Here is a 1,153,433-nt window from a genome sequence, read left to right as displayed (position 1 = left end):
CATTATTATCCCAAATTTATAGATTAATGTATAGATTCCAAGAAATTTGCAAAATGAAGATAGTAACTAGCATGACTGAGAGGTGGGGAGAGATTCTAGAACTAGGGTATTTTCCCCCTTATATTCACCATTCTATGACATACATTAGAAGAATGTGCTTCATAGGAGACAATTCCAGGCCATATAATTATCCTCTGTGATAACAAGTCCTGGGGTTTAGAATTGTCTAGTTCTTTTCCATTTACCAGGTACTTTCATTGTGGTTATTTACTTTTTTCCTTAATAACCTCATAAGGTAATCTAGGTGAGAATTATTAACTTTATTTTATAGATAAGTTAAACAAGATTTGGACAAACTTAATGCTTTGCTGAGCCCACTCATGTTTCTTATTCCACTTTTGCCATCTTAGCAATTTCCCTGATCTTTCCCTCCTCTACTTTCTACCTTGGGAACTATTATCAGATCCGTTCTACTATTGCTTTTTCATTTATCGCACCAACTTAGGATTTTCCTCCATTGTATAGGCCAGAACCTTTCTATACCTTCCTATCAAATTATTATTTGTTTCTTTTTTTTTAATCTTCTCTAGAAATCAACCTATTAACCAGTCTTTCTTATAATTCTTTTTTATTATAGAGAATTCCAAAAGTTTGTTAATCCCTGTATTTTGTGGATCCTTGTACAGCACCTCATTTACTATCCTTCAGACTTATTATATACTTGATCTGCCTTCTTGTCTTGTAATATATGTCAGCTTCTAGCATGAAAGTGTTAATAATATGCTGCAGTCTACTTATGCCCACCATAAGTCTTCTCATTGCTGCTCAGGTTACCTGTGATTTTATTTTATTTTCTGAAATGAGATTGTGGTGTTCCTTGAGTTGTATCCATCTTAACTTGTTTATGAAAGGAGAAATTGAATGACTATAGACATAAAAAGTATGGAGCAAAGATGATCAGGGCAACTACTTAATGATTTGTGGGCTCTCAACTGAGGGGTATAAAAATTGTTGAGAAGAAAAGATAAGAACTTCTAATTTAAGGAAGATTTTTTGATTTGCAATTCTTATATTAGAAGACAGTCAATAGGCTTACCCTACATGTGGAACATTAAATAAAACCAAGTCTTGGTTGGATAAAGATCTAGATCTTACCAACCCTTTCATGATAGTTATTATGAGTTGCTTAGAGTATGTAGGTTCAAGGTAAATGTAAATTATGTGTTCAGTTCCATAAAATATATCTTTATTTTCCAGGAATAGTATAATAAGTAAAAAGGAACCACTGTGAATTTTTTACGCATTCTACATTTTTTTTCATGTGTATATGTTTAACTTTCTCAGAGGTGAGAAAGTTCTAATTGCATGTGATCTTTAAATATGCATTTTTTTTATTCATTTTGTTTTTATAGCATTGACAGCTAGACTCATATTTTCTTGATGTCCATATATTTTCCATGAGAACTCTGTAGTATTCCTGTACCTAAGAAATCTGCCTAATGCCATTTGTAATCAGCAATGTTAAGAAAATTTCATCATTGGGATTCCATATATGTATATATATATATAATATATATATAATACATATATTATTTATATATATATATATATACATATATATATACTTTTATGAGGAGAATCATTCCTAAACTGTGCTTCCTTTGAGCAATTTAAAGGTTCCTTTGTATTGGATAAAGAAGAAATACAAAAAGTATTTATTTTTCTCTTAGCTTCTCAGTTGCTGCCTGGCCATGAAGATTATGTTGGAAAAAAACCAGCTTGTTTTTTCCCATGTTTTCTTCAAGGGTATGGTCATATCTGCAGGGAGAATTTGCATACAAATTTTATAGAGAAGATAAAGCAGGCATGTATATTGGTAATTGCTGCTGTTTTTCAGGCATCTTGTGTTTTTTTCTGCATAAAATTCATAAGATTTATGAATTTTTTGAAATTTTTTGTAATCTTCCCTTTCTTGAATTATTTTAAAAATTAATTCATAAATATCTTTAAAATTTTTGTGTTACCTCATGCACAAGTTTTTTACATCCAATATTTAATCTAATTTGAATATCTTTGTAAGTTTTTGTTACATTAGAAGTCTTGCTAACTTAATCTTCTTCAATAAGATGTTCACTTCTTCACATAGAATACCAGTATACAAATATTGTGATTCTACTATTATCACTGATAATAAGTCATCCATGGAAATGAAAACATATCTGTTCCATTTCATGTCTATTGTCTCTCTTCCTCATATGAAAATACACTCAGGATGATCTATCATGGAAAGTTATCATACCAATCTTCCTGCAAGATTATGTTTCCTTTGTTTTTATTTTCTTGTGAGAGTTACAGCCTTCCATCCTTTTTCTCTTCCATAATGTTTTGTAAAGATCTTAGACTTTATATGTGCACTGCCTTTGACTTCCATTTCTTAACATTTGGCAAGGTGATCATGAATGATGCAGCTGCTGGTGTTTCTATCTTTTTTCTTGGTTTTGCATTTATTAAACTTCTAAGAGAGATTGTTAAATGATATCTTAATTTTTGTGCAATTCCCATTTTCAGAGTCAGTATCTGTTCAATCAAGTCTTGTTAAAAATTCAATAATAAATATGTTATTATCTTCTTACATTTACCATTGGCATTATTACTTTTGGCTTATTTAACCATTCAATGATCTGACTGTATGAAAGAGAGGAAAAAATCCCAAATTGATAACAAATAATTGTTGGCAATTAAGATATAATTGATTTCATTAAGTATAATGTTATTTGGCTTTCACCAGATCTAGTACTTTCTGACTCAATGTTTTTTGGTTTTGTTTTTGTTTTTGTTTTTTTTTGTATATGTATATGTAATTTCATTAAATATTTTTCAATTGTACATAAAAGAGTAATTATTTATTTAAAAATTTGAGTTCCAAGTTTCTTTTCTCCCTCCCAATTCTTCTCCTTCCTTGAGAAGGCAAGCAATTTTATACTGATTATCCATGTGAAGTGATTCAAAATACATTTCTATATTGCCCATATTACAAAAGAAACTATAGACAAAAAAATAAGTTAAAAAGTATGTTTCCATTTGCCCTCAGCATTCATCAATACTCTCTCTCATTGTGGTTAACCTTTTTCATTGTGGGCCCTTTGGAACTGTTTGACTCAGTTCTTGAAGAATATTTGTATGACCTAGTTGGAGGGCGTGAATTCTTGGACTGAAGAGTCAGGAACCTGGGTTTATATCATTTTGCAGAAATCTATTCCCTATTTGATCATGAATAGGTCATAACTTCTGACTGCATTAGTGTCTTCTGTAAAATGATGCTGATTACTTGTACTATCTACCCCCATGGTTATTATGAGGAAAGTACTTTGCAAAATTTGAAATGTTATGAAAATATGAATTTATTATGTTATCAATATGGAGCTGATGTGTCATTTCTAAAACTCATCATTTTAAATTTAATAATAATGATGATCATTAATAATAATAAAGCTCAATATATATGGTGCTATAAAGTTTACAAAGTTTTTTACATATATTCCTCTTATTAATACCTCATAGCAAGACAGGACACTGGGGGCCATTGTAATCACATTTTTATAGATTAGGAAAGTAAAAATGAGAAATTAAATAACTTTTCCAGGATCACTCAAGTAGTAAACATCTGAAATAGGATTTTAAATCTAATTCTTGTGTTCAAGTGCAGACTTCTATCTATTTCGACATGATGGAAATTTTTGGAAATTTTTATTCCCTCATTTTATTCCCTGCTTCTTCATCCCTTCTTGCTATATTCTGCTCTATAAAGATGAAGGGTGGTATTTATTTTTATTTTTATGGTAGGCTATTTTATCATGCTTATTGTGGATGCTTTAAAACATTTTTGCATGAAATAGTATTTTTGATGTCTTTGGAGGTTTTAGGGGATACAATGATATTAACATCACTAGATTCTTCATTTGTCTCCCAAGAAGCATCTATGAGCATTTTTCCCATTTATCTGCAACTTTATGATTACTGGTCTCATTTATAGCAAGACTATTAGTATGGTTCAGTTCCTTCCCAAGTGTATCTTTTTATTGTTTCTAATCAAAGACCATATTTAAAAAGTGCTAATTGCTGAATCAATGGTTGTAAATTATAAATTTTGTATGATTTTTAATAGTCTCTTTCACCTTTCCTACCCTTTGACTATCCCTACTATGAAAATGGAAGAAAGCTAGTTGAACAGGACTGAGAACTGTGATACATTTCCAACTATTTCATGGCCTTACACAAAAAATAAGATCAGCACAAGTTTATGGTGATAAATCTCTCTGTACTTAGTTTGGTTACCCCATTGAATTACAGACTCAATCTCTAAAGTAGTTTAAACTTGAAGCCTTTTTAGGTGGTGAAGGACCTATCATAACTTCCTCTCTCACAGCTAGACTTTTGACTAATTAGGTCCATTCCATCCTATGATATATAATCAGATGAAAACTTTGGTGAAGATCTATTACATTTAAGCTATCTAATCATTCCCCTCCTCTTAATGCCATTTCACACTGTTTGCTTTTTAAAAAAAAATGTCATAAATACTGTAATGTTTTCAAAATGATTCTGTTTGTCTGATTTCCCTAAAACCTTGAAAGACTTACATGAACTGATGCTAAGTGAAGTAAGTAGAACCAAGAGAACATTGTATACAGCAACTACAAGATATGTTCTGACAATTGATGGACCTGGCTCTTTTCAATAATGAAGTGATTAAGGCAATTCCAATAGGCATCTTGGAAAGAGCCTTCTGTATCCAGGGAGAAAATTATGGATACTTAATGTTGATCAAAGCACGATATTTTCACTTTTTGTTGTCATTTGTTTTTCTTTCTTGAGTTTTCTTTTTTGCCTTTTGATCTGATTTTTCTTGTGCAGTATTACAGATATGGAAATATGTTTATAAGAATTGTACATGTTTAACCTATATTGGATTGCTTGCTTTCTAGGTGGGAGGGGGAAAGGGAGGGAGAAAAAAAATTGGAACACAGGTTTTGTAAAGGTGAATGTTGAAAATTACCTCTGCATGTATTTGGAAGTACAAAAAGCTACTATGAAAAAAAATCCTGCTTTTCCATGCTTCCTTCTGAGTTTTCTTTTGTTTTTTTTTTGTTATGGACTTTTTTGTCTTCTCTCTCTCTCCCCAGCCTACATTACAGAATGCTACCATTTCACGCAGATGTGTGTGTGTGTGTGTGTGTGGTGGGGGGGATGTCATTTTGATCATTATAATACTCAAAATAACTTCGTCATTCACACTTGTTTTTTGAACATCATTACTTCTATGCACACCATTCTCATGATTCCGTTTATTTCATTGTTCATTATTTCATTTAACTCTTTCCATGTTTTTCTTAAATCAACCAGCTTATGATTTCTTAAACCTATAATCTGATATATATCTGTGTACTTGCTTGAGATGAAGTGAAGAGAGGGATTGTAGAAAATATTTTCTGTAAATATAATATTCATAAGAAAAGCTTTCTCTTAAATTCCAGTGTACTAAGCATTTTATTACACTTCTAATTGTACCAATTTCCTAGTTCCCATATAAAATTCTTAATTTTTCAATAAATCAATTTGCTCCCCGCAATGCTCTCATTTCCTCTTCCCCCAATTAAAAAAATAAACTTCAATTGTATCTATCAACCAATAAAGAAACAATGAACAAAACAATTTGCTACCTGCTATGTTTAAGGTGCTTTAATATTGTCCTCAGGAAGATACTCAGTGGATCTGGATTTGGCTTACACATATTCCTAGCTATGTTTTGACATATTTTCACTTAACCCATATCAGCCTCCATTTTTAAAAAATGGAACAGAAATGATGATACTAATTGCTGATATTTGTATATTGCTTTATTTTATATGTCATTTGATACTCTTAACCTTGTGACATAAGCAGCACAAACAAACCCCATTTTACATTTGAGGAAATAATCTCAGAAAGAATTTGACTTAATAGATGGCAGAGAGGAGGCTCACAGCTGCATAAGCTCCGCGCTTTCTCTCACTATCCACTTCATTACAAGCCTCTGAATTAATGCTTGACTGAAAAAAAAGCCCACATATAGTTACCAAGAGAAGCCATCCTTGAGATTCGCCAAGAAAGGTCTGTCTTTACTGGAGGGCTGGGATGGTTTTAGATCGGGCGCAGGCTGAGGGCAGCGGCAGTGAGAGCACGGGAGCAGACTGGAGAGGGGGTGGGGAGTGATCGCAGCCGTCTCTGCGGGGAGAGCTTCGCTACAGGTTTGGATACTTTGCTCCGGCAGCAAGTCAGCAGCCCAGCAGAGAAGCTAAAAACACCGGGGGTGAAGAACACAACCCCAAACAGCTGGAGTCTCCCGGGACCTGGCCGCTCCCCCCACCCCCACAGTGACTCAGCACGCTCTGGGATCTCAGAGCGCAGGCGCAGCACAGTCCTGCTAGTGCCTCACTGCTGCCCCCCGCAGTTTGGAGAGGAAGCTCAATAACACACCCAGCCCCTCCCCCAAAGAAAGACTCCAGTTTTTTCTGTTTTTCTTTGCTAGTTTGTCTCTGATTATTAGACAGAATGAGCAAGAAACTGAAGAGGACTTTAACCCTTGACAGTTTCTATACAGATAGAGAGCAGACTCTAAATCCTGAGGAGACTAAAAACAGACAGTCTCCAGGTGAATCCCCAAAGGAGGAGATCATCTGTTCCTCAGCACAGATGAACCTCATAGAAGTAATTAAAAAAGCTCTCAGAAGGGAGCTAGAAGAAAAATTGGAAAAGCAGAGTGAGGCTTGGCAAAAGGAGAGGGAGGCTTGGCAAAAGAGCCTGGAGAAGTCAGTTAAAGAGAGAGTGGATAAAGAAGTAAAATCCTTGAAAAATAGGATTGGTGAACTGGAAACAGAAAATAGCTCTCTAAAAAACAAAATTGGCAAAATGGAAAAAAATTCCACAGAACAAAAGAACTCAATGGGACAATTAGAAAAAGATCTTTAAAAAGTGAGTGAAGAAAATACTTCACTGAAAATCAGGGTCGAACAAATGGAATTGAATGACTCGAGAGACAAGAAGAATCAGTCAAGCAAATCCAAAAAAATCAAACAATGGAGAAAAATGTGAAATACCTTCTGGGGAAGACAACAGACCTGGAAAACAGATCCAGGAGAGACAATCTGAGAATCATTGGACTCCCAGAAAAGAATGATGAAAAAAAGAGCCTGGACACTATTTTCCAGGAAATTATCAAAGAGAACTGCCCCAAAGTCATAGGAACAGAGGAAAAAAATAAACATTGAAAGGATTCATCGATCACCCACTGAAAGGGATCCTAAAATCAAAACACCAAGGAATATAGTGGCCAAATGCCAGAACCCTCAGATGAAGGAAAAAATATTGCAGGCGGCTAGAAAAACCCAATTCAAGTATCAAGGAGCCACAATAAGGATCACCCAGGATCTGGCAGCATCCACATTAAAAGATCGAAGGGCCTGGAATATGATATTCCGAAAGGCTAAGGAACTTGGTATGCAACCAAAAATAACTTACCCAGCGAGAATGAGCATCTTTTTCCAGGGAAGAAGATGGACATTCAACAAAGTAAGCGAATTTCATCTATTTCTGATGAAAAAGCCAGAACTTAGCAAAAAGTTTGATCTACAAATATAGAACTCAAGAGAAATCTAAAAAGGTAAAGATTAATCTTGGGAACTATATTTTGACTATATAGATGTATAAAGAATACATGTATACCTTGTTCTAGAAATTGATGTGGAAAGGACATTGTACCAGAAAAAGGGTAAAGTGGGAGTACTACATCTCATGAAGAGGCATAGGAAACCTATTATATCTGAGAGAAAGAAGGGAGGGGGATGAATATAGTGGGTATCTTACTGCCTTCAGAATTGGCTTTAAGAGAAAAATCTTAAGACATATTCAATCTATGGTGAAACTTCTCCCACCTCATTGAAAAGTGAGAAGGGAAAAGTGAAAAGGGAAGGAATAAGCTAAGTGGAAGGGAATACGGAAACTGGGAGGGAAAGGGGTAAGATAGGGGGAGGAACTCTAAGGCGGGGGGGAGGGATACTAAAAAGGGAAGGCTGTGAGAAGCAAGTGGTGCTCACAAGCTTAATACTGGGAAGGAGGGGGAAGGGGAAAGAAGGGAGAAAAGCATAAACCGGGGTTAACAAGATGGCAAGTAATACAGAATTGGTCATTCTAACCATAAATGTGAACGGGGTAAACTCCCCCATAAAGAGGAAGCGGTTAGCAGAATGGATTAAAAGCCAGAATCCTACAATATGTTGTTTACAGGAAACACACCTGAAGCGGGGAGATACATGCAGGTTAAAGGTAAAAGGTTGGAGCAAAATCTACTATGCTTCAGGTGAAGTCAAAAAAGCAGGGGTGGCCATCCTGATCTCAGATCAAGCTAAAGCAAAAATTGATCTAATTAAAAGAGATAAGGAAGGGCACTATATCTTGCTAAAGGGTAGCATGGATAATGAAGCACTATCTATATTAAACATATATGCACCAAGTGGGGTAGCATCTAAATTCTTAAAAGAGAAACTAAGAGAGCTGCAAGAAGAAATAGACAGTAAAACTATAATAGTGGGAGATCTTAACCTTGCACTCTCAGAATTAGATAAATCAAACCACAAAATAAATACGAAAGAAGTCAAAGAGGTAAATAGAATACTAGAAAAGTTAGATATGATAGATCTCTGGAGAAAATGTAATGGAGACAGAAAGGAATACACTTTCTTTTCAGTAGTTCATGGAACCTATACAAAAATTGACCATATATTAGGACATAAAAACCTCAAACTCAAATGCAGTAAGGTAGAAATAGTAAATGCATCCTTTTCAGACCACGATGCAATGAAAATTACATTCAACAAAAAACCAGGGGGAAGTAGACCAAAAAATAATTGGAAACTAAATAATCTCATACTAAAGAATGATTGGGTGAAACAGCAAATCATAGACATAATTAATAACTTCACCCAAGAAAACGATAATAATGAGACATCATACCAAAATGTATGGGATGCAGCCAAAGCGGTAATAAGGGGAAATCTCATATCTCTAGAGGCCTATTTATATAAAATAGAGAAAGAGAAGGTCAATGAATTGGGTTTGCAACTAAAAATGCTAGAAAAGGAACAAATTAAAAACCCCCAGTCAAACACTAAACTTGAAATTCTAAAAATAAAAGGAGAGATCAATAAAATTGAAAGTAAAAAAACTATTGAATTGATTAATAAAACTAAGAGTTGGTTCTATGAAAAAACCAACAAAATAGACAAACCCTTAGTAAATCTGATTAAAAAAAGGAGAGAGGAAAATCAAATTGTTAGTCTTAAAAATGAAAAGGGAGAACTCACCAGTAACGAAGAGGGAATTAGAGCAATAATTAGGAGTTACTTTGCTCAACTTTATGCCAATAAATTCGACAACTTAAATGAAATAGAAAAATACCTCCAAAAATATAGCTTGCCCAAACTAACAGAGGAAGAAGTAAATATCCTAAACAATCCCATCTCAGAAAAAGAAATAGAACAAACTATCAATCAACTCCCTAAGAAAAAATCCCCAGGACCAGATGGATTTACATGTGAATTCTACCAAACATTTAAAGAACAATTAACTCCAATGCTAAATAAACTATTTGAAAAAATAGGGATTGAAGGAGTCCTACCAAACTCCTTTTATGACACAGACATGGTACTGATACCTAAACCAGGTAGGCTGAAAACAGAGAAAGAAAATTATAGACCAATCTCCCTAATGAATATTGATGCTAAAATCTTAAATAAAATATTAGCAAAAAGATTACAGAAAATCATCCCCAGGATAATACACTATGACCAAGTAGGATTTATACCAGGAATGCAGGGCTGGTTCAATATTAGGAAAACTATTAGCATAATTGACTATATCAATAACCAAACAAACAAAAACCATATGATCATCTCAATAGATGCAGAAAAAGCATTTGATAAAATCCAACATCTATTCCTAATAAAAACACTTGAGAGCATAGGAATAAATGGACTTTTCCTTAAAATAGTCAGGAGCATCTATTTAAAACCATCAGTAAGCATCATATGCAATGGGGAAAAACTGGAACCTTTCCCAGTAAGATCTGGAGTGAAGCAAGGTTGCCCTCTATCACCATTATTATTTAAAATCGTATTAGAAACACTAGCCTCGGCAATAAGAGTCGAGAAAGATATTAAAGGAATTAGAGTAGGTAATGAAGAAACCAAACTATCACTCTTTGCAGATGATATGATGGTATACCTAGAGAACCCCAGAGATTCTACTAAAAAGCTATTAGAAATAATTCATAATTTTAGCAAAGTAGCTGGCTACAAAATAAATCCCCATAAATCCTCAGCATTTTTATACATCTCCAACAAAACTCAACAGCAAGAGATACAAAGAGAAATTCCATTCAGAATAACTGTTGATACCATAAAATATTTGGGAATCTATCTACCAAAGGAAAGTCAGGAATTATATGAGCAAAATTATAAAAAAGTCTCCACACAAATAAAGTCAGACTTAAATAATTGGAAAAATATTAAGTGCTCTTGGATCGGCCGAGCGAACATAATAAAGGTGACAATACTCCCTAAACTAATCTATTTATTTAGTGCTATACCAATCAGACTTCCAAGAAAATATTTTAATGATCTAGAAAAAATAACAACAAAATTCATATGGAACAATAAAAAGTCGAGAATCTCAAGGGAATTAATGGAAAAAAAATCAAATGAAGGTGGCCTAGCTGTACCTGATCTAAAATTATATTATAAAGCAGCAGTCACCAAAACCATTTGGTATTGGCTAAGAAATAGATTAGTGGATCAGTGGAAAAGGTTAGGTTCACAAGACAGAATAGTCAACTATAGCAATCTAGTGTTTGACAAACCCAAAGCCCCTAACTTCTGGGAAAAGAATTCATTATTTGATAAAAACTGCTGGGACAATTGGAAATTAGTATGGCAGAAATTAGGCATGGACCCACACTTAACACCATATACCAAGATAAGATCAAAATGGGTCCATGACCTAGGCATAAAGAACGAGATTATAAATAAATTAGAGGAACATAGAATAGTTTATCTCTCAGACTTGTGGAGGAGAAAGAAATTTTTGACCAAAGATGAACTAGAGACCATTACTGATCACAAAATAGAAAATTTTGATTACATCAAATTAAAAAGCCTTTGTACAAACAAAACTAATGCAAACAAGATTAGAAGGGAAGCAACAAACTGGGAAAACATCTTCACAGTTAAAGGTTCTGATAAAGGCCTCATTTCTAAAATATATAGAGAACTGACTCAAATTTATAAGAAATCAAGCCATTCTCCAATTGATAAATGGTCAAAGGATATGAACAGACAATTTTCAGAGGATGAAATTGAAACTATTACCACTCATATGAAAGAGTGTTCCAAATCATTATTGATCAGAGAAATGCAAATTAAGACAACTCTGAGATACCACTACACACCTGTCAGATTGGCTAAGATGACAGGAAAAAATAATGATGAATGTTGGAGGGGATGCGGGAAAACTGGGACACTAATGCATTGTTGGTGGAGTTGTGAACGAATCCAACCATTCTGGAGAGCAATCTGGAATTATGCCCCCAAAATTATCAAATTGTGCTTACCCTTTGATCCAGCAGTGTTTCTATTGGGCTTATATCCCAAAGAAATACTAAAGAAGGGAAAGGGACCTGTATGTGCCAAAATGTTTGTAGCAGCCCTATTTGTAGTGGCTAGAAACTGGAAAATGAATGGATGCCCATCAATTGGAGAATGGCTGGGTAAATTGTGGTATATGAATGTTATGGAATATTATTGTTCTGTAAGAAATGACCAGCAGGATGAATACAGAGAGGACTGGTGAGACTTACATGAACTGATGCTAAGTGAAATGAGCAGAACCAGGAGATCATTATACACTTCGACAACGATTTTGTATGAGGACATATTTTGATGGAAGTGGATTTCTTTGACAAAGATACCTAACTGAGTTTCAATTGATAAATGACGGACAATAGCAGCTACACCCAAAGAACGAACACTGGGAAACGAATGTGAACTATCTGCATTTTTGTTTTTCTTCCCGGGTTATTTATACCTTCTGAATCCAATTCTCCCTATGCAACAAGAGAACTGTTCGGTTCTGCAAACATATATTGTATCTAGGATATACTGCAACATATCCAACATATAAAGGACTGCTTGCCATCTAGGGGAGGGGGTGGAGGGAGGGAGGGGAAAAAAAATCGGAAAAGAAACGAGTGCAAGGGATAATGTTGTCAATATAAAGTAATCATTAACTAAAAATAAAAAAAGCAATTATTAAAAACAAAAAAGCAAAACAACAAAAGGAAAAAAATATTTTACACAATGATCATATCTAACATTTTAAAAAATTTCTGCTCTTTTGATCTCCTACCTTTCTATATTGAGCAAAAATCATTTCATTAACTATTCTCTGACATCATTAGTGTTTTTAATTAAAATTCAATTTTCTCTTGAAAAAAAAGAATTTGACTTAATAAAAGATTATTGTGGGGAATGTGCTTTTTAAACCATAGCACATAGTATAGATATGGCATTATTTTGGAGAGTTCACTATGCTGTCAATGAATGCCAGATAGAATTCATTTAGTAGTGACATGAATCAGACCAGGTACAGGTGGTAATAGAGACTAAATGGACCTGATAGACTAGAACAGGCAATTAAGGAAAGATTAGTTCAATTCAATAAAGATTAGGTAATAAATAAGATCATAACACAAAGATATTAATATAATCTCATAAAGTATCACTGACACTTGTTGAGATGAATCCCATTGTCAGAGGATGGCTCTAAAACAATATACTTTATTCAAAAGAAAAGATAAGTAGAGGTCAGAGCGTAGCATTATATATTAAGATGCTGTATTTGTATGAAGAATCCAAGAGCCAGGCAGGGGAGGCATGATGATATCTGAGGGTATTGTGGATCATCTGAAAAAAAAAAAAAAGGAACTACAGTTAGGGAGATAATCCAAAAGCCTGGCAAAAGAGCAATGACATGTTAGTTGTGGGATTGTCCATTATCTAATCATCTACAGGAGCTCTCTACACAAAGCTAGGTGAATCAGAATTTCTTTTTTTTAAATAACATTTTATTTTTCCAAATATAAAAATTTTCAATATTCACTTTTGCAAAATCTTTTTCCAATTTTTTTTATCACAAATTTATTGGAATTGCTTTAAATCACCTCATTGTTGAAAAGAGCTGAGTCTTTAACAGTTGATCATCACATAATCATAACATAATCCAATGTTGCTGCCTACAGTGTTTTCTTGGTTTTGCTCATTTCACTCAACATCAGTTTATATAAGTCTTTCAGACTTTTTTGAAATCAGCCTGCCTCATCATTTCTTATAGAACAATAATATTCCATTACATACATAAGCCATAAGTTATTCAGCCATTCCCCAACTGATGGGCATCCACTCAATTTTCATTTCCTTACCACTACAAAAACTTTTGCTATAGACATTTTTGCCCACAAGCGTCCTTTTCTCTCTTTTATGATGGGTCAAAGCATATATACAGTTTGATAGCCTTTGGAATCAGCTCCAAATTGCTTTACAGAATGGTTGGATTATTTTAGAACTCTACCAATAATGCATTAGTGTTCCAATTTCCCACATCCTTTCAACATTCATCATTTGTCTTTTTCTATCATTTTAACTAATCTGAGAGGTGTGAAGTGATACCTCAGAATTATCTTAATTTGCATTTCTCTAAAAGTGATTTAGAACATTTTTAATGTTGCTTTAATTTTCTTTATCTGAAAACTGTTTGTTCATATTCCTTGACCAATTATCAACTGGGGAATAGCTTGTAAATTTGAGGCAGTTCTCTATATATTTTTAGAAATGAGACCTTTTATCAGAAATAGTCGGTAAAATTTGTTCCCAGCTTTTTGCTTCCCTTGTAATTTTGGTTGTATTGGTTTTGTTTGTGCAAAAGTGTTTTTTTTTGACAGTTCAAAACAATGTATAGTATTTATTATATAGACTTTTTTTTAACTTCTGCTTATTTTCCTTTTTTTTTCTTTTTTCAATTATAACTTTTCATTTTCAAAATACATGCAAAGATGTTTTTGACATTCATCCTGGAAAAATCTTGTGTTCCAAATTTTCTTCCCCACTACCCCTTCCTCCATCCCTAGACAGCAAGCAATCCAATATAAGCTAAATATGTAATTCCTCTAAATATATTTCCACATTTATCATGCTACATAAGTAAAATAAGATCAAAAAGGAAAAAAAAAACAAGAAAGAAAAAAAGCAAGCAAAAAACAATAAAAAAGGTGAAAATACTATGTTGTAATCCACATTCAGTCCCCATAGTCCCCCAGTGCAGTGGTTCTATCCATCATAAGTTTATTGGAATTGGCCTGAGCCACTTCATTGATGAAAAAAGATCAGTCCATCACAGTTGACCATCTTGTTGCTGTGTACATTATTCTCTTGGTTCTACTCACTGCCCTTAGCACTGATATTCATGGAAGTCTTTCTAGGCATCTCTGACATCATTCTGCTGATTGTTTCTTATAGAAAAATAATATTGCCTTACATTCATATACCATAACTTATTCAGCCATTCCCCAATTGATGGGCATCCACTCACTTTCCAGTTCCTTGCACATGTAAGTCCTTTCCCTTTTTTAGATCTCCTTGGAATACAAACCCAGTAGAGACACTGCTAGATCAAAGAGTATGCACAATAATTGTGTATATTGTCCTTTGGGGACAGTTCCAAATTGTTCTCTAAAATGGTTGGATCAATTCAAACTCCACCAACAATGTATTAGTGTCCCAGTTTTCCCACATCCCCTCTAACATTTGTAATTATCTTTCCTATCATCTTAGCCAATCTGAGAGGTGTGTAGTGGTAGTTCAGAGTTATTTTACTTTGTTTTTCTCTAATCAATGGTGATTTTGGAGCATTAAAAAAATATGATTAGAAATGGTTTTAATTTCTTCATCTGAAAATGCTTTGGTCATATCCTTTGATTATTTATTGGGCAATAGCTTATATTCTTATAAATTTGAGTCAGTTCTCTATGTTTTAGAAATGAAGAATTTATTAGAAATGCTGACTGTAAAATTTTCCCCAGTTTCCTGCTTCCCTTCTAATCTTGGATGCATAGGTTTTGTTTGTGTAAAATCTTTTTAATTTAATATAATTGAAATTCTCCATTTAGCATTTTATAATGTTGTCTAATTCCTCTTTGGTTATAAATTTCTCCCTTCTCCATATATCTAAGAGCGAGACAATTCCTTTGAACCAGAATTTCTTGATTTAGCTTAAAAATTATTTCATTCTTCAAAACTTAGAGTAATTCAGTAGTGGGAAATTCTGTTTCAGATTAATTCTCACTAATAAGGGACTAATTTATTGATAGAATCAAAATTCAGGGAAAAGTAGCTATTCTGTCTTAGAAATTGTAAAGGTGGAAAGTTAAACATGGCATAGACATATATTCTAGGTTTTTGGACAATAGATTTAAAAGGGTTCAAAGAAAAGATAACCAGGGACAGCTAAATGGTCCAATGGATAGAACACTAGCCTGGAACTTGGGAATACCAGTTTCCAAATGCTGCCTCAAATATGTGCTAGCTGTGTATCCTTGGATAAATCACTTAATCCCAACAGTCTTAAAAAAGAGTATAAGAAGATAAGGAAAAGACCAATAGAACCTTTTGTCTACAACTTCTATGAGAAGTCAATCCATTTTAGCTGTCAAATCCTCAAAATGATATTCTGAAGATACATAAAGTTATTCTGATAAGCAGGAAAAGGTGTCCAAAGGGACTGATATGAATGAACTAACAAGCTATTATTACTATTATTATTATTATTAGAAAAGCATGGAGAGAATATGGAAGTAGATACATTAAAAAAGATGAATACTAAAGTGTACTCTAGTATTATAAGAAAAGTTTTAGGAATGTTAAACCTCAAAAACAAGCTGATAATGACAAAGAAAACTAAATATAACAACACCCCCCCCCCCCCACACACACACACAAATTCTTTTGAAAACTCTGTATGGAGGGAAAGTAGATCAAGGAAGAGTTTAAATCACTGTTTAAGATGGAGGAAATGAGGAATAATCTACAAAAAAGAAAAAATATGGAAATGTTCTATTTTGCTTTTGACTTCTCAATGAGAAATTACCATTGTATTGGGGGGTTGGGGAAGATTCATAAGGAATTTATATAAAAGGGAGAATCCGATGTCTCTTAGTTATTCCAAGTCATTTGATTCAGACAAACCTATCCTTGGGTAATGAAAGAACTGACATGTATGATCATTGAGCAATTATCATAGATCTTTTAAAGGTCATGGAGAGGTACAATAAGATTAAACAAAATCAAATGTTCCAATTTTCAAAAAAGAGAAGAGGATATAGTTACACACTTTAAGGTAATGTGCTTGACTACAATACCTGGCACAATTCTAATACATATTATTATAGAGATGGTGAGTGAAGATTTAGAAAAGAAATTGATGATCACAAAGACCCAGTAGGGCACCATCAAAATAAGGTCATGGCAAACTAACCTCCTTTTCTCATTTTCAGTAAACATGTTTATTGGACTCTAAATCAGGGAAATTCTGTAGGTATAGTTTAACTTGATTTTTGTAAATTATTTTACAAAGTCTCTTACATTATTCAAGCAGAAAGGTAGGAGCTAGCCAATAGTAAAGTCACATATTTTCAAATCTCACTGAGTGACCAGACTCAAAGAGAGGTATTTTATAATTAAATATAATTTGGGCGGTCTCCTTTAGACGACTCCAGCTATTTGTTATTGGCCCCATGCCAATTAATATTTTTATAACTAATGAATAAAAATATAAATGGAATACTTCTCAAATTTTCAGAAGAGACAAAACTGGGAGGATGAGTATTACACTGAATGACAGTTAGAATTCAAAAATAGTCTGATAGACTAGTAAATTTGACTGATTGAAAAAGAAATATAACCTGCTGGACTGTAATTATCCTGTGGGTCAAACATTGTTGTCTCTGCTTTGACTATCTTGTGGGTAAGAAGAGGTTTAGGGAATCAGTAGAGAATGAATGTGCTCTTTCCTACACTTGGTTGTGGTTCTAAGAAGATGTAACAGTGCAGCACCCATTTTTTCGTAAAACCATCTTGGAAGGCTACTAATCCAGGGTAACCAACAGGCCGCAAACCTATCTGTGAGCTGGAGGAAGATTGTCCTAAGTACGTGAAAACTTTTCTAGCCAGAATTGGTGGATGAGAACAAATGAGAACATATACATACACACACACATACACACACACATATGTGGAAGGAAATCAAAAATGCCCTCTTCAACAATGAAGAATGAACCAAATTTTCCAATTGATGGGCATCCACTCAGTTTCCAGTTTCTGGCCACTACAAAGAGACCTGCCACAAACATTCTTGCAAATAGAGGTCTCTTTCCCTTCTTTAAAATCTCTTTGGGATATAAGCCCAGTAGTAACACTGCTGGATCAAAGGGTATGCACAGCTTGATAACTTTTTGAGCATAGTTCCAAATTGCTCTCCAGAATGGCTGTATGTATTCGGATGTATTCACAACTCCAGCAACAATGTATTAGTGTCCTAGTTTTCCCACATCCCCACCAACATTTCTCATTATCTTTCCCTGTCATACTAGCCAATCTGACAAGTGTGTAGTGGTATCCCAGAGTTGTCTTAATTTGTAATTCTCTGATTAATAATGACTTGAAGCATCTTTTCATATGGCTAGAAATAGTTTCAATTTTTTCATCTGAGAATTGTCTGTTCATATCCTTTCACCATTTATCAATCGGAGAATGGTTTGATTTCTTATAAATTAGAGTCAATTCTCTATATATTTTGGAAATGAATCCTTTCTCAGAATCTTGACTGTAAAAATATTTTCCCGGTTTATTGCTTCCCTTCTAATCTTGTCTGCATTAGTTTTGTTTGTACAAAACTTTTCAATTTGATATAATCAAAATTCTCTATTTTGCGATCAATAATGATCTCTAGTTCTTCTTTGGTCATAAATTCCTCCCTCTTCCACAGGTCTGAGAGGTAAACTATCCTATGGTTATAATCTCATTCTTTATGCCTAGGTCATGAACCTATTTTGACCTTATCTTGGTGTACAGTGTTAAGTGTGGGTCAATGCCAACTTTCTGCCTTACTAATTTCCAATTTTCCCAGTAATTTTTGTCAAACAGTAAGTTCTTATCTCAAAAATTGGGATCTTTGAGTTTGTCAAACATTAGATTATTAGAGTTATTGACTATTTTGTCCTTTGAACCTAACCTATTCCACTGATCAACTAGTCTATTTCTTAGCCAATACCAAATGGTTTTGGTAACTGCTGCTTCATAATATAATTTTAGATCTGGTGCAGCTAGGTTACCTTCATTTGATTTTTTTTCATTAATTCCCTTGAAATTCTTGACCTTTTGTTTTTCCATATGAACTTTGTTATTATTTTTCTAGGTTATTAAAATAGTTTTTTGGGAATCTGATTGGTATAGTGCTAAATAGATTAGTTTAGATAATATTGTCATTTTTATTATATTTGCTTGTCCTATCAAAGAGTATGTATTTAATATTTTTCCAATCTGTTAGATCTAAGTATATTTGTGTGGAAAGTGTTTTGTAGTTTTGCTCATATAGTTTCTGATTTTCCCTTGGCAGATAGATTCCTTAATATTTTATACTATCAGTAGTTACTTTAAATGGAATTTCTCTTTGTAACTCTAACTGTTGGATTTTGTTAGTGATATATAAGAATGCTGATGACTTGTGTGGATTTATTTTGTATCCTGCAACTTGGCTAAAGTTGTGGATTATTTCTAGTAGCTTTTTAGTAGAATCTCAGGGGTTCTTTAAGTATGCTATCATATCATTAGCAAAGAGTGATAATTTAGTTTCCTCATTCATACTCTAATTCCTTTAATCTCTTTCTCAACTCTTATTGCCAAAGCTAGCATTTCTAATACAATATTGAATAGTAATGGTGATGGTGGGCAACCTTGTTTCACTGCTCTTATTGGGAATGGTTGCAGTTTATCCCCATTACATATGATGCTTACTGATGGTTTTAAATAGATGCTACTGATTATTTTAAGGAAAATCCATTTATTCCTATACTCTCAAGTGTTTTTAATAGGAATGGATGTTGGATTTTATCAAATACTTTTTCTGTATCTATTGAGATGATTATATGTTTTTTGTTAATATGATTATTAATATGGTCAATTATACTAATAGTTTTCTTAATATTGCAGCAGCCCTGCATTCCTGGTATAAATCCAGGATAAATTATCCTGGGGATGATTTTCTGTAGTCTTTTTGCTAATATCTTATTTAAGATTTTAGCATCAATGTTCATTAGGGTGATTGGTCTATAATTTTCTTTCTCTGTTTTCAATCTACCTGATTTACGTATCAGTACCATGCCTGTGTCATAAAAGGAATTTGGTAGGACTCCTTCATTCCCTATTTTTTCAAATAGTTTATGTAGCATTGGGGCTAATTGTTCTTTAAATGTTTGGTAGAATTCACATGTAAATCCATCTGGTTCTGGGGATTTTTTCTTAGGGAGTTGATTAATAGTTTGTTCTATTTCTTTTTCTGAAATGGGACTGTTTAAGCAATTTATTTTCTTCTCTGTTAATTTGAGAATCTATATTTTTGGAGGTAGTCATCCATTTCACTTAGGTTATCAAATTTATTGGCATAAAGTTGGGCAAAGTAACTCCTTATTATTGCTCTAATTTCCTTGTCATTGGGGGCAAGTTCTCCCTTTTCATTTTTAAGACTAACAATTTGATTTTCCTCTTTCCTTTTTCTAATCAGATTTACCAAATGTTTATCTCTTTTATTGTTTTTTTTTCATAAAACCAACTCTTAGTTTTATTTATTAATTCAATAGGTTTTTTTACTTTCAATATTATTAATTTCTCCTTTTAATTTTAGAATTTCAAGTTTAGTATTTGGTTGGGGATCTTTAATTTGGTCTTTTTCTAGCTTTTGAAGTTGCAAACCCAATTCATAGATCTTCTCTTTCTTTATTTTATTCAAGTAAGCCTCTAGAGATATAAAATTTCCCCTTATTACCACTTTGGCTGAATCCCACAAATTTTGATATGATGTTTCATCATTGTCATTATCTTGAGTGAAATTATTAATTGTGTCTATAATTTGCTATTTCACCCAATCATTCTTTAAGATGAGATTATTTAGTTTCCAATTACTTTTTGGTCTATTTACCCCTAACTTTTTGTTGAATTTAGTTTTTTATTGCATCGTGATCTGAAAAGAAAGCATTTACTATTTCTGCCTTTCTGCATTTAATTTTGAGGACTTTATGTCCTAAGGTCAGTTTTTGTATAGGTTCCATGAACTGCTGAGAAGAAAGTATACTCCTTTCTTCTCCATTCAATTTTCTCCAAAGATCTATCATACTTAATTTTTCTGATATTCTATTTACTTCTTTAATTTCTTTCTTATTTGTTTTGTGGTTTGATTTGTCTAATTCTGAGAGTGAAAGGTTGAGATCTCACACTATTACAGTTTTGCTGTCTATTTCTTCTTGCAACTTTCTTAACTTCTCCTTTAGTAAATTAGATGTTATACCACTTGGTGCATATATGTTTAGTATTGGTATTGCTTTATTGTCTATGCTACCCTTTAGCAAGATATAGTTTCCTTCCTTATCTCTTTTAATTAGATCAATTTTTGTTTTTGCTTGATCTGAGATAAGGGTGGCTACCCCTGCTTTTTTGACTTCCCCTGAAGCCTTTATCTGCTTCAGATAAGGCCTTTTATCTTTACTCTGTATGTATCTCACTGCTTTAAATGTGTTTCCTAATAACAACATATTGTAAGGTTCTGACTTTTGATCCAGTCTGCTATCCTCCTCTGCTTTATGGGAGAGTTCATCCCATTCACATTTATGGTTAAAATTACTAATTCTGTACTTCCTGCCATTTTATTATCCCCAGATTATGCTATTCTTTTTCTTGCCCCCCCTTTACCCCTTTTCCCAGTTTCAAACTTATGGGCCCCACTTGTATCACTCAGCTCCCCCTCTTCATGATCCCTCTCTCCTCCCTTTGAATCCTTTCCCCTTTCTTGCACCCTTCCCTTATTATTCTTCCTTTTCCTCTCCCACTTTTTAATGAGGTGAGAGAAGATTCTCTGTAAAACAGATATGTCAATTATTTTCTCTTTGAGCTAACTCTGATGAGAGGAAGATTCACACAATTTTCCTCCCCCTCTCTAAATTCCCTCAGATATAATAGGTTTCCTTTGCCTCTTTGTGGGATGTAGTTTCCCTCTTTTTATCTGCCCTTTTTCCTTTTTCTGACACTATCCCCTTTCCATTTCTACTTCCCTTTTTAATGTTATATCAGTGAAATCAAATTATACATGTGGTCTTTATGTATCTCCACAACAGAAATACAGTTCTCAAGAGTTCCTTTTACCTTTTTCTACTTCTCTTGAGTCCTATGGTTGGAGATAAAATTTTTTGTTTAAATCTGTTTTTTTCCTTAGAAATAAATGGAATGCCTCTGTTCTCTTCCATGGAAAAAAATGCTCAGTTTAGCTGGGTAGTTTATTCTTGGCTGTAATCCAAGTCCTTTTGCCTTTTGGAATATCAGATTCCAGGCCCTTCAATCCTTTAATGTTGAGGCAGCCAGAGCTTGAGTGACCCTTATTGTGGCACCTCGGTATTTGAATTGTTTTTTCCCTGGCTGCTTGTAATATATTTTCTTTAGTCTGAAAATTCTGAAATTTGGCCACAATATTCCTTGAAGTTTTTATTTTATGGGTTTTTTTTTCAGAAGGTATTCAAGGAATTCTTTCAACACCTATTTTACCTTCTGGTTCTATTACTTCTCGGCAGTTCTCTTTGTTGATTTCCTGTAAAATAGTATCTAGGCTCTTTTTTTCATCAAAATTTTCAGGTAGTCCTGTAATGGGCTGAGGCTTGAGTTGATGCACTGAGGTCCCAAGCACATGAGGCTAAATAGTAATTGGACCATACCCTATTAATATATATGCTTGGAGAAAGAATGGCCCCCGCCCACTCTTTGTGCAACTCCTGATGTGTTGTATAGGAAATGACAATTTTGGTGGGTAGAGACAGGAGAGTGGAAAGGAAAGCAGAAAGAGAGATTGCTGGCTGGCATCTTGACACAGCTGCTCACATTGCTATTGCAACCCCCCTTTCACCTCCAGTCCCCCTTCACCTCTGTTGGCTGGCTTCCTTTTGCAGCTGCCCATATTGCTATTGCAATCCCCCTTCACCTCAAAAAGAATAAAGATTGAAGATTTTTCCCTTAACCTGAATTCCTGACTCCAGCTGATTTTAAATACATGGTCATCATGATCCATGGTCCAGTGATCCTCAGGTTATCTCTCTTAGATCTATTTTCCAGGTCTGTTGTTTTTCCAAGTAAATATTTGACATTTTTTTCCAATCTTTCACTTTTTTTTTTTTTGGTTTTGCTTGACTGATTCTTGATGTCTCAATGAATCAGTCATTTCTATTTGTTCAGTTTTGATTTTTAGTGAGTTATTTTCTTCAATAGCTTTTTTTACTTCTTTTTGTATATGTCCAATTGAGTTTTTAAATGAGTCGTTTTGCTCTATGGAGTTTTATTTCCATTTCACTAATTTTTTTTAGTGAGTTATTTTCTTTTTCCAATTCAAAAATTCTGTTTCCCTGTACTTCTTGGGAGTTTTTTACCTTTTCCAATTCACATTTCACGAACTTGTTGCTCTCTTGCATAGCTTCTCTTTCCTTTCCTCATTTTTCTTCTAGTTCTCTTTTAAAGTTTTTAATAGTCTCTTCTAGGAGAGCCTTTTGTGTTGGGGACCAACAGTTGTCTGGAGATTGTCTGCTATTAGTCTCCTCGGGGTTGAAAAGTTGCTCTCTTTCTGTATAGAAGCTATCAGTCATCGTTTTGATTTTTTTTACTCATTTTTTTAAAGTCTGTAGGGTTTGCCTTCAAGGCCAGGAGATTACCAGCTTCCTCTGCAGAGTAGGGATAGGTATATGGAATGGTAGCTGTCCTACCAACTGGCTACAAAGACCAGCGAGGTACTGGAGTGCTCTGGGAAAGAGTTCCCCACCTGAAAGTAACTCAGGCCTACAGGGCTGAGCTGGGAAAGTACCCTGCAAAGATCCCCACTGTGCTGGTTAATGATTACCCTGGGGCTTGATGCTGAGCAGTGAAAGTTTCACTACCCCAAGCCAAATCCCACCCTGGGGCTGTGGGTATTATCGGCTGAGCAGTGAATAGCCCTGCAGGGACCAGAAGTGTCTCTGCCCAGGGAAGCACAATCGGCTGTGGAAGTTCTATTGCCCCAGGCTGAGTCCCACACTGTGCAGATTAGAGGCTGCCCCGGGCTCTACTCTTCCTGCTGTGCAGATTTGTAACTGCTCCCGCAAAAGCCCTATACTGCAGGATGTGGCTGCAGGACTGTGTTATATGTCTACCTGAGTCACTTCTAGTTTTGAGTCTTATAGCCAGATCTTGTTAGGTTCTGGCATTTTTTAGAATACCCTCTGCTTTAGGCTTTAATTTCTCTGCCAGTTTACTGCTTTTCAATCAAGGCAGAGCAGTTAGCCTATAGCAGAGTCTTCTCTAACCACAGAGATCACCCCTGGCCCTGGTCTGCTCAGGATGCTAATCTCTCCCTGGCTGCACTGGTCTGTTCCTGGCCCCTCAGGAAAAACCCTTCTTGGCAATCTTCCAGATTATCTTCGGCTGGTAAATTGTGTGCTTCTATTCTTCATGAATTTTAGAAGTCAAGCGCTATTTTTGAGGCTGAATTTAATAGTTGGTTGTGAGGTCATGAGAGGAGCTTAGAAAGTCATATGTGCCTTCTCTGCCATCTTGGCTCTCCTGGACAAAACTTATTGTGGCTTTCTGAAAGAGTGAGCTCTGTAGGATACAAGCCCAACAAAATAGTCAAAGTGGAGTTCATACTCCAATCATCTATGACCAACTAACAGGTGTAGGTTCTAATGCAGACATCTCAGTACAGATTCATATAGAAGCATATGAGCAAATTGCTGCTGCTATCAAAGCATGGGCTTCTCTCCACAATAAAAATGACAAGGGTGAAGCCTTCAGAAAAATAACACAAGGACCAAATGAACTCTTTGCTGATTTTGTGGGATGTTTGCAGACAGCTATCATATGAACATTAGTGAAAATACAGTAACAGACATTTTGATATAGCAACTTGCTAATGAAAATGCTAATGAGGTTTGTAGTAGAATTATACTAGGACTGCACAAGGATGCTTCTTTAGGTGAGATCATAAGACACTGTGCTAAGTGAGAACAAATGCCTTTTATAGCCAGGCTATGAAGCAGACTTCCCAAGATCCCAACATGGAAAGACAGGCACAGGACTTCCATAGATACTCATCACTGCTTTCAATGTGGTAAAGTAAGGCATCTGAAAGCTCAATGTTGGCACAGAAACAGAATGAGAAAACAGGATGAGAGAATAAGAACCAATACCGATGTCCAAAATGCAACAGAGGCTTCCATTGGGCTGCAGCATGTAGACTGATTCAGGGATACAGGATGAGGGGTTCAGCTCCAGGGCCCCAGGAAAAAAAAATACTTGGGGCATGATGGCAGCCAATGGTGCACCCAGAGAGTGCCTAGAAGTCCAGTAACCAGACATGACCAATCAGCTAGGAAGCCATTTGATGGGGGAAAGGGATTTCAATTGGGGAGAATAGAGTTGTATGCAGCTGGGACAACTGAGATATCCCCTGGAGAAGTGAAATCTGTTCTTCTCTAGCCTATGCATGCCTTGCCTCCAGGCACAGTAGGTTTGACCATTTCATCTCCTGGGAGTACATACAAAACAGTGTCCATCCATACACTGATGTGGGAAACTGGGGAATGTGTAGATAATATCCCAGTCACTCATACAGGTAGACAATGTGTGACTTATCACCCAGGAGAAGTAGTAGCATCAGCTTTACTGATATAGACTCCTAATAAGCAATCTGGTGATTATTGCCCAGATTCTGCTCCAAGCAACAAAATCCAGGAATATACTTGACAACAGCTGTGATAGCTAACTAACCTATGCTCATTATCTGTATAAATGGCATACCATTAGAAGGATTGGTAGAGATCATAGTCATTATGCAGATCATACAGTCATTACAGGTGCCAACTGACCCAGTCACTGGCCAAAGGTTAAGGTAGACACCTATATGTCTGGCATAGGAGGATCAATAGTGGCTGAAGTTAGTGCTATCCCTTTGAGATGGACTTTTGAAGGCAAAACAGGAATTTTTACTCCTTTTATTGTTGAAAAATACCCATCAATCTGTGGGAAGTGACATTTTACAATTAGGGTTAAAAATGAGTGCTTCGGTTTTTTAGGCAGCACTGCTATTGAAGGCCTGCCAACACTTTCACCTGTTCCTATCCAATGGAAAACTGATACACCAGTGTGGATAGAACACTGGCCCTTAGGTAGCGATAAAATTCAGGCCTTAGTAGATATAGTACAGGAGCAACTTGACCAAGGACACTTATAACCTTCTCTAAGTCCTTGAAATTCCCCAGTATTTTTTGTAAGAAAGAAATCTGGAAAATGGAGGATGTTGACTGATTTAAGAAAGGTAAATGAACAGATGGAAACTATGGAACTCTTCAGCCTGGACTTCCATCTCATACTCAATTGTCTAGAGAATGGCCTCTTTGGATTATAGACATTAAGGATTGTTTCTATTCTATCCCTCTAGACAAGGAGGATACAAAAAGATTTACCTTTTCACTGCCCAGCATTAACTTAGCTGAGCCTTGTAAAAGATATGAATGCTCAGTTTTGCCACAGGGAATGAAAAACAGCTCCACTATGTGTCAAATGTATGTTGCTGCTGCTCTTACTCCAATGAGAAAAGTATTTCCAAAAGTAATGTTATTACATTACATGGATGATATATTGGGATGTGCACCTGAGGAACAAATGTTAGAAGCATGTCTACAAAAGACCATAGAAACAATAAGGAACTACAAATTGCACATAGCTCCAGAAAAATTCAAAGACATGCTCCTTTTCAATATTTAGGATATGAAGTATACCCTAAGGTGCTTACAGTACAAAACTGTCCTTAAGAACGGGAAGAAAATCACCTTAAATGATTTTCAGAAATTGATAGGAGATGTCCAATGGATGTGACCAGTGTTAGGCTTGACTATCAATTGCAACCTTTATATGATATTTTCAGGGGAGACAATGCTTTAAATTCACCACGTCAGCTTACAAAAGAAGCTCAAGAGGCTTTGAGAGAAGTTGAACTGGCTTTATCCAATGTGGTTGAAAAAATCACTCAAAAACCCTGGGAAATATCCGTTTTTGCTACACAAGAGGCACCCACAGCAGTCCTTCATCAAGGAGACAGTGTGATAGAGTGGGTGAACCTCTCAGCACAACCAGAACAAAGCCTTACTCCTTACCCAGTGCTTCTGGCTAAGCCATTAGGCAAGCAGTACAATTATCTGTAACAAGACCTGACAAGATATATACCTTTTATACTAATACACAAATTAAGGTGTGCTGTGAGACCATTTCAAAGTGGCAAATTTTATTAGCCATGGCTCCAAATTTTACACACGAGTCTCCATTAAAGATAACCAGACTATTACATAATTGGCGATGGATTCTTGAAGAAAAGTTTTCTAAAGTTCCTCTTAAAGGACTGACTATCTTTACAGATGCATCCAAACATAATATTTGTGCTGTATACTCTTGTGACTTAATTATAAAGAGAGTAGTCAAAACTCCTTTTCAGTCCACTTAGCAGAATGAATTGTATGCAATCATTCTAGCTCTTACTTATTATCCAGGAGATATAAATATAATATGTGATTTGGCCTATTCACTAGGTGTGGTACAAAGAATTGTCACAGCCCAAATAAAATTTGTAGCCTCTAATATAAATCAGCTCTTTAAGAAACTTCAAGAACCAGTGAGAAAGCATCCAGGTAAGATTCATATCTTGCATGTCCACTCTCATAGTGGACTTCCAGGTCCTATTTTTGATGGTAATTCAAAGGCAGATAACCTTCTGACTATGCTGGCTAATACTCCTTTATTTCAAGAAGCCCAGAAATCTCATTCTAAATATTATCAGGCTGCTCGAGATTTACATTTACAATTTGAAATAACAAGAGAGGTAGATAGGAGCATAGTAAAAGCCTGTACGGCTTGCCTTCCTTTCCACGCTCCTACACTGCCTCTAGGGAAGTTTGTGGTTTGAGACCCAGTGAAATCTGGCAAATAGATGTTTCTCATTATAAATCTTTTGGTCGCCTGTCTTTTATCCATGTTGTGGTAGACACCTTTTCGGGACTCACTTTTGCTATACCAGCAGCAAAAAAGATAGCCTGAGTGGTCACTGAATTCTTTATCCAAGCATTTGCAATTGTGGGTGTGCCACAAGCAATAAAAACAGATAATATACCTGCATATACTTCCAAACATTTTGCCCACTTTTGTGCACAGTATAAGATTTTACACACTACTGGCATACCCTTTAATCCTCAAGGACAGGCAATAGTAGAGAGGAGAAACAGAGATATTAAGAAGCTCCTCCAAAAACATAAGAAAGGGCGAGCCACAGGTAACCCTAGAGAACTTCTATATGTAGCTCTTTTTACTATTAATGTCTTGATTTTTGACAAAGATGTACTGGCTCCAGCAAACAGGTCTTATAACCCACCAGAAGGGCAGTGTTCAGTGCGAGCAGCTTCACTATCTTTAAATAATCACCAGGTGATGTGGAGAGATCCAGAAAGTGGTGAATGGAAGGGACCAGATAAGTTAACTGCTTGGGGGAGAGGGTTTGCTTGTATCTCTACAGTTGGGGAAGGAATCAAATGATTGTCAATGAGCCGTATTCACCTTGTCCATTGGAGAGAGACAGAACAGACCCTTGAAACAAAGGAGAAGACCCAACAAACATCGGGTAGTTCCATTGCTGACTATGCCCATCACTGAGAAGTTGAGGGTGGAGGTGATCACCTCCTTTTCGGTGTTTTCATCTTCTTTTCTGAGAAGTCAGGGAGGGTGTGATCACATCCTTTTTGGTGTTTTCACCTCCTTCCATGAAAAATCAGTGAGGGGGTGATCACCTCCTTGGAGGGGTTCTCACCTCCCTGAGAAGTCAGGAATGGCATGACTACCTGTGTTCTAAAACAAAAGAAAGCAGGAGATGTAAAGGGCTGAAACTCTTGAGTTCATGCACTGAGGTGTGGACAACCAAGCACTTAAGTTTAATTACCAATTGGACTATATTCTATTAGCATTTGCTCCACCATTCTGTGCTGGCTTTATCGGTTGGTGTATAGGGAGATTGAATGGAGGGGGAAAAAGGGTGGAGTAGGACAAGTGATTTGACTCCTAGGGGTAGAAAAAAGAGGAGATTCCTGTATCCACACATTCTCCCCTCCCTTAAATAAAGAATAAAAATCAAGGACTTTTGCTTATCCTGACTCTGGCTGATTTTAAAGTATTCAGGGTGCTAATACAGTCATCACAGGCTCACTTTGCCTTTTTACTCATTAAAAAAAAATGTTGGCATCTGCTTTTAGGGCACAGAAGTTCTAAATTTCCTCTACAGACACCCAGTAGCAGCCATGGCTACACTGGGGATCACGCTGAGTCACTCCCGGTGAGAAGTGGGTATGGCCAGGTCCCGTGAGACTACAGCGCTTTGGGGTTCATTTTTTACCTTTCGTGTTTGTGTTGAATGTTTTATAACTTTTCTGCTGATCTACTGGCTTCCAACTAGGGCAAAGTAGCCAGTACTGTGGTAGAGTCCTCCCCATAGATTCTCCACCCCACAGAGACCGCATATTGCCCCTGGTCTGGAGGGCTGGCCTCTAAGCTCTGCCTCCCTGCCTTTGCCTAGCTTCCTCCCATGTCTACACCCAATCAAAGCATACCTTTTCTGGCAATCTTCAAAATTATCTTCTGGTAATTTGCTACACTCCCAATATTTGTGGATTCTACTAGTCAAGCACTCTTTCAGAGGCTGAATTTTATAATTAGTGTGAGGGTAGTAGGAGAACTCAGAAAGAAGCATGTGTCCTCTCTGCCATTTTGACTCTGCCCCCCAGGAGAAAAAAAGCTGCAATAATTGACTTTTAAATCCCCATTCAGTTCTAGATTCTATGATCCACAGAGAGGTATTTTTGTAGACTAGGTAATCTGACACCAAAAACCAGTCTATGTCAAGAGGCTGTCAGCTTTATGGAGCTATACAACCACAGTGCAATAGGATTTGAAAAACCCTTTGAGGTCATCTACTTCAACTCCAGACTTTCCTTGACTGCTCTCCATGACTGGGATGCTCTCCTTTTTCATCTCTGCTTTTTCGCTTCCTTGACTTCTTTCAAATACCAAATAGCCTTTCCCCCAAACCTCTTAATTCTAGTGCCTGCCCTCTCTGATTATTTTCTTTTTTATTTTGTGTATAACTTGTTTGTGCATAGCCATTTGCACATTCTCTCCCCCATTAGATTGTATACTCTTTGAGGGTTAACAAACTCTTCTTGTGGTATAGAGAAGACCATTAATTTTGTAGTCTATACCAGAGGATCATAATTTCTGGTAAGCATATGGTGTAATGGAAATAAATTATAATTCAAGGCAATGATGGGATAAAGTGGTAGATTTTTACATTGATTTCTTTTGTACACTTTAAATACCATAACATTTCATTAGCAAAATGAACAAACATTTCCTCTTAGAATTTAGACTTAAACAAAATTTTGCCTGGTAAAAGGAATAGAGTCAGTTAATCAGATAAGAGTTACTTTGGAACCTAATGAATGCCAATTTTTTTTTTAAATTCAGATGTGATCTGTGATTCTAAGATGTATTAGACACAGTATAAATCAGTTTTCTCATGTCCGGACACAATAAACATCTAACTAGACAGAAACTCAGCATGCAATGTTTTTCCATGGAATCACTATCTGCTGGGACTCTAGCTCAGCTGCTGTGACCTGTCATTCTCTCATTTTACTGGGAATGTGGGAAGACAATCACAATGCCTATAAAAAGAAAAGTGCCTCAACTGAGCCAGCTATGGAATGATTGATATCCTTCACCTCCATAGTGGAAGAATACTTTGACCTAAAAGAACCTTGTGGGGTCATCTGAGTATTTGTTGATAGTAACAATAACCTCTTCCATTTGTACAATAGTTTTTACAGTTTGTAAAACTCTTTCATGTGTTCTGTTTCTTCTGATCTTTATAACTAACAACTACTTTGTGAGCTGGGCAGGAGGAGGAAGGAATTATTAGCTTCTTTTTACAGAAAAAGGAAAAAAAAACAGATTTCAAGAGAACATGCTATTTCTTGAAAAAAATCTTTTTTTTTTGCCTTTTCCTATTTTTGCACATTTGTACAGAATACCTATAATCTCTGCAAAAGATTCTCCATGCTTCTGTCTCATAAATTTCCTTAGGTTCAATTCAGATGCTAACTTTTCCCTGAAGATCATAAGAATTTTGAAGAAATAGAGCGATCATATAATCTGATCTACTCATTTTGTGAATGAAGAAAATCAAGTCCAGAGATGTCAAGCAATTGTTAAGTTAATAAATAAATAGTGTAGTTAGGATTTAAATTCTAAAATCTATTCCTCTACTATCTATTGAACTATATTGGTCTTCCCTTATCTTTGCAGGATGACTCACGACTCTGGAACTATAGGGCCTCAAGCTTTCTCTCCTTATGGAGCTCCACTCTGACTACAATAATTCTTCTGGGATGGAGGTAGGGATGGGGGTTGCTTCGCTTGAATCCTAGCATCTGCTTTTCCTTGCTTTTTGACTCTTGATTGCCAGTGTAATCCCTCTTCTTTAGTGCTTAGAGCTATTTGAACCCTCAGTATCTATCTAGTGAATATGCATCAGTTCCCTGCTTGATGCAGCATCTTCTATTAAGCAAGTAATTCCTTTTCGATATGTCATTGACTATGTAGGGATGGGGAAGAGAGAGAAAATGCCCTTCCTTTCATTCCAGGATAGGCACAAGATAACAGACTAGAGCATTAATGAATCGTCACTAGGATAATATGGAAGGAAAGAAATCAATAGGTCAGAGACAGCTCCATTTCTTAGGGAAGAGTAGGAGAAACAAGCACATATTAAACACCTATTTACTATGTGCCAAATATTAAACAAAACACTTTACAAACATTATCTCAATCAATCCTCGTAACAACCATACAGTGTTAGATACTATTAAGACCCCCCTTCCCCCCCACTGTAGACTTGTGAAAACTGAGGCAGTCAGGAGTTAAGTAACTTGCACAGATTCACACAGTTAATAATTTGCTGAAGCTAGATTTGAATTTAAGGCCTTTTTGACTCTAGTTCTAGTCCCTTATCTACTATGACAACTAGCTATCTTTACATATATGTTTAAATACTTGTACTATTTCTAAGTCATAAATTTCTTGAAATCTGTGAGGAAGTCCTTGTTCAAATATGAATCCTCACTGCTTTGCATAATGTAGAATATGCGATAAGAGTTTAATGCATGTTTGAGTTGAATTGAAAGAATAGAGGGGACTAGTATGAGTCAGTTGGAGCAAGAGAATTGAGGTCTTCTAATATCAATCTGAGACTGCTTCCAGTATATGACCCTTCCTTTGCAAAAAATTAACATATTAAAAGATACTTTGGCTGGTTTTAAAACACACACACACACACACACACACACACACACACAGATTAACTGAAGCCAGCTCAAACTGGCTTGAAAAAGCTACTGTCAAATTTTCAGTGTCAGCATTTTTACACCTTAGAAATTAACAATGCTATAAATCAAGGCTAAATGTATTATTTTCTTAATTGTCCAGACTTAAGAAAGTGCTGGAGAAAATGATTACATTGCAGATTCAGTTTAAAAGTGTATTGAGTATACTTTTTTGTTTCTCTAAAGTGCCAGTTGTTAAACATTTACTGGCATCCTCTGCTCACCAGAGACCATTCAAAAAGGCTAAAAACCTAAGTGTCTATGGGTGTTTATCTATAGGAGAAACACTGTTATAAATGACTAAAATTAGGACTAACATATAATAATAAAAATAAAAACAATATTTATATAGTACTATATGCCTGGCATTGTGCTTTAGATTCTCACAATACACACTATTCTAAATTCCTGTGGGGAAGTAGATGCTATTTAACTTCATTTAGTAGTAATGTCTTCTCTGACCATCTCACTTCCCTGCTTAGAAAGCTTCTTGGACTGCCTACAGTCTCTAGCATAAAAATAAAAGCTCCTCTCTGAATGACATTTTACAATCTAATTTATTTTTCCAGTTTGATCCTATAATGCCTTCACCTCCCTGATCTCTGTGTCTTCCCTATATTTCAGCCAAACCGGCCTACTTTCTGTACTCCTTCTAAGGCATTCTGTTTCCTACTTCCATACTTCATACAACCTTTTTTCATACCTGGAATGATTTCATGCCCCACTTCTATTTCTTGAAATGCCTGGTTCTTTTCAAGACTCAGTTCAATTGCTACCTCCTATACAAGGTAATTCTTTATTTCCACAATTAATATGAATTAATTATGCTCTGCTTTGTTTTGTTGCTTCCTCTTATTAGTGGACCTTCAACCTTCTAAGGGCATAATCATTACAAGTAAAGGACAAACATCTCACATTCAAAGGTCTTGAAAGTGCTTTAAATACATTTTGTAATTACTTAGTTTTACATTTTTTTCAAAATAGAATATAAGTTGTTTGAGGTGAGGCACTGCTTTGTTGTTGTTTTTCTTTTGTAACAATAGTACCTTGGCACATTGATTAGACAATAGAAAATGCTTAATAAAATACTTGAATTGAGTTCTATCTGTGAATCTTCAAATGCTTTAAAAGTTAGAGATGAATGTTGAAGGACTGAATGCATGGGACATTTTTACATTCAATTTCCTCATATTAACCCAAGAAGAAAGCTAGCAAAGGGACTAGGAGATGGAGATGACTTGCATTTAATAAAAACCAACATAAGGAATATAAGGAAAAAAAACAACATTATCCATATAGGCCATAAAACGGTTCTAATTATCTTTAAGCCAGAATCCTCCTTCATGCAAATCACTATACATATCTCAGAGCTATGTATTAGGTAGATGGAAAGTTCTAATATTTAAGATGTCATGAGGTAATGGAAAGATATTAAAGGCACCTAAACTGTTCTCCTGAAGAGAGAACATTAATATATCTTCTGCTTAATTCAATTCATAATCAATTCAATTAATGTGTATTATAGCACTGAAAAAGAGTTGGCACTGTAGTGTGCCTTTAGTGAGAGAGGTTTGAACAGTCCAAGGAAATTTACAAGATACTTTCTTCTGCTCGTCTTCTAAAGAGTCTCATCCTTCTCTTCCTCTTCCTGCTCCTTGTCTTTCTTCTTTTTAAAGTAGGACAATCATAGACAAGGAATGGAAGTTTGGAAAACTTCATTCCTAATGCTGTTAACGCATTTTGTGACAAATTCATTATTACCTAGTCCTCTCTACATGTATTTTTTTAAAAATCCAGTTCAGTCTAGAATGCTAAGTATTCAGTTCCGTTCTTTCTAAGAAATAGACCAATCTTGACTGGTATAGACAGAGGTGTTTTGAAACCATTTAAAATTTACTGTGAATTTATGACAAATGCTTTAAGTTTTCACTTGGGATACAATTGATGCAATTCCAAGAACCCAAATTCCTCATTTCTAGACTCAATAGGTCACACATCAATGATGTTTTCTGCTTAATTACAGCATCCTAGAGTTTGTAGTCATCCCTTCCACAATGAAATCTCCTTATGAGCCACCTGTTACTATAAGAGTGATTGTGCTTGGGATGGTCATGAGAACTGTGGCAATTTGAATCTTATTCTTAATATATTCTAGAATCAGAGACTTGAATGCTGAAATACATTCCACTAGGAGATAACATAATTCATGTTTCCAAAGCACTTAGGTGCTCAAAATCCATTTTATAAAATCTTTATATTTTCTTACTCATTTCATTTCCTGTTAATATTAGCATCCTGTAGTGAAGACAGGTGAGGCTCTTGTAAATGCCCTGGAATATCCAAAATACAAATCTGCTCAGAAAATGCTTCCATTCCAACTAAAAGTTACAAAACCAAATCTACTGTGTTCTTATTTACTTCTTCCTCAGAACTACACAATTCTATAGTTTTCCTAAGAGAAAAGAAGTAAAGAAACAATGGCTTCTTTGGAACAAATGAGTCTGTTCAAGGAAAAGAAGGAAGTCTGAGCATATCAAGTTACTGAATTGTTTGAGGTGGAAAAAGACATTTTGTGGCAACAAATGATGACCTTTGAATGTGAGATGTTTGTCCATTACTTGTAATGATTGTGCCCTTAGCAGGTTGAAGGTCCACTAATAAGAGCAAGCAGCCAAACAAAGCAGAGAATAAGTTATATTTTTAGTCCATTTACATCTTTAGCCTACTCTAAGAATTATAGCAGCTAGCCCAGATGGACATCCAAGTCTTGGGTCACAACTTGAAAGAATAAAGTTGAGAAAGTTTGAAGGAATCAGAATTGATATCAACAGAGTAAAAGGCAATAGGGTATTATCAACCCATCAGTTAATAAGCATTTATTAAATGCTTACCATGTGTCAGGCCCTGTGCTAAGGACTGAAAATGCAGGCAAAAGCAAGTTAGTCCTGATCTGAAAGAGCTCACATTCTAAAGGGGGAGACAACATGCAGAATAATTATGTACATATAGATTATATACATTTGCATATAAGTAATAAGGTCAGAGGGAAGACATTCAGGAGGCAGGGGAAAAGGGAAAGAGACAAAGTCTCTTGTTGAAGGAGGGGGTTTGTCCTGAGCCTCAATGGAAATCAGATAATCTTGGAGACAGAAGGAGAAACCCGTGGATCTAAAGGCAGAGTATGTGGGTTTAAGTTTTTATTATATTTATATCTTGTGTGACTTCACCTTACTGGGTCTGTTTCTCAACACTGAAATGAGGAGATTGTATGAGATTATTTCTAATATTCCTTATTGCTTGAAAATCTACAATCTTCCTAAGTAGCTATTTTCCTATCCTGAAACTTTTCCATTTTCCTAAGTTTGATGATTGGTATTATGATAAGAATTCTCAGAGGCTTCTAGAACTTTCTCCATGAGTCCACAAGTATAGGATTGATTCTATAGTACCCTTTAATATTCCCTTATTGTATCAGTGAGGGGCACTTATAAGTCATAAGCTTCAAGCCTCTTGAGGACAAGAACAATGTTTTCTTTCTCCTTCCCCCCATTTTGCCAGCCAGAATACCTAGTACAAAATCAATATACTTCTTGACTTGGTCTGACATACTTCCTTAACCTTCTGTTTTATAAGTGTTGGAATCACAGGATTTCCATTCCCAAATGCCAAGTTTTGAGTCCACTATTGAAGTTTCTTGAGTACTGATGTTGGTGTTAAAGACTTCTTATGCAAAAATGAAATATACATTTATGTTATTAAAATAAAACAATATTAAACAAATTAAATTAAAGAAAACCAATAATTAAACAAAAATTCCCCTTATTGAACTCTAAAGAAGTATGTTTTCATCTCTATTGGAAATCATATCTTCTAAATTCCCAAGAGTCTATGATTATAGGCATCAAGAAATTATAGAAGGAGTATTAGTCTGACCATATCACCCTTTCCTGTCACATATATTCAAAAACTCCAGTGGCCCCCTTATTACCTTCAGAATCAAATATAATGTCTTTCATTTAGCATTTAAAAAGCTTCACAACCTGGCCCCATCCTATTTTGCCAATCTTCTTTTATTTTACTATCTACAAGGCACTTTATAAAACAGTTATAGTAAGATATTGCTCATACTTGCATATGACCTTCAACCTTCCAGGTTCATGAATTTGCAATGACTGCTCCTAATGTCTGGAATGCTCTTCCTTCCATCCTTTGACTCTTAGGATTTATCCTAATCCTTTCATCCTTCAGGATTTATCTCTAATGCTACCTTCTGCTGGAGATCTTTCCCAGTCACCCTTCAGTGTCTTCTCAAAGGTTATCAAGGTTATTCCATCAATTATCAATATTCATATCTATATAATATCCATGCATAGGAAAACATGCATATATATATATATATATATATATATATATATACCCAAATATGCAAACACACAAACATACTGTTATCCATACATGCATATAACACAGTACATACATACTCACAAAATATAGACATACATGTTAACATGTATGCACACACAAATAACTATACTATATAAACATAGATGTATGTCTGTAAATGTATATTGATGTATACAGTGAATGATATCGTTCTTCACTGTTATAATGTAATCTCCTTGATACCACAGACCTTTTTTTGGCCTCTCTTTGTGCCTGGAACATGTTGAAATCTTAATAAATGCTTAATAAAATATTAATTGTTTGCATAGTATGCATGGATTAATGATGCCTGTAATTATATATTTATTTTGTCTTCCATGTCATACACTACTCATACTGAATTCATAGAACATTAAATTTATAAAATCTTCTTTTCATAAACTGTTTTTTACCTATATCTACTCTATTTTACACCTGTGCAATTGATATTTGGAATGCAATGTAGAACTTGACATTTTCCACTACCAAATGTTATTAGATTATTGAAGATCCATTCCTAAGAGGTGATAGAAGGACGTGGAGTCAAATAATCCTAGAAATTCAAGAAATTTATAATATGTGTATGTGTGTAAAGAGAAATTTAGTCTTATGACCTCAGGCTGCCACATTGGGGACTCAGCATAGATTGAAGAAAAGATGCCAAACAATGCATCAAGTTTGCCTCTTTTAGCTTTATGACTATGATTATTCCCTTAGATGATTTTTGGTGGAAAGATTTTTAATTTTTCTATTTCCATTTAAATCAGAGTTTTATAAAAATAAACTTAAACATATCGATCAAAGCCTATTATAAATACTTTAGTATCATCTCTTTCCTCCCTCTAGCAGTCTCACTCTTTCTTAATGGCCCCTGAATATATCTTTCAGATCTATACCTCTATTCTATCTCCCCCTTCTTAGAATGCTTTTCCCTTTCTGTTCCTCATCTACCTGAATCCTTCAAGCAGTAGCTCAAATCCCATTTCTTCCCTGTAGTCTTCTCTGATAGTCCAAACCTCTGTAATATTTTCCTCCCCTGAATTTATAATATTTACTCTTCACAATGCTCATTTGGCACAAGATATATAAAGGATACTGTAAATTGTAAAGGCACAAACCCTGGATTTGGAATCATAGAGATTTACTTCCCATATAATTACAAATTTAGTGCTAGAAGGGACCTTAGTGCTATTTTGTCCAATTCTCTTATTTTTTGGCTAAGGAAACCAAGGAACATGGAGGCTAAGTGCCTAGCCTAAGGTCATAAATGTTGTAAAATGAAAGAATCAGGCTTTGAACCTTTGACTTCAACTCCAGCTTTCATTTCATTGCTTTATCTTGCTTTCCCTCCTCCACTATTTCTGTTTCCTTTCTGATTTTTGACAAATTCTTTATCTTTCTGGGTCTCATTTCTCAATTGTAAAAATAAGGGAGGCCAAAAAATTATATGATTTTTGCCTTGTAATTTGTGGACTTTAAAAAGTAATTTCTATATTACTCTCATGCCTTAGGGATTCAGGTTATTGTTTTTTCCCCAGTTTTATCACCTAGCACAGTATCCTGCCACATAAGAAGAGATTCATAGATATGCTCTGACATAATTTGAATTTTCTAAAACATTGCCAAAACATTGTCCCCAAGGTGCTTATGTTCTATACCATGTTCATAGATATGTATAGTACAAGGCAATTTGAAGGACAGAAAAAGCCCCTAATTGCCAGGGTCAAGAAAGGTTTCACCTAGAAGATGGCTGAACAGTGAAGGAAAATTAGAGTTCTGAAGGGTGAAAATGATTAAAAGATACATTACAGGAGTGGATATTATATTTACATAAACTACAATACACATGATTGTATAAAGGCATTGAATATCACATTGAATTTAGGGATCAATTAACAATAGGACAGTATGACTAGAAGATAAGAGTATATAAAGGAAATTAGTGTAAAATAAAGCAGGAAAGGTAACTGAAGCCCAACTATGGGCAGCTTTGATTACTAGGCTGAACTTTTATATTATCCTAGAGACCACAGGGAGACACTGAAAGCCAGTTTCTAAAGACAATTACTTTAGTCCACTAATAAATGCAAAGTACTTGATTCTCAATTTTCATTGCCTTTTCATTATTCATTCAATCAGGGCTTCTTAAGCTTTTTCCACTTGTGACCCTATTTTACCTGAGAAATTTTTAAATAGCTTTGGTTATATAGGTATATAAAATAGATATACAAATAAAAGATTTACTGAAAATAAATCATAATTTTGTGATCATCATATTTAGTTAAGTGATCTCAAGTGGGGTTGAGATCCACAGTTTAAGAAACTTTGCCTTAAATCAATAACATAGAATGCAAAACTTCTTGGATAGGTGGGCTTGCATACTTCTGGGCTATTCAGACAATATAGGCCACAGGAGCAGCTAAGTGGTATAGTGGATAGAAGAGTAACCCTAGAGTCAGGAGGCTCCAAGTTCACAAGACATCTAATGGAGAAATGCATTAATTCATCCAGCAGATTGTTAGAAGGTTCTATCTCTGTCTCGTTCTCCCTTCCTCTCTTTCTTCCCCTAATTAGTGATATTGTATACATAACGGAACAGGTAAATCTTAATATGAAGACATTGCCTCTCCAACCAATTTTATCATCCTAACAATCTGCCTCAGATAATGGAGAATGCTTTAAACAAATGTTGATTAAAGAATCTTTTAATATGTTACTGTGTTCAAAGGTCATCTCATTGGGGTTTGAATTAAGATTGATGAGGGCAAGGTATTTGGCAGTGAACAGATGCTTTGAAGTATGGGACTGGATTGTGCTTGTAGTTGACAAGAAAAAGAGAATGCAATTTGAGGAGAAAAGAAAGAATTACAAAGATAGTTATGATAGGAAAAACTCCCCTGGAGATAGGCTTTCCACATTTGGGCTTCCACAACCAGATGGGCTATTTAAATAATTTCCATTAAAGTTGTTTTCACATCAGTCATTGATTTTACCTTAAAAAGATCAATCAAATTAATATCTAGAGTGAAAGGAATAAGTGCAAACTAATATTTTTTGATCTCTCAGATGGTTGAGCATAAGATGATTGAATTGAATAGATTTATGGTTTCTGGGTGTATCTGGAAATATGTGGCTATGAAAAGTAAGGAACAACCTAAAGGCTGCACTGGATCTCTGTGGCCCAAGGTTGATTCTTTTTTATGACAAGGATACTAAAAAGCTAACTGTAGATCAACATGGCCATTTCTCTTCATGACACTAGCTTCACAAAGTGAAGAAGACATTTTAAACATTTCTCATTTCCTTGTAGTTGTTTATAAAAAAATTTTCCCTTGGGAATTTGTCAAAATTCTTCTTGAACACTAGTTCTGGCTAATTTAGGCTACAACATATTATTTGTGATGACTTACAGCAATATAAACAGAGAAAAATGAAAGAGATTATTCAGGAAATGGGAGGTCAGAAAAACATGGTGGACCAGTAGACAATAAAATATAGATGACCAGTCAAAGTACTATACAGATACCCACCAAAGGTTCAAGAAAAATAGACTTGGAGGTAGCACAAGAGTCACACAGGATAAGAAAGTCTAAGTAGGTCACAATCTGATCTGTTAGAGGAACTCACTGTACAGATATAATCATTGAAGTGCCAAGGAACTGAAATATATATGAGTGGTAGTGAGTACCACAAAGCAATCTAGGATGGAACAAGACAGTATCTGAGACTGTTTTTTTCTTCCTATTAGTAGTCCTTTTCCATTATGAGCACTGTTTCTTCTTCTCACGCCAGGACTCATTAGCTCCAATTTTTCCTCTATCAGAGTCAGACTAATCTTTGTCATATTACATGCATATGTTCACATTCACATGATTACATGTACACAGATGCATCACAGCAATACAAAAAAGAAAAAAAAATCCAGAACATAGATATAAAGTATCAAGTAGCAAAAAAAAGCATCAGATTTAGAATTAGCAAACTAGGTATGAACCCCATTTTGATACATTATCTAACTCACTGTACATAAATCCTTAATAATTTAAAAATTCAGTTTCTTAATCTGAAAAATGAAAGGGTTACACTAAGTGACTTTTAAGATCTCTCCTAGCTCTCAATTTCTGATCTATGTCCTACTTCATAAATAACCATTTCTTGTTTTTATTTCTGTCTCTTTTAAACTTCAAGAAGATTACCTTGATTTTTTTTACTATTTTGAGATGTTGTGGGATTTGTGTTTGTCACCTACATCTATCTGATTTCTGAAACTTTAATCCTTACTCAACTTATCTTTTTCTTGGGCAGATGAGGCTTTTAGTTTATTCTCACATGAAAAATCTTATATCTACTCAATCACTGGATAAGACCAAAATGCCCTAGTTTGTAAATCAAGGTTCCCCCCTCCCCTTTTGTTTATGTTTGCTCTCTGGCACTCAAATATAAAAATAAGTAGAAATCTTTTCCCTTGATTCCCATCTTCAACATAGATTCTTTACTGAAATGTTCCTAGATTCAGATGTTCAGATCCCATCATATACACAGCTATTCCTTTCCCTAATCATAGTTTTGATATATTACAGGTAAGGGTAGGAAATTAAATGGGAATTTTTGGAAGTCCCAGCTGATACATGAAGGCAAGCAGATAACACAGAAAAAAGTTTAGACGCTCAGAAATGTAGAAAATATATGCATAGAATTATATAATTTCAAGATATTTTATCTATTAATACTGTAAATATCCCATAAAAGAAAAATAAAAAATCAGACTTCTTTGACCAAAAAGTTTTATGCAGATTTTCCAAAACAGAGGCACTGTCCTCCTAACTCCTGCAATATGGAAGGGATAACTATATTTACTGTATTTACAGCTTTACCTATACCATTCTTTAAACTGACTAAACATGTAGCCTGATTCTCAGCTGCTTTTCTGGTCTACTTTATGAATGCTCTACTCGATCTAAAATGATACATGCTTTGTTCTTGAAAGCAAATGTTTTTGGTGACCTGATGGCAGGTTGATGTCTTGAAGATGCTTTTTTAAATAAATAGGACAGGATTAATTTGAATAGCAGGCAAGGGTTGAGTCCTAAGTTTCAAAGACAGTTATTTTTTTAATGTAAAAAAACAAGTATTGTTTTTATATTTTGTTTTTTAAATTCCCAAATATCCTCTTACATTTCTTTCCTTCCCCTCTCCCAACTCCAGACAATCATCCCATAGAACAACAACAAAAAGAAAGAAAGAAAGAAAGAAAGAAAGAAAGAAAGAAAGAAAGAAAGAAAGAAAAAGAGGAAGGAAAAGGAAAATATAAGAAAAAAAATCAACATAATGAAAAAAAACCCCTAAAAATATATGCAAGGTTCCATGTCCTTGGATCTCTCATCTCTGCAAAGAAGCTCCAAGAGTGGTTTTTTCATAACTCTTTGTAGTCATGCTTTTTCTTTTTAATTTCACAATATCCACTTCTGATTTATTTATGTTTGTTGTTCTTTCTGTTTACTTTGTGGTAGTCTTTACATATATGTTTTTTTTTTACTCTGCTTAATTCATTTTGCAGCAGTTCATATGTCTTTCCATGCTTCTCTGTGTTTAAACTCATAATTTATTACAATATAGGACCACAACTTGTTTAGCCATCTTCCAATTGATGGATACCCATTTATTTCTCTTTTAAAAATAATTTCAACTGAATGAAAGTGTTTCTGTCTAGAAACAAGTTTTGAACTATTTGAATACATTTGAGGCGCAAGCTTTAGAATTGTTTCTCCATTTGCATTATCAGTGAGAAAACCAATCCTCTAAGGAAATTGATAAATGTCATCTGTTGCAGCATCACAAATATGTAAAAGCTATCAAAGTTACTAAGTTACAAGAGTTAAAGCTTTGGTGCACTGTGATTTTACAACTGAGTTACAGGAAATAAAATTATAATAATGTGGGGAGAAAAGCTATGGGAAACAAAGCTATGGAGAACAGTAAATAGATTCTATGAGAAGTGAGCAAATGGGATCTGAAGTGAACTATAATATTTGAGAGGAAAGACCATCAAGAATTAGAAAGTATTGAGAACTTCTTAGATAATTATATTATGGCACAGAAAGGGGGACTATAGATAATAGCATTAATATATGAGTAAACCTTGACTTCTTTTTTCTTTCTGGAGCTCTAAGATAATAACATAAATCATAGCAACTATACATTTTTCTAAACAAATGATAGGTTACTGAAAAAATGTATTTAATACCTCTGAAATGAAACCTGAATCTATTGATTTGATTCTTTTTTTTTACTGTTTTGTTCTTTGTGAGTCCAAGTACTTATAATAGGAGTTCATGTCTTCTCTTATGAGAAAAGCAGACAGTGGTTTTCCCAAATTCTACCTGGATAAGGAAAACAAGTCAGAGAAATGAGAACTCCTAATGATTACCTGCTTCCTTTGGGTCAAGAGGAAGTTTCTGACACAAGAGTTATCCATCCAACATCCATTCTATCTCTGGAAATGTGCTCAATCAATTTTGTCTCTCTCTCTCCCACTCTATAAAACCCTCCTACTCATCATAACCTTCTCTACTTATTATAACCCTTCCCTTTTTCTAGATCACTATAAGTTTTACATTCTCCATGAAGCCTTCCCAGACCACCACAAAGATCCATTCCTTCTCTAAAGAAACTTGTTGTTCTGCTCATCAGACATTAATCTCATATAGTCTAAAAGGCAATATGAGTCAGTAGAAGGAGATTGGCATCTACTAGTGGTAAGTACTTAATGAATATTTAATGAATGTTCAAGAAAAGAATCAATTTATCTTATTTGTGGGTGTACCTTGACTCTCCAAATAGACCGTAAGATCCTTGAGGTCAGGGACATTTCCTAAACTTTCTGGATTCTGAACAGTCCATAGTGAAATATCTTGCTCATAACAGACACTCATTAAGTGTTCACTGTATGTAATAATGTTTTGATTCAGTACTTAGATTGAAAAAATTCCTTTCCTGGCTTAGATGGATTAGGTTGCTACTACTGAAAGAAAACAGGAAAGGATCCCTTATTAAAAGGAGAATAGGGACTCATTGCTCCTAATGACATACTGGCTTTTCAGGAAAGAACTGCTATGGCTCATAACCCAACTAAGATACTGACTGTAAATGAAAACTGCAGCGGCTTCTGCTTGGAAGTGAGGCTGGGAAGTAGAAAAGTAAATGCACTTTGTCCAGAACTGCATCCTGCTAAAATGATTTCTGAAAACCTATGCCAAGTGATGCACTAAATGTATTGGCTCACCCACACCCCTACCCACCTATCCCTCACCCCCAATTCAACATTTATCCAAATAAGTATTTTTTCATAAAGTGATTGAGAAATGGCCATTTTGCAGCAGTTCATTCTGTACCAATGCCATTCTGTACCTATCTATATCTGTACATGTGTCCCTCTAGACATTTATAGGAGAATATGGTTCACATTGGAAATATCTTAGTATCAAATTTTCTCATTAGGTTATTTCATCAAGTACTTTTTCTTTGAATTAATTCAATTCTTTGACTAGAAAAGTAAACACATTGGTGGAGGTTCATGAGCTATGGTTTTGAATTGGACACACTGATTACTTTTCTCCTAGGATACCCAATGCACCACTTGGGGATATGCAGTCATATACTTGTAAATAACAAGGACAGAAAAAAGAAACCATTCTTAATGTCATTTGTGGTACATAAATCTCCTTACATAACAGACTCCCCTATGTTAAAAGTGGCAATGGTAGGTGGGAGGAAAAAGTCAAACAAGAAAAAATCCTCTTTGACCTTCAACTTCTTTTTTTCCATATGTCCCCTAGTCTTAGAAACTAATGGTGATTCAATAGTTATAACTAGAACAGGGGAACCAGTACTTTAAACCAACAAAATTTAGAGAGATGCTATAAATACTTTTACACTTTCAGCAGAACAGATGGAAATAAACTTTACATTTAGTTAGTAAGAGTAACTAGTTAAATAGGAATATGATTAATGTTGGCCCTCTCCCCCAAATTGAATCAGCCCAAATGACCATCAATTTCATTCTAGCACACGCTCTTCTCCACCATGATGGCTTCTCCAGTAACAGTCAAGGTACTGTGGTCTCTGCTTTCTTCACACTAACCCAACCCCTTGGGTGTGTGTGAGAATATGTTGTGTGTGTATGTGGGTTTCCTGCTTGTCCTGCATGTAAATTTTACTCATTATGACTCTTGCTGATTTTGCTCAGCTGGAAAACCTTTTTCCTTCCCTAGACCAATATACAGGTTTAATTCACCTTGCGATTATATCATTTTCTCCTTCCTTCCATCTTGTTTTATTTCCTAATTATAGGCCCTGTCCTTAACCTCTATATAGCTGCTAGATGATTTAAATTCTGTTATTTTCTCTTCCTTTCATCTCTTTTCTCTTCTCATGTCCTTTTCATGTTGGTCCTAGTTGTGATTGTGAAGAAAAAAAAATTCTAGCTACAGATTTAACTATTAGAAAAATAGAGAAACAAGTATAATAGTAAATTGGCCAAGTGGGAGTAAAAGGATATTTTGTTTCTCACTTTCCTTTCCAATTCAAGCTTGGACAATCAACGAATCAAATTGTAAAAGTGCATAGTAGGATATAATTTGGCCTATTATTGGTGGCATTTATTCTAGTGATTATGTTAGGTCAGGTTGAACATGGTTATGCTAGGATATCATAGAAATCAATCTCCTACAGTTTGAAGTGACTTTAGAATCATTTAATCTAGTCTACTCACAATAAAGATTTTCTACAGCATACTATTTGAGTGGTCATTTGCTCTTAAACTAAATAATTCTACTGACCAGCATTTCTCTGCTACTTTGGATGGCCCAGATGTATTTGACCAGTGCAAGATTGCTTTGGACAATTTGTCTTTGTTTAAATTGATTTATTTATTGTTTGTTTATTCATTTATTTTATTCATTTATTAACTTATTTTATACATAGTTGTGTATGTATGCATGGATATATGTATTTGAGGCCTGTTTTTCCTATCTCATCTGCATTGGAAGCACTCAGTATAATATCAATCCATAATTAATTTAAACACTTAATCTGTCAACTCAGAACTCCCAAACTCAAATGATTTTTTCAGTCTTAGCATGCCCAATGGAAAATATAGGCTATATCATTATGTTTGGCCTCATTGAGCCTTTATTTAATTTTAATTTTAGTTTTTTCAATGAACAAAAATCTATTTTTTCCTCCCATTCTCCCCACTGTAAAAAAAAAAAAAAGACAAAATCATTGTAATAAATATAAGCAAATCGACCATGAGCACTGTACCTTTGTTATTTCAATACACTTCTTGATTCTAAATGTTCTTTTTTGCCTTAGTATATTTTTCATTAAGTTTACTTTTGAATATGACATAGGAAATGGATAAGATTCTACTTTGTTCAGTTAGTTTGAATTCTTACTAGAATGGATCAAGGAGGCTGTATCTCAGAGTTAATTCCTTTTTGGATCTAGCTACTAAAGGCTCTACTGTCTCTGGGACCCTGGTTATCAATGAGGCTTTATATGGCTTTCTGAAATTTTCTGATGTCATCAGTCATCTGGATGGTGCATGAATATACTATCCCCTAAAATCAAGATCTATAATACATATAGAAGAACCATGTCTTAGCCACTGGGTGACTGATTTAAAAATGATGAGGTAGCTGGTAACTAGGTGAGATTGGCAGAGAAAACCTAAAGTACTGATAAGATTACTCCCTGAGGCAAGCAGGGAGAGGCACTAAGAGGGACCAACTGACCAACTCAACTTTACAGTCCTATTCCCTCTAAATGTCTTGGGTAACCCTGCTTTACTATATCCAATCAGATATCAAATTCCTGAGATTAAATTTCTCCTATAAAATCAGTCGATGACTTCTGCCGAATCCCTTTTAGGTTAGCCCACCATGGCATTTTGCCTTATGGTGTCCTTCCTCCCATCTCCTCCCCCATGCCTCATGGTGTCTTTCTATTTCTTATAGCTAACTATCTCTTTTAGGATGCTAAATCCCTTTTAGAATTAGACTGCCAAATAATGGAATATTACCTTTGTTTGGTTAATTTTGAGTTCCACTGGGGAATTTGTCTTTCCCATTGTAAATTGTTAAAACCTCTTTTCTTGCTAACTATATGCTCTCCCAAACATATTTCATATTTGCCATTCCTGGTGTCTATTTTACTTCTTCATTTTGTCTGCAATCTCTTTTCATAAATAAATTCATTTTTTGACAAGGAGAAAACTGTTGCGAATTCTTCACATGAGTATTATACTGACCTCATCATTTGGGGTGCCTACACCAATCTCATCATTTGCTGCCTGTTGTTGAATCTGAATCTCATTAGAAATGTCAGCCATAGCGGGCTACTGCGGCTGTGGATTCCTCTCCTTACACCTAAAAGCCAATGATACTCCACTTTCAAAAGCTATGCATCTAGCCTTTTATGCATATTCAGTTATGGCTGATAGTCAATTAAAAGGATTGCTTCACTACAAAGTAATTTAATAGTAAATAGAAGATACCTAAAGTGCACTAAAGAGGGGGAAGGAAGACATTCTTCATTCATGCCTTTCCAAAAGAGTTTCCTTGAGCTGTGACTATGTGTGATACCAGGCAGGGTACATTATATATGCTCTGGTGATGTGGCTAAGGTAGATACCAGATGATGACAGGCACCAAAAGTTGGGATTTGGCCATGTGAAGAATGCACAATGGCCATCCTCTTTTGCAATAGGTAAGTTTATTTAGGGGAAGATATTAGAGAAAATAAGAAGTACAATGGACACCAGGAATGGTCAATATGAAATAGGTTTGGGAGAGCATAGAAAGGGATTTTATGAAAAGAACATGTTCCCTAGTGGGACTTGCCATTTACCGGGGAAAAAGAAAACACCTCATGAGGTTGAGGCAAGCTCTTAGTTGTCAAGCTATATCCTGAAAATGACTTAGTATCCTAAAAGAGAAGTGGGGTCTGAGAGGAGAGATGCCACTGGCTTGGGAAGTTAGGGGATATCACTGGAATGAAAGAGGGGTAATGGGAAAGACTAATACCATGGAGCACTGACCCAAAGGAGGGCAGTAAGTATGGCACAGGCCAGAAGTAGTGTTTTATTGGGAAAATTTAACCTCAGGGACATGACTGGGATTTCTGATGGGATAAGGCAAGTTGAGGCTACATGGGTATGCCTCAGAGGTTTGACATAACTTGAATTTCTGATTGGATGACCTGCTAGAGAATGGGACCTTGGAGCTAAACTGATCTCTGTCAGTGCTTTTTCCTGTGTGTCCCAGGAATCAATTTTTATCAATTCTTTAGTTTCTCTCTGTCCTATACACCCACCATTCAAAATCTCATCACAAGGAGTGGATCCTCATTGGCCAGTCCCCCCTACTCTCCTTCAGGCCATTCTTAACCTTGCCTGAAACACTGAGAAGTTGTGACTTACTCGACTTCATTCACCCAGTCAGGATTCAACAGAGGGAGCACTTGAACCTGGCTCCAAAGTTTTACCCCTAATTGCTTCTCAAAATGATTGAGTTAAAAATTTAATGCTTTATTATACAGTGAACACAGTTTTTTAACAGTGTTTGACAAAAGGTTATATATACATTCATCTAATTCCCACATATTCTCTTCGTTGCCCCACCCTCATCCTATACAGGATTAACCCATCTTTATCCAGAGTAAACTCACTTAGCCAATTAAACTTCTGTTCAATGCAATTTTCATAAGCACTACATTGAAGGAAAATTAAGTCCTTGACTTAAGCCCACTGAAGGGAACTACAGCTTTCAAAGCCATTAAAATCATAGCATTCACCAGGAACTGTGATTGTTGCCAGTGCATTATCTTCCAGATCATCATTATTTATTAGAAACCCATTATGGAGTGATATCCGGAGCTAAGCCTAACAGGAAGGGAAACTGAGCCATAAAAGATTCAGTTACTCACCTGAGGAGCCACAGTAATTAAAGAAAACTAAGAATAGACCACAGGTCCAACTTTCTTCTAATCAATGCATATCTTAAAACAAGAAAACAATATCTTAAAGCAACCTTTCAAGTGGGAGCTAAAAACATCTCAGTCCCACAAAATCTTTTTGGACCTCATCCACTTTTATTAATGTAGCTATTCTATTTCCTAGTCAGTCTACCCCCACCTCTCAGCTGAAGGCAATACATAGTGATAGCTTGCACTTATATAGCTCTAAGGTTACAGGGCTACTTACAATTCGGACCTCAGCTAAGGGGAAATAAGGTAGTCAGTTCTTTTATTCTTATCTCCATTTTAAAATGAGGAAACTGAGGCTACTAGGGTAAAGTGACTTACTCAGAGTGATACAATTAAAGTCAGATTTGAACTCAGGAAGATCAGTCTTTCAGACTCCTAGCCCTGCTCTCTACTACCTACTCTATCACAGCTGTCCTGGATATTAAGAAATTGACCTCCTGCTGCAGGAATGCAAAATCTCTCTGCTGTAAGCAGGGCTTGCAAATGTGGAAGAAAAATGGTCTACTGAGAAACTCTTTGGGAACATACTAATATAATGAACTTTTATTAAATTCCTACTATGTGCCCAGCACTGTTGAAGAGTTTGTAGAAGAGTCAAAACAACTTTTAACATGGTTCCTACTATCTAGGTAGGGGATAAAACACACACAGTGTAAAAAAGGAAGAAGACAGGAAAACAATGTAAGAAATGAGGGCAGCAAGGTGGGCAGTGGCTAGAACACCAGCCATGGAATCAAAAAGATCTCGATTCAAATCCAGCCTTAAATGCTTACTAGTTACATGATGCTGGACAAGTCATTTAACCTAGATTGCCTGGGGGGAAAGAAAGAAAAAGTAGAAATGCTGCAAAGTAACAGTCTTCAGGAGTAAAGTTGAAGGTGATATCAAGCAGGCTTGTCAGCTTTCCAGGTGAAGGCGGGGCTAGAAAAGGGCTTTGAAGTATGGAGCAGAATTTGACTTGGTAAGGAAGAGGAAGTTTAGCATGAAATAACAGTTATTTTGCTGAGCTAGGATTCAGGAAGCCTAGTTCTGGTACCTCTTTTTTAGAATCAGGAAGGGATATGGGATAGAGACTAGACATGTTATTTCATTATTATAGAGAACTTGTGGTGAGGAACAAAAGCTTTTTTACATACAGGACAGCACCTGCTCTGGAGTTAGAGTGAGGGTTTTTGTAGGTGTAGGATTTGTCTAAGTCCCACTGCTAGATTATGCTCCACTTAAGACTTGAACGAAGATCTTACTGGCTCTGAGGCTGGCTCTCTAGTCACAATTGACTCATGGATTGGAAGGGACCTTAATTCAATTGCCTCATTTTAGGGAAGAAGTAGCTAAGATTCAGAAAAAGAAAGCAATTTATCCAAAGCCATAGCTAGTATGAGACAAAACTAAGATTTGAATCTATAGGATATATTTTCAAATCCAATACTTGTTTTCCTATACTACATTACCTTTTTGCAATGTGAACTTTAGCAAAGCATTTCATATCATTGAGTCTCAGCTTGCTCATCTGACAATGTTTTTAAACAAAATGTTTTATGTTTAAAATAAAATTTTATCTTATTTTCAAAGATCAATTTCTCTTTCTCCTATTTCTTTTCCCCTCATTGAGAAAGCAAGAAAAACAAAACTTCTGCTATAAGCATATATAATCAAGAAAAATAACATCTCTCATTGGTCATGACTAATAAGATGTCTCAATTTGTACTCTTACACCATCACCTCTCTCTCAGGAGATGGGTAGCACTTTTTAATCATAAGTTTCTAGAAATTATTGTTAGTCACTGTGTTCATTAGTGTTTGCTTGTTTTTATTTTGTTTTAATCAAAAACTATCAAAAATAGATCAAAATCTATCTTGTTACACTAATTCCCTTACTCTCATCCTCTCACTGAAAACACAAGAAAACTAAAACCCATTACACAAATGTGTAGTCAAAGCACATTTCCTCACTGGTCATGTCCTGAAAAAAAAAGTCTTAGGACTAATTCCTCCCCTACTTTACCTTTCCTTTAATTCTGCCTCCTCCCTTCCATCCTTTCCCTCTTATTTCAATTGAACAGAATGTTTTTTTGATTTCCTGTATACAGTGCTATATTTCCTTTTTTTTGACCAATTCAGAGGAGAGTGAGGTTCAAATGGCAGCAACTGTTCTATCACCTACAGCCATCTACTTCCCATACTTGACTATAGTAGTTTGTCTTTGTTTATTCTTTTTATTATTGTTCTTGTTTAATTTTTAAGCTTTCTCTTCACTCCTGTGTTTGTACTTGTAAAGTTCTACTGCAGCTCTGGTCTTCTCGTCAGGAATGTTTGAAAATCTTGTATAGCATTAAAGATCCACTCTTCTCTTCCTCCTTTTCACCTCTCCCTACAATAGCCTTATATTCAGTTTCATAGAATGTTACTCTTGGCATAAGATTATCCTTTGTCTTCTGGAATATCATATTCCAAGTTCTCCAATATTTTATATTGATGGCTAGTAAATTATATAATCCTGACTGTGACTTGTTAGAACTTGAATTTTTTTTTCTGACTGTGGTATTTTTTTCTTTGACTTGAAAGCTCTTTATTTTGGCTATGATGTTCTTGGTAATTTTTCATTTCTGGTTTTTTTCAGGAGTTAATTGATGAGTTGTTTCTATTTCTACTTTGCCCTCTAGTCTTAAGAAAACTGGGCAGTTTTTTTTCTTGTTTTTAAAAAATTTCTTGAAATATAATTTCTAGGTTCATTTTTGGTCATGGTATTTAGACAATTGAAAAATTATTATTTTTTTCCCTCTCCTTGATCTGTTTTCCAGATAGCTTGTTTTTCTTAGAAGATACCTTCACTTTCTTCTATTTTTTTCCAATCCATTTTGACTTTGTTTTAATTTTTCTGGTTACCTTATGGAATCACTGGCTTCTTTTGGTCCATTTAAATTTTCAAGGAGTTTGTTGCTTAGACAAAGTTTGGCTCTTTTGCTATTAATTTTTCTTTCCAACTTTTTCATCCATAGTTCTTGTTCCCCCCCTAATTTTCTTTAAGTACTCTCAATATTTTTTTTCTTAAAAAAAAAATTAACTCTTGCTCATCTCTCCCAAGCATTCTTGTCAAGCTTATGTCCAAACTTTTTTGTTTATTGGTTTTTTATTTTTCCTGAGGCAATGCCTATAGATATTTTGAAATAATTTTGAAATCTTTTTTTTTTATCTTGAACATCTTTCACAACATAAAATTCACGAGACTATTCTTCCCATTTTCCCAATCTACTTCCTGACCATTTTAGAAGTTAGAACAGGACTCTGGAGCACTTTTGGAGGAAAGATCTGTTGGTTCTGTTGCTGATTACCTGAGGTATTGAGTTATTTTGTCCCAAGATCTCTTAGGAACAGACTGAACACCTGCAAGATTTAGTGCTTCTGAAATTTTCAGAATGAGCATTAAATCTGATTGTTGTCCCCTTCCCATCTGCCTCCATCCTTCAGCCTCAACTCTTGCAAGTTTCTTGCCTGGATTTTGGTGTGAGCAAGAGTAGAGTGTTGCTTGAACTTCTTTCTGCCCCTATCAGCCAACTGAAAAGCTCTGTTAGCTCAAAATAAGGGAATTGTAGCCTCCTCTTTGGTTTTGGATTCCTATTCTAGTTATTCTTCTGAAGGCTAGAATAGACTTTGGAAGTGAGACCCTGCTTTGTATCTGAGATCTGAATCATATAGTTAGTGCTGCTGCTGCTGTTGCTGCTGCAACTGGTTTCTAAACTTCCCTCTTTTTTTTTTTTTTGTATGCCACCTGAGGTGTCCCACCTGAAAACTGCTATTGCCAGTGCAATGAACAAAACCCCTTTCTCATTATGTAATAATCTGTAATCCAATACTGTGCAGTGGGGAATAAAGTTACCAGGTGGCATCTGTTCACATCACTGTGCTCTGCTGTGGATCTTATAGTGCCCCAAATAATTCTGAGATTTCCTTTTACCTTGGTATACGGATTCTACCCATGCACTACAGTACTTCCCATGTTGCTGTGTTCCTGGTCTGATCCCTTTCCCAATGTCCTTAAATCGTCCTTGTTTTATCTCTTTATTGAGCTGGGCTGAACAAAAGACTCATTGTGACTTTTATTAAATTATGCCAGGATTCACTGGTGTATTTTCTTGATTTGTCATGTATTATCTAGATCCCCAGTCGTGTCCTAATTTCCAATGTGGTTGTACTCATTTTGGACCTTTTTGATTTCTCCACCATATGTCATGAAGAAGTGTATATTATTCTACTTTTCCAGGTTTCTGTTGTGATTAGATTGCATTAATTGCATTAGTTATATTAGATTGCAAGTTCCTTGAAGGAGGATACTATTTTCTTTCTTTCTTTTTCTTTTTTAAAATTTCTATCCCCATATTAGCTGTGTGACTCTGGGCAAGTGACTTAGCATAATGCACATAATAGGTGCCAAATAAATGTTTATTGATCTTTTGCGGAATGGAACTTACTGCATTGCTTTTTCTGGTGGTGGCCATTCTACTTTGCATTTCTCATTTATAAATAAACTGAATTAGATGATCCATAAGATCTTTTCCAATACTTGTATCAATAAGTCAATAAGGAGAGATGGATGGAAAGGAAGAGCACATCCCAAGCAGTGAGACAGATTTCATCCGTATTAAAGAAGCAGGTTAGAGATGGTGGAAAAATCCACCATTTGGATTTGAGAATAAGAGATCCTTACTTAATCCTGGACCAGTAATAAATATATGCAGATGCCAAATCAACATTGAGCTACATACTCATAGATCCCAGCTATGTGGAATGAATAGTAGATAAAACAATACAGCCAGAAAAGAGGATTTCTAAGGGAATAGTGGCATTGTGACACTGGTGAATGAACTCTCTTACCCTTTCTAGAGACACTTATGGAGTTTCCCGTATGATATCATGTAGGGAGATAAGAAAGTAACATGGGAAAAAACCCTAACCTGGAATTGAGGAGGTTACTGGTGCCTTCTCTTCCATGACCACCTTGGGTTCACTTTACATTTATTTTTCTTATGCTTATATGTATATTTGTTGCCTTTGTTTAGAATGTAAGGTACTTGAGAGCATTTTCTGCTGTCTTTGCATCTCTAGCATTTAGTATAATGTCAATTTGTCATATAATATGAACTTAATAAATAGCTGTTGATTGACTGACTGAATTCTAGTTGTAGTGAATGATCTTTGTGGTTCCAGCTCTGTCATTCTGAGTGTGAATCTTGCCTCAAAATTTTATTATTTTCTTTCAACAAATTACTCAACTTCTCTGAGTGTATCTCCTCATCTATAATAATAGCCCTTTTGTTTTAGAGTTGTGAGGAATAAAAGAGTTGAGATACTTTAAACCCAATATAAACCTTAACACATTAAATAAATGTGAAAAATCAGGGTGTAATGGATAGAGATCTGACTTTGGAGTCAAGAAGTCTTAGTTTCAAATTCCATCTTTGACACATTTTGGCTCTGTGACCCAGGCTGAGTCCTCTAATTTCAGTGCTTTCAAGAACATCTCTCAGACTTTTGGTTGCAGAACTGTGACAATCTGCATTGGCACAATAGAGAGGTGTTTTTTTTTTTGTTGTTGTTGTTGTTGTTGTTTGTTTGTTTGTTTGTTTTGTTTTGTTTTGTTTTCCCCAGGATCTCCCAATACTAGAGAATTACAGGCCTGGATCAATAATTCTATGACCTTCTAATCAGGACCTTAAAAAGGCCCCTCCTCCACGTCTATAATAATAGGGATAATGGCCTCCCACAGTCACAATTCTGAAGCCATAACAGTTGGATTGCCTCCACTTTTCAGCCTTTTACCGTGTATAGACAAGGAGTCTGGAATGATTTTGAGCTCGATATTTATGATGGACGGTGCCCCAGGTTGGCTCAGAGAGTCTCCCAAACAGCAATTCCCATGAAAATTGAACAAAAACGTAGTGGAAAGGAATGATGTCGCTTATTAAATCTGTTTCAGGCTTGCTGCTTATTTTTTCTTCCTTGGCCAGCTTGATTTCTTTTTAACCTTTGAGCCCCTACGCTCAGGGGGATGGTCATATTGTCTCGACTGGTTTCAAAAACCCTGGCCCTAGAAAGAAGTGTGTCTTGGGTACACTTATAACACAGCTATTTTTCTCTGGTAAGAGCCAGTTGGAAAAGCCATGAAAAGGACAAGATTTTCTGAGTCCAGTCAGGTACTAATAAAGTAGCTTTGACAAACAGCAGCATTTGGGAATAAGCAAATCAAAATTGGCGGGACTAAAGGGGAAATGCAATATAATATATTAACTTATTTTTATCCATCAATTCTTCTTTAAGGAGGAAAACATGCCACAAATATGCACATACACACATTGTTTTTTATTTCAATTTTAAGAAAGAGGGGCCTGATTTTCCACATCAAACATACAACTCATTATAACTCATGCAGATGGAAATATGATTCTTTCTTTCTTTATTGGCAGCTAGGTGGTATGTTGGATAAAGTGCTGTACCTGGAATCAAAAAAAAAAAAAAAAAGAAAGAAAGAAAGAAAAAACTAGTTCAAATCTTGCTTCAGACTCACAGCTGTATAACTAATTCACTCAACCTCTATGTAGATTTTCATCTATAAAAATGAGGAAGATAATGGCACCTACTTCCCAGAGCTCTTTGAATATAAAATGAGATAATATTTGTAAAATGCTTTTAAAATACTGTGCATGCTGTTGTTATTTCTTTTGTATGTTAAACACAAAGTAACAGAACTGAAAAGGATCTTATAAACTATCCAGTTTCTTCCTTTTTCAGATAAGGAAAACTCTGTATTAAAATGTAACATATAGCATCACCAGTACTTTTTTGTAATAAACATTTAGTAGATGACTGTTGAATTAAATTGAATGAAGCATTGTGGAAGTCACATACCATATTCTTAGGTGAATTCAATGCCCTTGTATTCTTTATCTTGAAGGATCTTTCCAACATTTCCCATTTATTGGGCAAGCCCATATTTAGGAGGTATGCTTGTTTATGATAGTCAACTTCTATTGAATCACCATCAAATAAATCTGTTCACCTGATATTTGTGATATTGTACTCTTTATATAAAATATTATTCCTTTCATAACCAACTCTCCATGATCCCATTTTAGAGTTTTCTTGGCAAAAATATTAGAATGGTTTGCCATTTCTTTCTTCAGATCATCTTATAAATGAGGGACTAAGACAACAGAATTAAGTGACTTGCTTAGGGTGACACAGTCAGAAAGAGTCTGAGGCCAGATTTAGAATCAGAAAGCTAGATGCTTCTGACTTAAAACCCTCTATTTATTCCAGGCCCTCTATTCCATCACTTAAATGTCTATCCATATAGAATAGAAAGAGTTAAAAACCATGGTCCCTTCTTTCAAAGACCTTATATCCCAATGAGAGGGGAAGACTTTTAAACACAAGAAAATATGTATAATTTATCCCAAAAGGGTCATAAACTGAGTATGGAGGGATGAAGAAGATAAATAGATTACTTCTAGACAGCATTATCAAAGTAAGTATCATGAAGAAGGTAACATTTGAGAATTTAATGGGTGGAGATTGTGGATGGGACTTGAGGCAAAAGACTTTACCTAGTGGTAAAGAAAAGAGATTAAGCAAAGTTTCATAGGTCATAAAGTCTATGTCATATATAATAAAGAGAAAGAAATCATATAATTAAAGTACAAATATATTTAGAGTGGATAGAATGGGCCTTGAATAACAAGTTAAGGAATTTGTATTTTATTTAGGAAGTAAATTAGGAAGTAAAACCATATAAAGGTTTTAAGCAGAAGAGGGACATAAACAGAGCTGTAAATGAGGCCAATTAACCTGGTAGCCTAGGCAGAATGAAATGACCAGAGAGCCAGTTAGGAAGCAAGGGCTATTGCTTAAGTAAATAACCTAAAGAGTCACTCTTTACTCTTATTTCCCCCGAAGCACTAACATGTTTTGAAGATATATTAGACAGCTTTTCTGCATTATGAGGAAGCTCATAAATATACTGCAGTAACATAGATGTGCCATAAACTATGAAATATGACTGGGTACCTCAAATGATGATTGTAAAATACACATATACATATTTGTAAATTAAATCCCACTTTAAATTGTTCAGTGAACTTATTAAAGAAAATTTCAGATAAATCCTTTTGAGGATTGAAGGATTATCTCATAAAGAAAATGATCAAGTCATCTTTTATGAAAATTTTAGGTCTCATTGATGAGATTTCCTTAAAGTAAATATCACTAGTAAAATAAGAAAGTAATGTAATATAAAGACATAATTCTTGATATTTTTGGCCTTAACAACCCTTTATACTCTTCAAAACAATAGAGGATACCTTCACAAAAAATAGTTTTGACTTTGTGGATCACACGAAAGGGTTTTGGAATCTCTGGGTTCTTTGGATCAAACTACTGATACAGAGGTTTCAGACTGGAGAAATGTGATTTTAAATACTTTCTCAGGTATTTAAAAGCTGTGTGACCTCAGGCAAGTCATTTTATTTTTTCTGAGTCTCAGTTTCCTTATCTATAAAATAAGAGTGCTAACACTTTACTATATAGCTTAAAAGCCTATTCTGAGAAATATGATTTATATAACCTAAAAGTTCTTTCTTCATGGTCATTGCCATTAGTAATTTCCCTAATGGACTGAGAGAATTATATCACATTGTGAAAACGTAAGCAGTTTATAGTTCATCGTTCCATCCAGAACCAGAAGATACTAAAATTCTTTAACATATAATCTATGGTCTCCAAATAACATTCATGAGTCATCAGTCATTCTTGTTTCTTCCTGGGTTCTCCATTAAGATACATTTTCTTTGTTTTTAGCTTTCTTGGTGACTTCCTACCAAAGTGACTCATGCTGAAATGTTCATAGAATGTGTGGTGTCCTCCAGGAGCACAAGCAATCTTTCAGGATGCAAAAAGTCCCAAGAACCCATTATCAAGTCTTTAATTAGTGAGCAATATAGATATGCATAATCATTTCCTAAAGGTCTTGGGGTAGGGAGGGAACTGACCATTAAAGAATGTACTCTTGCCCTTTGTCATCTTCAAGATCAGGAGAAAACAATAACCTGAGTTGCCTTTTGAATGAAAGGCATGATAAAATCTCAAAGTGTCATTGCACATAATTTAAAAAGCTATTTCCAGATTTTGACTTTTTTTTTAAATTCCTATTTATTCCTTCTGACATATCTATTGGTCAAATAGCATTGTAAATAAAACATTGGACTGAGAGTCAGGAGTTCTTTATTAAAATTTTTCCTTAGTTACTTACTAGTTGTATGACTCTGGTCAAGTCAAGGCACTTCTCAGAATCTCAGTTTCCCCTGTTTTAGGCCTTCCTCTCATAAACTCAAGAAATTAGTTTTCTCTAATGACTTTTTCTCTAATGACCAAGGCCTAAACTCATAAACTCAAGAAATTAGTTTTCTCTAATGACTTTTTCTCTAATGACCAAGGCCTAAAACAGGGAGCTTGATTTTTCTGGAACACACTGTCTTTCATCTCATTAGAAAACCAAGGGTAGAAGTGTCACCAAATGCTAATTTTAAGAAAATATGATCTTTTGATCCTTCATCCCAATTCTCATTTCAATTACAATCCCAAGTTCCAACCCTATTTTCCAGATATTTATTGGGTTGAATATTCCTTTTAAAGTCACTTCTAAGAGCTGATTCAGTGTGACAGTTCAAAGAGCATCCACTCTATTCCAATACCCCAGGGAGACAGAGATTTTGGGGAGACACCTCTTCTTGCCTCACAATGACAATGGAAAACTAAAGAACTGAATCCTTAACATCTCTGCTGCACAAATGTGTGTATGACTAAAAGTTAGATATCTGGTATGAATGTAACCTTTTGTTGATCTTAGTATTCATACCTAAGTAGTGAAGACAAGAACAGTCATTAATCTATAGCAGAGTTGCCTTCTCCCTTAAGTTCTTGATTTGGGTATAGGAAAAAATTCTATCTGTCTGGCTATCTTTCCTGGAATAACTTAAGAAAAGCTATGCAAAATCATTTGCATATCTCACTCACAATAGGAAGATGGAGGGAAAGGAAAAGAAAGAGTAAGGCAAATTTTCTAAATCCCAAAAAGTGTAAATGGGAAGTTCTGACTACACAGGAATCATGTCTGAACACACAGAAATGAAGGAGGAAAATGAGAAGCATTCACCTTATTTTGCCTTGGAATGGGATTATTCAAGCAGGAGAGTAGATAGGTAGTTTCTATAATACAAGAAGAATTCATCTGTAAGGTTGGAGTGTAGGATATATTGTGATATTGTAGAACTGCTATTCAGTTGAATTTATCCACAATTCAAGGATTGAATCATTTACTGTGCAAATAATGTTCATTCCTTGTTTGATACTTTGTGAATCTTGGTTTATATCAGGAGAGGAGGTACTATTATTGTGTATTTCCAAATCTCAAGAGTTAGCTGGCTGAGGAAAAAAAAATTTTTTCCCAGAATATTTTAGAAAGCTTCTACTTTGCAGATTACACAAAACGAGACTACTGGACTTATTTCCCCATTGATTTTCTAACTTCCTATTGTATACTGAGCCTAATATAGCAAGAGCTATCATGGGAATTGTAATATAAATCCTGCCAATATTTTGACCATTGTATTGATACACAAAAAATGAAGAAGTTTAGAATGATTTTCTTTTACTTTGTAGCATGTAATATTACTATAGACATGTTGGTGGGGCACTGATAAAGGTGATGATGAGTAGTAGAAGGGAAACCATTTGGAAAATAAGAGTGGAGGAAATGAGGTAATTTTTTTTTTTTACCTACCTATTTTTAGGATGGTGAGTGGGAAAAAAGTGATTTTTTTTCAAAACAAAGTATGAGTCTTTGCTAACAAACTAACTGCTTGTGGGAAGAAGTTTCTTTTTCCTCTTTCCTGACCTTGATGGAAGTGCTAAGAACTAGCTCTGTGACTGAGGAAAAATCATTTTGGCAATCTAAAATTAGGGGTGTTGAACTAGATGGTCTCTGGGTACTTCTGACTCCAATAAATTATAACTATGATTGACACTGATGCCATGTTTATTAGAAAATAAATTTCTAGAGACTGAATAAGAAATCATTAGCATCGCCAAGACTTTTGCCATTTGGGGCCATGTAAAAGAAATTACACAAATTAAAGGCATAAACTACCAAAGGCCAAGGGGCACTGTTTAACTTACTGTTTGTGTCCCTGCCTCTAGGAGTTTATGCCCATACCTGTATGTTGCCTAAAACACACACACACACACACACACACACACACACACACACACACACACAAAGACTTGTATATCTATAGTCCCAAAGATTACAAATCAAAAATCTCAGTGACACTGACTTTCCACTTCATCAGTTTAAAACCAATCAATTTATAATCTGCTTAGAGAAATCTCTTACTTGTGATGCAAATTCTGCCAAAGTCCAGGATCTATAGTTTATACAGAAATGATGCCAAACTAATTAAGATGAGAGTCCTAAGTTTTACCAGCAATCAGTTATAAGTCTTTGGATAATTCATTTCTCCACTCTAGGAATCTCAGCATACTCATCTGAAAATGAAGAGGTTGAACTGATTTATTTCTAAGTCCATTCCTAATTCTATTATTTCATGTTCAAGTGTTCTTTGGAGAGCTGAAATCTTAAGATTTAATATTCTATGTTGGCCCTTTACAGGTCTAACATTCTACAATTCTAGGAAATGCCCTAATTATTCATTTTATTAGCCAAGTCCTTAATTAAACATCCTTCATGACCTTAATAATACTAAGTTCTTTGACCAAATATAAAGAATTAATTTATAGAGAAAAGAAGATTGTGGGGTTTTTTTGGGGGGTGTACTAAAACCCTCACATTTTTGTTCATGGAATTGAGTTAAAGCAATATCATTAGTAAAAAAAGTTTGAGAAGGCCTCAGACCTCAATACACCACAGAAACTCTGTAAGAGGAAACAATATAAATTTTTTTGCACTGATTTAAAAAGTGTACATCAATATCTCATAAGACTTTGAGCTTTGTTCTTGCCTAATGTCTAGAATTTTGAGATGTGTGATGCCTGACTTTCTGTGACCCTTTTGCAAGGGTCTGAACTAAGTTTCCTGATTTAGGATTGAAAAACTTTAAATAGCACATGAAAGTTAAAAACAGCAAAGTTATGTCTTCAGGGGATTCTTTTTTATAAAATTACTACTTCTTCAGAAAGTCCTGTGGGCATGTGTGTGAGTATATGCACATGCACGTGCCTGTTTTTCCATTGTATCATCTGCACAGTCATTTTTGCTGGTTTCGTAATGGTGCCAACTTTAAACTTTTGCCTTTTAGAAGATGAAGTCTTCTCAAGAGAGAATAAATGTTCCTTATTTGGTCCTTCAAAAATAAAATAAGAGTTCAATATGATATGTGCTATAAAATTGGGCAAAACAGAAATTTTTATTTATTTATATTCTCCCTCCCATCCCCATCCCCGAATTTGTTGAAGTGGTGAGAGTACTGGATTAAAAAGAATAAGATTTGGGTTTTCATCAAAAATTAAAAAATAAAGTTCTTAGAAACAAAAGAAAAGTTTATGGTGTTGGTTGTTATATTTTGAATTTTTGGATCCCTGAATTCCTTATGTTTTTTTGTTTTGTTTTGTTTTTTGGGGTTATTTTTATATTTAAAAGGTAAAATGTTATTAATAGGAGACAAAAAGTGATCCCTGATCCATGAGACCTTGGCTCTTTGGGACTCAGTTTCTTCATCTACAAAAGCTAAAGCAAGAATATAAATAGGTAAAAACTTGTCTCTTCTTCCTATTTATGCTATTTGTTGGAAGGATTAAAAGAAATAATGGTTATGAAAGCATATTATAATTATATTTTGAGGAGTCATGACAATTTCATTTCGTCTTTTTTCCCTCTCTCCTTCCTTTTCTTCCTTCCTCCCTCCTTCTCTCCCTCCTTTCCTCCTTCTTTCCCTCCCTCTTTCTCTCCCTCTCTCCCTCCCTCCCTTCCTTCCTCCCTTTCTTCTTTCCTCTTTCCCTCCCTCCTTCCCTCCCTCCTTTCCTTCCTACTTTTCTTTCTCCTTCCCTCCTTTCCTTCCTTCCTTCCTTCCTTTCTTCCTCTTTTCCTTCCTTCCTCTCTCCCTCCTTCCTTCCCTCTCTCCCTTCTTTCCTCCTTCACTCCTCCCTCCCTCTTTCTCCCTCCCACCCTCCCATCCTCCCTCCCACTTATCTTCCTTCCTTCCTTCCTCCCTCCCTCCTTCCTTCCCTCCCTTTCTTCTTTCCTTCCTTCCTTCCTCCCTCCCTCCTTCCTTCCTCCTTCAATCCTTCTCCCTCCCCTTTTCTTCCTCCATCCTTCCTCCCACTCATCCTTCTTCCTTCGTTCCTCTCTCCTTCTCTCTCTCGTTTTCTTTTTCTTTCTTCTTCCTTCCTTCCTTCCTTCCTTCCTTCCTTCCTTCCTTCCTTCCTTCCTTCTTCCTTCCTTCCTTCTTTCTTTCTTTCTTTCTTTCTTTCTTCTTTCTTTCTTTCTTTCTTTCTTTTTCTTCTTTCTTTTTCTTCTTTCCTTCCTTCCTTCCTTCCTTTCCTTCTTTTCTTCTTTCCTTCCTTCTTTCTTTCCTTCTCCCCCTTCTATCTTTCATTAGCTTCTTATTTCATTAGTATCACAAATACCCTTTGAGGACTATCTCTCAACCAATGTATATCATATCTATTCTGCAACTTATATGTTAGGGCATGAAGAGATGTTCAGAATCACATAATTGGTATGAATCAGTGGTAAGACTTGAACTTAAGTCTTTCTGACTCTATTCTCTTTATTTCACATTATGTTGCCTCTTAAGTAAATATGCTTCACAAAATATCATTGCTGAAAAATTCCTCCTCCTGCCCTATGTACAGAAATCTGTATATTTTAATTATGTCATCAACAGGATAATTTTCCCCAAATTTGTTACAGAAACATTTTCAGTTGCTATCTTAATGGTATTCAACTCTTTTCAGTAAAGAACATCACAGTAATAACTTGAGCCAGATGAAGTTATTCATCCTCAGATGACCACGGTCAATGGCTTTTTTAACATATTAGAGTTTGCCAGAGATGTAGACTCTACTGACTTAGTCTGGAGAGGCCAGAGTCATCTCCATGATGTGACGTTACTGTAAGGATAATTTTCAGTGGAGAAATGTCATTTGTTTGTTATTATTATTTTTTTTTGCTTTTCTTAAACTGCCATTCGACATTCAACTAGAAGGAGCAGTCCTTTGATTAGAACAAAGATGATGTTGTCACCTGCCTAGAGGACCAGAAGGGGGGCAATACTTAGAATACTTAGCATCTCTGTGGCATAATGTTATTCATCTAAAGGTAACATTTTACAAGAGACTTTATTTATATAACTCTATATGACCACTATAAGTTATATGCTAAGGATCACAAACTTAACTTAAAAAGCCAAATACTAAGTTTTTTTGTGTTATTGAGGGCTGTTTTTTTTTAGACTTTTTTTTTTTTTGAGTGGGGAGGAGAAGCTGGCTTTTTTGGACTATCCTAAATAGCTGGATGGACCTTAGAGATATCTGATCCAACCCCTGATCTCATAAATGAGGAATCTGAGGCCTAGAGAGGGGAGATGAGTTGCTGAAGGTCACTTAGTAAGTAAGTGGTTGAGTTGAGAATGGAAGAATCAGGAAAGGGTTTCTGAATTTTAGAATGTAGCTCTTCTGTTTCTTAAATATAATGTTAACTCTCCTTAGACCACAAGGCTTATTTGTTGAATGAAGGAAGAATGTAAAACTAAAAAAAAGTAAAAGAATAAAACAAAATTTATGAAGTTTATTTAAAGGAATATCTTTCTCTTTTAAAATATCTTTTCTGATTCACATCCATTCTTTTGATATCTTATCCCACAGCACACAGTTTTTTTTGTTTTTTTTTTTTTTAATCATCATCACACCTAGGAATTTCCAGTACTATATTTTAAGTTCTTCCTTCTCTCTTTTCCTCTTTTCCCCCTTTGTTGTCATTTAACTCACTTACCCTGAGCCCTCTGTTTCCCAGGCTCTGCTGCATGGCAGGATTAAAGAATAAAATAATGTGAACTAATATACTAATTAGTCCTAGAATTTACCTCAGGACAAAGCACTGCCATCTTGAAAGCTACCCTGTTCAAGTGGAGAGACTGTTGGATTCTGAGTCAGAAGAACTGAATTTAGCTGGATTTTAAATTTATTGGCTGTATTATCACGGCCAAATCATCCTCTCTGAACCTCAGTTTCATCTTCTGTCATATGGAACAATAATTTCCAACTCTGTACTTCAAAGAGTTGTTGAGGATTAAATTCTTAAAAAAAAAAAACAATTTTATAGCACTTTAGGAATGTGAAACATGATAAATAAGAGATTAGAATATTTAGAAAGCATCTACTCTGCTACTTCATTCCGTTATACAGATGAGGAAACTGAAAGTCCATGGAGTTATATAAATTGGTCCAATTCACAGGGAGAAAAATAGCAGAGGTAGGCTTTTTGAACTCAGGTCACCTAGTTTTCAAATCCAGGGCCTTTTCCATTACATCATTTATCAATCAATTAAGGAGCATTTATTAAGCATCCTCCATGTTCCAAATACTATACTTGGCACAGCCTATGCAAATACAAAAATGAGACAGTCTCTACTCACAAGCTAATAGTTTATTAGGGCAATATGATATATTCAGAAATAAGTTTGTATAGGTTATTTATAAAAAAGAATAGAAAGTATTGGGAGGTACCAGAGAAGCCTTCTGGAAGAAAATGATGTTTGTTATGAACTTTAAATAGAGCTAAGAGTTCCATGACATAAAGGTGAGAAAAGATGGCATTCCAGGCAGAGGGGATGGTCTATTCAAAGACATGGAAGCAAGAAGATGTCATGGATGAACATAGCAACTAGACCATGCTGTCCCTCAGTGCTCTCTGAATTATTCTACATACATCTTGGTTCTGCCCTACTCCTGCTTGCAGCTAGAATGCTCTGAAGTTTCTGGCCAGGCTACAGAAAGATTGCTGCTCTCTGGAATTTGCCTGTGATGATTAGAAGGGCTAATGAAAGCCTAAAGCCATTCTAAGATTTCCATGCAGTGATGTAGCGGAAACAAGCTTGCAGGAGACTTTATTAGTACTGCTTACTTAGGCTTAATGAACTCTAATCATTCCAAAAAAGACTATGATTAGAGCATCATAGTCCTCAACCTGATTATCCTCACATTGGGCTACACAGGTAACACCCTTTCACATCATTAACTATCTACCTCTCTTTTTCAATCACTCTCTATCTCTCTCTGTCTTATTCTCCCTCTTTCTCTCTCCCCCTCTTCCTCTCCCTGTCCCTTTTCTTCTTCCTCAACCTGTCCCTGTCCCCCTCTCTGTTTCTATCTCTCTGTCTCTCAATCTCACTTAGTCTTTTTTCCTTTCTTCCTCCATTTTTCTCCCTCTTTCTCTTTCTCTGGTTTGTTTTGTTTTGTTTTCTGTCACTCTTTCCTGTATATAACTTTCTTTCTCAGTCTCTTTCTGTGTTTCTAGATTTTTCTGACTGTTTCTTTTTTCTTTCTCTCTCATTCACTGTTACCATCTCACTCTCTTTCCCTTCTTTCACAAAGATCAGAACAAAAACAAAAAGACTTTTGGGAAGAATAAAAAAGATGAAATTTTGCATGCACCAACTTTTACAGCTTAATCTGATACATAGAAAAGATTCAGAGATCCTTTATTAACCTCAGCTATCAAAAATGACTTACTCCTCTAGAGTTATGGAAACTTGAGTTTTTGCTGAATCTAAACAAGAGAAATACGAGTAAGGGATTAAATTCAATATTAATAACAGTAGATTTATTATCTCTGCCATTTCATTTTTATAGATACCTGTCAATAGAACAACTTAAAACTCATCTCCAATTTATCTTTCACATTTCTTTCCTAATTCTTTTCTCATACATTCCATAGAAGATACAATATTGTATGCACAAGAGGCCATGATCTGGTTTTTTGAATATTTCTTGGGTAGGATAGCATTCCAGCAGACTACTCTATCATTATTCATAACGCTTGTTATATCACCAACCCATGTCCTTTTTTGGTCATGCATGACTTTTAGTCTATTTTTATGATTCCATTTCTCATAGACAAATTATTATTGGTAAAAGTGAATTCTATTGGACTGATAATTCAATAAACATTCATTAAGCACTTACTATATGCCAGATAAAATGATAAGAGCATAAAATAATAATAATAAAAAGAAAACATTAATTCATGAATATTTTTTTTTCTAAAGGCTCAAATTACAATTTGATACCAAGCTAACTTTCTAGGTAGATTTCCCGTTATTCTTTCCTTTTTCCTAACTCTTCCCTCCTTAGTCCCTCCCCCTCATTATATGTACATTCCAGTCAAACTAGCTAGCTGGCTGCTTTCCCATACATGGAATTTTATTTCCCACTCTTGTATCTTTACACTCACTCCTCTGTCCCTTAAATGTCTAAACTTCCTTCATTTTTCAACTCAAAAGCCACCGCCTGCCTAAGGCCTTTTTCTTATGTCACCACTTATACTCTGTCTCCCAAAAATTACTTTGCATTTACTTTTTGTATAGTTCATATTGACCTGTCTTTGTATATATTTGTCCTGCCCCTGGTTCCTTTAAAGTTGGTTCTCAGCATTGTTATCTTCATATCCCCACTATTTAGCCCAGTTCCTTGTACATAGTGGACATTTAATACCATCCTTTGAATAGTGGATGAATGTTATGCCTCACCATACCTTACTTGATTGTATTTAAAATCTGCCATCGTAAGGAAAATTCTGCCTATGATATTCAACATTCTAATGCTCAGCCTCTTTGAATTTATCTAGGTTGGTCCTCACATAATAAAAGCAGAGTCTGCACCTGCCCATACATAAAGCTTTTGTTGTTTGATTGGACCAGAAAAAGCTACAGGAGCATATCCACTGAAAGTTCAGGGTCATTTCCTCCCTGAGGTCACCTTACAATGTGGCAGAAGAGGAAAGAATTATGAAGTATTTGATATTTTATATAAAGCTGGTGGCAGAAATAGAAAACCAAATGCTTAAGTACAGATGTAGACTTGATCCCTGTTGGATGGCAAAATGCTATTTCTCTCCAGTTCTAGTAGACATAGTGAATGCTTCCAAAGAGTTATGCCCCCTTATTCTAGTGTCTCTGACAGTACTGGGCAGTGAGTTTTAATCCCAAGAAAGTAAGTGAAATGAGTTTAAGATAGGTTGAGGTCTTTAACCACTATCGTCTTGTCAGTATCTTAATGTTTAATTTGGACATACTCCTTTCCTATAGCACCAGGAAAAAATGAGCAGTTTCTTTTTGATGTGGGGTGTCAGAGTCACAAACTGAGAGGCTGACATCTGTAATTTTCATGTGTCAGAATGATGGTAACTCGAGCTGACAAAGTGAATTGCAGCTCAAAGGCTTCTTATTCATTTCATGGCACATCCCTAGAGTCATAGTTTTTATTTTTTTTCTTTTTTCAATTAAGACCATTCTTATAACATTATGGTGTTATTTTTAAGGAATAGGCAAGAGCTAAAAGAAGGCAAGGCTGCCAATAGGGTTGTGTTCTGTGCTACAAGAAAAACTCTTATCTGGTCTTCAAGGTAGATTCTTTCAATACAAAGCACCATAACAATAATTGATCTAACCTTGTTTGTCCTTTTAGTAATTATTGGGGATTATGAAAAGATCCCTAACTTGGGAAACTAGAAGCTTGGATGCTAGTTTCAGAATCATCAGATCCATCTCCTCTGGCAAGATGTCAGCAAGATTTAAGGGTCTCAGATTCATTATTCAGGAATAAAATACATATACCAAGATATTCAGATAGAATAAGAGAAGATCTGTAAATTTACAGGGAAGAAATACCCTTTGAATGAATTCAGGTGTTGGGGAAGATCCTGGGGAAATGGTAGCATTGTAACTAGATCTTGAAGAGGAAAAGAATTAAGCCAGCAGAATTTGGTAGGAAAGGGCTGTTCAGGCAGTAAGACCAGTAAGACTTTTAGCCAAGAAATTGGGGGATCTATTTAGAGAATGGTAAGTTATCTGTTTTGGCTGGACCACAGGACAAATGCTAGTGAAGAAGTGTGCTGATTCCAGAAGATCCCTTGGGATTGTAGGGTATTTTGTTTTGATTTAAAAATTAAACCTCTGACATGAACCTATTTTTCAACATTAACTTCTTTCTCCTAAAGTCTATGAGAGATTCCTAGATAATTGAAGATTTGAATTAATACAGTTTTTAACTTTACATGTATATGCATATATATATATGTATATATATATATATATACATATATATATATATTTATACACACACACACACACACACACACACACACACACACACACGGCACTGTGTGTATACCTGCCATACATACAAGAAAGGTGGAGGTGATACCTGAATTATCCAGGTAATTTTTCCAGAGTCGTTTTGAATCCTTGGAGACATGGTAACATCCTCAGCCAATGAGAACACAGAGGTTGAAGGCATTCCTTCCTTCATGCTCACTTAGATGCTGCCATGTCGAATAGCTTAATGAATTCACATATATAATCAGTCCCAAGTGATAGAAATAAGCCTTTTGCTTAGAGAGGGAAAACACTTTTGTTTCTCCAAATACATAACAGTGCACAAATAGTCTCCCTTTCTTTTGAGTTGTGATATTTAACACAGAATTGGGAGATTTATGAAACATAAACTTCCACTATGTAAAAGCGCTCTGAACCTAAATCAGAGAATGGGAAAATAAAACAAAGAAAAAGTTGTAATCAGCTTTACTACTACTTTACTTTACTACTACTACTTTACTACTAGTACTTTACAAGTACTACTACTTGATTTCCATTTAATATTTATGTGAATAACTTTTATTTGCACCCAATGTAAACATTTATGTTTATGAAACATTAACCCTGAAAAGAAAACATCCAGAAATGTGAGGATGATGGCAGTAACTAGGTGAAGAAGAAAAGCAGAAGGGGTTCTAAGAAAGAGAGATGCTGTGAATAATGAGAGGCTAATATTTGAGTCCAAACTATGGTAATTAATGGTTCTATGTAACCCTGAGCAAATCATTACAGTTCTCTAATTTCTTACCTCTGTCTTGGTAAATTTCAAAGTAATTTAGAAATGGGGATCATGATTAAACAGCATCTGAGAAACAGAATTCACATCATTACTCCATGCAGAGAAGAGCATCCTCCTCATCTGACTTGTATCAGGAAGAGATCTCTTTGGCTTCCTCTTTTTGAAATAAAATCAATCCAATGATGAATGCTTATTGAATGAATGAATGAAAAACTGAAAAAAAATGGATGAATGAAAATTAAAGCATCACTTTAGAACCAATTCAATTCCTTTTTTTTTTTTTCTGTCCCTTACACAATCTCCAGCTTTCTATTGGTGGGCCCTACTTCCCAAAATGAAATCTGGAAACAGCAACATAGGAATTCTAACTCCCTTAGGTCCTACTAACGTACTTTCAAAAGAATGAACTTATTTTTTATAGTCACAGGATATGCTTCCTTTGGGGCCACAGAGGGTCAGTGTATTAGTACAGTGTCTTCTAAACTAATTTGGCCCTGTACCACTTTGTAGCTTGCAATATATTGATGAGAATATATTGAGAGAGCACACAAATGCTTGTCTGAGATTGTGGAATTTCCCCAGGATACAAAAGCAGTAATGGAATGTTGTTGCTCAGTTTTTTTTTACGTTACGTCTGACCCTTTGTGACTCCATTTGGGGTTTTCTTGGCAAAGACACCAGAATGGTTTGGCATTTCTTTCATCAGCTCATTTCACAGATGAGAAAACTGAGGTAAACAGGGTTAAATGATTTGCCCTAGTAAGTATTTGAAGCTAGACTTGAATTCAAGTCTTCCTGACTCCAGGATTGGTGCTCTATCCACCACTGTGTCAACTAGCTACAGGTATGGTAACATTGCTTCAAAATGCACAGATTTTGAAATATATTATTTTGAAATATAGTTTTAGAGATAGAAGGGATCATAAAGGTCATCTAGTTCAAATCTCCCATTTTCCAGATGAAGAAACTGAGCTAGAGAAAGATGAAGTAATTTTGCCAGGGTCATAAAGGTAGCAAGTGGCAAACTCAGTCCTGCTAAGTTCAAATCCAGTGTTCTTTTCTTACTCAAAAATATCACTTATAATAAAATCTTTGTGACACATGCAGAATCTAATTGGATCCTTGGGAATCAAAAAAATGCCACTGCCATCCCCATTTTCTCACGGTTCCCCTGTGCATACAATATAGGATCTCAGGTTATAGTGGAATGGGATTGTTGTCTCAGGGCACAAACAGACCCAATGAGAATGTCAGAGAAGAAATTCAGCAGTTCACAATCTTCTCATAGTAACCTCTAAGAATTAGTTAACTTCATCTCAAGGATGGAAAGGAATGAGATTATTGGAAAGTCCCTTCTATTGGAAAGACTGGAGTTCTCCAGTTTCATTCTGCCTTTTCAAGGGGTCAGCAAATGTATTATGAGCTTTATGAAGGCAGATGTATATTTATTGTTTTTTTTTCCCCTTTTCGGTCTCTACCACTATCTAGTACAGGGATCAGACTAAATTATTTCTTTACCTGAAAAATGAATGATTTGATTTAGATGAGCTCTAAGGAACCTTCCATCTCTAACACTATGACGCCATGGATCCAATTCTCCACATTTTGAAGCAATGATTGATTTGATCAGGAAAAGTGTATGTGTTGTCTCCCTTGTAACCAAAAACAGTGTTTAGAATGAGGGATCTAATTGTCCCACTATACTTTGTCCTGTTCAGACAGATCACATTTGAAATATAGTGTTGACTACTGCATATCAAGACAGGGTATTTTGAGAAGGCTATTGACAAATTGGAGCAAGCTCAGAAGACTTAACATACATTGGGTGAGTTAAAAAGAAAGTCCACTTTCATTTCAGAGGCTACAGCAAATTTGACTCAATCTCCTTAAATAATTATTTATTTTTTATGTTTGATTATTCCTCTATCTATTTAAAATACTTAGAGTATCTTAACTAGATAATCATTGGACAGCCCAGAGACTCCCTTAGGAGTCATACACCAAGGGAACAAGAGTCATGCTCACAGGAAGTGGGACAGAAAGATTTGTCTAGGAGATGAGCAAATATTTTATGGGAAAAGTAAGCACATGTGGGCTGCAATCTGTCTCTGGAAGGAGTAGCAGCATTGATGAGCTCCATCCAGGTATCCATGGAAGTATAGAAATACTTATAACAAACATAAGATTCTTTCCCACTAATTCAAAACACCATCTTTAATAAACCTATCATAAGTTACATAGTAAGATCAAATTATTTCCCTTCAATTCATAACAATGTTTTAGAGAATACGGCTTCCTGTATGTTCTCAAGAGATCTTGGCTATAGTCTGGGCTTGACTCTGCCATTGACTTACTACAACTGTGGACAAGTTGCTTTCCCTCCAAAGGGCCTCATTTTCCTTATCTGTGAAATGAGGAAGTTGGACATCTCTAAGGTCCTTTCCAGCACTGCAATCCAGACTTGCAAAAATAAATAAAATACCTGCTAATATGAGAGCAGAAACATAGCATTTCACTTTAATCTGCAATGCCACCTTGTGGTTATCAACAATGAAGACATCAGGAACAGAAGGGGTTGTAGGGTAGTGTGGTCTAGAAATACTGCAGCTAATGTTGAAAATTACCATGGCTCTCCTGACTTTTTTCTTCTCTTTCTCCCTGCTACTCCCTGAGGCCAGACAAATTGAAGATGATGCAGGATTTATTTTTCAGGTCCATGTTCTGATGCACCAGGAATAGTTGTCTTCCTACTAAAAACATGCAGAATCTTTTATTCATATAACACCTTTGGGGGCTGGATTGAAGATTATAAATGCCTTGCCTCCTTCACTCCACACTCACATGTCCTTTCTTAAGTCTGGGGAAGTGATGAAAGACTGAAAGAGTCATAGCAGGATTCTGGAGAAATAGATGGGAGGAAGGGAAACCAAGGTTCTCATTTGAATCTCTCTCATTCACTTTGTGGATGAAAAACTGTCTGTTTTCAGCATCAATGAGATCTAAGGCTTTTGGGAGGCTCATGTTGATTTAACTTTTCTTCACACCTAAAGCTTTTAAACATCCTGAACACATGCATGTGTGGAGAGACAGCAATGTGTGGAGGGGAACAGCTCTCTTGTATTGGCTTCTTCCAGTGCCATTACTGGTCTCAGCTGGGCATATGTCAAGCCAACATGTGTGAAGTGCTGTCATTGTTAAGATCATAGCACACCTTCACAAGGATCTAGAAGTGTGAGTTCAGACATTTATTTGCAAAGAGAGCCAAGATGAATATACTTGAGTCTAGTGTTTTAAAAAAGGTGGGATTTATATATGTCAGCTTTGGATAATAGAAAACAACTGTATTTAGAAGCAAAAGGCAGGTTATATTCTTCCATCCTGCATTGAATACTTGTATGCTGTTAGTTACTTCATCAGTAAAATATAAATAATTATACCTTGCCTTAATTGCAAGCTCAATATGAAATAACCATCTGATGTGACTGCCAAAAGGATTACTTTAGTTATATTAATAGAGGTCTAGTGTTTAGAATGAGAGATCTAATTGTCCCACTATACTTTGTCCTGGTCAGACAAACCACATCTGAAATACTGTGTTGATTCCTGGATATCACATTTTGAGAAGGGTATTGACAAATTGGAGCAAGCTCAGAAGACTTAAGAAGGAGAGGGAATTTGAAAGCATTTCATGAGAAATGAAGTAGCTGAAGATGTTTAGTGTAGAGACAAGAAAATGAACATGTGATTGTTGTCCTCAGTCATAAGAGGGCTGGCATAGGCAAGAAGTAGCAGCTTCTATATTAGCTCATAAATTGGACAAAGGGGAAATTCTAATAATTAGAATATACAAGAGGCTATCTCTTGAGGTCTTCCAGAAGAAGGTAGATGACATATCAGAGATGATGTGAGCCAAGGAGATGGATTACCCTTCAGAGTGATGTACCATTTCAAATCTTATTGAATAAAAGAAAATTTCTGTTTGCCCTTTACTTTTTTATGATATGTGATTTTTTAAAAAAGAAAGAAAAGACAAATATTAAGACCAGAAACTTAAGGGGAAAAAATATACATTGCCCTATAGAAAATTCAACTTTTTGTAAAGTTTTAGGGTTTTGAAGTACTCCATGTAAAATTTTATTTCATCTTCACAACAATTCACAGGTATTGTTACTATCTCCATTTTATAAGTGAAGACAATGAAGGTGACAGAGGATAAAATATTTGTCCAGTGAAGTCCTACAACAGGGTCTGGACTCAGGTCTTCCTAACTTTAATTTTAGCATGTTATTCCTTATGTTTGCATCAATGTTTTAAAGTGTGCAAACCACTTTCAAGAATATATTTTATTTGAAATTCATAACAGCCTTAGAAACTGGACAAGGTAGTTATTATAATCAATTTACAGATGAGAAAACTGGGTCTTTACAGATGATAAAATTAGGAAAATAAAACCTAATCAAAAGGAAAGTTAAGGATGGTCCCAGTTGGCCTATTCTTTATGATACTGTATTGAATGACTGATAATTAGAAGAGTGATATGAGATAGGAATGATGGAAGGTCAATATGGAGTTAAGATTGGAAGGAAAGGCACAATGATTAACAATCATGGTGGCAGTATTCTTTTTTGCCAAGATCAATGTTTGAATCTATTCATCTTACTCCAGAGTAATGGATTAGCTGCAGTCAGATACAGGGAGATTCTGTCCAGTGACAAGAGATATGAGTTCAACACCTCAAGTTGAGCTGAGATGTAAGTTCTACTCAGATCCTAGTTTGCTCCCTGATGCCTTTAATCGTATTTCAAAAGTTCCTCCACAATTCTTGTCACATTATCTGAAGAACAGTCTTATTGAAAATGTGAACAAGCTTGAGATGGAACTCCTTTTTTTCATTTTAATTTCAATCAGCCGACCAACCCAAAAACCCAGAACTCTCAAAATATGACTGTTATGGAATTCCTGAATTCAAGGTAGCTTAGGATACAAAGAAAATCAAAAACACAAAACAAAAAGAAAGTGACATACAATCAACTATATATCTCTATCTCTATTTATATATAAACATACACACATATATGTACATACATAATAATTTTTCATTGTATACAAAGGCACATATATACATATTTGTGTGTGTATATATATATACACATATGTATATATATATATATATATATATATATATCTATATATATACATATATATATCATATACAGAACAATCTCTGGGGGAAGGCATAGCAAGTGAGGAGGTAGCAAAATGGATATAAGCAAGGTATCATATAGAACATGGGTTTTGAACTGAATTTTGAACAAAGTTAAGGAAGTCAAGAAAAAGAGACAAGGAGGGAGAACATTGCAGGGATAGGGGTAAGGATTGAAAAGACCTTGATTTTGGTTGGATATCCTGACCTCCTAAAGGAAAAAAAAAAGAAAATAACTGGTAAATATCTACTGATACTTTAATTGAGTTTAACTTCCCTTTTCCTATAATCAAAACATAAAATATTTTAAAATAAAACAAGATGCAATTTAAAAACATATTTACAATGTAATTTTCCATTATGAGTCAGAATTCCTGGCAATAAAAATAAAGAAAATTATATATGGGGGTCTTTAATCTATTAGATTCTAACTTCAAATCCTAATGCTCTGGCTCACCCTGGAACAACAGAAATAAACTAGAATAAAATGGAAGTATAAGAGTATGTATGCCAAGCCATATGGATGGCATATTCTTATATATGACCAAAAAATGTCAAGTGGCAGTTCTTAGATTTTCTAATTAGTTAAAAAGCCCATGTCCCTACTTCCCTGGGAAGAATACTTCCCAGTCACCACTTTCTCTGGGCGCCTACAGCTTTGGGTCATGTTGGCTCTCATTCAGAGCTCCATATTTAATCTCTCAAGTTGTACCAATTTCATTTTGAAATGCAACCTGGCTTCATAAGCACTTTTATCCATCACATTTCTGAGGAAAATGGAAAGTAAGTTAAAGATGTTATAGAATATAAAAATAATTTGTACTCAAGTATCCAAATCATCTCCTTGAATTGAATTTGAGGAAGTTCATTATTTATATGGAGAGATCATAGTCCAAGACCATATTCCTACCTCAAGGATAGATAATCAGTTAAAGGAATTAGTCTCCCTTAAGTTTTTTTTCCTAGTTTAGCTAAATATTTAACCCATTTTATAGAAATCTAATTGTTTTCAAAATCTATCAACCATAATTAGGATGCTAAATAACTGTGGAGTATTAAGGACTCTGTTGTGGTGCACTATCAGATTATCTTCCGAAGGCTTTGCACCACACATGGTTTAGGGCAAAGTTTCTTAACCTGGGACTAAGAAATTTTTTTTTTTTTTAAACTGCATAGATAGATAATAACTGTCTTCCAATACAATTGGTCTACTTTATAAGCCTTTTATTTTTTGATTCAAACACATTATTCTGAGAAGGAATTCATAGACTTCATCATACTGCTAAAGGAATACATGACACAAAAATGGTTAAGAACTCCAGGTTTAGGGGATCAGAAACTATCCACGAAATTTCCTCTTCTATGTTTGTTCAGATAATATCTATTCAATTTCCAGATCAAGTCCTACCTTCTTTATCAATCTTCCCTTACAACTTGAACCCACACAGAAGGCACTTAGGGAAAAATTCCTTTTTGAATGGATATGTCTTGATTACTCATCTAAATAGTAAGGTCTATGAGGGTAGAAATGGCACTCTAGTTTTCTTTTTATCATTTTCATACTTTGAAAACTCTCTCAAAGAAGATATTTTATTTCTGACTTTCCAGATTTCCAAATTTCCAGAACATAATTGCTATATTGGAAATTTCCTTAGTGATCAGGGCCTCTTACTGGAATGTCCACATATCTTCTTGCTGTCTTCTCACATGGGAACATTTTTTTTTTTTTTTTTTTTTGCTGAGGCCATTGGGACTAAGTGACTTGTCCAGAGTCACACAGGCTAGGAAATGTTAAGTGTCTGAGATCAGATTTGAATGTCCTCCTGACATTCCTTTCCAGATGTCTACATGACTTTTTGGACTTTAATACTATCTCATTATGTGGGTACCCCCATTCTATCTCATTTTCCTATTTATTACTTTGCTCTTTAGCTCTCTGCTTTACATTACCTTTCCCTATTATGTTTTGTTTTTATTTGTATAGTAATAAATGCCTTTGCCTATTATCCTGTCTGTCTGTCCTTTTTCTTTTGTTTTTCTTTTTTTTTTCTCCAGAATTTGGCATAGCACATTATATATAATAAGCACTTAACAATTACTTTGAACGAAAGCTGAATTCTTGAATAAGATCAAAAATGTTTGTTGATTCATTAAAATATATAGATGCAATCATCTTCAGAATCTAGGAACTAAGATCAACATATTCTTCTTCAGGGGTTACTAACCCTTTTGGGTGTGTTTTCTGGACTCTTTTGACAGTCTGGTGAAACCTAAGGACTCCTCTGAATTATGTCGTGTTTTTAATATATAAAATAAATCATATGAAAATACAAAGGAAACTAATTATGTTGAAATAAACATGTGATTTTTCTCCCATTCTAGTTTATAGAGCCCTGAAAACTCAATTCACAGACATTTTGGGGAGGTATGTACTCCAGGTTAAAAATCTCTGCATTAGTCTCTGTAGTTAGTAGATCAAGATTTACGACTTGGGTAAGAAGCCTAATATTTCTCCAGCTATAAGAGAAGGTGGTTAATATTTTCTTAAATTAAATCTCATAATGCGACAAGATGTTCCTTGAGCTTTATCACTTCAAACCAAAGATGACAATTTTCAGGACACAGTTCAACAGTTTTATAGATACTATTCTTAAAAAAGAAAAAAAGAAAAAAAGAAAAAAAGAAAGAAAGAAAAGGAAAAATAAAAAAGAAGTGAAGAAAGGGGAAAAAGTGTTATGTTTTGTTCCTATATCACCTTCATTTCCAGATATATTTTTAATGTCTTCTACCTAGAGATCTATACACTGTAACAGAGAATAAAGGAGGGAAAAAGCAACTCAGCAAAACTCACTAACATATCAGCAAAGGCTGAGAGCTCTCCACAGATACAGTCATCTAATTCTTTTTTTTTTTTCTTTTTTAAATTTTTTATTTAATAATTACATTATATTGACACTCATTTCTGTTCCGATTTTTTTTCCCCTCCCTCCCTCCACCCCCTCCCCTAGATGGCAAGCAGTCCTTTATATGTTGGATATGTTGCAGTATATCTAGATACAATATATGTTTGCAGAACCGAACAGTTCTCTTGTTGCGTAGGGAGAATTGGATTCAGAAGGTATAAATAATCCGGGAAGAAAAACAAAAATGCAGATAGTTCACATTCGTTTCCCAGTGTTCTTTCTTTGGGTGTAGCTGCTTTTGTCCGTCATTTATCAATTGAAACTCAGGTCTCTTTGTCAAAGAAATCCACTTCCATCAAAATATGTCCTCATACAATATCGTTGTCGAAGTGTATAATGATCTCCTGGTTCTGCTCATTTCACTTAGCATCAGTTCATGTAGGTCTCTCCAAGCCTCTCTGCATTCATCCTGCTGGTCATTTCTTACAGAACAATAATATTCCATAACATTCATATACCACAATTTACCCAGCCATTCTCCAATTGATGGGCATCCATTCATTTTCCAGTTTCTAGCCACTACAAACAGGGCTGCTACAAACATTTTGGCACATACAGGTCCCTTTCCCTTCTTTAGTATTTCTTTGGGATATAAGCCCAATAGAAACACTGCTGGATCAAAGGATATGCACATTTTGATAATTTTTTGGGCATAATTCCAGATTGCTCTCCAGAATGGTTGGATTCGTTCACAACTCCACCAACAATGCATTAGTGTCCCAGTTTTCCCGCATCCCCTCCAACATTCATCATTATTTTTTCCTGTCATCTTAGCCAATCTGACAGTCATCTAATTCTTCAAAGAAATGAGGAAAGTTGCTTGCAATTTTTAGAAACAATCTCATCCTATTTTGATTTCATGTCCTTTTTTTACTCTACCATCCAGTCATCAACAAAATAATCCTGGATTTCTCTTTTTCCTATTCTATAGAATGAAATGTCTTCCTTTACTAGCATTTAGTTCCTTTCTTTGAGCAGTCCAGATTATAACACTGAAGCCATCTGGAATCCTTTCCTTAGTTAATTCAATTTCCTCACCTATCCCTTTTTATTTAGTTCCATGAGTCTTCCCTTCTTTTTCTTCTTTCTTTCTTTCTTTCTTTCTTTCTTTCTTTCTTTCTTTCTTTCTTTCTTTCTTTCTTTCTTTCTTTCTTTCTTTCTTCTTTCTTTCTTCCTTCCTTCCTTCCTTCCTTCCTTCCTTCCTTCCTTCCTTCCTTCCTTCCTTTCTTTCTTTCTTTCTTTCTTTCTTTCTTTCTTTCTTTCTTTTTCTTTCTTTCTTTCTTTCTTTCTTTCTTTCTTTCTTTCTTTCTTTCTTCTGATTATTGGAGTTAAGTGATTTGCCCAGGGTCACACAGCTAGGAAGTATTAAGTTACTGAAACTAGATTTGAACTCAGATCATCCTGACTTCAGAGCTGGTGCTCTATCCACTGCACCAGCTACCTGCCCCAGTCTTCCTTCTTCTTAAACATACTTGATTTTTCTCCAAAAGAGATCCCTTCTCCTTAATACATTAGAAAAGGTGATGAATTTGGAATTAAAAGTCTTGGGTTCAAATCCCAAATCTATCCCTTAATATGTGGCCATAACAATTTGAGCCTCAGTTTCCTCTCCAGTAAAATAAGGAGATTGAATTAGATCATCTCTTAGCTTCTGCCTAGCTCTGTTTTACTTCATTTATAACATATACTCCATAAGTTTGTATGATCTGATCTTAGTTTTATGTTGTGACTTTATTAATACTATAATAATTTTCATCTTATCATTAAAGGAAATTATATTAGAGATTTTCTCATTGACTTTTATAATCTTCATCCTCAAGACCATAAGGTTTTTTATAGATTTATTTCCCCATCATTGGAACAGACCCAAGACAACTTGTTGACAAGCACCACTTGGAATGGTTTCAATAACAGTTTGTTTCATTAACGCAACGTTCTTTCGAAACTGTCTCCATCACTAATTGTGTGACCTTAAACAGTTCATTTCATGCCTTTGAGCCTTAGTTTTCTTGTTTGTGAAATGGAAATAATTATACTTTTATACCTAAGTTACACAGAGTTGTAAGAATCAACAGGGTTGTAAGTTGAGTTCATGGATATAATAGTATTTTATAAACCTTAAGAGCTATCGAAATAGAAGATAAAATTAGAATCCTACCAAATTCTTACTTTAAACAGATCTAGAGAATGGTATAATGAGAACTTCTTAGGAATGGGGGATTTTCCCCCTTTTCTTTCTACTCCCAGAATTTAGCACAAAAACTAGGATATATTAAGTGCTTAATAAATGCTTGTCAGATAACTTACTGATGTTCCCCTTTTCCCCTTAATTCTTGCTCTTTCCCCACAGGTACATTCATAAATTAGCTTCCTCTGATAATCTTCAAGTCTTCCTTTTTCATTAGTATTTCCTACCATGATAAAAATTCTGACTCTAATTTTTATTTCTATGGAAAAATCCTAAGCAGTTTTTTTCCCCCTCTCATTCAATTGTTTTTTAGCATATCTTTTTAGCATATCAATTGTTTTAGCATATACAAGGCCATCTGAAAATTTTGCTTAGTAGCTTAATTCTATTCAAGTCTGCATGTTGGGTTGTCTTTGTTGCCTGCATCCTGAAGCTGGTTGCCCACCTGCATCATGCTGCTTAGAATCCTTGGTTACACAACCAAGGTTGTCACACCAACCTCAATCACACAAACTGAGATCCAGGTGCCCTCGACTTTCATACTTGTGCTCCCTCCCATGCTGATCTCTGATTTCAGAGATTTCCTTTTAATTTCTCTTCACATACACCATGGAAATGGAGCTTCTCTTCACATACACCATGGAAATGGAGCTTATTCAATACACACTGAAGATGTTGTAGGCTGGTGAACTTCATTTGGTTTGCATGCAGGGAGGAAGACAAGAGAGGAGATCATGGAATGTCAGAGTTGGAAGAGACTCTGAAACATAGAAGGTTAGAACAAAAAACATATGATATTTGCCCTGGTAGGAACCTTAGTACATAGAAAGCCATAACTGTGAAGGAAGTTGGCACACAAATGTTAGAATATAGGACATAGAATGTCAAAGCTGAAAAGGAATTTAGAACAGAGAATGTCAGAATCAGACAGAATTTTTAAGATGTAGAATGTTAGAATCAGACAGAATTTTAGGATGTAGAATGTCTGAATTAGGCAATAGAATATAAAAGCTAGGCGAGCTCTTTGGACACAGTGTTAAAATACAGAACATAGAATTGTCAAGTTGGAAGATATTTTAGAATATAAAATGTTAAAATAAACAATGTCAGATCCAAGAGGAGATTTAAAATCATCAAATGCCTAAACATTAAAAACTAAATGTAATAGGACTATATTTAGAACGCAGAATGAAGAAGGAATTGTAGGAGATATAATGTTAAATCACAGAATGTTAACTCTGGAAGTGACCTTGTCACTTAACTTTAGGCCAGCCCTCCCACTTTTATATACGAGGAATCTGAATTCTAGAGAAATAAGAGTACACAGGTACTTTTGCTGTAGAGTCAAAATGCCTGTCTCTGGAAAAGTCTAGTATTTTTTTTTCCTATTATTACATATTGGGCAGGGACAATTAGGTGGCATAGTGGAGAGAATGAAAGGTCTAGAGTCAGGATGACCTGAGTTCAGATCCAGTCTCAGACATTTACTAACAAGTGATATTGGCCACTCTTCACCTCAGTTTCCTCATCTGTAAAATGGGGAATAATAATAGCACTAATCTCTCAGAGTTGTCCTGAAGATCATAATATTCATAATAGTAGATAATATTTGTAAAACACTTAGCACAGGAATTGGCCCATAGTAAGCATTATATAATTGTTAGTTACTATTATATAACTTTCCTAAATGTTGGAGCAGTTTAGTTTGACAGGTAAAGTTAATAAAACAAACAAACAATAGAAAATGCTTTCTACTCTTATGAACTTTTTCCATCATAGAAGCATAACTCCGATATGACTTTTTATCATTTGTTTGCTCAAAGCATATGACTTCAGTATCATATAGAAAAAATATTGTCTTATTAGTAAATATCATTATGTTGGTATTTTTTTCTTTTAAAACAAAACAATACAAAACAAAAAAATAATCATGAGTCTCTTCAAAAATACAGTAGAAAGAATGAAGTCTTGAGGAATGATGACCCGAATAGCAAAATTTAAACATAGACACATATACACTGATATATAAATCACATGAAGAATAAATAGATTTGGCCAAGTTTAGAGCCTATTCAATTCTCAGCCTAGGTTTTTCAAACCAAACCATAAACTCTAACCTTCTAGTGTTTGAATGAATTTATTCTTGGCAAAACTCAGCTGTGTATGCATGGATGTGGTTTTTTTTTTTTTTTTTTTTTTTTTTTTTAAGAATTGGATATTGAATAGCCTATAGAAAATCACATTTCATGAATCAAATCTGGGGATTAAGTTTTCTTTAAATGACATGCAGGATTTAAAAAATAAAGGGGAAAAGTGTTTGGCAAAATACGTTTGGGATTTATTGAACCTGAAACAAAACAAGCTCCAAATTCCTCAAGATGTTGGAAAGCCCTCTCCCATCAAAATGATTTCATTCCTGGCTTAAGGGCATGGAAGTGCTAGAAGGCTCACAGATTACTTTCCTGTCTGGACAAGGACAGTAAGATTTGGAATCTCAGTTGAGGTGTGTGGGGGGGAACCTCTTAATGTGAGATTTGGAAGTGCGATGTTTAGGTGTCTATTGAACTAAAGGTGCTCATTAGGCTCGAAGGGAGGTATTTCAGACAAAACCCAAGATGAAGGGGAAATGGAAAATGTTATCCTTTTAATTTGGGGGGAAATGTTTCTCTATTTAAGGAAGGCATTGAAATTATCTTTGATAGTTTGTGATTCAATGTCTAAGTTCTTCTAACAATGAAGCAAGGTGGGCAATATGGTACAAAGGAAGATGAACTGCCTTTTGGGTCTGAAGCCCTGTGTTCAAATTTCATCTCCCATATTTAGTCCCTGTGTGCCTTTAGGGTACTCAATCTCCTGGGGATTTGACATTATCATCTGAAAATTGGAAGGGAGGAGGGAAGGAGCTGGACTATGTGTATTCTGTGATCTTTTTTCAGATCTATGATACTTTGTAGTGGAATGTAGTTGGTTCTGGAGTCAGATTTAAATTCTCCACTAAACTATGTGGGCTTTGGAAAGTGATTTCATGCTTAAGTCTCAGATTGTTGTTGTTGTTGTTGTTGTTGTTGTTTTCCATCTGTAAAATCAGTATAATAATTTCATTACTTAACTCATGAAATTATGGGACTTGAATAAAGGACAGTAATTAAACCATGAAATAGTATGTCAATGTCAGTTATTAGTTGGGCTATATCTAAAGCCAGATTCAGGTAACATTGCAGAATAAATCAATTTTCATTTCAGGGATGTGACTCAATTTTTGAATACCTTTCTATGCCTTATTCTCTCTTTATAAGATTTTACCTCTATATCCAGGCATTTCCTCTATTCATGTTCTTGCTCCTTCCTACAAACATGGTCTCAGAATGAATAACCTGATATCAATTACTTACATTAAAATTAGAATGTAAGTCACAATTGCCATCCCAGTATATTTAATATCTATTTTTAATCCGATCTTTAACTATGGAATAAAAGACTTTGTTGAGGGCTAGAGAAATTTCAGATATCATTGATTAAGTAGAGGAGGCATTTTGAAGGAACAAGTTTTTATTAAGTTCTACTCTGTGCCATACCTTTTTTTATCTCATGTGACCAACTCTGTGAGATAATTGTTATTATCACCCTCATTTGAATAAACTGAAGCAGATAGAGGTTAAATGACATGCTCAGGATCACTTAGCTATTAAGAGTCTAAGGCCAAATTTGAACTCAGGTCTTCCTGATCTCAAGAGGGATTTAATTGATTCCTCAGAGAACTTCCTGTGGTAGTAATTGTGCTCATGTGGAAATAGCATTGGACTTCAGTTGAGAAGAGACAAGGTTTCTATCTTGCCCTAGGAACTGTTAAACTTTTGCTTTTACTTAACTTTTCTTAAGTATCAGTTTCATCATCTATAAAATGGGGATAATGAAGCCTACAGGCTTTTGTGAAGCTCAAATGAGATAGCCTATCTAAAGAACCTTGTAAATTTTAAAGCACTATGTAAATGCCAGCTATTTCTATTCTACTTGAACATAAAGTTCAAACATTTCCATGTTTGTCTCTTCTCCCCTATGAGACTATGAGCTACTTTTGAAGGGCAAGAACTTTGCTCTTAGAATTTAGCCATTCTGAATCATGAGCAAAGAGACTTGATTTGGTTTAGGGCAGACCAAAAAGGTCGGCAGAAGACGTACCTTCCCAAATAATATCAGCAGATGGGGTTGAGACCAGTACTAAAACTGGTCCCCAAGAATAAGTGTACAGGTGAAGGGTGAAGGAGAGTAGAACAGGGATTGTGGACTATAGTAGAAAAAGCACTGGACAGATAGTCAGGAAACCAGGGTTTAAATTCTGGCTCTGACAAAAACTTTGCAGTCTTATCATTAACTCTCCTGAGCCTCAGTTTTTTTCATTATGTTAATCACACTGAGCTAGCAATGAGCAAAACAGATAGCTCTTTCCCTATTATCTGAAAGTCAAAAAGGTTTGGATCAGGAAGAAAGAGAACTGAGAAAATTTCTTTGGACTGGGCAAGTAAAACATTCTTGATAAAAAGAATTGTAAAATTGGTTAAAAAAAAAAAAAAAGCTTGTTAAGCTTTTCCCATTTCTAATACCTTTTTGATGATGCAATTCTTACATGCTCCTGTATTTATATATATTGGTATATAAAATAGGCATACAAATCAAGCATTTATTGCTAATAAATCATAATTTTACAACCCTGACATTCAGTTACATTACCTCATAATGGGTTGCAACCCACAGTTTAAGAAACTTTGCTCTTTAGTACATTGAATAGTTGGACTGAGATAAGGAAGGAAGAATGAGTGCTAAGAAAAATGGAGAAAGGTCATATACACCACCTGACTGGAAAGCACAAATTGTAGAGTGTTTGAACTGAAAGGAATAAAGATTTTAGTGAAAGGGGAAAAAAGAAATGGATAGTAGCTATAGGTAGTAGCAGCAGAGTACAAAAGAGAAGGTTGTTTTTTTTTTTTTTTTTTTTTTAATTTGTTTTGTTTTGTTTTTAAGATAATGGATGTCTATGTTTTGTTTTTTTTGTTTTTTCCAGGCAGAAGGAAAGATTAATTATAATAATAACTAGATTTTCTTTAATATTTTCTAGTTCATAAGATACTTTTTCTCATGAATAAGATGGTTAGTTCAATAATGATTATGCCCATTTTACAATGGTATTATATATCATATTATATATGATATTATATATCAAGTTAGAGATTGAAGAAATCTTAGCTGTCATCTTGGTCATCTAGTTCAACCCTTCTTATTTCATAGAAAACAAAACTGATGCAGAGAGATTTAAGTGTCTCACTTAATGTCAACCAAATAAGTATGATAGATTTTAATACCAGTTTTCTTTGGGTTTCAAGTCTAGGACTCTTTTTAGTTCAATAGAAAAGAGGAAGATGTTAAAGATGCTTAGAGTAGATTCTCAAAAATGTAAATGATGTTATGGTATAACAGGGGGAAGAATATGCAACTTTGAGGTGAAAGTTCAGGGTCAGAATCCTCCTTCAGCTATCTACTACATGGCCCTGGACAAACGACCTTCCTTCTCTAAGCCTCAGTTACCTCCTCTGTACCATCAGGTAATTGTACTACATTATTTCTAAGGTACCATTCAGCTCCAAATACTGAAATGCATTTGGCACTAAGTTGCTAGTATATACAACAAAAAGTTTCATCCATCAATAAGTACCCTTAAACAATGAGTTCTTAACTGCAGTTTCCTTTTGAAAGGAAAAATATGTGTTATTTTGGGGGTATGGTAAAGTAGGGAGAAGGGAAAGTCAAACAAAAGAATTCCTTAACAAATATCAAAGTGTTTTTGGAAGGACTCATTCTTAACTTTAAGATTTAATAAGAAATGTTAGGTGCTAGACTATAATATAGCATTTATATGGCCTGTTGTCTGTGTTCATTTTCTATCAGGATTCCTTGACAATGCCACCCCTTAGACAGGAATAGATCTGACAATGATCTCAGAAGAAAACAGAACTTTAGAATTAAAAGTGATCTGGACCAGAGGCCTAAAGACAATCACATAATTGTCCCAGAACTTTCTAGCAAGTAAGTAATAAAGCCAGGATCACTTCTTTTCCTTCCTTTCCTTTCAGGTAGAGCCACATAGGTAGGTGAATATTTTAACATGTGTCAACTTGAGCCAAGCTTTCTCTCCTATCTCTCTTGCATCTGTCAGTCACCTGGATTTGTATTAGTCACTGGATTTGAAAACTCAAAAGGATTTTTAACTTATACTTGAGTGTGTTTATGAATTTTAGGTGTCTATACACAGTTTTCATCAAACATTGCTTCATCACATCTTTATCACATATTGCTTCATCAAAATCTTGTGAGATACACAGGTCAAGGCAGGGCAGAGCAGAGATGAGATTTTTATTTGACAAATAAAAAAAACTAAGGTTCAAAGATGTCCTACATCCCATTTGCTACCTGTGTTTACTTAGGTAAGTTCTGTAATATTCCTGGGCATCAATTTTATCATCTGTAAAATGGGAGCATTGGGCAGCTAGAGCACTGAGATTGAACTCCTCATGAGTTCAAATCCACCCTCAGACACTTACAAGCTGTGTGAGCGTGGGCAGTCACTTAACCCCATTTGCCTCTGTTTACACATCTGTAAAATGAGTTAGAGAAGGAATTGGCAAACCACTTCGGTGTCTTTGCCAAAAAAAACCTCAAATGAGATTAGAAAAAAGTCAAGCACAGTTGAAAAACATTATTGAACAGCAAAATGAGAGTGTAGCATAAAATGATCTCTAAGACCCCTTTTAGATCCTACTTTGGAAGGAATCTAAGATATTATTTAGTCCAATACTCTTATTTGACAAATGAGAAAACTAAAGCCTAAAGAGAAGTGATTTGTCCAGGATCATGAAGCTAGTTAATAGCTTTACCTAATATAATGATAAATAAGAATTAGGCTCCATAACTTTTAGCTCCTTACCCTCATAACCACATTCAATCTTTAATCACAAAATAATATCATTTTTCTTCTGGTGATCTTAGATATTATTTATCTTTATTATCTTGTTTTAGAAAAAATAAGAAAAGGACAAACACATTCTTTGAGCATATTGTATAATTGACACATGAGGAATTTAACTGTTTTACCCAACAGTTTTTAAGGTAGAGATGATCTTTTCATCCATTAATTTAATACATAGGAGAGAAAGTAAAGATCTGAGATGCTACCACCATCTTTCATATTTATCCTTCAAATCCTTGTCCAACAAGTAATGTCAGTCATTTTATGCCTGATGGAGGTTTTTATTTTGGCTTAAGTCACTTTGTCATCTTGGTGATAATATTGGCAACAAATCACCTTTATATCAGACTTTAGGTTTATAAAATGCTTTCCTCATGATAGCTATGTATGAGGTGGCATAAGTATTAATCTTGTATACATGAAACAACTAAAATCTAGAACAAGTTGATAGAGCAGGAAAAACACTGAAGATAGAATCAGGAGATATAGTTTTAGGCTTCAATTTCTTCATCTACAAAATGGGAAAATTATACTAGTTCACATTGGAGGCATCATTTATAGGATCATAGAGTTAGAGATGAGACTTTGGAGTTCAGTGTTCTTCTTTCATTTGATAAATGAAGTACCCAGAATGGTAAGTTGACTTGCCTGAGGGCATACAGTAAGTGACAGAACTTAGATCTGAATCTGAGTCCTTTGGTACCAAATCAGGCATTCATTCCCCTCCCTCAGGTTCCTTTCATTATGATGATTACTCAAGTTTTAGTTAACTGGCCAAGGTGAGACTAGAACCCTGTTCTCAGACTCAAAGTTGGATTACTTGTGTGAGGGATGTAGAAGACCCTTACCCAAAATGACTACTCAGAGATCCCTCAGTAGAAGGCAGAAAAGTTGTTTATTGAAAAACCTCCAACGGATGAGCCGTCCCATCGCAAGATAAGCTAGCGGTAGGAGGGCTAAAGAAGTAGTGAAGATACATAGCTTTTATATAAGAAATTATATCACAAGTGAGAGAGCATTGAGAAGGGGAGGGGGAAGCATCTAATTGGTTGTTGCTATTTGGGGAGATTGGAATGGAAGGTTTCTGTTTCCCTGAAATCTCCTGATTTCTAGGAAACAGAAAGTCAGGCCTTCAGGCTTAATCAAGCAGACAGTGGTCCAGCTAATAGACTAAATATTGATAAATGTCAAATACCAATAAATGTCATCAGCTCAGGTTAAGTAAATATGTTTCTAGCTGGCCAAGGCTCAAGTAGATATGAACCTGCACATATTATACAGGTCATAGGGGAGACACAGAAATAATAAAATACAGAAAAAGAATTCATACATTCCTGTAAGTTCTTCACCTTATCCATTCCCCACACTTGCTACTCACTGCATCAGACTACCAAATAAATAAATATCTTCCAATCTCCTTTTCAAACTAGGCTAGATTGATTACTAATATGTGGGAACAAAATACATATGGTAGGGGATTTTGTGTATATGTGGAGGAAGGGAGGGAACATGGCTGTGAGTATAGGCTTCCATGGATAATCTTACTTTCCAAAAAAGTCAAGGACAGGGGACAATAAATATGTTGCCACTTTGGTGGAAGAAAGGTTTTGAATTATTCTTTTCATGTTTATACTAGGATTAGATTGCTTCATAGCACCTCCTTCCTTTCTCAAGTGTTCCTTATTTATTCAAAATTACATCTGCTCCTTTTAGGGATAGACACCTGAAAGGGAGCTAGGGATAGCTCACAGATTTGACCCTCCCTCCACCTCTCCCCAAATACACACATGGTTGTGGAAACAAGCCACAGAATTAGACAGCAATTCTTGTTTCTGGGAGAGAACTGAATTAAATGCCTTCATCTGCCAGAAATAACAAAAATGATTAACCTAACTTCACACAATGGTCAGAATTATAGAAAAATATGCAGGCATATTAACATATTTATTTGTAAACTCATCAACCTCCTTGGTGTTTATTTAAATGACACTTCACAGCTAACCAAGTTTAATGCTTTCCAGAGTGGCTTCAGAAGAATGACAGTTCTTAGATTTGAGGTTTCAGATTTAAATACAGAACTATAATGAATTTCACAGGCCCCATATCAGTCATATGCTCTTTCAATATTGCTCTTATCCTGATCCTTATGGGAGACATAGAATACTTAAGGTGGAAGACACTTTGGAGTACAAGAAGCCAATTTACTTGCCCCACATTTTTGCTGGTTAAATTCACTTCAACCTCTAACATAGAAATGAATGGATAAAAGAAGCTGTGATTTTAGTGGATGTCTTGTCTCCAGGAAAACCCATATTTTCAGAATTGAATTTAATTGGCCCTGTCAGAGTTAAAAGACATTCTTTAATTGGAGATGTATTTATCAATCACTGTTTAAAGGTTGGAGTGAAGAGAGATAGTGAACTTGGATGATGATGATGGTGATGATGATGATGATAAAGATAATAAAAATAGCAAGCATTTATATAATATTTTAAGGATTGTAACTCATTTATTCATTTATACATGTTATTTCATTTGATTCCCACAACTACCCTGTAGGGTAAGTGCTAATATTATCTTTTGTGTGTGTGTGTAAACTCCTGACCTTCTGCCATTATGACATCTAAAATAGATTTGAAATTTCAGTTCTTTCACTTTCTAGTTATGTGACTTGGACTAGATCATTTAATCAATTAACAAGCATTTGTAACTTGTTTGGTTGTTGCCCTTCTTATCAAAGAGGACCAAAATGATATCATTATATTAGGGTCGAGTTACAATGTGTTCAACTGTGGCTGATCAAACCAGTGCTCTACCACAGGTCAGACACACACAGTCTATATGAACAATTGGGATGGATTCTTTGGACAACTTAGGTTTCTTCTAGACTAATTCAATCCTGCTTTGCTCATTAAATATAGTGCTTTTTCTGATGAGGGCACACCATGCTGGGTGGTCCTATGCCAGTGTATCCATTTCATACAATTGATTCTAAAGTTCTTAAAAGATAACTTGTATCATTTTTTTCTGATCACCTTGTACATGCATACATACTTACACATATATACATAAACATGTATATATACACATTTGTACACAAATATGTATATGCATATGCACACACAGAATAGATACCCCATAATGTCAAGAGAAGGATACAAGTAGCTAGGGAAGGCAGGAAAGGCTTTATGGACAAGGTGGAACTTGCTAAGCTTTGGAGGAAGTTGGATCCCTTTATCCCTCCATTTGTAACATTCAGGGGTTGATTGAGGCTTCTTCTATCTCTAAAGATTTATTTCTACATTCACTGAACTTGTTCCATGTGCATTAAACTCCTGGGCATAAAAATAAATAAATAAATAAATAAATAACATATTCTTCTTGCCCTCAAATATTTTGCATTGCAATTGAAATGACATGAAATATTCAAGTTACGACAATTGACCCTATAAACAATATTATGTGGTAAGTGTCAAATGATTGAAAGACAGAAAGTGCTAAGGCAAATTTGAGGATAGACATCTCCATAGACTGATAGGCCCCTTCCATTGCATATTTAGCATCAAATTGCCCCTCTTCTCTCCCTCATTTTCTCATCTATTTCTATTTGTTTTTCTACTGTCCTTAAACATATCCATCACTCCTCCATTTTTTTTTTTTTGACACAGTTGAAGTGAAGTGACTTGCCCAGGATCACACAGCTAGTGTTAAGTGTCTGAGATCAAATTTGAACTCAGGTCCTCCTGACTTCAGGGCTAGTGCTCAATCCACTGCACCACCTAGCTGTCCCTCACTTTTCCCTTCTTAATACAAAACAAAACAAAACAAAACAAAACCAAAAACAAATCCTTTACTTGATCCACTCATGCTTTCTACTTATAAATATGTAACTCTTCTTCATTTTCTAGCTAAAATCTTGAGAAGGCTGCTTACAATCTATGCTTCCTCTTCCTTTCACTTCCTTCTTAACTCTTTGCAATCTTACTTCTATCCTCAACATTTAACTGAAATAATTCTTTCCAAAGTTACTAATCATCTCTTCATCTCCAAATGCGCACACACACACACACACACACACACACACACACACACAATCTGTACACACAGTACAAACAAGAGTCTATATATTTGAATCCATAAGAGAACAAAATAATTAATTTTGACTATTTTAACCAAGGGCATATGAAGGATGTTATCTGCATCCAGAGAATGTTGATAAATAAAAGTTTATAAAGAATGATTTTGCATGTTTATATATACATATGTGTCTAATGGTAGCCATCTATAGGGCAAGAAGAAAGAAAAAATAAATTTACATGATAACTTTATTATATATTTAAAAGGAAAAGCAAAGCAAGTTGTACATAAGAGATTTGCAATTTCTTGTGCAAGTATCTTTTTTTTTAATTATATGGATATATTTGTTTTATTTCATGAATTAAAAATGAAATAAATAAGAATTTTTAAAATATATTATATCCCTGAAACCAAAAAGTACACAGAGAAGATGAGGTCCTGGAAAGCAAGGATTTCTTGCTTTTATTTGTATCCCTGGTCCTTAGCACTGTGCCTGGGTATGTAACAGAAGCTCAGGAAATGCTTGTTAACTTACAGACTGAGCAGGGAATGCTTCATGAAGGAGATGAAACTTGAACTAACATTCAAGGATATCCAAGGATGATGACAATTCAGAATAGCAGGAGCAAGAAATCATAAAAAAGATAAGGAAATGAAAATGTACAAATTACATTACAGGGACAGTGAATAGATCAGTGCTGGTTTTCTAAAGCCCCTGTTTCTTTCTTTCTTTCTTTCTTTTTTTTAAATAGTATTTTTTTTTCTATTAAAAGTAAAGATAGCTGTCAACATTCATTTTTGTAAGATTTTGAATTTCACATTTTCATTTCTCCCTTCTTCCTTTACCCTTTCCAAAACAGCCAGCTATCTAAGTTATACATGTACCATTATTTTAAACATATTTCCATATTAGTTATGTTGTGAAAGAAAAATCAGAACAAAAAGGAACTATCGTAAGAAAGGAAAAGAAAGTAAATTTTTAGAAAAGTGAAAATGGCAAGAAAAGCCCTTGTTTCTTATTTTATGAGCCTTCTGTATTATCTCTATTTTTCACTTTTTCCTGGGATTAGAATAGGAAATTATCTATGTTCACAGGAAACCTTGAATTCCTGTATTTTGTCTTTACCCATGTTTGAAATAGGCATTAACTAAGAAGAATATTATATCCTTGAGGGAAGAGCTAGTTTGATTTATTTTGTCTTTGTATCCGCAGCACTTGTCTCGTTGATTTGCACGTATTTGTGACTTAATAAATATTTGTTGAATGAAAGCAAATCTAACATCATATTGCAAATTGAATGATAAAACAGTGTTAGTTGGTACCCAAGTTATTTCTCAGGACAAATAATTCTCAGGATAAATGATTGCTAGTTCTCCATTCCAGAAACGAATAAGGACCTTCTATCTTTTCAAGCAGATTGGGTTTTGCTTCCTTATCTGACCAAAATGCCCATGGCACTTGATAGACAGTTCAAACAAGAGTCTATATATTTGAATCCATAAGAGAACTTGGCAAAGCACTTTGGCAAAATCAGGATGCATATTGAAGGCCAAGAGATCCTTACAGAATCAGGGGAAATGGTAGAGGTGTTGTGGATGTCATGTTTCTTTTATTAAAATCATGTGGGACCTCTAATTTTACTACAATTTAGTTTGTCCCTAGATTGTTTGTATTCACCCTATAGTCACTTGGAGGAATTCTTTCAGAGAAAGGGCATAAGGAGAAAACAGACTGATGGACAGACCCTTCTGCCTAGCCCTATGGGAACACAGTGTTCTTCTTTAATAATGAGAGAAGAGAGAGCCATCTGTACCAGGTAGGAATTGAATAATATATTATGAAAATGATAGGCATGCTTTCCTGATACTCTCAATTGAAAAGAAAATGACACCTTCAGAGTCCAATGATACCAAAAAGGGAAGACTCGAGCTAGTTCAAAGAGAAGAGAAGGCTTTTCAGAAGACAAGTGCAAGTGAATAATGACACATAGTATTTAGGATTGTTTAATTTATCTTCGTATGTTAAATGTATATGTTAAATCTCTTTATATGTTGATTATCTTTCTATGTTAGATATAAACTTACAATAACATTTGAGTCCAATAGGATGCTTAAGCACATTTATATGTGCTTGTAATGTCCAAGATCATGTGAAAATGAAGGGAAAGAGGGAACTCCTCTGAAGCTAATGATGGGGAAAAAGAAGTAAACAAACAACTTTCTAGGAATTATAAGACTACAGCGAAGGGCCATCCTGCCTAATCATTTTTCACAAATGAGAAAATTAAGGCCCAGGAAGCCATTTTGATGAGTTATTCAAAAGCAATCTTCAAATGGAAAGATTTGAATCCAAGGCCTCTGATTCCCAAGGAATAAGGACAGTAAGGACCAACAGCAATTCTAAACCAATTCAATTTAACTTAAAACATTTATTTGGATATTTGGATGAGGAAAGAGACACACATACACACAGAGAAAAAGAGAGACAGGAGACAGACAGACAGAGGAGACAGAGATAGAGAGACAGAAGACAACAGACAGAGATAGAAAGACAGAGACAGAGAGAAAGTTGCAGAGACAGACAAAAGAGTCAGAGAGAAAGAGCTACAGACAAAAAGATAGAGACAGAGAGAGACAAAAAGAGATAAAAATAAAGACAAAGAAACAGTGATAAAGAGCTAGAGAAACAGACATAGACATACACACAGAGAAAGACTGAAACACATAGAGACAGATAGACAGACAGAAGCAAAGAGAGATAGAAACAGAGATGGATGGAGAGAGACAAAGAGAAAAAGAGGCAGATTGAAAAAGAAATAAAGACAATAATACACATATACATACATTCCACACAGGTTAAAAGGGAGGCAGGAGGGAGGGAAGTGATAAAGGCTGCTAACAATGATACATTTCTTCTTTTTTTTTTTTTTTTTCTATTTATTTATTTATTTTTAAAATAACTTTTTATTGACAGAACCCATGCCAGGGTAATTTTTTACAGCATTATCCCTTGCATTCACTTCTATTCCGATTTTTCCCTTCCCTTCCCTCACCCCCTCCCCCAGATGGCAAGCAGTCCTTTACATGTTGAATAGGTTACAGTATATCCTAGACACAATATATGTGTGCAGAGCCAAACAGTTTTCTTGTTGCACAGGGAGAATTGGATTCAGAAGGTATAAATAACCCAGGAAGCAAAACAAACATGCAAGCAGTTTATATTCATTTCCCAGTGTTATTTCTTGGGGTATAGCTGCTTCTGTCCATAGGATACATTTCTAAAAGCATGTTAGAAGAATGATCTTATTGAATTCACCCAATAATCTTGTAAAATTACCTCCATGTTGCAGATAAATACATTGAAGTTCAGAAATAATGTGTGAAACAATCAAGGTCATTAAAAAAATTCACATCTCTGGTTTCATTGGTATAAATATTCTTTGGTGAAGAATGTTTTCTATCCCTATAAATTGCCACCTTCTGTCCAATGTAGTCTTTTAAAGAGTCAATGAAAGGTTCTGGGAGGTTAAGTCATTTAACTTACCAATGATCGTACTAGCAATTCATGTCAGTCAGGATTTGAACACAGACTTTCCTGATTTAAAGACTAATGTTTTCTCTATCACAAAACACTGACTGGCATATGGCCAAAGTCATACAGCTAGTAAATAGTAGATTCAGCCATCAAGTCTGGATTCCTTAATTTCTAGGACAATATTTTTTCCTTTTACCAAGGAAAAAACAAAACTATAACAAAATCCATGTTAGATTTCTTTCTACTTTTAAAAGTCAGAGGAAATCACAGACACTGAAAAAGCACTAAAAAATTAGTCTTTTGCACAATTCCTTTCACCCAAATTCTGCCTCTCCTGCTTGCCTTCCCCACCCCCCATCCCCATTCTGATGCAGGCTAAAACTCCTTGATCCTAGAATAAAACAAATGGAAAAAAAGTCAAGGCAGACATTTGTGGGAAGATTGTCTGATGTGTGAGTCAGATGGCAACCCTGTGGGCTATCACCATATCTATGAGCAAACCAGCATTTCCCAACTGGCTCCACTGGTGCTCTGAACCATTTATTTTCAACCCCATTGGGGAACTAGGATCATTGTGTCCAAAGAGGATCAGTGGCATTTCAAAGAGTCCAATTGTTTATTTGTGTTTCTTTGAACATGAGGCTCTCTGGGATCACCTCAATATGAGACAGACAGCTAATCTCTGCGATGGCCCCAGAAGGCTAAGAGTTTTATTTAAGCATGTCATAAAATAATAATATATTTTTCCCCCTTAAAACCCCTCAAACCCCAACAAAACCACCCAAGAGAATTACAGCCCTCCACAAAACGGAAGAGAAAACATTGAGCAATTCAATTCAATTGCATTGTTGTTATTTTCTTATTTAAAAAAAAAAAAAAAGGAGTCTAGATGTGGGAAATCAAGATCCTTTTTGTTTATTTATTTGTTTTTGTCAATTTTTTTTATTTTAAAGAAAGATCCTGTTTTGACAAGAAGTCATAAGGAAACAAGTAAGAGTCTGCAAATGAAACACTATTTCTTTACCAGCATTGAAAATATAAACTCATTCAATATTCACTTGGAAGCAAATTTTGCACTATGACATCATCTATGTATAACCTGAAATTCTGGTATTTTATTCTTTGGTTTGGATCTGTGATCACATCAGTGTAGGAAACTCCCACTTTGGAAATATCCCCCATAGATGCTGATCATTAGCTCATTTGACACATATAATACAGTTACGTATCTGGTCAGAGTCAGAGTCTGAATCTTGACCATGCTACCTCCCTTCTGTTTCATAGCTGTAGTAAAATACAATGCAGGCAGCAAATAAAAAAAAAAGAAGGAAGAAAAAATGAAGGAAGGAAAGAAAGAAGGAAGGAAGGAAGGAAGAAAGGAAGGAAGGAAGGAAGGAAGGAAGGAAGGAAGGAAGGAAGGAAGGAAGGAAGGAAGGAAGGAAGGAAGGAAGGAAGGAAGGAAGGAAGGAAGGAAGGAAAGAAGGAAGGAAGGAAGGGAGGGAGAGAGGGAAGAAGGGATGAAAGAAGGAATGGAGGGAGGGAAGAAGTGAGGGAGGAAGGAAGGAAGGAAAGAAAGAAAGAAAGAAAGAAAGAAAGATATTTATTAAGCATTTATTATGTACCAAGCATTATGCTAAGTCCTGGGAATCCAAATAGAAAAGCATGACAGTCACACATCTCAAGAAAACTCACTTTAATAACAGGAAACACCTATATGTTTATAGTTGTATATTTAGATGTATGTGTGTGTCTATATGTAAATATACAGAGATACATGTATGTATATATGTACACATATGTATGTATACATACATATTTGTGCCTGTGTTTCTGTATGTATGTATGTACTGTTCTTCAGAAGGCTTTTGGACTCAGAATCCTAGAGTACTGAGGGAAAGTGGTAGTTTTACTGTCCTAATTCATGCCATCCTCTGTCTTTTCCTTAAGGTAAATTACCACTTTAGCTAGACTAGCTTGCCTGCCCAGTCAGTGGTAGTGTTTGTTGGTAGTTGTGTGGAGAATGACCCTGCTCCAATTGAATTGCTTCCTTAGCTGATGATTTCATGAGATGAGCTTTAACTTTATCTTTATTTTTAGCTTTATCAGACAGGAAGACCAAATGAATACTACTGAAAGGCTGACCCAGTTCTACAAAGTCATGTGGAAGACTATAGTTGTATTATTGAGGTAATTGATTTTTCTTCTCTTTTTAAACAAGAGATTTTCTGGATAGAGAAAATACAAAAAAAAAAGTGCAATATAACAACAAAGGAACAAATAAAACAATATAATAATAGCTAACATTTATATAGTACATTAAGCTTTGCAAAGTGTTTACATGTATTATCTCATTTGACTCTCACAATAAAAGGAGAAACTGAGGCTATGTTATGAAGTGTCTGAAGCAGGATACAAATCTAGGTTTTCACTACTCAGCAACATCTAGTCCCAACAAGCATCTAAAAGACAGAATTATTTCATTTCCTTCCTTCTTTCCTTCCTTCCTTCCTTCCTTCCTTCCTTTCTTTTTCTTTCTTTCTTTCTTTCTTTCTTTCTTTCTTTCTTTCTTTCTTTCTTTCTTTCTTTCTTTCTTTTTCTTTCTTTCTTTCTTTCTTCTTCCTTCCTTCCTTTTTTTCTTCTTCCTTTCTTCTTCCTTCCTTCTTCTTTTTTCTTCTTCCTTTCTTCTTCCTTTTTTCCTTCTTTTCTTCCTGTTGTTGTTCTTCTTGTATTGTTGTTTTCTTCTTCTTCTTCTTCTTCTTCTTCTTCTTCTTCTTCTTCTTCTTCTTCTTCTTCTTCTTCTTCTTCTTCCTCCTCCTCTTCCTCCTCCTCCTCCTCCTCCTCCTCCTCCTCCTCCTGCCAATCAATGATCTAATGTAGCCATATCTATTGACTCCAGGGATTGCCAATTGCATAGTCCTAGTGCAGGTCATTGACAATTTTTTTCTCTGATATTCTTCTACTAAACCTTGCTTTGCTTCAAAACTGTAAGTCTCTTGTCTATTTACATCCTCTACCACTTAGTTTAAACTTGAAGACTGGTTTGTCCAAAGTGCAAATCAAATATAGGCTTGTTTGCCTAAAGTTTTATTTTGAAGTGACAGTTAGGGTCTGACTTCTGATCTATCTGCACTTGAGTCTCTGTGGGTTTTTTCTTTCTTTTTTTCTTTCTTTTTTGTGCTTCATTGTGATAATGAATTACTTTGGGTGCCTTAGAAGCTCTCTTGTAATAGGATCTTCATATACACTGAATATATCAATTAGCATCATAGTTTCTTTCTGATATATTGAGTTTTGTTCTTTCTTGGTTATATTCTGGAATGTACAGTCCTATAGAGTACCTACAATACCTATAAATAATACATAGAAAGGTTAAGTGTTATAAGTGCCTAATGTTTACAAGTAATAGTTTTATCAACACTTGCTTTACCATATTAGGGAATTTCATATTTTAAATTTGTACTCTTGGAATATGGGCTTTATTCCTGACTTTGTCAATACCTACATGCATAGGGCAAGTCATTAATTTTTTTAGGGCTCAATTTCATCTTCTGTATGATTAATAAATGGATATAAAATATAATTTAAATGTCAAATGTTAGAGATAAAAATATAAAAGCAAATAATGCCTGCCCTCAAGGGGTTTATGTTCTTATCAAGTGAGGTAATCCTAATAAGGCAATGGCCAGAGAGAGAAGCTCTGGTCCAAAGAGTTAGAGGAATGATGAAGTGAGACCTGGTGATATTTCTAGCTCTAATGATCTAAATGCCACTGTCCATAGTAAATGAAAGAGGAAAAAAAATAGAATTATTTATTTTTCCTCCGGGGAGCAGAGTATATAAGATTTTGCTACCTTTACCTAGCAGATTAAAACCAAATATCAAAATCTCAGACAATGGAAAAGGACTTCTGGGAATTCATCATATCTCACAGACATCGTTTGAATTTCTACTTTTCCTCAACTCCCAAAAAGAGGGTCGCTGGCCAAAAATCTTTAATCACTTGCTGAATTAAACAAGAATTTATTGAACCCCCACCATGATAGGACCTCTATTGGGTACAAAGTGAGACTGTTTGTTCTCAATTGCTTATGTTGCAAAGACTTCCAAGGTTGACAGAATCCTAGAGCAGAAGGATCACTATTTTGGGTGACCAGCTTGCCTTCTAGCACTGACTCTGTCCTTCAGTATTATGTGACTTAACCTCTTGGATCTATGGCCTCATCCATAAAATGAAGGCATTAGATGAGATTATCTGATATTTAAGGTCCTTAAGGCTCTAAGATTCCTATTTTCTCTGACAGGAGATCAGCTGCTCTGTAATGAATTTCAGGATACCAGTTAGATCTACCTAACTATTAGAGATCAGATTGGAATAATTTTTCCTTTAAAAGTTGATTTCTTTCTTGACTGGTCTTCAGAGTGGTTTGAGGGTCCTTACCAACAAATTGATGTTTCTTGTTGGACTTTCACTCATTCCTTAGGTATTCCTTCCACCTTTTGTGTTTCTCAGTCAGGTATGTTTGCATTTATCTTCCTCATTTAGGAAATAAGTCCAGAATTGATGTTTATTTACTTTCACTCAAGGCTTCCCAGATCCTTTTGTGAAATAAGAATTTCATAAATTGTTATGTTTAACTCCTGACAATGTTTTCCTTTTTCTGCTCCTTTTCTAATGACCAGCAGTCACTCAGCAAACCTAATGCCATATTCTGAGTATTTAACTATTCTTAGGATCACAGCTTTACATCTGTAAGAGACATGAGAGGTCATCCAGTTTAACTTCTTTCATGTTGCAGAGGAAACATAGGCCCAGAAATTAACCAATGTCATTCAGGTAATAAGTAGCAGAGTTAAATTTTCTGATAACTAATTCTGTGAGGGTATTTTTTAAAAACATTTTATTGAAGCCCCTTTCCCCCCAACATGGCTATTACTTCTCAATGATCCCTTTTCCTTTGATATAAACCTCCCTTACAATAAACAAATAGAGTTAATTAAATAACATTGTGGTCATGGCTAACAACATTTTATGCTAGAGTTAATTACTTTCTTCCAGAGAAGAGGAAAGATGAACTTTACTATCATCATAACTGTCACTTTATTGATCCCAGTAAAGTGACATCAGGGTGCTTACAGAATTGGAGATAAAATCAGAAAGATTCGAATTCAAATTTGGTCTTAATATCTATGTGACCTTGTAAAGTTTTGTTCTTGTTGAATTGTTTCTGACTCTTTGTGATCTCATTTTGGATTTGCTTGTCAAAGAAACTATAAAGGATTGTCAATTCCTTCTCCAGCTCATTTTACAGATAAGGAAAATGTGGCAAACAGATTCAGGCAACTTGCCCAGAGCCTAGATTTTAACTTGTGTAGATGAATCTTTGTGATGTCAAGTTCAGTACTCTATCCACTGCACCACCTAGCTGCCTCATCTAAAAACAGGAATAATACCATGTTTCCCTGATAATAAGACACTGTCTTATTATTTTTTTGGACCAAAAAAAAAAAAAAAAAAAAAAAAAAAAAAAAAAAAAAAAAAAAAAAAAACCACCAGAGGGCTTATTTTCAGGGGAGGGCTTATTTTAATGAACATTGACAGCAATTTTAATAAACAGGTAAATGTGAACAAAAAAAAGTACCTTTATTCAATAATGATCATGTCATCTTCTTCAACAACATTGTCATAAGTGTCCATACCCTGAATTCTGTCCTGGATGTCTTGCGCCTCTATGTCCTTCAGAAGAAGTGGACCCAATCTGTCATGTCCGGCAATATAGCTCTCTTTAAATGAACATGTCTTGTCCAGGTAACCTGCTCATAGTGCCTTGGCGACACAGCTGTCAGTAATTTTATCCCATGACTTCTTCACCCAAGCCACGACTTCTTGCAGACAGGGCTTCACAAAGTTTCCACGCTGATTTCTTTCCATTCTATTTTCAATGTAGTCATTGACTTCCATGTGCAAATGGTCCTTGAAAGGCTTGTTTATTGCAATATCAAGGGTCTGGAGATAGGCAGTCATTCCTGCAGGAATCATTACTTGATCTGTTCTTCTCTCTGCAAGGAAGTTCTTCATTTCTTTAGCTCAGTGAGTGCTGGCTGAATCCCAGATTATCAGACCTCTTTAGTTACCTCGCATAACAAGTGGCAGCATTAAATCAACCCACTTTCTTATAACGGCTTGTGTACACCAGGCTTTTTCGGTTTCAAGAACGTAAATGCCTGATACACGTTCAATCTTATCTTTCTTGCCCTTACTGATGATTAGAGGTGTGGCTTTCTTTCCATCCAAACAAATTGCCAAAACACAGGTGACCCATGCAGACAGAATAATAAAATTATGACCATCAGTCCTTCTTTTCACTCCATCATGCCCCTCAATAATGTTTTAACCCCATCATGCTCCCTGAGTGCTCCTTCTATCCTCCATCATGCCCCCTGAGCTCTTCTTTTATCCTCCATCATGCCCCTTTTATCCTCCATCATGCTCCCTCACTCGCGCTTACATACTGGGTTTTTATGTTGTCCTGCCTCAGCTCTCCTCCGCGGCACTGCTCTCAATGGCACCAGCAAGCAAATCACTGGGGAAGAACAGGATGACTCGCTCACTGCTGCAGCTCTAATTGGATGCAGCTCGGAGTGCGGCCTGCTTTTCACCCGGGAGTGGGAGTGGGGGAGGGGGACGGTGCATACAGAGGTACCTTAATGTAGCATGTAGCCCAGGGGATCACCTTCACTACAGTAGCAATCTCAATAGGGCTTATTTTCGTGGGAGGGATTATTTTAGAGGAATCTTACACAATAAGGGGAGGGCTTATTTTCGGGATAGATCTTATTATTGGGGAAACACTGTAATAGTACCTGCCTCCCAGACTTATTGTGAGGATGAAATAAGATCATAATTTTAAAATGTTTATCATAATACCTGACAATGAACATTATGTAAAAGTAAATTATTATTTCCATTTTTTTACATTATTGTGGTGATTTCCTAAATTGTTCTCCTTATTCAGTTCACTTCACTTTGTTGCATCAATTCATACAAAACTTTCAAAGTTTCTCTAAATTTTTTTGTAGGCATAATTTCTTATATTGAAATAATATTTGGTTATATTCCTGCTTAATGTTTGTGATACCTATTTTCAGGTGTGCATCTGCTTCCTATCTAGTACTTTGTAATAACAAAAAAAAGTGCTACTATTAAAAGTTTTGCAACTATAGATACAATGTTCTTTCCATACTACCAAGCTGGCTCTCCAGGCTCTGGAATGGCTCATAGAAGAATAAGAATTCCTGCATCTAAGAGTTGGAAGGTATTCAGAGATCCTCAAATCTAAGCCATGCTTGGACTTTCTATAAGAAAGTCAAATAATTGTCATGTAGATTTTATTTAACAATTTCCAGCGAGGGGAAACAGTTCATTTTCCTGAATTTATACATTTCCTTCTGTACACATTTCCTAATATGGAAAGAATGTCATCCTCACAAGCACAATCACATTAAAAAGTTTAAGCATACATATTATACCCTCTCCTATCTATCTATCAGCTATCTATCTGTCTGTCTATCTCTCTGTCTCTCTATCTATGTATCTATCTTTCATATGAAGCATAACCTATCACCTATGCCCCAAATTCACTCCTTTTTTTTTTTTTTATCCTGGCTCTTACAATCTGTAAACTCAGAAATTACATATTCATGGGCTTAAAATCCACTAACTTCAGAAAGAAATAAAGAAGTAAAGAAAAAGAAACGTGAAACAAAGAGATTGAAAGAAAGAAAGAGAAGAAAGAAAGAAAGAAAGAAAGAAGAAAGGGAGAGATAGAGGGAAAGAGGAGGGGTGAAAGAAGGAAGAACAGAAGAAAAGGAGGGAAGGATGAGAAAGGAAGGAAAATAAAGAGAAAGAAAGAAAGAAAGAAAGAAAGAAAGAAAGAAAGAAAGAAAGAAAGAAAGAAAGAAAGAAAGAAAGAAAAGAAAGAAAGAAAGAAAGAAAGAAAGGAAGGAAGGAAGGAAGGAAGGAAGGAAGGAAGGAAGGAAGGAAGAAAGAAAGAGATGACTGCATATTTTAAAATCAGCCGGAGTCAGGAATTCAGGTTAAGGGAAAATCCTTGATCTTTATTCTTTGCAGAGATGAAGGGGAAATGGCAATACGAAGTGAGAGCACTTGCAACATGAACCCGGCCAGCAGTGCCTCTGCCTCTCTCACTCCATGCACCAAATCATCTCTACATCATTTCCTATACAACACATCAAAACTTGCACAGAGAGTGGGTGGGGCCATTTTTTCTCCAAGCATTTATTAATAGAGTATTGTCCAATTGCTATTTAGTGTCACGTCCTTGGGACCTTAGTGCATCAACTCGAGCTTCAGCCCATTACATCTCCCACTTTCTTTTGTTTTAGAACAAAGATGGTCATGCCATCCCTGACTTCTCAGGGAGGGAGATGAAAAGCAACAAGGGAAGTGGGGGTTCAGTTCTGGGCTGAAGGGTCTTATTAGAAACAGGTATGCACAAACCCATCAGCATGGGAGGTATTACACAAGCACATTGCAATAATGCAGATGCTATTAGTGATGACCCTCCTCACAGTCAGTATAGGCTTGATATAGTGTAACAAACATGAATTGTACACACAAGTAGCAGTATAACAAACAATATGAATCTTAATGTCTCTGTTTCTCCTCTCTACTATTGCCTGTCCTTGAGGATTAAAAGGTATGCCAGTGGTGTGTAAAATCTTATACTGTGCACAAAAGTGTGGAAAATGTTGAGAACTATATGCAGGACTGTTGTCTGTTTTTATTGCTCGTGGCACACCCATAATTGCAAATGCTTGTATGAGGAATTCAGTGACCACTCAGGCTATCTCTCTCTAGTTTTTTTTTTAATAACTTTTTATTGACAGAACCCATGCCAGGGTAATTTTTTTTTTACAGGATTATCCCTTGCACTCACTTCTGTTCCGATTATTCCCCTCCTTCCCCCCACCCCCTCCCCCAGATGTCAAGCAGTCCTTTACATGTTGAATAGGTTACAGTATATCCTAGATACAATATATGTGTGCAGAACCGAACAGTTTTCTTGTTGCACAGGGAGAATTGGATTCAGAAGATATAAACCCGGGAAGAAAAACAAAAATGCAAGCAGTTTATATTCATTTCCCAGTGTTGTTTCTTTGGGTGTAGCTACTTCTGACCATCCTTGATCAATTGAAACTGAATTAGCTCTTTTTATGGAAGAGATCCATTTCCATCAGAATACATCCTCAAACAGTATCGTTGTAGAGGTATATGATGATCTCCTGGTTCTGCTCATTTCACTTAGCATTAGTTCATGTAAGTCTCGCCAGTCCTCTCTGTATTCATCCTGCTGCTCATTTCTTATAGAACAATAATATTCAATAACATTCATATACCACAATTTACTCAACCATTCTCCAAGTGATGGGCATCCATTCATTTTCTAGCTTCTAGCCACTACAAACAGGGCTGCCACAAATATTTTGGCACCTACCAGTCCCTTTCCCTTCTTTAGTATCTCTTTGGAGTATAAGCTCAGTAGAAACACTGATGGATCAAAGGGTATGCACAGTTTGATAACTTTTTGAGCATAGTTCCAAATTGCTCTCCAGAATGGCTGGATGTGTTCACAATTCCACCAACAATGTATCAGTGTCCCTGTTTTCCCACATCCCCTCCAACATTCCACATTATCTTTCCCTGTCACTCTAGCCAATCTGACAGGTGTGTAGTGGTATCTCAGAGTTGTCTTAATTTGCATTTCTCTGATTAATAATGTTTCAGAGCATATTTTCATATGTCTATAAATAGTTTCAATTTCTTCATCTGAGAATTGTCTGTTCATGTCCTTTGACCATTTATCAATTGGAGAATGGCTTGATTTCTTATAAATTAGAGTCAATTCTCTATAGATTTTGGAAATGAGGCCTTTATCAGAACCTTTGATTGTAAAAATGTTTTCCCAGTTTATTGTTTCCCTTCTAATCTTGTCTGCATTTCTTTTGTTTGTATAAAAACTTTCAATTTGATATAATCAAAATTTTCTATTTTGTGGTCAATAGGGATCTCTAATTCTTCTTTGGTCATAAATTCCTCCCTCTTCCATAGGTCTGAGAGGTAAATTATCCTATGTTCTTCCAATTTATTTATAATCTCATTCTTTATGCCTAGATCATGAACCCATTTTGACCTTATCTTGGTGTACAGTGTTAAGTGTGGGTCAATGCCTAGTTTCTGCCATACTAATTTCCAATTTTTCCCAGCAATTTTTGTCAAATAATGCATTCTTATCCCAAAAACTGGTGTCTTTGGGTTTGTCAAACACTATATTATTAAAGTTATTGGCTGTTTTGTCCTTTGAACCTAACCTATTCCATTGATCAACTAGTCTATTTCTTAGCCAATACCAGATGGTTTTAGTAACTGCTGCTTTATAATATAATTTTTAGATCTGGTACAGCTAGGCCACCTTCATTTGATTTTTTTTTTCATTAATTCCCTTGAAATTCTTGACCTTTTGTTTTTCCATATGAACTTTGTTGTTATTTTTTCTAGGTCATCAAAGTAGTATTTTGGGAATCTGATTGGTATAGCACTAAATAAATAGATTAGTTTAGGTAGTATTGTCATCTTTATTATATTTGCTTGTTGGGCTATCTCTTTTGCTGCTGGTATTGCAAAAGTGAATCCTGAAAAGATGTCTTCCACAACGTGGATAAAAGACAGGCGACCAAAAGATCTATAATGGGTCACATCCATTTGCCAGATTTCCTTGAGTGTCAAACCACAAGGGTTCTTCCCTGGAGGCAGTGTAGGAGTATGGAAAGGAAGGTAAGCTGTACAGACTTTTACTATGTTCCTAGCTTCCTCTCTTGTTATTCCAAATTGTAAACATAAAGCTTGAGCAGCCTGATGATATTTAGAATGAGATTCTTGGGCTTCTTGGAAAAAAGGAGTATTGACCAACATAGTTAGAAAACTATCTGCCTTTGAATTACCATGAAAAAATAGGACCTGGAAGTCTACTATGAGAGTGGACATGCAAAATATAAATCTTACCTGGATGCTTCTTCACTTGCTCTTGAAGTTTCTTAAAGAGCTGATATATATTAGAGGCTACAAATTTTATTTGGGTTGTGGCAATTCTTTGTACCACACCTGCTGAATAGGCCAAATCAGATATTATATTTATATCTCCTGGATAATAAGTAAGAGCTAGAATGATTGCACACAATTCATTCTGCTGAGTGGACTGAAAAGGAGTTCTGACTACTCTCTTTATAGTTAAGTCACAAGAGTATACAGCACAAATATTATGTTTGGATGCATCTGTAAAGATAGTCAGTCCTTTAAGAAGAACTTTAGAAACCTTTTCTTCAAGAATCCATTGCCAATTATGTAATAGTCTGGTTATCTTTAATGGAGACCCGTGTGTAAAATTTGGAGCCGTGGCTAATAAAATTTGCCACTCTGGGATGGTCTCAACACACATTAATTTATGTATTCGTATAAAAGGTGTATATCTTGTCAGGTCTTGTCCCAGATAATTGTACTGCTCACTTAATGGCCTTTAATAAAATTCTAGCCACAAGCCCTGGGTAAGGAGTAAGGCTTTGTTCTGGTTGTGCTGGGAGGTTCACTCACTATCACATTGTCTCCTTGATAAAGGACTGCTGTGGGTGCCTCCTGTATAGCAAAAAACAGATATTTCCAAGGGTTTTTGAATGACTCTTTCAACCACATTGGTAAAGCCAGTTCAACTTCTCTCAAAGCCTCTTGAGCTTCTTTTGCAAGCTGACGTGGTGAATTTAAAGCACTGTCTTCCCTTAAAATATCATATAACGCAATATATAAAATATCATATAACGTTGCAATTGATAAGTAGTCAAGCCAAAGACTGGATGCATCCATTGGATATCTCCTATCAATTTCTGAAAATCATTTAAGGTGTTTAACTTCTCTGTTCTTAAGGACTGTTTTTGTACTGTAAGCACCTTAGGGTATACTTCATATCCTAAATATTGAAAAGGAGTATGTTTTTGAATTTTTTCTGGAGTTATGTGCAATTTGTAATTCCTTAGTGTTTCTATGGTCTTTTGTAGACATGCTTCTAACATTTGTTCCTCAGGTGCACATCCCAATATATCATCCATATAATGAAATAACATTACTTTTGGAAATACTTTTCTTACTAGAATAAGAGGAGCAGCAACATACATTTGATACATAGTCGGGCTGTTTTTCATTCCCTGTGGCAAAACTGTCCATTCATATCTTTTATAAGGCTCAGCTAAGTTAACGCTAGGCACTGAAAAGGCAAATCTTTTCATATCTTCTTTATCTAGAGGGATAGAATAGAAACAATCCTTAATGTCTATAATCCAAAGAGGCCATTCTCTAGGCAACTGATAGGAGATGGAAGTCCAGGCTAAAGAGTTTCCATAGTTTCCATCTGTTCATTTACCTTTCTTAATTCAGCCAACATCCTCCATTTTTCAAATTTCTGTTTTACAACAAATATTGGGGAATTCCAAGGACTTAGAGAAAGTTGTAAGTGTCCTTGGTCAAGTTGCTCCTGTACTATATCTACTAAGGCCTGAATTTTATTGCTATCTAAGGGCCAATGTTCTATCCACTCTGGTGTATGAGTTTTCCATTGGATAGGAACAGGTGAAAGTGTTGGCAGCCCTTCAATAGCAGCCCTGCCTAAAAAACTGAAGTACTCATTTTTAATCCTAATTGTTGTAAAATGTCTCTTCCCCATAGATTGATGGGGATTTTTTCAACTATAAAAGGAGTAAAAACTCCTGTTTTGCCTTCAAAACTCCATCTCATAGGGACAGCACTAACTTCAGCTGATATTGATCCTCCTATGCCAAACATGTAGGTGTCTGCTTCAATCTTTGGCCAGTGACTGGGCTAGTTGGCACCTCTAATGACTGTACGATCTGCACCTGTGTCTACCAATCCTTTCAATGGTAGGCCATTTATATAGATCGTGAGCATAGGTCGGTCAGCTGTCACAGATGCTGTCCAGTATATTCCTGGATTTTGTGGCTTGGAGGCAGAATCTGGGTGACTATCACCAGATTGCTTATTAGGCGTCAGTGACCTGATCCTACTACTTCTCCTGGGTGATAAGTCACACATTGTCTACTTGTATTAGTGACTGGGATATTATCTATACATTCCCCAGTTTCCCACATCAGTGTGTGGATGGACACTGTTTTGTACATACTCTCAGGAGGTGAAATGGTCAAGCCTACTGTGCCTGGAGGCAAGGGATCCATAGGCTGGAGAGGAACAGATTTCACTTCTCCATGGGGTATCTCAGTTGTCCCAGCTGCATACAACTCTATTCTCCCCAATAGTAATCCCTTTCTCCCATCAGGTTGCTTCCTGGCTGATTGATTGTGTAATCCCGTTCTCCCATCAAATGGCTTTCTGACTGGTCATGTCTGGATACTGGACTTCTAGGCACTCTCTAGGTTCACTATCAGCTACCATCATCCCCCAAGTATTTTTTTGCCTTGGGCCCTTGGGCTGGACCCCTCATCCCATTTCCCTGAAGCAGTCTACATTCTGAGGCCCAATGGAAGCCTCTGTTGCATTTTGGACATGGAGTATTAAGTCTTGTTCTCCTACCCTGTTTTCTCATTCTGTCTTTATACCAACATTGAGCTTTCAGATGCCCTACTTTTACCACATTGAAAGCATTGACAAGTATCCCAAGAAGTCCCTTGCCAAAAGGGACCCTGTCTTCCCATGTTCAGATCTTGGGAAGTCTGCATCATAGCCTGGCTATAAAAGGCATTTTTGCCCACTGACACAGTGTCTTATGAGCTCCCCTAAAAGCGCATCCTTGTACAGTCCTAATATAATTCTTCTGTAAACCTCATTAGCATTTTCCTTAGCAAATTGCCTCATCAAATGTCTGTTACTGCATTTTCACCCTTAGTTCTTGTGATAGCTGTCTGCAAATGTCCCACAAAGTCAGCAAAGGGTTCATTTGACCCTTGTGTCATTTATTGTAGAGAGAAGGCCACGCTTTAATAGCATCAGCAACAATTTGCTCATATGCTGCTATGGAATAATTAATCTGTACTGTGATGTCTTCATAAGAACCTACACCTGTTAGTTGGTCATAGGTGATTGGAGTATGAACTCCACTTTGATTATTTTGTTGGGCTTGTATCCTACAGAGGTCACTATATTCAGAAAGCCACAAATAGTTTTGTCCAGGTTCTAGGCATACCTTTGCTAAAAGATTTCTAGTCATTAGGGGTTAATATTTCAAAAGCCAAATTCTGTAATAATATCTTAACATAAGCTAATGTAGCCCCATAAAGGGTGCAAGCCTTTTTCAGGTCTTTGAGGATTTCTATATCAAAAGGAGCATATTTTCTACTTTCTTGACCTGAAGAGTTAAACTGTTGAATCATAGGAAAAATATATGGTCTTAACTATTTACATCTTTTCAGTCTTCCAAGGCTTTGAGTAGTGCCTTTTGCAATCTACTCATAGGAGTGGTTGGATGCTGAGGGGGGGAGGTGCTGGTGGTGTCATTGCCCCTCACCCCCCTCCCTCCATCCTAGAAGGTGGAGTTGATGGGGTTGGGTCAATTATCTGCTCCATAGGCAGGGTTGAAGCTTCCTGGTGTGATGGAAAGTCACCACACCCTTGAGCCTCACTTAAATCTCCATGCCCTGTGGGGATATGGTCATTAATCTGTTCATTGTCTTCCTCTTTTTCCTCACACTTCCTCATCTGGCTGTTCCTAGAAGTTTTCATTTTTCTATAACTAGCAGGATTCTTTAAGGCCAACTGTGTTATATTGTATACATAGAATGCTTCAATGGAAATTGAATGAGGACCTTTTTCATTGTAATATTCAGAGAGCTGTTATCCTATTAATCTTATCTGGAGAGATTTGCTCCTCCTCTAAGAACCAAGGGGAGGTGTGTTTTAATGTACCCAGAAATCTAGCTATCTGTTCCCAAGTTATAAGTAAGCCTTGTCCTTCTATCAATTTAAGCATGCTTTATATAGCGCCACTTCAGGGCAGGGGTGAGAGTGGGGGTGGAGATGGAGCAGAAACTTTTCCTAACATCTGTCCCATTTCAGCCAGAAAAGGTTACTAGTTTAGCCCTTAACAAAGTAAGTTCCCTGTTTGTCTATTAAAATACTCACCTAATTTCCTGGTCACTGGAGACTTCTTCAGTGAAAATAGGGTCCTTGGTTCCACAATGAGTGCCAAATGTGATGACTGCATATTTTAAAATCAGCCGGAGTCAGAAATTCAGGTTAAAGGAAAATCCTTGATCTTTATTCTTTGCGGAGGTGAAGGGGAAATGGCAATACGAAGTGAGAGCAGTCGCAACACGAACCTGGCCAGCAGTGCCTCTGTCTCTCTTGCTCCACGCACCAAATCATCTCTACATCATTTCCTATACAACACATCAAAACTTGCACAGAGAGTGGGTGGGGCCATTCTTTCTCCAAGCATATATTAGTAGAGTATTGTCCAATTTTTATTTAGCCTCACATGCTCGGGACCTCAGTGCATCAACTCTAGCTTCAGCCCATTACATGAAAGAAAGAAAGAAAAGAGAGAAAAAATAATTATCAAAAACATTTCCTCATATACATACAGAGCTGCTAATGACTCTTCCTCCCTCCACAAAAAATTCCTTGCACTTAGGTATTTGGTATAGTATATACACACATACACATATGTGTGCATCCACATATATGTATATATCTACACACACACACACACATATATATATATATATATATATATATATATATTAGCTCTTTGTGGTCAGGAGCAATTTAATTTTTTGTTTTTTTAGTCTGACACACTGCAATGGTGGCTGCTAAATGGCAAATATTTAAAATATATATTTAAATACTTTAAAAAACTTGTCTATAGTATGGAAGAAGAGCTTCTTTCTATAATCTTATGTCTAAAAGAGATGTAAAAAAGCCATCTAAACCAAAGTATCTTAAACTGTGGGCCATTATCCCCTATGGGATCATATAACTGAATGTGGGGTTTGTGATAAATTTGGAAACAGTAAAAAGTATTAAATATTCATACAAGTTTTAATTCTTTATGTAAGAACAACCAAGGGCATCCATCTCATTAATATGCAAATTTGCTTTCATCTTTAATAAATGATAAAATTATATATACACCAAATTATAACTTTAAAATAAATAAACAGTTGTATTTGTGTGCATGTGTGTGTGTATACATCCTGGACACACACACACACATATATCACATCGTACTGATGCTAATAGCTATCTGTCCCTTTATGATGTCTCAGTTTTCACATCAATAAAAGTAAAAATAGAATAAATAATCTCAAAGTCCTTTTCCAACCTGAAAATTATATATATGAAAAATTGCCATAGGTAATATTAATAATTCATACTAAGGAAAAGTCCAAAATATAAGAATGATTACTAGATAAACAAATTTGAAAAATCCAGGTTGCACATGGAGCCTGTGAGTGTTTTACTGAGTCCCTTGCCTCCTTACCATGCTGCTCCCTCTTCAGGTCAGACAAATATAAGTGTGCCTATAAATAGAAATGCTTGGATTATCTACTTTCTGACCTGTCCTTTGTATATTCTTGATGACAAATAGGTAACTATGGGGTACAGATGAGAGTGTGATAAGGAAAAAAGAAACTGGATTCAGAAATTATATATTCAGGCTTAAAATCAAGGAAAAACAAAACAAAACCAAACAAATAAAAACAATCTTTTCAAATGTACCTAAAATCTGTTGCCTCTTGGAAAATAGTGCCCCCTTTAAAACTCTAATAAATCTTTACCAAGTTTAAATAACCATGATTTAATTTATCCACTTTCTCCTAAACAATATACCATATTATTGTTGTTTTCTTAAAATAGCCCAGGACCTTGGAATCAATAATAATAACTGGCAATTTAAAGATCATTAAAATTTGCAAAAAGTTTTCCATACATTATTTCAATACTATGGAATAAGTACTACAAGGTATCATTACTCTTAAATCTCTAAATGAAAAAAGTGAAACTTCAAAAAACTGTATGGCCTGACAAGGTGACACATCTAATGAATGGCTGGAGTAGGATTTGAACTCAGGTTTTCTTGACTTTTGTTTTAGGTTTGGAGTCAGAAGATTGGGATTAAAATTCTTGCTTTACATTTCGTTACTTTCATGATCTTGGATAAATCAGTTGATCTCTATGAGCCTCAGATTCCTCCTCTCTGAAATTAAGATAAAGAACAGATGACTTCTAAGATTTCTTTCTGGTATATACCTCTTGGCTTGATTATGCAGTGAAAAACAAATAAACAGTTTCTTCCAAATAGTCCTTTTCCATCACTTTTCCTAGCACTGTAGTATAGTAGAAGGACAGCCCCTGATTTTTTCCAAACACCTTGCTCTTATTTACCTTTAATTAAAAGGGCTTTGGGCTTTTTTAAGTCCTATAAGCCCTGAGAATATCTAGCATTTTTTAAAAGCTCTCAAAAAAAAAAAAAGAAAGAAAGAAAAGAAAAGAAAAGAAAAAGAAAAAGAAAAGAAAACAGGATATTTTGAGGACAAGTTGTTTAAGAACAAGGTTGGATGTACTTGGAACTCTGAGTATCATTTTGTGGCAGAGAACCTCTACTGGAGAGGCCCCTGAAGGGAAGCAGATGGCTCTGACCCGCATGAAGCCTACAGCTAATGAAAGCCTATGAGAAATCAACACCCAGGCAAAAATATCTGCTCTGTTTGAGTTCAATAGCTTTTTTAGAAAGTCTTAGCTAGCATATATTAATGGAAAGTAGTTAATGTACCCCTAAAGTTTCCAATTGATATATATATATATATATATATATATATATATATATATATATATACACACATACATACATATATATAGATATATAGATATATATATAACTTTTTTTTTTTTCTGGGAAATTCCTGCAAGAGCACCAGAACTCTGTAATGCTCTCTTTTAAAGATGATCTCTCTTTTTGTTTGTTTGTTTGATGTTGAATTTCTATTCCTTTAACCTTGAAAGCAATCGTTTACATCAATCAGTCAGTAAATCAACAAGTATGATTTAATACTTATGCCATTCCAGGCATTCTCACTCTAGTGATACAAAGGCAGAAATAAAACCGTCTCTTCTCTCAATGAGTTTATAATCTATTGGGAAAGAAAAATACTCATAAGCATATACAAAATAAATATGAGCCTGTGCTTTGTTGTTGTTTATTTATTTTGTTTTGCTTTAAAAGAGAATATTAGCACTGGGGAAATTAGAAAAAGCTTCTATATGAGGTTTCATCTGAGTAGAGTTTGGAAGGAAATAAGAGACTGTAAAGAGCAGAGATCTGCATTCCCCACTTTAGGATTAAATTTCAGGCACAGCATGGGGGACAACCAGAGCAAATTCATAGAGGTGGAAGGTGGATTGTCATGGGTGAGAAGCAACACAGTGATTAGTTTGGTGGGATCAGAGATTACAAAATAGGTTGTAATGTGTATTAACGATTAAAAGATAGATTGAGGCCAAGTTTGTGAAGAGTTTTATAAACTAAACAAGATCTATTTGATTTTAAAAGCAAGAGTATCATGGGACTTTACTGAGGCACAGAGGCCAAGTGATCAGTCACTTGGGAGCTATGTCTGTACAAGGTGGATTAGAGAAAGGAGAAATAAAGTAGAAAGACCAATTATCATTCTGTTCTAGTACTTCAGAAGCATCATGACCTATTGAGGTGTGTTTATGAGCAGAAAAAAAGGAATAAGTATCAGATATATTGCGGGAATGCGGATGATAAGATTTAGCAACTGATTAAATTTAAAGAGATAGTTTAGATAGTTAGAGGGGTAAATCACAATTGAATTGAATTGAATTTTGAATTGATCTTTGGTGACTGGAAGTCATCTTGATAACCTTGACAGAATTAGCAAAAATCAGGTGAGAGGTAGATTTTGGAGAGGAAGGTAATAAGCTCAGTTTTGAATATGCTGAATTAAAATGTTTTTGGGATATACAGTTACACAACCTTCTAGGATACCTCAAAGTTCCTCTAAACAATGGAATCTACATTTTGGAGGATTTTATTTTTGTTTTGATCTACAAACCTGTCTGAGGAAACTAAAAATTATTTAAACCACTAATATATTCTGTATCTACTTATTTTATCCTGAAATATTGATTGGATGAAGGAATATAACAGATGAGTTTGATTTAAAAGAAGCTTTTTGCCTGTACCAAGAGGGTGATGCTATAAAGTATCAGAAGCACATAATGTAACAGCTCTCACAGGGATTCAGTTGCTTTCGGAAAGATGGTGGTAGTGGCAGATGGTTATAGGCCTGATATTTTATTATTTTATGTACCTCCTCATGTGAAAACTCTCTCAAATATAGTAGTTAGGCCACCTATTGACAATTTAAAGTCAGACACTAGTGTATGAGACTTATTTGTGGTACCTCACAAGCATGACTTTAATCTATGGGTTCCTGACTATAAGGTTGAAATTCTAAAATTTTTGATTTATTGTTTCACTTATAACTCTGATGATGATTCTAAAATCTAGCTTTAACCTCTTTGCTGACCTCTAGTTTTGCATCTCCAATTGCCAATTGTGCATTTTGAACTGGATGTCCTGTAGACAGTTTCAACTCAACATGGACAAAGCTGATAAAATTATCTTTCTCTAAAATTCTCTTCTCTTTCTAACTTTTTCATCTTCTAACTATCATTGTCAAGAGCACCACTATCCTCCGTCTCACCCAGAGACACAACCTGGGTATCACCCTCAACTCCTCATTTTCTCCTCTAACACTTTATTCCCCATACTTTATGTAATTTATTGCCAAATACCCTTGATTTACCTATGGGACATCTCTCTTTTGAAACTGCAAAGCTTCTTGATATGGGCCCTAACAATTTTAAACTTGCATTATTGCAACAGCCTACTGATTGGTCTGGCCTACTACAAGTCTCTCTACTATCCAGTCCATTCTCCGATCAGGTACCAAAGGGATTTTTCTAACATCGTACTAGAAAATTTTGGCTTTAGCAATAAGAAAAGAAAAAGGAATTAGAATAGGCAACGAGGAAATAAATTACAGGTCTTTACAGATGATATGGCATCTATCTGCCAAGATAAACCCAAGAACACAATTACATAATTACAAAATGCTTCTCACACAAATAAAGTCAGATCTAAACAATTGGAAAAGTACCAATTTCTCATGGGTAGGTTGAGCTAATATATTAAAAATGACAATTCAAAGGGATCTTTCTAAAGTTCATATCTGACCAGATTACCACAATGTTCAATAAACTCTAGTAGCTCCCAATCATTTCCAGGATCAAATATAAAATATTGCATTTGGTATTCAAAGTTCTTCATCACCTGCTTCTATTTCAATCTTTCTAGTTTTCTTACACCATTTGAGAGGATGGTCTTTCCAACCCCCTCCTCAGGTTATCTCCATCCCACCCCACATAGACATAGAGTTCTAGCCAATTAAATTAGCCTCCTTGCTGTTTGTCATATTAGACACTCCATCTGGCAACTCTGGGCATTTTCACTGGCTATACCCTGTATCTGAAATGTCCCATCCTATCTTTACCTCTTGACTTGCCTAGTTTCTCTCAAGTTTCAGCTAAAATCCCATCTTCTTACCAGAAGCCTTTTCTGGAATTCTCTTAATTCTAATGTCTCAACTGCTTATTATTTCCAAATTAGGCTGTATAGAGCTTGCTTGAACAGACAGTTCTGTATTACCATTTCAAAAATGTGAATTTGTCCCAACATGATTGATTTATTAGGGAACATTTTGAGCAAAATGCAAATGAGAAAAAGAGAACACAGACAACTGTACTGTTTCAAAATAATTCACAAACCACAACTCTTGTGGTACTCACTTTTACAAGTAAACTTTAGTTCTTTGTCAAGAGAAAGTGTTGTAATTATTGAGGGCTGGTTTTAGACTACTTTTCCCCCTCCCTCACTCTTATTCCCTTCTCTCATGCCTTGAGGCCTGAGTTACTTTGGACTACCCAGAATAGCTTGGAGCACAGCTTGAGCAGCTGCTTGCCCACCCAATCAATCAATAAATGCTAATTAAGTTCCAACTATGTGCTAGGCATCATGATAAAAATGAGGATACAAAAAGGGCAAATTATAGTCTCTGACGTCAAGGAGAATTTTGTCATATTATGCCTTTCTTAACCACTTAACATGTATGAAACACTGTTACTATCTTTTTTAGAAGTTTCTTCCCTTAAATCAATGTTAAAGATTTTGAGTGTTATGCCTCTAACACGATTTTCTCCAAACCTCAGTGCTTTTGTTGTGAGATTTTGCATGGTAAAATGATTTCTGAATTGCCTGTACATAGATGTCTGCAAATTGTGCCTCCTATTAAACAGTAAGCTCCCTGAAGGAAGTGTCTTTTGAATTTCTTAAAATCCCCAGCATTTGTGGTGATAAGGTTTGGGATAAGGAAAGAGAATGATAGAGCTGTTGTAAATAAATAATCTGACCCCCTTCGATCTAATGACCTAACCATTGAGGAACAAAATGAGTCATTTCCTCCATTTTCTGAGCTTTTCCATCAGACATGTTTCAATCAGTATATAGGGGCAAGCAAGTTTGAAACAGTTCAGTTGGCTCTATTTGTGGCCAGCTGCCAGTGTACATGCTATATGGATTCAGAGTCCCTAGCAGGTCCACAGAAAACTAGCTAGAAGAGACATTCAGTTCCTTTCATTTCCAGAACTTTCATCTCACTTCAATTCAATTCATTCAAATTCAGTTAACTTTTAATAAGTGCCTGTAATGTTTTAGGCCTTGTGTTTGGTTTCAGAAATTCAAGGTCAAATATTGAACAGTCTCTGCCTATAGAGTTTATATTCTACTGGGGGAAATTTCCCATAATCTAAAACAAGTCAGGAAAGACTTTAACAAAAATGGGGGGGAGGGAAGGGGGGATGAGTAAATGTTATATCTAACAATAGAAAGAAATCTGAACTGGAAGTAAATAGACTTAAGTTCAAATCTTGCTGTTAACATGATTGATGAATCAGTGTATATCTATGACATTTTGAAGGATTAGTCATTCGAAAAGCAGATTTAATGAAAATAAGGATCTGCTTCAATATAAATTGGTACCAAAGAGAAATTTTCCTAATGGAAACTTTATCTATAGAGCATTCTTTCTATATTCTAGACATCTAGACATTCTAGACAAGTCAAGACCCTGATTCAATTTAAATCTATCCTGTGAAACCCTTCTCTAATTAACCAATTTTTTTTTCCTGTCCAAAATTTGTTTATTATTTCTCCTATTAGAATATGAGATTCTTCCCTTAGAGATTATTTTATCTTTTGTATTTATATTCTAGCATAATATCTGGAATATAGTAAGTGCTTAATAGATGTTGGTTGATTGACTTACAATAACCATGTCTCTTCCAAGTCTCTGCTTCTCCAGATGAAATATGAGTATACTGAGTTTTTCAAAGGATGCTTATATGGCATGGTCTGAAGTTCTCTAACGATTTCAGCTTTTCTCTTCTGTATTTAAGTTTATCCATGTGATTCCTCAAAGGCAGTTTCAAGGTTTGACCAAGTACTTCAGATATAAACAAAACTGTGGATTTATACATATTCACATCTTATATGTAATATATAAATTCACATATATGTCTATAGATGAGCATACATGTACATATACAGATATAGTATATGCAAGTATAAAACAAATATTTAAAGAATAAATGCAAATAAATTCAAAGTAGTTAAATATAAAGTATTTTGGAAAGGAGGGTAATAGCATCTGGGGAAGGAAAAATAAGAAAAAGTTTCATGGAAAAGGCAGAGCTTGTGTTGCATCTTGAAAATAGAGATTTTAGTCCAAAGAGTCATCAAACTGTGCATATCTTTTGACTAAATAGTATTCCTACTGGACTTATATCCCAAAGAGATCTTAAAAGAGGGAAAGGGACCTATATGTGCAAAAATATTTGTGTCAGCCCTTTTTGTAGGGGCAAAAAACTGGAAACTGAATGGATGTCCATCAATTGGAGAATGACTGAATAAGTTATGGTATATGAATATTATGGAATATTATTGCTCTGTAAAAAACGACCAGCAGGATGATTTCAGAAAGGCCTGGAAAGACTTACATGAACTGATGCTAAGTGAAATGAGCAGAACCAGGAGATTGTTATACACATCATTATACAAGGTTATGAGATGATCAATTCTGATGGATGTGGCTCTCTTCAACAGTGAGATTCACACCAGTTCCAACTGTTCAGTGATGAAGAGAGCCATCTATACTCAGAGAGAGGACTATAGCAACTGAATTTAGTTCACAACATAGCATTTTTACTCTTTTTGTTGTCGTTCGCTTGCATTTTATTTTGCTTCTCTTTTTTCTGGTTTTCTTGTGTGGCAAGATAACTGTATAAATATGTAGGTATATATTTGATCTAACAAATATTTCTAGCATGTTTAACATGTATTGGACTATTTGCCATCTAGGGAAGGGAGTGGGGAAAGGGAGGGAAAATTAGAAGACAAGGTTTTGCAAGCGCTAATGTTGAATAAATGTCCATGCATATGTTTTGCAAAATAAAAAGCTTTAATAAAAGGGAAAAAAAAAAGAAAATAGAGATTTTTATGAAGCAGCAAAGAGGACATAAATTTTAGCCATAGAGGATGGGAGTAATGGAAAATAAATGGATGATGGAATACTATATATAAAGAACAAAAGGTAGTACCGTAGTGGGAATGATGTCCAAGTATCAAAAAGAAAAAAAAAAAAAGATCGGGGTTAGAGTCTAAAAGGTTTTCAAGACAAATAGAAGGGCTTAGATTTTGTGCTGGAGCTATTAGAAAGCTACTGGTAATTATTGAGTTATTGAGTAAGAGATATTGAGTTAGATGGTCAGATCTTTGTGTCAAGGAAATTACTTTGTAAAAATGTGGGTGGTGGATGGGGGAAGATTTGAGGGAAAGTGATGATAATCTAGGCAAGAGGTGATGAGGGGCTAAACTAAGGTCGAGGCTCTAAGTAGGAATAAGCAATAAAATGGAAGAAATATTGTAGAGATAGAAAAAGCAAAATCTAGCTACTGTTTTCCTATGTAGAATAGTCATCTTTTGTTCTTGAAGAGATTCAAAATGATATCACTATGTTAGAGTCAATTTACAGTGCATTCGACTATAGCTGATCAAACCAATGTGAATTTAGAAAGCTCTAAACTTTCACAAGTTGGACTCAAGTAGTCCAGGAACATTTGAGATGGATTCTCTAAATCTGAGGATCTTTCATTTCTTATGGACTACTTCAATTTTGCTTTGCTCATAGAGAGTAGCACCTTCTCTGATTAGGCACACCATGCTGGACAGTCCTGTGCTAGTGTTTTCCATATCATGCAATCAATTCCAGAGTTTTTAAAAGAGACCTTGATAGTGTCCTTGTATTACTTCTTCTGATGCCCATCATGTGGGCATCTTGTGTAAAATCTCCATAAAAGTCTTTGGGTAAAGTATATATTTAATTCCATAATATATCTCACTATATCTATCAACACACATATAAATAGATATAAATATACATGTATATGTATAAATATCTGTGTATACACACACACACACACACACACACACAGGGAAGAGAGACATACACACATACATTTAGTAAGTGTACATTTGGCATTTGAACAATGTGGTCAGTCCAGTGGAGTTGGGCTTTCTGAAGTAGAGTTGAAATACTTGACAGTTTAATTCAAGAAAGGAACTCAGTGTCTGGTAACTAATTCTGTCAGATGATCTTCAGAATCTTCCTAAGACAATTCAAATGGAAGTAATTCAATTTATTGGCATGTAGCTGGTATACTATCTAGTTTTCATAGGCATACAACAATGAGGTCAGCACAACAGCTCTATAGATCTTCAGTTTGGTAGTCAGTTTAATACTGCTCCTCTCCCACACTTTCCTTTGGAGCCTCCCAATCACTGAGTTAGCTCTGCCAATGCATGGGCTTAAAAGGTATTGAGAAAAAAATATAAAGACTCTCTCAAGGTCTCTCTTAAGAATTTCAGAATTCATCGTTATTGATCAATTGATCAATTATACTGATACAGGACCCCCCTCCCTAGCATGGTGTGCTCTCATCAGAGAAGGTGCTGTGCTCTATGAGCAAAGCACAATTAAAGTAGTCAGAGAAACATGAGATAAAATTAGAGAAGCAACCCCAAATATTCATAGGGACTATTTATATCTGATCTGTGATGGAGGATTCTGAGGTCACATTGGTCTGATCAACCACAGTCAGACATGCTGTAACTTGACTTTAACATCGTGATGTCATTTTGGTCTTCTTTGAGTACAAAGGACAACAAGCACTATTTGGCAGTAGAGTTAGGGAGAGGGAGGAGAGTCGAGTATTCTCTTCTAATATTTGACATTTTTTAGAGAAAGAATTAGACTTGTTTTGCTGGGTCCCCTAAGTTGGTAATTAAGAATGGGAGAAACAAATGAAGAACTTGGAGAAAAACAGGATTTTAGATTTATGTCAAGGAAAAAAAATTCTTTGTAATTAGAACTGCATAGAAATGGAATAAACTACAATAAGAGGTAGCAGATCACCCTCATAATGGCATTATTCCTAGTGGTCACCAACATCTATGGGGATTATGCCTCATTTCACAGAGAGATTAGACATTCATTGCCATTTAACTTGGCATTTTCCTTGCTTAAGAGAACCCATTCTTTCTGAATACCTACTTTCTCCCATGGAGAAAAAAGAAATTGACTGAAGAAAAATGGAGAAATATTTTTTTCAACTTATCTAGGGAGGTTGTTGAAACTGTATTAGTGGATTTGAGGTGACAGAAATAAGATAAGGGAAGTTAAAGAAAGAGCTATTCTGTTCCCTAAACCTTCTTGTAAAGGCATTGGAGTAATTTAAATAATTAAAAAAAATAGCTCATATACATAGAACAAGTCAGCACATTTTTTTTTTAACAAAACAATAAAAATATAAAATTCTTAAGCAAGGGAATAGAAATGTTTCAACTAAAGGGACTATCTAGGACCAATAAGGCAAAATAAACTGGTTTTAAACAAACAATTTGACACAGAACTGCACAGAGAATTATGAAACTCCGCAGAATTGCAGTTCCAATTTCCCTGGAATATCCTCCAGTCTAGCAAAACGTTTACCATTATTCATGTTAGAGTACAGGGCAGAAATGCAGACAATGGCAAAACAAATGCTCTCTCCTCTGGTTCCAGAATGTTGCTGTGTCCGGGAAATGTCTGTATTCACCTCCTTCTCTGGGCTGAAGCCTGCCTCTCTTCTTTCTGTTCACTATCCCCAAATATATGTCTTGCCATTAACAATAACTTTGGTTTTATGGGATGGATGATAGAAGTATTCAGGCAGTAACTCTGGTTACAATAAGCTTTTTTTTTTTTTTTTGGCTATTATTATGAATAACTTCTCCAAATCATGTGGACCTCATACTGAGTTTAGCAGGTTTCTTTCCCTGCTCTAAAAAGTGTTTCCCTTTTTTACTTAGATCATAAAGCAAAAGCTCACAGTTTAAGAAATCTTCTATTTCCCCCAAACAAGTCTCTAACTCTCATAATGTTCTAGAAAAAGAAAAACTTTGGCTATCTGGCACATAGTAGGTATTTAATGGTTTGTGTGTGTGTGTGTGTGTGTGTGTGTGTGTGTGTGTGAATTGATTAACTGATAACAGAATACTGGGCCATTCTCTCATATGTCTGCTTCCTTCTCTCTTCCAAATCCTAAATTATGAGTCATATTCTTGTTTTCTCCATCATCTAGTCACAAGATCACAGAAGTCCAATCACTATACTGAATTAAGCATTTTACCCTCTCTTCCTATTATGAAACTGGCAATTTTAAAGGTGAATCTATTTGTGAAGACTTTAAAGGAAGCAATGTATTATGGACATATTTCTAGGCTTGTTGAGTATAAGTTATGTCATTAAATAATGCTATGACTTTAAGTAATTTCTCCTCTCAGACTCAATTTTCTCATCTCTAAAAGGGTTAGAGTCAATAATTTCTAAAGCATTCTTTCATTAATCAACAATTTTGAGACCAGGAGCTGGTTTTCAGAATAAACTATGAATTTTTGGGGGAAACAAATGGAAATAAGAAGACCAATCAATAAGAAAGGTACTGTAAAGCAGAAAGATGTTAATGAGAATCTGGAATTGAATGGTTGTGGTAGGAGAAGAGAGGAGGAAATGAAATTGAAAGTAGTATTGGGAAAAGGATTCATTAGGTTCAAAAATGAATTGGTTATTGAGAGAGTGAGACAGACAAGTCAATAGACATTTTTTAAGCTCTTAATATGACACCATACTAAGTGCTAGAGATACAAAGAAAAGGAGGAAAACATCAACTCCCCAAACTTCTAAAAAGCTGGTTACATCTCTCAAGGATTGTACATTCCAATGAGATTCTAAAAGGAGTGGGGAAGGAGTTAACAAGTATATATCTGAGAAAATCAATAATAGCAATGATGTAACAAATTTGGATGATTAGATTAATGGGGAATGCCACAGACATAAATAGATAAGGAAGTCAAAAAAGAGAGGAATCAAGATATTAAGTTTAGCTTTGGATATATTCAATTGGAGGTTATAATAATATTTCCAAGTCATGAAAATCATTGAAAATTAATAGTTTGATGTTTGGGAGAAACTAGAGTTGTGGATCTACGAACATCTATGAAGAGTTAAGGGATAAAACCCTGGGAGAGAATAAGATGACAAAGAAAAAGACATTATAAAAGCTCGGAGTTAGAAAGGAATTCAGAAGCCTCTAGTCTCTCTCAAAACTGAATAAGAATCCCATATAGAACACATCTGATAAACATTTAAACAGTCTTTATTTGGAGGTCTTCAAAAAAGGGGGAACTCTATATTACTTGAGGTAATCCATTAAGCCAAAATTTGCCTTTTTTGCAAATTCTACCTATTTCTTGTAGTTCTTTCTACAATCAACTATTACTCATTGAATATGCTTTTATTTAATAAGCCTTCAAATCTGAATGTTTCTCCCTTTCTTATCTAATATCTTCACTTTTCCAGCTTAAGCATCCTTAATTCCTTCCATTGGTAAAATGACAAGATCTTGAAATGTTTCAAGATACTGGTAGAATGACTGTGGATGTTTTAGATAATAAAATTTTTTCTAAAATGTGGTGACTAATAGTATATAAAATACCCCAGATAGTATCTATTCAGGCCAACAGATTCTTCCTAGTTCAAGAATCTGTATATGTCCTAATAAGGACTATAATAGTATTACATTTTTCCCCTGCCACAACACACAATTAACTTATATTGATCCACTTTACTCCAAGATGCTTACAGCTTTTGAAGATGAATTATTGCCTAACCATGACTTCCTAATTTTTGTATCTGTAAGGCTAATTCATGTAACCCAAGTGTAGAGAAAAGAGAAGGAAACACAATCTTGATGAGCAGTGGCATTGCCAGTGTGGGAAGGGAAAGGAGACAAATAAGGAACACTGTAAAGTAGATAAAGAATCTATTATTTATGAAGTCAGGGGAGAAATGTGTATCCAAAAGAAAGCATAAAGGAGAGATAATAGCAGAAAAGACAGCAAGAAAGTCAAGGAGGATGAGGACTAGGAAACATCTATTTGGTTTGGAGAAGTGCATTTTTAGAAGAATAATTGAGGCAGAGTCTAGTTGTGAAGGTTTGAAGAGAGATGATGGTGAAATGATAGATAAGTAAAGATTGCAATACTTTTTTTTTAAAGTTTTGCAATGAAAGGAAGGAAAGAGATGGCCTTCCATCAAATTGGGCTTATGATGTCTCTCTCATAAACACTTTCTCATGCAAGTATTTTATAACTTCATCATCTTCATATAGATTTGGTCCTTTCTTTTAGAATTCATATCACTTTTAAGTATGTCTATTAGCATAAAAATAAACATTTTTTTAAAAAGCTAGTATTTAGGAACATTGATTGGAAGCAGCAATAATGTTTTATTTGTAATGAAATATTCTTCAGAATGTAATAGCGTGGATATGCCAAATTATGAAAAATCACTATAAATTGTTCACAATTCAACAAAGATTCACATATACAAAAATGTTCAATATCATTACCATCCCAATAATTGTCTTATCACTAATAATTCACATTTCTATCACTCTTTACAGTTTACAAAGCATTTTTCTTGCAACTTTGTGAAATTGGTAGTGTCTCAGATGCTCTCCTATCTAAAACAATTATGTATTTGAAAGAACTAGTTGGTACTGGTAGTATCCGGTTTTTATTAAATAGCTTTTGTATAATTTGCATGAAAATTAGTTTCGCTTTCATGTTGGTCAGAAAATCTGTTAGTGTGTGTGTGTGTGTGTGTGTGTGTGTGTGTGTGTGCACGCGCGCGCAAGTATTATTCTCAGGTAAATCAATAAAAATATTTGAAAATAATCACATGATATAGACAGTTTCAGAAAATTAATGTCATAAAAGCAATGGGGGAAGAGAATGCTATTATAGTAACCTCCCATTCATTTGAAATACATTCAGAAAACCTCATGTTCATGCAGCATCCAAACAATGAATAAACACAAATACCTTTTTTGGTAGTACCTTTATAATTAATATTGATCAAAAATGTTATGAGTCCCTAAAAAAATTCTAAACTGTTTGCTACATAAAAATGGAGGCATGACTTCAATCTTGTAAACTCCCCCACTAACCATGGTGATTAAAAGCCATACATATAAGTTCCTATATTGCCTGATAATTTTATTAAAAAGGATCTGTTTAGCATGTCAGGTTCTTTTTATTCAGTGGACACATATGGTCATGGCTCCATAGCTATTGGTCTTTCCACTGTATCATATTTATTCCTACTTGACTGGAATTCCCTTTCTTTTTTATGCTACTTTTTATATCAAAATCACATTTGGCAAAATCTATTGTGTCCATCATATATTTCTCCATTGCCTTTTGTGGTCACCCACAGTTTTGATCTTTTATTGACTGGAGTGTTCAATGTATTCCAAGCATAACCTGTTTCTGAAAAGATATCAACATTAAATCTTGTGGTATATAATTTACTGGAATATTATTGCTTCATTAGGAAACAATAAATAAGATCTCATAGATACATGGGAAGACTTGTTTAAATTGATACAAAATGAGGGGAGTAGAACCAAGAAAATGATGGATACAATTATTGCAACATCGTAGACAAAAACGAGACTAAAACATAATTGAACTCTGTTGTAATGATAAGCTATGATACTGGAAACTGGATCTATCTTTTCTAATGAAGAAGGGTCCTCTCTCTTCCTAACTGCCATTGCTTTGGATTTCCTTCTCTTCCCTGTTTTCATTCTTTTTGTGTGCTACAAGAAGAAACTAGAAAGAAAGACACACAGAGAGAGACAAAGACAGAGACAGAGAAAGAGACAGAGAGAGAAAGAGAGACCAAGAGGAAGGGAAAAGCAGGATAGGGGAAACCTTCAAATCTGATAGCACGGTTTTGATGCTACAGTGGACATTCTTGAAATCACCCCTTTATTTCACTACTAACTACACATTATGAATCCATCTGTTATATCTATTGTAAAAGACAATTCAGAATCACAGGCAGTCAAGCAGAAAACATAAGAAGTTCATTTGGTTGTTACTTATGAGATGCTCATATGTTACTCAGCATCATACTGCACAATATCAAAGCAGAAGTTTCTCAAGTAGGAGGGAAATGATTATAAATTCATGAAACAGTTTCTAAGGAAAATGCTATCTTTTGGCATATTCCATTGTGTTACTCATTGCTTTAAGCACTTCCCAGCATTGAAGCACAGAAGTAATTCTTAATCCCTTTTCAGTCAGAAATTCTCTTTATCTGCTCATTAACTTATTTATTATTATTTGTTTTTTTTTTCCTTCCTTCTTGCTCACTCTCTCTCCCTCTTTCTTCCTCCTTTCCAGTCTCCCTTCCTCTTTTCTTTCTTTTGTTCTTCTCTTCCTCCATTTCTCCCTCCCTTCTTTTTTCTTTTCTTCCTTTTTCCTTCCTTCATTCCTTTGTTTTTTCCTCCCTCCCTTTCTCCCTCCCTTCCTTCCTTCCTTTCTTCCTTCCTTCCTTCCTTCCTTTCTTCCTTCCTTCCTTCCTTCCTTCCTTCCTTCCTTCCTTCCTTCCTTCCTTCCTTCATTCCTTCCTTCCTTCCTTCTTTCCTTTCTTCCTTCCTTCCTTCTTCCCTCTCTCCTTTCCTCCCTCCCTCCCTCCAGTCTTTCCTATTTAAAAGAAACACAGTATAGTGAAGCTACAATGAAAGATTCAAATATAGTGCAGTCAAAATAACAATGGATTTGTAGTCCAAAGGCATGTGTTCCCATTCAAGTTATGCCAGTTATCACCTATGTGATTTTAAATAATCTCTTCAGAGATTCTTTTCTGAGTCAAAAATTTCAAAAACATATGTATGTATTGAGTGGAAATTATTCAATGATATTAGAAGGATTCTAGACCAAAGTATCATAGATATTTAAACAGGAGGGAACAAATACATATTATCTATTCTGATTCATGTTGCAGCTGAAGAAATTGAAGTCAAGATAGATTTAGACTTCTAGCCTTTTTATTATTCCCTATCTCTTTTTTGTTTTACCATTACACTTGCTATCCCCCATTACTTCTGTCCCATAAAATAGTTTCTTTCAATACTCAGATTTTGTATTATCTTCTACACAAACAATGCTTTTGCTGATTCTGTGTTATTGCCTACTCCCACTAGAAAAACAAACAAACAAAAAAAAAATGTTGCTTTAATTTTGTCCCCAAAACCTTTATAGGAGTTTTAAGCTATTAAAGGTACATCTTTATTCCATTCTTATACAAAAAAGTCTGATGACTTCTCATGGCACAAAGGTGACCTGGATTTCCAAAGGTGAGTGCCAATTCTGGTGAAGGACAAATTCTGTCAGATTCTACTGAATTAGAAGGAAATCCTGTAATCCTGGCAATAGACCTATATCTTCTGTCTGAAGACCAGTTTAACTCTTGTGGAAAGTATTTTTCAATAGAAATTTGTCAGATAGGTAAACAAATCTTTGATCTTGGTAGCCTAGGAAACTAATTAAAATGAAGATTAAAAGTCTTTCAGTTTTCTTAAATTATAGAAACAAACAACTTTGGATCGAAAATCAACATTGCATTATTCACACAATAATATGCAGTAATTTGAAACAATAACATTTTATTTATATAGAGTTTTACAATTGCAAGTCACATCAAATAAATTATCTCATTTTCAGTAGACTGAAATAAATATAGATTATGCTCACATAATGCTTTACTTTTAAAAATAATATCATTTTTACTTGAGTGAAGAATTACAGGTTGCTTCATTACAGAATTCATTTCAAAATTTCATTTTGAAACCAAGAATATTCTGAAAAATAGTGCCAGTTTGTATTTTCTTAATGTTGCAATTTATATTATTCAAAGAATCATAGATTTGTGGCCTTGAATAATCTGAGTCTATCTTGCTTAAGCACTTCATTTTCTAAATAATGAAACTGAGAGCCAAAGAAATTAAGAAAATTGCTGAAAGTCAAAGATAGTCACTAGTGGCATTTGAATCCATATCTTTTAACTCCAATTTCATTGCTTTTTCCATTATTCCACATAATCTCAATTCTCTTCTTCAATTGAACATGGAGACATAAACAATGTCAACTAATGAAAGTATATTTTGTTTTTGTTCATGACTCCATTTGGGGTTTTCTTGGCAAAGATACTGGAGTGGTTTGCCATTTCCTTCTCCAGCTCATTTTACAGATGAAGAAACAGAGGCAAACAGAATTAAGTGACTTGCTCAGGATCATTCAGCTAGTGTCTAAGGAAAGATTTGAACTCAGATTCTCCTGATTCAGGCCAGCATTCTATCCACTGGGCTGCCTAACTGATGTAAAATTAGACCATAGCAAAGTAGTACTTTTCTTAGTGATTACTCTGTAGAGTATACCAGAACATTTTTTAAATTTTTTTTTTTATTTTCCCCAGCTACATGTAAAAACCCCACTTTTTAAAAAATTATGCATGTACATTCATTTTTAAAAATATATTTCCTTATGAATTATGTTGAAGAGAAAAATCAGAACAAAGGTGGGGAAACAGAAGAGAAAAAAAAAAAAACAAAACAGAAGAAAAAGCAGAAAAAAGTGAACATGGTGTATGTTGATTTACATTCAGTTCCGATAATTCTCTGTCTGGATACAGATGGTGTTTACATCCAAAGTTTATTGGAATTGTCTTGGATCACTGAACTGCTGAGAAGAAGCAAGTATGTCACAATTGATCATTACACAATCTTGCTGTTACTGTATACAATGTGCTCCTGGTTCTGCTTATTTCACTTAGCATCAATTCATGAAAATCTTTCCAGGTCTTTTTAAAATCAGCCTACTCATCATGTTTCATAGACCTATGATATTCCATTACATTCATATACCAAAACTTATTCATAAAACTTCCCAACTGATAGACATTTACATATTTTCAAATTCTTTGTCATCACAAAAGAGCTGCTACAAATAGTTTTTTTTTTTTTTTTTTTTTTTTTTTTTTTTTTTTTTGCACATGTGGCTCCTTTTCCATTTTTTAAATGATGTCTTTGGTATACAGACCCAGTAATGACACTGCTTTGCCCAGTTTGATAGCCCTTTAAACTTAGTTCCAAATTACTCTCCAAAATGTTTGGACCATTTCACAATTCTACAAACAATTATACCAGAACCTTTAAAGAAGGTTTCTTTCTTGGAGTTTCTCAGAAATTGCAAGAAAACATAGAAATGATAATCTCCTTTTGAAGCTTAGAGAATTTAAAGCAAATTAAGAACCTTCCTCAATATCACATAAAAGTTACAACTAGCTCTTTCTTACTTTCAGATATTTTATGATATTTTCTAGAAATAGGATACTTATCCTCTTATATTTGGTAAAAATAAATCTTCTAGTATCAGTATTTATCAGTCAACCATTCAATGTGTATGAGGCGATATTTTAATTGATTTCTCTAAAATACCAAAACATTAAAGTTTCTCTAATTGTATAGTCTTCCATTTCATGACTGTATTGTTTTTCTTTGGTTTTTATCCATGGCCTTATTCTCCCTGAGAACTGAATTTTCACTCTTTCTCCTTCTCTTTCTTTCTCTTCTTTAATATTAACAGCTGTTTTTCATCACATCCCATATGGCTTCTGAATTCCCCATTGGACCTAAGGAGTCTCCAATTTACTTACTGTAGACTTTCTCAGGTCGTTAGTTCCTTTTCGTCAAGGATTTCCCACCTAATCTGGTTTCAGTCGCTCTGCTATTACCTCACTTGGAGTGGACAAACAGCTTTCATTAGAACAAACCAGATTGGATAGAATGAAAGAAGGAAAAGAATTCCAGATTTTTGGCATCTGCACACCTGCTCAAAGCATCTCACCAACTGAAGAGGTCTTTAGCCACAGATTTGAAAATTGTACAAGTCAAGTTCTCCCTTAATATCAACCAGGGTAGATATAGAAGTGATCAATATTGAATCCATCATGACATTTTTTTCAGACTCATAACAGCCATATGGTCCCCTGTTCCCTGACCATGAACCTCAGACATATGCTCAAATGGGTCCTCAATTCTCATTGAGTGTGATTTATCTTCTGATGGATTTGAAGCAAAAATGGGATGCCTGGTCAAAACCATATAAGGAAAAAATCTCATGTTGATCACCTAAGTAAAAAGGACTGTCAGATATCAATAACTTTGCAGATCTCTTTACAGGACTATAGCATTGTAACCTTAGACCCACATTCTATCCCTCAATCACTTAGGTAATCTCAGGAATTAGTAAGTCATTATTTTCATATGTTCAATATGAGAACTTTGATCCAACTTGGACCTTTCTTAATATAGTACTTTCTTAATATAATACTACTTAATATAGTAGTTTCCAGTCTAGGATTTGAATTTTGACTGCCACATTGTATATGTTATTCTTTTTCTTATCATCCTTATATGAACTTCCATTGCCCACTCTGTTTGTTTTTCCTTTTCAGTTTTGTAAATCAAACATTGACTTTATGTATCTCATTGACTATTCCTATAACTATCTGTGGTACTTATGTACTTGTCCTCCAGGAGCCCCTTTGGGTGATAGTGGCAGTATATTATGGTGTAAAAAACTTTGTGGTTGGAGTCAGAAAATTTAAGTGTGAGAATTGATTCTGAAACTTGCTGTCTATATGGACTTAACCCCCAGGCCTTAATTTACTCATCTGTAAAACAGAAATATTAATTATTGTATTACCTACTCTTTGGAGTTGTTGAAAAAGTACAGAGTATATTCTCCACCAGGAAGTTATTATCATTGAAACTACCTCTTTGAATGGAAGATATACTCACAATGGCAGATGTCACCACAAAGGTACTTGGCCCTCTATCAATTCTTGAGTGCCTATGAAGATGGCTCATCTGCATTATTATGAATTCTTAGGCATATGAACATCAAGATGAAGTACTAGATATTTTCTCTGATCCCCATGACTTCTCACACCTTTTCAAGGCAGAAATTATACACCAAAGATAATGCAACTTTAGCTATTACCATGATCTAAGCAGAACATATGGAACAAGAGAAGGTCAAAACAAAACATGAACTGGTACTCACTTATCCTGAGCACATTCAATTTCCTCCTAGCACTTCCACACTATCAGCAAAGAGGCTCATTAGCAGACCCAAATACCTGACAAAATACTACAAAATATACAAAATACAATCTAGCACTAGAGTCCCCTTTTCCTCTCTCTATTGCTATAGATAGCTTGGCTACAGATTGTGGAAGTTTGCTTGGGCAACAACATTCAGGATACCTGCAGTCCTTCAGGAGTAAAAACCTTCTGGTCCTACAAGTTCATAGAATAAGTACTGCAAAGTACTAAACAGCTAGAACTGTGGAAGTTAATCTCAAAACACTAATGTGGCAATCCTCTGAACTTCTAGTGTTTGGTTGAGAAAATAAGGAATAGAGGAATTGGAAAAGTACACAATGACAGGTCACTTGATGTGTGAGGCAAGGGGAGGGGAAGCATTGCAGGACTGGGGTCAGTTCTGACCTCCCCAAAGTTGCTTGATTGGTGAACTATAAGTCACCAAATGTAGAATGCCTGAGATGCTTTGACAACTAGTCTCCAGGAAATTACAATCAGAGGTAAGTGAATCAAAAAGCAAATAGTAAAATTACTAAAAATCTTATAAAGATGAAAATTCAAAGACCTTGAATATAGATAAATAAATAGGAAAAACAGTAACTACAGAAATATAATCTCAAGACAAGGTAAATAAGTTCAGGCTTCTATTAATAAATACTGGAAAACAAAGGAAAATGATGAAACTTTTAATAAGACAGAGGACCGTTTGTAATATGAAGAAAACATGGAACACAAAATGCTGCTGTGAGCATTTTAAAAGAGAAATGAGAATTATGAGAGTGGAATTTATGGCCTACACAGAAAAAAAAGATAGAATAGGAAAACTGAATCTATAATGACAACTCTCATCAAACAACCAAAAGAAAGAATAATATCTTGAGAATGAAAATATACAGGAGTAAAAGACAATCTAGAACATATTGATAATATTAAAAGAAAATAAAAGATGCATAAAGATAGCTTAAGAATCATGGGTCTCCTGGAAGAATATAACAAGCTAACTGCCTAGAACTTCTGAACATAGAAAATAAAATTCCAATTAAAAGCATTTATGGATCATGTTCAGGGAAAAAACAAACAAAATCAAGGCTGCAAACTCTAAGATATATAATGGTTAAATTGAACAATTCAATTTAGAAACAACAAATTCTATAAATGATGGGGAAAATAAATTCAATAACATAAGAACATCCTGTGCCCACTAAAAAAAAATAAAAGAAAATTGATTAACATGGTCCCAAAGATCAATTGAGCTGAAGATATACCCAGGATCATGTACTTTGCAAGTCTAAGTTTAACCATACAAAAGAAAAGATAGATATTCAGTGAGAAAGAGAAGTTTTAAACATTTTTAGAAAGTCAAAGCTAAGAGATTATTTGCTTTTTAAATTCCCCAAACAACAGAAATTCAGGAACAGTAAAAAATATACACGATAGCCAAAGACAGAAACATCAAAAGAGGTCAACAAAAAGACTAGAATGAAAGTTTTTTTTCTTTTAATGTTCACAAGGAGAGAGGGGTGAAACAGAAAGTATTCAGCAGATAACAGTGAAGAGGAATGCATGAGGCATTTTAGATAGAACCTAGAATTACCATATCTACAGATGAATCAACATTTTGTTTTGTTTTGTTTTGTTTAGGGGGGTGGTGGGACTGTGTTGCAATATGGAAGGATAAATGAAAGAAGAGTAAAGAAGCATGAAGCTAAAAAGCATCACATGCTGTGTTGGGATCAAATAACTCAAGGGCTTACAATGAGAAGTGTACTTGTGTGGTCTCAAAAAAGAGGAGAAACTACGGAGTAATTCCAAAAATAATGAAGCAGAGTCAAAAGAATAAAAAAAAAAAGTCCAACAATTTTTGATGTACTTGAGTCAATGCCATAACTGCCATGCTCTTTTAGTGGTGGGCACAATCAGCAATGGAATCACCTGATGTTTCTTGGGTCTTCTCCTTCATTTCAAGGATCTGTTCCATCTCTCTGAGAAGGACAAAGCGAATATGGCTCCTTGGCAACCATCTGATTCCTTCTCCATCTGGAGAAATACAAGCAAACCCTCTCCCCCAAGCAGTTAACCTATCTGGTCCCTTCTATTCACCACTTTCTGGGTCTCTCCACATCACCTGGTAATTATCTAAAGATAGTAGAGGGACTCGCACTGGACACTGTCTTTCCAGTGGGTTATAAAACCTTTCTGCTGGAACTAGTGCAACTTTGTCAAAAATCAAGAAGTTAATATTATAAAGAGCTAAATTTAGAAGTTCTCTAGGGTTACCTGTGGCTCCCCCTTTCTTTTGTTTTTGGAGGAGCATCTTAATGTCTCTGTTTCTCCTCTCTACTATTTCCTGTCCTTGAGGATTAAAGGTTATGCCAGTGGTATGTAAAATCTTATACTGTGCACAAAAGTGTGCAAAACGTTTAGGAGTATATGTAGGTCCATTATCTGTTTCTATTTCTTTTGGCACACCCATAATTGCAAATGCTTGTATGAGGAATTCAGTGAACACTTGGGCTGTCTCTTTTGCTGCTGGTATTGCAAAAGTGAATCCTGGAAAGGTGTCTACCACAACATGGATAAAAGACAAATGACCGAAAGATTTATAATGGGTCACATCTTTTGCCAAATTTCATTGGTTCTCAAACCACGAGGTGAAATGGTCAAGCCTACTGTGCCTGAAGGCAAGGGATCCATAGGCTAGAAAAGAACAGATTTCACCTCTCCATGAAGTATCTCAGTTGTCCCAGCTGCATACAACTCTATTCTCCCCAATTGTAATCCCTTTCTCCCATCAGGTTGCTTCCTGGCTGATTGATTGTGTAATCCCTTTCTACCATCAGATTGCTTTCTGGATGATTGGTCATGTCCAGGTATTGAACTTTTAAAGGCTCTCTGGGTGTAGCATTGGCTGCCATCATGCCCCAAGTATTTTTTGCTTTGGGCTCTGGGGCTGGGCCCCTCATACCATTTCCCTGAATCAGTCTACATTCTGATGCCCAATGGAAGCCTTGTTGCATTTTGGACATGGGGTTTGGGATCTTGTTCTCCAATCTTGTTTTCTCACTCTGTCTCTTTGCCAACATTGAGCTTTCAGGTGCCCTACTTTACCATATTAAAAACATTGATGAGTCTCTCTGGAAGTCCCTTGCCAAAAGGAACCCTGTCTTCCCATGTTCAGATCTTGGGAAGTCTGCATGATAGCCTGGCTATAAAAGGTATTTGTGCCTATGTGGCACAGCATCTTATGATCTCCTCTAAAGGAGCATCCTTGTATAGTCCTAGTATAATTCTTCTACAAACCTCGTTGGCATTTTCTTTAGAAAGTTGCCTTATAATTTCTGTAGCTGCATTTTCACCAATAGTCCGTATGACACCTCTCTGCAGATATCCCACAAAATCAGCAAAGGGTTCATTTGGTCCTTGTGCTATTTTTGTGAAGGCCTCTCCTTTGTCCTGTTTACCCGGGATGAAACCCCATGATTTGATAGCAGCAGCAGCAATTTGCTCACATTCTGCTATGGAATAATTAATCTGTAATGAAATTTCTGCATAAGAACCTACACCTGTTAGTTGGTCATACGTGATTGGAATATTAATTCTACTTTGACTATTTCGATGGACTTGTATCCTACAGAGGTCACTATATTCAGAAGGTCACAACAAGTTTTGTCCAGGTTCTAAGCATGTCTTTGCTATAGATTTCCAGTCACTAGGGGTTAAGACTTCATAAGCCAAATTCTGTAATAATATCTTAACATAAGATGATATAGCCCCATAAAGAGTGCAAGCCTTTTTCAGGTCTTTAATGATTTCTAGATCAAAAGGAGTGTATCTTCTACTTTCTTGACCTGAAGAGTTAAACTGTTGAATCACAGGTTACATTTCTATTCTTAAGTCAGCTGTATTTTGCCCTTCTTCTGTGGCTTTAAGTAGTGATTTTTGCAATCTAGTCATACGAGGGGGTGATTACAGGGTGGAAGAGGATGTGCTGATGATATCACTGCCCCTCCCCCTGTTCCTCCTCCCTCTATCCCAAAGGTAAAGTTAATGGGAGGGCAGGTCAAGGACCTGCTCTGGTGTAGGTGGGTTTGAATATGGGCTGTGAGAGTGAGAATCACCACGACCTTTAACCTCACTTAATTCTTCATGCCCTCTGGTGATATTGCCATTAATCTGTCTTTTGTCTTCCTCTTTTTCCTCACACTTCCTCATCTGGCTGTTCTTAAAACTTTTCTTTTTTCTATAACTTGTGGGAGTCTTTAAGGCTAATTGTATTAAGTTGTACATATAAAATGTTTCCTTGAAAATTGAATCAGGACCATTATCATTATAATATTCACATAGTTGATCTCCTACTAGTTTCCAATTATCCGCCTCTATTTCTTCTTCCTTGAAGAAACAAGGGGATGTACATTCCAATGTATCCATGAGTCCATCAATCTGCTTCCAAGTTACAATCAAACCCTGTCTTTATCAGTCTGAGTATGCTTTCTGTAGATCTCCTTCAGAGTTGGGTTAGGGATGGGGGTGGGGGGGAGGGAATCTTTTTCTAATATCTGCCCCATTTCAGCTAGAAAATGAGAGTTACTAGTTTGGCTCTTAACAAAGTAAGTTTCCTATTTGTCTATTAAAATACCCTATTTCCTAGTCACCTGGGACTTCTTCAGTGAAATTGGGGTCCTTGGTTCACACATTGGATGCCAAAATGTGAAGTCTGAGTTAGCTCCCTGGAGGCCTCAGGATCAGCCAGAGTCAGGATAAGCAAAGTCCTTGGTTTTTAGTGGGGGAGGTGAAGGAGATGGACAAAACTGCCACAAGCTCACCACTAGCTTTCCTTCTCCTGGTCCTGCTACAAAGTGAGTCTGGCTTGTCTCACACCACCCCCTAACCCTTCCTATAATTATCTGTATACACCAAAACATTGAGCCAGCATGGAATAATGAGAAGGGTAATTTTTCCAAACATATGCTAAGTGCTTGGTTGTCTGATTCAAGCACACCTTTTAAGAGTTTCAGCCCTTCACAATAATGATTATATAAAAGGAAATGATAATGATGAAACATTATAATAAAATATCTATGCTTCAACTAAAGAGGTCTTTAGGAGAAAACTCTTATCTTTATAAACATATATTACTGAGGATTACTGAATATGTGTTTAAAATATTACAAAGCCAACAATTGAATTTAAAATAAGGACAAAAGAGTCAGTTCTAAAATTTTAAATGGTCATAGATAAAGCAGAAACAAACAAAAAGGACTATAATTTTTTTTAAAAATGTGATTAATGTGAACAACAAAATAATAGCATGACTACATATAGAAACACAAAATATGGAAATAGAACTGTTTCACTCTGCCCTGCTTAGACCATGTCATAGATTACCTAGAAGACAACTAGGAAAGTAAAGACTCTTCAAACCATGCTATGTTTTGACTGGTAATATAAGTGGTAAATAATCTATAATAATGGGAATAATAATTGGCTTTAAGGATAGATATGAGAAGTTCTTTTGTGGTAACAAAAAATTGGAAATTGAGTGGATGTCCATCAATTGGGGTATGACTGATTAAGTCTTGATATATAATGGAATATGATTTCTCTATAGGAAATGATGAACAGGCTGATTTCATAAAAATCTGGAAATAGTTATATGAACTGAGGCTGAGTAAAGTGACCAGAATCAGGAAAACATTGTACATAGTAATAGCAAGATTGTGTGATAAACAACCTTAATAGGCTTAGTTCATCTCAGCATAAGGGTGATCTAAGGCAATTACAAAAGACTAATAATGGAAAAAGCTATCTGTATCCAGAGAAAGAACTATGGGACTGAATGCAGTTTGAAACATATTATTTTCATCTTTTTTTTCTTTGCATGTTTGTTTTTTCTTTCTCATAGTTTCTCCCTTTTGTTCTGATTTTTCTTTCCCAATATGATTAAAATATGAAAATATGTTTTAAATTATTGTCCATGTATAATCTATTCTCAGATTGCTTGCTGTCTTGAGGATGAGGGGAGATAAAGAAAGGAACTGAAAAAAATCGGAACACAAAAAAATTGGAATTTTGAAAATTTATCTTTACATTTTTTTCTTTCCCTCCTTTATTCCTTTTTTATTTTTATTTTATTTTATTTTTTATAATAACTTTTTATTTGGACTTCCGGTTAAGATGGCGGAGAGGAGGCTCACAGTTGCATAAGCTCCGCGCTTTCTCTCACTATCCACTTCATTACAAGCCTCTGAATCAATGCTTGACTGAAAAAAACCCACAAATAGTTACCAAGAGAAGCCATCCTTGAGATCCGCCAAGAAAGGTCTGTCTTTACTGGAGGGCTGGGGCGGTTTTAGATCGGGCACAGGCGGCGGGCAGCGGCAGTGAGAGCACGGGAGCAGACTGGAGAGGGGGTGGGGAGTGATCGTAGCCGTTTCTCTGCGGGGAGAGCTTCGCTACAGGTTTGGATACTTTCCTCCGGCAGCAAGTCAACAGCCCAGCAGAAAAGCTAAAAACACCGGGGCTGAAGAATACAACCGCAAACAGCTGAAGTCTCTCAGGACCTGGCCCCCCCCCCTTCCCCCCCTCAGTGACTCAGCACGCTCTGGGATCTCAGAGCGCAGGCGCAGCACAGTCCTGCTAGTGCCTCACTGCTGCCCCCTGCAGTCTGTAGAGGAAGCTCGATAACACACCCAGCCCCCCCCCCAAAGAAAGACTCCATTTTTTTCTGTTTTTCTTTGGTAGTTTGTCTCTGATTAATAGACAGAATGAGCAAGAAGCTGAAGAGGACTTTAACCCTTGACAGCTTCTATACAGATAGAGAGCAGACTCTAAATCCTGAGGAGACTAAAAACAGGCAGTCCCCAGGTGATTCCCCAAAGGAGGAGATCGGCTGTTCCTCAGCACAGATGAACCTCATAGAAGTGATTAAAAAGGCTCTCACAAGGGAGCTAGAAGAAAAATGGGAAAAGAGTCTGGAGAAAGTTAAAGAGAGAGTGGATAAAGAAGTAAAATCCTTGAAAAATAGGATTAGTGAACTGGAAACAGAAAACAGCTCTCTAAAAAACAAAATTGGCGAAATGGAAAAAAATTCCACAGAACAAAAGAACTCAATTGGACAATTAGAGAAAGATTTTAAAAAAGTGAGTGAAGAGAATACTTCACTGAAAATCAGAATTGAACAAGTGGAATTGAATGACTCGAGGAGACAAGAAGAATCAGTCAAGCAAATCCAAAAAAATCAAACAATGGAGAAAAATGTGAAATACCTTCTGGGGAAGACAACAGACCTGGAAAACAGATCCAGGAGAGACAATCTGAGAATCATTGGACTCCCAGAAAAACATGATGAAAAAAAAAGCCTGGACACTGTCTTCCAGGAAATTATCAAAGAGAACTGCCCAGAAGTCATAGGAACAGAGGAAAAAATAAACATTGAAAGGATTCATCGATCACCCACTGAAAGGGATCCTAAAATCAAAACACCAAGGAATATAGTGGCCAAATGCCAGAACCCTCAGGTGAAAGAAAAAATATTGCAAGCGGCTAGAAAAACCCAATTCAAGTATCAAGGAGCCACAATAAGGATCACCCAGGATCTGGCAGCATCCACATTAAAAGATCGAAGGGCCTGGAATATGATATTCCGAAAAGCTAAGGAACTTGGTATGCAACCAAAAATAACTTACCCAGCGAGAATGAGCATCTTTTTCCAGGGAAGAAGATGGACATTCAACGAAGTAAGCGAATTTCATCTATTTCTGATGAAAAAACCAGAACTTAACAAAAAGTTTGATCTACAAATATAGAACTCAAGAGAAATCTAAAAAGGTAAAGATTAATCTTGGGAACTATATTTTGACTATATAGATGTATAAAGAATACATGTATACCTTGTTCTAGAAATTGATGTGGAAAGGACATTGTACCAGAAAAAGGGTAAAGTGGGGGTAGTACATCTCATGAAGAGGCATAGGAAACCTATTATATCTGAGAGAAAGAATGGAGGGGGATGAATATAGTGGGTATCTTACTGCCTTCAGAATTGGCTTTAAGTGAAAAATCTTAAGACATATTCAATCTATGGTGAAACTTCTCCCATCTCATTGAAAAGTGAGAAGGGAAAAGTGGAAAGGGAAGGAATAAGCTAAGGGGAAGGGAATACGGGAACTGGGAGGGAAAGGGGTAAGATAGGGGGAGGAACTCTAAGGAGGGGGGAGGGATACTAAAAAGGGAGGGCTGTGAGAAGCAAGGGGTGCTCACAAGCTTAATACTTGGAAGGGGGGAAAGGGGAAAGAAGGGAGGAAAGCATAAACCGGGGTTAACAAGATGGCAAGTAATACAGAATTGGTCATTCTAACCATAAACGTGAACGGGGTAAACTCCCCCATAAAGAGAAAGCGGTTAGCAGAATGGATTAAAAGCCAGAATCCTACAATATGTTGTTTACAGGAAACACACCTGAAGCGGGGAGATACATGCAGGTTAAAGGTAAAAGGTTGGAGCAAAATCTACTATGCTTCAGGTGAAGTCAAAAAAGCAGGGGTAGCCATCCTGATCTCAGATCAAGCTAAAGCAAAAATTGACCTAATTAAAAGAGATAAGGAAGGACACTATATCTTGCTAAAGGGTAGCATGGATAATGAAGCACTATCTATATTAAACATATATGCACCAAGTGGGGTAGCATCTAAATTCTTAAAAGAGAAACTAAGAGAGCTGCAAGAAGAAATAGACAGTAAAACTATAATAGTGGGAGATCTTAACCTTGCACTCTCAGAATTAGATAAATCAAACCAGAAAATAAATAAGAAAGAAGTCAAAGAGGTAAACAGAATACTAGAAAAGCTAGATATGATAGATCTCTGGAGAAAATGTAATGGAGACAGAAAGGAATACACTTTCTTTTCAGCAGTTCATGGAACCTATACAAAAATTGACCATATATTAGGACATAAAAACCTCAAACTCAAATGTAGTAAGGCAGAAATAGTAAATGCATCCTTTTCAGACCACGATGCAATGAAAATTACATTCAACAAAAAAGCAGGGGGAAGTAGACCAAAAAATAATTGGAAACTAAATAATCTCATACTAAAGAATGATTGGGTAAAACAGCAAATCATAGACATAATTAATAACTTCACCCAAGAAAACGATAATAATGAGACATCATACCAAAATGTATGGGATGCAGCCAAAGCGGTAATAAGGGGAAATTTCATATCTCTAGAGGCCTATTTGTATAAAATAGAGAAAGAGAAGGTCAATGAATTGGGTTTGCAATTAAAAATGCTAGAAAAGGAACAAATTAAAAACCCCCAGTCAAACACTAAACTTGAAATTCTAAAAGTAAAAGGTGAGATCAATAAAATTGAAAGTAAAAAAACTATTGAATTGATTAATAAAACTAAGAGTTGGTTCTATGAAAAAACCAACAAAATAGACAAACCCTTAGTAAATCTGATTAAAAAAAGGAAAGAGGAAAATCAAATTGTTAGTCTTAAAAATGAAAAGGGAGAACTCACCACTAACGAAGAGGAAATTAGAGCAATAATTAGGAGTTACTTTGCCCAACTTTATGCCAATAAATTCGACAACTTAAATGAAATAGAAAAATACCTCCAAAAATACAGCTTGCCCAAACTAACAGAGGAAGAAGTAAATATCCTAAACAGTCCCATCTCAGAAAAAGAAATAGAACAAACTATCAATCAACTCCCTAAGAAAAAATCCCCAGGACCAGATGGATTTACATGTGAATTCTACCAAACATTTAAAGAACAATTAACTCCAATGTTATATAAACTATTTGAAAAAATAGGGATTGAAGGAGTCCTACCAAACTCCTTTTATGACACAGATATGGTACTGATACCTAAACCAGGTAGGCTGAAAACAGAGAAAGAAAATTATAGACCAATCTCCCTAATGAATATTGATGCTAAAATCTTAAATAAAATATTAGCAAAAAGATTACAGAAAATTGTCACCAGGATAATACACTATGACCAAGTAGGATTTATACCAGGAATGCAGGGCTGGTTCAATATTAGGAAAACTATTAACATAATTGACTATATCAATAACCAAACAAACAAAAACCACATGATCATCTCAATAGATGCAGAAAAAGCATTTGATAAAATCCAACATCCATTCCTAATAAAAACACTTGAGAGCATAGGAATAAATGGACTTTTCCTTAAAATAGTCAGGAGCATATATTTAAAACCATCAGTAAGCATCATATGCAATGGGGAAAAACTGGAACCTTTCCCAGTAAGATCTGGAGTGAAGCAAGGTTGCCCACTATCACCATTATTATTTAATATCGTATTAGAAACACTAGCCTCGGCAATAAGAGTCGAGAAAGATATAAAAGGAATTAGAGTAGGCAATGAGGAAACCAAACTATCACTCTTTGCAGATGATATGATGGTATACCTAGAGAACCCCAGAGATTCTACCAAAAAGCTATTGGAAATAATTCATAATTTTAGCAAAGTAGCTGGCTACAAAATAAATCCCCATAAATCCTCAGCATTTTTATACATCACCAACAAAACCCAACAGCAAGAGATACAAAGAGAAATTCCATTCAGAATAACTGTTGATACCATAAAATATTTGGGAATCTATCTACCAAAGGAAAGTCAGGAATTATATGAGCAAAATTATAAAAAAGTCTCCACACAAATAAAGTCAGACTTAAATAATTGGAAAAATATTAAGTGCTCTTGGATCGGCCGAGCGAACATAATAAAGATGACAATACTCCCTAAACTAATCTATTTATTTAGTGCTATACCAATCAGACTTCCAAGAAAATATTTTATTGATCTAGAAAAAATAACAACAAAATTCATATGGAACAATAAAAAGTCGAGAATCTCAAGGGAATTAATGAAAAAAAAATCAAATGAAGGTGGCCTAGCTGTACCTGATCTAAAATTATATTATAAAGCAGCAGTCACCAAAACCATTTGGTATTGGCTAAGAAATAGATTAGTGGATCAGTGGAAAAGGCTAGGCTCACAAGACAGAATAGTCAACTATAGCAATCTAGTGTTTGACAAACCCAAAGCCCCTAACTTCTGGGAAAAGAATTCATTATTTGATAAAAACTGCTGGGATAATTGGAAATTAGTATGGCAGAAATTAGGCATGGACCCACACTTAACACCATATACCAAGATAAGATCAAAATGGGTCTATGACCTAGGCATAAAGAACGAGACTATAAATAAATTAGAGGAACATAGAATAGTTTATCTCTCAGACTTGTGGAGGAGAAAGAAATTTGTGACCAAAGATGAACTAGAGACCATTACTGATCACAGAATAGAAAATTTCGATTACATCAAATTAAAAAGCCTTTGTACAAATAAAACTAATGCAAACAAGATTAGAAGGGAAGCAACAAACTGGGAAAACATTTTCACAGTTAAAGGTTCTGATAAAGGCCTCATTTCCAAAATATATAGAGAACTGACTCAAATTTATAAGAAATCAAGCCATTCTCCAATTGATAAATGGTCAAAGGATATGAACAGACAATTTTCAGAGGATGAGATTGAAACTATTACCACTCATATGAAAGAGTGTTCCAAATCATTATTGATCAGAGAAATGCAAATTAAGACAACTCTGAGATACCACTACACACCTGTCAGATTGGCTAAGATGACAGGAAAAAATAATGATGAATGTTGGAGGGGATGCGGGAAAACTGGGACACTAATGCATTGTTGGTGGAGTTGTGAACGAATCCAACCATTCTGGAGAGCAATCTGGAATTATGCCCAAAAAATTATCAAAATGTGCATATCCTTTGATCCAGCAGTGTTTCTATTGGGCTTATATCCCAAAGAAATACTAAAGAAGGGAAAGGGACCTGTATGTGCCAAAATGTTTGTAGCAGCCCTGTTTGTAGTGGCTAGAAACTGGAAAATGAATGGATGCCCATCAATTGGAGAATGGCTGGGTAAATTGTGGTATATGAATGTTATGGAATATTATTGTTCTGTAAGAAATGACCAGCAGGATGAATACAGAGAGGCTTGGAGAGACCTACATGAACTGATGCTAAGTGAAATGAGCAGAACCAGGAGATCATTATACACTTCGACAACGATATTGTATGAGGACATATTTTGATGGAAGTGGATTTCTTTGACAAAGAGACCTGAGTTTCAATTGATAAATGACGGACAAAAGCAGCTACACCCAAAGAAAGAACACTGGGAAACGAATGTGAACTATCTGCATTTTTGTTTCTCTTCCCGGATTATTTATACCTTCTGAATCCAATTCTCCCTATGCAACAAGAGAACTGTTCGGTTCTGCAAACATATATTGTATCTAGGATATACTGCAACATATCCAACATATAAAGGACTGCTTGCCATCTAGGGGAGGGGGTGGAGGGAGGGAGGGGAAAAAAAAAAATCGGAACAGAAATGAGTGTAAATATAATGTAATTATTAAATAAAAAAATTAAAAAAAAAAAAAAAAAAAAAAAAATAACTTTTTATTTGACAGAACCATGCCAGAGTAATTTTTTACAACATTATTCCTTGTACTCACTTCTGTTCCTATTTTTCTCCTCTCTCCCCCACCTCCCCTAGATGGCAACCAGTCCTATATATGTTAAATATATTGCACTATATCCTATTTATCTTTACATGTAATTGGAAAAATAAAATATTATTGATTTTTAAAAGGGTAGCTGTGTTGCATAGTGGATAGACAATAAAACTTGAATTCAAATATAGCTTCAAATATTTAATAATTGTGTGACTGTGTGCAAATAACCTAATTTCTATTAGCTTCAATTTCTTTGTTCATAAAATGGGAATAATAATAATATCTACCTCCCAGTGTCATTGTGAGGATTAAATGGGAGTAATAATAATAAAATACTTAACTTAATATTTGGTGTATAAATGTCAAAAGTTCTAAATAAGTTCTGTGTAAATGTTTATAATAATTATTAGAAAGAATCTAGCTTTAATTACATTAGACTTAAAGTGCAGAAACAGGAGTAATGGATTGAAATGTTAAATTTCAATATGGTGTATTCTTGTTAATAACTAGCACTATGCAAAATAGTATGTCTTGGGAAAGTAGTAAGAAAGAAAAAAGAGCCCACAGGAAAAAAACTTTTTCTTTCAAACAAAGGTCAAATGACTATTTCTTGTGTATGTTGTAGGGGCTCTTTTTTCAAGTATGGGTTGAACTTCAGGCTGACAAAAAAATCTCTTTTAACTCTGAAATTCTGTGATTCTGTCATGATTATATGGTGTCAAATTTTGGCTTTATTTTAGTTTTCTTTTTTTTCCTTTCTTTATATAATTATAGCAAATGTTTATATTCCCCTCTTGATTCTGCTTCTTTTACTTTGTCTTAGTTCATACAAGTCTTCCTGAATTCCTTATATTTGTTAAATCCTATTGCAGAAACCAATTCCAATGCAATCATATACCATATTTTTTTGTAGCCATTCTCCAGGTGATAAAAATGCACTTTGATTCCAGGTTTTTGCTACCACTAAAATGCGGCTATAAATAGAAAACCTGTATATAGGGGACTATTTATTCATGTTGGACCTTGTTGGGGTTATGCCTACAGAAAGTATGTTTAGGTAAAAGATATGAATATTTTAGTCATTTGTTCCTTGAATAACTCCAGATTGTTTTACAAAATGGTTGTACAAATTATCATCTACCTACAGTGCAGCAGCAGTGCCTCTAAATTTGTACAATCCTTTCATCATTGACAATTTCCTGCTTCATCATCTTTTCCAGTTTACTGGATATGGTATAAAATCTCAGTTATTTTCATTTGCATCTGTGTAATGGATGCAAATCAGTGGATGCAACATTTTTCATTTTTCCCCCAAAAATACTTTGATTCACTTAGTAAAATTTTATTTTTTTCTCCCTCTCATCGCTTGTCTTCCTCTGAAGATTTGAAAGGGAAAACAATGCTTTGTAACAAATATGCATTGTAAAAACAACAGATTCCTGAGTTGCCCATATCCATAAAATATATTTCTTAGTGTATAATCTAAATCTATTACATCTCAACATTTCTTTTTTTTTTTTTTTTTCAATTGCCTGTCTACTGGCTGTGGGCTTATTTGCATTTCTCAAATAATTGATGATTGTTGTTTTTTATTTGACATGAATATCCTCTATCATTTGATGAAAGGTTGTAATTCTTAAAAATGTGAATTCAATTCCTTATATATCTTCAAAATTAGGCTGTTTCAGGAAAAAAAAAACCTTATGTCAAAGTTTTAATTTCCTCCCAATTATCTGTTTTCCTTTTAAATTTAAATATATTTGTTTTGTTAGTGCCATCCTCCACACACTTTTTTTTTTAAATTTTAATGAGATTAAAATTCTACATTTCATTTTCTGTACTCTTGTTTGGTCATAAACTCTTCCCCTATTCATAGTCTAAAAGGAAAATTCATTAAGGTCCTCTAATTTGTTCATGGTAACTCTTTTTTATATATAAATAATGTGTTCTTTTAGAGCTTACCTTGATATTCTGAGTAAAATGTTGGTCTGTATCTAGTTTCTGCCAGACTATTTTCTGGTTTTCTCAATATATTTTTATTGAATGCTAAATTCTTAACTAATTCTTAACTTTGGAGCTAGGATCTTTGGGTTTATCAAACATTAGATTATAGTGGCCATTTATTTCTGTATGTTTTATATCTAATCTAAAAAAAAATCAAGATATTGAGCTAGGTATTTCTTAATAAGTAATAAACCATTTTAAATATTATTAATTTGTAATATAGTATGGATATGGCTATTGATACCTTGGTTTTTTAATGGATTTTATTGTTATCTTTCATTTTCACATTGCCTAGATTTCACCCATATACCTCTTCATCTCCCTTTTATAACAATTTTTAAACAAAGAAAATACAATCTGAGTAATACATTTAAATAATTCAGTGTCTTATGAAATATTCCAAACTTGCTGATTTGAACTCCGTCAGAAGATAGGGGTCTTTACTCTTCAAAATTTTGTAACATTATGCTTTATTTTGAACTTTGAATTACTTTCACTTATATTATTGTAGTCATTATATGTCATTTTCCTGTCTTTGCTTGTTTCACCTTCTAAGCATTTCCATGGTCCTTTAGTTTCCTGTTCATAGTTTTTCATTTTCATGTTCATGTTCACTGACATAGTTTTTCTATGTGTACATAAGACTCCAAATTGTTCACTCATTCCTTAATTGATGGTAATCTACTTTGTTCCCTATTTGTTTTACCAAAAGGAATACTATTATAAACATGTTGTTGTATATATAGTTAATAACCTCTTTGGGAGTATTTGTCTCATATTGGGAACTCTGAATTAATTGGCACTGGACATTTAATGTGGTTAAAAAAATCTTGAATTAAAACACTAAGTATTTCATGTAGTAGTAATACACTAGAAATTTTCTTGATAAATATAGAAGTAAGGGCAAGAAAATCTTTTCTTTCTATTATTTGATATGGACTAAAATGCTAGCAATATCAAAAATATAAGTGAAAGAAATTAAAGGGAATAGAGAAAGAAGAAACACAACAATTTCTTGGCATAATGAAAATGATTCTTTACTGAGAAATGCCAGAGAATCAGCAAAGAAACAGAGCGGAGCCAAGATGGTGGAGAAGACACATGTGACTTTCTAAGCTCCTCTTACCCTCAATATCAATATTATATTCAGCCTTAAAAATAGGCTCAATAAATAACAACTCATAAAGATTAGAAGTACAACAACTCACCAGCCGAAGATAATTTGGAATCTTGCCAAAAAAGGTTTGTCCTCAGGGCCGGGAAGAAGATCAGCAGGGACAGGGGGAGACCTGGAGGCAGACACAGCAAAGCCCCAACCTGGAAGTGAGAGCACAGATCGCAGCACAAGCTCACAGCCCCAACCCCTAGTACAGGGCTTTTCCTTGGGGCAGTTGTCAACCTGCACAGCAGGGGGGCACAGCCCAGGGCAGCCTCTAATCTGCACAGTGGAGGGCTTGGCTTGGGGCAATAGAGCTTTCTCAGGGTGATTTGCTTCTGGGCAGAGACTTCCGTCCCACCCTGGCTATCTGCTTGTCAGCTACTAATACCCAGAGCCCCACAGGGGCTCTGGCCTGGGGCAGTGACACTTTCACCACTTAGTCTTTAGCCTTAGGGCAGTTGCTAAACCACACAGCTGGGTTCTCCACTGGGCACTTCCATAGCTCTGCCTGTGCTAAATCACCCTCCTGTTGGGGGAAGGGGAAACTTTCACTAAGAGCACTCCCATACATTGGAGCTAGAAGCTGGTTAACTTCTCTCCCTGCTCTGCCGAGGAAGCTGGTAACCCCCTTGCCCTGAAGGCATACCCTAAAGACTTTTAAAAAATGAATTAAAAAATGAAAAGGATTATTGATAGCTTCTATACAGAAAAAGAGCAGGTCTGCAGGTCTGCAACCCCCAAAAGACAAATAGCAAACAGTCACTAGACAATACCTCAAAGGGGAATGTTACCTGTCCCCTTTTACATTAATGTTTTCATAGAAGAAACCATTAAAAGTCTCAAAAGAGAGTTAAAAGAAAAATGGGGAAAGGGAAGAGAAACTTTGCAAGAGAGCAACAACTTCCTGAAATATGAATTGGAAAAGGAAAAAAATTCCCAGGAAGTATAGGGAAAGAAAATTTGTGAATTGGAAAAAGTAAAAAAAAATCTCTGGAAAGTAAGATTTGTGAATTAGAAAAGACAAAGAACTCACAAGAAAGTAGGATCTGTGAATTGGAAAAAGAAAATAATTCACTAAAAAAAACAAATTAGTGGAATGGAAGAAAATTCCATAGAGTAAAACAATTCATTTAAAAACTCAATTGGACATATGCAGAAAGAAGTAAAAAAAGCTAATGAAGAAAATAATTCATTAAAAATCAGAGCTGAACAAATAGAAACTGATGATTCATTGAGACAGCAAGAATCAGTCAAGCAAAACAAAAAAATGATAAATTGGAAAAAACCATGAAATATCTACTTGGAAAAATGACAGACCTGGAATATAGATCTAAGAGAGATAATCTGAGGATTATTGGACTTTCAGAAAATTATGATGAAAAAAAGAGCCTAGATACTATTTTACAAGAAATGATCAAAGTTCTGGAGAATGTCCAGAGGTAATAGAATCAGAAGGTAAAATAAGCATTGAAAGAATTCATTGAACACCTTCTGAAAAAGACCCTAAAATAAAAACTCCAAGGAATATTGTGGCCAAATTTCAGAACTTAAAATTTTTTAAGGAAAAAATTTTACAAGCAACCAGAAAAAAACAATCTAAATACTGAGGTGCCACAATAAGGATCACCCAAGATCTGACTGCCTCACATGAAAGAATCGAAGGGCCTGGAATCTGATATTCTAAAAGGCAAAAGAACTTGGAATGTAGCCAAGAATAAACTACCCAGCTAAGCTGAGCATTTTCTTCCAGGAAAGAAGATGGACATTTAATGAAACAAATGAATTCCATTTGTTTCTAAGGAAAAAACCAGAACTAAACAAAAAATTTGATCTCCAACCATAGGACTCAAGAGATGCAGAAAAGGTAAAAGGAACTCTTGAGAATTGTATTTCTGTTGTGGATATACAAAAAGACTACATGTATAATTTGATTTTACTGATATAACACAAAAAAGGGAAGTGGATATGGAAAAGAGATAATGTCAGAAAAAGGGGGAAAGGAGGATAAAAAGAAGGAAACCACGTCCCACAAAGAGGCAAAGGAAACTAATCATATCTGAGGGAATTTAGAGAGCGGGAGGAACATTGTGTGAATCTTACTCTCATCAGAGTTGGCTCAAAGAGAAAATAATTGACATACTTGTTTTAGAGAAAATCCTCTCTTGCCTCATTAAAAAGAGGGAGAGGAAAAAGGAAAAGAAAAAGAGTAATGAGGGAAAGGTACAAGAAAGAGGGAGAGATTCAAAGGGGGGGGGGAAGGAGGGATTCTAAAAAGGGTGAGTGTCATGATACAAGTGGGGGCACATAAATTAAAAATGGGGAAAGAGGGTTAGGGGGGCAAGAAAAAGAAAAGCATAATCTGGGGATATTAGGATGGCAGGAAATACAGAATTAGTAATTTTAACCATAAAGGTGAATGGGATGAATTCTCCCATAAAGAGGAGGCAGATAGCAGACTGGATCAAAAGTCAGAACCCTACAATATGTTGTTTACAGGAAACACATTTAAAGCAGGTAGATACATACAGAGTAAAGGTTTTTAAAAGGCTGGAGCAAATCTATTATGCTTCAAGGGAAGTCAAAAAAGCAGGGGTAGCCATCCTTATCTCAGATCAAGCAAAAGCAAAAATTGATCTAATTAAAAGAGATAAAGAAGGAAACTATATCTTGCTAAAGGGTAGCATAGACAATGAAGCAATATCAATACTAAACATATATGCACCAAGTGGTATAACATCTCATTTCCTAAAGAAGAAGTTAAGAGAGTTGCAAGAAGAAATAGACAGCAAAAGTGTAATAGTAAGAGATCTCAACCTTGCACTTTCAGAATTAGATAAATCAAACCACAAAACAATAAGAAAGAAATTAAAGAAAGGAGAAAAAGAAAAAAGAGAAAGAGAAGACAGAGAAGGAAGAAGAAAAGTGAAAGTGGAGAGGAGAGAGAGAATGAAGAGAGGAGGAGGAGAGAAAAGAGAGAATAAAGAGAGTAGAAAGGAAAGAAAGAGATAGCACACAAAACAGAAAAAGAAGAGGGGAGAGAAAGAAGAGACCGAGATAGAAACAAATACAGAGAGACAGAGATAGAGACATAGAGAGCCAGAAATAGAGAAAAAGACAGAGAGACATACAGAGAGACAGAGATACAGAGAGAGCACATTACTATAATGATAATCATAAGATTACAGAATCATAGATTTAGATCTGGAAGGGAATTTAGGGGTCATCTATTCCAAAACACTCCATATACACATTAGGAAACTAAGATTTGAAAAAAAGATTGACTAGCCATAGATAGTCAGGGTTAAAGGCAAGATTTGAACCCTATGATTTTTTTTATCATTTAACACTGCCTCTGCCAGTATAGGGCAGTTCTAGAACCCCTAGGCTAGCCAGATATTGTATAACTTTCTGCTACTTTAAAGATAAGGAAAATAAGATTTAGAAATGTTTGATCAACTGAAATTCTAAATTCTAAAACTGTCAGTCTATATCTCCTCCTTTAAAGGTTTACTTAGCCTTCAAGATGAACTCCAACCTGATCTGAAATTATTGGCAGCATTAGGGATGGAAGGCTCTAGCAAGATACTATCACCACTTTTAATATTCTTAGACTCTTCAAGGGAAAGCGCCTGGAGGAACTAGAGATTCTATTCATTTTTCTTTCCCTTCTTTTTGTTCCAAATCTTCCACTTCACACATCAGTCATTAGGGGAAGTTATTTAAGAATATAGCATTCAGAGCAATAAGGAGGTAGACATATAAAATCCTTTCATTTCATTTTACAGATAAGAAAATGGATAGAAGAATTTAAATGACTTGCCCAGTAATGTACGTTTATTAACCAGCACAATCAAGAATGAAAACCTAGTTGTCTAGCTTTATTTTCAGAACTTTCTTCTTCCACTACATCATGCTGCCACTTATAATTTAGTTGATCAAGTCTCATTAACCAACATTCTTGTTTAAAGTCAAGGTATGCATATACAGACAATTAAAGAATTCTTATTGTTCTTAAGAATGACAGAAAGCACTGTCCATATGTTTTTCTCTTTATTTAATTTTTGACAGCCTGGGGTGTCTCTGATGATCTCAAACATGTTGCAAAATTCACAAAACCAAATCCATTGTCATTTAAACTAATTAATAAGTAATTTATATTTTAAAATGTATCCTATGTAACATATTTAAGGACAGTAAAGGGGGAGGGCAGGAGTCAGTCATAAAATCAAATAAATGCACTGAGGGTTTAAGAAAGGTGAGAATCAACACTATCGACGATGAAAATAAAGGAAAAAAAGAAAGACAACTTTTTTTTTGTAAAAGCCATAGTATTTTCCCCTTGGGTAGATATGACCTATGTTTTTCTTTTTAGCAGCTGCACTACCCAGGCACAAAGGAATGGGCTTAGGTAGAAAATGTCATGGCAGCCTTGATTCAAATTGTCCTTATCCCTGGCCCAGAGCCAGACCCCCTGCATTTGTGTACTCATGTCATTTTCCTCCTAGGTATGCACATAATTAAAATCAAAGTAGAGGTTACTTGGTGTCACATCTGTTCATACTTTCTGTGGCCATTGGAAAATTGTTGACTTTATTTTCCAAACGGGACCCTTTTTGAGAAATTCTGAATATAGGATAGCCAAGAGCAAAGCCTGCTATCCCTATTCAACAGAAAACATTTCAGTTTCAGCTTTTTGAAAATGTCTTTTGGCCTTTTTACTCAGTCTGTAACGATCCCCTTGACCCTTTCCAGGTGTAAGGTTTCAGAAACTTTAGGATGCTGCATCTGCTTTTCTGAACAGGAGGAAAAAAAAAGAAAAAAAATATATATATATATATATATATATGTTTGTGAATTCATATGTGGAAATCACATTATATGTGGGCATCTGTGCTCACCAATGTTTATATAATGCATAGTGAACATGTATATGAGTAAATAACTATGTACATGAATGTATGTTAATATACACATCAATGTTGGCATCTCTTTACATGTTTATATGCATCATTGGGTTCATGAACTTGTCACTGAAGGCATTCCATCTACTGTTGCAAATGACTAGCATAGAATCTATTAGTATTTTCAAATGTCTTTCTTTCCATGACAATGTAATTATATGTAAGCATTCAAGCATGTTTACATGGATAGGCATGTGTATACATGTATATGTTTGTAAAAATCATATCCACATTGATGTAGACATCACTCTAAATCAACCTGGAATTAAAAAAAAATTAAAAGTCTTTTGTTGCTGTAATTTATTTTTATATCAATCACTTTTCACCTACTTTCCTGGTTGAAAAATGTTTGTAAAACATACAAAGGAAAATAAATAAACACAAACATCCAATACTGAAAATGCTTCTGACTATAGATGGCACATTCTGTCTTTTGATTCCTCTCTTGTCTGCCATGAAAAAAAAAATCTATATACATTATAGCATCTTTTGTATTTTTAATAATAGTTTTTAATTTTCAAAATACATGCGAAGATAGTTTTCAACAGTGACTCTTGCAAAACCCTGTGTTCTAAGTTTTTCTCCCTTCCCTCCCCTAGACATAAAGCAATCTGATATATATTAAACATGTGCAATTCTTCTATACGTATTTCCACATTTATCATGCTGCACAAGAAAAATCGGATCAAAAAGGGAAAAATGAGGGAAAAAATCAAGCAAAAAAACAATAAAAAAGGTGAAAATACTATGTTGCAATCCACCTTCAGTCTTCATAGTCCTCTTTCTGGATGCAGAAGACTTTCTCCATCACAAGTCCATTGGAACTGGCATGAATCACCTCATTATTGAAAAAAGCTACATCCATCAGAATTGATCATCATATAATCTTGTTATTGCTGTGTATAATGATCTCCTGGTTCTGCTTATTTCACTTAGCATCAGTTCATGTAAGTCTCTCAAGATCTCTCTGAAATCATCCTGCTGATCATTTATTATAGAACAATAATATTCCATAACATTTATATACCATAACTTATTCAGACATTTCCCAAGTGATGGGTATGGACTCAGTTTCCAGTTCCTTGATACTCAAAAAGTATCTTCTTTAGAAGAAGATCTAGCATCTTCTTTAATTTTATTTTCCATTTCAGAAATCTATTATATTGTTATGGGCATGTATAAGTTGTATATATGTATAATATTCATGTAATTTTTATTTTATTTCACTTCCTTTCAATTAATAAACATCAATTTTCTTTCCCTCACATTTTTTCCACAAAAATGAAAACAAAAACTAAACACTGTAACAAATAAGTATAGTCAAGAACAACTAATCTTCACATTGATCATGTCCAAAATTATATGTCTTATGGTACATTTTGAGTTCTAACAGAGAAGTGATGGACTCAAGATGTAAAAACATATATTTTGAGGTACAACCAATGTGAGGATTAGTTATTCTTAATTATTCTTATTTGTTACAGTGTTTGTTCTTGTTTTCATTTTTGTGGGGAACTATGAGAGAAAATTGATGTTTTGATCATCTGAGATAGGGATTGTTCATTGTACTCCAATTCGTTAACCTTTTTAAAGTTGTTTGTTTTTACAACATTGCTATATATAGATTTATATAGATTCTTCTTCTGAATCAGCTCACTTCACTCTACATCGATTCATGCAAGTCTTCTCAGGTTTTTCTGAAACCATTCTTCTCTATATTTCATATTCCTGTATCACAATCTTTTCAGTTATTCATTTTTTTTGTCAGCTTAAAAATAGTTGCTATAGACATTTTTGTACATATGGGGTCCTTCCTCAACTTGAAATTTCCCATTCTTCTAGTAATATAATTAGAAAATTTTCTAGTATCAAAGTTTTTTTTTTTTTAAGAAAGTAATAGTGTTTTTTTGAAATCTTGCTTTCTGATTCTCCTCTATCATTTAATGGACATTTTTTTTTTTAAAAGAGGCTTATTATGCAGGACTAGAAGTAATTAATATAATACAATTAAGCGCAATAAAATACAGTATGATGATGTGTTATGACTAACTATAGAAACTGAAAATTTCATGCAATGTAAGAGAGAATATCTGAGTGAATAAAATGATATCTACATATGAATGCTTGGAATGATATGTTAGAAAGAGAACTAGAGTTAGAAGATTTGTGTTTGAACCCAGTCTCTATTACTTAAAACTTCTGTGGGATTCATTTGCCTCATCTGTAAAGATAAGAGCTTTGATTTATCGATATCTTGATCCATTTCAGATTTTAATCCCATAAATTTTGTATTGTTTTCTTATTTCCTGTGTGTCTATGTATGTAACCTCAGGCATATGTGTGTGTGTATGTGTGTGTGTGTGTGTGTGTGTGTGTGTGTACACACACGCACACACACACTCATGCACACTTGCATGTCAGTGCAGTTTTAAGCTTTAATAGCTTACTAAGCACAGTCCTATATACTAAGACTACAAACCCAAACCCAAAACAAGCACTAACTTCAAGAAGCTTATATTTTTATATGAGCAAACTATATATATATATGTATATATATATATATATATATATATACATATATATACACATATATATATGTATATATATATATGAATTAAATTAAAATATATATACATGAATAGTAATTTCTGGGAACTGGCAACTTGGACAATCCAGTAGAGGTGATACATGAAATGAGTTTTGGGGAAAGAAAGAATTTCTGGGAAGCAGAAATGAGTAGAACATCTCTCATGGCATGTGCAAACACTAATGCATAGAAAGTGGAGGAAGAATGAATGCTTTGAATCACAATCTACTTTGGCTCAAACATAGAATGTGTGAAATGGAGTAATGTGCATCAAGTATAGAAAAATAGGCTAAAGCCAAATTGGAAAGAACTTTCCAAAATAGCAGAGTTTTTTGAGCATAGCTATATGGATTGGAGAAGGGAACAACTTGAAGAAAGGAGATCAATTAAATGTGTATTTGCACTGTCTAGGCAAATTTCAGTATGTAAGTAGAAATGGAGAAACGTCAGATGAAAAATTCTTTCCTCTTTAATCCCTTCCTCTACAACATGTGCTCCAGTGTTTTTATTGCTTAAAACAGAGAGTTCTATAGAAATAAAGTGCTGTGTTTAACATGTATGAGATTGCCTGCCATCTAGGGGAGGGAAGGAGGGGAAAAGTTGGAACAGAAGTGTTTGCAAGGATCAGTGTTGAAAAATTACCCATGCATATGTTTTGTAAATAAAAAGCTATAATAATAATAATAATAAATAAATTTACAAAAAGAAATAAAGTGTTGGCAGCAAACTACCTTTGATGCCTCATCCCTAATTCTAGAACCATGAATTATGACAAAGTCAGCATTGCCATAGCTCCCAAGAGACTATTTCAGTATGTTATTGTTGTGTCCTGCTTTCTAGAGTCCCCATCGTGGGGTGAAGAAATTTACCATCTTAATGGAGGAGTGATGAGAGACAAGACTCCCAAGGATAGTTAAAATATGGAATCCAAACTCTGAGCTACCACTACATACCTGTCAGATTGGCTAGAGTGACAGGGAAAGATAATGCGGAATGTTGGAGGGGATGTGGGAAAACAGGAACACTGATACATTGTTGGTGGAATTGTGAACACATCCAGCCATTCTGGAGAGCAATTTGGAACTATGCTCAAAAAGCTATCAAACTGTGTGTACCCTTTGATCCAGCAGTGTTTCTACTGGGCTTATACCCTAAAGAGATACTAAAGAAGGGAAAGGGACCTGTATGTGCCAAAATGTTTGTGTCAGCCTTGTTTGTAGTGGCTAGAAGCTGGAAAATGAATGGATGCCCATCAATTGGAGAATGGTTGAGTAAATTGTGGTATATGAATGTTATGGAATATTATTGTTCTGTAAGGAATGACCAGCAGGATGAATACAGAGAGGACTGGCAAGACTTACATGAACTGATGCTATGTGAAATGAGCAGAACCAGGAGATCATTATATACCTCAAAAATGATACTGTTTGAGGATGTATTCTGATGGAAGTGGATCTCTTTGATAAAGAGAGCTAATTCAGTTTCAATTGATTAAGGATGGATAGAAGCAGCTACATCCAAAGAATGAACACTGGAAAATTAATATAAACTGCTTGCATGTTTGTTTTTCTTCCTGGGTTATTTATACCTTCTGAATCCAATTCTCCCTGTGCAACAAGAGAACAGTTTGGTTCTGCACACATATATTGTATCTAGGATATACTGTAACCTATTCAACATGTAAAGGACTGCTTGCCATCTGGGGGAGGGGGTGAGGGAAGGGAAGGGAAAAATCGGAATAGAAGTGAATGCAAGGGATAATGCTGTAAAAAATTACCCTGGCATGGATTCTGTCAATAAAAGGTTATTAAAAAATAAAATAAAATAAAAATAAAATAAAATAAAATAAAATATGGAGTCCATCTATTCCAAGGTCTTCCCCCTTTATATACCCTAATACGCATCCACTAAGTATATACTGCACATATGGGGCCACATGAACAACACATGAAATCAAGAAGAGGACCTAGTTTCTAATCAGGAGGATTATGCTCTATTCACAACTTTGAATATACTTACCTCTTTGATCATGAAGAAGTCACTTGAAGTCTGATTTCAGTTTACTCATTTGTAAAACAAAGGCTATTGGACTAGGTAAATTACCTCTAAGCTGCCTTTTACATCTAAATCGGATTGTTATGGTTTGAGTCTTACTTTATCCCTTTCAGCTCTGAATCCATCAAATTCTTAACCTACATACTACTTTTTTCTAACAAACTAACTTTTCTCATGTATATATTTCTGTCTTCTCAACCAAATTTTAAAATTTAAAATAACCATTTGTGAAATCATGATATTAAAGAGTGGAAAGACTGGAAACAAGATGATATGAAGATCAATTCTGATGGATGTGGCTCTTTATAATAATGAGATGATTGAGGCCAGTTCCAATGATCTTGTGATGAAGAGAGCCAGCACTTTAGGAACTGAGTGTGGATCACAACAGAGGATTTTCACTCTTTTGTTGTTTGCTTGCATTTTGTTTTCTTTCTCTCTCTTTTTTTCTTTTTGATCTGATTTGTGCAGCACAGTAATTGTGTAAATATGTATAGAAGAATTGCACATGTTTAACATATATTATTTTACTTGCCAGATAGGAGAGGGAATGGGGGAGAGAAAGGGTAAATTTGGAACACAAGTTTTTGCAAGGGTCAATGTTGAAAAATTATCCATGAATATGTTTTGAAAATAAAAGTCTTTAATAAAAAATTTTTTAAAAGAGGGGAAAGGCCTTAGAAGTCACTTTGTCCTGAGATATCAGCCTTAGATAGAAATGTTCTTATATTGTCTTAAAAAACTGCAAATGAACATTGTCTATTGTAATATCTGGTCTAGCTTTCTGGAGGATCTCTGAACGAGCCTTGGTCTTTAGGTGGAGAAGTGATGAAGGCAGGAGGGCCACCAAAGGCTGGTCAAAGATGGCATCCGGAGTCTGGAGTCTGGAATCTTCTCTTGTGTCTGCGTCTGTGACTCTTGCATCTGGGATCGAGCTGGAGCACACAAAAGTCCTCTCAGCCCTTATATACCTTAGTACAATTACATCACTACAGCACACTGAGCATGTGCCAACTATAGAACTATTACATCACCATACTGAGTATATATGAACTAGAGAACCATTATCTCATCAATCACACTGAGTAAACACCTTGTTGTATCTTTGCTTCAAGTATTCTTTTCTCAGAGTTCCCCAATATCTGTGGTCCTCAACATCTCCCGCTTTCTTTTGTTTTAGAACATAGGTGGTCATGCCCTCCCAGACCTCTCAGGAAAAGAGGTGGGCAACAAAAGTAAATGGGGGGTCAAACCAGATAGTGTTAGCAGGTTTCCTCTAGGCTGAAGGGTCTTACTTGAAACAGGTATACATAAATCCATCAGCATGAGAGGTATTACACAAGCACATAATAATATAACAAAACAAACAATAAGAATCAACATGAGAAATTATATATGTCCATAAGTACTATGATAATAATCACATATGAACCTCCTTCAGTAACCGAGAGATAGTCCAAAACTAATTGTCCATTACTTCATATGTCAGGGAATCCAATGATTCCTGCAGATTTTGAAGTCCTGCAGCAGTCTCATTGACATTTTTTGATATTCATGAGTCAATTGTCATACACATTGGGTTAACTGCCATGCTCTTTCAGTGGCACATATAGTCAGAGATGGAACCACCTGATATTTTTGGGTCTTTTCCTTTGTTTCAAGGATCTTCTCCATCTCTCTCCAATAGATAAGGTGAATATGGCTTGTTGGCACCCATCTGATTCCTTCTCCATCTATAGAGATATAAGCAAACCCTCTCCCCCAAGCAGTTAACCTATCTGGCCCCTTCCATTCATCACTTTTGGGATCTCTCCACATCACCTGACAATTATCTAAAGATAGTGGAGCTGATTGCACTTGACATTGCCCTTCCAGTGGGTTATAAAACAAATGGTTATTCAAAAATTTAAAAAAAATAATAATAGTATAAAGAACTAAATTTAAAAGTTCTCTAGGATTTTCCTGTGGCTCCCCCTTTCTTTTGTTTTTGGAGGAGTGTCTTGATGTCTCTGTTTCTCCTCTCTACTGTTGCCTGTCCTTGAGAATTAAAAGGTATGTCAGTGGTGTGTAAAATCTGATACTATACACAATGGTATGCAAAATGTTTAGAAGTATATGCAGATCCATTGTCCGTTTTTATTGCTTGTGGCACACCCATACTTGCAAAAGCTTGTATAAAGAATTCAGTGACTACTTGGGCTGTCTTTTTTTTTTTTTTTTTGCTGGTGGTATTGCAGAAGTAAATCTGGAAAAGGTGTCTATTATTATGTGGATAAAAAAAACAGATGACCAAAAGATTTATAATGGGTCACATCCATTTGCCAAATTTCATTGGGTCTCAAACTATGAGGGTTCTTCCCTGGAGGGAACATAGAAGAGTGGAAAGAAAAGCTAGCTGTGCAGGCTTTTACTATGCTCCTAGCTTCCTCTTTTGTTATCACAAATTGCAAATGTAAAGCTTGCGCAGCCTGCTGATATTTAGAATGAGATTATTTGGCTGCCTGAAATAAAGGAGTATTGGCCAACATGGTTAAAAGGCAATTTGCCTTTGAATTTCCATTAAAAAGTAGGACCTGGAAGTCCAATATGAGAGTGGACATGCATGATAGAAAAATTACCTGGATACTTTCTCACTTGCTCTTGAAGATCCTTAAAGAGCTGATATATATTAGAAGCTACAAATTTTATTTGGGCTGTGGCAGTTCTTTGTACAACACCTACTTTAATAAGCTGAATCAGATATTATATTTATATCTTCTGGATAATAGGTAAGAGCTAGCATAATTGCATACAATTGATTCTGCTGAGTGGACTGAAAAGGAGTTCTGACTACTCTCTTTATAGTTAAGTCACGAGAGAATACAGCACAAATATTATGTTTGGATGCATCTGTAAAGATAGTTGGTTCTTTAAGAGGAACCTTAGAAACCTTTTCTTCAAGAACCCATCATCAATTATGTAATGGTGGGATTATCTTTAATGGAGATGCTTGTGTAAAATTTGGAGCCATGACCAATAAAATTTGCCACTCTGGGATGGTTTCATAGCATACATTAATTTGTGCATTGGTATAAAAAGTATATATCTTGTCAGGTCTTGTCGCAGATAATTGTACTGCTCACTTAATGGCCTTTAGTAAATTCTAGCCACAAGCACTGGGTAAGGAGTAAGGCTTTGTTCTGGTTGTGCTGAGGGGTTCATCCACTCTATCACACTGTCTGCTTGATGAAGGACTGCTGTGGGTGCCTCTTTTATAGTTAAAAACTGACATTTCCAAGGCTTTTTGAGTAACTCTTTCAACCACATTGGATAAAGCTAATTCAACCTCTCTCAAAGCCTCTTGAGCTTCTTTTGTAAGCTGGCATGTGAGTGTAAAGCAGTGTCTGCTCTTAAAATGTCATACAATGGGGGTGGGGGGGGGAGGTGGAGCAAGATGGTGGAGAAGGCACACACGACTTTCTAAGCTCCTCTCATTCCCCTCATAACCAACTAGTTAATTCAGCCACAAAAATAGCTTTTCACTGCTTAAATTCATGAAGATTAGAAGCACTACAACTTGCCAGCTGAAGTCAATCTGGAAGATCGCCAGGAAAGGTTGTTCTTGAGGGGCCAGGAACAAATTAGCACAAGCAGTGAGAGACTAGCATCCTGAGCAGACCAGGGGCGGGAGTGATCTCTGTGGCTAGAGAAATTATAGAGACGACTCTGCTATAGGCTAATTGCTCTGCCTTGACTATAAAGCAGTAAACTGGCAGAGAAATTAAAGCCTAAAACAGAGGGTACTCTAAAAACGCCAGAATCTAACAAGATCTGGCTGTAACCATTCAAACCCGGAAGTGACTCAGGCAGACTGTAATGCAGCCCTGCAGCCACATCCTGCAGTTTGGGGTTTTTGTGGGGGCAGTTGCAAATCTGTACATCAAGGGGACACAGCCTGGGCAGCCTCTAATCGGCACAGTGAGGGGCTCGGCCTGGGGCAATAGAAACTTCCCCAGCAGACTGTGCTTCCAGGGCAGATACTTCCAGTCCCTGCAAATTGATTCACTATCCAACTGCTAATACCCAAAGCCCAGGGCAGGCTTTGGCTTGGGGTAGTGAAACTCACTGCTCAGCATCTAGCCCCAGGGCAATCATTATCTCTCACAGTGGGATTCTTTGCAGGGCACTTTCCCAGCTCCACCCTGAAGGCCTGAGTTACTTTGGGGTGGGGAACTCTTTCCCAGAGCATTCCAGTACCTCCCTGCTTTTTATAGCTGGCTAGTGGGACAGCTACCCATCCATATACCTTTCACTGCTCTGCAGGGGAAGCTCCTAACCTCCTGGCTCTGAAGGCAGACCCTACAGGCTTTAATAAAATGAGTAAAAAAATCAAAAGAACGATTGATAGTTTCTATACAGAAAGAGAACAGCTTTTCAACCCTGAAGAAACTAATAGCAGACAGTCTCCAGACAATTGTTGGCCCCCAATACAAAAGGCTCTCCTAGGAGAGCCTATTAAAAACTTTAAAAGAGAACTAGAAGAAAAACGGGGAAAGGAAAGAGAAGCTTTGCAAGAAAGTACAGAAAAGGCATATAACTCACTAAAAGAAAAATTTGATAAAGTGGAAAAAGAAAACAACTTCCTGAAATGTGAATTGGAAAAGGTAAGAAACTCCCAAGAAGTGCAGGGAAACAGAATTTGTGAATTGGAAGAAGAAAATAACTGACTAAAAAAAAAAAAAAATTAGTGAAATGGAAAAAAAATTCCATAGAGCAAAACAACTCAATTGGACATATGCAAAAAGAAGTAAAAAAAAGCTAATGAAGAAAATAACTCACTAAAAATCAGAACTGAACAAATAGAAATGACTGATTCATTGAGACATCAAGAACCAGTCAAGCAAAACCAAAAAAATGAAAGATTGGAAAAAAATGTCAACTATTTACTTGTAAAAGTAACAGACCTGGAAAATAGATCTAGGAAAGATAACCTGAGGATCATTGGACTACCCGAAAATTATGATGAAAAAAAGATCCTAGATACTATTTTACAGGAAATCATCAAAGAGAACTGCCCAGAAGTAAAAGAACCAGAAGGTAAAATAGGCATTGAAAGAATTCATCGAACACCTTCTGAAAAAGACCCTAAAATAAAGACTCCGATGAATATTATGACCAAACTTCAGAATTTTCAGACTAAAGAAAAAATTTTACAAGCAGCCAGGAAAAAACAGTTCAAATACCGAGTGCCACAATAAGAGTCATGCAATATCTGGCTGCCTAAACATTAAAGGATCGAAGGTCCTGGAATCAGATATTCTGAAAGGCAAAAGAACTTGGAATGTAGCCAAGAATAAACTACCCAGCTAAGCTGAGTATTTTTTTTTCCATTGAAGAAGATGGACATTTAATGAAATAGAGGAATTCCATTTATTTCTAAGGATAAAAAAAACAGACTTAAACAAAAAATTTGATCTCCAACAACAGGACTCAAGAGAAGTAGAAAAAGGTAAAAGGAACTCTTGAGAACTGTATGTCTATTGTGGATATACATAAAAACCACATGTATAATTTGATTTTACTGATATAACATAACAAAGGGAAGTAGAAATGTAAAAGAGATAGTGTCAGAAAAAGAGAAAAGGGGAGAAAAAAAGAGGGAAACTACATGCAACGATGAGACAAAGGAAACCTATCAAATCTGAGGGAATTTAGAGAGGGGGAGGAACATAGTGTGAATCCTACTCTCATCAGAGTTGGCTCAAAGAGGAAATAATTGACATATTTGTTTTACAGAGAATCTTCTCTCACTTCATTAAAAAGTGGGAGAGGAAAAGAGAAAAGGAAAAAGCATAATAAGGGAAGGGTACAAGAAAGGGGAAGAGATTCAAAGGGAGGAGAGAGGAATACTAAAGAGGGGCAACTGCGTGACACAAGAGGGACCAATAAGTTTAATACTAGGGCAAGAAAAAGAAAAGCATAATCTAGGGATATTAGGATGGCAGGGAATACAGAATTAGTAATTTTAACCATAAATGTGAATGGGATGATCTCTCCCATAAAGCAGAGGAGGATAGCAGACTGGATCAAAAGTCAGAACCCTACAATATGTTTTTTACAGGAAACACATTTAAAACAGAGAGATACATACAGAGTAAAGGTAAAAGGCTGGAGTAGAATCTATTATGCTTCAGATGAAGTAAAAAAAATCAGGGGTAGACATTCTTATCTCAGATCAAGCAAAAGCAAAAATTGGACTAATTAAAAGAAATAAAGAAGGAAACTATATCTTGCTAAAGGATATTATAGACAATGAAGCAATATTAGTATTAAACATATATACACCAAGTGGTATAGCATCTAATTTCCTAAAGGAGAAGTGAAGAGAGTTGCAAGAAGAAATAGACAGCAAAACTATAATAGTGGGAGATCTCAATCTTGCACTCTCCGACAAATAAGAGAGAAATTAAAGAGGTAAATAGAATATTAGAAAAATTAGGTATGATAGTTCTCTGGAGAAAACTGAATGATGACAGAAAGGAGTATACTTTCTTCTCAGCAATTCATAGAACCTACACAAAAATTGACCATATATTAGTACATAAAGACCTCAAAATTAAATGCAGGAAGGCAGAAATAGTAAATGCTTTCTTTTCAGATCACAATGCAATAAAAACTACATTCAACAAAAAGTTAGGGGTAAATAGACCAAAAAGTAATTGGAAACTAAACAATCTCATCTTAAAGAATGATTGGGTGAAACAGCAAATTATAGATACAATTAATAATTTCACTCAAGATAATGACAATGGTGAGAAATCATACCAAAATTTATGGGATGCAGCCAAAGTGGTAATAAGGGGAAATTTTATATCCTTAGAGGCTTACTTCAATAAAATAGAGAAAGAAAAGATCAATGAATTAGGCCTGCAACTTAAAAAGCTAGAAAAAGACCAAATTAAAAACCCCCAATCAATTACTAAACTTGAAATTCTAAAATTAAAAGGAGAAATTAATAATATAGAAAGTAAAAAAAAAAACTATTGAATTAATAAATAAAACTAAGAGTTGGTTTTATAAAAAACCAATAAAATTGATAAACCTTTGGTAAATCTGATTAGAAAAAGGAGAGAGGAAAATCAAATAAGTAGTCTTAAAAATGAAAGGGAAGAACTTTCCACCAATGAAGAAGAAATTAAAGAAATAATAAGGGGTTACTTTGCCCAACTTTATGTCAATAAATTTGATAACCTAAATGAAATGGATGACTACCTCCAAAAATATGGGCTTTTAGTAGGAAGTAAATTGCTTAAATAGTCCCATTTCAGAAAAAGAAATAGAACAAGCTATTAATCAACTCCTCCCCCCCCCAAAAAAAAAAAAAAAAAAACAGGACCAGATGGATTTACATGTGAATTCTACCAAACATTCAAAGAACAATTAGCCCAATGCTTTATAAACTATTTGAAAAAATAGGGAATGAAGGAGTCCTACCAAATTCCTTTTTTGTCACAGACATGGTACTGATACCTAAACCAGGTAGGTTGAAAACAGAGAAAGAAAATTATACACCAATCTTCCTAATGATTATCAATGCTAAAATCTTAAATAAGATATTAGCAAAAAGAGTACAGAAAATCATTCCCAGGATAATACCCCACGATCAAGTAGGATTTATACCAGGAATGCAGGGCTGGTTCAGTATTAGGAAAACTATCAGTATATTAACAAAAACCATATGAAAATCTCAATAGATGCAGAAAAGGCATTTGATAAAATCCAACATCCATTCCTATTAAAAACTCTTGAGAGTACAGGAATAAATGGACTTTTCCTTAAAATAATCTGTAGCATCTATTTAAAACCAGCAGTAAGCATCATATGTAAAGGGTACAAATTGCAACCATTCCCAATAAGATCAGGAATGAAACAAGGTTGCCCACTATCACTGTTACTATTTAATATTGTATTAGAAATGCTAGCTTTGGCAATAAGAGTTGAGAAAGCCATTAAAGGAATAAGAATAGGCAATGAGGAAACCAAATTATCACTCTTTGCTGACGATATGATGATATACTTAGAGAACCCCAGAGATTCTACTAAAAAATTCTTAGAAACAATCCACACCTTTACCAAAGTTGCAGGATACAAAATAAACCCACATAAGTCATCAGCATTCTTATATATCACTAACAAAACTCAATGGTTAGAGTTACAAAGAGAAATTCCATTTAAAGTAACTTCTGATTGTATAAAATATTTAGGAACCTATATGCCAAAGGAAAATCAGGAACTTTATGAGCAAAACTACAAAACACTTTCCCCACAAATTAAGTCTGATCTAACCAACTGGAAAAATATTAAATGCTCTTGGATTGGGTGAGCAAATACAATAAAAATGACAATACCTATCTAAACTAATTTATTTATTTAGTGCTTTACCAATCGGACTCCCAAAAAACTATTTTGATGACCTCGAAAAAATAACAACAAAGTTCATATGGAAAAACAAAAGATCCAGAATTTCAAAGGAATTAATGAAAAAAAAATCAAATGAAGGTGGCCTAGCTGTACCAGATCTAAAATTATATTATAAAGCAGCGGTATTGGCTAAGAAATAGGCTCGTTAATCAATGGTATAGGTTAGGTTCAAAGGACAAAACAGCCAATAACTTTAATAATCTAATGTTTGACAAACCCAGAAACCCCAATTTTTGGGATAAGAATGCATTATTTGACAAAAATTGCTGGAAAAATTGGAAATTAATATGGCAGAAACTAGGCATTGACCAACACTTAACACTGTACACCAAAATAAGGTCAAAATGGGTTCATGACCTAGGCATAAAGAATGAGATTATAAATAAATTGGAAGAACATAGGATAGTTTATCTCTTAGACCTGTGGAAGAGGAAGGAATCTATGACCAAAGAAGAACTAGAGATCACCATTGACCACAAAATAGAAAAATTTGATTATATCAAATTGAAAAGTTTTTGTACAAACAAAACTAATGCAGACAAGATTAGAAGGGAAACAATAAACTGGGAAAACATTTTTACAGTCAAAGGTTCTGATAAAGGCCTCATTTCCAAAATCTATAGAGAATTGACTCTAATTAATAAGAAATCAAGCCATTCTCCAGTTGATAAATGGTCAAAGTATATGAACAGACAAATCTCAGATGAAGAAATTAAAATTATTTATAGCCATACGAAAACATGCTCCAAATCATTATTAACCAGAGAAATGCAAATTAAGACAACTCTGAGATACCACTACACACCTGTCAGATTGGCTAGAATGACAGGGAAAGATAATGCAGAATGTTGGTGGGGATGTGGGAAAACTGTGACACTGATACATTGTTGGTGGAATTGTGAACACATCCAGCCATTCTGGAGAGCAATTTGGAACTATGCTCCAAAAGTTAACAAATTGCATACCCTTTGATCCAGCAGTGTTTCTACTGGGCTTATACCCCAAAGAGATACTAAAGAAGGCAAAGGGACCTGTATGTGCCAAAATGTTTGTGGCAGCCCTGTTTGTAGTGACTAGAAACTGGAAAATGAATGGATGCCCATCAATTGGAGAATGGTTGAGTAAATTGTGGTATATGAATGTTATGGAATATTATTGTTCTGTAAGAAATGACCAACAAAATGAATACAGAGAGGACTGGTGAGACTTACATGAACTGATTCTAAGTGAAATGAGCAGAACCAGGAAATCATTATATATCTCAATAATGATACTGTATAAGGATGTATTCTGATGGAAGTAGATTTCTTCGACAAAGAGATCTAATTCAGTTTCAATTGATCAAGGATGGACAGAAGCAGCTACACCCAAAGAAAGGACACTGGGAAATGAATATAAACTACTTACATTTTTGTTTTTCTTCCCGGGTTATTTAAACCTTCTGAATCCAATTCTTCCTGTGCAACAAGAGAACAGTTCAGTTCTGCACACATATATTGTATTTAGGTTATACTGTAACCTATTTAACATGTACAGGACTGCTTGCCATCTGGGGGAGGGGATGGAGGGAGGGAAGGGAAAAATCGGAACAGAAGAGAGTGCAAGGGATAATGTTGTAAAGAATTATCCTGGCATGGGTTCTGTCAATAAAAAGTTATTTAAAAAAAAATGTCATACAATGGTTGCAATCAATAGGTAGTCAAACCTAACACTGGACGCATCCATTGGATATCTCCTATCAATTTCTGAAAGTCATTTAAAGTGTTTAACTTCTCTGTTCTTTTTTTTTTTTTTTAACTTCTCTGTTCTTAAAAAAAGCTTTTGTACTGTAAGCACCTTAGGATATACTTCATATTCTAAATATTGAAAAGGAGCATGTCTTTGAATTTTTCTGGACCTATATGTAATTTGTAGTTTCTTAGTGTTTCTATGGTCTTTTCTAGACATGCTTCTAACATTTGCTTCTCATATGCACACTCCAAGATACCATCCATGCAATGTTGTAATGGGCCAGAACTCTGTACTTGAAATAAGGATTTTTGCAAGGTATTAAAGTGTAATTGATAAGACAATGGTTATCTAGTTTAGCATGGTGATTAATAGTTCTCTAGTTCAGTATGATTGAATTAATCTTTAGAACAAATAATGGTTCTCTAGTAATATAATGATTGGCTTGTACTTGGTATGATGAATGGATTTAATTGCAATAGCATATTTAAGAGGCCAGAGTCAGACCTAGGGGGTACTAGAACAGACATGGGGAAGACAGAGGACTGGAGGCTGGAGCAAAAACTCCCAGACTCAGGGAGACTTCAAGACAGAGACTGACATAATGTTCCACCTGCCTCCCCAACAGAAACCAAGATGCATTCTGGAGGACCTTCATAAAACTGGCCCGGGCCCTAGGCAAAGAAACAAATTGTAAAAGAGACAATAAAGACTTTTGGACTTCAACACCTGACTATTCTCGTGGTGATTACTCTGCTGAAACAAAGACTCATCCAAGGACCTCTAGAAAAGTAACCAGAACACTACATAATGTAATAGCATAACTTTTGGAAATGCTTTTCTTACTGGAGTAAGAGATGCAGCCACATATATTTGACACATAGTAGGACTATTTTTCATACCCTGTGGCAAAACTGTCCATTGATATCTTTTATAAGGCTCAGCTAAATTAACACTGGGTACTGAAAAGGCAAATCATTTCATATCCTTCTTATCCAGAGGGATAGAATAGAAACAGTCCTTAATATCTATGACCCAAAGAGGCCATTCTCTAGGCAATTGAGTAGGAGATGGAGTCCAGGCTGAAGAGTTCCCATAGTTTCCATCTGTTCATTTACTTTTCTTAAATAAGTCAACATTTTCCATTTTTCAGTCTTTTTTTTTTTTTTTTTTAACAACAAATACAGGGGAATTCCAAGGATTTAGAGAAGGTTGTAAGTGTCCTTGGTCAAGTTGCTCCTGTACTATATTTGAAGAAGGCCTGACTTTTTTCATTTGTTAAGGGCCACTTTTCCACCCCACTGGTGTATCAGTTTTCCATTGAAGGGGAAGAGGTGACAGTACAGGTAGGCCTTCAACAGCAGCTCTGCCTGTAAAAGATTACAATTACTTTATTGTAATCCTCACTGTTGTAAGATGTCTCTTTGCCACAGACTGATGGAGATTTTTTCAACTATAAAAGGAGCAAAAACTCCTGTTTCATCTTCAAAAGTCCATCTCAAAGGAGTAGCACTAACTTCAGCTGCTATTGATCCTCCTACACCACGTAGGTGTCTGCCTTAATCTTTGGCCAGTGACTGGGCCAGTTGGCATCTCTAATAAATGTATGATTTGCACCTGTGTCTACCAATCCTTTCAATGGTATGCCATTTACATAGATAGTGAGCATAGGGCAAGCATCTGTAACAGCTGCAGTCTAGAATATTCCTGGATTCTGTTGCTGAGAGTCAAAATCTGGGTAAATATCACCAAACTGCTTATCAGGAATGTGTATCAGTAAACCTGATGCTACTACTTCTCCTGGGTGATGTCACATATTGTCTACCTGTATTAGTGACTGGGATATTAGCTACATATTCCCCAGTTTCCCACACCAGTGTATCAATGGACAGGATCGATAGGCTGAACAAGGACAGATTTCACCTCTGCAGGAGATATCTCAGTAGGGTCAACTGTATACAACTCTATTCTCCCCAAGTGTAATCCTTTTCTCCCATCTCAGCTGACTGATCATGTCAGAGTACTGTACTTCTAGAGATTCCCTGGGTATAACATCAACTGCCATCATGTCCAAAATGTTTTTTGCGTGGGGCCCTGGAACAGAGTCCTACTTTCTGTTTCCCTCAGTCAATCTACATTCTGACACCTTTGTTGCATTTTGGATATGGGGTTTTGGGTCTTGTTTTTCCACCCTGTTTTTTCACTCTATCTTTATGCCAACATTGAGTTTTCAGATGTCCTACTTTACCACATTGAAAGCATTGACAAGACTTCCGGCCAAGATGGTGGAGAGGAGGCACACATCTACTTAAGCTCCATGTTTTCTTTCAGAATTTATTTCCTGACAAGCCTTGGAATCAGTGCTTGACTGAAAAAAAAAAAACCCACAAATAATTACCAAGAGAAGACATCCCTGAAATTCGCCAGAAAAGGTCTGTTTTGCTCGGGGGCGGGGACGGTTTTAGATTGAGCACAGGCTGAGGGCTGTCGGTGGCAGTGAGAGCACCATAGGCAGCTCACAGCTGAGCAGACTTAAGGGGGGGGTGTGGTATGATCTCAGCTGTCTCTGTGGGGAGAGCTTATACTACAGTATTGGATACTTTGCCCTGGTGCAAGCCAGTAGACAAGCAAAGAAGCTAAAAACACAGGGAGTAAAGACTATAACTCTGAAAAGTTATGGTCTCTCGGGACCTGGCCATATCTATCCACAGTGTCTCAGCATGCTCTCAGAGTCTCAGAGCACAGGCGCAGCACAGCCTTTGCTGTCCTGCTAGTGCCTCGCTGCTGCCTCCTACAGTCTATAAAAGAAGCTCAGTAATACATGCCCTGCCCTCCTCCAAAACAAAACAAAACAAACAAACAAACAAAAAAACCCCAGACCATATGTTTTTCTTGTTAGTTTGTTTTCTTTAACTCTTCTTTGATAAAATGAGCAAAAAATTTAAAGGGACCCTAGCCATTGATAGCTGCTATATGGATAGAGAGCAGATTTTAAACCCTGAGGAGACTAAAAACAGACTGTCTCCAGATGAATCCCCAAAGGGTGATATGATCTAGTCCTCAACACAGAAGACTCTCATAGAAGAAATTAAAAAGGCTCTCACAAGAGAGCTAGAAGAAAAGTGGGAAAAGGAAAGGGAAGCTTGGTAAGAGAGTCTGGAGAAGTCATCCCACTCATTTAAAGACAGATATAGATAACTATATCTACATAAGATATATATCTATATGATATATATCTATATATGATAAAGAAATCAAATCCTTGAAAAACAGAAATAGTGAACTGGAAAAAGAAAATAGCTCTCTAAAAATAAAATCGGTGAAATGGAAAAAAATTCCATAGAACAAAACAACTCACTTAAAAACTCAATTGGACAATTAGAAAAAGATATGAAAAACTGAGTGAAGAAAATACTTCATTGAAAATCAGAATCGAACTGTATGAGGATGTATTCTGATGGAAGTGGATTTCTTTGACAAAGAGAAGATATAACTCAGTTTCAATTGATCAAGGATGGACAGAAGCAGCTACACCCAGAGAAAGAACACTGGGAAATGAATATAAACTGCTTGCATTTTTGTCTTTCTTCCCAGGTTATTTTTATCTTCTGAATCCAATTCTTCCTGTGCAACAAGAGAACTGTTTAGTTCTGCACACACATATTGTTTCTGGGATACACTGCGACATATTTAACTTGTATAGGATTGCTTGCCATCTGGGGGAGGGGATGGAGGGAGGGAAGGGAAAAATCGGAACAGAAGAGAGTGCAAGGGATAATGTTGTAAAGAATTGCCCAGGCATGGGTTCTGTCAATAAGAAGTTATAATTATTAAAAAAAAAAAAAAAGAAAAAGAAAAAAAAAGAAAAAGAAAAAGAAAAAAAGAAAGCATTGACAAGTCTCTTTGGAAGTCCCTTGCCAAAGGGACCCTGTCTTTCCACATTCAGATTTGAAAACTCTGCATCATATTCTGGGTATTGTGCCCGCTGTGACACAGCATCTTATGATCTCCTCTAAAAGAGAATCCCTGTGTAGTCGTAGTATAATTCTTCTACAAAACTCATTAGCATTTTCTTTCACAAGTTGTTTTATCATTATTCCTGTTGCTACATTTTCATGAATAGTTTGTATGACAGCTGTCTGCAGATGTCCCATGAAATTAGCAAAGATGTACCTTTCATTATTTTCATGAAGACTTCCCTTCTATGTTGTCTTCCTGGGAGAGTGCTTGATGCTTTGATAGCAGCAGAAGCAATTTGCTCATATGCTATCAAAGGGTAATTCATCTGTGCTGAAATGTCTGCATAAGGACTTATACCTGTTAGTTGGTCACAGGTGATTGGTATATTAACTCTAGGTTGCCTATTTTATTGGGCTTGTATCCTACAGAGTTCACTATACTCAGAAAGCCACAACAAGTTTTGTCCAGGTTCTAAACACATCCTTGCTATCCAATTATTAGGGGTTAAAAATTTCAAAAGCCAAATTCTCAAATAACATCTTAACATAAGATGATGAAGACCCATAAAGAGTGCAAGGCTTTTTCAGATCTTTGATAATTTCTAGATTAAAAGGAGTGTATCTTCTTCTTTCTTGACCTGAAGAGTCAAACTCTTCACTCACAGAATATGCTTCTGTTCTCAAATCAGATATATCTTGTCCTTCCTCTTTAGCTTTACCTAGTGCCTTTTGTAATTGTGTCATGTGAGTGGACAAAGCTGCTGCATGGGTCATGCTGATGGTGTCATTGTCCTTCTTCCTTCCTCCACCCAAGAAGTCAAAATTGAGGGAGGATGATCTGGATATGGGGAATGGATAAGGGAACCTGCTGGAGTGTAAATGAGCTGTGAAAGTGAGAAGCCCCACACCCCTTAAATTCATCAGAGCTATACTTAACTCCTTTCTTGTCCAATTCTCCATGCTTTTCAGCTGCTTTGTCAGTACTATCCCCCTCCTGCTGTTTCTCTTCAAATGTCCTTGTCTGGCTGACCACCTTAACATTTTTCCTCTTTTTAGAACTGGTGGGATTTTAAAAGTCAATTATATTATGTTATACACAAGAAAAGTTTCCTCAGGAATTGAATCAGGATCCATAGCTTTGTAATATTTAATTTTTTGCTCTCCCACTATTTCCCATATATCTGGCTCTAATTTTTCTTCCTTAGAGAGCCAAGGAGATGTGCACTCTAATATATTTAAGAGCCCAGTGAGCTGCCTCTGAGTTACTAACAAACTTTGCTTCTCTATTAACCTAATTATGCATGCTACATACTTCCCTTGGGGTGGAGAAGGCTCTTAGTATTTGTCCCATTTCAGCTGAAAAACAAAAGTGACTAGTTTAGCTCTTACCAAAGTTTCCTGCTTGTCTATTTTTATACTCACCCTATTTCCAGGTCAAAGAGACTTCTTCACTGAGCTTATGATTGTGTCAGTTGAACTGCTGAGTGGAATGTAGGGCCTCACATTTAAGGCCCCCCATTTAGGGTGCCAAAATGTAATGTTTGGACTAGCTTTCTGGAGGATCTCTGGAGAAGCCTTGGTTTTTAGGTGGAGAAGTAATGAAGGCAGGAGAGCCACCACAAAGCTGGTCAAAGATAGTGTCCAGAGTCTGGAGTCTGGATTCTAGAATCTTCTCTTGTGTCTGTCTCTGAGACTCTGAGTCTAAGATAAAGCTCGAGCACACACTCAAGTCTCTCTTTAGTCTGCTTATTTCAAGTCCTTTCAGCCCTTATATACCTTAGTACAATTACATCACTACAGCACACTGAGCTTGTGCCAACTGTAGAACCATTATATTACCATAGTAAGTACTAAATATATGTGAACTAGAGAACCACTATCTCATCAATCACACTGAGTAACACCCTGTTGTAAGTGTCATTGCTTCAAGTATACTTTTTCTCAGAGTTCCCCAATATCTTTGGTCCTCTACAGTCTATGTTGCATTGAATTTTTAAAATTTATTTTGTTAAACATTTCCCAATTATATTTTAATCTGGTTCCTTCAGAGAGTTGACATCTCTCATAATCTAACACCTTAATCTTGGTAATGAAAGAAAAAAAAAAACAAAAAACAAAACTAAACCTGGGAGAAATTTAGTGACTTGCCCACCTAACAGCAAGTAAAAGCAAAGATTCTAAGCAAGGATGATAAACTCTTACTCTTGCAAATGTATTTCCTCTTCTCCTCTAAGAGCTACCATGCTTATTCCACTTCAAGAAGGAAAGACAATGCTTTAATAAGAAAGAAATTGTAATTTCATTACCAAAGGCAAGCTTGGATGGAAACAAGTGATACCTCATCATATTTTGCCACCTGGTTGTGACATTTGATTAAAACAGTGCAAAATATTCATTAATTGGACCAATCACGCAGGCATTTTTATGTCCTGCAGCAATTCATGTGAAAACAAATTGCTTTTTTTAGCAAAGTAAGATACTGACTACTAAAGTAAAAGAGCAATTGGAAAGAAGGCTATAAAGCTGCATTGATTGAGCATTCTGAGTTTATATTTAAACTTTGATATATGTGCTAGGAAGTAGGAAAAAGTCAAGCCAAAATAAGAGATAGGGACTCAAATTCCCTGACTGTTTGTTTCAGAATGCTGTACTTAGATTTATTCATATGAGTATTTCCAGTGTTCTTTGGGTATCACCTTTGAACCTTCAGGGTTTTTGTCTGAAGTCTGAAGTCAGCACCTGTTCTATTTCTTGCTTCTTTCTTTTGTATGAAAAATCTAAATTACAGCCATAAAGGAACTGGGCTAGCTGATCTCTTGGGTCTAGAGCTATGATCTAAAACTAAGACCTATGATCTAAGATCTAACACAAAACCTGTTTTTATTGACTTTGCCAAGAGACATCTAGTGCCTTGGCAAGAAAGTTAAGTTCAGACTCTACACAGGCAAATACTTTTAGTGGTCATATAACACCTAACACTGGGACTTGTACATAGTAGATAATTGAGAAATGCTTGGTAAATATTATTAAATTGAATAATGCAAATTGTCTGGGAATATCTAAAAGATTAATGTACAACTCTATTTTTTGGTAACTAATTGTAAGAGGTAGCTCTATTCCTTAATATTCTCTTACTTCATGTTAAAAATTAGAATGGAATGAGGCACTCACAAGTCACTGCATGGTTAAGCAAAGGAAGTTGATTTTACTCTAATACAACAAGAATAAGGTGATATGTAGCTTCTTTGGAGGTAGCCTGGATTATCTATATTTAGAAATGTGTCTGATCATCTTCATAGGACATAATAAAGGACATAATGACCTTTGTGGTCTTGAGAAATGCCCAGTGCTTTTTGTAGGTCTTTAGGTGACAAGAAAGCTGTATCTAGGAAAATGAAAATAATTATGTCTTTGGGACTGTTCAGTCTTGCTTTAGGAAAAGCTAATACTTGTCAAAGAAGGGAATAAGGAAGATCCTTGGTCTAGTCTGGGTTGGGGGGATGAGAGTGAAAAGCTATATCAGGGAAATGTTCACAAAAACTAGTCCATCACCCCATAGAAAGTAGATATAGAATTGATGAATACAGTTGTAGAGAGGAAGATAACTAATCAAAAGAATAACCTTTTAAACAATTGGGTTTTCCTAAAATGGAATGAACTGTTCCAAACAGTAGTGATCTCATCCTCACTGAATAAACAAGAGTGGGGTAGAAAATTTTGTAGAAGCTATTCATTCTTTGGTGAATGGTCAAGATAGTTGACATTATTGTCATCACTCTTGATGATGACAATGTTGATAATGGTTATTAAAATGATGATATCTTTTTAGATTTATCAAATATGTTCCTTATAACATCTCCATAAGAGATGTAGCAAAAATATCATTTTTGAGAAAACTAAAACTTGAAATGGCAGATTAGGGAATCCACTCATCTGAACTCTCCCAACACTCTCCTCTAAACTTTAATTTTAATTTTAAAATGTCTCAAATCAAATCTTGAAGTAATAGAGTCAACTAAAAGTGAGTCTTTTTTCTGGCCTAAAAAATATATATATATATATATATATATTTGCAATATATATATATATATATATATTTGCTAATATATATATATATATATATATATATATATGGAAATATATATATATATATATATTATATATATATATATATATATATATATATATATATATATATGAAGTCATCAGAAAAATGCTGTGATACCAGAGTGTAGACCTGTCCAAATCCCATGCAAATATTGGCTGCAACAGTGGCTACCATGCAACAAGAGTTTTGGGAGATCTCACACCATTTTTTGTAAGAGCGTTGGACAACTAGTCAGAAAGATTTGCTGACACAAAGTTCAGTTGGCAATAATTGGCAATCTTATTTTCATAACGCAGTTTTGGATCACAGTTACAGGGTGGAGAGGAGTGCTTGTGGTCAGTTATAAGAAAACACGAGCCCTACTTATAATTCCATGACAAAAAAAAGCATGAGTATTTGTAGTTGCAGAATAGGGGCCATTCTTTGGTAAAGATCAGAATGCAGACTAGGAGTGCAGAGTGCATCTCACATTTTGGAAGCATCAAAAATTTGCAGACCCTCAAATTTACCTTTAGAAAACAGTAGCACAAAAAAAATCTGAAGTTTGTCACAATACTTTTCTCTCTGATGTGAGCAGAATCCACCTTTAATATGAAGTTTAAAGTCAAGAGACATACTGGAAAAATAAGCAAACAAATAAATAAAGAACAACAAAATCATTTGACCAAAAACTATTACAGGGAAGACCAAGACAGAAACTCAGAAGATAAGCATATGGAAACAAGTACAAAGTCTGAAAGGGGAAAAAAACCCAATTGGATCTAAATTCAACAAGAATTCCTGTAAAAATCAATGAAATAAGAAGGACAGAGAGGAAAATTTTGGGAAAGAAATGAGAGTGATACAAAAAAAATTATGAAAAAAGGAATTAGAAGTGACAAAAATATTGAAGAAAAAATATCTTTAAAAATCAGATTATCCTAATAGAAAAAAATTCATTCTCTAAAGAAAAGAATTCCTTTAAAAAACAGAATAGACCAAAGGGAAAATGAGGCCCAAAATTCATTAAAAAGTTAAAATTGGACAAGTAGAAGTTAATGGCTTTATTAAATATCAAAAAACAATAAAACAAAGACATAAGAATGAAACAAATAAAATAAAATGTGAAATATGTTATAAGAAAAACAACTCACCTAAAAAATGGAGATAATATAAGAATTTGTGGACTACCTGAAAGTCACAAGCAAAGAAAGAACTTATCATCATATTTCAAGAAATTATCAAAGAAGACTGCCTTTAATATCTTAGCTTCATGGGATAAAATAAAAATTGAAAGAATCCACCAATCAACTCCTGAAAGACATACCAAAATGAAAACTTCCAGGAATACTTCAGTCAAATTCCAGAGTTCCTGATAAGAGTAACATTCATGCACTGCCTGCCACTTCCCATTTTTACCTTCAATATAAAAGCTCTTCCTTCCACACTTCTTTTATGAAAGAAAAATTTCCCTAATCTGCCTTCATTTCCCTTTCTCTCTACCATGTATTATTCTAACATAATAGACTTGAACTCCTTACCCTGAAGAATTATACTTAGTTTTGTTAGAGAGATGATTCTTCTTTATAATCATAGCTCTTTTGCCTTCTGGAATATCATTATCAGGGCAAGTGAATCCAACATTCAAAGACAGGATTCCTAAAAAGCAAAAACATAATCTTGAAAGAATAAACATATGAAACTTGGGCTCTCTTGGAGGAGTTCAAAAAGGAGCTTAAAAGAAAGACAGAAGAAAAATAAGGAAAAGAAAGAGTATTTCAGGAGAGCCATGGGAAGAAAATAAATATAACTTCTAGAACTTTATCATTTTCAGGGCAAGAGACATATACATACAATCAGACCATCCCATTATATTTCCACCTAACCCTGCCATTATGTGTACATGTGTATCTTTGTATATGTGTTATGTATGCATACATTTCTGTCTGAATGCTGTGTGTATATGTATGAATTTTTTTCCTACCAAAATAAAACTGAAATTGTTGTTCCTTTTCTCCTGTTCCTCAGAGGGTGTTATTCAGACTTTTTTTTTTCCCATTTAAGTTCATCTTTGTTGTTGTTTTTTACCTAACTTCACATGTATAAAATTATTTGGTAGACTGAAAAGAATGAACACACCAGATACTTTAAAATTATGTCATTTAAATAATCTTGATACCTTTTATCTGTACATTAATTGCTTTCTGTTATAGGCTACTCTCATTGAAGCCTCTCTTGGGGTTTGAATGAAAATACAAGATTAGAAAAATCCATTGTCAAGCCATTTATCTGACCATTTGTACACTATTCTGAACCTGTAATCTTCCATTTTTTTATGATAAGAGAGAAATATGTTACATCATCTGTTTGTTATGATAAGGATTAGTCATTAATATTCATATGATTTCAGCTGCATTTTAGGATTGCTTTCAGTAATATTACTGTAATCATTATTTTGATTCTACTTTTGTTGCTTTTAGGTTTGATTTTATTGTTCTTGAAAATAATATTGCATTACAGTCTGAAAAAGATGCATTTACTATGTCTCTTTCTGCATTTGGTTATGAAATTTTTTATGCCCTAAGATATAGTTTGTTTTTGTGTAGGTGCCATTCAGTACTGAAGAAAAGGTATATTCTTTTCTATCTCAAATTTTCTCTAAAGGTCCATTATACCTAACTTTTCTAAAATTCTATTCACCTCCTTAAGGTCTTTCTTATTTATTTTGTGGTTAGATTTCTCTAGTTTTGAAAGAGGGAAGTTATTATGGGAGCAATCAGCTAGTGGCTTCTGGGGATCTAATTCTGACCAATAGAATAGATTCTCCTCATGTAAGAATATGATAACAATACAAGGAGATAGAGAGGCAGTTACATTCTCTGACCTCTCTCTTCTTCCCTCTTGCCTCTGATTTATTTTATTCTCAATTCACAAGCAACATCTGCATTAATAAAGGCTGATTTGCAATTCCTTCAAGTGTGTTATGATTCACAGCTGTGGCAGTATTTCAGGGAACTAACCTACACTTTAATGGTACAGTCCCCTTTAATCCTTTACAGGCTTTCTGGGTTTCACACTTAGATGTGGTTCTTAACAGGAGGTTGAGATCCTTCATGAGTATAGTCTTGCTGTCATTTTCTTCTTGTAATTCATTTGACTTCCCTAAGTCATCTTTGGATAGTATAACACTTGGTGCATATTTGTTTAGTACTGATATTTCTTCGTTATCTATGGTATCCTTTAGGAAAATGTAGTTTCCCTCCTTATCTATTTTATTTAGATCTATTTTTGCTTTTGCTTGATCTGACATCAGAATCACTATCCCCACTTTTTTTTTTTTACTTGAGCTGAAGCATGATAGATTCTGCTCCACCCTTTTACCTTTACTCTGTATGTATCTCTCTGCTTCAAATTTGGTTTTTATAAACAACATATTACAGATTCTGGCTTTTAATCCAGAGTGCTAACTGCTTTCATTTGATGGGAGAGTTCATCCCATTCACACTAACAGTTAAAATTACTAATTCTGTATTTCCCGCCATTCTATTTTTCTCAGATTATACTTTTCACTCTCCTTTTACCCTTTCCTTCTTCACTAATATATTGCTTATGACCATCACCTTTCTCAATCTGTCCACCCTTTTTTCAGCCCCCCTTCTTATCCCTTTCTGTTTTTTCTTCTGTTCTTCCTTCTATTAGCTTCCCTCTTTCATTCCCCCCTTTCCCTTCTACTATCTAATAGAGTGAAACAAATTTCTATACCAAAATAAGTATGTATGTTATTCCATCTCTAAGTTAAATTTGATCAGATTAAGATTCAAACAATGTTCCTCCTTCACCTTTCTTTCCCTTAATTACAATAGGTTTTTCCTGCCTCTTTATATGATAATGTTTACCCCATTTTACTTCCCCTTTTCTCTTTTCCCAATAAATTCCCTTTCTACCCCCAATTTCATTTTTATATCATCAGATAAAGGTCAACTTGTAACTATATTCTCTAAGTCAGAGGTTCTCAAACTTTTTAAATAGGGGGCCAGTTCACTGTCCCTCAGACTGTTGGAGGGCCGGACAATAGTCAAAACAAAAACTTTGTTTTGTGGGCCTTTAAATAAAGAAACTTCATAGCCCTGGGTGAAGGGGATAAATGTCCTCAGCTTCTGCATCTGGCCCGTAGGCCATAGTTTGAGGACCCCTGCTCTAAGTATGACTCTTTTAACTGCTCTGACAAAGATATAGTTCTCAAGAGTTATATGTATCTTCTTCCCATATAGGGATATAAACATATTAACCTTTTAAAATATTTCTTACATTTTTATGTTTATGCATCATTGAGTCTTATATTTGAAGATCAAATTTTCTGCTCACTTATGATCTTTTCATCAGATATTATTTTAAATCCCCTATTTCATTTAATGTAATTTCCCTGGAAAGATAATGAGTAGTTGCTGGGTTTCTTGATTCTTGACTGCAATCCAAGGTACTTTGCCCTCCAGGCCCTTGATGTTTTAAAGTACAAGCTGGTAGATCCTGAGTAATCTTGTTTGTGACACCTCAATATTTGAATTGTTTGTTTCTGGCTACTTGCACTATTTTTTCCTTGATTTGATAATTCTGGAACTTAGCTACAATATTTGTTGAAGTTTTCATTTTGGGATCTTTTTCAAGAAGTGATTGGAAGTTCAATGCCTATTTTACTCTCTAGTTCTAGAATATCAGAACAGTTTTCCTTAATGATTTCTTGAAATATATTGTCAAAGATCTCTCTCTCTTTTTTTTTTAAGTTCATGGGTTTCAGGCAGTGCAATAATTCTTAGATTCTTCTCCTGGATCTATTTCCTGGTCAATTATTTTTCCAATAAGGTATTTTGCATTTTCTTCCATTTTGTCATTTTTTAAATTTTATCAACTGATTCTTCATTTTGAATTGAATCATTCATTTCCATTTTTCCAATTCTAATTTCTAGTGAATTATTTTCTTCAATTAGCTTTTTTATCTCCTTTTTCATTTGGCCAATTGTACTTTTAAAAGAGTTATTTTATTTAGTGGATTTTTTTCCCATTTCACAAATTCTCTCTTTTAAGGAATCACTTTCTTCAGTATATTTTCCCCCCATTTCATCAAAATTATTTGTAGGAAGTTGTTTTTTTCAATTTCTGTGCTGTCTTTTCTAAGGTGTGGGTTTTTCCTTCCAAACTTTCATGATTCTCCTGAAATACTCTTTCTTTTCCTTATTTTTCTTCTGTCTTTCTTTTAAGCTCCTTTTTGAACTCCTCTAAGAGAGCCTTTTGAACTGCAAACCGTTCATATTACTTTCTGAGGTGTCATCTGCAGACAGTATACCTTTGCTGTCTTCTTCTGCGTATCTGTTCTGGTCTTCCTTGTCTCCATAATAGTTCTCTATGGTCAGAGGTCTTTTTGCTTTTTTGAAATTTAAAGTTTATTTTTAGGGCAGAAGGGAATATTGTACCAAGCTGACTGTTCTTGGGCCAGTTTTACAGGTTTCTTCACTATTTGAGTGGCCTGGCCAAGACCTGACTCTTATGCGTGGGTTTAGGGACTCACAATTTGCCTTACATAAGGCAAATGTAATTGCATTGCAGGTCTCACTGCTGACCTGGCCTTTTGAACCAGGACAAAGTAACCAGTGATGCTGTATTTAGGCTAAGAGCCTCCTGCTAGATTTCCCAGACCTTATCTGCACAGGGTCTCCCCATGCCATGGCTATTCTGGGTCTTGTTTCCTCCTGCCCAATTGAAACAGACTTTTCCTAAACTCCTTCAACAATATCTTAAGTTTGAAAATTATTACACTCTGAAGGTGAGTTCTGTCACTCCAAAATCAGATCAAAGACTTCTTTGTATCCATGCTAACTTGAGAATTATAGTGCCTAGAAATGACCTTAATTGGTCAGAGTTAAGGACAATGGGCTTATCACCACTCTTTATCTGAACACTTTATTCTATAAATATACCCTAAATCATAGTTTTTTTTTTCCCTCTCATTTGAGAGAAATTAAGTGAGTCTTAGCCCTAAACTGAATCTATTTGTCTTGTGTAGATACATTTTCTGTGTAAAAGCTGGTTGATAAAGCATTTCAAAGCATGCTGGGGCTATTTCTGAATTCAGAACATGTACCCAGTCTTATGATGGATATATATTTTTTTATTTCTATGCATTGAAGAGAAAACACATGTATGGTTTTAATTTATGCATACCTTGACAATTGCTGACTAAAAGACCTTTAGTTAAATCAATATAGAAATTGTCTTGAGTTTCAGAAATGGAATTGTTATTGATAACTTAACCAGAGGCTCTAATAATTAGTTGTATTGTGCATCACATTAGCACCTTATGTCAGAATGCCCCTACCCAAAAAAGCAAGAGAAAAGTATAAGATGGCTTCAAGAAAAAAATTAGAAAAGAGGTATTGAATGCATATGTATGCTTATTCATGAATGCCTTTTTTCTTCTGTCAAATTTTTATTCATTGCATAAAACCAAATTAGAATTTCCTTTGTGCTATGGAAGTGTCTCTGATTTCTTTGGTAACTGGGGGACAAATTCTAACCTTGGACCTCATATCACACTTTTTTATGACTCTATGATCTGTATATCATATAAAGATACATGGTATTACTGATTATATTGATATTATAGCTCTTCAAAGATAGAAGCAGTAGGTAAAGTGTTAAGTCTGATGTCACGAGAAATCTGAATTCATGTTTGACTTGGATATCCATTTGTTGTGTGACTTATGAACAAATAATTTAATCTCTGTCTCACTTTCATTGTGGTAAAATGGGGATAATAAAAATAACTCATATCATAGAATTGTCGTATGGATAAAATAAGACTGATATAAATGCCAGGGATCGTTATTATTATTAATCATAATTTCTAAGTTTCAGAAAGAGAGAATGTCATCTAAACTTTTTTTATCTTCCTCAGATTTAAAAACAATGTTCTACATATGTAGTTGCTCACTAAATGCTTTTTGAATTAATGAATGACCACATTGTATTTGGTTTAAAAGTGCTATGATGTTACAAAATTATATGTGAGAACTTGGAAATAATCACTATGTATAAAATCAATTCACAGTCCAGCCTCTATTAATTTCTGACAATGGACCAAAAGAGCTCCTTATAGAAAATGGCTAGAAAAGTTGGGAGTTGTTAACCTTTGAAACCTGAAAATTAGGGATATGTATGGATATTTTGATATGCCCTTATGGACTAGTCAATTTATCTAAATCCTTTGGTAACATTTTTTCTATGATTTCCTAGAACCACTACAGAGCTATAGCATCCTTACCCATTAAATAGAAAAGGATTTTTATTTATTGGCCCTAAAATTATCTACATCAGCCTCATACTTCTTGTAGTCTGGGTGCTGTGGAAAACTTTTATACTCACCCAGTCTTTCTTCTCAGTGATTTCCCTGATCTTACCTTCTCAATTTCCCATGTGAAAGTGGTTTTTTGCTCCTCAAATTCCTCTTAATATTGATTTAATTCTTTTGCACTCATCTTATTTTCCCTGATAGTAATTTGGGTACTTTTCTTTACCATTTCATTTCTTTACTCCATCACTCCCAATTACTGTATTTTAGAGCAGGGATTGTGTTTTGCTGGTTTCTGTATCCCCAGGACTTCCACAAATGTTTGTGATTACATTTGCCAGAATATTCACCTTTCTAGAATTTTAAGGTTTTTTATCCTTATAAGTTTGTTTCACTGACCAGCATTATTCCACCCTAAGGATAGTTGCAGCTTTCAAGGACCAGCCAGACAGGAAGTCATCTTAATGAACTTTTTCAATGAAAAGAATCCAACCATGTGCATTGAAACGGTTTATATAAACATGTCCTTGAACTTTGCGGATTGAAGCAAAGTAGAGAGATGACACACAGGAAAACATAGGGGATCTGTGATTTCTTTAGTATGGAAAAATGCCAGTGTGGAAACTTCCTCCCTTACCTCATATCCAAAATTGTCTATAACTTAATAGGTACAACTTAGGGTGTTGCTTGAGGCACTTAAAAGTTAAGTGACCTGCCCAGGTCAAGCAACTCGTAAATGTCAATGAAGATGATTTTAAACCAGTTATTACTGATTCCAACCACACCATACTGTCCACCATGCCAAGTTGCCTCTGAAATAAGGGAATTTAGGCAAGATATTCTTTTTTTAAAAAAATTATTTTATTATAGATTTTAATTTACAAAACATATACATGAGTAATTTTTCAACATTGGCCCTTGCAAAAAATTCTGTTTGAAATTTTCCCCTATTTCCCCCACCCTCTTCCTTAGTTGGCAGGTATTGGAATACATGTTAAAGATGTTGAAATATATATTAAATTAAATATATGTGGCATATTTATACAGTTATCTTGCTGCATAAAAAAATCGGATCTAGAAAGAAAAAAAAACTGAGAAGGAAAACAAAAATGTAAGTAAACAATAACATAAAGAGTAAAAATACTATACTGTGGTTCACATTCATCTCCCATAGTCCTCTCTCTGGGTGTAGATGGCTCACCATTACTGAACACTTGGAACTAATTTGAGTCATCTCATCGTTGAAGAGAGCCATTTCCATCAGAATTTATCATCGTATAGTTTTGTTGTTGCCATGTACAATGATCTCCTGGTTCTCATTTCACTTAGCATCACTTCATGTAAACTTCTCCAGGCCTCTCTGAAATCATCCTGTTGGTCATTTCTTATATAAAAATAACCTTCTGACTTCCGGTTAAGATGGCGGAGAGGAGGCACACAGCTGTGTAAGCTCCACGCTTTCTCTCACTATCCATTTCATTACAAGCCTCTGAATTAATGCTTGACTGAAAAAAAAACCCACAAATAGTTACAAAGAGAAGCCATCCTTGAGATTCGCCAAGAAAGGTCTGTCTTTATTGGAGGGCTGGGACGGTTTTAGATCGGGCACAGGTGGCGGGCAGTGGCAGTGAGAGCACCGGAGCAGACTGGAGAGGGGGTGGGGAGTGATCGCAGCCATCTCTGAGGGGAGAGCTTCGCTACAGGATTAGATACTTTGCTCCGGCAGCAAGTCAGCAGCCCAGCAGAGAAGCTAAAAACACCGGGGCTGAAGAATACAACCCCAAACAGCTGGAGTCTCTCGGGACCTGGCCATCTCCCCTCTTTCCCCCCCCCCACAGTGACTCAGCACGCTCTGGGATCTCAGAGCGCAGGCGCAGCACAGTCGGGCTAGTGCCTCACTGCTACCCCCCGCAGTCTGGAGAGGAAGCTTGGTAACACACCCAGCCCCTCCCCCAAAGAAAGACTCCAGTTTTTTCTGTTTTTCTTTGCTAGTTTGTCCTTGATTATTAGACAGAATGAGCAAGAAACTGAAGAGGACTTTAACCCTTGACAGCTTCTATACAGATAGAGAGCAGACTCTAAACCCTGAGGAGACTAAAAACAGACAGTCCCCAGGTGAATCCCCAAAGGAGGAGATCATCTGTTCCTCAGCACAGATGAACCTCATAGAAGTAATTAAAAAGGCTCTCACAAGGGAGCTAGAAGAAAAATGGGAAAAGCAGAGTGAGGCTTGGCAAAAGGAGAGGGAAGCTTGGCAAAAGAGCCTGGAGAAAGTTAAAGAGAGAGTGGATAAAGAAGTAAAATCCTTGAAAAATAGGATTGGTGAACTGGAAAACAAAATTGGCGAAATGGAAAAAAATTCCACAGAACAAAAGAACTCAATGGGACAATTAGAAAAAGATTTTTTAAAAGTGAGTGAAGAAAATACTTCACTGAAAATCAGAATTGAACAATATAAATTGAATGACTCGAGGAGACAAGAAGAATCAGTCAAGCAAATCCAAAAAAATCAAACAATGGAAAAGAATGTGAAATACCTTCTGAGGAAGACAACAGACCTGGAAAACAGATCCAGGAGAGACAATCTGAGAATCATTGGACTTTCAGAAAAACATGATGAAAAAAAGAGCCTGGACACTATTTTTCAGGAAATTATCAAAGAGAACTGCCCAGAAGTCATAGGAACAGAGGAAAAAATAAATATTGAAAGGATTCATCGATCACCCACTGAAAGGGATCCTAAAATCAAAACACCAAGGAATATAGTGGCCAAATGCCAGAACCCTCAGACGAAGGAAAAAATATTGCAAGCGTCTAGAAAAACCCAATTCAAGTATCAAGGAGCCACAATAAGGATCACTCAGGATCTGGCAGCATCCACATTAAAAGATCGAAGGGCCTGGAATATATTCCAAAAGGCTAAGGAACTTGGTATGCAACCAAAAATAACTTACCCAGCGAGAATGAGCATCTTTTTCCAGGAAAGAAGATGGACATTCAACGAAGTAAGCGAATTTCATCTATTTCTGATGAAAAAGCCAGAACTTAACAAAAAGTTTGATCTACAAATATAGAACTCAAGAGAAATCTAAAAAGGTAAAGATTAATCTTGGGAACTATATTTTGACTATAGAATACATGTATACCTTGTTCTAGAAATTGATGTGGAAAGGACATTGTACCAGAAAAAGGGTAAAGTGGGGGTAGTACATCTCATAAAGAGGCATAGGAAACCTATTATATCTGAGAGAAAGAATGGAGGGGGATGAATATAGTGGGTACCTTACTGCCTTCAGAATTAGCTTTAAGTGAAAAATCTTAAGACAAATTCAATCTATGGTGAAACTTCTCCCACCTCATTGAAAAGTGAGAAGGGAAAAGTGAAAAGGGAAGGAATAAACTAAGAGGAAGGGAATACAGAAACTGGGAGGGAAAGGGGTAAGATAGGGGGAGGAACTCTAAGGTGGGGAGAGGGATACTATAAAGGGAGGGCTGTGAGAAGCAAGCTTAATACTGGAAAGGGGGGAAAGGGGAAAGAAGGGAGAAAAGCATAAACCGGGGTTAACAAGATGGCAAGTAATACAGAATTGGTCATTCTAACCATAAATGTGAACGGGGTAAACTCCCCCATAAAGAGGAAGCAGTTAGCAGAATGGATTAAAAGCCAGAATCCTACAATATGTTGTTTACAGGAAACACACCTGAAGCAGGGAGATACATGCAGGTTAAAGGTAAAAGGTTGGAGCAAAATCTACTATGCTTCAGGTGAAGTCAAAAAAGCAGGGGTAGCCATCCTGATCTCAGATCAAGCTAAAGCAAAAATTGATCTAATTAAAAGAGATAAGGAAGGGCACTATATCTTGCTAAAGGGTAGCATGGATAATGAAGCACTATCTATATTAAACATATATGCACCAAGTGGTGTAGCATCTAAATTGTTAAAAGAGAAATTAAGAGAGCTGCAAAAAGAAATAGACAGTAAAACTATAATAGTGGGAGATCTTAACCTTGCACTCTCAGATTTAGATAAATCAAACCACAAAATAAATAAGAAAGAAGTCAAAGAGGTAAATAGAATACTAGAAAAGTTAGATATGATAGCTCTCTGGAGAAAATGTAATGGAGACAGAAAGGAATACACTTTCTTTTCAGCAGTTCATGGAACCTATACAAAAATTGACCATATATTAGGACAACCATATATTAGAACCATATATTAGAAAAACCTCAAACTCAAATGCAGTAAGGCAGAAATAGTAAATGCATCCTTTTCAGACCACAATGCAATGAAAATTACATTCAACAAAAAACCAGGGGGAAGTAGACCAAAAAATAATTGGAAACTAAATAATCTCATACTAAAGAATGATTGGGTGAAACAGCAAATCATAGACATAATTAATAACTTGACCCAAGAAAACGATAATAATGAGACATCATACCAAAATGTATGGGATGCAGCCAAAGCGGTAATAAGGGGAAATTTCATATCTCTAGAGGCCTATTTGTATAAAATAGAGAAAGAGAAGGTCAATGAATTGGGTTTGCAACTAAAAATGCTAGAAAAGGAACAAATTAAAAACCCCCAGTCAAACACTAAACTTGAAATTCTAAAAATAAAAGGAGAGATCAATAAAATTGAAAGTAAAAAAACTATTGAATTGATTAATAAAACTAAGAGTTGGTTCTATGAAAAAACCAACAAAATAGACAAACCCTTAGTAAATCTGATTAAAAAAAGGAAAGAGGAAAATCAAATTGTTAGTCTTAAAAATGAAAAGGGAGAACTCACCAGTAACGAAGAGGGAATTAGAGCAATAATTAGGAGTTACTTTGCCCAACTTTATGCCAATAAATTCGACAACTTAAATGAAATAGAAAAACACCTCCAAAAATATAGCTTGCCCAAACTAACAGAGGAAGAAGTAAATATCCTAAACAGTCCCATCTCAGAAAAAGAAATAGAACAAACTATCAATCAACTCCCTAAGAAAAAATCCCCAGGACCAGATGGATTTACATGTGAATTCTACCAAACATTTAAAGAACAATTAACTCCAATGCTAATAAATTATTTGAAAAAATAGGGATTGAAGGAGTCCTACCAAACTCCTTTTATGACACAGACATGGTACTGATACCTAAACCAGGTAGGCTGAAAACAGAGAAAGAAAATTATAGACCAATCTCCCTAATGAATATTGATGCTAAAATCTTAAATAAAATATTAGCAAAAAGATTACAGAAAATCATCCCCAGGATAATACACTATGACCAAGTAGGATTTATACCAGGAATGCAGGGCTGGTTCAATATTAGGAAAACTATTAGCATAATTGACTATATCAATAATCAAACAAACAAAAACCATATGATCATCTCAATAGATGCAGAAAAAGCATTTGATAAAATCCAACATCCATTCCTAATAAAAACACTTGAGAGCATAGGAATAAATGGACTTTTCCTTAAAATAGTCAGGAGCATATATTTAAAACCATCAGTAAGCATCATATGCAATGAGGAAAAACTGGAACTTTTCCCAGTAAGACCTGGAGTGAAGCAAGGTTGCCCTCTATCACCATTATTATTTAATATCATATTAGAAACACTAGCCTCGGCAATAAGAGTCAAGAAAGATATTAAAGGAATTAGAGTAGGCAATGAAGAAACCAAACTATCACTCTTTGCAGATGATATGATGGTATACCTAGAGAACCCCAGAGATTCTACTAAAAAGCTATTAGAAATAATTCATAATTTTAGCAAAATAGCTGGCTACAAAATAAATCCCCATAAATCCTCAGCATTTTTATACATCTCCAACAAAACCCAACAGCAAGAGATACAAAGAGAAATTCCATTCAGAATAACTGTTGATACCATAAAATATTTGGGAATCTATCTACCAAAGGAAAATCAGGAATTATATGAGCAAAATTATAAAAAAGTCTCCACACAAATAAAGTCAGACTTAAATAATTGGAAAAATATTAAGTGCTCTTGGATCGGCCGAGCGAACATAATAAAGATGACAATACTCCCTAAACTAATCTATTTATTTAGTGCTATACCAATCATACTTCCAAGAAAATATTTTAATGATCTAGAAAAAATAACAACAAAATTCATATGGAACAATAAAAAGTCGAGAATCTCAAGGGAATTAATGAAAAAAAAAAATCAAATGAAGGTGGCTAGCTGTACCTGATCTAAAATTATATTATAAAACAGCAGTCACCAAAACCATTTGGTATTGGCTAAGAAATAGATTAGTGGATCAGTGGAAAAGGTTAGGTTCACAAGACAGAATAGTCAACTATAGCAATCTAGTGTTTGACAAACCCAAAGACCCTAACTTCTGGGAAAAGAATTCATTATTTGATAAAAACTGCTGGGATAATTGGAAATTAGTATGGCAGAAATTAAGCATGGACCCACACTTAACACCATATACCAAGATAAGATCAAAATGGGTCCATGACCTAGGCATAAAGAACGAGATTATAAATAAATTAGAGGAACATAGAATAATTTATTTCTCAGACTTGTGGAGGAGAAAGAAATTTGTGACCAAAGATGAACTAGAGACCATTACTGATCACAAAATAGAAAATTTTGATTACATCAAATTAAAAAGCCTTTGTACAAATAAAACTAATGCAAACAAGATTAGAAGGGAAACAACAAACTGGGAAAACATTTTCACAGTTAAAGATTCTGATAAAGGCCTCATTTCTAAAATATATAGAGAACTGACTCAAATTTATAAGAAATCAAGCCATTCTCCAATTGATAAATGGTCAAAGGATATGAACAGACAATTTTCAGAGGATGAAATTGTAACTATTACCACTCATATGAAAGAGTGTTCCAAATCATTATTGATCAGAGAAATGCAAATTAAGACAACTCTGAGATACCACTACACACCTGTCAGATTGGCTAAGATGACAGGAAAAAATAATGATGAATGTTGGAGGGGATGCGGGAAAACTGGGACACTAATGCATTGTTGGTGGAGTTGTGAACAAATCCAACCATTCTGGAGAGCAATCTGGAATTATGCCCAAAAAATTATCAAATTGTGCATACTCTTTGATCCAGCAGTGTTTCTATTGGGCTTATATCCCAAAGAAATACTAAAGAAGGGAAAGGGACCTGTATGTGCCAAAATGTTTGTAGCAGCCCTATTTGTAGTGGCTAGAAACTGGAAAATGAATGGATGCCCATCAATTGGAGAATGGCTGGGTAAATTGTGGTATATGAATGTGATGGAATATTATTGTTCCGTAAGAAATGACCAGCAGGATGAATACAGAGAGGACTGGCGAGACTTACATGAACTGATGCTAAGTGAAATGAGCAGAACCAGGAGATCATTATACACTTCGACAACGATATTGTATGAGGACATATTTTGATGGAAGTGGATTTCTTTGACAAAGAGACCTAACTGAGTTTCAATTGATAAATGACGGACAAAAGCAGCTACACCCAAAGAAAGAACACTGGGAAACGAATGTGAACTATCTGCATTTTTGTTTTTCTTCCCGGGTTATTTATACCTTCTGAATCCAATTCTCCCTATGCAACAAGAGAACTGTTTGGTTCTGCAAACATATATTGTATCTAGGATATACTGCAACATATCCAACATATAAAGGACTGCTTGCCATCTAGGGGAGGGGGTGGAGGGAGGGAGGGGAAAAAAATCGGAAAAGAAACGAGTGCAAGGGATAATGTTGTCAATATAAAGTAATCATTAAATAAAAATTTAAAAAAAAGTTTAAAAATAAATAAAAATAAATATAAAAAAAATAAAAAAAAATAAAATAAAAATAACCTTCTATAACATAATTTATTCAGCCATTTTCCAATTGATGGACATTAATTCAGTTTCCAGTTTCTAGCTACTACAAAAAGGGCTGCCACGAACATTGTGGGTCCCTTTGCCTCATTTAAGATCTTTTTTGGGATATAAACTCAGTAGTAATACTGCTGGGTCAAAAGGTATGCACAGTTTGATAACTTTCTGAGCACAGTTCCAAATTGCTCTCCAGAATGGTTGGACCCATTGACAATTCCACCAACAATGTATCAGTGTCCCAGTTTTCCCACATCCCCTCTAAAATGTGTCATTATCTTTTCCTGTCATCTTAGCCAATTTGAGTGGTGTATAATGGTATCTCAGAATTGTCTTAATTTTCCTTTCTCTGATCAATAGTAATTTGGCGAAAGAACACTGGGAAATGAATGTAAACTGTTTGCATTTTTGTTTTTTCTTCCTGGGTTATTTTTACCTTCTGAATCCAATTCTTCCTGTGCAACAAGAAAACTGTTTGGTTCTGCACACATGTATTGTATCTAGGATATACTGTGGCATATTTAACATATATAGGACTGCTTGCGATCTAAGGGAGGAGGTGGGGGGAAGGAGGGGAAAAATCAGAACAAATGAGTGCAAGGGATAATGTTGTAAAAAATTACCCTAGCATGGGTCCTGTCAAAAAAAAATTATAATTATTAAAAAAAAAAAAAGAAAATGGAGGACTAAACAACAAGAAGAAGCATTTGTTAAGTACCTACTGCCAAACACTGTGCTAGAGATACAAAAACAATAAATGATATTATTCCTAAAAAAAAAAAAAATAGTGATTTGGCGCACCTTTTTATATGACTAGACATGGTTTAAATTTCTTTGCTTGAAAATTGTCTGTTCATATTCTTTGACCATTTATCAATTGGAGAATGGCTTGATTTCTTATAAATTTGAGTCAGTTCTCTATATATTTTAGAAATGAGGCCTTTGTCAGAATCTTTGAATATAAAAATGCTTTCCCAATTTATTGCTTCCCTTTTAATCTTGTCTGCAATAGCTTTGTACAAAAACTTTTTAATTTAATATAATCAAAATTTTCTATTTTGTTATCAATAATAATCTCTAGTTCTTCTTTGGTCACAAATTGCTTCATCCTCCACAGGTCTGAGAGGTAAACTATCCTATGTTCTTCTAATTTATTTATAATATAGTCTCATTCTTTATCTCTAGATCATGAAGCCATTTTGACCTTATCTTGGTATATGGTGTTAGGTGTGGGTCCATGTCTAATTTCTGCCATACTAATTTTTAATTTTCCCAGCAGTTTTTGTCAGTGAATTCTTATCCCAAAAGCTGGGGTCTTTGGGTTTGTCAAACATAGATTATTTTGTCTCGTGAACTTAACCTATTCCAATGATCAACTACTCTGTTTCTTAGTCAATACCAAATTGTTTTAATGACCACTGCTTTATAATATAGTTTTAGATCTGGTACAGCTACCTCACCTTAATTCTTCATTTTTTTTTCATTCATTCCCTTGAAATTCTTGACCTTTTGTTCTTTCAGATGAATTTTGTTCTTATTTTTGGGGGGTCAATAAAGTAGTTTCTTGGGAGTTTGAAATAGCACTAAATAAATAGATTAGTTTAGGTAGTATTGTCATCTTTGTTATATTTGCTTGACCTATCCAAGAGCACTTGATATTTTTCCAATTGTTTAGATCTGATTTTATTTGTGTGGAAAGTGTTTTGTAGTTTTACTCATATAGTTCCTGACTTTCCCTTGGCAGATAGATTCTCTCCTCCCACAATGACACACAATAAGAGTAAAATAAGAATTGAAGACCTCTTATATTCTATTATTAGTGATCATCTATCATTGCATCATTTATTGTTTGATCTTGCTCTTTCTTTTGATGTTGTCTTATCTGTTTTCCAAATTAGGAACCTGAGGCTCAGGCAAATGAAGAGGTGCTTCTCTAGTTACACAGATACCAAGTGAGGTAGAGTACAAAACTTAGTCTCTCAAATACAATTGTGATATTCTATCTGATACAACACAGTACTTTGTTTTGTTGTTATACAGTCATTTCAGTAATGTTCTACTGACTCTGTTTTTGGTTTTGATTTTGCTTTTTAGCAAAAATACTGGATCTGTTTGCCATTTCCTTCTCTAGTTCATTTTATGAATAAGGAAACTAAGGCAAATAAATCTAAGTGACTTGTCCAGGATCACATAGCTAGAAAATCTGAGACTAGATGTGATTTCAGGAAAACTCACCTTCTTGACTCTAGGCCATACATTCCAACTGCTGTATTGCACACTCATAGTGCTTTGGGATCTAGAAATTAAAAATAAGAGCTAAACAGTTGCTTTCAAGATGTTTACAGTCTACTTGGAGAAATAAACATATGTGAAAATCCTTGATAATAACTGCAAAGAATCATAGCAACTAGTTTTTACTTAGTATTTTTAAGTTTGTGAAGAACCTAAGCCTCATAAAGATGAAGTAACTTATTTCAGTTTGCAAATATCATAAATGTCTTACAATTCTAAATTCAATGATCTGTCACCTATGCTATAACTCTACACACATATACACACATATATATTTAATGTATATATACGTATAGATATATACATGTATATATCAGAAAAAGTTTTCCTGAGACAAGAAACTGATTTGACTCTGCATAATCCTATGCAAATCATTTAATTTCTCTGATCTTCAAATTCCTCTTCTGTGAAATGAAGATATCTGAGGAGATAATCCCAAAGGGCTCATCCAACTTTAAGAGTCAATGAGTATATGACAAAAGAGTGGAACTTAAGGAGTATAAAGGCAGTGTTGGAGGGGAACTTCTCATTTTTGATCCCTGGCCAAAAACTCAACATCATCTCAAGAAAATGTCCTCATGAGATCATTGGTCCAAATTCTGTGACCCAATCACATATTTTCATTGTATGAGTCTATGGAGAATCATTCATGAGATCTCAAATATCCATATCTCTAGTGGTTCATCTCAGGTCCCCATAAGATCATGCTTTAGCAGTTCATTTTTAGAATTCCAAAAACATATCCAACATCCTGAATGGCCTCCCTAAACTGAGGTCCAATATATGAGATCACTGGGCCTCAGAATATAGCCCTCCAGAGAGTGTGGCACTGGCAGAATTTGAAAACATCAATTATATGAGAGAAATGCTTTGCCTTGCTTCAGACTACTAGTAATATCCCTGTTTCTTTATAAATGTCAGTGGCTAGATCAGTCAGATATGAAGCAACCATGTAAAATACCTTTTATGTGCCATTTTTAAAAGAAATGGAATAATTTAACATCACCTTAATCTTTTCCATTAGCAAGCTGAAGCGAAGCTCTAGACAAGAAAAACTGCCCTTCATCTCTAGAAGTCACAGTTAACGCCTCTTTAGGGCAGTAAAGGAAGAGATAGATAGTTGTGGAGGAGAAAAACAATTACCATAGTGCTTTCAGGCATGAATAAAGCCCTGTGTACAAGACAGAGGCTTTTATTGAAAGATCATAACAGACAATGCATCATAAAATAAACAAGCATAGGGGAGGAAAATGGTGTTTAGCAGAAAACACCCTTCTCTCTGCAATAGATTTCATTTATACAATAGCTAAATCCAACTGCATGCAGAGATTTATAGGGGAATAGAAAGTCAAGAAATTATCTGGTACATTGGATTACCATACACATAACCAAACTATATCATTTAAACATTGAAGATCCACTTCCTACTGTTGTTTTGCACAAAATGGGTTCACCCAGGTAATTAACTCCATCAACCACTTCTCTCAGCTTAGAAGTAGGGTAATTGTGATGCATGTGAAATGCTACATATCTACATATCTATGTCTTCTACCAGGATTTATTTGATAGGGTAGGGTGGGGTGGGAATACAGAAACAAGTTGAGGAAAAACACTCTCTGTCTAAATGAAGGTAGAAATATGTAATAAAAATAATACTAACTTTTAAGTCCCTGAAACTGAGTTCATATTCCATTTCTACTAATAACTGCTTATGTGACTTCAGACAAATAACTTAAAGAATCTCCCCATCTGTAAAAATGAGATTAGCTAGATTAATTCTAAGGTCTCTTGCAGATTTTGATTTATGATCTTATGAAAAATAAGGACAATAAAAACAATAAAAACAGGAAAAGGATCTTGGATTTGGTGTTAAAAGACGTGGGTTTCAATCCCAGCTTTTAAACCAATAGCCTTTGTGATTTAGGTTGGCTCATTGAAATATTCTTTCCTCAATCTCTAAAATGAATACAGTGATTAACTAAATTATCTCTAATGCCATTTTTGCTTTGAAATGATTACTAAAAACCCATTTAAATTTAATGTTCAATGATCTATGCCCCAAAGTATCTTAAAGTTCTAATATTATTAGTAATAATGGAGGAAATGGTTTCGGTAGACTGGTGATAGAAGCCATATGTAAAGAATAGAGAAGTGAGAGTAAAGAAAGCACATGCAACTAGTGCCTATGCTTATTTCTGGGATTCTTGCTAAGCAAAGGAAGAAAGATGATAGAGTCAAAGGAGATAGGAAGACGGGGCATGTTTGTAAACATATTTGTGACTAAATAAAAAGAGAGTAAAGATCAGAAATAGGCAGAATGATTGTGAGGGGAAGATTTGTCAATGAAAATGCGGGGAGATGGAATCAAAAGTACAATTTACAAGTTTGGGTATAGGAAGGCTTAGTCTGGTCAAAGAGGACTACATTTTCATCAGAGCCTACACTAAAGGACATGTAATAATTTTGTGACAGAAGATTTAAGAGGGAGAGAAAAAGGAAGAAAAGGATATTTGTGGGAAATGAACTATTTTTTCCCAGGAAATTACAAGATAAAATCATTTATTGAAGGGTTTCTGATGGGAAGGCTTCTGTGTAAGCCTAAAGTAAAGGAAATAGGATTTATAAAAACTACTACAGATTGTAAAGAGCCAATTAGGGGAAAGAAAAACGATTATCTTTTTTATTAATATTTTCTCATTTGCATATAAAGACAATTTTCATATGTATTCTTACAATTTTAAATTCATTCTATAGTCTCCCTTTCAATTCCTTTCTTCCCCCCCCTTGAGATAAGAAGCAATTTTATATTACATATGTTACATGTGTGCAAATATGCAAACAATTTTCATATTATTTATGTTGTGAAAGAAAACATAAACCAAAAATTGATGAATAAAATAAATCCAATAAGATAAGAAAGTGAGAAATAGTGTCCTTCAATCTCTTCACACTCCATAAATTCTTTCTCTTGAGGTGGTTAGCATTTTTCATCATTAGTCTTTTGGAATGTCTTGGATTGTTATATTGCTGAGAATAGTTGTCACTCATAGTTGATCACCATACAATAATGCTGTTGCTGTGTAAAATGTTCTACTGGTTCTGCTCACTTCACTTTGTTTCAGTTCATGTAAACTTTTTTTCTGAACTACATCTGTTCATCATTTCTTAATATAATAGTATGTCACCATAAAAAGAGCCTCCATAAATTTTTTTTTGTATAAATAGATCCTCCCTTATCCTTTATTTCTCTATTGGATACAGACTTAGTTGTAGCATTATTGGGTTAAAGGGTATGCGGTTTTATAATTCTTTGGGCTCAGTGCCAAATTGTTTCTCCAAAATAGTTAGATCAGTTCACAACCCCACATACAAAACATTCATGTCCCTATTTTCCCACATTCCCTCCAACACTTATCATTTTCTTTTTCTGTCATATTAGCAATTTGAAAAGTGTATTAGAAGGATTATCTTGCTGAAATGGATGCCTCATTGCAATCAGATAACACTAACTTGTAGTGAAGGTTGCCATCACTATTTTGCAGCACATACTCAGATTCAGAGAGGTGAGTGAAAGTAGGGAATAAAAGTTTAGATCTGATTAGTCAAGAGCTACAATAAGAAAAGGAGGCATGTTCTTCTGAAGTAGAGAACCATATAAAGCTGAACTGATTAATTGTAGAATCAAAAATGAATAATGGAAAAAAAGGAAAACCAGAAGGGGATGATAACCTAGAAGATCATTAAGAAACAGAAGTCATTAGGGGGACAAAGAAGATGTTTAGGAAGAGTGTGGTATAAGGAGAAGTGATGGCTAGGGGATTTCAGATTTATTGATCATTGGAAATGAACCACTTCTTGTTGATATTAAGATTAAAAGCATGGTCATCCCAATGCATGACTAAGGTAGAATAAAATAAAGTTCATGGGATTGAGGATTTTTATGATTTGGTAGGCTGGGGTGTTTGAGGAAATTCCAAGATGTATGTTGATGTATTTTAATATGTGAATATATGTGTCATAGAGGAAGATGGTTAGATTCTGAACTTATTAAGAAAGTAAGTACAGTAGGGAGGAATCCAATCATCACCACCACATGGATCTGCATAGGACAATACTTCTGGATACAGTGAACCTCAAAAAAGAAAAGAGTGTTAACTGATGGTGGCAGAGAGATAAAAAGTTTGTCAAAATGAGAGAGCAACTATATCTCATAGTATAGGAACCATTCTTTAGTCATAGTCTATCTATCATATATCTAGTTGTAGGAGAAGGGCATATTTTAATTCCTTGGAACTACTCCTGAAGCTGAAACTCTATATACAGGGCCACGCAATGGTTTTATATTCATCTTTTATTATCTGTCCCAGCTTCTATCTCCTGCATGCATTTTGAAAATTCTATGTTGTTTAGAGAATAAACATGGTGAAACAGATAAAATGCTGGATAAAATTAGGAAGGATTGGGTTCAAATCCTTTCTCTGACATTTGTTAGCTCTATAATTGTAGACAAGTCATTTAAAATCTCTCAACTTTTATAAAGTAGTGGTAAAATAACTTTCACTACTTACATCATAGGATTGTTATGATGCTCAAGTGAAATAATTTGGAAGTATATAGTAAATGTTACTTCATCATATAAATGTCTTGTTATCATTATTAATGATCTTCCTTTAATTCCCTCTTTCTTCCTCACTTTTAACCATACTTCATCTCACTAATAAATAAAAAAGATGTTATGTGTTTAATTTGATCAGCTGAGTCCATCAAACTGAATAATCCAAAGCTTGAGAGATTTCCCTGCTTTGGTACTTTACATTCCCTGAACAAGAAGGAGAGGAAATAGCTAAAAATATATATATTTCTGATCAATTTCAGAAATGGGGAAGAAGCTCTAGAATTGAAAAGGATTCGTTTCTTTTACAGTAGAAAAAATAGAGATTTAAAAATAGGAGACTGAGAAAGGTTCCATGAGTAGTAAATCATAAAGGCACAGGTCTTGTGACTTGACCCTAGGAATAAGGGGTCATGCATTCAAATTTTGATTCTGCATTTTGCTACTTGAATGCTAGGTGTCATTTATTAACTCTGGACCTGAATTTCCTTTTCGCAATCTAAGTTCTTTTGCAGGTCTAAATCCATATTCTTATTATTATAAATCCAGTATTTTTCATCCTATATACCACTCTACTTACAGAAAAGAAATTGAATGGTTAAGTCCTGGAGAAATAATTTTGTGGCTAAGTAAGAGTGGAATTTTGAAAAAGAATAAATTAACATACAAAACACGATAGTTGATGTAATTCAGGTTTTTAATTAATGAAGTATCTAAGTTTTGGGTCCACATTTAGATCTAGATAGACACCATAGATTTTAAATATGAAGGTACCTTATTGGTCATATGGAAATCATCTTTCAAATACAATGAGGAAAATGAGGATTATAAAAGCTTTGTGACCTGGCCAAGATCACAAAGAAAACAAGCAAAATTAGGATTCAAGCCCAAAATTTCTGATTCAAAAACTAGCTCTATTTTTATGAGCCTTGTTGTTTCTCTACTTGATGGATCTTTGATTATCTAGAGGGAGAATTAACACAAAGGCTTAGATAACTAATTAAATATTTGGGGTGGAACTTTCAACACACTCTCAACTTGTTTACATTGTTTTAATCAAATACTTTCTCTAAATGGTGTGATAAATTAAATTATCTGGATAAACCAGAATACCTTAAGCAAAAGTCCAACTACTTCCTGAACTACATACTAAATTCTTTATGTAAATGCTGACTTGATTTTGTCCTATTTGCTAATTAAAATCAGTTGTCTTTTAATCGATATAAGTTAAATCAGTTGATCTCTATTGCACTCAATTTTCTCCTTTGTAAAATAAATGGTTTAAACTTAGTATCTTTGAACATTTCTTCCCTCCAACCAATCCAGCAGTAAATAATCTGATCCTTAACTGCAGAGAATGACATTTTAGCTGTTTGGACTGATTTTTTTTTCTTTCCTCCCTCTCCTCCATACCAATATTAAGTGGACAGTTAATTTCAGCATTTTGGAATATTTGGTAGAAAAAGGTGCCAAAAGCATAGAATGGGATTTATTGATGTTCCCAATATATAAAACATGCCAAGTCAAATAATGATTCATTGCCACAAGGGATAGGATACTATGCAAACTCAGTATTTTCCTTGTAAACTTACATAGAGTCAAAAAAATTTAAATTAAACTTTATTTATGTAGTTTTATATCACCATAGTTTTCCCCAGTATCCTTCCACTTCCCCTCTCACAGAGACATACCATTTAATAAGGAATGAATTAAAAAAAAAAAAAAGATATAGAAAAAAATGAGGAAAAAATCAGCACAACCAAACAATACATAAAACAGTTGGAAAATAGATGCAATGCACAATTCGTGTATACTTCTCATTTCTGCAAATGGATGAGATGAGAGTATCTTTTTTCAAGTCATTCTTTTACCTTTGTTTCTGCATCACACACTTTTGATTGTGTATAATTGTTCTTTACATTTACATTTGTATGGTCACTGTGTAAATTCTCTTGGTTCTGCTTTCTTCACTCTATCAGTTCATAAGTCTTTTTTTCATACTTCTCTATATTCAGCATACATAACAAAACACTATTTAAGTAAAGTGCAAATATAAAAGTATAATTCAACTCCTCATTTATTCTTGTTTTTAGTGGTATGTATATTACTTCCATGATATCAACTGTATCCATTTGTTACTAAGAATATCTTTTTTTCCCCCCTTTCCACCTCTAGTTTCTTTTTTATATTATTACAGTAAAATGAAATTATACATTCACTCTCTATATATACCCATAACAGAAATACATTTCTCAAGAGTTGTTTTTACCTTTTTATGCTTTTTTTGAGTCCTATATTTGGAGATCAATTTTTTTTATTTAACTCTGGTCTTTTCATAAGAAATAAATGGAATTCACCTGTTTCAATGAATGCCTTTCTTTTTGCCTGGAAGAGAATGCTCAATTTTGGCTGAATTCCAAGATCCTTTGCTTTTTGAAATACCAGATTCCAGGCCCTTCCATCCTTTAAGTGGAAGCTGCTAGATCTTGGGTAATCCTTATTGAGGCTCCTTGATATTTGGATTGTTTTTTCTGGCTGTTTTAATATTTTTCCTTGGTCAATAGTTCTGAAATTTCACCACAATATTCCTTGGAGTTTTAATTTTGGGGTCCTTTCAGCAGGTATTTGGTGAATTCTTTCAATGGCTATTTTACCTTCTGATTCTGTGATGTCAGGGCAGTTCTCTTTGATGAATTTATAAAAAAAAAAAGTGTCTAGGCTCTTTTTTTTCATCTTGGTTTTTAGGTGGTCCAATAATCCTTAGATTCCTAAATCTATTTTCCAGGTCAGTTGTTTTCCCATGTAGGTATTTTACATTTGTTTTTATTTTGCTTGATTAATAGTATCAATTACTATCAATAGTAAATGATAATAATTACTATTATCAATTGTAATAATGATAGTTAATCATTTTACTGATTTTTGATGTCTCATTGAGTCATTCACTTCTATTTGTTCAGTTCTGATTTTTACCATTTCACAAATTCTGTTTTTTAAGAAAAAAGTGGAGGTAAAATGAGGGAAATTACATCTCACAAAGAGGCAAAGGAATTCTCCAATTGATAAATGGTCAAAGGATATGAACAGACAATTTTCAGATGATGAAATTGAAAATTTTACCACTCATATGAAAGAGTGTTCCAAATCACTATTGATCAGAGAAATGCAAATTAAGACAACTCTGAGATGCCACTATATACCTGTCAGATTGGCTAAGAAGACAAGAAAAAATAATGATGAATCTTGTAGAGGGTGTGGGAAAACTGGGACATTGATGCATTATTGGTGGAGTTGTGAACGAATCCAACCATTCTGGAGAGCAATCTGGAATTATGCCCCAAAAGTTATCAAACTGTGCATACTCTTTAATCCTGCAGTGCCACTACTGGGGTTATACCCCAAAGAGATACTAAAGAAGGGAAAGGGATCTGTATGTGCCAAAATGTTTGTGGCAGTCCTGTTTGTAGTGGCTAGAAACTGGAAAATGAATGGATGCCCATCAATTGAAGAATGGTTGGGTAAATTGTGGTATATGAATGTTATGGATTATTATTGTTCTGTAAGAAATGACCAGCAGGATGAATACAGAGAGGCTTGGAGAGAATTACATGAACTGATGCTGAGTGAAATGAGCAGAACCAGGAGATCATTATATACTTCAACAACAATACTGTATGAAAATATATTCTGATGGAAGTGGATTTCTTTGACAAAGAGACCTAACTCAGTTTCAATTGATCAATGATGGCCAGAAGCAGCTACACCCAAAGAAAGAACACTGGGAAATAAGTGTAAACTGTTTGCATTTTTGTTTTTCTTCCTGGGTTATTTCTACCTTCTGAATCCAATTCTCCCTGTGGAACAAGAGAACTGTTCAGTTCTCCACACATATATTGTATCTAGGATATGCTGCGACATATTTAATATATATATCGAACTACTTGCCATCTAGGGAAGGGGGTAGAGGGAGAGAGGGGGAAAATCGGAACAAAAGTGAATGCAAGGGATAATGTTGTAAAAAATTACCCTGGCATGGGTTCTGTCAATAAAAAGTTATTATAATTAAAAAAAAAAAGAATTTAGATGCTACACCACTTGGTGCATATATGTTTAATATTGATATTGCTTCATTATCTATGCTACCCTTTAGCAAGATATAGTGTCCTTCCTTATCTCTTTTAATTAGATCAATTTTTGCTTTAGCTTGATCTGAGATCAGGATGGCTTCCCCTGCTTTTTTGACTTCACCTGAAGCATAGTAGATTTTGCTCCAACCTTTTACTTTTACTCTGCATGTATCTCCCTGTTTCAGGTGTGTTTCCTGTAAACAACATATTGTAGGATTCTGGCTTTTAATCCATTCTGCTAACTGCTTCCTCTTTATGGGGGAGTTTACCCTGTTCACATTTATGCTTTTCTCCCTTCTTTCCCCCTTATCTCCCTTCCCAGTATTAAGCTTGTGAGCACTACTTGCTTCTCACATCTTTCCCTTTTTAGTATCCCTCCCTCCACCTTAGAGTTCCTCCCCCTATCTTACTCCTTTTTTTCACAGTTTCTGTATTCCCTTCTGCTTAGCTTATTCCTTCCCTTTTCACTTCTCCCTTTCCACTTTTCAATGAGTTGGGAGAAGTTTCATCATAAGTCGAATATGTCTAAATTTTTTCTCTTTAAGCCAATTCTGATGGCAGTAAGTTACACACTATATTCATCCCCCTCCATTCTTTCTCTCAGATATAATAGGTTTCCTTTGCCTCTTTGTGGGATGTAGTACCCCCACTTTACCCTTTTTCTGGTACAATTTCCTTTCCACCTCTAGTTTCTAGAACAAGGTATACATGTACTCTTTATATATCTTTATAGGAGAATTATAGTTCCCAAGATTTCTTTTTACCTTTTTATGTAAGTCCTATATTTGTAGATCAAACTTTTTGTTAAGTTTTGTTTTTTTCATCAAAAATAGGTGAAATTTCCTTATTCCATTGAATGTTCATATTCTTCCCTGGAAAAAAAGATGCTCATTCTGACTGGGTAAGTTATTTTTGGTTGCATACCAAATTCCTTAGCCTTTCGGAATATCATTATCCAGGCCCTTTGATCCTTTAATGTGGATGTTGCTAGATCCTAGGTTATCCTTATTGTGGCTCCTCTATATTTGAATTGGGTTTTTCTAGCCACTTGCAGTATTTTTTCCTTCATCTGATAGTTTTGGCATTTGGCCAGTATATTTCTTGGTGTTTTGATTTTAGGATCCCTTTCAGTGGGTGATCGATGAATCCTTTCAATGTTTATTTTTTCCTCTGTTCCTATGACTTCTGGGCAGTTCTCTTTGATAATTTCCTGGAAAATAGTGTCCAGGCTCTTTTTTTCATCATATTTTTCAGGGAGTCCAATAATTCTCAGATTGTCTCTCCTAGATTTATTTTCCAGGTCTGTTGTTTCCCCAAGAATGTATTTGACATTTTTTTCCATTGTTTCATTTTTTTTTTTTTGGGGGGGGGGGGTTGCTTGATTGATTCTTGTTGTCTCCTTGAGTCATTCAATTCCATTTGTTCAATTCTGTTTTTCAATGAAGTATTTTCTTCATTTACTTTTTTTAGATCTTTTTCTAATTGTCCAATTGAGTTGTCTTGTTCTATGGCATTTTTTTCCATTTCACCAATTTTATTTTTTAGAGAGCTATTTTCTGTTTCCGGTTATTTTTTAACGATTTGATTTCTTTATCCACTCTGGTTTTAAATGAGTGGGATGACTTCTCCAGACTCTCTTGCCAAGCCTCCCTTTCCCTTTCCCACTTTTCTTCTAGCTTTCTTGTAAGAGCATTTTAAATTTCTTCTATGAGATTCATCTGTGCTGAAGACCAGATGATATTCTCCTTTGGGGATTCACCTGGAGACAATCTGTTTTTTTGTAAACCCTCTCCTCAGGGTTTAAAGTCTGCCTTCTATCTGTATAGAAGCTATCAGGGGTTAAGGTCCATTTAAATTTTTTGCTCATTTTGTCAGAGAAGAATCAAAGAAGACAAACTAGTGGAAAAAAAACAAAAAACAAAAAAAAAGAAACAAAAAACAAATGCAGTCATCTTTTTTTTTGGGGGGGGGGGGAATGGAGTGCTGGATTGTGTTACTGAGCTTCCTCTACAGACTGCAGGGGACAGTAGTGAGGCACTAGCAGGACAGCAATGCTGCGCTGAACCTGTGCTCTGAGACTCTAAGACTCTGAGAGTGTGCTGAGACACTGTGGGAGAGGGGTGGCCAGGTCCTGAGAGACTAGCTGTTCGGGGTTGTATTCTTCACCTCTGTGTTTTTAGCTCTGTGTTTTTTGGTTTGCTGCCAGGGCAAAGCAATCAATACTGTAGTAAAGCTCTCCAACAGAGACGCCTGAGATCACACTCCCCTACCCCCCCATTTCCCACCACTCCCACTCCCCCACCCCCACCCCAGTCTGCTCAGTGTGAGCTGTTTGCTGTGCTCTCACTGCCAGTGCTTGCTCTCAGCCTGTGCCCAGTTTAACCATCCCTTGAGCAAAAACAGACTTTTTCTTGCGAGTTTCAAGGATGTCTTCTGTTGGTAATTATTTGCGGGTTTTTTTCAGTCAAGCACTAATTCCGAGGCTTGTCATCAAATAAATTCTGAGAGAAAATGCAGAGCTTAAGTAGATGTGTGCGTCCTCTCTGCCATCTTGGCTAGAAGTCCTGGTGATGGATTCTTGAGGAAAAGGTTTCTAAGGTTCCTCTTAAAGGACCAATTATCTTTACAGATGCATCCAAACATAACGTTTATGCTGTATACTCTCATGATTTAACTATAAAGAGAGTAGTCAGAACTCCTTTTCACTCCACTCAGCAGAATGAATTGTATGCTATCATTCTAGTTCTTACTTATTATCCAGGAGATATAAATATAATATCTGATTCAGTCTATCCAGTAGGTGGGGTACAAAGAATTTCCACAGCATAAATAAAATTTGTAGCTTTCAATATATATCAGCTCATTAAGGAACCTTAAGAGCAAGTGAGAAAGCATCCAGGTAAGATTATATCTTGCATATTTACTCACATAGTGGACTTCCAGGTCCTATTTTTGATGGAAATTCAAAGACAGATAGCCTTCTAACCCTATTAGCCAATATTCCTTTATTTCAGGAAGCCCAAGAATCTCATTCTAATTATCATCAGGCTGCTTGAGCTTTACATTTGCAAGTTGAGATAACAAAAGTGGAAGCTAGGAGCATAGTAAAAGCCTGTACAGCTTGCCTGTCTTTCTACGCTCCTACACTGCCTCCAGGGAAGAACCCTCATGGTTTGAGAACCAATGAAATCTAGAAAATGGATGTGACCCATTATAAATCTTTTGGTTGCCTGTCTTTTATCCATGTTGTAGTAGACACCTTTTCAGGATTTACTTTTGCAATACTAGCAGCAAACGAGACTGCCCAAGTGGTTGCTGAATTCCTTATTCAAGCATTTGCAGTCATGGGTGTGCCACAAACAATGAAAACAGATAATGAACTGCATATACATCTAAACATTTTGCACATTTTTGTGCACAGTATCAGATTTTGCACACCATTGATATACCTTTTAATCCTCAAGGACAGGCAATAGTAGAGAGGAGAAACAGAGACATCCAGATGCTCCTCCAAAAACAAAAGAAAGGAGGAGTCATAGGGAATCCTAGAAAACTTTTAAGTTTAGCTCTTTATACTATTAATTTTTGATTTTTGATAAAGTTACACTGGCTCCACAAGACAGGTTTTATAACCCACCAGAAGGGCAATGTCCAGTGCAAGCAGCTCCACGATATTTAGATAATTGCCAAGTGATGTGTAGAGTTCCAGAAAGGGATGAATGGAAGGGACCAGATAGGTTAACTGCTTGGGGGAGAGGTTTTGCTTGTATTTCTACAGATGGAGAAAGAATCAGATGGGTGCCAACGAGCTATATTCACATTGTCCATTGGAGAGAGATGGAGAAGACTCTTGAAACAAAGGAGAAGATCCAAGAAATATTGGGTGGTTCCATCACTGACTATGCCCACCACTGAAAGAGCATAGCAGTTTTGGCAATTGACTCATGGACATCAAAAATTGTTTGTGAGACTGATGCAGGACTAGAAAACCTGAAGGAATCATTGGATTCCCTGAGACATGATTAGACTATTGCAGAACTTCAAAACCCCCAAGAATCATTGGATTCCCTGATACATGAAGTAATGGACAAAAATTATTATTTACAAATCCTCCTTCTAGGACTTCTGGAAATCTTTTACAATACCATGTTGATCATATTGTTTATTATGTCACTACTTGCATGTACAATTCATGTATGTTACACCACATTGAGCCTTCACTGGCTGGGGGGAAAATCATCACTGATAGCCCACATTTTATCGCTATGTGCTTGGGTAATACCTCCCATACTGATGGATTTGTGTATACTTATTTCTAGTAAGACCCTTCATTCCCTGTGCTTCTCTGCTTGTCTACTGGCTTGCTACCAGGGCAAAGTAATCAATACTGTAGTAAAGCTCTCCCCACAGAGATGGCTGACATCACACCCCATTCCCCTCTGGTCTGCTCATTGTAAGTTGCCTGCTATTCTCTCACTGCCACTGCTTGCCCTCAGCCTGTATCTGGTCTAACCATCCCCATCCTCGAGGGTGCCCAGAAATGCACTAACAATATCTAGTTTGACTCCCTACTTCCCTTTGGTGTTTTTCATCTCTCTTCCTGAATAGTCAGGGAGGATTTGATCATCTCCTGTTTAGTGCTTTCACCTCCCTTCCTGAGAAGTCAGGAGGGAGGGTGATCACCTCCTTTTTGGTGTTTTCACCCCCTTTCCTGAGAAATCCAAGAGGGCATGATCATCTCCTTTTTGAGGTTCTTATTTCCCTGAGAAGTCAAAGAGGGCATGAGCACCTGCGTTCTAAAACAAAAGAAAGCAGGAGATGTGGAGGGCTGAAACTCTGAAAAGGTGTACTTGAATCAAACAGCAGAGCACTTAAGGCTAATTATCTATTCAATGTGAGATAATGGCTCCATATATATATATATATGAGATGGTGATGTGATGGTTCTCCTCATCATTGCTGTTTGCTGAATGTGTGGTGGTGAGGTAATTGTAGGCAAGGATTGGAAGACTGAGGGAGATGGTCAATGTTGCTTTGCTGAAGGAGGAGGAGGAGAGAGAAATCAGGCTCCAGAATCTAGAGTCCAGGATCATCTTTGGCAAGCCATGTGGCAACTTGCCTGCCTCCTTCACTTTTCCGCCTGAAAACCAAGGACTTTGATTGATCCTGGCTCTGACTGATTCTGAGGCTCTTCAGAGAACTAGCCTGGGCATTATATCATACTATGACTCACACTTCACTCTTTTGGTATTATTCTCACTATTCCTAACATATTCCTCCAAATGGATAAGCCTTGACTTCCAAACACTCTTCTTCATTTATGTATTTACAACTCCCTGTGTGTCGGAAATATCTTCCACTAGAATTTCTTACCAATTTTAAACAGCAAGTTCCAATTCTGCTTCTCCCTGAAGTCTCTTATGATTCCTTGATGTTGTTTTTGTTTTTCAAGTGCTTTTCAATTATTCCTGAGTCTTTGTTTTCCAATTTGGGATTTTCTTTGGCAAAAATACTGCAATAGTTTGTCATTTCCTTCTCCAGTTCATTTTACAAATGGAAACCTGAGGTAAATAGGATAAATTGCACAGGGTCACACAGCTAGAAAATACCTGTGGCCACAGGAATTCAGAAGGATGAGTTTTCCTAACTTTAGTCCCAGTTCAGTGAATCATGTATATTCCCCAAAAGTAACTTTTACTCTACTTTTTGCCCTTTATCACAAGTCATATCTCATTATCCATAGTTAAAACTATTTGTAACCACATGTCATCTCTTCTCTGGAATAATTTTCTGCAGGATAAAATTCACATCTAAATTCACTAATTCAAATCTAAATCAAAATAGAAATTATCATGTACTCTTCACAGTGTTTATCCTTAGGTCTTGCCCATAACAAATACTCAACACATGTGGGTTAAATAAAGGATAGGTGCTTGGAAAAAAAAATGCCACTATGTAATGCATCATATCCAGTGACCTCTCATATTGCTGCCCTTGTAGAGGAGTGAAGGAAGAAAGCTACTTAAGAGAGACATCTATTTTACTATTTCCTCTGAGTCAACTTTTTGTGACAGGAATGGCCCCTTCTATATCTTTGGGTGAGTAGGTTTTTTCCAAATTATTTCATAGTAAGATTAAGATAGAAATTGTAAACAAAAGTCTCCCATTAAAGGAGTTTTCAAAAAGATTTTGCAGAAGTAAGAAATTAAGAAATTTTTAAGATGTTGTTGTCAGTTGCTGCCTTCTGATATTTGTTCTATGTTAGTGCCATAATCTTAAAAAATTAACTTCTTTCCCTAGACATATTTCAAGTAGACATCTGAAATTTTTTGACTTTATCCAAAAAAGTCATAAAATCATCCCTGCATTTTTTTTATTTTTCAAGGTATTTGGACAAAGTCTAGGAATTTAAAAATTATAAGAATGAAATATATGTCCTATGCTTATCTATGAGAAGCAATGTAGTCAAGGGGAAATAATGCTGGGGTTGTAATCATAGGACCAGAGTTCAAATTCCATCTTAGATTCTTGATATTTAGATGTCCTTGGCCAAAGCACCTTGTTAAATCTCAAATTTTCTCATCTAGAAAGTGATGAATTTGATCTGGTTAGCTTCTATAAAGTCCCTTCCATCTCTAAATCCCCTATCCAATGACCCTTTGATCCAAGGAAGAATCTTTAATCATAGAGTATTAGAAGTAGGAGTAGAATGTCACAGATAAAGGCAACTTTAAAAGAAAAAAGACCAGATGTAGATGCTATTTTAGAACAGAATGGCATTGCTACAAGAGAACCCAGAAACATAGACTGTTGGGTTGGAAGGAATCTTAGGATGTAGCAGCAGCAACAACAACAATAATGGAAATACTTCAAAATAACAGGGACAAATGTAGTATATTAACTTCGAAAAGTTAATGGCTTCCCCAGGATCACATAGTCAGAAAGGGATAGGGCTGGGATTCAAATTCATGGTTCTACTAGTTACAAGTCTGCTGCTTTTCCACACTACTACCCTGCCTTGCTTTGGAAACTTGAAGCATCATAGTAATGGGAGCTATTATCATATAATATTAGAACATAAAACACAATATCTGAGTGGGAAGGGAACTTTTAGTCTTTTATTCAATCACCTTTTTTCAAAGATTGGATAAGTGTGACCTAGAAAGTGGAAGCCCCATAGACATTTTCTTCAATGGAAGAAAAGCTCATTTATCAAACGGAAATTTAATGGAGGAAAGAAAAAACCCACAACCTTGAATATCTTTCCAAAATTAATTAAAACTGCTGAAACAATAAATTTGAAAAAAGAAAAACCAAGGACTATTTGAATGGTAGCTAATTCTCTTAAGGAATATTTGATTATGCACTTAGAATTTGGGATTGCTAATAGAAGAGAATGCAATGGTTGGCCTTTTTCATTTTAATGCACTTCTGAAGCAGAAAGCTCATTTTTCATTGCTAAAGAGAAATGCAAACCCTCTGGAAAGCACAATAGTTAAAGAGAAATAGGGCAGACTTCTTACAACCAAGGCAGCTGACAGTCCACATCAAAGAATAGAGGAGAGGTGGGGCATAGAATAGTAAGTCCAGTTTATTTCTCCCTTAGGAATATGATATGAGAAATCTTAAAGACTCTGAACAAATTAACAGTCCTTTTCCAACCCATGAGGTTTTACAGGATTTGAAGTTCCCATCCTTTCTTTGTATTTAAATATTGGTGCTTTAAGAGATTTCTGTTCCAGGAAAAATAATTTTTTGGAGAAATACAGCTCTAAACTATGAATTCCATTCAACCAAAGATTTACATGGATACACAGGTTCAAAGAGTTAGAGGTGGGAGGAATAATAGCGATCATCACCTTTACTTCTAACTTTTGCATGTGGGAAAACTGAGGTCCTGCAATACCCTGTGTGGTTTGCTCAAAGTCTCACAGGTAATAATAAGTAATTTGCTAACATAGCCTTTAAATAGAGACATAACAACATATTTGGGGATCATCTTTTGAGAAAGTTGTCTTCTTCAGGTTCTAATAATGAGGTCCTGGGAGTTAGGCCCTATTTGAAAATGAAGAGTTTGGAAACTTAGGCTTTAATTAATAACTGAAGCATTTATTAAGAATTTACTACATAAAATGGGGTGCTATGAGCTGGGGGTATAAATAGAAAAGAAGATGTCTGCTTGGGGTTTATAACTACTCCTTAAGTATTGAAACAAACCACTTGCCATATCAATATCTCAAAACAAGGCTCTGGCACTGATGTATATGGATAGACAATGCATATTTTCCCATTTCCTTTAAAATTCTCTTTGATTAAAAAATGGAGGTATTAAGTTTGGATCAGGGATGTTGAATTAAGAAATTTCTCAAAAATGTGTTTTTTTGTAGTGGGTCCCTAGTGAAGCCCAATTCACTCATCCCCACATAAGACTATTAACTCCAAAGTAAAAGTATCTTTATTAGATGACATGAATTATTGCTGACCCACAGATTATTAATAAGTCCAGTGAAATTATGTCAGGTCCAGCAGCACCTCTTACTCTAAAAGCTCGTCATACCCCATATATCAATTGCACATTATATTCCCTTCCCCTTTTCCTCAAGCCTAATATTACAAACAAGATGAAACCACAAGAATTATATTCAACAGTGATGCAAGGGTTATGACAGAATCCTGAAGACAGCAGTTCCAGATGCAGAGGTGGTGAAGGCCTCATGGGGTGGTGGTGGGGGGAGGCTTACATTCCAGGAAACTTCAGTACATGAGAAACCCTCAATAATTGAGGGTTAAAAATGAGAGCTGTTTAAAAACACATGGAACCTGCAATGTTTATAATTGAGTCTGATCTCTAAAAAACATGTGTCCAGATTATCCAAATAATGTCATAAAGTTGTATCCATCTAGACCGGTGAGTTGGAGACTTGGGTGATGAAGTGAATTAGAGCATTGCAATCAGATTATTTCAAGGGAGAAAGTTCCTATTGCTTCCTTGATACAAGTGATGGTTCAGGGGCCCCAGTTCCATGCAAAATAGAATCAATGATACTTTTATTTTTTCATGTTTGTAGATGATGCAAGATTTTATCAACTGAGTCATGTATCATTAAAATTGTCAGAGATCTCAGAGATCATTTAGTTCAATACCCTCCTTTTGCAAGGGAGGAAACTGAGGACTAGAGAGGCAAGAATATAAAGCTAGTTAATAGCAAGGGAGATTTCCAATCCAGAACTCCTGATAAATAATCCCACTCTCTTGATCCCAAAGCAAACAACCACTATGGAATCTCGTTATTGAAATATATAATTGCAAATTGAGAAGACAAATTCTTGTAAATTCAAAAAATCTTCTACCAACATCAGAAAACCTCAGATTAAACTGTTTTTGAAGCCCAAACTACTAAATAATTGAACCAACTTTTCATTTCATTTTGAAAGAATATCTGCATAGGTGGTTTGACTACTCTTATGTGATTTAAAGGATGTAGGAAAATTAGTCAAAATAAGTGATCATTTGTCTAAAATATTAACTTTCAGCCTCAAACACACAAATTTCAACAAATTTGTCAATATTGTTTTCTCTCAGTTATGGTTACTATCTTTGATGGAATCTGCTAGGGTTGCCATGGTCTTCTCTGTGACATTCCACAGGAAAAGTAGAGTGTTTAGAATCATGTGGGCTCTTGAACCTAGAAGTAAAAGTGAACCCACTGTTCACCTAATTCAATATACCTCATTTTGATCAATTCTATTTTTTTTCCCTTAGTGAACTTTTGTTCCTCTTTTCTCAATTAGCCAATTTTGCTTTTTAAGGAATTCTTCTTTTCATTAGCTTTTTGTATTTCCTATCATACCATTCTCAATTCTTTTTCTATTTTTTCCTTTATTTCTTGTACTTAATTTTTAAACCCCCTTTTGAGCTCTTCTGTGGTCTAAGCCCAATTCTTATTTTTTCCTGGAGGCTTTGTATGTGGGAACTTTGATTTTGTTATCATTTTCTGAGTGTGTGTTTCTGAGAATGTTTTGATCTTCCTTGCCACCATAGTAATTTTCTATGGTCAGAAATTTTTTTTTTTGATTGTCTACTCCTTTTTCTAGCCTATTACTTAACTTTTAACTTTTTTTTTAAACTAGGGTTCAGTTTCATGGATGTGGGGTGCATTGTCCTGAGCTTCAGGGGTTTTGTGCAGCTTTTTTCATAGATCCTTATAGGGACCTGACCATAAGCACTCTTTTTTGTCCTGGAATTGTTAGAAATATCCCTGCCCCACTGTAGCTGTAAGATCTAGTGTGCTAAAGCAACAGAGTGCTAGGGCCAGGGCTATGACTGGGGCTGTGTTGGCTTGTCCTACACAGGGATTGCACACCCAACTGCCACCTAATTGCCATAGATCCTCTCTGCTGACCTTCTAAGTCTTCCCTGGTGTTCCTTGACAGACACAGAAGCCTTCAATACTGCTGCTGATTCAGAAGGCCCAACTTGTTCATTCTTGGGCTAGGTTGGGACAATGGCTATTGGGATTGCATGCTGGATTCCCACCCTGGTTCCATAGGCCTTTTCTGCTGACTTTCCAAGTCCTTTTTGGTGTTTTTGGACTAAGCAGTCTGGAAATCACCAGTAATGCTGCTTATTCAGAGGTCCTTTTTGCTGAAACTGGATCTGGGCTGGGATCTGGGCTGCACTATGACAGCCTGCACCAGGACTGCACACTGGTCTCCCATCTTAGTGTCATGGACTTTTTATGCTAAACTTTTAAGTTGCCTTCAGTTGGATAATATTCCACTCCACCTTTTGGGCTTTTCTGATGCTCTAAAATGTGTTTAGAGTCACTATCTAAAGGAATTTAGAGCTATTTTGGGCAGAGGCCCAATTGGCCAAATTCCTGCCTTTATTCTGCCATGTATCATTTTAAAACAGTAAAAAAAAAAAAAAAAAAAAAAAAAAAAAGAACCTAGGGCCAAAAGACTGCTTAGCAAAAGAGCAAGAAGGTACTTCAAGTCCTTTACTAACAACTTCAATAACATTTCTATTGATCAACACTTCCCAAATCCAGTATCAAAGTTTAGAAATGAATAGCTCATAATAATGCAAATCTATATTATACCTCATCTTCTTTTTAAAGCTTTCCTCTAAACAGTGGTATGAGTAGATAAGTTAGGAGTAAATGTTCCCTTTTTTATATGTAAATGAGGAAGGTGAAATTCAGAAAATTTAAATGAGTGGCTTTAAAAACAGAACAAAAATTAAAAAGAACATTATAGATTTTAGAACAACCAGTGTCCCATGTCATAGAAGAGCTTACTGATTTGAAACATGATTGTTGGTGATCTCTAATAGGACAAATTTGACACCATAAGTTAGTGTGATAAAGCTGAAAGAAACTCTTTAAAAAATTGCACAAGAAAAGCTGTTTGAGCTAGTCAACCATTAGAACATAAAGCTAAAAAAGCTGAAAGGACCTTAGACTATAGATACTTTGAATTAAAAGGAGTCTTAAAACTAAGGATTTTGGACCAAGAAAGATAAAACATTGGAACTGGAAGAAAAATGAAAAAATTCAGCCCAGACCCTTCATTTTATAGAAGAGAAATCAAAGACTCAAATGGAGGATGACTTGGCAAAGATAATGTGTATGGTAATGATTGAACATGAACCCAGGTCTCTTCTCTCTTCCAAATGAGTTTTTCCAAGATACCTCACTGTCCCCCATCTTTCATTCTTTATATACATACTCCATTGGTACCAATGACCTTTTGTCAGAGATGGTACAAAGAGCTGATTCATAGAATTACAGCATCAGAAGGTAACCCAGAGGCCATCCAGTCTGATTCATATCTAAATAAAACTCTCTACAAGGGTACTGGACATGTTCCTCCACCTGATTTTTAGATACCTTTATGAAGACTAAATGACTTCTGATATCTTTTCAATTACAAAATTATAGGTATAAAGATAATTCTTTTCCTAAACTATTTTTTTCAGTCCAATCCATATGTCCTCATCCTATAAGTATGTATGGAGAAAGTAGGCTGGGTATGTAGACACACCCTGAGGGAAAAGGGAAGGGCCAATGGTAATGTTTCCCCTGGGTGTGCCAGCATACTTAGCACAAGCTCTCTGTATCTGCATGCCTATGCTTCATCTCTGATCTATATGTTAAGAAGAATACTCACATTCCCATTCCTCATTCAGTCCCCCTCTTCACCCACGCTATCTCTGAAGTGAAAGCTAAAATTCATTCTAGTGCACTGAAGAAAATGCATTCTAGTTCACTCCTCTACCTCCCCGCCCCTCTCCAAAAAAAAAAAAAAGATAAATTAAAAGCAGACAAACATTTTTTTAGGGAAGAAAAATGCTACATTTTGCCCTGTTTAAGGGGCGTTGGAGTTATGCTAATCCCATTTCTATCTATGCATTCATGCCAGACTCCACAAACCCATCTTTTTTTTTTTTCTGGAAATGAGGCTAGGTAGTTCTTGAATTCATTTAGTGTGTGTGTGTGTGTGTGTGTGTGTGTGTGTGTGTGTGTATGTATGTTCATGTTTTCCCCCTTCAGTCCCTTCCTTAGTAACATCTTCCATATGTTTATGATACATTGTGTGAAATAAGGAACTTGGGCAGAGCTATTTATTCCAACAGGATTGGGATGGCAGCCTCCACTCTGGTATTTCCTCACATTTGACAGCTTGAATTACAGGCCCAGGGTAGCTTTAACATAATCCATTCATATTGAATGGCTTTTGTTTATTTCATAGTAGTTCAAAAATATAAATATTTACAAACCCATAATACAAAATCTCTTACTGAAAGGATCTCCAAAGCAACAGCCTCATATAAGAGAGAGATGCTTGCATTAAAAGCAACCTAAAAGTTTTCCACTGACATAGCCCTAATTCTCCTGAGTGATGCATGCTCTATTAAATGTCACTGGAATCCTCATGAAATCACTGGAACTTATCTTTCCATGTGTCAATAAATGAAAGAGAAAAGAGAGAGAAGGAATGGTGAAAAAAACATATTTCTTAACTCTGACACTTATTTGTTGTATGACCAGGAGCAAAATCATTTTATCTTGTTGATGTCTATTTTCTTCCTCCATAAATTGGAGAAAAGATGCTCTGTAAATCTTAAAACATAGAAATATCAATCATTACTATTTTACAAATTCAAATATCTAAATCTTGTAAAAAGGCAACATTGGGGTAGGTGAGGTGAGGTAGAGTTGCAATTAAGAGTTCACTAGGCAGGAAGAAAGTGGCAGACACTGGAAGGTGAGGTTCCTAGAAATAGAGTTCCAAATATCAGATCTTCCACAAGGTGTTAAGCACAATGTCAATAGAATAGATCACAAACAGCATGAGTGTACAGAAATACCATGTTAAATCCAGAGTCAAGAAAGTCCAGGGTTTAAATTCTGTCTCAGACTAACTGGGTCATATAAGACCCTTGGGGTTGTCAATGTTTCAATTTTATCATATGTCAAATAAGAAAGTTAGACTTAATGGTCTCCAAGTTCCCTTTTAATTCTACATCTATGACTATGTTAACTAAGGCAAAAAAAAAAAAAAAGTTGAGAGTAATTCAAATAGTCACAAGAGAGCCAAGTAAACAGGATATTCAGGGACCAGGGTAGCTTCAATAACAGGATCAAGCAAAGAAAAGGTATTCTAGAAGACACTCATTTTTTGATCAAATATTTCTGCTTTGTTCCATAATCTCTCAATATAATAAATGAGGAGAGGAGAAGAAAGAAAAGGTAGAGAAAAGCAATATTTGGAAAGAGGAAGCACTCTTCTTCTTGGAAGTATTTATATGAAAACAGAAGTTTACAAAGGTCAGGTCCAGAAGTATTTTGTACCATCCTAGAATTTAGAAATAGAAATGAAGCTGAGATTGGGTGTCACACCTGAAGGAACAGACTAGATTGTAAGAGTAATGAAAAAGGACAAGATCTGGGAAGGCAGTGAAGTCAGGATGGTGGGTATGCCTGGGGGAACAACAACAACAACAACAACAACAACAACAACAACAACAAAGAATCCTAAGATCAGCCTCATCCTGGGGAATCTGTAGGTTAGCAATACACAAACCAGGTTTGGACTCTAGAAGTTTTAATTGGAGGTACTACCCTTAAGTAAGGCCAAAAAAATCTTCAAGAGAAAAAAAGAGAAAACCCTAAAAAAAGTCTTTAGTGGAGCTTAGAGAGTGAGAGAAAGAAGGGATGAAGGGAAGAAAAAAGATTTTAACTGTAATTATTTTCTTCACCTTGAATAGAAGCTAGTATTACACAGAGTTACAGATCTAGATTTGGAAAGTAACTTAGAGATCATTACATTTGACTCCATCTTTTTTACATATAAAGAGTCTAAGGCCCAAGAAAACAGTGACAAATAGGAAAAAAAAGCATTAGTAGAATTCTCTCTATTTAAAGCAATAAGCATTAATAATATTCAATAATTCAAATTACTAATAATATTCAATAAGCATTTATTAATCACCTACCAAATGGAAAGTATTCTGCAAGGTATTAGGGTATGTGAAGACAACTAAGAACAGTTCCGGTCCTCAAGGACTAGAAGATTCCACTGGAAGACTCCAGCAAATAAACCATTAAGTGTCTCCATGATAACATGAGGCAAAAATAAAACATATTTTAATACCTAATGAAATATTGAAAGTCTTTCAGACATAGAATATAGCATGTAAGCTAAGATTTCAAAGATAGTTAGATGTTCCAAGAGGTAGATGTGAGGGAGGAATAGTTTCTGGGAATTGGGAATATGACTATATACAATGGCACAGAGACAGGAGATGAGGGGCTAAGGTGGGTTAACTACAACTAGATCATTTTGTATGTAGAAAGAAAAATAATGGGCAGTAAGCCTGAAAAAAATATTTTGAAGCCATATTCCAAAGGATTTTAAATATCAAGATGACATATCTATATTTCATTTCAAGGATAATAAGATTCCCTAATTGGACATCACAGCTCTTCTCTTTTCTTTCCTTTCCCTTTTTTCTTTCTATTTCCCTCTTCTCTCCTCTCCTGTTCTTTCCTCTTCCCTTCTGTTCTTTCTTTTTCTCTCCTTTTCTTTCTTTTCTCTTTCCATTTCCTTTCCACTGTCCATATAAGATTGATCTTTATTTTCATCTGCTGATATTCTGCACAAAGAAAATGTAAATTTTAATTATTGAAACCTCACAAGATATTTTAAGCTTTACTAGCTAGATATTTTTTCTTATTTTTTTTTAAAGGACCACATCCTAAGTCCATTCTGGTTCTTGTTGATTGACCAGTAATAGATTCCAGACCAAACCTGACTTTGTCATTGATTGAACCCTGATTGGCTCACAGTGAATATAAATTGCAATTATTTCTGTTTTGGACAGAAATTCTGAAGATCTTCCCCTATCAATCTGATATAAATGCAAATATAAATATAAATATAGATATAGATATATATAAAATTTGGCTAGTAAAAGAGGACTTTCTCTAACCTTAATCACTGATTGGGTATTGTCTCAAACTGTGTCCTGTTGCAAACAAGGTCATTTTCAATCATTGTGATCTATATCTTACCACTGGACCCAGATAACTCCAGAGATGTCTAGAATTAGTTGTCTTCCCTATGATTCTAGACCTGTACACTCCACCAATTGTGACTGCAAAATCTTATCAAAAAGCCTTATTTGGTGTCTATGTAACAGAGAAATAACCAGCAGAGAGGAATAAAAAAACCCTACTGAAGGCCTTAAGAAAAATGAATATATATATATATATATATATATATATATATATATATATAGCAATAGCTCAGTAGACAATCAAAGAAATGGACTTGGGGAGAAGAAATTACAAATTAAATAGGGCATAACACAATTCAATAACAATTTATTAAGGGCCTACTTTATACAGAGAATCATTAGAGATATTTTACAAAGACAAAAATGAAATAGAGTTAGTTGTCTTTCTCTGTGATCTGGAATAAGTCATGACTTCCCTGGATCTATTTCCCCAATTGTATATGAAAAGGGCTGGACTAGATGGCTTCTGAGGTCCTTTCTAGTTCTGAGCCCTAATTACTTGAAAGGGGGAGAAGGCTGAGACAGAAAAGTTCTCAAGTAAGAGATGGTACTTGAGCTGTGCTTTAATGAAATCCAGGGATCTTAACAGTCAAGAGAGGGAGAAGAATGTCTTCTAGCCACACAAGGAGAAAATGGAATGCCAGGTAAATTAAGGTTGTCATTGATCCAAGAAAATCAGTGTCCTGTGTTTGTTTAAGTTCCCCAAATTAATAAATTCATACTATTTATCATTGAAAATAAATTTAAAGAATCCCTGCTATCCTCCACCTTCCTTAGCCTCTTATTTTGCAGAAATGGTAATAGGGCTAAGAGAGGAATTGGCTTGACCAAGCCTTCATTACATAACAAAAGAAGCTATGGAAAACTATGAAAAGTGCAAATGCCTATAGAAGTATAAATAAGTCTTGTTTTCAAAGATATTATTTAAAAAAAAAAATTTAATAAACATTTATATAGCACCTCCTATGTACCAGTGATTGTATTAAATGATTGACAAATATTATCTTATTTGATCCTCATGATAACCCTATACTTTGTATGGTTCTTTTATCTCCATTTTAGTGCATAAATGTTATAATGAAAATAAAAATATTAGTGCATAGAAGATGTACAAACTCAGAAATAGATTCTGGGCCACACATCAACTTAAGAAACCACAAATTAACATTATCCATGTTATATTCTATCTTTATTTATTTTCTTAAATATTTTCCCATTATAATTGAATCTAGCTCATGATTTTTCTTAGGGTTTTTTTAGTCTATAAGTTTTATACCTTTGTCCTAAAGGATTACCTGGAAAATCAATGTTCTATGTTTCAATCTCCTGAATTCATAATTTTATAGTATTTATCACTGAAAGCAATCTTAGAGATCCTCTTTTCTGTCATCTTCTAATTCTCCATGAGGGATTCCTCATTGGGAGGAAAATGGCTCTGGGGCTCTTATTGCCTAATGTTTTACAGCTAATATATCCCCAAGATGAAATCTTTAGGTTTTCTTTACTCTAAGGTTAGTGCTTAAAATCATAGAATCAAAGATTTGGAACTGCAAGAAATCTTAGAGATCCTCAAGTTCAGTGCCTTCACTTCAGAAATGAGTAAACTGAGACAGGAAGATATCAAATTACTTGTCTAAGATCACACAAGTAATAAAATTGGATTTCAATCCATATGTTCAAGACTTCAAAACTAGTGTTTTATCTACGCCACATGATACTTTTAGATACTAGAATAGGGGATGAATTTTAATAAATTATGAATGGTTATAAGAGAGAATATTACAAGAAGAAGAACTGAAGGAGGGAACTTTTTAAAGATCATTAAGTAGTCCAGTATAGCCAATTCATATGTGAACATCAGGAATCATTGATTCCTCATATGGTCTATATCTTGATCATTGATAATGTCATTGTTGATTTGTTTTTCTTTGTTTTATTCTTTATTTCTATGCTCAGATTCTACTATGCTTTTTTTTTTCATAATCTGATTTCATTTATAAAAAAGTTCTGAGATCTAGGGGATTTTCCCTCAAACTATTTTTTAATATTTTTTTTTCTATTTAGAAAAAACTCAATTATGTTTCTTTTAACAGTGGCATTAAGATGAACAATTAACCTGTTTATAATTTGCTTTGGAATTTATATTTCTTTTTCCCAAGGTAATTATTTAAAGAAGACTTTTGAGCTGTTAAGAATTGATAGTCAAGAAGAATGAGTTGGCAATTCATAAAGACTTTTTGAGTTTACCAATCTATTAGGTTGTATAAGGAAGCAAGACTTAGCCAACATTGTTTTTAACAAAATCAAACAAAATGATGAGATTCTGTGAAATCTTTGAAGAGGAATGGAAAAGCATACCCAATCTATGAATATGTTTATTTTTTTCTTTTCCTCTCAGTGTGCATTATAAAACAAATTTGAATAAATGAATACATTTTGCAGACCCTTTTCAGGGAAGGAATGATATTTAGTAAGATAGCACCTTGAATGTTCACAGAGTGTCATTCTCATTTGGACAGTTCTAATGTCCAGCTGTTTTCTTATTTGTCCTAAAGAGAGTGGACATTAAAAATGTGGTGTTTATTACACTCTAGCTAATATCTAGACAGTTAGTGGGGCAAATGATAGAGTTCCAGACCTGGGGTCAGAAAGTCATATTTTCTGGAGTTCAAATCTGGCTTCTGATATTTACTATTGTATGACTCTGGGCAAGACACTTCACCTTGTATGCTTCAGTTTTCTCATCTACAAAATGATTTGGAGAAGGAAATGGCAAATTACTCCACTGTCTTTGCCAAGACAATCCCAAATAGAGTCACAAAAAGTTGGACATGACTAAAAATTACTGAACAAAAAGAGGCTAATATATATACTTGTCCTTTAGATGAATCTTTTGGACAGGAATCATAATTCTTATTTTACTGATAAGGAGAAAGAGTCCTAGAAGTTAAGAGACTAGATGACTTTTTCATAGCTCTGATTTCAATACTACTTTTGTGATTTTCAAAGAACTCTGCATAACAACCTCTATGTGACTGGTAGAAATGAGGTTGACATTTCTGTTTCATATCTGAAGAAACTAAAGCTCAGAGAAGTGGTATAATATGCCCATTGTCACACATCCTGAGGCAAAAAAATGACATCTTTAACTCATACTGGTGGAGTGGAACATTACACTGATAATATGAACTGATCATCATGAACTATAAAGCCTGAGTTCAAAGCTGATGAGATTCCTGATGATGATTTCCTTGGGAAATTCATTTAAACTCTCTGTGTCTCAGAGAAGTCTTCCTCATTTGTGATGAGAGGATAAACCTAAATAATATGTAGATGTATTAGTCAAGCTAGAATAGTCATTTGTCATACTCTTAATCATTTCTCTATAGTGCCTGTTTTCCTAGAATGTCCTCTTTTTATCTTTAGTTTCCTTTCTTTCTCTCTCTTTCTCTCCCTCCTTTTTCTCTCTCTTCCTCCCTTTCACTATCTCTTCCTCCTCCTGTCTCTCTGTCTCTGTCTTTTCTGAAGTTTGTCTTCTACCTGTTAGGTTACTATATCTGTGAATGTTTATCTGATTCCTTAGACCACAAGTGATCTCTCCATTCTGAGATCTCTTATGATCTTTTGAAGGGCCTCAATTTGCTCTAAGCTGATAATCCTAAAATGCTTATGAACTCCAAATCTAGTGTTCTTCTCACTATGGTTTACATGAACCAGGGGTAAAGCTAAGGTAAGTACTCATGCCTTTTGACTCTAAATTCAGTACTTTCTCTCTTATAGTTTATTTCTTATCCTACAGAAAACAAGAGAAAACCTTTTATTATTATAGGGCCCTTTCATTCCAATATGGGTATGTTTTTATATAATTATGAATCACTTTAAATTGATTGAACAGCCTATTTGGTATATTCAACTAACAATTCCAAGTTCTTTCTACTTGCTCAATATCTTATGTTACATTTCTTCCTCCCCCTCCCCGTGAAAAAAGCAACTTAAATATATTTCCTTGAAAGTAATTTATGAGGACTTTTTGACAAGGTTCTAAAGGGTAGCTCATAATATATCCCTGAACTGCATGCTATAATCTAAACATTGAAGGAAACCTTGGGAGGGCAATTCCCCTAATAGTTTTCACAATCCTTGAAATCTGCAGCATCTGCAGTTGAAATTCTGGCCCCAAAGACTCAACTTGCCTTAGAAATGAAATTTACCAAAGTGATTATAAATTTGTGGCTTATCTGGTTTACATTTAATACCCAAAGAGAAATGAATACATCTACAGCTTCAGAAGAAGGGAGGAAAGCCAGGTCAGTGAAGCTGTAAGCTCCAGAGAAATGACTCTTCTCTTAGAAAGACTTAAGTGGTATTAGTTGCTTTCCTCCTTAGAGGGACAAAGATTGAAGGAAACTCTAAGACAGGGGATAGGGTTGAAATACAGCTAATCTCATTTTAAAAGACTAGCTGGGAGTCACATGTCCCTTTATCCAGGCTACCCCAATCACAGCCAAGTTCCACATGTCCCTGACTACACACTTTATGTGTGTATATTTGTTTGAGTGTGAGTGTGAATGTGAGTGTGTGTGTGTGTGTGTGTGTGTGTGTGTGTACTCTTGAAATCAACAGCCCCGCTGAGTACTCAGTGAAGTCAAGAGGAATTGGGAAAATATGGAATGTTTTGTTTTGAGGTAAGCTTCTCCAAAGCTCATCTACCAAACCTACTTCCTTGGGAAAACAAACAAACAAAAAACACTACCACCACCACCACTAATAACAAAAATATTTTTCTCTATGCCTCTGCAGACTTTGTGAAAAAGAAATTTCTTGATTGGTGACTTCTTCAAATGGCAGCACAGAGGTGAGGGACCTGAAGTTTAGCAAGTATTTGCAGTTTCTCTAAAAATAAATTTTGAAAAATCAACAATAACAGCAGCAATAATAAAACATCACCATTAGGCAACATGGATAAATTATAATAAAATAAAGCATGGGATTAGAACAAAGGAAAAATCTCATTTCACCTATCCTATTTCTCATACTTTTGCTCTGTTTGAAAGACATCTGAAAGAATAAATGAAGTCATTAAATTTAGAATATTTAGAATATAATTATGAATCACTCTAAATTGATTGAACAGCCTATTTGGTATATTCAACTAACAATTCCAAGTTCTTTCTATTTGCTCAATATCTTATGTTACATTTCTCCCCCCCTCCTCCCCACCCTGAAAAAAAAGCAACTTAAATTCATCCATTCATTCACACAACAGTTATAAAGGGTCTCCTATGTGACAAGGATCATGCAAAGGATTGGGGGGATTGCAAAGATAATAATTATCTGTTGGTTGACCTCTTGGTGCCTACAAAGAAAAAAGAGTTGAGTACCTAACACATACCCACCACTTATAAGATCCTAGAATCAAAGACTGAAAGAAAGAAGAAGTCTAAGAAGGCATCAAGTACAATCTCCTCACTTTGCATATGACTTAACTATAATTCACAAGCATTTATTACACCGGCACTGTATTAGATTCTGAAACACCAGCACAAAAGGGATATAGCCCCATAACTCCACCTCACTTTAAATCCAATTCAAGGGCAAGTCAAAACATCACAGATTATGCCATTAGTTTTCTTCAAAAACAAAGGACAACAACAAACAAGTTCTAATGGCTTAAATTGTCAACAAAATACAATGAGAGGTAGTGTGGTTCATAGAAAGAACCTTGATTTAGGAATCAGAAGACCCATGTCAAATCCCAACTCTCTTATGGTCAATGTAATATCGAGTTATTAAATACCTTTGAACTTCAATTCATTCTTTATAAAAGGACATAATTGAACTTAATGTGGGTCTAAACTTTTTTTCTATAGGCATGAATAAGTTGTTAAAAAATTTAAGTAGTAGAATGACACCTTCAGAAATGTGTCTAAGGGGAAAAAAAGTGATAAAATGTCCTTTTAGCTACCAGAAGATGCCTAATTCAGATCTAATGACCAATCTAAAATAATAATAATACTAATATTGATAACAATAATATATTAGAAAATTAATACTGCTTTCAAGTTTGAGGTCATGCCAAGTCAAAATGCCAATATCTGTCACTTTAAATATCATAGTTCTTGAACTGGAAGGGAACTCAAAGACCATCTAGTTCTGACCTCATTTTACAATGTAAAGAATCTGAGTCCCAGGAAATATAAAAGACTTTACCTTGCTACACAGGTAGTAAGTATCAGAGATAAAAGCTGAATCTCACTTCTCTGGCTCCACAGCTGGTGCTCTGTTCTTGATCCTATTAGTCACCGAGATCATGTACAGGTTTCAGTAGCACCTTCAAGTTCCATTATTAGAAGATATGGTATGATTTGTTTGAGTCAGGTTTAGATTTCTTGGACAGTCTGAGGGAAATATCCTTTTTTACTGTTTTACAATCCTTATTTCTAACTAAGATCCCAATTGGGGAAAAAAAGAAACTCAAAACTGGAAAACAAACCTCAGTCAAACATTTGGAAATTACATCTTTCAAAGAATTTTGGAAATATCAGGACGTTGGACTGAAATTTTTTTTCATATTAATATTTGACATGATATAGATTAAGCTGTTGAATGAGTACTACCTTGAAATAAGAAGTAGTCACTTTAATTCTCTATTCAAATGCTCTTCCACTTATCTCTATGAAGTGTTGGGGGCAGGGGAACAGGAGGAAAGGACATTGGATAGGATATCAGAAGATCCAGGTACTAGTCACAGCATTGCTGCATTTAAGCAATCAGACCTCAGGGAAACACTTTATCTCTTTGAACCTCATTTTCTTCTTTCAAATAGAGATAAAAATACTTGTTCTGTCTACCTTTCAAGGTTGATGTAAGGATCAAATGGCAAGATATATGTGAAGGTCCTTTGAAAAGTGATATACTTCAGCACCTGACTTCAAAATACCTTTCTACCCTTAGTATAGATTACTCTCCTTTAAATATTCTATAAACCAACTAAACTGATTTACTTGGCTCTTCCTCACACATGACCTCTTATATTCCATTTCTTGTCTTCCCACCTTTGAACTGAGTGACTTCTATGTGCCTAGAATTTACTCTCTCCTTTCTTCTATCTCTTAGAATTTTTAATCTCCTTCAAAGCTTAAGATAATATGAAAACTTTCCTGATCTTCCCAGCTGCTCCTGCCTTCCCCCATACCCCCACAAATGACTTTTTTATTTTGTACCTATTTCTTGATATATGTGTTATCTCCTACAGATGAAAGCTCTTTGGAAGCAGAAATATTTTTATTCTTGCCTCTCTATCTTTCGGGGCTTAGCATAGTACCTAGAAAACAGTAGGTTTCTAATAAATTTTTGTTCATTGATTGTTAAGGAAATATAAGGTCATGTTATATTCTTTCTTGCTAATATTAGTATGAATAACATAGTTTGAGCACATTTGTGGGTGTATTTTCAGATACCTACTGTTCTGTTGAGTTTCACAGGAAGTTAACTAAAACTCATAATGCTACACACACCAGGATATTTGTTTCCTTTACTGTCTACATAATCATTGTCTTTTTTTAATAGGCCAGTTCCTAAGGAATTTTGTGGGATTTGTGGCTCCTTCATCCCCAGAAAATATTCTTGGTGTAACACATGAATAACGTTTAGGCATATCCTGAGAACAGGAGGATCTGAATTTGTGGGAAGTGACAATTTAGTCCCTTATATGGTAAACTAGACTTTGTTAGTGCCAAGGCAAGAATTCTCAGATACACACAGTCTGTGTGGTCTGATAACACACCACTAATGTAGGTCCTGGATCTTTGTAGGATGCTTCAAATATAGCGAAACATATAGGCTCCTTTGTGTATTCTGGCTTTTCTTCCACTTCCTGCCTTCTAACTGTGGGTGCTCTCACTACCCCCATTCCCAAACTCTAGTCCTTGCTCCTGTACTTTTTTCTCTGAATTTTCTTCATGGGGGAAATCATCCTTTCCCATAAATGTCATTGGTTATCATTTTCAAGTTGATTATCTTAAAATCTAGAACAATAGTCTCAAGCTTTCACTTGCATTATTGTTCTATGTTTACAACTGTCAATTGAGTATAGGGAGGAAGCAGTAGAGTATAAGTTTTAGAGAAGTGACTCTGAAGTCAATTCTTATCTCCTATCATATATAGTGTGATTCTGGATAAGTCACTTATCGTCTTACCATACCAGACAATTCTCTGAAGCTAGAAATTAAAGAAGAATTGCTAACTTACAATGGTAGAAGGATTTTCCAACATCAATGAAATCACAGGTCTGGAACAATTGCAAAAGAAATGATGTGTTGATTTGGCTGTCTCCTCAATGACAATCTAATATATTTAAAATGAAATCATCCCTCTCACTATCAGCCTCACAATACAACATACATATTCCATATAAAGAGGCAAAGACAATAATACACATATAAATATGTACAGATATTTGCGTGCATATCTGTATTTCTCTATAGACACAAACACACATATATTCAGCATTTTCTCAATCTGAAAGGCTCAAAACATTGATCATCTCTTTGATTCTACCATTTTCTTCATTTTTCATATTGCATAGTACCCAAGATCTGTAAATATTTCACAGAATCACAAACATTGAGATTATAAAAGATCCTATGACCATCTAGCCCATTCTGTACCACACTGTTTTCCAGTGTAACATTCCTAATATGTAATTGTCTAGCCTGCTTGAATATTACCACAGAGAGAATTCACCCTCTCTATTAACAATTGATTATAGTTTTTGACATTTCTTATTGCTACAATGTTTTTCCTGATCTTAAGTCTAAATTTATGTCTTTGCCTCTTTATATATGGAGTTAACTAAATCAGAACATTCTTCCAAACACTTGAAGATAGCTATAATGTCTTATTCAATTTTTTTTTCCTAGCCTAAACATCTCCAGTTTGTTTAATCAGTTTTCATATATCATGAAATTAAGGCTCTTCAGCATCTTGGTCATCTTTTCTACATTATCCAGTTTATTAATTTCCTTCTTAAATTCTGGTTCTCAGGACTGAACAAAATACTCCAGACAAGGTTTGAGGATGGCAAAATGAAATAGAACTATCATTTTTGTGGTAATTCTAGAAACTATAACCCTCTTAATGAAGACCACAAATGAGTTAATTGCCCTCCCACACCAGCTGGAATGTCATACTGCTAATACATTTGAGTGTGTAGTCCACTAAAACTTTCAGATCTTGTTCATCAGAACAATTGCTCTCTATATATACCTTACAAATATTATATTTGTGAAGTGGGTTTTATTTACCCAAATATAAGACTTGACATTTGTCCATATTAAATCCCATGTTAGAATCTTACTGAATCCTGTTGTTATTTGGAGCATTAGCTCTCCATTCCAGTTTTGTGTTGGATATGAATTTGATGAGCATACCATCCTTAACCAAGTCATTAATAAAATGCTAAGCAGCACAAGTCAAGTACAAATCCCAGAATGGGTATTCTACTAGAGATTTTTTTTCCCATACTGATACTGCATCATTAACAATTTCTCTTTGAATCTGGCCTTCCAAACAATTATGTTGATACCTGATTGTGTAATTGTTTAATCTCCACAGTAATAGTTTAAGTTATTATTCTTCTTTTCTCCAACTCACTAGTTTAGTAATTCTGATAATAAAGGCAATAGAGTTATCTTGACCTCTTCTTAAGGAAGCCATGATGGCTCTTTGTATTTACTACTGCCCTTTTTTTTCAATATTAATTAATTATTGCTCTTCTGAAATTATCTGTGAATCATAGAATTCCAGTGCTGCCAGTGATATTAGAATTCAAATTTACTGAGTATAATTATGATAATATTCATTAATTTATAGGATGTAAAATGGAAAGGACCTGATAAATTATTTAAACCAAAGCCTTTATTTTAGAGATTAGAAATTTGTGGTTGAGAGGAATTGTGTGACTTGCTTGTTCATGATCACACAATTATGTAATTATTAGTCAAGATCTGAACCAAGCCCTTTATGATTTTAAATCCATTGAGCTTTTTCTTTGTTCATTCCCCCTCTTCACTGTACCACACTATTGATCTAGTCTTATATTCCCCCAAATGGAGTCTGCACAATATCAATAGTGGTTTTGTGAGAAAATGTTTTTCTTCTTATTTATGAGAGAAATCCTCAAGCCAAAATGAGATTATGTCCACTTCAGTCCTCCTTCTCCTATTCAGCCTTAGCTTTAGCTACTGCTCCCAAATCTAAAGGTCTTAATGTTTCTTAGGAGAAGATATAGTTTGGGAAAGAGATTGCTGCTTTTTCTAACTTCTGGGAACAGCCTCCTTATATTTAGCTCTCTCTCACACACTCCTTTCCACCACAGACATATACACTTCCAATGTAAAAGAAGAGAAGACACTGGCTTTCGCTTCAACCTGGTAGTTTACCTTCATAGCCACTTCATCTGTTGCCCCTGCATTAACTCTAACAGCATTTAATATATACACCCCCTACATAGCTCAGGACCTGGATTAGGAAGTTCTGCCTTTTTGTATTCAATCAATATATTTCAAGCCCCCAAAGTTTCCACAACTATGTTTTATAATTGAAGGAGGTAGAAAAATCTTGATTTTTTTTTCCTATTTATATGGTGAGTAAGATTTAGGGCAGAGACTTGACCAGAACTCTGATTGATGATCAATAAATTTTTATTAATAGATCAAAATCTTTGTTGACAATCTTACTTTTCTCCAAAGTTTTGAGAAAGGTATAAATGCAGAATTCAATAAGGGAAGACTGCAACCTAGATTGCCTTAGGCCATTACCAAAGTTCTCTCAGAAACAAAGCCCATCTCTTTATGTGGTCATTTTTTTTTGGGGGGGAAGGGGAGGGAGAGGAGTAATGGATATAACCCTAAAAGAATTGAAACTGAGGACATCCTAAAAGGAAATAAAAAACACATAGTGAAAGTGAGCAGACAGAAAGCATGAAGTATGACAATATCATCTGAGAATATATGATTGAAAAGAAATACGGGAAGATAATGTGATTGAAGATAACCAGTACTCTGTTGGCATCCTCATGATGGATTTTAGATATAATTTCATTAAATTCACCTCATTTTACACTGTGATACATAGAGGGGAAATTATTTTTTTCAGTATATAATTAGTAAGCCTTAGTGCTTGAACTGGAACCCAGTTTTCTCTTAAATCTATTTTTTTTTCTTTTTTTTCCAAACTATATCGCACTTTTTCCTTTAGTACCTAAATTCACAAGTCTGTAAGTTTCCATTGATGTAATATTTTCTGACTGGATAGTTTTGTTGTATATATTTTGCAATTGAATCCGAGCAACCTAAAGGCAAGAGCTGATTCTCATTCCTTTTATATTTGCCACCAATGCCACTACTAGAATCTATATATGTTGACACTCTGAAGATGCTGATTGACTGCTTAGAGTTTAGCCATAAGAGAATATAGGAGGATCAATACCATAAATTTCCTCTTCTGAATTCATTAGAAGAGCCATATCAATTTTTTTGTGCACATGCATGTACATATGTGTTTACTTTATTAATAGATCACATGTTCCATTTGAAAAGAGCTTTATTTCTATAAATTATGTTAGTCAACCTCATTCCTTAAGGTATAATCCATCTATTAAGGGAGCATCAATCTCAAGACATAAATGAGGTCTTTAATGGCAGGTTTCTTGATGGTTATACATATAGACCTGTTATGGTGGTTAGTCAGATGGAAAATTGAAGAACAAGAATGTGAGGCCCAAAAGTGAATATTTGGATAGTGTAGTCAGATTTAACATTGACAGAATGATCAGTGCTTGTGGTATACATGTAAGAGACTTACAAGCTAATTAGAGGAGAATAAATAACTGAACATAGTGAGATTTTTTTTAAAGCTATATATGATATGATTTATCTATATATGCATATAAAATATATGTATGCATCATAATGTTTTCTATTATAGCTAAACAGAAATATGCTCAAGAGATAGGAGCTCTAGTCTCAGTTTCATCACTAATTAATACTTTCAATTTTAAAAAGTTGTTTTTCATCAACTTCCTTGCCTATAAATAAGAGGGATGAGCTTCCTTATGAAGTTAATGAGTCACTAGAGGAGTTTAAACAAAGGTCTGAAGCAAACACTTTTCTAATATGATTTAGGTGGGATTCAAGTTGCATATAAGGTATGGATATGATATTCTCTGAGTCCTTTAGATTCCAGAATTTTGTGACTTCACAATTTCCAGAATCCTTTCCAGTAATATCATTCTTTATTTTAATTTTTTGTTTCAGAAAGTCTTTAATCTTTAATATCTTGCATTCCATGTTATAATACTATTTTCTAAATAACTTTCTAGCTCTGAAATATTGTATTCTAATATTCTGCATCCTAATAATCTAATCTAACTTTATTGCTCTATATTCTACGTCCTTGCTGTTTATATTCTAATGTTTTTTCCAGTTCTAAAATTATGTTTTACATTTTTTGCATTAAATATTCTAAGATTTGTTCTATATCTAAAATTCTATTTAAAGTCCCTTTCATTTTAACATTGTTCATTATAAAATCCACTCCAACCTTAACGTACTATGGCTTTATGATTCTATAATAATCCTTTATTTCAGTCTATACCCAATACCTCCAGGGGATGAATAACATCATGAATGCCTGTAAGTCCGATTTAACAATGTTATACATTGAAAAGGAAATAGAAGGCATTTGCTTCTGACCTCTGTGTTTATGACTAGAGGATATGATTTGAAACACAGATTTACAGAAAGAAATCCTCCTTGAGTAGCTTGTGGAATATTTATTTTTATTGAAAGACTTTCTTGTTTAACAAAGAAAAGAAAAGTTTTCTATTATAATTTAGCACTTCAGATAATTTATTTAAACTAAATAACTTTTTTTTTTTGTATTGGTGGGATCTCCTTATAAGATTTAGGTATTTTTTGACAGGTCTAGGTGGCTGAATTCTCTTTAGGTACTAATTTAAATGAATAGTTTTTTGAAGAGCAAGTTTCCTTAACTTCATTCCTAAAAGTAGCTTGGATAAAATCATGCAATTATGAGAATCTTATGAAATTGAATAGGCTATTTAATACTTGCAATATGATATTTTCAAAATACTTTTGAACCTAAAAGGAAGAATTATTTGAATTGATATAATTTTATATATAGATATAGATATCTATATTTCATATATAGATATAAAGTCTCAAAATATATAACAAATCACAAACATATTAATGCAAAAAAAAAGTGGATTTTCCCCTTTCCCCTCTAAGTAGAATAGGGGAAGAAAAATTAGGCATAGAAAGAATTTATCTAATTCTCATTGGTCCTTCCTGAAGTATATACAGATAAGGGTAAGATCTCCATGTGAACCAATAACTTGTATCTTTTCCTAATCATAGACTGCAAAACCTCAAATATGGGAAGATAATGTGGGTAGATCAGCCCTTAACCTTTCCCCCCTCTTGTCTTTAGAGCAAAACACAAATGATGCTTTCATGATGGCAAGTAAGAAGTCCTACCTATTGCCATATTTTAAATATTATAAGACCAAATATTATTTCTTTTAAAAGTTTCAACTGTTTGTAACAATTTGTATTGTGACTTACATAGGGTAATGTTGGAATACACAGGAGAGCTGTTGGAATACACGGGAGCCACCTGATAGTGGCTGCTGGAGGTCCAACCCAGAATGGATCTCTGCTTGTGAGAAGATGATACAAAGAGACTGAGAGGCAGTTGCTGTTTTCTAACCTCTCTGACTGAGAGGCCGTTGTGTTGTCTGGTCTTTTTCCTCTTCCCTCTGCCTCAAATTTATCTCATTCCTAGTCTGTAACACCTGTGTCAGCAAAAGCCACCCTGCAACTCCTTCAGATGCTATGATCCACAGCTGTGGAGGCTCTTGGAGAATTTACCCATCCCTTAACAAGGTAAGGATGTAAGAAATAGTTTTTTAGAATAAATAAATGAATGACCTAGGGTAAAGATATAGGATTCAGAATGAGAAGACATTTTCAAATCTAGACTTTTTCTTATGTGAGTTTAAATATCTCTCGATCTCAATTTCCTTATCTGTGAAATGAAGAGATTAAATTGGATTAGTCAAATAATTCTTTATATCCTAAAGCCAATGATCTTATACATAATAGTGATAACTCAGATTAAATAGTGCTTTCTTTACATGGACTTTAATATACTTTATTTCCTGCCAAAATTCTGAAACATTTTCAAAAGGATGGCTTCTGAATATCTAGAAAAAGAAATGATGATCTAGAAAAAGAAGACAGCATGGCTTCAAGAACAGATTATACAGAACTAACCTCATTTTCTTTTTAAAAAATAAGGATTACTAGACCCAATTAGAAGGATGGTGATATTCTTTCTGTACATTTTAAACAAAAGATTTGACAAAATATTTCATGTTATTCTTTTGGACAGGATGGGGAGATATGGACTCCAGGGGTCCTCAAACTTTTTAAATAGGGGGCCAATTCACCGTCCCTCAGACTGTTGGAGGGCCAGACTATAGTAAAAACAAAAACTTTGTTTTGTGGGCCTTTAAATAAAAAAACTTCGTAACCCTGGGTGAGGGGGATAAACGTCCTCAGTTGCTGCATCTAGCCTGCAGGCCATAGTTTGAGGACCCCTGTACTATAGTGCAAATGATTGAATTTCTGGAACCAATGAATAATAACGTAAAGTTTCATATCAACATGATTACAGATCTCTAATGGTGTATCCCAAGTATTTATATGTGACTCTATGCTGGCTAATTTTTTTGTCAATGATTCATATAATGATATGAGTAGAACTTAGTGAATTTTGCAAAGACCCAGAGGTAGGAGAAATAGCTAACACATTGGCTAACAAATTCAAGATTCAAAAAGATCTTGGCAGGTTTGAAGGTTGAACTGAATCAAAGAAGATGGAATTTATTATGAACAAAAGCAAAATCTTATATTTTCTCATACAAATAAACTTCATGTGACAAAAAAGGCCAATCGGTGGTTAGATAGAAGTTAGAAGTTCATCTGAGAAAAGTGAGAATTATAGTGATCACTAAGCTCAGTATAAATCAACACTTATGGGATAACCAAAATAATTAATAATAATAATAATAATAATAATAATCTAGTCATTATTCATCTGAAATGTCAAATCTGGATTATGCCCAGATGTTATTTAATGTTAACAAGGACCTTACAGCAACAAGACAGTCCTTTCATTCTTCTTTAATTGACACTCAATCCCATACACAAAAGTGATCATTCTAAAATTCTTTTCTCTTCAAATTTCTACTGGAACAATCCCCTCACCCCCCAGTTTAGAATCTCACTTCATATTTTACAAAAAAAAAAAAATGCTATTAACTCACTTCATATTTTGGCAAGGATTTCATTGCTATTAAACCAGCAATCCCCATTTTCTTACATTACAAATATCTTGAAATTCTTTTCTACTATTTTCTACTCTATTCAAGTCCCTAAATTCCCCACCTATCTTCTCCCCAAAATTTACTTCATCATTATCCCCACTTTCATTCTCTCTTTATCTGATTTTCCTATCTTGTTAACCTACATTCCTATGTCTTCTCCATCCTTAAAGTCACTTTTATTATAATCTACTATCCCCATTATTATTCCATAGTTTTCATCCCTTTCTCAGCCAAACTCCTTGGAAAAGCTACCTATACTTGATGCTTCATTTCTCTCCTCTCTTCTATTTTCTTGTTTTCTCCCCCTCCATCCATCTCTCTGTCTCTTTCTGTCCCTGTCTCTCTCCCAAAGCTGAAATCTGACTTCTAATCTCATTGTCTGATTAGGATATCTCTCTCTAACATTTCCAAAGTTTTCTTAGTTGTGATGACTGCATTAGCACCCTGAAAACTTTAGAATCATCAGGAGTCAGGATAAGCAAAAGTCCTTGATCTTTATTCTTTGTCGAAGGGAGAGGACAGGAATGGACACAGGCATCTCCTCTTTTTTCTACTGCCTGGAGTCATACTCACTTGTCCTACTCCACCCTCTAATCCCCTCCTCCAAATCTCTCTGTAGGCCAACAGATCCAGCCAGCATAGAGTAGTAGGCAGTGCCATTCTTTCTCCAAGCATAGCTTTAAGTGCTGGGACCTCAGTGCATCAACTCAGTTTCAGCCCATTACACTTAGTAGCCAAATCTTTTTTTTTTTTTTAATTATACTTTTATTGACAAAACATATGCATGGGTAATTTTTCAACACTGACCCTTGTAAAAACTTCTGTTCCAACTTTTCCCCTCCTTCCCTCCATCCTCTCCCCTAGATGGCAGGTAGTCCCATGTTAAATGGGACATGTTAAATTTGTTAAAGTATATGTTAAATACAATATATGTATATGCATTTATACAGTTGTCTTGTAGTAGCCAAATCTTATAGCCTGTTTTGTCTTTATCTTTCTTGACTTTGACTCTATTCATAATTATCAACCATCCTCTCCTTTTACCCATTCTCATTTCTCTGGCTTTTTATAACAATGTTTTCTCCTGATTTTCCTTCTACTGTTAGACCACTTAGTTTTCCTTCATGAATCATAGTCTACACCAAATTTTAAGCAATATTTAATCCCACTTAAGAATACCCCAAGGCACATCCACTGTCTTTTTAACTACATCAATTTTATAAGACTATATATATATATATGTAATTCTATACTGAGACTTCTAGATTCATATATCTAGTCCTTGTCACTTCTCTAACAATGAATATATTGCCACAATTCTCCCGCAATAGTTTATTAGAAAAATATGAAGTGAATAATTATATATTATTATAATAATAATATTATTATTAGTAATAGTACTATTAGTTAATAGTAAATTATTAACTCTCCGTTAATAGTTTATTAGTTATTAGGACAAATGATTATTGGATCATTCTTCTAATCATCCAAACTAACAAGCATGGCATCATTCTATGTCTTTCAGCTATCACCACCACCACTACCACTCTATATTTAATCTTATAATTTCTCTTTCTATTATTTCTCTTCCAAAATTTACTTCTCTCTACTCATTTCCACTACTACTCATTCCACTCTAATTCAAGCCCCTATCACCTCTCACATAGACTATTATAACAGCCTTCTATTTGGATTCCTGGGCTCAAATCTCTTCCCACTCCAATCCACCCTTCACAAAAATGCCAAAATGATTTTCCAAAAGTTTATGTGGCTGTTTTACTACCTGTTCCTTTCCCCCTCGCTACCTTTTTCTGCAAAATACAGTGAATTCCTAGTAGTTCCAGAATCAAATATAAATTCCCCTGAAATTTAAAGCACATCACAATGTAATCCCTTTCTCTCTTTCTAGTTTTCATATACCTTACACATCTCTATGCACTCTATTATCTAACCACACTGTCTGAGTGTGGTTACTCAGACTCCAAGCATATAGCATCCCACCAACCATTTCTGTCTCCTATACCAAGTATGTTATAGCTCCTTGATTCCATCCTTTAGAAGTTCTCAATTCAAGAATTATCTTCTACATGCAAACTTGAATTATTACCCTAGAAGCTAATGCACTGGCTTCCAGTTCAGTGATGAAAGTTTAAGTCTCTGTCCACTGCAACAAAATGTCTTTCCATTACATAATGCTGCCATTTAGTCTGCTAATTATGTATGTTAACAGCATCTATAAGAGCTACAATACTTAGAAAAAAAAAAAAAAAGAATGGTACTCCACTAGTCCCTAGCACTAGCTTGTCAAGGGAATATACTTAGAAAAGGTATATTCCAGATGTTCTCTCATATGCACCTGCTTTGGGGTAGATAAGAATATAGGTATAGTCATAGAACTATTTCCTCTTTGTTAAATACTTTTGAAAAGATCCACAGAGATTGAACAGTGAAATAAGCTGGCTATGCTCACTTTGTCTGAAGTTCATATCACAAAAGTAGATAATGTTATATCAAAAAGTTTACATTGGGAATCAGAAGTACTTCTTAAAAAAAAAAAATAACAATAGTTGCAAAAATAGTTTTCAACATACACCCTTCCAAAACCTTGTCTTCCAAATTTTTCTCCCTCCTTCCACTCTTTCCCACCTTCTCTTATTTTTTTCCCATTTGTCAATGAACAAACTGAAGGTCAAGAGTGGATCAGGAACTTATCCAAGGTTATATGGATAATAATTGGCAGCATTAGGCTATGAATCACAATAATTTTATTCTAAATCTAGTACTTTTATCAAAAAATGGCCCCATTCTACAATGGATTGAACTATTTTCCACACTTCTCTATAGCACTATCAATAACTCTATAGCAATAGAAAGTGAGTTCTAACATAGCTGAGCGTCATTCTTAATTGCAATGGATTTCTCTGTCTTTCCCTTTTCTTCCCCAACACATTTTTCCTTCCAAGATAAATGGTGGCACATCCCTCCATGTATATTTATCATTCCAGCATTCCAATTTTCCCAACCCATTGCTACAAGGCACAACAATAGCTCTTAGGAAACTTCCCTAGGGAAGAGAGTTCATGATAATTTATGCCTCCATTGGGAGGGCTGGGGCAGGTTGATGAGTGCCAAATTCTTCAGCTGCCTGTGTAAATTCATGAAGGTCTTCCCATTGTGGGTTTATGACATCCTGACCCCTATTTGTGGGACATATTCTCAAGCTCCATAATAATAGATACAAGAGGATAATTCATCTTGGCCCAAGTACCATTTCACACCTGAAGAGCATTTTGAATTATTCACATGACTTCTGGACATCTTTTAAGACACTCTGCGACAAAGAGGGGTTGTCATTATGTCATGTTTGTATGTTCTTTGTTTCTTTGTGACAAAACACCATCCTCTAAAATGCATAATTAACTCCATTACTCAGAAAAAAAGAAAAATAAAACCAGACAGGAAGAAGGTAATCTTTGGTTCTCCAAGGTTAAATGATATCAATTGTGTAGAATGGAGGAATGATACACTATTTTATTTCCTCACTAAATTTAAAACCAAAATACAGCACAAGATAAGTAAAACCTCTAAACTACATCATTTGTCCTTCTTGCAATAAAAAGGAGGAATTTTTTTGAAAATTAAATTAAAATCATAGCATATGGCAGCAAGAAATGAATAGGTTAGAAAAGTAAAAAAAGAAGATATTAGCTTGAGAAGCTGAGCTAAAAAGAATCTAAGATACAATGGCTAATATGCCAATTCTGATGAAGATAGGCCAGTCAGAAATACTGGAATTGCAATAAAAATTGCAGAAAGCTGAAAGAGAAAAGAGAAATTTTCCCCAGTTTCTGCTCAGTCCTTGCTGTTTACTACCTCTGGAGGTCAGTTCCCTGGTATGATAAGACATTTCATCAGTGCCTTTGCAGGACTTTGGACCACTTAGTTTTCTTCTTATCTGAAAAAAGGAAACAGAGAAAAGAAATTATTCTTTGGGATTAACACTTTCTATTGAATTGAAACAAGGACAACAATTCTGGAATTAGAGTCAGCAGCAGAAACATTTAGATAATCCCTTCTCCCTTATAGCCCTATAAATCCCATATAAATACTCCCAAGGAATATTTATAGTCTGATTCCTGTTCCCTTTTTAGTGATCTTTTCTATCTTTCCAAGTAGCCAAAAGGTCTCTGTAAGGTTGTAATGTGATCCATTCCCTAAGTTAAATTGTCAAAGAAGTGAACTTTGTTCTCCACATATGCCCACTTCCACTTTTCATTCTGTTTCTCCTAGGTGTCCAATGTCTAGGGATACCATTGAAATTTTCTAAATGCTCATGTGACAGTGCTAACTGTCCTAAGCCTAGCACTCTCACTAATACAAATTCCCAAGCACTGATTTAATAATGCCTTTCAGTGGAAAGCCATAAAATTTAGGACTAAAAATAACTTGTCAATCACATAATTCAATATTCTTTTCAGATGGAACTGAGGTTCAAAAAATGCAATTATTTGTTGAAAATGAGGAAATAACAGAGGAAGGATGCAAATCCAACTCGCCTGCAGACAAATCTAATGTTTTAAGGGGTTTCCTCACATAGCATCAATATATAAAGTTAGAAGAAAACTGATATGTCACCTATTCCAATCCTTTGTATTCTACAGATGAAGAAAATGAAGCCCAGAGAAATTCAATCACTTTCCTCTGTCTAGTGGCAGAGTGACTAGTATCCAAACAATATTCTTTGACTTCCAGTTGAGTGATTAAAGTTTAAACCTCTGTTCATTGCACCAAACTCTCTTTCTACTATATAATGCTGCCAGTTAGGCTGCTAATTCTATATGCAAATTAATCTACAGGGATGGGACACTACTAGACCCCAGGCACCAGCATGTCAGGAGAATGTACTTGGGAAAGGTACATTCTGAATTTTCTCTGACAGGCATCTACATTGGGGTAAGATGAAGAACTCTGGATATGAAGACAGGGATAGACATAGAACTATTTCCTCTTTGTTAAATACTTTTGAAAAGGTCAACAGAGATTGAACAGGGAAATAAGTTGGCCATGCTCACTTTGTCTGAAGTTCAAACACAAAAGCAGATATTGTAATACCAAAAAGGCCTAGATTGGGAATCAGAAGTAGTCCTCTATTTTTTAATTAGCCTTTTAATTTTCAAAATACAAGAAAAGATAGTTTTCAACATCCACTCTTATAAAACCTTATGTTCCAAATTTTTCTCTCTCCCTCCCCCTTCTCTCCCCTCTTCTAGACAGCAAGTAATCTAATATAGGTTACACATGTGCAATTCAGAACAAGTAGTTCTATAACTTCCTAATTATGTGAGCTCAAACAATCATTTCTTCTCCACAAGATCTCAATTTGGGACCTCAGTTTCTTTATTTTTTAAATTAATATTTTAAAACTTTAAAAAATTCTTGTCTAGCATATAAAGGGGAAGATGAAAATAAAAACACTTTCTAAACTATAATGTGCTATACAAATGTGAGGAATTTTTAATAATCATTAGGCTTAAGAGGAGGTAAAATGTCCTTAGATCAATCTTTCCTGGAATGCTTTTTATGCTTTTACCACATAACATCAGAGAAAACAGGTAACTAGTTAGGTTGAAAAGAATAACTATGACAGCAAATAGACCACTACCAGCTTGCACCATACTTCACTTATTTGAATGCAGGCCTCTTTTCTCTTATTGTAAAATGCTTAATGCTATCTGTTCTCAGCACTATATTACCATTCTCATTTGAAAAACATTCCATCCCCTTGAGTCAAAGTTACCAAAAAAGTTGTAGAACCAGGATGGAGAGGATTTGATAAAGAAAAGGACAGTTACATTGAATTGAGCCCAAGTTAGACTTCTATGAGAAGTCTAACCTATCAGAGCTGGAAGGGATTTGTGAGAACTATCTGGTTCAACCTCATCATTTTTCAGATGAGGTTTATCGAGCTCCCTAGTTAGTGTCAGGATTGGGGCTAGAATTTGTATTGATCCTTTGTCTGGTGCCTTTTTTATCAATATATAAGTATTTCTTTTCTTCCTTTCTGTTTCTCTTATTCTCCTGCTGGACTTGGTCTCTTTTATACACAATGAACAGATCTTGAAGTCACAGACTCCACATACTTCTCCTTGCACCTAATAGTTCACACTTTTTTCCTCCTTTCTCTGGCTTCCCCTTTCTCCCCTCCCCTTTCTCCCCTTCTACGCCCAGGTTTAGAAATATGGATCTGCTTGGGAAACCTGAGCTATTTGAGAATGCTCTTTGGGGACCCTACCCCCAGGTCTGAGGAGTTAAGTGCAGATGAATTTAGAAGTCCCAGGATTACATCTCAGATGCAATGCATATGGATTTTTAGATTTACACAAATGCAATTTGAGGCAGAATGTGTTAGGGGAGTGGGGAGTGGGGTGAGGGGATGGAGTTTGAAATGATTTGTCCTCAACAAATGTGAACACTGGCTTTGCTTCATACCAATGCCACTGAAGTGACAGTGCCCTCCAGAAAGGCTTGGGAAACAAATTCAGAGAGGGACCTTTGGGGCTATTTTCTCCTTGGCAAGGTCACTATTAGAAATAGTAATATTCAAAATGACAGACTCATAGGAGGTAGCGTTGGGAAAGACCTTCTTTCTTAGGTCACTGAACAGAGTTCAGTCTGCTTTTGCCAACACAGGATCGCTCCCCATGGGGTATTTTGATTGCTTACTCTCATCTAATTTTAAATGAACCAACTGAAAAGGCTCTTCACCACTTCCCTTTGGAAACTATTCCACAATCTAATAGACCTCACTGTTTGGAACTGTTTCCTGGTATTCAGCCTAAAGAAATAGAAAAATGAGGAGGGGGAAATGAACTATGGACAATGGACATATTTGTCAACCACAGTGGAATGCAATTGACTAGATACTCTTTTAAGACAGTCAGGGTGTTCATTCGAAGATTTTTTTGGTAAGAAATTAGGGGCTGTTGCCATCTAAAGTCAAGGTAATTATCTTAAAATGTTAGAGCTGGAGGGATTTTAGAGGCCATCTCATCCAACTCACTCATTTGAGACAATTTCATTCCATATCCTCTTTTTCGAGATGAGTTGTTCTAGGTCATACAACAAGATTAATAGACAATGTCAAGACTGGATCCCAGGTATTCCAATTCTCATTCCATTCCATTTTCTATTTTTCCATTAGCATGTTTCCAAGGACACAAGGTAATGCTGTTTTTTAATTCTTCTATAAAAGCTTTCACTCAGCATTCATTTGAATACATTTCATACTTATATTTTAAAATAAATGTATCTGATTCTCAATCTTTCACACAAAGGAGCCTCTCTGCTCTAATATATTTTATTGACCCCATAGTGAGTTCTGAAATGCCCTCATTGCTTTTTCATATAAAGCATTGATGATGGTATTAAAACAAATATGTTATCTGGGAAAGGCACTCAAGTAAAGGACACCCAAATCTGTATCTTGTTATTGTCAATGAAAAAATGAATTTCTTTTAGCATGTTGCTTCTTTTTGTTGGGGTCCTCTTTTGAAAAGTGAACAGTTGGGTCAAACCAGTAATATCAAACTCATATAAAAATGGGGCCCATTCAACTTTACACAAAGAATCCTGTGAGCTTTATATTGACTTAGTTTTTAAGTGTATTGCTATCTATATTTTATGTGATTTTATTTATTTTGTTAACTATTTTTAAAGTTGCACTCAGAAGTATTGTTGTTGTTGTTGTTGTTGTTGTTGTTGTTTTGACACATTTAAGTTAAACCCCATTTAAAGTCTCTTCCAGATCTCCGATTTGAAAATAAACTATATAGTATGATTCTGACTTTCTGGAGTATACAAGATTCATGGAATTAATGAAACATGTTGGTGAAGTGGTTGAGTGCTATACTCCTAATCAGGAGAACCTAGGTTCAACTTCTGCCTCAGGTACTTGCTAGCTCCATAGTCTTAAACAATCACTTACCATCTCTTAGACTCAATTTCTTCAGTTATAAAATGAGGATATTAGTAGTATGAATATACAAAGTTGTTGCAGGAATCAAATGAATGTTATGGGGAAAGGATTGTGCAACTATTAATTCAAAAGTCTTTACAAATGTTAACTATTTTTGTGGGTGAGGGCAATCTTAGATGTCATCAAATCAAACCTTCTCAATTTTAAAAGGGGAAACTAAGGTTCAGAGGTGGGAAAAGACTTGTACAGAGCAAAGATTAGACATCACACTTCCAGTAACCCAGCCCATTGCTATTCCCAAAATATTATTTATGTATCCCTATTCAGAATTAAGGTAATGCAAGAATGAAGAGTTCTACCATGAGAAGAAACAGTTCATTTTCATGTTACAGAACCAGAAGTCAAGGCAAGAGCAACCTTTATCTTCCATGGAAACAATAAAAGAAACTTTTATTAACATAACATCAAATGCAGTCACAGTATTATGGAAACAAACAAGCCTTAAACTATACAGCTTAATCAAGAAATCTCTCTGCCTTCTGAATTCTGAACATTTTACAGAGTCTTAATCAAAGGGGGTGGTTGGTTGGTTGTGGGTGGCAGACATAGGCATTCATTGGGCAGTAAGCTCATGGTATATCTTCATTCTTGGCCAAGAGAAGGTCCTTATTCAAAGGTAAAACAATTCTGCCACTCACTGATAGTAATTATCAGACATAAAGAGCAAGCACAACAGGGTACTCTCCAAATGCAAACCAGATGTTTTCAGTTCCTTTACAACTGTAATCTAAGCCTGCAAAGAAGAAACCAGAAACCAGGAGAAGAATAGACAGAAATGAACCCCACAAACTGAAAAAGCATGAATGGCAATGATGAACAATAGAAGATGATAAATTAGTACCACTTTCCCCTGAAGCTGGGTGCAAAATGGAAGTAATTAAGAAATTATTTTCCCAATCAGTATCCAGGGAACTTAGGCTGAATGTCTGGATACCTATTTTCATCAGTGGGAAGCTGTGACAAGGATTGATGAATACTCTGTTTTTCAATGATGAAAAAGCTGTGGAATCCCACTATAATCGGAGTGTCCCTGATAGGACCAACACCTGACTGACTGGCTGCTGAGGTTCTAATGGGCTTTTGTTGGGAGTGATTGCTATGCTTCAGGACATGTGGTTTAACCCCTGAGTTAAATATGATTCCACACAGCAATGAACAGTTTCTACCCTGCTTCTGGAGAAATGTAGAAATTAGAGTTGTAAGATTTAGATGTGAATCCTTAAATGATTTGATTCATCTCCAATTCCTCATTTTACAGATGAAGAAACTGAGGCTCAGAAAAATTTAAATAACTTTCAAAGGTACACAACTAGTTAATGAGGAAGCTGATAATTTAATTATTTTTTACACTAATTAAATGAATTCAACTGTGAAACATTGTTTATATCTCCTTTCTTATAATTGAATAGGTGCAGTAGGTGGTGTAGTGGATAGAAAGTTGGTCCTGGAATCAGAAAGATCTGAGTTCAAATGTGGTCCTAGACACTTTTTAGCTGTGTGAACCTGGGCAAATCATTAACCCCATTTACCTTAGTTGCTTCTCTATAAAATGAGCTGGAGAAGGAAATGGCTAGCCACTCCAGTATCTTTGCCAAGAAAGCCTTAAATGGGGTCATGAAGAATTAAATATGACTGAAATTAGTGAACAATAAAAAATAACTGGAGAAATTGTTACAAAAACAATTAACTTAGAGATTTCAACCTTCCATTTAAAATGATCGGTAACTCAGAGAAAAGTCTAAAATTCTCCATTCATCTCACTTTCACTTGAAACCAAATGAGCAAGAAATTGGCTGGAGGTGTGACTATCATCCTGTGTACACAAGTACAGTATTTCTTGATCCCCCATTTCCCTAGAAAAAATAAAAGTCAATGGTTTTAGATCAAAGATAGTGATATACAGAGCAATGTGTTGTATATTGTGATTCTAAAATCTTAATCCCTTTCCTAAATCAAGAATAACACATTTGTTATTGAAGAAAGAACATGAACTTTTAAATCAGAAGATCTGGCTCTAAATCCCACCACTTATGCCACTCATATAGCCTTGCACAAATAATTCATTTAATGTCCTTGGAACTCAGTTGCCTTGTGTACAATATTAAGACATTAGATGAGATTAACTCTAAGGAACCTTCCAGCTCCAGAACTTTGCCTTCATAATAAAATGACTAAATACTATACTTTGTAACCTTGGATTCATTTTTCTTATCTGTAAAATAGAATGGGAATATCACTAAGGTTTTATCTTGTACTAACATTTTATGTTTCACATTCTAGTAGGCTATAATCTCTTCCAGGAATTTATGCTATATTCTAAGTTCCTTCCCAACCCTAATATTCTATATTCTAAGTTCCCTTCCAGCCCAAATCAATTATTTACAGTTCTTCCTAAACCTTTCCTTCTATACTGTAAGATCTAATCTTTGGTAGCATTTGATTATCTGATGAAATGAATTAATAATTTCCCTTTCATTGTGAATATAGGTATATATTCATGTTGGAAGTAGAGATGAACTAAGTGAGGTCTTAATGCCTACAATGTTTGTCCAATATACCTCCCAGGGTTGTTGTGAGGATTGCATAAGCAAATGAATATGTGTATTTTGTGAAAATGTAAAATGCTACATTGATTAACGGTCACTGTCATGTGAAGAAAAGTTTAATAATATACATTTTTTTCAATTAACAACACAAGTCTAGCTGGCTTTCATTCACTTTATTAAGATGGAGAGATCCAGTGGGATAGCCCTTTTCCCTCACTTCATAGAAGTATAATCATTAGCTATTCTAAAATTCTCCTGAAAGTTATCTCTATATAAGGTTAGAATGGCAATTTTATTTCATGATTTTTTTTTTCCTTTCTATTCTGTACACTTATCTTTCTTGAATAACAAAATACCAAACTCTGGCCATTATTATTTTATTCTAGTCAGCCATGTTGTTCAGAATTGTGCTAATAGTACCCTAAGGTCAATTCAGATAGACTCTATGGACCTCATTATGTTGGGGATTCCCCTTAAAAAACCCTCTACATAGTTGTGCACAATTTAGTTTAGGTTTCCCAGCATATGTTGGAGGATTGTTCCCCTTCTACCTTTATTGCTTCGGCTCTCTCCTTGTCCTGGCTTTTGCTTTCCTTTTATGTCTTATCTTGTCCATATATGTGGGCTCCTTGAGGTCAGGTATAGTCTTTCTTTCTACTTGCATTTTTATTTTTATTTGTTATTTTATTTGTATTTGTCCCAACTCTTAATAAATACTAATTGATTGGCTTTCATACTCCAAAATCATTCTTCTTTAAACTCAACTATACTACCTACACCAGCCACGTCTATTTTAGATGTATTTTTTAAAAAGTTAAAAAATACGTATATCTCAAATGGGGCTTCTTTCTTACTCCCTGGTGTTTGAAATAATTTTGAGAAGCAACCTAAAGTCGTCCTACATGGTCATATCATGTACTGAGGAATGTTATTGCGCTCCATGCCAGCTTTGGGAATTCTCTGAAATCAGGGACTAAATAAGCAAGGAAATAACATAATCCAGATAGAATTTCTCAAATTGGCTATAGTGTCCCTTTTCCGGCTGGTTTTTTCAACACAGTCTTGGCTAACCCTAAAGGGAATGTGGTTACAGTTAATATCTCTGCCAGGAACCAAGAAAAGATGGGCGAACCTCAAGCCATGTAGAGACATGGGTTAAGTAAGGACCCCCAGGCTCCAGATCCATAGACAATGTGTCTTAGTTTTCAAGAAATCCTGTGTTTCTAAAACTGACCAGTCAGTTGGGCAAAAGAGACTTATCTCAGGACATAAAATTACTCCTGTCTAGTGAATATAAATCTTCTACTAGCTATGGTTCTGCCTTAAGTTATCATGTTAAGATGCCAAAAAAGTAGGCTCCTTTCATGTTTAGTTGATGCTTGAGAAGGATGTTTAAGCTCATTCTTGCCTTGTCCTAACTGGTACATTAAGCCTTTCACAGAATTAGAAATAACAATAATAAGTCAGGTTGGCATGTCTTCTTTTATGGGAAATCTGATATTCAGAAACTTGAACTCAGAGAGCACATCAGTTAAGGGGTGATTCTTCATATTATAAAACTTTTCTGTACAAAAGGATTTGCCCCAAGGGTTCTTTTAAATCTTTAGCTCCCCTGGTATAGTTTAGTGTTTGTTTAGAGCTCATTCCTGGCCATAAAATGTAGCTTAGAGATTATTGATGCTGAAACAGGGGCTTTTGTGGCAGGCAGGGAACAGCTTGGGATCACTGGAAACACTGGGCAATTTATCAAACTTGAGGCAACCTTAGCTCTTCCTCCTCTTATATTTTGGGCTCTGTTCACTGTCCATCCTTACTAGTTTTGTATGAGATGTAAAATACCCTTCCACCCCGCCCCCCTTTACACATACACACATCTATCCATTAATCAAGAAACTTCTACTGTATTCCAAGTATTATGCCAGGAGCTGTACTACACAGATCAAAACAAAACAACATTCTGAATTCAGGGATATTACAATCTATCAGGACATACAACTGTACATGTATAAAACCTACAGTAAATCTATATACATACATAAGCATACATGCACACACACATATGTATATATACATATGCATATAAAATATACACATATATGAAAGCATTTAATTTGGGGGAAGGGAAAAAGCATTAGCAGCTGAAGTGATTCAGAAAGTCTTTTGTGAGCAGTAGTGTTTGAACTGAGTTTTGAGGGAAATAAGAGACTCTAAGGGGAGGATGAGGAAATGCATTCCAGACATGGGGGGAAACAGTATAAATACATGGGGATGGAAGATGTAATGTTATATATGAGGAATAGTAAAAAAGTCAAATCAATTAGCCAAAACATTATGTTAAAGATATATGTAATAAAGTCAGAAAGGTAAATTTGGACCAGGTTGTTATCATTCATATGTTTCAATTGTATCTTAAGCTTTGGGATATCATTTGGGATTTTCTTGGCAAAGATACTAAAGTGGTTTGCTATTTTCTTTTCCAGCTTATTTTTATAGATGAGGAATTGAACAAAGAGGGTTAAGTGACTTGTTCAGGGTCACACAGTTGATGTGTATGTCTAAGGCCAAATTTATATATAGGAAACTAAATTTTCCTGACTTCAGACCTAGCTGTCCCAACACCAGGTTTTGAAGGGCTTTAAATAAAAAACAAGGACTCTATATTTTATCCTAAAACACAATAGAGAACCACTGATGTTTATTGGCAAAACACATACTTATTCATATAAAAAAGTGAATTAATTCCAACTTCATGGAATAATAGAGGAAGTATATTCTCTTCATCCATTTTGTTTTTCCATTGTGGAAGTATAGATATTTACTGTTAGATGACTTTAGTTCTTATATAAGAGTGTTTAGTGTTTCTGGATTTGAAGCAATTAGTATGGCATCTGTGAACAGACACATCAGAAAAACTTTGTACCTAACAGGAAGCCTCTCTAGGGTTTTATGTAGTGTGCTTGTGCACACACATAACAGGATGAATCCTGTAGGTGCTCCCTCTCCCTTTCCTTCTCCCTCTCCCCTTACCCTCTCCTTCTCCCTCCCTTCCTCACTCCCTCCCTCTCTCTTCTCTCTCTCTCTCTCTCTCTCTCTCTCTCTCTCTCTCTTCTCTCTCTCTCTCTCTCTCCCCCCCCCCCCTTTTCCTCCCTATAAATATCTATGGCTACTGGCTGCACATGTCAGTAAGTCAGCCTGAAATGAGATCTCAAGACCCTGGATTTTCTCTTCCCCTTTGTGTTTTTTCCTTAAGTGCAGGTGACTAAAACATCGTTGAAAGAGATGCATGTTTCAATATTTGGTGGCCATATCAGACAACTTTAATGTTTTTGGTTATCTAATGAGAGTGCTTTCTCCAGCCATACTCTTTTGGAAAGAAATGACCACCAAATGAGGACAATATATATGTGCCTGGTTTACCTTGAGTGGATTTCTATAAACTGAGGTGAAAATAAAATCTGTTCAGCTATCCCCAAAGTTTGCTAGGAGTCTTACTTTCTGAGAAAGTATAAAAGAAATGATATGCTTCTATAAGTCTGTTGATTACATCATGTATTTTCTTCCTATGCATTCTTTATTATGAGCTACTGCTTCATAGAAATTATCTATCCATGTATGCATGCTTATAGATTTTTTTTCTTTGTGTTTCTTTTTTGCCAGAGGAAATAAATGTTTTATGTGTGACACCCACCTCTTTATATATTGATTAACTTATCTAAAAGGGATGATATTTGTCCTTTTACAAGAAATCCTGTCCATGATCTTAAACTAAGTTTTAATTAAGAGATTTTCTCTGTTTCTTTGGGGTAGGAGAAATAAACTAAATTGTGGAGGAAAACAACTGACAATTTACATGTTTGCATTTGAGTCCAAAGTGAGGGATACTTTTGAGAGTTAGGCTCTCGAACTATGGCTGAAATATAGAACATTTGGGGAGCTTTGGAATTGATTCTAACCAACCCCAAGTACATTTCAAAGTCTCAAATGGGTTTTGAGCTCACCTCAGTTTATTAATTTGTTTTATTTATTAAGCAATTTGCCAGTATTATTATCAGGTGAATTCAGAATTTCATTTGGATTATCTTATGATTTTGCAGGAATATAATGATGATGATTGGGATATCCTACATACCAAGGGTCTGGTATGGAATGTCTGAATTGACCTTGCAGTCAGGTAAGGGTTATCCTTATGTTCTTTTAGGGATCCATGGAGAGGGACTTTTACCCTGGGAAATTTATTTTCATATTTGAGAACGTAAGGGGTTATTTTAAGTCAGTTCCCAAATCTCCAGTTCCTATTAGAAATCTCTCACAAACTCTGGGTCTCATTTTGGCCTAGTCTTTCCCTCAGAAAGGGGGAGCTTGATTAATCTTTATTTCTTTTTAAATTCACTTTTATTATTTATACTTTTGTTTCAATTTTATTCATTCCTACTTATTGTTGTTTTCTGAATGATTCTTATGAATATTAGGTATAGATTAACCTATAAGAAATCTGTAACCTTTTTTTTGCATTTGTATAATTTTTCATTTGGGAGTGATCTAGTCCCACAGACTACAATAGGCCTCAGATCTTGCCCAAATTGTTAATTGTGTGATTATTTAGGAATCTTTTTGAATGGATTTCAGAGACTTTACTATTATTTAGGAAGTCCTTAAATACTCCTAGAGGGAGAGGGTTGAATAACCTACAAAATTAATTCTGGTCTCTCTTCTGAGCTAGATTCTCATGTCACCAATTGGACATTTGGATATTTCTAAGTGTCCCATAGGATTAAATTTGTAGGTCTGGAAATAATTTACAAAGAGAAGATAAATGAACTTATGTGAGCTGACAAGAATCTCCTATGTAATCATATAGAAACACAAGAGAAAAAGCCTGAGGATAGAGCGTTGGGGATAATAATCTAATAAGATAGAATCAAATGGCCAGGTTGCTTTCAGATATTGATGAGGGTTAGATTTGGGGTACCCAAATGAAATTAGGGTTACTGGTGGTCAGGGAGTTAAATAAGGTCTAAATAAGGTGCAAGAGTAGGGAGTTCCGAGGATTCCCTTCTGGTGGCGAGAGTCCCCTGTAAAGGAATTTACAGACCAGAAAACCAAGATTGATAAAAGAGGTTTATTATGGGGATTGGAAGTAAGGTTAAAGTCTAGTCTAGTTAAGGAAATAGGTGTGGGTAAAGAGAAGAGGGCACTAGAAACCGTATTCCAGTGGACAGAGGCATAGCTGGCATGTTTGGAACCTCTGCAAAAAGAGGGTCTTAGTTTGGCTTTTTTATAATAGGGGGCTTTGGCTACAAGCTGAAAAGGGCTTGTGGATGGAGTCCCAGATTGGCTCCTAGCTGGTTTTCAGCTAGGGTTAGAATTTGAATTGAATTCAGTGGGTTTCAGGACTAAGCTAACCCCACCCAGATAACAAAGATGAAACTGTGCTTGGGGTGGAGTCCCCTCACTGAGGCAGAGTTGAAGGAGCTTTTCTCTTTTAAGTATTTTCAGTTTTGGAGTTCCCTCTTTATTATAAGAGGTTGTGTTTACTTGGATTATTTAAATAATTTAAAAAAACTGATGCTACTTTTGCTTCACTTTATTTTATTTTGTTTATGCCCTTTTTGTTCAATATGACATTTAGAGGAAGGGTTAGCCTTAGATTCAGGAAACTTTAGTTTGAATCATAATTTGGATCTAATACTTAATACCAATTTAACTTTGGATAAATCATTTCTCATCTCTGAGATTCAGTTTGGGTACTTTCTAGTTCTACATTCTTTAATCCCAAATGTGATTCTCTGACTCTGTCTTTCTTTCTGTCTCTGTCTCTAACTCAATCTCTGTCTCTTTATGTCTGTCTCTGTCTCTCTCTCTTTCTGTCTGCCTCTGTCTCTCTTTATACACACACACACACACACACACACACACACACACACACACACACACATATCCCTCTCCTCTCCTCTCCTTCTTTCCATGTATACAATATCTACTGTCCTATAAATGCAAATTGAGATCTACTTCATTTGTTAATGTGAAATAGTCTCAGAACAATGGTAATGTACTTAAGCCAGCTTCAAATGACCTATTTATCAATTAAAATTTAATTGATGTTGAAAGCGAAAGTTACTAAAGTGATGCTTCATCATGCTGAAAGAAAACTTAGGGTGACCCTGAAAAACTCTCAAAAAATTTGCTCTTTTGTCACCCTACTTCCAGCTTTACATCAATCCCTGGATCATGCTAGCCTAGAACAAAGTTAAACTAGGAAAGGATTCTTGCTATTGGAATTGTTTCAATCAACCTCAGGAGTTTCTTTACTAAAACCTTCATTTTTCGACAAATGCTAAAAATAGCAAATCATTCTGTCAATCTCTCCCTCCCACCCCCACCCCCACTTCTACTTCATAGACTACATCAATGTCTTCACAGACCATAGGGAATAAATAACAGGAGAAGGTGGGTTCAGTAGGTTTCTTAATAACGCCCTGCCGGTACTGCTTGGCATGCAGCCCCTTCCCAAGAAACAAAAGCCTTGCATGCCACTCATTACAACTGCTATTACCCCAGGCAGTCCTTCCCAAATGAAAACGGTCCAATTCTCTGGAGTCTCAAAAAGAAATCAAGAGGAATATAAACATGAAATGAACCAAACATACAGTGTATGTGTATGTGTGTGTTATGATGTTTTCTTTCTTTGTTTTTGTCACCATCAAGATATTATATTAGTACTGATGCAGAGGAAAATGCATCTAAAATAAGATTTTTTAAAAAATGGTGGGGAAAATTTTAAGGAAGAGGACACTGACTTTGACCCAGTTAGGCCCTTGGAGGATTAGGGTGGAATGGAATGACTCTGAGTGTTTTTTTGCTCCTCTATTGGAAGTAAAATAACAACATAAAAATACAGGATCTAGAAGAGCCAGCAGGAGGATAAATACCAAAGAAACGATGTAAACACAAACGCAAATTTCCCTAGTGAGTAAGAGAATGAAGAATTTGTTGTTTATCTCTTCTTGCAATCTATAAAACTGAGCACGAATCCTGAACCCTATGGGTGCATTTTCAATAAATAATCAAAGGATTGCAAAACAACATATCAAGATCAGTTGAAGAAAACATTTAGAAATAAGAATTTCGGTCACCTATTGATTGTTCACATTTTTTTAAAAAATCAGTTTCCATCAGAAAGAATAGGCCAATTGATAAACTGCATTGGGAGCTGTAATCCTACAATCATTTTACATTTTATCTTAAATTGCATTATTGGAGTTCCTTCCCTGACTAGAACCTGACTATATAACACTATCCTCTGTAGCTTGGAATTCAGTGTAAGGCAGATTCTGTTGACTACACAGCCAAGAGGATTTATAACAATATGGACTAGAAATATCTCATTTTTATACTTTCTCATATCATGGCTCTTTATTTTAAACAATAAGGGTAGAGTTACTATGCACTACTCTAATAATCTTATTTTTTTTCTTTTCAATTAATAAACATTTATTTAGTCTTCTTCTTACCTTCCATCCCTATTGGGAAAAAAAAGGAAATAAAAAAATAAAAGTCCTATTGTAAGTGTGGAGAATAAAGCAAAACAAATTTCCACATTGGTCATATCTAAAAACTTGTGTCATTCTACATATTTATTCTGTCACTTCTTGTCAAAAGATAATATGTTTCATCATTTATTCTCTGGAATCATGGCTGATCACTACATTGGTCAGAATTCTTGAAAATCTTTAGAACTTGTTTTTTGGGGTTTTTTTAGTAAAATTATTTACTTTTAATATAAATTGTTTATTAATCATGTCAGGAGAGAAAAATCACACCAAAAGAGAAAAACTACGGGAAAGAGTACAAAAAAAAAAAAAAAAAAAAAAAAAAAAGCCAGGAACAAAGCACAGATAAAATATGTTGGTTTACTTTCAATCTCCTTAGTTCTCTTTCTGGATTCTGATGGCATTTTCTGTCCAGAACATATTGGGATTGCTTTGGATCACTGAACTACTAATAAGAACCAAGTCTTTCATAGTTGATCATCTCACATTCTTGCTGCTATTGTGTACGGTGTATTCCTGATTCTTCTTGTTTTGCTAGCATTGGTTCATATAAATTTTTCCAGGCCTTTCCAAAATCAGCCTGTTCCTCATTTTTATAGAATAATAACATTCCATTACCTTCATATACCACAACTTGTTTAGCCATTCCTCAACTGATGAGCATCTATTGATTTTCCAATTTTTTGCTACCACAAAAAGAGCTACTATAAACATTTTTGAACATGTGGGTCCTTTTCCCTTTCTCTTCTTTATGATTTCTTTGGGATGCAGACCCAGTTATGGCACTTTTAGGTCAGATTTGTTATTTTTAATAACATTCTTGTTATTGCATAAATTGTTCTATTGGATCTACTCATTTTATTCCTCCTTAGTTTATACAGGTCTTCCCAAGTTTCTCTGAAGTTGTCCATTCTTGATTTTTTTATACTACAAAAATTTCCCATTATATGGGGCAGCCAAGTGGTGCAGTAGATAGAGCTGTGGACCTAGAAGCAGGAAGATCTGAATTCAACACCAGCCTCAGACATTTACTAACTGTGTAATCTTGGGCAAGGCACTTAATCACTCCAGATTATTAGCCAAGAAAACTTCAAATGGGCAAACAAAGAGTCAGATGTGACTGAAAAATGACTGTACCACCCAGGTCATCTTGCCTTTTATCTTGATATTGTTGCCACCTCACTTGTTTATACTGGATTTGTATCTTGAGCACCAGACTTTCCTAATCCATGCTTCTAGTACCTGGTAGAAATGAATTCATTCACCTCTAGAACTCTTACCCTTAGAAGTAAAGAGTGTTGAGTGAACACGTTTTATTTTTTTTAAGAGAATACACCAATTGGTGTCAGAGCAGACATACATAAACCCTTCAGCTAGCCTTTCAAACCATTACCTACAACCATTGGTTCTCCTTCCCTTCCTGATTCCTGCCTTCTGTTTTTGTTGTTGTTGTTGATGTTTTCTTTTTGTTTTCTTTCTTTCTTTCTTTCTTTCTTTCTTTCTTTCTTTCTTTCTTTCTTTCTTTCTTTCTTTCTTTCTTTCTTTCTTTCTTCTTCTTCTTCTTCTTCTTCTTCTTCTTCTTCTTCTTCTTCTTCTTCTTCTTCTTCTTCTTCTTCTTCTTCTTCTTCTTCTTCTTCTTCTTCTTCTTCTTCTTCTTTTTGGTGTGGACAAAGTAGGCAAACCAACAATAACATTGCTTTTAGAAAAACAACCAACTGACTGTCTTATTGATTAACTTTATGCATGGGGTTTTCCAAGCCAAGCTTCCTTCCCTATGTAACAGTTCTTATCATCTGTTCTTTTCCTCTATTAAAAAGTAAAATCTTCAAGGAGAGGGACTATCTCATTGCTTCTAGCTATATTCCTTATATACAACACAGTATCTGGCACAAAATAAATCTTTAACTACTTTTTCATCTATGCATTCATTTATGGTAGCTCAGAAGATAGTTTGCTGAGTCTTCAAATGCAATCTTAGATTTGTCCTAACCAGATGATCCTGGACAAGCTGCTTAATCACTTATTTCCTCAACTATAAAATGGGCATAAAAATCTCAAGACTGTTCTGAACATCAAATGAGATAATGTTTGCATAATGCTCTTAGTACAGTGCCTAATACATAACAGGGGCTATATAAATGCTTATTCTCTTCCTCCCTCCTTCCCTACCTCTGCCACTGTGTCTAGATGTTCTGCTACTAAATAACTACTTGACCTGAAATAAATCATTTCCCTACTGTGGGCTTCAAATTCTTCTACTGAAATGTGAGTTTGACTACATTGTTTCTAAAATTCATAATATCTCAAGCATTATATAGGTTAACATTCCTTCTATTGATAACATTTTATATTTTATTCAGTTTGACACAAAAATATTTATTAAGGACCATTGAAGTTCCAGGCATTATGCTTTGGACTATGAATACAAAAACAAAAACAAAATCCATCCTGCCCTCAAGAAGCTTACATTCACTAAGAAAAAATAATGAGTATACTAATAAATACAAAATAATGCAAAATTATTAAGCTCAGGGGAGGAAACCCTCCTAATCAGGATATCAAGAGAGGTCTAGTGTGTGAAGTAACTGGACCTAACTGAGGTGGACCCATACATGGATCTAAGGAGTCCAAGACACAATGGTAATGAGAAAAGACATTTAAGATCTGCCAAGGACAATCTGTGCAAAGGAATGAAGCAAGAGACGCAATGCTACATATGGAGTATGGAAAATAGATCCTTTTGGCTAGAATATAGAGTGTGTAGAAATATGAAATCAATCTAGACAAATGCATCAGAACAAAATTGTGAAGAACTTTAACCACCAGGAGAAGAAATACATATATTATCTTAAGGGCAATAGGCAGATATTGAAATTTACTAAACAGTGGAATAATATAGACAAATTTGTGCCTCTCTCTCTCTCTCTCTCTCTCTCTCTCTCTCTCTCTCTCTCTGTGTGTGTGTATGTGTGTGTGTGTGTGTGTGTGTGTGTGTGTGTGTATGATCATATGACAGGGAAGATAGAATTGAATTATCAAGATAGAATCAATAAGGATTGGCCACTGATTAAGACTGGTGAGAGTAGAGGGGTCAGATGAGAATGAGAGGAGCATTAAAGTTGAGAACCTGAGTGAATTTAAAGATCACAGTACTTTCAAGAGAACTAAATAAATTTGTTGGTTTGTTTTAGGATTCTCAGAGTAATTGCCTTATGCTTGGTGTTTTCCATATGACACACCCACATACCCTTCCTTCATTTCTCCTCATCTGTTCTTTATACAACATTGAATAAAATATAGAAAAGCTCACTTTAAGATAACTATTGTGGACAGCACCTGAATCTACGAGGTGCTGAAATAGAAGAAAGGATAGGGGTGAATGGCTCAAGGAAAGCTTTGAGGACTTTGGAAAGAGATTAGAAACCCAAACATAAAACAAGCTGCCTCCACTCCCTCCTCATTTTTTTTTCTTTTAGATCTTTTAAGTTTCATTCCCTATTTCAGTGGGATTTGGAGGATTGAATTGAAGCTGTGGTAACAGGAGGGCCTGAGGCAAATTCTTATCCTGCCGTTTCCCAGCCAAACAATTATAATCTTGGTTGTCCACCCTCCCCACTTCCCCATCCCCATTGATAGACACTATCTAAATGCAGCTTACATTCCTCTAAAAGCATAGGCTGAGTCTCTTCCTACTTCACTTATTTCATGGTCTACATTAAGGTGGTATCTATACCTTGACAAAACATCTCCTTCAAAAACCTCTTATTCAGGTTTCTCCTTGAATTTTTTTTTTTTTTAAACCTGAGAGAGAGGGTAAAGCCTATCAAACCACAACTAAGGCATCATCAAAAAATGTGTTAGTTATTATGAAAGCTGTTCTTAGACCAGATTAAGCAGTGTAAAATCTCCTGGGCCCAGTGATAGTTGGGAAGTGATTCAGGAGGCAGAATTTGGGGGAGAAAAAATGGATCCCTCACTTGATATTTTAAAATATATAAATCCTTAGGCTGAGGTACATATGACTGAGTAGCACACATGCCTCTACCAAGGGAACTTATAAAAACACTATCAATGTAAAGAATGATTTCTTCTGTCTTCCTATCCTCTCCTCTCCCCATCCAGACCTTTTTTTCACTCTGTCTTTGTTTTTCAAATCTGTCCATGACTCTTGCTATTCAGGTTATAGAACATGCCCTGTGCCATGTTACCTCAAAATAACTTCCACTGTTGCATGCTATTAAATGTTGCTTGAAGCAGGAAATTGGTGATTTTCAGTTGACATGGAATGGAAAATTGTTTAGTATCAATTGATACTGCAAGAGTCCATTTATGCTCAATGAATGCAAAATGGTCTGGTACGCAGGAAGTATTTAACATAAGTGAGCTGACATTTATTTGACTATCAGGGGATAGTCCAGGAAAAGAACTGGCCAAGGAAATTTCAGGAGAATACTGAAGTTGTCACTAACAGGTCCAGACTTTAGTTGCATATGATGCTACTAAGGAAAATAGCTAAAACTTTCAGGGTTTTTTCAAGTTGTGCAATGCTTTACCTGGGAAGCAGAAAGGAACCTATGGAACCTAAGGATTTGTTTTCATGTAATTATTCTCCCAGTGTCATTATGAGTAGCTCTTAAAATTTTAAGATCTCCAACATTTTGTATAGGGCATCTCAGAGAGAGAGAGGAGTAATTGACCAATAAATTTCCTTCATGATTTCAACTTATGATTTCACTCTCCATCAAAATGTATGTGTTTTGTGTTCCATTTTCTCATGACCCAGCTAATTACTTGATTAAATTTCTAAGTTATTAGTGATAGCTAACATTTTATGTCACTTTGTAGTTGCAATATTATTTAACATATATTATTTCAATTGATCTTCACAGTAACCCTATGGTATAGACAGGAAAAAAATTGTTTCCATTTTATAGATATGGAGGTAACATAGCTATAACCTGAATAGCAAGAGTCACTAAAATAATAATATTCTGACTCCAAATTTAATGCTATTTTACAGATAGACTTTTAGGCCTCTCCCTCCCTCCATTTCTCTCCTCTCTTCTTCCTTTCCCCCTCTCTCTGTCTCTCTCCCCACTCCCTCTTTGTCTCTCTCTCTCTCTCTTTCTCTTTGTCTGTCTGTCTCTGTCTTTTAATATTCCAGTCCTGCAAAGACTAATCATTCCATTAATTCCCTCTACAATTATCAATTGCAAACCTTCCACAATGATATTAGAATATTATTATGATCTTTGGGGGTTGGGAAAAATATATCACCCTGATGGACAATCTTCATAGATTGAGCTTTTTAAAGCTTTTCTTGGCAAGTCTTCAGATGGCAGGCAGACATATCATGGGCTCATTTTCAAAAGTCTTCTCAGCTTGGTGGAAATTTCCAGGGCTTGCATTCAACTGGTAAAACTCCCCTCAACCCTATGATGTGGTCAGTAGAGGAATTCAGTAAAGGTAAATTGATACTAGATAATATTTATAGAATGCATAGAATTCCATGGTTTCAAAATAAATTCAATGACATCAGCTCCTTTAGTCTTCATAACAACTTTGCCTCAGGATTATCCCTAGTTAATAATGATAATAATAAAAGGGAAACTGAGGCATATATAACTTTTACTTAAGGCCAGAGGCTAGTGAATCATAAATAACAAAGGGTAAATGTGTTATCCCATCCCAGAGATTTTTGTACTTAATAACAGGCCTTCTGGAGACATCTTTCCTTAAGCCAAAGGCATGAATCTGAAAGAAAGATCTCACAGAACCCAAAGAACCACCACGCATTACAGATTGTTGAGCAAAGACAAAGAGAGGAAGCTCCCACTTTGTTTTTGGAATGAATCTGAGGAATTGAGGTTCAGAAAGAATACAAAAATTCCATTCCAAAAACAAATTAAGGAAGACAAGTAATCACTAAATCACTTATAATCAATTCTACCCTTCAGGCTGTGACACTGAAGGCTGAACTGAATTACTTAGTATGAGGTTGCCTGACTCAGAAAAAAAGGCAAATAAAAATCAGCTCAGCTTTATGCAACAAAAGGGAATCATGGCAGGGGAGGGGGAGAATCAGGTTTTAGTAAAAGCCTGCCTTTTCTCTGGGCTTAGTAAAGACCCTTTTAATTTGCTGGAGGAAAATGCCATGTGGGTTGGATTGTATTCTCACAAAGAGGAGCCTGATTCTTTATTGGGCTTGGCATTAGGAAGATCTGGATTTGAAAGCTGCTTGAAAGAAACTCTTACCAACTGTATGAATATGGGGCAGTCATTCAGTCTCAGGAGAATAAAGTTCCCAGTACCTACTTCAGAGGTTTGATGTGTTAAATGAACAAACATGTAAAATATTTTGCAAAAGTTAAAGTGTTACATAAATATAAACTTGTGTTGCTATCAACAAACAAAAAGGTTGTTAACAATGAGAATATTCGCTTTATCTTCAATGCTTTGATCTCCCTCCCCCACAGATCCAATAAATGATCAAATCTTGCTATTTGTACCTCTATATCTCTTATACCTAACCATTTCTGTCTCTTGTAGCGACTACCTTAGTCAAATTCTCATAATCTTTTGCCTTGATTGTTTTGACAGTCTCCCAGTTGTTACAGTACCTCATTACTTCAGTCCATCTTACAAATCATGATTGCCAAGATATATATATTGCAAATCTGAATGCCATTCTCTTGCTCACTTAACTTCAGTGGCTCCCTATTGACACAAGAATAAAAAAAAACAAAAACAACAACAACAACAACAAACAAACAAAAAAAAAAAACCCTCTTCTGAATAGAATTTTTTTTTTTTAAAATTTTTAGAGCCTGGGTCTAACTGTTTTCAGTTTCAGTGAACATCATTTTCTCTTTTGCACTCTGCCATCCAGTCAAAATGATGTAATATGATTTTGTGGTCTCCTGATTTTAGGGGGGCTTCTGTTCTAACAATGACTCAGAAGTCCTAAATCTTCTGGCTGAGTCTGCCTCAGGAAACTCCCACACTCAATCTGTCTGATTATGAATAGACCATTCCTCAGTCAGATAGCCTCTGGCCTCTGGATAGTCTCACAGATCAAACTTCTGAGACAACAGTGAATAGACCACTCCTCAATTCATTACTGATTTATAATCTGGTCAGTGATAATCTGGTCAAGGAGAACCAAATTCGAGAGACTACTCCATCATCCTACCTATGGATCATAGAATTAGCATGTCAATGATAGAAAGCTGGATAAATGCTTCTCTTTGCTTCTGTTTCTTTTCTGAATTCTCTTGGAATTCAGTCCATTTGTAATGGTGTTATAATTACAATAAACTTTGCCCCTTGATTAGGAAGTGGGTTCAAGCCTGCAAATTCTTTTAAGATACCTCATAACACCAATCTGTGACCCCACACTTTTGGGGTCCCCATCCCAAACTCAACAAAACTACTCTTGTTTCTGCTCCTTATACAGTGTGCCACAAACTCTCTCCTCTCTCTCTGTTTCTGTCTCTATCTCTATATGAATCCAACCATCCATACATATGTATGTGTATTGTATATAGGGAGTCATTAATAGTATATCTAAAATCTATACTTAAACATAGAGGTTGAGACAATAAAATTTAAGAACTCATTGCATCTATGGGGTGAGGGAGATGAGGTGTCTAGGATTATGCTAGGTTTCTAATAGTTACGAGTTCTTTATCCTTTAATGCAATAATAGCTTATGTTTATGTAATCATTTAATTTTTTGCAAAGTTATTGTATGTGTATTTTCTCATTTGACTCAATAGACTATCTTCCAGGAGATGATACACAGCATGGGGTAGAAAGTAGGGCCTTGATCCATCTCTGTAAAATGGTTAGGATTTGGAAAGATGAAGGAAAGAGAAGAGAGATAGGGTATGTTGAGGGAACAAGAAAACAGCTAACCTAATCCTAATTATTAGAATAACAAAAGACAGCTCAGTACAATAAAGAGATCATGAATTTGGAGGCAGGATCAGGTTTCAAAACCCACTTCTGCTGTTTACTTCCCATTAACAAGCTCAGCAATTCTTTAGAGCTTACTGGTCTTTGGTTTCTTTATCGATAAATAGTTGGACTAAGCTGGAGAGGTTAAGTTGAGGCCCAGTTGCACAAGTTTACGTTTGAACACTTTCTCTTTCTGGTAATTGATGAGTGGCTATCAACATTTTAATAATCTAAGTTTAAAAAGTTATGGAATATAGTGATAGTTATAGATAAATGCATGAATGAAAACTCCTTGTGAAAAGGAATCATTTCATTTTTTTTTTTTTGCATTTGTACCCTCAGCTCAATATCTAATAGGGATTTCATAAGTACTTATTCATTCTTTGAATCCAGTGATACAACTGCTGCATTTCTCAAGTATTGAGTAGAAATAACAGTTTGGAAAGAGAATTTATTGACTCACGTCCTCATTTGAGAAAAGGATATTTAATATGAGAGGAAACACATTTATATATCACAATCAGGAAGACATTCAAGATCCTAGGTTTTCAAATTATTTCCCATCTAGGTCACAGGACTGAGTAAAATTCTGTTCTCCTTCTTCTCCCAATGTGAACTCTCTTAAGTTTCAGGTCTTGTTCTTCCTCCCTTCAATTACTTTGTAAAGATAGGTTTCCTATATGAAAGTGTTTCAGAAGATCCTTTTTTTTAAAGCAGATATTTGACCTGGAGGGAAGACAAAAGCATTTCAGAAAGTGAAAGAGTGATTAGAGGGATATGAAAATGTGTTGGAATCTTTAAAAATTGCTAACTCATTAGAGTTGATAGATTATTGATCTGATCTTACAAGAAGATGTTTTGGGCCAGAACCTGAAACAAGGTACTAAGTAGAACTAATTAATACAAGGCTTGTGTTCACACCTTTACTCATTGGAGTTCACAAGTATGGGAGTTTCACAAAGTAAACTTTGTAACTTTGTGAATTCACACCTCCCTTAAAGCTCTTAGGGCCAGAGAGCACTATAGGAGAAAACCCATAATCCCTCTCTCTCGTATCCTACAATTCCTCCCTCTTGTATAAAAGAAACAGACAGAGGCTCTCGGTCAGATTTCAGCTGAATTACACCAGAAGCCCTCTTTCCGAGGCAAGAGTGATTCAAGAGAATATTTTCCACTTGGCTGGCTGGTGGCAGAAGAAAGAGTTTTCAGAGGAAGAAGCTATGAGTCGAGAGTTCGGTGGACAACCAGATTCATCTTCATCTCACACCACTGTGGTTGGTGGCTGGGCTCCTGCACTCCCTCCACTGAGACCAAGCTGGTCTGAAAGACTCACCAGAAAGCTAGCCAAGCCCCAAGTGAAGGAGACAAGAGATTCATTCCATCTTTGTGCTGGCTGGAGGCTGAAGAAAGCAGAGGCAGAGGCTAAAGGACAAAACCTTTGGATTTGGAGACATTCGGAGGGCTCTAAGCTAACCAGGCTATATTAGAGACAATAAAAGATCTGAACTTTTATCACCTGGCTGCATTTTGAGGTGATTATTACTTTCAACTGATACTAAAGCTGCCTCCAAGAAAACCTCCCTGAGAAACTTGCCGTCTCCACCCAGAGAGAACTATTTTACTTATTTTAAAAGAAGATCACCACAAAAATGAATGAAGAAAATCATATAGAAATAGAGAAGAGGAAGAGGAATAGAATAGTAAGGAAGAATGAAGAAAATTGGGTATGGCATATAGAACATGAGGGAGAAAGAAAAAGTCAGTTTGAGGAAGGAAGTTTGAGAAGACTTTTTAAGAGATTAAGAGCTGATGACAATGATGACAGAGATCAAACATGGATGGCTATAGGAAGGATCATATCTAGTAAAGACAAAATTGAATTTATGATCATATAGCATTAGTACTGGAAGGAGCTCAAGAGAACATCTGGTCCAATCCCCTCATTTCAAAGAGGTACTGAAGAACAGAGGATTTAAATTATCTGCCCAAGGTAATCTATCTAGTACATGGCAGAAACCAGAAATAGGACCAAAAGCCAGCTCTTTCTCTCTCATAGCCTTATGATTACTTCACTATTTCATGTCACCTCTTTGAATATGTAACTCAAATATAAGAAGGTGTTAATTAAAAGCTATGGGTTTTATTTTTATGTGTATATATAGTTCACACTTTTGGTATGAGGGCTTGCCTTATAAAGGGGAGGAGAACCACCAGAGACTGGTCCAAGATGGAATCTCTGTGACTGACTTTGTCCTCAGTTTATATACTCTATTACAATTACATTATTACAGTATACTGAGTATAAACCAGTCACTATATAAACTATCACTAGGGAACCATTATTTGTTGTAAGATTAAATCAATCATACTGAACTAAAGAACTCACATGCTAAACTAGATAACCATTGTTTTATCAATTCCACTGAGCTAACACCTTTTTGTAAAAATCCTTGTTTCAAGTACATTTCTCCAGAATTCTGGCCCATTACATTGCCTAACCCTTTTCATGGCTGCTTACCTACTTTTGGTGTCTACCCATCACCCAACTTTCACCTGTGACTCAAATAAACTATAGCATACTCAGTGGCCACACTTCATAAAATTGTCTTGGCAGACAAGCTAACTTATGTTAATGGTAACCAACCATCTTCAAATACATCAGTGAGTCTACTCCAAACATGTGAAGACTTCTCCCTATAGAATGGGTGAATAAGAATAATTTGCTCCAATACCTATGAAGGTGAGTGAAGCAGGTGGTATGGAGAACTTAAGAGTTTGATCAAATATTGAGTTACTAAGATCATTTACTGAATTCCAAGCCATTACCAGTCATCCTGACTTTTATCTTGCCATTGGACCTAGATGATTCTGGAAGAAAAAGTGAGGCTAATAACTTTGCACAATTCTGGCTTACTTAAATTCAATTTAGGTGCAAGTCAAAACATCACTCATGTGTCATTAGTCCTGTTTGAAAATGAAGGATGAACAACAAACAACAAGGCAAATGTCTTTTAAAATGTATACCTTTAAATCAAGATTCAGGGATAGGACCTATATTTCCCCCCTTTATTTCTAAGCAGCTTAAGCCCTTTTCAGGGGGCAGGTGAGAGATGAAAATGGAGAGGAAAGAGTTCTAGGAAAAAAGAAGAAAAGAGAGAGGAGAAAGGTAAAGAGATTGCTCGGAATTTAAGATTACACTGGCCCATTTCAAACAAGGATGTTTATGGCAAATCTTGGTTCTATTTATGATAAAATCTTGATAGACAATTAGATACAAGTAAATAGATCTCAGATTTGATGAGTAGCAATTAGATTGTTCTCTAAGCCTGAGAGAAGGATAGATATACATGGACACATACACACATGCACATACATGTACATATGGCTGGGGACTCCTGTATTTCAAAAGGGTATCACTAAAGTAGAATACATGAAGATAAGGCTAGAGGGAGACAGTGGACAGAGGAATAATGGATCAGTACTAGCCTGAAAGTTAGGAACAGCTAAGCTTGATTGCTGCCTCAGCTGTTTACTAGTAGTATGACACTCAAATAATCAAATACCTCTCCTTACCCTAAGTTTTCTCACTTATAAAATGAGGATACTAGTAACACCTAATTTATGAAATAATTAGAAAAATTAATAAGAACATATATGTATATATTATTATTTTATATTATATATACACAAACATACATGAAGATATTAGCAGATCTTAAAGGACTAGAAAAATATGAGCTTTCAATTATTATTACTCAAATATATTACTAAGGAGTGGGTCTTCTTCCCTGACTATTCCCCTAGTTTACATTTTGTATTTGCAAACACTATTTTAGCAACCCCCTTCACAAGATAAGAAATGCCAGGGTTCTTTTTTCTCCTTTTACAATTGAGAAAATAGAAGCCTTTAGAAGGTAGCTGACTTATCCAAGGTCACTGATGGAATGAATTAGTGGGAGTCAGCATTAAGAAATAGATTTTCTCACTTCCAGTCTAGATCTCATTCTATTGTTCCACCCTCTTCCTACTAACACCAGGAAATCGGGACTCATAGAATTTGAAGGCAATATTTTCTGTATGCCCAGTATTAAACCAACAGTCAATTCTGATCATAGATTAATAGGCATAGGACTCAAAAGTCATATAATCTTTTTTTCCATTTTTCTTTTTCTTTTTTTTTAATCATCTGTAAAATGAAAAATCTTTATTAAAAGTCATTTGTGTGTTTGTGGCAGCCCTCTTTGTAGTGGCCAGAAACTGGAACCTGAGTAGATGTCCATCAATTGGAGAATGGCTGAATAAATTGTGGTATATGAATGTTCTGGAATATTATTGTTCGGTAAGAAATGACCAACAGGATGATTTCAGAAAGGCCTGGAGAGACTTACACGAACTGATGCTGAGTGAAATGAGCAAGACTAGGAGATCATTGTATACTTCAACAACAATACTATATGATGATCAATTCTGATGGACCTGGCCATCTTCAGCAATGAGATGAACCAAATCAGTTCCAATGGAGCAGTAATGAATTGAACCAGCTACACCCAGGGAAAGAACTCTGAGAGATGACTAAGAACCATGACATAGAATTCCCAATCCTTATATTTTTGTCCACCTGCATTTTTGATTTTCTTCACAGGCTAATTGTATTCTATTTCAGAGTCCGATTTTTTTTTTATACAGCAAAATAATGGTTTGGACATGTATACTTATTTTGTATTTAACATACTTTAACATATTTAACATGTATTGGTCATCCTTCCATCTAGGGAAGGGGAGAGGAGGAAGGAGGGGAAAAACTGGAACAAAAGGTTTGGCAATTGTCAATGCTATAAAATTATCCATGCATATAAACTTGTAAATAAAAAGCTATTTAAAAAAAAAAAGTCATTCATGCCATCCTCCAATTCCAAATCATTGATAATAGACATGCCAAGAAATGTGAGAAAATATAAAGCCTATTTCTTCTCTGTACTACACAACCCAGTGGCATATATTGTTGGTTCAAAAAAGTATTCACAGATACATCCAGCCATTCTTCTTCCCATTTTTCAGATGAGAAAATTGAGACTCACAAAAGGAAATGAAAGGACCCAGCATTGCATAAATGGTAAATGTAAGAGAGAGGATTTGATTGTTGGTTTTCTGTGTTCAAATTCAGGAATAGTAATTTCTGAGATCACAAATCATTATCTATTTTATAGAAAATGTTTTTGTGCTAGTTTCAACTGCAATTAGACACTGTCTGGAAAACAGATGAAAGGTGAAATGTTTTTACACATGAAAATATGTGCAGAAAATATATTTCATAAGTTGTTGCCTTATTTACTAAAGCTTAAAATTATGGGATAAGAAAGGGATAAAGTGGGAGAAGGAAAAATTGATTGTAAAGGCTGATTAGAAATCTCCAATCATCTGGAGTCAGCTTTGTCTATGTACATTATGTGGAATTCAGTAAGGAAGAGAAGGAAAATGAAAGCGTCCTGTATGGATGTTGTTATTAGTCTGAGTAAAAATCTTCTTTGGGTTCTTTATTGGTGTCTCCATTATGACTGCATGAACACTATGGGACAGCTTCCTAAGATGTTTCTGCAACCTGGTTAGCGGCTATTTGTCCCCCTTTCCCCACATTGGTAAAGATTTTCAATAATGAAAGATAGAAGATAAGAACAGAGGAAGTAACATAATTAGCTACTGAAAGAAATCATGCTTTTGAGATCTTTGGTAATATAAGGACACTTATTTCATAATAATTCTGGGATGATCTCTCTATCCATGGGGAAACTTGTTACTGAAATCATATCCAATCATGGATGATGTATGTAGATTCTAGGCTAACCACCTCCTTTGCGTAATGTCCTTATTGTGACAGCCCATAAAATGAATTAGGTATTGAGAGACTTTAAAAAAAGAGAGAGAGAGAGAGAGAGAGAGAGAGAGAGAGAGAGAGAGAGAGAGAGAGAGAGAGAAAAGAGAGAAACTGGGTATTTAGCAATGAGGGCACGATGAAGTCAAACTAGCAAACAATAATCAGAGATCAAAGGAAGATGGTACATCAATGTATGTAAGATGAATACTATGGTAGTATATACATCCCATAATATAATTTGCCAATAACCCAGAATTAGAATTTTTCTAAACCCAAGGGAGAACTTTCTAATATTAAAAACTACTCATTAATGGAATTGATTGCTTTAAAAGGGTGGTCATTTTGCAGTCACAGGAAGTACTCAAATTGAATCTAGATAGTCCCTTGTTAGGGATGTCTGGTGCATGTTAAATGTGTGTGTGTTGGTTACTAATGTTGTAAAGAAGATTCCTACTTCACATAACAATTGGGGAAGAGATTCTCTGTAGTTCCTTCTACCTCTAAGAATCTACAATTCAAGGAATATTTATAGCCCTTCAGACTTCCTTATTCTTGGTAGCTGATCTGAGCCTATGAAAAATGAGTTCTTTTTGTTCTTGTAGTTGTCTTTTTTTTTCACCCCCAAGGAAAGAATGGCTCATGCAATACATTTGTGCCATTTCAGGATTCCTTTCTGTAGACTGTGAGCATGAAGAAGCATAAAGCCTGGTGCCTTAAATAGAATTGGGAGTTAAGCTAGAGAACCTCTAAAATCCTTTCCAATTCATGTTTTTGAGGATCTTCTGCCTAGATAATTTTTATAGTCCTTCCTGTTTATAGTTCAGCAATTCTAATACTGTACTGTGCTTGGTTCTCTTCCTTTTCAACACACATATGCTTGTTCAAGCTAAGGAAACATTAACATCTGGGACAAACTTTTGGGAAATGGCTACACAGGAATGGATTGGTGGCAAAGTCAAGTTTCTGTAATGATTCTAATTACTGAAGGTGGAGTGGGGAGGGAGGGACAGAGTAGAGGATCATTTCATTGGTAGTTCTGAGAAGAAAAAGGGGAAGAAGAGGAGGAGGAGAAAGAAGAGGAGGAATAAAAGAAGAGAAAAAAATGAAGGAGGAGGAGAAAGAAAAGAAGGAGATACAATTCTTACCTTCAAGAACATTACAGTGTAGTTGGAAGACAGTTTTGATATACAATTTAGGAATTGTCTAAGATAGAATATAATTAAGCATTAAGGTGCTGAGGGTCCTTCAGACATATAAGAGGAATCAGACTTTTTAAGAGAGAAAGGGAGAATTGGAGAGAGAGAGACAGACAGACAGACACAGAGACAGAGACAGAGAGAGGCACAGAGAGAGAGAAAAGAAGATGAAGACGAAGAAGAAGAAGAAGAAGAAGAAGAAGAAGATGAAGACGAAGAAGAAGAAGCAGAAGAAGAAGAAGAAGAAGAAGAAGAAGAAGAAGAAGAAGAAGAAGCAGAAGAAGAAGAAGAAGAAGAAGAAGAAGAAGCAGAAGAAAAAGAAGAAGCAGAAGCAGAAGAAGAAGAAGAAGAAGCAGAAGAAGAAGAAGAAGCAGAAGCAGAAGAAGAAGAAGAAGAAGAAGAAGAAGAAGAAGAAGAAGAAGAAGAAGAAGAAGAAGAAGAAGAAGAAAGTAGTAATAGTAGTGAGGGAGGAAAAAGAGAGAAAGAGAGATGGGGAAGAGAGAGGGGAAGAGAAAGGAGGAGAGAGAAGTGGAGAGAGAGAGAAAAAGCAAGAGAGAGAGAGAGAGAAATAAGAGATGGGGGGAGGAAGGAGGAAATAAGAGAGGGAGGGACGGAGGAAGCAAGAGAGGAGAGGGAAGGCAGGCGGGTTAGAAGGAGGAAGGAAGAGAGAGAAAGAGAGAGAGAAGGGGTATGAAAGAAGAGGAAAGGGAAAAGTAAGAAGAGAAAAGAAGAAAAACAGAGGAGGAGGATAATTGTTAAGGGAAATTTAATTGCAAAATGAGACTGGAGCTCAGCCTAAGAGAATGAAAGATTTTGTAGAAAGGAAATTATTGAGGCTATGGAAATAGAAAAATAAGAGCAGTATAATATACATGAAAGAACAGCAGGTATGTGGAACAAGTTTGGAATAAACTTTGACAATAATGACCTCTAATAAGACAGCCCAGCCTAGTGGAAAGAGTAGAGAGAATTAGAATTAAAGGATTTGGATTCAAGTCTCACCTCTGATACTTGTAATCTATGTAATCTTGGGCAAGTTATTTAATTTTCTTCTGTAAAATGAGTGTGATGTCTCTTCTCGTTATAGAGCTATGATCTTAGATAAGAAAGTATTTTCAATTGAATTATCTTTATGCCATGCAATTTATACTATCCTGAGAGCAGAATGCAAGCTCCAAAGATATCATACAACCCAACCACTGGAAAAAATGACAGTGGCCCATGGAAATAATGTAATAACAATGAATCAGAACTGGACCCTTTCCCCAAGAGTTGGTGTCTCTAGGAAAAACAGGCTCTCATTTTTCAACTGAATAGCACAAAGAAGACAGACATTTAACATGAGGGAACTTCTAACTCAAGAAGCCTAATCCTCTGTCTTCTCTCTTGAATTGGGAGAACAAGCAAACTTTATGTGGTGATCAGGTGCCCAGTGAAGCCCTAAGAGTGCTGAAGTGTTCTAAGGCTGTCAGAAGAGGAAAGCTTGATGACAGCTTTGCTTAACACCTTATGAGGAATTGCCTTGCCAGAACGATTGAAGGGAAAGATAAACAAGCCCCAAGACATGGTCTTAAGGAAGCTGCACCCAATTTTCTGGAAGTTCCCAGGGCAAAACATGCCTCTCCCTCATAGGAAATGCACAGTACAATAAGCTTAGTTCTTTCCAATGAAAGGTTTATAACCTCAACTCTGTGGTAATGAGGTCAGACCCAGTAATACAAACAGGATGTCAGAGCTGGAAGGGATCTCAAAGGCCATAGAGGCTACCTCATGCTTGACCAGCAATTGTCTCTATAATCTGATTTTTGAGTGTCCAATCTAAATTTGGAGCCTTCTAGATATGGGGACTTTTGGTACGTTCCAATAATATACATTCTATTTTTTGTCATTCAATCTTTCCCCCCACCTCCCTTCCTCTCTCTCTGTCTATCTCTGTCACTGTCTCTCTCTGTCTTTGTCTCTTTCATTCTCTCTGTCTCTCTGTCTCTTTTTCTATCTCTCTCTCTGATTCTTTATGACCTCATTTAGTGTTTTCTTGGCAAAAAATTTGCAAACAGTAGATTGTTATTTCTTTTCCCAGATCATTTTATAGATAAGAAAACTGAGGCAAACTGGGTTAAGTGACTTTTCTAGGGTCAACCAGCTAGTAAGTATCTAAGGTCAGATTTGAACTCAGGAAGAGGAGTCTTACTGATTACAAGTTCAGCACTCTATCTACTGTACCACATAGTTGCTTCTCCCTTCTATGTTGACATAGCTCAGATTGTGAAGGCACTTTTAGTGATCATCATTCACCTGAAAACTGATTCTTCTCAACCTCAACTAATCGCTCCTATATGTGCCATTTGGGATCAAATAGAACAAGTTTAAGCTGTCTTTTAAATGACATCACTTCGAATATTTGCAACAGCCACCATGTGCTGTTCATATCTTTGCCCCTCCCTAATCCTTTTTTTAACATGTTCTCCAGCCAGCTCCAGCCAGTTGACCATTTCCCACTGAAGTCTTCTGTGTCTATGCCATTCTTCAACTGTGGTGCCTTGAACTGGATATATACTTCAGGATTATCATCTTTATCTTTTTGAACAATGTATTTCTGTAAATGAGAGAACGAAGCAAATCAGCCCAAAACAGTTGGACACCAAATAAATGTGAAATGGAACAGATTTTTAATATTTCTATAACAATTTACTTTCCTTATTGATGGCTAACTAACCACAACCATTTGACTCATAGAACTTTATAACTGATTACTGAGTAAAGGAAAAGGCACTTAAGAAAATGAACCCACAAAAGATTGTGTGGGCCTCTTAATATATAAAGAGAAGAGATTCATATTAGAGATTACACAATTTTAATGGTATTCAGAATTTTATTTTCCAAATACAGCAAAGAGATGAAGTGTGGCTAATGTACAGAGTGAAACTAAGAAGAATCAAGCTTAAGTTCCTTCTCTGAAACAGGCTGGTTCTGTATGACTCTGGCAAAGTCACTGAATCTAGTATCCTTTACCCTTCTCTCAGACTATAAACTGTTTAAAAGATTATAGAAACAGCTTTCTCATCCAGAGTTCTCTATATCAATGAAATTTTAGGTTTAGTCCCCACTCCTAGCAAATCCAGAAGATCCTCAAAAATAAAACAGGGAATGATGGTTTTGATAGGCTACCATAGATGCATAATTTATCGCCCACTAGTCAACTTATTCATGACAACGAATATCTGGCTCAGAGCACAGACTGCCACTGTACTCAAATAGAAACTGCTATGGTTTGTTTTCCTGTGTAACCTCTGGACAAATGGGATCAACTCAGCCTTTTAAAAAGGCACCAAGGAAAGTATTTTTACCAAGAAAAAAGGTAACAAGGAGGAGAAAACAAGCAACTATCTATCATTCCATATGTTTCCTTTTCCATGGATATTCAAATGGTTTAAAAATCTGGGCACAGCAACTTATTCTGTTGCTTTTCTGAACCATATTAAAATGTGCTCAACTCCATAGAGACAGATGCGAGGTATTCTTTGGGATGCCTATTCATACAGAACCTTTAGTTGGTTATTACTCTGTACCTTCCCATCACACAGGCTCAACACCAAGATGAATTTCACTGAACAAATATGCAGTATTTGGTTTAAACATGAGATGCCAAAGTTCTTTGTCTTGCTGAGGAATGAATGTTTTTGCAGGATAGAAGCTAGAAAAATAGAAGCTTTCTTATTTTCAAATACCTTCCAGAGCTAATAAGAAATGAGAGGCACTTATTGCTGTCACAACCACTGTATGGAGCAAGATGAATTTCCTTTTTCTCAAGGGAATAGAAGAATAATTTACATAGCAATTCCATTTCTGGGTTTGGCAAATTCCAAATCAGCTCATGTAACCACTCCTATGTAAGTCTTTCCTGATCTCCTGAAATTACTGTTTTTAGAGAAGAAAATAAGCATTTATTAAACACCTACTATGTTCCAGGCATTATACTAAAGCCTTTGCAAATATTATCTCATTTTATCTTTACAAAAATCCTTGGAGGTAGGTGTATTATAATTCTCATTTTATAGTTAAGGAAACAGAGGCAGACAGAGGTTGAGTGACTTATTCGGTGTCATATAATTAATAAGTTGAAACATTCAAATTTTCTAAACTCAGCCATCTAAAAACATTGTTTTTAATTGCACCTACTTATTTGAGGACAAATTCTTACCTCACTAGGATGTAAACTCCTTGAGGGATGGGTACATTTTCATTTTTTTGTCACTATGTCCCCAGTAACTCAATCATAGATCCTACTATATTTTAAATGATTCATAAATGATTGTTACACTAAATAGAATTAGATTTGAATTTCAATAAGGCCAGATGTATGCTGTGCTATCTTCTGTCCATAATTCTTTCATGGAACCATAGGTCTAGAGCTGGAAGAGACCTCAGAAACCTTTTAGGCCAGTGGAATGGTATGTTACCTTATTCCTTGATAGATCTTCTCCCTAAGAAGAACATGTACCTTTTTTTTTTTTCTGACGCAATTGGGGTCAAATAACTTGCCCAGGGTCACACAGCTAGGAAGTATTAAGTGGAAAGGTCAGATTTGAACTCAGGTCCTCCTGACTTCAGGGCTGGTGCTCTATCCACCGTATCATCTAACTGCCCCACATGCACTTTCTATAGGCAAGGCTTGGGCTACAAACTTAAACAGAAAAATCACTAAAATTCCACATACAAGTGCTTTCCTTCATGATATTTTGAGTTGTTTATCCACATTTTACAGATGAAGAAACTAATACTTAGAGAAATGGTTTGTCCATATCTTGTCATATAACTGATTAGTATCTAAAGGATGACCAGAACCAGATTATTTTTCTCTCAGACTAACTTCCTTTACCCCTCACACCTTTGTAGAATAATCACTGTGTGAAAGACATTATTGGGAATAATAATATTTTTGAAAAAAGAACAAGGCATCTCTCAATAGCTTCAGAGGCCATTGGAAAGACAAGGACTGAACTATTATCATTAATTTAGAACAGTGATGTCTTCAGTGTATACTAATATTTAGCAAGGACATATTTTCTACCAATTCAGAATACATCTGTGTCTTAGAATCTCTAGTTAATGATTGTCTAACATGACAGAAAAGGAAAACTACAAATGCTAGATTGGAAATGGAAAAAAAATGAAACACTGATTCACTATTGATGGAGTTGTGAAATGGTCCAATCATTCTGGAGAACCATTTAAAACTATTTCTGAAGGGCTACAAAGCATGTTGCATGCCCTTTGACTAAGCATTATCACTACTAGGTCTGTATCATAAAAGGGTCAAAGAAAAGGGGAAAAAAAGTCTATTTGTACAAAAATTTTTATAGTGGCTCATTTTGTGTAACAAAGAACTTGAAATCAAGAGAATGCTCATCAATTTGGGCAATAGTTGAACAAATTTTGGTATATGATTGTGATTGAATACTATTGTACTATAAGAAATAATGACGGACATAGTTTCAGAAAAAAAATTACTTAGGAAGATTTACATTAATTGATGCAAAGTGAAGTGAGAAAAACCAGGGAACATTGTACACAGTAGCAGCAATATTACAGTGACAAAAAATTGGGAAAGGTTTTAATTATTCTAGTCATGACAATAATCAAAGAAGATTCCAAATGACTTATGATGAAAAAATGCTATCTACCTTCCAAGAGAGAGAGAAATGATGAATTCTTCATTAAGAATGAATCCATTTTCCCCACTCCCTTTATAGTTTCAGTCTTTTCTTGCTCTCTCTCTCTCTCTCTCTCTCTCTCTCTGTGTGTGTGTGTGTAAGGAAGAGAGAGACAGATGGAGAGAGAGAGAGAGAGAGAGAGAGAGAGAGAGAGAGAGAGAGAGAGAGAGAGAAGGAGAGAGAGAGAGAAGACTAATATAAAAATATGGTTTGCATGACTTCACATTTATAAATTATATTGCTTGCCTTCTCATTGGGTGGAGGAAGGGTAGGAGGGAGGATGAGAATTTGGAACACATTTTTAAAAAGAATGTTAAACATAAATATATTTTTAAAACTCTACAAAACTTCCTCTGAAGTTTGGATCTAACATCACCTTCTAAGGGAAGACTTTCCTACTGCTTACAGATACTAATTTCTTCTCTTTAAAGTTATCTTCAATAAACATGTACATACATACTGTCTCTCCCTATTAAATTGTAAGCTCCTTTCAGGCTCTATTTTTTTTTTTTTTTTAGCTATGTTATTCTTTCCCCAAAGCCTATCACTGTGCCTGCCATATAGGAAGCAGTTAATAAATTCTTCTTAGACCAATAGAAAATTGTTTTGCAACTTCAGGTCTTAGAAAGTTGTTTGGAATCACCAAGAGGTTAATGTGTAATTTTCCCAGTGTCACACAGCTGCTAAGTGTCATAGTTGGGACCTGAACCCATGTCTTCCTGAATCTGAGATATTATGTGTATTATTGAATACTACCCTTCATATGAAGGATTCAATAATGATACAGATAAAAATATTTAAATTTTCTTTTAAAATAACTAATATTAATATTATTAGCAATAATAAATATTGTCCTAATAACTGATACTTGTATGGTACTTTATAAATGATTTTGATGTGAATATTGTAATCTCTATTTTACAGATGACAGAACTGATACTTGGACTGTAAAAGTTCATTAACCTTGGCAACATAAACTAGTGATTATCTGGTATTTGAATCCTTGATTGTATTATTTCCTAGTAAGTACCCTTTCTACTCTACCACAGTTGTAGTTAGGATAAGGAGACTTGATGGAAGAGAAGGATTTCAAGGATACGTAGGCTATGCCTGGGCCAGAAAAAAAGGGGGAGGGGAGGTGATGTTCAAGGGAAGAGGGAGAGTTGTATGAACGAAGTTCAGAGGTAGAAAATTCAAAAGCTATTCTTGTTTCCCATAACTCCTAGGACAATGCTAGGCCTGTAAATGATATTCAGATGAAATTAGTTAAAAGATAATCTATTGAAAATCTTTAGATAAAAATGTCAAAATTATTACCTGCCACTCTTAGGGATTCAAGCAAAAAAGGTTTTGGTTTGCTTTGCTTTATTTTATTTTATTGTGTTTTTCACCAAAACTCAATAGCATGCTACACACTATGCATGTTAGAAAAATGGAGAAATGATCAGTGCTACCTTCTAGGCAAGGACAATCTAAGACTAGTAAATCTAAAATAAATGCATGCAAAGAAAAATAATGGGTTAGAGAACACTGATTTGATTAAAAGGGGAAAATCAGCAAAATTAATCTAGAATAATTTAATATATGTTGAGTGGTTCAGAATAAGGGAAGAGGGCAGTATAACTGCAAAAATGGAATATGTGTGTGTTTGTGTGTTTTGGGAGAGACCCATAAGATGAAGATTTTAGCAACTGAGATATAGTGGGAAATAAAAAGGAAAGTACTTTATCGTAAAATATTAAAACTCAAAAAGCTCTCATAGGTCATTTATTCTATCTTCTACTAACTGTAGGGATCATTAGTAGTCATTGAGTTTCTGCTCAAAAAAATTGAACTTAGGTTTTTATAAAGTTCAATAGACAATGGTTTAGTCATATCTTAGAAGGAGCAGGATATTTTTATTCAACAAATCTGGATTTGAATTCTTACTCTAATAATCACTAGTCTAGTGACTTGAGGAAAGTCATTTGCCCCTTCCCTTAGAAGGTGGCTTCAGTTTACTTACTTGTTCTACAGGAGGTTGAGAAGCTAAACAATGTGGCATAGCTAATAAAGCATTGGACTTGAAGTCAGGAAGAACTAGGCTCAAATGCTCTCTTCAATACTTAATGTTGATCTTAGAGAAATAACATACTCCCTTAGCCTCAGTTTTCACATTTGTAGAATTTACACAGAGCACGTATTTTACAGGTTTTTTTGTGAGGCTAAAATAAGATTATACATACATATATATTTATCAATATATGTGTGGATTAGATGATATAGCATGTCCCAAAAGTCTTATAGAAGTTTTAAGTTATAATCATTTTAGAAACAAACATGCTACAAATACATTAAAAGTTTGAAAGACTAACTTTTAAAAATCTAAATGTTGTTTCTTATGAAAATTAAAATGACCATTGCTGTAGTTAATATTTGAACTTTGTAAAACCTTTATCATCACTGCTCAGCAACTAGAAGGACTGCATTAGTATGCTAGCCTCAAGATCATGCAAAGAATGGGAGTTTGATGTACATGATGGTTTTAATGTGACTCTAGAAAAAAAAAAGCCATAAATCTAATGTCAACAGTTCAAGTGATCAATATGGCAAGAGATCCTTCTCTAATATTCCAACATTTTGGAAAAGTGTTAGACAGAAACTATTATACACTCAATGCATAACAACATAGTATTCTGGCCTCTTAAGCCAAAATTTTATTATCCAAAAGTAATTGAAATGTAGATAATTGAATTTTCAAATGATGATTTTGGGAAGTTCGTAATTTTTACATTTCTGAAGTCATTAAAGCTTAAAACTACACTGCAACTTTAGGGATATGTCTCTATATACAAAGAGAGCTTTGTGAACCTTAAGTAGTTTTGTAAATGCTAGCTAGTATAAAAACTAACATATTTGTACATATACATACAGCATTTTAAGGCTTCTAAATAGCTTTACCAGCTTTTTTATTTGTACTTCAAAGAAATCCTAGTGGAGGTCAAAACTATAAGTACTATTATTTCTATTTGACAAATGAGGAAACTGAGTCTCAGAAAAGTTAAATCACTTACCCAATGTTCTAAAGCCAGTGTCAGAGTCAAGATTCAAGTACAGGTCTTTTTTATTTCAGATCTTGCCCAATATTCATTACAGTACTTTGTCTGGGTAATTGCTAAAGTCTCCTCCAACTCAAACAATGTATGACTCTACAAAATGTTATAATTCACATTGAACTTACCTTACAAAATAAAATATCAGCATAAAAGTCTGTTAACCTTTAACAGAGGTTTTTAATAATAAAAACATAGCAAGTGAAGTTACTTTATGATATTTTTTCTTTGGGAACTCTACTGATTTTAACCTTATACTTTCCTACAAGTAAGTCTTAGGAAGAAGAAGTCCCATCTACTACTTTCTCCATAAGGGATATTTCCCTGGCATCTAATTTTTCTTTTTAACAAATACTAAATCAATGAAGTTAACATAAGTGAGAAATTCCTTCTCTAAGGTATTTTCCCTTTACAAAGCCTCCAGCTGCTGAACTCCTCCTAACAGATGAGTATGTTTATAATGAAAATAAACTAGACTGGATGCCCATGTATGAAAACACTCATTTTAAATACATAACTAGTTAAGAAAAAAAAAACCTATATGATTGCCATACTAAGATTTGCTATTGCATAAAATTTGAACCAATATCTCCACCAATAAGAAGATCCAATAAATATGCCTCAAAAAGGGTCATGAAGAGTCAAGAGTACCTAAAAAACAACTGAGCAACAATAACAATATCAAACAATGGTATTGTGGATATAGATTGTCTTGAAATCCTATAGATCTAGGTTTTAGTGATGACTTTGACACATAGTAGCTATGCCATCTTAGACTTTAACATCTCAGAGGCCCCTATGCAAATTGCTAACATTTTACATTGTAACTGAACTGTCATCTGCATAAATGAAGTGATTTCCCATACTAGTACATTTCTATAAGACTAGCATCACAAATCTGGACCAAAAAGAAAAAAAATATTGTGAGAGGGACGATATGGAATAATGAAAAGAACATCCTAGATTATAGAATTGAAGTCCAGAAGTTTTTATTCCTTGAGAATAGCATGAAGAAATAGAACCCTAAAGCCAGATAAAGAGCTTATAAGTAGCAGAGAAAAAACTTGAATTTAATTCATCTTATTCCAAAACCTATATGATTTTCATTAAACCAAGTTGAGCACTGATTTGGAATCATTAGCTATAAGCCCATATTAGAGTTATCCTGGACCCATTATCACTGAGATTCAGTTTTTTCATCTCTAAAATGAAGGAAGTACATTGCATATTCTTTAAAGTTCTTTGAAATCTTCTGATTTTCTGAAGATTTTTGATGGTATAGGAGAAGAGGAGTCAAAAAAAAATAATGAAACTGGAAAAAGACTGGTAGACAACCCAATGGTAATTGTTATAGTTGAAGTTACAGAGAGCATTGAACTCAGGTTTCTATAATAAGGAATGTAGTATTGAAGGTGGAATGACTAGACAGAATAAAAGAAAAGATCTCTATGGAGAGATGAAGAATGATAGTGTAAGTATAAGTGAATTTGTAGAGCGTAAAAAATGGCAGGTCTAGCAATTTTGTGCACTGGGATAATCACATGGCAGCAGAACTATTTCAGGGGTTCATTTTCATTAAATATTGAGTGCAGAGAGTAGGAGAAATGCCTACATTATTTATCTTTTCTAAAAAATAATAGGAAAATAGTAGACTAGGAAGAGTGACCCATTATAAAGTTAAGGAAGGATATAAGGAGATAAAGATGAGAAACTTATATGTGTTAATAGCAAGAAGATATATAATGATTTCTTAAGGAAGTAAATTAGTAAATTAAAATCCATAAAGCACTGGATTGACCCTAGAAAATGGGGTGAATCAAGTTAAAAAGTCTGAGAGAATTTGTTGTCATTTCCCCTCCCAGGAAAAATGAGCACCATTGTGTTGATAGTTCAAACAATTATAGGGTAGTTAATAGTAAGAGCTAGCATGACACTTAGGGCTAGGCAAGAAAACTCATTCTCTGGGGCTGGAAGCTCTAGACTAGAATCAGGAGTCAAGGATATGGGGGAAAAAAGCCAGAACATTCTCCTTATGCTCTTGAGAAAACATTCAAAACAAGAACATTTAGCTTGAGGGTATTCATTGGCAAACAACATGTGTTGGAAAGGATCCATAATAAGGTTTTGAATAGTTGGGACAGTATTTATCATAAAAGGAAGCGATGTTAGGGATATAGGCCTGGGCAATGCCAGGTGTGAATGATGCTTATTTAGATTAAACTTCCTGTAAGAGTTTAGAGAAAAAGCCAACTTACTGTCACAGAGCTGCCACTCTTTTTTTCAAATTTAAAGTCAACAAATATGTATTAAGCCCCTGCTATGTACTGGAGGAGAAAGGGTTATAAAGAGGAATGAGACTCAGTCTATCCCTTCAAGAAGCTCATGGAAGAAGAGTGAAAAGAATTTGACCTTAACATAAAATAGATTGCGATGAGTATTAAAGAAGAGAGGAAAGGGGAATAAGATATGTGATAGAGTAGTAAAGAGTGGTCAGAAGGGATAGCTAGGTGGCACAGTGTATAGAGCACCAGCTCTGAAATCAGGAGGACTTGAGTTCAAATCAAGTCTTAGACACTTAACACTTCCTAGCTGTGTGACCTTGGGCAAGTCACTTAACCCCAATTGTCTCAGGGGGAAAAAAAAGATAGCTCAGAGAAGAAGCCTTCTTGGAGAAAGTAGCACCTAAATTGGGCCTCAAGGAAAAAAAAAAAAAAAAAACAAGCAGAGGTGGGATAGAATGGGATAAGGTATCAGGAATGGCAGAGAATATTTCAGTCATAGACAAATGGAAGTGGGAAAAGCTAATGTGAAATTAGAGAATTACATATAGTCTAGATTAATAAAAGTGTCAGTCAACCAGCTAGTGCTTTATGAGCATCTATTATTTACCATGCACTGTGCTGGGGATAAAAACAAAGAGGAAAGGGAAATTTAAAAAAAAATAAAGTAAACAAAACAGTCCTTGTTCTCAAGGAGCTCACAATTGAATGGAGGAGACTACATTAAAACTATGTATAAACAAGACACAAATGGAATTAATTGAAGGCAGTCTTAAAGGGAAGGCATGAAGTTTGAAGAAAATTGTAAAGAGCTTCTTACAAATGGTGAGACTTTAGCTGAGACTTAAAGGAATCCAGGGAAACTAAGAGGTGGAGATGAAGAAGGAGAATATTCATTATAGAGTGCCAGATCATAAGGGATCTATGTTTTAGAGTCCAAAGGGAATGGTCATCTACTCTAAGCCTCTCATTTATAGATGGGAATATGAGGTTCAGAGTGGTTGATTAAGTGACCTGTCTACAGGATGAGGTCATACTAGTTGTAAGTGCTAGAAGTTAGAATTAACTTCAAATCCTTGAACTACCAAATCTATATGCTGACTCTATTCCAGTAAAAATCAAACTAATAATCACTCACTGAGTGTTTATTTATTGCTTCTGATAATGTGAACTAAAACTGGAAAAGTGGTTTGAATCAGACCATAGGAGGTCTTGAGAGTTGAACTAAGGCATTTTCTATTCTTCCATATGTAATGGATGTGAGGGGGTAAGAAAGAGGAGGGAGAAAAAGCAGATTTGTGAGAGAGAAGAGGAGGCCACTCCTTCTTTACTGCTGAAGGGGCAACACAATAAAGTAATTGCCATTATGTTTTAAGCTTGTTTGCTAGAAAATCCAGTCCCAGCTATGGTAGTTATTTCATGTTTGGTAGGGATTATTTTTTGCTTTTGTCTTTGTATCTTCAGAACTTACTTCAGAACAGTTCCTAATACATAGACGTAATTAATAAATGCTTGATAATTACTTGATTAACTTGGGGAAATCTTTCAGCTCTCTGGGGTTCAGCTGTCATATCTGGAAATTGAGGAAGTTGGACTTGATCTTCTGTAAGGTCATTCATTTCTCTAAATCCTATAGTCCAGTCACCAGTTGAAAAAGACAATGACATTTTCTTTTTTTTTAATTTTCATTTTATGATTATCTTTTAAAAAAAATATTCCCTTCTCCTACCAAGAAAGATATAGGAAAAACAATTCAGTAAAAAAAAAAAAAAATCAGTTCATGGTTTCTAACAATACAGGCAACATGTCACCCCCATGATGCTCATTTTATAAAAAGGTACATTCTTCAAATGTTATTGAGAGAAAACTGCATTATTGAGTTTTGTTTTTTTATTGTTGGTATTCTTATTTTTGTTTAATGTGTACATCATTATTCTAGTCCTACTTATTTCACTATACATTGACTAAAATTTTCATGTTCATTATTTTTTATATTGCAGTGATATTTCATAACATTAAAGTAATAAGATTTAATTAGATAGTTTTTGAATTCTGCTAGTCCAATATATAAAGTGGTCAATGATCTCATAATATGAACTGAAGTCTGCAGTAGAAGGCTCTCTAGTCTAATTATCTATACTTTGCCAGCTCATGGGGCCTCCTATTTCAATGGTATTCATCCTTTTGTGTTCAGGCATTGTCCAAAGTAAAAAAAAAAAAAAAAAAAAAAGAATAGGGCAGGTACTAAATTAAGAGAGCTGGACTCTAATGCAAATTTTACTTTTAATTCACACTGTAATCTTTGGTAAATAACTTATCTAGACTCAGTTTCCTCTTTTGTAAAATAGGAATTGTGACAGAGTAGTTTGGAGGCTTGGATATTAGCTGCAACAAGGGTTAAGAAGCATGGTATATAGAACAGATTATAAAAGGGTAGAAAGGGGACTATAATTCAGATTTCTTTCTGGGAAGATTGAGCCTTAACAGGATTGATTAATAGGAAGATTGAGTTAACAGGAAACCACAGGATAGGGATGAATGAAATAATATCATAAAAAAAATCAAAAGAGCAACAAAAGTGGGATTGAAAGAACTAAAAGACACCTTTAGTATAGTAAGATCCTGGTTTTAAAGATAAGGGTCATTTAATTCAATCTATTCCTTTTTACAAATAAAGGAAATAGAGATTAAATGATTTTTTTCCCCAAGGCAATCCTAAATTGTTTGATTTCAAATCCAAAGATTTACTCATAGGTCTCTCCTTTTCTAAAAACTGTTATTTATCTAGAAAATTTCAATTAGGGTCCTTAAACCTGACATACAAATGTTGGAACAATAAAGAAAAATACAATGTATCACTGTATATAGATTGTAAACTCCATGAAGGCAGGACCATATCTTAATTATTTTTGCAGTTTTCCTCGTTTCCATTCTCTTTTCACATACTAATGTGATATCTTACTGGCACCATTTTTCCTAGTTCATGGCAACAACACTCAGGTACATAGCATAAATGTAAGTTCTCCCATTTTGTAGGTGAGGAAGCAAACATAGAAAGATGATACTACTTACCTAAGATCATATAGATATTGAGTTTTAAACTCCTTGGACAATAAATTGGGTTCTCTCATTTTATTTATTTATTTATTTTACTATACTTTTTGACTGAAAAATAATTAATGGATCAATGATTAGATGAATGAATGAATAATTGTTCTTCATGGAGTGTGGAAAAGGATTATTAAGTCTTCTTCCATTTCCTCATTAGTTGAGCAAGAGTTTCTCAAAGCATCAATAAAGTTTGGCAGTAGAGACAGAGAAGCCGTTCATCCAATTGGGCAGAATAGCAACAGCCCTTCACAATTCCTAGCAACACTTCTTCAGAGTGCAGAATACATAGTGTGGCCACTGCCATGGGTACAGAATTGTGGTGCCACTGCACCACCTACTGGCTAGTCTCAAAGCTTTGTTCCTGTCTACCCAAAGATTGCTCTGGTTAATCCTCTTCCTGCATGTTGTATAGGACTCAGTTCTATAGAATAGCTTAGGACTGGGGCTGGTGACTTTGCTCAGTCTACCTCTGCTTGGTTTATTTATTTATTGTTCTCATCCCTTTATTCACCAAAATTATCCAAGATAACTGGGACATAAGAAGTGACATAAAAGACATGATTGAGAGCATCCTCTGCTGGACAAGGTGGTAGGTTAAGTCATCAGTGCAACCAAAGGATAACATGATGCTAAATCAATATCTATTAAATACTAAAATCAAACAAAGCAGTGGAATACCTTCAGCCTATTAATTTGAATCCTCTTTGGGGAATAGCAAAGAAAGATATGAAGGAGAATTTTGTAAGGATGAGGAGGAAAAGGTCACTTTCTGCACTGGTGGAGTGAGTGCTCATTTCATTTATATATTAGATTTCCTTTAGCCTCCTTGAAGTTTTAATATCTGGGATGGAATTCTTAAGAAACAGCCCAAATCATCTTCTACCTACCACTACTGAGTCAAGGATCTACAGGGAAATTTCTGTATTTCTTAATTCCCCCTTTGCGTATCTTACTCTATCTGAGATACCCAGTGGATCTCCCTCAAAGTCTCTCACCACCCCCACTATATATAGATGTATATGTGTATGTATATGTATGTGTGTATATACAGTATATATGTTTATATATGTATATATATGTGTGTATAACATGTGTGAATAGATATGTTGAATTTTATTGTTTAGTTGTTTCATTCATGTCTGACTTTTCACGATCTCATTTAGGGTTTCCTTTGCAAAGACACTAGAATGATTTGCCATTTCTTTCTCCAGTTCATTTTATAGATGAGGAAACTGAGGCAAACAGGGCTAATTGTAAGACTTGCCCAGTGTCATACAATTATTGTGTTTGAAACCAGATTTAAACTCAGAAAAATGAACCTTCCTGATATCAGGCCCAGTACTTTAGACATTATACCACCTAGCTGTCCATGTGTATGGATATTTACATATTATATCTACAGCTATCATATTTCATATATTACATATATGTATCATATAAATAGAATAGAATATGTGTATGTGTGCGCCTACACATGCATAATATAAATACCCTCAGGACAGGATATCTTAATGTCATTGTCTCCTTAGAGTAACATTCAATTTCTGCATTTTATGTATTTATTGTATCTTATGACTTTTTTTTTTTGATCCAGTGGAGGACTGGTTCTCTGATTAAAAGGAGCTAAAACATCAGTGCAAATCCAAAAAGATCTATATTTTGGACTGAAACCCGGTTATGTGATTTAGAACTTATATGACCTTGAAGAAGTCACCACATGTCTCTCTGGAGCTTAGCTTTCTCAACTGTCAAATAAAGAGATTGTCAGAGATGAGATTGAAAGCAAGAGTACCTAAAGATCAATGAACTAGCTTTAAGTAGAATGTGTATGTAAAAAGCCAAAAGGAAATGAATTATACTTCATACCTTGCTTGTGATTTTTAAAATAACTGTTATTTTTTAAATCAGATTTATTTTATTTTCAGGTCTGTAATCTCTTTTTTCCACCTCCTTCTCTTCTCTATTAAAAAAATTATGAAACTCATTGCAAATAAAATAAGCAAAACAAATTCTGCATTAGAAATGTCCAAAAAAAAAAAAAGGAGAAAATGTCTCAAAGTGTACTCTGAGTCCATCAGTTATCTCTCTAGAGGTAAGTAGCCATATTTCACTGTGCTTGGTCATTGTATTAATTAGAATTCAAAAGTTTTTCAAAGTTATTTTTCTCTTCCAATTTATTATTATTGCTTAAATTGTTCTTAAAAAAAAAAAAAAAACAAGAGCAATTTTGAAATTTCAATTTTAGGAACCAGGACAAAGGGATAATAATAGGTCACACCTATGTGTTTCTTTAAAGAGTACGGAGCATCATGCAAACAACATGTTGTCTGATTTTCACAACCTGATAAAGTAGATGTTCTTATTATTGTCTTTTAAGAAAGAAAGAAATTAAGGATTAGAGAAATAAATGACTTGTCCAGGCGCATAAGGAGATAAGTATTAAAGCTGGAGTTTGAATTCCTGATTCAAAATTCTGTCCCTTACACTAGATTGACAGTGATTATTTCTTCAACTATAAAAATGAGGACAAATCTGACCTCATATTTTAATATGGAACATAAGAATAACTTTAAAAAATCCAAGTTTAAATATATGATCATATACAATTTGTTTAAAGCTTGAATTCTTAGGAATGGTTAAAGTTTTAGGCTTAGAGCCAGAAACTCTTTGATGTGAATCCTGTTTCTGATACTTCCCTATTGTAACCATGATAGTATCTCTTCAACTTTGAGCCTCAGTTTGCTGCTCTATAAAATGAACAAATCCCTAGTTGTAAATATATCTCAGAGCAGTGATGAGTCTTAAATGAGATCATAAATGTAAAGCACCTTGCAAATCTTTGCAAATTGGTCTTATTATTATTCTATGACTAATCATCTGTATAAGGGATGTTCTGGCACTGATGAATGGATAGATCTGCTTAGGGTCTATCAAATCATCTTATCTACCCCTAAAACCAACCCTGGGAGGGAGTTTATGCTCTTGAGAAACTTATAAACTATTTTGCTTATTGGTTAGGGGATGGGATACTCTTGGATTATATGATTATCAGAAAAAAAAAGCCTTTGCAGTAAAATGATGAAATAAATCCCAAAGGCAATCTCATTATTCCTTGGATCACAGACTTTCCTGAAAGTTAAAGAAAACCAAGCACTTTTTCTTTTTTTGCTATATACATACACACATATATATATATTCATATGTGTATATATGTATATGTGTGTGTGTGTGTGTGTGTGTGTGTGTGTGTGTGTGTGTGTATAGTAGTCATGGACCTCAATTGTAGGGAGAAAGGTCCATTTGGAGATAGTAAAAAAAAAAAGTCAAAATCACATATTTTAAAAGAAATGTAACATAATAACTTTCAAGAACATCTCACAAGTCTCTCTATTTAAAGAAGGGAGGCCCTTGGAAATTTGCTTTAATGAATAGATAAGAATTCCTTGTAACCATCTTATCAACTACTGACATGAAAATTCCACTTGAAATGATGAGAAAAGATGTATGCTTGTTCAAGGCACTTCCATTTTCCCTTTTGCTATTTTGTTTGCACTACTAATTTGCTTTCTGAATTCCCTTTCTCTGATAAAGCAAAGGTAAACTTTAGCTTATTCCTTGTCCAAATGATCAGAAATTTAAAATTAATGAGCTTTTACTTTATCTAAGTTACAGAGAAGTTGAGCAAATGTGTAAGGATCATACTTATTTTTCTTTTCCTATTCTTATCAGTATAAGAATAAGATTTCTTATACTAACCTCTATCTGTCTATCTCTGTCTCTGTATGTCTCTTTCCTTTATGTCTCTCTCTTTTCTTCTCTTTCCCATTCTTCTCTCTCTTTTCTTGTCTCTCTCTGTTTCTCTCTCTATCATCTCTATCCCTCTCTTCAATCTCGCTTTTTTCTTCTCTGTGTGAATGCATCCATACACATGTGCACACATGTGTGTGTCCATGCATGTGTGTTCCCATGTGTGTGCATCTGCACACACTCTGGTTTGAATTTTCTTTTTTTTTCCTCAACAGTATTTTGTTTTTCCAAATGCACATAAAGATAGTTTATAACATTCATTTTTGCAAGATTTTGTGTTCCAGTTTTTTTTCTTCCTCCCTCCTTTACCTTCTCCCTCCCCAAAACAGCAAGCAATCTAATAAAGCTTATACATGTACAATCCTTTTAAATATATTTCCACATTTGTCATGTTGTGCAAGAAAAATTAGAGCAAAGGGGAAAACATGAGAAAAAAACATCAAAGAAACAAACAAAAAGGTGAAAATACTCTGCTTCAAATCCGCATTCAGTCTCCATAGTTCTCTCTCTCTGGATTCAGATGGCATTTTCCATTTCTGGTCTGAATTTTCAAATGATACTCTGATATACCTCTCTTTCTTTATCAAAGTGAGCAGAAATAAGCATGTCAAACCTGGTGATTTACTATCACTATAATAATTATGGACTACATATTTGATTGGAAGGGATGGTAGAGAGGAAACTATCATTTTCAATAACTTGGTTAGTTAAGTAGGGTGAAGCTGAATTTAACCTTTATTCTGGCTATGTTGTCCTAGTGATCTTTATTGTGTGCCTTTTAAGGGTGGGGAGAATTGGAATGCTGGAGAAGTAGCAAATGCCTGTAATCCCTGCTACTGGGAGGATTTGGGAGTTCTGAGCTGCAATATGGCTAATATAGATTAGATATCTCCACCATTTCCAGCACTAATATGTAGAGCTACTGAAGAGACTGGGGAGAGGCAAACGGGCCCAAGTTGGAAAAAGAAAGCAGGTCAAAGCTACCTATCAGCAATTGGATACAAATTGGTAATGGGGGCTGTAACTGGCCACTTTACTTCCAGTCTGGATAAGATATCAAGAGCCAATTATCCAAGCTGATAATAATGTAAACTCTCTACCCTCCATTTGTTTGTCTCCTTTTAGATCACTCTGAATATGTAGTATTTTTATGATGACTGTGTCTTAATGTAGTCTGTAGAACACACTAATTCTCCAAAAGATCTAAGATTCCATAGATGTACATATTCTCTTTAATTATGAACATTGGAAGCCATCCTTGCTTGCGTGTCTAGTAAGATTTTCATGTTTGACTTCCCAAAAGTTCTTCATCATGGAGTCTACCCAGTGTTTAGCATATTTTAGTCCTTCCTCAATTTTTCTTAAGTTTGCCAGGATCCCAATAGAACAGAAAGACTATCAGATACTCTTGCTCTTGTCAAATTGTCAGGTTTTTTTTTTTTTTTTACATTACATTTTTAATAGTATTTTTTACACAGCTACTCATATCAATTATTAATTTGCTTTGTGTTTCCACCTGCTTGGTCCCATGTACCTTTCCATGGTTTTTGGAAGATACTTATACTTGACTAACTAAATAAATGAATCAATGAATACACACATATTTCTGAGGCTGTAGTTTCATGATTCACAAGCATATAATATCACTGAAAGAATATTGGGACTAAGGAGAAGAACCTTTGTTTCACAAGAAGCTTGGCTTAACTAAGTTTTGTGCTTTGCTATAATCAAATCAATATAGTGCAAAGAGTAATAGATTTGGAATCATAAGTTTAGATCCTGGCTTGGCTCTTTGCTATTTATGTGACATTGGACAACTCACAACATTCCTTTAGATTTCAATGTTCTCTAAAATAAGGGATAACATCTAAGTTCCCTTTTGGATATAAATTCTATTATTCCATGACCTTCCACTGTAGGTTTTTCCCCATCATTTCAGTAGGAAGAATATGCTAACTATAGCTTATCTGTATTTTACCCATGTATTTGATGAAGGATCCCATTATATTCTTTTTTTCTCTTATATTTTTATTTTAATTTGTTGTGTGATAAAGAGGAAGGTGAGAGGAATTAGGGACATTTAGTGTTAAGGAAAAAAGACTTAATAGTCCCAGGATATATCTTTAAATATTTGAAGAGACTCCAAGACCACTTGTCAACAAGGCTATGGAAGGGATTCAGATTGAGGCCACATAATGACACACAAGTCTAAAGTTCTTAGATTCTGTGACCTCACTTGTCTGAGTTCTCATTTGAACACATTATCCTTTTGCTTATAAAATCATAGACATCAATATGGAAGACATTTTAAAGGCCTTCTAGTCTAACTATTTCATTTTACAGTTGAGGAAACTGAGGCCTTCCCTCCCCCAAATTTTAGGTAACTTGACTGAACCTAGGTCTCCTCATTATTATTATCCTCCTTTTTATATTTCAGTTTGTATTATATTTATGTAAATGATTCATACATACGAACATACATGCATGCTTCACACACATACACACATACAATCAATCTAGACCACCTTCAGTTAACTAAGAATAAGCTTCTTGGGGCAAGGAACTATGACTAATTCTTTGAATATTCCACAGTGCTTAACACAGGTCCTTGTGTGCTTTAGACATTGAATACATTTTATAAATTAATAAATGAAATGATAATGAATATTTTTTCTCTATCTCTGTTTCATTTCTTCTTTAAGAAGTTTCAAAATTCATTCACTTATATGGAAGATTTACAAACTTCTCTCCAATATTATTCCCAACATTACTGGGCTCTACAACCATTTTCACTTGTTTGTTTATTTATTTTTTAAATCAAATTCTTCAGGATAGTCTTACTGTTTTAAATGCTCAAATATTGACTGCCAAGTCTCTGCACCCAAAGGGACACTCCAGGAAAGACCAAGTCAACTGTCACACTTTGGGGATGGATGTAGCATCCTGTTTTAAGGTACATTTGGCTACACCCCTTCGTGTGAAGAATAAACATTTTGTTTCATGGCAACTGCTGTAACAAATGCTTCCTTCTATTTGGAAACATTTGTCAGCAAAATAAATGTTTGCTTTTGAAATTTCCGCTGGGCCTCTGCTGTGACCAAACAGAACTTACACACACAATGCCAGGGGTCGCCTATCTGTTTGTACCTGTGAAATCCATTTTCTGCCATAGACAAACCATACTCCACCCCTGCTGGTACAGCCTGGATATGTTTTTAAAATATGTGGGTATGTTTGCTGTTGTCTAGCCATCTGTGCCCAAAAAGAGCTCTAGCAAGATGTTTTCCTTCCATTCCTTCAGAAAACAGATTTGTTGTTGTTGTACTTCACTTATTTGTTTTAGGAAACTGTGTGTGTGTGTGTGTGTGTGTGTGTGTGTGTGTGTGTTTTGTTTTTTTTTTTTGCTCAGAAGGCTTTTCCTAAGTACTTTTCACCTTCTTCATCTCCACCCCACCCCCTTGTTTTGTTTTCTTTTTCATTTCTTTACTTCACTTCTGAAAATGGTCTTCTCTTCCATTTATCTAAGTTCTTCCCCTTGTAAGAAAATGTTTTCCCCAGTCATGAACCATTTAAATCGGTACATGCTGATGGCTTGGCTCTAGGAGGCCATTCTGGTGATATATACCAAGGCCTCTGTCAGTTTCCTTTTGAAGGCACTTCTTGTCCCTTTTAGCAGGGTACTTATGGATTGTTGTTTGAGGCCCTTCCAGCATCATTACCAAATAAATCTCACTCACTGATCACTTTGACTCATAAAATGTGAATCATTCATCAAAATATTCAGTGTCAAAGGAGGCTTCTGTATCCCTCTTAATGTCCCAGGATGTGAAATTTGTTAGTTACAGTCCTGAATGTCCCACAATGCATACATTGTGTATCTATTGGAAAAATGAGTGGTCTCATTTCCTTCAATTTACAAGCCACGGGAGACCATAAATAAGCTTCATCTTTATCTCTACCTCCTCTCTTTTGTAGATGGGAGGCAAACTTATGATTCATAACTTGTCAAAGGGCAACATTTCATTTAATTGCTTCTGGATACTTAATGCAAGAAGCAGCTTAAAAATGGAGAAATACAGATTAAATGCCACTTCCCATCCCTACTGTGATCCTGAAAGCCAGTTGCCTTAAGTGGGGATAAAGAATTCATTTGTCCTTATGGGCCTGAGTATTTTAATCACAATCACCTGATCAAGGGATTTTGCTCTGGAAGGTCCTCACACAGAGCTATAAGCAACTAACACTTGGGCAAGCACCCTAAAATGTTCCCAAGAAGAGAAGGAGAAAGATATCCTTAAAGTGACTTTTAAAGAAAAATTCAATTGAGACACCTAGGGAGGCTGAAGAATAGGGGAAGTTCAGGAAGAAAGACCTCACACAGAAATTTCAGATCTGCCCCTTCAGAGAGAAAATCTGGGACAAGACCCAGAGACCCTAGATCATAATGATTATTTTCAGACTAAATTGTAGATGGGAAAAAGAGCTGGCAAATATCAAAGCAGGCAACAGATCACCTAGGATTAGTTCACAAAGTGTACATTCGAAAGAATGAAAGCTGCCATTGGGTAGCTTCCTATCTTGATTATTATTGGTAACTCTTTAAATTCTTGTTTTTGCCTGTTGAAAGGGTACAACATTCTGTACCCTACGAAATAACTCTTTTTACTTTGGCACAGAGTACCAGCTAGACCTAGCTAGTTAATATAAATAATTGTATTTTATATCCCAGTAAACTAAAGCTCCCAGAGGCTAAATTGACAAAAACAACACAACTAATAACCAGTCTTGAACCCGGGCTTCCTGACTTCAAGGCCAGTGCTCTTTGCACTAGACCACATCACCTTCTTGTGGCCTGAGTATTGACCCAAGGTTTCTGCCCATCTAATGTATTCCTAATGTCCTCTCAACCCTTGCTCCTTCCTTGCAGTGGGAATGAGCAAGGCCAGAATTCACTTTGTGGATCAGAAGCTGTGAACATGCTGGGTCTCCAAGTATTTCAGCCATCACCACAAGTCGACTGATTTAGTGCAAACAAACTGGCATTGCTGGAAGGTGAGGTCACTGGAACTCTAGCCTTGACTATGTCTCCCAGAAAGAAAACAGTGTGGTGTGTGTTTCTCTACAGCTCACATTCCTCCCTCTCCATTCACTTCCCACCATGCTTGGACTGGGCTTTCCTAAGGCTGTAGGGATTGAATTAAAGGCACAAGCTCAAGCACATCAAAGACTTCATACAAAACCTGGGTACAATCTTCCAAGGAAACATGTTCCACCCTTGGATGGAGGAAAGTCAGTGAGAGGGAGTTCTTTCAGATGGCATAGTAAATAACACCTCATGTATATTAATAACCTCAAAATGAGACTTATTGTCCACCTGTGGCTCAGTGTCTACATTTATATAAATGCATACAAAGTGAGTGAGGGGAAAAGCTCTCTCTGTGTTTATGGCAGTTGGAAAGGAAGATCTAGGCAGAGTCCTAGGTGTTTGGAAAGCATGTGTTTTTCATTTACTTAATCATAAGCTCAGTCAGTTTACAAATTTTCTCTGTGCAAAGCTCTGGGCTGGGTGCTGTAGAAGACAAGGTTTGGATGAAATATGTCCCCTGTCCTTATGAAGTTTATAGTAAAATCAATCAATATTAAGTGCTCACTATAAGTGTAGTAGTGGGAAAAACTATAGTATAGTATAGTTTATACTAACATATAATGTGTTACATACCGTATTTTAGGCCAATAGACAGCATAGCCCAAGTTAGGTCTAAGAGATTTGAAGCTAAGAAGCCCTAGATCCAAGTCCTACTTTTATCCTTGTTTGGATCCTCTGCAAGTACTCTCAGAAACTCTATTTTATAGAAGAGATACAAATGTGCTTGGGCTGATAAAGGGTATGCCCTCACCCAGGAGTGAAGGAATTTGGGTGAAGGCTAGAATATGTAAAGAGTGATAATGTGAAGTTAAATTTGGAGAGATAGGGTCAGGGTGGACTGTGGAGGGCTTTTAAATCTTGTTAAAAAGAACAGGACTTTTAGTCACTTTCCCACCAAGAGAGATGTCTGTAGGATTCTTAGAGCTGGGCAGCCCCTTGGTTCAAGGAGGTACAATCTTCCTGAAGTTGGTCATGAGCCCTCAGGGAGAGACTATGGAAAGGCTGTTCAGGAAGCATCTCTTCCCCCTGGCCTCAGCTAACACATGTTCTTCAGTTTATAAGGGAAGATCAAATGAATAGTACATTTCCCTGAGGACTCCAAGTGCCTCACATAGTTTTTTACATATGTTGCACAAGCCTATGTTTGTGGCAATCGAGATAATCCCTCCACTCCCCCTACATTTCTCAGCATAAAAAGACAAACTGTAACTTTTTTAAAAAAGAGGCAGTACTAGCCTAAAGTCAGCAGTAGAACAGAGGCCAAGGAATCCAAGTGAGCTCCAGTTTGGGAGATTCAATAAAAGGATTCTTTAAAGCTAAAAATTTACTGAAATTTCTAAGTAATGCAGAACTGAATGGGATAATGGTTTGAGGTAGGACTGAATAGTTATTTATTAAGGACTAGTGCTAGTCATCATGCTAAGTACTTTGCAAATATCTCATCTGTATTCACAATACCCTTACTAGGTAGGTGCTAATTATTCCATTTTACAGTTGAGAAAAGTGAAGCTGACAAGTTAAATGAATTTCCCAGGCTCACAAAACTACTGAGTTTCTGAGGTCAGATTTGAATTCAAAGTTTGCTACTGACACAATGGACAGAGTTCATCTACTGCTCACCCAACTCAGTCACAAATCAGTGGCAGTAGCATCTCAATCTCTGCCTCTCTGTCTACAATTATCTGTCTCTATTTTCCTCTTATTCTCTATCACTATCTTTCTGATTCTGTCTCTCTCTGTATCTCTGTGTGTCTCTCCATGCTTCTCTTTCTGTTTCTGTCTTGCTGTTTCTATCTCTCTGTCTTCATCTCTGTCTCTCTGTCTCTGTCTCTGTCCCTCTCTGTCTCTCTGTCTCTCTCTGTTTCTGTCTCTGTGTTTCTGTCTCTGTCTCTGTCTCTCTCTCTCTCTCTAGCTCTGTGTGTCTTTCTGTCTCAGGCTCAGGCTCTGGCTCTCTCTGGCTTGTTCTCATTTTCTGTCTCTCTGTGTCTCTCTGTCTTTCTCTATCTCTGAATCTGTTTTTCTCACTGTCTTCATTTCTGTCTGTCTTTGGCTCTGTGTGTCTCTGTCTCTCTGTCTCTCTCTGATTCTTTCTGTCTTTATCTCTGTCTCTGTCTCTCAACTGTCTCTGTCTCTGTTTGTCTTTCTCTGGCTTTCTGGCTCTCTGGCTCAGTGTGTCTCTTTCTGTCTCTATCTTGTTATTTCTGTTTTTGTCTTCATCTCTCTCTGTGTGTGTCTTTATCTCTGGCTCTGTCTGTCTTTTTCAGTTTCTCTGGCTCTGTGTGTCTCTCTGTCTCTTTCTGTCTTTGTCTTTCTGTCTCTGTATGTCTCTCTCTCTCTCTCTCTCTCTCTCTCTCTCTCTCTCTCTCTCTCTCTTTCTCTTTCTCTTTCTCCACTCCCCTCTCCATTTTCTCTCTCTCTCTCTTCTAAAATCACATAGGCAGTGCATTCACTAGTTGTAAACCAAAAGACTTTCTAGAAGCATATTTTTAAATTCAATGACTTCACACTCAAGTCAGTTTTATCTAAACATATGTAATGTTAGAAATCACAATAAAACATATTAGAGAAATTTAGAATGTAGAATGTTAGAACAGAGACCATAAAATCTCGGAAGAATCTTAGAACATAGAATGTTGGAGCTAGAAGAGACTTTGATCAGAACTGTAAGGGACTTTAGAAAGTACATAGATTGATAGTGCAGCATAAGACCTAAAATAGTATCTAATCTAAGCATTTATAGAAGAGGAAACAGTCTGAGATTGGGGGAATGACAAGATGGCATGGTGAATTGGTAGCAGAGAGTTTAGGGTAGGATAATACTGTAGTGTCTAAAAAAAGGGAGAAGATTCCCCAGGAATGCTGGGGAAAAAAATAGGACAACAGGTACCTGTCTCTCTTATATTAATCTAATTCAAAACATTACCAGATAAAGAGGAATGATGATGCTAAGTTCAGGAATTCAAAGTTGCAATTACATTAAAAGTCAGACAAATGGTTTGGAACAGTCTCCTAACTAAGAAGGGTTCCTAAAGCTGAAAAATATAAATCAACATTTCTAACTCTCCTAGAAAACATTTCATTCTGTTTTACACACATAAACCCAGACTAATTCCTGTTCACTTGCCATGTTTTGGCTTTTTTCCTTCATATGTTAATCATGGCCTATGACTTTCGGCTGTAGTAATGATAGACAGAAATAAGACATTTCTCCCAAGCCTTTCTTTTCCTATGATTGCCTCCATTCTACTCTATCCTTCCTTCAGCAAATTACAAAGTAGGAAACAGGAAATGCAATTTTAGTCCAAATTTTATTAAACTGTGGGACAGTAAGTAAATGACTCTCCCTTCTTTGATCTGTTTCTTCGTCTGTACCATGACAGTGCTAGATGAGATGACCTCAGAAAAAGTCCACCCCAACTTTGTCACTCTTTATTCGAATATCCTTTAAGATAAAGTCACTTTTGGAGCTCACATTCTATGTTCTAAAAGCTCTTCCAGCCTTCAGATTTTATGAATTTATGACTCAAAACTCAACTATGGCTCTCAGTTTGAAAAGTTTAATCAAATGACCAGGAATTTTCCCCACATAAAATCTAACCTATTCCAAATAGCTGTTTAAAATGTTTAGGATGTTTACCATTTTGTAGGCAAATTCTATAGGAGCAATTCTTAAAACACTGGGTTTTCACTGTGCTTTTAAGGTATTTTAAAATTTCTATTAATATCTTATTTCTATGTTCTGTTAAGAATATTCACAAATCATAGTTTTATCAAAATTTGATATTAGCAGGGTATATATCTATATACACATATACATACATACACATATATATGTGTGTGTATATATATATATATATATATACACATATATATGTGTGTGTGTGTATGTGTGTGTGTATATATATATAATGGATTTAGTATGTGAAAACTATTTAGTATGATATACTATTCTTAACCATGATGAAAAGCATAGTTTTTAGCACACACACACAAAAACAAGCAAACAAACAAACAAAAAATCAATGGATTTAATTTCAGTAATGTGGACTTCACATCCTACCTCTGTTATTTATTATCTGCATGACTTAAGGAAAATGCATTTCTGAAGGCCTTATTTTCATCAAAATAATTGTAGTAGATCAGGGACATTAAACATAGGACCTATGAAATTTCTTGCTAAGATTTTTATCATATATATATATAAATCAGGGTTTTTTTTTTGTAATCCTGTGGATTTTATTTTATGCATTTAAGAACATTATTCTCAAAAAAGGTACATAAATTGTAATGAGATTAAAGTTTCTATGACAAATAAAAGATTAAGAACTCTATGGAATAGAAGGTCTCAACATTCTAGTTTCAACATTCTATAAATCTTGGTTATAATATAATCCTGCTTCTCCTAATACAGAAAATTAAGAAACTAAAATTTAGATAGGTGAAGTGAATTATTTTTAGTGGTAGAGGGCTGGTCTAAAACCTGGGTTCTATCACTACTCAGACAATGATCTTTTCTTTACATTAATCCTCCTCCTACTCCCCTGACCCCATTTCGCAATATTTACAAAGTTTAAATTCAAGACTGAATTGACTGCTCTTACCTCCCAGTGTGGAGGTAGGAAAAAAGCACGTTGTTATCATGTTTCAGGAAGGCTGATAATTCTTCATGCATTTAAGACAGTCATGATAAAAATGTGTTATCTTTCTATGTTAAGGAAAAATCAGGAATGTCTTTCCATCTACATTATCAGGAAAAATACAGTTTCCTCCCCCATCACCCTTGCCTACCACCTTTTAAAAACTACTACTAAATTCAGATGAGTCTCTGTTTATCATTTGTCTTCCCTTCCTCCATAAAGACCTTTATTCCTTTGGTTGTAATGGAGAGCATGCTTGACTAAGTTTAAATGGAATAGAAGTATATTTCTATAGAAGTACAGACATAAAGACACATTCCCTTAATGCTTTTTCTTACCTGTGTACTTACTTTGTTTTTCCACATCTTTCCCTAGTCCTAATGTTCCTCTCCTTGTACCTATTTCAAATTTCCTCCAAGGCTCTCTACTTTTTATCTTTTTATCCATCAAATCTCTCTTATTATCCCATTATATTTGTCCACAAAAAATAAAGCCTCTCCTAAAACTTTTCTTCAAACATAATTCAGAAATATAAAGAGGGGGGAAGTAGAAAAGGTTTAACATAATAATAAAAAAAACAATTAAATTATGTTTCCATGATAAAATAAAAAAAAAAAAAAGAAAAAAATTACAATAAGATTGGAGTTGGAAAGGGAATGGATATATAGATAATCACAGTCAAGTGATTAACAGTTAGGCAATTAAAGGCTCAGTAGGAAAGACAGATTTGAATGTATGTCAATTCCCTAACTTTTTGATCACATATCTGCTCAAAGAGATGTGATAATTTACCCTAGTACTTATAAAACATTCTTCAAGAGTATGGACTCTTAACCTGAGATAAAATTTAATAGATGGATTTCAGGATCTGTGAATTTGAAAAGGAATAAATTATATCTTTATTTTCATTAACCTTTAAAAATTAACTTTTCCTTCAATAAGAATGCAGACAATAATATATAGGGATTCATAAGCTTCACCAGACTGCCAAAATGGTCCATGACCAAAAAAAAAAAGTTAAAAATCTGTACTCTAGAGCATTTACCAAGCTCTCTGATCAATAGTCATACCCCTCGAGGTAAAGTGACTTCTTGTTGTTTTTATTATTCTTTTCATACTGTAATATTCTGAGTTCCAAAGATTTTTCTAAGTCTGACATTCTTCAACTTTCAGTGTGATATTGAATCTCTTTAGCCTCAGGCACTAAATTCATCAAGAAGAAATCAGTGAGGAATAGAGATTATGATGAATCCTGACAGTGAAATTTTCAGAAAGCCTGCAACATTGGGCTCACAGATGACAGAGGAATATGGATGACAAGAGAGATAGAAATAGAGACTAGCTCACCAGAAGTGTTCTGGAAGTTAGACCTAGGTAGGCAAGAGAAAAAAGACCAGAATCAGCTAAATTAAGGAATAGACTTAATTGTCTAGGCTGTCAGATCTTGCATATAGTTGGGTTAACACTTACTAGGGATTTGACAAGCCTCCAACAGGAGAAAGCGTAATCCTGGGCCTGGTGCCTAGGAGTAAAGGTCCAAGTTGGGAGAAGATATAGTTTAAACCTAAAAAAGGCAGGCCAGATTGGCGCCAGTGAGTCAGTACAGCACTGAGCTCCAAAGGCTTAAACAAGAAGACCCAGCAGGAAACCTTGTGACCAGAGCAGAAATTCAGACCAGAGTCTGTATTTAATTAGGAAGTCAAAGTGTAAAGAGTACCAGAAAGTGGATGATTTGTCTTCCTTAACCTGATTTCCCAAAGTTTTGATCTTAGCAATATGTCTGCTTATGTTCCCAATTCTCGAGTGGAGCAATTCATATTTGTATACTGTAACTCCTGAAAAGCATATCACCCAGAACAATTGTGAATATAAGGGACAATAATGTAGAACTTTAATGTTTGTGAAATGCTTTATGAGTATTATTTCATTTTAATCATGCAATAGCCTTGGAAGGTAAAGTACTATTATTATCCCCATTTTTCAGATGAGGAAACTCAAACTGAGGTTAAATAACTTGCTTAATAAGTGTCTGACAGTAAAGTTGAATTCAAGTTTAACAGAATTTATGTCTATGGTTTATTCACTTCATAACTTAACTATTCCATTTTAATTGTTCCTATTTTAAAGATGAAGAATCTGAGGGATTCTGTTCATAGTACACAAAAAATGTCTGAAATAGAATTCAAACCAGATCTCCTGATTTGGGGTATAGTGCTTATACACTAGGCCATAAAAGTCCTTACTCCAGGACACTATATAAAAAGGAACAGATAGAGCTTTGTCCTGGAGGTCTAGGTAGGCATGGTTCAGAATGCCAGAGGATGCCTAAGAACAGAACCAGTGATTAGGATTAATTAATTCTGACTTTTGTTATGCAGTCATTTTAACTTGTACTCAACTTTTTGTGGCCCCAATTGGGGTTTGCTTGTCAAAGTTTTGCCATTTTATTCTCCAGCTTATTTTACATATGAAGAAACTGAGACAAATAGGATTAAGTGACTTGCTCAGGATCACACAGCTATTAAGTGTCCCAAGAAGTCTTTCTGACTCTAGGCACAACATTCTATTTACTGCACCACCTAGCTGCCTCCAAATCCTGACTGCAGAGTGGATATAATCAGTTCCTTGATCTATTTTTGTACTATGTAATGGAGAAGGACTACAAGAGGTATATGTGGTCAGAATGAATTCAAAGGTCTCCATAGTCAAAGTCAAAATATGTCTAGTACACTTTAATTTTCAAACATTTCATATTGCTTAATAGTTTTCTGTAATTTTGTCTTTTGTCTTGCTAAAAGTTGGCTTTCATCAGTAGCCACAGCACAGTATTGATTTTTCTCTATTGACCAATCATACATTGCAGTATAAATATTTATGATGACTGAACATAATAAAAATGAGTTAAATGCCACAGAAGAAAATAAAATGTAAATGAAGAAAGCTTTTGTGCTTGGTGATACATCACTGGATAATATCATATTACTCTGAGAAGCACCTTAACTGCTTTATAGAAGCAATATTGTTATTTGTTTTAATTAAAATACTTTATTTTTTCAATTACATAAATAGTATTCAATATTCATTTTTATAAGATTTTCAGTACCAAATTTTTCTCCCTCCTTTCTTCCCCTCTCCCTTTCCCTTTCCCTCTTAGCAAACAATCTAATGTAGTTTGTATGTGTAAGAATCATGTTAAAAACATTTCCAAATTAGTCATATTATGAAAGAAGATTCATACAAAAAGGAAACAAACAAACAAACATGAGAATGAAAAACCAACTAACAAACAAACAAATCCAAAGTGGGAATAGTTTGCTTCAATCTCCTTCTCTTCCGTTCGCTCCTTTCCCATCTCCTCTCATTTCTTCTTGTCTCCTCTGATCTCCTCTAGTCTTTTCTCGTCTTGTTTTTTCTTGTCTTGTCTTTTTCCCCCCCTTTCCCTTGCTTCTGTCTATATAGGGTATCATGCCCTTACCTGTGCATGCTCTGCCCAAAGGAATATAAATTTTGACCACTAAAATCTCACAACATATTTTGGGCTTTAACAGCTAGATCTCTTTCTTAAGGACCATGCTTTAAATCCAAATTACCCTGGTTCTCATAGATTGACAACAAAAAATCCCAGGCTGAGCACTACTTGGGTATTGTAATTAGCAATTGTTTCTATTTTGGTCAGAAACCCTGAGTGTCTTCCCCTCCCAGATTGATTTTTTTTTTTTTAACTAGGTAAAAAAGGCCAATTTCTGTTTCATTTCTTATCCTGCCTTAATTGCTTATTAGGCATTTTATCAATCAAACTTAGACTGCTTAGAAACAGTAACATAAAAAGGCCAAAGTCTAGAGCCACTGAGAAGAGCTAAATGTATCATAATAGATTGTTACACAATGTTGTTACTATGTACTTTGTTCCTCTGGTTCTACTCATTTCATTCAGCTTCAGTTCATGTAACTCTTTCCAGGTTTCTCTGAAATCCCGCTGCTCATCATTTTTTATAACACAATAGTAATCCATTACATTCATATGCCACAGCTTGTTTAGCTATTTCCCCAATTGATAGGTGTAGTGTTTGTCTCTAAAATATAACATCCTCTGGGAGCAAGTTTCTTGGGGCTTCTGGAGGCAGCCTTAGTTTCAGTTCAATGTAATCACCCCAAATGCAGCCAGGAGTTAAAGTCCAAATCCTTTATTGTCTCTTTCCTTGGGCCTGGTTAGCTTTCTTAGAGGCCTATCTCTCTCTTTGGTTCCAAGACTTCCTGCCGCTAATCCTTTGCCTCTGCCAGCTTCAGCCTACAGCTAGCACAAAGGTGGAAAATAGAATGAATCTGTCTTGCCTCCCAGAGTGGGCTCCCTGAGAGCTTCTTGCTTATATGCTGTACACTGAGTATACACCAATCATTATATCACTAGGAAACCATTACTCGTTGTAGGATTAAATCAATTCTAAACTAGATTTAAACATTGTCTCCTTAATTCCACTTAGTACCTTGTTTCAAGTTCTGGCCCATAACATCTCCTTGTAGAATCAGATCAATCATACTGAACCATGCTAAATTAGATAATTATTGTCTCTATCAATTCCACTGTCTTAGTACCTTATAAGAATCTTAACAGATAGGCATCCCCTCAATTTCCAATTCTTTGCCACCACAAAAAGAACTGCTTTACTGCTATAAATATTTTTGAACATGTGGATTCTTTCCCCTTTTTAATGATCTCTTTGGGATTTAAACCTAGTGGTGGTATTGCTGGATCAAAGGATATGCACAGTTTTATAGTCCTTTGGGCATAGTTCCAAATTGAAGCAATGTTTTGATTACAAGATTTCCATCATCACAAACAGACACTCTCAATTTGGTTGCTTCTCCATATGAGGTTCACCTATGTCAGTTTTATTCAGTGATTTAGAGGGTGAAATACAATATAGATGCAAAGTCCCTTTAAACTGTCCAATTATTTATACATGGTGATTTTGATACTTTAACAATTCTCATTGCAAATGCCATAAGGATGACCCTTGTTAAATCCAAGTAAACTCTTGGGACTATAACAACATAAAAAAATTTAAGGAAAGTCCTCACTTGGGGCTTCAGTTTCCTATCAGTTAAATAGAAGGGTGAGGGAGGAATGTCTCTAAGAACTTTTCCAGTTTTATCCTCTTAGGTTCTCTCCCTCCTCAAATTGTTTTGTAAAAACTTAACTGCTTGCTGGTATCTTCTCCCCACTGAGAAAATAATCTCCTTGAAAGTAGTGGTTGCTTTTCAGTGTCTTTTTTGCCCCAGACTTACCTTCTCATAATTGGTGGGTAATAAATGTTTCTTGGACTAGATTGAATTAGGCTATTTCCCCAAAATCACTTCTAGTTCTAAAATTATCTGTGCTAAGGCATTTTGCAGGTCTAAAATTCCTCATACTAACATTCATAAGATCATAGATTCAGAACTAGAAGAATCTTAAATCCAGACCCCAAGACTAAAGAAACCAAGGCACAGACAAGTTAAAGGAATTGCCCAGAAACGCATAGCTAATGTCTGAGTTGTTGAACCCCAATTTTCCTCCATTCAAAAGCTACTGTCCTATCAATTATGTCACACTGCCTCACTTTATTCTGTAAAATGATTGAATTGTTGACCTTTAGTGTTAGAAGAAACCTTAGATGTGATCTCATCTAGAATTTCATTTTAAAGTTGATTTCCCCTATATAGGGGAACATTGTGTGAGTTTCTGATTTCGGATGCATTCCAGTTTTGAAAATGTAGATTGCAAGCTAACTTAAATATTCACAGCAGATAAGCATTTCAATTCAGTCTGAGATTTGTCAGAACTCCCCCAATCACTCTAAAACCCAAATCAGGAAGTACTGGAGGATACCCATGTTTGATTTGCTTTTGCAACTCAATATTTTCAGTGCTTTTAAAAGGCTACTTTCCAACACCCAGGGTTTTCTGTAGTCCTGATGCTCCACTATGGCATTTCAGAGAAGATCAAAAAGGATGAAAATAAGTTTTTATTCCTAAATCATCTTCCAATAAGAAATCAGTGAATGTGAAATAAGTTTTCAATGGATACACATTTATTTAGATATAATCACAAGATTTTTCAGTATGAGTAAAATCTACAATTCCCAAACAGAAAAATCTCTTCCTGTCCAAAGTGAAAAGATATGTTTTAATGAGTTTTAATAGGCACAGAATTTAAATAATCTTTTTAAAAGAAGTTCCTCTGTTTTTCATTTTCCTCTCCAAGTAGATATGGAATATTATTGCACTTTTTGTTTCTAAGAAAAAAAACCTTTTATTAATCTGCTCCAATTAACCAAAGCAACTAAGTTCTCACAGAGGAAAAGTTTTCCATAAAAGCAAAAGGCACCTTAGAGACCTTTTTAAAAATTCTTTTTCTTGTGACTTGAAACAAACAAAAAAGCATTTCATATATAAAAGGACACAAAAGAGGATTCTATATGAAAATGTGAATTTATATTTCATATTGCTTATTCTTAAAATATATTATCATTAGGTGAATACTAAAATTATTTATTTATATGTTTTGAAAATAGTTTAAAATATTTATATTATTAATTTATTTAAATATTTTCAATTATATATAAATAAAAATTTAACATATAGATATTTTTAAACTTTTGAATTGCATTTTTTCTTCCCACTTCCTCTCCCCCCTTCATGAGAAAGCAAACATTTTACTATAAATTTTATTTGATACAGGTTATGTAAAATTATGGAAGACATTTCCACATAAGCCACGTTACAAAAGAAAACAAGTTCTTCTCCCAAATCCAATTCTTTTCCCCAAAGAAAAGCATACTTGTTATTCCTTTCAAATATACAACAAAATTACTGTGTAAATTTTTGTTCCTCTTCCTTGGTAATTCTGGAGAAACTGAGGCAAGATTAGAGAGTATTTGATATTTAATTTAAAAGGGAGAGATTTACTGAGACCAAATGGATCCATGGTTTGGTCCCAAGGCTGAATGAGACTATGGTCTCCAAGAATCCAGCAAACAATGTGAATTATCAATGGCATACATACAGGTGGCTTACACTTAGGGGTAGACTGAGGCAGGGGCAGAGTCAGGGTGCCGAGAGCAGAATGGGACTCTGAGAGGGGGGAAGGGGGGAGCCACTGAAGATGGATGGAGGCACCCTGAAGATGGGGAAAGGCACCTTGATAAAACAGTATCTGATATTCTAATAGCTTGGGATGGGGAAAGGCATTCTGCTATTCTAAAATATAAGATCTTTTATCCTTATCAAATATTCTAATTAAGAGGGAGAGGTGGTGTTGCAGGATTTAGCAAAACAATTATAAATTGAGGCAGAAAAATTAGAGAAACCAAGGCAAAACAATTTAGGGAAACTGAGTCTGGATAATTAGGGAAACTGAATCAAAATAATAAAAGAGAACTGTGGCATAACACCTCCTACTCCATCCCTATCCTCCTTATCCTCCCTCCCCCCCTTTCCTGCCCAAGTCCCAAGTGATGGCTATTTCCTTCCATTTTGTTTATATCCTGTTTATTCTCTCTCTCTCTCTCTCTCTCTCTCTCTCTCTCTCTCTCTCTCTCTCTCTCTCTCTCTCTCTCTCTTCTGTCTCTCTCTTTGTCTTTCTTTTTCTCTCTGTCCCTCTCTGTTTTTCTATCTCTGTCTCTTTTTGTCTTTGTCTTTCTATCTATCTGTCTATTCCTTCCACCCCTTCTTTCCCCCCTCTCTGACCTCCTTAAAAGATTCTCTGGCATCTGATCATTGCCTGCCTTATTTTGCCCTTTCTCTTATTGATCACCACCATCTATTTTCTTATCCCCTTCCCCTCTTCTCTATAGGGAAAGATATGTTTCTATACTTATTTAAAGAGTATGGTATTCCCTTTTTGACCCAACTCCAATGAAAGTTTTTCAAATATCTCACAACTTCCATTTCCCCTCTCCACTGGAAAAGTACTTCCTTTTTGTGCATTTCTCCTACATTCCTCTCTTTCTTTCCCCTTCTTTTAATGCATCTTTTTTCTCACTTATTATTTTTTAAAATCTCCCTATTATAGTCAACTAACATCTGTGCCTTCTATTTATACTAATTCTTTCTATCCTAATAATGAAATAGTTCCTAGGAATTATAAGAATCATCTTCCCATATGTAAATAGGTTAACCTTGTTGAATGATATGATTTCTTTTTTAAATTTACCATTGTATGCTTCTCTTGAGTCTTGTATTTGAAAGTCAGATTTTCTGTTAAGCTCTAGTCTTTTTTATCAGGAATGCCTGAAAGTCCTCTATTTTATTGAATATTATTTTTCCCTTGAAATATTATTCTCTTTTGTGAGGTAAATGATTCTTGATTGTAAAATCGGTTCTTTTGCTTTTTAGAATATTATATTCCAGGGCTGCTAATTCCAGCTGTTAAATCTTATGTGAGCCTAACTGTGGCTCAGAATTTGGTTGCTTGCAGTATTTCTTCCTTGGTTTAGAAGCTTTAGAATTTGTCCATTAGTATGGAAGTTTTCATTTAGGGATCTCTTTCAGGAAATTTTTAATGGATTTTTTCAATGTCTTTTTTTACCCTTTACTTCTGAGATGAGAGAAATTTCTCATGGAAATTTCTTAAAAGATGATAGCAAAAAGTGAAATGAGCAGAACCAGGAGATCATTATATACCTCAACAATGATACTGTTTGAGGATGTATTCTGATGGAAGTGGATCTCTTTCATAAAGAGAGCTAATTCAGTTTCAATTGATCAAGGATGGACAGAAGCAGCTACATCCAAAGAAAGAACACTGGGAAATGAATGTAAACTGCTTGCATTTTTGTTTTTCTTCCCGGGTCATTTATACCTTCTGAATCCAATTCTCCCTGTGCAACAAGAAAACTGTTTGGTTCTGCACACATATTTTGTATCTAGGATATACTGTAACCTATTTAACATGAAAAGGATTGCTTGCCATCTGAGGGAGGGGGTGGAGGGAGGGAGGGGAAAAATCGGAACAGAAGTGAGTGCAAGGGATAATGCTGTAAAAAATTACCCTGGCATGGGTTCTGTCAATAAAAAGTTATTAAAAAAAAAAGATGATAGCAAGATTCTTTTTCTGAGTATAGCTCTCAGGCATTATAATAATAATAATAATAATAATAATAATAATAAATTATCTCTCCTGGATCTATTTTCCAGGATAGCTGTTTTTTCCAATGAGATATTTCACATTTTGTCCTATTTTTTTTTATTTTTTAATGTTTTATTGTTTTTTGATGTTTAATGGAGTCATTAGCTTCCACCTGAATTCTAATATTTAAAAATATCATTTTCTTCAATGACCTTTTATACCTCTTTTTCCATTTGGCCAAGTATGTATTTTAAGGAATTTTTCTCTTCATTGGATTTTTGTGCCTCTTGCCTTTTGACCAGGTACCTTTTATGAATCTCTTCATAATATTCATACATCAATTTCATTTCTTTTCCAAATTTTTCTTTTACTTCTCCTAATTAATTTTTTAAAATTATTTTTTAAAGATCTTCCAAGAATTCTCTTTTGACTTGTGCTTATTCAGTTTTCTTTAAAGCTTTGCTTGCATGTTTTGACATTATTGTCTTAATCTTTCCTGTTAGCATAATAACTTTTTATGCCTAGATTTAACTTATTTATTCATTCATCTGTTCATTCACTTATTCACTTGTTTATTTATTTTACTTATTCGTTGTTTGTTTGCTTTTGTCTCTCAGACCTTTTATTGTCTTTTGATTTTATGTTAAAGTTGAATTTTACCCCTAAGAAAGAAGCACTATCTCAAGCTTTTGTTTGTTCTTCTTCTTTTGTTGTTGTTGTTGTTGTTGTTTTGTGTGTGTGTGTGTGTGTGTGTGTGTGTTTTGATATTTTCTCAGCTAATTCTAAGGGTCTCTATGTATTCAGTTTTTACAAGGTGGTATGATCTTGAGAGATGAGAATCACTGCTCTCTTGGCTTTGTGCTCTGCTCTTTATCCAGAAAGGGACATTGTTCTCTTTTGGCTGCAAGGACTTTTGGCTTCTTTCAGGCCTGGAACTATGACTGGGGCCCTAATGATCTGCTGCATCTTCTCTTCACCTTTGAAATAAGATCCAGAGCTGCATCATCCAGAGGAAGACGAGAGACTGAACCTAGCACTATCAAAAGATGCTCTATAATCTCTGGGTCAAATAACTACCCTAATGTGACAAAACTTTCCTATAAACTTCCTAAGTCACCTTGGCCTTGAAAATTATTTCATCTGACGTTCTATTGGCTGTGTCTCTACAGAAGTCAATTTGAAATGTTATTTTAAGGTTGGTTAGAGGGGAATATTGGGATAACTCCGGTGACTTCCTGCTTCTACTCTACCAATAAATGGTGAAGTTTTAAATACTGTGGGAAAGTTCTCTTACTTAGTCAGTAAACTTTCCAGGAATATCCACATTGATAATGAAATTGACACATGCATTGCCAGAGCTAGCTCAGTGTTTGGGAGGCTCCACAGGAAACTGGAAGAGGAGAGGTATTAGACTGGCTACCAAATTGAAGGTCTACAGAATATATACCTTCTATCTTAGACATAATGAACTCAGACCTTCCCCACTTATCAGAATATCTGGAGCCTCTCCTCATTCTGTCATTGTTCTTGATCCCAACTTATCAGAATGTCTGGTGACTCCCCCAACCCTATCAGAACCAGATTGATAGTCCCTGCCCACTGTCAGTGCTCTAACTGCCCCTGCCTTGGTCTACTCCCTGATAGCTTGGAGCCATGGGCATATATAGACACACACACACACACACACACACACACACACACACATATCTATATATGTATGTATGTATGTGTCATTGAGAACTCACACTGGCTGGTGGATGCTGGATTCTTAGAGATGATAGTCTCATACAGCCCTGGGACTATACCATGGATCCATTTGGTCCCAGTAAATCTCTCCCCTTCATATAAAATATTAAAATTCTGTAATCCCTATCTTGTCTCATTTTCTCTGGCATTATACTCTATGAGCAAAGCAGAATTGAATTAGCCCAAAAGAAACATGAGATGCTCAAAATTAGAGAAGCGACACCAAATGTTCATATGGACTGTTTTATGGAAGTCCAAAATTTTTATGTAGCAAGTATGCTCTGAGTTTTCCAGAGCCAGGAAGGCAGGAGGGTTCTAGGTACTCTGAGGGATTTTGGAGTGTTTCTTTACTCCCTACCAAGTATATTTCTTCCATGGCTACATGTCATGCTAGCAAGCAAGCTATGTAATCTTTTAATATCAATTACTTTTTACAAAAGAATATTCATTTTGATAAAATAGAGGGAAAAAAAGTCGCAACCTTCCTCCATCTCCCTTCCCCCCAATACTTTGGGGATATACACTTCACTCAATTCCTACATAACATTGGTCCTAGCAAGATCACATCCAGATTCTGATTCCGGAGATGAGTCTTAGTCTCAGTTTCTGCTGGCCTAAGTTCAAAAGATCATTCCCAAAGGTTAGTTCTTTCTTCTCAAAGTATCAATTCTGAACTGAATAAAAAACCTGGCCATGAATCTGACTACCAAATTCCTGTGATTAGCTTTCTTGAATTCCAGATTGATACCCTTCACCTAAAAGAAAAAAAAAAAAAAAAAAAGAACACAGAGGCTGAGACCTATAACCTTTTTAGACCACATGTTTTCTAAGGTAAAGAAACCTCTTCCCTTATAGCATTATCTTTCAACATGTGTTTGTGAGCAAAGGAGTCACTGAATGAGACAACAGGTCTGGTTGAAGCTGATTCAGCCTTTCTAAACGACCCTCCCTTTTCCCCCTCTACCCCAGTGCCCAAATTCCTCCTTCTCTGTGACTAATTAAAAAATGGTTCCTTCTAATCATGATGTTATCACACTGGAATCAGCTACAAAACATTTACACATCCTTCAGTCTTTCAATCTTTCCAAGGTACTTCCATTACCACGTCATTGAAACTTTCCTTGACACAGCCTCCTCAATCTTTCCATGTGGATAGAAATGCCATCTAGGGCACTCTGCTCATGGCCATTACAATTTAGATTATCTAATTTTCCTTGGCTTATTTTCCAAGTCATCAGGGAAATAAGATTCTTTATCTATTTTTCTTTTTCTTTTTTATTATTTGATTGTCTTCTAGTATGTCTTGCTGTCTCATGGAGTAATTTATTTAGGTTTTGTCAGTTCTAGTTTTAAAGGGTTTCAATTTTCAAGACCTTAGATTGAAAATTTGGTCTCTTATGTTATTACTTATTGTGCTTTCTTCTACATAAAACTACATCACCTTACAAAAGAATTTTTCACATTATGATAGCATCTGATTTGTGTTTCTTTATCTCATTATTTTAATTAAATAATTAGATTAAGAGATTTATCTTTGAGTGAAGAAATTGCAAGACAAATAAAACAAATTGCATAAAGGTTATTTTTCCCCAATTGATTATATAGTTTCATTTTTAGGGATAACCCTCTATTAACAGAAATTTATCCTTATTCTGAAACTTAGTCTTAGGGAATATCTAGGATGTTGAAAATTGATGTGAATCCAACCATTCTGGAGAGCAATCTGGAATTATGCCCAAAAAATTATCAAATTGTGCATACCCTTTGATCCAGCAGTGTTTCTATTGGGCTTATATCCCAAAGAAATACTAAAGAAGGGAAAGGGACCTGTATGTGCCAAAATGTTTGTAGCAGCCCTGTTTGTAGTGGCTAGAAACTGGAAAATGAATGGATGCCCATCAATTGGAGAATGGCTGGGTAAATTGTGGTATATGAATGTTATGGAATATTATTGTTCTGTAAGAAATGACCAGCAGGATGAATACAGAGAGGACTGGCGAGACTTACATGAACTGATGCTAAGTGAAATGAGCAGAACCAGGAGATCATTATACACTTTGACAACGATATTGTATGAGGACATATTTTGATGGAAGTGGATTTCTTTGACAAAGAGACCTGAGTTTCAATTGATAAATGACGGACAAAAGCAGCTACACCCAAAGAAAGAACACTGGGAAACGAATGTAAACTATCTGCATTTTTGTTTTTCTTCCCGGATTATTTATACCTTCTGAATCCAATTCTCCCTATGCAACAAGAGAACTGTTCGGTTCTGCAAACATATATTGTATCTAGGATATACTGCAACATATCCAACATATAAAGGACTGCTTGCCATCTAGAGGAGGGGGTGGAGGGAGGGAGGGGGAAAAAATCGGAACAGAAACGAGTGTCAATATAATGTAATTATTAAATAAAAAATTAAAAAAAAAAAAAAAGAAAATTGATGTGACTTGTCCAGGATCATATATCCAGATTATATAAGAAGTAGAACACAGATCCAAATTTTTTTGATTCTGGCTAGGTCTCTAACCACTATAGCTTCCTTCTCCTAAAAAAAAAAAAATCAATTTTTCATAGTAAGGGTTCCCAAAAAATCAATGTTGAACATCTTAGATAACCAGGAATAAGAAGAGAATTTCTGTTAAAATACTTTTTAGTGCTTAACAATTTAAAGTCATCACATGGCAATAAATAGGAATGCTAGGACAGGATTTAGGAGACTTCTGTTCTATACCTGGTTCTATATATTACCTGTGAAAAATTGGGATAGAATATTATCATTGTAGCCATCAATTTCATCAACTGAAATTTTGAGGTTGGAATTAAAGATTTGCATAACTCATTTTAACTGGTCTTTCGTCCAGCTCTGACATTCCATATTCTAACATCCATTCTATATTCTATAGTGGCACATGATTTTTCCAGGGGCTGGACCCCTGTTTGTTACCATGGCATCTCTACAAATGCTTATAACAAAGATAAACTTTATATATTATTTACCCTCTGACTCCTAGCCACACATGGTGAGTTTTCCAGCCCAGTAATAAGCCAGGAACCCAGAATGTTGGAAAATTTGCAAATTTCCAGGCATGTTATATTTTCTAGAACGTCACTAGAAAGGTCCAGGAATTGAAGTTGCTTAATATTGCAGCCAATTAGTTAACAGGACCAGCTGCTATGGTTAAACTATTAAAAACCCCAAAGTAAGTGAAACAGAACATATGGGATAGGTTTTATTTGCAAAACCCTGCTTTGAGGATAATATTGACATAATTTGACTACAGTATTTTTTTCCCCTTTGAACTAATTTGCATAACATTTCCTAGAAATAGACTCCATATGTCCCTAAGCTGTTTGCCTGAAGAGCAGTGTGGCCCAGCTTCTTGACATATAGACAGTGATGGAAGGAGGTTGAGATCTAGGAGTTGGGACTGGAGATGCCTTTACTTAGGGCATGAGGACGCCTGAGAGAAAGAACTTGAAGGCAAGTATTTAAGAGGCAAAAAAAGGGCTATTTTGAAATAGTGTAGTGCAAAAAGTTACACACACACACACACACACACACACACACACACACAACCTTTAAACAGGAAATCAGCACCCAAACATCTGAAGTAGGAGAATTAAATTATGTATGTAATGTGCTTAGAAATCACAAAGTAATATTATTATTATCATCATTTCATTATTTTCATTTTATTTGATGGAATTCTGAGAGAAATGGACCAGAGATAAGTTTTTGTCCTGCTATTATTCTTTTATATTTACTTTTCAATCGATTATTGGACAAGTGGATAATTTTTTTTTATTTTTGTAATTGTATAAAAGCAATAGAGTAGTTGATCTTTTGTATAATCATTGAGAATATATTACCATTATTATTGTTGTTGTTTTATTCTCATTTTTTTTAGATGAAGTTAAACTAGAAATGCCCCTGGAACAAGTTTTCACTATGAAAATATTATTTTATACTTAAGTAGTACAATAGAGTGATGTGCTTCCAGTCAGAAAGATGAGTTCAAACCCAAGTTCAGACATTTACTAGTAGTGTGACTGTAAGCAATCTCTGTCTGAGTTTCTTCAATTATGAAATGAGAATCATAAAAGCATCTGCCTTTTAGAGTTGTTGTGAGATCAAGCAAGATTACAATTCTAAAGCATTTAACACAGTGCCTGATGCTTGGAAAGAAGTGTGTTATTGTTGTTCTTCATTAATTTTAGTAATGTCTGACTCTGTGACCATATTTTGGGTTTTTCTTGGCAAAGATATTGGAATGGTTCACCATTTCGTTCTAGATCTCATTTTACAGATAAGGATCTGAAGTAAACAGGGTTAAGTGCCTTGCCCAGGGTCACACAGTTAATAAGTGTCACCATGGTGAAAGTTAACATTTATATAACTCTTATTCTGTTCCAGGCATTGTGCTAAGGATTTAACAGTTATTATTTCATTTGATCTTTACAACAACTTTGGTAGATAAATAATCTTATCATCTATATTTTATAGCTGAGGAAATTGAGGCAGCAGATATGCCCAAGGTCACATAGTAATAAATGTCTAAGATCATATTTGAATTCAAGTCTTCTTGACTTCAGGTCCAGTATGCTATCAATTTTGCCACCTACCTGCCAAGACATGGTCTCTGGCTTCATGGAATTTACAATGGAACTAGGAAGACAAGACACATAGGTATAAAATTATTAATAATGGTAAATATAGAATGGGATAGTGCAAAGGGTACTAGACTGAGTTGAAGAGGACTTGAAGGTATCAAATAAATTAAATAAAGCAGTCCAGCTTGTGTTTTTGGAGATTAGATTTGTTAGAAACACAGATTTAATAATTTACCAAGAAATTACTAGAAAAATGATTGACTGTTATAAATTCTCCCTTGCCAATCAAGAATTCCAATTAGAAAGGCAACTCTGATGGCTACTATATCTTTCTAAGGGGTTTCTAAAGAATTATAAATGATTATCATACATCCTTTTGTGACTCAAGAATATAGTATTTACCCCAAAGACAAGGAAAACAAATCAAATACACTTATGGTATTGAATCATGATAAGTCCTTAAAGTTTCCACTACAAGCTAAAGAAATCATAATTAATATAGATCAAAACAATTGTAAATTTATCAGAACAAGATGCCTTTTAAATTGGTAATGTTATTAGACTAGGTTGATGTATTCTAGTAAATTCGAATTGAAACAATGGAATTTGTGATTAATAGTGACTTACATTAATTAGATAATCGTTTCTCTTATGAAATTAAAGCTTTTAATTACTAATTATTTTAATTTGACTTAATTTTTATTAATGTTTGGGTTTTTTTTAGTATTCCATTTCTTCAGATTATAGTTCCAGATTTGATATTAGCTAAAAGTGGAATTATATCCTCTGACAATAAATCCAGCATTCATATAATGCAACAATAGCATATTCTTTGGAATGGAAGGATTGGATAAAATGATATATATGGCTTTTCCCCATTCTTTTCTTTTAAAGTTTGTGATTTACTTATTTTAGACTTTTTTTGTTCTAAAATTTGTTCTTAAATCCCTCACATTCCTTTCCCATTCACTGAGAAAGCAGGTAACATGATATCCATTAAATTTATTGAAATAATGTAAAACATATTTCCATATAAGCAATATTGAAAAAAATTAAAAATAAGAAAATTATATTTTATTTAGTAGTCAGAGATCATCAATTCTCTATTTGAAGGTTAACTTTTTTTTTCTTTTTTTATCATGAAATTTTTGGATTTGTCTTGGATCATTGTATTGATCAGTGTAGCCAAGTTGTTCACAGATGATCATCATAACATCACTATCACTTGACAACATAACTGCCAAAACAGACACAGAAACTATATGAACATAGACATCAAATACTTTTTTTATACTAATAATTTCGTATCTAAATAACTGAAATAATATTTATTGTTCATGGATAGGTAAAGTCAATATAATTTTAAAATGATAATTTCATCTAACTAATCAATTCTGTATTATTCCAAATAAAGACTGTTTTTTTAACTGAGTAAGAAAAAAATAACAAAGTTACTCTGAAAGAATGAAAAGTCAAGAATTTCAAAGAAACCTATAGATTCAGCAGTATCAGTATGAGAGCATTGTTGAAATATTATTAAAAAGGATAATTTCAATTATTTTAAATTAAAGTTGTCACATAGATAAAACCTATTTAGACAAAAATAGAAGAATTACTAGAAAACTGGAGAAAACTTTTATATACAATCTCTCAAATAGGATGTTATTGGCTTGGAATTTTATTGCGGTATAGGAAATGGTGAGCTGGTTGATTAAGAAAAAAACATGGAAAGATTTGGAAGGAAGACACTCTCTGTCTTCAGAAAAACAGATAAGAGGAAATAAGCATAGTCCAGTCTTACATGACTGTATATAAGTATATGATGTGTATGTTTATAGTTATCTATGTATATGTTTGTATATCTGTATACATATTATGTGTGTATATATACACATATACAAAAGCATACACATATGTGTGTGTGTCTGTGAAAGGACGAAGGAAATAAAGTAAAAAATATACACTAGAATACAAAAGAAAACCAATAAAAAAGCAAAGGTAGCATTGAAAACAATGTGTAATATTTATTATATAGGTTTTCTTGAAGTACAAATTTATTGTTTTAAAGTGATTCTTTCTTATGGTCTTCTTCTTCATGGAAATATGTATTTTTCCCTTCCTTTGTATTTAAGTTTAAAAGAAATAACTTATAATAAATAAAATTCCTTTCTGAGCAAAAAAAATAAAAATAAAAATAAAAACAGATGAGCAAACAAAAAAAAAAAAATCACTGTTACTGTGTTCAATGAATTGAGTTCTACTCACTTCATTTTTTTAAGTTTTCTGAAAATATTTCCCTCACCACCACATTGAAAATTCAACATACCAATTATGTGCCCGGAAAAGCATGGTAAAAAATTAAACAGCCAATTACATGTCAAGAAACCATGTGAATCCAACATACCAACAACATGCCAACCACACACAAAGAAAGCCAGGTTATCATCCAACATGCCAATTACATGCCAAGAAAAACCACAGTGCTCACTCAACACATGAATTATGTGCCAAAAATTCAACATGCCAATCATACACCAATCACATGCCAGGAAAACTTCATCACAATCCCAACATGCCAGTCATACACCAAGAAAAAAATGGTGAAAATTCAACATATTAATTACATACCAATTAGATGCCAAGCGAATACATCTGAAATTCAACGTGCCAATTATATGCCAAGAAAAGATGGTGAAATACAATTAGTGGCTCTGTAAAAGAGGAATAAAAAAAAGTGCAGATGAAAACAAAAGTATAAAAAAAGAGAATTGGTCTAATGGTAAAAGGGGGGAAATATTTGGGGACAAAATAATTTCTTACTCAATTGAGAAATAAGAGGAGAAGGGCTTAGAAAAGATATGGAAGCAAATAATAAAAGGAAACACAATAGATGTTTGAGAAAGAAAAGGATAAGAGGACAGACATTTCTAAATTGTCTTAGGATAGGATAAAGGCTCACTTGGATGTTTTTGTTGACTCTGTCACCCCAAAATTTAATTTAAAGAGATATTTTAAATTTATTTGTAGGGGAATTTTGGGAAAGTTCAGCTGGGTTGCTACCTCTTCTCTGCCATCTTGATTGGTCCCAGTTTTTTTCCTATTCTAATTTTTTTTTAAATTTTAGATGTAACATTTCTTATTCTATGGCCCATTTCATATATAATTATGGATAATTATTCATTGGGTAATTAATAATAATATTTTTCTAACATCAAAAGCAATAGTTACTTCATTTCTTCATTTTTATATGATTTAGTAAAAATTCAGATTTTCAACAGAAAAGCTATTATTATTTGGATACTATAGAATAGTAGTAGTAGTAATAGTAGTCGTAGTAGCAGTAATAGTAATAGTAGTAGTAGAAGCAGCAGCAGCAACAACAGCAGCAGCACAGCAGTAACAAGACTTACTAGTAGTAGGAGAAATGGTTATGATGGTACCAAAGAAATATAAAAGTCACAAGTGATATATTAGATCTGAAGATAAAGAGGTTACTATGGGACAAAAAAAGTCAAAGAGGTGTGTTTTGATCTGAGCTGCATAATAGAGCATTTGAAGGAACAAATCAAGCTTAGGTGGGAGATTCTAGAAACATTCTTGATCTAATCATAATTTTACTTCAAAAACTCTATCCCCCCCTCCCATGTTCCTCTGAGCCCCAGCAATGAATCTTCTGTTGCCTATGATATTAACCTTGTGGGTTCCATGTTTACTGCTGCTCCTTGTCTGTGTCTCATCACCTAAGAAAAATGAAATTGACCCATGAAGGGAGATTTGAAAATCCATTTTTAAATGCTGCTTCTGGTTAAGAAAAAAATAGGCAGAATCTCAAAGTGATTAGAGAACATTTTGTTCTTTTACTTTGTAGGTCACCTTTGGAACAAGCCAAGACTCACTTTTCTGGACTTCTGGCCCTGAGCAATCAACACTAGTCAAGGAACATTATGCATAATGTGATGGTGATGTCATTGTGGCTTTCTAAGAATGCTATTTATTTTTCTTCCCTCTACTACCACGTCTACAATGTGCAGACTAGTGTCTAATACATCTGGACAATTCTAGAATCAATCTGCTTACCAGAGTAAAGATGGATGATACGCCAAGGAAGAATCCATCTCCAACAGCAACAAAAACAAAAATAATCATAATGATATGATTTAAAAAAATCTTTCCAAAGGCTTTCACACATGAAAATTCATTTGATTAGCTTGAATAGCTTTGAATAGCTAAATATGTTGTTTATATTTTATATATGAAATAACATATTCACACAAGTTCAAACTGACCTTTTACTTTCATTAAAGCTTGCTTATTTTAATGACTAAATTTCCATACTTTGCCAGGCAGTATAATATAACAATATTACATTAAGAGTCAAAAGCCCTAAATCCACCCCTCAAATTTATTAGCTATGCAATTTTGGTCTATTCACTTAACTTACTTAACCTTTTCATAATGCTTAATGATTAGAGTCATTATTATAAACATTTATCAGTGTAATAATGATAATTTAGCATTTATATATCACCTTGCACTTTTCAAAATGTCTTTTTCTACAACAATGTTGTAGAATGCAAGGATTATTTCAATTTTATCATATAGACCCAGATATCTATTTTCAAGTTCTTTCTTTCTTTATTTTTTTTTTTAGTTTTCCTTTCCACATTTACCTATAGAGTGTCATCTGTCATTCTTATTAGTATTAATGTGCCAGCTCCCAGAACATTGTGTACTAAGGTATCATTTCTCATCTTCTATAGGCTGGACACCTAGATAGTACAGTTTGTTAGCATGATGAATACATAATCTCATAGGGACAAGATTAGACTTCCAGTGAATAAACATCATGAACTTTCCTAAAAAAAATCTCTTTTTGAGAATAAGCTTCCTAGGTGAAGAATGCAGATCAGCAATATCAATACTATAATTTACCACCTACTAAATATCTGGAGAGATCCAATCTGGGAAACATAATGTATATTGGAATCATGTCATATCCTATGGCCTGAAAGAAAGCATAAGTATACATTCAGATCTCAAAATATCCAGAGCCAGAGAATTATCAAAGACCAGCTGTTGCTGGCAACCAAGCAGACATAACATTGTCCTATAAAATTTAAGAATAATATTTTGATAGATAATGCCACTTTGGAAATTTTAAAATTTTGAGGAAAACATAGCCATGATTGATGAGTCAGACACTAAAAAAAATAGTCATTCAAAAGAGTTCACAACTTTACAATTTCGATGTGAGATTGAGGTTTGTTCCTTTTAAAATTTTTCTTGAATGTTTGATAGATATTTTTGTTTACTTGTATTTTCAACTATATGTTAACTTTTTTTGTGACATCATAATTTTTTGAAACTAGTTTTCCAGAGATTGGAAAGCAAGTAATGCACAAAAAATCAACGGAAAATGGGAAGTAAAGTCCAACCTAATTCCAAGGTTTGAGAAGTTGTGCAGTGACCAACAGGTTTAAGTAAGTTGTATAATTGTAATTATTTAAGAATGAAATAAAATACTTCTTTCTTTCTATTTATATGTATTTTTTCTAAACAGTTATTTAGTTGTTAGAATGTAAATATTAAGTTGTTTGGCTCTAACTACTTAATAAATACAACTGTTAGGTATTTCTTTTAACCTATTGATGAAGTAAAAATATTACTGAAACACTAGCCAAGAAAGTTTGGGAACCTCTAGGATAGCGCCATTCCATATACTGATAATCTCTAAGATGCATGTAACAAAAGCTTTCAAAATACAGAGATGCTACTAAAATATCAAAAATCATGCAGGTCTAGAATGAAATATATATCATTCTTACTGTCCCATCTCCCACTGAATCCTATTAAAGATATGTGACCTAACAGAAAAGGGGCTAAACTAATATTTTTATTAAACTACAAAAATAGTCATTTTATATCATATATGCCATATAATATGTCACATGCCATACTGTTATTATGCCAGAATATAATGGTATTATATTAAAAATATACAATTAAATTTAAATAACTTCAAAGGAACAACTTTACCATGATGTTATTTGGCTGATATCCATTGAACAACTTGAGAATGATAATCAAAACCAAAACTTCCTCAAAGCCCAACCTAAAATCGATACTGAAATAGGCATTAGCAAATAAGGGGAACATCAGCATACAACCAGTATTTCATGTGCTTTGGGACTGTGAAGTACTGCTAAGAAGTGGTGGCAAACTTAGTTTTGTTGATATTACTGAATGATTGGGATTAAGTTTGTGTGATACAATGACTTTTAAGAAGCTAAAAAACAGTAAGGGTGACACAGAATTGCAGGCTAGCCCTATATTAAGTAGCTTTGATGATTGGTTTGATATGGGGTGTAGCAGAGAAAATGGCTCTCTATCAGGTTTTGACAGCACAAGAAGGCAAGATACTATGGAACAGATCAAAAGTCAGCTCCTTGAAATACTTTGGTGTAAATGGAGCTGACCACTAAACTGGGGAAATCATGACCCTGCAGGAAAGAAGACATGAACCCTTTTTTATATCCCAGTACTCTCTTTTAACAAAATTATAAACATATTTTACCAGCTATAGACAATGTTTCCACAGTATTTTTTTTTGTTTGTTTAGAGTGTATTCATCTCCAAGTCACATGACAATATATTGTCAACCATGCAGAGCAATTGTAAGAAATAACTGTATCCCCAAATCTATATTTAATTAAAATAAAAGATAAACTTAAATAATGACTGAAATAAAAAGAGGGAAAGGTCAAAGAACCCAAAGTCATTGAAAATCTTTACCTAAAGCAAAATTCAAAAAAATATATCTGATAACAAAACTGATATAAAAATACTCTCATATTATTTTGGAAATAGGTAAATATACTTATGCTAGGAGTCTGAAAATCCCTCTTAAATTCAAAACTGTAAACTAACTAGATTATATTTAAAATGAAAGATTTTTTAATGTGGCATTTGCTATCAAAATGAACCAACATATTTTCCATATTTCATATGTTCCATATGAACAAATATGTTATTCTGATAGTAGTCATTTATTAGTAATTTTTGTATTCTAGAAATCTACTTTGGGGATGCAAAGAAGTCAAAAACATGGTCCCTATCCTCAAGGAATTCATATTCTCATGGTAGAAACAACATACTAATAATTATTTATTTGCATGACAAATTCTATGTAAAAGAAAGATAAATCTCAGAAGGAAGAAATTAACTAATATTGGGGAGAAGAAGGGAAGGGAAAGGCCACTTGAGAAAGATGGGGTTGGAGCCGAAGAAAGGAAAGGGAATTTCAAGTATAATATTTAGTCAGTGATAAAGCAGTCAATTAATAAGATTTCATATATTGAGAATAGGAAGTAGATCAGTGTTGCTATATAGCATAGTACATGGAAAGGAGACAACTATAAAAAGAGGGGATGAGGATGTGAGAAATTTTAAATGTCTACCACAGCAAATTATATTTGATTCTGGAGGTATTCGAGAATCAATGGCATCAAACAGATTCATAACAGACTCTTAATGAAGGGGAAAATAGAGGATAAAATGCAGGGGTGATGACATGGAAAAATGCAAAAGTAATGGCTTGGAGGGGTAAAAAGAAAAAGATATCAGAATTGATTAGAAAGTAACAATATATTTTTTAAAAACCCTCTTTAAACAGAGTTAAAATAATGAACTGGAATAAAGTCTATAAAGTAGATTGGGATAACAATAATCTCCCCCTTTTTTAAAAATAACTTTTTATTGATAGGACCCATGTCAGGGTAATTTTTTACAGCATTATCCCTTGCATTCACTTCTGTTCCGATTTTCCCCCTCCCTCCCTCCACCCCCTCCCCCAGATGGCAAGCAGCCCTTTACATGTTGAATAGGTTACAGTATATCCTAGATACAATATTTGTGTGCAGAACCTAACGGTTTTCTTGTTGCACAGGGAGACTTGAATTCAAAAGGTATAAATAGACTTCCGGCCAAGATGGTGGAGAGGAGGCACACAACTGTGTAAGCTCCGCGTTTTCTCTCACTATCCATTTCATTACAAGCCTCTGAATTAATGCTTGACTGAAAAAAAACCCCACAAATAGTTACCAAGAGAAGACATCCTTGAAACTCGCCAAGAAAGGTCTGTTTTTGCTCTAGGGTGGGGACGGTTTTAGATCAGGCACAGGCTGAGGGCAGCAGCAGCGAGAGCATGGGAGCAGAGAGGAGAGGGGGTGGGGTGTGATTGCAGCCAAATATGCAGGGAGAGCTTTGCTACAGGACTGGTTACTTTGCCCTGACAGCAAGCCAGCAGCTCAGCAAAGAAGCTAAAAACACTGGGAGTGAAGAATACAACCCCAAACAGCTGGAGTCTCTTGGGATCTGGCCACCCTTCCCCCACAGTGTCTCAGCACACTCTCGGAGTCTCAGAGTACAGGTGCAGCACAGTCCTGCTAGTGCCTCACTGCTGCCCCGGCAGTCTGTAGAGGAAGCTTGGTAACACCACCCAGCCCCTCCTCCCAAAAAAAAACAGACTCCATTTACGGGTTCTTTCTTTTTTTTCTTTGCTAGTTTGTCTTTGATTCTTTGACAAAATGAGCAAAAAATTGAAGAGGATTTTAACCCTTGACAGCTTCTATATAGATAGAGAGCAGACTCTAAATCCTGAGGAGACTAAAAACATAGAGTCTCCAGGTGAATCCCCAAAGGAGGAGATCATCTGCTCCTCAGCACAGATGAATCTCATAGAAGAAATTAAAAAGGCTCTCACAAGGGAGCTAGAAGAAAAATGGGAAAAGGAGAGGGAGGCTTGGCAAGAGAGCCTGGAGAAGTCAGTTAAAGAGAGAGTGGATAAAGAAATAAAATCCTTTTTTTTTTTTTTTTATTTAATAATTACATTATATTTACACTCATTTCTGTTCCGATTTTTTTTTTCCCCTCCCTCCCTCCACCCCCTCCCCTAGATGGCAAGCAGTCCTTTATATGTTGGATATGTTGCAGTATATCCTAGATACAATATATGTTTGCAAAACCGAACAGTTCTCTTGTTGCACAGGAAGAATTGGATTCAGAAGGTAAAAATAACTTGGGAAGAAAAACAAAAATGCAAATAATTTACATTCATTTCCCAGTGTTCTTTCTTTGAGTGTAGCTGCTTCTGTCCATCATTTATCAATTGAAACTGTTTAGGTCTCTTTGTCAAAGAAATCCAATTCCATCAGAATACATCCTCATACAGTATCATAGTTGAAGTGTATAATGATGTCCTGGTTCTGCTCATTTCACTTAGCATCAGTTCATGTAGGTCTCTCCAAGCCTCTCTGTATTCATCCTGCTGGTCATTTCTTACAGAACAATAATATTCCATAACATTCATATACCATAATTTACCCAGCCATTCTCCAATTGATGGGCATCCATTCATTTTCCAGTTTCTAGCCACTACAAACAGGGCTGCTACAAACATTTTGGCACATACAGGTCCCTTTCCCTTCTTTAGTATTTCTTTGGGATATAAGCCCAATAGAAACACTGCTGGATCAAAGGATATGCACATTTTGATAATTTTTTGGGCATAATTCCAGATTGCTCTCCAGAATGGTTGGATTCGTTCACAACTCCACCAACAATGCATTAGTGTCCCAGTTTTCCCGCATCCCCTCCAACATTCATCATTATTTTTTCCTGTCATCTTAGCCAATCTGACAGGTGTGTAGTGGTATCTCAGAGTTGTCTTAATTTGCATTTCTCTGATCAATAATGATTTGGAACACTCTTTCATATGAGTGGTAATAGTTTCAATCTCATCCTCTGAAAATTGTCTGTTCATATCCTTTGACCATTTATCAATTGGAGAATGGCTTGATTTCTTATAAATTTGAGTCAGTTCTCTATATATTTTGGAAATGAGGCCTTTATCAGAACCTTTAACTGTGAAAATGTTTTCCCAGTTTGTCGCTTCCCTTCTAATCTTGTTTGCATTAGTTTTATTTGTACAAAGGCTTTTTAATTTGATGTAATCGAAATTTTCTATTCTGTGATCAGTAATGGTCTCTAGTTCATCTTTGGTCACAAATTTCTTTCTCCTCCACAAGTCTGAGAGATAAACTATTCTATGTTCCTCTAATTTATTTATAGTCTCGTTCTTTATGCCTAGGTCATAGACCCATTTTGATCTTATCTTGGTATATGGTGTTAAGTGTGGGTCCATGCCTAATTTCTGCCATACTAATTTCCAATTATCCCAGCAGTTTTTATCAAATAATGAATTCTTTTCCCAGAAGTTAGGGGCTTTGGGTTTGTCAAACACTAGATTGCTATAGTTGACTATTCTGTCTTGTGAGCCTAGCCTTTTCCACTGATCCACTAATCTATTTCTTAGCCAATACCAAATGGTTTTGGTGACTGCTGCTTTATAATATAATTTTAGATCAGGTACAGCTAGGCCACCTTCATTTGATTTTTTTTTCATTAATTCCCTTGAGACTCTCGACTTTTTATTGTTCCATATGAATTTTGTTGTTATTTTTTCTAGATCAATAAAATATTTTCTTGGAAGTCTGATTGGTATAGCACTAAATAAATAGATTAGTTTAGGGAGTATTGTCATCTTTATTATGTTCGCTCGGCCGATCCAAGAGCACTTAATATTTTTCCAATTATTTAAGTCTGACTTTATTTGTGTGGAGACTTTTTTATAATTTTGCTCATATAATTCCTGACTTTCCTTTGGTAGATAGATTCCCAAATATTTTATGGTATCAACAGTTATTCTGAATGGAATTTCTCTTTGTATCTCTTGCTGTTGGGTTTTGTTGGTGATGTATAAAAATGCTGAGGATTTATGGGGATTTATTTTGTAGCCAGCTACTTTGCTAAAATTATGAATTATTTCCAATAGCTTTTTGGTAGAATCTCTGGGGTTCTCTAGGTATACCATCATATCATCTGCAAAGAGTGATAGTTTGGTTTCCTCATTGCCTACTCTAATTCCTTTTATATCTTTCTCGACTTTTATTGCCGAGGCTAGTGTTTTATACGATATTAAATAATAATGGTGATAGTGGGCAACCTTGCTTTACTCCAGATCTTACTGGGAAAGGTTCCAGTTTTTCCCCATTGCATATGATGCTTACTGATGGTTTTAAATATATGCTCCTGACTATTTTAAGGAAAAGTCCATTTATTCCTATGCTCTCAAGTGTTTTTATTAGGAATGGATGTTGGATTTTATCAAATGCTTTTTCTGCATCTATTGAGATGATCATGTGGTTTTTGTTTGTTTGGTTATTGATATAGTCAATTATGTTAATAGTTTTCCTAATATTGAACCAGCCCTGCATTCCTGGTATAAATCCTACTTGGTCATAGTGTATTATCCTGGTGACAATTTTCTGTAATCTTTTTGCTAATATTTTATTTAAGATTTTAGCATCAATATTCATTAGGGAGATTGGTCTATAATTTTCTTTCTCTGTTTTCAGCCTACCTGGTTTAGGTATCAGTACCATATCTGTGTCATAAAAGGAGTTTGGTAGGACTCCTTCAATCCCTATTTTTTCAAATAGTTTATATAACATTGGAGTTAATTGTTCTTTAAATGTTTGGTAGAATTCACATGTAAATCCATCTGGTCCTGGGGATTTTTTCTTAGGGAGTTGATTGATAGTTTGTTCTATTTCTTTTTCTGAGATGGGACTGTTTAGGATATTTACTTCTTCCTCTGTTAGTTTGGGCAAGCTGTATTTTTGGAGGTATTTTTCTATTTCATTTAAGTTGTCGAATTTATTGGCATAAAGTTGGGCAAAGTAACTCCTAATTATTGCTCTAATTTCCTCTTCGTTAGTGGTGAGTTCTCCCTTTTCATTTTTAAGACTAACAATTTGATTTTCCTCTTTCCTTTTTTAATCAGATTTACTAAGGGTTTGTCTATTTTGTTGGTTTTTTCATAGAACCAACTCTTAGTTTTATTAATCAATTCAATAGTTTTTTTACTTTCAATTTTATTGATCTCACCTTTTATTTTTAGAATTTCAAGTTTAGTGTTTGACTGGGGGTTTTTAATTTGTTCCTTTTCTAGCATTTTTAATTGCAAACCCAATTCATTGACCTTCTCTTTCTCTATTTTATACAAATAGGCCTCTAGAGATATGAAATTTCCCCTTATTACCGCTTTGGCTGCATCCCATACATTTTGGTATGATGTCTCATTATTATCGTTTTCTTGGGTGAAGTTATTAATTATGTCTATGATTTGCTGTTTCACCCAATCATTCTTTAGTATGAGATTATTTAGTTTCCAATTATTTTTTGGTCTACTTCCCCCTGCTTTTTTGTTGAATGTAATTTTCATTGCATCGTGGTCTGAAAAGGATGCATTTACTATTTCTGCCTTACTACATTTGAGTTTGAGGTTTTTATGTCCTAATATATGGTCAATTTTTGTATAGGTTCCATGAACTGCTGAAAAGAAAGTGTATTCCTTTCTGTCTCCATTACATTTTCTCCAGAGATCTATCATATCTAGCTTTTCTAGTATTCTGTTTACCTCTTTGACTTCTTTCTTATTTATTTTCTGGTTTGATTTATCTAATTCTGAGAGTGCAAGGTTAAGATCTCCCACTATTATAGTTTTACTGTCTATTTCTTCTTGCAGCTCTCTTAGTTTCTCTTTTAAGAATTTAGATGCTACCCCACTTGGTGCATATATGTTTAATATAGATAGTGCTTCATTATCCATGCTACCCTTTAGCAAGATATAGTGTCCTTCCTTATCTCTTTTAATTAGGTCAATTTTTGCTTTAGCTTGATCTGAGATCAGGATGGCTACCCCTGCTTTTTTGACTTCACCTGAAGCATAGTAGATTTTGCTCCAACCTTTTACCTTTAACCTGCATGTATCTCCCCGCTTCAGGTGTGTTTCCTGTAAACAACATATTGTAGGATTCTGGCTTTTAATCCATTCTGCTAACCGCTTTCTCTTTATGGGGGAGTTTACCCCGTTCACGTTTATGGTTAGAATGACCAATTCTGTATTACTTGCCATCTTGTTAACCCCGGTTTATGCTTTCCTCCCTTCTTTCCCCTTTCCCCCCCTTCCAAGTATTAAGCTTGTGAGCACCCCTTGCTTCTCACAGCCCTCCCTTTTTAGTATCCCTCCCCCCTCCTTAGAGTTCCTCCCCCTATCTTACCCCTTTCCCTCCCAGTTCCCGTATTCCCTTCCCCTTAGCTTATTCCTTCCCTTTCCACTTTTCCCTTCTCACTTTTCAATGAGATGGGAGAAGTTTCACCATAGATTGAATATGTCTTAAGATTTTTCACTTAAAGCCAATTCTGAAGGCAGTAAGATACCCACTATATTCATCCCCCTCCATTCTTTCTCTCAGATATAATAGGTTTCCTATGCCTCTTCATGAGATGTACTACCCCCACTTTACCCTTTTTCTGGTACAATGTCCTTTCCACATCAATTTCTAGAACAAGGTATACATGTATTCTTTATACATCTATATAGTCAAAATATAGTTCCCAAGATTAATCTTTACCTTTTTAGATTTCTCTTGAGTTCTATATTTGTAGATCAAACTTTTTGTTAAGTTCTGGTTTTTTCATCAGAAATAGATGAAATTCGCTTACTTCGTTGAATGTCCATCTTCTTCCCTGGAAAAAGATGCTCATTCTCGCTGGGTAAGTTATTTTTGGTTGCATACCAAGTTCCTTAGCCTTTCGGAATATCATATTCCAGGCCCTTCGATCTTTTAATGTGGATGCTGCCAGATCCTGGGTGATCCTTATCGTGGCTCCTTGATACTTGAATTGGGTTTTTCTAGCCGCTTGCAATATTTTTTCTTTCACCTGAGGGTTCTGGCATTTGGCCACTATATTCCTTGGTGTTTTGATTTTAGGATCCCTTTCAGTGGGTGATCGATGAATCCTTTCAATGTTTATTTTTTCCTCTGTTCCTATGACTTCTGGGCAGTTCTCTTTGATAATTTCCTGGAAGACAGTGTCCAGGCTCTTTTTTTCATCATGTTTTTCTGGGAGTCCAATGATTCTCAGATTGTCTCTCCTGGATCTGTTTTCCAGGTCTGTTGTCTTCCCCAGAAGGTATTTCACATTTTTCTCCATTGTTTGATTTTTTTGGATTTGCTTGACTGATTCTTCTTGTCTCCTCGAGTCATTCAATTCCACTTGTTCAATTCTGATTTTCAGTGAAGTATTCTCTTCACTCACTTTTTTAAAATCTTTCTCTATTTGTCCAATTGAGTTCTTTTGTTCTGTGGAATTTTTTTCCATTTCGCCAATTTTGTTTTTTAGAGAGCTGTTTTCTGTTTCCAGTTCACTAATCCTATTTTTCAAGGATTTTACTTCTTTATCCACTCTCTCTTTAACTTTCTCCAGGCTCTTTTGCCAAGCCTCCCTCTCCTTTTGCCAAGCCTCACTCTGCTTTCCCCATTTTTCTTCTAGCTCCCTTGTGAGAGCCTTTTTAATTTCTTCTATGAGGTTCATCTGTGCTGAGGAACAGATGATCTCCTCCTTTGGGGAATCACCTGGGGACTGCCTGTTTTTAGTCTCCTCAGGATTTAGAGTCTGCTCTCTATCTGTATAGAAGCTGTCAAGGGTTAAAGTCCTCTTCAGCTTCTTGCTCATTCTGTCTATTAATCAGAGATAAACTACCAAAGAAAAACAGAAAAAACTGGAGTCTTTCTTTGGGGGGGGGGGCTGGGTGTGTTATCGAGCTTCCTCTACAGACTGCAGGTGGCAGCAGTGAGGCACTAGCAGGACTGTGCTGCGCCTGCGCTCTGAGATCCCAAAGCGTGCTGAGTCACTGAAGAAATAAAATCCTTGAAAAATAGGATTGGTGAACTGGAAACAGAAAATAGCTCTCTAAAAAACAAAATTGGCGAAATGGAAAAAAATTCAATAGAATAAAAGAACTCAATTGGACAATTAGAAAAAGATTTTTACAAAGTGAGTGAAGAAAATACTTCATTGAAAATCAGGTTCAAACAAATGGAATTGAATGACTCGAGGAGACAAGAAGAATCAGTCAAGCAAATGCAAAAAAATCAAACAATGGACAAGAATGTGAAATACCTTCTGGGGAAAATAACAGACCTGGAAAACAGATCCAGGAGAGATAATCTGAGAATCACTGGACTCCCAGAGAAGTATGATGAAAAAAAGAGCCTGGACACTATTTTCCAAGAAATTATCAAAGAGAACTGCCCAGAAGTCATAGAAACAGAGGGTAAAATAGACATTGAAAGAATTCATCGATCACCTACTGAAAGGGATCCTAAAATCAAAACACCAAGAAATATAGTGGCCAAATGCCAGAACCCTCAGAAAAAGGAAAATATATTGCAAGTGGCTAGAAAAACCCAATTCAAGTACTCCCTAAACTAATCTATTTATTTAGTGCTATACCAATCAGACTTCCAAGAAAATATTTTAATGATCTAGAAAAAATAACAACAAAATTCATATGGAACAATAAAAAGTCGAGAATCTCAAGGGAATTAATGAAAAAAAAATCAAATGAAGGTGGCCTAGCTGTACCTGATCTAAAATTATATTATAAAGTAGCAGTCACCAAAACCATTTGGTATTGGCTAAGAAATAGATTAATTGATCAGTGGAATAGGTTAGGTTCACAAGACAGAATAGTCAACTATAGCAATCTAGTAGTTGACAAACCCCAAAATCCTAACTTTTGGGATAAGAATTCATTATTTGATAAAAACTGCTGGGATAACTGGAAATTAGTATGGCAGATATTAGGCATGGACCCACACCTAACACAGTATATCAAGATAAGATCAAAATGGGTCCATGATCTAGGCATAAAGAACGAGATTATAAATAAATTAGAGGAACATAGGATAGTTTATCTCTCAGACTTGTGGAGGAGAAAGAAATTTGTGACCAAAGATGAACTAGAGACCATTACTGATTACAAAATAGAAAATGTTGATTATATCAAATTAAAAAGCTTTTGTACAAACAAAACTAATGCATACAAGATTAGAAGGGAAGCAACAAACTGGGAAAACATCTTCACAGTTAAAGATTCTGATAAAGGCCTCATTTCCAAAATATATAGAGAATTGACTCAAATTTATATGAAATCAAGCCATTCTCCAATTGATAAATGGTCAAAAGATATGAACAGACAATTTTCAGATGATGAAATTGAAACTATTACCACTCATATGAAAGAGTGTTCCAAATCACTATTGATCAGAGAAATGCAAATTAAGACAACTCTGAGATACCACTACACACCTGTCAGATTGGCTAAGATGACAGGAAAAAATAATGATGAATGTTGGAGGGGATGCGGGAAAACGGGGACACTGATGCATTGTTGGTAGAGTTGTGAACAAATCCAACCATTCTGGAGAGCAATCTGGAATTATGCCTAAAAAGTTATCAAACTATGCATACCCTTTGATCCAGCAGTGTTACTTCTGGGCTTATATCCCAAAGAAATAGTAAAGAAGGGAAAGGGACATGTATGTGCCAAAATGTTTATGGCAGCCCTGTTTGTAGTGGCTAGAAACTGGAAATTGAATGCATGCCCATCAATTGGAGAATGGCTGGGTAAATTGTGGTATATGAATGTTATGGAATATTATTGTTCTGTAAGAAATGACCAGCAGGATGAATACAGAGAAGCTTGGAGAGACTTACATCAACTGATGCTAAATGTAATGAGCAGAACCAGGACATCATTATACACTTCAACTATGATACTGTATGAGGATGTATTCTGATGGAATTGGATTTCTTTGACAAAGAGACCTAAACAGTTTCAATTGATAAATGATGGACAGAAGCAGCTACACTCAAAGAAAGAACACTGGGAAATGAATGTAAATTATTTGCATTTTTGTTTTTCTTCCCAAGTTATTTTTACCTTCTGAATCCAATTCTTCCTGTGCAACAAGAGAACTGTTCGGTTCTGCAAACATATATTGTATCTAGGATATACTGCAACATATTTAACATATATAGGACTGCTTGCCATCTAGGGAAGGGAGTGGAGGGAGGGAGGGGAAAATCGGAACAGAAGCGAGTTCAAGGGATAATGTTGTAAAAAAATTACCCTGGCATGGGTTCTGTCAATAAAAGTTATTATAAAATAAAAAAATAAATAAAATAGTATCTGAAGGCAGATTTGAACTCAGGAATTTGAGTCTTGTCTCTAAGCCCAGCAATCTATACACTGGGCAACCCAGCTGCCTTCTGGAAGTTATGAAGAGATAGTAACAGGGTCCTTACTTGCCAGACTTTGGGGCCATGAATTTGATATCTCTGATGTAGAATATAGGGAGTTGGACCTAGGGGACCTAATTGAACACAAGTCTTCCCTAAAACTTAAGTCCAGCTCAGTATAATTTATATTAGAGGTATTAAACACATGGACCTATAATCTGAACCAGAATAAAATGTAGCTGGGAAATATTTTTAAAAATACAGTAGAACATAGATAATGTTAATATGTGATTTTAAAGTCAGCATATGACTTGTAGGGTTGTTTATGTATGGCTTAGTAGGCTCTTTTCCTATTTGATTTGATACCATTGCTTCATTATACTACTTCTCAGTAAGTACCTCTTATAAAGTTATTGAATTCATGATATCTCTAAATACCATCAAGTAGTAGTTTAAAATACAATTTAGTGTTACATTGTGTCAATATAAATCATCTAGTTAAATAACAATTGTGACTTCAGAGGAATTATATCTTGATATGTCTCCCATTTCTCTGCAATAAGATAAAAATTCATAAGTATAAACAGACATATGTTGTCATACATGGCCAAAGTGTTGAATGGTTTTGACTTAACTGTAGTTTTTTGTTGTTGTTGTTGTTGTTGTTGTAAAGGATAGTTCAGAGCTGTTGGAGGGGAGATTCGATGGTAGGGGAAAAAAGAGGATCAATAAAATATTTCTATTAAAGAAGAAAAAATGATAATTTTCTACAAATACAAAAAAAAAAAAAAAAGAAGAAGGAAGAAGAATGTCCAGAGGATCAATAGATAAAAGCTAGCAGGCTCTGAATTGAATGACAGTTTTGAATAATATGTATAAAAATGCATTCAAGTATCTGGACAGAGTCAGCATCACGATATGAACAAAAGAAGAAATATGGAATGATCAAGGAATACACTTAATTCTAGGCAACAGACTAAATCATGACTTGTTAAAGAGATATTTCATATTTGAGAAAAGACAATAGAAAATAATGTTAATTTTAAGTTGTTCCAGGTATTAAAATTTTTTTGAATGCCATAAGGTTCAGTCAAATGCAATGTAAAATAAATGTGAAACAGAATCTGGAAAACAAACAAAAAAGTGCATCAGATATTCATGATTCTTTTAATTAGCAACTAAAAGGAAAATACATAAAGGTTACAATGATACATGGAGTCAAAGTAGTACAAAGAACTAAACAAAAAATTCAACATCAAAAGCTTCAAAGAGTGAGTCCACAGAAAAATCTATAACTATTGACTAAAATATTTCACAGTGAATGGAATCCTAGCAAAAGATGTTTTAAAACAAAGGATATCATATATGTGCTACCTAAAAAAAAAAAAAAGATACCATTATCCCTTCAAATATATGTCAATTATATTATTATGCACTTTATACAAAGCTTCATAGTTTGCATCACTAAAAAATTATTAACAATTATAAGAAACTACATATTGGTTGAATAGCTCAAAAAATCGTATGCTCAAAAACATATTGTGAAAAATAATTTTTTCATAATTATTAAAGATATATGCATTGCTGATATATAAAAGATAAAAATAAAAAGGTAAGAATATATTTGTATTATATGCATATGTATATATGTATATGTGTATAGTATATGTATATGTGTACATATATAAGTATATATGTAGAAAAAATATTTTCTACTTAAAACATGGTATTCTCACAAAATACCAAGAGCATTGATGTAAAATATGGGATTTTGTAAGAGGCTTAAATGATTGTAGTTCTATATAGTCTTAAATTCATTATCGTTCCTCTTTAATTGAACTACAAGAATGTGACTTCTAAATTAAAGAGGAAGTCAAAACAAAACTTTGTTTCCCTTTTTTAAATCAATGATGCACATGGATAAAATCAAGCTTTATATATCCATCAAAAATTGATCAAATAATTCCTTTATCTCACGAAATTTTCCTGATGTTATATGAAAATGTCACAATTATAATATGTACCATATTTTTCATGTTTGTGTATTATTATGTAGCATATTTAGCATATATTATACTACATATTTAGAATTATCTAAAACAAACAAACCAAAAAACTTTACACTATTGCTAAAATTCAGGGATAGTCACCCAAGGTAGCTATAGAAAGATAAACATTTCCTCTCTAAATAGGAGAAAGATAACTGATAAACATTCTTAGAACACATGATAAACAGATCAAAATATCACAGAAATGCTTTCAGAACAAATATATATCACGCCATTGAGCAATAGTAAAAGTTGATGACACCTACATACCATTGCATTTGCTCAGTATAATAGAACACATTTTGCTTCCAGAAAGTATTAATAAAATGTTTGAGTTCTGAGGAAATCAAAAAGTTATCCCTGAATCACAACTGCAAGAAGTCAGTCAATATTTTGACCAAAAAAAAAAAAAAAACCACCCAGAATAAATGGCTGAGTGAAGTTCAATCTTAAGAGCAATCTCATTTATTCAAGTAAATGGTGAAAGCTATGTAGCATCACAACAGGCTGAAAAAGTTATGAAATACCTATAAAATTTAGTTTTAAACCTAGCAAGACATGATCTGGTGACAAGAATTAAGCATTGCTATTTATGGAATGGTGAAAAACCAATGTATACTATAAATTTAAACTCTAAAATACCCTTGAAATTTCAACAAATATACTATGCTTAAATTGGGCATTATCACAAACAAAACCATTGTCCATAGGCATATAACATTAATTCAAAAAGTTTAAGAATATGTTAAATGTGTCATTAAAATGTTAATATCCAAGTTGCATGAAAGAAAGAAAGTTTCAAAATATAGGCATAAAATAAAATAAAATAATATATAAAATTTTAAAATAGGTTAAATAAAAATTGCTTGACAATTAGACATTAAAAAATATATTCCTCTTGTACCATGTGTGACCAGAATACACCAAAGATGATTTCAATTCATCTACAGAGCATGGACTTATAGCCCAATGCTTTAATTCAATTACCAAAAGCAATAATTTTGTTCAACTAGACAACAGTTGACAGAACATTAAATATATCAGAATAATAGTAAGCTAGTCACTTGTCTCTTAATCATTTCTACCAAATTTCATTGATCAAAATGAGAATGAGGGAATCATCATTCTTGTCACATTTGAATAAAGAAATTCATTCACAAAGTCATCTTATCCTTATGATAATGAAGCCATTTAGCATATAAAAAGAAACAGGCAAAGAGATGTGAAGTGACCTGTGCAGTGTCCCATAATAATAAGTAGCAGATCCATGAAGTTATATAATAGCTGTAAGAGACATTAGCATTTTGGCTTTTAGAACATAGAAGGTTGAAGTAGAAAAGACCTTAAAGCATAGTATTAGAGGCTAGAATACTGAAGCTAATACTAAAGTAGTCCTTGGAGACCATTACATTTAAATACATTCATTTTCCTGATAGGGAAACTGAGTTTCAAAGGAGCAAAGTGCTTGCCTCAAGAGGCATTTGGCACAGCTGAGATTAGAATACAAGTATTCTGATTCTGAGCTAAAGAAATATCCCACCAATCCATTTTGCACCTATCCTTTCCATAAAAGTCAGACTCATTTTTGATTCATTGACAAAACTTTAAGTGTGTTTTTATTTCCCTTCATTACAACCGAATATGCAAAATGCTTTCCTGCTGGTGTCTGTCTGCTTTTTATTTTTACATCTTTAACACATGCAAATATTCACAGAAGAAGAATGAATGGCATTATAGAAGCAGAAAGATTTTCTTAGTTTGATCATCTATGCCAATACTTTCTCATTTTATAAATGGATAACCTGAGACTACAAGTGGGGGGGTATAACATGCCCCAAGTCCTATCAAGATCTATGAAGAGAATCAAGGCCCCCTGACTTCCAATCCAGTGTTATTTCTATTGAAGTATCTTGTCTAAGAATCATATTTCAAGCCATAATTAGGTAGACACAATGAGGTGAGTTCTCAGCATGTTCAGAGAGAAAATTAGATATCTACCCTGCCCATTAGTGCTAATAGGAGTTGGAAAAAGTAATGTTCTACTCACGTGGGGATAGCATTTACTCCAGGATATATAGTAAAGCTGCGAGTTCATTAAAACAAAAACACTACCACCACTGAAAAATCCTCACAGCAGAGGTCATCAGTATTAACAAATCAAGGTTTTGGTCCCTAGGTAGACATTGTCTTAGAAAGGCTTCATTTAGGAAATGTTGATAGATTGATTCCTGTTTGTTATCTGTGTCTCTGCATGTCTGTCTCTCTCCCTCCCTCCTCTCTCTCTCTTTCTCTCTCTCTCTCTCTCTCTCTCTCTCTCTCTCTCTCTCTCTCTCTCTCTCTTTCAACTTTCTTTCTGTGATTCAAGGTAGAAGAGAAAAGGAAGAGGAATGCTATAATAGTTATTCTAGAATGTGCTGGATGCAGTCACTAAAAACTGCGACACTGCCTGTACTCAGGAGAAAGGAGATAGCAACAACACAATCCATTGATAAGGAAGGGGTAGGATGTAAGGATGGGGAGCAAGAGTTAAAATGTTGCTATTTATATTTATGAACAGAAATTCATAACAATATAGATGGCTAGGTCTTTCTTCTATTATAAGTGACTAGTTTTGCCTCCATTTTGACCAGAAATATACACTAGAACTAATTCTTCACATTAGCACACCACTTTGAGTCACAGAATATAAGGTCTGGAAACAAAGAACTTTAGAACATAGAAAGCCAGAGCTGGAGCGGATTAATAAATAGAGAAAGAGAAAGCTGGAAAAAGACTTTTAAACATGGAATATCAAAATGAGGGAACTTTGAAACTATCTAATCCATCCTCTTCATTTGACTTTTTAAATGGGTCTCATGTGAATAGTGTGTGATCAATACAATTTCTTAATAAAGGTTAGTGTTGTCATCCCTATTTCATTATTATCCTGCCATACGGGAGCTGAGGAATGAATATGGTATAATGAAAAGTTAGGGATCATCTAATCCTCAGCTTCTTAAACTATGGCCCCATATGGAATCTCATAACTAAATATGTGCATCATAAAATTATGATTTATTATCAGCAAATGTTTGATTCATATACCGATTTTATGTTCCTATATAACCAGTCACATAAAAATTTCTTCAGTGAAAGGGGTTAAGAGTAAAAGAAACTACATATTCCCCAAAATTCGAAGGCCAATAAAAACTGAATCATAGTATTTCCAATCCCTGAGTAATAGGAGCTGTAGCTTTAGTTATCTATCCATGATCTCAACTTTCAGTGGATTTCCCTGTGTTCCAGTAAATTAGCCCATGTGAATAGATCACCTGATAGATTCTTTTCTGTGCTGTTATTTTCTTTAGCAGGTAGAATTATTTTGTCCTTCTACTACCAGTAGCTAATTAATATAGAAAGACTCTCAATTGTGACTCCAAAAAGCAACAGCATGTACAGCAGATAGACAGGCTAAATCAGGTTAAGGGTAACTGAGGTACCTATCAGTGATTTAGATAAATGCTACTCCAAGTATGTAAAGACTTCCACCTGGTGGATTGTATCTATTAAAACAACTCGTTCCAATGGCTATGAATGCTGCTAAAGCAGGTTTAGAGAATGCTTAGAGCTTGGTCAAACATTCAAGATGCCAAGGTCATTCCCTGTATCCTAGGACATTTCCAATCATTTTGACTTTTGTCTTGTTACTGGACTTTTAAAAAACACGTTTACATATTTCTTTTGATGTGCAAGAAAAATCAGACCAAAAGGGGGAAAAAAACACAAGAAACAAAAGCAAACAAACAGATAAACAAAGGTGAAAATATTATGCTTCACTCCATATTCAGTCTCTAAAGTTCTCTCTCTGGATGTGAATGACATTTTCCATCCCAAGTCTATTGGATTTGTCTTGAATAACCACATTTCTGAGAAAAGCCATGTCCAAGGTGATCAAGATATAACCTTGTTGCTGCTGTTTACAATGCTCTCTTGGGTCTGTTCACTTTGCTCAGCATCAGTTCATGTAAGTCTTTCTAGGTTTTTTCTTTTTTTCTGAAATACCTTGCTCATCATTTCTTATAAAACAATAATATTACATTACATTCACATATCACAACTTATTCAGTCATTTCCCAATTGATAGGCATCCACTAAATTTCCAGTTCCTTGCCACTACAAAAAAGCTGCTACAAACGTCTTTGCACATGTGGGTCCGTTTCCCCCTTTTACTATCTCTTTGAAATTGCTGGATCAAAGGGTACAGCCCTTTGAGCTTAGTTCCAAATTGCTGTCCAGAATGGCTGATCATTTCACAATGCCACCAACAATTTATTAGTATCCCAGTTTTCCCACATTCCCTTCAACATTGATTATTAATTTTTCTTAAAATCTTAGCCAATATGAGAAGTATTATATCTAATTCATGAACTTATTTCAACCTTATCTTCAGAGAGGGTGTTAGATGTTGGTCTTTATTTCAGAAACTGAAATCTTTGCATTGATCAAACAGTAAAATATTACTATAGTCATTATATACTTAGTCTATTCCATTGAACTACTATTCATGTCTTAACCAGTTTTGATGACCACCAGTTTATAATGTAATTTTAATTGTGGTGTGGCTTGGCCACCTTCTTATTCATGTTGTCACTAATTCCTTTGGTATTCTTGACCTTTTACTTGTCTAGATTAATTTTGTTATTATTTTATCTATAAAGTAATTTTTATTATTTTTAAATTTATTTTTATTTTATTTTGTCTATAAAATAATTTTTGATAGTTTGATTAGTATGGTACCGAATAAGTAGAATAGTTTAGGTAGAATTATTTTCATTATATTAACTTGATCTATGCATCAACAATTGATATTTTTCCATTTGTTCAGATCTGATTTTATTTGTCTGAAAAGTGTTTTCTAATTCATTTTGGAAAAAGTATTTGTGTTCATATAGTTCCTGACTTTGTTTTTTTACCATTGGACTTTGATGACTAAAGAAGAGAGATTGAGGATGGCTAATTTTTGCAACTCTGCTTTACTCAATTTAAGATCAAGACTTAACCTTGTGATGTCATTGGTCCTATTCAGAATCGAAGTATGAACCATAGCAACAGTATTGAAGGAAGTATTCACTGAAGTCCTTTATATCTTTCTGACTTTTCTCTACACCAATGACAGGAGTTTTATTTATGGTTTGTGTAGGCTCCAGGAAAAACTAAATATTTGATTTTTCTGTTGGCCTGCCTTAAATTTCTTGTCAACTCTTGTGTCTAATTAAGTGTTTAGTTAATTAAATCACACCAGAAGGGGAAAGAAAACAAATCTTTCACATTCAATGGGGTTCAAACATTGGACACTGAACTCCTATGAATAAGGAGGCACTTGTCTCCAGCTCTACCTCATACTATTTTGTGACTTCATCCAAATTATTTTTCTCATTCTGAGTTTTGGTTTCCTCTTCTTTAGAATTAAGGGATTGAATTAAGTCATCTCTAAGATATCTTTCAGAGCTAATAGTCTATATTTTAAGGTCCCTTCCAGGTCTGACTTCTAGATTCTAACATTTCTTTTTCCTATACTTGCAGGGATTCTTGCATGTAAATCAATGAATCTCTTCTATGTATTTATCGTTATGCTAATTGAAGCTGCTGGTAGAGGGTTATTGGGAAACAAAAGCAGGAGACGCTTTCAAGATTTTTAAGTTGCAAAGCATTTGAGACATTCCTTTAGTCTCTTTTCCTCTTTCTTAAACACAGCTCATCATATTTCAACCTATAATTTAGCTTTATACCTTCAGCCTATAATCATACTTTTAAGGCATCTAAACCTGGGATATATTTGATTGGAATCAACCATGGAATGGTTAAACTATCTAATAAGTATATAGAGAAAGTGTCAAAAAAACAATCTCAGACACACAGGCATTATGAAGCAATAAGCCTCAAGTCAGCTGTGGGATTGTAGAAAGAGTAAGAAATTGAAAAACCAGAAGACCTGGCTTAGAATTTGGGCTCTAATATTCTATCCTTGTGACTCTTAACAGGTTACTTTACTTCAATTTTCTATTGGGCTTGAGTTTTCCCTTCTATAAAATGAAAGGATTTCTAACCTGGATGATTTCTAAGACCCATCCACTTCTAACAAGCTCTCTGACCTGTGATGATCCTAGAATCCTAATTCTGTGTACCATCTTGGATTATAGATGGGAGATTGGTATGGGATTCCAAAAGTTTTGCTTCTGCACTTCCATCCCTCAGAACTACTTCCTGTTCTTTCAAATGGAATGTTTTGACACTGGGGGCCTAAAGGAGGTTTTAGCATTCTTAAGGATTACTTGTATTGTATTGTGGATTGTTAAGGATTATTCTTGTTTTTCTATGGCTGAAGACTGTGCCAGTATAATACATAGCTCTAACCCTTAGCCCTTAGCCATATTGTAAATATGGAAAACAACAGGAGGAGATAAAGCATGTTGAGTGAGTTCTGACACTGAACTGACAATACAGTTATACTCTCAAATATAAGCCATATCTGGCACTGCTGATACTGCTTAGAACTCTAGTGGGATCATTGCATTAAAATATAGAAGAACTCTTAAAATGCAATTAATACAACTCATTCATTTTAGAGAGGAGGAAATTGATGAACAGAAATGAAAAGTGACATAGAATCATAGTTTGGGGACAGCAAGGGATTTTGGAAGTGATATAGTTCACTTCCCTCATTTTAAAGCAGAGCAAGATGGGGCCTACAATGGTCAAGACCTGTTCCAAAGGCATGCAGTAAGTAAAAGAGCCAGGAGCTTCTCTGTTTTCTCCGTATCTTTTCTGAATAACACTTTTAGTCTCTTCCACAAGATCTTGCATTTTAATTGGCTATTTTGTTGCCTGTTTCTTCCTGTTAAACCACTGGGTTCTTGATGTACTGTTCAGTAATTTCAGTACATCTTCACAACAATCTGGGTGATTATTTTAATTGCTTGATGTAGAATCTGATTTTTCATAGAAAAATTTATCCACTAATACTACAGTGAATTTTTCTCCACATTTAAATTGTGTTGTACATACATAAGTACATACAACTTATGTACAACATAAGTCAGGAACTGTGTTATGGAAATAAAAGAAGAAAAAAAAAGTCCTTGCTCTTAAGAAGCTCACAGGTTAATGAGAGAGATAGCTATGTCCAAACAAGATATGTGTAGAATGAATTGAAAAACTCAACAGAGGGAAGACACTAGAATTAAGGGGAGTCAATTACGAACCCGAACTCAAGACCTTTAAGAGTTTTAGTTAGCTGATAAACATTTATTAAGGTCTCACTACGTGCTAATCACTGGGAACACACAAAGAGGCAAAATAAAATCTCTTCCCCTCAAGGAGCTCACAATTTTATTGGGAGAAAACAACCAAATATGTGTTAACAACTATATACAGTGTAAGTGGGAGATAAATAACAGAGGAAGGCACTAGGATTAAAAGGAAGGTTTCTGCATAATATATAAGTTGGGATTTAAGAGATGTCTAGGAGATCAGTAGATGAAGATGAGAAAGGAAAGCATTCCAGGAATGGCAGTCAAGCAGAGAAAACGACAAGGGTTGAGAGAGGGAATATTTTATTTGTGAAAAAGCCAGGAGATCATGGCAGATAGTAAGATGTAATAAGATTTGAAAAACAGGAGGAGGTTAGGTTACAAAGGATGCCAAACAAAGATTTTTTTTAAGTTGTTCTTTTAGGCGATAGGGAACCACTATAGTTTATTTATTGAGAAGAAGAATGGTACGGTTGGATCTACACTTTAGGAAAATGACTTTGGTTTCTGAATAGAGAATGGTTTAGAGAAGAGAAAGTATTGAGGCAGGGGGACCTACCAGCTATTGCAATAGACTAGGTCTGAGCACTCAGATCAGGGAGGCAACTGTGTTAGATAAAAGAAGGAGGAGAATTTGAAAGATGTTGCAAAAGTAAAATCATAGACCTTGAAACACTTTGGATTTGGGAAGAGTGAGTTAATGAGAGTAAAACCTGGTTTGTAAGCCTGAGCAATGGGAGGGTAATAGAGAAGAGGGGGGATGGGGAAGATTTGGTAGAACGATAATGATTTTGATTTTGGACATATCGACTTTAAGATGTTTTTGGAATATTCTAGATGTCTGAAAGTCATTTGGAGATGTGAGATTGAAGATTGGTATAGGATAGATCAATTTGAGAAAATTGAGCACAGAAAAGGTAATTAAATCCATGAGAGCTGATGAGATACCAAGTGAAGTAATACAGAGGGAGAAGAGAAGAAAATCCAGGACTCTTTGTGAAATCAGCAATAAGAGGGCATTATCTGGATGAGTATTTGGAAGAGGAGGCTGAGAAGGAGCAGTCATATAGATGAGGAGAAGAATGGTCAACTGCGAAAAGTAAGGGTTGACAATAGATCTTTTTGAATCTGGCAATTAAGGAATTGTAGCTAACTTTTTTTCTCCTAATGGTATTTTATCTTTTCCAATTACATTTTTGATATTCATTTTGGTAAGATTTTGAATTCCAACTTTTTTCTCTCCCTCCTCCCTCCTCAAAAAAGTAAGCAATCTGATATAGGTTATACATGTGCAATCATTTTAAACACATTTCCATATTAATCATGTTGTGAAAAAATATATAAAAAAGGGAAAAAACACAAGAAAGAAAAAAGTGAAAATAGTATGCTTTGATCCTCATTCAGACTCCATCAGTTCTTTCTCTTGATATGAATAGCATTTTCCATCCCAAGTCTATTAGAATTGTCTCGGGTCACTGTGATTCTGAGATGAGCTGAGTGTCGTAATTGATCATCACATGTTCTTATTATAGTATGCAATGCTTTTCTGGTTCTTCTAACTTCACTCAGCAGCAATTCATATAAGTCTCCCAAGGCTTTTCTGAAATTAGCCTTCTCATCATTCCTTTACATTCAAATATCACAACTAATTCAGTCATTCCCCAGTTGATGGGCGTCTACTTATTTTCCAATTCTTTGTCACAAAGAAAAGCTTATACAAACATTTTTGCACAGGTGAGTTTTATCCTCTCTTTTATAATCTCTTTGGGATACAGACTCAGTAGTGACCCAGTTGCATCAAGAGGTATGTACGCACAGTTTAATAGCTTTGGCTATTAGCTATCATTCCAAATTGTTGTCCAGAAAGACTGGATCCATTCATTACTTCATTGTTGGTAAATTTGGATAGAGAAGTTTTGGTGGAATAATGAAGCTGGATGTCAGACTGTAAGGAGTTAAGAAGACAGTGAGAGGAGAGAAATTAGAAGTACCAATTCTCTTCAAGGACTTTAGCCACATAGGACGGGATGATAGCTAATAAGGATAGAAGAATCAAGTGAGAAATTTTTAAAGAGAGTTGAGGATATGTTTTCAGGTTTAAGGAAGAATCCAGTAGACAGGAAGAGATTGAAGACAACGAGGTAGCTTGGGGATCACAGAGGGGGTAATCTTTTGGAAGATATAGGAAGAAATGGGATTGTTCAAATAGGAAGAAGAATTAGCCTGGATAAGGAGTAAGATTGCTTTATCATATGAGATAGCAGTGAAGAAAGTGGCAGAACTCATCTAAGTCATGCTAGATTAGGAAGCATGAAGGAAAAAAAGTAACTCATAGTATTGTGGAAAGAACATTGACTTGTATTCAGTGGACAGGATCTGCCACTTCTTTCTAATCACTAAAATGAAGGCATTTTGGCCATTATAAATGCACAAATTAAAAATAAAGGCCATAAAGAAAGATGCTAAGTGCATCCAGAGAAACAACTAAGTAGAAGTATGTATAGAATAATTATATGTATATGTATATGTGTATATGTGTGTATACACATGCCTACATATATCCTCTAATGGTAGCTATCTCTAGAGTAGGGGAGGGAAAAAAGAAATTAACATGATAACTTTATTATAATTTGAAATAAATTGTATGTGGTACATTTGTAGTATCATCATATGCAATCATCTTTTTTATTATACTTGTTATGGAAATATTTGTTTTGTTCTATAAGTTGAAAATTTTAAAAAGATACCTAAGTATCCTTCCAGCTTCTAAACCTATGATCCAATTACTGTAAGTCAAAGGAATTTTCACTGGCATCTGCATAGCATTAAAAAACTTTGCAAGACACACTTATTTGAGACCATCATATTCATCTGAATATAATTTGAATAGATTTCTTTCTTTATTTGAACTCATTAAAGGCTGTTATCACATCAAAGATTAGTTGCTTTAAAAGCAAAATTATCCTTTCCTGATCACATTTAATATTAGTGCTTTCCCTCTGATAATTATTTCTCATTCATACCAATTATAGTGTATTTATACATTGTTTGTATACTGTATCTCCCTTTAGCTTGGGAACTTCTTAAGAACATAGTTTCTTAATGATCTGCTTCTGGATATTATTCTGTAATCGTTCCATGTGTGCACAGTTCACATATATAGAGATATACATATGTATACATATAAATATATATATGTGTGTGTGTAACACTTGCCAGGGGAGGAGGAGGACAAAGAGAGAAGGAGAGGAAGGAAGGAAGAGAGGGAAAGGAAGGAGGGGAGGGAGAAAGAAGGAAGGAACGAAGGGAGGGAGAGAGGGAGAGAAAAGAAGAGAAGAGGAGAGGAAGGGAGAGAAGGAGAAAGGAAGGAAGCAAAGAGAAGAGGGAAGAGAGGGAGCAAAGAAAAAGGGAAAAATGGAGTACATTCTAAGCATAAATGATAGCATATACAAAGGCACACAAGAAGGAAATTGAATTCCTCAGTTCAGAGAGGAGCAAGCAGACCATTGAATTTTGTTTTCAATTATATGATTTGGGGTATTATTTTCTACTTGTTTTTCATGTAGAGAACATAACTTTCCCTTCCTCCTCACCCATATGAAAGAATTGAATCAGATGACCTGTGAAGATTCCTCCCCATCGTTTTTGGTGTTCTAATACTCTGTTCCTGTAACATTGTATGAAGTTCAGTTTGTCCTCCTGTCCCTAATGTGCTGAGTGCCTTTGAACAAATCACTTGACCCCTTTGCTCCTGCTCCCTCAAGGGACACATTAGTGAACTCTGCTAGAATTCCACCATTCTTCTTCCCCCTTTCCATCTTCAGAATTCCCAGTCCCGAAAGGGTTCGGGAAGAAAAACCCAACATGGATATTTCACACGTGCATGGATGGTCAATTTTATGTACTTGATGTTGTCTCCTGAAATTGCCTTTAAGTCCTTGTTCCAAATTAGCCAAAAGACTATTCCAGTCAGGAAAAGTACCATATGGAAAAATCCTGACACTGTATGTTCTCTTAATTTTTAGAACACTGTAAATATTTGAGTCAGGAGATCTTAATCCATAAACACAGCTGGACTTAAAAAAATACTCTGCTGGGGAGTTATTATAATTTAAACAATTGAGTAACAAAACAAATCAATGTTAATCACTTTAGTTTTCTAAAGACAATGGGTTCGGCCTTCTCATAAAACTGCTATGATGAGCCTCAGAATTGCAGCCACAAATAAACGTATAAATGCAAAGATAAACTATTCTCAGCTTTTTAAGAACATCGGGAAAGGAAAAGGAGAAGGAAAACAAGAATGTTTGGGACAAAAACATTTCACTCCTACAATGATGCAGTTGGGGGGAGTTCTGGCTTCCATGATAAACACTTAATTGCAGGTCCCACCTTTCAGTTCTCTATCAACTTCTGCAATTAATTCACCAATCATGCAATAAACATGTATGAAATGATTACTATGTGCCAGGCATCCATGCCTGGGATGGAAAGTAAAAGCAAAAACAATTATTTGCCTTCAAGAAGCTTATATTCTAATGGGAGAAAAAGCATGTGCTTATAAATCAGTTCATGCAAGACTCATGCAGAATGAATGGAAGGCAACCTTAAAATAAAGATTCTAAAGCTTTTATTTTATGGGATCCTCTGGCAATAACCTCAGAGTAATGTTTCTAAGTATATTAAATAAAATACAATAATAAAGGAAACTACTTGTATTTAAATGGTTATAAAAAATTAAAGTATTTTTGTGGAGTAGGTACTGAGGAAATAATATAGTTTAGTCCTAAAATATTCAATGAAAAATGACTCAATGAAAGGTAACCACTACCCCTCCCCACTCCTCACCTCACTCTCTGCCCCTTGAAAGCCTTTTCATAAGCTGCTTACAAGTCCCTCAGGATCTAAGAGGCGTCAAAGTAGGGAAATTATTATCGTAGAACAAACAGAGAAAGTCTTCTCATAGTGAAAACAGGTCTATTTACTGCCAGTTATGTGCTATGTGCAAGACTCTGTGTTGAGTGCCCTGAAGGACTCAGAGAAGTCCTTATAAAAAGTAAGTCTAATTGGGAGTTAGGATGTATAAGATAAATCATTTAAGTCCAGCAGTCACAGTACAGATACAACTTCTGAAGGTTATCTATAATTCAGAAGTGTTATTTTTTTTCATGGGACACTTGAGAGAGCCCTTTAAGCTGTATGTTTTATTATTATTACTATTTGCCATTCATAGTAAAAGCAATATCATATATTAGAGAATTTATAGGGCTATGTGTAATGGATGTCCATTCAAATCTCACCTTTGACCCTTACTTGTTTTGTGACTCTAGGCAGATTTCTTAATCACTGTACCAGAACTTCTTAAAATTTTCTACTCATTACCTCTTTTTGCCCAAGAAATGTGTATGCATTCTTGAATCTATAGGTATGTAAAACACATATAAACATCAAACATTTACTAATACTGAATCATAATTCTGCAACCCTCACATTCATTTATGAGACCCCATATGAAGTTGCAACCCACAGTTTAAGAAACTTTATACTATTAGGCAGTTCCTTGGGATGTAAGTCAGACTGATGAATTTTACTAAGGTTATGATTTATACTCATAGAGGGGAATCCCCAAGTTGGGGATTCCTATGCTGATGAAATCATAAATCCTTTGTATGTTTATGTGTCATTATTATTATTAATTTATTCCTCTTGGAATTAAGAAACTATCAATTTTGTGCAATTCAAAGAGCACCAGGCAAGTTCACAACCTAAAAAAAAAAAAAAAATTAATAATAACCTTTTAGGACTTAACATTCTACCACAGGAGTTATTCTTTGGATTGTGAATATAGTCATCAAGAGGATATGGAAAGAATGCTAGACCTGCAATCAGAGGACTTACATGTGAGATCTAGCTCTTCAACTTAATTACCTCAAGGATGTGTACTATTTAGTCCTGTAGGTCTCAATTTCCTAATTTGTAAAATGAGGAAATTGAACTAGAGGATTCTGAAATCATTCTCTATTATAAATCAATATGCATTTCTCCTATATGTTCAATGCTACTTTAAGGGTAAAGTTTAAACAATTACCTTTAAAGGCCTATCAGCATTTGGGAAGTTCCAAATGAAAGTGTGAGAGAAAATAGGTCTTAATCTGCATATGGAACTGAAGATCCACAGAGCTGTTCTGCTGAACTCATTGTTATAAGCCTGTGAAATCTGCACAATCTACCATTTCCTTATCAGAACATTAAATTGTTTTCATTTGAAATGAAAAAAATGAAAATTTGAAGATTACCTGGCAAGAAAAAGTACCCAACCCTGAGATCCTTTCTTGAGCTGAACTGTTAAGCATTCAAATTAAAGTTAATTGTGAAGATGGTGAAATAGAGAAAAAAAGTGTACTATAGTGGAAAAAAAAACAAAATAACTCTATCACTTACCAGTTTGGTGACCTCACACAAAAGTACTTAATTACTCTGATTCTTCTAAATGGTAAATTGAAGAAAATAATCCCCATTCTGCAACTTCAAAAGGTTGTTGTGAAGATTAATTAAAATTAGCTAGCTAAAATTAATGCACATATAATAATATAAACTGCTACACAAATGGAAGATATTGTTATTATTTAAAATAGTATTATGTCAAATGTTTGAAATTGTGTGTGCATGAGAAAGAGAGACAAAACAGAGATAATGAGGGAGAGACAGAGAGGAAGAAGAAGAAGAAGAAGAAGAAGAAGAAGAAGAAGAAGAAGAAGAAGAAGAAGAAGAAGAAGAAGAAGAAGAAGAAGAAGAAGAAGAAGAAGAAGAAGAAGAAGAAGAAGAAGAGGAAGAGGAAGAGGAAGAGGAAGAGGAAGAGGAAGAGGAAGAGGAAGAGGAAGAGGAAGAGGAAGAGGAAGAGAGGAGGAGGAGGAGGAGGGGAGAAGGAAGAGGAGGGGAGAAGGAAGAGGAGGAAGAGGAGGATGAGGGGGAGGAGGAGAGAGGAAGGGAGAAATAGATTTTGTCCTCAAAGAGCTTACATTCTATTGGGGGAATTGGACAGTAGTCAATGTGGCAATCACACAAATAAATATGAGAGGACAAAGGGAAGATGCAGGCAAAACGCTGTGGTGACATTTCAGAAGGAAAAATATTCACAAATAGACTAGTCGTGCAGGATTTCATGAAGGACATATATCTGAGCTTCATTTGGAAGGAAAATATTGATAGTGAAAACATGCATTTCTAGGGTGACGATTAGGATATGCAGGTTCCTAAAGAAGCAATGTGTGTGTTGGTATTTACATTTAGTCAGACTGGTGAATTTATTTTTTGTTTTTTGTTTTTTTCCCCCAGGAGTCAATAGGGAGCTCCTGAAATCTTTTAAGCAGGGGTGATATGATAAGACAAAGGCCTTTAGGATTGTGCTGGTAGCTTTTTGAATGATGGAGAGTCAATAAAGCTCATTGTGGATGATGTTCATCTGTGTCTTTATGGCTTTATAGAAAATGCTCTCATATCAAAGAAGTTGACTATTAACTAACAATAACAACAACAACACAATAATTTTTAAGTTCAAAAAAATGTAAAATAAACACATTTGAGACATTTAAAAAAAATTCCTGAAGTGTTGACATTGACTATAGTATCTCCACCTGTTACATTTGCTAATTTCCAACTCCAACTAAAATAATATTGGATATTTTGAACTTCCAATTGGCTTGTTGCAAAAAGAGTGACTTGTAAAGAGGAGTGTGGTATTTGAGGATGCACAAAAGTAGACCTGAGTTCATAATAGTGTATAAAGTTTAAGTTTGGAAAGGAAGGAAGGGAACTAGGATGTGAAGGATCTTAAAAGCATTAAAGAGCCAAAACAGGAGATTCATATGGCTCTAGCTGTTTTATTATTATAATAGAAAGTAGGAAGGAAACAAGTTTTTATTAGATACTTATTATGTACCAGCCATTATATTTAAGCACTAGACATACAAATACAAATTTTTAAAAAGTTTCTGCTCTCAATGTGCTTACATTCAAATAGCAGAAGTTTAGATGGGAGTGGAGAATGAAAATTATTTAGTATTTTGGCATTTGGAAATCCAAAGGAAGACAGGAACAAGGACAGCAGGAGAGCAAAGGCTGACCAAACTCAGTGACTCCACATAAATAAACTCTTCTCCAGGAGGAAGTCATCAATGGAAGAGATCAGGCAGAAATAACAAAGGGATATTTTATGCTTATTAGAACTTCAAAATTGTAAACTGTTCCAGTGCAAGGAAGCCTTAGGTGATTGAAGGAAGTTCTGGGATAAGCCAGTAATAAAATAAAAATAATAAAATTAAAAATAAACAAACAAACAAACAAATAATATAAATAAATAAATGAAGTTTTTGAGTCCAGAGGAAATTTGGTAAAAGGGCCAGGAATATTAGTGGTATATTTAAATTTGGTAGACTCTTTTTGCCTTTTTCCCCTCTGTAGCCCTTCCCTCCCCTCTTCTCACCATGCTAAGATCTTCTATGCATTGAAACCTAGAGCAAAGAATCAATTTCTATGAGAGCCATCAAGCACCATGGCATTATATTGTCATTGTTCAGTAATCCAACTTTTTATTGATTACATGTAAGGTTTTCTTGGCAAAGATACTGGAGTGATTTTCCATTTCTTTCTCCAGTTCATTTTACAGATGAGGAAACTGAGGCAAAAAAGGTTAAGTGACCTATGACCACAAGCTAGTAAATATTTTAGATCAGCTTTTAATTTAGGAAGATGAATTTTCCTGACTCCAAGCCTGGCATTCTATCCATTGTGCTTCCCAGCTACTTTTGGCATGATATAGTAAAAAAAACAAACAAACAAACAAACAAACAAAAAAAAAACAGATCTTATTTGGAATCAGAGGACTTGGATTCAAATCCTGGTACTGTTGCTTACTACTACCTGAAAAATCCTAGCCAAATCAGTTTAGATTGCTTAGGTCTCAGTATCTTTATAAACAAAATGAAGGGGTTGGCCTGGATGATCTCTACAATCTCTTCTAATTCTGATTCCTTTGATCCTAGTGGGTAAGATTAACAAACTCAAAGTTTATATTGGACTTTATACCTTTCATAAATAGCTTTTCTGTGGAAAAGTTATAATTTGCCTGCATTTCCTTGGCCACATTTTTTCCATGCTGTGGGCCAGATGGCCACCCTTCCTCCCATCAAATGGTCAAATATTCAAGTTGTTAGGGCTCCAAGCTTGCTGACTTTCCAGCTACCCCATTTTTCATGATAATTCAATTAAGAGAATAGGGAAAGGCTGGGATGGGGCTGTCAAGGACAGGGACACAGCTGTTGTGCAACTTGTAATAAAATCTTCCCTGTTTTAACTTTTGGAATATTCTATACTTGATTTCAAGCAACTTGATATACAAATTGAAGGATGAGCCTCCCCTCAGAAACACAGAATACCAGGGAAAGCCAACCAGATAATCAGACTCCCCAAAAGCTGCATTACTCCATCACAGTGGGGTTTTATTGGGTTTTCTTGCTTTATTTTCTTTCAGCACAACAGGCTTTACAGACATAGTCCAAAGACCAATTTTTAGAGCACCAGTGCAAAGTCTGATGCTTTTCCCACTATGTGTGTATGTGTATATGTAACACATACATATATATATATATATACTTATATACATATACACACAAAAATATGTGTATATGTATGTATATATATGTGTGTGTATATATATACAGGTATATATATATATATATATATATATATATATATATGATACTTGAAGTATCAAAGAGAAAATCAAATTGATGTTCTCAGTAGGGTTTTTAACAAAACTTCCTACCTTCCTGGTCTTATAACTTGGCTACCCTGCTTTCCTCATTTTCATAAAGTAAGAGGTTCAGCTTTCCCAAATGAAAAATAGTAACAATCATTTGGACCTGTTTAAAACAATAATAGATCAGCTACTTTTCCCCCCCTGAGGCAATTGGGGTTAAGTGACTTGCCCAAGGTCACACGGCTAGGAACTGTAAAGTGTCTCAGACCAGAATTTGAATTCAGGTCCTCCTGATTTCAGGGCTTTATCCATTGTGTCACCTGGCTGCCCCTATCATCTACTTCTAAATTGTGTCACCTGGCTGCCCCGATCATCTACTTCTAATGAGATATTCAATAGAACATTCTGCTTTTCTGCCTTGGATATGCAGCAACAATAGCAAGGGATAAAAGGATCAGCTTGTGTAAGTCAAACAAAATACCCTGTTCTGAAAACTGAGTGTTTTATGAAAAAGAAAGAGAAAAAGAGACAGAGACAGAGACATAGACACATAGAGAAAAAGGGAGAGGGAGAGAGAAAAAGAGAGGAGAGAGGGAAGAGGGAGACAGCAAAACAGAGATAGACAGGGACAAAGAGAGACAGACCCAGAGAGAAAACAAGACAAGGGAAGACAAGACAAAGGAAGGGAAAGAAGGGAAAGAGAAGAAAAAGAAGGGAAAAGGAAGGGAAGGAAGGGAGAGAAAGGGAGAGGAAGGAAAGGAGGAGAAAGAAGGGAGGGAAAGAAAGGAAGAGAAAGATAAGGGAAATATGTAGGCTGCTTTGGATTATTCTAACCATTTCACATGTATAATAAATCTTACTTTTCTCATAATACCAAAACCTTATTATTATACACACATGTGCTTAGATGTACATAGCAAGAACAGGGAGAAGTAAGAGAGGCCAGGACTGAGAATGTACCCAAGTTCAAAAGGGTTTTCTAGATTCCTTTGATGTAGGCATTTACATATATGTATGTTTACACTTTTATATGTTGTCTCCCTAAATAAAAGGTAAATTTCTTATTGGTAGGAAATGTTTCATTTGATCTTTATATCTCCATTTCTAATATAGTATCTTACATAAAACAAACAATAAGTACTTGGTGATTAAGTGATTGATTGATTTATAGGCAGGCAGGGAGTCAGTTACCAAAGGAAAGAGCAAATGAATAACATGGTCCAATTTAGAAAACAGAATCAATTATTCAGGAGATTATCAAAGGCAAAACAATGAAATAAGTTATAGTGGCTTCATATAGGTTAAGAGAGGAGAGAGAGTCTAGAAAATAAATAGACACAGCTGGTCCCTTGAGTGTGCAGATAATTTGGGGACTATATTTGGTCCAAAGAAGCCAAAGGGATGCTTCTTCATGAGAGAATTATCTGAGGCAAAACAAAACCACTGTACTTACTTCATGCTCCTAAAGATCAGAGAATATGCCTTCTACTTCTCTTCTAATCCTTCTTATTGTTAGTAATTCACCATCCTATGAATCATACTTGTTAGAAATATCTTGACATTCTAAGGGTCCTTATATGACAAACAATGGAGGTAATGACATTCAAAGATTCTTCCCTATTACAGATAAAGAACTGAGGATTCCCTAAAGGAGTTTCAGAATAGTTAATATCCAGCATAAAACAGAAATAAGATGGTTCCAATGAGATTGTAAGGATGAATATTGGTCTTTAACTTCATTATATTTCAAGGTTAAAAGACATTGGTTCATTGAAAAGGTAGAGAAAAGACAGGACCATTCAAGTCATAGAATTGTTGAGGTCAGGAAGTACAAGGAGAAGTATAGTGTTGGTTGCACTCCATGGACTTCTAAATTGGAATGTTTCTGGAACTCAATTCCAGCCCCCACCTGCATCCCTCAGGCACTGCACATGTGTTTTAGTTTGAGGGAAGTCATGGGTTTTACTCCTAGAGACCTATCTCTGTCTTACCTGACAAAGAAAATCATGTACAAGCTGAAAATCATTTCATCACTCAAATATGTAATTAATCCATGTCATTCAGACACAAATATTTTATCATGAATGTGATTAAGGAAATCTCCTAGAGTCGATTCTGGGACAGATTCCTACCATCTGGAACAACCCCCTTCCCATCTCCCTACTTCCTTGATTCTTCATCTTTTCTCATCTGCATACATATTTTCTCCCTAGTTACTGACTCTGAATTCTTCCTTCTCCTATGATGGACTTTAGTTATTAATTCTGCATCCATACCATTTACATTCTGCATAACTTTTGGAAGTTGGATTTTCACTAAATGAATTCACTCACTGTACTCGAGTTGAATGCAATTGACTGATAAGATAATTTCATTTAGCATCAACTTAGGCTTGAGTAAAGGATAAAAATGAAAAATATTATCAATCTTTTACGAAGACTTTCTCTGCACTTATAAGTTTTGGAAAAATTGGAAACAAGATAATCAGGGCCATAAACCTAGTTTATCATGGATTAGTGGAAATTATGATAATCAGGAGAGCTGGTCTTTAAGTAGAGTTGTACCATTAACTAGTAATGTATTTTTCTTGAACATATCACTTGTCAAAAGTCCTCACCTAGAAAATCATGGCAATAACAAATTGCTTTTCAATAAGTATGGGATAGAATGTTTGATGGAAATACATCCTAAGATTTCCCATCTGGAGGATAAGGGATGATGAAATGTAAAATTATTTTTTCTCTCTTCCAAATCTTGACCTTTACTGAACCACTTCAGAATTGCATTTCCTCGTTGGCTGAATCCATTGACTCTTGATTTTATCACCATTCATAATAGAAGAAACTGTTCTGACCAACCAACTGTATGACTAGGTCCCATCATAAAATTATGGATTTTTAAAAAATTTCTATCAAGCCCTCACTACATCAAGCTGCATTTTTACCCTTTCCTGATTCTCTATAACTTTTTTTCCTATCTGAATCTTCCAAATATTCTTTCTTCAAATCTTCTATACTATCTTCTCCTCCAACTCTCTCATCAGAGGGCTGTTCCATATCAGAACTCAACAGGAAGTTTAATTTGAGATAAAGAATCTCTTCTTCATGAGTTCTTTCTTCTTCCTCTCTTTATATTTCAAAATTACTTGACATCATCATTTCATTTGCTCCTTCTTCACCCTGGTCTGATGAATATGAACTATCTCTTCACCAAGACCAAAATTTTCACTTCTACTCTTGATCTCATCCACATCTTTCTTCTCTGGCACATTGTATACCACAATTATCACCCTTTTCTGAAATCTTTATCAACTCCCCATATCCTGATTCCTTTTCTTATACCCATGCCCAAATCTAGCTCATCTTCAAAAACTACTTATCTGGCCCTACCATCCTCTCAAGTTATTTTCATATATCTTTCCATCCTTTCAGATGTAAGTTCTTAAAAATAGCTTCTTACACTCATTCCTATATTTCTTCCACCTGCTCTTCTCTCCTTCTCACCTTCTTGTAGTTTACATTCCAGCCTTATCACTCAACTGAAACTCTTCTTTTCCAAAGTTACTAATTCCCTCTTGTCTATCAAATCCAATATCCATTTACCAATTAACCTCATTTACTTTTCTGTAGCATTTTGCATTGTTGACTTTCCTCTCTTCCTGAATATTTGTTCCACTATGATTTTTATAAGACCATTCTTCTTTTGGTTCTCCCTACCTGTCTAACTTCATATTCTCAGTGTCCATTGAAAGATAATTATCCATACCTTGCTTCTGAGTATATATTATTCAAGATATTGTGTTATTCCTTTTTATTTCCTTCTCTACATTATGTTAATTGTATGCAGATTACTCTAGGTTGATATACCCATCATTACTCTCTCTCCTGAACACCAGAACTATATCACTACTTGTAATTGGTCATTTTGAATGGGATGACTTTTTTAGGCATCTCAAACTTAATGCCTTCTGAAAAGAACTCATCTTTTGTTTTCCATGTGGAAAACACACACTTCTTCAGATTTCCCCACTTTTGGCTATGATTGATTCTTCTAGTCACTCACATCTATGATGAAATTATGCTTGACTCCTCATTTTCTCTCCTTCCATATATTTAATCAGTTTACAAAATATTATCCAGGTTATTTTATAACATCTCTGCATTCATTCCCTTGTTTCTACTTAAATGGCCACATTTCTAATTTAGGTCTTCATTTCCTGGACTCATTTCTCATAGCTTACTAATTAGTCTTCTTGTTTTGAATTTCTACTCCTCCAAACTATTTTCCATAGAATGGCCAAAGTGATAACCCTAAAACATAGATATGACCATGTAAATCCCTAGAATAATAAAATCCACTGGCTTACTATTAACTCCAGGAATAAAAGTGATTCCTCTGTTTGCATTTAGAACCCTTCATAAGCTTATTATGTGCTATATATTTTTTTCTTTTGTCTAAATTTTATTTTTAAATTAACAAGCAATTGCTGTCTCTCCCTCCCACTTCTATCTTCCCCACTGAAAAGAAAAGGAAAAAAAGCCCTTATGACAAATATTCAGTAAGTCAAAAGAAATGACTACTTTGTTCTTGTCCAAAACTTTAAAAGTAACAGTTCATCCTCTGTTCTGTAGAATTAATGTTGATCATTGCATTGATCAGAGTTCTTAAGACTTTCAAAGTTGTTTGTCTTTACAATGATATTTTTATTATATAAATTATTTTCCTTGTTCTTTTTATTTCACTTTGTATCTGTTCATACAAATTTTCCTAGGTTTCCCTGAAACCATATCTTATAACCCAATAATATTACAAAAACCACTTAATGGACACCTCTTTGGTATTCATTCATTGACACTCCAAAAAGAGTTGGTGTTTTTGTTCATAAATTCAAACAGAAAACTTTTTCTCACAGAATTATTTTGAGTATCATGAGTTAACATGTATAGAAATACTTTGAAAACCTTAAAATGCTATACAAATGTTGACTATTGTTATATTATTATTTTTATTAAATGTTGCTTCTCTCAGATTGTATGTTTCTTTTTATTTTTAACAACCTTTTACATTTTGTTTTAGTTTTCAACATTTACTTTTATAAGATTTCGATTTTCAATTATTTCTCTCCTTTCCTCCCTTCCTCTGTCCCCCTCCCCAAGAGAACAAACAATCTGAGATAGGTTATACATGTATATAGATTTTATCTTTCTTGAGGACAAAGGTTGTTTCACTTTTGACTTCATGTTTCCAGTACCTAGTAAAGAGCCTTATTCATAGTAGGCAATTAATAAATGGTTTTGATTAAAATCAAGAGAACTGAAGTACACAGTAATGTACTGTTTTTGAAATAATAGTTCTGCTATTTAATAATCACTATAACATTCCTTGCAATTCCAAATTATTCTTTTTACATAGCATTTTCTCCACAATAATCTTACAAAATATGTAGCATAAATATCGGCAATAACCTCACAAAATAGGTATCATAAATATTATCTTATTATGCCTACTTTACATGTGAGAACACTGAGATTCGTTGAAGAGACGTAACCTTCCGAAGGACAAACAAGAACTAAAGTTAGAGTCAGAATTGCAATCCCATTATTCTTTCTACTTCACACTAATTCTGTTCATAACTATTTAATTTAATTCCATTTTTCTGGAATACAGAAAAGACATGAGATAATGCATTTCCAATAGATAGATGGTATAGGGAGTTGGTATATTAAAGAGAAGAGCTGAAAAATAGCTCTGATGCAGGATATAATTACCAGTCCTGCTCAGGGATGTAGAGCTGTAAGGAATGTTAGATATTATCTAATACAACTTATTCATTTTATAGATGAGGAAAGTAATGCATAGAATGGAGAAATGACTTATCCAGGGTTATACATTGAGTAAGTAGCAGAGCTACCTGTTTTAAACCAGGCTCAGACTACAAATTCAGAACTCTTTTTATTGTGCAATGAAGTTCCTGCCTAGGGAGACACATACATAATAAAGTTTTCCTGAACCAAGCCATAATCACTGCAAGACCATATTGCTTTTCAACACTGATGTGGATGTTATGCAAGGAGTCTGAATTTGCAGTGAAGAAATGTAGCAAATTTAAAGAATTATAACATCATACAGCTGTTCTCAAATTTTAGGGTATCAGGATACCTTTACATTCTGCAAAATGTGCTTTTTGTTTATTTGAGTTATATGAATAATATTTTAGTGTTATGAAAATAATTTTGTTCTCACTGATCCTCTCCAAAGAGAGACAGGGATCCCACCTTGAAAACAGTTCATCTACTGGAATAAGTCCTAGAGTCAGGAGATCTAACTTTTATTCTTGGTTTTGTTACTAATTACATATTGCATTTTGAGCAATTTTTTTTCTAATTTCCAGACCTTAATCTGGATTGGTCTTAAAGATGAGTGAATATCTGGTCACCTGATAGCTCTGCTGTGTTCTTTCAGGATGACAGTATGAAGAAGGGTAAATACCACCCCAACCTCCCATGGTGGTGATAACATGGATCAGAGACTATTCTCCACTGAGATCATAAGCCCTAGGTACAAATTTAACCCCAACATCCTCCATTTGGTAGGTTTATCATAGCAGATAAGGTGTTTTTCATTTATATGTCTCAACTTTCTTCTCTGAAAAAAAATGGGACTAGTCTAAATCCTCTTTAAAATGCTTTCCAGTTGTGGAATCATATTTCTATGATATCTAGATGGAATAGCATCCCAAATTGTGCCCACACATGCCATCACTGATACAAAAGAGTAGAGTTCTCTTACTTTGCACTATTTTCCACAATGACAGAGAAATTGTTGAGGGCTGGCGCCATAAATGAAAGATTTGTAAATGTGGTGATGTGTTTGAAATACAGCATCAAATGATGAGGTTGATGTTCAGGCACCAAATGTTGGGGTTTGGTTATGTGATTAATTCACAATGGTAATTGTCTTTGTCCAAATGACATTTATTTAGAAGAGGTTACAGACAAAATTAAGAAATACAATAGACATCAGGAATAGTACATATGAAATAGCGTGGCAGAGCACATAGTTAGACACCATGAGACATGGGATGAGGGATGGGGATGGGGTAAGAAGAAAGACACTATGAAGGATGTTGAAGGAATAAAGAGAAAGACACCATGAAGCATGGGGCTGGGCTTAGGAAAAAGACACTGCAAAGCAGAATGCCATTGCCAGCTAACCCAAAAAGAATTCAGCAAAGATGGTGTGGGCCATAGACAGATTTGTTATAGGGAAAATTTAACCTTGGGGATTTGACATAACTTGGATTTCTGACTGGACATAGAAAGGTGGGGCCATCCAAGATCTCTACAGAAGATGGAATTATAAAGTTGAACTGATGTCCACCAGTGCCTTTCCCTGCTTGCCTCAGGGAGTAATCTTATCAGTACTTTAAGCTTTTTCTGCCAGTCCCATTTAGTTACCTAGGACTCATTGGTCATAAGCATGAAGATAAATAGGATCCATACAGGTCAGCAGGAAGGAGGATGACACAAATAAAATTCTTGGCATCCAGAAATATCTCCATCTCCCTTTCTGTATTTTCCTTTTTGTCTCTGTCTGTCTGTCTCTTTGTCTCTCTGTGTCACTATCTGCATGTTTCTCTCTTTCTGTCTCTCTGTCTCTCTCTCTGACACACAAAAACACATACATCAGGAACAAGTAAAGTTTTCATATATACAAGATAGCTAACTGGCTCAGGGGATAAAGTGCCAGTCAGAGTTAGACTGATTTCAAATCTGACCTCAGACACTTATCAGCTGGGCAAGTCACTTTACTTTAGTTGAGCTCAGTTTCTTCATCTGTAAAATGAGGATGATAATAACACCTACCTTCCAGATTGGTTATGAAGATGAAATGAGATAATAAGTAGTAAGAGCTTAATAATATGCCTGATATTCAGTAAGTTATTATTGTCATTTTTATCATATTATTACATTTCCGGTTTAGACTTGGCTTTTCCAGAGACTCATGCCATTTTAAAGTTTTAGAATCCAAAGAATGCCAAAATATGACTAGATCAAAATTCAAGGAGACTTAGAATTAATTTCAACTAATCACTGGACTCAGTCACTGGACACAAGGTCATAGTGGCAATATACAGATCAGGGTGGATGGATGGAAATGATCTTCAATGTAGTGGGGAATTAAGCCTTTTTAAGGTGAGGTCTTTTCCAGGTCTCATTTTTGATACCTATTCAGTTGATTAAGGCTAGGTAATAAATGAAGCAAACAATTGCCTCTTTTATCTAATCCAAAAAAAAATCAATTAAGGGAAAGAGCCTTAGATTTCTTACCAAAATCGAAAAAAAAAATGCTATTTACTTTCACTTTGAGCCATCAAAGCCCAAACAATGACCTAGTAGGGCTTGTGCTGGGACCTATTGTGCTGGGACCAATCAATGAGAGGCTGAATGATTTGAGTTTAAGGCACTCAAGAGAGAAATAACAATTGTTTCTGTTTTTTTTTCTTTTTTTTCCAGAAACTCTGAGGATCTTCCCCATCCAGGTTGATTTTTTTTTAACTAGGTGAAATAGTCCATCCTTTCCCTCATTTTTCCTTTAATCTTAATCACTGAATGAACATTGCCTCAGTCAAACTGAGACCTGAAGAAGACCTGTGGAATATGAATTGATAGAGTACCATTGTGCTATGAGAAGTGATGATGATGATGAATGAATAAATGCATGAAACATAAAGTAATTACTCTGTAAAAAGAAAGTACTCTTAAGCAGAATAAGGGGAAACAGAATTAAAATGTAGAAAATATTGTTGTTCAGTTGTGTCTGAATCTCTGTGACCCATTTTGGGAGGTTTTCTTGGCAAAGATATTGGAGTAGTTTGCCATTTCCTTCTCAAGCTTATTTTGTAGGTGAGGAAAGTGAAGAAAACAGGTTAAGTAACTTAAACAGGGTCATGGAGCTAAATAACTGTCTAAGAGTAGATTTGAATTCATGACAATGAGTCTTCCTGTCCCCAAACCCATTACTCTATGCACTGGATTATTTAACCACCCAATAGAAAAATAGAAAAGTAAAATAATCTCTGTTCTTAAGGAACTAACAAGTATGCAACTAAAAGATGTAGAAAAAATAAATTAAAAACTTCCAATTAAATACCAAATTAAGAGTTGATTTTGTGAAAAAGCCCAACAAAATAGATAAACTTTTAGTCAATTTGACCAGAAAAAGAAAAGGGAAAAAACCCCAAATCACCAGCATCAAAAATGAAAAGAGTGAACTTTCCACTAATGAAAAAGAAATTAAAACAATAATTAGGGTATTTTGCCCAACTGTATGACAGCAAATCCAACAATCTGACCAAAATGAATGAATAAAATATTTATGAAAATATAAATTGCCCAGATTAACAGAAAAGGAAATAAAGTACTTAAATAATCCCATTTTAGAAAAATAAATTGAACAAGCCATTAATGAACTCTCTAAGAAAAAATCTCCATGGCCAGATGGATTCACAAGTGAATTCTACCAAACATTTAAAGAACAATTAATTCCAATACTATGTAACTATTTGGGAAAATGGATAAGGAAAGAGTCCTAACAAATTCCTTCTATGATCTAAATATGGTACTGATACCTAAACCATCAAGAGCCAAAATAGAGAAAGAAAATTAAAGACTAACTTCTTTAATGAATATTGATGCAAAGATTTTAAATGAAAATAGCCAAAAATACACAAAACACAACTAAGAGGAGAGGGGAAGATAGAATATAAAGTAGTGAGGATATGGGACAAAAAACCAAAACACTACTAAGGACAGCATAGAGAGAACAGAAATATATTCAGGGGAGAAAATAGGATGAAAAGAAATACAGAGTTAGCAATCATAACTGTGAATATGAATGGGATGAACTTAAAGAACTAACATACCAATGGGAGTGACCAAGAAGGTCACTGATCCAAAGAAGGTTTCTGATCCAAGCTATATCAAAAGATCTCATGGGCCTTAGGGTGAAATAAAAAAGTTGATCATGATGCCATTTCTATATTGTCATTTCTAATGATAAAATCTAAACAGTTTCTGATGTTCTGATGTTGACAATGCAAAGAGTAACAAGATCAGTAACCTGCAAGAGCAATTGCCAGGCTACATTTTCATATAGGTTCCTTCCCAGAATAATGGCTGAGGAGACTGGACTGGAATTATAGCCATTCTTAAAGCTCTTGTGTTCAAAATCTTGGCTAGCCCCTTAGGTTAGCTATGGGGAAATAGTAGACAAAATGATAGTGATTGCTTGACTTGACTGACACATTCTGCATCTTGATTCTCTAGTAGAGTACTTACTCTTTTAACTAGACTGGCTTGATTACCCTGTGGGTAGCAGTTGGTAGTATGGTTGACATTTGGTTAAGATATCTGGAGCCTTCTTCATAGGAGCTGCTTCCCCAGATAATTATTGTGAGCAGTCTGGAAACAGACCTTATGACTTGGAGATGGGGTAAAGGTACAGAATGGGATTCTGTAAGGGCTAGGGTTACTATGCTTATTCTCTTGTTGGTGACAGTTGGTCAACAATTGTTGCTGATAGTGGTGAGTTAAACCTCTTCTCCACAATAATTCTTTCTGTTAGTGAAGACATGGAAGCTAGTGTTTGGGGATAGATTGCTATTCCCAAAGCCCTTGGGTCTCAGGCTTGGTTTCAAGGAAGTATAGAAAGACTTGTATCAAATTGTATCAGAGGGAAGTGGAGAGAACAAGAGAAATTATTTATATTGTAACATTAATATTACGCAAATAAATAATTTTTGAAACTTTTGTAAATTGTCAGATGAAATAAAATTAATCAGAAGAATATATACAATAATACTTATATGCAAAGACAACTTTGAAAACTATGAGAACTAGAATCAATGAAATAACCATCTATGATTATCAAGCTCTTGACAGAGATGATGGATTTTTATGAATATACGTCTTTGTATATCCTCAAGGAGGAAAATTGTTTTCTAGTTTATGTATATTTGTCACAAGGAATGTTTTTTCTTTTCTTTTTTCCTCCATTGAAGTGTGAAGTAGAGGGTAGAAATCATAGATTCTATCGACTAAAAAAATATTTAAAATAGAGAAGTTGTGGGGGTATAGATGAGGAATGTTGCATGCACTTTCAAATGAGGTCAATGTACTGTTAGTTTTGATTATTATTTTTTTTATTATGTTATAAAGCTCTCACAGGGTTGGAGTAAAGTAAAAATAAAGCATGTCAAGAAAAAACTTTTTTAAAAGAAAAAAAATAGACTTGATTCCCTCCTCTTCTTACATGTTTATCTTTTTTCTAAGTCATAGAAAAGGGAGATCATGATGCTTGATGTCCCAAGTAGAATATAAGTTCATTGAGGGCTCCATGCTTTCTTTGTATTTTTAGTGTCCTGAATATAGTAGCTAATTAATAAATTCATAAATGATTGTTGTATTGAATGGATTGATTTTTTTTTCAGATTTCATCATGCAATTGAAACATTCTCTGAAGTTACTAATCATTTATCTCTCAACTGCCAAATCAAATGTCCTTTTCTCAGTCTTCCAACTTGTTAGGCCTCTCAGCAGTATTTAGTACTATTGACTATTTTCTTCTCCTGGGTACTTTTCCTCTCTGGTTTTAGAAGACATTGCTCTTTCATGGTTTATATACTATGTGTCTGATTCCTCTTTCTCAGTCTCCAATGCTAGATATTCATCCATGTCATATACAATAACCATGGTTGTCACCCAAGGCTCTTCCCCTCCCCCTAGGATTTTTCTTTTAACTTGTGACTTCATAAAACCAATGACTTTAATTGTCATCATCTTGTAGATGACTCACAGAGCTATATATCCATCCCAAGTCTCTCCTTTGGGAACCTGTCCCACTCTACCTACTGGAAAGATATTCAGTCTTTTGTACATCTTGAACAAGATGTCCCCACAGGTATCTGAAAGTCAATAAATTTAAAATGTAACTCATTATATTTCTCACCAGACCATTTTCTGAATTTCCCTGTTATTATCAAGGCAGTATTGTCTTTCCAGGCTTGTCTTTGTCATATCATTGCCTTTGTCATAAAATTCCTATTTATCTCACACATTGAATAAAAGAAAGTTATGTGAATATCCATAGAAAACTATATGTTTCCTTCTTATTCTCACAAACCCATCATCTTAGCTTAAGCCTTCCATCATTTCTTTACTTAGACTATCATAGTAGCCTTCTAATTGGTCACCTTGCCCTATATCTTTCTCCATCTCAGCTGCAAAGCGATTTTTCTAAAATGCAGGTTTGACTATTTGCCTCTGACTAAATAAACTCTAGTGCTCTTTAGTACCTTCAATCTGAAATATAAAATCACCTCTTTGGTATTTAAGACTCTTCACAACCTGATCCCTTCTTACCTTTCCAGTCTTGTTATGCTTTATTCCTCTACATGCCCTCTATAATCTGATTAAATTAAATTAAATATAAATCTGCTGTTCCTTACACATAATACATAATCAGCCATTTTCTTGCATCAGCACTAGCCATTTCCCATACCTTAAATGTTCTTCCTTTTCATCTGTACATATTAGCTTCTTTGGCTTTATTCTCTTCAAAACTTACCTTCTAAAAAATTCTTTCCAAGTGCCTTCAATTACCACCACCTTTCCTTCTGAAATTGACTTCCATTTACTACATCTCTATTTACATGTTGTCTCTTCCATTCGAATGTGAATTCATTGAAAACAGGGAATCCTCTTTCTCTTTCATTTCCTAAGCTTGAGGTTCATAATAAATGCTTAACAAACACTTCTTGACTAAATTGAATTGAATTGAATAGTGAAGATTCTTCCCTTTTCAAATCTCTTTTTTGGGAACAGGGTGAAACATGAAAAAAAAAATTACTAGCTTTGAAGGTAAAGTTCTTAGATACAAATTCCACTTCTGATACTTCCCACTTGTGTGATTTCACTCAAGTCACTTAACATCCCTGAGCCTCAGTGTTCTCATGTGTAGAATAGAATTCTATCACTTCTCAGGCCTTTTATGATTTTATGTCAATCCAATTCTAATAGACTTAATGTCTAAATTAAACTCTGGTTATTTGTATATGTATTTAATCATCCTACTAAACTATGAGAAGCTTTACAGGAGGAAATAGATTAGATTTTTCACATATCTCTAACACAACCAATCAGTGGACCTTAAATGTCATAAGACCCTTTATGACAAAGACAGATTTTTGCTTCTTCCTGTATCCCTAATGCTTAGCATAGTGCCTGGCCTATAGTGAGAAATTAATAAATATTTATTGATTATTGATATTTGTTGTGTTAAGTTGAAGTTTGTGGGACTTGTACAGATATATAGCACATCTCAATGAATCTCTTTAATCTCTAATCTGAATTGTAGTAATGGATGATATCTTGGGTACATGGATAGTGGTTTTTAGGATTTGGAGCTAAAAAGAAATATTGCATATTCTCTATTATAATACCTTATAATATACCTTTTTTTTTACCTTACAAATAAGATGAGACCCAGAGAAAAAAAAGGGAATCACTTGTTCAAGTTAAGGGAATACTTGTCCTCTTCTCTAAGCAATCCCAAGTAAATTGAGTTTAGAAACAGCTGACAGTGAAATGGAAACCTACAAAAAGCTAACTTATGGAATACCTATCATTTTTAATTTCCAGTAGATAGGTGGGCACTTTACATTACAGCCCTGAGCTTTCCCCTGCAAGTTATACTAAGGAAGACAAGGTGTATAAACTTATTAGAGGCAGTGTTTATTCTGAGAGGTGGTTGCTGCAAGAATATGTCACTCTTCATTTAGAGAGTAATGAGGTGGAAGGGATGATTAACAGCAAAACTTTAGTTCCTTTTCTGTAAGATGGAGTTAGATCCCTTTCAGTCCTAATACCATGAAAAGGAGGCAAAGTTTACTCTGAGGTAGGACTATCGAGAGCTCATTTTGACTTTAAAGAACTGTCAAAAGTTCATTGTTTCTGGGTCATGTGCAGGTGAATATTAGAGCTAGAAAAGACCTTAGAGTTGGCATAAATGTCACAGAGGGGCAACTAGATGGCACAGTGGATAAAGCACTGGCTATGGAGTCAGGAGGACCTATGTTTTAATCTGGCCTTAGGCACAACACTTTCTGGCTGTGTTACCCTGGGGAAGTCACTTAACCCCACTTCCCTCTTACACAAAAAGAAGTTTATGGAAACACAGAACTAGATTTAAGAGGGACTCAGAAGTCTACTAGTCCATTTTATCAATGAGAGAACCAAGACCCAGGGTATATCCATTATACTTTTTGTTGTGGAAAAGGCAGCTCCATCTACCACTTCCTTTTTTATGGAGTTTGATCCCTGCCTCCTACTTTGTCTTCCTATTCCATTCTTGTGAAAATGACAGCCCTACATACCAACTGTGTGTATGTGTTTGTGTGTGTGTGTGTGTGTGTGTGTGTGTGTGTGCATGTATATATTACAGTCATTGATGAATGGACTCTACTTTGTAGACAATTAGTAAGGCTCAGAGTCAGGATTTGAACCCTAGACCCCCTGTTCTTTTCATTGTATTATTGTACACTGGCTTCATCATTGAGCTTAATATCAGAAAGTACCTTAGAAAGCATATAGTCCAATATATTATTTTTTCCAATGAAAAAGCTGAAACCCAGAACAAAAGTCTCACAGGTAATTAGTAAGAATGTTAAGATTTAAACTGAGGTCCTCCAAGTTAAATTTACTATTCCCTCTATTGTACAGTGATTGCCCTTTCTTGTCTAATCTCCTCTCCCAATCACCTTTAGGTAGGAAAAAAAGCTGAACCCAAAGAGGAGAGGAGATCTGATTACACACTGGATTAATAATAGAGCTACAAGAACCCAAATCTCTAACTTTCCAGTAAAGTGTTTTTTTAAATTACATACTAAGTTGCCTCCATTGTACTCATTATGATGAGCATCCTTGACAAAAAAAACCCAGGATCCAATGACTAGGTTTTCAAAATTGGAATGTAAAACTGAAAAAGTTTCCAGGAGAAAAAAGAGAAAGAGACAGATAACCAGAGCAGCGGGGAGCTGACGTGGATATATCCCATCTGTGTAAAATCTGCATTTATTCATAGTAAAAGCTAGAAATAGAACTCTTTGTCACATAACCAACTCAGCCCACTCAAATACTCTTATTGTTAATTCAGTAAGTTCTTACAAATGCTTTGTCTTGCTAGTTTCACAGGCCAATGAAGAGCACATTCGCAAACCTTTTTTTGTGTGTGCTTTGAATGTATTTTTCACAAAATAATGCAGGGGCAGGACTTTATTGTTATACGTGTGTGTTTTCCTCTCAAAGGGGATGAAAGTTTATTTCTCTCATTCTTCTTTTAGTTTATCTCCTTAATAGACAGGGGAAAGCCCAGTCAATGCCTTGTAGTTTGCAAACCTGACTGTAATCAAAGGGTTTCCTCCTAAAGAGTCCAACTGTGCCAATGTTCTATATCTAGGGCCACATAGGCATATTCATTTTTGGGGTGGGGTGAGGAAAGGAATATGCCATGTATCATTCCATTAAAATTCCATTCTCCAGTTTTTCTCTTATAATAAATATTATTTTCCCAAAATCTATTTCTAGAGTGCTGAAATGGAAATCAAGAAATCTGGGTTTCTATCCTAATTTTGACTATATGACTTGTCCAAAGGCATTTTGTATTTGATTTCTCTGAATATCAGTTTTCACATCTATAAAACAGAGCAATAGCATTTGTATTATCTAGCTAATTGTAAAGTGATATGGAAATGGGAGCTTCTAATACTGGGATGCTAAAGCTGTAGTTAGACCTGGGAGTTAAAAGAAATAGAGCTATCTCAATATTTACAAGATTATTTAGCTTCTGTTCCACATTTTCAGTGTGCTGGTCAAATCACTTAATCTCATATCTGTTTTCTCCATTATTGTATGAGCCAAAATGAGACATTTATAAACAAACAAAGAAAAAACTTCCTTTGATTTTTTTTAACATGCAAATGACATTCATGGATTTGTTAGCGGCTGTGGTGAAGAGACTGTTGAATTTGAGGACAGAGAATGCTGATTTGAATCCCAAGTGGCCTACTTATTACCTGTGTGACTTTAGGATAGTCATTTAGCATTCTGGGATCAAAGTTTTCTCATCTGTAAAATGAAGAGGTTGGACTAGAAGTCCTTTAAAGTTCTTTCCAGGTATAAATCAATGAACCTATTATCCTCTACCCACATAGATCACAACCCACCCATCATTTCCTGTCCTGTTTGATTTTCCTCACTGAGAAATCTATAAATCCTTCTAGTTGATTCACCTACTATTCTGATGGGTTCCCTCTAAACCAGGAGTTCTCAACTTTTTTTTTTTGGTCGTTGTTGTAACCTCCACTGGTAATGTGATCAAACTAATGAAACTAGGGAATCCTTTCTCAGAATTATATTTACATACACATATATATTTATCTATCTATAGAAAGGAAATATTACATTTCATCTAGAGGTTAAAGAAAAAAAAATCCAGGATTTTTTTTTCTTTAACTTCTAGATGAAATGCAATATGCATCCTCTGGTACATCTGTGAATCTCAAGTTAAGAATCCCTGGTCAAAGTCTTTTAATAGTTTATATAACAGAAATGCAATAGTCATGCCAGCCATTTTGTATTTTTCATTCTTATTAATTCCCAATCCACTTTTTTTTCTTTTTAATTAGATATATCTTCAATTTTTAATATAACTTTTCCATTCAAGGTTATATTGGTTTAATGTCACAGCCTATGTCTTATCCTATATCTTTGCATGGCCCTTTGGTTCACTTGAAATTTTGATTCTGCAACATTAAAGAGTGTATATAAAACACTGGACTTGTAAATAGGAACATCTGAGTTCAAAGTTTACCTTAGATAATTATTAGGTGATTGAGCAAATAATTTAACTTCGTTGTGCCTTAATTTTGCCATTCTTAATAGGAGAGAGTTGAGGGATTTAAGAACCTACAAGGTTCTATATAATTCTTTAATTTTAAGGCATTCTGTCATTCTCATATCCACAGAGGAATATTAGTGTTAGATATATACTTACATGAAGTAGCACCATTAATGCTTCATTTTTATGTGTAGAAACATACAGAAAGGTTTGAGTGCCAAGATTAATAATACCATAAGAAAGTATACCTAAATGTTCTGGTGAACTGCAGATATTGGAAAATTTGATAGTGCTTTAACCTTTTTTGCTTTTTTGCTCTTATTAACATAAAATCACCATTCAAGAAAGTACAGTGGTACCTCAGCACTCATTTGCTTCAAAACTTGTTAAATTCAGTATCCATCTCATTTTGACTAGGAAAAAAAATGCTTCAGCACATAACACTTGCTTGGCACTCATTGCACTTGGTTGTTGCCTTGGCTAAGCCATAGGGATATGAGGTTGGCCAGGGGTACTACCTAGGCTCTGCTGCTACAGTTAGTGCTCTTGACCATGGACAGCTTCTCTCCAGTAAAGGCAGTAGGATACAGTACTGTGAGGTTGAACCCATGATACTAAAATTGTCTATGTCAGTATGAGCAAGTTGCAGGGTAGTTCCTTCAGGATGATGTAGCTGCAGTATGTAGTTTCCCTATTCCTAAAAGAGGAGTACTGGAAGTCATGCTGAAGCATCCTGTGTGCTCAACAGGACAAGAAGCAACCAGGAGCAGTGGAAGCTCAGGCCAAAGTAGTGGCAGAGGACACAGGAGTCCTAGTAACTATAAGCTCTAGTTGGTGGCCAAAAGCCCTGGAAGGCAGAGTCATAGCTTCTGCCTCTAAATTCAGTCTCCAGCATCCTTTCTCTTCCAAGGTAACTTGGACTGTGTGGGATTAGGGGAGAGTGTAAAGATCATAGTTCCTCTCAGAAACTGAGTTGGGTTAAGAAGGGAAGGACTGGGCTGGCTTGTTTTTTTTAATAGCTGGAAACCCCACTTGCCCTTTGGGGAATTGGATGGCGTGGATTGATTAGGTTACAGATTAGAGATGTACTCCTTATGGGAAAAAATTTATTCATACTCATTTTTTCCTATTTGTCATGCTTTCTAGAAGCAATGGAACCAATTAAAAACAAATACTGGGGTATCACTTTATTTTTATTTTATTTTTATTTTAATAGCTTTTTATTTACAAGTTATATGCATGGGTAATTTTACAGCATTGACAATTTGTTCCATTTTTCCCCCTCTTTCCCCCCATCCCTTCCCCTAGATGGCAGAATGACCAATACATGTTAAATATATTAGAGGATACATCAAATACAAAATAAGTATACATGTCCAAATCATTATTTTGCTGTACAAAAAGAATCTGATTCTGAAATATTGTACAATTAGCCTCTGAAGGAAATCCAAAATGCAGGCAGGCAAAAATATAGGGATTGGGAATTCAATGTAATGGTTCTTAGTCATCTCCCAGAGTTCTTTTGCTGGGTGTAGCTGGTTCAGTTCATTACTGCTCCATTAGAACTGATTTGGTTCATCTCATTGCTGAAGATGGCCAGGTCCATCAGAATTGATCATCATATAGTATTGTTGTTAAAGTATATAATGATCTCTTAGTCCTGCTCATTTCACTCAGCATCAGTTCATGTAAGTCTCCCCAGGCCTTTCTGAAATCATTCTGTTGCTTGTTTCTTGCCAAACAATAATATTCCATATTATTCATATATGGGATATTACTTTATGTAAAATTACAACTTGTTAACAGAGATAGAAGTTGAATACCTGAATGACATATGGATACACCTAGAGAATTTATTTTTAAAAATCAGTTTTCGTGATAAACAAGGACATGAAAACCAGTATTAGTTTTTCTTGTTCATATTTTCATAAAATTGAGTTGATTTCTGGAAGTGCATATCTCCTTGAGTTGGATTGCAGATAGCCTTGCTTAGAGACAATTCTGTATCAGAGAAGATCTTAAATTAGATTCAGAAAATGGAGATTGTAGGTACAGGGCTTTCTACTCTTGAATCACATAGAACCTTATATGGTTTGGTAGATATGTAGGACTATGTGTATAGTTAGTACCATGGATTCTAGGAAAGAGAATAAAAGCAATTTATGAAAATTTAATTTTGAAGCTCAAAACACATTTTGGAACCAACAAGCTTGATTCAATTAAACTGTACTAAATAAATATTTGTGAAATGTTTACAATATACAAAGAAAGCATTAGGCCAAAATAGCACAGTGGATAAGGAACTAGAGCTAGAAAGATTTAGGTTTTAAATCATACCTCTGACATATCTTGGCTATATGATACTGGAAAAGTTATAGTTCAAAGTGTTAGGCAATTTTCTTACAGAAGAGAAAGTGCCACGTTGCATTGGTAGGAGTTTCTTATTTGAGAGCTCCCAATGCCCTTAGAAACATAGAAGTAGTTCTTATTCCTGTATGCAAGACACAATATTAACTAATTGATTAATCATATAAGAAATGACTAGTGTTTACATTCAATCTGAGTCAATCAAGACCCAAACAATGACAAATAGAGCTTGGCCTAGGACTTATTGGTGGGCAATTGTCTTACCCTCCCAGATTCATTTCTTCATTTATTTACTTATTTAGAAATTTTTGAACTAGGTGAAAGAGGAGATTTTTTGCCTCAATTGCTATCTAGCTGTAATCACTTAATGGGTATGCTTTCAGTCAAACTGAGAATTGTTGAAGACCTTAGCTTAAAAAGGCCAAGGAGTCCTATTTCATCTAAGGTTATTTTCAGTTGTTTTGATCTATAACTTGGCATTGACCCCAGATGGCTTTGGAGGAGAAAGTGAGTTAGGTGACCCTGCACAGCCCCCCTTCACTTAAATCCAATTCACTTGCATGTCCTAGCATGACCTTCCTTATACCATGGTTTTCCTCGAGAACAAGGACAAAAATAACAACAACAATATTACAAGAGACTTTATATATATTTCAATTTAATCACTTCTTTTGATAGATAAAGAGAAAGAGCTCCATAGAATATCACACAATTAGTGAATGACAGAGGTGGAAATATAATTCAGGTTTCCTGAAGCTTAGGACTTTATTTTTGCCATGATAGCTTGAAATCATTTTGTTCTTCTATAAACTGTCCTTTTAAAATATTTGCAGAGAACTTAACATAGGACCTGGTATATAAGAAGCAATTAATATATGCTTATTCCCTTCTCTATCCCCCATGTCTATCACTGCCAGAGATAAGAGCAAGCCATATGAACAGAAAGCTGTCTCAGTGGATCATATCTTCTCTTTAAATTTTTTGTTTCTTTTTCATCTTATTTAATTTAAACACATATAAAAAGTGATCAGACTTGTTCTTCTTAGCCCTAAATACCAGAAGCAGTAGCAATGGATGGTAGTTGAAAAAGGCAAAGTTAAGTGTGAAATTTTTCTTAGCACTTAGAGACACTGCAAAGAGAAATGGGTTACTTGGGCAGAGTGGGTACTCTCTCACTAAAAATAGGAACATGGAGCCTTGAAGATCATTAGCTGACTGTGTTCCAGAGGAGGATTCTTTTTCAATATGGGTTGGATGAGATGGGAAAAATGCCTTCCAAGTTTTGAAAGCTGTGATTCTATGATTCATTTATTCTCTATAGATGACTTTGGATTCTTTCTTAGTCTCCATGTTGCCAATAACCCTGGTTCTTTAACTTTTCTACAAAAGTATTATCCATCCTGCTCCTTTTTTTTTTTTTCTGAGGCAATTGGGGTTAAGTGACTTGCCCAGGATCAAACAGGTAGGAAGTGTCTGAGACCAGATTTGAATTCAGGTCCTCCTGACTTCAGGGCTGGTGCTCTATCCATTGTTCCTATGACTAGGCTAGCTGTCCTGATAACCTACTTTCAAATGTAATCATTAAGCTATTACACAGTGAGCACAGACACAGTGTATCTCCTGGTATTTTAATCCCTCCACAACACCATCTTGCTGGTGGGAATATCCCTAGGCCAGATATCTACAGGTGGGGACATAGCCAAGCACATCCAACTTCTTAATAACTCTCTTAGATGCCCTTAAAGAGTTAACTTATCCTCTTTTTAATGGGACAATCAGGGGATTTGTTTGATTCCCATGCTAATAATTTCCTAATTCTCTGACCAGCTACATAGACACAGCTGAATGTGCTGATGCTTGAAATTTGCCTTGGAAGACAACTCAGCCATTCACAAATTTAATCTATGAAAGGCTCATTGCTAGAGCCAATTAGTAAGAGAGGAGGTGCTGTTCTGCATGCACTAATTATGAGTGGAAGCAAGAGGTCAAATCAGAAGCCTGACCCCTGAGAGTAAGCACACAAAAATGCATCAATAGGGTTTTCTAGGCGGGAAAACTTAAAAGCCAGCTATTGGCACTGCTGCCCTTTCTCAAGATTTTTCCCCAAAGTGGGTGCCTCAGACAATGGCCTGGATCTGCCCAGGACCACATCAGGGACAAAAGAGGAAATGCATTTCCAAAGAGCTGAGTGACAAAGATTCCCGCCTCTGCTGAGGCACCAGTGGAGAAAGTGTTGCTATTTATAAAACCTGATTTTTCCATTTGGGCCCAAAATTTGGCAAATGAAGTCCCACTCCCCAAAAGGAGCTATTAGATCCGAGGAAAGGAAAACAACTAAAAATGGCAAAACTCTGATGTCCAAATGGATTATGACTTAGAAGACAGACCAAAAATGTAAGGCTCTTCATCATGTTTTTCAGACACTCAGATATTGGGAGAGAGCATAGTTGAATATGCAACTTGAAAAAAGGAATTACTGAAATCATGAAAATTTCCAGTAGTTCATAAGGTGACCTCTGACATGGGCATATACTCCAGTTGGCAGTAAGAAAAGTGTTATGTCACTCATGGTAGAATTTCCATCACTGAAAAAATAAGCTCAAGAAAACAACAAAAGAAAACATCACCCTATGAGAAATCATAGATTATTTTGGCTAATAGTAAATATCTTCTTGATCTTTTATGCCAAATTCCTATTTTTAGAGATAAAGCTTTTGATTACTATATCTAAACAGCCTATAGTGAGAAGAGATGTCAGGGATAATATTTGTAATTTAACCTGTTCCTGAACAAGAATTGAGATTATTCTTCCTCTGGTGTTTAGACATCAAATCTCAATAGGCATCAAGGGATTAGGATACCCACTACCTTCCAAAGAAGCCCATTCATCTTCTATATAGTTCTCAGTGTTATGGATTTTCCTCATATGCTTATATATTTGTGTATAAATATGTGAATATATTTTATATGTTCTGCAAAAATCCATAAAATGTTGTATTTTAAAAGGACCTTAGAAATAATATAGATGAAGTTTATCATTTTACAGCAAAGGAATGCTCAGAGTGGCATCACACATTTAGTAGACGGACCTTCAAGTCATCTGGACTAAGCCTTTTATTTCAAAGATGAAAATATTCAAGACTAACTTTAGGTTGTCTTACCTAAAGTCTTACAAGGTTGAAATTTGACAGCAATTCTTCTGTTTTATAATCCCAGTGCTTTTTCAAGTATGCCATATTGCCTCAAGAAGTGATTTTCCCAAAGACACACAATTAGTTCATGAAAAAGCCAGAATTTTATACCAGGTGACTTTGGTTTCATTCCAGTGTTCTTTCAGAACTTTGCTCCACTGATCTCTCTGAGAACTAAATGACTGGAATCAGAAGTCTTTGATTCAAATCTTATTCCTAAGGATTATTATCTATGACAGCAAGGAAGCCATTCTACCCCTCTTGTCCTTGAACAGGTTGGACTAGATATCTCATTCCAGCTCCTATGAGCCTCATAGTCACAGAGATCTTAAGACTGATATTTAGTCAATAATGAAACAAGTAGAAAGTTTAACAGCACTCACTTTAATCCCCTTTTCTATTGGTATGTCTACATTAAAAGGAACAAGTTTCTTTTATTCTTCTAGTCATTATGATGAAAGAATGAAGGGTGAATTCAGAGTCAGAGGCCCTGACTTCAAAACCAAACTCTACAATTTACTATCCCTTTCTCACCTTATACAGTAGCCACTCTGATGCCTTACATAAGGTGATCTCTGTGCTTCTATAGCAATGGCCTTCTGGTAATTGCTCCCTTCTTCTCAAGTTTCTCCTCATTCCAGTGTATCCTTCCTTTAGCTGTCAAAGTGATTTTTCTAAAGTCTGACCATATCAAGTCACCCCCTGCCCCAAACAATAAGATCTGATGGTAACTTATAGACAAATGTACAAACAAGCATTTATTAGTGCTTACTATGTGCCAATTAACTAGTCAACTTGCATTCATTAAGTGTAAGTATTATGCTAAGTGCTGGTATTAGAAATAGATAGTCTTCAGGAACTTACATTCTTACCAAAGAAGACAATCCATAAAAATGACATTGAAATTAAAAGTTGGCATGAAGAGAGAAAGAGAGACAAAGGAACATGCTAATTTCTCCCCAGAGTGTAGTCTGAGGAGAAATAAAACATGAAGGTTTTGAAAAGAATCATCCAATTGGGGGAAGATGCTACAGAAGGAAAGGGATTTTGAGCTTAGATTCTAATGAGAGAGATAAAGAATATGAAAAAAGCAAAATAAATATACTCTAAATAGAAGTATTTGGTCATTGAACCTTTAAGAACCCCACATGTTGCTGAGACATCTGAGAAAGATTTCAATAGAAAATAGGCTACATACTTGGTCATGATGTCAAATCAGAGCAACTTCACTATACACATTATAAATTAGTCATCAATCTCCCATTCTCATAAAACATTTAGACTAGAAGAAGGGCTTAGACCTTTCACATTTTGCCTACTATTGTCTGGGAATTCACTTACATAATTCCCTTTAAGTATCAAACACACATTCTATTCTACCCCTGAACTACCTTTCTCTCTTTCTCCAAAGATAAGGATACTTCAGATGGTGAATAAAGTAAACATAGCTTTCAACAACAAAAAAAATGGGTTGGCTGTATTGGGAAGGAGAAATTAGAAGAATAAAGTACAAGAAGAGAAGAGAGAAAAAAAGAAGGAAAGGATTTAATTTCTGGAAACTTAATAAGGTTAGAGAGATTATTCAAAATATTTGGGACAAAATAGTAAAATCAAAAGCACTGCCTATGGGAATAAACCCAAAGACAGAGCACAATTTGGTCAGGCAAAATGTTTCCTTTTCCCTTTGTGTCTTGCTCTGAGCTTTGCAAATTCCCTGAACTAAACATAGTAACTGGAGTTTCTATCCCATGTCTGATCTTGGAACAGTATTTTCAGGATTTTCTTGACGCTTCATCCACATGCCAGAATCTTCCTCTCTCCCATTCTTCTACTACCATGTAGCTTTAGGCACACACCATGATTTCCAGTTACAGCAAGGAACATGGCTTGGAAGTAATTTCACAAAATATATATACCATGAGTAATATTAACTACAAGTCTCTATAAAAATTGGACCAGGCCTTCTAAAATTCTTGTGGTTTATCATTTAAATGGAAACTTAGTCTTACAATGGTGTACTGCTGCATTAAGGCCTGTCTGCTTCAAGTCACTGGGGGAACACTGATGGGAAAAGTTACAATCATTTCAGTGGCATCAAGACACTTACAGAAACTGACCAAAAGAACATCAAGAAACGATGTAATAAAAACAGGACATCAAAGACCTCGTAATCCCCACACTGGGAGATGAGTGAAATGCTAATAGTAAGTACTGAACCAAAAAAGCTTCTAAGTTACTATTAATACAGTACATTCTGAACCCAGGCATACAAGCTGCTAGCTGGTGTCACCCACATAGTATTTGAGTTTCTTTCATCCTGGAAGACTAGTGGGGAAAGACATCCTGGAAAAATGAAGGAACAAATTGGAATCTACTTTTGGCTTCTTTATTATCCCTGCCCCATTCCCATTCCCATCCTTTTTGATATAACCTCTTTTGATATAAACCAAGGATCAACTTAACAGCAAGAGTTACCATTGAGAATGATGTTATAAGAAAGAGAAGTAAAGAGAGGGAGTGTAACATAGTGGATAAAGAGCTGCCAAAGTCAAGTGACTTGCCTAAAGTTATATAGCTAGTATATATCTAAATCTCAATCTTAATTTAGGATTTCTTTACTTCAGGACCAGCAGTTTATCCGTTGTGCCACATGGTTGAAGAAAGATATTAACATGCATGGGGAGGGGGAGGAGGACTTAATCTTCAAGAGTGTTCAATAAAATCACAAGTCCAAGAGTGGGGTGGAGAGTGAGATAAAGGAGATGAGAATTTGATTCTCAATTTTGGTCATCATCTGTTTACTCTACTACCTATTAATATCCATCAAAGATTCTTTGGCTATAGTTTTGACTAAGGGCATGTGTGCCTCTGATTACTTTCTATCACAGTGTTCTTTTCTAGGCTAAATAACACAAATGATTTTTGGGTTAAAAAGATAAACTGAGCAATCTAACTACATTGATCTATGTTATTAAATCATTTTTTATTGTCTTTGTACATCTCAATTGCTTATCTTCATTTCACAAAGTTTTATTCTCAGGTGAGTGTCAGCTTTTCCCAAAAAACACTGAATTATTACAGGACACTTGAAGAATAGAAGTATTGCAGACTAAAATGAAATTTTGGCGGTGAGATTTGAAGAATATTAACATAAAGCAGGAAAGATTTTTTTTTGAGAGCATTGAGGCCTATCGTACTCTTCTCAGATGACATTAGCATAGTTGACTAATAATAAGGACAACCAGGTTACTGTACAACTGAAAATTTCCATTTCCCTCCTTCTGTGGGTACATGTTCTCTATGCTACAGTAGCGTTTATTGTCCACAGTGAGAAAGTTGATTGTCTTGTTCTTCCAGGTCCTGGTCAAGGCACATATAAAGTAATGTTCAAGCTTGAGCCACTTATTTTTGAGGGAACTGATAATCAAGAAAAGAGAGACTGGCCTGTGTCTACGTGGGACTAGGAGACCTGGAAAAGAAGGTAGGATGAGAGGTAGAAAAAAATGTTACATAAGGAATGAGTAAAGGAAATCAATGTTAGATAAAAGAATGCCTAGAGAGGTTGGAATAAAGAGTTGACCATAGATATTTGTTGGACTGTGAATGTGGGACCTATTCTCTATGGTTCCAAGGGATACAACTAGAATGATGAATTGAAATTACAGGGAGGAGAAACTTCATTCTGAAATGATACTACCAATACTATGATGACTAAGCCTGCTGCTGCTATTTACTAGCTTACATTTATGCCTCTTTTCCTCATAACATGATGAGTTGAGTATATTCAACTCAAGTAAAACAATTAAAATGTAGAGGCAGAGAGATGGTGCATTGAATAAGTGATGGACCTGGAATGAGGAAGACTTCGATTAAATCCAATTTCAGATATTTAGCCAGAGAAGTCACTCAACCTCTGTTTTGTCTCACTTTACTCATCTGTAAAAAGGGGATAATAAAAGCACTCATCCCCCAGGGTTGTGGTGCATATCAAATAAAATAAGAGTTTTAAGCATCAAGACACTGTGGTGAGGACTAGAGATAAAACGACAATAGAGAAAACAATGATCTGTGCTCTCAGAGTTTACATTCTACTTGACAAACACAAGACAATTTGAAAAGTTTGAGAATTCTAACAATTAGGTTAGGGGTATGATATAAGGGAAGATGGTCAAGAGAGACTTCCTGCAGAAAGGAAGTACTTAAACAGAATCTCAAAAAATTTTGATGGACCGAGATGAGAAGAAAAGGCACTGGTGTTATGAATGGCCTATAAAAAGACACAGAGGAAAGGAAATGGAAGTTTGAATTCTTGAATAGCTGATAGGACATTAACCTGGAAGGGAGAGTGTGTGAAGGGGAATAATAAAGAAATAAGCTTAGGAAGATAGGTAGTAGTTACTTTTGGGAAAGATTGGAAACCACCTGAAGAATATGTTCCATGTTGTAGAAAAATAGGGAGTGTGATATTATCCCCATTTTGCAGATAAGAAAATTGAGATCTGTGGAGGTTAAATGATACAGCTATGATCACATAGCTGATAAACAGAAAAGAAAGGATGCAAACCCATGTCTTATTCCAAGTCATGTGTTCTGACTACTTCCCTGTCTTTCTAGTCTTCTTTAAAACTGAATTGAGCATCTCATACTTTACAAAGCATTTTTACAGATACTCTCATTTGACTTCTCTTTAAAAAAAAGTCACTTAAGAAAATTAGCCCCAAATTCTCTTCCTTCCTACAGTCTCTCCCCAATCTATTAACATGGCAAGCATTTTGATAGCCATTTTATACATGAAATAAAAAAATACTTCTTTATTAGCTATCTTAAAAAATAAAATGAAAAAATGATTCAATCTGTACTCAGATTTCATCACATCTCTCTTTGGAGGTGGACAACAATTTTCCTCAAGCATCCATTAGAATTGTCTTGGATTTGTGTATTTCTAAGACTAGATAAGTGTTTCAAAATTGATTATCTTTGCAATATTACTCTTATAATATATGTTGTTTTCTTGATTCTGCTCACCTAGCTTTGCATCAATTCCTATGGCTTCCCAGGTTTTTCTGAAATCATCGCTGTCATCATTTCTTTTAGAACAATAACATTCCATCCCAATCATATACCACAATGTGTTCAGCCATTCCTCAACTGATGTGCATCCCCTAAATTTTCATTTTTTGCCACCACAGAATGAGTTGCTATAAATATTTTTGAACATAGAGATTTGAGCCACTATGTAATAAAAAATAAATCATGTCTTTATAATGAATTTCTTGATAACCTCATAAGCACATTGTGAAAAAGAGAGGGAATGTACTATTATCCTTATTTTTCAAATGACTTTGTTAGATGACTAGATGACACACTATGCATGTGTGAAGTATCTAGAAAATATTGTTTATAGAGAAGCAAACAGCTGGAAAGGGTCAGGACAATGATTTAGGGCAACCTCATGATAAGAAGCAATGTAGAACAATGGGAAAAATGCTAGATTTGGAATAAAAATTCAGTTCACATTTTGCTTTAACTGAGAAAAGAGCAACCAGACTTAGTATTCTTATCTATAAAATGGGTTTAATGATATTCACATTAGTTATCTCACAAAGATACTAAGAAATATGGTCTTGGAAAACATTAAGGTAATATAAAATGGGAATTGTTCTTCTACTGAATGATGAAACTAAGAACCTAGATGCCTCAAGTGATTTTCCCAAGTGCCTCCCTGGAGATGTTTAAATAGACATTGACTGATTTATTAGGGATTCTAGAGAAGGGATTTCTATGTTAAATAAGAGTTTAATCTAGAGACACCTTAATTCACTTGTATTTCACATGCCTTGATCTATAATAGAATACTATATAAAGTATTGGGCTAATGGTCAGGAAAACCTGAATTCAAATTCTTCCTTAGACAGAATTTGGGACCAATTACTTAACTTCTTTGAAGCTCAGTTCAAGGGTTGAAGTAGAATTAACTTTAGATCCCTTCCAATTCTGTTTATGATTTTGTGATTTTCTTACTTTCCAAGTTGCCCCTTTCTAAATAATCTCTGGTTTGTTCCAACATGTCCAAAACTGAATGCAATGTGCCCTGTATGGTCTGCCCAAGCAGAATGAAGTGGGATCTCCTATGCTTGTATATTATGCATTTCAGTGTAGTCTGGATTTGTAATAACCATTGTGGTATTCATGTCCTATTATTGGTTCATGCTGACCCTGATACAGAGTTGACATGACTTTTAGTTCTATTCATTTGGGAGGTAAACTTTTAATACTCAAATGGATCATGAATCTGATTCTGTTGGTGTCAGAATTCCATTTAATATTGCAGATCATAGCACCCTTTCTCCACACCTTGGACTGCCAAATCCAAATGGCTAAAAAGTCAACCCTTTGGGCCCACCAGTCATTAGAAAGACAAAATGTTTCCAATTTTCTAGGACATATTAGAACTTTCTTGTACTGTGCCCAGCATGGCTTTCAAGTATCCACAATCATCTCTACCCCATGAGGAGATAATCAGAAGAGAGTTTTTATGGAGATGTCTTCTAAAAAAAGTATTGAAGACACTTGGGATGTGGAAAAGATGCTTCTCAACCTCCAGCCCCAGAACTCCTCTCTAATTAACAAGCTCTGCTCTCAGCTAGAGCACATCTGATATCTCAACTTCAAGTGCAGCAGGACTATTTCCTTTTGGCAAAGGTGCATAAAACATGGCTTTTGACAGGAGGTTGATTGGTTATCTTCTGGAAAATATACTAACATGAGTCACCTAGAGCAGGACCTACCTCCTTTTCTAACTCCAGAGAATGGAAAAGAAGAAAGAGCTTGAGGAGAAGACCTATCTTCTCAAGACTAGCCTTTAGTCTTAGACTCTCAAGCCTTGAAAAATAGTTCCCTCCCTAAAGTGAACCCCAATACCAAATTACCTATTCCTTCACACAGAAGGTATTTTTTTTCCCTTTCAAGTGAGTGCTATCAGTATTTCCCAGCATCAGCTTCAAGCTTAACACTATTCTCTTATCTCTATAATGGACCCTATATAAAAATAAGTTCCTTCTGTAAGTTTGAAAGGTCTGACATGAGAAAAGTTTATCTGATGAGTGGGTAAACTAGGTGGCCAGTAACATGAGGAAAGGTGGCCAATGTTTTCTATAACTCAAATTTTCTTTCTTATCTCTCTTCCCTAAGTACTGAAGAGAGTTCCTCCTTTATCTTAAGGATCACAGAATTTAGAAATAAAAATCCTTAAACAATACTTAATCCAATTCTTTCATTTTGTAGATGAAGGAAAAAAGGTTCAGAAAGGTTAAAACATTTCCTGATACAATACATGTAACTATCTGGCCTTAAAATCAAATCCATCCCATTATATCATTATGTCTGTAGGCAACAGAGGTTCTTATAAAAATGTAATAAATATAATTTTATTATTGGGGAATATACACACACATACACACATATAATAGAGGGAGCAACAGGGTCTGAATGTTGGATTTCAATGATATCAATAAATTCACTTATGAAAATACTTCTATCAGACCAGATCAGGACCTTTTTTTGCAACTTAGAAAATTTTCTAGACCATTGAGTAGGTATTAGTATATGTTTTCCTGACTCTCTATTTGAATACATTATGATGCTTCTCTGTAAATATACATAAATACTAAAAAATATATACTTATATGTATGTATATATATGCATATACTGTTGTGAATTTATTGTTATGGGAAATACCCCGGGAGAAAAATCCTTGTCATAATGTAGAATGGCACCTCTCCTGTAATTTATTATTTTAGAGTTGCCTAGGGTACTAAGAATTTAAGGTATTAGTCCAATATCATGTAGCAAATGCATGTAAGAGGCAGTATTTGAACCCAGTTCTATTTACTCTGATAGAGTTGCTCCAGACACAACACACAGTCTTATATCCTTCTTCATGTACACATATTTGTAGAGTACAGAAGCACATTCCTCTGTGTTCAACCTTTATATGAATGTGACTAACCATTTCAATTAATAAACTAACAGTGAGTGATCTCTTATTTAGAACATAATGATCTCTCAGTTGGGCTGTGCAGGCAGTGCTACTGCCTTTCCAGTGTGTTGCTCATTAACATTTAAGGAAATAAAAATATGAAAGGCCCACTTTTACTTGCATCTAAAATCCCAGAAACATGCTGTAGAGACCAGGCTTGGGAACTTGACATGGGTGACGATTGCTGGGCTGAAAAACCGGGATCTTGAGCCAACTCCTGACAAATCCAAACCATCCCCTTTAATTCATCACCACCAAACATTTGCCCTGAGTCAATGCACTGAGTTTTATTTTTGGGAGGGGGAGAATACATGTGTAATGGAAAAGAGTAGGCACAAAGAGCCGGCTCTGAAAAACTTGGTCAAGTGAAAGTCTCATTAAGGTTTCCATGATTAATGGAATGTCCCATCCCTGAAAAATATAGTGCATTTTCCAGGTCCCTGAAAAGCTTATTGAGACACACATAGCTTCAGAGTCTAGAGTAAGTGGATTTCACCTTTTTTGGCCTCTTGACCTCCATAAAATTCTTTTTAGGTCTATTCTGCTCTCCCAGTCCTTCTTCTCTTCATATTAGTTCTGCCTTCATAAGTGCATGGATATAATGCTACCATTCATCTATTAAGGAAGGAGAGAGAAGAGTACAGAAAGTTCTGTCAGGTATCAGGGATATGGGGTGTCAGGTTCAAAGAATGAGAGCTTTAAAGCTTATTTCTCATCTTATGAGAAACTGAGGTCCAGCCAGTATCTTGTTCAAGTGTCACTTGGATAGTAGATATCTGTACTGGGATTCAAACTGAAATATTTGACTATAATTTCAGTGTTCTTTCCATTTGTATGGAAAGAACATTATCTTTCCCTCTAGTGTTGTTGTTCACTCATTTCAACTTTTTATGACCCCTATCCAACTCCTTGTGAATCTATTTGGGATTTTTTTGTGTGTGTAATTTATTTAGCAATTTTTCTTATTGGAAATTTAATAATCTGGTATTTGGTAATTTCCTTTTTTCAGCTCATTTTTCAAATGAGGAAACTGAGGCAAACAAGCTGAAGTAACTTGTCCAGAATCATGTGTCCAGTAAGAGGTCAGATTTGAATTTAGGAAGATGAGTCTGCCTGACTCCATGCCTGGCCATTTAGTTGTCCTAATCCATAGAAGTGCTTATATTGTAGGTTGTAGGAGATATAATATTGATAATACCCTAAATTGTTTTCTACCATTGGCTTGTTGTTTTCAGCTGGGATTTGTAAAATCATAGAATTTTGAGCCAGAAGTCTCCTAGAATTCCATTTAGTCCAATGTCTTCATTTAAGAGACAAAGAACATCTAAAGAAACTAAGGCCTAAACAAGGGTAGGTGACAATGAAAGTCACATTAATATAAAGTAGTTTAACCAAGATTTGAATCCACATTCTTTTACCCCAAGGTTATTGTCATCTCCATTATATCATGTTTTCTTTAAAAGATATATTCTTAATCTTTTTTGAGTCATTGGACCCCTTTGTTAACTTGTTGAAGCCCATGGACCCCTGCCCAGTGTAATACATATAATTGGCTGAGTTGGATTCAAATTTATTCCATGCTGTATCTCAGGTAACAAATGTTCCTATAAAAATGGCTTTGTATTATTTGGAAGTATACAGTATAGTACTCAGGGGCAGGCACGGTTGCTACCTGCATTCATACTTGAAGAAAATGCCAAACTTCACTTAAGAGGTTGGTGAAAATAAAGATATAATTTTTTCTCATTCAAGTTCATGCATCAAATAAAATTTTTTCCAAAGGGTCTATGGATTCCAGGTTAAGAATCCTTTCTCTGTTTTAACTCATTCCCTCTTAGAGTACTAAAGAACCTGCTAATTTACCCAATGAATGTAGCAATTGCTTCCGATGCAGCTTTCACAAGAAGTCAGTCAGCTTTGTCTCAGACTCCTAAGTGATATCACAAGATTTCATGTTGGATTTTACTTTATGGAGGAACTATAAATTTTGGAGGAGAAGAAGGGGCTACTTGAAACCACTGAGTGCATGAGGATTAGATTTTGGGATGGGTAAGATTAAGGATAGTGGGGAAATAGAGGTGGAAAGGGGAAGGATACTGAAAGCTGGTTTCTGCTTCACAATTTCTTTCTGTGCATGACATGTTGCCTGATCAAATAATCAGATTTCTCTAAACAATGGGAAATAATATAAAATTTGGTTTGTTAGTGATAATTAGCTGAGGTGAGAGGAAAATAACATCTGATTAAATGGTAAGAACACTAGACTCCAGTTAAGTGACCTTTATTGTGATCCTAGCTCTGCTTCTAACTTACTGATTGGCCTTGGACAAGAATAGTCCCCTCTCTCAGTCTTAGTTCCAAGTTTTCCTAGATGGAATGTTTTCTGAGAGCGTAATAGAAAGCCAGAAGATTTATACAAAATCACACAACTATAGCTGGAAGGAACCTGAAAGGTTATAGGCATCAAAGTATCATTTCACAGATGAGAAAAGTCAATAAGTAGAAAAAAGCTATAAGATCTAAGGTAATAAAAATCTTCTCACTGCCAGGAGATGTCCAAATCTAGGGTCTTTGCTCTCTGAAAAATGAAAGGACAGTGTGTGCACCAGACTGAAGGAAAAACTAGGCCCAGATGGGAACGATTAGCAGTTATCTTGGCCAATGAACAAGGCAGCAGAGAGTAAGAAACAGTGCAAATGGAAGACATTTGGACAATCTTTCAATGGATTCTATTTTATTTTGAATTAAGTGCTATTATTCCACATTGACCAATTTAGAGTGAGACAGTGCTGATCACCTCCAAACTCATAAGTTCTAGACTATTTGCCTCTAAATTTAGTTTATGGATAGCAAAAATTATTCGATTGACTGAGGCACTATGGTATAGTAAGAGCAACTGGGAGTTAGGACATCTGGGTTCTAATCCTGACTATGTTGCTAATTCTTTCTATGATCATGGGCAAGTTCTTCTTCCTTTCTTCACCCCAGTTTTCTTATCAATAAAATAAGGCATTAGAAAAGCTGATTGGTTAGATGCCTTCTACATCTGGCATTCTACGTTCAATGGGCCCTTAAAGTATTAAATTTCTATCATCCACAGTTTTTGAAGGAATCTTTGCCCCCACACCTATAATCTTCCATGAAATCCTAAATATTTAAAATGGAACACTCCATCCTTTAGACTTTTTTCTACAATCTCTGCAGGCAAGAATGGTTAATCCAGGTTATTTTCTGCTTTATATTCCTTTCTGCTTTATATCCAGTTGCTTGATCTAATTTTTGTTTTCTTCACTTTACTGGATACTATATAGCTTGGGCCTTTTAATGTAACTTGGGAAATAATGCTTTTAGAACTCTCAGGAATTCATTATTTATATATTGAGAAATGGCCTGCTTCCTCACCTCTTTGCTCCTACAAAACTAAGAAAACAATTAATCTATAGTAAGGCCAATGGTGCAATGGAAAAAAAAAAGGTTGGATTTTCAGTCAAAGAACCAGGGTTCAGTTGTCTACTGTTTATGTTGGTCATGTGGCACTGGGCAACTTACTTACCATGTCTGGGTCTTGGTTTCCATTTCTGTCAAATGAGGGGATTTAAATAGAACACCTCTCAGAGCCTCCTTAGTGGCTCTCAATCTGATCCCAGGATAAAAGAAAGAGAAGAGAGACAAACAGACAGACAGACAGACACTAAAGAATAGGCACTCAAGGAAAAAAGGCTTTGGAGTCAGAGACCCAAGATTAGATCTCTGTTCTGATGCTTATTAACTACTTGACTTTGAAAAATCCACTTCACTCAGTTACCTCCTCTGTAAAATGAAGGCCTGGATTAGTTGGCCTTTTAGTTTCTTTCTACAGGTAGATCTAAATTTCCATTCACATAAATACAATAAATACATGCTTTATCTCCTGCACGTTCATAAATGAAAACAGTCTGAAGCAGGGACAGCAGGTTCCTTCCTTACAGACTCTGGCTTGTATAATGGTTCTGGTGTTGCTGGTTTGGAGGTAGAGAAGCAGACTGCTTGCAACAGCCAAGGGATTTTTTTTTTTTTTTGAGAAAAAAAGTTTCTTTTCCAGCCTTCGAAAACTAGATCATTCCACAACATCTATTGATTATTTTGGCACCTGAAGTGGGTCCTTTTCTCTGGTGTTTACCCAAATACACCCACAACCCAAAAATTTCAGGGGCTTGGAGAGCTCTTCTAGGTAAGTTTTCCAAAAGGAGAATGTTCCAAAGCCTCAGTCACTTTCCCAGTCTTGCTGAGCTCTTCAGTTGCTGCAGCTCTCAATCCACCAGAACTATTGAGGTGCAAATGTGCATTGTTGGAGTTCCTGCACAGAAGGGCCTCCTGTGTGTTCCAACAGCCGGTTTCTTTTCTCCTCTGGCTTGATGTGATTAATTAGAAATCTATGAGGCTGGGCTGCAGTGGGATTGAACATTCCCACCTCAGCTCCAAAGGGACCTTCTGGTCCTTTGAAGCAGATAGCTCTACTCAGCTACTGAGAGGGCTTCCCCAGCCTTGTACTCCCACAGTTTAGATTTGTAATTCATTACTCACCTCTGTTATTTCTCTCCATCACAGCTGGTAAGGGGATACGCCAGTCAGGGTCCCAAGGAAGGGTAACTAAAAAGCTTCACCTTTGACTTTGGGGATTGAGATTCTAGTCCCAACCATGCTACCAAATTATCTGTGCTACTTTGAGTAGGACATCTGAGGCAATGGAGTACATTGAAAAGAAACATCTATTTAGAAGTTAGGGGTCCTAAGTTCAAATTCCAGTTCTGCTATTTATGCTTATGTGACTTCGGGCAAGTCATTATATCTTTCTTATCTTCAGTTTCCTCATCTGTAAAAATATTGGAGTTGGACTAAATGGCCCATAAGGTCCCTTCCTGTTCTTCATCTATGACTTGATGAGCTTTTCTTTAAGTCAGCTTTCTAATCCAGTTTTGCTTTTGTTTTTTTAAGATGGTGGTAGGGAGTATGATTCCTTGATCTGTCTCATAGAATAAAGTAAGATAATATGTGGATGTGAAAGTACTTTGAAAAGTATTAGAATTTTATGGATGTAAGATTTATTGTAATTAATACTTCAACAAAAGATCCATGAATCTGTCCATCTCTCTTCTGACTCAGATAGCAGTCCCTTCATATCTACTGGCCATTAATTATAGGAATTCAAGTATAAATTAAACAATAGCCTACTTTTTGTTAAAGAACTTTTCTTTTCTAGCATTTCACCAAACTTGTCCTCATAGAGAGAAAATGAGGTGAGAAGTAGTATGGTACCTTGGAAAGATTACTGGCTTTAGGTTGAGAAAGCCAGAATTGAAATCCATACCTTCATCATTTCCTACCTGGGTGACCATGAGCAAGTCATTTTTTTCATCTTTTGGCCTTAGTTAACTAAGATTATACTATTTGTCCTCTAAGGTCTTTTCCAGTTCTAAATTTGGGTTCATTGGGGTCCAACTGGAGTTTCTCCACCTTGGTAGATTCATGAGGAGTTGAACTCCATTGTCATATTTTATGTACCATTATGAAGGACAATATTATAGAGTTCTAGTGTTATGCCTATCAATAACTTAAAGTCATGGAATCATATGCTATTGGGTTGGAGAGAATCTTTAGGATCCTCAAGATCAACCTTCTTATTTCATAGATGAGAAAAAATGGGGCTGAGAGGTTCAATGTGTTATTCATCATTAAACAGCAAGAAGTAAAGCCAGTTTCCAAATCCAAGTCTTTTTTGGCATGTATCCAGAGCTCTGTCCATTGTGCCACAATATTTTTTTTTCAAAAGACCAATAACTTCCTTTTGTCTCATTTTATGATATTTGTATACTCTATTTTCTGCCATTTGAATAACCCTGGGTCTGTTAGAAAAACTTTGGGAGCTAGAGACCTTCAAAAAACTTGCCTCAACAGGATGCCTACCCACAGGAGATCCCAAAGGATGTAATTTTACAGGTATAAGAGGGATTGATGAACATGCTTAATTAACTCTTTCTTCCTGTTTGACTTCCCCCATGAACACTAGGTTTCTCTGTGTTTGCCCAAAAGTTCAAAAACACAAAGCCATTATAGTAGATAGGCTTATATCAAGTTAGCTTCATTCTTAGAGAAGGTCTGAGCCATTGTCCTATCCCTTTGTTCCCTTTGAAAATCAACCTCTGGAGAGGTCAGGACTTTCTGTCTTGTAGCTATGTGGATAAGTATAGACAGTTAATGTTCAGTCAATTTCTACTGCCCCCCCCCTTTTTCTTTTTTTTCCTCCAAAAGACTTTGATGTCCAAAAGACATAGCATTCCATCAGCATTCTATGAAATCGAGCACCACCTTCTGACTGAAGAGAGCAAATACACCCACAACTTGGAATGAACGAACACAGGGTATTAATCTTCAGTCACTGATGCATTCATACCCTAGGAGGTGGCCTGGATTGGGGATGGGAAGTCACATTTCTATTTTTCCTTCTTGATTAAGTGTTTTCTTTATCTCTCCCTATTTTGTATGTCATGGGGAGTTAATGAAGACATGCGGCCCATCTCCTACAATTGCAATAAAAAATGCAACCAATTTCTTTCCTGTCTGAAGGTATAAAATTCTTACTTCTCTTGGAAAATTCAAGGCAAGAATTAGACAATATGTCGAGATAAATAAAGTTGAGACCAAGACAAAAAAAACTTAAAAAGGTAGAGAGAAAAGAAGTAAATCTTCCTCAACCTTTCTCATGTATCTCCTCTCACTTTTTCCCTTTTCATTATCTTCCTCAACCATAACCAAATAAATCCCTGGGGGCTTTCCTTCCCCCAAGATTATGAGATCATTATAATTCAATGTGAATGGAGTCCTCAGAACATATGTTCCCCCTGTTTTTCTTACCTTTTCTAAATTTTTTAGGGGGGGAAAGGTCCAACCCAATGAGACTGCCCCCGGATAGTGTTAAAAAGGAAATCAAACATCTGGTCCATTGGCAAAGCTTGCATAACAACCCATTCAAGGACTGGTCTCAAATTACAGATGTGAAGCTCCTGGGGTAAGCGTCTACTGAGCACTTGAGGATGCTCTGTGGGGAACAATCCTACATTGTTGGGATAGACCAGATGATCTAATATAGAAGGGCTTTCCCCCATCTCTTATTTATATGATACAGCTGAGAAGTCACTGAATGCGTTCTCAATAGATCTTTGGGTAGGGTACGACTTTTTTTTTCTTGGTGAAATGACAGCTAGATAGACCCCAAGGGGGTGGCTTAGTGGGTTAAGGAAGTCTGCAAAATGCTTTAGAATCCTTTAGGGATAGCTTTCTGCATAAATCTCAGCCATTATGACTCTCTTTCCCTAAATAAAGAGGTCCCAGTGAGGCTCCTGGCCTCTGTCTTTAAAGTGAGCTCTTTTCATAGGAATAAAGTGACCTCTTTCTTCATCTAGGAAGAATCTGGCATACTTCAGATGGGTAGTCAGCTTCCTAAATTCTTGTAAAAAGACCATAGGTTCTTGTATCTCTCATTGATCTTAAAGGTTTTTTTTTTAGATAATCCCAAAATGTTAGGATTGGAAAAGGTATTTTTAAAAAAATTTATCCATCCATCCACCTTCCCCATTTTTATCATTGTTGACATTGATATTCCTGAGGACATATATGATAGGAAAAGAAAATGGGACAGTCATATAGGAAGAAGAGGCAAGAGAAAGCATCCTCCCATGTGCTGTACTGCTATCAACAAATAAATTTTAAAATGACTCCAATGCCCTTATGAAGGATTTAAGGATTATCATGGGAAAGAGTTACTCCGAATGAAGAGATCTGTCTGATTTAAGATCTGCTCCTTTAGAGGGAATGCCCAAAGGATGAGATCAGAGATTCATTGTGTCATCAGCATATAACATAGGTCTGTACACAGTAGGCATTTGATAAGTGTTTGATAGAATGAATTCAACTATATATATTTACAGGAAACGAGGCACAAAGAACATAGTTAAAGAGCAAAAGGAAAGCATAAAATTAGGCAATCAATTTGCATCTTAAAAATCTTAATATCCCTATATATATTATAAATTTATTGCATATGTAAATGAAATAGCAAGTTGTACATAATAGATTTTTAATCTCATGTGCAATCATCTTTTATTATACTATATTATGTAAATTCTTGTTTTATCCTGTGAATTAAAAATAAAATCATTAAATTTAAAAAATACCTTTGTACTAGCCATTATGTTATGTGTTGAGGATGCACAGAAAGACACAAAACAAATATAGTCTCTGTTCTCAAGGATTTCACACTTTAATTTCAATATATAACCATACACATTCATGAAACAGTATAAATGGAAGATAATCTGAGAAGGAAGGCACTAGCCCAGGTGAGAGGTAAAGGCAAGAGGCAAGATTTGAGCTGAGTCTTAAAGGAACAGAGGAAAACTAAGAGATAGAGGGAGGAGAAAAAGTATGAGTGGCATAGGGGAGTGTGACATAGGAGAAAGTTTAGAAAAGGTAAGAAAAATAGGAGGAACATATGCTCTGAAGACTCCATTCACATTGAATTATAGTAATCTCATAATCTTGGGGGAAAGAAAGCCCCCAGGATTTATTTGGTCATGATTGGGGAAGATAATGAAAAGGGGAAAAGTGAGAAGAGATACATAAAAAAAGTTGAGGAAGAGTTTCTTCTTTTCTCTCTACCTATTTCCCCAGAGATAGAGGATAATGTGCAAAGACCAGATAGAGACCTTGGATGGAAACAACATATATGAAGACTGGCAATGAAGTGGTAAATGGTTTTATAAAATAAACAGGGATAGATGAATTCTCAATCTAGAGTCCTTTCCAACATTCCACAGCAAAAAGTAAAAGACTTGTTTCTGGTTTAAGAATTCAAGGACGGAAGGAATCATGACTGTGTCATAGCCTGTGTAAGGTAGCTCCAATGGAACTCTGGACATAATAATAATCAATTAACCATTCAATTATGAGGTTATCTACTTGTTAACACAGTGGGTGGCAGACACACAAAAGGAACTAATATATTTTCTTTCCCATGTCTATCTACCTTTTGATTTAGTTTATTATCATTTGCGTGCTGAAATACACGATGTTGTATTAATTAGCCTAGAGTTACCTCCTGAATGCTGCCTTCTGGTGCAGAGGTTTTTTGAAACTCTTAACTTTGCTAGATCATCCATGTGGCAACAAGGCTTCAAAAAGGATGCAAAGAAGTCAACATTTCAGTAGTAATTCATATGTTTGCATAGTATTTTCCTCAGAACAATTGAGATGGACTGACTTTTTGTCCTTAGTAATCAAGTTTCTCAAGGTACTAAGGAATTACTACTCATAGGCTCAAAGTATCATAAAATTAGTGTCAGAAGGTTATTTAATCCAGTCCTTTGTTTTTAAAGATGAGGAAACTGAGGCTCAGACAGATTGTGTATTTTGCCCAAGATCATACAAGTAATAAGATACAGAGTTGGTATTCAGCATAAATCATCTAAATTCAAATTCATCACTTTTCACTATATCATTTTTTCAGCCCACAATAGCTTATGAATAAATAAAATGTATAAAAGATCTATAGGAGCTCTGCTTTATATAAGTAGAGTGGGTACTTGGCTTACCATGCACTTGGATCTTCTGAAATAAGTGTTAATTAGATGTAAACACAATTGATAGTAAATGACTTCTCAATATTACTATGTCTAAGTGGTATAGGATAATAGAAAGAGAGCCCTGGATCAGGAATTTAGAAACATGAGTTCTAGAGCCAGCTCTTCTTTTAATGCCCTACATGATCTTGGGTAGATCGTATATCCACATTGAGCCTTTGTTTTCTCATCTGTAAAATGGAAATAGTAAATATACTAGTTATTCTCTATTCTTGTCCCACACTTTCCTGTGCATTCATCCTCATGTGCATGGCCCATCCTCTATACCTGGAATGTGACAATCTCTCCTTATTTCTCTTCATAGATAAACCTTCTCTTGCTTCAAGGCTTAACTAATGTGCCACTTCCATAGAGTTTCCATGATTTTTCCAGGTAACGATGAGTGTTTTTTTTCTCAAATTTTACTAGTATTTTTAATTCAATCTTTCATTTGCTTCTATCACACTCTATTTTTGGTGCATCAATAAGTTAATCACCTGCTATTGTGCCAAGTACTATGCTAGGCATTGAGAATAAAAACGCACAGAATGCAACAAATACAAAAGAAATACAAACAAATGTATATAAAGTAGTTAAATACAAGGGGGATAAGGAAAGAGAAAGAGGGAGGACACTCTCAATTGGGGGAATCAGGTAAGAATTCATGTATTACAGAGTTCTTGAGTTGAGTCTTGAAAGAAAAGGATTCTAGAACTTGGATATGTGAAGACATGTACTCTAGACATAGGGAACGCTATATGTAAAGACATGAAGACTAAAGATGTTATGCTGTATTGTGTACAGAAAGAACAAGTTTAACTGGATCATAGAGTATATGAGAAAATATTTTAAAAGGCTGGAACAACAGGTTGGGACCCTGCATTGAAAGGTTTTAAAAACTTAATAGAGGGGTTTAAGTTATTCCAGAGGCATTAAGGAGCCATTGGAATTATCTGAGTAAGGTAAGAGCAAGATCAATTCTGAGTCTATGGAAAATCACATCAGAAATACCGTGATAGAATGATTTAGGGAAAAACTGGAGGTAAGGACATCAGTTAAGAGGATATTGTGAAAATTTAGGCAAGACATGATAAGGTCCTAAACTGATGTGGTTATGAGTAGAGAGAAAGGATAAGATATGAGTGATTTGGAGGTTAAAAAGGAACGTTCTGATAACTGATTAGCCAATTAATGTAGAATAATGGAGTAATATGTCCTCTGTAAGATTCAAAGTCTTAAAGAAAAAGGGATTAATAATAAGTATACACTTCTCTATTATATCCATATGAACATATATCTATGTGTACTTAATATAGATACATATATACATGTGTATAAAATGTATATACATGAATCTATATATATAAACATATATACATATACATATAAACATACACATATGTATGTATATGAAGATCAAATGAGTTGATAAACATCAAAGGAGGACATTTGTAAACTCTGAAATCCGAAATAAACATATGGGAGAGGTATCATTAACTAACATTAGCTATCAGTATGTTAATATGCATTCCCTCACTAAATCAAACTAATCACCTAGTAGTTCTTTGGGTCATAGGCATGGAACATTTTGGGAGAGGAGTGGGGGAAAAACAGAAAAACTCTAGAATCTTGGAACACAGATTAGGATAACAGGAGAAGAAATGGGAACAAAAGTTTATAGATGTATAACATAGAACTTAGAGCTATAAGAAAGCTTAGAGAAAGTCTGATTCAAAGACACTCATTAATTGTGCAAATGAAGAAATTAAAATCTTATGAATTGAAATGCCTTTGCCAAAATCACATGGATAATATTATTGGCAATAATGAATTTCTAATTCTTTACTTTTTATTCCAAAACTAGTGTATTTTCTACCTCAAAGAATGGCTTGGTTTTTTGTTTGTTTGTTTGTCCTCCCCCCCTCCCATGTTCAAAATTCCAAATCTATTGCATCTCAAAGAGCATTAGCAAATAGATTTTGGTATCAAAGTTCATCAGACACATCAGTTTTGTTTCATTCTTTGTGATCCTATTTGGGGTTTTCTTGGCAAAGATAATGGAGGGTTTTGGATTTCTTTCTCCAACTCTTTTTCTAGATGAGAAAACTGAGATGAACAAAGTTAAGGGACTTGTTCAGGGTCACACAGCTAATAAAGGTCTGAGACCAGATTTGAAAGCAGAAAGATGAATTTCCGATACCAGGCCTGGTACTCTAGCTATTGTACCACCTAGCTACCTAGGAACCAAGATATTTGGGCACCAATCCCAAGTCTGTTGCTTACTGCCTATGTAATATGGCAAGGTGTTATATCTCTGAATATATTTTCTTATCTTCCTTCTCTATAAACTAAGAGGTTGTACTAGTTAACCTCTGAGGTTCTATTTAGTTATGAACCAATCATCTATCTCAGAGACAGTCTCTCAGGTCCTTTTTTGCTCTAAATCTAAGGTTCCACATTATTTCTGGCCCTTTTCTATACTGCTATGTTTGCAAAGATCTGGTATCTGCATAAATAGTTGCAGAATCATGGAATCAAATTTTAGATTTTGAAGGGACCATAGCAGCTATCTGTTGCAACTGTGCTACAGTTCAAATAACACTGGTTCTGGATTCAGAGGACCTGGTTCAAGTCCTATTTCTGCCATACTACTCGTGTAACTCGATCCAAGTTGCTTAATTTCTCTGATTCACAAATTCCTGATCTGTGAATTAAGGGTAGTTGACAAGATTGCCTCTAAGACTTTTGTTTTCAAATCTATAATCCTACTATAACATACCCAACAAGTGGAAAATCTTTTCTGGAAAACCTCCAATAAATTCATTGTCATTTTTGTTGGTATTTTCATTCTCACCCAAAACAACTACAGCTTTTCAGCATTGCTATTTTCATTCAGTGGATTGGTGCAACAGATACTGTTTAGGGTTTCTCCTTATGTTTGTATTCCTGTCTGACATTGATGTTATGCTCAGACCACTAGGCAGAAAACAACAGTTGGCACTGGACCCAAAGGAATTTTCATTTCACATTCCATTGGAGATTACTTCAAAGCAGAAGCAAAGGTATTGATCTTCCCTGATTCACTGAATAGGTATAAAGTCCTACTTTGTAAAATCAAAACAAATCTCCTAGCTATTAGAGACTGAAAAATTGAAAAGCAATCTCTAAACATGTTCTGAAGACAAACATGTATGGAAATGTAGAAAGACAGAGAATCTCATTCTTTTTTTTTTAAATTAAGTTTTTTATTTTTCAAAAGATATGCATGGACAATTCTTTAACATAAGCCCTTGCACAACCCTCATGTTCCAATTTTCCTCCCCTAAGGGGAAGGGAGGGGAGAAAGCAAACAAGAAGAATAAAAATGCTATGTTGTGAGCCACACTCAGTTTCCATAGTCCTATTTCTGGGTATAGATGGCTTTCTTCATCACTGAACAATTGGAACTGGTTTGAATCCTCTCATTGTTGAAGAGAGCCATGTCCATGAGAATTGATGATCATATAATCTTCTTGTGGTCATGTATAATAATCTCCTGGTTCTGCTCATTTTACTTAGCATCAGATCATGTAAGTCTCTCCAGGCCTTTCTAAAATCATAGTCCTGATCATTTCTTACAGAACAATAATATTCCATAACATTCATATACCATAATTTATTCAGCCATTCTCCAACTAATGGGCATCCATTCAGTTTCCAGTTTCTTGCCACTACAAAAAGGGCTACCACAAACATTTTGGACATGTGGATCCCTTTCCATCCTTTAAGATCTCTTTGGGATATAAGCCCAGTAGAAACAATGCTGGATCAAAGGATATGCACAATTTGATAACTTTTTGAACGCAGTTCCAAATGGCTCTCCAGAATGGTTAGATCCGTTCAAGTTCAATTAACAATGTATTTGTGTCCCACTTTTCCCACATCCTCCCCAACATTTGCCACTATCTTTTCCTGTCATCTTAGCCAATCTGAGTGGTATGTAGTGAGCCTCATTCTTAAGCGAGAAATTACAAAAAGTATGAAATAATTACCTATGGAGGAGGAAATTTTAGTCTCAGGAAATACTGATACCTTTCAAAGAGTGCATTGTTCATACTCTGATGAAGTTTATGACCTCTCTTGAAAATACTTTTGAATGCATGTATGTGTGCGTATGTGTGTGTGTGTATGTGTGAGTATATATATATATATGTGTATAATTACAAGAGCAACCGATTATGTTGAAATAATAATCTAAATATGCTAATTTATTTTTAAATATTCTCCTATTTATATGCAAAAACAATTTTCAACATTCATTTTTAAAATTGAGTTCCAAATTCTCTCTCTCCCTCCTCACCCCAGAAAAAAAATATTATTTTAAAGTTCACAAACCCCAGATTAAGAAACCATTTGGTTTTATTTAGTTTCACTTCTCAATTTTATAGATGAGGAAAATACCATTCAGAGAGGGAAAGTGACTTTACTAATGTCACAGAGGCAGAAAACAGTAGAGCTTGCATTTAAAACTGGGCTTACTGACTTCTAATCCATTTTTCTTTCCAATAAACTACACTACTTCAGAGATGTGACTGTCCACATAAAAGTATGAACTAAAGTGTTTAGGAGAAAATAGATTAAATTAACAAAACAGCACAGAAGACTGAAAAGAAGAAAAGAATAATAACATTCTCAAACAAGTTTTGGGAAAATAGCAGTCGCCCCACTAAAGCAGGTGGAGATGGTTGTGGATAAAGACAGCAACAGAGAAACTCTTTGTTAATTTTGCCCTTCAAAGCCCCAGGAAATGTTATTTCCAATTGTTTACTGAAATTCTTCCCCTTCAAGGACTACCTCTGGGCCACCTCATTAATAGTCATTGACATTCAGTTGGCAACTCATTCATTAAAAGAAACCTTTAAGGACAGAATCTCTCTGGGGGTCCAAGGTGGAAAGTAGAAATAGTTGAAGGAGAACCGGTCCCTGATGATGCAGAACAAGTTAGCTCATGGGTTCTTGGGCTGCTTAGAGTCCAGAGAGTAGAGATAATGATCTTAATACCATCTGTTTTGGGCACACTCATCTTGGAGCATTATCATAAATTTGGGGTACAATTTCCATCTAGGAATTGAAAAACACATAGAGGAGAGTTCTTTTAGAGTTTATAAAGTTATTTACAAATATTTCATCCACATAACAATCCTATGATGTATGTGTTATGCTTATTTTCATTTTAAGGATTAGAAAACTGAGGTAGAAAGAGTTTGAGTGAATAAGATTACAAGGTCACACAGGCTACATTCAAATTCAGATCTTCCTAATTCCAGATCTAGTTTTCTACTTACTTTGCCATTTAGCAACTCCTATAGGACTCAGTTTTCCCATGTATATAATGAGGCAGTTAAACTAGAGCTAATGAACTCTTCCCATTCTAAATCCCATGAACTTTTATGAAGTCAAGTCTAGACAAAGACAACAATGATGGTGATTGGGATGCTGACAGAAGTGGGGACCATGCCAGATGAGGATTGATTAAAGGCACTAGGGATGACTAGTCTGGAGAAGAGAAGATGGGGGATGATTGGCATTGTAACTGTCTTCAAGTGTTTGAAGAGCTATCATGTGGAAGAAAGGCTAGACTTGCAAATAAGGTCGTGGTTTATCTCAAGCTGCTTTTGAAAATAATCCATTGTTGTTGGCGATAGAGACAGAGGATGTGGTCAGAATTGCAAAGTCATTACTCAGACTCAGTTTGTTATAAAGAAGTCAGGATTGTTTTTTAGCCCCATCCTTATTACTGGATGCAAGAACCTCCCAGGAGACCTAACAACTTTAACTCTCACTTAGAATCAGAGATTCCTAGAATATTGGGGTCAAAAAAGATCCCAGAAGCCATCTGGTCTTGTCTGTGCCTGAATAAAATTTCTTTTACAAAGTTCTCTCTTGTCCTCTAACCTCTACCCAAAGAAGCCCCACGACTACCCAGTCCTCCCAAGCCAGATGATTTCTCTTTTGGACAGAAATTTGTTCAGATGTTTTTTTCTTGTATAGAGCCAAATTATGACACTTTAACTTCCACCCATTATTCCTACTTCTTTCTTTTGAGCTCAGGAAGAATAAATACAATTCCTCTTTTCCAGGTCAAATAATGTTGATAATGAATAATTATGAATGAGATAATTCTGTGAAATAAGATTTTGTGAAAGTGCCTTGTAGTCCAAAGTGCTATATAAATACAAATGATGTTGGTACAATTCAAAAGCTACTTTAACCTTTCAGCAAAATGAGGTAACTTAATTTGCCCTCTTTGTTGTAACTCTTTGAATCCTGTTGAGTATCTAATTAAAGAACCAATAATTTGGAGTCATTGTATTCTATACCCAACCCTGTAACTAGCTAATTGGTTAACTACAGGCAAGTTATCTTACCTATCTGGAATTGAGTTAATAATCTGTCAAATGAGAAGTCTTTCCAGATCTGGGATTCTTTGGATTTATTATGTAGTACTAGATTATAATAATAGAAAAAGCATAGGGACTTGGTGTTCAAAGACTTGAGTTCAAATTCTGTCTCTATTTCTTATAACCCATGTGACCTTGGGTAGTTCAATTTTTTTATCCTTGGGTCTCTATTTTCATATATGTAAATAAAAATATGGTGACTAATATTCTTATATTATTAAAGTATTTACACAGTATTTTACATAAATCTCATCATTTGAGCCTCAAAAGAAATCTTAGAAATATACATTACAAATATTACTATCTCTGTTTTACTGAAGAAGGAAGAGGAAGCTCTGAAAGAATATGTGATTTGTCTAAAGTCACCAAGTTAGTATGACAAGGGTGCACTGGCAAAATATGAACCCTCTTAGCTCCAGGTTCAGCACTCTATCTACTGAACCATCACTGGATGGTCTGTAAGATCCCAACTAGCTCTAAGTCTAAGACAATGATTATGACTCATTACATGTAGAGACTATGCAGGAGGCTATAGGCATACAGAATTCTGCAGATATGGTCAGTCAGTAGAGTTCCCAGTCTAATTAGTAAGATAATAAACACATAATAGTAGATAATACAAAGTAGCTGATAATTGAGAATCAAGTGACAGATAAATGTAATAAATTTTTTTTATTTATTTTTTCCTTAGTTATATATAAAAATCACTTTTTTGATTATACATGTACATTCATTCTTTTTCATATTTTCTCATGAATCATTTGGGAGAGAAAAATCAGAATAAAAGGGAAAAGGGGGGAGAAAAATAAAACAGAAGAAAAAACAGAGAAAAGGAAGAGTGAATAGAGCATGTGTTGATTTACTTTTAGTCTCCACAGTTCTCTCTCTGGATGTTTTCTTTCTAAAGTTTTTTGGATTGCCATGGATTATTGAACTGCTGATAAGAACCAAGTCTGTCATAATTGATAATTGCATAATCTTGCTGTTACTGTATATAATCTATTCCTGATTCTGTTTGTTCTGTTCAGCATCAGTTACATGTAGTAAATGTTACATGTACTTGGAAAAGGGAGAAATCACTTTGTACTTTCTCTAAACATACACATCCTATTTTGTATCCTTAGTTATTTTTGTATGTGTTGCAGCCTTCTGATAATTGAGGACAATGGATGTAGCAGGGTTCCCTTTTCTCATAAGAGTGTCTTTCCATGATTCCCATAACAGCACCTTTCTATATTCTCCTTGCTCATCTTCACTTTTTGCTTGCCTTCGTTTTATAAACATCAATCATAAGGCCAATTTTCTTCAAGATGCCTCCTAGTCATCTAAGACAAAGGTGTCAAACATGCAGCCCATTATCACTTCCAAGTGTTACTTGAGCCCAATTTGAATGTAATCAGGAAATATTTAACCAAGTAAATAAAAAATATAATATATCATAGATAATGTGAATTTATAGTTTTCTAAGTTGATATGTAGCTCATAGAGAAACATTTCCATTTGAGTTTAGTTCCTTTTCCTCTACTGTGTGTTTTTTGTGTGTATATATAAAACACACACACACACACACACACACACACACACACCCACTGATATATCTTGAACACCAACATAGCCAAGCAGGGACACACTTTTGTCTTTGTATCTTTAGATACAAAGTTCCTAGAGCAGTGTCTGCCACATAGTAGCTATTTAATATAAATGTTTGAGTGATGAGTGATTGCAGGGATTTAAGACATGTTAACAAATTCGATTTGATGAGAAACAACAAGAAAAGTCAGGAAAAAGTTCCAGAAGAGAATGGCAAATGGAGCTGGATGTTGAAAGCCATTGGAATGAATGATAAAGTTATAAATTCGATCTTTAATTTTTAGGTTTTCAGTGTCATGGAAAGCACTGAATTTCAAATAAGAGATTTGTGTTTGAATTCTAGCATCTAACAGTTGATGACTGCATCACTTTATGGAAACCTTTCCACTTGTCTGAACCTTGGTTTTCCACATTGATAAAATGGGATTAATTTTTTTTTTCAACTTAGTTCATTAGCTTGCTGTGGGGAACATAAACAAAACAAAACAAAACAACAATTTTGTAAGCCTTAAACTCAATTTATTGTCATGATAATTGTCCACAAGTGGGGAAGGGATATGCTCGAGGAAGACCATATTTTTAAAATATATACTCATTGACCATATTTTAGAATAAATCATATTCTTTACTAGAGTCTTTCCCTGATACTTTCTTCCTTTTTACCTTCAATCCCAAATCATGCTTAGTTTTGTATGCATACTAAAGCACCTTCTTTCAGTTTTCCCTCATCTTCTCATGTTCAAGTTGTCTCCTGCTTTGCTTGCACTCCTGGTGGCCCCACGTACTTGGCACAGATGTTCCTGCTACTTAATTGCTTGCTTATTTTTCAAGTGGCTTTCACCAACAGATGTTCCCATGTGTGGACCTTCCAGGCCTCCATGGAGACATGTTGACTTCAGTATACAAACAGCTGATTGCATCACCACTTTGCCTTTGATCTGAAGAAAGGGAGAAATGTCCACAGCATATTCACTGTGTTTCCCTTTTCAGGATGAGAATTGGCCCAGGTATAGGTTGCGTGATCCCTTCTCTATATCTCCTTTCAATTCTCTCAAGGGATGTGTTCCTCTACATTATGTACTTGAAGTCTTGGTTCTCATCCTAGATTCTTTTTCTGTTTCCTGTTCATTTTTCCTCTCATGTTACATCTAAACTTAGAAGCTAAGATTCACAGAATTTTATGGTCAAAGATTCAAATAATATTAGAAACAAAGAAGCTTAGAGTTTTTGGATCTTAGAATTATAGGTTAAGAAAACTTATTTTAATTTTAAATTTAATTTGAATTTTTAAAAAGATTAATAGAATCTTAAAATAATAATGTATTGTTGTTGTTTGTTGTCATTGATGTGGTTGTTTTGGTGGGAAGGGATGGTCATTCTCAGGATAAATCATCTCTATTAGTAGACTTCTTCTCCTGTGTCCTGCCAAAACTCTATCTCTTCTCTGGAACTCCTCATATTTAAAATATTCCTCCCTGGAAATCTCCAGTTGTCCAGATAGATAATTGGTTTGTATCTGTTTGTGACATCACAAGTGGAAAACAAAGTACACATCTAAATAAGACCTTGCACTTACTTATAAACATCTGGCTCTTTACTTTCATAACTGATCTTTTTGTGAAATATTAATCCTGGTTTTGCAAGTGGAGAGGAATAATTATTTGGGAATATGAGTCCCCTTGCCATTTTTTTTCTGTAGGTTGTAATCATCTCACTTAAAGATCAGCAGATCATAGATTTAGAACTGATAGGAAACTTAAAAATCATCCAATTTAAATATCTCATTTTTATACATTAAGGACTAAGGCCAAGAGAGGTTCAGTAATTTCATCAAGATCACACAGCCAATAAGGGCTTGGGATTAGAATCAAACCTATATCTTCTGGACTCTTATCTGGGCCCTTATCTACTATACTATGGAACAAATCAATTATGTATCAAATATTTTGGAGACCAGGATATATCCTTGCCTATTAGATGATTAACATCCTTATATAATCCTTCATATTCACTCTTCATATTCACTTTATATTTACTCCATTATCACACATATATCATTGGTATCTTAAACCATAAGGTCTTCTTTTTGTATGTGCTTGTAACATAGTACTATTGGTATTAACTTCTTTGGCCCATTCTGCCTTTTCACTGGATGTGTTTTCATTCACCCAAATTTAAGAACAATAGATTAAAACTCAAATTGTATAACCCTAGAATTATAAACTCTTGGAGATGTTATTTCTAACATTACTTAATATTGTTGTCATCTGTTACTTTTAGCATTGCCAAGTGGTTTTAAGATTCAAATGATAGAATGTATGTAAAGCTTTTTGTAAATTTAATAGATCTACACTAATACAAATTGTTATCCTCCTATAAATCTTTCATAGGACACCAACATGGGTGTCTTTCTGTATTCCTGAAGATCTCTTAATATGATGTGAATATCAGTACAATAAGGAGGGTGACTGTTGATCCATTACTCTTGCCTGGTGAGTGTCCCTCCTCCCTTTCAGGTCATACATCTCTTTGATGATGTCTTTTAGACAATATTTTCTGTACAACTTGTCATTGGTAACATGTTTATAATTTATCATTGGTAACATGAAGTGGACTATTTACACCCACCATATTTTTCTCCACTGCCCTTTGAATGACCTGAAGTTCTGTCTCTTCAGAGATTGTGGCACTCTGTGATTTGTTGCCATTTAACATCACCCAATAAATACTGGTATTAAAAATGAGGGGTTTTGAGGAAGGGAGAAATTTGGGGGAGTCATTAAAAATACCAAAGAATTTCTTTATATTTTCATGTTTTATTGATATTGATTTTTGGATGTATCACTGTTATTTACATATATCACTATTATTCTCTCTCTTCCCCCCATACAAATCTCCCTTGTATATAAGTATACTTAAACAAAACAAACTGACATGCTGGTTGTATGTGACAGCAGAGTACTCATTTAATTCCTGTGTTCCATTAGAACCTCAATAAGAAGAGAAAGTTTCTTAGCTTTTGCAGATTTCATTACCTAATAGTAGGCAAAGTTTCTTTCCTGTTCCCAACTAGATCACGGGCTCCACCATCATGAAGGTTATATCAATTCTTTTGAATGAAATAGAACTTGTAAAGCACACAGATTTTTGATCTGCTTGGGATATTGGGTATCACTTGGGACAGTGGGTATCACTGGATGATATCAACAATTTGTCACTTTTTTTTTTTTTTTACAGATTTCCAAGTTGTTTTCCAGTTAGATTAATTTATAGCATCTGCAATGGTATATTCTTGTATTTGTCTTTCCCACCCACTTAAATGTTGATTTTCTTTTTTAGCACAAGATACTGGGGAAGACATTCAGGAAAAATGACTTAGACTCTCCTAAAGTTATGAAACACTCTCCTGAAATCAGGATCCAGGATTTGACTATGGATTTTGCAGAACATGTTGCAGTAAAGGGAGAATGTCAGGAAATAAAGATTGATTCATTTTATCCCAGGCTTACTGAGAGTATTTGGTCAGGTACTAATTTCTGAGTGTGAATTAAAATCTTAAAATTATTTTAGTTTGAATTTTTCTCATTATTAGTACTTTGGATTACTGATCATTTGTATCATCTCAGCAGACTAGCTAAACCAGGTTGAGGTAATTAACAGGCTTCAAGCTCACCACTGAGTTAAGGAAATATCTACCCCAAATGTATGAAAACTTCCCCACTGCAATGGATGGATGAGAACTTGTTCCATCAGCAGTAAATATGGATGAAATAGATATTGTGGAGGACTTAGAGCTTGGTCAGGTATTGAAGATGCAAGATCATCCACATCATGGGCCATCGACTTTTGTTTTGCCACCTAACTTCTATGATTGTGCAGTTTTGTCCTACTTAAATCTGTTTGGGACAAAAAGACTACCCAAATTAACTACTACAGAGATCACTCATAGAAAGCAGAATTATTTATTATAATCTCGAGAAGCAGACCCCATCTTGGTCCACGAGCCAAATTTCACAGCATCATAGGGCCAGAGTCTTGAAAATGCTTACAGCTTTTATACATTTCAGACAAAGAATCTCCAAAATCCCACCCTCTATATGTTGTGATTGGTCACATAAGTCTACTGTTCCCCTAGTTGGTCAGTGGAATGCAGTAGACAAGGTGATATACAACTTCTTTGACCATGTAATCCCTTCTTTAGACAATGGAATGTAGCCCAGGCCTTATCTAACCATGTGACTCCAGAGAAGCTGAAACTGAAGTCTATAGGCTTGATCTACTTTAGCTAATAGTCTCTGATCAATATGTGCTTAGTCTGTAAATTCTTCACTTTATCTCTCTATTTCACACAAATCCAATGCATTTGCAAGTGAAGATATCACCCCATGATGTCATTGGTTCTCTTTGAAAATGAAAAAGGAACAGCAACAACAACAAAAATAGCTTCTGAAAACTTTTTTTTTTTAAAAAAACCCTTATTATTTTGGGCTTGCTGAGAAATTTTTAAAATGTAATCTGGCCTGTCCTTTTCTTGCTACTTAATCCTGGAGTTCATTGTCCTTCAGCAGAGTCCATTCAAAGTAAATGGGTACTAACTCCATGGATAATTCATCCAACTGTGTATCATAGTATGGACAATAACTATTCTTCACCCATTTTATCTTTTAAAATCTGATGTAGATTATTAGGCTGAACTCTATTAAGGAGTTGTGAATATCATTTAAGAGACTCAGCAATATTTCTAAGTTTGATACAATCAGCAAAATGTCATTGACAAAAAAATCTGTAGTATCTGACCATCTATATGCAATCCATTTTACATTAGGATTCTGCTCCAGACACTCTCCATGACAATAGCTAACACCTTTAAGTGAGTATATACCTCTATATTCTATGTCTCGGTGAATATTAATAATCATAGGAGCATCAAAAAACTATCTTTGTTGTATCTATCAAGGGATAATATATGATAATATATTATCATGCATCATATTTTGGGAGGAAAACCTTTGAAGCTGTATTTTGCTCTACCAAATCAAAAGTTATTTTTTTAGTCAATCAGGGTTGCTTAAAGATCATATAGCAGTAAATGTTTGAGGTCAGATTTGAAGTTGGGTCCTCCAAGATTGGTGGGCTATCTACTATACTACTAGTTATACCTTCCACATCAAATGTCTTTAAAACTGACTTCTTATTGCAAATACTTTTTGTTTCCTTTTCTCCATCTATAATATAATGTGATTTTAAAAGGTTAATTTCAGCTGAAACAAATTTTAGTCTAAGTTCTCTTTCATCTTTAACATTTCTGTCCTAAGATTCCCATTCAACTTTAACATTTTATGTCCTAATGCCCTTTCTTGCTCAAACATTTTATGTTCTAAAGCAGGGGTGGGGAACATCTGGCCCATAGGCCAAATCATTTGCCAAGATAACTGCAGGCAATGATGACCTGAAAGCTAGGTACATAATCCTCTCATTGCTTGAGTTCTATAAGTTGATAATTTTGTATGACCTGTGAATGATGTTATAAATATCCAAATGTCCCCTGGCAGAGAAAAGATTCCCCACCTACAGTCCTTTTCAGCTCTCGCATCCTATATTCTAAGGTTTCTTCCAACTCTAAACTTCAGTTATTCTGAGTCCTTCCAGATTGACATTCTATGAATCCTGCCTTTCTATAATCCTGTCTTGATATGTATCATCCATTTTTATTATTCATATCCTTTGGTTTCTTATATATATGCTATCCCTACTTGTGGAGCTACTTTTTGTTTCCTTACCCCACCAAGCATCTTGCCTTGCTAAGCCAAAGCCCCTCCAGAGAAGTCAAGATATTAAAATGGAAGCCCTAACACAGCCCTACATCCAGCAATGCAAATACCATCATTGCAATGATATATATTTAGGATCTCTGACATCAGCTTGATTTGCCTTGATTAACAGAGCAATTTGCTACACATTTTTCCAAAAGCAGTAATCAATTGGCACTGTGAATAGATTAGAAAGCCCCACATGTTGTGGCCATGATCCAAAAAGGTTAATCGATCATATTGAAAAATGCATAGACTGGTTATAAATAAAAATGTATATTTATGGGAATATTGCATTGCCCACAGCTTTATTATGTCCCCAAAATCTTAGTGCATGTTTAAACTTAGTGGAGATTTAAACCTGTAATAAGACTTTTGGGACTATTTGTATAGTAAATCACTATGTTTTTTAAACCACTATTATGTTTTTAAGCCAAAAACCTGGGTCCATTATTGGTAGGAGGAGGGCGAGAACCATTCTGATTTCTTCATGATGATATTTATCTCATATCACCTATGAGTCAGATGCTTAAAAATAAAATGATAATAATTCATTCATGTGGCACTTTTTGAATTTCAAAGTGTCTTGCTCAAAGTAACTATGAGTGGTGAATGTTGCAAGGATTATTAATCCCTTTTTACAAAGGAGAAAACTGAGGTACATAGAAATGAATTAATGAAAGAGACAAGTAATTGGCAGAGGAAGGATAGAAATGAAGGTCTCTAACTTTTAGTGAAGTTAGAAGAGTATAGAGGAAAAAAACATGAACTGATATCAGAAGACTTGACTTTTAGGGTTACAATGTTTGTGAAACTAAATTTCTTAAGTTACTTAACTTCCTTTTGTTCAAATAACATATCTGTGACCAGTAAAATGACAGGTTTGGGCTAGATGCTTTCTAAGATCCCTTCAATGTCTATAGTTGTTTCTTTGAATATCTTCCTCTATCTAGGCCATGATAGAAATTTATACTTTGCAAAGTTACAAAGTGAGTGATGTTTTTCTCCTATGACCTGGCCCTTCAACTTAATATCTATGTAACCCTCAAATATGCCTTCCCCCTTTTGTGTAAGAGCTTCTGCAAAAAAGAGATTGGGTCAGTCAGTATCTAATATCCTTTTTAGCTCTGACGTTCTAGGCTATGATGATGCTTTCCAATCTTTGCCTTTCTTTCTTCATTCTAATTCACTTGATGGTCATTTCCTAGCCACAAAGCTACTATATGTTTCTCTCCATTCAGTCTGGAGCACTTCATTTATAATAAGACCCTGGGCCTTGAGTCTCACCCCTTTTGAGGACAAATACAATTTTTTAAAAGGTAAAGATAGAGGGCAACTATGGGCTAGCTAGTGGACATAGGACCCAAGTCTTCAAGTCCTGTGATCTTAGGCAAATCATTTTTCTTCAGTTATCTCATTACTTAATTTTGAACTTTTTGATGAAGAGAAGCTATCCCGTTGACTTCTTTTATATTATTATCAACAATTATCAACCAAAGTCCTGGTATAAGGATAAGGATGAATTAAGAACTCAGTGACTATTTTCCAATGTATTGGCTGTTTTCATCATATTTACAATTGGAAATGACTTCAGCAGTCATCTAGCCTAACCTATCATTTTAGTGCTGAGAAAACTTAGGCTTAGAGAGGAGAAAATGACTTTTCCCAAATGATTTGTCTCACAAGTCACCATTGAAGCTGGGTAGAGTCACACAGATTTTTCTTAGTGTCAGTATTGAGGCAAGAAGAGTCTTAATAAATTTTTGTGTGTTTTGGACATTTATGCATTTATGAGACTAAATATTGATTTAAGCCTCAAGAATAATTCATTTCCCTGCCCTTCTCCCCATATCTTGTTTTTTTTTTTTTTTTTTAATTTTAATGTTACTCTCCATGGTTGCAAACAGATCTTTACTTTTGGTACGCAATTGAAATATAAGGAAACTAGAACAATACGAAAGAGTATCTGACAAGAAATGGGAACTTCCTGGAGTATTGTGGGAAATCTTATCTGAAAAGAAAATACCCTTAAGTATAGGTATTTCAAATAAGATAGAAAAGTAATAAGATTCTAAGACAAACCTCTGGGGCCAAACCAAGAGATATTTGTGTCACCTCAATTCATGAGCATCTCCCTATATTTTAATCTGTCTGTTACATAAAACCAATTTAAAGAGAGGTACTAGGCCTTACTGCTTTATTTTTTTTTTTCAATTGTTGTGCATTAAGAAAGGTAGGTGAGATAGCTAGAGTACTGAACCTGGAATCAGCAAAATCTTAGTTTGAATTGTATTTCAGATGCTTAATGAACTGGGTGATCTTGAGCATTTCGATTTTCTAAGTTTTAGTTTCTTTACCTGTAAAATGAGAGTGATTATAATACCTTGCTCACTGTGTATTGTGGGAATGGAATACTATGCCATTTGTAAAGCATTTTACAAAGTACTGTTGAAATGCTGGTGATTACTATTTTTTCATTTAACTGAACTCTGACAACAAACAACAACAAACTGTAATAAAGAATAAAAGATAAAGACAAAAATAAACTGGTGGGCAATTGTTTGACAAGAGTATGGAACTTGTTAAGATACCAATGCAAATCTTGGAAAAAAATTGTAACTGGTTATTTCAAGAAGAAAAGGGTTCCAACTCAGCACACTGGGCATGCTTAAAAAATAACAAGCATCTTACAAGATTCATAGCTATGTCCTTTATAGAGAAGAACAAAAATGGGTATCACATCCTGACCTGGCATCTCAAAACTTCCAGACCAAGAAAGGACAATTTTGTTTTGAATGTTACAAAAACAAATGGGACATACTGCTATCTCTACTACTATTACTTCTGGGTAAACAGCATCATTAAATGTAAAAAGTAGAGAAAATTTCAGAAGTCATCTAATTCAAACTATACTTACACAAGAATTGTAGAAAAAACATCCTTAACATAGAGTTATTCCTCTTTCACTTGAAAACTTTGCCAATGAGAATAGTTAGGTGGGGCTAAGGAAAGAGTCTTAAACTTATAGATAGGAATGCCAGAATTCAAATCTTATCCTAGTTCCTTACTAAAAACATTAGTTTTGTAACCCTGGCCATTTCATTTAACTTTTTTGGTATTAAATTTCTTCATTTGTAAAATGGAGATAATAATAGCACCTATTTTACAGATTCTTGCAGGATGAGATGAAATAATATGTATAAAACATTAAAAAAGAAACCCTCAAATATAAATGTTACTTATTATTAAATAGGGTAAACTTTCACTTCTGCTCCAAGGTAAATAAAATTATTCCGGGACAATTCTAAATATTTAGGACATTTTCTTTTTTTTCCCTTTTGTTGTTGTTGTTGTTGTTTATGTTCAGATAAGACTCTGCCTGTTGATATCTTCCATACATTCTGTTGTCTGGACCCAAAAAAGACAGGCCTAATACTTCTTTCGTGTGATATTCTGTTACATATGTGAAGACAACTATCATGATTTATTCAGGCTAAATTTCCCCAATTCATTCCATTAATACTGGTTTAGGATAGTTTCCAGGCTACTACTAATTATCCTAGATGCCTTCTTTTGAAAGCTTTCTGGCTTGCCTGTCAACTTCCTAAAATGTAACAGCTAAAACTGAACAATCTAGTCCATATGTGATCAGACTAGTGAAACCATCACTTCCCTTATCTTGAGCATTATTTTTCTATTAATTTGGCCTGAGATTGAATTAGAATGTTCATTGCCCTGAGATACTGTTCATTCAAATTCATAATTAACTGTAACCCTAAGTCTACTACTACTACTTCTGCTGCTGCTACTACTACTTCTAGTGATATTACTTCTACTACTGTTACTTCTTCTACTACTACCACCACCACTGCCATTAATATTTTAGGTTTGTGTAATTCTTTGCTTCAACATTTGTACATATGTTATATCTTATCCTTACAAAAACTCTTGAAGAAATACAGATCTGATAATATTATCCCCAAATGACAGATAAGGAAATTGTGATTCAGAAAGATTCAGTGATTTGTACATAAAGTTAATGATATGATTAAAAAGGACTAGAATGGGATCATAAAATATAGTGCTTTTCATATATAAATTGAAAAAAAAACATTTAACTCACTGGAATGGGACTTTAGAAGTAGTCTAGTTCAACTGACTCATTTTATAGTCTGTTAACAAGCCCCAAAAGGAAAAGTAACTTATTTAGTTACCCCACACATCAGTGGCAGAAACAAATCTTGAACCTCAGTATAATTTGTATCCTATAGTATAGTCATTCCTATGTGTGTCTATAGAAATTCATGTCATTATTTTTCATTTTTTACTTAATCTTGCTCTTTACTATAATGTTTGTTGTCTTGTATGCTTATAAAATTTGTCTATTATTTATATGTAAATTGATAGAAATGTGATATTGAGTTTTTGCATGGGTGTATTGAAACACTATTATTTAACTTTTTATATGTATAGGTGATGAAGAATCATTAAACAAGCTTCCTCTTTTTTCTTTGTTCAATGAATATTTAGTTATTTTAAATTATTTATTCTAATATTGCTTTCTTTTTAATATTGAGTTTCAAATTCTCTCCTACTTACCCTCTGACAAAACAAGAAATATGATTTCAATTATATATGTGAAATCACTGAAAACATATTTCCATATTAGCCATAATGAAGAGAGAAAATTACATGTCAATTTGTATTCCGAGTTCACCAATTCCCTTTATGGAGGTGCATAACATTTTTTTCTCATTATGAGTTCTTTAGAATTATCTTGAATCATTATATTGATCATAGTTATCAAGTCCTTCACATTTGATCATCATTACAATATCATTGTTACTGTATACAATAATCTCCCAGATGTGGCTATTTTCAACAATGAGGTGATTCAAGTCAATTCCAATATTCTGTGATAGAAAGAGCTATCTGCAACCAGAAAGAGGACTGTGGGGACTGAATGTAGATCATAACATAGTATTTTCACCTTTTATGTTGTTTATTTGCATTTTGTTTTCTGTCTCATTGTTTTCTTTTTTGATCTGATTTTTCTTGTGCAGCATGATATTTGTGGAAATATGTATAGAAGTGCATGTTTAATATATATTGGGTTACTTGCTGTTTAGAAGAGCAGGTAGAGGGAAGAGAAGGAGAAAAAAATTGGAACACAAGGTTTTGCAAAGATAAATGCTGAAAACTATCTTTGCATATATTTTGAAAGAAAAGCTATTGTTTTAAATACAAAAATAATAAAATAAAATAAAATAAAAATCTCCCAGTTCTCACTTCACTTGCATCAGTTCATGTATGTCTTGCTACTTTTTTTTTCCTCAAACCATCATCATTTATTATATAATAATACTTTATCACAATCATGTACCACAACTTGTTTAGCCAATGCCCAATTGATAAGCATCTCCTCCCTCTCTGCACCATATAAAGAAGTGCAATAACTATTTTTATACACACATTATTTTTCTTTGATATTTTTGAGGAACAAACCTATAGTAGTATTACTGGGTCAAAGATTAGGCCAAGTTTTATAGTCTTTTGGGTGTAGTTCCAAATTCTTCTCGAAAATGGTTGGTCTACTTCACTACTCTATTTAACAATTCTTTTCTGTCTGTATTTTCCTTCATTCCCCCCAATATTTTTCATTTCTGATAGGTGTCAGGTAATACCTCAAAGTTGTTTTAATTTTCATTTTTTCTTATCAATAACAATTTAGAGTATTTTTCATATGAGTATTGATAACATTGATTTCTTCTGAAAACTGCCTATTCATATTCTTTGACCATTTATCAATTAGGAAATGATTCTTATTTTTAGAAATTTGTCTCTATTTTCTAGATATTTAAAAAAGAGTCTTTTATCAGAGAAATATTGTAAAAAATTTTGATATTGTTTCATTATCTATTGTAAATTTTAGCAAAATGTGTTTTTCCTGATTAGCTCTTTTAATTAGATATATTTTTTCTTTTTTGCTTTGTTTGAAATCATGATTGCTCACTTTGCCTTTTTATTTCAAGTAAGACACATTAGATTCTGCTCTGGCCTTTTATTTTCATGCTATGTATATATCTTTCTGTTTCAAGTGTCTCTTATATCCAACATATCTTGAGATTCTAATCCATTCTGCTAGCCACTTCCATTTTATATGAATGAGCTCATTCCATTGTCATTCACTGGTATATTTCCTTCCATCCCATTTCCTTTTACTTATTTTTCTCTTTATTTTTTATCCTGTTCCTCCTTAAATGTTTATTTTGCTTCTAACCATTGCTGCCCTTCCTTTTATCATATCTCTCCTTTTTATCATATCCCTCAACCAATCTATCTTATCCTCTTCCCCTTCTATTTCCCTGTTGAGTAATTGAGGGCATTTTTTGCATGTGTATATGTGTGTGTTTCTATATTTATTTATAGCATACACATATAATCCATACCTATGTATGTATTATCTTCCTTCTTTGAACAAATTCCCATTGGAGGTTCAAGTATTGCCTCCTGGTTTCCTCTTCCACAAGAATAGCTCTTCATTGAATGCCTCTTTTATATGAGAAAATTTCCCCCATTCTATCTCTCCTTTTCTTTTTCTCCCAGTGCATCTATTATGGGCCAGATTATGTGCTCTAAAGACCTCCAAAAACTTTCAGAAAACCCAACTGAGAACACTACATGCATCCCTCTTTTTCACTCCCTAATTTTTTTGGAGATCATTCCAACATTGATATCTTCTCTCTATGTAAACTCTATTTGACTACCCTAATAATAATAAAGTACTTTGGAGTTACATAAATCAAATTCCCATATTCTCTTTCATGTTTATTTTTTATGCTTCTCAGGAATTTATGTTTGAATGTCAGATTTTCTATTCAGCTCTAGTCTTTTCATTTTTAATGTTTGAAAATATTCTATTTCATTAAGTACTTATTTATTTTCCCTTAAAGAATCATGCACATTTTTATTAGATAGATTATTCCTGATTGTAATTCTATCTCCTTTGCTTTCCAGAATACTATATTCTGAACCTCCCACTCCTTTAATGTGAAAGTTGCTAAAACTTATGTAATCATGACTATAGCTCTGTAATATTTGAATTGTTTCTTTCTGAATACTTGCAATATTTTCTTCTTGATCTGGGAGCCATGGAATTTGGCTACTCCTTGGAATTTACATTTTAGAATATTTTTTAAAGAAAATGATCAGTGGATTCTTTCTTATGGGCACTACTTGTTTCAAGTAACCCTCCCCTTTTAGAGTGCTTACCCCTTTAGAGTCTCTCCCCCTTCCTTATATCTTTCCTTTACTATTTCTGTATCCCCTTCTATTTAGCCTAACCCTTTCCTTTTCACTTTTCCCCTCCCACTTTTCAATAAGGTGAGAGAAGTTTCTCTGTAAACCAAATATGTTTAATATTTTCTCTTTGGGCCAAATATGAGAGTAAGATTCATACAATGTTCACGCCCTTCCCTACTTTCCCTCAGATACAATAGGTTTCCTTTGCTTCTTCATAAGATGTAATTTCCCACTTTTTACCTCCACTCTTCCCTTTTTCTGGTACAATTCCCTTTCCACCTCTAGTGGAATTTCATATATATATATATATATATATATATATATATAATTTAAAAAAATTTTTTAATATATATTTTTTATATTATGTTTTTATTATTTTTTATTTTTATATTATAACAGTAAAATCAAATTATATGTGCACTCTCTATTTATGCCCGTAACAGAAATACAGTTCTCAAGAGTTCTTTTTGCCTTTTTATAATTCTCTTGATTCCTATATTTGGAGGTCAAATTTTTTGTTTAGCTCTGTTTTTTTTTTCATCAGAAATAAATAGAATTCATATGTTTAATTGAATGCCCATCTTCTTCCCTGGAAGAAAATGTTCAGTTTAGCTGGGTGCTTTATTCTTAGCTGCATTCCAAGTTCCTTTGACTTATGGAATATCGGATTCCAGGCCCTTCAATCCTCTAATGTGGAAGCTACTAGATCGTGAGTGATCTTTATTGTGGCTTTTTGGTATTTGAATTTTTTTTTTCCCCTGGCTGCTTGTAATATTTTTTTCCTTGGTAGGATAGTTATGAAATTTAGCCACAATTTTCCTTGGAGTTTTAATTTTGGGGTCTCTTTCAGTAAGAGTCTCTTTCAGAAGTCTTTCAGCAGTTCTCTTTGATGATGTCCCTCAAAAATAGTGTCTAGGCTCTTTTTTTTTTCATCATGGTTTTCAGGTAGTCCAATAATACTTAGATTGCCTGCCTAGATCTATTTTCCAATTCTGTTATTTTTCCCAAGCAGGTATTTAACATTTTTTTTCTATTTTTTTCATTTTTTTTTTTTTTTTGGTTTTGCTGGATTGATTCTTGATGTCTCATTGAGACATTCATTTCCATTTGTTCAATTCTGATTTTTAATGAATTATTTTCTTAATTTACTTTTTAAATTTCTTTTCATAATTGTTCAATTGAGTTTTTAAACAAGTAGTTTTGTTCTATGGAATTTTTTTTTCCATTTCACAGTTTTTAAAGAGTTATTTTCTTTTTCTAATTCACAAATTCTGTTTTCCTGGGGGTTCTTTACTTTTTCCATTTCACATTTTAGGGAGTTGTTTTTTTTTCCACTTTATCAAATCTTTCTTTGAATGAGTTAGATGGTTTTTCCAGATCTTCTTGCAGAGTTTTCCTTTCCTTACCCCATTTTTCCTCTAGCTCTCTTTTAAGATCCTTTTTTTTTGTTGTTGTTAGTCACATTTTTTAAAATCTATTATAACTTTTTATTGACAGAACATATGCATGGGTGATTTTTTACAACATTATACCTTGCACTTACTTCTGTTCCAACTTTTCCCTTCCCTCCTTCTACCCCTTCCCCTAGATGGCAGGCAGTCTTATACATGTTAAATATGTTATAGTATATCCTAGATACAGTATATGTGTGCAGAACCGAACAGTTCTCTTGTTGCACAGGGAGAATTGGATTCAGAAGGTAAAAATAACCTTGGAAGAAAAACTAAAATGCCAATAGTCCACATTCATTTCCTAGTGTTCCTTCTCTGGATGTAGCTGAATCTGTCCATCATTGATTAATTGGAACTGAATTAGATCTTCCTTGTTGAAGATATCCACTTCCATCAGAATACATTCTTATACAGTATTGTTGTTAAAGTGTATAATGATCTCCTGGTTCTGCTCATTTCACTCAGCATCAGTTCATGTAAGTCTTTTCAAGCCTTTCTGTAATCATCCTGCTGGTCATTTCTTACCAAACAATAATATTGCATATTATTCATATACCACAATTTACCCAACCGTTCTCCAATTGATGGGCATCCACTCAGTTTCCAATTTCTAACCACTACAAAGAGGGCTGCCACAAACATTCTTGCACATACAGGACCCTTTCCCTTCTTTAGTATCTCTTTGGGATATAAGCCCAGTAGTAACACTGCTGGATCAAAGGGTATGCACAGTTTGATAACTTTTTGAGCATTGTTCCAAAGATATTTCAAACCCTGAGGAGACTAAAAGCAGATTGTCTCCAGATGAAGCATGAAAGAGTGAAATAACCTGGACCCCATTACACAAAGCTCTTCTAGAAAAAATTAAAAGGGATCTTAAAAAAATCAAGCCATTCTCCAATAGATAAATGGTCAGAGGATATGAACAGACAATTTTCAGATGATAAAATTGAAACTATTTCCACTATGAGTGGAACTCATGAACCGATGCTGCATGAAATGAGCAGAACCAGAAGATCATTATATAAAATCTTCAACAACAATACTATATAATGATCAATTCTGATAGACTGGCCATCTTCAGCAATGAAATGAACTAAATCAGTTCCAATGGAGCAGGAATGAATTGAACTAGCTACACTCAGTAAGAGAACTCTGAAAGATGACTAAGAACCATTACATATAATTCCCAATCTTTCTATTTATGTCCACCTGCATTTGTGATTTCCTTCACAGGCTAATAGTACACAATTTCAGAGTCTGATTCTTTTTGTACAGCAAAATAACTGTTTGGACATGTATACATATATTGTATTTAATTTATAATTTAACATGTATTGGTCAACCTGCCATCTGGGGGAATGGGTGGGGTAAGGAGGGGAAAAATAGGAACAAAAGGTTTGGCAATTGTCAATGCTATAAAATTACCCATGTGTATAACTTCTAAATAAAAAGCTATTAAAATTAAAATAAAAAGAAATATGTTCTCTTTCATTATAGAAGCTATCTATAGTTAGAGCTTGCTTTGCATTTTTACTCATTTAAAAAAAATGGGATCTGCTTTTAGGGCAAGAAGGTTCCAAGCTTCCTGTACAGCCTGGAGGCGACAACAACTTCTCTGGGATCTGCTGCTGTGCTGTGGTCAATGGTTGATGTGCTGCAATTATGCTGAGTCACTTCCAGTGCTGCATGGGTGTGGCCAGGTCTTGTGAGACTCAGCACTTTGTGATGCACACTTTATCCTTTGTGTTTGTGTTAAATGTTTTATAACTTCTCTGCTGATCTACTGGCTTGCAACCAGGGTAGAGTAGCCAACACTATGATAGAGTCCTCCTCATAGATTCCTCCACCACCCTCCCCACCACAACACACTCCCATCTGTTCAGCAAGCCCTGGCCTCTGTGTCTGTACCTGGCCTCCTCCCCTGCACATTCCTGATTAAAACAGACCTTTTCTGGAGATTTTCGAAATTATCTTCTGCTGGTAATTTGTTGCACTCCCAATATTTGTGAATTGTGTCAGTCTAGAACTAATTCAGAGGCTGAATTTCATATTTAGTGTAAGGGTAGAAGGAGAGCTCAGAAAGAAGTGTGTGTCCCCTCTGACATCTTGACTCCACCAGTGAATTCTTTCAATTTCTATTTTACTGTCTGGATCCAAGATATTAAGGAAGTTTTCTTCATACATACCTTTTTTTTTTCCTTTCCTGAGGCAATTGGGGTTAAGTGACTTGCCCAGGGTCACACAAATAGGAAATATTATGTGTCTGAGGTAAGATTTGAATTCAAGTCCTCCTGACTTCAGGGCTGTTGCTCTATCCACTATGCCACCTAGCTGCCCCCCATACATAACTTTTTGAAGTATACACATACACACACTATTTCTTTAATTATTATAGTTAAGCTTTCAAGTAATTCAAATTATCTATCCTCAATCTATTTTCTAGGTCATTTATTTTTATTAATGTAAAACAGGAACCTTTTATTTTTTTAATTAAAGCTTTTTATTTTCAAAACATATGCATAGTTTTCAACATTTACTCTTGCAAAAAACCTTGCATTCCATTTTTTTCTTTCTCCTTTCCCTCCACCCTAGTTGGCAAGTGATCCAATATATGTTAAACATGTGTAATTTTTCTGTACATATTTTCACAATTATCATGCTGCACAAAAAAAAATCAAATCAAAAGGGGGAAAGTGAGAATGAAAACAAAATGTAAGCAGACAATAAAAAATGATGGAAGTACTAAGTTGTAATCCACACTCAGTCTCCATACTCCTCTCTCTGGGTGCAAATGGCTCTCTTCATCACAAGTCTATTGAAACTGACCCAAATCTCTTCACTGTTGAAAAGAGCCAAGTTCATCAGAATTGACCATTGTATAATTTTGTTGTTGCTGTGTACAATGTCTCTTGGGTTTACTCACTTTGCTCAGTATCAGTTCATGTAAGTCTCTCCAGGCCTTTCTGAAATTTTATTCATTTTATTTATCCTAGATGAAATTATCTCCCTTTATCTTCTTTTTCTTCTACTGCATCCCTCCTCATTTTTACCATTAGTCCAATTTTCTTTCTAAGGGGTTATTTTCTTCAATATTTTTGCATCTCTTTTGCTAAGTTATTATTTCTTTTTTCACAATTTTCTTTCATCCCTTTCATCTCATGTTTTCTCTCTATTACTCATTTCTTTACTTCTTCCAGAAATAATTTTCTTTGAGACTTTAGCCGTGTTTTGTTTTGATTGTTTGTTTGTTTTGCATTATTGTCTCCTTCTGAGTTTGCATATTGGTTTTCCCTGCCACATTATTACCTTCTTTTATGATTAAGTTCTCTTTTACTGTTGCTGCTTCCTCAATTCTATCCTATTTCTTGAATTTGAACTTTATATTAAAACTGGGCTCTGCTCCCCTAAGGGTGGGAAGACACTGTGCCAAGTTTTGTACTTTTTCATACTGTTGTTTCAGAGCTAGTTCTGAAGAGCTAGGGAGAGATATGGTTATTTCTATCTTGATCCACACTCTGATTTTTACCCAGAAATAGCACCTGCACCTTTATAACCATAAGAATTAACACTCTTATTTACCCCGTAACTGCGACCAAGTCCATTCTTCTTCTGCTGCAGAAAGTGTTAATGTTCATCTTAGTTCTGGAACTGTGTTCCTGCTTCCTTGTGATCAATCATAAGCACTCCTTTCCACCCTTAAAATCTAACCTTGAACTGTATATGGGCAATAGAGTTGCCAATTAGTGCCAGCATTCCCTTGTAATCTCTTTCTGACCAGTTGTTCAACCCCCCTCCTCACCGCCTCTGAACTGAGAGCTCCAAAAGATACTGTTGCTGGTGCTATTGTTTTTGCTGCCATGTCTGAGCTCTGAATAGGCCTCCATTCCAGTGTCATAGACATTTCCCTCAAAATTTCTAAATTTTCTTAGACCAAAAAAAAAAGGTGCACCCCAACTTTTTGGTCATTCTACCACTCCAAAATTTGATTTAAGAAATCGTTTTATGTTTTGGGGGGGAATACTGAAAGAGTTCTGCTGGGTCACTGCCTCTAATCTACCATCTTGCTCTCAAGAGCAACATGAAGTTAAGAAAGCTTGGATGACTCAATTCTCTCTAAGGACAACTCAGACTCCAGAGGAATTTTCCTAATTTCTCTTTTTATCCTTCTGGAGCCATCTTCAAGTGTTCTGATCTATATCTTGCCATTGAACCCATACAGCTCCAGAGAAGAGAGACTAATGCCTTTGCCCAACTCTCCCTCACTTAAATCCATTTCACTTGCATATCATCACATCACTAACCTGGTGTCACAGTTCTTTTTGAGAATGAAGCATTATTAGTCTTATTTGAATAACTCATAATTAGTTATTGTCATATACACTCTTTTCCTTTAACTTGGTATAAAATTATACAGTCCCTGAGATCTGGGCAGCACTGTTTTGAAAGCACTTTCATATGCTACTTCAATTTCCAGACAAACACAAAGGCCAAGTGGAAACTAATGAGGTGAACTAAAGAACACCTTTATATTCTTGTATTTTTCTTCTATAAGCATGTTTCATATCTGAAAGTTTTTTGCTTTTTTTGTATTCCTCATCACTGTATGTGCACATAATAAGATCTTAATAAGTCTTTATTAATTGATTATTTAATGAATCATGTGATTAGCTCAAGGTTGGTAAGCTTCTGTTTTTCTTCTATGAAACTTTGCATATGATAAAAAAGCAGGTTTTCTGTTACCCAGCCTGGTAATCTCCCTTCAGTTCATAGGGTAATGAAAAAAATGTCTATGATAGTTATTCAGTCAATATTTATTCAAGAAAATGGAAACCATGATGCCTATCCCTGCAAATGAACAAAAAGAAAATAATTTAAGATAGAAAAAATGTTAATGATGAGTTTATTGTCCTACCAGATTGTAAACAAACTTCATAAAGTAAGTGATCAGCATGTTAGCTAAACATTTTAATATGTTGTTGTTAATGTTGTTTTTCATAGTACAAGAAACAGAGCTCAGAAGAGCATTTAATACTATACATTAAAAAGAGTTAATCAAAGAAAAATCTAGATGAAGCTTTGTTTTGAGAAAGCTTTTAAAAGAAAAAAGGTATATGAATTGGAAGAGAACAGAGTGCTTTGGAATCACAAGTTGAAGGATACTAACTCAAGAGCTAAGGTCCATCATGATGATGGAAAAGTCTTTGTTGTTGTATGCAATTTGCTGAAATATTAGCAAGAGGTTCTGTATTTCACTTACCCCGAAAGCTGACCCTTTTGTTTATTAAATTAAGATGATGAATGAAAGATTCCGGCTTTTTCTAACTGCCCAGGGGATTCATTAGTCAAGTAAATGAGTGTACTTCCCTCCAGTTATGCTTTTACTCTATTTGTAACTTGTCTTCTGATCTTAGACTTCCAATGCACTTCTTTGGAATAAGATTTGTTTCTGAATAAGATCTGTCATTTTTTTTCTTCTTTTAAATTATAAATTTTTACTCTTTGATTTAGCAAAACAACTTCAAAATGACAGTCTTGAATCTATAGGATTTTATTTTATTTTTGGCTTTCTTCCTTCTTTCCATTCCACCTTTGGCCTCTTCCCCTGGCCCCTCCTCTAGAGAATGCTAGAGAAATAAAAATAAATTTGTAATTAAGAAAAGGACTAAAAATAAATTCTATGTATTTAACCAAAGTTCTCTCTGGAAACCCAGGAGAATCATTGCATATTTGTGGTTGCTGGGGAGGGAGAGCATGGGGGATGCTTACTGCACTTTCAACACAAATCTGACTTGTAAAGAATACTTTATCGGTGAAACCATCTCTTTAAACTCTGCACAGTGTTGGCCAAACCTCAGAAAGCTCAACTATAACCACTGTGGCTGCCACTGCCTCCCAATTCTTGAACCCCTCTGGTCCAAATAGCTCAGAGCAATTCGCTAGCATTTATTGAAGAAATCTTGGGAGCCAGCCTCCCCCACCCTATCCCTTCCTCATGATTGCTTTTGCATCTCATATTGCTGAGGGCAAAATGATAAGTTAAGGGTCCTTGGCTGCATGCCACACAATGGAAAATGAGAGGCTAGATCAGGAATGGAAACCATTGCCAGGTGTGCAATGGCTTATTCCATTAATCTCAGAACTCACCACTCCTACCATGTTAATATTCTCACCATTCAGAAAGACAGGGATGAAATAATGGAAAGTGTATCAGACTGTAATTACTAAGTTCATTCTGTTCCTAGTTAGCTATGTGACTTTGAGCAACCAACTTAACCTCTCTGAGCCTTTACAGTTTTGCTTGTGAAAAGGGGATAATAATCTTTATTTTATCCAGTTTAAAGGGTATTGCAAAGCTTAAATGAGATTGAATATCTGTAAGTGCTTTTGTAAACCCTAAAACTCACTGTGATTATTTTCAGTGTCTTATGCATTTTTTCAAGGTAACTAAATTCTAATTATATTCTGTCCTTCCTTTATACCCAAGTTATGAGTCACTAAAATATTCCAGGTTTAAGAGCGTTTGGAGTTAATATCTATTCAAAAGTAGAACTCACATGGTCCCAATGATGTTACTTTTTATCAGACCAAATTAGAAAACAGAAATTTAATCTAAAGGGAATTTAAATAAGCAAAATAGTAATGTAAATTGTTGGAATCTTTACAAACTGTTAAGTCATTGGATTTGAGATGTTTTGGGCCAGAACCTGAAACAAGGTACTAAGTAGAATTGATACTATGCTTGTGTTTACACCTTTACCCATTGGAGTTCACACGTTTGGGAAATTTCAGGGTTTAGTATGAGATATCTGAATTCACACCTCCCTTCAAGCTCTTAGGGCCAGAGAGCATGCTGGGAGATATCCCACAATTCCTCTCTCTCATATATAAGAAACAGACAGGCTCTCGGACAGAATTCAGCTGAATTACATGGAGAAGGGAGTGTCAAGTCAGAAGAAGCCACAAGTCGGAGTTGAGCTAGAGCCAGGAGAGAATTACTTCGGAAGGCAAGAGAGACAGATTCATCTTTGTGCTGGCTGGAGGCTGAAGGGAGTAGAGGCAAAGAACAAAGCTGCAGGAGCTCTCAGAACCCAGCAGAGAGATAGGCCTCAACTAACCAGGCTATTTTGGAAGGAGAAAATAAATGTTTGAACTTTTATCACTTGGCTGCATTTGGGCGATTATTACTTTCAACTGAAACTAAGGCTGCCTCCAGAAAACCTCCCCGAGAAACCTGCTTTCTTCCAGAGAGAACCATCATATTATATTTTAAGAGAAGAACAAAATCACCACAGTAAATGATAAGGAACATATATCCATACACATAGAGACACAATTTCCCACAGATTCTCATGTCACAAAAGAACACAAGTAGCCACACAATACATATAATATAGGAAACTCATTTGGGGAACAATATATAGTCAGGCACACTATTCTCCTAAGGCTGAGTGCCATCTAAAACAGCCTTTACCTCAGAAGTTGGTATTGATATTGTATAGTGCTTTCTGCTGGATCTTTTAATCTAAGAGTTGTTTTCTTTGAGTTCCATTAAAGTACAACTTTCTTATGTCATCAGCTGGGATATTTTCTCCATCATATGGCCATATGTTGGTTCTGCATTGCTCATTCCCTACTGTGTTCCACCTATTTCTTATATTCTGCCAATCTGCTATTATTTGCTAATGCTACCCTGAATGATAGCAACCACACTTCCTCTTCTCTGAAGAGGAAGGGTTGACTTTTTTTTTTTAAATTATGGGACTAATCCCAAGTATCAGGACTATTGCAGCTCCTTAAGATTAACAAACATCTGTTAGTTGTCAGGTACTCTGCTAGGAAAACAAATCTCTTTGCCCTTCAAGTGGTTTGCATTCTATTTGAGAGTGGGATATGGGTAGGTATATATAGAAATACACAACATGTACAAAGTAAGGATTGGGTTACATATAGAAAGCAATTTATTAGCACTGGGATAGAGGTTTCAAAAAGTGTAATGAAAGCATAGAAAAGAAAGGGCTAAGGATATAAGAAGGATGGAACTGATATGAATAGATAAGAAAGATGATGGAATAGTGAACCTGAAAAAAAAATTTTTACTTCATTAGACCACAATTCAGAACTGTAGGGATGGTCAGGAAAGTCTGAAGAAAATACATGTTTATGCCCTTCAGGGTAGCAAAGGTAATGTTGATTCCTATATAAATTCTTAAGAAAGAAGTTGAGTCAAAGACGGGGAATAGAAGGGAAGAAGAATATTCCAAGTACAGTAATTGTCAATTCTTGGTCTTACAAGAAAGCATGTGTATATGACTGTAACTAGGCTAGTTAAGAAGGGTAAGACATCCTTGGAGTATGTATTATTAGCCAGCACAGACCATCTCTTCTTTAGAATTCACTCTAATACTGAATAGATTATCCTCCCTCAGTGTGCAATGGAACCCAAAAGGATTTCTGTGCCTAGATTCATGAAAATAATGGAGTGATATTGACAGTAGAGCAAATGTCCATTTCCTGGTGCTACTAATATTCAAAGCAAAAATTGTGAGAGCTCTTATAAAAATATGCTAAGAGTTGTTTTCTTTGAGTTCCATTAAAGTACAACTTTCTTTTTTTTTTTTTTTTAGATTGCAGAAGAGCAGATTTTATTTATTTTTTTTTAAGTTTTTTTATTTAATAATTACATTATATTGACACTCATTTCTGTTCCGATTTTTTTCCCCTCCCTCCCTCCACCCCCTCCCCTAGATGGCAAGCAGTCCTTTATATGTTGGATATGTTGCAGTATATCCTAGATACAATATATGTTTGCAGAACCGAACAGTTCTCTTGTTGCGTAGGGAGAATTGGATTCAGAAGGTATAAATAATCCGGGAAGAAAAACAAAAATGCAGATAGGTCACATTCGTTTCCCAGTGTTCTTTCTTTGGGTGTAGCTGCTTTTGTCCGTCATTTATCAATTGAAACTCAGGTCTCTTTGTCAAAGAAATCCACTTCCATCAAAATATGTCCTCATACAATATCGTTGTCGAAGTGTATAATGATCTCCTGGTTCTGCTCATTTCACTTAGCATCAGTTCATGAAGGTCTCTCCAAGCCTCTCTGTATTCATCCTGCTGGTCATTTCTTACAGAACAATAATATTCCATAACATTCATATACCACAATTTACCCAGCCATTCTCCAATTGATGGGCATCCATTCATTTTCCAGTTTCTAGCCACTACAAACAGGGCTGCTACAAACATTTTGGCACATACAGGTCCCTTTCCCTTCTTTAGTATTTCTTTGGGATATAAGCCCAATAGAAACACTGCTGGATCAAAGGATATGCACATTTTGATAATTTTTTGGGCATAATTCCAGATTGCTCTCCAGAATGGTTGGATTCGTTCACAACTCCACCAACAATGCATTAGTGTCCCAGTTTTCCCGCATCCCCTCCAACATTCATCATTATTTTTTCCTGTCATCTTAGCCAATCTGACAGGTGTGTAGTGGTATCTCAGAGTTGTCTTAATTTGCATTTCTCTGATCAATAATGATTTGGAACACTCTTTCATATGAGTGGTAATAGTTTCAATCTCATCCTCTGAAAATTGTCTGTTCATATCCTTTGACCATTTATCAATTGGAGAATGGCTTGATTTCTTATAAATTTGAGTCAGTTCTCTATATATTTTGGAAATGAGGCCTTTATCAGAACCTTTAACTGTGAAAATGTTTTCCCAGTTTGTTGCTTCCCTTCTAATCTTGTTTGCATTAGTTTTATTTGTACAAAGGCTTTTTAATTTGATGTAATCGAAATTTTCTATTCTGTGATCAGTAATGGTCTCTAGTTCATCTTTGGTCACAAATTTCTTTCTCCTCCACAAGTCTGAGAGATAAACTATTCTATGTTCCTCTAATTTATTTATAGTCTCGTTCTTTATGCCTAGGTCATAGACCCATTTTGATCTTATCTTGGTATATGGTGTTAAGTGTGGGTCCATGCCTAATTTCTGCCATACTAATTTCCAATTATCCCAGCAGTTTTTATCAAATATTGAATTCTTTTCCCAGAAGTTAGGGGCTTTGGGTTTGTCAAACACTAGATTGCTATAATTGACTATTCTATCTTGTGAGCCTAGCCTTTTCCACTGATCCACTAATCTATTTCTTAGCCAATACCAAATGGTTTTGGTGACTGCTGCTTTATAATATAATTTTAGATCAGGTACAGCTAGGCCACCTTCATTTGATTTTTTTTCATTAGTTCCCTTGAGATTCTCGACTTTTTATTGTTCCATATGAATTTTGTTGTTATTTTTTCTAGATCAATAAAATATTTTCTTGGAAGTCTGATTGGTATAGCACTAAATAAATAGATTAGTTTAGGGAGTATTTTCATCTTTATTATGTTCGCTCGGCCAATCCAAGAGCACTTAATATTTTTCCAATTATTTAAGTCTGACTTTATTTGTGTGGAGACTTTTTTATAATTTTGCTCATATAATTCCTGACTTTCCTTTGGTAGATAGATTCCCAAATATTTTATGGTATCAACAGTTATTCTGAATGGAATTTCTCTTTGTATCTCTTGCTGTTGGGTTTTGTTGGTGATGTATAAAAATGCTGAGGATTTATGGGGATTTATTTTGTAGCCAGCTACTTTGCTAAAATTATGAATTATTTCCAATAGCTTTTTGGTAGAATCTCTGGGGTTCTCTAGGTATACCATCATAAAGTACAACTTTCTTATGTCATCAGCTGGGATATTTTCTCCATCATATGGCCATGTGTTGGTTCTGCATTGCTCATTCCCTACTGTGTTCCACCTATTTCTTATATTCTGCCAATCTGCTATTATTTGCTAATGCTACCCTGAATGATAGCAACCACACTTCCTCTTCTCTGAAGAGGAAGGGTTGACTTTTTTTTTTTTTTAATTATGGGACGAATCCCAAGTATCAGGACTATTGCAGCTCCTTAAGATTAACAAACATCTGTTAGTTGTCAGGTACTCTGCTAGGAAAACAAATCTCTTTGCCCTTCAAGTGGTTTACATTCTATTTGAGAGTGGGATATGAGTAGGTATATATAGAAATACACAACATGTACAAAGTAAGGATTGGGTTACATATAGAAAGCAATTTATTAGCACTGGGATAGAGGTTTCAAAAAGTGTAATGAAAGCATAGAAAAGAAAGGGCTAAGGATATAAGAAGGATGGAACTGATATGAATAGATAAGAAAGATGATGGAATAGTGAACCTGAAAAAAATTTTTTTACTTCATTAGACCACAATTCAGAACTGTAGGGATGGTCAGGAAAAGTCTGAAGACAATACATGTTTATGCCCTTCAGGGTAGCAAAGGTAATGTTGATTCCTATATAAATTCTTAAGAAAGAAGTTGAGTCAAAGACGGGGAATAGAAGGGAAGAAGAATATTCCAAGTACAGTAATTGTCAATTCTTGGTCTTACAAGAAAGCATGTGTATATGACTGTAACTAGGCTAGTTAAGAAGGGTAAGACATCCTTGGAGTATGTATTATTAGCCAGCACAGACCATTTCTTCTTTAGAATTCACTCTAATACTGAATAGATTATCCTCCCTCAGTGTGCAATGGAACCCAAAAGGATTTCTGTGCCTAGATTCATGAAAATAATGGAGTGATATTGACAGTAGAGCAAATGTCCATTTCCTGGTGCTACTAATATTCAAAGCAAGAATTGTGAGAGCTCTTATAAAAATATGCTTGCTACAGCTAACCAATCAGCAAAATCCTCACAAAAATATGTCTTCTTAATGACACTGATTTTACCTTTGGAAGGCGTGAGAAAATTTCTTTATTCTCCTATCATACCTTAGACTGCTAGTGCCAGGGCAAAAAAAGTTACCCTGAAGCATCCTTTATCAAGACATTGAACAGAATAGATATGGTGACCTAGATCCTCTATTCCTGATGGAGCTAATATCACTGTTATACTTATATAGCTATCTATGCTTCCAAAAATGCCTTGACTCCAACTTTCTCCTCCAGTTCTTGAATTCAATTTACATGTATTAGATGTCTATTGTGTGCACAATGCTGTATCCCTTGATAGAGGAAATATGGAATTTAAGATGTATTTCTTGTCATTATTTAACTGATATTTTCACAGTATAATTTCTTAATCTTTTTATTTTTTTCAATATTTGTTTGTGCTTTCTTGTCAGGCAACATGATTGAACCTTCTGCTTTTTTGGATTCATTTAATGCATAGTAAAAAAAAATCCATATCCTCAGTTTTATTTTGTGTATATCTTTATTTTTTTCTCAGCATTTCTTACAAGCAATAGATTACAAAGTTTTGTTTCTTATCCAATCTGTCACTCTTTTTTATTTTATTGGATTTCTTAATCCATTCACATTTAAAGTTATGAGTTAGATTTATGTTTTCCTTCATCTGTCTTTAATATTATTTTTTTCAAGTTATGATTTTTCTTCTTCTCCTGCTGTAAACACAACATTATGTTCCTTCAGTTACTTTACCTTCATCTTTTTTTTTAAGTTGGCCCTATTCTCACTGGCTCTTTTCCCTTCACCTCTGATCCCCTTCTCCTGTTAGTTATCCCTTTTCCTTTGGGTTTTGCTTTCTGGTTCATTTGTTCTCCCCTGCTTCTATTTAGTTTTAGAATTCTTTCCCCTCACCCTCAATTTCCCTCTTCTCATTGAGACAAATAACACCCCACATTCCTTCCCTTCCCTTAAACTAATTCTATTAGTTTATTAAGTTTCACTTTTTTCCCTTTCTCAAAAAAGTTTTTTTTTTCATTTTCTTCAACATCCATCATCTCTTTATATTTACCTAGACTCTCACTTTCTGGTTTATGACCTCTATAATTATCTAGTCTCTCTCTACTCTCCATATTCTTCATGCAATTAAAATTTCCAAACTCTAGGTTCTTTAGGCAGTCTCTGCCACAGCTTATAGAATATGTCCCATAGAGTCTCCTTTTCCATTGTGTCTCATTTCAACAATGCAACTCTTCCAAATGTCAGAGAAGATACTGTTCAGTGGTAAGATCCTTTCCCACTATATACCTAACTATATAGCTCACTACTGATCCACTACCTCCCATGATTACTTTTGTCCCCTCAAATTTTTTGACGCAAAATTGCCTTCCTGTATCCATGACCTTCCATTCTCTCAGGTACCACTTATCTCTAGGAGTTCCAACTCTTTCCTTCCCTCCCAAAATAGGACAAATAGCCTTTTAAAGCACCAAACTTCCTAGGCCACACTTATCACTATTTTCGTCACCAAATATCTCTGTACATTCATAGAAACATTCATCAGTGGGATCTCCTTCCACCACAAAAGCATATTTTTCCTTTCCCCCCTATTCAATCTTTTCTCCCTCCTCTTCCCCTGTAGATTATTCTCTTACTGAGATCATAGGGTTCATTTCCTCTCATTGCTAGCCATTGTTTTGACCAGGGAACTTTACATATATGTTACTTTCCCTTTCTCTCTCCCTCCTCCCCTCTCCCATTCCACATCTTCTTTCATGTACCTATCTATCTTGTATTATAGTCACACAAAAAGTTTGACTTACCTGAAGGCATAGTGTGGTAGATTCCATTTACAATATACCTCATACCTACCTCTTCATTATTGCATTTCTACCAGACTTCCTCCTCCACTCTGTTTCCTTGAGTACATTTAGAAAGAAATCTCTTACTGATCTTTCTTTGTTGTCACTCTGTTGTTGTTGTTATTGTCCTTGACTATTGTTTTTATTCACTCCTGCATTTCTATTGTTTGTGGTATTTGAGAAGCAAATACTCTTTTTGGCTTTGATTTTCTTTCTGAAATGGTTTTAAATATCTCCTTATTATATACAATGTTCATCTTCTTACATGTATGATTTAAGTTCATATTTTCAGGGTAAGTCACTCTGGACTACAACCCAAGCTCCATTGCTCTTCAGAAGATATTACTCTATTCTCTCCTGTATTTTTTAGCAGATTCAGAATATTCTTGTCTTATTCAAATTTCCTTTCTTTATATTTAAAATATTCCCTCCTGAACATGTAAAAACTTGTTATCCTCTGAACTGAATTGTTAGATTTAACTATTATATGTTTTAAAGTTTATAGCCTTGCATTTTTTTTCCCTCTGAGAAGTGACTTGTGCTTTTAATTGATATTTATTTTTTGTGTTCAAAAGTTTTGAACTTCTGGACTTCTTTTGTATTATTTTTTTGAACCATGGAATTTAGATTTTCCATCCTATCATGCTCTTCTGAACACCTCTGATTCTTAGGTTGTTGTTACACATCTCTCTGAGATCAGTATCTTTAATTTTTATAATAAACATATTTTCTTTTAATATTCTTTTTGCTTTTCTTCTAGATTGTCTTTTACTTTATATACATGCATTCCCAATCTTTTGTTTCTTTGATGAGACTTGCCATTGAAGATTTCAGTTTTTCTATCCTATTCATTATTTTTGCTGTTCAAACCACAAATTCTGGGGTTTTTTTTGTTTGTTTGTTTTTTTCTCTTTTGCACTCCTCAGAGGTAGAGTATTGTCATTACATGTCCTTCCCACATTCCATAGAATTTTGTGTCATAAAGTGTTAGAAAATTTTCTATGATTCTGTAATATTTATTGACCATTCCCTGAATTCATTTACTATATCTGGAGGCCCTATTTCCTTCTGTTGCTTGTGTTTTATCTGTTGATTTATCTGCTTATATGCAAAGCATTTGAATTTTCTTTCACAGATCTCTGTTAATTTCAGTCTTTTTTTTTTCCTTTTTATTTTCTACTTTTGTTCATTTTCTGCTCTCTCTCCATTGATGGTGGTTCTCTTACGAGCTAGGTCTTAGAGTATCTCAGTATCTGTCCACATTAGGTAAGTTACACTTCACCAGCTTTGGACTCTGTCCCAAGTAACTTTTGGGTGGACAGAAGTCCTAGGTAGATGCTGAGTACTCTTAGTGAAGTGTTACAAACCCCACCCTCCTTATTCGTTTATTTTTCATAAAGAATCCTTGTTCCTCACTCTCTGTTTCTCCATTTTTTTTGGGCTAGCACCAGCAGTTTGGAACTTTGCAGTAGTGGTGCTACCAGTTGTCTTCTGAAGGAAGCTCCGACAGAAATCTAGCCTACTTTTACTCCTCAAGGGCTCCTAAACTCCTGGCAATTAAGGCTCTGGTTATAGCAGTGGGAAAAAAACAAACAACTTCTTCAGCCTAGAGCCAGAATCTCCCTCATACAGGAAGGAAGAAGAGTCAAAGTATGGTGTTGGATTTTGTTGAAAAATCCATGTATCAGGTTTTTGGGTCACTAAGGAAGCCTCCCTGCTAAAACCATGGAAAGTGGTGGAGGAATGCGGAGTTAATTCAGGGTCAGTGAGCATCATGTCAGGTTTTCAAATTTTTTAAACCTTTTTGATTCTGGGTGTCTTAAATCACATAGACAACTAAAGTTGTTTTAAATTTGGTGTATAATTTCTTTTTGTAATGAAGATTGAATAATTGTGAGAATCAGAGGAAATGTCTAGTGCTCCATCTTGTTGCTCACATATCTTATGAGTCACCCACACCTCTCTTTCTGGCCCCAAATTTAGGTGGCATAGTAATGAGTTTATGGGCCCTTGGAGTCAGAAACAATAACAATAACATCTTAGTTTTATCAGGCAAAAAATTGTTCTCTCTGAGTTTCATAAAGGGTTGAGTTGCTAATTTAATCTGTTTTCTCTTTTACACTGCCATGTGAGAGTACAAAAAAAGGATATTAAGAGCACTTACTTCATAGTGTTGTTGTAAGGATCAAATAAGTTAACATATATTAAGCATTATGGAAATCAATATAAAAGCCCTAACTAATACACTCATTATTCCAGAGATTTTCTTTGATCTATTTGGTCAGAGAAGTCCCTTCCTTCTGAAACTTCCATAATAACCAGGATTTCTACCTCTCAGTACATATTTGGGACCAATTTTGAAATTCTTAAAATCAAAATTGACCACATACTTACCTTGTTATCTATGGGAACTTGGCCTAATTGATAGAGTACTGGACTCAGAGTGAGGAAGACTTCCCACTGTGCCTCAAATAGTGATAGGTTCACAGTGGATGCTCAATAAATACCCCAATGGATGAATGAATGAAAGAAATATTGTTTGCTTTCTTGAAGGATTTTGCTTATGTGGGATGAGGTGAATGAATGAGACCATGGAGGAAGAGGGATAATAGATACATCTGAGAAGGCATAATACATACATCTGAGAATCATAAAGGGGGCACTGATTTGTTAAACCTACCCTAATGGCAAAGGGAGTCTATGTAATTAAGGACTCTGGAATTGTTCTGTCCTGTTTAATTGAATCAGCTGTCTTTCCAGGAAAAATATCCCACGCTAGGAGGGATACCCTAGAAAGTCCTATTCTCTCATTTCACAAAAAATGGGTCAGATAGAGTTGAGATGACTTGTGCAATGGCACCCAAGGAACTTAGGGTAAGAGCAAGAACTAGAAACCAGGCAGGGAGCACAAATTTCCAATCCACATAGACTTACATAATTTTTTTTCAGATTTACCTTGGGATCAACTCATCTAAATTCTCTTTCTAAAAGGTCAGTAATTGGTGTTTTTGCACACTGAACTCTGTACAGACTGGGGAAGTTCCTAGGGAGGAAAAAGATTTAAGAGTTTGTCAATATGCATTCCTAATTCCCAAGGTAAAGATTTCATAAAAGAGGAAGATTTCTGTATCTCATCAGTCCAAGGCCTAACTAGTTCCAAACTGACTTACTTTTCAGCCCTAGAGAACAGAAGAACTTTCCGAATTTTCACCATCTTGAGCCACACACCTGGAATTTGTCAGGAAACACCATTTCATGGCACAAAAAAATATTTTACTTTTAATAGGCAACTACATGGTATAGTGGACAGAGTACTGTACTTGGAATCAGGAAGTAGTGAATTTTAGTCCTGCCTCAGTCACTTAATAGCTGTGTGACATTGGACAAATCACTTAGCTACTCTCAACTTAATAAAAATGAGAGGATTAGAATCGATGTTCTTTAAAGGTTCCTAAAACTCTAGATCTATTATTTAAAGAGCCTACTATGTTCAAAACATTATTCTAGATGATTAGAATTCATACACAAAAGCAGCCTCTATCCTCATGAACCTATATTGGGGGAAACAGGGAAATAGGGGATGGTAATATAACACGTAAACATAATTAAATGCAAATTAATTTGAAGAGGAAGAGATAACTAATGATTATGGGGAGAATGTAGATAGGAAGTGATATTTCAATTGAATCTTGAAGAAAGCTAAAGATTCTAAGAGGCAAATGTGAGGAGAGAATAAATTCCAAGAATGAAGGACTCTCACAACTACCATTAGAATTCAATTGTCTGAGAGTTTCCTCTTTTTCATAAGCAAAGCAAATACTAGTGAAATAACTTATCTAAGGCCATAACAATTCATCAGGGAAACCAGGACTAGAATGCATGTTTTCTGACTCCTTCTATAATATTTAGCTTTGTTCTGTTTCCTCTTTTATCATAATTAGCTCTTCAAAAAGATCACTCTGGTTATGGCATTCTTAATAAAAGGTTAACTCTAGAATTATCATTATACTATAAAAAGGTTTTAAAGTTTGCCATTTCCTGTCCTGACAGCAACTTTGAGAGAGTAATAATCATATTAAAAATAAAACAATAAATATAATTTCTTATGTATAAATTATTTATTATTATAATTATTGTTTATAAATATAAAATAAAATATTATCTCCATTTTATGGATGAGGAAATTGAAATTCAAAGTAATTCAATGTCTTGCTTAAGGTCACAAGCTAGTGAGAAAGCCAGATTTCAGCTTTCAAATTTGGAAGGTGCCCTAGAATTCATCAGAAGGAATTTACTTGTCCAAAGACACACAGCTTCTTAATGACAAAGTTAGGGTTAGGCCTGTTATCTTTCCACTATACTAATAAAATAGATTGCTTTTTCTAAGGCTTATTTGCCCATTAAAAATATCCAGCACCTTGAAAATTCTGCCCTTGGTAGAAGGTTGGTGGTAAAACCTTGGGCTTTATTCTCCTTAGAATCACAAAATGTTCTGCGTGGAAGAAATGTTACAGATCATCTATTCCAGGCAATAGTTGGACCTCCTTCTCTAACATTCCCAACAAGATGTTATTCAGTTTCTACTTGAAGATGTGCACTGATGAGGAACTTATCACCCATCCAAGTTAATCCATTTCACTTTGGGGTACCCGAATTATTTGGTAATTTTGCTTATCTCAAAACAAAATATTCTTTCCTGCAACTTTGATAAATTACTTTCAGTTCCCCTTCTGGAGCTAAACAAAACAAACTTAATTTTTCATTTCCTTGTCTGTCCTCCAAATATTTGAAGACATTTCTTATGACCTTCCAGGAAACCCAAGAGGCACAGTAGATTGAATTTTGGGGCTGGAGACAGGAAGACTCATTATGGTGCATTCAAATCTGGCCCCAGATACTTTTCAGATTTGTGACCTTGTAAGTGGCTTAACCCTGTTTGCCTTAGTTTCCTCATTTGTAAAATGATCTGGAAAAGGAAATAACAAACTACTCCAGTATCTTTGCCAAGAAAACCTAAACGGGATCCCAAAGAGTCAAGCAACATTGAAAAATAATCATATCGCCTCTAGTCTTCTTTTCTGAAGACTGACATTATTCATTGTCTCAAGCTATTCTTTATACCTTTATGATCTACAGCACCCCTATCACATTTTTGGGTTCCTTTTGATATTTTGAACTGGACAATGACCTTACAAATCTGTGATGAACAAGACTGAACACAACACTAGAGATGCCACCTGACAAGGACAGAGGAGAGTGAAATATCCCTCATTCTGCAAGGGTGTTATGAGTCCTTTCCACTCCATTTCAAGTCTTCAGGCCCCGGAATTGGTTAAAACACAGAAAAAGCTTTGATTCACCGGTATCATTAACATCTTCTTCATCACTTTTTAAAAAAATCTAGACAGTCAACAAAACAATAAATCAAGCCCTTCATAGGAATGTTTGTCGATTTCTGAGGTGTAAATGTTCCTTCCGAAAATTGAAAAAGCCGGTCAATAGGATCTGGCTGGAGCATCCTCCGTTAGAGCTCCAGTTTAGTTTTCTGAACATGGGGACAAAGCTATAAGTGTAGCCCATGCATCACGAACAGGGCTCTAGCGAGCGCATCGTTTTGTGATCTTACAGATAAAATGCCACATCATTTTCAACTAACCCTGAAGTCTGAGGTGTGCAATGACTTTTGGATTGCTGATATCCACAAACGCATCTCAGCTGGTGAATTTATAGCAGGCTTGTGTGCATTTGTTAGTGAGATAACTAAACCTCTAGAGCCCACAGTGAATCTTAAAGATTCTTTGCAAGTATAAAGCTCTCACGACTGGGGATTTATGTATATGTATTTTGTCGGTTTCTAAGTGCACCTTGGTCTGTAGGTCACTGGATTTTAGTTGTAAATTTTCTCTCTCACAGCAGCGTGTTAAATCTAGTGACTTTGCGCCATCTAGTGGGCTCTTGTGAATTAACTCTATCTGCCTCATGGTGTCATATAATCCTTGAATTCTAGATGGGTGGAAAGGATCCTACCTGGATCAACCAACACTTGAACAAAATTCTTATTATAACCTATTCTACAGATTGTCCATCTACCCTCTCTACGTTTTGGGAGGAAATGACACCATTTTCCCAAGACGACTCATTCTTTTTTGGAGAGTTCTGATTATTAGGATTTTCCCCACCTCCAGATGGCCACTAATTTTGTTTCTTTGCATTTTCCATGCTTTGCTCCCTGTTCTTCCCTGTGAGGCCAAAAAGAAAAGGCCCAATTCATCTTCTGCATGACAGCTCTTTAAATACTTGAAAATAGTTACCAAATGATCAATCAATTAGCAGCCATTTATTAAGCCTTTTGCCATTTGCGTGTCACTGCTTACACTCTTAGGATAAAAAGAAAAAGCAGAAAAAGACTTCAAGGAGTTTGCATTCTAATTGTTAAGACAGCTATGATTCCCTCTCCCTTTCCCCACTCTTTTCCCTTCTCCAAACCAAAGACCCCTATTTACTTCAATCTATCTTCAGATACTATAGATTCAGACCTTTTAGCATGCTGATTTATAATTTGGATGCTGTCCAGATTATTAATATGCTACTTAATTGTAGTGCCCAGAAGTGAAAACAATTCTAGAATGTGACTGGAACGGTACAAAATACAGAGGAATTATCTTCTCTTATCACCTCCTTATTCCTGGAAGCTATACCCCTCAATGCAGTCCAATAAACATTAGTCTTTTAGACTGCCACACCACACTGCTGATTCATATTGAGACTGTAGTCTAATAACCCCACACCCAGAATCTTTATTAAACTATTATCTAGTCAAGTCTCCCCAATCCTGTATTTGTGGTGTTGCTTTTTAAAATCTCATGTTTATGTGTTGCTTTTGAATCTCATATTACTGGTTTCAGCCCAATATTATTTCCTTTCAAAATGTTTTCAGATCCTGACTGATCTAGTATGTTCACTGTATCTCACAGTTTTGTTTCAATTCCTAATTTGTGAATCAATTATAGTTTGTGGAAAAGAGGTAGGTACTAATGAAAGGCATATGTCCTAGAAGTTATTTTATCATAGTATTATAGACCTGGAAGATAACCTAATCCAATGCTTTCTTTTTATATGGAAATCTGAAATCTTTCCATTAGACCACATTGCCATTCTTCATAAGAAGCTAAACCTTTCTAGAGTCAGCTACCAGAGAACTGTTATTTGTAAGCCAATGCTAGCTGGCAGTCTTGGCCTAAGGATCAATTGTAAATGTACAGCAGGGAAGAATAAGGAACATATTTATAAATGGTTCCATCTCTATTTTCAAAACTAACTATTTGAGTATACTCCTTGATTGAGCCTATGGCAAGTCAAAGTGTACAAGGTAAGTTAGAAAGGAAAGCCCAACACTAGATAATATCTAGGTCCCTCATATTTTTCCAAATACATGTAAAGATAGTTTTTAATTTTCTTTAACTTCTGTAAGATTCTTTGTTCCAAATTTTTTCTCCCTCTTTCCTTAATCTATCCCCTCCCCAAGACAGCAAACAATCTGATATCGGTTATACATATACAATACTTTTAAACATATTTCCATATTTGTCATGCTGTGCAAGAAAAATCAAACCAAAGGGGCAAAAATATGAGAAAGAAAATGAAACAAACAAAAAGAAAACAAAAGGTGAAAATACTGTGTTTCATTCCATATTCAGTCTCCATAGTTCTCTCTGTGGATGCAGATGACTTTTTCCATCCCAAGTCAATTCGAATTGTCTTTTATCAGTGCATTTCTGGGAAGATCTAAGCCTATCATTATTGATCATAATATAATCTTGCTGTAATGTAATCTGTGTTCTTCTGATTCAGCTCACTTCACTCAGCATCAGTTCATGCAGTTCTTAACAGAATTTTCTGAAATCAGCCTTTTCATCATTTTTTATAGAACAATAATATTCTGTTACATTCATATATCATAATTTATTCAGCCATTCCCCAATTGGAGGGCATCCATTCAAATTCTAATTCCTTACCATTATAAAAAGAGGTGATACAAACTTTTTTTTTTAATTTTTTATTAACAGAACCCATGCCAGGGTAATTTTTTACAGCATTATCCCTTGCACTCGTTTCTGTTCCGATTTTTCCCCTCCCTCTCTCTACCCCCTCCCCGAGATGGCAAGCAGTCCTTTATATGTTAAATAGATTACAGTATATCCTAGATACAATATACATGTGCAGAACCGAACAGTTCTCTTGTTGCACAGGGAGAATTGGATTCAGAAGGTATAAATAACCTGAGAAGAAAAACAGAAATGCAAGCAGTTTATATTCATTTCCCAGTGTTCTTTCTTTGGGTGTAGCTGCTTCTGTCCATCATTGATCAATTGAAACTGAATTAGCTCTCTTTATCAAAGAGATCCACTTCCATCAGAATACATCCTCAAACAGTATCATTGTTGAGGTATATAATGATCTCTTGCTTCTGCTCATTTCACTTAGCATCAGTTCATGTAAGTCTCTCCAAGCCTCTCTGTATTCATCCTGCTGGTCATTTCTTACAGAGCAATAATATTCCATAACATTCATATACCACAATTTACCCAACCATTCTCCAATTGATGGGCATCCATTCATTTTCCAGCTTCTAGCCACTACAAACAGGGCTGCCACAAACATTTTGGCACATACAGGTCCCTTTCCCTTCTTTAGTATCTCTTTGGGGTATAAGCTCAGTAGAAACACTGCTGGATCAAAGGGTATGCACAGTTTGATAACTTTTTGAGCATAGTTCCAAATTGCTCTCCAGAATGGCTGGATGTGTTCACAATTCCACCAATAATGTAAGATGAAACAAACATTTTGGTACATGTGGATACTTTTCCTCTTTTATAATCTCTTTGGCATAAAGATCCAATAAGAATACGTCTGTGTCAAAGGATAGGCATTATTTCATAACCTTTTAGATATAGTTCCAAATAGCTCCCCAGAATGGTTGGAGCAGTTCACAACTCCACCAACAATGCATTATTGTCTCCTCCAATATTTATCATTATCTTTTCCTTTCATCGTAGACAATCTGAGAGATGTGAAGTGGTACTTCAAGTTATAATAGACCATTTTTTTCATATGACTACAGATGGCTTATAATTTCTTCATCTGAAAATTGTTCATATCTTTGGCCATTTGTCAGTCGGGAAATGATGTTATAAATTTTATTCAATTCTGTATAGATATCTTTAAAATGAGGCCTTCATATGAAATACTGACTATTAAAACTTGTTTTCTATCTTTCTACTTCCCTTCTAATTTTGACTGTATTGGTATTATTTGTACAAAATCTTTTAAATTTGATGTACAAAATTACATTTTGCATTTATAGTGTTCTCTAATACTTCTTTGGCCATAAATTCCTCCCTTCTCCAGAGTTCTGACAGGTAAGCTATCCCTTGCTCTCCTAATTTGCTTATGGTATTACCTTTAATGTCTAAATCATGAACTCATTTTGATTTTATTTTGGTATATGGTGTAACATGCTGGCTATGTCTAATTTCTGCTACACTGTTTTCTAATTTTCCAGGAGTTTCTTGTCAAATAATGAGTTCTTATGCCAGAAATGATTCTTTGTTTTTTTGTTTGTTTGTTTTTAAACAGTAGATTATTATGGTCATTGACTACTGTGTCTTGTGTAACCTATTCTACTGATCTACTCTTATTTCCTAGCCAATACCAAATTATTTTGATAAGGACATCTTTATAATATAGTTTAAGATCTGCCACAGCTAGGTAATCTTTCCTTGAATTTTCATGGATTCATGATATTTTGCTCTTTAAGATGAATTTTGTTATTTTTTTTTGCTCTTAAAATACTTTTGGCAGCTTGATTAATAGATTAATTTAGTCAGAGTTGTCATTTTTATTATATTAATTCATCTGATTCATGAGAAAATGCTTTTTCCAGTTGTTGACATATGACTTTATTTGTGTTGTAATTGTGTTCATATAGTTCCTAGATTTGTCTTGGCAGGTAAACTCCTGTTTTTTTTTATCTATTTATTTATCTATGTATTTATATTATCTATAGTTCTTTTAAATAAATTTATCTTTTCATTTTTTGCTGTTGTATTTTGTTGGTAATATATTTATACTGATGATTTATGTAGGTTAATTCCTTATAATGCAAATTTGCTAAAGTTCTTAATTGTTTCAAGTAGTTTTTAGTTGATTCTATGACATTCTTTAAATGTACCATGATATCATCTGTAAAGAGTGATAATTTTGTTTCCTGATTACTTACTCTAATTCCTTAAATTTCTTTTTCTTCTCTTCCTACTAAAGCTAACATTTCTAGCACAGTATTAAATAATGATGGTGATGACAGGCATTCTTGTTTTGCCCTTAATCCTATTGGGAATGCTTCTTAATTTATCCCCATTACATATTATGTTTGTTGATCATTTTAGATAGATTCTATTTATCATTTTAAGAAAAACTCCAATTTTTTCAATGCTCTAGTGTTTTTATTAAGAATGGCTACTGTGTTTTGTCAAAAGCTTTTTCTGCATCTATTGAGATTATCTTATGATTCTTGTTAGTTTTCTTATGGTCAAGTAGGCTGATAGTTTTCCTGATATTGAACCAGCACTGTAGTCCTATTATTAATATTATTTCATCATAATCTAATATTATCCTGGTAATAAGTTAATGTAAACTCTTTGCTAATATTTTATTTAAGAGTATTGCAACAATTTTCATTAGGCAAATTAGTATATATATGTTTTTTCTCTATTTTAGCTCTTCCTGATTTAGGTCTATCTAGATCATAAAAGGAATTTGGTAGAATTTCTTCACCTCTTTTTCTAAATAGTGTATGTTCCATTGGATTTAATCATTTTTCAAATATTTGGCAGAATTCACTTGTAAATCCATCTGACTGTGGAGATTTTTTTTTCTTTTGGAGTTCTTGGATGACTTGTTCAATTTATTTTTTTCTAAAATGGGACTGTTTATTTTATTTCTTCTGTTAATTTGGGCAATTTGTATTTTGTAATGTTCATCCATTTCTCTTAGATTGTCATTTATTGTCATACAATTGGGTATAATAGCTCCTAATTATTGCATTAATTTCCTCTTCATTCATGATATGTTCACCCTTTTCATTTTTGATTCTAGTAACTTTTTTCTTTTTTCTTTTTCTAATCAAATTAACCCAAGTTTTTATCTATTTTATTTTCGTTTAAATCAACATTTAGTTTTATTTATTGATTCAATATTTTTCTTACTTTCACTTTTATTTTTTTCTTTTAATTTTATTTATCTCTCCATTGATTTTCAAATTTTCAAATTTGGAGGTTTTTAATTTGTCCTTTTCCTAGCTTTTTTAGTTGCATGCCCAATTCATTTTCTTCTTTCTCTATTTTATTTACACAAATAACTAGAAATACAAAACTTCCCCTAAGAACTGCTGTGGATGCATCCCATAAGTTTTGTTTTGTTGTCTCATTGTTGTCATCCTCTTGGATGAAATTATTGATTGTTTCTATGATTTATTTTTTGACCTCTCCATTCTTTAGGATTAGATTAGTTACTTTTCAATTATTTTTTGGTCTATTTTTCCACGGCTCTTTTTACATATCTTTTCTACTACATCATGATTCAAAAAGATGCACTTAATATTTCTGCCTTTTTGCATATTTGATTGTTATTTTTATGCTCTAATATGTGATTGTGAAGGTGCCATGTATCACTGAGAAAAAGGGATATTCTTTTCTATCCCCATTCTATCCTCATTTCAATTTTCTCCAGAGGTCTATCACACCTAACTTCTCTAAAATGCCATTCACCTCCTTAACTTCTTTCATATTTGTTTTGTGGTTCTATTTACCTACTTTTGGCAAGAGGGAGGTTAAGGTTCCCTACTAGTATAGTTCTGCTCTATTTCTTCCTGCAACTCACTTAACTTCTTTGCTAATATTTTGGATGCTATATAACTTTTTATTTCTTGATTATATTATATTAGTATATGGTACCTCTTAGGAGGATTAGTTTTCTTATTTCTTTTAATTAAATCTATGTTTGCTTTTTCTTGGTCTTGTTTTGTTTTTGTTTTGTTATTTTTTAGATTCAGTTGTAACATGACATAGTCTTCTCCAATCTTTTACTTTTATTCTGTGCCTATCTTTCTATTGCAAATGTGTTTTTGTAAACAATATATTCTATGGCTCTAGTTTTTATTTCACTTTGTTATCTACTTCCATTTTATGGAGAATTCACACCATTCACATTCACCATCCCTGAAGTCAGGAAGGCCCTGAGTTAAAATCTGGTCTCAGACACTTAATACTTCCTAGTTGTGTGACCCTGGACAAGTCACTTAACACCAATTGTCTCAGCAAAAAAACAAAAACAAAAACAAAACAAAACAAAACAAAACCCAAATGATTACATCCACTCTTTGGAAACTCAGAATTTCAGCAGCCAGAAATGTTATTTAAACTATGATAAAATGGGGGAAAAAACAAAAACAAAACAAACAAACAAACAAACAAACAACAACCAAAAAAACAAACAAACAAACAAACAAACAAAAAAAAAACACTGAAGTTGAAGTACAAATACCAGCTCTGATCTTTTCTATGCTGTGTGATGTTGGTAAAATCACTTACCTGATTTTGGCCTGTTTTTTTTTTTCTTTAAAATGAAAAGTATAGTATGTTATGTTTAACAAACCTTATATTTCATCCCAGCTTAAATTCCTAAGATCTATGATGTAAAAGTGACATGTGGTAAGTAATAAACAAAATGATAAACAAAATAAGTAATAAAGGAGCTCAGAGAAAAGAAAGATTGATGGTGAATTGGGGTAGTCAAGGAAGATTTCACAAATGAGAAGTACCTAGAAGGTTTGAGCAGGATCCAAAGGAGTGAACAGAGAATGGCATTCAGACAAAGTAAACATGACATGCATAGGTCCATGCATGACTGAGTCATATTTAGGTTCCAATGATAAGATGAGATAGAACTATAGGTTTCTTACTGGGCACTAGTGAGACATTTAGATGGGTTAGGGGACAGAGTACAGGATCCATCTGATCCTTGGAAAGTCATTCATTTCTATTTGTCTCAGTTTTTTTCATCTGTAAAATGAGCTAGAAAACAAAATGGCAAGCCACTTCAGTATTTTTGCAAAGAAAATCTTCACCTAAATAAAACAACAACAAGAAAGGAAGAGATAAAGCTAGTAATACAGCCTGAAGATAGATTGTGAAGGACTCTGAATATTGAGTTGACAAGATGATAATTTATTTTGTAGATAACAGGAAAACCATTGAAGATTTCTGCCTAGGAAAAATGATAACATTAGAAAAGTACATTGCGATTAGTCTGAAAATATGTTTCAGAAGATTTGGAGGAAAAAAGAATGGTGAAGATATAGGATAATGACCTTATAGGTCATTTTGTCATAGACTCATTTGACAAATGTGAAAACTGAGCCCCAGAAATATTAATTTACCTTGGATTACATACCTAGTAAGAGCTTCAGATGGAATTTGAATTCATATAAGCCTAACTCTAAGTCCAGTCCTAGGCACAAAAAATCATAGATGTAGAGTCATTTAGTCCAGTATCCTCATTTGACCAATGTAGATGCTAAGGACTGGGGATATTACACAAGACCACATATAGAAAGTGTAAAAGTTGAGATTTGGAAAATTAAAGCTGGAAGATTGTTAGAAATCATGAGTCCAAAGCTCTCATTTTCCAGGAGTAGAAATTGAGTTTCAAATGTCTTAATGACTTCCTAGCTCATAGCTCTCCTCTGAGAAAATTATAAGACAGTTCAGACAATGAAACCCACTAGAACCAGAGTTGGGAGGTTTTAATAAAGAAGGAACAAGCACCTGAACATTCCAATTAGCTGATGATACAGCAAATTCCAGTTCAGAAGTCACACCTGGGCTCTGTGGGCTAAAACCCAGGCCTGGGTTGAATGCAGAGCTAAGTTTGTTTATTGGCAATATATTTGTGATTTTTATAGCACTGCAGGATCCTTAGGCCCTGGGGAGGAGACAGAGTGAAGGAAACTTTGGGGTTTTTCAGCTTCCCATTTCATTTTTTTTAATAACTTTTTATTGATAGAACCCATTCCAGGGTAATTTTTTTTTTACAACATTATCCCTTGCATTCACTTCTGTTCCGATCTTTCCTCTCCCTCCCTCCACCCTCTCCCTCAGATGGCAAGCAGTCCTTTACATGTTGAATAGGTTACAGTATATCCTAGATACAATATATGTGTGCAGAACTGAACAGTTTTCTTGTTGCACAGGGAGAATTGGATTCAGAAGGTAGAAATAACCCGGGAAGAAAAACAAAAATGCAAGCAGTTTACATTCATTTTGCAGTGTTCTTTCTTTGAGTGTAGCTGCTTCTGTCCATCTTTGATCAATTAAAGCTCTCTTTATCGAAGAGATCCACTTCCATCAGAATACATCCTCAAACAGTATTGTTGTTGAGGTATATAATGATCTCCGGGTTCTGCTCGTTTCACTTTCAGCTTCCCATTTCAGCCAGATTAGCAGCTATTCTGAATGTTTCTAGACTGAGGGTGAACAGTTCTTGTCAACTTCTACACATAAACTTCGCAGGAGGTAATGATGTTTGCGTTATTAATTAGACTATTGAATGTTTATGCAGCAACTCTCTTCTCCCAGGTGTACCTGGTTCTTGTCTCGATTGTCATAGACCCTCCCTCAATCAGGAAGAAACCACATTGCCTTTGATTACAGAAATAGAACTCAAAGCTCTTCTCACTTCTTAGTTCTGACCATATCGTTCTTCTGAAAAAAAACTTCCACAGTTCTACATTCTTTTGCTGTATCTTTACCTTTGGAAGTCTGTGGTGAGTAACTACTGTCCTCATGTCTATGATTCACCTAAGAGTGCTTCAGATGAATATAGTTGGGAATGGGAATTTGTCTTTATGCTTGGTTGAGCTCTCAGCTTTTAGTTTGTAGCCTTTGTTAATAGTGATTTTCAGACAGTATAGACACCCAAGATGTGTTTTTAGAGTTTGGAGATAAGAATGAAAGTGGCACTCAGGATTTAATTTGCTGGGAGCATATACCCCATACGAGTTGTAGCTTGGTGTAGAGAGGGCATTTGGGGCAAAGGAAGCGGCAGTGGGTGAGGAATTAACTAGACTCTATCATTTCCATCATTTTAGGAATATCGCTTCCCTTCTCTATGATAGAGTTTCATCATCTGTAAAATGAGTAGAAGAGGAATAGCTAATTTGTAAAGTTCCTTTAAATTCTATCATTCTGGGGTTCTGTTTAATTGGGGGGGAGGGGTGGAATTTACCAGGGATTTGGAAGAAATAATTAAAATATTGGATCTTATTCTCAGTCTCCAAGAAAGCTGTTCCTTCTCATCCTTACTATATATTTTTCTTTGTTAATACACAGTCACTCAATTACATGAATGGATCTAGACATTCCCTTTGTACTTGCATGTGTACTTTATATTATGGTTATTTGCGAACAAGATATCCCCTTGTCATAAATCCATTAGATATTGGGTTTCTAGAGAATCATAAGCGTATTGCATCTCTCTTTGTATCACTGGAACTGAATGTAGAACTTTGACCATAGTAGTTGCTTATAAAATTTATTTTGTTTTTGCACTAAGGGGTCTTGATTAAAAAAAAAAAAAAAAAAAAAAAGTCTGCCATAGCTTTCTTCAGCCAGCAGATGGCAGGCTATTGATTCCCAAGTCACATCTCTTTTTCTGAAAATCTAAAGAGGAAAAAACCAGAATTGATAGATCTAGAAGGCTGTATAATTAAGTGTATTTTGAAGGATAGAATCCATTTCTCTTTTTTAATTTGTGACTGACTTAAGAAGTTTAACTCTGCTAGGTTAGAAACCCAAGTGATGCTGTATAAGAACCATTATAGCAGAAAGAATCACAATATAAGAGTCAAAAGACTTGAATTCTAGTGCAAGCTATCAAGAATTTGCTTTTGATCTTTAACAAGGCAAGAATTTTTGTGAGTCTCTTTCCTTCTTGAAGTGGAATTACTAATTCCTGCTTTAGTCACTTCCTAAGGTGAAATGAGACCATAAGTTCCAAGAACCTAGACTCAGAGTTAAGAAAAAGAGAGAGACACAGAGAGACTTTGTATGTCATCTAGTCTAAGTTTTTCGTGTTATAGAGGGGGAAATTAAGGGCCAGAGAGAGTGCTTATTTGCCTAAAGTTATAAATGAACCAAGTTTCAGGAAAAACATTTAGTTCTAGGATTTCCACATACAATGTCAACATCTTCCTAGGTACAAAAATGCTACACAAATCTAAGCCATACTTATTTTTGGATTACATTCCATCTTTTGATCATAAATGAAAAGGAAACCTTGTAAGATTTGGTAACATTTTGTATCAGAAGGTCAATAGTCACTTTTTAAGACCTGACACAATAAGTACAAATATTTTTTCATCCATGATTAGACTTTGATTGTCAATAGCTCCTCAGTGTCTGAGCTTGTTTTCTTGATCATGTGCTATTTCTAACATCTGATTTTGGTGACAGAATCATAGAAGAACAACATTAAAGATACCTCAGCTTCTTTCTTAAATTCATCTCATGCATAGGTCTTAAAAGGCAGAGGGGTATGAGATGATTATAATATGACTAGTATCCAGGCAGCTAAATGGTGCAATGTATGGCATTCCAAAATCTAAAATCAGAAAAAAAAAACTCATCTTTGGGAGTTCCAACCTGGCTTCAGACACTTTCTAATTATGTGGCATAGTCACTCAATCCTGTTTGCCACATTTCCCCATCTATAAAATGAAATGAAGAAGGAAATGGTAAGCCACTCGAGAGTCTTTGCCAAGAAAATCCTAAATGACATGAAGAGTGGGTCATAACCAAACAATGACTAGACTCCAGTTTGAAGATATGCTTAAGGAGATAGGGGATAGAGAAATTATTTGATATTGTACTTGCCCTTTACTTAGGTTTTTCAGGATCTAATGGTAACTGTTAGGGTGATAAAGTATACAGAGGAAGTATCTATAAAGGCTAGTAGTAATTGATCCTGTTTCTGGTTAAGGAATACTTAAAGGATTAGTTTAGTCTCTTCAGCCAAAATACTAAAAGAACAGGGTGCTTTTTGAGAAGCATAAGGAAGACTAGCCTTCCAAGTAATCCTTTCTTACTTATCTAGTACCTGAAATGACACTATTAGAGGTTTCTTGGGTTATTTAATGCGCCATCTCTCTGTCAAGGTAAAGTGTATGTGTCTCTGGGAGAAATAACAAGATAAGCCGTATAAACTGTGAACAACTCAGAGGAAAAGAGTTCCAAACATTATGTTTGACATAATGTTGGGAAATGTGGGTCCTTCCAGATGTGAGCAATGGAGATGGTCTTGGAGTCTTGCCGTATGAGAAATAAAGATATTTAGCTTCTGGAGGAAAAGACAGGAAGGACAAAGTAGGCTTTGCATTGAAGTCTTGAGTTTTGATAGAGAAGAGTAAACTCATTTTTGTATTATATTCAAATCTTGTTGTTCTTTCTTATTACCTCTACCTCTTAAAATCTCTAAATCCCTTCAAATCTTAGCTCAAGTGCAATCTCCAATAAGAAACTTCATTGAGATAATAGAATCATAGATTTAGAGCTTGCATAAATCCATTTTTCATTTTGGATTTATCTACAATATATTTTGTATTTTGGGGCCTTCATTCTCAAAGAGGACCAAACTAGCAGTACTATATTGAAGTCAAGAGATAGTATATCTGAATGTGGCTGATCAAATCAACAGTAATTTGGAAGACTCCACCACAAATCAGACTCACATAGTGCATATGAGCACTCGGAATGAAAATGTCTCTAAATTTGTCTACCTCATGTTTCTTTTGAGCTATTGAAATTCTGTTTTGATTATAGAGTACAAAGCTTTCTTTTTTTTAAATTTTTATTTAATAATTACTTTATATTGACAGAATCCATGCCAGGGTAATTTTTTTTTTACAACATTATCCTTTGCACTTGTTTCTGTTCCAATTTTTTTCCCCTCCCTCCCTCCATCCCCTCCCCTAGATGGCAAGCAGTCCTTTATATGTTGGATATGTTGTAGTATATCCTAGATACAATATATGTTTGCAGAACCGAACAGTTCTCTTGTTGCATAGGGAGAATTGGATTCAGAAGGTATAAATAACCCGGGAAGAAAAACAAAAATGCAGATAGTTCACATTCGTTTCCCAGTGTTCTTTCTTTGGGTGTAGCTGCTTCTGTCCATCATTTATCAATTGAAACTCAGTTAGGTCTCTTTGTCAAAGAAATCCACTTCCATCAAAATATGTCCTCATACAATATCGTTGTCGAAGTGTATAATGATCTCCTGGTTCTGCTCATTTCACTTAGCATCAGTTCATGTAAGTCTCTCCAGTCCTCTCTGTATTCATCCTGTTGGTCATTTCTTTTTTTTTTTTAAATTTTTATTTAATAATTACTTTATATTGACACTCGTTTCTGTTCCAATTTTTTTTCCCTCCCTCCCTCCACCCCCTCCCCTAGATGGCAAGCAGTCCTTTATATGTTGGATATGTTGCAGTATATCCTAGATACAATATATGTTTGCAGAACCGAACAGTTCTCTTGTTGCATAGGGAGAATTGGATTCAGAAGGTATAAATAACCCGGGAAGAAAAACAAAAATGCAGATAGTTCACATTCGTTTCCCAGTGTTCTTTCTTTGGGTGTAGCTGCTTTTGTCCGTCATTTATCAATTGAAACTCAGGTCTCTTTGTCAAAGAAATCCCCTTCCATCAAAATATGTCCTCATACAATATCGTTGTCGAAGTGTATAATGATCTCCTGGTTCTGCTCATCTCACTTAGCATCAGTTCATGTAAGTCTCGCCAGTCCTCTCTGTATTCATCCTGCTGGTCATTTCTTACAGAACAATAATATTCCATAACATTCATATACCACAATTTACTCAGCCATTCTCCAATTGATGGGCATCTATTCATTTTCCAGTTTCTAGCCACTACAAATAGGGCTGCTACAAACATTTTGGCACATACAGGTCCCTTTCCCTTCTTTAGTATTTCTTTGGGATATAAGCCCAATAGAAACACTGCTGGATCAAAGGGTATGCACAATTTGATAATTTTTGGGCATAATTCCAGATTGCTCTCCAGAATGGTTGGATTCGTTCACAACTCCACCAACAATGCATCAGTGTCCCAGTTTTCCCGCATCTCCTCCAACATTCATCATTATTTTTTCCTGTCATCTTAGCCAATCTGACAGGTGTGTAGTGGTATCTCAGAGTTGTCTTAATTTGCATTTCTCTGATCAATAATGATTTGGAACACTCTTTCATATGAGTGGTAATAATTTCAATTTCATCCTCTGAAAATTGTCTGTTCATATCCTTTGACCATTTATCAATTGGAGAATGGCTTGATTTCTTATAAATTTGAGTCAGTTCTCTATATATTTTGGAAATGAGGCCTTTATCAGAACCTTTAACTGTGAAGATGTTTTCCCAGTTTGTTGCTTCCCTTCTAATCTTGTTTGCATTAGTTTTGTTTGTACAAAGGCTTTTTAATTTGATGTAATCAAAATTTTCTATTTTGTGATCAGTAATGGTCTCTAGTTCATCTTTGGTCACAAATTTCTTTCTCCTCCACAAGTCTGAGAGATAAACTATTCTATGTTCCTCTAATTTATTTATAATCTCGTTCTTTATGCCTAGGTCATGGACCCATTTTGATCTTATCTTGGTATATGGTGTTAAGTGTGGGTCCATGCCTAATTTCTGCCATACTAATTTCCAATTATCCCAGCAGTTTTTATTAAATAATGAATTCTTTTCCCAGAAGTCAAAGCTTTCTTTTATGAGCGATCACCATGCTGAATGGTCCTTTGATGATGTCTGCCATGTCTTACAATATTTTAAAGGTTTTCATGAGATCTTGAGATTTTCCTTGTACAATTTTTCTTTTGATCTCCATGTGAGTGCTTGTCTTGGGTGAGATCTCTAAGTTATATTTTTAGTGAAATGTACTTTTTACATTTGAACAATGTGACCAGTACATCAGAGTTGTACTTTCTGTAGTAGAGTTGAATACTTAGCAGATCAGATCAAGAAAGAATGTATCTAATACATTATCTTCTCAGGAGATCTTCAGAATCTTCCAAAGACAATTAAAATGGAAGCAATTCATTTTCCTGGAATGATGCTAATATACTGACCAAGTTTCACAGGCATGCAATAATGAGGTCAGCACAACAGCTCTGCAGAACTTCAATTTAATAAGCAAGATAAGTTCAAATACTTCTTTCCCATGGTTTCCTTCTGAGCTTCCCAAAAGCTGAGATAATGCAATACATGATTCATCATTTATATTTTACAAACTTAGAAAATATATTTCCAGGAAAAATGTACTTACCCACAGAATTCAAAATGTCTCCATTTCCTATAATTGATGATGCCACATTTATGTGCTGTAGTGCTGGCTGGTAGAGAACATATTGTCTTTCATTTCTCCCTTAGACCCAGAAGAATAAAAGCTTCATGAGGGCAAATATTATTTGTCTTTTTCCTTGTCAACCCTGGATGGCTAGCACATAAATCATTCCTAAATAGGTACTCAATGAATTAAATTTTTGATTAAAAGAAAACTAGGAACTATGGCTGGAAGTTACAAACGAGACTCTTTAGCAGATCAATATAAGGAGAATGTCTTTAAAAAAATAGAACTGTTCTACAACTGAATAAACTTCCTTATGAAGTAGTGAGTGCCCCATTCCTCAAAAATACAAGTACAAGCATGAATGCTGAGCTAGAAACCTCTCCCCTTCGGTTGCTTGCTTATGCTCGGAATGGAAAAAAAAAGTCTATCACTGGCATAATTTCAGGTTTAATTTTAAAAGTAGGTGACATTTTCTTATTTTATATATAGTTTTTGTCATTTGTTCCCTAGTCATATTTAAAACAGAACTTTTTAAAAAAAAAATATCAATTCTCAATGGAACAATAAATGATTATCTGCCTATTGGGCCCAGCTATAAGTTCTAAAACAGCTTTTTATAAGCCAAGTCAAGATTCCAGTCATGCCTCTGCTTTTGTTGTGCCATGTGATTTTGGACATTGATTTATTTTCTTCCGTCTATGTTCTTCTCTTTAAAATGGAGTTCAGAGCAATTGCTCCTGAGTGTCCTTTCTAACTCTAAAGTTCTCTGTTTCGTGACCCTGATTCTTTGTTTAGGGTTCTCATCTACACTGAATTTGACTACCTATATAAATTTTCTGCTTTACAGACAGGGAAGTTCAGAACCAATGAACTTCCTATATCTGATGCTCCTATCCAAACTAGTTTTTCCCTCTTCCTCATATTTACCTCTCTATCTTCCTCATTCTGGCAGTCTCCTCTTAACCACTACCTTATGGTCCAGGACTCACTCACACTCCATTTTTATTTCTGTCTCTGTCTATGCTTTTGTCTCTCTCTCTCTCTCTCTCTCTCTCTCTTTCTACCCGCCCCCCACATCCATGTGTATGTATATAGCGATTTCTATGTCTTACCATTGCTTTCCTTAACTGGAAATGCATTGGTTATTCATTCTTTAAGCCTTGTGATAAGTTCTTATAAGGGGAGATTGTGACCACAAATGAAATGTTGGCAGATTAGAAATGTTCAAGATTTTCTAGAAGGTACAATGTGTCTGAGAATTGAGAAATACTTTGCAACTTATCTATATCCCTTAGGTCAGAAAGTAACCTCTGTTATAAGGGTTAACATGCAATTTTTTTTCACAAATCTTTGAAAAATTAAATGAGAATTATTCTTATTTCAATTATTATTTTGGTATAGAAGAGCTTGTGATTGTATCAGACAGAAAGTATCTTGATCATATGGAGTAGACTAATAAGTTTTTGGTTTTTAGCCTAAATTCTCAGACTTATTCTACATGCATCCCTTTCTATATTCAAATGGACCAATGGCCTTCTTACTATTCCTTTTCTATATAACTCAATCTTCCCCCCATTGGTTATCCAACATGATTAGATTGTTCTCCTTACTCCTATCTTTTGGAATTTTTTATTTCTTTCAAAATTCTTCTTCTCTATGAAGTCTTCTTCTTGATGACTTTTACATACCTCATCAAAAATCACTGTGTGTGTGTGTGTGTGTGTGTGTGTGTGTGTGTGTGTGTGTGTAATCTTACCTAGTAAATGATCATCTCAAGTATATGGGCTCATTTGTTTTGTTTTGTTTTTATATCTTCAATACCAAGCAGAATAGCACATAATAGGCACCTACCAGATATTTACTGAGTAATAGAAAGTCTCACATAAAAAAAAATCTTGTGGTGATCTCTTCTTTTTCTAAAATATACTCGTTCTCTTCTTTAAAATATAATGGTTCTCACTGAGCAGGTTTCTTGGGGAGGTTTTCTGGAGGCAGCCTTAGTTTCAGTTCAGAATAATAATCACTCCAAAATACAGCCAGCTGGTAAAATCCAAATACTTATATTCTCCTTCCAAAATAGCCCGGTTAGTTTTTCTTAGAGGCCTATCTTTCTGCTTGGTTCCAAGAGCTCTTGCAGCTTGTCCTTTGCCTCTGCCAGCTTCAGCTTCTCTTCTTCCAAATACCTCCAGCCAGCACCAAGGTGAAAGTTGGAATGAATCTGACTCCACCTCCAAGTGTGGGCTTGTGGGTTTCTGTATCTCCCAGAGTGCTCTATGTCTGGCCCTAAGAGCTTCTTGCTTATATGAGCTCTCTAAAGCTTGAACACATGCATTGTTTCTGTCAGTTCCACTTAGTACCTTGTTTCAAGTTCTGGCCCATAATATCTCCTTGTAAGATCAGATCAATCATACTGAACCATGCTAAATTAGATAATCATTGTCTCTATCGACTCTAATGAGTTAACACTTTGTAAAGATTCCAACACATCTTATGAGGAAAAGTGACTCCGTATCATACAGATAAAATATAAACTATCATATATATGTGAACTATTCTTTTCATGATGATTGTGACTTCTCAGAGTTTGTGCTTCATGGAAATGGCCTTTAAAGAAGCTAGAGTTATCTTCTTACCATAAGACACCAGGAGAATTTTATTAGAGATATGACTAGAGCTAAAAAACGCAGAATCCTGAGGAGCTTTGGCAGTTTTAGCTGTTAAAATGGATTTCCTCTAACCTTTCAAGACAATGCAGCAGGGGCAGAGCTAATCAGTCTTATCAAAAGTTTCTCATCTTCTGCTTTCTTCTTCCTCCTTCTCTACTCACTTATTTCCATTTGTAATCTAACCTAGATCAGATGCTTTTAAACAGAGCTTTAAAAGACCCCGCTGACTTTGCCAATAGTACACCTCTCCCCACTTGCAGAGGAGACCTAGGGTTTTGCTCTAGTTTGTAGATCCATTAAAAACTACTGGTGCCCTCCCTCTACATGCTCATCTTGGTCACAAAACTCAAGGCAATATAAGAGATATATATGCATACACACACACACACACACACACACACACACACACATATATATATATATGTATATACATACTCTTTAATATTTTTGGGAAGTTGGTTTTAGGAAGCAGAGAGGAAGCATGGATATTATGAGACATATTTCAAGAAATCCTTTGTTTTAATTCTTCTACTAGGCTTATAGAATCTCCCTAGACACAATCCTCAATTCCTGTTCCCATTTTCTTTCAAAGATGGATATATATATGTGTGTGTGTGTGTGTGTGTGTGTGTGTGTGTGTGTGTGTGTGTATGTATGTTACCAAGAGATCACTGAAGTACAAAGAATCTGGCTTGGATTTTAACTAGTTTGTTATCATTTTGGGAAGATTTGGATCCAACTATAGAGGAGTGGTAGGTGAACTATGCCCCAGTTTAGAATTGTCCAACATCTTGAATTATTTTTCTAGTACTTCTTGATTTAGGAAAACATTTTGCCCATCAACTTTTTCCCCTGGATCTTCAAAACCCACATGTAGTGGAAGGGAAATTCAGTCCGTATGCCTGCCTCTGATTCATCAAGATGTTGGTCTTAGTCATGCCCTACATGCAACATTGTTCATTCCCCAGATCCATTTTTCATGCCTATTTGTCCAGTGCCTCCAGGACCAAGAATAGGCCAACCATGACCTAGAAAAAGGGCCACCTGGACACTTAAGTAGGAATAGAACTTGAGTAAAAAATTATTTTGCATCCAGTTGCCTCACATGGTAGAATTTAAGATATTTACATCAAGGTCAGGGGTAGCTATTGGGTAGAGTGGATAGAATCTTGGGGTTGGAATCAGGAAAATCTATCTTCCTGAGTTCAAATCTTACCTCAGACATTAAATGTGTGATTCTAGTCAAGTCACAATTCTGCCTCAATTCCTCATCTTTAAAATAAGTTGAAAAGAGAAATGGTATACCACTCCAGTACCTACTAAACAAATGTTCAAATTGGGGTTACCAAGAGTTGGACACAACTGAAACTATTAAATAACAAAAAGAATCAAAACCACTAACTCTTCCCCCAAAATAACAGTATCTCTTCATATACCTCCATTTCTATAACAAAGATAAAAAAAAAAAACACTTTCCTCAAAATTACCCTGTGAAGGTGGCATGAATCTGGTAAAGTAAAAAGTGAGCTAGATTTGGGGTCAGAGAGACCTGGTCTTGGACTTATTGTGTCATTTTAAGTCAGTTAACTTCTCTGAACATCAGTTTCCTCATCTGTAAAAACAGAGAAAATTATTATCTTTTTAGTATTTATTTCATGGGGTTCTGTGGAAGATCCAACTTAGAGAAAAAATATATATCCATTATGGATATATATGGAGAGAGGAGAGGAGGAAAGGGAGGGGGAACTTTATTTTGAGTGTAAATTAAGATAGATTGTTACAGTGGATGGGTCATTGGATTTGGCATCAGAAAGCTCTGAACTGAGATCTTGTTTTAGAAACTTATTTGATATGTGACCCTGGAAAAGTCATCCAACTTCTTAATCTTAATTTCTTCATCTCTAGAATAAAAATAATAATTTTTATGAGCATCATAGGTGATAATATAGCTAAAGCACTTTATAAATCTTAGAGTTACATAATTATTAATTTTTATTAAATATAAATTTTTGTTTTAATAATTTCATAAGAAATGGAGAGTTAATGATGTGAAAAGTGCTGATACCTTATCAGGCTCAAAATCTGAATGGGGACCTTTTTGAATCTAGCCTTCATTAGACTGTTTTTTGTTTTTGTTTTTGTTTTGTTTTTTTGGGTTTTTTTAAAGCTTAGGCATCAAGCCTAAGAGTCAGTAAGAAAAATTCCATGTCTATAGATTAGGCTGTCCCTTTTGACTTTAGGTATATTGTCACTTCAAATATCAAATTCATACTGATTTGGGTTTGGATCTAATTATCCTCTATGTTTACTTTGGATTAGACATCTTAGGTATTTAGGTTTTAGTGTTCTCATCAGGAAAATTTGAGTATTGGATTAGAATCAAGTCAACAAATATTTATAAAGCACCTACTAGGTGTCAAGTCTCAGGGTAAGTGTTGAGGTTACATATAAAATAAAAATACTCTATCCTCAAGGAGAGATTAAATAGGTCTCTGAATTATTTTCTAGTTTTAAGTCCTATGAAAGGAGAGGGATATTAATGTAGAAACACCTTTGGATTTAGTTCAAGTCTGATGTTTTATAAAACAAATGGAGACTTATTCTCCCAACAAAATTTGGAGAAAATAAGGATTCTCTTGATTCAAGAATGAAGACTTGATTTCTAATCCACAGAGGAAAATTATTTGAATGGCTTTTTGGAGAAGCCATGGAGTTACTATATAAAGGCAGATGAAATGACTTTATCCTGCCAGGTCCTGCCAGGATCTCATATTTACCCAATGGGCTCATTGGGTTTCCCATCTCTTGTTTTTTGTTCAATTGTGTCTGACTCTTTATGACACTATTTAGGGTTTCATGTAAAAGATCCTGGGAGTATTTTGCTATTTCTTTCTTCACATAATTTTAGAAATGAGGAAATTGAGTGAGGTTTAAGTGACTTGCCCAGAGTCACATAGCAAGTATCTAAGAACAGATTTGAACTCAGCCTTGGAGTTGGAGTTAGGAAAAATTAAATTCAAATATAGCCTCAGACCTTTACTAGTTGTGAGAATCTGGGCAAGCACTTGACTTTTGTCTCTCAACTGCAAAACAGAGATAATAATATCACTTATGTCACAGAATTGTTGTGAGGATCAAGGAAAATTATTTTAAAGTCCTCAGAACAGTGCCTAGATGTAGTAGGCATTTAATAGTTGTTTATTTCCATCTTTAATTCTGCTTTTGAGTTGCTGGATTAATTCCTCTGAAATGCTACACATGCATTGGTAAAATAAGAGTTTAGGACAAAGAAAGAGACCAAACATTCCTAGATTGGACAAATAATTGAACAGGTTGAGTTTGTCTTATTTATTTTCTGAGACTCTTTCTGTATCTCTGATCTCCATCTTCCCAAGTACCCAGTAACCCAATAATCTTTCTACCTCTCTTCTTAGCAAAATTCAAAGACAGAATGCTAGAGTAAAATAAATAACTGATTTGGATCCTAGCTTTGCTTTTTTATTCTTTAACCCTGGACAAGTGTATTCTCTTTGGGTCTCAATTTCCTTATCTGTAAAATTTAATAATCTTTAGCATCTCTTCTTTCTCAAACCATAAGAGCCTGATCTCAGTTATGGATCTGAAACCCCTTCATATTAACTGATTTATATGTTTGACTTAACATGTTCAGTTCTTCAGCCTCCTCTGTTCTAAGTCCTGGGAGTAGGTTCACTAATCTAGAACTGGAGGGGACAAGGCTAACAATGAATCTTCTTTATTTTTCAGATGATGAATCCAAGACAGAGAGTAGTGAAGTGATTGGTTGAAGGTCACAGAGGTAGTTACAAAGATGAAATTAAAATTGTATCTTCTGACTCCACCTTATATTTTCCAGGTATTAGTCTTTTGAAAGGCAACAATAAAAATAAAAATTTTCTCCCTGAAGTAACTTGCATTTTATAAGGAGAAATATATATGTATATGTATATACATATATATATATGTATGTATGTATGTATATATACACACACACATACCCATAATTATAAAGCATAAATATAAACAAGGTAATAGGGGTGAGGAAGGTAGTAATTTCTTTTTCTTTTCTTTTTTTTTTTAAAGGCAATTGAGGTCAAGTGACTTGCCTACGGTTAAATAGCTAGTAAGTTTTAAGTATTTATGGCCGGATTTGACCTGTGGTCCTCTTGACTCCAGAGCTAAAGCTCTATCCATTGGGCCATTTAATTGCCCCAAGGTAGTACCTTCTAACAGCTGAATTAATGATTCATCCAACAGTGAAATTTCAGGTACCAGAAAGCAAGGTAGATGAGGCCCCTTTTTTTGAACTTCAAAGCCTCCATGAACTTGTGATGGTAGTCACTTTGATCCTAAAGCACCATATAAACCAATGTTTTCTTTACATTAACCCAATGAGATTAATAGTGAATTCTCAGATTATTATCCCTATCTTTCAGATAATGTAATTAAATCTTAGAGAAAGTGATTCGGAGTTCCTAAATTATAAGGGCCATCAAGTTTAATTAAAACCTGAAAAAAAAATATATCCCTTTACCTGAGAATGTGTCCTTTGCTCAAAGAACTTCATTGAGTTCTTCAAGCAAATCTGTTCCTTTTCCAGGCAATCCATTTCATATTCACTTAACTAGTAAGTGTTAGAGACACTCCAAGACCAAAGACCTTTCTACTATACCATGTTGTTTTTCAAAGCAGGATTCAAATCAATGACCTTGGTCTTAATAGTATTAATTAAGCCAATAATCTCATGGAAATCTAAGGGCTTTATTTGCCCAGACAACTTCAAAAACTTAGAGGATTGCTTCCAAGAGCGGAAAGATTAGACAGTGATATCTTGGCTTACACTGAGTGTGCTCCCGGGGATGAATTGAATTATAGCAGCTATAGTCTCAATTTGTAACCAATTGCCAGCAGTTTGTTGTCCAAATTTTATGACAGTAAAAACTGAGGCTTACAGAGGGGACATGACTTCTTGAAGGTCACGTGATATTAGTATGAGCCTAGAACTCAAACCTCCTAACACTCAGAGCTCTTCCATTACCCAGCCATGGAATACTTCTTAATACATTGATATGCCTTTTTGCTTATTTTTTCTCTTCAAATTTTCCACTTTGAGACATCTAAAATTTCAGTTCTGGAGAAGATCAGGGCATGTTGTTGTTGTTTTAATATGTGAAAAGTTTTATTCACCAATCCAAATTAATTTCCTCCCCACATTCACCATTGTTCCTCTTGAAACCTGGCAACTCCCACTGACTATAATTGGAAGCAGCATTCAGCTTCTGCATAAAATATTATCTGGTGTGAGGTTTCCAAGTTTCTCTGATCAAGATAACATCCTCCCTGAGGAATTCAGAGCCTAAAGGGCTGGAGCCAAAGTGAGGGAGCTGGAAAATTGAAAGCTGCCAGTAATGTATAATACAGTTGAAGAAACCATGTTTAAAATGATTGTTGTATGACATGGAACATTATGTCTCTTTCCTCCCTCATAAATTATGTGGTGTAAGGAAGAGATGCTATTTGTTAAAAGCACTTGGACTTTTTTTACCTACCTTTGAACCTACTTCAGGCCCTGAGAAAAAGAGCTTTTTCTATCTCCTAATAACTTAAATATTCAAAACCAAATATAATATATATATATATATATATATATATATATATATATATATACATACATATAAATTAAATGAACAGATTCACGGACTATTGGAGATTCCCTGGACAGAATCCCACATTTCTGGCCATGGTACAATCTATTTTGTCTCTTTTTCTTTTGGGTCAAGAATATACTTAAAATCATTCTTGCCATTTTAATCTTTGAGAGATCATTTCTCTTCCTCTTTTGAAAAAAAACAGATTCTATCTCATCTTTTTCATGGTCTTTCTTAATTATTTGAACCTACAACAAACTTTTTTTTTTATTTTGTACATCAAAGATTATCTGAGCCATTCAGTTAGTTAAGATTAAAATGAGTAGTTATTATAGAATCCATGTTTCATCATCCTCAACAGATTGTAAATCCCTTGACTACAGAAACTCATTCTTTTTATTTTATATTTCCCATTGTACCTATGCGTGTTAAATATTGTCAAGTAAAATGTTAGGCTTTTAATGAACATTTCTTTTTTAACAGGTTCTTTTATGAACATTTAGGAATGCCATTTGAAATCAGAACTATAAAAAACCCAGATTTTTTTCTGACAGTAGTACCCAAAAATATTTGATGAGAGATTGTATTATTATTATCATAGTAATGATCTCAAAAGTTTTGGAGATGTATAGTGAAAACAAAACTATGGGCTGAACATTAAAAATTTGTTTCACTATTACAGGACTGTCAATCATGGATTTCTTTAACATGTTTTAGTATATCTGTGTTAACATTCTGTGAAACCTCAGAATGAAAAGGAATCAATAATTTTTTGAAGTTATTTTTAAAGTATCAACTATGATAATAAGCACTAGCTATACAAATAAAACAAACCTAAAACAAACCTACCAACAAAAAATTTACTTGCTACTAGGTAGACAAAATAGACTTACAGATAATAGAGAGAATACATAAAATAAATATAGAATGATTTGGGAGGACCTATTAATAAGTAGGCGAACTAGGCCTCCTGCATGAGGTAGCATGTAAGATGCTTCTTGGAGGAACAGTGGGGTTCTGAAATTCTGAAGGTAAAGAAGAATAGGAATGTATTTTCTATGTAGACCTTTCTCCTCAAGGGGCTTCTGGGAACTCTCTGTAGTTTATTTTCCTCTCTGGGAAAAATGCTTGAAGGACAAAGGAAGAACTTCTTATGAATTTGGGGAAAAAAACCTAAGAACTTTGGAGTTTCATGTAGAGAAGGGTCTGGTGATATTGATATGTGTCATTTCCAGTAGGCAGATGTTTACATGAGAAGGGAATTGCTATCTTAAACTGAAAAAAATATCAAGAGCAATTGTAGTTTTTTTTTCTATTTTACTATATTTAAGGAATAATTTGCCTTACACAGAATTTTGTAGTTTCCCTGACATTCTGCTACTGAAACTTGGTGAAATTATATACCTTATGTACTTTCTCCAGTCACCTTTCCCACTTGTCTCAAAAACTGCCATCACTTACCATGTGAGGTTTTCTACTCTCTTGAAAACTTGTTTATTTTCTCTGTGTACTGTTATAAAGGGTTTTATCCCTCTAGATAAAAATAAGTTGATTTTTTTAATGCATTATGAGTGAATGTTTTAAAGGAGACTGTGAAGAAGGATAATGGAATATGGACCAATAGTACTAAATGTATCTCTTTGTCTCAAACACATGTTTTGTTTGTTTTCATTTTATTTATGCCTATGCAAAAACATGAAAGTCAAAGATAAGTATTATATATGGCAAATGGTAAGTGGGTAGATCAATTTTGTCTGTAATCAGGTCAGAGAGATAGATTGGGTCAGGTTGTAAATTACTTTAAAAAGAAGAGGAGTTTATATTTTAAGAATTATGTGAGCTTTTCATCAAGAGTGTGGCATAGTTAGACTTATGCTTGAGAAATATCAATCCGGCAGCTGTGTGAAAGATGGACTGGAAAGAAAACAGAAAGAGACAGACAAACAGGATTTAGGAATACCAATTAGTAAGCTACTGCCATAGTCCAGGTAAGGCTGGAATTAAGGTAGCTGTATTGTAAGTTCAGAGAAGATTAGAATTGTGAAAGGAGATAGAATAGGCACAACATAGTAAGAGGAGTATTGAATTTATAATTAAAATGCCAAATTTTGAGTCCTGACCATCTGAGTGTAGAAAAGTCATTTTATCCTTCAGTCCAGAATGTCCTTATCTGTTACATGAAGCAGTTGGACTAGTTCAGTGGTGTCAGACTTAAATAACATTGGGGATTACTCAACTGCTTTAGGATTTAGGTAACTTGCCCAGAGTCACACAGCTAGATTTGAATTCAGGAAATTCTTCCTGACTCCAGGCCCAGCAAACTTCCACTACCCTACGTAACTGTCCACTTCTTTTAAGTATTTAGCCATTATACAAAATTGCACATGATGTATGACATATCCTTTTCCCCATATTCTCTTTTTAAATTGCAAGTTCATTAAATGCAAGGGCAGTATCTTATCTGACTTAATATGCCTTGAGCACAGTGATCTATTCATTCATTCATTTATTGAAACAATGGGGTGCTAAGATACTTGTCAGGGTCACACAGTGAGTAAGGGTCTGAGACTGGATTTGAACTCAGGTCCTCTGTCACCTAGAGACCTCTTATTCATTCATTCATTCATTCATCATTCATTCATCAATCCTATGATTTCATTTGGCTAGAGAACTCCAAGTAGAGAATTGCTTTTACCAATGAAAATTTTTATCTTGTCTCTAACTTAGTGAGTCAGAGGCATTTAGAAATTAAATAATATCACAGTGGCTGTGTCAGGGGCCTAAATTAGATCATTCTTCCTTACTCTAATGTTTGCTCCCTAGTCACTATTCCACAATGCTGCTCTACATACTTAATAATTGCTCTTAAAATGTTTAAATTGAACTTAATTCCAAATTCTGTAATTTACTATATGAGTTACTCCTCACAATTTTAGATACTCTGTAAGTTCAATAAGAATGGTTTGAATAGTTTCATCAGGATCATTGAGAGAAATGTGGAAAAGGATGGGAACCTTAATGTTTACTGCCAATCTTCTTGACCATTATTGAATTAGAAATCAGTATTCTTTGGAACCAGGAATTCACTCATTCTGCACTTGCATCCTGTAGGAAAATACTGCATTTCATTTCTTTTATTTTCTTTTCATTTCTTATTTTTATACTCTAGCATGTCAAGAGAGGCTTTGTGAAATGCTTTGTAAAACACCCGGATCTGCTCACATCTAGATTATACCTTTTCCTGATCAACCAGTATTATAAATGTATCTTAATAAAGGGTGAGGTTAGTTTGAATAATGGACTCCATATGTTTACTACTTGCTTTATCAGAGGTTTTATTTTAAACTACCTTCATTGGCAGAGTAATGTCCTAGACTGTTAAATTGCATACATACAATTCTGTTCAATTGCTTTTCCATTCAGGAGTGTCCCTTGGTGAGAAATGAAACATAGAATGTCATTGAGAACTTCTATTAAATTAATCTAGTTAGTAACCCCAGAGGCCACATTATTGCAATTTATGTTGTCTCTCCACTTATCTCATTTCTTTTTATGGACCTGTTAAATTTTAGATGTTGCCAACCTTTTTCATTCTCCCAATTAGCACTGTTTTTCTTGTGAGTTATTTTAATCTCTCAGGAATGCTTGATAGTCTGTAGCAAAATTGCCCTCTGAATAAAAAAGAATGAAGTTCTGAAATACTTTATTTAGTATAACTCATGCATGAGTAATTGCCTTGTTTAAAATAATAATGCAAAAATTAGATGGAATTCTAAGAAAAAATATTAAGAAAATTAACATCTTTATACATGCCTCCCTATTAGAGAGTCAAGTGTTAGAAACTTTGCTTAGTTGGTCAATCAGATAATAAATATTTATTAAGTGCTTACTATGTGTCATGTTCTGTGTTAAGCTTTGGAAACAGAAAGGTCATAAATCTTGGATTTTAAGGCGACCACAGTTTAATATTTAGATATCCTTGGTAATCTAATAATTGTTATCTGAAAAGGAGTTACATTCTGGGTATTTGGAATGGGAATCATGATTACTTGCCCTTGCCTTATTGGCTTCAGCTAGAACAATAAGATCAGAAAAAAAAAATCTACATGGAAACACACCTGACTTGATTTAAGTGACTGCTTTCTCTTTATCAACACAGAGGGCTCCCTTTGACTTAAAACTAATTTATCCCCCCAAAAAAGATATTGCTACTGACCTTCAGAGAATTGACTTTCGAAATTTAGAACTTTAATTTTCAAAAGGGCAAAACTTTCAGAATTCTTAAAGGATAGTTCTCTTCTTTTTCTCACCACTCTCCTCCTATTTATTTCTTTCTCTTTCCTGAGAGGGCAAAGAGTTTCACCAATTTTCTTTACCCTGTTTATGGTTATCAGCAGATAAAAGTACTAAAATCCCCTAATGATCATAGTCACAAAACTTAATCAATTATTTCTGTATGTGTGGGTGTCTCTTTCTGTGCCTCTCTGTTTCTTTAACTCTTTGCCTCTCTTTGTCTCTCTGTCTCTGTGTCTCTCTCTCTGCTTCTCTGTCCCTCTCTGTTTCTCTTCATCTTTGTCTCTCTAGCCCACCCTGCCTCTCTCACTCTTCCTTTTTTCTCTCTCTCTTAATTTTCTTTCCTCTCTTAAAAGTTGGGAAGATCACCTAGCCTCACATAAAAATAGGCTCAACTTCTTTCCTTCCTTCCTTCCTTCCTTCCTTCCTTCCTTCCTTCCTTCCTTCCTTCCTTCCTTCCTTCCTTCCTTCCTTCCTTTCTTCCTTTCTTTTTTTTCTTTTTTTTCTTTCCTTCTTTCTTTCTTTCTTTCTTTCCTTCTTTCTTTCTTTCTTTCTTTCTTTCTTTCTTTCTTTCTTTCTTTCTTTCTTTCTTTCTTTCTTTCTTTCTTTCTCTCAGTAACCTATTGTTTGTTGCTGAAAGTTCCCTTAAATACTGAAATTTCTGGTGCTAAATAAATCTGAGATTCTCTACTATTGTTAAAGAAATTGTAGTTGTTATCCCCTGGATAAATTACTTCTGGTTGTTTTGAATGAACAAAGTCCATGGTGAGTAATATATCAGATATATCAGATAACATTAATATCTTGTAATTTGCAATTTCCTTCTTTGTACAATTGACAGATATATTCACAAAATACCTTACAAGTGACAAGTGTGTCAAAAATCCCACACACAATCAAAACACACCAAAGACCTTACAGAGAATCACTAGAGCACTGAAGCAGGCATTCAGCAAACCACCATTTATTATACACATTTCCAGAAGCTTGGGGATTCATTGAATTGTTATTAATGAGCACAAGAGCACTATTTTAATTTGTATCATCTTCAATAGGCTTATAATCTTTGAGTATTGTTGTGAATATACGTGTTTATAAGAAAATGTAAGAATATAAGAATATTTTAACCTTATTGGAATGGAAAGCTTTCAATTCCCACACAGCAGGAAGTACTAAGGATTCTACATCAATGTATGCTGTCCCCACTTAAAAATCCCCACCATATGTAAATTCATTTTATATGATTGGTAATTAAAGCTAGAAAAAAGATTAAAAATCATGACATATATTTATATCCCATTAATTTCTTAATACACCTCCTCCTTATTCCCATCTCCTTTGTAACAAAGTCCAAAATGGATGGAGAAGATAATTTAGCAAAATTGAGCAATCCATCTTCGGCATTTGCCACCATATACAACATTTAACCTCCCCATCCTAGACTTGTTACTTACCACTTCTGCAATACAGAAAGATACATTTTCTCTGTTTCTGGCATCAAGCTTAGTCATTATATTTATACAGTGTTTAGTTTTATTTTTTAACATGCTTTCTTTCCCCTTACACTGTTGTCATTCTATGCTTATCTTTGTTCTATTCACTTTTCTCTGCATCAATAAATATGAATCTCCTCATGCTTCTCAGAACTTCCAAATACATCAGCTATATCTTAATAATATTCCAATACATTTATGTATCATGATTGATCCTTTTGTTGCTCAGTTATTTCACTCAAATCCTGTTCTTCATAATCCTATTTTACATTTTCTTGACAAACATACTGGTGTGATTTGTCATTTTCTTCTCTTCTTACAGATAGGCAAACTAAAGCAATCAGAGATACAGGACTTGCCCAGGACCACAAATTTAGTAAGTGTTCAAGACCAGATTTGAACTCATAAAGATAAGTCTTCCTGACTTTATGACTCTATCCACTATACCATCTGGTTGCACTCTCAAGAAGTAATGAGTAGGTTCTCTGTAAATTTTTTGTTGAATTTGTTCTATTTTTTCCTTATTTTTAATTGTATTATTTTCTGGTTATATATGTATATTAACTTTTTAAAAATACACATTTCTTTATGAATCATGTTGGGAGAGAAAAATCAGAATAAAAGGAAAAAAACAACAGAAAAAAGAAGGGAACATAGCATGTGTTGATTTACATTCAGTCTTAGTAGTTCTTTTTTCAGGTGTAGATGCCTATTCAAATTTTTTTGGAATTGCCTTGGATCACTGAATCACTGAGAAAAAAAACAAGCTTTTCATATTTGATCATCACATAATCTTGCTTTTACTGTGTACAAAGTATTCCTGGTTCTGCTTGTTTCACTCAGCATCAGTTCATGTAAGTCTTTTCAGGCCTTTCTAAAGCCAGCTTGTTTATCATTTTTAATAGAACAATGATATTCCATCATCTTCATATATCACAACTTGTTTTCCATTTCGTGGCTACCACAAAAAGCTGCTACAATCATTTTTGCACCTATGGGTCCATTTTTCTCCTTTATGATTTCCTTGGAATAGAGACCCAGTAGTTGTACTGTTGGGCTAAAGAGTATGCACACTTTTAGAGGGCTTTGGGCATATTTACAAATTGTTCTCTAGAATGGTTGGATCATTTCACAACTTGATCAACAAGGCATTGCTGTCCCAGTTTTTTCACATCCTCTCCAATATTTATCATTACATTTTCCTGTCATCTTAGTTAATCCGAGAGGTGTGAGGTGGTATCTCAAAGTTGTTTTAATTTGCATTTCTCTAATCAATAGTGATTTAGAACATTTTTTAAAATATATTTTTTAAAAATATAGATGACTGTAATTTCATCATCAGATAATTGTCTGTTCATATCCTTTGACCATTTATCAACTGGGAAATGACTTGTATTATAAATTTGACATCATTCTTTATATATTTAAAATTGATACATTTGTTCAATTGTTGAGAAAATGTGCTCTCTCTTTCTACCTCCTCTTAAGGAGGAGGTGGAAACCAATTCAAGCCTAAGTAATCATTTGCATACTTTTCTCATTCTTCACAAATTACCTCTTTTAAAATAATTTTAGAATTATCACATTGAGTTTTCACATTGCTTTCTACTCCTTGATTCTAAAGTCATCCTATATAACAAAAATATATTTTTGAAGAAAGAGGGAAGAAAAAAACATTAAAAATCTATCAGTACATTAAAAAAAAGTCTTGACATATAAGCAATGTTTCACATCCATGGATGTGTATTAACTTTTTTAAAAATACACATTTCTTTATGAATCATGTTGGGAGAGAAAACCTCCCAGCCTCTGGAGGTTCCTACCTCTGGAAAGGAGCTAAAGTAGAACTTTGTCATCTCATGTCTTTTCTTTGAGTTTGCTTGAATTTATATTTAATATATAAATTTTTAACATTTACTGTTGGTGGTTTTGTGATGATAATTCTTTGCATTACATATTCACTGTATATATTATTTTCTTGCCTCTCCTTATTTTACCCTGCATCAAATTATGCAAATATTTCTCTGTATTTATACAAAAATTTGTCACTCAGCATAGTAATAATCCATTAAATTCATGTACTATTATTAGTCAATACTCAGTACATCAATAAATATTTATTGTGCCAAGTTCTGGATATACAAAGAAAGTTATCCCTTCTCTCAAAGAGCTTACAATCTAATAGGAGAAGACAAGAAATAGTGTGTGTGTGTGTGTGTGTGTGTGTGTATGTATGTATGTATAATGTTTTCCTGGTTCTGCTGATTCTTATTTGTCTTTGCACAAGTTTTTCCAGGTTTTTTTTTCTGAAATCTACCTGTTCATAATTTCTTATTGCCCAACAGTATTCCACTACATTCATAATCCGTGGCTTGTTCAGTCATTCCCCAATTCATGGGCATCCCCTAGATTTTCAATATTTTGCCACTACAAAAAAGGCTGTTATAAATATTTTTGCACATGAGGATCCTTTCCCCTTTCTTTGCTCTTCGTGATACAGACCCAGTTATTGATATTACTGGATCAAGGGGTGGGGTATACACAGTTTGGTTGCTCTTTAGGCCCAATTCCAAATTGTTCTCCAAAAAGGTTGGAGCAGTTCACAATTCCAACAATGCATGACTATCCATTTTTCCTCTCCAACATTTATCACTTTCCTTTTTTGTCATATTAGCCAATCTTATATGTATGAAGTTGCTTGAAATCGTATTTTTCTAATCAAAAGTGACTTAGATTACTTTATATTACAGATAATGTTGATTCCTTCATCTGAAACTGCCTTTTCAAATTCTTTGAACATTTACCAATCGAAGAATAGCTTGTATTTTTGTTTAACTCAGTTCTCTACATTTTTGAGAAATATCAAATATTTATATATTTATGTAATATAAAATAAATATTATTTCTATTTGCTATATTTATTTATATGTAAATATATGTATTTATTTTTATATAAATGGATATTTTTATATCATATCAAATATTATAAATATCATTTGACATATTTATGTTTTCCTTATAATCTTGGTTGTATTCGTTTTGTTTGTATAAAAGCCTTTTAACATATTCAAAATTATCTATTTTACATTTTATAATGATCTCTATCTTTTGTTTTGCATTAATTCTTCCACTCACCAAAGATCTGACAGGTAGATTATTCCTTGTTCTTCTAATTTGCTTATGTTTTCACACTTTATGTCTAAATAATGCAGACATTTAGATCATATCTTGTTGTACAATATAAACTGTTGATCTTTATTAGTTTGTTTTCCAGTTTTCTCAGCAGATTTTATCAAAAAATGAATTCTTATCCCAAAATCTGGGGCCTTTGGGTTTATCAAACACCTTCTTTTGTATTATTTTAAAATTAATCCCATGATAGTCTTGACCTTTTGTTCTTCCAGATAAATTTTGTTGTTTTTTTTTTTTTTTGTACTTCTATCAGATAACTTTTTGGTAGTTTAATTATGTATGTAAGTATGGTATTACATGAGTAAATTAGTTTATCATAATTGTCATTGGTATTATACTTGCTCAACCTACCCAGGACAAATTGATATTTTTATCAATTCTTTATATCTGAAAAGAATACATTTAATATTTCTATCTTTTCACACTTCATTTTGAGTTTTTCATGACTCAATACATGAACAATTTTTGTTTAGGTGCCATGTATTACTGATGAAAAAAAGATAGAATCCTCTTTAGTGTGTTCTCTCTCTCTCTCTCTCTCTCTCTCTCTCTCTCTCTCTATTGAAGCTTTCAATTTACAAAGCACATGCATGAGTAATTTTTCCAACATTGACCTTGCATATCCTTTTGTTGCAAATTTTCCCCTCCTCCCTCCCAACCCCTCCCTTAGCTGGCAGGTAGTCCAATACATGTTAAATATATTGAAAAACATGTTAGATCTAATATATGTATACAGATATATGTGTATATATATATATATATATATATGTATATATACATATATATATATACACACAAAATTACCTTGCTGCATAAGAAAAATCAAATCAAGAAGGAAGAAAAAGAAAAACTAAGAAAGAAAACACAATGCAAGCAAATGACAACACAGAGAGTGAGAATGCTATGTTGTGTTCCACACTCCGTTCCCATGGTTTTCTCTGGGTGTAGATGGCTCTCTTCATCAGTGCACAAGTGGAATTGGTTTGAATCATATCAATATTGAAGAGAGCCACTTCCATCAGAATTGATTGTTGTATAGTCTTGTTGTTGCAATGTATAATGATCTCCTGGTTCTGCTCATTTCATTCAGCATCACTTCATGTAGATCTCTCTAAGCCCCTCCAAAATCATCCTGATGGTTGTTTCTTACAGAACAATAATACTCCATAACATTCATATACCATAATTTATTTAGCCATTCTCCAATTGATGGGCATCCACTCAGTTTCCAGTTTCTTGCCACTACAAAGAGGGTTGCCACAAACATCTTTGCACATGTGGGTCCCCTTCCCTCCTTTAGGATATCTTTGGAATATAATCCCAATAGAAACACTGCTGGATCAAAGGGTATGCACAGTTTCCTAGCTTTTTTAGCATAGTTCCAAATTGCACTCCAGAAAGGTTGGAGCCATTCACAGTTTGACACAATATCAGTGTCCCAGTTTTCCCACATCCCTTCCAACATTGATCATTATCTTTTCCTGTCATCTTAACCAATCTGACAGGTGTGTAGTGGTATCTCAGAGTTATTTTAATTTACATTTCTTTGATCAATGGGTTTTTTCATGTGGCTACAAATAGTTTCAATTTTTTCATCTGAAAATTGTTCATATTCTTTGACTATTTATTAATTGGAGAATAGCTTAAACTATTATAAATTTGAGTTAATTTTCTATATATTTTAGAAATGAGGCCTTTATCAGATCCTTTGGATGTAAAAATATTTTCCCACTTTATTGCTTCCCTTCTAATGTTGTCTGCATTAGTTTTGTTTGTACAAAAACTTTTAACAATATAATCAAAATTATTTATTTTATGATAAATAATGATCTCTAGTTCTTCTTTGGTCATAAATTTCTTTCCCTCCACAAATCTGAGAGGTAAATTATCCTATGTTCTTCTAATTTATTTATAGTTCCATTCTTTATGTCTAGATCATAAACCCATTTCAATCTTATCTTGGTATATGGTATTTGGTGTGGTGTGTGTTTATGCCTACTTTCTGCCATACTAGTTTTCAATTTTCCCAGCAGCTTTTGTCAAATAGTGAATTCTTATCCCAAAAAGGTAGGACCTTTCAGTTTGTCAAACACTATATTGCTATAGTTACTAACTATTTTGTCCTGTGAACTTAACCTATTCCACCAATAAAGTAGTCCATTTCTTAGCCAGTACCAAATGGTTTTGATGACTGCTGCTTTATAATATAGTTTTAGATCTAGTACAACTAGGCCACCTTCATTTGATTTTTTTTTTTCATTAGTTCCCTTGAAATCCTTTTCCTTTTGTTCTTCCAGATTAATTTTGTTATTTTGTTTAGTTCAGTAAGATAGTTTCTTGGGATTTTGATTGGTATAGCACTAAATAAATAGATTATTTTGGGGAATATTGTCATCTTTATTATGTTTGCTCAACCTATTTATGAGCACTTAATATTTTTTCCAGTTGCTTAATCTGACTTTATTTGTGTGGAAAGTGTTTTGTGCTTATATAGTTCCTGAATTTCCCTTTGCAGATAACTTCCTAAATATTTTATGCTATCGACAGTTATTTTGAAAGGAATTTCTCTTTGTATCTCTTGCTGTTGGATTTTGTTAATGATGTATAAAAATACTGATGATTTATGTGGATTTATTTTGTATCCTTCAACTTTGCTAAAGTTATGAATTATTTCTAATAGCTTTTTATTCGATTCTCTGGGGTTCTCTAACTATACCATCATATCATCTGCAAAATGTGATAATTTGGTTTCTTCATTACCTTCTCTAATTCCTTTAATCTCTTTTTCTTCTCTCATTGCCAAGGCTAACATTTGTAACACAATATTGAATAGCAATGGTGATAGTGGGCAACTTTGTTTCAATTCTAATCATGTTGGGAATGGTTCTAGTTTATCCCCATTACATATAATGCGTGCTGATGGTTTTAAATAGATGCTATTGACTATTTTAAGGAAAAGTCAATTTATTCATATATTCTCTATTGTTTTTTAATAGGAATGGGTGTTGGATTTTATCAATTGCTTTTTCTGCATCTATTGAGATAATTATATTTTTTTTTGTTAATTTGGTTGTTGATATATGTAAAGTATGGACTAGCTCCCTGGAGGCTTCAGAATCAGCCAGAGTCAGGATAAGCAAAAGTCCTTGGTCTTTGGGAGAGGGAGGGAGAGAGAGAGAGAAGTGAAGGAGATGGACAAAACTGCCAGCAGTTTTGCCAAGGATCCTTCCTTGATTCTAGAGTCCAGAATCTCCACACTTTTCTCCTCCTCATCCTGAGATCAAGTGAAGTTCTCTCTTCTCTCTCACTCCACCTTCTAATCCCTCCTACGATTATCTGTATACACCAAAAGATCAAGCCAGCACAGAATAGTGAGAAGGGCCATGTTTCCAAACATATGCTAATAGAATCATTGTCCAATAGGTAATTAGCCTTAAGTGCTAGGTTGTCTGATTCAAGCATACCTTTTAAGAGTTTTAGCCCTTTACAGATATAATCAATTATGCTTGTAGTTTTCCTAATAATGAATCAGCTCTGCATTCCTGGTATAAATCTTATTTGGTTGTGGTGTATTATCCTGGGAATGATTATCTGTAATCTCTTTGCTAATATTTTATTTAAGATTTGTGTGTCAATATTCATTAGGGAGATTGGTCTATAGTTTTCTTTCTCTGTTTTTGTCCTACCTGGTTTAGGTATCAGCACCATGTCTATGTCATAAAAGGAATTTGGTAGAAGTCCTTCATTTCCTATTTTTTCATATAATTTACTTAGTATTGGAGTCTTTAAATGTTCAGTAGAATTCACATGTAAATCCATCTGGTTCTGGGGATTTTTTCTTAGAGAGTTAATTAATAGCTTGTTCTATTTCTTTTTTCTAAAATGGGACTATTTAAGTAATTTACTTCCTTTTCTGTTAATCTAGGGAATCTATATTTTTGTAGGTATTCCTCCATTTAAGTAGGTTGTCAAATTTATTGGCATAAAGTTGGGCAAAGTAACTCCTGATAATTGCTCTAGTTTCCTCTTCATTGATGAATAGTTCTCCTTTTTGTTTTTGAGACTAACAATTAGATTTTCCTCTTTCCTTTTTCTAATCAAATTAACTAAAGGTTTATCTATTTTGTTTTTTTTTTTTTTCATAAAACCGACTCTTAGTTTTATTTGTTAATTCAATAGTTGTTTTTAGGTTCAATTTTATTGATCTTTTATTTTTAGACTTTCAAGTTTGGTATTTGATTAAGGAGGTTAATTTGTTCTTTTTCTGACTTTTTTAGTTGCAAGCCCAATTTATTGAGCTTCTCTTTCTCTATTTTATGCAAATAACATCTAGAGATGTAAAATTTCCCCTTATTACTGCTTTGGCGGCATCCCACAAATTGTGGTATGTTGTTTTATTATGGATTCTCTTGGATGAAGTTATTGATTGTGTCTTTGATTTGCTATTTTGCCCATTCATTATTTAGTTTCCAATTTCTTTTTGGTATATTTTCCCCTGGCCCCTTACTGAATGTAATTTTTATTGCATCATGATCTGAAAAAAATGCATTTACTATTTCTGCCTTTCTATATTTAATTTTGAGGTCTTTATGTCCTAATATGTAGTCAATTTTTGTATAGGTTCCATGAAATGCCAAGAAGAAAGTGTACTCCTTTCTTTCTTCATTAAATTTTCTCCAAAGAACTGTCATATCTATTTTTTCTAGTATTCTAATTACCTCCTTTAACTTATTTTTTATTTATTTTATGGTTTGATTTATCTAGTTCTGAGAGAGCAAGGTTGAGATCTCCCACTATTATAGTTTTGCTGTCTATCTTCTTGCAACTTTTTAAACTTCTCCTTTAGGAATTTAGATGTTACACCACTTGATGCATTTATGTTTAATATTGATATTGCTTCATCTTCTATAGTACCCTTTAGTATGGTATAGTTTCTTTCCTTATCTCTTTTAATTAGATCGATTTTTGCTTTTTCTTCATCTGAGATCAGGATGGCTACTTTTTTTTTAACTTTACCTCAAGCATATATTCTGGTCTAGCCTTTTACTTTTAATCTGTATGTATCACTTTGCTTTAAATATATTTCTTGTAAACAACATATTGTAGGCTTCTGATTTTTAATCCAGTCTGCTATACACTTAAGTTTTATGGGAGAATTTACTACATTCACATTTACAGTTAAAAGTACTAATTCTGTATTTTCTGCCATCTTATTAATCCCAAATTATCCTTTTCTCCTTCCTTTTCCACTTTCCCTTCTTCCCAATATTTGACTTATGAGTACTACTTGCCTGAAGCAGTCCTTCCCCTTTAGAAAAACTCCCCCTTTCTTATACCTTCCCTTTACTATTTCTCTTTTCCTTTCTGTTTAGCCTACCTCTTCCCTTTTCCCTTTTCCCTCCCACTTTTCTATAAGATGAGAAATGTTTCTTGGTGATTTGGGGCCAAATCTGAAGAGAGTATTTTCACACAATATTTGTCACCTTCCCTTCTTTCCCCCAATTATGTTTTCTTTGCCTTTTCCTGAGATGTAATTTCCCTCATTTTACCTCCACTTTCCCCTTTTTTTCTGTTACAATTCCCTTTCCATTTCTAGTTTCTTGTTTATATTATAACGGTAAAATCAGATCATATGTGTACTCTCAATGTATACCTGTAACAGAAATACAGTTCTCAAGAGTTTTTTTTTTACTTTTTTATGCTTCTCCTAAGTTCTATATTTGCAGGTCATTTTTTTGTTTGTTTGTTTATCTCTGGTCTTTTCATCAGAAATAAATGGAATTCACCTGTTTCATTGAGTGCCCATCTTCTTCCCTGAAAGAAAATGCTCAATTTAGCAAGATAATTTATTCTTAGCTGCATTCCAAGTTCCTTTGTCTTTCAGAATATCAGATTCCAGGCCCTTTGATCCTTTAAAGTGGAAGCTGCTAGGTCCTGAGTAATCCTTATTGTGGCTCCTCGGTATTTGAATTGTTTCTTTCTGGCTGCTTATTATATATTTTTTACTTTGGTCTGATAGTTCTCAAATTTAGCCACAATATTCCTTGGGGTTTTAATTTTGTTGTTTCTTTCAGGAGGCATTTGATGAATTCTTCCAATGGCCATTTTACCTTTTGTTTCTATGATATCCAGGTAGTTATCTTTGATGATTTTCTGAAAGATAGAGTCTAGGCTCTTTTTTTCATCATGTGTTTTAGGAAGTCCAATGATCCTTGGATTATCTCAGATATGTTTTCCAACCAACAAGTTGGTTGTTTTCCCAATTAGGTATTTTACATTTTTTCTATTTTTCTTTTTCTTTTTCTTTTTTTTTTTTTTTTTTTTTTTTGGTTTTGCTTGATTGATTCTTATTGTCTCATTGAGTCATTCATTTCCATTTGTTCAGTTCTGAATTTTAGTGAGTTATTTTCTTCCTTTACTTTTTTTAACTTCTTTTTGTATTTGAATTTTAAAATGAGTTGTTTTGTTCTATGGAATTGTTTTTCCATTTCAAAAATTCTGTTTTTTTTAAGGAGTTATTTTCTTTTTTGGTTTCACAAATTCTGTTTTTCTGGGAGTTGCTTTCTTTTCCCATTTTATCAAATTTATTTTTTAATCAGTTATATGCTTTTTCCATTTCACTAAGTCTATTTTGTAGTGAATTTTCTTCAGATAGTTTCTGTGTTGCCTTTTCCAGACCCTCTTGCAAATTTTTCATTTCCTTTCCCCATTTTTTCTTCTAGCTCTCTTTTAAGATCCTTTTTAATTTCTTCTAGGAGAGCTTTGTATTATGGGGATCAGGTTATATTGCCTTTTGAGGCTTCATTTGGAGACAATCTGCCTTTAGTCTCAGGGTTTGAAATTTGTAGAGAACTGCAGATAGCGGGGGAACCCTGGATAAGATATAAGACCCTTCATCCCAGAAGGAACCTGCTGACAGTGTCTGATTTGGCTCCCATTTTCCTTAAGTGTTCTCATCTTTCTGAGAAGTCAAGGAGGATGTGACCACCTTTGTTCTTTTTGAAGCAAGGGATACTTACAGTAAAAAGAGGCATTTACATATCAATAACAGGGTGCTTACAGTTAGCACTTGCACAGTATGCTGTGGTGATGTAATGCTAGTATAGTTAGCACTTGCTCAATGTAATGTGATGATGTAATGGTTTGCTACTTGGCAAATGCTTAGTATGCGGTAATGATGTAATCATACTAAGGTATTTAAGGACATAGAGGACTTGAAATAAGAGACTCCATCTTTGACCATCTTCATGGGTCTCCTGCCTTTTTCACTTCTCTGCTAAGACCAAGGACTCGGGCTGGTCCAGATGTTATTATTTTGGCATCCCAGTGTGGGGGATCTAGAAAGCATAGTGTATTTTGGCACCCCAATTTGGAGGCCTTAGAAAGCACATTATATTTTGGCACCCAATGTGAGGTGCCAAATACTCCTTCTGGAGGTTCCTGTTCAGGTACCAAAATGTAGTGTCCAGACTAGCTTTTTTGTCTAAGATAATTTATTGCATTCCCAATATTTTGGGTTCTGCTGTTTCAGAGCTAATTCAGAGGCTGGATTTTGTAATTATTGTGAAGGTTGTAGGGAAAGTCAGAGAGAAATGTATGTCTTCTCTGCAATCTTGACTCCGTTCCCCAGAAGTCCTACTTACTTTTTCTTTCCTTTCAGTTTTCTACAAAATTCTGGCATATTTAATTTTCTTAATATTCTAGTTACCTGCTTAGTTTCTTTCTTGTTTATTTTTTTAAGTTAAATTTATTGAGTTCTGAGAGGGGACAGTTAAGGTCCTTTACTAGTGTAGTTTGGAAGTTTCTACCTATAATTCACTTAACTTCTTCTTTGAGAATTTGGATGCTATACCATATGGTGCATAAATGTCTACTTTTGCTGTAACTTCATTGCTAATGGTACCTCTTAACAACATATAGTTTCCTTTATTATGCCATTCATTTGTTTATTTCTTTTTACCATGTCTAAATTAGAAATGTTATTCCTTTTCGCTTTTTTTTTTCTTCAGCTAAGCAGAATAGATTCCATTCTAGCCCATTACTTCTACTCAGTATGTGTTTTTCTACACCAAGTATGTTTCTTGTAAACAACATATTGCATGATTCTGAGTTTTGATCCTCTCTGCTATCTGCTTCTGTTTTATGGAGAGTTTATCCCATTCACATTCACATTGCTAGCTCTGTATTTCTCTCCTCACTATTCTTTTATTTGTTTCCTCTCTCCTTTCAACCTTTTCCTCCTCACCAGTGTTTTGTTTCTGCCTACTACCTTCCCTGATCTGCCTTCTGCCCCCTCCCTCTTTACTCTATTTCCCTTCCAATTTCCCTGTCAGGTAAGATAGATTTCTATATTTAAATGATTGTGTGTGTGCATGTGTGTGTATGTATGTATGTATTATTTTCTCCTTGAGTCAATAAAGATAAGAGTAAGGTTCAAGTGATGCTCATTGCCCACTCTTTCATCTTCCCCTGCACTTCTTTTACACTTCTTCATATGAAATAATTTACACCATTCTATCTCTCCCTTCCAGCTATACCCAATGTATTCTTCTTTTTCATCCCTTGTTTGTTTTGGCATTCCCTCAAATTCATCTTATTCATGTACCCTCTTTACATATAATCCTTCTAACTGTGCTACTAATGACATGATTTTTAAGAATTACAAATGTCATCTTTTGTGTAGGGAAGTAAATAGTTTAGCTCTATTAAATATCTTATTATTCTTTTCTCTTTTCCTGTTTATGCTTCTTTTAGGTTTAGATATCAGAGGTCAAATTTTCATTTTAGTTCTACTATTCTCTTTATGAAATCTTGAAATCCTTCTATTCTATTTAATGACCTTTCTTCTCCCTTGATATATTATGATTAATTTTTCTGAGTGATTCTTGATTGTACTCATAGCTCCTTTGCCTTTCAGAATATTATATTTCATGACCTCTGATCATTTGATATTGCAGCTACCAAGTCCTGTGTAATCCTGATTGTAGCTCTTCAATATTTGAATTATTTCTTTCTAGGCAATTTTTTTCTGGACTTGATAGTTCTGAAATTTGACTATACTATTCCTTGAAGTTTTTATTTTGGAATCTCTTTCCTGAGGTGATTAGTGGATGCTTTCAATGACTATTTTGTTTTCTGGTTCCAGGACACAAAGATAGTTTTCTTAGATAATTTCTTGAAAGATGCTGTCCAGGTCTTCCTTTTGTTTGTGGCTTTCATGTAACTCAATGAGTCTGATATTTTCTTTCTTGCATCTGTTTTCCAGGTCAATTGTTTTTCCAGTGAGATATTTTTCATTCTCTTCCATTTTTTTTATTCTTTTGAATTTGATTGATTCTTAAAGTCTCACTGAGTTAATATTTCCCTTAATAGACTCTTTCTCTTATTCTCCCCTTTTGTCTTAGCCCTTCTACTTCCCATTTTACTATTGAATAAGACATATTTCAGTTTATGTGTGTAATTGTGTGTGTGTGTGTGTGTATATATATGTATGTATATATATGCACATATATATATATATACAGAAACAGAAATATTTTTCTATTTTTTTATTTCTATATTCTTCCTACCTTTAATCATTTCAGATAAGAATAAAGATCAAGTGAAGTCCTCAGTTACCTGTTGTTTCCCTCCATTGCATGAACTCTTCTTTGTATATCTTGTATACGTGAGACAATTTTCTCTATACCTCACACCATAATTTTCTCTTCCTCATTCATTCAAATATTTTTGAGAACTTTCAAATGAACAAATCCCTTGTAGACCTGCTATCTAATTAGTTTCTTTATATTATTGATGAGAAAGTTTTGAGGGGATACATGTATCATCCTCTTATAAGAATGTAAACAATTTAACCTTGTTTAATTCCTTATGGTTTCTCATTGAAGTTTACATTTTTAAACTTTTCTTTACTTCTAAGTTTGTTAGTCAAATTTCCTACTAAACTCTGGTCTTTTCATCAGCATTGCTTGAAAGTGTTCAAGGATTTGTAGTGATGAAGAGTCCTTGGTGTTAGTTTCAGTTCTGCTACTTACTATTCATATAACTTGGAGTTTTCATTTTCTCCCCTTATAATCAGTTTGCTTGTCTGTAAATAAGGAATTAAAATACATGATCTTCATGTTTCCTTTATGAGCACATGACTATTAACTCTTGTATGATATTCATTCAAATATTTTATATTTGTTGTTGTCACTTCATTCTTATTTTTTTGTAATTCCATTTGGGTTTTCTTGGTAAAGATATTGGAGAAGTTTGCCATTTCCTTCTCCAGATCATTTTATAGAAGAAGAAACTGAAGCAAACAGAATTAAATAATTTCCCTAGGTTCACATAGGTAGTATCTAAAGCCCAATTTTAACCCAGGAAAATGATTCTTCCTGTCTCCAGGCATGAATCCATTGCACTACTTAACTACTCCATGTAACAAGTGTTATTGATCAGACAATGCCTCAGATCATTAATCTCAAGCAAGACAGGAGGGGGAAATATCTACTTTCAATGGGTTTTTGCCACTATCTTAAAGGATATCCAGTGCAGAATATAAATTAAAAAGAGCTTTCTAATAGATAGTGAAGTCTCCCTGATGAGCTTATTAATGGATATTGTGGTTTTTCTTAAGTTCTGGAACATTATTGTTCTTTGTTTGCAAGGAGGACCCAAATGACATCACTGTATTAGAATAGAGTTACAGTGTATCTTACTGTGACTGATAAGACCAATATAAGCTTGGAATGATTTACCACAAGTCAAACACAACTAGTCCATTACAAAACTCCATAATGAGGTGATCCAATATCTCTCACGTTCAGCCCAATTATCTTCATGAGAAAAAATAAGTGAATGCTTATTTTCCAGATTATGATTTATAGATGGTACTTAACATTAATTCATCAGTACATATGACTTTGGTGGATATAGAGCATGAACAATGAGGATAGCCCAGAACTTGAAAAGTAGACTAAAATGCCTTTTGGAAATTGCACATTTTTAGTGGCCCTAAATTTCTTTGGAAAGGAAAACAAAAAGAGCTCCACTGTTTACAACAATTTTACTTCAGTGATTTTATATGACTGTGGCCATAAAATATCATAGTCTTTAAAGAATTAAAATTTAGGAATAAACAAGAGCAATGAAGAACTTTATATGTATCAAGTAGAAACTTTGGCATATCACCAGCATTAAATGACATAAAGATGTCATCAGAGGGAGAGGTGCCACCAAAAGTTGAGCCAGTTATGCATGAAAGAGAAAGGGATGTGAAATGTGTACAGGTCAATCACTGCATTCAATTCTTCATGAGGTTAATAGAAATAAAGAAATGTGTTGTCATTTCATTCTTATTTTTTTATTGGATGGATCTAGTGTAAAGAATTTTTTGGTGAGGACAAAGATGAGAGTCACTAGAATGGAAATGCATGAATGCTTTGTAATCTGAATAATTGAAGAAAATACTCACATCAATGAAATTACAGATTCACTGAAGCATATTTAGTACCTTTATACCCTTGATAATCACTGCTTTGAGATAAATTAACACCAATCACTCAATCTTTCTAATTTAAAAATAGTTATAATACCCCTTAATAATTTTCATCTTTCATTCCTTCAAACAAATTTCCCTGTATGTAATTCCATAAAACATCCGTTTGATAATTAGAATGGAAAAGGACTATATCTGAATAGTAGGTAAAATAATTATGTTTACTTTATTGCTCAGGCCCAGTTCAACTACTTAATATCCCACCAATTATGTCATTCATTTCTCTAAAAATACATATAATGATTGACATTGGTATAGTACATGGAAGTTTGGGAAGTACTTAAAATATTTTGCTTGAAAGTTGCAATCATGATACAAGGTAGGTACTTAGAGGGATGATTCTCCTTACTTTACAGATAATAAAATTGAAGCTCTATGACATTAACAGACTTAGTCCTCAGACACAGTTGGGGGATATCAAAGGCAAGGCATTCACTTATATTATCGTAATATATTGTAACATCGCAATATGTATACACACATATCATATATATATAAATGCATACATACACATAGAAGTGAAGATAGACATATACAACTATATGTATGTATAGATATAAATATATATTCAATGTACATATATTGATCTGTTACTTTAATTCTCAAATTTATTCTGTTTTCTTATTATCTTGAATGGAATTTTTCTTTCTACCTCTTCTTTCTGTTCATAATATATAGAAAAAGTCACTGTATTGATGGTCTCAGTTAATTATTTCCTTTATTTTCTGAGCTCCTCTTAGTAAATCATGTCCTTTACAAATAGAGATAATTTTACCTACTCTCTATCTAGGCTTATCCCTCCAATTATTTTTTTTCTTATCCCACTGTTATAAATAGTCTTTTTTTCCAATATGACTGGCTTCTTTGCTTTCCATCTTATTTTATTGAGAAAATTTCTAGTCATTCTGTTACAAATAGATATTAGTTTCATTAGTGGCCTTTCCTTTACTTCCCTAGTCCTCAGTGTCCTGATCATCCAATAATGAGATGAGATTTTTTTTCAATGCTAAATATTACTATGACCATAGACTGTATTCAGAGGAATAAAGTGCCCAAATCTAGGAAAGTGATTTTCTACTGTGTTACATATCAGAGATGTGAACAAAGATATAGAAGGTCTCATCAAATTCATAGATGATCTAAGGCCAGGAAAGGGAATTTATAATTAGATTTAGGATCTTAAAAAAGATTAACCAATCTAACAAAATTTTGCTGAATTTAACCTATTCTTGGCTTCAAAAATCACCCTCAAAAATATAATTTGTAAGAGAAATGGTTATACATTAATTTGCTTAAAAAAAACTGGAGATTTAGTAGATTAGCAAGTTTAATAGGATGTGGTGGGGAAAGCCCATCTAATCTAATATAGTTCCAGGTTTCATTAAGACACAGTTCCAAGAATAAAAGAGTCATAATCCTGCTGTCCTGAGGAGGACCACATTTGGAATACTGTGATCAGTTTTGAAAGCCATAGTTGAAGGAAGATATTTATAAACTAGAGAGTGTACAGAGGAAGACAATCAAAATAGTGAAGATACTTGAGACTAGAACATATGAGGTCTGGAATGCAGAGGGGAAGAAAAGATAAGATATTACACTTGAGTATCTGAACAGCATTATAGAGGCAAATATCTGTTTCAAATAAAGAAAATCAAAACTTGCTAAAAATAAGTTATTTAAATTGAATGGGTGGCCAAATATTTCTCCACACTGGAGTTCTTTCAGAAAAGCTGGATGACCATTTGTCAGATATGTTGTAGAAGGTATTCTTGTTCAGATGGGAATTGCTTTATAAGCTCCAAGTACAAATGAAATTTTCATATTTCATTAATGGTCTTTTGAGATATTTACTCTTCCCCTTCTAATAAATTTGAGATAGCACAGGTTTTTATTGGAAATTTTCTTAAATTCTCTAAGGTGATAAAGAAAAGAGTCAACTATTTATAAGTGATTTTAATGAAGTCTGATCAGTCATGTTTTTCTGAAGGTCTTCTATTTCAAGCCAACTCTAGTGAGTTTAAGGTAATATCAAGAAGACATAGTTTAGGCCATGAGCCAGTTACTACATGGGCTTCCCTTTCAAGCTGTAATGTTCTGTACATACTGAAAGTTGTTACTTCCATCCCATCCATCATTTGCCCAGTCTTTGGCCACATTTCCCTGTTAGTCCTTGTGATTCATTCCACAGTACTGCCTTTTACCACAAGGAAAGAGGGAGAAAGGGGGAATTTCTTGAGCCAAATGGAATATCATTACAAATTTTTTCCTCTTGGAGTTCACTGGCAACAGCTGACATGACCAGGAATTAAGGGAGAGGGGATAGTTGTGCCCCATACCAAAAAAGAAAATTCATGACCAACATTCTGAGAGCAGAGTTAGAATAAAATGTTCCAGTTAGTTAATTTCTAATATAAATAAACTGATTCATCTTTAACCTTTTCCCATTTTTTGGATGAGGGGCAGAAGTGGGATCTCCATAGTTTGAATATCTTGAACCTGAATATGGTAAACAGGCTATAAAAGTTAGATCCTCAGGAATATAAGCCTGAGAGACTAGAACTCACAAATCCCCACACATATAACTATGACCCATATTTGAATTCTTAACCGTGTATGTTTGAGGGCTAATAAAAACCCATGATGTACCTGGGAATTATCTTTTTTCCCCTTTGTTCTCACAATGAGAAATGTAGGCCAAGTATAGTTTTGTTATCTTTATGTTGCTCAGCATGAAATTTCATTTAAATTAAAAGAAAAAGACAGAGATAGGTAAGGGTAGACTATTACGTAGAAATAAAGGTCATGTTCTATATACATGTTAGCAAAGAAGAGCTCTATTTCAATATCTTGAACCATGTCACATAAAATGATGCTTAGGACCAAGAAAAATAAGGTTAAACATTAAAATTAAGACCTATATGGCTATAGAAATCTTTTAGAGAAATATCTGGGAAATGGAGGGAAAAGAATTATCAGCATTTGCAGCTAGATAAGGAAACTAGATGGTATAATGGATAAAATTTTGCTTGGCCTAGAGTTAGGATGACTTGAATTCAAATCTAGCCTCAGATACTTATTACCTATATAGCCATGGGTAAGTCACTTAACCCTTTTTGTCTAAGTTTCCTCATCTTTAATATGAGGTGGAGAAGAAGTTGGCAAATTACTTCAATAACTTTGGCAAGAAAACCCCAAATGAGGTCATAAAGAATCAGACTTGACTGAACAAATTTTTACCTAATTAGTGTACTGTTCATTTATCTTTTATGATGATCTATTGATTAGACAATTCACCCCCTGGCAATCGTTGTGAAATCTGCCACATTTATCTTATTTTTTTGTTTGAATATCACCTTTTGTATTTGAGTCATACTATAATTTGGAGTTTATCATTGTATATGGAATAATAATAATAATAATAATAATAATAATAATAATAATAAAAGTTGGTCTAAACCTAATTTCTACCAGATTTCTTTACAATCTCCATAGAAGTTTTAGTCAGATAAAGAATCTTTGCCTCAATAGTTCCCTTAAGTTAATTTTATTTTTCAATGTGAACTTAATAAGCAACAACAAACATTTATTGGCTGTCTACTTTATACTAGGTACTGTTCTAAGCAATGGGGATACAAAGAAAGGCAAAAATATAGTCCCTGATGTCAAGGTGGCTCTCAGTCCAATAAGAGAAATTATAAGTAAAGACCTAAATGCCTACAAGCTATATAGAGAAGTAATCTCAGGGGAAAAAAAAAAAGGTTAAAATATTTGAATATGAAGAGAACTGCATAAAAGAAGCTCATATAAGTATAAGCTTTCTCTGCATATTTCAATTATTTGTAATTAGTTCACAGTAAAAAATGAAATTGAACTTAAAAATCACAAAAGAAAAGGACCATAGTAAGTAAAAATATGGAAATAATTCAATTTCCTCCCTCCCCACACATAGATAGGAAACTTCTACCAGTGCCTGTTGGTGTGCTGACCACGTTAGCACCCAGGGTACTTTAAAATCAGCTGGAGTCAGGATAAGTGAAAGTCCTTGATCTTTATTCTTTGTGGAGGTGAATGCAATGGTGATACCAAAGTGAGAGTGATGGCAACATGAATCCAGCAAGGAGTGACTCTGGCTTTCTCACTCCACCCACCAAATCCTCTGCCCAATCTCCTATACAACACATCAAACTTGCACAGAGAGTGGGCAGGGCCATTCTTTCTCCAAGCATATATTAATAGAGTATTGTTCAATTGGTAATTAGCCTTAAGTGCTCTGGCCTCAGTGCATCTGCTCAGCTTCAGCCCATTACATGTAGGCACCATCTCTTTATATTAGAATTTTAGGGAGTTACCTAAATCAATGAGAGATTAAGTAATTTCCCTAGCATTACACACTCAATAACTCAGAACTTGAACCTAGAACATCTGACTCTAAGTTTAGATCACTTTCTTTAAATTATCACTTATTTCCTTGTATGATTCTTCTCCTCCTTTGAAACAACTTTTTCTTCTCTTATTATATTAATTCCATGAGACTCAGGACAGGCTATAACATTCTAGTGACAGTATTAATATACATCAATTTTTAATCTCTTCCAAGTTTGGATAATACATTTTCTTGTCATTTTTTCAGGCTTCAGACGTCTTGTCAACTTGGCCACATTTGCTTTATAAGCCATGAAATTCCAATGTCCATCCATCACAAATAAAGACAACCCCTTCCTTATATTTTTGTTATATAGCTCCCTTTTTCCATGATTATTTTTTCTCAGTTTCCTTTGTTTTCTCATCTTCTCTGTCTCACCAATGATAGGCATTCTTCAGAGCTGTGTCTGTGGCCTCTTTATCATTCTACACTCTCTTAATGATCTCACAGGTTTTCATTGTTCTTGACTTTTATCTCTATTTTTATAAGATTTATACATTAAGCTTATTTCCCTAAGGAACTCTACTGCCACAAAAATCACTATATTAGGACACCTAAAATTAGATGTCCTGTATTTTTGTTATTCAGTCATTTGATCATATCTCTCTTTTTGTGATCCCATGAAACATGCCATACAACTATTGTCCAAGCATTTTTTTTGGCAGAAATAACTAGAATGGTTTGCCATTTTCTTTTCCAGTGAATTAAAGCAAACAGGGTTAAGTGATTTGCCAGATAGTAAGTTAGTTACTTAGGCAGATTTAAACTTGGGTCTTCCTGACTTTAGAACCAGTGCTCTATACACCGACCTCTGAAGCTGCCCCATACATATTTTATTTTCAACTTGTCCATAATAGAACTCATCTTTCCCACAAACTATCTCTTTTTCTTAACTTTGCTTTTTCTTTTGAGGGCAAAGTAATTCTTCCAGTCATATAGATTTGGAACCTCAGTGTTAACTTCAAGTCTTCCCTTTTCTTCAAAGTCCTTGCCTTATCTCTCTGCCCATACTTAATCAGCTTCCCAGGATTATTGAGTCTATTTCTATAATATAGTTTCCATCTGTGTCTTTCTTTCCAGAAGACAGCACTTTATTTCAAAATTTCAGCATTTTATATTTCTTTATTTTCCCCTGAATTGTTGAAATTATCTATGTTTCTTGATAATTGTTGTCCTTGAGTCTAGTTCCTTTCCTTTTCAATCTAGCCTCCACACAGATACCAAAGTGATATCATTAAATCATGGACCTTACCTTATCATTCCTCTGCTCAGGAAGCTCAAGTGAGAGTCAGGGCTTTCTTTCCTGTATAACATAAAAACGTTTTTGTTTGCTTTAAAATAACTCTCCTTCCTAAATTTAAATTTCTTCCTAAATTTAATATCTCCAGTGACTGGAATGTATTTCCACCCATAATGTTTACCTCAAAATATGGCTGAAATGTCACTTCACACTGGAAACCTATAGAGGGCCACAGATAGCGGGGGAACTCGGTGAGGTATAAGACCCTTCAGCTCAGAGGGAACCTGTTGACAATATCTGGTTTGACTCCCCAATTCCACTAAGTGCTTTCACCCTTCCTGAGAATTCAGAGAGGGTGTGATCACCTGTGTCCTAGCAAGGGATACTTACAGTAAAGAGATGCATTTACATATCAATAGCAGCGAGCTTTTAGTTAGCACTTGCACAGTGTGTTGTGGTGATGAAATACTACTACAGTTAGCCCTTCCTCAGTGTGGTGTAGTGATGTAATAGTTCTCTAGCTGGCACATGCTCGGTGTGCTGTAATGATATAATAATACTAAGGTATTTAGTGGCTAAAAAGACTGGAAATAAATGGACTCCATCTTTGACGATCCCCTTGGGTCTCCTATCTTCTTCACTTCTCCATTAAGACCAAGGACATGGACTGGTCTTTAGAGCCTCCAGAGAGCTAGTCTGGACAGTATATTTTGACATCCCAGCATAGGGACTCTAGAAAACATAGTATATTTTGGCACCCCAATTTGGGGGCTCTAGAAAGCACACTACAGAAACCCATTCTGATCCACACTGTTTTTTTAGTACCTTTCTGTCAAATGCTAATTTTATATTACTTTATATTTTCTTAATTTAGTTTTCTATGGATGTCAGTAGTATGCTAGTAAATGCTTAACAAGTTGTTCTCTGAAAAGTAAATACATACAAGTTTGCTATATGGTGTAAACATTCACATTAAAGTGTAATGTTCACACTGAAAATTTAACAGATGACTCCAGCACACCACAGTGTGTTTCACACCCCACAATGGTGTGTCTGCTTTGGAAGGGCAGTGACGTTTGCTTTTGTCTTTTTATTCTAAAGACATAGTGTTGAATGAATAAATGAATGTCAAAAAGAACATTTTTTGTACAGCCCCCATTAGCCTCAGACAAAAACAAATGAAATTTCAATGAAACTTAAGGCAAGTCAATAGGTTTCATTTTTCTTACAAATTTTTTTCTGTAAAATCACACTGTTAGTACAAAGAAATACAATATCAATATTCAACTTACTTTGTCTTTTATGATCTATAATGTAAATAAATAGATGGTAATTGAAAAAAGTCCTAGAGTTAGACCCATAATATCTGCATTGGAATCTTCTTTTGCCAATTTCTAAATCATCTTGAGCCAGTTACTCACCATCTTTGAGCATCTTCTTCTGCATCTGTCAAAGTGAGGGACTAAATTGGGAAAATGTTTATAATCTCTTCCAGCTTACCATCTATGAATAAACAAAGATTTGATGAAGTGCTAGTTCTATAATCATGGTGAATATTAATCAATGAATTCTCCTCTCCTAATCAGATTACCTTAGGTTAAGTACATTTTTAGTATGTCACTTCCACAGACAATATCATACCCTCATCTCCAATCTCCAACTCCCATCTATACATAGGCATACATATTGAACAGTCTCAAAGATTGATTCATACCTTGCCCCTGAGCCCAGATGGCTCTGGAGGAGAAAGTGAAGCCGGTGAGCCTTCTCTAATTTAAATCCGATTTACTTGCAAGTCATGGCATCAACTCTCCAATGTCATGGTCCTCTTCAAGAACAAAGGAAAAACAACCTAAAAGGTTATATATAACAGTTCTTTCAGGCTTTCTCATTCTATATGATCCTCATTCATATTTCTTCTAGTGATCTTTTTCCTTTATTTTTTTTTATTTTCATTGTTGCCTTTTGTTTTCATGCCATAGCCCAACTTTTCAAATACATGGCTTTCCTCACAAAACAAGCAAAAAAGAAAATCCCAACCTCTCCAAAAATAAAAACAAACAAACAAACAAACAAAAAACAGTTAAACAAGACCAATCCACAGGATGGTCAAAATTGAAAGAGTATGGCAAAAAGTCCCCCATCTCATTACAAAGGAAGTTGTTCTAATTTTTTTTTAATTATTTGTTCTCTAAGACCAAGACTGGTCACTTTACATAAAACTGCTCTTGTTTTTTTTTTTTTCTTTCCATTTATTTTATCATAGTGATGATATATATTTCTCCTGGATCTCATTTATTTACTGTGCATACAGGTACACCCAAGTTTCATTCAGTTCTTCTTATTCTTAATTTCTTAAGAAATAATATATTCTGTTACATAAATATTTGTCTCTGTTTCTCTCTCTTTCCGTGTGTGTGTGTGTGTCTTTCAATCTCTCTCTCCTCTCTCTTTCTCTCTCTCTCTCTCTTTCTCTCTCTCTCTCTCTCTATATATATATATATATATATGTGTGTGTGTGTGTGTGTGTGTGTGTGTGTGTACATATATACATATATGCACATACTTATATATACACATATCTACATAAACACACATGTAACACATGCGCATACTCATACACCAAATGTTGCTACGATTATGAGTGTTTTGGTACATATGACATGTTAATTTGGACTTTCTTGAAGTACATACAATTACTAAGCTTTCTGTGTCAGAGAATGAATAGTTTAGCAACCTTTCAAAATTCTAAATTGTTTCATTCCTATGATTCTACATATTTTCAGTGACTACTGAAGATAATTAGTCCATCCTTCAAATCTGAGTGACCCATCTTTTTTTTTTTCCAGACATGGTTATTTTTGGTGATGTTTTTTATTCTATATTTTTAAACATGCTAGTCTTCATTGATAACATGGTACAGAAAACTTATATACTCTTTGCATCATTCCATTATTCTGAAATGAAGAATTTTCTTATTTATAAAATGAGGGTTCTGTAATAAATGATCTCAAAAGTGCTTTTTATTTCAATATCTATTATCCTATTATTTTCCTAAGATCTTAGTACTCTGTGATTAAAAATCATCTAGCACAGAGACATCAGATTCACAACCTGCAGGCCTCATGTGGCTTGCAAAACTCCCAAGTGCCAGTAGGAACTAGATTAAAATGTAATTGGGAAATGTTTAACAAAATAAATAAAATACAGTAAAACATAGATAATGTTAATTTGTGGTTTTCCAAGTCAACATGTGGCCAGCAGGGATCCATTTCTATTTGAGTTTGCCACAATTGATTTAGTATATTCCAGCCCAGTCTCCTCCAGCTGTGAAACATGAAGGCAAGATGAGAAGTACTAGTTAATAAGGCACACTGCATCAAAAATCCAAATTCAACTGAAATGTGTTCTAATTTCCAGTGAAGAGATTTATGTTTCACAGTCACCATCCTGGCCACCAACTACAGACTAAACACATGCAAACAGTTAGTGATGCTGGGGAGCTGAGCTATGGGGAAATTAATGTTCCACTCATTCATTTTGAAAATATGTTTGGTAGGAATTATCCCATTTATAGTAAGAAAGAAAGAAGACTTACACATTTCTGGAAGAAAAATACTTCCCAAGTTGCAGATAAATATTGATATTGGCCTTAGAGCAACAAAACATGCACATACGCACACAGAGTGCAGTAGACACAGGGGAGACTTTGAAGATTCTTTCAATAATACATTAAATGGCCTTTCATTTAAGGGTCTCTGGGGATAAATTTTCATAATGTTATTTATTGAAGTTTATACTGAGGGGGTCAAGAGAAAAAGTAATCTAACTGCCCACTTTGGGGAGGCTTAAATTTTATGCTTCGGCAAATATTTACCATCTTTTTACTTTTCATCCAAATACTCCCTGCTTTGATATGCATGTTCATAATCAAGACAGTCTCCATTTTTGAGCAACATTTCCAGACTTCTGATAACCAGATTGAAAAGGTAAACACTTCTGTTCATGTGACCCCAGCATCTAAAACATCAGTCTGTGCTCCTACAATGGAAAAGAACAAGTAAAATTGTAATTAATTATGTTCCCTTTCAAAGCTCTTTTCCAAGTTTATAGAATGTTAAAATGGGGATGGGAATGGGGAAGGGTAGGGAAGCAGTACTTATTTTGATTATGAACATTAGTGAAATAAATTTGACTTAGCTCAGGATTTTTGCATTAATATCTCTAAAGCAAAACTTACTCTAAAGAACAGGACGTGGACATGAATCATAGTGTATGAATTTGCTGATTTTTCTTCCTATTGTACATTTTTAGATGAAATTATCTTTAACTCTTCAGGTATGTGTCAATATGTATACTTCTATCCTACAAATGCACTCTAACTCTAGTCTCAGAATTCAATCAGTGTTTGTTCCATTTTGGATCCCAAATTCCTGAAGTAGCTCCTTCACTAAAACTTGTGGGAAAATCATGTATCTCTGATGCCTCTGTGAATTATCTGTAAAAATAAGAGAATTGGAGTACATGATCTCTGAAGAGCCTTCCAAACAAATACATTCTCAGATTCTTTATGACCTTATTTCTCATAGGTCTTCTGACTAATACAGGGGAATTACATAGCCTCTCTATGCCCTCAAGGTCTTCATCTGTAAAATAGAAATCATAGTATTGCATTAGAGCCTTCACAAGACTATTATAAAATTTCTTTAAAATGTTAAAGTGGCATATAAAGATAAGCTACCAGTATATTTATTCTTTATAATTATAAGTTTATAACTCTTTCATCTATTTATCATTTATATGTTGAGTTATTTGTTTATTTTTGTGAAACAAATAGTTTGATTGATATAGAAAAGTCCCTGGTGTTTTTTGGCAAAAATACTGAAGTGGTTTGCTATTTGCTTCTCTAGCTCATTTTTTTAAAGATGAAGAAACTGAGGCAAGCAGGGTTAAGTGACTTGCCCAAGGTCAAACAGCTAGTAAATATCTGAAGCCCAAGTTGAATTCAGGAAGATGAGTCTGAATACAAGTTTCATATGCCATCCATTGTACCATCTAGCTGCTTCAGAATGATATATGGTTAAGAAAATATTTTAAAAATCATAGACCACAGACCCAAAGTTAGAAACCCCTAAGAGTTGAGCCATGTTACCATCTTGGAGGCAATCTGCATCTCCCAAACCCTATCAATAGTCCTATTTATTCATGAAATAAGGTTCTATATAGAGAAATCCCCCTCCAAACAAAGCTCCACCTTCTGTAATATCATTAAATTGAATGGGAAACTTCATTTTGACTGGGACTTCCTCTATCCTGATGCTCATGATATTTTGAATATAATAAATGCTCAATAAATGCAACGAGTTAAATTAAATTGAAAATATGACTCAAAGTACATACTGTACTGATCAAATTTAAATTTCTTTGTCTGACATTTAAAACTCTTCACAGCCTTGCACTTTCCAACTTTTCCAGTTTTCTCCTACATTTATTTATTATCCTCCAAAGCATTCTTTTATATTGGACAATCATATTGGCTTATTTATTGTCCTCACATATAGCATTTCATCTCCTATTTTGGTGCCTTTGAAAGAGCTATCCCCTATATTTTAAATTTGATCCCTTCTCACTTCTCCCTCTTGACAAATTTTCTCCAAAATTTAGTTCAAGGTTGTCTACATGAAGCTTTTTTTTCCCTGATTCACATCCTCCCCCTAAGTGGTAGAGGGCATTGCCATCCTCCCAACTCTCTAAGCTCACTGCCTTCTGTAATCCTGGATTCTTCACTTTTTTACCTTACCTCCACCATCAATCTGTTGTCAAGATTTATCAATTTCACTTTTGTTAAATCTCTCAAATAGGCCCTCATCTCTCCTCCAATACAGCCAGCTCATTGATTCAAGTGATTATCACTTTAAACTTGAACTATTACATTATCCTGCTGCTCAGGGTGCCACAAGTCTTTTTCTACTCAAGTATATTCTCCATTCAGCCAGCAAAGTGATTCCTAAAATGCGGATCTGATCATGTTATCCATGTTTCCATATTCAATGAAATCCATTGATTCCCAATTATCTCAGGATTAAATACAAAATCCTGGTCAGTCAAATCTCTTTATCTAGACCTCTTCTGCCCCCTCAACCTTTGTAGTTTTTTTTAATACTTTATTATACTTCTCTTAATTTTCACAATTTTTTAAATTCACTGACATTGGATTTCTCACTGATCCACAAGCAAGACACTTCATCTCTGGTTATTCTTCATGACTAAAATTCTCTCCCTTTTCTTAACTGCCTCCTGGCTTCCCTTGCTTACTTTAAGTTCCAGCTAAAATGCCACTATCTATAAGAAGTCATCTTCAATCCCTCTTAATTCTAGTGTCTTCTCTCCTTTAATTATTTTCTATTTATCCTGGTACACAGCCTTTTGTGCAATTTTGTTTATCTGAAATAAAGGTAAACCTTTTTTAGGTTTGTTTACCTTTGTTTTCTTTCTTATTATATTTTGAGGTATTCAAAGGCAGAGCACTAACTTTTGCCTTTCATTATATCCCTAGCATTTATACATTCTACCTAGAAAATCTGCCTTGACTTCTCACACTGAAAGCATCTTTGCCTTCATATTTTCAATTTCCTTCTCCGGTAAATTCCTCCTAGAATCTACATTTTAAGCAAGACACCCAGCTCAACTGTGTTTTAATTCCTCCCTAGGTAGCATTCCTGACCCTCTAGATTTTCTCTGCCATGTTCCTATACAGGAATCCTCTTTTCCTATTCTCCTTTTCAGCATTTTCATATGTTATCTTTCTCCATTAGAATAGTCCCATAAGGACAGAAACTATCTTTTTACTTCTTATTTCTAGGGTTTAGCAATGATAAATGGTACATTCTTGTTCATTTCTGTACAACTCTCTTGACCCCATTTGAAGTTTTCTTGGCAAAGATACCAGAGTATCTTTGAGCTTTGCCAGCTCATTTTATAAAAGAAGATACAAGTTTAGATGATTTGCCTAGGCTCACATATCCAGTGAGGATCTGAGGCAGAATTTGGATTCATGTGTATTCCTGACTCCAGGCCCAGCACTCTATTCACTGTGCCATGTGGCTGCCGAGTCTTTAATAAATGTTTGTTGATTTGAATCTTGATTGTTCATTCTATATATTATCTATAGTTGCTTAATATGCTTTTTAATTGGATGCTTCCAGTCTTCAAAAATTTCCAATTAAGAGGCATATATTTAAATGAGGAGGCAGTCTTAAGCTTTAATTTTTGGGAGCATGGCAAAATAAAAGTGGAACTGAATTTGTATTCACATATATCTCAGATGTTTACTACCTGTGTGACTCTGGAATCACTTAACTTTTTCATTCCTTAGCTTCCTCATCTATAGAATGAGAGTCTTGGGCTTAATGGCCCTTAAGATCCCATGCATACCTACATTTATGATTTTATAGATATTATAGAATCTCAGTGACTACAAACCAAGAGCCAATCAAGAGTTTGGGAATCGGAGCTATAAGCAAGAAAACACCAGCAAAGCAGAAAGGGAGGAAAGTTCTAAGAATAGTTTATAATCTTTAGTGACAATTCCAAGAAAACTATTGTTTGTTATCCAAATATACCTTCGTTTTAAAGAGAACTATAAGGACTATGGGAACATTTATTTCTCTTATAAAGCAGACTGTTGCTGAAGGAAGGGTGATTGAATCAGAATCACATGGAATAAAATTCCTCTTGAAATAGATGTGAATCTGAAAATTAGCAAAGAAAAAATGCCCAAGGCATAGTATTGCTGTAGCAAATCAAAACCTTTTGGGAAACTTCATTTTCCAGTCTGGCCTGAATTTTATTTTCTTTTTCTTCACTCATCTCCCTTCCTCTCCCTCAATCCAGAGGCCATCTAAGGAATTTTTTGGATGTTCTGACTGATTTTCTACAAATCATGTATGCTGGGTGGTCTGGGGGAGGAGGGGCAAAAATTGTCATCTCTCCCTGCCTTCTACAAGCCAAGGTAAAAGAATAGAAAGAAACTTGGAGATGAAACCTTAGAAGAGCCTTCTAGCTGGACCTGTTGAAGAGATATATACCCTTTGCTCCATTTTCAAGCATGAATTCTATAGGTATTGAGTATTTTTCTTCTTCCTTCCAATCTAAAGCCTTTCCTGATTTTTCCTCATTTCCTCATATTCCCTCAAGATTCTCTCATTCTAATACAAAATGTGCTTTCTGCCATTTAACTTGATATTGCACTCTTTCATAATTCTCCATTGTATTTATAGCATGTCACTGTGAATTATAGTTATCTGTGTTATACTTATCTAGCTAGATGGCTCATTGGATGGAGCGCTGGGTCTGGAATCAGGAAGACCTAAATTTAAATCCAGCCTCAGACAGTTATTAGCTGTGTGACCCTGGGTTAGTCACTTTACTTGCCTTAATCTACTGGAGAAGAAAGTAGTAAATCACTCCAATATTTTTGCAACAAAGACCCTATGGACATTGTGGTTCAGATTAAGGGTGAAGAACCTTTATTCTGCCAACAGATATTTAGATATTTATATCATTCATGGGTCATACAAAATTATCAATTCAAAAATTCAAGCAGTAGAAGACTGAGTTGCCTTGGTGCAGGGCAAATCAAATGATTTCATGGGCCTTATACTCCCTATGGGTCAGTCATTCCCTACCCCTGGATCATGAGAGTTGGATACAATTGAAAAATTGAATAGCATTTATGTCAGATTCTCTTGCAAGACTACAAGTACTCCTATTTCTGATAATTAATTGGTTATGTGACTTTGGCTATATTATTTATCTGAGCCTCAATTTCCCTATCTTATGATGATATAGTTGAACTAAATTCTCCAGATAAGTACCAAATCATGATTCTTATGAAAAAACTCACAACCAGAGCATAAAATAGTCAGCTGGAAGTAGGGTAGAGCCAGACTAAGGTTTCACTTTTGCGTACTTTAAGGTAAAGAGCAAAGAACTATACTGGTATTGGTTCCTTAAACCTTCCCTTGGCTTCTGTGTAGTCAGAACAACTTTCTTGGAACTAGACAAGAAATTTATCCTCCACCAGCTATTCATTAACAAGAATATCCCAATGAGATAGACATTTCTATAGATTTTAAGGTTTACAAAGAGCTTTCCTGGCAAAACCCTATGAGATCAGAGGTGCAAGTATGATTTATACCATTTTACTACCATTTTTGAGGAGATTGGGACTCTGAAGGGTTAAGTAAAAGTTTGCCTGAGATTACATGAATAGAAAGTGTTTGAAGCAGAATTATTTCTGGAATCTGAACATAGGTTAATTCCTACTAAGAACAATAGAGGCTGATACTTGTTTTATGATTTACAAAGTATTTGAAAGTGGAATATGAAGCAAGGTCTCTACTGACTGTAGGTGTAGTATCCTTTCTAATGTGCCATGCCCCTTCTCCATAAGTCTAGGCCCTTATGTATGTCTATGAATGATGTTAGACCATCTGTATAAGGAAATAATTCTAAGGAATTCTTCTACCAATGGAAATTTTCATCTTCTCTTCAAATTATAGATGTATCAAGTTGTCTGGCATATTAAAAGGTAAAGTACTTTGCCAAAGATCACAAAGTCAGTATATGGCAGTAGGAGGGACAAGATTTAATCTGGTCTTCCTAGCTCTACAGCCAGATCTCTAGATACTATGTCAATCTATCTTTCATAATAGTTAAATTTTATGTGGCACTTTTCTAGCATATTCTTATAATTTTGTTTAAATGTTTGAGACATTCCAAGGAAGAAAATAACCAAATGAAATGTGTTTAAATATATGGTGATATATTTTCCCTGGAGTTATTTACCAAGTATGTACCCATAGGGTTGGAAAAATTCAAAAGCAAAAAGTTCCCGATTTTTGCAGGGTACATTTACTAATCATGGCCACTAGTGGGTATGAGTGAGCTATTATACCCAGGTCCCTTTTTTTTCATAAGCATCACAGCTACTGGGAAATTGCTTCTTTATTTGCTAGAGATATCTCCTGAGAATCCAAGGCAAAATGTCTGGAAAGTCGAAATCATTGATATTAAAGACCCCTGCCTAACTTGTCAGACAACATTGTGTGTAGAGGAAGGGCCCTTCCCCTGAAAAGGCAGGGCTGAGAACTCTGCTATATGATATAGCAGAGAGAATCTTGGATTTAGATTTTAAAAAATTGAGTTATAGGTCTGACTTTGCTACTTACCTCTGCGAGCTTGGTTTAGAGAACTTTTCTGAACCTTAATGTCTTTGCTTATAAAATGATCAGGTTGAACTAGACCATTTCTAAGGTCTCTTCCAACTTGAAACCTAGGGTGCTGAGATTCCTTAACATTTGAGTGAATGGTTTTTTTTACAACTGAATCAAAGATAAGCAGCACAGTATTGTCCAAAAACATGGGATTTGGAGTCAGAGGACCTGGGTTTGAATTATAAATAAATTTATTTTTATTTGTCTTGTGTGGCCTCGTATAAATCATTTCTCCTCTCGGGGCTTCAGTTTTATCATTTATAGAATGAGTGAATTATAATATATAGTCCTTTGGTTTCCTCCTCATCCCACTTTCTATAATTTTATGAATGGAATTTTTATAGTACAGCTGGAAAAAACCTCAGAGATATAGTCTAATTCTGTCATTTTATAGGGGAAGTCCATGGGAGCAAAATGATTTCACCAGTTGGGCAATGAGTCTGGAGCAGGGTTGAGACTATAACTAGAACAACTCAGAACTATGGCTTTCCTGACAAAAGCCCTATGAGGTTAGAGGTGCAAGTATGATTTTACCATGTTACATTCCATTTTTGAGACTGGGATTCTGAAGGATTAAGTAAAGATTTGCATGAAATAAATAAAAAAATAAAAGCTAATATTTTTGTTTTATGATTTACATAGGTAGAATTTAAACTAAGGTTTCTACTAACTGTAGGTCCAGTATCCCTTCTGATATGTCATGCCCCTTTTTCATGTGTCTATGCCCCAATCTCTGTCCATGGATGATAGACCATCTTCCATGTTGTTTTTCTCCTTCGTTTACAGCTAGGTGGAACAGAGGGATTTTGAAGCCTCAATTTGGATCCTGACTCAAACACTATCTAGCGTGTGGCCCCAGCCAAATTTCTTAACCTTTCTTTGCCTCAGTTGTGTCATCTGTAAAATTGGGATGCACTAACTTTAGGGAGTGTTATGAGAAGTAAGTTTATGTATGTAAAATTGCTTCTGAAAACCTTAAAGCACCATATCAAGGCTAGTGATTATTATTTACTCCATTTACTAGGGAGTTCTGATATTGTCTATCTGATCTTAAGCAAGCCATTTAATTGCCCCATGTCTCTATCTTCATATGTAAAATAGGAGAATAGATTCTTTCCCAATAGTTTTCACAATAGGGATTTTTTGTGTGTGTGAGAATCAGACAAAATACTGAATGGGAAAGAGCTTTGGAAAGTATAAGTATTTGTTACTCTTAAAACTACCATCTGCATGGATGGGAAAGTACCAGGATATGTCAGGAATGTCGAACAATTCAAGAGGGGTGGAAGGTCCTTTGTTGCCATATACCCCTGAATTCCCAGGCTACAGTAGCTTTCCAGCTAGGAACTTCTCTGTCTTGTTTTTATATTTTGTTCTTGCTTACGAAACGGTCAAACCAGGTCTGCTAGAGAGTACAGCCCATTTTCCTTTGGAAAGTATTGGCTGCTGCCATCAGGCATTCTTTTACCTTTTAATGTTTTCTTTGAAGTCAGTGAGTTGCTTCTGGGATCGCTATTAGTGTGATGCTGCCACGAAGGGCCTTTGGGCCAGAATGAAAGTTATGGTTTGTGGGAATCTTCATTGTCCCTGTCAAGAGGTGCTAAAATTACATTTTACTTGGAGCACATGGTAAGAGCATGTGGTGCCTTCTATCCAGAACCCAGATTGTATGGACTCATTTGCAAAAGGGACATGGGCCAGGAGGCAAGAAATTTGTTTCTCAGTCTTTTCTTGGTCATTCACTGACCATGTGAATTAGTTTATTTTTCTGGGTTTCTATTTCCTTCTCTACAACATGATAATAATTTGCTACCTTCCAATTATGGTATTGTGGATGCTAATGTCATGTGAATATAATGAATTTTTGTGGGTATGGATTGGAGGAGTGGAGACTGATAGCAAGGAGAATAATAGCTAGCATTTATAAAGCACTTCAAAATTCTTTATAAATCCCATTGGATTATTACAGTACCCCTGGAAGGTAGGTAATGTTGTTATCTGCATCCATCAGGAAACTGAGGCACACAGTGCTTCAATGATTTCTCCAATCACCCATCTAGTATGTATCTGAGGATGGCTATTTTGTTTTGCTGAGGCGATTGGGGTTAAGTGATTTGCCCAGGGTCACACAGCTAGGAAGTATTCAGTGTCAAATCTGAGGTCAGATTTGAACTCAGGTCCTCCTGACTTCAGAATTGGTGTTCTATCCATTGTATCAATTAGCTGCCCCACAGGTCTTGGCTGAAAATCACTGTAAAACTATTTCACCTACCTGCTTCAGTAGCAAGTAAGAAGACTATTACTTTATTTCACAGAAGTTACATGCATCTAGAGTGGGGCCATTGGGAATAGAAACGAGAGGTTGTTCTAATTTCTACTACCTCCATAGAGACTTTCCTTTCAATTTAGACTGAAATGGAATTCTTTTCTTCATGTTACTTGATACAATATGTGCCACCAATAGGAAAAAAGAAATTATGTCAATGATCAGAACTAGTTTTTGATTTGTCAGAATTGGCAGCTCCCTGTAAAATGTGATTTTTATACTTTCCCCATAGGTATTAGGAATCCTGCCCTCCCCCCCATATTGCCTATATTTTCTGAGAACCAACCACAACTACTAGTTCCCTTTCTCCTAGAATTATCACTGTGGCTGGGTGTGAGTGGAATATATAGATACACATACATATTCTGTATCTAGTATATTTACTTAGATATTTGCTATGAATTTATTCTGGTTTAGGTTCAGACTATGTCCTTCAAAAGAATAATAGTTCCTTCAGGGAAGAGGTTATTTCATTTCTCTTGTATCTTTCATACAATTGACATTCTATACAATTCCATACAATTACATGCCAGTGTCTGGCATGTACTTGAAGAGGGGGATAAGGGATAGCAGGAAAAAGGAAGATCTACAAAGATAAATATTTACTTTCTTAGTAATTTCATTCTGTTATAAGTTATTGTAAATACTCTCTCTGTGTTAGTCTTCTCTTTCTCTGAAACAACAGGCAGAAAAATAAAGTAATGAGATAGATGTTTTCTTCTCTGATTTTTTTAAGTAATGAAATGTAAAATGGTGGAAACAAAAGGGATTTTAGAATATTGAGTAAAAGCTGAGGACACTGGAACACAGAATTTTAGAACTCTGGGTGTTGATATGGTCAAAACTTTTATTACCCTTGCCAATTTGGCTAGGACCTTCTCTGAATGTAATTACTGTAATCCTCAAAGGCTGTACACAAAACTTCAAAATGATGTTTTAAATTTACTTTGTAGAACCAATTTATTTTACATTTTGGAAAACTGAAACCCATGCAAGGGAAAAGTCATTCTGAAGTCCTATCATGAATTAGAGTCAGAATTAGACTGAACTGTATCTAGTAAGTTTTTTCCTTGGGACAAGTGTCTCAAAATTCATCTGGGGTCAACTATATGAAATGTTCATTCAGGGAAAGAGGAACAGAAACCCTGAAATATTTCAAGGAAAGTCACCTATTAAGTAAAAACAAGTTGGGGAAAGGTTGGAGAAAAGGCATTAGGGAAAGAAACTTTCCACTGACTAGTATCTTCCTATTTTCTCTAATTGTTACTGTTCAACAAGTTTTAAGTGCATCCTTTTCCCTGTAGGATTGAAGGTACTTATGGTGCCATTTTAAGAACTAGGATCCTGGGACAACATCTTAGTAAGCTACTTAGCAATTACATGTCTAAGCCCAACAGAATTCCAGCTTAGTTCTGCAGATACCTAGTACAGGTTTTTGTTTGTTGTTTGTTTTTTTTTTTTTTTGTTGTTGTTTGTTTGTTTTGTTTTGTTTTGTTTTTACCCTCTATCACATAGCCTATCATAGTATACCAAATTAAAGGTAATCTAAAGATATAAATTTCCATATCTCTGAAACAAAGAGATTTGGAGGATTCCTGCCTCCTTATTCCAAGGCACTGCCTATTGATATTCTGATGTAAATCTAACTCAAAGAATATGTTATTATTTTCTCACAGCCCTTTCACTTCACAAGCATTTTTATCTCTTGTTGCTGGGCTTTGTTAGTAGCAGATAAAAATGCTGATGATTTATATGTGTTTATTTTTCTGAAATTTTGCTAAAATTTTTAATTGTTTCAAGTAGGTTTTTGGACAATTCTCTAGGATTCTCTAATTATACCATCATATCATCTGTAAAGAATGATAGTTTTATGCCTTCATTGCCTTTTCTAATTCCATTAATTTATTTTTCTTTTCTTATTGCTAACAACATTTCTAACACAATATTGAATAATAGCAGTGACAATGAACATACTTGTTCACCTCTGATCTTACTGGGGATGCTTTTAGCTTCTCTCCATTACAAATAATGCTTGCTGATGGATTTAGTTAGATACTGCTTATCATTTTAAAGAAGACTCCCCTTATTCCTAGGATTTCAAGTGTTTTTAATATTAATAATGCTGTATTTTGTCAAAAGCTTTTTCTGCATCTTTTGAGATTATGATATGATTTTTGTTTTGTTATTGATATGACCAATTATGACAATAATTTTTCTGATATTGAACTAGCCCTGTATTCCTGGTATTATCTTGCTAATAAGTTGCTATAATTTCTTTGCTAATATTTTATTTTAAAATTTTGCATTAATATTCATTAGGGAGATTGGTCTATAATTTTCTCTCTCTTTTTTGGCTTTTTTGATTTAGGTACCAACACCATATTTATGCCATAAAAAGAATCTGGCAGAACTCCTTCTTTTTCCTATTTTTACAGATACTTTACATAGTATTACAACTAATTGTTTTTTAAATGTTTGTTAAAGTTCACTTATAAATCCATCTAGCTATGGAGAGTTTTTTTTTCTTTTCTTTTTTTTATTATAGCTTTTTATTTACAACATATATGCATAGGTAATTTTTCAGCATTGACAGTTGCAAATCCTTTTGTTCCAACTTTTTCCCTCCTTTCCCTCATCCCCTCCCCTAGATGGCAGGTTGACTAATACATGTTAAATATGTTAAAGTATAAGTTAAATACAATATACATATACATGTCCAAACAGTTATTTTGCTGTATAAAAAGAGTTGGAATTTGAAATAATGTACAATTAGCCTGTGAAGGAAATCAAAAATGCAGGTGGACAAAAATAAAGGGATTGGGAATTCTATGTAGTGGTTCATAGTCATCTCCCAGAGTTCTTTCCCTGGATATAGCTGATGCCGGTCAGTACTGTTTTATTGGAATTGATTTGGTTCATCTCATTGTTGAAGAGGGCCAAGTCCATCAGAATTGATCACCATATAGTATTGTTGTTGAAGTATATAATGATCTTCTGGTCCTGCTCATATCACTAAGTATCAGTTCATGTAAGTCTCCCCTGGCCTTTCTGAAATCATCCTGCTGGTCATTTCTTACAGAACAATACTATTCCAATTTATTCAGCCATTCTCCACTTGATGGGCATCCACTCAGTTTTCAGTTTCTGGCCACTACAAAGAGACCTGCCACAAACATTTGTGCACATACAGGTCCATTTCCCTTTTTTAAAAATCTCTTTGGGATATAAGCCCAGTAGGAACACTGCTGGGTCAAAGGATATGCACAGTTTGATAGCTTTTTGAACATAGTTCCAAATTGCTCTCCAGAATGGCTGGATGTATTTGTAATTCCACCAACAATGTATCAGTGTCCCAGTTTTCCCACATCCCCTCTAGCATTCCACATTATCTTTCCCTGTCATTATAGCCAATCTGACAGGTGTGTAGTGATATCTCAGAGTTGTCTTAATTTGTATTTCTTTGATTAATAATGACTTGGAGCATCTTTTCATATGGCTAGAAAGAGTTTCAATTTCTTCATCTGAGAATTGTCTGTTCATATCCTTTGACCATTTATCAATTGGAGAATGGCTTGATTTCTTATAAATTAGAGTCAATTCTCTCTCTATTATATATATATATATATATATATATATATATATATATATATATATATATATATATATTTGAGGAAATGATATAAAAAATGTTTTCCAAGTTTATTGTTTCTCTCTAATCTTGTCTACATTAGTTTTGTTTGTACAAAAACTTTTCAATTTGATATAATCAAATTTTTCTATTTTGTGATCAATAATGATCTCTAGTTCTTCTTTGGTCATAAATTTCTTCCTCTCCCACAGGTCTGAAAGGTAAACTATCCTATGCTTTTCCCATTTGTTATAAGGAGATTTTTTTCTTAGATAATTTATTGATGGCTTGTTTAATTTGCTTTCTAAAATAGAACTATTTTAGTAATTTATTTCCTCTTCTGATAATTTGGGAAATTTATATATTTTTTGCAAATATTCATCTATTTCAATTAGATTCTTGGATATTTATATTTTTGTAAATATTCATGAATTTAAATTTGTCACATTTGATGGCTTACAGTTTGGCAAAATGCACATTAATTATTCCTCTAATTTCTTCTTCATTGCTGGTAAATTCACCGTTTCCTAAAAAAAATAAGTTTTTGATACTGGTAATTCCTTTTTCTAATTAAATTAACCAAATTTTTATCTATTTTGTTGGATTTTTCTTGAAACCAACTCTTTGTTTTATTAATTAGTTCATAGTTTTCTTAATTTCAATTTTATTCATCTCTGCTTTGTTATTCAAAATTTCTATTTTGGCATTTAATCGGGGGTTAATTTGTTCTTTTACTAGCTTTTTTAATTGCATGACAGATTCATTGATGAACTTTATCTATTTCATTCATATAACTAGAGATATAAAATTTCCCATGTTTTGGTTGCATCTAATAGGTTTTGATATGTTGTTTCATTATTGTCATTCTCTTAGATAATATGATAGTTTCTATGATTTGTTGTTTGATCCACTCATTCCTTGGAATTAGATTATTCAATTTCTTTCCAATTAATTTTTAGTCTATCTTTCCCTAGCCCTTTAATGAATCTAATTTTTATTACACTATGGTCTGAAAAGGAAACATTTACTTATTCTGCCTTTCTGTATTTGATTGTGAGGCTTTTATGCCCTAACACATGATCAAGTATAGGTGGCACATACTGTTGAGAAAAAAATTGTATTCCTTTCTGTCTCTGTTCATTTTTGTCCAGAAATCTATAATATCCAAGTTTCTAATATTCCATCAACATTCTTAGTTTCTTTTTTGTTTATTTTGTGTTATATTTATCAAATTCTGAGGGAAGCAAGAGGTTGAGGACCCTCACTAGTATAGTTTTGCTGCCTATTGCTTCCTGTAACTGGCTTAAATTCTTCTCTAAGTATATGAATGCAATACTACACATACATTTAGTATTGATGCTATTTCATTGTCTGTGGTACCTTTAACAAGATATAGTTTACTTCCTTATCTATTTTAAGTAGATCTATCTTTTACTTTTTCTTCATTTGAGATCAGAATTGTTGGCCTGCTTTGTTTTTTTGCTTCAGCTGAAGCATAATAAATTCTGTTTGTGCCTTTACCCTTACTCTATGTTTTTGTCTGTTTCAAAAGTGTTTCTTATAAATAACATATTTTAGGATTCTGTTTTTAATACACTCTGCTATTTGCTTCCATTTTAAGGAAGAGTTCATACCATTCACATTCACAGTTGCGATTACCACCTTGTATTTCCCACCAACCTATTTTTCTCCCCTGTGTATTTCCCGCCAACCTATTTTCTCCTCTCTATATACTTTTCCCCCCAACCTATCCCTCCTTAGTAATTTTTTTTGTTTGTTTGTTTTTAACTAACCAGGCCTCAATCTGCCCTCCCATCTGTCTTTCCTCTTCCCTTCTCTTATCCTTTTCCCCCTAGTATTTCTGCTTTTCCTTCTTTCTGGCACCCCTTTTTTTCCTTTTCTCCTCCTACTTCCTCATAGGATAGGATAAATTCCTGAACCCCACTAAATGATATTCTTCTTAGTCAAAACTGATGAGATTAAGCTTCAGACAATACTCATCTCTCTATCTTCTGTCCTTCTATTGTAATAGGCCTTTTGTGTTTTTTCATGTGATCTAATTTATTCCATTACCTCCCGATTCCTCTTCTCCCAATACAATCCTATTTCCACCCCTTAATGTCTTTTTATTTATCATCATATCAGATTTGTTTCTTACCAACAGTCTCCATCCATGTATATCCTTTGTAACTTCCTCAATAAAGATACAATTCTCAAGAGTTACAAGCATCATTTCCCATCTAACCTTTATTTTTTTTAACCACAGTTTTTTTTTTTTATTTTCAAAACATATACATGGATATTTTTCAACATTGACCCTTGCAAAACCTTGTGTTTCAAATTTCCCTCGTTTCCCACCACTCCCTGCCCTAAATGGCAAGTAATCCAATATATATTAAACATGTTAAATATGTTAAATCCTATACTTATGCATATATATATATATATACTCACATATTTATAAGATTATCATGCTGTGCAAGAAAAATCAGATCTAAAAGGGAAAAACTGAGAAAGAAAACAAAATGCAAGCAAATAACAACAAAAAGAGTGAAAATGTTATGTTGTGATCGTCACTCAATTCCCACAGTCCTCTCTCTGGGTGTAGATGGCTCTCTTCATCATAAGATCACTGGAACTGGCCTAAATCATCTCAATTTTATAAACAGACATGTCCATCAGAATTGATCATTGTATACTCTTGTTGTTGCTGTGTACAATGATCTTCTAATTCTACTTACTTCATTTGGCATCAGTTCATGTAAGTCTCTCCGTGCCTCTGATGTTAGTGCTGTCTCTCCATCATCCTGCTGATGATGACCTGCTGGTCATTTCTTACAGAACAATAATATTCCATAACGTTAATATACTATAACTTATTCAGCCATTCTCTAACTGAAGATGCCCGTCAGTTTCTTGCCACTACAAAGAGGACTGCCACAAACATTTTTGCACCTGTGAGTTCCCTTTTCTCCTTTAAGATCTCTTTGGGATATAATCCCAATAGAAACCATGCTGGATTAAAAGGTATGCACAGTTTGATAATCTTTTGGCCATAGTTCCAAATTGCTCTCCAGAATGGTTGGATCCCTTCATCACTCCACCAACAATGTATTAGTGTTCCAGTTGTCCCACATTTCCTCAAACATTCATCATTATCTTTTCCTGTCAACTTAGCCAATCTGAGAAATGTGTAGTGGTACTTTAGAGTTGTCTTATTTTGCATTCTCTGATAGTGATTTAGGGTATCTTTTCACGTGACTAAAACTGTTAACCTTTAAATAGTATGTAATTTCCCCAATCTCTTTTCTTTGCTTCTCTTGAGTTTTATATTTGAAGATCATATTTTCTCATTAATTCTAGTTTTGGTTTTTCAATTAAAAACGATTGAAAATTTCTACATTGAAAATCCATCTCCTCTCCTGAAAGATGATACTCAGCCTCAATGGGTAGTTGATTCTGGATTGTAATCCCAACTCCTTTGCCTTCTGGAATATGGTATTCCTGGTCCTTTATTTTTTTATTGTAGAAGCTGACACTGACCGTGGCTTCTCTATACTTGAATTGCTTTTTTTTGTTTGCAGCTTACAGTATTTTTGTCTTTAGATTATAGTTTTGGAGTTCTACAACAGTGGTTTTTTGTGTTTTCCTTATGGAATCTCTTACTAAAGATGATCGATGGATTCTCTCCATGACTATTTCACCTTCCTATTCTAGTATATCAGGGAAGTTTTCCTTGATCTCTTGAAGAATGCTATTCATGCTCTTTTTCAGTCATGGTATTCAGGTAGACCAATAATTTTAGATTGTTTCCTCTCTATCTGTTTTCCAGACTGGCCGTTTTAACCAATGAGGTATTTTAACATTTAGTTTATTTGATTCTTGATACATCATAGAGACATTAGCTTCCATTTGCCCCATTCTAGTTTTTAATGTGTTATTTTCTTCAGTTAGCTATCATGTCTCTTTTGCCATTTGATCAAGTTTATGTTTCAATGTGTTGTTTTCTCCAATGGATTTTTTTTCATTTTGCTGATTGTATTTTTTAAAGAATTGTTTTCCTTTTCTAAGCTGTTGACTGTCTGTCACATACATCTTTATTTTCCCAATGTTTCTTTTACCTCTCTTATTTGCCTTTTAAAATCTTTTACTGGTGCTTCCAAAAAACTTCTTTGGACTTGAGAACAATTTGTATCAGTCATTGAGAATTCCTATATGGGCATTTTCTCTTTCATCTGAATTAGTGTTTTAGTCTTCTCTATCATCATAGTTCCTTTCTGTTTCTTGCTCATTTTTTTTTCTTTTTGTGTGACTTTTATGATCAGTTTCTTGTCCCAATTTTTTTGTGCAGCTCTGAGCCTTAGCTTTCACCACAGGGGTCTTTTGTATTTGATGTCTTTGTTCACAGCAGGGGATAGAACTATCTGTTCTCTCTCCAGACAACAACCTGGTTTTCTCAGGCTGGCAATTTGCCTTCTTTGCTGGGACTGGAGGCTGTCCCACTGATCTGTTCTGCTACTGCACAGAGGGTCTTATTTGTTGATATTCTATAATATAACCCTCTCACCGGCTTTCCCAGATACTATCTGAGCTGAGCTGAAACACCCCTTTCACTCCAGAGAGACTGACCTTTCTTGAAGTCCTTCTAATCTATCATTGCCTAGAGAGTAGTTTCATTCATTCATTCATTATTATCTGACTGTTCAGAGGCTTAGTTTCATGTGGTTTTTGAGGAAAACTGAAAAAAAATCAAACAATTTTTTGGCTTTACTCTGCCATCTTGGCTCTGTCCCCAACTGACTTTCAGACTTAACGAGTCTTCACTGAAGTTCTTTCTTGCTTCTTGAGAAGAGTACAAATTATGGCATGTCTTACCATCCTAGAAAGTGTTCAAATATAGGTCTGCTGGGAGACTATCTTTTTGTGAGGTCCAACTAAATTCAAAGGAAATCATTACTAGACTGAATGAAAGGTGATTAATATTTTGACCAGAACAACTCTCAAAAATCATCTCGTATAGGGAAGGAAGCCCAGCACTAACAAAATTAAAAGATTGACTCAGAAAATATTAAGAATCTATTAAATCTATGTAATATTAAATATTACACACATGAAATACAGCCTATATAAAGACACACAGAGAGAGAAGATGTGAAATTTTGAGTGGGTAATGGGAAATAGACTAGTTTGTCTATAAGCATTAAGAAAAGTAATGTGAAATCAATCTTGGCAAATAGGTCGGAATCTGATTGTCATTCCTTTAAACTCAGAAAAAAAAAGATTCTATTTTATGCTATGCAATCAGTAGTCTTTCTTGAGTGATATATTCTGATCTGTACTTTAGGAACATCCTATTTAGGAATAGGTAACTATGTGAAAGACAGATTGGACAGAGACTTAAAGCAAAAAGACTAATTAGGACTCTTTTGCAATTTTCCAGGCATGATACATTAAGAGCTTGAACATGGCTTGGTGACTACATAATAAAAAATGAGATGGATTTAAAAGGTTTTGTAAAGATTGAATCAATAGTACTTGACGACTATTTATATGTAAGGGTAAGTAACATAAGGATTCAGGGTAACTCTGTCTTTGTAAATTCAGATGATAGAAGGATGATGATATTCTCATCATATATATGAAATTTAGAAAAAAAGAGAAGTATATGTTCTAATTTGGATGCACTGAATTTGAGATATCTATTTAGCTTCCATATGGAATTAAGATGAAGCACTAGAATTCAGGAAAGATATGGGGATTAAACTATAGAATTAGAAGTCACCTCCACAGAGAAATAATTGGACTCAGATAAGTTTTTACTGACAGAAGTGTGTAAAAGGGGGAAAAGGGTACAAGTATAAAGCCTTTGGTTAGACACATGCAAAGCATATGAACCTTGGATAATGATCTAGCAAAAGAGACCAAGAAGGAATAGTCAGAGAAATAGAAGGATAACTGAAATGAGCAGTATGAAAATCCAAAGAGATGAGAAGAGGAGTTGGTCAATGTCCAATTGAGTAGAATATAGTTCTTTAGATATGGTAAATAACTTACTAGTAACCTTGGCGAGAACAATTTTTATTGAGCAAGGAGTTGAGTCAGAAGTCAGTTTCCAAAGTAGTGAAAGGATGTGGGAAATGAAAGAAAATACGGTAGGCTCATTTTTTTTTTGTTTTCTCTCAGAGTTTGATTGTAAAAGGGAAGACAGGAGTTAGAGAATAGCTTGAAGGGATGATGCCATCACATACAGGTTATAAAGGGTGGAGGAAATCATTGAAACACTGAAGTATTTAGAATATAATATGGATATCTTCAAGGGGATAAAAGTGGGTTTCCTTTACTAATTTTGTTTCATTAATGCTTATATTAATATGATATCCCTGAATGTACAAAAGCAGATGATTAGATTACAAGGGATTAAAAATAAGTCAAGTGAAGCACACAAAGTTGGTATTCTACAGATAGTTGATGATTAATGTTTATATGAGTAAATAAGGATGCTCTTTAGAAAAGTTTATTCTTACTAATTAAAGAGGTATTTTGGATGAGTCAATAAAGAACATCCTTCTTCATAAATCCAAAATGGAAATTTTTTAGGTTTTTATTTTTTTTAATAATAGCTTTTTATTTTCAAAATATATGCAAAGATAATTTTCAACATTCACTATAGCAAAACTTTGTGTTCCAGATTTTTTCTCCCTGCATTTCCCCCAGCAAGACAGCAAGTAATCCAATATATGTTAAACATGTATAATTCTTCTATACATATTTCCACAATTTTCATGCTGCACAAGAAAAATCAGATCAAAAAGGAGAAAAAATGAGAAAGAAAACAAAAAGCAAGCAAACAACAACCAAAATGGTGAAAATACTATGTTGTGATGCACACTAAGTTCCCACAATCCTCTCTCTGGTTGCAGATAGCTCTCTTCATCACAAATTTATTGGAATTACCCCAATTCACCTCATTGTTGAAGAGGGATATAAAATAGATATATTCCTAGTGTGATATTTCATTAATGAGGAAGCTGACAGGATTTTTTTAAAAATAACTTTTTATTGATAGAACCCATGCCAGGGTAATTTTTTACAACATTATCCCTTGCATTCACTTCTGTTCTGATTTTTCCCCTCTCTCCCTCCACCCCCTCCCCCAGATGGCAAGCAGTCCTTTACATGTTGAATAGGTTACAGTATATCCTAGATACAATATATGTGTGCAGAACCGAACAGTTTTCTTGTTGCACAGGGAGAATTGGATTCAGAAGGTATAAATAACCCGGGAAGAAAAACAAAAATGCAAGCAGTTTATATTCATTTCCCAGTGTTCTTTCTTTGAATGTAGCTGCTTCTGTCCATCTTTGATCAACTGAAACTGAATTAGCTCTCTTTATCGAAGAGATCCACTTCCATCAGAATACATCCTCAAACAGTATCATTGTTGAGATTTATAATGATCTCCTGGTTCTGCTCATTTCACTTACCATCAGTTCATGTAAGTCTCACCAGTCCTCTCTGTATTCATCCCGCTGCTCATTTCTTACAGAGTAATAATATTCCATAATGTTCATATACCACAATTTACTCAACCATTCTCCAATTGATGGGCATCCATTCATTTTCCAGCTTCTAGCCTCTACAAACAGGGCTGCCACAAACATTTTGGCACATACAGGTTCCTTTCCCTCCTTTCCCTTCTTTAGTATCTCTTTGGGGTATAAGCCCAGTAGAAACACTGCTGGATCAAAGGGTATGCACAGTTTGATAACTTTTTGAGCATAGTTCCAAATTGCTCTCCAGAATGGCTGGATGTGTTCACAATTCCACCAACAATGTATCAGTGTCCCTGTTTTCCCACATCCCCTCCAACATTCCACATTATCTTTCCCCGTCATTCTAGCCAATCTGACAGGTGTGTCGTGGTATCTCAGAGTTGTCTTAATTTGCAGTTCTCTGATTAATAATGATTTGGAGCATCTTTTCATATGTCTATAAATAGTTTCAATTTAGTCATCTGAGAATCTGACAGGAAAATTTTGAAGTGAGCTCAAATTCTTTCAAATCTTTAGACTTCTTTCTTAAGATATTTGGCTTTGGAATCTTCAGGAAGTGAAAGGTAGAATCTCTGTTTTCACGTTTCTCTTTGACCCCGGGATTTTAGGGGAGGTATTAGGAACAATTTCTGTATACTTTTAGAGAGTATGTCAAGTCTTGATTGTTCTTGTTTTGTAATTAGTCTAGCTACTGCTATCTCAGTATATTTAGTGCTGTGTTCTTCAAGAATTTCAAACTGAGATTCCCTCAGTTTGGGGAACTACATACTTTCAGTTCACTTAAGTGATCTGATCCCAGGATAAGTTAATCATTTCCCTCCTGATCTGAAATCTGCAACAATGTGGTTCAGATTTAGCTATAAGCAGTTATTGATCTGCTATTGATTTGACCTGACTGGAATGTTTGTAGCCTATTTCTGGTTCCATCTTCCCTTAGTTATGTGAAAGGCTTTAAATTCAAGTAGTTGGAATCACAGAGATCTTGTTTCTATGAGTTTCCTTCCCTGGATACTCAGTCCATGGTCTCAGACTAGATTGGATTTAAATTGAAGATCCTGTTCCAGGGTGAGAACCACAAAGTTATTGGTCCTTTCTGTTGCCTTGTTCTTTCCTTGGAAAGACTTAATTCCATGATCCCTTCTCTACCCCCCCCCTTTTAAAAAAACTATTACTAGGCCTAAGTCCAGGCCTTAAACTCAGTGTATACTGGATCTGAAACTCAACTCTGATTTCAAAGCGAAAGGCTTCTTTTCCTGTTCACTGTAAAACTTTAGATCAAGCTGACTTGATCTGTACCTAGAAACTTGACCTCTGCATCCCTGTGCTGACCTGGGCTAGAAAAAATGATTCATGAATTTTTTCCCCTTGAATTTACTGCTCATGATTTTTTCTAGTTCTTTGTTAAACAGCTGTGATTGAGAAATAGGCTACATTGCTTCCATATTTTCCTTTGCTGATCTCTCCTTGTGACTTTTCCCAGAAGATGCTCTATTTAATTTGGTTCAATTCAATTAAACCAATATTACTTAAGGCTTCTGGTGTATTAAGCAATCTTCTTGGTACTGGAGTTACCAATACAAAGATAAAACATTCTTGATGCTCTTTTAAAAATTACTTACTTTTAACATTCATTTAAAAAAAGAATTCCAATTCTTTCCTCCCTTGAGAAGATTAGCAGTGTGATATTAATTATCCATGTAAAATCATGAAAAACATATTTCTTATTATCCCTATTACAAAAAAAAGAAAAACAGTGAGCATATATGTATATACATATATCTGTACATACATATACATATATATATATATACACATACATACCATATATTTTGATTTCTTATATGGAGGTAGATAACATTTTTCAAAAATTAAGAGAGAGATCTTTGGAATTTTTTGGACCATTCTACTTCAAGAGCAGCTGAATTTTTTGGAAGCTGATTATCAATATATTGCTGTTACTGTTTATAATGATCTTTTCATTGTACTCACTTCACTCCGCATAAATTCATATAGGTCTCTCCAGTTTTTTTTTTCCTGAAACTACTCCCCTTGTCATTTCTTATATAACACAAGTTGTTTTGCATTCTCCATTTAATGCTTATCTCCTCAGTTTCTAATCCTTTGTCACCAAAAAAAGAGTAATAAAACTATTTTTGAGCATATAGGTCCTTTTCCTTTTCCTTTGATGCCTTTGGAGTATAACTTAATAATGCTATTTCTTCATCAAAGGGCATGTACAATCTTACAGCCCTTTCAGTATGATTCCAAATTGTTCTCCAGAATAGTTAAACTAATTCACAACTCCACCAATAGTGGCTTTAGTGTCTTAATTTGTCCACCTCCTTTCCAGCATTTGTCGAGGTTTTTTTAAGTCACGTTAGGCAATTTGATAGGCATCAAGTTATACCTCAGAATTTTTATATTTGTATTTTTTCCAACAACAGTGAATTCAAGCATTTTTATGAGTATTGATGGCTTTGATTTTTTTTCTTCGGAAGACTGCCTCTTCATATCCTGTGACCATTTATCAACTAGAAAATGACTCTTTTTTTTTTGTAAATCTGGCTCAGTTTTTTAATAGATTTGAAAGACTTTTATCAGAGAAACTTGCTGTAACTATCCCTTCCACCTGCAGTTTCCTGTTTTCTTTCTAGTTTTGGTTTGTTTTTCAATAACTATGATCTGTGAAACTTTTTATTTATTTGGTCCTAAACTCTTTTCTTTCCTAGGGAACTTACAGGTAAAATTTTTCCATGCTCCCCTAATTTGCTTATGATGTCACCTGTTATGTCTAAATCATGTGCCTATTTTGACCTTATCTTAGTAAATAGTATGAGATGTTTGTCTATGTCTAGTTTCTGCCAAAGTGCTTTCTAGTTTTCCACAATTTTTGTAAAAAAAAAAAGTCAGTTCTTTCCCAAGCTTTTTAAAAGCTTGGCTCTTTGTCTTTATCAAACACTAGATAACTATGATCATTTTCTAACGCATATTATGTACCTAATCTAGTTCACCAAGACACCATTCTATTCTTTAGCCACTTTGAAATTATTTTGATGATTACCATTTTGTAATATAGTTTGAAATCTTTTATTCCTAAACTTCTTCATTGTTTTCATTGATTCCCTTGATGTTCTTGAATTTTTGTTCTTCCTGATGAATAATATTCCATAATATTCATATACCATAATTTATTCAGTTATTCTCCAATTGATGGGCATCCACTCAGTTTCCAGTTTCTTGTCACTACAAAAAGGGCTGCCACAAACATTTTTTGCACATGTGGGTGCCTTTCCCTCCTTTAAGATCTCTTTGGGATATAAGTAGAAACATTCCTGGGTCAAAGAGTATGCACAGTTTGCTAAGTTTTTGAGCATACTTCCAAATTGCTCTCCAAAAGGGTTGGATCCATTTACAGTTCCACCAATAATGTATCAATGTCACAGTTTTTCCACAGTCCCTCCAACATTTGTCCTTGTCTTTTGCTGTCATCTTAGCCAATCTGAGAAGTGTGAATGGTATCTCATAGCTGTCTAAATTTGCATTTCTCTGATCAATAATGATTTGGAGCACCTTTTCATATGACTACAAATAGTTTCAATTTCTTTTTCTGAAATTGATCTGTTCATATCCTTTGACCATTTATCAGTTAGAGAATGGCTTAAATTCTTATAAATTTGAGTTAATTCTTTATATATTTTAGAAATGTGGTCTTTTTACAACCTTTGAACGTAAAAATGTTTTCCCAGTTTATTGCTTCCCTTCTACTCTTGTCTGCATTAGTTTTGTTTCTACAAAAACTTTAAATTAATATAATCAAAATTTTCTATTTTGTGATCAATAATGATCTGTAGTTCTACTTTGGTCACAAATTCTTTCCTCCTTTTCACTTCAAGTCAAATCCTACACTTATAAGAGAATTTTAGCTCCTTCATTTTACAAATAAATAATAACCTGAGGCTGAGGAGTTAGGAAGTGACTTGCTTTAAGTTTGTTTTAAGTTGGTAGCTTAAGTCTGCCTAGGACAGTAGTCCTGGGGAGTGATGATTTGGACTAGGGACAAAATAGTCAACCTAGTCTGCTCACTTGGAGGTAAGTCTTCAGCTGGATACTTGTTCTTAGAGGCTGGCTGTTAACTTGGCCTATACTATCTCAATACTATCTAATGCTGAGTGAAAATTAAAAGGCAGTTGAGGTGAAGTTGTATATACTTTAAATTAGTGTTCCACTCATGTTCTATCAGGATTTCATAGTGATTTAACTAGTCATTCCTTTTTATGCTCTCCCTATTCCCCGTCATGAAACTTCCTAGCAAGGAATGTTCATTGTAACTTGAGGGACCCAGGGAGTGTAAATGAGTTGAGACAAACTCAAATTTTGAGAAAACAGAAAGCAAAGGCTTGAAATAATTTCTGTTATTTTCATCCTCCCTTCAGAGATAAATTCCCTACAAATTAATTGTTGATGTTCTGTGTCTTGGGCATTAGGATTCCATCCACTTTGGGTCTTTAGTGTGGCTTATGGCTTTTCCAAATGTTTTTTGTCAGATTATTGCAACCCTTGCCGACTTATTCTATACTGGAAGATTTCACATTTATGTGGCCTATTTTAGTTGTAACATATATTTGGTGCTATAAGTACTCTGTGTCTAATATATTTATCCAGAATAACTAGTAGCTAGTAATTTTCATTTATTCACTTAGGCAAACAAAATTTGATTCCTGATAACCTTAATAGCCTTAAAATATCAATTAGTGTGGCTTGCCTTAATTTACTTTCTTCAAGACAAGAGTCAAAGACCTTTATTTCTGAAAGTTTCTGACTTCTCTGGTTTGACAAGAAAATAGGAATTTTCTTGTTGAAACAATTGAATGTGCTGCTAATACTGATTTAATTCATATAACTACCCTTTTAGCTTGCTATTTTTAGAGGTTGGGGAGAGGGTCTTTAAAAAATTATTAAAATTAGTCTTAGAGATTGAGGCATACTTGACTTGAGCTTAGCTCTTGAAATTATAAATAAATATGGTAAGCAATTGATTGAATAATGTGATATGAATCAATATCCATAAGAATCCAGACAATTGCAATCATGCAGTTTGCAGGCAGATACTGAAGATCCTTTCTTCTGCCTCTGGTACATTTTCTTAATGTTGCAATCTTGGATCTGGAAGGACCAACAAAAATGGGTGGCTTGCAGCCATTGTGATGGTCTTTTGTCCAACTTGCCAAATATCTGTAGATGTCAAGCAAAAGATTTTTGTTCTAGAACAATAGAACCTTTGGGTTAAAAAATGGAATTGTTTCTCAAAAAATTTGAGCCTGATCAAAATGCACTCAGCTGATTTACCTTCTCTGGTATGTATTTGTGTTGGAACTAGAGGACTGGGAAGTTAGTAAAAGTTCTATAGCATATTGGACCATGTTTCTCAAGCTTGTTTTTAGATCTTTCAAGATCTTCTATTTCAGTAGTGATAAAGTAGGATTCAAATGGTGTTCAAAGTTTGTTTTAATTTGATGTAGAATTTGCAAGCATAATTTGGTGCTTAACATGTGTTCTTAAAACTACACATGTAAAACTCAGGTAGTGTTTACAACAATCCCTAGGAATTGTTTTATTACAAATCATTTTATCAATTGGTTACTGATGATGTGTGGTGTTCTTCTTTTTTGTAATATATAATCGTTCTCTGAGAGCAGGCTTCTTGGGGAGGTTTTTTGGAGGCAGCCTTAGTTTTGGTTCCGAGTAATAATCACCTCAAAATACAGCCAGCTAATAAAATCCAAACATTTATTTTCTCCTTCCAAGTCTTGTCTCCTTGCCTGGGGCTGGGAAGCTTTCTGGAGAGCCTTTCAGACCAGCCTTAGTCTTATTGGAGGACGTGCAGGAGGCCAGCTACCATGGTGGTGTGAGATGAAGTGAATGAATCTGGTTCTGCCTCTGAGAGTGGGATCCTTCTGAACTGACTCACTTCACTAACTCAGCTCCTTTTTATGCTCTTTTAGAGGTGTGAAGTCAAAGGTTGACTCTTCCTCTGAGAGAGTGGGATTGTGGGTTTCTGACTTGTGACTCTCATACTGAATACTGACTTGTGAATCTCCCAAAAGTGTGAACTCCACTGAGTACTTAAATACATTAGTGAGCTAGAGAATTTGCTAAGAACCATGCTAAATTAGGCAACTGACTTATCACTTTGTAAGGATTCTAACAATGATGATAGCAAAAAACTTGGTCAGGGATGATGGTACTAATTCAAAGTTCCAACTAATATAGCCAATTAAGTTACTTAGCTCTCCAAACAAAGTTTTGTGATACTGCTAACCTGTGTATAGAAGCACATAATGAATAAGCACATTCTAAATTAGGGAATGCTTTTTTTCCAAAATTTGATAGATTTAAATGTGATTTAGATGCAGACATTACTGACTTTTTATTAGTAAACATTAAATAAATTCTTTCATGACTTAGATAAAAATTTAGGACAATTTTTCTGAATATGATGAAAAATTGAAAACTAGTTGAAAACTAGATGGTTCCATTAATGCGAATGTAGTAATAGCACTCACTTTGCTGATAATTTCTAAACACAGGACAGTACAGCATTTCCTTAACTATTTTTAGAAGTCCAGATAATTACCAATACTTGAGTCACAATAACTCAGTCAAAAATCTTTTGAAACATTGGTTTAGGGGAAAACAGTAGCTGTTACAAGTCTCTTATTAGTTGGGAGAGAAATGTCCTCATCACTGTGAATGTGAAATGTGATTTGACCAGATACTGGCTAATGAAGCACTTTCTAATAGACTATATATCTTTTATCTCCAAAATCCTCAGGCATCTATCAGTTTAACTTGCCATGGAGAAAAACAGTTGTCTTATTTTGTTAAGAATTTACTGTGTGGGGGAAATGATTGAACAGAAAGAAAAATTCTGAAATTTGTATTTGTTATATACAAATGTTCATATGATGTTGATTTTTCTTCTAACTTGCAGATATTTAAAGGAGCAACTTGTAAATAAAGTGGCAAAACTAAAAAAAAAAAAAAAATTCCTTCCTCCTTCACAGATTTGAGAGGTAAACTATCCTATGTTCTTCTAATTATAATATTATTCTTTATGTCTAGATCATGAACCCATTTTGACTTTATCTTAGTATACAGTGTTAGGTGTGGGTTAATGCCTAGTTTCTGCCATAATAGTTTCCAATTTTCCCAGCAGTTTTTGTCAAATAGTGACTTCTCCCAAAATCTGGAATCTTTGGGTTTGTCAAACACTAAATTACTATAGTCATTGACTATTTTGTGAACCTAACCTATTCCACTGATCAACTAGTCAATTTCTTAGCCAGCACCAAATGGTTTTGATGACTGCTGCTTTATAATATAGTGTTAGATCTGATACAACTAGAACACCTACATTTGCTTTTTTTTTCAATAATTTCCTTGAAATTCTTGACATTCTCTTCTTCTAGATGATTTTTGTGGTTATTTTTTCAAGATTGGTAAAATAGTTTTGGGGGAGTGTGATTGATATAGATTGATATAGTACTAAATAAATAGATTAGTTTAGGTAGTATTGTCATCTTTATTATATTCACTCGACCTATCCAAGAGCACTTGATACTTTTTTTTTCCAATTGCTTAGATCAGACTTTATTTTTGTGGAAAGTATTTTGTACTTTTGCTCATATAGTTCCTGACTTTCCCTTGGTAGATAGATTCCCAAATATTTTATACTATCGACAGTTATTTTGAATGGAATTTCTCTTTGTATTTCTTGCTGTTGGATTTTGTTAGTGATGTATAGAAATACTGATGATTTATGTGGGTTTATTTTGTATCTTGCAACTTTGCTAAAATTGTGGATTATTCCTAATAGTTTTTAGTTGATTCCCTGGGCTTCTCTAAGTATACCATCATATCATCTGAATGATAATTTGGTTTCCTCATTACTACTCTAATTCTTTTCATCTCTTTTTCTTCTCTTATTGTCAAAGCTAGCATTTGTAATACAATATTGAATAGTAATGGTGATAGTAGGCAATCTTGTTTCACCCCTGATCTTATTGGGAATGGTTCCAGTTTATCCCCATTACACATGATGCTTGCTGATGGTTTTAATAGATACTACTGACTATTATAAGAAAGTGTCCATTTATTCCTATACTCTCTAGAGTTTTTAATAGGAATGGATGTTGGATTTTATCAAATGCTTTTCTTGCATCTATTGAGATAATTATATGTTTTTTATTAATTTGGTCATTGATATAATTAATTATGCTAATATTGAACTGGCCCTGCATTCCTGGGATAAATTCTACTTGGTCATAGTGTATTATCATGAGCATACTTTTATCTAATCTCTTTGCTAATATTTATATAAGATTTTTGTATCAATATTCATTAGGGAGATTGATTTATAATTTTCTTTCTCTGTTTTCACTTTACCTGGTTTAGGTGTCAGTACTATGTTTGTGTCACAAAAGGAATTTGGTAGGCGTTCTTCATTTCCTATTTTTTTCAAATAGTTTTTATAAAGTATTGGAAACAATTGTTCTTTAAATGTTTGGCAGAATTCACATGTAAATCCATCTGGTTCTAGGGATTTTATTCTTAAGGAGTTAATTAATAGCTTGTTCTATTTCTTTTTTTTTCTAAAATGGAACTATTTAAGCAATTTTCTTCCCCCTCTGTTAATCTAGACAATCTATATTTTTGTAGGTATTCATCCATTTCTCTTAGGTTATCAAATTTATTGGCATAAAGTTGGGCAAAGTAATCCCTGAAAATTGCTCTAGTTTCCTCTTCATTGCTGAAAAGTTATCACTTTTCATTTTTGAAATTACCAATTAGATTTTCCTCTTTCCTTTTTCTAATCAAATTAACTAAAGGTTTATCTATTTTGTTTTGTTTTTTTTTTTCATAAAACCAACTTTTAGTTTTATTTATTAATTCAATAGTTTTTTTTCCTTGTATTTTCAGTTTTATCAATCTTTCCTTTTATTTTTAGAATTTCAAGTTTGGTATTTAATTGGGAGTTTTTAGTTTGTTCTTTTTCTAACTTTTTTAGTTGCAAGTCCAATTCATTGATTTTTCTCTTTCTCTATTTTATGCAAGTAAGCACCTAGAAATATAAAATTCCCCCTTATTACTGCTTTGGCTGCATCCCACAAATTTTGGCATGTTGTCTCATTATTGTCATTCTCTTGGATGAAATTAATTGTCTCTATGATTTGCTTTTTCACCCAATCATTCTTTAGAATGAGATTATTTCATTTCCATTTTTTTGGTATATTTTCTCCTGGCCTTATATTGCATGTGATTTTTGTTGCATCATAATCTGAAAAAATTCATTTTCTATTTCTGCCTTTCATTTTGAGATTTGTATGCCCTAACACATTTTTTTTTGCTTTTTTCTGATGCAGTTGGGGTTAGATGACTTTCCAGGATCACACAGCTAGAAAGTGTTACATGTCTGAAGCCAGATTTGAACCCAGGTCCTCTTGACTTCAGGGTTAGTTCTCTATCCACTGCTACACCTAGCTGCCCTGACATTGTCAATTTTTATGTAAGTTCCATGAGATGCCAAGAAAAAAGTAAACTCCTTTCTGTCTCCATTTAATTTTCTCCAAAGACTTATCATACCTAATTTTTCTAACATTTTGTTTACTTCCTTAACTTCTTTCTAATTTATTTTGTGGTTTGATTTATCTAGTTCTGAGAGAGCAAGGTTGAGATAACCCACTACTATAGTTTTGCTTTTTATGCATCTCTCCAAATTTCTCTCTAGGAATTTCTATGCTATATTACTTGGTGAATATATGTTTATTATTGATAATGCTTCATTATCTATAGTATCCTTTAGTAAGATATAGTTTCCTTCCTTATCTCTTTTAATTAGATATACTTTTCTTTTACTTGATCTGAGATCAGAATTGCTATCCCTGCTTTTTTTCCCCTTATCTGAACCATAATATATTCTGCTCCAGCCCTTTACTTTCACCCTGTATGTATCACTATGCTTTAAATGTGTTTCTTGTAAACAACATATTGTAGGATTCTGGCTTTTAATCCAGTCTGCTATTTGCTCTTGTTTTATGGGGATATTCATCATATTCACATTCACAGTTAAAAGAACAAATTCTGTATTTCCTGCTTTCTTATTTATCCTAAGTAATGCTTTTCTCTTTCCTAACCCCCTTCTCTCCTCCCCAGTATTTTGTTGTTGATGACCACCTCCCTCAAATTGTCCTCCTCCTATAGAACCCTTTCCCCTTTTTTATACCTTTCCCCTAATTCTTCTGTTTTCCTTTCTATTAGTCTTTCCCTTTCTTTTTTCCCCTTTCCCTTTTACTTTTCTACAAGGCAAAACACATTTCTTTATGATACCAAATATGTCTGATATTTTCTCTTAGAGCCAAATCTGATGAGAGTAAGATTTACACAATGCTCATCCCTCTCCCTTCTTTCCCTCAATTATAATATATTTTCTTTGCCTTTTCATGGGATGTAATTTCCCTTATTTTACCTCCCTTTTCCTCTTTTTCCAGTATGATTCCCTTTTTACCTCCAGTTTCTTTTTCATACTATTATAATAAAATCAAATTATACCCACATTCTCTAAGTATTCCTATAATAGAAATATAGTTCTCAAGAGTTCTTTCCTTTTTGTCCTTTTATGCTTCTCTTGAATTCTGTGTTTGGAGATCAAATATTTTGTTCAGTTCTGGTCTTTTCATCAGAAATAGGTGAAATTCACCTATATCTTTGAATATCCATCTTCTTCCCTGAAAGATGATGTTTATTTTAGCTGGATAGCTTATTCTTGGCTATAATCCCAGTTCTTTTGCTTTTCAGAATATCAAATTCCAGGCCCTTCAATACTTTAAATTAGAAGCTGCTAGGTCCTGGGTAATTCTAATTGTGGCTCCTCTGTATATAAATTGTTTCTTTCTGGATGCTTGCAATATCTTTCCCTTGATTCAATAGTTCTGAAATTTAGCCACAATATTCCTCAGGGATTTAATTTTGGGTCTCTTTCAAAAGGTGACTGGTAGTTTTTTTTGAGGCTATTTTATCTTCTGATTCTAAAATATCAGGACAGTTTTCTTTTATGATTTCCTGCAAGAAAATGTCTAGGTTTTTTTTTTTTTTCATCGTGGCTTTCAGGAAGTCCAGTAATTCTCAGATTGTCTCTCCTAGTTCTATTTTCCAGTCATTTTTTTCCTAGGAGATAGTTCATATTTTCTTTTTTGTTTGTTTTTGTTTAACTGATTCTTGAAATCTTATTGAATCATTCACTTCCATTTGTTCAGTTCTAATTTTTAGTGTATTGTTTTCTTCAGTTACCTTTTTTAGCTCCTTTTACAATTGGCCAATTAAATTTTTTTGTTCACTGCGTACTTTTTCCATTTTTTCCATTCCTTCTTGCAATGATTTCATTTAATTTCCCCATTTTTCTTCTAACTTTTTTTTTAAGATCCTTTATGCAACCTTCAAAGAAAGCCTTGTGAAATGGAAAACAGCTCATGTCACTTTGGGGGGGGGGGCTTCTTCTGGAGTTGCTTTGCCTTTAGGAACCTCAGGATTTGAGATCTGTTCTTCTCTCTCTACATAAAAGCTATCTTTGGTGAGAGTTCTTTTTTAGTTTTTTATTCATTTTTTTTTTTAAGGCTTGAGGCCTGTTCAATGCAAAGGAGTGACAGCTGCTTTCATTTGCCCTGGGGCAGTTTTAGATCGGGCGCAGGCGGCGGGCAGCGGCAGTGAGAGCACGGGAGCAGAGCTGAGAGGGGGTGGGGAGTGATCGTAGCCGTCTCTGCGGGGAGAGCTTCGCTACAGGTTTGGAACCTGCAGCAAGTCAGCAGCCCAGCAGAGAAGCTAAAAACACCGGGGCTGAAGAATACAACCACAAACAGCTGGAGTCTCTCAGGACCTGGCCGCCCCCCCCTTCCCCCCCCTCAGTGACTCAGCACGCTTTGGGATCTCAGAGCGCAGGCGCAGCACAGTCCTGCTAGTGCCTCACTGCTGCCACCTGCAGTCTGTAGAGGAAGCTCGATAACACACCCAGCCCCGCCCCCCCAAAGAAAGACTCCAGTTTTTTCTGTTTTTCTTTGGTAGTTTATCTCTGATTAATAGACAGAATGAGCAAGAAGCTGAAGAGGACTTTAACCCTTGACAGCTTCTACACAGATAGAGAGCAGACTCTAAATCCTGAGGAGACTAAAAACAGGCAGTCCCCAGGTGATTCCCCAAAGGAGGAGATCGTCTGTTCCTCAGCACAGATGAACCTCATAGAAGTGATTAAAAAGGCTCTCACAAGGGAGCTAGAAGAAAAATGGGGAAAGCAGAGTGAGGCTTGGCAAAAGGAGAGGGAGGCTTGGCAAAAGGAGAGGGAGGCTTGGCAAAAGAGCCTGGAGAAAGTTAAAGAGAGAGTGGATAAAGAAGTAAAATCCTTGAAAAATAGGATTAGTGAACTGGAAACAGAAAACAGCTCTCTAAAAAACAAAATTGGCGAAATGGAAAAAAATTCCACAGAACAAAAGAACTCAATTGGACAATTAAAGAAAGATTTTAAAAAAGTGAGTGAAGAGAATACTTCACTGAAAATCAGAATTGAACAAGTGGAATTGAATGACTCGAGGAGACAAGAAGAATCAGTCAAGCAAATCCAAAAAAATCAAACAATGGAGAAAAATGTGAAATACCTTCTGGGGAAGACAACAGACCTGGAAAACAGATCCAGGAGAGACAATCTGAGAATCATTGGACTCCCAGAAAAACATGATGAAAAAAAGAGCCTGGACACTGTCTTCCAGGAAATTATCAAAGAGAACTGCCCAGAAGTCATAGGAACAGAGGAAAAAATAAACATTGAAAGGATTCATCGATCACCCACTGAAAGGGATCCTAAAATCAAAACACCAAGGAATATAGTGGCCAAATGCCAGAACCCTCAGGTGAAAGAAAAAATATTGCAAGCGGCTAGAAAAACCCAATTCAAGTATCAAGGAGCCACAATAAGGATCACCCAGGATCTGGCAGCATCCACATTAAAAGATCGAAGGGCCTGGAATATGATATTCCGAAAGGCTAAGGAACTTGGTATGCAACCAAAAATAACTTACCCAGCGAGAATGAGCATCTTTTTCCAGGGAAGAAGATGGACATTCAACGAAGTAAGCGAATTTCATCTATTTCTGATGAAAAAACCAGAACTTAACAAAAAGTTTGATCTACAAATATAGAACTCAAGAGAAATCTAAAAAGGTAAAGATTAATCTTGGGAACTATATTTTGACTATATAGATGTATAAAGAATACATGTATACCTTGTTCTAGAAATTGATGTGGAAAGGACATTGTACCAGAAAAAGGGTAAAGTGGGGGTAGTACATCTCATGAAGAGGCATAGGAAACCTATTATATCTGAGAGAAAGAATGGAGGGGGATGAATATAGTGGGTATCTTACTGCCTTCAGAATTGGCTTTAAGTGAAAAATCTTAAGACATATTCAATCTATGGTGAAACTTCTCCCATCTCATTGAAAAGTGAGAAGGGAAAAGTGGAAAGGGAAGGAATAAGCTAAGCGGAAGGGAATACGGGAACTGGGAGGGAAAGGGGTAAGATAGGGGGAGGAACTCTAAGGCGGGGGGAGGGACACTAAAAAGGGAGGGCTGTGAGAAGCAAGGGTGCTCACAAGCTTAATACTTGGAAGGGGGGAAAGGGGAAAGAAGGGAGGAAAGCATAAACCGGGGTTAACAAGATGGCAAGTAATACAGAATTGGTCATTCTAACCATAAACGTGAACGGGGTAAACTCCCCCATAAAGAGGAAGCGGTTAGCAGAATGGATTAAAAGCCAGAATCCTACAATATGTTGTTTACAGGAAACACACCTGAAGCGGGGAGATACATGCAGGTTAAAGGTAAAAGGTTGGAGCAAAATCTACTATGCTTCAGGTGAAGTCAAAAAAGCAGGGGTAGCCATCCTGATCTCAGATCAAGCTAAAGCAAAAATTGACCTAATTAAAAGAGATAAGGAAGGACACTATATCTTGCTAAAGGGTAGCATGGATAATGAAGCACTATCTATATTAAACATATATGCACCAAGTGGGGTAGCATCTAAATTCTTAAAAGAGAAACTAAGAGAGCTGCAAGAAGAAATAGACAGTAAAACTATAATAGTGGGAGATCTTAACCTTGCACTCTCAGAATTAGATAAATCAAACCAGAAAATAAATAAGAAAGAAGTCAAAGAGGTAAACAGAATACTAGAAAAGCTAGATATGATAGATCTCTGGAGAAAATGTAATGGAGACAGAAAGGAATACACTTTCTTTTCAGCAGTTCATGGAACCTATACAAAAATTGACCATATATTAGGACATAAAAACCTCAAACTCAAATGTAGTAAGGCAGAAATAGTAAATGCATCCTTTTCAGACCACGATGCAATGAAAATTACATTCAACAAAAAAGCAGGGGGAAGTAGACCAAAAAATAATTGGAAACTAAATAATCTCATACTAAAGAATGATTGGGTAAAACAGCAAATCATAGACATAATTAATAACTTCACCCAAGAAAACGATAATAATGAGACATCATACCAAAATGTATGGGATGCAGCCAAAGCGGTAATAAGGGGAAATTTCATATCTCTAGAGGCCTATTTGTATAAAATAGAGAAAGAGAAGGTCAATGAATTGGGTTTGCAATTAAAAATGCTAGAAAAGGAACAAATTAAAAACCCCCAGTCAAACACTAAACTTGAAATTCTAAAAGTAAAAGGTGAGATCAATAAAATTGAAAGTAAAAAAACTATTGAATTGATTAATAAAACTAAGAGTTGGTTCTATGAAAAAACCAACAAAATAGACAAACCCTTAGTAAATCTGATTAAAAAAAGGAAAGAGGAAAATCAAATTGTTAGTCTTAAAAATGAAAAGGGAGAACTCACCACTAACGAAGAGGAAATTAGAGCAATAATTAGGAGTTACTTTGCCCAACTTTATGCCAATAAATTCGACAACTTAAATGAAATAGAAAAATACCTCCAAAAATACAGCTTGCCCAAACTAACAGAGGAAGAAGTAAATATCCTAAACAGTCCCATCTCAGAAAAAGAAATAGAACAAACTATCAATCAACTCCCTAAGAAAAAATCCCCAGGACCAGATGGATTTACATGTGAATTCTACCAAACATTTAAAGAACAATTAACTCCAATGTTATATAAACTATTTGAAAAAATAGGGATTGAAGGAGTCCTACCAAATCCTTTTATGACACAGATATGGTACTGATACCTAAACCAGGTAGGCTGAAAACAGAGAAAGAAAATTATAGACCAATCTCCCTAATGAATATTGATGCTAAAATCTTAAATAAAATATTAGCAAAAAGATTACAGAAAATTGTCACCAGGATAATACACTATGACCAAGTAGGATTTATACCAGGAATGCAGGGCTGGTTCAATATTAGGAAAACTATTAACATAATTGACTATATCAATAACCAAACAAACAAAAACCACATGATCATCTCAATAGACGCAGAAAAAGCATTTGATAAAATCCAACATCCATTCCTAATAAAAACACTTGAGAGCATAGGAATAAATGGACTTTTCCTTAAAATAGTCAGGAGCATATATTTAAAACCATCAGTAAGCATCATATGCAATGGGGAAAAACTGGAATCTTTCCCAGTAAGATCTGGAGTGAAGCAAGGTTGCCCACTATCACCATTATTTTTTAATATCGTATTAGAAACACTAGCCTCGGCAATAAGAGTCGAGAAAGATATAAAAGGAATTAGAGTAGGCAATGAGGAAACCAAACTATCACTCTTTGCAGATGATATGATGGTATACCTAGAGAACCCCAGAGATTCTACCAAAAAGCTATTGGAAATAATTCATAATTTTAGCAAAGTAGCTGGCTACAAAATAAATCCCCATAAATCCTCAGCATTTTTATACATCACCAACAAAACCCAACAGCAAGAGATACAAAGAGAAATTCCATTCAGAATAACTGTTGATACCATAAAATATTTGGGAATCTATCTACCAAAGGAAAGTCAGGAATTATATGAGCAAAATTATAAAAAAGTCTCCACACAAATAAAGTCAGACTTAAATAATTGGAAAAATATCAAGTGCTCTTGGATCGGCCGAGCGAACATAATAAAGATGACAATATTCCCTAAACTAATCTATTTATTTAGTGCTATACCAATCAGACTTCCAAGAAAATATTTTATTGATCTAGAAAAAATAACAACAAAATTCATATGGAACAATAAAAAGTCGAGAATCTCAAGGGAATTAATGAAAAAAAAATCAAATGAAGGTGGCCTAGCTGTACCTGATCTAAAATTATATTATAAAGCAGCAGTCACCAAAACCATTTGGTATTGGCTAAGAAATAGATTAGTGGATCAGTGGAAAAGGCTAGGCTCACAAGACAGAATAGTCAACTATAGCAATCTAGTGTTTGACAAACCCAAAGCCCCTAACTTCTGGGAAAAGAATTCATTATTTGATAAAAACTGCTGGGATAATTGGAAATTAATATGGCAGAAATTAGGCATGGACCCACACTTAACACCATATACCAAGATAAGATCAAAATGGGTCTATGACCTAGGCATAAAGAACGAGACTATAAATAAATTAGAGGAACATAGAATAGTTTATCTCTCAGACTTGTGGAGGAGAAAGAAATTTGTGACCAAAGATGAACTAGAGACCATTACTGATCACAGAATAGAAAATTTCGATTACATCAAATTAAAAAGCCTTTGTACAAATAAAACTAATGCAAACAAGATTAGAAGGGAAGCAACAAACTGGGAAAACATTTTCACAGTTAAAGGTTCTGATAAAGGCCTCATTTCCAAAATATATAGAGAACTGACTCAAATTTATAAGAAATCAAGCCATTCTCCAATTGATAAATGGTCAAAGGATATGAACAGACAATTTTCAGAGGATGAGATTAAAACTATTACCACTCATATGAAAGAGTGTTCCAAATCATTATTGATCAGAGAAATGCAAATTAAGACAACTCTGAGATACCACTACACACCTGTCAGATTGGCTAAGATGACAGGAAAAAATAATGATGAATGTTGGAGGGGATGCGGGAAAACTGGGACACTAATGCATTGTTGGTGGAGTTGTGAACGAATCCAACCATTCTGGAGAGCAATCTGGAATTATGCCCAAAAAATTATCAAAATGTGCATATCCTTTGATCCAGCAGTGTTTCTATTGGGCTTATATCCCAAAGAAATACTAAAGAAGGGAAAGGGACCTGTATGTGCCAAAATGTTTGTAGCAGCCCTGTTTGTAGTGGCTAGAAACTGGAAAATGAATGGATGCCCATCAATTGGAGAATGGCTGGGTAAATTGTGGTATATGAATGTTATGGAATATTATTGTTCTGTAAGAAATGACCAGCAGGATGAATACAGAGAGGCTTGGAGAGACCTACATGAACTGATGCTAAGTGAAATGAGCAGAACCAGGAGATCATTATACACTTCGACAACGATATTGTATGAGGACATATTTTGATGGAAGTGGATTTCTTTGACAAAGAGACCTGAGTTTCAATTGATAAATGACGGACAAAAGCAGCTACACCCAAAAAAAGAACACTGGGAAACGAATGTGAACTATCTGCATTTTTGTTTCTCTTCCTGGATTATTTATACCTTCTGAATCCAATTCTCCCTACGCAACAAGAGAACTGTTCGGTTCTGCAAACATATATTGTATCTAGGATATACTGCAACATATCCAACATATAAAGGACTGCTTGCCATCTAGGGGAGGGGGTGGAGGGAGGGAGGGGAAAAAAAAATCGGAACAGAAATGAGTGTAAATATAATGTAATTATTAAATAAAAAAATTTAAAAAAAAAAAAAAAAGAACAAATTCTGTATTTCCTGCTTTCTTATTTATCCTAAGTAATGCTTTTCTCTTTCCTAACCCCCTTCTCTCCTCCCCAGTATTTTGTTGTTGATGACCACCTCCCTCAAATTGTCCTCCTCCTATAGAACCCTTCCCTCTTTTTTATACCTTTCCCCTAATTCTTCTGTTTTCCTTTCTATTAGTCTTTCCCTTTCTTTTTTCCCCTTTCCCTTTTACTTTTCTACAAGGCAAAACACATTTCTTTATGATACCAAATATGTCTGATATTTTCTCTTAGAGCCAAATCTGATGAGAGTAAGATTTACACAATGCTCATCCCTCTCCCTTCTTTCCCTCAATTCTAATATATTTTCTTTGCCTTTTCATGGGATGTAATTTCCCTTATTTTACCTCCCTTTTCCTCTTTTTCCAGTATGATTCCCTTTTTACTTCCAGTTTCTTTTTCATACTATTATAATAAAATCAAATTATACCCACATTCTCTAAGTATACCTATAATAGAAATATAGTTCTCAAGAGTTCTTTCCTTTTTATCCTTTTATGCTTCTCTTGAATTCTGTGTTTGGAGATCAAATATTTTGTTCAGTTCTGGTCTTTTCATCAGAAATAGGTGAAATTCACCTATATCTTTGAATATCCATCTTCTTCCCTGAAAGATGATGTTTATTTTAGCTGGATAGCTTATTCTTGGCTATAATCCCAGTTCTTTTGCTTTTCAGAATATCAAATTCCAGGCCCTTCAATACTTTAAATTAGAAGCTGCTAGGTCCTGGGTAATTCTAATTGTGGCTCCTCTGTATATAAATTGTTTCTTTCTGGATGCTTGCAATATCTTTCCCTTGATTCAATAGTTCTGAAATTTAGCCACAATATTCCTCAGGGATTTAATTTTGGGTCTCTTTCAGAAGGTGACTGGTAGTTTTTTTTGAGGCTATTTTATCTTCTGATTCTAAAATATCAGGACAGTTTTCTTTTATGATTTCCTGCAAGAAAATGTCTAGGTTTTTTTTTTTTCATCGTGGCTTTCAGGAAGTCCAGTAATTCTCAGATTGTCTCTCCTAGTTCTATTTTCCAGTCATTTTTTTCCTAGGAGATAGTTCATATTTTCTTTTTTGTTTGTTTTTGTTTAACTGATTCTTGAAATCTTATTGAATCATTCACTTCCATTTGTTCAGTTCTAATTTTTAGTGTATTGTTTTCTTCAGTTACCTTTTTTAGCTCCTTTTACAATTGGCCAATTAAATTTTTTTGTTCACTGCGTACTTTTTCCATTTTTTCCATTTTTTCTTGCAATGATTTCATTTAATTTCCCCATTTTTCTTCTAACTTTTTTTTAAGATCCTTTATGCAACCTTCAAAGAAAGCCTTGTGAAATGGAAAACAGCTCATGTCACTTGGGGGGGGGGGCTTCTTCTGGAGTTGCTTTGCCTTTAGGAACCTCAGGATTTGAGATCTGTTCTTCTCTCTCTACATAAAAGCTATCTTTGGTGAGAGTTCTTTTTTAGTTTTTTATTCATTTTTTTTTTTTAAGGCTTGAGGCCTGTTCAATGCAAAGGAGTGACAGCTGCTTTCATTTGCCCTGGGGCAGTTTTGCTGATTGATTTCCAGTGCTGGATAACAGAGGCTAGGTCCAGAATTCTTCCGAGACACAGTAGTTTACAATTTGTCTTTTACAAAATGCAAATCTGCCAAAACACCTGCTTGCAACCAGGACAGAGTGACCTAAGAGGCTCATAGAAGATTCTCTATGAATGTGTGTGTGTGGAAACTATAACGCTCAGACTCTCCACTCCAGATTCTTGCCTAGGTTTCCCTATGCTGCAGACTGTCCCCAACAGACTGTCCCCCTGCCCAATTGAACCATTCCTGTTCTGAAGTTCTTCCAAGGTATCTTCTTCTAGAAACGTGTTGTATTCCAAATATTTGTGGATTCTTTGAATTCAAAACCAGTTTAAAGGCTTAATCTGCTATTGGTTTGAGAGAAGGTAAGAGAAGGTTACACAGAATTGTGTCTACTCTCCACCATCTTGGCTCTGCCCTCTACAAATGGCTAATCATTTTTTTTTACCTCAGCTAAAGCATGATAGATTCTCTTCCTGGCCCTAATTTTAATTCTTTGTGTATCTTTCTGTTTCAAGTGTTTTTCTTGTAAATAACATATTGTTGGATTTCAGTTTCTAAACTATACTGCTGTCCGCATTCATTTTTGGATTAGTTCATCTCATTCACATTTCACAGCTATGATTATTAATTGTTTTTCCTTCCACCTTATTTTCTTCTTACCTCCTTAATTCTATCTTTACCCACTTTTGACTTCCTTGAAAGTTTGTTTTACCTCTGATCTCTGCTTCCTTTAATTCACCCTCTCTTAACATAACTTGCATTCAGGCTTTAATGCTGGGATGAATCATATGAGGATAAAGGGGAAAAAAAAAAAAACAATAGGTAGCCAGGAAAATATAAAAAAGATTTGAGGAAGAAGAAAAGCAAGTAATAAATAAGTTCCTGTTTAGAAGCTGTATCACCCTGGTTAAATCCTCTTCATTTTCTGATTTACTGGTTCTTCATATGTAATAAATAGATGACTATATAAACAATACTTCCAAATATAACATTCTGTGCTTTCTAAAATGATTTTTTTTCCTTTTTTGTCTGGCATTCTCCTGAATTCTCATATATATGGAATATCATAAATATGGATACATGTTTCAACCTTTCTATGCCTGCCTATCATGTCTCACTTTTGCTGTTTCTTCCCATAAGCTCTCCACAGTAATAGTTATTATCCAACAACACAAGCATCAACTCTCAATTCTCTATATTGCTTGAATACCTTTGGCACAGATAGACTGGCAATTGATTTATGTCTTTTTTTTTTTTTTTTGCTACTTGTTACCTACATAACCTCCCCTTCTTTACATCTAAAACAAAAGAAAAAAATTTAAAAATGAATGCGATGAAATAGAAAAAATGCTAATGTCTGCATTTGGCAGAAATAAAAATCATGTTGGCTTTCAGAATTCCACTTCTGTATAATGGATTTGTGCAGGATATTGCAGTTTCCTAATACTTCATGGTTAAGAATTCAATCAGTGCCCTGGGGTAGTCCTGTGCTTCAAATTTTGGCAGTATAATACTAGTTCCTTGAATTATTCTGTCTCTGGGGCTTCTGTGCTCCTTTAATTTACCTTCATCCTATTTCAAGTGACATGTCTTTCAAGTTGGCATGCCAAACCTAAGCACCTCACATACTTAGAGATGCCTACAAACTTTCACTCCTTTGATCAATGTCCAGATTCTCTACCTCTTCAGCTGAGTAATGTCTGCTAATACAGAAAGCCTAAGTTGTTAATGAGAACAAGTAGCAACTTGAGAATTAACTGTACCAATTAAGACCAAGCATCTGTCATGGACAGGGATGCCAGTGAAGCTCTAATTATTAATCTTTCACAACCACTGTCCAAATGGAGCAAGTACTCTCCCCATGATGACAGCTGGTAATGAGATAGGGAAGTCAGCTATATATGCAATTATTGAAGCTGCCAGACAGAAGGCCGGAGATCCATGTCTTTGGCAGACACATCCTAGCCTTCTATACTCATTTAGTAGATGAGCATCTAGAAATACACAAGGGCTCCTATTCAGAAAGAAAACAGGAGTCATTGCCAATTCCATCCTCCTGGGCTGATGGCTTTGGGGATGGCCCAACCATTTGGCTTTAACTATTATAGCACAAAGCATTATTCATACCTCCAAATAATAATGGAAGGTAGGTTATTTGATGCTATCTGAAGTTAAAGCAGTGTGTTACCATGACACCAGTATGGTTGGCTACTGTATTCAGTTCAAATTTTAAGAGCAAAATAATTTGTCAATTGTTTGGTATTAGCTTAATAGGTAGACAAGCATGTTTTCACTTAAAAAGAACAACAGAACACATTGTATACCTATACTAACATTCAATCCTTGTAGATCTAAAGCAGTTATGAATAAACTTCACTGAAGTATACTAATTGGCCATATAATCAGTCAGAATTATGACATTTTAAAGGGATTTTCACATACATATGTAAGTACCCAGCAATTTCTTTTTTTTTAATTTTATTTTAATAGCTTTTTTATTTACAAGTTATATGTATGGGTAATTTTACAGCATTGACAATTGTCAAACCTTTTGTTCCAATTTTTCCCCTCCTTCCCCCACCCCCTCCCCTAGATAGCTGGATGACCAATACATGTTAAATCTATTAAAGTATAAATTAAATACAAAATAAGTATACATGTCCAAACCGTTATTTTGCTGTATAAAAAGAATCAGACTCTGAAATATTGTATAATTAGCCTGTGAAGGAAATCAAAAATGCAGGCGGGCAAAAATATAGGGATTGGGAATTCAATGTAATGGTTCTTAGTCATCTCCCAGAGTTTTTTCACTGGGTGTAGCTGGTTCGGTTCATTACTGCTCCATCAGAACTGATTTGGTTCATCTCATTGCCGAAGATAGCCAGGTCCATCAGAATTGATCATCATATGGTATTGTTGTTGAAGTATATAATGATCTCCTGCCCCTGCTCATTTCACTAAGCATCAGTTCATGTAAGTCTCTCCAGGCCTTTCTGAAATTATCCTGTTGGTCATTTTTTACCAAACAATAATATTTCATAATATTCATATACCACAATTTATTCAGCCATTCTCCAATTGATGGGCATCTACTCAGTTTCCAGTTTCTGGCCACTACAAACAGGGCTGCCACAAACATTCATGCACATACAGGTCCCTTTCCCTTCTTTAAGATCTCTTTGGGGTATAAGCACTGTAATAACACTGCTGGGTCAAAGGGTCAAAGGGTATGCACAGCTTGATAACTTTTTGAGCATAGCTCCAAATTGCTCTCCAGAATGGCTGGATGTGTTCACAATTCCACCAACAATGTATCAGTGTCCCTGTTTTCCCACATCCCCTCCAATATTCCACATTATCTTTCCCTGTCATTCCAGCCAGTCTGACAGGTGTGTAGTGGCATTTCAGAGTTGTCTTAATTTTCATTTTTCTGATCAATAATGACTTGGAGCATCTTTTCATATGGCCAGAAATAGTTTCAATTTCTTCATCTGAGAATTGTCTGTTCATATCCTTTGACCATTTATCAATTGGAGAATGGCTTGATTTCTTATATATTAGAGTCAGTTCTCTATATATTTTGGAAATGAGGCCTTTATCAGAGCCTTTAACTGTAAAAATATTTTCCCACTTTATTGCTTCCCTTCTAATCTTGTCTGCATTGGTTTTGTTTGTACAAAAACTTTTCAATTTGATATAATCAAAATTTTCTATTTTGTTCTCAGTAATGATCTCTAGTTCTTCTTTGGTCATAAATTTCTTCCTCTTCCACAGGTCTGAGAGAGTACCCAGCAATTTCAAAAAGTATTTCTAGAGTTTTAAGAGAGATTGATTTTAGAACAAAAAACTCTCTTGTTTTGTGGAGGAAGAAACTGAGGCTAGAAACAGTAATTGACTTTCCCAAGATTTACACTTTACTGGCTGAGTTGGGATTAGAGTATAAATTTGTGAACACTCCACTATCTTATTTTTAAGAGAGAGAGAAAGAGAAGGCAGATAGCTTCCTTATATCCTTTGGGTACAATTATCAACTGACAGTGCAAATCAATATAGAATTAGTGATTTGAAGCTAAAAAGCAAGACAGAGGTTATTCACTCTTACCTCACTTGACAGATAAGGAAACTGCAGCAGAAAAATGATCCTTCCCCTCTCTGGTTTCAAATCTTAGGTAATTCAGAAGTTAAATGTCCGAGTCAATAGTTGAACAAGTTCTTCCTAACTTTGAATCCATTTTCTTATTCACCATACCTCACTGCCTCTAATATATTGTATCAAGCAGTAAGCATTTATTTTTATAGTATTTTATTTTTCCAAATACATGCAAAGATAGTTTTCAACATTCATCTTTGCAAAACTTTGTGTTCCAAAATATTTCTCTCTTTCTCTCCCTCCCCCTTCTCCAAGACAGTATGCAATTTGATATAGATCAAACATGCTGAACATCTCCTAAACATATTTCCATATTATTCATCAGGCTGTACAAGAAAAATCAGCTCAAAGAGGGAAAACATGAGAAAGAAAAACAAATAAGCAAACAAACAAAAACAACAAAAAGATCAAAATACTTTGCTTTCATCCATATTCAGATTCCATAATTTTTTTCTCTGGATGTAGATGGTACTTTCTATCGCAAGTCTATTGGAACTGATTTGAATCACCTCATTGTTGAAAAGAGCCAAGTCTGACACAGTTGATGTTTGGATAATCTTATAGTTGCTATGTACAATATTCTCTTAGTTCTGCTCATGTTACTTAGTGTCAGTTCACATAAGTCTTCCCAGGCTTTTCTGAAATCAGCCTGCTGATCATATAGAATATTTTTCATTACACTGCTATACCATGACTTATTCAGCCATTCACCAACTAATGGGCATCCATTAAATTTCCAACTCCTTGCCACTACTAAAAGGCTACTACAAACATTTTTGTACCTGTGTGTCTATTTTCTTCTTTTATAATCTCTTTGGGATATAGACCCAGTAGGGACACTACTAGATCAAAGTTTTGTGGCCCTTTGGGCAGAGTTTCAAATTGTTCTCCAGAATGGCTGGATCATTTCACAACTCCATCAATATTGCATTAGCGTCCCAATTTTCCCATATCCCCTCCAAGATTTGTTATTATTTTTTTCCTATCACCTTAGACAATCAGAGAGGTATGAAGTGGTAACTTGGAGTTGTCCTAATTTCCATTTTTCTAATTAATAGTGATTTAGAGGATTTTTTATATGAGTAGAAATAGCTTTAATTTCATCTGATAAATATCTGTTTATATCCTTTTGACCATTTGTCAACTGGGGGAATGGCTTGTATTCTTTTGAATTTGAATCACTTTTCTACATAATTTAAAAATGAGGCTTTTATCAGAAATGCTGGCTGTAAAAAATTTTCCCAGCAGCAAACGTTTATTTAAGTTCTTACTATGTTCCAGGCACTGTAGTAAGTTCTGAGGATACAAATAAATGTATAATAATAATAATAATAATAATAATAATAAATTCTGCTCTCACAAAGCTCACAGACTGTTATTGAACATAAGTATTTACAATTGTCAGTTAATTTGGGGGGGGGGATCAAGCTTGCTAGCAACTATCAGAATTCCTAAGTCATCAAGGTTTACCACCTCTTTCTCAACAGAACTGTTTTTGAAAAGATGATAGTGTATATTAGAGTGAAAAGTGATTGTATGACTATATAGTCAGAAAATCCAGGTTCATATACTGGTTCTATATGTGATCTTGGGCAAATCCCTTCCTATCTTTAATCCTTGGTTCCAATATTAATTTATCATCTCCGAGCACAAAAGATTTGCTAAATTTATCGGAATACAAAGTCATTAAGTTTTGTTGTCTTCCCATAGATAACATGCATCAATATTCTTTGGAGCTACAAATTTATTTATTATATCTCTTGTATTCTTCCCTTTCATACATTCTATATTATTGATACCTAGACTTATCGTTACCTCTCATCTTCATTCTTCCCCACCAAGTCATTTACTGCATTCATGTCATTCCATGCCTAGAATTAATTATCCTTTTCCCTCTTGACTGCAACTTTCTGTGTTGAAGCCCCTCTTTCCATTTAAATCTGACTGTGTTGACATATGATGGAATCTAGATTTAGAAATAGAATAGTTTTTGGAAATTATTTAATCCACCTTTGCAGGTGAGGAAACTAAGATTAGAGCTAGAAGAAATCTTATAGACTATCTTGAACCCATTCCTCCCTTTTTATATGAGAAAAGTGAAGACACAAGGAATAAGATAACTTTCTAGAAAGGGAAATGTGAGTAAATGTTGAAAAGTAGGAATGAGTAAGATTTATCTTTTATTAGGAGCCATGTCACAAAAGTCAGTGTGTCTGGAGCTGAGCATGTGCATGTCTTCTGCCCTGGGAATTATGAAAGATAATAGTAGAAAAAGCTTGCAAACTTGGTTTGGACCAAATGGCAACAACAAAAGTGTCAAGCTAAAGAATTTGAACTTTATCCTAGAGGTAAGAAGGAACTAATGAAAAAATTTGAGCAAAGACATTTTTTTTGCTATTTTTCTTCATATTTCTAGATTTTGGCACATGTTTTATTTGCCTACCACATTAAAAATCAGACAGCATTTATTAAATATGTATTATATGTCTGGCTATGTGCAAAGTGATGAGGATACAAAAAAAAAAAAAAACCCAAGGACAAAATTAAATGAAAAAATCACCTGTCTTCAAGGAGTAGTTATTCTAATTGTGGAGACTGTGTGTGTGTGTGTGTGTGTGTGTGTGTGTGTGTGTGTGTGTATTAGATAGATACAGAATAGTTGAAAGGTAATCCAAAATGGGGGAGACAGTGGTGGCTGAACAAACTGGTAAAGTCCTCCTCTAAAGGGTCAAATTTGAGTTAGGTCTATAAGGAAGCCCAGAATCTAAGAGGCAGTATTGATGGGGCAGGCAGCTAGTACAAAGATATAGATATGGGAGTGTATTGTTTAAAGAGCTCAAAAATATTGATTGATTGATTTACACATATTTAGTAATTCATCTTCTTCATGAAGTCTTTCCTCTTTCCTTCCTTGTAAGATAAGTTGGGTTCCTCTCTCTTCAAATATCTAATAGTTTTTTGCTTATAATTCTCCTTTAGATTTATCTTCTTCTCTCTGGAGAATTTATTTAGATTTCCTTCTACTTCTTCAGCAAAAGCTCTACACCATAACTAAAACTATATTCCTGGTATCTATTGTAGAATTTTGCATTCAGTAGATGATTTTTAATATATATTAATTTAAATATTTCACATTAATATTTAAAATTTTGTAACATTTTTTAAAATTTCTGGACCATATTCTCCCTCTCAGCACTGATCTCTTCCACTATTCTCCCACCAGTTTTGAAGGCAAACAATTTGATACTGCTTATATATGTGAAGTGATAAAAAAAATTCCCATGTTAACCATGATGCAAAAGAAAACACACACCAAAAAATAAAAATAAATAAAGTTTTTAAAAAATGCATCAGTCTGCACCCAGAATTCACCACTTTTCTCTCTAGAAGTAGATAGTATTTTCATCTGGGTCCTTTGAATGATTTTGGATCATTTATCTTGAACAGATTTTTAAGTCTTTCACAACTGATTATTGTTACACCATTGCTATTATTGTATACAGTATTCTACTGGCTCTGCTTACTTCTCTTTCTATCATATAAATCTTCCTAAATTTTTGTGAAACCATTTCCTCATCATTTCTTATAGCACAATAGTATTCCATCATAATCATGTCATTCCTTTATTGATGAACATTCCTTCACTTTCCAATTTTTTCCACCATAAAGAGCTACTATAAATATTTTTGGTACAGATAGATCATTTTTTTCTATCTTTTTTTATCTCTTTAATTTTATATCTCTTTAGACCATAGACCTGGTAGTGGCATTCAAAGGTTATGCACAGTTTTATATCTCTTTGGGCATATTTCCAAACTGCTCTCCAGAGTGGTTGAACAATGTCACAACTCCAATGTCCCAATTATTCCATATTTTCCAGCATTTTGTCATCTTCTTTTTTACAGTGGACGATTACTAAATATTTCTTTAACAGATAGCTTGAGCACAGAGCATCTGGAATATGGAATAGAGAACTGGACTCAATGACCTCAATTCAAACCCAATGTGTTGTAAAGGACCTCTTCCCATTGGCACTGCATGTTCACCCTGGCAGCAAAGTACCAACCTGCTCATGCTGTATAGTAGAAGTTTGCACAGTATGACACAATAGTAACTGTGCTTTGGGTGGTAGCGATTATTTCCTCCTGTAAATCCTCCTGTAAAATCCATAATATTAATTCAAAACAATCTGTATCATAAAGATTTGTTTTATGAACTGCAAAAAGCAGGGCCTAGATATTAGTTCTTTAGAATTAATCTTATGAAATAAATAAGGAAGGAAGGAACAAAACGAATGAATGAGCAAATAAACAATTCCAAAAAGCTCTGCCCCTTCTTTAAGACTGAAATTTAGCAGAATAAAAAAGTCTCCAAGAGATAGATGTCAATCACTGAGTAAATGTATCGATTCCAGGTAATACCAGTCCCATCCTGCCTCAAACTATCCCTATAGTTTTAGTTCTGAAAGAGAAATCCCAGCACAGTAGCAATAGGACCAACTCGGACTAATTTGGATAAATCATGCTAGAACATCAGAATAGGTAGAGGGAAGTTAAATATTTCTCTCCTTGGTCAATGGGGAAATTAAATCTACATAGAAACATAAAACCCCAAACTCCTGGGGAGCTTATAAGGAGCCTGAATGTAAAATATAATGAAGAAATTTTGCATTTATGTTGAGATATTAACAGTAGTACCTTGGTCAATCTGACAATTTTAAATGATGAAGTCTTTGTTCTAGAATTGTTTAATACCTTTAAAAAATCTCCCTTTAGGAAGTATAAGTAATCATTCATCTCCTCCCCCTTTATGCCATATTGATATATGACTTTTGACATTATCTTATCCGAAGAAGGTGACCACATCACTTTCCAGGTTATTTCTAAACCATGGAATTTTATGTGTCTCCTGTCCCTTTCCCTTCTAGTTGTCCTTTCTTTAAATAATGTCTTCCTTTGTTTGAAAGTAAGCTCCTTGAGGCCATGTCTCCAAAGATTAGCACAGTGCCCAGCATATAACAAATGTTTAATAAACAAATATTTTCTCATTCATTCATTTATTGAGCTTATTGAAGATATCTCTTTATTGGATTTCCTAGAGTTTCCTTGGACTGGACTGTCTCTTTAATGAGCTATTAATCTTCATTGTAGATCATTGATTGAGTCATGATTATCTAAACTGGGACTTTAGACTTGCACTTATAAAAAAGGAGACCATATATTCAAAAAGGGAATCAAAGAATCAAAAATGTGGATATAAAAAGAGAAAAGGTGCATCTGTAGGGGATTGGGAGGCTTGATTATGTCAATCATCATTCCCAAGAGAGTCACTTAACTCCAGAGATGTCAGTAGCAACAGAATGGTAAGAACACTTAGGCCAATCCTCCTGGAGAGAAAAAAAGGATTTCTTTGGCAATGGTGAATTCCCTGACTCCAGAGTAGAAAAGAACACATATCACTCAAGTTTGAGAATATATTAGCAAGGACATAGATCCTGAAATCAGAAGACCTGGTGTTTTCCACTGTTGGTATGAATTCAAGAGACAGTTGGTCCTATATAAGGAATGGACTTTATAGCAGCCTCAAATACAATTTCCTTTCAGGAGACCTCCAGACCACAAAGTTATGCTAAAAGGATAAAGGATCATATGAATCACTGAAAGATAAATGGACTCAATAGAAAGGAAGGAAAGAAGGAAAAAAGGAAGGAAGGAAGGAAGGAAGGAAGGAAGAAGGAAGGAAGGAAGGAAGGAAGGAAGGAAGGAAGGAAGGAAGGAAGGAAGAAGGAAGGAAGGAAGAAGGAAGGAAGGAAGGAAGGAAGGAAGGAAGGAAGGAAGAAGGAAGGAAGGAAGGAAGGAAGGAAGGAAGGAAGGAAGGAAGGAAGGAAGGAAGAAGGAAGGAAGGAAGGAAGGAAGGAAGGAAGGAAGGAAGGAAGGAAGGAAGGAAGGAAGGAAGGAAGGAAGGAAGGAAGGAAGGAAGGAAGGAAGGAAGGAAGGAAGGAAGGAGATTAAGAAAGGAATTAGCTAAATTAAATATTTGCAAAAAAACTAAGGCAATTTCTTATTCATATTCAGGGAATAAGCTATGTTGCTATCAGTGAGATCATGGGTGAGAACAAAACAAGTCAAATTCTAAAGTTTTCAGAGAAAATCCTGGATGATGTCAAGACTTAAGAATAATTTCTGAGGGGGTAGCTAGGTGGTGCAGTAAATAGAGTATTAGCCCTGAAGCCAGGAAGACCTGAGTTCAAAACTGGCCTCAGACACTTAACATTTCCTAACTGTATGACCCTGGGCAAGTCACTTAACCCCAATTGCCTCAGGAAAAAAAAAAGAATAATTGCTGAGAGACCTCTTAGATTGAATCCAGGCCATGAAAACTCAAGAGTTTAGGGTTCTGGAGTGTCAATTATATCAGTTTTCTTTGCACAGAGTAAAAATAGAGTAAGCCATTGAAATGCCTCTTACAAAAAGGGAGAAAGAGAAAGAAGAGAAAATTAAATGTGGAACTAGATACTCCCTTAAAGCAGAAAGAAAGGGAAAAACAAAGACAGAGGTAATAAAGAAACTGTTGTTTTGTTCTTTCTAGAAATGAACCCAATTGTAGTTAAGGAGTTGTATGGTTCATTTAATTTGTTTTGCTGCTATTTTCACATCAGCTACTCTAAGACCATATGTGAAATTATAAAACTGTCTCAAGCTAAGATATTTTTGGCTCAATAAGAAGCATGAAATATAATAAAATCTCCCATCCAAGTATACATTTACTGTTTGATTTAATATTTTCACCCAGGCCTGAGTTCTCAGATAAGTTTTTTCAGACTATGACAGACTATGCACGCTCAGAAAACTCAATTTGTACCAAGCACTGAGTAATATTGACCTTTTACCCTGTATCTGGGCTGAGTATTTCCTAAAATAGTTAGTTTCCCCTCTGAAACTTCCATTCTCCCCAACCACAAACATCTTATGGAAGTGAGGAACATGGGATGAGATGTTATGTCTCTATAACATCTCATATTCTTCTGGGACACTTTTTTCTCAGCACCATACTTAGAAACTCAAAATAGACAATGGATCACAATTCCCTTTACTAAGAAAAATTGATTCTTCCCCCTCCTATAGCAAATCTTGTTTCTCTCTCCCAAATAATCCCTAATATTTTATTAACAATAACTGGCTTCTATATCCTTTAAGTAAAGCACATTTTCCTCCAACAATATTGTGAGAGATAAATATCATTACTTCAATTTTGGAGCTATATCAACTGACAGCCAGGTAAGGTCATAGTGACTTTCTAAAGTCACTCAGTTGATAGGTGGCAATGCTTGAGGCAAAATCTAAGTTTTCTGAGTCTGAGTCCAGAATTCTTTCCAATGCACTATAAGCATAAAAAGTGGTGTCATGGTGATACAAGGGAATTCCCATTTGTAGGGAAGACCAAGAAATTAAAATATACTTTAGATCTTACCAATAAATTTTCAAATATAAATATTCAGGTATTGAAATATTTTTGAAATTATTAGTGACTTTAACATTCATGGCTATTTGGCCCACTTGTTTTTCATTGTTTCTTTATATCAGGGTTTCTTATCATATATATTAATTTCTTTTAAAAAGTTAACCATGTTGCTTTGTAATTCTATACATTTTATTGTATGCATTTATAAACATAAATTTGAGTTCATAATAATAAAAAAAATCTTAAGAACTCCTTTCTTCTATTCTGTATGTATTTTGCATCCCATGTAGTTCCCCCATTGAAGTGTAAACTTCTTGAGGGTAAATACATATTTTGGTTTTTATTTTGTGTCCTGCATAGTTATCATAATGCCTGGCTTTAATGAGATACATAGGATCCGTAGGCAACATTATTAGAACTTTGAAATCTTAGAGATGAAATGAATATTGAAGAAGATTTAGATCAATTCTCTAATTTTAAAGATGGGATATCTAGGACCTAGAGAAAATCACTGATTTGCTCAAAGTCATGCAGTTTGTAAGAAGGCTTATTTTGGAATCTAGTTGTCCTGATTTCCAGTCTGATGATCGACCCTTATACTGCCTCATGAGAGACATATTACATGTTATTTTAGCTGTGTAATTTGAGCTCCTTGAGATTGAGTACATCTCACTTTTGAAATTTTATCTCCAGAACCCAGCATAGTTCCTGGCTGTGTAAATGTTGTTGGTCTTTGTCCTTCATTTTCTAAGCTAGCATTTAAGTGAGGCAGAGTTGTATAAAGTTGTCAGCCTCACTCTCTCTTCCAGACTTCAAAATCCAGCAGTGGGGACAACTGGCAATGGCCTGGGATGCAGTAAATGATTTCAGCCTCCTTGATTTCTAACAGAGCTCTAATCTCCCCCCAATGCTTCCACTTTGCCTTCCTAGTCGTTGGAACAAATTATTCTCTTATGGTCATTCCACTGGGGGAAGTTCTCACATATTTGGAATGGGCATCCCCCTACTCTCCAATGGGTTGAATCCAGTCAGTTATCTTCTGCTTGGTGTAGCCCATCTGCCAAGATGGCTGTTTATTGGGATGTGGCCTCTGCACATTTTACAACTTGTGGAGCCACAGGTGAAAGTTGAGTTCCAGGTGGACACAAAGGTGGATGAGCAGCCCTGAGAAGGGATGGGAAGTCCTCACACCAGAGGTGATGCTCCCCCTTATTGATTTTTAAAACCTCTTTTTTTTAATATGACTGAATTGGTTTAAAATTTGATCTTAGTCTTAAAATAACCTAAAACAAATTGTAATTTGTATTTTGTTTATAAGGGTTCTTTTTAATTTTTTAATTGTTTATTGTTGTTTAGTTGTATCAGTCTGAAACTTCACGACATTAATTACAATTTTCTTGGCAGAAACACTGGAGTTTTGGGGAGGATTGTTTGTTGTTGCCATTTCTTTCTCTAGCTCATTTTATAAATGAAGAACCTGAGACAGAGTTAAGTGACTTGCTCATAGTCACACAGCTGGTAAATAGTACAGATTGAAACTTTGATCTTCCTAATTTCAGGCCCAGTACTCTAATCACAAGTTTTGAATTCTTATTCTCAATCCATTACTTGAGAAAGTTCATTTACCTTCAGAATTTTTTCTTTTGATTATAGACTAATCCATCTCAAATTCACATTTTCAGATTCTGGAGTTTCATGTAAAGCTATCTATGATGATCTACAGGTTGAAGTCACACAAGAGAAATTGCTACTGTCTGAATTTGAATCTGACCTCAAATATTTGCTAAAATAGTATTGCTAAAATAGTAAACCATGATACCTATAACCAAAGAAGATCATTAATAAAAATAAAAGTCTGTAGACACAAAAATACTTATAGTAGAATTTCATATGGTATCAAAGAATTATAAAGGAAATAAAAGAATATAAAAATATATATAAAGGAAATAAAAAAATAATTGCTCTTCCATTGATAAGTGGCTATACTTATATACACATATATAAATAGTTTATGAATGTAAAGAAATAATGTTGTGTAAAAAAGGATGAATATGACAAATACAGAGAAGAATGGAAAGACATAAATTGCTACATAGTAAAGTAAGGAGAGTCAGAAAAACAATGTAGACAATGAATACAACAATGCCAATGGAAAAACAATTACAACACAATTAAAAAAAAAAAAGTGAATGCAATTACCAAGAACAAGCTTTGCCCACTCCCCCAAAAAAATGAAAAAAAAATCTCCCCATGCATACTTTCCCTTTCTACTTCAGAGGCCTAGAGAAAAGGCTCCACAGGTTTAGAATATTGTGTATTTAATTGCATTTTCATATCAATTTTAATGTTTTTTTTTTCAGTTACAAGTCAAATAATTTTTAGCTTTCAGTTTTACAAGATTTTGAGTTCCAAATCTTTCTTCTTCTTTTCTTGCAATCCTTTCATCACCCTATTATAAAATGGGGCAATTTGATATTGCTTATATATGTGATAGCATGTAATACATCTATATGAGCCACAGTTTGGGAAGAAGAAACAGATAAAAAGAAAAAAAATCATAAAAAAGAATAAAGTAAGCATAAAAAGATCCCTTGATCTACATTTAGTGTCCATCAATTCTTTTTTTTTTTCTGGATGTGTCTAGCATTTGCCTTCTTGAGTACTTTGCACTTCTCTTGGATCATTGTATTGCTGAGAAGAACTGAGTCATTCTTAGTTGATCATTTCACAATGTTGCTGATGCTATGTCCCATGTTTTTTGGACAGGTAGACTCCCAAATACTTTATATTGTTTATATAATTGTTTTAAATGCAATTTATCTCTCTTTCTCTTGCTGCTTTTTTTGATCATATAAAGAAATATGAAGACTTATGTGTATTTATTTTATATTTTGCAACTTTGCTAAAGTTGTTAAATATTTCAAGTAGTTTTTTTATCTGATTCTCTAGGGTTCTCTAACCTAATTTTTCAGAGAGTAATAGAATAAATAATAAGGAATAAGGAGAATAAATAATGAGGAAATATAATTAATCCCTTCAATTTTTTTTTCTTCTCATTGCAATTGCTAACATTTCTAGTAGTATATTAAATAACAGTGCTAATAATAGGCATCCTTGATTCATGTCTGATATTATTGGGGAAGCTTTTATCCCCATTATATATAATGCTTGCTGATAGTTCGAGATACATAGTGCTTATTTTAGGGAACATTCCCTTTATTCTTATGCTCTCTAGTGTTTTTAAGTGGAATGAATGCTGTATTTTGTTAAAAAAAAAAAAAAAGCTTTTCTAGAACCTATTAAATAATCATGCGATTTATGTTTGTTTTCTTTTTATTTAGATGGTCAATTATGTTGATAATTTTCCTAATATTGAATCACCTCTGAATTCCTGATAGAAATCCCATCTGGCAATAGCATATAGTCCTGGTGATATATTGTTGTATTAGTGTATATGGCATATTTTTCTTTGATAATATTTTGTTCAAAATTCGCAACAAAATCCATTAGGGAAATTTTTTCTCACTTTTAGATCTTCAAAGTTTAGGTATTAGCACCACATTTGTGTCACAAAAGAAGTTTCATGGGATGCCTTCTTTGCCTGTTTTTCTAAATAATTTATGAAATATTAGAATTTTTGGAATTATTCTTTAAATGTTTGGTCAAATTAACTTTTGAACCTATCTGGCCTGATTTTTTTTATTATGGAGTTCATTAATGACTTACTCATTTTTTCTCCTACGTTGGGGTTATGAAGACATTTTATTTCCTAAGTTGTTCATTTAAGTAATTTATATTTTGTGAATATTCATTGATTTTGCTCAGCTCATTAGATTTACTGGCATACAATCAGACAAATATTTTCAAATAATTGCCTAAGTTTATTCTTTATTGGTGGTGATTTCACCCTTTTCATCTTCATTATTAAATACTTGCTTTACTTTATTTTTGTAAACCAAATTAACTAATGACATATCTATCTTATGTTTTCTTCACAAAATCAATTCCTACATTTATATATAAACTAGATAAGCATTGTCTCATCAATTCCTCTGAGTTAACACCTTGTTTCAAGTATACTTCTCCAGAGTTCTGTCTCTTTATATACCACCTCTCTTGATCTCCCTCTTCCCGTCAGTCTTTTTTGTACTTAATCTCCTCCCCTTATATTTCCAGTGTAATAAGTTTTTCATGTCTCTATGTGAAATAATTTATATCATTCTACCCCTTTCTTCCTTCTGCATCCAGTGTACTTCTCTTTCTCATCCCTTAATTATTTTTATGTTATTCTTTCAAATTCCCCCTCTAAATCCTCTAAGTATATTCTTTATAAGTATAATATTGATGATAAAAGTTTTAAGAATTACCAATATCATCTTATTATGTAAGGATGTAAATAGTTCAGCCTCATTGAATTCTTTATGTTTTCTTTTCCCTTTTTATCTTTTTAGGTTTCTCTTCATTCTTGATATTGGAGATCAAAATTTTTGTTCACCTGCAGAACTGGTTCAATATCAGGAAAACTATCAGCATAAATGACCATTTAAAAACAAATTAACAGAAATCATATGATTATCACAATAGATGCAGAAAAAGCATTTGACAAAATATAATACCCATTCCTATTTAAAAACAGAATAAAATGGACCCACATGTGCAAAAGTGTTTGTAGCAGCTCTTTTTATGGTAGCAAGGACCTGGAAATTGAGTAGATGCCTACCAGTTGGGGGATGGTTGAATAAGTTAAGGTCTATGAAGGTAATGGAATATTACTGTTCTATAAGAAATGATAAGCAAAGCAATTTCAGAAAAGCTTGGAAGGATTTATATGAACTTATGTCAAGTGAAGTGAGCCTAACCAGGAGAACATTGTGTACAGTAACAAGATTATGTGATTTACTGTGATGGATTTGGCTCTTTTCAACAATGAAATGATTCTAGGTAATTCCAATGAACTTGAGAGATAAAGTGTCATCTGAATCCACAGAAAGAATTATGGAAGTGGAATGTGATCAAAGCATAGTATTTTTATCTTTGTTGTGGTGGTGGTTGCTTGTTGTTTGTTTTTTTTTTTCTTTTCTCATTTATTTTTCTTTTGATCTGATTGTTCTTGTGCAGATGATAAATATGGAAATATGTTTACAAGAAATACACATATTTAATCTATATCTGATTGCTATCTTGTGGAGGGGGAAGGGGACAAGAGGGAAAATTTTTGGAACACAAAATTTTGCAAAGATGAATGTTGAAAACTATTTTTGTATATATTTGGAAAAATGAAATAATATTAAAACTTTGTTCAAATTCGGTCTTCTTGAGGAAGCTTAAAATCCTTCTATTTCGCTGAATGACCATTTTTCCCCTTTGTATTTTATTTAATTTCACTAAGTAGATTATTTCTGATTGTAGTCCTAACTTATTTGCCTTCTAGCATGCTGATGACTTCCAATCCTTTAATGTTACTGTTACTAAATCCTTTAATTTCACTGAGTAGATTATTTCTGATTGTAGTCCTAATTTATTTGCCTTCTAGCATGCTGATGACTTCCAATCCTTTAATGTTACTGTTACTAAGTCTTGTGTACTCCTAATTGTGGTTCACTGATTTTTTTTTTTTTCTGGCCACTTGAAGTATATATATTTTTTCTTGAACTGATAGCTATAAAACTGGCTATAATGTTCCTTGGAGTTTTTATTTTGGAATCTCATGAAGAGATCTGTTGATTCTTTTAACATCTGTTTTGCCCTCTGGTTCTTGTATATTAGGACCATTTTTCTTGACAATTTCTTGAAAGATGTTATTCAAGTCCTCCTATTGCTTAAAATTTACACGTAATCCAATAGTACTGACATTGTCTACCCTTAGTCTATTTTCCACGTTAATTGTTTTATTCGTAAGTTATTTTATAATTTCTTCTTTTTTTCATTTGTTTGAATTTTTTGATTGATTCTCAGTGTTTCAAAGAATCATTAGCTTCCACTTGCCCAATTCTAACTTAAAAGTTAGCCTTAAACCTTAGCCTTAAAAGGCTTTGATTTCCTTTTTTTAGCTTTTGTGCTTCCTTTCCATTTAGATAATTGCCCCTTTTAAGCAGTTGTTCTCTTTTTCCAAGCTGCTGATTCATTTTTCATAATTCTTTTGCATCACTTTCATTTCTTTTCCCATTTTTTCTACTTCTCTTATATGATTTTAATTTTTTGAGGTCTTCCATAAATTTTTTTCTCAGCTTAAGACCACTCCTCATTTTTATTTGGAACTTTGCCCATAAGTATTTTGATACTGCTGTTCTCTTCTGATTTTGTGTCTTGTTCTTCTTTGTCAGCATAATGACTTTCTAAAGTGAAAATCTTTCTTTTATTGGTTTTTGTTTGTTTGTTTTGGAATTTTTTGGGGAGGAGGGGCTCATTTCTTTTGGCCTTTTTCTTTTCTTCTACTTTTGAGCTCTGCTCCCAGAACGGAAGGATCAGTGTTTCAGACTTCTTGTGCCACAGCTGTAGGCATTGGCTGTTTAACTGGCACTGCACTGATGATGTCCTGAGACCCACAGGGGAACCTCGTATCTGATACTATGCTGAGGAGTGAAATCAGGTGGCTTTGCATTGCCAGAGGCTGCAGGGTTCTGACAGCTTATCTGGTGTTGAGCAAGGGTCCTAGTGTTGCTTTCTGGAGTGTGCTGGAGTTGGTAGGGTTTCTGCATTTCCCTGGGGCTACAAAGAAGCACTGGGAGGTCAGGATTCTGGAAGCTGGCCTGTTTACCCAAGGCTATGCAGAAGAAGCACATTTCTCTGAGCTTTTCTTTGAGCTGGAGTCTGCCCATTTCCTTGATAATGCTGAAGAACTGGGAGTGGAGATAATGGGCATTAAGAGGAAGAGGAAGAAGTCATGGTGTATGGTTTATCTGATTCACTGATTTGGGGTTTAGGATTTCCCCCGGGTTCGCTGATGGACTTTCTGGGATGTTTCCTGTCTTGGACTGAGCTCACCTTTCATCTGAGTGAGACAAACATTGCTTTTTTGTGCTAAGAGATTGTTTGCCATCTTTTTTGCTGGTTCTGCTTTTCCAGGATTTGTTTTGGGGTGCCATTTTATGATTGTGTGGAGGTGAATATGGGAGAATTATTGTGATCTATTGCTTACTCAACCATCTTGGCTCTTGAAGTTCCTTTTCTATACATTGTACTGGATTTTTTTTCTTCCTTTTTTTCTTTCCTGTTTAATTTTTTTAAAGAGATAAGTCTGTAAGAGGTAGGAAGAAGGGACATAGCAGAATATCTAGGTAATAAGCATGAAAAAATATGAATAAAATATTTCATAAGCAAGATTTAAAGTTTTTAAGTTTAAGATAATGGCAGAGGTTATAGAACTAAAACCAGAAAGGATAGTAGAGACCATCTTGTCTAATTTTTTATGTATGAGGAATCTCAAGCTAAAATTGGTTAAATGATTTGTCAAAATCCCAAAGTTATTATTAAAGGGAAATCTTAACCCAAGGCTTCCAACTCCAGAATTAAATCTTTCTTTGCACTACATATGTATTTTTGTATTTCTGATATTGCACAGTATTGACACTTAATAAACATCTGGTGAATTATATTGCAATTCCAAAGAGAGTAGAAATAGTGTTGATTTTTCACTTTCACTCCCATTTAAGTTTCCTTGGCCTTAGCTTCCTTATCTGTAAAATTAAGATAGAAGACTATATGAATTTTAAAGTCTTTTCCATCTCTAAATCCATGGACAGACATTCATAGGCAAAACTGTTCAGACTGCTAGTCTCGATGCTCTTTCTACAATGCCATACCTTTTTGTCTCCTCTATCTACCCCCAAAAAATAATTGCAGACAAAGAGCAGCAAATCCATCTTTTTGGAATGATAATCTCAAATGAACTATGGTTAATTCATCTATTAGAGTTTATCACTTTCAAAAAAGTAAGGAGTTACACAATGATAATCACTATTAGACAGCATTGCGTCTAGAGAAAAATGCAATAACTGCAATAAAGAGAAATTTAATTCAAGTCAAAGCTCCCAAATTGTCAGGAGGGTATTTGGAGAAAAACTTTTTTTTTTTACTTTAAATCTCTGTAAATATTAAAAAGTGTTATAACATGTATATCTTCTAATCTAGGCTCCCAAATCTGCCCATAAGGGGATGCTATAAGTATTCATAACTCAGTTTTCTTAGACAGATTGTTTTGCAAGCTCACTCTCTAAATGGAGATTCTGAACACACAATTGTGTACAGTATAGGAAGGAGAAAGCCCTAGGAAATCTGCAAGTCAATTAGGGGATTCGTACATACAAACAGAAAGGGGCCAATGTCAGCTAGTCCATGAGTCATCCCTGGCTCAGAGACATAATCCATTTGCTTGTCTTTGAGTGAGGGGCATATCCTTCAGCAGCAGCAATCCAGTGACCTGTTGACATCAACCCTTTTTAAGCAGTCATTATTCATTCAGGATGTCTTCCAGAAACTTAAAACCAAGCAACAGCTGAAAAGATGACATCACCCTGTCTGCACTATCAGAAGCAGGAATCCAAGGTGGCCTGGGGATTAGTTCACTAGACATAAGAAGTAAATTTGGAGAGTAAGAGAAGGAAAAGGGGTTTCAGGTGATAGGCTGTTCAACCTCTGCCTGGTGGAATGTGACATTCTTTAATTTTGACCAGATATCCGTTCTGGAGTCTTAACACCTTCCTTATATGCAGGATTATCTGGCTTTCCCAATGAGGGGGCCAAAAAGACAGAATGTCATCTCAATTCTGGCCTTGCTTTGGTGTGACAATCAATAAGATGTTCAATGTTATAGTGAAAAGAGGGCTATATTTGGATTCAGGAGTTACAAATTTGAAGTTTTCCATTTTCACCAGCTGTCTGACAAAAGGTGTCAAACCTTTCTCAGCTGCCAATTTTTCTCCATTAAAGTTTTCTCCAATAAAATTAGTTATAATACCAGTCTCAGAGGTTTGTTGTGAGAAAAAGACTTCGTAAACTTTAAAGTACTTTAGAAATGGGTGCTAGTAATAGGGGAAGGAGAAGCAAGCAAGAAAAACTGAAGGAGTTTTGGACTGAGATCTAGAATGTTAGAGTGGACTCATTTCTCTATATTATAAGACCTTTTATTATCATTGTTTTTTATTATAATTTTATCTGATATGGATTGGATAGCAACTGTTTTAGGCCAAGTTGCTGTCCTGCAATTCTATTTAATGGTATGTGGACTACTGCATAAGTGGATAATTTTCTTTATTTGAATAAAAAATATTAGCTTATACATTCATCCTCTGTAGGTTTGCTGAAAGCATCCCTGGTATAGTTCTAGTAGATGAAAAGTAAAACAACAGTGATGACATGTATTTCATCTTATTTCTATGTTATTTATTTATTTATTAGATAGCTATATTTTGAAAACTTTCCAGTCAGTGTAGAAGTCACAATTATTTGACATAATGGCATCCTAATGGCATCTATTAAAACATCATTGAATAATTATGGGTCAATGTTATTGCCATAATTTCAATGTTTTTTATTGACAGGATTTCTAAGGATATAGTCTAGAGATCTGTCATTTAACTGTCTGTGGAAGATGGCAAACTTCCACTATATAATTCTAGCCTCTTGGTCGTATCTTGTTAGGTATTTGGTTGATGCCAAATGTTTTTCAGCCTGAAGTGATATGTTGCTCATGTTCTACCATTTCCTTGCATATTCACCATTAATGAGTATAATGAATTTTTAGTATTACAAGTATTTTATCTTATATATAAATTACTATTATTAATCATATTTTGTGTTCATGTTTTCTGTATTCTGTTTGTTTATAAACATAAATCTATGGACCAATGGATCACAAATTTGCTAATTGTAATCATGGATTTATGGAAGGATTTTAAACTCACTCATTTTATTGACGAGGACATAGGCTGACCACTGGAGAAATATCGACAATTTTTAACAAAAATATATGTGTAATCTCTATTTCTGCCTCTTTGTATTTGTCCAGAAATTTGCTACTGGCCTATTAAAAATAATAAAACATGGTCAAAGAGCATACTGTCTATATGCATGAAATTGAAGACATACAAAGAATGTGACTTGCATAAGAAACTGTTATGTTGGTGACTAAGATCTCCAAAATCTTCATAGTGCTTTTACTTGTATATGTCCTGGTAATTTTGCATTCTCTTAGTTCTTTCCCCCCAGAAATCCTTTCAAAGGCCAGCTTTGTTAACAGGCAAGCCTTCTTCTCCAACAACTTGCCCCATAGTTGTTGCATTTGCCCCATAATGCATCTCAGCTAGGGAACACTTCACCTTGGATCTCTTGGCATTAGTGAGTTAGACTTGTCATTTAAGACAAGTCACTAGGTACAGTTTTCCCCTGTCAACATATTCAGGTTGATAGTTCACATCTGTCTGAACTTCTATCCCTCATAGTTCTGAGAACCTTTCTTTTCTATTCTTCTTATATCTAAATCTTTAGAGAAGTTATTTCTCATCCTCACCAAAGAGGCGAGAATCTTTTTGCTCTTCAGAATTGAATCATTGCATATCAGTCCCACAATAGCTAGGGATTGAACATGGATACCATCACATCACTGCCTTGGACCCCATTCTGTATGATGTCATTTAGAAATGGGGGAAGGGATTGTGGTAACTCCAGTAGATTCCTTTGAGAAAGTAGGTTCTATAGCCAGAACTGTGGATAACAGCAGCCAAAGCAATTCAGTCCAATCAGCCTGCCAGGAACATGCTAGACGGAGCATGCATGGATTCTCTCTAACAATGTCAGGCTGGGCCTTTTGGACAATTTTCCTCTTGGCAGGAGACTTTCCGGCCATGGTTGGAAATATCCCATCCACAGATCAACTCTTAGAAGGAAGATTGCTATAAAGAAGCCTAGGAATGGGCCAGATCATCATATGGGCCTTATGTGCCCTTATTATTGTGATTTTCATCAGTCCTTCCCAATATTTTCCTCTGATATCTCATCTGAAGTTCCTAAAGTCAATCTCAGCAGAGCACAAGCTCTAGCATGATGCACAAGTCTGTTAGGATTTCAAGTTTAAGGGAAAGGAATAAACACTTTTGTAGTATCTACCGTGTTTCCCTGATAATAAGACACTGTCTTATTATTTTTTTGGACAGAAAAACACCAGAGGGCTTATTTTCAGGGGAGGGCTTATTTTAATGAACATTGACAGCAATTTTACTAAACAGGTAAATGTGAACAAAAAAAAAGTACCTTTATTCAATAATGATCATGTCATCTTCTTCAACATCGTCATAAGTGTCCATACCCTGAATTCCATCCTGGATGTCTTGCGCCTCTATTTCCTTCAGAAGAAGTGGACCCAATCTGTCATGTCCAGCAATATAGCTCTCTTTAAATGAACATGTCTTGTCCAGGTAACCTGCTCGTAGGGCCTTGGTGACACAGCTGTCAGTAATTTTATCCCATGACTTCTTCCCCCAAGTCACGACTTCTCGCAGACAGGGCTTCACAAAGTTTCCTCGCTGATTTCTTTCAATTCTATTTTCACTGCAGTCATTGACTTCCATGCGCAAATGGTCCTTGAATGGTTTGTTTATTGCAATATCAAGGGTCTGGAGATAGGCAGTCATTCCTGCAGGAATCATTACTTGATCTATTCTTCTCTCTGCAAGGAAGTTCTTCATTTCTTTAGCGCAGTGAGTGCTGTCTGAGTTCTTCTTTTATCCTCCATCATGCCCCTTTTATCCTCCATCATGCCACTTCACTCCTGCTTACATACCAGGCTTTTATGTTGCCCTGCCTCAGTTCTCCTCCGCAGCACTGCTCTCAATGGCGCCAGCAAGCAAATCACTGGGGAAGAACAGGATGCTTTGATCCAGCAGTGTTTCTGCTGGGCTTATACCCCAAAGAGATACTAAAGAAGGGAAAGGGACCTGTATGTGCCAAAATGTTTGTGGCAGCCCTGTTTGTAGTGGCTAGAAGCTGGAAAATGAAAGGATGTCCATCAATTGGAGAATGGTTGGGTAAATTGTGGTATATGAATGTTATGGAATATTATTGTTCTGTAAGGAATGACCAGCGGGATGAATACAGAGAGGACTGGCGAGACTTACATGAACTGATGCTGAGTGAAATGAGCAGAACCAGGAGATCATTATGTACTTCAACAACGATACTGTTTGAGGATGTGTTCTGATGGAAGTGGAGCTCCTCGATAAAGAGAGCTAATTCAGTTTCAATTGATCAAAGATGGACAGAAGCAGCTACATCCAAAGAAAGAACACTGGGAAATGAATATAAACTGCTTGCATTTTTGTTTTTCTTCCCGGGTTATTTATACTTTCTGAATCCAATTCTCCCTGTGCAACAAGAAAACTGTTCGGTTCTGTACACATATATTGTATCTAGGATATACTATAACCTATTCAACATGTAAAGGACTGCTTGACATCTGGGGGAGGGGGTGGAGGGAGGGAGGGGAAAAATCGGAACAGAAGTGAATGCAAGGGATAATGCTGGAAAAAATTTCCACGCTCACTGCTGCAGTTCTGATTGGATGCAGCTCGGAGCGCGGCATGCGTTTCAAGGGGTGGGGAGGGGGAACGGTGCATACAGAGGGTACTGTAATGTAGCGTGTAGCGCAGGGGATCACCTTCACTACAGTAGCAATCTCAATAGGGCTTATTTTCGGGGGAGGGCTTATTTTAGAGGAATCTTACACAGTAAGGGGAGGGCTTATTTTCGGGATAGGTCTTATTATCGGGGAAACACGGTATTGTGTACTAACCTTTTTGTGTACTAAGCTCTTTACAGATATTACATTTGATTCTCACAACAAACATGAGGTAAATACTATCTCCCTCACTTGAGGGAACTGAGGCAAACACAAGTGAAGTGGCTTGTCCAGGTCTTATTCCTAGTAAGGCTGAGTTTCTTTGGGTCTTTCCTAATTCAAGGCCCTGGGTTCTATATACTTAATATACTACAAGTTGTACTGAATGAATTAATGTTCGATACCAAGAAAATCTTCCAAGAAACATTCTAGCTAATTTTGGAGAAACTAATCACCATTTGAACCTCCAGGGAATGAATTTTTCAGCCACAGAAACTTTTAAAGACTAACTATCATGGCATTGAGAGTCACAATCATCTTTGTTTTTTCAGAAAATATCCATTTCAATGGAATTTCAGAGCCTTGAAGTACATACCTATAGCCACCATCTATGCTTATACATACAATAAGGACCTGTGATTGCTTGATGGAGATGCATCTTCGATCAATGTGGAAATTCTGCTAACACATAGGATTTTTCAGGCATGGAACTCCATGTAGGTTTTTTGAAAAGATCATTTTTGGTTTGGTTTTGCTTTTTAGAGATTTGCAAGATTCATATAATAGCATGCTTTTCATATAGGCTAAGACAAATAATTAATAAATCAACAATCATTTATTGAATGCTTATTATATATCAGGCATCATGCTGTGTTGCAACTACAAATGCAATGAATGAAACATTTGCTATTTATATTTAAATTGGATGAAAGTTAGAATATAAAGAGATCTTGATGGGCTAGTTCATTGGTCTGAATCTAAAAAGATAAAATTTTATAGAGATAAATTAAAGTCTGACATTTTTGTTATTGATTTTTGTAATCAATTTTATACAAGGAAGAGAAGAATTGGCTGAGGTACAATTTATTAGAACAAAGATCTGGGAATTTTAGAAGAAGACAAGCTTCATTTGAGTCAGAAATATGTAACTGTAACCAAAAAAAAGTTAATATTATCTTGGTCCACAATAAGAATGGCAAAGCTTTCAAAAATAAGTAGTTAGTCATGCCAGTGTTTTCTATCCTGGTTAGAGAAAATCTAGAATATTTCTTGGAGTCACAGTTAAAAGGAAAAAAAAATTGATAAGGTCTAGGTAGTCCAGAGAATAACACCCAGAATAAACATAGGACATTAAGATATTACATTACATTCAATATTAGGAGCAATTCGATGAAAATATATAGGGAGAGGTCAGAGATAGAGGAACCAGCATAACCCAAGGAATTTTACTCTCAGATCTTTAATAGTATTCCAAGTGTGTAGGCAAAGCATTAAGAAGAGTTGATTTGCCTATAGTTCTATCCCTCTGACCTTAGAGAGCCTTTCAGATATCTGGGTCCAGCAACTTTTGATTATAATTCCAAATGGTGTCCACCTTGCAGTTATGCCACCCATACACTTGTGAGGCTCAGGACTCTGCAAAGCTCTGATAATGAGGGTAGTTATGAAGTAACACTCTTAATGAGACCACTTAGGTCCTGCTGAAAATTTGTAGCTCCCTGGCTTGAGGTGTCCCCACAGATTGAGAACAAAGTATTCACTACACAAAGAAAACAGCAGCAAAATCCTAGAGAAAACATTAGCACCATACAAAACCCTAACATTTCCCCTAGAAATTTATAGTTTTGGAACCTTATACAAAATCTGAATTAAGTAAACAACGCTAGAAGACTGGAGAGGAAGGAGAGGAACACAACTAATTAGAATTCTTTTTAATAGAGAAAGAACAAAACAAAGATTTCCTTATCACCAATATTATTGATATAGGGCTACAAATGGTGGATTCAACAATAAAAAAAGAAAAAGGAATCAATAGACTAGCCATAGGAAAAGAAGAAAGAACCTATCGAGTCCTATAGATGATACAATGATATACTGGTTTACTTAGACAACCCTAAGAATCAAATTTTTAAAAATGTGTGGGATCATAACTTAAGAAAACTTGAACATAAAATAAACCTATTAATAAGATGTCAAAAGAGAAATTCCATTTCATGTAGCTACAATACGTATAAAATATTTGGGAGTTTAATTACCAAGTCACATACTCTAAAAATTCAACCATAAAACACTTTTCAGAAATAGACCAAAATAATCTAAGAATGAGTTATTTTTATGAGTAGATTAAGCCAATATAACAAAAATAACAATGTTTCCTAAAGTACATTTTAATTAAGTTTAAATTAAGTACCACAATCCTAAAAATTAGAGATTAATAAAATTAAAAGCAAAAGGAATATTGAATTATTTTATAAGCTAAGATACTTTTAAAAAGCTAATAAAATAGAAAAAATAGTAAGCTAATCAGATTTTTCTAAGACTAAGAAAAACAAATTGGACAAAAAAATAAAAAGAAGAATTTATAACAATTTAAGAGGAAATTAAAATGCCGGAAACAATTACATGCTAATAAAACTAATTAGGAAAGGAAATTAATTATTTTTATTATAGCTTTTTGTTTACAAGATATATTCATGGATAATTTTTCAGCATTGACAATTACAAAATATTTTCTTCCAATTTTTCCCATCCTTCCCCCACCCCTTTCCACAGATGGCAGATTGACCAATATATGTTTTATTGTATTTTGATTACTCATAAAGTTATTGGCCCTATTTGTTTGATTCTTTTCTACATTTTTTTTAAATTAAAGCTTTTTATTTTTAAAACATATACATGGAAAATTTTCAAATTCACCTCTACAAAATCTTGTATTCTAATTTTTTTATCCCTTTCCCTTCACCACCTTTGCTGTTGACAAATGATCCACTATAATTTGTGGGATGCAGCCAAAGTGGTAATAAAAGGAAATTTTATATCTCTAAATGCTTACTTACATAAAATAGAGAAAGAGAAGATCAATGAACTGGCCTTACTAGACTAGAAACTAGAAAAAGAGCAAATTAAAAACCCCCAATCAAATACCAAATTTGAAATTCTAAAAATAAAAGAATAGATTAATAAAATTGAAAGTAAAAAAAAAAAACTATTGAATTAATAAATAAAACTGAGTTGGTTTTATTAAAAAAAATAACAACAAAGTAGATAAACCTTTAATAAATTTGATTAGAAAAAGGAAAGAGGAAAATCAAATTGTTAGTCTTAAAAATGAAAAGGGAGAACTATCCATCAATGAAGAAGAAATTAGTGCAATAATTAGGACTTACTTTGCCCAACTTTATGCCAATAAAGTTGATAATGTAAGTGAAATGGAGGAATACCTACAAAAATATAGATTGCCCAGATTAATAGAGCAGGAAGTAGATTGCTTAAATAGTCATATTTCAGAAAAAGAAATAGAACAAGCTATTAATCAATTCCCTAAGAAAAAATCCCTAATACCAGATGGATTTACATGTGAATTTTACCAAACATTTAAAGAACAATTAACTCCAATACTATATATAAACTCTTTGAAAAAATAGGGAATGAAAGACTCCTATCATTCCTTTTATGACTCAGACATGGTACTGATACCTAAACCAGGTAGAATGAAAACAGAGAAAAAAAATTATAATACAATCTCCCTAATGAATATTGGTGCAAAGAATCTTAAATATTAGTTCATGTAAGTATCTCCGGGCCTCTTTTAAATCATCTTGCTGATAATTTCTTATAGAAAAATAAAATTCCATAATATTCATATATCTTAACTTGTTCAGCCATTCTACAACTAATGGACATCAACTCAGTTTCCAGTTTCTTGCCACTACAAAAAGGATTGCAACAACATTTTTGCACATGAGAGTTTCCCTCCTTTATGATCTTTTTAAGATATAGACTCAGCAGAGATACTGTTAGATCAAAGGGTATGCACAATCTGATAGCCATTCGTGCATAGTTCCAAATTGCTCTCCAGAATGGTTGAATTAGTTCAAAATTCCACCAACAATGTAGTACTGTCTTTGTTTTTCCACATGCCTTCCAAAATTCATCATTATCTTTTTCTGTCATTTTAGTTAACATGAGAGATGTGTAGTGGTACCTCAGGAGTTGTCTTAGTTTGCATTTCTCTGATCAATAATGATTTAGACTAGAAATGGTTTTGATTTCTTCATCTGAAAATTGCCTGTTCATATCCTTTGACCATTTATCAATTGGAGAATGGCTTGAATTCTTATAAATTTGAGTCAATTTTCTATATTTTATAATTGAGGACTTTATCAACACTTGAATATAAAATGTTATAATTTTGTTTGCATTTGTTTTGTTTGAACAAAAACTTTTTAACTTAATATGATCAAAGCTATTCATTTTGCATTCAACAAATGTCAAGTTCTTCTTTGGCCACAAATTTCTTCTTTTTCCAGAGATCTAAGACAACTATCATTTGTTCTTCTAATTTGCTTATAATATCATTCTTTATGTTTAAATCATGAACCCATTTTGACCTTATCTTGATATAGGCTGTTAGATATGGGTCAATATCCAGTTTCTGTCATAGTAATTTCTAATTTCCCCAGCAGTTTTTGTAAAATAGTGAGTTCTTAATCCCAAAACTAAGATTTTGGGGTTTGTCAAACATTATATTACTACAGTCATTGACTATTTTATCTGTGATTCTAATATATTCCACTGATCGACTACTTAATTTCTTAGCCAATTCCAAATGGTTTTGATGACTGCTCCTGTATAATATAGTTTTAGGTCCAGTACAGATCAGCTACCCTTATTTGTATTTTGTTTCATTGAATCCCTTGAAATTCTTGATTTTTTTTCTTCCAGATGAATTTTGGTATTATTTTTTCTAACCCTGTGAAGTAATTTCTTGGGAGTTTGATTGGTAATTCTTTTTTTCTATTAAACTTATTTGTTTATAATACATATCACTGTGTGTATCATGTTGAGAGAGAAAAATCAGAACAAAAGGAAAAAAAATATGAGATAAAAAAATACAGAAAAAAGAAGTGAATATAGTATGTGTTGATTTATATTCAGTCTCTTTAATTATTTTCTGCAGGCAGATGGCATTTTCTGCCAAAAGTCTATTAGAATTGCTTTGGATCACTGAGAAGAACCAAGTCTTTCAAAGTTGATCATCATACATTCTTGCTGTTATCGTTTACAATATATTCCTTGTTCTACTTGGTTCATTCAACATCGGTTCATGTAAATCTTTCTAGGCCTTTCTAAAATCAGCTTATTCATCGCTTTTAAAGAACAGTAATATTCCATTATCATCATATAACCACAACTTGTTCAGCCATTACCCTAATGATGGTCGTTCTACTTATTTTCCATTTCTTTGCTATCCACAAAAAGAGCTGCTACAAAAGAGTCTCACACATGGATACTTTTCCCTCCTTTATGATTTACTTGGAATACAGCCCCATGATGCATTGTTAGGTCAAAATGTATGCAGAGTTTGTTAGCCCTTTGGTCATAGTTGCAGATCGCTCTCCAGAATGACTGGGCCAGTTCACAACTCTACAAACAATGCATTAGTGTCCCAGTTTTTCCACATCTCCTTCAACATATATCATTATCTGTAACTACCATCTTAGCCAAAGTGGATTTCTTCGATAAAAAGAGCTAATTCAGTTTCAATTGATCAAGGATGGACAGAAGCAACTACACCCAAAGAAAGAACATGGGAAATGAATATAAACTGCTTGCATTTTTGTTTTTCTTCCCGGGTTATTTTTACCTTCTGAATCCAATTCTTCCTGTGCAACAAGAGAACTGTTTGGTTCTGCACACATATACTGTATCTAGGATATACTGCGACATTTAACATGTATAGGACTGCTTGCCATCTGGGGGAGGAAGTGGAAGGAGGGAAGGGAAAAGTCGAAACAGAAGGGAGTGCGAGGGATAATGTTGTAAAAAATTACCCAGGCATGGGTTCTGTCAATAAAAAGTTATAATTATGATGAAACAAAAAAGGACAAAAAATATTTCATCATCTAAAAATTGTCTGTTCATATCCTTTGATTATTTGTCAATTAGGGATATTTATTCAATTCTAATTTTTAAGAAATTATTTTCTTCAGTGAGCAGCCTTCATCAGGACTGGAAGTTGGACTCCCACTCTGGTGCCACTGACCTTTACAAGTTCTCTTTAATGTCTCTGAGCTAAGAGGTCTGAAAGTCACCTGTGCTGCTGATGAATCAGAAGTCCCTAGATGCCCTCCTTCTTTGTTGGCATGGGGCAGGGGCCAGTGCTGGGGTCATATTGCACTAGGATTTTGCACTGTACTGCCACCTGGTGTCACAGACTTTTTCTTCTGACCTTATAAGTAGGCTTCAGCTGGAAAATTGTGCTCTTTATCTTTTGGGGTGTTTTAATGCTCTAAAATTTGTTTATGGTCAGTATTTGAAGGAATATGGAGTGGTTTTGCAGAGAGAGTGGCTAGTTCTTGCCTTTATCATCTTGGCTCTGACTTTGCGAATTTGTTTTTTAAATAGAGTAAAACTATGAGAAACTTTTTTATTGTTAAGTTCAGAATAAAACAAAAATTAAATAAAAATATAAGACTTAGAGAGGACATGTGGCTGTCTTCTAGTAGTTGATGATCTATATGGAAAAAGAATCAGACTCACTCTATTTGGCTCCTTAGGATAAAGCCAGGAAAGGTGAGCATGAGTTGGAAACGATGGCTTCTAAGAGGTCTTCCAGTCCTAAAGTTTTGTGATTCTCTTGTCCTGCATCAATAGTAGTATATGGCTGTCAAAAAATAAGTGTGGTGACTGACTACAATAAGAATCGAAATCACGTCTAGGATTGAGGATATTATAGTCACTTGGCCCTCTAGTATGGTCATATTTCATCTGATATGTTGTGTTCAATTGTGGACAGAATATTTTGGGAAGAATTTTGCTGAATTGGATATATTCTAAAGAGTGGGATCAGAAAAGGGAATTCATGCCACATAAATATTCTCTAGAAAACCAACAATATTTAACTTGGGGTAAAGAAGACTTACCAATACATAAAATAACTGTCTATAAGCATTTGAAGAGCTTTAATGAAGAAAAGGGATTTGGTTTCTTTTGTTTGGCCCTGGGGCCAGAATGAGAACTAGAACCAATAGAGAGAAATGTAGAGTCAAATTTAGACTTGATGAAAGAAAAAGATTTTATTCTTTAGAATTTTCCAAATGTGGAATAGGTTGCCTTGGAAGATAATGAGTTCCTTTACATGGTGGTCTACATATAAAGACTGAACATGACTTGTCAACTCTGTTGTAGAGAAAACTCTTTTCCATTTGAGTTGGAATAGTTGACTTAAGATCCATGCCAGTCCTTAAAAATTATTTCTTTATAATGAAATTGATCATGTTGTTTTTTTTTCCTTCTCATTCATAGACAAAATCCTACGGGAAAAAAGCCATCTAGACTAATGACTTATACTTTGTCCATTCATATCACAACTCCTTGGCAAATGTATTTCCAAATTCACAATTCTATTTAAACTCTTTTCTCCAACATTTCTAGGCGTCTTATAATTTCAAAATCTGACATTTTCTCAGCCCTTCTTGAGCCTTGTACATATTCTACTACAATTATATACATCCTTTACCTTCTTGTAAGATTTAAGTTGCCATTAATTATTTGGGGTGTGTCCAGAAAAAGGATGGCATCTGCTGATTCTCATCTTAACCTAATTATCACTCCTAATTAGGTGTTAATTAATTTTTAATTTCTTTTCACAATAATCCTGATAGAAGAGTTAATTTCTTAATTTTACAGATGAATAAGAAAGATAGTCTGGCTTCTGGTGAATAGAAGCTTGCCTTGAAATCAAGAAAGTAGGAGTTCAAATGCCACTTTTCTCCTCAGTGAGCATGTGATTTTTTTACAAGTCATTAAAGCTCTTTACCTGAGGAAACATTTGACTAACTAGAAAATCTTTATTTGTATAGGTCACCTCTTTGGATGTTTAATACAACAATGAAATCACAGATTATAACAACACCAATAATAATAAATAAATGAATACATGTAATCTTTGAGAGAAGAGACTGTTTTCATTTTGTCTTTCAATACTTTGCTTCAGTCCCTAACAAATAAGGCTTAATAAATGCCTTTTTATTGGTTGACTGATTTATGACTGAAAAACTGGCATTAAAATTTTTGCCCTATAACTACATTGGGGGTATAAAGGAAGAAATGTAAAATAACAGAATCACATGTAATCTGCAAACAATGTCAATGTGAGAGATTTTAAAATTTTGCTCTCTTATTGCTGCATCTGACCTCCCAAAAATATCTAACATATATCAATTGGTATTGTTGGCTAAATGATTGGTGACATTTTCCATCAATAATGATACTTACAAGACTTGATATTTCATTAAGAAATCAACATATAATCTAATACTTGAATGTTACCAAGCAAAAATGGAATGAATTCTTTTTTGTATATCAGCCTCTGCTGAGTCCCTGGTTTTTATATACTGAAAAAAGTTATTGAAAATATTGAAAGTTATTGATAGCTGTGCCTTGGGAAAGACAACAAAGTGATCAAACTTCCAGTTCTAGATATATAGTTGGGGAGGACACAATCATAGTGGAAAAGAACATTTCTATATATCATTGTGAGCCCCATCACTTGATCATGAAAAGAAGATAAGATTTGATGATAAGATTCTCAAAGCCATGTTTCTAACTTAGGTGAGATTGGATAGCAAGATTCTATTTAATTTTAATGGAAAATTAACAATTGCCAGGAAAACAGCATGCCTCAGTGGCTGCCAAGAAAGAGAGAGAGACAGAGACAACGACAGAGAAAGAGACACAAACACAGACACAGACACACACCAGCATTGGGAAGTGAAGCCAGGGTTGACTGTTAATCATGGTGTGAAGGGGGCAAAACTACTGTCTTCAGTGCCTGTTAATTCCAAGAGAAAAATAATTAATCAACCCATGCACTCTGAAATATAAGGACTTCTTACTTATCTCTCTGGGAGCTACTTTTAGCTTAAAAGATGATAGAAAGGAATAGGCAATAATAAATTCAAGCTCTGTACCTTGGCATTCAAGGCTCTGGTTTATATCTTCCTATCTAACTTTATTACTAATTTTCCTCATTTGTTCTATACCCTACCATCATTCGCTATTGCCAATCAGTGTACCTTTGTACCTTTACACACATACATATTCTTTAGGTATTAAATGTTCATATCTTTCCCCAAGACATCTGCCAATCTGTCTTCCCTATCTGTTGAAATCTTCCCCATGTTTCAAAAGCTCCACAAAAAAGTCTTGGCTCCTACATAAAGAAAGCTTTATTTTATCTAAAATCCATTAACAAATTTCACTTCCCTCTGAATTCATAATTCTTTTTTATTTTATTTTTTGTATTTGTATTTATTATCTTTATGTATTATATCTACCTGTTAGACTATAAACTTTTTTAAAAAATAACTTTTTATTGACAGAACCCATGTCAGGGTAATTTTTTACAACATTATCCCTTGCACTCACTTCTGTTCCGATTTTTTCCCTCCCTCCCTCCACTCCCTCCCTCAGATGGCAAGCAGTCCTTTACATGTTAAATATGTCACAGTATATCCTAGATATAATATATGTGTGCAGAATCGAACAGTTTTCTTGTTGCACAGGGAGAATTGGATTCAGAAGGTATAAATAACCCGGGAAGAAAAACAAAAATGCAAGCAGTTTATATTCATTTCCCAGTGTTCTTTCTTTGAATGTAGCTGCTTCTGTCCATCTTTGATCAACTGAAACTGAATTAGCTCTCTTTATCGAAATAGTAATTTATACTTCTCTGTATCTTTCACTCGGTCTGTTGCTTAATAAATATCTGTAGTACAAATTAATGGATATTGAATAATGAACTTGTGGTGGGTAGCTTAGACATTACAATGGAAGTAGGATAATAGGATGCATTGGTTATATATAAGCTCAGGTATGAGCAAAGAGCTTTTTTACTGTAGTTAGTACAATGTGGAATCATGGCATCAGAATATATTAAGATATCAGGAGGGACTGTGAGTTTGTCAGCAGCATAGGGAACCTCCGTGGGTCTTGCTCAACTGGAATGAGAATCAATCAGCAAATATAAGAACTGCCTTCCCTCAATATGACCTATACAAATTTGTTTTTAGATTTTCATATTCCACACAATCAGAATTTTATATCTTTTAAAAAGATAAAAGATATTTTTTTTTATCTTTTAGTCTTCAAAGTGACTGGGTATTGTGTTAATTAACTTTTGCTAAGATGTAGATGGCTAATTAATTTGTTCTTCCTCAGATATTTTTTTTCTTTGTTTTTTAACAAAGACTAAAATGGACTATAATATTCAGTGGAAAGAACTTTAAATAGAAGTCTGAAGACAAGAATTCTAGTCTGAGATTTGCCACTTCCTTTTTGATCCTTAGTTGTTACTTTTTTAATCTGTGAAATATATATAATACCATCTTTTCTACCATCAGCACAAGGATATAATGAATACCAAATAAAATGAGACCACAAATATATATTTGACTCCTAGTGGGATGTCTGATTCCTTCATATCAAAGGTAATCTGTAAATCTGCATTCTGATCTCCTACCCATATATTTACTTTTAAATCACAAGTAGACTATTAGTTAAAAATTAAAGGTATATAATAAAAATACTATCCATAAACTGTTCCCTTCATAAATCTAAATTGTCTGTGTGTGTGTGTGTGTGTGTATACCACAAGTCTAATACACCTTTGATAGAAAAATAAAACATATAGATATATATAACACACTATGGTAGACATTGTTAAAGATACACATGCATAGGGATTACACAGGACCAAAACAAAATACCTCTTTGCCACTAAAGGGCCTTGATGTCCTTTATTTTTATACTCTATCCCCTAGCTACTCTCCTCTGACTGCAATGACATTGACAGGCGGATTGCTCAGCTGGACTTTGCTCTCTTGAATCCTTATTTGGATCTTTTCTTTACTTCCCGGTGGCATTTTCTTCAGAGAGAGGAAAAGTTTTTGTTGTCTTCTCTGATTTGCTTTCTACTTTTTGCTCCTTGTGATGTCTTGTGGCCAATGTAGTGAGGAGGAAAAAATATTTCTTCTGTCTGTCTTTCCTCTAGTAGAAATAGTTTCCTCTCAAGCATCAGAATATTTCTAGTCTTGTTATACTGCCAGTATATAATATATACATAATAATAAATGCATACAATTTTATAACAAGACATTAATTCTGATATGCATTTTACCTAACACAGTAACCATTAAATAACCGATAAAATACAGTATACAAAATAAAACTGATAACACGTGAAATATTTTTCTCACTAGCAATACTCTAGAATTCTATGATTTTTATACTAACATCTCAATATAAAAACCATTGATTTCAAACATAATTTTCTTTTTAGAATACATGAAACTTACACTCCCAAAACTATTATATAGCAATTAAAATTCTTTAAATTATAACATTTTAACTCAAAATTTACCTTTCACTCTCAGATAGTTGTGTGAAGGAATTGTACTACATGCCATACTGTTAGTTAATCTCTCTAACTTGGGCATTGTTTGAAAGCCAAGGAAGATATTGCTGGAACTTTAGTGACTGCCATCAGAAGACACTGAAATTAGAATTATTGACATCACCTCTAACATTTTATTTCATGTCGATGAATAGCATTGTGCAACATGAAGAAAGTACTAGCTTGGAATAATCCATCCATATTAAATGGGATGAACTTGGCTCTTTTCAACAATGAAGTAATTCAAGACAAGTCTAATACACCTTTGATAGAAAGAGCCATCAACATCCAGAGACAACTGTGGAGACAGAATGTGGATCAAAGTATAGTATTTTCACTTTTTTGTTGTTGATGATGTTTATTTGCTTCTTTTTTCCCCTTTTGATATTATTTTTCTTACACAGAGTGATGAATATGGAAATATATTTAGGAGAATTGTACATGTTTAATCTATATCTGATTAACTGCTATTTTGGAGAGAGATCAAGGAGGGAAGAGAGGAAGAAAACTTTGCAACACAAGGTTTGCAAAGTTGAATGTTGAAAACTATCTTTGCATATATTTGGAAAAATAAAACATCATTAATTTTTTTTAAAATAAAACTGAAATTTCAGAAAAACATTCCAAAAAGAAATTATGCATCGACAATGTCTACTTTATGCACTATTTGAAATCCTTGAGAGTCTTGAAGTATGGAAGCACAGGGGAGATGAACCACTATTTAACTTTGAGACTGTAATCAATGATGGGATCAGCCTCCTTGGTTTCTCTAGTCAACTGGTCAATTATGCCAAGCCACCCTAATATAATACCAACTACTCCATAAACTAGTATTCATTGTACATCTTTTTTTTTTTCTCTAATGTGTATAGCCATGAATATGTATGAAAGTGAAAGTAATGTTACTCATAAAAGCATATGAATGCTTGAAGGTGTGAAAGTTTAACATGAAGATGGTGAGGATTAAGTATATTATTTCATTTGACCTCATAAAAACACTAGAATGTAGGTGATATTATTATCCGCATTTTATAATAGAGGAAACTTAGGTTAGCTTAGGTGCTTTTCCCAGAATTGTGCAACTAGTAAGTATCTGGAGCCATATTTGAACACATTTTTTCTTGACTTTAGTACCAGAACTCTACATTATACCATGTCATCCTCTACCTACCGTGTTTCCCTGATAATAAGACACTGTCTTATTATTTTTTTGGACAGAAAAACACCAGAGGGCTTATTTTCAGGGGACCTTATTTCAATGAACATTGACAGCAATTTTAATAAACAGGTAAATGTGAACAAAAAAAGGTACCTTTATTCAATAATGATCATGTCATCTTCTTCAACATCATCATAAATGTCCATACCCTGAATTCCATCCTGGATGTCTTGCGCCTCTATTTCCTTCAGAAGAAGTGGACCCAATCTGTCATGTCCAGCAATATCGCTCTCTTTAAATGAACATGTCTTGTCCAGGTAACCGACACAGCTGTCAGTAATTTTATCCCATGACTTCTTCACCCAAGTCACGACTTCTTGCATACAGGGCTTCACAAAGTTTCCTCGCTGATTTATTTCCATTCTATTTTCAATGTAGTCATTGACTTCCATGCGCAAATGGTCCTTGAATGGCTTGTTTATTGTAATATCAAGGGTCTGGAGATAGGCAGTCATTCCTGCAGGAATCATTACTTGATCTGTTCTTCTCTTTGCAAGGAAGTTCTTCATTTCTTTAGCATGGCGAGTGCTGGCTGAGTTCTTCTTTTATCCTCCATCATGCCCCCTGAGTTCTTCTTTTATCCTTCATCATGCCCCTTTTATCCTCCATCATGCTCCCTCACTCCCGCTTACATACCGGGTTTTTATGTTGTCCTGCTTCAGCTCTCCTCCGCGGCACTGATCTCAATGGCGCCAGCAAGCAAATCACTGGGGAAGAACAGGATGACGCGCTCACTGCTGCAGCTCTGATTGGATGCAGCTCGGAGCTCAGCGTGCGTTTCACCAGGGATGGGGGGGGGGGGACGACGGTGCATACAGAGGGTACCGTAATGTAGCATGTAGCGCAGGGGATCACTTTCACTACAGTAGCAATCTCAATAAGGCTTATTTTAGGGGGAGGGCTTATTTTTGGGATAGGTCTTATTATCGGAGAAACATGGTACATATGATATGATTAAACTCATAAGACTGGGCAATCTTACTATTAGAGAACCTACTCCTGCCTTCTTTTCTCTTACTTTGAAAAAGTATAAACCAGCTGGAAATTCCTGGACCTGAAATTCCCATTTTTACTGTGACACAGGCCTAGTTCCTCTTGAAAGGAGTTTGGAATTATAGACTTAATACTAGAAGGGAGACCCAAGAGATGATCTATACTCATGACATCAAATTCAAGCAGAAATAAAGACCACTAGGCTAAAGTTCAACCTGATAGTCAATCGCATACTCCTTCTTATAGCTAAACTTCTCTGTGAATTTAGCTCACCAGTCAATGGTATCTTCCCACCACATGGTATCTTCCCTTGTAGTCTTCCTCTTGGTTGATGGTAATTTCCACTAGGTTACTTACTTGTCTTTCTATTTTATTAATTGCTAAAAAAAAAAAAAAAAAAAAAAAAAAAAAAAAAAACACTTTCCTTGCTAATTCCTTGGAATTTAGCCTCCTCTTATCCTAAATTTTGCCCCTTTATTTGGAAAAAAGAAAAAGAAAAAAAAAATTGGAGGCCACTAAGCCATACATAAGGATCACTGCCCATAGAAAGTGTATTGGCTTAGGAAACCACATATTAGCATTGTTTAGTTTTTATTGTAGTTTAATTTATTTTTGAAAATATTTCCCAGTTTTATTTTAATCTCATTCAGACTTACCTAGGAGAGTTGTGGGCTATATACAAACTTTGTTTGTATATATCAAGTGTATATAAGTCCCTGCACAATTTGTCTGATGCTTCAAATGTACCTTAAAAATATGAAACTGAATCTTAAACTTGAATTCCAATCTATTATCATTTGAATGTACTTTATGACATCAAGTAATAATCAGGATAATAGTGCTTTATGGTTTATAAAACATTTTCCTCATGGCAACTCCTTAATGAGTTATACCATTCCTAAATATATTTGTTATTGTTGTTCAGTCATTTCAGCCATGTTTGACTCTTTTGATCCCATTTGGGAATTTCTGGGAGGAAATACTATAGTGATTTGCCATTTACTTCTCTAGTTCACTTTATAACTGAGGAAACTATTGAGACAACTGAGGCAGAGTTAAGTGACTTGCCCAGGGTCATACAGGAAGTGTTTGAGTTTGAATTTGAACTCAGGTCTTCCTGATTCCAGATCTAGTGCTCTATCCACTGCACCACCTTGTCCTACAAATGTGTGCATTGGAGATCAAAGAGGCAAGATCACGAAATTAATTAGGAGAAAAACAAAGTAGGAACCAGATCCCCTTCATCTGTTTATTTCCTAGACCTTTATTCAGTGAGTGACCTAGGATTACTAGCCCTAAACTAAACTAAAGATTACTCTCCTTAGAACACTTTACTATCAACTAAATAATATAGGTATTTGTTTAAGAAATAGAGAAGTGAACCTAAAAGAGAAGGGTCCAAATATCCCTAAGACTTCAACATTAGTGCTTCAGCATAGTCGTATAGTCATCTGATTTCCTGGAAATGCCTTCATGTGTCTCCATTCTACATTGAATATCTCCTCATTTTTCTCTTTTCTATTTACATTTCACCCCGTACATACAGAAGAAAATCTCTAGAAAATTCATACTCAGTGCTGCCTGAAGGGGTGGTGGAAACTACAATTGTGCAAGCTAATAGAAACATCAAAAAGATTGCGAGTGAGTGGGTAGTTAAAGCTGCTGGAACATTTGTCATTGCCTTAAGTGCATGGATAGAATAGAAGCAAATTTATAGGAAGCTACTACTATGGACAGCTGAGATTTCAAATCTTCATCTCTGACCAGCACTAGCAGATTTCCAAAGAGTCTACTTATAAATGCATATTAAAACACACACACACACACACACACACGTATATACACACACAAACTGAAAATCCTTTTCAGTTTCAGAAAATATTGATAGAATCCATCCCACACAGATATTTTCCATTGGGATTACTATATCCTTTATGCAATTTAGCAGAATAAAAAGGAGTTGTGGCTAAAGGAAGAAGGAACGTCAAAGATCTCTTTCATTAGTTGAATTATACCCTCAGAATCTTCTCTGAAGATCCAAACCAAGTCAGCCACCAAATTGTTTATTAATTGCTTTTTAATGCCTTTTTGAGAGTACTAAATTATTTTGCTAAAAAGGAAACAGTTATAAACACATTTTCACATTGTGTTTTCAGGGTTCTTCCCTCAATGAGGACAACCGGTTTTGAATTATTTGTGTGAATCCTGGAAAATCTAGCCAGACAAACTAAATCTGCAAGTCATTTGAAAGATGTAGAGATAATGTGGAAAAGGGGAAAAAAATAAAATTACTATAAAACTTTGTGTCAAGATTAATGAGTTTTCAGGTTATTGGTTTATTATTCCATATGAACATTTGCAATGAACTTGAGATATAAGGACAGGGTTCCTTCAATTCCTACTTTTCTTTATATTATCCTCACCAAAACTGTCAAAGTGAAATTCCTAGAAAATTCAGTTCACATTATTCTCCTTTTCAGGAAATTCCACTAGTTTCCTATACTCTCAAAAACAAAATGTAAACATTTATGTTTGACATTTAATACTCTATGCTGTCTTTTTAGTGTTTTTATATGTTATTTTCTCTTTCTTGTGCAAGACATTCTATCTCCCTTCACCAGGTTTTTGCCCAGATAGATCTTAACATCTGAAATGAACTTTCTCCTTTACCTCTGCCTCTGACAGTCTTTAGCTCCCTTCAAAGTTCAGTTCAAGCATTGTCTGCTTGAGATCTTTTCTGATTTCCCTAGATATTAGTTCTCTTTTCCTAACAATACTTTGTAGAATACATATATTCATTTAGATGTGTGTGTCCACATACAAACAAATATAGAAATATATAGATAGCATTCTTTGTGATCCATGAATAATAATTATAGATGAGAATTATATATACATGTGTAAACACATGCAAGATATATCCTCCCTTTCCTTTCCAATAAGTACCTACTGTATATAACTTGTAGATTTATTCATTTATTTATTTGTATTTTTTAATTAGGTGAAAGGGGAGATTCTTTGTTTGAATTGTTACCTAATCTTGATTACTAAATGGGGGTAACCTCAATAAAACTGAAACCTGTTTAAAAAAAAAAAAAACCTTAGCTTAAAAAGGCCATTGCATCCAGGGCCATCTCTAGAAGTCCTGATTTATATTTGGCCGCTGGATCCAGAGAGCTCTGGAGGGTGACCTTGCACAGCCCCTCCTCCATAAAATCCAATTCACTTGCATGCAATGTTATAACTTCCCTGATGTCATCTCTATTTTACCCTCTGGAACATGGAACTCCCATTTTATTATGAACATACTGTCCTTCACAATTTATTTATATCTTATCTCCACCCCACCAAATTACTTTGTATTTATTTTTATTTGGTATTTATGAACATCTCCTCTCTCATCCTTAACAGAATATAAAGTGGGGAGAGGGGTAATTGTTATCTTTCTATTCCCCAGTGCCTAACATAGTGCTCGGCACATACAAAGTACATAATAAACACTTATTGAATTTAATTGAATTTAGGTTGACATATTCAAGCCCTTCTAATACTAGATCCAGCTGCTGCTGTGGCCCCCATTTAGGAGAACTAGAAGAATAAGATTCTTTCCCATTAAGGTTCCAGCCTAACTCTTTACTTTCCTGCCTATGATCCCAAAGAATACTGTCTTCTCATTTGCTACCCTCTCAAAGGCTTATGCCAGAAGTCCAGCTGTCATTCCTTAATATTTTTTGTTTTCTCTCTTTTTCATCTTACTCCAAACAATTCTAAATTATTAGGTTACCTTCTTGAGCTCATGATATTAGGAACCAGAAAAAACTAATTAGCTGAAGAAATGAAAGAATAGAATGAATGGGTGATTTTCTAGTGATCACTCATCTAGGAAGTATCATAGCAAGTGTAGTCCCTAGCACATAGTAAATGCTTAATAAAAGCTTATTGTCTGACTGTCTGACAAACAATAAAGACAGGAGAAGAAGCCATTCTTTATGCTCAATGTCTATCTTGCAGTTTCTCCTAAAGCATGTGTTTTCCATTCATAAAGCATGTGATCTTGTTCCTAGAAAGGTAAGCTATCATTGTAAGATGGATAGTATTTTAGCTTTGACCTAATAAGGTCTGCATTCAAATTCCAACCCTACCACTTCTAACCTGTGTGACCTTGGACAAACTGGGACTCAGCTACCTTGTGGCTTTTTAAATCCCTTTCCGATTCTAAATGTATAGTCCTATCATCTTAGATAACTTTGAATTTGTTCTCCCTTTCCTTGTCCATTTGAATGATTATTTATGCTAATCAAGTTAAAACTATACCTACTGAGAATGTTGTATAAAACTCTGAATTAAGTAGATAAGTAGATTGGTTGACCTCTCATTTTTTTTAGACTGATTTCAAAATTCCATTATGTTCTATAAATGACAGAACTTTCTAGTATGAAGACAGGATTATAAACTCTAAATTTAAAGCTCTAAAACTTTAACATAAGCATAATAGGACTCATTTGGGGTACACTTGTGGAAGAAATCTTACTCAAAAGGAAGGTCTATCACTCGGAATTTAGGTTTAATAGCCTCTTCTTCTATCCTCATCTCAAAACTACATTTTCAGAGCCCTATGGCATTTGGAAAGAGCATATTTTAATCAAGGTTGTGCTAAGTCCTGAAAAATCCCTGAAAGACCAGACTCTTTCTGAATAGTGATTGGAACACCCTTAAGGAAAAATCAAGAGCCTTTACCCAGCATTCTCAGAGCCATATGAAAATGATTATTAGAATATACACCAAATCCAACCTGCTGCGGGGATTAGGTATTTTCCAAGAAAAAATTCCAGGATTGGTAGGGGTGGGTGATTTAAGAAGGGGATTTTACTCCCTCTTTCTTCAGAATAATAGCCTCATTTCTATAGAGGACTGTTTGTTCTGTTGGAGGCAAACTTACACCAAATTATAAAGTTATATTCAAGAATGGTAAGATTGTACATATGCATAAAAAGAGAGCAAAACAATCTCTGCATGCTATAAATCCAGTATTCTGAAATGAATTATTATATTTTATGTTAGTTTAAGAGAGGAAAAAATTAATAGGTGGTCTTTTGGTAAAAAACAAACTGTTCCCACTTCCTTCTATAAAATGTTCATAGGAATTTTCATAAAAGCCACATCAAAATGGAGCACATCTGGCTCACCAGACAAGCAAGCAAAGTGAACTGGAGCTCTGAATGGCCACATTGCAATATTTTCTGGAACCTCCTAGTAATTTGGTTTTTTACTGACTCAAAATGCCCAAGTATGTTCAGAGAAGCAAAGAATAAGTTTTGCCAATCCCCATCACTAAAGTTGAGTATAATTGTTCAAAGACTCATTCTTTTATGAAAATGAGGTGAAAATATTATAGTGAAAACTTAACAATGACTCCCCACCCTCTATGAGATCAAATCCAGATTTGTCATTCTAGCATTTATAACCTTCCATAAACTAACTCCTCCAAAATTTATTTAATCTAGTCTTTTAAAACGACCCAGTTCAAAAACCTTCCTCCATTTACTCAACTGCTCTTAGATTATATTCTCAGGCACAAGATGAGAGGGGTTGGACAAAATGGTCTTGAAAATCTCTCTTGCTCCTAAGGCAATTCACATTTTTAGTGTCACCTACAGATATCATAGTCAATCATATCTTTGTTCATATTAAAGTCCCTATCTCAAATGACCCTTACCTTCTCCATATACTTGTTATTTAAGGGCCAGCTCAAATCCTATTTCCTCTATGGGCTATTTTATGATTAGGACAAAATTCTAAGTTGTATTCACTTGCTAGGTAGGATGTAATTGCTATGCAGTTGTTGGATCACAAATTTAGAACAAGGTGTGACTCAGATTGAGTGAGATGAGGATGAGGACTGATAATTGAGCTACTTAAAGTCACAGAAATATCAAGCATTAAATTTAGAATTTTAATGCTAGTCTATTGCTTCCTTGTTACTCCCTTAGTAAAAAATGGAAACACATACTTTGGATGTTAATAGGTATTTGTGAAGTATTCACTATTTTTGAAGTGAGCTCACGCTCCTCTGATAATCTTCCTTTTTTGCACCTGCTTTTCTCTAGAGGAATTTGATCTTTGGCTTGAAGTTTTTGAAAGCCTGTCATGTGTAAGGGATTGAATTAGCCTGCTTGGCACTAGTATGAAACCATGAAGCCGTAGTTGGAAGCTGCAGACAGACTGATTTTAGTTGAAGGGGGAGAGCAACAGTAATAGCTTCATGGCAATCAGGACCTTTCAAAATAGGGAAAAGAGTAATTTGAGAGGAAACTCCCCAAAACTAGAGGTCTGGTATCAACATCTTGTTGACCAAGCACTTTTGGGGTAGGTCTGATAACCATTTAATTCCCTTGCAACTCTGCAGTCCTGTTATTCTTATAACTTGATCACACCATACATTCCTTGTGCATATTTATCACCTTCTATTATTTATATTTTATATTGTTGTTGTTTGTCCTATATTCTCTAAGAGGACCATGACTTCAGAGAGGTGATTCCATGACATGGATTTAAGTGAGGGAGACCTGTACAAGGTCACCTGCCTCACTTTCCCCTCCAGAGCCATCTGGGTCCAGTGGTCAGATGTAGATCTCTAATGTTCTTATTTGGTTATCTTGGGGTTTCTGGAGGTCTTTGGAAACAGCCTTTGTTTCAGCCAAGTAATCACCACAAAAATAGCCAGGTGTTAAAGTCCATAGTCCAAATTCTTTATTGTCTCTTTCACCTGGTGCTCAACTAGCTTTCTCATGGCCTTCAGAGGGGACTTGGTTTCAGTGGAGAAGTGCAGGAGGCCAGACCAGCCACCAGGAGCCTGACCAAAGACTGAATTGAATTTCCCTCCTTGGTTCTGAGAGCTTGAGCTCCTGTCTGTCTTCTCTGCCCTCTGAATGAATCTAGCTGAGACTCCCAGCTTATATGCTCTATACTGAGTATAAACCAATCATTATATCACTAGGAAATCATTATTTATTGTAAGATTAAATCAATCATACTGAACTTAGAGAACTATTCATCACCATGCTAAACTAAATAACCATTGTCTCATCAATTCCACTGAATTAGCACCTTGTAAGAATCCTTGTTTCAAGTTCAGAGTTCTGGCCCATAACATAGATCAGAAGGATTGCAAATGTCTCTGGATGCAATGGGAGACCTTGGCCATTTTAAGCTAAGGTCTTCAACAGGTCTCAATTTAACTGAAATTGCATTCATTCAGTGAGTAAGGCTAGCTACTGAAGAAAAGAATCTCTTTTTTCACTTAGTCAAAAAAATTTATTTAAATAAATAAATCTGGCAGGGGAAGACTTTCAAGGTCTGACCAAAGCAGAAATGATTGCTATTTACATTCAATCTGAGTCAATCAGAACTCAAACAATGAACAAGTGGGGCTTGGTCTAGGATCTATTGGTGACTTATTACAACCAAATTGATTTTGATTTAAGGCCTGGAGTTTAAAAAAAAAATCTACAGTATTTATACTTTATCACATAGCATTATTATTATTGGTGTAGATCTCTTATATCCTCTTAAACTATACTCTTTGAAGACAAGAACTATATTTGTTGGAGTTAGGAAGATAAGTTGAAATCCTGCCTCAGACATTTACTAGCCATATTACACTAAGCATGTCACTTAACCTTTTGTGTTTTTATCAGTTTGTTTTCTCATCTATAAAATGGAAAAAAAATAATATTAGCACCTACCTCTTAGGATTGGTTTGAAGATCAAATGAGATAGTTGTTGAAAGCTTTTGAAATTGTCTATACAAATACTATTGTTATTTTTTTTGCTATACCTCAGAATGCCTAGTACAATGATGTATCCATAATTGGTATATACAATAAGTCCTCTTGCCTCCAATCTATCTTTCACATTACTGTTGAAATAGTTTTGCTTCTATCAATCTATCCCCATCATTGTTTTGCTCAAAATATCTTTGGTGAATTGTCATTATTTTCTGGATAAAATGTGTGTTCCTTATACTGGTATGTTCTGGCTCTAGCTTATAGTTTCAGGCTCCCCCCCACTTATTTGTCCCCTTCATGTAATCTGTTTAAATCTATCTGATCCACTGGTCTTTTATTTCCTTTTTTCTCATTATCTATTCTCTCCTTCTGTGCATTTTTACTTCCTTGTCTACTATGACAATTTCTAGCTGTGATAATACTTCCCTTTCCTCAAGGCCCAACACTGGTGCAACCTTTTCAATGTGGTCCTCCTTGAACTCTCCAAATTAAATATACCCCTCAGCTAGAGATGAGCCCTCTCTCCCAGATTTCTCATCCATCTGTTCACATTGTTGTTTTGGTGGGAGGAATGGGAGGTGATCTTTCTGCTTCTCACTAGATGGGAATCTTGAATTTAAGAAGACTTGATTTCAAATTTTTCCTCTGGCATATAATAGTTGTGTGACCATGAAAAGACCATTTAACCTCTCAATGTCCTGTAAGCAAATCTCAAAGACTATAAGTTCAGAATTTCTAGTTTTTACAATGATGGAAACCATAAGTCTGGAATAGGAATTCTTAATCTTTTTTTTTTTTATTCAGCATTTCTTTAACAGTAGGGTAGAGCCTATAGTTTAATTCTAAAAATAATGTCTTTAAATATATAAATTTTTAAAGGATTATAAAGGAAACTAATTGTATTAAAAATTATATATATTTACTTCACAGATGCCCTAAGAACTATCCACTTACCCTAGGTTAATAACTACTTATCTAGATTTTAAAGTAGGAGAGAAGGGTATAGCTTGTTGTAATTAATATTCTAATCATATGCATTATCTGTATATAAATCTTTTCTCCCTGCCAGATCATTTACTTTTTTTGAGAATAGGTACTATGTCTTCCCCTTTCCTATAATTGTATCCCCATACATTTAGCTTTGTGTGTTATAGATGTTTAATTAAAGTTTATTTAATTAAATTGAAAACTTTTTTCATCAATTCATGTTAATTGGCACCCAGCACAACTATTGCCTGATTCATTATTTTGCCAAAGACAACATACTTGAAACAATTCCCTCCCCCCAAGATTATAGGCCATTGACTTCACTGCCCCAGATTCTCAGGTCTAATAGAAATTGATTTATTCTTGTATATGGATGAATTTGTTTGTGTTGCATGCAATTACATTTGTCTGAGTTTCCCATAATGCGTTAGCTTCTAAAGTGGAATTTCAATAGAAAAGACATTTCCATTTATGAGCTTTGTTAAACATAAAACCTCTTGGGTCAGAGAGACCTTTACAAGCTATTGTTTCAATTATTGTTGTTTCCTCACAGGACCAGTTAAAAAACTGAAATTTTTCAAATTATTAGTTTATATTGTGAAATAATACTTTTGAGACTGTAGTAAATAAAACAGCCAAAGCTTTTTTTTTTTTTGCTTTTAAAGCATGGTTTAATCACAGAATTGCCAGCAATTTAATTCCAAATTAATATTTAGGAAGAATTGTAAGCATAAAGATGCAGCAAGCATTCCAAAACCAAATTCTTGGATTCAAACAGATAGCAACTGATTGCTTAAAGTACATTTTAACAGCACATTGTCATAACAATATAAGCAATATCACTACAGTTATTCCAATCCAGGATTCTATCTCAGTCAGGGACCATAGCAAATAGTCACTAGTCTGGAAACCAAGTGATAAATTTTCTAGTTGCTACCTCTAATTGCTTTCACTATATATTTGGAGAGATATGTAATAGAAGAAGAGTTGGATTTTTCTCTGCTTGGTTCCAGGAGGCAGAACTCAGAATAATATGTGAAAGTAGAGAGGCAAGTTTTTAGTATTGTATAATGGTCATAATGATAACTTTTCTGCTGACTCATTGTAAGATGGTCATATCATTTTCCTTCTTTAAGTCTCAGTTTCCTCATCTATTAAAAAATAAATTAAAAAGGAGAATGTTGAGTTAGATGACTCTTAAGGTCTCTTTCTGGTTTAATATTCTATGGACTACAATTTTTTCTAAGAATCTATTAAATTGTTAATCTTCCTGGACCTATGATCTAATATCTTATGCTCTAATATCTCTTTCAGATCTAACATTCCATAGCCATGTGTTTTGAGCAATTCTCAATCTATTCAAGCACTTGGGGGTGAGAAAAAAATTTCTGGAGGAATGAGGGTGAACTTCTCATACCTCTATCTTCCTAAATTAATTCCAGTTTCTTGCACACTAGTTGTTTGCAACTATCTCCACAAACTTTACTAACTTAAAAAGACCTTTATTTTTTTTCTTTTTTGACTTGAATCTTCCAGATTACTATCTTGTCATCTCTAGTAATTTATACACCATTTAGAAATTAGAGACTAATTTGGTCTCTGTCATCTTCCCATGGGAGTTTTTAGCATCAGCCCTAAACATCTGATTGAATTATGAAATTCATGCATGCCAGCCATCATAGTATACCCAGTTTAGCTCAGGAGTCAAAGGCATCTCTTCTCTCCCCAGGATGTGTCTCCATTTTTCTGTGTCATGCTCCATATTCTGTGTTGCCATCAGCAAGAATAAAATCCTGGGTTAGATATATCATGTTGGCATCATTTATATACATATGATGGAATAGTATTAAAATGTTCTTTGAATTCTTGTTATTGTCTATCTGAAGCCAACAATTCCTATAAACAGTGTAGTAATAATGGTCTTACCCGCTTTCTGTCAACACCAATGGCTTAATTTTACCCAGCTGGGAGAAGCACAGATAATACAGTGCAGATTGACACAAAATCCTCTGTCCACTATTCCCATGACTCAACATATTGGAACTTAAGGCTTTGTGCACATCTCACACATGTTGCCTTGCAGCCTTTCTATATCCCTCAATGATTAGATAGAAAGGGTTATTTTTAATACTGTCACCAATAGACACTGACACTAGTTTTAATCAATTTCTCCAGAAATCTGGAAATGAAAATGGCAAATGATCCATTTTCCTAAATTTGGAGAATGTCATTTAGCCAGGAAATTAAAATCAAGAAGTAACCACGTGGCCTTCAATGGAAAGTCTCCACTGGCAAAGGTAGATCCACTCTTAAGGCAGATCACTCCATACTGAGAGAGCTCTGATTATTATCACCATTATACAATGGTAAAAACTGCCTCTACCACTTCCACATATTATTCTGAGTTCTGCCTCCTGGGACCAAGCAGAGAAAATGTCATTCTTCTTTTATTACATACTGCTCCTAATATATGATGATAGCAATTGTCATCAACAACATCCCTATCCCATGCAAACACACCTAGTTTCTCTCTTACTCAGGTAAATGAACTTAATATGGCCTGAACTATAAGAGCTTTATTATCCTTACAAGAACTGAAATTATCTAGAAACTCCCCAAATTGTCACTCAACTTCTGCTCAAAGATCTCCCAGAGAACAGATTCCACTACCTCTTAAAGTAATCCATGCTTAAAGCAATCTACCTCCATCTCTAGTAGTTAGGGTTATATTTTTTTCTCCTTACATCACACAAATCTAAATTTGTCCATCAGAAACTTCTAAGCATTTATCCTTTTGTTGATAAATAAAGAAATTCTAATGCCTCTTCCCTATGACTGTTCTTCAAATACCTGGATTGTTATCATGTCTTCCTTTACTCTTCTATAATCTTTCAACTGTCCTTTGTATTTCCTGTTGTGTATGACATTCACAGTTCTCTCCACCTCCTCCCATAATATTGTTTACCCATCCCTGGCTATCCTTTGGATAATCAATTTCCTTTCTAAAAATTAGCACATAGACTTGAACAGAGTAATGTATTAGTAGTCTGACTAGGTCAGAGCATAACAGAACCATTCCCTCCTTCATTCCCAAATGCTTCCAGTGCTGCTCAAGATTTAATTTGATTTTTATTGTCTATATTTATGCTCACATCGGGCATGTAGTTCATTAATGATGCTTTATTTTTTCACATTCACTGTTTACTAGCCATTCTTTCTCTATCCTACAGTAGTGAAGTTGATCTTTTTAACTCAGTTATAAGACTTTAGATTTATCTCTTGTCTCCTTTATCTGGGACAGCTAGGTGGCTTAGTGGATAGAATACCAGTCTTAAAGTCAGAAAGAACTGAACTTAAACCTGACATCATATACTTCCTAGATATGTAACTCTGACCAAGTCATTTAACCCCTTTTTTCATCAGTTTCTTCTGCTGTAAAATGGAAATAACAATAGTACTTATCTCCAAGGATTATTGTGAGGATTAAGTGAGCTAATAACTGCTAAGTGATTAATGCAGTTTCTAGTACATAGTGAAGATTATATAAATGTTAGTTATTGTTATCATCATCATTAATCATCATTATTACATTTTATCTTTTTGTATTTGTCCCATAATTTTAGTTCTCCAGAGATTTTTTTTTCAATTTTTTGTTGAGTATCTTAACTATTCTTCATACCGTTAGTGGGCATAGCACCATTTTACTCACTGATAAAAAATGTTGAGCAGCATAAATTCAAAGACAGATTCCCAGATTGTCTCACACATCCCACTAAGTTGAGATCAACCCATTAATGATTACACTTTGGGTTCAGCCATTCTTCTAGTTCTGAATCCAAATAAATATAATAGGTTGTAGCCATCCAACTCATATAACTCCATTTTTCCCACAAGGATTATATGAGAGGTTTTGTGAAATGTATTCTATAGCTATAGAATTTCTCTCAGGCTAGAAACCATGTCCAAAAGGAAATGAGGCTAGTCTGGCATAGCCTGTTCTTGATGAAGTCACACTGCTGCCTATTTGTGATAACTATTTCCCTTTTTCGCTAATTTTTTTAAATTTTATAAATTTTAGTGAGAATGAAAGTGAATTGAAAATATTACCCTTTATTGAAAATTAGGACATATTACTATTGCCAACCCCTTCTTTGAAAGATCATATCAACAGTTCAAAAATCATCTATGTAAATTGTTTTATAGCTTAGAATGTATTTTTGTTTAATATAAATATCATGTGTATATAGGACACACACACATATACATGCATATAAATAAATGTGTGTCATGCTTGTGTTGTAAGGACATACTATATATGTATATGTCATATGCCTATGATATATTGTGTACATGAATATATCATGTGTTGTGGGTATATGCACACTTGCATATATATATGTATGTATACACATACACATATAGGTATACATATATACCTCAGATTTTGGAGGGTGCTTTGAACCTAATTTGTGTAACCCCTACCCAAAGAACAAAGAGCTGTATAATATATTCAATATGATCTACCCTTAATGATCTCCAGTGAGGGAACTTATATCCAGAAGCTGTCCATTCCACTAGTGGAGAGATCAATTTTTTCTTAAGTCAAGCCTAACTACCACTTTTTGAAACTTTCATATATTGCTTAAAGTCCTTTTCTCTGAGATCAAGCAGAATAAATTTCATTTTCCACATTACAGATCTAAAAATATTTGAAGATTACTAATATGTCTTCTCTTCCACATGTTGTCCAAGTTCTTGCTTCCTCTCTACTCATTTATCTTTTCTTGGATTTTATTTCCTCTCTCATAACAAAATGGAAAGGGTCCTAGATTTAGAGACTTTGTATCTTAGTTTTGCTACCCACTTCTTTTGTGACCTTGGGCAAATAAGGTAGCAAGCTGAGATAGAAAAAGAAAGGATTCTGAACTCAGAAGACAGAATAATCTTCACATCCTGACTTTGCTGCTATTTACAACATGTAGTAACTTGAATAGATTTCGTCTTCTCTTTGAATATTAATTTCCTAATCCATAAAATGGAGAATTGGTTAAGATTTAGTTATCTCAAACATCATTTAGCTCCATGAAAGCATTTTCTCCTACTTGTACCCATCCCTGGCATTGTTTGTGCCATGATTCTCCCTGTGCTCCCCTAAAAATGAGCATATATACACTGTTTTACTTTTTCATTTGTCTTTTTTTTTAAATTCAGCTCCATGGAGAAATTAATCATGTATAACAACATGCAAAAGATATTGGTCATTTCAGCCAAAAATATTAGCTAACTCCAATATCTAATTATGTCTGTTTTGATTATAATTTTGACTAAATGACTGAATTAGTCTCTTGTTTGGGTGTCACATAAACAAAGCAGTTATCACCAAATATTTGTATCTCAGAAGACATATCTACACACACAAATGACTCAGCTTCTCTGACTCTGGTTCAACCATTCACTGATTCAAGTTAAACAAGTAGTCACTTCAGTCAAACTGCTTATCTGGCTTATGATACAGTCAAATGATATAATCCAGTTGTCCCACATAGGTAGATAGATCTCTTCTCTCAAAATTTTATTAAGCATTGTAATTTTTAGGATCCAGCAGGGAAGAATAGGAAGGGTGATTAGTATGGGTTCTGAGGCAGACAGAATGAAGACATTGTTTGGTTCAATCAAGTATTTAAAGCCTCCAGACAATCTCCTTCCTTTTGGTGATTTTCTTGGACCCTTGTCTGTTCTTTCCAGACTGAACTACAGAGGCTATCTTTGCTTCCTGATAGCTCTGTGGAATTCCTGATCATAATTTGGTCATCTGAATCTTGAGGGGTTTCGTACCCCTAATTTCTACTTGATATCTTTGCTTCCATTTTCAACCCTTCCCAACGTCTTCATTTTATATCTATACTAATTTTCTATTTTGACATGCATCTTTTGATTCCTGCTTTCAATAATCTATTAGTTCTATTCTTGACCCTCAGTGGTTCTCTAATTCTTATTAACTGACATAAAACTAAGGACCAGAGAGCACCAACTCTTTTTCCTGAAAATTCAGGAGACAATGTAGGAATGGTGAAGATAAAGAGATCATCATTTTAGAGAGGACAGTGAGAAGGCTGACAGGAGAGAGGGAGATGGAGTGAAAAGGAAAGGGGAAGAGGGGAAGAAGAGGAGATGGGAGAGCAGGAGAAGGAGAAAGACAGAAGCATAGAGATAAAGACAGACAGAGACAGAAGAGGAGAGAGAAAAGGAGAGAAGAGAGAAGAGAGAAGAGGAGGGGGGAAAGAGGGAGAGAGAGAAGGGAGAGAAGGATCTTGGAGTATCACAGGCCCTTATTTTGTTGATGATGAAATTGGCACCAATAGAAGAAATGAATCAAGATCACCCAGGTGTTCAGTGGACATAGAAATCCAAACCAGTCTCTTCTATTCCAAAGACCTTGCTCTTGTGATTACATCTTGAAGAACTCCATAGGTTCTGCCCCTTGTAAGACTTCCCAGACTGTCAGAATGAAGGTAATATTAAATATAAATGATTCCAACTAAAGACCTAACACCTGGCTTCTTGCCCTTTACATTTTCACATTGTCACATAGGGTCTAGACAACCTGGAGACATGTTCTAGGAGTTTATTTAATCCTATGCTGTTCTGCATTTTAAAAAATAATGTTTGCTCTCCATAGTAGGATTCTAAGACTTCATAAATTTTGGCTGAGACTCCTAAGTTATCCAATTCAACTGCTCAAATTGCTATCAGTCCCTATGAGGTATCTCTTTGCAATGTATTGGTTCCTCTCTGTTGCCATAGCAATAGAAATACAATTTGTGTTTTCTAGTTTTGTGTTGTAGACTGGAAACATCTGTGTGCAATTTTAGTATCCTGCTCATGGTCTCTCCTCTTAAAAAAAAAATCAGATCTCTGGCACATGGACTTGAGTCCTTGAGAAATTCAAAGGAAAAAATCCCGGGCAAATAAATATATTCCATACCAGGATCTCCTCTTTCCAGGGGCTCTCCACTCTCATGAGTGCCATGTCAGATTGGCCTAAAACTTCACAACATATTAAGAATGCCAAGAAATCATTGGCAATCCAAAGTGAGAACATCTTTCTCCAAAGGCAAAGGACTTCCTGTGAATATAAGAAATCAATATGAGTAGCCTGGCCTAATGAGGTGGGTTAGCAAGCTTGCAGAGTTCAGTATCTAGAGGTCATGAAGAATCAGGAAGCCTGCCACACTTTTCAAGGCCAAAGTAAAATATAATCACATGGCTTACTTGGAAAAATGTCAAGAATAGTGCTGAAGAATCAAAGACATTACTTCACAATCATACTAACCTTGATCTGTAAACATGAGCTTATATCTCAGGAAGCCAGTTTATTCTGGGATATGGGGTTTTCAGATTTGCGTGTGTTTGTTTTTGTTTGTTTTAGTAACTTAGACAGCATCAAGGATATTGAGTAAGCAAGTCTTTCATGTTTTATGATTTCTAGCTTTACTTTTCCTTGGTCTGGTTTCCAATCAATCACTTTTATTAAGTACCTATGATTTTCTGAGCCCTGTACTAGTCAATGAAGAAACAAAGGGAAAGACAAAGGAATCTATTCCATCTAACGTCATCTTCTCTGGCTATAAATAGCATTTTCCACCATGAGTCTTTTGGAATTGTCTTAGATCATTTTATGGATGAAAACAATTGAGTGCATCAAAGCTGATCATTGTTCACGGTTGCTATTATTTTTATTCTCCTATAAAACTAGATTGTTTGCATCTTATTCTTTCTGCTATCATGCTTCCTTTCAACTAATAACTATCCTGATGATTTATAAAAATTCAGGTACTACAAAAACACACATCATCGTCATAATTAGCAAAATTGCATGTCTATAGTAAAACTCTGGCTTTTTAGAATGATTGTAGGAATAAGTAATTTTGAAAAGTTGTTACACAAAAAGATGAGGGTTTATTGCTCTCTTTTTGTGAGATTGGGTCTCCCAGTTTTATCCATTCTGGAAGGCAGCAGACAGGTTTGATTCCAATACTGAGCAGCATGGAAGTTTCATATCTCTGCTCTATATCTCTGACATGAGCCACTCTACCCCTCCTTAGGTAGCCCTGTGACTCTTTACTGCCAGGGGCTTACCACATTGACACTAGACGTAGTGAGGACACAAGATAGGCTTTAATCTCTGGGAAAGGGAAAGCAAGGTAAGGCACATTTATATAGTGCCTACATTATCTCAGATGCCATGCTAACTGTTGGACAAATGCTGTATGTATTGTTCAATGCACAGAGCCACCTACCAGTCTAGGAGGGTACCTCCTTAACAAGGTATCTACCAACTTCAACTTACCTAGTAATAGAAGTTACTGCACATGGCTTGCTTTACACTTTCAAGGCTTTAAATGTTATTTTTATTTTTCCATTGGTATGGACATAGTTGGAAAATGCTTTGTATATATTAACCATGTTAACTAACTTCTTAGCTTATATAGAATAAAATTTACTTTTTTCTAAGTTCATCAACTGATTATCAACAGATTTATTTTTCTTACAGAAGTAATAATTTAACATATGATACTCTACAAAATCTAGTGACATCAATAGACTTATTTGTCCTAATACAAAATCTATCTGAAACAAATCATGATTTTTTTTTGTTCTTGTATCTTATTTTTTTTCTTTTTTTCTCCAATTCTGTAAGTTTGTCTCAACTACTAGCCTCTACCTGCAAATGCCCTTCTATTTCCAATTCTAACGTACAACTTTTAGCCTGCTTTAAATTTAGAAAACAAAAAAGAAAGGAAAAAAGAAAGCCATAATGTTATAATTGTACATATCTTGAGAGTAAACAGGCCTTAAGGAAAAGTCATTATGAAGCATTGAATAGATCTACGTATAAGGCCTAATGCCCTGACCTAATAGGCACTTATTTATGCTTTGTAAAAAGTATATATTCAATTACTCATTTCTTCATGTTTGGCAATACCTATAAGAAGCAACTATAGGGCTGTAGAAGAAATGATTTTTTCTTCTATAACTTTTTCTTTTTTGAGGGGACCTATAATTTATTTAATCAATTTAGAGAATTCTTGATATCAAGAATCCCTCCAATATACCACTTGGCAACTCATTTATTTTATAATAATATGGAATTATGTAAGGTCTTCAGAAATAATATGTTTAACTTATAGTTACATAATTGCCATGTGTCAGAGAAGGATTTTAATACATATCTTGCTAAGATGAAGAATAACTGTATATTATCAAAGAAAAGGGTTCTGGATTTTGAGTAAAAAAAAAATCTGGATTTAAGTTCCAACTTTGCATCTTATATCCCTCTGTGACCTTAGACAGATAAACCAGTTAGACTTATTGAAATAGAGTCAAATCACTATTTTGGGAAAAATCATGACTAGAGGAATCATTAATATCCCTTTGGGATTATAATAGTCTGAAAAATATTACAATCATTCTAATATTAACTCCAAGGAAATGAATAGGAGAAAAGATGCCTTGAACAATGGATTGCATCTTTCAAATGTGTCATGGAAACAACTTCCACAAGAGCAATTTGTTATTCAAGTACTCTGAATCACAAGACACATATTCTGTCCCTAGACTGTCCCTAGAAGGCTATAAGTATATAGTCTTCTATAGTCCTACGTTTCTAGCTCACAGAAGAGCAAAACAAGGTTAATGGAACACATTCTGATTCATAACATGATGTCCTAGACTGCTCCAAGAGAACACCAATGTCAGAGCTGACATTTTCTACAAATGGCATTTTCTCCAGGGTAGGAGAAACAGACTTATTTATTAAAATTGTGGATCTTGTCTCCCATACTTGACAAGCTATTTGCTACTGCTATGAATGGTGTCTTTCCTCTTATGATATTTCCCATCTGTCATTATTAATGGGAAGCAAAATTTTCATTATTGATCATGCTTGAAAAAAGAATGTTTGTGTTTATTCAGATTAATGTTGATTTTTAGACTCGTTATATTTTAATAAGATATGCAAACTGCCACAGTAATTGAAGGACTTGGCTTAGAAAGATTGGATTCAAATTTTTACTCTGATAATTACCAGCTGTGTGACTTTGGGCAAATTAGTTCTTCCATAGAGACTTCAACCAACTTGACTCTCTTTGATAACTTTTTTCTATCACTAATTTTAAAAAAAAATTTGGGAGGGACATAAATTATGCATGTACAATCATATAAAACATTTCCTTATTAGTTATTTTGTGGAAGAAAATTCAAAAAGAAAGAAGGCAAGTAAATGAACAATAATGTGCTTTCATCTGTATTCAGACAGCATAAGTTCTTTTTCTGCAGGCAGATAACATTTTTCATCATGGATTCTCTGAGATTGTCTCAGATCTTTGAGAGTAGCTAAGACATTCATAGTTGGTTTTGTACAGTATTGCTGTTATTGTGTATAATATCCTCCTGGTTCTGCTCATTTCACTTTCCATCAGTTCATGGAAGTCTTTACAGGGTTCCCCCCTCCCAGAATCATCCTACTTGTCATTTCTTATAGCATAATAAAATTCCATTATAATCATATATTACGATTTATTCAATCATTCTCTAATTGATGATCATCCCCTCAATTCCAAATTCTTAGTTACACAAGAAGACTTGCTATAAATAATTTTGTACATGTGGTCTTTTTCTCTTTTTGATGATCTCTTTAGAATACAGATCTAGTAGTGATATTGCTGAATCAAAATGTATGCATGGCTTTATAGTTCTTTGGGCAAAATTTCAAATTGCTCTTAAGAATGTCTGAATCAATTCACAAACCAAAGAACAAGACTTTAGTTTCTCCATTTTCCCAAACCATCCCACGATTTATCGTATTCCTTTTCTGCTGTATTAACCAATCTGATAAGCTTGAAGTGGTACCTCAGAGTTTTTTTTAAATTGCATTTCTCTAATTAGCTGTTATTTAGAGAATTTTTTTCATATGATATAGATAGTTTTTATTTCTTTATGTGGAAACTGCCTGTTCATATCCTTTGACCATTTATCAATAATGTGATGTTTTGGGTATGTTCAAACTTCCTTTTTCATTTTCTTATCTGAAAACCATAAGCAATATATGAATGTGTTATTTCTCTCCTGGATTTGTTTCTCCTATAACTTATTTTTAATAGCATATTTCTTACATTTTTTCTCTTTCATTCTTTCTATATTTTAATTTTATCTAATGGCTCTTGTCTCAGGGAAGCATTGATTTCCATTGTCCCATTGTATTTTTCAGGGGGCTTAATTCATAGGTAAGCCTTATCAGCTTTTGTTCTTATCTATTAAATCTATTTGTTATTATTTTATCCTTAGATGCCATTTCATTTTTTACTATATTTTGTATTTTTATGTCATTTCTTCCTTATGTTCTTGCAGTCCTTGTGGCACAAACATTCTTTTCTCTGATGTTTTAATTGGATTTTTTGTTGTTATCTTTTCTTCTTTGATTTCACTCATGCCATTCATAGTCCATACATTTCATCATTATGTTCAACATTTTCTTCTGTTTACTCAAATCTCCATGCTATGTCTCTATAGTGGAACTTAGTGCTGATAACGAAATTCAGCACCTTTATACTCATGAGTGGTGAAGGAAGGCCCAGATTGATTCTAAATATGGTAAATAAGACATTAACTTCCATAAGCATTCCTAGTTTGAGCTCATTCTCTTGTTGACTCAATTTAATTTAGGGCGTTGGGCACTTCTCTGTGTTCTGCTTTCTTTATATTCCTAAACCACAGTAGGCTCCATCCTTTGCTAAGGGCATAACAGTTCCCAATAAATGTTTCTGCTGACAGAAGTCCTCTTGAAATTCTTCAAATGTTTTTCATATTCTGTTCTGCTTCTTTAGCTTGCTGCCACTCTTTTTGCTTTTTCTTTTTTAATGATATGTTGCTTTTATTATATAATAATAATATAATATGTTATATACTTTTAAAAGTAAGTTGTTTATAATATAGACTTCCAGTATCACATACTATCCTTCTTCTGTTCTAACCTCCATATGGAAATGCTTAATTTATTCAGAACAAGGGAATTTCTATCTATCTCTATATATGGATATATTTACAGATAGATATAGATAATAAAAGACAAGGCTTTAATTATAACTGGATTATATGATCCTCCTGCTCAGGCTACTATTATTGCAGCTTAACCTAAGTGATCTCAAAATTCCTTTCAGCACTGAAATTATTTTCTGTAACCTTCATTTCCCCTGACTTTTACTCAATTACTATGTCTATTAGCTTCTATATCCAGGTACCACCCCAATTTGTAGTCATGTATATTTAAGATTTTCAGGACAACATAAGCAGATATCTGGGTGTTGATTTCACTCTATTTCCTGCTGTATTTCTCTTTTGTTAAAAATTATTTTTATTTAATTTTTGAAATAAAATAAGCATTTCTATAATATAGTATAATAAAGATGATTATACATGAAACTACAAATCTATTACATATAATTTAGTGGTCCTTTTAAATATATAATAAAAGTATCATATAAATTTCCCTTTCTCCCCATTTTTTTTCTTCCTTTCCCTTCCCTCACCCTAGAGATGGTTACTATTAGATATACATATATATATGCACACACATACAAATATGTATATATATATATATTTACATACATGCATATATACACATATATGTAAAATTATTCTATACATACTTTTTTATAAGTTTTTTCTTGTAAGCAAATAACTTCTTTTTTATTTGTTCTTTAATTTGTATACTTATAAAAGTCCAAATTACTTCATCATTCAAAGTTGTTCTTAAAAATAATATTGCTGTTACCATATATAATATTCTCTTGGGTCTGCTCATCTCACTCTTCACCATTTTGAACAAGTCTTTCCATGCATTTTTTAGATTATTGACCTCATCAATTTTTATAGCACAGCAGTATTTCGTCACAACCGTATACCACAACTTCTTCAGCTATTCCTCGATTGATGGGGATCTCTGTAATTTCCAGTTATTTGCCTGCACAAAAAAACAAATATAAAAAAATCCATCCCATTCACATTCAAAGTTATAATTACTCTTTTGTGAATTTCTCTCCACCTTATTTTTATATATTAGATTTTTTTCTCAGTCTCGTTATTTTATTCCTGCTAACCTTATTTTGTCCCCCACCCTCCCACTCCCCATTCCACCCACTCTTTCCAAAAATCCTTGTCATTCTGTTCCACCCTCCCAAATACCAATCTACATATTTCCCCAAAATCCCTCCCTAATATTGTCTTCCCAGTTTTCTCACTTCTACATGTTTTGAAGACTTCTACATCCTTCCAGATGTACACATTATTTTTTCTTTAACTCAGATGATAGCAAGGTTCCAACATTACCAGCCCTTCATCTCCACCTGCTTCCTTTGTAATAAACTATTACAAAGCCCCAATGTTATAATATTATTGCCCCTGTTCTCTTTTCCTACACAATTTTGTTCTTTTAGAATCACACCATTATATACAATTCAGCCCACTTTTTCTTTCCAGCTACCTTAGTAAAGATGCCAGTTAAGAACACTGATAATAATTCAGATAGATAGATATGGATAAGTAAAGAGTTTGAGCTTAATAAGTAACTTTAAAATAGTCTTCAGTTTTTCCTTATATTTCTTTTAGATTGTTTATATCCAATTTTCCATTGAATTCCTAACTTGCTATAGATAAATAAAAATTTCTCAGTTTATCAAATATTCATTTTTTTTAAAATTCAGGATTATACTCAGCTTTGCTGAGTAAATTATTCTTTAATATAATTCTTTTGATCTTTGAAATATAATGTTCCATGATCTATAGCCTTTTAGTGCAAAAACTTCCAGGTCTTGTGAAATCATTAATTTTTTTCTTTCTTGTTACTTACAATATTTTCTCTTTAACCTGGGAGTTTTGTAATTTGGCTATGGCATTACTATAAATTTTCCTCCAGAAATCTCTTTCAGGTGGTAAACTGTAGAATTTTTTTTTCTATTTCTACTTTACCATATTCTAGAACTTGTTCTAGAATTTCAGGGCAATTTTCCTTAATAATTTCTAAACAATGTACAATGTAATATTGTATTCAAATTCTATTTTTTAATATAAATTTTAGGTAGTCTGAAAATTCTTACATTGTCTCTTCTCAATCTGTTCTACAGATCAATTGTTTTCCTAGTGAGAGTCTTTTTTTTCTAGTTTTATTATTTCTTGGTGTCTTGTAAGATCATTATATTCCTCTGACCCAATTCTAGTATTCAAGAAGTTATTTTTTTTCCTCAAGATTTTGTAGTTCTTTTTCCAATTGATTAGCTTTTTTTTCATAACTTTCTTGGATTGTTTTTATGTTTTTCCTAATTTTCCTTAAGCTCTATTATTTGATTTTGAATTCCTCTTTATCTTCTTCTAAAAACTTTTTTTGGATTTCAGATATGTTATATTCCTCTTTAGAGTAGAATTGCTTTTTTTTTTTTAACCTTACTATCTTCCTCTGAATAGGAACAATGATTTTCTTTTACATCAAAGTAGTTATTTATAATCAAGTTCTTTTTTCCTTTGCTTATCATTTTTTTTAAATTTTTGTTTTGTTTTATTTTAGTAGCTTATTATTATAATCAGTTTTTAATGCGATATTGTGAATAATGTTGCCTTTGGGCAACTTACTGTTATATTTTTTTGAATTCTGTCCAGAGACTCAATCTCAAGGACTTTGTCTCCTTTCCTCAGTCACAGTTATGGCTTCCAGCTACACTGTCTTGAAACTGTTCTTGCTCCCAAGTATGGTACCACTTCAAAGGGCACATGTTTACTCTTTCTCCCCCTTAACTACAGGCTGGGATCAGCACTTACTTCTGCTCTAAAGAAGGTTGTTGTTACCTATGCCAGGACTGCCATCTTCTAATCAAGACTTAGTGCTTTTTTCTCTTTTTGAGTCATCAAGTGCTTATGTGCTTTGCCTTCCCTTAACCTATTCTCTCCTCAGTTCCACAGCACTCACTGTCTTTGGGATGTCCTGTACTGGATGGAGGAACTTTATCACTATTTCCTTTGTACGCATTATTACTTCTTCTGGGCAAATGTAGACCTTTATTAGCAAGTTTTTGGAGTTTTTTTTCCTGTTTCTGAATTCTTTCAAGTAACAAATACCCAAACATCTTCTCAAAATGTCTGACTCAATTTCACAAGCCTTCTTTAGACTCCACTGTGAACCGTTGCTAATCCTGCACTCATGGTACCTATAGGTGAGAAAAGAAAAGTGCGTTTCTTGTCATGTGTCTAAGTCCCGGTGAGGAATACTTGCCAAAAGATCACTTTATGAGTAGATTTATATCAACATGAGTTTTTACTTTAAGAGGAGATGGTAAGAAACTACACGGAGTTTCAGCCAGGAAAGTAGAATTAATTTTCAATGTCAGCTTCTCAAATTCATATGTTCTGAGCCCTAACTAAATGTAACATATGTGGTAGACCTCCAGAGCAAAGATCAAGGGGAAAATATTACCCACCTTCCCTTTCCCCAAGGAAAAGGATTGGTTTTTCCTAATTGGGGACACTTAGATTGCAAACTCCCTGCAAATCTACCTATCTGAAGAGACTAGCACATTCTTCCAGTCTCCTTGCCAATATTGTTCTTGGATTCAGAATTATTGGCAGATGTGGAAAAATGACTGAAATAGCATTAAAATGAGCTTTCGCCTGGGTTAATAGCTTCAGCTCTTTCCTGTTTAACTATGTTAGCACAAGGAAACATGTTTAGTAATGGTCTTTAAAAGTAAATTAGCTTAGACTTGTTTGAATCACCAAGGAAATAAAATCAAATGATAAAATGATGATTGCATTAAGGTTGTTAATATTAATATCAAAAATGTGGGCAGCATGACAAACACCATGAAATTGCTGGGGAAACAAATGTCAGTCACGATCCTTCAGTACCAAAGAGGCGTGCTACTGTGGGAACATAGAGTGTATGTATCTGTTTAGAACATTGGCTTCACTGGTCCCAAGGAAAGTTTCCATCTAAAAGGACATAGGCCCTGTCTAGGGATAGCCCTTGGTAAAATACTTTTTGGTGTCCTGTTACACACACACACACACACACACACACACACACACACACACACTACTACTCCCTTATGAAACTCTGCCTTCAGCAGAGGTCCAAATATTAGCCATTTAGAGCAAAGTATGAATGATACCTTGGTTACAATAGCCTTTAATAAGAGATAGATATATTATTATAAAAAAAAAGCATTAGATTTAGTGTCAGAAGAAATGGACTTGGATTCTGCCGCTGGGCACAATTTTGGAAAAATCATTCAACCTTCCTCACTTTCTTCATCTGTTTGGTAGAGACAGTAACACAACATCTGTTACAGAATTATTGTAAGGAGAATCATCATAAATCAAAAAATATTATCTAGCATATGTATACACACACCCTGGCCATCTATTTATTTATTCATTCATTCATTTTTTTTTTTGTGTGTGTGTGTGTATATATATATATATATATATATATATATATATATATATATATAATGCATATGTGTACACACACACATGTGGATATATACAAACATGTCGCATGTCAACATTAATTTAGAAATAAATATAAACATATAGAATAAGATATGTAAAGATATGTGTATGTGCATATAGTTATGTGTGTATGTATACAGACACAGAGGGGAAGGGAAAGAAAAGACAAATTTATATAGTATCTATCATGTACCTTTTACTGTTCCAAACATTTTTTAAAAATATTACCTCATTTGATCAATCCTAACAACAACCTGTGAGGTGAGTGCTAGCATTATCCACATTTTATAGTTGAGGAAACTGAGGCAAATACAGGTTGAGTCACTTGCCCAGAGTCTCACACACATACACACATACACCCACACACACACACACCGCACAAAGTACAATTCCCTTCATCTTACCCACTTCTCTCCCCTGTCTGATTGTCTAAACCTTTCTGAAATGTTACTTGATGAAGTTCATTTTAGTCATTATGAAGGCCTCTTATTCCCAAAATAACATTTCATAGTTTTATAGCATTTTTAGCTATTTGAAGAGTTTTCTTTGAAATAACCCATGAAAATAAATAATAAAAGTTTAATTCTCCTCTTTTGAAAAATACCATGACCATATATGCATATATTCATATATATTTTTATTCATATTATTTGTGTGTAGGTAGGCATATACATCTATATAGGCACATATATACATATATGTATCTCTATGTACATTTTTATTTCTCTTTATCACAATTTACATTCACACACAATAGTCCTTTAAAATTTATATAGAACAATACTTATATGTTGTCATATAACTTATTATTTAAAGTTATTATTACCTTATTCTTTGGGAAAGCAATTTGAGATTTCAAGAAACAGGTGAAAATTATTTTCTAGAAGTTATTTCGTGGGTTGGGAGAGACTCTGGAAAAAAGAAATAGGTTTGAAACCTGGTAGTGATAATTACTAACTATGTGACAATAAATATTTCATTTTAGTTCTCTTAACCTTGTTTTTTTTGGGGGGTGCTATAAAATGAATAATAATATAGTAATACTTTTGCTCTTTATTTTATTGGGTTGTTTTGAAGAAAGTACTTTGAAAACCTTGAAGTACTCAAATACTATGAGCTATTATTTGCTTGTGAACAAGATTGAAGGGCTCATGCAAGACCCTTAGAATCACACTTCATAAATTAGGACCTATGCATCAGACAGAGGAGAAGTTGATAAAATTAATGTGATTGTGCTTCTCTATTTCTTCACAGACAAAAGCACAATGGAACAGTGCAAATGTAGATAATTCAGGACTAATTTACTTGAAAGTAATTAGTGGGACCTTAGTACTGAGGAAGTTATTTTAACTAGATATTAATAAAGAAACACGGTATAATGGAAAGCATGTTAGTTTTTTGTTTTGTTTTTTTTATCATAGGACCTGAATCTTGATTGTGTTACACAAAACCAGTGTGACCTTAGCTAGGTCAGCTAGGTAGTACAATGGATAGAATGAAAATCCTGGGGTCAGAAAGACCTGAGTTTAAATTCATCCCCAGATAGAAACTGTATATGACCCTGGGCAAATCATTTAACCGTGTTTGCTTCAATTTCCTCATATATAAAATGATCTGAAGAAGGAAAGGATAAATCATTCCAGTATCTTTGCCAAGAAAAACCTAAATATAGGGTCACAAAGAGTCAACGACTGAAACAATTAAACAACAACAAAAGAATCTTACCTACCATTAAACTCTTCTAGGCCTTGCCTTCTATTTTTTATCTGTAAAATAATACTGTTGAATTAGATGGATTTTAAGGTCATTTCTAATTATGAATCTATGATACTAAGTATAGAAAAGTTAGCCACAAAATAGATAAAATATATTACATGAATCTGATGTTCTTTTGCTTTTTAAAATAATATTCCCTTTCCTCCTTCAATTTCTTATGGCTGAAAAATAACCTTGATATATTTGAATTCTACTTTTTTTTATTTAGAATAGCCATTCTTTATTTAAAAAAACATATTTAATGTATTTGATTTTTCCAACTGCATGCAAAGATAGTTTTCAACATTCATTTTTGTAAGATTTTAAGTTCCAACTTTTTCTCCCTTTTTCCCTTCTCTCCCCTCCCCAAGATAGCAAGCAGTCCAATATAGGTTAAACCTGTGAAATTCTTCTAAAGCTATGTCCATATTCATCATACTGTACAGGGAAAATCAGATAAAAAGGGAAAGCACAAGGGAAATAAAAGAAAGCAAACAACATCCAAAAAAGATGAAAATATTATACTTTGATTCACATTCACACTTCATAGTTCTCTCTCTGGATGCAGATGGTTTTTTCTACCACAAGTCTATTGGATTTGGTTGAATCACCTCATTGTTGAAAAGAGCCACACCCATCAGAATTGATGTTCACATAATCTTGTTGTTACTGTGTATGTTCTCTTGATTCTGCTCATTTCACTTAGCATCAGTTCATGTAAGCTTCTCTAAAATCATCCTGCTAATCATTTCTTGTAGAACAATAATATTCCATAAAATTCATATAATATGACTTATTCAGTTCCTCTCCAACTGATGGGCATCCACTCAATTTCCAATTTCTTGCTGCTACAAAAATAGCTGCTACAAATATGTTTGCATATGCAAATCCTTTTCCCTCTTTTATGATCTATTTGGGATACACATCCAATAGTGACATTGTTGGATTAAAGGATATGCACAGTTTGATAGTCCTTTGGACATAGTTCCAGATTGCTCTCCAGAATAGTTGTGCCATTTCACAACTCCTGCCTTAGTGTTCCAATTTTCCCACATCCCCTCCAACATTTATCATTATCTTTTCATGTCAACTTATCCAATCTGAGAGGTATGAAATGGTATCTCAAAATAGTCTTAATTTGCATTTCTCACATCAGTAGTAACAAAACATTTTTTATATGACTTGAAATGGCTTTAATTCCTTTTTTTTCTAACTGTCTATTCATAAGATAGCTTTTCTTCTGGTCAATGAAGGTTTTAAATTTTTTGTGATTATATTTGTTAAACTTAAGTATGTATCCCAAAGTTTGAAGCATGCTTTTTTGTTGTTTCTATTGTTTGTTTTGTTTTCCCTTTGAACTGTAGATTCTCTGGTTTGTTGTTTTCTCTTTTCTCTTTTCATTAAGGCATTGTCTACTGAGTGAAAACAAACAAGAAAGGGGAGTTCCAAACCTTGTTATGCTTATATAAGGCAAACAAAAACAATTATATATAAACTGTAGCACCTTTTCATCCACAAAAAAAGTAGAGAAATGTATTGAGAGGGGTCAACCTAGAAATTGTTTTACTTTATCTCATTGATCAAACTTTCTGAGTCAATTTGTTACCTGGTAAATAGTTTTAAAATTCTGGACAGCAAACATACCATTCCATCCAAAAAGAGAATAAAAGCAGCCAAAATACTACAGGGAATATCTGCCCAAATCTAGATGAAACACTTGGTCCAACACAGAAATTTATCCTAAAAAGGGAATTTGGTTCAAAGCATGTTGTTGTTCAGTCACTTTCATTCTTGTCTGACTCTATGAACCCAGTTGGGATTTTCCTCAGCAAAGATACAGAGGAAGGGGGATTGCCCTTTCTTTCACTGACTCATTTTATAGATGAGGAAATTGAGGCAAACAGTGTAAAGTGACGTGATGAGGTTTAGATTTGGGGTACTCAAGTGAAATTAGGGTTTCTGGTGATCAGGGAGTTAAATGAGGTCTAGTGGCAGATTCGGGGTACAGGGAGTCAAATGGAGCTCCCCTGCAACCCCTCAGAATTTGGCGCAAGGGTAGGGAGTTAAATGAGGATTCCCTTTCTGGTGGCGCAAGAGTCCCCTGTAAAGGAATTTACAGATCCGAAAACCTAGATTGATAAAAGAGGTTTATTATAGGGATTGGAAGTAAGGTTACTTCTTAAAAATAATAAGCTACTTTCCTCCAGAACATTATAAAAAACCTCTAAGCAGAACATTACTTTTATGTGTTTTACTTTATTTAAATGTTGTATTGATTTCTTTCTTTTTTTTTTTTTTTACATTATAGATATTCCTGAATGTATATATACATCCTAGCCTTTTTATATCTAGTGAGCATTCTTTTCTTACAAAGAAAAAACAAAGTTAAGCAAAATTGGCTGATAAATTTCATGGCTTATGGAACATTTCACACTACAAACTTGATCATTATAATCTGCAGTTTGTTCATTTTACTTATTCTTTTAGTTTATAGTATTTACATTTTATTAGAGAAATGAATAGATAACTTGTCTGATCGTTTGTTTCACTCTGTCAGTTCATATACATCTTCTTTTGATTTTCTGAATTTTTCTTTTTATCATTTCTGCCAATGCAATTACCTGCCATTACATGTGTGAATTCTAATTGTTTAAGTCATATATAAATGAAAAAAAAAATCCATTTGTTTTAAATTCTTTGCAATCAAAGAAAAGCTGTTATGGATACACACACACACACACACACACACACACATATGGATTACACACATATAAAATTTTTCTTACTACATATATATGCATATATATACATATTGCATTATGCATGCATGCATACAGATACAGACACAATAGAAATTTTTGAGTCAAAAGGTATAAATGTCCTCCCTCCCAACTTTTGTTTTCAATATGGTTTTGTTTTAATGGAAAATCTAAGTTTCTTAGAGCAGAAATGATCTCTTCTAAAAATATATTTTAATCTCAGAATTTAGGACAGTGCCCAACACATGTTTTCGTTGTTCAGTTATTTCTCAGTTGTGTCTAACATTCATGACCCCACTTGGTGTTTCTTGAGCAAAATTACTAGAGTAGTTTGCCATTTCCTTCTCCATCTTATTTTACAGATAAGGAAACCAAGGCAAACAGGATTAATTGATTTATGTTTGTGTGAAAGCTTTTCAATTTAACTTAATGGAAATGGTCTATTTTTTTCCTTTATGTTCTCTTTAATCCTTTGGTGAATGTTTTCTACTAATTCCCATTATGAGAGTCACTTTCTTCCATTGTTAAAATCATTTTTATGATTTTGATATTGAGGTTATTTATGCATTTAGAACTTGTAGCATATAATGTAAGGATCTTGTCTACACTAAAGTATTATCAAATTCATTTTTAATTTAAATAGGAATAGATATCAAATAAAAAGTCCTCCCTAAGTGGTTCATATTCTTGGATCTACTGAACACTACTTTATAGAATTCAATTGTTATAAATTTTGCTTAATTATTCTATTCTGTTTCACTGTTTTATTTTTCAAACAAAACCAATTAGTTTTTAAATTTTATTATTTATTGTCAACATTCTGTTGTTTGTTTGTTTTTTAATTTGACTTCCAAATTCTTTCCTTCACTCTCATCCATTATCCACCCACTGAGAAGGCAAGCAATATGATACCAATTATAAATGTGAAATTAGGCAAAACATTTTCACAGGAATCATATCATAAATATCATCAACAACAACAATTAACAAAAAAAATGAAGTGAGAAAATTGTACTTCAATTTACACTAGTTATCTTTCTTCTTTCTCTAGAGATGAGACCTTTTGAAATTGTCTTGGATTTTTAACAGTTGATTATCATTACAATATTTCTATTACCATATACAATGATTTCCTTGTACTGCTCATTTCACTTTGCATCAAGTCATATAGATCTTTTCATGATTTTTTTCTTAAACTGCTTTTCTTGTCATTCTTTCTTGCACAGTAATACTCCATCACAATCATATGCCACAATTTGTTCAACCATTACCCAACTAATAAGCATCCCTCAATTTTCAATTTTTTTGCCACTACAAAAAGAGCTATTACATTTTTGTAGATATATTTTTTTTCCTTTTTCTTTCCCTTGAGATAGTGATATTACTCACTCAAAGAGTATAGCCTTTATACTTCATACAGTGTTATAACACTTTGGGCATAATTTCAAAATGTTCTCAAAAATGGCTGGATCAGTACACAATTCTACAAACATTTCATTATTCTACCTATTTCCCCTAATCCTCTCCAAGTTTGCCATTTCTCAAATGTGTGAGGTGATGCCTCAGAATTGTCTTAATTTTCATTTCTCTAATCAATAATAATTTATTGTGTTTTTGTATGACTGAACATACCTTTGATTTTTTTCTCAACACTGTTCATAATCTTTGAGCATTTATCAATTAGTGAATGATTCATTTTCACAAATTTGATTCAGTTTCATATATAATGATAATGATAAATGAGACTTTTATTGGAGAAACTTACCAAGTAGTTTTTTTTTTTTTTTTTAAATTTTTTATTTAATAATTACATTACATTGACACTCATTTCTGTTCCGATTTTTTTTCCCCTCCCTCCCTCCACCCCCTCCCCTAGATGGCAAGCAGTCCTTTATATGTTGGATATGTTGCAGTATATCCTAGATACAATATATGTTTGCAGAACCGAACAGTTCTCTTGTTGCGTAGGGAGAATTGGATTCAGAAGGTATAAATAATCCGGAAGAAAAACAAAAATGCAGATAGTTCACATTCGTTTCCCAGTGTTCTTTCTTTGGGTGTAGCTGCTTTTGTCCATCATTTATCAATTGAAACTCAGGTCTCTTTGTCAAAGAAATCCACTTCCATCAAAATATGTCCTCATACAATATCGTTGTCGAAGTGTATAATGATCTCCTGGTTCTGCTCATTTCACTTAGCATCAGTTCATGTAGGTCTCTCCAAGCCTCTCTGTATTCATCCTGCTGGTCATTTCTTACAGAACAATAATATTCCATAACATTCATATACCACAATTTACCCAGCCATTCTCCAATTGATGGGCATCCATTCATTTTCCAGTTTCTAGCCACTACAAACAGGGCTGCTACAAACATTTTGGCACATACAGGTCCCTTTCCCTTCTTTAGTATTTCTTTGGGATATAAGCCCAATAGAAACACTGCTGGATCAAAGGATATGCACATTTTGATAATTTTTTGGGCATAATTCCAGATTGCTCTCCAGAATGGTTGGATTCGTTCACAACTCCACCAACAATGCACTAGTGTCCCAGTTTTCCCGCATCCCCTCCAACATTCATCATTATTTTTTCCTGTCATCTTAGCCAATCTGACAGGTGTGTAGTGATATCTCAGAGTTGTCTTAATTTGCATTTCTCTGATCAATAATGATTTGGAACACTCTTTCATATGAGTGGTAATAGTTTCAATCTCATCCTCTGAAAATTGTCTGTTCATATCCTTTGACCATTTATCAATTGGAGAATGGCTTGATTTCTTATAAATTTGAGTCAGTTCTCTATATATTTTGGAAATGAGGCCTTTATCAGAACCTTTAACTGTGAAAATGTTTTCCCAGTTTGTTGCTTCCCTTCTAATCTTGTTTGCATTAGTTTTATTTGTACAAAGGCTTTTTAATTTGATGTAATCGAAATTTTCTATTCTGTGATCAGTAATGGTCTCTAGTTCATCTTTGGTCACAAATTTCTTTCTCCTCCACAAGTCTGAGAGATAAACTATTCTATGTTCCTCTAATTTATTTATAATCTCGTTCTTTATGCCTAGGTCATAGACCCATTTTGATCTTATCTTGGTATATGGTGTTAAGTGTGGGTCCATGCCTAATTTCTGCCATACTAATTTCCAATTATCCCAGCAGTTTTTATCAAATAATGAATTCTTTTCCCAGAAGTTAGGGGCTTTGGGTTTGTCAAACACTAGATTGCTATAATTGACTATTCTGTCTTGTGAGCCTAGCCTTTTCCACTGATCCACTAATCTATTTCTTAGCCAATACCAAATGGTTTTGGTGACTGCTGCTTTATAATATAATTTTAGATCAGGTACAGCTAGGCCACCTTCATTTGATTTTTTTTTCATTAGTTCCCTTGAGATTCTCGACTTTTTATTGTTCCATATGAATTTTGTTGTTATTTTTTCTAGATCAATAAAATATTTTCTTGGAAGTCTGATTGGTATAGCACTAAATAAATAGATTAGTTTAGGGAGTATTGTCATCTTTATTATGTTCGCTCGGCCAATCCAAGAGCACTTAATATTTTTCCAATTATTTAAGTCTGACTTTATTTGTGTGGAGACTTTTTTATAATTTTGCTCATATAATTCCTGACTTTCCTTTGGTAGATAGATTCCCAAATATTTTATGGTATCAACAGTTATTCTGAATGGAATTTCTCTTTGTATCTCTTGCTGTTGGGTTTTGTTGGTGATGTATAAAAATGCTGAGGATTTATGGGGATTTATTTTGTAGCCAGCTACTTTGCTAAAATTATGAATTATTTCCAATAGCTTTTTGGTAGAATCTCTGGGGTTCTCTAGGTATACCATCATATCATCTGCAAAGAGTGATAGTTTGGTTTCCTCATTGCCTACTCTAATTCCTTTTATATCTTTCTCGACTCTTATTGCCGAGGCTAGTGTTTCTAATACGATATTAAATAATAATGGTGATAGTGGCAACCTTGCTTCACTCCAGATCTTACTGGGAAAGGTTCCAGTTTTTCCCCATTGCATATGATGCTTACTGATGGTTTTAAATATATGCTCCTGACTATTTTAAGGAAAAGTCCATTTATTCCTATGCTCTCAAGTGTTTTTATTAGGAATGGATGTTGGATTTTATCAAATGCTTTTTCTGCATCTATTGAGATGATCATGTGGTTTTTGTTTGTTTGGTTATTGATATAGTCAATTATGCTAATAGTTTTCCTAATATTGAACCAGCCCTGCATTCCTGGTATAAATCCTACTTGGTCATAGTGTATTATCCTGGTGACAATTTTCTGTAATCTTTTTGCTAATATTTTATTTAAGATTTTAGCATCAATATTCATTAGGGAGATTGGTCTATAATTTTCTTTCTCTGTTTTCAGCCTACCTGGTTTAGGTATCAGTACCATATCTGTGTCATAAAAGGAGTTTGGTAGGACTCCTTCAATCCCTATTTTTTCAAATAGTTTATATAACATTGGAGTTAATTGTTCTTTAAATGTTTGGTAGAATTCACATGTAAATCCATCTGGTCCTGGGGATTTTTTCTTAGGGAGTTGATTGATAGTTTGTTCTATTTCTTTTTCTGAGATGGGACTGTTTAGGATATTTACTTCTTCCTCTGTTAGTTTGGGCAAGCTGTATTTTTGGAGGTATTTTTCTATTTCATTTAAGTTGTCGAATTTATTGGCATAAAGTTGGGCAAAGTAACTCCTAATTATTGCTCTAATTTCCTCTTCGTTAGTGGTGAGTTCTCCCTTTTCATTTTTAAGACTAACAATTTGATTTTCCTCTTTCCTTTTTTTAATCAGATTTACTAAGGGTTTGTCTATTTTGTTGGTTTTTTCATAGAACCAACTCTTAGTTTTATTAATCAATTCAATAGTTTTTTTACTTTCAATTTTATTGATCTCACCTTTTACTTTTAGAATTTCAAGTTTAGTGTTTGACTGGGGGTTTTTAATTTGTTCCTTTTCTAGCCTTTTTAATTGCAAACCCAATTCATTGACCTTCTCTTTCTCTATTTTATACAAATAGGCCTCTAGAGATATGAAATTTCCCCTTATTACCGCTTTGGCTGCATCCCATACATTTTGGTATGATGTCTCATTATTATCGTTTTCTTGGGTGAAGTTATTAATTATGTCTATGATTTGCTGTTTTACCCAATCATTCTTTAGTATGAGATTATTTAGTTTCCAATTATTTTTTGGTCTACTTCCCCTGGTTTTTTGTTGAATGTAATTTTCATTGCATCGTGGTCTGAAAAGGATGCATTTACTATTTCTGCCTTACTGCATTTGAGTTTGAGGTTTTTATGCCCTAATATATGGTCAATTTTTGTATAGGTTCCATGAACTGCTGAAAAGAAAGTGTATTCCTTTCTGTCTCCATTACATTTTCTCCAGAGATCTATCATATCTAGCTTTTCTAGTATTCTGTTTACCTCTTTGACTTCTTTCTTATTTATTTTCTGGTTTGATTTATCTAATTCTGAGAGTGCAAGGTTAAGATCTCCCACTATTATAGTTTTACTGTCTATTTCTTCTTGCAGCTCTCTTAGTTTCTCTTTTAAGAATTTAGATGCTACCCCACTTGGTGCATATATGTTTAATATAGATAGTGCTTCATTATCCATGCTACCCTTTAGCAAGATGTAGTGTCCTTCCTTATCTCTTTTAATTAGGTCAATTTTTGCTTTAGCTTGATCTGAGATCAGGATGGCTACCCCTGCTTTTTTGACTTCACCTGAAGCATAGTAAATTTTGCTCCAACCTTTTACCTTTAACCTGCATGTATCTCCCCGCTTCAGGTGTGTTTCCTGTAAACAACATATTGTAGGATTCTGGCTTTTAATCCATTCTGCTAACCGCTTCCTCTTTATGGGGGAGTTTACCCCGTTCACATTTATGGTTAGAATGACCAATTCTGTATTACTTGCCATCTTGTTAACCCCGGTTTATGCTTTCCTCCCTTCTTTCCCCTTTCCCCCCTTCCAAGTATTAAGCTTGTGAGCACCCCTTGCTTCTCACAGCCCTCCCTTTTTAGTGTCCCTCCCCCCGCCTTAGAGTTCCTCCCCCTATCTTACCCCTTTCCCTCCCAGTTCCCGTATTCCCTTCCGCTTAGCTTATTCCTTCCCTTTCCACTTTTCCCTTCTCACTTTTCAATGAGATGGGAGAAGTTTCACCATAGATTGAATATGTCTTAAGATTTTTCACTTAAAGCCAATTCTGAAGGCAGTAAGATACCCACTATATTCATCCCCCTCCATTCTTTCTCTCAGATATAATAGGTTTCCTATGCCTCTTCATGAGATGTACTACCCCCACTTTACCCTTTTTCTGGTACAATGTCCTTTCCACATCAATTTCTAGAACAAGGTATACATGTATTCTTTATACATCTATATAGTCAAAATATAGTTCCCAAGATTAATCTTTACCTTTTTAGATTTCTCTTGAGTTCTATATTTGTAGATCAAACTTTTTGTTAAGTTCTGGTTTTTTCATCAGAAATAGATGAAATTCGCTTACTTCGTTGAATGTCCATCTTCTTCCCTGGAAAAAGATGCTCATTCTCGCTGGGTAAGTTATTTTTGGTTGCATACCAAGTTCCTTAGCCTTTCGGAATATCATATTCCAGGCCCTTCGATCTTTTAATGTGGATGCTGCCAGATCCTGGGTGATCCTTATTGTGGCTCCTTGATACTTGAATTGGGTTTTTCTAGCCGCTTGCAATATTTTTTCTTTCATCTGAGGGTTCTGGCATTTGGCCACTATATTCCTTGGTGTTTTGATTTTAGGATCCCTTTCAGTGGGTGATCGATGAATCCTTTCAATGTTTATTTTTTCCTCTGTTCCTATGACTTCTGGGCAGTTCTCTTTGATAATTTCCTGGAAGACAGTGTCCAGGCTCTTTTTTTCATCATGTTTTTCTGGGAGTCCAATGATTCTCAGATTGTCTCTCCTGGATCTGTTTTCCAGGTCTGTTGTCTTCCCCAGAAGGTATTTCACATTTTTCTCCATTGTTTGATTTTTTTGGATTTGCTTGACTGATTCTTCTTGTCTCCTCGAGTCATTCAATTCCACTTGTTCAATTCTGATTTTCAGTGAAGTATTCTCTTCACTCACTTTTTTAAAATCTTTCTCTAATTGTCCAATTGAGTTCTTTTGTTCTGTGGAATTTTTTTCCATTTCGCCAATTTTGTTTTTTAGAGAGCTGTTTTCTGTTTCCAGTTCACTAATCCTATTTTTCAAGGATTTTACTTCTTTATCCACTCTCTCTTTAACTGACTTCTCCAGGCTCTTTTCCCACTTTTCTTCTAGCTCCCTTGTGAGAGCCTTTTTAATCACTTCTATGAGGTTCATCTGTGCTGAGGAACAGACGATCTCCTCCTTTGGGGAATCACCTGGGGACTGTCTGTTTTTAGTCTCCTCAGGATTTAGAGTCTGCTCTCTATCTGTATAGAAGCTGTCAAGGGTTAAAGTCCTCTTCAGCTTCTTGCTCATTCTGTCTATTAATCAGAGACAAACTAGCAAAGAAAAACAGAAAAAACTGGAGTCTTTCTTTGGGGGGGGGCTGGGTGTGTTATCGAGCTTCCTCTACAGACTGCAGGGGGCAGCAGTGAGGCACTAGCAGGACTGTGCTGCGCCTGCGCTCTGAGATCCCAGAGCGTGCTGAGTCACTGAGGGGGGGAAGGGGGGGGCGGCCAGGTCCTGAGAGACTCCAGCTGTTTGCGGTTGTGTTCTTCAGCCCTGGTGTTTTTAGCTTCTCTGCTGGGCTGTTGACTTGCTGTAGGTTCCAAGCCTGTAGCGAAGCTCTCCCCGCAGAGACGGCTACAATCACTCCCCACCCCCTCTCCAGTCTGCTCCCGTGCTCTCACTGCCGCTGCCCTCAGCCTGCGCCCGATCTAAAACCGCCCCAGCCCTCCAGTAAAGACAGACCTTTCTTGGCGGATCTCAAGGATGGCTTCTCTTGGTAACTATTTGTGGGTTTTTTTCAGTCAAGCATTGATTCAGAGGCTTGTAATGAAGTGGATAGTGAGAGAAAGCGCGGAGCTTATGCAACTGTGAGCCTCCTCTCCGCCATCTTAACCGGAAGTCTCCAAGTAGTTTTGATAATTATTACTTTATGAAGAAAAATAAACCATTCTTTATAAGATAATTCAAGTTCTAGAAGTTCTATTCTCTATTCAATTAAAAATGCTCTCTTTATATTCTAGACCTTTTGTTCCTCAAAACAAATTTTATTAATTTGTAAAATTGTCTCTACTATTTTGGAGATACTTTCTTTACCTTGTATATTTTAAATTATCTACTTTCTGTTTTATCTATCTAAATTTCAGCTGTTATTTGAGGCACTGAGAAGTGACTTGAGCAGGATCATACAGTTACTATGTGGAAAAAGCTGGACTTTGAACTTACATCTTTCTAATTCTGAAGTCCTATTTCTCCATTGTGGCAGGCTTCCTCTACAAATATTATCATTATTTTATTATTTTAATTGTAGGTTTTTTCTGTGAGGAAATTACTTGAACTTACAAGTTTCTCCATCCAGTAAAATAATAATAGTTAAGATTTAGATGAACTTTCAGATATACAAAGCACTTTTTGCTTTATTTATTTGATTCATACATCTACTCTGTAAGGTAAATATTATGGGTATTTTTATTTGTATTTCACATATGTATAAACCAAGACTTCAAGACCTTAAATGACATGCTTAAGATTGAATAAATAATTAGTGTCAGAAATGCAATTTGAATTTAGTTTCTTCTAACTCCAGGTTCAGCACTCTTTCTACCTAATATGTGTTTCCATTTATTAAATTAGAATATGGTAGTTGCAAGACCAAGGATTATTGTTTGAAAATTGGACTGTGTTGTATTAAATGGAACAAAACTAATATTATCTATATAACATCTGAGTTGAGTTTATCTAGATGAGAGCTGCTTGTTCCAGAATGTTATGAAGTTGTTCCCAATTCAAATAAGGTCACTATTTCTACGTAGAGAACAATAAACCAGATAATACAATACAATACAACAATAATACAACAATATAATACAATATGAACCTGTTTGGATCCTATTGACCAACCTGATGCATCTATGCTCATCCAAAAAGTTTAAACCTCAATGCACTTCCTTGTGCATTTTTTTCCTTACTACTACTAAGTCTTTACATTCAAGTCACTCTGAGAGGAAGAAGATGGTTTTTGAATTCTGTGGTTGTGGAGAAACTGTGGTTTCTGTGTTAAAACTTTGAGTTTAACAGAACACTATTTTTAAAGACAGAATATTCTGATTTGAGTCCTGGTTCCACTTACTAGCTATGTGATCTTAGATAAATCTGGTTGCCTCACTTTCTGTAACTCCAAATTTGGATAATAATACCACCTTTGGTTTTTATGACGATTAAATGAGATTATGCTTATAAAGTGTTTAGCACAATATACAGTAGATAGTACAAGCCATGTAGATTCTATTATTTTTATTATTGTTATTATTTAATTTTGATTAACTTCAGCTTCTTTATTATAAAAAATGAATAAAAATATGCTTTCTAAGTTGTGAAATTGTGACAAAAGCATTTTGTGAGGCACCATGCCATATTAAAAATAAGGTAGCAAGTCTAGTAGCAACTGTAAAGTATGAAAACTTTTTTTCCATATTAGATGGATGCTGTTTCAGAGTGTTAGGTATTCTGAAAATAAAATTGACACCCCAGTTAATATGGAGAAAAGTTCTTTAAGAAAAATCCATTTGAAATCAATGCACTGGCATCAATAAAAGACATTGCCAGATTTTCAGTGTTGTTTGCAAGAGATATCCCTCCAAGTATGTGTCTTAATTACACTATTTAGTATGAATGCATCTCTTTGAACAGGTAGTCTGAATGATCTATACATTCCCTATAAAGGTCCATACTTCCCCTAGGTGCTTATGTATTTGTAGAACACTAATCTCAAGGTTGGAATGAGAGGGAAGGAGATGTTCTATTGTTATATTAGTTATGCTGTTATTTAAAGTACATTTGGTGTAAATTGAATGCATTTTTGACTAGTTACAAATTAAACTTCTCAGTAGGAGCTTATGAGCTTTGGTATAAAATAACTAAAACCTCAGTTTTAGTGAGGTAGCCAGTTGGTGAAGGAATGGGTCAATGTCCTCCCAAACCTCCTTTTGATTTCAACATGTATATATAGGATGATCTATAGGGATATAACTCCTAACAGAGACAGATACTATGTTTAAATAAAACCTCAGCCCTGACTCTCTCTATTATATGATGATTTCAAAAACATCCTTCACTATAGACAATGTAACTAAGACTTTAAATTTCTGGAGGGAATATTTTCACCAGTCAGCTTCCAATAGAAGGTTTCTATAAAAAGCCTTCATTTCCAACCTGAATTCTGAGAACAAAGGAATAAATCTAGGAAAAGATAAAAGAAGGAAAATGGGCAGGGCTGGCAAAAACGACTAACTCAGATTGTGTGTGTGTGTGTGTGTGTGTGTGTGTGTGTGTGTTTGTGTCTTTAATAAAAAGGAATCTGGTTTGAATTGTAGTAAAGTACAAAAACAAATGGCATTCAGCCATGGATATGAGCTCAAATCATCAGTTTGCAAATGTCTTTTAGATGTTATTTTCCCGTAAGATTCAATGGAGCATTGCATCTGGCAGTTCATCTTTATTACTGGATCCTGGCAAGTGAAATGTCAAGGCAGGCATTATTTATAATTTTGAGTTTATTTTCTCGCTACTCCATCTTATGTACTCCAGTTACACTTCAAGTGCAAGGATACCCAATCAGATACTTGACATCACTGGTTTCTCATTAGACTGTAGGTCTCTGTAGCTTCCATAGCTTTAAGATCGTAGAACAAGCAAAGCAGTGTCCCCCTAATCCTACCTCCACCCCTAACCGCCGCTGATACTATACATCACAGACTAAAGATGTGCTAAAATATCCCCTGGCACCAAGAACCGCATATTAGGCCAACATAAATTTGTTCAGTATATTGTGAAAGTTAGAAAGAATAATTACTCTATGGTGCTTATAAAGTGCCTTCAGCCAAACTACTGAAACCTGAAAAGATCCACTTATATGGAGACCAGAATCCCACATAATTGGCAGGGAAGCACCCACTGCTTCATATAGATCCAACTGAAGGAGTTTACTTTGAAGCTCTACTAGGCATGCTTTGCCACCATGACAAGGATGGTCAATTAGCCAAACAGTCAATAAGTATTTATTTACCAAGTGCCTAAGATGTTCCAAACACCACATTAGACACTTTGTTATTGTTCATTTGGTTCAGAAGTGTCCGACTCTTTGTAATCCCATTTGTGGTTTTCTTGGCAAATATACTGGAATAGTTTGTCATTTCCTTCTCCAACTGATGTTGGATGCTGGGGGGGAGGTGCTGGTGCTGTCACTGCCCCCCCCCCACTACCTCTCCTCCCTCCATCCCGGAGGGTGGAGTTGATGGAGGAGAGGTAGTTGGGGGGGGGGGTAGTGACAGCACCAGCACCTCCCCCCCAGCATCCCACAAACTGATTTTAAGATGAAGAATTCAGGGTAAAGTGACTTGCCCAAGATCATACAGCTAGTGAAGTCTGAGGGAGAGATTAGAATTCAGGAAGATGAGTCTTCCTGATTCCAGGTATGACATTTTGTCTACTGAGCCATCTATATTTCCTTATTCTGCAGTAAGAATGCATAAATTTAAAACGAAACTATTTTGACTTTAAAAGGGCTTATATATGCATAGATACAAATTAGACCAGTTTGTCTGAACCATAAGGAAACTTGAAAGAGAGATATGTAATAAATCTATAAAGATAGGCTAGAGCCAAATTTTGAAAGGTTTTAAAAGACACAACTTCTTTCTTTCTTCTTTCTTTTTTCCCTCCTTCCTTCCTTCATTTCTTCCTCCCTTCCTTTTCTCCTTCCCTCATCCCTTCCTCTCTCTTATTCATTTTCCCCTCCTTTCATCCCTCCCTTCCCCCCTCCCTCCCTCCTGTCCTTCTTTCCTTTTTCCCTCCCTGTATCCCTCCTTCCCTTCAAATTTTTCATCTGAAAATTGTCTGTTCATATCCTTTGAGCATTTATGAAGTGGAGAATGGCTTGAATTCTTATAAAATTTGAGTCAATTCTCTATATATTTTAGAAATGAGACCTTTATCAGAACCCTTGAATATAAATTTTTCCCATTTTATTGCTTCCCTTCTAATCTTATCTGCATTAGTTTTGTTTGTACAAAAACCTTTTAACATAATGTAATCAGAATTATCTATTTTGCACACCATAATGTACTCTAGTTCTTCCTTCTTTGGTCAAAAATTTCTTCCTTCTCCGCAGATCTGAGAATAGAGTATTCTTTGTTCTTCTGATTTGTTTATAATATCACTCTTGATGTCTAAATCATGAAGCTCTTTCAACTATATTTGGTTATATAGTGTTGAGGGTCAATGCCTAGTTTCTAAAATACTAATTTCCAATTTTCCCAGCAGATTTGTCAAATAATGAGTTCTTATTCCAGAAATTTTGGTCTTTGGGTTTATCAAAAACTAGATTACTGTAATCATTGACTAATGTGTCTTGTGAACCTAACCTATTCCACTGATTGACTATCTCACTTCTTATCAGTCCCAAAATGGTTTTGGTGATCACTGCTTTGTAATATAGTTGTATGTCTGATACAGTTAGGCCAATTTCATTTGTTGTTGTTGTTGTTTTTTTCCATTGATTTCCTTGAAATTCTTGATCTGTTGTTCTTCCAGATGAACTTTATTATTATTTTTCTAGCTCTGTAATGGAATTGAATAAGTAGATTAATTTAGGTAGCATTGTCATTTTTATTATATTTATTATCTCACCGTGCCAATGAGCATTTGATATTTTTCCAATTGATTGGATCTGATTTTATTTGCGTGGAGAGTACTTTGTAATTGTGTTCATATAGTTCCTGGCTTTGCCTTGGCAGATGGACTCCCAAAAATTTTGTATTATCTGGAGTTATTTTAAATGGAATCTTTCTTTGTATCACTTGTTACTTGACTTTGTCTATAATATGTAAGAATGCTGGTTATTATGTGAATCTATTTTGTATCCTGCAACTTTGTTAAAGTTGTGAACTGTTTCTAGTAGTTTTTTAGTTGTCTCTAGAATTCTCTAAGTATACTATCATATCATCTGCAAAGAGTGATAATTTGGCTTCCTCATTACCTACTCTAATTCCTTTCATTTCTTTTTCTTCTCTTATTACCAAAGCTAACATTTCTATTACAAATTTGAATAGTAATGATGGTAGTGGGCAACCTTATTCACCCCTGATCTTATTGAGAATGGTTCTAGTTTATCCCTATTACACATGATGCTTCCTGATGGTTTTAAATAGATAATACTAATCATCTTAATGAAAACTCCATTTATTCCATTTATTAATTCCATTTATTAAACTCTATAGTGTTTTTAATAGAAATTGGTGTTGGATTTTGTAGAATGCTTTTTCTGCATTTATTGAATTAATCATGATTTTTGTTAGTTTGGTTTAGGATATAGTTGATTATACTAATAATTTTCCTAATATTAAAACAATCCTGCCTTTCTCATATAAATTCTGCTTGGTCATGGTGTATTATCCTGGGGTTAATTTGTTATAATCTTTTTGCTAATATTTTATTTAACATTTTTACATCAATATTCATTAGGGAAATTGGTCTATTAGTCTCTATTTCTGTTTTCACCCTACCTACTTTAGGTATCAACACGATGTCTGTGTCATAAAAAGAATTTGGTAGGACTCCTTCTTTCTCTATTTTTCCAAATAGTTTGCATAGTACTGTAAATAATTGTTCTTTAAATGTTTGGTAGAATTCACATGTAAATCCATCCAGTCCTGGAGAATTTTTTAGAGAGTTGATTAATAACTTTAATTTTTTTTTCTAAAATGGGACTATGTAAGTAATTTATTTCTTCTTCTGTTAATCTGGGCAATCTATGTTTTTGTAAGTATTCATCTATTTCACTTAGATAATTAGCTGTATTGACATATAGTTGGGCAAAATAGCTCCTAATTATTGCTCTAATTTCCTCTTCATTGATGGAAAGTTCTCCCTTTTCAGTTTGATACTAACAATTTGATTTTCTTCTTTCCTTTTTCTAGTCAAATTAACTAAAGGTTTATCTATTTTATTGGTTTTTTTATAAATTAATTCTTAGTATTGTTTATTAATTCAATAGTTTTCTTACTTTCAATTTTATTAATCTCCCCTTTTATTTTCAGAATCTTAAATTTGTTATTTAATAATTAGTCTATTTTAGATATACTGAGTTTGAGTTGTCTGTAGACATCCAGATGTAAAATGTAATCTGGTACAGGAAATCAACAGAAAGAATAAGGCTGAGTATACAAATCTGGGAAGCACCTGCCTAAAACTGATAGCAAATCAATGGAAGATAATTGTCAGAGAAAGAGAATGATCAGTACTTAGTATTATCTCTTTCTTTATGGACACAACCACACATGTATGGAAAAAATAAAATAATATCTGATTTGGAACCCATATTCTCCCATAACTAGTGAAGACATTCCTATTCTGTGCAATTTTCTGAGCCAGATAGTTGGTTATGTCTCTTCTGCTTCTCTCTGGAATCAGATTTAATATCCAATTGTTACATAAGTTGTATTTTCCATAGAGCTGCCACTTCAGTCCTCTCCCATATAAAACAGTAGTAGCAGCAGCAACAACAAAAGTTACTTTTCATACCACACATTTTCATATTTAGAATCATATACTATTGGAGAGAGAAGGGACCAGAAAACTTATAATATTGGAACTGTAAAGAAAGAGCAGGGAATGACTTTTAAAGATTTTGGATTTTTCATTTCATGGATTCATTTGGTGAAGCTTTAGAATCTCTTCTCAGAAGAATGTTTGCACACCCATACACCCACACATATATGTGTATGTGTATATATAGATTATATACATATATGTGTATGTGTGTGTGTATATATATGTATGCATACATACATATATATATATATAATTCATAGAAATACAAAGGAAATTAAGTATATTGAAATAGTTATCAAGATTTTCTAAAAATTGAAAACATAATAAAATATAAACCTCATGTTAAGAATTCCTTACAGATTTTTAAACTATAGAATGTTAGATCTAAGCTGAACATGGCATTAGAACAGAGTTTCTCAAACTTTTTCTACTCATGACCTCTTTTTGTCTGAGAAATTTTTATTTAGCCCTGAGTACATAGGTACATAAGTATGTAAATTGCAGTTCTTTGCTATACATATAAATTTACCACTCATTAAAGATGAAATAAAATTTGCATATGATAATAAGATGGATGCACTTGCTTATTTTTACATAAAGAATTAAATCTTGGCACAATATTTGATATCTCTATTGTCAATTTTTTCATGATCCCCACATTCAGTTATGTGACCACCCATATAGGGTCATAGCCTATAGTTTAAGAAGCTTTGCCTTAGATCAGGGCTTCTTAAACGTTTTACACTCATTACCTTTTTTCATCCAAGAAATTTTTATGTGACTGAGAATTTAGGTATGTAAAATAGTTATGCAAATTAAGCATTTACTGATAATAAATCACAATTTCATGACCCCCACATTCAGTTACAAGACTCTATCAGGGGTCACAACCCACAGTTTTAAAAGCTCAGTATTAGAAAGACTCTGGTACCATTACCTGCTTATTTTTTATAAAAAAAAAAAAAAAAATTCCCCTCGAGTTGAGATGACTTGTCCATGACCATGAAAAAAAAAACAAGAAAACCCAAAGGAGAAGACCAGAACTAAAATTCAAATTCCTTGACTCCCAACACAGCTTTCTTTTCCCTATTCCATGCTGTCATTATGGTATATTTTATGTTATAGTCTGCCTTAATTTGATCTGAATTACTCTTTCCTCTTAAATTGGTTGCCAGCTTCTTTCTAATAATAACTAGCATTTGTCTATCATTTAAAAGTTTCCACAACATTTTACAAATGTTATGTCATTTCATCTCCACTTCAGGACTGAGGACTGAGAAGTAGATGCTATTACTGTATTATCGACTCCATTTTACAGCTAAGGAAACTGAAGTCAACAGAGTTTAAGTTACATATCCAGAATTATCCGACTTGTTAGTTTCTGGGGCTAAATTTGACTCTTCCTAGGGTCTAGCACTTTATCCATTATACCATGTACAAAAACTCAAATCACCTATCATGGTACTGAAAATATATTAATTAGAGCCTCACCAAAAAAGGTGTTTAACTGAGAAAAAGATAGAATCCTGAGAGTGTTAATCACCATCTATCTCTATGTCATAGAGAGAGAATTTGAAAACATTGCTTTCTCATACAAACTGAGGTACATTTTTCCAGTAAACAAGTGAGGCTTTTTTGCAAGTTGGATTAACTTCTTCAGATATCCAGCTCAATTCACAGCAGTCTGTAAGATCATTGATCTTATGATCTTGTATTCCCAAATAGACATTTGTATCCAGATCATGTATGTTCTTTTTAGCCTGCTGAGATGCAAACTAGACTGATAGAAGTTAGAAACAGATCCCATTATCACTGAATTGAAATGAATAGTTAATATCAGCTGCTTTTTTCTTCTCAAAATACCTCAAAAAGGAAGTTTTCAAATCTTCCAAATCCCTCTAACTTTTGGATGAATTTTCATTTCCCATTTGCTCAATATTATTATAACTTCCCAGCTCCTAATGCTAGTAATTTGTCAATCTAAAAGAGAAACTACCAAGCATCAACTTCTACTCAGAAAAACAGTAGCTCTGGGAAAAGTGGGCTTTTCTTTGTCTCCATTCACCATCTCAGTTCTTCATCACTGCCCTCTCTTTCTTTCCACTTCTCTCTTTTTTTTTTTTTTTGACATTTTACATCTCAGCTTTAGAAATCTGACTGCAATTAGGACAGGTTTAAACATGATGTCAAGATTTCCACTACTTCAGAGGAAAATCATCTCTCCCTTTCAATTTAAACAAGAGCAGTGACGCCTATATTTTTTTCATTGAGTGAGGACTTCCTGGCTTAGTTTAAAATGTGAAGGAAATAGTATAGTCCCATGGCAGATGCTAAGTGAGGTGGAGAACTCTGTGGAATATGTCTATTAGTTAGCTGTGGTTATTATGGAAAGTCAAGAATATCTTTAACTTGGTTCCCCTGACACTGAAAACTGTTATCTTCTATATAAATCAAAGTTAGCAACTTTCTGATTGATATAATCTATCATTAATCTGTGAAGTTCTCCTGTTTCCCCACCTACCAATATAATATGAAATTAAATGTATAGTGTGTATAGCTCATATTATTGTGGTCTGTCCAGAACATTCCTAATCTTTTCAATATCCTGAGATTCCAACCAAATTAAAAATGAATGGAAAAAAAATAGACCCATCAAACTTCCAAATGGAAAGAACCATTAATCCCAACAGCCTTTTAATCCAAAAATCACTCAAGATTGGAGGAGTATTCTGATTAGGACAGACATGGAAAAAGAATTAATTGTATCATAGTTCACTAGAAGAGCAATGTTAGATCTATGTATTATCCCTAACAAGTCTACAATAAGTTCTTTCCTAGGCACCGAGGATACAAAGACAAAATGAACTGGACCCTGCCCCCAATAAGCTTGTATTTTACTATAGAATTATTAGAGAAGAGAACATTAACAATGTGTGTATATAGAAATTGGTAGGGAAAAGGATTGGAGATTGGTAAAATCAGGAAAGCCCAATATGCATTAAACATTTTTGAGCATTATCTCAAAAGAATCTAAAAATTATAAGAGGCAGAGGTGAGGACAGAGTACAGACTAAATATCAAAAATCAAATGAATAAAATAAGAGATCTGGAAAATGGAATATTGCATGTGGGAAGAAGCAATAAGGTGGTCAATCTGACGGCAACAGAGATGTAACTCTCAGCTCAAAATAATTTTGTATAAAACTTGCTCTTTAGTGGAGATTGTATATCCAATGTCCCTGCAAAAGGGTTAGACTGGGAACTTGAAAGAGAAGAGCAATATTTTCTTCTGGCTTCACAATCTCTCTTCTCTTTTTTTTCTCTTCCCATATCACTCTTTTCCCTGAACTTAAGTTTCCCAGTTCTGTCACTTTTTGGTACTATGACCTCAGACAGGATACTTACCCTAAAATCTCTGTTTCCTCATAGGTAGGATAATGTTGGAAAAGATGATGCCTAAGTTTATATCTAGCTTTGACTTTATGTCCATCATCAATCCAATAAGTATGACATCCTTTACTTTCTTCACAGGAAAATTTTTAAGAATTAAATCAAAAGCAAATAAATGACATGGACCAGCAGTAAACCAATTTAGTATATAGTTAGTCAGAGCAGTTGTTTGATGGAATTAATCAAATGGTTGTGGCCAGTCTACTTAATTAGCACCATCAATGTGGTGGCAAATGGACATATGCACACAATATTCAAACAAGCAGATGAAAAGTTTTAGAAGTATCCAGATGTTTGGCATCACAAAGATAAAATATCTGTATGATTGCCTGAATTTTTCACTTTGATGTGTAAAACTATTTAAATTTCTTGGATATAATTATTAAATAAATACATATTTTAAGCTAAATTTAGGGTATCTTAACCTCTATCAACTTGTCTGGGGATATTTTCACAAATTTCCTACAAATTGGGCATAGTCAAATATGCTATATATTGATTTAGCTTTATTTCAAAAAGGCTAACTTTGCTAAAATAGTTAATTGATTTCAGAAAAGACTATCAATTATCTCTAATGTTCCTACTAATGTCAAAGATCTAACTTCGTCCCATTAGAGAATTTTTTTTTCTCACATACCCCTTTTTCTGTCCCATTGGTTTTATTCAGTATATTATAGTGAGCATTTCTTTTATTTAATTGTTGTTAATCCTCACAGTTCTCTGGAGTCATGTTCTCTGAAAATTTCTAGTCATGAGATTATGCCCTCTTTCTCTGTAAATATTTTGAAATCTATTTTCCTGATATTTCAGATATATGTCTGACTAAATACAGATTTTTCCTTCCTTATTTATTATGAAATCAAATACTGTATTCTGCCTTCCTCAATGTAATTTTCTTCAATATCTGGAGTTAGTCTTTTCTTGTTTTTCAGAATTCTATCCAAAGTAGTAGTTACCTTTCCTGAGAGCATCTATGATATCTAAATCATAGCTCTAGCTTATGAGACAAAAAGTTACTAAGTGAATTCTGCTTATTTTTCCAAATGTTACATTTTAATTAAGGGAGAATAAGTATAGAAATAAATATGAAACAGAAAAGAGATGATAAATATAAAGGAAAAGCCCAGTTAAAATTCTGAGAAAATTGAGAAATCAAGAACCTCTTCACTTTGAAGGAGGGAATAAATCAGGGTTGTTTTCATGGAGGAACATTATGGGAACTCAGCACTGAATAAAAAGAGAAATGAAACATTCTTATAACATTCCTAGAAAGATATAGTTTGCAAAATAACAGCAAACTCTTCTTATCATCAACATCAAGATAAAATACCAAAAGACTTCAAGTTGGCAAAAGTATTTTAGCTCATTCTAAATGATTATCCATTTCTGGGAAAAAGAAGAAGAAAAACAGTTTTAGCCTTTTCACTAATTTAACGTGGCTTAAACCCAACTATTCTGAATTAATAGGGTTTGCTTTATCCTTGACATCCTGAAAATAGAGTCTAAATAATGATGGATGAGGAGAGTAGGATAAAGAAGCAATCAGAAATCTGCCCTTAGCTAACTTAAGAGATCTGGAAAATGGAATATTGCATGTGGGAAGAAGCAATAAGGTGGTCAATCTGACGGCAACAGAGATGTAACTCTCAGCTCAAAATAATTTTGTATAAAACTTGCTCTTTAGTGGAGATTGTATATCCAATGTCCCTGCAAAAGGGTTAGACTGGGAACTTGAAAGAGAAGAGCAATATTTTCTTCTGGCTTCACAATCTCTCTTCTCTTTTAATGCCCTTAATAGCTTTTATTTTTCAAAATACATGCAAAGAGAGTTTTCAACATTCACCTTTACTAAAACCTTGTTTTCTAAAGTTTTCTCCAATCCTCTCCTCTCCCCTCCCCCAGATAGCAATTAATCCAGTACAGGTTAAATATGTGCAATTCTTCTAAATATATTTCTACATTTATCATGCATGTTGCACAAGAAAAAATATCATCAAAAGGGGAAAATTAGGGAAAAAACCAGCAAACAACAGCAACGAAGGTGAAAATACTATGTTGTGATCTACATTCAGTTTCTATAGTCCTTTCTCTGGATGCAGATGGTTCTCTGTATCACAAGTCTATTAGAATTGGCCTGAATCACCTCATTGTTGAAAAGATGGGTCTATCAACTTTTTTCCCACATATGTATTTTATTCTATAAACTTTTTAATATACGTTTCTTTATGAATCATATTGGGAAAGAAAAATCAGAACAAAAGAGAAAAAGCATGACAGAAGGAAAAAAGTAAATATATTATGTGTTGATTTATATTCAATTTCTATTGTTCTCTTTTGGATGCAGATGGTGTTTTCTATCCAGTTATTAGAATTGCCTTGGAGGCCCTATTTCTTAATAGAACAGTGGACTATAGTTATGAAAACTTTAAAAATACTTACCAGCTATGTGACTCTGTGCAAATAACTTAACCATTGTGTGCTTCAGTTTTCTCATATGTAAAATGGAGATAACAGCATCTTATCTCCAGAGCTGTTTTGAGGATAAAATACGTTATCTATAAAGTTCTTTAAAAAAAAAACTTTAAAAATTATATAAATTGTTGTTTATATTATTAATATCATAGAAAAGTTGAGTCAACAGGAATGGGAAGTTCTTAAGAATTAAACTCTAAAAAAAAAAACAGGAATGAGTTTCTTTTAAGAACTCTTCATTGCTCATCTTTGCTCCAATGTAATCTAAGACTTTGGATCCTCTTCAACTATCTTCATTTATATGTGTTTACTCATATGTTGCCTTTAGAAATTGTTTTCTATTTGAACATCCCATCTTCTTCAAATAAGATCTATGTATTTCTGTGTATTCTATGGTTGGGTTCATGTCATTATAGTACTTCCTTTAGATCTCTTACAGAAAACTTTATTATCCCCCCCCCCCATCAAGGGTTGACTGGATAGCTGATATATGAGAATAGGTGGGCCAGTAAGGTTCAGCAGATGAATAGTCCAAGTTCTTTTTAAAGGCAAGAGTCTTGCAATTTGATCCCAAACTTGTCGAATCATTCTCCAACTCATAATGCTGCAATTATTCCTTCAGAATTTGCTGAATTGAACTAAAGTTCCCAATCCCAGTATTTGAAACCTTCCCACAACTGATGTTTACTTTTCTAGCCCTTTCTAATATAAATTTTTCTACATTTCCCATCAAACTGGATTACACATGCACACAAACACATACCCTTCTTGATCTTCCCTTGGAGTCTTTGTTCATCCCATTTTCTTTGCTTGGGATGTCTATCAATATCTACTTCTAGATATCATTTAGGTCTTCTGAAGCTTCACCTATCCTTTAATAACTTTCTAATACCATCATCTCTACAAGGCTTTTCTAGAATCTACAACTTACTATTAATCCTCCTCCACTATGCTTATCTAACTTAGTTTGGATTTCATGTATAATTTTATGGCATATTATCTTTTCATGTTTATATAATAGAAGTTGCTTCTTGTTGTTATTGTTTCATTTGTTGTATATTATAACTAAACATTACAGTGGAAAGTGCACTGACTCTGGAGTCAGAAGAGCTGAGATCAAATCCCACATTAGGTGGCAAAGCACCTGGAGAGCCACATCTCTTTTCGCCTCTCTTGTACCCTGAGATCTTACCACCGATACCTGACACTTTATAAAACTTAATATATGTTTATTGACTGATTGTAAAACGAATGTGTTGAGCTAGATGACCACTAGGGTGGTTTCTAACTCTAAAAATCCAATACTCTTGTGAGTCCCATGAGGTTATAGACTATTAATTATTTTTGTATTTCTTCCCTAGAACTGAGCACAGTGAAATCACAGGATCATAAAATTACAGCAAAAAGGAGTATTAGACATAGTCTTACCTAATTCCTTCATCCTACACATTAAGAAATGAAGACCCAAAGTGGTTAAGTCACTTACACAAGACTATCAACCCATAAAAATTATTAAATGCCTAATGTGTATCAGTCAGTGTGTAAAATGGTAAAGGCAAGCAATAATCCCTGCCCTTGAGAGGCTTATAATCTAATGGAGGAGAGAACATGCAAAATGTACACACACATATACGGCACATCACAAAGTGAGCTATTTATGAGATAAATAGGAAATCATTAAGAGGCAAAGTAATGGAATCAAGAGTGGTTGAAAAAGGCTTGTTGTAGAAAGTGGGACTTTAGTTAGGTCTTAAAGGAAGCCAGGAAGATCAGTAATCCAGAAAGCAATCCAGGTATGGGAGACAGCCAAAAAAAAAGTCAAGGAAGAGCCAGGATTCAAAGTCTCACCCTGTAACTCCAAAAGGGGTGCTTGGTCAACTGCTGCATGCTGTTTCAGTATTTTGTACATGATAGGTACTTGGTATAAATGTCTGATGAAATGTTTCCAAGAAGACAAAAGCCAAGAGTCAGAACTAGAGCAGAAGTAATCAGAAGGTTAGTAGAGTTGAACAACATGGAGAATAGTCACAGTACAGTTGAATTTGGTTGCCTGCCTTTTAGGAATGCTATAGATGGACTCCCAGGTTAGGTGGAGAATTTGGACTAGCTCACCTCTAAAACTTTGTAGAGTGGTGCTATTTTTAATCTTCACCTTTTTTCTTAAGGGAAGCTTTTGACCCTTGGACATGATCAATAGAGAGTAGGATAAGATTGGTGGATGTTTTTATCCTGTATTATGTGACCAAAGCACAAGATAAATATGAGCCCTGAGAGCATGGAGGGGAATGGGGATTGGGGATAGTATGGAAAAGAAATCTTTTTTAGTGTAGAAGAACTATATTGGAGCCCTGATCTGACAATTGTAAGATATAAGCTGTGGGTGTCTTTATCTCTGTGAGCCTCAGTCTCCTCCACTGTAAAATGGGAATATTAATGTTTGCACTGCCCATTTCACAGAGCTAACCTGAAGAAAGCCATTTTGTAAATCTCCAAATACCATAGAAATGGGAGCAACTATTATTTCTCATTCTAGTCTCCCAAATACCTTGCACAATATTTGGCTCACATCTCTGATGAGAACTAAGTGGGATAACTCCTGCGTGTAAGGCTTTCCACAGCAGTGTCTGGAAATGCCCAACAGATTCATATGAATTTGCTGATGTGTCTAGGAGCTGAATGACAGTGAAATCTCTGCCAACCTTGGCTGTGCCTCTAGGAAAGTTGTGATTTCACCTCTGCCAGTCCAGATGCCTGTCATATTATTCATGCATGTGGTTTCTTCCCAGAGGAGCAGCCATCGCCCAAATACCTGGCACAGTGATTCTGAAGTTGGAAATCTGGTGTTTTCACTAACACAGACAAAAACTAGGAGCAGAACAGCCTAATAGGCATTTTGAGAACCTGCTGTGCTCAGCAATATACTCAATGAGCCTCTTGGCAATCCTGAATGGTATACTTGTTCTGGAATCTGAGAATAAGATTGATTACTCCATAAATCATCATTGAAAGTCTGTTGTCTGCTGAGCATCATGTCCCTGATGTGGTAGAAAGGTGAAGACCATGTTTAGAAAACTGTCTTTGGTTCTAGACATCATATTTTAGGAGAGTGATTGATATGCAAGAATGTGGCCAAAGAAGGGCAACACAGTGGGTTATAGTGGGAAAACATGTTGAATTGGGAATCAAAAGATTTGGTTCTATTCTTGTCTCTGCTCTTTATTAGCTGAAATGGTCATTTAGAAATTTATTTATTAAATATATACTTTTTATCAGTCAGTAGGATAGGAAATAAGAATATAAATACAAAGAATAATACAACCTTTGCTCACAAATAGCTTAGGCAAGTCACTTAGAGTTTCCATGAAGAAAGTAAAAGGGATAGATATACAAATTGATTTCCAGCTTTAAATTCTGTAATTCCTGGCCCTGATACTGCTTAGACCATTTGGTGACTTTTTGAAACATGGAAGATTAACATGAAAAAGAGATGGCCTCTTTTTCTAAATGTATGATCTGTCATAAAGAAGAAGTTTGAGACTGTTTTGTTTTACCCCAGAGAGTAAAAATGGGACAAATGGGTGGAAGTTATAGTGAAGCAGATTTGTATTCATTTAAGAAAGAATTTTCTACCAGTTCTCCTCTTGCTTCCTTTCAGATCATACATTTTCAGCCTATTTTATACATTTTTTTCTCTAAATCATGCTCATTAACATGGATTGTTACCAAAGATTTTGACCTCTTTCTTCTATCCTAGCTTATTTGGTGATCTTTTCAACTTCTATATCTTCAATTATCATGTCTAGAAAGATAATCATCATTTCTATTTATTCTCCCTGGATCTTCAGTCTTATAATATCTCACTCATCAAAATTGATTCAAAAAAGAAAAAAATATCAAATAATATTATAACATATGTTATATATACAGGTATTATATATATACATATATATAATATATGCAATTATACATATACATGCACTCAGTTAAGTGAGAAATCAATCTTATCTGAAAATGGTTAAGAGATATGGGGGGGCCAGAGAATGATAAAAGGCAAGGCAGATTAAGGGAGGCAAAAAAATTTTAAAGGAGTATCTGAATTAAAAGACAGACACAGAGACAGAAATGGTAAGACAAGCAAAAAAAAGTAGAATAAAAGGAAATATACAGTTAGTAATCATAATTATGAGTTTCAATGAGATGAGTCAATCTCTAAAATGGAAACAGCAAAATAAATTAGCAATTAAAATCTCACAATATTTTATATACAAGAAAAAAACTTGAAACATAAAGGTGCACATAGATTTATCTCTAATTTTTTTTTAATTTTTAACTATCATCTTTCATCTAAGTTTTTTTAAAGGCAGGAATAGCATCATCATCTCAGCTAAAACAAAAGCAAAAATAGACCTAATTAAGGAAATAATCAAAGAAACTGCATTTTATTTAAAAGTACCATAAACAAAAAAAGTAATCAAAATATGGAAAATTCAGATAAAGGTCTTATTTCTCAAATATGTAAGAAGTTGAATTAAATTGATGACTCATTCAACAAATGATAAATGAACAAAGGGTACAAACAGCCACTTTTTAAAAGAAACTAGTTATCTATGTCATAAGAAAAAAATTATCTAAATCACTATTAATTTTTAAAAAAGACAAATTAAAACAATTCTGATGTACTACCTAACAGAAATGACAAATACTGGAGGGGATAAGGGAAAATAAATTAGTGAATTGTTAGTGGAGGAGCAAACTGTTCCAATCATTCTTAAAAATAACTTATAGCTGAGAAGGAAAATAAAAATGCAAGCAAACACTAACAAAAATAATGGAAATGCTATGTTGTAGTCCACAGTCAGTTCCCATAGTCCTCTTTCTGGGTATAGATGTCTCTCTTTATTATTAGGCAATTGGAACTGGGTTGAATCAACTCATTGTTGAAGAGAGAGCCACGTCCATCAGAATTGATCATTATATACAGTCTTATTGTTGCTGTGTACTATGATCTCCTGGTTCTGCTCATTTCACTTAGCATCATGTAAGTCTCTCCAGACCTCTCTGAAATCATCTTATTGGTCATTTCTTACAGAATAATAAAATTCCGTAACATTCATATACCACAACTTATTCAGCCATTCTCCAATTGATGGATATCCACTTAGTTTCCAGGTCCTAGCCACTACAAAAAGGGCTCCACAAACATTTTTGCACATGTGGGATGCTTTCCCTCTTTTAAGAGCTCTTTGGGATATAAGCCCAGTAGAAACACTGTGGCTCAAAGGGTATGCACAGTTTGATAACTTTCTGAGCATAGTTCCAAATTGCTCTCCAGAATGGCTGGATCCATTCACAGTTTGACCAACAATGTATCAGTGTCCCAGTTTTCCCACATCCACTCCAACATTTGTCATTATCTTTTTCTGTCATCTTAGCCAATCTGACAGCTGTGTAGAGGTATCTCAGAGTTGTATTAATTTGCATTTCTCTGATCAATAGCAATTTGGAGCACCTTTTCATATGACTAGAAATAATTTCAATTTCTTCATCTGAAAAGTGTTCATATTCTTTATTCTCTATATATTTTGGAAATGAGGCTTTTATCAGAATCTTTGAATGTAAAAACTGTTTTCCCACTTTACTGCTTCCCTTCTAATCTTGTGTGCATTAGTTTTGTTTGTACAAAAACCTTTTAACTTAATATAATGGGAATTATCTATTTTGTGATCAATAATGATCTGTAGTTCTTCTTTGGTCACAAATTCCTTCCTCCTACATAGGTCTGAGAGGTAAACTATCCTATGTTCTTCTAATTTATTTGTAAAATCATTCTTTAGGACTAGGTTATGAATCCAATTTGACATTATCTTAGAATACAGTGCTAAATGTGGGTCAATGCCTAGTTTCTGCCTTAGTAGTTTCCCATTTTCCCAGAAGTTCTAGTCAAATAGTCAATTTTTATCCCAAAAGCTGGGGTCTTTGGGTTTGTCAAACACTAGAATGCTATAGTTATTGACTATTTTGTCCTGTGAATCTAACCTATTCCACTGATCAACTAGTCTACTTCTTAGCCAGTACTAAATGGTTTTGAGGACTGCTGTTTTATAATATAGTTTTACATCTGGTACAGCTAGGCTACCTTCATTTGATTTTTTTTTTATTAGTTCCCTTGAAATTCTTGACTTTTGTTCTTGCAGATGAATTTTGTCATTATTTTTTCTAGGTCAATAAAATAGTTTCTTGGGAGTTTGATTGGTATAGCACTAAATAAATAGATTAGTTTAGGGAGTATTGTCATCTTTATTATATTAGATCAACCTATCCAAGAGCATTTCATATTTTTCCAATTGTTTAGATCTGACTTTATTTGTGTGGAAAATGCTTTATAGTTTTGTTCATATACTTCTTGACTTTCCCTTGGCAGATAGATACCCAACAATTTTATATTATTGATATGCTATTTTATACTATTTATAAAATATGCTATTTTAAATGGAATTCCTCTTTGTATCTCTTGCTGTTGAATTTTATTAGTGATGAATAAAAATGCTGATGATTTCTGTGGATTTATTTTGTATCCTGCAACTTTGCTAAAGTTGTGGATTACTTCTAATAGCTTTTTATTTGATTCTCTGGGGTTCTCTAAGTATACCATTATATCATCTGCAAAGAGGAATAATTTGGTTTCCTCATTACCTACTCTAATTTCTTTAATCTGTTTTTCATCTCTTATCGCCAAAGCTAGCATTTCTAATACAATATTGAATAGTAATGGTGATAGTGGGCAACCTTGTTTCCCCTCTGATCTTATTGAGAATGGTTCCAATTTATCCTCATTAAATATGATGCTTACCCTGATGGTTATAAATAGATACTATTGACTATTTTAAGGAAAAGTCCATGTTTCCTACATTCTCTCATGTTTTTAATAGAAATTGATGTTAGATTTTATCAAATGCTTTTTCTGTAGCTATTGAGATAATTGCATTTTTTTGTTAATTTGGTTATTAATATAATCAATTATGCCAATAGTTTTCCTAATATTCTGAGGATGATCTTCTGTAATCTCTTTACTAATATTTTATTTAAGATTTTTGCATCAATATTCATTAGGGAGATTGGTCTATAAGTTTCTTTCTCTGTTTTTTGTCCTACCTGGTTTAGATATTAATACCATGTCTGTGTCATAAAAGGAATTTGGTAGTAGTCTTTCATTCCCTATTTTATCAAGTAGTCTATACAGTATTAGATTTAATTTTTTTTTTAACTATTTGGTAGAATTCATATGTAAATCCATCTGGTCCTGGGGATTTTTTCTTACAGAGTTGATTAGTAGGTTGTTCTATCACTTTTTCCAAAGTAAAACTAATTAAGCAATTTACTTCCTCCTCTGTTAATCTGGGCAATAAATATTTTATAGGTATTCCTTCATTTCACTTCTATTATCAAATTTATTGGCATAAAGTTGGGCAAAATAACTCCTAATTATTGTTCTAATATATTTTTCATTGATGGAAAGTTCTCCCTTTTCACTTTTAAGACTAACAATTTGATTTTCCTCTTTCCTTTTTCTAATCAAATTTACAAAAAGTTTTTTTCATAAAACCAACTTTTACTTTTATTTATTAATTAAATAGTTTTTTTTTTTTACTTTCATTTTTTTTTAAAAATTTCTCCTTTTATTTTTAGAATTTCAAGTTTGGTATTTGATTGGAGGTTTTAAATTTGCTTTTTTTCTAGCTTTCTTAGTTGCAAACCTAATTCATTGATCTTCTCGTTATTTTATGCAAGCAAGCCTCTAGAGATATAAAATGTCCCCCTATTACTGCTTTGGCTGCGTCCCACAAATTTTGATATGTTGTTTCATTATTGTCATTCTCTTGGATGAAATTATTAATTGTGTCTATGATTTGCTGTTTCACCCATTTATCCTTTAGGATGAGATTGTTTAGGTTCCGATTACTTTTTGGTCTATTTTCTCCTGGCTTTTTATTGAATATAATTTTTATTGCATTGTGATATGAAAAAAATGCATCCTTTCTGCTATTGATTTTGAGGTCTTTATGTCCTAATATGTGGTCAATTTTTGTACAGGTTCCATGAACTGCTGAGAAGAAAGTATACTCCTTTCTGTCTCCATTTAATTTTCTCCAAAGATCTATCATACTTAACTTTTCTAGTATTCTATTTACCTCTTTAACTTCATTCTTATTTTATGGTTTGATTTATTCAGTTTTGAGAGAACAAGGTTAAGATCTCCCACTATTATAGTTTTGCTATCTATTTCTTCTTGTAGCTCTCTTAACTTCTTCTTTAGGAATTCCCATGCTATATTATGCACATATATTTAATATTGATATTGCTTTATTATCTATAATACCCTTTAGCAGGATATAGTTTCCTTTCCTTATCTCTTTTAATTAAATCAATTTTTGCTTTTGCTTGAAATAAGCTCAGGATGGCTACCCCTGCTTTTTTTTACTTCACCTGAAGCATAATAGATTCTGCTCTAGCTTTTTACCTTTACTCTCTATGTAACACTCTGTTTAAGTATGTTTCTTGTAAACAACATATTGTAGGATTTTGGCTTTTAATCCACTTTATGGGAGAGTTCACCCCATTCACATTTACAGTTAAAATTACTAATTTTGTATTTCCTGCCATCATATTATCTTGCCAGACTATACTTTTCTCTTTCCTTTTCCCCTTTCCCTCCTCCCCAGTATTTAAGTTATGAGTACCACTTGCCTCAAGTAGCCCTCCCCTATTAGAATCCCTCCCCATTTAGAGAAGCTTTACCTTTCTTATATCTTTCCCCTACTATTTCTGTTTCCCCTTCTATTTAGCCTGCCCCTTCCCTTTTCTCCTTTCCTCTCCCACTTTTCAATAAGGTGAGAGAAGTTTCTCAGTAAACCAAATATGTCTAATATTTTCTCATTCAGCCAAATCTGGTGAGAATAAGATTCACACAATGTTCATCCTTCTCCCTTCTTTTCCTCAAATGTAATAGGTTTCCTTTGCCTCTTCATGAGATGTGATTTCCTTCATTTTACCTTCATTTTTCCCTTTTTCTGGTACAATCCTTTCCATCTCTAGTTCCTTTTTTATATTATAACAGTAAAATCTAATTGTATATTCACTCTCTATGTACACCCATAACAGAAATACAGTTCTCAAGAGTTCTTTATACCTTTTTATGCTTCTCTTGAGATCATTTTTTTTTTGTTTAGCTCTGGTCTTTTCATCACAAATAAATGGAATTCACCTGTTTCATTGAATGCCCATCTTCTTCCCTGGAAGAAAATGCTCAGTTTAGAGGGGTAGTTTATTCTTGGTTGCATTCCAAGTTCCTTTGACTTTCAGAATATCAGATTTCAGGCCCTTCTATCCTTTAAGGTGGAAGCTTTTGGATCTTGAGTGATACTTATTGTGGTTCCTCAGTATTTGAAATTTTTTTTGGCTGCTTGTAATATTTTTCCTTGGTGTGATAGTTCTAAAATTTAGCCACAATATTCCTTGGAGTTTTAATTATTTTTTATTTTTTTTTTGTTTTGCTTGACTGATTCTTGATATCTTGAGTCATTCATTTCCATTTGTTCAATTCTGATTTTTAATGAATTATTTTCTTCATTTACTTATTTTTACTTCTTTTTGTATTTGTCCAATTGAGTTTTTAAATGGGTTGTTTTATTTTGTGGAATTGTTTTTTTTTTTTTTTTCATTTCACAAATTCTGTTTTTAAAGGAGTTATTTTCTTTTTTTACTTGACAAATTCTGTTTTCCTGAGAGTTATTTACATTTTCCAATTCACAAATTCTGTTTTCCTGGAAATTATTTGCGTTTTCCATTTCACAAATTCTGTTTTTCAGGGAATTGTTTTCCTTTTCCAATCTAACTTTTAATTAGTTGTATGTCTTTTCCAAACCCTCTTGCAGAATTTTCTTTTCCTTTCCCCATTTTTCTTCTATCTTTCTTTTAAGATCCTTTTAAATTTCTTCTAGGAGAGGTTTGTGTGAAGGGAACCAGATTGTATCCCCTTTTGGGGCTCCATCTAGAGACAATCTACTTTTAGTCTCCTCAGGGTTTAAAATCTGTTCTTCTCTTTCACATAGAAGCTATCTACAATTAGAGTTCACTTTGCCTTTTAAGACATTTAAAAAAATATACTGGGATCTGCTTTTAGGACAAAGAAGGTTTTCCAAGCTTCCTTGATAGGCAACAGCAGAGCAGCCACAGCTACACTGGGATCATACTGACTCACTCCAGATGCTGGGTGGGTGTGGCCAGGTACTGTGAGACCCCTGTGCTTTGGGGTACACTCTTTGCCTTTTGTGTTTGTGTTGGATGTTTTATAACTTCTCTGATGATTTACTGGCTTGCAATCAGCGCAGAGTGGCCAACACTGTGGTAGAGTTTTCCCCATAGATTCTCCACTGCATGGAGTTTGCATTGCTATGTGGAGACCATGCCCCGCCCAGGTCTGCACAGCCTGCACTGGTATCCTGCACCTGGCCACCTCCCTTCCACAACCGAAACAGACCTTTTTTGGTGATCTTCAAAATTATCTTCTGCTGGTAATTTGCTTCACTCCCAATATTTTTGAATTCTGCCACTCTAGAACTAATTCAGAAGCTGAACTTAGTAATTAGTTGAGGGTCATTGGAGAAGATTAGAAAGAAATGTGTGTCCTCTCTGTCATCTTGACTTTGCCCAGGACCTACAATTTTGATGAAATATTATATTGCTATCAAAAATGAGGAGCAGGTCACTTCAGAGAAAAAAAAAACACATTGTAAAATCCATATAAACTGATGCAAAGTAAAGTGCAAAGAACTGGGAAGTCATTGTTCCCACTAATAACAATGTTGTCATGATGAAGTACTATGAAAGATTTGATTTACTCTAATCAGTACAGTGATTCAAAACAATCTCAAAGGCTCATAGAAAACTTTCATCTACCTCCATAGAGACAACTAATGAACTTTGAGGACAAACTGAGTCATAATTTTCTCACTTTTTTTTTTTTGCTTTTGTCTCAAATATAGATAATATAGAAATATTTTTCATGATTTTACATGTTTGATTGATATCCTATCACTTGCCTTCTCAGTAAACAGAGGAAAGGTAAAGAAGGGAAGATTTTGAAGCCCAAAATTTTTTTTTTATTTTTTATTTAATGATTACTTCATATTGACAACATTATCCCTTGCACTCGTTTCTTTTCCGATTTTTTTTCCCCTCCCTCCCTTCACCCCCTCCCCTAGATGGCAAGCAGTCCTTTATATGTTGGATATGTTGCAGTATATCCTAGATACAATATATGTTTGCAGAAGCGAACAGTTCTCTTGTTGCATAGGGAGAATTGGATTCAGAAGGTATAAATAACCCGGGAAGAAAAACTAAAATGCAGATAGTTCACATTCGTTTCCCAGTGTTCTTTCTTTGGGTGTAGCTGCTTTTGTCCGTCATTTATCAATTGAAACTTAGTTAGGTCTCTTTGTCAAAGAAATCCACTTCCATCAAAATATGAAGCCCAAAATTTTAAAAGAAAAATATGTTAAAATAAATAATACATTTATTTAAAATATGATATTATATATATGTTTCAATATATATTTTTTTTATTTTGTTGAATATTTCTCAATTACCTTTTAATCTGGCTTTGACTGTACTTAGGAGCCTTGTAGGCCACATGTGCCAACAGACAATGTTTTTGAAACTTCAACACAGGAATTCTCTAGTTCAAAAGTGCAAGATGTCTTGACAAGAAAGATTCTTAGGGATCATTTAGTCTTATCCATTTATATGTGGAAAACTGAAGACAATTGCCAATTTATATAGTAGGGAAAAATCAGGATTCAAACCCAAGTCTTCTGATTCCCAGTCAAATGTTCTTTCTATTACTGATCTTTCCAGACCTTCTAAACTCTAGCATATTATAGAAAATCAAAGAATTTCAACTGATATTAAGGGCTTAAAAGTTTAACCAGCACTTGAACATTCACTATCTCATGTGATTTATACTTTTAAGTCTTCCTGACCTGAATTCAAATCTGACTTAATGACTCTGGAATAATCAGTTAATCTCTCTTTTCCTCAGCTTCCTCACAGGTGAAATGGAGATAACAACAATTACTTCCCAGCAATGTTGCACAAAATTAATGATATTTTTCTGACATATAGCAGGCAGTATATAAATGCTTATTTCCTCACATTCCTATTAGGATCCTTTCCTTTCTCTTTTCCTTAATCAGACCATATCTAGAGTATTTCCAATATTATGTGACACATTTTAGAAAGATGTTATATACACTAGTTTTTATTATTATTATATATTTAACTTTAAAATAAAATTTAAAATTTATTTTAAAAAAAGAAAGATACTGGTAACCTGGAGAGTATCCAAATAAGGATTATCAGGATGGTGAAAGGTCTTGAGTCTCTTCCAGAGAGGGATTGGTTGAAGAAATTAGTCAGAAATGGAAATTAGACAGAAGAAAAGATTCAGGGAAAATGAGATTTGTTGTCAAACATGTTTAGGATTTTCAAGTAACAAAATGGTTAGACTTGTTCTGCTTTGCCCCAGGAAATAGAACTAGGAGAAGTGGATGAACATTTCAAAAAAATACATTTTATATTTGATGTCAGGGGGAAAAAAATCTAACAATTCTGACTATCCCAAAAGAGAATGGAATACTTTGGGAAATAGTGGGATTTTCATCAATGGAGATTTTTAAGAATCAAAGTTGGTTTTCTGTTTGTTAATGTTATTCTGTGGATTCCTTTCAAATCAAATTAGATAGCTGATGTACTCTTTCAAAACTTTAAAATTCTATAATTTCATTGCTAGCAGTAATCTTAGAAAGTAAATGCTTAGAGGTGAAATATTCTCATTTCAAAGATGAAGTAAGGGCAGGTTTAGATCAACAGGAAAAATCCTTATCTTATCAGGAACCTGTGTAGATGCTAAGTCAGTACTTTTCCCAGAGGCCAAACAAATGAAGGAGATGGTGATATGTATGAAGGTAAAAAGTGTCTTACTGGGAAAAGGAATTTCCTGAGGACATGGAACTTTCACCACCTTAGTCCCTGGTGAAAGGAAACTATTTCCAAAGTCCAGTTTAGATTCCAGAAACAGAAGATATATTCCTATTAAAACAATACACAGCTTGGGGAAACAAAACACTATTTTTGTGAAGGATCATGTCTCAGATGTGACTGTTTCCATTCACACTGACCTTCAGTTATAGACAGGCAATGGAAGTGAAGAGTGGGCTGGGCTTTAAGCTTTCTTTGTGAAAAGAAATAGCACTGAACCCCATTGGAAATTATTTACCACTTTTCACAAGCAAACCTATAGATAAAGAAAAAAATAAACAGTGCAAAGAAAAGTCAAGCAATTTCAAACTATCAAGATTGTAAAGCCCAGGTCTTTCATTAGTAGAAAAAGAACTTGGGGATGGCAAAAGGCACATTGTATTTACAGATTGAAAACCAGGCATTAAATCCTGACCCTGGTCATTTAAAAAGTTGTCTGATTTGGGCCAGTTAGTCATTAACTATTTATTAAGTGCCTACTGTATGTTACTCTTCTTATTTAATTTTGGAAACATCCTTCTCAGCCCTAGCATCTGGAAGATACATCCTTATCTTGAAGGATAGTAAGTTTACTAAATAGATTATTGGGAGAGATTCATTCAGTTCTAGCTCTGCCATTATCACATCGTAGAAAAATAAATTCCCTTCCCTGAGCTCCATTTTCCTTCTGTGTCAGATGAGGGGATTTCTGTACAGAAGCAAACTGTATCAGAATACCCTAGATGTTTTCCTTCTCAGAGATCTAGGGTTTTCCCCTCCTAGCTCTCTCTAGTTCTAATCATCAGTGGCTTAAATTTATAATTCCTAATTTTTTCCTCTGTCTAGGTATGTGACTTTGAGTTAACACTTTCCTCCTCTGGTCTTCAATTTCCTCACATATAAAATTTGGAGCTTGGAGTTCCAAGGTCCCTAGTAGCTCTGACTTTCTGGGCTATGGTCTGGTTAAAATACGATATGCATTTTCTACTGGCTTTGTAGACCATAAGACTAAAAAACATTTAGCACAATGTTTAGCAAAATCAATACCTAATCAATGTTTTTTTTTTTTAATTTCTCTAACCTATTCAACTGCTTTCTTACCAAATGCCTTGTTTTGCTCATTGCTATATATATTCTATTCCTTCTACCTTTATAATTTCCAGTTTGGAACTAAAGTTAAAAGAGTCATTACTTTTGTAAAAGTGTTCCAATCTAATCCTCTATGTCTCCATTCATTAATTTGCTATCTTTCCATAATAAAATATTCCTCTAGAGATATTGCTTCCCTAAATGGGTTGTTTTTCCTTATAATAATAGCAGCTTCTTGAAGCCAGGGACTAATCTTGCTTTTGTTTTTACATTTCTGTCTTTTAGCATAGTAGTAAATCCTTACTATATTCTTTGTCTTACCCAGTCACTCATTCAACCATTTGTTTAATTCATCCATTCTGCTGTTTATTTCCCTTCGGCGTTTGAACATTTTTGCCCCTTAGCACTTCCCAGTAGATTCACAAACTCAGTGTGATTTTATTCTATTGCATGGTGGTAAGCTAGCCAAGCATCCACCAACAGTCCTTTATTGGGCTCTTGCAGAAAGTTCAGCTCTACAGAAAGTTATGTGATAAATTCAAAGAAAGAAGACCTGATCCTTGATTGTCAGATAAAGTGGGATATCATAGAAGAATGCCCTCTTTTGAGTCAAAAGACTTCACTTTAAACTTGTCTGCTACTTTATACTCGCCTTAATCTTGAATTAGCCACTTTATTGCTCAGTTTCCTTATCACTAAATTGAGAAAAATGTGAAAAAAAATACCTGAGTCTTTCTAGACTTTAATGTGTAATCCCATGATGCTCAAAGAAGTTTATTTTATTTCATGCTAGAGGATACATTATATACATGGACAAAATAAGTTGAGAAATCAAGGTAGTATCTGAAGAAAAAATTGGTGGTATAATGTAAAATGGTATACAATTCAAAGAAGGGAGAGACCAAGGTGGACTGGAGAAACATATGAAGGATTCCAGAGGAGACAAGGTTTGAGGATGTAGAAGTTCAAGATATCATACATTGAGAATTGGAAGGACTGAGTCCAACTATGGCTTTTTATACACTGGCCCAGAGATATTTTTAAAATGATTCTCACATAGCTAAGATACGTTTCTGAGGAAGGATTTGAAGCCAAGCCGTCTGAGTCCAAATCCTACACCTTTGTTATGACACTGAAGTGGATAGATAGTGTTAAGAAAGTTGGGATGGAGTGAATGGGTGAACAGGGCAATTGAAAGAACAGATATTCAATTATAGGGCCATGGAATATAGAATGGAGAATGGAAAGACTGAAGCAGATTCCAGGAGAGTCCAGGTAGATCAGTAGTAGTAAGTAGCATTGACAAGGCTATTTTCTTTCCCTGACTGGTAACAGTGTTACTAGGCCTTTCAATACCTTCTGAGTAGAACAAGAAGTGGATTTAAGAGACCATAAACCACCTACTAGAACTTTAATAAGTATTCAGAGTAGAAATGGAAAAGGCAAGATCATGTAGGTTATTACTCCCTTTTTATGATAAAACTAAGGTCCATATTGGGGAAGTAATCTTCCCATTGCTGCACCAATATGAAATGAAATGGCTAAGCTTTATATCAATTCAATTCAAAAAGCATTGTTAAACTATTATTTTCTATCATTGTAGAAAGTATTAGAATTACAAAGAAAGTACCCTATTTCTGCCTTGCTTCTAACTCCAAATTGCATCTAATCATGAACCTGACCCTTCAACACTTTAATTTAAATCTGACAACCATTATGCAAAATCCCCATATTAACAAGTCTTTTACAAACAGCACTATCCATCAGAAAAACCCAGATGCTTAAGAATTTCCACCCATTCTGATTCTTCTTAATTTCTCAGAATCAGTGAAGACTTTATCCTTGGCCTGCCTAGTGAAATAAAATCCAGAAGCATCCTCTCTAAGCTTCTTGTTTAGAGAATTTATAAATATTTGGTTTATCTTTGGTACCATGAAATGATTTCCATAGAAGTGTTGGTGATTCAACCTGGGTGGAGAAGATTCACTCTGTTCTCCTAAAAACATCTGGCTGCTAATTTATCATGGTGCATTTAGAATTCTAGGGATCCGTTTATTTACCCTTGAGCTAAGACAGTAGTACCCTCTGAGAAAACTGAAATTCAGGATAGAATCATTCTGGGTGTCTTGATTCCAAACGTGTTTTTTTTTTTTTTTCCCAGCATATTATGTGAGTGGTGGGGTTGAATCCCAGAAGGGTAATAGCATGTCTACCTAGTAATTCTTCTGCACAAAATGAACCAAAGAGACCCAATTCAGTGCAACTGAAAGAATGTTGGATTTGAGGTCAGAAGGCCTTGGTTTAATTCGTCTCTACAACTTATTAGCTGTGTGACCTGACTTGCCCACTCTGGAGCTCAGATAGCTTTTCTATTAAAAAAAAGTCGAACCAGATTATCTCCAAGTTCTTGTCTAGTTATTCAAATATGATCATAAAGTATGGATGAATTGCTTATTGGGAATCTAAGGTTTGCTCTGAAAGTTGACCAATGAATTAGCCATATTGTCTTCACGTAAGTGGATATCCCTCATTTCTCAAGTCCCTCAAAGATTTACCATGAAATTAACTAATTCATGCTTTTTTTAATTTTTCTGATACTTAGAAACATAGACTTTTAATAAGGGATTGATTAAAGTTAGAAGGAACCTGATTATTTAATCTAGTCCAAATCTTTCAATTTACAGATGAAACAAATGAGGCCCAGAGACAAATGCTTTCTCCAATGGTCCAAAGGGGTACCAAAAATTAAATTTGGGGTTGCTGATTCTAAGATTAGTATTTTTTCTGTTATACTGGGCTGCCACTTAGCAGAATCCTAGAAAACCTTGTTTTACGAGGCCTCTATTTCCTCACTTGATATTCCAAGTCAGGTCAAAACTCCAAACATTAGGATGATTGTGATGTAGATTTGTTGGATAACTTGAACTGTCCTCCCAGTTCCATTGAAAATTGGGAATGAAAGTTAAGTTCATCATTTAGTAGCAGGAGGTACTTTCTTCATAAGAAAACAAATCAAAAATATGAGAAAATGCAAATCTGGAAGAGGCCAAATCCACTGCAGTCATGCAAAACTTAAAGAGATTAAATCTCTGTCTCATAAGTTTCTGCTCATTTTTTCCTTCTCCATTCTTATGCCCTTTGATTTTATAATTTCCAAAAGGTGTTCATAAATTGGACACATCAGATTAGATTAATGCCCATAATCAACCTGACTGAGATCTGGGCAAGCAAAGATAATATTATAGCCAAAGCCAGGCTCTTTTCCTTTCCAGATGCTTTGGAAAGTAAGAATTTTTTCATCTAGACCAAGCTGTTCTGTATTTCCAGGCCTTTTTGAGTGTTGCATCAAATAAAAAGGGCCTTGGGGACAGAGAAAGGAAGGACATTCAACTGGGTTTGGGCCCTTCTTGCTTTCTGTTAAAATCATTTATCAATTCATCCATCATGGCTTCTGCCAATATGAGCACCAGGCAGACTTGTGAACAGAGGCAACTTTTGGTCATGGTATATGTGCTCTAGTGAGATTGTGTATACCATAATAGGATGGTTATACTGCTGGCAAATACAACCTCAGAGTGGGCTATCTTCTCTAGAGCTCCTTTGCACTCTGTTAATTGATCAGACTGGGTTAAGCTTCCATCTCCTCCCATTTGAGATTTCTAGTTGTTGCATCCAAGTTGCTGATGTGTTGAAATATCTGCTCAGAATATTTGTTTTCAATTTGTTTCCCCAAATGCATGAAAATTGTTCAGTTACACTGGAAAAGCAACAGTGATGTGTTCTGCATTAACAGACCTCTAGTCCTGGTTTAGATTTCACCAGACTGTGCCTTAAGAGGAGCTATTCAGATAATATGTGTGCCCACCTCCCCTGACCCTCATTAAAATATTAGCATTTGGAGAACTCTTTACATATAAATCTACAGACTCACCCATCCCTAACATGCTGGCCTATATCAAATCTCTATTCCGTTATTTCTGACAGTCAAATGCTGCCAAATACTGATCACTCTCCAGCCCTGATCTTGTTAAACTCATAATATTTAGACTTCAGTTCTTTTCTTGCATGGAACTGAAAGATACAAAGACACATGGAAAGAGTTCTGAATTTGGAGCCAGATGACCAGGGTGCAAATCCCAGTTCTACTACTTCCTAACTATGTGATTTTGGGCAAATCACTTTTTGAGCCTGTTTCCTCATTTGTAAAAGACAGGGGTTAGTCTAGGTACCATCATATGTATGTATATATTATAAACATATTAATGCAAAATATGTTTAATAATTATAAAATATTTAACAATTGGATCCCTGGAGAAAAATATATACAATGTAATTAAGTTTAGTTTCTTAAGTTTAGACTACCAACAAAACATTTAAATCCTAATTTGTAGAATTTTTAAATTTCTAAATTATAAATGCTCACATTGAAATGTGAACAATTATCTCTCATAAGCAGGTTTGAGCTGACAACAACACATCCCTGGTTGTATCTAATGTCATTTCCAGCTGTTATGTATAATGGGAAAAGAATTCAAAGCTTAAATTTAAATGCTGAAATGTCACTAAGGAGGCTATGCAGGCTGGATTTCCCTGATATTATGTATTGTGTATTAAATATATTATATATTAAAGAATGGATATTTTATATCCTGAATATTATATACTTACATATATAAAGAAAGCATATTATAAATAGGTAGATATTAAGTAGGTATATACATATATGTGAAACACAAATATATACAAATATATGTATGTATACATACATATTTGTATTTCTTGTTTGTTTTGTTTCAGAGAAAATATCTCTAGTGTAGAGCATAAAAAGTCAGACATAATAAGGAAAAATTTAATCCCTTTCTTGAGAAGTCATCTTCCTTTAATTCTGGTTTCAAGATAAGCTGTGGAATGAGAGGACCTGGATCAAATTCTGCTTCTGATGATTACCGACCTGTATGATTCTGAACAAGTCGCTCTGCTCCCTGTGTCTTAATTTCCCTATTAGTAAAATGAAAGTATTGGACTAGATGCCCACTGAGATTCATTCCAGTTTTAGATTCCAAAGTTCTAAATAGCTAGAAGAGATAAATAAAATCAAGAGTAAGCAGAAACCAGTTTTATCCACATGTAGGAATCAGAGAGAATCTCAAGAAGGAGGTGACATTTGAGCTGGAATTTGAAGTATAAATGGGATTTCAGTAACAATGAACAGATAGGCTTCAAATACATAGAAATGGGAAAGGGGCAATGAGAAGCCCTCTTTGTCTTGAATCTACAATACATAAAGGATGTCCTGGATGTAAATAAACTAGAAAGAAAAGGAAGATGAATCCATGGATTTAAGCCCTGAATTCCATGATAAAAAAAAAATAGAATTTGTCTATTAATAAAACTAATATAATTATATACATATATGCTCAATAATAATAATTGTAAAAACCCAGAACTATATTTTTTAAATTACTGATAGAAAATGTGCAATTAAGCTATATATAAGTTTATTATATGTCCCATATAGGCTTAGAAAGTCATAGTTTAACCTAATCTATGTTCTGTTATATTTTGAGTTAGCTAGATAGTCCATTGGATAGTGGGAAGCCTGAAGTCAGAAAGATTCATTTTCCTGATTTCTCATTTGGCATTACTAACAGTGTGACCTTGGACAAGTTACTTAACCCTGTCTGGCTCAGTTTTCTTATCTGTAAAATGAGTTGAAAAAGGAAATGGCAAAACACCCTGGCAAATTTGCCAAGAAAACCCCAAATGGGGTCATGAAATATTAAATATGACTGAACACAACAACATTGTATTTTTACTCTATTTGGGGTTTTCTTAGCAAAGACACTGAAATGGTTTGCCATTTTCTTCTTCAGCTCATTTTACAGGTGAGGAAACTGAGGCAAATAGGATCACAGAGCTAGTATATGTCTGAGGCCAGATTTGAACTCACAAAGATGAGTCTCCCTGTCTCCAGACCTGACACTAGCCACTGTACTACTCTCACTGCCCCAATTAAATTTATTGCTTTGTGCAATAACCTTAATTGGACCTTCAAAAGTCTAAGACATAAAAAAGGCAAATTTTTATTTGAATAATAATAAGGCCCCATTGCCCTCTTGGTCTATAATGAGAAACAAATGGGAAGGGGAGAAGATATGTGAGTGACACAAATAATATAGGAGACTTTTTATATTTCAGACTGTCAAGGTTCTATTGTTTTGAGCACATGGGGTCACAAGGCACTAACATAGATTTTAACCTGTTTTCAGCTAAATGGACCATCTTAAGAGCTACTTTGAAAAAAAATTGTCACCCCGTAGTTAAACTTTTCATGAATTTCCTTATACTTAGCCAGGCTCTTGTTTGGGGAAAAAAAAAAAAAGACATGAACTCTAGCACCACAACATATTTGAACTATTTTAAGTTTAACTTCCCTGGCATTGTCAGAAAAAAGCTTTCAGAGGGAAATTTTCAGTAGGATAACTCTTGTGTGTTGACATAAATCCAAGGTGGTACTTTGGGGATCATTATTGTTAAGTCACATGCTGATCATCCTTACCAAATATATAGTATTATTTCAGAACAAAAGAGAAAGGGGACAGTTATGATGAAGAAAGAAAGTACCATCCAAGAATAAATAGCAGTTTACAAAACTTTATTGCTACTCAAAAGAGTAGGAAGAGATTGGATACTAACAAAGAGTATCAATATACAGATTCCATTGACTTCAGTCCAAGACCAACAGGGTGGCTTTGAGAGTCAAGCATTTGCACTTAATCAAAAGCCTGAAACCCAATAGAGCTCAAACTTATGTAGAGTTTTAGACATGGCACTAATAAGAAACTGCCCTGTCATCCATAAGAGAAGTTAGTAAGAAAATTAGAATCTCTTTTGAGATCCTGAAAGACAATTCATGCTTTCCTGTGTCAGGGAGATGTGTCTTGTCAAGTTTGGAATATGCTTACACGTCATAGTTTCATTGTATTAAATTGTACTTAAAACTCTTGAGTTTTGACATTGATGCTCTTGGCAATGTAGGTTTCCTATTGAAAACAGAAAAAGAAAGAAATGAATAGTATTAAGATCCCAATGGTACCTTGCATGCAAAAAAAAAAAAAGTTCTTGTGAAAGTTTTCTTATGAATTCAGTTTAAATTTAAATATATATATATATATAATATACATATTATATATATATATATATATATTATGTATCCACTAAAATGCTCTGAGTTGAAAAAGCAATATCCTACCAATTCTATAAAAGTGAGAAGTCCTCATAATTATACTACTGTCCATTTGATTGGATTCTTCTGAGGATGAGAAGAGTAGCAGAAAACAATAGCTCATTCTGAGATTATGTTGTATATACTTTCTGATTGTAGCTCTTGGCTATGTCTAAAAACAGAGGCCTATCTCCAGGAATGCTTTATTTTCTCAATTGTACATTTATTCTACTCTATTTTTGCCTTGTTATTATCTATGCAAGTGTTCTTTACCCACCTCTTCTAATTTATACATATCAACAACTATCAGTAGAGACACATTCAATATAAAAATGATTGTACCATATGACCTACAATATATTTGTACATAAGAAGTGATGATAATAATAATATTTAGATAGCACTTTAAGGAATGCAAAATTATTTATAAACATCTCATTCTATCTTAACAACCCTGGGAAATAAGTCAGTTATCCTCATTTTATAGAGGGAAAAAAACCTGAAATATACAGAGTGATTTCTTCAGGGTTACCCTGGTAGTAAATATCTGATGCTGGTTTTGAATCCATATTTTTCTAACTCCAAGTCCAGAGTTCCAACTACTGTGCTACCTCGTTGCCTCATATTATATAAAAGACATCATCAAGAATGTATGAGCAGGAAAAAATGGGTTAGATATATAGCAAGAGATCAGAAATGTCCAGCCCAGTTGTTGCATTCATAAAATATTAAAAGAACCAGGAGTCCTCTAGAAAATTTGATAGAATTTCTGGTGGATTTCCTGAAATAGATGATAATCACAGAAGATTTTATTTTAATTGCTGGCTTCAAATCTTAGGTTTTTTTTTTTTTTGGTTATGATATCATTGGAATACTATCCATTACATGATATCATAGATTCATTAAACCACCCTTTTCTTTAGCACTGAGTTCAGACTTTTCTGTAGATAATTATTATGTGTATGTGTGTGTATGTATGTATATATATATATATATATATATATATATTATATATATATATATATATTATGTATCCACTAAAATGCTCTGAGTTGAAAAAGCAATATCCTACCAATTCTATAAAAGTGAGAAGTCCTCATAATTATACTACTGTCCATTTGATTGGATTCTTCTGAGGATGAGAAGAGTAGCAGAAAACAATAGCTCATTCTGAGATTATGTTGTATATACTTTCTGATTGTAGCTCTTGGCTATGTCTAAAAACAGAGGCCTATCTCCAGGAATGCTTTATTTTCTCAATTGTACATTTATTCTACTCTATTTTTGCCTTGTTATTATCTATGCAAGTGTTCTTTACCCACCTCTTCTAATTTATACATATCAACAACTATCAGTAGAGACACATTCAATATAAAAATGATTGTACCATATGACCTACAATATATTTGTACATAAGAAGTGATGATAATAATAATATTTAGATAGCACTTTAAGGAATGCAAAATTATTTATAAACATCTCATTCTATCTTAACAACCCTGGGAAATAAGTCAGTTATCCTCATTTTATAGAGGGAAAAAAACCTGAAATATACAGAGTGATTTCTTCAGGGTTACCCTGGTAGTAAATATCTGATGCTGGTTTTGAATCCATATTTTTCTAACTCCAAGTCCAGAGTTCCAACTACTGTGCTACCTCGTTGCCTCATATTATATAAAAGACATCATCAAGAATGTATGAGCAGGAAAAAATGGGTTAGATATATAGCAAGAGATCAGAAATGTCCAGCCCAGTTGTTGCATTCATAAAATATTAAAAGAACCAGGAGTCCTCTAGAAAATTTGATAGAATTTCTGGTGGATTTCCTGAAATAGATGATAATCACAGAAGATTTTATTTTAATTGCTGGCTTCAAATCTTAGGTTTTTTTTTTTTTTGGTTATGATATCATTGGAATACTATCCATTACATGATATCATAGATTCATTAAACCACCCTTTTCTTTAGCACTGAGTTCAGACTTTTCTGTAGATAATTATTATGTGTATGTGTGTGTATGTATATATATATATATATATATATATATATATATATATATATATATATATATGTGGGTGTGTGTGTGGGTGTGTGTGTGTGTGTATAATAAGACAGTTCTCCCAAAGCCAATTTGAGTCTTATCTATATATAATATGCCAAGGATATAGTTAAACAAATAGGTGAGACTGAGCCACCTATTTGTCTTTGTCTTAAGTTGCTAAAATAAGATTGTAATCTCCAATTGACTACATATTCCTATATTGACTTGCCTGTGGGAACAGAACAGTGAGAGGGTAGTAGGAAATTGTGGAGCATTATACCTTACCTCTAATACAGGCTTACCAAATAAGAGTAGACATTTTGATTGAACCAACAACTTATCAAATAATGAGGGAATTAATATCTTTGAAAGAAAGAATGACAGCAGAATAAAAATGAAAATAGAAAGACTAATAGGAATTTCTAGACTTTATAAGCTTTTTGATGTTTCATTTAAGAAAGGAAAAAAGAAGACCCCAGTTATTAGGGGACAAGGAAAACATATTTGGCATTCTTGACAGGAAAAAACATGATCAACATGCCTTTCAAAGAATGATTTATCATAGAGTGTGGATACACATATGATTCAAGTAAATTCCCAGATAAATTGTAGCTTCTTGGAAATAGCAAACAAAGGATGTTTCTTCAGGATTAAAATCTCCTAAGGAGAAAATAATTTCTTATAAATTCTGAAAATGAAAAAAGAACAAAATGGAATTTTGGAATTTCTCTCAATCAAAAAGGAAAAGTAAAAAATAAATAAAGTTTCTTAAAAAAGAAAAAAGGTGAAAAGTGACCTTTTCCTTTCGAATTTAGCTTGTTTTGTGCTTCTCCTCTCTACATACTCATCTACATAGGAAGAATAGAGTTTAAAATAAAGCTAGAAAAACCCAGAACTGATTGCATGTGATTGAGAAAATAATCATTAGCTTATATATTCTAGCATTCAGAAACTGCAAACCAAGATGTTTAACAAATGAAGCCTCGTCACAAGGTGGCCAGGGTGAGGTCTCTAGCAGAAAGATGCAAGTCCTTGGACCTATAAGAGAAGTACAAAGGAAACACACACACACACACACACACACACACACACACACACACACACACACACACACACACACACACCCTTGAGAATTAACTGGCCAAGAAGACCTCAGTTTGGGGAGGTTTTGCTGCTTAAATCTGAGAATCCTCTGCTTGGAGATGAAAGGTTTTAATAACTATGTCTTTGATGGAACAAGACACCCAACTCTGAGCAATGGCTTTTTGCTAGTTATTAGGTAGAATTCCTGTCCTTTTTAAAAAGATTTTTTTAAGTATATGGGCTTTAAACAATGCGGCAGAATCCATTCTTCCTTTGAAGACATAGCCAAAGATTTCATCTGATCTGAGAGACATATGTCCCAAAGAACAACATTTAACTTGTAAGGCAGCATCCATTGGAGTAACATATGGCAAAGATTATAAATCTAGATATGGTCCAGCAAAGACAAGACAAACAGCAAAGACAAGAGAGGAGCATGATGGCATCAGTTTAGCAGCCCTAGGAAATTACAGATGGTAAGCTGCCCCTCCACACATGCACCCGGGCCACACATGGTCCCTATGTGTGGTCCTCCATGAACATGTCCTGGTTACATGTGGTCCCTGTTTGTGTCCATTTTTCCTACTGATGTTGTAGTTATTTATTAGACAATGAGCCCTTAATTAATGGGGGAAATATTTTGTTACTATAGAATTTTCATTTCTAATGCCTTTGGATTTAATTATGTCATTGGACTGACAATTCGAGTTAAATTCATCAATAGGGGCTTATGTATAATGGTTTTAGGAAATGGAGACCCACAGAGCATTTTGAATCTCTCATAGCTTCTCACTAAGGAGATTACCCTGAGAGGTAAGAGATGCCCCGAGGTATTCTAGAGTCATTAAATTTATTAGTTTATATGTGCTTAACAAGCTTTTACCCCCCAAAAAAATCAATTGTTTTAAATAAAATTACAAAAATGTTCTTTTTGTTTTTGTTTTTGTTTTTGTTTTTTTACCATACTAGGTGGACAAGGCATATAAGTGGATCAGAGATCCAGACCTGAGAAAATTCTTCTAACCTTTGAGCATTTTTATTAAGTTACTGGATATTAGTAAATTTCCCAGAAGAAGAAGAAAAATATAAGGTAAGAACTTTTCTGTGGCTTCACTGAAACTTCCAATTGAATTTTTTTAAAAAATTGCTTTATGGCACGGGCTTACAATACAGTAGAGATAACATTAGCTAGCATTGAGGCTCTTTGAGGTCAAGGTGAAATAGCATCTGATTCAGGTGATGCTCTTTTCTCTTCTCCAAAACTGTTCCATGCATATGGCAAAGCTCTAGATTCTAGAGCCTCAATGGAATTCATTATTAGAAACAGTTATTCCATATAGATGATAGTTCAGGATAATTGAAATATACCATTTGAAGCAATACAACTTTTCAATTTTGACTATAAAACACAGAAATTTAAAAAATATATATGTATATTATCTATGATTCTATATGTCAATAAGAGGAAGCCTTATTTCCCAATGCTATATTACATAGTGTATTTTGTATCCTTTTTAAATTATATTGACTTTCTTGGTTTAAGTTATCACTTCACATTTGTTTTGTTTTGTCCATTTAATATACTCTTGTGTCTGTTTTGTTGCTTCTAACTTGTCAGGAGATGTGGTGCCAGTACACAGGGATAGAAAAGATTATGAGTTTTTTAAAATATATTTTCAATACACATTACTTTGTGAATCATGTTGGGAGAGAAAAATCAGAGCAAAAAGGAAAAGCCATGGGAGAGTTTAAAACAACAACAACAACAACAACAACAGAAAAAAGAAGTGAACATAGCATGTGTTGATTTACACTCAGTCTCCTTAGTTCTTTTTCTGGATGCAGATGGCTTTTTCTGTCCAAAGTTTTTTGAGCTTGCTTTGCCTCACTGAACCACTGAGAAGAACCAAGTCTTTCATAGTTGATCATTGCAAATTTTTGCTGTTGTTGTATACAATGTATTTTCCTGGTTCTGCTTATTTCATTCAGCATCAGTTCATATAAATATTTCAAGCCTTTTAAAAAATCATCTTGTTCATAATTTTATAGAAAAATATTCCATAACCTTCACATATTACAACTTGTTCAGCCATTCCCCAATTGATGGGTATCTACTCATTTTTCAGTTCTTTGCTCCCACAAACATTTTTGCACATATGAGTCCTTTTATTTTCTTTAAGATTTCTTTGGGATACAGACCCAGTAATGGCACTGCTAGATCAAAGGGAATGAACACTTGGGTATAGTTCCAGATTGCTCTCCAGAATGGGTGGGTCATTTCACAATTCCCCCAACAATGCATTAGTGTTCCAGGATCCCTTTTAATCTTATTTCTGTTTTTTGTTTTTTTTTGTTGTTGTTTTTTTTGTGGGGGGGGGGTTGGTGAAAAACCTTTTTAATTTAATATAATCAAAGTTGTCCATTTTGCCTTTCATAATGTTCTCTAGTTCTTCTTTTAGTTATAAATTCCTCCTTTCTCCTTAGGGAACTCAAAAATGAATAATTCTCCAAAGTAAATTATCCTTATTCTTCTAATTTGTTTATGGTATTATCCTTTATGCCCAAATTATGTACCTATTTTGACCTTATTTTGGCACAGGATATGAGTTGTAGGTTTCTGCTGAGTTTCTGATATATTATTTGATAGTTTTCCCAGAAATGTTTATCAAATAATAAATTCTCATTCCAGAAGCTAGAGTTTGGGGGGTTACCAAATACTAGATTACTATAAATTTTGAGCAGTGTTGTATGTATCTAATCTATTCCATTGATCCACCCCTCTATTTCTTAGCCAATACCAAATAATTTGGATGACTACTGCTTTATAATACAGTTTTAGGTTTGGTTACTGCTAAGCCACATTCTTTGTAATTTTTTTTCATTAATTCCCTTGATATTCTTGACCTTTTGTTAAGATATCTTAGAGTGAATAGGTTTTGAGTTGGTGTATGGTTTTTAAGTAGAGACTTTGTAATGGCTATTTTATGTTTTGATAATCTTTTCCTTACTTTGTCAAGACATAAAGACACACACGACACACATGTTCTACAATAGAGCAATGATTCCCAATACTGGATCATCATATGCCCAGAAATTTGTGACATGATTTCAAGGGAGCCATATCATGGTCCCAAGTGTTATTTTGTTGTTTATTCGTGCAGTCATGCCCAAATTCTTTGTGATCCCATGGACTTTAGAATGTCGGGCTCTTCTGTCCTCCACTATCTCCCAAACATGTCAGACTCTTTCTGATTTAAGGAATTCATCTTCCAACATCATCTCTTTAGTCTTTTTCTTTTGGTCATACTTTTTAATACTATTCATGGAATTTTCTTGGCAAACACTGAAGTTGTTTGCCATTTCTTTCTCCAGTGGATCATCTTTTGTCAGAACTCTCTACTATTAATGTCTGTCTTGGTTAACTGCATGTCATAGTTCATAGTTTCATTGAACTATTCACGCCCCAAGCTCAACCAATTGGAATAGAAGATGAGTCAGTCTCATCTTCCCTAATAGCCAACATGATTTTGTCTCTAACACAAGTATAAATTCCCCATTTTCCAATTATTGTTCTGTTCTCACCAACACAGAAACACCTTCTGTATTGTTCTATATTCCTTCCCACCACCAGCCTTCCTGACTATAATGAATTTTGACTCCTTGGCTTGATTATGATCTGACCTGATTTCAATTCTCCCCCCAATCTGTGCAGAATAAATGCCTTCTGGCATATCCATACTTTGATTATCTTATAGATATATAGTATAGTGGAGAGTACAGAGAACCAGATCTGAAATCAAAAATACCTTGACTTGATTTTTTCACTTTACATATTCTAAGGTCAAACTCTGTTGGGTCTTCTCATATGTAACACTTCATCATCTGTCTCTATACTTTGCACTCAATATTCTTAATTCCCACATGGTCTCACTGATTACCACTATTTCTTAGAATTCCTAGTTTCTTTAAAAATTTAGGTCAAATTTTATCTTTTACATAAAGCTTTTCATGTCCCCTCCAACTTATAATGTTTTCTTCTAAAATTGTCTTGAATTTATTTTGTAGCGTGTACTTTTTCTCCCAATAGTATTTTATTTTTCCACATACATGTAAAGATGGTTTTCAACATTCATTTCTATAAGACTTTGTGGTCCATATTTTCCTTCTTCCCTCTTTTATCACTCCCTTGCCAGGACAGCAAGCAATCTGATATAGGTAAAATATGTGCAATCCTTTTAAACATATTTCTATATTTGTCATATTGTGCAAGAAAAATCAGCCCAAAAGATAAAAATGCCACACACAAAAAAAAAGAAAAATCAAACAAACCAAAAAGGTGAATATATTGTGCTTCAATCTACATTCAAGCTCCAAAGTTCTCTCTTTGGATGCAGATGACTTTTCCCTCCCAGGTCTATTGGAATTGTCTTGAATCACCACATTGCGAAGAGCCTTCGCAATAAAGAACATCACATAATCTTGCTGTTACTGTTACACAATGCTCTCCTGGTTCTCACTTCACTTCTGTTCATTATAAGTATTTCCATTCCAGGCTTTTCTAAAATCAGCCTATATAGCATGTATTTTATTTTGCTGAATTGGGGTTAAATGACTTGCCCAGGATAACACAGTTAGGAAGTGTTAAGTGTCTGAGACCAGATTTAATCTCAGGTCCTCCTAACTTCAGGGCTGGTGCTCTGTATTTAACATACAGTTGATCTTCCCAAATTGAATGTAAACAATTTAAGAACAGAATATTTCTTTTTTTTTCTTTGTGTGCTCAGCACTGAAAACAATGTCAAGTATATAAATGCTTGTAGATTGATGGATGGACTGATTATTCCGCAAAATCCCTAAAATTATAAATTACAAGAGTTACCAATTACAATTGATAAGAGAAATTCCAAGTTCCCTCAAATACATCTACTATATATAACTAAATAAATGTAAGATAATATTTGTTTTCTATTGACCCACAGCAGAGCTAATCTCTAGTTTGTTAGAAGTGCTGTTTGCTTTAGGAAAGTTGTAGTATCACCCTTGTTAATTGTATTCCCTAAATTCCTCATGAGCATCCTTAGTGAAGGTAGAATAACAACTTCAGCCATGAGAGCCATTAAAAAAAAAAAAAACTGTTTTCATAGGCAGCTCATTGTTGGCCTGGCTATTGTCTTCATTCCTTCCAGAGTACGTGGAATTCAGTAGGTGGGTGCTCACAGCCAGATGCAATCATTTGTCACTGACCCACCACCCTCCCTTGTACACTCCTGACCTGAGTGCCTTTATGGCTTTTTCTAGTCTCAGACTACTCTAAGGTTACAAAATGGGAAGCTTTATACTCAATCCAAATGCCTAAAAGGTATTTCAGTCATGCACATAGAAGACAAACAGATGTGAGCTCTCTGTTCCTACAGAAAAGACTGAATAAAATAACAATTGATATTCAGTAATCACTTCCCACTCTTTCTATTAGCTTTCTCAAAGAATTGGATGGATGAATGGATGGATGGATGGATGGATGGAAGGAAGGAAGGAAGCTAGCAAGCAAGCAAGCACAGGCAGATGGATAAATAGACAGACATATTAGATCTGTATTGTACTATTACCTTCATCACAACTCATAGACTTAGAGAATTATCTAAATCACTGAGAAGCTGCCTAGTATTCATATAGCAATAAATATCTGAGAAATAATTTGAATGCAGGTCTCTGGATTGAAAGTCAACTCTCAATCATCTATATCATGCTGCCTATCTGAATTTGACGGGTATGTGTATATGCATACAAGTGAAAATGAATATATACATATGCATGTGTGTCCATATATATAGATGTATGTGTATATATATATACATCTATATATATACACACACACAGAGACATGGATATTTGGACATATACATATATATCTGTGTATTAACACATAAAAGTGGGGTTGAAATCTTCCATTTAGCTCTGATATATTGATTAGGTAAGGGTGCTTTGAAAGAATCAGAAAATAAGAACTCAGTATACCTTCTTTGATCAATTAAACAATTTTGTAAATGACTGCATTATGCCCTTAGCAATTTGTTTAAAAAATAGAAGCTGTACAAATTCTGAACTTCTAAATTAGAAAATCTAAAGCAAGCATGGAGCAAAGGGAAGACTGTACTGTACCAGAAAGTGGAGACATCAAGGATCATCACTAGTTTTACAGGCATCTTAGTGAGGACTCAGACTGAGAAAAATTTGAAGAAAAGATTAGCTCTTTCTTCAGCTTTCTCTTCCTACGTCTGCCTATCCACAAATGTTATAAATTCAAGTCTTTTATTGCCCAAATGTTTCCAGTAAACTGAATTTTGCTTCAACCACAAAGGGACCAGGGGCTAGCTAGAGATAAAAATAAATGTAAGGTTAGGCAAAAGGCCCAACCTAGATGTAAGGAATTTTCCTAAGTGCGGGTTTGTTTCAGTGTGGCTGAACTCAAAACTTTTCAACTTTAAGTCTCTAAAACCAAAGAAGAGAAAACCAACTAGACTTAAGGAGCCATTATATTGCCTTTCCTAGTCATAAAATGAGCAAATTATTGGAGCAAGCTGTTGCATATATGTGACCATAAATATATCTTTTTGTTGATTAGTAGGTTATTGTCCTTAGTTCTTTAAGATGACCAAAATGACATCACGATGTTAGCGTCAAGTTACAGTGTTTAACTCTGGCTGATCAGATCAATATCACTTCAGATTGCGCTATTACAGATCATGCACAAATAGTCCATATGATTATTTAGAATGGATTCTCTGTTTCTTTTGAGCTACTTTAATTCTCTTTTCCACTCCTAGTATTACTCCTGTAATTGTTAGGCAGCAAACACCATATCAAAAGTTCCTCAGCCCTTTCTGAAGTCACATTTATTCTCAGGGAGATTGCCATCTTCCAGATGAAGGATAAGCTTAATTAGGAGTACGTGGCAAGAATATTATCAGCAATGGCTCAAAGGCTCCCCATGTGATTGTCATAATCTGTTCCCTTTACCTTTATATAGATGGACAATGGAGGCATCCTTGAATTCCTGGGAAATAACCGCCTCTGTCCATGTATTTCAAAATACTTCAGTCAGCTTTCAGTCCCAATCTTATAGATCTCAGTTGCAATAGAATCAGTGTCACAAGGTGCTTTGCCACAGTGACATTCAAGACCTCTTCTTTAAGTGGACCTTCAGTTAGGGAGGGATTGACTTCAATGTGAGGTAATTGGTCAATGGCTTCAGTATTGATTGATGGTGGTCTGTTTGGAACACTGTGGAAATGTTTAGCCAGACTCCTTAGGATCATGTCCTTATCACTAATCAATGTAGCTCCATCATCACTGGTTAGTTGAAATGTATTCCATAGGACTTTGTCCCATAAATAGCCTTTAGAGCATCATAAAATGCTTTGGATTGTTACTATCAGTATGAAACTGAATTTCACTTCCCTTCTTACTGAACCAAGAATTCTGCTTTTTTTCTAAGCTTTATTTATACTTTGATGGAATTAAATATGGACTTCTTTGAGATGAATAAACTATACTGCTAGTATGCCTTATGGAGTTTTATTTTTCATTTAGCAGCTCCTGAATTTCCCCATCATTTTCATCAAACTAATCTTGATATTTGCAGGTGTTCTGATTTCAGATCTCTGAAAGCTGTTCACTCTCCTTTACTACTTCACTGTTGTCAACTGTGTTTTGGCTCAACTTTTCCTCCAAGTTAACAACAAACTGTTCCCTCTCAGAGAATTGCTTATCTGTTGACATTAATTCTGCTGGTAGTCTTTTTGCCTTGAGGCCCACTGCTTTAATTGAATGAAAATATTTAGCTTAGAGATAGGTCTATGATGGGTCCAGTACTTTGCAATGCACATTACCTTCCACATTGCCTTATCTATCTCTTCTCCTTACAATCACACTGTCTATTACATGCCAATGTTTGCTATGGGGTTGCATCCACAATTTTTGTTGTATTTAGGTAAATGGAAGACAGTGTTGGTAATGAGGTCATGAGATGTACGAATCTTCAGTAGTAAGTGACCATTGCTGTTGCTGTTTGCAACTTCATTCCTGTCATGTCTAGTAGTCTGAGCCTACTCTAACATTAAAGTCACCCAGAATTAAAACCTTGTCCTCTTGGCACATTATTGATAAGGGTCTCTAGGTCTTCACAAAATTTTTCTTTGGTCTCATAAGCTGGTGGGAGCATAGGGACTGATGATTTTGTGTGGCATTTTCTTGTAAGTGACATTGCAATGAGCTTGCTATTCACGCCTTTTGGCATGTATACAAGCTTGTTGACTATGTTTGTTTTGATTGTGAAATCTACCCCAGCTTCATGGTACTCCCCTTCACTATGGCCACTCCAGAAAAAAAAAATTATCCAGTTCTGATTTCAGCAAGCTAGCTTTCATTTGCCAGTCTTGTTTTGCTCAGGGCTGGCATTATTGGATGCAAACCTGCTGAGTTCTCTCTCAACAAAAGCTGTTCGTCTTTCAGGTGTGCTGGATATGTGTTGTCTATAGTTTTGCACAATTCCATGTACTGATGATGAGTGGAAGTATCTTTGTAAAGGTTTTAGTTTATTTTTTATGGGTATGTTTCAACTGAAGTATGGGATTCCCACCTGCTATAGTAATCAAGTCAAGGTTGGGTAAGCAATTTTAGGACGTTTTCTAGTCTCTTACTCATACCAGGAGGTGAGCAGTACAATTTTTAAAAGATTACTCTGGCACCCACGGGATGGCAAATCTCGCTACTGCTTCCAATGAGAAAATGACCCTATGGCCTGAAACACTTGTGTGCAGGGTCATGACTATAGCTCCCACTGCTTCCTCATTCGCCTGTCACCACAGAACTTTGGGAAACCTTACCATGTTTGATGTCTAGCTAAGATATAAGCACTTCAAAGCACAATTTAGCTGTCTTTATGGTCACTGAAACAAGTTGTTCTCATTCATCCATTCCATGAAGAGAAGTCTTTACATACTTGGAGTAGATATCCCTCTAACTTTCCAACAGATCTGAAACCCTTCTGTTACCCCCAACCTGGTTTAGTTTATGTGCCAAACACTTTACCAGGATGGGCACGTTGTATCTTCTTAGAGCCACAGGTGAGAGTTAGTTGGATCAGGTGGATACCAAAGGTGGAAAGTAGCCCTGAAAAGGGCTCGGCAGCCTTCACAACAGAGGTACTAATGTTCCCTGCACAAGTCTTACAACTCTATATTATATGTGTGTGTGTGTGTGTATGTGTGTGTGTGTGTGTGTGTGTGTGTGTGTGTGTGTGTATGGAAAGAGAGAGAAAGAGAGAAGGGGAAAGAGGGAAAGAGGGATAGAGGGAAAAACAATTAGGTAGATCTCAACCTTTTTTTAATACTAATATCTTTTTACTTTTCAAAATACATGCAAAAAATAGTTTTTGACATTTACCCTTGCAAAACTTTATGTTATAAATTTTTCTTCCTTCCTCCCTTCTTCCTCCCATCCCTAGACAGAAAGTATCCAATATCAGTTAAATATGTGTAGTTCTTCTAAACATATTTCTACATCTATCATTCTGCACCAGAAAAATCAGATTAAAAAGGAAAAAAAAATGAGAAAGAAAAAAAAAAAAAACAAGCAAGCAAACAACAACAAAAAAGGTGAAAATTCTATGTTGTGGTTTACATTCAGCCGCCATAGTCCTCTCTCTGAATGTATATGGCTCTCTCCATCATAAGTCTAGTGGAATGGGACTGAATCATCTTATTGTTTAAAAAAAGAGTTAAATCCATTACAGTTGATTATCACATAATTTTGTTGTTGCTGTGAGCAGTGTTCTCTTGGTTCCCCTCACTTCACATAAGATCAATTCATGTAAGTCTTTCCAGGCCTTTCCGAAATTAGCCTATTGAGAATTTCTTATACAACAATAATAATCCATTACATTCATATACTATAACTTATTCAGTTATTCCCCAACTGATGGGTACCAACTCAGCTTCCAATTCCTTGCCACTACAAAAAGGGCTGCTACAATGGAGATACTGCTGTATCAGAGTATGCAGAGTTTGATAGCCCTTTGGGCATAGTTCCACATTGCTCTTTAGAACATCAATCCTCCTCTTTTAACATAGTATATTTCTCTTTTCTCTCATTTGAACATGTGGGAAAAGAAGACAGTGATATAGGAAATGGTTTTTCCTAGGTTATTTAATATAAGGTGGGGAACATCTGTTTACTAAGAAATTATATGAACACCTATTATTGATAAGTGCTACTGAGGCAATGTGGTATAATATGACTAAGACAGGGTTGAGAATCCACCAGTTTCTTCCCTTGTATGTCAAATGAGGAGAGGCTAGTCTTTCTGATCACTGAGATTTCTTCTACCTCTAATATTTTCTGATTTTTTTGTGTGGAATTTCTTGCTCCAGAGAAGAGAAAAAGGGAAAAGGATTTCCTCCTGATGGCGTAGTAGATATAGTAAATGTAACTCCCATGATGCTTTGACTCTGAATTACACCATTCTGTGTGAGAGACTTCAGGGGAATGTATTCAAGAATTGGGAAAAAGAAGGGAAGATCAAAAACAAAAATCCCAAAATTAAAAAAAGAAGTAATCAGAAGCACTACTGGTAAAATAGAGCAAATTCCTACATAGTCAGAAGAAGGTACAAGAAAAAATTAAAATCTCTCTGGACTTTGTTCATCTTTTACCCCATTGTCCTCCAGTGGACTTTGGATCACTTGTCTTTATAATTTGTCCAATTATTTCAGCTGCATCCAACTCTTTGAGATCCTATTTGGAGTCTTCTTGGAACAGATACTGGAATGGTTTGCCATTCTCTTCTCCAGCTCATTTTGTAGATAAAGAAGCAGAGGCAAATAAAGTTGTGATTCACTTAGGGTTATAAAGCTATTATGTATCTGAGTTCAATTCTGTACTCAGAGGATGAGTCTTCCTGACTAAGTCTGGTCCCACCATATCACCTTGTTGCCTTTATAATACTTATATGATAATATACTGAGAGAAACTTCCCACTTTTTTTATTCTTATGCTGAAAGAAAGGGGTCAAATGGAGAGTAATTTCTTTTCATAAAATCTCCGTGTGTTCTCCACTATCTTTTACTTATTCCTGATAAAACTAAGGGAGAAAACATTTCAGTATTCAACAAATTACATTGAAGTGTGGTACAATAGTAAGGAAACTGAGTTTTGTATCAAAACAAGAAGAACTAGGTTCAAATTTGGCCCTGACATTGACCAAATTATTTAACTTCTCTGAGTCTCAGTTCCCCCATCCATTGAATAAAGAAACTGGACTAAATTATTTCTAAGATTTCTTCCAAGTCTCAGTCTATGGTCCTATCGTTTGAACTTGTTTAAGGCTCTATCTTAGTCCTGTGGGAATTACAAAGATGAACAAAACAGAACCCCAGTACTCAAAGATATAGGCATAAAATCTAGTATGTATTTTTAAATATAAATGGTCAATAAGAGAAGTATAGAGGATTAACACAAATTTAGGAGAGAAGAACAAATTGCTTATTGTTGAATTTTTAGGAAAGGTTTCAAAAAGATATTTGAATTGATCCTCAAAAGTAGAACCTGCAATTAATACCTCCAAATGAAACAGCCCTTTGTACCAGTGGAAGATAGATAATGAATAAAGCAATGAAGAATGAAAAAACACAATATAAATGTTAAGAAAAGTGAGTAATTGTCTAGTATTTTTGGGCCCTATATAGGATACATAAAGCTGAAAAGTGGTGATTTAAAATGGAAAAACAAGTTGCAGCAATCACAGAGGGACTTGAAAACTAAGATAAGGAAGCAAATAACATACAATAGAAAATGAAAATCCACTGAATATTCTTAACAATGTTTTAATATAAAAAACATCCAGTGATTTTAAAAAGTGGCATCATAAATGATAGAGCTGAAGGAGGAACCAGTAGCTATCAGTTAGGAAGATACTGAAATATTGCAGACGAAAGATGAGGATATGAATTATGATGGTAGAATTTGGACTGAAGAGCAGGAGATTGTTTCAAAAAATGTTGATAGAAATATTGGAATTTTGCAACTAATTAAAGTAATAAAGCAAGATTATTTCACTGTGTGTCCAGGTGCAGTTGATAAAAAGGAAGAAGTCCATAGCACCAAGAGAGTTTTGGAAGAAATACATCTTTGTGATGTAAAATACTTTACTAGTAGATTAAAGGCCTCTATAAATTTGGGGGTTGGGCTCCCTCAGGCTCTGGGCTTCTATATATTCTAAGGATTGCTTAGGCAGAGTCTCTATAAAAATTCAGTTTTATACAAGTTACTATTCAGTTCCTTGCTGGATATACAGGTAGATCTTTCTTGGTACAATTACTCCCCTACCCTTTGGTGCCATTTTGATGCCACACTTATTGTGAATGCCCTTAGAACACTCCTGAGCTCAAGCAACCCATCATCTTCAGCCTCCTTTGTAGCAAGGATTACAGACATGTACCACCCAATCTGTGATTTCTTTAAAGAAAAAGGAGAGACCCAACCTCATTGTTGTTTGTATTTTGTTTTAAAAAATGACCAGAGATATCACAGGGTAAGTTGGATTTAAGTGAGGAATAATTGCACAAAGTCATCCTACTGAGACACAGAAAGATAAATGGGGAAGCCAGACAAAGAACAAAAGCTTGTTAAATTCTAAAATGTACAAAATGTTTCCATTTTCATTATTTCATAAGAACCATGAATGACCTAAGTCACTGATTAAGTAAAGACTTTCTGCAGCAAATCTTCAGTTGAAATGATATAGTATTATATCTAAATGCAGGGTTATATGAATTCTTTCATACACACATACATATTTTATATGTATATAAAATGAATCAGTGATTTCTTTGCTATGGGGAGCTCCTAGTGAAGAAACTCTTATTGACTCAGATTTGTATCTGCTCACAGTGTAGCTTTAAAGAGTTGCTTGGGAAAAGTGGAGGTGGGGAAGAGAGAGTAAGTACTTTTCCAGGCTCTCATATCTGGAACTTGAATCCAGGTCTTGTTGACTTTTCATTCACTACTCTACATTACCTATAACTATAAAGTTTCAACAATTTCTAATAAGTCTTTATATACTTTTCCAGTAGATAAAAGGTAACTATGACTTTGGAGCTTGGCTCTTTTCAGCATTGGCTTCTGTGTGTTCTAGTAATGGCTTGGAAAGAAATTTCTAATGTTAAACATGACTAATAATACTAGTAATAGATTTACTAGTAGTGGCGATATTAATACTGATAATGATTATTATGGTGGTGACAACTTGACAAATTTAAGTAGATGGAGCATATGAAATATGTAAGATAAAAGTATAAAATCAAAAGAAGTTGAATGAGACATATCCATGTAAGTTTAATCAACAATACATTGAAGAAGAAGCCTTGAACAGATGTTATATCATAGGGCTTTGTTTATAGAAAGAAAGGGATTTTGATAGCAATTCAAAATCAGGTCATAGCAACCACTATAATTTACAGAAAAGCTTAAGAAGCCCAGATTTACTAAAGGAGGTGAATTATTCAATGAAATGGTATAAACTACACATATCACCATAAGCTATACAATTTTACTTTCCATTGATACCTCCAAAAAATGTAATCAGGTGACTAAAATTGTCTAACAGAAGTCTGTTATCCTAACATTCAGTCATTTTTCAGTCATGTTCAATCTCTGTGACCCAGTTTGAGTTTTTTCTTGTTTGATAATACTAGAGCAATTTGACATTTCCTTTCCAACTCATTTCATAGATGATGAAACTACAACAGGGTTAAGTGATTTACCCAGGGTCATACAGCAAGTAAGTTGAGGCTGGATTTAAAATCAGATTTTCTAACTCAAGTGTTCTATCTGTTGCACCACTTAGCTGTCTTTATACAAACTACCAAAAGGCAAATCCCCATACTACAAATGCAAACTTCAAAATATTATTGAGAATTCAAAGTACTTAGCTGGAGCATCATTCAAAAAGATTTGTTGCCCCAACTTACAGGACATAGCATTGAGTCGCAGCCATTTAAAAACAATATCTTTAGAGAAGTAACCATACTATATTCTCACTCTAAGATACCTACAATGAAAAGCTTTCAAAATATAGGCATCTAGCAAAAAAAAAATGAAAACCATGTAGGAATAGGGACATATTATATACCATTCCTAAAATTCTGCTGCTACTTTGATTATTCCAAATAAACTTCCCATGAATCTATAGAGGTTGAATTTATAACCAAACTTATTCAGTTCTAAAAAAACAGTCATTTTATTTACTTGTTCAACATTCAACAGATATTTTAAACCCTTCAAAGTTAGATGCAACTATTTTCAAAACTCAATATTTATGAGATTTCATATTAAAGGGGAAAGAGGAAGAATAGAGACTGCCTGGGATAGCAGAAGTTTTGAAACCTGTTATAGTATTCTATAGAATAAAAAAAAGATAGTATATGATATTATGGGAAATGGGAAAAGGTAGAATAGAACAATAAGGATAAGAGATGAAAGATAAATATGTGCATCATAAGTTTATAATAAAATTATGTGAAAAAATAGTTGGTGGGACAATAAATATAAATTAATAATAACTACATACTTATCCTTGGATTGTTAATAGCTGAATGTCAGCAAAAAATAAATAAATAAGGCCAAAAAAGGATTAAAACCAATATTTTTATTTTGTATATGCCTTTTAAGTTTTGTATAGTGTTTTACACATATTACTTTGTGTTGCTGATGATGATACAGTTGGCTCCCATCATTTCTTTTCCATTCTCTCTGAAGGATGGGCCTTTCCACGCCTTCTCTATTTCCTACCAGGGAAGTGCATGGGGTTAAGAAGTGCTCTTCTTCCCTAATCACCACCTTTTCTTTCTTATTCCACTTTTTCTTTGGAAGTTTAGCCACATCCTGTTATAACAATTAACTCATTTTTTAGTGTATAGGCAAAAAACTTACTTCTCAAACATCTGTGTTTCCTTCTTCTACTGCTTTATGGAATATATAATATATGAATACCAGATTTATGCAATATATACCAGATTTGTAATATAACCCAAATAGTTCAAAGTCCCCAGTTAGGAAGTTCCAAACTTTACAACAGAGAGGTTTGGTCCTTTGTCCTCATTTGAATGTATTCATCTCTCTCTAGCTAAATGCCCCCTCTCTTTGTTTGAGAAGGGAAAAGACTCTACAATAATTAAATTAAAAAATTGGAAAGAATTATAACTGTTTCTGGTACTGGATAGGTATGGGAAAGGTAATGTGTGGAAAAAGAAGATCTTCTTTTGGAACCAGCATCTTCCTGACTAAAATGTTCTTTCCCCTCTTCCATTTAAGTTCTCACTAGATATCCAGGGCAAGTTTTAAATGAACAGATTCTCCACAGGGAGACTCTGGACCATTCCTTTTCATAATAACAGCACCTCTTAGCAAAGAATGACTGGCTCCAGACTTCCATTACAGCTCTTTCTTCAGTGTTGGGAATTTTCCATTGAACTCTACTTACAGAAACTTTCCATTGTTGTCAGACAAAAAGTGATTATTTTCTGGAAAGTGTAAGCAAGTCCTGTTAAATATTTTCAAACTGTTTATGGGAGAAAAGAAAAAAAGAAAGAAAATGTTCTGTTTTGAATAAAATTTAATTTTTAAATAAAATTATTCAAATTTCATAGAGATTAAGAAGAAAACTATTTACTGTTTTTGACAAAACACAAAGATTAAAAAAAAAAACAATAACACGCTTTTACCTTGCCATGATTTAGCACTTTCCAATATGATACTCTCAGAGAGAACTATAAATTAAATGATTATTTTTTAAGCAAAATGTGTTATCCAATGGCTCATGAATCTTATGCTATGTGCTCTCTCTGTAACTTTATGCATGAAGGCTTGTGACATACATTATACCATGACATTTCAAGACTCAATAAATAGGTATGATTTTGAACAGCTTGTTTTTTTGTTTGTTTGTTTTAAGGCAAATTGGATCAATACAAGTTTGCAAGCTACTATGGTTGGGTTTTTTTTTTGAAATTCAAAACAATCAATTTCATAATTCAATAGTAATAAAGCCCACAAAAGGACTGAATCTTTCTGATGTTAATTTGCTACTTATAGCTAGGGTTTTCATGATAAGAAGTTTTTCCCAAGCCTTCTGTAATTAGAACATTTTTTTTAAATTGTAAGAATATACCATTTGTATATTGCCAAGATGTTATAAGAGTACATGTACTCTTATATAAGTATATAATATTATGTATTTTACTTATATATATATACATACTTAATAAGAGTAATCACATAAATGTATATATACATACTAACACTCCATTATGCCTCTCTTCCTCCTAAAATGATTAAGTGATTTATTGAGAGTGACTAGTAAATATAATAGGGCAGTGAGGTAGCACAGTGGATAGAGTATGAGTGAATTAGGAGGGCCTGAGTTGAAATACAGCGTCAGACAACTAACTGTGTGACTCTGAAGTTTTCAACTCAATTTTGCCTCAGTTCCTCATCTGTAAAATGAGCTGGAGAAAGCAACAACAAACTATTGCAATACCTTTGCCAAGGAAACCCCAAATGGGGTCTTGAAGTGTCTGATGTGACTAAAATTACCAACAAGTAACTATCACAATTGAAATTGGGATTCCAAGCCTCCTACATTAACTTTAAAATGTTCTTCCCTCCTCTGCCCTTCAAATGGATTTCTAATGCACATTTCAAGCTAGATATGCATGCCAAACTTGGGCAACTTCATTCTTTGTTCTTCCAGAATTTCATTTCAGGGTTTTCATATAACATATTGAAAGCTTTCCTTGTTTTCTCCCAACATTTCTTATTATTATTATTATTGAAGCTTTTTATTTTCAAAACATATGCAAAGATAGTTTTCAACACTCATCCTTGCAAAACCTTGTGTCCCAAATTTTTTTCCCTCTCTTCCTCCTACCCACTCCCCTAGGCAGCAAGTAATCCAATATATGTGAAACATCTGCAATTCTTCTATACATATTTCCACAATTATCATGCTGCACAAGAAAAATCAGATCAAATAGGAATGAAATGAAAAAGAAAACAAAAAAACAAACAACAAAAAAGTGAAAATGAAATGGTTTGTATTTTCAAAATGCAAAAACTGACTTCTGCACTCAGCCCCCCACAGTGGGGCTCTCTCTGGGTGCAGATGGCTCTCTTCATCACAAAACCATTTCTCCCAACATTTCAAAGTACCTATATAATTTTAAAGTACTCTAGACAACTACTTATCATTCTTCTCTATTACCTTATGACCAACCCCCTTTTTCCTTTTGTTTTACAGTTGTTTGATGATATACTTTCTTTATGTTGTTCAGAGTTGTAAATTACACATGTGTTATAGTTTGGAGAAAAAGAAAGATAGAGAAATTTAAAGATAATAAAGCTTGGAATCCAGAATTCCTGAGTTTGAATCCTAAGTAAAATATGTACTAGTGACTTAACAAGTCATTTTATCTTCTTGGGAAATAGTAAGTTAAATTAGTGTTAGAGGTGAGTTTTAATCCTAACTCTGATTTTAACATTTGTGTAGAGAGGAAGAGCTAAGATGGTAGAGCAAAGGCAGGGACTTTCTTGAGCTCTACCCCAAACCCATCCAAATATTTTAAAATAATGATTTTAAACAAATTCTACCGTGGCAAAACTCATAAAAACAATTTTGTGAATTTTTTTTAGTACAAAACTATTTAGAATCTCTGCAGAAAAAGTCTGTTGCATTGTGGGGAGAGTGCTGTCCAATGATGGCCATGCCAGTAAAACTCTGGTTCCAGCAAACCAGGAACATGTCTCAGGTGACTGAAACAGTAGCAGCCAGGGCAGTATCCAGACCTCTCAAACCACAGACACAAAAGAAAGCTAGAAAGTCAGCTGGGAAAAAAGCACAGTCCAGGGCCAAGAAGGAGTAGGTCTTGAGAGCCACAGAATCAATAACAATGGTTGCAGTTTAGAGCTCTTAGTCCACAGATGATCAGGGTGTCAAACTGGTCAGGAGGAGATTACAGGGGTATCTTTGCTAGCACTGAGGCAGGACTCTGTGACTTTGCCCATACTGCAATCTAGATGGTAGTCCTAGGGCAAGGAGGAAGGAACACTAGCAGCCAAACCATGCGGCCACAGAGGAGTACACTTGTTTAAGTTCCAAGGCAGAAAAGAATGCTTGTAGTAGCTCATGAACCAGGCCAGCAGGCCAGCATAGGCCATTACATCGTTCCACCTTAGAGAAATGTAAGCTTACAGGTTTCTAGAAAAACCTCTGAAAATAGCTCACAAAACCCCTGAAAGCTTGGGACAATGCACCCTCCACTCTGGAAGCAGAGCTTTACACTAACAAAGAGTTAAAAGCCAAATAATAGGGTAGGGAAATGAGCAAACAACAGAAAAAGATTTTGACCATATAAAACTACTGTAGTGACAAGAAAGATCAAAACACACACTTAGAACATAACATCTAAAACCGCCAAGAAAAATGTGACCATGGAAGAGGTCAAAAAGTATTTTTGAAAATCAAAGGTGAGAGGTGGGGAGAAAACTCAGAAAAGAAATAAGAATGATGCAAGAATATCATGAAAACAAGTCAACAATTTGGTAAAGACACTGAAGAAAGTAACACCTTAAAAACAGAATAAGGCAAATAGTAGGGGCAGCTAAGATTTTTGTTCACTGCAGATTTGCATCCCAGACCCCAATCTATGGAATGACCATAGATCTGTCATCATTTCAAAAATGGATATCATTATATCAATTTTGCCACAAATATTAGTCATATGAAATTCATTATCATTTTCACTAGCATTTATAGAATTTTAAGGTTTTACAAAATACTTCACATATACAATCCCTTATGGTCAAGTTAGTAAACAGTAGAATAATGGAGCATAGCTGAAATAATGAGGGATAAAAGGATCATGTCATTCTCCAGTTACTTTGGACACTATGCAGATGGGATGCATGTGGACATAACCAATTCTATGGAAAATTACATGGGTCCTATTTTTTGCTGGTGTCAGATGCAACTCCAAAGGTTCTAAGTCCAAGAATTCTTAACTTTTTTTTAGCGTGAAGGAGTTTTAAGAGACATGAACCTAGTATGGATAAGCCTTGAATCTTGGAAATAGGGCCATTTATAAACATAAAAAATAAAGAAAAAATATGACAAGACAAAATGAATGATGTAAGAAATGAATAGAATAATATTTCAAAGAAGGTATCACTGTCAACAAAGAAAGTTAGTGAAACTTTAATGGGAAAACTTTTTTATCACAATAAATGGCAAGCAGGATTTATATAGTACAGAAGAATGGTATAGAAATTTTAAAAAGGTACTCCAGAATTTGAAAATATTATAAGTGAAAGCTCACATTGCAAAGAGCATAGGGAAAAAGAAACCTGACTTTAGGGAAGAGTTTAGGTTTGGGAAAATAATGGGATATGAGGTTAGATGAAGCAAGGTAGAAAAAAACTGAGGGATAGCATTGAACACTAAAATTAGGAATTTGGATTCTCTTTTTATTAGTGAGAGAGAGAGAGAGAAAGAGAGAGAGAGAGAGAGAGAGAGTATGAGTGTGTGTGTGTGTGTGTGTGTGTGTGTGTGTGTGTCTGTCTGTCTGTCTGTCTGTCTCCCCTGTGGCTCTCTTCAACAATGAGATAATTCAAATCAGTTTCAATTGTTCAGCGATGAAGAGAGCCATATACACCCCGAGAGAGGACTGTGAGAACTGAGTGTGGATGACAACATAGCATTTTCACTCTTTTTTGTTGTTGTTTGCTTGCATTTTGTTTTCTTTCTCTGGTTTCTTTTTCCTTTTTGATCCAATTTTTCTTTTGCAGCAAGATAACTGTATAAATATATATATTTCCCAGATAATAAGACACTGTCTTATTATTTTTTTGGACAGAAAAACACCAGAGGGCTTATTTTCAGGGGAGGGCTTATTTTAATGAACATTGACAGCAATTTTAATAAACAGGTAAATGTGAACAAAAAAAAGTACCTTTATTCAATAATGATCATGCCATCTTCTTCAACAACATCGTCATAAGTGTCCATACCCTGAATTCCTTCCTGGATGTCTTGCGCCTCTATTTCCTTCAGAAGAAGTGGACCCAATCTGTCATGTCCAGCAACATAGCTCTCTTTAAATGAACATGTCTTGTCCAGGTAACTTGCTTGTAGTGCCCTGGCGACACAGCTGTCAGTAATTTTATCCCATGACTTCTTCACCCAAGTCATGACTTCTTGCAGACAGGGCTTCACAAAGTTTTCACGCTGATTTCTTTCCATTCTATTTTCAATGTAGTCATTGACTTCCATGCACAAATGGTCCTTGAATGGCTTGTTTATTGCAATATCAAGGGTCTGGAGATAGGCAGTCATTCCTGCAGGAATCATTACTTGATCTATTCTTCTCTCTGCAAGGAAGTTCTTCGTTTCTTTAGCGCGGTGAGTGCTGGCTGAGTTCTTCTTTTATCCTCCATCATGCCCCCTGAGTTCTTCTTTTATCCTTCATCATGCCCCTTTTATCCTCCATCATGCTCCCTCACTCCCACTTACATACCGGGTTTTTATGTTGTCCTGCCTCAGCTCTCCTCCGCAGCACTGCTCTCAATGGCGCCAGCAAGCAAATCACTGGGGAAGAACAGGATGACGCGCTCACTGCTGCAGCTCTGATTGGATGCAGCTCGGAGCGCAAAGTGCGTTTCACCAGGGCGAGGGGAGGGGGGAAACAGACGGTGCATACAGAGGGTACCGTAATGTAGCGTGTAGCGCAGGGGATCACCTTCACTACAGTACCAATCTCAATAGGGCTTATTTTCGGGGGAGGGCTTATTTTAGAGGAATCTTACACAGTAAGGGGCGGGTTTATTTTTGGGATAGGTCTTATTATTGGGGAAACACGGTACATATATTGGATTTTACATATAATTGAACATATTTAACATGTAGGACTACTTGCCATCTAGGACAGGGGGTGGGAGGAAAGAGGGGAAACTTTGGAACAAGATTTTGCAAGGGCCAATATTGAAAAATTACCCATGCATATGTTTTGTAAATAAAGAGCTTTAATAAAATTAAAACAAAAAGGCCCCTGGATTTGGAATTTTAAGAACTGGGCTTAAAAACTACCTCTGCTATTCTCTATCTGGTAAAATGCATGTTTTTTCTCTAAAGGTTTAAATTTTCTTTTAAAGATTAGATAAGCATGCAATTTTTTTTAATTACATCTATGATCCCATAACAATAAAGAAATGCTATTTTGATCTTATATTTAAGAATTATCTAGCTGAGAGAGCTTAGAGATTAGGTTGGCATCTTATATGAGTTTGAAAATGACATCATGCTCTCACAGCTTCCCCTGGGTTTTATGATTTGTAACAACATAGAGTGTGAATTCTCTCACACACAGATGTCCCCTCCTCTGAACCAGCTCTATATGCTAACAACACATAATCACTTTCCATCAGCACCTTCTCATTCAAATAAAAGGATGCCAGAAGTTCACTGATTTTGTAGTGTGACTAAACCTTTCAGCCCACTATGCATTATGCCCAGGAACTGTTCTCCCACAACTGCTCCAGGGTAATGACATCCTTATTTTTGCCACAATTTTGGAGAACAAAATAATCATTTCCATCCATAATTAATCTCCTGTGACCTCGTTAAAACTTTAAATAAACCTACATAGAGATAAATGCACACATACATGAAGTGTATGCCTGTATATGTACATATACATATGTGTATATGTATACAACCTAACTTACAGCATATATCTATCTCCATATATACAGCATATATGTGTGATGAGACAATAAAAAGAATACTCAGATCATACTGCATTTATGCTAGGAATGTTAAACATATGTTAAATCCAATATATGCACACATATCTATATAATTACCTTGCTGCACAAGAAAAATCAGATCAAAAAGGAAAAAAAAATGAGAGAAAATAAAATGCAAACAACAAAAAGAATAAAAATGCTATGTTGTGATCCCAACTAAGTTCCCACAATTATCTCTCTGATGGCTCTCTTCATTACAAGACCATTGGAACTGGCCTCAATTATCTCATTGTTGAAAAGAGCCATGTCCATCAGAATTGATCATCATATACTCTTGTTACTATATATAACTATCTCCTGGTCCTGCTCATTTCACTCAGCATCAGTTCATGTAAGTCTCGCCAGTCCTCTCTGAAATCCTCCTGCTGGTCATTCCTTACAGAACAATAATATTCCATAACATTCATATACCACAATTTATTCAGCCATTCTCCAACTGATGGGCATCCACTCAGTTTCCAGTTTCTTCCCATTACAAAGAGACTTGCCACAAACATTTTTGCACATACAGGTCCCTTTCCCTCTTTTATGATCTCTTTGGGATACAGGCCCAATAGAAATACTGCTGGGTCAAAGGCCATGCATAGTTTGAAAGCCCTTTGGGCAGAGTTCCAAATTGGTGTCCAGAATGCTTGGATCAGTTCACAACTCCACCAACAATGTATCAGTGTCCCAGTTTTTCCACAACCCCTCCAACATTCATTATCTTTTCCTGTCATTTTAGTCAATCTGAGAGGTATATAGTGGTACCTCAGAGTTGCCTTAATTTGCTTTTCTCTGGAAATAAAGTCTGAATTCATCTGTTTTCAAAAGACATTTGAAATTCAGGTTTTTAATAAAAATTTTAAAGGAGGTTTCTTAGCAAATGAAGAAGAAATAAGAACATTACTATAACTATTTTTTTCCAAATTAACAAAATTGATAGCAAATAAATTAATGAATGTTTATAAATATACATAAGAATCAAATTATTTTTAAAAAGGTAGAGAAACTGATTAATCCAACCTAAGAAAAAGAAAATTTAAAAACCATAGATGAACTCTAAATGATGAGGGGGAAGGCATGAAGTAGAGTTTCAATTAAATTCCGTCAAATAATCAAGGAACAATTTTAGTGTAAAATAAAATGATTACAAAAAGGATAGAAAATAAAGACTTCCTACAAAATGCCTTCATTGAAACATATGATTTGAAACCTAAGGGCCAACAAATAAAAGAAGGAAAATTATAGATTCATATCTCAAAGAAATATTTATAAAACATATTGAATAAAATATTAGAAAAAGGACAATGACACAATAAAAAGCCTATAGACTCTGATCCCAATGAATTTGTACCAGGAATGCAGTGCTAGTCCAATAAATAAAGAAACATGAATAAACATATACAAATATATATATATATATATATATATATATATATATATTTGTGTGTGTACATATACATATTTAGTTAAAAACATAAAAATAAGGAACAGTAATAAAATAATAATAACAATAATAATTATTACATAATTACAACAGTACAAACATTTTTTTAAGATCTTGACAAGGTATGATACTAATTTTTTTAAGAAAATATTTTTTTTAAATAAGCTGATATCCTTAATTTGGTCAATAGTGTTAATCTGAAGACCAGAACTATCATTGTCCATAATAGAGAAATCCTAGAATATTTTCCAATAAGATCAAGAAAGAATTGTCATTGTCACCAAAATTACTTGATATAATTTTAGAAATTCTAGGTATAACAAAAAGAAAAGGAAAGGAAACTAAGGGAATTAGCATAGCAAAAAATATTAACTAGCAATAGCTTTATGAAAGAAGTGGGAAATAAACTAAACCATAATAAGTGATTGTGTATATATTCCAAATAAAAACATCCAAAAAAAAAAAAGAAAGAAAGAAAGAAAAAAGAAATCCACAATGATCAAAATTGAAATAATTTTTAAATAGCTGGAGAATGAATATTTGGAAATGCACTTTCATAATACATATGACTATTATATGCATATAACTACAAAATGTACCTAATAGAATAAATACAAATATATAATTGAAATATAAAAATTACATTTATTTGATTATTGAAATATAATACAAATGAAAACATTACATAAATTATTGTACATAACAAGAAAATTATCAAAGGATTATTTTATGGACCTAGAAAAATGTACTAAAATTTGTCTAAAGAACAAAAGGTCAAGAGTCTTATGGGAAATAATAATATATTTTTTTCTTTTTAAATGGGAAGGAAAGTGTCCTAGTTATGCCAGATAACAAAGTATACTTGGAAGCAGTAATATTCAAAACTATTTGGCATTAGTTTAAAAATAAAAAAAGTTCATTATTGGAACAGAATGAAGCACTTAACCCAGGAAGGTCAAGAAAGAGAAAAATATGTTTTAAAATATGCATAGCTATATATATAAATAACAATACCTTTTTGTTATATCATATATTTGGAAACAGAGAGAATATCAATTAAGAAATAGATGAATTATGCACACAAATATTATGCAATATTGTTGTGTCATAAGAAATGAGGAAGAAGACTAACTTAGGGAAAATTAGAAGACTTGCATGATTTTATATAGAATGATACTACTGGTGTCTTTATGAGAATTATGATGGTACTCATTTTACAAGATTGATGTGCAGATCAAATGAGACAATATTAGTAAAGTACTTTGCAAACCTTAAAAATGTTTGTATTTTCAATATTTTAATTATATCAATGAAAATATGAAATAATTTAATGAATAAATTAATGTTTTAATTGTCTATCATGTGACAGATATTGGGCTGAACCCTTTACAAATATTACCTCATTTGATTTTCACAACAACCTTATGAGGTAGGAACTATTATTATGTCCATTTTACAGTTAATTGAGGCAAATAGTGATTATGTTGCTTACACAACTTCACACAGCTAAGAAGTATTTTCCTGACTTTAAGTCCAGCTGGTAGTACCCATGTAAATAATAGATATTATTGTTATTATTACTATGACTCTTACATTATAAAGAAAAATATTTTCATAAAAAAAATTGGTGAATACAATGGGCAACAACTCTATAAGGCCAATGATGAACTATGTTTCTTAGAAGAGCAGTGATAAGTTAAAGGTTTAGAATGAGGTTTACATTTAAGGCAGGGCTACAATGTGGATTTGTTTTGTTTTATTTTACTTATTTGTATACAAATATCGAAAGCAGGGGGAGATGGAGGAGAAGAGAATGGTGCTAATAATGCATTTGTTTTAAAATGAGAAATGAAGGAAAAGGATATCAATAATACTTTTTTATGCAGAGAAGAAGAAAAAAATGAAATCTTGGGAAAGTTATTCAACTTACTAACAAAAATGCTAAATTTAGTATAGATTTTGATTTTGAAATTAAGTAGTTCCAAAATTTAAAAGTCACAGTTCCTATGGTAGTGTCAAAGAATAGAAGATTTGGGTTAAAGACTTTAGTTTGGAATCCCAGATTATCTCCTAACTCCCTTCTTGCGTCAAAAATAAACAACCTCACGGTCCTATACTCTGGAAGGAAAGATAGAGATGTATACAATAATTGTAATACAAAACAGGACATTACCAATACAGAAGAGAGAAGCAAACAAGGTTTTAGGACAGACACAGTGAATTTTATTTAGAATGAGAAATAATTCTTTTGAAGAAGGAGAGAATAATAGAGCTAGAAAAAACCTGAGAAATCATATGGTCCAACCATGTCATGTTTCAGATGAGGAAACCAAAGCCCCAAAAAGGCAAAATGAATTGCACATGATTACAAGGCTTCTAAGGCTAGAGGCCGAATTCAAACCAGGCATTTCTGATTCCAAAACTAGTATCCTCTTCGCAATTGCATGATGGATTCTTGGAAGTGATATGTTAAAGCTAAACTACATAGAAAGATGAGTAGTATTTCAATAGTTAGATAATGAATGGTATGAAGAGTTTAAAAAACAGAAACAAATTGTATATTATAACTTGTGTTATGCTACACAAATTTTTTTAAATAGTGCTTCAAAACAATCTTTTCTGTTTAACAGTTTTAGAATTGTGTTTACATGAGTCATTTATTCAGAAAGCTTTATTTTCAATATTAGTAATTAGGTAACTTTAGACCAGGAACTATTCAAATTGCAAAAGAAAATTAGAACTGGAAAGGAATCTCACAAATTATAGAATCAGAATTATGTAGATTCATATTTGAAAATCATCCTAGAGACCATTTGACCAAACCTTTTCCTTTTATAGGCAGACATTAAATGACTTGTCCACGACTATAAAATAGAGCATAAATTAGGATTTAATGTTCTTTCCACTACATCATGCTATTGGTCTTCCTTTACCTATTTCATTGCTCTCTTACCCCAAACTTATATTATGGAAGAAAAAACCGAAGTCCAAAGTAGAAAAATATCTTGCCTTTGTTAACATCATAAAGAAAGAATAGGATTCAAAAACATTTTTAATCTCAATTCAGTGCCATTACTCCTGTCTAAAATTCAAAAATAAGTGAAGGTGTTTTGAAGGCTTAACCACTAAAGAAGTTGGCTCCAAAGATCATTCTAATAGTCTATTCAAATAGTAAGATCCCATTTATTTACCCACCATTTTCCTTGTTCTTGATCATTCCTCCAAGTGAATGTTATAAGCTTTTGTAGCTTTATAATTAATTATTTAATAATTTGGCATTGCTTTGAATAAGCAATTTAGATTCCATTGTCATTCTATTATAGTGCTTTGGCCAACTCTTGAGCATTTCATATTTCTCAATTTAAAACTATCTTTATTTTAATAAGAGGTGTAGTTGTATTCATATAGTCCTTATAAGAACTATAATTCTTATAGTTTTAGCAGATAGACTTTAATAGATTTTATATGTAATGTAGTAATTATAAATAGAATTTTCTAAATCTCCTTTCTAGCCTTTCTTCATAAGCAAAAATTCTGATAAATAGATGAGCTTATTTTGTTTCCTATTAATTTAATGAAGTTATTAATTCAAATGGTTGTTGTTATAGGTTTTGTCTAATTAAAACATTATATGTGGGGAAAATAGTGATTTTTTTTCTCTTCATTTAAATTTCATTTTCTTCATTTATTGCTATAGTTGATGATGATAATGTATATCCTGGTTTTATCTCTTGCCTTATTGAGAAAGTCTTTGGGTTAGTCTCATTCCATCTAATGCTGTTTTTGAACATAGATGGGTACTACTTACTATAATATTGAAATGACAATTTATTTTTATGTTATCTTGTTGATATTGTTGTTTTAAACAAAAGTGAAGGCATTTTTAAAAGCTATTTTTGTGTTTTGTGACACAATATATGAATATCACCCATTTTGTTGATAGTTTTCCTAAAATTATATCAATCTAATATTCCTGGCATAATTCCAATCAGGTTTTAGAGAGTATGTTCCATTAATTTGTTGCTCTAGATTATTTGTCAGTATTTTTTAAATGTATAGGTATCCATTAGGGATGTTATTCTATGGTTTTATTACTCTCTTTTGATTATCAATAGTTTAGGTAAAAAGATGATCTTTATCTCATAGAAATAATTTTGTAGAATCCAATTTTTTTCCATTTTGAAAGCAATTTACATAAAATTGGAATTAATTTTTCTTTGAGTCTTGGATAAAATTCACCTTAAACTTTCTTGTTCTGTCTTCAATTTTTGGAAATTTTGATTTATGGTCTGTTTATTTTTTTTCTGAGATTGGATTATTTCTTGTTCATTAAACCAGCTATTTAATGTTCATAAATATCAATCCAGTTCAATTGTTTTCAAGTTCATTAGCAGATAATTAAGCACAATAGTTTCTATTAATACTCTGTATTTTTAATTTTGTGAATTTTTCTTTTCTACCTTTGCTATGAATACTTTGATTTTCCATTCTCCTTTTATTTAAAAAATAGCTAATTTGTTTAATCATAGTTTCTACATGTATTAATTTTTCAGAGAGGTTTTGATTTGAATATTTAATTCACATAACCTTTTTTTTTCTCCCTGTTGTGGATGAAAAATTTTAAACATATAAGTTTTACCAAAAGGCAGCCTTGGATACATCTTTCAAATTTTCTTATCTTTGTCACACACACACACACACACACACACACACACACACACACACACACACACATCTTGTCAAACTCATTGATAAAATTATCTATTATCCCTATGCTTTGTTTTTTGACACACTGATTTCTTGGGATTTTTTTTCAGTATTCATTTAGTTTAAAAACTCTTTCTTTATTAGTTCTTCATTGGATTATAATTATACTACAATATGATCAGTAAAATATGTTTACCATTTCTGCTTTTATGCATTTCTGAGTATTCTGATACTGACACAAGATTGATTTTTGTAACAATGCTGACAAAACAACACACACAGACATACACACACACATATGGGTATTTTCATGTCTGTACATATGTGAGTGCATTATACATGTATATATGTACATACATACATATAAGTATACGTATATGTATGTATCCTTCTCTATTCCCATTCAACAAGCTCTAGATAGCTATCATACTTACTTAGCTTTTCAAAATTCTATTTCTTTTTTTACTTCTTATTAATTATTTTTAGTTAGATTTACCTAGGTTTGAAAGTTTTGAAGTTCCCAACTATAGTTTAACTGACCATTTCTTTCTAAATGTTGTGTGTGTGTGTGTGTGTGTGTATGTGGAGCATAAGTGTGGTTGAGTGCAGTATTGATATTAAACAGTTTTCAGTGTATGTCTAAAGCAAAGTAGCTACAGTCTTTCTTTTTTTCCTCTGCTTTTCCTTCTCCATTCAGAGAGAGAAACAAAAAGACACTTCTGTGGTTGCATTTTTTTCACACAATGAGTTGGCTCTGAACAGCAACCTTAAACATCTTCCAGTCTTTTTTTTTTTCCAGCCAATAAATAAAGATGCTTCTCCTCTAATTAACACATTCTCATTTATAATTGCTGAAGCCTTTCTCTCTGCCAATTGCTTACTCCTGCTGATGTCTTCCTAACATCTCTTTTTGACTTCTTGATTGTTCCTCTTGTGTGCTATTCTGGTGATTTTTTTTTTTTTTTTTTTTTTTTTTTTTTTGTGGCTCAAACCAGAACTTCTAATTCTTTTTTCCTTAGCATCTAAGACTCATGAAATCCAACTTTCTGCTAATTTAAGCCACCAATAATCATTACTTAATCTTCTGGTATTCCCCAAAGAAGGCCACTAGTTGGTACAGTAGATAAAATACTAGACCTTGACTCATCTTTCTGAGTTCAAATCTGGTTTCAGATACCAGCTGTATGGCATTCATTAACTGTGTATCACTGAGAAAGTCACTTAAGCTTATTTGCCTCAGTTTCCTCACTTGTAAAATAAGGTGGAAAAGAAAATGGCAAATCACTGTAGTATCTTTATTAAGAAAACCTCAAACAATGTCATCAGAAATTAAGACATGACTGAAAAAATTCTCCCAATAGTTATTTGATTTACTATTTTGTGAGTTTGGATATCTTATACCTACTAAAGTACCCTAATGCTCTTTAACTTCAGTTATTTCTGTGTCTACCTTCACATTTAAATTTAAAATGGTCTTCATATGGTTTTTGATGTGTCCTGACATTCTTTTTCTGCCCCTTTCAGCAACCAACATGTTCACATATGGAAATAACACTTAACATGATTTGAGACCTTAATTTAACCATTTTTTCTTCATATAATGGCTTGTTTTCTGACCTTTTTAATAACAAAACTTTTCACATGTGAAAAGAGTATTTTGCCCTAAAAAGACCTCTAAATAAGATCATGATGTTTTAATATGTAAATGAATATCTAATCAGAAGAAAAATACTGATCAATTTGATAGGTTTATAGGACAGTGAGCCTTTCCTAACTGACTATATCTGCTCACATAATGGGTAGACCTGCCCATTGGCCATATCATTAAGAGAATGCAGGATATCTGTTTAGACATTGCCCAATTATGCCTTGTTCAGATGGAAGCCAGCTCCTTAAATGTTCTTACTGGGAATATGTTTATAGGTTTGGCCTTATCTGAATAAATCTGTGCTCTCTTTGTTCTTCTATATATCTAGTCTCCTTTGCTGGAACAAATTATGAGTATCCTCAAGGCTCTGTTCTGGCCTTTCTTCTCGATGACTTCATCACTTCCCTTAGATTCCCCTAGATCTGAATGTTTGTGAATAATTCTCAGATTTTCTAGCCCTGAGCTCTCTCTTGACTTTGTTTTGCATCTTCAACTGTCTATTAACATCTTAACATCTTAAACTCAACATCTCTAAAACAGAACTTACTATATTTTTTCCCAAAACCCTCCTTTATTTTTAACTTAATTATTGCTTCAGAGGATACCACAATCCTCCCAGTCACCCAAGATCAACAGTCTAGGTGTCATCCTCAACTCTTCACTCTTCTTCATTATCAGTATCCAATCTGTTTCCAAGACCTGTTAGTTTTATTTAAACAGCATATATCATAGCATCCACCTTCTCTCTTTTGATAATACCATAAATCTGGTAAAGGATCCTCATTACTTCACTTGGCCACAGTGGAACAACAACAACAAAAAAAAAAGACCTAAATCATACAGCTAGGAAGTGACAAAGTCAGTATTGAGTCCCAGTGCCTATCTCAGGGCTATGATGCTCTTTCAACTATAGAATTCCATTGGAAAGGATGAAAACTTGCTGTATATGACTCAACCCAAGATTCTCTGTTGGTTCCCATGGAATTCTGTAAATTCCAGAGAGAAACAATAATCCTGCAATGAAGGGGCTTTCCTCATCATGAGTTCATGTGTTTACTCTTTTTCTCCCCTATTTCTTTAGAGTTAGCGAAGCAGAGTTTGGGGCCATCTTTCCAGAGAACCTGTTCCAGGGGCTTTCCTGAACCCCAGAGGTTATGATCTCTTATCCTGTTCTCCCTTAACACACCCTGTTTTTTAGATGCTGACCCAACATGTGGGAACAGACCTGCATGAACCAGTCTTTTAGCTTCTTCCCATGCAATGAAATTCCAAAGGGCACAGATGCTTGCCAGTCAGCAATTTTAAAATAATTTTTTGTTAAGTTCCATCTCTTCTTAGACCTGCCTGCCTTGACTATGCAGAATGTATTTTTCCCAGATCCTCTCGAATGCTTATCTTCATTTACTTGGCTTTTCACAGCCCTCAGAAATCCTGGAAATAGCAAGTTGTTTATGCTAAATTTGTGGTTTCATGTGCAATTATTTTTTGATTGTACTTTGTGCTATATTATAGAAATGCTTATTTTATTTCATAAATTAAAAAGGGCTTGAGGAAATGAACTGGCCATTTATTGTAATGGTCAATGGGAAAGATTTAATACTTATTAACAACTTTTCACAGGGACTTATTCTCAGTAGGAGAGTAGTTATTTTCCTCATCTATTCCCTTCCTGGAATATTCTCTCCTGAATCTCAACTGATTGCTTTAAATTACTGGAAATGAGAAGACTAGGTAAAGCTTTCCTATTTTCCGAATCTTTTCCTGTTCTGTGTGTTCATAGTGTAGAGAAAGAAGGTAGAAGAAGAAAAGAAGAAAATAGAGGAAGAGATTAAGAAGAAGAAGAGAATGGGAAAATAAAGAAAATGAGGGGAACAGAGAGAAATCAAAAAAAGAGGATGAAGGTAAAGGAAAGGCAAGAGAAGAAGAAAGAGGTAAATAAAGAGAAGTATGAGGGCTCTTCTTTAATTTTAAAATTTTGCTATTTTTATTTTATTTTTAATTTATGGGATAAAACAAGTGTTTTCATAAGATAGTATAATTTTTAAAAAGATGAGTGCATATGAAACTGCAAATTTACTAGCTCGTGAGGACTCTTTTAGAAGTCCAATAAAAATGCAAAGACAAGATATCACAATAAGTATTTAAACTTCTTCATTAAGCAATTGAAGGATGACAATGTGTTGAGTATAACATTAGTAGGTGGCTAATTAGGAATAAAAGGGCAGCAAAAGAAAAATGAAAGAAAAGGATAAAGGAATGGAAAAAGAGGAGGGAAAGAGAACAAAGTAGAAAAATGAGGAATAATTGATTTGTATGTAGTGGAAGGCTACACAACCATTTACTCAGATTATGACTATTGAGATTTGAGATGGGATAGTTTTAAAAGGAGAAGAAAAAGAAGAGACTCTACAAAATGAGATGTGTTACATATATATTAGAGATTACTTGCCATCTTCACATTCACGAAGATCCAAAGGGGAAGCTACATTAATTACCAAAGGAATTTCACAAATCAAGAGAATGATTCACTTAAGTGCTCAAATTTCTGCATTGATAACTGAGAAAAAGAACTGATCTTAAGCTAATATTGTAGCACCTTAGTTAACTGGGGAGTTTGAGTGGGCTGATTAAATAGTTCATAAATGTTTCTCTCAGGTAAGGAAAGAGTGAATACAGAGTTTTAGAACTTACAGGGTCCTTTGAGAACAAGAAAAACAACCCTCTCATTTTTTTTTTTGACAGAATCCATGCCAGGGTAATTTTTTTTTTTTACAACATTATCCTTTGCACTCGTTTCTGTTCCAATTTTTTCCCCTCCCTCCTTCCACCCCCTCCCCTAGATGGCAAGCAGTCCTTTATATGTTGGATATGTTGCAGTATATCCTAGATACAATATATGTTTGCAGAACCAAACAGTTCTCTTGTTGCATAGGGAGAATTGGATTCAGAAGGTATAAATAACCCGGGAAGAAAAACAAAAATGCAGATAGTTCACATTCATTTCCCAGTGTTCTTTCTTTGAGTGTAGCTGCTTTTGTCCGTCATTTATCAATTCAAACTCAGTTAGGTCTCTTTGTCAAAGAAATCCACTTCCATCAAAATATGTCCTCATACAATATCGTTGTCGAAGTGTATAATGATCTCCTGGTTCTGCTCATTTCACTTAGCATCAGTTCCTGTAAGTCTCGCCAGTCCTCTCTGTATTCATCCTGCTGGTCATTTCTTACAGAACAATAATATTCCATAACATTCATATACCACAATTTACCCAGCCATTCTCCAATTGATGGGCATCCATTCATTTTCCAGTTTCTAGCCACTACAAATAGGGCTGCTACAAACATTTTGGCACATACAGGTCCCTTTCCCTTCTTTAGTATTTCTTTGGGATATAAGCCCAATAGAAACACTGCTGGATCAAAGGGTATGCACAATTTGATAATTTTTTGGGCATAATTCCAGATTGCTCTCCAGAATCAACCCTCTCATTTTACAGGTGAAGAAATTGAGGTCCAGAGTAGAGAAATCTCTTAATCAAAATCATATAGACAATAAATAGCAGAGCCCATATCAAAATCCCATTCTTCTGCTGGTAAATCTAGTGTTCTTTACACAAAGTCCTTTATTCACTAACTTTCTATTAACATGCATAGTTGCATTGGTTCATGGATTTTTAGAAAAACAGCCTTTTCCAAACCTAAAATTTCAATCTAGTACCCTTAGAATCATGGAATCATAGATTATTATGGCTAGAAAAAGTCTTAGAAACCTAGCTAGTCTAACCCTTTTATGTTGCAGATGGAGGAACTGAGCTTTGGATACAGAAAGAGATTAGTTCAAGATTATACAGTTTATATCAGATTGTAATACTATGAGTCTATTTTCCTAGGATAGGTCTAATTTATTGATCTACTTTTTTAAAATGCTGTGCCCTGAATGAAAATGATAATGCCACCAGACTTAGTCTGAGTGCCATCTCCTTTCTTTCAAATATTTCATTTATTTTTAGTATTTGGAGAACATGAAAATTTCCTAATTTTTCAAGATTGTTTGAAGCTCTTATAATGAAATAATATGATATAATATGTGATATAATTGGAAGAGATTTGTACTTATAGTCAGAAATAAAAATTTAAATCCTTTATCTGAAGTATATTACTTATGTGTGAAATGATGGCCAAATCATTTAAATTCTGTGAACCTTAGTTTTCTTGTTTCTAAAATATAGCTGATGAATTATACAAGCAGTTGTTTCACAGTATTGTTGTGAAGCTTAAATGCAAAAATATGTGAAAAAATTTGGAAAACTCTAACGTACCTGTAATGGCCAGCTAGTAAATAGAATTCTGCATTATAAGAATGATGCTTACAATTTGTTTCCATTGAAGAAAAATAAAATTTCTCTAGATAAAGGAATTTTTATAAAAGTTTCATTTTACTAAATCATATGAGAATTCCTAGGTCAGTTTTTAAAAATTTTAAAAACAATACACAGTAATCCAGAAGAAGAATAAGAAATTTTCCAATTTTCAAACAAGTCCTCAGAAGAGATTTATAGCTCAGTGTGAGTCAGTGGTATTTGCATAGGAAGATGGTAGCTAGGCAGGCCATTCTCTTTCATGGGAAAAGAACTCTCAAGAATATGGGCCATTCAATATATAATTATGTTGCCATTCATTAAGCCATCTAAGGCAGCTTCCAAAGGAAGGCCTAGCCCTGTTATTATTTCCACTGCCTGTCTCTTAAGCCGTGATTAAAAGAACTTCTAAAATAAATTTCAGATGTATCTATGCTGATCAAAACTACTTCAAGCCACTGTCTTAATCTTGTTTCAAAGTCTCTTAAGGATTTATTTCAATTCTGTATTATAGGGAAGTTTTGATGAAATAATTTGGAAATTCACTAGCTCCTGGGAATTTGTTGTTTCTGCATGAAGATTTTTTCACTCTCATAGCATTTGTTTAAAGAGATTTTCCTTGTCTATTTTAAGTATCCCAAATGACTAGTTATATTGAGGCAGAATTAGTAGATGTCTATATCATGGTAACTACCTTATAAAAATAGGTTTGTATTTTCAGAAACGATATAAAAGACGCAAAATAGTTTGCCATTTTATTTAATGAGTTCAATTATTCACCTTTATCACTTTTCCCCTTTTTTTACTACTTTTATCACTTGTACCACTTTTCCAGGTAACATATAAGGTCCTTTTCATCTTCAGTATAGTAAATATAGTAAATATTTCAATATAGTAAAATGACCCTGATGATCTTGTGCTTTTCTGATGTTACTATAGCTAAAGTATGTCAAAGATTGTCATATAAAAGGAAAATTATACTAATAAGTGGAAGAGATAGACAAAAATATTGTCAAAATTGCAAAAAGGCAGATCTTGTCTCAGTATATAGGAAACATTTCCTAACAATTAGTGCTATCCAAAAATGGTATGAACTGCCCTGAGAGTAGGTATCAACTCACTACACATCAGAATTTTAAAGCTGAAAAAAATGCTATAGGATGTTAGGATGACGCGCTGACTATAGCATGACATAAAAAGGGTGTTGAAGCATAAGATGGATAAGGATGAGAAGAATTGTCTGAAGAGTTAAATTGAAAGAGGCATAAGCATATGGCATTGTAGGATGACCATTTTCTGTTTGGTGACATCAATGTGACAATATAAGGAAAGAACATCTTCAAAGAAAATGCATGATCAAAAATCCTCAGAGCTAGGACTCCTTCCTCTTTTTGCTTTGTTATCCTGATTTTGCTTGAAAACTTCCACAAAAAAAGGACCCCATGACCTCCTGAATCAACTCATTTTAATTTGGGATTTCGCTAACTGTAATCCTAATATTGTTACAGGTATAGAAGTTGATAGAAATAAACTTTTCACTAACACCTAATATTTCTTGCTATAGTATGTTTCCTCTGACCAGCTCTGTAATGAATTTTCTAGCTTGATAACTGTTGCTATGAATTTCTTGCTGGTCTCACCTCACCCTAGGAATTCATTATCTAATGAACTTTGACTCAACTTGATGTCTCTATGGCTTGACTCAGACCAGCATAGAGATGACTCTCATTTTTCCTAGCAGATTTCTCCCTCCAGATTCATTAATTAATCCTTAATCATCAGCATTGTAAAGCTCATTTCCCAAGAGACAGTAATCTAAAAGAGCCCACAATGAGAACTCTGATTACAGAGAAATATTGCTTTTGATTAGAGAGAAATATCTAAAACACAAAGTATAAAAACAGAGAACGGGCAACCTCAGATGTGAAGCTAGGGACTTAAGATATGAGTCCCAAAGCAAAAATGTCAAAAGGGGCATCTTGATTTTTGCTGATTTCATTCATTTAGCAGAAAAGAGTGGAGGTCTCTTTTGCTGCACAACTCTATAATGTAAGGACCTCAAGGGCAATATCTGTATCTATAGATTCAGAAGCAATCTAGTCATATAAAAATGAAGTGGTTGGACTGAGTGACCTTTAAGGTCCTTTCCATATTCAAATCAATGGTATGATGACTCAGAAAATCATATGTATAATACCTTCACAAAGGTGCTAGGCACAGAAAGTGATATGCCTTAAGAATGCATTAACTAGTGTGTGTGTGTGTGTGTGTGTGTGTACATATGTAGAGATATATACATATACATTTTTCTGAAAACATTTTTAAAAACGATTTGATTTGTATTTCTCTTTTGGCAAAATTTTACTAGACAACTCCTACTGGAGTTTGCCACTTTGGCTACTCTTGACCTCTGCTAGAACTTGCTCTACATGCTAATTAAATAGTTAGCCAAAATCTTGTTTCATTTCCTAAGCAGTCTCAGAAGAGAGCCTCCAATTTTATGTAAATCCTTGTCTCTAGGCATGGAGGAAAAGAGTTACTGAAAAATGGATTTTTCCAACATCCATTGCATGCAGGCCATCAAAAAAAATGAGTGTTGATCATTCTCTGAGCAAAAGATAATAAGAGATACCTAAAAGCTAAAAATAGATTATTTGTCTCTCAGTAAAACTCAACAAAATGCAACTCAATTGAAAGACAATTTAAAGCATCCTCGTTTTTTCCCTAGAGTTTTTCCTGATAGCACACATATTGCTGTGTTTATGTTCCCATACAAACACTTTCCAAGGACATAGCCAAGTCCTCCCCTTCATTCTTTCCTTGATGAGCTTAATTGCTATTTCTACAGAGGAGACTCATGCCTGGTCCTCAGGAACTCTTGGTCTGATGCCTTGATCCCTGGTTGATCTCAGATTGGCCAAGGCCTGCTAAAGGAATACTGTGTGGGCGAGAACTGGTGCCTTAAGGCTTTTACTTTTCTTTACTCAAGCCAGCATATGTGGCAGAGTCCAGCCCACTGGTGCAACCTGCCCAACTTTTAATAGCCAAAGGTAATAAGTGAGTCCTTTCCTGCCCTTTTTCTAGAATTAAGGTTTGGAAGTTCATAAAAGGACTCTGTTGGGTGTGATTTCAGGAAATCAGAACAAATTTGGGTGACTCTTATTTTGCTTTTCCTGAGACTTGACCCACTCTGTAAAGATGATGCTTTGGTCCCAAGAGAGCTTGTCCAAGAATTTCCTGGCTTTGTCTGGATGCTGGCTTTCACTATGGAAAGACCCAAGACTCAGAAGTTACAAATGCTAAGTCCCAAGGATGTTTTCATCTACCTCCATGTTCATTTTGTTTATATGGTTTCTATATAAGTCATCCAGAGGAGTTCCATGTGAGTAACAGGCATTTCCATTTTTTGGACTTGGTGGCAAAAGTAGGACTAAAGTAGGACCAAAAAATATGTTAGCACTGGGTCATCAGAGCTGGGAGAAGAATATAGACTCTATAGAATATAGACTATGGAAACATAAAACAGATTGTTAGAACATAAAATAATGTTAAAGTTGAAAGTACCAGAGGTCAAAGAATAAATCAATCAAAAAATAAACGCTAAAGTGCCTTCTATTTGCCATGTATTATGAATTGAAACAGACATTAGAAGCCATCTGATCCAGCCCATGTTTGAATAATTATCTCTTCTTTAACACACCTAATGAATAAGCATCCATCCTTCATCCATCCATTCTTTCTTGTTATTTCCCTTGGGGTCAAGCCAAACTAGTATAAACTTTATAGTCTGATAATGCCAAATTATGACAGGACTTTCACCTTTCATGTCTTGGACACTATGCCCCTTCCTTAATTCATTCTAGATTATAATTAATTTTCTCAGTTATAATATCATGCTATTGATATATTGAATTTATTTTGCAACTAACAAACTATCTAGTTATTTTCTGCCCAACTCATACTAGTGAAGTTAATTTTTTTAAAAACCACATATAAAACTTTACATTTATCCCTGTTAAAATTAATCTTATTAAATGAGCCCAGTGTTGTTTCCTAGTGTTCTTTCCCAAAAAAGATCTCTTTAAAAAATTTACTCTATCATGCAACAGATAACCTACACCTCTCAATTTTGTATGATCTCCTTTAATAAATATATTATGTATATCTTATGTGAGTTATTGATTTGAAAATAGTTAAAAGTAAGTACAGACACAAAGACTACCTATTCTGTATACCTAATTTTACAAATAAAGAAACTGAGGCTTAAAGAAATGACATATCTTGTCAAGATCAGTTCCAAAAGGGACAATAACATAAATTAAAATAAGCTCTACTTATTCCAAGGAAGATCTCTTCTTCATATCCATAGACAAATTTCTTTTAATAAAAGCCACTTTGTATAGAGTTCTGCTGATTATCCATTGTAAAGTAAGAACTACCTGTATTTAAAAAAATTCATGCTCCCCCCCCATTAAGAAGGCATGCTTGATAGTATACTTAACAAGTGATTTTCCAGACCTTATTCTCCAGTGAAAGTGAACCTTCTGCCTCCTGAGTCAGATCCTTCCACTTTTCAACAGTTATAAATAACAAATTCAAGAGACACAAACCCCTTTTCCTGATATCCTTATTATTGTTGAAGATACTATCATCCTCCTAGTCAGCCAGACTTGCAACATAGGTGTCTTCCTTTGTTTCTTATTCTTTCTCACTCTTCATGTTCCATTTGTTGATACATCCTGTCAATTTTATCCTTATATCTCATCTATAGCTTATTTTTCCCTCTAATATTGCCAAACAGCCTAGAATAGTTTTCATTGTCTCGTGCCTGTGAGTCAAGCCCTGTTCCGCTACAATCCATCCTCCATTCAGTGGTCAAAATAATCTGCCAAGAGCAAAAATCTGATTGTGTTATTCTCCTACTCAATAAACTCTAATGGTTCCCTATCACTTGCAGGATCAAATATAAAATCCTTTTTGTACCACATACATCTCCAATGTCCTTACACTTTAGTGTATTGAAGTACTACTATATTTCTTTTTTTCTAGTTATTTTTTCTCAATATTATTTTATTTTTCCAATTGCTTGTAAAGATAACTCTCAACATTCACTTTTGTAAGATTGACTTCCAAATTTTCCCCCTCCCTTTCCTCTTCCCTCTCCAAGATAACAAGCAGTGATAGTTTATTACATGTATAATAATTTAAAATATATTTCCATATTTCATCATTTTGTGAAGGAAAAATCAGAACAAAAAGGGAAAACCATGAGAAAGAAAAGGCAAACAAAAAAATGAAAATACTATGCTTAAATCTGCATTCAGTCCCACTTGGCATTTTCCAACTAGATCTAAGTCTATCATAGTTGATCATCTACATAATATTGCTGTTACAGTGTACAATGTTATCCTTGTTCTGCTCACTTCACTTAGCAAGAGTTCATATAAGTCTTTCCAGGTTTTTCTGAAATCAGCCTACTCATCATTTCTTATGGAACAATCATATTCTATTATAGAGATGGAGAAGGGGAGAGGGGATAGAGAGGAAGAGGAAAAGGGGAGAGGGAAGAGGAGAGAGAGAGAAGGGGAGGAAGGGAGAGAGGGAAGAGGAGGGAGAGAAAAGAGGAAGGAAAAAGAGGGATGATGAGGGAGAGAGAAGAGGAGAGAGAGAGAAAGGGAAGAGGAAGAAGAGGGAAAGAGTAAGGGAGAGGGCAAGGGAAGAAGAGGAAGAAGGACAGGGAGAGGGAAGAAGAGGAAGAGGAGATGAGGGGAAAAGAGGTAGAGAGAGAAATATAATGGCATTGGCTTCCTTTCTATTCCTCAAACTGTGCCATTTCCTGACTTTGGGCTCATTCACTGTCTATTCTCCATGACATGAATGCTACCTCTCCCCATCTCCCCCTCCTGAATCATATCTTCCACAGTCAGTCTTTATCAACCTCTCTTGTTTCTAATGCCCTCCTTCAATTTGTAATTTCTAATATCTCGTATATAGTTTTTGTGTACATAGTTGCTTGCTACCTGGAATTCTTTCCTTCCTCATCACCTCCTGGCTTTCTTCAACTCTCAGTAAAAATTCTACTTTGGGCGAAAAACCTTACCTGGTCTCTTTATCTTTAACATATCCTGTATATGTCTTGTTTGTATGTAGGATTGTTGGTGTTGTTTCTTAAGCTCCTTGAAGGCAGGAGACTAATTTTGCCTTGCTTTGTATCTCCAGCAATTGGCACAATGCCTGGAACATAGCAGGAAGTTATTTTCCCTATTTGATTGTGACACCCTGGAAAGCAGAAAACTATTCTTTGCCTTTATTTGAATATTCAGTGCCTAGCACATAGTAGGTGATTGATAAATATTTATGGATTGACTGACCATAATTATTAAGATTTTCATTATAAGGCTAAATGAATATCTTTGAAATTTCTACCAGTTTCTTCTCATTCTAATACCTTTTGCAGATGACACAAACATGAAGAAAATATTACATCACACACACACACACACACACACACACACACACACACCCCATACACATACACACTTTCTAGCTTTTTAGGATCTTGCCTAAAATGTGATACCCCTAATTATCATTACCTTCTTAATCTTTGAAATAAAGCTAAAACAGGGGTAGAACAATCAGGACTATGAACCAAATCAACAAAACTTAGAAGATGTGCTACTGACAGCATTTGTAGTCTTTCAGAAACACATAAAATTGACTGAAGCAACTTCAAAAAACTAAGTATAACTATTTATATATAATTTATATAAAATTCATATGTAAAGTACATATATAAAATTATAAATAATTAATTAAAATGAGGAGATATATAATAAGCCAATTCCGTTGCACTCCACTCAGTGCTCTTCTCCTATCCAACGACCATTTGAATGCCACTTACCCCTTGCTTATTGTCTTCTACTTGCCCCAAGTACATTCTAAGGTAGCACTCCTTTTGGACACCATGTTTCACTTAATACGATCATTTCAATCAGACTGAGATGTATTGAAACATAGAAATAGAAAAAAACAGGGAATAGAGAGTTCAGAAAGTTCTCAGGTTGTTGCATGCTTGGGCCTCTGGTTTACCCTGACAGTTAAAGGAGAGTTCTCATGGATGTGAGTCTTTAAGCAGGAGGCTATTCATGTACTTAGAGCCTTTTTTTCCTCTTCAAAGCCAGAGCAGGGAACACACCACTCTGACCATCAAGAGAGGGTGGAAAAAAGCCATTTTGAGCAACTGGAAAAGTTTGGCCAGACTGGCTAAAACTCCTTCCCATATGGGAAAGGGTTTAAAGGACTATTGGAACCTGGAGGATGTGCCTGTCAAAGTCATCCCTGAAAGTAATTTTTCCCTAATCAATAACCATGGCAGTTGGAGTCTGACAGATCCTATGGGAACCCTTAACTCTCGACATTTTTGTTTTTGAGTGGGAGGTACCTTTGTTGCTGTTCCCTTTTGACCCTGCTTACTCAGCCATAGAAAATATCAGATGTCAGAGTAAAAAGGTTCCTGGTTCATTGCAAGCTAGATTTGGATATTATTTTAGTTTTGAATCCATTTGTGTTCAAATCATGACATGAAAATTCCTGTTACTGCAAGCATAACCTGGCAAAAGCTTTGAGAAAGTTATTTAGATGTGTCTTCACAAACACTGCATCCAATTGCTGGTAATCAATCAATTCTTTAATCCATAAGAATTTATAATGCAATTTATTTATAATTGCAATTTATATTTTATAAATTCATAATTCATTTTTATTTTATTTATATATTTATAATGTAAGCATATAATTCTAAGTATTAAATTGATAAGCAAGTATCTAATATCAAGTGAGACTCCCTAAGAATAGCAGAAAGAAATACCACTATAGTAGGGGACAAAACTTAATATACTTAGGTAGAGAAATGGCACACTGAATAGAAAAGCTAGACTTAGAATCAGGAAGGCCTAAATTCAAATCTTTTTTTCAGATACATGTTAGCTATAGACATAGCCAAGTCATTTAACCTATCTCTGGGTTTCAGTTTCCTCATCTGTAAAATGGAGATAATAATATTACATACCTTACAAGGTTATCATGAAAACCAAATGCAATAATGTATAATGGGGGCAATTGTAACACTTTCTTTTTAGGCTACTATGTGAATAAAATGAGATAATGTTTGTAAAGATTTTGCAAATCTTATATGTAAGCTTTATAAATACTTCTTGTCATTAGTTATTATTAATAATAGTAGTAGTTGTAGTAGCAGCAGCAGCAACAGCAGTAGTACTAGTGGTTGTGGTAATAATGGTGGTAGTAACAGTAGCAGTAGGATTTCTACTACTTCTACTATTCAGTCTGGATCAATGAAAGCACACAGAGCATGTAGATAAGGTGATCAGTATAATGTTATAAGTGAAAAATATTAGCATCAGAATGGGTGATAAATTGAAAATCCTAAAAATCAAAGGAGAGATTAATAAAATTGACAGTAAAAAACACCATTGAATTAATAAGCTAGGAATTGATTTAGAAAAAATTAAAATAGACAATTGATTAATTTTATTTTTTTTAAAGAGAGATGAAAATCAAATCACTAATATTAAAAATGAAAAGTGTGAATATATCATCCAAAATAAAATTAAAGCAAATATAGGAAGCTATTTCACCCAGTAATATGCCAATACACTTAATAATTTAAATGAAATGTAAGAATATTTACAAAATTATAAATTTTCTAGGTTAGCAAAAGAGTAAATAAAAGAAATATTTCAGAAAAAGAATTTTTACAGGCCATAAACAGGCTTCTTAAAATAAAAGCACTAGAACCAGATGTATTTACAATTGAATTAAATCATATATTTATAAATCATCTAATCGCAATATTAAATTATTTAGGATGATAGGTGAAGAAGGAATTCTACCCAGCTCTTTCTATGAAACAAATATTATATTGATTCCTAAGCTAAAAAAAGCAAAACCAGAAAAAAAAATCACAGGCCAATTTTATTAATGAATATGACTATGAAACTCTTAAATAAATTTTTGGCTAAAAAAATTACAACATTTCAAAGATTATACATAATGGTCAAGTTGAATTTATACCAGGAATGCAGCTATGATTTAATATAGAAAAAAACTATTATCATAATTTAATACATTAATAATAAAAATTTAAAATCACATATAAAATCATTATAGCAATTATAGCAATAGATGCAGAAAAACCCTTTGATAAAGTTTACCACTCATTTCTTAATAGAAATATTAAAAAATAATTGAAGATATTGGTATAAATGAATGTTTCCTTAAATTGAAAGAAAAAAAAAGAATTTATCTAAAGAAATTATTTGTAATGAGGATTGTAAAGAGGAGGCCTTTCCAGTAAGATCAAGTGCAAAATAAGGATGAGCATTATCACCAGTGTTATTCATTATGCTATAAAAGAAGAAAAGGGAATTGTAGACAATGCAATGAGATTCTTAGAAAATCCCAAAGATGCAAATAAAAAGTTATTTGAAACAATTACTCATTTTAGTATAGAAGCAGAATATAAAATAAATCCACATAAAACATCAGCATTTCTATATATCACAAGTAAAACTCTGCAAGAAGAGATAGTTTTAAAAAAATTACCTGATTTAAAGTAATTTTAAACTGTATAAAATATTTGGAAGTACAGTAGCTAAAACAAACTCAGGAACTTTATAAATACAATTATTTACAAAAACTTTATATAAATAAAATCAAATTTTAAAAATTGGACACATTAATTCTTCAATTGTAAGCAGTACTAATTTCATAAAAAATACTTTACCAAAATTAATTTATATGTTTCAATACCATCCAAATTAAATTACTAAAAATTATTTTATTGAATTTAAAAAACAACAAAATTCATCTGAATAAAGGAAAAGAATATCAAAGGAAATAATGGGATGGGTGAGAGGAGTGGAAAGGAAGGAAATTTAGCAGTAACAGATCTTAAAATCTATAAGGAAATAATTTTCAAAAATATTTGGTGGTGACTAAGAAATAGAAAGGTAGATGAATGGAATGTCGTACACATAAAATTTACAGCAGCAAGTAAACACAATAACTTTGTATTTAATAGGTGTAAAGATGTAAGATTTAGGAATAAGAATTCATTATTTGGTTAAAAAAAAATAAAAAAACATTGGTTGAGAATGTTTGGCATTCCAGTTTGGCAGAAACTGGGCATGGACCAGTATCTCACACCACTTACCAAGATAAGATCGAAATGGATACATGAACTAGATATGAGGAAAAATTTTACAAGAAAATTAGAAAAGAACAGGGAGCATATAATATGCTAGACACATGAAAATCTGAACTATGCATATATAAAATACAAACAAGGTTCAGTTAAGTGTAAAATAGATAATTTCTATTGCATTAAATTAAAAAGTATTGCTCAAATAAAACAAAGTGAAGGTTAGAAGAAAAACAGAAAATTTAGACAGTTTATCTGTTAACAGTCTCATCTGCAAAATTACTTATAAAGAACTTTGTCAAATATATAAAAATATTAGTCATTCCTCAGTTGATATATAGTCAAAGGATATGAATAGGCAGTTTTCCACTGAAAAAAATCAAAATAATTTACAGTCATATAAAAATGTTCTAAGCTATTATTGATTGGAAAAATGCAAATTCAAACCTTAAGATATTATTTTATACCCACTAGATTGACTAAAATGACAAAGCTGGAGAGGATGTAAAAAAAATTGGAACAGTAATTCATTAATTCATAAAAAACATTAATTGTGCTATTCTATGGCCAAATAATTATAGATTTACAATTTTATTCAGCATTTAATGAAAAAATGAACAGAACTGTAAAATGATCCAACCATTTTAGAGAGCAATCTGGAATTATGCCTAAAGTGTTACTAAATTACCTATGCCCTTTAATACAGTGAAATTGCTACTTATTCTATTTCTGAAGATGATTAAAGAACCTATATGTTCTAAAATAGGTTCAATAGAACCTATATGTTCTAAAATATTTATAGTACCTTTCATTTTTGATGTCAAAGAACACTGCAGGGAAAATGCATGTGAGCTCATCAGTTGAGGGATAATTGAAAAAGTTATAATATATGATTGTGATGCAATACTGCTGTGCTATAAGAAATGATGAGCTCGATCATTTTTAAGAAAACATGGAGAGACTTGCATAAAATAATGCAAGTGAGGTTAATTGTACACTATTTCAAAGTCCAATTCTTTTTCTACAGCAAATAACTGTATGGATGTATATACATATATTGTATTTAGCATATTTAACATGTAGGTCAACCTGCCATCTGGGGAAGGTGGTGGGGGGAAGGAGGGGAAAATTGGAACAAAAGGTTTTGCAATTGTCAATGCTGAAAATTACTCATGCATATATCTTGTAAACAAAAAGCTATAATAAAAAAAAAAGAAATAATGCAGGTGAAATAAGCAGAATGAAGAGCACATTTTATATAACAGTAATATTCTTTTTAAAATAACTTTGAGTGAATAAGTTATTTTATTACAAATACCCAAATTAACTATAAAGGACATATGAAGAAAGATACTATCTGCATCCAAAGAATGACCTGATAAATAAAAGTATATATAGAATAATTTTACCTATAATAGTAGCCCTTGGGTAGGTGGGGAGGAAAGAATAAAAAGAAATTTAGATAACTTATTATATATTTATGTTATATATTTAAAAGAAAGAGTTTGTTGTGAATAGTCCAATTTCCTATTCAGTGCAGGAAGGAATTCTTTAGCCATAATTCAGTTACTGATAGTGTACCTTTCTCTCAGTCTTGTGCTAATATTATCATTTCTAATGCTGATTTTTGCTATTAGGATTGGGATGGGGATTTATGATTTTATTGGTATAGGATACACTCGGGGTACATTTTTAGTCTTAGAAAGTTCATTACCTGGAGGACTGGAGACATTGTCATTTGCCCAGGTTAAGAGAACCTGTGATTATAGCAGTTAGTTTTAATATTGTTTGTTAAAACCAACATCCATTATTGTAGGCAACACTGTGTGAGGAAATGTCTACCCTCACTGAAGAACAATAGTACCTTTGTACTTTATAGTCTTCCAGATTTGTCCTGAAAATTGAGAAGCTATGTGAATTGGTCCAAGTCATATAATTCCCAAGTGTCTGAGACAGAACTTAGATTTCAGTCTTCCTGACTCCAACATCAATTCTGAATTGGGTATGTCATACTCCTTCTCAAACTCATGATTATAATTATTAATATATGTAAGTGGATAATTTTAATGGGCTGAGGCTTGAGTTGATGCACTGAGGTCCCAAGCACATGAGGTTAAATAGTAATTGGACCATACTCTATTAATATATAAGCTTGGAGAAAGAATGGCCCCCGCCCACTCTTTGTGCAAGTCCTGATGTATTGTATAGGAAATGACGATTTTGGTGGGTGGAGGCAGGGGAGTGAAAAAGGAAGGGGAAGGAGAGACTGCTTGCTTTTGCCATTGCCACGACTTTTCAGCTCAGATCCCCCTCTGTTAGCTGGCTTCCTGTCGCAGCTGCCCATATTGCTATTGCAATCTTTCTTGCCCATATTGCTATCACAATCCTTATTCATCTCTTCACTTCAATAAAGATTGAAGATTTTTCTCTTAACCTGAATTCCTGACTCCAGCTGATTTTAAATACGCGGTCACTACAGATAATTCAGAGTTTATGTTGTTAATAATATTAAAATAACAATAGATCAACGTGGGGTTTTTTCCATGTCAAACTTGTGATGTAGATAGTGAACTTATTTCCTCACTATAGAATCAGTTATTAATAGTCAAGAAGTACAAGTACATGCCTATGGTCATTCAACTAGGAAGGGTCTATTTGCTCGTACCTAAGATAAAGAAATTAGACTAACTCTAAAATATAAGAACCTACAATTACTTTTCCATCAGTTTATGGCCAAGAAGATGCTTGCTGCACTTGAGAGGATTCAATTATTTTAAAAGAAATTCTTTCAAAAATTAATTTTGTTTCTAAATCACATACATTTAGCAAATAAATCTTCCTCAGTACCTCTCAGGGGGACAACTTTTATAAGAAAGAATTTAAAAGATCAGAAAAAAGAAAACAATTCATTAAAACTGAGCAACATGGGAAAATGTGTGTAATCTTCCATACCTGAATGAAGCTCCTAATCTATACAAAGATGTCAGATATGTTTGCTCATATATCTTCTTTGGGAGAGTCTACTTTTAACTAGGAAATACTTAACTAGAAAAAGCACTTTGCATTTCTTCTAAACATTCACTACATTCTGACTTTTATTACTCATTTTATGTCTGTGTTGTCTTACCCTTATTCTTCCCTTTAGACTTCCTTGAAGGCAAGATCTGAATCAACTTTACTTTTTTATTCATTGAAACCTACACACCAAGTATTTAATAAATTATGTACTAGTTATTATTGTTGTTGTCATTGTTTTTACCCTGACCAATAATTGTGCTATTCTATAACCAAATAATTGTAGATTTACAATTTTATTCAGCATACTTCTTTATGAAAAGAAACTTGTGAATTCCAGTACCATTGGGTTACTGCTGTCCAGTAAGAATACTAGAGCTTTTAGCATTTTAGCTGTAATATAAAGATTTCATAAAGTAATGTTTGAAATGAGATCTGATAGCATCTGCCTAAATTGATTGGGATTATAATGAGATTCCAGAAAAAGAATAACATCTATTGTAAATATAAAAAGGAATAAGATGCAGTTTGCTGAAAGAGAATACCCTAATTGAACTCTGCTCCCTTTCTTTTCCCTATTTTCCAAATGTCCAGAAGCTAAAATCAGGGAGCATTTCAGATGGAGTGCATGCAGGTGGACTCAGATAGCCTCACCTTAATGTTCTAAGAGGCTGGGGAAAAAGGTGAAGGTGATCACCAAATGAAATTCCCTCCTTAGAAACTGCCTCCTTTTTCCCTTCCATGTTTAAAAACAGCCACTGATCTCATTCATCTATCCTAGACAAGAAGTCAATAAGTAATGGTCTTTCATAGTTTAGACAGTCAACAACTCTCAGAAGCACAGAGGAATCTCATGTATCTGGTCATCTATTCATCAAAGGAAGAAAAGGAAAGGAAAGAAATAAAACAAAAAAGGAGGTAGAAAGCAAAAAGGAAAGAAGCAAGGGAAAGACGAAGGGAGAGGGAAGAAGAAATTTTAGCTGCAAAGGTATAAAGGTATGCTTGAGATAAATAGTGGTAGACTTTAATATAATGCTTAGTACTTCAGAAATACTTAATAATTATTAGATGATAAATATAAATGTCCCATTAAGAAATTTGGTAGGGTTATGAATATAGCAGTGACAAGATCAGAACAATTCATTTGGATATCTGTGTGGGTTGAAATAATTAAAATCTAGTAACTTGGGAGCCTAAAGGATTTTCCAGTGAGTTCTTCCCACTGAAGTGAGGAAAATGAAGGAAGTACAGAGCTTAATCATGTTCAACTTCCTAGAAAGAGCAGTGCTGTTTTAGGAAAGGAAATGCCCAAGGAGGAATTAACAAGGAATTCTTAAAAGATTTAAAAATAAAAAATTAGGTTGGAAGGGAAATAGAAAGCTGTGGATTTTCCAAGCTGAAGATGATCAGGAAAGTCATATAGTTCAAGCTGCTCATTTTCTTTCTTCATAGGTGTTGGTATGGCATATTTAAATTTAAGCCAGAAAGACGTTTGTTCCGATCTTGCCTCTGACATTAGTTTTGTAACACCCAGATGAGTCATTTAATCCCCTTGCACCTCAGTTTTCACTTCTGTAGTATCAGGATTTCAAGAGCATCTAGTTTCAGGATTGTAGCCAAGCTCAAACAATAAAGCCAATATGAATTTCTTGGCAAAACCAAAAGTATATTGCATGTCAGCAGTATTTTTCTTTCTTTTTTTTTTTTTTGACTGCTAATACCATATTTTATTTTGTTTGGTTTTCTTTTGTTTGTCCAGACCTATAATTTCAGGATATGGATAATTACTAGCATGAAAACTATTTCCATTAAAGCATATCAACAACTCAATCATATTTATAACCTTAGAAAATTTCCAGAGACCCTGATAATTTGAATAATATGCTTCAGGTCATTCAGCCAGTATTTGTCAGAGGTGAGACTTGAACACAGCTTTTCCAGTATGCCTTTATTATTTCTAAAAGAAAATTATCAGGTAATATATCACTTGGGATGAAAAAATGCCATTCACATCCACAGAAAAACTATGGAGATGGAATGTGGATCAAAGCATAGTATTTTCACAATGTATTTGTTTGCTTTGGGTTTTTTCCTCTCTGATGTTTTTTTTCCCCTCTTGCTCTGATTTTTCTTGCACAGCATGACAATATGAAAATAGGTTTAAAAGACTTGCACATATTTAGCCTTTATCAGATTATTTTCAGTAGTCATTTTCATGGCTATGATTATTGAAGTGACAGAGCCAGGAGAAGGAGGATCTCCCAGTGCAATCATCCCTTCTCCGTGCCTCTTCCTGCCCTTGCATTGGCATGAGCACATGTGCATACATGCATACACACAAGCATCCCAGGATATTCTAAGCAAAGAGTTCATACATTAATGAGCTTGGAGTCACAGTAAAATATCATAATTAGGGGAAGTACACAAAGTCAGGTAGTGGAGCTTGGCCAGTAAAAGCAAGCAATAAAAGCTATTATTTTTGATATATCAAGGTAATAAGTGATACTTGTAATTAGCTAAGGGATATATTGAAATGTTGAAGCAATAGAGATAGGCTGAGAAATTAAAAAGTCATTAAGAGAAGTACACATTTTGTGGCCTATTTTCTAAATGGAATGGGTGGAAGAGATGGGAATAATCTGAGGAATGTTATTTGATGAACAAAAGAAACAGGAACCTGAAGGTTACATGAGGAAAGGGAAACTCTAGATAAGGTTATCTTAATTGGATTTGGGCACAGTGAACTCTGAAATTGTATAATGAGATAGTAGAGTGCTGAGAATTATAATTGAACCTAGATGAACTATAATGAGGAAATTCCAACTCATTTTATTTGTTTCAGCAAACATTTATTATGTTCCTATTGGTAATGCATTATTCTAGGATTACAAAAGAGAAAGAGAGAGAGAGAGAGAGAGAGAGAGAGAGAGAGAGAGAGTGAGAGAGAGAGAGAGAGAGAGAGAGAGAGAGAGAGATAGAGAGAGAGGAAAAAGAAAAAAAAATCACTCATTTCCGACCCTAAAGAAATTTAGGATCTACAGGAAGGAGGAGATTAATGTATGTGATTAGTACATAGACATGTGTAACACAGAATAGAGAGAAGTAGAAACAAAATTGAAACAGGTTAAAGTTTAAGGTTAGAACAAAACTTATTATACCTCAAACAATTAAAAAATAGAAATGGCAATGATAATAAACAGACAAAGCAAGAAGTAAAATAGACATGGTTAAAAGAAATAAGCAAAGAAATTACAATACACTTAAATATCCCATAAATAATAAAATATAACAGAAATGTAATATATGAGCACTCAACAAAATAGCATCCAAGTACTTAAAGAAAAACTAATATCATAGAGACAAAACTATAAAAATAAGGACCTCAATGTTCCCATTTCAGACTTAAACAAATCTAGCAAAAACAAATAAATAAAAAGAAATGTTAAAGAACTGATAAGTATTTTTAAAAAGTCCAATATTCTAAATCCCTGGAAACTTTTGAATTGTCATCTAAATTAATATATACATTTCTTGGCTTTTATAACCCAAGTTTGTAAATAGTTTTTACAAAAACTGACCATGTATTAGGATGTAAAGGGTTAGTGCAAAAATGTAGCAGAACAAATATTAAATGCATTTTTTTTCAAATATAAAACAATAAGAATTATAGTAAAATGTGCCTTAAAGGAAAAATTTATAGTCAAACAAAAACTAAATCTGTGAAGATCGAGTTAGCATCTTGGATACCTTAGAATCAGCCGGAGTCAGGATAAGCAAAAGTCCTTGGTCTTTATTCTTGGTCTTTAGGGGTAGAAGTGAAGGGAATGGACACAGGATCTCCACAACCTTCCTTTTCCACCTCCACCACTGAAGTCACTCTGGCTTGTCTTACTCCACCCCCTAAACCTTCCTACAATTCTCTGTATACACCAAAAGATTGAACCAGCACAGAATAGTGGGAAGGGCCATTTTCCAAGCATATGCTAATAGAATATTGTCCAATCAGTAGTTAGCCTTAAGTGCTCAGTTGTCCAACCTCACTGCATCAACTCAAGAGTTCCAGCCCTTTACATAAATCATATAATTCTAAAGAATTAGTGACTCAAATAATAAATCCTAGAAACAAAAACAAAATTCATAAAAGAAAAAGATAATTCCTTTATTGTATGCAAGATTTGATATGCAAATAAATCTAGTTCTTCATTGTAGGTGGCTTCAAACATAATCTTTTCCTAGTATATTCAAGTTTGTTTATTGCCAAATTCATAATTAAAAGTATTTATTTGCATTTATATCATTGAGTATGGGAAAGTGACTTTCAATTTGGGGCATCCAAGAAGGCTGAATGGAAGATGAGGTACCTATTCTGAGTCTTGAAGAAAGAGAAAGGTTTTAATTGAAATGGGAAAGTAATATTTTCTTGACATGAGAGTTAATCTACTGAATGTATTTAGTCGAGAGATTTCAGAATGAGAAAACTGGAAAGATATGCCAGTCCAGTTTGGTTAGAACATAGAATGTGTAAATAGGAGAAATACAAAATAAAGCTGGAAAGGTAAAGTAGTCAGATTGTGAAGGTCATTATATTCCAAGATGACTGTATTTTATTGTAGGGATAAGAGAGCCACAGAATGGTTGAATAACAAAGAAACAATATTAGTTCCATGCATCTGAAAAAGAATTCACTCCATACTGGAAAAGTTTTCATAGAAATCTTATTTGGCTCCACATCTACATATAATTTCTGCACATGTTTATTATAAATTCCAGAACACTGTATGATGATAAGAATGAAACCATCAGTGAGGCAAATGATTGGGTGAACACAAGAAGAACGATAATTTCCATCTATACACTGTGCACAAGAGATCATTTCTTTTTTACTTTGAACTTTCCTTATGTGTTCCGAAAATTGGTTATGGATAAATGTAATATACCATGCCAATCAATGTTAATTTATTGCCAAAGGAATATCTGGAATTTGAGTAAATGTTAATGGAAGAAAGGTGTTTTTCTGCTTACTAGAAATAAAATGATACTTTTAATACATGTACCAAATTACAAGAACAAGGAACTGGTGTTTTCATCACAAAGTTTCACTTAAAAATGTATTTGATGCTGGCAGATCCATTAGCCACAGTTGCTGCCTTTAAAAATCTTTTAAAAAGTAGTATATTCAGACCTCTGTGGAAATGGAGATGTTTTACTAAACAGAATTAATCCTCCCTTCTATAAAGCTGAAAAGAAACTAAACACTGGAAATAGGAGTAAGGAGACAGGTTCCAATGCTTGCTGTGATAATAACACTCTTTGCTATAGGGTCCTTTTAGATTCTATTTCCCAGCATGATATATCCCATGACTCTTTTGAGACCTAACATTTTATATTAATAGGCTCCTTTCACCTTCATATTCTATCACTAAAAATCTAATTCAGGTACCGATATGGGGTCTACAAAGGAGGCAGATAGAGATAAGGAGGTGAGAAGGGTAAATAAAGGATCTGTTAAAAAGTACTTTACCACCTGAGATCAGATTATGCAATTATTTGAGCATATGACAATTGGGGTTCCTTTCTGAATGGCCTGAGACAATCTTTTAATATCTTAATTAAATAATTTTGATGTTCTAATCCAAAGAGTTGGAAGCTCCAATTCTTAAATTTGCAATGGACATTCAGCTTTATTCTCAAGCACTGGGCAGAAATAGAGATAAAATGCCACCCTCAGGAGCATAGATGTGGGTGAATAAGTGGACAAGAATAGAAGCACTGACATCCAGCATGTGTTCCAATTACATGCAAACTACAGTTAGGCAGAAAACAAGAAGGGTTCTCTGCTTTTATATAGGCCTGCTGTGCTTTGTGTTATGGGAGAGGGAGAATGGGGCAGATCTTCCTTGTGTTCAGAAGATTGGATAAGGGAGGAGAAATATATCAAAATGTGGCACACACTGTTTCCAATTCTATCCCTTATTCCTGTTAAATGAAAACATCTCTCCCCAGATTCTTTCCTAGCTTTGTAGCCTCCTCAGGATATTAAAACCAACCCACTGAAAAAGTGTAAAATCTAAATTTACTCTCTCAACAGTGTGATAAATGCCGAAACAAATGCACAGTAGTTGAGCAATGAGTCACAATAGGTCATGAGTTATGTGCTTTTGAGTCATTCAGAGTGTGTTTTTAGGCAAGAAGATGGAGGAAATAAGCCATCTGCTTAGTAACTCGTGAATTACTGTTTTCTGAAAAGCCAAACTGGAACAGAATGCTTTATGGCTGTTGTGAAATGGTATTTCCAACTTCGAAAATGTGAACAAAAACAAAATGAAAGAAAAAAGGCTCACTTTGGCTCATATAGTCCCACCATAGGAGTTGTGGTCCCTGAAAATAGGAGGCTTAATTTAAAATAGTAATGTAAAAAGAATATTAGGTTTAGTCTCAAAAGGCTTAGAATTGAATCCTGGCTCTGATGCTTGCTAACTGTTTGACCGCAAGCAAATCACCTCATCTTTTCAAGTCATTTTTCTCATCTTTAAAATTAGGATACTAATCCTTGCACCATATATCTCAAAATCTTAAAACATTTTATTTGGGTGTGGTCTGGCCATGGAATTTAATAAATTAAGACAATTTCCAATATGGAAACTCCTTCCATTGATGTAGATTGTTGAATTATCTTCAAATTCTAGTGTTAAAGAATTGCCTGTGGTACTGAAAAGTTATCATTTGCCCATGGTTAACTTACATATCAATCCTGAAAGAATGAAGGAAAAAGTTTATCAAGCATGTATATGCTATTCAATGTGCTTAAGCAATATACATACAAATTCAAAACTGAAACAATCCCTGCAGCCCTTAGAGCTTAAATTCTAATAATGGAGATAATATTTACAAGATAGTGCTAGACAGGAAAAGGAGTCTGTGAAATCACAAAGATGATGACAGCAACAAAAAAATAGGAAATTGACTATATTTCTCAGAGTAAAAGATGGAAGGGAGGAGAGGATGAAGAGAGGAGAGGGTGGAAGATAGCTCAGGGCCCCAGGTAATGCTGATTCCTCACAGGCATAGTCTCTTTGCTTTTCTAACACACTATGGATATATGCATTGTTAGGATTGTTATTATTATTTATCAGTGATTTAAGAGGTCACAGGAGTATGTCCAAAAATAAAGTCAGTAGAGATTTCACACTCACCTTTTTATAATTTTTCAATCAAAAATTCATATTTACCTTATATACTCTCATCTCTCCCTCAGATCTTCCCTACATTTCCTCCCTGGTATCCTAATATATTTGTTTAGTTAGATTTTTAGCAAGCCTCTGGACTCACTGTTCCAGAGGAAAGCTACCTACTCTGGGTCCTAGGGATATCTCAGGTTTCTTTCTCTAGTTTAACTAGGGAAAAAAAATAGCTTTCTTTAATGCTTTTGGATTGAGCCTCCATTCTGGTGTATTCCCCCTCACTGTCAAGACCAGTATTATCACTAACCAATTAACATCAATTAGCTTTTATAAAAGAATATTTATTATGAAGCTATAGCACAAAGACAAATACAAACATTTCTCCCCTTCACACCTATGCTCACATTCTCTTTTGTACCATCTCAGTCTCTAGAGAGAATGGGTACAAACTTATATTAATTTCTACACAGCACTGGGTTCTAACAAAGTCACTTAGTGTGATTTATCTGCTAGATGAGTTTCAAATGCCACTAGCCTGTGTCACTCAGATTATCTCTTCGGGACTCACTGCTGGGCTAATTGAATGCAATAACCAGCATGGACTCGGGCTCTCTCATTATTGGTGACTTGCCTTCCTAACCTTTCAAAACCCTTTCAAAATACTCTGAGATATGTATTTCCAAAAGTCCTCTATGTAAAAACAGGAAAAAGACTTCAAACAATAGAGAGCCATGTGCTTATATGCCATATGGGCAGGCCCCAGCGAGACAAAGGACTGAGACCCCTCTCCTCACTCTGGGATTTCTAAACATCCATTGCTTCTGCATTCTAGCCACTCAGGAAAGAATGCTTTGTCTAATTAGTACCTTTTGAATTACCTTAGTCCAGCTCCACAGACAAGCATTAGTCCATCTCTTCAGCACATGGGTAACAGACTAGAATGAATTACAGAAGTCTGTTGATGCTCCAAAGCAGGCCTTTTCATTCCTTGTTCATCATGCTTTTTTGGAAGCAGGCTCCCCTTTCACATGGAGATTGTACCAGCCAAACATGGTGCACCTTCACCCTGTCATCCTCTCTCACTCCTTCCAAGATTACTTCCGATGGGCAAACAGTGGCAGATACTCTCCCTGATGACATTCTTTTTTCTCCCTTGGGAAATTAGGGGAGTCTTATGATGGATGGCTTAGCATCTTTCACCATAACAACATAACTTTATCATTTTATTACCGTTATTGAATCCTTTTTAGATACTACGTGCAACAATAATAACAATTCCAGGTAATTACTGATTAATGGTTTGGCTGTTTTCTCTTTTCCCGGATCTCCCTGCCCTAAGTTTGTTTCCTTCAACTTAGGTCTAATCGCAGGATCTTAGGATTTGGAGTGGAAAGTGATTCTAGAGACCATCTAACTCTATTCTTTCATTTTACATAAAAGGACATTTTGTTGAAGAAGAAGTACTTTAAGCAAAGCCAGGCAAGTAGAAAACAGAAGAGTAAACATTTAAATCTATGTCTTTTGAGTCTCTCCAATAAACCAAACATTTAGTAAACATCTCACATGTTCAGAAGCACTATGCTAGGAAGTGAAAAATAAACCTAAATGAAGATGATAGACACCATAACTGCTCTCAGGGAATTTATAATCTGACAAACACACACACACATACACATACACACACACACACACACACACACACACACACACACTAATTCAAATACAAATAACTACTACAAAATAGAACATGATAAGTACTTAAGAGACATATAAAAATTATATAATCTATAGAAGGAAGATCACATTTATTTTTTAATTTATCTTCATATTTCATATGTGTACATATGGTCTCCTTCATAGAATACAAGATGCTTGAGAGCAGGAAATGTTTAATTTTTGTTTTTGTAAACTCCAAAGTTCAGAGTAGTGCTTGAAGAACAGAAGGTGCTTACTAAATACTTATTTAATGGATTAATTGTAATGTTCTTGGTGGTTTTCTGGAGGCCTTGGAGCAGCCTTTTGTTCAGTCAGAGTAATCACTACAGCAATAGCCAGGTGTTAAAGTCAAAATCCTTTATTATTTCCTTCAAAATCTTGTCTCCTTACCTGGGGCCCAGCTAGCTTTCTTGAGAGCTTTTTCAGACATGCCTTGGTCTCAGTGGGAGGAGCAGGAGGACAGGCCACCCACCACGAGGCTGATGAAGATGGAATGAATCTGTCTCTCCTTGGCTCTGAGAGCTTGAGTTCCCACCTCCAGTCCACTTGTCTTCTCTGGCTCTGACTCTGGCTGAGTTTGTCTGAGCTTATATGCTCTCTTATAATTACATTATCATAGGTGTTAATCTTGTAGAACTTTGAGTACTAAGTACATGTACTGAACCATGCTAAATTAGATAACCATTGTCTTTATCAATTCCACTGACTTAACACCTTGTAAGAATCCTTGTTTCAAGTTCAGAGTTCTGGCTCATAACAATGCCAATCTTTGACAGTTTGAGATTCAGAGGAAAGGGTCTGGGTTTGAATTGTAGCTCTAAAAAAGAGTACCTATGACAAGCCATTTGAATTTTTTGGCCCTTGATTTTCTTACCTAACAAATGAGGGGGCTTGAAAATATTTTAATCTTGTTCTAAAGCCTATGGATATTGGATCCAATTGATAAATTCCATTCAGTCAAAAAAAAAAAAAGATGAAAGTAGGATGGAGGAAACAAGCAAGCATTTATTAGATACCTACTATGTGCCAGACTTTGTACTATTGATTTATATATTGATATAAATATATATATAAATGCATGTGCATATAAATGCACATACATATGCACATATATATATGTATATATATACACATATATATGACATTTCTATTAATGTAATCCTCACAACAGTTCTGGGAGGCAGGTGCTATTTTTAATCTTCATTCTTAGTGTGAAATAACAGAGGCAACTACTTGTCCAAGGTTACACAGATAGTAATTTTCTGGGAGAGGACTTGAACACAAATCTTCCTCTATAGTCAAAAGTAGCAAAAGGAAAAGTGAAGAGACTTTATTTGTCTTAGGAAATTTCTATGACTTTATTATACATCTGCAATCTCTGGGATCATTGTTTTGTAGTTGCTTTTGTTCAGAGGAGGGGGCTGTACAATTTGGTAATTCATTGCTTCAATGCTCTACTTTCCTGAGCTGCTGCCCAATACCAACAATCTAGAACCCTTCCCCCAAACTCCACCCCAAAATTTCAATTTTCTATAAGGTTAGGATGACTTTATGTATATCTTGATCTATTGACTCACTTAATCTTTGCTTTTGACCTTTTAAAGCTTCAGTCTCAATCTACTTCATACCCTCTGCTGCTGCTACCTAAGTGGAGTTAAATTCCTTTCCTCTTACCATAGTAGCTTTTCTACTTCTGTAATAGTTCACAGCTGACAGCAATGCTCATTTCTACATAGCTACCAGTAAATCACACTCAGATCCAGCCTGTTTTCGGAAATTGGCTGTGGGTAGTGTCACTCTTTTCTGAATCTATTATAAACCTAGCTCACATTTTATGGGAAATGAGTACCCTCAGAACTCTATAAACTAAAATTCTTTTGATGCTGGTTAGATAAAATTTTGCATCTCCCCAAGAGATGACCTCTATTCACTCAACAAAATCATTTATTAAATGTCTACTATATGCAGATACAGTGTGCTATGTGTTACAAATATTAAAAAACAGAGAAATCATGGTCCTTGACTTCATGGAACTTATCAAGGTCTAGGAGGGTGAGAAGATGTCAACATATTACTCTAGGACCTCGTTACCTCTCACTTGGATTATTCTAATAACCTTGTAAATGGTCTTTCCACCTCAAACTTCTGGTGTGTTCTAATCCAACTCCATAGAGCTACCAAATTTAAACTCCTAAAGTGTTGTGTGACCATTCCACTTTCCTGCTATCATGCTTACAAGACTTAGAAGAAGACAACCAGATCTTTGAGAGAAATTCTTTGGGATACTTATGAAAGGGCATGGGCATGAAATTCATAAGACATGGAAAGATTACAATATTCTTTAGTGGAGGCAATGCCTAAGCCAATAAAATTGCCAATCCATGAATTTATCAATGTTAATTGCCTACAAAAATGAAATAGAGACTTTGGTAGAAACAGAAAGAATAGATCCAAATTTAAGGAAAGTATCTTTTTAAGGAATTGGGGAGAAAAGAAGATAATTTGAAACTCAAATTTTTTTAATGAATGTTTAAAGAGTTAAATGTAATTGGGAAATATTTAATAAAATAAGTAAAATATATTCAAAAAGAAAAAAATAAGCAAAGCACTCTGCTTGAGAAAGAAGATGCAGAAATGAGAGAGTCCATGTCCTTAAAAAAAATATATTTCTCTTGGCTGAAGGTAAGATACAGAATGTACACAGATGAATGCAAGGTAATTTGAATAAAGAGAGAACTTCAGCATTTATGAACATGAGAGCCAGGTAAGACTTCATGGAGTTCATGATTAGAAATCTGTGAGGCAGAATTGAGGAGAGAGTACACTACTAATATGTTAGTAGAATTTATATAAATGCATAGAGATGTGCTATAAAATATCCAGTTCACAATTAAGGGATTAAATATTATTGATGGTGACATAATCAACTGTTAATAACAATGATAACTAATAATTAATCTATTAAGTGCCTAATATGTGTGAGACAAGACATAAAATGGATTATTTTAATTATAATGAATTAAAGAAAAAATTTCCCCACATACTAGGCTTAAGATAATTAATTGGGGTAAAATATTTGCCACCATTTTTTTCTTCTGATAAAGTTCTCATTTCCAAGATATGTAAGAAAATGAATAGAAATCATTCCCCAAGTAATAAATGGTCTCTGTGTGTGAATAGACCATTCTCTGGGGAGGAAATCAAGGCTATTTATAGAAATATGAAAAATTGTTCCCAAACACTTATAATTAGATAAATGTGCAAAGTAATTCTGAGCTTCTACTACATATTCATCAAATTACCAAATATGACAAAAAGGAAAATGACAAATATTGGAGGGGCTATGGGAAAATAGGTATATATTCACAAGTTGTTAATGATCCTATGCATAATAAGTACAGTCATTCTGAAAAACAGTTCCAGAATTATATAAAAAGTTATTAAAGAGTGTCTTCCCTTTTACTTAGTCATTCCATTGCTAGGCCTATACCCAAAAGAAATATAAGGTTGAAAAGTCCTATATGAACATGTTCTTTTTGTTGTGGCCAAAGCCAAGCCAAAACATGGAAACATGGAAAATAAGGGGATACGAATTAAGTAGAAAATAGATGAACAAACTGTAGCATGTAAACAGGACGAAAACTATTTTGCTGAAAGAGATCATTCCAAAGAAAAATTGAAAAAAAAATTGTATATGAACTGATGCCAAGGGAAGTGATCAGAATGAGAAAAACAACTTATAGTATTATAACAATATTATTAAAATGTACAATTTTAAAGATTTTTAATGATGAAGAATGAAATAAACATGAGGAGAATAATTTATATAATAAAAAAAAATACTGTATAGTCAAATAACTTTAAAAACCTTAAGAACTCTGAACAAGGCAATGCTCACCCACGGTTCCAAAGGATCAGTGAGGGATCATGTTACCTATCTTCTGATAGACATATTCGATTTAAAGTACAAAATGAGAAATATATTTTTCAAACATGGATAATGAGGATACTTTTCTTTTGACCATGTATATTTGTTATAAGAATTAGTTTTTCTTTCCTTTTTTCCATTGGGTTGGCTTTGAGAGAAGGAAAATAGATTTCTGTTCATTTAAAAATCTTTTTAAAATACATTATGAAGGGCAGCTAGGTTGTGCAGTGCATAGAGCATCAGCCCTGAAGTCAGGAGGAACTGAGTTCAAATCTGCCCTCAGACACTTAACATTTCCTAGCTGTGTGACCCTGGGCAAGTCACAACCCCAATTGCCTCCGGGAAAAAAATAATAATAATAATAATAATTATAAAATAAGAATGTTGGACTAAACAATATCTAAGATCCTTACCATAACTTAACATGATAGAATTGTTTAAACTAGGTTTGGCCAATTTCTCTCATAGATCAGGAGCAAAAACAGGATGTCCTTATGTAAACATATCCTGTATTGCAAATTGCTAGCTTGAGATGAAAAGTATTGACTATATCCTTCTCTAGGGGAAAGCTATGATGTTTTAGGGGAATTAAATCTATCATAGGAAACTATTTTTAATTTTAAAGGTCCTAGGAAAATAAAGTGGCCTACATAGGTTAGAGGTGTGTGGAGCTGAAGGAAAGAACAGCCTTGAAACAAAGGAATGATGTCAAAAGCAGTTGTCACTTGTCTATTGCTAAACTATAGACTTCAAGAATATTAAAAACAGAAAGAAGAAAGGAGTCAAGCATTTATGAAATGGCAGGCATTGTGCTAAGCATTTTAAATATATTATCTCATGTAATCCTCACAATAAAGGGGATAGGTGTTATTTTTATCCCGATATAATAGTGGAGGAAACTGAGGCAGAAAGGGATAAAGTGACTTTTTCAATCTGACCACTTAGCTATTTCTATGAAAGAAACATGTATTGTTAAAATACAGAATTATAAAGCTGAAAATGATCTTAAGACCACATAATATGGCATCTTAAGGTTATCAGGGCTAGATAATACCATTAGGGATTATCTAATTATAAACCTCTTATTTCACAAATGAAGAAATAGAATCTCTGAAAATTAAAGCTAAGTTCATCACCCATTGATTTCAGAATAAATTAGTCATTTTCCCATTAAAATCAAATCCTGAGTACTGAATGGAGGTACTGACATTGTTCAGTTGTTTTTCAATCATTTCTGACTCTTTGAGATCCCATTTGGTTTTTGTTTTGTTTTGTTTTGTTTTTGTTCTTGTTCTTTTTCTTGTTTTTTTTTTTTTTTCTTAGCAAAGATACTGGAATGGTTTGACATTTTCTTCTCCAGATCATTTTACAAGTAAGGAAACCCAGGCAAACTGAGTTAACTGACTTGCCTAAGATCATACATCTAGTAAGTGTTTGGAACTAGTCTTTCTAACTTCAGAGCAGGCGCTTTATCTACTGTTCCACATAGCTGGCTCAGTACTATTATGCAGAAATCCACTAAACACAGGCCTAAAATTCTGCAAGTATAAATCTTATCCACTTTGTATCTTTCCTTTGAATGAAGTCCACCTTAATTCCAGCCATACCATAGGCTTTTTAATTCTAAAATTGAAAGGATCCATTTGATCCAACTCTCTCATTTTATAAATGAACAAACTGAGATCCAGGCAAGTTCAGTGTTTTTCCCAGCATCCTATTGTTAGTAAAGTCAGGATGTGAATCCAGGTTTCAATCTACTATTTTTCTCCTATTCCAGGCTTTTTTCTTTAAATTCTTCCTATTTTCCTGATATTCAGGCTATACTTTACTTTCCATAAATATGTGACTCTTCACCATCCACTTATGCATTAGACAAAATAATTTTTCCCTTTGCCTAGTATTTTGGACACTTACATCTATCATCCTGAATATCTTAGTCATAGCTTAGACAAGCCATACTGACTCAGTACTGCTAAGACCTCTCTATAAATCATCTCCTTCAGTCCTTTCTTGTCACTTCCTCAAAAGATGAACTGTTAAGTTTGTCCACTCTAGGTGATCTCAGAGGTTCCTTCCATAGCTTTAAATCTTAAAATCCTATGACTCAAATGTAACAACAAGACTAGCCAGCTCTCTGTGCTTCTTTGAACACTGGGTACCTCTTAAAAGTGCTGGCTACATTGGCTGGCCAAGGATGAACTAATGATTCTGACAGCTGCAATCTCTGAAATATCTGGGGTTTCTTTTTCCAAGTTACAACAATGTACCCAAAAGGGGTGATCAGTTCGAAGGCCTGGTTTATGTTAGATTAGATAGTAATTATCTAATATAGTCTGCTTATAATCTAGGCATTTTTGCCACCATAAGGCAAGTTCTCCTGAGAAGAAGGAGGCTTAAAATAAAAGAAAAAGTACTCAAATGATAGTGTATATAGACAACAATGTATTTAATGGATTCTCCATTTTATTTAGTTCTGCAGTAAGGATTAATTCCTGGAGATCAGAAAAATGTCAAGGTGGGAAAAGGAGGAATGAAAACTTGATTGGTTTTCAGAGTGCTAAGATTCTGATCCAGGGCTTTATGATTAAAGTGTGATTTGGGGCAAATCATTACCTTCCCTTACCTTATTTTCTTAAACGGTGAAGTTGAGATTGTACCCAATAATCTCTACAGTCACTTTCAGTCTGAGTTTCTATGAATAGAGCATACTTCTTCACTCTCACTCCCACAGTAGTTCAGAGTATTTTTTCTGCATCAAAGGCATTTGATTGGGTTGGACTTGGACATGGTGACAGGAGGCATTAATCAAAATTATAGTATCTTGCATCCAGTCAATATTGTCAAAGAATTCCAGGAACTTCATAGATCATTCTGCATGAAAAAGATGTCTACTTCATCTTTTTGTATTGCTCCCTTTGAAACATTAATATATCTATTCACTAAAGAGGAAAATAAAACTTAGAAGAGTTATATACATTAAGAAACATTAGGCAAATTGATCCTGAAGTCCAGTTTTCTGGATGCCTTCTCCTATGAGCACCATGGATTCCACACTAATTGGAAGGAAACTCAATTTTAAGATGCCCACAGATCTGTTCCTGTATAAAGAATGTTTCCATTATAGGATAGCTTGTTTAACATAAGTAGATTTTTTTCAATTTTTTCAATCAAAGATTTTTCAATTTTTGAAGATTTCAGATTTTCCATTTTCATTCCTCTACCTCCAACTTTTTTCCTTGTTTACAATCTTTCCTGGTACCTAGTATCTTCACAAATTCAAATTTTAACAAAAAGTTATCCATTTGCCCATGCTATTAGACATTGGAATACAAATAAGTAGGAGATAGGTGATAGATAGATAGATAAAAAGACAGATACAGTCCATGACTTTAAGAAACTTTAGGATCAATTGGATAATTAAAGTGGAAGATGTTCTAGGACCAAAGAATGGTCAAGCAAAGTACTTTGAGAAATTTGAGGAAGGAAACTCCAGGGATAGTCAGGGAAGATTTCATGAAAACTGTGACATTTTAATTGGGTCTTGAAAATAGTGAGGGATTTCAACAGATAAGTGGCATTACAGTGTATAAATGAAGGAATGGAAAGGCATTTATTAAATAGTTAGTAAGTACTGAATACTGTACATAATATTGAACACAACAAAGATAGCCCCTTCCATCACAGAGTTAACATTCTATTGGAGGAAATAGCAGACACATAGGAATGGTGACCAAAGAGATTTATTTCAGTACAGAAATTAGAGGGATGAGAGTAGGATCATAAGAGAAAATTTGGCATACTTCATTTGGGGAGAGTGACAGCATTAATTTAATCATGTTGCATGTCCCGTTTTAATCTATAAAATTAAATCTCTGAAATTCTGTTCCCTTTGATTCCTGGCCTCCCAGATTCCAGAGAGTCTATAAGAGAGAGCATATCTTTCTGGCTGGCCTTTTCTAAGGCAAATCACTCCCTTTTGATAGCCAGATCCCCACTCAAATTCAGGCTCCCCTGAACCCCTCCCCCAACCCACCAAGATCTGTTCATAAAATAGGTTTCTGCTCATGCATTCTTTGCAGAATGTCCCTAGTAGCATGCTTTGCCTCTCTGGCGTAACTACTAAAACTCTTGCCCACTTTGAAGACATTCTCTTCTCAGTGCCAGCTTCCACTTCCCTAATAGGACTTTACCACTTGGAAGTCAATCGTCCTAGTAAATCTGACTTCTCATCCAACAATAAACTTCCCTTATTGCCACCTAAAACTTTTCAGGTTCATGAATTCTTTCATGAAGGACCCATGCTGAACAGAAGGGGATTCTCTGCACTGCCACTATCATCAATCAAAAATGGTGGAAATTAGGGTAAGGATTATACCTGTATTGAGGGAGACTTGGATTTAATCCTGTCTCAGATACTTGCTGATCATGAGATATAAGGCCTTATGGGCCTCAGTTTTCCCTGTAAAAATAAAAAAAAAAAATTAGTTAAACTTTCAACACTTAGGACTATTATGAGGATTGAAATCTTTCCCTGAGTGCTCATTCTTTTCCCTTCTTCCCTCTCTCACAATCCATTGGTATCACTCCCATCCCCACCATTTCTTTCTTTCTTCTAATGAAGAGGTATTTTTCTTGCCTTTATTTGTAGTCTTAATCCTATTTTGTCCCAATTATATCAGAGTTTCTCCTATTATCATTCTTTTCCTTTCATCTTCAGTCTTTCCTTATATACTAGTTCCTTCCCTGCAGCCTACCAAAAAAAAAAAAAAAAAAAAGTTTGCTCTATTGTTTTTTTAAATTTATTTAGTATTTTATTTTTATTTAGTATTTAGTATTTTATTTTTACCCAGTTACATGTAAATTTTTAACATTTGTTTTAAAAATATGACTTCTACATTGTCTCTCTTCCTCTCTTTCTACCTTTCCATCTTTGAAAAGGCAAGTAGTTTGATATAGGTTATATATGTGTAATCATGCAAAACATTTCCATATTACACATTATGAAAGAAAACATACACTCTCTCCATCCCCCCCAAAAAAACAACCCAAGAAAAATAAAGTTTAAAAAGAAATGCTGAAATCTATATGCAGACACCATCAGTTTCTTCTCTGTGAATGGAAAAGTCATTATGATTCTTTCAGAGTTGTCTTGAATCTTTGTATTGCTAAGAATAGGTAAGTTATCCATAGCTAATTATCTTATAATATTGGTGTTACTTTACAAACAGTACATTTGACTTTCCATTAGCTCATGGAAGTTTTTCTAGGTTTTTCTGAGAACATCCTGCTTATCATTTTTTAAGGCACAATAGTATTTCATCATTGTAATGGGCTGAAACTGAGCAGATGCACTGAGGTCCAAGTACTTAAGGCTAATTACCAATTGGACAATACTCTATTAGTATATGTTTGGAGAAAGAATGGCCCTGCCCACTACTCTGTGCAAGTTTGATCTATTATATAGAAGACTGGGTGGAGGATTTAGGGGGTGGAGTGAGAGAGCCAGAGTCATTGCTGGCGAATTCGTGTAAGGATTGCTCTCACTTCTTATCACCATTCCATTCACGTCCAGAAAGAATAAAGATCAAGAACTTTTGCTGATCCTGACTCTGGCTGATTCTAAAGTATCCAGGGTGCTAACGCAGTCATCACACATCATAGTCATATATCGAAGTTTGTTCAGCTAGTCCCCCAATTGATGGGCATCCCCTTAGTTTCCAATTCTTTTCCACTGGAAAAGAGCTTAATAAATATTTGTATGTATATGGTTCTTTTCCTTTAAAAATTTCTTTGGGGATACAGACTTAGTAGCAGTATTGTTAGGTCAGTGGGTATTCATGGTTTCATAACCCTCTGAGCACATCTCCAAATAGCTCTACACAATGGTTGAATCAGTTCACAACTCTGCCAAGAGGGCATTAAAAAGAGGTTTTATTTTTCCTATATCTCCCCCAACATTTGTCATTTTTCTTTTTCATTTTATGAGCACCTCAGAATTGTTTTCATTCATATTTCTTCCATATTAAGTTAAGACATTTTTTCATATGGCTATAAATAGGGTTAGACTACTCTTCAATTTATTATCTAAATCCTTCAAAATTTGGGTACACTACTGTGCTGTTCTTGGTCCTTCTCTTTTTTTAATCTATCCTCTCACTAGGTAAATTCATCAGCTTCCATGGATTCAAATGTAATCTTTGTGAAGACAACTTTTCAAATCTATAGAGCCAAGCCTAATATCTCTCAAGGAATCCAATTTCTCATCATGAATTAACCAACAATTTCTTGGCTATTTTGAACTAGATATCTTACAGGTAACCCAAATTCAACATAATCAGAAGACCCCTAATATACCCCCAAATTCATCCTCTTCTTTTTTTATTAATTTTTTTTAATTTTCAAAATATATGCATGGATAATTTTTCAACATTGACACTTGGAAAACCTTGTGTTCCAAATTTCCTCACTTCCCACTACCCCCTCCCCTAGTTATTATTAGTTAAATCACTAGTTATTCAATATATATTAAACATGTTAAAAATATATGTTAAATCCAATATATGTATATATATTTGTACAATTATCTTGTTGCACAAGAAAAATCAAATTAAAAAGGAAAAAATGAGAAAGAAAACAAAATGCAAACAAACAACAACAACAAGAGTACAAATACTATATAGTCCTCCACCCTCAGTTCCCACAGCCCTCTCTCTGGGTATAGGTGACTCTCTTCATCGCAAGATCATTGGAACTGGCCTCAATTATCTTATTGTTGGAAAGATCCATGTCCATTAGAATCGATCTTCATATAATCTTGTTGTTACCATGTACAATGATCTCCTGGCTGTGCTCATTTCACTCAGCACCAGTTCTTATAAGTCTCCCTAGCCCTCTCTGAAATCATCCTGCTGATCATTTCTTATAAAACAATAATATTCCATAACATTCATATACAATAACTTACTCAGCCATTCTCCAATTGATGGGCATCCACTCAATTTCCAGTTTCTTGCCACGACAAAAAGGGTAAACCTAAACTGTTCTGAACTTCCTTATTAGTGTATAGAACACTACTATTCTTCTAGATAATCATGACCTTAGCACTATAATAAAATTTTCTTTCACTCAGTCCACATATCTAATTAGTTACCAAATCATATTATTTCTATTTCCACAACCTCATTATTTCTATTCATACATCCATCCTTCTAGTTACAATAGGCCATTACAATATGTTCCTATTTTGTTATCCCTACATCAATCCTTTCTTTGCTTCATCCATTCTCTATGTAGCTGCCAAGGTGATTTAACTAAAAATATAAGTTTGAATATATCATCCTCCTCATTCATTATACATCAATTTATCTTCTATTAGTTCAACAATTAAATCTCTTTACAGCCTAGCTCCTTGCATTTTAAGTCTTCTTAAACATATATAAAACATTCTAGATTTACTTTCCTTAAGGGATGATGGTTACATTTTCCTGTTAGAGCTCCAAACACACTCCTAAGAGGTTGGGATATCATTTTAATGATAGCTGTAATGAGGTAACAATTATCAAAGTGCTTAGCACAGTGTTTGGCATGTAGTAGGTACTTAATAAATGTTTATTCCTTTTCACTAGGGGCTAGAGCCCACATTCCAGTGGCAGCTAACTGTTAGCTTCCAGTTCCATTTCACATGTTAACATCAATGAGATATGTCAAAGGGAATTGCAAGAAAAAAGTACATCTAATGCTCCCTCCCAACACCATGGAATTCACATTTTCCTTTCTATCCTTTTAGAGTATGTGGTTAGACTATATGGTTTCTACACAGCATAATCTCATCAAGTTCATGTCTTGCTAACTCTCATTGGCCTTAATTGGAGAGAAGACATGGGACTCCCCTCCGTCCCCTTAGTTTACAGTATTGTAAGCATTATCAGATGCCATTAACCAGAAATGAGTCAGCCAAAAAAAGTCAAAACAAGAAAGAGATCAAGGACTTTGTAGAGGAAGGGCATTGGAAAACTCCTTCTTGCACCCTTAGTTCCAAACTCAAAATTTCAGCAAATCAAGAATCTCCTATTAATTACTAAGTTGCCATAACAGAATCAGTTATAGAATGTCTACATAAGACATTTCCATCATATATTATCACAATTCTACCATAAGCAGATTCCCCAGTATCTTCCATGGGGGTAATTCCATCACTGGCACACTGTGCATATTCATAGAGATGAGGTTCAATGGTCACTCCCTAGAACTATTTTCCATATACTCTTTTATGCAGCTATGCTGACCTACTTTCTATTCTCCACCCAGAATGTTCCATTTTCTGTCTCTAAGACTTTACACTGGCTGCTTCCCATGTTTGGAAAAAATTCTTCTGGCACTTCTGTCTTTTGAAATCCCTGGATTCCTCCAGGACTCAACTTAAAAACTACCTACAACTTGAAGTTTTTCTCAAATTTTTCCACTGTTAATGTAGCCCCTTCTAAAACAAGCTTGAATATATTTGATAGATACATTTACATAAAAAGATATATTTATATATTTCTTCCATTAGAGCAAAAGCTTCTTGAATATAGAAACTCCTTGGCTTTTGGCTTTGTATCTATTCCCATGATTTGGTACAATCCCTGGCACATGATGTGTATTTAATCATTGTTTGTTGATTGATCAAATGAAATAATACATATAAAGATCTTTGAAAAGTCTCAAAGGTGTTATTAAGAGAGCGTGAAAAGAATCTATTCAGAGCATGTTGTGTGGTGGAAATGAGGGGGAGAAAAGAGACATGGAAGAGGGTGGGAAAGTTCCCAGACTTGCCTCCACTGTCTTCTCATCTTGGAACATCCTTCTGTCATAATGACCACCTTATCCTATTGACTAACAGTCCAGGGGTCTTCAAACTATGGCCACAGGCCAGATGCGGCAGATGAGGATGTTTATCCCCCTCATTCAGGGCTATGAAGTCTCTTTATTTAAAGGCCCACAAAACAAAGTTTGTTTTTACTATAGTCCGGCCCTCCAACAGTCTGAGGGACAGTGAACTGGCTCCCTATTTAAAAAGGTTGAGGATCCCTGGACTAACATAACCTATTTTGGAGGACCTTTATTTCAATGGAAGATCAATGCTAATTGTTCTTTATTCCCCTTTCAGATCTTTTCCTGTCTCTCCAACATCATCCATGCTCCCTGGATACTTTTCCCCTTCTCCCCAATCTTTTCAGCTGCCTTAATTATATTGTTTTCCTGTATTAGAGTGTAAGTTATTTAAGAGTAAGAACTACCTTTCTTTTTGCTTGTATTTGTATCTCCAGAACCTAGCACAGTACCTGACACATGCTAATTGCTTAGAAAAATTCTTGTTGCCCACCTACCTGTGAAAGAACCATATGCTCATGGAAGATGGTCAGTAGTCCAATTTGACTAAAATTAAAACATATGGAGCTAATTAATATCATGATGATGCTGAAAAGGAGCAATGGATACAGATTTTAGAGGGTTTTGAATTCTGGAATCAAGAGTTCTTGTGAAGGTTTTTGAAGTTGAGTGTAATTTGACAACAGTGGTGCATTAGGAAAACTACTTAGTTGAATTTGTTCAATTACATGTTGCTGCCCTTCAGACAGATCATAGTCCTGCTTTATTGACCTACTTCCTGTCCCTTACAAATGAAATTCCATCTTTCACCTCTAAATCTACTCTATCTCTTGTACCTCTTAGAATCCTTAGTCTCCATGAAAATTCAGGTCAAGTGCTACCTCCTACATAAAGCTTTTCCTGCTCTCCAAACTTATAGTACCCTTCTGTCTTTCACCTGCTCCCAAATCTCATATATTGTACATATTTTCCATTTAAATTTCTACAGGTTGTTTCCATCGAAGAAATATAAGCTGCTTGAAGTCAAAAACTGTTTAATTTTTGTTTTTGTAACTCCACCATCTGGCATATTACCTAGGACATGAATAAGTACTCAATAATTCCCTAGTAGTTGATTGATGTGTAATGTTTATCTCTCAGATAAACCATAAATTCTTCAAGGACAGAGATGGTTTCATTTCTGGTTTTGTATTGCAGGCATGCAGTACAGTGGTTGGTGCTTTAATAGTGCATTTTGTTTGGTTGATTGATTGTATTGAGGACTAGTAAATTCTCTATACCTCTACTATGATGAGTTTTCCCTTAGATCATCCAGCTCTTTTGCCTCTGAGCCTTGCTAGTTTAGCTAACTGACTTATGCATTCATTTATACCCGTGTTAAGTGTTGACAATGGGTTTAGGTATTCCTTTTTCAAATAGCATTTACATCTTAACAAGACCTTCCTTGTCTTTGCTCAAATCAGTTAACTGAGGTGTCAGCACCTGTGTCAAGTACAAATGGGATAATAGTTGGGAACAGACAGGCTTTTAAGTCTTAAACCTACACAGTTGTCTCACATGATTTTCATTCATTCCCTGACTCATGCCTGATCATCTCCCTTACAGTACAGCATATGTGCTGTCTCAAGCCCCCAAATCTCTGGAAGAATAGAAGTAGATGGCCTGATAGGAGACATCCTGGAGCTGTGGCTCTGTGCCAAATTCCTAAATAAAATTGGATTGTTTTTAAAGTAATGTGGCTTGAAGATTACTTCATGGCTCATACTGAGAAGAAAGTAGCAAGGGAGCAGCTGTGTTCTTTTATTGGTGAATCAAGGATTTAGCATTATGTGAAAACCAATTTAAAAGGACCCCAAATGAGTTATTTATGCTACTGGACAGTTTGTTTAGTAAATGAGATCTCCTTTCTGCTGAAGAGTCTTTTCAAAGGAGCCAGGGCTAAAGGATGAAGCCTGAACAGAGCAGTAAATAAACATTTTCTCTGGGTACTACTGACAGTTTTTCATAGTAATATTTCTCCCTCACTTTGAAATAGGCTAATGAAATGCTGATGTGACTCAAAGGGGAAAAAATGGCCAGTGAGAGAAAAGAGCTTTGTAATCTCTTAAATAAACAAAAGGAATTGTCCCTAGATGGAAATCTCAGATAGTTCCTCCACCATCACCAAGAGAAATACAACTTCTATAACCACTGCCACTTTCTCACAGACAAGCACCATTGTATAAAAAGGAATTGGACTGAGAAAAGATGTGATTTCAATCCTATCTTTAACACTTCCTATCTGTGTTTCTCTAAACAAATCACTTCACCTCTCTCAAACATAGACACAGAATATCAAAAATGAAAAAAGACTTTAGGATATAATATTAAAGTTGAAAGGAATTGATCAATAAGTCCACTAGCAAGACCTAGCCTCTGTCCTGAATTCTGCTTATTAGAAATCTCTATCAGTATTTGTCTAAAAATCAATATGCTCCAAAGTGAACTCACTTTATTTCTTCCCAAGTACTCCCTGATTACAAACTTCTCTTTTAATGATGAAGGGATCACCATTCTCCCAGTCATCCAAGTTTGCAAACTTATCACCTATATCTCCTCACGTGTAATCCCCTCCCCCATGTCCAATCTTTTGCCAAGTCTTGTTTCTGCCTTTGCCTTCTATATCTAAATGTTCCCTTTTTGACTCTGTCATTTCGACCACTCTAGTGCAGACCCTCATTACCTGAAGATTTGTACTATTAAAATAGACTGCTGGTTCATCTTTTATGCTAGTTGATATCTCTCCCTATTCTAAGTCCATCGTTCAACCATGTGTCCAAGTAGTTTTCCTAAAGTTTAGGTCTGATCATGTCACTCCTAAATTCTGGTGGCTCTTTTATCCCCAAGATCTAGAATTTAGGATTAAGTGTTTATTATGTGCCAAGCACAGTACTTGGAGCTGGAAATGCACATTCAAAGAAAAAGAAAATTAGTCCCAGCCCTCAAAGAGGTTACACTTGAATGAATAAAACAACATATAAAATGGAGCTAAAAATCATGGAGAAGAAGATAAGGTATGTGGCCTAGGGCAAGCCCCTTAATCTCTCTGTACTACAGTTGGGGTGTTTGACCTTTAATGTTTATTCCAGCTCTAAATATACCATCACCTTATTTTGCACGTTTGCAAACTTCTCTTCTGCTTGACAGAAGACAGACTAGCAAAATCTCAAAATTAAAAGGGATCTGAATGGGAACATTAAGTTCAAATGTTCCCTGAGGACTAAGAATTCCTTTCACAATGTCCAGGAGGTAGAACTTGCTCCATGACAGAGAAAAATTCACCCCTTTGAAGCAGGCAGTCTGCTTATTAGGAATGATTTCCTCCTATTAAGCTGAAATCTGCCTCTTTGCAACATCCTTTTTGTCTCTAATCTTTCCCTTACAGACCAAGAAGAATAAGTTTACTCTTTTAACAGTAAGACACAGGTCATTCACTTGATACTTCAGAAAGAGTTGTGAAGTCCCTTCTAAATCCTTCCTTCATCATGCTAAAAATCTTCAGTTCTTTCAACAGGAAAAACCAATATGCACATTTCTTTCCAATCCTGAAGCATCAGAATACAAATCGTATGCTTTCTAATCTTGCCTGGGGTCCATTCTAATACTATGGAAACGTCATGAAATTTAACACAGAAGGAAAACAATTTTAGATACATATTTCTATCTGAAAGGAAAGTGAAATGGAAGGTATGGGGGGAACCAATACTGTATTCTTTCTGATAAGAATTCCTGAGTTTCCAATAGGGGAAGGAATGAATAATTTAGATTTTTTTTCCTTCTGTCCAAGAAAGTATTTGGCTAGATACTATCTTTTAGTCCTGGTTATTTTTTTTTATTTATATCAGTACGCAAAGCATCCATCTATCTCAGGCATTTAAACTTGTCAGAAAGAAAAATTAATTGTTGAAAATAAATTCTAGCTATTAATTGAAAAACTGTTACTTCAGAAACAGGTTGTATTCTTTTGTGAAAAATCATTTTTCCCCTACTACAAGGACCAGACACAAGGTGGCACTCCAGGGAGCCACTTGAGTGGGCATTACTTGGAGCAAAAGATTGCATGCCTACACTTTTAAGCTATACCATCCAACTCAGAGTTATGCAAACACTGGGAAATTGAGATGAATCCCAAATTATAAGTCACTTAGCTACAGTAGTGATTTTGCTCAGAAAGAAATGGGATTTTTGAATATGAAAGAGAATTTCAGTGGGATATCCTCTCTAGAGAGACACTGTCAATCCAAGAGCTTTCATTCTCTCTACCTGGTAATGAATTGAAATGTCCAACAATCTGAGGGATATCTGGATATAGTACTAAGAGTAGGACCTGGATTTGAAATCCTATTCCTAGTGTTTAGGACTATGTAACAAATCAAATTGCAACTAGAACACATATTTCTATGTGCTAGACAAAGCCCAAATTTAGATATATTCTGCCCTCAGGGAAGGTCTATTGAAGGAGAAGGAGAGAGACACATAATAAAAATGTCCAATCTGTGTGAGTTCAAATCTGACCTCAGACATTATTAGTGAGGTAACCCTAGGCAATTCACTTAACCCTATTTATCTCAGTTTCCTTATCTATAAAATTTGTTGGAGAAGGAAATGACAAACTATTCCAATATTTTTGCCAATAAAACACCAAATGTGGTTGTGAAGAGTCAGACATGACCGAAATGACTGAACAACAAAATTATCTCTGTAAGTACTTCCAGAAGGTAAAACTAGCAAAGTCACCATTTTCATATCATTAAAATGTCCTGTTTGCACATAGACATAAAATAAGATATTCATTCTATCACAGGCCAAAGTGGTTATCATTTCCACATTTTATGATTAAGCAAGAGTAAAATATCTCCAATGGAAATAATTTGTTGTTACTACCATACCCTAAATACTTAAGAGAAGCAGGGAAGAGGAAAGAGCAGTGGATTTGGAGCCAAAGGACCAAGTTCAAATCCCACATCAGACATTACTGGTACTGCAGGCAAAATCATCTACCCTCCCTGGATCTTATGCCTAGGTAACATCTTAACTCTAGATCTATGATTGTGATCACTAGCATCAGTTTTTGCCTCTTCATGTATCCAAATCTCATTCATCCTGTAAAGGCCAGATTATCTTACTTCTGTAGAAAGTCTCCTTTGAAAATTTCAAATAGGGGCAGCTAGGTGGCATGGTGAGTAAAGCAACCAGCTCTGAAGTGAGGAGAACTTGAGTTCAAATATAACCTCAGATACTTAACACTTCCTGGCTGTGTGATCCTGGGCAAGTCACTTAACCCCAATTGCCTCAGCAAAAAAAAAAGGAAAAGAAAAAGAAAGAAAATGTCAGATAATAGTAGTCTGTCTACACTACAATCTTAGAATACATAGCATCAGCATCATATAGTGAACACACATTAAATAAGGCCTTGTGACATTTCACATGTGATTATTTAACTTATGAGTTTTAATTGATCATATGTTTCTATCTTGTTTTCCAATGAGATAAAAAGCTCCTTAAGGGCCATGACTGTTATCAATACTTTTTTTTTTTTTTTACCTCAGTGTGTCACATAAAATTACTCTTCTGGTAGACATTGAATAAATACTTAAAAAATATTTCTAATGTTTCTGAGTCAAACAGTTGAATTTCTGTTCTAAACTGCACCATGACCATGACAAGAAGGTCTAATTCATACCATCTTCTAGAAACAAAAAAACAAATTTGTTACTTAATGGATGTGGTCAAAAATGACCTTTTCAAACAACAACAAGCATCGTGTGGTCTGAAATTCCATTCTCAGACTGTTCCAAGGACATTGGATAATATCATACCTTTATCCTTTAGCACATAAAGTTCTGAACATCTGATTTCATTATCTGCATCACAAGTATGTCTATAAATGACCATTATGGAGCATCTCCATTGAGCCTTAGGTGGTTCAAAATGACTTTTTTATCAAAGACTGGATGTTGGTGAGAGTGGGGTTGGCAGAATATAAGAGCTGCCTTTGTAAAATGATGAATGATACAAAATGCAACTTGGGAGCAGCAAGCTAAAAGCAGACACCAGATGCTTACGCAGTTGTGAGAGAGCAGCTTGAATACAGAAAGAGAGGAACCAGATTATGGAAAATTGAGGCTTCTGTCAAAAGCAAGCTCTCTCATTTGATAAATGATGCTATGTGTTGTGCCTTAGTTACAAATTGATGTAAACAAGAAGTATAACAAACATGCTAGGGCTCACATGCGTGAGCTCACATGGAGCTCCCGGCTGCTTCCTTCTAATCTGCTTCTGATACCTCATCTGCTCTAAGGGTATATTCTGCCAAACAAATGGCTTCATCAGAAAACTTGTTTGGAGATCTCTTGAATTGTTTAGATCTTTTTGAAACTAGCTATATTATCTCTTCCGTGTGTGATCATGTCTAGCTATATGACTTGGTGGCTTTTTAGACAGATAGAGACAAAATTTACACAGATGTATAAATACCCTCTATAAATTATCTCATCTGTGCCTCATAAGAGCCCATTATTACCAATTATTTACCAATTTATTGGTATTATTACCAATAATTTACGGGTAATGCAACCAAGGATCTAAGAAGTAAAAAAAAAGTTGCTGGTCACCACAGATAGTAGATTTGAGGTTGAATTTTAATCTAACTCTACTTATCCAGGTTTTGAACCCAGTTTTTTTTTCAAATAAAGCCTCCTATCCACTATGCCATACAGATTATTTCAGAAGAGATGTAAATAGTTTGAGAAGTACAGGATTCTGAACCTAAATTAACAACTTATTTCATTCATCCTTGGAACATTTTTTTTAAATGCTTATATTGTGCTGAGCGCTGGTTTCCCTGGCCACCTTGGATAACTGCCACTTTTTGGTTTTACTTTTTGTTATGTATAGATTTGGCTCATCAAGACCCATTTCCTAAAGCTTGACTTACTTGACAGATAGGTAGCACAATGGATAAGAAGGTTGAGCATGGAGTTAGGAAGACCCAAGTTCAAATCTGATTAACTCAGATATGTCTCAAGTTTCCTCAAATGTAAAATAAGAGCAATAATAGTCTCTATCTCACAGGGTTTTTATTTACCTTCAAATGAGGAATTTATAAAGCACTTAGTATTATACTTGGAATTTGGTGGGTGCTTATTAAATGTTTCTTCTCTTCCCATTCCCTTTTTTCCCAAATGTCTTCCTCTCTCATCTTAGGAAACACAATTGTATTCATTCTAACTAAAAGCTACATAGGTTTCTATATCTGGCCCTTCACAAGATGCCATTTGTGAAGATTAGGTATGATTAAAGAGAAAAAGCTCTAATCTTAATGAACCTTAAGAACAGTCATTCACAGCTCTGATCCTGCAGCACAGTAGTTTTACTTCTGAATAAAATCTTTGGACTTTGTGTGCTTGACTTTGAAACAATCATAATTCTCCATTTAATACACAACTTCCCCAGCAACCAGCTGTTGTAATCCCAAACAAAAGATAAGCCACAGAGTTGGGTGAACCCTAAATAAACAAAGGTCCCCCTTTGACTGAATTCCATAACAATGATGAAAAAGGCAACTTGGAAAACCAGTCTTCAGAGAGATAGCTGAATAGAAGGGGTCAAACATTTCCCAAGATTCTATGAATGACAAGCAATTCTTTTAACAACTGGCCACTGATAGCACTAATAAGTTCAGCATATTATTTAAAAAAAGTGGAATTGGGGGGCAGCTAAATTGGTGTAGTGATAGAGTACCAGCCCTGAAGTCAGGAGGATCTGAGTTCAAATATGACCTCAGATACTTAATACTTCCCAGCTGTGTGATCCTGGGCAAGTCACTTAACCCCAATTGCCTCAAGAAAAAAAAAGTGGAATTTTATTGTCAGTGTTGTGTGTTTGTTTTTAAATGGCATGATTCAAGAAGGTATTAAAGAGAATGAAGGTCATCAACAGACCCTACTTCACCTTATCTGATCCTGCACATAGTAGGCACTTCATGAATTTTTTTTGGTTATTTTTGTTCCTGCAGGTAATAGGTCTGGTTTCACTAAATTCTTCCAATGGGATTTTAGTTATTATACTTTAAGCACTGTATTCTCTTCTCCTTACCTTGCCTTCCAACAAACCATTTGCATCATGTTCCTTTGAGATAGTACGGGTAATTCCAAAAGGAGCTTCTCAGATTGTAACAGTCGGCAGTGGAAAGGGGAAACAGAAAAACTCCCAATGGGTGGAATCTATGAGCTAAACTAGCTTCTGAGAAAGGGAAGAGCCATAAACAACAATAAGAGACAACCTAATACAGACAGTTTGGCCCTAACTTAATCAGAAATATATTGCTGGAAAAAATAATCTGAAAAGACAAACCCACCCAAGTGACAAACACAGGTTAATGAATGATTATTTAGAATAAATTTAAGATATAACTGAGAGATAAGAAACTCTTTCTGGAAACAGAATCAACCACTACCCATGAGAGTATCACCAAATATCCCCCCAAATATTTTCCCCTTAAATCTCTCCTTATTGAAATGTACTATGATTTTGGAAACTCCCATTATTAAAATCAGTTCTCATAGGTTAAGGCATTAAGCCTATGAGAGGTGGCTTGGAAGAGTGGAAAGGGAACTGACTTGAGAGTCAAGAAGGCCTAGATTTAAATGTTATCTTTGATACAAACACCCTTTATGACACTAGGCAAGTCATTTAACATCTCACTATCTCTAGCCACTCTCTAAGCTACAAATTACAACAGAACTATTAATATGCATTGGAAACTATTAAGTTTCCTTATCATGAGTTCCCTTTTCAAGAGAAATCATAAGTCTCTTCAAAAAAATGTGGAGCAAATGTGGAAGTAATATTAGCATTTGGTTGTAAAATGCTGGAAAGGTTTGACTCCATCACACAAGCTGTGTGTGTGTGTGTGTGTGTGTGTGTGTGTGTGTGTGTGTGTGTGCCTCTTATGAAAGAAGAGGAGGACCACCTAACTAACTATGAAGAGATGCAGTCCGGGAATTTGTTTATGAGGGAATAAGAAAAATTTCAACCATAGCAGCATAAGACTAACCTGATCTTTTAAAGAAATGAAGTTTGACAACACCAGTAAGTGTGCGGACCTCAGAATGAATTGATCAGAGTGAAGATAAAAATTTCAGTTAACTTAGTTGCTTTTAAAGTCGATTGACAAAATTAACTCCTGCCTATCCTATCACTGCAGTAGGGTGTGTGTGTATGTGTGTGTGCGTGCATGTGTGCACATATACACGTGTATATGCGTGTATATATGTAAGAGTTTTAGACCCAGGAAATCAAATTCTAGGGGGCAAAATGCTTGGAAAGATTGGATAAGTGAATACTTTAGGAAGAAAAAAAAAACCAAAACAAAACAGACTTAAGCACAAGGATTAATTTGCCTTAAAGCTTGTATGATGTGACTTTGTACTCCTAGAATCTCTGTTGTGGAAGGCATTCCTGTAATTGGGTAAAAATCACTTCTATAACTTGCTGATAAGAGGTACTCAGTTTTGACTTGTAGCTCACTGTCAATGGGGAACTACCTGAAGTGAGATATCCATTATGAGATGGGCTGATTGTTTAGAAGTTTTTTTTTTTTTCTTTTATGATCAGAGTAAATAGAAGCTCTACCTGATCTGGTAGACAGTGGGCTATATTCAAGGAGCCACTTTTATCCTAGCTCTGTATTAAAACAGCAAGGCCCGAGTGTTTCCTTAGTTCCCACCCAACATTTTTCAGCTTTCACCTGTGGCTCTCATTTTGGTCCTTGGGTTAGAACATGGGGATGGGGAGAAATGGAACAATTCTAATCCTTCTCACAAATAGCTCTTTGAACAGTTGAAGAATATATCTTGAGTAATTTTATTCCATGCTCTGATCCCCATTTCTTTGCATTGTCTTAGAGAATTTTTCTTTCTCTCTTGATGTGTTTCATTACACTTTTTCTAAATCCTCTACAATAATCATTTTATTAACTAACTGAAACATCCATAATACATAGACATAGGAATGAAGAATAAGAGTGTTTCCTGCCTTTTATACTCTATCATCTTGAACAATTCCATTAAGCCCCTGTGCCTCAGTTTTCTCATCTGTAAAATAAAAGGATTATGCAAGAAGTCCTCTGAGACTTTTTTCTAGTATTAAATCTATGATTTCAGCCAGGGGGAAAGAAAGACTCATAAGGAAGCTTTGGTGAAAGTTATGGAAGATGTCTAATTTATATGCAAAAAAGAGAATCTTTAGGGGAAAATTGAAAAGTTCTCTAAATTTTCAGGTGAGAGCAGGGTATCTTTTTTTTTTAACTGATTATAGGCTAGGAATTGTATCCCTTTGTAGTTTCAAATATAGGGCTCTGAACATAATAGCTACGAAGTAAATACTGAATGAATGAAATGAATCTGGATGGCTGACTGAATTTTTCTCTCATCATTTAGGCATGATATCTTATATGGTCAGCCCTAAGAGGAGTAAATCAGGGAAAGAGTAAAGAAAGTTACTGTGTTTATTCTCCAAATGCAAAGCATGCTTCATTTTTGCTTGGAAACCCTAGTGAGGCCAATGCTAACATGAGAAGGATGTGTCTGTTGGAAATTGCTTTGGGCATTTCCTAGTCTGGAAATCCAGTTGCTTTCCTCTCTTTCAATGCAACTTACAATGTGACACTATTCCAGCAGAAATGCCCTTCCATGAAAACCGGGCCTGCTCCCACTACTTCCAAGAAGTGGAACCCTGCTTGGAACCTGCATATAATGCTGATCCTCACCCAAAAGTACCTCAGTCTTCTCTCTAATGTAACAGTCACCATGGTAAACAGATAAATATTAGGATGAAGAGACTGTTCATCCTCTACAATTGCTATCTTGATTACACTTGATAGGATTTCTTAAAGCTCTATGACTTTAAAAATAATAATAATAAATCAGAAGGTAGAATTTAAAACTATAAAGCCAAATGGCATTTGGAAACCATAAATTTGGTTTATTCAACTCATCCAATAGGAAGGGAACCAAACCTTTGAAAACACCAGCATTTCTAATGTTTTTTTTATTTTTTCAAAATTCAAAATTTTATTATGCATATCGATTATGACTAGATTCAAAATAAAGATGAAGGTGACATTATTCCTGCCATGGATAAAATTATCAAGCCTCTGACATATAAACAAATGAGAGATAGTGTGGTATAGTGGAAAGTGAATTGGACTTGTGAAAGAACATAAATTCAAATCTGACTTCAATCATGCCCTAAGTGTGGGATCAATCCATAGGCAAGCCACTCATCCAGTTTTATCCTCAGTTTCCTCACTTGCAAAATGAGAGAAATAGTGCTAGTAGTACTTATCTCATAGAAATGATAATACATGATAATTACATCATATATATAAATCTAATAGTATTAGATAATAATTATCACCATTAGAATTAAATATCCATAACTCAGAATGTAAAGCAGAAACTGAACATGATGTGAAATCCAAAGAGAAACAAATTATCTCTAAATAAAAGGACCAAGGAAGGATGAAAAAGGAGAAAGAATTTGAAAAAAGTACTACTTCCATATCTTTTTGTTTCAACTATTGATTCCTCATGTTTCCAAGAATAGAAAGGGATGCATTGAGATGTAACTTGTGTGTTTCCTAATCTCTTAATGAATATTCATCTCTAGGCAGCTAAGTGGTACAACAGATAAGTAGTTCTGGTTCTGAAGTTCAAATCCAGTCTCAAATATTTACAGGTTCTATGACTTTGACCAATCACTTAACCCCCTCTACCTCAGTTGAACTAGAAAAAGAAATGGCAAACCACTCCTGTATTTTTGGCAAGAAAACTCCATCTGGGGTCACAAAAGAGTTAAACAACACTAAAATGATTATGCAACAAAAAAAAAATTCATCTCCAAGTTTGAAGGCATAGAACTCATGTGGAATAATAAAATGAGCATCCAGAGGGATGATGATCACAATATCAGAGGCAGATATGATCATAGAATCAAACTCTTTCATTTTATAGGTGGAAAAAGCCAAGGTCCAAGAAGATTACCACGCTTTGCCTAAAAGGTAGGGCAACGGACTGAAAATAAATGATATCATCAAAAACAAATCAGACTAATTTTTAACAAGAACTCAAATTCTATCTTGACTGCTGTAGGTACTTCAGTAAGGGAACTGTTTTATTCTTTTGATTACTAATCTATAAACTGATGGAGTTTGACTAGATTATTTTAAGATCTTTTCCTTTTTTAGCAGTCTACAAATCTACAAAAGATGGAATTGCTAGCAGGGATAAATATTAAGTAAATCAGTCAATAAGCATCTATGAAGCACTTACTGTATGCCAGGTATTACTGTGCTAGGTGCTAAGGATACAAAAAATTTAGCAATTCATAATCTCAATGAGTTTTATAATCTTATGGAAAAACATATATATAAAACTATGTACAGAATAAATATAAAGAGAGAAAGTACAAATACATACAAAGTAATTTAATTTTGAAAATAGTTTGGAGTCTGGCAGTAAAGGGAATCAAGAAAGTTTTAATGTAGAAAGTGGGGAATAAACTTTATCTTGAAAGAAGAGAAGAATTATATGAAGTAGAGGTGAAGATGAAATGGATTTCAGACATGAGGGACATCTAATGAAAAAGCAAGGAAATAGGAGATAGAGAAATAGAATATGTGAGAAACAGAGAGAAAGCCAATTTAGATTTTTCACAGAGTGATAAAGAGGGAGAAATATATGTATAGAGGTTAGAAAAATTAGGGTCTAGGTTATGAAAAAATTTAAAAGCTTAACATAGGAATTTGTATTCCATATGAGAGTTAATGGAGTTTAAATAAGAAAGTGACATGGACAGGTCTACTCCTAAGGAAAATCACTTTGGCAACTGTGTGAAAGATGGATTGTGAAAAAATCTTGAAATAAGCAGACTAAAAGACTATTGAATTAATCTCTGAAAGACTAGATGTAGTTCTGATTTTATTTGGCAGTTTTTGTATAGAAAGAGTTAGATTCAAGACAACTTGTGGAATTGCTATACAAATGACAAACTATGACAACTAATTGGATGTGAGATGAAGAAAAAGGAAGAACTGAAGATAAAGCCAAGGTTTCAAATCTGGGAAACTAGAATAATGGTAGTGCCTTTGAAAGAAATAGGGAAGTTTGAAAAAAAAGTATGTAAGTATTGCTATGTGTGAGTTCTGTTTTAGACATACAGTTTGAAATAAATGTTCAGTACACAAAAGATCGTGGAGAAATGAAGCTCAGTGGCAAGACAGAGTTTAGATACATAAACCTGTTAGTCACATGCATAGCTAAACTTCTTAACAATGATTAAATGGAGAAATAGAAACAATGACAGAGAGAAAAAAAGATAGTCTCAGAATACCCATCCAGTTAGATGACATTATATGATTGCTGAAGCAGCAGGGGACACTGAGAAAGAGTATTCAGATAAGAGGAAAATCAGATGAGAACTGTATCCCAGACAGATTGATATAATAAACTATCTAGGAGAGGAGAGTAGTCAACTGTGTCAAAACATTCTATATGAATTGGGTAAAACAATAAGAAATGAAAAAATCAAATTTAGCAATTAAAAGATTACTAGTAACTTTAGGGTGAACTCTTTTAATTAGTGATCAGGTAAGAAGCTACATTGTAGCAGGCTGAGAAGATGGATTAAAAAACAGAGGTAATAAATGCAAATTTTTTCCTGCTAAGTAATAAACCTTTTTTTTAAAAAAATTCAGAAACATTGATTAAAATGACAGTAGTTCATGAGAGAGAAAAATAGCCTAGGAAACTTAATTGCTCACAAATTCAATATTGATTCAAGATATACTAGTGCTGCTAAAAAAAATCTAATACTTTCTTAATAGCATAGTTGCATTAATAGAAATATGATCCAGATTAAGCAGGGGAGAGGGTTTACATGCTCATTGTACTCTGTACTGACCAGACCACACTTCTGAATCTTGCATTTTAAAAATATTGAGAAAACTGGTGAATTTCAGGTAGAGAAGTGATGCATTAATGGATAAAATGAAATGGAAATGTTTATTTCACTTTTTAAAATATTCCCAGAGAAAATGTTAAGGCACCCTTCTCTTTTCCTTTTTATTTCTTGCCCTCCAATCTCTCAAATATGTTATACTTTAAATGCCCAACTTCTTTTCCCCCAATCATCAATAGAGAGTTTTCACCACTCCCAGGAAAAGCTGGCCCTATGGTCATAACCTTTGACAGAAAAGGTCCTATTGTCAACCCAGATATCCAAATATGAATTAACCAAGAGTTACTGCGCAAAGCCTGTCACTTGGCAACACATCCAGCTATGTGGTCAAAGTTAGAGACATTTGCTGCTTAAAAGAAAGTGAATGTGCCTATCGAGGAAAAACTGAGTGAATAGTTCTATTCATTAGTCTTCCTACTCCTCCCTATATTCCCATTCCTTCTGCAGAGATATATATAGCAGGATATCCATATATAAATATATATAGATATCCTATATATATGGCCTTAGATGGGATGATCATGAAATGGGGCTGGAAGGAAAAAATGTTTCTCTTTGTAAATTTATGGAAAGCAAATATCATAGTCTTCCTCCTTATATGACTATATATAGCAATGAACAGATGTGTCTTTTAGAATAAAAACACTCATTGATTTTACATAAAGCAAGAATGGTAAAAACAGAGGAGAAAAACAAATCTGCTATAATCATCCAGCATCACTGAAGCAGTAAGAGCCAAACCTCCCATGTCAGACTCTAAAACCACAAATGCAAAGGATTGTGTGCCATATAGTCATATACTCAACACTTATTAGTAATAATAACTAGTCAATATATCCCTCTATCTCCCAGGAATTCAAAACCCCTCCTATATTGGTTCTTGGTCTCTTTTAGAACAGTCAGATCCATTTTTGTGCTAATCCCCCACCGGTAATTCCCACCTCAAATATATGAAGATGTCAGTTGTTGTCAGTGAGATCAAGGTTGGACATGGATTCAATCTCCATTTTAATTTACACTAGCTAACTTTGATCTCTTTCCTGGCCAAAGAAAGCATGTCAAACTCAACTTGCTTGTGGATCTTTGATCACAAAGGACATTGTGAATACATTTTAGGAAATCACACTACTAGTCTATGTAAATGTCTCCACCATCTTCATTCTCTTTATCTCTATTTCAGCTTCCAGCTAGTCTATTCTACTGAGACCATTCTTTGAAGGTTACAAAAGATCTCTTTCATAGCTTAATCCGATGAACATTTTTCAGTCCTCTACTTTTGCATCACTCTGATTCACTGGACACTTTCAATTATATCAACCTTCTTTTAACTGCTCTAACAAGGTACTCATCTAGTCCCCTCCCTTTTTTAATCTTTCTAGCTACTCTCTTGATTCCCCTTTTTATCTTCTACACTAAAACTCCAGTTCAATCATCTTCTTTCTGTGCTCTCACAAATTCATGTGTAATCCCCAAGCTGATGACTCCTGAATTTGCATTTTTGACCTCAGCATCTCACCCGAGAGTCTCATTCCATTTATCCAAATGATTCTGGAATGCCTCTACTTAATATATGTTAATATTAATAATATTGTAAAATCCAACAGTTCTCAAGAGATATTCAGTTCCCCAACAAATTAACTCTGTTTCTATTTTCTTTCAGTGTTCACAAAAAGGCAGCCACAGAATGAGGGAAAAAATCTCACCTTTGACCCATACTGGCTATGTGACACTAAACTTTCTATATCAATCAATCCATTATTTGTAGCAATTACTAAATTTTGAGAGCTGAGGGTAGCCCACCCTTGACCTTTCTCCAATGTAATCTCCCAAAGCAGGAAATTCAATATTTCTATGGTACTGTTCTCATACTATTTTCTTATTTAAGAATATACAATAGTTCCCAGTTTCCTAGTGAATTGTATCCAATCTGTTCAGTATGGTATTAGAGGCTCTTTATATGTTTTGTTTAAGAATCTACAATAGTTCCCAGTCTCCTAGTGAACTGTATCCAATCTGTTCAGTATAACATTAGAGACTCTTTAAAATATGCCTTTCCTTATTAGATAAATTCATGTCCAACTATATGAACTTTTTTTCCCTTCTCAGGACGTATCTTCAGAATATTTCATCTCATTCTTTCCTCCATACTTAATTCTTTGGCTTAAAATGGCCTTTTCCCAGCTCTTGGTTAATTTGAACCCAACATATTCTTCAAATACTAACCCTTACTTCTCAGAGCAATGTTTCCTGCTCTTGAATTCCTTCAGGATTATTGTCTGCATCACCTTAATGTAGCATTCTATCATTTACCCTTTGTCTTTTCTCTGAGCATGTTTAGAAATCAGATTCCATATCTATTACTCTTTATACTTTATGGGCCCAGGCATAAAATAGGCACTTATTAATTTGAAAACCAACTCTAAGTATGTGATTCACTGATTATAGTAATGCTACCTTTGTATTATCAACAAACATATGGCTGAAAAATAAGATTGAGCAAAACAAGCAATGTCTTGAGGCAATTAGGGCATAAGGGATAGAGTAGAGTTGGAGTCAGAAGACTGAGTTCAAAACTTGCTTTAGATACCTGCTAGCTTTATGACTAAGTAAGTCATTTACCCTCACTGTACTTCAATCTCTACTTGTAAAATGTAGGTAACCCCATTTACTCCTGAGTGGTTCTGAAGATTAAATAAAATGAAATATGCAAACTATCTTGCAAACCTTAAAGTACTAAACATGAGCACCTCATATTAACTGTCACTGACATTTTGGCTGCTTTTTTAAGATGAATAAATGTTATATTTATCAGATACAGTATGATAAATATACTATATTCAAATAAATTATAATTTCTAGGGATCCCATTTGGTTAGATTTTTGTAAATAAATAAAATAACCTGACTTTTTTATTTTTCCATTTTTTTGATGGAGCCTAGTGAGGTCAGGAATATCCAAACCCTGCTAAGGGGCATGTAGATTTTAGAAGGTTAAAAAGCATCCCCTTTCCTTCTGGAAATCTGAAGATAAATTTGAGGTTAGAATGTGGGTTAAGTTCTTTCCAGGATGTGAAGCTTTTGTCATGGCTGTTGTGAGCCAGGCGGTAAACTGCAAAGACTCCTGGACCCTTATTTCTTTGAGCATCTGCAGATCTAATTCTCCCAAATTAGTGATTCTCATGATAGAATTTTGAGATAACTGCATGTGACATGGGCATGACAGGCTGTGGGTTGGGAAGGGTCTTTAGCATCTCATATCATTTCCTACCACACCTCTTAAATTGCTTTGGAAGCCCCCCCCCCTTCAAAGTGGTGCTATTATCATTGTTGCTATAGCAGTACATTTATTCAGAAATGCCCCTCAATAGTCTTTGTCTCCCCATTCCGTATAGCCAAGGTTCTTCAACAACAAAAAAAAAAAAAAAACCTAAGAATTATTTCTTTAAGAAAGAATTCTGCTCCTCTTACTTTGGAAAAAGAGTTTGTGAAAGCATACTGAAGGGTGCATGAAAATGAGCTTCCTACCTTCTAAGAGCTATATTTCCAAGGGGCTGCAAAATAAATTCATTACTAAAAAGCCAGAAGCTTCTGCTACCTCCTTACTATTATCCTCTGTCCTAGTCAGAATACATTTGGAAGATTGTATTAAGGCCTGTTCTGTAAATTTTAGGAAGATCATTAAATAGCCAGAATATGTCCAGAAGAGGACAACCATGATGGAATGAGAATTGATGATCATGCCATTTGTCAAACAGCTGAAGGAATATAGGAATACTTAGACAATACTGTAAGCTACTTAGACTGTTCTTTTTTCCCTTCTTTGTATATTCAGCATCTAGCACAGTCTGAGGCATGTAGTAGGTGCTAAATAAATATGCATTCACTAGGGACTATGTGAAAGTTGTCTTCAATTATCTGAAGACTATGTAGGGGTAATATCTTATCCCTGATTCTGGTGACATTGGTGACTTTGATCAAGTCATTTAAATTCTCTGAGGCTTAATTTTCTAGATTAAACAGCCTCTCATGTACTTTCTAGCTCTACCACTATAATCTTACAACTTCTTTTGCCTAACCCAAAAGGGCAAGACTTGGAGTGATACATGAGAATTTGAAGAAAGGCAGCTTTTGGCTCTCTAAAATAAAGAAGTTTCCAAAAACTGTCTCAAAGTGGAATTGGCTTCTTTAAGAGTCATTGAAAGTTTTCAAGCAGAGCCTGATTTTAAAAAATGTGTTAGGTACATTGCAGTGGGCATTCCCAATCAACCCAAAGGGCAGCAAACTCTAAGACCTTTCCAGTCACTTTAATATTTAGGATTTTTTTTCTCTCACTAGAAAACCCATCTGAAAATAAAAGATCTTCCTTCTTCAACTATTCCAAGAAAAATAACTTGAGCCTTTATCAACCATAGTTGGATTCATTCACAACTAATTAAGACTAAGATCTGGTCTTGGTTTAGGGAGGCACTGAAGATCAAAGACAATTGTTGCTTATTTTACAGCTGAGTTGAAGTCCAACCCAAAATGTCTGTTGTGGTTATTGGACAGATTGTCTGCATTTTCTATTCCTTTAGCCAGTTCAGGATCTATGGATGCCAGAAGCAAAGTGGAAAACCAGGGTTCCTCCATTCTTTTACACACACACACACATACCAAAAAAAAAGTGCCACCAATTTTCCAGGGGCTTGTTTTGTTTTATGGAAATCCCAGAACCCTATAACTTTGGCTGTGGTCCTCTAGATTCTTGAGTTTTTCTTCTTACTATAATCAAGGATCTCCCATTATCTTCTTGGTTTTGATGCTTTCTTAGAATGGTAGGGACATGGTCTAACCAGGTAATAGGGATGCTGATTCTTGGGAACACTTCATGGAACTGGAAGTTCTGGATTCTTGTCCTCAAATGGCTTGACTCATTTAACCTTCAGCCACTTTTATCACTTCTACACTGTTGATCTGGGTAGGCTGAAAAAAAGATAAAACCAATTTTTGTACTGGCCATTTCTCAAACCATATGGAATGGAATGGCCTGTCCACTGTAGTTGTTCATACTTTCCTATTAACTCATAGTTTTCAATGACCTAAAGTATCTCAAAAGTCCCACATATCTCCCAAGGTTTTCTGGGAATGTTTTTTATGTTTAGCTAACTTACTTCTACTCCCCTGGTCATTAATATAAACTATGCTGCATTCAAGTGGAGTTCTGACATCTGGCTCAACTTGAACCTAGACCGTCTTTTTGGCCTTCATTTGCCTTCATCAATCCTGTTAGACAAGAAACTGAACATGAAATTCTCATGTGCTTTTCTCACTATGCAAAAAGTTACTAACCGTGATGATTACCATCTACAAGAAGATTTTATACCTCTAATTTTAAATTTATCACTTATTTTTCCCCATTTGGTCAAAATACTTTTATAATGCTGCTTATTAAAGTTAAAGCTATTAGTGGTACTCATCTTTGGGGTTCCAGAAGACCTAAGTCAAAAACCTCCTCAGACACTAGCTGTGTGACCATTAGTAACTCACTTAACCTCACTCAGTCTGTTCTCTCATCTGTAAAATGGAGAAAATAATAGTGCCTACTGTCTCAGGTTGTTGCATTTAAAGCAGTATACATATGGCAACCTATTAGTATAGAATTTAATTGATTATAAGACCCTCAAGTGCAGGGTCTGTTTGTTTTTGCTTTTGTTTGTTTTGTTATTTTCCCTTAGTTTCCAACATAGTGCTTGACACATAGTATTTAATAAATGTTTATTGATTGATTGAATCACAATGAATTGAATTGAGAAAATTCAATCAATAAGTTGATTGGATTCCATGAAATTATATTATCTCATACCCAAAAGGAATGCCAAATTATCATTAGGTCCACCCCAACTACTGTTAGATAGATGCATATATAGCAATCCCTTACTCCGTAGGAAAAATGTTTGTCTACTCTCTGGTTCCTTAAAAATCTCCATGTGCATCACATAATGCCACAAAGCCAAAAGTGATTTGGGGAATTATCTGTGCCACTGGTCATCTCCATTAATGTCTATCATACAAAGCTGACTATATTTTCCTTTGAAAAATAACCATGTAAAGAAGATTCATGTCTCTTCAATGTGCTGTGCATTTCCTGGGGTGGAAATGTTTGAGTTGATTTATGGCAGGCTGTAAATCAGCATAGAAAGAAACAGTGGCTCATATGTCTTGCAAAGTAAAAGAAATCAGGGTAGACAAATTGAAAATCAGGCATACAGCCTAAAAATGATTTAATATACTCTGGCTTTCCTTCCTTTTCCCCTTGAATTCCAATTTCTTGGGAATTGTATCTATTAGTGGACTGGTAGAGGGGTAGAATGGAGGAACATTATGTATTTTACTTATTTGTGTATGAGAGGAGGTGAGGGTGGGAGTAGAAGGAAGGTGGGAGTGGAAGAGTAGCACTGGAAAATTGGAGTCAGGTCAAGGTCAGGGACCACAGGGAATTTGTGTAGCATAATGATTTTTGCAAACCACTTACAAAGATGTTACAAATTCCCCAGCATGGTAAGACATTAAATCAAGCTGCATCCTGAGGACATGTATTGTCATAACCATATTTTATGCTGTGGACTTGAAACAAAGTGAGAGGTAGGGGTGAATATGCTCTCACCATAGAGGGGAGGGGGGACACCCCACCATGCTGAGTAATTGAGTCATGGGTTACTAAGAGACTTCTACCCCTCCTAGAGGTCCTTCATTGACCCATCCTAATGTTCCCTCTATGCCTAAATCCTGTTTCTGAATGAAAGCACGCCATACATCGTGGGGGTCCTCCTGTCACTATTTTGTGAGAACCGTCAAGTCTTATCCAGTAGATTGATTCCTCCGGAAACACAGAGGGTGGTCTCTGGGGAAAGGGGATGCAATGGGGGTCCTGGCAGGATCTCCCCCTGCCCCCTGGCCTCTTAGCTCATTTGCCATGAGACTTTTGCCAAGTTTTTTTCCCTCATGTATCATCAGATCATCCTGTCTCCCTTAAGTCACATTCAAAGTATTTGAATTAAGGTATAGTCAGTTCTCTGGCTTCTCCAAAAAGTGTCATTAGGAAACTCTCTGACAAAGACTGGGAAGGAGTTGTTCACTTGGTGAAGGCTCTGGAAGCTTTCTGATCTTTTCCCCTTCCCTTCCTCCCTGTTCACATCCTTCAATTACAAGCCAACTTTTCTCAGACACCCTTTTTTTGAGGGGGGAGGGGGGAAGCGGGTGCTGAACATAGCTCTTGTTTATTGTAAACTGGAAAGAGACTTTGCCCATTGCCTCCTATGCCAAGGATCTGCCTATCTTGGGATTTCTTTCCTGCCTGCCACCCACATGAGGGTTTTTCCTAATTAGCTCTAAGCCTAGAAACAGCTTCATTTAAGAGACTGCTATAACTTCTATTAAAATAGGCTCAGCAGCCATGACCCTTTCTCAGTACTCCCCATCTCCCCCCATTTCAAAATCTTTAGATCTTAGAATAAATGGTTCTTGAGGCAAAGTAAGCCATCTTCCCCTACCCAAAGCAAAATCCAAGCACATACATAAGTAGAAAATAAATGTGACTCTCTTCTTAGTGATCTGCCAATTATGAGCACAAGCTATCAAATTGCCCTGATACCACTGTCCAATGTGGTTCCATAGCTAAGGAACTTTCCCCCCGGGATAAAAACAAACAAAAAAAGAACAAAAGAAATCCTCTAAATTTTACTAGAATACAACCTGATGAATATGATGTTACAGGGAAGAATGCCATAGAAGTGTGTCACATATATTTGAATTTTTCTGGAAGCTATATTTTTCAGAGGCCTCTTATGCGAGGAGAACAATTACCTTAATATTAAGATCTCCATCTAAATGACTCCAGAAGACATAATGGAATATACCAATAATATTGACCTAGGATCACTGGGATATAATCAGGCAGGGCATTAATTATGGCTGATTAAAATCATTTAATCTCTGTGATTTTTAGCTTTCTCATTTACAAAATTATCTTTCAGGACCCTTCCAGTTCTAGGACTCCAGAAATCTATCTAGAAAATATAAGGAGGTAGTTTTTCTCTTAGTTTAATAAAGAACTGGCAGCATTCCAGGGCAAAACCTCCACATCTAAAAGGATTCAAATAGAAGATAGTCAACAGTGGTTGTAGAAAGGATTTCTAAAGTGACAAGGATGTTGAGATATTCTCTAATGTCTCATCTAACTCTAACACTTGGTTTTATAAAAAGAGCTCTGCTGTTCTGTCACCTGTCCAACCATGCCTCATTGGCAACCTTGTAAGTAAGGTAGGAGAAGCTGGGCAATTTGTCTAGAAACCATAGAACTGGAATACCATAAAGCTAGAATGTTGCTCCAGAGAGCATCGTCAAAATGTTATTTTTAGTTATATCTGCCTTTTTCCATTGGAAAGTAGAAAGAACAGTAGACTGACAGTCAGATAATATGAGTTCAAATCTTGGCTCTAAGACTTAATAGCTATGTGGCCATAGACAAATCATTTTGCCTGTCCAAGACTCAAGGTTTTTTTTTTTAATCTTTAAAATGAATTATTATAAAATTCCTATTACCGACTTCTCAGAGTTGTTTTACGGAAACAATCTTATATTTATTTGACTTTATACATGTTCATCTCTCCCTCCCCAGTAAAATATAAACTCCTTGCGGTCAGGGACTGTCCCATCGTTTGTTGTTCATTTATTTGTTTTGGTCATTCTGTGCTCAGGACACATATAGTGCCACAGTTATAGTGTTTAAGAAATACTTTCTGAATTCAATTCAAATGGCAGTAGAAACACAAGGGAAAGACACTGGCTTTGGAATTGGAGGAACTGTATTTCAATCTTTTCTTTTCCACTTAGTACACATGTGACATTGAGCAAGTCACTTAATCTCTCTGGGCCTCAGTTTTCTTGTTTGTAAAATTAAAGGGGTTATACTGAATGGGGTCTAAAGGTTCCTACTGGCTTTAAATCCATAATCCTATGATTTAAAGAACAAAATGTTTTGTAAAACATTGTAAAAGCATCATAGAAAATGTGTATTGTTGATGTGAATATTCATAAAAATCCCCAGAGAAATCTTAACCTTGAAGGTTGTAGTAGACCTGCTGTCTTGAGAGAAATCAAACATTTCTTTCCAAAGGCTAATTAAATTCCATTATTTGAGAATTCTGTGGTCTCAATATTAACTTTATATCTAAATATTTACAGTAGGGCCTGATTGAAAAAATCATACATTTTTATTCTTAATATCCTTGATATCATTTGTGTAGAATACAAAAGGGCAAAGCTGAACTGATTGTCTCATTAAGGATAAGATGGCCTGGAAAAATAGTTTAGAAAGAGAAATGTTACTATTTTCCAAATTCATTTGGATACCATATCCCAAAATCAATCCCCAAAAGACTTTTATGACATTTGACCTTTTCTAACTTTTCAGTCTCCATCTCCATCTTGCTTTAGACTTTAAAGTTTTCAGCTTTTATGGTGAGGAGAGAATAGTATTAAAAGGTATTACCAATACATAAAACACAAAACCATATTAGGAAATTTTATATTAGGCAAATGTGCTTAAATTAGATATAGCTTCATCTTGTAGAATTGGGTGATCCAGGGCTGAGTACCCTAAATTGGGCAGAGGAGCTGGGTGAATTTCCAAAGTCCTGAAAGGAGTCCTGTGAGTAAAACCTGGCTGGAGCTCTAAAAGCTCTAAAAGAATGACTAGTTAAATGTTTTATGTATATGTGTAGGAAAAGGGAAAGAATTGCCAAAACGTCCAAAACAATTCAAGAATAGCAAGAAGATTGGGTTTTCACTGGTGGGTAGAGTAGAGAGTAGGCCATCTCTATTATCTACAAGTCTCAATTTATTCTCACTGAAGATGCTCCATTTCATTCACAAAGTCCTTGAAACATTGACTCAACCTTCTGAAAAAAATTTCCCCCCTCCTACCTCATTCCTTAAAGGTAAATTTTTATTTTTTTTAAAGGGGCTGGTCAGTGCAGAGGTGAGTCATTTCTGCTGTTTAAAAAAGAGTGGGAGAGGAGGGAGAATATATTCAGATAAGACACCTCAGCAGGGTGTTTCTGGATATACTCCTTACATATTTGGAACCACTAGGCGTTTTGCAAATACAATTGCCCCTTAATCACCCTGATATAGCCCTATTAAAAAATGAATAGAATAAATAGCTTTGGCTTCAAAAAGACCTTTTTTTTTTTTTTATCCAGGGTCATCTTTTTGCACTTTAGCTCATGTCCCTTCTATTTTTGGCTGGGCAGGAAAGAGAAAGGAGATTGGATCATGGGAAGTTTTCTCAATAGGGATCCTCTATTCCTATACATTATCTCCTGACACATCTATATAATGAAGGCCATAGAGTCACTACACTTCTTTTCTGTGCCTTGGAAGAGGTAGGGCCTGAATGAATTACAGGGAGGGAATTTCCATTGCTACTATCTATAGCTTTTAGTTATCTTTGTATAAACAAAGGTGGCTTCATCTGTACTTGCTTAATTTAGAGTCTGGGATAATCTATACATTACAGAGAAGAACTAGTTAATTTATGACATGTCTTAGTTCCCTATGAGCATAAACACTCCCAGTTTTTAGTTAAATGTCTCTTTGATGGAAAGGAAATACATACACATACTATAAATGGCAAGTCTTCAGAGGGGTTTCCCCCTTTTTTCTTTCTTTTTTTAGACACTGGCAGAGTAAGGAACTTAAATAGATTTTTCCACATGCCAGTAATATAAGAAGATTCTTTGTACAGTATGTGCAAGAATGGATGGAGCTGTATTGGCCTCCTGTTTCAGGAAACAGGGCAGGAATTTTTTTTTCCTCCATGTTGTAATTTCTCTAAGTTAAATTTTATTTCTTTTTGGTTTTACGAAAATCACTCTTCTAGGATCCAATTCAACTTGTGTTGGCATTTTGAAAAAACATCAATCAATCATCTCTAGAGTACACAATATAGTAGTATTGAAGGACAATTCAGGCTCACTTTATTTTTATAAGAAGTTGCAAAAGTCCAATAATCAAGTTTTATAATAAATTCAATGCAATCCAACAAATATTTATTAAGTGTATATTATATACAAAAGACTGTACTAACCCCAGAGATAAGAATAATGAAAAATGGAAACTATCCTTTTTTACCTAAAGCTTGAAAATTCCCTCTCCTTTTCTTTTCCTTTCCTTCTCTTCTCTTCTTTTTTCTTTTCCCTAGCCCTCCCCTCCTCCTCTCTATTTGCCCCTATCTGCTTCTCTATTCTTTTCTCCTCTTCTCTTTTTGTAGCCTGCTCTCCCTCCTTCTCTGTCTCTTTTTCTGTCTTTCTCTTTCTCTCTCTCTATTTATGTGTGTGTGTGTGTGTGTGTGTGTGTGTGTGTGTGTGAGAGAGAGAGAGAGAGAGAGAGGGAGGGAGGGAGAGAGAGAGAGAGAGAGAGAGAGAGAGAGAGAGAGAGAGAGAGAGAAAGAGAAGGAAAGAAGGAAGGAAGGAAGGAAGGAAGGAAGGAAGGAAGGAAGGAAGGAAGGAAGGAAGGAAGGAAGGAAGGAAGGAAGGAAGGAAGGAAGGAAGGAAGGAAGGAAAGAAGGCAGGCCTGGATTGAAATCCATGATCTTCTACAGAATACATCTGAGACCATAGGCAAGTCACTTCCTTTTGTGTAAAATAAGGAGCCAGGACTAGATAATACACAAAGTTTTTCTAATACCAAAATCCCAGTGCTATGATACTAATAAGTCAGTGGTCCTTGGCCTTTCATCATAAACTGAATTTAATCCAAAATAATTGCTAAATTGGAATGGAAGGGCAATATTTTTACAAGAGCTACATTTGATTCTATTGGCATCTATCTCAAAGGAGTGATGAGCAGGCATTTAGTTTGGTGATATTTGAGACAGTCAGTTTTCAATTAAGTAATGACCAGAATAAAAAAATAGGAATCAAAGTCTACTATTATAATCATGTCACTAATCAAATAATGTTGCTCAGACAGTATGAAAAATGGAAGAGAAGCAGCAAGACTTGTCCGGGAGAAAAGATGACATAGCATTTCAAATGTGCCAGAGAATGGTATGTGCAGAGGTCGAGTCAGGTCGGCAAAGAGGCTGGATTTTAAATTGTGTTATCTGTCTAAAGTTCTCTACCAGCCATCAAGGAAAAACAAAGATCTTAAAGGTACAGAGAATACTAGTTACTTTTGAAAGGACCTCTGGGAAAAATCTGAGTTAAGAAAGGCCAGGGAGAGCAAAGAAATCAACCACAAGGTAATTTCTAGGGGCTGGAAAGGAAGAACAGTCTCAGAGGGATGATCTCATATTTTTTTTTCTTTCAAGTCTCTTTTATTTCTTTCTTGGGAGCCTCCCTAGTGTGCTTACATCTGGAAGAGTAATGTCTGCTATAAGAAGACGTGTGTTCTGTGAAAGTTCAGCAAACCACTGTGTGCTGGGGACAGAAGAAATTGGAAAAGAGATGGATGTCTTCCTCAACTTATCCTCACTCATAACACATACACTCATACACACACATAATTTTCTTTCCTATTTACTGTTAAAGACAATTAGCTAATACAGTGGATAGTGCTGGACCTGAAGTTAGGAAGACTTTATTTCAAATACAGCTAAGTACTGACTGTGTGGTCATGGACAAATTAGTTACTTTCTCTGTGTTTCGGTTTCATTAATTGTAAAAAGGCAATAATAATTGCCATCTTACAGAATTGTTATGAAGAACAAAGTAGATAGTACTGGTATCCACACCATGATTAGAGATACAGTTAAAAAAAAATAAGCCCTAACCTATAGAATATAGAGCAAAGTACATCAGTAAGAGTCAGTATGGCAAAGGATTCTTAGATAAATTGAAATTTATATTCTTGGGAGGTGGAGCCAAAATATAGGAGTAAAGGCAGGAGCTGCCCAACCTCTCCCCCAAACCATTCAAAATTCCTTTAAATAATGATGCTAAATAAATTTTAGAGCATCAGAAGACTCCAGAAGATAGAGTAGAACATTTTCCAATTGAAGGCAACTTAGAAGCTCAGCAGAAAAGGCCTAACACCTGAGTGGGAGTCCAGGGCAGTCCTGGACCCAGCCCTAGTTCAGCCCAGGTCCAACCTTCAGCAGGCATGGCTTCCAGACCTCTCAGCTCAGAGACACCAAAGAGAACCTAGAAGGTCAGAAGAAAAGGTCTGCAGCAACAGAGTGGAATTTCAGCATGCAATCCCAGCACAACTGGCCTTGGCCCCAGCTCTAGCTCAGACCCCAGCTCCAGCTCAGACCCCAGCTCCAGTGAGGTGGAACCTCTGAATCAATAGTGCTGCTGGAAGCTTCTGGACTTCTCAGCCCAGGGATGCCAGGGAGGACTCAGAAGATCAGTGGAGACGGTCTGTGTCAATGTGTTGGGAGACTGAGGTGCAATCCTAGTGCAGGGACAGTAACAGCTCCAGGGCAGAAAAGAGTGCTTGTGATCAGATTTTTAGAAGGATTTCTTACAACAGCGCACAAAACCCCTGAAGCTTGGGACAGTGCACTCTCCTCCTTGGAAACAGAGCCCTACTTTAACAGACAGTTAAAAACTGAGTAATAGGGTAGAAAAAATGAGCAAAAAAAGAAGAAAAAGGTTGACACTGAAAATTATTATGGAGACAAGGAGAATCAAACACACATTCAGAAGATAACCAAGTAAAAGATCCTACATCCAAAGCCTTCAAGAAAAATAAGAATTAGTGTCAGGCCATGAAAGAGCTCAAAAGGGACTTTAAAAATTAAGTAAGAGAGATAGAAGAAAAATTAGCAAAAGAATTGAGAGAGGTGCATCAGGAAATACAAAAAACTAATGAGGAGAAGAATACCTTAAAAAGCAAAATTGGTCATTTGGGAAAAAAGATACAAAAGCTCACTGAGGAAAATAATTCATTAAAAAATAGAATTGAGAGAGCAGAAGCTAATAACTTTATGAGAAATCAAGATACAATAAAGCAAAATCAAAACAATGAAAAATAGGAAAAAATGTGAAATATCTAATTGGAAAAAAAACTGACCTGGAGAATATATACAGGAGAGATAATTATAAAATTATTGATCTACATGAAAATCATGATCAACAAAAAAAGAATCTGAACATCATCTTTCAAGAAATTATCAAGGAAAATTGTCCTGATATTCTAGAACCTGAGGGTAAAATAGAAATTGAAAGTATGCTCTAATTACCTCCTGATTCCAAAATAAAAACTTCCAGGCATATTTTTAACCAAATTCCAGAACTCCTGGATCAAAGAGAAAATATTGCAAGCATCCAGAAAGAAACAATTCAAGTATGGTGGAGTCACAGTCAGGATAACACAAGATTTAGCAACTTCTACATTCAAGGACTGGAGGACTTGGAATATGATATTCCAGAGAGCAATGGAACAAAGATTACAAGCAAGAATCCCCTACCCAGCAAAACTGAGTATAATCCCTCACAGGAAAACTTAGTCATTCAATGAATCAGGATTTTCAAGTGTTCATGATGAAAGCACCAGAGTTAAATGGAAAAATTGATTTTTAAATTTAGGACTCAGGAAAAGCATAACGAATTAATCAGGAAAGTGATATCATAAGAGAGTTCATAAGGTTTATCTGTTTATATTCCTACATAGGAGAGTGATACTTATAATGCATTTAAAAAGTTATTATTATTATGGTATTTAGAAGGAGCATATATGTAGACAGAGGGCACAAGTGTCAGTTGAATATAAAGGCATAATCTTTTTTTTTTAATGATGCAATTAAAGGGTAAGATAGGAATGTACTGGGCCAAAAAGAAAGAGAGAAGTGGAATAGTACAAATTATCTGCCATAAAAAAGAGTCAAAGAAAAGCTTTTACAATGAAGGGTAAGAGAGAAAGGTGAGGGTGAGTGAGTGAACCTTACTTTCATCAGAACTGACTCAAATAGGAAATAACATGCATAATTAAAAGGACTATAGAAATCTATCTTACCCTGCAAGAAAATAGGAAAAGGGGATGTTGGAAGTGGGGTGAGTGATAAAAGAGAGAGCATATTGAAGGAAGGAGTTGTCAGAAGCAAAATACATTTGAGGAAGAACAGGGTGAAAAGAAAGTGAGCATAAATGGAAGGGAAATACAATTAGCAATAGTAATTGAAAAAAATTTTTGAAGTAAAATTTTACACAACTTGGAAAAAATAATATGATTCTTTTTCTTAAACTCTGGGATGTCCTTCCTAAAATATTTTTCTTCCAGTTCTTACAATAATAAACTTTAAGATAGCCAGCAGCTAGGGATAAGGGAGAAGAGAGATAATTCTAGAATCCGGTACACAGTATTTCAAAGTCAGAACCTTTAGTTCCATATAAATGCCTCAGAAGAGCAATACTGAACCATTGTTGAGTCCTAACATGGATCCAAACAGAAGGAATGGATCAAAGAGTGGAAAAGGAAATTCAGTTTCCTTTAGACCTCTTGCCTGTTTTCCCCAAAGCTTATTCTGTTTTTATTTCAGAGGTATGGGCTAATCTATGTTTCCTTGGCTGATTTATGTGTGTGTGTGTGTGTGTGTGTGTGTGTGTAGTTTTGGAAATGGGATTTCCAGACAATTCACTGGTGGTTGAATTTGTCCATTCTAGTAATGTGAGGAGCTATTTGTCATCAAAAGTTATAAGTTGTTGCCAGAGAGAAAAAGATAACCAGATTTTGTGTTTAAATCTATGAAGTCAAAGATATGCGGAATGTTTAATTCAATACTTGCATTGTTTTTGTTGTTCTTTAAAAATGTCCTTAATGTTCATTAGCAAAATTCTATAAGTTAGATATGCACATCCTACAATTTCATCTTTACTTTCTTAACTCAGGGAATTCTGAGAATTTAATTCTGGAGTTATTTTCCTTCTTTTAAATAATGAACATTACATAAATAATTTTTCAGCAATGGAAATCTAAAAGTGGAAATGAGGATATAGAACAATGAATAACAGGGCAGGAGGGAAACAGTTCTGGGGATTTTCCAAATGCGTCATAGAATGCAGAATGCAAGAGCCAAAAGGGACCTTAGGAAGGAGAATATTATCGTAAAGAACATGTAACATTAGTGCCAAAAAGGCCCTAAGAATACAGAATACTAGAATATAGATGTTCACAAATGGACTTTAATCCAAATTACATAAAATATAGAATATTAGAACTGAAACATGTTAAAACGTGTTAAAAAACAAAAAAAGAGCTTTCCAGAATGGGCAAGGGGAGATTAAGAAACTTGTTTGAAAAAACACAGGAATAGGAACTGTAGAGTCTATCCATTTCAATCATAGCCAGGAAGTGTTGCCTACCTGCCCCACCTTTTTTTTTTTTTTCTTTTTGAGACTACATGGAAAGTTAGTATCAGATCTAAGACTAGAACCCAATTGACTCTAAATAAATTTTAGACCATCAAAATACTCAAAAAGAGGGAGTAGAATACTTTTCAGCTGAAGGCAGTTTAGAAGGTCAGCAGAAAAGGTTGGTGACAACAGAATCAGAGTTCAACATGGAGTCTCAGTGCAGTCTTTGCCAATGAAAGCCCTCTCCATCCCCAGCTCCCAATCCCAGGCCAGTAAAGCAAAAACAGTTTTAGGAACATCTGAATCAGCCTCAATACTAGAATCAGTCTCAGCCCAGAGATATCAAAGAGGACTTGGAAGGCCATCAAGAATGATCGGTATAACAGAGGTAGGAGCCCAGGGTAACCTCAGTGCAGGCCGTGCCAACACAGCCCCGACCCCAGCACCAGCACCAGCAAAGTAGGGCTCTGTTGCTATCGCACACTAGATCTTACAGCTACAGTGGGGCAGGGACACTCCAAATAGGTCCAGGACAGAAAACAGTGCTTGTTATCAAGTCACTAGAATGATCTCTGAAAACAGTTGCACAAAAGCTTGGGACAGTGCACCCTCCACCCTGGAAACAGAGCTCTATTAACAAAGAGGTAAAAGTCAAATAGAAAATGAGCAGACAACAGAAAAAGTTTCTGATCATATAAAGTTACAATGGTGACAAGGAAGATCAAAATACACACTCAAAAGAAGATAAAGTCCCTGAATCCAAAGCCTCGGTCTATGGAAGACCTCAAAGATTAAGTAAGACATCAGCCCTGAAGTCAGGAGGATCTGAGATCAAATTTGATCTCAGACACTTAACACTTCCTAGCTGTATGACCCTGGGCAAGTCACTTAACCCTAACTGCAACAGAGAAAGAAAGGAAAGAGAGAGAGAGAGAGAGAGAGAGAGAGAGAGAGAGAGAGAGAGAGAGAGAGAGAGAAAAGGAGAAAGAAAGAGGAGAAAGAAAAAGAGAAGGAGAAAGAAAGAGAGAGAAAGAGAAAGAGAGAGAGAAGGAGAAAAAAGAGAGAGAGAAAGAGAAAGAGAAAGAAGGAGAAAGAAAGAGAGAGAGAGAAAGAAAGATAGAGAAGGAGAAAGAAAGAGAGAAAGAGAGAGAGAAGGAGAAAGAAAGAGAGAGAGAAGGAGAAAGAAAGAAAGAGAGGAGAAAGAAAGAAAGAAAAAGAAAATGTCTTTCAAATGATGATATTAAGTAATATGAGAGGAATGTACTGGAAGAAAGGGAAAAGGAGAAGTGGAATGATGTAAATTATCTGATATAAAAAAGAGGCAAGAAATAGCTTTTGCAGAGGAAGGAAAGAGGAGAGGAGAGGCTGTAAACGTAACTCTCATCAGAATTAGTTCAAAGAGGAAAGAAGATATACACTCAATATAAGCAGGGAAATATATTTTACCCTGTAGGAAAATAGAAGAGGAATTGGATATGGAAAGGAAGGAGGGTAATAAAAGAAAAGGTATGTTGGAAGAGGAAGTGGTCAATAGCAACACACTTTTGAAGAAGGACAAGATGAAAAGAGAAAGAGAATAGAATAAATGGAGAGATGCAGTCAGCAATAGTAATCATAAAAAAAAATGTTGAAGCAAAGTTTCTGATAAGGCCATATTTCACAAATAGAGAGGGAATGGAGTCAAATTTATAAAAAATAAGAGCCATGCCCCAATTGATAAATGACCAAAAGATATGATTTATACCCATATAACTATAAATTTATGTTATCCACTATAAGGCATGAATATCAAAAGAGATTGTTTTTAAAGGACAAATACCTATATATGCAAAATTATACATAGCAGCTTTCTTCTCAGAGCAAAAAACATTGGAAACTGAGGGAATGCCCATCAATTTGGGAATGGTAAATTGTGGTATATGATTGCCATAGAATATTATTGTTCTGTGGAAAATAATAAGTATGCTGACAAAAAAACTAACTGGAAAGTCTTCTATGAACTCAAGCAAAGTGAAATGTACTATATACAAAATAACTACAATGTTCTGAGATGACCAGCTGTAAATGATTTTGCTATTCTCAACAGTACAAAAATCTGTGACTACTCAGAACTTATCAAGAAAAAATCTTAACCATACCCAGAGAAGACTCTGAATAGAGATTGAAGCATTAAAAAAAAAGTCAGAGTGGTCAATAATTTATCACTTGAAGGTTACCTGAAAATAAACTACCTAGAGTGTTCCTTACTGAAATCTTAATGAACCCTTGCAGCTAGATATGCTCTACTTTGTGAGACATTGAGAATCCAGGGTTATTCTACACCAAAATTCAAACTTAAATAAAGAACACAGCACAGTAGAAATAATACTGGCTATGGATTCAGAATATATAGACTCAAATTATTCCTTGAAGTGACTAACTGTAAGATCTTAGCTAAGCCCCTTACTGTCCCTGGGCTTCAGTTGAATTTTCCATAAAATGAGAAGTTGGATTGAATGCTGTAGGAAGCCTTTTCCAACTCTGCCACTATATGTTATGGCACAGGGAGGAGGAGAGGGAGAATCAACTTACAAAAGCTGATCTGAGCAAAAGTAGTAGCTTTCATAAAAGAAAATAAATCCCTGAAGATTCAAACTATAGTCCTTTCCATGATAAGAAAACTGATTGTCTTAATATGTAGAATGAAGGTCTTTTAGAAAGAGAAAGAATTCCATAGGTCATTTTATTCAATCCTCCTTCCACTGCCAAATCATGAATCCCAACAGTACCTCTAACTAGTGGTCATTCAGATTCCACTTGAAGACCTTTACAGGAAATACATTATCTCTGAAGTCAACACATCTTATTATGAGACACCAAAAAAATTATTGGGAAATTTTCTTTGGTATTGAGTATACGTTTATCTTCCTGAATCTTCTACCCATTCTGAATTATATGGACTCTTCAGAAAGTGAGACACAATTTTCTTAAATGCATTCAAAATAATCTTTTGGTTCTCTTAATTTATAATCTATTCCCCATTGGAAATTAAAATGGCTTTTCAATACCTGGGGTAGAGCATCCTGAAATATTTCTATCTTCTAATCTGAATGCTGATTATATTGTTCCCTAAATAAAATTGTGTAGAAATCAGCAAAGCCAATTCTCTCTTTCCTGCTCAAGAAGTTATTTTTATCTCTGAGTTTCTACCATTCATTAGCCACCACTCCTGGGATGACTACAACAGGCTTTACCACTGGTCATTAAGAGATGGCTACATGCTGTGGGATTTGGAACTCCCATCCTGTTCCATGGAAAATTTTAAAGGAAATTAGATTGTGGTTGGGAGCATCAGCCAACTAGATGAAAGGAAAATAGTTATGTTTAATAAATACTCTTCCTTGTGGTTCTAGGAGGATTCTGTGTTTCATCTTTAACCTTATCAGAAAGGGAAAAATATTAACTCTTTCAAGATATCAGTAAAAGTTGACCTGAAAATTTGATTTTTGCATCATTTGTCTGTCCTTCATTTTTAAGTGGGATAAGTTATGTTTTTGCCCAATGACCAGATGTCTATAAGATTGTCACTCCTTCAGTTTTAGAATCATGGATCCATGGGACCTATGTAGAGTGTAAAGGAACTAATATGTCATGAGGTCCAATTCCCTCATTTTATAGTGGAGGAAACTGACAATCACAAAAGTGATTAGTCCAATGTCATGTAAGTACTAAGAAAGAAAAGTTATCATAAATCAGATGTTCTTGAATCAAAATAGGAACCAAAATTAACTATATCACATTACCCCTCCTCTTTTTATAACAAAAATATTTATGAAAACTGATGATGAGCCCAATTTCATGGGAGGTTTTGGCTTAGTCTTGGCCTTGTGGTGAAGACAGATCTTCAATAGATTACAAAATAAGATTCTGTAAAATGAAAAAAATATAATGAAAAGTACAATTGGTGTATTCCTCTTTATAGTAATCAAAAGATTGTTTTAGGTTGTATTTTATTTTGTTTTTCTTAGAAGTATTTTTGTAAGGATGTCATAGGAGACCATCAAAGAGTGCATATATAGTCAGGGAAGACTCAGACTTTATTTGGATGGTTTCATCACCTATTTAAATTAGATTACTCTATTTGGTATAATTTTTCATGATACATAGATAACAAAAAATTTGTTGCCAGTCTTGTGAGATTCTTTGTGATTCCATATGGGGTTTTCCTGGCAAAGAGATATTAGTGCTTTGCCACTTCCTTCTCCAGCTCATTTTACAAATGAGGAACTGAGGTAAACAGGGTTAGTTGCCTTACCTAGGATTCACACAGCTGAAGTCATTGAATTCAAGAATCTGAGTCTTGCTGACATCAGGCCTGATACTCTATCTATTGAGCCACCTTTCTCCAAGATAACAAGATTAGGCAATTACAAAAGGGAATCACTTTGAACACATTGGATATCTGGTTATATCAATTTATAGAATGAATCAACTAAGGAATAGAGATTATTGCCTTTATAGATCTGGTCATGCCTTTTATTTCTTTGCTCAAAAGCTATCAATGATTTTCTATAGTTTGCAAAGTTCACCCTACCCTGCTTAATCTGGCATTCAGAACGTCCATACACTGATGCTATATTCTCTAGCCTTTTTTTCATATTACTCCTTTTTTGTACCATTCATTGTCTATCATTTGCAGTTCATATTTTCCCATTTTAATTATCCCTTTGCCTGAAATGTCACATCCCCTTCACCTTAAGAGTTTCTTTTCAACATTACTGAATTAATATGACTTCCAAGAAAATTTTAGGGATCCATGTCAACAATACTTGTTTCCTCTTCAGATATCCTGTAGCTCTTTATTTTGCACCTTTCTAAAATCATAGTATATATTATTATCTGTACTTACGTCTTCTAGTCTAAAAGTTCTAGAAATAGAAGTATAATAGTGAAAGTAAATGTTGTATCTCCTCCAAGACCTAGCATTGTACTTTATGGATAATTTATACTCAGTTAATATTTATTGACCTTTTTTTTTCCTGAGGCAATTGGGGTTAAGTGACTTGTCCAGAGTCATACAGCTAAGAAGTGTTAAGTATCAGAGGCCACATTTGAACTCAGGTCCTCCTGACTTCAGGGCTGACACAGGACTATCTACTGTGTCACATAGCTGCCCCATTATTTGTTGATTTTTAACAGGACTTCTCACTTTTCAAAAAAAAAAAACTTGCCACTGGATTCCTAAAATAATTGATTTTATTTATGCAGATTGATCTACTTGGGACTTTTCAGAATCATTTCCATCTAGTAAATCCAGGCATATCCATATTTGATATCTTAAGCACCATGACAGAAATTTTAATCTATTTAAAGCTACTTCATCTATTTGGATAAAATAAACTGTTTAGAGGGGGCAGGTAGATAGTACAATGAATAATCAGCAAGAAGTCAGCAAAATTCAACTTTCTAAGATCAAAGAAGACCTTACTAGCTGTGTTCTTCTAGGCAAGTCACTTAACCCAATTTGTGGCAGTTTCCTCATCTGTCAAATGATCAGAGAAGGAAATGGTAAATTACTTAAAGGTCTTTGCCAAGAAAACCTCAAAAGAGGTTATGAACAGTTGAACATAACTGAAAAGGACTGAACAACAAGAAATTACTTAATCAAAGGAAGTATCAAATGATGACCCTACCTATCCCAAATTCTAAACAACTCCCTGATTTAAATGCCCTTTTACATGTCTCAATGCGCTTCAGATATAAACTATAGATATAGGATTTAGAACTGAAGAGGCCTTATAGATCAAGTAGATAAGGACACAGATTTTATAGATAGGAACCTGAAGTTCAGGGAGATTGAGTGAATTGCTCCCTTCCATATGGCATGATACAGGGTCTTTTGATCTCAATGCTGTTTTTCAAACAAGAAACTCCATCTCTGGACTCCAATCATTTTCACTGGCTATCCTCCATGTCTGGAATGTTTTCTCTCCTAGCTTCCCTGGTAACCTTCAAGTCCTACCTAAAAGCATTTATTCTAATATTTTCCCTTTGTTAACTATTAGAAATTTGTCTCATCTATAGCTTTTTTGTACATAGTTGCTTCTATGTTGTCTCTTTAATAAAACTGTAAGTTATTGAGAATGGGATCATCTTTTCTCCTTTCTCTGTATTTTCCAGGGCTTAGCACACTGCCTAACACATAGTAAGAATTTAATAAATGTCTTTTAATTGACTAATTTATTAATTCTAACAGATAGGAGGTAGCAGAACTCAAACTTTTAACCTCAAATCTACTATTCTTAGACCATAGCATACTGCTACTTTAGAATAGTACTGGAATTTTTCTAATAGCACATAGAAATTCAGATGGACATATTCAGATCTCTTCTGTCCTATTTCTCATTGGAATGTGCTTGCAATTTAGTTGGCTAGGAATAAAATTTTAGCCATGAAAACAGTTCAAGGGACTTAATCCCATTGAATAATGGAACCCAAAATTTTATCATCAAAACACTATGATAAAAAAAATTAAGTGTACCTTTTTCAGACTATAATTTAATAAAAGTTATATTTAACAAAGGTCCATGAAAGCATAGATTAATAATTAATTGGAAACTAAATAATATAATCCTAGAGAATGAGTGGGTCAAAGAATAAATCATACAATCAACAATTTAATTAAAGAGAATGACAACAAAGAAACAGCATCCAAAATATGTGAGATGCAGCCAAAGCAGTACTTAGGGGAAATTTATATCTCTAAACACATACATTTAAAAAAAAACAGATCAATGAATATGTCTTACAACTGAAAGACCCAAAAAAATAACAAATGAAAAATACCTAATTAAACAATAAAAAGGAAATGCTAAAAATAAAAAATAAATAAAATTGTAAATGAAAAATGAAATGATAAATAAAAGTAGAAGCTGGATTTATGAAAAATCAAATGAAATAGACAAACAATTGACTAGTTTAATTGTTAAAAAGAAAATCAAATTACTAGTATCAAAACATGAAAAATTTGAATGAACTACCAATGAAGATGAAATTAAAGTAATTAAGTGTTATTTTGCCAAATTATCTTCCAGTAAAACTAATACACTAAGTTAAATGGATGAATATTTAGAAAAAAATTAACTATCCAGATTAACAAAAAAAGAAATCGAATTCTTAAATAATTCTATCTTAGAAAACAATGAACAAGCCATAAATAAGCTCCAGAAGAAAAAAAATTCCCAGGCCAGATCATTTTACAAGTGAATTCTACCAAAACTTAAGGAACAAATAATCCAATACCATATGAAACCATTTGGGGAAAATAGGCAAAGAAAGAGAGAAAACAATACTGAATTCCTTTTATGACATAAATATGAATGCCTAAATTCGAGAATACCAAAAATAGAGAACAGAGAACTAGACCAATTTCTGTAATATCAATGTAAATTCTAAAAATGCAATATTAGCAAGAATATTACAGCAGTATATCACAACAACCATGTGGTTTGACTAGGTGGGATTTATACCAGAAATGCAAATCTGGTTCAATATTAGGAAAGCTATCAGCATGATTGGCTATATTAATAACAATAATAACAAAAATAATATAATTATATCAATAGATGCAGAAAGAGCCTTGGCAAAATACAATACCCATTCCTACTTCCAAATGGTTAACTCCTGGCATTCACTTCATTTGTGAACACCCTAGTACTACTCTGCATTTACATTGCCAGTCTCTCCTAATTCCCAGGCCCTCAGGGAAATCTCCAGTCACTGTCTTTTGCAGTGGTTAAACCAATTTTACCAAGCTTACCTCTGTCTGAGGTCTTCAGAGATCTCTGGCCACTGTTTCATAGTTTAAATACCTGTTGCACACTCAAGAACAATCATATAGCCAATAAAGTCTCTTATTCATATGTTCACATCCTACCTAGCTGACATCCTGTTGACTCCCAGATGAACACCAGGTTAAAGAGAGCAACTTCCTTCTCCGTAGAGGATGTCTAGGAGGTCACATGCACAGCCAATCAGAGAAGGAGACATCTCCTGTTATGAAGCAATCACAGTATAGCCAGAGTTCCCCCTCATGAGGGGGCATTCAGTCCCTAAATGCTCATAGCAAATCACTTCCAGGGTTCTCAAGCATTACAGCTTGTTTATTTTCTGTTTCCCCTGAACATGACCTTTCTCCTCTGACCCTTACACCTACTAAAAATGTGCAAAAGCCTAGGAATCAATGCAACCTTTCCTGAAACAGTACATTATATCTACCTAAAACCAAGAGAAAGTATTATTTGGAAGGAGGATAAACTTGAAGTTTTCCCAATAAGATTGGGGATGAAGCAAGGATGTGCATTATCACTACTACTATTCTATATGATACTAAAATACTGGCTATAGCAATTAGACAAGAAAAATAAATTAAAAGAAAAAATAGGCTATAAGGATACAAAATCATTCTTTAAAGATGATGATAATGATATATTTGGAGAATTCTAAAGAATCAACTAAAAACTGGTTGAAATTATAGTTTCAAGAAAATTGCAGGATATAAACTAAACCCATATGAATCATCTGCAACTTTATATATAACAACAACAACATAAAAAAAAACACCAGCAGCAAAAGAGATTAAAAAGAAAATCCATTCAAAATAACTGTAGACAATGTAAAATTGTTGGGTGTCTACCTTCTGAGATGAACCACTGGGATTATATGAACATAATTTAAAAAACATTTTCCACACAGAATTAGAAAGTGATAGAATGCCCATCAATTGGGAAATGACTGAATAAATTGTGGCAGTTGGTTGTTATGGAATACTATTGTGTTACAAGAAATGATGAGCAGAATGGTTTCAAAAAAAAAAAACCCTGGACAATTTATATGAACTGATGCAAAGTAAAGCAGAATCAAAAGTCCATTTTATACAGTTAAAGCAATATTACAGGGATGATCAACTAAGGGAAAATCTTTAATCAAATAAATAAAAAAATATTTTTAAAGAACATTACATTCTACTCATTAGGATTGTCAATCCATAGAAAAGATACTGCAGAATATATGAATTATATCCCTATGATTTGGTATAGTTTACTGTAATGATGTAGCAGTCTGAGCTCAAGACAGTGGTGAATAGGGATGGGGACTGCACCTGTGATTTCATTAGTATAAGAAATTTCAGAGTTATAAAACTTCCTCTTTCACTGCAGGTCTGCACCTTTTGTGTTATGTATATTTTCAGAGAGTCGCATAGAAGACTGAGAGATTGTAATTATATTTGGGGTCATGTATCCTATATGTATCAGAGCCAGACCTAGAACACACAGCTCTATCTAGCTTTAAGGTCAGTTTTCTAATCATTATCCATCAGCTTCTTAAATTGTGATTTGCCCAATGGAATCTTGTAATTGAATATAGGGTTTGTGAAATTATGATTTATTATCAGTGTTTAATTTTTAAAACTTTTATATGCCTATACACCTGGGGTCACATAAAAACATAAAAATTTCTTCAGTAAAAAATGTTTGCAAGTGGCAAAAGTTTAAAAAATCCTACATCCTCTATTGCCTCAGGAAGGCAGGTGAGAGAGGGCTTAATAATTAACTTTCATTTAAAATATTACCAAAGAAGGAACATTAAGGATATCCTTTCCTTGGGAGAAAAAGGTACAGAACCCTTTCAGGAGCTTTCTTGGCCAAGTCAGTTCATCTTGGTGAACATCAATCAATTTTCTCCTTTGAAAATAATTGTATGTTTCCTTCTCTGTAGAAAAAAAAATGTTCCTAAACTTGCTTGTTTTTATTTTTAAATATGTTTACTGCTGTCTTTTTATAACACCACAGTTTTAATGCTTTTTAATACCACAATTTCCCCAAAAAAATTTCTATCTTCTCTTCCCAGAGAATCATCCCTCATACAAATAGTATGTTTAAAGGAGAAAAAAGGGGAGGGAGAGGGGTGAAAGGAAATGGTGAAAAATCAGTATAACTGAAAAATAGAGTGAAAAAACCCTCAGACTATGTGCTATATACATCACCATTTGGGGACCTCTTAAAATTGTAAAGTAATAGGTTCATTGTCTTCACATAGGTGAAGCAAATAGGAGGAGTAAATTACTTAACCAGGTCACATAGATAATTTGAGGTTATATTTGAACTCAGGAAATAAGTCTTCCTGACTACATGCCCTGCACTCTATCCATATTACCACCTACTTACTTCATATATGTTGGAATCTTTACAAATTGTTAAGTCATTAGAGTTGATAGAGACAATAATTATCTAATTTAGCATGGTTCAGTACCATTGATCTGATCTTACAAGGAGATGTTTTGGGCCAGAACCTGAAACAAGATACTAAGGAGAACTAATTGATACAATGCTTGGGTTCATACCAATACTCATTGGAGATCACAAGTATGGGAGATTCACAAAGCAAACTTTGTAACTGTGAATTCACACCTCCCTTAGGTGTGCCTCCAGAAGGAGGAGTCAACCTTTGGGAGATGATATATAAGAAGTGGACTCAGTGGGAGTCCAGCTGAATTAGTTCGAGAGGGGAGTATCAAGTGAGTTCAGCCAGAAGCCCTCTCTGAGGGAGGAGTTTTACTTCAGAACATTGACTGGGGTCGGAGAGGAGCACTCTGGGAGATTGAGAGCCAGAAGCCCTTTCTCAGAGGCAAGACAGATTCAGCTTTGTGCTGGTGGACTGAAGGACAAACCTTTAGATTTGGAGACATTCGAAGGGAGCTCTTGAAACCAAGCAGAGAGATAGGCCTCTAAGCTAACCAGGCTATATTGGAGGCAATAAAAGATCTGAACTTTATCACCTGGCTGCATTTTGAGGTGATTATTACTTTCAGCTGAAACTAAGGCTGCCTCCAGAAAACCTCCCAGAGAAACCTGCTCTCTCCCAGAGAGAACCATTATATTATAAAAGAAGAAAATCACCACAATATGTATGCATATACATATATATTTATAGTCATGTAAGTGTGTGCATTCTAAGCAAATGAAATTAATGGCACCCAAGAAGGAAATCAATTCAATGGGGAAAATCTTTGTATCAATTTTCTCTTATAATGGTGCAATATTTAATAGATACATATGTATATGTATGCATATTATGTATATAATGTGTGTGCATACATGAAAATCCATATATAAATACATGTGCATATTTGTATACCTGTGTGCATGTGTATTTTATACTTATGTGTGTATCTATTAACATTATACGACTTGGATACCAAACCCTTATCAGAGAAATTTTTTTTTTTTTTTTTTTGCTTTTTTGCTGAGGCAATTGGGATTAAGTAAGTTGCTTAAGATCATACATCTAGATCAGATTTGAACTCAGGTCCTCCTGACTTCAGGACTGGTGCTCTGTCCACTTCACCACCTAGCTGCCCCTATCAGAGAAATTTGATACAAAGATTTTTTTTTTCCCATTCAACTGCTTTTCAATAACATGTAAACAATTTTCTCTTTCATCTTTTGTAATTGTCTCTATCCCTTGTTTGGTTAAGAATATATCTCCTATCCATAATTGTAAGAAGTGTATAAGTTCTCCAGTTTTTCAAATAATTTAATCTTTAATATTAAGTTGTATATCAATTTAGAATGTATTGTGGACTATAGTATGAGGTATTGGGATGACCCTAATTTTTAACAAACTAATTTCAAGATTTCCCAGAAGTATCTCTTTCTTTTCTTTTAAATCAGGCAGGGAGCTCTTTCTTAAGTAATTTTGGTTTTGTGGTATGTTGATCACAGAATTATTGAATTCCATTGTTTCAAATCTTGTCTAGTCTGTCCTATTAAACTATCTCTATTTCTTAACCTGAACATAAGATTTTGGTGAGTGCAGCTTTATATTATATTTTGAAGTCTGAAAGTGCTATTTTCCCTTTTATTTCCATCATTACATCTATGGGGTACTACACAGGTACTTACATACACAGCTACACACACATCTCTTGAGCAATTAGTTTTCCTTGTTATTCAGATCTCAGACTAAAAAGTTGACCAGCCAGAGCAAGTTCCTACCTTTTGGGTTTTCCTGGAATTGGAAAAAGGGAAGAAGAAGTTCTGTTACAAGTCTATGAGTCAACTTGTATAGTCATGCTATTGAATCATGACAAGAAACAGGGGAGAGAGTGCGGCATAAACTCATTCAGGGTTAGGAATTAAGTTTCTCACCAAGTTTTTACCTTTTTTAGATTCTTAGTATCCTGGATTATGCATAATTCCTCTTTTGGAAAGATTTGAGAGGTCATGAGGATTAGAGAAAATGTCTAGTTCTCCATGATATTAGTTTCATGACTTAGAAGCTCTTAAACTTTTTTTTCTAGCTTGAGAGAAGATGACCTCCTTGTAGAACACTTATAGACAGTTTATGGTCCAGTTTGTTTTTGTTTTTATTCTTTCAGCTGTATCTCTTCTATGTACTCATATAGACAGGAGTAATGGGAGAAGGCATAGGATCCAAGGCACTTCTTAGGGCAAAGTGAATGAAATGTATAATACAAAAGCTCAGCCATGCAAATAGTCTAGTATACTCCTAGAAGCTATAAAAGAAAGATATTTATTGGCAGTCAAACTCACAGATGAAGTTTTCCAGAAAAGGATAGTCCAGGCAACCTAGCCAGGTTCTTAGGTCAAGAAATATTTCTAAACATATTAATAAAAATTGAAGTCATTGAGGGAATATTGTTTTGGTATCAGATTAATCTGTTAAAAACAAGAACAGGTATGTCATGTCATGAATTTCCAATAGCATTTCATGTACTTTCCCTTCTTCAAAGAATTACTCTCTTACCTTTCAGATATTTGAACAACTACACAAAGACCTAAACTGAATAAAAATACCCAGACAGACATCAAATGTCCAAAAGGATCTATGATGTCATCAATCTTAATGTTATTCTACTCATGCAAATCACAATCCATTTACATTTGCCAATACTATTTGACTTTTTCCCATATTGTCCCAAAATTTTGCCACATAGCTTCACTCAACATAAGTATGTTGAGGATTTCTTTACTTTCCTTTGATGGCAAGGATATCAGTAGGGCACTGAAGCCATCCACCTATTATATCTTCCACTTTTCATATGATTAGTCTCTTGTTATTTTTGTTTACACATTAGTTTGATGATTTCTTTTACTTTGCTTCTCCTTGGAAATAACTTGCTTGTTGTATGTTGCAGTCTGATATCTATCTATTACTTTCTGAGTGACAAATGTTTTACTCCTTCAGTATTCAATCATAGAACATCAGTCAAAGAATAGTGAACATTTTAAAATGATAGGCCTATTTCTGGGGAATGTTTGTGATTATTAAAAGGGATATGAAATTCAGTATTCCAGATTAATATCCTTCTCTCATTTAGTTTTAGAATAACTTATTTTCCATTTAGAAGACATTCAGTAATAGGGAATACAGCAATAGGAAAATATGAACTATATGTGGCAGATAATATATACACAGAATCACATCATACTATGATGGGTAAGCGTATAGGTTGTCCCATTAACTGTATGTCACAATCTGGGCAAAAGGCATTATTCATCCTGTTGTTATTTTTCCCCTTGTGTAAATGGTTAGACCAAACTCTAAAACCATTACAGTTCTATTCCAGTTTGTCCTGCCACTTCCAGAACTTGATAAAACTAACATGGATGATGTCATCCAGGAAGATATCACAGTGGAAAAAAGAATATCTGAAGAGAGAATGGAAAAGATAAAGTTATGTTTTGAATACTTTTATCATGGATTTGACCTCATCAATTCCTATTATTTGGTGGAAGTCATGAATAAAGCTTCTGGGTTATGATTCTATCTGGGAAATTTGGAACCCTAAATTTGTTGCCGTAATGACCTAGCTTAAACCCATGTTACTCCTCACTATGAAGTAAATCTGTATAGCAGGACTAAATAAAGGGAAAAGTGAGTCAATTGAACCCCTTTAAGCAATTGTTAACCATATTTTTTTCAACTTGGGCCCTCAAGTGGATCTTACCAAATAACTACAAACACCTTTGCTAAGCATAGATAATCCAAACCACATCCTGTTGAAATTTCCATTAAACATCAGAGGAAGGGAAAAAAAGACTTGAAATCAATTAGGCTATTGATTACATAGAGCCCTCACAATTAGAGATGGAAGCCTGCATCTTTGCCAAATAGCTATTAACTTGTATTCAAGAAAGGGATGCAGTGAGTTGCTATTATTTTATAAATTCCAATGACTACAAAGTAATGTCCATTTCTGCTGAATTCTAGATTTTCTTACTTAAGGGTAAAGCTTCATCAATGACACAAGTAAACTGGATATCAAGGCACAGATATGAGTTGATTATAATGGAATTATAACTAATAAAATTAAATTAAGTTAAGGGTAAGAAATAGGGATGACAATCTTAAAATATGTTTTTCAAATCTAAAAAAAAAGTTTAAAATAAGATTAAGATAGGAGAAAGAGAAATTCCCTGGGAAAAGAGGGAATGGAGAGGTAGAATGAAATACATTATTTTACATGGAAGAGCTTTTGTAGTGGAGGGGGAAAATGGGGAGAGGGGTGGAAAACAATGCTTGAATCTTATTTTCAGTGCAATTGTCTCAAAAAGGGAATACCATGCATACTCAAGTGGGTATAGAACTCTATCTTACCCTACAAGGAAATAGGAAGGTAAGGGGTTGGACTTATAGAAAGGAAGGCAGTTTAGAAAAGGTGATGGTCAGAAGCAAAATGCATTTGAGGAGAGACAGGCTGAAAGGAGAAAGAAAGAAGGGCAAATAAGGGGAAAATAGGATGGAGAGAAATATACAGTTAGTAATCATAACTGGGGGGAAAATTTTATAGTAAATGTTTCTGATAAATGTCTCATTTTACAAATATATAGTGAACTGAGTCAAATTTTAAAGAATAAAATTCATTCCCAAATAAACGGTCAAAGGATCTGAACAGGAAGTTTTCAGATGAAGAATACAAAGCTATCTCTAGTCATATGAAAAAATATTCTAAATCACTAATGATTAGAGAAATGTAGACTAAAACAGTTCTGAAGTACTATTTAATGTACATCAGATTAGCTAATATGAGAGAAATGGAAAATGACAAATGCTGGAAAGGATATGGAAAATTGGGACTTTAAGCAGCATTGGTGGAGTTGTAAACAGAGACCATCCTGGAGAGCAATTTGAATTATAACAAAAAGGGTAAAACTTTATATATGCCCTTTGACCTAGCAATACTATTACTAGGTCCATATGCCAAAGAGAATTTAAGAAAATGAAAAAGATATATATGTACAAACATGCTTATTGTAACTCTTTTTGCAGTGACAAAGAATTGGAAATCAGGGGAATATCCATAAACTGGAGAATATGCTATAAGAATGTGCTACAAGAAATGAGCAAGGTGGTTTCAGAAAAACCTGGGAATACATATATTAACTGATGCAAAGTGAAGTGTGCAGAACATTGTGCACAGTAAAAATTTGGCATGATGATGAACTATGAATGATTTAGCTATTCTGAGCAATATAATGATCCAAAGACAACTCTAAAGGACATATTATGAAGAATGCTATTTACTGCCAGAGAAAGAACTGATAGACTCTGAATGTGAAATGAAGTATACTTTTTAAAACTAATTTCATTTTTCTTGGATTTTTTTTTGGTCTATATTTTCTTTCACAGAAAGATTAACGTGAGAATGTTTTACATGATTACACATATATAGCATATCAAATTGTTTCTAGCAAAAGGTCTAAGGTATGTTTTATCATGTTACCTCTGGAATCATGGTTAATCATTATATTTATCATTATTCTCAAGTCTTCCAAAATGGTTTGCTTCTACAATGTTATTGTGATCATATGAATTATTCTCTTGATTCTCCTTACTACTCTACATCAGTTCTTATAAGTATTCCCAGGTTTCTGTCATCATTTCTTACAACTAAGTTGTATTCCATTACATTCAAATACCATAATTTGGCCAGTCATGCCATGACTTACGGTTATCCATCCTACTTTTCTTTTTTTCTTTTTTTTTTTTTTGCCATCACAAAAACGTGCTACAAATATTTCTAGATAAATGGGCTTTTCCTTCCTGTTATTTAATCTCTTCCAAGGAATGGATTCTCCATGAGGACAAGGGCCATATCTGGACCAAAAAAAATGTATTACATAGTGTTCTATATATAAAAAGTACTTAATAAAGGTTGGCTGAAAGAAATTAAATTATGTTTTAAGATTCATTTCAATTCAAAAGTTCAATGACTTCATGACTACTGAAGATAGCTTAATCCTCTATATATGTAAAGACTATTATTAAGTGTTTTCTAGAGTGATAGACTCAATCTCTTTAACCTTTCCTTACAAGTCTTATTTTTTCCTCTCTTGTAGCTCTAATAGTTCATATTCTTTTTGAGTTGTAGATTAAAAAAACACAAATTTTTAGAATGGTTTTGCACCTTTAAAAAGAGGTGGGACAAGGGTACCACATGGTCCTTTCTCTGTTAAACCTAGTTATATCAATAACATTTAAAAATTATTAGAAGGTATGTAAAATATTGAAAGTTCTAGCTTCAACCACTGTACACCAAACAGACTTTTAAAGACTTGCCTGGTTATTTTTTTTTCATAACTTCCTGTAGCTTTTGCTTGACCCATTCACATCAGAAATGTTTAGAATATAATATAGATTAGTTTGGTTGTTCTCCCAATAGAGTTGGAAGGTTGAAGCACAATTTGTGAGAGAACCCCAGCCCATTAAATATAAATATATAGATTTTATAGAAGGTTTTCCTTCTGCATGATTCAAACCACTTACCAAAAAAAAAAAGGCAGAGAGGTGGGAGATTTATGACTCAGTGCCATATTTTAAGTACAAAACTGGAATTTTTAAATTCTATTTTCTATATTGCAAATAGAGATATGTACCCTTTTCAGAGAAAAAAGGCTGATATTCTTCCATCATTGCTATCATAGTGTTCTGTCCTAGCCAGAGAAGGGAGTGGTCATGCTATTACATTGTGAAAAGAAAAGGGGAACATTTTGAATATCTTTTTAATGGAAGAAACTGCATTTATATTGCATATATATATATATGTGTATTTATATTTGTATAATCTCTAGGCTCACCCACCCAAGTTGTTCTCTAACCATCTCTTATGTCCCCAGAGAATGGTAAGCAAGAATCTCAGGGTTCTTAGTGGTAACCCTGAGGAATTGTGTTTTTTTAATACTGTCACTTAGGAGCTCCAAGTCTTTGTGTTCTTCCAAATATAAAGTACACGGTTAACATTTTCTCAAAACCTATGAGCCAATTAATATCAAAAAGATATATGCAGAAAAGATATTTTCAGAGACAATATAGCAAGGATGTTAATTACATTCATTTCTTTATTATACTGAGAAGACAGACTAGGAGGAGGAGGCTACAGCTGAAAAAATATCTGTTTCTCACATTATCCTGAAGCAGATGACCTCAATTCAAATTCTAGGTCTGCAACATCTTGGGCAATCAGGAAATTTGCTTTGAAACTCTCTATGATTCATTCCTGATCTAAGTGTATAAATTTGTTATCTCCAGGTGGTCACTTTTGCAGTATGGTTGTAGGGCCACTGAAAGGTCCAAATAACAATAATCTCATCAATTTCTTTCACTAAAGATTATTTGAAGATATTATCCACAAATTCAATTGCAGAAATACTTTTTTTGAATATGCTTAGCATTTTGTTAGGGAAGGGAATGTACTTTTAGAGGGATGACCCAGGAAAATTAAGCTGATAGAAATATATTGAATTACATTGCTTCTCCAGGGATTCCAAGATAAAAAAACAAATATCTCTTTTCATTTTTGATATTAATAATTTGATTTTCTCCTTTCCTTTTTTTCTTTTTTTTTAAATAACTTTTTTATTGACAGAACTCATGCCAGGGTAATTTTTTACAGCATTATTCCTTGCACTCACTTTTGTTCTGATTTTTCCCCTCCTTCCCTCCACCCCCTCCCCTAGATGGCAAGTAGCCCTATACATGTTAAATAGGTTACAGTATATCCTAGATATAATATATGTGTGCAGAACCGAACAGTTTTCTTGTTCTACAGGGAGAATTGGATTCAGAAGGTAAAAATAACCTGAGAAGAAAAACAAAAATGCAAGCAGTTTACATTCATTTCCCAGTGTTCTTTCTTTGGGTGTAGCTGCTTCTGTCCATCCTTGATCAATTGAAACTGAGTTAGATCTCTTTGTCAAAGAAATCCACTTCCATCAGAATACATCCTCATACAGTATCGTTGTTGAGGTATATAATGATCTCCTGGTTCTGCTCATTTCACTTAGCATCAGTTCATGTAAGTCTCACCAATCCTCTCTGTATTCATCCTGCTGGGTATTTCTAACAGAACAATAATATTCCATAATATTCATATACCACAAGTTACTCAACCATTCTCCAATTGAAGGGCATCCATTCATTTTCCAGCTTCTAGCCACTACAAACAGGGCTGCCACATACATTTTGGCACATATAGGTCCCTTTCCTTTCTTTAAGATCTTTTTGGGCTATAAGCCCAGTAGAAACACTGCTGGATCACAATTCGATAACTTTTTGAGCATAGTTCCAAATTGCTCTCCAGAATGGCTGGATGTGTTCACAATTCCACCAACAATGTATCAGTGTCCCTATTTTCCCACATCCCCTCCAACATTCCACATTATCTTTCCCTGTCATTCTAGCCAATCTGACAGGTGTGTAATGGTATCTCAGATTTGTCTTAATTTGCATTTCTCTGATTAATAATGATTTGGAGCATATTTTCATATGGCTAGAAATAGTTTCAATTTCTTCTTCTGAGAATTATCTGTTCATATCCTTTGACCACTTATCAATTGGAGAATGGCTTGATTTCTTATAAATTAGAGTCTATTCTCTATATATTTTGGAAATGAGGCCTTTATCAGAACCTTTGACTATAACAATGTTTTCCCAGTTTATTGTTTCCCTTCTAATCTTGTCTGCATTAGTTTTGTTTGTACAAAAACTTTTCAATCTGATACAATCAAAATTTTCTATTTTGTAGTCAGTAGTGGTCTCTAGTTCTTTGGTCATAAATTCCTCCCTCTTCCACAGGTCTGACAGGTAAACTATCCTATGCTCTTCCAATTTATTTAAAATCTCATTCTTTATGCTTAGGTCATGAACTTATTTTGACCTTATCTTGGCGTATAGTGTTAAGTGTGGGTCAATGCTTAGTTTCTGCCATACTAATTTCCAATTTTCCCAGCAGTTTTTGTCAAATAATGCATTCTTATCCCAAAAGCTTGGGTCTTTGAGTTTGTCAAACACTAGATTATTAAAGTTATTGGCTGTTTTGTCCTTTGAACCTAATCTATTCCATTGATCAATTAGTCTATTTCATAGCCAATACCAGATGGTTTTAGTAACCGCTGCTTTATAATATAATTTTAGATCTGGTACAGCTAGGCCACCTTCCTTTGATTTTTTTTCATTAATTCCCTTGGAATTCTTGACCTTTTGTTGTTTCATATGAACTTTGTTGTTATTTTTTCTAGGTCATCAACATAGTTTTTTGGGAGTCTGATTGGTATAATGCTAAACAAATAGATAAGTTTAGGTAGTAGTGTCATCTTTATTATATTTGCTCACCTAATCCAAGAGTATTTAATATTTTTCCAGTTGGTTAGATCAGACTTAATTTGTGTGGAAAGTGTTTTGTAGTTTTGCTCATAAAGTTTCTGATTTTCCCTTGGCAGATAGATTCCTAAATATTTTATACAATCTGTAGTTACTTTAAATGGAATTTCTCTTTGTAACTCTAAACTGTTGGATTTTGTTAGTAATATATAAGAATGCTGATGACTTTTGTCGGTTTATTTTGTATCCTGCAACTTTGCTAAGGGTATAGATTGTTTCTAATAACTTTTTAGTAGAATCTCTGGGGTTCTCTAAGTATATTATCATATCATCAGCAAAGAGTGATAATTTGGTTTCCTCATTGTCTATTCTTATTCCTTTAATCTCTTTCTCAACTCTTATTGCCAAAGCTAGCATTTCTAATACAATATTAAATAGTAACGGTGATAGTAGGGCAACCTTGTTTCATTCCTGATCTTATTGGGAATGGTTGCAGTTTGTCCCCATTACATATGATGCTTATTGATGGTTTTAAATAGATGCTACTGATTATTTTAAGGAAAAGTCCATGTATTCCTATATCCATGTATTCCTATACTCTCAAGTGTTTTTAATAGGAATGGATGTTGGATTTTATCAAATGCTTTTTCTGCATCTATTGAGATGATCATATGGTTTTTTGTTAATTTGGTTATTAATATGACCAATTATACTGAGTTTTCCTAATATTGAACCAGCCCTGTATTCCTGGGATTTGATCATGGTGTATTATCCTGGGGATGATTTTCTGTAGTCTTTTTGCTAATATCTTATTTAAGATTTTAGCATCAATATTCATTAGGGAGATTGGTCTATAATTTTCTTTCTCTGTTTTCAACCTACCTGGTTTAGGTATCAGTACCATGTCTGTGTCATAAAACAAATTTGGTAGGACTCCTTTATTCCCTAATTTTTCAAATAGTTTATAAAGCATTGGTGCTAATTGTTCTTTATCCTTTCCTTTTTTCTAATCAAATTAACTAAACATTTATCTATTTTGTTGTTCTTTTCATAAAACCAACTCTTAGTTTTCTTACTTCAACTTTATTAATCTCCCTTTTTATTTTCAGAATTTCAAATTTGGTATTTAATTGGGATTTTTAAATTTATTCTTTTTTCTGACTTTTTTTAATTACATGCCCAATTCATTGATCTTTTCTTTCTCTATTTTATGCAAATAAGTTTCTATAGATATTTCCCCTAAGAACTGCTGGATTCTATAAATTTTGATATATTGTCTCATTATTGTCCTTCTCTTGAATGAAATTATCAATTGTGTCTATTATTTGTTTCCAATTAATTTTGGTCTATTTTTCTCTGGCCCTTTATTACATGTAATTTTTATTGCATCATGATCTGAAAAAAATGTATTTTCTATTTCTGCATTTGATTTTGAGATTTTTATGTTCTAATACATCCAATTTTGTTTAGGTTCCATGTACCACCAAGAAAAAAGTATATCCCTTTCTGTGTCCATTCAATTTTCTCCAAAATTCTATCATATCTAACTTTTCTAAAGTTTTATTCACGTCCTTAACTTCTTTCTTATCTATTTTGTGATTTGATTTATCTAGTTCTGATAGTGCAAGACTGAGACACCCTCTAGTATAGTTTTACTATCTATTTCTCCTTGCATCTCTCAACTTCTCCTGTAAGACCTTGGATGCTATACCACTTAGTGAAGATATATTTATATCAATAGTGCTTCATTATCTATAGTACCTTTTGGCAAGATGTAACTTCCTTCCTTATCTCTTTTAACTAGATCTATTTTTGATTTTGCTTTGTCAGATATCAGGATCTCTATCCCTGCTTTTTTTTTTTCCCCTTCTGCTGAAGCATAAAAGATTCTGTTTCCAGCTTTTTACTTTCACTCTGTATTACTCTGCTTTAAATGTGTCTTGTAAAAGATATGTTCTGTCTTTTAATCTACACTGCTATCCTCTTCTGTTTTGTGAGAGAGTTCATCCTGTTCATATTTCACAAATAAACTTATGTATTTCCACCAGCTTCTGACCACCAACTCTCCCAATCTGCCCTCCCTTTTCACAACTCTTTCCCCATTTCTTATGCCTTTCCCCTTCTTGCTCTGCTGTTCTACCTTCTATTAACTTCCCCTTTTCTTTCCCCTTTCCCCTCCTACTTCCCTATAGGATGGGTCAAGTTTCTATATTAAGCTAAATAGGTTTTATATTCTCTCTTTGAGCTAAATCTGATGAAATTAAAATTCACACAATGTTCATCTCTCTTTCTTCTTTCCCTCAACTGTAAGAGGTCTTTTTTGCCTTTTCATGTGATGTGATTTACCCCATTTTTCCCTCCCCTTCTTCCTTCTTCCAGCACAATCCCTTTTCTACCCATAGCTTCTTTTTTATATCATCACAATAAAGTCAGTTTATCCCTATATCCTCTAAATATAACCCTATTTCATTTCATAAATTTCATTTATTTTCTTTTGGGTAATGCTGATTATGGCTCCTTGATATCTGAGTTGTTTCTCTCTAGCTGCTTGCAGTATTTTCTTTTTAATCTAATAATTCTGGAATTTAGCTACAATACTCCTTGAAGTTTTTCTTTTTGGGTCTCTTCCAGGAGATGATTCTTTCAATGGTTATTTTACTCTCTGGTTCTAGGATATCAGGGCAGTTTCCCTTGATGATTTCTTGAAAGATGTTGAGTAGGCTCTTTTTATTCATTGTGGTTTTCAGGGAGTAAAATAAGTTCTTAGATTGTCTCTCCTGGATCTATTTTCCAGGTCATGTTCTTTCCAGTGAGGTATTTTACATTTTCTTCTATTTTTTTCTTTTTTTTTCTTTTTGGTTTTCTTTTATTGATTCTTTATGTCTCATTGAGTTTTTTACTTCCATTTGTTCAATTCCAATTTTTAGTGAATTATTTTCTTCAGTTAACATTTTATCTCCTTTTGCATGTTACCAATTGAACTTTTAAATTAGTTTTTTTTGTTTATTGGATTTTTTTCCTATTCAGAAATCCTGTTTTTCAAGGAGTAACATTTTCTTTTTCCATTTTGCCAAAGCTATTCTTTAAGGAGTGATTCTCTTCAAACAATCTTTGTGTTTCATTTTTCAGAGTTTTCCTTTCCCCATTTTTCTTTTAATTCTCTTTTAAGATTCTTTTTGAATTCCTCTAAGTGAGCCTTTTGCGATGGAAACCAATTTATAATACTCTTTGAGGCTTCATCTAGAGGTGTTTTGCCTTTAGTGTCCTTAGGCTTTGATGTCTATCCTCTGATATCATAAAATCTATCTATACTCAGAGCTCTTTTTGCCTTTTTGCTCATTTTTAAAGGTTGTGGTTGGCTCTTAGGGCAAAGGGGAGATTGTCCGAGGTTCCTCTGTAGGCAACAGCAACTTCCTGCTACTCTGGGGCTGGTGCTGTTGACTTTCTTCCTATGTTGGGTGGGCATGGCCAAGTCCCATGTTTACTGGGGTTCAGGAGCTCACTATTTGACTTCTGTAGTTATGTTGGAGATCTCACAGCTAATGTGCTGATCTACTGACTTCTGAACCAGGACAGAGTAAAAAACACTGATGTATTTTGGCTATGAGCCTCCACTAGATTCTTCCAGGTTACAGATGCTTCTCCATCCTGAGTCTTCCTGTACTGCACTATGCTGCATTGCACCTGCTCTAACCTGGCCTGCAAATCTCTCACATATATACACACTGCCCAGTTAAAACAGATTTTTCTTGAAGTTCTTCCAAAATATCTTCTGCTGAAAATTCATTATACTCCAAATATTTGAGGGTTTTGAATTGATCTAAGGGGAGCCAGAAAGAGCTCAAAGACCCATCTACTCTCTGCCTTCTTGAATCCATATCAACAAATATCTCTTTAAAATTATTCATTATAATCATAAGGAAGGCTTAGTACTTATGGCTTGGTGCTGGGTTCATGGTCACTGTAAAGAACTGAGAATTTTTAGGAGGAAATGAGGCAAGAGGAATCATTGGTAAGAATATGAAAATTGAAAAAAAATAGATTAAAACACCCCATGTGAAGAAACTGTTTGGAGGTGGCACTAGGAATCAATGGATGACAAGGGAGTAAAAAGCAGAGATGACACATACCCAAAGATGACCTAGACAAATTTGCCATTAAAAAAATTCTCTCTATAGAACCTTTAAGAGCCAAACATCTGTATTCTCTGTTAGAATCCTTACAAGCTACCTGTTAAGTCATTAAAATTGATAGAGACAATAATTATCTAATTTAGCATGGTTCAGTATGATTGATCTGATCTTACAAGGAGATGTTATGGGCCAGAACTTGAAACTAGGTACTAAGTGGAACTGATAGAAACAATGCTTGTGTTCATACCTTTAGAGAGCTCATATAAGTAAGAAGCTCTTAGAGCCAGAGAGCACTCTGGGACAGATACGGAGCACTCTGGGAGATACAGAAGCCCACAAGCCCACTCTTGGAGGCAGAGTCTGATTCATTCCATCTTCCACCTTTGTGCTGGCTAAAGGCTGACGAAAACAGAGTAAAGGACAAGCTGCAAGAGCTCTTGGAGAAAATAAACATTTGAATTTTATCAGCTGGCTGTATTTGCAGTGATTATTACTCTGAAGAGAAACTAAGGCTGCCTCCAGAAAACCTCCCCAAGAAACCTGTTCACAGAGAGAACCATTATATTTTTAAGAAGAGAACACCACAATTCTCATTTTAGAGAAGAGAAAATTTCAACTTTTGACCATTCCTTCTACATTGTATGATGAATGAGCACAGAGTAAAGGGAGAAAGATAGCATTAGGAAAGAAATAAAAAGTCAGAAGAGACTCAAGCTTAAATTTTGATGAATCTCAATTTCTTTATCTGTAAAATATGGTAAACACTATCTCTCAATTAACAAGCATTGGAAAGAAAGAAACATGGTATTTATCATCATAGGACTAGAGGCTCTAGATCTGGGAGGGAACTTAGAGGTCATCTAGTTCAATTCTCTTATTTTACAGATGGGGAAATAAGTTCAGAGAAGTTGAAATCATACAGATAGAAAGTAACAGTATCAGAACTTTAACCCACGTTCTCTGATGAATCTGCCTTCGAATTAGATGATATTGTGTAAAATAAAAAATATAAGCATGTCAAGTATTAACATTTTGAGTTTGTCAAAAGGGTATTTGGATTCAATTACTGTATCCTTATTTTATGTTAAATATTTTTGGTTGACAAAGAAGAGCTTCTTATGCTCCAGTCAACACATTCTAGGAATGGTTTAACACAGTTTAGGGAACTTTCAATCCCTACTATCAAGCAATGGATTTGTAAACCATTTATATGGGATCCAACTAAGGTAAAACTGTGAAACAAGTTTCTATGAAACAGTCCTTTCTTTTGTTTTATGAATAATCTCTTTTTTCCCCTATTCTCAACCTACATGCCAAACACTTACTCCCTGTTTCCAAACTGTAGAATTCCCACCATTGGAATTCACAAACCTGTCTTCTCTCTGTATAGATAAGCTCAATGACACTTAGATTCTTGTAACAACAAATAACTTAATGTTTTTCTCTACATCTACTTGGGGAAATTTCACCCAAAGAAGAGGTTAAAATAGTTCTACCCAACTTCTCAAAAGCAGAAATAAGGGGGGGGGGAAGCATAGACATTATAGAAAATCAGATTTTGACTACATGAAAAAACTTGTAATAATTAGTTATTCAAAATGGAATAAATTGTTTCATGAGGTCTTCACTAGAGGTCTTCAAGTGGAAGATTGCTAGAGGAGCTTCCTTTAAAGTATAGGTTAAAAAATTTTTAAAGTATAACTGAGTTTTGAATACATGGACCCAGGTTGAAATCCTGGCTTTGCTACTTAATACCAATGTGAATATGCCCATGCCTTAATTTCTGCACTTATATAATGGATTAGACAAATTGTTTAAAACAATTTGAAATCCTAAAACCTAGATGAGAAATCTCAATGTGACCTCAAGTCTATCTCAATTTATAGAGCTGTATCTATTTGTGTTTGTATGTATATGCGTGTGTCTCTCTCCCTCTTTCTATATATTTGTATATATACATATACTTATGTTTGTATATGTTTTCCTCTATTAGAATGTAAGCTCCTTGAGAGCAAGATGTATTGTTTTGTTTTGCTGTTATTGTTTTATAGTTATATACAAGCTTTGAACATAGCACCTGGTACATAAGTGCTTAATAAGCATCCTTAGGAAAAAAACATTTTTGACTTGTGAAGGATGATTTAGGGAGAGAAATACTACAGTGTAAGAGTATAAATAAGATGATATTGCAATAATCCAAGCGTGAGGTAATACTAGGATGGTAGACAAGTGAGCAGAGTGAGTGTGAAATACATTGTAGATGTGAATTAATTTGACTTAAAAACGGGAGGAAGGGGCAGTAAAGGAGATAGAAGAGTTGAAGATGATTCTGAGGATATCAGAATGAATGACTGGAATCATATTCCTCTCAACAGAGCTACAGAATTTTAGAAAAAAATGTAGGTTTAAAAGGGAAGATAACACTTTTAGTTATCAATATGCTAAATCTGATTTTCTGCAGAACATTAATAGGCATTTGATGATGTAGAGCTGAAGAGCAAGAGATAAAAACTAGATATATAAGGTTATAAATCATCTGCATCAATAATAATTGATCCTATTGAAATTGATACAATGAAAGTGGGTATATAGTGAGACGAAAGAGGTGTCTACACAGAAAACCAAATGAATAAAGAATGATCATTACCTGCCTTGCTAAATTTTATATTAGTCCATTGGTGTCTGGGGCAGGGTATGCATGTTTGGGGTGTCCCAAATTTTCTGCTGTTTTAAACTTTAAAAACTTCTCAAGATAAAATGTTTAAAACTTACAAAAATTAAAGGTTGATTATTTAAATTTTAAATCATCAATATGTCTTATAAAAATCAGCATAACTTGTGTCTATGCAAGATGTAACACAATTTTCAAACTTTGTAAAAAAAAAAAAAACTCTCATAAGATACTGCCAGTGATTGAAAGAACCACATATGATCAGTCTTAAGATCACTCAAAGAATGTGTTTTGGATGTACACAACATAGTTTTGATAAGAACTTAAGAAAAAATCTAATGGAGATATATCAGGTGATTGAAGTGGCCAAGTAAAAGGACTTCCCCTACAGATCCAATAGTCTAAGAAAGTGTCATCAGGAAATTGTCATATAGGCAAAATGCATAAAGATGGTGCTCCATCTCATTAAAAATTTTAATTTAAAATTCACAAAACCAAATAAAAATTTAAAAATATAGTAATTAAATATTTAAACATTTATGTTTTTGAAGTTATTAATGCTTAAAACCTAACTAAAATTTTTGGGATACCATTAATATTTATATCTATCATGTCCATTTTTATACATATCCTCAGCAATCTTCATACCATTTTTTTACACTCCAGCTTCCATCTGTTACATGGCATTCTGGCTCCATCATGGGTCCTGAACTTTGGGTTATTGAATGTATACCATAAAAAACCCTCTGTGTGTATGTGTGTACTATCTTTCAATATAGATACTCATATGTGTATATATATATAATTTGGATAAACACTGTAAAAGGGTAGTTGTTATGGGCCAGAACTTGAAACAAGGTACTAAGTGGAATTGATGAGACAATGGTAATGCAGTACATGTGCTTAGTACTAAATATAGTTTCATAAGATTCACACCTATGATAAGAGAGAATATAAGCTCAGACAAACTCAACCAGAGACAGAGGCAGAGAAAAGACAAAGGACTAGTGGCAGAAGCTTAAGCTCTCAGAACCAAGGGGAGAAATTCAATTCCATCTTTGATCTTCCTGGTGGCTGGTCTGGCCTCCTGCATTTCCCCCACTAAGACCAAGGCCAGACTGAAAGGCTCTCCAGAAAGCTGCCCAGAATCAGGCAAAGAGATAATAAAGGATTTAGACTTTAACCCCTGGCTACTCGTGTGGTAATTACTCTAACTGAAAGCTGCCTCAAAGACCCCCAAGAAACTGAACAAAAGAACATTACAGGTAGTGAATTAGATATAGAAATTAATAGAAGGAACCATGAAAATCAGATTGAATTTGGGAAATTTTACAGTACTCTTAATGATTCAAACCTATTCCCTAAAGCCACTCACACAAACAAAAACCCTCTTTTCAATACCAATATTCTATTATAGATAATATTTGCTGATGTATCAAAAAACACAATATTCTCTGAATATTTAAAATAATGGGTAAAACAAAGGGTAAAAGGAGGTGTAAAGAAGCCACAATCTATTACTAGCAATCACTTGTTCATAAGAGATGAATTATCTTATGAAAAATATAAAATCTTTTGAGGAAATGTGTTGGAATCTTGACAAACTGCTAACTCATTAGAGTTGATAGATTGTTGATCTGATCTTACAAGAAGATGTGTTGGGCCAGAACCTGAAACAAGGTACTAAGTAGAACTAATTAGTACAATGCTTGTGTTTACACCTTTACTCATCGGAGTTCACAAGTATGCCAGATTCACAAAGTAAACTTTGTAACTTTGTGAATTCACACCTCCCTTAAAACTCTTAGGGCCAGAGAGCACTATGGGAGAAAACCCATAATCCCATTCTCTCAGAAGAGGCAGATATAAGCCAGTGAAAAATGATTCATTCGAGAATATTTTCCACTTGGCTGGCTGGTGGCGGAAGAGAATTCAGCTGGATTGGAGAGGAGCACTCTGGTGCAGACACAGAGCACTTTGGGAGATTGAGAGCCAGAAGCCCTCTCTCGGAGGCAAGGCAGATTCAACTTGGAGCTGGATTGAAGGCTGAAGAAAGCAGAGGCAGAAGCAAAGGACAAAACTGCAAGAGCTCTTGGAACCAAGCAGAGAGATAGACCTCTAAGCTAACTGGGCTATTTTGGAGATAATAAAAGATCTGAACTTTTGTCACCTGGCTGCATTTGGGGTAATTATTGATCCAAACTGATACTAAAGCTGCCTCCAAGAAACCCCCCCCCAAGAAACCTGCACCTCTCCCCCAGAGAGAACCATCACCTCATATTATACATTTTAAAGAAGAAAAAAGAACACCAACAGAAATGTTTCTCCCTTTCTTCTTTTTGTAAGTGAGAGAATATAGTTGTGAAATTGTACATATAAGCCATGATGAATAAGTTGGCTAATTTTGCTGATTTCCCAAAATCCTTCTTTACTTTTTCTTTTAAAGGCAGTTGTTCATGAATCATAGGAATGGGATATGTATTCCAGAATGATGGTGATGTAAAAACAAATTTACCAATAAAAATAGATCTGAAAGGATATACAGAAAAATTTTCCTTCTGAAAAAAAAGTGGATTACTCAAGTTGCAAGTGGAAGGGTTCACAGATGAATAATCCAAAGTGTTGTCCAAGAATCTATATTAGACTTAAAAAAAAAGCTACTGGAGAGTATCTAATTCATTTTATTTATTTATTTTGGTTGGGGTTATACATGGGCACTTATTTTTAATGTTTCCATATGAACCATGTTGGTAGAGAAAAATCAGAACAAAAGGGAAAAACAATGAGGAAAAAAAGAGAAGAAAAAGGTAAAAATAATATATTTTGATCTGCATTAAATCTCTATAGTTTGCTCTCTGAATGTAGATATCATTTCCCTCCTAAGTTTATTGGAATTGCCTTAAATCACTGAATTGCTGAAGAGTCAAGTCTATCATAATTGATCAAATAAACTTGTTGTTACTGTATATAATATTTTCCTAGTCCTGCTTGTTTCACTCATAGTACAAGTTTCATGCATATGCTATGAACAACTCATAGCATGAGTTTCCCTCAGCATAAATATTTTCAGGCTTTTCTAAAATCAGCCTAATCATCATTTCATATAAAATAATAATATTTCATTACTTTCATATACCATAACTTATTCAGCAATTTCCTAATTAATGGGCATTCACCCATTTTCCAATTCTTTACCATCACAAATTTTCTAAATCTTTACCACCAGAAAAAGAGCTACTACAAGTGATTTTGCATATGTGGTTTGTTTTCATTCCTTTATGATTTCTTTGTGATACAGACTCAGTAGTGGCACTTCTGGATCAAAACAGTTTAATAGTTTGTTCATAGTTACAAATGCTCCCCAGAATGGTTGGATCAGTTCACATTTCCACCAATAATACATTAGTGTCTCAGTTTTCCCATGTCCTCTCCAACATTTATTATTGTCTTTTCCTGTCATTTAGAAAAATCTGATAGGTATGAGAATTGTTTTAATTTGAATTTCTCTAATAAGTAATGATTTAGAGCATTTTTTCATATGACTAGAAATGACTTGAATTTCATTGTCTGAAAATTTTCTTTTCATGTCCTTTGACCATTTTGCAATAGGGGGATGAGTTGTGTCTTATAAATTCTCTATATATTTTAGAAATTATTCCTTTATGAGAAACAATGACTGTAAAAATTGTTTCCCAGCTTTCTGCATCAATCCTAATCCTGGTTGCATTGGTTTTGTTTGCACAATTTTTTTTTTAATTTAATGTGACCAAAATTATTCATTTTGTATTTCATCATATTCTCTAATTCTTGTTTGGTCATAAATTCCTCCCTTCTCCAAAGATTGACAAATAAACCATCTCACATTCTCCTAATTTGCTTATAGTATTAACCTTAACATCTAAATCATGTACCCATTTTGACCTTATCTTTGGTATAGGGTGTGAGATGTTAGTCTGTGGCTAATTTCTGACACTGTTTTCCAGTGTTCACAGCAATTTTTATAAAAATAGTGAATTCTTATTCCAGAAACTGGAGTCTTTGAGTTTATCAAACAGTGTATTATATAGTAATTGATTAGGTGTCTTGTGAATCTAACCTATTCTACTAATCCACCACTCTATTTCATAGCCAGTACCAGATGGTTTTAATGACTGCGTCTTTATAATAAAATTTTAGGTCTGGTGTTGATAGGTCCCCATCCTTAGTATTTTTTTTCATTAATTCCCTTGATACTTACTTTTTCTTCTTCCAGATATCGTTCATTTTATTTTAAACCTTGTATGAAAGATTTGTGGGAAATATGATTGTGAGTTGGATAGCTAGATTGGGCAGTTTATAGACTGCTGGGTCTGGAGTCAGGAAGACTCATTTCCCTGGCCTCAGATACTTACTATGTGGCCCACGGCACATCATTTAACCTTTTTTTGCCTCAGTTGCCTCATCTGCAAAATGAGCTGGAAAAGGAAATGGCAGATCAATTCAGTATCTTTTCCAAGAAAACCCCAAATGGAATCACAAAGTGTTGCCCACAACTGAAATGATTAAATAGCAAATGATTAAGAATTGGATAGTATAAGAATTTGTTAATGGGTTGGTGTAATGGGCTGAGGCTCGAGTTGATGCATTGAGGTCCCAAGCACATGAGGCTAAACAGTAACTGGACCATACTCTATTAATATATATGCTTGGAGAAAGAATGGCCCCCACCCACTCTTTGTGCAAGTCCTGATATGTTGTGTAGGAAATGACGATTTTGGTTAGGTGGAGGCAGGGGGGTGGAGAGGGAAGCAGAAAGAGACTGCTGGCTGGCATCTTGTCACAGCTGCTCGTATTGCTATCGCCACCCCCCCCCTTCACCTCCGATCCCCCTTCACCTTCGATCCTTCTTCACCTCCACTAAGAATAAAGATGGATGATTTTCCCCTAACATGAATTCCTGATTCCGGCTCATTTTAAATACACGGTCATCACAGGTTGGGATCTACATTATGAGACAAAATCATCACAGGCTTATAGAAGATAATAAGTTTAGTCATCTGACCACATACCTTCAAAGCTGAGACCCAGCAAGCCCACATCACAATGCTCACAAAGTGGGTAGGAATAGGAAAATCAGGGACAGTTCCTCTAGGCACAGTCTCACTGCATATGCATAAAAAATTGACTCATTTCATAGGAGCATGCTGAGTCCTGTCATGATTGCATAAAAGAATTAGTATCCCTTTAAAATTACCTTAATTCTATTATATTTTGATTTTAGCATATTATTTATCTCTTAATATAAACAAATTTCTCACTTACCTAGTGAATCATTTCTCCTAACAGAGAATAAAAGGCAAAAAGAAGAAGAATAATAAAAAAAAAAAATCCTTAGCAAAAACTAATATTTCAACTAACTCCAACTATATATATTATGAGTTTCACCCTTTCAGCAGATCTCACACACATTGGATGTCACTCATTTCCCTGACAGAATCTGGCCCAATAATAATAATCACTATCACTCAACAACTCTTTCAGTTTTTAAAAGATATTACAAATGCAAATTAGTGAACCAGACTTGATGGCTCCAAAAGGCTGCTGAAATTGTTGAGTGTTTGTCCAAGCTTCATCCACCCTCCTGCAGTCCTCAAGAACCGGATGAAGTCAGGAAATGATAAGAACCCAGGGAATTCCCACTCATTCCAGGCCCCTCCATCCGGAGCCTTCCAGCATTAGCATTTTATCTTCTAATGAGCCCTCCAGCTCTACCATTTTCTTCATATTTATTTCCATTCAAAGGATACCTATTAAGCACTGATTATATACAAAACTAGAATCACATATCCTAGGGCTTACAAATTTAATATCCTTTGGTCCAAAATACTTCTAGGTCCCACAGTTTATATACTAAAGTCTATCTCAAATTAGTAATCCTATAAAATTTTGGTGAATCCCGAGAAAAAAGCAAGCACAGAAATTTTCTTATGGATAGCTGACATTATTTTGACGAAATCAAGGCATTATTTTCCTTGTTTTATCCTTTGGATTCTGTTTATTTTCCTTTGCTTTGTCTTTTGGTTTGTTTGTTTTGGATCCTCCATGGCCTTTTGTATTAACTTGCTTTTTTTTAAATTAAAGCTTTTATTTTCAAAACATATGCATAGATAATTTGCAACATCCACCCTTGCAAAACCTTGTGTTTCAAATTTTTCCCCTCCTTTCCCCCTACCTCTTCCTCTAGATGGCAAGTAATCCAATATATGTTAAACATGAGCAATCCTTCTATACATATTTTCACATTTATCATGTTGCACAAGAAAAATCAGAACAAAAAGGAAAAAAAATTAAAAGAAAACAAATGCAAACAAACAAAACAAGTAAAAATACTATGTTGTGATCCACCCTCAGTCCCCACAGTCCTCTTTCTAGGTGCAGATGTTTCTCTTCATCACAAGACTATTGGAACTGGCCTGAATCACCTTGCTGTTGAAAAGAGCCACATCAATCGGAATTGATCATTATATAATCTGGCTGTTGCTGTGTACAATGTTCTCCTGGTTCTACTCACTTCACTTAGCATCAGTTCATGTAAGTCTCTCCAGACCTCTCTGAAGTCATCCTACTGATCATTTCTTATAGAACGATAATATTCCACAAAATTCATATACTATGACTTATTCAGCCATTCTCCAACTGATGGGCATCCACTCAATTTCCAATTCCTTGCCATTACAAAAAGGGCTGCTACAAATAGCACATGTGAGTCTTTCCCCTTTTTTATGATTTCTTTAGGATATAAGCCCACTAAAAATACTTCTGGACCAAAGAGTATGCACAATTTGATACCCTTTTGGGCATAGTTCCAAATTGCTCTCCAAAATGGTTGAATCAGTTCACAACTCCAGAAGTAATGTGTAAGTGCCCCAGTTTACCCACATTCCCTCCAATATTCATGATTATTTTTTTCCTGGCATCTTAGCCAAACTGAAAGGTATATAGTAGTACCTTAGGGTTGTCTTAATTTGCATTTCTCTAATCAGTAGTGATTTAGAGCACCTTTTCATATGACTAGAAATGGTTTTAATTTATCTGAAAATTGTCTGTTCATATCCTCTGTATGTCAACTTATAATAAGAGAATTTAATAGAACCATGTTAACAGAAAAAAAGGAGTGAAGAATAATGTGAAAGCTGATCTCCAATAGATGGGATAATTACAGGATCATTGATTTAGACCTGGAAAAGACTTCAGAATCTATCTAGGCTAATCCCTCATGTTACAGGTGAGAAAACTGAGGCCAGAGAAGTTAAATAATGTACCTAAATTCACACTGTTAAGTAGTAGAGGTAGGATTTGAACACAGGTCTTTATTACTCCAAGTTTAGTGCCCTATCCTTTTATGATAACCTGCCTTTCAATTTTATGTAAACTCAAATATCCTATTTCAGCATAACAGTTACTGAAATGATTCCGTTTCTCCTGCTCTATGTAATATGCATCCACACTTTAGATTTGATTGAGTAACAGCCTGATTATTTCCTTTATCTTTTATTTTTATATTTTCATCTTCAGAACGTACCGGTTATCCTCTCTGTCAAGGGTCTGGACACTAAAGATGTTGTTCCCTTCACTGCTTCCTCTCTAAAACCTTGTTAAATTTTTAATCCAATGTGGCAGACTTAAACTGCCTAGTTAATGTAATTCAATTCAGTCTCCCTTGCACCATTTGAAGTGTTTATATCATTAAGAAGTGTTTGTTCTATCACTATTTAGTAGAAATTGAATGTTTCAAAAATGAAGGTTTGTCTTAGACTCCATTCTGAAAGATTAAATAAACTAAATTCCAAGGTAGTATTTCAATTCCCTATTTTTATTCTACCTGTTCCACCTTAATTTCTGTTGAAAGGTCTCTATTCCTTTATGACTCAATTCATAGCTCACATGGTTTTCTTCATTTCTTAACTTGAGAGAGGAGAGAAATGTACAAGATCTATCACCACATTCATTCCTATTTTAGGACTTCCTGACTAACTGAAGTCTCGATCTGCTAGGATAGAAGCTTAGAAATTAGTGTGGGTTTGTTTTGAGATTTCTGTAGACTAAGTGTGCATGGGGAGTTGTGGTCTGGTTTGGCTGAAGACAACTTGTGGAGGAGGACAAATCCACAGGGGTGATGGGCAATTATCCACATTTTCTCTGTGACTTACTGTCCTTTCTTGGCCACTGAGAATCCCAAGCTTTTTCCTATCAAATATAGAGAGTTGTCAAGAGAAGTGCAGAATGTGATTTCTTCAGACCACACAGATTTGTCTCTTGTGTTTGGATCTTTCCCATAACCACTACTGACTCACTCTGACACAAGGTCATATGTTCTCCCACCTTTATGGGATCATTAGCCAGATGGAACTAGTGGGTGGAAGATTGGATAACTGGGAAGAGATAAACTAGTGTGGCTAACAGGAATTTTAGTGTTTCCAAGAATCATTTTTCTAGGAGACTCAGGATTTCCCATTCCTGGCATGCCATTGAGGTGAATTAATAAGTTATAACTCAAAATTCTCTCTGTGATTTTGGTATTAAAATTATGATCTAGGAGCATAATTTTCAGTGCTTACATTCTACTAGGCTATTTAAAAATTAAATCTAATCACCTAACATAATTCTATGGACAGAATAAGTGTTGAATGAATGTATGTTGAAAAATTATTAAATCATATGTTATTTAAGTAGAGAAAAGGTTTTCATTTTTCCAAGGATAAGATTCACTCTGTATGGTATTCTAGAATCTCATGATAGTGTTGCCAATTCAAGATTCAATAAACATTTAGAAGTCAACTACTAAGTATAGTGCCTTATACCAGGATTAGAGGGTAAAAGGATGAAATATGGAATTTTCTTTGCCCTTAAAGAGTTATGGACTAGTAAACAGGAATAGATATAGAGATAAGACTGTTGGAATCCTTATAAAGTGTTAAGTCATTAGAACTGATCGAGACAATAATTATCTAATTTAGCATGGTTCAGTATGATTGATCTGATGTTATGAGCCAGAACTTGAAACAAGGTGATAACTCAAGGGAATTGATAGAAGCAATGCTTGTGTGCTTGGATTTGCACCTTTGAGAGTTCACACATTAGCTCACACACATTACTTCACAAGTTTGGAAGATTCACAAGTGTTCACAAGAATGGGAGATACACAAAGTTAGTTTTGTAACTTTGTGAATTCACACCTCCCATAATCCCACTCTCAGAGGAGGAATCAACCTTTGAGAGAGCATAAAAAGAAGCTGAGTCAGTGAAGTCAGTTCAGTTCAGAAGATTACCAAGAGTCGGAGTTGAGCTAGAAGCAGAAGCTGCTAAAGGCAAAAGATTAGCAACGAGAGCTCTCAGAACCAAAGAAAGATCAAGTGAGTTCAGTTTGAAAGATTGACAAGCTAGAGACTGCAGTCGGGCAGAACGAAGGTTCAGAGGACTTGAAAGGAGAAAATAAACATTTGGATTTTATCAGCTCACTGTATTTGAAGTGATTATTAATTGGAACTGAAACTAAGGCCGCCTCCAGAAAACCTGGAGCAGGTTTCTTCCCACAGAGAACCATTATATTATTAAAAAGAGAACACCACATAAGGCTATAATATAAGTTAATTTACAAATGAAAGATCAAAGACAGAGAGATGAAAAATTTGTGCAAAGAGTCATTACTTCTAGCTGGGGTAAAGCATCACTTCAAGACTCTTCTATAAAAAATGTAGACAAGCAGTTTTCAGAAGATAAAAACTATTGTCATATAAAAATGCTCTAAATCACTGTTGTTTAGAAAAATACAAATTAAAACAACTGAGATATTATTTCACATTTATCAGTTGGCTAAGATGACAAAAAAAAGAAAATCACAACTCTTAGAACAGATGTGGGAAAATGGGGACACTAATACACTGTTGGTGGAGTTGTGAAATGATACCAACCACTTTGGAGAGCAATTTGGAACTATGCCCAAAGAACTATAAAATTTTTCATACTCTTTGATACAGTAACATCACTACTAGGTCTATATCCCAAAGAGATCATTAAAAAATGAAAAGAATCCATTCACCTAGATATTTTTGTAGTGGCAAATATTAAAAATTGAGGGGATGCCCATCAATTAGGGAATGGTTGAACAAGTTATAGTATATGAATGTAATGGAATATTATTGTTCTGTAAGAAATGATGAACAAGTAGATTTCAGAAAAATCTGGAAAGATTTATGTAAAATGATGTTGAATAAAGTGAACAGAATCAGGAGAACATTGTATACAGACACAGCAGTGCTATGCAATGATAAGCTTTCTAAACTTAATTCTTCTCAGCAATACAGTGACACAAGACAATTACAATATATTTGTGATATGTGAAAATGCTATCTACCAACTAAGAAAGAACTATAGAGACTGAATGAATGTAGATCAAAGCATACTATTTTCACTTTGATTTTCTTTTTGGTTTTTCCCTTTTTGTTCTGATTTTTCTTTTACAACATGACCAATATGGAAATATGTTTAACATAATTGAACATGTATAACCAATAGAGATTGCTTACTGTTGGGGGGGGGGAGAAGAAGTAAATAGATAACAAGGATTTAAAACCAGGTAATGGGGTGGCTAGATGATGTGGGGGATGGAGCACTAGTCTTGAAGTCAGAAGAACTTGAGTCAAATCTGATCTCAGACACTTAATATTTAATAGCTGTGTGACACTGAGCAAGTCACTTAACTGCCTTGCAAAATAAATAAATAAATTTTTCAAAATAAAAATAAATAAAACCAGATCCTTTCATTCCAAACTCTAAAGTAGATCTATAACACACGTTGGGGAACTATATTTAATACGGTTAACAAAGTAGGATGAATTCAGATTGTTGTGGTAATTGAATATCAATGTCAGAGATTTGGCCTTATCCAATAAAGCAAAAGGAATGACTGAAGAATTGCAAGCAAAGGAAGGCCATTCAAAGAACACTACTATAAATACACTATTAGATACTGAGGTAAGGAACTGGATAGAAAATGAGGATAAAAGGCATAATGAAAGCAGCATTTGGGGATGTCATTCTGACAGCAACTTATTAAATGCATTGAAGCATGAAGAAATTAGAGAGAGGTAAGCTCAAGTTTTAAGTTTATGGGTAATAGTCCAGACATGAAGTAGTAAGAACAAGATTTCTACTGCAGATACTGCAAGGAAAATAACATGTTGAATCTCAGCCATAGAAACAGGGTATTCAACATAGCTTCTGGGCAGGTGAATAAGTATATTCTCATCGTCTTGGGCCTCATGACATAGAAATCCCCTTGGCCCACAGCCCATGAAAAATTTCTATAGCAATTCTTTGCAGCCACAAGAATTAAGCACTTCTCTCCAGGCTGAGACAAATATTTCTACACTCCCTAAATTTTGTGGCTACTTAAGTATTTCCTTTTTTATTTTATTTTTAATTTATGAAATAAAAAAGCATTTCCATAAAATGGTAGAACAAAAATTTTGTTTGCACATGAAACTACAAATCTATTATGTACAACTTGCTGCTCTTTTTAAATATATAATCAATTTATCATAAACATTACTCTTTTATTCCTTTTTTCTCTCAACAGCTACCATTAGACACAAATATGTATGTATATATACATGTATATATATGTGTGTGTGTGTGTAAAATAATTCTAAACATACTTCTACTTATTTTATTATGCAAAAGTCATAAACAAAATACTAGTGAAAAGAATACAACAATATTTTACAAAGAGTATATAGTAACCATATGGGATTTATACCACAAATAAAAGAGATGGGTTAACCCAAAACTATTAACACAATTGATCATATCAATAATAAGCGTTTTTTAAGTGCAGAGAGAACCAGGAAATCATAAAGGAGAGAAAAGAATGCACATATACAAAAAATGTTTATAGCAGCTCTTTTTGTGGTAGCAAAGAATTGGAAAATGAGTAGATGCCCATCAATTGGGAAATGGCTAAACAAGTTGTGGTATATGAAGGAAATGGAATATTATTGTTCTATAAAAAATGATGAACAAGCTGATTTTAGAAAGGTCTGAAAATATTTATATACACTAGTGCTGAGCAAAACAAGGAGGACCCACGAATATATTGTACATATTAGCAGCAATAATGTGCAATGATCAACTATAAAAGACTAAGTTCTTCTAAGTGGAACACAAGATTTTGTAAGCATTAAGTAGAAATCTTTTTCTTACTACTTCATGTCTGGATTTTACCCATAAACTTAAAACTTGAGCTTACCTCTCTCTAATTTCTTCATGCTTCAATGCATTTAATAAGTGGCTGTCAGAATGACATCCCCAAATGCTGCTTCCATTAAACCTTTTATCCTCATCTTCTATCCAGTTCCTTACCTCAGTATCTAATAGTGTATGTATAGTAGTGTTCTTTGAATGGCCTTCCCTTGCTTGCAATTCTTCAGTCATTCCTTTTGCTTTATTGGATAAGGCCAAATCTCTGACATTGACATTCAATTACCACAACAATCTGAAGCATAATGCTTAATGAAGCATTAAGAGTTGTGAATGTAAGCATTCCATATATTTTGAAAATTAAAAAAAAAACTATTACTAAAAAACAACCACTTGAAAATATAGGCATAAATGGATTTTATCATGAATCAATTAAAAAGCATTTATCTAAAGCCATCATCAATTATGCTGGAAGTCTTCCTAATAAGATTAAGTATGAAACAAGGTGCCTACTGTCACCAATATTATTCAATATTATATTGGAAATCTTAGCCAGAAGAGAAGAAAAATAAATAGAAAGAATCAGAATAGGGAATCAGGGAAAAAGTCAACTTTCACCCAATTTTTCCTTTGGGATCAAATAGGAAAAGTGTGTTTCTATCTCCAAATGGTTACTCTTCAAATACTTGTCTATAGCTTTCTTTCAATTATCTTTTCTCTTCTTGAGACTAAAGTAGTTCATGTTCCTTCAACTCATCTTTTTATGATATGGGATTAAAGGTCCATTGACATTTTGCAAACGCCTTTCTGGACATTTTTGTCCAGTGTAATAATGTCATAACATTTTGTGCTAGATAGTATGAGGCCCTTCACAAGCTTGTGTTTGCTCTTCTCCAGATGCTATATGAGTATCATTTGAAGTGCTGTCAATACCCAAAACTGATTGTGTCTGAATACAGATTGAATCATACTTTTTTTTTAACTTTATTTTTCTTGAGTGTTTCTTTTTTGGGAGGGATACTATGTTTTGTTTCTTATCTTTTATTTAAAAAAAGAACATGACTTTTCATGAACATGAAAATGTTTTGCATAACTTTACATGAATCTTCTCAATGTGGGATGTAGTGTGAAAAGAACACAGAATCTGGAACTCAAAGTTTTAAAAACAAATGTTTAAAAATGGTTTTAATATACCTAGGAAAAATAAAATACATAAAAAAGAGAACATTTGAAGTAAAGGTATGGTGGATTCATCTCCAATCTGAGAATTAATTAGTAAATTTTCTTTTTTAAAAAGTTTATTTCAAGGGAAAGTTAGGTGGTACAGTGGATAGAGCACCAGCCCTGAAATCAGGACCTCAGTTCAAATTTGGGCTCAGAAACATAACACTTCCTAACTATGTGACCCTGGACAAGTCACTTAACCTCAATTGCTTCAGCACACACATAAAAAATTATTTCATATTTAATTTTTTAAATATACTTTGATAACACTTTGATATTATAGTAGAATTATAAAAAGATGATTGCTCACAAAACTGCAAATGTATTGAGTACAACTTGCTATTGATAAATATTACAAATAAGGTTGAATTTATTGCATTATTGGTGGACTAGATTTGACAAAGTGATGGAGAAAATGTTAATAATGAGGATTGAATTTATTTGTTTTCCTCCAGCCCAGAGTGAATTGTACACCACTGATGTGAAGGAAGAGCAAATACTGCTTCTGAGAAGACGTGGAGTAGAGGTAGTATGGCTTGACTATTTGTCTTCAAATACTTGTAGAATTGTTACAAGGAAAAGAGTTTAGACTAGTATGGTCGTGAACAGCAGAATTATACACAATGGGCAAAAACATATTCAAAGAAATAAATCTACATATAACTTTTCAAAACTGGAATAATTGTCTTTTGTCCTATAAGTTTTGCAAAATCTGAATGACCATTTGTCTGAAGTAAAGTAGAAGGAATTCTTGTTCAAATATATGTAATAATATCAAAGCACTGCTGGATCTGGGAAAGAGGGGTTTGTAGAGCACTCACTTTGTCTTCTAAATGGGTTTCTTGTTGTGAAGCAACATGTGCTGATTACATTCAGTTCTGCCTGACCCCTACAGGTAAGGGTCTGCCTTTTTTATTATCCAACTCTATAGCTCTTTATACCTCTAACCAGAAGCAGCTGGGGAGATTCACTAAAAAATTTTGAGGTGTCTAAAGTGTCTCCAATCCAACAAAAGAGTAGAAAGGTACACAAAGTAAAGTATAAATCAAATATAGATAGTGGATGTTGTCCTTCATACTCAAGACATGACATCACTATGTCAGAATCAAGTTACAGTATATCTATGGCTGATCAGACAACATGATCTTGGAATGCTTTGCTACAGGTTGGTCACAAATAATCTCTATGGACATTTAGAATAACTTCTCTAATTTTGTGCATCTCAGTCTATACAACCATTTATTTCCTCTATACAAAATAAATACTTGACATAAAAGATTTATAAGTATTCATTGAAAAATATTTAAATCTGAAGCTATTATTGCCTTATTATAGTTTTGTGATAGTTCAACTTCAAAGCATGAGAAACTTTGTAAGATGATTTTATAATAATTTCACATTCATTTCTTTACCACCCAGCTCCCTCCTAGTCCATATTTTCTGACAATCTAGGCTGAGTTTAGAATCTACTAGGCATCTTCTCCAAGAAGCACTGAAGTACTTGCGAGAGGCACCTGCTAATGTTCATGGGGAAGACCATGGAACTTCTAGAGTAGCCACTCCTAAAAGATCCATCTTTCAATATCATTTTTGGTCACCTGTTCTTTGCTTAAAGACAAAGAAAGAAAAGGCAGGGAGAGAGAAGGGAGGAAAGGACCCCTAGGGCCTACCTCCAGATTCAGGCTTACTTAGGCAGTATCTGTTTTCAAAACTTCTATAACTGCTAAAGATAGAAGAGATATACCTTTTTCATACTTCATGGCTTAGAGTCTGGAGATTTGGGGCTAGAGATAGAGATAGTGAGAGAATCCAAAAGAATGGTAGAAAAAAATTTCTTATAGATATAATTATTCTCTTTTTTAAGTTCTACTGAGTAAACTCATCTTCCTACCTTAGAAGCTAGTCTGTTTTAAAGCCAAAACCTTTCCCTGTTGCCATCATAAGAGCCAAGGAATTTCTATATCGTATGAAAGCAACACAGCTTTCTGCTCTGGTTAACTACAAGTAGCTCACTAAAAAAACCTGGAGCAAATATGTCTCTAGATTGTGCCCAGTTCAAGGGACAATACATGTGGTGCTGAAGGAATATAATTCTATTAATTTTTCTTGTGATGGTCTCTGGCCAGAGCTGGAGGGATGGAGGAGTATCTTGCTTGAATCCATTACATACAGATTACATTCATAGCTTCTGAAAGACTTCCCTACTCTAAGAATCTTTTATTTTTAAATAAGACAGAATGGAAGTTTAAGTGATGTGTATGCATTTAGTGTCTATTATGGAATGAACTTTCTTCACTTTAACAGTGTATCAATACATAAATGTAGCATATTACTACTATAACAGAGAAGAACTTGGAATAATCAGTCTTTTTTTAATTAAGATAAATCCCATCTATGAAAACAATAGTATCTCTTGGCATTGAATGATCATAATTTAGAATGGCATGAGTTTAAATTCTGTATCATTTGTGTGACCATGGATCAATCAGTACCCAAAATATACATCGTGGACTCTGTTCCTAGTTTGGGGCTAGATAGCTTTTGGTTGACACAGACTATTCAGGGGTGGTCATGAAAACATTCAAATAAATCCCTTTAGTGAAACATAATCTAAAAATTTTGAAGGTTTTCATGGGAATAATATAATTCATTTTATAGTAGTTGGGGCTCCATGTAGGGGGAAAAGTTCATTATTCAAAATTTAAGTAAGCATAATGTGTGTCACTACACCTGTATGTATATGGGAAATCAAGAAAAGTGACAAGGAAGAGAGGCAAAGATGATTCAAGAAATGGAAAGTGGGTCCTAAGAAGAATGTTTTAAGAAGTTGTGGTTGTTAAGATTGGAGAAAAATAGGTTAATAGTATTTTAGAATTTGAATTGTTCATGGAAATCATCTCTTCTTTATCTCCTATTTTCAAGATAAGTTACTGAGACTTCTCTCCCCTCGCACTTCTGCAAAAAAAAAAAAAAGTAAGCATCTTGTCCAAGGCCATACAGACTATGAGGCAGAGCTACAATATTCATTTGGATCTCCCAACTACCAATCAATGGTCTTTCCCCCATCTTTTTGTGCATGGTGGAGTTTGTGTCGTATTGTTTTCTGCTTCATTTGACTTAATTTTGATGAGAAAGAAATTCATTATGTATTTTTATGAGTAGAGATGGAAGATAATTGCTTTATAGACTCATTAGTTAGTGGCAGGTCTGGGACTAGGACTTATGTCCCTCATTCTAATTCTAGTAGTCTTTCCACTACACCCAAAAGAATTTGGTTGATCACAACCATTTTGTAAATTACAGATCACTTTATCAAACATAAAGTACTCTATAAATATAGCATATTACTACTATAACAGAGAAGAATTTGGAATAATCAGGTTTGTTTGTTTTTAAATCAAGATAGATCCCATCTATGAAAATAGTATCTTTTGGCATCAAAGGATCATAATGTTTAAAGCACTGACATGAGTTCAAATTCTGCACCACCTGTGTGACTATGCATGAGTTAATGGAAATGTTTTAACCTCATTTTCCTATTTCTGTAAGATGGGATATCAAATAGTGCTTAACTCATAGTGTTGTTGTGCAGATCAAATGAGATAATATAAGTAAAGCATTTTATAAATTTCAAAGTACTCTCTACAGAAATGCTAAGTTATTAGTACTACTATTGGAAAGCCAGAGGAATTTTTGCACATTCTTTGCCCCAAATGATTTAGGGATAGGTAGATAGTTTCTCAAAGTCTAACATGAATAACATGAATCTAGTCTTCTCTGGTTCCAAGCAGAGATTAAAGTATTTATTTTCAAGGAAATTGTTTCAAAGAACAAGTTACAACTGAGCACCCTTGCCCTTACTGGCTTCCTGGATTTGAGTAGTAGATCTAACTAATAATTCATGACCTCATATATTTGTAGTGCTTCAAGACTTATTATACTTTCTTTTCAAAAAAAAGGAGGAGTAAGAGGAGGAGGAGGAGAATGAAGAGGAGGAAGAGGAAGAAAAAAAAAGGGGTGGAACTTATTATTCTCATTTTAAAGATGAAAAATATGAGTTTCTTGGGGATTAAGTAATTTACCCAGTGCCAAACATGCAATAGGATCAGAGGCAGATTTTCAATCTATCTTATAAAATTTCAAGTCTATTGTCTATCTGCTATGACACACGCCTCTCAATTCCTCATATAGTCTACTTTCAAGCTCATATAATATCACAGTATTTTAAGTTAAAAAGGACTTCAGAGGCCAGCTACTCAATGTATACCTGAACATAAATTGCTTTTATAACACACCCATTAAAAGGTTATAGAACCTCTGATTTTTTTTTAATTTTTTATTTATGGAATAAAAACTAACAATTTTATAACATAGCACAATAAAAAGATGATTATACATGAAACTGCAGATCCACTGTGTATAATTGCTATTCCTTTCAAATATACAACAAAATTATCGTGTAATTTTTTTTTCTTTTTTTTTCTTCCCTCTTCTCTCCTTCAACCAAGAGATAGCTATGACTAAAAATAGATAGACATACACACACATACACACACACACACACACACACACACACACACACATATATATATGTATGTATATATACATATATATACTTCTATTTACCATTTCTTTATTCAATTTTGCTGGGTAAGTTACTCTTGGATGCAACTCTAGCTCCTTTGCTCTTTGAAAAATGAAGTTCCAATATCCAAGTTTTTTTTTGTTTTTTGTTTTTACTATAGAAACAGGTAAGCCTTGTGAAATTATGATTGTTTTCCCACAATATTTAAATTGTTGTTGTTGTTGTTTTCTTGTTGCTTGCAACATTTTTTTTTTAACCTGGGAATTTTGAAACCTGACTATAGCATTACTTGTAAGGTTTCATCCTTCCATCTCTTTCAGGTGGTGATTGATAGAATCTCTCAATTTCTATTTTACTTTCTTATTTTAGAAGTTCATGACAGTTTTCCTCAATAGTTTCTTGTAATATTATATCCATATTTTCTATCATAACTTTCAAGTAGTCTCCTTGATCTTATATTGGTTCTCCTTGATTTCCAGATCAGTTGTTTTTCTAATGATATGTTTCAGATCCTTTTCTATTTTTTCTAGTTTTATATATTTTGGTATGTCATAACATTATTTAATTTCACTTTCTCTATTCTAGTTTTCAAGGAGTCATTTTCTTAAGATTTTGTGTCAACTTTTCTATTGGTTAACTTTCTTTTCATATTTTTTTATTTTTTTCCTTTTTTCCTCATTCTCTCTCTCATTTGAATTTTAAATTTTAACCTTTACTTTTTAAGAATTCTAGAACCAGCAAGTTCATAATCTACCATAGTAGTTTATTCCATTTGTAAACAGCCCACAGCTTTAGGAACTTGAGCTACTCTAAGCATGTAAACTCCCTGATACTATGGATTATTTCATTTTTTGTACTTCTCTTCCTAATGCCTAGCACAAAGCTTGGCATATAGTAGGTACCAAATGTTTGCTGATAGAAAAACTTGCTTATGTAAAGTAAACGAGTATTACATATCCTTTGCTCCAATCCTACAGACATTTCCTATACAAGTGCTGGATTCTGGCCTCTCAAAGGAGGGTTGGATGTCAGATACTGGCAGTTTAAGAGAAGCACTTTCCTATGCCTCAAATAACAATTTCCTGTTAAACCATTTTGGACTTAGCAACTTTGTATAAGACAAACTAATAAGTTTCCATTTCAAACTATGTTTCACTGCCTAAGAAAACTCAATGGTAACATTTTCTTCAGGGTCCTCTTTCAAATAAAACAATACTCACTTCTCTACATCTTTTTTTTTCTTTCTTGATTTTGGCAGACAGGCAAAGTCTGAGTCAGAGCTCTGTGGCCCATATCCCCTGGACTGTTCCTGGTCACAGATGGAGCATAGAATAAGGAAATATGGAAAGTTAACAGTTGAATTCTGTTTTTTTTTTTCCTTAAGGCTTCCTTAAGTTACCACTGAAATTCCTTTACTTCAAGAGATTTCAAGTCAAATCTAGCCTGAGTTTCAGGGGGAAAAAGCTGTAAGCTTTTCATTCAGTCTTTAATAACATTGCCTATACTGCTAAACTCACAGTAGAGGTAAAGGGAAGTAGTATGAGTCCAGTAAAGTCAAGAAGATTATTTGAAGCTATATCTTCAATGTCTACAAGGGTCAGACATGTTTAATACTGTTCACTTCAAGTATTTCTTGGTTAAAAAGGATGTGATCAAGTAATAAGAAGATAAGAAAGATCAGAAAGCAAAAGAAAAACTGAAATACTAAATAGAAATTTTTTTTGTCAGAAGTTTTAATTAGAATACACAACTATCTAGCATGGTCAAATCAAATCAACAAGTATTTCCTAGGTGTCCACTATGCAAGAGGTACTGTGCTAAGCAATGGTCATACTTAATATGGGACACCATGAAATGGTGACTTTGGAACATGACTAGGAACATAACTTTGGAACTAAATTTTCTCTTCGTAATCATAAAAGTGAATATTTTCTTGAAGGCTATAGTGGTAAAAGTACTGGTTTTCATTAATAATACAATATCAAAATTCTAGAAGGTTTTCTTCCAGTAAACTTATTTAGTACCATTTTTATTAGGAAGTGTGCTAAGTGCTGGTAATACAAATAAAGAATAACAATAATAATATTAATAATAACAATAATAAAGTCACTGTCCTAAAGGAACCTATATTTAATTAAAGATAAAATATTAAAATAACCAAGTACATAGAAAATATGTACATAGTAGATGAAGGTAATCAAGAATAGAAAAGTATCTACATGAACTGATGCTAAGTGAAATGAGCAGAACCAGGAGATCATTATATACTTCAACAACAATACTGTATGAGGATGTATTCTGATGGAAGTGGATTTCTTTGACAAAGAGACCTAACTCAGTTTCAATTGATCAATGATGGACAGAAGCAGCTACACCCAAAGAAAGAACACTGGGAAATGAATGTAACTATTTGCATTTTTGTTTTTCTTCCCGGGTTATTTTTACCTTCTGAATCCAATTCTCCCTGTGCAACAAGAGAACTGTTCGGTTCTGCAAACATATATTGTATCTAGGATATATTGCAACATATTTAACATATATAGGACTGCTTGCCATCTAGGGGAGGGGGTGGAGGGAGCGAGAGGAAAAATCAGAACAGAAGCAAGTGCAAGGGATAATGTAAAAAAATTACCCTGGCATGGGTTCTGTCAATAAAAAGTTATTATAAAATAATATAATTATAAAATATTATAAAATAAAAAAGAATAGAAAAATATCTAATAGCTAACTTTCTTTAATATTTAAGATTTGCAAAATGCTTTTAAAATATTATCTCGTTTGATCCTTGAAACAGCCCTGGCAAATAAGCATTACTGCTATTCTCCTTTTACAAATGAGAAAACACCATATAGAAGCTAAATGATTGGCAAAAAGTCACATAGCAAGTAAGTCTCTGAGTTATGAAATATGATTTAAAAGTTTTCTAAATGAATAGAAAAGTCTAATAGAATTTCATGCAAAGGCTAATCAGAATTCAATATGTCTTAGTCCTAGTGCTATTGTTACAAGTTGTTTTAGCATTCACTGGCATATATGAAACTTTATATATTTGTACAGATATAAATATGCATGTATGTGAATATATACATGTAATTTATAATGTCTACATTTATGTTTCCATATAATGTAAATATTATATTTATATACTTTATCTCATTTGTGCTGTTATATATTTGATACATAATCGCATATTTATAATATGTCTATACAGACTATGATGTTTCTTATATAATGTTTATGTAATATATTTTAATTTTATATATACATAATAGCTTAATCCACAGTTATGGGTAGAAGACAAATCTTTTTTTTTCCTTTTTAGTTTGTTATATTTTATTTCTCCTACAAGGTTTGGAGACTTTTTCCCCTTCTTTTTTTCTTAATTTTTTTTCTTTTAATATTTTCCTCCAATGATATGTAAAACAATTATTTACACTTGTTTTTTAAAACTTTAAATTCCAGATTCTCTCCCTTCCTCCCTGCCCCCACTGCCATTAAGAAGGCAAATAGGAAATTATGTAAAACATTTCCATAAAAGTCATATTATGAAAGAAAATATAGATCTTCCCTCACCAAAAAAAAAAAAAAAACCTCAAGAAAAATAAGGTTTGTTTTTTTTTCAAAGTATATTTCAATCTGTGTTCAAGTACAATCAGTTCTTTCTCTTGGTATGGATAGCATTTTTTCATCAAGAGCACTTCAGGGTAGTCTTGGAACATTGTATTGCTGAGAATAGCAATGTCATTCACAAGTGATCATCCCACAATCTTGTTATTATTTTATACACAATACATTTCATTTTGTTTGAATTTATGGAGGATTTTTCACATTTTTCTGTGAGCATCCTCAGCATCATTTCCTGTAGAACAATAATATTCCATCCTAGTCACATACCAATTTATTCTGCCATTCCCCAATTGCTGGGCATACCCTCAATTTCCAAATTTTTGCTCCAAGAAGAGAGCTGCTATAAATATTTTTGTACGTAGAGGTTCTTTTCCTTTTTTTAATCTCTTTTGATATTCATGCCCACTAGTAGTGTTGTTAGGTCAAAAGAGATGCATGATTTTATAGCCTTTTGGACATAGTTCACATTTTTTATCATTTATCAATTAGGAAATGGATTTTTCTTTTTTTATACATTTGACTTAGTTCCTTATACATCTGAGAAATGAAGCCTTCATCAAACCCCTTCAAAATTATTTCCCAACTGTTATTGCTAACTGTATCTCTCCCACCCATTTATTCTATTCTCTCTTAGTAGGAAATATGTTCCTAACCAAATAAGAAATAAAGGCAATGTCAAAGGACACTGTCTAAATATTTAAGAGATTCTCATGTGGAAAAGGGAATACATCTGTGCTGCTTGATACAACAGGGCAAACTAGGAATAATGAGTGAATGTTACAAAGAGACAGATATGGCTTGATAGAAAAAAGTCCTTATATTTATATCTATCCAAAAGTTAGATGGCCTGCATCAGGGATGCTGCTTCATAGGAAATATTATAAAAAAGTTCCAATGCCTTCTTTTCAATTGTCTTTTAGTAGTGGTTCTTTATTAGGTATGGGTTGGACTAAATGATCCTACTATTGAATTGATCTTTATTCCACCTATAAAGGTAACTTTATAAAGTAGCAATATCACATGGTTCTTACTTATTCTACAATTAAATTTACAAATATCTTATATCATTATTTCTCTTAACATCTGGTCTTACCGATATCACATAAGAGGCTTTTTAAAAAAAGTTTTAAATGGGGAGATGGAGTTAAGATGGCAAAGGTAAGAACTCACCCAATTTCTCCCCCAAATTGCTCCAAATTACTTTATAATAATGACTAAACAAATATTAGAATGTAAGAATATCCCAAAAGAGATGGAGTCGAAAATTTTCCAGATGAAGGCAATTTAGAAGGTCAGCTGAAGGCAATTTAGGTCAGCAGAAAAGGTCTATGACACCAAGGTGGGAGTCTAACATGTAGTAGTTCTGGTGAAAGATGCACTAGTTTAGCTCCAGTACCAACCCTAATCTGGGGCCCTGAGCATTAGCAACTCTTGTTAATTAAGGGACACACCTAACATCTCTAGGACAGAAAACAGTGCTCGCGGTCAGATCCCTAAAAGGTTCTCAGAAAATAGCAGCACAAAACCCCGGAAGCTTAGGATAGCAGAGAGGTTAAAAAGTCTAGTAATAGGCTAGAAAAATGAGCAAACAGCAAAATAAGTTTCTGACCATTTAAAGTTATGATGATGACAAAGAAGGTAAAAACACATTCAAGAAGATGATAATAAAGTCAAAGCTCCTACACCCAAAGCCTCCAAGAAAAGTAAGGATTGGGCCATGGAAGACATCAAAAGGGATTTTGAATATCAAGTAAGAGAGATATAAAAGAAATTAGGAAAAGAATTGAGAATGGTGCAAAAGGAAATGCAAAAAGTTAACAAGGAGAAGAATGTCTTAAAAACCACAATTGGCCAACTGGGAAAGGAGATAAAAAAGCTCACTGAGGAAAATGATTCTTTAAAAAATAGAATTATGCAAATGGAAGCTAATGACATAATAAATAAAGGCACAATAAAGCAAAAACAAAAAAATGAAAAAAATAGAAAAAATGTTAAATATCTCATTGGAAAAGCAATTGACCAAGAAAATAGATCTAGGGGAAATAATTTTTAAAAATTTGAGCTACCTGAATGTCATGATTAAAAAAAAAAAAAAGAGCCCGGTATCATCTTTCAAGAAATTATCAAGGAAAACTGTTCTGATATTCTAGAACTAGAGGGTAAAATAGAAATTGGAGGAATCCACTTATCACCTCCTGAAAAAGATCCCAAAATGAAAACTTCCAGGAATATTATAGCCAAATTCCAGAACTACCAGATCAAGGAGAAAATATTTAAAACAACCAGAAAAAAAAAGCAATTTAAGTATAATGGAGCCACAGGTAGGATTACAAAAGATTTAGCAGCTACAATAAAGAACCAGTGAGCTTGGAATATGATTTTCCAGAGAGCAATAGTTGGTTCTTACAAGCAAGAATCACCTATCCAGCAAAAATGAGTATAATCCTCAAGAGGAAAAGGTCTTAATTAATTAAAATAGAGGTTTTTCAAATATTTGTGATGAAAACATCAGAGAGCTTAATGGAAAATTTGATTTTCTCTCTGAGGAAGCATAAGGAGGTAATCAGAAAAATGATATCACATAGGACTTTGTAAGGTGCATCTGTTTACATTACTACATAGAAGAATGATACTTGTAACTCATTAGAACTTTCTCATTATTATGTCAGTTAGAAGGAGAATATATATAGACAAAGGGCACAGGTGTGAGTTGAAGGGATAATATCTTTTTTTAAAGATGAAAATAAGGGCTAAGAAAGGAATGGGAGAAATGGAAAAGGAGAAGTAGAATGGTGCAAGTTATCTGCATAAAAACAGAGGCCAGAAAAAGATTTTACAGTAGAGGGGAAGGGGAGAGGATGAGAGAATGAAGCTTACCCTCATCACAATTGGCTCAAAGAAGAAATAATATACATACTCAATAGGGGTATAGAAATCTACTTTATCTTGAAGAAAAAAAGAAGGAAAATGGGGGAATAAATAAATAAAATTAGAAAAAATTAAAATAAAATATTTTTTAATAAACTGTTATTTAAAATTCTAAGACATCATGTTAAGAACAAAAAAAAGAATGAAAAAAGAATAAATATAAAAAATATATAATTGGAACACTAATTATTAATATAGTAATAGACATGAGGAATTAATGCATTTATAGTTTCTCGTGCTTTATTATGTTTAAGTGGCAGCATGGTATGGTAAATAAAAGGCTGGTCTTGGAGTCTAGAAGATCTGGGAGATATGCATGTATGTTTGTGCACATATGTGTGTATATATTTATATACATATATGAATATATGCATATAGTGTATTTATGCATGTATAAATGTATGTGTATATCAACATATATTAATATTACATTGTTCAACGTTTTAAAGTTCTTCAATATTTTCTCAATAATGTTATTTTGTAAACTGTTTACCAAGTTCTGTTCACTTTGTTCTGTATTATTTTTTTTAATATCTTTTTTATTGATAGAACGCATGCCAGGGTAATTTTTTACAGCATTATCCCTTGCATTCATTTCTGTTCCGATTTTTCCCCTCCCTCCCTCCGCCCCTTCCCCCAGATGGCAAGCAGTCCTTTACATGTTGAATAGGTTACAGTATATCCTGGATACAATATATGTGTGCAGAAGCGAACAGTTTTCTTGTTGCACAGGGAGAATTGAATTCAGAAGGTATAAATAACCCAGGAAGAAAAACAAAAATGCAAGCACTTTATATTCATTTCCCAGTGTTCTTTCTCTGGGTGTAGCTGCTTCTGTCCATCTTTGATCAATTAAGGTTCTCTTTATCGAAGAGATCCACTTCCATCAGAATACAACCTCAAACAGTATCATTGTTGAGGTATATAATGATCTCCTGGTTCTGCTCATTTCACTTAGCATCAGTTCATGTAAGTCTTGCCAGTCCTCTCTGTATTCATCCTGCTGGTCATTCCTTACAGAACAATAATATTCCATAACATTCATATACCACAATTTACTCAACCATTCTCCAATTGATGGACATACTTTCATTTTCCAGCTTCTAGCCACTACAAACAGGGCTGCCACAAACATTTTGGCACATACAGGTCCCTTTCCTTTCTTTAGTATCTCTTTGGGGTATAAGCCCAGTAGAAACACTGCTGGATCAAAGGGTATGCACAGTTTGATAACTTTTTGAGCATAGTTCCAAATTGCTCTCCAGAATGGCTGGATGTGTTCACAATTCCACCAACAATGTATCAGTGTCCCTGTTTTTCCACATCCCCTCCAACATTCCGCATTATCTTCCCCTGTCATTCTAGCCAATCTGACAGGTGTGTAATGGTATCTCAGAGTTGTTTTAATTTGCATTTCTCTGATTAATAATGATTTGGAGCATATTTTCATATGTCTATAAATAGTTTCAATTTCTTCATCTGAGAATTGTCTGTTCATATCCTTTGACCATTTATCAATTGGAGAATGGTTTGATTTCTTATAAATTAGAGTCAATTCTCTATATATTTTAGAAATGAGGCCTTTATCAGAACCTTTGATTGTAAAAATGTTTTCCCAGTTTATTGTTTCCCTTCTAATCTTGTTTGCATTTTTTTTGTTTGTACAAAAACTTTTCAATTTGATATAATCAAAATTTTCTATGTTGTGGTCAATAGTGATCTCTAGTTCTTCTTTGGTCATAAATTCCTCCCTCTTCCACAGGTCTGCGAGGTAAACTATCCTATGCTCTTCCAATTTATTTATAAACTCATTCTTTATGCCTAGGTCATGAACCCATTTTGACCTTATCTTGGTGTACGGTGTTAAGTGTGGGTCAATGCCTAATTTCTGCCATACTGATTTCCAATTTTCCCAGCAATTTTTGTCAAATAATGTATTCTTATCCCAGAAACTGGTGTCTTTGGGTTTGTCAAACACTAGATTATTAAAGTTATTGGCTGTTTTGTCCTTTGAACCTAACCTATTCCATTGATCAACTAGTCTATTTCTTAGCCAATACCAGATGGTTTTAGTAACTGCTGCTTTATAATATAATTTTAGATCTGGTACAGCTAGGCTACCTTCATTTGATTTTTTTTTTCATTAATTCCCTTGAAATTCTTGACTGTATTATTTCTTTTTTTTTTTTTACTTATTCATATTATTTATATAAAAGGCAGTGCGAAAATGGGACATTTAGTTTCACATTTAAAATGCCACAAAACAAGCTTTTACTTATTCATACTATTTATATAATAAAGGGCAGTGGGAAAATTCACATTAAAATACTCAAGTGTTTGAAATCCATTCCTTTCCCCTCTGCTCCCAGCAAACCTCACAGGGAACATAGGCTTTCTCCATAGATTACTGGTTTGCTTTCTGAGTCAAGGAAATTTTACTTTCTTTGGAAGAGGATTTAGCTGCATCAAGTTTAGAATGTTGGTAGTCGAATATTGGGAAGCCTAAGCGTCTTCGTCTTGGATAAAGGATCTGGATCCCTCTTATATCATCAGCACTGAGTTTGAAATTTTCTGTGTCCTGGTATTGATAGGGGGGGTACATGATGGAATCTGGATCCCAAGAGTGTCCTAAACCGAGAGAATGGCCTATCTCATGAACAGCTACCAGGAACAAGTTGGTCCCCCTCTCAGAAAATGTCCATTCTTCATCACTGTCGAAGTGGATTTCTCCTGGGTAGTAAGGATGTGGAGCAAAAGCATGAGCTACAATGTTTCCTCTTCCATCAAAGGAGGCGAAGTCACCATGATATCCAGAGTAGAAAGCAAGTGAAATGTCAGCATTTTGATGATTTACTCTTCGGAATTTTAAGGGGGTCACACTGCTCCAGACTTCCGCTGCCTTCTGCACGATCGCTGCAACGTCCTTAAACTCCAAGTAGCTTGGATAGTTAACGATTCTGTATGTTACAGGGTTATTTTCAATTCTGGGCATCCCAGGAAAAAAGGAGTAATCGGCAACATCTCGAACCCCACATCGAGGTGCACGAATTAGGGCCTTTGTGGGCTCATCTAACAAGCCAGTTTCTTCCAATTTGTAGAAACACTGCAAGAAGCGCAATTGAGACTCCAGAGTAGAGTTCTGGGATTCTTTGGTGAATAAGAATTGATCGAAGTAACTCTTAAAGATCTTCAAATCATCAACAACATTTTGGGGAACGGGAAACGACAAACAGCAGGGAAGGAAAAGGGCAACGATGAGAAGAGAGGACAACATGATGGAAACTCCAGTCCCACTCTAAACTAACGACTGTATTATTTCTTAAAAGTCTTTCCAGTTTCTTCTAAAATGGTTCATTTAATTTGCTCTTATGGTACAACTATATTACATTGCTGTAATTACATTTGTCAAAATTAATTTAGCCAATCCCTGGTAGGATACTCTTTTGATTTCCAATTTCTATCTGCCACAGAAAGAGCTGCTATATTTTTATACATATGGAATCTTCTCCTCATTGGATTTTAGGTCAAAGGGTAAGTACAATTTGATAATTTGGGAGGCATAGTTCCAAATTGCTTCCTAGAATGAAGGCTCTATACTGAGTGTACAAGTCTACCTGTTTTCCCACAACTTCTTCAACATTTGTCATTGTTCTCCATTGTCATCTTCACTAGACTGAGAAGTATGAGAGAGGACCATAAATTGCTATAATTTGTATTTTCTAATTATTAGTGAATTAGATTTTCATGATTACTGGCAGCTTGACATTAATCAACCAACCAATTTATATCTTTTAATATAGGGATTAGGATATTAGGAAATAGCTCTGAATCTTCTATATTTGAATCACCTCTTTATATAGCTATAAAAGGATGTTTTATTTTTTTAAAAATTCGTTTCAAAAAATTTTCCCAGTGATATTTCTCTTAATTTTTACATTAGATTTGTTTGTGAAAAAACTTTTGAAATTTAACATAATCAAAACTATCCATGTGTAATGTGATCCTTCCATCTCTTGTTTACACACAAACTTCCCCATCTATAGATCCAAAATGTAATTTATTCTTTGTTCCTCAAATTTGTTTATGATAGTACTTCTTATCTCTGACACATGTCTATTTGGGACTTATTTTTGTATATAGTAAGAATTATTGGTATAAATCTAATCATTGCCAAACTGCAATCCCATTTTTCCTACAGATTTTTTTTTTCAAAGAGTGAGTTCTTCCACTAGTTACTAGGGTCTTTGGTATCAAACATGATGCTAACTGTTTGTTTGCCTAGGTACCTTATATAATTTATCTGTTCTATTGATGATTTGCCCCCTCTCCCTTAGCTGTATCTTAGTACCAAATCATTTTAATGATTACTGCTTTGAAGGACAGTTTGAAATCTTATATTAATAGCCCTCCCTCCTTCCCACTTTTTTTTTGCATTATTACTCTTGGAATTCTTGACCTTTTGTTCTTCTACATGAATGTTATTATCTATCTGTACAAAATATTCTTTTTGAAGTTTGGTAGAACACTGTATAAGTAAATTATTTTAGGTGGTATTGTCATTTTTATTGTATTATTTTACCCTTAAGCAATTCGTGTTTCTCCAATTATTCTGTTCTATCTTTAATTCTGCAGAGTTTTTTTTTTATCAGTAGATTGATATAGTCCTTGGGTGAATTTTAATAGATAAATTGTCAAGCATTTGTAGGTTCTTTAGATATTCCAAGTAGAATATCTCTTTCTACCTTTTATATTTTGGGAATATTCTTTTTATATAGCTAACACTGTATTTGGTTTTTAAATTTAGTTCCTGAATTGGCACTTTGTGACTAGGCCAGTTTGTACTTTTTCTGCATTTTTGGGGGGATTTGGTTGGCTCTGTGGAGTCTTACCCTGGGGTCTATGCTAACTTCAACCTCCTTGAGCAAGGTCCCATTGGAACTTTGACAGTCAACGTGTTAAATTTTCAAAGCCCTTTCTGTTGTCTCATGTCAAAGTATTAGGGCTCTCAGAGCCCTAGACCCATATAGTCTCATTATGAGAATTACTTCTTTTGACTAATCATAGCTACTGCTATTCCTAATACTTGAGGCTTTCAAATTTTCTTTGGTCTTTCTTGTGAGGACTCTTTGGATTGCTGCCTCAATACCAAGAACCTCAAACACTTCACATTTCTCTGGAAGAATCTTCATATTGAATAGCTGGATTTGCTTGTTTTAATAAGTTTAACCTCACTTGAAGCCTGGAGTCAGGAAAACTTCTCTATAGGACCTTAGGTGCAGTTCTCAGATGGGAAAAATTTCTATGGTTTTTTTTTTTTCACTTTTTTTTCATCATTATTCAGTGTGTTGTGAATACTGGGGATTTTGCTGGAGTAGGTGTTTGGTAGCTAGCCAACCTACTTCCAGTTCAGGTAACCATCTTATTTAGAAAGGAGAATAGCTTTTCAAAATTCAAAAATATCTAATTAATTAGGAAAGGAGAAAGGGAACAACTATGACAAAACAAAGTGACTAGTTTGTGCCAAGCACTATACTAAATGCTTTTACAAATCATATCTCATTTGATTCTCAAAACAACCCTGGGAAGTAGATGCTATTATTATCCTCCTTTTACAGGTAAGAAAACTGAGAGAAATAGATATTAGTTGACTCACTCAAGGTCACACAGATAAAGTGAATTTGAATTAAGATTTTTTAAACTTCAGGATCAATTCTTTATCCAGTGTTTCTCAATATGCTCCCTCAGTAGGAAGCCTAATACTAGATATTTGGGTAGATATAAAGTAAATAGCATCCTACCTTCCAGTTGTTACCCTATCCCCAGTCCCTGACAGATAGACAGAGAATGAGAACAACTATCAAGAGGAGAAAAAATGCAATCTTTAATGCAAGACTAGGAAGCTAGTGATCTCTCTCTCCCCTCTCCATCCCTTCCTCTCTCTCTCTCTTTCTCTCTCTCTCTCTCTCTCTCTCTCTCTCTCTCTCTCTCTCTCTCTCTCTCTCCCTTTCCTTTTCTGTCTCTCTTTTTCTCCATCTCCAAATCCATTAATAAAAGTAAGTAGCTTTAAATGATTAAAAAAAGAAAAAAAAGGGCTATCAGGATTCAAGGAATTGAGTTCTTTTTTCTAAGCATGAAAAATCAAAAGAAGGGGAATAAAGGAAACAAGAATTGATTTTAGTATCTACTATCTGCCAGACACTGTACTAAGCATTTTACAAGTATCTTATTTGATCCTCACAACCTTGTAAGGTAGATGCTATTATCATCCTAATTTTACAGTAAAGAAAGCTGAAGTAGACAGAGATAAAGTGACTTTCATAGGCTCACACAGCTAGTGAGTATATGAAGTTGGATTTGACTTTAGGCCCAGTGCTCTAATTCTTGGTAAGCAGGATAATCACAGAAAGTTTCATGGAACAGGTATTATTCACTATGGTTTTCAAGGATTAAAATTATATTAATAAGTTTGGGGACACTGAGGTGGATTTGCAACCTAGCCAAAGCAAAACAAATATAAGGAATGACAATAGGTCATCCATTTGAATACGGAGAGAGAATTATAAGATCATAAAGGTAGGACAATATCCAATTTCAGAAAGCAATAAATAGAGATTTTATTAGAAAGGGAATAAGAATTCCTAGCAGTGTTTTATCAGGAGATAGGCATGATATATCTGAATTGATTGATCTCTTAAGAAGATAAATGAATTGAGCAGCAATATGAAGTGTAGTTAGGAGGGCACAGAGACAGGAAGACTGATTAGCAGATGACAAAAATAGTCTATACAGATAGTAATGACTTCTTATGCTAAGGTGATTCCCAAATGAATAAAGATGAGGAAACAAAAGAAAAAACATAGAGGGAGAATAGGAGGAAATAGGGGAGAGAAAAGAGGCCATCTTCACACTAAGATTTGCCACACAAAATACTGGCCAAATGGAAAAGTAATGATGAAGGGAACATTGTATGCTTTTTCCTTCTAGAGTGAACTGAAGTAAACACAGAAAATAATGAGTGAGTAGCCATCTCCTAGAGATTCAATCTGCAAATCTGCAAGTGCCAAGTTGGGAGATCACTGATAGGTGCCTCTGTCTCTCTTTCCCTATATATGTGTGCATGTATATCTGTGTGTACACACACACATATATGTAAAATATATTCACAACTAATAGGCCAAAATGGTGTGTGAGAAATACACAAAGGAGGTATGAGTCAAGTGATATATATAGCTCAATGGGGAGAATGGATTAGCCAAAAAGAAAAACTGAAACAAATGTCTAGAATTCTATGTATGTGGGGCATATATGGAATATAGCAAGTTCTTTACTGTGGCAATTGAGAAAAGTAGGAAATTTCTTGATTATGAAGGACTTTGAAAGCCAGTATAAGAAGTTTGAGCTTTTTATTTGTTGAATAAAAGGCAGCCCAATTTTCTGGGCACTCTCAGAGTAGTATATAAATATATTGGAATACTATTGTCCTATAAGAAATGATGAGCAGGCAGATTTCAAAAAAAAAAAAAAAAAACCTGGAAAGACAGATGCAAAGTAGAGTAAAAATAACTATTATAATATTGTAACATTGTATATAGCAACAACAACAGCCACATAGTTCAATAAACAACCATGATTTGCTTAGCTCTTCTCAGCAATATAGTGATAAGGACAATCACAAAAGTTTCATGATAGAAAACGTTTTCCACATCCCAAGAAGTGTGTCAATGTCTTTTCTACTCTTATTGCTAAAGCTAACATTTCTAGTACTATATTCAATAATAGTAGTGAGAATGGGCATATTTTTCCACTCCTGATCTTTTTGGGAAGGCTTCAAGCTTATTCCCATTACAAATAATGTTTGCTGATGGTTTTAGATGAATACTCATTACTTGAAGGAAGGCTGTATCTATTCCTATTCTTTTTTAATATTTTAATAGTAATGTGTACTATATTTTGTAAAGAAGAAAAAAACAAAAACAAAACAAACAAAAAACACCAAAACTTTTTCTGCCTCTATTAAGATAATCATATAATTTGTCTTAGTTTTCTTACTGATATGATCAAAAATAGTGATAGTTTTCCTGATTTTTGTATCAGCCCTGCATTCCTGGTATAAATCTCACTTGATTGTAGCAATTTATTGCCAGGATTATATACTACAATTTCTTTGCTAATATTCATCAGGGAAATCGGTTTATAATTTTCTTTCTGCATCTTGATTCTTTCTGGGTTTTGTATCAGCACCCTATTTGTGTCTTTAAAAAAGAATTTGATAGGATGCCTATGACTATTTTTCTAACTTGTTTATATAGTATTTGAATTAATTGTTCTTTAAACATAGAGAAGAATTCATTTGTGAACCCACTTTTTCTTAGGGAATTCACTGATGGCGTGTTCATTTTCCATTTTCAAAATACAGTTATCAAGCATTCTATTTTCTCTTCCATTATCTGAGCAACTTATGTTTTTAAAATATTCATCCATTTCACATAGATAGTCAAATTTATTGTCATATAGTTAAGCAAAGTAGTTCCTAATTAGTGCTTTAACTTCCTCTTCATTTGGTTTTATATTCAACTTTTTAATTTTCCATACTGGCAATTTGGTGGTCTTTCTTTTTTTAAAATAAAATTGACAAAAATTAAACTATTTTATTTGTATCATAAAAACTGCTTCTTAAATTTTATTTGCTAGTTCATTAGTTTGCTTATTCCAGTTTTATTAACTTCCCCTTTGATTTTCAGAATCTTTACTTTGTTATTTAATTGGGGATTTTTAATTTGTTCTTTTTCTAGCTTTTTTAGTTACATGCCTAAATCACTGATCAGTTGTTTCTCTATTTTGTTGATGTAAACATTTGGAGATATAATTTGCCTCCTCCCAAGTTCTGCTTTGGCTACATAATATTAATTTTGGTATGTTATCCTTGATAAACTTGTTCATTATTTCTATGATTTGTTCTTTGACCCATTTCATGCTTTAGGATTAGATTATTTAGTTTCTAATTATTTTTAATCTATGTTTTCAAGATCCTGTGTTACATGTAATTTTTATCACATTGTGGTATCAAAGAGATACATTTAGTATTTCTGCCTTTCTTCATATAATTGTAAAAGTTTAATTTTTGCTGTAGTTTTCCCCTGATGCATTCAGTTTTTGCATAGGTGACATATACAACTGAAAGAAAGACATATTCTTTTCTAACTCCATTAAATTTTCTCTAGAGTTCCAGCATATCTAACTTTTATACAGTCTATTCATTTCTTTAACTATTCCTTTTTATTTTTTGGTTGAAGGTATCTAGTTCTGAGAAAAGAAAAGTGAGATTCCCCACTATTATACTTTTATTATTTCCCCCTGTAACTCATTTAACGTGAAAAATCTATATGCTATACCATTAAATGCATATTTGTTAATATTGATAATTATTTCATTGATTGTGCTATCTTTTAGCAAGATGGAGTTTCCTTCCTTGACTCTTTTAATTAAAACTATTTTTGCTTTTGCTTTGCCTAAAATCATTATTGCGCCCCTGCTTTTAAAAAAAATTCAATTAAAGCATTATATATTCTGCTACAGCATTCATCTTCACTCTGTGTCTCTCTGTTTCAAATATTTTTTTTTCCTTGTAAACAGCATATTTTAGGATCACTTTACTATCTGCTTCTGTTTTATGGGTGAGTACATGACATTCACATTCCCAATTATTATTACTAATTGTGTATTCTCCCCATTCTTTATACTTTTCTCTGTCTCTCCTTTCACCCTGTCCCTCCTCAATGTTCTGCTTCTAAGCTCTGGGTCCCTCAATCTGCCCCTCTATTGACTCCCTTTTTCCTTTCCCTCTTCTTCTCCTCTTTTCCTAAAGGAAAAGATCAATTTCTATACCCAACTGAGTATGTATATTACTCTCTCTTTGAGCCAAATAAGATGAAAGCTTTCAAAAAGCTTTCAAACACACACACACACACACACACACACACACACACACACACACACATCTCTTTCTCTCTACTAAATGTCTTTAGTGGATCTTTATATAATTTACCTCAATCTGCCTCTCCCTTCCCTTTTCTCCTAGACTATCTTCTTTATCATCCCTCAATTTCTTTTATATCCTCCTGTCACACCTTCTGTCTATGTATACTCCTCATAACTGCTGCAAAAAAATAAAGTTCTTTATAGTTCTTATAAGTATTATCCTTCCATATAGGTAAGTAAACAATTTAAATATTTAATAATATGTTTTTATCCCTTTCCTGCTGACTTTTTTATGCCTTTCTTGGGTCATATTTGAAAATTGAATTTTCTACTTAGTGTTGTTCTTTTCATCACAGAAATTTAAAAGTCCCCTATTTTATTGAATATCCATCTTTTTCCTGGAAAGATGATGCTTGATTTTACTGAGTAGTTGATTCTTAGTTGTAATCAAACCTCCTTTGCCTTCTAGAATATTATATTCCAAGCCTTCAGTCCTTTAATATAGAAGCTGTTAAGTCCTGTGTGATCCTGACTGTGGTTTCTTGATAATTAAATTATTTCTTTCTGGCTCCTTACAGCATATATTGACCTGATATTTCTGGAATTTGATTATAATATAATTCATTTTGGGAACTTGAGATATGATCAGGGGATTCTTTCAATTGCCTTTATCTTCTCCCTCTAGGGCAGTGTTACTCATTAATTTCTTTAAAAAATACTGTCCAGGCTTTTTTGGGGGTCATGGCTTTGAAATAGTCATTTATCTCTTAAATTATCTGTCCTGAATCTATTTTCCAAGTTAGTTTTTTTTCCGTTGAGATATTTTATGTTTTCTTCTTTTTTAAAAAAATTCTTTTGATTTTGTTTGATACTTGGTGTCTAACAGAGTCATGAGCTTCTACTTATCCAATTCTAATTTTTAAGGAATTATTTTCTTCAATTTGCTTTTATACCTCCTTTTGATCAATTTTACTTTTTTAAGGAGTTCTTTTTCCAAGTCTTTTTGAGTATTTTTTCATGATTCTCTGGCATCACTACCATTTATTTTCCCCAATTTTTCTTATACTTTTCTTATTTGGTTTTTAAAACTCATTTGATCTCTTCCAGGAAGATTTTATGGACTTGATCTAGTTATATTTGTCTTTATGGCTTTACATGTAGGTATTTTGACATCGTTGTCTTCTTCTGAGTTTGTTTTGACCTTTGGTGAAGTGTTTTTTTGTTTGTTTGTTTGTTTGTTTTGCTCATACTCCAGTCTATTTTTCATGATTTTTAAAATTGAACTCTCCTTCTGGGTTTACAGAGGGGCATGGCCCCACAGTTCTTATTCTGGGGATTAGGGGTTTGCTTATTGGCTTTCTCTGCTAAAATCCTGAAGGCTGGTGGTTCACCTGTTGTTGCACTGGATCTGGCAATTCACTTGCTGGGGTACTGCTGGGGTACTGCTGGGGTACTGACCCTCTGTGCCACTGGCCTGCTAAAGCAGGATTATGAAGTTCAAGTCACTGTTCTGTGCTGGTGATACAAGACTTCTGATGACTTTCCTAGGCACTATTTTGTTGGGCTGCACTCTTCTTTTATCCAAGTGAGATAGACCTTTATTGCAGTACTACCAAGTTATCTTGGACTGGAAAATTGTTTCATCCTCTTCATTTTATGGATTCTGTCACTCCAGAATTCATTCTGAAAATTGATTTAACATTGTTTAAAAGGAAACTAGGAAGGGCTCAAATAACTTCTTACCCTTTCTCTGCCATTTTAAAATATGGAGCTTTAGTATCTTTAATTTAAATTAAATTGTTATGCTTTTTTAATTTACTCTGTAATTTAAGTTTATAATATGTAATGTGTATATTATAAACTAAAATTAAAAGAATAACCATTGTAAATTTATATATATATATGATATATTTATGATACAATATATAATCTTTAAACTTTTGCCATATTATCTCTCTTCATATGTGTGGTTGTATATATACACACACACACATATACACACACATTATATATATAGTATATATATATTGTTATATGCATAAATATAACAATATCTTAATCTCTGAATTCAAGAGTGTGTGTGTGTGTATATATATATATATATATATATATATATTAGGCATTATATATGTTTATATAGATGTTACATATACATTTATATATATAATGTACATTTATACATATAACATCTGTATAATTGTGTGTATGTGTTTATATCTATATATCTATAGGTATGTATAATGTATATGTATATATATTGTATATATGTATATGTATATATAATATACCTGCTATATAAATCTATTCCTGAATTCAGAGATTGACTATTTGATTTTTCTATTGCCAAATCTATATACTATCTTTAGAGTTAAAAATATCTAATGAATGAAATTCTAGCAGATATTCGCCATGCAAAATTTTTTACCAAAGTATACCTTGCTTCCTACAGCCTTTTCCTCATTCTGTGATTGATATCTACTTCTTGTACAAGGCAGCCACCATTTACAAAGCAGAGATTTACTATTTATCTTTATTTGTTATGTATGTTGCTATTCAAATCTTATCCAATCAACACTTATTAAGTGTCTACCATATGGAAGGCATTGTGCACTAAGTATTGGGGATACAATTAGAAAAAAAAGAGTCCCTGTCCTCAAAAATCTTACAATCTAAAAGTGGAGCCAATATTAAAAAAAAAAAAAAAAAAGTATGAAGATGCAGGGGAAGAACACTTGGGATATCCAGCACTAGGGCATTTTGTGGAGTTGAAAGCAAACAGAGCAGCAGATGCAAAACATATTACTATGTTAGTTATTATGTTTCTTCCCATAACAACTGGCAAATAGACCCAGAGGTTTACAATCTGTCTTCATTCCTATATCCTTGTGAATACCCTACCATGCTCTGTAAAGACATGTTAATTCTGTGGACATGTGGGAAACCAATGTCTCAGAGGCAAAATGCCAATCTTCATCTGTGTTTTGATCAGTTACTAAGGGAGGAAACACATAGATGTGTGGGCTCTTGTTTTAACTGGAGCCCTAGAGAGCACCTAAGCAAATCCAACTATATTGGTAGTGGTGTCATGATTTCATTGCATTAATGAATTTCAGCCAAAGAAAATGCTTTCAACAAAACAGGTCAGGAAACTGTTAGCATCATGGAATCCTGAAAAGTGCTCTGGGCCAATGCAAAGCTTAAGTAATTAGCCTAGTGTAACATAGTATGTGTCAGACAAAATTTCTATGCCACCATGCCACAAACTGTTTTTAATTCAAATGTACAAACTCCGAAGTGCTTCCCAGGTTTATAATAATTCATGACCTTAATTCATTACCTAAATCTATGACTATAAGAGTCTGGATTTCCCTAGGAATGGCTAACTAGGTAATTAAAACAACACATGAGTGCATACTTCAGAACAAAAAGCTTACTTTGGTTTCTGAAGTACCCAGATTATGCCTGTTCACCCATACATTTCAATAATTATGAAGTAGTTTTTTAAACCTATAATTATGGATGTTTGGGCCTAGCTATTACAGACATCTCTAGCTTCATTAACTGTTGTTAAATATATGAATTCATGGCAAAAAAACCAATCATTCAACTAGTCTTATCATTACTATAATAAAATGCAAAACTAGCCTGATTTGTAGATAGAAGACATGGAAACCTATATTGTATGAATAAGTTATCTTTATACAAAGGCAACTCTTTTCAAAAGGTCTAAAATTCCCCATTCATATTTTCATGGTGAAGGCAATATTCCCTAGCATATGCTAGCATGTGCTCTCAGTAGGACAACTTCAATAACATCAACCTATAGCTATATGTTATAGATAATAATCTGAGATCAGGACAAGTAAGATAGGGGAAAGGACAGGAGAACTCTGAAACTAGAATCTCTGCCAAGACTAGTTGTACACATGTGTTGGAATGAGGGAAGCATGATAGGAAACTTTGGGAAATTTCCAGCAGCAAAACATCAATAACTGCCAAAGATAAGGAGCAAATAATAAGAATCAAAGCATATCATATACCTGATATTTGGTAGGAAAGTAACACTAGAAATATGCATTCAATCAATCAACCAATCAATCAATAAGTACATATATACATATAAAATGATGTACACATACATACAGACACAGATATAAATTTATACACACACACTTATTATATGCCAACTCCTGAACTAATCTCCAGGAATATGATTGCTGCCCCGAAAAACTTATATTTTGATGGGAGAAACAGCATCCATAAAGGGTATTAATTACTCAAAGGAAATGAAAGGTAACTCTCCACTTCCATTTTATAGTTCATTCCATTTACACTCACAGTTAAGATCACTAGTTCTATATTTCCTGCCAACCTATTTTTTCCCAAATTATACTTTTATCTCTCTTTTTACCCTTTCTCTCCTCACCAGTATATTGCTTATGACCACTATCTTCCTCAATCTGTTCTCCCTTTTCTCAATCCTCCCCTTCACTTCTGCCCTCCTTTATATTAGCTCTTCCCTTTTTTTCCCTTTCCACTCCTACTACACTATATGGTAAGACAAATTTCTATACCAAACTAAATATTATGTTGTTCTTTATTTACACCAAATCTGGTCAGGTAATTTCATCAGAGATTTCTCAACAGAGAACTTTAATGATTCAAACAATGCTCATCCCTTGCTCTTCTTTCCTTCAACGATAATAGGTTTTTTGTGCCTCTTCATGTGGCATAATTTAGCCATTTTATTTCTCTCTTTCTCTTCTCTCAGTACAATCCTTTTTTCTATTCTTTATTTCTTTTTTGTTATCACATTAAAGTCAACTTTATAGTTATCCTAAGTATACCCCTTCTAACTGCCGTTAGAAAGATAGTTCTCAAGAGTTACATGTATTTTCAGATAATAGATAGATAGACACAGACAGAAAGACAGACAGAGATAGAGATATAAAAAACTTTTAAAAGCATTTTTTCTTCCATTTGCCTTTTTTATACTTCTCTTGAGTCTTGTATTTGAAGATCAAATTTTCTGTTGAGCTTTAGTCTTTTAATCAGAAAAGACTGAAAATCTCCCAATTTCATTGAATGTCCATCTTTCCCCCTGAAAGATAATGCTTCACTTAGCTGGGTAGCTGATTCTTGATTGTAGTTCAAACTCCTTTCCATTACAAAATATCACATTCCAGGCTGTCCAATCCTTTAAGATGGAAGCTTAGCAGGTCTTGGCTAATCCTGATTGTGTTTCCTTGATATTTGAATTTTTTTTCCCTGACTGCTTGCTATATTTTTTCCTTGATCTAATAATTCTGGAATTTATTTATAATATATCTTGGAGTTTTCATTTTGGGTCTCTTTCAGGAAGTGATAGATGGATTCTTTCAATGACTTTTTTACCCTCTGTTTCTAGGATATCAGGACAGTTTTCCTTGATGATTTCTTGAAAGATATTATCTAGGTTCTTTTTTTCCTCATAGCTTTCAAGGAGTCCAATAATTCTTAGATTTTTCTCTTGTGAATCTATTTTCTGGGTCAGTTGTTTTTCCAATGACATATTTATTTTACATTTTCTTGAATTTTTTTTTCATTTTTTAAATTTTATTTGACTGATTCTTAATTTATCCTTGAGTCATTCTATTTATCTAATTGTAATTTTTATTGAATTATTTTCTTCAGTTAATTTTTTTAAACTTCCTTTTGTATTTTGACCAATTGTACCTTAAAAGGAGTTGTTTGGGGGGTAGTTAGATGGCACAGTGGATAAAGAGAGCATCAACCTTGAAGTCAGGATGACCTAAGTTCAAATCTGACCTCAGACACAACATTTCCTAATAATAATAATGGATTTTTTTCATCAATTTTCTTTTTTAGGGAGTTGTTTTCTTCAGTATATTTTTTCCCATTTCATCAAATTTATTTTTAAGGAGTTGTTTTCTTCAATTTTCCGAGGTGTTGGCTTTCTCTCCCCATAAACTTTCATTATTCTTTTACAATGCTCTTATTTCTTTTGCCCATTTTTTCTATCCTTTTTGAACTCTTCCAATAAAGCCTTTTGAACTGGAAACTAGTTCATATCTCCTTTTGAAGTTTCATCAGCAGACATTTTCCATTTGCTGTCATTTTCTAAGTTATATTCTGATATTTCCTGTCTCCATGGTCAGACCTCTTTTTGCTTTTTTGCTCATTTTTAAAGGTTGAGATTTGCTCTTAGGGCAGAGGGGAGATTGTATTGAATTTTCTTTGCAGGTCAACAGGGACTTTTCAGTGACTGGCAGGAATCAGTGCTGCAGGCTTTGCCATTATGAATGGCCTGGACAAGTCCTGCCTGTTATGCTGAGGTTCAGGGACTCACAATTTGCATTCTGTGATTTCATTGGCATTCTCATAGCTGGTCTATGAGATCCGATAGTAGAAATACTGTTGGATGAAAGGGTATCCACAGTTTGATAGCCTTTGGGGCATAGTACCAAATTGCTATCCAGAGTATCCCAGTTTTCCTTGGGACAGATTGCCATATTACACATACACACATACACACACACACACAGAGCTCTAGCTTATACCATGGTTGAGGATTACACCATAATTTTTCCTGTCACTCTGATTCATAACTTAGGTGCCATCCTTAACATTTAACTGTTACACTGTCTATCTTGTCAAATTTCTTTCCTACTCCACAATCTCTGCACCCATAAAATCATCAGTTGGTATAGGACCTAGTATAGATACTCACCTGGACTATTTATTACCATAACTTCTTCATTGGTCTCCTTATTTCAAGTCTTACCCATCTTCAATTCATCCTCCCCATAGCTGCCAAAGTGATTGTTCCAAATCACAGGTCTAACTCTCCTACTCAATAAATACCAGTATCTCCCTATTAAGTTTAGGATGAATTACAAACTTCACTGCTGATCATTTTAAAGTCTTTTTTGCTATTTCCCATACATGGCATTCTGTTTCCTGATGGAAGCTTTTCATTGTCTGAGCCCCAACTCAAAAACATACTCCTTCCTCATTTCTACCTTCATCTTTCATCTAGCTAAAACTCAAAAGTCACTTTCCTCTTGAGGTTTTTTCTAATCCTTCTAGCTGTTAATGTCTCTCAATACTTTGTATGCATTATGTGTGTGTGTGTGTGTGTGTGTAGTAATCTTTTGATAGAATGTAATCATTTTGAAGGCAGGGATTCTTTCATTGTCTTTACATGCTTAAAGCCTAATGCACTATCTGAAATATAGAGGTCATTTAATAAATTCTTGTTGATTGATTGGAGTTATAATTTCCATCCTTGGAATTTTAAACAAACTGCATAACATCCTAAGAAAGCCAGCCAAGAGATAAAGGCTCTGGAAATCATATTAAATGAAAAACATTTCTTTGTGGGGGATGATGGTCTATCAACCTTTAATCCAAAGGAAAAAAATATTAAGGAAATATTAAAGATTGCTTTCAAATATTTGATTTTGTAAATATAGATAAGAGGAACAGCTAGGTTGTGTACTCTGAGGGCAGAACTAACATCAATGTTGTGAAATTACAAACACAAGCACACTTCTATGGAAGACCTCATAGATACTGAGGAACATTCAAGTATACAGATAATGGTGTACAGAGAAGCCAGTTAAGAAAATTACAGCTGTTATGAGAGATATATATACAATCACTTATATTCATTATTTTTGTGGTTTAGATGCAACAATGAATTCTTTTAATCCATATTTGCTGAGCTAATACTAATTCAATTTCCTTTTATCAAGGGCATATATATCCAGAACATGAAGTTGACTGTTCATGTAATGAGTATAAGTCTGAGAGTGGCATGAGTATCTATTAAATATTCAAAGTACCTGAGCAAGCAGGAAGGTAGAAAATTCATAGAAAAACAGACAAGAATAACACAAGAAGAAAGGATATGGGTAAGACATTAGCACAGATGGAGGGAGTGCCCACATAAAAGAGATCAAAGAAGCATCAAAGTATTAAAATATGTCTTACTATTGAATAGCACATAAATCAACAAAATATTTAGTAGATCCAGTTCTGCCACAGAAGACCAAGTTTGACAAACACACATGGAATCACAAACCTTTCATTTTTATGGTAGTTTTCATAATGATGAAACTCAGAGTGAACTTACAATTCACATCAGCAAATAGAATAACTTTATATTTGACAAATATAAAGATTTAAAAAGTTTGGAATAAAAATTGATTATTTGGTAAAAAAAAATTGTTGAGAAAACTGGAAAGCAGTATGATAGAAACATATTAACTGATCAGAATTGTACATAGTGAACAATTACTCATGAATAAATATGAATAAATAAGTGATTGAAAGAAAAGTTAAGTGTAATATGGATAATTTTGACTACATTATTTTTTTTTAAGATTTTAAACAAATAAAACTTCCAAAAGATTTCTTTTTCATTTTTTTGGTCCTTTTTCCCTAGCAACTTTCAAAACTCTCTATAACATCCATAAATAGATATATGTAGAGAATATGGGATAGGTCAGACGGTGCATTCTTTAGGCAGTTTCTACACTGATCTTTCTTCTTTCCCTCAAGATTATTGGAAAAGGTTGCTCACACTTAGCCCAGCTATGCTATCCACACATCTAAAGAGAAAACCTTTCCCATCAAGATACAAATGTTTCTATCCACATGGGAAATAAGGAAAGATACTGATGCCCAAAGCAATATATTTGAGAGCGATGCAAATCAAACAAATATACAACTACTTAATGAATGCTCTGGCATTGGTTAAAAAAAAAAAAAAAAAAAAAAACTACTGTGGAATTATATCACTAAAAGTAGGATAGTGCAGGATATAAGAATTTTATTCCAAAGAGCACAATAAATCAAATGATGTCTGTTATCCACAGAGTATCTGTATTTGTGTCTTTGTCTTTTGCTCTCCTTGTCTCTGCCTTTATCTATGTTTGTCTCTTGCTCAGTCCCCTTAATTTCATCTAATGCTACAAAAATTTTAAACTTAATTTTGAACATATTTTCTAATTTGAAAAGGGTACATTTACAAAGTTGTTTTTTTTTTTTCATTCACAGGATTTCAGATAGTACTAAACAAATCCAAAACAGATTTGTTCATGTGATGTTCGCCAACAACTTTCACAATCTGGGGGAGGGGGGTGGGGGGGGTGTGGAATAAGCAAACCATGTGGGTCTTGAAATGTATCCTTGACATTTAAAGCCATCCAGAGGGCTTCTGTGGAAAAAAAATATTTTTTTTTAGGTTTATGATAGAAATTATTCAAGTCAATTATTTGATATATTGAAGACATATCAAAAAAAAAATCTTTCCAGTTGATTCTCTCACATGGAGAGAAAGAAGTTGGCAACAGTGTCCTTTTTTGTACAAGATGGCTGAGGTAAATCTGAGTTGGTCTTTGTGGGAGGAATGGGCATTTTGATGGGGACAAAAGGTTAGCCAAAGTCTTTTCCATTGAAATGAAGCAATGCTATAATAACCTGACTGAGTTTTCAGGATTGTCAATAGCAAAAATTACAAGCTTAAGAAGTACCATGACTTTTCCCAATGGAGGCATCTGTCAACAACTTCCAAAAGAACATTTGCCTCAGCTTCACTGTAGTGATGGGTGATGATCATGCAAACAGTCCAAAGAAGCCAGAGAGTAGGAGAAGCCTTGGAGAAGTGTTGAATAAATGTCCCACAGGCAAACCTTTTGTTACAACTTTATTGAATGGAAAAGTATAAGGCACACCTGAGAATTTGAATGAGTTCCATATACAAATGAATTCAAGCTTTGGCACTGATTGCCTCCCATCTAATCCTCTTAACTGAAGAAGCTCCAGATCTTATCAGTACTTCCATGAGATGTAATTGGGGGAAGGAAAAATAAAATATTTTGAGATAGATAATTAAACAAATAAGCAAGTGAACGAATAAGAATCAGACTGAAGACCTGTATCTTGAAAGATAGGTAGGATTTCCATAAACAAAAATAGGTTTAGAGGGCATTTCAGGCATAGGAAGGGTCAGGAGCAATGTCATTGCTACATAGATATGTATAAAGGATTTGTACAATTAGTAGAGAGATAAATGTTTAAACACCAGTTATTGCTTTGTTCTATTTTTTTTTTAAACAATCTCTTTGAAGATTGAAATCTGCTTTGGAAAATACACTACCAAAATCACATTACAGTTTTGAACAACTTGTTTTTTTCTCCCAATCTGAATTTTTCACCTATGCTGGAATCATATTTAAATTTTAAAATCAATTCAATGTGTGTTTATTAAGAATCCAGTATGGATGATATATTTCTTTTTTTTTTTTTAATTTATTTATTTTATAATAACTTTTTATTGACAGAACCCATGCCAGGGTAATTTTTTTACATTATCCCTTGCACTCAGTTCTGTTCCAATTTTTCCCCTCCCTTCCTCCATCCCCTCCCCTAGATGGCAAGCACTCTTATATATATATATATATATGTTAAATACTGCAACATATATATGTTAAATATGTTGCAGTATATCCTAGATACGATATATGTATGCAGAACCAAACAGTTCTCTTGTTGCACAAGGAGAATTGGATTCAGAAAGTAAAAATAACCCAGGAAGAAAAACAAAAATGCAAATAGTTTACATTCATTTCCCAGTGTTCTTTCTTTGGGTGTAGCTGCTTCTGTCCATCATTGATCAATTGAAACTGAATTAGGTCTCTTTGTCAAAGAAATCCACTTCCATCAGAATACATCCTCATACAGTATCATTGTTGAAGTGTATAATGATCTCCTGGTTCTGCTCATTTCACTTAGCATCAGTTCACATAAGTCTCTCCAAGCCTCTCTATATTCATCCTGCTAGTCATTTCTTACAGAATAATAATATTCCATAACATTCATAGACCACAATTTACCCAGCCATTCTCCAATTGATGGGCATCCTTCAATTTCCAGTTTCTAGCCTCTACAAACAGGGCTGCCACAAACATTTTGGCACATACAGGTCCCTTTCCCTTCTTTAGTATTTCTTTGGGATATAAGCCCAGAAGTAACACTGGTAGATCAAAGGGTATGCACAGTTTGATAAGTTTTGGGGCATAATTCCAGATTGCTCTCCAGAATGGTTGGATTCATTCACAACTCCACCAACAATGCATCAGTGTCCCAGTTTTCCCGCATCCCATCCAACATTCATCATTATTTTTTCCTGTCATCTTAGCCAATCTGACAGGTGTGTAGTGGTATCTCAGAGTTGTCTTAATTTACATTTCTCTGATCAATAGTGATTTGGAACACTCTTTCATATGAGTAGTAATAGTTTCAATTTCATCATCTGAAAATTGTCTATTCATATCTTTTGACCATTTATCAATTGGAGAATGGCTTGATTTCTTATAAATTTGAGTCAATTCCCTATATATTTTGGAAATGAGGCCTTTATCAGAACCTTTAACTGTGAAGATGTTTTCCCAGTTTGTTGCTTCCTTTCTAATCTTGTTTGCATTAGTTTTGTTTGTACAAAGGTTTTTTAATTTGATATAATCAAATTTTTATATTTTGTGTTCAATAATGGTCTCTAGTTCATCTTTGATCACAAATTTCTTTCTCCTCCACAATTCTGAGAGATAAACTATCCTATTATCCTCTAATTTATTTATAATCTCATTCTTTATGCCTAGATCATGGACCCATTTTGATCTTATCTTGATATAGGGTGTTAAGTGTGGTCCATGCCTAATTTCTGCCATACTAATTTCCAGTTATCGCAGCAGTTTTTATCAAATAATAAATTCTTATCCCAAAAGTTAGGATCTTTGGGTTTGTCAAACACTAGATTGCTATAGTTGACTATTTTGTCTTGTGAACCTAACTTGTTCCACTGATCAACTAATCTATTTCTTAACCAATACCAAATGGTTTTGGTGACTACTGCTTTATAATATAATTTTAGATCAGGTACAGCTAGGCCACCTTCATTTTTTTTTCATTAATTCCCTTGAGATTCTGGACTTTTTATTGTTCCATATGAATTTTATTGTTATTTTTTCTATATCATTGAAATATTTTCTTGGAAGTCTGATTGGTATAGCACTAAATTAATAGATTAGGTTAGGGAGTATTGTCATCTTTATTATATTTGCTCAGCCTATCCAAGAGCACTTAATATTTTTCCAATTATTTAAGTCTGACTTTATTTGTGTGGAAAGATTTTTTCTAATTTTGCTTATATAATTCCTGACTTTCCTTTGGTAGATAGATTCCCAAATATTTTATGCTATCAACAGTTATTTTGAATGGAATTTCTCTTTGTATCACTTGCTGTTGGATTACTTTGCTAAAGTTATGGATTATTTCTAATAGTTTTTTAGTAGAATCTCTGGGGTTCTCTAGGTATACCATTATATCATCTGCAAAGAGTGATAGTTTGGTTTCCTCATTGCCTACTCTAATTCCTTTAATGTCTTTCTCGACTCTTATTGCCAAGGCTAGTGTTTCTAATACGATATTAAATAATAATGGTGATAGTGGGCAACCTTGCTTCACTCCAGATCTTACTGGGAAAGGTTCCAGTTTTTCCCCATTGCATATGATGCTTACTGATGGTTTTAAATATATGCTCCTGACTATTTTAAGGAAAAGTCCATTTATTCCTATGCTCTCAAGTGTTTTTATTAGGAATGGATGTTGGATTTTATCAAATGCTTTTTCTGCATCTATTGAGATGATCATATGATTTTTCTTTGGTTGGTTATTGATATAGTCAATTATGCTAATAGTTTTCCTAATATTGAACCAGCCCTGCATTCCTGGTATAAACCCTACTTGGTCATAGTGTATTATCCTGGGGATGATTTTCTGTAATCTTTTTGCTAATATTTTATTTAAGATTTTAGCATCAATATTCATTAGGGAGATTGGTCTATAACTTTCTTTCTCTGTTTTCAACCTACCTGGTTTAGGTATCAGTACTATGTCTGTGTTGTAAAAGGACTTTGGTAGAACTCCTTCAATCCCTATTTTTTTCAAATAGTTTATTTAGCATTGGAGTTAATTGTTCTTTAAATGTTTGGTAGAATTCACATGTATATCCATCTGGTGGTGGGAATTTTTTCTTAGGGAGTTGGTTAATAGCTTGTTCTATTTCTTTTTCTGAGATGGGACTGTTTAGGATATTTATTTCTTCCTCTATTCGTTTGGGCAAGCTATATTTTTGGAGATATTCTTCAATGTCATTTAAGTTGTCGATTTTATTGGCATAAAGTTGGGCAAAGTAACTCCTAATTACTGCTCTAATTTCCTCTTTGTTAGTGGCAAGTTCTCCCTTTTCATTTGTAAGACTAACAATTTGATTTTCCTCTTTCCTTTTTTTAATCAGATTTAGTAAGGGTTTGTCTATTTTGTTGGTTTTTTCATAGAACCAACTCTTAGTTTTATTAATTAATTCAATAGTTTTACTTTCAATTTTATTGATCTCTCCTTTTATTTTTAGAATTTCAAGTTTAGTGTTTGACTGGAGGTTTTTAATTTGTTCCTTTTCTAGCATTTTTAGTTGCAAGCCCAATTCATTGACCTTCTCTTTCTCTATTTTATGCAAATAGGCCTCTAGAGATATGAAATTTCCCCTTATTACCACTTTGGCTGCATCCCTGGTATGATGTCTCAATATTATCGTTTTCTTGGGTGAAGTTATTAATTATGTCTATGATTTGCTGTTTTACCCAATCATTCTTTAGTATGAGATTATTTAGTTTCCAATTATTTTTTGCTCTACTTTCCCCTGGCTTTTTGTTGAATGTAATTTTTATTGCACCATGGTCTGAAAAGGATGCATTTACTATTTCTGCCTTACTGCATTTGAGTTTGAGATGTTTGTATCCTAAAATATAGTCAATTTTTGTATAGGTTCCATGAACTGCTGAGAAAAAAGTGTACTCCTTTCTGTCTCCATTACGTTTTCTCCAGAGATCTATCATATCTAATTTTTCTAGTATTCTATTTACCTCTTAGACAGCAAAACTATAATAGTGAGAGATCTCAACCTTGCACTCTCTTTTTTTTTTTTTTAATTTTTATTTAATAATTACTTTATATTGACAGAATCCATGTCAGGGTAATTTTTTTTACAACATTATCCCTTGCACTCGTTTCTGTTCCGATTTTTCCCCTCCCTCCCTCCACCCCCTCCCCTAGATGGCAAGCAGTCCTATATATGTTGGATTTGTTGCAGTATATCCTAGATACAATATATGTTTGCAGAACTGAACAGTTCTCTTGTTGCACAGGGAGAATTGGATTCAGAAGGTATAAATAACCCGGGAAGAAAAACAAAAATGCAGATAGTTCACATTTGTTTCCCAGTGTTCTTTCTTTGGGTGTAGCTGCTTCTGTCCGTCATTTATCAATTGAAACTCAGGTCTCTTTGTCAAAGAAATCCACTTCCATCAGAATATGTCCTCATACAATATCGTTGTGGAAGTGTATAATGATCTCCTGGTTCTGCTCATTTCACTTAGCATCAGTTCATGTAAGTCTCGCCAGTCTTCTCTGTATTCATCCTGCTGGTCATTTCTTACAGAACAATAATATTCCATAACATTCATATACCACAATTTACCCAGCCATTCTCCAATTGATGGGCATCCATTCATTTTCCAGTTTCTAGCCACTACAAATAGGGCTGCTACAAACATTTTGGCACATACAGGTCCCTTTCCCTTCTTTAGTATTTCTTTGGATATAAGCCCAATAGAAACACTGCTGGGTCAAAGGGTATGCACAATTTGATAACTTTTTGGGCATAATTCCAGATTAACCTTGCACTCTCAGAATTAGATAAATCAAATCACAAAATAAATAAGAAAGAAGTCAATTTCTTCTTGCACCTCTCTTAATTTCTCTTTTAAGATTTTACATGCTACACCACTTGGTGCATATATGTTTAATATTGATATTGCTTCATTATCCATGCTACCTTTTAGCAAGATATAGTGCCCTTCCTTATCTCTTTTAATTACATCAATTTTTGCTTTAGCTTGATCTGAGATCAGGATGGCTACCCCTGCTTTTTTGACTTCACCTGAAGCATAGTAGATTTTGCTCCAACCTTTGACCTTTACTCTGCATGTATCTCCCTGCTTTAGGTGTGTTTTCTGTAAACAACATATTGTAGGATTCTGGCTTTTAATCCATTCTGCTAACCACTTCCTCTTTATGGGGGAGTTTACCCTGTTCACATTTATGGTTAAAATTATCAATTCTATATTACTTGCCATCTTGTTAAGCCCTGTTTATGCTTTTTTCCCTTTTTCCCCCCTTCCCCCCTTCCCAGTATTAAGTTTGTGAGCACCACTTGCTTCTCACACCCCTCTCTTTTTAGTATCCCCCTTTCCCTTCCCCTCCCCACCCCCCGCCTTAGAGTTGCTTCCCCTATCTTACTCCTTTCCCTCCCAGTTTCCATATTCCCTTCCACTTAGCTTATTCCTTCCCTTTTCACTTTTCCCTTCTCACTTTTCAATGAGATGGGAGGTTTCACCATAAATTGAATATGTCTAAAATTTTTCTCTTAAAGCCAATTCTGAAGGCAGTAAAATACCCACTATATTCATCCCCCTCCATTCTTTCTCTCAGATATAATAAGTTTCCTTTGCCTCTTCATGAGATGTAGTACCCCCACTTTACCCTTTTTCTGGTACAATCTCTTTTCCACCTCTAGTTTCTATAACAAGGTATACATATATTCTTTATACATCTTTATAGGATAAATATAGTTCCCAAGATTTCTTTTTACCTTTTTAGGGAGAAACCTATAGTTATAGTTCTATATTTGTAGATCAAACTTTTTGTTAAGTTCTGATTTTTTCATCAAAAATAGGTGAAATTTGCTTATTTCTTTGAATGTCCATCTTCTTCCCTGGAAAAAGATGCTCATTCTGGCTGGGTAAGTTATTTTTGGTTGCATACCGAGTTCCTTAGTCTTTCAGAATATCATATTCCAGGCCCTTCAATCTTTTAATGTGGATGCTGCTAAATCCTGGGTGATCCTTATTGTGGCTCCTCTATATTTAAATTGGGTTTTTCTAGCAGCTTGCAATATTTTTTCCTTCATCTGCGGATTCTGGCATTTGGCCACTATATTTCTTGGTGTTTTGATTTTAGGATCCCTTTCAGTAGGTGATCAATGAATTCTTTCAATGTCTATTTTACCCTCTGTTTCTATGACTTCTGGGCAGTTCTCTTTGATAATTTCCTGGAAAACAGTGTCCAGGCTCTTTTTTTCATCATACTTTTCTGGGAGTCCAATAATTTTCAGATTATCTCTCCTGGATCTATTTTCTGGGTCTGTTGTTTTCCCAAGAAGATATTTCACATTCTTTTCCATTGTTTGATTTTTTTTTTTTTTTTTTGGTTTTGCTTGACTGATTCTTCTTGTCTCCTCAAGTCATTCAATTCCATTTGTTCGATTCTGATTTTCAATGAAGTATTTTCTTCGCTCACTTTTTTAATATCTTTTTCTAATTGTCCAATTGAGTTCTTTTGTTCTATGGAATTTTTTTCCATTTCACCAATTTTATTTTTTAGAGAGCTATTTTCTGTTTCCAGTTCACTAATCCTATTTTTCAAGGATTTGATTTCTTTATCCCCTCTGTCTTTAAATGAGTGGGATGACTTCTCCAGACTCTCTTGCCAAGCCTCTCTCTCCTTTTCCCATTTTACTTCTAGCTTCCTTGTGAGAGTCTTTTTAATTTCTTCTATGAGATTCATCTGTGCTGAGGAACAGATGATCTCTTCCTTTGGGGATTCACCTGGAGACAGTCTGTTTTTAGTCTCCTCAAGGTTTAGAGTCTGCTCTCTATCCGTATAGAAGCTATCAATGGTTAAGATCCTTTTCAATTTTTTGCTCATTTTGTCAGAGAAGAATCAAAGACAAACTAGCAAAGAAAAAAAAACCCTAAATAGAATCTGCTTTTTTGCGGGGAGGGGCTGGGTGGTGTTACTGAGCTTCCTCTACATTCTGTTGGGGCAACAGCGAGGCACTAGCAGGACTGTGCTGCGCCTGCGCTCTGAGACTCCAAGAGCGTGCTGAGACACTGTGGGGGAGGGGTGGCCAGGTCCCGAGAGACTCCAGCTGTTTGGGATTGTATTCTTCACCCCACCCACACCCTCACACCCACACCCCCAATCCCCCCTGGTGTTTTTAGCTTCTCTGCTGGGCTACTGATTTGCTGCCAGAGCAAAGTATCCAATCCTGTAGCAAAGCTTCCCCCCACAGAGACGGCTGAGATCACACCCCATCCCCCTCCTGTCTGCTCGGCTGTAAGCTGCCTGCTGGTCTCTTGCTGCCGCTGCCTGTCCTCAACCTGTGCCCGATCTAAAACTGTCCCCGCCCTCGAGCAAAAACAGACCTTTCCTGGCGAATTTCAAGGATGTCTTCTCTTGGTAACTATTAGTGGGTTTTGTTGTTTTTTTTTTTTTTTTTCAGTCAAGCATTAATTCAGAGGCTTGTATTGAAATGGATTCTGAGAGAAAACACAGAGCTTACACAGCTGTGTGCCTCCTCTCTGCCATCTTGGCCCAGATGATATATTTCTTGTAGATAAAGCCAATAATGAAAAGACAACCACAAATCAATTCTTGTCCTCAGTGATCTTATCTTCTGTTAGGTAGAAACAAGTACATAGCTAAATAAATGCAAAATGATTTGAGAGTTGCATCAGGGAAGACAACACTAATTCCTAGAAAGACATCAGAAATATCCCTATATAAGAAATTGCATTTGAGCTATTCCATAAAGACAGCTAAGTACTAAAAGGGACAAAAATTCAGGTAAGATATTTACCTTGAAATACTGTCTTGAAAACACACAGAGACTAGAGAAAGAATACTTTGAATAAAAAGTAGTTGGACAAAACATAGATATTGAAAACTCACTCTGCCAAAAATAGAACTCTTTATTGCTTCTCTTAATTCTATCTTTCTAGCTTCTCTAAACATGCACTATTCTTTCACTAATTTGTGTTTGAAAACACAAGTTATTCATCCTCAACTCTTTACTTTCACCCATCCCTTCAAATGAAAGTCAATCAATTGTCTAATATTGTTGATGTTGCCTCCCTAACTTCTATGGAAATTCTACATTCATATCTCAACTTCCTTAATCAAGTTCCTATCATATTTTACCTGGACTATTGCAAAAAGATCTTAATTGTTCTATTTTTATTTAACTTCTTCCTTCTCTAATCCATCCTGGTCAGATTTGGGTTTGATGCCAAAGTGATATTCCTAAAGCACACATCTAACCATATCATTCCTTTATTTGACAAGTTTCAATGGTGTTTTAATTAGGGTCAATTACTAGAATATTTAAAACCAATCTTTCTTGAGTTCAGAGAGTTAAAAAATGAGAAATTGTGATCATTTTCTTCTACTCCTTTGTACTTCCATTATTTGGCAACAAATGCTTCAATTGACTTATAATGTGTTTTCCCCATTTTCATGCCAGGAAAGAGAAAAATGAGTCCCCAAATAAAATTTGTTTGCTTAAAAATATATACTTAAATATAAAGGTAGACTCCATTGATTATTCCAACCCCACTTAAAAGCCATTACTTTGTTCAGTGAGAAATTTCTTGGTTAAATCAGTTAGGATTAAGTGTAAATGACTTGTACACCTCCTTAAATGAATCAAAATTATTTCCTGAGAGATTATGTACTATCCTGAGGAAGTTCTACAAAAAAGAGGAGCTATCCTAGGGCCAGATAGAGACTCTGTGGGTCTAAAATGGATTGCAGTCTCATATACTATGAAGCTACAAAGAATTAATTGCTTAAGGGCAACCAGTGAAAGGAGAAAAAAGTTAAGATAATAGCAATGAAGAGAGTGAGCTGATGTGGATAACCTATATAACCAATGAAAGTTTAAGGAGAGCTGGAGGTAAGAATGGGATATTTTGTGACTTCCCATTCTTTTGTTCTATATAGGAAATGCCTCAGCTTTGATATGTGTTGGACATGATTATTGCTCTTAGAGATCCCAAGATGATGACTGATGGGGAGCAAGGAGGTACCAACTTCAAGGACTGAAGAAAGTTCAATGAAAAAGGTCTGACCTTTTCTGAACTTCCTCTTTCAGTGTCTATCCATCTACAGGCACTGTTGTTTGCTATTTAAACATTATCGGAAACCTGAATCTTGTCTCAACCACAAAAAGAAAAGGTGTTAGCTAGACATCAGTATAAATGTAAATTGTTAGAAAGTTAGAGTGCTGCCTAAATGTAATTTTTCTTACAAGCTGACCTTTTGGAGCATTTTTTTTTATTTTCCAAATAACTTTTTTTCTAAAATAAACGTCTTAAGTTATGAAGTGATGCAACCATTTTAGAGAGCAATTTGAAACCATGCCCAAAGAACTATAAAACTGTGCACTCTCTTTGATCCAGCAATAGAAATTATTGCCTGAGAGATTATATACAAAGAAATTGTAAAGAAATTAAAGAAAAAAGTGGGAAGGGGGGAAAGACATATGTATAAAATATTTGTAGGAGCTCTTTTTGTAGTGATAAAAAATTAGAACTCGAGGGGATGGCTGTACAAGTTGTGGTATATGATTGTAATGGAATACTACTGTACCATAAGAAATGACAGCAGGATGATTTCAGAAAAACCTGGAAATAATTACATGAATTGGAATACAGTGAAGTGAGCAGAATCAGGAGAATATTGAACAGTAACTGCAATACTATATGATGATCAATTGTGAATAACAAAGCCATTCTCAACAACAAAGTGATCCAAGACAATTCTGAAGGACTTATGATGAAAAATGCTATCTACCTCCAGAGAAAGAACTCATGGACTCTGAATGCAGTTTGAAACATTTTTTTTTTACTTTATTAACCTTGTGGGTTTTGATCTGCCTTTTACCCCCAATATAGCTAATATGAAAACATGCTTTTTGCATACTACACTCATATAAGTTCTATCAAATTACTTGTGTTCTCATACAGGGGAAAGAAAATGAAAAGAATTTGAAACAAAAAAAATGTTTAAAAGTTTTTTGTGTAATTAAGAAAAAAAGTGTGTGTGTGTATGTGTGTGTAAACTCTTTATAAAGCCATAATAGAAGGAACCATATGAATATACAAGGAGCATCATAATAAGGGACATTATATTTCCACCTCAGTATAAAATGAACCAATATTTTTAACAGGTATTAACAAATGGATATCCTATATAGCCAACGAATGTTCAAGAAGGACTGGAGTTAAGAATGGGATATTATGTGGCTTCCTATGTTTTTCTCTATATAGAAAATCTTTCAGCTTTGATGTGTACTGGACAGGATTATTCCTCTTAGAGATTCCAAGATGATGATTGATGGGGCAAGAGGTTACAAGCAGATATTAATTACTTTGCTTATAACTTTTTCTTCCAAGCCCTTATTTTTGCATCTTTCAGTGTAATGATTGGTTGAAGAGAATGAAAGAATGAAACTGGAATGTTCTGTGATTTACTCAGAATTAATTAAAAAACAAGGCAGTTGAAAGTCTTTATATGATGCAGCATGTAGTGTCAATGTTGTCTACATAGCATGGACCCAGGTGAGCACTTTAGCTAGAGTTTCCATGAAAAGGAGACTTTCTTGGCTAGTTTCACACATGAAAACAAAAAATAAGGAATAAATTCAAATTATCTGGAAAATTCCAAGATAATTCCCATGGGTTGTTTTCAAAAGTGAGAATGAAAGTCTTATAGACATACTTATGGCTTTCTGTGGTGTTCTTGTTCTTTTCTAAAATATGATCGTTCTCTCTGGGAGCCAGTTTCTTGGGGAGGTTTCTGGAGGCAGCCTTAGTTTCAGTTCAGAGTAATAATCACTTCAAATACAGCCAGCTGATAAAATCCAAATGTTTATTGTCTCCTTCCAGGTCTTATCACTTTCCTTGAGCCTGGTTTGCTTTCTTAGAGGCGCCTCTCTCTCTCTCCTTGGTTCCAAGAACTCTTGCAGCTCGTCTTTTGTCGCCTCCAGCTCTCTCTGAATCTTGGTTCTCCTCTTCTGAATCCTTTGTTCTGCCGGACTGCAGTCTCTAGCTTGTCAATCTTTCGAATTAAACTCACTTGAGCTTTCTTTGGTTCTGAGAGCTCTTGTTGCTAATCTTTTGCCTCTAGCAGCTTCTGCTTCTAGCTCAACTCTTACTCTTGGCAATCTTCCGAATTGAACTGACTTCACTGACTCATCTCCTTTTTACGCTCTCTCAAAGGTTGACTTCTCCTCTGAGAGTGGAATTATGGGAGGTGTGAATTCACAAAGTTACAAAGCTAACTTTGTATATCTCTCATACTTGCGAATACTTATGAATCTTTCAAACTTGTGAAATAATGTGTGTGAGCTGTGTGAACTCTCAAAGGTACAAACCCAAGCACACAAGCATTGCTTCTATCAATTCCCTTGAGTTATCACCTTGTTTCAAGTTCTGGCTCATAACATCTCCCTGTAGGATCAGATCAATCATATTGAACCATGCTAAATTAGATAATTATTATCTCTATCAATTCTAATGATTTAACACTTTATAAGGATTCTAACAGCTTTCCTTCCTTGGTTCTATAGCAAAATGTTTTTAGTTTCCATAGGCAAAAGGAAATAAATCTTCACTTAATTCCTGATATTGTCTTACTTATATAGCTTTGCATAAATATATGTGTGTGTGCTATAAGAAGTAATATTAATTCATTTATGTTCATCAGATTGAAGGATATCACTCTTATTTATAAAATTCTAAAAGGTTAAACTATCATTTTACATGTAATAAGTGTTTATAGAAATTAAAGAAGAGGTTTTATGAAAAGGGGAAAGGAATATGCATTTATATAGTGCCTAGTTACTATATTCCAGGTACTTGTGCTAAGTGATTTTAGAAATATTATCTCCTTTGATATAATAAGCACACAAGGTTCTATTATTATCTTTATTTTACATTTGAAGAAACTAAGGCAAACATGTTAAGTGACTTACCTGAGTCACAAAATACCAACTGTCTGAGGGTAGATTCAGACTCTGATCTTCCTGAATCCAGGCTTTGCACTTTATCCACTGCTCCTCCAGCTGCCTCTAAAATATTGCAACAGTAAAATGTTTCTTCCCCTCCACCCCCCATTAATAGGTTCAGTTGCCTTTTGTATAAAATACAGCCTCTGCTTATCACATTTCGTCATGTGATTTCAACTTTTCTTTCTAGGCTGATTATACGTTATTTCTATTCACAAGTCCTAACCCTGGGTTCTAGCCAAAATGGCCTATTTGCTCTTCCCCAGGCATCTCTATACCTTTGTACAGGCTATTTCTCTTGTAGGCTACATACTCCTTCATTTCTGCCTCTTGGAAACTCCCTTCAAAGTTCAGCTCATGGGCCAACTCCTATAAGAGGTTTTTCTTCATCTTGATTGTCCCAGGTATAAATGTTCTTCCCAACAAAATTTCTCTGTATTTATTCTGAATGTGATATATCTATGCATCTATGTATATGTTTCTATCCAGTAGAATGTAACTTCTTGAGAGCAAGAACTGCTTTGTTTTTAATGACTATCATGACTTACCATATTTTCTGCCATGAAGTATGCACTAAATCAATGATTATTGAATTGAATTTAAACAAATATTTATCTGTATAATAGTTTCTATGGTAATATTTTATGTAGAACATAGTGAATATTCTTTCTATTCCGCTCCAACTGAATAGGGCACTTGGATATAATCTGGGGCAGAGAGGTAAGGCTTGTCACCTCCTATGTCAAAGAGCAATGCAATTCTCTGAATTCACTTCTTTCTACATTGGCCTTAGTTGATTCTTTAGCAAGACTCTTTTACCAGTCAACCATCTTTCATACAATGATTTCTCTATCTTAAAAATTCCTGAATGGAATTCTAGCTGATGGGGCTATGCAGCTTCCTCATTCTTGGTAATTACAACAAACCAGTGATGAAGCACAGTTCTTTCCTTCAAAGGGCTACTGTGTGAGAAAGAACTTACTTAACACAGCTTTGACCTTGGCACATTTTGTGAAGATATTGAACTGCTGCCAGTTACAGAAGCAATTGTGACAACTGGGTCTGAAAGGTCTCACACTTCCTGAGAAAAGGGTGGATAGAGAAGCAGAGTTAAAAGGAATTCCTCATAGATATGGATAGCAACAGTGAAAGGAATTGAACCATATAGAATTAAAAACAGACAAAGCAGAAGATTTTAGATCTTATCATTGTTATGTTATACTATCCCCCCATACACACCATTTTTAGCAACTTAATCATTTAGAGGTATAAGAAAGGGCACTGTTCTATCAAGAAGGCAAGGTTCTATGTATAATGGAATCTTGCTGAGATGACATAGAACTCATCAGTGAATTCTTAAGATAGGGCTACTTTCAAAATTGTGTGGCTGGGGCTTAGAAGGTATAATTATAATCCTTGCAGAAGAATCACTCCTCAACTTTCTACAAAAGTCCAAGTCTACTTTTTCCTTAAATACACACACACACACACACACACACACACACACACACACACACACACATAATTCATTCCCTAAATGTAACCTTAATTGCCAAACCTAATTATCTTCATCCTTATATTTCATTTTTCTCCAGAATTTGATTACTAACCATTTTTTTCTACCTAACTTTCTCTTCTCTCTGTTAGAGTGATATTTTCCTCTCTCAGTTCTTTCCTTATCTAACAACTTCTTCCTATGCTTTGCATTCTGTGTGTGTGTGTGTGTGTGTGTGTGTGTGTGTGTGTGTGTGCCCCATGGCTCTATCCTGACTCCTCTTCTTTTTCTTTCTTCATTCTCCCATTTGATGAACTTATCATTTCCTAATGGTCTCAATTATTGTAGCTATGCAAATGTGCCTACTATCTTTGGTTTTTTTTCTGCATCCAGGCTTTCCTCTGCCTTCCAGCCTTGCATCAGAAACTACTTATCAAACTTTTTCAGATTTAACATAATCCATTATCTTTTCACCAAAATCTATTTCTCTTGTGAACTTATTATCGTCAAGGGCTCTATCTCCATTCAAGTGGCATAGGTTTCGAAACTTGCTTGCAGTCTCCATTCATCCCTTTCAATCACCATACTAATTTAACCAGTTGCCAAATCTTGTCACTTCTACCTCCCCAATAATTTATATATTTCTTTTTCTCCCCAACTTTCACTACAGCACCTTAACTCAGGCTCTTATCTTATTGCCTCTCTTTTCACTCCAATCCATCTTCCACATGGCTGCCAGAATGATTTTTCCTAAAATACTTTTTCAAAACTCCCATACTGCTAAAAAAAAACAAAACAAAACAAACAAACAAACAAACAAAAAACAACTTCCCTGACTTCCCATTATTTCCAGATTCAAATATAAGCTCTTCTCTTTGACATTCAAATCTTTTTACAATCTGGCTTTCTTTTTTTTTTTTTTTTTTTTTTTAATTTTCTTATCCATTACTGCCCTCAATGCAATCAATGAATGGTTCAGCCACCCTAGTAGACTTCTTATATCTCACATATAATGCTCCACTTCTCCTCTTTATTATATGTGCCTTCCATGCCTGGGAGGTGCTCCCTGCTCATCTCCACCTGTTACAAGCACTGGTTTCCTTCAATATTAATTTTTTTAATTTATTTTTTATTGTAGCTTTTTATTTACAAGTTATATGCATGGGTAGTTTTACAGCATTGACAATTGCCAAACCTTTTGTTCTAATTTTTCCTCTCCTTTCCCCCACTACCTCCCCCAGATGGCAGGTTGGCCAATACATGTTAAATAAGTTAAAGTATAAATTAAATACAATATTAGTATACCTGTCCAAATAGTTATTTTGCTGTTCAGAAAGAATCAGATTTTGGAGTAGTGTACCATTAGCCTGTGAAGGAAATAAAAAATGCAGACAGACAAGGGTAGAAAGATTGGGAATTCTATGTAGTGTTTCATAGTCATCTCCCAGAGTTCTTTCACTGGGTATAGCTGTTTCAATTCATTATTGTTCTATTGGAGCTGATTTGGTTCATCTCCTTGTTGAAGAGGGCCAGGTCCATCAGAATTGATCATCATATAGTATTGTTGTTGAAGTGTATAATGATCTCCTGGTCCTGCTCATTCAGTTCATATAAGTCTTTCCAAGCCTCAGTTCATATAAGCATCAGTTCATATAAGTCTCGCCAGTCCTCTCTGTATTCATCCTGCTGGTCATTCTTACAGAACAATAATATTCCATAACATTCATATACCACAATTTACCCAGCCATTCTCCAATTGATGGGCATCCACTCATTTTCCAGTTTCTGTCCACAACAAAGAGCACTGCTACAAATATTCTTGTACATACAGGTGTTTTTCCCTTCTTTAAAATCTCTTTGGGATATACGTCCAGTAGTAACACTGCTGGATCAAAGGGTATGCACAGTTCTTCGATATTAATCTTAAGACAAATATAGTAGATTTCACCAGGAAATTCTCCCCACAGTCTTTGTTCTGCAATGATGAATGGAACCCTGGCCTGACCTAGTGTCAAGAAAGAAGTTTCTAGAGTGACTCTTTCGTTGGATGTAAGGAGCACATAATAGACTTACTTATTCGTTCAGAAATCCATGTTTTTACTAAAGTTTAGGATTCTCAAAGAAGCAGCAGCTTTTGGAGCACAGATGAAGGAGTGATAGTTTCTTTGGCTTGACTTGGGTATATTTTTGTTATTACTAATTTTTTAGGATAAAAGTTCATATTTAAAAAATACTCATTTCAGATGCCAGGTAGGTAGGTTACAGGTAGGTTTTCCTAATCCCCCAGCAACTAGAATATTTCTCTTCATTCTTTTTCACATGTGTCCTATTTCTAAATATATGTATACATATGTATTATGTACACAATATATGGATATATATTTAAACATACATACATACATGCTTGTGTATCTTCATATGTTCTCTTCCATTAAAATGTAAACTCTTGGATGGCATAGTCTACCTTCACTTTTTCTTAATAAATGTTTTTTGATAGATATTAATTTTCTCAATTATTTTCTTTGCAGATTCTGTTTTTTAAAAAATAATAATAGAAAATTATTCTATCACTTGAAAATAAGGAGATTTCTCTCTCCTTTTTGCTAATGTTTGTGGCTTCATTTTTTTTCTTTTTATTACTATTGTTAATAAAGAAAACTAGCAAAGAAACAGAAGGAATAGTCCTACAAATGGGAAATTGTATAGTTACAAAACAACAAACTAAGTAAGAGAGGTTTCTAGATGAGGGTTAATAACAATTCCAAAGACTACAGAGAAGTAACAAAGACAAAAGATATCTATTCCCAAAACTGCTAAACTCAGTTTTATATATATATATATATATATATATAAAAGACTTGAGTCAGGTTCAACCAAAACTAAAACTGTATATTTAATGGAAAGAATTAAAATAGAACTAAAAATACATTTTGCAAACGAATTCCATTTCTATTTCAAGGTCTTGATCATCTATAGTCAAGACTTGCTGTAATAATACTTGAATCAATATATGTACATGATTTAATACACTGAAACTTTTTTTAAAAGAATGCCATGTTAACATTCTCTATTTTAAAACAAACAAAACAGCAAATTTCAGAATATGATTTTTAACATCATTCTTGAAGAATCTTTATCTAACAAGAAATCTCTGTCACTTCCCACCTTTCTCTTTTGGACTTACCCAAGATCTGCTTGAAGTGAAAGCTATAGTTAAGAGACTTTGCCTCAAGGCAAAGCCTCTGAAATTCATAAGCAACTGAAAAAACTTGTAGACCTTCTGGAGCCTAAGAACAACTGAGTTTAGCAGTTTGGGGAATATATATATATATATAGAGAGAGAGAGAGAGAGAGATCTATATATATATATATATAGAGAGAGAGAGAGAGAGAGAGAGAGAGAGAGAGAGAGAGAGACAAAGAGAGAGGGGGGGGAAGGAGGGAGGGAAGGAGGGAGGGAGGGAGAGAGAGAGAGAGAGAGAGAGAGAGAGAGAGAGAGAGAGAGGATGAGAGAATGAGAGAATGAGAGAATGAGTAGAATTCTCCAGGAAATCTCCTACCAACACCTATGCCCAGTTTATTACCCTGAGGACAACTTCCCCAGAATCTGCTTTTCATTGTCCCAAATTGAGATAGATACACTTTTTTAAAAATATCAAAATACTAAGTCAATAAGTGAAAGAGGAAACATCACTAGTGTCTAAAAGTCAGAGAACCTACCTAGTTCCATGTTCCAGTGTTGTGACCAACTAGCTATATAATACAAAGTGAATCACTTTTTCTAGCTGTGCTTCCGTTTACTCTTCTGTAAAATAGGGTTTTGAATTATATGATCGCTAAAGGTCTTTTTGATTCTGGGCTTCTAATTTCTTAGACCTTTTTCAGCTTGAACATTGTTAGTTCTTTTCCACTTCTGAAAGTCTGTGAATCTCAATTTAAATATCTGTTTACTGAATATAGGTATACTTTTTGATAAAACAAAGTGCATAGTTCTAAGAACAATTCAGTCAAAAAAAAAAAATAGAGCTGTCTTCTCCATCCACAAATCTGTTGTTTCTCCTCATGGTCATTTCTCTCTCTCTTTATTCTTATATCTTCCTCACCTCACCTTTTTCTACTGCTGCGGAAATGTCTGTTGCACTATTTACTCTTTCTTTCAAAACACCCCCTACGCACACATACACATATCCTTTTCTTAAAAGTTTTTCCAGCAGAAATGGGCAAGTCTGCTGTGAACATCTTTGAAAACTAATCTCCTGACAAGAACTTTGATGCCAAATATTTGATTTGGAGCCAGTATTTTAAGACTCCTTGTTTATTATTTTCCGGATGAGGCAGATCAAGACAGATCCAATTCCTTTACATTTGTCTTCAGCCCACTTCTGGCCTTTGATCAAATTGCTTGTTTTGCTGCTCTGCATTTAAGAAAGTCAGCTTGTCTACCCCATTATCAACTATATCACAATTAAGGATTTCTCTCACCCATATGGCCTGAAATCACCGCACCATAGTAGCAAAATAATAATAAACAAAAGCAAATGACTGATTTCCACTGCAGAGCAATTAAAATGTCATTAGTTCCCTGGCACTGCCTGTTTATTTAGTAGTGATACATGTGTATGTTCATGGTCCACAAAGTCCAGCCTTTGGGCTGCTGTTATAAATTCTTCCCATATAAATAGACTATTTCTGAAGATTGCTATGGAACCATTGAGGGCCCAGATGTTGTTACAAGGAGCAGTGTCTGTTGCCTCTTTTTCATCCCCTACAACAATGCCAATAAGAAAGATGGCATCAGTTCCACAGCAAGGCAAAAGCCTATTCATCTGAAGCAGTTGGAAATAATTTTCTATATGGGGTGGGGTAGAGGGGGAGAGGAAATATAGGCAATCTACCAATTAACCATCTGGGCTAAACCATATCCTGCTGCTGGTCCCAATTTACATTTAGTCATAGCCATTCTTTTCCCTAGAGATTCCCACTATTTTACTTTACCCCAGAATGAAGAGGATAGATAATAAGCAGCTTTTTCTCCACAATGCCTTCACAAAGGGAGATTCAGACAAAAATTATAGGATTGTTTTTAGAAATACCATTGACCAACTTTCTTTTCTAAGAGAATCAGTGACATCACAATCATTTCTTGATTTGTGGTTAATAGTGTTTAAGTGAGGCAGTCTCACACAAATTTATCTACCTCACTCTCTCTTCCAGAATCATAAAAGTCTACTATTAGGACAAGAGTCAGAATGACTGATAATGGCTGGGGATTCAGTAGATGACTTTGGTGTCTTTGACATCTGACCAAGTTCTAAGCTTTCCACAACACCCATTTCAGTTGCCTTCATTGTTGGTAGAAAACAAATTGTTTTCATCTGTTTGATGGAGTTCTAGTGGTAAGCAAAGAGTTGTGGGAATCCCCTTTTGGTCGGTGCAGGTCCTTTGTGAAAGAATTCATGAACCCAAAATATTAAGTGGCAAAAATGGAAGTTTATTGTTGGATGAGAAGTAAGCTTTGCCATAAAAACTGACTTCTTCAGTGGCAAAGTCCTATTAGGGAAATGGAGGCTGGCACTGAGAAGAGAATGTCTTCACAGTGAGCAGGGTTCTGACAGCTATGCCAAGGAGGCAAAGCATACTACTTTGGACATTCTGCAAAGAAATGAGAGAGCAGAAACCTATTTTATGAGTAGATCTTGGGGGGAATGGAGGCAGTTTGAGCTGATCAGACCAGGATCTCCCAATTGAAATTACTTTGAAGGCTTTTTCAGCCTGAATTTGAATGAAGATCTGCTATCAATGTAGTTGATTTGCCTTAGAAATAGCTCAGCCTGAGAAGCTCTTTCACAGACTTCACAGAGCCTGAGAGGCCAGGAATCAAAAGGGACAGAACTTCAGAGTGTTAATTTTACAGATCAAAAGGGAACACAGTTTCACACCCCCATCATCTTCATTCTTAGGGCTGAGAGGGGAGGGATAGTCACACGCTTAGTGTAGACAGCTCTTTAACTTATTGATGGGTTTGAGACTTATTGGTTACTCTCAATTTGATTTAATCCATCTGCCATGATGGTTTTACCAGGATGGGGCTGCTGTTTATGTTATACTAGGAGCCACAGATAAGTGTTGGACACCAAAAGTAGACACCAAAGATAGGTGAGCCCTGAAAAGGACTCAGTAAGCCCCAGCACCAAAGTTGATAGTTCTCTCTGAACCCTGTAAACAGTAGTTTGGAGGATTTCAAAAAGAGATCACATAAGGAAGACTTGAAGCTACCATAATGTATAAGCAAAGAAAATAAAAGACTGAAAAGACATGATCCTAAGATTACCAAAAGGCCTGTGATATGAGAAAGAAATTGTATTTGTCTTCTGTCACTCCATAAATCCAAGAGAGGTAGGTAAAAAAAGGAAGAAATTTTCGGATCAAATGTACTAATAATAATGATCAGTGGTTTTTTTTGCAAGAAAAATGGAATTTTCAGTGAGTTTTTTTCTCATTAGAACAGCTCAAGAGATGACTTGCACAAAAACAATGCTGTACAGTGGATTTCTAGATAGATAGAAAGTTAAACAAAATAATAACTATGGTCCTTTTCTACTTGGAGATTATGAATTTTGCCTTATTAGAATATAAGGCTTGGTTTTCAGGAGATACTGCCAAACATAACTGTGGATCAATTTGAATCAGGAGTTTCCAGTAAATGTTTCCCCAGAACCACTTCTACATGAAAATAAATTTTAAAAGACGAATGTATTTGTGTAAATTGTACAAATGATTTGTATGTGCCTACATCTCTTAAGAAATGACAATACTGAAAAAGAGACTATAATAATTGTTCCTGTTAAAGGAAAGGATGAAGGGGGAAAATGGAATTCTATTTAAAAATTAACTTAATTTATTTACTGTGGGTGTGATTTTATATAAAACTTTTCACTTCTTTCATACTCTGTTTCCTCATCTGCAAAATTAAGGGAGCTACATGGCATAGTAAATAGAGTACCAGGCCTGGAGTCAGGAAGATTCATCTTTATGAGCTCAAATTCAGCCTCAGACAGTTATTAGCTATATGACCATGGGCAAATAACTAAACTGTTTCCTTAGTTACCTCATTTATAAAATAAGCTGGAGAAGGAAACAGCAAACTATTTGAGTATCTTCGCCAAGAAAACCCCAAATAGAGTCACAAAGCGGGAAATGACTGAACAACAAAATGGAGATTAGATATGAGGGCTATGGAGGTACTTTTCCTATGTTAGACCTATCACCCTATGGTTTATGATATATCTATGATACCTGATATGACTGTAAGGAATCTGAAATGCAAAAAAAGGAGAAATTGATTATCTGAAATCATGCAGCAAAATGCTAGTGAAATCAAAACTAAAATCTGTCTCTCCTGTGTTCACTCTCATCATCTTGCTTCTTTTTATGCTTTTGATTTTTATTTTTCCACTAATGTTTACACTCCTTTTTGGAACATCCTGACACATTATCTCATCTACTAATTGAAGAAATACAATATTTTGTAGTAGTAATTATAATAATAACCAGCATTTATATAGTATTAAGATTTGCAAAGTGTTTTACACATTATATAATTTAATCTTCATGACAATCCTGTGAGTTGGGTGCGATTGCCTAACACAGCTAATCAATCTATGACACAAGATTTGAACTCACTTCTTTACTCAGAGTCCATAACTCTATCTATTGTGCCACCTAACTGCCTCAATTAATTAGAGCTTTTCAAACAGAGAAAAGATACCCTTTTCCCTTGCATAATTTACTATTAGTTAGAAGAGAAGTCAAAGGTCATACAGTCCAACTCATACATGAGGAGGAATATAAGGATCTCTGATAAAATATATCTATCAATTGGTCATCCAAAATCTCCCTGAAAATTTTCAGTGATGATAAACATCCTAAGTGAGGAGCAACCCATTCCATTTTAAGCAGTGCCAATTTTTTAGGATATTTTTCCTTATAATGAAATCATGTCTTTATAACTTTACCTCTCCTGACTTTAAGCAAGCAGAAAGATTCTGATCCCACTTCAAATAGACTCAGATATCAATATCAAATAGATTCAGATATCACCAAATGTTCATAGCACAAATGAAAAGAGTGTTTGGTTCCTTGTGGATTGTCAGCAGGCCAAAAATCTTCTAAGAACCAAACTCTGAGTGGTCAGTCCCCTCATTCTAGTAGCATGGGGAATTATAGTTCAAAAGTACAAAGACAGCAAATGATATGTCATATGTAAAGATCAGAGAAACCCAGATTGGCTGGATGATCAAGTATGGTTCAAGAAATAATAAGAAATGAGACTGGAAAGATAAGGTGGAGTCAGATTGTCAAGAGTTCTAGTAGAAGCTGCTGAAGTTTGTTTAGTATGAAAGTTATCTGTAATTAAGGAAACTTATTTTGACAACTGTTTGGAGGATGGATTGTTGAATGCTGTAATTCTTGCTCATTATTGAAACTCTGAAATACTTCATGGAGGATTAGGTTTCTTTGTAATGGTCCAATCTGATTGGTTCAGGACTATGACCTTTGATTGAAGTGGATTGTGGTCCCTTTAAGAAACTGTATTTCCTGTTGATCTGTGATTCCTTTCAGATTCCCAGCCCCTCCTGGCTGAGGCAAATCTTCCCCAGACAAAGTTGTCTTTCCACGATGCCAGAGCCTTTGATTCAATTACGAATCCTGATCAAAAAGCATCCTTTTGAATTCCAATAGGAGATCCCAGCTTGTCCCAGTCCCCATTCTGACTTGCTTAGGCCGCCCAGCCCCTACTGGATCTGAGCCAACTTCTGCTCTCTCAGCCCCCACTAGTTCTGATCTGCTCTGGTTGTCCCAGCCCTCACCAAGACTCCGAATATAATAAGCTTCCATCAACTTAAGTCTTTGCAAATGGATCTTGATGGCTCCCTTTGCTGCCAGGACTTTCTGTCCACTGAGAACTGCTTTCTCAGTGCAAAACTCCATTTTCCATAAATCTACCAGTAGTCAATCTCTGGGTAAACTGATTTCTATCTAACAACAAACTTTCATTTTGCAACTAATATTCGGGAATGAGTGAATTCTTTCACTCCTAAAAACTGCAGCCAATTTAATGGGGATTCTTAATAACTCTTTTATAGCCACTAACCTCTACCCCACCAGGAATCTAGACCACTCTAAACCTCATCATGATGACTCATGGGATTAAAACTGCAAAATCAAAGCAATTTAATAAACATTTATAAAGCACTGGAAAAAAAAAAAAGAAAAGAGTGATCATGAATCTTGCACTTTCCAAGACTTCTCTGCCCCATTTCCTTCAACTTCTTACATCATGATTACAAAGACCCTTATCACTCGCTTCCCTTGCTTCTGAATACACTTTAGTTTTTCATCATGCTTCCTAAAACGTGGTGCCCTATACAAAAAATTCCAAGTGTGACCTCAACATGGAAGAGTTCATATGAACTATAACATCTCTTATCCACTCATTCACCTAAATGATGACTCTGATTTCTTGGGGTTCCATATACCTATTAGGTTATAAGATTTCAAATGGGAGATAGAGGAGGAACCTACATTTTTCACTGAGAATTGATTGTTTTCTTCTTTCTTTCTCAGTCTTAAAAATAAATAAACAAATCTGCTCTCTGCCTCAAAAACAAACCTTAGAAGATTTTTTTTTTTGAAGGGGGAGACTTTAGCATCATGAAATCATAAACTTCAAATGACCTTCCCCTTATTTTACATGTAAAGTAGCCAATGCCCTGAAGTTGAAATAATGCCTTAAGGTTACAGAAGTGGAATTAGAAATGAATTGTCCTTATTGACAAGGGGGAAATTTATTCTGCTGGAATAGGAATATTTGCTATGAGTTTTTTTTATTAATTTTTCAAATTATGGAAGCAGTGGCACGAAGAGATAATACAAGCTTATTAAAAAATAAGGAAATTTAAAGCTTAAAAAAAAAACCAAACCTGATTGCCCTTAATCAAGAGCTTGTGGTTTAGTCAATGATGTAATCCCCTCTACTAAGGAAGATTGAGATCATAATATCTTAGGTTATTCCTGAGGCTCAAATTTAAGTGACTTGACCAAGGTTACAAAAGCAGTAATTGTCAAAGATGGGATTTGAATATACAATTTTGTTTTGTTTTGTTTTGTTCTCCAAACCCCATAATCCTTTTACTATATCACCTTTCTCTCCTTAATTTAGTAGAAAATTATTTAAGAATAATAAATAACCCAAATATTTTTTAAAAGGGAATCCCTTGTCCAAAAGGATAATTTTGTGAAGGGGAAAGAGGCTTATTTCTGATATTTCCTATATTGCATAGCCACAGTGAGGGAAGAACACATCCTAAACTAAAAATACACTGATTTGTCCCAAACAACTCACTCTTCATGCAAGAAAGTTTTGTTTTCTCTTTTCCTTTTGTTTCCTTACTAGTTAAGGGTAAGGGGAAGAAGAAGGAGGGGCACTATAAGACATTTATTTCATTAAATTCAAAAATGTGTTCTCAAGTATCTCCAGCTGGGAGGCAATGGCAAGATCAGTGTTCATGAATTTTACTGAGATGGAAAGACAAAGGAGGAGACAACAAAGGAAAAGTCACAGTCAACCTGTCTTTCATTACAAGGCAAAGAAGATGAAAAGACTAACTGAAATCCTTTTCCTCATGAAATTTCACACTGAAATCTATACTATATAAAATGCCTTAATAGAACATTAGAAAATCATAACGCTTTTGGTCCTTACTTAGCCCTAAGTAACTACACTAACTGTTTTATCTCTCTGGATCTCAGTTTTCTCAGCTCAGAAGATTGGATTTACTAGTCTTTGAATTCCCTTGAATGCAAACACATTCAATGATATGTTTTACCTTTCAATAATCTGAAATCTCACACAATTCTAATCTTCTGTATTCTAAAGTCTCTCCAATTCTAACATTCCAGGTTCTCCCAACTTTTTATGCTCTCAGAATACTTTCATTTCTAACAGTATATGTCAAAATTCTAGGAACTTTTTTTAGTTCTGCCAGTTTGTTTTCATTTGTACTATCATGCTAAAGCCGCTTCAAGCATTAACATTCCATTTTCTTTATTCTGAAATTTTGTATTCTATGAGACTATTTACTTTTGAAAACCCATGCTATGTATCATAAAATCTCATCAATCACTGATACTCAATGATTTAAAAAATGCTAACCTAAAATTACATAATTTGTACCTCGGTGCCAACCACCAGTCTTGGAACAAAATTTTGAAAGGTATCTTGAACAGGCTATTTTATTTGACACTGAGAGCGGTTGCATAAAGTGGCAGGCCACAAACCAACAATGCTAAGATATACTCAAAATCATGTCTGACTAATCCATTGGTTTTGTCATTTCACACAAGTCCAAGCATTTGAGGGGGAGCTGGGGGGAACAACCAGAGAACCCTGTCAATTGTCTGGATGTTCCTAAACTACCACATGTGGAGCATCTGCTGCCTGGATTATCGGCTAAACTTCCCTGTTGTCATCCAGACATTTTGGTGTGGCAGATGGAGACAGCATCAAATTTCCTATATCCAAAGAGAATTTAAAACCTCTGATTCGTGAAAGCATTCAACAAGGATGTGTTTCCCTATTTCTGACTTGTACTGGCATCTGGTGCCCATCTATTATTCCACAACAGTTTGGCTTCCTAGATAATAGCTTTTTTCTTCCTCAACATCATATTATTAGTCATTAGATTCAGGTTTAATTCAAGGTAACAGAAGTAATAATAGTTCAGTGCTTATTCCACTAGCATTAGCCTTATCATGATCCTATTGAAAAACTACCTGAGAATATTACCATGATAAAATCATAAAAGTAATTTCTTCCAGAAAGTTGAAGATATTCTACTAACACCCACACACCCACACACACACACACACACACACACACACACACACATACACACACACACACAAAGCTGAAAGAGATCCTATTGATCAATTTCTTTAAAAAGTCAGAATCAGGGAGGCAAAGTTAAGATGGCAGAGAGAGAGCTAGAATTCTGTCCAACTCACTGAATATCCACAACTTATAAAAGGTGTCAGACCAAATTCTAATCAAGAAAACTTAAGAAAAATCAAAGTGAGTATTTTTTTTCCAGTCCAGAGTACCTTAGGAAGAAAGAGAGGTCTGTGGACAATGGGGTGAGGACTGCTTGGGAGTTTAATACAGCAACAGCAGTAACAAAGGCATCTTTGAATTACATTCTAGTAACCAGGAATATTAAGGGAGCTAACACTGAACTCTACAATTCTACAGGAAACACTGCTGTAGAAAGACATCTCAGAGGACTCTTGAATTAGTGCTGGGATCAGGAATGAGTATCATCTAATTGTACTCTCAGCCATTGGTACCAAGGGTATCTAGGATCTAGTACTAAGTTACAATTCCAAGGCAGAAAGGACTGACTGCTAGAAAGGCACTAGCCATGTAGAGCTGTATAGAGTAAATAACAAGTTCCAAAAATTTACCTCTGTGACTGAATTCAAGAGCAAGGGAAAGACTCAGTTCTAACCTTTAACCCCTGCACAAACCCAAAGGGAAATCACTAGAGCAGGAGACCAAAGAGAAAACAACATTTCAGTCACTTTGAACATACAAAACTTCTTAGAGGGCTAATAGTAATTGAATCAAAGAGCAGTCTAGTGAAACCAAACAATTTACAATACAACAAAGTCCAACCTGGGGCAGGAACCTGTAAAACTCTCACCAAGAGAGCACTGACTAAAATAAGAAATCATTAGAAGGATATAAAAAAGACAGAACAGAACAGACATTACCCTTTCTTATCTATCCCCCAAAATGAGCAGAATGTAACACTAACAAAATCCAAAGTCAAGAAATAGGGTGGAAGATTGAAGGGGGTAGGGGAATAAAGAACCCATTTATAAAGAGGTACTGTAGTAACAAAGATCAAAGCACAAACATAGAAGACAATAACATCAAAATATTACTAGCAACATTTCAAAGAAACTGTAGATTAGTCACAAGACCAACAAAAACTAAAATCTTAGAAAAGTTAAATAAAGAGACAAAATGGACAAAAAAAGATTTTTAAAGCCAAATAATGGTAATGGGGTGAATGTGAAAAGAAATGAGAATTATGTAAAAAACATGGAAAGAAAATTATCATTTTTGAAATGGAGATGCCAAAAACTTATTGAAAAAAATAATGCCTTAAAACTTAAAATTGGCCATATGGAGACTAATGACATAAATTATCAAGAAATAATAAAATAAAATGTAAAGACTAAAAAAATATATATATATATATAGAAGAAAATGTGAATATATCTCATAGGAAAAACAATAGACCTAGAATATAGATTAAGGAGAGAGAATCTAAGAATCACTGACTACCTAAAAGCCATGAACAAAACCAAAAAAAAAAAAAAAAAAAAAGGAAAAGCTTAGACATCACAGTTCAAAAAAGCACAAATGCAAATTGCCCAGCTATCTTAGAAGCAAAGGACTAAGTAGAAATCACCTCCTAAAAATACTCCAAAATGAAAAGATCCAAACATTTTATACCCAAAATCCAGAATTTCTAGATTAAGCTAGAAAAATGCAAACAACCAGAAATAGAGATTTTAATTTTCATGGTGTAACATTCAGGAAACACAAGATTTAACAGTCACTAAAAAGAAACAAAGGGCTTGGCATATGATATTCTTAAAATTAAAGAATTATAAACAAGACTAATCTATCCAGCAAAAAGATATTTAATAAGATAGAGGGATTTTAAACTTTCCTGATAAAAAGGACAAAGCTGAATAGAAAATCTGTCATTTGAACACAAGTCTCAAGAGAAACATAAAAAGGTATACATAAGAGAAAATTGTCTAATTAGACTGGGGACCTGGGTGAGATTCAACTACGTTAGAATGATCTCAAAAGAAGAATGTAAATATGGAAGAAAGGAAAGTACTGAAAGAGGTGGCAATGGAAAGAAAGAATGGAGAATATTATCTCACAATGTGTAAGGAAAAGTGAATATAGTAGAGATGTTTGGGGTAGGTAACAAAGCATATTTTAACCTCATTCTCATCTTGAACTACTTCAAAAAGGGACAAATATGCATATACACACAATTGGGTAACACCATGGAAGTAGGAAGTAAATGGATCAAGAGCAAGAGGCATAAGAGGGAGGGTAGATTATAGGAAACAGTGATTAAGCAGCAAAAACAGATTTTTAAGGAGGAAAGGGAGTTAAAAAAAAAAAAAGAAAGAAGGCTAAGTATAAGAAGATGGAGAGAAACACACAGTTGTCCATCACAATGATGAATATGAATAAGATAAATTTGTTTTTTAATATGAAAGAAAATAAAATGAGTTAAAAACTAGATATGTTGTTAGCAAGAAACAGAAAAATACAAAGAGCTAAAATAAGAGGTTGAAGTAGAATCTGTCATGTTTCATTTGATTTTGAAAGATATGGATGAAAAGCATGATTTGGGACAAAGCAAAACAAAAACAAAAATAAACTTAATTAAGAGAGATAAACAGGAAAACTACCTTTTGCAAAAAGTACCATAGGTAATAAATCAATATAATATCAAACATATATATGTAACAAATTGGAAAATATCTAATTTCTTAAAGGAGAAGTTAAATAAATTATATGAAGAAATAAGACAGTATATTTATACCTTTTGAACCTAGATAGATATGTGTGGAATAGTGATCCTTAGTCAAATTTAAAAATCAGGGACTCTCAAGGTAAAAAGTAAAAATGGTCTCATGAGAAAGGGCAATTCCTAATAGACAAGGTGTCAGTAAAGGAGTGCAAAGCACAAGCTGCAAACACAGGATTATATAGACCCTAATGCAGAAGTCCCCAAAAAAGAGCCTGGACACTATTTTCCAGGAAATTATCAAAGAGAACTGCCCAGAAGTCATAGAAACAGAGGGCAAAATAGACATTGAAACAATTCATTGATCACCTACTGAAAGGGATCCTAAAAATCAAAACACCAAGAAGTATAGTGGCCAAATGACAGAACTATCAGACAAAGGAAAAAATACTACAAGTGGCTAGAAAAAAAAATTCAAATATAGAGGAGCCACAATAAGGATTACCCAGGATCTAGCAGCATCCACATTAAAGGATTGAAGGGCCTTCATAATGATATTCCGAAAGGCTAAGGAACTTGGTATGCAACCAAAAATAACTTACCAAGCCAGAATGAGCATCTTTTTCCAGGGAAGAAGATGGATGTTCAACAAAATAAGCGAATTTCACCTATTTTTGATGAAAAAACCAGAACTTAACAAAAAGTTTGATCTATAAATATAGAACTCAAAAGAAATCTAAAAAGGTAAAAAGAAATCTTGGGAACTATATTTCTGCTATAAAGATACATAAAGAATACATGTATACCTTGTTCTAGAAACTAGAAGTGGAAAGGACATTGTGCCAGAAAAAGGGTAAAGTGGGGGTACTACATCTCCTGAAGAGGAAAAGGAAACATATTATATCTGAGAGAAAGAATGGAAGGGGATGAATATAGTGGGTATCTTACTGCCATCTGAATTAGCTTAAAGAAAAAAATTTTAGACATATTCAATTTATGGTGAAACTTCTCCCACCTCATTGAAAAGTGGGAAGGAAAAAGTGAAAAGGGAAAGAATAAGCTAAGCAGAAGGGAATACAGAATCTGTGAGGAAAAGGAGTAAGATAGGGGGAGGAACTCTAAGGTGGAGGGAGGGATACTAAAAAGGGAGGGCTGTGAGAAGCAAGTGGTGCTCCCAAGTTTAATACTGAGGAGGGGGTAAAGGAGAAAGAAGGCAGAAAAGCATAAACGGGCTAACAAGATGGCAAGTAATACAGAATTGGTCATTTTAACCATAAATGTGAATGGAGTAAACTCCCCCATAAAGAGGAAGTAGTTAGCAGAATGGATTAAAAACCAGAAACCTACAATATATTGTTTACAGGAAACACACCTGAAACAGGGAGATACATACAGAGTAAAGGTAAAAGGTTGTAGCAGAATCTACTATGCTTCAGGTGAAGTCAGAAAAGCAGGGGTAGCTATCCTGATCTCAGATCAAGCAAAAGCAAAAATTGATCTAATTAAAAGAGATAAAAAAGGGCACTATAGCTTGCTAAAGGGTAGCATAGATAATGAAGCAATATCAATATTAAACATATATGCACCAAGTGGTGTCGCATCTAAATTCTTAAAAGAGAAATTAAGAGAGCTGCAAGAAGAAATAGATAGCAAAACTATAATAGTGGGAGATCTCAACCTTGCACTCTCAGAATTAGATAAATCAAACCACAAAATAAATAAGAAAGAAGTCAAAGAGGTAAATAGAATACTAGAAAAGTTAGATATGATAGATCTCTGGAGAAACCTAAATGGAGACAGAAAGGAGTACACTTTCTTCTCAGCAGTTCATGGAACCTATACAAAAATTGACCATATATTAGGACATAAAAACCTCAAACTCAAATACAGCAAGGCAGAAATAGTAAATGCATCCTTTTCAGACCATGATGCAATGAAAATTACATTCAACAAAAAACCAGGGGGAAGTAGACCAAAAAATAATTGGAAACTAAATAATCTCATACTAAAGAATGATTGGGTGAAACAGCAAATCATAGACATAATTAATAACTTCACCCAAGAAAATGACAATAATGAGACATCATACCAAAATGTATGGAATGCAGCCAAAGCGGTAATCAGGGGAAATTTCAAATCTTTAGAGGACTACTTGCATAAAATAGAGAAAGAGGTCAATGAATTGGGCTTGCAACTAAAAATGCTAGAAAAGGAACAAATTAAAAACCTCCAGTCAAACACTAAACTTGAAATTCTAAAAATAAAAGGAGAGATCAATAAAATTGAAAGTAAAAAACTATTGAATTAATTAATAAAACTAAGAGTTGGTTCTATGAAAAAACCAACAAAATAGACAAATCCTTAGTAAATCAGATTTAAAAAAAGGAAAGAGGAAAATCAAATTGTTACTCTTAAAAATGAAAAGGGAGAACTCGCCACTAATGAAGAAGAAATTAGAGCAATAATTAGGAGTTATTTTGTCCAACTTTATGCCAATAAATTCGACAACTCAAATGAAATGGAAGAATACCTTCAAAAATATAGCTTGCCCAGATTAACAGAAGAAGAAGTAAATATCCTAAACAATCCCATTTTAGAAAAAGAATAGAGCAAGCTATTAACCATCTCCCTAAGAAAAGATCTCCAGGACCAGATGGATTTACATATGAATTCTACCAAACATTTAAAGAACAATTAATTCCAATGCTATATAAACTATTTGAAAAAAATAGGAATTGAAGGAGTCCTACCAAATTCCTTTTACAACACAGACATGGAACTGATACCTAAACCGGGTAGGTTAAAAACAGAGAAAGAAAATTATAGACCAATCTCCCTAATGAATATTGATGCTAAAATCTTAAATAAAATATTAGCAAAAAGATTGTAGAAAATCATCCCCAGGATAATACATTAGACCAAGTAGGATTTATACCAGGAATGCAGGGCTAGTTCAATATTAGGAAAACTAATAGTATAATTGATTATATCAATAACCAAACTAACAAAAACCATATGATCATCTCAATAGATGCAGAAAAAGCATTTGATAAAATCCAATCTCCATTCCTAATAAAAGCACTTGAGAGGATAGGAATAAATGGACTTTTCCTTAAAATAGTCAGGAGTATATATTTAAAACAGTCAGTAAGCATCACATGCAATGGGGAAAAATTAGAACTTTTCCCAGTAAGATTTGGAGCGAAGCAAGGTTGCCCACTATCACCATTATTATTCAATATTGTATTAGAAATGCTAGCCTAAGCAATAAGAGTCGAGAAAAAGATTAAAAGAGTTAGAATAGGCAATGAAGAAACCAAACTATCACTCTTTGCAGATGATATGATGGTATACTTAGAGAACCCCAAAGATTCTACTAAAAAGCTATTAGAAATAATTCATAACTTTAGCAAAGTTGCAGGATATAAAATAAATCCCCATAAATTCTCAGCATTTTTATACATCACCAACAAAATCCAACAGCAAAAGGTAAAAAGAGAAATTCCATTCAAAATAACTGTTGACAGCATAAAACATTTGGGAATCTATCTACCAAAGGAAAGTCATGAATTATATGAGCAAAATTACAAAACACTTTCCACACAAATAAAGTCAGATTTAAATAATTTGAAAAATATTAAGTGCTCTTGGATAGGCCAAGCGAATATAATAAAAATGACAATACTCCCTAAACTAATCTATTTATTTAGTGCTATAACAATCAGACTTCCAAGAAAATATTTTAGTGATCTAGAAAAAATAACAATAAAATTCGTTTGGAAGAACAAAAGGTCAAGAATTTCAAGGGAATTAATGAAAAAAATGCAAATGAAGGTGGCCTAGCTGTACCTGATCTAAAACTATATTATAAAGTAGCAGTCACCAAAACCATTTGGTACTGGCTAAGAAATAGATTAGTTGATCAATGGAATAGCTTAGGTTCACAAGACATAATAGTCAACTATAGCAGTCTAATATTTGACAAACCCAAAGATCCTAACTTTTGGGATAAGAATTCATTATTTGACAAAAACTGCTGGGATAACTGGAAATTAGGCATTGACCGACACTTAATACCCTATACCAAGATAAGATCAAAATGGGTCCATGATTTAGGCATAAAGAACAAGATTATAAATAAATTAGAGGAACATAAGATAGTTTATCTCTCAGACTTGTGGAGGAAGAAATTTGTGACCAAAGATGAACTAGAGACCATTATTGATCACAAAATAGAAAATTTTGATTACATCAAATTAAAAAGCCTTTGTACAAACAAAACTAATGCAAACAAGATGAGAAGGGAAGCAACAAACTGGTTCTGATAAAGGCCTCATTTCCAAAATATAGAGAGAATTGACTCTAATTTATAAGAAATCAAGCCATTCTTCAATTGATAAATGGTCAAAGGATATGAACAGACAATTTTCAGATGATGAAATTGAAATTATTTCCACTCCTATGAAAGAGTGTTCCAAATCACTATTGATCAGAGAAATGCAAATTAAGACAACTCTGAGATACCACCACACACCTGTCAGATTGGCTTAGATGACAGGAAAAAATAATGATGAATGTTGGAGGGGATGCAGGAAAACTGGGACACTGATGCATTGTTGGTGGAGTTGTGAGTGGATGCAACCATCCTGGAGAGCAATCTGGAATTATGCCCCAAAAGTTATCAAACTGTGCATATCCTTTGATCCAGCAGTGCTACTACTGGGCTCATACCCCAAAAAGATACTAAAGAAGGGAAAGGGACCTGTATGTGCCAAAATGTTTGTGGCAGCCCTGTTTGTAGTGGCAAGAAACTGGAAAATGAATGGATATCCATCAAATGAAGATTGGTTGGGTAAATTATGGTATATGAATGTCATGGAATATTATTTTTCTATAAGAAATGACCAGCAGGATGAATACAGAGAGGCTTGGAGAGACTTACATGAACTGATGCTAAGTGAAATGAGCAGAACCAGGAGATCATTATACACTTCAACAATGATACTGTATGAGGATGTATTCTGATGGAAGTGGATTTCTTTTACAAGATCTAACTCAGTTTCAATTGATCAATGATGGACAGAAGCAGCTACACCCAAAGAAAGAACACTGGGAAATGAACGTAAACTGTTTGCATTTTTGTTTTTCTTCTCAGGTTATTTTTACCTTCTGAATCCAATTCTTCCTGTGCAACAAGAGAACTGTTCAGTTCTGCACACATATATTGTATCTAAGATATACTGTGGCAGAATTAACATGTATAGGACTGCTTGCCATTTCAGGAAGGAGGTGGAGGGTGGGAGGGGAAAAATCGGAACAGAAGTGAGTGCAAGGGATAATGTTGTAAAAAATTACCCTGGCATGGGTTCAATAAAAAGTTATAATTATTTTTAAAAAAGAAGAAGAAGAAAAAGAAAATGGACAAGCTACTAATGAATTCGTAAGTGAGGTGGGGTGGAGGAAACAAGATATTGTTGACAAATGAATTTTACCAAACACTTAAAGAAAAATTAATCCCAATACTATGCAAACTATTCGAGGAAAATATATAAAGGAGACCTGCCAAATTCATTCTATCTTATAAATATAGTGTTGAAATCTAAACAAAAAAAAAAAAAAAGGTCAAAACAGAGAAAGAAAACTATGCAGCAAAAAATATTAAGCAAAATGCTACCAAAGATTTTACAATAAACCATAAAGATCAAAGATCATAGATTATGATCAGGCCTCATTCTTGCAAGAAATACATGATTTGATATTAGGAAAACTATAAACATAACTGACCATATCAGTTTTATAAACAACAACAAAACCACATGATTATTTAAATGTACCATGTAAAAAGGCTTTTTTTTTTTACCAAATTTAATACCTATATATTAGAAAGCATAGGAACAAATGAGGTTTTCCTTAAAATGATAAGTTGTATTTATCTGAAACTAAGAGTAACACAATCTATAACAGGAATAGGTTAGAGATTTTTCCAGTAACATCAGGGGTGAAGCAAGAGTGTCCATTATCATCATTACTATTCAATACTCTACCAGAAATACTAGCTCTAAAAACTAGGCAAAGAGAGAAACTGAAGAAATAGCAAAGACAACAAGGGAAACAAAGTATCCTCTTTTTAAGATGACAGAATCATTTTTCTTGTGTTGCAAGATAATTGTATAAATATGTATGCATATATTGGATTTAACATATATTTCTATCATGTTTAACATATTTTGGACTGCTTGCCATTTAAGGGAGAGGGTGGAGGAAGGAGAAAGAAGTTGGAACACAAGATTGTCCATTGATATGTTTTGAAAAATAAAAAGCTTTAATTTAAAAAAAAAAGAGAGAGAGAATCATTTACAAAGAGAAGCATAGAGTTTCAACTAAAACCTAATTGAAACAATTAATAAATTTAGTATGTTGCAGGTTATAAAATGAACTTATACAAATCATCAACATTTCTATATATACAGAATTAAGGGGAAAAAAATCCATTAAAAATAACTAAAGACATTCTGTAATATTTAAAAGTATACCTCTCAATACAGACACAAAAACTATATGAACACAATTAGAAAACATTTCACCCAAATAAGGACAAATATAAATAAATTGAAAAATATGATTTGCTTGTGGATGATCTGAGCCAATATTGCAAAAAATTATAATACTTTCAAAATTAACTTATTTATTTAGCACTATGCCAATCAAAATACCATGGAATTACTTTATAGAGCTTGTAAAAAAATGACAAAATTAATTTGAGAAAAAAAAAAAACAAGGGAATCAGTGGGGAAAAAAAATAAAGTGAAAGGAAATGGTCTAGCAATACCAGATTTCAAACTATACAATAAAACTATAATAATAAAAACAATTTAGTATTGCATAAGAAATTTAAAAAGTTGAACTATCAGATAAATACAATACACAATACAAACAAGTTTGGAAACCTAGTGTTTTATGAACTCAACGTTCCCAGATATTAGAGCAAGATCTCCTTCTTTGACAAAAATTGTTGGAAAAACTGGAAAACAGTCTGTCATAAACTAGGCACAGACCAATATCTTATACTATATACCAAGATAAGCTCAAAATAGGTACATGAAGTAGACATAAAGGTTAGTATCATAACTAGTGCATAGAAGTAGTACATGGAAAAAATTACCTATTAGATCTATGGATGGAAAAGTATTCAAGATTAAACAAGAGATAGAGAGGTTTACTAGAACTATAATGAATAATCTTGATCATGTAGAGTTTAAAATATTTAATACAAACAAAACTAATGCAGCTAAACTTAGAGAGGAAAAAAAGCAGGAAACTGGAGGATTTTTTGGATTAGTTTCACTGACAAAGGAATTATTTCTAAAACATAGAAAACTCAACTAAATTTACAAGATTGAGAGTTATTCCACAATTAACAAATGATCAAAAAGCATAAAGAGAAAAAATCAAAGTTATCAATATCCATATAAAATGCTCTAAGTCACTAATAGAGAAATGCAAATTAAAACAATGTTCTTCCCTTCCATAAAATCAGCTAAGATGATTTTTTAAAAGGAAAATTATAATTAACAGAAGACATGAAAAAACAAGTACACTAATGCACTGTTAGTGGAGTTGTAAACTAATCCAACCTTTCTGAAAATAAATTTGGGACACAATGACCCACTGGAATTCCAAAAGACTCACAATAAAACACATGACTCATTTCCAGATACAAAACTAATGGACTCAGAATATAAATTGAAGCATATATGTTTCTTTTCTTTTCTCTTTTTTTTCTTTATTTTGCTTTTCTTTCTTTGGGGGCAGAGGTACAACATGCTTATATAGATTTTTACTTTTCATGACTTTATATATTTATAACAGATTTTGTTTTTGTTTTTGCTTTCTTATTATTGAGGAGGTAGAATGAAAGAACTGGGGAAAAACTGATCACCTTAAATAGAATATTTTATTAATATTCAATTTTTATTTAATCTAATTTATTTTAATTATAATTAAAATAATCATTTAATTTAGTAGCAAATTAAATAATAAAAATTTAAAAAGAAAAATAAATTTAAAAGAATTCATTGGCTCATAGAACTAGAGCTAGGAGGAGCTTAGAAAGCCATCTGGTCCAATCACCTAATTTTCCAGATGAAAATGATGATATCAAAGTTGTTTAATGTACTTACTCAAGGTTATTTAGGTAGCAAATGATAGAGCAAAATCCAAAATCATTCCCATGATTCCACATTCATTTCTCTTTTTTTTTATACATGCCTCTTTAAGTGCCTTCAAGTTCACACATTTAGCAAATAGAAGGGATTTGAAGCCAGACCCTTAAACTCAGCTTTTCTTCACTACAATCACACAACCATACTAGCAATTCTCTCATCACCTCTAACTTGCATCAATGGATTTTTATCAGTCCATCTCTCTCAAGTCTCTCTCCATACCAAGGCAAAGCATACTCTGCTTTCTAAGTAAATTTTTCTAAAGCAGAGTTCTGAACATGTTAACCTTTCTCTTCACAATGTCTCTTTGATATTTAGCATTCCTCACAATATGTACTCTTTTTACATTTCCAGTCTTTTTAAATTTTACTATGCTCTATGAACTCTATAATTCAATGATGCTACCCCACTTATTATTCCTAATGCAGAACAGCTCATCTCCTAACTCCACACTTCACTGACTATCTACTATCGCTGAAATGTTTGTAGGCTCTTTAGCTTACCTTGAATCAGCTCAAATTCCCCTTCTGTAAAAGTGCTTTCCCCATTTCTCCAGCTATTAGTATCCTCACTTAAAAGGCTATCATTCTGTAGAGTTCATCTATATTTTGTCTCCAACAATAAAATATGAACTCCTTGAGGGAAGGGACCATTTTTTTCTTTTGCATATAGTAAGCACTTAAGAAATGCTTACTGATGGTATAGTTCAGTGCTTTTGCTACATCATTCTTGAAGTTGTGTGATCAGATAGCCTATTAGAATGAAGGTTACTTTTAGTGTTTTGAAATCAAATTCTATATTCCCCACTGATGCCTCAAAAATAAAAATGCAATGATCTTAAAAGAAAGAAAAAGAATCTAAAAGTGCATAGAATTTTGATAAAGCTTTCGCATTTATTTTATTTTTATATTCAGTCTTTCCTCAACTAATTTGTAAAATGGTGAATATACTTTCCTCTTTATGTAAATCATTATATCCTCTTATACTTTCCCCAGGAATTTCATTTAAATACTATTTTCTAATTCACTAAACATAATCTGCCAGAGACACAACAGAGTCATTTTTGAAGGGTGTAGAATTCTTCCCCAACTTTTACAGCTAATAAGAAATAACATAAATAAACATATGCCACCTCAGAGTTTGTGTGATGCCAAAGTAAAATGATATTTAGTCTCAACAATCCCAGTTTTTACTCACAACTGTGATATTATGAATTTTAAAATTGACTTCTAAAGCTGGTGAAGGAAATTTTCTAATCCTTAACTAATAGCATACAGATGGCCACCATCATCAAAGTCATGTGCATGCATATGTTTTAACAAGTTTTCATCCAGAGACTTCTTTTTGATTTAGGATGATAGTAGGTTTGGGCTTCAGAGAAAACTGTATGCCTTTCTTCACCATCCCTACACTCAATTATATTTCTCCTTTCCAAATATAATTCTACTAGGATTGATGAAATTAATCCTTTGCTCAGAATAGTCTTTGTTTTAATTCATTTTAATTCAACAAATATTTCAGTAGCAGACACTCTTCTTTACAAAGCTGGCCATTCTCATTAGCCTCCATATATTTTCCTCTTGGACATTAGAGTTAAGTCTTTGTAATGAGAAGAAAGCTGTAGGAGGAGATTGGATAAAACTAAACTGAAATGTCAGCTTTGTCCCAAACTATATAACCATTAGCAAGTCATTTCCATTCCCTGGACCTTGTTTTTCTCCTCTTTAAAATAAGGAATGAATACTAGAAAGCATCTAAGAAAGCAACTATCCTTTTAATAAAAAAGAGCAAATCCTTTTCTTTCAAGTTAAAAGCCTATTTATAGGGATATGCTATTAATGTTTAACATGTGGCTTTCTGGTAGGGGAATGCTATAGGAATTTATATTATTCACATTTTCTCCATCATGATTTTAGATCTAAACAATAATAAAACAATAAAGCAAGCTCAAATTGATGATTTTTGAAATGTAATGCTCACATTGCAATTTGAACAAACAGTTATGAGCACCAAGTAGCACTCAGCTCCCACACCTATGTGTTTCACTAAGATTCCAGAGCAGGGGTGCTTTCAATTTTTTGTGTCATGGATTCCTTAAGCAGTGTCCTCACCAAATTCTAGAGTAGGGATTACTAAACTGTGATCCTCAGACATTTTTTTAATAATTATATTTTACTAAGATTGGCTTACATTGTAATTTTTGTGTTTTAGACATTTAAAAAACATGCAAAGGAATCAAAATTCATATCCTACTATCATTAAATGTATAATCTTGAATAAAACATATGATTCCTCATTCTTCTTCTGAAAACTGAATGACATCTGAGATCCCTTATATCTCTATATTTAGAATTCTATCCATTTTTTAAGCCTTGGTTCAAGGGTTACTGAGTTCTTCAAGTATAATAGTTCTCTCTCACCTCAAATCATGTATTTGCTCAGAATATCTTATATTTATTTATATATATGCATATATCCAAAAATGTATATGCCTAAGCTTATATATGTAATTTATGTTTTTTTCTCTCTCCTTCCCCTGATAGAATGTAGCCTTGAGAGTAGAGACTATTTCCTTTTGAATCCATAGAGCTTTTTGGCACAATATTCCATATATTATAAGAGATATTTAACAAATGTTTGTAGTATTGAAGTCTTCCATAACTCCAGACCAGCTTTCGCTGCCTTCTGCTATAAATAATGATAATAATAATGCACATTTACATGTGGTTTACATCCTATTTTTCATCCAAAGAATATGTAAGAAAATCATTTTGATAACTGCATGTCTTAAAGAGTGTGGGAATCCTGTCTATTGATACAGACAGACACCAATGGAGAGAGCTATATCACATGAACCCACTCATAGGGCTCTGATCTGGGAAAAGCACTATGAAAATATCATCATTGTCACTTTCATAAAACTGGTCCATTGACATACAGTTTTATAGCTATTGGAGAAATCATCCAAAACATTGTACATTTATTCCATAGGCTTAAAAAATTTGAGAGTGAAAGAGAACCTGTCAGTTTACAGATAAGGAAATTGAGATTTTGAGACATTAATGCCTTTCTCAGAGACATCAAGAAAGCAAAAATTAGATACTGAACTTTTATTCAATTCTTCTAATTCCAGATTCCCTGCTTTCCTCATGTTTTTAACTTTCATTATTAGCAATGACATCAATCTCCAAGGCTTGTTATTGATGAGAGGTTTATATACTGATGATGGGCATAGATACTAATGACAGAATACCAATTCAAACTTCATTTATTACCCTTTTGTAGCATTTCCCTGGGATGTTATGCCAATTCCCACTTTTGCAGGTTAGGTCCTAGAAGGCAATTAACTATTATTTTGGGAGCTATTTCTAGCTGCTACTCAAGACCCTTATCCCATGTACTTCAATCAGAATTAATTTATAGAAAAATATTTTACTGAGGTTGTATAATAAGAACAATTATTTAAGCAATTACTTCTATCTCACCCTTCAAAAAAACTTGGGATCTTCTTTTACAACCATATACAAAAATCTAGGGGTAAATGGGATCAAGCTTAGAAATAGAATAACTCCTAGATTCTGGAAATTCTTTTATTTATTTTTGGAATATCAATGTATCCTATATAATAAAACTCTTAGGTTAGAGAGAAATGAGAAGGCATCTTCTCTAAGCAGCTTTTGGAATGGAACAAATTCCTCTTGAAAACTGTCTCTTCTATTTCTCTCATATTCCTTTCTTTCTAAGTAGCAAGTGATGAGCTTAATATTCTCAATACCACACTGCTCTGACTCTTTATTCCATATTTTCCTAAAAAGACCCCTGGCAAGTACTTATGATTATCTCCCTTCATTGAAGAGACAATAGAAGCTCAAAAGAAGGAAAATGACATCAAAAAGAAATAAAATGGCAGTCAATTCAAAGCCAATTCTTCTGACTCTTAGTCCAACATACTTTTCGTCACTTCACAGTCTATAGCTAGAATTAGTATATATGGGGGAAACAAACATTGTTTTTCCTAAAGGATATAATGTGAAGGATGCTGGTTGTTTCATCATAAAAATTAAGTCCAAATACAGGTTTAATTCCTTTCCCTAAGACTTTATTACATGTATGATCTTGGAAAAAAAAATTTAATTCCTTGGCTTCAATTCCTTCAACTATGAAATGAAGGAGTAGATGATTTGGTTTCTTGCATCTGTTCCAGCTTCAACTTCATAAAACTATGATCTTCCTCACCTTAAGCTCTGACAGCTGAAGGGAAAAAAATAGAATTCAATTTATTAAACTCTATTATCTCAGTAGATCTTTTGAGCTAAGGCAAGAACATGCTTTCTTCATATATGTGGGAAACATTTATAACCCTGGCCAAATTATTCAAGCTGTACTATTCCTCTCATATGCAGATAGGTATAATCTTCATGCATATACAAAGACACATATATATTCTCTACACTATAATGTTGTTGTCAAGTTTAAATGAGATAATGGATTGAGATCCTTTGGAAAATACAGAACACTATCCAAATATAAGAAATATTGTCATTCTGCTTATCACAGACTAAGCCCAGGGAGGGGAAGAATTGTCAGCATGAGATCCAAGAAGGATCCACAGCCAACATCTGCAAAAAAATAATAAAATGCTATTAAGGATGGGAATATAGAAAGACATTGAGTCTGGCGGTGAGACATGTGATGTCATGAAACATTTTCAAGGCAAATTAAGAGATAACTAGATGGAAAAGACATCCAAGCAGGATTCTGTTGTGTGATTGAACATAATTTAAGGTCTGTCAAAAAAAAAATTGATTTGCATAGTAGGTGCAAATAGTGATTGGCTATATGCTCCCATCAGATGACTGGTGTTCTTCTGGTTCATAATACCCGATTAAAACTTGGGAAATGTGTGTGTGAGAGAGAGAAGGGGAGAGGGAGGGAGAGAGGGAAAGAGGGAGAGGGAGACAGAGATGGAGACAATTAGACAGAAAAGAGAGAGGTGAGAGAGTGACAGAGAGAGACAGAGACAAAAAGAAGTAGGCAGAGGGGCAAAGACAGACATATGGAGGCAGAAAGAACTAGGAAGAGAAAAAAAAAGGAGAGAGAAAGGAAAGAGACAGAGAGATAGACACACAGAGAGGGAGAGAGTATAAAAGAAACAGAGAGACAAAAAGAAATGACAGGGGTAAAAAAAAAGGCATCGAGTTAGAGGGAAAGAGAAACAGAGAGAGAGAGAGAGAGAGAGAGAGAGAGAGAGAGAGAGAGAGAGAGAGAGAGAGAGAGAGAGAGAGAGAAGAGAGAAGAGAAAATAAATAATAATTGAATCCATGTGTTGGAAGATGTAGGAGTGTTCTTCTTAGAGTTAGCTCTGACATGGATCCAAGATTCGTGTTGGCTACAATATTCTTTCACACCAGCTTTATCCTGACTACTGACAATTCCATTCTAGAATTGCTGTGAATTTAGGTCAGGAACAGACTACAACAGTGGGAACAACATATTTTGGCTTGAGTACTATTTGCCACAACCTCACTGAACTAGAGTTTGTGGCATATGAACTTGAAATGTTTAGTCTAGAGAAGAGAAGGCATGGGGGGCGGGGGGGGAGAGGGAGCATTATAGCTGTCATGAAATGTTTGATAGGTATTTGTGTGATAGAGGGATTAAACATGTTCTCTTTAGCTTGAATGGATAGGATTATGGACAATGGGTAGAAGTTGCTAACTTAAGCTTGATATAAAAAAATAATAATCCTAACGTTTAGAGTTCTCAAAAAAATGGGATGGGCTGACTCAGGAGTTGGTTTCCCCCTTATTGGAAGTACAAATGACCCATAGATTGAAAAGGAGATTCTTTTGGATTAGTTGTTGACTGAGGTCCCTTCTAAGTGAGATTTTGTGATTCTCTGTGCCTCCTTTTTCAGCATCCTTTTTGCCAAATCAGACTATACTTAAGCTTTAAGATTAGTTTATAAAGCAAAAAAAATAAGTAAATAAATATAAAATAAAATAAATTAATAGATAAAATAATCAGACTATTAAGTGCAGTCCTATTGACCAATATATATATATTCTTCACCATAGCTCACTTATGTTCATTATTCATCAGTCCAAAGGTTTTGTGTCTTCCATCTATCTTATCAATACATTGATAGTCTATGCTTGGAAGAGACATAGATAAAATAAAGACTAACCAAGACAAGGCAAATGTTCAAAACATTCAATTATATTTGAGCAATTTTTTTTCAGCACAGACTTGCAAAAAAGAATTAGAATCAAGCTATGTGATAGAAAGAATATGTAATTTATGTCACATTTCTTGTATTTACTAAATGCTCTCTCGTTCTCTTGTGCTCTCTTTTTCATACGTTATAAGATAAGATACATGCAAAATTATATTGTACAGAGTATAATGGGAAAAAAAGAGAGGAAGGGGAAGACAGAGAGAATGAATTTTTTTGTTGTTTAGCTATTTTAATCACATCTAACTCTAATCCTCTGGTGTTTTCATTTCATTTTTTTTATTTTTGTTTTCCCCAGTTATATGTAGAAATAACATTTTGGAGGGGGTTATATGTGTTCATTCAATTTTTACATATTTCTTTGTGAATCATGTTGGGAGAGAAAAATCAGAACATAAGAGTATAACCATGAGAGAGAAAAAAAATAGAAGAAAAAATGGGTGGGGTAAGTTGTGGTATTTTCTTCCTTTATATAATATAATGGTTCTCTCTAGGAGCAGGTTTCTTGGGGAGGTTTCTGGAGGCAGCCTTAGTTTAAGGTCAGAGTGATAATCACTCCAAATGCAGCCAGCTGATAAAAATCCAAACATTTATTTTCTCCTTCCAAGTCTTATCTTTTTCCTTGGGCCCGGTTAGCTTTCTTAGAGGCCTCTCTCCCACCTTGGTTCCAAGAGCTCTTGCAGCTTCAACTGCAGTCTCTAGCTAGTCAATCTCCTTAACTGAACTCACTTGAGCTTTCTTTGGTTCCAAGAGCTCTCATTGCTAATCTTTTGCCTCTAACAGCTTCTGCTTCTAGCTCAACTCTGACTCTTGGCAATCTTCCGAACTGAACTGAATTCACTGACTCAGCTCCTTTTTAGGCTCTCTCAAAGGTTGACTCCTCCTCCACTTATGGAAGGGATGAATTCACAAAGTTACAAAGCTAACTTTGTGTATCTCCCATACTTGTGAACATTTGTGAACCTTCCAAACTTGTGAACTAATGTGTGTAAGCTAATGTGTGAACTCTCAAAGGTACAAACCCACCACACAAGCATTGCTTCTATCAATTCCATTGAGTTATCACCTTGTTTCAAATTCTGGCCCAAAACATCTCCTTGTAAGATCAGATCAATCATACTGAACCATGCTAAATTAGATAATTATTGTCTCTATCAATTCTAATGACTTAACACTTTGTAAGGATTCCAACAGTAAGTGAACACAGAATGTGTTTATATTCAGTTCCCATAGTTCCCTTTGTAATTGGATGGCATTTTCCTTCCATAGTTTATTGGGGTTGCCTTGAATCAATGAAGCACTGAGAAAAATGAAGTCTGTCATACTCGATCATTGCACACTCTTACTGTTCCTATGTATAATGTTTCCTGGTTCTGCTAGTTTTAGTTAGCATTAATTCATGTAAATCTTTCCAGGCATTTCTAAAATCAGCCTCCTCATCATTTTTTAATAGAACAGTAATATTCCATTATTTTTACATACCATAACTTATTCAATCATTCCCCAGTTGATAGGCATCTACTCATTTTCCAATTATTTACTGTTAGGGACCATGCCTAGGTGAAGGGGCAGGTCAAATCTCCAAGAGTCTCCATACCTGTGAATCATAACATCTAAAGGAGTAGCAAGGCAGCCTTTGCTGATTCATATGTTTCTTTTGGATGGGGAATGAAATAAATTGGAGGCAAGAGGGAAAAGGAGAGAGGTCAGACAACACAACTGCCTCTCAGTGGAGAGGTCAGAAAATGCACCTGCCTCTCAGTTTCCTTGTTCCAGCATCATCCTTTCACAGGAAGAGATTCATTTTACAGGTCTGAGTTCAATCTCCAGCAATCACTGGCAGGTGGCTCCTGTATCACAAAAAGAGCTACTACAACATTTTTGAACATGTAGATCCTTTTCCCTTTTTTGTTTCTTTGTAATATAGAGCCAGTAGTGATAATGCTGGATCAAAGGGTATACATAGTTTCATAGCCCTTTGGGTATAGTTACAAATTGCTCTCCAGAATGGTTGGATCATTTCACAACTTTGCCAACAGTGTATTAGTGTCCCAGTTTTCCCACATTCTCTCCAACATTTATCATTGTCTTTTCCTATCATTGTAGACAATCTGAGTGATGTGATATGATCTCAGAGTTGTTTTAATTTGTATTTCTCTAATCAATAGTGATTTCAAGCATTTTTTCATTTACCATAGTTGGCTTTAATTTCTTCATCTAAAAATTGTCTATTCATATCCTTTGATCTTTTATCAATTGGAGAATATATTCTTTTTTTTAATAACTTTTTATTGATAGAACCCATGCCAGTGTAATTTTTACAGCATTATTCCTTGTACTCACTTCTGTTCCGATTTTTCCCCTCCCTCCTTCTACCCACTCCCCCAGATGGCAAGCAGTCCTTTACATATAAGATAGGTTACAGTATATCCTAGATACAATATATGTGTGCAGAACCAAACAGTTTTCTTGTTGCACAGCGAGAATTGGATTCAGAAGGTATAAATAACCCAGGGAAAAAAACAAAAATGCAAGCAGTTTATATTCATTTCCCAGTGTTCTTTTTTTGGGTGTAGCTGCTTCTGTCCATCATTGATCAATTGAAACTGAATTAGCTCTCTTTATCGAAGAGATCCACTTGCATCAGAATACATCCTCAAACAGTATTGTTGTTAAGGTATATAATGATCTCCTGGTTCTGCTCATTTCACTTAGCATCAGTTCATGTAAGTCTCACCAGTCCTCTCTGTATTCATCCTGCTGGTCATTCCTTACAGAACAATAATATTCCATAACGTGCATATGCCACAATTTACTCAACCATTCTCCAATTGATGGGCATCCATTCATTTTCCAGCTTCTAGCCACTATAAACAGGGCCGCCACAAACATTTTGGCACATACAGGTCCCTTTCCCTTCTTTAGTATCTCTTTGGGGTATAAGCCCAGTAGTAACACTGCTGGATCAAAGGGTATGCACAGTTTGATAACTTTTTGAGCATAGTTCCAAATTGCTCTCCAGAATGGCTAGATGTGTTCACAATTCCACCAACAATGTATCAGTGTCTTTGTTTTCCCACATCCTCTCCAACATTCCACATTATCTTTCCTTGTCTGGGGAATATATTCTTATGAATTTGACTCAATTTTATATATACATATATATATATATATATATATATATATATATATATATATATATATATATATATATATATATTTAGAAATGAAACTTTTATCAGAAACACTGTAAAAAAATTTTCCCCAGCTTTCTGTTTCCCTTCTAATATTGACTGCATTGGTTTTGTTGGTACAAAACCTTTTTAGTTTAATATAATCAAAGTTATCCATTTTGCATTTCATTATATTTTCTAGTTCTTCTTTGGCCATAAATTCCTCCCTTCTCCAAAGATCTGATAGATAAACTATCTCTTTCTTATAATTAGCTTATAATATCACTCTTTATGTCTGAATCATGTGCCCATTTTGACCTCATCTTGGTACAGGATGTGAGATGTAGGTCTATGCCAAATTTCTGACATACTATTTTCCAGTTTTCCCAAAATTTTTTGTGAAATAGTGAATTCTTATCCCTGAAGCTAGAGTTTGAGGGTTTATCACACACTAGATTATTATGGTTATCAATAACCTATTCCGCTGATCCACCACTCTATTTCTTAGCCAGTACCATATGGTTTTGATGACTGCTGCTTTATAATAAAATTTTAAGTCTTGTACTGCTAGGCTTTCATCCCTTGTTTTCATTAATTCCCTTTATTCATGACCTTTTGTTATCCCAGATGAATTTTGCTACTATTTTTCTAGCTCTATGAAATAGTTTTTGGGAGTCTGATTGGTATGGGATTGAATAAGCAGACTAATTTAGGTAGAATTTAAGTCATGTTTATTATATTAGTTTGTCCTTTCCATGTGCAATTGATATTTTTCCAATTGTTTAGATTTGACTTTATTTGTGTGAAAAGTGTTTTGTAATTGTGTTTATATAGTTCCTGACCTTGTCTTGGCAGTAAACGTGGGGTTTTCTTGACAGACACTGGAGTGCTTCTATTTCCTTTTACAACTGAAAATTTTTTAGGCAATTAGTGTTATGTAACTTGCCTAGGGTCATACCATATAGCTCATTTTACAAATGAGGAAACTGAAACAGATAGGATTAAGTGACTTGCCCAAGGTTACAGTTTTGAATTCTGGCCTTCCTAACTTCAGGTCTATGACTCTGTCCACTATACTACCTCAAAGAGTGCATTTATTAAATGCACAGGATGTATTAAGTATTGGACCAAGTGCTGATGTACATACACAAGCAATATAGTCTTGTTTTCAAGGAGCTTACATTCTATTATATTCTTAAGAATAGATAAAAAGGAACTGTGAAGGGGGCGGGTCACAATGATTTCTCAAAATCTAGACAGTTCCAAGGGCAGAGACCAATTTTTCCATCCAGGAGGGATGACATTCCTAGTGAAATTAAGTAAAATCAGCATAGTTGGAGAAATCCAGGAAATAAATGTAGTAAATTTGAAAGGAAAGGGTACTGACAGAGAAAACTGGCCTTAAATTAGCAATGAGGACCAAGATGTCTACCTATTCCTTTTGCTCACAGAGAGCTTGGGTTGGAACATGAGGAAAGTACAGAATGTGATGTTTTCTGAAGAGAACTAAATTTTTTCTGGTTCTGTTTTGTCTCAAAGAGAACTATAAATCTAAATTAATTAATTTTCCTGGTTTCAGGGTGAGGGTCATCAGAGAGTTTTCTGTTTTTTTGATCCTGGTAGGAGCAGGTAAGTAAAAAGCAAGAAGCAGCCAAGAAGAAAGCAAGATGAGTGTGTGTGTGTGTGTGTGTGTGTGTGTGTGTGTGTGTTTGTGTATGTGTGTGTGTTTGTGTGTGTGTGTGTTTGTGGGAGAAGGCTGCTTAAAACTTGGATCTGGTCCTGGTACAGGATAGAATGAAATTTCAGTCTGTGATCTGGCTTTTGAAAATTGAGATTTACTCTATGTGTGTATTTGTGTTTGTAGGGTGAATGTCCCAATGTCTGGTCCTAGTGGTAAAATTGTAGATGTTCAGATAGAAACTGTGGACTGGATGCATGAAATTTCAGCTTATTTCTTTTGTGCTCAGCTTTAAAGCTATAAGATATGAATAGATCCTTGAAGTTTCAATAAATTGACTTTTTGGGGTTTTTTTTTGGTGTTAGGAAATATTTTTGATATTAGGAAAAAATGTGTAGCAAACAGGAAATCATGAGAATTTAGGGAAGAGGAAAATGTTAGACTGGGAGTCAGAGAGCCTCAGTGCATCTTATCTCTACATTGCATAACTTGAGACAAATCATATATCCTCCTCTAGATCTGTTTATTTTTTTCAATATATAAAATATATTAATATATAATATAAACATAATATTTTATACTTTTATTATATTTATTTATATATAAATATGTATATTGTATAATATAAATATAAATAAATTATATATGATATATAAAAATGAGAATATTAAACTTGTGATTTCTAAGGTCCTTTGCAACTCTAAGCCTATGATCTTTCTAGGACCATATACTATGATCTAAAGTCTCTTCTTTTGAAATCCTGTCTATTCTATTCTACTTTCTATTCTAAGAGCTCTTTCTAGAGATAACATTTTATGTTCTGAGTTCAGGTCAGTTCAGATCAAATCAATACATTCTGGAAAAAATATGTCTTGTTTGCATGCAAAACCTATATTACATTAATACCTTATTATGATAAGGTACAAAAATTTAGACAAAACAGTCCCTGTCTTTAAGGGACTGGTGAGTCTTCTAAATAGTGTACAATGATTTAAATTGATTTAAATCAATAAACATTTATTAAGACCTTACTATTTCCAGATATGTGCTAAACAATGGCATGCAAATACTATCAAAAATAAAGAAAGCCCCTGACCTCAAGTAGTTTATATTTTAATGGAGAAAATAATACATAAAAGAATGGGAGAAGTGGAATAAGAGATGAAAGTACCTAGTAGGAAGAACATTATGGAGGAAATATGGGAAAATCAGGATTTCATCGTGGAGATTCTGGGAGAAAGAATGAAACAAATGAGAAAGAAGGTACTTTTAATGTGTGAAGCTGAGTGGAAATGTGATCTTCTGGAGTGAAAAGGTTTCTGATGCATTGTAAAAAATATCTGAGAAAGTCAGAAGGGCAGCATGGAGAAGAACAAACAGATAAATATGGTACATGCAGAATTAAGGAAATAGATAATTAATAATGTAATCCCAAAAAATTTCTAGGAGATATTCCTTCTGTGCCTTACTGAAAGATAATTTTGTGAACTCATAAAAGTAAGTATGAAAAGATGTACATTTCCAAGTTAATACTGAGTTCAGGATACAACAGCCAATTTGACTGGCAATGGGGAGCTTGTATGAAATAAGCCTGGAGAGATAAAGAGAATAGATTATAAATGTTCTAAATTTCAGGTTAATGGTTTTGAACAGGAGACTATCATGGTCAGATTTACAGCTTAAGTTTTTTTGGCAGTTATGGGAAGAATGGCTTGAAGAAGGAGAAAGGCTAGAAGTCAGGAAACCAATCAGAAGACTATTGCAGGGTAGAGTGATAAGAGCTAAAACCAGCTTGTTGACCATGTGAATAGAGAAAGTGTTGATGAAAGAGATACTATAGATAAAGCCTTAAATTTGAAAGCCAATTGCTATGGGAGATAAGGAAAAGAAGATAGTAAAGGGTTGACATGGTATTTTCAAATATGGATTATGGAAAGACAAATGGTACCTTCAGCATAAATAAAATGATTTGAATTAGGCGTGAGTTTAAAGGATGAAGATAATGAATTTATCTTTTGAATTTATTGAGTTTGAGACACCCCAGAATATTTTAGAAAACATTTGGCAAACACATGACTTTTCTTCACTAAAGTTCAGGTAATAAATTAGGGCTGGATATACAGATTTATAAGTCAAATGCATAGAAAGAAATATTACTTAAATCCACAGGAACAGATGAGATTATCTAACACAACCCCTTAAAAGTATTTGATATTTTTCCAATTACATATAGTTTTCTTTTCTTTTTTTTCTTTTTTTTTTTTTCTTTCTTTCTTTTTCTTTTTTCTTTCTTTTTTCTTTTTTGCTGAAGTAATTGGGCTTAAGTGACTTGCTCAGGGTCATACAGCTAGAAAGTGTTAAGTATCAGAGGCCAGATTTGAACTCTGGTCCTCCTAACTTCAGGCCTGGTACTCTATTCACTGTACCATCTAGCTACCCCAAAAATAGTTTTCAACATTAATTTTATAATATTTTGAGTTCCAAATTTTTCTCTCTCCCTCTTTTACCTCCTTAAAACAGCAAGAAATCTTATATGTTATATATGTACAATCATGTTAAATATATTTCCACTTTGGTCATGCTGTGAAAAAAGAAACAAAACAAAAGGTAAAAACCACAAGAGGAAAAAAAAAGAAAAGAAAAGAAAATTCAATCTGCATTCAGACACCAATTATTTCTGTGGATATAGACAACATTTTCCATCGGAATTATCTTAGAGCATTGTATTCTTATAAGTTTGACCTAGTTCTTTAAATATTTGAGAAATGAAGCCTTTATTAGAAATGTTTGCTGTAAAAATTGTTTCCCAACTTTCTGCTTTCTTTCTAATCTCGGTTGTGATGATTTTGTTTGTGTAAAAACTTTTAATTTAATGTAATCAAAAGTATTTGTTTTGCATTTCATAATATTTTCTATCGTTTGTTTGGTCATAAATTCTTCCCTTCTCCAGAGATCCAACAAGAGAATTTGCTCTCCTAATTTGCTTATTATATCATTTAAATCTTATACCAGTTTTGAATTTATATTGGTAATATGGTGAAATATTAGTCTAGGCTTAATTTCTGCCATACTATTATCCATTTTTCCCAGTAATTTTTGTCAAATAATGAGTTCTTTTCCCAGAAGCTGAAGTCTTTGGGTTTATCAAATAGCAGATTACTATAATTATTCACTACTGTATCTTGTGTAACTAATCTATGTGACTGATCCACTCTGTATCTTAGCCAATACTTAGTAGTTTTGATGAATGCTGATTCATAAATAAGATTTAGATCTGGTATGGATTAACGATTATCTTTTCCTTTTTTATTAATAACTTTGATATTCTAGACTTGTCCTTCCAGATGAATTTTTTAATTATTTTTTCTAGCTTTAAAAAATAATTTTTGGTAGTTTGGTGGGTATGGCACTGAAAAAGTAGAGTTTTCATTATATTAGCTCAGTCTACCCAGGAACTATTGATATTTATCCAATTGTTTTTATATCTGATTTAATTTGTGTGAAAAACAATTTGTAATTGTGTTTGTATAGCTCCAGAATTTATCTTGACTCATAAGAGCCCCAATTTTTTTGCCTTTTATAATTTTCTTTCTCCTTTCACCTTTCACCCTGTCCCTCCTCATCATTGTTTTCTTTCTGACCACAACCTCCCTCAATCTGCCCTCCCTTCTATTAGCCTACCTTCCTTTCTCTCATCCTTTCTCCTCCTACTCCTGCCCTCCATTATGTTATCCCTTTTATCAGTTCATCTTCCCCTCTTTTTTTTCTTTTCCTTCCTTTCCTATAAGACAAATTTCTATACCCAACTGACTGTATATACTATCCCCTCTTTGAGTCAAATCCAATGAGAGTTTAACTTCAAACAATGTTCACACCCACTTCTTTTTCTCTACTTAATAGGTCTTTTGTATCTGCTTTTTCATAGAATGTAATTTATTATATTCTGCCTCACCCTTTCCTCTTGTCCCATTACTAACCTTTTTTCACCCCTTAATAGTTTTATATTATTACATCAAAGTCAACTCACACACACACATCATTTATCTATGTATAACTCTTCTAACTGCTCTAATAGAGAAAGAAATCTCAAGAGTTTCAAGTATCATCTTCCTGTGTAGAGATCTAAACAATTTAACCTTAGTGAATACCATGAGTTTTTTCTTTCTTAATGTTTACTTTTTTATGTTTCACTCAAATCAACTTTTTTGTTCAGCTTTCTTCTTTTCATTAGCAAAGTTTGAAAGTCCCCTATTTCATTGAATATCCATCTTTTCTACTGGAACATTATGTTTAATTTTGCTGGGAAGTTGATTCTTGGTTGTATTACAAGCTCCTTTTATCTTCCAAAATATTATATTTCAAGCTTTTAAATCCTTTGATGAAGATGTTTCTAAATCCTATGAAATCCTGAATGTAGCTTCTTGATATTTGAATTGTCTCTTTCTGGCTGCTTGCAGAATTTCCTCCTTAACCTGATAATTCTAGAATTTGGCTACAATATTCTTTGAGATTTTCATTTTAGATTTCTTTTAGGAGGTGATGAGAAGATTATTTCGATGGTATTTTATCTTCTGATTCTAAGATATAAGGGAAGTTTTTCTTGATAATTTCTTGAAAAATGCTGTCCAGGTTTTCTTTTTAATCATAGCTTTCAGGTAATCCAGTAATTCTTAAATTATCTCTACTGGATCTATTTTCCAAGTCAGTTGTTTTTCCAATGAGCTATTTTACAGAATTCATTTATCTTCCCAATTCACCTCCTATCTCTCTTATTTGATTTTGAAAATCCTTTTGGAGTTCTTCCAAGAAAGATTTTTGGGCTTAAGATATGTTTTTATTTCAAGTTGATGCTTTACATGTAAGTTTCTTGATATTGTTGTTCTCTTCTAAGTTTGTATTTTGTGCTACCCTGTCAATGTAGTAGCTTTCTATGGTCAGGGCTTTTTTTTTCCTGATTTTTTTGCTCATTTTTAGTCTATTTCATGTGTTTTAAAACTGAGCTATGTTCCTGGAGCCCAAGGGTTACTGTCCCAAGCTTCTTGTGGTAGAGACAGAGGTCTGGTCATTGACTTTCGTCTTTGGACCACAGATGCTAGTTCCTCACCCACTGAACTGGTATGGCCTGGCCCAGTCACACTTATCAAGATTCTGGGAGTTTTCCTTTTGCACTTGAACTAAAGACTTCATAGCTGGCCTGCTGTGCCATTGGCATGTTGAGCCTGAATAACAGGACCTTGGTTGCTGATCTATGCTATGGCTAAGAGTCTTCTGCTGACTTGCCTAGACACTACCTGTGCTGAACTGCATTTCTCTTTTACTCAAATGAGATATATATTTCATGAAGTCTTTCTAAGTTATTTTAAGCTGAAAATTTATTTTATTCTGTGTTTTGGTTGGTTCTTTCACTACAGAATTCCTTTAAAGACTTGATTTAATGTTATTTCTGAGAAAAACTTAGGAGAGTTCAGACAATTTTAAGGTTTTTCTCTGCCATCTTGACTCTAGCCCTTCCCACAAGATGGTACCAAAAGTAATAGTATATGTAAAGAGAGAACAAAGAAAATCAGAAGAACATAAAAGGAAAGAGGGGAGAATACTGAGCCTAGAAAGTTCTCACATTTCGAGAAAAAGAGGTTGAGGGTAATCAGCAATGAATAAAAAGAGCAAGTAATCAGAGTGACAGGAGCAGAACCAGAGTAGATTGCTATTATGGAATTTAAAGAACAACAATCCAAGAGAAGGTAGGTCAAAAAATGCAAAAAAAAAAAACCCAAAAACAACAAGAAACCTCAATTTTTGAAAAAGACCATCAATTTTAGCAGTTGAAATCCAGTAATATCCTTAGCTGGTCTTTTTAATTTAGTGTTTGAGAAACTTTTTTTTTTTAAATTTAAATTTTGAAAAAAAGTATAACTACATTTCATTATAATTTTTTTCTTTTGCAGAAATATGAATTTTACCTTTTTTGCATTTACAACCATTATTCTGAGAAAGGATCTATAGTTTTGCCCAGATTGCCAAAGGGATCCATGACATGCAGAAAAAAAGCTAAGAAATTTTACTTTAAGGAGAGCTGTTTTATTTAAGGAATGGGTTCAGAAGCCAAACTAAATGAAACTGAAAAATCAAAGAGTGATTAAGAAATAATAGTACAGTGTAGACAGTTCTTTCTAGGAGTCTGACAATAAAAGGGAGAAGAAAGATTGGAAGACTGTTTTATGGAATGGCTAGATCCCATAAAAATCTCTTTACTTGGGGTATATCAGAATATAGTTTAGGCAGCAGGAATGGAGAGAATAAAGATGAAGAAAAAATGTTCTGCTTAATGGGGAAAACTCTCAGTGAAATAAGGAAAAAATGTGGTTAAGGATATAGTAGAAACAGTGACCTTTACAAAGAAATCATTTCTTCCTCAGACACAGAAGAAAAGATATCTCAGATTCCAAAGTCTTTTCTTGCTCTAATATTCTGTGTCCTTCAGAATATATTTTAGAATAGAATGAGACATGTAAGCACTTTGCAACTTTAAACAGGTGTGTGTGTGTGTGTGTGTTAGCATATCATTATTTTTGTTCTTGTGTTTATTATTAAGAGAATGACTGAATCTGAAAAATAATTTAGGAAATAGCAAGCCTTTCAAATTCAAAAGGTTCCAAGTAAGGATTAAGTAAAAGGCTAGGTTGAAACCTATGGGAATATTTAATCGGGCAAAAGAGCTCCTGTGTTTGCCACTGGACTTTACATCCTGTACATGTTTCTGATGAAATGAGCTTCACATATGTGAAAAAGCAGACAGAAAGTATCAACTTACAAGCAAGGAGTCAGGTAATAGAGAGTATCTGCCAAGCAACATTCAGCCCTCCTTACTACTTATTGAGGTAGTGGAGATTCAGGAAAGAATGGTACTTTGGGAAGAAGGGATTATAATACAGTTCCTAGGAGGTGAGAGAGATAAAGAAAATTGTCTCATAGTGAGAAAAAAGCCTTGTTGCAAAATCATTCCGGTAAAGTTAGAGGGGGGAAATCTGGAAGGGAATAATGTGCTTAGCATATGTTCTCTCTGGGATATTGACCCTCTCAGGTCTGATGACTTAAAGAGGGGAAATAGTAAAAAGCAGATTGAGTGGAATCAGAGGACAAGAGTACCCAAAGGCTAAAGTCACTTAAATACCATGGCTCTCAGTTTCCTCATCCATTAAATAAGAAAGTTAGAACAAATGGCTTCTACTTTCCCTTCCAGATCTAGATCTTTGTATGGTATGCTTAGTCAGGTACAAAGAAAAGTCAAACACAATTGAATATACTCATTCTGAATCCAGAACATTATTTATAATTGATTTTTAAATAAAGTAATAAGAAAATGACTGATATTCCGATAGTAATCTACAGTATATCAAATACTTTAAATATACTCCTTTCAATTGTGCTCCAATAATCCTGAAGTAAAAGAAAATAATAATCCTATGATGTAGAGACAATAATCATTTTCATTCCCATTTTTTAAGTGAAAAAACTAAGAAACCGATAAATAAAATAACTTGTTCATGGTCATCTGGTCAGTAAATGATAAAATATAGTATTAAAACATGTTTCCCTTCTCCAAATTCAACATGTTATCTACTATATTTGATTCCAAATAATGCCAGTAAAAAGAAAAATACCAGTATATAATTTTATAGCATTTCAAAATTTATAAAACATTGTCTCTACAACAATGCTATGAGATAGGAGATAATTCAAGCATGAATCTTATCATTTTACAGATGAGAAAAGAAGCCTAGAAACATGATATAACATTCTAAAGGTCATTAAAAAGTATTTGAATTTAGATTCAAACCTAGGCTTCTTGATAACAAGTCCATTGCTCCTTCCATAATAGAATATAATGCGGTCTCATTGATATATGCTTCATGGATACTTTTAAAACTCCAATGTAGCTCCTCCTAAATCTCTTAGAAACTCTCAGGAAGTCCCCAGGCTCCTGTCACCAAGACTAGGTACATGAAATCCATTATTTCAGATGCTATAAGGCTCCTCTTCTCAATCTTCTTACCCACATGAACTCTCCCCTTTCCCTTCTTCCACTTCTCCCAGTCATGGCAAGGTAAAGGCTATGATAACATCTCCAACAAAGGGCCACTGTAACAATGCCTGATTACTAACTCCAAATACATTGCCTAAACAACAGTTACTTCCTCAGGCTCCCTGAAACTGTGTGAATCTCATTGACAATGCTTCCTCTTAAGTAGGACTTTTCAATTCTTTATTTTATTTAGCACTTTGTTCTGTTATCCAAGTGGGTTCCTGTGCTCTCATCCACTTGCACCCCCTCTTCCCCAGAGAAAAAATGTTCCCTAGTTCTGCTGGGCCACCCCAAACCCTTGCCTCATTACCTCAGTTCTTTGGTTCAGACCTTCCTCTTTCTCCTTGTTCTCTATTACTCTTAGCTTTCGTTTTTCAGCTATTAGATTTAGGCATTGATGAGGTAACTTGAGTTTCATTTACTCTAAAAGTTATTAAACCAATTGCTTGATTGTTTTTTTTTTTTTACAAAAAACTAGCTTCGCTTTGAAAACAGACTCCAGAGAAAGAAGGGGATGGGGAAGACAGGAGGAGGGTGAAGGAAAGAGAAGAGATAAAAGGGCATGTGGCTTGGGGCAGAAATGATGTTGGCCATACATGTTGGAAAGAGATTGTTTGGCCCCAATACTAAAGAAACTGTACTGGCTTTGGGGGTGGGGGAAGGAAGTAGGGAACAGAAAAACTCTAGGCTTAACATCCTTTTCCTTGTGAAAAGCTTATTAGCCTGAAAGCCATAATTGGGCTGCCTTTTAAAAATCTCTCATTACAAAGACTCTAGTGTCAATGTATTCCCTGCTGAAACAGCCAATTATCCACTGAAACATGCTTTATATCTTGAAAATATCACATTACCCCAATTTCTCGCTTCCTTCAAGTGGCTTCTGATTCAGTGAAGTTACTGACTCTTCATTTTAATGAGATAGAGTGTGGACCCATAAGAAATTAACTCGTAATCCATTTCTCTTCAGTTCCCAGTATTTAGCTAGCTTTGGGTAATTGCCAATACTCTGGGATGGATCATAAGTTAGAAGTATGATTTTAGCACAATATTCATTCTTAATCAACTCCTATTCTGCTTTTCATTAAAATCTGTGGATCAATTTGTTTAGAAATAAATGAAGCCTCAGTTCTTTGTTTTGGTCCTGCAGTAATCTTGTGGCTGTGACTACTAGCCTAGCATTCAATCCAGATGATGGTACTCTTTCTCCTCCACATCTATTGCTTTCTCTAAATTAGTTCCGGTCATTATGCACCCTGATAATATATATTATATAATACCAGTCACGAAAAATTTTCCATTGTCCCCGTTGATAGGGGAATTTTAACTAAATTGTGAAGAGAGAAAAACAGCTCTGAAACCAACCTAAAATATGTATCATCACCATTCAGACCCTTTCTTGAATGAGTTGTATGAACTGTCTCTTGAGTTATACAAGGCCTGCTTGTGGGTCACTCCAGAAATCCAGAAAAATACAGTTATATACCCTACCTAATTAAAGAAATCACAGGAGGGATAGCAGCCAAGTTCTACAGGGAGATAAGAGGGAAGATTCTAAGTGATCACATACAGAAGACTGCAAGCTTCTCTAAATATTATTCACTTCAGTATTTTCTTATACACTGTACTGCAATTTTCACAAAGGATTGGATGATTTGCCCAAGGTGAACTAACACTAAATACAGTAGAAATTGCTTGAAGTATTCACTTCTTTCCTACTAAATATGTATGCAAACCTTAAGTCTCATCCCATTTCCAGAACCCAATCTCAGCTGCACAAAGAGCTTTAAGCCCTCCTCTAGTGTACCAAAGAGCTGATTTTATTTGCTCCTAAGCCAATTGCTGATAAGTAAGCCATGAGAATTGGATATCAAGTACTTATATTATTTTAATTCTTCAAGTAATCAACTGTTTATTGAGTGCATATGCAATAAATGTTCAACATTCTGCTAAGGAGATAGAAAAAATAATGATATACTTCCAGGACTGTATAATCTAGGTAAGGCAGACAAGACTAATGATCATGAAATGCTTATCAAATGATGCAATAGAGTATATGATTATATGCTACCCTCTAAAGTACTGACAGAAATTAAAGAAGGAATATTCAGCAAGGACTAGAATAGAAATTTAGAATGTTAAAGCAGAAATAAAACTTAGAAATCTTCCAGGCAGAACTTTTGTTAGTCCTCATCACCTTTGGCTTTGAATAAATTTTCCCATCTGCTTAATCAATATGAAAACAACATAAATTCAAATTTTATTATACATTTGCACATAAGGAATAAAAAAATTAATTCCTTTTTATTTTTATTATTATATCTTTTTATTTACAAAACATATGTATGCATAATTTTTTCAATATTGACCCTTGCAAAACCTTCTGTTCCAAATTTTCCCCTCCTTCCCCCCAACCCCTGCCCTAGATGGCAGGTAATCCAATACAGGTTAAACATGTTAAATTATATATTAAATCCAATATATGTATACATGTTTACACTGTTATCTTGCTACACAAGAAAAATCAGATCTAGAAAGAAAAAAAAAAAAACCTGAGAAGGAAAACAAAAATGCAAGCAAGCAATAACAAAAAGAATGAAAATGCTATGTTGTGGTCCACATTCAATTCCCATAGTCTCTGGGTATAGATGGCTCTCTTCATTACTGGACAATTAGAACTGGTTTGAATCAACTCATAACTCATTATGAAAGAGAGCCACATCCATCAGAATCGATCATCATGTAGTCTTGTGGTTGCTGTGTATAATTATCTCCTGGTTCTACTCATTTCACTTAGCATCAGTTCATGTAAGTCTCTCCAGGCTTCTCTGAAATCATCCTGTTGGTCATCTTTTACAGAACAAAAATATTCCATAACAATCATATAACATAATTTATTCAGCCATTCTCCAATTGATGGGCATCCACTCAAGTTTCCAGTTTCCAGCCACTTCAAAAAGGCTGCCACAAATATCTTTGCAGTTGGAGGTCCCTTTCCCTCCTTTCAGATCTCTTTGGGATATAAGCCCAGTAGTAACACTCTGGATCAAAGGGTATGCACAGTTTGATAACTTTTTGAGCATAGTTCCAAACTGCTCTCCAGAATGGTTGGATGCATTCACAACTATACCAACAATATATCAGTATCCCAGTTTTCCCACATCCCCTTTAACATTCATCATTATCTTTTCTTGTCATCTTAGCCAATCTGAGAGGTATGTAGTGGTATCTCAGAGTTGTCTTAATTTCCATTTCTCCAATCAATAGTGATTTGGATCACCTTTTCATATGACTGGAAATATTTTCAATTTCTTCATCTGAGAATTATCTGTTCATATCCACTGAGTATTTATCATTTGGAGAATGGCTTGATTTCTTATAAATTTGAGTCAATTCTTTATATATTTTGGAAATGAGGCTTTTATCAGAACCTTTGAATGTAGAAATGTTTTCTCAGTTTATTTCTTCTCTCCTAATCTTGTCTTCATTAGTTTTGTTTGTACAAAAAACTTTTTTAACTTAATATTTATTTTGTGATCAATAATAATTTCTAGTTCTTCTTTGGTCACAAATTCTTTCCTCCTCCACAGGTCTGAAAAGTAAACTATCCTATGTTCTTTTAATCTATTTATAATATCATTCTTTATGACTAGATCATGAACATTATGTTGATATATGGTGTTAAGTGTGGGTCAATGCCTAGTTTCCTCCATATTAATTTCTAATTTTTTTTTCAAATAGTGAATTTATAGTGAAATTCAATAGTGAATAGTGAAATTTTGTCAAATAGTGAATTCATATCCCCAAAATTGAGGTCTTTGGGTTTGTCAAACACTAGATTGCTGTAGTTATTAACTATTTTATCCTATCACCCTACTTAATTCCACTGATCAACTAGTCTATTTCTGAGCCAGTACCAAATGCTTTTGATGACTGCATCTTTATAATATAGTTTTACATCTGGTACAACTAGGCCACCTTCATTTATTTTTTTTATTAGTTCCCTGGAAATTCTTGACCTTTTTTTCTTCCAGATGAATTTTGTTATTTTTTCTAGGTCAGTAAAATAGTTTTTTTGGGAGTTTGATTGGTTTAGCACTAATAGATTAGTTTAGGTATTATTGTCGTCTTTATAATATTCACTCGACCTATCCAAGAGGATTTGATATTTTTCCAATTGTTTAGACTTGACTTTATTTGTCTGGAAAGTGTTTTGTAATTTTGCTCATATAGTTCCTGACTTTCCCTTGGCAGATAGATTCCCAAATATTTTATACTTTCAACAATTATTTTACATGGAATTTCTCTTTGTATCTCTTGCTGTTGGATTTTGTTAGTGATGTCTAAAAATGCTGATGATTTATGTGGATTTATTTTGTATCCTACAACTTTGCTAAAGTTGTGGATTATTTCTAATAGCTTTTTAGTGGATTCTCTGGGGTTTTCTAAGTATACCATCTTATTATCTACAAAGAATGATAATTTGGTTTCCTCATTACCTACTCTAATTCCTTTAATCTCTTTTTCATCTCTAATTGCCAAAGCTAGAATTTCTAATACAATTTTAAATAGTAATGGTGCTAGTGGGCAACCTTGTATTGCCTTGTATGATCTTATTGGGAATGGTTTCCGTTTATCCCCATTACATATGATGCTTACTGATAGTTTTAAATAGATGCTACTGACTATTTTAAGGAAAAGTCCATTTATTCTTATACTCTGTGGTGTTTTTAATAGGAATGGGTGCTGAACTTTATCAAATGCTTTTCTGCATCTATTGAGATGATCATATGGTTTTTGTTAATTTAATTATTGATACAGTCATTTATGTTCATAGTTTTCCTAATATTGAACCAGCCCTGCTGCATTTCTGGTATAAATTCTACTTGGTCATGGTGTATTTTCCTGGGAATGATAACCTGTAATCTCTTTGATAATATTTTATTTTAAGATTTTTGCATTACATATCCAACATATAAAGGACTACTTGCCATCTAGGGGAGGGGGTGGAGGGAGGGAGGGGGAAAAAATTGGAACAGAAACGAGTGCAAAGGATAATGTTGTAAAAAAAAAAAATTACCCTGGCATGGATTCTGTCAATATAAAGTAATTATTAAATAAAAATTTAAAAAAAAAAGATTTTTGCATTGACATTCATTAGAGAGATGGGTCTATAATTTTCTTTTTCTGTTTTCATTCTGCCTGGTTTAGGTATCAGTACTGTGTTTGTGTGATAAAAGGAATTTGATAGGAGTCCTTCATTCTCTTTTTTTTTTCAAATAGTTTATATAGTATTGGAGTTAATTGTTCTTTAAATATTTGGTAGAATTCACATGTAAATCTATCTGGTCCTGGGAATTTTTTCTTAGGAAGTTGATTAATAGCTTGTTCTATTTCTTTTTCTGAAATAGGACTATTTAACCAATTTACTTCCCTCTCTGTTAATCTGGGTAATCTATATTTTTGTAGGTATTCCTCCATTTCACTTAGTTTATCAACTTTATTGGCATAAAGTTGGGCAAAGTAACTCTTAATTACTGCTCTAATTTCTTCTTCATTGATAAAAAGTTCTCCCTTTTCATTTTTAAGACTGACAATTAGATTTTCCTCTTTCCTTTTTCTAATCTAATTAACTAAAGGTTTATCTGTCAATTTTTTTCATAAAACCAACTCTTAGTTTTATTTATTAATTTAATAGTTATCTTTTTTACTTTCAATTTTATTAATCTCTCTTTTTATTTTTAGAATATCAAGTTTGGTATTTGATTGAGGATTTTTAATTTGCTTTTTTTTTAGCTTTTTTTAATTGCAAGCCCTATTCATTGATTTTGTCTTTCTCTATTTTATGCAAGTAAGCCTCTAGACATATAAAAATTCCCCTTATTACCACTTTGGCTGCATCCCACATACTTTGGTATGTTCTCTCATTATTGTCATTCTCTTGGATAAAATTATTAATTATGTCTATAATTTCCTGTTTCTCCCATTCATTCTTTAGGATAAGATTGTTTAGTTTCCAATTACTTTTTGGTCTATTTTCCCCATTTTTCTTAAATGTAATTTTTATTGCATCATGATCTGAAAAAAATGCATTTACTATTTCTGCCTTTCTGCATTTGATTTTGAGATCTCAATGTCCTAATATGTGGTAAGTTTTTGTATAGGTTCCATGAACTGATGAAAAGAAAGTATACTCCTTTCTGTCTCCATTCAATTTTCTCCAAAGATCTATCATATCCAATTTTTCTAGTATTCTGTTTACCTCTTTAACTTCTTTCTTACTTATTTTGTGGTTTGATTTATCTAGTTCAGAGAGAGCAAGGTTGAGATCTTCCACTGTTATAGTTTTGCTGTCTATTTCTTCTTGCAGCTCTCTTAACTTCTCCTTTAGGAATCTCCATGATATACCACTTGTTGCATATATATTTAGTACTGATATTGCTTCATTATCTATAGTACCCTTTAGCAAAATATAGTTTCCTTCCTTATCTCTTTTAATTAGATCACTTTTTGCTTTTGCTAGATCTGAGATCAGGATGTTTACCCATGTTTTTTTTTTTTTACTTCATCTGAAGCCCAGCCTTTTACCTTTACTCTCTATGTATCACTCTACTTTGAGTGTGTTGCTTGTAAACAACATATTGTGGGATTCTAGCTTTTAATGCTGTCTGCTATCCACTTCCACTTTATGGGAGAATTAACCCCATTCACATTTATGGTTAAAACTACTAATTCTGTATATCCTGCCATGTTATTATCACCAGATTATACTTTTCTCTTTCCTTTTCCCCCTTTTTTTCCTCCTCAGTATTTAACTTATGAGCACCACTTGCCTCAAGCAGCCCTCCCCCTTTAGAGTCCTTTCTAATACCTTTCTTCTACTATTTCTGTTTTCCCTTATATTTAGTCTACCCTTCCCCTTTTCGCCTTTCCCCTCCCACTTTTCAAAAAGGTGAGAGAAGTTTCTCTGTACACCAAATATGTCTAACATGTTCTCTTTGAGCCAAATCTGATGAGAGTAAGAGTCACACAATGTTCATCTTCTTCCCTTCTTTTCCTCAAATGTAATAAGTTTCCTTTGCCTTTTCATGCGATGTAATTTCCCTCATTTTACCTTCCCTTTTCCCTTTTTCTGGTACAATCCCCTTTCTACTTCTTGTTCCTTTTTTATATTATAACCGTAAAATCAAATTATACATGTATTTTTTATGTACCCATAACAGAAGTACAATTCTCAAGAATTCTTTTTACCTTTTTATGCTTCTTTTGAGTCCTGTATTTGGAGGTCAAATTTTTCTGTTTAATTCTGGTATTTTCATCAGAAATAAATGGAATTCACCTGTTTCATTGAATGCCCATCTTCTTCCCTGGAAGAAAATGCTCAGTTTAGCAGAGTAGTATACTCTTGGCTGCATTCCAAGTTCCTTTTCCTTTTGGAATATCAGATTCCAGGCCCTTCAGTCCTTTAAGGTGGAAGCTTCTAGATCCTGGGTGATCCTTATTGTGGCTCTTTAGTATTTGAATTGTTTGGGGATTTTTTGTTTTTGTTTTTGTTTTTTTTTTCCTAGCTGCTTGTACTATTTTTTCCTTGGTGTGATAGTTCTGAAATTTGCCCATGATATTCCTTGGAGTTTTAATTTTTGGGGTCTCCTTCAGGTGTTCTTTCAATGTCTATTTTACATTCTGATTATATGACATCAGGGCAGTTCTCTTTGGTGATTTCCTGAAAAATAGTGTCTAGGCTCTTTTTTTCATCATGGTTTTCAGGAAGTCCAATAATCCTTAGATTGTCTCTCCTATATCTATTGTCCAGGTCAGCTGCCTTCCCAAGTAAGTAATTTACATTATTTTTTTTTTATTTTAGAGGTTTTGCTTGACTGATTCTTGATGTCTCATGGAGTCATTCATTTCCATTTGTTCAATTCTGATTTTAATGAATTATTTTCTTCATTTACTTTTTTTTACTTCTTTTTCTATTTGTCCAATTGAGTTTTTAAATGAGTTGTTTTGTTCTATGGATTTTTTTCCATTTCACAAATTCCATTTTTCTGGGAGTTATTTACCTTTTCTATTTCATAAATTCTGTTATTCAGGAAGTTGCTTTCTTTTTCCATTTTGTCAAATCTATCTTTTATTGGGTTATATGCCTTTTCTAAACACTATTGCAAAGTTTTCCTTTCCTTTGCCCCTTTTTCTTCTAGCTCTCTTTTGAGATCCTTTTTAATTTCTTCCAGGAGAGTCTTGTATGATGGGGATCAGGTTATATCATCCTTTGGGGCTTCATCTGGAGACAATCTTTTAGTCTCCTCAGAGTTTGAAATATGTTTTCCTCTTTCACCATAGAAACTATCTATAGACAGAGTTCTCTTTGCCTTTTTACTCGTTTTTTTTAAGTTGGGAATCTGCTCTTAGGGCAAGAAAGGTTTTACAAGCTTCTTCTACAAGATGCACCCGAGAAGCAGTGGAGCAGTGGGTCAGTACTGACACTGGGTCTGGGTACTGGATGGGCATGGCCAGGTCTTGTGAGAATGTGAAATAATGAATAGAAAACCAATTTCAGACCCAGGAAAAGCCAAGTTCAAGTTTGGCCTCAAAAAAATTCTGGTTGTGTGACTTTGGAGAGTATAATCTCTCATTCATCAAGGGAAGGTAGCTCTCCAAAGACCACGAATTGAAGAGATGACATTAACTTGCATTGGCGGAGGGAAGCTTCTCAAATGGAAACTTCTTATGCAAATGAAAGTATAAGTCCAAATCTTATCACTATACATAGGATATTATAGTTGTTTATCAAACATTTCCTATATCTGCCTGATACATTACTCTTTTTAAATAGAAAATGATTTTTTAAGAAACCAAAGAAGAATCTGGAAGGCCAATCTTCTGTGAGCTTTCTCATTCTCAGGGCTGGGGCTGTATGAACAACTTATATAAATATTATTAAGATCTAGTAATTTTAATAATTAATCTAGTTAAAATATCCTCACAGTTTTTCACAAAAGTTTTAGAAATTTGAAAGGGAAAGTAATCCCTCTCATGATAAAAAAAAAAGAGAGATACTTTTCATTTACTTTTCTGAAAGAGTAAAAAAAATTTCATCTTTGCTTTTTAAAATTGATGCTTATTATTTCATAAGTGAAATCATACTTTTTCAAAGTATTCAAATGTATCTGAATCACTGGGGAGTTGAGAGGATCTTATCTATTATAATGGATGATATGGTTCTAAGTATAGATACAAACTACTATTGGGGAATGGCTGATCAAATTATGTAAATATTAATATATTGCAATATTATTGTGAAGAAAAAATAAAAGAAAAAGTTTAAAAGAAGTCTAGAAACAATCTTATAAGAACTGATGCACAATGAAATAAACAGAACCAGGAAAACAGTGTACACAATAACAAGATCATAAAAAAAAAATTGAAAGATTTAAGAATTCTAATCAATACTATTATCAACCACAATTACAAAGTACTAACAACAAGGCATGCCGCTGGTTTTTTGAAGATAAACTTTTAGATGCAGAATAAAAGAAATTTTTTTGGACACAATAAATAGAAATTTTTATTTTGACTATGTATATTTATTCTAAGAGTTTATTGGTTTGTTTTCATTTGGAGGGAAAATGGTAGAAAAGAACTAAGGATAAGGTACCTTCCTCCCCCAAAAAAAGGATGACCGAAGCAATTTTAAGTGCACAAAAGAAAATAGAAGTAAAGTCAGAATAATCATAGGCAAGCAGGGTAATTTTGACAGTTACATATTGAATTTAATATATATTTTAAAAGAACAGCAAGCTATGTTTATATATGTGTATGTTCATATTTCTCTTTTTCCTATTCTTTTCTCTTTATATAGATCTATATACACACACATATACCCATATATTTGTATATTTTCTACCATATATGTGTATGCATATGAGTGTATATATGTATGACTTTATATATATATACATATATAATGTTAAATATGTATATATGTTTATATAAATATATGTATATGTAAACATATATTACTCATTTTATTTGGTGTTTAATAAGTTGAAATTTTTTAAAATCGTAAATAAAAACAATTAAGTTCAGACTTTTCCCTCCTTGACTTGGGGAAAAGGAGAGGTCAAAAAGGGATAACAAAAACAGAATACCCTACATGACAAGGAGCTATTTGCCTGATGCTAAGGAGAGAATTTCTTTACCAGTCCATGTGGGACTTCCTCATTATTTTTATAGTAATTTTGTTTCTGGACCTGTGAACCTGGAACATGGCTATAATATAATCAAACTGACTATAATATCACATCTGAATGGAAGAAGTCAGATATGTTTCTGTTTTGAAGATAGACTCCTCTTACCAATCTATATTTCCTGCTTGATACCCAGCTCCAGACCTGGAATTTTAGAGGACAGAAGGAAATAAATGCAATAATAGTAAACAATGCAACATAGTAGTTAGAAAGCAACCTGCAGTCAGAAAAATCTGATTCATTTTGATTGTATAATTCTGAGGAAATCATTTAACCTGTTCCTGAGAAATTCTACAAGACTAAAAAATACAGAGAAGCTACAGAACTAAATAGAGAAGAGTTTTCCAAACCAATGGTATCAAAACAATAAGGTGAAATTTTTAAAAAGCACAAAATATGCTTATCCATTTTGCAACCAGATGAGATAAGAATTGAAATATGAACATGAAATGATTAGAGAGGAATACAGGACATTGCAGTACTAAGGTGGGTAGAACCAATTATGAAGTTTGTATAGGTTCAGAAAAGAGAGGGATTGTGATGGGCAGGAAGCTATACTTGAAAAAGTCATGGGAGGAAATGAGACTTGACTTGAATAGCTATTGATAGCTTTAGAAAGAGGATTGGTGATAACTCATCCCAGTGACTTTAGCTCAAAGCTTTGGACAGATAATGACTAAGATAGAGTCATAGTTGATTGTAAGTGTGGAATATAGAAAGGAGATAAATATGACTTAGGCTGCAAAATTCCTCTATCCTTGGAAAGCCAAAGGAGAGAACTGAGTTCTCTTAGTAAAGCAGTATGGTACAGTGGGAAGAGAATCTGTTTTCTAGCCATGGACCTCCTGCTTGCTACCAGTAACTACAACAAACTGGGCAACCATCTGGGTTTCTGTTTCCTCAAGCTATATAATGACAAAGTTGGAATAGGTGACCTAGATAGTCTCAAATTCTGTGTTCAGTGAATAAGAGGCAATAATAGCTAGAGTATAAGATTTGGAGTCAGGAAAACCTGGATTCAAATCCCAATTCAGACACTTATTAGTAATGTCTGCCCAAGCAAATCACTTCAATTCTTTGGGCCTTAATTTCCACCTTTGTAAAAATCCATATGTGGATGACCTCTAATCCTTTCCAGTTCTAAATCTTTGTTTCTATGACATACGAACTAATTTATGTTTGTCAAACTGCCCAAGAACAGGTAGGATAAAAGGAAATGGACTGACCCAAAATTTGTAACTCTGCCTTCCCTATCAGCTGCATTGCTATTCCCCTGCCTTCCTCACTACTCTGGAAAGGCCTCAAGATGGCTAACATCCAAGTCAGCTTTTCATCTCCTCACCCTCAAGCCTAGCAAAGGCCAGGAGCCAGACTCGAGTTTGGATCAGCTTCAGCCTCCAGTCTCTAATCCACCTCAACCATGCCAGCTGCCTTTGGATTTGCCTCATTTCTCAGAGCTTTCCAGAACCTCATTCTCCCTACTCAGTTTAAGGGCCGGGAATTTTTCTCCACCTATATCACCCTTGAAAATGCCTGGAGACTGACATGCTAACCTACAGGACCCATTCAGACATCCAGGAAGCAAGGCCCACAAGATCGAGTTGCTCTGAAAAGGGGAGACCTTAAGGCACCGTCCCTAAGCATGGAACACATTCAAACATATGCCTGTTTCCATGGAAACCCCGCAATGTGGGGTGAGTGAATGGGGTCTGAATAGCTCCCTTCCCAAATGCTTACTGAGACTCTGGGCTTTCAATTCCCTTTCATCACTGAATTGGAGTCCAGCTGGAGCCAGAATTAGTGAGGGGTAAAAAACCTCAAAAGCAGCTTGGTTCTGTTCCAGAGCTGCTCCAAATTTATGTAAAACCCCTTTGGTTTGGGAATCTTGAAGGGCCCACTGGGTTTGAAATTCTCACCCCACCTCCTTTCACCTCCTAATGTACTCTATCCACGCACGTGAGCATGGAATAGTCCCGGAGCCAACTGAGGTAGTCTTGAAATGCTTTTCAAAGGCTTCAATTTGGGCAGAGCCCTGTATAAGGATTTGCTGCAAGCTTATTTTCCCTTCCCTTTTAAATACACATGTACTTGGTGGGAGAATTCTCTGGGGACTTTATCTCCTTGACATGAAAATGCAATAAGTGTTCCTCAGAAGGCTGCTGGAAAACCTTTTTTAAGGAGCTCATGAAATCTATTTTTCTTGCAATTCTTGGAACAGGATTAATTAAATATTAATTTGAACTCTGCCCCCCCATCCCACTTCAGTTCAGATTAGGTTTATAATTTCCAGGGAGTCTGAAGATTTCACAGTAAGAAATGAGACTCTATCTGGATTCTCCTTCATCCACATGGGTCTGTACAAAGAAGGATAAGGTCTCAGGCTACACTGCCCTTGAAGCTGACTTTTCACCCAAGATAGCAGTGAAAGAGTACTACAGAAGAAAAGAAGGAAAGTAAAAGCATATTTTAAAATTCTGAAGACTTAAGAAAGGAGTAGATGAAAAATAAATTTTGATGTTGTCTAGTCAAGTCCAACTCTATATTTTCTTGGCAAAGATATTGGCAAAGATACTAGAGTAATCTATTTCCATCTCCAATGTGTTCCAACTTTAAAGATGAGAAATTGAGGCAATTAGGGGTTAAGTGATTTGCCCAGGATCACATAATTAGTAAGTGTTTGGGTCTGGATTTACACTCAGATCTCCCTGATTCTAGACCTAATGTTCCATCCACTGTACCACCTAGCTGCCCCTTAAAAAATAAATGGCAGCCTTCAAAAACAAATATTGAAACAGCTATTGGAAAAAGGAAGATTTGGGGTTTGTGGAGAAGAAAGAGAAGCAAAAGAATTTGTAGGGTTTTATACATAGAATATCACATAGCACTAATCCCAATACCATCTTTGTATTATAAGCAGTATGGCCAAAAGGAAGAGCAACTGAAGATGAAAGAAGCCTTTCCTCCTCGGACCTCAAATGGCACTTCTTATTCTTTTAAATACCTTGTAGTTCCAGGTGGGAGGCAATGTGGTAAAGAGTCAAAAGACTGTTGGTCTGAAGTCAGAGAACCTAGAGTCAAATCTTAGCTCTTCTCTTAAATAATCTTTTAATTATTCCTTTGGATGAGTAATTTCTCAGGGTGGTATTTCTATTTCTTCATTTTTAAAATGAATTATAGACTAATATTTCTAAGATCCTTTCCAGTTCTAATTCCAGTGGCAAAGTAGCATGGAGTAACCATGGTTTGAATATTGGACTTGAAACCAGAAGGATCCTTAGTATCAGTCTACTTGATTTTAGACACTTATGTTCCCTTTCTAGGCCTCAGTTCTTCATTTATTAAATGATGGAATTGTACTGAATTATTTCTAAGACCTTAATTGTATGACATGGTCAGGAAGGCATGAATTTGAATCCCATCCCTAATATTGATCACTGTATGACAAATGGGGAAAATCACAACTTTTTTTTGAGTCTCAGTTCTTTACTAAGGAAAGGAGAATGATAGTAACTGGATAGGGCTATCATCATAATGAAATAAGAAAATGTATATAAATTGCCCTTCCAACCCTAAAGCACTAACAATTATCAATTATGATAATGATCTCATAATTTGCTTAAGGTAATCCAGTTAGTAATGGGTGAAAATAGAACTAAAATTCAGGTCATCGGACTTAGTTCACTCAACAACACTTATTGAGTGACCTTCTTTCATTGCTTCTTTAGAATTAAAAAAAATTCCAACCTTGATTAGAAGTGGAGGAAAATATTTGTTAAAAGGTAAAAACAGTTAAGTCTTCCACTAAACTGAACAAGAGAAGCCTAGATTAATTATCTACTAAAATTGTTATATCTGAACTTTTGAGTGAAAAAAAAAGATGGTAGCATCTCACTAGATATTGGGGAAACTAACCTTGAACAGATTTTTTTCCTAGGATTTGTTATTATCTCTTTTTTTTTTTTTTGGTCAGTCCTGTCCAACTCTTTGTGACCCCATTTGAGATTTTGGTAAAGGTAATTGGAGTTTGCTATTTCCTTCTTCAGCTCATTTTACAGAATGAAGAAACTGAGACAAATAAGATTATGTTGAGGTTGAATTTAGATTTGAACTGAAGGCCTTCTGACTCCAGAGCTTATGTTCTATCCACTGCATCACCTAGCTGCTCTGCTATCCTATGCTATCCAGTTTTCTAATATGTAAAATAAAGAGCTTGGACTAGCCAATGGTTCTCAAAGTGTGGTGCAGTGAATCCTGGAGGGTCTCTGAAATCCTTTCAGAGGGTCTACAAATTCAAAATTAGTTTTTTTTTCTATTTATGATAAATATCTGTTATGTAACCCATATAAACAAAAACTCTTTGGACATATTCTCAATAATTGTTAATACCATAAAGATACTGAGAAAAAGAATTTGAGAACCACTGGACTAGACAATCTAGTTCAGGTTCCTTTCAAACCTCCTCCTAAGATATATAAGCATGTCTACTGAGGGAGATAGACTTAAGTATCACCTTGCTAACTTACTAAAGAGGCAGCTGAATTACAAAGCAACCCACTGAGCTTTTAGTTCCCTTAGAAAATCATCTAAGAACATAGTGAACTACTTGCCAAGTATGTGGTTTTATATTTCCTGATCTCATGGAATGTCTTTGGCTGGAGGACAATATTTCTTTCTTGTTTATTGTCAATTACCACCCTGCTCACCATCCCACAAAGTTCTCGGGGGACCAGTAACTTCCCCACACTGGGTCCTGGTGTTCCCTTTTGTAGCAGTCTGGCAACTGTGGGATTTATTTGATTTTATGAGTATGTCTGATGACCTTTCCTATGGAGTTCCTATAGGAGGGGGGGGAGAAGTAGTGAGAAAGGAACGGATAAGGGAAATTATAGGAAATTCTATACTTCAGTAGTTTCTGCCATAGCACAGCAAAATCAATTGGGTAGATGTTCCCAGAAAAGCATTCTTGTGATGTGTTGAGTAGAAGGGAGAGAGGGGAAGCGCCAGCCATAAGCAAGCTTGTGAAATTAGTAAAATTTACTTTCAGTACTTCCTACCTTCCTCTTTTAGCAAAACTCTGGCTAGACCTGACTTCCCTGACTAGACCAATTCATCTAATAATTCACAAATACATCTATGGTTTGGTAATTCTCTCTTCTCATTCTAGAAATTTACAAATATTCTGAACCTTGAAACCCCAAGTTGTCAATTGACTCAGAGGTGTTCTACTGCTCTCTATTTGTACAATCATCTATCGTTTTTCAACTATTTTCACATCTGTTATCTTGTTTTGGTCCTCTCAAATATTGGCAAGACAAGGCCAAAATTTCCCTTTCTACAAAAGAAAAAATAGATTCAGAGAAGAAAATTGACTTCCAAACCATCAAAGGGCTGACAGCTGGCATGACTGATTGTTATTAAAGTGTTCTTTCCAAGACCAGCAAACACCCTGAGTGATGGGCATTTAAACTATCAACTCCTGTATGATTTATGGCATCAAAGGATCATAGACTTTAAAATAGGAGAGAATATAAATGACATCTGGTCATAGGATCAGAGGCTGAAAAGTGACTTTAAAGGTCATTTAGCCCAACTCACTGATTTTATATACAAGGAAACTATAGGAATTAAAATGACTTGCTCAAGACCACACAGGTAATCTATGGCATATGTGGAATATGTGGAACCATTTCATGCTGCTGTAAATCTACTACTCTTTCAAAGTTATACATATGAGCTCTGCCACTAACTCTGTGCTTGTAGCCAAGCCACTTCTGATCTCTGCACTCAATAACATTATCTTCATGATAAGGGCAGAAATGGGCTACATTGTCCCTAAGAAAGTTCCTCCCAGACCAGATATTGTGTATCATAAAGTCCTTCCAGTTATAATAATCTAGATTCTAACATCCCTTTCTGCTCTAACATTAAATGAAATGACTTCCAATAGCACCAAAGGCATAATGGTAGAGAGCAGAATTTTTACAACATGTCAAAAGCAAATGGATGCGGGCTTTTTATAACAGCCATGAATGTGTTTTATTTTTTCATATATGCCTCCAAGGAATAGATTTACACAATTCAAAAGCTGAAATTTTAACTCTAAATTGGATGCATGTTACTCCTGAAAAGTGTCTGAGATGTAAACACATTTTCAGGTTAGCTGAAAGGAGAGAGATTTAGAGCACATGGGAAATGTGGTTTGAGTCAAGTTTTGCTCTTACTATATGTTCAAGTACTTTGCACATGCAAGGCACTCTTCCCAGGTTCTTGGAAACAACCCATTCTAACAGGATACTCTAAAAGGAAGACAGCACCAAAAGGGACCATAGAGATGCCAAATATCTGGGCAGGCATCAACTCTTACTCTGGCACCAAGAAGAATAGAGAGGAGAATGTGAGCACACACTCAGTTCATATCCAGGACAGACAAATTACTACAAGGTAAAACTTAGACTATTTAGTTATAACTAGATCCACAGCCATCTACAAGGATAAAGAGGATTAGTCCAGAAGATTACCTCACTTTAACTGCCCCTAAAAAGACTTGTAGCTCTTGAGAAATAAGCCAAATCATGTTCTGCAGATGGGGGGAAGTGATTGGAAACAAAAGCTGAATCCCTATGAAGAGATGTCTGCAATTTAAGATGTCTGGAAAATAGGCAAGTCAGATTATGAAGAACCTTAAATGCCAAAAGAGATTATTTTTGCTTTTACACATAACAGAAAATTACCAAAATTGATTAAGAAAATAACATACTTACATTTTTGCCTCAGTAAAAATTATTTTGGCAGCTCTGTGAAGGATGAAGTGGAGGAAAAAGAGATTTGAGATGAAGACCAAATGAGATTATTATAATAGTGTAGGTGAGAAATGATTAAGGTCTAAAGTAGCATGGTATCTGTGTGAGTAAAAATGATTTGTATTCATGAGCGAGAAGAAATTACAAAATTTGTCAATTGACTAGATACATAAGGAAGAGTATGGAATTAAAAATAACATTTAAATGGTAAGTCTGGAGTACTAGAAAGCTCATAGTGCCATTAAGAGTAACAGATAATTCCATAAGAGGGCTGAGTTTGGTAGGTAAGTTAATGAATTCTGTTTGGGATTTAGTGAGTTTGAGACACCTATGGTATAAGGTAAATTCCCTTTAGGTAGTTGATGATATGGGAATGGAGTTAAAGACAGAAACTATATCTAATTAAGTATATATGGTGAATATTTTTCTCTTAATCATTATGGTGAATATTTTTCACCATATATACTTAATTAGATATAGTTTCTGTCTTTAACTCCATTCCCATATCATCAACTATCTAAAGAGAATTTACCTTATATCATAGCATCTAATGAGATTACCAAGTGAGAAAAGAGAGTCTAAGATGGAACCTTGGGGAACACTCAAAAGTTAGTGTACATTACATGGATATAGATGAATATTTAGCAAAAAAGACTTAAGAGAAGTTGTCAAACAAATAAGTAGAGAAACAAAGGAAAGATGGTCACAAAAACCCATAAAGGAGATAATATCCAAGAAAAAGTGGGCAAAAATATCCATTGTGACAGAGATGTCAAAAAGTTTTAGAATTAGGAATAAGGAGAACAAGCCATTGGATTTGGAAAATGAGAGATCATTTGCTAACTTCAGAGAGAGAATGAGAAGTAGGAAGACAAATTGTAGAGAGTTTAGAAAAGAACTGGAGGAGAAATCTAAGATGGGAAGGAAAAGGGATAATAGCTGGGAAGTACAGCTGGCACAAATGTGGGCTTTTTTAGGATTGGAAAGATAGATTTAAAAACAGTAAGAAAGGAGTGAGTAGATAAGGAGATCCTGAGATTAGATTAGTGAGATGATGGATGATTTGGGGGAAAATTGGTATCAAGTGCTGGAATAGATAAGAAGGATCCATTATCATCAAAAATTGTCTTCAAGGAGGAGATGAAGATGTTAATGTTAGAGAAATGTGAGATAAGAATGTGATGATAAGAGGAAGCTCGCAGCTGATAGCCTTAGGATTTTTTTTTTTTTTGGTGAGGAGGTGGGTAGGTTCTCAACTCAGAGTAGGAAAGGGAAAGTCCTGGAAGCATGAGAAAAAAAAGGAACAGTTTGAAACAACAGCTGTGATGAATAGAATCTGCAATTAATTAGGGAAGATCAGTAGGGTTTTCTTGCTACAGTAAATTTCCAATCTACATAATTTTGTGACTTCCTCTAGCTCCATTTATCAACATGTAGGAATTAAGCAGATAAGTAGTACATATAAATGAGGGCTGGGGTTTGTCAAGGTTCCATCAGTTACAAGATATGAAAAGGAAGGATTTGAAGCTAGAAGATAGGTTGGTTCATCAAGATCAGGAAGGGAAGGGAGTGTTGACAGAACCAGGGGTGAGAGATTGAATTAAATGAGAAATGGAGAGATTAGTAGCCCATGGTGAAAATGAAGAATAGATTTGGTTTGTGGGGTAGACAGTTAAGATTATGATCATATAAAAGAAATATAGAGTTCCTGAACATAGAAATGGAATATGAATGGTAGAGACAAAATTAAAAGTATAACCATTTTTAGTGAGCCCATCTCAGGTAGAGTGAAGGCATAGATTATGGGGAGGAAAATTGAGGTATGTTTTAAATGGGGATGTTTTAAAGAAAATCAATGTATAAAATGAAAAAATTCAACAGATTATAGCTGCCAGATTCTAGATTGGGTGATAAATTTGGATGAATGGCAGAGATTACTAAATGGTCACAGCAGAAAGAGAACCTGGCAGTGACAATATGGAACAAATAGCATTCCAGTTTCCCTACCATGACTAGCTGAGTGAAAGTATAGAAAGAGAGGGCAGGAATGTGCTATTATCTGGAGTGAACCAGGTCTCAAATGAGTTACAGAAGATAAAAGAAATAGAGAGGAAATGGTACAAGCTAAGACTGTCAGTTATAGAACAAGAGTTCCACAGGGTACAGTGGAAATAGGGAATGGTGCATATATGGAGAATGACATTGATAGAATAGGATTGAGGTAGATGGTGGTGAGCTGATGGCTGGAATTGGGAAAGGGAATTTGTTCTTTGGCATTTGGGGGCTCAGAACCATAGAGATAGAAACAATAAGAGGTGTTGGAATTATGCTAACTATTAAGGAATAAGTCCAGGAAGAATAATAGGAAAAAAATTAGTTATTTGTTATTCTGGATGACTTTCAGCATTCTTAACCTAGAATGAACTGAGGAAAGGAAGTGAAAGAGGTGCTAAATATTTTTAATTCAGTATAATTACTTTTCTTTGTAATCCTATTAAGAATTAGAAAACATTATTCTAAGAAGGAGTCCATACGCTTCAAAAGACTGTCAAAGGAGTCCATGACAATAATTACAACATAGGTTAAAAAAAGAGCAGAATTGATGTTGTGGCTATTAAAGTATATACACATACAGATGTAAATATATACATACATATAGATATACATGCATATATGGAGGGAGGGAAAAAGACAAAGAGAGAAAGAAAGAGAGATGAAGAGAGAGGGTGAGAGAACAATCAAATTTAGGAGGCTTGAGAAAAGAAAACAAAAATTTGTAACAAAAATATGTGTGTTTTTAGAAAATTATGTATTTTGAGAGATAGGTGGTATAAATGTATATACGTATTTAATAAATATATATATATTTGTTATATATGTATATGTATGTATGTATATATTTTAATTCTCACATTACTATCTCACCAGTCTGGGAGGAAAGTACATAGGTAAACCTTAAAGCACTGTAGGAATATTGATAGTAAAAATTGCTACTGCTATATAAGAGAATAATTATTTATAATTATAATCATCATCATTTCTTAGGAAAATTAGTGTCTTCTCTCCTTCTGCTGTAGCATTTTTATATTCCTTCCCTTTTCTCTCTCTAGCTCTCATTCAAGATCTATGAGAATTTCTATGGTTTTTCACTGCTTGTTTGCTTGCTCTGAACAAAACTTACAGGTCACAGAACTAAACTAGATTTTAAGGATCCCAAAGCCACATGAGAAAAGATGGATCATAAACTACTTACTCAACCACTAAGGCTTTGATATGATCCCAAGTACAACCTCAACCTTCTGGTCTTGATTAAAAAATGTTAGCACATACACAGATAAAATACATCTATCACCTCCTGCTTAAGTAACGCATATTTTCCTATGACTGCAGCTAAAGATGAATCTATTTCCATTTCTCCTTTGCTCCTCTCCTTTCAAAGTCATTCCATTCAACTGAAAAAGTCAGATTAGACAGTATCGGATGTTCCTTTGACTTAGACAGTATCTCCAGGGAACTAGAGACGTGTTCCAGCATAAGGAGTCCAAAAGTTGTTGAGTTCTTAATCACCTGTGGGGCTCTTTGGTTTTCAGGGAATTGTATCGCTATGGAATGCAAGCAAAGGGGTGAGGTCATCTGTCTGGTCTGTTAGCTGCTTGTTCTGTAGGATTCCTTATTCAGTGTTACGTCATACAGAGGAAGGAAAATTTCTAGATATCCTCTTCTTTTCCACTGGCAGTTTTACTCAGCAAAGTTGCTCTAGGAGATATTGTCTTACTTGAAAGAGCAAATTCTCCAACTTTTGTCACCCAAGATGTGACATATGTAAACATATGTACTGTATCTTTCTCATCCATTTGTGCAATACTGTGAGTCTGTTCTCATGGCCTTATTATTATTATTATTATCCTATTTAACTAACTGCTCCTTGAGGACAGGAATTGTTTGTTATCTAAATTTTGTTCCTGTTCCAGAATAAAACAGGTCTCTCTACATAAAAGACACCTATTTTTTTTGAAGTAATTCAGCAGCTAATTAAAGCTATTACATTATAAACTCTGAGTCTTATATCTATAGTTATGTCCTTATGTTACCAAATAAGAAAAAGATGCCAGGTAAGTTACATCACCTCTATTGCCCATTTCCTTGTCTAGAAATAAAGTTTGGACCAGAATTCCTGTCAGCAATCCTTCCACTTCTAGATTCAACGTTCTTATGACTTTTTCCCCAATTTCAACCTTTATTGCACTTTGTACCTCACTCACACATTCAATCATGTACTGTTTTGTGTTTTTCTGATTAGGGTGAAATCTCCAATAGCTTCCTCTTTTCTCTTCTCCCTTCTTACTCCCACCACTATACCACAATGGAAAGCATTGCACTGATAGACATCATAACTTATTTGTTTCTACAATTTCCCCAACACTGAGCATATTATTTTACCCCATATTAAGAGCTCAATAAAAGTTTGTCAAAATTCACTTATGGGGTTCCTAAACTATTTCAGCTTCCCTCTAAGAAAGCTGAATGGAAGTTCTGTAATTTAGGATTTGTTTTTCCTCTTGTTTTTGTTTATTCCAACATATGTTCTCCATTAGGATCTGTGTCTATAGGGACAAAATAAAACCAAGAGCTATTTGGTTGAGGTCAATGTAAATGAAAAGAAAGAGAATTAAACTGTCATTTCCTCTCTAGCTTCACAAGAAAAATAAATGCTCTTAATTTGAAAAAAAAAGTCTAGGGCACATTCTCTCTGGCTGATGTCCTTAGTTACTTTATGTTTTCCAGTCTAGTTGAGGGAGTTATTTCATTGTGGGAATCCACAGGGCAGAAGACATAGGCAGCCTGCCTTCATAAGCACAAAGGAACAAGCTGGTTTCATTCATTCCTTTTAGAACAATCAAAGCTCATTTCAAGGAGTTTAGGAGGTTCTAAACAATGATGTGTCCGGGGCCCTCTGACTTCATGGGTATGGATCCAGCTGCTTCCCAAGTAATACTATAAGGAATGTGGAGGCTAATGAGGCCAAAAGAGAATGACCCATGAATCACAGTATTCCCTTATTCAATGGTTTTCCTAGTTTACCAAAGGATATTAGGTATGGTTAGAGATATTTAAATTTCTATCAAATGTTACATTTTAATATAATATCCTAAAGCTAAATCATTCAGTCATGGATATCAGAACTACAACAATGAATTTGAAAATGTTCTTAGAAATTCCCTAATTCAACCTTGTCCTCTCAATTGTGACTCAGAGGCAGAAAAAATTGATTTCTCTGAAACCATAATTAGTGGCAAAGAAAAGTGATCATGGGATCAGATTTAGATCTGGAAGGGATCTCAGAAGTCACTCTAATCCAATGTCTTCATTTTACAAATGAGAAAACTATACCCTCTAGAGGTTGAAGAAATTGTCCAAATTCACATAGTTAATAATCAGCAGAGGTAAAATGTGAATCCCACTCCTTTATAAAACTTGGGAGGGGCCAACATCTATTGATTTCCCAAACATTTTACTTTCTACTGAATCATACAGCTTAAGCACTATGTTTCTAAAAATCATTTACCAGCTTGTTAAAAGTTAAATTCTCTTTGCTCTAGGTTATGTCAGGAAGGTAGGGAAATTCCTTAAAGGAATTATTTCAACATTTTATTTTTCCATTTTTTTTTCCTTTTTAATATTTTTGTGATCAGCAAAAATCTTATACCAAACCCCCCAATTGAGAAAGAAAAACAATAACCATAATAAAATTTTATAAATGACCAAAACATATCTCCATCAGATAAATCAGAAAATATCAGAAAAAAATAATTTCATTCTGAATCCCAAGTCTTTCACCTAACAAAATGTGAGTAGCATGTTTCTTCCTTAACCTTTTGTAGTCATAGTTGGTCATTATTCTGATTCAGTTCATTGAAGTCTTCCCAGTTTTCTCTGAAACCATATACTTTGTAATTTCTTACATAATAATAGTATTCCATTATGTTCATATACCATAACTTGATCAATCACTCCCCAGTTAATATGCATCTCCTCAGGTTTTTATTCTTTGCTATATCAAAAATAATTATATGTTTGTATATCTTTAGAACTAATCCCTCCCCTAACATATGGTCTCTTTAATTCACCCTCTCTCCCCTTTTTTTCCTATTTTCCTACTAAGTTAAATATTCAGAAATATCTAACTTCATGTGTTTGCTTTATAGTCTTTCTTCCTTTAACCAGTTCAAAGGAGAGTGAAGTTAAAGTGCATTGCACAAGAGGACTAGCACCTCTGGCATGAGATCTTGCAGAACCCTTTTTTAAGACTGCTCATCCATCTTTAGTTTCAACCTGGCATTCAACTTTCACCTGTGGCTCTAAGAAGCTGTAGCGTGCTCAGGGTCCAAACTCTGGAAAAATCATTTTGGAAGAGGGGGTAAACCATATGGGGATAACTGATGGGACACAGATCTCTTGGTGAGTTAGTGGGATGTCTATTTTAAGCATGTGAAAACTTCTCCCCAACATAATGAGCAAGTAATGCAATGGTGCTTTTTCTTGCCTGAAAAAGACTGAAGTGTGAAGAAAAAGAATGCAAGTATGGTCTTTGTTAATTGATTCAATATGACCTCTAGGTTAATGCTTTAAACCTTCTGTCTTTATTTTTTTCCTTGCCACACTTTCAGAATTCTATCCTTAACAAAATCAGGTGACATGTATATATATGATAGGGAAAAGATTTTCACACCCATTTTATACAAATACATACACACATGCACACAACACAGATAAGACCTATGATTTCATTAGTATGAAGAACTATCAGTGCAGATTGCCAATATTCTTTAACTTAATGTTAAGAGAGCTGCCTAAGATACTATGAAGTTAATTGATTTGACCAGGATCACACAGTATGTGTCAGAAACTTGAACCTACATCATCATAACTCTGAGGACAGTTTTCTATTTACTGTGTTATGGTGCCTTATGACATATAACTGGATTAATTCAATTTTCAAATTAGATTTATACCTACCTATCTATATCTCTTAAATTAATTTGCGATGACCAAAACCACTCCAGTATCTTAGCCAAGAAAACTGGGAGAGAAATCACAAAGCTGCAATCAGACTGAGTGTAATAACTGAAAAATTCTTTCCTACACCTTATGTTAAGTCTTTCCTGGAAAACAGAAAGCTATTTACATATGAAATACATTCAATTCAGTGCTACCAAGAGAGAGAAAAAAGGCCCCGTTGTCTTCTAGAGATTACCTGAAGCCATACAATTCTATTATGCTTTCCCTGTACATTAAAGAATAAGTTCTTACCTCCCTCACTCTCACCTGTAAATAGATATATAGATGCCAGCTGAGATCACTTCTTCCCCATTTTTTTCTTTTCATTGCTTTATTGCACAGCTGTACCATCCCGTAAAACATACTATCTTCCATCTTCTGCAATCCCTGACGATTTCATCAAAATTAGTTCAACCTTTAGATAAGCTGTGACTGCTTAAATGGCACTCATAAAATAGCTTTTATAATGGGGAGCTCTTTCCTGTAACTGTGATTGTAGTACAGGTAGTGAGGCCCCATCTACAAAAAGTTCTGTGGCTTTCTGCCATGATTTGTTTCTCACTGATCACTCTTGGTTCCAATAAAGTTTCCTCAAATGTGGATACTTCAACTCATTTTTTCCCAGTTAAGTTTTAATAACTATTTAGAGGATATGCATTCTGTGTGATGTCCTTTGAGGAAAATTGAGGTTGCTGGAGAAACTCAATAGATGGTATGAACCATTGTTCAATTTTGTTCACCTAAATAACCATTTATCTAAAAAGAGAGTCTCTGACTTGGTTTATGACAAACAAAGGAAAGGGAGTTTTTTTTTTCTTTCCACCCAAATTTGTATCTGAAAAGTTATGCTCTCATTTTGAAACATCACTTTTTCGGTAATGTGACAATTCTGGCAATTCAATTACCCTTTCTGAGCCTCTGCTTCTTCATTTATAAAATGGAGACAGGACTACATGTATTACTTCCTCAAAGGTTTGCTAAGAGGAAAGTATTTTGGAAAATAATTTGTAAACTTTAAAATGCTAAATGAGAGTTGCTATAATTATTTATATCTACTAATCTCTTTGCTGTATCTACTAAATGTGTCTATGTCATAGAAAACTTGTAATCTATACTAGATTAAAAAATTCATCTTTTTTTATATTTGAGTATAAAGAACCATTTTATATTCCCATTAACTTGTTTTAGTAAGGAAACTCCTTCCACCAATACGGAGTGGCAACTTCTAAGTCATAGAAAGCTAATAATCATAGACAGCTTAAGTGAACTGTTTTTATTTGCACAGCAATATGTATCAGTCAGGACTGAACACAGTTCTTTCTGACTCTAGTGGTGACCCTGATCTCAAGGCTGCCTTTTCTCTATAGACATGCATATGTGTGTATGTATGTATGTATGTGTGTGTATACACATACACACACATATATGTACATATATATGTACATATATATATTTATGTAATGTTCTTCTCTAAAATATATTGTTCTCTGGGAGCAGTTTTCTTGGGGGACTTCTGGAGGCAACCTTAGTTTCAGTTCAATATCATAATCACCTCCAATGGAGCAGGAGTTAAAGTCCAGATCCTTTATTGTTTCCTTCTAAGTCTTGTCTCCTTCCTTGGGCTCAGTTAGCTTTCTTAGAGGCCTATCTCTCTCCTTGGTTCCTGCCGCTAGTCCTTTCTCTGCCAGCTTCAGCCTGTAGCTCTCTCCAAATCCCCAGCCAGCACAGGGGTGGAAAATGGAATGAATCTGACTCCACCTCTGAGAGTGGGCTTGTCTCCTCGTGGGCTTGTCCTTTAGTGGGCTCCTCCTTATATATGCTCTCTTAAAGGTGTGAATCTTGTGGAACTCTAGTAAGTACTAAGTACATCTAGAGAACTGTTAAGCACCCTGCTAAACAACCATTATCTCTATCAATTCCACTGACTTAGCACCTTGTAAGAATTCTAATGTGTGTATGTGCTGAAATATATGGGACCAAAATATACACATACATAAAAACATACATATATAGTTGCATATATGTATTGTGTATATGTGTAAGGTATACACATACACACACACATAGGTCAGTGCACATACATACATACATGTGTATATTTATACATCTATATATAGTAATTCATGTATATATAGAAGTATTTCTTATAATCTTCTTTAGTAGGGGGGTAATAATAAATTCAACTCAAAGTGCCAGACTCATCACAAACTGATTCAAAGTGCCAGAAACATTGCAAATACCCCATATTAATAAAGGAAGAAAATAAAATAATAAAGGTTTAAAAAGAATATAGTTATAGTGGGTATGTAGGAAGTATCACTGAGATTCACTATATAGTAGTACAGGCAGAGTCAAAGGATTTTGGTTTTATGAGATTAAAAAAAAAAAACTTTTTTATGAAAGGAAAACAGATGTAGCCACGGAAAGTTCAATAGCATATAAAGGATACTATCTTAAACACATCATTCCAAGCCCTATTAAAAAATTCTTCCCTATACTCTTCATTTATTTATTTATTTTAAAAATTGCTTTACTCCTTTTTTTTGGTCCTTAAGTGATTTTCTTAAATGAATTGCAGGCAAATAATTTTACAAGCAGATTCCCCATGTTCATGAAAAGATTGGTGTTTCAATCAGAGCTCAGGGAGTGAAATGGTTTCCTTTCTACAAACATCAACTAAAATACTTTAGGAAAAAATGGTTTTCTTCACAATAGTCCAAGGTTGCAAGGCCTGCAGCACATTGGCAAAGCCACTACTGCTTTGCTAAACTGCAATTGGTTCCAGTGACTCTCCCAGAGGTGAAGGAGATGCAATAGAATAATTCTACACTCCAAACTACCTGTCACTACATTGTCACTTGGTTTACCAATACAATGGATTTTTGAGTTAGATTGTCAGAATGATACTGGAAATATTTAATAAAAAATTTTCTGACTGATACAGATATTCAAGAATTTACATGGATTCTTTTATGTGTTGTAGGACATACTGTGGTCCAGGACACATTCTGGAATTTGCCATGATTTTACTCTAGACACATCAGAATCATGATCAGGGCTAAACAAGTTCCCCAGAGAAAACCGAAATAATTTCCTATTGCTGTAATTACTGGATGGCATACAGAAATTTTGAAGATGGGAAAAGCCATTTCTACTTTAAAAAATCAATAGCTAGTGGGCCTTTGACACCTAATGACTTTTTTTTCCACCCATGAAATGTTATTGCTCCTTTGTTCTAATCCATGCTGTCTAATTGTACTACCAATTCCAAAACTTTGACCTTCCTTCCCATTCTCTTTCACCCTAATGTGTTCTCCTTCCACCTTTAATGAGATGAAATTAATTTTAGAACCCTCATATAATGGTTCTAAGATGTTGCTTGAGAAAAAGCAATTCCTAGTATCTGTGAAAGAAATGTGCTCTTATTTAACAGTTAAATTACAAAGTTGAAAGAAGATCAAGCTGGGAACCCACCCCTGCTGTACCCATTTCATTCTATGATAAGAATATTTTATAAACTATATATGTTGTTGTTCAATCATGAACCCATTTGGGGTGTTCTTGGCAAAGATTATTGTAGAGGTTTACCATTTCCTTCTCCAACTGATTTTATAGATGAGGAACTGAGACAAAGAGTTAATTAAGAGAAAGGTCAAGTTTGAACTCATGAAGATAGGTCTTTACCTATTCTATAACCTACCTATTCATATCTATCAATATATATGTATATGAAGATATAGATATAAACATGTATGAATACATACCTATATGTGTGTGTACATACATTATATGTGTTCCTTTAAAGGCATAGGCTTTCATGGATTCTGTACTCAAATAACAAAAATATTACAAATGTTCCTATTAGAAAATTTTATATTCATACACATAAGTATATGTGTGTGGATGTGTGAATATATCTCACCAATGTAATAGTGATATGTTTTCTCCATGCACTGAATTTCAAACTTGTAGCATTTGGAAGAGATTGAATCATACTGAACTGCTAAGAATATAAGATTGTAAATCAAAAGATGCAGGTTCAAATTCCAATTCTGTCACCTACTATCTGGTTACTTTTGAATAGGTCAGTTAGTGTCTCTGATATTTTTATTTTCCCTCTGGTAAAATTAGAATAATAATGTTTTTTTAATAGCACAAGAAGGCTGTAATGAAGTTAATGTTTTGTCATCTTCAATGCATGTCATAAATATCAGTTGTTACCTAAATTATTAATATCTAGATATTTTGAACAAACAACCCCACCTTAACTCTGGCTTGATGGCTTGATTCTGAAAACCTGGGCCCCTTATAGAAAAAGAGATTTTTTTCCTATGTCCTAGCTAAAATAATATCAAATAAATTTTTGGGTTTTTTTTAATCCATCTGTTATTTCCAATTCATATCATGATCAAGACTATGCACAGGTTCAGGATGATAAAGAAGTTATAATCCAAACATGATTCATGCTGTGTCCAATTATTTTCCTATCCAAAAAAGATTTTGTCCTAAGTACAAGTGATTTTTGGAAAGAAAACAGCATTTCTATTTGACTCATCACCAGACAAAGTCAAAAGAACAGTATTTCCATATTTGGAAGACACAAAAACACTAAGAGAAACAAAGAAACCATCTGCATGAAGTAGGACCATTTACATATGTGGATTATAAATTTTGCATTAATGGGTGACTTCACTGGCATGACTGAGCATGGAATCTTTCAAATCAAACTCCCAAAAGTAATTTTCATTCTCCAGAAAACAGAAACCTGGCATTTATAGGTCAATCAAAAAGCTAGCAGAACCCAAGAATTACACTTATGAGAGACAAAAATTATACTATCAAGAACTAAAAAATTATTTTTTTCCTGATAATATGGAATGGTGCCCAAGCTATATATATAATAATAGACTAGATATATGATTTGTTCATCCAGATGCGTATTATAATCCAGATAGTAGGCATTTTTCATCTGTTTGGATTCTCATATATAAGTACACTAAGCTTTTTCAAGTGATTACGGATATCTTTTAAAATATTTTTCAATATTCCAAGGTTTGTTGTAATAAGCACAATGTAACATGAAAACCAGAATATCTGGAGAACCTTATTCTCTATTTAAAAACTTAATCACTCTTCCATTTGAACCCTGTGGTAAACAGGATCAACACTTTCGGCAAGCAAGCAAATGTGTTCCTTATACTTTCCTCACTTGATATTAATATTTAAAATATCATCAAAATTATCTGTACTATCACATCTTGCTATTAATTTTTTTTAATTTTTATTTTTTATTTAATGATTACTTTATATTGACAACATTATTCCTTGCACTCCTTTCTTTTCCGATTTTTCCCCCCTTCCTCCCTTCACCCCCTCCCCTAGATGGCAAGCAGTCCTTTATATGTTGGATATGTTGCAGTATATCCTAGATACAATATATGTTTGCAGAACCGAACAGTTCTCTTGTTGCATAGGGAGAATCTTGCAATTAATTTTATATGATTTTTGACATCTGCATAAAAACATTTTTGAAAGAGAACCTTTAAGGTTATAGCTTGTATTTTGTTCCATTGAATACTATTTATATGTATGTGTATTATGTATATATGTTACTCTTTTTATGTACACATATTCATACTTGATTCAATAAAGCAAAATTCAATTTCTTAAAAGCTCTCTCCAATAACATGCCTCATATATATAGATAGATATGTGTGGACACACATACATATATATGTTCTAATCTATCTATATTCAACAAACAACAACAATATCTAAGATAGTCTATAAACTTTAATTAATTGTTTAAATGGAAAGTTATTTACAATAGAAAATTATTTGTGCAAGTTTCTTGTTCATTTTCCTAATTTCTTCAAGAATGTTCTTAATACATATCTCTATTAAACCATAAAGATTTTGTAAAGATAGTGAAATTTTCGCAGTTGCCTACTTTAGTAATACTACCCATCCTTTTTTCCACCCTTCTTTCCAATATCTTGGGAACTAATCTCCCAATGCTCTCAAAAGTGTTTTAAGTACAGAACAAACCTGTTCTTGCGCAAACATGTAGATGGATAATGAAATGGGCCTAGACTCAAAAAGTGGAAGGAGGCCTGGTTAAGTTGTCTTTGAGAAATTGTACAGTTGTTAATGATCTCAAGCCTGTCCTAGAAAACACTGCCCATCTTTCAAACATCGATATGTATTCAATGATTCTGTACTGCTATGAGTCATGAAACACCATGATTTTTAAATAATTAAAGTTGTCTATCTTCCAAAGGGCAGTGGAGAAGTGTCTGGCATGTGACCAAGCTGCCACATATTAATGAGGATCTGAATAGGAAAAGTGATTATGATGATGATATAGCATTTATTAAATTCCTTCTAGGGATTATTTGGTCCTCAAAACAATGTTAGGAGACAGTTACCATTTTTCTCCCCCTTTTGCAAATGAGAAACTGAGGCAGCGATTAAGTGACACAGCTAGTAAGTGTCTGAAGTTAGATTTGAATTCAAGTATGTTCTGACTCTCTATTCATTGTATCCATTGTCTTATTTAGAATAAGAATCTAAACAGAGAGATGTATGACTAGAAAAGGAACTGTGCTGGTCATGTAATGACAGGGATGGATGATCAAGAGGCAGTGAATTGTATTTCACTGATATCCATTCAATCTAAGAAATTTTGAGAAAAGAAAGCAATATATTGGATGGATACCTTGAGAAGATTGGAACTACATAGGCTAAAAATCATGAACATGTACAGTTGAAGGAGAAGCTAAATAGATGGGATCATAGATTTATTATGTAAAAAAGTAAGGAGCTATAGTGATGTCATTGTCTCTACTGACAGGAGTGATACCCTCAAGTGCATATTAAAGACATTCCAACATTTAAGTAGACTCAGGATGCTATATTTCAATTCAAGTTGACAAATATTTTTTTCTTTTTTTATGTTATATATGTTAAAATTTATGCTAAATCCAATCTGTGTAAACATATTTATACAATTCTCTTGCTGCACAAGAAAAATCAGAAAAGGAAAGTAAATGAGTAAGAAAACAAAAGGTGGGGCAGCTAGGTGGAGCAGTGGATAGAGCATCAGCCCTGAAGTCAGGAGGACCTGAGTTCAAATGTGATCTCAGACACTTAACACTTCCTAGCTGTGTGACCCTGGGAAAGCCACTTAACCCCAATTTGCCTCAACAAACAAACAAAATGAACAAATAGATAAATAGAAAACAAAAGGCAAGTGAACAACAAAAAAAGTGTGAGAATGCTATGTTGTGTTCCCACAGTCCTCTCCCTGGGTATAGATGTCTCTCTTCGTCACAAGATCATTGAAACTGGCCTCATCATCTCATTGTTGGAAAAAGTTACGTTCATCAGAATTGATTGTAGTATAATATTGATGTTGCCATGAACAATGATCTCCTGGTTCTACTCATTTCACTTAGCATCAGTTCATGTAAGTCTCTCCAGGTCTTTCTGAAATCATCCTGCTGGTCATTTCTTACAGAATAATAATATTCTATAACATTCATATATCATAACTTATTCACCCATTCTCCAACTGATAGTCATCCACTCAGGTTCCAGTTTCTTGTCACGACAAAAAGGGCTGCCACAAACATTTTGTTTCTTTATTTCTTTCCTTTAAGATCTCTTTGGGATATTATATATAAGATATATAATATATATACATATTAGAAGTAAGACTGAAACCCAAAGTTTTTCTCACTCTGAAGCAAGTTCTCTAGCCACTACTACAAATTTCCCCTTAGTGCATGAATAGACAAATACCAAATAAACAAAAGTGATCAGAAGTGGAAGTGGGGAAGGAAATAACAAGGATGAGAATTAGAAAGATCTCAACTTTGTGTTTATTTGATCTGTAAAGGAATTCTTCATCTTGTGAATGGATGTCAGTCAGATTGCTGTTTGTCCTTCCTTCTCAAAGAGGACCATGATCTCAGGGAGATGATGCTGTGATGTGCAAATGAATTGGATTTAAGTGCAGGGCGGCTGTGCAAGGTCACCTATCTCACTTTCCCCTCCAGAGCCACCTGGGTCCAGTGGCAAGATATGGATCAAAACAACTAGAGATGGCCCTGGATGAAATGGGAAACCTTAGCTACCTTCTCCTTGCACCTCTATCCTTTTAAGATTCTTTTCTTATTTATAGACATTTACCAAGGACACATCCTTTACCTAAAGTCTATTGGAGGGAGGGAGGACCCAATGCAAGATGACTTCTTTCCACAACCAACCAAATCTCTTTGTTTTCCTGTTAGCCCTCACTGGTCTTGCCTTTAAAGAGCTCTGCTCTTGCCTGGGTGTTTTATAGGAAGCTGGATAATTCCCAGTGTGTCTAAAAAGTGGCTTTGGCTCAATGAGGCATATTTACACAGAGCAGAGATGATAACTTTCATATGACTGCACAATCTGGCAATTTTGGCCATCTGCTTATGCTTAGCCTAAAGGCAAAGTTTTCACAGTAAATATTCAATGTGCTCCTGATTGGAACTCGGCACCTATTCATTTGCACTGAGGCTGCTGGCTCCTTGGCCTGAGCAGGGTGAACCACTGATTGAAGTGCAAGATTCAAGCTCTCTTTTTCTATCAGAAAAAAAAAATCACCCAGAATTGAAATGACATGTTAGGAAGTAGGGCTTTAGCATTCCTAGATTTATAAATTGGTCTCAGCCAGATAAAAGAAGTAGGAAAAAGCAAAAAGCAAGACATATTTTGGGAGAAACCAGGCCCCTAGTTCAATCAAGCCAAAAAAGAAACACTTGATAGAAATGTTACTATAATGGAGCTAGCATGGCTGAGGCAATCCAAAAAGGAGTGCTGTTGGATAGGTTGGCCTATGTAGAAAAGACTGGAAATAATATGAAGAAGATTTATAATATTCAGCCTATCACATTCAGAGATACTGAGTCTGTATTCTTTGACTGAGAGTCAGAAAATCCCTCCTCTGCTTCTTCAGAGGTAGGGGATCTTGAATAAATAACTTCCCTCAGAGAGTTATAATTTCCCCAAATAAAAGAAGATAAGGGTTAAGTTAAATAAGTTCTAAAAATACAGCATAGTATCATGGATATATCATTGGATGTTTTATTTTTCAACCAGATTCTTCATGATCCTATTTGGATTTTTCTAGCCATAGTCCTTAAAAAGATAATGCTTTAAGTTGAATCTTGAAAAAAATTCAGGAATTCTGAGGCAGAAGTGTGGAGGGAAAATATCTAGAAATTTTTTTTCAGTCCTGTCTCTTTGTGACCCCATTTGGGTTTTTCTTAGCAAAGATACTGCAGTGGTTTTCCATTTCCTCTCAGCTCATTTTGCAGATGAGGAAACTGAAGCAGATAGTGTTAAGGGTCTTGCCCAAAGTCACATAGCTAGTAAGTATCTGGGGGCATAGTTGAAGTAGGGAAAATGAGTCTTCACTACAATGCCTTCATTCTATCTATTGATTTGATAATCAATACCCAGGAAGTTTAGACATATTTTAGGAATAACTGGGAACTAGAAAATTTCAGTTTTTAAGAAAATTAATTTCTCAAGACCTAGCATAAGCTCCATTTAAGTACCTAGGAACAGTAAAAAAAAAAAAAAATACATTACTTTTAGGACAAGGAAAATTTTCCAGGCTTCCTCTACAGGCAATTGGCCTTCTGAAGCCATCATTCAACAGAAATTTCTCTTTCTAAAGGCAGTCTCTCAATTCTCCTTAGTCCTTTTGATGTATCTATGATATCTAGTGATATCTATCACATTTTGATTATTTCATCCTCTCTAAGTCCTTCTGATATTGCTCCCTCCTACTTATCATCTCCCTTGGAAGAATTCTAAGTCTTTGCTTCTTCTTCATTCATGTCACACTCACTGGTTATGTGTGTTATGGAACCCTTTGGTTTTCAGGTGAAGTTTATGGATCCATTCTCAAAATAATGTTTTTAAATTAATAAAATGAAATTAATAGATTTACAAAGAAAGCCAAATATATCAAAACACAGTAATCAAAATATTTTTAAAAGTTCAACATACAAACCCCAGACTAAGAATTCCTATTCTATACCATCTTGCTTTGTGATCTTATCAGATCCCATAGTTTCAACTATCATTTTTAAACAAATGATCGATCTATATATACAGCTGAGCTTCAATCACACATCTTCAACTATCTCTTGGACAAGCAAAAATGAATAATGAATAATAAGAAGATAAATATCTAACATGTATTTAGCACTTGCAATGTGCCAAGCATTATGCTAAACACTTAAGAAGTATTACCTCATTTCATCCTCACAACAATCCTGGAAGATAAGTGATATTATTACTCCAATTTTACAGACAAAGAAACTGAGGCAAAATTTGAGCATCCTGACTTACAGCTAGTAAATATTTAAGGCCAGAATACAGTACTTATTTTAAAATTCAATGTGTGAAAAACATAGTTCCTTATCTTTTTAAATATATATATATTATTTATTTTAAACTTTTTAAAATTTTGAGTTCCAAATTCTCTCCCTTCTCCTCATGCCTCCCTCACTTACTGAAAAGATAAGCAATAAGATATCAATTATTTGTGTAAAATCATGCAAAACATATTTCCATATTAACCATGTCACAAAAATAAGAAAACTAATATAAGAAAATTATATTTCAACTTGTATTCAAATTTTATTAGTTCTCACTCTGGAGGCAGATAGCATTTTTTTCATTATGAATCCTTTGAAATTGTCATGGATTGCTGTATTGGGTAGAGTAGCTAAGTCTTTCACATTACAACAGTACAATATTGTTGTTACTTGTGTACAATGATCTGGTTCTCTTCACTTTACTTTTTATCAATTCATATAAGTCTTCTCATGTTTTTCAGTTACAATTCCCCTCATCAAGAGTTATAGCACAATAGCACTCCATTATAATCATTTGCCCCGATTTGTTCAATTATTCCCCAATTGATTGACATCTCCTCAATTTCTAAATCTGTGCTACCACAAAAAGAGCTGCTAAAATATTTTTGTACATATAGGTCATTTTCATTTTTCTTTGATTCTCTGAGATACAGATAGTGACATTTTTCAGTCAAGGAGTATACAAAGTTTGATAGCCCATTGGGCATAATTTATAATTACTCTTCAGAATGGTTGTACCAGTTCACAATACTAACAATAGTACATTAATATCTCAATTTTCCATATCTTCTCCACCATTTGTCATTTTCTATTTCTGTATTGTTAGCCAATCTGATAGGTTTAAAGTAGCACTTTGCAGAAGTTTTAAATTGCCTATCTCTAATCAAGTGTAATTTACAGCATTTCTTACATGACTACAGCTAGCTTTGATTTCTTCAACTGAAAATTGCCTGTTAGTCATTAGACAATTTTTCAACTGGGTAATGGCTCTTATTTTTCTAAATTTGACTTAGTTTCCTATATATTTGAGAAATGAGACCTTTACCAGAGGAAATTGCTATTTTTTTTAAAATATTACTTCATTGTCTATGGTAACTTTTAGCAAAAATGTAGTTTCTCTGCTTTTCTTTTTTAATTAGGTCTATTTTTGATTTTGCTTTGTCTGAGAGCATGATAGCTACTATTATTTTTACTTCAGCTGAAGAATAATAGATTCTGCTCTAGCGTCTTATTTTAACTCTACATGTCTTTTTGTTTAAAGTGTGTTGCTTGTAAACAATATGTTATTGAACTCTACTTTCTAATCCATTCTGCTATTCACTTCAATTTTGTGGGTAAGCTAATCCCATTCAAATTCGTAGTTATGAACATTTTGTTTTTCTATCCCATTTTCTTCTTTTTAGCTTTATCTCTTGTTTTATCCTTAACTCTCCTCAAAAGGTTATGTTGCTTCTGGCCACTGCCTCTCTTACTCTGTCCTCACTTTTATCATTTCCCCCAACTTTTCTCTTATTCCCTTTCCCTTCTATTTTCTTGTAAGATTGGTTTCTCTACCCAAATGTTCTGTTTGTATGTGTATGTGTGTGTTTGCATTCTTCCCTCTATGAATCAGTTCCAATGCAAGTGAAGTTCAAGTATTACATGCCACTTTCCCTATTTTCCCTCCATTTTTAATAGTTTTTCCTTTTTCTTGTATATCTCTTTTGTAAGATAATTTCCCCCATTCTACCTTTCTCTTTCTCTTCTTTCAATGCATTCCTCTTTATTTTCCTCTTCATTTTTTTAAGATTGTCCAAACATAGCTGACTTACACCCATGACCTCTTTTTATGTAGACTCCTTCTAACTTCCCTAATACTGATAAAGTTCTTAGAAGTTACATTGTCATCTTTTCACATAGAAATGTAAACAGATTAATTTATTGAATTCCTTAGGATTTTTCTTTCATGTTTATCTTTTTATCCTTCTCTTTAGTCTTTATCTAAATGCCAAATTTTCTATTCAGCCTTGATATTTTCATTAGGAATACTTGAAAGTTCTCTATTTCATTAAAGACCCCTTTCTACCTTGAAGAATTATATTCAGTTTTAGTAGTCAGGTTATTCTTGGTTTAATCCTAGCTCTTTTGCCCTCCAGAATATCATATTTTAAGCCCTTTGACTTTTTAATATGAAATGATGAATCTTAGGTTATCCTGATTTTGGCTCCACAATATTTAAATTGTTACTTTCTGGCTGCTTGCAATATTTTCTCCTTGACCTGGGAACTCTAAAATTTGGCTACAAAATTCCTGGGAGTTTTCATTTGAGGATTTTTTTCAGGTGGTGATTGGTAGATTCTTTCTATTCTTTGTTGGAATCTTTACAAACTGCTAACTCATTAGAGTTGATAGATTATTGATCTGATCTTACAAGAAGATGTTTTGGGCCAGAACCTGAAACAAGGTACTAAGTAGAACTAATTAATACAAGGCTTGTGTTCACACCTTTACTCATTGGAGTTCACAAGTATGAGAGAGTCACAAAGTAAACTTTGTAACTTTGTGAATTCATACCTCCCTTGAAGCTCTTAGGGCCAGAGAGCACTATGGGAGAAAACCCATAATCTCTTTCTCTCATATCCCACAATTCCTCTCTCTTGTATAAAAGAAACAGACAGAGGCTCTCGGTCAGATTTCAGCTGAATTACGTCAGAAGCCCTCTCTCTGAGACAAGAGAGATTCATTGGAATATTTTCCACTTGGCTGGCTGGTGGCGGAAGAAGAGTTTTCAGAAGAAGAAGCTACGAGTCTAGAGTTCAGTGGAAGATTGAAAAGGCTCTCTCAGAGACACCAGACCTCTGTGGTGGCTGGGCTCCTGCACCTCCCCCACTGAGACCAAGCTGGTCTGAAAGACTCGCTAGAAAGCTAGCCGAGCCCCAAGTGAAGGAGACAAGAGATTCATTCCATCTTTGTGCTGGCTGGAGGCTGAAGAAAGCTGAGGCAGAGGTTGAAGGACAGAACCTTTGGATTTGGAGACATTCAGAGGGAGCTCTTGGAACCAAGCAGAGAGATAGGCTCAACCAACCGGGCTATTTTGGAAGGAGGAAATAAACATTTGTATTTTTACCAGCTGGCTGCATTTGGAGTAATTATTGATCTGAACTGATACTAAGGCTGCCTCCAAGAAAACCTCCCCTGAGAAACTTGCTCTCTCCCCCAAAGAGAACTATTCTACTTATTTTAAAAGAAGAAGATCACCACAATTCTTCCCTTGGGATATAAGATATCAGGGAAGTTTTCCTTGAAATTTTCATGAAATATAATATTGCTCTTTTTTGATCATGGCTTTCAGATGGTCCAGTAATTCTTAAACTAGTTCTCTATGATCAGTTCAGTTGGTTTTCCAATGAGAGATTTCAGGTTTTCTCCTATTTTTTTTATTTTAATTTTCATTGTTTCTTGATGTAGAGTCACTAGCTGCTTCCACTTCCACAATTTTAGTTTTTAAGGAATTATTTTCTTCAGTGAGCTTTTTATACCTCTTTTTCCATTTGAAAATGGACCATTTGGTCAGTTCTATTTTTTAAGGTATTGTTCTCTTCAGTATTTTTGTACCTCTTTTACCAAACTATTAATTCTCTTTTCATAATTTTCTTGTATCACTTTCATTTTTTCCTTCACCTATCATTTCTTTCTTTAATTCTTCCAGGATTTCTCATTTGCCTTCTTTCCAATTAGCATTTTTCTTTAAGGATTTGGTTGTAGCTATTTTCACAATGTAGTATCCTGAGCTTGTGTCTTAATCTTCCTTTGCTTTGTCACCATAATAGTTTTTTAATGGTCACGTTCTTTGTTTATTGCTTGGTCATTTTTCCAGCCTATTTTTTCACTTAGAAATTTAAGTTAAACTTGAATTCTGCTCACCTAGAGTGGATAGGTACTGTCCCCAAGCTTTGGGCTGTTTTGTGTGTGTGTGTGTGTATGCATGCACATGCACCTGCTACTGTTTTCAGGGCTAGTTCACGGGATCTACAAGAACTTAATGTTTCCAAGGTGGTGTGATCTCAGAAGAAGTGTGGTCACTGCTCTCTTAGTTACACAGGAAGGACCCATTCTCCCTTACATCTACAAGCACTCATACTCCTTTTAGTCCTAAAACTGTGACAAGGTCTCTTGCTTTCCTGTGGCCTCAAGCAATAGTGTTTTGCTCTGCCCTGGAACTATTCCCAGGTTCCTGTTACACTATGACTGGTTGCAAATACTATTATCTACATGGAATTGGGACCTAGGATTACATATGAACAATAGAATTGCCAAATAATGCTGCAATTCCCAGTATTCACAAAGGATCCCCTATAATCTCTTTCTGGTCAATTGTCTGACCCCCTTATCATCTTTTCTTGAGAGTTTCCAAGAGACTGCTATTGCTGACACTGTTACTCACCTCCAAAGCCCTTTACTGACATTGCTGCTATTTGTGCACTGGACCTCCTCATTCCAGTGTCACTAATCCCTCTTGTAAATCTTCTGGAAAAATGTCTTATTCTGACCTTTTTGTTGGTTCTACTTCACCAAAATTATATTTGAGGCATTTTGGATGTGGGGGGAGGCAGTCAAGAGTAACTGACTTGGCTAGGGACTCAAAGCTAGGAAATACCTGAGGTTATATCTGAACTCACATCCTTCTGAATTCAGGGCTGGTGCACTGCACCATCTAGCTGGCCCCTTGAGGTGTTACTTTAAAATTGTTTGGAAGGAATGTCGGAAGTATTCAGTTAAATTGTTACCTCTAAACAGCCATCTTGAATGCGCTTCCAATTTATTATCATTAAAAATCTTCTTCCCTTTTCGTATTAATATCAAAAACATTTTTAATACTTTTACTATTATTGTTGATGATGGTGCTTTTAGTTTTTTTTACAACTTTTGTGCCATCCTCAACTCCTTATTCTCCCTCATCATAAATATTAAACCCAATGCCAAATCTTGTCATTCTTACCATTACAACATTTCTTAAATATTGTTTTCTCCCTTAGTTCTAGCCCATATGACCTCTTATCTGGACTATTGCAATAGCTTTTCAACTGGTCTCTACACTTCAGATTTCTCCTTCTTCTCATCCATCCTCCATCATGTGTTTTGAATAATATTTGGATGCAAAAGAGCAGAATGTAAATCTTAGTTCTTCCATTTATTTCCTGTGTTATCCTAGACAAGTCACAGTTTTTTTTTCCTCTGGGTCAATTTCCCCTCCTGGAAAATGAGGGAAATAAATTATACATCCTCAAAGTTCCCTTCCATCACTATAGCTTATAAAGGGAAAATATGGCTGATGTGGATCTATAAGAATACTTATAACATTTCCAAGACTATTACCTTCAAGTACCAAAAATGAAATTAGTTTCCACTCATTCTTGGGTAGTCTAAATCCAATTCTTGAGAGTCAGTCATGTTTTTTTTTCCTATTAAAAATTCTGTTCTGAATCAAAATGATCCAAGAAAGAAAAATTCTAATTAAAAAAGAAAAAAATGAGATGATGTATGATTTAATCTGCATACTTTTATGGGAATACATTATAGTTGTCCAAAGTTGTAACAGTAACCTAAGTATTTACATTAGTGCTTTCCAGTGTATTCTCATTGGTCACTGCTAGGCTCATCAATCTTCCTTGTCTTATTCAATAAGCCTAGAGGGAGATAGAGCTGAAAGAATGTACTTCTGAAAAAAGTTTTAATAGGTCCTCCAGGTGTACCTGACTCATGGGTTAAAGACACCCAGGGATGCATTATTCTTTGTCTCTTTAGATTCAAAAGCAAATAAACCTGTTTCCAGCTGTGTCCTTACTCACTGTCTCCACAGTATCCCCAGTCTAACTAAACCTTATTACTACTTTGATTCTACTAATTCACAATCTTGCATAATGCCAATGGGGATTAGACAGAATTTCTTTTTATATTGTATATGGAAAAGGTTACCCAGAAAATTAAAAATGTAAACAAGGTTGTCTTGGAACAATCTTGAGAACCACATTGAGGATATTTTCAAATGTAGAAAAAGTATCCATTTGCATTTAAATATTTAACAGGTTAAATACAAACCTTTCTTATCTGTTTCCTGTTAATTATTGTGAACTTTTTCCTCATCCTGAGAATTTACTGTGTCCTTATTTTCTCCATTTTACTCTTTCTGATTTAGATGTTATTACACCCTCTCTATGGATTCTTTCTGGATTCCTTATTCCTCCCGTTCTTGTGTCCTCTCCCCTCTCACTTTTCTTTGTATTATATTATTTGTAAACATATTGACTCTCTCCAGTAGAATATAAACTTATCAAGGGAAAGAATACTTAATATGTATCTTTTTTTTATTTTCCAGAACAGTGCCCTGCCCTTTCTTAATATCTGCTGTATTGAAATTAAAATGTTCCTAAGAAATTATAGTTGCTGATATTTTATCACCTCTCAAGCAACTTTCTTAAAATTAATAGCACTATGTCCTTTCAAATGTTTGGTGATTTAGACTTATTCAAACTGGTCAATCAGTTCAAATTGTACAATTCTTCTACACTGAAGTAGCAGAATCAAGCATACTTGGCAGTTTTGCTCAACTTCTCTGACTTAATTATTTCAACTTTGGCCAAGAAGGTCTTGTCCACATGCAAATAAGCACGTGTTCCTTTCTGCTACAGGCAAAGGAAAAGAAAAGAAAATACCTTGGGGTTTGTAGTGAACTGTAAGAAGACTGAGTCATGAAAGGGATGTGAGTCAAAAAGTTGAATGGGATCCAAAGTCCTGAAGTTTTATCTCTAGTGTTGAGTGCCATATTTCAGAAAGGGTTTAGACACTGAAGCATGTCTAGAGGAAAGCAACAAAGAAAGTGAGAGCCTGGGAAAGAGAAGACTTAGAGAAGAATGATCCCCAACTTCAATGATTTGAGTAGCTGTCTTGTAAAAAAGAAATCTATGAGCAATAGGTGAGCAATTTGCAAAGGCAAATATTGGCTCAATTCAAAGAAAAAACTTCCCAGTAGTTAGAAGTCTCTCAAAGTAGAATTAGCTACCTGCAAGAGGTAATGGCTTCTTTACCACTAAAAGTCTTCATGGAGAATCAGTTTTCAAAACCAAAGAAGCTCATACTTTAACAATATAGTTAAACAATATAATCTCTGAAGTACTTTCTGACCCTGAGAGGTCATTATCCAGTGGTTCTGATTTGAATTGAATAAATATACTCCAGTTTGGTGGGAATAGTTAGTAAAACAAGAACTATTCTTATTCTCCCTTCTCTAAAACCTCAAATTGTTTTAAGAAAAAAAAAAAAACAGACCAGACAAAACCCCTGAATACCCATTAGAGGAAACAGCAGATGAGATGATGCAATAGGTCTCTTCCATCTCTAATTTTGGATTCTTCATGGCTCCTGCTTCTTGGCTGGCTTCACATACAAAGTCTGGGACTTAAAGTGTCTTTTGGCTGCCTTAGACACAGCTGGTGGGTTTCGGTTTGCTGACTCACTGGATCTGGAGACCCAGCAGAGCCCAGTGCTTACAGACCTTGGGAAGTTAATGCATTGCTATGTCCCAATCTCCAGAGAGCACCAGTTATTATTTTTTTCTACAAGAAATAAAATTAACATTTTTGCTTTGGTTCCATGTCTTATGCATGAAAAACTCTACATTTGGAATTCTATTTAATATAGTTCAACAAAAATTTAAGCCCTTACACCATGTGTAGGCATGTGTATGCCTACACAAAGCTAAAGAAAGGCATAGATCCTGCCATTGAGAACTTTGCCATCAGCATTTATTTTGGTCCAAGATGGCATTTACACAAATAAGTCTTATAAATTATAGAGTATGGTAAGATCAAAGGAGATAGCCAAAGTGCTTTAGGAAATGTAAGGAAGGAGAATGTTTAATGGAGATCAGCTTGCCTGACTCACAGAAGCAGATCTCCTTTGGCTGGATTGTAGAGTCAGTCCATGCTGGGGAATAATACAAAATAAAGGTGTAGAGGAAGCTAAAAATCAGATTATCATTTTCCTTAAGAGCTAAACTAAGGAGATTATATTTTATACTCTAAACCACAGAAAGTCACTGAAGGATTTTTAAGCAAAGAAGATAAATTGATCAGATCCATGAAATAAGAAGATTACTTTCCAAATTTCATGAAAGATTCCCACAGAAACAACTAAAAACTACTTGAAACAATTAACTTCAGCAAAGTTGCAAGATATAAAATAAGCCCACATAAATTATCAGCATATACATATACACATATGTATGTATATATGTATGCATGCACATATATAACCAACAAAGTCCAATAGCAGGAGCTAGAGAAATTGCATTTAAAATAACTGTTTATAAGGCATAAGAAGGAAGCCTGTGTAGTTGAGAACCTTTCAGAAACCACTGAGTTGTTGCTAATCCTGTATTGCCACAATTCATTGTTTCTCACAGAATACACAATGTCTTCACCACAAGAGATCATTGAGGTTAGATGTGAACTTTGAATCCAAAAGAGTAAATCCAAAGTTACATAGCTAATTAACAGCAGATATGGCTGTTACTATGGCTAATACTCTTATATCAGGCATATTCTGGGCTTCGTTTAGATGTAATTTCATCAGCATATAAGCATTGCTACATTCCTTCAGTTAGATCCTGCTAATTTTGTCTTTCACTTTCTTCACTAAATTTTCTCTGATCATCCCCAAGTCCAGTCACTGTATTACTCTGAGCAAAAGGATAGTCTGGGGAATCAGCTGGGAAATAGCTGAACAAGTCATGGTACATGAATATAATGAAATATTATTGTACTATACAATATAGAAATGATATTGTATAAGAAGTGATGAGCAGGCTGATTTCAGAATAGCCTGGAAAGACTTATATGAATTGATGCTGAATGAAGTGAACAGAACCAAGAGAACATTGTACATCCTTACAATATTATATAATAATCAACTGTGATGGACTTGGCTCTTTTCAACAATAAGGTTATTCAAGGCAATTACAATAGACTTGAGATGGAAACTGCCATCTGCATCCAGAGAGAAAACTGCAGAGGCTGAATGTGGATCAAAACAGTATTTTCACCTTTTCATTGTTGCCGTTTGTTTGCTTGTGAATTTTTCCCCCCTTTTGTGTTTATTCCCTTTTGATCTGATTTTTCTTGAACAGAATGATGATATGGAAATATATTTAGAAGAACTGCATATATTTAACCTATATCAGATTGTTTGCTGTTTTGGGTAAGAAGGGGAAAAACATTTGGAACACAAGGTTTTTCAAGGTGAATGATGAAAAGTACATGTATTTGGAAAAATAAAAGGCTATTTTTATTTCACAAATTCTGTTTTTCAGGGAGTTGTTTTCTTTCTCCATTTTGTCAAATCTATTTTGTAAAGGAGTTATATGCTTTTTTCCATTTCACTAAGTCTATTTTGTAAGGAATTTTCTTCACATAATTTCTGTGTTTCCTTTTCCAAACCCTCTTGCAAAGTTTTCATTTCCTTTTCCCATTTTTCTTTTAGCTCTCTTTTAAGATCCTTTTTAAATTTCTTCTAGGAGAGCCTTATGTGATGGGGATCAATTTATATCACCCTTTGGGGCTTCATCAGGAGACAATCTACTTTTAGTGATCTCAGGGTTTGAAATCTTTTCTTCTCTTTCACCATTAAAACAACTATCTATGATCAAAGTTCTTTTTACTTTTTTCTCATTTAAAAAAAAGTTGAGATCGGCTTTTAGGGCAAGGTAGATTGTCCACGCTTCCTCTACAAGCAACAGTGGCTGCGCTGGGTCAGTGCCAACTAACTTCTGGTACTAGGTGGGTGTGGCCAATTCCTGTGGAATTCTGGTATTTTGGGGTTCACTATTTAACTTTTGTGTTTGTATTGGATGTTTTATAACTTCTCTGCTGATCTATTGGTTTGCAACCAGAGCAGAGTAGCCAACACTGGAGTAGATTCCTCCCTGTAGATTCTCCAATGTGTGAAGCCCACATCGCCCTGATACTGTGTGCTGCCTGAACTTGTTGATTATGCTCAGTTTGCTTGATCTTGGTCTGCCTCCCTCCATGACCAATTGAAACAGACTTTGTCTGGAGAGCTTCGAAATTATCTTCTACTGATAATTTGTTACACTTCCAATGTGGGTTCTATAACTCCAAAACTAATTCAGAAGCTGCATTTGATAGTTAGTCTGACAGTCATGGAAAAAGCTCAGAAAAAGATGTGTGTCCTCTCTTCCATCCTGACTCAGCCACCCATAAAAAGCTATTTTTTTAAAAAATTGCATTACAGTCAAATGTTTCTTTTAAATAATTCCTAACGTTATTTTGCATGAATGTCTATCTTGATCCTTCATTGGATTAGATGGCAAATTATTTATAGTCAGAGAATATACTTTTTCTTTTATATCTTCTAACCTAATCTTTCCTCTTATGCTCCATCTCATTGCTTTTTATCACCTCTAGCATGTTGCTTCTACAAACATCCTTTCTCTCTGATTTTCAGCATCTTCTCATCAAATCTTTTGCTTATGAACATATCCAAGTCACCTCCATACTTGACCCTGCCACACCCTAATACAGTAGAGAAGAAGATGGGATAGTAGATAAAAGATAAGTGATAAGCATCACTTGAACCTTTTTTCATATATATTGTCTCAAAAAGAGAATAACATACACAATCATCTGAATATAGAAATCTGTTGCATGACAGGAAAGAAAGAGGAGGAAAGAGGAGAAGACTAAGGAAAGAGAAGAAGGGAATGGATAGCAAATGGCAGATCAGGGGAAGGGAAGGGGGTAAAACGCTGGTCAGAAGGGAAAGAATGAAAGGAGAAAGAAGACAAAAAAAGAAGCATAAAACTTATTATCATCATTTTTTTTCAAACTTGTAGAAATAGCTGTCATTACAAATTTCCTTCACTTCCTCTTCTCACTCACTGCATAACACCCTGCAATTTAGTTTCTGATCTCATCACTCAATTGAAATGCCAAAGTTACCCAAAATCTCTCATTTGCCAAATCTCATAGTTTGCTTTCAGTGTTCATTCTTCTTGCTCTTTCTCTATCACTTGATATTGTTAAACAATACATCCCCCTAGACACATTCATCTCCCTTGATTTGCATAATATTTTGCTCTCCTAGTTCTTCCATCTTTCTGATTTCCTCTTCTCAGTCTTCTTTGCTGTTTTAACATCTTTGGCCTACCCAATATGAGTGGATATATATCAGTATTTTGCCCCAGGCTTTCTCCTTTTCCCTCTCTCCTATTTCTTCTTCCTCTCTTTCCTTCCCTCCTCACCATTTCTGCTCATATGTTCATATCCAAGGAAATAACTCCTAGAACTATAAATCTAGCTTGTTTCTCTACTAAACTTCAGGTCCATATCACCAATATGATCAATGCTGCTCAAGAAGCTTCAGTAACTTCTTACTACCTCTAAGATAAAATACAAGTCTGTCCTTTTCTCTTTTTAAAAATTTTAAAATTTGTAATCTGACTGTAGCCATTCTAAATTTATTATACATTATTCTCCTTCATTTTCAAGTGTTCTATAATTCTATCCAAATTGGCCTCTCTTCTTTGGTAAAAATTCAGGCAATATGGAATATTACAGTATCTTTATTTTGAATCACAGAAATTCAGACTTAGGAGAGACATCATAAGATATCTAGTTCACTGGTATTCAAACAATAATGCCCTTCTACTAAATCTCCAATAAGTCATTCTCTACTTGAAAGCTACCAGTGAAGGAGAAACCATTATCACCTCATACAATTCATTTTTTTCTTGGATAGTTAGTGCTCATTTTTAAGTGTTTGCTTACATTAAGATAAAGTACCTCTCTATATCTTTTACCTATTTTTACCTGTTGTCTTTTTGTACCTGTTGTACTCTGTCTTTTAGGAACAAGCAGAACAAATCAAATCCACATTTCATAGGGCAGCCCTTCAAATATCTTCTTTAAGTCTTCTTCTCCAGACTTAGCATTCCCTCTTTTAATAACTGAGCCAATTCTGAAGGCTCTTTACCTTCTTGATTATTCTACTTTAGACTCACTTAAACTTACCAATTGCTTTAAAATGAATACATTGAAATGAACAAATCAATTCAATGTGCCTGACTAGTGCAGAATTCAGCAGAAGTACCCTATCTTTTATTCTTGACATTTTCTTTTTCTTAATGAAATCTAAGATTACATTCACTGGCTCTATACCACGTGTTGTCAATAAGTTAATCTGTTAGTTAGCTAAAACCCCTAAAGCTTTTCCAGAGAAACTACTAACTAACCACCTCCATCTAACATTTTTTAAAATTTATTCTTGGAACCAAAGTATAAAACTTGACATTTATCTTTATTCAGTTCTATCTTATTAAAACAGACCAATGATTAAGTTTTTTGAAATTCTTTTGGAACCTACCTCTGACATATTCTAACTTTTTCCAACTGTATCCCTTTCAAATTTATAAGCATATTATTATACTTATGTCTTCATGCAAGTAATTGATTAAAAATTGATATAATAAAACACTAAGGACAACTCATTTGGACACTCTACTGAAGTACATCTATTCATGTTGTTATTGGCTCATCAATAACTCTTTGATTATGGTCATAATCCAGTTCTAAATGTGCCCAATGGTCCTATTTTTAAATTCATAACTTGTCCATGGCCTGAGAGATTCTTTCAATGTTTTAACTAAAATTTAAATAAGCTATACTAGCGAAGTCAGTTCCTAATCTACCAGTCTAGTAACCTTTTCATAAAAGTAGTTTACTCTTCTTTATAAGACTTTATCATTACTACTTCTCTTTCCATATTTCACATTCCACACATTTCATAATAAATTTTAGATTCTTTCCAGAAACTGAAGTTAAACTCATTTATAGATTACAGACACCATTCATTTCCCTTTTTAAAAAATCAAAACATTTTCCCTTTTCCAGTTCTATGGCATATTTTCTGTTCTCTAATATATTTTTTAAATCACTGACAGTGGATCAGCAATCATATCTGCCCAGTTCTTTCCATACTCTGTTATGTGGTTTATTTGAGCCTGATGATTTGAACTTCTCAAGGGCAGCTAGGTTATTTCTTATTTATCTTGGATAAACATAAGAGAATTTCATCTCTAGCTCAGTGATTCAAAGGAACTATTGAGTCAGTAATACCAGTAATTAGTGATCCATCATTGCATACTATGTTTATTAGATGTCTTAGCTCATTATTTTAAGGCAAACCCACTTTGGAAAACTTGAGCCAAGATAGTTGATTAAATTGGAAAATTTGTTCAATGCCACACAAGGATTGTGGGTGAGAATGGATGTAGAGAAAGGATGAAAAACAAGGATCTGAAAAATAAAATAAAATATATCATAATGGGCAAATCACTTAATAAATAATCAGGAGATCTGGGTTCTAAATCCCAGTTCTGTTAGTCAGAAAACATTTATTAAGCATCTACTATTTGCCAAGCAATAGGCTAAGGGCTAGGGAATCAAAAACAAAAAAAAAAAAAAAAAAACCCTCGAAAAAGATGAAAAACAGTCTCAGCTCTCAAGTTGCTCACAATTTTATAAAACAGACCTAAGTTTAAAACTTGAGGCTTGGATGCTGTGAGACTAGAAAAGCATAAGCTGTTTCACACTTTTCTTACTTAATTTTTTTTTCCACTTGTATTTAATATTTTGAGTTCCAAATTTTATCCCTTCCTCCCTAACCCCTTCTCTAAGGTGGTAAGCATAACATATAGGTTATACATGTACAATTATGTAAAACATTTCCATATTAGTCATTTTGTACAAGAAGATTTGAATTTAAAAAATGAAAAAAAGTTAAAATATCATGATTCAATCTGTATTCAATTGATATGAATTTTTTTTCTCTGGAGGTGGTTGATACTTCATCACTAGTCCTTTGGAATTGGTTTGAATTATTGTATTCCTGAGAATCACTAAGTCATTTACAATTCTTCATTGGAAGAATGTTGCTGTTACTTTGTACAACTTTCTCCTGTTTTTTTTTTTTTTAATTTTACTATCTATCAGTTCATGTAAGTTTTTTCCAGTGGAATCACCCTGCTTGTCATAGCACAATAATATTCTATTACAATATTATGGTTTGTTTAACTATTCCCCAATTGATGGGCATCCTTTTGATTTTCAATTCTGATCCACCACCAAAAAAAAAGCTGTTATAAATTTGTGTATAAATAGGTCTTTCTTCATTGTTTTTATTGTTGTTTTTAAGTCTTTGGCATATAGACCTACCTACCAGTGGTACTGCTGGGTTGTAGAGAATGCATGGTTTTATAGCTCTTTGGGTCTTCAAATTGCTCTTTAAAATGGGTAGATCAGTTTACAACTCCTCCAACAATGCATTAATGTAATGTCCCAATTTTCCCATATCCCTTCCAATACTTATATTTTTCTTTTCTGTCACATCAGTCAATTTGATAGGTATGAGGATGTAACTCAAAAGTTGTTTTAATAAGCATTTCTCTAATCAATAGTTATTTAGAGTATTTTTCATGTGACTATAGATAGCTTATTCAACTTCATCTGAAAACTGACTGTCCATATCTTTTAATCATTTGCCAATTGAGAAATGGTTCTCATTTTTTATAAATTTGACTCAGATCTTTATATGAGAAATGAAACCTTTATCAGAGAACTTGCTGTAAAACTTTTCCCCCCACAGTTATGATTACTGGGTATTTCATTCCATTCTATTTTCTAATCTGTTTTTCTGTTTTCCTTCTCTCTCTCTCTCTCTCTCTCTCTCTCTCTCTGTCTCTCTCTCTCTCTGTGTCTCTGTCTCTCTCTTTCTCTCTCTCTGTCTCTCTCTCTCTCTCTCTCTCTCTCTCTCTCTCTCTCTCTCTTTCTCTCTCTCTCTCTGTTTTTCTCTCTCTCTCCCTCTCCCTTTCCTTGTCCCTCTCCCTCTCTCTCTCAAAATTGTTTTACTTCCAACACCTTTCCTCCCCAATTTGCCCTCCTATCTATGCCTTCCCTCTTTTCCTGCCCCATTTTTTCCCCTACTTCCCTATAGGGTAAGATATATTTTCACATCCAAATTTGGATGTTATTCCTTCTTTGAGCCAATTTCAATAAAAGTAAAATTCAATTGATCCTTATCCCTATCTTCTCATCTCCCAAAATTTTCTTTCATATCTCTTTCATCTGAGAAAATTTACCCCATTCTACCTCTCCCTTTTCCCTTCTCTCTGTTTCTTTTTTTCATTCTTTAATTTTATTTTTTAGCCTATATTTCTAGGTTATGATGTAGGCTTTATATAATTTTTAGTACCAACCCTGCAAGAATAAAAAGCCTATTATTTCCCCTACTTTATAAATAAGAAAACTAATTCTGAGAGTTGAAGTAACTTACTTGAGGTCATATGACCAAGTTTGAATTTGAAATAGTTTAGGATCCAGGAATTCTTATTCCAATTCCAACATTCATTTGTTTTTCTAATATACCCTACAGAGATTCTCCTCCAAATTATCATTATGACAATCCTTGGATTGTTGTTATTCAGTTGTGTCTTGATTATTTTTGACACAATTTGGGATTTTCTTGGTAAAAATACTAATGTAGTTTGTCCTTTTCTTCAACTAATTTTTACAAATGATGAAACTGAAGGGAGGTTAAGTGACTTGCCCAGGATCACATAGCTATTTAGTGTCTGAGGCCATATTTGAACTCAGGTCTTCCTGATTTTCAGGTCCAGCATTCTATTCACTGTATCACTTAGCTGCCCAATCATTGGAAAAAAATAAGCTAATATGTCTTTATTTTTTTCCATATTGCCCTTTTAATTCTAAATTAATCTTCTTACAAACATGCACAACTACTAGGGGATATGGAAGGAGGATATGGATGATGAAGGAAATCCAAACCACTACTAGAAAAAGATTTTCAATAAAGGAAGTTCCCTCTATTAATATAGATAAATGCCTTCTTAACAATGTATATTAGCAGAGTTGTCTGGAGCATTGAAATATTAAGAGTCTTGTCCAGTATCATACCACCAATATGTGGGAAAAGGCAGGCTTAAACTCAGACTTTCCTGATTCTAAGGTCGTTTTGTTTCACCTATTATGCAAAACTACCTCTCCATTATAATAAATAGGAAATATAAACCCATTAGATCAGAGTAATTTGGAGTAAACTTTATATCTCATAGATTTTAGAACATCCAACTTTCCATTCATTAGGAATGAAAATTTAGAGCATTAAAAAGATATTAGGGTCTAAGTCAATGCTGTCATCTTGGAAAGATAGAAACTGAGGCCCCAGAAAATCCCCAAAGACCACAAAAATAATAGATGGAGAGATGGAATTTGGACCTAATTTGCCTGAAACCAAATTCCTCTTCTTTCCCAATGCACCACATTGCCTGTTATAGTAAATAGGAATTTCAAATTGATAAATTTCAGAGTAACTGAAAATAAATCCTAATCTTCATCATATTTCACTCTATCCAGTTTCTAAAGCATTTCTTTCCTTCTAAGTCCTTCCAGTTTGCTAGTTATTATGAATAAAATATTTTCAATGAAAATCCTTGTTTCACCGTTCACTGACCTATGTGAAATCACAGTTTGGCCTGTGCATGAAAGCCATATATTCATTGAAATTTATAAGAAAAATGGCAGAGGAGAGAAAAATGTTGGCACCTCCATAATTCCTGTGGGGAAAATCATCTTCTGAGCCAGTTAAGCAGCTGTTCAGATCATCAATATATAGATTAAACAGGTACTACAACAAGAAAATGTATTAATCACATCCGATGGCATTGGCAGAAATCACAAAGATTCTGCCCCCAAAAAATGAATGGGGTCTGCTCCAGCCCAGACAGAAATGGTTTATTTCTCTAAGGGCCCCAAGCTCAGATCACTTTTCCTTGCACTAATTTGTGAAGATCAGCGGGTTCACACACCAAGAATGCATGGTAATAACCACAACAAGAGAATAGGCAATAGTATACATGGAAAGTCTGTGTATGACTGCCTGAAAGAAAGCTCTGGGCACTAGACTCTGGAGTTTCTGACTCACTCTCTGAGACTACACTAAGATTCTATCATTCTCCTCTGTCTCCCTCAGAAACATGGGAGGGGGGTATTTTTAATAGTATTCATGGACTGGCCCTTATGGATCCCAGGATGTCTCAATGTCCAGACAGGATGTCCATCTTATTGAATTGTGTTCTAGATTTCCTCACATCTCATACACAGAAACACTGGACAAACATACAGCTGTGAACTTCCCAAGAGAATCGTGGGAGGGAGGGAGCTGAGTAAGGAAAGGATTGTTTTGTGGCTGATAACTATGAGATCATACTATGAGGGTTTTCCACATCCTTGGAAGTCATCTTTTCAGAGGGCTGACTTCTCCCCCCATTTGGTAAGGGCTTAACCTTGGAGGTAATGTAACTTTGTCCAAGATCTCTTGGGGGAATTTTTTTTTGTTTCTTTTTAACAAGAAAATAAAAAACTTATTAAGAAATAGCAGCTAGCTAGTAAATAAGCCCCAGGCCTTGGCTGCTATTATATTGTCAGGACATAATCAACCTCAAGATTTACAGCCTGGCAGACAGTGTTAGACAATAAACTTCTTGGTAAATGCAAATCAAAGGCTCACTTTCTTAGAAGGGGTTGCATTCATTAGTCATTCATAACCTAAAAATAGAGGCCAAAGATGCCCATTTCTTTCAATGGATTCACATGGACAAAGATCATGGATACTTAGAAATGGAATTAAAGTTCTTATCTATGTGGCTAATAATCACAAAAATATCTTGAACTGCAATTCATACATGAATCCCTCTTTCAAAATCTCTGACAAGTGGTACTCAGACTACCTGAAAAACTTCAAAGTTGAGAAAACTCACCACCTCCTGAAATATCCAATTCTAATTTAATCCATTTTGCACTTGATTAATTTTTGTTTTTATATCTCTGGAACCTCTCATGTAATAGAAATGTAATAAAGGTTCATTGCTTGATTGACTAGTTGACAGATATCTGAAAACAGTTATATTCCCCCCAAAAAAAATCTCTTCTAAATATCCCCATTTCCTTCAAGTGATTAATTGGATGTATCTTGTTTTCTTTAATCATTTTTGCATTCCATTTCTGGTCAGATTCCAATTTTGTCGATGTCGTTTATAAAATATGTTGACTAGGACTGAACAAATCATTTTCTTCATGGGAGGAAAAAATCAGAAAAGGAACTGGGCTCATTAGAAGATCATATGAAGGACATAAAAAGTTCTTCATGTTAGAGGTTTGACAAGGATTAAAGAATTCATTAAAGTCCAGAGTAGTTACAGGATATCTGATCTAACTTCTGATCATCATCCATTCCTCTGGAGTTGGTGGAGGAAGGCTCAAAGCAGGAATGGAGTTGAACTTAAGACTATCTTCTAAGTTCAAGGATTCCTTTTAGATATACCTAGTTTGGACAGGCCATATGACTTTTCATATGGTCATATGTCTATAGGAGTTGGAAGAGAGTTGGGAGACCATTGAACTTAGGACTTCTTAAACTTTTTCCACTTATGACTGCTTTTTACCTGAGAAATTTTTACATAACTCCAGGTATATGGGTATATAAAATAGGCATGCAAATCAAACAACTTCTACATTCAGTTATGTGACCCCATATGGGTTATACAGTTTAAGAAGCTTTGAATTTTGGTCTACCCCATTAATTTATACATAAAGAAACAGAGACACAAAGAAAAGTAAATGTTTGAAGTTAATATAGCTTTTGAAGTAACAGAATTCAAATATAGATCCTATGACAGTGGTTTTTCCCCTATCTAAAATTTGGTATAAATTCATGATAGGATTCTCCCCTTCCTCCTAAATAATCCTAGGATCTAAAGAAGCCTGGAATAAATAAAGGCACAAGGGGAACAGACCTAGGATATTCTCTGTCTTCCTCATCATTCCACAATAAGAGAGCCTTTTTTCACTTTTATTAGCTAACATCATACCAGAAATTCTGCATTTATTTCTTCAACCTCACATGTCTAAGTCCCCAGTCACTCCTTTGAAGTTTATAGCCCTTTAGCCTCTTCTTTGTTTTGATTTCTTGCACCCTCCGATGTTTTAGATTTATTTGGGTAGGTGATGGTCTCCTTTCTGAACTAACTATATGCAGATGTTAGGGCTGTCCAACAAGTCACAAAAATCTGCCCTCCTGAATTTTCATCCATGTTTTTTTCAAAGTGAGCATTTGCTAGTCTTTGAGACAGTTGACAAAGGTCAGCTATGTCCATGATAGCAAATCAGGAGGGTCTGCTTTTGCCTCTTAAGAACAGAATAGATTCACTTGACTAAGATAAACTTGAAGCATGATCCAGTAAATGATTAGAGTCAAAAGGACTGAGAATAAAACCAGACATTGAGGAAAAAAAGAGTGACACAGAAGTGAAATAAAGAGTAATTTTAAACCTGGGGAGAGTCTTTACTTTATCCTGTCTTTTTTGTCTCGGGCATCTGAGACTTCTTTTGCTTGCTGATCTTCTTTCCCCATCGCAAGTGTTTCTATTTTAAGACTAATCCATAACTAAAAGTGAGAAAGGAGACAGAATTTTCCCTATTTTAAGGACATCAGAAAAACATTAACTTAGTGGTAAGGTTCTCACTAAAATGCTTCTTTAGGGCCTCTAAACATCCTGCTCAAACTCCATTGAGTAGAAAATTGCTTATCATATCCAGATGATTGCCAAGATCCTTTCCAGCCATAAACTCTAGAATTCAATAAGCTTGCTTTGCACATTTCAGCTATTAAAAGGGAAACTTCTAATAGCACCAGGGCTGGCGTGAGGAATTACCCAGTCAGGGAAGATCCTCACCCCTTAGTGAAGTATTCTTCTGGTGGATCTTCCCAATATGGTCTATCAATTAAGAATAGGAGAATTTTGAGCATCTGGGCACATTCCCTTAAGCAGCATCCTTTGCATTCCATGTGTGCTGTGAGAATTTCATCTGAAATCTGAATCTTTAGGACTCTTTTACTGGGTCATATTTTATTGAGAAGGGACATACCCCTACAGATAAATCATCCCAGATGTCTAACCCAATGTTCTCAAACACTGATTAAAGAAATAAGATCTAGGCATTAGAGCAGAAGAGAACTTTAAACATCTTCTAGTCTAATAATCTCATTTTTAGAGATAAGAAAACCGAGGCTCAGAGTATGTATTTGCCCGAGGTCACATAAGAATGAGCATCAGAGGCAGGATTTGAGTCCAGATTCTCTGATTCCATAAGTAGCTAAGTGGTACAATGGATAAAATGCCAATCCCAGAGTCAAGAACACTCATGGTCCTTAGTTCAAGTCTGACCTCAGACATTTACTAGGTAGATAATACTGAGCAAGTCATTTAATATTGATTGCTTCATTTTCCTGATCAGTAAAAGAAGCTGGAAGAGTAAATAGCAAGTACCTTTGCCAAGAAAAACCCCAAAATCACAGTCAGACATAACTAAAATCAAATGAAAAATAATTCTGACTGGAAACTAAGTGGATGCCCATCTATTGGAGAATGGCTGAATAAATTGTGGTATATAAATGTTATGGAATATTATTTTTCTGTAATAAATGACCAGCAGGATGATTTCAGAAAGACCTGGAGAGACTTACATGAACTGATGCTGAGTGAAATGAGCAGGATCAGGAGATCATTATATAGTTTAACAACAATACTATATGATGATCACTTCTGATGGACGTGGCTCTTTTCAACAATGAGATGAACCAAATCAGTTTCATTTGTTGAATAATTAATAGAGCCAGGTATATACAGAGCAAAAGAACTCTGGGAAATGAGTGTGAACCACTACAAAGCATTTCCAATCCCTCTGTTTTTGTCTGCTTGCATTTTTTGATTTCCTTCACAGGTTAATTGTACATTATTTCAAAGTTCAATTATTCTTGTGCAGCAAAATAACTGTATGGATATGTAAAAATATATTGTATTTAACACATACTTTAACATATTTAACATGTATTAGTCTATCTGCCATTTGGGGGAGAGGGTAAGGGAAGGAGGGGAAAAAATGGAACAAAAGGTTTTGCAAGGGTCAATGATGAAAGATTACCCATCATATATCTTGTAATTAAAAAGCTATAATAAAAAATAATAATTGACTCCATAATCAGTATTCTTTCTGCCGTATTACATGATCTATGACTGCACATTCAGTTTTCTTTCTCTTTTACACAATTTCTATTCAATCTCCTCTTCCAAGAGATACCCCTTGGGGAGGGAGAGGAAGGAGATGAGATATGGCCCTACATTGGGCTTCGATAATCCTGTAAAGTTAGTGACTTTCATGTGGATTTCAGTAGAAGCATTTTAAAGGGATTCCCCAAGTTCATATGAAAATGACTAAGGTTACTAGGACTATAGAAGTCCAATGTGATGTGAGGCAAGAGAACAACAGTAGGTTGGCTTAATGGAAATAATATCTGCTAAGATTCTAATAACAACTCTCGTTATTCAATCAAAACTGTTCTCTCCAAAGTTAGCAATTATCTTTTCATTGCCAAAACTGAGCAATATTTATCCTTTTCATCTTCTTTGCTGTATTTGGCAGTATGGATCAATTTCCTCTCATATATATTCTCTCCACTCTATGTTTCTGTTATAATACTTCCTTTTGCATGTCTTCTTACCTGTCTGACTGCTCTTTTACTGGTTCTTCATCAGTGTCACACCCATTATCTGTCACTGTCCCCAAGGTTGTTTAGGTCTTCTTGCCTTATCCTCTCTTGTTGGTGATCTCATCAGGTTCAGTGGATTCAACTACCATCTCTTTGGAAATGATCTCTAATTCTTTATATCCAGTCCTAATCTCTCTCCTGGGCTACACTACCTTTTGGACATACATGTACCACACATCTAATTTCAACACAATCAAAACAAAATGCACTATATTTTCCCAAAAACATTCCTCTGTTACAAATTTCCTTATTAGATAATGAACTATTTGAAGACAGAAACTATCTTTTGCTTTCTTAACTGTCCCTTTTTAGTATCTCCAGAATTTAGCCAGTACTTGGCACATTATAGGTGTTTGATAAATAAATGTTGGTGAGAACCCAGATATCCAGGAATACAATTTTGATTTTATCTTTCAATCCTAATCACAGACCTCCTATTGTACATTTATTTCAAACTGGATAACCAATAGCCATCTCAAACTCAACATTTTCAAAGGATAGTACCATAACCTTCTTAATTTTTCTATAACTATTTTTAATTTTTTAATTAATTTTTAATTTAATAGCATTTCTCAATTTAAAAAATTCATGTAACATTTTTAATTCATCTTTCCCATTACCACCCAATTCAGCATTTTTTTTAAATCCTTAATGTAACTGGGAAAAATATTAACTAAATAATTTTTTAAATCCAACACTATAACTTTCGATCAAAACAAATTCCCATATTAGTCATATCTAAAAAGATGTGTCTTTCTGCATTTTAAATGTCGGAGGCTAAGTAAAATATTTTATTTTCATTCTTGTGGTTTTTCATCAAGTTGTTCAAAGTTCTAAAATCTTTTAGTTTTTTAATTAATATTACCATTATTGTATAAATTGTATTCCTAGTTCTGATCACTTTGCATTATATAAATGTTGAGACAATAGTAAATGAAATAAAAAGAAGCAAATTGAGTCAATTTAATTGGGTAAATTTATAGGGTCAATAAATTTGGCATTCAAATCCAGATCTATCTTAATTCTAAGCACTTTCCATTCTATCATCATGCATCTATCCCATGAACTTTTCTTAAATAGTACCTCCCTTATATCCTTTTGATGGGTTCCCTTATGATGATAATCATTTCTTTACTCTTTCTTGATCTCTTCACAGTAGTAGCTAATATATCTTTTCTTCACCTATTCAAAACATCTCTGTGCTATCCCAGCAATCTACCACCACTGGCTATGTTTTGGCAGCAGAGAGAAAATAGATCATCTGAAATTATCTCATTTAGTTGTGAACATCATTTCTTCACCTATCTCCAAATCACAGCTTCAGACACATGAAGTGTTTTCCATTCTCCTTAAAAGCAGCATTGTAGAGTGTGTCAAACATAGTCACAAAGACCAGAATTCAAATCCCATCTCCAACACTTATAAGTTGTGTGACTGTGGTCAAATTACAACTTCTTTGGGCTTCAGTGTTACCTCTAAAGTGGGACTTTAAAACAGTTTTACCTTTCTTATAGGGTTGTCATGATAGAAGAAAAGAAAGTGTGTAAAGTGCTTTGTAAACTGCAAATTCTTTGCAGATGTGAACTTTGTTTTATTACCTACCTTAGGGCATTTTTATCAGCTGTCCCTAAAGCCTATAATGCTCTTTTTCTTCAGTTGCAGCTCCTAGATTCCTTGAGTTCCCAGATGAAATTCCATTTTTTACAGGAAGCCTTTTCTGATCCCCCTTAATGGTAATGTCTTCCATGTGTCAATTATCTCTCACCCATACTGTAACTATCTTGTTTGTACATAGTGTTTGCATGTTGCCAAACTTATTAGATTGAGCTAGCTACTTGAGAGTATATCTTTTGTCCTTTTTTTGTATCTGCAGTGCTCAATGGAAAATAATAGGAGCTTAATGAATATTTGTTGATTAACTAAATTAACAGAAGGGGTAATTGCAAGAATAAAATCACTCTGGGCTAAATTGATAGGATTCACTTTTTTCTTCTATCATAAACCAATTGTTGTGAATCACGATCTTGGTTTTCTTTGTAAATTGCTAAAGGAAGAGATATAATTCCAATTGTGGTAATAGAATACAAACCTTGATGATTTTCCCTATTGTCTTTCCACAATAGGACACTGCCTCTATAGCAGACCTTTGTTGACTGGTTGACTGCTGAAAATGAAGGCTTTCTATAAAAACAAAGGAATACAAAGCTGGCATTTTGAAAGGCAAAAGTGAAGAAAGGGACAATATAAGCACTTTAAGGCAGATAAAAGGTGAATTTAGTAAATTATTTGACTGGCAGAGTAAATGTGGCTAGAAGGGCAAGTTGGGCAAAGAATGTAAAGGAACTTGAATGCAAGACCTCTGGGATAAAATAGAAACTCTCTAGCCTGATAACTCTGGGGTCAAATATGAAATCTTCTATTTGGCTTCTAAAGCCTTTAATAACCTTCCTACCTTTTCAGCCTTCTTCACTTAATTCCCCTCTATGCTCACTACAATCCAGTGATATGGGCTCCTTGCTGTTCCTGTCACATAAAACTCCATCTAACAACTCTAGGCATTTTCTCTAGCTAACTCCCATGCCTGATTGCTCTCCTTCTTCATCTCTATCTCTGGCTTCTTTCAAGTCTCAGCTAAAATCTATCCTCTTCAAGTAGTTCTTCCTGATTTGTCTTAGTACCAGAGACTTCACTTTGAAATGATTTCCTATTAATCCTGTCCAAAGCTTCTTTGTACATATTTCTTTATAGATTGTCTCCATTAAACTGTGAGTTCCTCCAGGGGAGGGAATGTTTTTACTTTTCTTTATAATCTTAATGCATAGCATAGTTCTTGGCACATTCTAATAAATGATTTTTACTTTACTTGATATTTAATCCCTTCCATAATCCATGCTCTGGTCATACCCTATCCTTGCTTTTGTGTGCTATTTCCCAAGTCTGCAAGTTATTTCCTTTTCATCTATAACTTTCAGGATTTGGATTTTCTTCTTTAACCATAGGTTAAGTACTAGTTCAAAGAGACTCTGCTGGCAGCGTGTAGAAGATGAATTAGAAGGGAAAAAAGTGAAAGCAGGCAAATCAGTTAATTTATTAAATCACTCACAGGAAGAGTGATAAGAACTCTGTTGTATAAGAATGAAAAAAGGATGAATAGTCTCTCTTTCCCCCGGGATATACCCTCTTTCTGTTAGGATTTCAGTGTCTACCTTTTCCTTCTTTAAAAGAAAATCTCTCAAAAAGGATTCTTACCTCACACTGAATCACAAAGGATTGATGAGGAGAATTAGAATTTGACTTGAAACAAAAAACACAAACTAAAGTAATTAACGTTCTTCCTTGGTATTTCATCCATCAGCTAGTGAAGTGAGAAATAATTTTTTGGAATAAGGAGACTTTCCCCAGGCCAAAGAAGGAAAAATGTCTATACATTTGCATGGCCTTTTTATGTTACTCAGAATTTCTAATAAAGTTAGGTCAATTAAATGTATTGGAATCCTTACTTTTCAAATGCTTAATGCTTCAGAATATGGCCAATGGATATCAAACATGGCTGTTTATGGGAACCCCCAAGCAAATTTTTCATTTCACCATAGACAAAGAAGACATGATCTTAAGTATTTGGCTACATCTCAGCTATTTTAACATCCCTATGAAAGGATCCATTAAGTCATTGTTCTGGTATATCCAACAAGCCTCTATTGTGTTTTTACTCAGTCTGATAAATCATGTGCACAGATGTCTCAGCCGCTGGCCTTATACAAAGGGGACAAGATGACGTCATCAATCCATTCTGCTGCCTTTGAAAAGGGATGCCTTGGTACTCATCCTCCTGAGGACTAAGTCATCTAGGAAGCCAAACATTTGTGGGATTGCAAGGGGATTAAGCAAAGGACATTAGAAAAATTGTTTTTTCCCAGTTGTGCAAGAGGCTAACAAGCTGGATTATTCCCACCCCCAAGTCCAAGAATTTATGTCTAAGTCATGACAAAAGAACAGAGTGACTTGGCTAAAAATAACTTTTTTCATTTTATTGTTGAAAGCTTCCAGATGTTAGGTGTATTGAATATGTGAAGTACAGATGTGATGAACACAAATATTGTTTCTGAATAAACCATCTTCCCAATCCTGGAAGTTTAGACATTGGGAGAAATCTAACTCATCATTTTGTTTTGAGGTTGAATACCATCCTTATTTACTATCTCTTCATCCCACATCGTACATCCACTACCAACCCCAACCCCACTCACCATTACTTGATTTTTAATGATTTCCCATATCATTTAATAATTCAAAATTAATGATGCTGATGATGAAAATAAAAATAGCTTATGTAGCGATAGCACTGTAGGACTTGCAAAATATTTTTCTCTGTGAAAGAGAATAAAAATATTATTATTCTCATTTTACATATGAGAAAATACATATTCACACAATACAAATCAAAACTGATTTCATTGGAATCACAGGTAATGAATTTGAGCCAGGACTTGAAACCAAACCTCCTAACTCCTATTCCATTGTTCTCCCTTTTATATTATGATTTTTCACCCTCTAGGACTGGTCCTGAAAAAAATTGTAAATTGAGTAAAGGTTTTTCTTTGACAGTCTTCTCTTCTATGTTCCAAGTTTAACCTTCTTTTTGATACTGCTATGTAGGGTACTGCATTACCATTTTTAAAGGGCTAATTTAATATAAAATGAATTAATAATTAGGAAGTTGGAAAAGCTAGGTGGCTCAGCAGAGAGAGTGCCAGGAAGACATATCTTCCTGAGGTCAAATCTGTCCTCATATACTTAAATGTGTAACTCTGGACAAGTTACTTAAACCTATTATCCTCAGTTACTTCATCTCCTAAATAAACTGAAGAAGGAAATGACAAGTCACTCCAGTATCTCTGAGGCCAAGAATGGAGTCCCAAATGAGGTCCCAAAGAATTAGATATGACTGAAAATGATTAAAAAACAATAAGAGGTACGAAGAAAGTAAAAAACATTATGCCTGTCCCCAAGGAGTTTATATTCTATTGGGGAGGGAACATTTAAAAAACTAAGTAAATAAAAATATAGAAAAGATACTGAAGTGACTCAAAAAGACAAAGTCTTTAGCAACTAGGCTAAGGAAAAGGTTTCAGGAATAGGTAAAGAATGAGCTGACTCATGAAGGAAGTCATGGAAATTTAAAATTGATGAAGGGACAAAGAATTCCACTTGTGAAGACTATAAATACAAAGGCACGAGATAGAAATTGGAGTGTCATATTCAGTGAACTACAATTAAGTCCTTGTAGTTGGATTGTAAAATAAAATTTAAGAAATATGAAAAAGAAGGGATCAGGTTGTGAAAAGCTTTAAATGTTTCACAAAGAAATTCATATTTCACCTTGAATAAAGAGAAAACATTGGAGTTCATCGAACAGGTATTGAATCAGGAGTAGAATATGGCAATTTCAGACCAACAATTTGGGAAAAATCACTTTTTGGTTATGTGGTGAAGGATAGGAATAGAGAAAAACTGGAACATGAAGACCAATTAAAAGACAATTACAATAAGGACTTGAACCAAGGTTCTATTGTGTGAGTAGCCAGAAGAGAACATATTCTAGAGATGCTATATATGTAGAAACAAGATTTGGCCATAGATTGAAAATGTTGAATGAGTAAAAGTAAGGAGTGGTTAGAATAAAATGTCAATAAAATGTGAACACAGTGCAACAATTGTTTTTTGAAGCTTGGTATAAAACTGTTGCATTTCTTAGAATCCATCTGAACTTGGGCAGGCTTTCCAATTCCTCTGGGTAACAATTGCCTCTTCTATAGAATTAAGGAGTTAGACTAAATGATCTTTAAGTGTTGTTCCACTCAGAGATCTCATGAATTATAAAAAAATAAGATGCTTTCTAAATATTCAATAATTGGTTGCTTTCTTGAACAGGTTAGACAAGTCCCTTGTAACTCATTTACTTAATAAATCCATTGTGTAAAATAAATAGAGAATTTTAACCCAAGGTTATTATCTGCCAAGAAAGACTCATTGATATAGAAGGCTGAAAGAGACTTTTCCCGATAAAGTTGATAAATTTGTAAGATATTAAACCTTTGTTTGGGACTCTTGAACACATCACCCTATGGAAGACACAGACTTATGTTATAATGATATATTAGCACAGTCTGGTTCATAATAGAATATATATATATATGTGCTTATTCCTTCCCTTCCCCCATTTCCTTGTTATTTTCAATTCAAGAAAAATTTACCAAAGACCTACTTTATATAAGACATTGGAAGACTGAACAGACTCTTAATAACAAAAATAGGGAAGTTAGAAAAAATTATTTCTCTTTTGAACATGTTGAGTTTTATGTGTACATAGGATTTCCAGCTTAAAATATCATAATATATAATTGTTGATAAAGAACTAAAATTTAGAAGACTAGGGCTGAATACATGGATCTTGGAATCATGTATATAGAAACCAATAGGTGATGAAAACAGAATGTAAACAACATAGTATTTTTATCTTTTTTGTTGTTTGCTTGGTTTTTTCTCACTTTTTTTCCCATTTTTGATCTGATTTTTCTTGTGCAGAATGATAAATATGGAAATATGTATAGAAGAATTGCACATGTTTAACCTATATTGGATTACTTGCTTAAGGGAAGAGGTTGGGAAAATGGAGAGAAAAAAAAATTGAAACACAAGGTTTTGAGAGTGAGTATTAAAAGCTATATTTGTATGTATTTTGAAATAAAAGACTATTATTTAAAAAAGAATGTAGAAAGAGAAAAGACCCTAAAGCAGAACCCAGAGAGTCCATCATGTTTATAACATCATAATTGTATTTCTTGGAGAACAAGAAAGAGCAATCAGATAGGTAGAATGAGAACCTAGATAAGTCCCAGGGAAGTTTTCTGAAATATAGAGAGAGGTCAAGTGACCTATCTATTATCACACTAGTAGTAACAATTAGAGGTAAGATTTATTGGACAGTGTGACACAGAAAAAAAAAAATGAAAGTAGTTAAGAGTAGGCTGTGAAAATTTTCTAAGAGATTAAAGAAGGAAAATGCTGATGTGTTACCTATCTAATCCCAAAGTCAATTCCATTGTATAAGTAATCCAAATAATGTGGTGCAGAAGATTATGGAAAACTTTCAGGCCTTGTGGAAAATTTGGACCAGCAAAGAGAGGGGGAATTTTTATTGATTATCTATTAGTCTTTCTATTTCTATATCTATTATGAGTCTTTAAATGTGTTCCCTACAAAGTTTATGGATTTCCATGAATTTGGGGGGTCTTTTCCACTTTCTATTGGGTGAAATTATAGTTGTTCTATGCCTAATAGATATAGTTATCATGAGTTCTTATATGGAATATTGGATGCCCTATTCACAGAGATTTAGATGTTAGATTTCCCAAAGAAAATGCTGTATAGAGGCAATATGAGACAAGAGTGTATGGCCTATTGAGTCATTACTCAAAGTCGAACCTAGCTTATGTGAATTCAGATCCTAAGACACTTTGAAAATAATTATACCAAAAGTAAGCCCCTTCATCATTATGAATGCATTGCTTTCCCCCCGGTTTCTTAAGTACTTCGTACATTGCAAACCACCATGTAAATGATAGCTCTTTTTTAAATTATTACTCTATTCTCCTTGCATTAAGGCCAAGTACCATATACAGAAGAAGGATCTGCTTCCTTACTCATTTTGTTCACAGGAAGACTTTTGAAATTCTTTCCTATTCCCACCCTAAATAATTTGGTTTTCATGATGGTTATCAATGAGAAATAGATACATTAATTCCAGGAAACATGGAAATAATTGTGCTGATCATTCTTCCTTTGTCAAACTGCTGCCTTAGAACAATAATCATGGGCCAATATGTCTGAATTATACTAATTGAAGGTTAGAGAATCATGAGAAACTGAATAGTATAAAATAGAGGTTATAGAAAGTTATGTCATTAATGATGATGAGGAAAAATCCCATAAGGAATCACTTCTGTCAGGCACACTAACTTTATTATTGTCTATAAAGCAAGAAGCAGAAGAAAAAAAAATACTATTATAAAGCCAAGATTTCAGGATAATATACAGGAAGAATAAAACAAAAGAACAATTGTGATATGGCATCTCTAGTTCACAGACACTGTTCCTTATTTTTCATATTTGTTTCCTCTTTCTCTAGCAGAGGTCAATGTGAATTTTTAAATACTTAAATGAACTCATATTTGCACTGCTATTAGTTAACCTTTCTTAGTCACTACATATTATAGACCTTCCACATGTTCTCATCTTGTACTCCCTAGGGCAGACTGTCCCCTGCATCATGCACCAACCTCTCCCCACTGCTGAATTTAACCCACATGCAAGAATTTTTCCAGTTCTAATTCTGCCAAAAGATGGATGTCCTCATCTTCTCACATCACAATGTACAAACCACCTATCCAATAAACTTCTTTATTTTGGCTGAAGCTATAACTCTTCTTCTAGTCACCTACATTGTCAACTTTGAGATAATTTTTAACTCCCAATTGTGCCTTCTCCTTCAAATACCTTCAAATTTCTCTAATATTTAGTGCAATGATAAGCCCTCAGTAGATGCCCAAGAAATATTTTTGGAATTAATTAGATTGGACCTAGTTAACAGTGCTAAAGAAAACTGCTTGACGCAATAGTCTTTCCATGGGGGTTGAGGAATAGGCATCAGCATTCCCATTCATATAAAACTGGAAATGATGTATAAATGGAATAATTTTTAAAACTTCTGGAGTAATTGGCTAACGTAATCAATCCTGTGCTGTTGGGGGCAGGGAGGAGAATGAGTTTTTCTATGTAGTCTAATAGGAAAGGAATGTGAGTAAAATGTCAAGGAAAAAAAAAAACTGGCACCTCAAGGAGAATAGCAATATCCCCTGGGAGAAAAGGAGGTGTCAAAAAACTTGTTTTGATTTGGCCCTCAAGTAAGGGTCTGGTTCTTATAATCTCCTTGCTCTGTCAAACAAAGTACATATTTTACTAGACATTTCTAGACATTTTGGCATATGTCATGGGCTATGATTCCTTTAAGGACATAGAGACCAGCCTTTAAATTTTAAACACTTGAGCTTTTTAGAGAAATAGTAAACTGAATCATATCTGGTGATATAGATTTAAAACATAAAGCTTTATCGAGGTAAATCTTCGATTATCAAGTAGTTTAATCATTGATCCCTACCAGAAGCATTAAGCTGTATCGAGGTAAATCTGATTGTCAAGTAACTTAATCACAAACCCCTACCTTAAAATCTGTACTGTCAGAAGTAGAAAGGACCTTTTTAGCATAAAAGATAAGATTTGGAAAGAATTTTAAAAGACAATATCAAAGATGCAGAAAACATAGATCATATAATGTCAAAATACATCTTCAGATTTCCTAATCCCTCATATCTGGTTTCTGATTCTAATATTCAATTGAAACTAATCTCTCCAAGTTTATCAATGATCCTTCATTTCTCAATATCATTTTTCATTATTAGTTCTTACCCTTCTTTAAATCTCTATGAAGTATTTGACATTGATAACCCTACCTCCTCCACCCCCTCATAAAATATTCAAAATATTATATACTTTCCCTCCAAAATCCATGCCTTTTTATAGTATCTCTATTTCTGTCAAATTCCTTCTGGTTACAGAGACTAACACAACCTTAGTCGATTTAGATTACTCTTTTCCACTACTTTCAGTAGCTGCTATATCCTATTGTTTCAAAACATGAAATCTCTTACATATATATCCATTTTCTTACTTTTATGCCTTTTCATCTCCTCCATCCCACTTTAAACTATTATCACTTTTCACTTGATATACTTTATTAGCTTTCAACTGGTTTCTTACTTTTCAGTCTCTCACCTTTCTAATCCACTCTTCCCAATGACTGCCAAACAGATATCACTAAAGCAAAGACCTGTCCAGGAGTTCCAGAAGTTTCAGTGGCTATCTGTAATCCTAGAGGAAAAATAGAAAAGTCTGTTTGAAATGTAAAGTTATTCATACCTGACCCTAACCTTTATTTCTTGACTGATTTCACATTGCTTTTCCCCCTATATTTTATATTCTAAGTCATCCTGGCCTGTCTGTTATAGCTCATTTATAATATTTTACCTCCTACCTCTATGAATGTATAGGTTGGCTCTTGTTCTTGAAATTTTCTCCGTCTTCATTATTATCTCTTAGAACATAGATAGATGATCGATAGATAGATGGATGATAGGTAAATAGACACAAAGATACATAGATTGATGGTAGATAGATGATTGATAGATGATAGATAGATGGATATATAATAGATATAGATAGATGGTAGATAGATGATAGAAAACTATAACTATAAATAACTATAATTAGAGAGAAAGAGAGAAAATTAGTTCTAGGCACATGATAGGCACTCCAATCTTCTCACTTTATCAAGGAGGAAGGTGAATCCAGACAGATGATGTAATTTGCCTGCATTTACACATCTAGAACTTGTGTTGGTCTGGGGCTCTTTCCCTATTCCTTATCTCTGTGTCCCAGAAAGACATTTTCCCTGACTTTCTTCTAGTCCCAGCCAAAATTTACCTTCTGCAAAAAATCTTTCCCATAATCTCTTAATTCTAGTACCTTTCCTCTATTGATTATTTCCAACTTATTTGGTATATAGCTTATTCATACATTGTTGTTTACGTGATAACTTTCCCTTCTCTCCTTGAGAATTCTTTACCCTTCTTTGAATCCCAGAACTTAGCACAGTATCTAGAATAGGGTATGTAACTATTAAATATTTGTTGACTATCTTCTTGCCTCCTACTTCATCACATTGCTTGCATCTTCTCTCCCTTTATTCTTTATTCTGGGTTAGAAATGCTTACAAGGATAAATATGGACAAGTGATCATAAATAACAAGGACTGGAATATCTATTAGCTGGTTCATAGAAATCTGAATAAGCATTTGCAGCGTAAGATTTCAGGATTGGCAGATATATGATTCAATCTGTATGACAACTATTTCTCTATCTGAGAATGTGAAAATAACAGTTATCTAAACTATTCTACAAGTAAATATTCTAGGAAAAATTCTAGCATTTGCAAACATTGTTTAGCAAATTTTACCTGGTAGACTAAATTTTTTGAAAACAATTCTTACCTTTTGCCCTTACCAGAAATAAGACCACAGACATTCTCCTGAAGATTGATTCTATGGCACTAAGTGATGGACATATAGTTGAAGTACAGCTCTCTTTAAGCTACCTCCATATCTAACAATAAAATAACTCTGTATCTCTTTAAGGTCTTTTTCATAAGAAATAGTTAATGATGAAGGAAGCAGGAAAAGTCTTAATGTACAAAGAAAGAGATTTATTGTCAAAATATATAAGATAGTGACTCTGGTGCCAATTAACATTTTGATGCTTAATAGGAGTAGAAAAAAGAGCTTTGCTTCACTATAAACTGCTAAAATATTTGTATAAAGAAACAAACTTCAGATAGGATTTTGGTCAATTATGTAGGGAAAATAAGTTGTGAGACAGATTTGAGGACATGGATCTTTTTGTTAACAGTATGGAGTGATGCCTTATTTGTGGGGGATCAGTTTCACATTATAAAGAGTTAGAACAATCTTTTATAAATGAAAAGTTAGAAAGTTAAGAAACAGTTTCAAGGCCATCAGAAATATATGTTTTGTTGTAGCCTTACAAGAAGACATGATTGGTATCCTCAGCTAATATAGATGGATAGATATGTATATAACATATGTAAGTTGACATATACATAATATAATACATAATATTCATTTTTGTGTGTTTATATGCACCTATCTTTTATGGCTAAATAGTATAAAATTAAGAAAATAAGAAAAATTATAAATATTCGAGATTCAGTTCTGATTGAAAAAAAGATTGATTCAATAGGAGAAATTTAGAGAGTGGTAGCTCTTTAAGTCAAAGGTAACTAAATCAGAGGATTCTCATGTAAGTCGCGGAACTTCAGCTATTTTAGTAGCGACCAAAGAAAAGGAATTCCTCGAGAATTAAAAATACAATAGAAGGGCTGAATAAGGTATTTCGCTGAAAGGATGGAAAACAGAAGTTAGAACTTCTGTCCACTAAGGGGCGCAGTAGATAGAACACAGCGGTAACTCAGGGAGACGACTTCCTGATTGCAAATAATAAAAGGAATTCCTCGAGAATTAAAAATACAATAGAAGGGCTGAATAAGGCCCTTTATTAGCTTTGTGGCCCTCAGCAAGTCACTTCAAGCTGTGTCGCTCAATTTCTTTATTTGTACAAAGAGCTGAAGAAGAAAATGGCAAACTACTCCAGAATCTTTGCCAAGAAAACTACAAATGGGGGTCACAAAGAGTCAGACATGACTTAAAAATTACAAAGGTAAGACTTCTGTTGAAGGGCTTCTTAATTGGTTGGAGAGAAATGATTTCATTGGCCAAGAGATCCAATGACCCGCCCATTGCCCTTCAGCGCCACCTAGCGGTGAGAAAAGGTACGGTTTTTCATAAAAGGTCTTACTCTCCAAAAACTTGTTGCTTGTGGCTGCCACCTCTGGCTTAAGGGCGAAAAGACAAGAAGACTTAGATGTCCTGTGTTGGTTGCTTTACAATGCTTACATTGTTATAAGATTAGCTTTCTATCCAGGTATGCCGAGTTGTTGGTCACATTTGTGTTATATTACAAATCAAGGCTCTAAGAACAGAAATATCCCCACTTGCGGGAGGAGAGAAGCCCCAAAACTTGAACTTACAAAATAAGTAAATTAGGAATCAATCATTTACAGATTCTCATTCTCTCCCTTCCCCCCTCCCCTCTCCCTCCTCCCTCCCCCTCTCCTCTTCCTCTTCCTCTCCTTTTCCCTGCCCCTCCCCTTCTCCCTTCCTCTCCCCCTCCCTCTCCTCCTCCCTCTCTTTCCAGTTATCCTAACCACTCCTACAATTAGATGTATTTTTATGTATATGTTTGCATAAATATCATATTATATACGGACATACATATATTTGCATATCTGTTTGCAAAAAGAAAATGGAATATTCTAATAATTTACCACAGACAGTGTTGAACAAATAGTCTTGACATTCAACCGTAAATATGCTTTTATCTCAGTGTCTGAATTATAACCTTAAGGCCTACTCCAGGATATAACATGTGAGATTTCAAGAAAATAATTAGTGTTTGCAGGCAAATAATCCCTTAAATAGGCCCCTTCCAGATGGTGCTCTCTGTGGGAGATTTCAGGAGTAGGACATGTCAAAGTTTGTATCAGGAACTTAATAAAGAACAAGGGGACTGAGGAAACAATGGGGGGGGGGGAGGGAAGTCTCTCTCCCCAAGCAGGTAGCTTTATTTATTCTTCCCAGGACTTCCAGGGTCAAGCTATGCATAAATTCAACACTGATGCTGTCCATAGTAGTCCCATATTAGTTCATGTTTATGCACTCTGACAGAGAGAGGATGGATCTGCTCAACATCCCTCTCTTGCTGCTTCTTACCATGTTCCCTCAGAGTGTTTTCAAACACCATAAAGCAAAAAAAAAAAAGTCCAGAAGGCCCCATGACTATGTCACTTGGTCCAACAAATGATAGGCTGAGCAGGGAAGCAGCCTAGTCCCAAGAACACTGTTTCCCTATTCTTTGCTTCCTGATGGAACTCTTTTCCAAATAGGGAAAGGATGTTGTGAGTAAAGCCCCCAGTGGATTTTTTTTTCTATAACCCCCTAAATTTCATTGCCAGTGTTACTTAAAAGCCAGAATTGTCCCAGTTCTTGACTCTTCTTCATTTCTGCCTGACCTGGGTGTAAATTAAGCTTCCTCATTATTCCTGGGTATTTATTCCAGTACATCTACAATGTGGAGCATTGGATGAAGGGACAGAGAGGAGAGGAGAAGAGAAAGAAGAAGAAAGCTTTAATTGTGCCAAACAAAATTCATTCTCACACAGTTGGAGATGAAGGAAAATTAGAGAACCCAGGATGATCAATAATATCCCATCCATCTGGGGATTCCATAATCCTGATTATTCGGCCAGTATTGCATTGCATCCTAGTCGTAGTGTCTTCTCTGATTTTTTCTAAACTGACTACTTTAATTCCTAATATTAGACACTGGCCTAGAAAATAGTTGATTCTACATTGACATTTGGTTTACATAGAAAAGCATGTAATAGACTGGTTTCCCCCACATACTCAGTGGCAATTATCATAGAATTTAAAATTAGAAATTATATTAGAACTCATTTAATCCAATCTACTGATTTGGCAGCTGAAAGGAGAATCAAAGAATGGCATGATTCATCTTAAGTTCACAGAGATAGAAAGTAACACAGTTAAAATTTAAACTCAGTTTTTCTGACAACAAATCTAGTATTTGTCTACATAGTTAATAATTGTATGGGATGGCATATATCATCTTGTCCCACTCTCTACAACTTGCCAGCATTTAGAGGTCTCAGCAGAAAGATAGAGATTCCTATTGTCAATTGTGAAGAAAACCTGGCATTATCTGAGGGCTCCACTGTTAATATTCCTGAGATTTGAGTAGAATTTACATGGTTTATGGAAATGGATAGCATTAACGATAAATAAATAAATTTTATTTATTTGTTTATTAAAGATAAATAAATTTTCTGTGCCTTTGGTTTTATTTGGTTAATTCCAGACATTATTTTTATTACCTCTTGTAAGACATTGTCTCTATTCTTTCTCCTGAAATATCTGAAGTTTTATTGAATATATATGTCCTCTTCCAGATAGCACAATTATACTATCCTGACCACAGACACTGTTCAGAAAGCACCAATCCATTACTTATGACTCAGCAAGGGGGGAGGGGATGGCTTTGTTTAATTCAGAGCTTGAGCTCAAGCCCCTGTGCTGAATATTAAGAAACAAAAGGAGGAGCAGTGCATTAATGAAGAAGACTAATATTTCTATCCATCCATCTGTATCAAAGACCAAGACAGATGGATGATTCCCAGCTTCAAAGCAGTGATACTGGCATCATTCTTGAATATGAAACAAATATGTAAATAGCAAAGAAAAAGAAAGAGTCCTGAGAAATAGAGTGCAATGAAAGAGAGAGCAGAAAGTTAGTATAAATGTTAACTTTGTCAAAATATTATTCTGAAAGCAGTGTTTGACAACTCATGTGAGCTGTCTTTGGCAGGGTATCAGATGTGCTAATCTGGAGAAATATTTAAAATTAGGAGGATAGACATAAAAAAAGAAATAAATGGACAAGGGACATATATATATATATCTATATATCTAGATAGATAGATAGATAAATAGATAGATGATAGATAAAGAAAAGGTTAGCCTTACTTTGTAATTAAGACCCCTTCTTCACTTTTTTGTTTGCTTTTCACAGAAAGAGCTCAGTTTGGAGCTCAGAACTTTGTGAAATAAAAAAAGAGAGACTCTGATCAACTGTAAGTCAATTTTAGCCCTTGTCCCTGAAGTTGGCTACAAAAAAAAAAAAAAAAAACAAAAAAAAAAAAAAAAAAAAAAACGAAGAAGGAATGTGGCAATGTGGCATCTAAAGAGGTCAAATTCACAAATAGACCATTCAAAGTCTGGGATTCACTGACATTCACAATTTCTGCACTGAAAGCAAGAAACCTTTTAAAAAATCAAGAACTAAATGATAAAATACACAAGAGAAAATTGTTGTTATTTGCTGAGCTTAAGAAACAAATAAGCAGAGAAGGATTTCTGGTGAAGCCTGGGTTGGCAAAATATATTTCACTTTAATCCAGCTACAGCATCTGTCTAAAAGCAGGATGCATTGCCTCAGGAGATAATGAATCCCCACTGATAGAGGTTTTCCAGTAGAGACTAGATGATCTCTTGTCAGGCTGTTTTTCTTATGAGAGTTGTGATGGTGATGGTGGTAATATGGGACTGTAATTAATATCTTCTAAGGTTCATTCCAGCTCAAAGTATCTATGATTCCTTGATAGATTCCTACTATTTGGTCATAAGCAGGGGTCTTTGGGCTAAAGATGCCACTGAAGATAAATTTATAATTCTAGTCCAAAACCAAAGTGGAAAAGGCCAAATTGTATAAGCACACTTTGTTATCCAGTATTAGAGTGCTAAATATGAAATGAATCAGGGAGCATGTCCCTAAGTATCTAAAACATATCTTCTATTTTCACAAAGGAACACATCAAAATGATTATAGATCAAGAGCTGAAAAGGACCTCAGAAGATAATTGAGGTCCAGGGAAATGAAGTAACTTGGTCACACAATTACTTAAATTGCAGAACTTGGATTCTATAGATTCTATGATTCTAGAGCCAATGCTTTTCCCCAATGTACCAATCCATTTCCCTTAGAATAATGTAATTTGGACCAGCAATATAAGAAATGTGAGATAGTGTATTCTAAGACTATGAATAAGATTAGGAGTAGGCATAAGGAGAGTCCCTTTGAGAATATTCATTTAGGTAGCACAGTAGATAGAGCATCAGTCTGGGAGTCAAGAGGATCTAAATTCAAATCCAACCTCAGAAAGTTAAACTTACCCTTGATAAATCACTTAATCCTCCAAAAAAAAAAAAAAAAATAGAGAAGAGAGAGACAGAGACAGACAGACACATACACACACACACACACACACACACACACACACACACACACACACCCCTCATTATTTAGAGCACAGTACCAAATAGGAAAAGGTCATAGATTTTGTCCTGAATTACCTTTGGTTCTTACAAAAGCAAATGATAAGACTAGTCAATACATTCTTTTGATGAAAAGGGGAACCTAACACTATATATGATCCTCTGGATCCTTAATCCTCTTCTTTCCTACTACCAATAACAATTGTTTTTGGCTAGAAATTCTGAGGGTCTTTCCTTCCTATATAAATTCTAGTTAGTTGGTTCTAGTTACTGGGTTAAAAAGATCATTCTTTGCCTCATTTCTTTCTTATCTAGATTTAATCACTAAATGGACATTGCCTCAGTCTCAAGACCTATTAAAGACCTTAGTTTAAAAAGGCCAAAATCTCCCACTGCATCCGGGGTCATTTCCAATTGTCCTGATCTATATATTGCCACTAGACTCAGATGATTCTAGAAAAGAAAATGAGGCTGCTGACCTTGCACAGCTCTCCCTCACTCATATCCAATTCACTTGCATGTCCTGGCATCATTTCCATGATGTCATGGTCATTTTCAAGAATGAAGAACAAAAAACAATCCAAGACTTTACTACAGAGCAGTGGCATCTTTCATATATTTTAAATCCCTTCATCTTTAGTTAATTAAATACATATGCTCTGGAATTAAATACATACACTCTCCCAAATTCCACTTACACTAGCCTATCAGGTCTCCAGAGGATGGACATGGGTGGACATTGTATCCCTCTGTTTGTTCTGAGAGAAGGCAAAAAAGGGGACTAATAAAATGTGTTGTTGTTCAACTATACATAAATCCATTTGGGATTTTCTTAGCGAAGAATGGTTTGTCATTTCCTTCTTCCACTCATTTTACAGATTAGGAACTTAGGCAAGCAGGTCTAAATGATTTCCCCAGGGTCATAAAGGTAGTAAATGTCTGAGGCCACATTTGAACTCAGAAAGATTAATTTTCCTTATTCTAAACCCAGTGCTCTATCTAATGCACTACCTAGCTAGTCCTTAATAGAGTGAGGCAGACAACCTCTATATATATATATAGTGTTACTGTTCAATCACTTCAGTCACGTCTCATTCTGAGTGACTCCAGATGGAGTTTTCTTCCAAAGATACTAGAGGAGATTACCGTTTCCTTATCCTGTTCATTTTACAGAAGGGGAAACTGAGGTAGATGGGGTTATATGGTTTGCCCACGGTCACACAACTAATGAGTGTCTACAGTCAGATCTGAATCAAGCAGATGAGTCTTCCTAATTTCAGGCCTGATGCTCTATCCTCTGTACTATCTAGCTGCCCCATGGGGGTATTTACTAAGATCCTATAATAAGAATAGTTGGCATAAAACATTTCAAAAGTTTGGGCACACTTTACCACATGTCTATCTATCTAGATATATAGATATAGACAGAGTCCAAAAGAAAGTAGACACAGACCTATTACATAGCACATGGGGGAAAGGGAAAACACAGCTTTTGGGTTTTGAGTCTTTTTCTTCCTTTCTTGAGGTATCCAAAGGATATAATCTACCTAAGTAGATTATATGTTTTCTTCTAGCATCTTTGTAGTATCTTGAAGCTCTCTTTCCTCAGTCTATCTAGTTACTTCGTGGTTGGCTCCTAATGCATACCATGCCACCAGTTGTTCTAAGTATGTTGCTAGGATGACAATATGAAGCCCAAAAGTTTCTCTAACTTTTGAAGTTCACAAGGTCCTCCTCTGGCCAACATAGGGAGAGAAAGAAGGGAAGAAATCTATGTATGCTCTACTCTTCCCTCATGCCATTCTTTCTCACAATTATGGCTAGAACAGTTTCCACAATTAAACTCTCAAGTGCTAGAATTCTTGATTCCAAATTAGCTTGATATATAAATGCTATAGGATATGATGAAGTCACCTCACCAAATCTAAATATACTTTCTATACAATAGTTTTCTTTAGGACTTCCTCCCTTAAAAAGCTTACTCAGTTATATCCTTTATGTAGATGATTCTCAGATCGATTTTTCCAGTCATTATCTCTTTTAAGCCCAAGACCATCATCTTTACCTGGATTTATTATCAACATCTCAAACTCTTATGTGTGTGTGTGTGTGTGTGTGTGTGTGTGTGTGTGTGGCTATTTCTATCTGGGGTAGCTACTATCATTTTCTTATGTTTAAATGTGCTTCTAAATTCTTTTCTTCACTTTTTCATAAAATCTTATTGATTCCACCTCTGAAGGATCTTTTGTAATCTAAGCATCTTCTCCTCTCCAATCTTACTATATGCACACTAATACATGATTTCATTATTATCTTTTTAGAATTTTTCAATAATTTCAGTCTTTCTACTTTGACTCACATTCTCAAATCTATCTCATTTTTTCAGAATTATCTATTTTATATAGGGATCTATTCATAACACTTTTCTCCTAAACAAATAAACAAAGAAACTGTTAGAGAAATATGTGTAGGTATGTATGTGTATATATGTATGTGTATATGTGTTGTATGTATGTATATATGTGTGTATGTATATACATATGTATATGTATAAAAGGGAGAGAAATAGAGGGGGAGGGGGAAATGGGGAGAAAAACAGAAAAATGAATGTATCTACTTGCAATAGCTTTATAATCTTCCAAGTATAACTCAGAACCCCTTCCTGACATTCAATGTCCATGACAATTGAACACCATTCTTTTCTGAGCTTTACTAATTCTAACACTATCTATTTACTCTGTGCTCCAGCAAAACTGACCTGCTTTCTATTACCATCCCATCCCATGCATTCTTACCTGCATTCTTTTATTTCATTCCTTAAGGGCGAGACATTATCTCTCTTCAACTTCACCTACTGAATTCTTACTCACTCAAATAATTTAAAGACCCAAATCAAATATCACCAGTTCCAGGAATACTTCACTAATCTTCTAGTTGGAAATTACCTTATTCCCTAAAAACTGACTTAACACTTAATTTTGACCTTTGTAATGCACTTGTACAGTTTTCTATCTTTGAGTCTTATTCCCTATTAAACTGTGTATTGTTCTCCCATGTAGTTAATTTATACACATTTGGCTTTACACTCTTTATACCTTAGTCAATGGTGAGAAAGGGTCAATATTTTCTTTTAATGTTACTAAAGAGTAGATTAGACCTCTAGTTGATAGAATATAATATTATGGAGAGAGACTGAAGTGGAGAAAGAAAATGAGAAGGCAAAATGAGAGAAGATGGGAAGAAAGAGAGACAAGACATAAAGAATTTCTAAGGAGTTGATCCATATTAACTATCAATTATGAGCTATTATACATATGCATATGTATTTTTTATTATATAAATTGGGTTCAAAGAGGTAGCAAAGAGAATAGGTTAGTCACCAATTAGACATGTTCCTCACAGCTTTGGCAGTTTTTCCTATCAGTCTAAATATTTATGGGCACAGATTTAGTTAAAACAATACAATCTCCAGATATCAGCACTGTAACAAAATGAAAAAAAAAAAGATAAAAGAGCAAATAAGAGAATAACCAATTGAATGTAGGTTATGATGTGGATGAGAATCCAATGGCAGAGAAATCCAGCAACGAGACAAAGAGAAATTTCACTTAAAACTATTTTTTCAGTTTCTTCTCAAAAGGGAAGGCTTAATAAAACTATTTCCCAAGAGTTTGGACCATATCCATAACACATATCAAAACAGATCACTTATTTTCTTATCAGTGTGATCAATTCTATCATGTTCTATCTTCCTACAACTTTCATGTTGAATTTTCAGAAGTTCCAATTAATGAGAAAATCATTGAAACATTGCTGAGTTTGGGATAATAGTATTTCAGATCTAAATATCAATATCCCTGGCTACAATATGATTGGAATATAGGAATATGTCAGTAGTAAAAAGAAAAGCTGTATAGTCTTGGTAGTCAAGACAAACTGACAATCTAATGTATAGGACCATGATGGTAATACTTTTACAGATGCATGGTCTCAGAGATGTGAATTTTTCCTCCTTCCAGAGGAGCAGACTATAACTTATCTATGCTTTGGATTCAATTGAGCAAATATTTATTCAATAGCAATATAGTTCTAGGCATTGTGAAGAGTTCTGAGAGTATGAAGACAAAAATAAAACAGTTCAAGTTCTCAAAGAGCTATGAAAGCAATAGCCTTTGAAGAGGAGGAAGATACAGCATGTTCACAAATTCACAGCAAACAATACGTAGTAATTTCTTTATCATCATTCTTAGCTGTGCTTTCCTATAAATCTTCCATGTAGAATCACTTAATGCAATTCAGTGACAATTTATTAAATGGAAATCTGTGATGTCTAGACCCTGTGCTAGAAATGTATACACACACACACACACACACACACAGATAAAGAGAGACAGACAGACTTTATATACAATGTGAATAAACAAAGGATGTAAAGGTGAGTGTGCTAACACATAAAAGGAATAGGAAAGGCTATCTGTAGGCTATAGTCCATGAGCTGAGCTTTAACAGAAGCTAAGCATTCAGAAGTCTATGAAGAGAAAGTAAGCATAAGGTAGGATGAACATGGTATACAGTCTGTACAAGGGAAAATGTGGACAATGGAATACTGAGTGGACAAAGGAATACTTAATTAACATTAAGAATATCAGTTTGGTGGGAATATAAATTATATGGAAGGTAATAATGTGAAAGAGTCCAAAGCTGTTATCAGATTATAAGTGATTTAATGCCAAGATAAGAAGTTTTTCCTTTATCCTTCAATCTATAAGGAGTCACTGAGGAGTCTTTTGTCTCTTTGTTAATCATTGACTATTAGTAAAATACCTAGGCTGTCCATTTTTTCATTTCTGGCTATTGTTAAATGATGAAATTATCACAGTAACATTTTTTGTCACATGAGGGATTACAGAACATAGAAATAAAAGGAAAGATTGCTCTGATCTAGTGAAATCCCCTCAGAAAACTTGGGTTTTGGGAAATAAAAGCCCCAACTCACCTAGACTCCAAGTCACAGAACCAATATTGAAACCTAGGTCCCTAGGATATCAAAACTAGATTTGTTCTGCTATCTGCTACTTTTATACCACTTTTGGGGGGCAAATTTTTTTTCAAAATATTTTGGAACTACTTATGACCTATAAGCATCTTTCTTTTGGGCAAAGCAACTGAAAAATTCATTTTTTCTGAGAATTTGTAGTTTTATCAGTCATGAACAAATATTGTCAGGACAATATGAATACTAAAAATATAAGCCTTTATGTCAAAAGTCAGTTTAGGATCATTGAAAAAATATTCAAATTCTCAAATATTTTCTGGTCTACTCTTCTCCTCTTTAATTTTTTTTTTTTTTTTTTTGCTGAGGCTATTGGGGTTAAGTGACTTGCCCAAGGTCACACAGCTAGGAAGTATTAAGTGTCTGAGGCTGAATTTGAACTCAGTCCTCCTGACTTCACAACCAGTGCTCTATCCATTGTATCAGGTAGCTGCCTCCTCTTTAATTCTAGGTCCACTTAAATCTTTATTTGTAGTACCATCCCAAGATAATTTCCAGGGGATTAACTCAGTGAGATATTTATCCAAATTCTATAACATTCTAGACAACAAGCACTATTCATTCACTCTTTTTTTTTAATCCTACAGAGGATTGAGTTGATCTCTTTTTGTGTGTCTTGTATAAATTATTAGGCAAGTCCTGAATTCTGTGCCTTGTTGTAATCAGCATAATAGCATACACAAATGGGATCATCTAGAGAAGACTGTTAGGAATTCCCTTTTCTATTGGGTCTGTATGCTTGACATCCTCCCTGACAGTGGTGAATGCCTTTTGTGAGGATGTGACTCCCCAGATATGCCCCACTACATACAAATAATCAGGCCATTGTTAATCAAAGAATTCTCTGACCAAACTTTTACACCAAAGTGGTATAAAGGTGATGTTGTATAATGGGAAGAGACCTTGAACTGGGTTTCAGTCTTAGTTCTGTTATTAGCAATCATGTGATTATACTCATTAAAGCCTACTGAACAATACTACTATCTTCCTGAGGTAGCTTTTTTTTTTTTTTGAAAGAAAGGTTTTAAGCCTCTCTAATGAATTAAGGTTTTGAAATTAAAATTAATTAGTGTTTTCCTCTAGCAAAGTAATGGTTTTATAATTTAAAAAATACAATGGAATTTTCAATAGGACACAATTCTCTATCCATTTGGCATTTGAGAAGCTATAATCTGCTGTAGAAAATCATCCTTTCAAACTTGCCTGTATACTTTCCTAATACTTTCACCAGTAAGTTGCTTCTCCAAACTGTTGGTACTTGCCAAAGTTTTTGCTGCAGTAGCATAATTGGAAAAGTCAAGGTCATGTCTGGACATCAGTGGAAGAATTCTAAATTTAGTGGAAAATGAAACAGACACGCATGGAATCCCACAATTGAATTGAAATCCTCTTTAATAAGCTTGCATTTTTCTAAAGTTAGTAAAAATGAGCACATCAAAGAAACAGGTTTAAGTAGAAGTCCACGTGATCTAGGAAAGAAATCCGAGGAGAAAGTCAACTCCATCCTTTCCCTGGTTAGCTAGAAATGCCATTTTTAGGATTCAGCAAATGAACAAGGATAAAGGTGTAGGATTGTTGAAGAAACACAAAATGCAAGCCTCCCTCCCATTTCAAGGTTGCCCAAACTGTAATAAAGACCAGATGTCTGGGTTGGGATTCAGGGAGAGAATAGGAAGTGGTGTGGCTTTTTGGTACAAAACAAAACCTAAATTTCATGAAATTCATATGTGCTTTGAAAATCCTCATCCCAACTCCCACTCTCACAGATAAATCTTTGGTCCCAGGCCAATTATCCATCCACCCGCTAAAGATTTTTAGCAATAACCCTGAGCAATCAGGGCATTCTTTGATGCATTGGGCTTGAGGTCTCACCAATATACTACTCCTACTATCACCAACATTATCAATTAAGAGTTTAATCAGTCTTATGCTAAGCATTCTCATAGAGCCTATGACAGAATTCTGTGTCATAAATATACATAACATCCAGAAGTAAACTTGAGCTGAGAGCGAACATGTGACAAAATATTAACTCACAGCTTCTGTCTGCTGAAAGTTCTTTTCTCTCATTTGTGGGGCACTCAAGAAATTCTCCTTATGGTACTGGGCTTGAAGTCAGAAAGAACTGAGTTCAACTGGTCTAGACATTTAGTATCTGTGTGATCCTGGGCAAGCCTCTTAACCTTTCTCTGACTTAATTTTCTCTTTTCTAAAATGAGGGCAATACCTTCCAGGGTTCTGTAAGGATTTAATGAGATAATATTATTAAAGGTAGCTGGCAGGTAGCATGTACTTAAATGCTTGTTTACTTCCTTCCTTCATTCTTTCCTTCCTTCCTTCGTTCCCTCCATTAGGCATAGTATAGTTTCTTACTTGACTTCCTCAGGTAGCCATGTACTTATGTCCAATCTGTGCTTGTTCACAAAGCAGACACTGACATTAGCTGATCTACAAATATTACCAACACATCATAGGAAGATGGAAAATCTAATATCTTCCGGGCCATTAATATCTCACAAGATCTCTGTCCAAAATCAAGAGAAAGATATACAAAGTTAAAACCTGGGTCCCTCCTCTAACCATCAGGTGATTCTTTGTGGTGCTACTACCATTTCCTCACACACACATTTTGGGCACTCCTTTCCTTCTTACGATATCTCAACAATGGATCCTTAAGTGCTTTTAAGTCTGTGCCTTTTCCAGCACTAATTTCTCTTGTATTATCTGTTATATACAAAGAAAGACCCAGTCAAGTAAAAATTTTGCCTATCATTTCTTCAAAAAGTATTTGTGGTGTTCGGATCCAAATATAATGTTTCTGATTTGGTGAATTAGAACCTCTTCTGGTAGAAGTGCCAGATCATATACTGAGAATTCAAGTGAGTGGCCCATTCAGAAATACTGTACCTAAAGGAAGCTGCATGAGATCACTACAAATCAACATAAAGTGCTCCCAGTCTATATCATACCAGAAGTTATGAGCTATCTTTTGCCATGCATGTCTACTATATATATGCTTTGTTTCCATTGTATTCTAATATTGATATTACTCTTCTGGATATTGTATGAATTTGTACAAAAGTAAATTACTTTTACTTGGATTTAGAGGGTGTATATAACCTGGGGTATAGAGCTGAAAGTTGTATAGGAACTGCTATTATATTATCCTTTTAAGGGCTTCATTAAAAGTTAATTAATTTAATGGCTTGCTTATTAAGAAAAAGAATTGTGAGAGCTTATGAGAAATAGTAGAAATAGCCACCCACAAGGTTACCCCTAGAATCCCAAAACACAAATATTCTCTTGGAACTCAGTCCACTGGTACCAATATAAATCAAAGGATTAGCCCAGAGAGAGAAGATACAAATAAAATAATAGATAACTTTTAAAACTTGATAAGTTGAAAAAAGGGATTTTAAAAGAGTAAGTGTATATTCATGTACTTTATGCACATAACATGGAAATTTTAAGTATGATTTCATTTCTTCATACTCTCAATTCAATTCTTTCTACTCCATGATGTATGTCTTCTAGGCAACTAGAAAACATACCCTCACCTAAGCTATGCCTGGTTGTCCTTATCAAAGACAGGATGTTGGATTGGGACATTATAGATCTAACTTATGAAACATGTTTCTGATGGTTTTATTTATGGGCATTAGTTTGCAATGTAAGTTGGAATTTGGAATATTCATCCCTTTTTCTTCACATCTATTATGTCAAAACAGGAAAATGTATTTTGTTTCGATCTTTATTCTAATATCTGATGCACAATTCTCCTTCAAAAATAGTAGTCTCTTGATACAATCCTGATAAAGTGTTGAGAATACAGTTCAAGATTTTATTAACAGGGTAATAATCAACAATAATAACTCATTTCCTAGAGCACTTTGTAATTTATAAAGGGCTTTCTATCCAAAGATCCTATGGTGTCAATAGTACAAGCATTATCATCCCCATCCCACAAATGAGGAAATCAAGGCTTTTAAGAAGATACAGATTCAGTCACTTTACCAGTTACAGAGTTAGGAAGTATCAGAGCCAGAACTCAAGTCTCCCAGGGCTCAGATTGGATCCTCTTACAGACACAATATCAATCATACAGCTATGTTTTCTTGAAGAGTTATCCTTTCTTGGCTGTCCAAAATGAATCTTCAAGAAAGACAATTCCAATCCTATTGCTAAGCACACAGAAATAAACCCCTTTCAGCTGCTAATGTCACCCTTAGCCACATGTGATTTCCTAGATGTCACACTGTGGGTGAAAGGAAATAATCATTTTCTCTAGAACTCAAAATAAACACTTTCATGGATGACTTACTTTCTGTCTCAACATTCTACAGTTCTATTTGTAATAGGAATTTCTGCATGGTGAGATCAGCGACTTATTAACCTTGACTTCCATTTCTTGGTATAATCAAGACACCAGGCATCTGTCTTTGGTTATATCGCAGGTCACTTCCAGCCACTCCAGGAGCAAACTGTTCCTGTAGTCAGAGTTATAGCCTGAAACATCAAGGGAGATGATGGATGAAAGATAGGCTATGCCAGAAAGTCAGAGAAGGAGATTCCAAGTTAGTAGCTCCAAACAACCATGAACAAACTAAATTAGATGTTCTCAGATAGACTTTAAAGGGAACTAGGAAAGGATAACATATGAAGTAGGTACATGATTTCTTGGCATCAATTTTAAACTGAAAGATAGTGTTAGTAATGAGAACTCTCTTTTTGTTTTGCTTATTTCAGTTGAAGAAGTATGTGAAAGATCTTTGTGAAGTGGGCTAAATAAGTTACAAAGTACATGCAATCCATTATTAAATGTAAGAGTAACAACATCATTTTCCTGGCCCTAGAAGGAATAAAGCCAGCAACCCTCACCTTTTTGTCACTATAATGGACCCCATTAATGAAGAAGAATATTCATGAATTAAAACTCATATAAAAATGGATATAATTTCAAATTAGCAGATTCAAATCCTGCCTTTGATATTGAATTCCTGTACATGGGCAGGTCATTTAATCTCCCTGGACCTTAATTTAAAATGAGAAGTTAGACTATTCAGAGAGATTAGATCTCTATTTATATTATGTGACCCAATATTTTATTCTAACAATAATAATTTGCATTTCTATAATACCTTGATATTTATAAAATGATTTCCTAGGCTTCTTTGCACGTAGGGATAGGGGATAGATAGAGGATAAGGACTAGATGTGTATAGAGATCTCCTGAAATCAAGTTTGATTTCTCAGGGTTATTGCTAAAAACCCACACAGGGAATTTTATTTATTGTTGTTTATAGTATTAAGAGAGTTGCCAAGGACCCAGCAAGAAAGCAAAGTGATTTGTCCATGGTCACATAGGTGGAGTATTTCAGAGGCAGACGTTCTTTATGGTTTCAAGGCCAGTCCTTCTTTTCCTGGGCCAATAGCTGCTTAATAAACTTTTGGTGAATTGATTTATACCAGATCAATTAGTAATTGCTAGATCATAGAAAAGTACATAGGTGCTTTAATACCAAATTCTGTATTCTACTATACTATTACTAATTAGTAGTAATTCTACTAAATTATATCATGCTGCTTTCTCTGGATATTATCCCCAGTCTAATCTATCATGAACACAAAGTCATTACATCCATATTATCAAGCAAACATCAAAACTCAACAATCTTTGGAGACTAAGTCGAAAGACTGAGGACACATGTTTGAAGTTTACAATGGGAGAAAAAGATTCTGGGGAATCATTAATTGAAACCAAAGTGATAAGAGAGATTACAGCAGAAGGAAAAATCTTTTGAAGATGTTTTATTTCTTTTTCCAAAATGCTCATAAATCATCCACATAAAGCAACCACATTGTCTTGATTAATATCCCAAAATAGAAAATGATTCTCATCTTTGCAAACTTCCCAGACATTTCACCATAACTGATGGCTCAGAACCATTGAAAGGACTGAGATTTCAGGTAGAAGGCACAGATGATAAAAGTAGCCTAATTACTTTATCTGAAAGATACTTCCCAAAATGAACCACCTTACATTGTGTTAACTTAATCTGTGTTGACTTCATCTCTCTCTCTCTCTCTTCTTCCCTCTCCCTCCCTTCTCTCTCTCCTTTCTCTCTTCTCTCTCTCTCTCTCTCTTCTCTCTCTCTCTCTCTCTCTCTCTCTCTCTCGCTCTCTCGCTCTCTCTCTCTCACACACACACTCACACACACACTCACACACATATCCCATTCTTTCTCCTCTTCTTAGCTAAAGTTGATCTCTGTGATTGAGTGATGCCTTGAAAATACAAAATATGAAACTTCTGAGCATGAAGCTAGATACTTTGAAGCTTTGAAAAATGTTACCACCATGTCCAGCAGAGACAAAGACAGTAACATTTCGGGAACAAGACAGCTTGAATTTAAATAGCTTTGTTTTCCCCTCCTCAAACACAAATATTTGAAAATATATTCTTGCATTTTGTACCTCTCATAGTTTCTTTTATTTTCTCATAAAAAGGTAGAATATTTTAACTTATATTCTCATTCTCACATAATATGTCTTTTCTAAAGTTTACCATAGAAAGTGCATCTAACTAATGGGAGCCTTTCTTGATTTATTTTAATATGTGAAGATATCTGAGGAACAGACAGGCAATATGTCAATTATTCCTTGCTTTTGTCCTCATTCTCATCATTTTTTTTGCTCATATCATGGCACCCTTTAATTCAGTCTTCCACCATAATTCTTCCTTTGTAATGTGTTATGACCTCCTCAGGCTCCCCAGGCACTTGTTTCTCAGGTAACTTTCAGTTTTTCATTGAAAACACTTCATGACAAGTAAAAAGTAATGGTAATAGTAGTAGTAGTGGTAGTGGTAGAGGTAATGGTAGTAGTATTGTTAAATGTGGTAGTAAATAGCACTATATACAGTGTGTTTCAATGTTTGCAAAGCATGTTATATACTCATTTGGTCCTCACAACTATCCTGGGAACATATGCTATTATATCTATTTTTTATAGTTGAGGAAACTAACTAGGTAGAGATGAAGTGACTTATTCAGAGTCTTCCAGTTAGTAAATGACTCAGTTTTTCCTGAATCCACTTTCTATAGTATATCACTGAACCATCTAGCTGCACCAGCCACACAAAAAGACAGAGAGAATATAAATATTTTAAAAGATGGGCCTTTCTATTTGGTAATTTTTTTTTCAGTTTGTCAAAGGAAATTCAGCTTTCTCCTCTTGTTCAATTCTGGACCCAATTCACAATCTATTTTCAATTCCTATTCAAGGCATATATCAAGATGAATCAGAAACTGATATTTTGATACATCTTATCGTGAAGCTCCATAGATTATTCACCTAATTGTATCATTTAATTGTATTATTGAGCATGTATCTCACTACCTTATGCATCATCTGATATTAATGAAGGGAAGGTCTTCAAACAAGATCATCTATCATATCTTTCAAATAATTTTGTGTAATTCTAAAATGTCCTTCAAGGAATTTTGCAAAATTATGACATTTATGGAAAAAAACATTATTCGAGGAGATGAACTAAAGTAATTCTTTCCTTCACTAAATCAGATACTTTTTAATAATTAAAAATAGGAATAATGAGATCTTGTACTTTCTATATCTTTTGATCAATTGTGGGATAGCAAAATAAGGTCTACTCTGGACCATCACTTATGAAAAACTATATATTCCCTTCTACTATTCTTCTCAAAGAAGAACTTATTCATGTACAGGTTTTTTTTTAATTATATAACATTAGTGAAATAGTTTTATAGTTAGATAGTACTGACATACTTTATGTGACCCTTTATTGATACTGAGTAAGTACAAGATTCTGTTCTATACCTTGTATATCTTCCCATCTTTCAAAAATTTTAAGAAGCAATCCTTCAGGGGCCTCAGAATAAACCTCTTCTGTATATATTTGATCTGAACCAGACTTTTTTTTAAGTTTTATTTTAACAATGCCATTTCTACTTCCTCTATAAAGAATATAGGGACTGTGATATCAGAAATGAAGTATAATTGCACAACTTTCCATTATGGTTAAAAGTGATTATCATAAATATTTTTGCATACTTTGTTTAGTTTATCTCTTTTCTATCATCCTTAATATTTCATTTTCTTTGTTTTTTATTTATTTTATTTTTACCTTTTTATTTTTAAAATATATGCAGAGATAGAAGTCAACATTCACCTTGCATAAATCCTCATGTTCCAAATTTTTCATCTTTCTCTTTCCCAACCCCCTCCCTTAGACACCAAGTAATTCAATATGTGTTAAACATGTGAAATTCTTCTACACATATTTCCACAATTATTATACTGCACAAGAAAAATCAGATCAAAAAGGAAAAAATGAGAAAGAAAACGAAAAGCAAGCAAACAACATTTGAATTAATTCTGTCTATATTTTAGAAATAAGGCTTTCATCAGAATCCTTGGATATAAATATTTTCCCCAGTTTTCTGCCTCCCTTCTAGTTTTGTCTGCATTGGTTACATCTGTACAAACCCTTTTTAATTTAATATAACCATAATTATCCATTTTGCATTTCATAATGTACTCTAGTTCTTCTTTAGCCACAAATTCCTTCCTTCTTCATATATCTGAGAGGTAGAGTATCCTTTATTCTTCTAATTTGCTTATAATATCACTCTTTATGTCTAAATCATGGACCCTTTTTGACCCTAGGGTGTTCAGTTCATATAAATCTTTGCGGGCCTTTCTATAATCAGCTTGTTCATCATTTTTATAGAACAATAACATTCTAGTATGTTTGTGTACCACAAATTGTTCAGCCATTCCCAAATTAATGGGAATCTACTCATTTTTCAACTCTTTGCTACCACAAAAAGAGCTGCTACATTTTTGCACATGTGTGTCCTTTTCCCTCCTTTATGATTTCCTTGGGATACAAACCCAGTAATGGCACTGCTGGGTGAAAGGGTATGCACACTTTTATAGCTCTTTGAACATAGTTCCAGATTGTTGTCCAGAATGTTTCCCTATTTTTTCCAAAGCATTTGCATAATATTGTAATAAATGGTTCTTCAAATATTTGGTACAATTCACTTATAAATTCATCTGGCCCTAAAGATTTTTTTTCTTAAGAAGCTGATTAATAGCTTGTTCAATTTTTTTTTCTAAAATGAGACTATCTAATTAATTTCCTTTTCTGTTAATGTGGGCAATCAATATTTTTGTAAGTATTCATCTATCTCACTTACATTTATTGGCATACAATTGGGTAAAATAGTTCCTAATTATTGCTCTAAATTTCCTTTTCTTTGGTAGAAAGTTCACCTTTTTCATTTTTTGTACCTGCAACTTGATTTTCTTCTTTCCTTTTTCTAATCAAATTAACTAAAAATTTATCTATTTTGTTGGTTTTTTTATAAAACTTACTCAGTTTTGTTTATTTGTTCAATAATTTCTTACTTTCAATTTTATTCATCTTTTATTTTCAAAATTTCAAATTTGGTATTGGGAATTTTTAATTTGTTCTTTTTCTAGCTTCTTTAGTTGCATGCTCAATTCATTGATCCTTTTTTTCTGTATTTTATGTAAGTATCTATATATAGGTAAGTAGGTAGGTAGGTAGATAGATAGACAGATAGATATAAAATTTCCCCCATGAACTCTTTGGCTGCATACTATAACTTTTGGTATGTTGTCTTATTATTGTCATTCTCTTGGATAAAATTAATGATTATGCTAATAATTTGCTGTTTCGCCCACTCATTCTTCAGAGTTACATTTTTTAGTTTCCAATTAATTTTGATCAATTTTTATCTGGTCCTTTATTTCATGTAATTTTTATTGCATCACGATCTGGAAAAGATGCATTTTCTATTTCTGCTTTTCTGCATTTGATTTTGAGGGTTTTTATGCCCATATGCATGGTCAGTTTTCTCCAAATGTCTATCATACCTGATTTTTCTAAAATTCTATTTATCTCCTTAACTTCTTTCTCATTTATTTTGTGGTTTGATTTATCTAGTTCTGATAGAGCAAGCATGAGAGCCTCCTCTAGTATAGTTTTGCTGCCTATTTCTTCTTGCAGCTCTCTTAACTTGTGCTCTAGAACCTTGGATGCTATACACTTGATGTACATATATTTAGTATTGATATCACTTCATTATTAAGATACCTTTAGCAAGGTGTAGTTTCCTTCCTTATTTCTTTTAATTAGATCTATTTTGGGTTTTGTTTGATCTGAAATCAGGATCACTACTCTTGCTTTTTTTTTTTTTTTTTACTTCAGCTGAAGCATCCTAGATTCTGCTCTAGTCTTTTACCTTTACTCTGTATGTATCACTGTGTTTCTTATAAACAACATATTGTAGGATTCTGGCTTTTAATTCAGTTTGCTAACTGCTTCCATTTTATGTGAGGGTTAATTCCATTCATATTCACAGTTAAAATTACTAAGTCTGTATTTCCTGCCATCTTATTTTTTCCCAAGTTACATTTTTCTCTTTCCTTTCTCCTTTCCCTCCTCACCAATGTTTTGCTTTTCTCACCTCCCTCAATCAACCCTCCCCTTTTACAGCCCTTTCCCCTTTCTTATCCCTTTCCTCTTCCTACTTCTGTTTTCCATTTTATTATCCTCTCCTTTCCTTTCCCCTACAACTTCCCTAAAGGGTAAGACAAGTTTCTCTATCCAATTATATATGTCTGATACTCTCTCTTTGAGCTAAATCCAATGAGATTAAGGTTCACGTAATGCTCATTCCCTTTCTTTCAGTTGTAATAGACCTTTTTTCTTCTTCATGTAATGTAATTTATCCCATTTTGCCTCTCCTTTCATCTTCTTCCAGTACAATCCCTTTTCTAGTCCTAGTTTCTTTTATATATCATCACAATGAAGACAATTATACCTACCCTTCTAAGTATTCCCCTAAACAAAGATACAGTTCTCAAGAGTTAAATATATCTTCTCATATAGTGATATCAACGTTTTAATGTTCAAAAAAAAAAAACAGGATTTTTTTCTTCCCTTTTTACCTTTTTATGCTTCTCAGATTCTGTTTTTGTAGATCAAACTTTCTATTCAACTCAGGTCTTTTCATTAAAAATAAATGAAAAGGGGCAAGCCAAGTGACACAATGGATAGAGCACCAGCCCTGAAGTCAGGAGGACCTGAGTTCAAATCTGATTTCAGATACTTAATACTTCCTAGCTGTGTGATTCTGGGCAAGTCATTTAACCCCAATTGCCTCAGGAAAGGAAGGAAGGAAGGAAGGAAGGAAGGAAGGAAGGAAGGAAGGAAGGAAGGAAGGAAGGAAGGAAGGAATTCCCCTGTTTCACTGAATATACCAGGTCCTTTGATCCTTTAAAGTGGAAGCTACTAGATCTTGGATAATCCTGATTGTGACTCCTCAATATTTGAAATGTTTCTTTCTAGCTGCTTACAATATTATCTCTTTGATCTGATAATTGTGAAATTTAGCTACAATATTCTTTGGAGTTTTCATTCTGGAGCCTCTTCCAGGAAGTGATCAATGGATTCTTTCAACGGCAATTTTATTTTCTAGAGCATCAGAGCTTTTTACTTTTCTAGCACATCAGGGTAATGTTGCTTGATGATTTCTTGAAAGTTATTAATTATCTAGGCTCTTTTTTTCATCATGGTCCAATAATTCTTAGAGTGTCTCTCCTGAATCTATTTTCCTGATTAGTTGTTTTTCTGATAAGATATTTTATATTCTTTTCTATTTTGTTTCACTTTTTGGTTTTTGTTTGACTGATTTTTGATGACTTTTTGAGCCATTCATTTCCATTTCTTCAGTTCTAATTTTTAGTCAATTATTTTCTTTAGTTGGCTTTTTAAAGTTTTACATATGGCCATTTGAACTCTTAAATGAGTTGTTTTGTTCATTTAATTTTATATTCCATTTTACCAATTCTATTCTTTAGAGAATTGTTCTCTTTTTCCATTTCACTAATTCTGTTTTTCAAGGAGTTGTTTTCTTTTTCCATTTTGCCAAATCTATTTTTAAGAAGTTGTATTCCTTTTCCATTTCACCAAATCTATTTTTAAAGAGTTTTCTTTAGATAATTTCTTTTTCCTTTTCCAAACTCTCCTATAAAGGTCTCATTTCCTTTCCCCATCTTTCTTCCAACTCTCTTTTAAGATCCTTTTTTAATTCTTCCAATAGGACCTTTTGAGTTGAGACCAACTCATGTTACCCTTTAAGGCTTCACTAGGAAACATTTTGCTTTTAGTGCCCTCAGGATTTGAGGTCTCTTCTTCCCTATCTTTATAACAACTATCTATGGTCAAACTCTTTTTGCTTTTTTGCTCATTTTTAAAGGTTGAGTTCTACTCTTAGGACCAAGGGAAGATTGTTCCAATCTTCCTCTACAGGCAACAGTGGCTTCACACTGCTCTGGGACCAGTGCTGCAGGCTTCCTTTCCTTGCTGGGTAGGTGTGGCCAAGTCCTACATTATGCTGGGGTTCAGGAACTCACTTCTATATTTGTATTGGAGGTCTCACATCTAGTCTGCTGATCTACTGGCTTCTGAACCAATACAGTGTAGCAAATACTGCTGTATATTGTCTAAAAGCCTCCCAGTAGATTCTCCCAGTGCTCAGAAATCTTTCCATTCTGAGTCCCTGCACTGCGCCTGTGCTGGGCTGTCTCCCCTGCCTGAATGAGACAGACCTTTCCTGAAGTTCTTCCAAAATATCTTCTGCTGGAAATTTGTTATGCTCCGAATATTTGTGGGTTCTGTCACTCCAAAACCTGTTCAGAGGCTTGATCTGAGGAAGGCCAAGAAGAATTCAGACAAATACCTGTCTACTCTCCCATGTTGGTTCTCTACCCCCATCCCATATTTCATTTTCAAAGGATCTGAAAATATCATTTCTTGGCTACTGACCAAGCTGTCTTTAAAATGGTTACAATCTCCACTACTTTTCTGTATTATCCTTATTGGAAAAATCTGATTAATAAAAAAGGGACAAAATAAGAGAGTTTGTGAGAAATACTAAAAAAGAAACCCAAATAAAAGCAAGTTATTCTGAGCAAATGTGGCTGAAATATCTAACTTAACCTAGGATTGACATGAGGACTTTAAGATTAAAAGCTGAGAAATACTGATAACTAATACATTGTGACCATGGGCCAAATTCTATCTTGGTTGACAACAGTGTGGATTTTGCTTTTTTACCACAAGGTAGAGGTAAGTCATTTACACAAGAGATCTTGTTTATGAGTAGCGAAGCAGATTAAAACCAGACCTCTGAGTCATAACCATATTGTCAAAGATAAGTCCAAATATTATTGTTCTGTAAGGAATGACCAGCAGGATGAATACAGAGAGGACTGGCAAGACTTATATGAACTGATGCTGAGTGAAATGAGCAGAACCAGGAGATCATTATATACCTCAAGAACGATACTGTTTGAGGACGTACTCTGATGGAAGTGGATCTCTTCAAGAAAGAGAGCTAATTCAGTTTCAATTGATCAAGGATGGACAGAAACAGCTACACCCAGAGAAAGAACACTGGGAAATGAATATAAACTGCTTGCATTTTTGTTTTTCTTCCCGGGTTATTTATACCTTCTGAATTCAATTCTCCCTGTGCAACAAGAAAACTGTTTGGTTCTGCACACATATATTGTATCTAGGATATACTGCAACCCATTCAACATGTAAAGGACGGCTTGCCATCTGGGGGAAGGGGTGGAGGGAGGGAGGGGAAAAATCGGAACAGAAGTGAATGCAAGGGATAATGCTGTAAAAAATTACCCTGGCATTCTATCAATAAAAAGTTATTAAAATTAAATTAAATTAAATTAAAAAAAAAACAAAACAAAACAAAGATAAGTCCAAGAAGTGATCTTAGAACTACATCATAGCAAGACATTCAAGTCTATGTTGCTACCTCCTAACTAGAAGAATTAATTGGAAGAAAAGGTCTACTCCATGCAAAAACTGCCTGGATGGGAAAAGGTATATCTTTACTTTTACCTGAGCTATAATATACTTCCTGAAAGATAGAAACACTTCAGAATCTAGACAGAAGAGCAAACGAGGTTAGAAGATCCCATGCTTAAGTGAACTGCCTTTCCTGGAGAAAAATTTTTATATACATACATACATATATATATATATATATATATATACACACACATATATATATATATTTGTGTGTGTGTGTGTGTGTGTGTGTGTGTAATATTTCCTTGGAGTCTAACCAATGATGCAGATCTGAAAAAACATTGCAATTCCCAGGCTTAGATTTCTGCTTTTTCTAAAAGTGTTTAACTTTTTCTTGACAATCCAGAAGAGAAATCATGATAGCAGAAAAACATTCCTGTACAGAATGAGAAAGGAAAAATCTCAAAAAGAATTGTAGTGTGCTTTCTAGAGCCCCTAAATTGGGGTGCCAAAATATACTGTACAGGCTAGTTCTCCAGAGCATCTAGAGACCAGCTCGAGTCCTTAGTATTAGTGGAGGAATGATGAAGACAGGAGATCCACCAGGCTGGTCAAAGAGTCCATTTATTTCAAGTTCTCTCGGCCCTTAAATACCTTAATACAACTACATCACTACAACACACTGAGCATGTGCCAACTATAGAAGCATTACATCACCACAGCACACTGCTCAAGTGCTAACTGTGGTAGCATTACATCACCACAGCACATTGTGCATGTGTTAACTATAAGCACCCTGCTATTGATATGTACATTCCTCTTACTGTCAGTATCCCTTTCTTCAAGTAGAACACAGATGGTCACGCCCTCCCTGACTTCTCAGGAAAGGTGATAACACCAAAGGGAAATGGGGAGCCAAACCAGACCTTGTCAGCAGACCCTCTGGTCTGAAGGGTCTAATACCTTACCCAAAGTTCCCTCACTATCTGCGGCCCTCTACAAAGAATCAGCTTCAGGCATGAGTCATTAGTGAATTATGATGCTGGGTATCCTTGAGGGAGATCAAGGACATATGAAAGTTAACCCAGACATATATCTCCATACTTTGATAAGTTTGTTCCTACTCTCCCCAGAGATACAGTATAAATTGGTGTGAGAGTATGTCTGAGATTTATAAGTGGAATGTTACATTTTAAAAGTATTCTTGCTCTGCCAAATATTTAGTATTTCTGATAAAGAGCTAACAGTGTCATCTTGACTGATTTGTTAAATGAGAATCATAATACTTAGGACTCAGATGTAGCTACTGGGATCGGGAATAAATTCAACCCTGAGAATGAATTGTGGCAACAAAACCAACCTCATCTGAGAAAATTCCCAACATACTTGAATAAGCAAAGTATAAGAGCAAGTCTGTCCTAACCCAAAGAAAAAAAAAAAGATATAAAAGAATAAAGGGGTTATATTCCACACAAATACATTCATTATATTTATAATCTTCAACCATTATTTCTGTGTGATTTTACATTTGATTTTATATTCTAAACTCTACTGCCCACTCTAGTCATTTTTCTCACCAGCATGTAAATCAAGTTATTGATGAATAAGTTGCTTTCTAGGGTTTGGGATTTATATAGATATAGATATAGATATAGATATAGATATAGATATAGATATAAATAGATTTAAAGATACTTCTCTCTTAAGTTTAGATGTTCTATACCAAGTTGCTCCATCATGCCAATACTATAAACTCTTTATTTATGTAAGCAAATTTATATATCTGCAAATTATAGCTTTTTAAAGATACCAGTTATAGTTTCCTACATGCTGCATTTTCACTATTTGAACTTATTTCTCAAAAATGCTCAAGAAATATCTCTACTATATGCCTAGAAATAAGCAAAACTTTAAAAAAAAACTTATGTTCAACATTATGGAACTGTCTGCTTGGCTACTATTCAAACATATAAGGAAGAGGGAATGAGAATTTGGGGCCCTGGAAGAAACTTCTGCTATTATCTGTGATGAGCCTTTATTCATGCAAACAATATTTCTGAATGTTCCATTTGTATATGTATCTATATACAAATACACTAGTCATTTAGACATTACAAAGATCATGAATCAGTGTCTGCTTTCAAAGAACTTACAATCTCTTTTGATCACATTATCTAGCTTCAATAGTTATGTGTATAGATATGTATATAAGAAACCATAGAAATCTATTGTAAGCAGTAAGTTATGTGATATAGACTATATATGTATGATACAGTCAATAAATCTTGTATTTATTTCTCTCAATTGACTCAGGGCTATATAGTAGAAAGAGTATTATACCAATTATAATCTGTGGAAATTTGGGGCAAGTCACATAACTTCTTTGAGATTATGTTTCCTCATCTATAAAATAAGAGGCTGTATTAGATCAGATATTTGTAATCTTTTGTGCCATGGATCCTTTTATCAGTCTAGTAAACCCAATGGACTCCTCAAAATAATATTTTTAAATTCTTAAAACACATAATAATACAATGTAAATTAATTATTTTATGGTACTGTTATCAAATTTAAAATGTTAATGCATCCCAGGTTAAAAATCCCTGGTGAAAAGGATTTTTAACATACTTCTCAACCCTTTCTTAGGATCTCACAAGTCAGTTCAACTCCCTGCGGTTCAGTTGTCAAATCTGTAAAATGGAGATAATTTTTCCATTACTTCCTTACAACTTGATTGTGAGAAAGGCATTTTATAAACTATATGATAAGAATGTGACTTGTTGGTGTTGTTATACATTCCCATTTGTAACACTTGCCTCCAGTTTACTGAAAATTGTAAACCAGAGACTTTTGCATAATCTGGAAATTTCCAAACTACATTTCAGTTATCATTAAGTTCTAAAACATTCAAATAGAGGACAACGAATGTGAATACAACCAGACAGATTATTTTAGATGGAAGAACTCACGCTCTCTCTCTGGACTTTACATTAGTTAAATGTAAATTAGAGAATGGGCTTCTCAGGGGATGAGAATTTCCACCAACTGGATGCCTCTTAAATAATGCCATCTTTGTTTTCAGCACAACATCTAAGACCTTGTTCTGAACAGCATCCAACTTAGGAGGAAAGGGGGAAGCTACTAGCTGTGAAAAGATCAATTTGTTTCTTTCTTATTGTTAAAGGCTTTGGCACCCAAAATGGCTATATCTATTACCCATTGATGCCAACTAGAGCAGAGACTAAAGGATTTCTCTCTGCACCACAAGTCAGAGATTCAACAAATAAGCCAATTGGAATGAGAGTTTTGAGATATGCTTTAGACATTAGTTATTGTCATTGGCCACCTCTCTCCTATTGCAGGTGCTATTTGCAGAAGAAAACCCCTATAATTTGCAATAAATCATAAATATTTTATAATATAATAAATTTCTATTTACAAAGGTTAAAATCGAAAAGAATTAGTGTAATGGTAACCTTATAGAATAATGAAAATATAGAAATGAAAAATAAATGAAAATGAAAAAAACTCTCCTTCTGGGAGTCAAAAAGCCTGAGTTCAAATTTTAGTTTTTCCCATTTATTAGGAGTTTGAATTTAGTTAAATAAATTTCTCTGGGCCTCCATTTTCCAATCTGATCTCTAAATTACATTCCAAAATTAACATTATATGAGGTTCCATGTCCTGTCCTAAGATAATGTTTTATATATTTTCTTACCTGTGCCTAAAGATAGTATGATATAGTGAGAAAGAGAATTAGATCATCAAACTCCAAATTTTAAAATCTGTTTTAATTCTGAGACCTTGGGAAAATACAGGCTGGCCCCATCCTCACAAAGCTTTCCTTCCTCATCTGCACTTCTTAGAATCCCACATCCCTTTACTTCTCTAGTCAAATTTTAGTTTCCCCTTCACATGATTTCCAATTTGCTGCTAATTTTTATCACTTGGTAAAACCCTTCATCTCTTCACTCCCAGACTGTTGCAATAGTCTTCTGATAGGTTTTTCTACTTCAAGCCTCTTCCTACCCCAGGCTATTCTCCATCTAGCTGTCAAAGTGATCTTTCTAAAGACCAAATCTAATCACAACACCCCCTTCCAACCCTTCCTCAATAAATTCCAGTGGCTCCTCATTACCTCATTCATCCAATTAGTCAAAAAGCTTTTATTAAGTGCCTACTATGGATCCAAACACTGTTTTAAGCATTGTGGATACAAAGAAAGACAATAGACTGTTCTCGGCCTCAAGGAATTCATAATCCAACAAGAGTGACAACAATCATTATGTACAAATAAGCTTTATACAGGATAAATAAGAAATAATTAAAAGAGGGGGGGCATTGGAATTAAGAAAGGTTAGGAAAGTCTTCCTGTAGAAGGTTGGATTTTAACTAAAAAAAAAAAAAAAAAAAAAAAGGAAGGCAGGGAAGCTAATAGGAGAGATGAGGAGGGAGAACGTGCCAAGAATGAAAGGCAACCAGAAAAAATACCCAGAGTTGACAAAATAGAGTGGCTTGTCCAAGGAACTGCAAAAGGGCTAGTATCATTGGATCAAAGATTGCGTGGAGGAGTGTAAGATGTAAGATGTCTAGAAAGGTGAAGGGAAGTTAAGTTATAAAGGGTTTAAAACACTAAACAGATAGTGGTTTGGGTTTGGGTTTTTTTTTTTTTTTTTTTTTTTTTTTTTGTCTTTCATTTTTTGATCTGGAGGTATAGGGAGTCACTAAAAGTTTGTATCAGAATGACATGGTTGGAACTGTACTTTATGAAAATCATTTTGGTGGCTGAATGGAAAATGAACTAGAGTGGGAATCAACTTTTAGCAGGCAGACAGACCAACCAGCAGGCTATGAGGTTATAAAAATCTGCACCAGTGGTGTAATATCAGAAGAAAGAAGGGAGCATATTCCCGAGATAATATGAAGACAGTACAGTTTTATCAGGATAAACAATCTGAAATTATTTTATATTAGTTTACTTTCCAAAAAACATTGAATTTTAGAATGTTTAATATTTCAGTAATTTATTTTCTGATATTTGTAACAGCTAATTATCACTCATGTAAATTTTGAGGAACCCTAAATAAGGAATTATGGCTATCAATTAGGGTCAGAAACTACAAACCCTCCTAAATCAAAGAATACACTAATAAGTGACCTAAAATAATTTTAAGTTCACCTCCTTGACCATTTAAATTATTGATACCTATCTTGAAAATAAAGTTAATAGGTAAAGTGAGGATAGAGAAAAGCAACTATAAAAAGAAAGTATAATTTTTTACAGTAAGCTATAAAGAAGGACCCCATATGTAATAGCTTACATTGTGCCATGGCTTGAGAAATTTATCTTTTTACTAGGCAACAACTTTCTTATCTGGGATTTCAACCATAAAATGCTATTTGGAAGAACAGATTTTTATGAGAAAATGCCTTTCAGTATTTAACATGTCTACTAATTTTTTTAAGATTATTTTTAGATAACCAAAGAGTTACACATTATAATATAGTTGAGACTCACTAGAATCAAAATGGGTTTTTTTTTATTTATTTGTTTTCCCAAAATTAAGTTGTATTGTTATTTTGTAGATTAGTTATATCCAACTCACTATGTCCTTATTTAGGGTTTTCTTGGTAAAGATACTGGAGTGGTTTACCATTTCCTTCTTCAACTTAATATTTCAAATAAAAAAACTGAGGCAGAAAGAGCTAAGTGACTTATTCATAGTCACACAGTACTTGTTTGAAGCAAGATTTGAACGTGGATTCTTCTGACTATAGGGATCACCATTCTATCCACTTTGCCACCTAGCTATCCTTTGGGAGAAAAAAAAATCCTGCAGAATTTTGCTTTCCCCAGAATCAATGTCTGAAGACTCACTAGAAAGCTGTTGGGAGCCATTTTAACACTTATTAATGAGACTTGAAAATATATCATCAAGACACATCAGGCCTCTGTTACATCCAGAACTGACCAGGTCCAGGTACAAAAGTAAGCCAGCAAAAACAAAGAGTACATTTGAAGAAAAATAAAAGAGCTGGATATCTTAGGTATAGGACATTTGACTTTTGCAAAGAATGATTCTGTTTCATACATAAATCTACTTCAACTTGACTATAACTGATTGGGATAATTTTTTCTACATAGCACCCTTTCCTTATAAATTAAGTTACTTCTATCCTTCAGATTCCTATATCACTATGCAGTTTTTCTTCTCTGTTCTGTCAATCATTTTGTGTCTCCTAGAAAACTTCTGTAAAAATTTAACCGCCATGTTAAATAAATATCTCATAAAAATCTGCTTTTCCAAATAGCATACAAGAAAGTATTAGAAACCTTGAATTCAAAAACCTCCCATTGAACATTACACTGTAAATAGCACATCATGCTACTTATTTGTTCCTTGTAGAAAAAGCAGTAGCCACAAATTTATGGTCAGAAGAGTTCAGTTTCACATTTTCTGTTTAGTACTTATTAATACCAAAGATCCAAACATCATGGAGTTGTGGTTTGTGGACAATTAGCATGCTTAGGAGAGGAGCTATACTTAAGATGAAGTGGTTAGGATCATACTTGGTGTAGAAACTTACTAGAAAACAGAATTATTCAAGAAATTATGCAGAATTTCTGTGAAGAAGTAAACTACTTCCTACTTCAGTTGTTTCCACTGAATTAGAAGCCTAGTTTTACCAGGGTTAGGGTTTGGAAAAATGTTCCCTTTGAGGTACATTAAAAAATATAAATTCTCAGATAACATATAATATTTGTCAAAGTCTAGCAACAGAAACACTAAATAAGGGAACTACCAAAGCATATGTCAGCCACATATCAAGACTGTTCATTACCATTGTATTTGGAGTGCATCTCACTGTGAGCAGCTACATTTTTTTTGCTCTCAAAAGCAACACTGAAGAGGTCAAGGAGGCAGTGAGTGTGCCTGCCATTCTGGCCCCACTAAAGCACCACAGACAGATCTGGAAGAGACAGAGGGAAAAGCTGTACCTGGGCTCCTAGAGCTAGTGATGTTGGACCTAAATCTATAGAGCTACTCAAAGTTCCACCTAGTTTGTGAAGTGTTTCTTGCACCAAGTGAGTTTCCTTTTTTCTCCCCAAAGTGATTTTCTATTGCATTTATCTTACACATGAATTTGCAATGTAGATACTGTTAGACTATGTTGGTTATCCTTTTACTTTCACATATCTTGTCCCCCTGAGTCTTGGAGCCCCAATACGGATATTAATATTTTTCTGCATTCCTCACATGACAATTACATTTCTTTACATAAAATAGATGCTCAGTAAACATTTTTTCTAGGCTACTTTAGTGGAAAAACATGTGTTTATCTGTTCAGCACTAGAGGATAAACTGTATTTAGGTCAAAGTTAGGGGTCACATTATCAAGAATGTTAAAACTTTTGAAAGTATCTTAGAGATCATCAAGACAGAAATTTTTATTTTATAATGAAGAAACCAAGGCCTTAAGAGGAGAAGTGGCTCTCCAAAGTCACTTAGCTAGTAGATAGCAAGTCACAGATTTAAACCCAAATATAGTATTATAGTAAAGAGCTGGAATGGACCTTCAAGTCCATTATTCCAATCTTCTCAGTTGGAAATAACTAAGAGTCCAAGGAAGTTAAATGATTTGCCCATTTTCATTCAGATAATAAGCATTAGAGTAGGATTTGCACTCAGATCTTCTAACTCTAACTTATAACTCTTAATTCTACTACTAATACTCTTCCTAGGATATTATATCACCTCTCATTGTGATTTAGAGACAGGAAGAAAAAAAAACAGAAAGCGCTGAAAACCATGTTAAATCCTCAAACTAATACTTAAAAGTTGTGTGACCTTAAGCAAATCACTTTTCCTTCTAGTTCTCATTGTAAAAATAAAAGAATTAAACCACATGGTCTATGCTTTTCAAACTTCACATCAGATATTCTTTCTACCACTTCAGCCCAGTTCTCATATAGAATATTCCCAACTCTCTGTTCTTCTCCAAACCAGCTGTCTTTCTACTCTGGACAAACTTCCATTCTGGGGATTTATTCTGCCGACTAGGACCTGCCTCTTCCAGACTACGATTTCAGGAAAAGACCCTGTCATATTTCCCGTCCAGCCTTATCCTCTACACTACTTGCTTTATCTCCACATTGATACTTCTTCTCCCTTCCCTTTTCTTTCTTTTATTCATTCTTTCCTCAAGTTCTAAACTTCATGAAACATGATTAAATCAACTCTACCTTTGTTCCTGCTTCTGTTGTGACAATTTATTCCAGCAAAGTTCTATTCAAGAAGTCATTCTCCTTAGTTTGTTTTCTACTCCATAAAAATGTAAGTTCTCTAAGGTCAGGGAGAGTCTCTGATTTTTTTGTATTTGTATCCCCAGAGTTGAGCAATCATTCCCTCCTTCATTTATGTATCCAGTCACTCATTTATATCTATTAGGTATGTTCCAAGGTCCTTCCACTCTAAAGTTTCATAAGCAAAAATACATTTTTGAAATTTCAGGTGTTGCTAAGTTCAATCAATTTTAAAAAAACATTTATAAAGTACCTACTATGTGCAAGGCACTGTGTTAAGTGTTAGTTTAGGTAATAATTATGAGACAATAGATATTTTATAAAATATATTTATAAAACCCCTAGGAACACATTGTCTTTAGGCAGTCTGGATCCTAGCTCTCCCATAAGGATGTCCATAAAGGAGAAAGATATCCGGGAAAAACATTTTGGAAACTTCCAATAAGAGGATACAGAACAGAAAAGAAATGAGTAACCCACTTTCACAATGTTAATAGTTACCACTGCTCTTTCTACTGAGCTAGAATCATTCCCTTGGCATTTTCCACAAATTTATGTAGTTGCTTAATAATGAATAATCTATCAAATACCTTCTTTTAACTAGCCCCATAAGTTCAGGAAAAGAGAATGATAGTCATACAGGAGATCAGAAAATAAAAGACCTCCTCCTTAAAACAGTACTCTGTGAGATTTCCATTCTTGTGCAAAATGATTTTGGAAATAGAATATACATGATTATAATGAGTACTAAATGTTGAGGACAGGAGAGTGGGGAGAGTCAGACTTGTCTTTCCAGATCCTATCCAATCCTCAAGGACCTCTTACTTGAAGCCTGCTTCCCAATTAAAGTCCACATCCTGATCTCTATCTTCTCTAAATTCACTCCAATACTATTTATAGTTTGAACTGCATAAGATAACACTTGTTTATCCATGGTCCCATAGTCTATCATTTTTATACCACTTTTGTGTTTCTGCAAAGAGTACATCTTTTATATTTTTCTTTTTTTTTTTTATTAAATTTTTTTATTTAATAATTACATTATATTGACACTCATTTCTGTTCCGATTTTTTTTTCCCTCCCTCCCTCCACCCCCTCCCCTAGATGGCAAGCAGTCCTTTATATGTTGGATATGTTGCAGTATATCCTAGATACAATATATGTTTGCAGAACCGAACAGTTCTCTTGATGCGTAGGGAGAATTGGATTCAGAAGGTATAAATAATCCGGGAAGAAAAACAAAAATGCAGATAGTTCACATTCGTTTCCCAGTGTTCTTTCTTTGGGTGTAGCTGCTTTTGTCCGTCATTTATCAATTGAAACTCAGGTCTCTTTGTCAAAGAAATCCACTTCCATCAAAATATGTCCTCATACAATATCGTTGTCGAAGTGTATAATGATCTCCTGGTTCTGCTCATTTCACTTAGCATCAGTTCATGTAGGTCTCTCCAAGCCTCTCTGTATTCATCCTGCTGGTCATTTCTTACAGAACAATAATATTCCATAACATTCATATACCACAATTTACCCAGCCATTCTCCAATTGATGGGCATCCATTCATTTTCCAGTTTCTAGCCACTACAAACAGGGCTGCTACAAACATTTTGGCACATACAGGTCCCTTTCCCTTCTTTAGTATTTCTTTGGGATATAAGCCCAATAGAAACACTGCTGGATCAAAGGATATGCACATTTTGATAATTTTTTGGGCATAATTCCAGATTGCTCTCCAGAATGGTTGGATTCGTTCACAACTCCACCAACAATGCATTAGTGTCCCAGTTTTCCCGCATCCCCTCCAACATTCATCATTATTTTTTCCTGTCATCTTAGCCAATCTGACAGGTGTGTAGTGGTATCTCAGAGTTGTCTTAATTTGCATTTCTCTGATCAATAATGATTTTGGAACACTCTTTCATATGAGTGGTAATAGTTTCAATCTCATCCTCTGAAAATTGTCTGTTCATATCCTTTGACCATTTATCAATTGGAGAATGGCTTGATTTCTTATAAATTTGAGTCAGTTCTCTATATATTTTGGAAATGAGGCCTTTATCAGAACCTTTAACTGTGAAAATGTTTTCCCAGTTTGTTGCTTCCCTTCTAATCTTGTTTGCATTAGTTTTATTTGTACAAAGGCTTTTTAATTTGATGTAATCGAAATTTTCTATTCTGTGATCAGTAATGGTCTCTAGTTCATCTTTGGTCACAAATTTCTTTCTCCTCCACAAGTCTGAGAGATAAACTATTCTATGTTCCTCTAATTTATTTATAATCTCGTTCTTTATGCCTAGGTCATAGACCCATTTTGATCTTATCTTGGTGTATGGTGTTAAGTGTGGGTCCATGCCTAATTTCTGCCATACTAATTTCCAATTATCCCAGCAGTTTTTATCAAATAATGAATTCTTTTCCCAGAAGTTAGGGGCTTTGGGTTTGTCAAACACTAGATTGCTATAATTGACTATTCTGTCTTGTGAGCCTAGCCTTTTCCACTGATCCACTAATCTATTTCTTAGCCAATACCAAATGGTTTTGGTGACTGCTGCTTTATAATATAATTTTAGATCAGGTACAGCTAGGCCACCTTCATTTGATTTTTTTTTCATTAATTCCCTTGAGATTCTCGACTTTTTATTGTTCCATATGAATTTTGTTGTTATTTTTTCTAGATCAATAAAATATTTTCTTGGAAGTCTGATTGGTATAGCACTAAATAAATAGATTAGTTTAGGGAGTATTGTCATCTTTATTATGTTCGCTCGGCCGATCCAAGAGCACTTAATATTTTTCCAATTATTTAAGTCTGACTTTATTTGTGTGGAGACTTTTTTATAATTTTGCTCATATAATTCCTGACTTTCCTTTGGTAGATAGATTCCCAAATATTTTATGGTATCAACAGTTATTCTGAATGGAATTTCTCTTTGTATCTCTTGCTGTTGGGTTTTGTTGGTGATGTATAAAAATGCTGAGGATTTATGGGGATTTATTTTGTAGCCAGCTACTTTGCTAAAATTATGAATTATTTCCAATAGCTTTTTGGTAGAATCTCTGGGGTTCTCTAGGTATACCATCATATCATCTGCAAAGAGTGATAGTTTGGTTTCCTCATTGCCTACTCTAATTCCTTTTATATCTTTCTCGACTCTTATTGCCGAGGCTAGTGTTTCTAATACGATATTAAATAATAATGGTGATAGTGGGCAACCTTGCTTCACTCCAGATCTTACTGGGAAAGGTTCCAGTTTTTCCCCATTGCATATGATGCTTACTGATGGTTTTAAATATATGCTCCTGACTATTTTAAGGAAAAGTCCATTTATTCCTATGCTCTCAAGTGTTTTTATTAGGAATGGATGTTGGATTTTATCAAATGCTTTTTCTGCATCTATTGAGATGATCATGTGGTTTTTGTTTGTTTGGTTATTGATATAGTCAATTATGCTAATAGTTTTCCTAATATTGAACCAGCCCTGCATTCCTGGTATAAATCCTACTTGGTCATAGTGTATTATCCTGGTGACAATTTTCTGTAATCTTTTTGCTAATATTTTATTTAAGATTTTAGCATCAATATTCATTAGGGAGATTGGTCTATAATTTTCTTTCTCTGTTTTCAGCCTACCTGGTTTAGGTATCAGTACCATATCTGTGTCATAAAAGGAGTTTGGTAGGACTCCTTCAATCCCTATTTTTTCAAATAGTTTATATAACATTGGAGTTAATTGTTCTTTAAATGTTTGGTAGAATTCACATGTAAATCCATCTGGTCCTGGGGATTTTTTCTTAGGGAGTTGATTGATAGTTTGTTCTATTTCTTTTTCTGAGATGGGACTGTTTAGGATATTTACTTCTTCCTCTGTTAGTTTGGGCAAGCTGTATTTTTGGAGGTATTTTTCTATTTCATTTAAGTTGTCGAATTTATTGGCATAAAGTTGGGCAAAGTAACTCCTAATTATTGCTCTAATTTCCTCTTCGTTAGTGGTGAGTTCTCCCTTTTCATTTTTAAGACTAACAATTTGATTTTCCTCTTTCCTTTTTTTAATCAGATTTACTAAGGGTTTGTCTATTTTGTTGGTTTTTTCATAGAACCAACTCTTGGTTTTATTAATCAATTCAATAGTTTTTTTACTTTCAATTTTATTGATCTCACCTTTTACTTTTAGAATTTCAAGTTTAGTGTTTGACTGGGGGTTTTTAATTTGTTCCTTTTCTAGCATTTTTAATTGCAAACCCAATTCATTGACCTTCTCTTTCTCTATTTTATACAAATAGGCCTCTAGAGATATGAAATTTCCCCTTATTACCGCTTTGGCTGCATCCCATACATTTTGGTATGATGTCTCATTATTATCGTTTTCTTGGGTGAAGTTATTAATTATGTCTATGATTTGCTGTTTTACCCAATCATTCTTTAGTATGAGATTATTTAGTTTCCAATTATTTTTTGGTCTACTTCCCCCTGCTTTTTTGTTGAATGTAATTTTCATTGCATCGTGGTCTGAAAAGGATGCATTTACTATTTCTGCCTTACTACATTTGAGTTTGAGGTTTTTATGTCCTAATATATGGTCAATTTTTGTGTAGTTCCATGAACTGCTGAAAAGAAAGTGTATTCCTTTCTGTCTCCATTACATTTTCTCCAGAGATCTATCATATCTAGCTTTTCTAGTATTCTGTTTACCTCTTTGACTTCTTTCTTATTTATTTTCTGGTTTGATTTATCTAATTCTGAGAGTGCAAGGTTAAGATCTCCCACTATTATAGTTTTACTGTCTATTTCTTCTTGCAGCTCTCTTAGTTTCTCTTTTAAGAATTTAGATGCTACCCCACTTGGTGCATATATGTTTAATATAGATAGTGCTTCATTATCTATGCTACCCTTTAGCAAGATATAGTGTCCTTCCTTATCTCTTTTAATTAGGTCAATTTTTGCTTTAGCTTGATCTGAGATCAGGATGGCTACCCCTGCTTTTTTGACTTCACCTGAAGCATAGTAGATTTTGCTCCAACCTTTTACCTTTAACCTGCATGTATCTCCCCGCTTCAGGTGTGTTTCCTGTAAACAACATATTGTAGGATTCTGGCTTTTAATCCATTCTGCTAACCGCTTCCTCTTTATGGGGGAGTTTACCCCGTTCACATTTATGGTTAGAATGACCAATTCTGTATTACTTGCCATCTTGTTAACCCCGGTTTATGCTTTCCTCCCTTCTTTCCCCTTTCCCCCCCTTCCAAGTATTAAGCTTGTGAGCACCCCTTGCTTCTCACAGCCCTCCCTTTTTAGTATCCCTCCCCCCGCCTTAGAGTTCCTCCCCCTATCTTACCCCTTTCCCTCCCAGTTCCCGTATTCCCTTCCGCTTAGCTTATTCCTTCCCTTTCCACTTTTCCCTTCTCACTTTTCAATGAGATGGGAGAAGTTTCACCATAGATTGAATATGTCTTAAGATTTTTCACTTAAAGCCAATTCTGAAGGCAGTAAGATACCCACTATATTCATCCCCCTCCATTCTTTCTCTCAGATATAATAGGTTTCCTATGCCTCTTCATGAGATGTACTACCCCCACTTTACCCTTTTTCTGGTACAATGTCCTTTCCACATCAATTTCTAGAACAAGGTATACATGTATTCTTTATACATCTATATAGTCAAAATATAGTTCCCAAGATTAATCTTTACCTTTTTAGATTTCTCTTGAGTTCTATATTTGTAGATCAAACTTTTTGTTAAGTTCTGGTTTTTTCATCAGAAATAGATGAAATTCGCTTACTTCGTTGAATGTCCATCTTCTTCCCTGGAAAAAGATGCTCATTCTTGCTGGGTAAGTTATTTTTGGTTGCATACCAAGTTCCTTAGCCTTTCGGAATATCATATTCCAGGCCCTTCGATCTTTTAATGTGGATGCTGCCAAATCCTGGGTGATCCTTATTGTGGCTCCTTGATACTTGAATTGGGTTTTTCTAGCCGCTTGCAATATTTTTTCTTTCATCTGAGGGTTCTGGCATTTGGCCACTATATTCCTTGGTGTTTTGATTTTAGGATCCCTTTCAGTGGGTGATCGATGAATCCTTTCAATGTTTATTTTTTCCTCTGTTCCTATGACTTCTGGGCAGTTCTCTTTGATAATTTCCTGGAAGACAGTGTCCAGGCTCTTTTTTTCATCATGTTTTTCTGGGAGTCCAATGATTCTCAGGTTGTCTCTCCTGGATCTGTTTTCCAGGTCTGTTGTCTTCCCCAGAAGGTATTTCACATTTTTCTCCATTGTTTGATTTTTTTGGATTTGCTTGACTGATTCTTCTTGTCTCCTCGAGTCATTCAATTCCACTTGTTCAATTCTGATTTTCAGTGAAGTATTCTCTTCACTCACTTTTTTAAAATCTTTTTCTAATTGTCCCATTGAGTTCTTTTGTTCTGTGGAATTTTTTTCCATTTCGCCAATTTTGTTTTTTAGAGAGCTGTTTTCTGTTTCCAGTTCACTAATCCTATTTTTCAAGGATTTTACTTCTTTATCCACTCTCTCTTTAACTTTCTCCAGGCTCTTTTGCCAAGCCTCCCTCTCCTTTTCCCAAGCTTCCCTCTCTTTTGCCAAGCCTCACTCTGCTTTCCCCATTTTTCTTCTAGCTCCCTTGTGAGAGCCTTTTTAATCACTTCTATGAGGTTCATCTGTGCTGAGGAACAGACGATCTCCTCCTTTGGGGAATCACCTGGGGACTGCCTGTTTTTAGTCTCCTCAGGATTTAGAGTCTGCTCTCTATCTGTGTAGAAGCTGTCAAGGGTTAAAGTCCTCTTCAGCTTCTTGCTCATTCTGTCTATTAATCAGAGACAAACTACCAAAGAAAAACAGAAAAAACTGGAGTCTTTCTTTGGGGGGGGGGGGCTGGGTGTGTTATCGAGCTTCCTCTACAGACTGCAGGGGGCAGCAGTGAGGCACTAGCAGGACTGTGCTGCGCCTGCGCTCTGAGATCCCAAAGCGTGCTGAGTCACTGAGGGGGGGGAAGGGGGGGGCGGCCAGGTCCTGAGAGACTCCAGCTGTTTGCGGTTGTATTCTTCAGCCCCGGTGTTTTTAGCTTCTCTGCTGGGCTGTTGACTTGCTGCAGGTTCCAAACCTGTAGCGAAGCTCTCCCCGCAGAGACGGCTACGATCACTCCCCACCCCTCTCAGCTCTGCTCCCGTGCTCTCACTGCCGCTGCCCGCCACCTGCGCCCGATCTAAATCCGCCCCAGCCCTCCAGTAAAGACAGACCTTTCTTGGCGGATCTCAAGGATGGCTTCTCTTGGTAACTATTTGTGGGGTTTTTTCAGTCAAGCATTGATTCAGAGGCTTGTAATGAAGTGGATAGTGAGAGAAAGCGCGGAGCTTATGCAACTGTGAGCCTCCTCTCCGCCATCTTAACCGGAAGTCCTCATCTTTTATATTTTTCTAAAGAGATCTTGTTGCTATTGTTATTCAGTCATTTCAGTTCTATTTTCATGATCTCATTTGCGGTTTTGCTGGCAGAGATACTATAATGATTTTCCATTTTCTTCTCCAATTCATTTTACAGATGGTGAAATTAAAGCAAACAATTAAGGGTTAAGTGACTTGCTCAAAATCACCCACCTAACAAGTGTCTGAGACCAGATTTGAACTCAAATCTTTTTGACCTCCAGCTTGGCACCATATCTACTGTGCCACCTAGTTACTCACTTAGCTGATATCTTCAGAGATCATAAGATCATAAATTTAGAACTTAAAAAGGTTTTAGAGATCATCTAATCCAATGCCTTTATTTCATAGATTGGAAAAAAACAACAACCTATGGACTATAGAAAATAAGTGCCTTGGCAAAGGTTGTACGAGTTAATAACTGGAAAAGTCAGGACTTGAATCCGAGCCTTGTCACTCCAAATGCTGTATTCTTCTCATTGCATCACTTTGATTCTTTATAATCTAGCAATATGATGCATCTGTGGCAAACATCTGAAGGCAATTACCTTTCATAATGTCTCATTCCTCAATTAGTATTGTAGAGTTATGGGAAAAGAACCTTCTATTTTCTTTCTCACTTTAAAATATGTCACTCATGTTTAGAATTAGCCTTAATTTAAGAGTAACTGGGCAGTCACAACTATATTCCATGTTTTTGTTTTTGTCTATCCCAGTTCTTGTCCAAAACTAGCCAAAAGATAGAGCCTACTCAGAGAAGGCCAACAACATGATTAGGAAGATCCTTGTTCCTCTCCTCGGATATGGATACAACAAATGACCTCGAAAGCTATTGGAAGAAAATGGCTTTCCATATATTATAAATGCTTATGGGAAAATGACTAGTATTGACAAGCCCACTTTTTCCATAGAGACTTCCCTTCTTTAAGGGAAGATCAACATTTCTCCTCATCATGACTTACAGTAATGAATAGATTTTTTACACTAAATGTTACCCTTTTCCCCTCATGACAATGTCAAAAGTAGACTGGGAAATGCTTGGAGTACCAGACTTAATAAGCACAAATCTTTTAATAAAAATTCACATCATGAAAAGAATTGAAATTCTTTTATTTGCTTCATCTGATTAATTGGCTACATTTGTTGATTTTTATAGCAAAAGTCATTTTCTTTCATTATTAAAATAAATTGTAATCAGGGATTTGAATTAAAATACTAAAAGATAAAGTTAGAAGGGTACATAATAATCACTTAGTCCTGTGCCACAATTTTAAACATATGGGAAATTGAAAGCCAAAATGGGAAGGAAAATGTGTTTAACCTCACTCAGTAAGAACCATAGCCAAGACAAGAACCTGTCTTCTAACTACAAATCCAGACTTACACCATGACAACTCTTTCATTAGCAACACAATTGGGACCTACCTTCCCAGAAAGAGGTGCTAGAGAAATAGTAGAAAAAGGAACTTTTTAAAGAGACAAATTGGAAGTATGATTGAAACTTCTCTTTCCTTCTCTATCAATTTGTGGAAGAGCTAAGTAAAAGCCAAATCAACAAAGCCAAACTGATAAAAGGGCTAATCTAGGCCAAACCTGGGAGTGATGAGGCAGCTGCGATATTCAGATAATAAAAGTTTCCAGGAGAAAACAAAACCAAAAGGCAGGTATTATATTATTGATAATACAAAAAAAAAAGTGAAGATATTAAATTTCTTTTTCTTTTAAACCTTTTTTTACTAGACTAGATTGGTCATTGAATAGAAAGAGAATTTACATTTGTTATTTTAATAGTACTAGTTAGTGAGTAATTTGATGAATCAACAATAAGCATTTTCAAATTTTATTTCATTGAATATCTCCCAATTTCAAGTAAAAAAATTTTAACAATCTTTTTTTTTTTATTTTAAGTTGCAAATTCTTTTGTTTCTTCCTGACTCTCCCCTTCCAGAAGACAAGCAATTTGATTTATTAAAGACCCTATGTGTCAGATACTATGTTAGGCACTAGAGATGAAAAGAAAAAATAAAAGGAAAAATGTAATGACCGCGTATTTAAAATCAGCCGGAGTCAGGAATTCAGGTTAAGGGGAAAATCTTCAATATTTATTGAAGTGAAGAGGTGAATAAAGATTGCGATAGCAATATGGGCAAGAAAGATTGCTATAGCAATATGGGCAGCTGCGACAGGAAGCCAGCTAACAGAGAGCAATCTGACTGAGCAAACCATCGCAATCGCAATCCCAAAAGTCTCTCCTTCCCCTTCCTTTTCCACTCCCCTGCCTCCACCCACCAAAATCGTCATTTCCTATACAACACATCAGGACTTGCACAAAGAGTGGGTGGGGGCCATTCTTTCTCCAAGCTTATATATTAATAGAGTATGGTCCAATTACTATTTAGCCTCATGTGCTTGGGACCTCAGTGCATCATCTCAAGCCTCAGCCCATTACAGAAAAAAATTTCTGCTTTCAAAAAACTTAATATTCTATTGATCAAGATAATATGCACGCATGTACACATGTATATAAATATAGTTGGGATGGGAGAAAAATAAATACATATATATATATACATATATATATATATTCACATATCTACATGTGGATGAATAAACAAAAGGAATTGTAGGAATTGAGTGAACCATACTGATTTCATTCTGTGACTTAATTCTGGAGTTAGCTTAGTTCCCTTTCAATTATATGTCTAGTCCAACTTCTGTCTTGTTAGAAAACTTTAATTATGGGAATTCTGAGAAAACTGTATTGCATTGTTTGAACCTAGCTCTAAGTGTCTGGGAAGCTGGACCATCTTCTTATTATTGTTGTTATTCAGTCATTTCAATTGTGTCCAACTTTCCATGACCCCATTTGGGGTTTTCTTAGCAAAGGTACCAAAGCAGTGGCATTTCCCTCTCCAGTGGGTAAGGAACTGAAGTAAATAGGGTTAAGTCACTTGTCCAGGATCATAGATCTAGTAAATGTCTGAGGCTGGATTTGAACTCATAAAGATGAGTCTTTCTGATTTCAGGCCCAGTACTCTATTCCTTGAGTTACCTAGTTTTCCTTCTACCTGTTCTTTAGATACCTTTAACTAAGGTTATGTTGACCAAAGACCAATGAATGATATTCTCACAATTACACAACTCAAGCAACGCATATGTTTTATCTGAAAACTGATCCCATTCTGGTCAGTTACTGTTTTCTTTTGTTTTTTATTTGAACACATGGAGGGGGAGAATGGGGCAGCTCTTTTTCTGATTTCAAGAAATTGCACTTGTTTATTCTCCCCCTCCCAATGTGGAAAACCTATCATCTTTCATCCAATTAGAAATCAGATTACATAATCTTGTATACTTGTTTATATCCTTTTAATTGTTTTGTTTTAATGCATAAAAATCTGTCTTCCCCTAGATTCACAGTCTAGTGCCAAGCTAAAGAGCCCTAGTTCTAATTTATTATACAATTGGTATGCATTGCTTAATAAATCAGTATTTTTTAAAAGCTTGAACCTTTGTTTCCTCAGTTATTCCCAAAAATATGTGAACATGCATACATATATGTGTGTATATGTATATATATATACACACTGACACATATATTTACATATTAAAAGATACATACATATATAAAAGCCATAAAAATAGATACAAGATTTGTGTGTACACACTCACTTATACATATGTATATTCCACTTGAAATAGGAAGACTTGAATGGCATTAAATAGTGCCCTGTGGACAACAATCCAGATATATATATAGAGAGAGAGGTATACATGTACAAATGTGTGTATGTATATTGAGACACTGAGAAGAACAAGAAATGGGTAATTGCTTTGTAGGTATCAAGCATTTTTAAAAGTATTTGTTAAATTTAACTGATGTGGTAAAAATAAGAAAAGGTTCTGAACAAGTCTATGAAGTGATAGAACAGGGAAGTGTCCAAGTGAAGAAGTCCACAGAGGGTGAGGAAAATAACCAAGAACATGATATAGCAGAAAAAACTTTGGACATGAAGTCTGCAGACCTAGGTTTAGATCTCAGTTTCAATGCTTACTACCAATATGTTCTGTAATGTTGCTTCCTTGTTCTGGAACTCAGTTTTCCCCTCTGAACTAGACTAGACAACATCTAAGATTTCTTCAGTTCTGACATCATAATTATCAGGATCCCTTCCAACCCTTAACATTTTGTGTTTGAAAGTCTCTTCTATCTCCAACATATAATCATTTTATTAATCTGGTTCTTTCCCTATCCCCACTGACTAAATCTGACTAAAGGTTATCTGTAACTTTATATTCTTTGGGTAGTCAGTGGCCATTCTTGACCATATTCCTAATCCATAATTTCCTGGAATTAGACTTAGACAGCCTATAAGCAGAAAATAGACATCCTGATTTTCTGACTCACCATGACCCCCAAAATGACCATTTACAGTCTCACTCTCCTAGGGATTTCAGGGATGACTATATTATCCTCATTGGCATATTCACTTCCCAGATCATTCATTATCTAGTAAAGGGAATGATCTCCCACAGCTAATTTGAAACGGATTGACTACTATTACTTCTGCCAGACAGAAGCCTTCTTGCTTTTAACACAATTCTGGCAATTTTTAATGTCTGAACAAGCCCACTGGGGGAACATGATGTATTTTTCACACCTGTTCCTCCAAAAGGGGAGGGGGAATGTACTCTAGTCATGCAAAGGCAGAATTCCAATAACTCTCTTCCTTTTCAGAGGAAATTTTCCAGTAGTATGGACCACAAAATGGATGGAAAATATATCCTCACTCTTTCCCTGAAACACTGGAACAGATGGTTGAAGTCTAGCCGAGATTCTGGCTGGTCACGTCAGACCCCCACTGGAGCCCTGATTTGTAGAACGAGGGACCAGTAGAAACAAATAGGGGACAGAGTTTGTCCTATGGAGGGGGGGTGAGGGTAAGAGGCTCCAGGGAGCAGTTTCATGGCATTACACAACTAATCAGGAATGTAGTTTTTGTAAGCTGATGGGAGGGGGGGTGGGAAACATCCTTGCTTACTTCACCAGCATTCCTTCAGGAAGAAATACAGAGCAATAAGTGTCCTGTGATCCATCCTAGAAAAGGGCCAAGCCAAGAGGCCAGCATGCTAGAAGTATCATTTCCCAGATGAGGTGTTCTAACAGCCCCTAAACATAACACAACACATCAACCATTTGGCTTGCCTGCTCAGGTAGAGGAGTAGGGAAGGTATACCACTCACATGTGGCAAGAAGATTTTCTCATCTTAGCCCATTCCTGCTATTTCACTTGTTAACGTCATTTCATCTTTTCCATGTGTTGATATTTCTTCTTCACTACTAGACTTTCAACTTATGGAGTATTGGAAGAAAAAAAAGATAATGCTGGATTAAGAGGAAACCTGGAAGATTAAACTGAGCTCTGCTACAAATAGGACTTTGGACCAAGTTGCTATTTGTTTGTGCAGGACCAGCCATATTCCTTATCCAGTCCACTATGTCAGACACTATAAAAACTGAGTAAAACAATTTAGTTTCTAAAGCTTTATGTTTTATAGTCTCTATTCCATTCTGATATATTCCATATTTCAAGTTCCTGTCTGGCTCTTACATCACATGAACCCATTTTATATCTTAATGAGAAACAGCAAGATATGGTAGAAGTCCTGAATTCAAACAAAGACCTGGTTTTAAATGCCTGGTATAGCATACGATATACAGGTCGGAGCTAAATAAATACTTGTACTATAGCAACAAACAATGCAGCAAAAAGTTGTGGCTTGTCATCCTTTTGAAACTGGAAAGAGGAAGCATTTCTTTCCAAGAATCTGAGGAAGAAGGAGGTAGTTATTTGAAAGACATATACAAGGCAGAAAACGCTATAAGAGCATTCTGCTATCACAACATAGAAATAATGCCTACCTTTGAATATCCTGTGCTTATAAAAAACTAGAGCTGATGACAGATCTCACATGAGGTGACCTCAAAGTGGTTATGTAGCCAATTTACAATAATGATCCTGGGACATAATACATCTTATCTTCTCTCTCCCTCCACATAGATCATAAGCTCTTTAAGGTCAAGGCTAGTGTTTCAGTCTCTTTTTCTTCCCACTTTACTTTTCTTCTCTGTAAAATCAAAGGGGTTATCAAATGATCTTGATTTTATCTCTATGATTTTGTTAATATTTTGTTTTATAGCATATAGTGCTACATAACCCCCCACCATGAAGTTCTTCTTAAAAGTAGTATAATCCCAGTTTTACATATTAGAAAACTCAGAGGCTCTGAAATTTAAAAAGACTTATCAATGGTTACACAAATAGTAAATGTCTGAGCTGATATGCAAGTCTGTTTCTTGACCTCAAATCCTGTACTTCTCCCACATCTTCAGAGAAGGGTTCATCTCTGCTCTCATCTGAAATTTCAAATTCTCAAATTCATAAAATTTCAAATCTCTAATGAATATTCATGTTAACAGTAGAAAGAGCAGAGGACCTAGACAACTATACTATTTCACTACATATATGTCATTGGGAAAGAGATTTACATAAACAGGATTTTTTTGATTCCTCATCATCTCTGGAAATAATTCCTCTCTTGGGCACTTATAAGAAGCATTAAGAATAAAAACTTAAATAAAAATGCTAGATACAGTGACATCTAATAATAGGCACAGCATTCTGTCCTAATAGTTCCTTACCTCTCTGCTGAGAAGAGAAAGGCATGTTTGTTTCATTACCTCTTCTCCAAGATTAATTTTTCTCCAGCTGTTCAGAGCTTGGCTCCTTTTAAATGATTTTTTTAACATATTGTCTCAGTATGACTCTCAGTTTGTCTATGTCTCTGTGTATATATGTATGTGTGTGTGTGTCTCTCAGTGTTTCTCTGTCTCTCTCAATGTGTCTCTCTCTGTGTGTCTCTGTCTCTCAATGTCTCTCATTAGTTTGTTCAGCCATTTTTCAATGTATGGGAACTCATTTGTTTCTAGCTCTTTGCTGTCATAAAAAAAATACAACTATAAATGTTTTTGGTATTCAAATGCATCTTTGACTTGGACTTTGGGAATATGGGCAAGGAATTTAACTTCCTTCTACTGAACAAAAAAAGGAGTTTCAACTTGACGATCTTATTCACTATGAACATAGCACCTCTTTCCCCTTTTTAGTAGAAATCTGTGTTTGGCTTTCAATATACAAGCTTAGAAGGGTTTTCAAAGCAAATTTCTTAATCTACTTCTACTTATGCATGTAAGTAGTCATTTTCTTACTTCTTTAAAATCTTATTTTGCTGAATCATCCATAAGAACTACAAAACATAGTTCTTTTCTAGCCAAGCTCATTGTTCAACTTCAATTGCTGAAAGGTGAAAGGCCATACTTAACATGTATAGAGGAACTATCAGTTCTTGGGACCTATAGCTGCTTTAAATGTAACCTGAGCCACCACAGAGACTCTGACTAAGCTAAATCCCATCTGCTTGAGGTTTCTGTCATTCCCAAAAGGAGCCAGAGCAGGATATGAGGAGAGGTGGAGGGGGTTTGCTCCAGTAATATGGAAAGCACCACACACAACCACAGACCTGGATCTCCTTCTATTCTATGACATCATTTCAGAGAACACCACCCAGAGCCATCCAGTCTGCATTCATAAAGTCTAAGAAAGACATTGGACATGGAGAGTCAGAGACATGAACACTTAAGTAAACTAAAAGGGGAAACAAGCCAAAACTTTTTCCTAATAAAAGGAGAAAAAAAATTCAGAAAAAACAAGAATATTCACACCAAAAGCAGAAAAAGAATAATATATACACTCACCTGTTGTGAATCTCCTTTCCCACCTCCAGGCATCAATTAAAATAGAAATACCTTTATTATACTTGGTTTTGTGGTTTCCACGGGCTTTTATGTTTCTCTGCTGAAAGTAAGAATGGAGTCATTGAAGAGAAATTTATTCTGTGCCTTCAGATCTCGGTTCCCCATCAAGTTCCATTCATCGGTCCATAAGTAGTTAGTTGTAAAACACTTCCTAAGTAGGGCCAAACATCATGGAGGCTACTGAATTGGGTCTGGACTCCATAATGTAGAGTCAAACTCTTAACTGCTGCTTACTTTCTCAAAGGTTATAGCAAAACATTAATATGCAGATGAATACCTTAGGGTTGAGTAGAGGCTTCAACACTGAAAAGGGCCTTCTGGATCATCTAGTCCAATACCTTATTCTCATAGATGATGAAAATATACCCCAACGATGGGAAGTGATTTGGTTGCAAGCCACTGAAGAATATAATGAAGTTTTAAATTTTGAAGAACAGATGCTAACATTAATAAAATATGGCATACTGGAGAACTCATGTCTAAACTAGAAGGTTTTGTGAAACTATTATTGTTATGATCATTACCATGTTATGATAAAATATCAGACTATAAGGGAGCTTCTAGATCATCTACTTCAATGACCAAATGGAGAAATTTAGGTCACAAGGAAAGGAAGTAACTGCAAACCATGTAAAGAATAATTAGCAAAGGCAGAACTGAAATCCAGGTCTCCATATCCTATTCCCAATATTCTTAGTCTCTCTTCTTTTTGTGTTTCTCTTACATGTATATGTAGCTTTAAAATAAATTTTGTGATGCCTTTTTTAATACCAGTCATTTCTGAAAATATTCACCACCTTTTCCCACCTAAGTTGAACCTTCCTTGTAATGAAGCGAAATGCTTAAGGAAAAAGACATTTGTTTTGACAGGCATTCAGCTTCTACTTTACCTCCCCCCCATCTCTCTGCAAAGATGATAGAAGGTTTATAATCTGCCCATCATTATTGAATTCTCATTTATCCAGAATTTTCCTGCCATTTAATGGTCTCTTCACATACAGTTTTATTGTAATTATATATTATGTTCTTTCAGCTCTGCTTATTTCAATATGTGAATCCATTCCTAGAAACATATTAGCACAGTACCTGCTATTTGCTTTCCTTCATTCAAATTTCTCCATATTTTCCTGAATTCTTCCATATTGCATTTCTAAAAGGAAACTTCTGGTAAGATTCTCTTAGTGCCCAGGCTACAATCTGAATATAAATAAGCTCATCAGGGGAACTCCATCAACGCTTTCTAGTTTCCAGGAAAACTTCTGGGAGTGTTCTAGTGTTGTTTCTAGCCTGCCAGAAGAAAGCATCCTTCTTTATTTGATTTTTTTCCACGGACAAAGTACCGCAAGACTCAGGATACTCTCCTCAGCCTTCCTGCTCATCTCTGTTTTCATTTCCTTTTGAGAAACGAACATCTGGCAAAAGAGTATGCACAGAGGAAACTGTTAATTAATTGAACTCAGGGAATGAAGTAAGAGCTTCTCTCTGAAAGTATGCAAGGTAGCTTCCAAAGAAGATCTGGCTCATGTTCTCAAATTGGTTTCTCAATAAATTGTAGTGATATCTTTTGTTTTTCTATCATGGTCATTTCTGAAAATGATTGCTTCCTTCCACCCCTTCTTGTTCCTTCTCAATTTGCTTTACTGGTTTGTCATCCACTAGTCAGCTCCCCTAACTGTGGGTGTTCCTCAAGACCCTATCCTGGGCCTTCTTTTTTTTTAACGTCTCTTGGTGATCTCATCATCTCACATGTGTCTAATTATCATCTCAAGGAATATGACTCCAATTTACCAATTTCTTTCCTGAGCTTCAGTCCCAACATCAAATGCCTATTAAGCTGGAACCCCAGAAACATCTCAAATTCAACATATAATTTTCCTCCCCAAATCTACTGCTCTTCTAAACTTTGGCATTTCTATCAAAAGCACCACCATTCTTCCTGTCTTCTAGGTTTGTGATATTGTTGTTATACTGATTCTTCAGTCTTCCTCATCTTACATATCAAATCAGTTGTCATACCTTGCCAGATCTACTTTTGCAACTCTCTCATCTGATGTCATCTCTACTCATATAGCCATCCCTTTGGTTCAGGCCTTCATCACTTCTAGCCTACTTTATTGTAACAACTGGACTCTTGACTCAAGTAAACTTCCTTCTCCAGTCTATCCTCCTCACAAACTGCCAAAGCGATTTTCATTAAATATACTGACCCTGTTTCTCTATTAATCAATCAATTCCATTTCTTCTAGGAGAAAATATAAACTTCTTTATTTAGTTTTTAAACTCCAAACAATCCTTTTTAAGCCCTCGATCTATCTTTCCAGCCTTATTTCAGATTATTTGCCTATATTCAGTCTCTGATTCAACTAAATTGGCCTTTTCCATGATTCACATACACAATTCTTCTCTCATGTTTGTATCTTTGCTTGGGTCTTCCTCTATACACAGGGTGCATTCCCTCCTTATCATCACATCACAAAATCCCTTTCTTCCTTCAAAATACATCTCAAGTACCAATTTCAACATGAAACCTTTCCTGATCCCTCCTTCTACTGTCAGTCTTTCCCTATCAAACTATTTTGTGTTGAACTACTTTGCATTTATTCTTTATATAATCATATAAGCACTTTTATTTCTAATTAGAATATTCCTTGTAAAGAGTGATTGTTTTATTCTTTTTATTTTGTCCTAGAACTTAAAACAGTGGTTGGCTCATGGTAAGCAGAGTGGTTCTTTTGTATCCCCTATAGTGTCTAGCAAGTAGTAGGCAAGCTATATGCATATATATTTTTATGTATCATATATATATATATATATGTAAAGTTGTAGTTTTGATTTTAGATTAAAAGATTAAAAAGCTTTTATATGAAGAAAATGAAAAAATGGTTTTAGGAGAGGAATGGAAAATATTTACCTAAAATATTGATAAGATGATTATATAATAGGTTATAGATGATCAATGGAGGCATCAATGGAGGGATTATCCATAGCAAGAGTTCCATACACCGAAGAAATTACAAGTCTGAATACCAGTTTTTCTCCCCAAAAGCTATTGTACCTGGTACATTCAATGGCAGTAGACTTGGAGAATGTACATTTACCATTTTCTCCCTCACCTCTCCCCCACTTATCACTCCTTATTCCATGATAAATTCTCTTGATCAGTTTCAAAGGGCTTTAGTACAATCTATTTTTACTCATTCTTGTCAGAGTCTTTTCTCATCATCCCAATATTTTAATTTGATAAAACATTAGCAATAATCTAGTCCAATCCTTTAATTTTACAGAGAAGAAACAGTCTCAGAGATGCTGTGACTTACTCATGATAATAGAATTGAACCCAGAACCTGTGACTACATTTAGTACCCTTCCCCAGCTGTCTCTCCTAAAATTATAATAATTGAGATAAGAGCCATGTTGAAGTTTGCCTTTATCCTAGCTATGATCATAGAAGCTCAGGATTGTAAAAAACCAATTACAAGGACTTGGAGTTTAATTTTTAAAAGATACAAACTATTTTGAAGCTTTTAAAAACAGCATTAATTTTAAAAGAATGTTTGTAGAAAGGAACAATACTTATCTGTTCACTAAGCAAGCCCCCTAAAAACCTCTGTTTACCTGAAGAAGTTGAAGATTGTTTACTCACAAATCATACAATCATGGGTATGGAGTTGGAAGGTTTCTCGAGAAGTCATCTAGTCAAAACCCAATGTTGCAGATGGGCAAACTAAGCCTCAAGGAGGTTAAAGTATTTTATGCTTTATTGTTTTTATGTATCTAAGTGTAATTGCTCTTTAAATCATTCTAAAACATCTCAATTATTCAAATTTGTAGCCAATTCCCCATCAAAAATAATCCAATTAGTTATGTCCTCCCTACAGATGCCTTAAAAAAATTGGAACACTAGATGGCAATTTTTTTATCATTCATCTTATTTGATAAATAATTCCTCTTCTATCATTACACTGCAAAATTCTTGAATCACTCCTGTGATCTCTTGGGTTCCCTGGCCTCCAGACTACATCTGGGCCAGTTGTTGACTGGGCAAGTGTTCAAATGGACTTAGAAAGACTTTGAACTTTTGCTAAAAGAACAGGCTTGGAGGCCATGTCTGAAAAGGCTTACTTTGTGTTCAACTAAAAGGCTTTCGTCTGTCCCCTGATAGAATAGTCACATATGAAATCATTGAACAGAACGGAAACCAGAGAGAAAGAAAAAAATGAAACTAGGAACTTGTTCATTGTTCATAGAGGCATCAAGGGAACAGGTAGTCTGGTATGCTTGGCTTTCTACTATAGTTTTCTTTCACTAAAACTTTTCCAGTTAAGTATAAAAATTACAGTTTTTTAAAATAGCATTATTTTAAAAATAAAAATAAAATCTCTGGAAGTCCTAAATTTTACATATCCCATGATATATCATCCTGCTTCTGCATTTGAAATCTAGATAGGAATGTTCACATGTTAAATCTGCTACCTTTTGACTAAGATCATTCTTCCCCAAAGAATGAAGCTTCAGAGAAGACTTCTTATTGGCTAAATCACACACATAATGACAATTTATACCACACACACACACACACACACACACACACACACACACACACTTTCAATATAAGGAACTCATAAAAATTATGTTGGGCTCTTGGCCTATCCACAATGCTTTCTAACCACTTCTACTCCTTTCTCCTTCTTCTTCCACCTACTTAATACCTACTGATCATTTGACTAGACATATCACTCCAAAACAAGAAAGTAGACTTAGGAAGTATGAGTAGTATAGAAAGACCAAAGTTATAAACAGGAGTCATGAAACTGAGAGCAAATTTAGTTGAGCTACATGTACTGAGAGTGTATGTGTGCCTTTGTTTGCTGGGAGAGGTATGCTATTATATGATTACCATTATGACTAATACTTAAAAAATAGGAGTCAAAGTAGTTGAGAAACTGAGGGGTCATATGGTGTTTAAAGAAGGCAGGGATTAGGGTTGAGAAAACTATTATAAACCAGGAATTTATTGGGAGGGAAAGGATTCCAAGTTCCACAAATGATAGTAAAAAATGTCCAGACATGAGGGAGTGAATGTTATTTTTTAAATTAACAAAATGAAAATTTTCTTATTCTCCCACTGGTCACATCCAAAAATATATATCTCATATGTACTGAATCCATGATCTCTTTATCAGGAAGTAGGACATCATGCTTAATCATCACTCCACTGCAATCTTGGTTGGGGTCTGCACTGATCAGAGTTTTTCAGTATTTCTAAGCTGTTTCTTCTTTATAATGTTGATGTTATTGCAAAAAAAAAATTTGAAGACTTTAAAGGACAAGATTACTGAGCGATGGTAGAAGAGTATAAGTTTGAAAATGATAGTAGGACCAAAGCATGTGTTAGCTTCTCTTGACTCTGGTTGGAAGGGATTATGAATAATCAGCCTTGGAAAGGGTGCCAAGAGAGGCAATGTCTTCAAAAGAAGGCTAAGTTTCATTCAACATCAGAAAATAGAAGAGATATAAGAGGAAACAGTCTTAGAACCACACATTTAGAACTGAAAGGAACATTAGAGATCAATTTCCCCTCTTCCATTTTTCTGCTGAAAATACTAATGGGACAGTTTAAGTGACTTGCATGTAGTCATTCAAGAGTCAAGATTCAAACAGTTCCTCTAAATTCTAAATCTAACAACTAATCTTTTTCCATACCGCAACAAAGTAAGGTCTCAGAGAATTCAGCAGAGAAGCAAAGGAGAAGAATAGCTAGGATATGCTTAAAATCGAATCTACCAAAGGAAGATGTCCAGAATCTCAGCCATGGCTGTAGCTACAACTTTTTCATATGCTACTAATCTTTCCAAATGAGCCTCCTCTAATACAATTCATTGCGGTAAAACTAGGGATGATGGGGAATGCACTTATACTGGAAGAAGAAGATAGATGCCCAGGTGAATAGTGTAATGGCTACAAAATCCTGGGAAGGAGATGGAGAGCAAAGGGAAGTGTCCAAGGCTTTGTAGGGAGCAGTTAGGGTAGCGAAAGAGGGTCCATGGGTCTGGAATTATATACCCAAAAGATCAGAAACTACCCCCGTTGTCCCACAATAGTTCTTTCTCTGGGTGGTATTGTTCTCAGGCAAAATGCTGCATGATTAGAATCAGACGACCTGGTTAAGAATCTTGCCTGCGACTTTCAACACGTAATTTCCTCCAGTTAATTCGATAAAAGGAAAGGGTTGGAATAGAAGGTCTTTGAAGTTCTTTCTATCTCTGACATTATAAGTACTAAGATTTCTTGCAGCTTTAGCATTCTATGAATCGATGAATTATGTAACAGTATCTGCTTCTTGGCCCCTTTCACTAGATAAAATGATTTGTATATTAGCATCACTGTCTCAATAGCTATTCCACAATGCCTTGATTAAATGACATTAAAGGGAAAAGAAAAGGGACAGAGAGAGACAGGGAACTGGAGAGAGAGAAGATTCTTTCCCTTTAAGAGTTACATACTAATTTGGGAAAGAAACCATGAGACCACAAAAAAGATAAAAGCAAATACCCAACAAAACCTATAAATGAGTATGAATTCTGTTGACCCAGCAAATCTAGAACATGCTTTTTTCATTCACTGGTTCAAATTTCCTCCTTTGTAAAATGGGGACAATAATTTCTGCCCTCCCTGCCTTTTTCATAGGGATATATGGTAAGGGAATGAAGTATGGGACAGTGTTTTTGTGAACAATAAAACTAAGGTAGGATTAGTTATTAATTAAGACTAATTTTGTGCCTCTGATTTTTCCCCACTTCATGTTCAGTGTCTCCTCACTGCCTGGGAGTTAGCTGAGCCAATATTCAATCCAGATCTCTACCACTATTCCCCCTACCCTCTCAATCACATTTAGCCTGAACTTACCTACAAAACAGGAGAAATGACATGAGCTGAAAGAGAGAGAAGATAAGTGGAACAGCAGTGATTTACACAGCTATTTTCTATTAGAGACAAGATTTCAATCCGGCTCTCCTTTAGTCCAAGTCCAGTAATCTATTTCTCTTTGCCACATTGCCTTCCCCCATCCTTCACCACTCCCAGCCCCCTGGGGACCAATCACAAAGAAGCCCAGGGCCCACAGGATGGGAATTACTCATATAACACAATAATCATCCTTAGCCTCTATTTTTCCCAGCAGCAGGCAAGGTGATAAGTCCATTGATTTAAAGTATGCTGCCTTTGCCAAGAATCATTAGCTGTGGGCATTGCTTCATTGGTGGTCCCTTTAATTGTATTCAAGGGGATACTTTGTTCCCGAGATTCCATTCATTCACTGTCTACGTGCTACTCCTGGCAACTTAAATTCAACTAGGCAGCCAGCGGTTCAAGGCAATTAGAACACAAGCCCTACCTTGGGCTCAGACTTTGGCCTAAGAATACAGAAAATGTCAGTGTGTGTGTGTGTGTGTGTGTGTGTGTGTGTGTGTGTGTGTGTGTGTGCGCGCGTGTGTGTGTGTGTGTGTGTGTGTATGGTGGGGGATGTGCATTGGTGTATGTGGGGGGGGGGGGTTGTGTGGTGTATGTATGTGTGTGTGTGGTGTGTATATGGTATATGAGTTGGCATTTGAACTCAGGTCTTCCTCACTGAAAATATTGTATTCTTCCACCCCAGTTCACAGCATCCTCAGTAAAATGTAAGCTTTTTAATAAATGGAGCCTTTTTAAACATGCCTTCCCAATACATAGAACAATTCCTGGCACATAGTAAGCATTTAATAAGTATTTGTTGAATCATATTGAATTTTAATTTAATTTTCATGTTTCTGCTAAACTGTACAAATCAAGGAAGAAGACAGTATCAAATAAAAAAATGTTTTTCTTAAGTACTTCCTGTGTGCTAAGCATTACCTTAAATGTTAACAACAACAACAACAAATTGAAGAGTTCCATTGGGGAGGGACATTTCTGGTTGAAAATTTAGAATAAACAGAGCTATTAAGTGCAGCCATAGTGTATATTAGCATACCCTTTCTGTATCATTTTTAGTATTGATTTTATTATGGTTCCAGAAGTGTTAGGGGAAGTGTTAGTTCATGAAGGAGATGGCACAGGACAGCAAGACAACTTCCAGGAAAGTGGTAGAGAAATACAGGAATGCAGGAAGATTCTGCTAATCTTTTTTTTTTTCAGCAAAATATGGTCTAGTTTATTGCTGATGAGAAAGAGTGAATGAGAGAGAGAGAGAGAGAGAAAGAGAGAGAGAGAGAGAGAGAGAGAGAGAGAGAGAGAGAGGAAGAGACAGAGAGAGAGAGAGAGACAGAGAGAGAGACAGAGAAAGGGAGAGAGAGAGAGAATGGAGGGAGAGAGGGAAAAGGAGAGAGGATGGGAGGATACTTAAACTAAATTTTTGAGCGTTGAAGGAAACTATGGATTTTAAGAGTCAGTGGTGAGGAGAAATATGACCAATATATAAAGGGTGTCTTGCTATTTAAAAAAAATATCAGAGCTGGAAGGACTTTTTGATGCCTAGGGTTGTGAATTTTTTATTATTTTAATAACTATAATAATTCAATGATAACTTTATTTGTTTAATATTTTAATAACTTCAATGAAATTGGTTTGTCCTATAATTATATGTATTAGATCCATAGGTTTCTCCAAAACACCAAAAGACACAAGACAAACAAAAATTACATTTCCTACTCCAGAGTCTTCATTTTACAAATGGAAAGCCTCACAAAGTGAGTAGCAAAGGTGGGACTAGAACCCAAGTCAAATTTGAATTCAGTAAATTCAATATACATTTCAAGTGTAATGTCCTGAGACACAGAGAATGTAAAGATAAATGATGACATTGTCCCTAAGTCCCTGATTAGTATTCTCTTATACCAAGCCAGAATATTCTCCCCAGAGAAAGTTTGCATGTCCATCATCTTTCATAATTTGAACCCCAAAAGCCACTAAGAATAGTACAAACAAAAAACAAGTAGTAAAGCATTTCATGAGCTTCCCAGATCAGAGGAGAAAAAGAAAAGCTCTATATTTATTTTGGAGCTGGGGCCTGCACCATGACCTGAAAATGGGCATCAGAAGAATTAAATCCTGAATCTATTTGAACTCATTTAGTATTCATTGCCACAACATGGAGACTTAGGGCAGTAAACATGTCTAGCATTACTAAATCCACAGCTCTAACCTTCTCTAGGGAATTTACATACCCCAATCTTCTCATGTAACTCAGACCTATCTTAAACTTTCTCCCTCCTCCCTTTTTGGCCTCGACAATCTCACAGCCTCAGCTGTAGTGCTCAACAAGAGCGCTGGCTAGCACATCTGAGAGAAGTCCAGCTCACTCTTAAGTCTTTAACCACTAATGGCTGAAGAAGCCAATGCTGTTCTGATTATACAGCTGTACTTTATCCTGTCATGATACGGGAAATATTTATGCAAAATATGAGGAAGAACCAAGTACTTAGAAACATTCTTATGAGTTAGAATGATTCTTAAGCACAGACTTTCTGTTGCCCATTGCAAATCTTCTTATGACCATAATTCTTTCAACCAGTAGCCTTGAAAGGGCATCATGGGAATGACAACCCTCACAGGAATCTTCAAGGTGGCCCTCTGTGTTCTGATCTTGCATGATCTAGCAAAATTTCTTCTTTCTTTTATGATTAGAAAGAGCAACTGTTTTAAGTTATCCTTCAGCCAAAGCCAAATTCCTTTTTCCAGTAATATGATGAGGTGCTGTGAAGACAATATGTGATAGTATGAAAAGAACAATGAATCTGAACTTCAATCTCCCCATCCATAATAAAAAGATATGTTTGTACTTCCTACCTTGCTGGGTAGGAGAGTGATTTATAAGGGGCAGCTGGGTGGGGAAGTGGATAGAGCATGGGCTCTAGAGTTAGGAGGATCTGAGTTCAAATGTGGCCTCAAACACACACTGGCAATGTAATCCTGGATAACTCATTTAACCCTGATGGGTGAGGGCAGAGAAGAGACTGCTTTAATAAATCTTTGACACACTATACAAAATGGAGCTTGCATTATGATCATGAGAAATAAAATGGAGTTGTGAGATCATGTCATCTTTTTTTCCCCCTGAGGTAAGTGGGGTTAAGTGACTTGCCCAAGGTCACACAGCTAGGAAGTGTTAAGTGTCTGAGGCCAGATTTGAATTCAGGTTCTCCTGACTTAAGGGCCGATGGTCTAACCACTGCGCCACCCAGCTGCCTCCATTTCATCTTATTTCTTACAGAAAATAGATCCCAGAGGACCCTGGGGCCTCTGTAGGTCCCCTTATACCTCCTTAAAGAATTGTTAACTCTTTGACAAAACTAACTATTTGACAAGTTGTAAATTTGATAGTTCCTGGATTTGCTCCATACTCATACCTCACTGAGAAGAACCAATTTATTTCTTTACTGGGGTTATAGATGACCTTGGAATAGGTTGAAATGTGTACTAAAAGAGAGAGCAGAGGCAAATGTGGAGAGAATGAAAAAGCTGGGACTAAAAGCTAAGTTTTCTAGGAGAGAGGCTCCTGGGAGATTCAGGCTCAATTATCAGTGGAGGAGGCCAAAAGAGGGAATCAAATCGCCTTTGCCAACACGGAACAGCAGTAGAGGGATTCAAGTCAAGATGTATGAGAACACAAAGAAATAATAAGGGAGAGACAGAAAAACCTGGGGGTTTTTTTGGTCTTTTTTTAAACTTTAACTAGAATTGGAGTCAAATTTTACCCTTTATTGTACTTTATGTGATTTGTAAAAGAGAGGTCAATTCTGTGATGACCCCTAATATTTCCTCCTTTTGAAGTGGTTCAACTTCATACTACAAATATGGAAGGTTATAGAAGTCACTGGTAAAAGCAGCACTTTCTGGAAATTGAAGGAACCTTGTTTAGACTATTTATAAAGTCATATCTGATTTCATTAACCTAATTTACAGACCACGTTTTTTAGTCTAAGTGCTTACATGGGAGCAGAGGGACCTTTCAAAACCTACTGTCCTCAAGAAAAACTCAGGGTGAAAGCACAAAACAGAAAATATGGTTATTGAGAAACCCTCAAGCCTTACATGAACCTGGTCCATGTAAGCCCAAGGAGATCCTATGACACAATCAGTTGTAATGTTGGAGAAACTGAGACAAGATAGAGATTAAGAGAGTTTTTAATATTTTATTTGGGTTTCTGAGAGGGAAATATTGTCTGGGACCAAAGAATCCATTTTGGTCTCAGGGCTGATGTCTTAGAAGCATTCAGCAGCAAATGTGAGATTTCAATGAATTATATATAGCTGCAAGGGATCAGGGGAAACAAAGGCAAGGGATGGAGTCTGAGCATTGGTAAATGGCAATTTCCATGTAGGGATCATAAATCCAATTATGACAGGTGGGAGTAGGACCATAAATTCTGATAAACTGGGAATGAAGGGGATATTTGCTAGAGATAGAAAGTCTGGAATTTAGAGATATGTAAGCATATCTCTTAGTAAATTAGCTGCAATTTATGGCTCTATGGAATGCTAATGGTTAGGGCTCCCAGACTTAATTATCTCAGTTCTAATGGTTAGGAAGAGGGGTTTCAACCAGGGGGATTGAGGCAGAACAATTCAAGGAACTGAGGCAGAACAAGTTAGGGAAACTGAAGCAGAACAATACAAGGAAATTGTGGCACAACGCAGCCAGTTAGCCAATGAGGACTTAATTTTGTGGCAAGTACTATGCTACAGCCTGGCAACCAAAGAAAGGCAAAAATAGTCCATATCCACCATGAATTCATATCCTAATGGGGAAAATAATATGTAAATAACCCAAGATAAATGCAAAGTAAATGGAAGATAATCTCAGAGGGGAAGGCATTAATAGCTGAAGTTGGGAGAACCGTCCATCAATAAAATTTATTAAACACCTTGTTTATGTCAAGAAGTATGCTAAATGCTGGGAATACAAAAAGAGGCAAAAAACAGATCGTAAAAAATTTGTGCAGAAGATAGATTTAAACTAAACTTTGAAGGAAGCCAGGGAAGCCAAAAGATGAGAGCAAGAGGTTTCCAAGATGGGAGATGAACAGTCATGTTTAAGTCCCAGAGAGAAAGAACAGTTTCATAAGATCACACAGAGAATTAGTGACATGTTTGGTTTTTTTTTAAGGATTTCCATGGAAAACTAGAATTGATAGAGAGTAGGAGAAAACATGGTGAAAGATGGAAGAAGACAAGAGTATCTGACCTCCAGAAAGAGAATATGTTGTTTTTTGAAAATCTAAGTTACATAAGTCTAGAAACTTCCTGATCTACTTAAGAAAAGCCTCTACTGTAATGACTAGTTCATTGTGTTTAATTTTGATTAATTAATTGCCAACTCCTAGATCTGGCAATCATGGAGATTAACTCTTACAGATGAGAATACTTAGTATTTCAGAGGAACATATTTCTTTGAAATTTCTTAGTGAATTAGGAGCCAGAACCCTTAGAATAATCTTAGCTTTCCCCTGGTAATAGTAGTGCTGGCCAATTTCCACTCCGTGGTTAATCTGTGAGGAAATACTCATTGCTATGTAGCTGAACTTGAAGGAAATGAGTGCAGGCCTACCTGAGGCTTGCCTGTTTCCTTTCCAGACTTCAGCACTGACTAGCTGGAACCAGATAAATAAACAGTAAGTTGGTTTCCAAGTTAGAAGATAATGTTTAGGGCTCTTTCTACCCTCTCACATAGAACACAGTACTTATATTGAAGAGGCTGAAGTTATTCAAAAACTGTTGCCAAGGTAGGGGCATAGCCTGTGCCAAGAAGCAGGATAAATTGTTATTAATTCTATAAACATCCTGCTTTGGAATGCTGCAACACAATTACTTAAGCCTGACTTAAATAGACATCTCCCACTGCAAGAGGAAAAATAATCCAATTATAAATATTATAGATTACAGAATCTTGGTGGAGTTGCATGACAGTTCTACTATAGTATTAAGATAACTTTGGATAGAACAAAAATGATTATCTCCATTTTACAAAGGAAGACATTGAGGTATTAAAATGGTTCAGTGGTTTTCCCCAGATCATACAGATAATCAGCATCAGGAGTAAACCATGTTGCCTTTCAAATGGTTATCACCTGGATATAGTAGAATACTGAGAAACTATAGACATATATCTACAATTCCTAGCACATAGCACAGTGCCTGACACGCAGAAGAAAAGTGCTTAATAAATTTTTATTGATGAACAGTTCTCCCAGCTCCAGCTGCCTTCCCCTCGTGAGATTATCTTCCATTTATTTTGGGTATACTTGTTTACATGTTGTTTTTCCCAATAGGATGTGAATTCTTGGAGGATATGGACTATTTCTATCTTTTTTGTATGTTCCCAGGCTACAGCATAGTATTTGCCATTGTTGGTTAACTGGCTGATTGTGTCATAGAACTGGGTTTATATGCATCATTGCTATTAAAGCTATGTGGAGGCTGTATCCATTAGTTCCAAAGATCTGCTAATTCTGACCTCAGTTTAAGGGGGTGCCAGATATTTTTCTTATAATAGCCCCATGGGGTAGGCAATTCAATTCAAATAAACAATTGGGGACTATGCTAGACATATCAGAAACAAAGTCAAAAGACAAACTCTCCTTGCCCTCAAGTACCTTACTTTCTCTTGGGCACTTGAAGAGGGAATATAACATTCTCAATAATCACTAAGCACAAACATATGTAAAATAATGGATTTTGAACACTCTTCTAGCCATAAGGATCAGGATAGGATAGTATAAGAATTAAATCTGGAAGGGAGAAGCAGAAAAGGGAAGGGTGAGAGCATTCCAGGCTGGAGGGATAGTCTTAAAAAAGCACGCAGGCAGAAGATGGAATTCTATGTGGGAGATCAATTTGACTTATAAAAAAATTCTTGGAGGGGATATTTTGTTTCACTCAAAAATCTGATGTCATCTATACCTTTTCTAAAGTCACTGATAAAAATTTTTCAACAATAAAGGGATAATCACAGATCTCTGGAAATTTCCATTACAGGCCTCCTGTCATATTAGCATTAAACCATTAACAACTACTCTTTGAATCTGGTTGCTCAACAGGTTCTTAATTCATTTCATTCCAGTATCATCTAAATGGTACTCACATTAAATGGTACATGGAATTTGAAAACAGAAAACCTGGGTTCAAATACACCAGTGTTTATACTATTTTTGTGTCTTTGGTTAAGGAAAAGATGACCATTTCAATTTTACAAAGGAGAACATTGAGAATGCCAAAGAAGTTCAGAGACTACTCAAATCACACAGATAATCAACATCAGAGATTCCAGTACAGGTCTTATTATCCCAAGACTGCTTTTTACTACAATTTTCCTTCAAAAAATTGTGTGCTTCTTAAAATTAACTTCTTATTCATGGGGCCTGAAACTGAAAAAATCCTTTTCATGTTCTTATTTTTCAATGATTTCTTTTCTTCTCTATGTTTCTGTCTCTTATTATCCCTTAAGTCCTCATTCATTCACGCTTTACAAATGAGGAAATAGTACAGAAAATTTGGGTAAGTGGCTGATCTTAAAGCTATAACTAGAATCAATCTCACAGAATCATAAAATCTCACATGTGAAGAGACCTCAGAGTTTATCTAGTCTAATTTATATTTGAACAAGAATTCCTATTGTAATACTCCCAGTGAGTTTTCATTCAGTCTCCTTTTGAAGACCTCCAAAAAAGAATTCCCTTCTTTCTGAAGAAGACCATTCAACTTTGTGATTGCTCAAATTGTGAGGAAGTTTTTTTTTCTTTAATCAGATCCCAAATCTGCTCCTTTTTCACTCTGGTTCTTTTCCCAGGGCAAAACAAAGTCCGGTTAATTATTCTTCCACAGGAGACCTACTGAGTACATACTTGTCCTGTTATTTCCAAGTTAATTTCTTCAACCAATTCCCCTATCACATAGATTCCAATCCTATTATGATCCTCTTTATCTTTCTTTGAATGATCATGATTACCTCATACTCGTTTATGTCATCTATACCTTTTCTAAAGTCACTGATAAAAAATATTCAAATAATAGAGGAGCAATCATAGATCTCTGGATTTTTCCATTACAGACCTCTTGTCATGTCGACATTGAACTATTAACAAGTCTTTGAACCTAATATTTAACAAATTCCTAATTCATCTCTGACTTTTTCCTTCTCTTAATACAATAGTCATACTGCTATCCTGTACCCTGTGATGAAACCTAGCAAAATGATATCTTGTTGTCTATTATGCTAAATAAGGTCTTTGATGAGGATAGGCCAGGATCAATTGGGGTTGTTCAGGAAATTTCAGGGAGCAAGTTGGTTCTCATTGAAGGTAGATTTTAATGTGAACAGCAAGGTAAACTTAGTTCTTAAGGGATCAGCCACAAGCTAGACAAAGGATACTGTATTTAGACCAGTTTTGGGGCCAGGTGTCACAGACTGAGTTCTAAAGTGAGCTGTTAACCACAATGAACAGAAAAAGAAGATGCAATTGCCCACTCAGCCAGCTACAGGTTACTTGAATCATGATATATGTTTCAAAGAACTAGGGTTGTAAACATGGTTGGTCACACATTTCCCAAGTCTTAAAAAATAGTTTTTGTTATTGGGCAAAATTTCTGTTGTTACTACCTAAGTTCTCCACAGGACAGGGTATAAGGCAAAGTCTAAAGCCAATTTCATCAATATCAGCATAACTTCAAGTGAAAAGGGCCAGTAAAACAATGTTAGTGTTCTCCTGTTGAGCAAGAACTGAATGTTCAATCAATTGGCTCTGCTTTCTTGGGGAAGAAGTTTGATGTAATAAAAAGCATACTAGATAGAATTCAGACTCAAGTCCTGCTTTTCTAATTCATTCAGTCTCAAGATGCATGACTTTATATAAGCTAGCTAACCATTCTGAGCTTACATTTATCATTAGTGAAGATTTTAATATGTCATCTATTTTAAACTAGATCATACTTAACCTACCACCTCTATGCCTGGCATATATTGTATGGTTAGTCTTTCAGCTAATTTAATCAGTCACAAAACATTTATTATATTAATTGGTTGCTACATGCCAAGCACTATAATAAAGGATGAAGATAAATAAAATAATAAAATGGAAAAATAAAAAAATAAAAATATGCTTTCAAGCAGCTTACATTCTATTTAGGAAGACAATATATCTCAGTTTATTCAACTACAAAAAAGCCATAAAAATATCAGTTTCTACTATGAAGGCTTATGAAGATCAAATGAAATGCTATTTATAAAAAGTACTTAGAACAGTGCCTGGAATATAGTAGGTACTATATGAATGTTTATTCCCTTCTCTTTCCTCTATCAATTTATCATATGCATATATAATATATGCATTTATATACACATATTACATGTAAATATAATAAGTTTATATATATATGTATAATTTAAAACTGCATTAAAATTTTTCTACACCCTATGTATACACACACAAGGTGAAAGTTAGTCAGTTAGTGGAGAACATGAAAGGGGAATTTGAGCTGAGTCTTGAAAGGAGTCAAGAAAGGTAGGAATCAAAGGTGAGGAACATGCCAGATGTGGGGGATGGCTCATGAAAATGCATAGAGTTGGGAGTATATGTGAAAAAATAGTAAAGAGGCATTGTAGTTGGGTTTTAGGGTCCATCTATTTGTAAGGTTGGCATAGCAAGTGTCATCATTTCTACTTTTCAGATAAGCAAACAGGCACAAAGGGCCAAATGACTAGTTATGAATTCTGCACATTCACGAGATTCTGAAAACAAAATCTGAAAACAAAAAGAATTTAAAGATTTTTTTAGTTCAGGGCTTCTTCATCTGGAGTCCATAAACTTTTTTAAAATATATTTTGACAAATATAATTCAATACATTTGGTTTCCTTTGCAATCTTATGTCTTTTATTTTATGCATTTAAAAAATGTTATTCTGACAATGTAGACTTCACCTGACTGCCAAAGGGCCGCTGCTTTAATTCATTGCTTTAATTTCATTTTTCATCAAAGGAAGGAAGAGATTTGCCCAGAGTCACACATGTAATAAACAGCTGTGCCAGCATTTAAACCGAGATACTTTGATTCCAGGGCAGTTAGGTGGAGCAATGGATAGAGCTCTGCATCTGAAATCTGGAAGTCTTCCTTAGTTCAAATCTGACTTCAGATACTTATGGAAATAGAAAACCACTTTTGACTAAGAAAACCCCAAACATATTGTACAGGACTGAACAACAATAACAACCTTAGATTCCAATCCAGTTCCGTTTTTAATGTACCATGTGAAGACCGGATAAGAATCCTAATTTCCTGACTCGTACACTAATACATTCATTCCAGTGAGATACCACTCTAGATTGCCACATAAAGCTAATGAGAGATTTCTAAAAAGGAATGCTTTTGCTATAAATCTCAGCACAAATAAAAATGAGGGATGCATTGGTAGTCAGGATAGAGATCACAAGATTATAGGTTGTAGGCTTTAGAGGGATCTTAAAGGTCTCTTAGTCCAAACTTCAATTTTACCAATGAAAAAACTTCTGTCCAGAGAGAACACGTCACTTATCTAATGTCTTTCTGGTAGCAGAACTTGAATTTGCACCAGAGTTCTGTGATTCTAAATTTGTTGCTTTTCCCTCTATATCACCTGGACAAAATTTAATGATGTTCAGGAATAATAAGAATTTTGTCAACACAAAATTTAGAGAATAAAATTTATCTTAACTTGGAATGGCAAGAAAGCAAACAAGATTCTCTAATGAAGGAAAATCCCTTTTCCTACTGAAATCATTCTACTCAAATGTATGGAACTGAAAGTTCCCAAAGAGCTAATGATTTATTCAGCCAAAAATAGTTGCAAATTTTAAATGGGCTTTTATCTAGAGCTATTTATGGATTTTTCTTCTATCTCAGAACATTAATTACTTCAGCAAAATAGATTTTGAAGGTATTTTAACAATCATAGACTTTCCTGAATATCATAAAGATATAAAGCACAATAGAGTGGTTGTGATACAATGGAAAACATGCTGGATTTAAAATATAAGGATGAACTTGGTTTAGATTTTATCTCTGCTATTAATTATCTGTGTGACTTGGGCAAGGCTCTTAATTCACTAAGTTTTTTTCTTCTGGAAAATGAGGAAGTAGAACCAATTGAGATCCCTTTCAGATCTAAATGTTTCATCTCTCTTGATTCCATTTTCTGTTCTCATATTCAAATCTGCAAATATCTCAAACAGCTATGCATTATGCCCTGTATTAGACAATGAGGAAAACTAAAGTCTAGATAAGACATACCTCTATTCTTGTGAAATTCATTATCTACTGGAGGAATAAGAAAGAAACATTACCAAACAGTAAATAATGAGTGCATTAAGAAGTTATAAAATAAAGAGTTATACTAGATCTGAGGGAGAAGGTCACTATTGACCGGGGATCAGAGATGTCCTAGAGGAGATAGCAAGAGATATGAGTTTAAAAAGACTGAAAAGAATTTAGAATGCGAGATCAGGAAGAGAAGGTAGAAGGCTAGCTAACACAAATCTGGTTCTCTTTACAGCTATTTCAAGGCTCTCAGTATAACCCTTGCTTCTTTCAAGTTCATTTCCTTCATCTTAGGGATCATTCATTTGGTCCACAAACAATCATTAGCAACCTATTAGTCAGAGAGCCTATGATGCAGAGATATACAAGGTTTAAGTGAGATGCAATCCTTTCCCTAAAAGAACTTAAAATCTAGAAGGAGGATAAAGAATAACCAGAATACACAGTTACTTGAAAAATACATTAGAAAAATCCATAAGAGAAATAAAAATGGTGTGTGGGTTCTGAGGGGGAAAGTTGTTGCCAATAGAAAGTTTAGGGAATGCTACCAACATTAATTCAATAGTTGGAATTCCAGAGTTTTAAGTTTATTTAATAGGCAAGAAGGAGTTACTGAAGAATTTTGAGAAGCAATATGACATGGCTAGATCTATGGATAAGAAAATTGACTGGCAGTGGCATTAATGATGATTTAAAGTGGGAAGACAATAGACATATGGGTGAGCTTTTAGAAGGCTATTGGAATAGTCCAGGCAAGAAGCAAAGAAAGCCTATACTAGAAGAAATGTATATAATATTTATTATAAATATAAAAATAACAAGACTGTAACTGATGAGGTAGAAGAAATGATGAAAAGGAAATCATCAGATGCAGTGTCCAGGTTGAAAACATGGAAGTCTGGATATATAAGTGATGACATTGACAGAAATAATGAAGTCAGAAGGAACTGGTTTTGAAGGAAAAATAATAAATTCATTGAGAAAAAAAGTAAAATAATGTTATTTTATTCAAGAAGTTTTACAAGGTAGTCATAACACTTATTCTTATAAGTATTAAGCAAGGGACATAAAAATGTATACATTGGAGAGAATTCTGTGAATTGCAGAAGTCACACAAGGCTTTCTGGATTGTGCTTTGAAGGATGACTAAGACTTAGCTAAATGAAAAAGACAGGATATGGGTACCTTATATGCTAAGGCAGTGAAATGAGCAAAGGTGCCTTGGCACAAATATTCATGCCAATATGGCACAGTATGCAAAGCACTCTATCATAAAATATTCTCATAAGGTTTATGAGACCGATTAGGTAGACTGTAAGGCCAAGAAATTTGAATCTTTGCCCAGTAATTAATGAGAAATCCTTGAAAACTTTTAACAATTATTCTGCTTTTTCAATAGAAAGATTATCTTTATTTGGAATCCAAATACTTGAGCTCTTTTGGACAAATCACTTCCCTTCTTGGTATCAATTTCTTCAACTATAAAACAATAGTCTTGGAAAAACTAGCTAGCATTAATACAGTGCCTTGAGATGTATAAAGCATTTTACATTATAATAGAATCTCATTTTATCTTTGCAACTATCCTGAGAGGTAGGTGCTATTTTTGTTCTCATTTCAACACATGAGGAAACTAAGACAGAGAGAGATTAAAGTCACTTGCCCAGGGTGACCTAGATAGTAAAGAACTGAAGTTATATTGAACTCAAATCTTCCTAACTCTAGGTGTTGCTCTCTATCGACTTTACTATCTAGCTGCTTGCTGACAATTTAGAAAATGATGTGATTCTACAATAAATGTAGTACTTTAAATTGATTGATAGGTAAGAATATACAGGTAGGCTATAAGGTGTATTTTTTTTCTTCCTCTAACTCTTTGTCTCCCTTCTTCTTAATCATCTCCCTTTCTTTGATCAGAGAGCAGAGAATGAAAAGCAGAGAACTTCTCCCAAAAACTCCATTTAAGGAGGGTATCCAGATCAGCTACTTCCAGGTGAACTTCTCTAGTTTTCATCATACACCTCCCTTTCTGCATCCTTTTATATACATTATCTTCCCCATTATATTATTAAGCTCCTTGAAGGGAAGGATTATATTTTGCCTTTTGTTGTATCTCCATTACTGAGCAAAGTGTCTAATACATAGTAGGCACTTAGTATAAATAAATCACAAAGACCATTAGCACATACCAGGGTTGTCATCTGCCTCAGTAGGAGTATCTGCACTATCTAAATTATTAATTTTTAAAGTTTTAAGGTAATAACAATTCACACTGTATATACAATATCTCAAAAGTCTCAAGAAAGATTTACACTTTAGCAGCTAAGACTTTGAGGATGCCCTTCCTACCTTAAAGTTCAAACCCCACTTTCTTCACAAGCCCAAAAGATTATATAAGTAAAATTACTCAAGTTTTACAGATGAGGAAAATGAGGCTGAGAGATGAAGGAATAGATCCACAATCACAAAACTAGTGAGCCAAAAGCTCCAGCCCTAGGCTTTCTATCCTATTCCAATCTTGTTCATCCATATTCTTTGAAAAGGTTAGGGTCCCAAAACCTATCAGGAAGGCTACTTCTCCTGGGAACCAGGATAGAAATAAGATCCCTAAGTGGAAATCTGAAACAGGATGGTGTGGAAAGAACCTTGAATTTGGTGTCAGAGTACCTAGGATCAAATCCTTTCTCTGTAATTTACTCTCAGTTATGTGACTTTTTGGTTTCTCTGGATCTAAGGTGTCTTGGTCTCAAAATTAGGGAATCAGTTGAGATAGGTTTGAAACACCCTTCTAACTCTAAATCTGACAGTTCCATTAAAAAAATAAGTGTCCACCAAATCCTGAATCCTGAGCTCACGAATATTAAAAATGTTTTTCCTCCCTTTAAAAAAAAAAAATATTACACTCATTCCAAGGGTGACAAAACAAAAGTTATTTTCTCTCTTAATATATGAAATAGCTACTTTCATGCAATATATAGCTGATCTGTCCTCCCAAAGAAATGTACAAGGTCTTCATTTTTAAATGTATTTTACACCTTGTTTTCTAGGACTTAAGATATCTCCAAAGAGTTCTATCCTTGTCTTCATTTCTCACCAAATAAATGCCAGACCTAACTCTTAAGTGTTACTCCTTTATGAGACTGGATAATAGTTAAAAATGTAACTAGCAGCAACAAAGCTAGCCTAGCTCTAACTTTCTAATTCTCAGATAGAAAACTTCATTCCAAAAAAATTGAAACAATCCTATCGAGATTCCAATTATGCAATTATTCATTGAATCATTTTCTTGACACTGGTAAATGGGTTTGGGGGAGGGGAACAGAACAAGAAGAGGGAATTTCCTTCTTTAGCCATAAATTGTATGCAAATAGGGTTTCGTTTCTGGCAGTCTGCTTGGGAGTGAGTATGTCTTCCATGAGCTAACCGTACTCACAGCTCCACTGGGAGGCTGCTCCTTTAATTCACCAACCGAAAAGTGGAAAAGGCTGCCTGGAGGCATCCCATTACAGGGGAATGAGCCAAGGATCAGGACTGCTATATAAACCCAGCAAAAGCTGGCTGTATTGGCTGCAGCCTCCCCTGCTGTCAAACTTCTCTTGCACACACACACACTCTCTCTCTCTCTCTCTCTCTCTCTCTCTCTCTCTCTCTCTGTTTCTCTCTCTCTCTCTCTCTCTCTCACACACACACACACACACACGCTCAACTCAAACAGTATCTCAGAGTATAAAGAAAACTTTACTGTTTTGACAAGAGGAGAGCAAGAAGGTGGGAGACCGCTTGCTAACTTTATTTATTTAATGAGGCCGTTCACTGTAGGATCTAACTTATATTCAAGTCTGGAAGGTAAGTTCATTCCATCATTATTACCCCCAAAAAATCACGTGTTTATATGTGTGTGTGTATGCATTTGATTCAATGAGTTTAAATGTATCATTCATGAACTTTAAAAAAGTTTCTGTAGAATTATATTTTTAACTATAAGAATTGTTTTTTAGGTGCCCTGTTTTGTTTTTGGTTTTTTTAATTTTTAATTTTTTTCTTGGTAATTTCCCTACTTCCATATCTAAGAAAAGCATCATTTCTTTAGCACTTTTCAGGAAGGAAGAAAGGGAGGGAGGGAGGGAGGAGGGAAGAGGGAGGATGACCAAAGGGAGGGAGGGAGGGAGGGAGGGAAGGAGGAAAGGAGAGAATGATGGAGAGAAGAAGGAAGAAAGGAAGGGAAGGAGGGAAGAAGAGAAGAAAGAAATGAGAGAGAGAGAGAAAGGTAGGAAGGGAGGGAGGAAAGGAGAGAGGGAGATGAAAGGAAAGAAGGAAGAAGGGAAAAAGGAAGGGAGGGAGGGAAAAAATGAAAATAATGATAGATCTAGGCAATGAATGACTTGAAACTTTGATGGAACTAAGGATAGAACCAATTCTAAAAGAATAAATGAATATAATAATTCACAGTTTTCTGACCCATTAAGTCTTAATTAAATGATGCTACTCTATAGATTTCCAATAAAGCTGTCTAATGTGTAGTGCCTATAAGTTCAAAGCTTCTATTACTGATATAATCCTTCTACTTTCTCTCTCACCTAAAACTTCTGCTCAACTTTTCTTTTACTCTATGAGATTCCCACTTCTATCTGAATTGTGGCTAGGACCCAAAAAGAGGTTCTTAATTCTATTCGTGAGCTGCTAACAAGGTCTTTTACTTCTTCAAAGTTTGTCCACATTTGCTCTCAATCCAAAAGTCAAAAGAGATACTTTACATGTTCAGTGGTATTCCTTGTGTTCTATCCTCCAACCCCCCTTCCTCCCTTCCCCCTATCTTGCCCTTTTTTTTACCTTGTCTATTTTTTGAGGGTTTCCAGCTCTATCAGCTGGACCTAGATGGATCTGTGTCTGTGTGTATATGCTAGATATGAATGATACCAGGCTGGCGGAGGTCTTGGAAAAGGTGGTTGTAGCACAAAGCTTTGTTTAAACAGCTGACTTCAAGACTTTACTACCTTAATAGCATTTTTTTAGTTACCACTTTGTGGGCTATGATTCTGAGCTCCTGCTTCTGGGAACACTCTGGCTTGTTTTCTTTGCTTGTAAAGACATTCAATCCAAAATGACATTTACTAAATGGGATAGTCCTTGGTAGTTCACTGGGAAAGCATTATATTGTATGTGAGACCCAGGCAGAGAACTCTGAGGTAAAATGAATGTCTCACTGTCTTTTTTTTTCTTTTATGGAGTTTCACCATATGTACTGGATGAATAAAAACTGCTTGCAGAAGACAGCTTTTCGCTTATCCAGGCAATTAGTTAGGTCCTGTTTGGAACTCTGTAGTTTGACTGGGTAGTGTTTTGGGGGCTTGCCCAGGCTTTGGAAGACTGAATAAATTAGTGGAAAGTACGTTGGCATCCTTTGCCATCTGAGTCCCTTTGAAAACTTTTATTGTGGGGTCCCCCGCCCCAGCTTTTGAGAATGGAGTGAAGCGTCTTACATGGTTGTTTTGTGTATTGAATTTACTTGGCTTCAGGGCACACATTAATGGGATACCTAGTGCTTTCTTCAACTGTGAGTTGGGTCAGGATAAAAGGCTGATGAATATAGCAATAGTCAACTATAAAGAAAGGCTATTTGAAAAAAGAAAGAAAGAAAGAAAGGAAACCCATAGCTCTTTGCTTTCTGTAATATCTGAATACACTGCCTAGTTATTAAAGCCTAGCCTTCTGCTTGTGTTCTCTACACCCATAGTCTTACTAAAATTTCATCTGCAATAATCCTTCAGGTTACTGTGAGTCAGAAGGGACACAAGGAGACATGCATCCATACTTGATCCCACATGATGCATTCATCTCAGTAACTTACTATTCATCCATTAGATCATTTCCTCATTAATTTAAACCTCAGGAAATAGACTGTTCAAGACAGGAGTCTTAATCCCAGACACACAGTGTTACCTTATTAATGGCAATGTTTCCTTCTGTGGGAAAAAGACAACAGACTTTGCATTTAATAACAACAACAACCACAACAAAAATGAAATAGCTGCTAGTCTTGGAACTTCAGGAAGAGTTCTCTACCAACTACAAAGTGTGATCAGATAGCCTGAGAATATCCTGATAGCTGTCAAAAGAGAGGAAGATTCCTTCCTCTATGCACCTTCCCAAATCAAACCTCACAAATGCATACCCAATTTATGATAGCCATATACAATCTACTTTTCAAGGTGACTCTCTTAAGCAAGCAATCAGGAGACCTGGTTCCAGTCCTGACACTGTCCCAAAGTACCAGCCTAACCTTCATTTCATCTATCTATGCCTTCATTTCCAGAGCTGAAAAATGATGATAAAGTCATTGCTTTCCTACTTGGGATCATAAGATTTACAACTGAAAAAGGCTATTATAAATCACCCAGCCAAACTCCTTAATTTTATAAATAAGGAAACTGAGGTCCAAAGTAGAGGAATGACCTTATTCAAGAAGTAAAAGTAATAAGTAAGTAAAAGAATCAGGATTGAAATTAGCATGGAGCCAGATCCTCTGCCTCCTTTTCACAACACTATGGTGCTTCTCCATAGTCATATCTGAAGAGTCAAAGGAAATAACAAAGACAAAAGATATAATAGAAGTTCTAAAGGCCCTTTGCAAAATCTTATTTTTATTCCTCAAAATACATGCTAAATATCAATAACTATAACTACTCATATTGTATAGCACTCTAAGGTTCATTATAGTAATCCTGTGAAGTAGCTAGCATTATGATTACATCCATTTGACAGATAAGTAAACTGAGGTTCTGAGAAGCAGTAACTCACCCATGGTCACCTACCTTGTAAATGTCTAAGATAGAATTTAATAGGATCATTGGTTTTAATGTTGGAAAAGACTTTAACTTTCATTCTACAGATGAGGAAGCTGAGATCTATGTGTAAGTAAAGTGATTTTTCCAAAGATTCGGTAGCAAAGTAAAGTTCAAATCCAGATCTTTTAACTGCATGTCTTTCCACTGTTCCTCCAAGGAAATCTTTCTATATTGTTTATTTAGTTTGGGGAAACTTAAAAAAAAAGAAACAAAAATCTTGAGCAGTAAATTTTTTCACACTAATGGCAATCTCAGAGGCTCACAATGTGGAAGTGCCTATCTAAGGATAATTGTAAGGTAAAATGAGATAATATATACATATATATATGTGTGTGTGTGTGTGTGTGTGTGAGTGTGTGTGTGAGAAGTTTTATAAATCTTAGAGCACTATATAGATATTAGATATGAATATAAGCCTCAAAGCTAAGAGTAAATAATAATTATAATTAAAAGGCAGCTTGGTTTAACTGTCTTGAGGGTCACAAAGCCTTGAGTGTGGGTCCCACTTCTGATATGGGCTGGCAGTTTGACCCTTCAATACAATTCTCTTAGCAACTCAATTCTCCAGGTAAATCTCTAAGACTGTAAGTTTCAGAGGAAATGTGGATATGCCCAGTTGGAAGACATTCCTCATTGCTCTTCAGATGCTCCCTATGCTGATGAAATCCTAGGTCTGGGAATTAGAATAGGATAGATTTCACATTTATATGGTGCTATAAATTTCATATAGAACTTTCCTCACAAAAAAATTTTAGATAGATAGTATGCACATTATTACTGTCACTTGACAGATGAGCAAACTGAGGCTCCACAAGATTAAGTGTCTTGCCCAAGGTCATAGGTTATTAAAGAAGAATGAAACTTGTGAGTTTCCCTTTAGCCTTTCTGAACTCATCTAGAATTGCAAATAGTGCTATCGGGTATTCCAGAGGCTATTCAGTAGGATTGGCTCAGGGACAGAGGATTACTAGGGGAGGACTGGATCTTAGTACTTTTGCAGAATGACTCTGCTTACTATCACCTTACACTGATGTTTGCGGAAGATGAGGTCAGTTTGTCTAACTCAGTCTGGAGATGGGAAAAGTTCAAATTACAATGAAATTAATTGGTACAGTCAGTCAGCTAAATTTCAGTCCTGAAAAGCAAGTATTAGGCTAAAAATATTTTAAAGATTTTTCACAGGAGGCCAGAATAGGGCAAATAAATTATTCTGTGCCTTTCCTGAAACTACCAAATTTGAAAATGGTTAATTTATTTGTTGGAGAAAACACAGTTGATGGATTCCTCGGTCTTAAGCAAGAGAGAGGTCAGGATGAAAGTGGAAGGACCTCACTTAAGAACCAAGCCTCTAATAGTTACAGCTGAATTAATCAGGTTCTTATAGAATCCACCGCCATCTACCCATTTACTTATCTCCTCCCAGTTCACTCCCTTTCAGTCAGGCCACCAGTTATTCCAGGGAATCCCTTTCAATCCATTCCCCAGCCAACTGAAACACCCTCGACATGTGGGAAAAATTAGCTTTTGGGCTGCCTTCCAAAGAGTAAAATCCCCCAAAGAATGAAGGAGCTCACCTCTGCAAGGGAGTTAGAAGGGGGGAGGGGAGACTGGGATTAGGGTAGAAGGAGGTATAATCACATCGTTCAGGATGTAAGGAGCTTTTGCAAAGAAAAGAAACACTATGAAGGCAATTCTTTCCTTTGACCAAAAGGAGTAAAAAATATGTTGGATCTATTGAATGATTCTAATATTATCTATTAGAAATGGGGAAGAGCAGGAAGAGGAGCAAGAATCTTCCCTATAATCCTATTTATCATCAAAGATTAAATTATTAAATGCAACATGTCAGTTATTTTCTATTTCCTCTTCACCCATGAATCAGGCAGAAAGCCAAAAGAATTCTCCCTTACTGTGCCATTCTGTATTAAGTTAAATCCCTCCTTGAACCTTCATGCAAATGAAAATTATGTCTCATATTTCTGGTCCTCAGTTTCCTCACCAACAAAATGGGGAAAATATTTTCCTTACCCACCTAAGAGATTTACAGGAAAGATTTGATAGGATCATCACAGTACACTCTTTGGCACGAGGGCTGATCCTTTGGGTATAGGGGGAAATATGATTGCAAATGAAGATGATGTAAAAAAAAGATATCTATTTGTTGTTGTTCTTGTTGTTTGGTTGATTTAAGTCATATTCTATTCTTCATGACCCCATCTTGTGTCTTGGCAAAGATACTTGGAGAGATTTGCGATTTCCTTCTCCAGCTCATTTTAGAGATGAGAAAACTGAGGCAAACAAGGTTAAGTGACTTATCTAGGGTCATTCCACTATTAAGTGTCAGAGGTTGGATTTGAACTCAATTTCTCCTGACTTCAGACCCAGGGCTATATCCACCATACCAATTAACTGCAAAGATATTCTTTAAAGTATTTTTGAAAGATCTATAAGTGTTATTAATACCATTATGTTTTTGATTTACTTGTGAGTGGAAAGTTTTTAAAGGTTAATTCATTGTAAGTCAATGATAACAATAGGTGAAATGTCTAGAGCATTTTAAGGTTTGCAAATCCCTTTACAAATCTGATCTCATTTTGCTCCTCTCAACAACCTTGTGAACTAAGTGCTACAGTTGGGAACATTGAGACTTTTTGTGATTAAATGATTATCAGAATCACTCAGTATTATAATTGCAATTAATTTATTTTTTGCTGAGGCAGTTGGGGTTAAGTGATTTGCACAGGGTCACACAGCTAGGAAGTATTAAGTGTTTTGAGGTCAGATTTGAACTCAGGTCCTCCTTCCTGACTTCAGGGCCACTGCTCTATCTACTGCACTATCTAGCTGCCCCTTATAACTGCAATGTAGACCCTGATCTCCTAATTAAAGTCAGCATTCTATTCTGGTACAGTTGTTTGCTGCCTCTCAGCTACTGGATTCAGAATCTTGACATTTTCTCTAATTTACAAGTCCTGAGTTGTGTTACTTTCAAGTAGACTATATAACCTTTTATCTATTCCCCGAACTCCACCTGGTCTTACAGGTTCATGGGAAATGAAACATTCCTCTTCCTAATGTGTCCTTACTGAAGCTTCTATTACTTTTTACCCACTTGGAAAGGCATTTTCCTCAAGTTATTCCTTGCTCCTGACTGCTTATCCAGAAAATCTTTCATCTACACTAAGGGTTCTTAAAATAAAGCATTGACAGAAGAAGTAGGAGGAGACCATAAACTTGGGTAAAAAAAATAATAGCATCTTTATTTTTTCTTTGTAATCTCAGATATTGTCTTTTATGCATTTAAAATATTCTTTTGAGAAGAGAGCCATTAGTTTTACCAGACTGCCAAAAGGGTCCTTAGCATTAAAAAAAAAAATTAAGAACCTTGCTCAAGAAGTATAGAATTTTAAATCTAGATACAATCTTTTTATTATGTTTTTTATTTACAAAATATATGCATGGGTAATTTTTCATCATTGACCCTTGCAAAACCTTCTGTTCCAACTTTTCCCCTCCTTCTCCCCACCTCCTCCCCTAGATGGCAGGTAGACCCATACATATTAAATATGTTAAAATATATGTTAAATGCAATATATGTATACATATTTATATAGTTACCTTGCTGTACAAGAAAAAAATGTATTTAGAAATAAGGTAAAAATAGCCTGAGAAGGCAAAAATGCAAGCAGACAATAACAGAAAGAGTAGAAATGCTATGCTGTGGTCCACAATCATTTCCCATAGTTCTTTTGCTGGGTGTAGCTGATTCTCTTCATTATTGAACAATTGGAACTGATTTGGTTCATCTCATTGTTGAAGAGAACCATGTCCATCAGAATTGATCATCATATAGTATTGTTGTTGAAGTGTATAATGATCTTCTGGTTGTGCTCATTTTATTTAGCATCGATTCATATAAGTCTCTCCAAGGCTCTCTGAAATGATCCTGGTGGTCATTTTTTTTTACAAAACAGTAATATTCCATAACATTTATATGCCACAATTTATTCAGCCATTCTCCAATTAATGGGTATCCATTCAATTTCCAGTTTCTAGCCACTACAAAAAGGGCTTCCACAAACATTTTTGCACATATGGGTCCCTTTCCCTTCTTTAAGATCTTTTTGGGATATAAGCCCAGTAGTAACGTTGCTGGATCAAAGGGTATGCAGTTTAGTAACTTTTTGAGCATAGTTCCAAATTGCTCTCCAGAATGGTTGGATGATTCACAATTACACCAACAGTGTATCAGTGTCCCAGTTTTCCCACATCCCCTTTAACATTCATTATTATCTTTTCCTAGCCAATTTGAGAGGTGTGTAGTGGTATCTCAAGAGTTGTCTTAATTTGCATTTCTCTGATCAATAATGATTTGGATCGTCTTTTCATATGGCTAGAAATAGTTTCAATTTCTTCATCTGAAAATTGTTCTTATCTTTTGTCCATTTATCAATCGGAGAATGGCTTGATTTCTTATAAATTAGAATCAGTTCTCTATATATTTTGGAAATGAGGCCTTTATCAGAACCTTTGACTGTAAAAATGTTTTCCCAGTTTATTGTTTCCCTCCTAATCTTGTCTCCACTACTTTTGTTTGTACAAAAACTTTTTAACTTGATATAATCAAAATTATCTATTTTGTGATCAGTAATTATCTCTAGTTCTTCTTTGGTCACAAATTCCTTCCTCTTCCACAGGTTTAAGAGGTAAACTATCCTCTGTTCCTCTAATTTATTTATAATATTTTTTATGCCTAGATCATGAACCCATTTTGACCTTATCTTGGTGTACAGTGTTACATATGGGTCAATGCCTAGTTTCTGCCATACTAATTTCCAATTTTCCCAGCAGTTTTTGTCAAACAGTGAATTCTTATCCCAAAAGCTGGGATCTTTGGGTTTGTCAAACATTAGATTATTATAGTTAGTGACTATTTTGTCCTGTGAAGCTAACCTATTCCACTGATCACCTGGTCTATTTTTTAGCCAATACCAAATGGTTTTGGTGATCACTGCTTTATAATATAGTTTTAGATCTGGCACAGCTAGGCCACCTTCATTTGATTTTTTTTTTCATTAGTTCCCTTGAAAGTCTTGACTTTTTGTTCTTCCAGATGAATTTTGTTATTTTTTTCTAGGTCATTAAAATAGTTTTTTGGGAGTCTGATTGGTATAACACTAAATAAATAGATTAGGTAGTATTGTTGACTTTATTATATTCACTAGATATATCCAAGAGCACTTAATATTTTTCCAATTGTTTAGATCTCTCTTTATTTGTGTGGAAATGTTTTGTAGTTTTGCTCATATAGTTTCTGACTTTCTCTTGGCAGCTAGATTCCCAAATATTTTATACTATCAACAGTTATTTTAAATGGATTTCTCTTTGTATTTCTAACTGTTGGATTTTGTTAGTGATATATAAAAATGCTGATCATTTATGTGGATTTATTTTGTATCCTGCAACTTTGCTAAAGTTGTGGATTATTTCTTATAGCTTTTTAGTAGAATCTCTGGGGTTCTCTAAGTATACCTTCATCTGCAAAGAGTGAGAATTTGGTTTCCTTGTTACCTATTCTAATTCCTTTAATCTCTTTTTCATCTCTTATTGCTGAAGCTACCATTTCTATATTGAATAGTAATGGCGGTAATGGGCAACCTTGTTTCACTTCTAATCTTATTGGGAATGGTTCCAGTTTATCCCCATTACATGTGATGCTTACTGACGGTTTTAAATAGATGCTACTGACTATTTTAAGTAAAAATCCATTTATTCTTATACTCTCTAGTGTTTTTAATAGGAATGGATGTTGGATTTTGTCTAGATACAATCTTAAATGTCCCCTATTCCTCATGAGGAAACTAAGGCAGAGAATGATGGGATGACTTACTTCACATCATAGAATTTGTTCACTGGATTTGTTCAGTGTTCCGTGTCATTGAGAGTTCTCCAAATAGAATGATTTCATTGCATGATATGCACTCTCTGACACTGGAAAGTCACTTGACAAGTAAACCAAAAAGAGAACTTTTATGATGGAAAGGAAGGTAGTCCTCTAGGATATGTTCCAAAATCTGATTATTTTATTGCTAATTAAAAAGACCCTAATGAATCATTGACAATTTGTTTTCAAAGTGTTTTGCTCAGTATGAGATATTCCTTAGCTAGGAGAATAGTCTAGAAAGTTTCTTTAATTCTTCCCTTTCTTCTGATTGCTTTGACCTTATTTCTGAATCCCCTACTATGTTGAGGACTACTGAGCAGGTCTGAGGATCCTCAGATCCTCCTACTTCAACATCTGGTTAGACAGATTTGGCTTCCACTAAGCTTCCATGTAAACATTAAGTAAAACCATGGATACCAGTTAATGTTCATCCATAACAGAAACGTGACTTCAGTATAAGTTAAACATAAATGAAAGGTCTTAAGCCCAAGAACAGCATCCCTGAATATACTTGGGAAATTCATCATCTATATAGCTTCCTAACTGGGCAAATGTTTGCCCCACACATCAGTATTCATAACAAAAGAGCTTTTAATGTCTTAGAGTCCCTGAAATTTCATTAAAATTTTATCCCACAAGGCACTATCAGAGCCTGCAGCATATCATGGCACATTACACGTATGTTAGGAACTTGGCAAGAGTGACATCCACCTGGCCCTTGCTTGCAATACATCCTCCGATCAGGTTTCCTCTGAGAGTCTTTCTCATATAGACTGGTGTACATTTATCTGGGTCTCCCTATCCACAAAGGGCCTTTGCATCTGAGAAAACTATGAAAAATGCTTTCTACATCAGCTGTAGTCAAGACAAGAAAAAGCAAAGAAATGTTGGCTCCAATTAAGTCTCTGTAACTTTATCCAAAAATTGATAAAATTCTCGAATATGTATAAAAAAGACTTTAAAAATCCCTGAGTTTAATTCATTTATTTTAATGATGAGGATTTCATAGGCACTGAGAGTACAAATAAATCCATAGCTGAGGGAGAATAAAGAAAAATCCATTAGATCGAGAGTTCTTAATTTTTTTGTGTGAGCTATTGACCCAAATTTTGGCAGACATTATAGCTACTATCTATTTCCTCGGAAAATCTTTAAATGAATTAAAAAAAAAAAAACTAGATTACAAAAGAAACCAACTGAATTGAAATAGTTATCAAAATATTGTTAAAAGTTTATAAGATATTTAAGAATTATACTAGAGAAATATTTGAATAATATGACAAAGATAAAGATAATCTTGATTAGAAAATCATTCTGAAAACTATTAAACAATATCTAATAATATCAAGTAATTGGTCTTATAACTAAACCACAGAATATGAGAGCTGAGAGATACATAGAATGTTAGAGCTGGTAAAGACCTTAGAACAGTAATAGAATCTCAGAACTGGTAGGAATTTTGGATTCTATATCTGAATACTGGTTCTTCAACTTATTAATTTTCTAACTTTAGACAAGTCATTTAATCTCTTTGTGACTCAATTTGTCATTTATAAAATTGATAGGACTAGAAAATCCTCAAGTCTTTTCCAACCTTATATCTTATAAATATTTATGCATGAGATTTTCTTATTCATACAACTAATTTTGTGGATGAATGGACTGAGGCCCACAAAGATAAAACGACTATGTGAAGTTACTCTGCCAGTAAAGTAGAGAATAATAGAGAAGTATCAAAGGAGTGGAAGAAGAATTTAGCACATAGAAATTTTGTGAAGATGAAAATATGACCCTGGATTAGGTGCTGGATCTAGAATCAAAGAGACTCATTTTCCCGAGTTCAAATCTGGCTTCAAACAAACACTTACTAGCTATGTGACCCTGGGCAAGTCATTTAACCCTGTTTTCCTCAGTTCCCTCATCTATAAAATGAGCTGGACAAGGAAAGTTTAACTATTCCAGTATCTTTGCCAAGAAAATCCCAAATGGGTCATGAAGAGTTGGATACAACTAAAACAGCTGAATAACAATATGTGACAGAAAAGCAAATGCACACAAATAAGTTTATTAGTTTTTCATTTGTAGACACTTTTTTGAAAAACATTTGTGTTTTACTTCATTATGTAGAGACAGATCATTTCATCAGCAGGAATACTTCTAATTCAAAGGAATAGCTGAAGATACTAAGCACTTAAGGGGAGTTGCTTCTGTTTGTAAGTCTCTCATTGCATTCCATAATAAAAGCACGTGCTTACATCAAAGCCATTCTCCAAATATGGAGTGATAGAGTGAGTAGAAGTCAGCTATTTCTCTTTATTTCAAGATTTTTTTCTATCCTCCACAAAAGAGACAGGCACATAGATGAGAGGGGAGGGGAGGAGAGGAGAGAGAAATTGATTCTGCAACTAGCATAACTGGTCATTTAGTGTTTTTTTTTCCTTCAGGGGCAAGGAAGCTGCTAGTAGCATTTCTCAGCACCTCCCCTTCTCATACTCCCACTGCCTTAGCATTTATGCATAAAGCAGAGAGCTGAGGCCAGGTTCCTGCTTCACCCTCTTTGTGCTCACAGCAATGTGGGATGATGTCATAATAACCAGCAGGAGGCCAAGACAAGCAGTGGAATAGGAAACCGTCTCAAGAGACTGACTTCAAGGAACAGTCCTTGTTCTCCATGGTGCCAATGGGGACAAGCAAAGCGGGCCTCCTGGTGATTTTTGGAAAGCCAGTACCAAGGACAGAGGATGTCTGGCCAGGGATTTGATGCTGTCTGAATAACCACAGGCAGCTGAAATGCTGGCACAGGTACTTCATGCAGGCAGGCAGGAAGTCACTACCTAGTGAGAGACAGCAAAAGCCTTTGGAGAGGATTGAGAATAAGTACTCATTCATTCCTTGGAGCCATGTGAAGCTCATATCCCTGACTGGACTTTCAGGAACAGAAAATGGCAACAATAGGATTGTCCCATATGGGGTAGGAGACTGGAGCAAATTTTAGCCTCCCTGTTCCCAATATTTTTATTCAACTGTAATCAAGAGAGAGTGAACTTGAATAGTATAATGGCAAAGGTACAAAACCAGGAGTCAGGAGACCCAGAGGCCGAGGCCCTAGTTCCAATACTTAGTAGCTGTGAGAACATAAGTGATTTAACTTGACTGAGCTTCAGTTTCCTCACTGTAAAATAAAAACAAACAAAAGAATTGTTCTGTTTACTTCCTGACTTATGAGGAAAGCACTTTATAAACCATAGAGACCTGTAGAAATAGTACTTCTTATTAATAATGGGCATCAAGATAAAGAGCAGTCTAGAATGTAAGCAATGTTAAGATCCTAACAGAGTAGAATCTCTTTATTTCAGAGATAGGGAGTTTAATACACAGAGATGAGGTGACTTTCCCAAGATCACACAAGTCATTAGTGACACGATAAGGGGAAGGAACATTGGGCAGAAAATTGTGAGACCTGTTGCTAACTCATTGTGAATAAGATAAAAGGAAGTGAAGAAGCACTTATTAGATACCTATTATGTGCTGGTGTTTTTGCTAAGCACTTTACAAATATTATTTCATGTGTTCCTCACAACAAGCTTGTGAAGGAGGTACTATTATTACTCTTCATTACACAAACAAGGAAACTAAAACAAAAAGAGGTTAAATGGCTTGTCTAGAATCTCACAGCTAGTCAGTGTCTGGAGTCAATTTTGAACTCAGTTCTTTTGCACTCCAGGCTTAAAGATCCATTCTCTTTTCCACCTAACTGCTTATATGAACTTGAACAAATTATTTTATATCTGAGGATCTTAATATTTCTACAAAAGAAGAGCTTCCAACTAGAGGATCTCTAAATATCCATCCAGCTATGATATTTCATGGTCTTATGATTATCTGCCCTCATTGTTAATTCTTCTGGTTAGCTATTCTGTTGCTTCATTATATCATAGAAGGGACTGAGTTTTCAAATATATGCCACTATATCACAAGCTATGACAGATTTTATCAAGCTGAAAATCATAACTTATACGTTAATATTTTCCAAGCCTTTCCTCACAAACATCGGTAAAAAAAATAGTTCAAGTATTGTAATCATTTTACAGAAGAGAAAACCAAGGCTGAGAGTTTTCGTATTATTTGTTCCTAGTTTTTTCAATGGTCTAGTCAAACTGGTCTTTTTTCTATCTCTGATTCATTTCACTCTATTTTCCAATGCTGACTTTTTATACTGGCTTTCCCCATTTACCCAGAACCCATTTCTCCGTGCCTCAACCTCTTTCCAAACATAGTTTCCTTCAAAATCTAGTCCAAGATCTAGAACTATCTTCTACATGGAGCTCTTCCTGATCTGACCCACTAGATGTATCATTCCCACTAAAATCACCTTATACTTTTACCACTAAAATCATTCTGCATCAATATTGTATGTATTTCATATATATACCAAAGTGTACATGTCTCCTCCTTTACTCTGATTCTGATAAAATGTAGGCTTCTTGAGGACAAGTTACTGTTTTAGTTTTTGGTCTTTGTAGCCCCAACACTTACCTGCCACAAAACAGGTCATAAATGTTTTTCAATTATCTAATTGATTCAAATGACTGAAATGTCTGAGGCAAGCTTCAAACCTGGTCTCACCATTCCAAAGCAAAGAGCTATGAAGCTCTTTCCATGAAGCTATACTTCAAACATGGTTCTCATAAAAGTTTGTGCATCTGTTGTCCAAGGTAAAGTCTAGTTGAGTATGAAAAAGCTAATCCCTAGGTTGGCCACAGACTGATTGGTAGATATTTCAACCACAGCAGCTCTTAAAAACCTGAAGGGATTGTGTTCTATGGCAATGAAAGGAATGTTCACACCAATGAAATCAGGGATTCTTGATACATTGATGTATATGTTACCTTCCTTCTCATTTAATACTACTTTATGTACAAAATGAAACATGAGTATGATATGATAGCCAAAGAGGAAATTTCTTGCCAACAGGTAGAATAAGAGAAAACTTCTCAAATAAAGTATAGGAGTCTAACTCCAGCGAATAGGATGAGTGTGGGTATGAAATGAAGATGCACGAGCCAGGTGGGATTTGTCTAAGCAGTCCATTTATTGATCTGAGAGCCAGGGTTTATTATACTCTTTAAATTAGTGCTACATTAATATTAGGATTAAGCTAGCATTGCATTAACACCAGAATTAAACTAATGTTGCATTAACACCAGATGTCTTCAAGTGGCACTGTGTACCTTCCAGGGTTAAAGTATATACCATACTTCGACATTTCAGTTTGATATGAACCTTAAATAGTAACTAGCATTAACAATAACAGAGTCGTAAATAACAGTAACTAGCAGTAACAATGTATCTATCATAACAGAGTCATAAATAGTATAGTTCATGATGCTTTGTTCCTGTTACATGCATTCTTCACCAAGATTATCCTAAATTTATCTTCAAGCATGTCTTTCACTCATTGTTACAGGAGACAGTGAGCCAATGCTTTGAAGTGTATGCTCTTACAGAGAGCAAGTCTCAAGTAATACCTGGACCGTACTCTTCCTGTACATGGACTTATTCAATGCTGGTCCTTTTCAAGAGGAGACAAATTTTAATTGGCATTGATAGCATAGAAACTCCACAAGATAAAGGAGAAAAGGGGTGAATTCCAGTTCAATCAACAAACATTTTTTGAGCTGACCATATGCAAGGTCCCATCCATGATACAAGAATGAACAACTAGAAATATTCTTTCTCTCAGGAGTTTACAATGTAGGAGCAGGGGAAAAGAGAGCCACCTCCTTTTCTGTTACTCCCCACAATGGTTTCCATCTCTGACTGTCCTCAGTCACTGTCCCTCTAAAGCACAGACCTAGAGTAGGTATCCTAGAAATGCTTCAAGCAGAGTGAGGTTGGGTAATTTGGTTTTACAATGTAGACTCACTTTGGCAATATATAAAACAATAAGTAGTACATGAAAATTTTTATCCCCATGATTGGTGTGGGGAGGAGCAGAGCTCTATGATTTCATTATGCAGTTCATAATCTTGAGAGCTACCTAAGACGCTTCCATTTTAGAGAGAAGGAAACTGAGGCCCAAGGGAGTTAAATTAATCACTCATGGCCACACCACTAATGAGTATCAAAGGAAGAATTTGAATCTGACCTCATCGCATTACAGAATAGGTTACTAGGTATAAAGGATACATATCAAGGGGAGTTAAGGATTAGTTGCCTTAGAAGTGTAGAGCTCAGGCTAGAAACTCACCTTTTATTGCCACCATTAGCTCCTATTCACTGCTGAGATCATTAAGAGATCTGCTGGCCCATTCGTGCCTGGGTCTCTATTTGGAAGCTCATCAGAGGCCGAATGGAAATCATTGATCTGGCACAGGACTTTTCCTGAGGGGAAGTCAATGCCTTTGGGAAGTACAGAGAGGTCAGGCATTTTACCATTTCTAACTCTCCTAGGGTTTAAAGCATGATGGGTGATTTTTACAGAATGATTTGGCATAAAAGCCCCTTTAGTTGGTGTCTTTCTATTTATGGGAACTGCACTGATTGAAGTATTCACCTTATGAAGACTGACATAAATTCTGCATTCTCAGAGAAGGGGAAACATAAGCTACGAATGTGGAGCAAACTATTTAGGCAATGGGATTCTGGAATGCCAAAAGGCAAACACAAAATTTTTTCTTGCTTTTTATCATGGACATTATTGACTAACTCACTTTGTGCCATTAGCACTTCTGGCCTAGGGGCAGGAAAGATTCCCTCAGATATTCCCCCACCCTTACCCAAAAGCTGCTTCCTTGCTGATGTGATCTGTTTCTGATTCCTAAATGATGCCAAATATTACTTTGTGTTAGTATAAAATGCTTAGTGCAAAATAAACTCTAAGAAGTAATAAGATAGTGGAAAGAGGATCTAGCTTCTTCTATTCCCACCTCTGTATTAGTTGTACCTACATCAGGCTCTCTCAGCTTCAGGATTCCGGTCTGTGAAATGAACCACATGATCTCTCAAGTTGCCTGCAGCTCAGAGATTCTTTGTGCTGAGGGCCCTTTCTATGGTAATGTGCCATTCTCTTACCTTGGTTTGAATGTTCCTCATATTCCCTACATACGAAAGTTTCTTTTAGTTCTGACATTAACTGTTCTATATTCCAATTCTAATACTTTATTCCATGCACCAGTTGGTAAATTTCACCAGGGCTAAATTTCTCTACATATTTTTCTTTTTCATAAATTACTATTTCTAAAAAGTTGAGATCTTCAGACCTTCTGAAATGATTTCATTTCCTAATATGTGTGCAGTTTTTCATTCTCTTTCTCATAGTCTTTACTTATGTCTCTATCTCTTTCTGCTTCTATCTCAAGAGTGATAGGAGAAAAAAAAGAGTAGAAATAGACAGAGACAAAGAGACAGAGACAGACACAAACATAGAAACACAGAAAGAAAGCCAGAGAAAGAAGAGAGAGAGAAAGAGTGCATGAGACTCTTATTCTTGCAGGATACTCTGATAATCCTTCTCTCCTGGACTTCCATCTTCATTTACTAACATTCATTCCAGCCCAATTTCTCAATGAACAGGGTGATTTAGGGTGCTTAAAATTATCTGGTAAACTGTCTCTCCTGAAATTTGGAGTAGGCCTACAATGCTCAGCACAAGTGGGCATTTAATAAATGCTTATTCTGTTATGTCAGTTCTGAAGTTTCATATAGGAATCAATGTAGCCAGACATCTGTCCTATAGATTCCATGTTAGTGGTGCCTACATTTTAGGAATGGAAGGAATGACATTCAAATAAGTGACTGAATTTTCCAACCCTGCTAGTTATATAAATAGTAACATTTTTCATGAATGTAGCACTTTTTTCCCCAAAGTTACTCAGAGTTCTACCAGTTGTAAAACTCGTCATTTCCCTTCTTAGAATCTTGGTTTCCTCATCTGTCAAATGGGGATGACAAGATGTGTCCTATTTCCTCCACCAGGGTATTGTGAGGATGAAAGTGGCAAGAAAAATGAAAGCAAAAGCATTGTGAAAATATAGGGGAGTTGTGTCAAAGGCTGCAAACTCAAGTACTTCACAGGTGGGTAAGGAGAAAATCATAGCACTGTTCCCATTTTGGAGGGGGGGAAAATGGAAGAAGGAAAGCTATAAAATATATTTTTCAAAGTCACACACTTAATTAAAACAGAATTAGAGCTAGAAAATGGCTTGATTTCTCAATGTAATTTGGAAGTACTTCTCTCTTACCTCACATTAGAAATGGCTTCTCCTCTTATAGCTAAAACTTTCTAGAAAAATGCTGGTTACAGACATCCTGCTTCTGTGATACAATTAAGTTTCAATTTTTTCATCTTTTTATTATACAAAACTTTCTGTGACATCATATCAACATACCCATTGCATAGATACAAAGAAAGGGCCTTTTCATTTGCCAGTTGTTGAACATGGATTTATCCCTCCAGCTATTGATCTCAGGTTGCTATTGGATGCTTTCAGCCTTTGGGATATATTTACTTTGGGAGAGCACCATTTATCATACCTTATCCAGTAAGATTTTTGTCCTATAGGATACTTTCCATTGAGCTCTTCTGAAGGGACTTTTACTACAAATCTTTAAAGAGCATATTAATATTTGTTTACTGGATGTGACTATCTGGTATATAGCTATAGTATTCCTATATTCTAGATATATACTGTATCTTTAGTGTATATATACATATATATGATAACATGCATATATATATACATACACTTATATATACGTACTCTCTCTATATACTTATGTAGCTATATATACATACTCTATATAGACATGTATCCATAATATAACTAAACAGTATTTATATAATATAGGTAATTATATATGAACTAGTTTATATATAGTATTTGTATACTAGATACATATACATAGATAAATATCTATGAATTCTTTGTTTTATAAATAGTGTTTGGATACTATAAATATAGATCTATACAATAGTATTAATCTGTATGCAGAAATGCATAGATAACTCTAATTAGGGATGGTCCCCATAATAATAGCTGCCATTTGCATGGTATTTTAATATTTGGAAGATATTTCATATGCGGGGTTTTATTTTGTCCTTGTAGACAAATATTATTTTGGTACTACAAATATTATTCCCATTTTACAAATGGGGAAAAGGAGGTTCAAAGCTTATTCCTAATTATATAGCTAGGTAAGAAGTTGCGAAATCAGCACTCTCACACAAATCTCTTGATTCAAAGTTCGATACTCAGTTTCCTATCCTCAAATGCTTCTCATCTGAACAACTGGATGTCAGTGGTGTCATTCAAACACCTTTCTTTCTTACCCCAAAATACTATCTCCCTACTCCCAGGCCAATGAAATACTCACACAAAACTTCACTCTGTGCCACTGTCAATAGCATGAGGCCACTGGACAGTAGGAAGCTGGATATGGATTCAGAAAAGGGGATGTGGGAAAGTTGTTGTTTAGCCATTGAGCCATATCTGACTCTTTATGACCCTATAAACGATGGTATGCTGAGTCCTTCTATTCTCTTCAGTTTCACAAAGTCTGTCCGAGCTCATATTTATTGCTTCCATGACACTACTGTCTTAAGCTATTTAAGCTACTAGCACTGGTAACCTTCATTTATTACACACATATACTAAGGGTCTTCCTATTTGTTTCAGACTCTTCTTCAATTTTATTAGGGCACTTGTATCTGCTCATTCACAAGCAAGTGTCTAGGGCAGCTGAGGACGGTTATCCCCCATGAAGTTTCTTTATTTAAAGGCCTACAAAACAAAGTTTTTGTTTTTACTATAGTCTGACCCTCCAACAGTCTGACGGACGGTGAACTGGCCCCCTATTTAAAAAGTTTGAGGACCCGGGTCTACCTTTTGCAAAGCCCTAGGTTTCATGCTAAGGATGATGCAGAGTTTAGTTCAGATATAATCCCTACTTCTGTGGCATATGGGATCAGACAGAAAGAGATAACTCTTAACATTCACTGTTATTTGAGATATACCTTGAGATTCAAACAGTAGGGTATATCCAAAACAAAGGCTAAGAACACCACCAAGGATGAGGAAAGGCTCTCAGTTGATACAAAGACATGGGAGTTGGACTTTAAATGGCTAGCAGACATTCCATGGATAAAAAGGAAAGGATTAGAGAGGCACAGAAAATAATGTGAGAAAAGCACAAAGGTATAAGAGTGAAGACCAGTTGCAGAGGGGGAGGATGGAAAGAGAACTGGCTTGTTTAAAGCACAAAATATATGGAAGGAAACAGTAGGTGATAACATTAGAAAGTCAGAGACCATTTAATTTCTTTTCTTTGAACATCTGGTCCCTAAAACTGTGTTTGTTTTATTAGATTTGAATTGAAAGACTTTGAATGCCAGGGAAAGCAATCGGAACTGAAACAGTTTTTTTTTTTTTTTTCCCAGCCACTTTTCAGTCACATCTAACTCTCTGTGACTCCATTTTAGAGGTTTTCTTGGCAAAGATACTGGGATGGTTTGTCATTTCCTACTCCACTTCATTTTACAGATGTGAAACTGAGGCAAACAGAGTTAAGTAACATACCTAGGGTCATATAGCTAGTAAATGTCTGAGGCCAGATTTGAATTCAGAAAAATGAATCTTCCTGACTCCACTACTATCTACCAAGCCACCTAAACTCGAAAAATGCAATGAGAATGGTGACTATGTCATAGGAATTCAAAACTGTTTTCTTATAGAAGTATAAACAAATAATTAATCCTGCCTATTTATTGTTATGATCATCAACTTTCAAAGCAATCATCAGGGGAAGGAAAGATGAAGAGTAGAGATGGGTTTGAATCACCTACCATGATTACTATTCACATAACATCCTCCCAAACAGTCCTCTTGGCTTCAAAGAAGTTTTTAAGTACCATAACTTTAAACCTGCCCTCCTTTGTTAAAATTGAATCCCATTTCTTTGCTATTTTGAATAGTAGCTGCAAATAATGAATCTGATGCGAAACATGGGTGGGTTAAGTTTTTTTTCTACCTAGAGGTACTCAGCTACTAGAAATTGACTTGAGATTAGGCCACAACTTAGCCAAGTTTATTTTGTTAGAGAAATATGAAATCCATTTGCTGTTCAAATTGAGAGGGAGTATGACTGTAACCCAGTTGTCATTGTGGTCTGGATACATGCAGAATATTGGGTTCAATGGGGAGTACTTAAGATGACAAGCCTACCATTTGGCTCAAGATTCCATCCCAATTCATTTGGGAACTTGAGCGGCAAGTGCAACAATAAGAACTAGAGACTTGAGGAATGAGGATCCAGGTTTGAATACTAAATTTTCCTCTTATGAGTCAGGTAATCTCTCAAAGCTTGAAATTTTCTCATCTGTAAAATGAGGTGGTTGGATTAAATGATACGTAAAGTCTAATTGCAACACAAAGTTTCTCTAGCACTGTTGTCCTCTTCTGAAAGAGTTTCTTGCCTGTGTGCTATAGCTATCAATGCTCCCTGGATCTTTTGGATTTTGTTTTGTTTTCCTATTCTATAGTGCTTGCTAACTGAAAATTACTATGTATAACAGATGATAATCTTAGGCTAACTTCTTTGTTGATCTAGCCATAACTGAGAAATTCATAAATCTGTTTCTCAACTTTGTTTGACATGTTAAGTCAAATTAAATTTCCAAAAAGTCTTAATATGGACACATTTTTCTTAAAAGTTAGTTTAATTTTGAAATATCATTTGACTAGAGTATGTAGAGAAGAAATAATAAAGATGTTCCCACATTAAATGGATTTCCATCAGGCTGATTCTTTGATGAACTCCATACTTCTCTTCTCCTACCTAGGAAAGAAATGTTATTTTTTTAAAGGCAAGAACTTTGCAAAAGTCTTATTTCAAAAATTGAAACCATACCAGACTTGAGTAGTTTGTGGTTTGAATGTATCAATGGATCTAGTTAAATACCTAAGAATTTCTTAGGTATAACTGAGCCACAAATATGAATCTTATTATTGTGTCTGGATGGAAAAATTTATGGAATAAAATTTATGGATTAAATTTGGTTCTTCTGCTAAAGAAAAAAAAGAAGGAAAGCTGGGATACTCTTTGACTGTATGAAGTAGGAATTTTTAAGCCAAGTCAATAGCTGAGAAGGAAAATAAATCACATTATGTAGCCCTTTGTCCTTTTGTTTAGAGAACTATATAATCAGATCAACAAATCCTAGTGAAGAGAAACAGATGTTAAGATAATAATGTAAACAGGTGAGTGTTATAAACTTAAAACAAACATGATCTGAATCTGAGCCCCCTAGCTAAGCCCTCACCCAGAGCAGAACAATTCCCAGCAGTCAGCTGAGCAATTTTCTCAATTCCTCAAGCCATTGAACTTGGCCATCCAACTAACATTTTGAAATTCAGAATTAAGCTCCACAGATCAAAATTGCTGAATCAAGTCGTGGGATGAAAAGAACAATGGACCAAAGTTCCTTGAATCAGATTTTTAAATAAGTGCCTTAAATAATGAAGGTCAAGATTTTAAATTATGACCCAACTATAGCACACAATAATGCCAGTGAAACTGGATAGTTTGCAATTTTTAATGGCCCCTGCATGCTTCCTTCTCACCAAGAATAGTGTCTTATGTCTGTTTGTCACAAGTTGTGCCAACTAAATCTACTTTCTGCCAAATGCCACAGAGTGGTTACTTTCTAGTCATCAAGCTAGCTTTGGCATAGGGGCTGTTGGTTCTTAAGTATCTTAAGTATCCTTTGGGAATTGCAAGGCAGAATAAAAGAAAAGCAAATACAGCTAGAAATCATCTTCCTACAAGACCACCAAACATCATCTCTTGAGGCAATAGACCCCTCAATATAATCTTATCTCAAAAGTTGACAAGTTATTAGAACAAAAGCAAAATGAAAGCATTAGAACAGATGTTTTTTAACATCTTTCATCTATGAATCCAAGGACTGGTCTTACTTTATTTAGTTCCAGAAAAGAAATGGGGACTTTGTCTGAATTTCAGGATAATTCTACAAAGAAAAAACAATGTAGACACAACTATGTTCCTTCTATTAAGAATACTATCTTAAAGCATCCTTCCTTCATTTATTGTCTATCATGTGCAATGCACTACATTATTCTTTGGGGGAGATACAGAAGTAGAAAAGATACAATCCCTTTCTTCAATCAATTTGCAATCTAATCATATGCTATTTATACCCCAGAAGTATTCTATTCTGAGGGTAATATAGTGTTGTGAAAAGAATCCTAGAGTTAGATTCAATAGACCTAGCATTGAAGTCTACTGTCTATTTGATCTTGGGCAAAGATCCTTCTGATTCTCAATTTCCTCATGTATAAAATGAAAGGAGTTATGCTATATGATTGTGGTCGAATAGATGAAATGGCCGACCTAAAGTCAGGAAAAGCCATCTTTGTGAATTAAAATATGGTCTCAAGACATTTCTTAGCTGTCACTCTAGCAAATCACTTAACCCTGTTTGCCTCAGTTTTCTCATCTGTCAAGTGAGATGGAAAAGGAAATGGGAGACTATTCAGGAATATTTGCCCCCCAAAAATCTTAAATAATGTCATGGAGAGTTAGACATGACTCACAGAATTGAATAAAACAAGGAAATACATGATCTTTAATATCACCAGAAACTCTAAATCTTATGTTTCCACTTAAGTTCCTACTAGACCAACAGCATGATAATTCTGGGGAAGCTTTCTTTGATCCACTACTTTGGTTATTGGCATGGAAAGATTTACAAAATACTTTCCTTACAACAGACTTATTTGTACATAATATATGATTGTCACCACTGAAAGATGAAGAAACTAAGGGTCAAAGGGAAACTTAAAAGTCAGAGGGAACCAAATCACTTGCTCAAATAACCATTCTTTAACAAATGAGGAAACTAAGGCCATGGAGTTGAGGGCAATCTGCTCTCAAGTCATCAATACACAAAATAGAAAGGAGGTAGCATCTCCCAAGATCTCTGTCTTTCATCTCTCCCAGAGAATGGTCTTTTTTTTAGCCATTCTTCCCTTCAAGGCAGAAAAATAAAATCATCAATTTGAAAGGAACATTAGCTATCATCTGTTTTAACTCATTTTATAAACAAGAGTACTGATGCTCAGGGAGGGAAGAGTGCTTAATATAAATCATGTGATAAATGGAAAAATTAGTTGTGACTGAGATAAAAGTTCATAATCCTGAGCTCCCTTTCTGTCCTTTGCATCTTTCTAGAATTTCCAGACTAGAAAGTAACTCCTAGGGAGTCAGTAGCATTCAGAATCCCCTGTGGCTTCCTGAAGCCCCTCATATGGCTATCACTCATCATAGCCATCAAACCTACTTAGAGCCCCCCCCCCAAGATGGTGGCCAATCCTTCTGAATTTCCCATCCTAAACACTGAGTTTTCAAAAAGAAAAAAAAAAAAGGCTCTAAGTCTCAAGAATGTGATGTCAAAGGAAAAAAAATGAAATGCCAAGATAAATGCTGCTCATGAAGCTTGGATTCCACTGTTCTGGGTCTGATGGAGGCCTTGGGTTGGGCTTCCTTTCTCCTGGCAGTCAAGTACACATATTACAATTGTCTCTCTCAACTCTCAGGATCAGATATCCTTGGGAAAAAATCCACCCAGAATCTGCCTCCTGGTTTCTTTTTTCTTCTGACACATTCTAAGGTGGAATTTATGGGTGTTGAGAGGGAGTAGGACTGAGGAATTTCTAGAAAACATCCATGTATGCCTCTACACGCCAATAAGTATGCACACTAAAACTAGTCTGCAAGCAAGGAGGCTTATTTGGTCTTAGTTTCTGGAGGAGTTGCCAGGATGACAATGAAAGAAATCCATCTGTCCTAAAAATACAAGTCTTTCTTCTCTTCATCCAATCAGGGACATGTCATGTGTCTGTCTCAAACTGTATACTCTTAATATGTTTTGTGCACTAATAAAAATGAAGTCCTGAGTAACAGTCTGAAATATATCTCTAGGCATTTAGTAGTTATCTTTATGTATCCAAAATGGAATGGTTTTCTTCCCTGTAAAAGACTAGTGAAGAACAATGGCCTCTAATTCCTGGATTTAGAGAAGAGGGCTAAAAACAACCAACTGTATCTCATGCTCCTTCTGTGAAAGTGAGATACAAAACAACCAAATGAACATGGAAGATTTGTCCAGAACAATAGCAGAATTTGAATAAGAAATAGAGTCATGACCAATGACAAGTCTTGATTTCCCTATCCAGACTTATCACCTCATAGGTAGCATTCTAAAAACCTTCCTGTTGATTAATCCTGGAGGAAATATTACCTTATTTATACACAATGCATAATGGAATGAAAGAAATAGCAAAAGCAATATGGATAAAAAAAGTCGATTAATACTTTTTAATCAAAGTATAAGGGCTAGAATTGTAAAAGGATTATTCTTAAACCATTATTTTGCCCCAAAACTAATATGTACATCTATTCACATGTTCATCTATCTGTACAATATCCAGGAGATACTATAATATATGATGATTTCCCTAAATGTCCCAGCATGTATTTAATGTGTGTTAATGCATAATTAGCCTTTTCAGAAATATAGCACCTAGAAATATATGTGTGTGAGTGTTAAATCAAGTTAATGATGATCCAAATAGGCCCTGACAGGCCTAGAGTGAGGTTAGTCAGGATACTTTCATCAAGTATAGGTCATTCCAAAAGTTATGCTTAAATTAATATTTTACACCATATTCCACAATACATTCAAAATGGATATATGACTTAAATATTAAAGATTCTGCCACAAAGATCATTAGAAAAGAAGCAGATCATATATCTTTTATGGCTATAGTTAGAAGAATTTTAACAAAAAATAGGAAGAGATCCAATTATAAAAAATAAAATAAATAATTTTGATTAAATTAAATGGATTAGATTTTTTTTTCCAGACACAAAATTAATACATCAAAATAAGAAAGCCGGTGACTGGAGGGGAGGATAGGGGAAAGTAAACTTTGTGTCGATTTTTTTAGATAAAGATGTAGTATCCAAGGTATATCAAAAACTAATGGAATTATCTAACACAAAAGCTATTCCTAAATATATGTGATTAAAGAATAGTTCTAGAAATACTTCTCAAAGAACAATTACAAACTAACAACTGCATAAAAAGAATTATCTAAATCACCACCAATTAGGGAAATGCAAATCCAAACAACCCTGAGATTTTACCTCATAACCTGCAAATTGGCAAAGATGACAATACTCAACTTTGAAAGTGTTGTGAAAAGAGAGTTACATCAGTGCATTTTTGGTGAAGCTGTGAATTAGTACAACAAATATTGAAAGTAATTTGGAATTATAATAAAGTGACTAAAATGTCTATAACTTTTTATCTGAAGATTTATCTTTTCTGTTGTATACTTAGTAAAACCCTGAAATAAAAAGGTTTCATGAGCATCAAAATACTTGTAACAGTGATAGCAAGAAACTGGAAATAAAGTAGATGGTCATCAACTGGATAATGAATAAACAAATTGTGGTGCATACATGTAATGGAATATCACTATGCCACAAAAATTACAAATATGATGAATAACAAAAAGCATAGAATTACTTGCATGAATTGATGCAAAATGAAATAAAGCAAAGCAAGGAAAATAATATAGACAATAATATAAAAGAACAACCAGCACAAAACAATTGAAAATGAAGGTTGCAAAGATGGAAAGATAAGAAACCTAGTCTCAAAAGTCAAAAGAGTAAGATGAGATAATCCTTCCCCATCTTTTGCAAAGGTACAGAATCCACAGGTGTGAGGTATTACTACTTCTTTTCTTTTAAAAATTCTTTGTTATAAGGAATGCTTTCTGGGAAGATGAAAGAGGAGAAATGAAGGACAAATCTAACTGACATAAAAACATAGTCCCAAAAATGTTTAAAAATATGACTAACATCAATTATCCCTTTTTTTTCTTTTTGTCCAGAGTTCCTAGATCAATCAGGGAGGATGTTATATATTTTGTCTAGAATTTAGTAAAGCATCTGATGAAATATCTCATGTTATTTTTGTGGTAAGACATGAAGGCTAAATGACAATCTCGTTAGGTGAATTGAGAATTGATTGAGTTACTATAGTACAAGAGTTATCACTGATGACTACATGTCAGCATGAAAGAAACACACTAGTGAAGGCTCCCAGAGGGCCAAGCGTGGTCCTGAGGTGTCTAAAATTTAGAAGGATTTGCAAAGATGGCTTACTTAACAAAATAGTAGATGGCACAGTGCTAGAAAGGAACAATTAATACACTGGATACTGGAGAGGGGATCTAGAAAGTTCTTAGCAGGTCAGAATACTGGGCCAAATCCAATAAGATCATATTGAATAGAATAATAAAAAAATCTAATTTTTGAATTAAAAAAAGAATCAGTTTCAAGGCTAGACAAAAAAAGGGTTTGACAATTTTAGTATAAGCTACATATGAGTTGTTTCCATGAACTCCATCAAATACTGTTTACATGTTATTTATATTTCAGTTCCAAAGATTGACTTGACCATCAGTTTATCCAGTTTATTGAACTTGAGATAGGAACTGGTCTTGGTCAACATGGAGAAATATAAAGATAGAATACCACTTATGGAGTATTTCTTTTTTAAAGGAACCATAGAACTGTTTTGCATTTAACAAAGATTGAGAAGAGAGACTTTTCTAAAATATTTGTCCAGATAGCCCTTATTTCTAGCCATGTCACTCCCTTTTATTGCAAAATGATTTTTAAAATAACTAAAGTGTATTGAACTTCACTTACTAAGTTTCTGGGATGTATCTCTGTTTGAATTACAATGTCTTATCTGGTGCATTCTATCCACAGTAGCATTCTGAGTCATGGTATCAGCAGCCAATTTGGCCTTTGTTTGCTAAATGGGCAAATGATTCCAAGAAGTTTCCTCCCTAGACATTTCAAACTTATTACAATCCATGATTTAAAGTGAAACTGAATTTTGGGTTTCATGACTTGGGGCCAGTAAGGGTATTTCTCATGTGAGAAAAGTGAAATGTTCCAAAGTTGTGTCAAGCAATTTGACTCCTTTTCCTAGATCACTAGGACATGTGATCTTAGGGATGGAATCCTAAGCTATAGTGTTAAAAATTACCCAGAAAAAGCATAAAGGCATCAATTCCGCTATGGATTTCAAAGAAACCTAGGACTGGAGTGGTTATTCTTGTTTGTCCTTTGTCCCTTCTTTTTTTTTTTTTTAAGGCAATTGGAATTAAGAGACTTGCCTAGAGTCACACAGCCAGGAAATGTTAAGTGTCTGAAGTTAGATTTGAACTCAGGTCCTCCTGACTTCAGGGCTGGTGCTCTATCTGCTGTATCACCTTGTGCTACATCCTCTTGTCCTTTGTTCTTGAAGAGAATTATGATATCAGGGAAGTGATGCCATGACATGAAAGTGAATTTGATTAAGTGAGGGAGAGCTAGTCAAAGTCATCTTGCCTCATTTTCCCCTCCAAAGCCATCAGGGACTAGGGGCCAGATGTAGATCACAAGGAATGGAGATGGCCCTGAATGAAATGGGAGATTTCCTCTGAATTCTCCCTCAGAGCCATATTTATAATAAAGATTCTTTTAAATTAAAGAAAAATAAGTAAAGCCTCACACCTGTGAGAAATCAATGGGTGATTAGATTGGTAGGTCCCTATGTTCCATTTCATATCTAATGGAAGAATAACATGTGTACAAATAACTACAATACAAGGGAGAAGGAAAACTATAAAAGGCAGAGAGCTGGAAAAGTGTTAGGAGACATCTGAGGGAGTGGTCATTCTTACCTAAGGAAGAAGAGAGGTGTCAGTAAAAGTTTTATAGAGGAAACAGAATAGTTGGACACTAGAGATAACTTGAGCAAAGACCCAGAGATGGAGAGAACAGAAAACAATCTAGTTCAGCTGAAATGTAAACTCTGGGAGTGAGAGTATTGTGAGATAAATCTAGAAAGGTGGGAAGAGCCAAGTAATGTAGCATTTTGAATACAAGCATCAGAAAGACATGCTTTGTTGAAGAGCAATATAGCAAGTCCCTTAAAGTGAGTAAAGGAATGGCAAGATCATAGCAGTTTACTAGAAGCATTTCTTGGAGAATGTGAATGAAAAATGACTTGGGTAAAGGATAGACTTAAGGAGAGAAGATGCATTAGAAAGCTTTTCCAAATGGATGGATACCCATCAATTGGAGAATGGTTGGGTAAATTGTGGTATATGAATGTTATGGAATATTATTGTTCTGTAAGAAATGACGAGCAGGATGATTTCAGAAAGGCCTGAAGAGACTTACATGAACTGATGCTAAGTGAAATGAGCAGGACCAAGAGATCATTATATACCTCAACAACGATACTGTATGAGGATGTATTCTGATGGACATGGATTTCTTTGACAAAGAGAAGATCTAACTCAGCTTCAATTGATCAATGATGGACAGAAGCAGCTACACCCAAAGAAAGAACACTGGGAAATGAATGTAAACTGTTTGCATTTTTGTTTTTCTTCCCAGGTTATTTTTACCTTCTCAATCCAATTCTTCCTGTGCAACAAGAAAATTGTTCAGTTCTGTACACTTATATTGTATCTAGGATAGACTGTGACATATTTAACATGTATATGACTGCTTGCCATCTGGGGGATGGGATGGAGAGAGGGAGGGGAAAAATCAGAAATGAGTGCAAGGGATAATGTTGTAAAAAATTACCCAGTTCTGTCAATAAAAAGTTATAATTATGAAGAAGAAGGAGGAGGAGGAGGAGGAAGAGGAGAAAAAAGAAGGAGGAGGAGAAGGAGGAAGAAGAAGGAAGAAGGAAAAGGAGGAGGAGGAGGAGGAAGAGGAAGAAGAAGAAGAAGAAGAAGAAGAAGAAAGAAGAAGAAGAAGAAGAAGAAGAAGAAGAAGAGAAGAAGAAGAGGAAGAAGAAGAGGAAGAAGAAGAAGGAAGAAGAAGAGAAGAAGAAGAAGAAGAAGAAGAAGAAGAAGAAGAAGAAGAAGAAGAAGAAGAAGAAGAAGAAGAAGAAGAAGATGATGATGATGATGATGATGATGATGAAGATGATGATGATATGGGCCTGAATGAGGATGTTTAGAGCAAGAATTTATGTAGACTCAATGGAGATAGGGGGGAAATCAATTATTAATCTACTTTTCCTGTGGAAGTACCAAAATTAATGAGGCAGCTAGATTGTACAATAGATAGAACAAGGGGTTTGTAATCAGGAAGACTCATTTTTGTGAATTCAAATCTGGATTCAGATAGAATTTGTGACACCCTGAGCAAGTCACTATAATTTTGATTGTTCCAGTTCCTCATCTGTAAAATGAACTGGAGAAGTAAATAGCAAAGCATTCTAGGATTATTGCCAAGAAAATTCCAAAGGGTTATAAGAAGTCAGACAGAACTGGACAATAAACATTTTCTTAACTATTGTCCTAATAAGAAAGGAGGAAATGACGATTTTCTTTGGGGGGGGGAGGGGGTAGTAGTAAAGACTAAGGCTATCCAATCCAAATCTTTAATTTTACCAAAAAAAAAAAAAAAGGAATTGGAGCTGAGAAAACTGAAATGACTTACCCAGTAAGTAGCTAAGAAGTCAATCTGGATGCACTAGTTCCAAATTGAATGCTCTTTCCACAACACTGAAAATCTAATTTTACTAACATGTATTGCAAAATTGTTAGACTCCTCCATTCTATCGTCTACTACTTATAACATGTAAATATACAAGTTACATATATGATTCATCTACATTTATCTATGTAGAAATAACTCCTGGGCCTGAGATCCAGTTACCCAATAAGGAGATTGCAAACAGTATTGAAAAAAAAAAGATCATGTTCTTGATAAAAATGCATTTTATCTAAAATCAGAATTGATGGAGCTAATAAGAAAAAGAAAATGTCTCTTTTTACAAATATGAATTTGTCAATTATGTTCATCACTTTAAATTATAGGGAAAAAAATGGACTAGCTAATAAGAAGTAAGATGGGATGAAGGTAATTGCAATGCCAAGTTATTCCCTCTTTTAGTTCTTCATTTTAAGGCAGAATTAAACCCATTCCAGAATATAGTTCCTAAATAATGAATGAGTGAAGAACTATATAACTATGACTGATGCGAAGGATCACTGGATTAGAAGTCACGGAAATGGATTGGAATTATGACTCTTTCATTTACCATCTTGGGATATTTAACTTCCCTGGGCCTTTATTTTCTTGTCTGTAAAACATAGAGATTGGAATAGTAGACCCCGATGGTCTCTTCTATCTTATCCCTCTATAGCTCAATTATGTTATCTTTTAAAAAAAGAAAAAAAAAAGGTTATAATGCCTTTTTAAAGCACTTTAAAAGGATCAAAGAAGGAAATGCACAAAAAGGGAAACTAAGTAGTAAAATGGATACTTCAGTTTACTTCTCTGTAAACTGAGGATAATAATTATCCCTAGCTGCCTATATTGTGAGAATTAAACAAGACAACATATGGAAAGCAATTTTTAAAATTTAAAGTGCTATGTAAAATGCTATATATTACTCGTTATAAAATATTATGTAAATATCTCTAAATATATTATCATGATCTAAATGATAAAAGATAAAAGTATAAACAAAATAAAATAGCTTATTAAATTGAATAGCCAAATATGACCAAGTATGAAAAAGAAGTTAAAAATGGTTAGTATCACTCCCCTAACTTCTAAATCAGGTGAATCTTGAAGAATAGAAAGATAGGGAGGATGAAGGACCTCTCAGGTTAGAGGATTAGGAAGCTGGGAAATCACCATAAGCAAACACTAAAAACTCTGAATACATTAATGAAAGGAGGTAAAAAATAAAATTAATCTGGCCTAATGGTTTGTATCAAGGATAATTGTTAACACGGATGGCTAGCTAGCTAATAACTAGGGATGGTGGTTTGAGGAGGAAAAAAAATTGTTATAAGTGGCCAATAGAAGAGGGAAACTGGATTTTAGAATTTAATGAACGGCTAAAAGATGTTTGTTTGAATTTATAATAGATCTGGTCTCTATGGTGGTCTGCTTTCCTCCATAAGTGTCCCTTAGGCTGGAGAAGTACAAAAAAAGAAGTTAACATCAGAGTGCCAGAGAAATCTAAAACACACAAGATTAAGAATAGCCAGTATAGTGTAAAAAGAGACATTTTCTTTTTCTTATACTTTTCTCATTATATACAGTGCTAATTTTTCATAGACTTGAGTCCTAAGGTCATCCTTTATTAGGTATGTGACTGAAAAGTCAGTTTGTTTTTGCCCAAAGTTTCCTCATGTGTAAAATAAAATATGATAGTCTTTTGGGTCCCTTCCATATCTAAATCCAATGATCTTATGCCCTTCTCTGCATTTCTCTTCCTACATCTGTTAAAGCATTGAACAAGATCATTTCTTAAGTTTCCATCTAGCCTTGTGATTCAGTAATGATTCTGGAATGTTAAGAAGGCAAAGGAATTTGAAGTGAAGACAGAGACACTGAAGTAACTAATCCTGAGGTCAAAGATGGGAAGGAATTCAGGAAAGGAGAAATGGATAAGAGTATAGCAACAGGTTGATTTGGAGAAAAAAAAAAAAAACCAAAGCCTGGGTGGTCTACAAAAAGCTAGGGGAAGTGGAAGAAAAATCATTTGTACTGTCATGGTTCCAAATGGCCACAGTAAATAATAAACTTTATAAAAGGAACCCAGAACATCCAATAGGCAAGAGAAAATCTAGCCTAGTCAAACATGGAAGCACCAAAATTCCATTGTCTTTCAGACAAGGTGGGTCCTAGAATTCTTGGCTAGAGACATTTGAGGGGATGGGTTTTGAGGGCATCCTCTGAAACTGAAGAAAAATATTTCAAGAGAAATATATTTAGTTTCCAGAGTCATCCTTCAATGGCCAAAATGGAGGAGGAAATAAGGTCAAAAAGTCTAGGGGGGAAAGCTAAAGATCCAGTTATTTAGTAAGAAATAAACTCTTAATTGCTATAATTTCTTTCTCCCTTAGAAAGTTAAATGGAAATAAAAGTCATCAATGTCAGTCACAAAAAGATTCTGGGAGAGGAGGGTAAGGGGAAAGGAATAAAGACAGAATAAAATCTGAAAAGTTAATTATGTTATCCTTTTTCTGCTATATTCAGGGAGGGAGAGAAGGAAGAAAGGGAGGGAGAGAAGGAGAAGTAGCGAAGGAAGGAAAGAAGGAAGGGAGGGAGGGAAGGACGGAGTAAGGAAAGAAGGGAGGAAAAGAAGGAGGGAAGAAATGATATAGTGAGGGAGAAAGAGAGAAATGGAAAATGATGGCTAGAGAGAGACTTTTTTGATTGAAAAGTTACAGAACTTAAGTGGAGTCATAGAGTAGTTTGACATACACACTTTCCATAGCATTATTAATATTGATTTGATTGTGCTTCCAGACTGTTGGGGAAGATGAGGTTCATGAAGAGGATGCGACAAGACAACAAAGTAACTGCTGGGAAACTGGCAGAGAAATGTAGGAACATGGGGAATTCTGCTAACTTCTCTTCAGCATTATAGGGCATAATTTGTTTTTATTACTGAAGGATAGTCCAGAAGAACCAGCTGTAAGGGAAAGAGAAAGAAACAGAAATAAAGAAAAGTAGAGGGGGAAGAGGAGAAGGAAGAAAGGGTCCTTGTATTTTAGAAAGTATTTTGAGGTTTTTGAAGAATCTAATATTGTATGTGAAAAATAATAACTTGAAGATTCTAAGAGGTTACATTAGGTCACCAGAACTTTGAATCTCATGTATCTACAAATATATTAGTCTTATGGTAGTGGGTCACAAACTAGGGCCCAATCCACTACCTGGATATTGTACATCTTAAAAGCTAAAAATGGTTCTTTTAAAATATAATATTAGAATTTTCCAACCACTCTCCTCCCCAATAAAGTCATTGTAATCATCTGTTGCATTCCAGATAGAAGACCAGAACCATATCATAGTTACCTTCAAATCACAATCCCTAGGCCCTTTTTAGTTCTTGTGTGTAATTTCATTGTTGTTAGAAATTTTCAAGGAAGAAATACCCCTTTCCAATGTACATCTGATGCTGTTTGACAGCATATGGTCTTGTTGCTTGGAATACTAACAACTTAAAAAGACTTGTCCAGGATCACATCTTTATATGTCAAAGGCAAGATTCAAACACAAGTGTAGCCGGGTAGTAGTAGACAGAGAACTAAAACTTTAATAGAGGAAGACTTAACTTCCAATTCTATCTCAGACATTTACAAAGCTATGTGACTCTGAGCAAGTCATTTGAAGTGGCTTTGCCTCAGTTTCCCCTTGTATGAAAAATGGAGATAATAGTATAGACTTCCCAGTATTGTTGGAAAGATAAAATTAAATATTTGTAGAGTGCTTTGCCAACCTTAAAGTACTATGTAAATGTTACCTATTATTATTTAGTTATGTTATTATTTTTTTAACCACAAGGCCTGCTTTTTTTCAATTCCATCATTCTGCCTTATACAGAACCTGACAATTCACCCTCTATCCAAGAGGAGAATCTTTTCTATTATTTCTCTAAACAGATAGTTATCCTGTCTTAAGTTTAAATGCCTCTACTAACAGGGAGCTAACTCTCAATTATTTCCCAAGGCAGTCTCTTCCATTTTTTGGATAACTCCAGTCATTGGGAAGTATTTAACTAAGTCCCAGTTTTGCTTTCTAAAATATCACAGAATAAATTGTTTCCCATTTTACTCAAAACCCATTCTAATCCATTTGAAGATAATCATCATGTTATTCTTAAGTCTTTTATAGGCTAGAAAAACCCAGTTTCTTCCACTGGTTTCATATGAGTGTCCAAACTTCTCACCTTCTTTATCCTCTCTATAGAGAGATAAGAAATCACTTTCTGCTTAAGAGAATTTCCCAAAGTTATTTATCATTTCTCAAGTTCTACAAACCTAGGTTGTCCACTAATTTTTTTAAATGACAAACAATAACCATAGTGGCTTTTTTTTTCATTTGTATATTTCTATTGAACTTTCAAATTTGTGAAATAATTTCCTCACAATAACCTCTGTGAAGTAGATAGGACAAGGTTTGTTGCTCAAACTGAGGCAAAGTGATAAATTGACTTTTCTTTAGTCATGTAGTCATTTTGTAGTTAAGCTGATCTATGGATAAAAGCTATAGAGTGCTAGTGAAAACGTTCTTCTTGAACTACCCAGAAAAGTTGGGAGAACAAGAAGTCTCAACCTCTTAACGAAGAGAAGTCATGTCCTTCAGGAAATTGTGAATTGCCTTTTTATTCTTCTCTTTGTGGTATGAACAAAATGCCTTTTATCTTCATTGAATTTACCTTCTAAACCTTAGTTATAAATTGACTAACTTCTAATCCCAGTTCTGTTTCGATAAGGGTACACATGATATACAATTTGCAATGATGTACTTTGTAAAGACCAAAAATTAAATAATTTCCTAAGCTGCCCAAAATGTACCAGTCAGTTGATTAGCATATATGTAAGGGAAATGAAGTGGGGAATAGTATGAGATTGGAAAGCTCAACCCCCATTTTCTGCTAACACTGTTCTCCAAAAGGGTAACATTTAACTTTATCAGTGCACATAATGAAAATTCATAGTGGGAAAAAAAAAATTTTCCATCTTGTTCTTAGTTTATTTCCATAAATACATTGCTTAAAAAAATACCTGGAAGAAAAAAAAAACAACTTGGGGTTTGGGAGAGAGATGCGGAATGATTTTCTGAGTTTAAGACATTTACAGAAAGATAAGGAGTCCCAGTCTACTAAAGTCTGACAGTCTACCTTTCATTTATTCCTATAGAATATTAACTTCTCCTAAGTAATATAATTTCTACAGAGCAGATAATGTTTAATTTTTATCTTTGTATATAACCAATGCCTAGCACCGTGCCTGGTACTTAGTCAGCATCAAACAAATTCTTGTTGTTTGATTACTGATTCAACAGATATTTATTAATATCCATTCTGTAGAATGCATGCATAACTGTTCTTTCCAAGATTGCCAACATCTGAATCTTTCTTACTCCTACAAGATTTAGGATGACTAAAGAAGTGTATCTTAATCCCATTGTCCCTGACACTTGGCTGCGCCACCTTTCTCAGTACATCAATCATATTTCAGACCATTTGGAGTGTTCCCATTTCATTTCTTGATCAATCTACTTTACTAAATATTCTCTGTGTTCATGAAAGGAGACAGAGCAGCTTTTCTCTTATTGAATCATCTTAACCTTAGGGCAAGACATTACTAGAAAAATGTCAAGAAGCCACTTACCGAATAACCAGCCTATAAGAGATAACTGATTTAAGACACTAAAGTAATAGAAACTTGCCCAGGAAAAGAAATGGAAAGGAGAGGTGCCATGAGTCAACTGACTGATACAATTTCAAAACAAATATCCTTGACTACCCTTCTGTCACTTACATTCAGGGGAAAGAAGTAGTTGAAGAGGGTCAAGAATGACTTGTAGATAATTTCCATATGTTTGGAGTATAATACACATTTTAGCCTAAGGACCATTTTTGAGCTAAAGTAATAATCCTGCCCAAATAGACCACTTCTTAATCTTTTTCTTCTTAGTTTCTTAAGCCTTCTGTAACACAAATAAATAGCAATATGAAAAAGGATTTTCCCAACTTAACAGTCTATGATATTCCTCTTGCCCCTGGAATGCCTTTCTTATTCATCCATAAGATTCAGCTCAAAAAACAATCTCTTCCAGTTATTCTAGCTCTATTTATATAAAATGCTAATGTGTTATGTTGAGGATCTCATTATGTTCCTACTCATCCATACTCATAAACTAGATGTCATCCTTGACTTTCTCCTGGTCTCCATGCCTCAAATCTCTCCTTATTATTCTACTCCATGCCCTACCTTTCCCTATCAAATTGATAACTCTCAAGCTCAGGGCTGACCATGTCACCCATTATTAAAATAATTCTAATAATTCCAATAATTGCCTATTGTTTCTAGAAAAAAAAACCTTCTGTTTGGTTTTTTAAGATTTTTATAACATCCCTTTCTTTCATATATTCTTTGATCCAGTAATACTTCCTTGCTACTCTTCAGACAAGACACTCCATCTCCTAACTCTGTATTTTTCCTCACTGTCCACTATGACAAAAATGTTTTCCTTATCTCCAAGTCCAATGACCCCAGACTTCATTGAAGATCCAGCTAGCTTATCTTCTACAACAAACTTTCCTGATCTGCCTTAATTCTAATGTCTTTCTTTTTTGATTACATCCAATTAACACTGTATGATACATAGTTGTTTGCATGGTGTCTTCCTAGTTAAGTTGCTTATTCCTTAAAAGTAGAAACTATTTTTTGCCTTTGTTTTGTTTTTCAGTGCTTATTACAGGGTTTGACAAGACAGTAGCACGCAATAAATGGCTACTGATTTAGTGCAAGATTACCCTGATCTGAAATTGTATAGTACCTGCAATCTGTGACATGCGAATTATCGAAATCTAATTGATTCTCTATAATTCTCTAATATTTATATTGGTCGTATTTCCTTAAGTTTAGAAATTCCCTGAGGCTAGATGTGAAGTCCAATATTTATCCTGCAAAAAATGAAAAGCCAAGAAGAGGACTAGAAATACTGTAGAAAACAACAAATATTTGATTGTTGATTTCCATTGTAATGGGCTGAAGCTGAGTTGATTCATTGAGGTCCGAGCACTTATGGCTAATTACCAATTGGACAATACTCTATCAGTATATGCTTGGAGAAAGAATGGCCCTGCCCACTACGCTGCAGGCTTTGATTTGTTGTATTGGAGATTGGGTGGAGAATTCGGTGAGTGGAATAAGAAAGAGTCACTCCTGGGGATTTGCGATTGTTCTCACTTTGTGACTCTGGCTGATTTTAAAGTACTCTGGGTGTTAATGTGATCATCACATTAATGCATCAACTCAGCTTCAGCCCATTACATTCCATAGTTGGGGATCAATAGAAATCTGCAAAGATCCCTTTTCTCCCAGGACCAGAATAGAGAGAATAATGACTTTGGGGCCCAATTTCATGTTCAAACACTTTGAATCTTCTATGTATATGAGAGTTTGTTAAGAAGAGAATTTGACAGAACAGCTAGATGAAATTGTAGTTTGAGCACTAGCCCTGGAATCAAGAGGACTTCAGTTCGAACTCAGTCTCAGATTACTAGTGTGACTCTGGACAATTGACTCACCAAAATGAGAAGAGAATATATAGCAAACTTATCAATTTTATTTACATTATTTCATTGATGTATAAAATAGGGGCATTAGAGTAAGAGGGTCTGTATACAAAGCTGCACTCTTGTTACTTCATTGCCAAGAGTAATCTTTGTTAAGATACATAACCTCTTGGGATTTTAATTTCTTAATCTTTAAAATGAAGGTATTGGACCAGATAGCCTATAAGGTCCCTTCTAGCTTTAGATCTACGATCTTTTGTTTTAAAGTCTTTGGGGGAAATCACTCCATTCTTATTTCTACAATTAAAGTGGAAAGGAGTTCCTGCATTCTTGTTCTAACCAAACTGGACCATTCCCTATTCCCTGTTCAGGTTTTGTCCTCATCAGTCTTATTTCCATGGCTGGCCTTGGCACACTATCTCTCATGCTGGGAGTAAAATCATAGAGTCATAGGTTCATAGATAGAATTGAAGGGAGACCCTGAAGGTAAACTAATCCAATTGTCTCATTTTACAGAAGAGGAAACTACAGCTATAGGTTAAAATTTTGTTTAAGATTACACAAGTCATAAATAGCAGTGCTGAGAATTTAACCCAGGTCTTCTGGCTGCAAATGGAACTTTCATTCCTTGTTTCCCTATCATTTTTAAATTTTCTTCCTTTCTGTAATACTTCTTTCATACTTCATACTATCCTCCCCAACCCTCTTTAACATTGGAAAAAATGATACCATCCTCCTCAAATTTCCTGAGTGCTCTATCTGCACCTTTACTTTGGATTTTTCACATTTTACCTTACAGAGTACTTAATTGTGAATGTCATATTCCCCACTAGAGAGTAAATTGCTTAAGAGAAACATCCAAGATATAGCTAGTGCAAATAATGCATCCTGTAAAATTGTCCCATTACTCCAATTTGAAATACATATGACCACTTCATGGTATTCATTTTGTGCACTTATAAGGACCCAGCTGTATCTCCACCTATAGGGCCTCTAATCTTGTTCATAAAGCTAAGAGAACTATTAGGAAATCCTCGAGATTTCAAGGAACCTTTTTAATACACCTGATATTACTTAATAAATGTTGATTAAATTCATTTAAAGACTGCATATTCAACCATGTAATAATGGATATTTTGCAAAATTTCCAGTCATCTTTAATGCTCAAAAAAAGAACTAATGACAAAAGCAATAATAGCTACATTTTAAATTTATTATTTTTATTTGTAGGAAGAAAATTTTCTCGAGAAGAGGAAAGGAAACTGATTCTCAGGCTACATTTTTCCAATTCCAGATTTGAGCTATAAAGATATATTAATTTTCAGACTAAAGAAGTGCTACCACCAAATTAAGCTCCACCATGGGGGCTCTGACCCAGGTGCTGTCCTATACAATTGTAGCTCTGTTATGCTACCCTATCCAAGCAGGGGTTCTTAAGAGAGTGATCCGCCACAAACGGCAAAGTGGCATCAATGCCACATTGCCAGAAGAGAACCACCCAGTCATCTTTAACCATGTCTACAACATTAAGATGCCTGTTGGCTCCCAATGCTCAGTAGACCTAGAACCAACCAGTGGGGAGAAAGAACTGAACCCTCCCACTGAGCTGGGAGAAAACTTCCAAGAACACACACTTAATGAAGAGAATCAGATCATCTTCACACATCGAATCAATATCCCACGGCGAGCATGTGGCTGTGCACCAGCTGCAGACATCAAGGACCTACTAAATCGGCTAGAGGAGTTAGAGGGACTGGTGTCCTCCCTACGGGAGCAATGTACCAGTGGGGCTGGCTGCTGTCTCCAACCTGCTGAAGGTATGTGCGAACTTGTTATGATGCTGGCTATGTCTGGTCATAGAAATGTAGCTAAGCTATGCAAATGAAGGTTTCTGATCATTTGTACAGCTGGAATGGACAAAAGAGTTGACCTAGACTAACCCCAGCATTTTTCAGATAAGAAATCTGAGTGTCAAAGGTAGTAAATGGTTTTTCTGGGGTCATACAGGTGGTAAGTAGTAGAGCCAAAACTTAAACCTATGTCACCTGTAATCACTACTTCATTTCTTGTCTACCCCATAGCATGATTCTCATATAGTAGTAGGTATTTCCTAGCCAGCTAATAATTCTTTAGATTTAAATTCCTGATAAAGGCTATAGGAGCTGTTGGCAAGTGTTCTAATATTACTATTTCAAAGTGTCAGGCTCAATGAGTACTGAAGCCACAAAAACTGGTCTTAAAGCTAAAGTGAATCATTTGAAAATTTAAATAATCACATACAAAGACTTCCCTCCCCAAGAAACTCAGCAAAGAATAGAAGGATATCTTAAATTTCAGAGTTCTCAAAACATTTGAATTTACAAAAGTAGGGAAACATTTCCTTTGCATATAAACTAGTTATCTTCTTCTGGCAATCATTCCAATAAAAAGTAAGTATAATACAAATATTATAGAATCATTGCAAATATAGAATTTGAAATGACTTGCTTATCTCACCTTCAAGTATCAAACTAGCAATGCATAAATTAGATTCCAACAGTAAGGTTAAATATTGAAAGGGGGAAAAAATGAAGTTAAGGTGTGAGTCACCTTTGCCAATTCCTTTAAAAAAAAAAAAAAAACAGGATAGGCTAGTGGGATAAAGAAATGCTAAAGAAACAGTATAGAGAAACTTCAGCAAGATTTTCTAATGCTATCCTTTCGGGACAAAGTGACCAAACTGATTAGAATTAGGTCGAGTTGGAACTCCTTAAATGATTGAAAAGTAGTCAGTAATAAGTCAACAATGAATTAGAGGGAAGTCTTCAAGGATGCATTCAGAATGAGAAAATTGAGAATTTGACTGAATTCTGCTCTGGGTTTAACCACATCTGGAGTACTGGGTTCAGTTTTGGGTAATCTGTTTCTTAAAAGGCATTAAGGAAGACCTAGAAAATTATACAGCATAGAATAATAGGTTAAAAAAGTGACTGCAAACTATGTCATGACAGGATCCATTGAAGGAACTGAGAATTTTTGAACTAGAAAAGTTTTTGGGTTTTGTTTTGGATGGAGTGAGAAATAAGATTTCTGGCCTCCAGTACTTAAAAGTCTATTATATAAACAAGGGAAAAAGTTTATCCTGCTTGGCCCCAAAATTTGGAATTAGTAGCAATAAAGTGGCAGGGATTCAGATTTCAATTTGACTGAAGGAAAAACTTCTCCCCTAGAAGGAAATGTCCAAAAACATTTTGGGTTGCTTCAAAAGGTAGAGAGGAGTCTTGAAGGCTAGAAATCTTCAAGGAACAGACAAATCCTTAGGGGTTATTGTATAGTGGATTCCGATTCAGGACTAAAACAATCTTTTTGGTTCTAAAATGCTATTATTCATTTTTCCTTCACTTCCCCTACTTCAGATACAGTAAATGACTAAAGTTTGATTATCTATATCAAGTGACCACAAATAAAACTCTAATCAACAGCCCATCCTTCCTCTTGTGCTTTGTAATTATCAAATTTTTTTAGCCTATCAGATTTTGACTTCTTGGTTACTGCAGGCCGTCTGGACACAGCACCCTTCTGTAGTGGTCGAGGCAACTACAGCACTGACAGCTGTGGCTGCATATGTGAACCAGGCTGGAAAGGACCCAACTGTTCTGAACCAGAATGCCCAGGAAATTGCAACAACAAGGGTCAGTGCATCGATGGACAGTGTGTCTGTGATGAGGGATTTATTGGCGAGGACTGTGGCCAGTTGGCCTGTCCCAGTGACTGCAACGACCAAGGCAAGTGCGTCCACGGCGCATGTGTCTGTTTCAAGGGGTATACCGGGGAGGACTGCAGCGAGGAGCTCTGCCCTGTACCCTGCAGCGAGCATGGCAAATGCACGAACGGGCAATGCATTTGTGATGAGGGCTTTGCTGGCGACGACTGCAACGAGCCTCTGTGCCTTAACAACTGCTACAACCGCGGGCGCTGTGTGGAGAATGAGTGTGTGTGTGACGAGGGCTTCACTGGTGAGGACTGTAGCGAGCTGATCTGCCCCAATGACTGCTATGACCGGGGCCGCTGTGTCAATGGGACCTGCTACTGTGAGTCAGGCTTCACAGGAGAAGACTGCGGGCAGCTCACCTGCCCCAATGACTGCCACAACCAGGGCCGGTGTGAGGAAGGGCAGTGCGTTTGTGAGGAGGGCTTTGCTGGTGAGGACTGTAGTGAAAGGCGGTGCCCCGAGGACTGCCACAACCACGGGCGCTGCATTGACGGACAGTGCGAGTGTGATGATGGGTTTGCGGGGGTGGACTGCGGAGAGCTCCGGTGTCCTCGGGATTGCAGCAAGCACGGGCGCTGCGTAAACGGGCAGTGCGTGTGCGACGAGGGCTACACCGGGGAGGACTGTGCCAGTCGCCGGTGCCCCAGTGACTGCAACAGCCGCGGGCGCTGCGTCCTCGGCAAGTGCGTTTGCGAGCAGGGCTTCACGGGCCAGGACTGTGGAGACATGAGCTGTCCCAATGACTGTCACCATCAGGGGCGCTGTGTGAATGGGATGTGCGTGTGCGATGATGGCTTCACGGGGGAAGACTGCCGCGACCTGCGGTGCCCCAAAGATTGCAGCAGCCGCGGGGTGTGTGTGGCAGGGAGGTGTGAATGCCAGGAGGGCTTCGCTGGGGAAGCCTGTGGAGAGTTGGCTTGCTTAAACAGCTGCAGTAACCAGGGTCGCTGCGTGAATGGACAGTGCGTGTGCAGTGAGGGTTTCATGGGGAGAGACTGCAGCGCCCTAAGGTGTCCGCACGACTGTACCAACCAAGGGCGCTGCGTGGACGGCAAGTGCATCTGCCACGAGGGATTCGCCGGAGACGACTGCAGCCAGCTTTCCTGCCCGAACAACTGTAACGACCAGGGACAGTGCGTTGGCGGGCGCTGCATCTGTAACCAGGGCTACACTGGGGAGGACTGCGCAGAGGGTAAGTGAGGAAGACTGCCACCCTCAGCAGCCAGCCAATAGGTATTGGTGGAGTTGGAGTCAAGTGTTGAGAATACAAAGAAAGGCAAAAATAGCCTCTGATCTCAAAATGTTTACATTCTAATGAGAGAGACGGCATGTAAATAAGTAGGTACATGCTTAGCTGTCTGGTAGATGAGAGAATAGATGAGAACAAAGAAAAAGGAAATGTGTTGACGATCATTGTCGCATGACATACTCAAGGTATAATAAATAGAATGATGGAATTTAAGAGCTGAAAGAATCTCAGAGACAGTCTGGTCACATAATTTACAAAGGGATTTTCTTTCCCATTAACAGCCCTGCAAGGTAGAGCAAACATTTCCCAGAGAAGTTCAGTAACTAGCCCAAAGTCTTCCTGCTTGTTAAGAGTCAAAGTCAGGATCTGATTCCAGATCATCTGCCTCCACAGCTAAAGATTTCTTTGATACTTATAGGTGTGTGCCCCTCTGCAGCAAGTCACTTAACCCTGATTTTAAAAACAAGAACCACCACCACCAATGGGATAGGCCTTTACAAGGCTACTTAGATACTGTTTCTTACTAATACACCAGGAGTATTTTTAAAGCATGTATTATGAAGGGGATGAAAGAACTGATAATAACTGGAAGGGAATTTTTAGAGATTATATAATCCAAGTCCCTCATCTCATAAACGAGGAATAGAAAACAAGAGCGATTTAGGGATCTTAACACTTTAGATCCAGAAGTTCTCCATTTTCCCACAGGCAATTGTTAATATCTACTGTATGTTAGCCACTATGAAGGGAATCAGAAATACAGAAGTGAAAGACTACAAGGCCAAGCTTTCATTATTTTCTAAATGTTACCACTATAGAGCATAGACAGGATATTAACCATATCAGGGAAGAATAATTAACAGCCATTGATGAGCGTCTTTGTGTATATGGCTGCCAATATTAACATTTGTTCCTCTGAGATGCTGTCTTTATGACAGTCAGTACTGGTCAGAGGTAACTGATATCGCATTTCAGTAAATCTAATAAAATATATTGACTCTAGAATAAATTCTGTGGCTCCAAAATTTCTTATATCACAGATTCCATAGTACAGACTCAGCCTCAGACAATACTTTTTTATAGTAACACCTAAAATTAAAGTACTGGATTTTATTTAAACTAATCAAAGATTTCCAACAAAATAAATGCATAAACAGTATCAATTCATGATTTAGAACTATAATTTGGCTTTTCCCATCTAAATGTTATGGAGAGGCCACAATATAAGGATGTACATATTTTTAGAATGTTTTAGTTTTCTCGTCTATTTTCTCAGCATGACCTCAGAACTAATCTATATGTGAATTCAGAAAGTTTGTTCACATTGCTTATGATACTTATGCTTCCATTTTCTCCACTGCACATATGCCCCACATAGGACTTTCTCACTTTTTCTTTAGATTTTCTCATTGTGCAGCATCAAACTCTAAAACTATCTATGAACAAGAAAAACCCTTTACCTACTACTTCTGCCTTTGTCTGTGGCATAGTGAAAGAGAGAGGGACGAGAAGAACCCCAGAGAAAATTATTGTTCTTTTAGAAGGTTAAACAGTGGCAATTTAATGACAGAAAGGCATTGTTTCTCCTTCCTGGCAGTATCTCCACCAAAGGACCTAATAGTGACTGAAGTGACAGAAGAGACTGTAAATCTGGCATGGGACAACGAAATGAGGGTCACAGAGTATCTCATCATCTACACCCCCACTAACTCAGATGGCTTGGAAATGCAGTTCCGTGTCCCTGGAGACCAGACATCCACCATCATCCGCGAATTAGAGCCAGGAGTAGAATATTTTATCCGAGTCTTTGCTATCCTGGAGAACAAGAAAAGCATTCCTGTCAGCGCAAGAGTGGCTACTTGTGAGTAAATCAAAAGGGGCTTTTGCCACCTTTTTTATAATGATCACCACATTTTTTTATTCCACAGCATATGTGTCAAGAACTCTCTTAGCCATGGCACGTGATATCACAAGTTGAAATTCCAGTCCTCTGGGGGAAATATTGCAATGAGGCTGTTGTCCTGCCCATGGCACACAGAAATAGCTTCCTGGTATATACCCTTAGAGGCCTCCATTTCACGGGATTCTCTTAGGGCACAGACTACTTGGAAAATGAAGTCCCCTGAAAATAGTGTTATCATTAGTATCATTACGATTATTATTATTCATAGTAGTAATTGGTGTAGTAATGGCATAAGAGCACTTGTAAACAATAATAATAATCAAGGAGCAGTGTAGTGTAGCAGAGAGAGGGCTGACCTCAGAGTCAAAGAACTGTGTTCAAATCCCATCTCTTATACATACATAATCCTGACCAATCATTTTATCTCTCACTACTTCCTACCAATGCTCACTTTAAGTCAAATAAAGTCAACAATTATTAAATTCCTCCTGGGTGCCAAGTACTGTGCTAAGCAATAAACAAAACAAAAAAAGGGCAAAAATTGCTCTCAAGAAGCTTTCAGTTTAATAAGGCAAACTACATGGAAACAACTGTTTACAAACAAAATATATACAGGATAAAGTGGATACAGTCTGAGAAGGAAGGCATGAACATTAAGGGAGAGTGAAAAGATGGTGCCAGCCCGTAGTGATGAGAGTCTCTTCACTAGGAGTTTCTTATGCCAATGAAATCACAATCCATTCCCAGTAATAATATCAACTTACATTTGTAAAGTGCTCAGTAATCTACAAAGTACTTTTACATTCATTATTTCTTGATCTCAATAACCCTGAGGAGAAGAAAAGTATTAACACCCCCATTTAAAAAGTGAATAGTTATAACCCAAACCAAAGACTAGAACTTAGGTGATCTTATGCTGAATCTAGTGTTCTTTCTACTAGATTACACTGTCTTTCAATGACATGGTCTAATAAAGGGGAGTGGAGGGGAAGTTTTTCACCTGCTTGATGATCTGTGGTTCAGATTCTATAACAAGATCAACAGCTTCTAATTCAGAAAAGCAGACAGTGAATGACAAGTGAATGAATCACTGCCTACTTGAAATGAGCAGGTTGTGGAATCATTACTAACTAGCATTGCTGTACTTTTGAAGGATTAAAGAGAACTTTCCTTATCCCAACGATATGGAGTAGGTAGCCTAGGTATTTTTATCTCTATTTTTCTAAATGAGAAAATCAAGGCTGACTTGAAACTACTGTATCTATCAGTAAAGTCACTTGCCCAAGATATCAAATAATAGGTCTTGGCCTTAAACCTGTCAAGGCTTTGTCCATTCTGCTATTCTACTTCAAATCAAATTAATAGCCTATCTCAATTTAGAGCCTTTCTCTCCTTAACATTTTACTTTGGCACGTTTTCAAAGATCACCAGCAAAGCCTAATGGATTTCTTTCCTCAGTTGCCCTAGTGTAAGCACACAAGCACCAGCCTGATTTTGGAAACATCCAAATAGAGGATTGTGTATTTTCATAAAGGAAATCCTCATTGTTAACAATGACTCACTTTTCCTTTGCCTGTTTCATTCTTGCCACAAACAATGGAGCTCATTCATTGACAATTGGGCAATGTTTTAAAAAAACAAAACAAAACATTTTTTTTTTAAAAAAAGGAGGCTTTTGTGGTTTAAGTATTTCTTTCAGACATTATGAACATATATTAAATGCAGTTCACTGATTTATTTGGAGAACTTTAGAGACAGGTAACTACTTGCATTAGCTGGAAAGAAGAAAGCAGTGCTGTGTATCAACACAGAATTAATAATCAAGCAATCTCCCAAGGTGTTGGGAGTGAAAACAGCATGCAGCTGTTGTTGAGGGGTTGGTAAAATCAAAGATTGTATATAAACCTTCCCTTTTGCTTTTGAGTTCATAATTTCTCCATCTTTCACCTTAATTTTGCTTGTCTAAAAGTCATCACTTGCCTGTTCTTGCTCTTTCCAATAGATTTGCCTGCCCCAGAAGGTTTGAGATTCAAAGCCATCAAAGAAACATCAGTGGAAGTGGAGTGGGATCCCCTAGACATTGCTTTTGAAAACTGGGAAATTATCTTCCGCAACATGGTAAAAGAGCATACATGGCCAGGAATGCATCTTCCTAGGGTGTAAAACACTTAAAGAGACTTACTAACTCAGTTACAGAACTAGAGAGCACTAGATTTGAAAAGAATGGTTAGAGCCTAGAATGTTAGAACTGGAAAAAAACATAAAATATATGGTATCAAACTAATTTCCTCTAAGCTCAAAAGGACTGACAAAACTCCTAAGTACAGTCAGAAACTGTGTGTAAATTAAAATGTGTAACTGGAAAATGTATAATAAAATAAATAAAAATACAATGCAATATAGATCATTTTTATTTGTAGCTTTCTAAGTTCACATGCTGCCTGAAGCTATTTGTTTCTCTTTGGATTTATTAGCTATGCCTTAAGGTATGGGCTGCTGGAACTTAGAATGTCAGAACTGGAAAGGCCCAAGTTGGATTGGTCCTTAAAAATCACCTCGTAGCTGAATTTTCCTCATTTTTAAAATGGCATATTCAATCTTTTTTTTAATTTAAGGAGAAGGATATAGAAACTAACATCAATGTATTTTGAGGACATTCTTTTGCTGTTAAATAAAGTGAATTAAATCTTCCTCTTATGTTGAATTTGGCTCTGTGGGATAAGAAGAATATAAACATATGGAAAGCATCACCATAGGGATAATGATATCTTGGCCCTACATAAATCCCAAAGGCCTGAATTATACATCCTGCAAAAAAAAAATGAGATGTTTTTCAAAAAACAGTTAATGCCCCAAATGTCTCATTTGAAGCACCCATCTCTTAGGGAAGGACACAGTATTGCCTAAATCTGGATGAGATCAGGAGTGATTTGTACATACGTATGTACCTTTATGTTACATCAAGTTCATTTTGATTTTCAGAATAAAGATGATGGTGGAGAAATCACTAACAGCTTAAGGAGACCAGAAACAACTTACAGACAGACTGGCCTGGCCCCAGGACAGGAGTATGAGATTTCTTTGCATATTGTGAAAAACAACACCCGTGGCCCTGGCCTGAAGAAAATAACAACCACACGTGAGTATTATTCTTAGTACTGATAAATATCCTTCATGATAAACTGTAGGAGATAGCAGGCACCAAGTGCTAATTGGGATCTATGAAGTTATGTGGTCTTTATCACATTCTTTTGATGGCTACAAGGCTATATACAAGAATTTTATGAGATTAAGGCCTTGGAAAGAGTTGTGAGACATATCAAATGGGATAATTTAATTCTAAAAGAAGAGACTTTTTCAGCTGGGTTCTGAGCATCCCCCAAACATCTCATTATAAGAAATACTTATTTGTTTAGGGTATACTTTGCAGTCCTAGTCATACAAACTTAGTTGAAAGACTTCTATAAATCCCTAAGTTAAACTATGGAGTATCCAAACTGGAAGAGACCTTGGAGACTATTTAATCCAACACCCTGATTGGAAGATAGAACCAGAAAGGGGAATTTACTTGGCCAAAGCTACAAAATTACTGTTAGAACCAGGAATAAGTTCAGATTTCTTAAAACTCAATCTGGTTTTCTTTCTACTATACCAGAAGATGTGTTTAATTGAGTTGAAGTTCAGTCAAATTCAGTGTTCAAAGGTTTAAATAGTGTTTATCACTTCTGATTTATATATACACATTTCACAATTTGTAGAAATGAGGCTGACAATGGTGAACTAAAAAGTAATATAGGTAAAGACAGATACAAACTAGATACACACAAATATATGAACATAAATATGCATATATGTGTTGTGTGCATGCATGTCTGTGTGTCACATATGATAGTGTGTGTGCATATATATTTTTATTAATCATCTGATGCCCCAAGATGACATAAAGAGAACCGTGGTTTAACTCAAAGTTCTAGTATAGAGTTCCTAAGTTTGGAAAATCTGGATCTAGCAAATTTGGAACTAGAAAAAGTCTGTCAAGAATGTGTATAAACACATGCTATATTCACTTCTTTTTTTCTGTTGTTTTTTTCTCTCTCATGGTTTTCTCTTCTTTTATTCTAATTTTTCTCTCCCAATATGATTCATAAAGAAATGTAAATTTTAAAAGTTAATATACATGTATAATCAAAAAAAAAATAAAACAATTAGTAAAGATGAAAAAACCCCACTATACCTAGGTCTAGATCAACCCAATGGGGGGGGGGAGTTGATCATCCCCACAAAAAATGAGGATATATATTTTTCGGTTCCAGGCCATCTTTGTTAAAGGAGGATTAAGGCAGCTGGATGGCACCCTAGATAGAGTGCTAAACTTGTACTCTAAGAAAATCTGTATTAAATAATTACTAGCTTTATGACTTTGGCCAGGTTATTTAAGCTATATCAGTTTCCCATTTGTAAAATGGAGATAGTAATAGTATCTATTTCATAAAATTATGAGGACCAAATGAGAATATATTTGCAAACCCTAAAATGTTAAGCAAATGTTAATTAGTATATGTATGTGTACACACACACACACACACACACACACACACACACACACACACACACTTACACACTTACCCACATTTTTCCACTGGGTTTCATTCAGTAACTACTTGTGTAACTTACTGACCTGAACAAACCCTTGATATCTAACATACAAACTAACCACTAGCCTATTGAATCTTGTTGGCAGAGAATGGTTGCAAAGGCATATACTGTTGACTAATGACTAGAAAGAATAGCTTCTATTTCATATCACCCCATTTGGCCTAGCTCAAGGCAAATCAATAGGCTTGTACTCTGAATAATAATCAAGGGTTTTCTCTTCCTTGACAATATCTACATGCGGTAGGTAAAAGGCAGGTACTAACAGGAGAAATCATTAGGTCACAAAAGATGAGTTGAAATCATCCCAGTATTTGTTCAGCTCCAGGGAACTTTTCCTGAGAATATAAATAATGTAATTTAAGGGAACCCTATAGTTTTCTCGGTATAAATTTTGGGAGTGTATGCATTTCAGTTTTTAAGTCAACCTCTCACTGTGTAACAATGAGTCACACTCAGTGGCTCTGTAGATAATTATCTAAACTGGGTTTACGTCACTAATATATAGTCTTAAGTTCTAATCCATTTTATAAACTTGTGGGACTCAGAGGTCATCTCTGCTCTCCTTCCTTATGTTGCCCAAAGTATGATTGCAAATATTATGAATTTTGATTGACAAGATCATAGATTTAGAACTAGAAGCAGTGATGTGTTGGTATATTTTTAACAACCAGCTCTCTTGGAGGGGGGAAAATAATGTAAATAGGACACAGTTTTAAATGTAGTCTGCATTACCACCATTTTCTCCACAACAATGTGAGTCTACACAACAAATAAAATGAGAACTCAGTCCTTCCTATGTAATATTTTCCAATTTCTGAAGCTAAAATTCTTACACTGAAAATTTAACAATCAGCTCTTTAAGAGCCAAGTAAGTAAAAGATGGCTCCAGTGCAACTCTGGCTGAAAGGGACCTTAAAGGTTTGACCCCATCATTTCACATATTTAAATAAAAATAACCCAGGAATTTAAATGATTTGCCCAAGTTTTCACATAAGTAGCAAGAAAACAGGATTAGAAGCCAGATTTCCCTTTTACAAATCCAGTAATTTTCCCATAACTCTTAATAAAAAGGATTCTTAGAAAGTCAAATTACTGAAAGCTCACATTTTCTTAGAGAAGAAAACTGAAGCTCACATAAAGTGGCTTGCCTGCCTAAAGTAACATCTAGAATTTCAAAATAAGACATGATTTTCTACATGGTTTTTAATTAAATTTTGCAGTTTCTTTTAAGGATCACCAGTTTTAAATTGTATCTATCTGAACACACCTAAACTTTAGAACATAGACTGTGTGATAGACTATAGCCTTCATCTTAAGTCATCTAGTCTCTTTTCTTCTCATTTGGTCTCTAATTTCATGTTCTAAACATCTGTTTCTAACCACTAAATAATGACTATTTTGCCTATAAATGAAACCATTTTTTTGAGATTCAGTGGGTTAGATGGTAAAGGAATGAATTATGTTTATTTGAGTTTTTTGTATCAGACATAGTCAGTGATAGCCAACAAGCTGAGCTGGCCACTGGAAAAAATGAAATCCACTGTCTAAAAGTCTCTTTCTAGACTTTATTGAGTTGAAGTTCAGTCAAATTCAGTGTTCAAAGGTTTAACTAGTGTTTATCACAATTTGTAGAAATGAGACTGACAATAGTGAACTAAAAAGTAATATAGGTAAAGACAGATACAAACTAGATAGATACACACAAATATATGGACATAAATATGCATATATGTGTGCATGCATGTCTTGTGTGTCACATATGATATATAGTGTGTGTGCATATATATTTTTATTAAAGTAATCATCTGATACCCCAAGATGACATAAAGTTTAGGTAGAAAATTAGTTTTCTTGAAAATGGGCTTTTTAATTTCATAGAAAATTTAGAGTACGCAAAAGAGCTTTGCTTCTCCCTTAAAGAAAACATATTCATTCTTATTCTCCTATGGATTCAACTTGTTGTCCATATATACTGTCTTATCTCAGAATTATATGTTATTGGACAGGTTCTATATGATCTCCATCCAATTGTATGTTGAAATCTTGGAAATAGCTATTTTTCATCTACTTGGCCAGACTACTTTGCAAGATTATACATTTCTTCCAGGAATCTCAGGAGTATCCAAGGTTTAATGATGCTTTAAGCACACAATGTCATTTAAAAATTCAGAAAATTTTATCATCCACAAGAAATCTCCTTTGGTCTGAACTCTAAGCTCCATTTCCTCCACCACAGTGACAAATACCTCTGATAAGCATACATTTGGCTTGCCAGGTGTTTGTTTTGTTAGAAACTTATTATTTCTATTGTTATATCTTCCAAGGATCCTTGAATGATCTTAATGTATGTAGGATGACCAGGAAGGTGGCGTTTTGTACTACCAAATTATTTTTATATGTATAATCATCAAGCAAGAAGCACATCAGGACCTTAAAAGTTTCTACATCTTTCGGTTAATTGTGACAATGATCTCTCATCTAAGATATATTTGATTCATATAGAGATGACTTAATAAAGATTTTGTAAAGATACTTAATAGACAATGATCTTTTTGTCACTTTTTAAAAAATTAGTGTTGGAACTAAGGTCCAATTTTTAAAGTCTTTGGTATATTCTCATCCCTCATATTCATATACAGATCCTTCAACCTCTTCTAAATTGTATTATCTCCAGAATTAATTTTCATTTTGCAAATTTGGTTCAATACAGCTGCTTTTCTGTCTTGGTTCTCTACTGCCTTTTCTTCTTCTTCTAGAAACAAACTGTTAAGGTAGCATTCAAATATAGAGATCCCACTATACTTGATAGAATAAACAGTTGGTCAAAATGTTTGTGTTTTTTTTCCAAATCCTTTCCATTATTTTTCTCTTCATTCCATTTTCATCTTTGAATGTCCACTGGATGACTTCAGTTGATTGTATTACTTGCCAAGTTTTCTTTAAACTGGTTTTATCTTCTATACCCTTTCTCTCTTTTATTATGAGTTAATACTGATCATAGTCATACTTCTTCCTTTTCCATAAGATCTTAAAAATCATTTTATATTTTAACTCAGTGTTGTCTTTGGCAATCATCTTTCTGTTTGTAAAATAATTCAGTTGTTGCTGACTAAAATGTTTCTGGGTTATTTGATCTTTTGGCAATTATTTTATATTGATTAAACTTCTGGATGAAATTATAGTTTTACATTATACCTGTTGTCCATTTCTAAGTTATAAGTTTTAGTTACTTGTTCAAATATTCCAAGGTTAAATTGTTTCAATTATATGCAACATTTTTTCTCATAACTATTCTTTATTCTTATTTTTGCCTACTCTATCAGTTCTAATGAGCTTGTATACATAGATAGCTGACTTGGGGATAATACCCATGCCAATAATAAATCTTTTCCTTTTGGTTAAAATATAATCTAATTCTTTATAATGTTGTGTGTTTTATGTGTGTACTTGCCATAGCCAGTGCTTACTATTTCTTTTGTTTTGTTTTTCCCATGAAAATGTTTATGATAAAGAAATGTGAAGCTTCTGTGTAAGCTTTTGATCTTTTTCATTTCTTCTTCCTGAACCATGTTTTTCTATATATTTTTAGTTATTTTTACCTATTTCCTCCCTTGCAATAAGGGTACTTAATATGAGAATTTATATTGATTTAGGTCTTATCCAGTTCTTCATAGAATTTCTTTACTATTTTATCTTCATAGCTAATGTTGATACATAAGTTACATTTATAATGGTCTTTCTATAAATACTTACTATATTAGTATTATAATATATGATGACAAAATTTTCTATTAAATAATGCCTCTTATTACTTCTGGAAATACAATAAACCTAACTCCACAACTTTTTTTTTCCCTCTCCAAATAGTATCTGTGATCTACTTTTTCATTTCCTGCAACTTCTTCTCTACTTCTAATTTTGTTTATAGTAAGAACAGATAGGTGACACAGTTGGACAGAGAATAGGGCCTGAAATCAGGAATACCTGAGTTCAAATTCAGTCTCAATTACTCACTGTGTGACTGTGTAGTCACATTTAACCAAGAAGAAAATGCCTATTGGTGTGTCACAAAGAATTGGACATGACTCAAATGACTAAAGAAAAAAGAATGTCAAGATTTGCTAATTTACCTATTCTAGCTATATGCTGTAGACAAGGATCTCACAAGTTAGAGTACTAACAGCTAATAGACTATGGTCTTATTGAAGATCTAAAAATTATGTAATTCTTAATACCTTTGTCCCCTTTCCTATCACTTTGTCACCAATCACTGCAGAAGTGGAAGGGGGAGTTATATTGAATGAAAGATCATTTTTATATTTTTCTTTGTTTCATCTATTACCCTATCTTCTCCTTCCTTAAATCACCAGTTAAAACCCTAGTACTAATGCACCTCTCCATATGTATTAAGATGGTCCTTGGAAAGAGCTTCAATGTGTTACCACTTGATAGAAACAATAAATAAATATAACTATGGGAAATAAAAATAACCACAGGTTGAATTGACTTCAGCAACCAAAGATCACTGCCAAACCATGATGATACACAAAAATAGGATTTTTGTGGAAGATTTAATAATTTTAAATATATATATATATATATATATACAATTTCCTTAAAGGAACCAGTCTCTGGGAAGTTAAACGGTTTCATGGCTTTACTGATAATCTCTGAATATTGTTTCCCTTTAATCACATTTCTGCCTGTGTCTTCAGGTCTGGATGCTCCTAGCCAGATAGATGTAAAAGATATCACAGATACTACCGCTCTAATCAGCTGGTCTAAGCCTTTGGCTGAAATCGATGGCATCGAACTCTCATATGGTATCAAAGATGCTCCAGGTGACAGAACAACCATTGATCTCACTCATGATGACAACCAATACTCCATTGGAAACCTGAAACCTGATACAGAATATGAGATCACCCTTATCTCTCGAAGAGGAGACATGTCAAGCAACCCAGCTAAAGAAACTTTTGTAACAGGTAACAAGTCACTCACAGATTGGACCATTGAATTTCAGTTTCTATCAGTAAAACCAAATGATTTTCTCACCTGAAGATAAAATTAAAAAGCCTAAATTATAAATTCCATAAAGGCAATACCCATGTTTTCTCTGAAATTTGGGTCCATCACAGCTCTAAATATAGTAGATTCCCTATAATATATGCAGAGTTTTTTTATTTTATCCTCTTAGGAAAATAACATCTTAATAACAAAATTCCTTTCTTTTCCTAGGTCTAGATGCCCCTCGCAATCTAAAACGCATCTCCCAGACTGACAATAGCATCACTTTAGAGTGGAAGAATGGCAAAGCTAACATTGACAAGTATCGTATTAAGTTTGCCCCCATTTCTGGAGGAGATCATGCAGAAGTCGAGGTTTCCAAGAGCAAACAGGCCACAACCAAAACCACACTCACAGGTGAGAGCAACCTCCCCTACCTCAAGGAACCAAAACTTTGAAATATGATGGAATATGTATATGTATAGCATTTGGTAAAGAAAGGTAGCTATCTCTGATTATTAGACATTTAAGCAGTCAAAATAACAAAGATCACTGAAAGACCATTTATAGTTTCTCTTTAAGTCACAATAAATTTTGCTATTTAAAAAAAAAACTCACCATCCAACAAATCAGTCCTTTTCCTATAACTTAAGTGTCCCATCCCTCAAAACAAAGAATTTTTAAAAGGGGAAGGGGAAACATAGCTGATCAAAAATCAAGGTAAATATCTTCTTCACTCAAAGTCCCATACTTCTTCATATAAAGGAAGAAGTTATATTCTCATCATTCTTCTTCAAAGTCACAACATTCAGTTTTGATTTTTTCCCCTTTATTTGCATTGCCATAGTCATTGGGTATATTGTTTTCCTGGTTCTGCTAACTTCACTCTGAATTAGTTCACATATGTCTTCAGATGTATTTCTCTGTTGTTTGTATTCATCATTACACAGTACCATTCCATCACATTCAAGTACCCCAATTTGCTTAAGAGATGGACACTTACTTTATAAAAACAGAATTTAAGACATTTCTTAATTATCATGGATTCTAGGAAATGGCTAACTCCCGCCTCCAAAATCTGTGATTACCCTGACTGAGGAAGGTATCTTCTCCTCAGGTGCAAATCACATGCTCTCCATGCCTTAGTATATAATTGACAGTAATTAAGCTTCTGTGAGGACCGCAGAGCAAGGACACTTATTCTAGAGTAGACTCCCAGCTTTGAATGTCCAGTTCAATGAGGGTCCTATTTACAGAACATTATATCCGGAGTCAGAGGAAATGAAATTCTAATCCCACTTGTGTCAAAAACTGCCTTGTGACCTTAGGCAAGTCATGATCTCCCTCGCTCTTAGTTTTGAAAATTGAACAAGGAGAACCTCTGAGATCCTTTCCATTTCCAGAACATCACTCTGATCCTCTGATCCCTAGTAGGCCTGTATGAAGCTTGTGCTATGCTTGGGATAGAGAACCAGGGTCCTTTCTAGGCCACTATCAGCCATATAAATAACACTTCAGTGGACTCAGGACCTGCTCAAGGCTATTTGAATTTCCTTCTGAATGCTTTGCAACTTCAGACTAATTTGCAAGTCTCTCCTCTCTCCCTTAGGTCTAAGACCAGGAACTGAATATGGCATTGGAGTATCAGCAGTGAAGGATGATAAGGAAAGCAATCCTGCTACCATCAATGCAGCCACAGGTAAGGAGAAATAGTGATTATGACCCATATTTCTATAGTCGTATAGGGTTTAGTAAGCTCTTTCCTTCAAACCATTCTGTGACAGAGTTAATGCAGGTATTATTGTCCCTAATTAATATGTGAGTTAAGTATTCTCAGGAAGGTGAAGAGTTTTTGCTAAAGCCTAACATTCAGGAGTGGCACTTTCAGAATTCGGATCCAAATTTTATAACTGTGGGTAATACATAACAGCGTTTCCTCTACCAATACATACATTCCATCCCCTCAAGATTTTATTAATCATTGACTTCCACCAAAATAAATTCTGTGGTAGCCAGCTCTCTTGTCCACACTTAGCTAGGAAGGTCCCTGGACAGCAGAGATAGATCTATTTTTGAAACCCAAAACACTAATCTCTACTAATAAGGCTTTGAGTACACAGAATCACCTTCACACCACCAGGAGATATCAAAATAAAGAGGTCCATTTCCACAATTATGTGATGACATAATAGTTCATATTTATATTCACTTTCTAATTTTTTAAATGCTGATCTTTCACTAAATGGACTGTATAGTCTGCTCTGCTATTTAAGACAAGTAACACTGTTCCCTTGATTTTTTTCCACTATGAATCTTTAATCTGAATAAGATAATTCCTTCCACATTAGAATGTAAAAGTATTACAAGAAGGTATTATTTTTAATTTTTTTTGTATATGCCCAAAACCTAACACAATGACTATAAGGAGATATTTAAGAAATGTCAACATGGTACTTTGTGTAGCACTTAGTAGGGACTTAATATTTGTAGTATGCTTGATAAGTATAAGAAGCACTTGACAGATGTCAGCACAGAGCTTGGTATATAATATGTACTTAATATAATGTTTTGGGTCAGCTAAATGGCACAATGGATGGGCCTGAAGTCAGGAAGAATGACTTATTAAATTTAATTCTAGTGTTAAGACACTTATTAGCTGTGTGAACCCTGGCCAAGTCACTTAACCCTGTTTGCCTCAGATCCTTATATATAAAATGAGCTGGAGAAGGACATGACAAACTACTCCCACATCTTGACCAAAAAATTCTTAAATGGGATAATAAAGATTGAAAACAAACAAATGGTGGGATTAATTGATGAATTGATTCTCTTATTTCCCTAGTACTTCTTACCTAAAGGACAATGGGAGAGAAATAGCCAATGGATAGTATGGCAAATAGATTCAACCCAGATAGGCAGCTTCTCAACAACAGAAGGTTTGATTATTGTTCTTGCATCTCTCCTATAGATATAGATGCTCCAAAGGACCTTCAGATTTCAGAACCTACCGAAACCACCTTGCCCCTACTCTGGAGCCGACCTGTGGCCAAGTTTGAACGATACCGCCTGACCTATAGCTCTTCCACAGGACAGCATAAAGAAGTCCAATTACCAGCAGATACCACCTCTTATGTTCTGAGAGATTTGAATCCTGGTACTGAATATGCCATCCAACTCGTGGTTGAGAAAGGACGACACAAGAGCAAGCCAGCCCGTGTGAAAGGTTCAACAGGTAAGTCACAGCACAGCAAGGTTCTATATAAGTCCATTCATTCACACAAATTTTCTCCCATCTCCAAGAGTCTGACAATGTGCTATTTTATTAAGAGGATTTAAAAAGTTTTTTCTTCTTCATTATACAAACTCTACTGAGAACAAACAAAGAACTTCTTCTTTTCCTAGTCATATTCCATGCACCCAATCTGATATATTTTTCTTTCCTTTGGCATCAATGGCTGTTTAAATGAACCACTTTACATTAATTATTGCTTTCTCAGGAAATGTGCCTACCTCATGTTATGATTCTTAATGTGTGATTTTCAAAAGTTTCTAGCTAATGAATTCTCATTTTTCTTTCCTCTCCCCAGAAGCCACGTATTAATTGCCTTTTTAAATTATCTTTCTCTCTCTTTTTAAAGAAGCCCAAGAGGTTGGTGGTAATCCTTTGGATATCTTTTTTTTTTCTGCCACTATTCTCATTGCAGGTTTCTTTCTTTTCTCCAGGATCATCATAACAGAACTGCCTTTTCCTTTTAATCCCTCCCTCAGTAGTTAAAAAAGATGAGGACAATTTTTGTAGATTAATCATGTGAGAACTGCTGACATATTTCACCAGTAGTGACAAAAATATTGAAGTGTATATTAAATCACAAAAACCAGAGACTTCTAGTAATTTCTATGTGGATAATGTGTTCCTATCAAATTAGAATACATCACTATCTTTAGAGTTTTAATGATAATAGGTTTTCATTTTTAATATAATTTAGGTTAGCCTTATTGAGTTTCCTATCATTCATTTAATGATATGGCTATGGCAAAAGGGGTAAGTAAATAGTGCCTGGTGCATAATAGGTGATCAATTAATTATTTGCCTTGAACTTTCAACTTGTTGACACACTGAAGGCAGTTAGACAAACACACAACACTTATCATGTCTTGAGTACAACTTAAGACTGAACATACCAAAGGCAGAATATTTGGCATGAATAAGGCTAAGGGAAGTCAAAAAGCATGGTATTGTAAAAAGGGCACTGGATTTAGTGTTGGAAGACCTGAGTTCAAAGTTAAATACTGCTGTTTTGTTGTCTATATGATTTTAAGCAAGTTCTTTCTGCCTGTCTGTTCCATGATCTCTTCATCTCTAAAATGAGGGACAGGGAGGACAGCTATATACTGAGAATACTCCCTGAGGTACCTTCCTACTCAGTATTCTCTTATCCTTTCATCCAAAAGAAGAAAATCAGTGTAGGTGAATGAAATGAGAAGTTCCTTGTAAGAGATGGCATTTGAGTGCATTCTTAAAGAATGGAGGAGGTTTGAATTATCGAGAAATGGGTTGGGGGCAGGTAACTAAATCTGAAGGAGCATACTGAAAAGATTAGCATACTGAAAATATTTGTGTAAATTAGACTGAATATGTGTCATTTTTAAGTATTCTTGAACCAACATCCCACTTACTTATCTAGGAAGAAATAATTAGAATTACTTTCGTAAGTTTGGCTTGTGGGAGTTTAAGGGTCATTCCTAAGTTTAAGAAGGATAATGAAGGAGAGGTAGTTTGGTATAATAGAATAAGCTTAGGGTCTGTTGTCTGAGAATTTGGAATCCATATAGCAGCCCTGCTGCATTGCTGCCTCTGTGATTAAGTTATTTTACTTCCTCTGGCACTTCATTTGTAAAATGAAAAGGACATAGTGAAATTGGCATTTGCTTTGGAATAAGAGGACTTGGGTTCAAAACTCATCCCTGAGGCTTATTACCCACATATGATTTTGGATAAATTCTCATCTTCCCTGAGTTTTATATCTCCATTCTTATGTTTCTCCTTTATTTTGACAATTGCTGTATATAATAGTCACAGAGAAACAAATTGAGGTGAAGAGGGAAAAGGGAAAGAGAAAAAGGAAAAAGGGTGTGGAAAGAGAGAAAGAATACATGTTTCAGCCCAGAATTCATCATAAAACAACTTGTTTCACCTGGTTCCTTCCTCCTTTTCCATTCTTCTTATTCTCCTTACCCCTCCTCCTTACTCTAAGCTATACCTTACTTCCTTCCACAGACCCTATGAGTCAATGACACTGGCCTTTTTACTGTTTCTTTCACAAAATTCTCCATCTTCTAACAGCATTTTCTCTGTCTGTTTCCCCATGCCTGGAACACACTCATCTCTGACTCCTACCTTCTCTGGCTTCCTTCAAGTCTCAACTGAAAAATCTACCTATAGCAAGAACCTCTTCCCAATTTGTTAATGTTGTGACTTTCCTCTGATATTCCCCCCAATTTATTCTCTGTATCTGTTGTTTGTATATAGGTTGTTGTTTGTTGTTTTTGGTTTTTTGCCTATCCTCCATTAGACTGTAAACTATTTGAGAGCAGTCATCCTGTTCTGACTTTTTTTGTATCCTCAAAATTTATCATGGTGCCTGGCAGAGTAGACATTTAATAAATGCTGTTTGACTGGATGTGCAAAAATACTAACATTAGCTCATTCCATGCTCTATGACCTTGACCTCAGCAGAACCAAGAAAGGGGACCTATTAAATAGGAACACAAGCTGCTCTGTATTTCCTTCTGGGTACTCTTGACTTTTACCCAGCCTTTTTAAATCCTGAAAGCACGATTTTAATATGGTTCAAGGAAACCATATTAAAGTTCAAGTTCCTTTCACATCTGATATATTTCTTTCTAACTACAAAGTCTCAGAGACCTGGCTTCTTAAATTCAAGTTTGCTATAACCTATAGCTTTCCATTATTTAGAAAAAGATAGAAATTTTGACTAATATCCTTTGCTACCTGTTCTCCTTTCCCTTTCAGAGCATATGGGTAAGGATCTGGGGTTATGATTTCATTGATCAATGAATCTTACTAAAAAAAGAGAGAGAGAGAGAGAGAGAGAGAGAAATAATATTTCACAGCATTTACTTTTTCCCTTTGGAAACCTATTAAAAAGCTGATTTCATTTTCTATAAGTCTAAGTAATGGAAACCCCCAGATAACTACAAATTTCATTGTAATCAATAGTTCCCAACTTATTTTTCCTCCCGGGCCTTTTAGAGCAGACTAGCTGAAAGGGAAACAAGGTGTCTATACTGATCTGAATCTCTCATCACCCTGCTGGTAGATTGGTAGATTTAAGATATTCAGAGAAATGGCCAAGAGACAGAAATCAATAAATATTTCTTGAACATGGGCAAGGGTGCTATGGCAGATTCAAAAGTAGAAGATTATATGTTCCCTAGCCATTAAAAGCTTATAGGAGAATGAAGGTGAGGAATTAGAAGAAAGAAAAAGGGAAAATGAGAAAGGATAAAGATAGCATGGTAAAATCACAGAAATAATGCCTAAACTTACAGTCCAGAGAGATCCAGGTTTCCTTCCCACCTCCAATACTTAGCAGATATATGACCTTGGACAACATTTTTTTATCTCATTGAGCCTAAGTTTCCTTCAGCTATAAAATGGGACAATAGTAGTAGCATTATTTATTTTATATAATTATTGCAAGATTCATAAGCGGGGAAAGGAAGTATATATAAAGTATTATGCAAGCTCTTAAGCGCCATATAAAGGTTAATTATTATCACTATCATTATGGAAAAAAGATAAAAAAGCAAAAAATTTAATCGTTTTACCCAAAAAAGTAAATAATCAGTAGTTGAATATATCTTGACAGCAGAATTACTTCTTTTCATTTCAGTGTTCTGAAGTAAGTAGCAGGATGTTAAGCTGAAAAATAACATACCTGTCTATATAATTATGAATTGCTTTATCAGGTTGTTGAGGAGATGACTTTCAAGGTGGTCTGGCTTTGGTAATTCAGAAGCTCTAAAACCAATAGTGAACTGACACTCTGACAAAGGAGGCATGGGTCAGAGGACATCTCTATCTGCATGGTTTAAATATTTAAGAATGGCCTATGATGTGCCAGACACTGTGATAGGTGCTGGAAACCCAAAGGCAATGACAAAATGATAATCTCCATCCTCAAAGAGCTAACATCCTACTAGAGGAAAACATCCAATGCACTGAGAAGTCAACATAAAATGTGTACAAAGCACAAATGCAAAGTAAATTAGGAAAATAGTTTGTTGTTGTTAAGTTGTGTGTATAGTATGGGCTAGCTCCCTGGAGGGCTTTAGGGTCAGCCAGAGTCAGGACAAATTAAAGTCCTTGGTCTTTAGGGGAGAAGTAAAGGAGGCAGGCAAGCTGCCAGGAGGCTTGCCAAAGATATGTCTCCTGGTTTCTGAAGTCTGGAGTCACCAACCTCTCTCTTCCTCATCCTGCCTGCTGCCAAGTCACTGTCCCTTCCCTCACTCCACCCTACCCCTCCCAATCCTTGCCTACAATTATCTTACTCCCAAATATTCAGCAAGCCCCAAAGGTGAGGAGAGCCATGATCCAAATATATGCTAATAGAGTCATTATCTCACATCAAATAGATAACTAGCCTTAAATGCTCTGCGGTCTCAGATTCAAATACACCAATTCCAAGTTTCAGTCCTCTACAGTTGTGTCCAAAACCTGTAACCCCATTTTAGGATACTCTTGGCAAAGATGATGGAGTGTGCTTTGCCATTTCCTTCTCCAGCTCATTTTGCAGATGAGAAACTGTGTCAAATCGAATTAAGTGACTTATCCAGGGTCACACGCCACACAGCTAGTAAGTGTCTAAAGTCATATTTGAACTCAGGAAGATATCTTCTTGATTCCAATCCCACTGGTTTATCTGCTGTACCTAGGAAAATTGAGTGGGAGACACAAAAAAATACAGGAGGTCACAAAAGACCTCATATTAGAGGAAGCACCTGAGCTGGACTTTGAAGTGACCTAGAGATTTTCATAGGCAAAGGCAAGAAGAGTAGAATATCCTCAGCAGGGCGGGAAGCCTGTGTCCATGCCACCTCAAATTCATGTCTCTGTTGTCCAAATCACTGTTGTCTTCCTAAATAAAATTTAAAAGATAGAGAGGAACAATATTCATTTTTGAGTATGTCTGAAAAAGCTTATAAAATAAAACAATAAGAAACCAAAAAGAAAACAAATTTGCTCACTAGCAATGGCGGTTTGGGAGGAGGCAGGTCATACCCAGAGCTCTCAGGCATTGTGTTCCTCAGGCAGGAATTAGTCAAATTGCAGAGTCTTCTCTGTCAAGCATAACATCAACCTTGCTGGAGGAAGTTGGTAGTGATGGACAGCATCTGCAAATAAAGCAATAGAGAGAGTAGACATACTGTGTCACAGCTACCCTTTGGATACATGCTTCTGCCTTGACATTACAACAAATTTTATGGATACTGCATTTGATTACATCCAATACCAAAACAGGAAGTTAATTAGTCAACATATATTAAGTGCCTACTATATATTAGGTGTTGTGCTAAAGATTATGGAGATGCAAAGAAAAGCTCTCATTGAGAGTATCTTAACAGGGAAGACAACATGTGAAAAACTACATACAAGATAAAACATAGAGAGGATAAATTGGAAATTATCTCAAGGGAAGACATCAGAAATAATGGAGTTCAAGAAATATTTCTTGTAGAAGGTAGAATTTTAGCTGAGATTTTGAGGGAAATCCAAGAAAGCCAGGAGAAATAGGAGAGGAGGGAGAAAATTCTGGGTGTGGGGATCTCTGTCCATTATGATAATACTGAAAGGAAGGAGATGAGTGATGTGTTTTGTCCTAAGAACAACACAGAGGCCAGTATCAGTGGGCAGTAGAGATATGAAACCTAAGAAATCTGGAAAGTTAGAAGGGGGCAAGATTAGGTTACAAAGGACTTTGAATGTCAGGGGATTTTATATTGTATCCTAGAGGTGATAGGGAACCATTGGAGTTTATTGAATATGGAGGGAGGTGCAGTGGCTTTTTTCTTGGTTATACCAAGATTAAAATGTTCCCAACTGGTACAGACCACTGAAAATATTCTGTTCTATTATTCCTCTTGACTTTCTTTTGGTCTGGGTCAAATAGTAGGGGAGAAGGCCTTAGGAATCCTCAAGAGTTTTCACTCTTACTGTACACCATTATTGTACCCTGGAGGTGATTTTTTTATAAGACCATAACATAATAGAATTGTAGCTGAAAGGGATCTCAGAAGTCATCTAAGCCCAACCTACAGATTTTATAGTTGAGGAAATGAAAATAACAGAGAGATTAAATAATTTACCAAGAGTCATTCAGGTATTAAGTATCTGAGGTGGATTATGAACACAAATCTGTTTTTTTTCTTCTGATAGAATCTGTAATTTATGATACACTATGATATGATTTTCTTTCTTTAAAAAAATTAATATCTTTTAACATCACTTTCATTCTTCCTATGTTTGTCCTCCTTTCCCACTCAAAGAACCATTCTTTATATAATATTTTTTTTAAAGAAGGAGAAAGTAATTCAGCAAAATTAGCCAACCCATTAGTCAATTTTACAATATAACCAATGTTCTACATCATAGTCCCCTATCTTTTCATAGAAGAGTGGGAGATGCTTTGGTACATTCCTATATCTCTTCTTAAGGAGCAACTTTGAGCAGTTCCATTACCTAGCATCAAGTTGTGTTTCATAGTTGTTGATGATATTCTATTTACATTGTTGCAGTCACTATGTATGTTGTTTTGCTACTTTTACTTCGCCTCCTTTCCTACAGGTGTTTCCATACCCCTTATGTTTTTTCAAATTCTTCACTCTTTACAATGCAAAAAAAACTATCCTTTCTTTCTTTAGCTGAGAGGAATCTGATTCTTCTCAGATATCCAGCCATTGGTGAAAATCACTTCTCACAAATAAGAATGGGTTCTAATAAGCCTAAAAGGCAAATGTTCTTGGAAGTCTCACCCCAACTCATAAACCCATAGTATAAATACAAAACTATAGAAAAATCTTTCAGGGACATCCCCAAGAAAGGCTCTTTTCATTGAGAAATGCCAAGTAGTCCATTGTCAAAGAACCATACAACACAAAGAAAACATTTTGCCCAAAGGGTAGGAAGCACACAGATATGGGATTCATGATTGGAATGTCAATAACCTCAGACTTGTTTGTTTTTCCCTATCAAGAATATTATCTGTTACTAATTATAATTGAGCTGGACATAACTCTGTTAGCTACTTCAATGTTATCTGCCTTTTTATTTAAATTATACTATCTTGCCACATTTCCCTTTCCCTATTATTTTTTCTTAGTTATTTTATATAATTATACATTCATTCACTTTATAATACCTTTTACCCATTCCTCTGCCATTTGCTTCATCAGTCCTTCTAGCACTTTATCCTGCTTGCTTTTATCTCTTTGATCATGACTATTAGGTAATGGAGTTCTGCAGGCTAACCCACTTTTTATTGTTCTCAAAGGCCAATGATAAGAGTGATTTCCAAACCATTAAGTCATTGCCAAGCACAAATTATTTACTTCCAAAAAGGCACAAAATAAGATATAAGGCATCAAAAATAAATTCCAATTCTAACACTAAATGACTTTTTGTGATAGATATTTATTCCAGTCGTTGTCATCTTAGTGTGTGTGTGTGTTGTGTGTGTGTGTTTTGTGTGTAATATATATATATACTATTTTGTTTTAAAATGGCAAGGATTCTCCATTTATATAAAAAAAGGGAAGAGAACATGGAAACCATATAATCCGGTTTCCTTATTTTACAAGTCAGGTTTCTTTGGGGTTTCCATCTAAAGTTCCTTTTGAGACAATCTTTGTGGCAAAAAAACATAAGTGTGGGTGGGGGATGGAGGGTAAAGGGAACATAATTTAAACATAAACACACAGTACTCAGAGTAGGTGATATAATTAAGAGATTGAATTCTGTTTTTGCATCTATTTCTTTTGTCTCTATCTCAATTTCTTTATCTCTATATATCTGCCCTTTAATTTTCCTCTGTTTCTGTCTGTCTGTCTGTCTCTGTGTTTTTATTCACTTTGGTCTTTGTCTCTTTCTCCCCTTGTATATGTATCTGTCTTTCCATTTATCTCTTAGTCTTTCTCAAGATCTCTCTGCTTCCCATTGATTTGTATCTAAAAAGAAAAGTCCTTAAGTTTTAAGGAAATCATGTTACTATCATTATTAAGAATTATTAAATAGCAAATATTAAGTCACAATAGCAAAAGCAGGGTTCACTCAAAGCCTTTTTCAACCCAGTCAGACCTGTTAGAGCTTGCACTTCATGAGTAATCTTAGTAAAACCAAAGCTGCCTTAATTATGCTGAAAGGAAGCTTTTATTATTTTGTGGATACCACAAATAACCAAAGGAAATCCTCTGGCACATTGAATATATCTGCTTTTTGGAATATTTTTGGAAGGAAAATGATCAAGCACTACACACATTATGGAGGGAGAGATATGTCCTAGGGGCAATTATGCCCCCACTTGTGAAATCCTGTATCCACTGTAAAACAGTATGCCATGAAATTAAGTCCTTGTACTCCATAAAGGAAGAGCTGGGCATGACTATGTGAGGCAATTTGAATAAGGGAAAGTGACAGAAAGAAAAAAAAATTGTCTATCAAGAATAGAAATGTCTAACTTTCCCTGCCTTACTTCTCCACTAATTTTCCCTTCAGGGGCAGAGAGTGTTGTTTGCCTGGTAGCAAAGAGTGCTATTCAAATAAGTACCTGTGATCTGATATTTAAAATTCCTTTAACTGGTACCAAAACCATTACTAAGAAATAAGTCTTAAAATTCAATTGCTGTCAGGAAATAGATCACACTGATTTCAGTCATCTAACATTTATAAAGTACCTACTATGTTCAATATTTTAATGCTGGGTCTAGAGAAAATTTAAAAAAAAAAACAGGCTCTTGCTTTAGAAGTGGTAGAAACCTATGTGATCATGTAATTTACTATTCTTATTTTCCAAATGAGGAAACTGAAGTCCAGGAAGTTTAAGGGATTTTGCCTAAAGTCTCTGAGCCAGAAACCAACAAAACTTGATTACAAACCCAGTTCTCTGACCTCTAAATTGAGTTCACACTGCTCTTGATTCATTGCTGAGATTAAGTTTAGTAGTTAAGGGAAAGATTGGAAAAAAGTGAAGAGGAAACTAAGATTAAGTAAGGATAGGAGGGTTCATATTCAGCTATTTCACTATTTTGCATGTTACTATCCCTACTCTGATTTTTATTTTACCCAGGTAAATTTTACTACTCTTTCAACATTGTAAGCAATGTAATTGCAAGCATAACCAGAAGGAGACTTGGAGCCAAGAGACAAAAAAGTATACCTACCTTATAGGGATATGGGGAAAATTAAATGATATAACATAGGACAAAGCTGTGCAAACTTTTAAAATGCTATGTAAATGCTAGCTCTTAAACTCAGCTTCTGACACTACTTAGCTTGTGTGATCATGAGCAAGTCATGTAACCTCTTCTTGCTTTGGTACTCTTTCCCAGAGTTATTGTAAGAATTATAAGAATTAAGTTATTGTAAGCATCAAATAATAATTGTAAAGCACTTAGCACAATGTCTGGCAATTCTAAGCATTATTTAATTATTGTTTTTTGTAGTTTTCATCTTTACATTAATATACATTACAACTCTCCTATTCCATATTAGAGATCTTTTAAGTCATCACGGCTTAAGATAAGAAATATATAAGTTAGTAGTTCTTGAAGAATAGATGTGCTTCTGTGAGCCAGAAGTTAAGGGCCTTCTAGTTTAGGACTAGGATTTGGTCAAGCTTACATTCCTTTGGTGTTGACTTTGAAAATCAGGGTCATTTGCATATAATGACCACTGTAACTTTAGGGGAGCTATGCCTAAAAAATTTTCAATACTTATATAAAGATAATTATGAGCATTTAAATTCTATCTTCTAACCAGGTTAAGTCATAGGGAAACAACTTTTCTAGGCAGAAAAGTTTAGATTTGATCAATTCACTCATACAGATGAAATGGTTTCATATAGAAAAGCACTCACAGTATTGTTTTCTGATTTCTCTACTTCATCTTTGTTAATGATTTAACTGCTGACTTTCTGTCCTTCAGAAGAAGAACCAGAGTTCGCAAACCTTACCGTGACAGATGTTAGCTGGGATACACTCAAACTCAACTGGATGGCAGCGGATGGGGCTTATGACAGCTTTGTCATTCAGGTGCAGGAGGCTAACAAATTGGAAGAGGTTCAGAATCTTACAGTGTCTGGCAGTCTGAGAACTGTGAATATCACAGGCCTCCAAGCTGCCACCCCCTATAGAATCACCATCTATGGAGTGATTCAGACCTACAGAACACATCCCCTTTCTGCTGAAACTTCTACAGGTATTTTTTCATTTACCACCTCACCTACTTAGTCCTTCAACAAGTGTATCTCTGGCAAGTTCCATCTAAGAACTGTTTAAATTCTATTTAAGGACTCAGGTTGATCCAATGGGACTAGTATTGAAAATGTGGTTTCTTCAATCCTCTACCCTTACAGATATAATAACATTTACCACTCAACAATTTACTGTTTTCTTTATTTAGGTATTAAATTTACACATGTCATAGCAATAAGAAATAATTTCTTCTAGCTAGGAAACTAATTGCTCATTTCAGTTCTCACCCAACTTGTTATACTGCTAAACTCTTTTTAGGAAGCCATGACAAGAAAGGAAAACAAAATAATTGGGAAGAATTGTGTTTCCCTGAACATAATGTTAAAGATCTCCTTGAGTGGTTCAGATGTTTACTTTAGTTTGCAATTTGAATACTAAGCTAACTATCTGTTTTTCTTCAGAAGAAACTCCTAAACTGGCAGAGTTAACAGTGACAGAAGTTAGCTGGGATTCTCTCAGACTCAACTGGACCACCACTGATGGGGATTATGAGAACTTTGTCATTCAGGTGCAAGAAGCTAACCGGAATCTTAACATCCCAGGAGAACTGAGATCTGTGCATGTGACTGGGCTCACACCTGCTACCCTTTATAGAATCACCATCCATGGAGTGATTCGGGGTTTTAGCACACACCCTCTTTCTATTCAAGCCATCACAGGTATCCTGGACTCACTAATTCACTTAACATTCTTTGCTTTTATTCTTAAAGGACAACTGTGATTTGGGATTAGGTGGACCCTAAGCATTTTGTCTTTGACTTATGCCCAACATTCTGCTTCCTTAGGTGACCTTTACTGAATTATCTCTTTCTCTCCCTTTTCTAATGTTCCTTTATTTGGATAATTTAGGATAGAGTGATAATTACCCATTAACTTAGTATAAAATTACATATGCTCCTCCTCTTCAGAAATAGGGCAACTTTCTCCCCCAAGCCATTGCTGAAGATTAGTCTCAAAGGGGAGGGACTCAGGCTCCATTGAGAGTTTAAGACAATTTCTAACTTGAGGAAAAAGCCTTCGGGGTTCTAAGAGCTGGGAGGTGATAACAAAGCAATAAAAACCATAAAAGTCTGCACTATTTATCTACCTGGAATGGGAGTTGGAAGCAAATCATTAAAAGCTTTCCATTCTTAGCTTTAGAGAATTAGAGTGCTTAATTTTTGCTGACTATTATATGTTAAGGATCAGCATACACACCCCAAAAAAGGAAGATTCATTTAGCCTTAGACCTGAATCTGTGGACTTGTGTGGATTTGCCATTAACTCAATAATTCTCTGTCCTCCTTCAGAAGAGGTCCCAGAACTGGGGAACCTCACAGTGGCCAAAGTTAGCTGGGATTCCCTCAAACTCAACTGGACAGCAGCTGATGGGGCTTATGAGATCTTTGTCATTAAGGTGCAGGAGTCTAACAATCTGGAGGAAGCCCAGAATCTCACAGTTTCTGGCAAACTTCAGTCTGCTGATGTTCTTGGCCTCCAGGCTGAAACCCCTTACACTGTTACTTTGTATGGTGTGATCAGGAACTTCACCACTGAACCCCTTTCTGCTGAAGCCACCACAGGTACCTAAGAGTTTCCTGTTCTCACAGTTGCCCATTCCAATGATACAATCATAAATCAGTCTATAATTAGGATAGATAGAGACATCCAAAGTTTTAGGGTATTCCTCAGTTTCCACTTTGAAGCAAGATTGTAGGCAAACTTTGCGATGAAACTTTTTCTTCTTAATCATTAATCATGGAACTCTGCTTGCTCTCTTTCCATTCCATGGCTTTTTTTCTTGCAAAGTTTCCTACCATTCTCTTTGGGAAATCTATTCATCTTCCCAAAAAGAATCCAAGGCTCTTTCTTAGAGAAAATTCTAACTAGTCGGTGAATTTAAAGAGTTATATTCTGTCATGATATCAATTGAATTTGCTGAGAGAATCGAGCACACATTCAGATTTCCTCTGAAAATGTAAAGTATAATCTATTGTCTAAAGTCAGTGACTTATTTGGGATCAAAGGACCTTTAGAAGAAGAAAAGCTGAGCTTTTAAAACAAATGCAATTTTTCCCTAACTTAAATTCCAGTTTGCATTTATACCCCATTATTTCCTAAATGCAGTTACAATTTAACATTTAAATACATGTTTTCATGTTTGTAATATCATGTCTTTTTGAGATTATTCTCAGGAACTCTCAGGAATTCTCAGGAAAAAATGTCCCCTAGCAGACCATGCCCTAGTTCCTTTCAATAACTTTTCAAATTTGAATAACTAACTAGCTCTCTGTCCTTATTTAGAAGAGGCACCTAAGCTCAGAAGCTTAACAATTTCAGAAATTACCTGGAATGCCTTCACACTCAATTGGACTATGGTAAATGGGCCCTACAAGAACTTTGTCATTTGGGTGCAAGAAGTTAATCACCCTGAAGAAATGCACAATCTCACTGTGGCTAGTGTATTGAACTCTATGCAAGTGACAGGTCTCAAGCCAGCCACTCCTTATAAAATCACCATCATTGGTGTGATCAGAGACTATCACACTGAGCCCCTTTCAGCTGAAGCCTCCACAGGTACTTCCTTTTAAATTCCTCAAACTTGGGTAATATAGCCTTAAAGAGGTAGATTTATTTTTCTTTCAAGAAAGAAAGAAATCTGAAGTTGTTTATAGGTTTGCTTTGGCTTTGGACAAAGCATTCTCTACGTGATGCATATTTATAAACATTCTCCTAAACCTCTCTGAGGCAGCTACCTGGAGTTAGAAAGATCAAATCTGTCCTCAGACATTTAATAGCTTTGTGACTCTGGGCAAACCAATTAACCTCTATTCATCTCACTTTACTTGTCTATTAAAACAAACAGTTTGTTTTAATAGACAAACTATAGCACTTACCCCTCCCCAAGTCAGGGTAAGGATCAATTAAAACAGAATTGTAAAGTGACCTCAGTTTCCTTATTAAAAAAAAAAAAAATAACACCTACATCTTTGGATTGCGGTAAGGATCACACAAAATAGAATTGTAAAGTGCTTAGCACAGTGTTAAGATACTAAGTACTCTCTTACTGTTAGCTGCTGCTGTTATCATTATTTAATAAGCAGTAGAAACTAAATCAAATTGCCTTAAATTGCTAAGGAGAATCTTAACTTGGTATTTCTCAGCAAAATTCCAAACTCTATTCGAAGTTATGTGAAGAAAGAGCTCAAAGCAATCAGTGAACATTGGATCAAGGCCATCTCTGCCCAAAAGCTTATGAGACAAATCCTAATTTTTGTCATTTTGTACAAATCAGTTTTGCAAACAGGTTTTTTATATAAATTAATGGATGCCAATGTCAGAAACAAAATGTGTTCTCTAAAGTAAAGGATCAGATCTTACAGTGCCATCCCAAATTACTGAAAAGATCCCTCATAAGAACACAAATTAGAATGACTCACTGTTCTGCCCTTTCCCAATCAGGGCTACTGTACATCTAATTTCAAATCCCTATAGAAAATGGCTCTATAAGAAAGAGAGGGTACCAGATTTAAATATATCATCAAAAAAACAAAACTAAACAAAACTGAAAACTGGACCTCCATCTATCAGACTGTAGGACTTTTCAAAAAGCATGGAAATGATACCATTTGAGGATAGGCTGAAGGAAATGGGGATATTTCTAGAGAAGATATGGGGGAGAACTAATTATTTAAACACTTGAAGGATTATTACAATGAAGTAAAAGTAGCATGGAAAACAGTGTTTGCTTTGATGTATTAAAAAACTTTTTAAAAGCATCTCAATCGTCCGAACTCCCTAATAAAGGAAGAAGGTTGCCTCAGAAAATAGTAGGCTCTCCATTGGGTCTTCATGCAGTAGATAGATGAACATTGAGGAGATTCATTGTTGTAAAATGCATTCTTATTTAAATATGAGTCTGACTTGATAACCTCTCAAGTCCCTTCCAGCTTAAAGATTCTATGGTTCTATAACATTTATGTGACTGACTAAATGGTTCTCTGTCCTTCTTCAGAGGAGCTCCCTAAACTGGGAGAGTTAACTGTGACAAATGTTAGCTGGGATGCCCTCAGACTCAACTGGACTACAGCAGAGGAAGCCTATGACAGCTTTGTCATTAAAGTGCAGGAAGCTAACAAGTTGGAAGAGATTCAAAATCTCACAGTGTCCGGCAGCCTGAGAACTGTGGATATCACAGGCCTCCAAGCTGCCACTCCTTATAGAATCACCATCTATGGGGTAATTCAGAACTACAGAACAAGTTCCCTTTCAGCTGAAGCTTCCACAGGTACCTTTTTTCTCAATAAATTGTTCTACTTCTTCCTTTTAGGCAGGGTCAAGCAAAACATCTCTCCTCTTCCAGCTGTGTATATGATTTCAAGCAATTCTCTCAGCTTTGGCTTAAAGCTTTTTGGCAAGTTCTAAGATCTGAGTGGGAGAGCCATGCTTTTAATATGTCCTGAGGAAGTTGTAACTGCAAGGAGGATAAAAAAGGAGGCATGATACTTTTTGACTTCTGGATATATTCTATATTTAAGCTCAAAATCAAAGGTAAACATGATTGAGAACCAAGCCCAATTTAAGTGGACAGCCTCTTGCCATAGAAGCATCTCAAAATACAGACTAATCATATATCTGTATTCCCTACCCAGAGAGCCAAAAGTCCTTACCATATTACCATTAACGAGTTTGGAATGAGGCACAGATCATTTAATTTTAGAGACCCTTTTACAAGTCCAAATATCTCAACAGCCCTCAAGGATATGAGTGCCATGATTCTCAAATCTAAGAAATGTTTCTTTAATATATACCAAGTATAATGTAGAACTAAATAACCCTCAGGACACATCTTCTACACTAAGCCATCCACAGCAACTACTATTTTGCTAGAATATCAAATCAGCAAACAGAAAACAATTATGACTCAAGTCTGTACCAGAGTAAAAATGTCATTAATTAGCATAAATACTTCTATCAGCATTAGCAAGACAGCCTGTACAAGTTCATGAGTATCAAACAATCAGTACTTCTATATATGCCAGTTAGCTCTTCTCGCTGGAAAAGTACTAGACCTTAGGAATTTTCACTAATAGTGCCAGGCCCCTGGGGAAACAGTATCTCATCCTGGGCCTGTTTCAGTGGACTTAGGTCTCCATGGGTGGCCTGATCAAATGAAGTGTAGTGATTCCTATGTAGCCTTGTTCTTCATCCTTTTTATACCAATGTAGTGGTTGAAACTCATGAAGTTTTATGTGATTTTTTCCCCATTTACTCTGATTATCATGCTTATTGCAACTAGTCACTGAAAACAAGTCTACATTCCCACCATTGCCTGATTAATTTAGGTTTTCCAATCTATACCATTTGGTTTCTACCTACCTGAGAAACCATGGTATGTTGACATTCAATCTAGGTGATTACATCTAAATGGATGTTATCTCAGATCCACAAGGTGCCATTCCCAGATACACAGTTATCTCAAAAGGTTGTTATCAAGGAAACATATATATATATATATATATATATATATATATATATATATATATATATATATACACCAAACAGCCCTACCCAAGATGTAGGCTTTAAATCCTACCTACAATCCATTTATTTCCTGCAAGTCCATGAAGTCATATGTTACAGCAAAGAGCTGTGCAGGACTACTTTAAAACTATTCCTAATAATAGACCCTTTAGTTTTTTTGTTTTTTTTTTCCAATAAATTTCAATGTTTCCTCTCCTAATAAACTATAGTAACTGAGGAAAATATATTATAGCCAATTTGATCTGTGCCTCACCAAAACTATTGGAAATTTCTCTATGAATTTTATCCCACTGCTTTTATCACTTAGTAGACATTTTCCTGTTATAAGATTCTCCTTTTTCTTCACAGAAGAAACTTAGAAATATTATTAAAAGAGAGCTTTGCCTCATTTACTCATTGGAAAGGAATAGTCTAAATTGGGCTTAAACTAACTCGGTTTACAACTGGATACTTTCTTAATAATACTTAGGAAACATAGAAAAGATATTTTAATGAAATTTAGGAAAAAGAAAGAAGCCGAATTTTATCTCCTGGCTAGGAGAAGTTTGGGTTATTTTGACTATATGACTCTGATGGAAATATGAGAGCAGACACTGATAAAATTAATTTTGAGTCATAACCATCTAAAGATAATATTTGTAGGAGGGTAATTGTGTCATAATTTTTAAGATGATATCTTTTTCAAAACAAAGGAATTCTTGGAATGAAGCAAAACAATCTTTGTATCTTGAATGAAATTTAGTAATTTGATTGCAATTTATATCTTTTGAAAGACAGCTGAAATCCATTTGACAATGGAGAAACTGAAAAATGTGAAGCTTGAGAATCACAATCCCTCTTACTCAGATGTCTTAGTGTATTCTCCATTTCCCTGAATTTTATTATATGGGAAGACCTAATATTACACAAAGCATGGAATGCTGCTATGCCTTTCATGCAATCTGCTTTTTTTTCTCATCCATCTTTCTCATCATTTTCAGGGGTAACTTTTTTTTTCCTGGATTATAAACGATTTAGATTCCCTTATTTCACTTGCAGCTATTTTTAGTGAAGCTTGGCATCAGGACCCAAATGACTCTAAAATAGAGTGCTTAATTGAAAAGCTTCCCTCCAACCCCCCCCAAAAAAAACACTTTTTCTTTCCCTCTCTAGCAAAGAAACAGGAAACTGGGGGGTTAACTGTTTCCAGCATTATTCTTCCTACTTTTGACCACTACTGGACAGCAACAGACGGGGCTTTTGAGACATTTACCATTAAAATTGTTGCTTATAATAGGTTGCTGGAGCATCTGGAATACAATATCTCTGGCACTTCAAGGACTGCTCAGTTCCCAGGCTCTTCCCCAATGCTGACTATCTCTCTGGGATACTTGGTATCCATATTGAAGTCATAAGTGTGACAATTACAATAGCTTTATGTACCTACCTCTGCATCTAACTATTCTCTCTCCTTTTCTAATTTACAGGATTTTATACTTATATGACTGGGCTTTAACCACCCTCTAACTACCTCATTTAATTCTTCTACCCAATAGAGAGAGTAAGTGGTTAAGGTTTAAACCCTGATTAGGTTCTGATGAATCAGGATTGGGATGTGAATCTCACGAGACTATTACTTTTTTTTTCTCCTACCAATAGTAAAGTGAAGTTCTGCAGAATATCCCTTCTGGCAAAACCACATGATGGGACATAATGGAAAATGTATAACTTTAAAATTATCATGGTCTGGATATTAATATTTCTATATATGGTAGTCATAATTTTACTCAATGAATAGAAAGGGCACTTACTAATATTTTAATCTTTGGAATGAAACTAAAGTTCTTGTCCATATATAGAGACACATGGTATTATGAAAAGATTGCTGGATTTGGAGTCAGCAATTTATTGTATTTAAATTTTAATTCCAATACCATGTGTGAACAGCTCAGTGAGCTTTGACAGGTCACTGAATTTACCTGAGAATCGGTTTCTTTAATCATAAAACATGGATGTTAACACTTGTCCTTGAGCCATTTCAATTGATTACATGGGCCAATGCTTTTAACTCAAAAGCCCTTACTTGATTTAAGTAAGTCCTATGTGCACTGGCATTTTGTTACTGGGAATTCAAAGGCATGCTTCATTTCTCATCAAATGGAATGGCCCAGGAGGTCTTGAAATAACATCCTTCCCACCAGCATTCTTGGAGACAGTGAAAAAGGACAGAAAGTTAGTGTTTTATGGTAGTCCTCTACTCCCAATAAATGGTTAATGACATTTTATTCTGAAAGAAAAATATCATCTTAAAACTCATAAAAACATGAGAATTATCTATAATTCATATTTGTTATTCAATCATAAAATTTTTCAACAAAGGTTGATTTTTTCCTGATGAGAGAAAAAAAAATGCAGTTTTATGGATTTAGTCCTTGTGTTTGGAACTTAGATCTCATGGTGGTGCTGCTTTAATTCACATATTTTTCCATTTTTTTCTCCTTCTCTATAGTAGCCGAACCTCTTCTTAGCCATCTCACTGTCTCAGACATTACTTCGGGCAGTGTATCCCTCTCGTGGAAGGCTCAGGAGGCTGTCTTTGATAATTTTATTTTAGAAGTTAGGAATTCTGACCTCCCTCTGGATTCTGTGGTCTACACAGTGCCTGGGGCCTTGAGAAGCTCTATAATCACGGACCTTAGAGCTTCCACTAATTACACTGTCCAACTTCATGGGCTGATTGACGGGCAGAATGGTCAGACCCTGATGGCCCAGGCAACCACAGGTATTTCACTTTACTGGATTCTCTCTTGTTTTTTCTTTGCTATCTGTTGACCTTCTCTTAGATACAGTTCCCAAAAAATAATCCATGATCCACTTGCCCTATTCTGTTTAGGAAAGGTAGAAAAAAAAAAGGATATGAAGGTCTGTCAGACTTAGTCAAAGGGTACTTTGAAAGCAAATAAGCAAAAATCCCAAGAAAGGCTTTAAGTGACCCAGGAATTAAGAAAATCCACTGGCAACCTCTGTTTCTTAACTATGCACACATCTGGAGAGGCTCTTTGCATTTGGGAGCAATTAACCTGACTTGCCCCAGTTCTCAAACATCCGTGCATCTGATTTTGAATATTCTTCATAATCCTTCCAGTACATCTTCATCTGCCTGTGGTCTTTCTAATCATGGTAATATGTTGCAAATCTCATACACAAAGAAGATGCATGCATGTCATTCTGATTTCTCAGCTGGGATAATGTCATTCTCTACTAGGCCTTTGGATCAGAGACTGGGATTTCACATGGCATGCTAAGAAAACATACACAACAAAACCACCAACTGCATGGACTGAGCCAGTTGGGCTAATGCTGTGACCAATATTTCTCTTTGCCTGGCCTTTGTATATTTATTCAATAGGGAGTATGTTTTGGCTAGAGAGTCTGCTCCTTTTCTAGCAAGCACGGCCTCGTATCCATCAATAATTTTCTTAAGTCTCAGATTCTTTCTTAATTATCAGTCTTCATCTTGAAAAGTATGATGGTGCATGTAGCATCCTCCCACACCCAATCCATTCTATCATATCAGTCTTTCCTGGATTGTAAGCAGCATGCAAAGGAATGTTTTGGGGGAAGCTGAGTGTATAGAAGTATACAGTATATAGAAGATGATTCTTTTCTTGCATGGAAACTGACTTCCCTTCCCCCTGGAATCTCTTTGACAAATCTTTGCACCTTTGAGCATTTTCCAACTCTATTCCACCAATATGAGTACATTTAAGATACTTTGGGGGCAGAGACAAAAGACTTGCTGACATTTTGAAAATGTTGGCACTATCGGCCTGTATTTGGCAACCTTGAGGAAGTTCCAGTGTAAATTCTTAATTGAGGGTACTTCAGGGATATTCAAAGAAAGACGAAATAGAGATATGGTTTAAAGTATCTTATTTTGGGTGCAATATGGTAGTAATTCCTCTGTAGTATTTCTAGAAACTTTGACAATATTGAGTTCTGAAGATGAAGGAACTTTGGGGAACTTCATGTAATTGTTTTTGGTTGTTTTAGGTATTTAAAGAATCATATTCTTTGATGACCAGATCTTTTATTTTCCCAAAAGATAATTCCATGACTGGGTTATAGAGTAGTTATGCTATTAAATGGTCCTGTAAAACTTGATAACTTTGTGCTGGGGTAGGAAAATTTGAGTCCTCACTTAGTCCACTGTCTGAAATTAAAATTGGAAGAATAATTTCACTATCTAAACCTAAAACTTTATTTCCTCCCCAAAACCCTGACCAACACCACCTCCTCTATCACCTCAATCATTTAGTGCCATTTTACTCATTGCTTCTCTCCATAGCACAATCTAAATGGAATTCATTCAGTGTTGGCAGTTAAATGAACATCTAGGAGGCGAGGGCCTACATAGTCCCAAATGGGAAATAACTCATTAATTCCCCCATGATATAATAGGATATTCAGAAAGCCTTCATACTATGTGCTGATGAAGGAAGAAAAACTAGCAAGAGGGAAATGAATCATCCATAGATCAGTATTTCCAAGGAATCAGACAGCAATGTAGTTTGTAAGTTTAGGGCTTAAATTTTAAAGGTCATTTTTGCCCATAGCTATACAAAGGCATTACAGATGACACATTTATATCTTATGATTTTTGTTTTCATATTACCCTCAATGGGTGTGGTTTACTAGAAAAATAGTGAATCTATAACAGAGAAGCAAAATTCAAATCTGACACAACTACTTTGGTGATCTTAAGCCATTTTTCTTTTCCTGGGACCTTGTTTTTTTTATCTATAAGATGAGAGAGTTGAACTATGTAATCTTTAAGGTTCCTTCTAGCTCTAATACATACTATATGATATCTTTTTTCTTTTAATCAAGGTTGTCCTAATATTAGTTTATGTAGTTTTTCTTGAGATGTCTTAAGTGTTTTGTCTAAAACATAATTTTTTATTTTATATAAGTGTATACATATTCAATTATATGCACATGTATGTGTGTGCATATATATGTATATGTATATGCTAGGCACTAAAAGAAAATGGAATTTTCTTTAGTTATTGCTGAATATGAAAAAGGAATATGTGTAATATGGGTGTGGTCTTTAAGAGCTTATCAAAAACAAAAGACTTGAAAGGAATAAAATAGTTGATCCTTTATTTTATGACCAGAGTTCTAGGATTTTCTCAGTCAGGGTATTCTCTCCATCAATACATATCATCTTAATGCAGGGACATTAAAGGAGTAGTGGCCAAAATTACATTATCATGTTACTAACCTCATGATGAGCGTCTCCCAACTTGGGCAGGCTAGTACTTGCACAAAAGACATACAATCTAGAGACTCTATGTAAAGTCTTCCAAACTTTGTAGAAGCTGACCTACCCTTGAAGAACCCAGGATCACTTCCACGCCACTAATAAGGCATCAGAGTAGCACTTGAATAGTATTCATTATAAAAGTATAGTATAAAAGGAATACTTTGTAATAGGAACATTAGGTGGCACAGTAGATAGAGTGCTAGGCCTAGAGTCAGGAAGATTCATTTTTCTAAATTCAGATGTGGCCTTAGATACTTCCTAGCTGTATGGCCCTAGGCAAGTCTTAACCCTGTTTGCCTCATCTATAAAATAAGCTGAAGAAGAAAATGGCAAACAGCCCCCTACAGCATCTTTACCAAGAAAATCCAGATGGGAATCACAATGCAACTGAAATTGTGAACTGAATGACAAAAACAACTTATGAAATATACAAATTTAAGTTTATCTGTATATATATATGTGTGTGATACTATGTAGACAATATATGTACAGATAGTTAAATATTTCTATATCATTATATTTGTATTATTCATAAATATATGTATGTATCTAATTCATTTTCATCATGTTTGGTGAACTAGAACTTGTATTTTTTCTATACAAGGCAGCAAATTATATCCTGAGCACCAATGTAAAAATCTGTTAGTAGTTGGAAATCATAGAACTCTTCAGCATTTCATAAACAATATACTTCTGCTCTGTAGGTATAGATACAATCTAGAGATGCCTTCTATGATGACATAGACTGGAAAAGAAATTATATTTTTTCAATGTTATGACAATATCGACCATTCTTCTATCCCTTCCCAAAGTAATATTCTCTTTCTGCCTGTTCCTTTTCCTTCAGAATCAGAGGTACAGGTGGGCCAACTAATTCTTACCCATATTATCCTTGACATGGACCACAAGTGCTGGCCCCTTTGCAAAGTTTGTCATCAGTGTTAGCAATTCTCATTTTCTGTATGAACTTCAGCAGTGCACAGTCTCTGGTGACATGCTTACATCACATTACATCACATATTGAGAGATAATACTATAACATTAACATTAGGGAACAATATAGACTGATGACCAGACCAAATCACTAAAATGCCTTTGTGATGACAGTTACTAGTTTCAAAGTCTTTAACATCATAGAATTTTATTTGTAATTTAGCTTATAGAAAATAGTGTCATTATTTTCATTCCAGGCAGAATTCAACATGATTCACTATACATACAACATCTAAAACCTATTTAAACTTGTGTAGCCTGATTCTCTTCTTCCTGGTGATTAAGAAGAAGAAGAAATTTCTCTTTTCAAAATCACTTGTGGGAAAATACCTCTTGGGGCATTCTATTAGGATACTAAATTTCCCCAGTCTGATTTGTGGAAAATTTGTGGCTCCTGTGGCAACAGAATGATACAATCAATATAAATATTTTTATAACAAATCCTAACCTTTATGGCTCTGCATAGGGTAGGTTAAACTAAATTAGTCTGCCCTAAGGTTTGCCCTTAACAACAGAAAAATACTCTCTCTAAAGTTGACAACTAGAAGAGATCATTAAGGGTCAGAATTAGAGAATAGATAAGTCACCTAGACCTTATTTTATGGTATCCTTATTTATGGTATCCTTATTCACTTCCTAGGAATTGCCTTTCCAAAATTTTTTTTAAAGTTAACATTCTTATTCATCATTCTTGGAATGAGATGATAATCAACTTTAGAGTAAGCATACCTAAGAGGCAAAAGAAATCTCACATATACTAATATGGGGTGGAGGGTAAAGGAGGAAGGGGAAGAAAGTCATCTTCTGATTCACACATACTGAACCAAATTCCCTTCCAGTGCCTGTTTTAAATTATGCATCTGTGGAAGTTCCATTAAGTTTTTTATTGTCTGAGGAAAATTTAGATTCATTATTTAAATTTAAAGGGCCTCCCAGGCACAGTTCTGCACAATGGAAATATTCCATAATGATTTTCCCACAATTGAAAAGAACAAGTTTCTAAAAGCATAATCAGATATACATGTATTTGTATGTGTGTATATTCGTTGCATAGATAATCTTCTAAACTCAGACTTCCAAAGATATATATATATATACATATACATAAGATGACTAATAAATAAAATTCCTAGGGGGTGTGGGTAAATGATGATTATTAATGAACAAAGGTTCTATCAAAGAGACTTTCCCATTACATGTTGCTTCATGTACCTCCCAGGGAGAATGAATAACAAGAAAAAAAAATTAAATAAGGCAGAAAAGCTCTAGTTTGTACATCTAGGACCAAATTACTCCAAGTGTTAAATATGAAGGCAATCAAGAGCTTTAAAAATACCCTTAAAACGGGCACACAGAAAAAAATCACATCAAGCTTATCAGGGAACAATTATATAATAGTGAAGGGGCCAAGATGATTCCCTTAATTCCATTAATGAAGGGAAAAGGAAAAGTTTTGTTTATATCATAAGTTTCTTCTTAGCCTTTATCAGAAACATTACATTTTTTAAAAATCTCTTTATGCAAAATATTTCAAAATAAACAACCAGTGTTTCAAAAAAAAAAAAAATTGGGAGATTCAATTCGAGAAAGTAAGTGGGGAGTAGGATGAGGATACACTTCTTTATAAAGTGAAAGAGTATTTTAATTCTTTTTCTTTAAGTCAGAGCCTTTAGGATTAAATTTTAAGCATTAAAAATTATTTTTTGAGTGTTTTTATACAACTGTGAATGCAGAGTGCTCCCAATTAAGCATGACCAAGAATGTCCTAGGGCAGCAGTTCCAAGATCTTTTTAAGAAGGGGGTCCATGAATTCAAAATTATTTTCATAATAATGCTAAAATGATATTTATATAATCTGCAAGAAAAAATTACTGTGTCAATACTTGACATCTGGTAACCTTTTAAGATTTGCCATGTATTATCCTTTGTGAAGATTTAAGGCTATTTTGGTGTGGAGTCTATGACACTAATCTGTACTGTTTTCAACCCTCCCTTCTTTCAGAGGCCTTGCCCCTACTGGAAAGCTTAACCATTTCCGACATTAATCCCCATGGGTTCACAGTTTCATGGATGGCATTGGAGAATGCCTTTGACAGCTTTCTAGTAATCGTGGTGGATTCTGGCAAGCTGCTGGACCCCCAGGAGTTCACACTTTCAGGAACCCAGAGGAAACTGGAGCTTAAAGGCCTCATAACTGGCATTGGTTATGAGGTTATACTTTTCGGCTTGGCTCAAGGGCACCAAACAAAGCCCTTGAGTGCTGTGGTTTTTACAGGTATTTCCATTCAAGTGAGCCATTCTCTTGTTTTGCTCAGTCTTCTCTTCCATCCCCATGTTTTCACTTGGGAGACATTTCATGCAGCCATATGCCAAATCACCATGGCTTCTGCATTCCTGTCCTTATCACAGCTCTACATTCCATAGGTGGGACCAGTTCATTTATATATCCTTTGTATTCTCTATTATCTTCTGTCCCATCTTCCATTCCTGATGTGAGAAGGTCGAAATGTCACCATGTTGCCTCCAAAAATGCCTTAGAGGTTCTCAGCCGAGTATCTGTTTCACATTCTATTGATTTCATCATCATCCTTTCTAATCCCCAGATGCATTTCAGCCTTCTCAAAAGAAATATATCTGATGGGTATATTTCTAAAGCTTGTCAATAATATCTTCATCTATAAAGTCTTAAATGTTATGTTTTCAAATGTAATAATCACTGGACACTGAAATACAAAATTCTTTTATTGGGAGAAGCTGACACACTGGAGATATTCTTAAACACAGACTAAATCCATAATTTTGTGATGATTCAGAGGTCTTGCCTGAGAAATATAGAATTAATCATTACCACAGTTCAAATCTTTTCCAAGGAAGGAAATCTGTCCCTTTTAGGGAAGTCAAGGTATGGACCCTTTGGTCCTAATGTTTTAAATGCAAAGAGAATAGTGCCTTACAAATGCCAGAAAAAAACTCAGCATTGCCTCCTAAAGGACTGTCCATCTTTAGAGATAGAGTCTTGATTTTCAAATACTCTCTAGAACAAAGTGAAAAGAAAAAGGACTTCTAAAAACTACTTTGCTCTAGCAAAATAATAGTGATAAGTAAAATGATCATGGATAGCACTATGTAGCTCATTAGCATGGGTTTATTTGTATTTTATCAGAAAAGTTTCACAAAGGATGGACATAGAACCTCTGGAAAATAAAGAATACACAAATAAGTTATTTGCTTTTAACATGTTTAATATTCATGGAAGAAAGAAATGGTGTGTCAGATGTGGTTTAATGTCATCAATTATAGAAAAAGTTCACAAATGCATAAAGTAACTTGTATACTAATTCTAGTTTTATTAGAACTTTTTTCTGTCTGAAGACTTTTTTTTTTATAACTAGGAGATTTTCACATCTCTGATCTGGGGCATCACTGAATATTGACATCCCCACTGAGAAGAGCACAATTTGTCATTAAAATGACTTTCTTTCAATGACTTTCTTTCTCCTCCCTCTTCTACTCTTTTCCCCCCTCTAGAAGCAGAGCCAGAAGTTGACAACCTTCTGGTTTCAGATGCCACCCCAGACGGTTTCCGTCTATCTTGGACAGCAGATGAAGGGGTCTTCAACAGTTTTGTTCTTAAAATCAGGGATACTAAAAAGCAGGCTGATCCACTGGAAATAATCATACCAGCCCATGAGCGTACCAGGGATATAACAGGTCTCAAAGAGGGCACAGCATATGATATTGAACTCTATGGATTAATCAGTGGACGGCGATCCCAGCCAATCAATGCCATTGCAACCACAGGTATTATCATTAATATAGAAAGAGAGGAGGGAATTATATTATGTTTTATGGTTTGTTATTTGCAATAAGCACCACACATTCTAATTTTTAATTAATGATTTTCACTTCAAGGTGGTAGTAGCACAGGGAAATGGAGAAGTGGTTACTTCTTTTCCTATATATTTAAATCACATGGTAGTGGGTTAATGGAAAAGTTGCCCTGTGTATTGAAAAGATTATTATTTGTATAGTGGTATAAATGAAGGGGGTGGTGTTAGAAGGAAAGAGGAGAAAGGGAATGAGCATTTATATGGAATTTACTATATACTAAGGATGCTAAGTACTCACATTAATCCTGCAAGGTAAGTGCTATAATTATTTTCATTTAATAGTTGAAGAAATTGAGGCAAGCATCTAGAGGCTAGGTGATTTGCTCATTCACACTCTCTGGGCCTCAGTCTCCTCCTGCGTGAAATGGGAACAATATTATCCAGAACCCTACTGATGGTATACAAATACCCTTTCAGAGGGTTACAAGTAGTAGCAGTCATTTTCTTTTGTTTTGTTTCTAAGTGAACACTCAGATAATGAAGTAAAGGTACCCTGAGCATGCATCACTTCTTAATTAAACTCATATCTACAATTTTTCCCCCAGTCTATGACTATAGTAAATAAAAAAAGGATCATATGATTTGCAAGCAGAAGTAACTTTAAAATTCAAGTAAGTCTAAACCTTTCATTTTTACAAATGAAGGAACAGAGGCTTAAATAATTGCTCAGGGTTCAAACCTAGCCCTTTGCCTTTCAGTCCAGTCATTTTTAAATCTTATCCCACCAATTCTTTTGAAAGGGAAAAGATTTATAACAAAATACAGTCATTCACTCATTGTACACTTTGACTGACTCACAAGATATTTATGGTACATAGCTAAGAGTTGTGGCTTCTTTTTTTCTTCTTACCTCAGAGAGATTTAGAAGAATAACATTTATTATGGCTGATTTTTTCTCATCTCTTGTTAAAATAGACTTTTAAAAGCCCAACTTAATAAACAACTTATAAGAGATCCCAAAGAAAGGATGTGTTTTAATCTATGAATCACAGAACAAAAAGCAAAAGGAAATTTTTCAGAGGGACCTCCTTTGAAGATTACAACTTTACCTGAAAAGATTAGAGTCTTGATTCATTATGAAATTAACAAACTGTTGTTCCCTACTTGTGTGACCTTGGGCAAATGTTTTTAACCCATCTGGGCCTCAGTTTCTTCATCTGTAAAATGAGCAAGCTGAACTACTAGTTGATAATCCATTCTCTTTCTAAATCTATGATCTCTTCTGTTGGATTTATTTCCATAAATATAAAGAATCTACTATGTGCAAGTCATTATATTAGAGACAGAAACAATTTAAATAGCTTCTGCCTCCAAGATTTTATATTCTGATAGGAATTTTCAAAAATCTCTCAAGAGTTCACTACGGAAAAGTTATGTCCTGTGTGGTAACCATATGTTTGTAAGAATGAATGAAATGCAGAACTGCTATAAATACTTTGGTGAAGCCAAAAAAAAAAAAAAAAAAGAAAGAAAGAAAGAAAGGCAGCATGGGAGAGAGGACAGGTACTGAATTCTAAGTTAGAAAACATGAATTCATTAGAAAACATGAATTCAAATCTTGACTCTTACATTTATTGGATGAGTTATTTGTAGGCATATCCCTTAAATTCATCTGAATTTCATTTCCTCTTATGTAAAATGGGAATATTGCTAATACTTACATGATATGATGTAATTAAGTATGGAATGGACTTTGCAAAGGAAAAAATCATGTTTACATAATGCTGTAAGGTTATTCTGATGATGTTTAGACAATCATGAAAGACATCCTTTCCCCCAAGACTGGGCATTCCAAAACTTTTAAAGAAGTCATATTCCCAGTTCTTGCTTCCCAACCCCAACTCCCATAAAAAAGATGCCAGATCAAAGACCATACCATGATTCTGACCCTAATTTATAAACAGGACATTTTTAAGTTTATTTTCTGATTGTTATTTTTATCTCAGTTGTTTGTTTTCAAAGAGAGAGAGAGGCCTTACTGAGATTGTTTTTCAAAGGAAAGCAGAATCTTGAATTTAGAAAGATCAATTTGATTTGCCTCTGTGGAACCCATAAATGTGCATAGGCTTCATAGTCAGAGTATGTGTATGTGCATGTATTGGCAAGAAGAGGAGGTGAGGTAATGTCAGAAATAGTCTAAGGTATAATTTCCATTTTCCCTCTTCCTCATCTTTATTCTTTTCTTGTTTTGTTTTACCTCATCTTTCTCTCTCTCTCTCTTTCTTTCCCCTTTTCATCTGGGGTACTGGACGGAGTACAGAAGTGATTCTCATCTTGTGAACTCTCTCTCTCTCTTTTCCTTCCTTCTCTCATCTTATGAACTACCTTGGATGGTATTTGGATGGGCACAGAAGTTATTCTCAAGAATTATGAAGTTAGGGAAATTTGTCTTTTTCCCCATTCATCACAAACTCCTCCCTCTAAGATTGTGCCCTTCTTTTTCCAGCTCAAGTTCTGAGTATGTTCATATTACCTTCTGGATTCCCAGATGTTCCCATAAATTCTGAAATCTTCCTCCTTTCCTTGGATGTATAACATAATGATGGAATTCATTCTTACTGAGTAAAAAGCAAACATTATGTTGTAGCTAAGGAATCATGATTTTGATAAAATGCTGGTTCTATTTTCAGATCAAAAAATTTTGCATCTGCAGGACTCAACATGGACAAAAATCTGTTTCATTTTCTCAGAATAAAAATCCAAGAATGACTGCCTTCATAGGAAAAATAACCAATTGATAATCAAGCAGAGTTTCAGATTGTTTTTTTTTTATTTGCTATTGTACTCTCTTTTGCAGCCATGGGATCACCAAAAGAAATCTTCTTCTCCGACATCACTGAAAACTCTGCCACCGTTAGCTGGACAGCACCTACTTCACAGGTGGAGAGTTTCCGGATCACATATATCCCTGTTTCAGGAGGTAAGAGTCTAAGGCAAAGAAAAAGAATTGAGGAACCTTGGAAATTTGGGGTGAATCGATAAAAGGAACTAATAGTTTTGGATTTATCATCCTTGTCTGTAGCAAAGAGAAGAAAAGTCCTCCTTTTTGAGACTAATTCTGAAAGAACTAATATATAAAACGATTTTGGTAAACTCTAGAATCTTAGAATGTCAGCATGGAAGAATGAATGAAAAGACATATTGAAACTTACTATGTGCCAAGCATTATGCTAAGCACTAGGGATACTCCTTTCAAGGAGTTTATGCTCTAATTGGAGGAAACAACAAATATGAGAATCCAAGTACAGGGCAGATAGCAAGGTCCAGGGTACATTAGCAGATGTTCAATATTTGTGAGTCTAGAGGAAGAAAGAACATGGCAGATAGTGAGTCTCAGAAGATCTTAGGCAAATGCCAAGATGTGGTAAATATAAGTTAACATACAAGTGGTATGAGCAGGAATTTCCCTCTTCCCATCAGCTCCTCCTGTATAGAGTCTGGGCAGCCCTAATTCAGGAGAGAGACAAAGGAAAGGCAAGGGTTGATGATGGTTCCTTTAAAAGTCATTTAACTTAAAATTTAAAAAATAAAAATTTAAAATTTATTTTAAAAAATTTTAAATTCATTCAACAAAATTCATGTATTGTACAGATTTAAGATACTGTGGACTTCCATTCATGACACCCTATTTCAGGAGTTTAAAACTAGTAAGACAAAGGCTTTGGTATTAATTATAAGACTGTTCTCCCTAAAGGTAAAGGCCCCTAATCTGAGGAAACTGTGTTTCTATCAATGAATAGACTCCTTCAAGTCTTCCCTAAAAGTAGAAAAGTCTTTGCTACTTAGTCCATTAAGAACCAGGTATCTGTGACCTCAAAGGACCATCCATGAAAGAATAATCCTACTTTTTTTTTTTACAACATAACCCCATATGGCCCTATATCCCCAAATGCCTTTGTTCCTGGCAAAAACATCTGCAGACCTTATCATGGACCCTCCTCCATTTGCTAATATTATATCCATGTATACAAAACAGGCCCATAGAAATGGAATGCTGCAAAATTCTCAGTATTGTTGATTATTAGTAGAAAAAGATGCCAAATACAATCATTCTCTTCTCCTGTAAAATGTCTTAATAGTATTAACAGAATTACAATTCCTGTGTTAATAATAGCTAATAATAGTTTACCTTTATATAGCATTTGAAGATCTACAAAGTTCTTTACATATGTTATTTCATTTGGTTAAAGAGCCTATAACATGTTTGGTGGATAGAATACATAACAGAGAGAATTTGGAAAACATTCTGAGAAAGAAAATAAGCTGTATCACATGCCAACCTACCTCTGAAAGAAAACTTGACATTTTAATCTTGTTGTAATTATTTTTTCTCTTCAACCTAAGATTTTTTGGCATTTGTCCCAATGGAGGGGGAAAAAACACTTTTAAGAAACTAATACTTACCTGGGAAACCGGGAACAAATGATATCTTAAGGAATAATTTTTTTAAAAAAATGGATAGTTCATTTCATATCTGTGTGTGTGCATGTGTTCATATATCCAGATGTATGTGTGTGGATAACTACTTTAAAAGGTGGCCAGAGATTCCAGCTTCACCCAGACCTCACCTGATGCCTGTTTCTTTTTCTGTGTTCCAGGAACACCTTCAGTGATAACAGTGGATGGAAGCAAGACTCAGACTAGGCTGGTGAGATTGATGCCTGGAGTGGAATATCTTGTCAGTATCATTTCAATCAAGGGCTTTGAAGAAAGTGAGCCTGTGACAGGAACTCTCACAACAGGTACCATTTCATCAAGCTAAAAGTTTTTTTGACAGTATCCTCTCATATCAATATCCTCTCAGAGGATATTTGCAAACCAGTACATCTTTCATTCCCTAACTCTTGACTGCCCTTAAATTTTAACAAGTGATAGTAGTACCTACTATATACAACATACTGTAGAAGATGCTCAAAATTTCACTGCAACATTAGTATTCCATAAAATAGCAAGCTCACGAAAAGGAACAAAAAATGTAGGGTGCTTTTAGGATCATAGCTGGCACAGGAGAATCTAGAAGGCAGCTAGAAGAAATAGAAGGGAGCATACCTTTATTAAGTAGCAAGTACTTTGCTAAGCACTTTAGAAATATTTCATTTAGTCCCTACAACAACCCTATAAGGTAGGTGCTGTTATTCCCATTTGAGAGATGAGAAAACTGAAACAAAGAGAAAAAGTACTTTGCCCAAGGTCACATAGCAACTAAGCATCTGAGGCTAGATTTGAACTCAGATCTTCCTAACACCAGGCCTCCCTAGCTGTCTTCAGGAACCGTGGATAAAATGCCATATTTGGAGTCAAGGAGACTCAAATTCAAAGTCTGCCTCAGACATTTAGTAGCTATATCACTCTGGGTAGGTCACTTAATTTCTAAAGGCCTCTCACTTGCCCTCCTCCCTCTCCCTGACCCTTTTGGCTTCATTTTCTGTGTTGGCAGAGACTAAATACTTTTTATTTGTAACCCTTTTAATTTAGAAATTTATATTTACCTGAGATACAGCAGGCATTTACTACATATTTATTGACTACTATTGAATACTGACAGTTCCCTCTTATTTCAAATCAAGGTAATAATAGCACCTGCCTCACAGGAATGTTGTATGGCGCAAAAGTGATGGTAAATATCAAATGTTTAGTAAACCTTAAAGTGCAATATAAATATTGCATTAAAATGTGAGAACTTGGAATATTAGGGTTGGAAAGAATCTTAGGACAGAGAATACTAGAGCCAGAAAGAGCAATAGAGAAGTTTAGCTTTTTATTTGGAAAACAAGGAAATAAAGGCCATAGCTCTCTATTTATTGTCTTTGACATAACTGCCTCTTTCTCTTCAGCTCTGGATGGCCCGTCTGGTTTGATGGCTGCTAATATCACTGACTCTGAAGCTCTGGCCATGTGGCAGCCAGCCATAGCTACCGTGGATAGTTATGTCATCTCCTATACTGGGGACAAAGGTAATGTCATATATCAAAGTTTCTCTGCCTTCTTTCCATGGCATCTCCATCCCATCAGAAATTTCTTCTTTTCACTGACATATTTAGGAAAGAACAGGAATTCAGAAAACTCAATTTAATAGGTCAGTAATTTTGCTCCCAGGTCTATTTTTTTTTCAGTAATCCTAGCTGAGCCCATCAAAATATAAGAATAGTTTACCCATATACCTCTGCTTGTTGTTTGGCAAAGCAGGAGAATATTGTGGTTTCATCAAGTGAATTCATTAGGAGAATTAGCATTCCATGTGGTAAAAAAGCAAAATTGGAAAAGTTGGAAAATCAGAGATAAGCTAGAGATTTCCATTCACTTCATCAAAGTGAAGGGGTTGCTTGGAAGAAAACAACTTTCTGGATATCAATCATCTCCAGCAGAGGAAGTAGGGAAGACAAGAAGGTTGCCCACAGATTCAAGCTGATTTGAGATCAAAATATACTGCAGCTGCACATGGATTCCCCAGAAGAAAACAGCAGCAAGTTTTGATTTTGCAGTAATTTTTATTATTATTCTTCCTCTTTGCAACTACTAAAAAGAATGATCTGTGCAAGCAGCAAAAAAAAGAGATTTTTCTAAATCTCTAGGATATTTACTTATATTCCCAGAAATCCAAACTAACAGAATCAACTTAGAATCAAGGCCCAAAATAAATCACGATGAACCTAAAAAAAATTAGAGGGGCAAGGAACAAAGATATATTTCTAATGTCTGTATCATTGTGCTTTGGTTTTCATGGGACTGTATCTTGGGCAGAAAAGATGAAGGGAAATAACTCTGATTGTATCTTCTCCAGGAGGCATTTTTGATCCTTCCACTTAATGCATTGACTTAATAGTGGTAAACTATTTGAAAGGGTTTGTAATTAAGGAAGATGAGGGAACTGGCTCATGGAAGAAGGCAGGAAATAGTGCAAGAAGGCAGTGTAGTGGACCTACCAACCCGGAAATCTTTTTGGAAGGTTTTGCATTTCTCTTTCTCTTTTCTTTTTTTAAGTTAGCCTGATTAAACAGCTACTCAGGTCTGTAACATGTGGAAAGCATCGTCTGTCCCCAATTTCATCTTCTGATTTCATGCCCAGAAAAATCCAATTTCATTATGATAAATCCTTTGTATCAGACTTGAGAGAGACCTAGGCATATGAGCCCCTTAAGAAATCAAATTGAATTTCCCCAGAGGGTCACTAAAGGTTTTCATCTCTGATGGAGCTGAGTTTTCTGCTTTCCAATATGGTTAATGTCTCAAACTGCACTTTAACTGTCCTTATTCATGTCTTTGATGTTTAGTGCCAGAAGTGACTCAAACGGTATCTGGAAACACAGTGGAATATGCTTTGAATGACCTTGAGCCTGCAACAGAGTACACACTAAGGATCTTTGCAGAGAAGGGACCACAGAAAAGTTCCATAATTACCACTCGTTTCACAACAGGTACTAATTAATTTCAACAGCTTTGCCTTAGAGGCCAGTCCTTCCTTACATCCAATGTTTAACTGCACACACCAGCAACAACAGAAACCATCAATGCCTATTCTATAAAGACTTTTAAAAATACATTATGAGCCTATTCATCTTTTAACTGAGAAATAACCTTATTCTCTCAATGGACTAGGAAAACTTTATAAAACTAGAAAGCTGTTTAAGCAGAAAAGCAGCCCACTTTGACCCTAAAACCAGCATTTTAAAAATTTACATTATATGCAAGAAAACATTTTAAGAGATTTTTGCAAACAAATTTTCCCAAGGTTGCCCATTAGACTTTTACACATTGCAATCTTTTTGTGGACTTTAATAAAAATGGTGACCAATGATATCCCAGAGGTAAGTGCCAACACCAGTTTCTACTTACCCTTTTCACCAAAGACCAAGTCTCCATTTTACAGATGAGGAAAACTAAGGTTCAGATGTTGTTAGATATCTACGGTTACACCAGTAGCAAGTGTAGTGAAGCTCCATGAAATTTTAATTCATGCCTCCATCAGCACACTTCTCCTAAGATCTCTCTCTTCAAAACCAATTATTTCAAAGATTCATAGACTGTCTGAAAAGAATAGAACCTCTGGTTGTTAAGTGAATTTATGGAACTCAGATAAGTTTAATCCTGGCTCTATCACAAACTCTCTGTAAATCCTTGAATACATTCATTCCTTCTCTGAGATTCAATTCAATTTTTTTTATTTGCAAAATCAAGGAATTTACACAAGTATCTAAGATCCCTTCCAGTTCTCATGATCCAACATTCTTTTATTCTATACATTTATGGAAGAGGGGGTTTAAATCATGTGAGTCCTCTGTAAATTCTTCTTTTCAATATTGGATACTAATTACCTTTGTAAAGTTAAGGGTCAGAAAAACCAGATGATCAGATAATTTCCAAGGTCACTTCTGGCTCTCTAGTATCCTAGTATTTTACAGTAGATAGACAAAGCTTCACTTTAAGATTAAGTTTACTACCATTACCACTAGAAATTCTGTAGAAATGCTACAGAATTACTTCTAGTCACAGTCAATTTATTTTATTTTATCTTTTTTTTTCTGGACTTAGGACAGCCTTTATCTTGCCCAATAGAGAAATTGTATAAGTCAGGAAGAATTCAAGAGTCTGTGAATAAGTACAGAAATATAAACTACTCAGATAGTTCAGTTTACCTATGAAGCCATTTTTAAGAACTCTCCTAAGCAAAAATTCCCCATTCACCTTGGATCTGTACCAGCTGGATAAATCATACCTTATCATGGATCACTGGCAAGATTCAAATGTCCTCAGCCTTCCTAGTCTACCTAGTATTTTGCCATATTCCTTGCCATTGGCCCCCTTCAGGGATCATCACAAGCAAATTTTATATTTGTCATAGAATGTATGACCATGTAAAGGGATATTCAAGATCATGTTTTTAAATTCCATCATCTTACAAGGGGGACAAACTGAAGTCCACATAGAGAAAGAGTTTGAGTGACATAATATAGTGAGTTAGTAAGGGAGTAAAACTGACAATGAAAATTTCCAGGTTCCCAGCCCAAGAACGTTCTAAGACAGCATTCTACTTCCTTTGTTATTAAATACCTTGACTTTTCTAGATCTGGATTCTCCAAGAGATTTGGTGGCAACTGAAGTTCAATCAGAAACAGCACTGTTAAAATGGAGGGCCCCTCGTGCGCCTGTAACTGGTTATCTCCTCATCTATGAATCTGTGGATGGAACAATCAAGGTACAATTTTGTTTGAATTTGTTGAATAACTTGTCAGTAACATTATTTGCCATTCAGATTTTCTCATATGTGAAAAAGAAATAAGCAAGTAGCTGATATAGTGAATAGAATATTGTACTTGGAGTAAAAAAGATGGATTAAAATTCTGTCTCAGATACTTCCTAGGTAAACTCTCTCATCCTCAGTTTCTTTGTCCATAAAATGGAAATAATAAGAATAATGCCTATTTCATAGACTTGTGGTGTAAGGATCAAATGATGTATTATATGTAAAACAGTTTGCAAACCTTAAAACTCTATAAAATGTCAGTATTATTGTGCAACAATATGTTTCTAAAGAGCAGTAGGTAAAAATGGTACTTTTCTATCTTGAGGAAGGCGAGATTAGTGGACAGTGTGTGAGGCCTGGAGTCAAGAAGACCTGAAATGGAATACAGCCAAAAATACTAGTTTGGTCAAGTCACTTAAACTCTGTCTGACTCAGTTTCAACTACAAAATGGAGATGATAATAGCAACTACCATTAAATACTTAGCATAATACTTGGTACAATATAGAGCTATGTAAATGCTAACTAATATCATCACCATCATCAATACCACACTTTGAAGGAGGGTGATACAAGCAGTATTATCCCTGTACTAAGAACTGTTTTCTCCTAAGTGGTACTCAGAAAATTAAGGGACTTGTCAAGTACCATATGAGGGTAGAAATGGTATAATAGAGCTTCTAGGCTTAGAAAACTCATTTTCACGAGTTTAAACATGGTCTCAAATACTTACCAGCTGTGTGTGATCCTGAGCAAATCACTTAACCCTGTTTGCCTCAGTTTCCTCATGTGTAAAATAAGATAAAGAAATGACAAACCACCTCAGTATTTTTGCCAAAGCCCAAATGGAGTCATGGAGAATCAGAGACAATTGAAAAATGGCTGATTCAAAGGCCTTTGTAATCAATAAATGTTAGAATTAGGTCTCAAACTCAAGTCTCTTGACTCCAAGTTTAGTGTTCTTTTTATTTTATTCAAATCTAGATCTGGAGACCCTTTCTGAATCTAGTGGTTCCTCTTGGACACTCTATATTTCATTGAGTAGAGAAAAATATTTCTTTTTATGCCTCTTTATAGAAATATATGTTTACATTTTAAGATGTTAAAAAATGTGTCACTGACATACAAAATATATTTTTAAATATAGGGGGAAAGGCTATTATCTTTAAGGCAAAAAAAAAATCATAATTTTCCTTGAAATGTCTTAACTAGAGAAGGTATGATATAATTAGATAAGTCTCAAGATAAATCAGGGAAGTGGCAGTATCCTCTTTCTTTTCTTACAGTGATTAGTCACTGGATCTGTGCTGGCATATATGTATATCACCCCATCCACCTACACTTTTGTTTTCTGTGTAATTTTTGTCCATGTCTTTTCGAGACATCCTTGGATAATTTACCCAGGGTTCTCTAGTAGTGTTCCTTTGGGTTAAACCTGTCCATCTGTTATTTCTCTTGCCAAGTCACCCCCTTTTCCAATCAAACATGTCTTTGATGATGACCTAAGGTTATCAGTAGGTTATATGCTGCAATTCACTTATACCTACCATGAATCTTTTCATTGTCATAACTAATTTTCTTCTTTGTGTAGATATAGCTAGAGTAAGAAAATCAGAATCATCCTAAGCTATATAATACATCTTGAGAAGGTTTTCAAGCTCTTTATAAAATAAAGCCATGTGAAAAGAAAAGGATGATAGTCATTTCATTCAGTGATTTTTTTTCATTTGGCCATTATCCTAATAACAACCTGCCTCTAAATTGCTTAGAGAAGCTTTTCCTAAAGCAGCTATGGGCAACTGATAAGTAATTATCTGGTTACAATGTAATGAATACGGTAAGACATGATAGCAGTTTGTTCATATAGTTTCAAGGTAACAGACATGAAGGACTCAGAAAGTTCATGGATATTAAATGGCCGGGAACATTTACTATTCAAATCCTATCTTAAAAAATAATACACAAAGGAGAACTATAGTGTTAGTCTCATTTCTGTATAACTGAAAATGAAAAGGTCAATGAATATGATTTTTAAAGACTGAAAAGGGGGATGACATGCACTAAAATAAAATGCATGTTTCATAATATTTCACATTATAGTTATCTATCTGTATTTGTCTCATCACTGCACTAAACTAAGATACATGATAGTAGAGACCTTGTCTTCCCTATTTATTTTTAATCTTCCCAACACCCAGCACAAACTTGATGCTTAATAAATGGTAGATGAATAAATGAATGAATAAATAATAAATGAAAAGTATAGGGTGGTTTTTTTTCAGAGAGTTTTCACAGTATTAATAAAATCCTTTGAGATTTGTTTTTTTTTTTTAATTATTATTTTTGGTTGGAGAGGTAGGAAAGAGAAAAGAAGGAAAAGATCAAGCTGATAATTTATTTCTTGAAAGGTGTCTTTAGAGCTATATTAAGTTATTCATTAGCACTTAAGGCAATAGTCATTCATTCACTGGCATTTGTTTAGATATGGCTAATTATCACAGAAAAAAACACTAAAATAATATGAATTGAAGTGGGTTAAGTACTCATTTTCCTTCTAGTACATTATCAACAGCAACATTCCTGAAGTATCTAGCTGGCTAGGAGTGTTTATTTATCTAGCCAACAAAACAATCTCATAAGGGAATAATTTATAGTATCAGTAAAAAGTAAGCTGTATTTGATTTGGGATTTTACCTCTGAGAATGTTGTCTTCTCATACTTTGCAAATTGGTAGGTAGATAAGACATACAGACAGATATAGAGACAGATAGTAGATTGCACACAGGCAGTACTTAATAAATATGTTGTTTTAATATAAAAGGTTATTTATTAATACAAAAAAGCACTTTATATTTGCATAATCCTTTCCATTTTTCAAAGCCTCTCATACATGTTAATTCATTTCATCTTTCAAAACCTCTTTTTGTGGTAGAAATGTAATAATATGCAAATTAGTTGCCAAATCTCTTGACTCTAAATGTAATGCTCTTTCCACTACATTCCACATCTTGGGTCTCCAAGTTTTTTTTTTGAAGTCATTAGAGATATTTCAATAAAAAATAGCTGGGGAGATGGTGTGAAAGACGGAACCGAAAAGAGGAATAGTGGCAATGGGACAATCAATTAATTAGAAAGTTATTGCATTTAGTCCAGACAAGAGGTGATGAGAGCCTAAAAGATGGTACTTTTAGGACTGTGTGAATGGGGACAAAAGACCAGTGCAAGAAATTGTGGGAAGTGATTGAATATGTGGGTTGGTGAAATCTACATTGATGGATGAAGTTTCCTCTGGAGAGATTCCTTACAAAAATGAAATTTAAGGTTAATGACTTTGCTCAGCTCTACCTCACTTAAATCCTATCTCAGCTCTACCTCACTTAAATCCTATTTATATACAAGTCATTACCCTTGTGATATCATTGTTGTTCTTTAAGAATGATGAATGAAAACAACAGATTTAGCTAAATACATGCATATACATGCATGTACACATATATTTATGTATACATATTCCTATGCATTCATGTATCTGTCCATATATGCTTTCAAAGGAAAACAACAAAATTACAGATTCAAGAACTTAAGCTGAAAACAAAAAGATAGAAAATACTATCAATAATAAAATTCTAAGAACACAAGTTAATGATCAGTGCTATTCATTTGGGACGACCTCTGTTTTGTAGAACAAAAAAAGAAAGAAATGCCTAATGTCTTCCCTTTAACTGTCTTCCCTTTAACCCTTAGGAAGTCATCTTGGGACCTGACACAGATACCTACACCCTCACAGAGCTGAGCCCATCCACACATTATACTGCCAAGATCCAGGCCTTGAAGGGAGCCCTGAGGAGCAAACTCATTCAGACTATTTTCACAACAAGTAAGAAGTATAAATGCAAATGGAAAGAAGTGTATACATAATGGGGTTAAATCTGTTAGTGTTCCTCTTATTCAAGCATAAATAGCTTTCTATCAATTAGTTATTCAGAAATAAAATAGGCTGCCTCAAAAAAAAAAGTAAAGGAATTAGACTTGCTCTGCCTAAGCCCAGGAGCAATGAGTGGCAGGAAGGCAGAATTTGGCTTGATGTAAGGAAAAACCTAATATTCAAGAGCTCTCCAAAAGTAGGATAAATAGAGAGATTTCTCTACTTGTTGACTCTCTTAGCAGAAGCTATATGCTCATTTATTGGGGATATTAGAAGTACTATAAACTCTTAATTCTTAGGCTTGTATGAGATTGGATGATCTCTGGTATCCTTTCCAGCTTTGGGAACTCAGTAAAGCAATAATGTTTTGTAATACCAGAGAAACTGAGGCAAGATAGAGATTAGAGAGTTTTTAATAATTTATTTGAAAGGGAGAGAATTGTGCTGCCCCCAGGGTTGATGTCCAAAGCATCCAGCTGCAATGTGTACTTCCTAGGAAGCACACAAGATTCTATAATTCTATGATGGGCAGAATTTAAGGCTGATTAAACTCATCTCTGTTCCTCTGTCTTCTCACTTCATCTAAATCAGAACACTAAGAATTTTTTTTCCTGTGTTCTTGGCTCATAGTTGGACTCCTCTACCCATATCCCAAAGATTGTTCACAAACAATGCTGAATGGAGAAACAGCTTCTGGACTCTACACTATCTATCTGAATGGGGATAAAGCCCAACCACTAAATGTTTTCTGTGACATGACTTCTGATGGAGGAGGATGGATTGTGAGTATAAACAAAGCAAATCATTAGTCTTACTTCCATTTTTCTAGATGTCATATCATCATGACAATATAAGCCATCAATGCAGATGTGTTTAGGAATCAATGTCCTTTCAATATCATCTCTAACTGTAAAAGCCTAAAACATATGAGAAGAGGCCCAGATAGAATATAGAACACTGATTCCTAATAACATTCTGGGAAAATAAACTAACCCATCAATCAGAAAATACTTATTAAACACTTATTAGATCTCAAGCATTGTTCTAAGCATTGGAGATAAAAGTGAAACAGTCCCTGTCCTCAAGGAACTTATAGTCAATCAGGAGGGACAAGATAAGATGTATGTCTATAACTATATACAAAATAAAAACAAGGTAATTTTAGAAGAACGGCATCTCAGAGGGGAACAGAGGTTGAGAAGAGGAAGTTGAGAAATAGCCAACATAAACAGAGGGCAAGAGGGATAGTAAAAATCCACAATTGTAGTCTTTACAGGAGTTGAAGTTCAAAGGGATATGACAGGAAGGTAACCCTGAACTCCATTCTTTTGTGTTTACTGCTCTCTGCATATAACCATGATCCATTTTGAAACTTCTTGAAGTATTTTTTTTCCCTCAGATCAAATAGCTATTAGTCTCCACATTTCCATACAGATTCTGCAAGACCCCCTTAAATTTTGGTAGCCTAGACTTTGAGGAAGCTGAATCCATACTTCATAGAAAGAAATTTTATCTTCACCTCGAAAGAAGCAGTTGAAAGGTTAATAAACCTGCTTATCCTTCTCAGAGGGTTTTTAAAAATAGCACACATATACAACTATTTCCCAAGGGAATTAATTGTACAAGATAAAAAATAACAAATTTATAAATAATTTCAATGATGTCTTATCCCTAAACATTTCTAATTAGACTATTAGGGAATAACAGCTATTGAATTTTTATATAAATTATTTCTTAGTGTTCCATTGGTGGGAGGGAATAAAATCTAAGACAAAACAAAGAGGGGAAGGATCATGTTATACATTTAGTTCAATGATGGTGAGCCAGGACCAACAGAACTTTCAAGTAGGGATCTTTGTTTATCAGATCCAACATGTAGCATTATAATCATATGAGAAGAGGCCCAGATAGAATGTAGAACACTGATAGAAGATATGCCTTGTAGTTCACACTTGAACTAAGGGCTAATGTAAGTAATGAACTCTATATTATTTCATCATCATCATTAGGAGGAAAGCAGTTGGCTTTCTTTTTTCTGTAGCTTTAATCATATCCTTTATTGCAACTTCAATGTCAATGAAAATAATGATGATGTAGTACTTGTTTGAATGACTGACTTGACTGACTCTTGCTACTTTTGTACTGTGGTTTATACTTTTTAAAGGGCTTTCACATATTTCACATATTTGAGTTTTACAACATCCCTGTGCAGAAGGTAAACCTGGCATTACTATGCCTAAACTACAAATAAGAAAACTACGTTTTTTTGAGAACGTCATGGGACAAAGAAAAAAAAAGATGATTTAGAAACAGAAAAAGTAGGGTTTTTTTCCCAATTCTTTCTCTCAATAGCTATGACCAAGGGCAAATCATAGTCCTTTGAAGCCTTCATTTCTTTTTTTTTTTTTCTGTAAAATGGGAATGATATTTAAGCTCTTATTTCTCTTGAGATTACATTTTTTATAAACCTTTAAGACATTATAATTGTGAGCTATTTCCTTCAATGGCATTAACATTCAAAGATATTTTTATTGCCTTTACAGGTATTTTTGAGACGTAGTAATGGACATCAAGATTTCTACCAGAATTGGAGGACTTATGCTACGGGATTTGGGAAACTTGGAGATGAATTTTGGCTTGGTAAATCTTCCCTGAACATTGTGTTTTAATGTCTGAGAAAGTTAGCTATCATCAAGAAACCCCATATATGTCATCCCCCCTTCTACCTTCTTTTTTGAAAATTTATCTTGTGGAGATAATTTTAGTTTACTAAAAAGAAAAAATACTACCACTAGTGAATACACAAAAAACAAATATTCCTTTAAAAACATTTAAAGTCCCCTAGGCATTAAAGGTATCATTTAAAGAGGGGCATTCTTTTATCTTAAAAGTAAGTTCATCTTTAAATTCATTCATTTAATCATGTATTGAATGTGCAGGGACCAAGGTTTGAAGTTTCTGAGAGTGCTAGACACATTCTTGTCCCATTGTAAGGTAAACAAAGTTATAACCTTATTTCCTGCCCATTCATTTAACCTTTCTTATACAACAGGGTTGGATAACATTCACAAAATCACTGACCAAGGACAGTATGAATTGAGGGTGGACCTCCAGGATAATGGTGAGACAGCTTATGCCATATATGACAGATTCAGCGTTGGAGATGCCAAGTCCCGCTATAAACTAAAGGTGGATGGATACAGTGGAACAGCAGGTAATGGGCCAAAGGGTAGATTTTAGTATATAAACAAAAAAAGTTTATAAAGTGGCTTCTAAAAAAGATCCTCCTTATCCTTTCAAACTAGGAAAGCTAAGGTTAGTATTTAAGAACATTCAGTGTAGTATAATTATATGGGCTGGTACAGGTCTTGAAGAATCAGAATTATAAGTGAGGACTTTGCAATCACTTGAACTAAGGACAAAATTCCTTCCCTGGAAGTTTTAATTGCAAGGAGTTATACCACACAATGCCAGGGAAAGTATTCTGAGGTTTATAGCAGCTTTCACTTTGTTTCATGATCCAACTCTGAATCAAAGCAAAGCAAAATGGAGAATGTGTGCCACTGATCACAATAGGTATTACAAGAGAAACTGGTAGAGTATCATGTAAGCCATCCCCCATTAGAATAATTCAAGATAAATGCATATTCCCACTGAAGCCGATTCAATTAAATTGTCTTCATCTTGGAAAGAATCTGATAGTCTAATGAAATGCTTTGATTTTGTAATACTAGAATATTATTCCCAAAAAGAAAAACTATATTTTCAAGCCACATCTAGGTATATGCAGGACGCAACTATGCAAAATACCAGTGGGGACAAATGCAAAGATGAGTCTAGGCAGAAATAATAAAATTGCAATCCACAGTGAAGTCATATCATCATAAAGAAAACTAAAGACCAAATTAGGAACTTTTCTGATTCTAACATCACATCAAATAACCTTGGTTTTGCTATCTGTCAATTCTTTATCTAAATGGGAAAAAATTCAGGCTTAAGAGTAAGCTAAAGCAAAAGCGCAACATTCAGAAATATCTAGGAAATAATATTCAGAACAGACAGAAATATTGTCTCCACCTAGCAGCATATTGGTTATGTCTGTTTAATTCTAGAGTTATGAGAAAATGTATAGAATTATTTCCATTCATAAAGCCTAAGCCTCATAAGACTGTTTTTTCCAGAATGACTATTAAAAAAAAAGCACATACCAAACATAAGCAGACCCTTATTCCATCAATATCTGCCTGCCATTCACATGCTTTCTCTGGCATCAGTTATTAAGAATGTCTATGAATCCCTGTTATAACTTGCTCAATCATTTTAGTGGTGAGTGTCTCACATCTTGAAATCATTGAATATTGCAGGCATTTTATATGGAACCAAGAAGAGAAGCTTAAATGTCTATAGAAATCAATAAATTTGACTAGAAAATAATAAATTAAACCCAATAGACCCCCCCAGTCACTAATAGAATACATATGTAGAAGAGGTTGATGCCAGAGAAATCAGTTTCTAACAAAGAATTACTGGAGAATGGAATATTTAAAAATAATAGTGATTAAATAATCAGGGAAGAGTGCAGTTAGATGGCTCCTTGTAAACCTCTCCTCTCCACTGCCATTCTCCCCCAGTGCTTTATTAGAGTGTTATGAGAATCCTGAGTTCCCTAAGACTATATTGCTTAGGAGATTACAAGTTCTACAAGGTACAACCAAAAAGGACCCCAGTTACAAACTGTATGTCTGTTGTCAGAGGATAAATCTAACTCAATTAGAAGAGAAGGCTCATCATTAGATTAACAACAAGGAGATGAATTCTTCTCAGCAACAGCAACTCAGAATGAATGTTCACTTTAAATCAATCATCACCTGCACTGGTGGACCGAGACACCACAATAACAAAACCAAACTGAAGTATTAAATTTAATTCAATTCAAAAAAAAAAAACATTAAATATCTACTTACATGTGAGATACTATCAATATGCATACATAGTAAAATGAATAAATGTATTTGATATGCAAGCAAATATATAGAGGAGCCCTTATTTCAGACTCAAAAGGGAACTCCTTACACCAAAACCAAAACCAACTATCTATGGCACAAACAGTGATTTATCTAGGGTCTCAAAGATAACGAATCTTAAAGGGGACCTTTTAAATTTTAGATCTTGCTGACTCCAAGTCAAGATACTAGCCACTAAACCATATTGCTTTTTATAGTCATAACAACACAAAAACAATAACAATAGTAGTAATATTGTTAGTAATAATAATAGCTGGTGCTTTTTTAGGCTTATAAATATTTAGTATACATTATCACATTTGATTTACTTCATAGACAAATGATGGGAAGAATATATGTATTTGAAATAAACCTGTACATTCTATCCAATAGTTTGGCCAATGTTTTAAATCTAGAAGTATTTGCTTAAACATTAGGAATGTTAATATATACATACATAATCAACATTCATAAATTTATCATGGGAAAACAGATAAGAGTCACACAGGATGAAGAGACGTTGATGAGCTATGGATTACATCATAGAACAGAATATCCATATCAATGAAGTCACAGATCCACCAAATTCTTAGAATTTGGAATATTTTCTATAGAGTAGCTTAATCAATAACTGAAAAGTTTAATTTAAATATCGGGAATAAAGAAAGTTGATATTGGGAATAAAGAAAGTTGATTAATAATCTTCAAAGAAAAACTATCTTATATTTCACTGTCTGGGATATTCCCAATTAAAGAATTACTGAAAAACTAAAATAATGCAGTCACAGTGACCCTCCATATCAATCTTAAATGTCAAATATTGGCCTGCTTCTAACTAGTCATTTCTAAGTATGTCATTCACTATCAAAATTTTCAGAAATGCAGACTTAAGCTTTTCACTTCCTCATTTAGGTTTTTGTTTTGTTTTGTTTTGTTTTGGCTCAAACAGGTGATTCCATGGCCTACCACAATGGAAGATCCTTCTCTACATATGACAAGGACACAGATTCAGCCATCACAAATTGTGCTCTGTCCTACAAAGGAGCTTTCTGGTATAAGAATTGTCACCGAGTAAACCTTATGGGCCGGTATGGTGACAACAATCACAGTCAGGTAAATTTTCCTGGGAGGCCTTGAAACTTAGGCCATGTTCTAGCAGAGTTGACTAAGTAAATGCTGAATTAGACTTCAGCCTTTATTGCTTAATAGCTTTGAATCCCTTCATTTTTTTTTTTTTGACTAGGCAAAAGAAGCCACGCTCTGCCTTATTTCTGACCTAGTCTTAATCACTGTTTGGGTATTGCCTCAGTCAGACCTGTTATTAAAAGACCTGAGCTTAAAAAAAGGTCAAGGGTCCCCTCTTCATCCAGGGCCTTCTCTAGTCATTGTGATTTATATTTTGCCACTATTCCCACATGGCTCAAGAAGAGAAAGTGAGGTTGGTGACTTTGTACAGCTCTCCATCACTTAAAATCTATCTCCCTTGCATGTCATGACAGCATCTTCCTGATGACAAGGTCCTTTTTGAGAATGAAGGACAAACAACAGTTTTCTCAAATCTAAAAATGGAGATAAAAATATTAAGAAACAATAAGCATTTATTACTACTATTAGATGCCAGGCATTATACTAAGTGCTGATACAAAAAAAAAAAAAGAAAAAATCACCTTCTTTCCCCAAGAAACTCACAGCCCTAATATAGGAGACAACATGAAAATAGCTATGTACAAACAAGATAGAGGATAAATTAAAGATAATTAATAGAGGGGAGGAGGACACAAGAATCAAGGGAAATTGATTAATTGATTAATTGGTAATTAATAATAAAAATGTATAAAAATGTGAGGTTTTAGCTGAGACTTGGAAGATTTTAGCTGGAAGGCAGAAATAAGGTGGAAGATCATGCCAGGCATGGAGGCCAGTCAGTTAAAAAAAAAAAAAAAACACAAACCCTCAGGAGATAAGAGGAGTGTTTTGTTTGAAGAAATTTAAAAATAAAGTGCTTCAGGATTGATCACCTTCAGGACTGATCACCTTCATTGATTTTGTTTTCCAGATCATACCTTGTATAGTGAGGTTAAAAAACCAGAAGTAAACTTATAAAATCAGCTCTCCAAATTCCTTCATTTTATGGATAGAAAAATTGGGGCCCAGAAAAGGAAAGCTACATGTCCACAGACAACACACTAAAGTGTTAGTATGGTCAGAATTCTAGAATCTAGGTCTCCCTAGCACCAGACCAATGCTCATTTTATTTCAGTTCACTGAGATATTAAGCATTAATGTACCACATCCAGGAAATAATATCATAGCCTTATCTTATTTTCTAACATCAGTGCAGTAACAAGATAGCTCTATATTTTTAAAATGCTCCATGATATTATGTCCAAGATGACCTTAGAACATAACATAACATTGGGACAGATCTCAGAACAGAGAATGTAAAAGCTTTGGAGAGTCTGAACATTAAAAAAAAAAAAGTTGAAAGGTATTTTAGAGCTGGGCTTCTTAAACTTTTTCCAATCATGACCCCTTTTTACCTGGGAAATTTTTACACAACCTCATCTGGAATCTCAGCAAAGGTATTTCAGGAAGTAGTTAAATATATACAGCCCAAAGTGTGCATGTTGTATGTATTCAGAACCAATGCAACACAGGCAAGCACTGCCAGAAACACTTCAGATACATTATACATTTTATTTTATATTAATTTTTGGTTTTTGTATTAAGAAACCTTTTATTGTTGCCCAATTTTTGGTTGCCTTCACATTCAGTTACATGACCTCATGTGGCAGGGAGGCCATAACTCACAGTTTAAGAAGTTTTGTCTTAGAGCTACAATGGACTTTAGAATACAGAATGTCAGAAGAAATCTTAGAGCATAAAATGCAGGAGCTGAAAGAGACATTAAAAATAAATTTGTCCAAACATCTTATCCATTTTAGAGATGAGAAAATTAAGACCTAGGGAGATCAAGTGATTTATATGATCACATAGCTAATTATTGGCAAAGCCCATGACTTTGAATCTAGGTCTCTGCAAAATAATATCATGATTTTGGAGATAGGATAGCTGGATGGCTAATCTCTGTTCAATCACTTACCAGAGATATTCCCTTCTCTGGGCCTCAGTTTCTGAGACAACTCAACAGAAATAATACAAGTACTAGATGATAGAAAAATGCATTTCTGAAGGACTAGAGGCTCAGAGTTCTTTCAGTAACTTCTTGTTATTGTCTACCAAGTAGGCAATGATTTAGCATAGTAGATGGGCAGAATTTTTTAATTACGTAGATCGAAGTAAGATTTGTGGTATGGCATAACTGTCCTGAATAGCCTACACAGAGTTCTCCTGGCTGGAAATGAGTTTATTTCTGAGCTGTGTACAATATAAATATTGCTATTTTTAGCTCTACCTATCCCTAACATCCCTATTTTGTACAATGAAAGGGTGGTATGATCTATCTTATTCTGTTCAACCATGAATTCCCAGTATTAGAAAAAGAGCAATGGATTTAGATCCAGAAAACCAGGGCCCAGATTCTAATTCTGTGGTTTACTAATAATATTATCTCAGAGTAATATTAGTACTCTTAATTAATTAGTAATATTAGAGGGAGTAGATATTTCGCCTGTCTGGGCCATAATTTCTACATCTATAAAGTGAGAAGGTTGGATTTGATGTACTCTAAAGTCTCTTCCATCTTTAAATCTAATAATAGATCCTATGGTATGGTAATGGGGTGGTAATAAAATCTGCCCACCATAAATCAACTTGGGCCATTTTCTCTTCTCCAGGGTGTTAACTGGTTCCACTGGAAGGGCCATGAGCATTCAATCCAGTTTGCTGAAATGAAGCTAAGACCTAGCAACTTCCGGAACCTAGAAGGCAGAAGAAAAAGGGCATAAATATTTCATGGACAACAGAAGGAAGGGCATTAAAGGGGAAGGAAAGAGAGGGGAAGAAGGTCCAGAGAAACAGAAGATCTTACCAAAGCCTAAACACTCGACCAGGGCCACAGCATTGATAACAGCATATAAGCAATGATGCCGATTTCACATATTCTTCAGTAAAGTCCTTCACACCAAAGACAATGATCTCAAAGGGGTTTTCTTTTTGGTTTTCTTTGGGATTTTCTGTTTGTTTGTTTGTTTCTGTAAAACTCTTCCAGTGACAGTTTCATGGGATCTTTCTCTTGGGTGGCTCTGAGGAAGCATAAGAAGCAGGTTGTACATTGGTAGTTTGTTCTAGAACCAACCATATTTTACAGAAAACTGTACAATTATCATTATTATTATTAGCTATAATTAAATGTGTGTCATTGGAAGGCTTTTTTTTAACATTTCATACAACAGATCAGAAAAGCAATACCATTTCAATCATAAAAATCCAATTAATATGATTAATATTATAATAATAATAATGATGATGATGATTGCAATAATAATAATAATAAACTAAGTGTTTTTAAAGAGATCCATGCTTTCCAAAACACAGCAGGACAGTGTCTGATTGTATTTTTTTTTAATAAAAGCACAATTACTTTTAAATGTACTTGGTGGGTTTTCTTTCTACTTTGAATCTGTGTTCTATTAGCTCCAGCATCATTGAGGAGTGAGTGGAAGGAATGTGTCTCACATTGAAGACCTAATTGTAACAGGGCTTGTGACTCAAAACAATCAAGTTTCATTGTCTGTAAGATGAGGAGGTTGGACTGGATGACCCTTAAGATTTTGTCCACTTCTAATATCCTATGAGTCCCTAAGTCACTGGAGTCTAATTTGTAATGTGAGTCATTCCACTGGGTAAGTCATTAATAGCCAAGTTGACAGGAGCTTGGAAGAAGGAACTGAGAGCAGCTAGCTCCTGGTCTGAAGTAGCTGAAATGCACATTTAATGGGTCACTTTTTCAATGTAATTGGCTGTCTTTCCCTTCAAAAAGTGAAAAATCACTAACAAAAGCAAGGAATACAGAACAGGGGAAGGATCATCTTAGGGTTCATTTCTTTTCATCTGACAGCAAAGAGCCTCTGCCTAATTCCTGTGGACCCTATTCTTGAATCAAAGAGAACAAAAAGATCATTTTTCTTTAAGGAGGCCCTCTTTATATCCTATATTTCTCTTTCTCCAAAGTGAACTTTTTTTGGCCTCTGCTTCTTCAGAAATGACTAAGGGGAAAGAACATGAACAAAAATAAATGGCTATGATAAGGTCATCAACATTAACTTACCACATGGATGGAAGAAATCTGGCAGAGGAGCCAAAAGACAAAATTTGGGTCCTTATTCTGCCATTTCATTTACCTAACCCAAAAAAAGGGATATAATTTCTGCCCTTCTAAACCTTCCAGGATTGCTGTGAGAATAAAATGAGATATGTGTGAAGGGATTTAACTAATTCACTCACTCAACAGACGTTCATTGAAAACCTCTTATGCTAAGTGTTGTGAAAAAGAAAGAGGTGAAAATAATAAAGGTATGATTTTGACCTCTAAAGTTTTATAGTTGCGTATGAGAAGAAAGAAATAAGGCATATATATACAAGTAACCATGATGCAAGACAGGATCTTAAGAGACATGTTAACAGGGAATTCTAAACACCTAGAATAATGACTATAACAAAGCCCCTTATACAAAAACTGTCCACTTTTTAATATAATTATAATAAAGAAAAATATGACAGTTATAGAGCTCCTACCACATACTAGACATTATGCTAAGTACTTTAAAAATGTTATCCTATTTGATCCTCACAACAACCTTATCAGGCAGGTGTTATTTCCATGTTACAGATAAGAAAAATGAAACAATGGGACAGCTAGGTGTCACAGTGGATAGAGCACCAGCCCTGAAGTCAGGAGGACCTGAATTCAAATTTGATCTCAGATATTTAATACTTCCTAGGTGTGTGATCCTGGGCAAGTCACTTAATCCCAACTGCCTCAGCAAAAAAAAAAAAGACACAAAAGAAAAAAGAAACAAAAGTTAAATGATTTATCCTAGGTCCCACAACTAATAAGTGTTTGAGATTTGAACTCACGTTTTCCTGTGTAGCACTTTACCTTGCTACTTTATCCAAACTTTTCCTACTCATGATCCCTTTTTGCCTGAGAAATTTTTATGTAATCCAAGGAATATAAGTATTTAAAATAGATATATAAATAAAACATTTTGTTATAATAAATCATAATTTCATAATCCCTATATTCAATTATAAGAGCCTACGTGGGCTTCCAACCCATAGTTTAAGAAGCTAATAAGCACAACACCTAACTGCCACTATGGAAAACATTCAGAAGTTTCACTTGAGTTTTTAGCATAGATTCATATAATCTTAAATATATGTTTTGTCTGTTGATAGCAAATTAGAAATCATAAAAGCATAAATAAGAGAGAAAGGAGCTTCAAAAATGGGTAAACTACTGAGCAAAAAATAAATATCAAGTAAAAATTGACTTTTGGAAGACAAAATTTAGAGCAAAAATTCAGATGCATATTTTGCCTGAGTTATTAATAAAAATTCATATAGTTTCATCATTATTTGGTCAAGAAGGCAGAGAAAGAAGTATGCAACATATTTTAGAAAGATTTTTCTCCAAAATGACTAAAATAAACCAAGGTTTGATCCTTAAACTTCATTTACCTAAGAAATGGTGGAATACTCTTTACAATGCCAGACATGATTAGATATTTTTTCTCAAATAACAGTTACCAAAATAATGACATCATCCTGGTTCCAACCTGTTAAAGTCTTATAATTTAGGAGTAACAATACCAATATAGATATATAGAGATGGATAAATATGTATAGATATGTATATGTTATACACATTCTAAAGAAATGTAGACAATGAAAAAGTTTAAGATAAATGCAATTTACAACTAGGTAATAGATGCAAATGTAAATAAATAGACTATTAGAGCAGGAAGAGACTTTAGAAATAATTCAACTGGGAAGCAATAACAAGGCACTCTGGATGACAAAACCAGCGTCTGATGGATCTGAATCCTAGAATGATGAGCCCCCATTGTGGAGCTCAAAGAAAACAACTTCACAAATATAAGTTGGAAGAAATATTCTTTAAAAAAAACCTACAGAGATTAGTAAACTATATGCTCAATAGATTTTTTTAAGAGAGTGACATTTCAGGGTATGGGGGAAAAATTCTAATGAAATCCTAGGATGCCTAAAAGAAGGGTATTCAGAACATAGGATGTGATAATCCTCCAGTATTTTGCCTTGATCGGAATTTGCTGCAATCTATTCTAAGTACCATTCTTTTAGAGGGAGAAACACTGCCAAAATGAAAAGCATCCAGTATTGTAAGGCATCTCAAAATGATGATATAAGAAAATGGATGGGACGGACTAAGGAGTGTTTAGCACAGGGAGGAGAGATCTTAAAGGAAAATACACTTTTTTACTTGATCCCTCAAGGCAAGACTAGAAGCAGCAAGTATAAGTTTCAAATATGGTAAATTCTAACTTAATGTATAGGAAAATAAATGTTCTAATGATTAGAGGTATCCAAATATAGAATGGGCTATTTCATGAGAAAATGATTGGAATTTTCCCTTCCTGAAGACTTTCAAACAAATATGCTGGTAATGTTGGAGATCAAAATAAATAAATTCTCAGGTCCTTTCCAATTTCATGCTTTTCTTATTTTGTTATTAAGGAACCTAAGATCCAGAGAAATTATATGACTTACCTAGGTCACATTAAATATTAAGTTGCAAAAGTTTTGAGAAGCAGATCCAGAACTAAAGCCTAGGTACCCTTATTCTCAATATAATGTTCTGCCCGCCTTGCCATCAAAAATAAGCTAAGAACTAAGTGGTTGAATGGAGTAGTAGAGCAGAAGATATAGAAAAAGGCTTTGTTCAAACCAAATGGCATTAAAAGTTATGATTATTACTCTCCTGATTAGTCCAACAGGGTTTCATGGAGATGACTTCAATAACTTCCTAAGGGAAAGAAAGGGAATCAATCAGTTTTGGAAATGACCTAAAAGATCATTAAGTCCAATTTTCTGTTTTTATAAATGAGGAAAATGAGATTCAGAGAGAGAAAATAACAAATATCACAAAATTAGTAGCATCCCATTGGTTGGTTAGGTGGGAATAGAAAATGAAGAGAACATTCTTATCATAAACTGCAATTTAATGGTCAAAGGAAATGAAAAATCTTCTAGTCATGAAAAAATGTTCTAAATCATTATTGATTGAGAAATGCAAATTAAGGTAACTCAAGTACCACTAGACACTTTTGAGATTGGCTAAGACAACAGGAAAAGATGATAAATGTTGGAGGGAAAACTGTGAGAATAATACAGTGTTGATGTAGCTGTGAATTTATCCAAATATTCTGAAGAGCAATGTTGGAGGGGATATGGGAAAATTGCAACTCTTAATACATTGTTGATGGAGTTGTGAACTTATCCAACCATTCTGTGCATAAACATTGATCCAGCAGTGTATCTACTGGGCCTATATTACAAAAAAAATCATGAAAAAGGAAAAAGGACCCACATGTGCACAAATGTTTGTAGCAGCCCTTTTTGTAGTGGCAAGGAACTGAAAACTAAATAGATGCCATCAGTTGGCTGAATCCATCCATGGATGCCATTCATGGCTGAATAAATTATGGTATATAAATGTTATGGAATATTATTGTTCTATAAGAAATGATCATCAGGGTGACTTCAGAAAGGCCTAGAGAGATTTGCATGAACTGATGTTAAGTGACTTGAGTAGAACCAAGAGAACATTGTACACAGCAACAAGAATATGCAATAATCAGTTCTGATGGAAATGATTCTTTTTAACAATGGGGTAATTCAGGACAATTCCAAATTGTCTTATGATGGAGAGAGTCATCTGAATGCAGAAAAAGAACTGTCAGGACTGAATGTGGATCAAAATATTTTCTCCTTTTTGTTGTTTGCTTGCTTTTTGTATTCTTTCTCTTTTTTTTCTTTTTGATTTTTTTTTGTGTGCAGCATGATAATTATGAAAATATGTGTAGAAGAATTGGACATGTTTAACATATATTGGATTATTTGCTCTCTGGGGAGGGAGTGGGGGAAGGGAGGGAGACAAATTTGGAACACAAGTTTTGAAAATAAAAAGTTATTATTAAAAATCGTAATTTAAGTAAACTAACAAAACAAGAAATCAGCAGTAAATAGATGCATTTAAGAGAAAGATAAGGGGTGTGGAGTTGGAAGAAATAAGAGAAAAAAGAAATGTCAGTGGCTTGTATTTGAGCAAAAGTTAATTCAGAATTATCTGAGCCCCATGAGGGTTCCTCCTAGTTAGTCTGAATCTTCTCAATTCTATACAGGAAATCTTTTACTCTGAATCTTTCCCTGGTGCTTTTACACCTTTTATAAGAGCTAATTAGTACTCTTGGTCTCAAATTCATCAGTAGTTCAGAGGGTTGTTCTACAATCCTTTTCAACTCTAAATCTGTGATCCAATGAATAAACTTTCATAACAGTTGTTATCCAGGTCATTCAACTTTCAGGTGAGTCCCATTTGTCCCAAGCATCCTTAGATTTACCATCTCATTTACAAAACATATTGTGGCCAAGTGCCCGTGGACAATTGAGGGAAGAAGACATAGAATCCTATAATGTTAGATCTGGAAGAGATCTTAGGAAGAGATCTTAGAAACAATTTATTCTCTTTGTCTATCTGTCTCTGTGCCTCTGTCTCTGTGCCTCCGTATATCTCTGTCTCTGTCTCTCTGTGCCTCTATATATCCCTGTGAGTGTCTCTCTTTCTCTCCCTCCTTCCCTTTATCCATCCTTCCCTCCATCCCTCCCTCAATCCCTGCTCATTCTGTCCCTCCTTCCCACCCAATTTTAGAGAAGAATAAACAAATAATTCAAAGAGATGAAGTGCCATGTTCAAGGTCATAAAAGGGAGTTACTAAAATGGTGAAGATTGGAGCTCAGATCTCTCCATTTCCAGTAAAGCTTCTTTTTTCAATGTAGATCACTGCAACCAATATGCTCCATAACAGGCAAAAAACTGGCTTAGATTTTCCAACTTATGATGGATTCCTTCACCAAACATCAAGACTTTATCAGTTTCAGGAAATGAAAGCTGAGGTAGGTATAGTAGCAAGAGTACCAGATCTAAGGACCTGGGTTCTAATACCAACTCTGCTATTTGTTGGCTGCATAGTCTTGGATAATAAAACATTAACATTCATAACTAATTCTTTCAGGGCCATAAACATCATTTAATTTCTCTGAGTCTCAGTTTCTCTCCCTGTAAAAATGAAGGAAGAAAATAGAATAAATTATCTCAAAAGTCTTTAGAATTTTGAATTTTTTGAGTCCTGGTTCTTCCAGTCACTATCTCTGTGGCTTTGCACCAATCATTTCCTGTCTCTTAGCTTCCATTTCCTAGTCTGTCAAATGAAGAGGTTTAACTTTAAATCCCTATTAACCGAAAAATCCTATATTCTTAAAAATTCTCACTGCCTCTCCTGGTTTTGCTGGGGATGTAGCCGACAAGGTCAAAGAGCCATGTGTCTGGCATGAATGATTTGAGGCAGGCTTTTCTGGGATTTAGAAAAGGTCACCAGTCAAGCACTGTATCTTATCACTGTCATACACATACAACAGGGATGGTCACTGAACTGTTTTTCACTTTAAAAGTGAAAAAAAAAACTCCAAATAAATTCTCTTGGGAGTCACCAGTAAATTGCATTTTAAAATGAAATACCTTTAGTTTGTTGGCTCCCCAAACATGCCCTGAGTTTCATCCAAATGGAATGCGATAGAACAGAAGCCCAGATCAGAAGAATTTATTGTTTTGACTTGGTTAGATACTGCCTAGTTTATCTGGCTATAATAATTTCTGTCATTGTAAGGACATAGTTTGCTTGTCTACACTGCAGGAAATATTGCTTGTATTTCAGTCATAGCAATGACCCTCTTGTTGCATAAACCAAAATAAATCAAAACTTTGGCAAGGAGCTTCATGACTTTTGACTCCAACATATACAGTGACTTTAGAATCTCTAGACTGATTTTCCTACCACTATGAACTTTAGTTTGATCCTAAGTTACTGAGGTTCTCTGAAGCCCACAGAGGAACTCACACCCACACTGATGCTGCAGAGGGAAGAATCAGCTCCTAAATGTTAGGGGAAAGTCCAAAGAATACCTAAGGGCAAAAACACAAAAATCTGACATCTTAAATTAAAAAGAATTTTATGACTGAATGGAATCCTTAAAGGTCCATTCCCATCAGTTTACAGGAGGAGGACATGGAACTCAATTTATAGATATGAATGTCAGTTTTGAGCACTTCATTTCTTTTCAATGAGGCTAATAAAGAGGAAGGAGGACATAGAAGAGAAATAGAAAAACACTGATTTTGTAAGTAAATTGCCTGGTTTTCAATCCTTCATCTGATACTTGTTACTTATAGCATCTCAGGAAATTTCACTCTCTCTCTCTCTCTCTCTCTCTCTCTCTCTCGCTCGCTCGCTCTCTCTCGCTCTCTCTCAGGGCCTCAGTTTTCAAACTTGTAAAACAGAAGGTTTGGAGGTCACAATGTAGAGAAGCACAAATAACAGAGGCAGAGGAGACCTCGGTCTAGTCCAACCCTGCAGATCTTTAAAGTCCTTTCTAGTTCTAAATCTGTAATCTTATAACTAGATGATCTTCAATATCCTTTGTAACTATCAAAATCCAATCCTGTTTTAGGATGGTTTTCATTTGTACCATGTTGTTATATTTTTTAAGCAGGTAGATTCAAAATTTCCAGCATTCTCTCTGTCCTGAAAACAAAGGCCATAATCTACTCCTGAGTTCCTTTTTTGAAGCATTTTATTTCACTCTGTATCCCATTCCCTTCTTTTTTTTCTTGCTTTTGTTCATCAAGTTATATTTCTAATAAAATCTTAATGCTTCAATGTTTAAATAACAATTTTTCAAAAGATATGTTAAGCTAATACCACCTTCTTATTGAAGGGCCTTTCTTCTTTTGTCACATCCATCTCCTCTTCAGCACTATTGATTCTCTCTGGTGACAATTCTGACCCTGCTAATTACTTCTCCACAATCACTGGGGTAAAAGTTATTAAGTAATACCTCTACATCTTCCATTCTAAATCCTTTTATAATGGAAAATGGTAATTGTCTTGATATCAGTCTGAGAAAGAGAAAATGTGGGTTGACTCTTTCTCTTAGAAGGGAATCACTTCACTTTTTGGAAGACTTATTTTGCTCATTGATAAAATGAAGACATTAGGCCTTTTTGCATTGGGAAGAAACTGGAAATTCATTTCCCATCAGTTGAGGAATGACTGAATAATATATGGTACATAAATGTAATAGCAAATAATTGCTCTAAAAGAAATGATGAGCAGGCTAGTTTCAGAAAAATCTGGAAAAACTTGCATGAACTGATGCTGAGGGAAGTGAACAGAATTAAGAGAACATTGTACATAATAACAAAATTATGTGATTCAGCTTTTCAACAATGAGGTAATTTAAGACAGTTCCCATAGACGTTTGATGGAAAGTGCCATCCACATCCAGAGGAAAAAATACGGAGACAGAATGTGGATCAAAACACTCTGTTTTCACCTCTTTCTGTTATTGTTTTTTTTTTCTTTCTCATGCTTTTTTTTCCTCTTTTGATCTGATTTTTCTTGTGCAGCATGATGAATATGAAAATATGTTTATAAGAATTGGACATGTTTAACCTATACAGGTTTGCTTGTTGTCTTGAGGAGGGAAAGGAAGAGAGAGGGAGAAAAATTTGCAAGGTTTTGCAAAGGTGAATGATGAAAATATTTTGCATACATTTGAAAAAATAAAATACTGTTTAAAATATTTTTTAAAAAAATGCAAGACTACATAAGTTCATATTCCTCAAGCTATGTTTTTTTTTATTACCCTGGTTATTACAAGGGAAAAAAATAATAAAACAGACAAATATACATGGCAATTCTTTCACCTTGTTCTCTATATCATGTGAGGGGGGAAATCATGGTCTACTTGATATGAAGAACTATTAGAGTAACTTGACACTAGGATAAGTATCCACGTGTGATAGGGCTCTCCTTGGGGTGATATATGTAAAATGAATTCTTCTTCTTCAAGGATCTTTGAGTTCACCCTTGTCTGTATTCCCACTCTGTAGCTTAACTAGTGATGATCTTTTCTAAATTTAATTGGCTATTGACTATCAAAAAAGAGGCAATCAATTTACCTCTAGACTTATATTCCAAGCCGTTCAAGCTTGATGTCCTCCTATACAGTCCTACTCAAACATCCTCATGTTGTGGAGATGGCCCTGGGTTTTCTGCAGGGTAAGCCAGCAGTAGATAAGCTCTAAGAGCTTTTACCATTTTTGAGTAATTTCAAGTATGGTTTCAGAGACAGATTGTTTCTGTTATTAAAGGATCAGCAGCCTGGCTAATTTCAGAGAAACTCATCAGCACTTAGCTAGGAAAGAGATGACATATTCTTTCATCATGACAACCAATGAAATGGAGAAAAAATATCCTTAGCATTCTCTAGTTAAGAAAACCAGACAGAGGGTAAAGGAATCTAGAAATCCTAAGAATCACAGTTTTTATATCATCTAGAAACACTCATTTAAAATTGGTGCTCTAAACATGAGATCCTTTCCCAAAATATGTCAGGAGTAAGGAGAGGAGCAGATATAAAATATAAGTAGTATAGGAAGTAAAGTATGAGAAGACTGGAAAGGTGATGGTGAAGAACAGATTATAAAGGGTTTTAAAGGCCAAATGGATATTTTGTTTTATTTTCATTCTGCAGGTAACAGGAAGCCTCTGGAATTGATAAAAGTATATGTGGGGAGAGGAACAAATTATAAAAGTTAAATAGCCAGAAAGGACATATAAGAGGAGGAAATGAACTATATCAATAGCTATCTGATGAGAAATGGGAAGTTTTAAATTTCAGGAAGCTATATGTGACGCTGACACCTTCAATTACAGAGAAACATTTAAGTAACTTTAACAATTGTTTCAATGTATTTTCTTTGTTTGATTTAAAATTTACAAGTTATCTTTTTTCTTTTTCTTTTACTAACTTTCCCTTTACAAGAAGTGCTATTTGATACAGTTTTTCCTTCAAAATACTTCTTCCCTAAATACCCAGTCTTTCTGAGGACTTGACAGGTGAAGACTCTAAGAGAAGCTCTTCTTGACAGTGTTACTTTCTCCCTTCTTGCTCTTAGATTGACATTGAGACTTCCCAATCTCTGTGGGAGAAATCCAAGAATCTCTGCTCTACTACAAACCTCAGATCATACTACCTTTCCTAATGGTACTGGGTCAGGGACATAGTTGCTCCCACTAATTAGATGATCAGGGATGTCACCAATTACAATACTCCTGCTAAAATGAAGGATCAGGGGTCCTTATTGTCTGCCTGATCACTAGGCTTTCAGACCCTCAGGCATCCTCAGGAGACTTGGCAATGCACTACCTAAGAAATTCTGCTCTACTACAAACCTCAGATCATACTACCTTTCCTAATGGTACTGGGTCAGGGACATAGTTGCTCCCACTAATTAGATGATCAGGGATGTCACCAATTACAATACTCCTGCTAAAATGAAGGATCAGGGGTCCTTATTGTCTGCCTGATCACTAGGCTTTCAGACCCTCAGGCATCCTCAGGAGACTTGGCAATGCACTACCTAAGAAATTCTTGACCTGGTATATCACCTTTCAGCTGAACTCTAGAATTACTAGGTCCTTCCTAATAAAAAAAACTCTTCATTGTGTGTTGTTTTTGCCACAGAAAGTGAAATACTTTAGAACAGAAGTTTCTGTTTATATCCTTAGTTGTTTAACACAGTGTTTGTCACATAGTGCTTAATTGTTTTTGATTTGTTTGTTTCATTCATTCATATTCTGAGTAGAAATAAAGATAGTCATATAAGAAAGTAGGAATAAAATAGAAAGATGATTCCCAAGTTCTCCTTGAAGAGGAAAATAAAATTCATAAAGTTGGTTTGATCAGAAATGAAAAAAAGCAAAAGTAAAATTGATCTCACAGTAAAACTTTAGGTCTTCAACCTAAGTGAAAATTAGAAAATCTCTATGTTTACATACTAGAGAGGAAAAAAAAAAGCTACCAGATGAAATTTAAAACTGTATATTCTATGAAACTACAGTCAGTAAACAGGAACTAAAATTTGTTCTAAAGATATATCAAGAAGAAACTAAAATTATTTATTTAGAGATTTGCAACTGTTAATGTCACATGCAAAGGTCCTTCAAATTATATCCTAAGTCTTACCTTGTAAAAAACCTCAAAAAGCTCTTAAGAGTTTGTGTCCTTGAAAGAAATCAAACAAGTCGTTTAATTGCCAACAAAAATAAAGGGGTAGGTAATGGGGAGGCAGCTAGGTGGTCCAGTGCATCAACTGCCCTGGAGGCAGACAGAAAGAAAGACACACAAAGACAGAAACAGAGAGAGACAAACACAAAGAGACAGATACAGCAAGAAGGAGGGAGAGAGGAAGGAGAGAAGGAGAGGAAAGAGAGTGAGAAGACAGAAAAAGACAAAGAGAGAAAAGGACAGAAAGAAAAGAGAAGGAGGGAGAGGAAAAAAGAGTTAGGAGAGAGACAAAAATAGAGACAGAAACAGAAAAGGAGGGAGGAAGGGATCCAGAGAAAGAGGGAGAAAGAAAGAAGGGGGGGAGTGAGGAAGAGGAAGAGACAGACAGAGAGAGAGAGAGAGAGAGAGAGAGAGAGAAGCCAGCTTTTCTTCTTTATTCATATAAGCCATCATTATCCAATCTGCTGTCAAAGCCTATCAATTTTACCTTCCTAATATTTGTCACAAGCACTCCTTCTTCTGGCATTGCCACTGCTCAGTTTCACACTTTAAATAGTTTGCTGATTAGTATCATACCTCACTCAGCTATCATACACATATCTCCGTACATATATTTAATCAACTCTGGAAGCTTCCTACTGTCTCCAACACCAAACATAGAATCCTTTGTTTAGTTTTTAAAGCCTTTCATAATCTGTTCCCCAAAACAACCTTTCCAGACTTCTTATACCTCTTCACTATACACACATATTCTGCAATCTGTCTCCACCTCCTGGCTTCTTCAAGTCTCACCAAAATTTTCATATTCTTCAAGAAGTCTTTCCAGTATTCTCCTCAATGCTACTGGCTTCCCTCAGAGATTACCTCTAATTTGCCCTGTATATATTTTATACATTAAGATATGTTTGCATATTGTCTCCCCGATTAAAATGGGTCAGGGATAATGCCACTGTGTTTCTTTTCCTTGTATTAGGTCAGTGCCTGGCATAAAGTATATGTTTACTAAATGTTTAATTTGATTTTAACCTTTTTCAAGAGACCTTCACACACACACACACACACACACACACACACACACACACACACACACATTCACTCCAAATCACGGTATATTTATTTTAGTCTATCCTGTATTTGCTGAACTGTCAACATGCTCTTTGGAAGTAGGTTTTCCTTGAAAACAAGGAAGGACAGGCTTATGTTTATATCTGTCTCCCTAATATCTATTACTGTGCTTGGCACATAGCAAGTTACTGTTGATTGATTCACTGATTGACAGGATAAGTTATTTAATGTCAATGAGCTTTAGTTTACTTATATTTAGAATTAAGGGGTGGGAAAAGATAATTTATAAGGTCTTATCCAACATTAAACCTGTCATGATAATTTCATTTCTTCCAACATGGAATATTCTCCTGCCAAGGTCATTCATTGCATCCCAGGCAATCATCAGTCATCTTGACTTTTGTCTTGCTACTAGATTTGAATGACTCTTGAAGAGAGAGGGAGGCTGACTGTGCAGCTCTGCCTCAATTAAATCCAATTCATGAGCAAGTCAAGACATCATCCTTGTGATGTCATTAGTCCTCTTTGAATGAAGGATGAACAACAAACAAACAACATGTCTTCCCCCATTAGACTAGAAGCTCCTTGAGGGGAGACTGTTTTTGTCTTTCTTTGTATCTCCAATACTTAGCATAGTGCTTGGAAATTAGGCACAAATAAATGAATATATGTTTATTAACTAATAATTCAGTCATAGAGAGAGGTCACTGAGACATAATTTTTTTCAAAAATGTAGAGAAAGAAAATAAAGGAAAAAAGTATGAAAAAATTTTAAACCTAAAGGTTAAATGTATATATTTTAAAAAGAAAAATAAGTTGTACAAAACAGTAATCTACAATTTTCTGTGCAAACATCTTTTTTTTTTCTGTTCAATGTAAATAGCACAATGTTTAAAGCTTGAAATCAAGAAGATCTGAGTTTAAATCTGGCCTCAGATACTTACTAGCTGTGTTATCTAGACAAGTCACTCAACCCTGTTTGCTTCCATTTTTTAACTGAAGAATGAGCTGGAAAAGGAAATGACAATCCACTCTAGTATTTTTACCAAGAAAACCTCAAAACAGGTTACAAAACATTAGATAGGACTGAAAATTGACTTAATAAAAACAACATATTGGAAATGCCAATTTAATTTTTTAAGTTCAGAATTTAAAAATAAGTTAAAGGGGAGAACTGAAAGTTTAATTGAATAGAGAATTTCCAAGTATTTCAGAAGAAAAATTCCAGACCTAAGGACTTAAATAAAGATAGAAACACAAAAATCTAGAGAAACCTGGGAATGTAGATTTGAGTAATTAGCAGGAACTGTATGATGACATGACAATAACATTCTGATAGAAGGAGAAAAAACAAGTGTAATTTCAGAACTTTAATGTCTTACAAGAGTATAAAGAAAGTACAATTTAATAAACAACAACAAAATAACAGAGGTTTGGGAAATAGATTTGTGTTGTTCTGAATGTTTGAAAAAGAGAAAGAGAAGGTATTAAGGACCATGCCTAGATGAAGGGGCAGGTCAATCCTTCGAAAGCCTCCACAGCTGTAGATCATAACATCTGAAGGAGTTGCAAAGCAATCTTTACTGACACAGGTATTACTGGTGGACTGGGAATGAAATAAATTGGAGGCAGAGGGAAGAAGAGAGAGGTCAGACAACCCAACGGCCTCTCAGTAGGGAAGTCGAGCTTCGCATTGAGAGAATCTTAAGAGAAAGCTAGTTGGATACAAGATATTCATGAGAAACTCCCTACCCCCAAAATCTTCCTCTGGTTGGGGCTCTTGGCTATGGCTTCAAGCTTCAAATTTTCACTTACTCCTACAGCTTGGAGATCATGGGATGACTGATGAGGACACACAACATCTATTGGATGCTGTGGCTGCTGTCTTCAGATCTCATATTTCCCCTCCTAGCATGAACCCCCAGTGAACTCAGGGACAGCTCTATGACCCTTTTCAGCTCAAAGTCTGAGACCTTCATCCTTTACTCCAAATGAATTTGGAGGTGACTGCTTGGGGAGGAAAATAATGCAAATAGTGTTCCCTTTGAATTTTAGGGGCAATGGGAGGGAAACTGAGGAGCTCTCCTCTAGGAGATATCCGCCTCAGGGAATCAAGATCTATTGATACCCTCTATTGAGTAGTTACATCCTCTATTGAGTTGAAAATTAGTCCAAGACTACTATTCAATTGGAGATCTGGATCTGATAAGCGTCTCAAACAGTCCCCAACCCCCAGATTAGGATTTGGCCATAAAACAAAGGTCTGTGACCCAGCAGCCACTGGCAGGTAGCTCCCATATCCCAACATATGTGGGATATAAGAAGCACAAGATTTATAAGAGAAGAAGCAGCAGCAGAATGTTAAGGACCATGCCTAAGTGCACTCTAAGGGGCAGGTCAATTCTCTGAGAATCTCCACAGTTGTGAACATCTAAAGGAGTTGCAAAGCAGCCTTTACTGACACAGATGTTGCTTTGTGGACTGAGAAAATAAATTGGAGGCAGAGGGAAGAGGAGAGAGGTCAAACAACACAACAGCATCTCAGTGAAGAGGTCAGAGAATAGCAACTGCCTCTCAGTTTCCTTGTATCATCGTCATCTGCTCACAAGAACAGATGCAAATTCCAGGAACTGGTGGGATCTGGCTTCTGGAAACCACAAGAGTAGCAGATAACATTCAAGAGCTGTTTGTGAGTAGGATCTTCCCAGAGTTCCTCTGGTAATCCGCTGGGAAGGAAAGGGAGAAGAGACCTGGTAAGACTTTTTAAGTTGGGGTAATTAAATGGGCTAACACATCAAAGGGCTGAGTCAGAAGACTGATGAGAGACTTATATGCCTGTTCGGACTATAGTCCTCTTCTCCATTTGAAAGTTTGCCTCCATGGCACCTCACAAGATCAACCTACAACCATCCAGAGGTGATAGTACTGCTTGCATTCCTCAATGGGCCAACTCAGATAACAGCAAATGCACAAACTCACTGACCATGTTGTGGTGGGGAATATCCATAAAACAAAAAATGGGGAATTGTTAAGGACCATGTGTAGGTGAAGGTTCAGGTCAATTCTCCGAGAGCCTCCACAGCTGTGAATCATAACATCGGAAGGAGTTGAAAAGCAGCCTTTACCGACACAGGTATTACTTGTGGACTGGGAATGAAATAAATTGAAGGCAGAGGGAAGAAGAGATAGGTCAGACAATGCAACTGCCTATCAGTAGCGAGGTCAGAGAACTCTCCTTGTATCATCATCATCATCATCATCATCATCCTCTCACATGAAGGGGAGTTGGATCCCCAGCAGCCACTGGCAGGTGGCTCCTGTATCACAACAAGAAAGGAGAGTATAAGATATATAAACTAGAGTAGAACATAAGAGAGGGTGGAACTTTCTATTTCTCATAATTTGGCTCATGAAGAGTTTACAAACATGAAGTAATGGACAGTAGATGAATCTCACTCTTATCTGAAATATATAAAGGAGTGTTGAATATAGCTACAAACATATTCACATGCAAAGTTTGGTGTAGATATACTTTGAATTCAAGCAGAGATTTGAGTAAGGATGGAAAAGGTGGTGATGATAGTTGATTATACCAGTGAGGGGATAGAGTCAAGAAAAACAAACTTCCTGAAAAAGAAGTGAGAAGGGAAAGAGAGATGAAAATAATTAGCATCTTAGAGAATCCCTTAAATTGTCTCTTAAACAATTGGGAAATAGCTGAATAAAATAGTGGTGTAAGAATGTAATGAAATATCCTCATGCTATAAGAAAATGACAAAAGGAACAATTTCAGAAAATATTAAATAATATGAACTGACACAGAGTAAGGTGAGCAGAAGCAGTCAGAAAAATAATTTGTATAAGGATAACATAAAGAAAAACAATTTTGAAAGACAAGAATTCTGATCCATGCAGTGCAATGACCAATCAAGCCTTCAGAGGATCTTTGAGAAAGCATCTCCAAACATAGAAACAATGGACATGATTGGCAGAAAAGGATATGCAATTTTTTTTAACATAGCCACTGTGTGGATACATTTTACTTGACTTTTGTTATTTATTATTGCTTTTTTTTTTTAATCTTAATTCTTAACAGAGGGAGGGGAAGGAAGGAAGAAGTTCAGCAATAATTATGCCAACAAAAAGCATTTTTAATGCATAGAAAAAAATTCAAGAGGAATCATAGACAAGCAGAACAGTTTAGACAATGACATGTGAAATTTATGAAATACTTTTTAAAACAGCAAGTTGTATGAAATGGAGATACATGATTTTTAAAGAGCATCTTCTTTTGTGTTCTGCTATGTATATAGAGATGCTCTTGTGTTTGTTCATTTAAGTTCAGAATAAATTAGGCATTGATATTTCAGGGGCTCGAGCAATCTAGGTTTAGTGGAATACTTGCAGCCAGTTTATATATTCTCAAAATTGGTATAAAAATACAAGCAACCAGCAGAGGGCAGAAGAAGTTTCATTTTCTCCCCATTCCCGGAGAAAACCTATAGTACAGTCTCGATCAGAAAAAAAAAAAAAAAAAAAAAATGGTCCAAAGAATGAGACCCTGTGAGGTTAAAAACTCATTCAAATGTAAAATTGTCAATTTTGCTATTTACTTCAAGAATTACTTATGAGAAAATATTAGAAAGTAGTGGGTATTGTAATACCAGAGAAACTGAGGCAGGAGAGAGATTAGAGAGTTTTTAATATTTTATTAATGGGAGAGTAAAATTGACTGGACAGGACTCTCATCTCAAATTATCCAGTCAGACAGAGATAAAGATATACTGGGACCAAGAAATCCATATTGGTCCCAGGGCTGGAGGAGACTGTCATCCCAAAGAATCCAGGGTCCAGCCTCCAGCATCCAGTCGCCAGCCTCCAGCTGCCAATCTCCAGTCTCCAGCCTCCAGCAATGAATGGAAGAACCCCAACTTCTTAAATACCTTTTCTCTGAACAAAGGAAAGGGTGAGAAGCGCGGGAAAAACTTCTGTCAGGATGGGGGAGGCCATAAACCCAAAAAAACCCAGAAACAGGATGTCTGAATACACAGAGATAAAGATGTCAGTGAGGTATCTTGGAATATTTTAGAGGGATATTGTAAATTCTTGAGGACAGAAAAGAGTCAGGAGGTCTACTCTTTTGTTTATCTTGCTAACAATTTATAACCTTAGAGTAAATGGTCCTCAGTCTTAATGGACCAGAGTGGGGTTTACAGCTTAGGAGATTGACACAGAACAAATAAGAGAAACTGAGACAAGGGAAACTAGTGCAGGGAAACTGAGTCAGGACAGTTAAAGAAAACTGTGGCATAACAGGTATGAGAAAAAGAATAGTTCTCCTAACGTCAGAGGTTCAAATCTTCTCTCTGATTTTTACTTTGTCATCTTGGGCAAGTTAGTTAACCTTCCCCGGGGCTACTTTATCTTATTTGTAAAAAAAAAAAAAAATTATATATATATATATAATATGTATATTATATATATATATACACACACATATACGTGTACCTATATATAACCTTAAATCCCCCTATTTTACAAATAAAATAATAGTTCATATATATGAATTGTAAATGCCATAGGATTATAAGTTTGTAGAGATCTTTAAGATCATCTAGCCTCACCCTCCTTGCTTAACACTGTGATAATTGAGGCTAAAAGAGTACTAAGCCTTGTGGCTTCAAAATAATTATCTAAGTAAAGATATTTAGAATAAGCATCTTTTTCCTTCATGTTGAAAACAACATGACTTCCCAACACCACAGGACTGCCCAGAGAAATGATAAATAGGGAAAGGAAGTCAAAGACAATATGAACAATGAAAAATCTCTACCTTTTCAATAGAGTTTTCCTCATGATAGACTGTGAAACAAGTATTGCAAGAACAACTGTTTTTACTTTATAGATAAGGAAAGGTGATTTTTCCCAAAACTAGAAGCAGTTCTTGGCCTTCAACTCAAGCCTTCTGAATTCCAAATCTAGAACTATCATAACCACAAGATCTAGCTTTCAACATCTAATAACCTCATTTCTCCTAATAAGTTAGCTTGTAAAAGCTTAAGTCATTGAATATCATTCTTACCAAGTGAGGTAGGTACATGAGCTTTTCTATCCTGCATGATTTTCATTTTTAATTAATATTAATTTTTTTCAAAAGCTAATCATTTGAACAGTGCGTCATAGTTCATTCATAAAGCATTTCATGCCTACTGATCTGATATCCATAATAATCTATGAAGTAGGTTGGACAAGTATCGTACCTAATTTTTTGGTCATATCTGAGTAAACTGAGGCTCTGGGATGTTAAAATGACTTGTTCATTTTCACGCTGTTAATAAACTAATAATAACTGGAAAGGTAGTAAGGTTTAACACAAAGACCAACAGATTTGAGATTGCAAAATCCTCTGGGATTATATCAAATAAGAGAATTTGGGTTTGAATCTCATGTCTGTTTCTACTCTCCTGTGTGTCCTTGGAAAATGCTCATTCTCGTTCTGACCCGAGGACTCCCCATTCTAAAATGAAGCAGCTGGACTTATTGATCTCTGAGGCCCTTTCCAATTCTAAATCTATAATTCTATTAAGTATGAAGCCACAACTAGAACTGGGGATTGGTCAGTCATTTTTTCTTTATGACCAACTCCTCAAGAGAAAAAAAAAAAAGGAAAAAAGAAAAATATATAAATGTATTTTTAAAAGGAATGGCAAGCTGTACATAAATTTGTAATCTGATGAAGAATCATCTTCTTTATTGCACTATTATAAAATGCTTGTTTTATTCCATAAATTAAAAACAAACTAAATAAATAAAAACTGAATAAAGTTATTTCCAATGGCAAAGCATAAAGTATTCCAATAGATCAATAAAAGGTTTTTTAGAAGCACTGGGTCTTGACCTGAGCAACTTCAGTTATAACTAGATAGAGGATTTCCTAGGCTGGCAGGAGATTGACTCCTCTGACTTATTTTATATCATTTTATTTTATGACATATATTAGATTATTTAGATATTAGATTAGATTTTTTAATTGTATAAACAAACTATTGTCTTCATTTCTCCATGACTCATTTTTTCTATCTATAACATGAAAAGATACCTTTCACCTACCTATTAACCATCTGTAATTGTTTTAGGAGTAATACATAGTATAGCCAGCAGATGGTAGGCTGCTCCCACCAATGGTTGGTAGTTATTGTATCTTTTTTTTTTTTTTTTTAGTTGATATTCTATATAACAAGAAAAGCAAGTAAAGGGGTAAAAAGACCAGAGCACATCCACATATTGATATTTGGCAGAAAATTCTTGTTGTATTTCTGTCTAGAATTTATAATGTTAAAGCTAAAAGCAATACTGTAGAAAGGACATTATCTAGGAGACATTGGCCAGTGCTTTTTCCTGCTTTCTTTATTAATATTACTACTACAAATTAATTTTACAAGTTTCCTTACCTTTAAAATTAGAAGGCTCAACTAGATGATCTTTAAAGTCTTTTTCATGTCTAATAGTCCTTATTCTAAGATTCCTTCAAGCTCTGACATTTCATGTTCTATACACTAAGGCAATGGTGCAAACTCAAATTGAAACAGATCCCTTACTTTCAGAAAAACCTGGGGAGTTTTATATGAACTGATACAAAGGAAATGAATAGAACCAGGATAACACTACACATATTAACAACAACAACATTGTGAGGATTATCAACCGTGAACGCCTTAGATAATCTGATCCAAAACAATGATCCAAGACAATTTCAAAGGACCCCGATGAAAAAAATGCTATCCACCTTCACAGAGAAAACTGATAATTTCTGAATGCAGATTGAAGCTTACTTTTTTCCTATTGTTTTTTTCTGAAACAATTGGGGTTGAGTGACTTGCCTAGAGTCACACAGCCAGGAAGTGTTAAGTGAATAAGGTCATATTTGAACTCAGATTCTCCTGACTTCAGAGCTGATGATCTATCCATTATACCACTAACTGCCCCAAAGCTTACTTTTTTTTAAAGCTTTATTTTTATGTAACTATTATGTATTATTATTTAACTTTTCTTATGTGTATTTTCTTTTGCAACGTGACTAATATGGAAATGTTTTGTATTGTTTCACAGAGTAATTAGAAAATATTTAACAAAATAAAAATATTTTATATTTTTATTAAAGCCTTTTATTTTCAAAACATATACATAGATAATTTTTCAATATCAACCCTTACAAAACCTTGTATTCCAATTCCCCCTCTTCCCCCTCCCCCTCTCCCCTAAATGGCAAATAATCTAATATATGTTAAACATGATAAAAATATATGTTAAATACAATATATGCATATATATTTATAGTATTATCTTGTTGCACAAGAAAAATCAAATCAAAAAAGAAAAAAATGAGAAAATAAAATCCAAGCAAACAACAAAAAAAGAATATGAAAATGCTATGTTGTGATCCACACTCAGTTCCCACAGTCCTCTCTTTGGATGTAGATGGCTCTCTTCATCACAATATCATTGGAAGTAGCCTGAATTTCATTATTGAAAAGAGCCACGTCCATCAGAATTGATCACTGTATAATCTTGTTGTTGCAGTGTACAATGATCTCTTGGTTCTCCTCATTTGACTTAGCATCAGTTTATGTAAGTCTTTCCAGGTCTCTCTGAAATCATCCTGCTGATCATTTCTTATAGAATAATATTCTATAACATTCATATACGGTAACTTATTTAGTCATTCTCCACTCAGTTTCTAGTTTCTTGCCACTACAAAAAGGGCTGCCACAAGCATTTTTGCACATATGGGTCCCTTTCTGTCCTTTAATATCTCTTTGGGATATAAGCCCAGTAGAAACACTCCTGGATCAAAGTGTATGCATTTAAACATATATTTTGAAAAAAAAAAATAGATTCCTACAGGTTGAATACTGACTTAGAAAATCACACATTAACACATTATTATCTATATTCTGTTACATTTTTATTTTGTTAAGTATTATCCACTTCCATTTTAATCTGATTTGGGCTTCACTCTGGAGTTTTAAAACCCAAGTTTGATATTTCTGCTCTTAGATATCTTTCAATTCTAATGAAGCTAATTATATCACTTTAGAATTTAGAATTTCTATGATTTCATATCTCTAGGAAAAGAAAATTCTACTGCGTTTTGTGAAACATTCTAATCTGAACTACCAGATTGCAGGAACAGAAACAAAGATACATCTTCCTGGTGGGTGCAATGAGACAAGTACCCCCCACCTCCTGTCCCTGAGAGGGGAAAGCACATAGATCCATTCAAAGCTATGGTATGCAAGTCCAAGTAATAAAACAGGAAAATATCACATTTTCTAATTGTACATAGCACTACTATACTTTAGTTTTTACAGAGAGCAAGGTTCACTATCATGAAACATTTTCTCTTGAGCTACCAGACTACATTTCTGAGGCAGAAAGAGGAACAAAAAGTTTGTAAGACAAATAACTAACATAGTAGGAGGCACAGAAAGCTATATCTTCAGGAAGAGAAGAAAATAGTGTTGTTCCCAAGGGAAACTAATCAGAGTCACTTTATGCATTTCTAGCATTTTTCAACAGAAACTCTTGGATGAGTTTCTCAGCAATTCTAGGATGAGCCCTAGACTTCCTCTAAGTGGGAAGACAAAAATCGTGAGTTTCTAAGACCCAAGAAACCTTGGATCTGAATTACTCCCCTGAAGCAGATTTCTTATAAAACACCTGCAGTCGCAGCAGAGAAGTTACTGCCAAAAAAATTAGAATGGCTTGGCTGGGTATAGGTAATTGACACAGGACTAAATTTCGCTTTCAGATAAAAATTTCAGAATCTCATCTGGGAAATCACAAGAGATTTATTCAAAGGATCCATTTCCTTATATTGCCTAGGTCTTTTATTGAAAATGAAATGTATTGAAATTGAGATCCTGCCTTTTTCTTTTCCTGTACATACTAAGAGAAATCTTCACTCATCACTGATGCACTTAACCCTTTATTTGTACTTAATGCAATTAAAAAGAAGAAATTCATAGAATCCTACTATATCAGGGAGACAAAATAGAGTCTTTATTCCACTCACTGTCTTGCATTTCAAAGAATAAGGCTGGATAGATACATCTTTCTCCTTGAGGGCTCTAAGATATCTCTAAGAGACTTAGGGAATGTAATTCTAATTCTATAGCGTCAAGTGCCACATCTAATGTATATGCTCCCCCAATATCAAAGGGCAGTGACCAGTGATATAATTTTATTTAACTAATTTACTAAAAATACCTAAAGAAATGTTTACTGAAAAAAATATAGCAAGAATTAAGGTACAGGAAGGGAGGGAGGGAAGGAGAAAAGAAAGGAGGAAGGAAGGAAGGGGGGAGGAAAGAAGGAAGATAGGAAGGGATGGAGGGAAAGAGGAAGAGAAGGAGGAAAAGAGAGGGAGAGAAGGAAAGAGGGAAGAAAAGAGGGAGAAAGGGAAGGAGGAAAAGAGCAAGGGAGGGAGGGGAGAAAGGAGGGAGGGAGTGGAGAAGAAAGGAAGGGAGGGAAGGAGAAAAGAAGAAAGGGAGGGAAGGAGAGCACTGTGCTAGGTGCTGGGAATACAAAGGCAAATGAAATAGTTCTCTCAAGAAGCTGATATTCTACTTTAATAGTATGTCTTGTACATTTATAGAAGGCTGATTATTCATCTTCATAGTTTTTCAGTGTCTCTTCAAAGTGCCGTGCATCCCAACAGTAAAAAAATGTGCTAAGTGTATATACCCTCAACGATGTCAAACACAGAGCGATAGGACTCATCCATACAAATAACTGAAATAAAGTAGTTGTCCATAAACTGGAGAAATATTGAATTATAGTTAAAATTAATGAAATGTTATTACTCTATAGGCAATTATGAGAATGAAAAATTCAGAGATACTTAGGAAAACTTGTATGAATTGATACATGATAAAACATTTAACACAATGCTATAAAAGAAAATAACTTTTAAAAACTTCAGAACTTCCATTAATGTATTAACCAATCATGATTTCAGAAAATTGATGATGAAATATGTTCTTTCTCTCCTTTTTATTCTTTACCTCACCCAATTCCACCCCATTCCCTTTGGCAAAGAAAAACTGAGAAGAAATACATCAGATGTGGCCAATTTGATTTGTTTTACATGGTTATATTAACTCATGGGGAGTGGAAGAGAGGCAGTATAATCTATTGGGAAGTAAGACGAATGTAAGAAAAGAAAGGGAAAGAGAATCAATAAATGTTAAATATATGTAGAAGAAAACAAAAAAAAATAGGAGAAGAAAATGGAATGATTTTGCTAATGTTTTGTTAAAACACACATAAAAATAAATATAGCTAAATAATATAGGAGTTAAAAGCTCTGAGCATAAACAGCTCTGAGCATAGACTAAAGAACAACTGGGTTCACATCTAGCCTCAGACAAACTCCTGTTTGCCTCCATTTCCTCAGCTGTAAAATGTAGATAATAATAGTATCTATTTCCCAGAATTCTGGGGATTTAATGAGATAATAACTATAAAAATCTTAACACAGTGCACATAGTAGGAGCTTAATAAATGTTAGCTGTTGTTATTCTTATGGAACTTTTAAGTTCACAGCTGCATATACATTTTTTTGTTCTTTATATATTCAAAATTTTGTGTTTGCTGCTTTTTAAGTGCATGGCATTATTTTTGTTGAGACAAATGGGGTTAAGTGACTTGAACAGGGTCACACAGCTAGGAAGTGTTAAGTGTCTGAGGCCAGATTTGAGCTCAGGTCCTCCTGACTTCAGGGCTGGTACTCTATCCACTGCATCAGCTCCCTGATCCCATGATAAAAATTTTAAAAAAGAACACTTGACCATGTCCCTAGTATAAGAATTGACAAAATTTTTAGAAAAATTTTCTACTCAGGCTCACTTCCAGGAAAAAAAAAAGTCTCTACAAATGAATTGGTAGGAAAATTACAAATGCAGAGCAAGTGTGTGAGGGGGGTGGTTTCTACCCTCTGATAAAAAAAAAAAATAGCCCTTCTGTCAACTCCCAGAAGTAGAAAGCAAAATTAATTGATTACCTACAATTAAAATTTAGTCCTTGATTTCCTTATTTGGAAAGGGAGTTATATTTAAAGATTCCTGGCATCCCATCCAGTTTTATATCATATCTTAGGTGCCTTGAAAGCATTTCTTGTTCTCTCTCACCTAGCAATTCCACTACTGCTAGCATCCTTTCTCCTGAACTATAATGCATTTAACTATTTTATATTTATTTAACTTAAATTATTTGCATAGACAAATATGTTGTTCAGTAGATATAACACTGGGCTTGGAGTTAGAAAGTCATCTTCCTAATTTCAAATCTAGCCTCAGATACTTACTAGCTGTGTCACCCTGAGTAAGTCATCAAACCTGTTTGCCTCAGTTTCCTCATATGTAAAATGATCTAGAGAAGGAAATGACAAATGGCTCTGGTATCTCTATTAAAATAACCCCAAACAGGTAGGTAAACTTAAAATGACACTGATAACAAATAGTTTTATATATATATACCTGTTGCTTCCCTTTCCCCCATTAGAATGGAAGGGCCTTACCAATAGTTATTGCTTCCTTCTTTGTATTAATAATCCTAACTTAGCACAGTACTTGCTACATAGTAGGCATCTAACAACTTTTTAATAATTATCAGATTAATTGGTAGCATCTGTCCTCTCTGCTTTTTCAAAAATTGTTTCATTTCACTATTTTCACTCATATGAAAGAGTGTTCCAAATCACTATTGATCAGAGAAATGCAAATTAAGACAACTCTGAGATACCACTACACACCTGTCAGATTGGCTAAGATGACAGGAAAAAATAATGATGCATATTGGAGGGGATGCAGGAAAACTGGGACACTGATGCATTGTTGGTGGAACTGTGAATGAATCCAACCATTCTGGAGAGCAATCTGGAATTATGCTCAAAAAGTTATCAAACTGTGCATACCCTTTGATCCAGCAGTGCTACTACTGGGCTTATACCCCAAAGAGATACTAAAGAAGGGAAAGGGACCTGTATGTACCAAAATATTTGTGGCAGCCTGTTTGTAGTGGCTAGAAACTGGAAAATGAATGGATGCCCATCAATTGGAGAATAGTTGGTAAATTGTGGTATATGAATGTTATGGAATATTATTGTTCTGTAAGAAATGACCAGCAGGATGAATACAGAGAGGCTTGGAGAGACTTACATGAATTGCTGCTAAGTGAAATGAGCAGGATCAGGAGATCATTATGTACCTCAACAACGATACTGTTTGAGGATGTATTCTGATGGAAGTGGATTTCTTTGACAAAGAGAAGATCTAACTCAGTTTCAATTGATCAATGATCGACAGAAGCAGCTACACCCAAAAAAAGAATACTGGGAAATGAATGTAAACTGCTTGCATTTTTGTTTTTCTTCCTGGGTTATTTTTACCTTCTGAATCTAATTCTTCCTATGCAACAAGAGAACTGTTAGGTTCTGCAAACATATATTGTATCTAGAATATGCTATGACATATTTAACATGTATAGGACTGCTTGTCATCTGGGGGAGGGGGGGTGGAGGGAGAGAGGGGAAAAATCAGAACAGAAGTGAGTGCCAAGAGATAATGTTGTAAAAAATTACCCTGGCATGGGTTCTGTCAACAAAAAAATTATAATTATTAAAAAAAAATTTATTCTTTATAGTTAATTTGGGTATTTATAATAGACAAAAGAATTTATTCACTCAAAAACATTTTTAAAATAAAATTATTGTTATTGTAAACAAAAAAAATGTTTCATTTCTTATCATCTATTTATCTTTAATTTTCAAGTGGTTTCAAACATCTTTGGGGAAAAATTATGTATATATTAATAAAATATGCTATTGAAGTACCCAAATAAAAAAGTATTAACTTCTCTGAGAAAATCACATTACTCTCTATTTTCTTTAAGAAAAAAAATAAAGAACTCACTTTAAGGCTCCCATGACATTATACTATTAGATCAGAGAACATGCCCTGGAATATTTAATTTACTTAAACTTGAAACTCGCACCTTATAACTCATTGTGTGTAATACTAGACAAACTGAGGCAAGCAAAAGTTCGGTTTTTAATCTTTAATGTGAAGTTTAAGCTAGAGGACTGCATGGAATTCTTATAAAAAGCATTTGGCACAAATAAACTGAGGCAGGGAACTTAGTTAAAAAATAGTTAAAACCCTATATAAGTTAACAAAAGCAGATTAGGGGAGCAAAATTACTGAAAGGATGGACAAGACATAATTCCAGGAAAGGATCATAACTTAATCCTGACAGGATAGGGGTCAAGAGACAAAGGGATGAAGGACAATACTCAAAAGAAAGGGGGATTTATCCTAGCAAGAATTGAGTAAAGCATCTGAGTTTATGACACAATGATATGTAAAAGATAGAGCTTCAAGGTTTTTCCTGGGCTCTTTTTAAAACTCAGTTTCTAGTCTTAATGGCAAGGAAGGGGGTGAGGGGTGACTATGATTTTTTTTTTATTCAGGGTTCAAGATTGGTAAGTATCTCAGGAACCCATTTTGTCTAAGTGCTCCAAATATAGCTATTATTAGACAATGACCAACTTCTCATCAAAACATTCTTTTCCTACCTACTCTCTGCACCTCATTCCCCACCATAATCCTTTCCAGTTTGGAAACCACAATTTAATCAATATGACATTGCTGGTGCAAAGGGTATATGATTTCATTCCCTCATCATTTTCTTCAATACCCAGTAACTTTTCAAACCAAACACATCTCCCTAGTCATCCCATTCTTACATGTGTTAAGTTCCCTTGTTATTAGAACTATAAGAAAATAGATTTAAAACTGGTAAGAATCTTAGAAATCAATGATTCCAAATCCCTGGAGCTCAGAAAAAAATTAAGAAATTTGTCCAGTCATATAAAATGACAAGTGTCTGAGGCCATATTTGAACCAAGTTTTCCTGACTCCAAGTCCAACACTTCATCTTCACCATGTTTCCTTAGTATGTAAGCACAATACTTGACACGTGTTAAGTCCTTAACAAATATTTTTCATACATTCAAGGGTAATAGGACTACCCAAAAGATAACCTACTGAGTACCCAAGTAGCATAAAGTTATGAAAATACAGATAGAGATGATTAATGAACTGTTATTGTTGGGAAATTGCAGTCCTAAATGCTTATTGTTATGACAGGAATTATAACAAGTGGTGAAGTAATTTTTCTTTCCATCTTCAACACCTGTAGACCATCTGATTACAAGAACAATCACAGCTAATAAGAATGAGATTTTGCTTCTGAACAACAAGAAAAATTAGCTAGCTAGCATGAAAGAGTCCTCTGCTATGATTTGTCTTGCATGGGAGCCAACTATCTCACTTAATCTTTATCACATTCCTACTGGGTGGAGATACCTTAAGAAAATATTCTTTCTCTAATCAGTAATACAATGAAGTAATTTCAATTCAATGCAACCAAAATTAATTAAACTCCTACAATGTTTTACAGCATTGTACTAGAGATTTGGGAAAAGAGGCAGATCAACAACTTGCCAATGATGAAACAGGGTCTAGGAAATTGCCTGTGAGACAGGAAGAGTTTTCCCAATCCTAAACTTAGGATCCTCTCTACTAGGTTAAATTGCTAGGCATACCCAAATAAAATTTCTTCAGGAGCTTAGTCTATTGCAAATAAACACACAAATTGAAGAAACAAAGTGTATTAGTAACTAGGGATATCATCAATGCTTCACAGAGGAAGTGGCAGTAGAACTAAGCCTTGAGGGAAGATAAGGATTCTTAAGGTGGATATAAGGAGAGCGGATTCTCGAAGTTGGGAATATCATTTAAAGATACTCAGGGTCACACAGTATTAAATGCAGATATGAATTGGACAAAGAAGGGCATGGAAAGACAGGAATCAATTTGGGGGCAATTATAGTATTCCAGGAGATAGCCAATAAGGACTTGAATGATGATTATGGCCATAACAGTGGATGGAAAGGGACAGAGGTGAGAAAAATTATAGTTATTTATAATTGTCAGAGCAAAGGATGACTCCAAGGTTAAGAAGCTGGCTGACTGGAAATGTGATATTATGTAAGGTAGAAAAAGAAAATATGAGAGTTAGAGAGATGTGGGAATAGGGGGATAAATGAGTCCTATTTTTAACATGTAAAGCTTGGGAAGCCATCAGGACATCCAGGTAAATATCTTAGAATCACAGAATAGAATGGTACCCTCAAAGGTCAGCTACCCCAACCTATATCTAGATAAGAACATAATATGCAACAAGTTATCATTTTCTGCTTGAAGAAGTCCAATGAAAGGGAAATCATGAAATCTTGAAGCTGCCTATTTCTTTTAGGGATACATCTCATTTTAAAATATTTTAATTTACAATAAACCTAAATTTCCTCCATTAAATTGTCCTCAATCTTGCCCCCTCAGGCCAAGCAAAACAAACCTAACTCCTCTTTTATATAATAGTGCTTCAAAGGCTTGATGATGGTATTTAAGTCCTTTCTAAGTCTTCTGTCTAACAAAGGAAATATTAAACATGAATTAATGATATGGGACTCAAGTTCAGGAGAAATATTAAGATTGAATATATAGATTTGAGAGTCATCTGCATAGAGATAATCAAGCCTATGCAAGCAGATGAAACCATCAAAGGAGAAATGTATAGAAAAGAGAAAGCCCAGGATAAAGTCTTGAAAGTAATCATACCAAGAGAGTAGAAAATGGATAGAAATAAAGAAGAGAAAGTTAAGGAAAAATCAAATAAATAAACTGAGGACTGAGGAAAAGCAGTGTTGCGGGAGCCAAAGAAGGAAAGAATGTCCAGGAGGAGAAAGGAGCCAAAACTGTTAAAACTTCAAGGAAGGCCGATAGAATGAAGATCAAGAAAAGATAATTGGATTTAACAGTGAAGAGATATTACTGGCAGCTTTGCCAGTAGTGGACTGAGAAACCAAAGTTCAAGAAGATGAATATGATGAAGGAATAAAGACAATCACTGTGGGTGATTCTTTCTGGGAGTTTGTAATAAAAGAAAGGAAGGAAAAAGAATGAAACAAGAGTGAATGGCTAGGACAAGGAAAGGTTTGTTAAGGAAGATACATGATACATGAGTAAGTATATTGGCAATTAGCAGGGAAAAGAGTCAGTAAATAAGGAAAGACTGAAAATAAAAGAGCTAGGGAATGATTACTTTCACAAACTTCCAAAGGAGAGATAATATTGAATTGTTAACCTTGGCAGAGAAAAGGAACACCTACTCCTCAGAAAGTGTCATAAAAAAAAAAAAAAAAAAAAAAAGGGAGAGGTGAAGATTCAAAGGATTGTGATTGAATAGTAGAGGACATGAGCGGGGTTGTAATACAAGGTCTCTTTTTTCAGTTAAAAAAAAAAAAAGAAAAACTCATGTACTGGAAGACAGAGATCTGAAAATATTGATGATGACTTGAGAAGAGAGACGGTTTAGAACAGCTACTGGGCAGAGGGAGGTGGGAGCATTATAGTATCAGGAGAATGAAGGCATTGCCATGAAGCAATAAGTCTTCTTATTGTTAGAGAACAGCAATTTATAGTGTATCCAGTCAGCAGTTTTATATATATATATATATATGCCTTTCTCAATTAGGATGCTACTCAAGGTCCCATGATAAATATTTGTTATTTTTGTTCCCTGACTACTTTCTAGATTTTAACAGAGGCTGGACCCATGTAAGATAGAAGAGTGAACTTCTTCCATAACTCAACATGCTTTATTTTGGGTGACTGGATCTGAACATTTTGGAAGTATCTGTTCTCCATTATATGCTCCCTCAAAACAGTGGGAACAAATACAAAGAAAAGAGTAAACATTATTATTCCACCTGTTTCTTTTTTAAATTTATTTTAAAGTTATCTAATAACACAAGTATCTCCATAACATAGATTTTTTTTAAAAAAGATGATTGCAAATGAAACTGCAAAGTTATATGCAATTTGTTATTCCTTTTAAATTCATAAAAAAGTTATCATAAGACTTTTTTTTCTTCTTTCATCCTTCCCTAAAGATGGTTACCTTTAGACACCTATATGTGTGTACGTGCATATATTTAAATCTTATACTATATACATCTATTTAACAGTTCTTTTTCCAGATCTTCCTTCATAGGTCCTTTGAAATTATTCCACCTTTTTCTAGGTTTTCAATTTACATCTTGCTCATGCACTGAGCAAGCTTTAACACTATACAAGCAAGCTTTAACACCCTGGATCATTAATTGTATCACCACCATGACAGAGAACTACAGTACATAGAGGTTAGAGGAGGGCTTACTTATTAAAAATTAATATTTCCACTATCTTGTTTCTAGATTTTTCCCTGTCTTCTCACCCTGAAATCAAATCCTACCTCTTAGAAATCATAAGCCTCTTTTCCTGGGATATTTCCAAATTTCAAATTCAATTCAATAATTTTTAATGAGCTCCTATCATGTACTACACATAACAGAAAATATATAAAAATAATATCATTGTCTTCATGGTCTTGGGCTTCCATTCTAAGAGAGAGATAAGAGTTGTTCAATGAAATCTATTATCTCAAATGACAATTTTATATGTGTGTGTATGTGTGTGTATGTGTATGTATATACTTATGTATATTATACACACAAATACATACACATACAGTGAGAGAACCAGAAAAGACAACAAACCTCCTTCTCTTAACAGAGACGTAAGAGCAGAATGCTACAAACATTTTCACATTGTCATGTGCAAATATTGCAGAAGTATTCCTCCTGCCTTTTTTTCCTTAATTATTTTCTTCATTATAGATTAGGGAGGGTTTCCAAGAGGAAGCAAAGCTGTTTGTAGCTATGCTACCTTCATTCATTTAAATTTTTCCTAGTTACATGTAAAACAATTTTTATATTTGTTTTTAAAACTTTGAGTTCCATATTCTTTCTCTTCCTTCCCACCCTACTCCCACTGAGAGGACCCATGAATTGTATGCAAAACATTTCCATAAAACTTATGTTGTAAAACAAAGCATAGATCTCCACCTCCCTCTCTCCCCCAAAAAAGACCCTCAAGAAAAAATTATGTTTCAGACATAATCAGTTCTTTCTCTGGATATGGATAGCATTTTTCATCATAAGTACTTCAGAGTTGTTTTAGATCATTATACTGCTGAGAATAGCAAAGTCATTCATAGTTGATAAGCCTACAACATTGCTATGACTTTGGACATATCCTCATGGAGAACTTTCCAGGTTTTTCTGAGAGCATCCTGCTAATCATTTCTTACAGAACAATAATATTTCATTATAATCACATACCTCAATTTATTCAGCAATTCATCAATTGATGTGCATTCCTTCAATTTAAAATGTTTTGAAAAGAGATAAGAGGTGCTATAGATGTTTTTGTACACTTAAGTCCTTTTCCTTTTTTAAAATCTTATTTTTTGGGGGGGGATTCATGCCTAGCCTAGCAGTAGTGTTGTTAGGCCAAAGGATATGTATGATTTTATAGCCCGTTAGGCATAGTTCATATCTTTTGATCATTTATAAAGTGAAAAAGGGCTCTTATATTTAAAAAAAAATTGACATTAAAAATGTATATAGTTCTCTATATATTTGAGAAATTAGGCTTTTATCAGAGAAAACTGCTTCAAAATTCTTTTCATATTTACTATTGCTAATTGTATTTCCATTTATTTTATTTTCTCTCTCCTTTTACCCTGTCCCTCCTTAAAGGTGTTTTTGCTTCTGACCATCTCCTCCCACAATATGTTTATCTTCTATCACCCTTCCCTTTTCTTGTATTTCCTTCCACTTATATTTTCCTACAGGATAAGATAAATTTCCAAACCCATATTGAGTGTGTATGCTACTTCCTTTTTAAGCTAATTTGGATGAGAGTTAAGATATACTCACTCTTCTCTTCCCCTTTTGGGTAAAAGCTTGTCCTTATCTTTTTTTATGACAAATAATTTATACTATTCCACTTTCCCTTTTTTCTTTCTCTCAATACATTCCTCTCTCATCCTTTAATTTTATTTTTAGATATTATTTCTTCATATTCAATTCACACATATGCCCTGTTTATATATACTCCTTCTAACTGACATAATAATGAGAAAGTTCTTATGAGTTATGAGTATCATCATATAAATATATATAAGTATAAGCAGATAAATCTTAAGTTCCTTATGATTCCCTCCTTATTACTTCCTTGTGCTTCCCTTGAGTCCCATATTTGAAAATCAAATTTCCTATTGAGTGCTGGTCTTTTCGTTATATATGCTTGAAAGTCCTCTATTTCATTGAATACTCACCTTTTCCCCTGAAAGATTATATTCAGTTTTGCTGGATACATTTTTCTTGGTTGTAATCCTAGCTCCATTGCTCTCTGGAATATCATGTTCCAAGCCCTCAAATCCTTCAATGTAGAAGCTGCTAAATATTGTGTTATCCTGTCTATGGCTCCACAATACTTTGAATTGTTTCTTTCTTAATGCTTGCAATATTTTCTCCTTTATCTGGGAGTTCCAATATTTGGCTATTACATTCCTGAGAATTTTCAACTTAGACTCTCTTTCAAGAGGTGACTGGTAGATTCTTTCCATTTCTTTTTTTACCCTCTTCATTCTAGAATCAATTCTAGAAACAGTTTTTCTTGATAATTTCTTAAAAGATAATATTTAAGTTCTTTTTTAACATGGCAGGTAGACCAATTTTAAAATTATCTCTCCAAGATCTATTTTCTTGGTCAGTTGCTTTTCCAATAATATATTTCATATTATTTGTTTTTTTTTATTCTTTTAGTTTTGATTGTTTTGTAATTTCTCATTGTCATTAGCTTCCATTTGCTCAATTCTAATTTTTACAAAATTTTAAATTTTAAATTATATTCTAATATAATTTTAAATTAATTTTTAAAATTAATTTAAAAGCCCCTTGGTGAGTTTTTACATTTTCTTTCCCATTTTGCTTTTTAAGACATTCTTTTCCTGATTAGCTTTTTCTTTTTCCTTAATGCATCACTCTCATTTATCTTCTGTTTTTCCTCTACTTCTCTTACTTGATTTTCAAAATCCCTTTTGAGATTTTTCATGGCCTGAGCCCAATTCTTATTTTTCTTGGAAGTTTTGGATGTAGGAGCTTTGACTTTCGTATCTTCCTCTGAGTGTGTGTTTTGAGCTTCCTTGTCACATTTCTATGGTCAGAATTTTTTTCTATTGTTTGCTTATTTCCCCAGCCTATTATTTTTCTTTTAACTCTTTGTTAAAGCAAAATTCTATTTCCAGGGTGGAGAGTACAAAGTCCCAACCTTCAGGAGTTTTATGCAACCATTTTCAGAGCTCCTTCTAGAGACCTGTACTATGAGCCAGTACTGTTACTCAGAACTGAGTATAAGCAAAGAAAAAGAGTTCTGAGTGCCACAAAGAGATCCCTGAAATCTCCCCACCAGTTTTTCATCCCACCAGCACCAACTCTTGTGAGCTGAGATCTCAGGAAGCCTCTCTTGTCAGTGATGCTGATTCAGACTCCTGGTTTGTTGGGGCTCCTCTCATACCCTGGGGTGACAAAACTTTCCTGCCAACTTTTCAAGTTGTTGCTGGCATCTGTGGGCTGAGAGGTCTGGAAATGCCATCACTCTCACCAATTCAGAGGCCCTGGAGTCTGCCTTGCTTGCTGACTGTGCTGGCAGAGCCTGTATTGGGACTGTGCTCCATACCCCAGTACAGCAGGCTCCTCCTGCCAACCTTCCAAGCCATCTTTGGCTGGAAAATCGTTCTACTACATCTTCTTGTGAGTTCTGGCATGCTAAAATTTTAGAGTCATTATGTAGAGGTATTTGGACTCGCTCCAGCGAGTCTCTGTCTTCACTCCACCATCTTGGCTCCATCTTTTGTGCTAACTTCATTCTAGAAGAACTCTTCACTATCTCTCATCACCCATATCCAATCTGTTGCCAAGTTCTGTCAAACTCATCTTTGCAGTATCCCTTTCTCTCCTCTGACATTGCCACTAGGGCAAGACCTTCATCACTGCACTAGCCTGCTGGTGAGTTTACCTACCTCGGGTCTACCTACCTCAGGTCTTCCTCCCAGCCTAACCCATCCTTCAGTCATGAAGTGATTCTCCTAAATTACATTTCTGATCATGTCAACCTCTGTCTCCCAACAAACTCCAGTGACTCCAGGATCAAATGCAAGATCCTCTATTTGGCAATCAAAATCCTCCATAACCTAATTCCCTCCTACCTTTCTAGTCTTTTTACAATTTACTCATTACCATGTACTCTTTGAACCAGTGATACAGGTGTCCTGGTTGTTCCATGAAAAAAAAACAAAAACAAAAACAAAAACAAAAACAAAAAACAAACCATTGCATCTCTCAGCTCTAGACATTTTCTCTGGCTGCTTCTATAACCTGGAATATCTTCTTTCTTCCACTCTGACAACTGCTTTCCCTAGCTTCCTTTAAATCCCAACTTAAATTCCATCCTTTATTAGAAACCTTTCTTCACTCCTTCTTAACTCTAGTGCCTTTACGCTGTTAATAAATTTCTATTTATCCTATATATAGCTTGCTATGTATGTGTATATGAGTATGTGTGTGTGTGTGTGTGTGTGTGTGTGTGTGTGTGTGTATATATTTGCTTAAATGTAAGCTCCTTGAAGACAGTGAGTTTGCCTCTTTTTATCCCCAGTGCTCAACACAATATTTAGCTTTGGGTAGGCTAATTAACAAATGTTTATTAAATGGATGATTGATGAAAAATGGTATAAATTATTCAGATGATAATATCATAGGAAAAAATTGGAACAGAATCTCCCCTCTAAAATGAGAAGAGTTGTGAACAGCACATTTATGTAACCCTTCAAAGTTAAAGTGTTTTACAAACTCATTTTATCTTAACTACAACCCTGGAGAGACAGGTGCTATTATAATCCTATTTTGCATATGATAAAACGAAGCCTTAAAGAAACTAATTAACATGCCCAGGGTCATATAGGGAGTAATGCGTAAGGTAAGAGTAATATTCAAGTCTTCCTGAATATTACCTAGGTTCAATTGACGATAAATTGGATCTTAAAACCAGTAATCTTATCTTCTACTTGATTTGATTTTGCTTTCCATCTTGCCCTGGTTCCCCAAATAAGAGCAAATGATATCCTGAGAATAGAGAAAATGTATTTGTCATGAGGGAGGAATTGTTAATTTTTTATTCGTTTGATGTTTTTTTGGTATTCTTAGTACCTAACATAGGGGCTGGAATAATATTGTTTGGCTTATTCTTTTTAGTTTAACTTTTAAGTTTAAGAATATCTATGTGAGAAATTTCCTTAACTAATATGTATTGATGCCTCCCTTCTTTGTAATTTATAGTCTTAAAGACCAAATGGAACTCTTGCTAAAATTGGCCATGTATTTGGGCACAGAGATATTGCAAACAAATGTAAAAAATATAGCCTGACAAATATATCCTTTACAGACACAGTAAAAATAGTAATTAGTTCAGGAAGCACAATCAAAAAACACAGACCCAGGACACTTAACATTGAAATCCTAAATAATGAATGGGTCAAAGAACAAGTTACAGAGACAAATAATAATGGTGTGAAAGAAAATAATAATGATAAGCAAAATGTCTGGGATACAGTTAAAGCAATTCTCATGTGAAGGAACTTATCCCTGCAGTCATACATTAACAAAATAGAAAGAGAAAGGGTTTATAAACTGAACATGCATTATTAAAAAATTTTAAGCTGATAAAGAAGCAAATGTAAATTAAAAAGAGAAGAGGAAATGTTAAAAATTAGCAGAGAAATAGCTAATCCAAAAAAAAAAAAACTATAAAAATAATAAATGTAATTTTAGAAAATTTTGGGGGGTACTAAGAAGTTAAGTGATATTTGCTTAAAGTCACACAGTCAGTAGGTGATAGAATAAGGACTTGAACACAGAAATATTCCAGACTCCTAGGTTAACTAAGCACACTTTGCCATGCTGCCCCTCATATGACACATAGTAAATCTTCATAAATGTTTGCTGGATTAAATTGCATAATATTAGAGTATCCATTTCTCCTCCTTCAAAGCAAAACAGGTAACATTTGTCCTCCATACATGAAGGAATCCTTTTTACCCCAAGCAAACTGAACACAACACACATTTGGCATAAATCAATTTGCTATGAAAAAGTTATCTTAATCCCTGATTTGTTTATGGCCTGTGGCTCTACAATCGGCCACAGTAGCAATTACACATACCCAGTCTAATTGCTCTTACTGATTCCTGAATCACTGGATCATACATTAAGAATTGGAAGAATCCTTAGGAATCATCTAGCTCAATCCCTTTAACAGGAGAGACTCAGGGAAGGGAAATAGTTTAGCCAAGTTTACCTAAGTACAACTAAGGCAAGGCTCAAATGCAGGATTTCTGACTCCACAGCCAGTATTCTTTCCCTGGCAGAATGGGTTTTTCCTGTTTAGCCATTCTCCTTTAGGACTTATAGGAACTGAGCTTTCCAATTTTGGAATATTCAAATCCTTGGTGCACTTGAGAGAGAAAGTTAAATTATGCATGTACAGATCACTCTCATATCTTCCTTTGAGGTGAAGGCCAGTTTTATTTCTGCTGCTCTCTTCCAGGATTTGGGCTTTGGGTAGACTAGAGGAAGGCGTAGGGGTAACTAATCAAAGCTGACTCTCCAAACATAGAGTGATATTTCCTTGAAGGGGTGGAGATTGCTGAAGCTAAGATGCTACAGACAAACTTGAAAGTGATTAGCAAGATAGAAACTGTCCCTATAAGCAAAGCTCACTCTTTCCAGCCAACTGGGTCATTGTGTTCATTCATATGGCTGAAGATGGAAGCAGATCTCCACTTTATGCAAAAACAAACAAAAAACCCTGCCTCCTGTATATACAAATCGGGTTTGTTCCCCCTCCCGCCCCCCAGTTTCATCAGGTAGTTATTAGGAGAGAGTCTGATTCCACTGAAGGATATTCCAAAATATTTTTTAGATTCTGGTGGGCCTTCGTCCAGGGGCCTTTGGATGAAGAAAACAGGTACATCTTCTTGGTCTTATCCCTACATACCAAGCACTCTTTCCTCTATCTAGATTGCCTCGAAACAAAATTCATTCTATATTCTCACTTGAAAAAAATGGGAGTATTCCCAAAATACTTGAGACTAAAGTATCAGAAGGAAAGTGGGAGTGTTTAGCCTTTGTCTTTAAAGATTTAAAGGACTGCCATAGAGGAAAGGGATCAGATTTATTTTACTAGGTCCCAACGGATAATACTAGGAACAACAAAATGGAAGTTCCAGTGAGATAAGAGTTCAGCTGAATACATTATTAAAGTTTTAAAATGCACTAAGACTTTTGGGACAGCCCAGCTTAAGATATCAATAACTAGATGTGGCCAGTAATAGAATGGATTATTGGGTACAGTGTTGGCTTTTTCACCAGTGGAAGTGAGGATAGAAGAAGAGCTTGGCTACAACTCCAGAAATATGCAGCTTAGTGGTACAATGATCAGAATCCTGGAACATGTACTAGCTATATGACCCTGGGCACTCACTTAAGTTCCTTCTTCCTCAGTTTCTTTATATGTAAAATGGGAAGAATAATAATAATATTACTTCACAGAGTTATTATAAAAATCAAATTAGATAATATTTATAAAACACAACACAGTGCCTTTTTAAAGATAATTCCTACTTTGGATAGGATTTAAACTATATGAATTCCATAAGATCCTTTCCAAATTTTAAACATCTATAATAGAAAAATAGGGGGAAAAAGGTAACTTTCTGATTTGTCAGGGGGAGAGAAAAAAATAGAGCTATGCCCACTTTGAGGAATACTATAGCTGGGAACACAGGGGAAAGATGGTGAGCATCACAGTTGCCATAACTATAAGAGTCATTCCCTTTTTTAGAGATTGTCATCAATGATCCCCTATAGGAACACATAGGGTGTTCCCTATGTGTAAGGATTCAAAAGACTCAGTACTTGTCCTCAAAAAGCTTATAGTTTTGTTACATAAACTGATGAATGAAGTGAGAAGAAGTAGGAGAACACTGTGTATATAGTAACAACAAGATTATATGATGATCAACTGTGATGGAGTTGGCTTTTCTCATCAATAAAGTGATTTAAGACAATTTCAATAGAGTTGGGATGAAAAATGCCATTTACATACTATTTTCACCTTTTTTACTTATTTGTTTGCTTTTTTTCTTTCATCTTTTTCCCTTTTGGTCTGATTTTTGTTTTACACAACATGACAAATATGGAAATGTGTTTTAAAATATTGAACAATGGGCAGCTAGGTGGTGCAATGGATAGAGCACCAGTCCTGAATTCAGGAAGACTTGAGTTCAAATCCAACCTCAGACACTCAACACTAGCTGCTTATTTGGAACTATGTTCAAAAAGTTATCAAACTGTGCATACCCTTTGATCCAGCAGTATTTCTACTGGGTTTATACCCCAAAGAGATACTAAAGAAGGGAAAGGGAGCTGTATGTGCCAATAATGTTTGTGGCAGACCTGTTTATAGTGGCTAGAAGCTGGAAAATGAATGGATGCCCATCAATTGGAGAATGGTTGAGTAAATTGTGGTATATGAACATTATGGAATATTATTGTTCTGTAAGGAATGACCAGCAGGATGAATACAGAGAGGACTGGCGAGACTTATATGAACTGATGCTAAGTGAAATGAGCAGAACCAGGAGATCCTTGTATACCTCAACAATGATACTATTTGAGGATGTATTCTGATGGAAGAGGTTCTCTTCGACAAAGAGAGCTAATTCAGTTTCAATTGATAAATGATGGACAGAAGCAGCTACACCCAAAGAAAGAACACTGGGAAATGAATATAAACTGCTTGCATTTTTGTTTTTCTTCCCGGGTTATTTATACCTTCTGAATCCAATTCTCCCTGTGCAACAAGAGAACTGTTCGGTCCTGCACACATATATTGTATCTAGGATATACTGTAACCTATTCAACATGTAAAGGACTGCTTGCCATCTGGGGGAGGGGGTGGAGGGGAAAAATAACAAAAAATAAAAAACATGAAAGTTAAAGAAAAAACTTGCTTGATCTTCAGCAAGTCACTTAATCTCAATTGCCTTACCCCCCAAAATTGTACATATTTAACCTCTATCAGATTGCTTGCTGTCTTGCGGAGAGGGGTGGTAGAAGAGGGAGGGAGAAAAGTTTGGAACACAAAGTCTTACAAAAATGAATGTTTAAAAGTCTCTATATATTTGGAAAAATAAATACTATTGAAGAAAAAAAGAAGCTTATCGTCTAATTGAGGACACAGGTTATGCATATAAAAAATAGCTAATGATATGTCCAACAAGCAGTACATAAGCGCTATGAGAGTTCAGAGTAGAAAGTGAAGAAATCAAAGAGGGCTTAATGGAAAGGATGGTACTTGAGTTGGGTTTTGGATGGTAATCCTTAGATAAGGAGAGTGGATATTCCAAGGTAATAAAACAAAGGCAACTATAGGGAAAGGGCACAGCTTTTGAAGAGAATAAATGAGTGAAGTAGAATAATGATTGGCTTACAACAAAGGATTGTAGATGGAATGAAAGAGAAGATGGGCAAGACAGGTAATGTCCAGAAAATGGAGGATCTTGAATATATAAGGTTACACATTTTTAAATGGGGAAGAGGTAGAACTAAAGTTAAAGTCCCTGACTATTGATACTTTCTACTAGCCTGCTCCCCCTAAAGAATTAAGCTGGATTAGAGATTTTCCTAGATATTTTTTACTCATTTAAAACTAACAAAGTCCTAGAAAGCTTTAAATAAAAAGATAGGAGAAAATGAAGGAAAAGGCTGCTTTTTTTTAATCAATTTTATTTCTGTACTCTGACCTGAGGAGTGGTGGTAAAAATAAACCACTTTGAGGTGTCACTTTCACATTCTTCTACACTGTTCTTTCCACACTGTTCATTACTACTTCTCATGGTAAACTGGGGAAATATGTTCGGTGTTAAGTTCACGTGGTCAATGTGGAAGTGGTTATGTGCTCGACAGCACTGAGATCCTCTAAATTTTGTTCTATGCCATCTGTTCATTTTTAGAGGTTTGGGTCACATCTTATTGATTTTTTTATTCTCCAAAAAAACTAGCATAGAGCCTTTCACAAAATTGTTATTTAATAAATATTTGGTAAATTGAATTGAACTAAATTGAACTGAATTTGGTCTCATCTTGGGGCTTATGGTCAGTTTTAGTTATGTGGGGGCTTGAAGCTGAAGAAACCTAAATTTATTTTTTCTAGCCTATCTTAAAACTAATTTGATAATTCTAAGATAACCATATTGAATCCAAGAAGAAGACTCTTTTTATATCCTATTTATTCCAATTTAATTTTAAGCTCCAGGAAGGCAATGAGTATGACTTCGTTTTTGTGTTCCCAGCCCTCAATGCCTAACCCATTAAGTAGCACACATTAACTTCTAAGTAAATGTTTGCTGAGTGATTTCATCTTCCCTATAAGCAGAGTAAGACAAAACTTGGGCATTAGAATGTTTTCACCTTTTGGAGACAACAGTGGGATGGGGAATTCCCTTGGAAGCCCAAAATGAACAGACACAGAATCATGGGCTTTTTCTGAATAAATATTTTGAGGGAAACCAAAGTGATGATGCCATCCTATAGCAAGCAGGGACTGTCCCCTTTCACAAGCACAAAGAAAATGAAACACAGGGATTAGTACAAATGAATCATGTTATAGTCTCTCCCTGGGATATTTTGCTAACAGTGACTGTCCACAAAAAATGTTAAAGGTGAGAGAAAAAGCTGACAAGTGCTTCTATTAAGGAGAGAAGGATGACTGATAAAACTTCTGAGTCTGATAGTAGAGTGGAGGTGGATGTGGGAGAAGAGATAGTGGAGATTTGGAGTGTACTCCTCCATCCAGCATTCATGTGGCTCTACTTTATAAGATCAAATGCACTTTGATGGGTGCCCATAAAAGTGCTAGATAAATGATGTCTTTAGTTCTAATCTATTACTTAACAAGCATGTAGGTCAAAAACTTTATTTCACTGTAATTATTCTCCTTTTAGAACTACTAATGAAGAAGTGGCATTACTGATCCGAGCAAAGTAGAGAGCAAAACTTAATGGAAAAACATATGGGAGGGAGTCCAGACTGGGGTGGGGAGGGAGAGGACAGAAAGAGACTAATGTGGGAAGCAATGAGTATGCATACCATGCACAACAAAATACCTTCCCCATTCAGCCACCAGAGGGTCTGGCATTCCCATCATTCCTTTGAGTATTTATGCAAGACTCCTAACACAACAAGAACAGTGGGAAAAGCCCTGTAATGGAAGTTGAGGAAGCATAGTACATTGGGAAGAGTCCTAGATTTCTCTAAGATAGACTGGTTTTGAAAAAAACAGCTCTACTACTATATGAACTTTCTGTATCTCACTTCCCTCAGTTGTAAAATGAGGGGTTTGGATGAGATGATCTCAAAAGTATCTCCCAGATTAAAATCTTATAATTCTTTAGTCGGGATTCTAGACCCTGATCTGCTGCTAACTCCTTAGATAAGTCATTTCACTTCATAATTTCAATTTCTCATCTGTAAATGAGGAAGTTGCACCAGATGACCCCTAATTCCCTTCCAGATGTAAATACATAATCTTGTGACCTTTTTTATACATATATATTTCATCCTGAGACATATCTTCTTTCTCCTCCAACATACTGATGACACAATATGGTCTCTTCTCTTGAATAATATGGAGCAGGATGAATTCACTGTCATTGTATGTAAGCCAAATGTTCCATCTTCCATGGATCTAATGTTAGCATTAGCTAGGCTGGGGAAGGTGTTCAAATCGTCTGAAGCAACAGTGACTATGAATTCGGTAAAGAATACTCTAGGTTGGGTGTGGTATGTGATCAGCTACTTGTGAGACATACTAAAGTATGGGAGGGGCGTTAAGAGACAATAGCCAAGAAATGAAAGGTAGTATGACAGAATGCTATTATCTTCAGGAGGTAAATTTATTTATTTTTCTATGGAAGATAAATTAATTCTTCTGACACCCTGGACTGTCTGGGAAAGAGATTATTAAATAGAGATGGGGAGAAAGATATTCAGGAGCACTTGAGACTTGGGGAATAAGAAAACTTTTTGAGGAAGGTATCCTCTTTGGAATACCCAATGGAAGTCCTACTTTATTACTTTATAAACAGTCTCTCTAATTTTTACCTCTCTTAGCTCTCCATCTTGTTCTTTCTATTCCCTGTCTGGTAATAAGGTCTATGATGGTTTGGGAACTGGGTAGAATTCTTTAAGATGGAAATGAAAGGTCAATGCTAGGTATAAGAAATCATCACAGAATGACTTAATAGCATTTAAGTACAAGTCATTCTTTCTAAGGATCATAAGGACATTAGAGATAGAGTTGTCATAATATCATAGAATTATAGATTTGGGGAAAAGGAGGGATAAAGGAAAAGAAAAACTGACAGAGACAAAAGAAGGAAGAAGGAAAGAAGGGAGCAAGAAAAGAGGGAAAGAAGGAAAAAGAGAGGGAAGGAGAATAGCACATATTAAGCATTGTGCCAGGCATTGTACTAAGTATTTTAATATTATTTCATTTAATCCTCACAATACTCCTGGAAGGTTTGTTGTTGTTTCTTAGTTGTTTTTCAATCATATCCAAATCTTTAAGACCCCATTTGAGATTTTCTTGGCAAAGATACTGTAGTGGTTTGCCATTTCTTTTTCCAGCTTATTTCACAAATGAGGAAACTGAGGCAAACTTGCTTTTGAGGCAAGTGACTTGCTCAAGGTTACACAGCTACTAAGAGAAGCTTTCCTAATACCAGGCCCAACACACTATCCATTGTACCACCCAGCTGCCTAGATGCAATTATTATCCCCATTTTAAAGTTAAGGAAATTGAAAGTGAAATGTCACATTGCTAAGAAGTATTTGAAGTTGGTTTGGAACACAGGTCTTCCTGATTCTGAGACTAAAACTCTATCTACTGTACCAACCAGTTTCCTTTAGTCAGCTTAGAAATGTATCTTTTCTGCCAAAAGAATGTAAGCTTTTTGGGGGCCCGGACACAGTTTTGTAATCAGGAGTAGTGACTTGAGATTTTTGGTCTTTATGCCTAGCTCTCCTCTGTTACCTTCCCCCTTTTAGAATGTATGCTCTTTTGGGGAAGGAACTGGTTATGTAATAAGGGGTAGAGATTCATGACCTGTAAATTCTGTAACATTCAACTAATGAGGAATAAGGAAAAGGACTTAGGCTTCAGGACAGAAAATAAAATGCTGCCTTTGGAGTTTCAAAGGTGTTTCTACTAACATAGGCAACCATTCTTGCAAGAATGTAAAATAAATCTTCCCTGCATTAAAAAAAGAAAAAATGTACCTTGTTCAATCTCCTCTATTTTACAGATGAGGATCTAACCCAACATTCTATCCACTATAGGTCATCTATCCCATATATAGAGAGATATAGATATAGATATGTATAGATATAGATATAGATATATATCTCCTTATTTTACCAAGAAGGCAACTGAAGCTCAGAAAGGAGAAGTGACTTGCCTAAGATCATTCATGTAATTGATAGCAGAACCAGACTGCTAAAGTATCAACAGCCTTAGGTTATTCCAGTCAATAATGATAATTCCCATTTCTATAGTATTTTGAAGTTTACAAAGTGCTTTTCCCACAGCAATCCTATGAAAGAAATTAAACAAGTATTACTAACTTCATTTTAGCCATGAAAAACAGATGCCCACAAAGAAGGCTGCTCCATCCATGGCACACAGCAAGTAAGCAGTGACTCCTCCTCTAGAATCCAGGTCTTGACTCAGGGTCATAGGACTGAGAGACAGAAGGGATCAAAGAATCATCATGCCTAATACCTACATTTGACAGTTGAAGAAATAATTAAAACAATGGTCCACGCATGCTCCCAAGTCACATAGATAGTAGGAATCAGACTTGAGATTTATGTCTAGGTAAGAAGGTAAGTCACTAAACCATTCTAGACCAGCACGCCTTCTAATATACCAAGCTATCTTCATTAAGGTGCTGATTGTTGGGCAAAAAAAAATTAGATCAGGCAATACTTCAAGGACAAAGACGAAATTCTGTCATTATTCTTTATCTTCCAAAGCACTTATCTCAAAGAATGGCATGTAGTGAGGCAGATCCTGAATCTTGGTGTAGTGATGGTGGGGGTGGGATATAGTAGACAGGATTTATCAGAAGGCCATAGTTCACATGCTTGCAAAATCCTGTTAAATAATCTTCATGATTGGACTTATCATGTCCTTCCACTGCTAAAGAAACTTCTATCCAAAGAATGAGTCACTCCAACAATAATAGAGGAAGATAAATTGTACAGTGGGTAGAGTGCTGGGACTGGAGTCAGGAAGAATTGAGTTCAAATTTAATCTCATACACATACAAGTGGGGTAACTCCAGACAAGTCACTTAACCCCCTTCTATCTCAGTTTCCTTACCTGTAAAACATGGATCATAATAGAATTTCACAAAGTTGTTATGAGATCAAATGAAATAATAACTAATTATAATCTACCTATATCTAATAATAACTATCCTTAGCATAGTACCTGGCACATAGTCGGCATTTAATAAATGCTTATTTCTTTTCCCCCTTAATGAATATATATAAGAGGTCTTTATTATTTTATTAGGCATTTATTATGAGTCAGGTACTGTACTAAGCACCAAGCATACAAAAAAAAAAAAAAAGGCACATTATAGTCCTTGGTGTCAAAGAGCTCACAGTCTAAGGGGGTAGATAACAAGATATATACATGATAAATTGTAAGTAATCAATAGAAGGAAGATAAGAACATTCCATTTTTGTATTATTTTTTCTTGTCCTTTATCCCTGCATCAATAGCACTAGGTTCTGGGTTTGCTTTTTAATTTGTCTGTTTGTTTGTTTGTTTGGCTTAAAAAAAAAAAAAAAAAAAAAAAAAGATCATAGATACAGAATTTCAGATTTAGAAGGGACTTAGTCCAAGTCTTCCACTTTGCAGATGAGATAACTAAAGCCCAAATCAAAAAAAAAAAAAAAAAAAAAAGTGACTTGTTTCAAATTATACGAGTAATAAGTAGCTTAACTGGGATTCTGTACTTTACAGCTAGATCCTCTCTCCTTTTCAATCCATCCATCAGACATTGCCAGTCTTCTGTTAAGAAAGGGTTTGGTGAGAGGCAACTAGATGCTTCAGCGGAGAAACACTAGACCTCGAGTCAGGAGGATGAGTTCAAATCTGAGACAAAACAACTTCTGTGACAACCTATATGATTTTGACACTGTGCCTCAGTTTCTTGATCTATACAGTAGAAGGTGGGACTAACGTGGGACAATTACTCTAATTCCTCCAACTCTATATTCAGATATTTAACATTAGCTATGTGACCTTGAGCAAGTCACTTAACCTCAAATGCCTTAACAAAAAGAGAGACAGACAGATAGATAGAAACAGAGACAGAGAAACAGAGAGAAAGTTGGGGGGGGGGGGGAAGAAAGAGGGTTTGAAAGGGTTTGGTGTGAGTTTGATGAGTTAGAGGGCTCTAAAGATCAAGTATAACTTGATGGTTCCTAGTTTGGAATCACTGCATGATCCATTCTCTATTTCATTTGCTTCACGCATACACACATACGTCCCAAAAAGTTTTAATGCACTTTTAAACTTCAGTGGTTTGAATAGCATTCATGTGGGTGTATCTATAGAATATATATATATATAGAGAGAGAGACAGACAGACAGACAGACAGACATGGAGGGGAGGAGGGAGGGAGAAAAGAAGGGAAGGAGAAAGGGAGAAGAGGGAAAGAGGGAGAGAGAGAAAGGGGGAGAGACAGAGATAGAGACATATATATATGAATATATATGTGCATGTATGTATGGATAACCTGGGTTTCTCAGAGTTTCCCTGACTCTTGGGTCACTATGGTTTGTACTCCCAATCTGTGGAGTTGTCTTTGGGACCTGAAGCTGGGCAGGACAATCAATATAGAAGAACTAAGACACGGTGTCAAAATCATATAGCCCATTTCTCTAAACCACTGAGTGTGATGTTCTGGTTGGTTTTTTGGAGTTCTTGGGAACAGCCTTCTTTTCAGTAATCACCACAAGAATAGCCAGGTATTAAAGCCCAAATTCTTTATTATCTCCTTGAGTGGGGCCTGGGCTAACGTGATCTCAGTGGAGGAAATGCAGGAGGCCAGCCACCATGGTGGTGTGAGATGGAGTGAATCTCTCTGAGTCTGAAGGCTTGTGCTTCATCCTCCAGCCACCACAAAGGTGAATGATGGAATAAATCTGTCTCTTGAGTCCACCCTGGCTGAGTCTGTCCCAATTTATATGATCTATTATAATTAGATTATTTACAATATACTGAGTATAAACCAATCATTATATCACTAAGGAACCATTATTTGTGGTAAGATTAAATCAATCATACTGAACTAGAGAACTATTAATCACCATGCTAAACTAACCATTGTCTTATCAATTCCATTTAGTTAGCACCTTGTAAAAATCCTTGTTTCAAGTACAGAGTTCTGGCCCATAACAACTGAGGGAAAGAGGAACAAGGGAAGAACAGTCTTCACTGTTCTCTGGTTCAGTCCATGGCATCCACACTGGGTGAAGTTCATAGGAATCACTAGCCAAAAAGATGGCAGGAAAGAAAATGAATTGCTCATTCTCACTAGTTTTAAATACTCAGGCAGTCAGTCAATCTAAGGAAGCTATACCCACCCACATGGTAAGGGATGCAATATTAGGCACAACTAGATATACCCAAAGAAGCCAGTATAACATATAGGTACATGTTTGTATCATTATAATAATTCCCAAAGCAACTCAGTCAGAAACACCAGAATCCAAAATGCCTTATGGAGCCGAAAAGTCTCAAAAACTCCCCCCCCCCCCAAAAAAAAAATAGAGATACAATAGAATCTTTCCCTACAATTGTTCTTTGTTCCATGAAGACAAGTTGTACAGACAGATAAATCCTTGCTTGGCTATTAGAGAGTAACAGAAAGGATTTTGGTAGCTGTCCAATTATATCTAAATGAATACCTGAAAAAGAACTATGACCTCAACATAACTGATAAGAGCTCATCTAACTTTTATTTAAAGATCCACCAAGATAACCCATTTCAGCTTTGGATAATTCTCATAATTAGGATGTCTTTCCTTATCTTTAGGTTAAATTTACCTCTTTTCAACTTTCATTCTTTAAGACAAAACTTCAAGATGACAGGAAAAAATAATGATGAATGTTGGAGGGGATGCAGGAAAACTGGGACACTGATGCATTGTTGGTGGGTGAACGAATCCAACCATTCTGGAGAACAATCTGGAATTATGCCCAAAAAGTTATCAAACTGTGCATACCCTTTGATCCAGCAGTGTTTCTATTGGGCTTATTTCCCAAAGAGATACTAAAGAAGGGAAAGGGACCTGTATGTGCCAAAATGTTTGTAGCAGCCCTGTTTGCAGTGGCTAGAAGCTGGAAAATGAATGGATGCCCATCAATTGGAGAATGGCTGGGTAAATTGTGGTATATGAATGTTATGGAATATTATTGTTCTGTAAGAAATGACCACCAGGATGAATACAGAGAGGACTGGCAAGACTTACATGAATTGATGCTAAGTGAAATGAGCAGAACCAGGAGATCATTATACACTTCGACAACGATATTGTATGAGGATGTATTCTGATGGAAGTGGATTTCTTTGACAAAAAGAAGATCTAACATAGTTTCAATTGATAAATGATGGACAGAAGCAGCTACACCCAAAGAAAGAACACTGGGAAACGAATGTGAACTATCTGCATTTTTGTTTTTCTTCCCGGGTTATTTTTACCTTCTCAATCCAATTCTCCCTGTGCAACAAGAGAACTGTTCGGTTCTGCAAACATATATTGTATCTAGGATATACTGTAACATATCTAACATTGCTTCCCATCTAGGGGAGGGGGTGGAGGGAGGGAGGGGAAAAATCGGAACAGAAATGAGTGCAAGGGATAATGTTGTAAAAAAAAAAAAATTACCCTGGCATGGGTTCTGTCAATATAAAGTTATTATTAAATAAAATAAAAGAAAATATTAAAAAAAAAGAAAGAAAAAACAACTTCTGTGACAAACCAATCTATATGACTTTGGCACTGTGTCTCAGTTTCTTGATCTATACAGTAGAGGGTGGGACTGAGGATGACAGTTATTCTAATCCCGCCAACTCTATATTCAATATTCTCCATTAGCCTTCTGACTTTAGTTAAAAGACTGTGAACATGGGAACTGGGCAATGTAGTGTCCTGAATCTCTAGACAGAAAAGAGAAGAAAAAAAAGAAATATTCTTTCTTTAAAGAGTTATGCTGGAAGGCTTTAGAAAGAAAGGCTAAAACATTGTTTCTGGATTATAAATTTTAATTGTCCTTTTTTTCTACCCATCTTCTCCAAAAACACATACCCAAACCTCAACATAAGCCCATTGTCCTCTTTGGGGGAATCAATGATAAGCAAGGGAAAAGGTGAGCTATCCAGGGGTGCCTGTGTACCTTATGCCTCTTTCATCACTTCAAAGGTTTCTGGCTATGGTGCCAGGTCTGTTACTGAAACTTCTGAGACCACAAGCAAGAAACAGTCAAGGGGATTCATAAATCTCTTTGCTACCCTTGCCTGTTCCCTTTGTGATCAGGTACTTTCCTAAAGAGCACACATCATTCTGCTTCCTGTAGGCTTACTGTAAATTCAAAGTTTATATGCACCTAGGAGGAAAGTCAGGAAAGAGAGGGGGAGGGGAGATGCGGAGAAAAAGATGATGATGAACAAGGAGGAGGAGGAGGAAGGAAGAGGAGGAGAAGGAGAACAAAGTGAGAAAGGAGAAGGAAAAGAGGGAGATGAAGAAGAGGAAGTACAGGAAGAGAAGAGAAAAGGAAAAGGGAGTAGCAGGAGACAGAATAAGAGAATAGAAGGAGAAGGGGGGGAATGTAAGTGTTTGAGTATGAAGTTATTTCTTTTCCTTAAACATAAGATTCAAAATGATTTTTTTTCCTCATAAAGACCTTTATTCAGGCAAGAAAAAAGAAAATCATAGAATCAGAGAATCACAATGTTGGATGTCATTAGAAGGGATCTTAATGATTAAAGAATTAAGATAAGAGACTTGCCCAAGCTCACTAGTGTCACAAATCAATCTCTAGATTCTCAATTAAATGCTTTCTTCCCCTACATGACACTTACCAAATTTAGCTTTTTCCTCTTCCTCTTTCCTGCCTCTAAGTTACCACTGTTCTCTGCTTCTGCAGTATGTTTCCTATATCTCCATTTTAGAAAAAGGGGAAAGGCAGCTGAGCCAGGAGGTCTTAGTAGATCCAGAACTAAGGTCAGGCTGGGGAGGCAGCTTCTGTTGCTACAGGGGAAACAAGTCATTTCACATGTCTTTCTTTTAAAAAAATAAATTCATATTTTCAAAGCCAAGAAATTCTACTATCTATGGATAGACATAGATTTTATGCTCACTGAAGTCAAAACAATTACAGCAAAATCCTAAATGTTCTTTGGTTTCTAACCAGGAGTCCTACATTTCTAATTGGCTGGAGAGAAGGTGAAGGAGACACGGAAGGATCAAGGATACAATTTTCAAATCTCAGAGCATATAATGCTAGCTTTGCTCACATATATCTTTAGTCTCTTCCTCCCAAACTGATCTTTGGAAAACCTAGAATTCATGCCAGGATTTTAGATTTTATGAAGGAATTCATCAATATATTACACAAATGTTTATTATGCACTTATTATACCAAAACAGATTTAAAGATCCTAACATTCTGAAGATGGAAATCAGGATGAAAAGTAATCATCTTCAACTCTGTGAACCCTGAACACATAAATAAAAAATTGTTCATGTAGTTATTTATATAGACATATCTAAATTATGTAAGATATTTCACACTTTGAGATTTTGTAAGATTGCTTTGGTTTTTTGGAAGCTGTCAATTTTTCACTCCCTATCCATCTTTTTCCACTTCCACTCTTTATCCATTTATACACAATCACAATAATAATTGTATTGATACTCTTTTCCTCTCCTTAAATCTTCTTTAGAATACAGAGAAGAAATAGAAAAGGGGAAATAAGGTGTGTGTGTGTGTGTGTGTGTGTGTGTGTGTGTGTGTGAGTGTGTGTATACATGTGTACACAGACAGTTAAGCAAATAGACATGGACGGAGACAGAAAAAGATAGAAACAAACAGAGAGATAGAAGGAAAAAAGGGAAAGACTAAGTTTTTTTTTTATTTGATCTATATCTCCTGCTATTTTAACAACACTCCTGTCACTTTGCCTCAGCTCTTATCCAATAATATTGAAATGACATTTCTCAAATATTTACTAAGTGCCAGACACTGTGCTTGCTCTCAATGATCTTATATTCTGCTGCAGGGAAAGAAGACCAAATATATGAAAAATGCACAAAATATAAATAATAAGCAATGTTGCAGTAAAGTAAAAGAGCTAACAGAGATATTTTTGTTGATATTGAGTTATTTAGTTAGGTCCAAAACTCTAGAGTGGTTTATCATTTCCTCCTCTAGCTCATTTTACAGAGGAGGAAACTGAGGCAGAATCACGTGACTAACCAGTAAATGTCTGAGGGCTGATTTAAATACATAAAAGTTCCTGATTCCAAGCCAAGTGCTCTAGTTACCATATCACCTAACTACCCTAACATGTAAACATGTCAGATTTTAGTATAATCAAAATGTTAGTGCTAGAAAGAATCTTGGGAATCATCTCATCCAATATTTCCATTTTATAGGAAAGATGAAGTATAAGTGATAGAACTAGAAAAATAATAATAGCTCCTATTTACTTCAGATTCTATTGTTTAAAAATCATATTTCTCACAACCACTTCATGTATTATGTAGTACAAATGTTATCTTCCTTCTACCGATGAGGAAACTGAGGCTGAGAGAGTTGAGTAATTCTTTCCTCCTCTCTCTCTGTTTCTCCAGTTCTCTCAGTGCCTCTTCATCTTTCTGTCACTGTCTGTCTGTTTTTTTTGTCTCTCTCTCTTTCTTTCTCTCTCTCTCTCTCTCTCTCTCTCTCTCTCTCTCTCTCTCACACACACACACACACACACACACACACACACACGCGTGCGTGCATACATACCTATTTACCCTTTTCTGTGCATTTGTTCTCTGTACTCTAAGGAAGATGTAAGGAGGAAAGTAGAGTATCAATAGAAGACATGAGAACAGGCTTCTGCCTCCATGATAGAGGCTACTGACATTACATTGTGACACAGTATCTCTTATCAGTCACATCAGATCTTGAATGACTACTTATTACTAAAATCATTTCTGTTTCAGCAGGGATTAGCCTAACTGATCTCTGAGGTCTTTTCCAGCTACAACAGTGGGATTCCAGGATTCTCTTGTGCTCTCTCCTCAAAAAATTTCAAATTTCCTTCTCCACTGGCCTCAAGGTTTTCTTATCTCTGCTGCCTCCTCAGTCTTAATTATTCTCATTCCTTTTCCTCCACCCTGGAAATTTTTATTGTTGGTTTACATTCCTGGATTTAAAGGTTAATGATCTAAAGCTGCCAACTGCCAGGGACATTTTTCTTCCTGGACTTACTCCAAACCTTGAACCACAGAGCAAGTAGCCTTGTTCACTCACATAACTGTGGGACTGTTGGAGCAAGTCTGTGACCCAAACAATTCTCCCCTTAAGCATATGGGTCAGCCAGGCAAATCCCTGGAATTCTATGAGGCAAAACCTCTATGCCAGTGATTTCCACATGTTTACAACACAAATCCCAGATGTATCTAGTTTAAATGTGGGGGACAATCTGGAAATGAGGAATGAGGTAGAAAGGAGGAAGGAGAATTGTCCTCTGCCCTGACTCCAGAACAAGATAAATAGATAATCAAAAGATGACAATTCAATTTCAAAATTAATAAGCATCTATCATTTACAGAATGAATCACAGGATAGTTTAGTAGACAGAGGACTAGCCATGGAATTAGAAAGACCTGGCTTCAAGTCCTGGCTCTTACACATGGTAGCTGTGAGGCTGGCAGTGGCAACACCTAGGACTTGTTCAGTCACATCCTACTCTTTGTAACCCCATTGGCATTTTCTTTGCAAAGATACCATAACAGTTTGCTATTTCTTTCTCTAGTTTGTTTTATAGATAAAGAACTGAGACAAACAGGGTTAAGTAACCTACCAAGGGTCACACAGCTACAAAGTATATGAGGATAGATTTGCATTCAGGTCCTCCTGACTCCAAAACCAGAACCCTATCCCTTCTACTACCTACTTGCCCTAGCACTGGATTAAAACTCAGTGGAATTAAATGTGAAGTATGAAAAGTTCCCAGTCCTAAAATGCTTGAGGAACCATTCTACCAAATAAGGGAAGCACGCCAACATTCTAATGCATGATGTGTTTATGCAAATCCATGCCAAGCCTGGCAAACAACTTTACCTTCTTTTTGTTTTCCCTTTCATTGGATAAATTTTGGCATGATCATGTGTAGCAAGAGGTTGAGAAACCCAGGGTTTCCTCAAATAAAAATCCAGAAATATGATTTTTATTCTGGTTTTGAAATTAATAGATTCAAATAATTGACTACCAAGAATCATAGCCTGTCAGAAACCAGAAGGAATTTTGGACTGTCAAGTTGGAATCAGCTTTAGAATAAAGAATGTTAGATCTGGAAGAGGATTTAGAACTTAGAATATAAACCTTAGGACATATAGAATGGAAGAGTTTTAAAAGAGACTTTATAACACAAAAAATTAGAATACAGAATATTAGAGCAATAGAGTACAGAACAGAGAATAATCGTTAAAAGGGACCTTAGTATTATCCCATTGTTCTTTGTGATTTCATAATACACAGAACAGTAAATTGGATCCAATCCAGAAACTTTCAGAAGAAACTGAGACCTAGGCTAGGGAAATGACTGACCTAATAATTGCATTAGTAGCACACTAGCACCAAGCCCAGTAATGTTTTCATTACACCACTGAATCCAGATGTAAAAGAGTAGTAGTATTAACAACCAGGCA

General features: G+C 34.8%; 2 protein-coding genes and 2 long non-coding RNA genes across 5 annotated transcripts; 1 reads left to right on the top strand and 3 right to left on the bottom strand.

Moving 5' to 3' along the window:
• Nucleotides 1-12,917: 12,917 nt before the first annotated feature.
• LOC127550515 (uncharacterized) lies at nt 12,918-145,457 on the bottom strand. Its single transcript, XR_007950879.1, has 3 exons — nt 145,223-145,457; nt 108,789-109,173; nt 12,918-13,052 (listed from the first exon to the last, which is right to left on the bottom strand). It is a non-coding gene; the product is annotated as an uncharacterized LOC127550515 (long non-coding RNA).
• Nucleotides 145,458-368,913: 223,456 nt separating this feature from the next.
• TNC (tenascin C) lies at nt 368,914-1,100,376 on the top strand. 2 transcript variants are annotated; one of them, XM_051979515.1, is made up of 32 exons: nt 368,914-369,027; nt 631,980-632,100; nt 770,776-770,846; nt 1,011,570-1,011,668; nt 1,033,054-1,033,640; nt 1,035,360-1,036,766; nt 1,038,421-1,038,684; nt 1,040,729-1,040,844; nt 1,041,709-1,041,865; nt 1,048,098-1,048,367; nt 1,048,621-1,048,806; nt 1,049,999-1,050,088; nt 1,051,358-1,051,621; nt 1,061,612-1,061,884; nt 1,062,342-1,062,599; nt 1,063,230-1,063,502; nt 1,064,224-1,064,496; nt 1,065,935-1,066,207; nt 1,069,952-1,070,224; nt 1,075,767-1,076,039; nt 1,077,293-1,077,565; nt 1,080,452-1,080,574; nt 1,082,253-1,082,396; nt 1,083,489-1,083,608; nt 1,084,926-1,085,069; nt 1,086,717-1,086,847; nt 1,090,639-1,090,771; nt 1,091,450-1,091,601; nt 1,093,363-1,093,459; nt 1,093,872-1,094,033; nt 1,096,772-1,096,935; nt 1,099,620-1,100,376. In XM_051979515.1, exons 5-32 carry the CDS (start codon nt 1,033,184-1,033,186, stop codon nt 1,099,728-1,099,730), a joined length of 6,861 nt encoding a protein of 2,286 aa, XP_051835475.1. In that variant the 5' UTR covers nt 368,914-369,027; nt 631,980-632,100; nt 770,776-770,846; nt 1,011,570-1,011,668; nt 1,033,054-1,033,183; the 3' UTR covers nt 1,099,731-1,100,376. The 2 variants fall into 2 exon arrangements, with proteins under 2 accessions (XP_051835475.1, XP_051835476.1); XM_051979516.1 differs by lacking the exon at nt 1,011,570-1,011,668.
• On the bottom strand, nt 783,865-784,734 carry LOC127546777 (matrilysin-like). Its single transcript, XM_051973724.1, has one exon. It carries the CDS (start codon nt 784,732-784,734, stop codon nt 783,865-783,867), a length of 870 nt encoding a protein of 289 aa, XP_051829684.1.
• LOC127550513 (uncharacterized) lies at nt 1,055,076-1,056,798 on the bottom strand. The gene is made up of 2 exons (XR_007950878.1): nt 1,056,661-1,056,798; nt 1,055,076-1,056,551 (listed from the first exon to the last, which is right to left on the bottom strand). It is a non-coding gene; the product is annotated as an uncharacterized LOC127550513 (long non-coding RNA).
• Nucleotides 1,100,377-1,153,433: the final 53,057 nt, after the last annotated feature.

The sequence above is a fragment of the Antechinus flavipes genome, chromosome 2, assembly GCF_016432865.1.
Source record: "Antechinus flavipes isolate AdamAnt ecotype Samford, QLD, Australia chromosome 2, AdamAnt_v2, whole genome shotgun sequence".
Taxonomy (NCBI): Eukaryota; Metazoa; Chordata; class Mammalia; order Dasyuromorphia; family Dasyuridae; genus Antechinus; species Antechinus flavipes.
The sequence above is the reverse complement of the archived record's forward strand: the minus strand, read 5'-3'. Positions and strand labels throughout refer to the sequence as shown.

What these genes read in the sequence shown, in the direction of transcription:
- LOC127546777 (XM_051973724.1), bottom strand. Translation starts at nt 784,734, where the DNA reads ATGTTGTCCTCTCTTCTCATCGTTGCCCTTTTCCTTCCCTGCTGTTTG.
- TNC (XM_051979516.1), top strand. Translation starts at nt 1,033,184, where the DNA reads ATGGGGGCTCTGACCCAGGTGCTGTCCTATACAATTGTAGCTCTGTTA. An exon ending in TTCTATTCAAGCCATCACAG is followed by an intron (nt 1,062,600 to 1,063,229) that starts GTATCCTGGACT and finishes GTCCTCCTTCAG; the next exon opens with AAGAGGTCCCAGAACTGGGG. An exon ending in TGGATACAGTGGAACAGCAG is followed by an intron (nt 1,094,034 to 1,096,771) that starts GTAATGGGCCAA and finishes TGGCTCAAACAG; the next exon opens with GTGATTCCATGGCCTACCAC.